This window comes from Balaenoptera musculus, chromosome 15, assembly GCF_009873245.2.
Source record: "Balaenoptera musculus isolate JJ_BM4_2016_0621 chromosome 15, mBalMus1.pri.v3, whole genome shotgun sequence".
Classification (NCBI taxonomy): Eukaryota; Metazoa; Chordata; class Mammalia; order Artiodactyla; family Balaenopteridae; genus Balaenoptera; species Balaenoptera musculus.
Window position 1 is genome coordinate 73,926,812 of NC_045799.1, and position 1,153,433 is coordinate 75,080,244.

Here is a 1,153,433-nt window from a genome sequence, read left to right on the forward strand (position 1 = left end):
CCACTCTTCATCGCGGTGCGTGGGCCTCTCACTATCGCGGCCTCTCTTGTTGCGGAGCACAGGCTCCAGACGCGCAGGCTCAGCAATTGTGGCTCACGGGCCCAGTTGCTCCGCGGCATGTGGGATCTTCCCAGACCAAGGCTCGAACCCGTGTCCCCTGCATTGGCAGGCAGACTCTCAACCACTGCGCCACCAGGGAAGCCCAGAGTTTCTTGAATATAGAAAATTGAAACAGTTAATCACCAGCAGACTCCCCAAATGTGAAATGTCTAAGGAGTTCCTTCAGGCAGAAGAAAGATGATACTGGAAAGAAATACGAATCTACACAGAGAAATGCAGAACACTGGAAATAGTAACTACTTTTATATGTAATATTGTTCATTATTACTTAAATTTGTTTAAAACATATTGACTGTTTAAACAAAAACATGAATAATGTATAACAATAGTGCATGGGTTGGGAGTAGGGAAATAGAAGAATACACTATAAGATTCTTACATTATACATGAAGTGATATCATGTCACTTAAAGGTAGACTGTCAAAAGTTAAAGATATATCCTATAAACCTGAAGCAACCACTAAAATAACAAAACAAAGCCAGCAAGCAGATAAAATGGAGTCATAAAAAATTCACTTAATCCACAAGAAGATAGAAAAGGAGGAAAAAGTGACTAAAGAACAAATGGAACAAATAGAAAGGAAATACCAATATGCTAGGCTCAAACCTAATCATGTTAGTAATTACACTAAATGTAAATAATCTAAACACTCCAATAAAAGGCAGAGATTTTCAGATTGGGTAAAACAGCAAGACCTAAGTACATGCTGCCAACAAGAAACACATTTAAATATAAAAATCCAGATAGATGAAATGTAAATGATGCTAACACTAATCAAAATACAGCTGGAATGGCTATAGTAGTATCAGAAAAAGTAGATTGCAGAGCAAAGAGCATTCCCAGTGATTTAAAAAAATGTTGATTTCATAATAATAAAGAGATTGATTCATGAAGAGGACATTATGATTCTAAATGTTTATGCTTCTAATAAGAAAGCTTCAAAATATCTGAAGCAAAACCAGATGAAACTGCAAAGAAAAATAGATAAATCCACAATTATAATAAAAGGTTTGAATAACCCTCTATCAATATGTGAGAAAACAAGTAAACACAAAAATCAATACAGGTGTAGAAGGTTTGAACAATACTGTCAACCAAGTAGATCTGTATGACATTTATAGAATATATAAGTCTCAGTAAATTTCAAAGAATCCAAGTAATAGAGATACGTTCTATGACCACAATGGAATTGAATTAGAAATCAAATTAAATTCTAAGTCAATAACAGGAAGATCTTTTGAAAATCTCCAACTATTTGGAAACCAAATAACAAGCTTTTAAATAAACCATATGTCAAAGAAGAAATCGAAAATGAAATTAGAAAGCATTTTGAGTGGAATGAAAATCAGAATAAAACATATCAAAATTTCTGGGATGCTACTCAAGCAGAACTTAGAGGGACATATACAACACCTATATTAGAGAAGAAGAAAGGTCTTAAATCAATAACCCCAGCTTCCACCTTAAGACCCTAGAAAATGAAGGGCAAAATAAATCCAAGACAAGGTAAAAAAAAAAAAAAGGAAATGATAATTAGAATGAAAATCAGTAAAATGGAAAACAGAAAACAATAGAGAATATCAATGAAATCAAAAGTTAGTTTTTAAATAATATCAATAAAATTGGCAGACATCTAGCCAGAACAGTCAGGAGAAAAGGAGAGAAGACATATATACATTGTCCATATCAGGAATGAGACAGATAACATCATTAGAGATTCTACAGGCAGTAAATGGATAATAGGAAATATTCTGAACTACATTTTTGCCAACAAATTTGACAATAAAAATGAAACAGGTGAATTCCTTGAAAGATACACTATCAAAGCTCACTTGAGAAGACATAGATAACCTGAAAAACCCTGTATCTAGTGAGAAATTGAATTTGTAGATTAAAACATTTCCACAAAGTAATTCCCAGGCCTAAACATCTTCATTGGTGAATTGTACTCAACATTTAATGAATAGCACCAATTTGTGCAAATTCTTCTGGACAATTGAAAGGGAGGGAATATGTCCCAACTGATTACCCTGATACCAAAACAAGACAAAGACGTTGTTAAGAAAGAAAGAAAGAAAGAAAGAGAAAGAAAGAAAGAGAGAGAGAGAGGGAGGGAGGGAGGGAGGGGGAGAGAGAGAGAGAGAGAGAGAGAGAGAGAAAGAAAGAAAAGAAAGAAAGAAAGAAAGAAAAGAAAAGAAAAGAAAAGAAAAGAAAGAAAGAGAAGGAAAGAAGAAAGAAAAAAGAAAAAGAAAATTGCAACCCAATATCCCTCACGAACATAAGTACAAAAATTTTAAACAAATTTTTGGCAAATCAAATCTAACAATATATAAAGAGGATAAACAAATGGAGTTCATCCCAAGAATGATGGGTTGGTTTAACATTTGAAAATCAACCAATGCAACTTATAACAAAATCCAACATCCATTCCTGAAAAATAATTTCAGAAAACTAGGAACAGAAGGTAGCCTGATAAAGGGCATCTATGTTTTCCCCTAAGATTGGGAACAAGGTTAGGATGTCCACTCTCACCATTCTGTTCAATATTGTACTGGAAGTTCTAGCCACAATAAGGTAATAAAAAGAAATAAGAGGCCTCCTTATTGGAAAGAAAAAAAAGTTAGAAACTAACACTATTGATCCCAAGGCTTACTATAAAGCTTCAGTAATTAAGATGGTGTGTTATTGGCATAAAAGAAGACAAAACTTCAATGGGATAAAATAGAAAGTCCAGAAATATACCTGCACTTATATGGACAATTAATTTTCAACAAAGGTGCAAAGACAATTTCGTGGACAATGGCTAGTATAGTCTAGTCAATTAACTAGTGCTGTAACAGTTGAATTTCCATATGCGAAAAAGGAACTTAAATCCATACCTTATATCATATGCAAAATTAACTCAAAATGAATCAAAGACCCAAATGTAAAACCTAAAATTATAATATTTCATAGTAGAAAATCTTTGCAACCTGTTTTTTTTTAGCATAATGGGGTATCATTTATATACAAAAACCTGCACATATTTAATATATATCATTTGATGAATTTGGACATATGTATACACCCATGATACCATCACCCAATTAAAGTGATAAACATATCCATCACTTCCAAAAATTTCCTTGATCAATTTTTTTGATGTGTTTGTGGTAAAAACACTTAACATGAGATCTACACTCAAAAAAATTTGAAGTCACAACACTGTCTTTAACTATAGGGATTATGTTGTACAGCAGGTCTCTAGAACTTATTCATCTTGTATAACTGTAAATTTATACCCGTTGAATAACTACTCCCTACTTCTCCCTCTTCTCATGCCCTGGCAACTGCCAGTCTATTTTTTGCTTCTATAAATTTGACTATTTTAGATACATAAGGGGAATCAAGTGTCCCTCCACAGATGAATGGATAAAAAAATGTGATATATACATACAAAGGAATCTTATTCAGCCTTAAAAAAGAAGGAAATTTGCAACTACATGGATGGACCTAGAAGACATTATGCTAAATGAAATAAGCCAGTCACAGAGGCAAAATTTTATTTGATACCAAAAGCATGATCCATACAAGTACAAATTGATAAATTAGAGTTCATCAAAATGTTAAAAGTTCACTTGTCTATAAGATACTGTTAAGAGAATAAAAAAGCAAGGTACAGAAACATATTTGTGGGAGAAATATGTTTAAAAATTCTCATATTCAGAATACATAAAGAACTTTCAAAACCTAATAATAAGGAAACAACCCTTTAAAATGGGTAAAATATATGAACACACACTTCACTAAGAACTCATATGCATAACAAATAAGCTTGTGAGTAAAAGATCAGTACATTAGTCTTTAGGGACATGCAAATTAAAACTACAATACACCCCCTGTAATTTATTATTTTAATTAGATTCTTTGCAAATGTTGATTTTATTTTTGGTACCCAATTATTCATGATACACTCACAATTCATCCCTGTATACCAGGGTGTCAAGATAACTATACTAATTGGAGGGGAATCAGTGGTGGGCAGTCATTTGAAGACAGGAGGACAGGCACCCTCACTAGGCTCTGAGGTGTCAAGGGCCTCCTCTGGGCTTGCTACCCTCATTGAGATGAATATGCCCAGAATGGCTGAGCTGCCCGTGTCATGTCCTGGTTATAGATGTTCTAGAGTTGTACTCAAATCATTCATTCATTCATTCATTTCTTGCCCAGAATGTGTGGGCTGCCCGTGTCATGTCCTGGTTACAGATGTTCTAGAGTTGTACTCAAATCATTCATTCACTCAGTCATTCATTTATTTCCTGCCTATTCTGTTCTAGGCAATGTGAGAGGCCCTGAGGATGTAAAGATGAATACCACACAATCCCCGTCTTAATGGAGCTTAGAAATGAATGGGTAAGATAAGGATGTAAGAAAAGAGTTTTGCTAACCTTTTCCACCTCCAGCTCCTAGTATGGTGTTTGGCACAGGGTAAGTGCTTAGCACCTTTGTGTGGAATGAATGAATGAACAAACGAATGAATAGTTTGAAGAGAAGCTGAAGAAGCGGCCCTAAATGATATAGGCTGATCGTGTTTGAAGGCTGAGGGGCTTGGTTGTGCAGGCCCCCAGAGTGCTGACAGGCTCAGGCTGAGACGTGATATGGGCACATCCAGTAGAATTCCACTATCTGTAGGGGACCTGAGAGAGCTCCATCAGGAAGTGACTCACAGCACTACACTTCACCCAAGGGCCAGGCTTTGCCAGCTGAGGTCATTCCAGAATTCCTAGGGACTCCCAACCAACTCCACAGTAGATGCTCTTTTTCCATGTCCTTCCTATCTCTCTGTGGGAGCTGGGCTTGTCCAATTTTCAGATAGTCTTGGGCATTTTGTGCAGGGGACATGTGCCATGAAACTCATTCCCTTGAATTCATGAAAATTGGCATTAACAGTGCGAAAAATAAAGCATTCTAGAGTAGTGAAACAAATAGAGTTATACATCCGGAAGATCTGTGTTTGAGTCTTGCCTTGACCACTTTCCAACTGTGTGATCTTTAAGTGGAAAGTGGGATAAAATTATCTTTGTTCAACCATTCATGAAAGGTTTAAATTGGATAAGATCAATAGATTATTTCGGACAAAGTCTAACGTATGGTAAGAACCCAGTAATTGGTAGTGTTGCCAGAATTACCACTGGAAATACTGTATTGGGAGGGCTTGATTCCCCAAGTTTGGAGGAGTCGAGGAAGGACTTCTGGAATAAGTATTCCTTGAGGCAGGTCATGACGTAAGCATAGGAGTCATCCAGATGAACAAGTGGGGGAAGAATGTTCCAGGTTCCGGGTATAATGAGACTTGGGCAAAGTCGAGGATGGAAGAGGCCAGTGTGTTCAGGGGTCTGTATGGGCCAGAGTGCTGGGTGCCTGTGCAGAAGTGGCAAGAGGTGGTCTGGTGAAGGACTCAGTGCATGCAAGGCTGTGGGTGTCCTGCCCAAGAGCTGGGCTTTATCCTTGAAGGAAACAATGAGGTGTCATTACAGGGTTCTAAACTCTGTAGGTGCATGTTTTAAGATATTTTCCTGATAGCCTAGCTCTCCCAGGTCTTAGGGAGACCTTCACAACCCATCCACAGAGTTCAAACAAACAAACAAACAAACATCTAAATCTTGGAAATAAGGCAAAAAAAGGACAACATCTTCTTTCAGCATCACACAGGGGCATTGCTGTGCAAGCCCCCCAAGCATTATTTAATTATAGGGGAATGTACCTTTGTTAGACTATTTCATCACTGGTTGAAAGCCCAGATACTATGGAGTTACCCATTAACTCGATGTTTTGTTTTGTTTTTTCCTAGTGGAGAGACAATTGATTTTTACCTGGTAGGAACGATAAATCCAAATGTTAAGGCCTTATTGGACTATCAGGACATCAACCAGTTTTGTATCTAACCTAACAACTTTATTCTTTTTTTTAAAACCCAGTTCCTCAAATGCTTTTTAAATCAGCTTTACCCAATGTTCTGATCTTCTCATTAATAAGTTAAATAAGTCTTTGACGTGTTTTTTCATTCTATATTTGCATGATAACTGTGTTCACTTTTTGAAAGTCACACTTTGGCGTCAGTGTTTTAGCCAAAAATCCCTGAGAAAGAGCAAGTGATGGAACTGGAAAGCCTGGAGCTGTTTTCTTAGTCTTCAGCCTTAGGATGCCCAGTCCCTGAGATCATTGGAAAGGTTACTCTGGGCATTAGTAGGGAGTATTGTGACTCCGGTTGGTACCCGGGGACCTCAGCAGCTGTGGTTGATGGTGAGGAGCAGCGAGCACAGGCACAGGGGAGCTGACTCAGCTCAGCATGGGTGAGAGGGGTTTGATTGGGACCAGCATGTACTCTGGTCCAGCAGATGGGACAGGCAGGAGGATTCCCTGCAGCAGGTAGTATCAGAGTCAGACCCTAGTAGCACCCCTCCCTGTATGTTGCTAGATGTAAATCTCTTGAAGGCAGGACTCGAGCCAATAGCTGGCCAACATCAGGGATACGGGCTGCATCCAGCCTCTTGTGGGAGGGTTAGCAAGGGTGTTCAGGCTGCAGGGACCCACATCCCACTGGAGAACTGAAAACAAGGCCAAAGCACTGTCTTTCAGATCTGGCCAGTGGGTTAGGAGCAGGTGAGAGTGGGGAGACTACAGCTCAGAACTATAGCTCCTGGGGCTCAACCCCAGACCTGCCAGATATTGTGTCAGAGGCAAAGAAGATCGGCCTACACTGTCTCATTTGTCCTTTCATTTATTCATTCACCTAGTACAAGGGTGTATTGCTGAGCAATTGCCAGGCTCAAGAGACCCAGGAGGTAAGAGGGTTTCCGTGACTACATTGATAGGACTAGCGAAGATGGCCCTGTCATGTCCCATCTTTCTACTGACCCATTTTGCCTGCCTTCCCTGCAGTGTGATTGGGAGCAGAAGAGTGGTATTATGCTTACGAAGACTAAATCAGACCTCATTAAGACACCCTGAGTGGTGAACAACTGTCATTAACATTGAGCTCCTTTGACCACCCAACCTGTGTTGGGAGAATCCCTCCAATGATGTGTCAGTGCCTCGCCAATGCAAAGCTCAGGAATAAGCTTCTCCAGATGCCCTTGTGGCTGGAAGCAGGCATGTGACTGAGGCTCTGCCAGTCACAGGCACGCTGGACAAACTTCAGTTTGGAAGCATGTGACCCACAGAGGCAGGGACCACTTGGGCTCCACTTAGGCAAGGGTGGTGCAGAGACACCTGGCCTCCAAAAGCAGCATAGGTCCAGCCTGTGCCCGGTGATGGGGTGGGCGAGTTTCCCAGGGAGGCTCAGGGATAAACACCGCTGACTGTTGGCAATCTCTCTCTAGTACTTGGCTCAGGCCAGTTGCCCTGAAGCCCAGAGGGTTTCCAGACCCATAATGGGCTCCTTCTCCAAAGAAGAGTCCAATTCAATACATCTGTCTCCATTTAGGCATTTACGTGAGCCTCTAGGGAAGTTTCACACAAAAGAAATTCTGGGAAGCAGTTAGATAACCCTATGAGCTCTGTCTTGCCTCCTTCTTTTTTTTTTTTTTTTAATTTATTTATTTATTTATTTTTATTTATGGCTGTGTTGGGTCTTCGTTTCTGTGCGAGGGCTTTCTCTAGTTGCGGCAAGCGGGGGCCACTCTTCATCGCGGTGCGCGGGCCTCTCACTATCGTGGCCTCTCTTGTTGCGGAGCACAGGCTCCAGACGCGCAGGCTCAGTAGTTGTGGCTCACGGGCCCAGTTGCTCCGTGGCATGTGGGATCTTCCCGGACCAGGGCTCGAACCCGTGTCCCCTGCATCGGCAGGCAGATTCTCAACCACTGCGCCACCAGGGAAGCCCTTGCCTCCTTCTTTAATAGAAATGTAGGATGATTAGTTATATTGGATCCCTTCCATCAGGAAGGGAACAGGGATTGGTTATCACTGAAATAGACCCTCATTCTGTATTTGCTTTCCCTGTTCACCAAGCTTCTGACAACATTATTTGTGGACTTACAGAAAGCCTAACTTACCATATAGTATCCCACAGAAGACTGTTCATTCATTCATTCATTCATTCATTAGTAAAGGAGCTCATTTACAGCAAAGGAGGTAAGGACATATTAAAAAAGACCTATGTTGTCTCTTGTACTGCCTGGCTTGGCTCAGGGTGTGCCTGGGACGGATTAAAGCAGTCACGAGATCTACCCTCAATGAACACCCTTCCAGAGTAGGTATATCAGATCTTTGAGTAGTCAGGATGTGCCGTGTTTCCATGGTCATTTCCCAATTCCATTTTCTGTGATTTATTCAGCAGATACTCTGGGCCAGATGCTTTATGTACCTTGTTGCACATATGCAGTTCTCACAACAGCCCATTTTCCATGTGACAAGACCAAGGGCCAGAGAGCATAAGTTATCCAAGACTACAAGCTAGTAGCTTCAGAGTTGGGCTTGAAACCCACCCATGCCCACGTTCTTTTCACTTCATTATGCCGCCTCCTTTCATAGGGAACTGAAGGGAGTAATTCCTGCACTGCCTCTCATGGCTCTCCCTCTTCCCCCTCCTTACTCTTACTCTGACTTCAGAATTAGAGCCATAATCCACAGTCCCAAAGGACATTTGAGAGTATGGCACTACTTATGAGGTATCCAGTTAGGAAAAGGAGCACTGCTTTAGGTCACCTCCCCTTGACTGGGTTTAGACAATATTAAGGAAAGAGATTTCACAACTTATTATAAAGCTATAGTAATCAAAACTGGTATTGGCTGTGGTATAGCACAGCGAGCTCAGCTTGGTGCTCTGTGATTACCTAGATGGGTGGGGGGGGGGGGAAGGGAGGTCCAAGAGGGAGGGGATACATATGTATACATATAGCTGATTCACTTCATTGTACAGCAGAAACTAACACAACATTGTAAAACAATTATACTCCAATAAAAAGAATATATATATATAAACAAAAAACAAAAAAATGAAAAACAAAACAAGACAAAAAAACTGGTGCTGGCACAGGATAGACAGATAAACCAATGAAATAGAATCACGGATCCAGAAATAAACCCATATATCTATGGCCAGTGAATTTTTGGCAAGGGTGTCAAGACCATTCAATGGGGAAAGAATAGTCTCTTCAACAAATGGATTGGGACAACTGGAAATTCACATGAAAAAGAATGAAGTTAGGAGGAGAGGAGGCCAAAATGGTAGAGTAGGTGAACATACCTCCTCCCACGGACACACCGAAATTACAGCTACTTACAGAGCAACTACCTGTGAGAATGACCTAAAGACTAGCAGAAAAGATTTTCCACAAATAAGACATAAAGAAGGAACCACAAGAGATGGGTAGGAGGGGCAGAGACACGGTATGGGGAAGACCTACACCCCAGGCCAGTGACCCACAAACAGGAGAAATACCACAATTGTAGAGGTCTTCTCCAAGGAGCAAGGGTCTGAGCCCCACATTGGGATTCCCAGCCCAGGGGTCATGCACTGGGAATATGAGGCCCCAGAATGTCTGGCTTTGAAAACTAGTGGGCTTATGTTTGGGAGAACCAGAAGGCTACTGGAAACAGAGAAAACACACTTAAAAAGTGCACACAAAATCTCACACACTCCGAGTCCCAGCCTAGAGGCAGTAGTTTGAAAGGAGCCTGTGTCAGACCCACTTGATGATCTTGGAGAACCTCCTGTAGAGGCAGGAGGCAGCTGGGGACAGAGATGCTGACAGCCGCCATTAGTGGAAGATGGTTCTACTGTCATAACACCAGTGGGCCAACACCAGCTCTAAGTCTCACTCCTGGGGCCAGGCAGACAACTGTGTGGGGACCTGGCCCTGCCTACCAGCAGGCTGGCATCAGCCCCAACCCCCCCTGGGCCAAGTAGACAGCTGTGCTTGGACCCAGTCCCACCAATCCTGACCACCTTCCACTCCCTGGGTCTGTGCAGCCAATTCTGCAGGAAGCCTACCTGGCCCTCCAGTGGGCCCACAGCTCTTGCATGAGGCACAGACTGGTTTGGGGGGCCAGCCCCACCTACCCACATGCCCACAGTAGTCAGCCCCACCACAACAGAAGGGTGCAGGCCCATGTTTTTTTCTAGGAGTTTTATGGTTTCAGGTCTTACATTTAAGTCTTTAACCTACTTTGAGTTTATTTGTGTGTATGGTGTGAGAAAATAGTCCAGTTTTATTCTTTTGCATGTTGCTGTCCAGTTTTTCCAACACCATTTATTGAAGAGGCTGTCTTTTTTCCATTGTATATTCTTGCCTCCTTTGTTGTAGGTTAGTTGACCATATAAGTGTGGGTTTATTTCTGGGCTCTCTATTTTGTTCCTTTGATTTATGTTTGTTTATTTTCAGTACCATACTGTTTGATTATTGTAGCTTTGTAGTATAGTTTGAAATTGGGAAGGGTGACATAGGTTTTTTAGCAATTTTTTTTTTTTTGGATATGTCTCCTAAGGCAAGAGAAACAAAAGCAAAAATAACAACTGTGACCACATCAAACTGAAAATCTTTTGCATAGTGAAGGAAGCTATCAACAGAATGAAAAGGCAGCCTACTGAATGGGAGAAGATATTTGCAAACAATATATCTGATAAGGGATTAATACCCAAAGTATAAAAAGAACTCATACAATTCAGCATCAAAAAACCCAGCAGTGCAGTTAAAACTGTGCAGAGGATCTGAATAGACATTTTTCCCAAAGAAGACATGCAGATGGCCAACAGACACATGAATAAATGCTCAATATCACTAATCATCAGGGAAATGCAAGTCAAAACCACCATGAGATACCACTTCATACCTGTCAGAATGACTATTCTCAAAAAGACAAGAAATAACTAATGTTGGTGAGGATGTGGAGAAAAGGGAGCCTTCGTGCCCTGTTGGCAGGAATGTAAATTGGTGCAGCCACTATAGAGAACAATATGGAATTTCCTTAAAAAATTAAAAATAGAGCTACCATTTGATCAGTAATTTCACTTCTGGGTATTTACCCACAGAAAACAAAAACACTAATTGGAAAAGATACATGCACCCCCATGTTCACTGCAGCATTATTTACAAAAGCCAAGACATGAAAGCAACCTAAGTGTCCATCAATAGATAAATGAATAAAGAAGATGTGGTACACATATACCATGGAATACTACACAGTCATACAAAAAATGAAATCTTGCCATTTGCAACAACATGGATGGATATAGAGGGTATTATATTAAGTGAAATAAGTCAGATAGAGAAAGACAGTTACCATACGATCTCACTTATATATGGAATCTAAAAAAAAAACCCCAAACAAATGAATGAATATAACAAAACGGAGACAGACTCATAGATACAGAGAACAAATAGGTGTTTGCCAAGGGGGTGGGGGTCGAGGGGTGAAATAGATTAAGGGGATTAAGAGATGCAAACCTCCAGTTATAAAGTAAATAAGCCATGGGGAATGTAATATACAGCATAAGGAGAATGGTCAGTAGTATTGTAATTACTTTGTATGGGAACAGATGGTTACTAGACTTATCATGGTGATCATTTCATAATATATGCAAATGTCAAATCACTATGTAGTACACCTGAAACTCAGATAATATTATACGTCAACTATATTTTGATTAAAAAAAAAGACCTCTGCCATGACTAGTCATTGGCTGGGAGCAGCCCAGCAGAAGCACGGCCTCCCTCTGTATGAATGTGACGGTAAATCCAGGTGGACCACAGCCAGGCTACCAGTCATTTATGCTACCTACACTAGGAGCCCTGAAAGGTGCATTTTCATGGCTGCCACACTGTTTGGCTGAGTTCCAGCCAATGGAATGTGGGCAGGACTGATGTGTGCCTCTTCTAGGTCTGGCCTATAAATGCTTTATGCTGATTTCTCCTTGTCTACTTGATATGCACAAGTATAGGAACCTTGGAGCCATGTGCTGAAGAACCAAAGATAGAAGAAGCTTGACCCACCACTTGAAGAAGAGCCACCCACCAATCAGAAACACTCATTTAGGGCATCCCTTAAGTGAGAAGGTTCTATTGTGTTTTTAAAAAAGAAAAGAGAAAGGAAAAGAATGAATTTGGACCCCTACCTCTACAAAAATCAACTCAAAATGGATCAAAGACCTAAGTATAAGAGCTAAAACCATAAAACTCTTAGAAGAAAGCATAGGAGTAAATATTCATGACCTTGGATTTGGCAATGGATTCTTAGATATGGCAGAAATAGTGCAAGCAACAAAAGAAAAAATAGATAAATTGGACTTCATCAAAATTTAAAATTTTTGTGCAACAAAGAACATTATCAAGTAAATGAAAAGACAGCCTACAGAATGGGAGAAAATATTGGCAAATCATATGTCCGATAAAGATCTGGAATATATAGAGAACTCTTACAGTTCAACAGCAAAGGACAACCAATTTAAAAATGGGTGAAGGCACCCTAACACCATACACAAAAATAAACTCCAAATGGATTAAAGACCTAAATGTAAGGCCAGACACTATAAAACTCTTAGAGGAAAACATAGGCAGAACACTCTATGACATAAATCATAGCAGCATCATTTTTGACCCACCTCCTAGAGTAAGGGAAATAAAAACAAAAACAAATGGGACCTAATAAAACTTAAAAGCTTTTACACAACAAAGGAAACCATAAACAAGACAAAAAGACAACCATCAGAATGGGAGAAAATATTTGCAAATGAAGCAACTGACAAAGGATTAATCTCCAAGATTTACAAGCAGCTCATGCAGCTCAATAACAAAAAAACGAACGACCCAATCCAAAAATGGGCAGAAGACCTAAATAGACATTTCTCCAAAGAAGATATACAGATGGCCTACAGACACATGAAAGAATGCTCAACATCATTAATCATTAGAGAAATGCAAATCAAAACTACAATGAGATATCATCTCACACCGGTCAGAATGGCCATCATCAAAAAATCTAGAAACAATAAATGCTGGAGAGGGTGTGGAGGAAAGGGAACACTCTTGCACTGTTGGTGGGAATGTAAATTGATACAGCCACTATGGAGAACAGTATGGAGGTTCCTTAAAAAACTACAAATAGAACTACCATACGACCCAGCAATCCCACTACTGGGTATATACCCTGAGAAAACCATAGGTCAAAAAGTGTCATGTACCACAATGTTCATTGCAGCTCTATTTACAATAGCCAGGACCTGGAAGCAACCTAAATGTCCATCGACAGATGAATGGATAAAGAAGATGTGGCACATATATACAATGGAATATTACTCAGCCATAAAAAGAAATGAAATGGAGGTAGTTGTAATGAGGTGGATGGAGTTAGAGTCTGTCATACAGAGTGAAGTAAGTCAGAAAGAGAAAAACAAATACAGTATGCTAACACATATATACGGAATCTAAGGAAAAAAAAAAAAAAGGCCATGAAGAACCTAGTGGCAAGACGGGAATAAAGACACAGACCTACTAGAGAATGGACTTGAGGATATGGGGAGGGGGTGGGGTGAGATGGGACAGGGTAAGAGAGTGTCATGGACATATATACACTACCAAATGTAAAATAGATAGCTAGTGGGAAGCAGCCGCATAGCACAGGGAGATCAGCTCGGTGCTTTGTGACCACCTAGAGGGGTGGGATGGGGAGGGTGGGAGGGAGGGAGATGCAAGAGGGAAGAGTAATGGGAACCTATTGTATATGTATAACTGATTCACTTTGTTATAAAGCAGAAGCTAACACACTATTGTAAGGCAATTATACTTTAATAAAGATGTTTAAAGAAAAAAAAAAAAAAAGAAGATGTGGCACATATATACAATGGAATATTACTCAGCCATAAAAAGGAATGAAATTGAGTTATTTGTAAGTGAGGTGGATGGACCTAGAATCTGTCATACAGAGTGAAGTAAGTCAGAAAGAGAAAAACAAATACCGTATGCTAACGCATATATATGGAGTTTAAAAAAGTGGCCCTGATGGCAGGGCAGGAATAAAGACGCAGAAGTAGAGAACAGACTTGAGGGCACAAGGGGGAAGGGGAAGCTGGGATGAAGTGAGAGAGTAGCACTGACATATATACACTACCAAATGTAAAATGGATGGCTAGTGGGAAGCTGCTGCATAGCACAGGGAGATCAGCTCGGTGCTTTGTGACGACCTAGAGAGATGGGATAGGGAGGGTGGGAGGGAGGCTCAAGAGGGAGGGGATATGCGGATATATGTATACATATAGCTGATTCACTTTGTTGTAAAGCAGAAACTAACACAACATTGTAAAGCATTTATACTCGAATAAAGATGTGAAAAAAAAATGGGTGAAGGATTTGAATAGACATTTCTTCCAAGAAGATGGCCAAGAAGCAGGTGAAAAGATGCTCAACATCATTAGTCATTAAAGAAATGCAAATCAAAACCTCAATGAGATTGCACTTCACAGTCACAATGATGACTATTAAGAAAAAAATAAGTGTTGGTGAGAATGTGGAGAATTTGGAACTCGTGTACATTACTGGTGGGAATGTAAAATGGTTCAGTCACTGAAGAAAACATTGGTGATTCCTCAGAAAGTTAAACATAGGGGCTTCCCTGGTGGTGCAGTGGTTGAGAATCCGCCTGCCAATGCAGGAAACACGGGTTCGACCCCTGGTCTGGGAAGATCCCACATGCCGTGGGGCAACTAAGCCCCGTGCGCCACAACTACTGAGCCTGCGTGCCTAGAGCCAGTGCTCCACAACAAGAGAAGCCACCACAATGAGAAGCCCGTGCACTGCAACGAAGAGTAGCCCCCGCTCAGTGCAACTAGAGAAACCCCGCGCACAGCAACGAAGACCCAACACAGTCATAAATAAATAAATAAAATAAATACATGTTTTTTAAAAAGCTAAACATAGAATTACCATGTGACCCAGCAATTCCACTCTTAGATCTATACCCCAAAGAAATGAAAACAAGTACTCAAATAAGTGTACCTGAATGTTTACAGTAGCACTATTCACAATCACCAAAAGGTAGAAAGCCAAATATGCATCAATGGATGAATGGATAAAAATATTGTGGTGTGTGCATACATGAAGTACTATTTGGTTATAAAAAGGAATGAAGTACTGATACTTTGTACAACAATGTAGATGAACCTTGAAAACATTATGCTAAGTGAAAGAGACCAGACACAAAAGGTCACGTATTATACAATTACCTTTATATGAAATGTCCAGAATAGGCAAATTCATAGAGGTGGAACACAGATTGTGGTTGTCCGGGGCTGGAGGTGGGAAGGAAGTAACTGCTTAATAGGTATAAGGTTTCCTTTTGTGGTCATGAAAATATTTTGCAACTAGATAGAGATGGTGGTTGCATAACATAGTGGGTGTATTAAATGCTACTGAATTCTTCACTTTAAAAAGGTTAACTTTATTTTGTGTGAATTTTACCTCAGTAAAATATATATTGGAAAAAAAAAGGATTAGAGGAAGCCAACAGCCAGTCCCGTAGCGGAGGACTCTACCCAGGGTGCGTGGCAGGTGGGGTGAGGCAGGAAGTGCAGCTCAGATTTAAGCAGCAGCTTAACCAGGAGCGTGTCCAGAAGGAGATGCACCCTCACCTGCCTGGGTCGTTGGCGCTCTGCAAGGGGCTCCTTGGGTCACCCCGCTGATCCTACAGCTTCTCGCGAGTTAATCTGAGCCTCTGGAGGTTTTATCAGGCTCTCTCCAGCTCCTCCTCCACCTGCCTGGCCAGCCAGAGGGCCCTGGCCAGGCTCCAGGGAGCTCGCGGCTCACTTCTCCGTCCTGCAGCCCAAGCAGCCAGCCTCGCCAGGGTCTGGCACACCTTCAGTGGGTTCCAAGGGGCCAGGCTGGGGCCAGCTCTGGAGTGGGGCTCCCCAGCTCTGCAGACACTGCAAATCCTTCTTCTTAGCACAGCTGGCAGGATTGGGACCACTTTGGCAGCTCTGGGAAAAGGGCTTGGGACCACCTCCAGGAACACCGGTAAGTGATAGACTCTGAGCTCCAGGGCCTCATCAGGGGAATAGACTGGCTCTCACATGTTTGAGGTGTATGTGACCCACACTGATCTCCTCACCTTAGACCCACAAGAGGGCTTTAGCTGTTTTCTGCGGGTAAGGGCGGGGGATATCTCATGGACATGCTTCTGGCTAACTTCTACTTGATCTTCAGAGCTTAACAGACATCACATTCTGCAGGAGGCCTTCCCAAGCCCTAAGGTGCCCTTTCTCTGTGTCCTCAAGGCATCTTGCACTTCCTCTGTAGCATTTTCTATACTAGATTATAAATGTCATACGCTAGCCGGTGGACTCCCTTGTTGCTGGGTGCCCTCTTCCGGGGGTCCTCTTACGTCCACATCAGTGACCCTGTCGGTGTCTTGGGTGCCTGCTATTGATCTGGGGAAGGAGGGCTAGTCCCTTCTCTTAATTTGCCAGGCAAGTACCTGTTCACTCTTGTGTGCAAATGTACACACACACACACACACACACACAACCTCAAGGAAAGTTCAGTCTCAATCCAGGTGCCTGTGATAGACTCTAAACTGTACAGAACTGGGGTGGCAATGGGCCGAGTGATGAGCATTATAAGCTCAAATCCTTGCACCACACCAGGCATGGATCTCCCTGACCGGACCTTTAGGGCATTGACCCCCAAGTAGATGTCCTCTTGGTTGACCAGATCTCCCACTTGGACCTGTTTCTCATCCTCATTCTTCTCCATTTTGCTTTTCTCCTTTCCCGGGTGGGAGCTGTTCCCTCCGTTGGGGTACCCCAGCTCCTCATCAGTATTAGAGTCCCCATGCATTTTATTGCTGCTCAGAGTGAGGGGGAGACTTGGAGCCTGGAAGTCAGACAAGAGAAGGGAGGGGACCCTGACCTCCAGGGGGAAGCTTGCTTTTTCTTTTTGTTCCTCTATGATCGCTCCAAACTCTTTTTTTTAAATGACAAATCACTTATACTGCAAGTGTTAATCTCCTGCCCACAGACTTCAATGATCTACACACAAGATTCATGTCTTCCTGCTGACATAATTTTTGGACTTTATTATGCTGGAAGAGTGTCTGTCTCTTTCCCAACCTTGACTGTGACATTACAAAACCCGCTTCTATTGATTTGACCTTGGAGAGCTCTGTTTTCAAATCCCACTTCTCGTTTCCCCCAGTTGCAGCAATTAGGGCTGGGGGTGAGTGGAAAGCTGTTAGTCTTGGTGCAGATAGACACAGGCCAGGTCTTAAAACTCAAGTTTTGGGCTGGGAGGAGCCAGGCCACTGGCAGATGCAGGAGGTCATGGCTATAGCCTTCCGTACGAGTGAGTAAGACACAGCCCCTGGGCTCAATAGCACACAGTCTAGTGTGTGTTTGGGAGCAGAGAGGCCCCTGGGAATTCAAAATGTGGTGTAATAAGTCTAAAAGGAAAGTACATGTTGCTTTGAGAGCACAGAGGATGGGAGCCTAACCTTGTGCATGAAGGAAGGCTTCCTGGATGAGGTGATGTCTGAGTTGGGCCATGAATAGCAAAACAAAAGTTATCCAGGAGCATATCCATCTGCACCATGATCCCCAAATTCTCTCCTCTCTCTCAAGTTCTGGAGACACTAGAGAGGCATCTGAGATGCCCTCCTGTGCTTTGTCCGGGTTAATTTGGTTTGATAACCTTCAGAAGCATTAGCTGGACCGAGGCAGCCATGGCTATTCCTCTCCGACGCTAGGCAGATGTGGAGACCTCTAGAGGGACTGGAGGTTCTTGGAAAGCCTTGGGGTTGCCATATGTGGTACCACTCCTGATTTCTGTCCAGGAGAGTCTCAGATATGAGATGAATCCGAGTTTGGGTCGTAGGATATTAGTGGTTTCCACTCTCAGCACCTTTGCTATGTGATGGCATCCGTCCCAAGGACTAAAACATATGAATCCAAGTGGGAGCCATAAGCCATCCTCACAGTGACTCTTCCTCCCGTGGCTGAGGAAGGGGGCTGGAGATACTGCTCTAACTTTGCTTGAGTGGTGTACTTCCCAAAGCTGGAGTCGTTCAGGCTACAATGTCACCTGGGACAGCCGCGACTGGAGAGTCTAGAGCAGGCTTTGCTCTGCCAAATTCAATGAACAGTCTCAGATGGGCTAAGGAAAACTTAGCTTAAGGGCTTGGTGGGACCTTGGCCACATGAAACAGAAGGCAAGATGAAAAAGCCGGGAATATGTGGGATTAGCATGCAGGGATAGGCTAGCAGTGGGATGCCCTTGGGGTGGATGTGCCTAATATTGCTATTTGGCCACTATTATAATATGAATTCAAGGGAGGGACTCTTTTTCTTCTTCTTCTTCTTCTTACTGTTGAGGGGGCTTGAGGTCTAGGTGGGCTGGGGGATGAGAATATACAAAATAGGGATGGCGTTTTTATTATTTTGCAAGGTAATATTAGTCGTACTTTACCCTAGCTATCAGCTGTGTCCCTGAGTCCAATTGCATACAGAACCCAATAAAAGAGATACCTATCTATTCATGGCTATACAAAGACACAACAGAGCCTTGACATTACTGGTTTTCAGGGTGGAAGGGGAACCATATAAGCATTTACCCCTTCTGCACAGCTACCCTGGGGTAGTGGTGGGGGCGCCGTTTGATGTAACCAACAATGAGGTAGGGACTCAGTAAGAGATCAGATCTGTCCCATTCCCAACCAGTTTGGACTCAGCAATCTCAGGTTCTTGCATGTTTTTTCCTTTAAACTTATAGTGATCTTCTACTCTAATCCTGCAGTGATCTTCCTCACTCCACTCTGAGCTGTCCTTGGATCCTTGGAGTTCTCTGAGTTCCTAGAAGAAATGGTAGTTGGCTCCAGGGTGGTCTTTTATCTCCTGAAAATGTGCTAGTTCTTGAACCTGAGAAGGCAGATGAGGGAGGTCCGGTCTTGATGTCCAAAGACAGCCTGCCCACACAGGTGTTGAGCCCCTGTGGCCCAGCCTCTGCCCCAACTGGCTCGGCAGGTGGGGCGCAAGCAGGCTGGGTTCTCCAGAAGAGACTCAGGGCCCAGTCACCTTAGTGCCTGGTCACAGTTTATAAAGAAGCGGGCGGTGGAGAAGGAGGCTTTTGCCAGGCTCTTATTGGCAATAAATCAAATAAATTTTTATGGCAGTGACCCTTGGATGGCGGCATTTGGAAAGATTCCCTCTGTGTTTTCCAACTTTCAAAGATGAGTGTGCATTAGTTGTGTCGAAATTGCACGGAAATTAACAAGGACTCCAGCCAGGGAAACCTCAGAGTGGACTAAGGTGGCTGGACTGGAGAGAGCCGCGTGGGGGTCTTTTGTTTTGTGGGTGGGTGGGTGCTTTGGGCATCCTAGCAGCTCCCATCCCATTCCCCACTCAAGCTTCCTTGCACGGCTCCTATCTCTTGGCCGGAAAAGACCCTGGTTGCAAGGCTGGCTGGTGGCCATTCATGCCCCTGACAGGGCTGCCCTTTGCCTGGAATCTCACCGCTTGACTGTAGCCCTCTCTCCACGGTGGGTTTTCTGTGTTTGGAGCCAGGATACTGGGGCCATGGACATTGCTCTGCTTCACTTCTTCTGGCCTCAGCTTGTGTCTGTACACACACGCTTGTCTGACTGGTTTGTTTTCTTAGAAGCCAATGGTTTTATTGTTGAGTTTGGCATCTCGTCCGGCTCTGAGATAGGAGAGGAAGTTCGGTCTTTGAACGTCGGTAGATGGCCTTGCTAAGTGACAGCAGTGTGATTTAGGGAAATGACACTGACGCTCGCTCACATACGCCTTATCCAGAGCACCCTGCGGGGCTGCTCTGCTCCTAGAGGCTTGGACAGTGTGGCCAGCTGTGCTGACGCCCAAGGTCAGGTGGACAGAGCGAGGCTATCCGTCAAGCTGTGAGCCACTCGTCACCTTCAGAAAGTTCACCTGGGGATGTCGCCCCACCTCCCCAGGCCACTGCGATAGCCAGTGAGCCGCTTGGGGACCTAACATCTGCCCAGGCTGCACCTCTGTGTCTGGATTTAGAGGGGCTCCTGAGGCCCTAGCCCTCCATGTTCTGGGAACAGATTCCACTAATAACTCCTCGCATGTCCAGTTCATGCTCTGAGTCTGTCGTGCCCTCTCATAAGGTGTTTGTGGCACCAGGTGTGCCACCCTCTCGGCCCAGGGAGTGGGACAGAGAGAAGGAAGGAGGAAGGAGAGGGGAACTGGAGAGGGAAGAATCTGGCCGTTTGGAGAGAACAAAGCAGGCTGCCGTTTCTGCTCTTTGCAAATCCTCTGAGCCCTTGAACTGCAGGGCAGTGAAGCAGAACTCAGATTCACCAGGGATTCAGGAAAGCAAAGCTCTGTGCCCTGTAGTGGGGGATGGGGGGCAGAGCAACATCTGTACCAGGTCCACATCCACCAGGTAAATGTGGCCGTGGAGGCTGATCCGTGATATGTTAGGGAGCTGGGCATAAGAGCAGATCAGGAAGTTAGAGCTGGGATTCAAGAGGAGACTTCAGCCAAGACCTTACGTTTATACAGTTGATCCCACGGGCTCACAGAAATCTCCTGGGGCAGTAAGCTTGGGGATTTTCATCTCTGCTTTACCACCGGAGGAATGAGGTGGATGTCTTTTTGCCTTCGTGGGAGAAGGCTGTACGTTGGCGCTTGGCCTTTGGTGCTTTGTAAGCTGGTGGCTCCAAATCTTGCACGCCCGTATCCCATACACATGGGAGCCATGCCGTGTTGGAGCGCTTTCCCTTTAAATTGGGACCCTATACATTTACTTTGATTTGGCAACCCATGGGCAAGGCTACAGGAGCAGAGGCCTCTTGTTCTTGCATTGAGGGGGTGTGTCTAGCCTACTTCTGCGGGGAAGGACACAGTGAAACCACTCTAGAAAATTTGACTAATGTGTGGAAAACGAGAAAATTAGTAAATCATTACTTGTGGTTTATTCCAACAAAGAAGACAACTACTTACTTACTGAGCAGACTTTCCCTTGATTATAGGCCATTAGTGGCTCCCAGATTGTTGACATTTGACGCGAAATTCATAGGTGTGAGTTTTACAAAGTTTGCATTTTACACCAGGGAGCTAAGCTCACTTAGTTTGTTAATGTGGAAGTATATACTCTAGTTCATTTGAAACAGAATTTGTGGGACTACCTTGTACGAGGCACTAAGAGTAGGAGGACACCTGCTGGTACTCTTACGGAGCAGGAGTCAGTCATGTGGCTGTACAGGGTGGTAATTGCCCCCGGGGAGGTAGGTACCCTTCTCTGCCTGGGGGAAGCTGGGAGGAAAGGTGATCCTTGGGGTGACATCAGAGTCGGGCCTTGAGGGATAAGTAGGAGTTCACTAGGGCAGCAAGGAAGGACATTCCAGGATGGAGGAACAGCAGTGCTAAGGCTCCACGTGTGAGGCTGGCCTCTTCTGGGAGTTGCAAGTGGTTGTGTGCGGCTGGAGCTGATTGATGTGCGTTAGGAGGGCACCTGGGAGGAGATGAGAGGGGGATGAAAGGTAGATTGGTGCCACCAGTTTACAAAGGGCCTTTTAGATAGAATAAGGAGTTTGATCTTACCCACAGACCACGGGTAACAAATGTTTTGTATTTTAGACCCACTGATCCAACCGTGCTCCGACTGTCAAGCCTTGTTCACGTTTCCTTCATTGCTTACTTGGATTGTACCACAGATTCCTTAGAGAATGCATATTGATGAAGGATCGTTTAGGTACATCTCACGATCCAGCTTAGCCCCATAACAGCTTCCTCTCTCCTTTACCGTGAAGCACACAGGCCACGCGGGTGTCCCTTGCATACTTACTTCTCCATCTGACCATGAATCAGTGTCTCCGCTTGGTCAGTGTTGGCATCCTGCTTGCCTGGTGCCTGGTACCCTAGAGCCTGTTCTGTCTGTCGGGAGCAATCCCTCTCCTGTCACATCATCAACACCTACTTATTCACCAGGTCCCACCTCAGGAGCCTTCCCCAATTCCTGCAGAGTAAATCAGTCCTCAGATGAGAGCTGGCCATCGCCCTGGGCATTTCTTGTTCTTTGCCCTTGTTCCCTTTTGCAATTGCTTGATATTTGTCTTTCTCAAGTTCCTGAGCTCCCCAAAGGCTGGGCTGCATCTCCCCTACCTGCCACCATATCTCTGGTGCCTAGCAGGACACCAGGCATTACTGGTGAGTGGAGGGAGGGGGATTCATTTAGAAATTTCTCGTAGGAGATCAGCTGAGAGAGAAAAGGGCTTGCGTGAAGCCGGTGACAGTGCGGATGGAGAGGAGAGGGCTGCGTAGGGCCATATCTCTAGGGTAGCACATGCTGACCATGCTGGATGTGGTGTCCTGGAAAACTGGGCAGAGGTCAAGATGATGTAATGGGCTGCAAAAACATTTTGCCTCCACATTCTTACACCTGCCCGAGGAACAATTCTGTCTTGCTCTCTGTTCTCAGATCAGAACCCCAAGGGGATGAAATGAGGGATGAATTAAGGAGCTCCAATGCCCTAATAGCCTACACGGTCCAAGTTCCAAAATACTGATGAAACGTACTAAGATTTACTCAATGAACCTAATGTAGCATCTACCAGTAAGCAGAACGATCATGTGTAAGTTACCCTGAGTTCTTCCCCGTAGGGCTGGCGTTCAGTTCAGTTCTGAGGTTGACTTCCTAAGTTGCCCCTGAAGAATCTTTTGTTTTGAATTCAGTAGCTCTAAAATTAGACCAGGAGTATTTTTTTCTTTTTGATATCTGTAAATTTGGTGTAATAAATGACAAATATGTAACATAAGGATATGCCAGTGGGCTCCAACATGAGGAACAATCTTAAAACTTTCCGCTCCCTCGTAATTTCTTTTAACCTGCAAATGTTAACATTGATTTCCAAAACGTGTGGTATGTGCCGGAATGTTCAGATTCTGACTTGAACATGACTATCAGAACACTCCAATTTGGGATCTCCAAGGAAAATTCTTGTCCAATCAGGAAAACAAAACCACACTAGCTATTTCAAACAGATGGTATTTAACACAGAGGATTAATTACACAGGAACTGGAAAGCTGAAACAATCCAAGAATTAATCACTGTGAGAACAGCTACCATCTCTAGGGCTGGGGAACACAAGAGAAGAGGTGGTCTTACCTGGCCTAAGAGAGGCCCTGACAGAGGCATCAACCCAGCAGGACTGCCACAGTGGAGGGGACACGGCGGTTGGGGTGGAGTGTGGATGGCTGGTGGGTGGTCTGAGTGCATGGGGACATGACCCAGCTGCCGGCACCTCTGCGAGGCGGGCAAAGCTGGTGCTGGACCTCGGAAGGGGTGCAGTGAGGCTGGTCTCAGCAGTAACGAAGGAGGCTGGGGGTGGGAGCCGTCCCTCTGCGCTCTCTCTCTCCTGGCTTTCCCATCTGCCTCCTTTGACTGAACCACTGGAAGCCAGTGGGCAGGGGTGCCTGGGAAGAGTGGTCTAGAGAAGGGGTGCAGTGAGGCTGGTCTCAGCAGTAATGAAGGAGGCTGGGGGCGGGAGTCATCCCTCTGCACTCTCTCCCTCCTGGCTTTCCCATCTGCCTCCTTTGGCTGAACCACTGGAGGCCAGGGGGCAGGGGTGCCTGGGAAGAGTGGTCTAGAGAGCCCGGTCCCAGCGTGGCAGAGCATCTGCGACTGGCCTGTGCCGAGGGGCCAGGGTGGGTGACCAGATTCACAAAAACAGATTTGGGGACAGGCCAATTTCGAGGCTCCACGGAATCACTCCCACCGTCTAAAGAGTGAGGCCTCCTGAGTTGTATTCTGGTAAGCTTATCTTGCAAAAGTCAGCTAAAGTTAAGCTCCTGCAGATGGGAATGAAGGGGGTGGACATTCTCATTTGTCAATCACTGGAGAAGAGGCAGGTCATCGTTTGGGCCAAAGGAGCAGAAACAGTGGACCTCAGACCGGTGGGGAGGGACCACCCTTCTCTTTAGGCCATGGTCTCTTCCGTTTGGACTTGGAGAGGTCAGGATCTTCCCACGGGCACTTCCCCGTGGTGGGGGCCTCGGATGACCTCCCCTCCTAAGGGCCCACTGGGGGCTGTGGCAGAGCTGAGTAAGCCACTCTCTCTGCCACGGGGGCCTAGATCCTGTCACTGTCTGCGTTCATAGCCCTTTGTTCTGAGGAAAGACGTGTATTGCGGCATCATGGGGCACCAAGGGCCATGGGGCCATGGCGCTGGCAGCTGTGGTCCCATGGGGAGAGTACTCCAGGGGCCCCCGGGCGAGGGGTATCGAGGCCACTGTCCCTCCCCAGGGAAGCACTCCCTTTGCTGCCAGTCTCAAAGATGTGGGGCTTGATTTTATTAATGAAAACTGGGGAAGAGACCCCAAGGATCTGATAGTAGGAATGGAGCTTGGAATTCCCTTGTCCCCTCCAGATACTTCCTTGTCATGTGGCTTTTCTTGGACGTGTCTCTGCTGTGCCAGCTCTGTCAACCCCAGAGGCCACCTTCCTCAGAGATGCCCCGAGGGCCAGAGGGCTCTGGGGCTGTGAGTCTGTGGGGACACTTTTTGTGCCTGGCACACATCTCCCACCTCAGCCCCCAGCCCCGATCTCCCCGTTTTTCTTGGTCACTCTCATTCAAGGCAAGAGAAGATGCCATATGCAAGTCTCCCTGGAGGATGGAGACAGGAAGTTACATGGAGCTGATGTCTAAGCGGGTGATAGCAGGGTCTTTGCTAAGAAGGTTTTTATTGCCAGGGTGCTTGAGGGCACTGGCCTCTGAGGGTGAGAGGAGGGTGCCAGGCAGGGGTAAAGTGGGTGTGGGAAAGGTGGGGAGAGACTGGAGCTGTCAGTGATTTTACCTGAGGCTCGGCTGGAATTGCAAGCACTTGCTTCCTGACCTTTGCCAGCCTGAGCTGGCTGTGCGCAGGACCCATGGCTCAGAGGAGAAGCTGCGATCAGGGAGACTGTGTCCGCCCCACTCCATCCCTCATTGACTCGGAGGCCTTTGGAGATAATCCCACACAGTGTTTTTCTAGATTTTTTTTTTTAACGGATGCCCTCTGCAGTGTGCCGTCCCCGTCAGCCGAGGAGAAGATGTGGTCCAGCTTGGTGTTTGGATAATGGAGCGTGCTTTCTGAGAGTCCCCACGTCTCCCTCCTTGCTTCCCCTCTCGGGGAAGGGCGCTGGCTCAGTTCAACCCTGTTATTTTACAAATGAGAAAATCCAGGCTCAAGATGGGGAGAGGGTCGCATCTGTGCTTGTAGCAGAGCTGGGCAGGATCTGAGGTTCACCCACATCCCGCCGCTCAACTCCCCTCCCCCTCCCCCCGCCCCTGAGGGCTGGGCCCTGAGTCTGCTGAGCCCCAATTGGCCGGATTTCTTTTGGGTGCTTACTGGGAGAAAATGATATTAAAAGTATCACACTAGGTGCTGCTATATCAGCTGAAGTGTCACAGAGAAAATCAACTCTTGTAAGGATGCCAAGCCCAGGATAGGTAAGTGTGAGGATGAGACAGGGAGGTCTTATCCAAGGTGAGGCTTCACGAATAGACAGCAGGAGCAGGTGGAGAGAGGCCATGTGGCCAACGGGGCTCTGGGGGTCTTGGTCTTGAATCGAGACTCTCCGTGGCATAGAGCCCTGCTCCTGGACAGGCAGCACAGAGGCAGGGACCCCCCGCCCCCCCGCCCCTTGGCTCATACCTCCACCGCCTTTCCCTAGGCTCCCTTCTGGCTGTGCTCTGTGTTACAACTGTTTCCCTTATTGATCTACCTGTAAAATACAGGTATAGGGACAGGACGTCTGGCTGGCTGCGGGTCATGTGCCTTTGTACCTGGGGGTCTGGAAGATGGGCATGTGTGCGTACCTAGATCGGTGTGTGTGTACCTGGGCAGGCATGTGTGTGCATGGGCAGGGGTGTGTGTGTACCTGGGCAGACGTTTGTACATGTGCAGGTACGTGTGTGTGTGCATGGGCAGGCATGCGTGTGTACCTGGACAGACACGTGTGTATATGGGCAGGGGTGTGTGTACAGCGTACACGGTAGCTGTCACCCAGCCGTCCTTTCAGGAAGGAAGAAGCACACAGCAGAGCCCCTGCTGCCCACTTTTCCTGGGCACTGTCCATCCAACCCCACATCTGGAGAGGGGGTTCCTGCAGTCACCTGCACCCAAGGAGCCCAGCTCTTCTCCCCGGTCTGGGAGACTGCGTGCAGGACTCACTCGGATGGGCAGTGCCTGGGTCCACGGCCCTGCAGTTCTGATTAAAACCACGTAGCCCAAGATCCCCCCCGGGTTCCCGGCTGCACTTTCCCACCTTCACTGCTCGGCTTCCTTGCTGAAGAGAGAGGTCTGCAGGAAGCTGTTCCAGCAGCTGGGAGCAGCGGACGGACCAGCAGCAAAGGCGGCAGCAGGCGCAGCACCGGCACCCTCCAAATTGGGGCTCTAGCCCTTTAAATCTTCTCAGTTACCAAAAAAGAAGAGGCATCAGACCCTGTTAATTAAAGCTCGCCCTGGTCCATCATTCTGAGGAGCTGCAGTGCTCCGCTCCTTCCTGATGGCTTAGAGATTCTCCTTAACTCCCAGCCATGGATCTTGGAGAATTTCCCCCGAGATCAGCAGGAGGTATGATCCTTGTCTATGGCACTCCGGGGCTTGTGTGGCTCTAAATCAATAACACAACTGACTGCATGGACGCTGCCTGGCCCGCCTTTCTTTCCTGCTTCCCCTCTGCTTCCTCTCCAATTTCCCAGCTTGTGTTTAGTTGAAACAAACCAAGTTTTCATGGGTTTTGGAGGAAGGGGAGGGGTCGGGGTCTGGAGGGAGCTCCCAATGTGTTTGTTTTGGCCCTGGCTTCACCTAGCTGCCCAAGTGGCTTGGAGGAGCCAGGAAACATGTTTCTTCAAGCTCGGGCTCCTGCCAAACCATTTCCTCCCTGGCCGGGTCCCCTCCCTCAGGTCAGCATGAAAAGGGCATAACCCTGACTTTGACTCGCTTCTTAAGTCAATGACCTGCCACCGAGTCAGTCTGACGATGGCCGTTCGCCTGTGTCATTGGAAAACTCATCGCATAGAACTTTCTCTCTGTAAATTGTCCCGGCAGGAACACCGTGCGGCGCCTCGCTTCCCCTTTACATTGAATGCTACTCGATTAAAATGCTTGCTGTAGGATTTCAGGAATCCATAACCCTTTCCCGGTGCCTTTTGAGGAAACTCACTTCTAGCCGAGTCTAAGGTTCTGTGGCAAAGAGTTGTTTTTCTTCAGGAATCTGCTCTAGGCTGGCAGAGAGAGGGAGGAGATTTATCTTCTTTCACATTGCATTTCGTAAATTGTACTTGGGCCCAGAGAACATCTATCTGTAAATCCTTCATTGATTTGTTTTCAGCCCCAGAGCTTCCTTCTGGGTGAAATGCTCTTCTCGAGTCGTACCCGAAAGAGAGGTTTCCTCTTAATCAGCTTGACACGACCTCACAGATGTCCCTGAAAGCCAGGCCCTGGCAGAGGGAGCCATTTTCATCGTCCTGGGTAACAATCCCCGGGAGCTCGAAATACGGGGTCCATGTGCTTTGAGAGGAGGCTTGCAACCCCCTGCCCCGGGAAAGTAGCTTCGGATGCAAAGCACTTTTACTGATGTTTCCAGGGGTTTTAACACTCTGGATGATTAACATTGCTTTCCAAATCTTGAGAGGGATCTGGGCCAAAACATAGCTCACGGGAGTGGGGATTTCCCCACAAAGTCATTGCCTGCAGTGTCCCCAACTGTTCACAGGAACAGTAGCTAGGGTGTGTGCAGCGAAATCCTTTCCGATCCCCCAGCCAAGAATGGGAACTTTCTCTGGGTGAATGGCATGGAAGTCAGTGTCTGTGCCTCCCGGAGACCAGGGTTGCAATGTGATTCGTATTCTCAGGACAATAAAACTCTCAGCCGTGGCAGAAACACTCTGGTTAGGAGAGACTATTCAGAACCTACAAATGAAGCAATTGATGGCATTCCTAATCACTGTGCCCATCAGTGGATTCGTGTAATAATTTGGAGATTCTGAGGGAGGCATCCAGGGAGAGACGTTTCCTGTAAACTGAAAACCACACGGGAAGCAGGATGAAGGGGGGTGGCCCGTGGGAGGGTTTCATACCCCCTTCCCAGCTTTGCTTCCAGCTGGTCTGTGAATGGCTTTGTGAGGGTTGGGCTTCTGCCTGGTGTTGGGATGCTAGGTGGCACCGTGGCCATGGCGAGCAGGGTACTTCCCTGAGCTCATAGACAGAGGGTCCAACCTGAGTGCTCCTCTGGCAGAGCCGGGCCCCTCTTCCTGCCCTTTTCCCTTCACCCCCTTGAGGCCCAGTGGTTAAATAGGTAGACTGTTCCTTTGTGTCAGTTTTTCTCTTCACCTTAATGATGTGTGTGTGTGTGTGTGTGTGTCTGTGTGTGTGTGTGTGTGTCTGTGTGTGTGTGTGTGTGTGTCTGTGTGTGTGTGTGTGTGTGTGTCTGTGTGTGTGTGTGTGTGTCTGTGTGTGTGTGTGTGTGTGTCTGTGTGTGTGTGTGTGTGTGTCTGTGTGTGTGTGTGTGTGTGTGTGTGTGTGTCTGTGTGTGTGTGTGTGTGTCTGTGTGTGTGTGTGTGTGTGTGTCTGTGTGTGTGTGTGTGTGTGTGTGTGTGTGTGTGTGTGTGTGTGTCAAAATTTATTGGATGGCTGCTGGCTTTCAAGGAGCTATAAAGAGATCCCAATGGAGTTTGTTTAGACCCGGCAACTTTGCAGAGTTTTGTGGTCCATGGGAATTCATTTAATGGCCTTGGCGGGCTCTCACATTACCAGGGTGATGGAACAGAAAGGACGTGGCCTTCGGGGAAGGACAGACCTCTGTTGGAATCTCAGCTCCACCACTTACTAGCGTGTGGCCTGGGCCAGTTACCTAATCTCAGTGAGCTTCAGTTTCTTCAACTGTGATATGGTAAAGTTGTCAGGATTCAATGGAATAATGTAGCTAAGGTCTGGGGACACAGCAGGTATGAAAGAAATTGTTCTCTCCTTCCAATGAAGGCAGCCACCTTCAATTAAGTAAACTCTATCACCAAGGATGGAACTATTGATATTTAAATATCTCCAATGGCTCCTTCACTGACCGCTGGCCCGTGCCTTCTCTGAGGGCAGGGACGACCTCATTGTGTCATCACACCCCTCCCCATGGCTAGCACGGGGCCTGGCGTGGCCCTGAAACTACATAAAAGTTTATTGAATAAATACATGATGGTCTGTGGACATGTAACCTTCAACATAGGTGATCTTTAACAGCTAAACCAAACCACTGCTCACTCACTTTACTTACGAGATACAGCGGAGCCAGATGCATCAAAGAGCCCCATGACTGTCATAAATTGGGACTCAAATATGTCCTTTTGTGGGGAAATCTGAACTAGTACTAAATATCTCCTGCACGAGGACCTGGAGCAGGAGCCTGCGGACCCCAGGCATGTCCTGGAAGCCGTTCTGCTTGCTGAGTGTCGAAGTCACCACTGCCTTCCCTCACCGTGGGCTACCCACTCTTTGTCATGTTTGAAGAAGAGAAGAGCCTTGAAAAGGGAAAACCGCTCTGTCTCTCTGGTGTGTAGGACAAGTCAATCAATAGATCAGTTAGTTCATCAATCAGTTGATGTGTATGTAGACAGTGCCCATTGGGGAGGGTCGTTGATTTAATAAATATTTATCAAAGATAATAGTAATTGTGATAATAATCGTAATAATAATAACAACAACTAATACCATCGCTACCTAGCATTCACCCAGGGCATCAACCCCAGGATGACAGCACCTCTGCTGTCAAGTGGGAGGCAGACAATTGTGTCCATGCAGATGATGCAGGTTATGAGAGGCAGGAGTCCAGGGGACCACGGGCGCACAGCGGTAGGGCCCTAACTTGGGCTCAGCTCAGTTATTTGGGTGACCCCCAAAGTGAGTCCCCAAAGAGGTGGCTTTGGAAGAGCATTCTTGACAGAGGAGGTGACACAAGCAAAGGCCAGAGGTAGAAGAGGCACTTGAGGGGGTGGTGGGTGATTCCACCTGGCTGTGTTCTGGAGGGCCAGGTGGTGAGAGAGGGGCCAGGTCCCAAAGGGCCTTGGGTACCCGCAAAGGAGGGAACATTATTCTAAGGGAGATAGAGAGAGTCACTTGGGAAAATGGAATTCAACCAATTTGTATTGAGCACAAAGTGTGCACGGAGCTGCGGTCTAGGCACAGCAGTGAACAAACCAGACAGAAAGCCCTGCTCTTGTGAAACTTTCATCCAGCGGGGAAGACAAAAAATAAGCAACAGCAGGGTGAATTGTAAATTGTAAATAGCATGTGCTGGAGAGAACATCACTCAGGGAGAGTGATGGGCCTGGGTGGGCGCAATCCCAAACAGGATGCGGGGAGAAGGCAGTGCTGGAGTAATGCCCTTGGAGGTGTCACCAGAACTTGGGCTCTGACTTTGAGGGAGATGGAAGTTTTCACCGGGTTCTGAGCAGAGGAGGGACATTTAAAAATGATTCTTCTGGGACTTCCCTGGTGGCGCGGTGGATAAGAGTAAGAGCTCCCTATGCAGGGGGCCCAGGTTCGATCCCTGGTCAGGGAACTAGATCCCACATGCATGCCACAACTAAGGAGCCCGCCTGCCACAACTAAGGAGCCTGCCTGCCACAACTAAGGAGCCCGCCTGCCACAACTAAGGAGCCTGCCTGCCACAACTAAGACCCGGTGCAACCAAATAGATAAATATTTAAGAAAAAAAAAGAAAGAAAGAAAGAAAAAAAAATGATTCTTCTAACTACCGTGTTGGGAAACGATTGTAGGTGATGGGGTGGAAGCAGGAAGACCAGCTGGGAGATGATTACCAAATCCCAGTGAGAGGGGACGGTGGCTGGACAGGGAGTAACAGTGGATGTGTGCAAAGTACTAGGATTCTGTTTTTTTGTTTTTTGTTACTGTTTTTTTTTGTTTTGTTTTTTTGTTGTTTTTCTTTTTAAGAATGGAGGCAGTGGGATTTGCTGATGGATTGGGTAATTGTCTGAGATGAAACGATGAGTCAAGGATGACTCAAGCTTCTTTGGCCTCTGGTGGGGACAGCTGTGGGTGGAGCAGGTTTGGGAGGAGCTCAGGAGTTGGTTCTGCTAACTTTGCAACGTCTGTTGAGCATCCCGGCAGAGGTGTTGAGTGGGCTGCCCTGAGTTCACAGGAGAGATCTGGGCTGGGTACAGCCTTGGGAGCCATGAGCCCAGATGGTATTTAAAGCTATATCAGATGAGATCATCAGGAGACCGGCTACGGATGGAGAGGACACGGGACTGGATTCTGAGGCATTACAACTATTTACATGTTAAAGAGAGGAAACTAGCAAAACCAGTCAAGGAGACGGAAGAAGAGGTGTCTCTGCTGTATAAGACAATTCATCCCCTTCCTGTATTCTACCTTTTCTCTTCTCCTGGGAACAAGGCTCATAGATCATCCTCCCCATTTTCCGCTTGTCTTTTTCTCTTGGCTTCTTCCCAACATCCTTAGAGACCTGCTCAGGTCTCCTTCATCTTAAAAGGAACCCTTTCTTGACTCCTGAGATCTCCATTTGCTTTTGCCCTATTTTTCTCTCTTCTTTTACAGATAGACTTTTCTTTCTTTCAACATTAATCGAGTAACTACTATATGCCAGGCATGAAGGATGCAGAGACAAAAAAATAGACTTTCTCCACTTGAAAGAAGATCTATTTATTTCTACCTTGGCTACTTCCATAAAGCATTTTGGATAGCATTTTGGTGGTGGATATATAATGAAGTAGAAAATATATAAATCATAAACTAAGGAGAAAAATTTTGTACCAAGGAGAATACAGTTTAGAAGCACAAGATCAGAAAAAAATAGATTGCACAATTAAAGGTCAAAGGGTTGTATAAGAATATAATTGAGGGACTTCCGTGGAGGTCTAGTAGTTAAGACTTGCGCTTCCACTGCAGGGGGCGCGGGTTCGATCTCTGGTCAGGGAACTAAGATCCCACGTGCCGCACGGTATGGCCAAAGAAAAAGAAAAAAAAAAAAAAATAATAGAGCCACCAATCTGATCAGAACTTCTGGTCAGAAAAAAGGAAAGTGGGCCAATAAGTACGTACTGTATAGCACAGGGAACTATACTCAATATCTTGTAATAACCTATAATGGAAAAGGATTTTAAAAAGGGGATTTTATATATATATATATATATCACTTTGCTGAATCTAACACAGCATTGTAAATCAGCTATATTTCAATTTTTTAAAAAAGGAAAATGGGAACTCCTTAAAATACTTACAGAAGTACAATATGTATCCCAAAAGTTCTCGTATCATTAATTATATAGCTTCATACATTTTTACCAACTGAACACACTAAGCAGCTCCCAGATCAAGAACTAGGACAGTATTCACACCCCAGATCCCTCCTCTCTCCATAGGGACTGACATTGTCGATTTGCCTGTTTCAAACTTTTTTTGGGAAATGCTTCTTGAGTTTCATTGTCCATGAGATGATATGCTAGTTCCTCAAGGCAAACAAAATTTTTCTGGCATTTTGTTCTAAAAGAATATTTTCTTCTGGAGTTTCATTTAAGGGACACTGAAAAAATTGGATAGACTATACCTTGTCTATTTCCCTAACATATTTTGGATAGTATAATGTATACATGTGTATGTAATGAAACAACAAATGTAAAAATTTAAACTAAGGATACAAAAGGTCGAAGGGTGACAGTTACTTAGCATCAGAAGGCAGAACCTGGAGAGGATGGGATGCCATAGAGAACGGGGGCAGGGAGCAACCCTCAGGTTTGGAAAGTAGGAGGCGCCCAGCACGCTTTCCTGGAGCGATGGAGGTGGAAGCCAGATTGAGGGAGGTCAGGGGAGGAACTGGAGCTGTGAAGTGATGCCTTTGATTGGAGACCACTGTTTCAAGGGGGTGCATTCTGGTGGGAAGGAGAGAGAGGGTGGCAGACAGAGGGAGTTGCAAAACCTCAGGAAGCGTTGAGTTTACTTCTCAGTAGAATGGGAGAGACTTCATCATGTTCTCGGAGAAACAGATGGTCAAGAGATAGCGGAAAGAGATAAAGGGGAGAGAAAAGAAAACTAAAGGAGCAGGGACCTAGCTAAATTCTCCTAGTGCGCACATGCAGACACACACACACGCTCACACATTCAGCCTACCTTGCTTTCTCTCCCTCTGTCACTCTTGCTGGTCATGGACCCCTCTCCTTGCCGTTGTTCTCCTTTGTTTGGAAGCTAAGATGCCTTTAGCACTCACACACCCCAGTGGGGGCTCTAGGACGTGATCCACTCGGGCCTCTCCCTAAAGACAGGGGCACTGTGGGTACCTGCTGGGCTTCATTTCAGCCATCTGTCCCGGATGTCAGGGCTGCCTTAGTGAGGTCCAGCCTGTGTCCTTATTTTTCCAAATGAGGAGACTGAGGCCCAGGTTTTCCTGGCAGCGTAGAGAGAGCAGCACAGAACTCACCCCCAGACCTCTGGACGGCTTGATCACAGCTTCAACAGACATTTCTAGAACTCTCTCTCTCTCTTTTTTTTTTTTTCATGTTTTCCCACATCAGTTTATTTTACCTGAAGAACAGTGAGAGGTTACAGCAGTACATCCCCATGGATAAGACATTTTATTAAATTCCATGTCATTCTGAAATAGCACGTAAAGAAAATCTTTGTTTTCACTTGAGAATGCCAAACAATGCTGTGTGTATGTGTGTGTATGTGTGCGTGTATACATACACATACGCACAGATACATATATTGATATATATACATATACAAACATATGTATGTATTTATTTACATATGTATTTATGTATGTATCTACCTACTACTATATTTTAAATAAGATTGGCAATACAATGTAGAGGTCATGAAATGTGATTTTAAAGGCTTTGGAACTGAGTCCCATTAACTTGTAAGCATTCCTGGGGGCACTAGAGAATGCTCTCTCTTGATCTCTCAAACTTGAGTATTTCTCAAATTCCAGTGTGCTTCAAAATCACCGGGGGGGTTTGTTAGGACACAGATTCCCTGAGCTCCACCCCCAGAACGTCAGATTGGGTTCTGAGGCGGGGCTGAGAATTCGCGTGTCTAACAGCTTCCCAGGTGATGCAGAGGCTGCTGGTCTGGGGGCCAGGCTTTGAGAACCCTGCTGGGGAGGTGCTGTGGGCAGAAGAGGCAGGGAGGGAAGCTGGACCTAGTTCCTAGGAGGTTTTCCTTTGGGCTGGTCTCATTTCCCTCGGGTCAGGCCTGAATGAGGTGGAGGTGGCCGGTGGCCAGCCCCAAGAAGATGAGCCATTCCACCTTCTAGCCACCAAAAGATCTAAGGAATGCGGTGTGGCAGGCTGTGTGCTCTGAGACTAATCCCGGCAGAGTCAGGCTGTCCTTAAACACGGCACCGTCCGGGCTGTTCCATCCCTCCTGCCTGTCCTTCCGTGGGGGACAGAAACACAGGGGACCCCGCTGCTTGGACCCAGGTTGGGACTCCCAGGTCACAGTGCACTCCCAGCAATTCTGAGAGCTGCTTCCCCTCCCGGATCCCCAGGGGAAGGAGGAACGCCTTGCTGGGTGTGACCCAAGGTTCTCCCTCTGCATATTCCATTATCTTAGCTCTCAGCGCATATGTCAAGTGAATTCTGTGTCTCTGGCAGGTTATTAGGCACTGAATTAGTGCGGTGCAATAAAAACTGTAATAAAGCTGTACCAGACTCTTAAATTGTTAAAATTTATTATAAAACTTGCCTAGTTATTAACTGATTTTCGCCTGTGTGCGTTTGCCGGCGCCCGAAGCCAAAGAAGATGAAAAGTGGCTCTGTCAAAGGGAGGCCGAGAGTTGGCTCCTGGAATTCTCCAGAGTCCCAGCGGGGCAGCAAATTCACAGATTCACGGAGAGCACGGCTGACCTATCACTGATGGTTTCTGCCCCTCCCTGGCGCTGCCCGGGGCCCTCCAGGGCTGCAGGTCACGGTCCCATGGGAAGGCAGCCCCTCTGTCCACTTCAAGGAGGTCCTGGGGAGGCCGAGGGACGCGTGGATACACGGGGCCTCGCATCTCACCAGTGTTTGGGCTCAGGAGGCCTGGGTTCTCCCCCCTCTCTAATCCTGGGACCGAACATTGAGGCTTGGAAAACTGCTGCCCGTGGGCTTCTACCGCATTCTCTTCTGCCGTAGCCTCAGGCTTATTTCCCACTCTGTCTTTATTTTTTTTTTTATTTTTTCGTGCCGCGTGGCATGTGGGATCTTAGTTCCCCCGAGGAGGGATCGAACCCACGCCCCCTGCACTGGAGGCTTGGAGTCTTAACCACTGGACCGCCAGGGAAGTCCCCCTCCCACCCCCGCCTCTGTCTTTTGAGAACCAAATGGAGTGGCCAAATTTTCCTCCCCTCAGCTAAGGCTGTTTGCCGGTGGTTCCATCACCAGGGAGCTGGTCACTGGGCTGTCCGGGTCTCCCAAGAATTCTCCGGAAATGAGATGAGGGTGTCTTCCCTGCTGCTCAATTCCGTGGGACGTGGGAGGATGATGTGTCCTCTGGTGCAGACAGAGATGTTCTCTAGAGACCTTAGGATGGAGTGGGGGAGGGGAACCCTGGCTTCCAGTGTGCATTTTGAACCAAGTCCCAGGTTGCTGTCTTGACCCTGGCTCCAACCCCCTAAGAGATGCTTTTGAGCCGATGGTGGTGTCCTGATTGGTTTTTTAGCCCTGAGTTCTTATTGCCACCTTGAGACTAGCTAGACTGTAAATTTACCTGAACCCAGAGGCACCTCTGCCTGAGAAAAAGTGAGAAAGAAAAGCTCAGAATGTTTCCCAAATGCCAAGGCTGAGAGTTTTCTTGCGTCTCCGCCACTGTGCCCTGGATTTGCCCTCGGGGTCTCATCAATCCACTGGTACCCTGTAGATTTCCACCCGTAACCTACCAGGAACCACACACGCCGTCATGGAGTCCCTGGGGTGGGGGGGAAGGGGATTGGGCCCTGCGCTTAGGGAGCTCCCAGCCTTGCCATGATCTGTGTGGTTCATGGTGAGCTGAAAAGCTCAGGGCCGATATGGGAGATCTCCTCATCTTTACAGTCCCTTGGGGAGAGGTTTTCCTCCAGCATGTTTCTGTTTAGTCCCTATGTATATAGCGTAGCTGATGCCTAAGCCTCAGAGCTCACCCTCCTACTAAGAGCTGGGGAAGCCCAGTGATTGAGTTCCTGCTTTCTTGGGGATACACTGCTCTTGTTGGGACACTGGTTTGTTTTTGTTTTTTGACCCTAGGTCACTAAGACTGCCACTTGAGTGGGAAGTTGCGGGGAGCACGACCTATATTTTAAAGACTCGTGGATGGGGCAGACGGCTTTCTCCCTTCTAGTCACTGATTTGGAGGAAAGTGAAATGATACCAGCAAAAATGTAAGACATCTAAGCTTCAGTGATTGTCCAGCACTCCAAATCCTCCCTTTCCTTTGCTCTGTCCCATCAAAGCCTAAGGGTAGTCCATGGCACGTGTACGGAGAGTAACAAATATTTGGGATACAAACAGAGTCATGAGTTTCTTCCTTTCTCACCTCCTCTTGGCATGGTTGTACCGTGCACACAGAAGCTAACAAGATTACATGCATATGTAATAAAGTGAAATCTAGCTAGTTCATCGTCTCTTTGGCCAGGCAGAATGATTTCCTGGTTTTAAAAGACAATGAAATTGCTGATGTGAGAGCTGGTCCCTGCTGAAGTCGGTTATAAAGTGGCCAACTTAAGAGAGCCATGGCGCACTGCAGAAACCCCACGTTTAGGATCCATTTATATCTTCACTACCTTGTTCCAGAAAGGATGCAAGGCGGTTTGCAAGGATGCATATCCAACTGCAAGGCCTCATTAAATGAAAAAATAAATGGACAAAGAAAATAAGACAAAGGGAAAACAAGGCAGCAAAAGCAAGAGTGGAGACGGGAATGAGGTTAGGACACAAAATTCATGACGTCAGTTCCTGTGCGTTTGCTAGAGGTGGAACTCTGGGGCAGCCCTGAGCTTTCCCTCAGCCAACACAGAGAAGGAAGCGGTCCTTTATTAAAGCATCCACGCCATAAGAGCCAACCAACTGCTCAGAAAAGGCACAGCTATTTCTGTTTCTGGAGGCAGAGAGAAATGTTCCCCGTGGGTCCTCAGAGAAGGGACGCGGTGTAACACAACACGCAATGACCTGAATGGCCTTACTGTCCATATGGCAAGGAGTTTAATAGAGCTGCCTCTTGGAACATTCCTCAAGGTGGGGGGGGGCATGGTTAGGGAGAGAGAGCTGCCCCAAAATACTCTCCGGAGGTCTGACTCAAACTTAGAATTGAGATGATCGATGATAGGCTGCCTTTCCCTCAAGCCTTTTTCCATGATGAGTGATTCCAAGGCGTGGCATCAGAGGCTGCTGTAGTGTTCAAGGGTGTGTGTGTGTGTGTGTGTGTGTGTGTATGGGAGGGTGGTAAAGATGGCTGTGCTGAGGGTTTACCTACCCCAAACCCTCAGCTTTGTCCCTGTCATTTTTCATATTGGGGTTCCTCATAACATTTACCTGAAGAAAGGGTTTCCCCACTAGTCGTAATAGCTTGAAAATCATGGTTTAGGAAAATGGCTTAACTTAATTCGATGGGTGGGTTTTCTCTCAACAGCATGAGCACAGGGCAATGAATTTTGAGGTAATTCTCCTTGACAAGTTCTTGGAGGGCAGCTGCCCTGGGCTGCTGGATGGGTTCAATCCCATATGCTTTAACAGGTGGTGGAGCTGGAGGGGGCCCTGAAATCCTCTTATGGAAACTGAGGAGGTGACCAGGACACCTTCCTGAACAGAATGCTGTTTGGGATGCATCTACCGTCACACCAGCTCCTTCGAACTGGCCTCTCTTCTGATTGGTTGGTGCTCGACTAGCGTCCATTTTGATTGGTCAGTGTCTGTGCCCTACGTGGTTGCTCATTTTGAATATCACCCTGCCTGCAGTGCGGCTGAGAAACTCCTCAGGGAGAATTTTGGGTCCCCTACAGAGTCCAGACCAAGGGTCTAACAACGCCCCCAACTCTGACTATGGCAGAAAAACTTTTAATCCAGAAAAAAATGTAAACATTCCACCTCAGTGATTAGCCTCCCCATAAAGAAAAAAACCATTATATTTAACTTAAGGCATCACCATTTCCTCTGAAATAAACTGGCCACAAATTAAACTTGTAGGTCCCAGAATGAGCTAATTTTACATACATATTTTTGACTCCAAGGCAGTTAAGTGACGAAGAATGATTTCTGAAAAATGATGACGTTGGGTTTCAGAGTAGCTGATCTACATGCTTTCTTTTTGGCAGTAACTAGAGATCAAAGCCACTTGTCTATAACGGCCCCTACTAATTCATGACCATAAAATCATGCCCTCTTTTCAAAAGAGAATAATGATCATTCTGCTCTCTGTTGGTGTTCAGTTCATCTAAGAGGGGCCTCAAGTTATAAAGACAGAAAATAAGAAGGAAGAAATACAATCCTACTTTACATCACGTTTATATGCGTTCTATGCACCATTTGCTATTCTGGGTGCTGGGTTAGAGCAAGGAACAGAGCTGATAAGGTTCCCACACTTATAGAGCTCATGCTCTAGAGGGAGAGACAGACAATAAACATTTAGCAAATATTTTCTTTTATGTCTTTGAACTAATTCCAATATCTGAATCAGCTTGAGCTTGGTGTCCATCAGGTGCTTTTTCTCTTGAATACAGGTCATATTTGCCTGGTTGTATGTATGTCTAGTAATTTTGAATTGCGTCCTGGGCTTTGTGAATGACACATGGCAGAGACTCTGGGTTCTGTTATGTGCATCTGAAGAGTATCCACTTGTTTGTCAGTTTGTTTGTTTTGGCAGGAAGTTAACTTGGCTGGACAGGAGCTGAAACATCCACTCAGTTCTCTGAGGCTTAGCTGGGCTGCCTGAGTCTGCCCTGGGTGTATAGTCCTGCGATTGACCAGAGGTTCGGCAGAGTTACTCGGGATATTTGGGTCTCCCCTCTGTGACTCTCTCCCTTCTGGTACGTCCCTGATGCTGTTGATTCCCTGAACTCTGTGTTCTGATTCCTTAACAGTAAGATTTCAGTTTCTAGCCTCACAGGGCACTGACAGGGGGCTACCTTCAGGTGAAAACCATAAAAATGGGAAATCACTTTCCCTCCTCCAAATATCAACTCCCTATCAGTTTCTTCCTATTTGTGGTCACTCTCAGTGACTTTTGAGCATTGTCTTTTAGATACTCCCCAGAATTTGTGATTGTTATTTGTCGGAGAGTTAGTCTTCTATGAGCTGCTCTGCAATTATTATAAGTAGAACTCCCAAATTTATCAAGCAGATAGATAGATGGATAGATAAGATCATTTCAGATAGTGATAAATGCTATGATGGGATAAAATAGGACAGAGAGTGTCTGGAGTGTATGTGGAGGGGGCACTTCACCTGAGTGATTGGGAAGAACCTCTCTTAGGAGGTGACATTGAGCGGAGACCTGAATGATAAGGAGAAGCCAGATGTTCATGGATCCGGCATGAGCCCTCCAGAGGGAGCATGAGGTATACAAATACCCAGGCAAGAATGAGCTGGGTGCGTAGGAGGGCCAGGGATTAGGTAATGGGAACAAGAGAGCAGGTGGTCAGAGGCTAGATCACACAGGGCCTCGTAGCCCACGGTAGGGCACTGGCATTTTATTCTGCATATGATTGGAAATTTAAACAAGACATGATGTGATCTATTTCGTGCTTTCCAAAGATCGCTCTGGCTCTTCGGAGAGCAGGCAGGAGTGCAAGCAGGCTGCCGTGGTCATCTAGATGGGAAGGATGGGGGCTTGGGCGACGGGCCCAGTAGTGGGGAGTCTGGATGAGCCCCGGACACCAGGGGTCAGTGCTGACCATAGCTAGCCACTGTCCCCAGAGCAAAGACCTAAATGAGGTTGTCAGAAGTGGTTCCTAAGAGACCACTACTGGAGTGATCAATTCAACCCAGTGGTCATAGCAGAACAGCCCTGCCTAGCCCTGTCTGGCTTTCTGGGAAATTTGGGCTCACAGTTTTTCAGGCACAGAACTAGTAGTCATGAGGTGGGGCAAGAGTCTTATCGAACTGGGCCGGGCCAGGCTCATACCCCCTTCCAGTCCCTTTGCCCAGGTGAGGCTCTTCCATGCAGTCTGAGGGTAAGTGAGCTCAAGTCTGGACCTCATATTCTGCCATATAACATTCCATTTCTAGAAGTCAACGGCAGAAAGTCCCTCCTGGTTTCCTGGCCTAAGTGGGGGCACTGGCACAGCCCAACAGAGAAGTCCCGGCGTCCCACGCAGCCAGGGTGACCCCAAGACCCATTGATGAGGCGCCCGCAACCGTGACTAATGGACACGAAGAGCTAATGGACTCCCCTCCATTCTCAAAGCCTCTGCCAACACTGCCACCAAGAATAACAGGCGTTTAGAAACTAATTATACATCTGGACAAATCTGTTTCAGTCTACTGGGTTGAACATAATCATATTAAAATATAATGAATACATTCAAACACACAGTGGAACCAGCGCCGGCAGGGGAGGCTGGCGTTTAAGAGAGTGGCGCTGGCGGAGCCCAGGCCTGCAGCGTGTGGGAGCGGAGCCCCCCGCACGCCGGTAACTGGTTTCCTTGTCACTTTTAGTTTAGGTCCTAATCTACTGCCTCCTGCCCTGACGCGGGCTTGTCCACACAGACTGGTGGCGGGTCTGGCCCTGACTTTGTTGGCTGGCGTTTGATCTTTGTCTCGTTTGGGTTGGAGAGGTGGAGTCGGGGTTGCAGGATGTTTGGGGTGATGTGGTGACCACAGCCCTCAACCCTCTGGGCAGCCAAAGTCCCTGGGAATGGGGGTGGAGGGCACCAAACGACACTGGTGCTGCCCAAATCCCGGCCTCCAGATCCAGCCTGGACACCCTCAACCGGACTCATGGAGCATGTATCCTGCACTCCAGCTTGGACGAAGCCTCAGGACTCTCCTGGGAATCCCTGAGAGCCTGAGCCCCCTCTGGCAGCCGACCCGGCCCCTGAAGCAGGTTTTGGCCGCGACACCCTGGACCAAGGCCTTGGCCTCAGCTCCCTGCGGCTTCTTGCTGCTGCCCTGTGCCACCTGTACCAGCCGAGCCCAGCCCAGCACAGTCCTCAGCTGGGTGTGGTGTTCCAGGTGACTGGAAAGTGTCAAGGGTGGGGTGAAGGGGCCCCTGTAGGCTTCGGTAGCCTGCTTCCGGAAGAGCAGCACCGCAGCATGGAAGCAAATTGGGTCTAGGGCTGAGGCTGTCTGTCTCTTTTGGTGCTGCCTCTAGGTGGAGGGTCCTGGACCCCGGGGAATACATCAGAGGCAGGCACTGGGGTGACCACTGCCGAAGGAAGCCACAGGTGAGAGCTTGATTGTACCTCCCAACCGGGAGGCTAGTGGCCCAGTTGGTGCCTTGCAGCCACACATTATCTCCGAGGCCTCTTCCCACTGCCTGGGGTCCCAGCATCTTAGTCACTGCTCTGGCTTCCAGAACTGTCCCAGGAGGTTCTTCTAAAATGAGATGGTGAACTGGGGGCCCCTGGGCAAGAGCCAGCCCACAAAGAGGTTTGCCATTGTTGTTGTTTGGTTTTGCGTTGTTGTGTTTTTTAATTTTGTTGTTGTTTTCTCACAAAGTGTTTTAAAGCTTTGAAGTAGGTGCCAGCACTTAAAAATCAGTTGATTTATTGTTTCAACCGTCTGCATTTCTAGCTTCTCTGTAAACATTACATCTGGCCATGCCGTGCCAGACTCCCTCACAGTAGGTGCGGAGCTGTGGCTACTCCTTTGGACAAGGTGAGCCATTCCACGGTGGTCACCCGCTTGCTTGACACTTGGCTGCTTTGCCTCTTTACATTACTGCCCAATCCCTGTAGGCATTGGAGTCGCCACCCCCTGTCTTATAATAAGAAGGAAATAATACTGATGCATCAGCAGTGGATCACACACTAGTATGAATTAGATTCTAGTGCCCCAGCAAAGAGAAGGGTGCTAACTTTGTATAAGTCAGCTTGGGCTGCATAACAAAGTACCATTGCTGGGGTGCTTGACCAATAGACATTTATCTTTTTCATAGTTCTGGAGGCTGAAAGTCTGAAATCAGGATGCCAGCATGGTCAGGTTCTGGTGAGGGCTCTCATCCTGACTTGCATATGTCCACCTTCTCACTGTGTCCTCGCATGGCAGAAAGAGAGAGACAGAGGGAGAGAAAGAGAGAGATCACTTCCTCTTCTTTTAAAGCCACAGTCCTATCAGATTAGGCCCTTACACTTTTGACCTCATTTAACCTTCATTACTTCGTTAAAGGCCCTGTCTCATATGCAGTCACGTTGAGGGTTAGGGCTGCAGCGTATGACATTGCAGGGGACACAGTTCAGTCTATAGCATACTTGGAATTCAGGATATACATTTGGAGGCAAGAGTCACGGGAAAGGGAAATTAAATGACTAATGGAGTCTCAGGCCATCCAGGCATGTCACAAAAATGGAAAGAGATGCTTGTGAAAGACTCAGCAGCTGAGAAGGCTGGGGGCAGACAGCATATGTCCCCTGGGCTGCATGTTGGCAGTTTACATTGGACATTTCCAAACTCTGCTATTGTGTCACATCTCTGGAAAGTTCTGTGCTCCCATATTGGGGTGAAGGTGAGAGCAGTGGGGGGTTCTGGGAGGGTGGTGTGAGCGTCTTTCTACCACCCAACGCAAGAGCCCTTGGGCTTGCATCACAGCCCTCTGGCCTGTGAGAGAAGCTGTGTAACCTTTGGAAGTGGATTGATCTCTCTGAGTTTTAGTCTCCCCAGCTGTGAACTGGGGTGGGGGGTGGTGACTGGATTGGTCCCTTTCCCTGGTTGCGTGTTGGATTTTAGCACATAATTTTAAGCCCTTGTTAAGGACCCAGCCCTGGGTGGACACACAAAATGACTGATCCTGCCCCAATCCCAACACGAGCTGTCCGGGGCCTCCTGCTGAACTCCCTGATCTCAGATCCTTCCACAGTCTGACTCCAGCCTGTGAATCAGCCTCCTACCCCACTGCTCCCCGCCTGGAGAGGGCGATGAGAAGATATATTAGCTGATAATTAAGTTATTACCTGCCAAAGCTTCATTGCTCTCAGGAGTATTTTAATTTTAGCAGGGGACTCTTAAAAGCAGAAAGCCTTAGAGACAGCAGAGACGTCCTGGAAGCAGAAGGAAGGGGGAGCGTGTGTGTGTGTGTGTGTGTGTGCACGCGCGCGCACGTGTGTGTGTGTGTGCGTGTGTGTGTTTAGAGGAATCTGCCTCTGTAACCTCTGCCGGGGTGCCCAGCAGTGAAAAAGCCGATACTGACACCTGCCCGTGCACGAGGCGGCCCCCACGTCTGAAGGTGAGACCGCTCGGCTCTAGTGGGGTCCGCGTGCCATCCTGCATGGCCCTCAGGGAACATTCTCAGGAAGCTGGCAGGAGCGGGACCGGCTGTGGCCAGGAGGCGGGTGGATGACTATGGTCCTACAGGGAAAGCCAGGCCTGGGCTATAGCCTCCATGATCTGGAAGCTTCTTTTTGCGGGGTGGGGAGAGGTATCCTCCAGGGAGAGCTGGGGGCACTGGGGATTCCTCTCTCCTGTGGTTGACTGGTTCTGGAAACCTTTCTTGGGGCTGGGGACAAAGGACTTTGACCAAGGCCTGGGGTTTCATTTGGAATGTGGGGTATTTTTGATGTTCCAGTCTGATTGTACTGAAGCAGGTTCAGTGGAGCAGGGTGGGGGGACAGGGGCTGGGGGTCGCCTCATCCGGTGTCTGGCCCTGGGGGAGGGGCGCTGGAACCAAAGGGCGTGGCCGGCTCAGCTACGCTGCCGATGACAGCTGGGGCCCAGCTGCGCCAGGTGGGGTCCAGGAGGCAGGCAGCACTCTGAGCCCGTAGCTGGGACTCATCCGAGTACCTTTCATTATCCGCAGACCATGAAGCTTCACTGCAGCCCGATTCCAGCTGGGAGCCTGGGTACCCTGGGGGCAGTGCCTCATCCTAGTGAGGGGAACAGGGTGGGGGAGACGGGGGACCAGTGTCCACACCAGAGGTCATGACAGAATGCTGAGCACCTGCACGCAAAGATAGCACCCCCGAAGTTCTTGGCGTGCTTCAGAGGCGGTGTGTGCTGTGTTTGCCGACGGCACATGTAGGAAGTGACAACATTTGTACAGAACACTAGGTAAAGAGAGAAGCTGGGAATTCCCTGGTGGTCCAGTGGTTAGGGCTCGGTGCTTTCACTGCAGGGCCCCGTGTCCAGTCCCTGGTTGGGGAACTAAGATCCCGCAAGCCACACGAGGTACGGCCAGAAAAAAAGAAAAAAAAAGAGAGAAGCTGCTGGTGGCCAGAAGGACCCTGCCAGGATGCTCTGGTGGCCCCCCGAGGGCTGGGAGGGGGAGCTCAGGGGAGGAGTGGTGTTTGGGAGCACAGCTTGCCCTTCTGCCACTCACCACCTCTAGACCTCAGTTTCTTCATCTCTGAAATGGGGACAGTATTAATCTTAGCACCTGCCTCATTGGGTTATCATGCAGGCTAAATGAATAAATTCATGAAAAGATCCTCGAAGTATGCCTGGCATGGAGCAAGCACTCAACTTGTGTAACTGTTTCTAGATGTTTTGTCCAGTTTAAGATGCCAGTGATTGTAAAAGGCACCTTGATTTCAGAGCTATTAAACCATGAAATAATCAGTCTTGGAACTGATGATAGATGGTGTCAGTTGGTGTTGATGATGAGGGGGTCAGGACAAAGGGGGCCTGCCTAAAGGGAAGCCTGAGCCTGGGTCTGTGCCCACAAGCCAAGCAGGGCTCCATCTGACTCCGAGGCCCTTCAGGTCCCATGTCCTTGGGTCAGAGGATGGATGCGGTGCCAAGTCATCGAGGGCCTGGGTGAGATTAAGGTAGGCGGGCAGCATGGGGTCCCAGCCGAGTGACCCGGCCCGAGGGGCTGGGGCTGGTGGAATCGCTGAACACCAAGTCCCGCTGGGTCTGCTGGCCTGGGAGAAGGGGACGTTCTGCCTGTTGCGCTTGGACCTTGCGTAGGAGTGAGAGCCTCCCAGGGCCTTTGAAGAGGGAGTAGATGTCCCCCCCCCTTTTGTGCCGTTCCACACGAGACTCTCTGGTTACGTTAATATCCTCGTACTAGGAAGTAAGACTAACAACATACTTCTCTTAATTGTTTTACCATTATTAGTAACAACGTACTGGCCATTTACCTTATAACCAGTTAGGACCCTTCACTGTGTAGAGATCCCACCTTTGAGAACAATTGCTATGACAACGCCAGCGACCGAAGGAGCGTCTATGATTGTGCAAATTAGAGCCATCGTCATAGGTTAGTGTGAGAGGGATAACTGTGAGCCGGGGTGGGTTGTTTAAAATGCATCACAGCACAGCCTATAGGTGGTTGACTTGATAACATCTGACATTCATTCAACAAACATTTACTAGGTGTCTACTGATGCCGAGCTCTGAGCATACCTGTAGGGACAGGCCTAGCAGTGATCATAGCAAGGATGGCAGAAACCCTCTGATGCCATCTTACTCAGCCCAGGAAAGCTATGAGGAGACCCCTGTCTTGTGCCCTGGTTTCTAACCTGGCTTCCCCATCTCTGTAACTGCTCATGTTAGCAAATGCTGTGAAGTGTCAGCTCCACTTGAATGCCAAACTGCCCTTATGTGTCCAGAGCATGTTTCGTTGCCCTTAATACACAAGATACCGTGCCAAGATCCAGATTCACCAAGCTCTGTTTCCAACCGTTTAAAAAACTTCTTACTATGGAAATTTTCAAATATACACAAAAGTAAGAGAGACGCGTGTAATGAAACTAATGTATCCAAACACATACTTCAGTAATTACTGATGTTCTTTCAAACTTGTTTTACTTTTCTTCTTCTAACATGTAAGTTCACATGTAAATACTTCATTATGTATCTCTAACAGATAAAGGTGCCTTTTATTTACTACGACTAAAATACTATTGTCACTTCCAACAGAATTAACAATAATTCTTCAATATCATCTCCGTGTTCTATTTTCCCTGTTGCCTCAACTATGTAGTTTATTCATAGGGTCCGCACGTCACAGTTGGTTGATAGTTCTCTCAAGTATTTTTTAATCCATAATAGTTGCCCTCCTTTTCTTTCTATACCACTAATTTGTTGTTAGAAATGGTATAATTTCCCTGTAAATTTCCCACATTCTGGTTTTGGCTTCCTCTATTCTCACGTGTTGTTTAACATATTTCTCTATGCTCTTGTGACCTTATATTTATAACTGAGGGTTTGATTAGCTTCATATTCTAGTCTTTATATAAAGAACTCTTTTAAGTCATGCCATGTGCTTCCTCTTGCCTCACATCAGAAGGCACTTTGTGTCTGGTTGTCCCACTTTGTTGATGCTAATTAAGGTTGTGGTTCTGTCAGCCTGATTCATCCATATCAAGTTCGCTATCAATCTTACACCTAATGATTTTAGTAGCCATTGATGATCATTACCTAGAGCTATTATTTCATTTGAGGTGGTAAAATGGTATGTTCTTATTCTATCATTCCATCTTAATTTATTAGTCATTATTCCTCGCTAAAGAAGAACTTTGTCTCATCAAATGTTTGGTTACCTTATAATACAGTCTGTACAGAAAAGGCAGAGTAATTGCTCGATTCTTTCATTTGTCATTTTTAAAAATAATAATTAGTTGTTGCCTTAGCAGTTAACATTCATATCAATCTTCAGATTAACGAATTTCCCCGTATCTGGCCGTTGGACATTTCTTCAAATTTGTTCCTCTGTCACTTGACATCACTGGGAGCTTACTTGCATTCCGGCCTGATAAGAAGTCGCAGGCTGACTTTTACATTTCCTGCCTTGGAGCTGATTACTTACAGCTAGAAATGGTGTTTAGAGATCACAGTTTGAAAGCTAGTGATGCTCATTGCTACTGAGTTTATTAATTTGAAACCTTCACAGAGGCAAAACTGGGACACACATTATCTTGAAAGAGAAAAATTAATCCTGAATTCATACTAATATTCTTATTCAAATTAGATTTCAGGGTTTTTATTTCACTTTATTTATTATTATTATTTTTAAATTATTTATTTATTTATTTAGCTGCGCCGGGTCTTAGTTGCAGCACGCGGGATCTTCCTGCGGCTTGTGGGATCTTTTGTCGCGGCATGTGAACTCTTAGTTGCGGCATGTGGGATCTTTTTCCCTGACCAGGGATCGAACCTGGGCCCCCTGCATAGGGAGCACAGAGTCTTAGCCACTGGACCACCAGGGAAGTCCCTATTTCACTTTAAAATTTTATATTTATGTTTCTTTTCTCTAAAACAGAAAATCTTGATGGCTAAGGACATTAACTTATATATACTTTCTCTGGGTTTTGTTTGTTTGTTTCTTTGTTTTGTCCTTAGGATCTGTCTCACTTGGAATTTAGAGTCAAAATATTATGTGTTAAAGTAATTTGAAAAACTTCTTCCCTCCGTAGTTAAGCCATTAACCTGAAATACAGTTGTGTTTGCATGTTTTAGTTTATTTCCTGTTTTTAGGAATTGCTTTACCTCTCCTTTTGATATAATTTAAAAATATGTAAAAATTCTAATTTATTTATTTATTTTTGCCATTGTAAATAGGTTCTGCTCAACATATTGTTTCTTCTAACTCAGTATTGTATCTATATATGAAGTCTAATAAGTTCTGTGTGTTAATTTTACACCCCCCAAGTTTACTAAATTCTCTTATTATTTGTAATCGGTTTTAATTTTTCTTAAAAAATTTTTTTCTTCCAGTTTTCTTGAAGTATAATTGACATACTGCACTATGTAAACTGCACAGCATAATGATCTGACTTACATACATCATGAAATGATCATCACAAGTTTAGTGAACATCCAACATCTCATATAGACACAAAATTAAAGAAATAGAACATTTTCCCCTGTGAGGAGAACTCTTAGGATTTACTCTCTTAATAAGTTTCATTTGTAACATACAGCAGTGTTCATTATATTTATCACATTGTACATTACGTCCCTAGTACTTATTTATCTTACAACTGGAATTTGTACCTTTTGACTGCCTTCATCTAATTCCCACTCCCCCGCAATCCCTGCCTCTGGTAACCAAAAATCTGATCTCTCTTTCTATGAGTTTGTTTGTTTTCGTTTTTGAAGTATAGTTGATCTACAACAGTATTTTAGTTTTGTTACACAAGATAGTGATTCGATATTTCTATACATTTTAAAATGATCACCATGATAACTCTAGGTGTCATCTGTCACCATATAAAGATATTACGTAGTTATTGACTATATTCCCCACAATGTCCATTTAATGTGTGTAACTCATTTATTTTGCAACTGGAAGTTTATACCCCTTAATATCCCTCACCTACTTCTTTCCTTCCCTCACCCCTCTCCCCTCAGGCAACTACCTGTTTGTTCTCTGTATCTATGATTGTTTCTGTTTTGTTATGTTTATTCACTTGTTTTGTTTTTTTTAGATTCCACTTATAAGTGAAATCATACACTTGTCTTTGTCTGACTTATTTCACTTAGCATAATACCCTCTAGGTCCATCCATGTTACCACAAATGGCAAGATTTCATTCTTTTTTATGGCTGAGTAATAATCCATTGTATATATACACCACCTCTTCTTTATCCATTCACCTACTGATGGGCATTTAGGTTGCTTCCATATCTTGGCTATTGTAAAAAATGCTGCAGTGAATACAGAGGTGCATATATCTTTTTGCATTAGTGTTTTTGGTTTCTTTGCATAAATACCCTGGAGCAGAATTGCTGGATCATATGGTAGTTCTATTTTTTATTTTTTGAGGAATCTCCGTACCGTTCTCCATAGTGGCTGTACCAATTTACATTCCCACCAACAGTGCACGAGGGTTCCCACATCCTCACCAGCAACTGTTATTTGTTGTCTTTTTGATAATAGCCAATAGGTGTGAGGTGGTAGCTCATTGTGGTTTTGATTTGCCTTTCTCTGATGATCAGTGATGTTGAGCATCTTTTCATGTGCCTGTTGCCCATCTGTATGTCTTCTTTGGAAACATGTCATTCAGATCTTTTGCCCATTTTAAAATTGGGTTGTTTGTGTGTGTGTGGTTTTTTGTGATGTTGAGTTGTATGAGTTCTTTGTATATTTTGGATATTAATCCCTTATCAGATATATCATTTGCAAATATCATTCTCCCATTCAGTAGGTGGCCTATTCATTGTGTTGATAGTTTCCTTCAGTGCGCAAAAGCTTTTTATTTTTCTATTTTTTAAATTTTTTAATTTATTTTTTATTGTTTTTCTTTCTTTGGCCATGCCGCACGGCTTGTGGGGTCTTAGTTCCCCAACCAGGGCTTGAACCCGAGCCCTCGGCAGTGAAAGCATGGAGTCCTAACCACTGGACCACCAGGGAATTCCCCTGCAAAAGCTTTTTAATTTGAAGTGGTCCCATTTGTTTATTTTTGCTTTTGTTTCCCTGCCTGAAGAGACATATCCAAAAAAAATTAGTAAGACCAATGTTAATGGGCTTACTGCCTATGTTTTCTTCTAGGAGTTTCGTGGTTTCAGGTCATACATTTAAGTCTTTAATCCATTTTGAATTTATTTTTGTGCCTGGTGTGAAAGAGTAGTCCAATTTGATTCATTTGCATGTAGATGTCCAGTTTTCCCAGTACCATTTTTTGAAGAGGCCTTCTTTTCCCCATTGTATATTCTTGCCCCCTTTTTGTAGATTAATTGCCCATATAAATGTGGGTTCATTTCTGGGATCTCTATTCTGTTCCTTTGATCTATGTGTTTATTCTGGTGCCAGTACATTATTTGTAATAGACTTTTCATGAATTCTTTTGGGTTTTCCAGATAGATGATCATATCTTCAGGGAGGGATTCGTTTTATTTTGTTTCTTCCTTTGCAATCTTATGTCTCTAATTGCTTGTCTAATCATGTTGGTTAATGCCTACGATACAGAGTTTCTAGTAGAGAAGGCAGTGAACAGTGCAGTGAATGGTTGTAGTGACAGTGACTTTTTCCTGATTTTAGCAATTAAGTCTCTGGTGTTTCTTCAAAAGTAAGAGACTGGATGCTGCCTTTTTTTTTTTTTTTTTTTTAATTTATTTTTGGCTGCGTTGGGTCTTCGTTGCTACGCACGGGCTTTCTCTAGTTGCAGAGAGTGGGGCTACTCTTTGTTGCGGTGCGCGGGCTTCTCATTGAGGTGGCTTCTCTTGTTGCAGAGCACGGGCTCTAGGCACTCGGGCTTCAGTAGTTGTGGCACGCGGGCTCAGTAGTTGCGGCTCACCGGCTCTAGAGCACAGGTTCAGTAGTTGTGGCGCACGGGCTTAGTTGCTCCGCGGCATGTGGGATCTTCCTGGACCAGGGCTCGAACCTGTGTCCCCTGCATTGGCAGGCGGATTCTTAACCACTGCATCACCAGGGAAGTCCCATGGATGCTGCCTTTTGAACTGATGTGGATGTGTGTGTTTATGTTAAGGAAATATCCATTGTTTCCTATTTTATTGTGGTTTTCAACTTTAATTGCTCTGATCTATTTACAGTTCTTGGTTTTCATTTTGAGGAGCTAGGGTTTAGGATGTTTTGCTCATGTGAGTCTAAGCCAGTACGTGAAGTGACATTAGGGCTCCTGAGATGTAGCACTCACAGAATTGTGTTGCAGGTGCTTTTGAGGGACTAGTTCTAGTTTTCCGACTTGGGTTTAGAATCTTGGCTTTACCTGGGTATACATTTTATTTTCATGATATCAAGCTGGTTTTGGACAAAACAGGGAGAAAATGACATTTCATTTTTATGTCACATTGAAGGGAGCAGTTAACATGTGCTTTTGCATTTTTCAAGAACTCAATGAACATTTCCTACGTGCTAGACCAGCAGGTTATTTTTAATCTTTTATTTGTGTTTTGAATACTCCTTAGTATGAAAATACTTAAGAGGCTGGTGAACAGTTACCTCCCAGGATGACAGTGTCTCAGAGTCAGTAAACACCAGCACAGTGGTCAGACCTTTTTGCTCATCATCACTTTGAGCATGTCTCCTCTATAGAAGGAGCTCCAGTGCTCACATGTTCCAGTGAAGGCAGGACTTAGCTTGGGGGCTGGCTGGACCTCACTACACTATGCCTCTGCCTTCTTGCTCTCAGCAAGTTCCTCGCTAAATCCCACGTGGCATGACCGACTCCACTCAGCACTTTGTCCAGAAGGTACCTTCAAACAGAATTATATTAACGGAAACCCTTGGGCACTGTTGGTGAGAATGTAAATTGGTACAACTATGGAAAACAGTATGGAGGTTTCTCAAAAAATTAAAATAGGACTACTATAAGATCCAGCAATCTCACTTCTGGGTACATAGCCAAAGGAAATAAATCATTACCTTAAAGAGATAGCTTCACTCTCGTGTTCATTGCAGCATTATACACAGTAACCAAGATATGGAAACAACCTGTGTCCATCAACAGATGAGTAGATAAAGAAAATGTGGTGTATACGTACAATGGAATATTAATTGGCCATAAAAAAGAAGGAAATCCTGTTATTTGCAACAACATGGATGAACGTGGAAGACATTATGCTAAGTGAAATAAGACAGATCCAGAATAACAAATACTGCATGATCTCACTTACATATGGAATCTAAAAAAAAAAGTTGAACTCATGGTAACAGAGTAGAATGGTAGTTACCAGGGGCTGAGGGGTGGGGGCAAAGGGAAGATGTTGACCACAGGGTAGAAACTTTCAGTTATAAGATAAATAACTTCTGGAGACATAATGTACAGCATTAGGTAATAATAATGTATTAGCATTAGGTAATAATAATTAGGTAATAATAATCAGCACTAGGTAATAATGTATTGTATACTTGAAAGATGCTAAAAAAAACCCAATAACAAGTTTTTAAAAAGTGATGAACAAAAAAACAGGATTATATTCAGTTGTAACAAAAATAAATTTTATTTGTGGATCAAATCTGATGACATGTGTGGAGGGTTTTGAGAGAAAAAACTCACATGCAAAACCCTTGTCAAGCATTACAGAGGATACAATTATAATTATAACATGGCTGTCAAGAGCCGTCAAATGTTTCAGGGGACACAAGACACAAAAGCCTCTAACCTGATGCCCAGTGTGATCAGAATGGACAGGGCGTTTCCTGGTGGACGTTTGAACTAGGTCTTAGAGTATCAGCTTGGGAAGCACTGTTTCTTAGGTTTTCCAGAAACTAAATAGAACCATCTACCCCATATTTATGAATTATTCATGCCAATAAACAATGCAGGCTCATACACTCTGTTCATAAACATTAGATTTTCATCCATCCCCTGCTCCCACAGTGACTGTAATTTTAGATACGCCAAAAGGGACCAAAATCTGTGAAGGACTGAGTTTGCCTGTGACCCATGCACCCAACTGGATGCTCAGAGCCGCAAATGCTGGAATGTCGAGGTTGACCAGTTCTCCCAGACGGTATCCATATGCCCGCCTTCCTCAGAGGCAGGCATGGGATCCATTTAAGAACATATTTGGTGACACAGAAGAGGAGAATCAAAACCTCCCCCTCCCAAAATACCCTCAGGGACAAACTGACTCTTTTTTTATTTTTATTTATTTATTTATTTATTTATTTATTTTTAAACATCTTTATTGGAGCATAATCGCTTTACAATGGTGTGACAAACTGACTCTTCAAACTGAAAGAGCAGGAGCAGCCTCCTTTGGTCTGTGGATTTGTGTCTGTGTCTGCAGCTTGATTCTGAGCTCTGTGGGGCTGTATCTATGGTGGATTCACTTCTGCCCCTCCCCGCATTTTACTCTGGGGTCAGCCCCGCACCATCTGAGCAGAGTGTGTGCTCAGCCACTGCCTGTTAGGTGCAAAAGGCAGGAATGAATAACAATAGCTAGGGGCTTCCCTGGTGGCGCAGTGGTTAAGAATCCGCCTGCCAATGCAAGGGGCACAGGTTCGATCTCTGGTCTGGGAAGATCCCACATGATGTGGAGCAGCTAAGCCCGTGCGCAACAACTACTGAGCCTGCACTCCAGGGCCCGCGAGCCACAACTACTGAGCCCGCAAGCCACAACTACTGAGCCTGCGTGCCACAACTACTGAAGCCCACGTGCCTAGAGCCCGTGCTCTGCAACCAGAGAAGCCACCGCAATGAGAAGCCCGCGCACCGCAACGAAGAGTAGCCTCCCCTCACCGCAACTAGAGAAAGCCCGTGCGTAGCAACAAAGACCCAATGCAGCCAAAAATAAATAAATTAAATAAATAAATTTATGAATAATGATAGCTAGTGCATGTGGTACTTACTCTGTGCCAAACACTTTATATTACACCTACAAAGTAGGTGCTATTATTATCAGGCCCATTTTGCAGGTGAGGGAACTGAAGCACAGAGAATTTAGATCACACAGCCCATAAATGGCAGAACCACTTTGCACTGCATGGTCTGATTCAATTAGCCATGTTCTTTACCACGTCCGTCACTACCCCAATCTCTGCATATTATGGGTTGGTAAAAGTGATAGGGCCAATGGAGTACCTTGAGGACAGAACCAAGGTAGCATCACATTTTGTGTAGCCCAGAGTGACTCACACTGGAACATTTTAGGTGTTAAAGGAAGTGGGTGGGTCATTTGCTGAAATGAAAAGCTGAAGAGAACACACATATGGGTCCAGGAATTAGCCCAAAGCTCTAACTTCAAGACTTGGGCTCAAAAACCAGCTCCTGGCCAATCTTTCAGATGATGACAATAAAGACAACTGTCAGATAGACTCAGAGGAGAAATTCTGGAAATTAATTGCCCTTACGAATCTCATCAGGAAATGAGGTAACCAATTAATTTGGGGACAAAGAGTAATTCCTGTAGGTATTTACTGTAGGCCATTGGCGACTTGGGAGGTGCATGTGCCATGGCTCAGTCTTTGAGAAGCTCCTAGCAAAATGGGGAGATGCAGGTCCATCTTCTATCCAGATGCCAACTTAGGGTGGCTCATTAGTTGGCCATGGGCGGTCAGTCCCAGCTTGTGGAGGGCAGCTTGGCTTCTGCCATCGTGTGTCAGGCCAGTCGTGACCTGGAGAGGAGCATTCTGGTGATATGGCTTCTGGATGGAGGAGCCAACTCCCTTTTTGGCTGAGGGACCAGGCCCTGGCTTTGCGTTTCTCTGGCACATCACGAGTGCCACAGTGAAGGGCACCAGAGGCCAGCTGAACAGCAGGAGCAATTGTTCCTTGTGGGGAGCTGCCACCTCCAGTGCCATGCTCCTGTTGAGCTATGAGCAAGTTCCAAGTAATTAAGGGGTTTGGGTTCTGAAGCCTCTGTGACCGTCATCTTGCACATCCTTGCTGAGAGCTCCTGGCAGGTCCTATCACCTGCCGTCTTGGCAGCCAGACTAGCACTGCGGGCTGCTCCTGCCCTGGTGTCCACTCTGCCTGGAGGGAACTGACAAGGGAGGGCACTCGGTGTATTTGGAAGTTCGTGTATATAGGGAGCTAATTACTCTCTTTAGAAATCTGCATTTGCCACCAATCACAGCTTTCGCGGTGCTGGGACTGTCATGGCAACTAAAAGCATATCTGAAAATAAAATGTCACTTTTCTTTTGCATTTCTAGTGTAATGACACAGGAAACTTGTTTTTCCTTTTTAACTTAACATGATAACTAGAGACTCAAAGAGTATAGGTGTGTGTGCAGCACGTGTGGGTAAGCGCGTGCTGTAGTGTGTGTGAACATGTGAGTTGTGTGTGTGTGTGTGTGAGGGTGTGTATGGGTGCTCATGTTGACAGGGGTGGTGTGTGCAGCTGTGTGGCTGTGGGGTGAGTCCTTCTTGTGTGTGCGTCCGAGGTTAGGGGCTGAATTTGGGGTTGAGACCACACACAGGCTGTGAGTGTTTGAAGACTGGTCTGGAGGGTGTGTGTGACAGTGCTGGGGTTTGTGGTGTGTGTGTGTGTGTGTGTGAGAGTGTGTTTGCACCTGAAAACAAGTAGCGCTGGGGGAGGTGAGTCTGCAGACAAGTGCTAGTGCGTGGATGTGTTACACTCCCGTTTGGTGAGACAAGGCTTCTGGCTTTGGGAAGCTTTCTCTCTATAGGGTATCCCTGTGGTTCCAACCTTTGGGCGGTTCCAGCCCAATCACAGGAGATAGAAGCCCTCTTTTCGGGGAGGACCCAACTGTGTGCCTCAAACCTAATAGAACCAGAGATCCTACAAATCAGGAGCACCCAGACACCATCTGGCCCAGCCCTGACCTAGATGATGGGGATTTCTGCTCAAGGTGGAAGGTGTAAAGCACACAGACAGTTTGTGTGTCTCTCATTCATGCATTCTACTAACTGACGCACGTTAGGCATAGGGCTGAACCTGTCCCGCTGGACCTGGGGTGGGGCTGACACTCAGTGCCCACCACATGTACACATTTACAACCATGGTCACATTTGCACACACCTCTCCAAGCCTTCATGCTTCCTAAGACCGTTTTCTGAGCCTCATCTCCTATGGCTGGCTTCTCCAGGAGGACACTTCCCAGGCATGGAAATGTACCTCTGGTCAGAATCAAGAGGCTGCAAGGGAGCCCTTTCCCAGGATGCGAGGTGCAGGGACTGAGCTGTGAGGGATGGAAGATGGGGATGGATGTTGCTGGGAGAGGCCACTGCCCACTGCCATGTGCAGACCTTCCCGCGGGCCAGCTTTCTCAGGCAAGGGCTCGATCCACAGTGTCCAGGGCTCGTTCAGTCCATCACCAGGATTCTTCAGTTAACCTCTCCGTACTTCACATCTCTGGAGATTCTTTGTTTTATTATTATTATTTTTTTAACTTCAATCTGAAACCAAAGAGAAACCAATATCAAGTAAATGTTAGTTCAGTAAGTGTTTTATTGATCACCGCTTATTCTCAGGTCATCCCTGCCTGGGCCCAGGTGACACACATGCATCTGAATGATTTCCTGCCTGGAGCTTTTCTCAGTGCAGTGTTGGGGGGAGAGAGAGATAGAGGCCATGGATGACAGCAGATGTAGGCACAGATGAGGGGTGCCTTAAGCCAGCCAAGTGCCTTAACCTAAGCAGAGTTGTAAAGGACGATAGAGGTTGACCTGATGTCAGGGGTGGGGAGAGAGAGGAAGTCACCACTCGGTGACATCAAGCCCACCCAGAGGCTCCATACACGTGGGAAGCAAGTCTGGACTGGAGTTGGTAAAGGGCCACGTAGTCTGGGATGCTCTTTGCTTTGTCTAAGGAAGTTAGCATGACGTTGCCCTGGAATGGCGAGCAGCGTCACAAGCTTAAGAGCTTTGGCAAGAGTCCTCTCCACTAGATAGATGGCTGTGCGAACTTCTCTGCCCCCCACCCCCCGCCGCCACATACACTTTGTTTCTGTGGCTCTGTTGGTGTCAACGGCAAGGAAACAAATTCTGCTGGCAAGGTGCTGGGCTTTCTTGCAGGTTGCAATCACACTGGCTGTTCTAGCTCCCTCCGCATAGCTTACACCACAGCAAAGCCCGCAGGAGCGGGAGTGGAAAAGAACCTGTAAATATGAAGGTCGGTTCCAAAGGCACATTATTGGTTTGTTGTGTAATACCCTCTGGTGACATCGAGGCCTTATTAGTAACTAAACATCTGTCACAACCGCAATTATTTTTCTTGTGCCAGGATTGTGTTTCTACGATTGTCCTGTTTAAACGCGGAAGGGAGGGTGTGAGTTATTGAGGCAACTGACTCTGAGTAGATAACCACCAGCACTGTGAAGGCAGTAAGTTTCTGTCAACTCCTTGCAGAATCTCAGCGTCTCTGCTGACGTTCCCTTGGTGTGTTCACAAATCTCTCTGAGAACATCGCCCTGGACCCCCGATGCGGCTGCCTGAGCAACCTGGAGAGGGGAAGCCTGAGAATGAGGAAAAGGGGGGCAGAGGAGCCCCCGGAGGGGGAGAGGAGCCGCTGAGGACCCGGGCCCCCGACTTCCCCACTTGGCAAGTCTTCTCCCCCAAACCCCCGGAGAAACGAGCTTTCTTGAATGTTTGCTCAGGACTTGATTGTGTTCAGCCCGCAGGTAGGGGGTGGTGTGGGAGCTGGAAGCCTTTGTGGGGAGTGTCTGGGGACAGGACACCCGGGAGGGGTCCCAAGGGCATGCACGTCCCAGCTGGGCCAGAGATTTGACGATCTGTCTTGAGCCTGACAGCTATCCATTGATTTTATCTGAGATGCTTGCACCGGCAAGGGGATGGGTTTGAAAGCTGACTCTGTTAGGGACTGATTAGGTTGGAGGGGGTTGTTAGAAAAAAAAAAGCAACAGATGCCATTTATAGTGTGTGTACTCTGTGGTGGCATAGAAGCAGGAGCTCTGCATAGATAATTTCAATTAATCCTCACAATAACCCCGTACGGGTGTTATTAACCCCATTTTTCTTTTTACAGAAGAACAGTAAGACAACCAGTCAACAACGTCACATAGGCCAGATCAAGCAGGCAAAGGTCAGCCCAGGACTGCTACCCATGTCTCTGAATGCAAAAACTTGTTCCTAACCATTAGACTCCCCTGCCTCTCCCCCGATTATGGGTGAGAAGGTCAGCTCAGGGGTAGGGGTTGTATGTGTTCTAAGTCGCAGGCTTCTGTGGGTTTGATCCTACTCTCTTTCTTTTCCTTGGAGACATTCATGGCTGTAAAAACTCAAGAGGAATTTCAACTCTGGGTGGTTTTGTATAGAAAGAAATGTTGATCTGTGTGAAGCTGACATGGAGGATTTGGTCTGGGTGAGTCCTTTAAACGGGTATGTTCTGCAGTGGTCTCCCCAAGGCTGTTTGGAATGGGATCCCCAGCCCTCTCTGTCACCAGCTCCTGGTGGGGGCCACGAGTGTTTATGGTGGGCACCGTGAGTTCAGGGTTAGGCTTATGGGGGAATCAAGGAAGTGGGCATATTTCTGATGACTAGAGCTCCTGATCTTCAGCAATTTCTCTCCAGAGCTGAGGGCTGGACAGCAGGGACCAGCACAGGATGCTGTAAGACTCTATCCAGAACCTTCTCCAATACAACTCATTGTTTGGGAAATCAAGGTGGGAGCTGATGGGGCCTTTGGCCAAGGGTGTGCTGACCTGCAGGGTGAGCCATTCTCATCGACTCTGAGGGAAGGTCTGGAAGAGGGCAACATGAAGCTGAAATGACATATGCTGAAGGCAGGCTCAGAGGGAGGTTCTGCTCGGGAAAGCTGGTCAGGGGTCAGAGGACGACCTGGCCTGGGCCTCCCCAGCCCGGAGAGGAGCCCCAGCAGGAGGCATGGTCCAGTCCAAGGATGAAATCCCTGTTTGGTTTATTCTCAGGCTGGAATAAGTGATAGCATCCTGGGCACTTGCCCTGGGAGGGAAGGAGGGAAGGACTGGGGCAGAGAAATGGTTCTGCATGTCCTATGGGGTCTGTGGCAAATGACAGATGTGGCTGATGCTACAGAGGGTAAGGAGAGTTGCCCACCTTAGTGGATGAGAAGATATCATGCAGCAAACAGAAAAAGAAGTCCAGTGGAGTCAGAAACCCTTTTTTACTCAACATACTCCCACATTAAAAACTATTTCCCTATTTGTTCCTGTGACTTTGGGATTTAGGGTTTTGGGGCCAGAACTGTGATGAGCATGAGTTAGGCAGTTTAGTTTCCCTCATTTCTGGGGGCAGCAGTAGCCCAGGAGGAATGAATCTGCTTCTCCCAAGCCATCAGCTTCTCCATGGGGGAGAGCATGAACTCCTCTTGGACCCCAGGGCTGAGGGTCTCTAGGCTCCTGGCTTGTTCTCATCACACATTCACAGTCATTCCCACACACCAACAGACATAACACTTTTGCTCACTCCTTCCTTGGGGGCAGACACACACATTTCTCAAAGATTTCTTTGTGCAGTGCAGAGAGAGAGACAGCTAAAAGGAGGAGGGGTGAGATGGTGCCAAGGAATGAAGTTCCATGGTCACAGTCTCTGCACCAGGGCTTGGATGTGGAGGAGAAAGGGAAAACAGCCCACCTGGAACATGTTTTGTGTAACTTTCCATCAGTGAAGTCTCACAGAGTAGAGAGGGTTGCCTCCCTGTCCTCCGGTTCCTTGGCTGGGAGCCTCCTTCAGATAAAACACGGGTGTTGAGTACTGGGACTAGTTTACAGAGCATCAGGGGCCTCAGTCCTGAAACACTCTGGGTCCAGGTGGTTGTGCCTCGTATGGGCAGGATGGGCAAAATTATAAAGTCAGGAGGAGTCTCCTCCACATGTCCCATCTTCCTGCCCCAGATCATTTTCCCATCTCCTGGTACCAATTTGGTTCCTAGTAACAGAAGTCCAGTAGAAGTCTCCTAAGTGAAAAGAGAAACATCTAACATCGTAACACAAGATCCCAGGCGCTGGTGGAGGGTGGGAGAAGGTATGTCAGAAAATCCAAAGTCTCAGGGAAGTGAAAAACCCAAGAAAGCTGTTTCTTTCTGCCTGTCTATGTCTGTCTGGTTTCTCTGTCCAGATATAATAAAAATTATCGCTATCAAGTTGCTGCCAATTTGGCAGTCAGCCTCGACTGGGAATTAGTATGGTCCTGATTCCAAAATCCCTGGGGAACAGGCTCATAGCTGCCCACTCCTGATCAAATCCAGTGTCCAGGGGATGAGGGCAGAGAGTATGAACATGGTTGCTTCTGCTATAAATACGTGGATGGAAACAGTGGAGAGACAATGAGAAGTGGGGCAGCTCCTCACCCCAGTTCCTTCAGATATTGGTTTTGTATTCCATTCTTGAAGTTGGTCAGCTACTAACGAGGTGCAGGTAAGGTGCTTGTTATTCATACTCTAAGTTGGAGCCTTTCAAAGAAGTGGTCCCCAGGAGACGCAGAGGAGTGAACTATCACTGGTGAGACAAAAACAGTGGGGTAGATGAAGCAGGCTGGGGGCACCGCAGTGGTCTGTGGAGAGAGACCTCATACAGAGGCAGGGACTGGAGAGGTAGGACCCTCTAGCCTCCTCCCAGCCCATTCTCCTGCCTGTCAGTCTGGAAGATTACAGAATTCCCCAGAATGTCTATTCCTATGTCTTTGCCAAGGTGTGGCCAGGCTTTCTCTTGATGGATCTGGAGATGACCTGTAGCTGGGGACCTTCCTTCCCTTCTACTCTGAAGAGTCTTGCAAGGGCCCATAGCAGTGGAACCCTGCTTCTCTTGGGCCCACCAAGGTGCTGACTCCTTGGGCTGGAGGCTTGAAAGGATGCTCTTCCCGTTTTGTCCAGACTCTGAGACCTGGAACTCTTTTGACCAGGTCTGGAGCTGACTCATGATTGGTCAGTAGGCCCAGGAGACCAACTGGAAGAGAGTCACCAAGGATAGAGAGATACACAGGTAGCTTCAGCAAACCACAGCTAGTAAACAACCCCACTACCATGGTGCTGCTCCAACCCAGCCCGAAGGAAGCTTTTCTAACATGGGGAGAAATGGATGTGCACTATTGATACCTGAGCTAAAAATACCCCATGTTCCAAACAAAATGTTTTTTAGTATTTTGACATGAAAACGTGTAGACAAAGCAAGGTTTTAGAATGCATGACTCATTAAATTGCTGACTCTGAAAGCAATGGAAATTCAAAGGGAATTTTTCTCTCCCTATTAGTCCCTCCCACCCCTGCTCTGAATAGCTTATAAAGAGAGTTTCTACATAAACAGGACCCATAAACTCCTCCATGATTTAAGGTCCTGAGCAGTGAGAGGCAGAACGAACTCAAGTTTTATTGCCTGGTTACTAAGTTGGCTTCCCTAGTTAGGTTGGATTCATCAACCAGAGTCCCCCCTGGTCTGCCCATCCTAATTTCTCCTCCTCGTGTCCCTAACAGGTGTCCAGGGAATTCCATGGCCCCACCACAGCCACTGCTCCTCCCTCCCCAAAATGCCCAGCTCTGTTGGACCCCAGCAGCATTCATGTCACCAGCCCTAATGAGGATGTTTCATCACCGAGCATTAGCTCTGGGGGCTACATCCTCAGGGAGAGCCACACCATATGGTTCTGTAGAAGGACGCAGCAGTGGGCATCTCCAACAACTCACTGGGAGCCTCGGGTTCTTTCTCGGGTTGAATGCAAGGGCTGGGTCTCATCAGTGATGTTCAGTTTTGTTTTGTTTTTTTTTCTCACAAAACCTTTCCAAAATCTGTCTTCTGGGGAATCCCAGGATGTAAGGCAAAAAAAAAAGAGAAGACCCATTCTGGTTGGAGCAAGGTTTGTGTGTGTTTGGGAGGATGGGGAGGTACTTCAGGGCCCCTGAGATGAACAGTGAGACCTTTCACTTGGAGAGACTATTGGTCGACCTTCATAGCATGGTTCCTAGAAAGCTGTGTAAAAATCTCACCTCTGACCTCTCCTTGTTGTCATCACCTGCTTTCCTTCCAATCACTCCCGTGCTCCTTGAATATCTTAGTGCTTGTTCTGTCTCACATCTGCCCAGAGTCCTTATGTCACGTGAGGAAGCTAAAACCGTGTGGGTGACAAGGCAACACTTCCACCTCATGTTCCTTCAGATTCAACTCACAGAACTCACACTGCAATACTCCCCTCTTTAACAACCTCCTTGATGGTGTTTACCACTGTTATTCCTATTTCAGGATATAGAGCATACTGAGAGAAAATCTTTCCTGGATATGGGACATGGGTAGGTGATACTCATAGCCTTCAACTCCAACTGGTCTTCAGTGGGACTCAGAGGTTCTTCTAGAGACCAGGTCTCCTCCCCATGTTCCACCATGACTGTTTCACCCACTACCCACTCATCTAAGAATGATCTACTTGCTCATTCCCAAATAAAACAAAGGCCCCAGGAGGAAACTTCTCAACTTCCTGAGCACCTGTCTGTCACCTTTTCTGCATCCAAGTTCATCTTTACCCTTCCCTGCCCATCACAGTGGAGGAGGACACCTTTCACCAGGTCAAGGACCACCTGCCACATGTGCCCAGGCATCTGTTCCCTGCCACCCTCTCTTCAGGGACTTTATTCCATCAATTGTACCTCCTCGGTTATTCTTCAACCTCTTTCTTCTTCCACTAAGCATAAACATTCGTTCTGATGTCACTTATCTTTAAAAAAAAAAGGCTGATATGAACTTTAAAAAAAATGTTCTTCAAACTTCTTGAAAAAATTGCCTCCACTTGTTCTCTTTCCCCACCTTTCATTTACTTCTCAGCCTTCACTTGCTGTGGTCTGGCCTCTGCCCCCATCAGTCCACTGATCCTGTTCTGGCTGCAACAAGGGATAGTGTTAGAGCAGGAGGACCGATGCCAAGGAGTGAGCAGTGCAAAATTTAGCTCATCATCAAAATTTATCTGGTGAGTTTACAAAATCTGTACATTTGTGGGCTCTACCTACTAAACCAGGAGATTTTCAGCTAGGACCTGGAAATCTGCTGACCCCAATTTCCTTCTCCCTGGGACCTTCACCAACAGCCCAGCAGGTCCCCAGAAGAATTGGGAGGGTCTCTGCTGAAACAATGTCGCATCAGCAAGTGTACTTTGCCCTCTCTCGTTATGATGGCCAACTCTTTTTGCTTTCCCTTTCCCTTTCTCTATCAGTTCCAGCCGTCCAACTTGAATTTCAAATGGTCTTAGCTAAGAAACTTTTAATCACTCTTTCATTCTCCTGGAGATTGACCCAATCTCTTGGATATCTTCCTTTCAGGACCTATTTACTTCCGTTGTGATTCTTCTAATACCACATGTTCCAAAGCGATGATCCTCAGAACATCAATGTTAATAAACATTCCTCTAAAAGTGCTTCATGGTTGGTAAAATTCAGGTGATGCTTCATACTATATCTACCTGTTAGAGAATATCAATGCATATTAAAATCTTAGCGATGTCGTACAGCAAAGAAAAGGGTTTATCTTGACTTAGCTCAGCTTTTCCAAGCACACTTTGAGCTTGGAACACTGGGTATGAGTAAATATGTGTGTATATGTGTGTGTAAAAGCTAAGAAATCACCCGCTAAGTGTTTATTTCCTCTCCCTAGGACATGCCTAGTTCTATGCAAATGATACATAATTGATATACCCTGGGCCCAGGGAATGCTAGCACCCATATTCAACCAAACACCATTAATTGGTGTGCCAGGATTTGTGCTGGGTGTTGGGAATTCAGAGATAAGTAATCCCTTTCCTCTTACAGTTTATAGGCTCATGGAAAAGACGGATTAATACTCACCATAGAGTTTATGTGTTAGGATAAATTCATGCACAGGGTGTGCCTTGGGACATGTCACACACGCACACACACACACACCAGGCAGTTGTATGGCGCCAGGGCACACCATTCAATTATACAACAAGAATACAATGTGAATGTCACCCCCCTGAAGTTGTGCAGTATACCTAGAATAAATAAACCTATATCCACCTAAGTATTCACAGTTTGTTCTCACTAATGTGGTCACATTACCCTGCAAGGTTTTTTTCACTCCACAATGTATTCCCAACACCCTTTTCTGTTGTACTCTGGTTGATTTCAGCACTTCTCTCTTGATGGCTGTTTAGGCTGCTCTGTTTCTGGTCTCACAAGCAGTGCTGCAATGAGCATCTCTGTTTATCCTTATGAACTTGTGCAAGTATATCTAAATATAAATTTTCTAGAAGTGAAATTTCTCGGTCAGAAGGTATACACTTTTTTTTTTTTCCTTTTGCTAGATTTGCCAAATTGCTCTCCAGAATTAGGAACCAATTTACCTAAGGGAAGGGCTTCTGAGGACAGGGGACACTGGAGTGGAGGGGAAGGAGGCAAGAGAGGAGAAGGGCTTGAAGGTGATAATTAATGGAGCAGTGTCTCTCAGGAAGCCAGGCGGCATGGGATCAAGAACACAGTCTTCACGAAGAAAAAATTCTACACGCACAGCCAAAGTGTAAATTCTGGATTCCATAGAAAATGTTACAAATGATCTTAGCTGAGAAACTTTGATCACTCTTGCACCCTCTTGGAGATTCTCTAACTCAAGTCTCTTCAAAATCCTCCTTTCAGCCAGGATCCATTATTTCCTGCATGATTCTTCTAAGAAAACATACCACATTTTTAAAAAATTTAATTTCTATTTTATATTGGAGTATAGTTGATTTACAATGTTGTGTTAGTTTCAGGTATACAGCTAAGTGATTCAGTTATACATATACATATATCCATTCTTTTTCAGATTCTTTTTCCATAATATTATGGGAAATATTATGGGTTAATACAGAATATTGAGTAGAGTTCCCTGTGTTGTACAGGAGGTCCTTGCTGATTCTCTATTTTATATACAGTAGTATATGTTAATCCCAAACTCCTAATTTATCCCTCCCCCCTCACGTTTCCCCTTTAGTAACCATAAGTTTGTTTTCAAAGTCTGTGAGTCTGTTTCTGTTTTGTAAATAAGTTCATTTGTATCCTTTTTTTAAAAAAGATTACACATGTAAGTGATAGCATATGTTATTTGTCTTTGTCTGGTTTACTTTACCTAGTATGATCATATCTAGGTCCATCCATGTTGCTGCAAATGGCATTATTTTATTATTTTATGTGAAACATGCCACAAATTGATGGTTAATATTGTTATTAATAAGTATTCCTCTAAAAGTACTCCATGGTCAGTAACCCAGTTGGCCCCTAGGAACCTGATTTCTTTAGAAGAGCTTTGGGTATCAGGATGCTATATGCCTATCTTCCTGGCATTTGCATGGGGTATGCAGCAATGGACCAGGGCATGTCCGGCATCATAGGACAAACAGGGTACACGTTCATGCGATGTACTTTTCACCTCATGGCAGGTAATCTAAGACAGTTTAATATTAAAACAAAGCTTGGTATGTTCTGGTGCAAGATACTCGTTTTTAAGACAAAAATCTTGGGCTTCAAAACTGGGTCCTTGCTTGCAGTGGGATGTTTTGGGCTATGACCTCGTCATTCTCTATCATCAGAAGCCCTTTTATGTTAAAATTGAGAATCCCTGGGCCAGACCAAATTCATCTAGCACACTCCCTGTGTTTGTATCAAATTTTAATGTGAGCATTTTGCTCCTATCTGGAAAGTGGGGCAGGGGGAGGGAGAGACAGTGAAATCCATGCCCTGACAGACTTGCTATCAGCAGAAGACTGTAGAAAACAGCACTTTCCCTCAGGGTTCAGGCCGTCCTCCCCATCGTAGAGCTCAAAGGGGACTGGAGGGACACAGAAGCCCCACAGGCCTGTCCCACCAGATGTCCCTTCCCCAGTCTCTCCCCCCGGAGCCACATCCAGCTCTCTACCCATGGTCCACATGTGGCCATTGCAGGAAACTTTTCCCCCTGGACCTCTCGTTTCTTCTTAGTCCAGCTACTACTGCCTTGCAATAAACCACCCCAAACTCAATGCCATAAACCAGCAAACATCTTATGCTCTTGGAATCTCTGGGTCAGGAGTTCAGTGGGGATGGCTTATCTCTGCTCTGTGATGTCCGGTGCCTCTATTGGAAAGACTCGATGGCCAGGGGCTGGAATCGTTTGGTGACTCATATGTTTGGCGCCTGAGCTGGGCTGGCTGAAGGAGCAGCTCAGCTGGGAGCATCTACATATGACTTCTCCACATGGCCTGTCCTCCTCCCAGCGTGGCATCTGGCTTCTAAGGCAAGCATCTAGGGATGAGCCTTCCAAGAGCACCAGCTGGGGCCTGGTTGGCCTTTTATGACTTGGCCTTGTAAGCATCCCTTCTGGCATATTCTGGCAGTCAAAGCAGTGCAGATCCTCCTAGATTCAGGGGGTAGAGGTGTAGAGAGCACATATCAGTGGCGAGGAGATTCAGAGAATTCGGGGACCACATTGTAAAACTGCCACAGTTTTCCTTCATGGATCCTGGATCCTTATGCTACCTGCGCCCAGTGATGGGCCTCTGTCAGCGTCGCCTGGATTCCTGCTGGGTGGCATGGAAGAAAAAGAATCTGGGTGGCGGGGAGTCAAGATATCCACAATCCCGTGGATAACTCAGAACATTATTATGTTAGAAAAGCATTTGTCTGTCTTTAAATTCTCCTAACCTGGTGTGTGCCAGACTCCAGAAGGAGAAAGGACAGGGCAGAAAGAGACACGTTGGCAAATAGAGGAAGTTTCGCCACATGGGCAGAGACATTAACCAGGACAGGATTTCAGGAAAATCGATAGAATATGTTCCAGAAGAGAGAGTGGCCAGCCCACCCATGTCATGATACAAGTGGTCCATTCCACAACTCTAGGGGTCACTCAGAGTGTAATTAATTGGGCCCTGGTCACACAGAGCTTTGATGGGACTTACTTAAAGAAAAGGAGTAGTTGGTACCACTGTGCTGCTGTGGGCCAAGTATCTGTCTCATTCCCTTAGCAGGGTCATCTCCTCATATTATATTTGGGGGAAACAGGTGGGCCTTCAGTATGTACGTGAGCCAATCCACCTGTAGCTGATTCTGGTTACCTGCCCCCATCTAAGGGGCTTAGCACCATCTCAGCCCCATGCTGCTTCCCTTCCGGTCCACGCCTGGGACTCTGGGGCCTCCGTGTTTTCTCAGTAAGCAGCAGCTACCAAGTCATCAGCCCCTGGAGGGGAGGTGCTGGTGCAAGGGCGCGATTTCCTTTGCCTTCTCTCAATTCCCCACCCGGCCATCACCACACAGCAGATGGATATAAATCACAGATTTCACTGAAGGCTTGGGAATAACCAGAGTAGGGAAAATTTACCATCTACAAAGAAATCTTCATAGAGTCAGAAAAAATAATTTCAATGTAGGGAAAAATTACCATCTACAAAGAAATCTTCTTAGAGTCGGAAAAAATAAAAGTATTTTTAGAGGGACTTTTCATGCGTGCATCCCTTTGGCAGTCTGGTGAAGCCTGTGAATTATGTTTTTAAAAGCATGAAATAGAATAATTGAGGGAACAGTAAAGGAAATCAATTATTTTTAAGTACAGTCGCAATATTAGACAAAACAAATGTGTGATGTAATAATACTTGCGCTTCCTTGTTGCTGCATTAAATAATAAGATCTGACAGCGGGTGTAATAGCAATCATAATTTTGAAATACTGTAGTCGTAACTGTAAACAACATGGGGAGATAATTCTGACAACTGTAACGTGGTAGGAAAATATTAGCGGCAAAATCACAGTACTGCTAATTCATTTGCACCATGTGGCCTGCGTTCGTTCTTGAAGGATATGCTAGATTCCATTTAGAGATTGATGAAAATAAAGGTATATTCTTTCTCATCCAAATTCATGGGCCCTTTGATTCTATCCTCAGGCCGCCAAGGGTGAGAGTCCCCCAGGACCCCTGTCTGGTGCATTTCTTAGTTCTGTTTCCTGGCTTCTTTCTTCTGGTCTTCTCTGGGCAAGTCGCCATCTCTTTTTAGGAAACCCGTTCCCCGACTACAGGACCCAGCTCCCTCTGACTTCCTCCCCCGCAGGGACAAGCCATCGTACTCAATCCACCCTGGCAGTAGGTAATAAGAATAACATTGTGGCAAATATTACATGGGTGCATGTTAATATGAAGGCTGAGGCTAAGTCAAGAGCCTTCTTACCCCAGGGCAGGATGACAGGTGTTTGATTTCTTGGGGAGACAGTGGGCTTCCAAGCCAGACTTCATGGGCAGAGAAATCTTGTAAGATTAAAGTTCATAGGGAAGACTCAGACCCTTGGATTCTTCTCCTAGTGTAAAGAAGGTATCTCTGACCACCTTTCAGGCTTAACGGTGAGGCTGGAGCCGGGAAGAAGGAGCAGATGACACAGGAGAAGTAAAGGAAACTTCTTTATTTTCTGGTTAGAGGTTGGAGGGAGGAGGAGAAATGAGAAAGAGGTAGGAGAGCTAAGGGATGTGCTGCTTCCATCTCTCTCTCGGTGCCCAGGGGCTGCATGAGGTCAGCACTAAGGACAGAGGCTCTGGTCTCAGCCCTCCATGGGGATGTTGGGAGCCCACCACATAGGGCACCTGCCCCAAGACATCACCTCTGGTCTGGTTCAGTGTGTGGAGAGTGGAACAGGGTAGCTGTGGGGCAGAGACACTGAATGAAGAGGCGGCTGGTCTGACACAGAGGCAACGCCAAGGTGTCCCCAGAACAGAGGATGGGTGTAGACTCCTGGGCCAGACTTGGATGGAGGGTAAAGCAGAGACCCAGGGATGTCAGCCACGTAGAGCTGAGAGGAGGCCAAACAGGAAGGGCAGATACCAGGACTCCTGGGAGCATTGCACCAACTACAAGAAGGACCCCCAATCCGCCAGTTCTAAACTTCAGGTTTGGAGGCCAGCAGGATACCTGTGACTGTGTGACAAGACACATCACCTATGGGAGACAATATGAGAGACTAAACATATTTTAAAAATAAATTTTATTTTGGGGGAACACTTCTAGATTTACAGAAAAATTGAGACAATAATTGAGTTCCCATATACCTAACACTCAGGTTCTTCCCATTCGCATTTCACACAAATACTGTATGTGTGTTACAATTAATGAATCAATATTGATACAGTATTATTAACTAGGGTCCATACTTTGTTCACATTTCCTTAGGTTTTATCTCATGTCCTTTTTCTGTTCCGGGATCTCATCCAGGATATGGCATTACATTTAGTTGTCATGTCACTTTGGGCTCCTCTTGGCTGTGACAGTTTCTCAGACTTTTCTTGTTTTTGACGACTTTGATAGTTTTGAGGGGTATTGGGCAGGTATTTTGTAGAATGTTCTTCAGTTGGGACAATAAAAAGATCAATGGTTGCTAGGAGTTTGTGGGGAGAGGGGAGATGAATACCCAAGAGTACAGAAGTTTTTATGAGCAGCGAAAATACTTTGTATGATGTTATAATGATGGATATATGTCATTATACTTTTGTCCAAACCCATAGAACGTGCAACACTATTCACTTCATTAAAGTGAACCCTAAGATGAACTGGGGACTTTGGTGCTTATGATGTGTCCGTGCAGTTCATCCTTGGTTTAGAAAAAAGCCTTAAAAAAAAAAAAAAAAAGGAACACTCAGGGTAGACGTTTTTGGCAAAACTTTTGTTTCATTTTTATATATGTATACATATTACATATGTGTGTGTGTTTGTTGGATTGTGATGTAAAATGTACTTTTTAGATCAAAAAAGTTTGCAGGCCACTGTAGTTAAATTATACGGGCAAATAAAAACACAAATTAATCTCAAAAAAAAAAAATGAATGCCCCTCAATTGGGATTTGTCTGCTGCTTTTCTCATGATTAGGCTGAGGTTATGGGATTGGGGAGGAAGACGACAAAAGTCAAGTGCCATTTTCATCACATCATACCAAGGGTGCATAATATCAACATGTCTAATTGATGTTGATGTTGACCCTGACCACCTGGCTGAGGTGTGTTTGTCAGGATTCTTCACTCCAAAGTTACTAATTTTTCCCTTTTCCATACTGTACTCTTTGGAAGGAAGTTGCTATACACAGGCTACACAAGAAATAAGGAGTTAGGCTCCATCTCCATGAAGGCAGAGTATCTACATAAATTATTTGGAATTATTCTGTACAGGAAATTTTGTCTCTTTTCCCTCATTTATTTATTTATGCAATCATGCATTTATTTAGTATGGACTCATGGGTATTTATTTCATACTTTAGGTAAAGATGCAATACAACTTTGTTTCGTTGCTCAGAGGGTTGTAGCCTTAGCCACTGGGAGCTCTTGGCTCCTGTGTTTTGAACACTTTCTTACTTCCTTACACTACAGGATGCTCCAGACTCATCTTGTGTATTTCCTGACCCCGTTTCCTGGCCTGGTTTCTTTTATCAGAGAATGGTGTTAGAAACCAAGGTCTGAGCCCTAGGCATGCTTGTTGCTACTGAAGCATTGTTGCTTCTAGGCCCTCTCAGCTAACAGAGCAAGAAAAAATATATGTAGGTATTAACCTATGTATATACACGTATCTATACATATTTCTATATGTAACATCTGTGGCTATATCAAGCTAAATATAGCTCTATACTGATGTCTCCAACATCCATTACCACGTGGATCCTTCTACCAGCCTCCCCTTTCTTACCTGTAAACACCCACTCCATCAGAGAGAAATCTAGCTCCTATCATCCACCATCCGTTTACTTAACTGTTTAACTGCGCTAACATGTATAGCAGTATCAGAACTGTTAACACGTACACCTGTGGGAAACAACTTTATCAACTAAAATGCTTTATAGCACCTTTGCCTTTAGTTTTCCAAATTCCACTCATTTCCAAAGTTACTTATGTCAAGCACTCCTCCCTTCAGTGAGGTTGCTTCATACATGTGTAATAGAAATTGACTTGTCACATTCTGCGTTCCATCCTGGATACCTACTGACCTCCTGATTTCTTAAAGTTGCGTACATTAAGGTTCACTCTTTGTGCTGAAGTTCAATGGATTTTGACAAGTGCATATTGTCATGTATCCACAATGACAGTATCATACGGAATAGCTTTGCTGCCCTAAAAATATCCTGAGCTTCACCTAGTCAGTCTTCCTCCTTGATTTCTGAACTTCTGCAACCACTGATCTTTTCTATCTCTATAGTTTTGCCTTTCCAGAATGTCAAATAATTGGAACCATACAGTATGTAGCCTTTTTAGATTGGCTCCTTTCATTTACATATATCCATTTAAGATCCATCTATGTCTTTTTGTGGCTTGGTATCTCATTTCTTTTTTTTTTTTTTTTAATTTTTATTTATTTATTTATTTATTTATTTAGTTTTGGCTGTGTTGGGTCTTCGTTTCTGTGCAAGGGCTTTCTCTAGTTGCGGCAAGCGGGGGCCACTCTTCATCGCCGTGCGTGGGCCTCTCACTATCGCGGCCTCTCTTGCTGCGGAGCACAGGCTCCAGACGTGCAGGCTCAGTAGTTGTGGCTCACGGGCCTAATTGCTCCATGGCATGTGGGATCTTCCCAGACCAGGGCTCAAACCCGTGTCCCCTGCATTGGCAGGCAGATTCTCAACCACTGCTCCATCAGGGAAGCCCTCATTTCTTTTTATTGCTGAATAATATTCCATTTTATAGATGCACCACAGTTTATTCACCTATTGAAGGGCATCTTGGTTGCATCTGATGCTTTGGTGATTATGAATAAAGCTGCTATAAATATATATATTATATATTTACATTTGTACATACAAATATATTTACAAGTAAATATAATGCTATAAATCAGCATGCAGATTTTTTGTGGGCATAAGGTTTCAAATTAGTTGGCTAAATACCTAGGAGCATGATTGCTGGATAGTATGCTAAGACTATGCTTAGCTTCGTAAGAAATTTCCCAACTGTCTTCCAAGGTGGCTCTACCATATTTGTATTACACCAGCAAGGAAGAAAATTCCTTTTGCTTCATATTTTTGATAGCAATTGGTATTGTCATTTTTGTTTTTTGTTTTAGCCATTCTGATAGGCGTGTAGTGTTATCTCGTTGTTGTTTTAATTTGCATTTCCTGATAACATATGATTTGGAGCATCTTTTCATGTTCTTGTTTGCCATCTGTATATTTCCTGGTGAGGTGCCCGTTCAGATCTTTTCCCCATATATTTCATTGGGTTTTTTTTTTTTTTTTATTGTTGAGTTTCAAGATTTCTTTGTATATTTTGTCTATAAGTCCTTTTTCAGATACATGTTTTTCAGATACTTTTCCCCAATTTGTTGTTTTGTCTTTTCATTCTCTTAGCAGTGTCTTTTGCAGAGCAGAAGATTTTGATCTTAATAAAATTCAACTTATCAAGTTTTTCTTTCATGGATCATGCTTTTGGTGTTTTACCTGAAAGCTCATTACCAAACACAAGATCATCTAGATTTTCTCCTAGAAATTTTAAAGTTTCACATTTTGCATTTAGGCCTATGATCCATTTGAATTAATTTTTATGAAAGTTGTAATTTCTGTGTCTAGGTTCATTTTTTTTTTTTTTTTTGCATATGGATCTCCAATTGTTCCAGCTCTATTTGTTGAAATCAACATATGCTTTCATTCTCCTTGTGATCTTCTGGTCTCCTAGGAGGGAATATTGGAGAGAATATGCATGCATGCACACATTTGCAAATACTCACCCCACAAGGACAATCAATAATTCCCAGAGAGTTCAGGATAAGTCCATATAAAACAAGAAAACTATTTTATTAAGGGTAACGTAATCTGCAAAATGTCCCCTGCCCATAATGGAGAAAGCATTTTGCCTCCTTCTTTCTCTAAGTCATTCTCAGGGATGCAATTATGCACAAGAAATGAGGACTATGTGATGATCATGTTACAACAGGGTCAACCTGCTCTATATTCCCACCCTTAGCTACACTATGGATTGGAAATTAGCTATGAATTCACCGCTGTTTCTCTAGACTGGGCAGGACTCAATGTTTATATAGGACTTTTCTCCTCAGTATAAAGACTACCTCCACCCCTTCCCAGAACAACCCCCAGGAGGTGTGAATAAAGACGTGCATTTGCAGCTACACAAGGACCTTCTGTGCCAGCTACAGGGGACAAAAGTGGAGACAGTATCACATAGGTCCTGCTCTCCAGGGCTCACATTCTAACCAAAAATAGACCTGAGTTTTAAAAGCAGTGATGAGAATAGTCACCAAGTAGTCATTTTTCTGACTGCCTGCCCCTCACTTTTGAGGAACCTAAGCTCCCCGAAGTCTCCAGAGGTGTTTCTCATATGCCTGTGCACCTGACGGTTGACATATTTCTATTTTCATCATCTTTCATCATCAAGGTGATATCTCCTCCCTGTGAACCTCTGGTGCCTGATAGGAAAGTTTCTATTGCTGGTCCTTGTGGGTGTGGCCAGTGCTGGGACATGACTGGACCACGCCCATGGACTTCAATGAGCTAGAGGGCTTGTCACCAACACGTACAGTATTGATTCAACTTAGAGCCCTTCCGAGAGGCTTGGGGTTTTTTTTGTTTTGTGTTGTGTTGTGTTGTGTATTGCCTATACATTCCAGTGATACCCCCTGCCCCCGTCCTTGAATTAAAAAAATTTTAACAGCACATCTCTATGTGTAAGTTTCTTCTTCTTAATTTTGCCAGCAACATGTGATCCACTTTGATCTTCATCCTTATTCTTTAATCAATTCAAAATTTTTCTTTTTTTTTTTATTATAACTGCTTTTTCTATAGTTTTGGTTTATTTCTTGGGACCACCTATAATTCTCCATTAGGTTGCATCTCCATTTCTTTGCCCTACATACATAGTACATTTTTCTTTCAACATATTAATATCTTTGTCCTTTCCTTCTGCATTCTGAGAGGGCTCTTCTAATTTTTCTCCCACATCAAATCTTTGATTTGTTTTCCAATGAAACATCTACTCTTTATTGCCTCTGATGAGGACTTGCATTCTGCCAGATACGTCTTTCCTTTTTCCTCCTTTTCCTGCTTGCCTCTTTGCCTTCACCTTGATTTGCTCTCTCTGTGTCCCCGTCTCACAAAGTTCATGCCTTCTTTATCCTTATGATGACTCTGAGGACATGGTTTCTAAAATTTACTTCTGTTTCTTAAGACGGCATCTTCAAGAACAGGCTCTTTCCCTGAGCCTTTAGGACGACATTTCCCTTCCTACATATTACAGTGTCATCTGATAGCCTTCATCTGAAACAGTAACAACAACAACAACAGAAGCTAGATAAGTATATGAAACAATGGTTTTCAAGGTATTATAATAGGGCAATGAAAAATAGGGAGACCTAAGAAACAGGAAACAAAGTGAGTGCTATGATTGCCCCAAATTACTGCCTGAAGGGTTTCCAGGCCTCAGTGCGGGGAGGAGGACCTCAGACATAGCAGAGCTTTAAAATGCTGGAGTAAAAACTGATATGATTTTAAGGAGAAATAGAGATATCTACAGTTATGGTTGGATATCTTTTTTGTTTGTTTGTTTGTTTATTCGGTTGTGCTGGGTCTTAGTTGTGGCAGGCAGGCTTCTTAGTTGCACCAGCATTTTTTTTAATCTAACATTTACGGAGCTCATGTTATGTGCCATACTGAGTTGTAAATATTTTTTTATTTTTATTTATTTTAATTTTTTATTTTTTTATTTTTTAATCAGTCATCAATTTTATACACATCAGTATATACATGTCAATCCCAATCGCCCAATTCAGCACACCACCATCCCCAATATGGTTGGATATCTTAACACTATCACAGACTTGAGTTGAATAACACTACCATTCAACTTGATGTAATTAGAGTTTATAGAATACTCCTTCTAACAACAGCAGAATACACATTCTTTTTATGTAAATATGGAACACTTACCAAGATGTATCATACTGTGGGCTATAAATAAATAAATAACTTAAAAGAATTCAAGTCACAGAAGATATGTTCAAATATCATCGTGAAATTAAATTACAATTCAATAGCAGGCAGATATTTAGAAAAGCCCCAAAGTATTTGGGAATTAAATAATGTACTTTTACATATATTACCTATGAGTCAAAGAACTCAAAAGAGAAACTGAAAGTATGTTGAACTGAATGAAAATATATGTGGCATGTAGCTATACCAGTACTTAAAGAAAAATTTATAGCACTTAGTATCCATATTAGAAAAAGAGAAAGGTCTCAAACCTAAGGTCTCAAATCTAAGCTTCTACTTTTGCATGGTAATTTTTTTGCTCAGATGTCTACTTTGTCTGATATTAATATTGCAACTTTAGCTTTCTCCTGATTAGTATTTGCATTGTATATCCTTTTTCCATTCTTTTACTTATAAGCTACCTATATCATTATATATGAAATTAGTTTCTTATAGATAGCATATAGTTCAGTCATAATCTTTATCCATTCTGGCAATCTCTGTCTTTTCATTGTACTTAGACACTTTATATTTAATGTAATTATTAATATATTTGGATTTATGTCTATAATTTTATTATTTCTTAGTGTTTATATACTCTGTTTTCATTCTTCTATTCCCCACTCCTTCCTTCTTTTGGGTTATTTGTTCATTTAGTATTTCATTTTAAGTTATCCATTATTTTTTACTATATCTCTTTGCATAATATTTCTAATTTTGCTTTAGGAATCACAATATACATAATGAACTTTTCACAATCTAATTAGAATCCATATTTTAAAAATTTGTTTATTAAAAATTGTTTTATTGACATAAATATCATAGAATAGCATAATATTCAACATTTTAAAGTATATACCTCAGTGGTTGATAGTATATTCATAGTGTTATACAGCTATTACAGCTAACTAATTCTGGAACATTTCCATCAACCCAAACAGAAATCCGTACCTCCCGTTTCCCTCTTCTCCCCATCCTATGGCAACCACTAATCTACACTTTGTCTCTATGGATTTGTCTATTCTGGACATTTCTTATAAATGGAATTATACCATAAGTGGCCTTTTGTGTCTGATTTCTTTCACTTAGCATAACGTGTTCAGGTTCAGCCATGCTGTAGCAGGTATCAGTGCTTCATTCTTTTATTTGACTGAGTAATATTCCATTGTATGGATACACTATATTTTGTTTATTCATCAGTTGATGGACATTTGAGGTGTTTCCAGTTTTTAGCTATTATGAATAATGCTGCTAAGAACATTCATGTATAAGTTTTTGTGTGAACATATGTTTTCAGTTCTTTTTGTATATCCCAGGAGTGGAATTACTAGGTTGAATGGTAGCTTTATGTTAACTTTTTGAAGAATTGCCAGACTGTTTCCCAAAGTCATGATATCATTTTACATTCCCACCAGGAATGCACAAGAGTTACAATGTCTCCACATCCTTGCCAACATTTATTAATTTCACTATTATTATTTAAAATTTTTTTATTATTGCCATCCTAGTGGATTTTGATCTCATTTTGATTTTGATTTGCATTTCTCTAATGACTAATGATGTTGAGCATCTTTTTGTATATCTACTGATCATTTGTAGATCTTCTTTGAAGAAATAGCTATTTAAATCCTTTGCTCATTTTAAAATGTGTTGTCTTTTTGTTATTGAGTTGAAAGAGTTCTTTATATTCTAGATATTATACCATTATCAGATATTTGATTTGTAAATATTTTCTCCCATTCTGTGTGTTGTCTTTTCTTGATAGTGTCCTGTGATTCACAGAAGTTTCTAATTTAAATGAAGTCCAATTTATCTGTTTATTCTTTCACTGCTTGTGATCCCTGTGTCTTATTTAAGAAGCTGTTGCCTAACCCAAGGTCATGAAGATTTATACCTATATTTCCTTCTAAGAATTTTATAGTTTTAGCTCTTTCATTTGTGTCTTTGATACACTTTGAGTTTATTTTATATATGGTGTGAAGTAGGTGTTCAAATTTGTCCTTTTGCGTTATGGATATCTAGTTGTCCCCACACCACTTGTTGAAAAGACTGTTTTTTCCCCAGTGAATGATCTTGGCACCTTGTCAAAAATCAATTGATCATAAACATATGGGTTTTATTTTTTTGGACTCTCAATTCTATTCCACTGATATATATTTTTATCCTTATGCCAGTACCACACTGTGTTAATAACTATAGCTTTGTAATAAGCTTTGCAATCAGGAACTGTGAGTCCTCAAACTTTGTTCTCTTTTTCAAGACTGTCTGGATATTCAGGGTCCCTTGAAATTCCATATGAATTTTAGGATAAGCTTGTCCATTTTTGTAAAAAGTCAGTGGAAATTTGATATAGATTTCATTAAATCTGTAGGTCAGTTTGGGGAGTACTGTTCTTTAGTTCTTTAGATATATTTTCCTTTAGCTCTTTAAACAGTTTAAAAATAGCTAATTTAAAGTCTGTCTAGTGAGTCCAACATCTCAGCTCCCTCAAGGATAGTTTCTATTGATTGTCTTTTTCTCTGAGGACCATATGAGCAATACTTTCTTGTTTCTTTGCATGTCTTATATTTTTTCTTAAATACTAGACATTTTGACTATTATAATGGGAAAATTTTGGAATTTAGATCCCCTTCCTCTCCCCAGGACTTGTTGTTGCTACTTGTTTTAGTTGTTAGTTTTTGTTTGTTTAGTGACTTCTCTGAACTACTTTTGTAAAGTCTGTATTCTTTGTCATGGGTGGCCACAGAAGTCTCTTTTCTGTTAACTTAGTAGTCAGCCAATGATTGGACAGAGATTTCCTTAAATTCTTGGAGCCAACAAATTTCCCAGTCTTTGCAGAGGGGCTCAGTTGGGGTATGCCTTTAACATTCAGTCAGGAAGTTAATGACTCAGCCTCAGTCTTCACTTTCTGCTTGCATAGAGCCTAAAGATCAGCCAGAGGTGAGTACTTTCAGGAAAGTACTCAGGTCTTTCCTGAGCATGCCCACAACCCTGGGAATGCATGTTGCCTTCTAAATCCCCAGGAATATATTAGAGCTTTTCAAAGTCCTTCTCCTCCCAAACATCCAGTTTCCCAGGCTTTCCTCCCAAACTTTTTGGTTAATCTATTGTTTACCCCAACTCTTATCCACTGGTTTAAGACAGCAGTGGCTAAAACATTTGCCTGCAAATGTTTTCAACTAATGACCCCTGGACAGTGGCTTTAGAACTGAACAAGTTCCAAGTTAGATGAGATAAAGTCAAGTCTTTTGAGGCACCAGACAGGTACAAAATAAAGCAAAATAATTAAATTCTTTGTGAGTGAGATCCATTCTGCTATCTCTGGTACCAGAACTGAAGATGTGGAGTGCCATTTTCAAGGCTACTACTGATCTGGGAGACAGGGACTAGGATAAGTTAACACACCACAAAGCTCATTGTTCTTACCAAGATTTACCCATTTTTCTTGAGTAAGTGGTTCCTGGTTTCTGCAAGCTTTTGGCTAGTTTCCAGACTTCCAAAATAGTGAATTCTCTCTCTCTCTTTTTTTGGCCAGTTTTTTTCATTACTTTTCTGTAAGGGCAGAATTTTAGAGTTCCCTACTCTGTCATTTTCACTGATATCACTCCCTATTTATCACTTCAAGTGGAAAGTAGAAATCTTGCCACCATGTAGGCCCTTTATTCTCTTCTTTTATGTTGTGGTTGTCTTATATATTACTTCTACATACATTGGAAACCTCCTCAGATAGTGTTATAATTGTTACTTTCATCCATTAAGCATATTTCAACAGAAGAATAATATAGTCTATTACGTTAACTCTGATATTTACTTTTATGTTTCTTTCCCTTCATTCCCAATGTTCCAAGTTTCCTTTGTATCATTTACCTTCTGTCTGAAGAACTTCTTTTAGAGCAGGTATGCTGGCAAGAAATTCTCTTCGTTTTCCTGCATCTGAGAATGTCTTTATGTCACCTTCATTCTTGAAGGATATTTTTACTGTATACAGAAATCTTGGTCAGCAGTTCTTTTCTTTCAGCACTTTAAAAGTATTGTTCCATTTCCTTCTGACCTTCATGACTTCTCATGAGAAATCCACAGTTATGTGATTCACATTGTTCTCCTACAAGCAGTGGACCATTTTCGTTTGTCTGATTTCAAATTTTTTTTTCTTTGTCTTAGTTTCATCAATTGATGGTGTGTTTGGCATGATTTCTTTGGATTTACCCTCTTGTAGTTCTCTGAGCTTCTTGGATATGTAGGTTATCTTTTGCCAAATTTGGGACGTTTTCAGCCATCATATCTTTACTTTTTCTGTACCACATTCTTTTTCTTCTCCTTTAGGACTCTGGTAACGTGAATAGTATTATATTATACCTTTTGGCATTGTCCCATAGGTCTATTAGGCTCTGTTCACTTTTTTTTCAAACTTTTTTTTTCTGTGTTGTTCAGATTGCATGATTTCTGTGGGTCTATCTTCAAGTTTTCTGGCTCCTTCCTTTATCATCTCATGTGGCGCTCATCAAGTGTGTTTTCATTTTGGTTACTGTATTTTTAAGTTCTGAAATTTCCGTTTTGTTATTCTTTATATCTTCTGTTTCTTTGCTGAGGCTTTCTCTCTTTTCACTCTTTTCAAAAGTTTTCACCTTTACTTGGAGAATTTTATGATAGCTGCTTTAAAATATCTGTCGGAATTCCAATGTCTGTGTCCTTTTGGCATTGACATTTGTTGGTTATTTTATTCCAAGCAAGTTTAGATTTTCTTGGTTCTTTGTATTTTGAGAATTTAGGATTGTATGCTGGGCATTTAGAATATTTTGTTATGTGATTCAGGGTCTTGTTTATACACTATGGATAATGTTGATTTTTTGGTGTGTTTTAGCAGGCAATCAGCCTGGTTGGATTCAGGCCTCAAGTTCTGACCAATTTTATGTTGGTTGTAGTTCCAGTTGCAGTTAAGTTTTCAAAGCCTTTGCATTGCTATTCAGATCTGTCACACTGGTGTGTGATACCAATGACTAGTTTGGCACCTGGGCTATTATCTAATCCATTATTCAGTTCTCAAAGTCTCTGTGTGCTTGTAAAGGTCAGATCAATCTACTCATGTGGAATTGAGTCCCAAAGTTCATAAAAAACTCGAAGTAACCACTTTAGCAACTTTTTCCTACCCATGATCTTTTCAGCAGTTTTTACTTCTCTGATACCCTCTAATTTGGTCCTCTAGCTAGAAAGCTGCAACTTTAGTTACCCCAATCTACTGTACCCTTTGTGCAACTGCACTTATGTCTGGGACAAGCCAAGGGAGGACAGAGGGAGACAAGAAGAAATGGAGATTCTTGCTGTGCTTTTGGGACCACATATTATCTGATCATAGAAGATGGTTCTCCTTCCTCAAAGTTTTAGGCTCCAACCAGCTCTCATTGCCACTGCTACTTCTGCTTCCAAGGATTGTTTGGGGGCTGAGGCAGAAGAGCACAGAGAAAAAATAAAGAATGATGGGGAATTTCCATTCTGTGTGTGTGTGTTTGGAAACCACTTTCCTATTCATCCACCCAGAACTTGAGGCATCTCCTGGGGCCCCCTCTGTTGTGCTGATGCTCACTTTCAAGTTTCAGACTACACTGAATTCAAGCCTGTAAATACCAGAAGAAAGAAAGGATAAACTCACCATCATTTGGTGGTCCTTTGGGTTTTCATGTTCTTCCTCAGTCTGCCTGTTAGGAGTTATTTTCAGAGTCCTCAAATACCTGCTCCATGAATTCTGCTCTGATTTTAGGCTGCATTCAGTGGAAGATATAGGTGCAGTATGTTTACTTCATCTTACCCAGAAGTGGAAGCCTGGTCAATTGATTTTTCAAGAAAAGTGCAAAGGCAGTTCAATGGAGAAAGCATAGTTTTGTCAACAAAACCTGTTGAAACACCTGGATACCCATATGTAATACATACATATATACATATATTCTTCAATCCCTACATCTCACTATATATGCAACTCAACTCATAATGAATCATAGACCTAAATTTAAAGAAAAAATTATAAAACTTCTAGAAGAAAACATAGGAGAAAAACTTTGTGACCTTGGATTAGGCAAATATTTAAAAAATATGACCCCAAAAGAATGATCCATAAAAGCACAAATCAATAAACTAGACTTTGTCAAAGTTAAGAACTTTCTCTTTGGAAGATACTGTTAAGAGAATGAAAAGACAAGCCACAGACTCAGTGAAAATATTTGTAAATCACATGTCTTATAAAAGACTTGTATCCAAAACATATAAAGAGCTTTCTCCTGCGCTCTAGAGCCCGCAAGCCACAACTACAGAGCCTGCGTGCCACAACTACTGAAGCCTGTGCGCCTAGAGCCTGTGCTCTGCAACGAGAGAAGGCACCACAATGAGAAGCCTGCACACCACAATGAAGAGTAGCCCCCACTCACTGCAACTAGAGAAAGCCCGCACGCAGCAACGAAGACCCAACACAGCCAAAAATAAATAAATAAAAGTAAATAAATTTATATATAATAAAACATATAAAGAGCTCTCCAATTTCAATAAAAAACAACCCAGTATAAAAGTGGGTAAAAGATATAAACAGATAATTCACCAAAGAAGATATACAGATGGCAAATAAGCCCCTGAGAAGATATTCAACATCATCAATCATTAGGGAAATGCAAATCAAAAATATGATGAGGTGCCATTACACACCTATTAAAATATCTAAAATTACAATGACTGACTATACCAAGTGATGGTGAGAAAGCAGAACTGCTGGAACGCTCATACACTGCTGGTGGGAATGTAAAATGGTAGAACCACTTTGTGTAACAATTTGACAGTTTTTTAAAACAGTTAAACATACATCTTAATACATTATTTTTTGCATTCTTTATACATCTGTCATATGATCTGCCATGCCACTTCTAGATATTTAACCAACAGAAATGAAAGCATACGTTCATACAAAGACTTAAACATGACTGCTCATTGCAGCTTTATTTGTAATAGTCAAAACTGGAAGCAACTTAAATGTCCATCAGTAGGTTAGTGGAATAAAGATGCAGACCTACTAGAGAATGGACTTGAGGATACGGGGCGGGGGAACGGTAAGCTGGGACAAAGTGAGAGAGTGGCATGGACATATATACACTACAAAACGTAAAATAGATAGCTAGTGGGAAGCAGCTGCATAGCACAGGGAGATCAGCTCGGTGCTTTGTGACCACCTAGAGGGGTGGGATAGGGAGGGTGGGAGGGAGGGAGATGCAAGAGGGAAGAGATATGGGGACATATGTATATGTATAACTGATTCACTTTGTTATAAAGCAGAAACTAACACACCATTGTAAAGCAATTATACTCTAATAAAGAGTTAAAAAAAATTCAAAAAAAAATAGATTAGTGGATTAACAAATTACGATCTATTCAAACAGTATAATGCTACTCAGCAAACTATTGTTACATATAAAATTACAGATGATTTTAAAAATAATTATACTACAGTAAAGAAGCCAGATAACAAAAGTGCATATAGTACAATTCTGTTTCTATAAATTCTAGAAAATAGAAACTGTAATGGTTCCTGTGGGTGAGGGGAAAAGGTGAAGTAAGAGGAAGGAAGGGATTACAAAGAGATATGAGGAAACTGGGGGGCAATGGATATATTTGTCATCTTGATTGTGGTGATTGTTTCACAGGTGTATACATGCCTTAAACACTTATCAAATTGTACACTTTATATGCAGTTTATTATATGTAAATTATATCTCAATAAGCCTGTTTTTAAAATGAGTTTTCAACTCATTCTCTGTGACGGTGAAATCAGGAGAAATCCCCCTAATTCTTTGGTTTATGGTTAAAATGCTATTTTCCACTTTGTCTTTTTCTGTAAAATCATAAGTTCATTAGTGGTCATTTGAAAGCAAGTGTATCAAGCACTTCCAGGCTACCTCCATATTTTCTGATTGTTTTTTAGCTCTTTTCTTGATTACTGCATTCAACCTTTTTCCCATTTTGATTGTTTATTTTTCTGACTTCTTGAGGTGAATGTTCAGTAAATTTATTTTCATTCCTTCAGTTAAGTTGTATTTTTTTGTATATAAATCTATTGATACAGACAAATTATACAGAAGGAAGCCAAATAATGTTAAACTCCCTCTCCAGATAAGACCACTATTAACATTTCTGCCAGCATCCTTCCTGACATCTTTCTGTGTGTGTATACCCTTTGTGTGTGTTTGTGTGTGTGTATGTGTCTGTGTGTGTGTCCAGAAAAGTACACAAATCATAAGTGTACAGATTACCACAAACTGAACACACCCACGTAACCAGGACTCAGTCAGTTAACAAAACCTTGCCGCATTCCAGAAGGCATCTTTGTATCCACTCCCAGTCATAACCCACTCCCCACCAACCCAAGGATAACTACTGTCTTGACTTCTAATGGCATAGATTACTTTTGCCAGATTCAAAATTTTATTTAAATGTAACCATGAGCATGTATTCAGCTTTATCTGTCTGCTGTCACTCAATGTTGTATTTGTGAGGTTCATCCATAACGTTTTAGGGGTTGTAGTTCATTCACAGTGGAGGTTCATTCTCACTCCATTGTGTGAATATATCATAATTTATTTATCCATTTTATTGTTGGTAGGCATCTGGGTGGCTTCTAGTGTGGGGCTATTATGAATAGTGCTGCTATAAATATTTGAGTGTATGTCTTTTATGAGCAAATGTATGCCTTTTTTATTGGTTATATACTTATGAAAGAAATTGCTGAGTCCTATACATGCAATTAAAATGTATATAACTTTGAATAAATGGTATCATACTAGACAAACTATTTTGTAACTTGCATTAACCACTGAACAATAAGTCAGATGCGTCTTTCCTTCTCAGTTAATATTATTCATTATATGGATGTACCAGGCTTTAATCATTTAGTTGTTTGTTGATGGGCTTCTACTTTGCTTTCAATTTTCAATAATATGCAGTATTTTGTATCCTTAGAAACATATATTTATTCAATAGACTGATTATCACTTCAGGATAAATGCTTAGAACTGAAATTCTGCATCCAAGGGTATGCCCATGTACATTTAAATTTTGATACACATTGTCCAGTTTCCATCTTGAAAACAGGTACAATTTACAATCTCACCAACACTGACTAAGGGAACATTTTCCTATTTCTTCACTCACAGTGGATTTTCTCTATATTTTGAACTCCTGTCAATCTGATAAGAGAAGAATAACGTTACATTTTGATTATATGTCATATAATTAAAAGTCTTTTTTTGGACTTCCCTGGTGGCACAGTGGTTAAGAATCTGCCTGCCAGTGCAGGGGATATAGGTTCGATCCCTGGTCCGGGAAGATCCCATATGCCATGGAGCAACTGAGCCCTTGCGCCACAACTACTGAAGCCCGTGCAAAGCAATGAATACCCAATGCAGCCAAATAAATTTATTTTTAAAAAATCTATTTTTCTCTTTGGTTCTTTGGAATGTATGTTATATGGATATTTAGTTCCACTAACTTATAACTTAATTTACATGCTTAAACATGTTTTTCAATTAAAGAGTTTGAAATGAAACAGGTCCTATTTGAACCTTTCCTCTGAAAAATAAGGAATCAGATTATTTTCTCCCTACTCTTCCCCTTATTTCTCTTCCTTTTCCTTCCCCCCTTCAGCTAACTCTTCCTGAGTCCAGTGTATGATAACCTGGTAAACTATGTTATCATGTATGTGTGGTACATAAAACGTATGATATCATGGTAAACTTTTTAAAAACATCTACAAGTTAACCTCTAGATAGGTGGAATCTTTATTTAATATTCATTCTACATATTAATGGATTTTATGGGAAGTGATATTCAAATACTTAGCATCCAGCCCTAGGGGCCAAGGTTCTAGAAGCTTCTTGCTGAGCCTGGTTGTCAGGTCTGGGAAATCCAGGGGCTCCAGAAGTGGGGTGAGAGGGATTGGGCGTACTTGGAGAGATGCTTAATCATTGATGTTTAATCCTGATTTGTACATGAATAATCAATGGACATTTTTTTTTAAATGACAAAAAGTAAGCTTTTTAAAATACAAAATATTAAAAAAATACATTCTCATTGTAGCAAATGCCAACAAGGCAGAAGTAAATAGAATAAGGAATGTGATAGTAGTTATGCCTCATTCAAATTCCACCCCATTCTACCCCCCAGAGGTGACTGACAACCAATGCTGCCAGTTTGGTTTTTATTAAACCCATTTTTTATGCTTATATAAGCATGTATGATGTTTTCATTCTTTATCTAATTTTTTATTTAACAAATGTTAAACCTAGAGAAAAATTGCAAAAATAGTTTTAAAAAAAACCCTTCTACCCTTTCACATCATCCCTGCTCATTTTCTCTCTCTCTCTCTCTCATTCTCTGTCCCCTGAACCTTTTGAAAATTAGATGAGAATAAATTGAAGACATCATGACAGACTTCACCCCTAAATATTCAGCATATATTTCTTAAGAACAACTACATTCCTTTACATGACCACAATATAATTATCATACTCAAGAAATTTAACATTAATATAGTAAATACAGACCAACATAAAATTTCCCTGATTGTTGCCATAATTGCCATCATGTCCTTTACAGTTGTTTGTTTTAAATCTAAGATGCAATCATAATTACACATTACATGTAGTTGTCAGGTCTTTAATCCAGAACAGTTTCCTAGCCTCTTTTTATGTATTTTGTGGCATTGACATTTTTGCAGAGCTGAGATCAGTTGTTTAGCAGAAGCTCCTTCAGTTTGAGTTTGTATGATGTTTCCTTGTGTTTGGAATCAGGTTATGCATTTTTGGCAAGAATACTACATATGTGATGTTATTCTATCAGTGTATCACGTTAGGACCTACATGCCAGTATGCCCCACTATTTGTTCTGCTAAATTTAAAATTAGATAAAGTCATGCCTGCCAGATTTCTCCATATTCTGTTCTCTAGCTTTTATCTAATGCAGAGGTAGGCAAACTTTTCTGTAAAGGGCTAGATCGTACATATTTTAGGTTTTGCAGACTGCATAAAATCTCTGTCACATATTCTTTTCTCCCCCAACCATTTATTTTTTAATTTGTTTTTAGCTGCATTGGGTCTTCCTTGCTGCGTGTGGGCTTTCTCTAATTGTGGTTAGCGGGGGCTACTCTTCATTGTGGTGGGCAGGCTTCTCATTGCGGTGGCTTCTCTTGTTGCGGAGCACAGGCTCTAGGCACGTGGGCTCAGTAGTTGTGGCACATGGGCTCAGTAGTTGTGGCGTACGGGCTCTAGAGCACAGGCTCAGTAGTTGTGTCTCATGAGCCTAGTTGCTCCGTGGCATGTGGGATCTTCCCAGACCAGGGATCGAACCCATGTCCCCTGCATTGGCAGGCGGATTCCCAACCACTGTGGCACCAGGGAAGCCTTCTATTATTCCTTTTATATTTATTAGTTGTCATTCCTCTGCAAAAAGAACTGTCCCTCCTTCCCTCCCTTTTAGAAAATGTTTTTGGAATCAATAAGGAGGTACAGATCTGTTTCCATTTTTTCAATGGCTGCAAAATATGCTGAATGTGTTAATTTATTTTTCAATTAGAATTTATAGAGTGCCAACTGTGCTAGTCCCTGGAGATGCAATGTTGAACATAAGTATAGTCCCTGTACTTACCTTCGAATGGGGGAAACAGACATTAATCAAATGATCACATAAATTAATGTAAACTTTCAGCTGCAATTAGTTCTGTAAAGGGGAACATTTAACAGAGAGGTATGAGCTGGTCAGGGCAGTCAACAGGAAACGAATGCTGCCCTGAGGAGGTGTTGACTAGGCTGAGATCCGGAAGATAAGTACCATTAGTTCTGTGAAGATGGGGCTGCACAGCAGGGTCCTGAAGACAAAAGAACACAGGGGAATATCTGAGAGATGGGCGGGAGCCCGGCTCGCAGGTAGAACTAAATGACAAACAGCAGTGTGGAAAGGCGGAATGAATACACAGTAAAAAATAATATCAGATGAGCACAGAGAGGTCATGGAACCAGGCCATGGGCGGGGTGGATGGGGTGGGGTCATTGTCCATGGAGGAATTTGGATCTTCGTCCAGAGAGCAAAGAAAAGTCACAGAAGTGTATTTTATAGATGGAGTGGTGCCCAGACCAGATGAGCCTTTGAGAAAACCACTCTGCTGGAGTGTGATGCTGGGAGCCCCATCCCTTGGCCACCGGATAAGCTGGTAGAGAGAGGATGGCAACTTGGATAGAGTATTCTATTGGCTATGGAGACAAGGTAACAAACTAAGTAATGCGTACGGTATGAAACTAACATGACTCTGGGTGATGGAAATATTTGAATCTTGATTTTAAGGTGGTCACACAGGTGTATCATTTATGAAAAGTCATCAAATGGGCACACATAAGATCCAAGCACCTCACTAGATGTAAATTTTACTGAAAAACAGTATCCTGCCAAGTGAAAAAGAAGGGTGCAAAGCAATCTATACAGTGTGGTACCATTTGTGTAAAGAAGCAGCATATATCTGTACAATATCTCTGGCAGGACACACAAGAAGGCAATGATAGTGCTTGCTTGATGGGAGGAGAGAAGGGTATCTGGAAGACAGGTAGAAGGGAGATGTTTTCCTGAATATTGTTCTTTACTTTGGAATTTTGAACCATTTGAGGAGACTTAGAGATGGATTGGATATACCTAATAACATATGCTGAAAATATATAAAGCAAAATTGATAGAATTAGACACATAGCCTAGCCCAATCCAACTGATACAGTAAATAATCAAAGATCTAAAAACAACCATAGATCAAAATATAAAAGAATCAAAATATATAAAATCTGTAAGTTAAAGAAAAAGTCTGAACCTATTATTTAGTCTGTACATGTTGAAACAGATCTGTTTAAACATAGTTGCCTCAGGGTGGGTGAGAAAGCCTGGAGCAAGCATTCATTGCTTTTCAGTGTAAATACTTCTGAGCTTTTTTTTTTAATTCAGGGGAGGAAGGAGGGACTTCCAGGAAACATGGCAGCGAAAGTAGACATTTTTAAAGCGTCTTCCTTGAAACTTACAAAATCAACAAAGGCATTACCAACTAAAACGAAAACTAAGTAGACATTTTTAAAGCTTCTTGCTTGAAACTTACAAAATCAACAAAGGCATTACCAACTAAAACGAAAGCTAAGCTGAAACTTTGGGACAACCTCATCGTCTTCCTACAAATGCTGAGGAATTGTTGCCAGACACAGCACAACTGGAACCAAAATGAAATAGGATGCTGGGGGTTGACCAAGTTTCCTGAGCTTGAGAACCAGCACAGTGCTGTCGGCCTAACAGCCTCCCTGATAGCATTCCCCACCCCAAGCTAGAGCAGAGATATGGAGGGGGGGGGGTGGGCCCAGAAGGAGACAGGCTCCCCCTTCACCTCAGATCAGCTGCAGCTGAGAGGCTAGGGAGTTGGGAGGGGGGGGGGCTTCTGTGTCCAGGCACCACCCACTTTCATGTATCCCAGCTTTCTGATTGGGAAAGGGAGGAATTTGATTGGAAATAGAGCAAGTTTCTAATCAAAGCAGAACATCCAAGGTAGAGAAGAACATTAGCTGCCACCAATTCATCCCTCCCACAATAAAATGTCAGAGCTTTCTCAATCTTAGCTGTATAACATGATTGTCAGGAATGAGATTTTTGAATGTTTTAAAATGTTTTAAATGTGTCATGCCAAACCAACCGAATCTGAACCTTACAGAACTGAGGCCCCGGCAACAACTGTAGTTGAAAAATTTCTCCATAACGAGATAACATTTTTAGCCCAATCAATTGGTAAAATTTTAAAGTATTCATAGCACCCAATATTGGCAGAAGTGTAGAGAAATAAACAAGTTTATAGGAATACAGAATGAAAAGTGAGTGGTAGGAAATCTTTTCTTGGATTCCATGTTTCCACGTGGGGTGATATCAATTAGTGTAGTTCCGCTCCCTCACTCACATCTCTAATTGGTAAGTTTGGAGGAAGAAAAAGACTGATAGCTCAGCCTCTTGTTCTCTCCCTTATGGGCTCTTCCTGTCTGAAAAGAGCACTGCTGGCCTTGAGCTTGCATTGGCCCATCACCTCCTGTGACTGGCCAGGTGGTAAATTACCTAATTCTGCCTGCAGCATACAGAAGCTGACATTTTGATCCCTGTCTGCCTCACCCCAGCATTTAAAAAAATTTCAACCAGAGAGAGAAGAAAAATGCAGTTTATTGATTCCTCTCCATCTGTCATCAGTGGCAAAGTCAACAAAAGATTTATGTAAAGATAATGTTGACTGCTACCTACTAAACACACCTACCACCTTCATGGCATGCATCCTGCATCCTGGATTCCTTCTTACCCACAGAAAGGCCCTAAGTCTCTTCCTGCCTTAAAATTTGCTCCGTTTGATATTAGCACACCTGTCCCAACTTTCTTTCAGGTAGTGTTTCATATACCATCCTTTCATGTTTGAAAATCCCGCAGCCTCCTATTTAATGTGTGTTGATTATGAGCAAAATCTACATCTAATCTACTTATATCTAATCTAACAATCTTTGTCTGGAGGTTAGAATATACTTAGTCTGATAATATTGAATGCGATTCCTGATTTATTTGGATTTCAATCAACCATCCATTTACTTTCTATTTATCTCATATGTTCTGTGTTCCCCTTTTCTCTTTTGTGGTATTAATCAAGTGCTTTTTATTATTCCATTTCCCCCTTACTAATTATACATTCTTTTAGCGATTATCCTAGAGATTGCAATGCGTATCCTTGACCCACTGGTATATATCCTAAATGAGTACATTTGTCACTTCTATATGATGGAAGAACCCAAGAACACTTTTAACTCCATTCTCCCCACTCCTACCTTTTGTACAACTGTTGTCATGGATTTTATTTCTTCATATACTTAACAACCTACCAAACATTGTTATTAAGATGTATTATTATAAGATTAAAATATAATAATTGCTATTGAGATTTACCACCTATTTATCATTACCAAGCTCTTTATTCTCCTGTTTCCATTCTTCTATCTGGAATCATATTTCTTCTGCCTGAACAACTCACTCTACCATTTCTTTTAGGATGGGTGTTGGTGAAAAATTCTCTACCTGTGTGTCTAAAAATGTATTTACTTCACAAATTTTTTTAAATCATAATATTTTTAAGGCTTCACCGTTTTTTCTTTTAAAATTACGTTCATTGAGGACAATTTATACACAATAACATGCATTCATTTTAAGTGTACAGTTTGATGAGTTTTTACAAATGTACAAACATTTGTATAAACATCAATCAAGACATAAGCATTTCCATCAATCCTAAAAAATTCCTTGGTGTCCCTTTGCAGTCAGTCCCCCTCCCAGTCTCTACCCCAGGCATCCATTGAATTACTTTCTGTCACTATAGATTTATTTTGCCTGTTCTAGAATTTCATAAGAATGAAATAATGGAGAATGTACTCTTTTGTGTCTGGCCTCTTTCACTCAGAATAACATTTTTAAGATTCAGCCATGATGTGGTGGGTATCTAGTTTTTTCCTTTTAATTACTGAGCAGTATCTCATCATATGCATATACCACAAATTGTTTATCCATTCATCTATTGATGAACATTTGGATTATTTCCAGTTTGGGACTGTTATGAACATCCACGTAAAAGTCATAGTGTGGACTTTATTTCTCTAAGAAAATTACCTACAACTGAAATTGCTGAGTCAGTGTAACTGTGCATTTAACTTTATAAGGAACTGATAGTTTTTCAAAATTATTTGATTATTTACATTCCCAACAACATTGTATGAGAGTTCTAGTTGCCCCATATTTTTGGCAACGCTTGGTACTGTCAGGTGTTTAAAATTTATCCATTCTACTGGTTGTGTAGTAGTATTCCATTGTGGTTTTAATTTGCATTCCCTGATGACTAACAATGTTCAGCCTGCTTTCCTGTGTGATTAGCCATTCCTCTATCTTGTGAAGTATTGTTCTATCATTTGCCCATTTAAAAACTGAGTTGTTTATTTTCATTTTATTGAGTTGCAAGATTTCTTGATATAGTCTTAATTCAAGTTCTTTGCCAGATATATAGCATTATATATAATATATAAATATAAATTATATATAATATATAAATATAAATTATATATAATATATAAATATAAATTATATATACATAATTTTTCCCTATCTGTGGCTTTTTTTTTTTTTTTGGAAATGATAAATAATCTGTGAACTTTTTTTTTTTTGGCCGCACTGCATGGCTTGTGGGATCTTAGTTCCCCAACCAGGGACTGAACCCAGGCCATGGCAGTGAAAGTGCCAACTCCTAACCACTGGACTGCCAGGGAATTCCCAGTTTTTCCTATTTGTGGCTTTTTTCATTTTTTCAAAGGTGTCTTCTGAAGAGTAAAAGATTTTAATTTTGATGAAGTAAAACTATCAATATTTTCCTTTTATAATTTGTGCTTTTTGTGTCCTATTTAAGAAATTTCTGCCTTCTCCAAGTTGCAAAGATTTTTCTCCTATGTTTTCTTTTAAAGGTTCTGTGGCTTTAGAATTTATTATTTAGGTTTATGATCTGATTTTGAGTTATTTTTTGTGTATGGGATAAGGTAAGTATCAAAGTTCATTTATTTCTACATGAATAAACTCCAGCAGAATTTGATGAAAAGACTAGCTTTTCCCCCATTGAATTCACTTGGCAATTTTGTCGAAAAGTCAATTGATCACGTACCTGTAGATCTATTCCTGGTCTATAATATTATTTCCTTGGGTCTATACATCTATTCTTTTGCCAAAACCACGCTCTCTTAATTAGCTTTATAGTAAGTCTTAAAATCAGGTAGTCCTTTCCAACTTTCTTCTTTTTAAAAATTGTTTTGGCTATTATATGTCCTTTGCATTTGTATATAAATTTTAGAACCAGCTTGTCACATTCTGAGGAAAAGCTTTCTTGCATTTTGACTTGGATTATGTTGAACCTAAAGAATCAATTTGGGGGAGAATTAACATCTTAAAAATGTCAAAACTCTAAATCATGAACATGTTGTTATCTTTTCATTTATTTTCGATCTTTTAAAATTTCTCTCAGCAGTGTTTTGTAGTTTTTAGCATACAGATCTTGGACTTATTTTGTTAAACGTAACCTTAATATTTCATGTTTTTGATACTATTGTGAATGGTGCTATTTTTCCAATTTCATTTTCCAGTTGCTTATTTGTGGTATTGATTTTGTATTCTGTGCCCTTGCTAAAGTCACTTATTTAGTTCTAAAAGCTTTTTCTGGTAGATTCCTTAAGATTCTCTACATATACAATCATATTGACTTTGAGTAAAACAGTTTTACTTTTTTCTTACCAATTGGTATGCATTTTATTTATTTTAATTGACTTACTTCACTGGCTGGAGACCCCAACAAATGTTCAGTAGAAGTCTTGTTCCTGGTTTTACAGGGACACATTCAGTCTTTGACTATTTGGTGTGATGGTTGCTGTCCATTTTTCGTAATGCCCTTTATCAAGTTGAGGAAATTCCCTCCTATTCCAACTTTTCTGAGAATTTTTAATTGTGTGTGGGTGTTGAGCTTTGTCAAATGCTCTTTATGCATGCATTAAGATGATCATGATTTTTTTCTTCTCTGAATATGATAAATTACACTGATTAATTTTTTAAAATTTAAACCAACTTTGCCGGCCTGGGAAAAACTCCACTTTGCCAAAAGATGTATTATCCTTTTTATACATTGCTGGGTTCCATTTGCTACTATACTGTTAAAGCTTTTGCATTTATATTTATTTTATTTTCTTATAAAGCCTTTATCTGATTTTGGTAATGGGGTAATATTGGCCTCATAAAATGACTTGAGATGTGTTATTGTAATCTTTTTAAAATTTTTATTTATTGATTTATGGCTGTGTTGGGTCTTTGTTTCTGTGCAAGGGCTTTCTCTAGTTGTGGCGAGCGGGGGCCACTCTTCATCACGGTGCGTGGGCCTCTCACTATCGCGGCCTCTCTTGTTGCGGAGCACAGGCTCCAGACGCGCAGGCTCAGTAGTTGTGGCACACGGGCCCAGCTGCTCCACGGCATGTGGGATCTTCCCAGACCAGGGCTCGAACCCGTGTCCCCTGCATTGGCAGGCAGACTCTCAACCACTGCGCCACCAGGGAAGCCCCTGTGTTATTGTATTTTATGAAAGATTTTTATAAGATTGGTATTTGTTCTTTATTAAATGTGTGTTAGGATTCAACAGAGAAGTCATCTGGGCATGAAGGGATTTGTTTTTGTGTTTAGAAGGAAGAGGTTATTAATTATGAATTAAATATCTTTAAAAGATATGAAACGATTCATATTTTCTATCTCTTCTTGGATCTGTTTTGTTAATTTGTATGTTTCAAGGAATTTTTCTATTTTGTCTAAGTTGTCAAGTTTTTTGGAATAAAGTTATTTATAATAGTCCCTTGTTATTTTTAATGTCTTTAGGATCTATAGTGAAGCCCCTTCCATTAGGCCTGATCTGGGTAATTTGTATTTTCTCCAGATTTTAAAATCAGGTTAGAGATTTATCAATTTCATTGACATTTTCTCTATTATTGGTACATTTTCTATTTTATTGATTTCTGTTCTTATCTTTATTATTTCCTTCCTTCTGTTTTCTTGGGGTTTAATTTGCTCTTTTTCTAGTTCTGAGAGTGGAATCTTAGAATATTGGTTTTAAACCTTTCATCTTTTTCTAAAATAAACATTTTAAGCTATAATTTTCCCTCTAAGCACTGTTCTAGCTGCATTCCACAAATTTTAACACATTGCATTTTCATTTCATTCAGTCTAAAATTTTTTTAAACTTCCTTTGTTTTTTATTCTTTGGCTTGTGCATTATGTAAAACTGTGTTTTACTTATAAAATATATGAGCATGTTCTAAGTATCTTATTGATTTCTAATTTATTTCCATTGTGGTCAGAGAATGTTTTCTGTATGATCTCAATATTTTGGAATTTATTGAGAATCCTCCTGAGGCCCAACATATGGTCTTTTATGAACATTCCATGTGTACTTGAAAAGATTATGTATCCCACAGTTGCTAATGCAGTGCTTTATAAATTCAATTTGGTCAAGTTATTTGCTAGTGTTTGACAAGTCTTCTATATTTTTACATGTTTCATCTATGCTGAGGGAGGTGTGTTAAAGTCTCCCACTATGTTTGTGGATTTGTTGTTTTCTTCATGTATTGTGCTTCATGTATTTTAAAAGCTTTGTTATGGGTACGTTTTGGATTACTATATTTTCTTAATGAATTGGCTCTTTATCATTATGAATTAACGCTATTTATGTCTGGCAATACATCTTGTCCAATATTAATATAGCTGTTCCAGAAGTCTCATGATTAATATTCTCATGGTATGTATTTTTCTATCCTTGTACTTTTAACCTATCTGTGTTTGTATATTTAAAGAGTGTATCTTGTCAATAGTCTATAGTTGCATCTTACTGTATTTTTATCCAGCCTGATGTTCTCTGCCCTTTAACTGTAGCATTAGACTCTTTAAATTAAATGTAATTAACAACATATTTAGGTATCAATTTATTATTCTGCTGTTCATTTTCTATTTGTCCCATCTCTACTTTTTCCTCTTTTCATGCCTTCTTTAGCATTAACTATTTTTCAAATATCCCATTTAATCTCCTCTATTGGAGATTGTTTGCTATCTCTTTGTGCTCTAGGGTTTACTATATGGACCTTCAACATATAGCAGTCTAATGTCAAATAATATTATACTACTTCATGGACAATGTATCTTAAAACAGTATACTTCCATTTCTTCCTTCCCATCCTTTGTGCTGTTATTGTCATACACATTTTATTTATACATTTATTATAAATTCTGTAGTACATTGGTATTATTTTTGCTTTAAACAGTCAATTATCTTTTAGAGAAACTTAAAACTGAGAAAACCATATTGTTTATATTTACTCAGATATTTACCATGTCCAGCTGTCCTCATTCTTGAGTTTCTAATGGTTATCATTTTACTTCAGCCTGATAGCTATAAACTCTTTTACTTTTTGTTTATCTGAAAAACTATTTCATCTTCAAATTTGGGGAATATTTTTGCTGGATAGAGAATTCTATGGCTTCTTTTTTTTTATTTTGAATTTGGAAATGTGATATTTTATTTTATTTTATTATTTTTATTTTTTAATTTTATTGGAGTATAGTTGATTTACAATGTTGTGTTAGTTTCAGGTGTACAGCAAAGTGAATCAGTTATACATATACATATATCCACTCTTTTTTAGATTCTTTTCACATATAGGCCATTGCAGAGTTTTGAGTAGAGTGCTGGATAGAGAATTCTAAATATTTTTGTTTGTTTTTGTTTTCTTTTTCAGCACTTCAGATGCTGTTTCATTGTCTTCTGGCTTGCATTATTTGTGAAAAGAAGTTAGTTGATTCTTACCTCTGTTCTCCTGATAGAATGTGCCCTATTTTTCTGGATGCTTTAAGGTTTTCTCTTTGCCACTGGTTTTCAGCAGCTTAATTATGGGGTACATTGGAGTGGTCTTCCTTGTGTTCTTCCTATTTGGAGTACATTAAGCCAGTTGGATCTGCGTATTTATAGATTTTATCAAATTTGAAAAATTTGAGGCATTAGTTATTCAAAAAATTTTTTTCTGCCTAACTTCCTCACCACACACACAGACTCAAGGTATTGAAATTGAACATATGTTATCAGTATTGCTTGATATTGTCTCACAGTTCACTGAGCTCTATTTTTTTCAACCATTTTTCTCTGTGTGTTTCTGTTTCTATTGCTATGTCTGAAAGCTCACTTGTCTTTTTTTTCTACAGCATCTAATCTTATATTAAGTCCATCAGGCAACTTTTTAATACTAAATACTATATTTTTCAGCTCCAGAATTTTATTTGCTCTCAAAATAATTTCCACTCCTTTATTTATAGTGTTTATATTTTCCTTTAAATCCTTGAACATATTTATAATAGCTATATGAAAGCCCCCATTAGCTAATTCCATTATTCCTGTTATTTCTGCTTCTTTGTCTATGAATGCTGTGAATGTTACACTAGAATTTCTGGATTTTGTTGTTGTTCTTAAAGAGTTTTGAAGTTTGTTAGGCAAATAAGCTACTTGAGAATTAGCTTGATCCATTTGATGATTTTTTTTTAAGCTTGGTTGTAGTACTAGAATAACTTCTATTCTAATGCTAGTTCAGTCCTACTTCTAAGGTACAATCTACCTGGGGTCACTACCGGAATCCCAGGTATTTTGTCCACTCAGGCTCATCAGAACTTAAATGTCTTCCAGTTCTTTCTTATCTCTAGGAATTGTTCAGCTTACAGCTCTCTACCAGCTGTTCTTTGCCTGACCTCGTGGAATTTTATCCTGTGACTGTACATCTTAGTTATCAACCAAGAACTCAAGGGAATCCCTATGAAGATTTTCTCAGCTATTTGCTGCATAGTTTTCTCTCTCCAGTTTTCTACCTGACAAATTCCAGCTACCTAAGCCTCCATTAAGTGTGATCTCTGTTTCCTCAACTCAGTGAGAGCACTGTGCTGTGCTTTGGTTTCTTTTCCCTTTACAGTGTACAGAAGATGAATCCAGGCAGAGAGCTGGGCAGAATCCAGGCAGAGAGTAGGGCTCATCTCATTTCTTTCTTCTTTTTTTAAAAAAATTTAATTTAATTTATTTATTTTTTATACAGCAGGTTCTTATTAGTTATCTATTTTATACATATCAGTGTATATATGTCAATCCCAATCTCCTAATTCATCCCACCACCACCTCACCCTCACTTTCCCCCCTTGGTGTCCATACGTTTGTTCTCTTTAAATTTTTATTTATTTATTTATGTATTTATTTATGGCTGTGTTGAGTCTTCGTTTCTGTGCGAGGGCTTTCTCTAGTTGCGGCAAGTGGGGGCCACTCTTCATCGCGGTGCGCGGGCCTCTCACTATCGTGGCCTCTCCCGTTGCGGAGCACAGGCTCCAGACGCGCAGGCTCAGCAATTGTGGCTCACGGGCTTAGTCGCTCCGCGGCATGTGGGATCTTCCCAGACCAGGGCTCGAACCCGTGGTCCCTGCATTGGCAGGCAGATTCTCAACCACTGCGCCACCAGGGAAGCCCCATACATTTGTTCTCTACATCTATGTCTCTATTTCTGCCTTGCAAACTGGTTCATCTGTACCATTTTTCTAGATTCCACATATATCCATTAATATCCATTAATATACGATATTTGTTTTTCTCTTTCTGACGTACTTCACTCTGTGTAACAGTCTCTAGGTCCATCCACGTCTCTACCAATTTTATTCCTTTTTATGGCAGAGTAATATTCCATTGTATATATGTACCACATCTTCTTTATACATTCGTCTGTCGATGGGCATTTAGGTTAGTGAACATTGGGGTGTATGTATCTTTTTGAATTATGGTTTTCTCTGGGTATATGCCCAGTAGTGGGATTGCTGGGTCATATAGTAATTCTATTTTTAGTTTTTTAAGGAACCTCCATACTGTTCTCCATAGTGGGTGTATCAATTTACATTCCCACCAACAGTGCAAGAGTGTTCCCTTTTCTCCACACCCTCTCCAGCATTTGTTGTTTGTAGATTTTCTGATGATGCCCATTCTAACTGGTGTGAGGTGATACCTCATTGTAGTTTTGATTTGCATTTCTCTAATGAATAGTGATGTTGAGCAGCTTTTCATGTGCTTCTTGGCCATCTGTATGTCTTCTTTGGAGAAATGTCTATTTAGGTCTTCTGCCCATTTTTGGATTGGGTTGTTTATTTTTTTAATATTGAGCTGCATGAGCTGTTTGTATATTTTGGAGATTAATCCTTTGTCCATTGATTCGTTTGCAAATATTTTCTCCCATTCTGAGGGTTGTCTTTTCATCTTGTTTATAGTTTCCTTTGCTGTGCAAAAGCTTTTAAGTTTCATTAGGTCCCATTTGTTTATTTTTGTTTTGATTTCCATTACTCTGGGAGGTGGGTCAAAAAGGATCTTGCTATGATTTATGTCAAAGAGTGTTCTTCCTATGTTTTCCTCTAAGAGTTTTATAGTGTCCGGTCTTACGTTTAGGTCTTTAATCCATTTTGAGTTTATTTTTGTGTATGGTGTTAGGGAATGTTCTAATTTCATTCTTTTACATGTAGCTGTCCAGTTTTCCCAGCACCACTTAATGAAGAGACTGTCTTTTCTCCATTGTATATCCTTACCTCCTTTGTCATAGATTAGTTGACCATAAGTGTGTGGGTTTATCCCTGGGCTTTCTATCCTGTTCCGTTGATCTGTATTTCTGTTTTTGTGCCAGTACCATATTGTCTTGATTACTGTAGCTTTGTAGTATAGTCTGAAGTCAGGGAGTCTGATTCGTCCAGCTCTGTTTTTCATCTCATTTATTTCTGTTCTCATATGGATTACAGTCCTTCACTGGCTATTGTCCAATTATTGAAAACAGTTAATTTATATATTTTTATATATAGTTTTCTAGTTGTTAACAGTGGGGGGCCAGTCTGGTAGTAGCTCAGAAGCAAAAATTCCTCAGCTTCCTTTTTAATAAATATTTTCACTGCATTCAGAATTTTAGAGGAACAGTTATTTTCTTTTAGCACATCAAAATTATACTGATGGTTGTAAGTTATACTAACTTTTGTCATTTCTGTTGAGAAGTCATCTGTTGTTCCTTTGAAAGTACAGTGTTTGTGTGTGTGTGTGTGTGCATGTGGGCACGCAAAGGTGGGAGGGACTGGCTTCTTTTACTATTTTGTCATTGGTTTTTAGAAATGTAATTATGGTTGCCTATGTGTGCCTTTCTTTGTACCTATCCTGCTTGGAGTTATTAGGACTTCCTGAATCTGTAGCTTAATCAGTTTTTGGAAAATTCTCAGCCAAAACTGCATCTACCACATCCTGTCTCTCCCCCTTTTTTTCAGACTTCAATTACATGTTTGACTATTCATGATGTTCTATGTATCTCTCAAGCTCTTTTCGCTATTTTTCATTCTTTCCTCTGAAGAGAGGAAAGATACTTCAGTAAGATATTGTCTCTTGACCTAATTAACAGTTCACTGATCTCTTTTGCTGTGTTGGTTCTGCTTTAAGAAGACCTACTGAATACATTTTCTTTGTTGTTGTTCTAGAATTATTATTTTATTCTGTTTTTAAAATAAATTCTAGTTCTTCCCTGGTAAACTTCTTTGTCTTATCATTCATTTTCTTGAACATTTATCACAGTCGTTTTAATGTTTGTTTTATATAACTCCAATATGTGGATCACCTATGTTTTTACTGTCTGTTTTTTTTCCTCTTGATTTTTCTCAATTTGGCCTTGTCCCCTGACATGTTTGGCAATTTTTTATTAAATGCCAGATATTACATTTGAAACATTGTTGTGGTTCTACATGTTGTTCTCTCCCCTCAGATTTCAATTTTCATCTGGCAGGCAGTTAGGATAGGTGTAGATCACCTTTTACTATTCAATAATTGAGGTAATTTGAAGATGGATTTGATTCTCTGAAAGCTTCTGGTTTTCTATTCATCCTAATGCATATAGTCTTTCAGGAGCCTCAACTAGAACCTTAGGGTGTGTATTTGTGCCCTTCCTTCTTGGAAGGTTCTAAAGTCCAATTTTTGTTCTGCTGGTATTGTGAGATTCCTGAGTATTCTTCATTGTGTAGCCACTTAGCTGCTGCTTGATTTCTTTTCTTTGCCTTTCACTCTGTGCAGTTTAAAATGAGGCAAATGCCTTTAGGAGGAAAGTGGAGCAGAATAATACATTCACTTTTCTGAGGTTGTCTTTCCTTGGGTTTTAGTCCCTCAGGTCCTGACTGTCTTGGTAGCACTGCAACCTGATTATTTTCTCTCTAAGCCTGTGATATTCTCAAAATCTCTGAGATATTATTATCTTTTGGCCTTTTGGTCCAATGCTACTTGGAAATCAGCTAATGTTTCAAAAGCAAAGGCAGCAGAGAATGTCAGGTTCACACCAATGCCCTTTCCTTCTCTCTGGCTTCTTGGCCCCATTCTCAAGCTCTTAACTTTGATTCCTTTTTTTTAATTGGCTAATACAAGTCTTTGAGTATTTTTTCCAGAACATGTAAAAAAGCCATTTATTTTCTTACCTGTTTCATTTGGAAAATATTTTTCTCTTACTTTCATACATGTTAACAACTTAAATGAATGTATAAGCCCTGGGTGAGACCAATTATCCTCTCTCCATTGTTTCATTTTTCATCTGTGATCTAGTGTTACATACACTCTTGAAGCCAATCTTTTTTGCCTTTGTTGATAACTTGTTTTTGTTTTGTTGATAACTTAAATTTTCTTATCCTAGAAATCAAAAGAATTATCAGCATATGTGTCAATATAATCTCTTTTCATTAACAATCCAGTCACAGAGTAAACCCTTTGTTTTTTTAAAGGCAGAGATTGTGTTATTCTTTTCATAAGTATATACTACATGTTTATTGCTTTGAAAAAAAATAAATACAGGATATTTTTCTCATTTAAAAAAATTAAGCCAATATTAAAAATATTTGTTGTAGAACATTCATATAATATATATCTAAAAAGTAGAAGTCTCCTTAATACTGATTCTCCAGGGTTGGTTAGGTAACAGATAGCATTCCAATAATATTATGTAACATCTTACAGAAAAATCTGAGTGAACTTTTTGGCCAACCCGATATTTATGGACACTATGTACAAAGTTTTCTTTTTCAAAAATGGTATCATGCACGCTATTTTGCAATTTGCTTTTTTCACTTTACAATATAGTTTGGAAATCTTTCCAAGTTAGCAAATTTTTCTGGTTATCTACTGCTGCATAACAAATCACCCCAAAGTTAAATGGCTTAAAACATCAATGTATTACTACCCCTTTTAGTCTGTGGGTCAGAAATTCAGACAGGGCACAGTGTGGATGGTGTCTTTCTGCCCTATAATATCTGGGTCCTCAGCTGGGAAGACTCTTACATCAGGGGCTAGAATAGCTGGGGACTGGCCAGATATCTATCTCTATCTGTCCCTCTTCCTCCCCCTCTCCATTTCTCCTTTATTACCTTGCTACCTCCTATCCTCCACACAGCTAGCTTGGGCTGCCTTGCAGCATGGCAGACTCTGGGTAATTGGACTACTTACATGGTGCCTTAGGGCTCTAAGAGAGTGTTCCAAGAGACAGGAAATAAAAGCTTCCAGTTTAAGTCCTAAGCCTGGAAACTGGCACAAAATAACTTCTTTATTCAATTAAAGAAGTAACATATCCTGTCCAGATTCAAGGGAAGAGCGATGTAGATCCCAACTTGATGACAGGAATATTAAAGAATGTCCAGCCATATTTAATGCAGCATGGTAAAAAATTCACCTTCAGTCAAGCATTATTTACATTCTTCTAACATGAAACATACCCAGACACATCCAAAAGTTCCAAAAGTCTCATCTCCTTGTGGCTTGAGGTCATGGATCAGTTCATTTAAAGCAGGTTCATGGGAGGTTCTTCTCAATCTGAAGATCTGTGAGCTCCTCCTTCCTCTTCACTAAATACCCTCCACACACCTGTGAGGCAGAGATATAGTAACTGCAACAGACACCCCATTCAATAAGGGAGGATGTGAGTGGTGTTTCTTGTAGCAGTCACACTGGTTCATAGCAATTCTGAAATCCAGCTGGGAATGTGTCATCGGTTCCATAATTAAGGCCCAGCCCTGCCTCTTGGGAATGATTCTTCACAGCTCTTGGCCTCATCTTTTGGGCTCTTGGTTCCGCTCTCAGCCGTTCTCCCTCTCTCATAAGAAATAACTCCTGTTTGCAGCACGTTTATTGTCCATGGATGGTTGGAGATCCAAAGGCCTCCTTTCCTTTTGTGCTGTCTCTGTCCCTTTCAGCCCCAAACTGGTATGTTTTCTTTAAAAACATTGAGGGCTTCCTGTGATTTAAACTGGAATCCATCCATTAGAGAAAAACTACACTTACACACCCCTTTAAGAATAGGCCCTTCTCTATTTTCAGCCCCTGGTGAGGCTGCTGAGGGACCGTGTCTCTAAGATTATTGAAAGCTCTTTTAGGCCTGCCCTTAAATATGTGTGAGGTCTTAACAAAGGATTTGACTGCACCATCCCTAACTTAATCTTTATCTGGAGACCACATTTTACTGCCCTGGATTTGAATGTTTTTGCCTGGAGATGTCAGAATGAGGAACAGTTCTCCTCTCGAACACAGCAAGTCCTGGTTCTTTCTATTTCCTCTAAATTCTACTCAGAAAAATGGAATGATTTCTGCTTTAATTCATCTCTGCTTGTCTTTTATCATAGGCATCTAGAAAAACTCACTTGGCTTCTTCTGTGCTCTACTTGGAACTCTTCTAGTCAGATCCATGAGTTCATTAGGTAGCCTTCTCATCTGTCACATTACTACAGGCAACTGTTTTGCTAAGTGACCCACCAGTACATGGCTCAGGTGCTCTCTTTCCCAGCTTCCAGGAACAGTTTTCTCGGTGTCCTTCAAGTCATTTCCAAGTGTCTTCCTGAGGCCCTTGCAGCTTTCACTGACAGACTTCCGAGGCACTTCTGCTTGTCGTCCAATCCCAAAGCCAGCGTTTTAAGTGTTTGTTACAGCACCAGTCTACTTTCAGATACTGAATTTTGTTCTGGTTATCTGTTGCTGCCTAACAAACCACTCTAAAACCTCCTGCCACAAAGTAGAGAATGTGTGTTGTAAAGAAGCCAATGCATTCCATTGTCCGCATTTTGATAGGATACATGAAAAATGTTACCCTCCAGCACGTACCCAAATGATTTTTTCTTTTTCTGCCTATTTCTCTTCAGAATGCAACAGACCCCTTCATCCCCCTCTACCCTTGACTGTCTTGGGCACTTGAAGTAGATGTAGTTATTGTAGTTATTATGTAGAACTGCTATTTCAGGTAAAACAAAAGAAGGAAAGACAGGGGAAAGGCTGAGGTAGAGATGGCAATGACTTTGACTATATTAGAAAATGTTTACCACTTGGTAAGGTAGCAGTTGTCCAGGTGTCTGATTTGTATAACTCTGAGTCCCAAAGCTAGAGGTAGGTGATAGAACAAAGTTAATGATTACTCCCAGCTGTTTCCTGGAGGGCTGTATTATTCTGGGTTGGAGAGAGTACTTATGCCAAATCAAGGTACAAATGCATGGAACCCATTTTGTTCCATGTTGGTTTTAGCTTCCATTCTGATATTTGGTACAAGATTTTCTTTGGCAATTTAACAGGAAGGAGCTGACACATTTTGACCCTTAATAAATATATATTGAACAAATAAATAAAAGTTGGAGCAAGGGTACCAGGGCCTGAGAACCTGCAACCCTCTTAACCTGTAAGTCTCAAAATGGTCACAGTTGGCGAGGACCAGGAAACTGTATATAGTGTGCTCACCAAAGTCGGCCACCTTGCTTCCTAGTTCTTGATGTCCATTGAGGTCCTTGATTTTTTTCCCTCAAGGTAATGTCTTTGACATGTGTTAACTACTCATGAATAATGACAACAGCCAGCATTTGTTGAACACTTACTATGCCTGGAGCTGAGTTAACTGAGTGAACTGCTATTTCAGGTTATCACATTTAATGTTTATGACAAACTTATGGAGTAGATACTCTAATTATCCCCATTTGACAGATGAGGACAGTGAGATTTAGAGAGAACCAACAATTTGCCCAAATTCACACAGGCAGTGAGGGCAGAGATCTGACATATGTGTCCTGCTCCGGTTAAATGGTTAAATCTACTTTCTACCAGGAACTCCATGTGTGTATATAGACTTGCTTAAGGGACTTTGGTGACTTGGTTGCCATCCAGAAAATGACAGAACCACTGCTGTAGAGGCAACAGATTACTAGAAGATGCAGCTTTCATCCAAACTAAGAGATTGGTGGGAAAGATCATTCTGAGACTCTATCCACTCTTTTAGTTCATCTGCCCGTGACCCTTCAGGGAAACTCTTGGAAGTGCCTTCTCTGTATTGATACATCTCTGAACTAGGTAAGTAGGATTCAGCCAATGGCTTAAGGAGATAATTTTGGAAGTAGGGCAGGTACAAGAAAAGATGGTAAGAATACAAGGTAGCAAATGCTAAATGCCAAAGGTATGGTACCAGCAATGAGTGCTACCAGGGCTCAGAGGAACCACGCCCAGGCTGCAAACCAGGAGGTGCAGACAAGGAGGGGACCCTGATTAACTTGTGCCGCTGGCTGTTAGCATCAATGCCCACGTTCTCTTGGCAGCTGCCCCAGCAGGAATAGAGGTGATTGCTGAGTTGTTTGGACCAGAGGCTTATGGCAGTATTGCCTGCTTGGCTCCTGATTGGTGTGAGAATTTTTATATATATCTTTTCTTTGATTCTGGGAATTGGAAGACTCTGAGCTGGTGGCACAGTCTTTCTGCCACCTAGAGGGGGCAAGAAACTAGGGACCCTGGAAAAGAGAGTGCTGTAAGGAAAGGACAGCCTGCTCCAGCCAGGTGGGTTCCTTCTGTGGCGCACCCTTGGGAGGAGCAGAAAGGGACAGGTAGATGCCTGATTCTGTCTGTGGGACAGACAGAGATGCATCTTGGTGTTTGGATTTTTCTTTTCTTTCTTTTCCTTTTTTTTGACGACACAAACCTTGGTAGCACTTTGTATTCTGTCAGCTTCTGGGCACATGAGAGGTAGACAGGTGGGGACCAGAAAAGGTGACTGGAGGCTCTAAGCTAACGGGTTGCCCTTGAGGCACGGGGCAGAGGAGGAAAGGGATCTGTCTGGGTATGGACTTGGCAGGGGGCAGTGCCAGGGCAGGTTGCAGACGGTCTTTGAGATGCCTAGCTCACACCTGTGTCCAAGCACCCTCTCCCCCTCGTCAAATCCATTCTGTGACCTTGGAAAGGGAAGTGGGGGGCCAAACCACGTGTTCTCAGGCCCTGGGGAGAGGGATCAGAGGTCGGTGGGCGATCGCCGCAGAAGTGTCTCCCTAGATGGTGCTGGGATGAGCACCTCGAACCCTCCTCCTCCCCCAGTTTTGGCCGCCGGCACCTCAACTCGGCACCCGCCCTCCCCCCCGGGCGCGGATGCAGGTGTGATCCTGGCCCTGGGGATGAAGTAGTTAAGGTGGGGGGCGCTTGGGTAAGTTGTCCAATACCGAGGAACAGCAGTTTGCCGGAGTTAACGTGGGCAGCTTCTTTGGGGAGGAAGGAAGGAGGACCGTCTGCCAAGCTCCAGTTCGCCCCCCGCGCGTGTGCCTGTGTGTGCAGTGCGTGTGTGTGTGTGTGTGTGTGCGCGAGTGTGAGTGCGCGCGCGCCGAGGCGTTCCTCAGGTTGCGCTGCCTGGAAACCGAGGGAGCCATTGGCAAGGCGGAGGGGTGGGGGTGGTGTCTCCCAGACCCCCACAAGGCGAGGCGCGCCCCGAACCCCGGCTCCTGACGCGGGCGAAGGCAGGGCGGGGACGGCGCCGCGGGCGGTCTCAAGGCCCCGGGGGGCCCACCGGGGAGGAGCCGGGGAGGAGGCCGGAGCTGCATGGAGTTTCTAGGGCGCGCAACTCCGGCGGGGCCTCGGCCACTGGGCTCCGGGGCGCAGCGAGGCAGCCGCGCACATGGGCTGAGCCCGCGCGCCGGGGCTCTGCACGGCCAGCGGGAGCGGGAGGGGTAGAGGAGCGCGCAGAGCCGGGGGTGCGGGGCAGCGTCCCCAGACGGGAGCCGAGGACAAGGACAGGAGGAGCGCGCCCAGATCGCGCTCCGAGCCGACGAGGGGCTCGCGCCGGCCCCGGCGCGCGCTTGGGGAGCGGCCCGGGGCGCCGTGGGAGCCGGCGGCAGCGAGGATGCCGGCGCGGGGCCGCGGCGGCCGGCCGGGGGTGTGAGCGTGAGGCTGAGCGCTGCCCGCCGGCGCCTCCCCCCGCGCCGCCCCCTCCCTGAGGGCCTCGGAGGAAGCCCCCGGCGCGCGCGGAGGCGCCTCGGAACCCGGGCTTCGGGGCGGCGGGCCCGCGCGGCCGGCCCCGGCCCAGCCAGAGGTGAGTGCCGCCGCCCGCTCGCTCCCGCCCTCGCCTCTTCCCTCCGTCCTCGCCCCTCTGCACCGTACTCCAAACCCGCGGCTGTCGCGGGCCCCTGGCCCCGGAGTGGGCGGGCGACAACGCCTCCTATACCTGTTGGCGCTGGCGGAGGGCACCGGGCGGGCTGGGGGTTGTCCGAGCTGCCTTGCCCTCCCTGGGGGTGGCTGCTGGCCGCCAGCCCCGAGGCGTGGGGCCGGGGCAGGGCCGCGGGTGTCCCACCCGGGTGTCCCGGAACTGTGCGGGCTGCAGGCTGGGAGCCGCTCGCCGAGTCCCCTGCGCCGGTGGCCGCTAGTCTTCGCGCCCCCGGCCGCGGGCGCCCGGGCGGTGGAAGGGAGGGGAGCTGCACCGCAGCCCAGGTGGGAGAGCGGGGCGGCTTCCAGGTATCCGGGAAGCCGGGAGTCATGGCGATAGGGGGAGGATTCTCTCCATCTCCAGCCCAGGCGCGGGCTGCTCGCCCTCCGGGGCGCACGCTCCTCGCTGCCACCCGCCCGGCGTCCGCGGGCCCTGGGGAGCGCGGGATCACCCGGAGGCCTCCGGCAGCCCAGCCCGGGACCTGGCTGTCACTCAGCTGGACCCTGGGTCCCCAGCAGCTCCCAGAGTCCCGCTCTCGGGCAGAGGCAGGCGCCGACTCTGCCGGGCAGTCTGGGTTTACCGGGTGCCCCAGCCTCCCCGGACTGGCGCGACGGGGAGTGAACTTCCTCAGACTTGGCCTGAGGGCGCCTAGGCAGCAGCAGGTAGTTCTGGGGCCGGCGTCGGGGCCAGGGAGAGCGGAGGACGCCTCACCCCGACGGGATGGGGTTGCTGAGAGTGCACGGAGGGCCACTTTTTAGCATCGAGGCGCCAGCCACGTGTGCCCTCTGCCCCCACGCCCAGCACCATTTCCCTCTGCTCTTTTTCCTTTGCGGACCAGTGTGTGGGGCAAGCGCCTTCCTTGCCCTTGGTGTTGAAGCCCTTTGCCCCGGGGAACGGTGCCTGCAGTTCCTGAGGTGCCAAGACTGGGGCGCCATCCCCAGGCCCTGCGCTTGATCTTTGGCAGAATAGGACACTTTGCTGGGCTCGGAGAAGAGCAGCTCAGTGCCGGCCGTGTGTGTCTGTGTCCACTGAAGTCTGATTAGCGGTAATAGTAACTACGTTCTAGCGTGGATAAGAGCAGCCTCGGGGATAGAGTTGAGGTGACCTTCTCTGGGAAGAATGGGTAGATTACTGCCCTCTGTGTGGACAGACACACAGGCCATTTGTGCAAATGTGAAAACTCATAACTCTTAGGATTTTCACGCTCTGCTTCTTTAACTGCTGACTTTCAGTCCAAAAGATAAACTCTTTTTCAATTTAGGCATCAGAGCTTTGGAAAGGGTTTTTAAGCCATTGGTGTGAAATTGTCTTGGGGCTGGAGCAGGACACGGTTTTCATCCCAGCCTGATTCCAGCTCTCCTCCTTGGCTTGTTGGTGGTTTTTATTTCATCTTTGGGGGGTGAAGAAGGAGGTGTTGGTGGAGTCCCCATTTTCTTTGCTACTTGTTTCTATGAGGCTCTGAAGTCTGGAGGGCAACTCGGACCTCTCCTGTGCTTGCTGCTCTATTGGGACACCCCAGCTAAGGATCCATTCCTGGGCTCCAGCAGCCGCAGAGCTTTGCTGGTTCCTTAGGCAGCTGGCCCCCACGAATGCCCGATGGATGCCCCTGGGCCATGTTCACCCCACAGCCTGCTCTGGTGGAGGCCCAGCCGAGCGCCCCCCGCCCCCCCTTTCTGAGCTCACTGCAGACATGTGGGTTTTTCATGGCAGTAGCTGCCTGAAAAACAGCTATGTTTACTGAGAAGCTGGTCTTCAACACTCATGTTGGTTACTGGCTGTATCCAAGTGGAGTAATGAAAACAAAACTCTCTGGAAACCCAATCCCTCGGATATTTTATTGGAGGAGCGCTAAATCCGCTGAGAATTGTTCATAGAGATCACCTTTCTGTGACCTCGGACTGTAACTATTGCCAGTAATCAGGCCTTCAGTGAGGGCGCAGCCTAAGGGCTTTGTGGGAAGAAAATCATTTCATTCAGCTGGTTCCGAGGAGAACGCACGATGGGCGGGACTTGATGGAGACCCACGGCTCCCTTTCCTCGCTGAGGGGTGATGGGGGGTTGGGGGGGGCGGTGAGGGTGCGCGTGTGACAGCTGCTTGGCTGAGTTTGACAGTTATCTCCGCAGTGGGAGGCCTCTGATAAGCGCCCAAGTATTGGGCAGGGTTCGGCTGCAATCTAGAAATTTCTTTTCCATAGCAAGTGGCTTTGGGAGGGACAGTGTGCCCCTGGGTCTACAGCCCGGGAGAGGTATCTGACGGCTGGTACTTGGTCGTGGCGCCGCGTCCGCGGTCTTGCTGGCTTTGCCAGCCCGCTCCAGCGCTGACAGCCTCTGCAGTGCTCAGTGGGTGGCAGAAGGGGGCGCTAGTTCTTATCCTGAGAGGAATTCTGGTGGCTCAGAGAGAACTTTGGACATTTAAGGTCTTTGCAGACCCTCTTAATTCGGATTTCTGGGACCCTTCTTGATGCCAGACTCTTTACACATTGGAGCTCACGGAACTCCCATTTTTTCTTATTTGGAAACTGATGCCAAGGGTGGTTAACTAACTTTCCTGAGGCCCCGTAGCTTGTGGGTAAGAGGCAGGGTTATGGTTTCATTCTAAGAGGCTGGAGTTCCTGATTGGAAGTCCAGGGATCTTTCCACACTGCTGCGTATGATCTGAAGGGCGGTTAAGTAACCTTTGACCTTCGGTGCCTTGTCTAGGGTCAGACCCATGGCGGGTGCCCCCTCTGTGTTTGCTGAGTGAATCTAGGGCAGCATCTCATTCCTCACTCCTGACGAGGAAACTCAGGCACAGGAGGAGCTCTGCCTCGTGCAGTGGGCCAGGGGAGGAGGCCCTGCCCTCCACGTGTGCCCACACTGGCGCCACGTGTGCCCACACTGGAGCCACGTGTGCCCACACTGGAGCCACGTGAGGCTTGAGCCCAGATTGGCTTGATTATAGGCTGCTGCGTCTTTGTTTGCATGTTCCCTATCTGCGCCCACATTGGTATGGGGTGGGTGGCATCTTTGCCCTTCCTTCGAGGCTTAACCTGATGTAGTCAGAGTGTCTGAAACGTCCTTTTGCGATGGAGAACCATTAGGCAGCACAACCAGCAGCAGCCCCCGATGTTTGTGAACACCGCGTGCGTCCTGACTCTCAAGCGATGAAACCATCCCTCAAGATGGGCAGGGCGTTGGCTGATCCCTCGGTTGCTCCACTGGAGGGTAATTCTGCATGTGGTTAAAAAGGAGGAAAATGAAAGCACAGTTGTTGCATCCAACCTGGGGCTTTCCGAGTGAATTATGGTTTTAATCATTTAACATCTAACAAAAATGTATTCAGTGCCTATTATGTGGTATGGATAGAGAGATGAATATGACACCGCGGCTGCCATCAAAAAATTCACAGATTAGCGGGGAAGGCAGACCATGTGTGAGGCGTGCACATTTGCGAGCAGAGACGGAAGGCGGCCAGCCTAGCATGGCAGTGATGTCTGAGCGGAGCTTGAAGGATGGTTATGAAGTGGCCAGCCTTACCTGGGGATCCCAGTGCAGAGGAAGTCGGGTGAGAGATAAGGAAACATATGGAAAATGTGAGGAAGCAGCTGGTAGTTTGGAGCTCCTGGAGCTTTAAGGGTGAGGCAGGGAATGACAAGAGAAGAGGCTGGAATGGTAGAAGGAAGCTTTTGGTCAGGACCAGGGGGCGGGCGGCATGGTCAGATCTGAGTTTTAGGTAAGTACGGTTGGGGCCCTCGTGGAGAATGGATTTGGCAGTGAGGAGACCAGAGGCGTAGATACCGGTGAGGCGGCTGGTGCTGAGGTCCTGGTGGGGAGTATGGAGAAGAGATGGACCGAGCAAACATTTAGGAGAATTCTCAATTAGGGTTCCTGGGTTGCAAACAACAGAAACTGACTTGGGCTAGCAACTAAAGCAAACAAGGAGAATGCTGTAGAAGTACTGATGGGAATTCACAGGGCTGAGGGCACGCCCGAAGAACCAGGCTTGGAGCAGCTGGGAATTAGGCAGTCGAGGGGATCTTGGTGGCTGAAGTAGTCTTTCGGTTTCTCTCAGGTCATGCTATGGAAGTAAATGATCTCCAGCCTTTTCCTCCATCATCATCATCTTATTATTATTATTATTTTCATTTTTATTATTCTGCTACATTCAGAATGCTCAGAGGAAATGTCTAACTGGCATAGCTTTGGGTCTTCACATCAGGAACAGTTTTCTGAAAGTTCATCCGAACGGGGAGAGGTAGTTTTTCTGAAAAAGGAAGTTGGAATGATCCTGCTAGAAGACTTGGGCATGTCCTCCACAGGAGGGATAGTTGGTGGGACTTACTGATGGATTGAGTAGGAGTAAGAGAAGGGAAGTGTATAGTGTGTCGCCACAGAGTTTCTGGTTTAGGTAGCGGGGTGGATAAACAAAATGAAAGTCTGGCCCAGACTAAATAACTCGCTTGTTTTCCCGCCGGCAGGGCTGTGGGCCGCTCTCCGTTACCAGGCCACAGGAGAAGGTGACGGCCTATTTTAAAAAGTCTCATTAAGGGACTGTGCTGCTGAGAATAAGGCCTGTTTAAGGAGGTTGCTTTAGCTCATGCCCCACGAATCTGGGTACTTTGAAAACATTTTCATTCATTCAACCAATATTTATTGAGCATCTGGTGTGGGTACTGAGGACAATGGTGAATAGACAGAGGTGGTACTCTCATATTCTAGTGGTGTAAGACACAATAAAAAAATAAAAATGGAAAATAAAATTAGATGATATCATGGAGACAGATACAGGGGCCGCTTTGGATTGGGTGGTCAAGAAAGTTCTCACCGAAGAGCCATATTTAAGCTGGGTAAATTGCGGGCAGATCTGGGGAAGAACTTCCAGGCAGTGGCAACAGCCAGTGCAAAGGTCCTGAGGTAGGAACCACAGGGTGCTTTAGAGGAACAGGAAGGAGGCTAGTGTGGCAGGAGATGTGTACCGAGAAGCAGGGGCTAGTTCCTGAGGGGCCTCAGAGGTCACCCTGTAGAGTTTGGGCTTGATACTGAGTTTGATGGGAGCACCAGGAGGGTGTTAAACGGCAAAGTGACGTGATTTAATTTATGTTTCCAAAAGATCACCCTGGCAGCTGTGCATTCTGTGTGCACTCCCTTGGTACAACAAAGTGAGTCTTTATTCATTAGAGTATAAAATGAAATGTAGTGTTTAAGAGTAACAGATGGAGAGAAAATGCTTTGGTGACCTTAATTTAGTGGTTTCTAATGTACCAATTAAATATGGGTATGGACAAAACCACATTTCTAGTATGATTTCAGTTTCGTTTAAAAACTTGGTACAGAAGAATAATAGAAAGAAGTGGACTAAAAATGTCAACATTGTTGTCCCAAGGAGTTGGCATTTTGAATGATATTTGTTTTGTTTTTTTTTTAAATGAGCTCAAATGTATTTTATAATCAGAAACAAATTGTTTTAAAATGTAGATGCCGATGACCACTAATGTCTTGAATGAATGGGGTGTTGTGAGACTATATCAACTAAACGCTTTTTCCCTACCATTTTATTTCTGGAAATTTTAATGTCAAAAACCCATGGTCCTTGTTGGGGCAGAAATTAGGATGCTTATTTTGCACCAGCTCTCCAATGGGTGGCTCTTTTTTTTATGCTTAAAAAATATTTTTCGTTATGAAAGCCAACATTCTTCTTTTTAAAAGAAATTAAAGCCGTACAGAAATGTTACATAAAAAAAGGAAAGCACCTTTCTACACTCTCATTCCCCAGACCATTCACATTTCCGTACATAGATTGTTAGATTTTCTTCCTTTGCATTTCAAATACCTACATCTATATTTTGTCGAAGGGTTTTGGAATATTGCTGTAACAGGTCACCCTATCTCCAAATGACTCTCCCAGATTCCTTCCTCTAGAGCTTGAAACCTCAATGCCCTTTTTCCCCTTGAAACAAAATCATTAGGAAACTTGAACACATAACTTAGCTAGGAGAAAGGGTATCTTGCCTTTTTTAGTATTCATAGTGTTCACTGAAAGCATGCTTTATACTTATAAAGAATAGACCAATTAAATATTCATTGAAAGTTCATCTCCGAGCATTTAAACAATATTGCTCTAGTGTTAGAGCCCCAAAGTTGGGTTCATGATTACAAATCACTTCTACTTTTTCATTAACACAAGTTAGCTCATATGAAAACTTAGAAGTGCAAGTAAGGGAGCTTGGTTCATTATTTTGGTGACGTATTTATTACCACGGAATATTATCCTTTGAAAACGGGAAAAGCAAAGCATTCCATTAAGTGTCACTTAGAGCTATTGATGTGTTTGGGAAACGCTGTCCTGCGTGGTCTCACCATGCAGACTGGCTTTGGGGATTGCAGTGTCAGGAATGAGCTGCCACCAACTCCGTGCTAGTGTGTTGGATGGGAGACTCATGCGATTCAGCAGAATTACTACCTTTCCCATCAGTATTCTAATTAAACACATCCTTTCTTGGGGGACGAGAAGAGTGAAGACGTGCTTAGAAGAGAATGCTTGTAAAGTAATAGAACCATGGAGTTTATGAGAGAGCAGCGACCTTGGTTATCTCAGTTTACAGATGGGGAAAAAGAAGGACCGGAGAGAGCAAATGACATGCGCTCCGTTACACTGTCACTTCCCCACCCCAGCGCCTCTTCCCGACACTCCGCACCGGCTCTGTGTTGTTAGAAAAATGAATTTATTTTGGTAAACCCGAGAATTAGGAAAGCATGCTGAACCTGATGAAAAATGGGAGGTTTTTGTGCTGTTCATTCATTCTGTAAAGTGTAATCTGTTTGTGTACTGATAACAGGCCTAATTACTGTGTAAACATTTTTATAGCCTGGTAAGAAAACCTAAAACATCTGTACTGCACGTTGATGGAGCATTTCAGCCTCCAGCATCCGACTGCTTGTTCTTAAAACCAGTTGCTCTGTTATTTCCTCTGGTCTATGGTGGATGATTCATTTTATGCACAGACACATAAACACATATTCCGGATCCGGTGGGAAGTGACAAGTAATAATCGCAAACTTGCATCGTACTTACTACGTGTCATCCACTCTCTGATTATTAGTATTTCCTCCATTTTACAGATGAAGAAATGAAGAAGCAGCTCAGGGGCCCAGGTTAGCCCGTGTTGGGTGGGACCCATCACACCATAGTGTCCCTTCCAGAAGCATGTTAACTCACTAGGTAAAATCTCCACCTTCCCTTGCCTCCCAAAGACAAGCAGGCTTTCTGCAATAAAGATCAGGTGGGACTTGGTGAAATCACTTCAGTTAAATCACTTTTCTTTTGGACAAACTCATGAATGTAGAGCTGCCAAGAGTTCCCCACGGGGATGACATTTTCAAGTCTGTTTGGTGGGTTGCCCCAATCCCTTCCCTTCCTGAGTCACTTGGCAGTAACTGGTGCAGGACAGATCATCTGCCCTCAGCAGAGGATGGTGGTTCTCTCTGCACTCCAAGACTCAGCCCTCAAGTTTGCTGCACCAATACTAACCGACCTGTGAGCCCTGGTAGATTCAAGAACTGCTAGCTCCCAGCTTGGCTCCGATGCTGTCTTTACATAAACACCAAAGTCTCAACTTCTCACACCTAAGGAGAGAAGTGCTTTCAAAAACCCAGAAGCACAGAATCCGTGGGGCCCTCAAAGGGCAGTAGGTAACAGGGAGGAATCACATAACTGAAGGAAGCATAGATGCTGGTGGTTACTGTCAGGGGGTCCTCACTCAGAGATCTTAGCCTTAAGTCGTTAGGAATGATGCAGTCTGATGCCGAATCTCGCACGCCAGAAGGGACTGAAGCCGAGGAGGATCTGCGCTGGACCCTTCTGGCTGCCTGAGCTCCAGCTGCTGGCCCGAGGGTTCCATGTGCTTGGAGAGAGATCCCTGCGTGGAAGGTGCTACTGTAGAAGCAGGTTCTGTCCTGTGATCTGAAGCACTGCATTTGCCATAAGAGACAGAGAAAGAAACAGAGAGAGAGAGAGAGAGAGAGAGAGAGAGAGAGAGAGAGAGAGAGAGAGAGAGAGAGAGCGCGCACCAGTGCTGCCAGGTAGCTTTCCCCGGAGCGGCCACGTCCTGCAGGACCTTGGAGGACGTGGGATGGTGACCCATCATCAACTAGCACTCCAGCTAGTGGGTGACCCTGCTGTGGCCTTGGGAAAGGTGATACAGATCTTTCTAGAGGGAGGTTAGTTGGCTCTGGATTTGAGTTTTAGAACCTGAACCTGAGAATTTATTTAGTTCAGTGCTTCTCAGACTTGGCTGCACATTAGAATCCCCTGGGCAGCCTTAAAAAAAGTCCCAATGCCCCATCACATCCCAGACCAGTGAAATCTGAATCATTGTTGGGGGGAGGATGGGACAAAGCCCTCCACCCCCCACCCCCCGCCCCCACAGGTGATTCTACTGCGCAGCCAGCTTTGAGAACCAAGGCGTTAAGACAGCTTTTCTCAAAGGAAAATGCCTGCGAATTGCCAGGGGATCTTGTTCAAATGCAGATTCTGATGCCCTGTAGCAGGCTGAGCGCACCTGCGTTGTTAACCGGCTCCACGTGCTGCTGGAGGGCAGGGCCTAGTTAAGAAGAATCCCGTTCTTGACTTGCTTAGCTTCACACGGATGGCTTCTGGAATCATCGCCTTTTCATGAGAGTACGGCCTCTTTGGTTCATTCAAGGCAGGGTTGGAGAACAGGGGGCCCGGATCCTGCCTCCCCTCACTTTGTGTTCTTATAAAGAAGAATAGAGCAATTAAATGTTCATCTCTGAACATTTAAACCTTATTGCTCTAGTATTAGAGCCCAAAAGTTTGGTATCGTGATTACAAATCACTTGCATTATTTGTCTTTCTGGATCCAGCACATTGTCCTGTCCCTGGTCAGCATTTGTAGAGTCAGAATCAAAGGCTCAGAGAGCTGGAAGGGACGTTAGGAATTATCTAGTCTAAACCACTCAGTTTTGGAGAGGGGGATGCCGAGACTCAGATTTGTGCAGAGTCACAGATCATCAGGCCGGGGCTGCTGTGGATGCGACACCAGGAGGAGGGACGCGGGAGGGTGAATCCTGGGGAGAAGACACCCCCGAGCTGCTCCTGGGGCAAGGTAATCACAAGACACAGACATGCAGAAAGACCACGGATATAGTTACGTTCAAACACCTGTGAATCCAGAAACGTCACTGCCAGTGATACCTGTGATTCGCCATCCCCTCCTTCCAAATTTAGGTAAGGACACAGAAGTGTGACCAAGTTGTTTGCTTCTGCGGTTGGAGTTGACACCTTGACAGATACTCAGTAGCCTGGTCCCAGGCGGGATGCAGACGCAGGCTGCCCTACTTCATGCAGAATAATTACATTTACCATTTCCACCCCAAATATTTTCCTCCTGTTGTCCAAACAAAGAAGGAACATTCTCGACATATAGGTTTCTGGATGTCATGGTGGATTGTGTTAAACCTGCTGTAAGAATAGTTCATAATTGATGTTCTTGGCATTTATCACCTAGCCGTGACATGTTCAGCAGGTGATGACTAATAAATTATATTTTGTTGGATCCTTTTTTTCCGCTTTTTCAACTCCAGGCACCTGTTTCAGCATGTCAGTGTTGATGGGGACGTTTTCCTGCCCCTCTCTTTACGCTTCTTAAACTAACTGGAGATAAAGACAGTGGGCGTGAAACCCAGGGGCTGAAATGGACATTGCTTTCTTAGGGTGTTTTATTTTGCCCTAGAAGTTCAGATTTTTTTTTTTTTCTTTCTTTTTCTTTTTTTTTGGCTGCGCCATGCTTCTTGCAGGATCTCAGTTCCCCGGCCGGGGACTGAAGCCAGGCCACAGCGGTGAAAGCCTAGAATCCTAACCACTAGGCCACCAGGGAACTCCCAAAGGTCAGATCTTTAAACAGAGTGGGAGAAGACTTCTTAGGGGCACATGAAAGTTAGTATAAAGACTGAGGCAGTATAATTATAGCTAATGCTTATATAAGTCCTCCTTTCTGAGTACTTTACATGTGTTAACTCATTAAATCCTTTCAACAAGGATTTAATGAAATAGACACTGCTGTTGTCTCCATTTGTGTGGATGAGGACACCAAACCAGAGAGAGGTTAAGTACTTTACTGAAGGTCACACAGCTAATGAGTTGTGAAGCTTGACTCTAAAAGCTATGCCCTTAAGCTGTACTGCCAGCTTAACCAGGCTGCGCTGTCTCTGTAATTCTGATTGCCCAGGACATGCCAGGGGCTGCAGAGAACTTCCACAGGACATTGTCACCCGGACCCCGACTCTGCCATTCCCCTCCTGGAGCACCCTTTGACCTTCGAGTGGAGGCCTGCTCCTTCACACCGCTGGAGTGGGTCCCGATGGCATTGGCCTGGTCCTATTTCCCCCGTCTTCGCTTTTCTAGCTCTCTGTAGATGTGTCCGTTGATGGGCCTACCTCTGGGCAAACCCTAGTTCATAAACTAGGGAGAGACTCCAATTGGTAGGGTTGGAGTGTCATTTAGGGCAACTGTGTGTACGGTAGCATCAGATACCTGTGTCCCATTTGACTTTCAGACTTTACACCTTGCCATGTTGGCCATGCATGGACTCAGTTCTGGCCTTCATCCTCCCATTGAACTCAAGGGTGAGGACTGGGCCTTGAGTCTGTGACTCACTCTTGCTGGATTGTTCATATTGGTTGATCATATTCCCCTAACATGAGCCTCTAGTGGGGGTTCTGCCCCTGGCAAACAGATGGAACTCCTGGGTTCTCCCTCACTTCAGGCCTGGACCTCCTGGGTCTAGTCCTTGCCTGAGTTGTGCCATGATTGCTCTGCGCTTGGCCATGGGCTTGGGGCCACCTGATGCTTCATTGTCCCCAGCCCATGCCCACTGCCTTGGTCATCAGCTTGGCCTGGTCTTGGCTCTCCCTCTCTTCCTGTTTGTCTGGTGTTGCTGCCTGATTTTCACCTCTGTTCCTTAGGGGCTGGCAAACTTTTTCTGTAAAGGGGCATAGAGTATATATCTTGGGCTTTGCAGGTCCTATGGTCCCTGTTGCAATGACTCAGTTCTGCTGTTGTAGCTGGAAAGTAGTAACCGTGGACAAGATGTAAATGAATGCGTGTAGTTGTGTTGCGATAAAACTTTATTTACAAAAGCAGAGGGTGGACTGGCTTTCAGCCCATGGTCGTAGTTTGCTGACCCCCGCTTCAGGATGCCTATTGGCTGCCTCTTTCTGACTTTCAGCCTACGGTGATTCTGTCTCTTTAGAGATCATTGGCATGCCTAGCCTAGAACCCTGGACCACGAATTCTACTCTGAATTCCCCGTACCTGTGGACCTTCCTATAGCACCTATTGCTATATTCACTTTGCAACCCTTGACCTTGAATAAAACCAACCATTCATTTTTTTAAGTTCTCAGTCGGCTAAATTGATTCCATTAAAAATGTAGGTCGTTCAACAACAGCTGGGTCTTAAATTCTTTTTACTAATCCTTGTATTGAATTCTGGATGGTTTCTTGACCAGAAATACAATGGCCATATTCCTGAGTCTCTTCTCCTTTTAATATCCTCCTCCCCTCCCCCACATGCATTCTAATCAGTTTCCATTTCTCCTTGGCTCAAAGCTCAAATTTTCCTTCCTTTAACTCATCAGTGTAAGTCTCTCTAAAACTTCGCTTCATCTCGCTGCATCCCCAGGCTGCCGTCCTATTTCACTCCCTCTCTTGAGGGCAAAGCTTCTAAAAAGAAGTCTCTGCCCCTGCCACTCTCACTTTTTGACCTTATTCTTGTCTTGTCCTTTAACCCTTGGCTGCTGTCCGACCCTACTGTCGGGCCCCTACTATAGTAAGTCTTATATACTTAATATATTGTAAACTTGCTTTTTGAAAGGTCACTGATATCCTCATTTTTAAAATCCAATGATGTGGACTCACTTCTCATACTTGGCAACATTTGACACCGTTGACCACCCTTTCCTCAGGTAACTCCCCCCTGAATGAACTCGCCTGGCTTTATTCTCACCTCTAAGCTTTTTTTTTTTTTAAATATTTATTTATTTATTTATTTGGTTGCACTGGGTCTTAGTTGCAGCTTGCAGGCTCCTTACTTGTGGCTCGCCGGCTCCTTAGTTGCGGCATGCATGTGGGATCTAGTTCCCTGACCAGGGATCAAACCCAGGCCCCCCTGCATTGGGAGCGTGGAACCTTATCCACTGCACCACCAGGGAAGTCCCTCACCTCTTAGCTTTTTATATTAGCCTGCTAGGGCTGCTGTAACAAAGCACCACAGACCGGGTGGATTAAGCAACAGAAATTTATTTTCTCACAGTTCTGGGGGCTGGAGTCTAGGATCAAGGTGTCCAGCAGGGCTGGTTTCAGAGGCCGAGGGAAGGATCTGTTCCAGGCCTGTTTCCTTGGCTTGCTGATAGCTGCCTTCTCTCTGTCTTCATGTGGTCTTCCCTTGTCCGTGTCTGTGTCCAATTTCTTCTTTCTTATAAGGCCACCAGTCATATTGGACTAGGACCCACTCTGATGATCTCATTTTAACTTAATTACCTCTTTAAATCCTATCTCCAAATACGGTCACATTCTAAGGTGCATTCTGAGGTTAGGACTTGAACATATGAATTTTTGGGGAGACACTATTCAGTCCATAACACTTTTCCATCTCCACGTTTCCCTTTACCACCCCTCAAATGCTGCTTTTCCCAAAGTTCATTTCTTGGCCCCTTTCTTTTCGTGCTCTCTCAAGTTTCTGTCTTGGAACAATCTTCTTTCCCTTCACGCTTTAACTAGCTCTTGTAACATCACATCTTATCAGACGTGAGATGTAAATTATCCCACAGGCACTCCAAACTCAACGTGGCCCAAACAGAATGGACCATTTCCTGCGCAATACACGCGGGTTCTCCTGCCTGGCCCGAGACCCCCAGCCCCGCAGACACTCAGAATAAAACGCTTGTTGTCATCTCTGGCCCTCTCTCCCCACCCCCCGGTGACTGATGGGTGTGTCACTTCTGTTGTTTGGCACCGACATTCCGATCCCACTGGCACAGCTGTTATTCTGGCCTGGACCTGAGCCTGCCTCCAAGTCCATCCGCTGGAAATGCAAGTGGGTAACGCCACTGTGGAGACTTCCAGACCCTTCCAGTTGCATCTCACTGAGGTTGAAACTCCAACGCCTTAGTGACTTTCATTTGGCCTCCTTGACCGTTGACCACTGCTGCCTTCAAGTTCCCCCAGACCACAGACTCCCGTGCCTTTGCTCCTGCTGCTTCTGCAGCCTAGAAGCCCCTCGACATTTAAAGGCAGTTAAATCTGACTTTCCCGGTGGAGTGTTCCTTGATCCCCGCGATGGATTTAATTTCTCCTTCTTCTGTGTCTGTGTAATTTTTATTACACAAATGTGTTTGTTACCTCGACATTTACTGTAATGCTTCTTGGCTTGGGCTAGGTATCGTATTTAGAATTTCAGAGTACAGGAAAAGTAAAAATAAAGGGATTTTAGAAGGGGTCTGCCTTCTTCCAATGAGGAAATAGGCCCTCTACAAATTAACCTGCAGTTACGTCTTTGAGGGGAGGGGCTTGGTGGCGTGTGTGCATATGTAGATGTGTGTGTGTGCGCACATGTGTGTGTTTTTCTCCACTGTTCTTGGCACGGTGCTTTGCCCATAAGACATGTTTGGAGATGTTTCTTAATTTTAGTTAGAGGGCAGTGCTGTGGGGATCTAGCTGTGCGTTTGGCCCTCTGTGGTCTTAAGACTTGGACATCGACATAGGAAGAACAGACCTGTGTTGGTTGGCAAGTAACCTTTGTCTCCATCACTTGCTCTGTGATGATTTGCTGTAGTGTACACTTCTCGCACTGGGGAGGGGGCTGTAGAGGAGGAGAGGAAATAAATTAAATGAACCCCTTCTTCCCAGTCCTTGAATTCCTTGGAGAAGAGGTAGGAGAGGAAACCAAGGAAAATTAAAGTGTTTCTTAAAGGGACCTTTGAAGTAAATCTGAACAGACAAATAAGGGAGTCATTATTTGCGATGAAATCAAGTAATTCACTGTAGGGTCCTCTTAAAAAAGGAAGCCCTGTCCTGAATTTGAGTGAGGTTTCCAGATCATTAGGTGATTGACAGAGGCAGGGAAAACCATCCCTGTGAACAGCGAGAGGAAGCACAGTTAGAAATAACGGCAAGCAGGTCAGGTATTATAATGCAAATCACTGGGAAAAAGGGTTTGATCTATTGCACAGAGTCAAATATTTTTCTGAAAGGGTGTGGTGGTTTAACAGTCTTTTTTCCGCCTTTCCAATGCACGCACGAATCTCTGCGTTTCACTCTTCTCAAGAAAGTCTTTGGGTTCCCGCGTTCACCAGGACTGGTGGCCAGTGGTGCCTCTTGGAGGGTCAGTAAGTCCTTTCCCCTGGAGGGGCTGGAAGAAATGCACACGCCCCTCGCTCCTTCCTTTCCTCTGGCTCAGAGCTCCTGGCTGTATCTGGGGGACATTTCCTAGACCAGGACTGTCTGGGGGCCATGCGGGCTCACCTTGTGGTCGGTCACTGCTCTGTCTCCAGCGTTTGTTGTCCGGCTATCCTGTCCTGCCAGATGCCAGCTGTCATTGGTGCCCTGGTGGAGCCACAGGCAGAGCGAGCAGAGTCGTGGGAACAGTTGTAGCACCAAATTGCCCAGTTTAGATCCATTCAGGCTTCGTTTAGAAACATTTGGGAACAAAATCCCCTGTGGCATGATGGGCGCTCAGACTCACCAACCCCACGGGGTTCTCTGAAGGAGAAAACTCCTGCCATTCTGGTCTTGGCCTTCTTGTATTAAAATGTTGCTTTAAGTACAAAAGTAGAAGATGTGTGGTCAAGCTTTGGAGAATAATAAGCAAAGAGAAGACAATAAAAGTTACTCTTAATCCTGTGAATCCAGAGATAACTCGGGGATCACAGCTTGAGGATAAAATCTCCCAGAATCTGTGTTTGTGCATGTGGGTGTTTTATGTGTGTTTACAAAGCATTCCTCTATTTATTTGAAGGGGTTGTGATATGAATACTCTTGCGCAAGCTGCTTATTAACTGACTACATTGTGGATGTCTCTCCAGGTTGTTGTATGCGTCCCCACCTCATCATTTTCAATGAATGTATTCTATTCCACAAACAGGTGTGCTGTGTGCTATTTTTGACCTGTGTTATTTCTCTAAGGATAAATTCTTAGAAGTGGAATGATCAGGTCAAGGATTTGGGGACCTCTCCTAAAGATTTTCCCATTCCCACTTCTCATAATGTGGGATGACTCATTCCAGGTGGCTTATTTCCATACGTCTTCACCATCCGCTATGGGCATTAACTCTTTTTTGAAATTCATTAGCCAGATGGTTTTGCATTATTGTTTTATGCTGGATATCTGGGATCGTAAACAAACATGCACATTTTTTTTCATGTACTTATTGGCCGTTTGATTTTTCCTTTTGTGAGTTATCTATTGATATATATATATATATATATATTTTTTTTTTTTTTTTTAACATCTTTATTGGAGTATAATTGCTTTACAATGGTGTGTTAGTTCCTGCTTTACAACAAAGTGAATCAGCTATACATATAGGTATATCCCCATATCTCCTCCCTCTTGTGTCTCCCTCCCACCCTCCCTGTCCCACCCCTCTAGGTGGTCACAAAGCACCGAGCTGATCTCCCTGTGCTATGCGGCTGCTTCCCACTAGCTATCTATTTTACATTTGATAGTATATATAAGTCCATGCCACTCTCTCACTTTGTCCCAGCTTACCCTTCCCCCTCCCCTTGTCCTCAAGTCCATTCTCTATGTCTGTGTCTTTATTCCTGTCCTGCCCCTAGGTTCTTCAGAACCTTTTTTTTTTTTTTTTTAGATTCCATATGTATGTGTTAACATACTGTATTTATTTTTCTCTTTCTGACTTACTTCACTCTGTATGACAGATTCCAGGTCCATCCACTTCACTACAAATAACTCAGTTTCGTTTCTTTTTATGGCTGAGTAATATTTCATTGTATACATGTGCCACATCTTCTTTATCCATTCATCTGTTGATGGACACTTAGGTTGCTTCCATGTCCTGGCTATTGTAAATAGAGCTGCAATGAACATTGTGGTACATGACTCTTTTTGAATTATGGTTTCCTCAGGGTATATGCCCAGTAGTGGGATTGCTGGGTCATATGGTAGCTCTATTTTTAGTTTTTTGAGGAACCTCCATGCTGTTCTCCATAGTGTCTGTATCAATTTACGTTCCCAACAACAGTGCAAGAGGGTTCCCTTTTCTCCACACCCTCTCCTGCATTTATTGTTTGTAGATTTTTTTGAGGATGGCCATTCTGACCGGTGTGAGGTGATACCTCATTGTAGTTTTGATTTGCATTTCTCTAATGATTAGTGATGTTGAGCATCCTTTCATGTGTTTGTTGGCAATCTGTATATCTTCTCTGGAGAAGTGTCTGTTTAGGTTTTCTGCCCATTTTTGGATTGGGTTGTTTGTTTTTTTGATATTGAGCTGCATGAGCTGCTTGTAAATTTTGGAGATTAATCCTTTGTCAGTTGCTTCGTTTGCAAATATTTTCTCCCATTCTGAGGGCTGTCTTTTCGTCTTGTTTATGGTTTCCTTTGCTGTGCAAAAGCGTTTAAGTTTCATTAGGTCCCATTTGTTTATTTTTGTTTTTATTTCCATTTCTCTAGGAGGTGGGTCAAAAAGGATCTTGCCGTGCTTTACGTTATAGAGTGTTCTGCCTATGTTTTCCTCTAAGAGTTTGATAGTGTCTGGCCTTACATTTAGGTCTTTAATCCATTTTGAGTTTATTTTTGTGTATGGTGTTTGGGAGTGTTCTAATTTCATTCTTTTACATGTAGCTGTCCAGTTTTCTCAGCACCACTTATTGAAGAAGCTGTCTCTTCTCCATTGTATATTCTTGCCTCCTTTATCAAAAATAAGGTGACCATATGTGCATGGGTTTATCTCTGGGCTTTCTAGCCTGTTCCATTGATCTACTGACATTTTATGTCTGTTTCTATTGAGGGGTTCTTTTGTAAAAATGATTTGTAAGAACTCTAATAGGAAGAATAGTACCCTGTGTTTATTCTACATTGCAAAAATTTCCAGGTTTGCTGTTTATCTTTTTATTTCTTTTATATTATCTTTAACTTACTTTTTTTTTTAACGTTTTAAGCAAATTTTTATCCTCCCCTTTTAAATATTTAAGTTCTGGAATCATGCTTAGAAAATGCTTCCTCACCCCCAAGAGTACATAAATATTTACCTCTAAATTTAACATTTTCCTTCTATATTAAAAAAAGATATTAATGTCGTGTATTGCACAGAGCTTACAAGTTGAGTAGTATTCAATGGCGTCTTACACCAAGTGGCATGGCATCTGTGACTGTATTTCTGTTTTGTAAATAAGTTCATATGTACCATTTTTTAAACAAACTTATGGTTACTGGGGGGAAGGGGGGGAGGGATAAACTGGGAGGTTGGGATTGACATATACACACTTCTGTATATAAAATAGATAACTAATAAGGACCTACTGTATGTATAGCACAGGGAACTCTACTCAATACTCTGTGATGACCTATATGGGAAAAGAATCTACAAAAGAGTGGATATATGTATATGTATAACTGATTCACTTTGCTGGACAGCAGAAACTAACACAACATTGTAAATCAACTATACTCCATTAAAAATTTTTTAAAAAGTGGCATGCCAATCCCTTGCCGTCCTGGGGAGGTGCTCTGTGAAGCAGGGGTCCAAGGAGCTTGGGTGCAGGAATTCTGCCATCAGGTCGGGGCCCCCTAGTCCTGTGCACACACTGACCCCTACATCCTCGTGGGCAGTGGGCACCGCATCCCAGCCCTGCGCTGGGCCTGGGGTGCCCTCTCATTCATTTTTGCCAAGGCTGGCCTGCTGGCTCTCAGGACACAGGGCACAGGAACCCTGGGGACAGGGCTTTTCTGTCTGCCCATGACCTGGGCCCCCGAGGCACCGGCAATGGCCAGTGTGCACCTCGCAGGGTTCTGGCGCCGACTGGCTGGCCTCTTCCTAGTGTAGACCCTTGACAGGCACAGAATCCCTGTTACCCTTCACTCTGCGAAGGTGGTAACTCCTTCTGCCGTCTGCCTTTCACATCTCCTCTGAGACCTCTCCAGCCACTTCACATCTCCTCTGAGACCTCTCCAGCCACTTCCCTTTGTCCTTGTGCCTTACAAAGGAATAGCTCCCCTGCCTCCCGTCCTTCATTTTTAATTGAGCAGCATTTGGGGAATGAAAGGTGATAAATGAGTAAGATTGATTTGACCATGTTTACCAGAAATCTAATATATATTTTTATCATTAAATTTTTAAATCCATCTGATATTTAATTTTGGCTATGATATGATATAGGGATCTAACTTTATTTTTTTTCCAAATTGTTGTCAATATTTCCAATACTGAATTGAAGAATTTGTTGAATTCTAAATTGAATAATTTAGAAAAGCTGGTTTTGTCATGTTCCAAATTATCATACTCATTTGGGCTCATGTCTAATCTGTTGGTTCTCCTCCACTGTAGCATCTATTCATTTTCCTGGTTTAATTATAGTAACTTTAAAAATCTTTGACGGGGCAAATTTCCCCTTATTGTTTCTTATATTTTAAAATTACCAATTTTTTTTAATGGGAAAATAATTATGATTTTTTATAGTCACTATTTATCCAGATGTCCCAGAGCTTTCAACTTGTCAAAACCAATTTTTTTAAAAAAGCTGCAGTTGTCATTTTTTTCCTTTGACTCACTTGTCCTTCCTGAATTTTCTAAACCTGAGGCATCTTTTCCGAAATTATATTTCAAAAAAGTTATGTTGTGGAAAAAAAACCCCCAAAAACCCTGGAATGGAATTTCTTGGTGTGTGTAGCTTACCTGTAACCCAGTCTTCTGTCCCCTCAAGTTCAAAGTGGCACAGTGCTGTCAGTCATGGGGAGCACAGTTTGTGCGTATAACCTGGGTTCAAAAGCAAAAACCACCACAACATAGAGGAGTGACTCACTGGAACCAGACTTCTCCTTGTCGTCTGGGCAGGTGGCCCTTGGCAGTGCTGGGAGGGGTCAGCTGAATGTTCCAGGCGTGAGTGGATCTTACATGGCTGGAAATGGCTGCCTTGTGGCAGGTGCCTTCTGTCATCTTTGGTTTGCTCCTTCCCTGTTTTCTCACCACTTTCCTGTGCATCTGTCCTGTTCCCTTGAATCATCCCTATTTTTCTTTAAAGTCTGGGCCCGGCTATGGAATCTGAACCTTTACAGATCACCTTACTCCTCTTTACAAAAATACATGTATATATCTCCATCCCATGTGTTTTGATCCTTTCATAATAGACCATCTTCATTTTCCTTGTTAGCCACTTCTAAAACGTCACACTGTTCCTGGTGTGTTTCAATGCCGATGTCATCAGATGCATCAAATTTCCCCACTGCCATCCCAGCTGCTGACTGAGGTCTGGAACTCCCCGAGGTCTTGTCTAAGGTGGCACCGGGGGATATCAGCATCATAGCCGCTGAGGTCACATCCTTTTTGCTCTTCCCTCCCTTCGCCGCCTGGACCTTCCTTGCCCACTGATGTTAGTGAGCACTGCGAGATTGAGACCATTGCTGTGGGTAATAGGATCCTGAGTGCCAGGAGCCGGATGCATTGCTTACCATGTGCCAGGCTCTACCCTAAGTATCTTCTGGAGAATCCCAGGCAGTACTTATCACTGCTCAATGAGGTAGATACCTTATGACTCCCATTGCATGGATGGGGAAACTATGCCTCAGAAGGGTTGCGTTGCCTAGGGTTTTACTGCTAGAATGTGGCAGAGCCAGGACCGGGTCAGGGGTCTGATTGGCCTGAACGTCAGTCGGCGATGCTGTTTCTATGTGAGTGTTTGGAGGCCTAAGGGTTGGGAAAGGCCTCCTCCCTGAGCAAGTCCTTGAGTTGGAATTAGGAAGGGCCACCAATAGCAGAGGCTGATGACCTGAAGGGGTGGTACGTGGGGCACGAAGGGAGACTCTGGCAGGGCACTCAGGTGAGAGAGGGCTGGCAGGTGTCCCTTTGGAGGTGTTGGCACCTTAACCGGAATCTGTTTCTTTCCTCAGCCTCCGGGCTGAAACCCCCTGCCCCCCGGGCAGCCTTAAAGAAGGAGGCACAGGCAAAGCACATCCTCATGTAAACTTGGACCATCATCCTGGCCCTGGTGAGTAAGGTCATTTCAGGAGAGAGTGAGGAGAAGATGACTAAATTAGGTTGGCTTTTGTACCTCTTTGGCTTGGAGTACAGTGTGGGAAGCGGTCCAGCGTTGCTTTTCCTGGCTGGCTGGAGGACAGAAGACAGCAAACAGTAGGGGACCTTGCCCTCGTGTTTGTTTTGCCTCTTGGTGCCCTTCGCTGCCTGCCACTCGTGATCCATCAGCTTCCCTCGTGTGCCCTCGGCCAAGGGCTCTTAAAGGTGGCTTCCTTTCCTCCGCGATGGCCGCCACCCCCGAGTTCCTTGAGTCCCCATTTGTTGACCGATGTGAATGCTTCCTTCCGCCATGTTTTCTGTGCTGCCTTTTCCACCCGATAGGTTTGTGTGTCCAGTCCACAGGACCTCGGCTGGGACCCTTTGTCAGAGGAGAGGGTTCCATTCCTGAATTTCTTGGGCCTTTTGAGTCTCACGCTGGCCTCCAGTGTATTTCTTTGTAGACAGACTTGTGTGTATGTTTCAAAGAACAGAGGCCCTCCCTCATATTACGGCGTCAGAAAGAGGAATACACATTTCTAGGATAAATGAATGCCTTCATTGGTGCTCTCGGTCCATCCCAGGATGAGCTCTGCACATTCTCTCGTTGGAACCGGCCTCTAGGTCCCTGTCCTAGGAGGCAGCTGGGGAGGTTTTCCTTAAGTGTGGCCTCTGGAGCCAAGCCACTCGGGTTTGAGCTCCTGCTCTACCACTGACTCGCTCTGCACTTTTTGGAGCCGTTTTAAAATTTGCGCGTGCTTCATTTTCCTCATCTGTAAAATGGGGATAATATTAATCCCGCCTCACAAAGTATAACCGAGATGTTACTTAACATTGCTTAATTAGAATTGCCTACCACACAGTAAGCCCTCTAAAAAGAGTCACTATTTTCATGCCTGACCTATTCTGAGAAATTTTCCTTTGGTATTTTCAGGCCAGATGGGCATGGTACCCAGAGAAACTTCTAGCATCGTTACGGCTCCATGAGAGTTCTTGGTCCTGAGTTTTACTTTTCTGCCCCTACTGGCCCCAGGGACGTGTTTTGTTCCGGGTTTACTATGGAAGCGTCGTAACTCCAGGGGATGCATCATCTTATTTCCTCTCTGTCACGGTGGTTCTCTGAATGACAAGCTTCTTCATATCATTCATTCATTTGTTCATGTATTCATGCATGCATGTATCCAACAGACATTTTGAGTACTCCTTGTATGCCTGACACTGGGTTCGATGCTTGGACAACATTGTGTCTGAAGAGCTCAGAGTCTGGTTGTACTTTGTGGATTTTTGCTGTTGTTGATGATATTTGGTTTTTATGTCTCTTGAGCATAGAATAGCTTCTCATTTCTTTCAGCAGATTCCTCTCCACCACAGAGTCTTTGTGAAGGTTGGATCGTGACCAAGAGGGCTCACGGGATGTCCTCCCGATGAACTCAGCATCTTGGGTTGTGTTCATTTTTGGTCTCTGCATTTGGCGTCTCCCGTCAGCTGGGACCCTCCTCTTGCCAGCAGAAGTTCCTGAGGTGACTGGCACCCTGCCTTCGCTGTCCTCTGCCCGGCTGCTGGGGTGACCTTGTGTCCTGTTTGTAACATTCTTGGGGCCACCCACTATCTTGGGCACTGCTGCCTTCAGGGCCCCAGTGCCTAGCCTGCAGGTGAGAGGCCTGTGCCCAGGGTCAGCCTCCTGCCACCACCTGGACCACAGGCTCAGCCAGGATGCTTGCTTCTGAGCCTCACTCTTTTCCAAGTGCCCAGCTCTCAAGCAGTTGTGTGGCTCAGATAGTCCTTGATCTTGAGGACCTGGGTGGTGCCTCTGCTGTAACACCATCCTGGATCACAGGATTCTAGATGACCTAAGTCCACGCTGCTTGAACAGCTGAATGGATGAACGTGACCTCCCTTGTGGCTAGATCTGCTTCAAACCCCCCACCCCCCCATCCTCAGGCATATCCCCAGTTTTAAGGCAGAATGAAATCTCAGAAAAATTAAGTCCTTGTCCTCAGCGCTATAGCCTTATTTCCAAATATTCTTATGCTGTCAACTCCGAAACAATAAGTAAATTTCAGGCCACTTTCCATTCGAATGATGAATTGAATGAATCTAATTTTCATGCTTTTCATGTAAATTGGCCCAAATGAGGCTATATCTCCAGGGGTCCTGTACCTTTCTCTGTCAATCTCTTATAGCCTCTTCTCGGTAAAACAGGGCTAATTCAAGTTTAAAAAAATAACAGGAAGTGGCAGACTTTTAGACTTCTGCTTGGTCTTGTCCATCTTCAACTATATTTGCTCCCAACTTGGTTAGTCTCTATGGACGGAATTATGTCCCTTCCAAAATGTATATGTTGAAGCCCTAACCCCCAATGGGGTGGTGATTGAAGGTGGGGCCTTTGGAAGATAATTAGGTTTAGATGAGGTCACGAGGTCCCCTCGTGATGGGATTAGTGCCCTTATAAGAAGAGACCCCACAGTTTGCTTGCTCTCCCTCTCTTCCCACCACGTGGGGACACAGTGAGAAAGCAGCTGTCTAAAAACCAGGAGGAGAGCTCTCACCGGAAACCAATGCTGGCACCTTGACCTTGGACTACTAACTTCGGTAACTGTGAGAAAACAAATTTCTGTTGTTTAAACCACCCAGTCTACGAAATTTTGTTATGGCAGCTAGTAAAGAATTGGAAGAGCCATTCTGAAGAACTCTCTACAGTCAATATTGGGGACCGTGTACAGCTATTCTCCGCAGATCCAGCAATCTCTTGCTTCCCACTGTCTTGGGTGGAGGGCTCCCAACTCAGCCAACAGGAACCCCCACCTTTGCAGAAAGGTGTCTAGGGCTCTCAGTTTGATACTGATGCCCGAGCAGCCAGAAGTGTCTAGAAGAGGTAGCAGGACATCTTTATATGAGGATCACAGAAGAAGAGACATAAAATATATTAAAATTAAATCCTTTCATATTCAACTTATTAATTAAAAAAAGATTATAATAGCCTTCGGGGGAGCCTTAAAAAGCAGCTGAATTTTTTGTGTAATTACTTTCAGAAAGAACAACTCAAAATCATCTGCCAGAAGCATCTCTGTTGGCAGGCGAGCTTCAGCATCTCTGTGACACTGGTGGACAGTTCCTTCCACCAGGTGCATTCATCTAATCACCAGCCAGCTCTGGATCCTTGGAAATTCACGGACAGACGGTGCCATTCAAAATCAAGATTGGTTTAGGAGATGCACATCCGTTCTGGTCGACACAGCCTGTTCTTGACGCTCGCCCTTTCCGTTCTCTGGTCAAGGCTCTCTCTTCCAAGGTCTGTGCTGGAGCCACATCGCGTGCTCGCACTCTATGGCTGTGGGTCATTTGAGTCGTGGCCTTGAAGCAGCCTTGGTTCTGCCTTCAGGCTCCCTGGGGCCCTACCCCCACGTGGAGGAAATTCCAGGCAGACTCTTTAGTTTGTAAAATGCTGTTAGTTTCTTTCTAGCTATAAAAATGAAATAGACCCATGGTACAGAGTGAGGAAAGTTCAAACAAATAAGAATACAATGACAGTAAATCCATCACTCAGCAGTGACTAGTATTTACATTTTGGTTGATTTCCTTCCAGTAACTTTTTCTGTGACTAGGTATATCAATATATAGCATATATATATATGAGACTAGGTGTAATGATTATATTTATATAGCTGTGATTCTGCTCTCCACATAATTTTATGGCTTGACCTTATAAAGGTAATAGAAGAATAGGATAATAAAAAAGCAATAGAAGTGGGTACAAATGAAATGTAAGAGTCCCCACCAGCCAAACTTTACGTGTCAGAGGAAACTATTTTTAATCGTTTGTCATCGTGAGTGCCTGTGGTGGGTGAAATCACTCTAAATGAAGTGCTTCTGTGTTTTTGATTCTCCACCTTAAATGGAATCTCTCCAACTTCTCTTATGAACGATAGATTCCTGCTGCCTTACAGCACTCCTCCCTTTCACCTTCCAGTGACTTTTATTTTTAAATCTTTAAATTAAATAGCTTTATTGCTTTAGCGCATCTATTTAAATCTTTATTGCTTCATTCATTTTAAGCAGTACCTTTTGACCTCCCACCATGAAAGACAAGGTACTTCACACCCCACAATCCTTTATCCTTTTTTTAAAATAAATTTATTTATTTATTTATTTTCGGCTGCCGTTGGGCCTTCGTTGCTGCACGCGGGCTTTTTCTACTTGCGGTGAGTGGGGCTACTCTTCGTTGTGGTGCGTAGGCTTCTCATTGCGGTGGCTTGTTGTGGAGCATGGGCTTTAGGTGCACGGGCTTCAGTAGTTGTGGCACACAGGCTTCAGTAGTTGTGGCTTGCGGGCTCTAGAGCGCAGGCTTCAGTAGTTGTGGCGCATGGGCTTAGTTGCTCCGCGGCATGTGGGATCTTCCCGGACCAGGGCTCGAACCAGTGTCCCCTGAATTTGTAGGTGGATTCTTAACCACTGCGCCACCAGGGAAGCCCTCTTTTTCCTTTTTTAACCACTTTTATCACTAGACCATCATGGGGTCAAACACACTCTGTTCTCTGTCTAGAATCGAAACTTCCATGATTCGTCTATTGATTTCAGGTTCAAAAACAAAATAGTGTTTATAATACTATGATTATGTAAATATTATTCTCTGCAGAAACAAACATTGCATCATTAACCCTGTGCCATTTGTAGGAGAAATGTATAAAAAAAGACCCAAACAAATCGTAACTTGGAAGGAAGAGTGAAGGAGGGGGGGAAACCCACTCTACTTGTATTTGACATTTTTTAATAACTTTTTTAGAAGTTCTGTTTTATATTGCTAATATAAATAGTATTTTTAATTGAAATATAGTTGATTTACAACATTATATTGGTTTCAGGTGTGTAACACAGTGATTCAATATTTTTGTAGATTGTACTCCATTTAAAGTTCTTACAAAACAATGGCTATATTTCCCTGTGTTGTGCAATATATCCTTGTTGATTATCTATTTTGTATGTAGTAGTTTGTATCTCTTAATCCCCTACCCCTATTTTGCCCCCCCCTTCCCTCTCCCCACTGGTAACCACTCATTTCTCTATATCTGTAAGTCTGTTTCTTTTTTTGTTATATACATTCATTTGTTTATTTTTTAGATTCCGCATATAAGTGATAACATACAGTATTTGTCTTTCTCTGTCTGACTTATTTCACTGAACATAATACTCTCTAGGTCATCCACATTGTTGCAAATGGCAGAATTTCATTCTTTTTTATGGCTGAGTAGTATTCCACTGTGTAAATATACCACGTCTTCTTTATCCATTCATCTGTTGATGGACAGTTAGGTTGCTTCCATATCTTGCCTATCGTAAATACTGCTGCTGTGAACATTGAGGTGCATGTATCTTTTTGTATTTGACATTTGCTATGGACATTTGGCCTCTCTTTCTTTTCCAGCAGATGATCCAGCTTCCGCTGCTGTTGGCTGCTGTGAATCCCTTTTCTCCCTGCCCTCGGGACTCTTGTGTCTTATTTGCTCCCACAGTGGTCCTCTGGGATTGCACCTCATCCTTAGATTTCACCCACCAATTGGATCCCAAGTTCTGTAATTTCTTGGATTCCTTCTGTGTTTTGCTGAAATAATTTTTTGAGTGATTCTGTTAGGAAGTGTCTATGGATGGGAAACTTTCTAAGCCCCTATCTTGATTGGATTTGTCAATTAATTTTTCCTGTGAGGCTAAAGGGCTTGTTCCATTGTCACCTAGTATCTGATGATGCCAATGTGCACCTAATGCCGGTATGATTGTCATTCATTAGAAAGTTGTCTGTTCTCTCTGTCAGAGACTTGAGAGTGCTTTCTTTACGCTTGTGTTCTGAAACGTTATGAGGTTTTAGATGATGGATGAAGTTCTGGCTATTTGACAGGCCTTTTCAGTCTGAAGGTTCATATCATCAGCTCTTGAAGTTTTTTCTTCTATTCTCTCATTCTGAAATGCTTCTTAAGTGGATGTGGCCCTTCTGTGTTAATCCTTACTGTTTATTAATTAATTTTTTATTGCTATTTTGCTATATTTTCTGTGCTTTCCATGACTTCTCGCTCTAGTGCTTCTGATTTTTTCTCCAATCAAAATTTTCACTTCCCTGAATTCTTGATCTCAGACTGCACATTTTTTGTGGCAGCCTTTCAGATCTCCCTGAAGTGTTATGTGAGCATTCTTTCGACTTGTCTACTCTTTCCAGAATCTTCCTCGTTGTTTCTGGGGTCACCTTTTTTGTCCTGCCCTTTGGTGATGCTGATTTTCTTTTTTTTTAAATTAATTAATTGATTTATTTTATTTTTGGCTGCGTTGGGTCTTCATTGCTGCGTGTGGGCTTTCTCTAATTGTGGCAAGCGGGGGCTACTTGCCACAATTGTGGGGGCCACACTTCGTTGCAGTGTGCAGGCTTCTTATTGCGGTGGAGCACGGGCTCTAGGCATGTGGGCTCCAGTAGTTGTGGCACGTGGGCTCAGTAGTTGTGGCTCGCGGACTCTAGAGCACAGGGTCAGTAGTTGTGGCGCATGGGCTTAGTTGCTCCGTGGCATGTGGGATCTTCCCGGACCAGGGTTTGAACCTGTGTCCCCTGCATTGACAGGTGTATTCTTAACCACTGCGCCACCAGGGAAGTCTCTGATGCTGATTTCCTTGAAGTCTCTGGCAATCCTTGTTTGACCATTGGCATTTCTGACATGTCTGAATGAAACGTGTCAAGAGTCAGGTTTCCTCTGAACACCAGCCTCCCCCCACCAAATGAGAGGAATGGCAGCAAACCTTCAGAGGGTGGGCCATGTTGATGAGCAAGATTCATTTTAAGGTTCAAGACTGGAAAGGGGTGAACACGTTGCCCTCATGCAAATGCCAGAGGAGGAAGGTCTCACCCCGGGGCACCCGCACCAACCCTCAGGCACGTCGCTCCTTTTAAAAGACCTTGTTCTCTGAGTGGGAGAGCCAGCTCACTGTTCCAAGTAAAAGGCTTTAATGAGTCCCTCCAGGTCCACCCCATCTTCATCCAGCTCTTCGTACCAGTCACCTCGGGGTGCTCTGTGGCATCCCACCACTCCTGTTTCCACCGTGGCCTTCCCTTGTCACACTTCCAGCCCTGCCTCACTCGGCTTAACTTCATCCATCAAGATGAGCAAAATAATTCTGCCTTCCAGAGATCTGCCAATTTTTTGGACTGACAGTGGTCTCCCTCTCCTCCATATTCAAAGCCTTTATGATTTTATTACATTTTGTTCCTCTATACCATGATTTTAATGGCATTTTAGGAGAGAGAAGTATGTTCAGTTTTCCTTCTTGAAGTACTTCGTAGAGTTAACAGCATGTTATAAAGATTTCTGACATCATTAAAAGTTTAGGGAACGTCACTGATGCACAGCATACACTGATATGAATGTACTTTGCTTATCGATTTCTATACTTTTAGATTTTTGTCTTGTTTTCTTCTTTCTTCCTTTCTTTTCTTGTCTTTGTTTTTCCATTTTAAATACAATGCAAGACAATTTTTTGGTGCACAAATCTTTGACCATTTCTCCGGATAGATTTCAAACAATAGAGTTTTGGGATCAAAGGGTGAGAACCATTTTTTGAATGGATACCTAATTGCGAAGTTGTTTTCTCTAAGCTGTTGTTTTAACTGCTACAAAGTACTAGTCCCATTACAACCTCACTAGCATGTTAAAAACAAACAAAACCCTCCCACACTGAAAAAGCCGATAACAGCATACAAATTACATTTCTTGATTACTTATGAGCTCAACTACTGTTGTCATATGTTTTATTGTTGTCTTTCCAGTTTAGTGAATTGTCTGCTGTGTCCTTTTTGTACTCCCTGTTTGCCTCTCACTCTTATTTATAGTGTTTATCATGTTTAGAAGTTTACATTGTTATAATGGCAAGGCTCTCAATCTTTTCCTTTGTAATTTCTTTAGCTATATTTCAACTTTGAATGTCCTTTAACTATAAAAGATGAGTTAAATTTTTACATGTATTTCACTCTAGATTTTGATTATATGATGTTTTCTGGGTCTACTCCTTTTAAACAGTCTTGTGGTTTCCTTTATGTCTTACTGCATTAAGTAGAACTTGTAGAATAGTGTTACTTAACACTAGAAGTAATGGGCACTTTGTCTTTTTTCTGATTTTTAACAGCAATGTCTCTGCAGTGATTTTCAAAGTGGGGTGTGTAAGGTGTTCTTTTGGGGTGTAGGGAGAAAAGGGAAGAAGGAAGAAATTACACTTTACTAATATTCATTGTATAGAGTGACACTGACAGTCCTCAGTTGCCCATATGTGTGCTGGTCTGGTGTGACAGGTGTGATGTGTTCAAGAAGGTGGGCACCCTATAAAGTGAGGTATTGCTGTAGGACCTTCCTCATGCACTTGTTACCAGTTACTTGTGACACAAGTGCCTGGCTGGGGGATTTACAGGTAATATTAGTCAATTTTAACTAGACTAACACCCAGAAAATAAGCAAGATGCCTGCCAAGGAGCCCCAGCTTTTGGATCATACTGATAATGCAGGCCCAAGCAGACCACAAGACAATGGCCAAGTTGGCGTTTCCTGTGCTTCCCAAAGGAGATCTTCATCAGCCACTTCATGGGTTAAAATTGACAAGCCAGCAGATTGGGCAAAAACTTAAAAAACTTCTAAAAGACTACTTAAAATGTTGATCTATATTCACTTTCATGAAAAATGAAACCTGGTCTAATCTTTGAAATGAGATGGAAAATGACTCTCAATGCCTTTTGTACCCCAAGAAACTGTGCAGCTTATATCAGGGCAAAGGTCTTCAAAGAGTTGTCAAACAGAAAGCAGAGTCACACACTTTCTGTCATAAACAGGCAAATGGTCCACGTCTGTGATCTCTTCTGAGATGGCAGGATGTTGCCTGCTACACACACTGAAAGATGACATTTTAACAAAGATCGAGGAAATAACTGCTTTTTAAAAAAAATCTTTGTTGGAGTGTAATTGCTTTACACTGACGTGTTAGTTTCTGCTGTATAACCAAGTGAATCAGCTATACATATACATACATACCCATATCTCCTCCCTCTTGGGTCTCCCTCCCACCCCCCCATCCCACCCCTCTAGGTGGACACAGAGTACCGAGCTGATCTCCCTGTGCTATGCGGCTGCTTCCCACTAGCTATCTATTTGACATTTGGTAGTGTATATATGTCCATGCCACTCTCTCACTTCGTCCCAGCTTCCCCTTCCCCCTCCCCGTGTCCTCAAGGCCATTCTCTATGTCTGCGTCTTTATTCCTGTCCTGCCCCTAGGTTCTTCAGAACCTTTTTTTTTTTTTTTTTTTTTTTAAGATTCCACATATATGTGTTAGCATACGGTATTTGTTTTTCTCCTTCTGACTTACTTCACTCTGTATGACAGTCTCTAGGTCCATCCACCTTGCTACAAATAACTCAGTTTCATTTCTTTTTATGGCTGAGTAATATTCCATTGTATATATGTGCCACATCTTCTTTATCCATTCATCTGTCGATGGACATTTAGGTTGCTTCCATGTCCTGGCTATTGTAAATAGAGCTGCAATGAACATTGTGGTACATGACTCTTTGAATTATGGTTTCCTCAGGGTATATGCCCAGTAGTGGGATTGCTGGGTCATATGGTAGTTCTATTTTTAGTTTTTTGAGGAACCTCCATACTGTTCTCCATAGTGGCTGTATCAATTTACATTCCCACCAACAGCGCAAGAGGGTTCCCTTTTCTCCACACCCTCTCCAGCATTTATTGTTTGTAGATTTTTTGATGATGGCCATTCTGACCAGTGTGAGGTGATACCTCATTGTAGTTTTGATTTGCATTTCTCTAATGATTAGTGATGTTGAGCATCCTTTCTTGTGTTTGTTGGCAATCTGTATATCTTCTTTGGAGAAATGTCTATTTAGGTCTTCTCCCCATTTTTGGATTGGGTTGCTTATTTTTTTGATATTGAGCTGCATGAGCTGCTTGTATATTTTGGAGGTTAAACATGGAGGCTAAACAATACACTACTAAATAACCAAGAGATCACTGTAGAAATCAAAGAGGAAATAAAAAAATGCCTAGAAATAAATGACAATGAAAACATGACGACCCAAAACCTATGCGATGCAGCAAAAGCAGTTCTAAGAGGGAAGTTTATAGCAATACAATCCTACCTCAAGAAACAAGAAACATCTCAAATAAACAACCTAACCTTACACCTAAAGCAATTAGAGAAAGAAGAACAAAAAACCCCCAAAGTTAGCAGAAGGAAAGAAATCATAAAGATCAGACCAGAAATAAATGAAAAAGAAATGAAGGAAACAATAGCAAAGATCAATAAAACTAAATGCTGGTTCTTTGAGAAGATAAACAAAATTGGTAAACCATTAGCCGGGCTCATCAAGCAAAAAAGGGAGAACACTCAAATCAATAGAATTAGAAATGAAAAAGGAGAAGTAACAACTGACACTGCAGAAATACAAAGGATCATGAGAGATTAGTACAAGCAACTATATGCCAATAAAATGGACAAATTCTTAGTAAAGCACAACCTTCTGAGACTGAACCAGGAAGAAATAGAAAATATAAACAGACCAATCACAAGCACTGAAATTGAAACTGTGATTAAAAATCTTCCAACAAACAAAAGCCCAGGACCAGATGGCTTCACAGGCAAATTCTATCAAACGTTTAGAGAAGAGCTAACACCTATCCTTCTCAAACTCTTCCAAAATATAGCAGAGGGAGGAACACTCCCAAACTCATTCTACGAGGCCACCATCACCCTGATACCAAAACCAGACAAAGATGTCACAAAGAAAGAAAACTACAGGCCAATATCACTGATGCACATAGATGCAAAAATCCTCGACAAAATACTAGCAAACAGAATCCAACAGCACCCTAAAAAGATCATACACCATGATCAAGTGGGGTTTATCCCAGCAGTCCAAGGATTCTTCAATATACGCAAATCAATCAATGTGATACACCATATTAACAAACTGAAGGGTAAAAACCATATGATCATCTCAATAGATGCAGAAAAAGGTTTTGACAAAATTCAACACCCATTTATGATAAAAACCCTTCAGAAAGTAGACATAGAGGGAACTTACCTCAACATAATAAAGGCCATATATGACACACCCACAGCCAACATTGTTCTCAATGGTGAAAAACTGAAAGCATTTCCTCTAAGATCAGGAGCAAGACAAGGTTGCCCACTCTCACCACTATTATTCAACATAGTTTTGGAATTTTTAGCCACAGCAATCAGAGAAGAAAAAGAAATAAAAGGAATCCAAATCAGAAAAGAAGAAGTAAAACTGTCACTGTTTGCAGATGACATGATACTATACATAGATAATCCTGAGGATGCTACCAGAAAACTACTAGAGCTAATCAATGAATCTGGGAAAGTAGCAGGATACAAAATTAATGCACAGAAATCTCTTGCATTCCTATACACTAATGATGAAAAATCTGAAAGAGAAATTAAGGAAACACTCCTATTTACCGTTACAACAAAAAGAATAAAATACTTAGGAATAAACCTGCCTAAGGAGACAAAAGACCTGTATGCAGAAAACTATAAGACACGGATGAAGGAAATTAAAGATGTGACAAACAGATGGAGAGATATACCATGTTCTTGGATTGGAAGAATCAACATTGTGAAAATGACTATACTACCCAAAGCAATCTACAGATTCAATGCAATCCTTATCAAACTACCAATGGCATTTTTCACAGAACTAGAACAAAAAATTTCACAATTTGTATGGAAACACAAAAGACCCTGAATAACCAAAGCAATCTTGAGAAAGAATAATGGAACTGGAGGAATCAGGCTCCCTGACTTCAGAAATAACTGCTTTTTAGGGGAAACTCATGCTCAAAACTCAAAAACAGTTTTGAGAATGGATGGTTTTGGAAATCTTTCTACCATTGTGTGATTTTGTTGCTAAAAAACTGTTGTGAGTGTGCTATCTACGAACTCAAATCTGTGAAGTTGAAAAATCTGGGGGCTTCCCTCTTGGCACAGTGGTTAAGAATCTGTCTGCCAATGCAAGGGACATGGGTTCGAGCCCTGCCCCGGGAAGATCCCACATGCCGGGGAGCAACTAAGCCTGTGAGCCACAACTACTGAGCCTGTGCTCAAGAGCCACAGCTACTGAAGCCTGCGCGCCCAGAGTCCGTGTTCCACAACAAGAGAAGCCACCCAATGAGAAGCCCGCGCACTGCAAGGAAGAGTAGCCCCAGCTCACCACAACTAGAGAAAGCCGGCACACAGCAAGGAAGACCCAACACAGCCAAAAATAAAAACAAACAAATAAATTAATTTAAAAAAAAATCTGGAAACAATTTTGTTAACTTCTTAAGAATCTTCCAAATGAAGAAATCGATTTTTTTTTGTTGTTAAAAATATGAAAGTACAACCGCTTTGAATCAGTTTGCAAAATCACCTGTTGACATTCAGGAAGATGAAACTTTACCAGCAAAATATCAGCAAAAATCTTGACATGCTTGTGGGATGGATTGAAGAATGAATATTGTGATTTAGTAAACACTGCCAATGACATTTTTCTTCCATTTGGATCTGTAAATTTTTTTGAGGTGTATTTTTGGTTATGGCAGATGTTTTAATCAAGTATGGAAATACACCCAACCTAAAACCAGATCTTCAAATCACTGTATAACAAAATGTTATGTCAAGATTTTCAGTAAGCATGAATAATAGTAAATCACACTGCTTTCAATAAAAATCCAATTTCTGTATTTTGAGAAAAAAAGCATTCATTTAAGCAGTGTTTTAAATTTATTAGTCTAGAGTTGCACATAGAATTCTCATATTTCATACTGTTGTCTATTTGTGCTTTCCCTGTTTGTTTTAATAAAGTTGTCAGAGATTTGTCTGGTTTATTGCTTTTGTGTCAGAGAACCAGCTCTTTTAATTTATCTGTTTTCTAATTCATCTCTCTCTCATTATTTCGTTTTTTCTGTTTTCTTAATTTATTTTGTTCTTTTTCTAAAACGTTCATGTTGAAGACTTTTATTTATTTATTTATTTATTTTTGGCTGTGTTGGGTCATTGTTGCTGCGAACAGGCTTTCTCTAATTGCAGCGAGCGGGGGCTACTCTTTGTTGCGGTGCGCGGGCTTCTCATTGCAGTGGCTTCTCTTGTTGCAGAGCTCGGGCTCTAGGTGCGTGGGCTTCAGTAGTTGTGGCTCATGGGCTCCAGAGTGCAGGCTCAGTAGTTATGGCACCCTGGCTTAGTTGCTCCGCTGCATGTGGGATATTCCTGGACCAGGGCTCGAACCCCTGTCCCCTGCATTGGCAGGTGGATTCTTAACCATTGAGCCACCAGGGAAGCCCTTGAAGACTTATTTAGTGTTTATATTTTTCTTAAAAACAGTAAGTGCATTTAAAGACCTCACAGCTTATCTGAATAATACTTTGCTATACCTCATATGCTTTTTAATAAGAACTATTTCCCTTTTTAAATTTTTAATAGAGCCTATAATTTAAATTTTAATTTAAACTTTGATCTAGGAGTATATTAAAAATTTCAATTTTAATGAATAAGTTCTAGAGATCGAAGGTACAGCATGGTGACTATAGCTAATAATACTGTATCATATACTTGAAACTTGCTAAGAGAGTAGGTCTTAAATGTTCTCACCACAAAAAAGAGAAAGGGTAATTATGGGACATGTTGGAGGTGTTAGGGAAAGCTGTGGTGGTCATCCTTTTGCAACATATAAGGCTATCAACATCTTGTACGGCTTAGACTTACACAATGTTGTATGTCAGTTGTATCTCAACAAAGTTAGAAAAAAATGTCTTAGCATTTAAAAATATTGAATTTTATTATTGTTTCTGTTTATATTCAACTGTCCCAGACCTGCTTTTGAAGACCTTTACTGAAGTTTGCTTTGTGGTCTTATATTTGATAAATTTTTGTAAATGTTCCACAGATATCTGAAAAGTGATCTCTGGGTGGGGTGTGGGGACACACACACCCACTCATATACAGAGACACATCAAATCGGCCTTCATAGAAATATGTCTACATCATTCATATCCTCTTTGTTTTTGTTTTTTGCCCAGGTAATTTGCCAAAGGCTTAGAGGGTGTCTTTAAAATCTTCACCAGTTTTTAAAATCAAAAATATATTTAAGTTATTTTTGCTTTATAATGATATGTATATGATGCGTAGAGGTTTGTGACTAATATATATATATATATTTGGGATTTTCCTCTTTTTAAACATACCTTCACTATACTTTAAGTGCTTTTTATTTTAAATTGCTTTTCAGTTAGAACTTTCTTTTCTTTGACCTTTGCCTTTAAGTCTTTTCGCATAATTTAATTTGTAAACTTCTCTACTCATTTTACTTTAAATGACCTTTAAAGGCAGTAGCGGGTAGTGATTGTGTCTCTGTTGTGTCTGCTTGCTGTTATGAAGGGAGCTGCGTTTCATCTTGTTCCTCTGTGGGTAACCTGTATTTTCTAACCTGGATGCTCAGAAGACATTTCCTTGTCTTTGAAATTCAGAAGTGTCACAAGGATATCTAGTTCTGTCAGCATGGTCACTAAGCTAACGTGGATTATTTTCCTGCAACAAATGAAGAGATGCTGGATAAACATATAACAAAAAAGTTAACTCGGTAGCTCAGCCAGTCCTTTGCCTGCTTGCTTACAAATTTATCCTTCTCTCTCCCCCTGCTCCACTCTGTATAGTAGGGTCTGTCCAAGCAAACTGCATTTCCAGATTCCCTGGCCAAAGGGAGGCACCAACAGGAGGTGAGAAGGTGAGGACAGAGAGGGGGGCTCCCCACCCCTACCTGCCTTTGACCGATGTCTCCATGGTGCCTCTCTCTCTTAAGCGTTCCTGCCCTGCATCTTGGCAGAGCAGAGCTTTTCCCTGCATTGTCCCAGATCCTATTGGGCGACCCCTACCATGGTTCTAGCGTCTCTGGGCACCCCACCTTTGAGGTCCTGGTCATACTGCCATCGCCATATGTCCCTCCAGAGTAGGGGTAGGAGCAACTTTCTGCTATTGCTAATCTCTGCTAACTAGCCTCTCGGCAGGGGATTGGGGGGGTGCTTTTCAGCCCTTCTGCCCCCTTGGTAGGTAGCTCACTGTTGCACATCTTTTTATTGAACTAGCTGACATAGGCTCTGTTTTCCTGACTACACTTTTCCTGTTTTACACATTAAAACAACTTAGTGTGAAAGAAAGGAAGGGGAAACTCAGATCCCAGAGAGGAAAGCGTAGGGTTGGATGCTGCTTCAGGGTAGGGAAACCCCCAAAGGCTCTGGTAGTTGGGAGTCTTAATGTTCATGCCGGGAGGAAAGGTGTGGTCTTGGGTCCACCGCAGGCAGGAAGCAGGAACTCAGACCCTGGTTTGGCTGCCCGTCCCGTGAGAGGGGACTAGACTCAGTCTGCCCACGGCTTAGCAAAGTGGTTGAGATGCTTATGTCTACCAGGAGCTATGGCTGCCAAAGGTAAAGGCCCCCGTGACAAATGAGAACTCGAAACCTGTGCCTCGGGGATGTGCAGTCCATATCTACACTACCCATGTGGTGCAGGCCTTCCAGGCCAAGAATGAATGGACAAACTGGTCCCCAACTGGTGCAGCCTATGGCACCTGTGCCTCGGGCACAGATCTCTGCGCATGTGAAGCTCCAAAGGGAAAATCAACACCTGCTGAAGATGGCCCTGCCCACAAAGAGTGAAACCACACCTGGAAACTGTTTACTGCTAGAGAAATCAGAGAAGTACCACAAAGAAGATTAGTGCCTTAAGAAACTGAGATAATAGAATGAGATTCTGAAAGAAAATATGCAAAGGTCAGAGAATAAAAATTATAAGGAAAGATTTATACTCAGTGATAAATGAAAGATGGATTTATAAAAGAAACTAAACTGCTGGCAATGGAAAACATCATCATTTAGATGAAAACTGAGCAGACAGGTTAGACTGTAAGTTAAGTTACAACTGAAAAAAGAATTTGTGAATGTAAAAATAATTTTGAGGAAATTGCTTACAAGATACACAGATAAAAATATGAAAATTTTAAACAAGTTTAAAGGGGGGGTGGGATGAATTGGGAGAGTGGGATTGACATACATACGCTACTGATACTATGTATAAAATAGATAACTAATGAGAACCTATTATATAGCTCAGGGAACTCTACGCAGTGCTCTGTGGTGACCTAAGTGGGAAGGAAATCTGAAAAAGAGGGGACGTAAGTATACGTACAACTGATTCACTCTGCTGCACAGGAGAAACTAACACAACATTGTAAAGCAGCTATACTCCAATAAAAATTAGTTTAAAAAAAGTTTAAGAAACTTGGAAAATACAATAATATATCAGTTAAAGTTTAGTTCAAGGACCAGTAACCACACAGCATATTTTAAGAAGAAAGGGATTTAATACAGAGAATTTGATGCTTACAAAATTGTTGAAGGGCTGAAGGACTGGATTTTGGATGGCTCTCCAGAATGACTCCCGGAATAATTCAGATTGACCCTCCAGGAGATTTACTACCACTGAGACTGCCACTGGAATCTGCTTGCTGTTCCTAAAACTTCCTCTGGACCCCCCAAAAGCTGGAAAATGGACTTGAAGTTGATCCGAGGATTCAGAAGCCATTGCTCTTCTGCCATCACCTTGACTACTTCTTCACAGCCAAGAAACTGGAGAGTGGACAGTGGAACACTGTTGCAGGAAAACATCGTGTTTCCATGACTTTTCTTGCCTGTAGAAACAACTGGAAGTGGTCAGGAAAAAGACCTTCATCCAGTGGCATGCTGGAGCCAGCTCATACCAGTGTATGAAAGACACTTGTTGGGGCTTCCCTGGTGGTGTAGTGGTTAGGAATCCGCCTGCCAATGCAGAGGACACGGGTTCAAGCCCTGGTCCGGGAAGATCCCACATGCCGCGGAGCAACTAAGCCCATGCGCCACAACCACTGACCCTGCGCTCTAGAGCCCACGAGCCACAACTACTGAGCCCGCGTGCCACAACTACCGAAGCCCGTGTGCCTAGAGCCCATGCTCTGCAACCAGAGAAGCCACGATAATGAGAAGCCCATGCACCACAATGAAGAGTAGCCCCCACTTGCTGCAACTAAAGGAAGCCCACGCACAGCAACAAGACCCAACACGGCCATAAATAAATAAATAACTTAATTAATTAAAAGCAGGGGAAAAAAAGACACGTTAAATTTTCAGGAATTTTACGAGCCAGTTATTAAACATAGCCATTCTTAAATGCATGATAAATGAAATATAAACTTAAATTCTCAGATGACGTATAAACTTACAGTGAAATAAATTATATTACATCACAAAGGTAATAAATACTAAAAACTCTTCACTTCCTAATTATTTGACTACACTTTATTATTATCCATGATTTTGTGGTTAATTTTGTCTATAACATGTATATGGTGAAAATACTGTATAATGGTGTGCTGGTATACTACTTCACATCTCTTCCCAATTCCATGTTCACTGATATCACCTTGTTGGCTCGGAATTGGCCATTGTGGGAGTATTTCTACCATGGATAGGGGTAAATGCTACAGATCAAGATGTTTTTTGAGACCCAGCACACCATACCATTGTATTCATCTCTCTTCTACATTCTGAACTTGTGCATGTGCTTTCTAATTTTGGAACTAATTCTCATACAGAGCTCTAGTAGCACTGGAGTCTGGAAAACAAAGTTATTAGCTTTTCAGCTTTTTTAATCTGATGGGGTATGAATGAATGTTGGATGAACCAGTCAAGAGTATTGAGCTTGAATGAAGAGGTCCAACATACATCTAATACATCTCTTTATGAAAGAGAGAATATCAAGTTGGGGAGAGAGCCTATATTTGAAATTATAGACTTAGAATGGTCCAGAATGAGTATTAACAGGTGAACAAGTAGATTTCTCATCAGCAACAAAATATCCTCCAAGTACTAAGTAAATAATTTGTAATTCTTTACCAAGTTGAACTATAATTCAAATGAGATTGAAATGAAGACTTTTTTTTAAGGACAAAAAGCTTTCCATTTATAATTCCTTAATGAAAGAATTACTACATTCCCTTCATTAAGAAGGGAATTGAACCCAGAAGAGTGCAACAATGAGCAGAGAAATTAGTAAACTTGTAGAAAAGTCTAAGTAAGCATTGGTTGTAACATGCACCAATAACAACTACAAAATGACTAATATTGAGGGGTTTAAAAGTAAGGTTGAACTGAAATATTAGAAAACAATAGCATGGAAGAACAAAGCAATCCCAAAATGATAAACAACCCAGTAGATAAAGGTAAAAAGCAAATTGTAGGAGAGGAAATGAGAATGGCCAAAAAACATACAACAAGATGCCTAAACTAGCAATCAAGGAAATCCAGTTAAAAATGAAACAGTCTGATCATACCCCTTGTCAGCAAGGCTATGGGGGAAATAGACATGCCGATAGGCTAGTGGTGGGCCTGTAAGTTGCTACAACCATGATGATGATTTTAAAAGGTGTTTACAAATTCTTTGATACTCCATCTTTCAAAAGGTGGAGCCTAATTTCTCTCTCCATGAGTGTAGGCTTTCCTTAGCATCTTGCTTTTAATGAACAGAATGTGTCAAAAATGACGGTATGATTTCCGAGACCACATCATAAAAGGCCCCTCATTCTGTGTCTTGGGTCACCTGCTAGGGGAAGCCAGCTGTCATGTCATAAGAACACCTGAGCAGCCCTCTGGAGAGTCCCCTGAGGATGTTGTGAACAGCCATGAGTACACCATCTTGGAAGTGGATCTTCCAGCTGCAGTCACACCTTCTGACGGTGGTAGCCCTGATCAGTGTCTTGACTGCAACCTTATGAGAACTCTGGAGCCAGAACCACCCAGCAGAGCAATTCCTGATTCCTGACCCACAGAACCTGTGAAATAATAAATATTTGCTGTTTTAAGCCACTAAGTTTAAGGGTAGTTTGTTATGTAGTGACAGACAACTAACCCAACCACTTTGGAGAGCACTTTGGAGAGCACTTTGGAAAAATTCTGTAATATTTTATCTAGGTATGTAGGCTAGAGAAATTCCCCTAAATTTATGCAAAGAGACACACGAAGATGTTCTTTGCGGAATACCTTTCTTTCAATTGGATAGTGGGTAAATGAATTGCAATATGCTTTTACCATGGAAAACTATGGCACAGTTAAAAGTAAATTACGTATATGGATTTGGGTAAGTCCCTAAACTCTAATATAGATTGAAATGTGCAAATTGCAAAAGCATATGTACAGTGTGATATTATTTATGTAAATTGAAAGATATATATAGTGATACTATAATATATTCTATATAGTTACACCCAAACGTAGGAAAATTTAAAATCATGGACCGGAAGGATACACTCCACCTCCAGAATAGTGTTGTCACAGCTGAGTGAAGGAGGTGGAGGAATAGCATAGATGGGCAGGGCTTCGATGTAAGATATTTCTTTGAAAAAAATCTAAAGCAAATGAGGAAAAATATTAGCCCATGTTCAATCTGGGTGGTGGGTCCATGGGTGAATTATATTATTCGCTGAATTTGCCGTTTGTTTGAAATACTCTTTGTTGCCAGTAATGTAGATTTTCATTCCACTACTGTTTTTGGATTTCTCCTTTGCTTTGCAAAGACCAGCACCTTTTCCAAATCAGCTTGCCTCTCAGCAAGCTGTCTTTGCTTTCTGACTTGATATCTCCTCACTGTATGCTGAGATTTCCTTATGAATTTGCATTCTTATTTCATTCTTACTTCATAGACACCCTGGTGTCTTACTTATTTTTAAGGATGTAACCAGAAGCTTTGTAAAACTGTCTTCTTTCTTGTATCATATTATTGTTGACAATCTGTTTTTGGCTCTACTTCTTCTTGAAAGTGCTTCTTCCTCTGATGATGCAGAATTTTTATTTAGACCCTCATGTTGGTGTTTTCTGCTTACTCATTCCTGTCAAATTTGAGCTGTATCCAAACCCTCCTTGCCAATTGGCCTGCCCCTGCAGGATCTTTACAAGAGAACACAATTGTTTTATAAGTGCTTAGCCCAACGCTCAGCTGGTATCCATCTAGTGCCTCTTTGCTGGAGTAAATAGGGATCTTCTTGTCCCTATAATTTAACTCTTGGACTCTGAGGAGGAGACATACATTTCTGGGGTTTCTGAGATCTTCTGCAGTTCTTCCTTAATCAAAAGCAGTACATGAAAAACAATAAACCCCACAGGTCATTGTTCATACTGACACTCATGCCCATAACGAATTTCACATCTTCACGTGCAGGGCCCATGCCTCAGACCCTTTTATTCCTAGCCGTGTTGCAGACTGGGAGGGATGATCCCTGGGTAGTTAGAGGAAGGGGATTGTTGATTCACAGTGGTGCTAAGGGCAGTGGGGATTTGACCCTGGCTGCTTTGAAAAAGCAATTCCAACAGAGTCCGAAGGGTGATTGTCTGATGTCATGGTTGGTCATCCTAGAGTCCCAGAAATAGAAGGGAATTTGGGTAGATAAAAATCTCCTCTTATTCCTTTACTATCTGACTCTATTATTTAGTCTGCATTCAAAGTGTGGGTATGCCACTGATTATTTTCCATTTTAATCCTAACTGTGCCGACTTAATGGAAGCTTCTTCCACACCCTGGCATTGGTGCTGTTGAGAATATGATTATTTTTGTGTGCCTTCATGGATATTTTTAGGGGAATTTGGCAAAGGCTCTATCACGGTTGGGTAGGCTCTTTAACGTCTAGAATGCAGGGCCAACGTTGCCCCATGTAGTCTGCTAAATGGAGGACAGAAACCCCAGCAGTGGATTCCAGGCACTCAGAACATGGCCCAAACTTCAGCTGACATCTTGTACCTCCTTTCTTATTTTGTTTTGTTTTTTTTTTTAGAAATCCACGTTCTTTTATTTTTATTTATTTATTTTTATTTATGACTGTGTTGAGTCCTCGTTTCCACGCGAGGGCCCTCTCCAGCTGTGGCAAGCGGGGACCACTCTTCATCGCGGTGCGCGGGCCTCTCACCATCGTGGCCTCTCTTGTTGCGGAGCACAGGCTCCAGACGCGCAGGCTCAGTAATTGTGGCTCACGGGCCCAGTCGCTCCTTGGCACGTGGGATCTTCCCAGACCAGGGCTCGAACCCGTGTCCCCTGCATTGGCAGGCAGATTCTCAACCACTGCGCCACCAGGGAAGCCCCTTATTTTGTTTTTTTAATTTAAAACAAAGGATATTATGGGGTTTTATTTCCATATATATTTCAAATGTTTATGACATTTAAATGCTTCAAATATTACTTTTTAATACTAGACTTTTCAATGTGGTATAATAATTCTGTTTGAATAACACATTGTATATAGAGTATTTTTTTGGATTAAAAAATTTTTTTATTTCTTTAACTATGGTTGATTTATAATATTGTGTTAGTTTCAGGTATACAGCTTCAGATTCTTTTCCATTTTAGGTTATTACAAGACACTGAATATAGTTCCACGTGCTACATAGTGAATCCTAGTTATTTATCTATTTTATATATAGTAGTGTGTACCTATTAATCCTATACTCCTAATTTATCCCTCCCCATCCCCTTTCCCCTTTGATAACCATAAGTTCGTTTTCTATGTCTGCTGTACCTCCTTTCCAAAGTCCATCTAAGACTTTTAAAAATCTTAAATTAAGTTCTTTGAAAACATTTCAAAGGCAAGTTCAAATACATTTCTCTACATGTCTTTCTTCCTCTCTGTCTGTATCTGTAGCCCATTACCAGAAATTGATGCAACTTAAAGTACTCTAGAGAGAAGTGCTTCTCAAACTAAACTATTTGTGGGGAAGGACTAGTGTTTTTGTTTTGTTTCATTTTTTGTTTAAAGCTCCAGTCCTTGGCAGAGTGATTTCTGTAAAATGCAGAAAGAACGAGTTAGTGGAAAAATAAAATAAAAAAAGCAAAGATATACAAAAATCAAGTCAACTGGTCACATGCTTAGGTGTTGGGACAATGCTCCAAATTGCTATAAAAATTTCAATGCTTTCTTTCAATTCCTGTCCTTATCTATCTCGTTGCAAAGAAGCAGTAGAGAGTATTCAGCTGGCAGTGGTCCACACACTGCACTCTGAGTCGTGTTGCTTAAGAGGCCCTGCAGAATTATGTTCTGGGGTACTCTTTACCCAGAATAATAACATCAGCCTACAGGAATGTGCCTGGGTCTTCAGCACTGCTGAGAAAAAAAATGGAAGAGTTAGTCTGGGCTCTCCAGAGAAACATAACCAATAGGATATATATAGAGGAAGAAATTTATCATAAGGAATTGGCTCAGATGGTTTTGGAGGCTGAGAATTCCTACAGTCTGGCGAGCTGGAAACCCAGGAGAGCTATTGGTGTAAGCTCCAGCCGGAGTCCAAGTCCAAAGGCAGGAGAAGACCAATGTCCCAGCTCACACAGACAGAAAGAACACATTTTCCCTTACTTCTCCTTTTTGTTTTATTCAGGCCTCTAACAGATTGGATAAGGCCCAGCCACCTTGGGAAGGGCAATCTTCTTTACTCAGACTACCGACTTAAATGTTAATCTCACCCCAAAACACTCTCACAGACACACCCAGAGCAATGTTTAACCAAATATCTGGGCACCCTGTGACCCAGTCAAGTTGACACAAAATTAACTGTCTCTGAAGAGCATCATCTCTTGACATCTCTCAAGTCAAAGTGTGTGGGGCTCTTTGTTTGTTTGTTTGTTTGTTTTAACATCTTTATTGGAGTATAATTGCTTTACAATGGTGTGTTAGTTCCTGCATTATAACAAAGTGAATCAGCTATACATATACATATGTCCCCATATCTCCTCCCTCTTGTGTCTCCCTCCCTCCCACCCTCCCTATCCCACCCCTCTAGATGGTCACAAAGCACCGAGCTGATCTCCCTGTGCTATGCGGCTGCTTCCCACTAGCTATCTGGTTTATGTTTGGTAGTGTGTAAATGTCCATGCCACTCTCTCACTTTGTCCCAGCTTACCCTTCCCCCTCCCCGTGTCCTCAAGTCCATTTTATTCCCGTCTTGCCCCTAGGTTCTTCATGACTTTTTTTTTTTTTTTTTTAGATTCCATATATATGTGTTAGCATACAGTATTTGTTTTTCTCTTTCTGACTTACTTCAGTCTGTATGACAGATTCCAGGTCCATCCACCACACTACAAATAACTCAATTTCATTTCTTTTTATGGCTGAGTAATATTCCATTGTATATATGTGCCACATCTTCTTTATCCATTCATCTGTCGATGGACACTTAGGTTGCTTCCATGTCCTGGCTATTGTAAATAGAGCTGCAATGAACATTGTGGTACATGACTCTTTGAATTATGGTTTCCTCAGGGTATATGCCCAGTAGTGGGATTGCTGGGTCATATGGTAGTTCTATTTTTAGTTTTTTGAGGAACCTCCATACTGTTCTCCATAGTGGCTGTATCAATTTACATTCCCACCAACAGCGCAAGAGGCTTCCCTTTTCTCCACACCCTTTCCAGCATTTATTGTTTGTAGATTTTTTGATGATGGCCATTCTGACCAGTGTGAGGTGATACCTCATTGTAGTTTTGATTTGCATTTCTCTAATGATTAGTGATGTTGAGCATCCTTTCGTGTGTTTGTTGTCAATCTGTATATCTTCTTTGGAGAAATGTCTATTTAGGTCTTCTGCCCATTTTTGGATTGGGTTGTTTGTTTTTTTGATTTTGAGCTGCATGAGCTGCTTGTAAATTTTGGAGATTAATCCTTTGTCAGTTGCTTCATTTGCAAATATTTTCTCCCATTCTGAGGGTTGTCTTTTCTTCTTGTTTATGGTTTCCTTTGCTGTGCAAAAGCTTTTAAGTTTCATTAGGTCCCATTTGTTTATTTTTGTTTTTATTTCCATTTCTCTAGGAGGTGGGTCAAAAAGGATCTTGCTGTGATTTATGTCATAGAGTGTTCTGCCTATGTTTTCTTCTGAGAGTTTGATAGTGTCTGGCCTTACATTTAGGTCTTTAATCCATTTTGAGTTTATTGTTGTGTATGGTGTTAGGGAGTGTTCTAATTTCATTCTTTTACGTGTAGCTGTCCAGCTTTCCCAGCACCACTTACTAAAGAGGCTGTCGTTTCTCCACTGTATATTCTTGCCTCCTTTATCAAAGATAAGGTGACCATATGCGTGTGGGTATATCTCTGGGTTTTCTGTCCTGTTCCATTGATCTATATTTCTGTTTTTGTGCCAGTACCATACTGTCTTGATTACTGTAGTTTTGTAGTATAGTCTGAAGTCAGGGAGCCTGATTCCTCCAGCTCCGTTTTTCTTTCTCAAGGTTGCTTTGGCTATTCGGGGTCTTTTGTGTTTCCATACAAATTGTGAAATTTTTTGTTCTATTCTGTGAAAAATTCCAGTGGTAGTTTGATAGGGATTGCATTGAATCTGTAGATTGCTTTGGGTAGTACAGTCATTTTCACAATGTTGATTCTTCCAGTCCAAGAACATGGTATATCTCTCCATCTATTTGTATCATCTTTAATTTCTTTCATCAGTGTCTTATAATTTTCTGCATACAGGTCTTTTGTCTCCTTAGGTAGGTTTTATTCCTAGATATTTTATTCTTTTGGTTGCCATGGCAAATGGGAGTGTTGGCTTTGGTTTATTACTTTGCCAAGAAATGTACCAGTTATTCAATGCTGAAAACAGGAACCCACCCCTTTGTTTTTAACCTGCTGACATCTTGTCCTTGATGTGACCATGATGCCAGGTGATACCCAGGAAACAGACTCTTTTTCAGCTCTGGTGCTTTTCATTCAAATAGCCCCCTCCTCCTGATACAGTCAGCTGCTTGCTGACACCGCTCAGCGCTGGGGCCCCCAGTGCTCTGTTGCTGACATACTGGATCCCTTGGCACCATAGTGTGCAATGCCAGCCAGCTTCTCTCTGAAACTCACCCTCTGCCAGGTCCTTCCTGACCCTCCTTCAAAACACAGTGTGTTTTATCTTCCACCTAACATATCATGAATTTCTTTTGCTCTGCATCCTACTTAACATAATCCTTAGCAAAGAATTACTGATGATATTTATTGAGAACATACCTGATGCTAAATCAAGTGCTTTCCATACCTTATCTTGTTTCATAGTTACAAAAATACTATTCAGTATGTATCCAAACCCCAGTTTTACGTAGGAGGAGACTGAGGCTTACAGAGGTTAATTAAGTTACCTACATGGCTAATCAGAGCAGAGCTAGGATTTAAATCTAACACTGCTTTTGACCAGAAAGCCCTGATTCTTAGCCAGGAAACCATACTGCCTTACAGAAAATACAGAAAAATTGTTCACATGGTTAACAGTCACTTAAATAATATTTCTCAATGAGTAAAATGGCTGTTGAAAAGAAATATATATATATATATATATATATCCATTGCCCACCATGTAAGGATCCATCTCTTAAGTTTTAGCTCAGGACTGTGTTTTCCTTTGCTGATGAACTTGTACATTTCCCTTCCACAGCCGAAGAGAGGATCTTAAAGCTTGGGTTTCCCCAGGTGGCTTGGAGTGAAATTTAGTCCTTAATTGCAGCAGCTGTTTTTAGCTTACTTGGTATAATGCTCTTCCCTTTTTTGAACATGACTATTTATCTATATGGCTGGTTCAATTGCACGTGTCTTCTTTCCCACTAGACTTTGAGCATTTTGGGTGAATGAACTGAATAGGTACCTAATTTTGTAAGCTGCTTTTTTCCAGAAGCAATTATGTTGGTCTTTTAAGTGGGACTCAGTTGTGACCAGTTTTTTCTGCAAAGTGCTCAGCGTTTCTTCTGTGCCTGAACGTGGCTTGGACACGCGTGTTTGAGTATAACCTTGTTACCGCGGCTGTAAAAATGTGTGGGTGGCGGGTCCAAAGCTTCAGGCAACCAAGTAAAAGGTGATAATGGGAAGCTATTTACAAAATGCTGAGAAACTAGAGTGATGAGTGGTGAAATGGGGAGAAATGCTTTCCGGACCTGTATCTACCTGAGGGGGGCCTCCCTCCAGGTGGCAAAATTAGAGAAGATCAGTGTGGGTATTTCCCCATGTTTACGAAGGATTTAAACGATGGTTAAAAATAACAGCTGGTGAGACTACTGTGTCCCGGGGCCAGTGCTGAGAGGGAAGCTGAAACCACACAGGAAGCGTTAGCCAGTGTTGATGTCTCATCCCCTGGACCGTGGGAATCTGTCCAGGCTGAAATGACCACGGCCACACATGGCGCCCCAAATCAGGACTGGCCTTAGGAAAGGGGGAGCAGTCCTAGCTCGTGCATCTGATTCTCTCCTTTAAACCTGTTTGGTCTGAAATTTAACTTTGAGAAAAGAGGAGATGGTAATTGAAGTCTTCTTCCAAAGAAAGGTTCTTGCCTATTTATGTATAAGGATAGATTTGGCCGGGAGGGGGAAAGTCCGACTTATATCAATAGTTAGCTGAAGATGTACCCCTTATAACTGGCAAAGGCATGCGTACTCTGGAACTCCCCCGTCACTTGCGATTGGCCGGTGGATGTATTACGTTTTGTTAGCTGTGGAAAGAGTTAAGACTGGGTTGGAGGCTGGCAGCTGGCTCTTGCCTCTGCCATGTGTTTGGGGCCCAGAACATTTGTGAGAGTTGTCCCAGTTGTTATGATGAGAGAAAAGTACCTTCGATAGAAATAGAGAAATCAGGAAGTGCGGCCTATTTTTTTTAGGAAGATTATTAGTTCATTTTTCTACATCTTGAGTTTGCAATGAGAGTTTGACATCCAGGTGGAAATGTCTGGTGCTGAGCTGAGGCTGCTTGTTGAAAGAGCGCTTAGGCGGCTTGTGTTCTAGATCGGATTCTTTCACTAACTTGCATCCTGCTCTGGGTCAAGCCCTGTAACTTTTAGGAGTCTCTTGGGTTGATCTCTAAGTCAGCAGCTCTCAGCCCATACAGGGGCATGCTGGGGTGAGCTCTAGTTGGGAGGGAGAGAGAGGAAGGGGCGTCCTCTCGGGCCTGTCACTCAGTGGTGTCACAGGGAAAAGAAGACAGGGGCCCCCGCCCCCCTCCAAACATCCTTCATCAGGGACAGTTGCTGTCATGAGTGTGGCTTGAGGGATGGCAAGGTTTGGGAGCCGGGAAGCCCTGAGCAGTCATCCCCAGAGACTGGACTTCTGTCGCTGTCTCTTCCTGTAATTTACACCTTGTTACTCCTGTAATTTACACCTTGTTACTCAGCAGTGCCCGGAGGGGCCGCTAGGACCACTCCAGCTTAACGCACAGACACAAACTTTAGTGCCCAAAGGGACCCTATGGGGGACTCACATGGAGAACGATAGGTGTGTGGGGAGAGAGCACAGGGGCCGATTCTCTCCCACAGAACCCCTGTCAGGGAGGCCCTCAGCCTCTGCTTGGATGCCCCCATTGACGGGGAGATTACCCCTTCTGGTGCTGCCCAGTTTACCTTCCTGGAGCTCTGTTAAAAGGATGTTCCCTACCCGCACCCTAGAATTGACTCCCCCTCCTGCCTGCCAATTCCCTAATTCCGCTCAGAGGTTTCTCAATCCTCTTAGCCCCCTTTGCAGATGGAGAAGCAGAACCGGACGTGCCCCGCGGCTCACTACAATGGAGCTTGCTCTTTCCCCTATAGAGAGATCCAACTTTCTCTCTCTCTCTCTTTTTTCATATTCTTTTCCATTATGGTTTATTACAGGATATTGAATATAGTTCCCTGCGCTAAAAAATAAGACCTTGTTTTTTTTTTAACATCTTTATTGGAGTATAGTTGCTTTACAATGGTGTGTTAGTTTCTGCTTTATAACAAAGTGAATCAGCTATACATATACATATATCCCCCTATCTCCTCCCTCTTGTGTCTCCCTCCCACCCTCCCTATCCCACCCCTCTAGGTGGTCACAAAGCACCGATCTGATCTCCCTGTGCTATGTGATTGCTTCCCACTAGCTACCTATTTTACGTTTGGTAGTGTATATATGTCCATGCAACTCTCTCACTTTGTCCCAGCTTACCCTTCCCCCTCCTTGTGTCCTCAAGTCCATTCTCTATGTCTGCGTCTTTATTCCTGTCCTGCCCCTAGAAGACCTTGTTTTTTCATTCAATATATAATAGTTTGCATCCCAAGCTCCCAATCCAACCCTCCCCTGCCCCCCACCCCCACCCTTGGCAACCACAAGTCTGTTCTCTATGTCTGTGAGTCTGCTTCTGTTTTGTAGATAAGTTCATCTATGTTCTATTTTAGATTCCACATATAAGTGATATCATATGATATTTGTCTTCCTCTTTCTGACTTACTTCGCTTAGTATGATAATCTCTTGGTCCATCCATGTTGCTGCAAATGGCATGATTTCATTCTTTTTTATGGCTGAGTAGTATTCCATTGTATATATGCACCACATCTTCTTTATCCATTCATCTGTCGATGGACATTTAGGTTGTTTCCATGTTTTGGCTATTGTAAATAGTGTTGCTATGAACATAGGGGTGCATGTGTCTTTTTGAATTAAAGAGTTTTGTCTGGTTATATGCCCAGGAGTGGGATTGCTGGATCATATGGCAACTCTAGTTTTTTGAGGAACCTCCATGCTGTGAGAGACTCATCCTTTTAACTGTGTCTCTCTTCCCTCCCTTTCACCTTAGTCTGGAGCCTCTGGCCCGCCTTGCACTGGTGGGAACTTCAAAGTCCCAGGGGCGGTGCTCTGATACAAGGAGCTTGGAGGGTTTGTTCATCTGGTCTAAGGGGAAGCTTTCATTTCCTGTGAGCATGCTGGAAGCTGCTTTGTTTTGGGGCACCTTGAGATGCTACCCACCTTTCCTGCAGGGCAGGTGTGATTGGTGTCTCAGAGGGCTGTGCTCACAAGCCACTCGTGCAGGCAGGTACAGGGCTCCTTCTCAGAGGTACAGACGGTTGTCTGTGTTTACTCAGAGTCTGGCATTTCCGACCTCCTTTGAGTGCAATATAAGTGCAGCACCTGCTTTACCTGGGAAAAGTGAAACACCTGGATTTCCGCACGGTCATGGCTAAGACATATGGTCACTGGACAGCCTCACATTTTGGGGTGTGCAGTCCTTTCCTTTGAGGGTGGAGGAAGGGTTTATCAGGCCAGGGAAAGGAGCAGAGAGTATCCTTGTTTGCATGGAGAGACAGTTGGATGATGCCGGGGTATCCCACAGTCTGCCAGGACCACATGGCTCAAGTTCATCATTAAATGGGGAAAATGAAGTAAGACGTACAATGAAGGAAGGGACAGAACTTGGGATCCTTCGGGAATTGCTCTGGCCGCGGGGACCCTGGAATTCTCTGACTTTCCCTCTGCCAATGTTATTGTTATTTAAAAAATACTCCTGGCCATCTGAACACCAGGGTGGTCCTTCAAGGAAGGGAAGGAGGAATGGATGATGATGTCTTTCTTTTCCCTGCCCCCTGTCTCTTGTGAGCAGGGAGAAGATGCCTTTTCACCATGTGACCGCCGGCCTGTTGTACAAGGGGAATTACCTCAACCGATCTCTCTCTGCTGGCAGCGACAGCGAGCAGCTAGCTAACATCTCTGTGGAGGAGCTTGACGGTAAGGAGCCCGCCTTGCGTGGGAGGTTCGCCACCCAAGGGAGGCGTCTGGGGCTATTGCGCACCTGACACGCTGGCCGTCAGTTGTGGCCAAGTCTAACCATGGTGCAGCAGGAAAGAGTTCAGAGATCACTTCTGCCTCAATGACTTCTTTGTGTGGGATGGACCTGGTAGCCTGAAAAATCTACGGTGAATATTTTGGTTCCTTTGGATACCAAAAGGAACCCTTTGACTGGGGAGACAGGCTTCTACTCCTGACACGTATTTTCCAGTTGATGGAATCTTGATCGCCAATAGTGTTGCCCTGTTTCCATCTTGTCATTCACCATGGGGCCCAGCTGCAGGGAGGTCATAGACCTGTTAATGGCCGTCTCTTGACTTGTGGCCATGGTGCTTTGAATCCTGCCCAGATCAGAATCATCTGGAAGCTGTGTCTAGGTGGGAATGGCCAGCAATTATTTTGATTGCCTCTGTGCCTCTGTAACAGTGTAGCCTTGGCTTTGGGATGGGAACGAACCTGGGGACATGATGACTGAATTCATCCTGGGACAGTGACCCTTTGTATCCTGGGGAGATCAACTCCTTGATTAAAAAACAAAAATTAAAACAAGGAAGAAGGATTTTGTTTTTGATTTTTAGAATAGAGAATTAGGTTGATTCAGCCAGATGTTTGCCTAGGTACTGCATCTGCTGAGGCCACGCCAGATTGGTTTCCCTTCTTGTTTTGGAATGCTGTGTTCCTGGTGACACTGTTTTACAACAAGAAGTTTAAATTTACTGTCTAAAATAGGGAAGTTAAAATTACCCCAGATGGCCCATATCTTTGCTTTGAGTGTAATGGTCTGAACCAGTGTGATTTCTTTGTGCACATTTCTTACAAGGGGTGTGGTAGGCAGGGAGATTCAGCTCTGGGCCAGGGAAGACAGACTTGCTTCACGAAGGGCACAAGATGGGGCAGGCGAAGGACAGGGCCGTCGGATAGCTTTCTTGCTCTCACCCATGTTGTTTGCTTGCTTCTCGACAGGCATACCATGTTTTAGTACGCTTCACTTTATTGCACTTCGCAGATACTGCATTTTTTACGGATTGAAGGTTTGGGGCAACACTGCATTGTCAAATACTGGTTAGCATTTTTTAGCAATAAAATATTTTAAAATTAAGGTATGTACATTGTTTGTTTGGACCTAATGCTATCACACATTTAATAGACCACAGCGTAGTGCAAACATAACTTTTATAGGCACTGGGAAACTAAAAGATTCGGTGATTCGCTTTATTGTGCTATTTGCTTTATTGCAGCGGTCTGGAACCGAGTGCGCGGTATCGCTGAAGCCTCCCTGTAGAGGCTTGTTTATGTCCATGATGGAGCAGTGGAGCTCAGCGGCCAGTGGGCTGGGTCTGGAGGAGAGGCCAGAGGATATCAGAGGAAGGGGAGTGTTGTGGGCAGAGCCAGACTCCCTAGGCCCAGCATCTGCTCACTGTGGTCTGGACAGACCGGGGGCCAGAGAGGAGAGTAGTATCCTCAGGTCTCCTAGCCTTCAGCTGGCCAGAGGATATTTGGACAAGGACACGGAAGCAGAAAATAGAGCCCTGACCTCCTCCAAAATGAGCCCATCCTGGTGGCCACAAACGAAGCCGAGGCTGAGCTGGGTGTGTTGGCAAAGTGAGGTGAGGCCCAGGCTTTCCTGTGTCCTGGGGAGGAGTCCTAGCTAGTGGAGAGCAGGGCAGTGGTGCATTGATTTGGGAGGGGGGCTGGTTGCGGGTCCCCCAGTTTTAGTCATCACTTAGCAGGGGGGACTGGGAGCCTCCTGTGTGGAGCCCTGTGGAGCCGAGGCCATGAGACTTGGGCAGAAAGTCTGTGTGTTTCGGGCAACCCTTTGTTTTTCTTTTTAAATTGAAGTATTGTTGATTTACAATGTTGTGCTAGTTTCAGGTGTACAGCAGTGTTTCAGTTATACATATACATATGTATATATATTCCTTTTCAGATTCTTTTCCTTTATAAGTTATTACAAAATATTGAGTATAGTTCCTTGTGCTATACAGTAGGTCCCTGTTGTTTATCTATTTTATATATAGCAGTGTGTATAAGTTAACCCCAAACTCCTAATTTATCCCCACCCCCTTCCCCTTTGGTAACCATAAGTTTGTTTTCTGTCTGTGGGTCTATTTCTGTTTTATATATAAGTTCATTTGTATCATTTTTTTTTTGATTCCACATATAAGTGATATCATATGATATTTCTCTTTCTCTGTCTGACTTACTTCACTTAGTATGATAAGCCCCAGGTCCATACATGTTGCTGCAAATGGCATTATTTCATTCTTTTTCGCTGCTGAGTAATATTCCATTGTATAAATATACTACATCTTCTTTATCCATTCATCTGTCCATGCTCATTTACTTGGTTTCCATGTCTTGGCTGTTGTAAGTAGTGCTGCAGTGAACAGGGGGGGTGCATGTGTGCTTTTGAGTTATGGTTTTCTCCGGATATATGTTGGGCATCTCTTGCAGAGGCTGCAACGACTAACCCAGTGAAGTTTGGAAATCATCTGTGGCTTTCACATACCCTGGCTTTCCATTTTTCTTCCTCCTCCTTCCCAACTTTGCCATGAACAATCAAGAGAAGATTTTTCCAAGACTTCTCAGAGTGATGGCTTTTTTTCTCTGTGAAACCTGGGCCACTGTCAGGGCGCATGGCTTTTCAAGAGATCCACTGCCTGGTTCTCGGCCCTTCTCCACTCGGGCAGTGGCTGAACTCTGTTCCTGGGCAAGCAGCAGAGCTCACCATCCTGTTGTTCCTGTCAGGCCCAGGCAGCCGAATGGGGCTGAAAGGCGCCTTCTCAGCAGGTGAGACTAGCGGCGGGTAATTCTGACAGCCCTGGCGGCCCAGGTGGGTGGCCTTGGCCCTGGAAGCCCTGGTTGTGGGGGGGCAGGGGTCCCTGGTTGAGTGAAGCTGGACTTTATGGCCTGAGGTTGGCTGGGGAAGATGCTGTACTTGTCCTTCAGGAGGGTAATCCAGGCTCTCAGCCTGGAGAAGGGCCATTTATTTTCTAATGGAAGATTCCTTCTACTTATTTATTTATTTATTTTTGCCAAGGTGAACCCTGAGTTATGACTGCTTACGCTCCGTTAAGAGCATCTTGGGGCTCCAGGCTGGGCTGTGAGATGTGTTCTGAGTGTAGAACAGGCGGGCAGGGTCTGAAAACCAACTGGCTCGAATCAGTTCAGAGGACTGCAGCTTGGTTCTTGGGGAAGCCAGTTTCCGAGACTGTGCTTGTCTGCTGTTCTCTTGGAGCTGCCTTGTGTCAGCCAAGCCCTAATATCCTACTGTTCAGGGCTGCTCATTTATCCTTACAGGACCTGTGGTGCTGCACAGGGAGTTGATGTGCTGGACACTGGTGGATACTGAAGCATCCTTTGTGGTCCAGCCACCTTGGGTGCAGATGTTAGTTGGGTACCATCCCCGCCCCGTGTGGCTGCAGCCTCTTGCTTACAGATCACCAAAGGCAGGTTCCCTCACCTGGTCAGTGTTTGTCACTGGGGATGGAATGCCCCTTTCCTTCAGTGTAAGGATCAAGGGCACCGAGTCCACGAGAGGTTACCCTCTGAGAACGGGGCCACTCAACATGCAGGCCAGCTCCAGTTGCCATTCGCTCTGGGAAGTTTCTATTTCTTCTCTTTAAACAAAGCTTATGAGGAAATAATGCGAAGCTGCATCAAATTGGCCAGACTGGAATTGGAAATCACCCAACAAACAAATTCAGCAATGATGAATTGGTTGAGATCCTTCCTTCCTTCCTTTCTTCCTTCCTTCCTTCCTCTTCATTCATATTTTCATTCCTGTTCATTCATTCATTACAGGAATGTTTACCCAAATGCTTTCTGGGTGGAGGAGGAATTCAAAGAAGTATAATCTTCATTGCCTGGCTCAAGGATTTTACAAGCTACCCAGGGAGTTTATGTACATACAAAATTTATTAGCAGTATCTTGTACTTTTAGAGTGTGTCATGTGGAATTTTATTAGATGCATGAATTATAATTTTTTAGAAACAGTTTTTTCATTGCTATTTATTGAATAATCTTGTGAGGCTGTCTTAATCTTAAACTGAGCTTGCCTCTATCTGAAGTTTACTCATTTTCATTAATGTATGGTGTTGCATTGTATATAAATATACCTCAATTTCCGTATCCATTCTATTCAGGATGGATATTTGGGTTGTTTCCAGTCTGGGGCTATTAGGATGTAATCAACCTCCCCTTCTGTTGCAGCTGTGATGTTGGGATCTGCTCTCCTCATGGCTCCCTGTGGCCACTGTAAAATGTCTGAGTGTGGGTATTTCACGTTATTTTTGCCAGTAACAGTGTCAGCCTCTCAGATTAATTTTTTGGGTCTTCCTTTTAGCCTAGGTTAGTTTGCTGTCACATCTTGGATGGTTGTTATTTCTGTTTTTTTCTTCAGGAATGCCTGCCATTCTAATGCTAGATCTTCATTCGATGTTTTCCACAAAATGCCTCTCTTCTCACATCATTTTTCTCTGTTTTTCACTTCTACGTTCATTCTTGAGTCTGTCTACCACCTCGTTGATTTGTTTGCAGTCACTTAAAAAAATTTGTTTTTGATTTCCTTTAAAGTGTATTTTCATTATGGATGAAAGTTTCAGTTTCTCTGTAGTTTGATTTTATTTCAGTAGCTCCCCCTTAACTTTTTGGTCAAAGTATAATACAGAAGAGTATTATTGTACAGTTCAATTCTTATCAAACATGAACATGCATGCAGCAACCACCCAGGTTAAGGAATAAGGTGTTACCAGCACCCTGAAGTACCCCTGAGGTCCTTCCTAATACCTCTTCCTCAAAGACAACCACTGCGCTGAATTACCTATCATCATTTAATTGTGTTTGTGTTTTTCCTTCATCTCAAGGGGGTTATATTATATTTATTGTTTTGCGTCCAACCTCTTTTCTTCAACGTTATACTTGTGAGACTCAACCATGTTTTTGAGGGTAGTTGAAGTTCATTCATTTTCATTAATATATAGTGTTTCATCACATATAAATAGATCTCAGTTTATTTATCCATTATATTCTCAGTGGGTATTCGAGTTGTTTCCAGTTTGTAGCTGTTAGGATATAGCCCTTGGTGTTGCTGCTGTGCTCTTCTCATGGCAACCTCTTCCTCTTTTACTGGAGCCATATTTTTTTATTCTCGCCCAACTCTTTGTTTTATTGAGAACAATTTGTACACAGTTTGTGAAAATCTCTTCTGTTTCTTGTCATAAATTATATATAGAGATTTTTTAATAATAAATACCTGTTTCTCCAAGTCTCCCAGCTGATGCTACCTTTGTTTTCCATTAGAAGATGTTTTTATATGGTCCCCTTTGCTTTTTTCTGTTCTGCTTTGTGACTCAGCAATGAGAGTTCTTTGTAGGTCCACGATCTGTCAGCAAACAAGGTTTATAAAGAGTCTTTAGCCTTCTTCCTTCTGTCTTCACTTTATTCCAGACCTGGGATAATTTCCCCCTTTTCAGCCCCAGCTGGAGAGTCCAGTTTCTAGAAGACGTTCATCTAGCCCATGGCTACTGGGCGGAGGGGGGATCTTGATGGCCCCTCCTCCTGGGTTTGCTCCTTGTGTCACAGAATTCAATTAACTCCTTTATTCTTCTTTTCTTTTGGTCTCCTTCCTGTTCCCATGCTAGTATCTAACATTCTGGTACATATTCTGGCTCTCATCTCTCCCCGGCAAATAATCCAGGGTGGGACACACCCTCCCATGGCTCTTATTACTCTCAGAGAGTTATGTTCCCCGAAGGAGCTTAGAAAGGAGGTGCTGCTGAGGTGGGTTTGGTTGAGGAATAGATCACCGTGGAGAACAGTTGCTATGAAATAGGGACCGACTGCTTGATTTGCTGGTCAGCATAGCCTCTGGGTCCCTGGCGGGGCAAACAATGGTGATGAGCCAATGTCTTCCTTCTGTACGTGTTTCTCTGGTTCCCAGGATGGGTGGAAATTGTGTTTTTCCAGTTTCATTGATGTGGCAACTAGCAAAAATTCTCCTCAGGCTCTGACATGTGTATACATCTCAAAATCAATATTTCTGGGGATGTGCATACATTATCCTACATACATTTCTGGAGGGTATTTTAATTTGAGTTTGGGAGTGGATGTATCAATCCGCCAACTTTCAAACACAAAAAGCACCACTTCAGTAGTTGACTACCTCCATCTGGACTGTTCCAGAGCCACCGCATCTGCAGAACCAGTTTCCTCAACGGCCCCGTGTTTGCCTGATCCAGAGGACTCTCAGGTGTTTATTCCGGACTTTCTGCAGCATCTGGCAGCATTGCTCACACCCTTGGTTTTGGTTTGTCACTACCTTGACATCCATGTCACTAGCTGGCTCTCCTCCTTCCTCTTTTCTACCTCTTTGACATTCCCCTCATCTTCTGCCCACTGCTGATGCACTGTTTTTCCCCGGGGTTGGTTTTTGCTGTCATCCCCAAGGGCAACTGCATACCGGTCGCCTCGGGATAGATATCTTTGATCCCTGCCTCCCTCCTGAATTCTAGACCTGCTACCTATAGTCCTGTGTAGATGTCCCACGAGTCCCTTAAACTCCAGTGATCCAAAGCTGGACAGATTTTCTTTTTCTCTCTCAAACTGCTCCTCCCCTGGAATTTTTCTCAGGAAATTATGTCACATTATACCCAGTCAGCCACGGTGGTAATTTGGGGGTCATCCTTGATTCCTCTTTTTCTCTTACTCCACACATATCATTGGCAAAGCCCTGCAGATCAACTTCCTTCTCCTCCAACCACATGGCTGTTTTCTTGGGCCGGGTTCTCCCACCAGCTAGACAACTGCAGTCACCAAGAGGTGATCTCCTTGTGCCTCGTCCAGGATATCAGCCTTGTATCAGTTCAGTTCCATTTCACTGGAGGGATGTTTCTCAAATACACACTTGATTCGGTTATCATTTTTCCCTTCTTGTCCTACAAACACGTGCACACACACACACATAAAACAACAGTGTATTTAATATTTCTTTAATCCTTTTTAAAAATTTAAAAATCTATAGAGGTTCTGGAAAGTACAGTGAATACCTGTATACCCTTTGTCTAATTTGCTGACATTACAGCATTTGCTTTCTCTCTCTTTCCCTTTTTCTCAACACACATGCACAATTTTTTAAGTTCTAGAATTTTAATTTGGTTCTTTTTTATAGTTTCCATCTCTCTGCTGAAATACTCTGTTTACTCATTTAAATGATATTTTTCTTTAATTCTTTGGACATATTTTCCTAAATCTATAATAGCTCTTTAAAGTCTTTAGGTATTAAACCCATCATCTAGGCTCTAGACCATCTGTGGATTGATTTCTGTTGTCTTTTTTAGATTATAGTCAAGTTTTCTTGTTTCTTTGCACACCTGTTAATATTTGACTGTACACTGAACATTTTGAATGCTATGTTGTATTGACTCTGTGTTCTGTTAGCTTTCTTTGAAGAGCGCTGATTTTCTGTTGTAATAGGTAGTTCAGTTACTAGCCTACCACCTTAAACTTCTGTTGGTTCAATTTTGTTTTATTTTATGTTAGGGTAGATCTTTGGAAATCCCAAGATGACTCCCAAGCCCCTGTAACTCGGCAGGGACTCAGCCTCCAAACTCTGTCTTCCTTGTGGATCTTGTCAGGGCTTGGTTTTCGACTTTGTTCAGGTGGGTCTTATGTAGGCCTTCAGAGTGTGTCCCTTACTGTTAAGATGTGTCTTTCTAGTGTCTGGATGCCTGGGGTATTAATGAGGTTTTCCAGACGTCCCCTAGGGATGCTTAAGTTCTAGCATCTGTCTTCCATTCTCAGCCTCATAGCAGCTGCTTCCTGGTAAGTCTGGTTTAATCTCAATTTGTACTTGGGTTGCCCAACCTTCAGCCAAGTATTCATAAGGAACCCACACACAGGCTTCCGAAGCCCCCTCTCTGCATAGTTTTCTTCCCTCTGCTGCCTGACCCCACAGATTCTAGCCCCTTCCACTACCCCAGTGTAAGAACTGTGCTTGGAAAATTATCCCTGGGCAGAGGGCCAGGGTGAACATGGGGCTCACCATGTGAATTTCCTCTTGCCCTGCAATTGCAGCGTTGTGCTGCTGGTTGTTTATGGCCTGCAAACAGTTGCTTTATATATTTTGTTCAGGTACACGGTGGGAGGGTTATTCTCCAACCAGTTACTTTGTCACAGCAAAAGCTTATTATTAGTAATTTGTTTTTTACCTGAACCAGTTAAAAGTACTTTTCAACCATCATAGCACTTTACCCTTGAACACTTCACTTCTGCCTGTAGTTCTGAAATGGCTCTCCATAGCCTATAGCTGTGTTAGCTATAGCGCATCTCTGTGTCAGAGCATATGAAGCCCTGTGTGGCCTGGACCTTTCATTTTGTCTGCTTCAACTCCCTACTTGCCTTCTAGATCATTTCCTGCTGCCTCACAATCTCTCCTGCTTCCCTGCCCTTGTTTCAGTTGCTTCTTTCAGGAATGTTCTGTCTACCTGGGAAAGACCTATCCATCTTGTAAGTTTCAACATTGTCAGTTGTTGTCCTCCTTCTCCTCCTCATCACAGCTGTTTATTGAATGTTTACTATGTTCCAGGAACGGTTCAAAGTGCATGAGATGAATTAACTCATTTAACCCTCTCGATAATGCTCTGATGCAGGTACTATTATTAACCCCATTTTTGCAAATGTGGAAAAGGGAGACATTAGATAACCTTGTCCAAGGTCGCCTAACTAGCATGTGTTGGAACTGGGATGCAGCCTACCAGCTGGCTTCAGAGCTCGTGCTTTTTAAGTTCTATGTTCTGAATCCTCCCACCTGCTAAGTAAGACCCTTTGTGCCTTCCCTGCACCCTCATGTCACTATCATATATATCACTGCCACCACTGTGACACCTGGGTGAGAACTTGGCTGATTAATCAAACTTTCAGTGGGTGGAGAGATATTTTTAAAGCTCTGTGTGAGCCTAGTGTGTTTCTCACGGAGAGCAGAGGTGCACAGCAACCCAGAAAAGGCTGGTGATGGGCTTGAGTTCATGCTGGAAGGGGACTGCCTCCTGTGCTCTGAGCTCTGAAGAGCCCCTTTCCACCCCCGCTTGTCTGGTACATCATATATTTTCTTGTCAAGAAGTCTCCCCCCACCCTTTTTTCTTTCTCCTCTACTTGTGCTGGTTGATTTAGAAATCTCAGAGGCACACCCTACTAGCCTTTTTTGAGATGCTTCCCTCTATGGGCTTTTCAAGTGGGGTTTTAAGAAGGCAGAAACATTACTGTCACAAGAAGAGAAGCTCTCAACTCTTATCTGAGAAGGCTGATGGCTCAAAGTTCTCTCCTCCAGAGGAGGCGATAAAACCTACACAATGAGCCACATCATCCAACAGGAGTGGGAGTGCCAGATAGACAGCTCTGCTCCGGAGCTGGGAATTAGCCTTACAACCCTGATCTTTTATCTACCTGGGTACTTTCCTCCTAGAGGCTTGACCTGCCTTTGAGCCTTGAGAGGGCAAGTCTTTTGTGGTGAGTTGTGAAGCTTTGTTAGCAGAGCCAAGGAGGGATTTCTCTGATGGTAGCTGCTTCTAAGGGCCCACTCCTTAAAGGGACATTTGTCTAAGTCGTCTTGATCTGAAAATGCGTTTTGATAGCTGTGGCCAAGAAGGAAACCTGAGTACCATCCCTGCCACTTTCATTTTCTTCATTGGTAATTTGTATGCTGCCTGCTTCCCAAAGTGATGGAGACATCATACGATAAAGGAAGAAACACAAACTGCAAAGGCTGTCAGAATAGAAATAGGAAATAAAAATCCATATACCAAGAGGAAGAAAAAAATATGACAGTCCCTAACACTAATACATTTACTGTGAATGAGCATTAAATTTAGCTCCAAGCTTCCAATTGGTTGGGGCATAAAAGGTAACATACCTTATTCCAATGCCAACCTTCAAGAGTCCTATTGGAAGAATAGTCTTCTCATTTGTATTTTAAATAGGAGCCCTTTGGCCCATAATAAAAATACCTAACATACAAGCATTCTGTATTGTTATTTCAAAGATGTTGGTGGCTTTCAGCTTTTTCTCGACCTCTAATTTCTGAAGGCTTTTTAAAACCTTTTTTCCCTAGTAATGGTGCCTTTTGATGGTGGTGATTCTCAGTGAAGGGCTAGGTGCTAATCTTAGACTCCAGATATAGAAAGAGGAGGGCAGATGGTAGTTTTAAAAGCCTTCCCACCGGATAATGCTAAGTACCCCCTGTAGGACATGTTTCTCTGGTTCCCCCTCCTAAGAACCCTGCTTGAGATAGTAGGAAGAAGTGATATCTTGGTATAAAAGTTACCTACATGTAGTTCCTTCCCTTCATGTAGGTCCTATATGAAGGACCTACGTCATAAAGCATGACCTTTGACTTGGGATATTTGTGGAACAGGAGTTACCAGCAATTCATCTCTGTCATAAAATAACCTTGATATTCTTCCTGTGGAACCTTCAGCGTTCAACAGAAATGCATCCTAATAGATCTGCTAAGGTAATTAAGCTCCACAGTGCTTCCCCAAATAACTGAATAAGTTAACCTGTTGAGTCGAATTGTTCTGCATTATCCATCTGGATACTGAAGAGAGTTTGCCAGAACTCATCATTTTGATGTTGGCTTCGTTGATACTGAGCTGTTTCTCCTGGTGGTAATTGGCCAGCAGCAGGTTCAGCTGTTTCCTGGGACTACTGAGGAATGTGATATTAGCAATATGTTCTAGCAGGGATGGCTCACTGGTCTTTCCTCTTCACAGTGGCATCCGGAGCATCTTATCCAAACACTGCTCCAAACCATTTAAAAGCAGGTGATGAGCTAGGACACAGCCATTTAAAATACGGGTTTTCTCTACCAAGGTGGTCATTTCTACTTTCTCTAATTCTCAAGCCAGAAGAACACTGAATTCACATTGAGACCTATATTGCTGTATTGCTGTGTGACAAATTACTCCCAAACTTACTGGTTTAGAACAAAAAACATTTTTATCTCACAGTTTCTGTGGATCAGGAATCCGGGAGTGGCAAAGATGGCTGGCTGGCCTGGCCCAGTGTCTTTCAAAAGGTTGCAGTCAAGACACTTACTGGGATTGCAATCATCTGAAGGCTTGACTGTGGCTGGGGAATCCATCCAAACTCACTCCCAGGGCTGTTGGCTGGAGGCCTCAGTTCCTTCCATGAGGGCCTCCCCCTAGGACTGCTTGAGTGACTTCATGACATGGGATTTGGCTTTTCCTAGAATGAATGATCATTTTATGATCTTGTCTCAGATGTCACATATTGTCACTTCTGCCACATACATTCGCTAAAAGTGAGTCACTAAATAGAGCTTATACTTAAAGTAAGTGGAATTAGGCTTCATTTTTGAAGGGATGAATATCAAAGCATTAGCAGGTGTATTTTAAAGCCACCAAAGAACATACAAATTAGCTTGGACATGGCTTCTAGCTGTTGAATTGAAAGCTAATGAACTGTTACAGAAAGTTCTAAAGTCATACTTAGCAATTTCTTTATGCAGTAAAGAAGAGAGGACCAAAGGTCATTGCTATAAAAATAGGAATTAAAGCCTACCTGACAGAGTAGGATCTCTGGAGTTCCACGGATCTGGGACTGTTCCAGTTATACTACTTAGCAGTTGTAACAGGGCTGGTTAGCTCTTCTCCAATATAATTTTTTTCTTAGTAGAAGAAATTTTAGCTGGACAAGTAGGTGCTAGAATAAAGACTACATTTCCCAGTCTCCTTAAGAGCTAAGTGTGGCCATATTAGTAAGTTCTGGACAATGAGATGTAAGCCAAAGTGACATTGGGCAACTTTGGTGCACTTTGCCTCTTCTTTATCGTTTCCTCCTTCTGATTACTGGAGTGGGAATGTCTTCATCTGACACCATGAAGACAAAATGGTAGAGTGGTGAGCTGGAAGGATCCTGGGTGCCTGAGGATAGTGGAACAGAGAGAAATTGACTTCTATTTTGTTTTTTGGGCACTCACAGCTGAACCCAAACCCACCAGATCAGCAGCCATGTGACCACAGACAAGTAATCCAACCTTTAAACCTATTTTCCCATTTTTAAATTAGTGTCTTACATATAATGCTACTTTTAAGAATCTTCTGCTTACTATTGTTGAGGAGGAAGTATTGTTGTAGAAGATTAGAAGTGATGGATCTATTATTTCAAAGCATGGGAAGTTTGTCCTTTTTCTAATACATATATGACTGTATTTCAAATTCATCCATTGAAATGTGAAAGGAAGAGGTTCAGCAGGGGCAGAAAAGGGTGGAGCCAGCAGAGAAGGCTGGATGGCAGAGACCCAAAATGCCTCCAGGGGGACATTAACTTTTGCTGGGTTTGTTTCATTATGAGGGCAGGACCTAGTTACACTATGTTCATCCCTGTGAGCAAACATAGTGAACGTTTGGACACATAGTGACTGCTCAGAAATACTTGTTGAATAAATGAACGCCAGGTCCTCTGATAAGAGAAGTTTGTCCCAAAGTGAGCTAATTGTTCCCGATTATTCATTCTATAATGAGAGTGGAATTGGGATGATGTATCTGGCAGTGAAACATGGTTGATGATGCATGGCATTTAGAGTCAGATGTTCCATGAGTTTTGGTTTTCTCACACGTACAATGTGGATAACAGTATATACTTCAAAGGGATAATATGAGGTAATATATGCAGAGTGAGTTACTATTGTATATGGTATGTAGTAAGTGCCCAATAAATAGTAACAGTAGTAGTAATAGTAATTGTTGCTATTATTGTTGTTATGATGAAGACGATGATGAAGGTCACCACAATAATGACAAGACACATCCAGACAGAGGATTATTACTTCCACCTTGGGGCAAATGGGCTCCTTAGAGGAAAAAGCAAAACACTAGTCAGTATCCTATGCAGTTGTCCTGTCAGGACAGGGTCACTTCAGAAGGTGAATGCCCCTAACTGGAAAGACCTTTCAATGTGGAAGAATCTGGGCACTCCACCATGATTGTCTGTGTCTAAGTCCATAAGGACATCTTTCCCGACCTTAACTTCAGCACTTTACCTTGCAAAGACCTTGTCCTCATTGGAGTGAAAGTAAGAGTCTAAGTTGTCAAAGGGGAGGAAAAGGACCCAATGACACTGACTTCCAAACCTTGGGTTGTCCTGAGAGATAGAACCAGACGTGGGAAACTTCTGTGGATGGTTGAAAATTCAGGCTTTCTGGCTCCTCACTGTGACGCTTCCAAGGATCAGGAATGAACATGGCCATAAATTTCCTTTTTAAAAATATCTCACACGACTTATTCCATGGGTTGGAGCAGAGGTGGTGATGGTAGATAGGAAGGCCGAAATCATGGCCAGATGACCAGAACCCACTCCCTTTTAGAAGGGGACGTCATCAGCTCTTTGAGTTCAACATATTGGAAAGAAGTCTTCCATTCCTTCCTCTTTGAACTGGTTGTGTTGGAATAGTGATGCTTTCTGGAAACGGAAGAGCCCAGCCATAGGTTTTGCTGGATGTAGCTTCTGTCCCTGTTTCCTGTTGTGTTCCCTTTGCTGGCTTTTTCTCACTCTCCCAGGGTTCCCCTAACCTTATTTGCTTAAAATTCAAGGCTATTTTTGTTTTAATGTTTCTTCCAAACTATAGACATCAACCTTCAGTATTAATGGTTTGTTTGTAACACTAAAGTTTTATGGTGATAGTGAAAAAACTGTAGTCCCCCCACCCCCACCCCATAAAGCTGCTAAAACAAATGGCCCCAGGACCTAAAGTCATGCTGGCCTAGGGAATGTGCTACCATTTTCATGCGCAGGCATAGGGCTGGTTCTTAGCCTGGTGCCAGTTGGCTTTGCTGGTTATTACTCTGCTGGTATCCAGTAAAATGAGCCTCAGGATACATAGCTCGCCTCAACCATCTGGGTGGCAATTTAACCTCTCTGCCTAGAAGCATCTTAGGAAGGATGGGTCCTAAAATTCTTGGTCTGATGCCTCTAAGAAATTTGTAGGAGATTTTATAGAGCTTAGTCTCTCTGCCATCTGGTGCTCAGGTGGGGAAAGGGAGTCACGGGGACCACACCTGAGAATTCACTGTTTCCTGCACTTCCCTGGTGCTTCTTCTCAGACCACCAAGTGCAATTTCTTAGCCGGCACCTACTGGGGCTGCAAAAACTTCTGAGCATTTCAAGTGCGTGACTGATCATGATTTGATGCTACTTTCTTTACGAACCCTTCAGAGGCACCATCTATTTCTGGTGTAATGACGTACATGGGGAAAGACTCTAAAAAAAAGAGTTGATATATGTATATGTATAACCGTTTCACTTTGCTGCACAGCAGAAACTAATACAACATTGTAAATCAACTATACTCTGATAAAAATTAAAAAAAAAAAAAGAACTGAAGGTCATCCCACTGGAGACGGTCAACGGGGCCCTTGAATATTGAATTCCGGGACTCATTAGCCTGGAGATAAAGATTTTGGAATCTTCATTATACTGAAGTGATGGATTAAAGGAAAGAGGGCCAAAGACCAAACCCCAAGGCCCAACAGCCGTGCATTCCATGGACCACAGGTGGTCACTGGTGACTGGGGGATTGGGATGGACCACTTCTCTAGCTAAGCTTCTTCAGACCCTTTAACTGTGCTTTATATGCCATGGTTAGTCCCCTAGGACTATGAAGGATATAATATCCTTCATCTTCTCAAAAGCGAAAATCCTCTATCAGAAGGAAGTACTCTTTGTGTTAAAAAATAGGTCACCTATTTGTGTTCAATTAATTTGCCTTATTGATTGATGGTGCCCCTCTCTTTCAAACTCTTTAAGTGAGAAACTTGCCTAAAACTCATCAGCTGCCTTAGATTTTCTAAGAAGTTTATGCTGGCTCCCGGCCACAGAAATCTCTTTTTTAGGGTATCATAGAAATCCACTGTAGTTTTCTCTGCTAAATAGACCTACAAATAGACTGTGTTACTCCAAAGGTCACTCACCTATAATGAGGACTTCCCCAGGCCACCATCAGGCCAAGGATAAAGAGCTTGACCTATTGGGACTTCCCTGGCGGTCCAGTGGTTAGGACTCCGTGCTTCCAGTGCAGGGGGCACAGGTTTGATCCCTGGTTGGTGAACTAAGATCCCACATGCCACAAAGTGTGGCCAAAAAAAAAAAGAGCTTGACTTCTTGCCTGCAGTGGCGAATTCCAGGGATTCTGGTGTTAGCCTGAACTTTGTTCAAATCCTAGACCTGTCATTTATTATCTCTGTGCCCTTGGGCAAGTTTTACATACACATCTTCATGTCCTCACCTATAAAATGGTGTCATATAGTTCCCACCTCGTGGGAAGAGCATGTAGCATGTTGCCTGGTGCATGGCAGTGTGCTCGGCAGGGCCTGTTAGTATTCTTGCTTGGCAGGCTGTGGGGAAGGAATAAGACTATAGGGAAATTCTGAATTTCTTTTCTCTTTCTTCTATCCAGCCAATTCAAAAGTGGATTGAACAAAATTAGGGAGGGTGAAGGATGTTTTAAAGGGAGAGGACAAAACTAAGTCTCATATGTGAATCTGAAATTTGGTCACCTTTACATCTTTTTCAGGTGTGTGTGTGTGTGAGTGTGTGTGTAGGGGGGAGGGGTGCTGAGAGCCCAGGTTGTGGACTTGACCCTGAACCTTTTCCATAGAACCTCTGGAACTCCTCAGACCACAGGGGTCCTTCCACCTCTGACATGACATCATGGATGTATGGAATCACAGTTCAACATTTTGCTGATGTTATTGGGCTGGGCATGCAGGGAAGAGGGATCCACGATTATTGAGTATTTATTTCATACATACACTAGGCTATTTCTGTCCATCATCATCATCATCATCATCATCATCACCCGGTAGAGTCACTCTCCTCCCTCATCCAACTCTCATTTTCTCCTTCCCTTTCTTTGAACCTCAGACACACACTGATTCTGCTGCAGGAGAGAGGTTGCCCAGGTAGGGGTACTGGAGATTCGGGTAATACCCAGGTTTGAAGGGCCCAGGGTGTATTTCCTCATCGTCTAGGTGTGACCAGGGCTAGTTTGCCAATGATTAAGGCAAGAACTCTTCAAGGTGGAATGTCTTTCTTGAAGCATAGAGGCGATAAAGGCTGCCATTGAATGCAACAGTAATAATGTCCCCATGAGTTGTTAAATCTTGAAATTTATCCATCTGTTCAGTATATCTCTCTTTAAAGAATATTTAAGTGAGATAAAACATCAAGGTATGTGCTAATGGCTTCAGGTTGACTTGTGGCCCTGTCACCGCTGTGAGCTCAGAAATAGGCTGTCCCCTCCACACATACACACACACACAAACACACACACACACAAACACACACACACACACACACACCCCACACATAAAACTGTAGAAGGATCATGTTTTCCTCCAAGCCTCTGATGATAGTTTTTCATTAGAATATGTCTTTTGGCTCAAAAACATTGCCTATTCACGGCAAAACACATTTGTCTTTAGAGAAAGTGCCTCAGTGTGTGTGTGCTGGGCGTGGCTACCAGTCACTTGGGAGGCTGATGAGTGGGGACAGCAGACAGCAGACCCGGGGCAGGGCACTCACACATCACATTGTACCTTCATGGCCTTAACAGATTGCCAGGCAGAGACAAATCCAGTCCACTCGCACGATCATGTTCTTTGCGTTCTTCCCAAATTTGATCCAGTCCTGAGCAAATTCTAAACCAAAAAAACCCCCCAAACAACCCTGCTTCCCACAAACCCAGAAATTTGTAGAGAAGGCAGCTATAAAATTGTCCATTGCCAGGCTAAGGAAACTGGATGAGAAAAACCTCGTAGCAAGATTCTGCAGTGGGCAAAAAAAGATAGCACGTCCGTGAGAAGGCCCAGAGGCTTCCTGAGTCTCAGTTTGCCTCCCAGTAAAATGGGGATCATTATCTCAGAATTACATCTTGCCTCACACAGGAAAGTTATGAGAACCGAGGTACCAGTTATGTAGTGCTAATGCTTACATGAGAAATATTATAAAAGCCGAAGTTGTGAATTCGATGTGTTGAGTGGTTAAGAGTGCAGGCTCCGGAGCCCCACTGCACACCCTGCCTCCCTCTCATTCAGTTCTCACCACTGCTCTGCCGAGGCCTTGCTGTTATGATTCTCATTTCCAGGTGAGGACACTGAAGCACAGAGAGGTTAAGTCACTGCCTCAAGGTCACACAGCTAGTGAGGACAAGCCAGGTCAAAGACACAGGCTGTCTGACTCCCAAGCCCCCAGTGTTAACCTTTAATGGTGGTTAGCCTCTCATAATACTTATTCAGAGGATAAGCTCAGTTTTTTAAAAAAAAAATTTATTTTATTCAAGTACAGTTGTTTTACAATGTTGTGTTAATTTCTGCTGTATGGCAAAGTGATTCAGTTATCTATCTATATATCTATCTATATTCTTTTTCATATTCTTTTCCATTATGGTTTGTTACAGGATATTGAATATAGTTCCCTGTGCTCTACGGTAGGACTTTGTTGTTTATCCATTCTATATATAATAGTTTGCTTCTGCTAACCCCAAACTCCCAATCCATCCCTTCCCCACCTCCCCTCCCCCTTGGCAACCACAAGTCTGTTCTCTATGTCTGTGAGTCTGTTTCTGTTTCGTAAATAAGTTCATCTGTGTCCTATTTTAGATTCCACATATAAGTGATAACATATGGTATTTGTCTTTCTCTTTCTGATAAGCTCATTTTTTGAGCAGAGGAATCAGTGGATAGGGAAGAAGAAAACTGAGTGCCTTTGGATAGAATTTTGTAGTTAAATTGGAGGAGGGAGTGGCAGAGAGAGTGGGATGGAGCTGGAGGGGAGAGGAAAGATTTGGAATGAGGACTGTTGGAAATTGTGGAGAAGAGTCTTGAGTTCAAGGAGGGATCTTCACAGGACCAGCAAGGCTCATTGAAGGTTTATTTACTGTCGAAGATTCTGTGGATGTGTTGATGGCCACTGGGGGGAAGGTGTACACTCTGGGCTGGTTCTGCCTCTACCAGGAATTAAGCATGCAACCTTGGTCAGGCTCTTGACTTCTAGACCTGACAGAGGAGGTGGATGAGCTTGGGTGGCCTCTCTGTAGGGTTAGGGTGATGGTTTCATGGGATGTGCGCTGGTTTGTGTCTGGTGCTTTGTACAGGAAGATGGCACCTCCGTGGCTCGCAGCTGGTGTCGCGGGGCTGGCGAGTCCGTTGGAGTTTCAGCTGCAGCGACACTGAGCCAGGCAGCGGTGGTCTGAGTCCGTCCCTGCTCAGGAGAGGCACTGGGCAGAATGGTGAACCTACATGTCCCTGTCTAATCAGGTCACTTGGAACTATAGGATTCCTAGTTGCTTTTTGGCACAAGCCATGTGGTTTCCCAATATTTCTTTAATGACGGAATCTGCGATCTACCACTGCTTATGTGATTGTTCATTATTTTACCTAGCTTTCCTTTCATCTTCTTGATGAAAAAAAATTAAAATTTTTACCTTCCTCTTGTATCTTGGAACACCCTAAAACTTAAAACAGTCTTTTGAAAATGCCTTTCACAGCAACAAAAATGTAATCTATGATAGTCTACTCTGATTCTCAAAATGTGATTGAGATTATATTTTTGAAAAAAAAAAATTTCAGATTGAAATTTACCCAGTGTTGTGGTAGGTTGAATAACATCCCCCCAAATATGCCCATGTCGTTATTCCTGGTTCCTGTGAATATGTTACTTTACATGGCAAACGGTACATTGCAGATGTGATTACACTAATGATCTTGGATTATCCGGGTGGGAACAATGTAATCATAAGGGTTCTTATAAGAGGGAGGCAGGAGGGTCAGAGTCAGAAAGGATGTGAGGATGGAAGCAGAGAGAGAGAAAGATTGGAAGATGCCGTGCTGTTGGCTTTGAAGATGGAGGAAGGGGCCACAAACTGAAGAATGCAGGCAGTCGCTAGAAGCTGGAAAGTGCAGAGACAGATTACCCGCTAGAGGCTCTAGAAGGAATGCAGCCCTCCTCATACCTTGACTTTAGGAATTCTGACCTCCAGCACTATACGAGAATAAATTTGTGGTTATTTGTTACAGCAGCAATAAGAAACTAATACAGATGTCTACTGGTGGACTAAGCTGCCACACCTGTAAAAGGGTCATGATAATCATGATTTGTCTTTTATAAAAAAATGTTCTGGGCTTCCCTGGTGGCACAGTGGTTAAGAATCTGCCTGCAGGGGACACAGTTTCAAGCCCTGGTCCGGATGGCTTCTCTTGTTGCGGAACACGGGCTCTAGGTGCGTGGGCTCAGTAGTTGTGGTTCACGGACTCTACAGAGCAAGCTCAGTAGTTGTGGCGCACGGGCTTAGTTGCTCTGCGGCATGTGGGATCCTCCCTTTGTCAATCGATAGTACAGGAAAACTACATCTTTCAATCTCCAAGCTGCTTATAAACATGTTTCCTCTGTCTAGGCCGCCCTTTCTGCTCATCCTTTATCTTCTGGGATCCTCCCAGACCTATTTCTCTTTCAATTGCCACCTCTTCTATGAAACCTCCAAAACCTGCCCCCAGCTAGATGGAATTCATTCTCTGTGCTGTAACTTGACTTATACCTCACTTATATCACAATAACAAATTTTGTTACTGGTTTTTTTGGTATGTCTTAGTTTCTCTAGAATACTTTACTAGATTGTAACCTGGAGGGTAGGAACACACTTATTTTTGAATCTCTCGTAGAGTTTGCAGCAGAGCCTTGCATGTGGTAAGGACTTAATACATGTTTGTGGACTCATTGAATCTCTTTAAATTGAAATAATCTGGAACCAGTTCCCAGAATTTCAATATAATCAGACTTGAGAGGTCTTTACCCTACCATGTTATTAGAATCCAGTGGAGATTTACTGAGTATCCCTGCCAGGCGCTGGGAATACAGTGATGAAAAGTCAAGGTCTCTATGACTAAAATCAGAGATTTCTTCAAAAAAGGAACTTTAGGCTCTCTTTCAGCATTCCAAAAAGGTTCAGCCCATCTCTTGCGTCCTCTATGTCAGCAGTCCTGAGCAAGGGGGTTTTAACCTTTAGAATGTCCTGGTTCCATTCAGTAAGACAGAATTCAAGACTCTGCAGTAGCTCCTGAGAAGATCATGTACAGTACACGGAGACAGGACAGTGGTCACTCATAGTGATCTTGGGTCAGTAAATAAAGGCTAGAGAGAAGGATTAGAAGTATGTGGTATGTTCTAGAAATATTTCCATTTCCATTGGGAATGTCTATGGATTTCAAATGTCCTTGCTAACCTTGGTATCATTTTTCTGGCAATAATTGAGAGCCAGTTAGGTTTTTTAAAAAATTTCAAATGTATTTATGCAATACTTCTAGAAGTCTCTGAATGTATAATCATTTAATTTCTCTGAAATGTTTACGAACAAGTGAAACCTGACATTTCCAGATCCACCACGAGGGTGAATTTTATTTTCTCAACAATGTGTAAAAAATTACGAATTTGCTCCTCTTACTCCCGAAGGTTAAAAATACATTTAAGATTTTAAACCCAAACATAGAATTACCATATGATCCAGACTTTGCCTTCTGGGTATACATCCAAAAGAACTGAAAGCAGGGACTTGAACATATATTTGTACAGCTATGTTCGTGATAGCATTATTCACAGTGGCCAAAAGGTGGGAACAACCCAAATGTCCATCAGCAGATGAATGGAGAAACAAAACGTGTATATCCACACAATGGAATATTATTCACCCTTAAAAAGGAAGGAAATTCTGACACATGCTACAACATGGATGAACCTTGAGGACATTATGCTAAGTGAAATAAACCAGACACAAAAGGACAAATACTGTGTGATTCTACTTCTACGTGGTACCTAGAGTAGTTAAATTCATATAGACAGAAAGAAGAGGGGTGTCTGCCAGGGGCTGGGGCTGGGGGAATGGGGAGGTAATGTTTGATGGATGTGGAGTTTCATTTTTGTAAGATGAGAAGGTTGAAGAGGTGGATGTGCTGATGGTTGCACAACAACGTGAATGTACTTAACGCCCCGAACTATGTGCTTAAAAATCGTTTTAACGGGCTTCCCTGGTGGGGCAGTGGTTGAGAATCTGCCTGCCAATGCAGGGGACACGGGTTCGAGCCCTGGTCTGGGAAGATCCCACATGCCACGGAGCAACTAGGCCCGTGAGCCACAACTACTGAGCCTGCGCGTCTGGAGCCTGTGCTCCGCAACAGGAGAGGCCGCGATGGTGAGAGGCCCGTGCACCGCGATGAAGAGTGGCCTCCGCTTGCCGCAACTGGAGAAAGCCCTCGCACAGGAACGAAGACCCAACGCAGGCAAAAATAAATAAATAAATAAATAAAAACCCAAAGTTAAAAAAAAAAATAGTTTTAACAAAAAGATTTTAACTCCATAACCTTTCATCATAGTGGCCTGTGCTTTTCGGATAGCATATGGTGCCTTTGTTTGTAAACAGCGGTATGGCTGAGCTACAGTCTCTGTCACTTTAAACATGAAGGTGTGGTGTGTCAGATTTGAACCTTCCTTGTGCGAGGTTAAAACAAAATGGTGCTCTTACCTTTTGTTTTTTAAATAAACTTATTTATTTATTTTAGGTGGCGTCGGGTCTTCGTTGCTGACCACGGGCTTTCTCTAGTTGCCGTGAGCAGAGGCTACTCTTCGTTGCGGTGCGCGGGCTTCTCATTGTGTGGCTTCTCTTGTTGTGGCGCATGGGCTCTAGGCATGCGGGCTTCAGTAGTTGTGGCGCACGGGCTCAGTAGTTGTGGCTCGTGGGCTCTAGAGTGCAGGCTCAGTAGTTGTGGTGCATGGGCTTAGCTGCTCCGCGGCATGTGGGATCTTCCAGGACCAGGGCTCGAACCCGTGTCCCCTGCATTGGCAGGTGGATCCTTAGCCACTGCGCCACCACTGCGCCTCTTAGCTTCTTGACTTTTTAATATTATCAGAAACAGAAGAAAACAAAAACACCAAAAATCTGCAACGGAGACGTCTAAGAAAGGCTGCTACCGCTTCGCCTAGCCTCCTACCTGACACAGATTTGGTGCCCAGCAAATGCCTGTTGAGTGGGTGGGTGCTTACGATACATTATGCAAGGCTGACCATAAAGTAAAGTGAGTGACTCTCAGCAGACCTACTTGAACAAAAATATTCAAATTCAACAGATGTGAACTATGAATCTGCTGTGTGTTAGAGAGTATAGTTCATGCTAGGTCTGAGTTGAAGGCATTAAAAAATAGTTTAACTCTGTTCCTATCCTTCGAGAGAGGCCACCGTGGGCACTGATGGCAAAACATGATAACATTTTAAAGTGTGGTCCATGGGGCAGTAGAAGTGTGTACGTACAAGGCCAGAGGAAGGAGAAGAATTCTTTCAGAGGGGCTGGTGGGGAGTGTTCAGGGAAGGTTTCCTGGAGGGTCCGATGACTGAGCTGGTTTTAAGGGACCAGGTGTTTGTCCAGTGCAAAAGGGCAAGGGAAAAGGCATCCCAGGCACAGGGAACAGCAGTGGCAAAGACTTGGAGGCATGACGCCCTCTGATGTGCACAGGACACTCTGAAACATAATTCAGTCCAGTGGGAATGAAGGACCCTGCAAATCAGTCATTCTTTCTCCAAGAAAGCAGCCCTTGTTCCCAAAGGACTAGATCTTTTTTTTTTTTAAACAGGAGAAAAACATACAAGTTTACTTATATTTTTAAAAATTTTTATTAGAGTATAGTTGATTCACAATGTTATGTTACTTTCTGCTGAATAGCAAAGTGAATCAGTTATACATATACATATATCCCCTATTTTACAGATTTTTTTCCCATATAGGTCATTACAGAGTATTGAGTAGAGCTCCCTGTGCTGTACAGTAGGTCCTTATTAGTTATCTATTTTATATCCAGTGGTGTGTATATGTCAATCCCAATCTCCCATTTATCCCTCACTCATTGCCCGTGGTAACCATAAGATTGTTTTCTACATCTATAACTCTATTTCTGTTTTGTAAATAAGCTCATTTGTACCATTTTTTTAGATTCCACATATACATGACATCATATGATATTTGTCCTTCTCTGTCTGACTTACTTCACTCAGTATGACAATCTCTAGGTCCATCCATGTTGCTGCAAATGGCATTATTTCGTTCTTTTTTATGGCTGAATAATACTCCCTTATATATATGTACAACACCTTCTTTATCCATTCCTCTGTTGATGGATATTTAGGTTGCTTCCATGTCCTGGCTATTGGAAATAGTGCAGCTACAAACATTGGGGTGCATATATCTTTTCGAATTACGGTTTTCTCCGGGTATATGCCCATCTCTTTTTTGGAAGCAGACTACAAGCCCCTGAGACATCCTCAAGAATATACTCACCGGTGATGACTCTCTCTCTTTTTTGAGATTTTAGTTTCAGCATCAGCTGATGGTTGTTTCCAGTCAAATCATGTGGACCAGTTGACCGACCGAGCTGGCAATACTGCTTGCGTGATGGCACCGGAACCAGGTTGATTAGTCTTCCTTGGACACTGGCTTTAAAGGACATTCAGAAGAAGGTTCTCTGAGTGTTTTGAGCAATGGTAGCCACAGGAGATCCTGTCAGGCTCCCCCAGGTGACCCTCAAGCTCACTAGAGAGTGTTAAAGGCATCACATGTCATGACAGTTAGAACTTTAGGGGAGAGCAATGAGCTGGTTGTAATGTCACTCATATTTGAACCTGAAACTTGATTTCAGTGCTGCAGTGAGACTCGGGCAGAGCTCAGACTTGGTCTAGAAACCGCCCAGTCGTGTCACCCTTGGCTTGTCCCTACCTCTCCTGGCTGTGATCGTCCAGAGCTAGCCTGCTTTCAGTAGGAGAGGCGCTTTGATGCTTGTTCTGCTGGTTTTCATAAAGGGGATGGTGCTGATCGAAGCTGGATCTGCTGTCTGCTCCGAACCTCACTGGCGTTGAGGACCCATTTAGTGCCAACTGGCAGGGGCTGGGCATGCTGAATCATTTGACAAGCCACACTTTTGGTTTTTCTGTAGAATTACATTGGCCTGCTGAGCCAGCTGACCTACAAGCCCACTGACCTTAGGTATTTAGGAAATGAACATCTCAGAAACGTGATACTCAGAGTTTAGAAAGATTTTGCTATTTTCATATAAAATACAGCAGTGTGCTAAATTTTTCTTGTATGTTGCTATTACTACTGTGCAGGATTATTTCATGCAGGATACAACAGAAGTGAAAAATGTTATCCCTGCCCTTGAAGGAGGAGTTGAGACAGCAGAACACCATAGAACATTCGAATTGGCAACACCAAGAAGTGCTTTAGAAATCATGGCCTGCCCCATCTTACCTGACGGATGAGGAAGTGAAGGCACACACTGGTATAGATGCGCCCATGATTAACTGTCAGTGGAGGTTCGGGGGTTTGGGGCCCCTTCCTCTTGCTCCTTAGCCTTGTCTACTTCAGTGAGGGGCGTTTGACCATGGTGGGTTTCTGTCTCATTATGATCTTTTTTTTTTTTCTACCATACCCCTTATTCCATGAATCCCTCTTAAATAGTTGCCAGCAGCTCAGGCCCCGTCCTCCTAGCAATTTAGTTTTCTGAGTAAAGGCTCTACTTAAAATCAAAAAGGCCAAGAAAGAAAGTTAAACTATTGAGACTCCGTTTCAATGTGCCCTTAGAACCAGCGTAAATTATCCCTGAGCACAATTTCAATGCTTCCCAGGGTCAAACCACCAGCCTCCAGACAGCAAGCCCTCACCTGGAGCTTGCTGAAGCCACCTGTCTTTCACAGGCCTTCCTGCTTTTGGGGGTCATTTCCCTCACAAGCTTCTGGAAGCCACCTCTGCTCTTGGAGGGCTTCAAGATGCTAGATTATGCGCATGCATTATCCGGGAAAAAATCTCTTCCTTTACGCATTTGTGGCCAACAGCGCCTGGCAGAGAGGGCCGTGACATTGCAGGCACTTGCATTTTTCGTGGTAACATTTCTTGTGCACTCTTTGTGGAACAGTTCCATTCCCCTGCTGTCTGCAGTCTCATCTTTCTTATAGATTTCCACACGAGTGGCCAAAGAAACTCGGGTTCGTGGAGGGTCGAGAGAAGGATCCCTTTCCTTTTTGAGAGAAGGATCCCTTTCCTTTTTGAGAGAAGGATCCCTTTCCTTTTTGCCTTTGTGTTAGGCATTTTGGTGAACTCCATCAGCTAAGGGCCTGATGGCTCTTGAGTGAAGTCAAGCCACCCACAGATCAGCCCCAAGCACCTGAAAAAGCCCACCTCAGAGGCCCAGCTGCCTACAGATTGTTCTTCGGGCCTTCTTCTTGTTCAGATGCTCGGGCCTGGTCTGGCGGAGAGTTGAGGACATGAGGCAGAGATTTGATTGACAGGTTTAATCACAACATAAGACAACTGTGCGAGAGCTATCATGGCGGAGTCCAGGGTCACGGGGAACTGGAGAGCTTTCTCATACTTTTAGAAATGTGCCGGGTCCCCTGAGTGGAGTTCCGGGCCCTTTTACAGTAGAGTCCATGAGGGCTGCTTTAGCGTCCTTCTCCGCTCCACAGCACGGTGTGTGGGGCTCTTTCTGGTGGGCCTGTGAAGGGTTTCATTGGCAAGCCTGTCTGTTCTGGTGTTAAATAATTTTTACACCGTGGAGATATTTCTTTAGGAGTTGCCTCCCAAATGGATTTCTATAAAGCAGATTCTTTTAAAAATGCCCTAGGGGAGCTCAGTATTTAAAGACATTCTATAAGGCAGGGTCACCTCAATTTGTCTGTTTTATGTTTTTATCTATTGTTTCTTTTTTTAAAATTGTGTTTCTTTACAGCGTTTTTCTTTTAAACATAATTTTTATTCTTAACTATTTTTTTAACATCTTTATTATTATTACTATTTTTTTTTTTGGCTGCGTTGGGTCTTTGTTGCTGTGTGCAGGCTTTCTCTAGTTGTGGCGAGCGGGGGCTACTCTTTGTTGTGGTGCGTGGGCTTCTTATTGTCATGGCTTCTCTTGTTGTGGAGCACGGGTTCTAGGCACGCGGACTTCAGTAGTTGTGGCTCGCGGGCTCTAGAGTGTAGGCCCAGTAGTTGTGGCGCACGGGCTTAGTTGCTCTGCGGCATATGGGATCTCTCTGGACCACGGATCGAACCCGTGTCCCCTGCATTGGCAGGTGGATTCTTAACCACTGCACCACCAGGGAAGTCCCTAAAGCAAGTTTTAACCAATATGTTGGGAAACCCTGACTATTGCTTCTCCTCCATTCCTTTCTACCCATCACCGGGTCCTCCTTGACCACCTTCTGAGATCCAGGATCTGGGATGTGTGCAAGCTTAAATTAGAGATGGTCTCTGTCCTCAAGAAGTTGGGAAGATTAGGCAAGCCGACTTCAAATAACAATGGAAACAACAGTTCAGGATTTGTGATGGATTGGCCTCAGGTGTGTTAGACTTTTGGGGGAGATACCCGGCTGGGCTGGAGGCCCCGAGGTAGGGTCTAATCTTGGCCGGGCTCCGAGGGATGTTTCTTTTCTCTTGTTGACATCCAAAGCCGAGCTCTCAGCTTTTCTCTGCTCTCGGTAAGGCTCTGACAACCTCTCTCTATTTGCCATAAAAGATCAAGGCTGTCCAAGGCGAGCTCTTCTCAACTTTACTTTGTTCCTTGTAAATATCGCTTTATCCCTTTTTACTCCTATGCTGTCTCTCTTCACTTACATCTCTTGAAAGGACAAGTCTCTTTGTTTACACCACCTCTGTCTCTCCCCTCAAACCCTTAGTAACTCTTCGTCCCTCTCCCCTAATCCTAATCTAGTATCCAACCCTTGCTCTCCCCTGAGAATGTGAGTGTGTTCAGGAGCCCTTGACAGAAGAAACATTTTTCTTCCACTCGGCTCCCTGACCTAGTTACCATTTAATCCCTCTCCTCTCCATCTCGCTTCTTCAGAATATGTCTCTTCTTCCTTCACTCTGTTACTCCATCCCTCCCTTTGCAATCTGATTCCTGCCATTACCACGGTGTTGCATTGGCCCCGGGAAGGTCACAGGTGACCTCAAAACCCTCTCTTCCTCCGGCTTATACTTTGCCATCTGGTTTGCTGCTTCTCGTTCTTCCAACACCTAAATGTGCCCATTATTCAAGCTGTCTCCTCGGGGCTCTGCCCTGCTGTGCTGGTACTTGCTTCCATGACCTCCGTCACTTTTGGCTTTCACCTCTGCACTTTTGTCCCCAAATGCTATCCTCAGTCCCAGCTGCACTCCTAGGCTTTCGACCCACGTTTTAAACTCCCTGCTTGATGCCTCCACTGGGTTTATCTGTGTCTCCACCTCCTCTTGGTACCTCCGCCCCTCCTGCGGCAGCTAGCTCTCCTGACCCCGTGGATGGCATCCTCGTGCTCCCGTGAGCCAGCCTTGTTGACCTCTTTGAGTCTCCTCTGGCCCCGGCACTGAGGAAGTTACCAGCTCAAGTGTGGTTTATCCACCCACTGCCCCCCACTGCACACTCCACCCACCGCCACCCCAGCGGGCCCGCTCCTCCCCAGTTCACTGTCCTCTTCCGCATCCTCGCCTGGCCACCCTGCTCCCCCCATCCTCCTACTCTACTGCATCTTACATGCTGCCAAAACTTAATCTCACAAAACATAGCTCCAGTTTATCACTCTTCCCCTTACATCTACTCTCACCCTGGAAGTCAAGGCTCTCTGCAACGTGGTCCCTGTGTTAGTTTCCTATGGCTGCTGTAACCCAGTACCACAAACTTAGCGGCTTAAAATACTACAAAGTTATTATCGTAAAGTTCTGGAAACCAGAAGTTCGAAATGGGTCTTACTGGGCTAAATTCAAGGTGTCGATAGGACTGCTGTGTTCCTTCTGGAGATGCTGGGAGAGAATCTGCTTCCCTGCCTTTTCCAGCTTGTAGCGGCTGCCCGCATTCCTTGGCTCCTGGCCCCCTTCCTACACCTTTAAAACCATCAGTGTAACATCTTCCAATCTCTCTTCTGACTCTCCTACCTCCCTTTTCTATCTTTTAAGAACCCTCGTGATTACATGGTGCCCACTGAGATAATCCGGGATAATATCCCCATCTCAAGCTCCCTAATTTAATCGCATCTGCAAAAGTCTCTTTGCCGTGTAAGATAATGCATTCACAGTTTCTGGGGATTGGGACATGAATGTCTTTTGGGGAGTCATTTTTCTGCTTATGATAGCACCCAAGCTTTTTTCCATGTTACTTTTTTCCTTTTTCACAGTTATATCTTTTGTGCTGGACAAATGACAATAATAATAAAAATAGCAACCAACACTTGTGGAGTGCTTGCACTGGACTAAGCACCTTCCAGGCTTAACCTCATTTACACCTCACAACTATTGTATAACATCAACTATTGTCTCAGGTTACAGATGAGGAAACTGAGGCGCAGCGAGGTAATTTGCCCAAGACCACCTACTGATGGATGGTAGAGTTTTTAACAAATAGCTTGATTGAGGTGTAATTTACATACTGTACAATTCACCTGTTTTAGGGTTATGAATCAATGACTTTTCGTAAACTTACCAAGTTGTGCATACATCACCACAGTCCAGTTTTAGAACATACCTGTCAGCCCTAAAATTTCATTAGAGAAGATCTCAGTCCAGAGGGGAAGCAAGATATTTAAACTAATTATTATATGATTCACTAAGCTCAGGAATAGTTACTGATGTGTATTTTAGGAGCACAGAGGGCAGGAACATGGGGGGAGGGAAAGCTTTCTAGCCCTTAGAAACACTACTTTGCCTCTTTGGCCAACCTAATTAAATGAGAAAAATAGCCACTGGGACCACAGACATCTCCCTGACATGAGCCCAACCCTGATTAGGCTGTTGCATTGATGGACGTGCCCACCACCAGGAAAGGCAAAGCTGCATTGATGGGCATTGCAGGCATTCAGTATTCCAAAGCCTGTTCTGAACTGTTCCCATTTGCTGTGAAGCTGGAATTTGACATCGGAAGGCTCAGCAGAAATGAGACCAGGGGTCAGGGAGTCTTTACCGGCAGCCTGGCGCCCACGGTGTGACCCAGGGGAAGCTGCCCCAGCGTTCTGGTGCATTCCTCTCTCATCTTCATAATGGTACAGAGACTTCCTGCTATCCGTCTTGTCTCCAGGGAAGATGCAGTTGGTGATAATAACTTTCATCCTGTCCATGTAGGCCTGGAAGACACATGGTTGGTGGAGTTTGACCTTGGCGGACACATCCGAGGGGGAATCCTAATAACATAGGGGGTTGAAGTTGGGTCATCTATTATAGATGCCGCCCTTCTCTACCCTTCCTTGCAATTTATTAGGAGAGGAAACTGAGGCCCCAGAGGGGAAGGGACAGGACCTACTAATGTGCTAGACTCTGTTCCAGGCGTGTCTGTGCCTTATGCCATCATGTCACCCCTGAGAGGTAGGTGGCATCATCTTCCTTTTGCAGATGAGGGAATTGTGGTTCAGAGGAGTCTGGCTTCAGGAACAATATCCCCACTGCTATTTCTTTTCCGGTACCCTTTTGCCTCGTGGAAAATATGTGCAATTTAAACTGCACGCCTTAGGCATGTGGGTGCTTGCCATGAGTTCAGAAGCAGCCGAGTTTGATTTTCTTGCAAAGAGCACATGGAAGTGGGGAACACACAAGATGGTGTGACATTTTCTGCCCTTTCAGTGTAAATTCTACAAAATCATCAAGGTAGCACGGAGGGCTTGGCTTTAAAATAGAATACACACTGAGTTGTCTGCCTTCAGAGGCTGGGCGCTGTCTGATCTTCCTGTCGAGCTGCTGGTCTTGGGCACAGAAACCTGAAAATGACCCCTTTCAACTGTCTGTCTGCTGCTTTTGAAGATCCACAAACACGGCTGAAATCCCCTGGTCACTCTTTGAAAAGGGGCCTTTGTGGGGTGTCATTTCCCACCCCCATTCGAGTGACTGGGGATGGACACTTAGAATAAAGTCAGTTGGAGGAGGAACAGAGTATATGGGAGGGAGGAAGCAGGGATGCACCGATGGATGGCTCTGCCTGAGGTTTGCCCTGCTGGCCCACTAACACCCCTGGTGCTGGTACGAGTGATGGAACCTTCCCGAGATGAGAAGGAGGCATCAGGGTCTGGCTGAGCTCGTTCGGTGAGGGCCTGCTTGGAACCACAGAGGCTCCATGAACAACCAAGTTCAGGGAAAGCGCTGAGATTATCCTGCTCTTTCTAAGCAGCAGAACTGGGTCTTCCTTCAGTTCACTAGGTTTTATTTCTAAGCATGTATAGCAGCAGTGGGCGAAAACAGTTGTTTCCTTTCCCCCCTATAATGTCTGTCAAAAAAATCCATCACAAAATGCGCTTATTTTCAAAACAGAAATAGGCTCTCAGACATAGAAAACACACTTATGGTTACTAAAGGGGAAAGGGAGGGGATAAATTAGGAGTTTGGGATTAACAGATACACACTAACTACTGTATATAAAATAGATAAACAACAAGGACCTACGGTATAGCATAGGGAACTATATTTAATATCTTGTAATAAACTATAATGGAAAAGAATCTGGAAAAGACTATATGTATACAATTATACATATATATATATAATATGTATAACTGAATCACTTTGCTGTACACCTGAAACTAACAGAACATTGTAAATCACCTCTACTTAAGAAAAAAAAAAAGCCATCACCTTCCATCCTACTTGTGAGCAGATTCTTTGTGTGGGCTCATTTCTCGTTTTCGGTGTATAGGTGATGCTTCCTTTGTGTTTTTCCTCCTCTGGGGCTTTGGAAGTCATTCCTCGGGATATAGTTCTCCCGGTAGTTGAACGCCGTGCCCAGCTCCAGCCTCAATTTCAGATCAAGTTCAGCTCCTCTGGTCCCTGAGAATGGGATCATCTCTTCTCCCCTCTGCCTGACGACAGCCCACTAAGTACACGGCAGCAAGGAAACCGGCCATCCTTGTTCCGTTTTGCTGCCTCTGCCCCAGTGCTGACGGCTTTCCTGGGAGCCTGTAGCTCACCCTGGGCAGCGGGCAGCCTGTCCCCCTGCTCACAATGTGATGTAAAGAGAGGTCCTGAGGGGTGGGTGGGAAATCAGCACTGGCTCCTCCAAGCCAGGCACCCGTGTGGTAGAGCTGAGGTTCTTAAGTGGTGGGGGAGCCCTGGGCACCCCAGAATCACCTGGGGAGCAGATACTCATCCACGGGTCTGGTGGCATGCCCCAGATTCTGACACAGAGAGGCTCTGGGGAAGCATGGGCATGGGAATTGCCATAAAGCCCACGCACAGATACCCACCCAGCGAAAAGTCCTTCCATGATTGTTCTGTTCTGCACTTTGGTAGTGAAGCATCGTTTTTCAGAAAGGCTTGCTGACATTTTTGGTGGGTAGGCGCTAACATTGCTCTCCTGTGGCGGGCTGGGTTGGCGATGGGGAGGGGCATTAGGGAGAGTTTGGGGGGGGGGGTCCACATTAGCTGGGGCTCCATTTATCTCGGCCGGCGTGAGTGTGCCACCAGCTCTGCTTTTCAGTCTGTCCGTCTGACTTGCAGGTTGTAGAAGTGCCTGTGTTAGACTTTGGTGTTTCTGTTTGTTTCTTCTTTGGCATCTAGTGGGAAATAGAGAGCTGCTGTCTCAGACGCAGCAGCCAGATGCCATTTTAACCTGGAACCAACTTTCATTGATCGAGTGCCTAGTGCGTGCCCGGCAGCCCTGCTTCAGCCATGCTTTTAGGGAGGAGGCTTAGGGTACAAATGAGAAGGTTCGGGAATAGGAGGGAACTAGACCCTTCCTGCCCTCTGAGCCTTACTGTCTAGTGGAGGAGATGCAGGACCACTGAGAAGGTGTGAAGGTGTGAGAGCTCACGTCCAAGGAGGCCAGAGGGAGATTTGCCCTTGAGTTCTCAGCCTCGCTTATATATGAAGGAAGCATGAATATCGCCATCTTATTTCAGTACTTGGTAATAATAATGAATCCCTCCAACGGAATCATTCTATCTTTTTTTCTTAAATCAGACAATAGGAACTCTATTACCCAAAGTGTCTCCTGCTCTGCTGAGGCTATCAGGAGCCTCAGTGCTAAATTCAGTACCCGACTGTAATAATTAATCACTCCCTGGTGTCTGGTGGCAACTGGTTTTCTGCCCCTTTTATCTCTTTCCCCCTCCTTCCATTCTTATTTTTAATTGTTCTCCTTTTTTTCTGCGTTTAGTTTCATAGGGAAATCAAGTCTTTTTAGCCTTTGGGAAGAACGCGGGGGTAGAAATCCTAACTAAATAAGACTGGCCAGTTCAGTATCCTGCATCCCTGTGTCCTTTCCTCAATTCATTCCCCCCGTGGATGCTTTGCTCCAGGTGACATAATTCATCTCAGATTCAGAAAATCAACTCCCTGTGTTGGTAAGACTCACTGCAGCCCTGAGCAGGAGGCGTGAAGCTGATTCGGGTCAGGTTCTGCCTACAGCAGCAGACACGGGTTAATGGCAGGTCTGAAAGGGGAGTGCTTCCCGGGAAAACACCAGCTAATGGAGAGATACCTCTACCATCATTTATTTAGTCCTCCCCCTGTTGTCAGCCATTCAGCTGTATTTCCAGTTTTCCTTGATCATAAGCACTGCCATAATGAGCTACTGTAGGAGAAATCTTTGCCTGTATTTGTGATCATTTTTTATTCATTTATTTATTTGACCTCGTGGCTTGTGGGATCTTAGTTCCCCGACCAGGGACTGAACCCGCACCCTTGGCAATGAAAACAAGGAGTCCTAACCACTGCAGAGCCAGGGAATTCCCTGTAATCATTTTTTAAAATCCAGACTTGGACCAGCGAACACACTGGGTCGATGAGTATAAAATGTTGTTTAGGGCGCTTGTGGTGTATAGCCAGATTGCTTCTCTGAAAAGTCGGCTCAATTTCCACTCCCACTAACCGTGTTTGAAAGTCCCCATTTCTCCACTCTTTCACCAACATTGTGTTTATAGTTTTAAAAGTTGGTGCTGATTTGGTAGTTTTAAGTAATATTGTCTTTTGGTTTTACTTTGATTGCTAGTGAGGTTGAATATATTTTTCTTTTCTGTGTGGGGTTAGTCCAAGTATTTTCCAGTGTTCTTTGCCATTCTGGTTTAGAAGGTAGCTCTTGCCTGTTCCAGAATTTTGTTTCTCAAATTGACCTTATTGACAATTTAGCCGTGGAAGTTTCTTCCACTCACATAGGACATCCTCTTATATATGTAGTTTCCTATTCTGTTGCCTGTGTGTATGTATGGGGGGCACATGTATGTGTGTGCATATGGGTGCATGTGTATGGGTGTATTTATATGTGTAAGTATGCATGTGTGTACGTGTATATGTGTGTGTGTGTGTGTCTTTCTGGATTTTAATGGAAAGTTGGGTCAGGGCGTACTGTGTGGTGCATATCTGCTTTCTATGTTGATTCAGAAGTTTAATTGACTCTTCAGTGGAGGGCATTTGACACAGTTAAGAATGGCTGTGTTGGGACTTCCCTGGTGGCACAGTGGTTAAGTATCTGCCTGCCAATGCAGGGTACACGGGTTCGATCCCTGGTCCAGGAAGATCCCACATGCTGCGGAGCAACTAAGCCTGTGCGCCACAACTACTGAGCCTGAGCTCTAGAGCCCGCGAGCCACAACTACTGAGCCTGCGTGCCACAATGAAGAGTAGCCCCTGCTCACCGCAACTAGAGAAAGCCTGCGTGCAGCAACGAAGACGCAACGCAGCCAAAATAAAATAAATTAAAAAACAAACAAAAAAAACAATGGCTGTGTGGCTGCCACTACAGAGGGGTTTTTTGTGTTCTGTGCTCATGGTCAGATCTTCGAGTGACTAAAGGTAATTAAGAAGTAGAGGGACTTCTGTGGTGGCACAGTGGATAAGACTCCACACTTCCAATGCGGGGGGGCCCGGGTTCGATCCCTGGTCAGGGATCTAGAGCCCACATGCATGCCACAACTAAGAGTTTGCATGCCACAACTAAGGAGCCTGCGAGCTGCAACTAAGACCCGGTGCAACCAAATAAATAAAATAAATATTTTTAAAAAAACAAGTAGAATGGCTGAGAGCTCACTTATGCAATGCGTATCCAATAAAAGTGCATGTCGGCAGACTCAGAGTCAGGGTGGGGAACTCCAGGGGGGGATGTTTTCCGGTTTCAGTTGTGTGCTGCCCGTGGCATCTGCAATTCCCTGCATCCAGCTGCTCTTGGAACAGCAAAATCTGCATCTCTTTTCTCCTCCATGACTTTCTGGTCTAGAACAGATGAGGTGAATTGAGCCAAAGTACCACTGAATGGATCTCGAGGCACTTTCCCCCTACAGAGGAGAATCCAATGGGGGGCACGATGCCTGTTATGGACTGAAGGTTGTGTCCACCCAGAATTCATATGTTGCAGCCCTAACCCTTCAAGGTGATGGTATTAGGAGGTGAGGCCTTTGGGAGATGATTAGGTTCAGATGAGGTCATGAGGATGGGGTCCCCATGATGGGATTAGTGCCCTGAAAAGAAGAAATAGCAAAACTTCCTCTCTCCACCATGTGAGGACACAGTGAGAAGGTGGCCGTCTGCAAGCCAGGTCTATCACCTTGATCTTAGACTTCCACACTCCAGAACTGTGAGAAGTAAATGTCTTTTTTAAGCCATCCAGTCTGTGGTATTTTGTTAAAGCAGCCTGAACAGGCTAAGGTGGTACCCTCTTGTTACCATTTGTCGGGTCACATCTGCTAATGTCCCTAAGAAGGACTCAATGACCACATTGCACCTACGCTTCCCAGTGTCACCTTGAGTGGCCTTTAGTTCTTTGAAGAACAATTAACGATTATTTAGATCTTGTGTACTAAAGCAAAATGATGTTTATTTTTTGGAAACTTCTTCATCGAACATGCTGTTCTCTGCACGGCGAGGGTAGAGATCCCCCCACACCCCGGTCCCCCATCCCACAGAACAGAAAAACAAGCAATCACAACAGACCACTTCACCGTTGCTTCAGGACATGGGACCTGATGATGCCTGTGGCATCTCCCCTTCTTCTCCCAGACCTTCGTGGATGACAACCTCTCAACTTTTATGTGGCTTTCTGGCCAGTTCACTCATTTGGTACGACTTAGTGCCTTCAGTTTTTGATTCTGTTTTTTAGTCTCCCACATTTTGCTCTTTGAAATGCACTGGTTGCCACAGAAGCGGTGATGTCAGGGCCAGGCGGAGAGCTTTATCGGCGCGGACAAGTGCTTTATAGAGTTGTTTTCTCGAATCATGTTTGGGGCTGGTGTTAGTCATACTATAAGCAGCAGGATGCCCAGCCCCAGACCTGCTGCCACTCCGAGGCTCCCGAGTTCTGCTACTCACCCAGGGGCTCTGCTCTCCCACCCTAGGAAGCTGGCTATGCCACGCTCGCTCTCCTGGAACGCTCTTGTCTGGTTAGCCACGTCCTACAGAGGATGCAGCCTTAGAGGGAACCTGGAGGTGGGACAGGCCTGCAGCTTCATCAGCGGGGAAGCAAACCCTCCAAAAAAAACATTTCCTGCCACCTCTCTGAGTCCTCACTGGCGTTCTCACTATTTCCTGTAACATCTTGTCACATTCACACATTGCTTTAAAAATGCTGAAAATGTGCCTTTTTTGGAGAAAGAGCTCAGGGGGTGGGGTGGGGGGCGAGGAACCATACAGCTACACTGTCCCCTGCTTTATCTGGGTATCCAAGAGGCACCTGGCCCGACTTTTATGCCCAGTACCCACCAGGAAGAGGATATCCCCAGCCCCAGTTTATGTCAGACCTCAGGAGCGAGAAGACAGGTGAGGGGGAAAGAAAGGGACAAGAAGGTTAGAGCCGCTGACCCCAACCTTCCCTTCTCTGGGCTGATGCTTTTCTACCTCCCAAGGGTCAAGGCACCATCCACGTGGGCTGTGCTCTCTGATAGGCAGAATAATGGCTCCTCCAAAGATGCCCACATCCTAATCCCTAGAACCTGTGAGTGTATTATACATGGCACAGGGGAATTAAGATTGCAGATGGAATTAAGGTTGCTAGGCAACTGACCCCCAAGATAGGGAGACCATTCTGGATTATCCGGTGGGCCCAACGTAGTCAAAGGGTCCTTAGAAATGAAAGGAGGAGGCAGGAAAATCAGGATCAATGTGATACAGAGGAGAAAGACTCAACCAGCAGTGGCTGGTTTTGAAGATAGGAGAGGGCCCCATGGGATGTGGGCAGCCCTTGGCAGTTTGAATAGTCAAGAAACAGACTCTCCCCTAGAGGCTCCAGAAGGAACTCAGCCCTGCCAACACCTTGATTTTAGCTCAGTGAGACCCATGCCAGACTTCTGAACTCCTGAATTCTAAGATAGTAATTTTTTTCTGTGGTTTTAAGCTGCCAAGTGTGTAGCAATTTGTTACAGCAGCCATAGCAAACTAATACATACCTCTAGGCCCCCTCCAAAGATCTGGCCCTTCCACTAAAAGACTCCAGCCCCTTACACTGTGTCTCCCATGAACTGGGAAGCAGGACTGGGCAGGGGGAGCCTCAAGCTGCTATGAAGATATGACCAAGCCTTGGCTAGACCAGTGGCCAACTCTGCAGCAAAGACTGCCCATCAAGGAGTCCCACGTTGGGTAGGAATGGCCAGGTCCAAGTTCCCTTGACTGGGGCTGCCTGGGGAGAGTGTGGCCAGGGCTCCAGAGCTGAGGCTGACTCTTTCTTGAAGGGAGATCCTGGCAGTGAATCCATGCCTGCCATATATATGAAGGCAGTAGCTACTTTCGAAGTTGCTTTTAAGTCTTTCAGATTACGGGACAACAGTGATTCCCGTTGGGTCTTCGCTGCCTTTTCTACCCCCTGACATGAATGTTTGAGCCAGGTGCTGAGCAGAGGTTGCCGTTTCTGTTTGGGCCAGGCTCCTGTAAATATGATGTCACCTGGTGGTGTAGGCTTTGCAGAGTGGATGAGTTTCAGCTTAGGCGCCACCCGGATCTGTGCAGCCAGATCCTTGCCACTTGAGGCCGGGCCACCCTAGCAATGCCCTTGCTTCTCTGATTGCAATGGCAGCCCCTCTACCTCCCCTGCTGCTCTAGACCACGGGCTCCCTGTGGCAGCTGCTCCTAGACCCTCAGCTGGCTCAACACATGTCCCAACAGTGCCTTTGCCTGGCACCCCGAGTCTCTCCCCTTAGTCTCTGTCGCCCCTGAGGTGCTAGAAGCTGCTGGACCCTCTTTGGGCTCATATGCAGCCCAGTAGATGAGGCACATGTGCATTCCTCTCCCTCCCTGCCGGGGACAGACCACCTTCACAAAGATGTCAGCAAGGAAACGTGGCCATGCCATCTTCCCAAGCTCCTGTACCCCCTTGCCTGCCTTGTTCCCCCATCCCTTCTCTCTTGCTTCCCTAGGATTATGTCCCCCAATAAAATGTTAGTGCTTAAGCTTTTTTTTTTTAAAATAGCTTGACTGAAGTATAATTTATATACCATAAAATTCACAGCATTGCCCAACCATCACCCAAATCTAATTTTAAAACATCTCCATCACCCCCCCCCCAAAACGTCCCCGGGGCCATTTCCTGTCATCTCTGTTCCCCTCCAAGCCCCGGGCAACCACTAATCTGCTTTCTGCTTCTCTAGATTTGCCTTTTCTGCCCCATAAGCTTTTGCCTCGGGCTTTGTTGTTTCAGGAACCCAGGTTAAAACCCAAAGCAAATGATCCAGAAAATTCCTTCCTCTTAAAGGATTGCCACTTGGCCTCCTCTGACTCTGAGGCAGGAGTAACCATCCTGGGCAACTTGCTCAGCACGGAGAAAGAGGACATGTGAACAGATTTTAGTTACTTTTCATTAGAACATGAGATGCGTTAACGATGATCGTAATGAGGCAGAATAGAACATGTCTTAGTGCTTGAATGGTTTCTGCCGAAACAGCCCAATTTTCCTGAAAGTGATTTTCATTCTGGTCAGAAATTCCTCATCTGATCACATGCTCTGAGAAATAAGTGTCTGGCAGCAAGGAGAGCCCTGAGGTTCTGACAAGGGGAGCTTTTTCTGGTCCTGCTGAGTCTCTTTTCTATTCTTTTTTTCTTATAGAATACTTTAAAAAAATTATTTTATATTGGAGTATAGTTGATTAACAATGTTGTGTTAGTTTTAGGTGTACACCAAAGTGATTGTTATACATATACATGTATCTCTTCTTTTTTCAAATTCTTTTCCCATTTAGGTTATTACAGAATATTAAGCAGAGTTCCCTGTGCTATATACACTAAGTCCTTGCTGGTTATCTATTTTAAATATAGTAGTGTGTATTTGGGGGGCTCCCCAATCAAAAGTTCCCCTCAATGAAAGGTGTTTTGTGCTGTCGCTATTTACAGGGTAAAGTGCTACCCTCTTTAGAAATGTGTTCATATTAAGTCAGGGCTTCGACATCTTAACCCCAGTGCATCATTGAAGATGGGGAAGGTGTTTTGGAAGAGCTGTAGTCAGGGGGTGGGGTGGAGGGGGCTGGGGAAGGGACTGGGGGGCGGGGCGCTCCTCCATCAGAGCCCTTAGTTTCCCATGTCACTTTCATATCGGGCAGATTGAGCCCCTCTGTGGTGTAAAAAAAAAAAAAAAAAAAAAAGTTCTGAAGTATTAAACAGTCCAGTGTCTGGGAGCCAGAACAAAGGTTATTTGTCAAACATCTATTATGAGTCAGGTCTTAAATGATGTATAAAACAATTTATTGTGCCTTTAATGCGGGCTCGAGCGTGTGCCAAGTGTGTGTTATCCTCGTGTCCTTTAATCCTCTTAACAACACCGTCACGTTTCCATTTAGAGATGTGGAAACTGGCCCAGCTCATGGGTGGCAGGATATAAACTCAAACCCAGGCCCGATGCCATTGCAGGATGTATATCATCATCGGTGGCAACGTGGATGAATAAGGCAGTGTTCAGGGGCTCACATTTTAGAAACACGGAATAGAAATATGAACAAGCACATCCACTGAAGTTGTTTGATAATAGCTAGAATTCATTGAACATTTACGATGTACCAGGCACTTGCTTTAGGTGTGTTCGCAAATTTAATTCCCGAAAGGACCCACTGAGTTGTTTTTGTCATTATCGGCATTTTACTGATGGACACACTGGGGGGGGGGGTTAAGTCAGCCTGCCCAAAGTCAGGAGACCAGAGACATGCTATTCCACACGGCCTTCGTAGGTGATGAAATAGGCAAAATGGCACTTCATTGATGAACTGGTCAGCTCTGCTGTGGCGAATCAGGAGGTGTTTCAGTCCAGCCACCAAAAATTGGCAGGTGTTTGTTTACCAGGCAAACAGGGAAAGGAACAGAAAGGGAGGGCATTTTAGGCAGAAGGAAGAGCTTCAGCCAAAGCAAGGGTGTGTGAAACAGCATATTGATTTGGGGAACCGTACAAGGCTCCCCTTGTTGGAAGCAAGGGTCCCCTTGCCTGCAGCATGGATAGGGCAGGAAAAGAGGTGCAAAGACTGAGGTCTGAGATACTGGGAAAGGGGCAGATCAGGGACAGCCTGGAGGGCCGCGCTGCAGGGATCCTGAGTTAATTTCCTTGGCAACGGAGAGCCTTTGGAAAGATTTAGTTAGAGGTGTAACAATCAAATTTTCATTTTAGAATGATTACCCTGACAGCACAAAATATCTTAACACAAAATAATTTATTCTTCACATGCAGCCAGACTCCCGGGGATAGAATACACATAAGAGGAGTTTTGTTGGGTGGGGATGGGAAAAAAAGGAACTACCAGCATGCACAGAGGGCCTTCTCAGGTCGAGGGGCGGTCAGAAGGGGCAGGGGTAGGGGGTGGGTATGAGCAAACTGTTGTCCTTCTCAGTAGGACAAAGGGGAATCCTGTGGAGAGGGGGGGCTGGAAGGTGGACGAGGGTGGGGAGGGCAAGCATCTTCGGAAACGAGAGCCTCAGGTGGACACTGCTGGAACACCCTCTTTGGACTTTGTGTTTAATTTTTATTGTTTGGAATTTGTTACTGAAGTATCCTATATGTATAGAAAATATGTAAAGCGTAGTGTACAGCTCAGAGAATTTTCACAAAGTGGGGTAAGCAGCACTTATTTCAGGAAACAGAACATGAGCCTGGAAAACATGAAGCTTACCGACAGAATCCAGACATAAAAGGTCCCATAGTGTATGATTCCATTTATACAAAATGTCCAGAATAGATACATCTATAGAGATAGAAGGTAGATTGGTGGTTACTTAGGATTGCGGATGGGGGCGATAGCTAAAGGGTATGGGGTTTCTTCTTGAGGTGATGAAAATGTTCTAAAGTTGACTGTGATGATGACTGGATACGCACATACCTGTGAATATACTAAAAAAACCCCACTGATATGTAGAAAAAAAGAAAGAGGAAAGGAAGGAGGGAAGGCTGGAAGGGAAGGTAGATGACCAGGATTTCAGAGTCCAGGTGGCGATGTTTCCCAGCTCCCCAGCATTCCCAGAGGGTAGCCACAGCCCTCATTTCTAATTTATTTTATTATTTATTTATTTATTTTTGGCTGCGTTGGGTCTTCATTGCTGCGGGCTGGCTTTCTGTAGTTGCGGCGAGCGGGGGCTACTCTTCGTTTCGGTGAGCGGGCTTCTCACTGCGGTGGCTTCTCTTGTTGCGGAGCACGGGCTCTAGGTGCGCAGGCTTCAGTAGTTGTAGCACGTGGGTTCAGTAGTTGTGGCTCGTGGGCTCTAGAGCACAGGCTCAGTAGTTGTGGCACATGGGTTTAGTTGCTCCACGGCACATGGAATCTTCCCGGACCAGGGCTCGAACCCGTGTCCCCTGCATTGGCAGGCGGATTCTTAACCACTGCACCACCAGGGAAGTCCCTGTGCCTGACTTCTTTAGCTCAACATTTTGTTTGTGAGATTCACCCATATTGCACATGCCCTTAGCTTTTTTAAGAATAGCTTTTTCCCGTTACAAATTAATACACATACATGCAAAAAAAGTCCCTGGAAATTACAGAAAAGCAAAAAGAAGGTATAAATGTCTCCAAAGATTTCACCACCCAGGTAGAACCACTGTTAATATATTGGTGATTTTTTCAAGTATTTTGACTCTGCATCTTAACTTTTACACAACTGCCAGTAGGAGGTATCACCCCATAGTTTTAAAAATATTTTCCATGAAACTGCCGTCTTCCATGGACATGCTTCAGTGGTTTGTGTAAGTGTTGTATTCACATTTAGTATTTTAAATATATTCCAGTCTATTTAGAGCTGTAACAAAACTAACACACAATCAAATGCATTATAAACCAAATTTGTTAGAAACTACTAGTGTGAAAATTTGTGTAGCTTGGGTAATTTGTGATGGTATAAGCTTGAGAATAACTTTTCTCTTAGACATCCTTTTTAATTTAAGAATATCATAAGAACAAGTGACTTACTAAAAACTGTTACCATTGCAGCTACCTATCTATGTGAATCAGGATTTTTGTTGATATCAAACAGCTAAATTAAAATAAGTGAATGTCATCTGCGACTGTCGTTAAACAGAAACTTTCATCCATACTGTTCAATTTAAAATTTAAGTTTTCATTAAAACAGTTTTATTTGTTGATTTTATAAGAAGCAAGTGTTATAATCTGAACTTTAAAATTCATTGATAATAATAAAATACTTCCTTTATCTCTTTTATGTATTGGAAAAATCCACAAAGATTTTGTAAAAAGATTTGCTGCTGAAAACTTTGAAAACCAGTTGCGCATTTAAAAATTACATAGACTTTTCTTTTAAAGTACACTTTTAAACTATAAAACTAATATATTGTAAAAGTAATTTATTATAAAATATGAAAAGTAAAGAAAAATAAGAAGAGAAAAATAAACCCAGAGTCCCACCTATCATGTATAATCATTACTCACTCAACAAATATTTATTGCATGTTTGCTATTTACACAAAACTGTTCTAGATTCTGGAGTTACAGTGATGAAAAGACAGAGGAAATCCCTGCTTATATATATATATATATATATAAACACACACACACACACACACATATATATATTTTTTAATAGCCTCTTTATAACCTACCCCTCTCCCAGCTGGTAACTACTGGTTTCTTCTCTATATCTGTGGGTCTGCTTTTTTTGTTTATTTGTTTTATTCACTAGTTTGTTGTATTTCTTTAGATTCCACATATAAGTGATATCATACAGTATTTTTCTTTGTTAGTGTAATGCCCTCCAAGTCCATCCATGCTGCTGCAAATGGCAAAATCTCATTCTTTTTTATGGCAGAGTAGTATTTCATTGTATATAAGTACCACATCTTCTTTATTCATTCATCTGTTGATAGACACTTAGGTTGCTTCCATACCTTGGAAATTGTAAATAATGCTGCTATGAACCAGGTTTATATTTTTTTTTGACAGGAGATATATACATATAAGATAACAATTAAGCAAGATGTTTTTAGCTACTGGCAAATGCTAGCAAGAAAATAAAACAGGCTGGTGAGACAGGAATGACATGAGAAGGGGGTAGTTAGGATGGTTGGGGAGGGACATTTGAAGGGAGACCTGAAAAGCAAGAAGTCATTGCCATGGGAATATCCGAGGGCAAAGTATTCTCTTCAACTCAGAACTCAAAGGTGGGAATATATTTGTGCTTGTCTGAAAGACAGAAAGCCAGGGTGGCTGGAGTCGGGGAGAGAGTGGAGGAGGAGAAACCGGAGAGGGGCAGGATCCTGGAAGTCCTTGCTAGCCATGGTACAACGTTCAGATCTTATCAACATTTTGAGTAGTTGCTTAGAGTCTTTTTGTTTTTGTGATGTTTTGATATTTGTATCTTATCATACATATTGATATAGAGATGATATAGGAACTATTTCATAAACTTTCCAACAGATGATGATATATAAAGAGGGGTTAGGACTTCCCTGGCAGTCCAGTGGTTAAGACTCTGCGCTTCCAATGCAGGGGGCACAGGTTCGATCTCTGTTTGGGGAACTAAGATCCCACATGCCGCTAGGCGCAGCCAAAAAAAAAAAAAAATTTAAGAGGTTTTAATAACAGTTAATGCCTGCAATTGGGTAGATGATTAGTCTTTATTTCTTATAAAAAAATATAGGGACCTCAGTCATTCAACATGATTCCCAGCTTCCAAGTGGCCAGATGAGAAAAATATCATCAAGGAGTAAGTCTATTCTCAGTGAAGGCTGAATAAGCAGGAATAACAACCCTCAATATGGGACATATAAACAAATCTGCAACATGAATGGAGGTAAACATATCCTACATGAAGTAAACAAAGGTCAATTTAAAAAAAAGATTTTTCTTCAAAAACAAATTTTAGTCAGCATCTGTTTTAGTCGTAAGGAAACTTAAGAAACCATAGACTCTAAGAGACAAAATATAAGAAATTTATCCTAGATGATGATAAGGCAACAGACTAAGATGAAACGAATTTGGCAGACTTTAGAAGAGAATACAAGGAAGCAAGTCATTTGGAGGCAAAGCTGTATGTAGTGTTAGAAGCAGCGAGGAGCAGAATTAATATTACAGTGAATCTATTTGGTGATAAGGAAGATGGGTTTCAGAAAAACCCTAGAAAGTAGAGGACAAGGACAAGAAACTATAAGTTATCCGAGAGGTTATGAACACAGAGGACAGACAGTGAAGACCCAACATATGGATAATTTATACTTCCGAAGAAGAATCCAAAACAAATAGAATGACAGCTGTTGTGTTTCAAATATAACAGCGACAACAGAAGTCCCACAGGGCTTTTTCTTTGGCGGGGTGGGGGGAATGTGACAGAATTATTCTGAAGTTCATCTGGAGAATAAATTGCTGAGAAGAGCCAATTAAGTCCTTTAAAAAACAAAAACAAAATGGTGAGTGAGCACTTGCTCTTCCAGACATTAGAATTCACTTTAAAACTATAATAATGAAGAGTGGGGCTAGTGTCAGAATAAGGAGAACATGACAATGGAAAGGAGAAGCCAGTGGTATATTTGAGTTTACATGTTTAGTATATGGCAAAGGTCTGAAATCAGTGAGAAAAAGATTCAGTGAATGTGGGTGGGAAAAGTTGTTAATATTTGGGGAGAAAATTGTTAGTTTCTTTCCTTATGCTAATGCATAAAATAAATTGGATTTGGATAAAGAGTTAAATATAAAATATGAAACCACAGAGAACTGTCAGAGATGACAGTGTAGGTGGAATACATATAAACTTGGGTTTGGGAATGTCTTACCAACTATAATCCCAAAGTCTTAATTATAAAGGAAAAGTTTGGTAGATTTGATGTTATAAAATTTAATGCATTAAAAAAATCAAAACATTATAAACAAATCTTTGTAATAGCTAGTGCCAATGACAAACTGAGGTAAAATATTTCCAATATATAATATAAATGTTTATTCCTAATATGTAAAAGATTTTGGCAATCAGTAGAAAAATACTCCTAGCAAAAAGTGGGCAAAGAACCCGAACAGATTTTGCATAAAAGGAAAAAAATCAAAATGACATATAAACCTTCAGAAAAAAAATGGTCGGCTTTATTGGTAGTAGAAATGCAAAATAAGGCAACAAAATGTTGATTTTATCCATTATCTTAGCAGAGTTGGGGGAGAAAAAGTAGATACCTGGTGTTGGCAAGGCTGTATGAAAATAGGCATTTTCATTTTTTATGGGTGGGATTATAAAATTGTACAACTTTTTATGTGAAATTAGACAGTAAGTACATGAGTTTAAAGGTGAATTGCCTCTGGACCCAGCAATTCCGTTTCTAAGAATTTATCCAAAAATAATTGTATATATATATATATATTTTTAAAGATGCATATAGAAGGATGCTCATTCCACATTGTAGCAAAGAACTAGAAAAAGAATAATCTAAACATGTACTGTTTAACATGTTGGAGGGAGTGTTCTAAAGCCTTTACATGTGTTAATTTATTTCATCCACACAACTCCGAGTTAATTACCGTTATAATCCCCGTTATGTTTATGAGGAAACAGGCACAGATTGTTGAACTAATTTACCTAACGTTGCATGGCTAATAAGCGGTGGAACAGGGATTTGATCTCAGGAAAGTTTGCTTCCAAATCTAAATTTTAGTTATTTCACTGCATAGTGTAATGTATAATGTAGAGTATAATTCCTTTAATGTCCAATGATCAGGGATTGATTAAGTCAACTCTGAGTCCATTATTCATGGCATGGAATGCTGTGCAGCCATTCAAAATAATATTTTTTGATTGGGAATTTAAAAAATCATGATACTTTTTAAACAAAGGAAACTACAAACTGGATAGTTAAATACATTAATATGAAAAATAGTACTCTTAGAAGAGAGGTATGCATGGGAAATGCATGAATACCATGTAGGTTAGCAATGTTTCTGTTTGGGCATCAGGATGGATGCTTATCTGTTTTGTGGCATTGCACATGTGTTGCTTCTGCATTTCAAAAAAATGTTATTAAATAATAAACTGAAAATCAGACCTCAAGTTGCTTGGTGATGAAAACACCTTTTGAACGGTTTTTGTTGCCCTGTTTGGGGAAAGGAGAAAAAAAGCTGTTTGTATTAATTCTTATATGATGTGCAGCAGTGTGAATAATTTAGCCTTTGTGCATTAGAATGGAACAGAGAAGCACCTGCTATTGTTTGAAGTGGTGGGGAAACCTGTGGTTTGAACTGCGGGGTGCAGGATGTGATCTCGGTTCCAGGAAGTGGACAGAGAAAGGAAGCCGCTTAGGGAAGCATCGCAGGATACTTGGCCCAGGGTCCCCAGAAACATCCCCACCTGGATGCTGGAGTTTGGGGACTAAATTAATTAAGGGAAAGCCCACAATTCCATGGTAGCATGACCTACTCATTTTGGGTTGTAAGTTTAAATTGATTTTTTAAAAGATGGTAATTGGTGGTATATATTCTCAAAGCAGGAATAGCCAAGGATGCTGTCTTCCCAGATGTCAGACTACACAAGTGCTTTTTCAAAATCTTGGGTCTCTAATCCTTTACCTCAACTGTTAGGTGGTGTGTCAGTGTTTTCTAGAACTTTTTATTGCAGAGGAGCTAGGATCGCTCTGATCTTAGTTCCTTTCTAAGTATTTTTTCCCTTAGATCTTTGAATGGTTTTAATTGTTCCAATATTTTAATAAATATTTTGCCAAGATATGTCTATGTAAGGATCTCTTTTCATAGAATATGATTTTTCTCAAGGGCAAGAAAAAAATGTTTTCTATTCCTTTTTTCCTTAGTTTTTTGCTTTGTTCTGTTCTATTCTTCTGAAAAAGCAATTATTTTTATAGTGGAGTTTTAAAATTGGGTTTCCCATATCTATCATTCTCATTACTTTAATTTCTTTATCCTTTTCCTCTACATTCTTGGAGAACTTCTCAAGTGTATTCTTAACATCACTAATGTGATTTTTCCACAGTATCTGTCTTGCCTCACCTCCGAGTAGATATTTAAATGCATTTTGACTTCTTATAATTCTTGTATTACTCACAGCCCTTTTCCTCTCCTCTTGTTTTCTTTTTCTCTCAGGCTGTTCTCTCGCTATAGATTTTTGCTCCTGTTTCATGAAGTTCACGTGTCCTTGAATTCTTTTAAGGCATGCTCTTCCCCTGGGACTCTGGGATGCATTTCTGAAAGTTTTACAGACCTCCCTGTCAGGCTTTACACTTTATTTTAAAACAAGGTCTGTCTGGACGTAGTTCCTGACAACTGACAGGGTATGTGGAATGTTCTGGGCTGCACCTCCTGTCCATTTGGGTGACGGGCAGTCAGCTCTGCTTCTAAAGCTACAGTCAAGTGTGATGTACGACATTCTGAATTTAGGTCTCGGGTCTAGTCAACTTTTACCTCATACAGCTACTGTTTTGACATGGTGACATCTTGTCGTGTCCCCACTGTCTGGTTCTGTTTTATTTTAAACCCACAGTTTGCATTTGCAAAACAACCATCATCACCGTATACTGCTACCCAGCTTGGTATTTCCTTTGTCCCCGTGTGTGAACTTTATCCACAGAGGGAGGTAGCATGGTGTGTGTGGATCAAAAGCCCCTAGGTTTGATGTCAGCCCTCAATCCAAGTCCCAGCTCTTCCCCTGCTCGCTCCGTTGCCTTGGGCTAGTTTCATAGGTTCTCGGAGCCTTGGTCTGTTCATCTGCCTGTCTAGCATTTTTGTGATGATTAATGAGATAATATGAGAGACTCTTTATCAAGTGCAGAGAATCTGAGTGCTTACTATGGCCAAGCGCTGTTCTGAGTACTTCACATGTTTTAAAATAGGAGGGAGGCACTCAGGATTTCCAGTTCGCAGACAGCAACGAGGCCCTGAGAGGTTAAGGTACTTGCCCGTGGTTGCACAGCTAGTAGGGGCGATGCCAGGACTCATCCCAGGCTGTGGGCTCCAGAACCTGGGCTCCTCGCCGTTAGGTCCCCGTGCAGAATGCCCTAGAAATGTGCCATCACTGCCGCCCTCTCCACTTCCCACATTTCATATGCATTTGCCTCTTTTTGAGTTAATTGATCTGAGCATCAGAATGTATGAAGAAAGACAATGGGATATAGGGGGGAGGGGAAGGGGCAGGGGAAGTTGGGGTGCAGGGTGCCCTGGATGGCTGGAAATTCATTCATTGGCAGCCCAGTTTTCTGTTCTGTGAAGACTGAGTGCGGATGGGAGGGTTAGTACGTAGAGGTCAGCTGAAGCGTCCTGCTGACTTTCCCAGCTGGCTGTCTTTATTTCATGAGCAGTGCTGGTGGTACCATGAAGCCAGACCTGGGTAGTTTTTGTCACACCAGCCATCTAGTTGGGGCTGGGATGGGGAGATTGCATCTAGACTTGGGCTGTAGTTTGACCATCAGCTTCGTTTCTGAGGGTGAACTGAGCTCCCATCTTTTGGGGTTTTGCCTTTCATGGGAAAACTAAGAGAATGGGCATTAGATGCTACCATTTAAGCCCCTACTCCTTATTCTTCAGATGGTTCTAGAAGAATCCTTCCTTCCATGGGATGCCTTTGAGAGCACAAAGGTCATTGTAGGGGTTAGTGAGGGCTTGACGACACCGTTCTCTGGTCGTAGCACCTCTTAGACTGTCCCCAGGGATAAAAATCTACTCAGTGTGGATAAAAGCAAACATGGAGTCCTGGGGCATCTAGCTGCCTTTCAGTATGGGCTGTACAATGTGCGGAATGACAGATTTGGTACCTAAGGACCCTTCTGCTCTTCTCTGGCACAATTTTGATGATGAAATTTTTGTGTACTTCCTTGTTCTTTTTTAGGTTTGTGCCATACTATAAATGTAGCAGTTGTTGGAAGGCAGAATTGGTGGGAGTGGGTTATTTTAAGGGGAGGGGTGTGTAGCAGGCAGGGAAGAGAGGAGAGGGTAGGAGGGGTGGGAGGGGAATGGTTTCTATGTATAATATACTTGGAAATCCTGTTCTGTAGACTTTGATGTCAGGACAAAGTGACCCTTGCTTGAAAAATTGCACATTATTTTAGGAAAAAGCCTGGTAGGGTTTGATAACAGTGATGTTTTTTTATCTGATCTCAGGTAATAAATAAAGCAAGGTACTTGCGATCCTTTGCCAAAATTCAAATGTCAAATTGATTATGTAAAAAGCAGAGGAAGCCAAGTCTTTTACAAGAAGGTTTGTATCTTTTTATGGCCATTCATCTTGCTGATGTTAAAAGCTTTGCCAGTATTGAAATATCTGATTACAAGTGGCTGGGTTCTTCCTGGCCTTTTGAATTACTCAGACACATTCTTCGCCTTTTAACTTCTAAGCGTGCTGCTTGCATTAAGAATGTATTATTGAGAAGGCCATTGCTATTTTGAAAATAATTTAAGAAGAAATTGGAGTTTCCTTTTTTGAAGGTCTGTAAATGATAAAATATATTTACTATATCAGGGGAGCTTTGGCACCTCCTCTGTAAAGAGGAGAATGGACCTTCTTTCCTAGAGTCCCTGGGGTTTTTACAAAACTTGATAATACATTAGATCACAAAGGAAATGTATTAAATCCCTCAGTGCAGAAACTGCGCCGGCCACCTTCTCTGGGAATAATGTAACACAGTCTAAAGAAGCAAACCTACCATTTGAAAATGAAAAACCAACAAAGGGAAATCAAATATAGAAAAATCAAATTATTTGGACAATAAAAAATGAGGTCAGCACAAATGACATGTAGCCAAAGTTCACTGAAAAATCGCACGGAGGTAATTTCATAGATTTAAGTACTTTCGTTATTAAAGAAAACAAACAATTCAACTAAAGAACTTTAAAAGATTAAAACTCCCTTGCAAAAAATGCAAAAGGAAAAAACTTCAACATACTTACCAACTCTATAAACAAAGCAAAATGGTCAAAGTGTGTGGATTTTGGAGCTAGTCTGCTTGAAATTAAGTTCCAGCTTAAACTGGGTGCTGTTGGGCAAATGACTGGAATTGTCTTTGCCCCAGTTTTCTCATCTCTAAATAGGAATAAAGACATCTAACTCGTGGGAATGAAAGGCAAAAGTGCAGATAAGGTGCGTAGGTAGTAAGTGGCGCACAGAGGGAGTTTAGTATGTTTTAACTCTTATCCACTTCCCTGTTCATCATCGCCTGCCTGCATGGATATCCACCATCAGTTGGGTTTATCTCTCTGTGCCTCTCTGGTCCTTTTCTTTTTCTCATTAATGAATCATATTTAGTTTGAAATTTTATATTTTTTTTGGTAACAGCTTCATTGAGATATAATTCACAAATCCACAGCTCACCCACTTAAAGTGTACAATTCAATGGCTTTTAGTATATTCACATAGTTGTGGATCTGTCAGCATGATCAATTTTACAACATTTTTATTGCTCCATAAAGAAACCCTGTACCCCTTAGCCTTTCCTCCCCCCAACTCCTCATGGCCCCTGCCCCCAGCCCAAAGCAACTAATCTACCTTCTGTCTGTATGGATTTGCTTACTATGGACAATTCACATGAATGGAATCATACAATACGTGGTCTTCGTGACTGGCATCTTTCACTTAGCCTAACGTTTCTGAGATTCATCCATGTTGGAGCATGTGTCGGTACTCCATTCCTATTGATCGCTGAATAATATTTCATTGTATGGATAGCCCATATTTTGGTTATCCATTCATCCGTTGATGGACCAAATATGACCTCTTACAACTTATAATGACTTTATTTTATTGTTCATCTTTCTTCATCGATTGATTGATTGATTTACCAAACATTTACTTTAGAGGCTATAAAATGCTATGTTAGTCAACAAGAATGGAGTGATTAATAAGATACTGTTCTTGATTTCAGAATGCTTATCTTCCAGCAGCGGGACACTTAAGGATCTAAGTGTGTGCCTGTATTTAAATAGGGGAAGCCCATACCTGGTTCATGGAAAGGCGGAGGGCAGTGGTTGTTCTACCTGGGAGGGCCGTAAAGGAATGCACAGAGGAACGAAGGCTCAACAGATGAGGATGTGTGCACAGTCACAGTGGGACAGACAATCCAGGCGGTGGTGGCAGGATGAATGGATGCAGGAAGACAGCAAACAGTGAGCCATATTGGGTAACAGGAACCATAAAGTGATTTGACTTGGCTGATGTTGTGGGTTGGAATGGGATGAGTGGTGAGAAATACAGCTGGAGGGAGACATAGGGAGGGGCCAGACCATGAAGTGTCTTGTATGTTAGACTGAAGAGTTGATTTTAATGTAAACAAGTAGTTGTGGAGGATAGAAGGAGGGGAGGGAGGAACAGAAGGGAAGGGACCAGGTAGGAGAATCCCTTTGCCCAAACCTGCTCCACTTCGGAAATTTTCCATCTTGGTTAATGGCATCACCCTCCTCATCCAATCAGTCATCAAGTTCTGTCCAGTGTACTTTTTCAGTAATTAGGTACCACTTACTATCCCCGCTGTTGTTGCTTTGCCTTAGTATGGTGTCTTAGCAGGTCTCCATGCTTCCCAGTCTGCGCCTGCTCCAAGCTGTCTTTTGTATTGCCATCGGAGTTCTTTATCATGACCTCATCATGTCACTTTGCTGCTTAAAAATCTCCCATGGCCCCTTCTTGCCTGCAGTGTCAAACCCAGACTCTAGGCAGGGCACACGAGGGCCTTGTGGTTGAGAGCATAATGCCCTCCTCCCCCAAAGATGTCCATATCCTAACCCCCAGAGCCCGCGAGTATGTTACCTCACGGTGCAATCACAGGGCTCCTTGTACAAGGGAAGCAGGAGGGTCAGAGTCAGAGAAGAAAATGGGATGAAAGAAGCAGAGGGTCAGAGAGGAAAGAAGATGCTACACTGCTGGCTTTAAGCGTGAAGGAAGAGGCCACAAGCCAAGGAGTGTGGGTGGGTGCTAGAAGCTGGAAAAGGCAGGGAAACCTTCTCTCTGAAAACCTCTGGAGGGAACACAGCCCTGCTGACACCTTGATTTCAGCCCAGCGAAACCCATTTCACACTTCTGACTTCCAGAACTGTAAGACAATACACTTGTGTTGTTTTAAGCCACCAGGTTTGTGGTGATTTGTTACAGCAGCGATAGGAAACTAATACGGGCTGAAACTTGTGGCTCAAACTCATTTTACCAGCCTCACCTCCTGCCATCCTCCCACCCCATGTTCTCCAGATACCATTCCTCTCTTTTTTTCTAAATTTTTAAAATTTTTATTGGAGTATAGTTGATTTACAGTGTTGTGTTACTTTCTGCTGTACAGCAAAGTGAATCAGTTATACATATACATATATCCACTCTTTTTTAGATTCTTTTCCCATATAGGCCATTACAGAGTACTGAGTAGAGTTCCCTATGCTATACAGTAGTTCTTAATTCACATGCCATTTTTCTCTCTTCTCTTGCTTGATCTGTAAAAATTGCCATGTGACTTGCTATTGGTTTTTTAGGACCTCTTTGAAGATGACATCAGTTCCTCCAGTCTGTTGGTCATGGTAAGGTTGTCTTCACAGCCTGATGGCCTGCCTGATTACAAGGAACTGCATCCCTATTTTCAAGGCATCATAATTATTTGTTTATGTGTCTCTCACACTAGATCATGAGTTTCCCCCAAACAATAACTTAGCTTCTGCTCTGCAATCATCACTTCAAGCTCTTTGTTCCATGAACACATGCAAAAGACTGAACAAAGTTAGAAATGAAAATGTGTATAAGACAATAGCGAGGAATCATATTTAAACGTGAGAACATACAATTGAATGCTAATCAGGTTTTAATCTTTAAACAAAGGAACACATTTTTTAACTGAAAAAAAAAATTAACTTGCTAAAAGTATGATACTTGACTAGGACAGGGTAAGTAAGGGCTGAGTAGGAGTTTATAAAACTTCTCAAAACGCTGCCCTTTCCCATGACACATCTGATGGAATCACAGGGAATTCTTTCAAATTTTCAAGGTATAGGTGATTCCTATATTGAAAAAGCCCTTCCAAATCATGGACTCATTTACTAAATTTATTCTATTAGGCAAACATGATCCTGAATCCAAACCTCAGTAAAGGAATTTCGGAAACAAACAGAGAAAATACAAAAGTCTTGCTCTTTAGTTAACCGGCAATTTGAAAACAGGTGTTCTGCAGAGCAGTGTTCTGGGAAATTGAAATAGATGTGCTGGAAAAAGTTCCCTAGTCAAATAAGTTTGGGAAATACAGCATGATCTCTCCCCCTTTTTGAGATTCATGGTGCATGCCACCCCACTAGTGCCTCTGAGTATTCATGCAGGAGAGACCTGCTAATGTTGTTTTAACCTACCATCTCTGAAGCCAGAAAATAGGCCCTTTTAAAAATATCATTGCACATTTAATAACATCCTGCTGAACAGTTTATAAAATGCTGATATAAGCACAGAAGTCCACAAGAATTTACTAGTGGACAGAATTTGGTTATGTGCATTCAATGTATGTCATCCCAAGATAGGAATGCTCGTTTTAGGAATGCAAGAATAATTCAGTATGAAATAATTAACATGGTACATCTTTTTAATAGTTTAAGAAAGAGAAGAAAAAGAATCTCAATACCTATTGAAATGATTTAGTAAAGTGCAACATTTATTCCCAACTAAAGCTTTATCATTCTAATATAATAAAATCCTATTTGAAACTAGGAGCCAAATTTTAGCTGATAGAGAAACAAAATCATTTTCCATAAAGCTAGGAGTAAAGCAAAAGTGTCCATTTTCCCTGTAATATTATGAATATTATTTTGGAAATTTGGACACAGAAGGAATAATATAACTACTTGGCTCCTTGACATCAACTCCAAAGGTTGGGGTATTAATGAGTACACTCATTTCCTGTAGCGATAATCCATGAGGATTCTCATCCACGACTACGTCCACACCATTTCTGAGGGCAATTTATATGAAAGTTTCTTTCTTTTAGCCCTGATTTTATATAACTGTATCTAAGGACCCCTTGTTGGTTCTCCCTGCTTCCTTTCTTAGTCTGTTCAGTGTTCTCACTGCCAGACCCACAGTCCTGAAGGCAGGGAGAGTCTGGGCGAGAAGACGCTTGTTTGCCTGTCCTGGACCAGGATGGGGGAACATCCTCTGTGTGTGGTGGAGGGTGACGATGAAGGACTTGTGGAGTGATGCATGCTACTGGGGACCCTCGGTGCCTACCCAGTTCCTATATCAAGCCTTCCCTCAGTTATGGTCACAGAGGCAGCAATTATCCCGCTGTACCAAGCCCCCTGCCTGAGGGGAGCCCATTGTCAACCTCGTCCTTTGCCAGAGTACCATGGTTTTGACCCTTGTGGTGCCTGGCCCTGTGGCACTACTGTTTGGTATCACAAAGTCAGCTCCTGGGTGGGTGGAATGGAGACAGACATACACACCTTTGGGTTTTATTAGCTACGTTACAGTTCTAGGCTAATCAAATATTACAGGATACATTTTTGAAAATATGAACTCATGACTCTCATACAGATATAAAATGATCATGTGTCAAAGATTTTATTTTATTTAAGTCATCAATCGAGAGAGCCAGTAAGATGATACACCTTGTTCCAAGGAACAGTCCAAGAACCAGACACATACAGGCAAATAAGGAATGCTGAAGTGGATTTACAAATGGATGCAAAATCGTCCATCCCCTGGGCAGTGATTGCATTCCACTCTGCTACTAATCTGCATCTTTATGGGCGAGAATCACTTGTATTATTATAGTTTTCTAAAACTTACAGAGTATGTAATAGCTCAAAGTTGATGAAAGACTGAGAGAACCTGGAAAATTGTGTTAGACAAGACACCCAGGAATCCTTTTCATCCATTTCAGAGTCTCACAATTTTCCCCCACCATCAAGAATCACCATCATCATCATCATCATCATCATCATCATCATCATCATCATCATCATCATAATACTCTCTTGCAACTCCTAATTGACTAAAGCAATCACATTCTTTGGCCATATCCCATCAGGCTCAAATTGGTTCCACTTTCCTCTTCTTCTGAACGCCCTTCCCCCCGCCCCCTTACTCTTTAGCCAATGGTACTCTAATTGCTTTGCCCACAACTTCTCTCTTGCTGTCTCCTGTCTTCTCCTTGCATATTCACGGAGCAGATGTGGACTTTGCTCCTAGCCCCTCCCTTTTTCCACTTGTGTATTTATTTCCTATCGCTGCTATAACAATGATCGCAAACTTGGTGGTTTACTGCAGCACAAAGTTGTTATTCTCTGGTGCTGAAAGTCAGAAGTCTAAACTGGGTCAGCAGGGCTGCAGTTCTTTCTGGAGGGTTTAGTGGTGCATCCCTTTCCTTGCCTCTTCCAGCTTCTCGAGGCCGCCCGCGTTCCTCGGCTTAGGCCTGCATCACTGTGACTCTGCTTCCCTGCTCACAACTCCTCAGACGCTCCCACCTTCCTCCTAGTAAGGACCCTTGTGATTACATTGGACCCACCCAGATAATCCAGTAGGATCCCCCCGACCTCAAGATCCTTAAATCACACCCACAAATTCCCTTTTGCCATGTAAGGTGACATATTCAGAGGATGTGGACATCTTTGGAGGGCCACAATTCCACCCACCACAACCTGGTTTGCTGGCCTTGAGAGGGTGAGTTCTGTGCCCTCCTCTGCTTATCCTGGGACCTTTCCAGGAAAGCTGCTTAGACAATCCTGAAAAAAATCTCTAATTTCTCCCCACCTACCCATTTGTCATAGGCTCATTCTCCTTTCTGTCTGTCCTTTTCTTCTCTAAGGCAGTCTTCAGCATTTGCAGAAAATGTTCCTTCCTTTTATGTGTTGGTGTACATTTTCCCAGAGCAGAAATGCTATACCTGGGCCCTTTGGGTGAGCTGGCTGACCCAGAGAAAGGGTCTTTGAGCCTATTGTCCAGAGGATGCAAATTCCTCACACCCACGAGGAGATGCCTTGGGTGGTTCCTCCTGACTGCTTTGTCCCCTACACACCAGCAGAATTCTCACCCAGTTCCTGAGGTACCTTTGGAGCTCTGAGGTATTTTGGAATATTTTACTACAAAGTGGAATAAAGGGGTAAGACACGATGAGGAAAGGACCAGAAAATCATCTATTGTTTGTATAACCAATGCTGTGTGTTTCTGTCTCCAGATATGGCAGAGGACACGTGTGATAAGAACACCAATCATAGCCAAGAGTTATTGAATGCTTACTATGTGCCAGAACTCTGTCAAACACTTTAAATATTTTAACTTATTTAATGCTCACAACCCTGTGGGGGAGGGTACTATTACTATCTCCATTTTACAGATGAGGAAACTGAGGCACAGAGACATTGAAGAATTGCTCACAGCCAGATAGTAAGGCAGATAGTAAGGGCCAGAGCCAACATTCAAAACTGGGCTCCAGAGCTTGTGTCTTCAATGAGTACATGACATGTAAGATTATGGCCTCAGACATGTCAGTCTGTTTGGAGAAGAGAACTGAAAAGTTAACCGCTGTGCAGGGCTGTGACTCCAGGATGGTACCAGTGAGAAGAGATTACCGTGGGCTGGGATTAGTCAAGGATGGGAAATAGGCACTAACATGTATTGAGAATTTTAGAAAGGTTCTCGGAGAAGGTGGGATGCCCCCTGCTGGTTGAGGAAATTCCCTTTTCTTTAACTGCACCCAAGTCATAAGGTCAGTTTTTAATGATCATTTCCCCCTGCTCTTGTTTGAGATCTGTGAAAGACTTTACTGGGGGAAAAAAAAATGTCAGTTTTTCTCTGCTCAAGGGGACTCTGGTTGCTAAGCAACCTATACCTCAAATTTGGGACTCTTCTTCGACTCTAGGGATGGCATAGTGGACATTCATAATTTACTATGAAGAGTACACTAAATTTTTTAACATGGAGAGGCTGTAAATGTTAGTGGCCCTGCATGTATTTTCAAAATGAAAATCCTGATGAGTTTATTGCTCTGAGATGTTTTTTGCAACCTGCCTATTTGCAAATACACTCAATATGAATTCTTACTCCATTTGCCCTCTGATTTGGCTGGTTAGCAAATGGAATTGCGTTTCCACCGCTGCCTGTTGACCCTCAGAGACCTCAGAGTCATCCTCTAGTCTCTTTCTCCCTGACTCCTCACGTGTCCTCAACTCACCCAGTTTTTTAAGGTTCACCTTTGAAAAGCTTCTTGATTGAATTTCTGCCTCCTTTTTTCTACCTGGCAAATTCAGCAATACTTCTAGGCCTCATGCTTTTTCATCAGGACTACAGTAAGCTTCTAATTCTTCTGTTTTCTTTACTTTTTCTCTCTTCTTGTTCATCTGCCCCTTGATTTATCCTTTTAAAAGGTAGATCTGACCATATTACTCTGCCTTAACAACCTGATGGTTCCCTACAGCCTAATGATAACATCCAGACGCCTTGTCCTGGTCCTCAGGGCTTTTACCACCTGACCCCACCCAACCTTTCTCTGCTCCTTTGCAAACACTTTCTGTCTCTGGCCTCGGAAACCTAAGCTGTGTCCATACTACTGTCACATCTCTATGCCTTTGCAGAAGCTGATCTCCCTGCTAGAATACCCTGTCCTTCTTTTCACCAACACTGGTTTCCAGTCTTTGTTCAAAGCCCAAATCCTGTTTCCCTTCTCACTGAGATGTTTTGAATCATATGCTTGCCTGTAATCCTGCAGCGCTGTGAGAACGTATCACATCGTATTATGTTTATCTGATGATACATTTCTCTTACTAGACCAGCATTTTTTTTTTTTTTTAGACCATGACACACTTGATCAGTGATGCAGATGTATGGAATGCCCTGGCACGTGCAAAGCCGCGTGCTCCAGCTGTGTCCACCTCCCGGTCCTCCGAGTACTGAGGTGCATTGAGACTGGCAGCATTGTAGGGCTGACACTGAACCTGTTCTCATTTACCTTTTAAAAAGCAAGCCGTTTGCAAACACCCCTACTCGTATCTATGGTGAGCAATAAATAGTTCACGACAAACTTCCCCCCTGATTCTGAAGTGGGAATGGGCGGCATTCCCTGTCCACAAACAGTAGCTCTAATCCGTGAGGCTCTGAAGAACAGGGAATGTGCTTTACCTGTCTTCGTCATCCAGCCACCTTACATGGTGCCTGGGACAGAGTAGGGATCCAATAAATTCTTGTGCTATAGATATACTGAATAAGCTGAATAGTTGCGTTCTTGTTGATAATTTTTTTTTTGGCTGTGCCATGCGGCAGGCGGGATATTAGTTCCCCGACCACAGATTGAACCTGTGCCCCCTGCAGTGGAAGCACAGAGTCTTAACCACTGGACTGCCAGGGAAGTCCCCTTTGTTGATAATTTTCGTGTGGAAATAAGTTTAGCTTTTATACGATCATAGATAAAAGTCATGGAACTTATTACTACGAGCTAGGTGGTATGTTAAGTCCAAAGACTAATGGGTCATCATGAGAACGAGGAGCCAGATAAAGGGGTTCTGCTGCTCCAAATGGGGTAATATAAGTAAGTATCGAAAGGAATAATACATGCAATTGATATAAACACATTGGGAAAAAATATAAGTCCTGATTTTATATATATGTACACACATATATACATATATATAGGTGATATATATGTGATATATTGATATATATCATATATATAGATATATATTTCAGTGTTCCTACCTGTATATGTTTATATAAATATATAAAAATACATACACACACGTATATATATGAAATATTTGCATCAAACAAGAGTCATCATGGAAGAAACCATGAAAAATCGATGGGGAAATTTTAATGGAAATTACAGGCCTTCACCACCTGAACCTGCTGGTCATCACTTTAATCGGGAGATCCAGATACTGTGGGGTCCAGATATGAAGCAACATGAAGCTCACAGCATCAGTTGTTCTAAAAAAATAAACAAACAAAACTGAATATTAACCTAAATCAAGTCTCTAGAGCCAACTTCCATTTACAGGAAACCTGAGGGACAGAGGAACACACTAAATGACACCACAAAGGCTTCCAGAATGTGGGTGTCTAGGAAAAACTCACCCTTTTCCTTTACTCTTACATTATTACCACAATCACAACACTTCTGACTTGGGAAGTATGGGTTTATTCCCACATTGACTGATTCTCTGACACCACCTGAGGGTCCTACAATTCAATTCAGTTCTGACACTACCTGGAGTTAGCAACAGATGCCACAAGTTAAGGGCTCAGTCCCGTAAGATGGTTCCTACTTCAGACTCCAATAGCAAGTCCCAGCTTGTCCCTGGTACTTCTGACCAACTGGCTGTAAGTTAGGGCTCCCATGACCCCTACCTTGGGTTCAGTAATTTGCTAGAACTGCTCGTAGAACTCAGGGAAACACTTACTTCACTTTACCTGTTTATTGTATGATAAAGGATATGTTAAGGATACAGATGACCAGCCAGATGAAGAGACACATAGGGTGAGGTCCAGAAGGGTCCCAGGTTCGGGAGCTTCTGTCCCCGTGGAGTTGGGGTGGTGCGCTACCCTCCCAGGATGTAGAGGTGTTCACCTACCTAGAAGGTTTCGGGATTTTTATGGAGGCTTCATTGTGTAGGCGTGATCAATTTCCAGCCCCTCTCCCCTCTCTGGCAAATGGCAGAGTGGGGCTGAAAGTTTCAAGCTTCTAATCATGGCTTGGTCTTCCTGGTGACCAGCCCCCAACCAGCAGCCATCCAAGAGTGGCTTCATTAGAACAAAAGATACTCCTGTCATCCAGGACATTCCAAGGGGTTTAGGAGCTCTGTGTCAGGAACAGGGTCAAAGAACAAATATTAGCAGGAACTGGAGTCAGAGACAATCTATATCTATATTTCTTATTATTTTACAGCCGGACTGTCTACAGGACGTGTGACCTAGTTTCTGTAACAAGTTAATCGCTGGGAAGAGGGTGGTCGGTTCTAGATGAAGACAGATGATGTGTGAGCCTTTTATTTTGTTCGTATGCTGATGTGATCATGTAAATGACCTTGTGGGACAATCAGGGAGATGGGATTATGGATGAGTATTAGATGATACTGAGGAATTATTGTTTATTTTGTTAGTGCAATAACAGTATATGGTTATGTAAGAAAAAGTTTGGTTTTTCTTTTATAGGTGTGCACTAAAGTATGTAGGGGGTAAAATGACATTTTGTTTGAGATGTGCTTTAAAATATTTCAGCCATAAAGGGGGGAAAACAGATAAAGCAAATATGACAAAGTCTTAAAAATTATTGAATCCAGATTACGGTTATGTGGAGATTCATTTAATTATGTCTGTAAATTTGCGCACGTTTGAAAAGTATGTGTGCATATACAAGTATACACATGTATGTACACACGTATATTTATGCATATATATGTATAGGATATTTATTTTCCACTTCAGTTTTAATTTACACGGTGGTAAGTTCAGTTATCCACAAGTGTACAATGAGACAACACTCTCCATTGAAGAAAACTTCCCAGTTTCAGTTGATGGAACCTAGGGTCTGCCTTAGAGTGTTTAATAACACTCCCCTTCACCTGTTTGATTTTCTGGGGCAGATGTGTTCACCAGGGGCCAGTCACCACTCTGAGTCAGTGTAGGGACATTCAAGAAAATTCTATGTCCTTTAAAAAAGAACTTTTAATCTCTGGCATATTAGTCTTCATGCAAGTGATATTAATTACCCATGAAATTTATTTAGTCTTCAGAGCTGTCCTGGTTAGATATATAAATAGAATATTTTTCTTATCTACTTTCTTATGTTATTGAATGCCCTTGAAAGTCACAGTGAGGAATTTATTTTCAAGAATCTCTAATTCAGATCAACTTTTCCACCTAATAGTCCAACTGAAGTCTGCGTCCAACTAAGAACTTACTTGCACTTGAGAAAATATCTAAATGTTACTCTTTGTTAATTTTAGTCCAAAAAATTTACCAGTTTTCACTTAACATCTTGTTTGTTTCAAAGGAAACCATTATTGTTTGAGTCAGTCTTTAAAGTAAGCCATGATGCCTAAAGACCAAAAAACCATTAAAATATGGAAAAGCTCGGACTTCAGATTTTCTCAAACAAATGTTATGTAAAATACAGGATAAAAGCATTTCAGAGTTTACTGTTTTTTTTTCAATGAACTCTAAATTTGACAAAAAAGAATTTTGCAGTTTCTAATTGAAATAGACATCTATGATCTGCTTTAAAAGTACTAACCATGTGAAAAATAAAAAGAATATGTTAAAGAACCCATTTTCAATGTTTATTAGTATACAGTTTATTAATACCAAAAAGATGCTTTAAGTAGATTTGTCATCTACCTAAACTAAAAAAAAGAACCCATTTTCAAATTAGTTAATCACAGTGATTATGTGTTGGACATTACTCAATTTGATCTCTTGCATAAAGATTAAGTGCAGCCTTTTACAGAGCTCACACTTTCCATTTCCTTTTCTTTATTAGAATTTCCCTTTAATATAGAGCTAAAATAATTCTCAGTGCTGACCGGGGCCTGATCTGGATTTTCTGGAAAGGGGGGTCTTCTCTCCTGTGCCTGACCCTACCTTTGTTTCCAATCCTTTGTTTATTCTTCATAGATTCACGTTCCTTCATCCAGTACACACTGGACCTTATTCTCCCTCTGAATAGCTTATGGATTTTTCCATTGCACTTCCTGGGTGTTATTTGGAAGAGCTAAATGCAAACACACCTCCCTATTATCCTTTCAAATCGGGGCCAGTGAGATCAATGAAATTAAAAATCCTCAGATCAAGCTACTGACCACAGGAGCTGCTGCCTTCCTTTTCTGAGCAAGAGTGGTTGGCTGGAAAACAAGCGGTTGGATCCGAGTGGGTTCCTTTTTTCTCCCTTGCTCAGCCCCTGGTGAAGGTGCAAATGAACACTGACCTATCCACAAAGGAGAGAGCTAGAACAGGGACAAGACAGAGCCAGAGCTTGACTGCCTCTGTGGCAGCGGTTCTGGGGACTGACTCTTCATCCTACGTTAGGGTAGATCTCCAGAAGATGTCCCATTTTAATTTAAAGTTTGGCTTAGGGGATATGAACCCCAAACCTCTCAAGCACAATCAGAAATTAACAACAGAGATCCTGATCTATTTATCAGTCTAACACTGACCCTCTGGCCAGGCTTAAGTCACCTGGCAGCTCAGGAGGTCTTATTTCTATATAATGTCCTTAAATGTGTCTCCTCCTAGGAGTATCCTCCTAAGTCAGGTTCATCACTTGAAATCACAATGAGAAGAGCTCACAGTCAAAAGCAGGGAGGAGAGCATCCTGGTGCATTAGAATACCCACATGTTCATTGACTGAATGAATAAATGAATGAATGAGTTCTTGCAGTTTTTGAAGTTTGTCATGTTGCTTAAGGATAACACCCATGCATCCCTCCAACACACTGTTTCAGCAGGAGACGAAGATGTGAGTTACATGTTACATGAGGATGACGTTGAGAATCTGCTCCCACAAATGACACTCGGTGTTTCCACCCAACCACCGCTGTGTGTGCTCACTTCAGACAAGTTATTTACGATAATATGAGCTTTTGGAAAGGAGCAAAAACAAAAGTCATCTCTCTTCAGTGAAAGTGTTCCTGGACCAAAAGAAAGAAGGAGGTCAGATACCAAATAAAGAGGGCAGAAAATTCCTCCTCGATTCCATCCTGACATTTGAATTGTCTTTGGGGAAAATCATCCAGTAAAGCGAGATGATGTAACTTTGGGCTTTTCTGTGATAACAACAAGCAACAGGGAATGTCCAGTCTTGCAGAATTCTAGAATCTTGAGGTTGAAAGAAGTCTTAAAGGTCATCTCTGCCTTTCCAAAAATGTTTCTACAAAGTCTTAGTTGGCCCAGCTTCTCCATGAATATCTTGAGTACCAAGAAACTCCCTCTTCAACATGGCGGCCAGTTTTATTTTTAGATTATTCTTCTGGGTTAGGAAGCTGTTCTTTATTTGCAGATGAAGTTTGTTGCCTTCAGATTCCACCAGGTTACCTTGGTGCTCGGACTCTTGAATTCAATGGCCCACCAGACCGCTGATGGCAGTGATTATGTTCCCCAAGAATCTTCACTTTTTTTCTTAGATGGGATGCTTTCTTGCCCCCTCACCCTATTCTGAATTGGCTCTGGTTTATTCTTATTTTTTTTAAAAAAACATATTGAGATATAGTTTAAGTAGAATAAAGTGCACTTAATTAAAGTGCGCAATTTGATGCGTTTTGACAAAGTACACACCTATGAAACTACCACCATGATCAAGACATCTATGTTGATTTCTATCTCACCCCAAAACATCATTATTCCCCTTGAAATCCATCCCTTCCTCTACACACCTTCTTCACTGTCCTTAACTGATCTGCATTCTGGCAGTACATATTAATTTTCATTTTTTAGAGTTTTATATATGTGGAATTATACAGTATACACTCTTTTTTAAAAAAATTTTTTTTAATTTATTTATTTTTGGCTGCATTGGGTCTTCATTGCTGCATGTGGGCTTTCTCTAGTTGCGGTGAGTGGGGGCTACTCTTAGTTGCGGTGCATGGGCTTCTCATTGTGGTGGCTTCTCTTGTTGTGGAGCACGGGCTCTAGGCACGCGGGCTTCAGTAGTTGTGGCGCATGGGCTCAGTAGTTGTGGCTCACGGGCTCTAGAGCGCAGGCTCAGTAGTTGTGGTGCACGGGCTTAGTTGCTCCGCAGTATGTGGGATCTTCCCGGACCAGGGCTCGAACCCGTGTCCCCTGCATTGGCAGGTGGATTCTTAACCACTGCACCACCAGGGAAGCCCTACAGTATACACTCTTGTGTCTGGGGTTCTTCCTCATTCTTTTTTTTTTTTTTTTAAAGGAATTCCTTTATTTTAATTAATTAATTTATTTATTTTTGGCTGTGTTGGGTCTTCGTTTCTGTGCAAGGGCTTTCTCTAGTTGCGGCAAGCGGGGGCCACTCTTCATCGCGGTGCGCGGGCCTCTCACTATCGTGGCCTCTCTTGTTGCGGAGCACAGGCTCCAGACGCGCAGGCTCAGTAATTGTGGCTCACGGGCCTAGTTGCTCCGCGGCATGTGGGATCTTCCCAGACCAGGGCTCGAACCCGTGTCCCCTGCATTGGCAGGCAGACCCTCAACCACTGCGCCACCACGGAAGCCCCTTCCTCATTCTTGGTGCTTAGTGTTCTCTGGGGGAATGACAGGAATCATGCCACTGGGACTAACATTCAGCCTGACATTCCTGCAACTTTGATTGAATTACTCAAAAATGGCCACGAACTTTAAAAAATCCTTTTAAACATTGTCTTGCAAGTGGCTACTGCTGCTTATCTAGTTGGCTTTGAGTGGAGCTCTTTGTGGTCGAAGCCTGGATGACGGTTGCTAAAAGAATATGACATGTTATATCTCTTATATTCATTTCTTATTTCGGAGTCATCGAGGCCATAAATAGACAAGAGAGTGGAACTAAATGGCAGCAAAAGAATAAGTGAGAGGGAGAGTGAGGGTCTAAACAAGAGGCCAGTAGGGGCCATGGAGGGTAAAATTCACTTTTTGGGGGGAGCATTTTTCTCCTTCAAGTCCTTTTCATAAGAAGGGGATGCAGTGTAATTAGAGTTCTGGTCCTTCATTCAATAATTATTTCTCTCCCACTACATCAAGTATGTGGAAATGTAGAGGAGCGGGTGATAAATCAGATGTAGGTATCACTGTCCGCATCCTGGAAGAATTTATCATCAAAAAGACACAAAGGATACGACTATGAAACTGACAAATAAGGGGGTACTATGGTAAATCATATTGGCAAGTTTATAGCAAAGAAAAAATACACTAGACTGAATTACAGAGGGAGGAAGTCAGAACACTCTCCCTTTTTACTTTCCTAGTTATAGTTCATAAATCTGGTTTTGAAAATATATTGGAAGAGACAGATGGGCACAGTGTCTAGCTTCTTGCAAACATTATAAATAAAACATTTCTTGTAATCCTCGGAATTCTGCTTGGTGCATTTTAAAAGATCTATACCTTAAAGCCCTGAGCTGTAGATGCACTAGAAAATGCAATTTTACTACTGATGCTAAACATAAATACAAATCCATGTAATTTTCTACAGCTTGAATAACTTTTTCCCCCCCAATTTATTTACCATCTACTTCACAAATAATCAACTTCTGCTTCTCCGCCCTGAAGATTATTGGCTTTGTGGATTGCTTATGTGACTGTTTCATCTCAAGCCTTCTTCCCAATTCATGATCCAAGTCATTCTTTGTTTTTTTGTCTTTTTTTTGCAAAAAATGTGTGTGCTGATAAAATGTCAGTTAATGCTGACTTCAAGGGAGAAATCATTTTACTGTCTAAAGAAACCGTCACTGTATCCTCAGATCAAATAAAAATGGATGGCTTCTGGCCATTAATATAGATTATATAGCTGTGACAATAAAACCACGTCTTACCTGGACAATAATTCCTCCTTAAGTTCACGGCTGCTGTATTAGCATGTTGAGAGAGCTTAGGAAATTATTATCTTTACTGACAGAATTCTATCTTCTATATCCTGCCCTTACCGTTTACGCCAAGTGGAGCTTGGAGCTTGGAGTTTGGAGCTTGGGATAATCAATTGCTATAGCTCCCTTGACATGACTATGCTGTTTCATAAATATTTTATGAATTCTTGCAAATCTAGCCAAATTACTTGAGCCAAGTTACTTAAGCCAGACTAAATAGGTTGGAAATTAGAATGTTAGATCTTAAGTGGACCCTGTGGATAATTACCTTAAAGGAAAGAAAAGCTATCCCAGAGATATTAAGTAGTTCTCCAAATTCACAGAGCACATAAGTAATTGTGTCAAAACTAGAATGCTCATCTACTGATTCTCAGTCTAGTGCTCTTTTCTACACAATTTTGGAAGCAGCCCCAGATACTTGGTTGACTCTAGCATCCTTACTGGTCCTGTTTCTCGACATCATCGTGGTACAAGAGTTCCCATCTGAATTGATAATGCAATGCATATAAATCACTCAGAACCTAGTAAGCCATCAAAAAATGTTAACAATTCTCATTTTTTTCTCTTCCTGCTTCTTTTATTAGTAACTGCTTTACTTTTACTCTGATATTTTCATGCTAGAGGATGCCAACAAGTAGACTTAGATCCACTCATAGCCTTTGAAGAATATTGGTATATTTATAATTCATTTGCCACCCCCTCTATTTCCTATCTTTTTTCTCTTGTTTGCTAGACCTCTTAAGTAGGAGGGACAGAATTGTTAGTTTTATCAGTTAGGAATGCATTTGACCGCAAGTAACAGAAATCTTGATGAACAGTGGCTTAAATTACAAAGACAATTATTATTTACTTAATAAGAAATCTGAAGGTGGGCAGGTTATGGCAGCAATACACTGATGGTCTTAAGTCTTCAGGCTCTTTCCAGCTTTCTACCCTATCATAAATAGATGTTTACTTTTTGTTCTCATATTTGGTGCTTCATGGTCTCAAGATGGCTGCCTAGGTCTAGGCATCACACATGCATCTGCAGCATCAAGGAAAAGACAGGGACAAAGCACTTTCACTTACTGAGACTCTCTTTGTTTGAGAATAGGAACTTTCTCCTAAGGTTTTTGGCCAGAACTGAAACACATGGCCAGCCTTAACTGCAAACAGGGATGGGAAAGTGAATACTTAGCTTTTCAGCCTCTTTAGTAAAGGATAGTAAAGGAGAAAGAGGTTAGGAATGGCTGCTAGGTCAGCCAACTAAAAGATCTGTCATAGACCACAATGATGGCTGCCTGGCACAGTGCATCATACCCTTCTTCCCTGATTTTATCTAGTGTGCACTCAACCTTCTATAAGGAGGCAACTCCCATGGTTGGAGTTCTATTTATTTCCAGGCAGCAAAACAATAGCTATAGATCTTATTTAGATATCATTTTTAAAATCTGATGATTCTTATCTGTTCCTATAACTTTCTGGGTTCTGCCTTCTTAGACCTAAGTTTATGGGCTAAGTTTATGACCTAAGTTTATGAAGAAATTTGAAACAATAGGTTCCAGTGGGTAGAAAACATGGTAAATCTATTCCTTGCTACCAGGGTCTCCAATCGTACGTCTTGGTAAGGCATCTGCTTCCTTGCTTATCCTTTTTTAAAAAGACTTTTTTCCCTTTTTACTACCAATTTAGAAACAGTGAAATGCACAGCTCTTTAGTGCACAGTTTGATGAGTTCTGGTAAGTGTGTATGTTCATGTAATGTTGTAAATACATACATCCGTGTAATCATGTGTATTAGTTTTCTAGGGCTGCTGTAACAAAGTACCACAAACTGGGTGGCTTAAAATAACAGAAGTTTATTGTCTCACAGTTCTGGAGACTGGAAGTCTGAAGCTTGTAGGCAAGAATCCTTCCTTGCTTATTCCTAGCTTCTGGTAGTTTCCACCATCTTTCGCATTCTTTGGCCTGCAACTGCATAACTCCAATCTCAGCATTCATCATCACGGGGTCCTCTCCTTTTCTCTGTCTTCACATGACTGTCTTCTCATAAGGACACCAGTCATATTGGCAGTGGCTTTATTTCCAAATAAGGTCACATTCGCAGGTACTAGGCATTAAGACTTCAATATATATTTTGGGAAGGACATAATTCAACCCATCGCTCCATGTAAATGTATATACCCGTGTGACGGTGTTATCCCATGGAATATGTACATATTGGAACAGAGGTCAACAACCTTTTTTTTCTGTAAAGGACCAGATGCAAATATTTCACAGTTTGTGGCCCATACTCTCTGTTTCACCTACTCAACTCTACCTTGTTGTGCAAAAGCAGCCATAGACTGTACGTAAGCAAGTGAGTGTGGCTGTGTTACAATAAAACTTTATTTACGCAAATAAGAGGTAGGCTGGATTTGGCCAATGAGTCATAGTTTGCTGACCCTTGTATTAAAACATTTCCACACCCCAGAAAGTTCTGTCAGTCCCCCTTCCTGTTCAATCCTCACCTCCCATAGGCAAACACTCTGGGGCTTTCTATCACTGTAGATTAGTTTTGCCTGTATTTGGACTTCATATAAATGGCATCTTACAGTATGTGCTCTTTTGTGTCTGTCTTCATTCATACAAAATAATGTCCATGAGATGCAACCAGGATTGTATTCTTTTCTCCCAGATTTATTGAGGTATAATTGACAAACAAAATTGTAACATATTTAAAGTGTGCAACATGATGATTTGATATACATACACACTATGAAATGATTACCATAATCAAGTTAATTAACACATCCTTCATCTCACATAATTACCTTTAAAAAATTTGTTGAGAATGCTTTAGATCTACTCTCTTAGCAAATTTTAAGTATACAGTGCAGTATTATTAACTACAGTCACCATGCTGTACATTGGATCTTCAGAACTTAATCATCTTATAACTGAAAGTTTTTACTCTTTGACTAACAATCACCCCATTTCCCCCATACCCAGCCCTGGGCAACCACTGTTCTACTATCTGTTTGTATGAGTTCAACTTTTTTAGGTTTCACTTAAAAGTGATATCATATGGTATTTCTATTTCTCTTTCTGGCTTATTTCACTTAACATAATGCCTTCCAGTTTCATTCATGTTGTCAGATATGGCAGAATTGCCTTTTTATGGCTGAATAGTATCCTATTGTATATGTATACCACAACTTCTTTATCTTTTCATCTGTTGATGGACACTTAGGTTGTTTCCATATCTTGGCTATTGTGAATAATGCTACAATGAATGTGGGAGTGCAAATATCTCTTTGAGATAATGATTTCATTTCCTTCTGATACATGCCTAGAAGTGAGATTAATGGATCATATGGTAGTTATATTTAATTTGTTGAGGAACCTCTATACTCTTTCCCATAATGGATTTACCAATTTACATTCTCATAAAAAAATGTATAAGAGTTCTGTTTTCCTTACATCCTCATCAACAATTGTTATCTCTTGTCTTTTTGACAATAAGCATTTTAACAGGTGTGAGGTGATATCTTATTGTGGTTTTGGTTTGCATTTCTCTGATAATTACTGATGTTGAACATCTTTTCATATACCTGTTGGCCATTTGTATGTCTTCTTTGGAAAAATGTTTGTTTGTTTGCTATTAAGTTTTATGAGTTGTTTACATATTTTGGATATTAACTCCTTATCAAATACATGGTTTGCAAATATTTTCTCCCATTCCTAGGTTACATTTTCATTTCGTTGATTGTTCCCTTTACTGTGCAGAGACTTTTTAGTTGGTGTTTATTTAGTTGTTTATTTTTTATTTTGTTACCTGTGCTTTTGGTGCCAAATCCAAACAATCATTGCCAAGACCAATGTTGAAAATGCTTTGCCTATGTTTTCTTCTAGGACCTTTCTATAGTTTCAGGTCTTACAGTTAAGTCTTTAATCCATTTTGAGTTGATTTTTGTGTATGATTTAAGATAAAGATCCAACTTCATTCTTTTGCATGTGTATATACAGTTTCCCCAATGCCATTTATTGAAGAGACTCTTCTTTCTCCATTGTGTATTTGTGACACTTTTGTCAAAAATTAGTTGACTGTATATGTGTGGGCTTATTTCTGGGCTCTCTATTCTGTTCCATTAACCTATGTATGTTTTTATGCCAATACCATACTGTTTTGATAATTATAGCTTTGTAACATAGTTTGAAATCAGGAAGTGTGATTTCCAGTATTGCTCTAGCTTTGCTCTTCTTGTTTAAGATAGTTTTAGCTATTTGGTGTCTTTTGTGATTCCATATGAATTTTAGAATTGTATTTTCTACTTCTTTGAAAAATGCCATGGGATTTTGGTAGTTATTGCATTGAATCTATAGATTGCTTTTGTAGTCTGGACATTTTAACAATGTTAATTATTCCAATCTATGAACGTGGGATATTTTCCATTTTTATATGTCTTCTTCAGTTTCTTTCATCAGTGTTTTATAGTGCTCAATGTACAGATTTTTCACCTCCTTCATTAAATTTATTCCTAAGTATTTTATTTTTTGAAGCTATTGTAAATGGTATTGTTTTATTAATTTATTTTTCAGATGGTTTGTTGTTAGTGTATAGAAAGACAACTGATTTTTGTATGTTGATGTTGTACCTTGCAACTTTACTGAATTCATTTGTCAGTTCTAACAGTTTTCTTTTTTTTTTGGAATCTTTGGAGTTGTCTATATAAAAGATCATATTATCCACAGAGGTAATTTTATTTTTTCCTTTCCAATTTGGATGTCTTTTATTTCTTTTTCTTGCTTAATTGCTCTATTTTGGGCTGCCAGTACTATGTTGAATAGAAGTGGTAAGAGTGGGCACACTTGTCTTGGTCATGATCTTAGAGGAAAAGCTTTCATCTTTTCACCATTGAGTATAATGTTAGCTGTGGCCTCTATTATGTTGAGGTATATTCCTTCTATATGTAATTTGTTCAGAGTTTTTTTTTTTTTAATATCATGAAAGAATGTTGAATTTTGCCAAATTCTTTTTTGGCATCTGCCAAGAAGATCATATGGGTTTTATCTTTCATTCTATTAATGTGTATTATATTTATTGATTTATGTATGTTGAAGCATCCTTGCATCCCAGGAGAAAATCTCACTTTATTATGGTGTATGATACTTTTAGTATATTTGTGAACTTAGTTTGCTAATGTTTTGTTGAGGATTTTTACATCTATGTTCATCAGGGCTATTGGCCTGTAATTTTTTTTTCTTGTAGTGCACTTGTCTGGCTTTGGTATCAGGGTAATACTGGCCTCGTAAAATGAGTTTGGAAGTGTTCCCTTTAATTTTTTGGAAAAGTTTGAGAAGGATTGATACTAATTCACCAGTGAAGGCATCTGGTCCTGAACTTTCATTTTGTGGGAGATTTTTAATTAATGATTCAATTTCCATACACATTATTGGCCTGTTCAGATTTTCTATTTCTTTATAATTCAGTTTTGGTAGATTCTATGTATCTAGGCATTTATCCTTTTCTTCTAGGTTATACAATTTGTTGGTGTATAACTGTTCATAGTATAGTCTCTTATGATCTTTTGTATTTCTGTGGTATCAGTTTTAATGTTTCCTCTTTCATATGTAATTTTATTTATTTGTTCTTCTCTCTTTTTTTTCTTAGTCAATTTTGTTTATCTTTTCAAAACACAGACTCTCAGTTTTGCTGATCTTTTTCTGTCTTTCTAGTCTATTTCATTTATTTCTGCTGTGGTCTTTATTATTTCTCCACTTCTACTAATTTTGGGTTTGTTATTTCTTCTTTTACTAGTTCCTTGAGATGTAAAGTTGGGTTGTTTATATGAGACCTTTTTTTTCTTCTTAACTTATCACAGTAATCTCTCCTAGTGCTGCTTTTTCTGCATCCTATACATTTTGGTATATTGTGTTTCCTTCACTTGTCTCGAGATATTTTTTCATCCCCCTTTTGATTTCTTCTTTGACCCATTGGTTGTTCAGGAGTATGTTGTTTAATCTCCACATATTTGTGAAGTTCTCAGTGTTCCTCCTTTTACTGATTTACAGTTTCATACTGGTTAGAAAAGATGCCTGATATTATTTTAATCTTAAATTTGTGGCCTAACATATGATCTAGCCTGGAGAATGTTCTGTGTGCCCTTGGGAGGAATGTGTATTTTTGCTGCTGTTGGATAGAATGTTCTGTATTTATTTGTTAAGTCTATTTAGTCCAATATGTAGTTCAAGTACAATGTTTCCATATTGATTTTCTGTCTGGATGATCTATCTATTGTTGAATGTGGAGTTTTGAAGTCCTCGACTATTACTATATTGCTTTCTATTTCTCCCTTCAGATCTGTTCATATTTGCTTTGTATATTTAGCTGCTCTGATGTTGGGTGCATCTTTTTAAAATGGATGAGTGGTATTCTATTGCAAGAATACTGCAATTTGTTTACCCTGTCTTCTGATGATGGGCAATTAGGTTGTTTGCCATTTGGGGCTCTTATGAAGAAAACTTTTTTGAACATTTTTGTGGAATTTTTTGTTGTTGTTTTTTGTGGATATATATTCTCTTCTTCTTAGGTAAATATTCTGGGGTAGAATTGATGGGTTGGTATAAAGTTGATTTTATAAGAACTGGTCAAACAATTCTCCAAAGTTGTTTTATTATTTTACACTTTCACCAACTATTATGAAAGATTCAGTTGTTCCACATCCTCATCAAAATTTGATGTTCTCTGTCCTTTTGATTTTAGGCAATGTAGTGGGTGTGTATTGATATCCCACTGTGATTTTAATTTACATTACCATGATGACTAATAATGTTGAGTTGATTTTCTCTCTCTTTCTTTCTTTTTTGTGTTTCTTCCTTTCCTTTCCTTCCCTATCAATTCCTGAAAGAGGAGTGTTAAAAATCTCCAGTAATGATTATGGATTTATCTATTTCTTCCTTTAATTCTGTTAATACTTGCTTCATGTATTTTGAAACTTCATTATTAGATACACATGCATTTATACATTTAATTTAGGATTGTTGTGACTTCTTGATGAATTGATTCTTTTTAGCATTATGAAATGTCTTTTTCTATCTCTGGTAATACTCCTTGCCTTAAAATAAGCTTTTTCTGGTATTAATACACCCACACCAACTTTTTTATCCTTATTGTTTTTATGGTGTATCTTTCCCCTTTCTTTTACTTTCCTGTTATCTGTGTCATTTATTTAAAGTGCATATCTTGTAGATGGCATATAGTTGAGTCTTCACATTTTATCTGGTCAGAAAGTCTCTGCCTTTTTAATTGAAATGTTTAGTTTACTTACATAAAATGTAATTATTGTATAATTTGTTTTATTTACACTTTTTTGTTATTTGCCTTTTATTTGATCCACATGTACTCCGTTTCATCTGTTTCTCCTTTACTGCCTTCATTTACCTTAATTATTTTTTGGTATTTAATTTTAATTCCTCTATTACATTTTTAGCTGAACTGCATTGATTTGTGTGTGTGTGTGTGTGTGTGTGTGTGTGTGTATGTGTGTGTGGTTGCCCTAGGGTTGCAGTATACATCCTTTATCACAGTTTACTTATATTTAATATGATTCCACCTCATTAAAAATGTCTACAACACCATAATTTACACACACATATAAATATATAAGTACAACTATAACTATATAAATATATATACATATATATACTTATATATATAATTATATTCTCTCTGTCCTGTTTGGTAACATTGTCATGTACTTTGCATATACATTACATATGTTATAAATCCCTCAATATTCAGTTTTACAAAATTTTCATTAGTCAGTGATCTTTTAAAAAATTAAGGGAAGAAAAAAGTGATCTTTTTAATTTACCCATATATTTACCATTTCTAGTGCTCTTCATCTTTTCCTGTAGGTTGAATTTCCATCTGGTGTCATTTCCCTTCAGGGCTGCAGGAGACAAATTTTTCTAGATTATTTTGTTTGAAAATATCTTCATTTGCCTTCATTTTTGAAAGATGGTTTCACAAGACATAGAATTCTGGGTTGAAAATTCTTTAGGTTTTTTTTCTTTTATAACCTCAACAATGCTGCTTCATTTTCTTCTGGCCTCCCTTTTTTCCTGTTTCCTTTACTTATTTATTTATTACTTCTATTTCTATTTTTGTTTGATATTTCTATGATTATTAATATGAATCCCTGAGATTGAAGCAAATAGAGTGCATAACAGTCTATTTTACCTTCTCTGCCTGCTTGCAATCTGCTTACTCATTTATTTTCTCTCTCTTTCTCCTTCTCTGGGATATTTTCACTGTTTCCCTCACTTTTCCACGGCCTCTCCTTTTTTCAAGGGTGAAGTCAATGGTACTTCTTGTCTTCGTTCCACTGTATGTAATGTGTCTTATTCTCTGGCTTTGATGTGTCTAGATTTTCCTTTTTATTTATCTTTTCTTTACTTCATTTTTTATTTTTTTCTTTGTTTTTTCTTTTGCATTTATCCTATTTGGGGTATTTATTTTATTTTTATATTTTTATTTTTTAAATTTAAGATCAGCTACCTCTAGTGGAGGTTTGTCCCTTCCTTATAGAATTTCGATGACAACTTCAAAAGGGAACTAACACATACCAACATATGAAATTTATATATATGTATATATTCCATATATGTATATATATGTAAAATACACAACATACAATCCTTGTAATGTGGCAGCTACAAATCTAGAAGCTGAACCTGTGTTGATGTATATAATTAGTATAATTCTATACTATATATGCTATATATAATATGCCATATACAGTATATACAATATACTGTACACTATATACCATATATAGTATATATAATATACAGCATATATACAGTGTATATAATACATTATACACTATATATGATACATTATAAGTTATCTATATGTATACACACATATACACAAATTTAGGAGCTGATCCTATGCTGACTAATATATATCTATATAGGTATATATAGCACAGGTTCAGCCCCTACATTTGTCTCCATCACATTACAAGGATCACCACCTTTTTAACCCAGGATAGTTAAGTCTTTTCTGCTTAGCACTCCACCTCTTTATTCTGCCAATTCCATGTTTAGGGTCTGTTACCTGCCACCATTTCAAGTATCACATTCTAGATAATTTAGGATGCCTTAAAACTGTAAGTAACCAAAAACCAGTGGCTTGAACAAATAGGATGCATTTTTCCTTATATGGGAAATCTGGGGGCAAAAAGTCACTAACTTGGATTCGACTGATCCATGATACCATTCAGGCCTCTCTCTGTCCTTCTCCTCCACCCACCTTATGTCCTTCTTTCATTTTCCTGCTTGGCTCCTCCTGGTCACAAGATGAGCTCTAGGCATAGTGATTTGACTTTGTAGAAATCAGGGTGAAGGAAGATGGAAAGTTGCCATTTGTCTGTCTTTTTTTGTCAGAAAAGCAAAACCTGTTTCAGAAGCCCCTTGCCAGCATCTCCTTAAATTTCATTGACCGCAACTGGATTCCATGGTTAGCCCACATGGAGAGGAGGTTGGGAAGGTGGATATCCTGCTTCTCCTGGCTGTGTGGTGAAGCGGTATGGAAGGAGGGTGTTGGAATAGGTGTGAGGTCAGTCTAGCACTGGTGCTGGCCCAGCGGAGATGCTGCTTTCTCTCTCCAGTCAGAGATTTGCCATCAGCATCATGCCCCTGCTGGTCCTTGGGGTCTCAGGCTATAGGGAAGTGAGACAAATCCCCTTGTCATAACAATGCTTTACATCCGTGGATTTACCCTATTATTTATCAGTGTTGGAATGGATCCAAAAATGTCCATATTGGGCAACTACTAAGCATTAGAGGCTAACTGTAGTATGGCATAAAAATAAAGTGCTCCTTGAGTCATTTGTAGTATTGTGGATGGACCTAGAGTCTGTCATACAGAGTGAAGTAAGTCAGAAAGAGAAAAACAAATACCATATATTAACGCATATATGTGGAATCTAGAAAAATGGTGCTGATGAACCTAGTGACAGAGCAGAAATAGAGACGCAGACATAGAGAACGGACTTGTGGACACAGGGTGGGAGGGGGAGGCTGGGACGAATTGAGAGAGTAGCGTTGACATTATATACACTACCACATGTATAGCTAGTGAGAAGCTGCTGCATAGCACAGGGAGATCAGCTCGGTGCTTTGTGACGACCTAGAGGGGTGGGATGGGGAGGGTAGGCGGCAGGCTCAAGAGGGAGGGGGTATATGTATACATGTAGCTGATTCACTTTGTTGTGCAGCGGAAACTAACGCAACATTGTAAAGCGATTATAGTCCAATAAAGATGTTAAAAAAAAAAAAGAAAAAAAGTAAAGTGCTCCTTAATGCTGATGATTTTGACTTATGCCTTCTTTTCCCCATGTCCATCATGAGAACTCAGAGGGGAGGTCATAGTTTGATGGTGGCCTCATCTCTTGCTCAACAGAAGAACCATGTTCTGTTCTGTTGTCATTGTGTCATTTATAATGCAGATGGCTGGATGGGGGAAGGTCTGTTGGACTTACTTGGGTTGGTTGCCCATGCCTCTCTGCCAGTTCTCATTCAGCCTTCACTTGGACGTCTCAAAGGAACCTCCACATTGTCCACATCTGCTCTTCTTCCTGGGTTCCCTGACACAGCCAATGACAGTCTACTTGCAAGCGGTCAAAGTCACAAACTTCAGGGACATATGTTTCTCTACTAATAATTAATCACCAAGCCCTGTTTTTCTTCCTCCTAAATATTTTTTTTGCACCTGCCCGCTTCTTTAAACTTCCACTGCCAGCATCCTAGCATTGCACTGTTTTGGCGTGCAGTAAATAGAATACCCAACAAAAAGCAGCTCAATCTCTACAAGGCTTTGTGTTTGTTTCTCTGTAAATCTCACATAGTGAGAAGTAAGAGTTAGGACAGTTCCAGGGCTAATTTAGTGAATTATAAGTATCGTCGAGATGCAAGTGCTTTCAAACTTTCTACTCCACTACCCTTGATGTAGCAGCGATGTTATCCCCTTGGGGTCACAAGATGAGTGTGACAGTTCTCAGCATTATTTGTAGACACAACCACATCAAGCAAAGTGGAGGGACGTGTGCTGCTTGTATGTCACTTTTTATGCACAAGGAAGACCTTCCTCAGAAGTCCCTCTGCAGACTTACTCTCAGGTCCCAGTGGTCATCACTGGGTCACTTGTCCATGCTCTAGTCAAAGAAGGCTGGAGAAGTGAGTTTCTGGCATGTTTAGCAGGTAGAGTGGAAGGCAGTTTCTGCTGGCCAGGAGGAAGATTGGGATGGGAGGGGTGGTGTAGATAGAGGGAATGTTATTTCAGGGAAACATCCAGTAGGATCTAACACATACACATTCACCTTTCCCATGGATGATGGCCAGAGCCTCCTACTCATTCTCTCTGTTTCTGGTCTTACTCCCCTTCAATCCACTCTCTCCTGTTCCTGATACCAGAGGGGTCTTTCCAAGTGTACAGTTATCTGGTTAGTTTCTTTGCTTGCTTGTTTATTCTCAATATCTCTCATAATTATGTAAACTGCATGAGGGAAGAGACCCTGTTTGTTCTGTTCCCAGCTTTATGCCCTAGACTAGGGCCTCCGACATCAAAGGTACTATCATTAGATGTTTGTTGGCTGAATGACTAAAATGCACACCTGATTCCCTCAGTCCCCTTTTAAAACCTTCAAATGGGTCCCCTTTGCCTCTGAGATAAGGTCACATCTTCTGGAAATTGTAAGGTTTTTTTGTGAAATGGTCTGTGCCTACGTTTTCACCTCTCCCCACTCTTCCCTGCATCTCCCCTCTTCTCCAGCTTTCCGGAACTTCAGTTTTTCAGATACACCACGAGTTTTCTTCCCTCTCCATGCTTCCCTCTGTCCGCCTACAACTGTTTTAGCTTCTCACTTTGCTTGACTAAGTCCTTGCCTAGAAACAAATATCAATTTCAATGCCACCTTTTCCGGGAAATCTCCCAGACGTTTCTCTCACTAGGCGTTGTTGGAAGTGCCTAAGTATCTCCCAAGGCACCCTGGACTTCTCCATCCTAGAAGTCATCACATGCTATTGTGACTGCTTAATTGTGCTTCTCTACCACCATCATTAAAAGAAAAATCAGCTTTATTGAGATAGTATTCACATTCAGAACATCCACCTGTTTAAAAAGTACCGTTCAATTGTTTCTGATATATTCATAGAGTTGTGCAGTCATCGTTACCATCAACTTCAGAGCATTTTTATCACTCCCCTCAAATACGCATACCCATTAGCAGCTACTCACCATTTCTTTGCAGTCCTCCCACTCCTAGGCAACTACCAGTCTACCTGCTGTCGCCATGAATGTGCCAGTTCTGGGTATTTCATAGAGTGAAACTTAAGTTCTGTGTGGTCAGGGATTGTGTGTCCTGTCACCTGTATGCCCAGTGCCCAGCAGAGTGCCTGGTATATGGTTGGCGCTCAAGAAATATTTGTTGTATGAGTGGCTGATTGAATAATTGAAAATATAGACACCCCCCAAAGCCAATCACTCTCTTTTCTGTATATCTACTACATTCTTACATGTATTTATCGCTGTTTTTATCAACCCTCATTGACGTTTTTTAGGTGCTTGTTTATCTCCCTAGATCAGGAGTTTCTTGAGGACAAGAGCCTTGCCTGATTCATCTTTGTATATCTTTGTTGAGTACGGTACTTGGCACGCCATGCGTTCGACAAATATTTGCCGAATGGGTAAATGAACAAATGAATTAGCTCTGACCCTTGTCCCCAGATCATCGGTCAAGCTCTCCCACTGGGACAGGTGGTCTCAGTACATTTGTTTGTTCATCCTGCCAGTGTTTATTAGGAAATTAGGGTGTTATTTTATCTTTCCCATCAGCATCCCGTGAATATCCGTCTCATCCGCGACGATCACCCCCTCTGTGGTCAGAGGCTGTGTCTCGGTAATCCTGGGGTCCCCTCACGCCCTGCACAGCCCCTCACACAGACTTAGGCATTCCTCAAATGCTGTGTGGTTTAAAGTCCATGCCTTGGAGGCTCAGAGGCTCTGTACGTCAAGGGCAGGGTCATTGTGCCAGACGGGGTCGTGATGTTTAATTCCCTCATCCTGAGGTGCGTTAGTAGGAACTACTGCCCAGAGGACTCCCACCAGGGGTGGTTAGAGTGAAGGGTCATGTCACAGAGAGAACACTCTGCTTGGTAGGGCACCCGTGTCCGTATGGGGGTGGGCCTGTCTCCATATGTTGGTTTACCCGGCTTGAGCTGTACCAAACCCTTTTCCAGAAGGCCGTCACTATGGCACAAAGGGAAGCACTTGGGCCTCTTCCTACAGGCTGGCTCTCTGCTGGCTTCTGGTTGCAGAACTGGTGCTTCCTGGCCTGTCAGTGTGTCGCTTTAGCCAAGCTTGGTGGCCTGGGTCTTGGTTCTTTGTGTCCCACTGCCCATGACGCTGCCAGGGAGCATCTCCTGCAGCACAGCCTGAGGACACAGGGGGCTCTTCCTGGCATCCCGCGCGTGGGGGTCCTCTCTAGAGGAGCAGCCAGTTCTGGCCTATCCACGCTGTTTTGCCTACAGTGCCCCTGTTCCTGATCTCCCTAGGAAATGATCAACCACTGGCCAGTAAACTGATGCCCTGCCCTGCAAATAAACACAGAGACCCACTGCTAGACCCTGGTGACCTCACAGGCCTCTGCTCCCCTGGGCTTTGGCTTCTTTTGGAGAATCCCAGAAAATGCCTATAGACCAGCTGTTGCTGTGGTAGGCCGAATAACGGCCTCCCCAAAAGTATTCGCATCCTGACCCTAGGACCTATAAATATGTTACCTTATGGCAAAAGGGACTTTGCAGTTGTGATTAAGAGGTTCTCCTGGATTATCTGGGTAGGTCCAATGTAATCACAAGGACCCTTGGAAGAGGGAGGCTGGAGCTCAGAGAAAAAAGAAGATGCCACATAGCCAACTTTGAAGGTGGAGGGAAGGGGCCGTGAGTATCCTCTAGAAGCTGGAAAAGGCAAGGATTCTCTCCTGGAGACTCCAAAAGGAACCATCCCTTGCCAACACCTTGGTTTCAGCCCTGGAAGACTCATTTCAAACCTCTGACCTCCAGAACTGTAAGAGAATAAATTTGTGTTGCTTTAAGCCACCAAATTCATGGTCATTTGTTACAGCAGAAATAGGAAACGGATATATTGTCCCTACCTTGGTGTTGCAGCAGCCCTAGTACAAAGGATTTGTGTCTGGCCAAATGGGGGGGTATTCATTTTTTGAACCCAAAGTGAGGCTGTATTTGTCAGCTTGGGCCACCATAATACAGTGCCACAGACTGAGTGGCTTAAAAAACAGAAATGTATTTTCTCACAGTTCTGGAGGCTGGAAGTCCAAGTTCAAGGTACCAGCAGTGTCGGTGTCTGGTGAGGGCTCTCTCCTTAGCTTGCAGATGGCCACCTTCTTGCTGTGTCCTGGCCTTTCCTCTATGTGTGCACAGAAAGAGAGAGCATGCTGGTGTCTTTTCTTCTTCTTATAGGGATACCAGTCCTATTGGATTAGGGCCCCACCCTTATGACCTCATTTAGTCCTAATTACTTCCTTAAAGACCCTATCTCTAAATACATTGGGGGTTAGGGCTTTAACATATGAATCTGGAGGGTGGATGCAGTTCAGTCTATAACACAGGCCCTCTGCAATTATGTATATCCATGCAGAAAGGGCAAAGATTCCTCAGGCCATTCATTTCCTGGGATCACAGTGCCCTTTGCAAATAACAGAGTGCAGTATGGGTGTCCTCAAGCCGATCTCCATGTGAACTTACCTTGTGCTTCTGTCATCCAGGGCTTCACAGAATAACTTGGGGTGTTTGAGGGTTTTTCACTGAACTCCTTTAGGCAATCCCACTGAGGGCAAGTGTAAACCCCTCTGGGCTAGTCATCAGAAAAGTATGAGAGCGTTGAGAATTAGGGTACAAAGGAAGTTCTATTTGGCCAAGGCAATCTGGTAGCATTCTCCTCCCCTCCCCTTGCCACTGCTTTCCTTAGTAAAGGAAGCTCTTTGTCTGGTCCCCTAGCCATGATTTCATCTTTCTAGGAGTTAAAACCATTTTATATCTTCCTACCCCAGCTTTCTCTGGTCCAGCCTGATGCTATATATACACTGTTCAAAGGATGCTTCTAATACCATTCCAGGGGCATCTCATCCTAGGACCTATTCCTAGGAACCTCCATCCTAATGTCTAAGTCACAAAAAAGTTACTTCTGGCTGAGTCCACTCCACTGTGCTGGGTTGTGAACTGTTAGTGGTTTAGGCTGCCCAGGAAACAGGAAAGCCTGATCTCAAGGGAGCCAGACACTGTGAGAGTGGATTCGGGACACCAAAGCCTGGGTTAGCCAGGACCGGCTCCCAGACTGACACCAGGCAGGGCGCTCTGGAGCAGCAGAATCTGCCGAGATGATGCCCCACGATGGAAGCCACAGGCCCAGGGGACCGCAGCGTCCTCCCTATCCTGAGAGAGCCTCTTGTCTGACACTGTCTGGAAAGCCACACTGGCAGCAGGCAAACAACTTCTGACCAAGATCCAGCCACCCCCACCCCTGCCCCAGAGGTTCCCGAAGGACAGGGTGCAGACAGGGCCTCTCCTCTTGGCACAGTGGGCATATTTCCTGGTGGAGGAGCCCGCACGTAGGTGTCACACTGGCTGGTGGGACCACGGCAGCCCAGAGGTGTTAAAGGCAGATCCTTAAATATACTTCTTGGAAACGGATTTGGATCTGTAAGCAAGAAGTGTCAGTCTTAACAGTCACCATCTGAGACTGATTTGTAGGGAAAGTGATTCGATCTGCTTGCCTGGGGAGCACAGTGCAAGCCCTGAGTTTTTATCCTCCTCTGGTGGGAGTCTTGATTTATACTCAGCTATGAAGGGACATAGCTTCAGGCGCTGAGAAAACAGCTGTGTACTTGGGTTTATTTGTCCAAGTGACCAGGGCCATTTTGGGGACAAACTGTGCCTTATTGGGAGTTGTTTATGCTTACTATACCTCTCCCCCACAGGGTGACCTCAGATAACCTTGCTCAGCTTGGGAAGACCTGAGTCATCTTATGCACAGCCTAGGGGAACTTGTCCATAGCCTGGGGAAAGCTTCCATCACATTCAGAACCCTACGAAAATCTTTCAAACTCTCCAGACCTGTCTGAGTCCCTCTCCCTTGGCTGGTGGCAGGCAATTGAGTCTGAGGACCAGAATTTTGCCAAGGACCAGGCTTTCTTCAGGGAATTCTGTGCTTGCCTTGGTGGCATCTCAGGTTTCTGCTTCCAGGAACATAACCATGGATTTCTCTGAGTTGTTCCTATGGCTGGGCTTCTGGACTCCTGCAACTGTGGTTCCTGAGTGCTTCCTGGCAGGGAGATAGCTTGTGTCCAACCCTGTCATTATGCACTGGATGTTGATGGGGCATTGGATGGATTGAAGTGCCCCTGTAAGGTTGTCTTCCATGTGTTACTCTCTTGGACCACGCAGGGTGCAGCTTCGTGAAGACCTTGGCTCAGTGGGACTCCCACAGGAAATCACATCTACAGAGATGGGTGGCAAATGTGATAGTGACTGTCTTAAAGTCACAGTCACCTGGCATAAGCAGAACATCCTGTTTTTCTTCATGGGGAACCTGTGGCCTCCCATAGGGGAGGCAGAGAGGCTAATGAATTCCCATCACAGCTTTGGATTTGGAAAGAATGTATATCTGCTGGGCAGGAACGTGGGTCCAGGTACCTGGCTGGTCTTTCAGTCATATTCAGAATGTTCTCTGGCTGGTCTGAAACATGTGTCTGAGAATTGGATGTGGGAGTGGGGGTGGCACTGGATGGGGGACCTGCACATTTGAGGCAGTGCTGATGGCAGAATCCCAAATGTAAGCTGTGGGTCTGTTATGGGTCAAATTGTGTCCCCCCCCCAAAAGGTATGTTGGTGTCCTAACTCCCCAGTACCTCAGAATGTGACCTTATTTGGAGATAGGGTCATTACAGAGGTTATCAAGTTAAAATGAGGACATTCAGGTGGGCCCTAATCCAATATGACTGGTGTCCTTATGAAAAGGGGAAATTTGGACAAAGACAAGCACATCTTCATGTGAAGATGGAGGCAGAGATGCACAAGCCAAGCAACACTAAAGACTGCCAGCACAGCACCAGAAGCTAGGGGAGAGGGGAAGGGAACAGATTCTCCCTCACGGCCTTAGGAGGAGCCAACCCTGCCGGCGCCTTGATCTCAGACTTCCAGCTTCCAGAGCTGTGAGACCATAAACTTCTCTTGTTTAAGCCCCCCAGTCTGTGGTACTTTGTTATAGCAACCCTAGCAAACGGATACAGAGTCTTACAAGCAGTGATGAGCTTGTGAGAATCCAACCAGGAAAATGCTAATGACCAGAAGGCAGTGTGGGCCAAGGGTGAGAGTAGGGTCTGTTTGATAGATAGTGCGGAATGTTTCTATCACTGGGGAGGGCCTCAGTGATAGAAACATTGGAGGCCCTTGATGATAACACGGAGGTCCTTGATGATAACATCATCATCCTCATCTTCCCTATCAGCATCATCATCATCATCATTGTCTTCATCATCATCTTCTTCTTCCCCATAATTATATCATCATCATATCATCATCATCATATCATCATCTTTCCCATCATTGTCATCATCATCGTTTTCTTCATCATCATCTTCTTCTTACCCATTATCATCATCATCATCATCACGACTAATTTTATTGAGTATCTACTCTGTGCCTGACATGCATACATTACATGTCTTACATCATTGAATCCTTACAACCTACAAGGTTGATGTTCGTATTATTCTCATTTTATAAATATAAGAAACTGAGGCACGGAGAAGGAAGTAACTTGCCCAAGAGCATACAGCTGATGGATGGAGGGGCCTGAACATGGCCACTCTCAGCCCCACTCAGTGTGCTCCAGTCCACACACGTTCCCTCTGTTCTCTCGGTGTCGAGCTCACCCTCTCAGGATCTTTGTGTTGGCTGCTTCCCTACCTGGGTTGCTTTCCCACTAGCTTTCTGCGTGGCTGTGGCTCCTTTTTCTATTTGGGTCTCAGCCCTGATGCTTTGTCTTCAGGGAGGGCCTCTCACCCTCCCAGTCACCTCCACACACTGCATGTTTTCTTTTATTTTTTATAGCCCTTGCCGCTGTCTGAAGCTTCCTTCTTGTTTATTTGTGAGTCATCTGTCTTACCCACTAGAACATAAGTTTTATGAGAATGGGGACCTTGCCTGGCTTCTTCCATCCCAGAAACTGGGTGTATTCCTAAAGCAGAAAAAGTGTTCAATACCTCAGTTCCCTTTACTTAATTATTCAAATAATTGGGGCCCTCTTAACCTGATTGGAACTTGGGCTCCGTCTTGCATAGGTAACAGATTGGGGAAGATCTACTAAGCAAAAGGTAGGTACTATCTGTCCTTGTAACCCTTTTGCAGTGCCTAGAAGCTGGAGGAAGCTTTAACACTGGGCCTTCCCCTCCCTGGGCCTGTTAGTGGAAAGGAGAAATTGACAGGGAAATTGACATTCCCACTGAATGATTGTTGCCACCCTTCCCAGGAAGCAGAGAGGCTGGAGCCAGTGACTGTGGCCTTGGGTCAGTTGAACAATATGGTGCCAGGTCAGGCTCAGTCCCTGGGGCTGCTCTAGCCCGAGTCTGCCAGGATCCCCACTGGGAGGTGGGTGTCCTCTACCCTCCCTTGTCAGGAGATTCAGAATGGTGCTACCTGCTTCCTCTCAGCTGGAGACCCGCTGCCATAGGGCTGCAGGGCAAGGCCCCAGTGCCCTGGGACGGGCGGTGGTGCTCGGCCCCGACACACCCTCCCTTCTTCTCCCAGGAGTCTGTGTGTGCAGAGAGGCAAAGCAACATTCTAGCCTGTCCTGTAAGTCCGTGAGCTCCAACAGCCTGCCACCCGGGACGCCCCATGCAGCTTCCGGGGCCCTGCCGAGGCCACCCTGTTATCTGTGTGCAGGGCCAGCTCCCGCCACTCAAGATCTACCCAGTGCTGTCCGCGTTCATTCATTTATTCTGCCATTGACAGACAGTTATTGAGCTCCTCTGTGTGGGGGAAACAGATGGAGGACCAGTAGCTACAGGAACGGTTTATTAGAGACAATGTTTCACTGGGACATGTGTCAAGAAGTGCCATCTGGCAGGTGGTCGGCCTTCAGTGCCCTGAGCTCCTTCTCTGGGCAGAGCTGGCCGGTCCCAGACTGACGGCATCCCACCTGCAGGGCTGGGGTGTCACCCCTGAGGGGGCTTCTTGCTTTGTCTACCCTCCTTTGACAAATGGCAGGGGGAAGTGCCCTCACCAAGGTTTCCTCTGAGCAGGTCTCCCAGTATTGCCGCTGTGCAAAAGCCTGTGGGCAGTCCCTGCAGGAGGTACGGGGTGAGGCGGGGCTGTGGCCCGGGGCACTTGGGAGCGCACTTCCTAGCTACTCTGATGGAGTCGTCCACAGGATTCCAGAGAGAGTCAGAGCTCTCCTCTCCCTTCCCAAGGAGCGCTTGGTAGGAAACCTGACTTCGGCTATAAATGCTAAAGATTAAATAGGTATTCGTCATTTGCGGGAGACAAAGGGAAGAGGGTATTCTGAGTAGCAAAATAGCCCATGGCCTTAAAGAAAAGGTCTGGTCCTGACACAGCAAAAAACGGTATCTGCCCCTAGGTTGTTCAGAACCAATTTTTTTTGCAGGACAGGAATAAAGACGCAGATGCAGAGAATGGACTTGGGGACACGGGGAGGGGGAAGGGGAAGCTGGGACGAAGTGAGAGAGTGGCATGGACATATACACACTACCAAATGTAAAATAGCTAGTGGGAAGCAGCCGCATAGCACAGGGAGATCAGCTCGGTGCTTTGTAACCACCTAGAGGGGTGGGATAAGGAGGGTGGGAGGGAGGCGCAAGAGGGAGGAGATATGGAGATATATGTATACATATAGCTGATTCACTTTGTTACACAGCAGAAACTAAAACACCACTGTAAAGTAATTATACTCCAATAAAGATGTTAAAAAAACAAACAAAACAAAACAAAACAAAAAAAGCGGTACCTGTCGTGTGGTGGGATGGGGGATGTTGAGATGTGGGGAGAGGCCCAGATTGGCAAGAGCCTGGCACACCAAACAGGGGGGGATCTGCCCTTCTCCATCGCAGTGGGCTCTGGCCTGGCACTGGACAGCAGCCCTGTAAATACTTGCTGAATGAATGAGTGGGCGGGAGGTAGTGAGGAATTTGTTGCCAAACAAACCTGGTTTGACGTGCTGCTTTAGCCCCACTATTCTTCATGGTGGAGGTACAGTCACCAAGCAGGCAAGGGGTTGAGGGGGTATTTTTGAGGTTGAATTGTGGATAATGACATTGAAACCTTTAGAATGTGTTCGGGGGAAAGAGCAGAATAATGAAATGTTTTGTAGTTTTGTTTTGTTTTTTTTTTAAATAGAATGTGTGAACAGTCCTGGTTCACTGCTCTAGAGTTAAAAAAATGTCCCAGCTTGTTTCTCCATCATGAGACCTTCATTTTCCATTCCAGGTGACACATCTGAGAGAAAACGTGATGAGTAAAAGGGGGAGGATGCAGGCCGGGAGATGGGGCTGCCAACAGTTCCCTTACGTGCTGTCTTTTTTATCAGACATATTGTCGTGGACCAGTTTTAATGTTGAAATGGCTTTTCTCCCCCCAAACAAATTGCTTTTTATGTTGTTGAATGGGATGGCAGGCGCCCTCTTTGAAGATTAGCTAACTCAGTTGTCAGCCTGTGCTAAAATACGCACCTCGCAAGCCCATCGAAGGGCAGTGTCTGTGGCTGGCTTGCTTCTCACAGCTGAACTGATGAATACAAGTTGGGAAAAAGAAAGAGTTTCCAGAGGAATCAGGTATAAGAACAGATGCGTTGAGTTTTGTGGTTTCCCCTTTGAGATTTCAGATAGTTCCAGAAAAACGGACCCCAGAAGGGAGAGAGTGTTTGTACTCAAGCCCTCAGTTCATTCATGGCTTTTGGTTTTGATTTTAATTTCATTTTGTTCTCATAAAAATTAGACACGTGGACACGTTTGTAAATAAAGGAAAGTATAACGACCACTCCCAACTGCCTGCAAGCATCTGGAATATTGCCATTCCACAATCATTCACCTTTACATTCGGTTGTATTTCCTTCCTGTCTTTTTATCCCTAGGCATGTTTTTACAGTTAAAATCATATTGCTTATATAAGTTTTTATCCGAATTTTTTTAAAGGAAATAGGCTTTCTTATGTTGCTTAGTAAATGTGCTTTTTGATTGTGTGTAAATTCTATCATATGGATGTAATACAATTGACATCACATAGTCTTTTTTTTTTACTGTTTTATTTTATATAATTTCAAATCGAGAGGAAAATTTCAAGAATAGTACCGTGAACTCCTGTTTGTCCTTTACGCAGGTTCCCTGATTGATGACATTTGAATACATTTACTTTATCATTCTCTCTCCCTCCCAAATCTGTACAATTTTTAGACTAGGCAGCAGATATGATGTCCCAATGAGTCTTGAATTCTCTGTGCATATTTTCCACACTTTCCTGCATAACCATGATATAATCATCAGAATCAGGAAACATAGTATAATACCATCACCTAATTGATAGTCTCCATTCAAATTTTCCCACTTATCCCAGTACTGCTGTGTATAGCTAAATCATGCAATCCAGAATTATATTTAGCATTTTTCTGTGATGTCTTTTCAGTTTTCTCCAATCTTGAAAGGTCCCTCAGGCTTTGTGTCTTGTTTTGTTATTTTACTTTCACCACCTGGACATCTTTGAAGGTTATAGGCCCGTTACTTTGTAACATGCCCTTCATGTTGGGTTTGTCTGATGTTTCCTTGTGGTTAGATTTAAGTTGTGCAGCTTTGGCAGAAATATCACAGAGGTGATGATGATGTGTCCTCATGGCAGCTGATCAGGTGACACATAATGATGATTTGTCCCATTACTGGTGATATTAACTTTGATCACTGAATTAAGATAGAGTCTGCCAGGCTTCTCACTGTAAAGTGACTCTTTCCCCCTTCATAATGAATAAGTATTGTGGGGGAAATACTTTGAAACTATATATTTGATCCTCATTGAACTTTCACCCACTGGTTTTAGTATCCATTAGTGATTCTTGCCTGAATCAATTATTATTGTGGTGGTTACCAAATGATGATTTTTCTAAGTCCATCATTGCCTCTAGACTTATTGGCATTATGCTATAAGCAAGAGCCTTTTCTTATCCACATTTATTCATTCATTCATTCATTTATATCAGAATTAACTCATCAATTCCTGTTTTATTTAATAGATCATCATCTCTTTCTGTCAGTGTTTATTCTGATGTTACTAATAGCCCATTCAGGCTGATTCCTGGATCTTTTTGGTATAATCTCACCGTTCAATATGATGATCACATAACACATAAAGTTTAGAAATTTTTCCACTTGACAATAAATTATGAACATCTTCTATGTCACTAAGAATCTACAACATTATTTTTAGTAATTGCACAGTGTCCATCAAATGTACTTAATGCTTCAGCCTTCCTGGTGGCCGACATGGAAGAGACCCCTCCCACATGCTAAGGCCCTTCGTTCATTAGGCGGGGACACAGAATGTTATCAGAAACAGAGTTGGCACACAAAGCAGAAGCATGGCCAGCATATTTGAGCATAATTATTTCCTGGCCTCCAGCCTGTAACTCGCTGTGCAGCTGCTAAGAGAGAGGCACTGTCTACACAGGATGCAAGAATATCATTGTGGGGATACCTTGCATATAAAAACATTTCATCAACTTATATGCCAATCAACTGGAGATGGAATACTATACAGTAGTCAAAATAAACTAGTTATATGAATCAGCATGTGTATCTGTGTGTGTATCCATGATATTATGTATGCATACCCACCACAGACATACAAATGTGTGCCCACACACACACACACACACACGAACACACACAAACGCATATATATTCAGAATGAAGATGAAAAAGTCCAAGGTGACAATAAGTACTGAAATCATGGTTACTATTGGGTTGAAAAGAGAGGAATGAAATAAGGAGGTGATCTATAGGGAGGGATTTCAAACTATTGTATGTAAATTATACTTCAGTGAAGCTATTTTTTAAAAAAGCTCTGAAGTAAACACGGTATAATGTAAAGACCTGATAAGGCTGTGTTAAGTAAACACATGTTTATTATATTATTCTCTTTTTTGGACTCATGTCTGAAACATTTTATAAGAAATAAAGATTTTTAGAAAACACAAATGGGAATGATAAATACCAAAACCAAGACAGTGATTATATCTGGGCCATGAAAGAAATAGGAACAAGGAGAGAGATACGAGAACTTCACTTGTATTTGTGATGTCTAATTTTGTTTCCTTTTTCTAAAAAATTTAAACCAACATGGCAAAGTGTTAAGATTTGATACAGTTTGGTTGTGGGATTATAAGGGTTTGCTCATATCATTCCCTAGGCTTTTCTGTATAGAAGTGGGGGGATAACTAAAGTTCAAAGTCTCTGGACAAGAAGGAAGTAATGGAATTCATAATCTGCATGGCAGGTTAGCTCTGGAAGGCAGAGCCTGAGGCAAGGGTTAAGTGCTAATGTCTTTGAGGAGGTGCAAACCCAGGGCAGCAAGAAAGGGAAAAGAGTAGTGAGAGAAAGAAAGATGGAAAGCAAACACCAAGGGATGCATTGCTAGGTTGACCATCTTTTCATGAGGTCTCAGCTATGCAGGATGACTCCAGATCAGCTGGAGGGAAACACTGTTTGGGGACAGTCCATTGGAGAGAGGAATAGAGAGGAAGTTTATTTCCTAGCTCTCTCCTTTCTTTTCTTTCTAATTGGTTAAAATAGAATTTTCAGGAAGTGAACACACTTGTGCTTCTGGAGTGTGTCATCAAACCCATCTGGCCACCACTTGGAGGCTGGATTGCATACACTGTGTATTGCTCTATCCAAATGTAGAAACTGTAGGGGAGTGAGAGACCCTGGCCTTGGCCTCAGGCCTTGGGGTCACATGGCCCTAAAGGACTCTGACTTGAGCCACCATGGTGGCAACAGCTACAGCAAAGCAAGTGGCCAAATTTTGGGAGAGGGACAAGGTCAAGAGACTCTGAGGAGTCCCATTAGATGAGGCCGACACAGATGGAATGGGATACCTCTTGCCTAAAACAAGAGAGGGAATGATAATGTATTTTGTAGTAGGTAAGTTTACAGGGGAAAAGGGGAGAAAAATTAAAACCATTCTGGACTGATGACCCTTTTCTTTTCTGAAGAGCAACTGGAGGACCACATTATTTACTAAGAGTTTGAGGATGGCTTTAGGAAGTGGGATTGGGAGCTTGAGGAGAATGATGAAGATCTTGAATAGGACGATGGGGAAAGGATTGTGTCTGGCTATGGAGGTGGGGAGGCTGCTTGGGTTGCACAGAACAGGACTAGTGGGAAATTAGGAGGTGGTGGTAAGAGTATTGGGAAGAGAGTGGTTGAATTGAATGGGCTCTAGGTAACTTGTCTAATTGGGTTGAACAGGAAAGGAAGACAGTGGCGGGCTGACAGTCTGGAGAAATGCTGAGGAATTAAGGTCTCAGAAAGGTAAAAGAGCAGCCTCGTGGGGGTGACCTTTGGAAAACTATGAGGTCGTGGTATGAGAGTGAAAAGTTAGAGCTTAAGGTTTCAGAGTTGGAGAATGTTGGGTGAGGCCGAGGACCAGAATGAGGCCAGGTGCTGGGTTTCTTGAGTGGAGTGGAAGTAAGAGCTGTTCAAGAAGCAGTGATTAAGGATAGTGAGTTCACTTAGAAGAGCAGGAGTCTGGGAATAGAGCAAGATTGTTTTTCTGATACGTGGTCCAAGTGAAAAAGCATGAAGAGGAATGATGAGTAGAGTTAGCTCAGCTCTGCACTGGAGGAGTAATGTAGATGATTAGGAACTGTTTTAATGCTGAGTCACCAAGGGAGGCCAATTAATAAATGGGGTCAGCCGTTGCATCATTGACACTAGATTGAATCATCACCATATAATCTTGAATCCAATTACCATCCATCTTTAAAGATCTTATACATTTTCCCCACTGAAGAATCAGTTTCTTCCCATGACACCCGCCCCACCCCCCGCAGCTTTCTTAAGTTGTGGGTATTATAGCACTTATCACACTGCGCTGTAATTTCCTGTTTGCGTTTCTGCCTCTCTCCCTGCCTGCCCTATCATGAGAGCTTTAAGGGCAGAGCCAGATCTCGCCCAGCATCAGGTCCTCACCCAGCCTCGTCCCTGATGACCTGTGGATGTTCAGAGCACTGCACGGGGTGGCGGGAGAAGGAAGAGGGCAGTGGCAGCATCAGGCATCAGGGAGTCCGTGGGTCACCTTCTGTTTGATGGTTGAGACAGGCTCTTTGATTAAGTCATTTGCTGGTTTTGATTTTTCAAATATAACCTCAGCCTCTACCCCAAATTACTTAAGAGATACGTGTTCCTTGTAGAATGTTTGGAAAAGGATAATAATCACCCATAACCCTAACCCATAACCTTCAGCAAAAACCACTATTAATGATTTAGTGCATATTTTAATAATCGTACATTTTATTTTTTATTTGAATGTATATACATTAGTAGTACACATTTCAAAAGGAAGAAAAGTGTATATAGTGAAAGTGTCCCTCTATCCTGTCCTTCCTCCCCACCTAGTTTCCTTCCCCAGGGGAACCACGGTTCCCTGAATCCTGTATGTTCATCCAGAGAGAAATTCTGGACATTTACAAGCAAGTTTGTGTCATCTTTTTTCCTTCTTCTTTTTATACAGATGGTAGCATTTGATGCACACCTTTCCGCCTCTTGCTTTTTTCATTTCACAATACATCTTGCAGGTCATTCCACATCAGGATCTAAAGAGCATTCTTCCTCTTTTTACGGCTGTATACTCTTCCATTGCTTGGGTGTAGTCTGATTTATTGAATCCGTTTTCTGTTTATGGGCATTTGAATTGATTATGATCTTTTAAATTTTTGATGTTTTATCTTGGAAAATTCAAGTGTAATGAACACCTGTGGGCCCATCACCCAGCTTTAACTTGGGACCAAGCTTGTTTTATCTGTACCCCATCTGCCAACTCTCCTCTTCCTTGTATTATTTTAAAGCAAATCCCAGACATTCTATCATTTCACCTGTAATTATTTTAGTATAGATTTTTTAAATGACTTAAAAAACAATACCATTATCACACCTAACACAATTAACAATAATTCCTAAATGTTTTTAAAGCCGATCTTTTAAAACATATATATATATAATCACTGCTGCAACTGATAGCTTGGTTCATGCTTCACTCCACATGTGTGTGATTAGAGCTGTAGGATACATTTCTAGAGGTTTGTTGAGTTAAAGTGTGCATTTTTAATAGAATAGACATTGCCATTTTGCACTTCAAAGAGATTATACTAATTTACACTTCTACCCCCAAAGTTTCAGAGGGCCTGCTTCCCCACAGTTTTATCCACACAGCGTGTTATCACATTTCTTGACCTTTACTTGCCTCACAGGTGAAAATATACAAATGACATTTTAATTTGCATTTCTCTTATTCTGAGTTGGGTTGAACATTGTTTTATATTTTTAAGAGCCATTTGTAATTCCTTTCCTGGGAACTACTAACTGCCCATATTCTTTGAACATTTTTCTTTTGGTTTGCTGGTCTTTTCCTCATTGATATATAGGAGCTTTTTAAACATGAAGGAATTGGCTCCTCGCTTGTAATGTAACTTGCATATATTTTTACTTTGTTTCTGATTTTTGACTTAGTTTACAGTGATTTTTGTCATGAGGAAGTTTTAAATTTTTACTTAGAATTTATCAGTCTTTTATTTAATGGCTTTTGGTGTTTGTTCCCTACTAAGTATAGCGTTATCCATTCAGATTATAAAATAAATTTCCTCATATTTTTTTTCTCTTATAATTATGGCTCCATCTTACATATTTAATCTTTGGTTCTTTTGGAATATATTTTGGTATAAAGTGTGGAGTATAGTTTCATTTTTAATTTTTTCCAGATATCTACTTGCTTGTCCCAAAATTATTTATTAAATCCATCTTTTCCCTTTATTTGAAATGTCACTCTTGTGATATACTAAATTTCTGTACGTATCCAGACCAATTTCTGATCTTTCTACTGTTTTCAGTTGAATTGCTTATTATCATTTATTTAGTTAGATTGCATAAAGCAATCTATTTAATGTTCATTGCAGCACTATTCATAATAGCCACGACATGGAAGCAACCTAAATGTCCATCAACAGAGGAACGGATAAAGAAGATGTGGTACAATGGAATATTACTCAGCCATAAAAAAGAATGAAATAATGCCATTTGCTGCAACATGGATGGACCTAGAGATTGTCATACTGAGTGAAGTAAGTCAGACAGAGAAAGACAAATATCATATGATATCGCTTATGTGAAATCTAAAAAATGGGTACAAATGAACTTATCTACAAAACAGAAATAGAGTTGCAGATGTAGAAAACAAACTTATGTTTACCAGGGGGTAAGCAGGAGGAGGGATAAATTGGAAGATTGGGATTGACATATACACACTACTATATATAGATAACTAATAAGGGCCTACTGCATAACACAGGGAACTCTACTCAATACTCTGTAATGGCTTATATGGGGAAAGAATCTTAAAAAATAAAAGTGGATATATGTATATGTATAACTGATTCACTTTGCTGTACATCTGAAACTAATACAAAATTGTGCACCAACTACACTCCAATAAAAATTAAAAAAATAAAAATAAAACAAATAGATTACATCTATTTTTTGTGGTTTCCCACTTTTATTATTAAAAATAAGGCTGTGATAAGTAACTCTGTAAATAAATCTTTACAAATAAGTATCCTAAAACGTTTTTAGAATAAATGTCCACAAATGGAATTGCTGGGTCTAAAGGTATACACACCTTTAAAATAGTTCGATTATAGAAATTGTCAATCTTACTGACAAACAGAGAGGCTAGTGTAAGCCCTGGAGTAGCCACCGCTGGGCTTCAGTGATTTTTCAACATTTTTCCAATTGTATTTATTCTGTCACCCCTGCCCCCTGCGTCCTGGGTATTTTAAAGCAAAGCCCAAACAGTATATCATTTCCTCCAAAATACCATTGGTAGAGCTAACTTAAATCAGCTTATTTCTCTATTACGTATCTCAAAAATGTCCATTTAAGACTTGCTCTACTTAGGATCCAAACAAGGTCCATATTCTTAAGGCTTTTGGTACTTGCTGCTTGGTTGCCCTGCAGAGGCAGCCAGTTCACGCTCCCACCAGCAGGGTGCGGAGTTGCTTTTACCATCTCGTCTTGCTAATTCTGGGCACGCCATCAAATGGGCCTTGCTGATCTTCTGGTTGCTGCAGCCAGAAACCTCCCGTTCCCCTCCTTTCCCATCCCATACCCCGTCTCTCAGGACATCCTGCTGGAGACTTAACCTTCAAATCCATCCAGAACCACTTCTCCCTCCTGGCTTGCTCTCTCCCCTGGACCACTGCAGCATCTTCACTCTGCTCCCATGTTATCCTCACAATCTGTTATCAGCCCAGCAGCCAGAGGCATTCTTTTTTTAAAATTGAGGTATCATTGGTACATAACATTATATTAGTTTCAGATGCACAACATAATGATTTGATATTTGTGTATATTGCGAAATGATCACCACAATAAGTATAGATAACATCTGTCACCATAGTTACAAATTTTTCTTCCTTGTGATGAGCACTTTTAAGATCTACTCTCTAAGCAAATTTCAAATATGCAATTCAGTGTTATTAACTATAGCCACCATGCTGTACATTACACCCCCATGAGTTATTTTTATAGCATTGGAAATTTGTCCCTTTTGACCACTTTTACCCATTCCCCCCACCCCAACCTGACTCTGACAACCAACAATTTGTTCTCTGTATCTATGAGTTCAGGTTGGTTGCTCTGTTTGCTTTTAGATTCCACATCTAAGTGTGATCATACAGTATTTGTCTTTCTCTGTCTGACTTATTTCACTTAGCGTAATGCCCTCAAGGTCCATCTACGTTATCGCAATTGGCAATTGTCTCAATTCCTTTTATATGGCCGAATGATAGTCTATTGTATATATATGCCACATTTTCTTTATCCTTTCTTCCATCATTGGATGGAAGGTTGTTTCCATATCTTGGCTATTGTGACTAATGCTGCAGTGAACATGGGGTTGCAATATCTTTTCAAGATAGTGATTTTGTTTTCTTGGATATATACCCAGAAGTGGGATTGCTATATCATACGGTAGTTCAATTTTTAAGTTTTTTGAGGAACCTCCATACTGTGTTCCATAGTGGCTGCACCAATTTACATTCCCGCCAACAGTGCACAAGGGTTCCCTTTCTTCACATTCTCGCCAGCACTTGTTATCTCTTGTCTTTTTTTTTTTTAATTTATTTATTTATGGCTGTGTTGGGTCTTCGTTTCTGTGCGAGGGCTTTCTCTAGTTGTGGCAAGCGGGGGCCACTCTTCATCGCGGTGTGCGGGCCTCTCACTGTCGCGGCCTCTCTTGTTGCGGAGCACAGGCTCCAGACGCGCAGGCTCAGTAGTTGTGGCTCACGGGCCCAGTTGCTCCGCGGCATGTGGGATCTTCCCAGGCCAGGGCTCGAACCCGTGTCCCCTGCATTGGCAGGCAGACTCTCAACGACTGCGCCACCAGGGAAGCCCTCTTGTCTTTTTGATAAGAGCCATTCTAACAGGTGTGAGGTAATACCTCACTGTGGTTGTGAGTTGCATGTCCCTGATGATTAGTGACGTTGAGCCCCTTTTTAAGTACCTGTTGGCCACCTGTATATCTTCTTTGGACAGGGGCATCCTTTTAACACACAAGTGAGACCACATCATTCCTTGGTTCAGCAACCTGCCATGGCTCCCTCCTCATTCATAGTGCCGACAGTGGCCTACAAGGCCTTACGTGATCGGCTTTCCCACCCTCATCTCTCCAATATTCCCCCCTCCTTCTCCCCACCCCCTCCCTCTGCCCCTACCCCCCACCCCTGTCACTTGGCCCCCTTGGCAGCCCTCCAGCACTCCAGGCACATGACCACCTAGGGGTTTAGCCCTGACTATTCCCTCTGTCTGGAACAGTCTTCCCCAGAAAGCCCATGGCTATGCCCTTTCAAGTCTTTGCTCAAATGTCTTCTTGCTGCAGCTCAATTGCCCTCCCTCTGTGTTTACTCTGGAAACTGCTCCTCACACCCCCCGACCCCCGCCGATTCCTCAGTGCTGTCCCCTCTACTCTGTTATCACTTTCCTACACGTGGTGTTAGTTACTTTACAAAAGGCCTATTGTTTACTGTCTGTCTCCCCCACCCCTTAGAATCCAAGTACGTGTGATCTGGGATCTTTGTGGTGGTCCCTATCACGTCCTAGCTTCTAGAACGTACCTGGCGCGTGGTGGACACCAACAAATCCTTATCGATACGAATCTGGATATGAATCTGATAGATAAAACATGGTGTATTATGGTTCTACTCATTTGTGCTGGAAAATTAATAGTAAAAAGTACCACAAGTGAAAAAATTAATAGTGAGGTAGAATTCTATTTTATTTGATTTTTTTTGATTTTTGTTTTTTTCCATTGTTCTGTTGGGGCATTCCAGTAAAACCTTTTACATACCAATGATGATCCCTTTGTTCGCCATATGTCAGTTCATCTTGGCTTACTTTCTAGCTTGTTTCTTTGTGTTATTGGCTTTTTAATGTATCAATCTGCCTTCAGTTCTTTTTTTTTTTTTTTTTCGTTTTTTGTTTTTTGTTTTTTTGTTTTTTTTGGCTGCACTGAGCAGCTTGCAAGATCTTAGTTCCCCGACCAGGGATTGAATCCAGGTGCTTGGCAGTGAAAGTGCCAAGTCCTAACCACTGGACTGCCAAGGAATTCCCTGCCTTCAGTTCTTTAGAGAGAACTTCTTTTGTTGTCTAATTATTATTGTTTTAATTCCCTCTATATTTTAATTTCTCAGAAGTAGATTTGGGTAGATGGTGTGATGTAGAGTTGTAACTTAATATTTTCCAAGTTCTCAGCTGATTATTACAGCCCTCTCTATGAAGCCATCTTTCTTTTTCTCCGTGGATTGAAATGTTGCCTTTATCACACTGTTGGCCTCCGTGATCGGAAAATCCACATGACCAGACGTGGCGCTTCTCCTTGACTCCCAGACAGGTCACCTCTTCTTTAAGAGAAATCTGGAATGATTTGTGTGTGCATGTGTGTGCACCTGTATGTTCTGGAATAGTTGGCTTATTCTCTTGTGACTCCCTTAGGATTAAGTGTCTGGGTAGAATTCCTAAAGCAATTTCCCCCCTTTCCTGAGCTGCCCTTGTAATATTGGAGGGTTGGCACGGGATCAGTCTGCCTCAGCTGATTTCAGTTTTATTTCTCAAACTGGAGCCAGTGCCAGGTTTGCAAATAGTCTTTTCAGAGGTCCAGACTTAATTTGATAGAGAACCAGCACGTTAAAACAAAATGAGAGAGTTGGCAATTTTAAGCAAATAAATTGCTTTCTATTGATAATGGGATATTTATGTCAGCTGCAGTGGAGAACAATTTCTTCATATCCAGGCCCTTTATCAATGATCAGGAAGGCACAGTGGAGTAGGAAGCAATGCAGCAGGGAGGTGTGCAGGAATTTGGTGAGCTGAAGGAGGGGTTCGCTCCGTGGGCTTCCCCCGAGTGGCTGTGAATCAGTCCAAACCTGTGTCTTTTCCTCTGCACAGTTCGGTGCGGGGCTTGGGCTCACATTGTCTTGAATTCCATCTGATTACCTACCTTTCTCTAGGCAACAAGTCCAGGGTAGCTGTATTTGCCACGCTATGAGAAACAAGACTTGGGCCATGTTTACGTGCGCCTTTGCCTGTGAGCAAAAGAAGGACAGGTTTGATAAAGAGTTAAAATTGAAAAATTCCACAACAGAAGGGGAATTCTCTTCTGGATTCCAGCCAATTCCTGCAACTCCCACCATTTGTCATTTTGCCCTGAGTCTCAGTGCCATGAATTGTTTGGAAGATGACTGTAGGAGAATTTTCATTTCATGGACTGAGCGTGTCTTTTGGGCCCTGTTTTAGGTGCTGGAGACGCTTTGGTCTAAGAGACTACAACATGGATGAATTAGGAGCAGACAAGTCAAGCTATACACGTGTGACCGTCACTGCCCTCTTGTTCTATTAGGCTTGGTCTGTAAAACTGGTAAATCCCTGTGGCTGACTGAATGTGCCTGCTTCTGCCCCCTCCCGGATCCTGATACTGAACTCAGGTCCGGCTGCTTGACGCTCAAAAAATCAATGCTCGTCAGAGAGATTAATGTTGGTAGAAAGGAAAGTTGCTTTTAATCAGAATGCCGGCAATCTGGGGAGATGGTGGACTCAGTGTCTCCCCAAAACCATCTCTCTAGAGTCTGCTCAGCCATGAAAGCTTTTAAAGGGAAAAAAGGAAATAATCTCAGTTAATCATTGAGATTGGGGGTCAGAGTCATTGCCGTCCCCCACGGTGTGCGGGCTTGTCCACTGCCTGCGATTTTTCTTTGGATGCTGTCTTGTTCACACAGTTTGTTCACGAGATTGCTGAAGGGGAAGCTGGGGAAGAGAGCTGGTCATCTGTTAATTACTTATCCTTCATTTCTACTTCTTTGATCTACGGAAAGAACCAACAAGTTAGGCAAGGTATTGTGTGATGAAAAGATTTGGAAGGTGTGCTAGGACCCGGAGATGAGGGGGTGACTGATTTAAGGTTAGTGATAAGACAAAGGGGCCTCCTGCAAAGAGCTCTTTCCTGCCAAAAGCTGCTTACATCCTGTGGCAGAGGTTGTTACAGATGGGGCAGGGGGCAGAGGGCAGGGGCAGGCGAGGTGCAGCTGGGAGGTCTTAGACCTGCAAGGACTAAATCTGTCACTCGGCAGGTCTTACGTCTTAAGATTGGTAGGCCTACGGGGGTTCCAAAAACAAAGACTTTTCTCTAGCCTTCCAGAATGTAACATCCCTCTGGGACCCAAGAAAGATGGTTGTTAAGTAGACAGTGGTACAAAGCTGGGTAGCATGTGCTGCTTTGTGGCAGTGAATGAGAGCTAACTGCTCAGTGCAGAAGTAGGAAATGAGATGGTCCCATGACAGCTGCCATGATGGAGGGGGGCATTGATTCAGGAGAGACAGAGAGATGCGTGGGGCATTCTAGGACGAGCTTGGGAGGCTGCTAGGGAGAGTCTGAAGTTGTAACAAGAAGGGGGTGTATCAGAGAGTAATAGTGAGATAGAGGCTGCCCTGGGGAACCCGAGACATGGGTGAGGTCAGAGCTTCTCCAAGAGTGGGGCCTGAACCATGCATGAGTAGGGAGATCAAATTCGCTGATTGGAGTGTGCAGGTAAAAAAAAAACAAGGAGAAAGAAATAGACTAGAAAATAGAGTGTGTCCCAGGTGGGGAGGGTGTGTCCTTTTCAGGAAGTACGTGTTTGAAGAGGTAGAGTGTGAAGTTGAGGAGTGCACACTCTGGCCAGCAGGCCTGGATTCAAATCACTGCCCTGACACTTAGAACCACGTGGCCTCAGGTGAAGGGCAACCGTCCGTGGGTTGTTGCCAGGAATAAATGAGCTAACATACAGAGAACACTCAGAGCAGTGCCTGGCATAGTTAAGCACACAGTAGGTTTAGCCCTTACATAGTAGTTGGAGCCAGAAGAAATTGCTACTATTTGACCATTTTTTAATCTATACCAAAGCAATTTTATATGGTTCAACCTAATATACTCATACACCTCCCCCATATACATTATAACTATATTGTGCATCTGTCGTGATGTACTGTGCATTTCTTACTGTGGATTGGAATTTAAAAGGCCGTGTGCTATCCTGGCTTTCCCTGGCTAGGGAGTGGCTATGAAGCATCAATTTTAATAACGAAGTGTGATATTTCCATAGGTATTTTGCTCTGAAGGGCCCCATGACATGCTCTTTTGCTGTCTTTGTCTAGCCCTCTTCCATGTGTCATTAAAGGGTGGGCTGGGTGCTGGGCTTTCTAGAGGTTGCCCTTACCTAGTGGCAAACAGAAGCATCTGGGTCACATAGTAGGGCCTGAGTCCACCTCACCACCAACTCCAGGCCCCCTTCCTGGCTCCTCTTGAGTCCTGTGCCCTGGCTGCCTTGCATCTTCTCACTAAGCCTGGATTGACAGAATCAAAACAAAGCTGTGTTGCAACATGGATGGACCTAGAGATTATCATACTAAGTGAAGTAAGTCAGACAGAGAAAGACAAATATCATATGATATCACTCATATGTGGAATCTAATTTAAAAAAATGATACAAATGAACTTATTTACAAAACAGAAACAGACTTGCAGATATTGAAAACAAACTTATGGTTACCAAAGGGGAAATGTGGGAGGGAGAGATAAATCAGGATCTTGGAATGAACATATACACGCTACTATATATAAGATAGATAACCAACAAGGACCTGCTGTATAGCACAGGGAGCTCTACTCAGTATTCTGTGATAACCTGTATGAAAAAAGAATCTGAAAAAGAATGAATATATGTAAATACATGTATAACAGAATCACTTTGCTGTACACCTGAAACTAACACAACATTGTAAATCAACTCTACTCCAATAAAATTTAAACAAACGAAAAACCCAAAGCTGTGTTGCCTTTAAAAATAATTTTTGCCTCATTAAAAAGCAAAACCAAAAAGAGCCCCTCATGTTTGCTTGGATTTAGTTGTTGGTTTTCTGTTAGAAAGTTCTTTTTTTTTTTTTTTTCAGCCCAGGAGAAATTCCAGAGGTCAGGGAAAAGACTTGGTTTCTAGAATAATACTCTGCGAGATCCAGAAAAAAAATCTTGAGTCCCAGCCACCAAGCTGTCCTCCACAGTCCCTTCCCACTGGGGGCTCAATGTGGGCCCCACCTCTTCCCAACCCATGTCCTGTTTGCTTTATACCTTGGTTTCCTAGGACCTGGCACCTAGAAGGGTGTGTGACACACAGTCAGTGCCTAAGAAATATTCGTAAGGTTGAGTTAAATTGAACAATGCAAAGATAAACTTAGCTTTGAGGATTCCTAAGACCCCAGGGAGGGGGGGGGGTGTGAGCCATGCCTGAGAGGCCCTCTCCTCTCCATTCAGTTTGCTTCTGGTTTATTTCTGGAACTTGGATCTTGCTCTTCTGGCCTCCATACCAGTGCTAAATTCACAAAATGACCTTGTTTTCTCAGAACCTGATTTTTCTCTGATCTCAGGATATTCAGCTTAGGAGCAGTGTGACTTAATGAAAAATTAATTGTATTGATTATTACCATGCTCACAGATAAATTCCACTCAGTATTGCCTTATGTGCCAAATGGTGCGATGCCTATTTTCTGCCTTGGGCTATTTCCCTGAGAAGGTGCTTGTTGCCATGTGAGAAATGACTCCTTCTGGGGAGAAGCACCAGGTTTGTCCCCAGGATGCTGGCTAATCAGTTGGACTGTGGGAGATGGTCCATCTCCTCTTAGGAGGAACTACCCAGCATCCTGCCCTGGAAGCAGTCCTGGTCTAGACTCAGGAGGGTGGGTCTCTCCCCTCTCATCCCTCCTCCTCCCATGTTAGGGGAGCCCCTTTTCCCTCTCTGAGCCTCAGTTTCCTCATCTCAGCCATGAGTGTGGGTGTTTCCTGGGCACCTCCTTTGGGCCTGGCCCCATGCTGAGAGCGAGGTCTCCTCAGGGTCCTGCGATTACCCTGCAGGTCTTTTTCAGGCAGTGTCTGAATTGTCTCCTTTTCCTTGAAGCCTCCCTTTATAATCATCTGGATCTTGAACTTCAGCATAGCTAGATGAAAGGTACATCTCAGAGGAGATTGGGTTTCTGTGCATAAAAATGATGGAAAATGGAGGACACTGAGAACTGATACTGCCTTTTCGGAGAGTGTGATATTGTATAAGAAATATACATGGTTGGTCTTCTTCCCTGGTTCCTGGCCCCAAACTTCTGAAACCCTAGGAACCTCTGGAGTGATGAGAGTATCTTTTGTATGCTAATGAGATGACTGGTGGCTGGGGTCCTTAGATAGCTTTAGGATGGGGGCTGGTGGCCAGAGAGACCAAAGCATGATTAGAAGGTTGGAACTTTTAGCCCCATCCAGTGACTTCCAGGGAGAGGAGAGGGGCTGGAGATTGAGTTCTGTTGTCAGTAACTAATGATTCAAACAACCAGGCTTACATAATGGAGCCTCCATTAAAAACCCTAAATGATGGGGTTTGGAGAGCTTCCACACTGGTGAATACATGGAGGTGCTGGGAGGGTGGTGCCCAGAAAGAGTATGGAAGCTCTGTGCAAACCATAACCGCCCCCCCCCCCATACCTGGCCCTATGCATCTCCTCCATTTGGCTGTTCCTGAGTTCTCCCCTTTATAATAAACCAGTCAATGTAAGTAAAGAGCTTTCCTGAATTCTGTGAGCTATTCTAGCAAATTATCGCATCTGAAGAGGAGTTGTGGGAACCCTTGACTTCATAGCTGGTTGGTCACAAGTCCACGTGGCCTAGACTGGTGGCTGGCGTCGGAAGTGAGGACAGTTTTATGGGACTTCCCCTTTGGGGTCTGCACTGACTCTGAGTAGTTAGTGTCAGAACTGGGTTAAATCATTGGACACCAGCTTATTGGCATCCAGAGAGCTGGAGAATTAGTTGGTGTGGGAAAAAAAACCCACACATTTGGTCTCAGAAGTGATGTGAGTAGAAACGGGTCATAGAGGACAACTTGGCAATATATATTAAGCACCGTAAAAAAACTCCTGCCCTTCGACCCAGTACTTGTGTTCCTAAGGTATCATCTTAAGGAGATGATCATCAAAAGACATGAAAATTTATGTACAAAGATTTCCACTGTGGTATTATTGAAAATCAGAACTGATCTAAGTGTCCCACACTTAGGAGTTTGGTGGCATCAATTTGGCTATCGTGATTTAATGAGATACTATGTAGCCATCAAAAGTGATGTTTTAAAGACCAGCTAACAATATGGAAGATTGAAATGACAGTGTGTTAAATGAAAAAAAAAATGATATAAAGCTATAGAGAGAGCATGAGCCCAGTTTAGGAATATCTATACTTAAAAAAAGTTTGGGCATAAATAATATGTTAACGATGGTTATTGCTGACCAGTGAATTATAGATCATTTTTTTCTTTATACATTTTGGGGGCATTTTTCATAAGAAGCATCAATTAATGTATAAACTGAAAAATGTAGCATTCCCCTGTAGGTCTAGCTCTGGTCTTTTGAGGGGGTTGTCCCCATCCCAGAGGTCAAGTCCAGAACCTCTCAAGACAAAGAAAACTGCAGTCTTGATAGATGTCCTCTTCCTTTCTCTTTGCGCATCACCCTGTTTTTCAGTAGAGAGACCCTCCAGCGATGCTGAGTCTCATCCGTATTCAGATCATTTTAATGGTTCTCCTTTCAGCCCCGTGGAGCGTTCAGTCCATCACCGGCTGCCCGTGGCCCAGATGGGCTTTCATTGTGAGTTTCAGTTCTCATTTGCTTTGTTCTTTTGCTGTTAGGGAATTTTCCATTAGCTTTAACGGACCTGGCATGCTAAAATCAATTCAGCTTCATCTGTGGAGGTGTAAACTTTGGGGACAGATAAACTCTGTTTTAGCTCCTAAACCCTTAGAAATGCCCCTGGCTTTCTGACCGCCTGGTGCCACCCTACGTTAGGAGAGAATGATTATTTTTCATGACCTGGGCTACTTCGTCGGTGTAATTTCTCTACCTAATAAGTTACTGACATGCTTTTCTTTCTGAATGCTAGCTAGGGAAGGAGTTGGCGTTATTTTTGAATTCAAGGTGTCATTTGAGGCAATAGGTAAGGAAAAAGGCCAGGAGCGTGGTGACACCAGAGATCTGCAGCATGAACCTTCAATCACTGTCCCACCAGCCTTGAGCACAGGACCTTTGAACTGCTTTTTCAACACTGCCTCTTGCCTGCCCCCAGGGTTAACAGGGACTCACGGTGAGCCTGGGGCCAGGGAACCTGCAGGAGCCCTGCTCATCCCTGGATTCTGACCGTAGATCACGGCTACTGTTATGCTCTCGGAGAGGGACAGTCAATTAGTGAGCATTTATTGAAACGGATGCAATCACATCTCAAATAGCAAATAACCTAGGAGTGAGGATCCTTTGACCCTTTTGAAAATGTACCAAGAAAAAAAAAAGCCAGGTTAGAAAGTGTATGATACAAAGCAGCATCGTAACCCCAACCCCACCCCCATCTGTGTGGCCACAGCTCTATTAAATGAGGGACACTTCCGAGTTCCTGCTGCATCCCTGCCTCCTCCCAGCAGATTTCCCTCCTCCTTCAGGGCCCCACCCCCCTTGCTGTCTGAGCTCTCACCTCTGTGTTCCCTAATTACTGAAACCAATTAGTTGTATTTGCAGACCGATAGATTATAATTAAATTGGAACTCATTCACACTAAAACCCACACCGGGATTGAACCAGCATTTTGTATGCAGTTATGGTCATTCTATTCCCATTTTCCATCCTCATCGTATTTTCAGTATCACTGTCTTCAAAGGCTAGTCGTGTATTTCCATGTATTCACCAGGCCTGACTGCTTGGGTATCTCTCAGAGCCCTGGACTCCGCGTGGCCAAAATACCACGTCCCCTCCCTCCCTCCCTGAAACCCTGTGCTTCTTCCTGAATTCGCTCTCAGTTAATATCATCACTGCTCACCCCATCAGGCAAACTAGAAACCTCAGCATCATCCTCAAATCGTCCCTCCCCTAAACCCGGGATACCTGAGCCCTGGACCGCTCAGAAGTCTCTTGGTCCCCCTCCCAGCAGCTCCGGAGGTAGTTCTGGGCTCCTCATCTCCCCTTCGTCTCCAGGTGAGGGCTCTGCTTCTCACCCCTTGTCACTCTGGTCTTCACCACCCTGATGCCAGAGCCCTCAGTTTACAAACGAATCTGACCCTTTCTCTCTCTCTCTTTTTTAAAAATTTAAAACCATTAAGGGCTCCCTGTGGCCTACAGCAGGGGTTCACAAACTTTAAAAAGCCAAAGTATAACTATTTTAGGCTTGGTGAGCCAAACTGTCCGCGTCACAATGACTCAGTTCTTACTGTGTGGTCCAAGAGCAGCTGAAAATGGACAACCATTTGTCAACGAATGGGCATGGCTGTGTTCCAATAAAACTTTATTGACACACAAGGTGGTGGGCCAGATTTGGCCACAGACATCGTTTGCCAACACCTGGCCTGCAGGGTAAAGCTCAGGTGGCTTCGAAGGCTCTTTCAATCTTGCCCTAGCACACTTCTCCACCCTCATCTCTCGATGTTTCTACACCCACCACGCAGCCAATGCGTTGAACACGCCCATCTTGGCGCAATTTCTCCACTCAACCTTCTTTCCCTTCTCTCTGAGGCCTTAAGATTCAAAAGATCCAAGTGTAACCCTTTCACAGAACTGTCTCTGTCCTAAGGAAGGACTTCCATGAGATTTGTGTAGACTTGTACTATTCTGCTTGTCGTTCTCTGTTATGAATATCTGGTCACCCCTCTGTCTCTCCAACTGGAATGTAAACTTCTCGGAGCCTGGAAAGTTTTTTTGGCTACCTATCTATCTTAGCATCGCATCTGGCATATAATAGATAAGCAGCAACTGTTCAGTGAGTGAATGGCTGTATTAATCAGCTCTGCATATTCATTTGTTGTCTTTCATAGAGAAGGGGGAAACTTTTCTAAATCTTTTGTCATTAGCTCAGCCCCCGTCCTATTATTTCTCCCGAATAAAGACCTCCAGACTTGTCTCTTATATTTTCTGGTGCGTTTGTGTTGGTGTTTAACAATTGCCTGGCCTAGCCTTGCTGAGCTGCATCTCTCTCCAGTTCTGCAGTTTCTCAATGGCATTTATCAACAGAAGGCATCTTGTTCATTCATAAAGCCCTCACGTTTTGTGGTTAAAATCCCACCTGCTTCCCAAACGTACCTTTTTGTGGAGAATAAACAGATTTCACAGCTAGCGGGGATTGAGATAGGAAAAATTGTTCTTCGTTACTAATTTGAGTTTGCCAGTTAGCACAATGAATTTCAGCTGATTCTTCAGCGCTAGAACATTAGCCAATGAATACTGACTCTGCCTGGTGTCTGGATTTCATCTGATATACACTCTGTTGGGGCGGCCTGATTGTGAGTCTGTTCTGTATGATGGCCGCGCCTCTGGCCACTGCTCCTGCCTGAATTGGCTATGACCATAGGGAGCATCACAGAACCAAAGCATGGTTCTCAGAGGGCACTGGGTCCAGACGCAGGGGGTACCAGTGGTGGCTGCAGGTATTTTTAAGAAAATAGACTTGCTGGCATAATGAGCAGTAAATCTCTTGTTCTCTAAAACAGGATCGTTTCTATCCCAGGCCTTGCTTTGCTCCAGAACACCAACCTCACTCCAGGGAGGAGAGGCCCAGGTCCCTGTGGGAATGTAGACTTTGCTTCTGGGAGATTCCACAGGCAGAGAGTGGATTCCTTTTTTTCAGAAGATGTGTCTTACCGTGTTCCCTTTCATACTCCGCACAATGACAGTTGGACAGCCTCCATGCGCATCATGGATGCCCCCCTGGGGTCCACGAAGTCATCTTGCAGAGGGCAGAACTGGCCGCGCTGGCGCCTGGTGTGCACATGCTTCGTGAGGCTGAGATTGAATCAAAGAGCAAAAGCACAGCATGCTTATGTAACTCCGAAGCACAAGGGACTTTCGCCTGAAGAGGGGATACATTCCAGTGGAAAGCACACCGCATTACTGAGTTGTTCCCAGAAACTTGATCTGTGGTCTCCAGTTCCCGAGGATGTGGAAAGTGGCCAGAGCCCCTTCGTGCTGTGCCCAGGCTGCCTGTAGCCAGAGGCAGAGGGATCCGGCCTGCTCCCATGTCTCCGCTGTTTTATGGGCATCTTTCTCACACCCTGTTCTGCTATTAAAAACAAAATGAGGCACACATCACGTGTCTCAGACTGCAAGACCCATTTCCTTCTAATAAGCCTCTTGCTTCCTGAGCTTTCAAGGTATCTTTCCAGGGTGGAAAGATGAAATCTCTAGAGGCTCCCATTATGGATTTCTAGTTTTGTACTTTTGTTCCCCTCCTCTCTGCTACTTTGAAAGAAAACGAAGTTAGTGAGCTCTGTCTGCCTCTGCAGATACAGACGCACAGGACCCCCCCCCCCCCACACCACATACACCACATACACACAGGAGCAGATATTCTTTTTTTTTTTTTTTTAATAATTTACTGCTAGTTTCTTTTTTTTTTTAAGAGTTATCAATTTTACTGATTTTTTTTCCAGAGCTCCAGCTTTTTTTTCTGGCCCTGCTGCACGGCATATGGGATCTTAGTTCCCCGAGCAGGGATCGAACCCACACCCCCTGCACTGGAAGTGTGGAGTCTTAACCACTGGACTGCCAGGGAAGGGCCCCTGGGAGCAGATATTCTTTGCAAACAGAGAAGAGCGGCTTTGTCCCACTTACTTGGGGGCCATAGAAAACAGAACTCAGAGCTGAGATGTACCTGCCCCATACTGTCCTGGGCTAGAGCAGGGCCCGCCTGGAGGCTGCAGACAGGTAAACCATGGGGGTTTGAGGCCTCGAGCGAGCATGTTCCTTCAAGCAGGGCAGTTCTGGGGAGACCCCTGTCTGAGGTCTGATTTACCAAATCCAGTAGCCCAGGGGTGAGGCAACCCTAGGCATAACCCAGGCAGCAAGGTGGGGGTCAGGAGGCATACCCACCAAGGCCCTCATTTCCAGGTCAAGTTCTCAAACATCCCCAACCAGGCCTCTCTGAAGTGGCCAGGGTAAGGATACAGGCTCTTTCACCGGTAGGATCTAGGGCATGCAGGGGACCACAGGAGTGAGGCCAGGCCCTGTCAACAGAAGGGGACCGTCCTTTGGAGTGACAGCATCAGCCCACAGAGTTCAGGATTGAGTCAGAGGAATGGGAAGAGGAGATGGTGCCTCGGGAGAGAAGTGGTCCAGAGAACAAGGGGCAGGGCTCAGCCTGCAGCTGACCACCAGGCTGGCCCACCTGGGACCCCAGCCTCTTCTGGGACCCCAGGCAGGGCCCTTGTCATCATCTGACATTTTCTACTGTTGCACGGTTTGTGTCGGCCCTGATGTAAAAAACCCTATCATAGAGGCTGGAAGGAGATCCAACCCAACCCAGTTTTCAGATGGGAACATTGAGGCTGAGGGAGAGGCCTGCCCTGGTCGCAGGGCAGAGCTAGATGGACTTCCTTGTAGGCTGATTCCCGTCTCAGGAGATCTCCCTCTGTATCCTCCTGCCCTTGGCGTCGAGACTTAGGCCGAGTGAGGCGTGGTCTCTGCCCCAGTGTCCTTGAGCGCTGTGTGACGTGACCTCAAGCTGAGCCGTGGCTCTAAGCTCTTTTAGGGCCACCTGGCACCTGGTAGGAAAACATATGGCTGCTTTAGGTAATCTTGGGCATGTTGCATTGATGAGAAAATTCTCAAAATGCAGACAAACCCCTTAATTCAGAATTTGGAAAGGGCTAAAATGTTTTCTATATCATCAATGGAAAAAAGAGAGGTGTTTGAACAGCAGATCAATAGGGTGTGAAAGAGAACACAGGCTTCCTGTTCTTCTCTTAAACACTTTAACGATGTCCACGGATCCTTAGACAGGGGCTCAAAGGACCTTAAGGATTCTCTTGGCCAACCCAGCTCATTTACACATGAACAAACCGAGGCCTCAGGATTTGGCTGCAAACCTAATTAGCTAATATGCCTGGCTGGGAGCCCAAGGTCTTGACTCCCAGGCTGGTCTTCCCTCTGCCGGAGCACACATTTATTCACGTAGCGCGTTCGGAGTGCTGAATTAGTACCCATAATGAATCTGCTGCTAATATCTGATGCTTATTTGTTCAGACCCATCGTGCATTGAACAGCTGTCCGTCAAGCGCCTCCTTCAGAGCGTAGGTGGGAACATACTGCCGTGAATGAAATGTATGAGGAGCTTGCAGCTCCGAGAAGCCGTGATTTCTGCACCATGATTTCATCGTATTTCTAGACGCCACGTGCGAGGTGTCACGTGGGAGGAGTAAATGACCTGCTGAACAGTCGGCAGTGAGGGAGATAACTTGGCTGTGGTGAGCAAAGGTGTTTTTGTGAAATATGCTGCCCTCGTCTTGGTCTTGGAGGACCGATATGATTTGGGCAGGTAAAGAGGATGGCAAGGTATTTCAGATGGAAGCCCTGGATGGTAGAGTGTAGAGGGCTGAAAAACAACCCCCAAAGGTATCAGATTCCCATCCCTGGAACTTGTAAATGTCACCTTGGAAAAAAGGGTCTTTACAGATGTTTTTAAATTAAGGATCTTGGGATGGGGAGATTATCCTGGATTATACGGTGGTCCCTAAATGCAATCACAAGTGTCCTTGTAAGTGGGAGGCAGAGGGAGATCACAGACAGAAGACAAGAAGGTGATGTGATCACAGAGCAGCTATTGGAGTGATGTGGCCACAAGCCAAGGAAGTAAGCTTGTAGGAAGAGGCAGGAAAAGAATCTTCCTTGGTTCCTCTGGCGGAGTACGGGTCTGTCCCCACCTTGATTTTGGCCCAGTGATACTGATTTGAGATTTTGGGCCTCCAGACTGTGAGAGAATAACTTTCTGTTGTTTAAGCCACCACGTTTGTGTGATTGATTACAGCAGCCCCAGGAAATTAATACAAATAGAAAAGAGAAAGCCTGCTCGGGTAAGGGTTCAATGTGTTTGCTGGGAGGATAGTCAGATATTTAGAGAAGTGGTAACTACAGTTGACCCTTCATGGATGCTGAACCCATGGATTCGAGGGCCGGCTGCCCTGCCGATACCAAGGGATGACTGTAAATGGTTAGGGCCAGCGTCTTGCATTAGTTTGAAGAGTTCCTGCAAGTTTCTGCCTGGATCTTATCTTCCCACCTGGAGTGAGGGGCTCTGGAGGGGAACCACGATGTCCGGCAGATTTCTCTGCAGTCCTAACTCCCGTGCTCCTTAGGTATAGGCGGCCACTGCTTGTTGAATGGCCTGATGAGTGCTGGCAGCTGCTGTAGCTGGGCTCACACTGCGTTTATTGATGAAAAATCAAAGCTGTCTGGAGCTCAGAGACAATTGATGTACCTCTCATCTCCAGCCTGTGATCTCCAATCGAATTCCCATGACCTACCTCGCAGGGGTGTGATGTGTTAGGAAATGCTCAGCCAACCCAGGATGAACAGGCGGCGGCGGCGGAGGTGGGGCTCTGGAGGGAGGCACTCTGGGTGGAAAGCAGAGCAACTCTGGTTGGGGTAAGAGGATGGGAGTTTCCCTGCTGGGTGAAATGGCCTTCTTGATGGCGGAGTCAAATTCTCTGCCAGCCCCAGAGAATGTGATTAAAGATGGCTCTGGGGCTCTTATGACACTCCTATTGATCTGAGGTTGTTTATAGCCATAAAACAGCTGTAAATTAGAGGAATGAAGTAAGAACAGCAGGGTACTTAACTCCTGTCCTCCTAGGAGGTTGAGAAAGCTTTCTGCACAGCTCCTGCGGCAGCAGGGAGCTGAAGTATAAGTCTGCAAAGGGGACTCTCATCCTCCTTTCCTCCTGACAGTCCGAGCTAGTAGCTGTCTTCTCACAGCTGAAACCTAATCCTCATCCTTGTTGGGAAAGTGTCATCTGGCTGACACAAATCCCAGCTGGGACCACCGTTTAATTGTCTACCGGCTACTGTGTGTTAGATGCTCAGGGCCAGTTATCTCCTCCTTCCAAAGCTGTTTTTCTGTTTTTATCCCCCTTCCCTCCCTTTCCTTTATTCCCATCTCCTTTTCTCTCTTTTTTTTCTTCCTTTCTTTTGTTCCTCTTTTGGCCACCCTTTTTTATCAGATTAAAGGGTTTGACACATCACTATTTGTAAAGCAGTTAGGAGTTTTCAATGGACAATCGCCAGTCATTTCAATGCAGTAGACCACACCTTGTGACATTGGACTTTCTTTGCTCTCCCCTTGTAGAGATCCGAGAGGCCTTTCGGGTTCTGGACCGAGACGGCAATGGCTTCATCTCCAAGCAGGAGCTGGGAATGGCCATGCGCTCGTTGGGGTACATGCCGAGTGAGGTGGAGCTGGCCATCATCATGCAGCGCCTGGACATGGACGGTGAGACCCGGGCCTGCAGCGCCCCCCCTGGGATGAGCCTGGACTCATCAGGGAGATCTTGGGTTTAAAGGCCCTTTGCACTTGGAGTCGAAAGACTTTGATTCATGTCTTGGTTTACCTTTGAGGAGTGGAAACTTGAACTAGATCAGGGTTTTTCAAACCACATTCCGTAGACCTCTAGGGGTCTGCAGAGGTGGTTCTGAGTCCACTAGAGGGAGGAGGGTGAGGAAGGGGGCCTGGCTGGTGGAGGACTGAGAATGGTTTGGTTTTGTTTTCAGAACAGCTTCGTTGAGAAAGAATTCACACACCATGAGATTCACCCATGTAACCTATACAATTCAGTGGCTTTGAGTGTATTCACAGATTTGTGCAACCAATGGCATGATCAATTTTAGAACATTTTCACCATCCAAAAAGAAACCCTGTACCTCTTATTCATCACCTCCCAATCCCTCTATACCCCACAAGTCCTAGGCGACCACTAATCTACTTTCTATCTCTATGGACTGACCTCTTCTGGATGTTTCATATAAATGGAATCATGTAATACACGGTCCTTTGTGACTGGCTTCTTTCACTTAGCGTAATATTTGTAGGGTTCATCCATATTGTAGCATGTATCACTACTTCATTGCTTTTTATGGCCAGATTATATTCCATCGTTTGGCTCTAACAGCTTCTTTTCTCTCTGTTTTACATACTGGGTTTCTACATACAATCACATTGAGGAAAAGGGTTTCACTGTATTTAAACAGTTCTGAAAAATGACTGCATTTGATGATCCTTAAGATTCTTTCCTGCTCTAAAACTGGCTGTGACCTCCCTGCCTTGGCTGAAGGTCCAGGAAGGAGCCTTCTTATTTTGTTGTTTTCAACACACACTCTCCCCCTCTGAAAAGCAGCTTGATTCCAGGTGTAAAATGTTCAAAGTGGCAGGCTTTGGGGACTCTTGGGTATACTCATGAAGTAGAGACCAAATAAAAGGAAACAGAGGAGGGGGGCAGGATGCCTTTGGGAGAGATAGATGAAGACCCTGGTAGGGAGATGTTTGCTTGGCCTGCAGACTAATTGCAAGAACATGGCTGTGTCCTGTTATCTTGCTGGATTTGTTGGAAGGATGATTAATAAGTGTGACCGTATGGTGAATGGACCCCAGTGCCAACCACCAAGTGCAGCTGTGGGCATTTATTTGCTGGTTCAGGAAAGAGATGTTTTATCAGGGATGTTCAGTTGTATGTGGAGCGCCAACCCTGTTCTTACCACCTTGATGGATTGTGACTCACTGGGTCTTTGCACGCCTGACTCGACCTTGCTTTGTATGTAGAGGTATTTCTGACAACCTGGAGCAAAGCACATGTTGTATATGTCCATGAATTCCCATCATCATTTCAGAGATACATGTCCAGAAAAGAGAAAAAAAAGAGTTTCTTCCTTAAAAGAATAGAAATCTTAACCTGTACCTCTGTGTATAGAATTAAGATTTTTGTGCTTTTGAGTCTCCTCCCACAACTTGTAAAATAAAACATGGTCAACTGGACTAAAAGCAAATGGAATTAGCAACGTTTAGTCAAAATGATCTGGGGCTATCGTGGGAGAGTTACTCCTCTGAGATTTAAGGGTCTTCGTCCAAGTCCATCCCTGTTCTTTGTATATTCATTCATCAGACCGACCCTGGCTCATGGGGAATTTTTACATTTTTGCAAATCCTCCCTGATTCCACCAGGACTTGGGAGTCCCCAGGGGATCTCGTGTTGATGGTGCTGTTCAAGGGGCCCGTCAGGACTCGGGCATCCATATCCGTATGGGGGTTACAGTTTAAGAGACTTCAGGTTTCACCAGTTTATTTGCAACATCATACTTAGCGACCAGTGCCGAGGGTGGAACTTCCAAGCAAAGCGTGTAGAGAATTGCTATTAGTTCCTTTAACAGAAGCCCAAGTCATTGGCCTTTTTCATGGTGACCCCATCAGGTGAAAACACTGTTATTTACCTTTTTTTAAAAAATTTATTTTTATTTATTTATTTTTTGGCTGCACTGGGTCTTTGTTGCTGTGCTCGGGCTTTCTCTCATTGCGGCGAGCAGGGGCTACTCTTTGTTGCGGTGCGCAGGCTGTAGGCGCGCAGGCTCAGTAGTTGTGGCTCACGGGCTCTAGAGCGCAGGCTCAGTAGTTGTGGCGCACGAGCTTAACTGCTCCGCGGCATGTGGGGTCTTCCCGGACCAGGGTTCGAACCCACAGCTTCCTCAAAGTTTTGTTGCCTCCAAAAGATTCGGTGTACAACAAATGCAAACAATGTAGCAGAGTAGGCAAAAAGAATTGCTTTCGCAACATACCAAATGCATAAGTGTGAAAAGAGCTAAGGGAAAAAAAATGCCCAAGCTGACGCCTAAGTGTGTGTTTTTACGTGTTTTCCAAATGATGCTGGTAAGTGAAATTTCTGGGGTCCTGAGTTCTGGATATGGATGGATTGGCTATTTTTCAGTGTCCTTCTCTTAATGGGGCCTTTTGAGCTGTTCTGTTAAAAAAAAAAAAAAAAGTCAGGTTCTAATTATATCCTTCCTCCCCAGCTTCTGTAACTGGGGATTCTCCACAGAGATTTGGCCCCACCTAATTAAGCTTCTCTTTGGCGTGAAACTTGTAGAATGGCAGATGATTTTATGGGGAAATGCCACACACACACACACACACACACAAGTGTTTGGGCCAGAACTTAGGATTCTTTGCTGTAAGGTGACCATGCCTCCTGGCCCGCAGATCCTGGTCCTGGTATCCAGGGGCGGCAGGAAGATGGCGGTGCCTCCATGCATCCCAGCTGGCTGTGATTAGAAGCAGGTCTGGCCCACATACTGATCTTTTCTTTCTGGGGTCCCTGTTGGTTTGCCCAACGGTGAGGTCATAGCTTCGGCACGAGGCCCAGATGGAATTAGCCTGAGTCTGTGCAACCTTAGTCTCTCCATGAGGCTTTCATTAGGTGGTTCCTTGGGAGTGGGGTGCCTTGTCGGCTCCGCGTGTAACAGTAACCTCCCTGGATCAGGGGGCTCAGTGGGGTTTCCTGGACACAGAGCCTGACGGTTCCAGTGTGTGTGGAGCTGGTTTTCCAGAGGGTGGAATGGAAGACAGGCAGTAGGGTCTGGAATTGCTCACCTGGCCGTGGCCCATTTGCCTTCAGTGCTGGGAATGACCTGTGTGTGTGCACCGCCTAGGCCGAACTACTCCAAGTTAGATAAACAGAAAACCCAGACTTCTGCCCAATGCCCAGTGCTTGCTTTATGGCCCATGACTGCAAATGTTCTTTCAGCCTCTGCAGCTGAGATGACTTTTGTCCTGACACCAGTTGGGGACCAAGATTCACCTTTCCTGGATGCCTTATGGCAGGATCTCACCTTCAGCCCAGATTCTGGAAGCCTGCGGTCCTCTCCGTCAGGCTCCTGGAGGCATTTAAGCCCAGTGCCCTAAGGCACTCCTGGTTTTGGGAAATCAATTTCTCTCCAATGCATCACAGTACCAGTTGTGTACCAACCTTGGAAGAATTGATCAAATAGTCACCCCCCTGGAAAGTATCTCCAAAGCTTAAATCTTTTATATTAGAAACAGATTGAGAAAGAGACTGTGGGCTCTGCCATGCCCCCATCTGCTCCCATCAGCTCTGTGGCTCCCATGATAGCCCCTGGGGCCCCTCAGAGCTTCCTGTACTGTTCACTGGGGAATAAGGGCTTGGTATCTTCAAGACCAAAGGGATATTTTTGACTCTTTTCTACATTTTAATGGTTTCACAAACCACACCACTGTGGCCATCTGGAGTGAATCCAGCCAGCTTTGCAAGTAATTTCCTGAAACCATCAAACCATCAAACCAGGAGATGCTTTCAGCAGCCGATGACCTCTGCATGGGTCCCACTCACATTTCTTAACGCAACCCTCTCCTGTTCCAAGCTGCCCTCACCTCTCGTTCACTCAAGGAACAAAACAAATGCAGCCCTTGCCCTCTGCATCCTTGATTTTCCTTCTACCCCTCAGAGATGCAGAATCTCGTGAAATTCCAGTGAATTTGGGGTTTTGAAATGAATTCTTATCTCTCAACAGGTTTGTAGGGCTTTTATTTTTTTTGGTTTTGATTTTTTTTTTTTTTAAGGTTCACCACTGTCTGGATGGTGAGTATGATTCAGCTTAGTTCCATTTAAAAAGGATTTATCTGGTATCCATTATGTGTGAATTTGCTTAATTTTATGGTTGGCAAGATGCACTTTCGGTTCATTTTGAGGCAAACCTCTGAGCTGCAAAGAACGAAATTATGGCCAGAGTCACATGAAAAAGTTAGCAGTGTCCCCATTTTTAGCCTGTGTGTTGCATCTTCCCTCTTTTCCTACCCATTCATTACATGTATTGATCCTTTGCTGATTAGTCATATAATTATGACTTTGCTGTTTTCATTTGTGATCTTCTAGAAGACAGAAAAGTATAAGCTTAATTCCAAGTACAGCTTACCTCCACTTCACATTCAAACACTGATTTGGATGCTCTGGAACTGGCTTAGGTCTGTTGTGTGAGCTCAAATACACACTTCTTTTATTTATTTATTTATTTAGAAGTACAGTTGATTTACAAGGTCATGTTAGTTTCAGGTGTACAGCAATGTGATTCAGTTATGCATATATATATATATATATATATATATATATATATATATGTACACACACACCCCCACACTTTTCAGGATTCTTTTCCATTATAGGTTATAACAAGATATTGAGTATAGTTCCCTGTGCTATGTGCAGTAGGTCCTTGTTGCTTATCTATTTTGTATATAGTACTATGTATATGTTAATCGCAAACTCCTGATTTATCTCTACCCTTCCTTTCCCCTTTGGTAACCATAAGTTAGCTTTCTAAGTCTGTGAGTCTATTTCTGTTTTGTAAATAATTTCATTTGTATCATTTTTTTAGATTCTTCCTGTAAGTGACATTATATGATATATGTCTTTCTCTGACTTACTTCACTTAGTATGATAATCTCTAGGTCCATCCATGTTGCTGCAAATGGCATTACTTCATTCTTTTTTATGGCTGAGTAGTATTCCATTGTCTATATACACTTTTTTTCTGTATGTGAGGGAAGGTGCTCACCCACAGACTCCATGAAGTGGGACCACCTGATGGAAGCAGCTGGGGCTTGTTAGCCTTAAGCACAGGTTCCTGAACTTGAGTGCACATCAAAAAAAAAAAAAAAAAAAAAGGAAACGTGCTAAACAAACAGACCAGTAGAGTCGAAAACCCCAGGGTGGGGCACAGGAACCTGCATCCTTTAACAAGGCTAAGCAAGAAGGTCTGAGGAGGAGTAAATGCCTAAAAAGCAAATAAGGATTGTTTTCCTCTGGGGATTTGATGAAGAAAGAACAGTCTGTGGTCAGTCAGTCCTGCCTAAAAGCAGGAGGCCCTCCCAGTGGTCGCACATGCTGGGGCCTTGGCTTCCTCCCTCCTCCAGCTGTGGCCAGGGACCTGTAGAATCGCCATCACCTGCGAGCTTGCTTAAAATGCTGACTCTCAGGCCCACCCCAGACCTGCTGATTCAGAGCCTGCATTTTACCAAGACTCATGTACACAGTCAAGTTTGAGAGGCGTTAGTCTAGGGCACACCGTCAGAAACAGGAAGCAAACCCAAACGTGTTTCCTCATTTGAGGATCTCTCCCATGCAGTTGCAGCCCTTCCCTAATCTCCTGCCAGTAACTCAAGGCAAAGATTTGTAACTTTAAAACCTGGAAGTAATTCACAAAGCCAAAGTTTTGGTGAAGGTCAATCACAGGAAACTCTCTCTCCATCTGTTTGCATTTGTGAATAAGCATGATTGGCATCAGACTATTTCGTATTTCATCCTATGTTAGGGAATTATTGCTGAATGTATTTCGACCTTATTATGGTAAGTCTTAGCTGGGTAATGATAATGATAACTAATACTTATGTAATGCTTGCCATGTTCCCAATAATAACTTTGAGTATGATAATACTGTCTAACACATCGGTGTCTTCACCATGAGCTGCTGTTCTAGCACTTTACTTATTAACTTACTTAGTCCTCATAACAGCCATAGGTACTAATATGATCCTCATTTTATACATGAGAATAATGAAAGACGGAAGTTTCAAGTTACTTGCCCATGTCATGCTACTAGTAAGAGCCCTATGAATCTAAGATCTTAACCACATATCTTGTAGATATGTTTTTATTCTTTTTGTGATTTAGTGGACATAGATCACTTAGGGTGACAACGGGACATTGAAGCAGTGACTTAACAGGACACAGGCACACATGTATACACATACCAGAGTCATGATGTCACGTGGATATTTCAAACCTATATGTGAGTGTTTTGGTTATCAATTACCATTCCAGATAGTCTCCTGCTGTCGGCTTTGGTCGGATGATAAACTCCAGCTACTCTCCAGGTTATCCTTGAATGAGTCAAGCCCGACCCTAAAGCAGAGTTTGTGAAATGAAGATGGTGTCTTTGGATTTCTTGTTGCTTTAGCGAGGGGTGTCCTTTAGGGCCTTTTGGGATATATAGTGATGGTGGATGTTTGTGAAAAATCCACTCCAACTTTCCTATTACCCTAGGCAGTTCCTGACAGGAAGGGTCTGCCATCTCAATTGTATTGACAGTTGCTCACATTGAACCCAAGTTTCCGCTAAAGACCAAACTGTTCAAGCCACTTCCAGCCACTCAGTCCAGCATACTAAAAACAGAATTTCTGGTCCTAAAAAAAAAAAAAAAAAAAAAAAAGAATTTCTGGTCCTTATGCTCATTTCATTAAGAGCATCCTCAGCCAATATTATATTCTGTCTCCCTTGTTTTAACACCCTGGAACCCACTGCTACACCTCTCCCCCCCAGTTTACAATGATATAAATTAGCAACATCTTGTGACTCTGTGTTCTTCTCCCGTTAGCAGACTTGGAACTTCTCCTGGGATGTGCTGATCTGATTCTGGTCATGGGTTTAGAGGCAGTGAAACTTGGTAGAAGTAGATCTGGAAAATGGGCATCTCCATTCAAGGCAACTGCCTCAGCTGTGTTTATTTCCAGTCTTCAGGGTCACCAGGTTCTTCAAGCTGATCTTGTCTGACCTAAGGGACGTATCAGAGAGGACACCAAGGAGACTTGGCCATTCAATTTTCTGAATCCACGCAGAGGTCCCCACTCTAAGTCTCAGGTCCCACTTCTTTCCAACCAGTGCCCTAAATTTCACATAAGAGACTTGATGAGTCTGTGACTTCAACTTAACAATTCGTTTGACCACCCAATTAAATTTGGGGTCTTCCCTTCAGTTGTAAGAAATAAGTGAGTATCTGGGGCTACCCTAGAAGCACTCTGGTTGTCTGACTGTAACCTGAGCTGAGAGTTTCAAGGCCTGAGCTTGTTAGAAACAGCCTTGTTGTCTTCATTGCTATTGTAAAAGTCAAACATAGTAGCTACATGAGTCTTCAAAAACCTTGCTTCAATAATTATTTTATCCCAAGAAACCACAGACGACATTTAGTTAATTATGATGACAGTCATGCCGTAGATAACAGTATGCCATTTTTCATTAGCAAGGAGGTCAGCACTTCATTTAAGATCATAGATAAGCAAGCCAGTCTGGGAATCCCACCTGGGTAGTTTGTTTTCTCCTGGTACCACATACTGTGTCATTGTGAAAACAGAAGTCATGCTGGATTCCTAGGAGGGAGAGTATTATGTGAAATGTAAGAACCTGCTGAAATTCTTCATACATAAATAATATTTCTCTTAGGCAGGATTTACCAAAAGGAATATATGAAAATGCCCATCTCAGAACACCCAGACCAGTATCGAATATTATTTAACAAATCATTACTAATATGATTGGTGAAAAACGGGGACTTAGTTTTTACTCATAAGTGAGATGATATATTTTTCGTATGTTGATTGGTTATCTATTTTTTTTCCTTTTTGCAGATTGTTTTTTTTTTTTTTTTTTGGTCTGTTTCAGTAAGGACAGGCTAAATTATGCTGTAGTGATAAATAATCCCCCCAAATATCAGTGGCTTAATACTACAAAGTAAAACGTCTCACCCAGGCTATATGTCCATTGGGGGTTGGTTGGGTGTTTTCTCTTAGTCATCCTCACTCAGGAATCCTGGCAGAGGGAGACTTCTGTCTGTACTTCCATGATAGCTGTGGCAAGGGAAAGAGACTGAGTGAAGCGCTTAGTGATTCTTAAAGTTTTTGTTACTTCTCTTCTCATCTCATTGGATAGAGCAAGTCACGTGGCTGTGCCTCATATCAAGGGCTGTTGGGAAGTTGAATCTGACTCCATGACCACAAGGGCATGAACTGGAAATGTTTGAACAACACTAATGATGACTTACGGATTTTAGGCTTTTTCTTTTTTCATTAGAATGTCACATTCATTGAAAAAATTTTATTTCAGGAAAAATTTTTAGAAATACTATGAATAGGGGCAAAAATAATTATTATGGGAGATTTTACACATTCCTTTAAACTTGATCAAGTACATAAAACTAAGTAACAGAATTTGAATGACATTGAATGTACGTGTATATGAGTGTGTGTGAGTGTGTGTGTGTGTGTGTGTGTGTGTGTGTAATATAAATTTTATTCCTTTGAAAAGAGAATACTCTTCTTTCGAAGTGATTCTGGAATGTTAGCAAACATGACTGTGTATTACGCCACAAAGACAACCTAATTAAATTCCAGAGGACAAATATTACAGGCACATTCTTTGACTACAATGCAGTAAACCAGAAATTAATAACAAACTTTTGAATAAGAATCCCACCTGCTTGGAAATTTGGAAATGAAAAACCAAAAATCTTTCAATTTAATTAACAGATCCAAGAGCTGATTCTTTGGGGAAAAAAATGCAATAAATTGACAAATAAAGCATATTTATTTAAGAATTAAAGAGAGTTATCACTAAACTAAACTAGAAATGAAAAAATATGGAAGAGTTTTAAAAAGAATACTTGATACAATTTTATGTTAATACATTTGAACATCTACATGAAATGGAGATTTTTGGAAAAATATAAGTAATTGAAACTGATTCAAGCTGAAATAAGTAGTCTAAATCAGAAGTTGCATACTTGCAGCCTACCAGCCAAATTCAGCTCTTAGCCATGTTTTATTTGTCTCACACATCATTTTATAAAGCAGAAAATATCATATTAAAAATCTGCATTTCCCCCTCTTAAAATATGGGAGAATTTGACAAGTCTGGACCTGCATTCCTTCATTGCAATAATTTGGTGGAGTTGAGTAGCTGTCCTCTCTAGGCAGGGCAAATGCCACAGTCTCCACCAGTCCCTATTGTCTTACACCTGCCTGCTCTCTTTTGATGAACTAGCTTAGGCCCTATGGACCTGGGAGTTTGTGACTCTGCCTAAATGGACCAGTGAGTGATGAGGGCCTCTTTCATTGCTGCAGCAATCAATTCTTCATTTCCTTTAGTTTTAATTGTAGGGTGTTTTTGTTTTGATTTTCTGTTTTTGTTTATGTGTTGCTTATTTGTTGTCATTTCTAGCAACTTCAGTAGATTACTTATTTTAATTTAATTCCTCATTATTTAATAATTAAGGCAACTAGGACAATAAATTTGCCACTGAGAAGATTTTAGTAATCTCTCCAAAATTTTGATAGATAGTTTTAATTGTTTCATTGTTCTCTCTATAATATTTTATTATAGTTTTTAATTCCCTCTGCTCCCCTACAATTTTTTTAGGGAAGTGTTTTATAGTTTCCAAGTCACTGGGATCCTAAATTTCTAGTTTACATTTAAATTTTCTATTTTCATTGCCCATTGGAAAATAAATATGACCTGCTATTTGCTAGGATTTTCTTTGCAAGCAAGAATAAGATGAACTTTTATGAAGGTATTTCCTCTATGGTATAGGCTTTTATATATGCATAGACGTTATCTTCATATTACCTATATCCCTTCCACCTGTATTTTTGGTTATTTTATCTGAGATAAATTACTGTGATGTGTCAAAGTCTCCCACTGCTGTTACCTTGCTTCCTCGGTTTACTTCCAACAGTTTTTATTTTAATTTTTAATGCACTGTCTGCCTTCATAGTGGATTTTACCTTTTATCAATGTAAATGTTCTTGAAACGCTTTTGAGTTATGCTTTTGCTTTCTGTTGATTTTTACCACATAACCTTTTTGCCTGTGTTTGCATAACATTTATTGTTATGTGTGGTCATTGGGGAACATTCACAATTATTCAGCTTCTTCCAGGAACACAGTGCACTGCACTCCTGCCCTTTCTGTGTGATTTTGTTAGGTGCATAAAGCAGTCTGTGCCACTATGTTTTAATTTTTAATTATTCTGAGAGCCTTTTGATGGGCAAGCTTAACCTATCATTTATTTCAGAACTTTTCATTTGGGTCTTAATTCTGTTATTTTGCTTTATGCTGGTTTCCATGTGTACCTAAGGTATTTAATTTGTCTTCTTTTTTGACTACAGTGGGTTTTGTTTGTTGTTTTTTTTTAATACAACAGATTTTTTTTTTTTTTTGGCCATGTCGTGTGGCTTGCAGGATCTCAGTTCCCCAACCAGGGATCCGACCTGGGCCATGGCAGTGAAAGCCTGGAATCCTAACCACTAGGCCACCAGGGAACTCCCACAGTGGGTTTTTTAAATTGAAATATAATTGACATATAACTTTATATGAGTTTCAGGTGTACAACATAATGATTTGATATTTATTTATTTTGCAAAATGATCAACACAATAAGCCTAGTTAACATCCGTCACTGTACATAGTTACATAATTTTTTTCTCTTGATGAGAACTTTTAAGATCTATTCTCTTAGCAACTTTCAGTTATGCAATACAGAATTATTGTTAACTATAGTCACCATGCTGTACATTACATCCCCATGACTTATTTATTTTATAATTGGAAGTTTGTACCTTTTGTCCACCTTCACCCATTTCACCCCCCCTCCACACCCCCTACCTCTGGCAACCACCCATCTGTTCTCCGAATTAATGAGCTTGACGTTTTTTTTTTTTTTAAGATTCCATATATAAATGAGATCATGTGGTATTCGTCTTTCTCTGACTTATTTCACTGATACCCTCAAGTTCCATCCATGTTGTCACAAATGGCAAGACTTTCCTCTTTTTTTATGGCTAAATAATATTGCTGTGTGTGTGTGTGTGTGTGTGTGTGTGTGTGTGTGTGTGTGTGCCACATCCTCTTGATCCATTCATCCATCAATGGACACTTAGTTTGTTTCCATATCTTGTCTATTGTAAGCAGTGCTGCAGTGAACAAGGGGATGCAGTTATCTCTTTGAGTTAGTGTTTTCATTTTCTTCAGATAAGTACTCAGAAGTGGAATTGCTGGATCATATGGAATTTCTGTTTTTAATTTTTTGAGGAACTTCTATACTGTTTTCCAGAGTGGCTGCACCAGTTTGCATTACCACCAGCAGTGCACCAGGGTTCTCTTTCCCCCACATCCTCATTCACACTTGTTATTTCTTGTCTTTTTGATAATAGCCATTTAGCAGGCATGAAGTAGTGTCTCATTATGGTTTCAGTTTGCATTTCCCTGATGATTACCTTTTCATGTACCTGTTGGCCATCTGCATGTCTTCTTTGGAAAGACGTCTATGCAGATCCTTTGTCCATTTTTAAATAGGACTTTTTTTGCTATTGACTTTTATGAGTTCTTTATATATTTTGGGAATTAACCCCTTATTAGATATATGATTTGAAAATAAATTTTCCCATTCAGTAGGTTGCCTTTTCATTTTGTTGATGATTTCCCTTGCTGTACAGAAAGGGTGCTTTTGTTTTGTTTTGTTTTTTTAGTATTACCCTCTCAGTTGTTTGGAAGTTAGATATCTTACTTTCAATTTTTCTAGTAATGGCCATAAAGTTTTTGCGAATTTAACTCCTAACATCAGCTACAAATTAATAATACTTGCTTTTGTGGAAGATGAGAAATTAACTGTCTCCCCCTTTTCTCTTTTCTATTCTTTGTTAATTTCAATGTATGGCTGTTATAAATATGCCTCCCCCTTTTTAAAAACAATTTTTATTATTTTCAATTTTAAAGAATATTATCAGTTTTATAACCATATTTGAAACACTTATTTTGCCTGTACATTTAACTGGTTTGAGTGCTTATACCCAGCCATATTTAACTCATTTTCTGCTTCTTATTTTAATTAGTATACATTTGTTCCTGCATAAAGTTTCTAAAATTTCATTGTTATTTTTTTTTTTTCAGGAAGTTTACTTCAATCCTAAATCTTCTGAGTATTTGAAATCTGAGAATGTCCTTCTCTTGATACACAAATGACGACTTGATTTAGGTATAGAATTCTTGGGTTTCAGCCTTTTGTTTTTAAAGTTCTGTGATTACTACTCCATGATTTTTGGTTTTTCATGTTGTGAGGAAGCTCATGACCAGCCTACTTCTTATTCCTTGTGAATAACCTTATTTTTTTAGGGTGTGATTATTATCTGTGAAGTGTGAACGTCTCACCCGCCTGTTTACTTCTCTGTGTTGTAGTTGCTAACAGTGGTTGGTGCTTGGTTGTTGCTGATGTTAGGGTTCTTTGCGGTATGAGTCACACTCTCAATTTTCCAAAGTTTTCTCCCTAGGAAATATTTTTTCCACCCTTTTTGTCTTCCACCCTCTTTGCTCCACAGATTTCAGTCTCTCTTTCTAGCCTTATATGCAGATTAGATCCTGGGCTGTGGTCTCTGCATCTCCCCCTCAGCTGTCCTTTCTCCTTCTTTGTCTTCGGTCTTCTGCATTTCTCACATATATTTTGTTCTTCTCTACTTTGAGGTTTTCCAGTGAAAAGTCTACTGATCACTGGATTTTATTTCTGTGACACTGCCTTCTCATCTCTGTAATCTTCTTCTTGTCACTTTTCTAATTTGGTTGATATGGCATCTTCTCAGTGTTGTTGAGGAATACACTGGGTACTTTTTGAACCTTCTTTGGTATATCTGTTTGAGAGTGAGGTAGTTGCCAAGTTCTGAGCAACTGGTTGTCACTTTTGAAGCACAGCATCTCTTCAGAGGTCTCTTGATTTTCCAGTAGAGGCAGATCCAGCCTGCCTAATCCAGCGTGCAGATCCAGTGACCTGACTCAGGGTAGGTCGGACTAGGCTCCAGCAGAGATGGATGCAGGACAGTAGGCAAATCCGCTTCTAGCGCCATGCAAAGAAGGGGTGGTGTGAAGGAATTCTAGGCGGTACTTACTCAGCAACCTAGGAAATCGAAGGGGAAGCCAAGTAGGTGTCTCTTATAACAGGGATCCCAGTATACCTGGAATCCCTGTAAAAAATGCTCCCTGAAGTTTCTGTGTCTGTGTTATGTGGGTCCATCTCATTTTTCCTTTTTTCCTTTTTGCCTTATTTCCGTGGGTAGAAATTTTTAGATCAAATAGTAATGGTAATTTCAGACTTTTTTTTCTTGTTTTTGATTTTAATGGAAAAGTCCCCAGATTTTGAACTTAAACTTGCAAATGGTATTGATTGCTGTTTGATATGAATATTAAGTATAATGTTAAGCTAATATATCGTATTCTTGATTTACCTTTTTTTCTTTTAAAGCAATCATGGCTATTAGGTAACTTTTTGACATCTATTGAGATAATTATATAGTTTTTATTATTTTACCTGTTGATCATATGTATTATTTAATTGAATTTACTAAAATTAAAAAACTCCTACAGTTCAGGGATGATTCTTCAGGATGAGTTTCTCTTACACTATCCTATTGTGTTTGACTAGCTATTGTTTTGGTTTTTTATTTAGGTTTTTGCATTTATATCAGTGAAAAATAATTGATCCATTGCTTTTTCTTTCCATTTGGCAGGTTTTTGTATCAGGGTTTGCTGAACTTATAAAGGTATTGGAAACTTTTCCATCTTTTTATGCACCAGAAGAGATTATAAAATAATTATTTCTTAATATTCAAACACATGTTCCTGTGAAATCATGTAAACATAAAAGTTTGGGAGTATTCTTTAACAGTATTTAGTTTATATTGTGTTTACTAATCTGTTCAAATGGTCATTTTCTTTAGTGAATTTGATTATCTATTTGTTCCCGGAATTTACCCATTTCTTTTGGTTTTCAAATGTGTTAACCTAAATGTATACTTGTTTGTCATTCTTTATATTTTGATATCCTTTAATTCTGTAAATACATCATCTTTGTGATTTCTAATATATATACTTATTTTATCTCTTTTTTCTTAATTTGATTTCCAGATGATTTTCCTTATATATATATTTTCTCAGAGAATTATATTACCATCTTGATTATCAGTGGTATTAGTTCAGTTTTTGGAGGGAGGGTTTACATTGTGAATTTTACTTCTGTTTGTAGTTTTTTAGTTTTGTTGTATTCTTTCCTTATTTTCCCCAGCTTCTTTCTCATCTCAGCCTTTACCAACTGATTTCTAATTTTTAATTGATTCATAATTCAAATAACCTAAAATGCATAATTCTTGAGTGCTCAGTTTGAGGGATTTTGACAATTATATATGGCAGTGTAACTCATACCCTAATATAAAATATAGAAACTTTCTTTAGTTCCTTGACAAATAAATTTTCCTATTCTGTGGCTTACATATTCATTTCTTAATAGAGTCTTTTGATTAGCAGATACTTTAAGTTTTGATTAAATCCTATTTATCACTTTTTTTTCATGTTCAGTGATTCTTGTCTAAAAAATTTTGCTTCCATCAATAATGTTATAAAAATATTTTACTACATTTTATTCTAGAAAATTTATGATTCTAGCTTTTAAATTTAGATCTGTGATCCATATGAAATTCATTTTTGTGTATGGAGTGTGGTAGAAGTTGAGGTTCAGTTTGCCCACTACAAATTTTTGGTTATTTTAAGCACAATTTGTTAAAAAGACTTTTCTATCCAAGTCATTGAATTGACTTGGAACCTTGATTGGGTATCGATTGACCATAAGTGTGACAGTCTGTTTCTGGATTCTGTCTTCCATTCTATTGACCTATTTGCTGTATCTGTTTTGTACACTAACACATACTGTCTTGATTCCTATAGTTTTATGTCAACTCTTGAAATCAGGATGTGTAGGTCCTGAAACTGTTCATCTTTTCCAAAATTATTATGGTTATTCTAGATCTTTTGCATTTCCACATAGATTTTAAAATCAGCTTGTAAGTTTTGTCAACAAAATTACCTGGGATTTGGATCGCGATTGCATTACATCTGTAGATGAATTTTAATAGAATGGACATATTAACAACAGTAAATCTATAAAAGGGGTATGTCTCCATTTCTTTAGATCATATTGAACTTTTCTCAACAATATTTTATGTTTTATTTTGGATGACTTGCATATCTTTTGTTAGATTTATTCCTATGTACTGATGTTTGTTTGTTTGTTTTAATTTTTATTCGAGTATAGTTGCTTTACAATGTTGTATTAGTTTCTGCTGTACAGCAAAGTGAATCAGTTATATGTATACATATGGCCCCTCTTTTTTAGATTTCCTTCCCATTTACATCACCACAGAGCACTGAGTAGAGTTCCCTGTGCTATACAGTAGGTTCTCATTAGTTATCTATTTTATACGTAGTAGTGTGTATATGTCCATCCCAATCTCCTAATTCATCCCACTCCCCATTCCCCCCTTGATATTGACACCATTGTAAATTATATTGTTTTAAAATTTTGCTTTCAGATTGTTTGCTGCTGGTATGTAGAAATACAATTGCTTTTAAAGTTGAATTTGTATTCTGATATCTTGCTAGTTCTAGTAGTTTGTAATACTTCCATGGGATTTTCTACATTCTCAAAGGTGTTGTTTGTGACAAATAGTTTTACTTCTTCCCTTCTAAGTTTTATGTCTTTTGTATTTCTTTTCTTGCCTTGTCATACCAGCTAGGATTGATTAAAGTGATAAGAGGAGACATTTTTATTTCTTTCTTGATCTTAGGGAAAATCTTTCACCGTTAAGCTTTTTGCTGATGCTTTTTTCAGATTGAAAAAGTTTCTTCCCTCTATTCTAGATTGCTGAGAATTTTTATCTGGAACAGGTGTTGAATTTTTTCAGATACTTTTATTGCATCTATCAAAGTGATCATATTTTTTTTCTTATATTCTGTTAATGTACTGAATTATGTTGATATATTTTCATGTTAAACCAATTTTATATTCCTAGAATATACCAGATCAGGTCATGATATATTTTCCTTGTCAGATATTGCTGGATTTGATTTGCTGATATTTTGTTAAGGATTTTTGCATCTATGTTTATGAGGCATATTGGTCTGTAATTTTCTTGTAATTTCCCGTCAAGTTAAGGTGTCAGGTTTAAGCTGGTCCCATAAAATGAGTTAGAAAGCTCTTTTTTTTTTCCTCTCTTTTATGTTCTGAAAGAGTTTGTGTAAGATTGGCATTTTTCTTCCTTAAATGTTTATTTGAAGCTATCTAGACCTGGAATTTTCTTTGTTAAAAGGATTTTTTTAATATTATATTATAAAAATTTTCAATCATGCAGAAATGTTGAATGAATTTGTGCAGTGAGCACCTGCATACTTACTCATTGCATTGATTTTACAATGCCGTATTTGCTTTAGCATTTATCTCTTCATCTCTCTATAGGAGAAGCTTTTTGATTATAAAACACGTCCTTTAAAATCATGGAGCTATTTAGATCTTCTATTTCTTCTTGCGTTAATTTTTGTCACTTTTGTATTTCAAGGCATTTGTTCATTTTAGTAAATTGTCAAACTTATTGACATAAATTTTTCTTAATATTTTCTAATTAAGAAAGATCCCATAGGATCTTTCATTCCTAATATTGTTAATTGTTTTTACTGTGTTTTGTCTTTATCAAGCTTGTTAAAGGATTTTCAATTTTCTTGATCACTTAAAAAACTATCTTTGACAATTTTCTCTATTGTTTTCATTTCATTGATTTCTGCTTTTATTTTTTAATTATTTCTTTTCTTCAAGTTACTAAGGCTTAATTTCCTCTTCTTTCTCTCACTTGTTAAAGTGGAAGCTTAGATCATTGATTTTAGACCTCTCTTTTCTAATACAAGTATTTAAAGCTTTAAAGTTTCAGCCATATTCTATAAATCCTTTTTTGAAAATTATAGTAAATTTTATTACATGTTCAGAGAATTGGGCCTGGTTTGAATAGCGAGAAGAAGTTAGGTAGACTAACATTGATTGAGCACTTCATATGGTAAGGAGGGAAGCACATACCCATTTTACAGATGAGGAAACCAAGAGTCAGGTCAGTTCATGCCTCAGCCAAGATGCCGCAGACCTAGAAAATAATGGGGCTGGGGTTTCACCTCTAGCCTTTCTGGCTTCCCACTCCACTCAGCTGCCACCCAGAAAAGACAGATCCTGGAATGTTTGGAAAGTGTCCTCACCTCTTTCCTCTCACCTGTTTTTCCAGCATTCCTATGGTGATCAGTGCGGGTGTGTGTGTAGCTGCACAGGTGGGATGTATCTTGGGAGAAAAGGGGAAATGGAGACAGAGGAGACCATGCCTGCTCTTCCAGGCTGCATGAAGAACGCTGCATTCTGTTCTCCAGGCATTCAACCTGTTTCTCATTCCATAAATCCATAATTTTTTTTCATTTTCAGTTTGCAGTCTTTTCTAATTTCTCTCATGTGTGTTTTTTTTCCCTCTGACTCCTGAGCTGGTTAGAGATATCATGCTTAGTTTCTAACTAATAGGAGATTTTATAGATATCTTCCTGTCATCATTAAATATCATCAAGGTATCTTTACTGTTATCGTTTGATTATCATTGCCATCAGAAAGCATACCTTGTGTGAATTTGACCCTTTGAAATTTACCACGTCTTGTTTTGCAGCCCAGCGTGTGTTTCCTTATGCACTTAAAAAGAATGTGTATTTTGCACTCTTGGGTGTCGTATTCTATAAATGTCAATTAGGTCAAACTGCTTGGTAGTGTTGTTCAGATCTTCTGTATCTTCCTTGAAACTTTTTTTTTCTTCTACCACTACTGTTAAGAGGTGTTAGATTCTCCAGCTATGTGGGCTTGTGTGTTTCTCCTTTTAGTTCTGTAATTTTTTTGTATGTGTATTTTGATGCTCTATTATTAGATGCACACACATTTAAAATTATGTTTTCTTTATTAACTGATACTTTTGTTGTTATGAAGTGTCTGATAATACTCTTTGTCTTGAAGTCAACTTTGTATGATATAAATATAGCCACACCAGCTATATTGCTTAGCGTGTGTATGGCTTACTTTTTCAACTGTTTTACTTCTAAGTTATTATCATCTTTATATTTAAAGCCTGTTTTTTAGAAGCTTCAAATAATTGGGTTTCCTTTTTATCCAGTCAACCAAGTTTTTAAAAATTAGTGTCTAATTTATGTAATTATTGATAAGATTGGATTTGTCTGTCACATTGTTATATATTTTCTGTTAGAACCATGTATTCTGTGTTCTTCTCTTTCTCCTTTCCTGCCATCTTTTGAGTGAAATGAGAGTGTTTCAGTATTCTATTTCATCCCTCTTACTGCCTTATTAGCTATATTACTTTGTATATATGTATTTAGTGGTTACTCTAGAGATTACAAATGCATCTTTAACTAATCACATTTTTCTTTGAATAATCTTATGCTACTTCATGAACAATCTAAGAATCTTACAACATATAAATGTTGTCATGTATTTTACATCTCCATATTTTATATTGTATTTATCACCATTTCACCTTTTCTGGGGTTCTTTATTCCTTCTCGTGTATCTGAGCTTTCATCTGTTTTCATTTCCTTTCAACCTAAAAGTCTTTTAGCATTTCTTTCACTGCACCCCTGCTAGAGAAGAATAATCTTAGGTTTTGACTGACAGGAAATGTCCTTTTTATTTTTGAATTTTTTATTGTGTTTAAATATATATAACATAAGATTTGCCATTTTAAGCATTTTTAAGTGTACAATTCAGCAGCATTAAGTACATTCATGATGTTATGCAGCCATCGCCACTATTTCCAAAACTTTTCCATCACCCCAAACAGAAACTCTATAACTATTAAGCAATAACTCGCCATTATTCCATTAACCCCACCCCAGGGAATCTCTAATCTACTGTCTCTATGAATTTACCTATTCTAGGTATTTCATGTATGTGGAATCATACAATATTTCTCTTCTTGTGGTTGGCTTATTTGACTTAGCATAATGTTTTTAAGGTTCATCCATGGCATAGCATGTATCAGAGCTTCATTCCTTTTTATGGCTGAATAATATTCCATTATTTGTCTATAGCACATTTTGTTGATCCATTCGTCTGTTGATGGACACTCGGGTTGTTTCTACCATTTGGCTATTGTGAATAATGCTGGCATAAGCATTGGTATCCAAGTATCTGATTGAAGAAAATATCTTTATTTTGTCTTCTTTTTTGAAGGATATGTAAAACATGGAAGATTCTAGGTTAACAGTTTTTTTCCTTTGGGTACTTTGAACATATCATTTTATTATCTTCCATTGTTTCTGATGAGACTGCCACAATTATTTTTAATGTAGATTTTTTTATTATCTAGTGTGTCTTCTTCCTTGACTGTTTTTAAGATTTCTTCTGAGTTTTTGGCAGTTTGTGCTGTGCTTACGTATGGTTTTCATTGCATTCATGATGCTTGATGTGTGTGAAGCTTCTTGGATCTATGGGTTGATTTCTTTAATTAATTTTGGTAAATCCACAGCTATTATATTTTGGAATATTTCTTCTTCCTTATTCCCTATCTTTTCTTTTTCTGGTCCTCCAATTACATACTTGTTAGGCCATTTGATAGTATTCCCCAGATCTTCAGTGCCATGTTCTGATTTTTTTCATTCCCCTTTTCTTTTCTGTATTTCAATACATACATTTTATTGACTGATCCTTTTTTTTTAAAATTAATTTATTTATTTATCTATTTATTTATTTATTTTTGGCTGCTTTGGGTCTTCGTTGCTGAGTGCGGGCTCTATCTAGTTGCAATGAGCGGGCACTACTCTTCGCTGCGGTGCATGGGCTTCTCCGTGGTGGCTTCTCTTGTTGCGGAGCATGGGCTCTAGGTGCACAAGCTTCAGTAGTTGTGGCACGAGGGCTTCAGTAGTTGTGGCTCGTGGGCTCTAGAACGCAGGCTCAGCAGTTGTGGCACACGGGCTTAGTCGCTCCGTGGCATATGGGATCTTCCCGGACCAGGGCTCGAACCCGTGCCCCCTGCATTGGCAGGCAGATTCTTAACTGTTGTGCCACCAGGGAAGCCCAACTGATCCTTTTATTTGCTGTGTCCAGTCTGCCTTTAAGTCCATCAAGTGAGTTCTTCATTTCCATATTTTATTTTTTAATTTCTAGCATTTTCATTTGTTTCTTTTCTATAATTCCCATGTCTCTGCTGAAATTCCCTATTTGTTCACATATTTTCTCTAACATACTTATCATAGTCATTATAAAGTCTGATCATTAAAACACCTAGGCCATCTCTTAGGTCTGCGTCTGTTGAATTCTCCTCTCTGGACTATCAGTCACACTTTCTTGCTTTTTCTCATAATTTTTATTGAATGCCAGATATTGTGTGTAAAAAAAAAAAAACCTGTAAGACTGAAATAAACAAAAAACGTACCCCCAAAGAATGGCAGGACCCTCCTTCTGCCAGACACCTGTGTCAGGGTCGCGGTCCGTCTAACCTAATTGAGCTGGACGGGGGCTTAGTTACAACTTTAGTTAATAGGTTTGGTTCCTGGAGATTTCAAGGGTTTTGAGGGAGGTGTCAGGACTTTGTAATTGCCAAGGCCTGCGATCTGAGCACTGATGAGATCCTGCAGATCTCTTTTTTGCTGCAGAGCTGAGCTGCCAGGTTTTCTGTAGTGTGACAGGGGAGTTATCTTTGCTCTCCTGGTTTTCTGAGTTCTCAGGAGCTCTGTCTTTGTTCTGCTACCTGTTCCTGGTCCTTGGAGAGCAGGTGCAGACGCTCCATGAAGCCTGGGGGCCTCAGAAGGATTTCTCTTAACTCACCTGCTCTCTCTCCCCAGCCTTCACCCTACTTGCTGTGGCCACTCAGCGGAGGTCCAGGGGATGGAGATGGAGTAGTGCTGGGGACCGAGTGCTCTGCAGCCGGGCTCCTCGGGATTCAAATCTGTCACAACAGCCCACATGCAGCTCCTGCAAGTCTGTTAAAAGTTAGGCTGATTCCTCCTTAACCCAACATGAACCATGAATGAAAGCAGCCAGGGGCGCTTCTTTCCTTGCAAGGGTTCATCACTTCCTGGAATTTAGTTCGTTTAAGTTTCTTTGATTCCTCAGCTCTCTGAGAGCTTAAAAAAGAAAGAAAGAAACTTTGAATTTGTGATTTATCCTGCTTGTTCTTATTATAGGTGAGGAGGATGGTCTCTGTGACTTTCCACATTCCAACCATAAGTGCGATCCTTCTAGTTTCTTTTGCCTTGTCTTTCAGAGCCCATGTTTTCTAGGAGTTTCTGAGAACAAGAAGTAGATTCTTTTTTAAACATTTCTTTTGGTTTCTGCAGTAAAATTTTTTTTTTCCCTAAAGCGAAATCTTTTCAGACACCCTACAAGTAGAACACTACCGCTGCCATACACTGGTCTTTGAATGAGGAACAGATAAGGAGGCCTGAGCTGCACATTGGCCAAAAGAGAGGGCATGTGGATTGCCCTTGGTCCACACTGATGGCGTCTCAGATTTGCCAAGCATAGCCCTCCTCCCATCTAGCCAGAACTCATCCAGAGTGTCACACAGGTACCCCTGCCCTGTTACTCTGTCAGGGCAAACACCATGCCAAGGGCCTCCCTGTTTCAGCACATCTCCAGCCAGTGTGCCCTGTTCTGTGGGCACTTCCTCACCCCTGTGCAGACATCTCTCCTCCTGTGCCAAAGGCCCCAGGGCCCAGTACCCCTGGGACTCCCCTGGTACCCTGCTCACACCCTCTCCCCCTCGCATTCAGAGTTGTAGTCAACTCATTCATTCCCTAGACACTTACGAAGCCCCAGTTGACCGAAAAAAAATGCACGACCTAAAAGTTGAGGATTATGTTTTATTCGGTGGACTTGCTGAGGAATTTAGCCTGGGAGACAGCCTCTCAGATAGCTCTGAGTGACTTTTCCAAAGAGGTAAGGGAGGAGCCAGGTTATATAGGAGTTTTTGCAAAAACAAAAACAAACAAACGAAAAAACCCCAGGTAGTCAGAACATCAAAAGCTTACTGTTAAAGAAAACCAGACATATCAAGTTAATGAATTTAGCGCTTTTCTGTGTTTGGGAAGTTGCAAGAGTCTGGGCTCATTGAAATCATTCCTTTGATATGCCTCTTAACTATCTAGGGCCAGTATCTTGTTTTTCTCCATCCTGAATCCCCTCAGGGTGCACTGTCAGGGCAGCTGCAGTAGCTCATGGCTTGAGGGCCGCAATGTCCTTTGTTTACTTATGTGGCAGGTGACATTCTTTGTCCATACCCCCTCTATGCGCCACACAACGTTCTAGGCACTTGGCACTGATGTGTGGGTGACACAAGCAAGCCACATCCCCGCCTGCATGGAGCTTCCATCCAGTGGGGAAATACTCCGTTTACGCATCTGATTCCTTTAATTCTGGCAAGAGCCTTATGAAGTAGGTTCTTTTATTGATCTCATTTTCCGTATGAGAAAACAGAAGCACAGAGGGATTAAGTAAATTGCCCAAGGTCTCCCAAAATTATATGGATGCTGATTCCTACAGGAACAGAATTAATTTGCAGGGCAGGGGGCGCTGCTTCCTTCCCAGTCGTCGCAAGGATTGAAGTGTTCCTACCCAGAGGATCCACTTCCGAACAGCGTGGTTACTTGACAGTCTGCAGATCTGGGCTCTGGATTTCGCTTGTATAAGTTGCTGTTGCCAGTTTTTGTGTGTTTGTGGATTTTCAGGGCATTTTAATTAGGAATCAGGGGAGGGAAGGCAGGCACTGTTAGTCTGTTGACGGGACAGCTTGGGAGTCTCTTAAGCCTTACTTATGACACAAATTACCCACGTGGACCAAAATTTGGGCTCACTGCTTGTGATTTAAATGTTTGCTGCTGTTTACTCTGAGGGGCACTGAGTACAGGTGGCCTATTCCATGTGTTTTTGTTTAATCCCGGTTCTCTTCCTAGAGTAGGTAGCTGCAGATAAATCATTTTATGAGGGTACTACCAAAAATAATCATTTCTCATGGGGATCTCTGAACACAAACATTTCACCAAAATTTTATGAAACATACGCTTTTCTAACATCCCACCCCTCACTCTCCCAAGCCTCAGAAAGGGCAAACACTTAGCACAACTGGCAAATGATGAATAAATTCTCCCCTCATTTACATACCTATTCATTAGCTAGGATTGCCATGGCAACGGTGCCTTCCAGACACAGACCTGTGGGCCCAGCACAACTTCATTTTGGAAACTGTCTGGAAGCCTGTACTATCCTCCTAGCACTTGACAGGTGAGGGTGATTTTAGGCGGGTAGGGGCCTAGAGGTTTCCAACGTCTGTAGGTGACAATTACCAGGTAGTGGACATAGGAATAGCTGCATTTTGGTGGAAAACAGTCTGCAACGCTATGGCCTGTCTCTGGGTGCAAGACAGTCAAATGCAAGCATGATGGGTGAGCTCTTATTTCATCCCTGTCATTTGTACCCTTGGACACATGCCTGTCTATGTGAGATCCTGGGATACAAACACACACACATACACATCCCTATAGACTTTTTTCCAGGAAAGGCACGACCCCTTTTGGGGAAAAGGGATTTGGGAATTGGGGGAGTGTGAGAAAGAGGGAGAGAGAGGGCTGGAGACTTTTCTGGGTGGGCTCTAAACTTTTCCTTGCCTCTGGCTGGTCCAGGATTATAGCCCAATCTGGTGGCCTTTGAGCCTCTTTCACCCAATTTGGAGACGGTTCCAGCTTTGCAAGAGATAGTGAATAGGCTCCAAGGGGTGGCTGCCCGAAGCTCCCTTCCTGGTGACCCTGGAGAAGCAGGTGACAGATGGACAGACACAGCTGACAAGCGACGTCTTTGCTAAGGTGGGCACCGATGCTGCTGCAGTTATGCACTGAGAAGTGAGGTCATCCACCCCCTTAAGCTCTCCATCCCTGAAGCTTTTCACTGAGCTTGACTATATATTTATTAGCCTAGAACAGAGCCTGGCATCTCGTAGGTACTCAAGAAGTATTAATGGAATGAGTGAATTGGCCTTGTCCACGCCGGGCTTTTTCCTCCCCTGTTGACACCCCCAGCCCTTGCGAACCTCTTTTGGCCATAAGTCTTGTGCCCTGTGCCCTGGAGAGACATCTGCCCTCTGATCCTTGAGCGCTTCCACCTCTACGTCTTCACATTTGTTTTCTCTGCTGAGCTTAACTTCCCCTGCACTCAGATTTCTCTGTTGAAGTCGTATTGCCCATGGCTTGAAGCATCAGTGCTGGCTCAGGGGTCTTCAGGGACATGGCAGGCGAGCTCAGGACCTAGGGCTGGATGAAACTCTTTGATGGGGGAGCATACTTGGCAGTGAGACTCTGCCAGTGTCCCAGGGGATCTGAATGAATTAGTGCAGAGATGGAGCTGGTCAGGGGATGGGGATGGGCCCGGGCAGGGTCACCCAGGAGAGGCAGTATGATGCTGCCTCTATCAGGGGGAGGTGCACTAATTCCCCCCCCACCCTGGGGTTTACTAAGCTCTTTCTCTGCAGCCATCACCCTTCAAGGTGGACCACAGATTGATAACACACAGGCTCAACAGGTAGACTGAAAACTATAATAAAATAATAAAGCTCCAAAATTCTCTAAAGATAAGGAAACTGCTTTAACTGAGCCAAAATGTGGTATATTTCCAGTGCATATTTTTTCCCTTCCAGCTTGCTTGCCTTTTATTCCCACTTATGATGGTAGCTTTTATATGGCAACTTGACTGGGCCATAGGCTGCCCAGATATTTGGTCAAACATTATTCTGGGTGTGTACATTTGAGGGTGTTTGGGGATGAGATTAACATTGGAATAAATAGGCTGAGTTATGCATATGCCCCTCCCTAGTGTGGGTGGGCCTCATCCAATCAGGTGAAGACCTGAATAGAATAAAAAAGCTGACCCTCTCACTAGTAAGAGGGAGCTCCTTCTGCCTGACTCTTTGAGCTGGAACATCGGTCTTTTCCTGCCTTCAGACTTGAACTGAAATACTGGCTCCTCTTGGGTCCTGAGCCTGCTGGCTTTTGGTCAGAAACTACACCATTGGTTCTCCTGGTTCTCAGGCCTTTGGACTCAGACAGGAATTACACCATCCATTCTCTTGGGTCTCCGGTTGGTCAACTACAGATATTGGGGCTTCCCAGCCTTTGTAATCTCATGAGCCAGTTCCTTATAATAATCTCTTTTATATATATAGTATCTATACAACTATCCTATTGCTTCTCTTTCTCTGGAGAACCTTGACTATACAGATACTGAGAGTGGTTCTAGAGAAACAGAATTCTACAGATAAATTTTCTGAATTGGTTCTGGGGTTTCTGGAACTGTCCCTCTAATCTGATTAGATTTAAAGACGCTAATTCCAGTGGTAAAGAGAGCACCGATAGTCCATGGTGTGATCTGACAATCAAATTATGCAAAATACCATCATTGGATACTCCTAATCCGTCATTTCTAAGAAGCAAGGATCTGGGTGATTGCATATATGGAACTTTTGAACATTTTTGGAAAACTAATAAATATAACGAGATTGGCTGGTTGCTCCTAATATTGCTGGACAATGTAGGGAAAGAAAAGGATCAGGGATTCAAATTCTCAACTCAGGTACCACATACATGATCTGGAAGCTTCTATGTGTGCCCTGAAGGAGACCCTTATCTCTAATAGCTGCAGGGAGTGCTGAAAATCAGACCCTGGAATCTTAAGCTGCCATTGGCTGAATTATAATGCAAATTGAACTTCTAGCTTCGTGGAGTATTTACTTTTGAAGTAAAGGCATTGATTGGGAAGGAATGGGATCCTGAAAATTGGAATGGGGATGTCTAGGAAGACCTTGATGAAACTGGGGACAGTGGGGACAGCCTCTCCACCTCTGAGGGGATTCACCCTGCTTTGTCTGTAAGTTGTCATGTAAGACAGTCCTGAGTCTGCTCAGGGACCGCCGCCACCAGCCCTCTTTGCTTCTAGACCTGTAACTAGACTCAAGGCCCCGCAGGCCCCTAAAGGAGAGGTACGAAGTGTGACCCACGAGGAGGTGTGCTCTCCTGGCCTGGAGGTCTTAGCTACCAAGGGAAGAGCGCTTCCACCAGGAGATGCAACAATGAGTCTACTGAACTGGAAGTTAAGACGGCCACCTAGCCACTTTGGGCTCCTCCTGCCTCTGAATCAACAGGCAAAGGAGAGAGTTACTATGCTGACTCGGGTGTTTAATCCTGAATACCCACAGGAAAATTAGATTACTTCTTCACAATGGAGGTAAGGAAGAGTATGTCTGGGATACAGGAGATCCCTGAAGGTCTTGTAGTATTACCATGCCCTATGATTAAGGTCAATGGAAAACTGTAACAACCCAATCCAGGCAGGGCTACTAATGGCCCATATCCTTCAGGAATGAAGGTTTAGGTCACCCCACCATGTAGAGAACCATATCAGCTGAAGTGTTTGCTGAAGGCAGAGAGAATACAGAATGGGTAGTAGGAGGCTCCCAGCTATGAAACATGTGACCAGTTACAGAAATGAGGGCTGTAATGGTCATAAATATTTTCTCCTTATTTTGTTGTGAATATATTTGTGTGTGTGTAAAATATATGACAAATTCCTTTGCTTTCTTCTCTTCTTTCCTTATCATGTAACATAAGATGTATTGATTTAATATAGTATTTAAGTATTGTTAATTTTCTGGTATAGTGTTTAAGTTACTGGATATCAAGGAGAAGATAAAATATCATTCAAGGACTTACCTCTTCTTCTGGAGAAGGGGATGAAGCATCTTTTTTTCCCATCTCTGTGAGTTCACATCTTCAGATACCTTCTTCTCCACAAAGTCTTCTCTAATTCCTTCCTGCCTGGCTAGAAGTAATGTCTCCTTCCTTCAATTTTTATAGCATTTAACTGATAACCCTTACATCTTCCTTTTTTTTTTTTTTTTTAATCGATCTTATCTTATGAGACTTTAACCTTCTCCCGGGCATGATCTACTCAAATTTACATTTGGCTCCTAGCACAGTGGCTCCTAGCACAGTGCCTGACACATGGTAGATATTCTGTAAATATTTGTTGATTAATAGAATAAATGAATGTCTGTGGACTTGGCAAGCAGGTTGTCAGGGAACCATATCTGATGCCAGGTTTCCCATAAAATGGGCAGCTGTGCTAATTCGTTCTAGGGTGGGGAGCTGGCCACACAGGGTCATCGAGGTGGGCCCTGTGGGGTCCTGCCCATATGACTAGGGAACTGCCTCGCCTCTGAGACCCAGTTTGGACCACATCTTCTCTCTGGAAATGTTTTTTGTTATGAGTCCAAATGTAATATTTTCCTTCCCTGAACTCATAGCATGATTTTTTATGTGATCTCTCTGGTTTACCTTCTCAATTAACTGACCAAAGTCTGGTCTTGCCTGTCTCATCGAGAAAGACTGATGTGGAAGTTGAACTCATGTTTAATGCCCCCGTGGGATGATCAGCTTCTTTTCTTATATATTAATTTTTTATTAAGCTATAATTGACACATAACGTATTAGTTTTCAGTGCACAACATAATGATTTGATATATATATATATACTGTGACATGATCACCACAATTAGTTTAGCTACCATCCATCACCATATGTAGTTACATTTTTTTTCTTGTGATGAGAACTTTTAAGATCTACTCTTTTAGCAACTTTCAAATATGCAATACAGTATTGTTAACTATAGTTACCATGCTGTCCCTTACATCCCCAGGACATATTTGTCTTTAAAAAAGTTTGTACCTTTTACCCACCTCTCCCCATTTTGCCCATATCCCCACCTCCCCAACCCACTTCTGGGAGCCACCAATCTCTTCTCTGTACCTATGAGTTTGGTTTCTTTATGTTCTAAATATAAGTGAGATCACACAGTATTTGACTTTGTCTGACTTATTTCACTTAGCATAATACCATCTGTGTGGTCGCAAATGGCAAAATTTCCTTTGTTACGGCTGAATCATACTCCTGTATTTATATGTACACACCAAACTTTCTCTATCCATTCAGTATGGTCAGCTTCTTAAGTTCAGGGTCTTGGCATATTGACATTTGATTCCGTCAGTTATCTGACCCTTTGTACATAATAGATGCTCCACAAAAATTTTTGGAAGAGGGACTAAATGCAACCCTAATCCCACCTCTTATGTTCCCAGAGAAACACTCTTATGATACCCACCCCCCCACCCCCCCAGGCTAAGTTTTAATGTCCGCACTTATAGCCTGGAATTGTAGGTTCTTGAAGTCATAGGGAACTAGGAAGAAATTAGGACTGATGGGAGACTCTCCACCTGCTTCTGTTTTTACCTTCCAAGTGAGTTCAATCGGGCCTTGGTATTGGAAGCATCTCTGCTTAATTGCACAACAAGACGTATTGAATCAAACCTCCAACAGGACTTAAGAAACAGTCATCAGGGTGGGGTGAGGGTGTATTTTACAAAAATACATGACAAAGTCTAGTCCCCTCAGAATGAAGATGCAAAGGGTAAGAGGGGATGCAATTAAAATCTATAATATTCTTTAGTTCATCTAGGTCTTTGTTAAACATTTCTTGCATCTTCTTGATCTTTGCCTACATTCTTTTTCTGAGATCATGAATCATCTTCACTATCATTATTCTGAATTCTTTTTCCAGAAGGTTGCCTATCTCCCTTCACTTAGTTGTTTTTCTGGGGTTTTATCTTGTTGCTTCATCTGTGACGTAATCCTCTGCCTTTTCATTTTGTCTAACTTTCTGTGATTGTGGTTTTCGTTCCACAGGCTGCAGGATTGTAGTTCTCCTTGCTTCTGCTGCTCTGAAGGCATTTCTGTTGCTCTGAAATCTTGAAATAGATATGGAAAGAAATGGCATCAAGTGTTCACGATGAGCGATTGCACCAAGTGCTAAAATCTATAATATTGTAGTTGTAGACAGTTAACCCAGGATTATACATCAGATTTTGAAACTGGTGCTTTGGGGTCCCTTTGATCTTGAATGAGAGGTTTTGTATACAAAAAAGTAAGTCCTACTTCATAGACCCATGATACATTCAGGAAACTCTTCTCTCTTGAAGAGGAGAGAAGCGGGGGATATAAATGGATTCCAAAGCGGTAAAGGAGATTCATGAATCACAAATATCTGTCTGGAGCAGGTGGAATATATTCCATGTCTGAGGTCGCCATAATGGTGAGGAACCCGGCTGAGTCCCAGAGGCCTCCGTGAAGAGCAGAATGCTGGGCCAGGGGGAGCTTCAGAGGCCTGAGACAGTCGGACAGATTCTCCAGCCCAGAGCAGACCTCCCTTATTCTGGCCTAGCATCCTGAAGAAGCAATGTGAAAATGATGACCTAGTGCAAGTTGTCTTCTAACTTTTTGGGGAGAAAGAAAGATGAGGATGTAGTAACTGTTCTGCATTCCTGACAGCATTTCACCTTCATCTGCCCTCTCCCTTCATATGTGTCATTGTGGTCTGACCAAACTGGTCTTGACAGAGAGGCCGTTTGCTTTGTAGTGACAGGAGTTTTTCCTCAAGCAATTAGAAAACATCAGGTGGAAGGGAGAAGAGGTTAGGACAGCCCAGGGCCAGGGGGAGTTGCCTAGGGACTGACGGGCACTCGGACTCTCCTCTGTGCCCCACGGGATTTGGGGGCAGATGCTGTGTTCACGGGAGGGATGCTCCCTATGGGGGTCTCTGTACATCCCCAGGAGGCCAAGGTCAGGCTCTGTCCCCATCCCTGACTGCTTTTGCATTCATTATGCCAATCATATCACACCTTACTTTATTTGTGCTGTTGCGTATGCGTTAACTATACGATCATAGGATCTCAGGGTGAGGGGAGCTGGAGAGCAGTATGGTAGGCTGAAAGTTGGACCCCCAAAGATAGCAGGTTCTAAGCCTTGAAACTTATAAATGTTACCTTATTTAGAAAAATAGGGTCTTCGCAGATGTGATTAAGTGAAGAATCTTGAGCTGGGGAGATGATCCTGTATGATCAGGGTGGACCCTAAATGCCATCACATCTGTTGTTATAAGAGGGAAGCAGAGGACAGACTGGGCACACACAGAGGAGAAGCCATGTGAAGACAGAGGCAGAGATGGGAGTGATGTAGCCACAAAACCAAGGAGCACCGGCAGACACCAGAAGCTGGAAGAGGCAAGGTCTCCCTTGGAGGTCCTGGAGGAAATGATCTTGATTTTGACCCAGTAATGCTGATTTCAGGTTTCTGGCCTCCAGAACTGTCAGAGAATACGTTTTTCTTGTTCTGAGTCACCAAGTGTGTGATGATTTGTTATAGCAGCCACAGGGAGCTAATACAAGATGCCACTTACTGCAGGCGGATGTCCCACCCATCCGTGATGGATGTCTTCCCGCGTAGCCCCTGCTTGAACCTAGTACCTTCTACAGCCACGCATTCCACAGTCAGAGAGTTCTGACAGTCAGCGTGGTTCTCATGAAGTCTGTATTTCAACCCATGGGTGTCCAGCCCCTCCTCCGTGTCACCTGTGTTCCCCACGTGCCTTGACATCTGCTGTTCTTGTTGACTAGTCAAACTGTCCTTGATGGCAAAGCGATTTTCATTGTACTCACAAATGGTTCTTAACTCTACTGCAGCTTAGAATCAATCTACTTCTACTTCTGAGAGTTCTCAATGCGTCTTTTCCCTCCAGTTTTCCCGCAATCATCAGCATGAAAATCGCGATAATAAAAATAGTATCGTTTTGCATTGTCATTATGGTTTAACGTTTTTGGAGGTTTTTTTTTTGTTTTTTTTTTTACCATCTTGAGTAAGGTAGCTTAGTGAGCTAAATTAGTCCAATAGAAAAATATGGAAAATGATGTGCAAAGAGGAGGAATGACATAGCCCAGGTCAATAAGTAATTAATGTAAAGCCATGATTACATCCAGGATCCCTTCAAGTTCATCATGGTCTATACCACTGGGATCCAAAGTGGTGTGAATGCAGTCTAGGGGGTATGGGAAAAATCCACAGAGGTGTAGGAAGAAAGTACTAGAACTTCCTCATATATATTTTTAATCTAAAATTAAGAAGAAAATTGAACTTTGCTAATATTTGACAATAGTACATGCATCTAATTTATGAATAAATGAATGTCACGTATGTTTTCAAATCTTCCACTGATGGAAGTGTATACTTTTTTAAAAGTAGGGAGATTGCTGTTCTTCCCCATCCTTGTCCTTTTTTAGCCAAAACGGATGACTTGAGGTTTGATTCAGGATATTTATGCATGAACGTGTGGACACAAATTGGTAGGTGATAATGAGCTTACTGAATTAGTCTAGTTTAACTCATCATCTAGTAGGGGAGCCAGACATATAAACAATGGCTAATATACAATGCACATAGACGCAGAGAGAGATGGAGGTATTAACTTTTGAAAAATTAAGATACTCCGCAAAGTTTGTGAGGTGTGATGGAATCAGCTGACTTCCCTGGCTCTTGACCTCTGGTTTGTATCAGCCACTTTATGCAGATGAGGAAGGCAGCAGAGGTGGCCTGAGGTCGGCCCTTGCTGGACCAGGGCCCACACAGTGTGATACATGGACACGTGACAGAAGTAGGCCATTTAGTACATCACTGGGCAGCCCATGCCCACTCCTCCTTAGCAAAGTGGGTTATTGACCAATTCCCCTATACTTTTTTAAAGAGATACCTGATGCAGTTTAAAATTTTCTCCCTACAAAATATTGCTCTCCAGAGTGTTCTGGAGATGCAGGAGAGCCACGCAGAAGGTGTGAGGGACCCATTGGTTCTGTAGACGTCAGACTCAGCTTGAATTTCTGCCTCTATTTTTTCATCTTCCCATCACTAAACCAAAACATAAAAGTAGCCTCACCTTCTATTTCAGACCAGCCTACTGGGGGAGTAAGTACTTATGGAGTTTCCTGTTCAGGGGCTCTTAACTGCTCTGTGCCTCACTTTCTTATCTATAAGATGGGAGATAAAAATAGTACTTACTTCATTGTTGTTGTGTGGATTAAGTGATTTGGATGTTTAAATTTCTTAGAATAGTGTCTGCCACATAATAAGTGGTCAAAGGTGTAAGCTCATGTTATCATTGCTGTTGTGAAAGTGACCAGTAAAGGTGTGGATCTAATGCTTCCTAACTCTTTCTGTCTGGTGGGGTACCCTCTTCTGGAACAGGTGCCTGGATCACTCTGAACCTGAGCTCCTCAGACACTGAGAGCTCCAGTCTCTTTCCACTACTGGTGTGCAACGTCCATAAAGATCCTCAGGAGTCCTTATAAAGTTTCGATGTATTGGGTTGGCCGAAAAGTTCGTTCGGGTTTTTCTGTACGATCTTACGGAAAACCCAGACAAAACTTTTGGCCAAACGATATGGTCAGACTCCTCCCGCCACCCCCGCTCCCCACCCCGGCCCAGGACAAACCATTGTCCTAGAGCAGGGAGTTCTCCAAAGGTTGGTCCTTACTGACTTCTGACACTTCCACTGGCCTTTGCAGAAGCCAGAACACACAGAATTCCATCATAATTTTAGTATTGTTTCTGTTGAAGGTTTGAATCCTTTTTAAAATTCACAGACTGATTGTCACCAACTGCAATCAATTCATGCCTGGTTGAATTTGTTCATACAGCAGTAAGCAGAAAAGGATGCTTGGTCCTGGAAGCATTTGCTTTTATTGAAAAAAATTTATGTCCTGAAAAGTATGGGAAATGGCTGCCCTAGACAGGGTGTATCTGAATTTCACCAAGACATTTGGCCAGTTAATTTTTATATGGAAAAGGACTAATGGACAAGCTGGAAAAGGGTGGGCTGGATGCTAAATTATAATTAGGTAGATTTGTAACTGGATGAATAACTATGCTCGAGGGAAGGTTCCCAGCCACACGCCACGGGGCTTTGCCACCAACTTTTTTTTGTTCAAAAATTTTAGCAGAGATTTGCTGAAGCCAGTGCATGATGGAATTAGGATCCAAAAAGGTCTTGACAGGCTGGAATAATTAGGCTGAATCCAACAAGCTGAGATTGAGCAGAAACAATTGTAAGGTCTTGCCTTGCCTCCAAACAACCAGCGTTAGAGGCATAGGAGGCAAAAAGCATGACAAGAGAGAGACAACTGTCAGCACAGGTGCAGATGCTTGGCACTGTGTTGGACGTGGACCAACAGTACCATGGAACCGTACTTCCAGGCTGTGCGATTAGAGGTATTGTACCACAACAAGAGAAGTCATCATCCGCCTCGCCCCTGACTGTTTGGACCACAGATGAAGTATGGGGTTCAATTCTGGCCTCCTGACCTTAAGGTCCCATATAGCACATGGGAGGAGAGGACCAGGATGCCAATTGGACGCCAGATCATATTCTCTGATGAATCATATGGAATTGGGCATGCTTGCTTTGTAGAGAAGATTCCGGGAGGTCATGAGCATTGTCTTCAAATACTTTAGGTTGCCACTTGATAGTTGAAGGGCTGTCATGCTGAAGGATTAAACAGTTTCTGGGGTTGTCCCTCAGGACTAGAACAAAGGTCAATGAGTGAAAACCCCTGCTGGGAAGGCAGAGTTTGATGTAGAGGAAGGAATGCCATTCCTACTAACATTTCCAGCAGTCCACAGATGATTGGATTATAGTGGGAACACGTTTTAGAACTAGGAGTTAAGAGTTGAGATCGCTGGCCAAGATTTAAGGATAGGTTGTGTTGCTGATTTAAAGGTAGCACATGCTTTTTTTTAAGATTCCAGATGTATAAGTGACAAAGGTCATTAAAATGTAATAGCCTGATGTTTGTTCATGCCCATGTGTAGTAGCCCCAGAACCTCATAAAAGCAAGGTCAGGATTTTTTTTTTTCAGAGGTGAGTTTGGAATCAGGTAAATGCCTGAGCAAGTAACTCACTGGACAGCTAGGGGTCCTGCATCAAGGAGCGTGAAGGAAATGACCTTGAGTCAGAAGATTTGATGCCAGGATTTACAAACACCTCTTCCTACGTTAAAATAATATAATCATTACAAAATATAGTCTTCAACGGGATTACACCATCAAAGCTTATCCAAATGAGCTGGCTCCCAAACCCTTCTCCACCTAACTCGATGAGTTACCCAATCTAATTGGGTTGTTTAGAATTGTCTGTCTGGCCAGCAAAAGTGTCTGCCAAAAGTGATTCGTTTTGTTACCTTAATTGGCTTTGAATAGTTTTCTCAGTAAAAGGTTCAATTGCACCTTGACGGTTTATAGAATCTTTATAGAGAAAAACATGGTTTTCCCTTATTTTCTGTTAACAAGAAGGCATGTATCCAGCTCATCAATAAAAGCTGTGCAGAGTAGTTCAAATATACATTCAGGTTTACTCTACAAGTTAGACTTTTTCAGCTGCCAGAATGTGAAATGATATGGCTTTACTAGCCTTCATGATGAGTCTGGCGGTAAGGTGAGTTTCTGGCTGTTTAATTTAGCCACTCAAGGTGTCAGAGTTTTAAGTCAGCAACTCTCCAGTTTTCTTGGCTTCCTCTCATGGGCTGCCACATACCATATCTTCATAGGGCAGCATCCAAAGCAAGGCATGTTCCCTTTTAAAAGAGAGGAAACCTTTCCCAAGAGACCACCAACTCCCTTTTCTTACATTGCATCACGTCATACCATTTTGAAAGATTACTACATGGCTTTGCAGATGTTAAAGCCTGCCAATTCATGCAGTCTGAGAGTTACAGCCTTAAAAGATTTCCTCTTTTTAATTTTAAAAAGATATTTAAATTAACATACAGTACAATTGACCTCTTTTGGGTGTACAGTTCTATGAATTTTAACACATGTAGATTTACATAACCATTAACACATTCAACATACAGAACTGCTTGATCATGCCCCCTAAATCCTTTGTGTCTAAGTTCCTGAGAGATATTGGACCTAGGTTTTTTGTTTGTTTTTTTGTTTTTTCCTTGTAATGTCCTTGGCTGGTTTTTGGTTTCAGGGTAATGTTAGCCTCATAAAATAAGCTGAGAGGTGTTCCTCCCTGTTTTATTTTTCTGGAAGAGATTGTGTAGAATTAATATTATTTCTCCTTAAATGCTTGGTAGAATTTGCCAATGCAGCCATCTGGGCCTCAAGATTTCTTTTTCAGAAAGTTTTAGATTGTGAACACAATTACTTCAATGGGACTATTCAGGTTACATCATTATATTCATTTTTGTTGAGTTTTGTATTATCTGAGAAATCAGTCCATTTCCTTTGTCTTTCTTGCTCGAAGTTTTTATATTGTATCTACCTACATTGAAAACTCCATCAGACATGTTGTAATTTTTGTTTTCAATCCTCAAACATTTTATAAGGAACAAAATGGGGGAAGGATAGTCTATCGCATTTACCCAGAGATTTACCTTTCCTTCACGCCTAATGTTCTAAGTTTCTCTCTGATGTAATTTTCTTTCTTTTTGAGGAGTTTCCTTTGTCTGCTGACAAGGAATTTCTCTGCTTTTTTTTCATCTGAAGATTTCTTTGTTTTATTTCCATCCCTGAGGATATTTTCACTGGATGTGGAAATCCGGGTTGATGGTTCTTTTCTCTTAGCATTTTAAATATGCTGTTCCTCTTCTGCAGACCTCCATGTTACATGATGAGAAGTCAAGAGTCATTTGAATTGTTGCTTCCCTGTTGGTAATGCATCCTTTTTCTCTGGCTGCTTTCTAGATTTTTTTCTCTGTCTTTACTCACAGCAATTTGATTACGATGTATCTGGGCACGTATACGGAAAAACCCAAAAGAGCTTTTTGGCCACCGCAATATTTCTTTAAGTTTACCCTGTTTGAGATTCACTGAGTTTCTTGAATCTGGTGGTTTATTTCGATTAACAAATTTGGGAAGTTCTCAGTCATTACTTCCTTAAATGTTATTTCTTCTCTGTACCTTTTCTCATCTCCTTTTGTGATCCTGATAGAATGGACAGTAATCACAGGAGAGGAGAAGGACCCATAATTTTTACTGATCTATCTTCAAGTTCATTAACTCTTTCTTCTATCATTTCCATTTTGTTATTGAACTTATCTATAGAGGTGTTTTGTTGTTGTTTTTTTCAGTTCTAAAATATCCTTTAGTTTCTTATTTATATCATCTATTTCTTTGTTGAAAATTTCTGTCTTTCCATTTCTCTCAAGAATATTTGCTCTCAGTTGTTGCAGTATCTCTATAATGGTTTTGTTCAAGCTTTTTTCAGATAATTCCAATACATGTGTCATTGGCATCTGTTGTTTGTTTGTATTTTCTTATGCAGGTAGAAACTTTCCTTGTTCTTCATATACTGAGTAATTTTGCATTATACTCTAGACATTTTGAATATTATCTTATGAGAATCTGGGCCTTCTTTAAATCCTATGGAGAATGTTGATATTTTTGTTTAAGCAGGCAATTGGTTTGGTTGGGTTTAAGCCATTAATTCTGACCAGCTTTCTTCGGGTTGCGGTTCCAATGTCTGTTCAGTTTTCAGAGCCTTTGCAGAGCTATTCAGATCTGTTCTGCTTGTGCATCTCCCACTGGCCATTCTGGGATCTGAGTAGTGGTCAGTCCATTTTTCAGCTCAAAGTCTATGGTAAGCTGTTTAGGGTCTGCTGCATGAGCAACGTGTGGGTGAGCCCAGGATTTCATAAACAGTATTATGTAGTAGCTTTGCCAAGCTCTTCACTCTCCCAGATCTCCCTGACACTTTGCAATTCTTTTCTTTTTTTATTCCTACAGCCAGAAACCTGGGTCTTTATTTGTCCCATTCTGTTGTGCACTTTCCATGCACAGCCTCTTGGTCCAAACAGTGGAAGAACAGAAAGAGAAAACAAAATAATCAGAGATGAAGTTTCTTTTCTCTCAGAGCTTTTAGGCACCTACAGGTTACTGTGGATTGGGACATGAGGAGATGGAGAAATGAAAAAACCTTAAGTATTTCCCCACCTTTCTGAGTATTGACAGACCCCTTTCCCACCCCTGAAGCCAACACTAGAGGGCCTCCTGGGGCTCTCACTGTCCACACCAGTGTCCACTTCCAGGCTTTACACCATACGTAGTGCATCTAGCCTGGGAATATCACAGGAAAAATATAGTAAACTCTTTGCTGGTTTGGTGGTACTTCAAATTCACGTCTTCTTCCCCAATTCCCCTGCTCTGTTTACTTCTCAGAATCTTCAAGTCGCTGCTGCAGGCATTCTGTCCAAGTGTCATAGCTGCATTCAGTGCAAGACATGGGGTGATGTGTCATTCTATCTACCCATAACCAGAAACCCTTGGAAAATTTACACAAACGTTCTTCAGCCTGTGTGGTTAATTGAGTGTTCTATCAGAAATGAAGTCACTAAATCTGAGCTATGGAGAGTCATGGTCTGTAAAATACTGAGTGAATGCCCTAGGACTCACCAGAAATAGTGATATCAGCTTTCATGAGTCTTCCACTGTTGGTACAATGTGAACATCTGGGTCTGTGACTGACAGCTATTGTCTGAAATCTATTATAATTCAATTTCTTTTTTTTTTTGAAATATTGTGCCTATAATAAGATTTCAAAGCAAACTAATTTCCAAATATGTAGTTTCTATTAAGTTTAGTCTGAAATGCTGACTTACTGGATTTTTCTTTCAGGAAGTTTCTGTCATTGCAGAATACTTAGAGAGGTCCCTAAGTATGAGGAATGTCAGGATTTTTGGTTCAATCTGTCCATATTTCCTTGGCATGTATTATTAAAGAAACCTTCATCTCTAATATTCTCACTTGAGTGTTGCTCTTATACACCATTCCTGTAGTAGTGTTGCTAAGGAAGAGACAGGATTGGTGTCAGGAGGAAGTAATCCCTGCTGACCTAGGTTAGGAGGTCAAACTTGGAAATACATAAAAGCGGAAAGATTCTGAAATCCATACATTGGGTGACATTCCTAAGAGTGGTTTGTTCATTTTCCTTGATAAATATTTTTTTAAGAGATCACTTAAAAGAAATAAATTCTGCGTGTTTCTTGTATATCCTGGAAGTCTTTGAACTGTTTCATACACTTCTAAAGTTTCAGTTTAAAAATATATATGAAATTAGATAGTCACACTCCAGGAAGCATAACATCTAGGTTTAAGTCCAAATTTAAAACCTTGAATCTTCAATGAAATGGAAACATGTCAAAATGATTATACTTCCCCCTGTTGACGGCCATGTTTTAAAGCCAGACGGTTCTAGGAGTTGTTTATTTTTAACTCCTGTTTATTTAAGGCAGAATGTCATAGATTCTTTCGCACATTACTGTCCCTTAGTATTGCATCGTCTCTCCGGGTGACCGATGCTGGTGACCCACATGGGGCAAAGGCATAATTTGCATAGGGAGTTAGGTAAAGTTATTTCCTCAACTGTTTCAGAAGTTCAGAAGTCACCGTCTTCCAAAGCCCTGGACCCTTGGCCTCCTGCCCAGTGTGTGGACACATGGTATGGAAACACCCGTGGGCACGCTCTGAAGAGTCCGGGTGGTTTCAGCCTTCATCAGCTCCAGCAACCACCCCACAATATTTACTCCTACTTTGTACTCAATCAAGCTAATAATTTCTGGAGGTAGAACAGTCAAACTTATTATCTTCCAAGGACTTGTTGGGATGAGATGTGCAGCATATAGAGATATTTAATGTGCCGTGATTTTTTTTTTATATGTCACATAGCAATGGGGCCCCAGAAGAGCAATTTTCTATACAATTCTAATTTTGCATGAAATGATCTGGGTGGCGGTTGTATAACATTCTATATAAGATGGGTTGGTACCAAGGGACATCTTACTTCTGTACAACTTGGTAAGCTGTGGTACGTGTTCCACAGAGGAAGTCCTCAAGATTCAGCTGCATGCTTGGTCCAGCAGAACCCTTAACCCTTAAGAACTATTTTATATGGCAGATACATAAAATAGTTCTTAAATTAGGAGTTTGGGATTAACATATACACACTACTATATATAAAATAGGTAATCAACAAGGACCTACTGTAGAACATAGGGAACTCTACTCAGTATTCTGTAATAACCCTATACGGGAAAAGAATCTGAAAAAAAAAGGATATATGTATATGTGTAACTGAACCACTTTGCTGTACACCTGAAACTAATACAACATTGTAAATCAACTATACCCCGATACAAAGTGAAAATTAAATTTAAAAAAAGAACTATTTTATATGGACCCTTAAAAGCCTTAAACAAGAGAAATAGCTTGCTCTTTTATTACAGCCATATTACATGCTCTTATAGAAACATTCAGACTTTCTGAAAATAGGGGATTGATTGAGAAAACTATGGGTCCCTGTAAGGTGTTATATGACCAATTACATTTTAAAGATCTTTAATAACATGTGAAATGTTCACAATAGGATGTCACATAGAAAGGACAGGAAAATATTATTTCAATTATTTTATTTATTTGCTTAGAAGAAAAGACTCATATGTTATGTCTGGGTAAGGTGTTGATTTTTAATTTCCTATTTGTATTCTTTATTCTTTTCCATTTTTCATTAGTATAAATAATGCCATGGTCAACAACATGGGGCAGAGATATTTATCCAAATTTCTGATTAATTCCTTAGGACAGACTCCAGAAAAGAAATTATGGAATCAAAGGAAAAGAACATTAAAGAGGAACATTTTATCTAAATGGCATTGCCAAGTTAATATCCAGAAAGGCAGTGCCAAGGCCTGTTCCCATCAATGGGGATGAGGTGTCTCGGCAGACTGCACACTGTCTTCTCACTTAGAAGTAAAATCTTCACGTACTGGGGATGTGGGAAATGCCATCTTATTATTGCTTTAATTTGCATTTATTTTCATACTATTGAAGTTGAACATTCCCACATGTTCAACAATCGTATTTTTCCATTGTGAGTTATCTATTTGCACCCTTTAGCATTTATGTCTTTTAATGAATTCCTTTGTATTTGAGCAGTATTACGCTTTTGCCAAATTCATTGCATACAATTTTCCTAGTTTATTGCTAAATATTTAATTTCATCGCTGATGTTTTTAACATGAGGAGTATGTTGTCAAGTATGTGAATCTTTACTTTTCTGCTTTTCTTGCATTGATTTGAAGCTTAGAAAAGTTTCTCCCCATTTTACCTGTATATTTCCTCTACATTTCTTTAGGGTTTTAGAGTAAAATAGGAAGTGAGGAGCAAAATTGATTTTTACTTCCAAATTCTTAACTTATCTTCCCAACACCATTTGTCAAGTAAACCTATTTTCTATTCAGTTGTTTCTGTTTATTATCTGTATTTCCTGTATCTTACTTCTGAATAGTCCTGTTTTATTTATTTCCTATCCATTCAGTACTTTTTTCATTATTGTAGTTCTGTAATATATTTTATTATTTGTTATAGCATTACTGTTCTTAATCTTTTTTTAAAATTTTTTTTAAATTTTATTTTATTTATATTTATTTTTGGCTGTGTTGGGTCTTCGTTTCTGTGCGAGGGTTTTCTCTAGTTGTGGCAAGCGGGGACCACTCTTCATCGCGGTGTGTGGGCCTCTCACTGTCGCAGCCTCTCTTGTTGCGGAGCACAGGCTCCAGACGCGCAGGCTCAGTAGTTGTGGCACACGGGCCTAGTTGCTCCGCGGCATGTGGGATCTTCCCAGACCAGGGCTTGAACTTGTGCCCCCTGCATTGGCAGGCAGATTCTCAACCGCTGCGCCACCAGGGAAGCCCCTTAATCATTTTTAAAGCTTTTCTTGCCTGCTCATTTTCCAAACGACCTTAAGAGTCATTGGGAAATCTTCAAAAAACATCCCATAAGGCTTTTTATTGGAATTGCATTAAACATATAAATTAATTGGGGAAGAATTAACATCTTTACAATAATCTTTCCATCAAGAAGCATGGTATTATTTGCCATTTTCCTTAGAGGCTTTTAAAATATTTCACTAAAATTGTTTAGTTATATATATGTGTGTGTGTGTGTGTGTGTATATACATATATATATTATACATATATAAATAAAATTGCATCTTCATAGGGGTCCTAAATACCATTTTCAATTTACTCCTGGTTTTTTGTCTCTTCCTTGTGGTTATAAATTAGAGATTTTCCTTTTTAGATGGGGATCATCTTCTCATTGCTTAATCACTACGTACTGACTACTCATTGCTGGCTTTGCGGCTAAAATCCTGGTCCCTGCAGTCAGGCTGCCCGCATTCAGACTCCACCCAGCCAGGTCTGACCAGTGTGAATCAGGCACAACCTCCCCTGGTTTCTGCTTGCTGATTTAGGACGTGAGATAATAATAAAAAGACCTGCTTTATAGGTGTGCTGTGAACAAGTTAATTCATGATGTTTAATGCAGTGCCTGGCAGATAGAAAACTCAATGGATGTTAGCTAGCTATCATGAAGAGCTTTTCTCCCCCATCTGTTCTTTTATTCTTTTTATTTTTTATTTTTTTAATTAATTAATTAATTTATTTTTGGCTGTGTTGGGTCTTCGTTTCTGTGCGAGGGCTTTCTTCAGTTGCAGCGAGCGGGGGCCACTCTTCATCGTGGTGCGCGGGCTTCTCACTATCGCGGCCTCTCTTGTTGCGGAGCACAGGCTCCAGACGCGCAGGCTCAGTAGTTGTGGCGCACGGGCTTAGTTGCTCCGCGGCATGTGGGATCTTCCCAGACCAGGGCTCGAACCCATGTCCCCTGCATTGGCAGGCAGATTCTTAACCACTGCGCCACCAGGGAAGCCCTGTTCTTTTATTCTTTATCTGGAATCCCTGTCCTTCCTACCTGAAGTCTCAGGATCCAGGCTCCACATCCATGAGCCTTTCTCTCCTGCCAGGCTGCTACCTCAGCCCTCCAAACTTACCACCCGCTTTTTCAGTGCATCTTTGAATTTGCATCTTTGGAAATCAAGCGTTTTAGTTCCCGAGACTCTTTGCTGTGCTCTGATTCCGCTGAGAGCTTGTATTTCTTTCCTCTCTGTTTTCTTTTTCCTCTAAGTTCTGGTCAAGTTCTTCTTCCTCCAGCTGTAATTCAGTGGGAGCCTAGTGCGCTAAAGGCTCAGTTTGGTCACCCCCTCTTTGTCACCATACTCCCGGAAATGAGCTGCCTTTTCTTTGCCTGCCTATGCTTTTCTGTCCTCCTTTGGCAGCCAAGTCAGGGCCTGTCAGGCAGTGGCAAAGCTAGGAATGGATAAAGAAGATGTGGTACATATATACAATGGAATATTACTCAGCCATATATAAAAGAAGGAAATAATGCCATTTGCAGCAACATGGGTGGACCTAGAGATTATCATGCTGAGTGAAGTAAGTCAGACTGAGAGAGACAAATATCCTATAATATCACTTATATGTGGAATCTAAAAAAAATGATACAAATGAACTTATCTACAAAACAGAAACAGACTCACAGACTTCGAAAACAAACTTATGGTTACCAAAGGGGAAATGTGGTGCGGAGGGAAGGGATAAATAAGGAGTTTGGGATTAACCTATACACACTACTATATATAAAACAGATAATCAACAAGGACCCACGGTATAACACAGGGAAATCTACTCAATATTCTGTAATAACCTAGATGGGAAAAGAATCTGAAAAAGAATGGATATATGTATACATAAAAAGGAATCTCTTTGCTGTACATCTGAAACTAACACAGCACTGTGAATCAACTATACCCCAATATAAAATAAAAATTAAATTACAAAAAAAAAAAGCTACAGGGAGAAGGAGGCCCCAGCTCACACCTTGTGGCTGAGCAGAGAACAAACGCCTGTCCTCTGAGGCTGCAGGGGGCTTCCCTACACAGAAGCGGGGAGACCCCAGCCCACAGAGCAGATTTTTCTCCAAGTGCTTGGAGTCAGAGGATCGGGAACCACCCCGCCTTCCATCCTGCTCACGTACACAGGTGAGGTCCTTTCTTCAGGAGCCTCCCAGGTGAGGCAGGCCCCCTTTCTGCTAGCCCCTGGGCAGTGCAGACCCTCTCTATCTTCTTTGTACCATCCCTCTACCTTCGCTCCATCTTCTCTGGGAGCCCTGCCTGCCTGGGCCTGTGCCCACAGCAGAGGGGACTTGCCAGGAAGCTGGGAGGGAGAGCCGGTTGGGATCCTGCTGCTGCCTGCAGGCTCAGAAGTCCCTGGGCTCTTATTTTCTGTTAAGTTTTCTAAATGGTTATTGCTGTCACACAAGAAAACTATTGATTTTTAAATGTGTGTCTGGTGCCTAGCCACTGTTACTAAATTCTGCAGAATTACTGTTGTTCTTCCTAGACAGACAATCACACTGCCCTCTGAATGGTGATAAGCTTGTCTTCATTTCTGAGGTCATATTTCTCACTTTCATTTTGCATCATAATATTGGCCAGCACGCTGAGAACAATATTGAATGAAAATGGTACCAAGCACCCAGGGTCTCGCTTATCTGAATGGGGATTGCTCCCTGTATGAGGATATCTGTTCTTGTCTTAAGATCGATCACTCTTAATTTTAAGGAAGTATTATTCTTTTCCCAGTACTAAAAAGTCCTGAAGGGATATTATATTTAACTCAGCTTCTTTGCAATATCCATAGAGATCACCACTTTTTAATTCTATCTATTGATTTGATTTAATGTGTTAATTGATTTTTCCTAATATTAAGTTGTACTCAACTCCTGGAATAACCTGTACTTGGCTGTGGTACACTATGCTTTTAGTGTATTTTTTTTTTTTTTTGATGTGGACCATTTTTAAAGTCTTTATTGAATTTGTTACAATATTGCTTCTGGGTTTGTTTGTTTTCTTTATGTTTTGGTGTTTTGGCCACACGGCATGTGGGAACTTAGCTCCCCGACCAGGGGTCGAACCCACACCCTCTGCATTGGAAGGTGAAGTCTTAACCACTGGACCTCCCGGGAAGTCCCCTAGTGTATTTTAAATGAGATTTTTCAGCTTAGGCTTTAGAATTTTTGCCTGTATCCATAAGTGAGGTTTGCCAGTTGTTTTCCTTTTGTGTATTTTGCTATCAGAGTTTTAATGACACTTCCTCTTTCTCTTCATCCTGGAATAGTTTATATGACATGAGGACTATCTTTTTTTTTCAAAAATATGAAAAAACTCAGATGTGATTTTTCCTATTTGAGAAGCTTTTCAGGTTTTATTAAAAATTACTTTTCGGGGCTTCCCTGGTGGCGCAGTGGTTGAGAATCTGCCTGCCAATGCAGGGGATGCGGGTTCGAGCCCTGGTCTGGGAGGATCCCACATGCCGCGGAGCAACTAGGCCCGTGAGCCACAACTACTGAGCCTGTACGTCTGGAGCCTGTGCTCCGCAACAAGAGAGGCCACGATAGTGAGAGGCCCGCGCACCGCGATGAAGAATGGCCCCCGCTCACCGCAGCTAGAGAAAGCCCTCGCACAGAAACGAAGACCCTACACAGCCAAAAATAAATTAATTAATTAATTAATTTTAAAAAAGAATTACTTTTCTACTTACTAAATCTCATTCCATTGCTTTTCTACCTGGTAAATTATTCTTTGTCAATAAAAGCGCTAGTTTCAAAACAATTTTTAAAATATTAGCTTTAAGTTATACAAAAAAATGTTTCATGATTTTTATTTCTTCTGTATTCATTGCTACATATCTTTTCTCAGTTGTAATTTTGATTCTTTCTGAATTTGATATGCCAGTAATTTATATATTTTGTAAGTTTTTTTTGAAGAATTGGCTCTTTTCTTTTTAATACAATAATTACCATATCTATTTGTTTATTCCCCAATTAATTAATTCTTCCCCTACCCCAATTTTATTATATCCTTACCCCTATTATCTTTATGTCTAACTTCTTTTCTAAATGTTTCTTTGAATGTTTTCTTTCCTTCCCCCCCACCACCATCTTTTAAAATGATGAAATTACTTTTAATGCTTTGAATTTACCTCTGCGGACAGCTTTGATTAATACCTACATAGTTGAGATATGTAATGTTCTTATTGCCATTTTCTTTAAAAATTACCTCGAAATTGTATAGTAAGTTCCCTATATATGAACGAGTTCCATCCCAAGAGTGTGTTCGTAAGTCCAATTTGTTCGTAAGTCCAACAAAGTTAGCCTAGGTACCTAACTAACACAATCAGCTATATAGAACTATACTGTAATTGGTTTATAATAATTTTTACACAAATAATACGTAAAAAACAAACACAAAAAATTAAGAAAACATTTCTAATCTTACAGTAGAGTACCTTGAAAAGTACAGTAGTACAGTACAACAGCTGGCATACAGGGGCTGGTATCAAGTGAACAGGCAAGAAGAGTTACTGACTGGAGGAGGGAGAGGCAGTGGGAGATGGTAGATCTGAAAGATCGTCAGCAATAGGAGACGGAGGGCAAGCTGCAATTTCTCTCACACCTGACGCTGATGGCACAGGTTCTGGTTCCTTGCTGGATTCAATTCTATCTACCATCTTGAAAAAAGATCCAGTGATGTCTGGGTAGTAGCTCTTTGTTTCTCATCATAGATGACATGGTAGCACTGGATTGCATTCTGAAAGGCTGCTGCAACCTTCGTGTACCGTTCTATGTTCGGGTCCTGTGCCTCAGAAACTAACAGTGCCTCCTCAAATAAAGAAAATTGCACTGCCATTTCCTGCATCATGAATCTTTTCAGTTCTTCAGTTATTTCTTCTTCCTCTTGTCTCTCTCTTCGTCCTTTCTCTGGGCCTCCAATTCCATCAGGTCTTCATTAGTAAGCTCCTTGTGTTGCATAGCAAGGAGTTCAATGAAGTCGTCCTCTTGCAGAGCTAGCTTCAAATAAAGATACTGTACTACAGTACTCTATACAGTACTGTACAGTAAAGTACACAAAAGCACAACCACTTGTAGAGGATGCACGCACGTGACAATGCACGCTAGACACGTGAACTAACTTATGTGATTGGACATGTGAATGCACGTTTGCATCTTTGAAAGTTTGAAACTTGAAGGTTCATATGTAGGGGACTTACTGTATTCTTCATTGGTTAGGAGGGTGTTTTTCAGTTCCAGAGAGGTTTAGGGATTTCTGCTTAAGTGTTTACTATGAAGTCTACTTTCTTTGGGTTTGAGTAGGAGAATGTAGCCTGCTCATTTCAGCTCTGGAGAATTAGTTGATGTTCTCTCTGTTATCTTGCATGTAATCCTATATTTATAAATGTTTTGAGAGGTGTAGCCTTTGTTTGCCACAGCATTCAGTATATGGCTGATGATATAGTAATTGCAATTGTATTACTTAAATTATCATCTTTAAAGACAACACAGCCGAAAGGAAAGGGCAAATGCAGAGTCAAGATCAACCAGGGTTCAAATCTGGATTTTGTTACAATTAATGGCATAATCTTATACAGGTGACCTAATAAGGGAACCTCCTCTATGCCTTAGTAAAATGGGGACATCAATCTCTATCTTTCACTGTTGTCGTGAGAAGTAAATGTGGCCCCTTAGGTAAAATATCTCAGCAGGGTGTTTGGCCTGCAGCTTGCCCTAATAAATGGCAACCATTATTAATTTTTGTCCACCTGATCTGCTACTGACTGATAGTATATCAAAATATTTTCTCTCTCTGCTCAGGAAAATCTCTTGTTATTGTACATTTGAGTATTCTCATGTTTTTCCCCCTTGTGAAATTCAAGTCTCCAATTTCTGCCTTTCATCTCTATCATCTTCTCTTTCATCATTTCATTTCTCTCTTATTTCCCTCTGTCTTTACTTAGAATAACTTAGGGCTATAGGTTATTCCTATAATTGTCTCTGCTGCTGCTGCAATGGCTACTTTTATTACTGCTACTGCAATTGCTCCCCTCCCCCCACATACTATGACATTATATTTTCCAAATAGCACTTATGTTTGCCTACATAAAATTAATATACTAATACAGTACTTTTAAGTAACAGACAAAGGAGTATACCAAGTAGAAGTGTATAAGTAGCAAGTTCATAATGTGCAGATTTTGGCTTTCCCAGTACACAATGACCCCTCTTTTCTGCCCTTCTCAGCTCGTGCACCCTCCCCTCCCTGTTTATTTATCATATTACATGCAGGCACTACTCTACTAATATATTTTGGACCTCATAACCCATACCAAAAAGTAAAAAGATAAGTATGGAGCTTGTGATACTTTTTCTGGCACCACGATGAGTGTTCTTGAGCATCCCTTGCCTTGCTCCCACCTTGGAGACTACTGTCCTAGACCATATCGAATTTCTCTGCTTTTGGCCTTTGTAGCACTTCCCCTTTTATAGTCGACACACACCCGTGATGCCTTGTTTTTCTCTCCTCCCAGCTGAACTCTAATTTCCTAGATGGCAGGGCTGATGTCCTCCACATTCATTCAGCATCCCCACACCTAGCACAATGGCTCTCACATAATGGCTTTGGGTACCTATTTGTTGGCTTGAGTTAGAAGTTGTAGTTTTCTGCCAATGGATCCCAAGTAGACCTTGACTTTGCTAGAACATTGTTGGTGTCCTCACATTTTCTCCTCACTGAAGCCAGGTCCTTCTTCCTTCCATTCATGTCTTGGCCTCTTGCCTTTCACCTCATCCTCATATGTCTGTACAACCTCTTGTTTGCATAGGGCTGTTTTCATCTGTCATAGTGAGAATACAAGCAGGTGTTCCTTAAGCTTTCTTCCCTTTCTAATAGTGAGTGGCTTTTGGGAGTAAATTTTTCTTTGGGTGTTCAGGATAATGTTTCTCTTCTCTTTTGGACTAATCCCAATTTTTTCCCTTAGTTTTCAGTTCTTAACTTGGAGACCTGGGTCTCAGCATTGGCCAACCATCAGCATGTGTGGGTGTCACTGACCATGTTCTTTTCCCACTTGGGTTTCAGAATATCCAGTTATGGGGCAGAAATGTGCAGTACCTTGTGCAGTTTCTGGTGGCTAGTAAGTGTTCAGTAAAAGAATACTGGACAGGGTTTGTTATTCTGCTTCCACTTGCCACTTCGGTAAATCTGAGAATTATGGTGAAAGAATCATGGTCAAGAAGCATCATATTAAAAAATGATAATTCCCAACACTTATTACACCCTGGGTTCCTACTGTCTCTGCCCTGCTTAGGGCATGGAGACTGGAGCCTGCAGCGTGATACTGGCCAGTGCTGGAACTTCTCCTTGTGTGATATGCTGGGGTTGTAGCTACAAATGGAGGTTGAAAGGGAGGTACCAGGGAAGGAGAGAAAAGGGATGACAAGAGATGAGGACAAGGTGCCAGACTTCCTAGCAGCCCAGGCACACACACTTGGGAGCTGGTTGCCTGGGTTTCTAGGCTTGCAGAGTCTGGGTCTCTGAGCTTGTGGAGGACTGGGTATGAGGTTCATGCCTCTTCCTACCACTTTTTGGCAGGTGCTGCAGCTCCTTTGCCAAGAGTGCAGCCTGCACAGACCACCAGTTTTATTTCTCCATCTGCTTCACTGAGGCTGTGGTTGATAAACATTTCCCCAGGGTTTTTTCAAGTGGTTGATGGGTAGCCTCAGCTTTTAGAACTTCTTTGATTTTTTGGTCTTTTTCGAGTTTCAAGGACTCTTTAACGGAAAGTTGAGTGAAGACACATTAGAAATTATCTTCATTCTTTTTTTACTTGATACATTTATACTGCAGTATGATGATCAGAGTAGCGTTAGCATGTCACATAATTATTTTCTTCTAATATTGGGAACAATTAAGATCTATTTTCTTAGCAAGTTTAATGTTTATAATACAGTTTTGTTGGCTACAATCACTTAGAGTGTGTTAGATCTCCAGGACTTATTTCTCCACTAGTTGGAAGTCTGTACCCTTAAACAACATCATCCAACACATTAACCAAAAAAAACCGAACAATCTGATTTAAATACGGACAGAACAAAATAGATTTTTTTTTCCAAAGAAGACATCCAGATGGCCAGCAAGTCCATGAAAAGGTGCTCAGTATCTGTTCTTCTTAATCCTGAAGTCAAGATTATTCTGTAGTCACAGCATCCATTTCCTCATAACTTATTCCCTAATGTATTTCAGATCAGAAACTTTTAAGTCAAAACTATTCTCTGAAGTTTAGAAATGACCTTGCAGCTGTTGGAGCAGAAGATGAATTTGGTGCTAGTGAGATGCATGGTCTGTCTTGTCTTGACAGTTTCTCTTCCACGTGGATCCCTGAGGGAGACGCGTGCATAAGAGCAGTAGAAATAAGAAATAAAGTGCTCCTTTATATTCAGCCTTACTCGTGGCCTGTATCCCCATGTAGAAAAGAAGAGAGGAGGTAGGATGGCTGGGCTTACACAGAGCAGACCAGGCTTGGATGAACCTATAGCATTGATGAGAAACACAACCAGGGTGTGAGCCCCAGCTGTGAGCACAGTCTTTGCACACCTCCTGAGAGCCAGCTCTATTGATTAGCTCCTGCTCCTCTTTGGAGGAGAAGTGAGAGTGGGCAGTGGCAGTGCTAGGAGGTGCCACCAGCCTCCACCAACCCCCCCTTGACCACCACTACCGCTCGACTTTCTCGTTCTACTGTGGTCAATTGCTGTTTCCCATTCAGAGGTAAAGTGGAAGTGCAAGCATCTTTTCTGTTACTCTGGGTTATAGAATAGATGTAAAAACTCTGCTTCCTGTTCAGCTCTCATGGGAAACAGGCTTCCCGGGATGCTGAAGGCAGGTGCACTGCTTGGGGTTGTCTGGGCCTTGGTGACGCTTTGACCGACAGGGTGAGGATGGGGTGGTTCAGGAACTAGGAAGACTTGATGTATGTAAAGTTCTGTGAGCAGAAACAGAGGTTGGAGAGGCTGTGCTAGTCCTTTCAGAAGAATGGCCAAGCCGGGTTGCTGCACAGAGTCAAGCCTCTCGGATCTAAGAAGACTGTCCCTTGTGTCACCAGCCACTGCGAGGTCTATTATTAGGGACTCTGAACCATGAGAAGCCGTGCATCTATTCCTGTTCTAGGTGTAAATGTTGATTTCCCCAGATTTCTGTGGTCTTGGCTCGATGACTCATGACCTTAGAATGAAGGTAGAGGTGTGTGCAGAAAAGAGTTAACACAACAGGCTATCCTTTGAAAGTCCTGCTTGCAAGGTTAACCCTCTGCTGGTGTCTGGGAGATTGGATTTGGGGAGGGTCCCCATCATTCCTAAAAGAAACAAGTGGCTCACTGTTTCTAAACCATTGTACATACAATATGGTTTATGTTTAAGCACCGGCTTTCCTTCTGGGAGTCTTGAATTTTAGTCCATGCCAGGGACAGATTGCCTACCTGACCACCCCCCAATAAATACCTGGGACAATGGGACTCTAATGAGCTCTGCTGCTGGACAGGATTTCACCTGTGTTGCCACTGGTCATTGCTGGCGGAATTAAGCATGTCCTCTTGACTCCACTGGGAGAGAATTCTGGAAACTTGTGCCTGTTTTCCTCCAGACTTCACCCCAGTCACCTTTTCTCTTTGATAACTGTGCTTTCTAATCTCTCATGGTAATAAATCATAGCTGTGAGTAGGACTATATGCTGAGTCCTGGGAATCTCTTAGTGAGCCGTTGAACTTGGGGGTGGGTCTTGAGATGCCTCCAATACGTAGCCCAGGGATCCAGGGTGTGACCCCTCTAATATGTATCCCACCCAAAGAGCTGTAGACCCCTTCCAACCAAGGTGCTGCTCCTGAGCCCCTTTTCTGTAAAAATTCAGGTGCTGCTGTTGGGACAAGGGCTTGGTTTTGGCCCCCCACCCAGGTTCAGTCATCATCCTTACAATGTCCCTTTCTCAGCCTTCATCCTACTGGGTCCCCTGTGGCATTCAACACTACTGGAGGCAAACTGCCAGCCCCTTACTGAATCTTGGTCTCCCCTGTTATCTAGGGCACCCCTCTCATGCTTGGTTCTCCTCTCAAACTCTTCCTTTCCAGTGCCTTTCTCCTGCCTCTTACATAGACTGTAACAGGATATCAAAATAGCACTCTTAAGTCTTTATTTTACTTTCTTTTATTAAAAATTTTTTTTATTATTATTTTTTGGCTGCGCCATGTGGCATGCGGTATCTTAGCTCCCTGACCAGAGATCCAACCCTTGCCCCCTGCATTGGGAGCGCGAAGTCTTAACCACTGGACCACCAAGGAAGTCCCATAAGTCTCAATTTTAGGCTCTAACTCATAGGAACAGTGCAAAAAGCGCCAAGTTTCCCAAGAGCCCATTGTTCTTCCCTACCTTGATGTGTTAGTCAGCTCGGGCTGCGGTAACAAAACGGCACAGCCTGGGTGGCTTAAACATCAGAAATTTATTTCTCTCAGTTCCAGGGGCTGGAAATCCAAGATCAAGGTCCTGGCAGGGTTGGTTTCTGGTGGGAGCTCACTCTTTGGCTTGCAGATGGCCACCCTCTCGCTGTGTCCTCACATGGTCTTTCCTCTGTGCTCCTTATAAGGACACCAGTCCTATTGGATTAGGGCCCCACCCTTATGACCTCATTTAACCTTAATTACCTCCTTCAAGTCTTTGTCTCCAAATACAGTCACACTGTGTGTGGGGGATAGTTAGGGCTTCAGCAGATGAATCTGGGCATAGTCCAGTCCCTAACACTTTATGAGAGGTTGAAGCATTAGGCAAAAGAATTTCACTGGATGGCGTTGGTGGTGGGTGATGCTCTTACTCCCCAGTTGGACCCTTTCCACTGACTCTGCATCGAGGACCAGCAGTGCTTATCTCGTCCTGTTCTCTTCCCATAGGAACACTCCATCCAGCTGCTCCAGCCACCCTCCATCCTTCCTGGGGTCCCCACGTTGTTCAGGGTGCTCACCTCATCTCCCCTTTCAGCTCGTTAGAACCTTCCCTCCCTTGAGGGCTCACTGCCAAGCCACTGAGAATTTCCTAATTGGAGCCTTTGCTCCCAGCTTGGTGCTGCCCTAGCTCAGTGCTTCTAGGTAAGTCCCAGCTCCCACTTGATTCTGTCCCAGGTTTCGGACTGCAACCTCCCGGAAGGTAAGCCTGTGTCTATTCATCTCTTTCTTGCCCCACCGTACATCGCCTGCTCCTCTGCTCCTTTGTAGGCATGCTTTTGGAATTGAGTCAGTTGATTTGAATGGAGTCTCAGGCAGACATTTCTTCTTCCTCCTAATCTGTCTCCTCATTACCCTTCTGAGCCCATCATTTTTTCTGTATATGCCTTTCCTTCCTTTTATTTTGCAGGGATTTTTACTGTTATTTTACCTCTCGGTGAAAGTTTCAGCTGGTTGGTCTTAACGAATGTTGTGCAGTCCTGGCCCTCCCTCAGCTTCCTGCCCTCGTTCAAGTTCATTACTCTGACTTACACAGCAGTGGGAAGCAATCAGACGCAGTCCCGGGCAGGTTAGCTTCCCGCGTGTCTTGCTAAGTGGATCATGATATTTGGAAGCTTGTGGAGGGGGACGAGGCCCCGTAGGCGTGAATTTCATTCTTTCACTCTGCACTTACTTGCCTGTTCAAGATTCGTAAAACAATTTAACCAAATAAAGTTTTTGCATTCGGAATCCGCCGCATTCTGTGAAAGGTTGGGGAGTCTGGGAAGATACCCACTTTGTTTTTAGGGGACTGTGACTCCGGAATGCCAGCCTCATGTCACGCTGCTAGGCCTGCACAGGCCTCATTCGTCAGACCAATTCTTTTTGGTGGAAGAGGATGCCTGAAGGGTTGTATGTGAGAGACCTGGGCCCTCAGAGTATTGACCATCCAAGGAGAATTACTGAGACCCTCACTGCCGGCAGAATGGCAATTTGGGGAACAAATAGCTTTCAGGCAGTGGTCATTTGCATTAATGCCCCTAAAGGCCATCCTCCCAAATTCCTACTAAATTTCTTCCCAAAGGCCCAGATAGGAAAACATATTAAACTCTCAGACTTTGAAGAGAGATATGAACCTGGGCTAGGAATTATGCTGGGGCCTCTGACACAGAGGGAGGCTTTGCAACGCGGGGATTAGCATCAGGGGTTCCAAGCTGATCCCTTTGCTGGTGCCTGCTAGCTGCCCGGCCTTGACCTAGTTCCTTTTAACCTCTTCTTGCCGAAATTTTCTCAAGGGCAAAATGTGGAAGGGCGGAACCTATTCATAGTGTTGGGATAGAATCAAACAATAATATATGTAAGGACTTGAGTTCAGTGTCTGGCATATCGCAAATGTTAAATCAGTATTTCCTGTTACTTATTGTCACTCTTTTAGATGCTTAAGAAAGACCTCCAGCAGCTGACCTGAGACCCAAAAGAGCAACTTAGGTTTCAGTTCGCCTCTGTGTGCCAGGCAGCCGTAGCACTCCCCAGCCAGGGAACGCTGGGGTCAGAGGGAATAGTGTTCCGACAGAGCCACACATCGCCCGGCCTCCTGAGAGACAGCAAAAGCGTAGGCAGACTGCTGGGTTTGGAATCCCAGCTCTGCTCCCCTGTGTGAGCTTCTGCAAGTTACTGAACCTCTCTGTGCTTCAGTTTTCTCATCTGTAAAATGGGCCACTGGCAGCCTTAAATGAACTAGGGTGTGGCGATTTCTTTAAATGATGCCACGGCATGGTGACTGCTCAGTATGCTAGATGTCAAGATCATCATCAGACTTCCCAGACCTTGCCTCGGCCTGGGGCTAGTCTCTGTTCAAGGGACTTAGGGAGAAACTGGTCTCTGAAATTGTATTCATCTCAGTTCTCCTGGAATGGATGCAGGGAGAGGGTGAGGACGTGGGGGCCAGACTTCTGGGAACAGCATTGATAGCTTGTGGGGTGTTCCCAGTCCTATTTGTCCTTCAAACTAGGATCTGCTGAAGGCAGCTTTTCCTCAGTCTAAATCTGAATAGAACCTTGTACTGCTGGCAGGTCTGATGTCGAGCTGTGTATGTGAAAGGAGGAGTCTTTGTGTACTGAAGGTCTGCAGAAAATGTGCAATATACACACATACTCAGGAGCCAGAGCTGAGAAGATCCCAAGAGAGATAGAGATAGGTGAGGGGGTCCCACCCTGATTATTTCTCCAACTGTGGGCCTGCAGGAATCTCCCTTGGCTCAATGATAGTTAAAAAAAAAAGGGGGGGGTTGGAGGAGAATCACATTTTGACCAATAACAAACCTGAAGTTCCAAATGTCATCTGCTTAACAGCTAGAAGCAAATCCTCCTGTGAGCCAGACCTGTCCTCCAAGTAGCAGAAAGGCTCTACCAAGCCACCTGTGCACCAGCGCTACAGCTGGCACTGCCATGGGGTCCTGAGCACTGGCCCCCAACCCAAGCACTTCCCCTCTGGCCAAGGATGTGAGGAGTGAATAAGCTGCTCCCTTCCCTGAGGCCAGGATGTAGTTTGAAGCATCATTTCCGCTTGTCAGCTCTGGGTTTCCTGTTCTCAGCCAAGGGCACCATCCGTGAGCGCTCCCTGATGACTCTGACCAGAGTTCGTGTGGACCCTTGAAACGCACCAGTTCCACACGCTGCTCTCCCATCACCAGGGGTGGCAGGGGAGCTTTTGGAAAGGTGGGTGGTCTCTCTCCTCCTACCTGGAAGGTAGATTGTTTAAAGACAGCCTCGTGCTGAGAAGCAGGTGTTTTGCTACGTCCTGTGGGCCCCCAACCCCATCCCATTCGACTCCCAGGGGAGAGTGGTGCCTACTACACTGTGGGCAGGAGCTGGTGTGGCCCAGCTGGTGGACGTATTTTTGTTAAGATCTCATGAGGTCTCTTTTTTTTTTTTTTACACCTTTATTGGAGTATAATTGCTTTACAATGGTGTGTTAGTTTCTGCTTTATAACAAAGTGAATCAGCTATATGTATACATATATCCCCATATCCCCTCCCTCTTGCGTCTCCCTCCCACCCTCCCTATCCCACCCCTCTAGGTGGTCACAAAGCACCGAGCTGATCTCCCTGTGCTATGCGGCTGCTTCCCACTAGCTATCTATTTTACATTTGGTAGTGTATATATGTCAATGCCACTCTCTCACTTTGTCCCAGCTTACCCTTCCCCCTCCCCGTGTCCTCAAGTCCGTTCTCTACTCATGAGGTCTTTGTAAAAAAAAAATGATCCACACCCTCGAGCTTCTAAACTTTTATGAGCTGTTGGACCTCGCCCTGGGTGACAGAGACTTGGGATGAGGCCCACTGCTAATAGACCAACATCCCAGAGAGAGGGCCCCGGAAGGAGAACCATAGTACCTGGGACATTGTCTAGTCCAGTGTTTCTTGAACTACTTCCTCTTCCTCCTCTTCTTCCTCCTCTGGTCCTGTCCCTCCTTCTTGATCTGTCACTCCCCGGCTCAGGTGCCTTTTAAGAAACTTGTTTCCCTAGTTGCCCTAACCCCATGGCATCTTATTATAATTGCACAGATATACTGTATGTATATCTGTTTATACACTGTGACGTTAGGAGGGCCACAAACCATAATATCTAAGTTATCGTTGGTCCCCTAAGAATCACTTTCCATCTCACAGAAGGTAATGCTCTCTCTCTCTTGAGAATGCACCCTCCGGCCTGAGACTTTCTGGCCGTCCAGAACCAGCTTTGACTAGTGGGCATGGCTTGGGGTTAGCGCGTGTATATAACAAGTGTGGTTGTCCGAGACTGGGAGCCTCGTGGTTCTCGCTCAGTAGGAACGCCAGCGAGACTGGGCCATTCTCATCTTCCTCCAGCTTCCAACTTTCCACTTTCACAAACGCTGGATGACTTATCTTTGGGCAAACATCTTGGTCTGCATTTAAGATCATTTCCTTGCTTTGTCTTTTTCTTTAAAAGTGAAGTTGTTAGGTACAAAAGAACCAGAATGTTACAGCATCTTGAATGCTGCTAGTCAACATCTGGGTGAATATACCAGAGATGCGTCAGAGAGTCCATCGCTCATCTGCATCTCTGCCAGCACTGAGCAGTATTCTTTCTCGTGCTGTATTTGCCCATTTGAAAGGCAAGATGCTAACTCATTGTCGCTTGAATTAGCCGTCTTATGATGACCGGCCAAGGTGAAATTTTGGATCCTTTCATCTTGCTGACAGGTGAGAGATACATCAATTTCCTCTCAGTAGTCCCCTGACTGCCCCACCCCACTTGGTGGCTTAATCTTCCCTTTCCTACTGACTTGTCATGCTTCCCCTGTCCTCTGGGAAGTTTTATCTACACTGGGATCTGTTCCTGGACTGTCTGTTCTGAATTACTGACGTCTTGATGATGACGTCTGCTTGGCTTTTGGAAATAGGTTTCCAATGAAGGCTCTTGGAAGGTGATTGCGCTCCAGGAGTGGATTGATGTGTCTGCACTTTGGCAAACATGTATGCAGACACCTGGACTGTCCTCCCTGCCTGGGGCCAACATGTGGTGAGCTCTTGGTGGAGACACCCTCCTGAGCCGTCCTAAGGGTGCAGAATGCCACATTGATGAGTCATTGAGGCTCAGACAATAGCCTGAAGGTCCAATTTTGTCTAATTTGGCTCAAGTTCACCTTTGGTCAGTGTCAGCTCTAGTATGAAAGATCCAATGCATGTTGAACTGAGCAAAGGAAAAACAAACAAGCAAGAGACGTCATTCATTCTCTAAGTGCATATTGAGCGCCTACCATGGTGTCAGATATAAAGAAGTTTCACACTGGGTCCCTGGCCTTGCAGAGCTCACAATCCAGGTGGGAGATAGGTGTGCAAATTAGTGGCTGAGATATAGGGTGATCTGTTCTAAATCGATGCACACTAAATTAGTAGAAGGGACAGAAGAAAGTGCCCAACTCTGTCTAGTGAGATGAGGAAGGGTCAGGAAAAATACAAAAAGAGAACATGATATTTAAGCTCCATTGTATAGAATAAGTTAGAGATCACCAGGTAGACAGATGGGGAAGGGCATCCGGGATGGAGGGAACAGCATGTACAGAGGTATGGAGCTCTGAAAGAGCATGGCATTTTGTGCAGAGGTGGGAAGCAAAGCGTGTCAAAAGGAATAGTGGGACTTGAATACCATCCTGAGGTGGTTTCCTTATTTTTGGTCAAAGATGCCTTTGAAGTTTATAAAGCACGGTCAGATATGCTTTGGGGAAAAAAGCATGGTCACATATGCTTTGGGGAAGTAAACTCAACTGTCTGGAAGAGAGCGTGGAGGGGAGAGTATGAGGGCAAAAGCCATTTTACTAGTAACATTGTAATTATAACTAGGAACATTCATTCTTGGAAGCATTTTCCCACCACAGTCTTTTTGGAAATGGACTAGCAATTGGATTAACGAAAAAGGTAGAGCAGCCACAGGTATTTAAGAAGTGAAATCAGTAAGACTTGATGACTAAATTTATGTGTGATTGACAAGGATGAAGGAAGAGATAGGGATGAAGATGTGATTTCTCTCCTGTACAGCTGGGCAATTTGGGGTCCAGGTACAGCAGGTGTGAAGTTGTGGCCATTTAAGTGGGAGGTGTTGGTTGGGCATTTAGACACAGATACTGACAAATGATTAGGAATATGTGTTATTAGAGGTACTAACAGTTGCCAATTTCTTGTATTTCTTTTGGTATTTTAAGAATGAAGCCCAATTTTCAGAAATGGTTTCAGCTCTTCATTGATTGGGGTCATGCCATGGAGAAAAGCATGGAGATGTTTATTTCATTGGGTACCGTAGGTCAATTTCAGCTACTTTTCAACTCGTATTTATATCTTCTCCTTCCAGGGGATGGTCAAGTGGATTTTGATGAATTCATGACAATTCTTGGCCCCAAACTGGTGTCTTCAGAAGGTCGCGATGGTTTTCTTGGAAACACAATAGACAGCATATTCTGGCAGGTGAGTAAGAATTTTTTGAAAAATTAAGTTTGACAGTAAACATGTGTCTGGGACTAACATTTGACTGTGAATTCTTGAGCTTCTGTTCAGCACGTGAAGCTCCCTTCTGGGCTTGAGTGACATACATTCCTTGAACTGGACATCTAAGTTGAGATCCATACTAGGTCCCCTGAACAAAGAGTCAAAACTACTCATTTAAGGCTGGGAAGAGTGAAATATCTCCCTATTTTCCCTTATATCAAAAAATAGTTTTACATTTTGGAGAAATGAGATTCCTCCACTTCTGATTCACAAAAGACTTTTTCCTGGGGACACTTAGAAAGGACATATTGGTATTACCTGAGCCCACTCTGTCCCTGGTTCCAGCAGATCCTTGCTGGGAGGATGGCATGGTTGCCTTGTGTGTTTGGATCCTAGCAATACTCTTAATAGGACAGAATAGTTTTATCTAAAAATTTGCATTTGATGCTTCTCAATTTGCTTCTATTTCTATCTTGTAAAATCTCTTAGGAAATTCCAAATAATACCTTCAAATTATTAATGTGCTATAAATCATTTCTCTATATTAGTTCTTTAGTCTTAAAATGTGACTATTATTTTGTGACTATGGAATTTGGGGAATGACTCATCAATAATTATTTTAAAAAATTAGGGACTCCCCTGGCGGTCCAGTGGTTGGGACTCCGTGCTTCCACTGCAGGGGGCGCAGGTTCAATCCCTGGTCCGGGAAGTGGGATCACGCATGCTGCGCAGCGTAGCCAAAAAGAAGAAACAAGAAAAAAAAATTGAGTTAATTTGTCAAGTTAAATTGAATTATTGTTTAAACATGTAAAATACCATTCAAACACGGTGTGGTTTCTTTAATTTCTTGATGTGTTTTTTTCCTTAACCAAAGATACTTCTCTGTATCTCTAGATAAGGATTGCAGTTGACATGTATCTCTAGTCTTATTCTGCTACCCATCTTGCATATAACCAACAAGTACTTAGTAAGGACTTGTTACTGGCCCTGTAGTCTAACAGTCACTATGGGTTTTACAAAAGATGCTTAAGACACAGTCCTGGCTATTTAAGAATTTGGTTGGGGAAACAGAACTAAGAGAGAAAACAAAGAGTAATTAATTGGCTTGATGGTTACTAGACTGTAATCTCCTTGCAGCCAGGGACTTCATTGTTGTGGTGCCCTCAGCAGTTAGCCCATGTACTCAGCAGACCCTCAATAACTTTTTTTAAAATAAAATGAATAGAAGTTCAAGAAAGGAGACACATGTGGTCTTGAGAGGTCAGATAAGGCTTCAGGAAATGGGGGTACTTGCTTCAAACCTTGAAATAGGTGGGGGATTAAGTGAGAAAAGAAAGAAAAGAGAGCATCCCCAGCCTATCACAATGAGAGTTTGAAAAAAGGTGGAGGCAGTGAGCACAGGAAAGTCATTGACCATGCGGAAGATACGGTTGAAAGGGAAAGAGCTCAGGACCCACTGGCAGAGTGGATTTAGAGCCTGAGGAAAGAAGGGTTGAGATGACTGACTTCTAGTTTCCCAAGTGGCTACTACTGCCAGGAATACGATCATGGGGAAAAGACGTCTTTGTGGAGTTGAATTCTAAATTGGACACGTTGAGGGTCAGTCACCAAGGAAAGTCTGTGCACAGCTGAAATCAAGGATGGATCATGGGCGAGAGGCCAGGGCTGGGAACCCAGATTTGGGATTCGTCAGAGCTAGTGGGTAAAATTATAGTCAAGGATGTGCTCAACAAGGGAAGTCGTGTACCTGAAGATGACCAGAGAGACAGGACCTGGTCCTGGAGGACATTCAGGGCAGGGGAGAGTGAGACATGGCGTCTGACCTCCACACTGCTGATACCCATCAGGAGAACATCATCCCCCTGTGGTTATGATCAGCCCCGACTCTCCCTAGAGAAGGACCTCCATGACCCTACTTGCCACATGATCAGAATATTTCAGCGCTCAGGTAACCTTTTGATGTGGAAACATAGACGGGTAGATGCCTCTGGCCAAAATCAAAAGTGAGCACATAGTGGGACTTCCCTGGGGATCCAGTGGTTAAGACTGCATGCTTCCAATACAGGAGGCAAGGGTTCGATCCCTGGTCGGGGAACTAAGATCCCGCATGCCACACAGTGCAGCAAAAAAAAAAAAAAAAAAAAAAGTGAGCATATAGTTAAGAAGATGGAGAAACATTATTTCCCACCTGGCATCTTGCAGCCCATACAGATGTACTCTGTTTGAGCATCTGGGAGTTGCTTCTTTTCTCGGTTTCTCTTCTTCCCTGCGCTCCTGTATTGCCCCCTCTGAATGCTTTCTACCCTTTGCCTCTGCCTTCAGGGCCCACTCTAGCCTAGAAGGATGCTGCAAGCCCTTCCAGGCTCTAAGCATTCTTCCTGGCCCCGATCCTGAAGGGGAAGGAGCTGCAGGTACTTAATTATACCATAAGTGGAGGCCTCACGTCTGCCAGATTCTTCCCAGTAGAGCATCTACATGAGGAAATATTTCTTTTATAATATATTGATTGCCTCTTGCATAATTGGGACATGCTACTATGCTCATGAAGTCTCTGTGTTTTTGCCTTACCAAAGACCCTCCCCCTCACCCAGGGTGATAAGTGGGATGGGAAAAAGAAAATAAAAGGGGAAAATTCAATTCTGAAATATCTAAATGAATGTGGGACCACATGGACTGGTGGCTGTGACTTCCTCTCCTGCTGGTGCTCACCCAGCTCAGACTTGGACGACTAGCAAAGGAGAAAGACCATCAACCCATTCTCGATAGTCAGCCTCCTCTGCTGCCTGCCCCCCGTCTGCCCCTTCAGTGACACTGTGAGAAAACTGTACTCAGAACACCCAGAGCATCTGGTCCTTCCTGGAAAAAAAGCTCATATTCCCAGCACTTGAGTGATTTTTCAGGTTTAAAAGAAAGCTCCGTGTGTGCACAGGTGTACGTGTGCACGTGCATCTGTGTTTACTTTGCATGTGTCTTTGTGTGTGTTTACTTTGCTGCCATGGTTGAAGATGGTCTAGAAGAGGAGCAGCAGAAAGGCAGCTTTCTGCCTCTGAATTTCCAGGCAGGAGATTTTGATATCAGGAGTTACTGCTTTCTAGAAAGGAGAAGACCATCCATTTGAGACACTGACAAGGCTTCCTGGGAGGGACAAAACCAGTTTCCTGTGGAAACAGACATGATGGTACACTTGGAAGGCCATATTAGTGATCTATTGCTGCATAATATGTTACACCAAAAGCTAGTGACATAAAACAGTAAATATTTACTATCTCACTGTTTCTGTGGGTCAGGAATTCAGTAGCAGCTTAGCTGGGTGGTTCTGGCTCAGGGTCTCTGATGAGGTTGCAGTCAAAATGCTGGCTGGGGCTGTGATCATCTGAAGGCTTGACTGGGGCTGGAGAATGTGCTCTCAGGTGCTCGCTCATGTGGCTGGCAAAGGTGATGCTGGCTGTTGGCAGGAGGCCTCAGGTCCTTGCCACACGGACCTCTCCGTGGTGCTGCTTGAGTGTCCTCGTGACATGGCAGCTGGCTTCCAGAAAAACAAATGATCCAAGAGAGTACAAGGCAGAAGCTGTCGTGTCTTTTATGACCTAGCGCTGGAAGTCAAACTCCATCATTTCTACAATATCCTATTGGTTACACAGGTCATCCCCATTCAGTGGGGAGAGGACTACCTCCCAGTGATTACCCGGAGGCAGGGGTCATTGGGGACCACCTTGGAGACTGGCTACCACAAAGGGGAATGATTCTGTAATTGGGCTTCAACTTCTGAGCCGACATTGCTGCCACAACCTTTCATTTTCCCTAGGCTTTGGTTTCTTCCTCCCTTAGAGGAAAACTGTGACCATGGCTGTTCTCTGTGTTCTGAGAAGTGATCCCACCAGGCCCTAGGCTCACCTTGCTAATTAAATCTGCTCTCAGTGCTCGCTCCTTACTGGCATTCTAGTCGACAGTGCCACGGGTAAAATAAAATCAAATGGGATTCTGCAAAAACAGCTATTTATCGGTTGGCGCTCCTCCCAAAAGTTTTGAGCCTCTGGCTCTTTGTGAGAAATTGGTATCAGTGAGGGTGGAATGTAATTGGCTACTAATGCAGCCTCCTTTCCAAAGAGGCTGGTCTGAGGGCTACGAGCCAGAGTCTCCATCCTCCCAGGATACTCAGTCCTCTGGGCGTGAGGCTCACAGATTTCTTGGTAGCCACTTCAGAACCTCTCTCTCATGTAGCAAATAATAACTTGTGAAATTCTTATTGCCTTCTTTCCCTTCACTCATCAAAGTCCTGTGTGTTGGCTGTGACCGCTGTGATGTAGTTGAGCAGGGCTTGTGAAATTATTTTTGAAATCAGCCTTAGGACTTGGTATATGTTAGTGGTAGAGAGGAGGGGAGGGAGGGGCTGAGGGGGCCAGTCTCAGGATGGGCGGGGAGGGCTTTCATGCTCATTGCTTCAGGTCCATTGCAGTCGCAGAGGAGCAGGTCCTCAAAGTCACTTTGTCCCGCCCGTCACTCGCACCACACACCATGAGGCCACTTGTGCCCAAGAATGTGTCTTTAATGCAACAATTGCTCCCGGCTGGCGGAGCATCTGCATCTCAGGTTCACCTGAGTCCCCACAGCAGCCCTTCATCTTTTCTCCTCCTTGACCTCCAGCGCTGTGCACAGCTGGGTTCCGCCGTGAGCTTGCAGACAGCACACAATGGCAAAGGAAATGACAAGCATCACGGGAGATCATGCAGCTCTGCTGATCTATCCTAGGTCCAGCCAACACTTCCGTTAAACTCTTCTCCCTCTGAAGAAAGAGAGAGATGAGTCCTGCCCTTAGCTAGGAGAGGAGCCAGTGGTGTTGGCTTCTTGACTCACATTTTTATCTTATTCACAATCCAACTTCATTCATTAAGACTTGACTCAGAGTTTCTGACTTAAGAAATGAAACATTAATATTTAAGCAAATGGATCTGTTCACTGGATGGTGCTGGATGTGTGGGAATGGATCTGGGGCTGGAGATCGAGAACTAAGAAACTCACAGGGCTGCCTGGTCTTTGTGTTCCAGAGTACCCTTCGCTTGCCCATATGCAAGCAGGTCGTTATCATAGCTAGTTTATCTCACAGCTATGTGCAATGTCCAAGACACTGAAAGTTATCCTAACATAAAAGTGCCTGGGGCACCCGTCCCCAGATATGGTCCAGATCAAGGCCTGCTTGCCACCCTGACTTCACCCACGGGCCTGCTTAACATCCTTTCCAGCTGTCCATTCCTCCCCCACTGGTGGGATAAGACACAGCTGGGGAAATACAATACCTGCAGCTGCTCCCCAGGTACCTCTCCATGCTTGGCCGCTGTCCCTCCATCCCAAATTCTTACTCTGGCCTCATGTCTTTTCTGGTTTGGTCCTAGAGTCTTGATCTCTGTTCCATGCTCTGATCCGGAAGCCAATCCTCCCCAGCCCAGGTCCCAGGCTTTAGCTTGGGACATTTCATGTGCTGGTTCCAGGGCCATGGCTGAGATGCACAGGGAGCTCGGTTTAAAATTCTTGACTCGGGACCTCCCTGGCAGTCCAGTAGTTAAGACTTCACCTTCCAATGCAGGGGGTGCAGGTTCGATCCCTGGTTGGGGAGCTAAGATCCCACATGCCTCAGGGCCAAAAAACCAAAACATAAAACAGAAGCAATATTGTAACAAATTCAATAAAGACTTTTAAAAAATGGTCCATATCAAAAAAAAATCTGTAAAATTCTTGACTCAGTTCAGAATACTTGACATTCCATGTTCACAACACAGGAAAGAAACATTACACAGAGCTCCAGGTACAGTATGATCCCAAATCTGTTATGCATAAAAGAACTGGAAAGAAATATATCAAAACATTGACAGTGATGTTTCATGTGATAGGATGATGAGTGATCCCATCCTTCTGTATTTTTCAAAAGCTTGACAATGGGCATGCATTACTTCTATAATCAGAAAAAGAAAATTAAAGGGAAGAAAATAGAGTCCCCAGCTAGTCAAATATTTATTAAATACCTACAGTGTTTTCATCTGTGAAACTGTAGATTACCTGTCCCGTGAGGTTGACTGTGGATAAAATTTGCAGGGAAAGCAAATGAAACAGAAGAAATCATATTCATTCGTATGAGGTATTTGTTGCACGGGGCCAAGACCTAGAAAATTCCAGGACTTTGACTTCTGTTCTTTGAAGGATAACTTGCATTCTAGCAGGCAGAGTCTCTCCTCACATCCAATCTGGCACCAACAGGATGGTCCTCCCCCCAATATTTTGTCAACGTGCCACTCTGTCAGAGTTTGCTGTTCTTAATCATCTCATGGAAACTAAATAGCTTTCAGCAGCCATGCCCATCATAAGGCCTGTTAGACTGACAGCGAACATTTGAATCCCCAAAGCGACTTTACTGCTTGTGAAATATGGAGCATGGAAAACATTAGTGTCTCAAAGTGGGTCTCAAGTGGGTCTCAAAGTGTGGTTCCTGAACCAGCCACATCAGCATCACCTGGGACTCGTTAGAAATGCAAATTCCTGGATCCCACCCCAGAAACACTGAACCAGAAACTCCAGGGTGGGGCCAGCTTCCGGGAGTTCAATATGCCCTCCAGGTGACTCTGATGCTCTCTCAAGTCTGAGAGCCGCTGAGATTTCAGTGATCCTGGCATATGGGGCAGGCATCTGGTCAGGCTTACTACTCAGACCTTGGTAATTTGGGTTTTTCTTTCATTTATCCATATTCATAAGCGTCATTGGTCTTTAGTCTATATAACAGTGTATGTTTCAACTGTTTTTAAAAGATGGAGGAATTACATGTCAACATATAACTAATTTTCTAAGCAGGAAATGCCTTTCTAAGCATTAAAGCAATGGAAGGATCATAAATAAAAACTATTAAGTTGAAAGAATATTTCAAAAAGTAATAGGAAAAATACAGCAATTAATAGACGAAGGTATATGTGAAGAGCATTTCTAAAAAAATATGAAAACCTCTAGATATGACAATAGAAAAATGGGATAAGGAATAACAGACAATTGATACTTTAAACAAACATATTAAAACAATTTTCAGCCTCACTAGAAATCTAAGGAATATAAACTAAAATAGTAATTGGATAACAGTTTTCACCTATCAGGTTGGAAAAGAATAAAACATATGATAATAGTACTGTCAAGATTAAGATAAAATGGGCAAACTCATATACTACTGGTAGAAATGTACATAGTAGAACTTTTCTGAAAACTATTTGGTGATACTTAGCTACAACTTTTCCAATGTTAAACCCTATAATTAAAAATAATTCTACATCTAAGACTCTGCATATGAAGTTAGTCAGAGATGTAGAAAAATGCACTTACAAAGATGGAATATTGTACAATTATTTAAAATAATATCTTCACTTTACAGTCTAGAGATTTAATTTATAGTATAATTACATTGCTGTTCTACATCTATTATATATCCATGTATATTCATACAGAGACAAAAACTGGGGAAAATGTAATAATTCTTTTCTTTTTAACATCTTTACTGGAGTATAATTGCTTTACATTGTTGTATTAGTTTCTGCTGTATAACAAAGTGAATCAGCTATACGTATACATATATCCCCATATCCCCTCCCTCTTACGTCTCCCTCCCACCCTCCCTATCCCACCCCTCTAGGTGGACACAAAGCACCGAGCTGATCTCCCTGTGCTATGCGGCTGCTTCCCACTAGCTATCTATTTTACATTTGGTAGTGTATATACATCAAAGCCACTCTCTCACTTTGTCCCAGTTTACCCTTCCCTCTCCCCGTGTCCTCAAGTCCATTCTCTATGTCTGCGTCTTTATTCCTGTCCTGCCCCTAGGTCCTTCAGAACCTTTTTTTTTTTTTTTTTTAGATTCCATATATATGTGTTAGCATATGGTATTTGTTTTTCTCTTTCTGACTTACTTCACTGTATGACAGACTCTAGGTCCATCCACCTCACTACACATAACTCAATTTCATTTCTTTTTATGGCTGAGTAATATTCCATTGTATGTATGTGCCACATCTTCTTTATCCATTCATCTGTCGATGGACACTTAGGTTGCTTCCATGTCCTGGCTACTGTAAATAGTGCTGCAGTGAACACCGTGGTACATGACTCTTTTTGAATTATGGTTTTCTCAGGGTATATGCCCAGTAGTAAGACTGCTGGGTCATATGGTAGTTCTATTTTTAGTTTTTTGAGGAACCTCCATACTGTTCTTCACAGTGGCTGTATCAATTTACATTCCCACCAACAGTGCAAGAGGGTTCCCTTTTCTCCGCACCCTCTCCAGCATTTGTTGTTTGTAGATTTTTTGATGATGGCCATTCTGACTGGTGTGAGGTGATACCTCATTGTAGTTTTGATTTGCATTCTGACTGGTGTGAGGTGATACCTCATGGTAGCTTTGATTTGCATTTCTCTAATGATTAGTGATGTTGAGCATCCTTTCATGTGTTTGTTGGCAATCTGTATATCTTCTTTGGAGAAATGTCTATTTAGGTCTTCTGCCCATTTTTGGATTGGGCTGTTTGTTTTTTTGATATTGAGCTGCCTGAGCTGCTTGTATATTTTGAAGATTAATCCTTTGTCAGTTGCTTCGTTTGCAAATATTTTCTCCCATTCTGAGGGTTGTCTTTTCGTCTTGTTTATGGTTTCCTTTGCTGTGCAAAAGCTTTTAAGTTTCATTAGGTCCCATTTGTTTATTTTTGTTTTGATTTCCATTTCTCTAGGAGGTGGGTCAAATAGGATCTTGCTGTGGTTTATGTCATAGAGTGTTCTGCCTATGTTTTCCTCTAAGAGTTTTATAGTGTTTGGCCTTACGTTTAGGTCTTTAATCCATTTTGAGTTTATTTTTGTGTATGGTGTTAGGGAGTGTTCTAATTTCATTCTTTTACATGTAGCTGTCCAGTGGGAAAATGTAATAATTCTGACGCTACTAATTATTATGGATTGGAATAAAGGTGAATGTAAATTTTCTTTGTCCTTGTATGTATTTTCCAAAATTTCTGCAATTAGGCCATCGGATCTATTCTGTTATTATTCAGCAAAGTTAACGAAATCTCAAATTAACAAAATCACATTGTAAAACAACTGTTTTCAGTGGCAAAAAAAGTGATTGGATTTTCTAATACACTTGCCCACTGTTATGGTAAATAAAGCACAAACTTTACATGAGAGTACACAGCATCTAGTCAGAATGGCAACCGCCAGCTGCCAGGAGGAAAGGAATTCAGGCTGAAGCCTCTGAGAGGCAGCTGCCCCCCAAAGCAGCTAGGTGGCCCCTTGTTATAGAAGCCACAGGATGCCCGAGGCCGGCTGCAGCCTCCCACTGTATCAGTTACCTTATATCCATTTAGTATGCCGAAAACGTACCCTTTAGAAGAATGTCTGAATTGATTTCATAATCAGAAAAAAAAAGTTGAAAGTAATTTTAAATATCATTTCTAAATAATTTCATGATGAGTCTGTGGCTGGGTTGGGTTGACAAGTTACCTCAGCCGAAAAGAGGAAAAAGGCACCAGTCATATTATCAGGAAAGTCCTGGCACCAGTAACTTAATTCTCATGTCCAGTGAAACCTTCCCAAGTTTTATGTAAAGTTATTTTCTTTTATTCAATCTACTTACCCTTAAGGATCTAACACACAGGGTTTATATGTAATATGTATATACTGTAGACCTCAGAAAAGCATACATTTTCATTAAAAGATACCTAAATGGGGACTGATTCTATCAACGGTAGAATCTTGCATTCAAGTTCAGAGGGAGCAGGGAAAGGCACAAGGCAGGCGTGAAGCCGGTGGGGACCTCTTGCGGTCAGGCAGATGAATCCTCTAAAACCCACAAGTGGCACCCAAAGACAGGCTTCTGAAGGGGACAGGGGTCTCCTGTGCTTCAGGGGTGGTGTCCTGGTGGCACTATTTTTTTAAAACCATTTTCTTGAGTTATGATTGACATAGAAAAAGCTGTACATGTTTAATGTACACAACTCAAAGAGTTTGGGGATAACTATACACCTGTGAAACCATCACTACCATCAAGGCCATAAACATATCCATTTCCCCCTGAAGATTTCTCTTACCTTATTATTATTGTTGTTGTTGTTGTTATTTGTGTGTGGTAAGAACACTTAACATAAGATCTACCCCCTCAGCAAATTTTAAGTATACAGTATTGTTAGCTATAGGCACTATGCTATATAATAGATCTCCAGAACTTTTCTTATGTTGACCTGAAATAAACAGACTGCCAGATATTTCTCCAGCAAAGGTGGGTTTATTTGGGATCAGGATCAGCAGAGAATTGTAATTCAGGGTCTGCAACCATGGTGAGCCACGTGCAAATCCCCCCACGGCAAGGGAAGGAGACGCTTTTATAGAGAGGAAAAGGAAGTTGGGAGGGCTATAGTAAACAAAGGGTCCAGGGCTTTTCTTGCCAGGAAATGAGTCTTCTTGGGCTCTGCTATCATCACAGGGCATGAGAGCTCCCCCTTCTGGTCTCCCAACTCTACTTAATTGAGGTTTCTGTTTATTTTTTACAACTGAAACTTTGTACCCTTTGACCATCACCTCTCCACCTCTATTCCCAGCCCCTGGCAACCACCATACCACTGCCTGTTTCTATGAGTTTGATGAATTTAGATTCTACACATAAGTGATATCATACAGTATTTGCTAGACACACCTTCTGACCATGGCTCCAATGATCTTGATGCCAGAGGACCGAGTTTCTGAGGTTCACAGATGCACCAGGGTGGCAGGGAGAAGTGACCACAGTAACTCTTCCATCTGGTCCAAGCTCCTGGCCCTCCCTCGGCTATGCACTGAGCTGTAGACCCCATGCTTGCTTGTTGCAGTACCACTGTCTTTTTTTTTTTTTTTTCCTATTTTTACTATTGCAAATAGAATTTTTTCATTGCATGTTTCTAACCACTTTCTGCCAGTATAGTGGAAAGCAGTTTTGGGGATTCTGGCTTTTTTCTTGCTTCCTTACTGAATTCACTCATGAGAGAATTAGCAAATTCTCATTACAGAATTAGAGATTTTCTTAGGTTCTCTATGTCTGCTGTGACTTTGTCCACAAATTGCAGTGATTTTGTTTCCTCCTTTCTGGCAGTGTCTATCTTAGTTCCATTTGTATTGACTGAAACCTGTTTATTAGTAATACACAAGAAGGGTGAAATGTGATATTAGGAAACTGACATCTTACTTACCAATAGTTTTTTAAATTGTGAATATATGATAGCTTTTACCAAATGTCCTTTTAATCTCTAATAAGAGGATCATGTGATTATTCTTGTTTTCACTTACCGATATGATTTAATGATTACTAAATTCCCTAATTTACATTCCTAGGATTTACATTTGCTGTTATGGCAGGTCATTTTCTTAATATAATTTAAATTTCTAGTGTAATTTAAAACTTTGATTTGCCATCAATTTTGATTTTTTTCCTCTGTATTCATAAATAAAAGGAGCCTGTAGTTTGCACAAAACTATAACTGTCATTGTCAGGTTTTGAAACATAGTTATTTTAGCATGATAAAATTAATTTGTCAACTTTCTTTTTTGGTGATCCACAATAAATTCTACAGTATGGAGTTGATTTATGACCTTAAATTTGAGCAGGTTAGTTCATAAAACTACCTTGATCTAGTGGTAGGGTTTTTGGTTTTGGTTTGGGGATTTTTTTTTTTCTTGAGGTATTTCTTAATGATAAGTTCTAATTATTCGTTACTCTACTTTGAAATTTTATATTATCTTCAGGAAGTTTCCAATTTCTCAAAATTACTTAATTTATTAGCATTTACTTGTACATAGTATTGTTTAAAATTTTCTTTGCAAGTACTATTTTACCATCATTATAGCCTCTCTTAATTGTAATTTTTGTTTTTCTCATTTTTTATTAATCTGATTTGCCAGAAATTTGTCTATTTTATTGATTTTTTGGAAAAAATGTACTCTTCAACTTAATTAACAATTCTTTTTTTTTGTTTTTCCTGTTTCCTATTCTGGTATTTTCAACTTTGATCTTCACTTCCTTTTTCCTATTTTCTTGTTGTTATTATTTATAAACTTCTGCATTAAATGACTATTTCACCTAGTTTTGTCTTTTTTTATTCATGAAAGAATTTAGATGTGAATTTACCTCTTAGTATAGCTTTATCACCATCCTGAGATTTTGATATGTAGTGTCTACCATTTACTCTATGGTCTGTAATTATAATTAATATCTTTCTTCACTCAATATTTATTTGGGATAATATTACTTCATACTATGTTTAAACATTTGTTGTTAATTTATCATTTTATTGCACTGTAGTCATAGAAGATCACTTATGTCATTGCTTCTTCATGCTATCTACTGTGTTCATTTACTGCATCTCAGTATGTGTTCAGTTTCTGCAAATGAAACATGACAACTGAATACACTGCTTTCACAGTTTGTAGGAAATAGAACTATTGATATATGCCCCCTTTCCAGTAATAATTAAAATCTTGAATGTCCTGGTTTATTTTATATCTATTCAGTCTGTCTTAGATTGATAGTATTAAGGTCTATCTCAATTCTGTTTCTGTCATTTTCTGTGTGTGTGTGTGTGTGTGTGTGTTATTGAAAGCCTCTATGGGCCAGCGTGGATATAGTGGTGAACAAGAGGCAAGTCTCTTGTTCTCATGGAATTTATATTCTAGTGTAGAGAGTAGGGGAGAGATAGACATTAAAGCAATAGATAATAATAAATAAGATAAACTCAGATAATATTAAGTTCTTTGAAGTACATAAAATAGGATGATATAATCGAGGGCAGTCAGGGTAGGTACTACACAGCTTTGAACAGAGTGTGAAGAGAAAACTGCTCTGAGGAGGTGATATCTGAACTTACCCCTAAATCGTGAGGAAGGTCCAGCTGTGCAAGCTGTGGGGGAAGTGCTCACCACCGGGAGGCAACAGCAAATTCTAGGGCCCTGAGGAGGGAGAAGCTTGACTCCAGCTTGGTGGGCAAGTGGTTGGAGATGAGGTTGGAGATGCTGGGGTAGAGATCAGCTCTTGTGGGACACCATGGGCTCTGCATTGGGATCTAGGTTCAGCAGAATGTGATTGAGACCAATCTAACAGTGGTACAAACAGAATAGAAGCAGATATAAATCACTCTTACCAAGCTCTCTGCTGCCATCTGGTTCATTGTTCTGAAATCCTAGAGTGTTGCCCTATCCATGTGGCTTACGTCCACATCTGCATTCCACCCATCAGAAAGCCAAGGAAGGGAAAGGGAGCACAAGTCTTTGAAGAAGTTGCACCCAGTACTTCTACTTATGTCCCATTGGCCAGAAGTTAGTCACGTGTTTGACCAGAAGTTGGTTATGTTGCCACACCCAGCAGCAAGGCATGTTGGGAAATGTAGTCTTTCTTTTGGACAGCCATGTTCCCAGATTCTTAAATTGAGGATTTTGTTGCTATTAATAGTGAATTGACACTTAGGGGAGAACGCTGTGTCTCAGGTCCCATCAAGACAAGCAGTTTGGATATGATTTTATGTAGAAGCAGTACTACTTGGAGTATGTTAAGCAATGGAGTGGTATATTCTAATTTACATGCAAAAAACATCACTACTGCTGGGTAGAAGGAACATAGGGGGGAAGAATGGGGCTGGGGACTCAGGAAGTTATTTCAAAAGTAGGAGAGACATGCTGATGGCTTACACTAGGGTGGGAGCAGCTGGGTAGTGAGAAGGGGGCAGGTACAGGCTTCATGTATTTTGAGTCTCTGTTTTTTTGGTGGGTCCACATTTAAGATCATATGTACTCTTACTGATCCTCTTGGTGGGTTGATCCTTTTACTATTATGTAATGTCCTCTTTGCCTCTAGTACTTTTCTTGCTCTTAAGTCTACTCTATTGGATATTAATATAGCCACTCCTGCTTCTTAAAATTAATATTTGTATGGTATACCTTTTTCTATCCTACCTATGTTGTTGAATTTGTAGTAAGTTTCTTGTAAACAGCATACAATTGGGCTGTGTTTTTTATCTATCCTGTCAGCCTGTTTTTTGATTGATGTAATTTGACCATTTCTATTTAATTTTTGAAGTGTGTAAGTCTGCCCTTTTATTATTTGTTTTCTGTTTGTTTCCTCTTGGTTCTTGTTTTTCTTGTCTTATCTTCCTGCAGCTTACTTGAACATTTTTAAGAATCCCATCTTGATTTAGTTATAGTATTTTTGAGTGTATCTCTTTGTATAGTTTTCATAGTGGTTGCTCTGGATATTACAGTATACATATGTGTCCTCACAATCTACTTGTATCAACATTTTGCCTCTTTGAGTGGAGTGTGAAAACAGCACTTGCATTTAGGTTCTTTTGCCTTCCCACTTTTAAATATCATTGCCTTGAGTGTCAGATGGTATTATAATTTTTGTCCCAATCATTAAATATTGTTTATAAAACTCATGAGGAAAAGAATAGTCTATTGTATGAACCCAGAATATTTTTATTCTTTCTGTTATTCCATCTTCCTTCTTGATTCTCCAAGATTCTTCATTTCATCATTTCTTTTTTAGTCTGAAGAACTTCCTTTAGGCAGTTTTTAAGGGTACATTTGATAATGACAAATTCTTTTAGCTTTTCTTCATCAGAGAATGTCTTGATTTCCCCTCATTCCTAGAGGATAATTTTGCCAGTTATATACTGCAGATGGTAGTTTGTTTTTTTTTTTTTTTCTTTCTCAGAACTTGAAAAATGTTATGCCACTTCCTTCTGGTCGCCATGATTTTAGAGGAGCAATCTGTTGTGTTTGAATTGTTTTCCCACTGTAGGTAATGCATCATTTCTCTTTGGCTGCTTTCCAAAATTTTTCTGAGTTTTTAATTTTTCAAAGTTTAATTATGAAATGTCTTGGAATGGATTTATTTGTGATTCGTCGAGTTTGAGGTATGATCAACTTCTTGAATTTGTAGATTTGTGTTTTTCACCAGATTTGGAAAATTTTAGCCACTTCTTTGAACACTCTTTGCCTACCACTCTATGATCCCTCTCCCTGGACTCAGATGAGTGTTGGAACTTTTTATTGTCCCACAGGTCCCCGAGGTTGTTATTTTTTTCATTTAGTCTATTTTCTTTCTTTGTTCATATTGAGTGAACTCTATTGATCTATCCTCAAGTTCAGTGATTCTAACCTCTGTCCTCTCTACTCTGCTATCCTGTCCAGCAACTTGTTTTATTTCTGCAATTGTATTTTTCAGTTCTAGAATTTTCATTTGGTTCTTTCTTATAACTTCTATTCCCTTGTTGAGATTTTTTTCATTTGTTTCAAGAGAGCTCGTGATTGATTGTTGGATTTTTATGATGCTTTCTTTAAAATCCTTGTCAGGTAATTTCAACATCTGATTCATCTCAGTGTTCGCGTGCACTGAATGTCTTTTCTCATTCAAATTGTGATTTTCTTGGTCCTTGATGTAATGGGAGGTTTCTATTATAACCTGGACATTTTTCCTAATATGTTAATGGATTCTGGATTCTATTTAAATCTTTTATTTTAGGAGGCAGTCACCCTCTTTAGGATTAACATGCAGGTCCTGTCTTACTTTTGTTGTGCCATGGTTCCAAAGACAGCTTCCTTTCAGAGCCTTTGTGGTGATATTTTGGTCTCCTTAGTTTATCTGGTGCTGCAGGGGCTCCCATTAGTCCCTCCTCATGCTTCTCAAGGGGTGGAAAGGATTTCCTTAGGCCAGGATGACAGGTGTCTTTCCTTGGGGGAGGAGACCCTCAGGCAAGAAAGGAGTGGTTTCCTTAGCCAAGCGTGTCTCGTGGTGGGATTCTCCCCTGCCTCTGGGGAACAAACAGTGCTTCCCAGGCCTTGTTGAGATCCCATGTGCTTGTTGAGATCCACTTGATCCAGTGGATCCACAATGAGATCCATTTTGCTGTTGCCCCCAGTCTCTGGGCAAGGGTGGAGAGTTTCCATCCCATGGAGACAGAGGTTTCCTGGGTCCGGCCATTTGTTTGGGTGAAGGTCCTTTTTGCTGTGGCTACCTTGTTAATCCCTATGGGTGAGGGGAATTTCAAGCCTGCTAGGGAAGGAAAGCACTTCCCTTGGCTGTTTATTGTTAGTGAGGCTCCCAGTAGATCCCCATGGCCCTTTGTGGGCTTGCCTGATGTGATCTAAGGGACTCCCAGGCAGTCTGGGGGAGGACTGAGCCTACCTTCTGTTGCTAGGTTCAGGGACAGGAAATGTCAGATATAGATTGCTTTCTTCTGTTGGGTGGGAGAATGTAAAACGTCCTGCCACCGTGTTGTTCCTCCAGGGCTGGGCCCCAAACTGGTTCACCTTCCTTTTAGCATCTTTGGGAGTTCTCCTTTGGTTATCTCTTACATTATTTCCACAGGTTATAGTTGTAGTTGGCAGGGAGAAGCAGGGAGAAACGGGCCTACACCATGTTGCCTGGGCTAAAAGTCCAATCAGCTCCTTTAATCATTAAATACTCTTTTTCCAGAATATTTTTGGTCTTGGTGTTTAGTTTTGTCACCACATTTACAACAGTTAATTTTGCTTATCTCTAAGCAGTTTTTATTTACACTGTCATTGCTTTATACTTTAAAACTCTTATATTTGAATTGTTAATTATATAATTCATCTCTCAGTTGACTGGAGAACTTTTTTTTGGTCTGTAATTTTTCATAGTGGGGATCAGAGGATTACTTAAGAGAGGTGTTTTTCAAGCCCTTTGCAGACTTAAAAATATCCTTCTGTTAACTTTGCTCATGAAGGAAAAATGGTTGAATATAGAGTTCTTGGGTCATAAAATGTTAACCTCAATATCCTATAATCATTTTTCATAGTATTTTACATAGAACTCTGCTTTTCCAGAAGCTTCCTAGAAGGAAAATGCAAGTTCCTTGGTCAAATAAATGATAGAAATTCTTCCTATTTCAAGCAGTTCACCTCTTGGAGATTCATAATGTCCATTAGTTTAGTGAAAACTCTGATACTGCCTTCATTTGAGAAACTGATTTAATTTTGTTTAGCCAGTTGCTGCAATGATGATGGTGGGCTCCCTTTTTGTGCTTTTCCTATTAATACTTATATGCTTAATACTTTCAGTTATAAGTAAGAGGAAACCTAACCCTAGATTCAATGGTAGACATAGATCTAATTTAGTAAGAAGTCTGGAGTGGGCTGTCGGGACGGAGCGCAGGCTCAGTAATGTCATCCCGGGCCTCTGAGCCTCAGTCAGTCTTCCATTCCTCATTCTCAGCCTGTTGAAAGTTCATCTTCATTCATGTTGCCTTCTGGATGCAAGACAGCTGCTAAAGCTTTGGACACCAGAACTGTATTAGGAATGGGATGGAGGTGGCAGAAAAAGGTCTTTTTCTGAGAATGGTTCTCTTTCTTAAAAACAAAGGGAAGGCTTTCTCAGAAGGCTCCCAGCAGGTTTTCCCTTTAAATCTCATCAGCCAAACAGAATCACATGCCTACCGCTAGCTGCAAGGGAGGCTGACAAGATGGGTACCTGGCAGAGAAGAATGTGACAGCTTAGATCTGTTATGATCCACCCTTGGGGTTCGACTCATTGTTCTGAATCAGATCAGGTTTCTTTAAGAAAGGAAGATGGCAGGTAATTGGATGCTGGGTACACCACAAATGGTGCCCGCCACAACCTTCCTCTAAGTAAAATGGCGGGCAGAATGCGTCACTGGAAATACTTTTAGGTATCTGTCCACTGTGTTTTGTACTTTGTAGGGAAGAAGTTGGAGGATGTCTTGATTATATCCCTCATAAAGAACCTGCTTTGTTTTGCCCAATGCTTATAACTTTTCTTATTTATTTATTTAAAATCATATTGGGTAGAATGAGTCTTTTTTATTACTTTGCCTGGATCTCAGACAGCTCTTCTGACATGTGAACTCAGGCCTTTCTTCCACCCAGTACAGTTTTCTATTATTATCTATTAAATTTTTGCTTCTTCTCTTATTGTTTTGTTTTCCTCCTGTGCGACAGATAAAATTCTTAAGTTGAACTTCTGTTCCCTTCTTTCTTGTTTGTCAGTTTCTCTCTGTTTCATTCCTTTTCCCTCCTAATTCTGAGAAGGTCTAAAGTTGGTCCTTTGCATATTAATCCTGTATCACCTTCAATGTAATTTTAATTTTGCTCTTGGCTTTCGAGTTTCTTAACATTCTTTTTTTTTTTTTTTCCTTATTTAAATTTCCTTTTCTGTTTCTTTCTTTCTTTCAGCATTTTTCTCCTATAGCTTCCTATTTCTGTTTCATAGTGACCACATCCTCTTGGATATTTTGAAGACTCTAAGGTATTTTAAAGTATCATTTTTTTTGAGAAAAATGATTTTTTCGGAGTTATTGTTCCCCCTGTAATCAGGGTAATGTTTATTTTCCCTTGTTCTTCATTATCTTTTCAAAAGTACTATGTGAAAATTTTTTTCTGATCCACGTTGCCCCAATGTCCTGGGATTTGTCACAGAGCACAGAAGTTGTTTAGCGTGGTTTCCCAGCTTCTTCAGGACTGTTTTTCCTCTTGTGGCTCAGATGGTGTAGTTGGTGCTTTCTTTCCACATTCATCCCCAGGACCATGGCCATTAGTGGAAACTCCTCCCAGATTTTGGCCTGTGGTCTTCTCTTATCTTCAGTTCACAGTTGGTCTGGCTGCCTTTCCTTTTTATTTACTTCTGTGTATATTCTTTGGGGAAATTAGCAAGCAAATTTAGTTTGACACTGGGCCAGCACTCCTATCCAGTTGGTGGAGACTTGAGAACTTCCCAGGAAGGCAGTATGCAGTAATAGGAAAAAGCCCAGGGCTTTTGAGGCAGACAGTCTTCCTCCCAGATCTGCCTCTTGCTTGCTGTGTGACTGTAAGCTCGTTACTGTACCACTTGGAGCCTCTGCTTCCTTAGCTATAATAGGAATATCCAGGTGACAATGATATTGAGAATCAAATGAAAACCGCATCTGAGGAGCTTGTAAGCTCTGTCCCCTCCCTCCTGTTCCCGATGTTCCACAGTGAAACAGCAAGCATCCAAACTTCTTGCAGACAGCTCTGCTCTCATGGCCCAGACACTGTCCTGTGCCTGGACCCCATTCTCCTAGTGGGGACTTCTTCATATTGAGAGACCCATTCCACATGGACAGTGGGCTTGGGATGCTGAATATCTTTCCTGAGATACCCCTCTGCCAACTTTTCTCTGCCAGGCAGGACTCTCTCAATGTTCCTTTTTGAGAGTCAGACTGATGTAATGGTTAGGATCACAGGCTGCTTGTGAGTTCTGGATCTGCCTCTGCTGGGCTGTGGGACCACAGTCAGCCTCCGAGTCCTCCTCTCTACTTCATTTTCCTCATCTTGAAAATGGCGATAGTGATATACATGGGTTAACTGAACCATGGGAAGCCCTTAGATCACTTCCTGACACATGGCAAGTATGATATCAGTGTTTGCTGCCGTGATGATGGTGATGATGATAATGATGCTGATGTTGATGCTGATGGCGGCCGCCAGCATCATTGTCATTAGACCTTCCTGCTGCAGAGCGCCACATCTGGACACACCCCTTTCTGCGAGCCTGATGCAATCATCATCGCTGCATCACCCCTCCTCGCCCTCCTACCCCTGTGCCTGTTGGCCCCCCGAGTTGCACTTGATTCCCTTCCTGGTCTGCCTTGCCCTACAGCGGTCACCTTGTCCACTCCCAGCTATATTTGCACCAACACTGTGAAAGATGAAGGATGGAGACTGCAGAGTCTCTGTCCTTGGAGACGTTGCAAAAGAGACAAGCCCGCCATCCAGAAAGATTTAGACATTTATCTGCCTACAGACAAGAGACTGAACAGATGCTCCTTCAAGGTCATGCCTCTGCTCAGAATCTTCCAAAGGCTCCACTTCTCCCTCAGGACAGAGTCCGGGTTCCCAAACTCCTTCCCATCTGCCCTGCTCACCTCTTGAGCCCAGGGCCCCAGGCAATGACCTCAAAAGCCTCCCCAGGGAGACTCCAAAACTACTCAGAGTCCGGGCCACACCCCACGTCCTTGTGCCTCCATGCCTTCCCACTGGTGCTCACCTTTGCCCAGACAGCCCCTCCCTTCCTGCCTGCATCCCTAAACCTGGGGAAACCCTAGGCATCCCCACCAGGAGATATAGCCTGCGTGTCCTTCAGCCCCCACTGGGGAAACAGTTGGCCTGCCCATCCCTGGGGCCCTGCTCCCCAGTCCCCACAGCCTCCGCTTATGTAACAGCATGTGGACCATCGGCCTGAACCAGTGATTTCTTATGGTAACAGGATGCTGAGTAAGCACCATTTGTGACATCACCAAAGCACAACTTTCTGTTCTCTGTTGCCCTTTTACAATGTATCTGGTCGCAGTTACCCTGCCCCTAGATGAAAACCCTGGCAGCCTGTGACTTTTTGTTCACAAGACCCTTAAGAATGAGATATTTAGCTGATACGGAAAAGCACAGAGCAAATAGAACAAACACGGTGTTACATAACCATCACCCATATTGAACAAATGGTAACGTGATGCAATATTTGCTTCAGAATTTCTTAAGAAATTAAATATTATAGACACGGGCTCATGTTCCTTCCTTTCGCCCATTAAGCTGAAGTTGGTTTTTATCTTTTCTATTCATATTTTTAGACTTTTACTTTGTACGTACGTTCTGTGAACAATCGTTTCTTTTACTGCTTTACATGAAAGGTATCAACTGGAGGGGGTGCCTAGAAAGATCAAGACTTTCATCTCTACTCAGCCAGATTCCCGTGCACTCTGTGTGTCTAGAACAAGGTCTCATCCTAACGTTTCATCTAAGTTGTGTAATATTGTAACTCGCTGGGTTTTTGTTTTTATGCAAGGTGCTTTTTAAGATTTATCCATGTTGATATGTGTAGATCTAGATTATTTCAAATGCTGCAAAGCAGTCCATTTACCATCAGTGAGGTCGTCAATCTCATACCCTGGGTCATTTAGACTGTTTCCAGGTTTTTGTTATTATAAAGTAGTGCTGCTATTAAAATCTCCTTAAGTACCTGTGCATGAGTTTCTCTAGGACATATACCTGGAATTAGAATCGCTGTGTTCTGGGGATACACGTCTTCAGCTCTGTTAAGAATTGTCCAGTTGTTTTCCAAGAGCTCGTTTCAATTTACAACTCCACCCATACTTCATGTGGCCCCACTTACCCTCATCCTTGGCAACTTAATCTTTGCCAAGATGCAGAATGTGAAATGGTATTTCTTGGTTGTTTTAGTTTGTTCTGCCTGTAACACTGGAAAGGGTGACTGTTTTCCCCCTATGTGTATTGGCCATTTGGGTTTTCTCTTTTGTGATTTGCCCATTTATATTCTTTGCCAGATTTTCAATTTAGTGGTGTGTCTTTTTTCTTATTTATTTGTTTGACTCATTGTTCTACTCCTACTTCTGGGTGACTCAGTTCTCCTGGGTACTAGCAAAGGTAGAGAGAATAATTTAAGCCTGGATTGTTACAAACTCAAGCCAAATCACCACTTCCCCCAGGACAGAGAGAACTTCCATTTTTTCTCCGGTAGAAGAATCTAGATGAAATGAATAAAACAATCAAGATAGCGTGGCTCAGTAACTGCTGGATTGGTAACTCCATGGTTTATTTCTTAACACTGGTGTAGCCAGGATCACTGTATGTTGGAATTGGTCTGCGTTACTTGTATGCTCTTCTGAGTTCTTGGGGGCCAGTTAACCCTTCTGTATATAACTCAAGGTGTTCCACTTTATAACACCATTCTTTTGCTACTTTTGCTATTGTGATTCTTAAGGGGGACTCACTAAATCTCTTCAGATAACTGTTTATTTCATGGGATGAGTGCTCCCGATGCCATGGTAGCCCAGCATGGGTGACACACCTTGCAGCTTTGATAGAACATTTAACCCTGCTTGGTTGGATTCCTACTATTTTCTCAGCCTCCTTATTTGCATGGTCGAAAGAATCCCAACCATTTCACACTTCTGCCTGTTAGTTCTTGCTCTTTCCTGCACCCCACCCCCCGAATGAGCTCTGACCTTTCCACAAGGCCTGGGGGACCTGTTCTGTTTTACCTGAATCTAATAACTTCACTGGCTGGGTGGCCATAATGTTTTTCTTGACCTCATTGCAAGAGATCGTTCCTTTGATTAATTTTTCATACATACTTAATAATTTATAGACATTTTTGAGAAGATTAGCTACTATTTTTTTTGATTCGGTTTATTGTCTCACCTACTTTGTAGATTCTAATGTATTAATGTCTGCTCTTTTAATGTAGTTCCAGTCTATGTATTTTCACCATTGCTGTGTATTTTTGTTGGGTTCGTTTTTGTAAGTAGCATATAGCTGGATTTTAAAGAATCCAACAAGTTAGACTTTGTGAAATACATAAGTTTAGCCCACTTCCTCTATCTCTGTGTGTGTGTGTGTGTGTGTGTGTTTGAGACTGTAGACCTGTAGACACTTTTTGACTCATTTGTACCATCCTTATTTTGTGTTTTCTCTTTACCTTTGGATAGATGATATTGTTACTTATTGAATAGATTACTCCCCCCTTTTTTCTTTCCTGCTTGGAAGCTATACATTGTATAATTGTATAAATTGTATTTGTGTTATTTTTCATACAAAATATATGCTTAAGAATTTCAAACAAAGTTCAGAGTTATTTAGTATCTGTAGGATCCTAAGTTAGACCATGACCACCTCTTTCCTGTTCTTGACAATTGTTGTCTAGAATTTGGGTGGCGCTGATTATCACCAAGGGCAGCTTGGCTCATGCCCTGGTATGAGGTTTGTCTGCATCCTCTGGCCTCCCTAGAATTGGTACTGTTTCAGCCCCAGGAGTGGTTGGAAGCTAGTGGTCTCCTCTCCTGTGTAGGGAGCCCGGTCTCAGTGTCTGATCTCAGCAGTGAGCCAAGTTCAGGTTCCTCGATTCACGTAGGGCAATTTTACCTCTTTACCCAGCAGGACAGGTGCTCGCCACCTCTGTCTGTTTCTACCCCTGAAGAGAGCAGCCCTCAGGGTCACTGCCATTTTCTACATTACATTTGGTTTCCATGTTTGGCCCATGGAAATGATGACTTTGTTCTCAAGTAGGACTATGTCTTTCCTTCTCCTTACTCATATTGGAGTGGGGTGGGGAGTGGTGCTCAAAGCATGTCCTTCTAGTGCCAACTTGACTGGTGCCTTATTGTTGGATTTTGAGTTTCCCGAGGGTAAGAAGCACTTTTTTCATTTGTGTGTTCCTATTAGGAAGAGCACTGTGCCAGGTTTATAAAGTCATGTCAAGAACTCTGATGGATCTGAGATTTGGTACTACTTGCAAGCTATCAAGTGAGCCTGCCGTGGTTTCCTGAATGCCGGCAGGAGACACGAGACTTGGTCAGAGACGGGGACCATTGCTGACAGCAATAGCAATAGCAGGTTACCATCATTTTTAGCTGGTTCTCTGAACCCCAATTCCCACTAGGAGGGCCTGGCGTCACCTGCATCAAATTATAGGTGAGGACCCCTGAGCTTAAGGAAACTGAATCTTTTATAGCAGGCAGTAAGCCGACCTGCCTTTGTCCTAGAGAGACACACCGTCTTAACATACTGGACCATAATTAAACTTGCCCTTTGGAGGGAGACATTATATCTTCAAAGGCTGTTCTCTCTACAAACATCCTTGGGAAGATAGTCCTGAGCAACGGTGAGCAGTGCCTGTGCTATAAGATGTACAGAAATGTGAGAGACACAGGCAGAATTGTAGCTGTTTGCTAAAGTCTTCTCTGCGGTTCCATTGTGTGCATAATGCATTATAGTAATAGCTGTAAAGGAAAAGCACAACAGGCATAGAAATGGAGGGCGGGTCTGCAGTGTTGCCCGTGCTCTGTGGCAGTGAATGCAGGGAGAATCTGGTTTCTTTTTACGTGCAATAACAAGATAGGCAGTAGGACGAGGCAAAGGCCCGTCAAGAATGGGTCCCGTGAGGACTCCACAAGCCCTGCTGCTCAGCCCAGTAGCCACAGCTCGTGCCATCTCCACCCTCAGTATTGGTCACTGCTTCTCCTCTGCCAGCTCCATAAAGAACTCTCAAGAGTCCCTGATTTTGTGCAACATGGGCTCAGGATTCAAGATCCTGCATGAATGCATCTGGTTGAACAAGCCTTAGGTATAGAAGCTGACTTTTTGAGGATTTATTCTGAGACGTGGGCTCAGATTCCCACCAAGACACTTATGATGGGGAAGTTTCCAGACTTAAGAAGGGAATTCAGATCCTGAGCCTGTTCTTTGCTTTAGCACACATCTTTAGTAGCAGCTTGACTTTGATTCAGGAGCTGGTAGACATGAAGACAGGTGATTTTGTTTTTCTTTGCATTGCTTTTTGTAAGCACCATGGCACATATGTGTATCAGGTAAGCCCCAGCAGGTATCCATCACCCATGGGACAGGCCTGTCAGGCTGAGTATCATACACCAGCCCCTCTGACTGTAAAATCTGGCGGGAGGAAGCAGGTAATCTAACCTCAACAAGCACACATGTTTTCAAATACGATAAGTGTCCAAGGCAGGACCTAGTTCCCCTCCCACCTCTGGGGACATCTCAGCCGTTCCTCGCCTGGCCCTCTTTTCCCAGCTGATGTGAACCTGGGCAAGATTCCATGTAGGAATCTGCAGAAGCTACTGTTGCTTGAGGACAACACCCCCTGATATTTCTGTGTTTGGGGAGGGGACAGCTCTGGGAGAAAGAGCAGAGCTCAGCATTGGGAGCGTGTGGCCCCAGACCATCCCCATCACTTACCTCTCTGAAGGAAGGGCCGCCTAGGATGTCCAATCCAGCTGCCAAATTTGCCTTTTCCTCTGGTTTCTCAGTCAGCCCTGCTCGGGGACACTACAGTGTCCATGACCCTTTAGTCAGTGGCATGACCAGCTTGAGCAGCTTTTTCTTTACCCTCAGATGTTTCACACCCTTCTATCCTGTGATACCTTTTTGTTCTTGACTGCAATCATTATCCAAAGTCAAGGGTTGACCCAGGCCCAAGTACCAAAAAGAAAAAAAAATGATTTATCTCAAGAACCCTCTAAATCAGTTGTGCATAGTTGGAAATTGTCTCTCATGGAGCCCTAAGTCTGGCGTAGAGTGTACTTGAGATCTCAAATAGAAACACCTTAATATAGCTGATAATACTGTGTTTCATACTGGAACTGATATGAAGAGAAGATGAAGGAGCAAGAGGGTGTGGAAGTCAAGGCATAGAAGAGGGACCACGGGGCACAGAGCTTTCAAGAGCAAAGGAGTTTCCCATGAAGCACCTGGAAGATGTTGGGTGTGGATCATGTCAGGAAAATTAGCAAGGGGCGATGAATGGGAGAGGGAATATAAGTACTGATTTTGACATTGGACTTAAACTTCATTCTTTTTTTTGTATTTCTAAAATTGAGATGTAACTGATTATAACATTATGTTACTTTCAGGTGAACAACATAATGACTTGATACTTGTATATGTGGTGAAACGATCACCACAGTAAGTCTAGTTAACTTCCATCACCACACATAGTTGCAAATTTTTTTTTCTTGTGATGAAAATTTTTAAGATCTTCTCTCTTAGCAACTTTCAAATACATAATAGGGTATTATTAATATAGTCACCCTGTTATACATTGCATCCCCAGGACTTAGATTTATTTTATAACTGGAAGTTTGTTCCTTTGACCCCCTTCACCCATTTCACCCACCCCACCCCCTGCCTCTAGCAATTGCCAATCTGTTCTCTGTATCTGTGAGTTTGGGGGTTTTGTTTGTTTGTTTGTTTGTTTTTAGATCCTACGTATAAGCAAGATCATACAGTATTTCTTTCTCCGTCTGACTTACTTCACTTAGCATAATGCTCTCAAGATCCATCCACATTGTTGCAAATGGCAAGATGTCTTTTTTTTTTTTAAAGGGAACGCTATTTATTTATTTATTTATATTTTTGGCTGTGTTGGGTCTTCGTTTCTGTGCAAGGGCTTTCTCTAGTTACGGCGAGCGGGGGCCACTCTTCATCGCGGTGCGTGGGCCTCTCACTGTCGCGGCCTCTCTTGTTGCGGAGCACAGGCTCCAGACGCGCAGGCTCAGTAGTTGTGGCTCACGGGCCCAGTTGCTCCGTGGCATGTGGGATCTTCCCAGACCAGGGCTCGAACCCGTGTCCCCTGCATTGGCAGGCAGATTCTCAACCACTGCGCCACCAGGGAAGCCCAAGATATCTTTTTTTACGGCCAAATAGTATTTCACTGTACTGTCTGTATATACATGTGTATATATGTGCCACATCTTCTTTATCCATTCATCCATCGATGGACACTTAGGTTGCTTCCATGTCTTGGCTACTGTAATTAATGCTGCAGGGAACGTGGGGATGCAAATATCTTTTTGAGTTAGCACTTAAACTTCATTCTTTCAAATGACTGAGAACAGAGGTGTGGCCGACCAGAGGCACAAATGTCAGATGGGGAGCACCAGCGGGAAAGAGGCTAGAACATGCTCAGATTCCCTCCTGAATGTGTACCGCAGCTGCAGCATCTCTCCCTGCGCCTGTTTGTCTGGGATAGGTCTGCCCAGAGAAGCACATTTATGAATGTACGTCACCCTCCTTTCTGATGAGAGGTCGTTGAGCCAGGGACTAATTGGATTCGGTGGAAGGCCCAGCAGATGTGAAGCCTTGCGATGGGCTACTGGCTGGAGGACAGGACCTTCTTCCCTGAGACAGGAGGTTAATGAGAACCCAGAGCAAAATATCTCAGGAGCCTTTGTCCCAGCTGCCAGAGCTGCTGCCCAGTTGGAGCCTGTGCTGGCTTCCAACCTAGTTGCCAATCTGAGCATCACTGCCGGGTCCAGGCGGGGGCTGCAGGGCCGTGAGCAGAGCCGGAACCAGGTTGTGACCAGCTCTTCTCTTCCGGTGCTGGGAAAGTTCCTTCCAACCAACAGTGGGGTCAGGGAAAGAACATCTGCTCCTGCATTTTCCGAGTCACAGCTATCTCTGCTGACGGCTCATTCCTTAGAACTTATCCTTGCCAGCTCATCCAGGTCACCAAGTTTCACAGCTGTCTCTGCTGTCCACAGATTCTGTCCTAGAGCCTTTAGGGGTGGAATGATCGGTCAATATAGTAGCAGACGAAAACACCCAAGAGATCAGTGGGGCAAGGGCCCGAAAGCCAGGGAGAACCTGGCCATTCCTTCCTTCCCAGGAGATAAGCAAGCAGCGTGGTAGCTCTGCCTTAACCCTACCTAACCCTAACCCCAACTGCAAGGACGATCCAAATTAATAGAGATGATCATTTTGTTGACTACATATTTGGTTGCGCTGCATCATTTCAGACCACATAGGGAAGGTCAGCCTGAATTCGTTAGAGATGTCTCATTACTTAGCCATTTTCAAGAAATGGGGTTTTATCACAGCATTTCCCCACATTTTTGTGTGTCGAAGGTAATTGGAATTAACTGCTACCTTTAAAAAGTGTTTTCAAATGGAAGCTCTGAGACACATTGATAATTAACATCATATACCCTAAATTGAACTGCCAAAGTCCCTAGCAGTTTTCTTTTTTCTCAAGTTACTTAAACATAGCTGTGTAATTTTGTTTACCCAATTTGTTTGCCCAGACAGCTCTTTTATCAGTGATAATGAAGAGGAAGACTTAAGCCCTACTTGCATCAAATTATCATAAGTACTAAATTTGCCCAGTTAAAAATTCTTAATGGAGGTTTACAGTTTATAAGTGCATCGTTGGTTTAATAAACCTACATCTTGAGCAAAGAGAAGACACATTTCTGTTCTAATGACACAGTGAGTCTGCTATCTGTTGGCTCACAGACCCATATCTGCCAGCTTATTCTTTTTTTTTTTTGTGGTGTGAACATCAGAAACAGAGAACCCTTGGAGCAGAATTCAGTTCCAGGGAATGTGTCTGTTAAGTAGCTCAGGATTATTTTTTCAGAAACATGTTGAGTACCTACCTGTTCTGGGTGCTATGAGACCACCAACCATATCAGTGTCTACCCTCAAGGAACTCGCCACCCAGTTTGGCGATGATGGGAGGGGTTCAAAGAGTAAGCATGTGTGTGACCTGCCGGGCACCTCCTGGTCCTCAGCGCTGGGCACCTGGCCTTTTTGTGAGCTGCAAAATCTGGGGAACAAACGGGAGATCACAGGAGATCACACTCTGGCCACGTACGCTGCAGGTCTCCAAACCATCCTCTCCTGATTGCAGCTAAGACAGCAGATGCTTGACTGCTTTACAGGAATCAAATTAGAGGCATTAAAACGCCTATCAATCACTGCCAAGCACACGTGCCAGTGAAGCTTGATGTCAAAAGCTGTATGGTAATCAACTGTGAATAGCTCATTAAAACCCAGTAACTTCCCTAAATTGAAAATTGATTGCTCCCACCCGGCACACCTTCTAAATCTCATCTGACAGCTTTGTCTGATACCATTTATCACTTGTGACAAAATATGAACGGAGAAGTGGACACGCCTTTGGCCAAATTATCACACTTCGGTTGTGTTTTTTTCTGTGTTATGTGGAGGTGACTGAACTCTCTCCTAGCAGACAAAAATAGAAGAAGAGATTAAAAAGTTCTCCTTTCAGATATAAACTAAAACAATTCTTAAAAAATGGATTAGACTTCCATATCATGATTCCCCAGAAAGGCCCCGTAACTTGATATCTTTTAGGCAAAGCAACATTGACAACAGATGCACACTAAGTTTCTTTTCCCCAAACATGCAACAAAATGCAAATGGTTACTATTGAAACATCCTATGGGGAGTTCAGAATTAGCTGCATGTCATCGTTGAGCTTTGGGCCTGTGTAGCCCTGGAAGGCTGAAGGTTTCAAAGGGATACAAAAATTCCAGTATATTAGGGTCCAGATATATGGAGGCCATTGTGTGTCCATTTGTTGGATTCATTTGTGGGTATTAGACCTGTATTCAGCTCTTTTTAGTTGGGCTGAACTTGGACAGTTAGATGAAATACTCCGACCCTCTGTTTCTTCACTTGTACAATGGGGAGAATAGTATAAAACTGTTTCTTACAGTCGTTGTGAGGATCAAGTGAATAAGGTACATAAAATACCTAGTTTGGTACTTAGCGCATAGTAGGTACTCAATAAATATTTGTTTATTGTTTTGAGTCCTTCCCACTTCTTTGTTTGCCCCCAGCTTTATTGAGATGGAATTGACATATCACACTGTGTAAATTTAAGGTGTACAATGTGATAATTCGATACACATATATATTGGGAAATGATTCCACACTAAGATTAGTTAAGACCTCCTTCACCTCACGTAGTTACCTTTTTTTACATTGTTGTTGTTGTGATAACATTTAGGATCTACTCTCTTAGCAGTTTTCAAGTGTATAATAGAGTATTGTTAACCTTAGTCATACTATATACATTAGAACTCCAGAACTAATTCATCCTATAAGCGGAAGTTTGTACCCTTTGACCAACATCTCCCCATTTCCCCCTGCCCCTGGCAACCACCAATCCACTCTCTGTTTCTATGAGTTCAGCTTTTTTAGATTCCACACATAAGTGAGACCATACCATCTTTTTTAAAAGAATTTTATTGGAGTATTATTGATTTACAATATTGTGTTAGTGATCATGCCATCTTTGTCTTTCTCAATCTGACTTATTTCTATCTGACTTACCCTCAAGGTCCATCCATGTTGTCACAAATGACAGGATTTCCTTCTTTTATGGCTGAATAATATTCCATTGTGTGTGTGTATGAGATATGTACCCCCAAGTGGGACTGATATTTTTAATGGTAGTTCTATTTTTAATTTTTGGAGAAAGTTCTATTTTTAATTTTTGAAGGCACCTCCCTACTGTCTTCCATAGTGGCTGCACCAATTTACAATCCCACCAACAGGGCACAAGGGTTCCCTTTTCTCCACACCCTCGCCAACACTTGTTATCTCTTGTTGATAATGGCCACACTAACAGGTGTGAGGTAGTATCTCATTGTGGTTTCGATTTGCATTTCCCTGATGATTAATGATGTTGATCACCTTTTCATATACCCCTTGGTCATTTGTACATCTTCTTTGGAAACATGTTTATCCAGGTTCTTTGTTTTTGGCCTCTTTTATACTGTGCCTTCCAGTAAACACACTCACTTAATGGGTCTTCTTTTGTAGCTCTGCCTGTAATTCCCACTCATACTACAGAGTTGCTTTTACTCTTTCCTTTGCTCAGTTCCTAGTTTGGTTGTTAGACCTGAAATGCCTTCAGGATGTTTCTCACCAGTTACTTGTGTCTTTTGGGGATGCTAGGGGAACCCACGCTGCCTTGGAACCTAGGCATTCAAGCCAACCTGAAATTAGCTCTCAATTTTGCAGAACCAATAACCCTCGGTCCCTTGTACCGATGGACGTGAGTTTTAAATCGTAGGTCTGACTGCTTGGCAAAGACGGGGCTTTCTCAAATGGGAAAATGCCGGGATGATGCTGGCTTGGGCCCTTTCATGAATAAGTAGCACTTCTCTTTCTCGGCTTTTTATTGAAAATGTCATGAGCTTTATTGCCTGAGTGTTAAAGCACAAGGACAAAGGGGGAAATCGCTTAAACTTCCGTTCAGAGAGTGCTGTATTGCCTGCCTGTTTCCAGAGGGCAAAAAAGGGCCGCTGGCTGGCCAAGAAAAGGGTGTATTTTGCAAATATGAGTCGTAAAACTCTAAATATAATTTTGTATTTTATTTTTTAAGGGCCTGTAAGAACGTCTGCTTGCTACAACCTTTTTACTTGTCCTGACATATTGGGATTATGATACAACTTAATATAACAAAACAAATTGATGAGGAAGAAAATAATGGTGTTTGCTTAGTCAAAGTAAGTTTGTTTCACATTGGAAGGGTACTGTTTTCTCATAGGATTAAGTAACTATTGAATCTTGGGATTACAAGGGAGCAACCATGTGTCTAAATGAATCTTTATATGAGATCCTAGCCAAGTGATTTTCCAACCTGTGTTTGGTTATATCCACAGCCAGAAACTCTTTCCTCAGACAATACCTTGCATCTGTGCTGTGCTACATTAGAAATATATTTCTTAACATGGATGGACCTAGAGATTGTCATACTGAGTGAGGTTAAGACAGAGAAAAATAAATATCGTATATCTCTTATATATGGAATCTAAAAAAGTGGTACAAATGAACTTATTTACAAAACAGAAATAGAGTCACAGATGTAGAAAACAAACTTATGGTTACCAGGGGGGAAAGGGGGGAGGAGGGATAAATTGGGAGATTGGGATTGACATATACACACTACTATGTATAAAATAGATAACTAATAAGGACCTGCTGTATAGCATAGGGAACTCTTCTCAATACTCTATAATGACCTATATGGGAAAAAAATTTTTAAGAGTGGATATATGTATATGTATGACTGATTTACTTTGCTGTACACCTGAAACTAACACAACATTGTAAATCAACTATACTCCAATAAAAATTGGAGAAGAAGAAGAAATATATTTCTTACATTAAGCCCCAATTGGTCCTGGTATAGCGTATACCCATTGGTTTCATTTCTAATCCAATAGGATGAGTCATAATTAATTCACCTCTCTTCTACCTGACAACCTGTAAAATACTTGGAGACAGCTTTTGTATTTGCCCTGTCTTTTCTCTTCTCCAAGATAAGCTTTCCTGGTCCTCTGTTTCCTATGTACCATTCTGTTTACTTTTTTGCAATAATGCTATCTTTGATTCTCAGTCCTTGTAAAGAGAAGCATCCAGAAATGAATAAAACATGTTAGGTCCTGCATGATGGTATGGAATTAGGATTTTTTGGCATGCACGTTTATTAATGTGTGCCAGGAGGAGATACTTCTATGATTTATTACATATTCCAGGATGCATGTGTTTATTTTGTTATGTGTACTGTACCTTAATTAAAAAATACTTAGTCTCTGAAAAGTACATAGACCACATTAAGATAAAACCATTTATCAAGGAGAACTCAGGTCAAAAGGCAAATGAAAATAGGAAAAATAAGATGATGGCCAGGGTAAGAGTAACACCTAAAGTCCATGTCAGACACCTGACTCTCTGGTTCAAAGCACAAGCAAAGAGGTAATTCTAATCAGGTATATGAGTCACAGTCTTCAGAAGATAAAAACAACCTCAGTACTCAAGAGAAGTGTAACCACTTCTGCTATCAAGACATTTCTTCCATGGCTCTATGTAAAAAAGATACTGGATGGAGTATTTTGAGATATAATTTCCAAAATGTCATTTAAGATGTACAGTTCTATGAATTTAGATGAACTTATACACTCGCGTTATCACCACCATAATAAAGATATGAAATACTCCCATCACTCCCAAAATTCCTCATGCCCCTTTGGTGTCAGTTCCCCCAGGTCCCTTGCAACTACTGATCTGATCTCACTTCTATAGTTTTGCCTTTTCTATAATGTCATATAAATAGGACCATACTATATGTAACCTTTTCATCTGGCTTCGTTCATTTAGCATAACGCTTTTGAGATTCATCCATGTTGTTGTTTGTATAGGTGGTCCATTCCATGATCGCTTAGCAGGGCCCCAGTGTCCTATTGTAACTTGCACCCAGTTTGTTTATCCCTTCACCAATTAGTGGACGTTTGGGTTGTTTCCAGTTTGGAGTGTGTCTTAGTCCATTCAGGCTGCTGTAACAAAAATACCATAGACCAGGTGGTTATAAACAATAGGAACATATTGCTCACAACTCTGGAGGCTGGAAAGATCAAGGCACCAGCAGATTTGGTCTGGTGAGGACACCTATGAGACACCTGGCTCATAGATGGTCATCTTTTCAATATATCCTCACGTGGCAGAGGAGACAGGGAGCTCTCTGGGGTCTCTTTTATAAGGACACTAATCCCATTTGTGAGGGCTCCATCCTCATGACCTAATCACCTCTCAAAGCCCTCACCTCCTAAGACCATCATCTTGGGGGTTAGGCTTCAACATATGGATTTTGTTGGGGGGGGACACAAACACTGATTCCATGGCAGAGTGATTATGAGTAAAGTTTCTATAAATTTTCATGTACAAGTCTTTATGTGGATATATGTTTTCATTTCTGTTGAGTAAATACATTGGTGTGAGAATGCTGGATCATATATCAAGTGTATATTTAACTCTATAAAAAAATACCAAAATATTTTCCAAAGTGACTGTACAATCTTAAATCCCCATCAGCAATGTCTGAATGTTTCAGTTGCTTTACATCCTTGCCAGCACGTTATATCTCAGCTCTTATTTTTCTTTTATATTTTAGGTAAATAGTATATAGGTATATAGTGTTATATCATTGTGATTTTCACTTGCTTAATCTTCTTAGTGATATTTATCTTCAAATCTTTCACCCATTTTTTACTGCATTGACTATTTTCTTATGATTGAATTTGGGAGGTTCTTTATATATTCTGCACAGAGGTTTTATTTAACAAGTATTTATTTTGCACATATTTTGTGCCTGATTGTGGCTTGTGTTTTCATTGCCTTAACAGTGTCTTTTAAAAAATAAGTCCCCAATTTCTTTTTTTGCAGCTCCCTGTGCATATTTAATTTTGTTTTCCCTCTTTAACTACAAATATAAGAGAAAGAAAGACTATTTTTTACAACTTAACTTTCTATTTTTTTAAATTAATTAATTTTTTGGCTGCGTTGGGTCTTCGTTGCTGCACGTGGACTTCCTCTAGTTGTGGCGAGCAGGGTCTACTCTTCATTGCGGTGCGCGGGCTTCTCATTGCAGTGGCTTCTCTTGTTGCGGAGCATGGGCTCTAGGCATGCAGGCTTCAGTAGTTGTGGCACATGGGCTCAGTAGTTGTGGCTCACGGCTCTAGAGCACAGGCTCAGTAGTTGTGGTGCACAGGCTTAGTTGCTCCGTGGCATGTGGGATCTTCCCAGACCAGAGCTAAAACCCGTGTCCCCTGCATTGGCAGGCAGATTCTTAACCACTTTGCCACCAGGGAAGTCCCTACAACTTAACTTTCTAAATGAAGAAGTCACCAATTTTTGTGAAGTCCAATTTGCCATTTATTTTCTTTTATGATTCGTGTTGTGTTCTATCTAAGAAACGTATGCCTAACTCAAGACGTCCTATGTTTTCTTCTATACATTTTATTCTTTTAGGTTTAATATTTGGGTTGTGTTACTTTTTAATAGTTTGCTCATTACATTATTGGAATAAGCATGTGGATGAGTTTCAAAGATGTTTTTCCCTAAACAGTTCTTAGTGAAAGCCAATGACATTGTGTCAAAGAATAATTGAGAAACAACTTCTGTTGGGGAAGATGAACCAAGGTCATAGCTCTCTGCTGTTCTGTTGTTCTGACATAATTCAGTGATAGATTATAGTTTCTAGAGAAAGGTTCTTGACTTGGGGGTTTTAAAACTTATAAAGTTGCACATAAAATTAATCCAGTTGCATTGTTTTGAGAAGAAGTATAATTTTCATCCGACTTTCAAAGGAGACAGTGACCACCAATTACCCTGCCCCCCTGCCCACTTGTTAAGAACCATTGACCTAAAGCAGGAGTCCACAAACTATAGCCCACCGGCTAAGTCCAGCCTGCCCCCTGTTTTGTTAATAAAGTTTTAGGGCAACGTAGTCACACTAGTTTGTATTGTCTGTGGATGCTTTCTCATTATAACAGTAGAGTTAAATAGTTAGGACAGACCCTATATGGCCCACAAAACCTAAAATATTTATCATGTGACCCTTTACAGGGGAAGGGATGGATTGCATATCCTTCAGGATAACCTGAAAAAAATAGAAATTGTCTCAACTCGGTTTCTATTGACCATTGTGTATATTGAATTCAAGGTTACACTCCCTGGTGTATGAGCAGATGTACGTTGTTAATGGCTATATGCAGAGCTCCGTTATCTTAACAATTGAAAGCTCTAAGAAGCCCACCACCTTGACTAGAAAGCTACCTTCCTTTCCCCAGAAGAGCAAAGAAGATCTTCTAGGCTTGTAAATATCAAGTTATCTTTGCAGAATTATGTAGAGATCAATGGAGCGATCCTGGTGTTCCATTTTATGTCTCAGAATGTGGCGCAATAATTTTCAATTGGGAAATACCACAAACGGTCATTACCGTACACCCAGCTTTGAACTTTGAGCAGCGTGGCTTTTGGCTGTGGTTGTGGTTGGAAATGGGTCTCTAGGAAACGAGCGAGGTGATTTGCTTCATAGGAAGTTAGCTATAAGCCATTTAAGTGCATTTAATGTTTGTTTGTTGTTATCATTTTTTAATAGCAGGTTGGAAGCCCTTCTTTCTAAAATGAATTCAATGTCTGTTAAAGCTACTCCTGACTCATGATGGTAAAAATCATGCTCTCTGCAAACAGGAAGAGGTTTTCAGTTTTCCTTTCCAGAAGGTGGGAGGAAAGGGCACACACAAAGGATCGAGATTTTTCCAAAAGTAGTATCTAAGCAATCAAGAACACACTTTTAGAAAAATGTGAGCCAGAGGACATTTCTCTTTTCCCCTGAATACTCAGAAACTATTTCTACCAACTTAGACTCTAGTAGCATTTTTAGGGTGCTGATTCAGAGGTCAACCCAAGTCCATAAAACCATGTTATTCCTTATAGGTTTCTCCTTAGGGTGATAGAATATTGCATCGCTCAATATTGGAGGAGCCATACCTAAAGTCCACCTCATTTAGAATATTGTCTGAGGAGCCTAGACTTGTGATTTATATAGAGGAAAACATACATTAATGAAATGTTCAATCAGTTGAGTACATCTATACTTTGAGACAGAATGAAGAGCTGTCCTTTTGAAAATGATATTAATGATGACCGGGTAAAACTAGATAGGGCCACCTCCAAAGTTGATGGAACACTTTTCTGGGGTACCTTTTGACCATCTTCACCCATTTCACCCACTCCTTACCCCTTGCCTCTGGCAACAACCAATCTGTTCTCTGTATCTGTGAGTTTTGGTTTTCTTTTTTAGATTCAATGTATCTGTGAGATCACACAGTGTTTGTCTTCCTTTCTTTGATGGAAACACTTTTAAGTTCTTAAGGACTAGACTAGACTGTAAGCTCAGTGTGCTTGGAATCCACATCTTTCTTGTTTATATCCTCCATTCCTTGCTCAGTGCCTGTCGCACAGTAGACAATGAATGAATGAATGAATAGATGGATGATCAAATGTATGTTTCCCGGACCCAGTTAAAATATTGCCTGGGCAATCTGTAAGTACTTAATGGTATTAAGTATGCATATGCCCAGAAATCCCAGGCTAGGTATTCTTCCCAGAGACATTCTCACACAGAGCATATCGAAGGATGCTCATCATGGTCTGTTTGAGATACTGAGTTGAAGATAGCCTAGGTGTCCATCCCTAGCAGAATGGTTAAGTCCATGTATATAATATGAAACACTTTGCAACAATCCAGAGGTACTTATATAGCCATGTGGATGAATTGCAAAACTGGAGTCTTAGTCAACATGTACAAAACACAATGAGATTCATAGCATGATACATTCATGTAGTGTTAAGCACACAGGCACTTAAAACAACACGTATTTTGAGGTGGTGGATCAGAGGGGATATAAGATCATGGATTCTGGAGCGAGACTTCAGGGGTCCAAATCCCAGCTCTGTTGCTTATGGCTTATCTTAGGTGAGTTACTTAATTTCTTTGTGCCTCAGTTTCCTCATTTGCTAAATGGTGGTACCTAATTGTGTTGTTATCCAGATTAGATGAGTTAATATATGTGAAGCATTTAGAACACATCATAAGTATCCCACAGGTGTTATCTATTATAACTTTTGTTACAAAGGAATATGAATAAAGACGTATCAGACACATTAGAGTGTGTGATCAAGGGGTGAGGGAAAGGGAGTGGGATTTGGAGTTGAAGAGGGGAGGAGGGAAAATAAGAAAGGGGAAAAGAAAGTTATGTAGAGCTCACTGTTTGGGGCAGGCGAACTCAATTTGCGACACTGGGAAGAGTAAACAGATCTACATATGTGAGTGGATTCAGGCTATTCCTATAATAATTTCCCTCTCCATCATTTGCATTTTGTATCAGAATTTCGTGAGGAAACAGAATGCACCCAGATACAAATGAGGAGACGTTAACGAAGAGACTGTTTACATAGCGTAGGCAGGTAAATGGAAGAAACAAGGTATTCTGAGATTAATATAGCTGGAAGATGTTCACATCCCACCAAGGGCTGAAGGGAAAGGCTTACTGGAAGAGGGCCACCCAGTGGGAACTGGGGTCACCAAGGGACATAGCCACTGCCAGAGTAGCACAGTCTTACTAGGAAGTGAATAGAAGAGAAATACCCCAACCTCTCCCTCAGATTTCCTGCCATTGTCTACCATTGGCCTAACCCAATGAGAAGCCAAATAGCAAGGTTGTGTAGGAGATGCAACCCATAGAGATTAGCTTCCCAGGGCTTAGGACAGGGAGGTGTAGAAAATGGATTGGGGGATGGCAGATGGAGAATTTCCATCATACATTTTCATATTCCTTTTTTTTTAAACAAGGAGAGAAAGAAGTTTTGAGAATTTCATTTAACAGTACCCATGGGAATGTGGTACAAATGTGAACATAATCTACTAAGCGTCGTATGGCAGAAAAGAGACTAGGAATTACTGGTCCATGAGGCTGACTCCCAAGGTAGAAATATAGGTAACATTTTCCTCAGATAAATCTCATATGCTGTCATTGAGCACAGCTATGTGCTATCTATAAATACATTTGGAAGGCAAATTTCTATTAAGATTTATATATCTGTCTTTAGAGGAGAGGTCCCCAGGGAATGTACGCTCCATTTCTGATTCCCTGCCTGTCTTCTTTGCCATTGTATACCCAGCATCAAGCACCGTGCCTGGCATTGTGAATGAATTAATGGGAAGTGATCTTTGTGCACCTTAAATGTTCTAGGTATGGACTCAGTGGACCCACATCCAATACAGAGATAATGACAGTAACTTTGCCGATTATGTAAAATTTGATAAAAATAAATGATCTTAATATCATGACCAGATAGTGATGTAGGTGTTTGCACCCTGATGGTAAAGTAGAGGGATATAACTGTGAAGACACATCACATTCAGTTTGCCAAGGAGTGGAAATAAATAAGGAGTGGAAATAGAGGCTGGTCTTATGAGCCATGGAGTTTGACCATGGTCCCCTGTGCTGATAGAGATAGGGGTGGGGGAGCAATCATCTCTTACCTTTGCTGCAAGTATTCACTGCACATAACTATCCCCTCCCCACAAAGTTGGAAAGGTAAAAAGTCAAAAACCTGGTATGTATAGAGATGTCCTAAACTCCAAGTCTCTTCTCATTGGGAAAATTTGTATGCCTCAATTCTCCATGTTCTGGGAAAAGATCCTTAGTCATTTTTGTGGACATTCTGAGGATGCAACTAGACATGATTAAAAAGGATGGGGGCAAACCATTGAGGTCACTCTTTGTCCTAACATCTGATAATGCCACAGCTTCCAGTAGAGTGGCTTGCTGTAGATCAAAGAGTCTATGCTCAGCTGTTATGACTAACAAGTACCCCAAAGTAGAGGCATCTGTGGGCTGGACACTCCCGGTCACCCATCATGGGGAAGCCAATCTGAGAAGTCAGGCAATGTGTAGGAAAGTGACCTGAGGGTCTCATCTCTCAATCAGGAAAACACTATGGGCAATTCTATTGTGAGGTTGGGTGGGAGATACAGCCTGTCAAGGTGGGCAGTTATAGGTCAGGTGCCATGGTGGGGAAGGAGCTGCCCTTCTGTGGGTTCTTACAGACAAGCCAACACAATGCCTAATGGAAGGAACTACATAATGCAACTACTGCCACTGTGATCAGTTCTAAAGTGTGAGCAAGTTGTCCAGTGTGTTCTGTCCTTTCTTGGGTACCACAGACATAGGATTGGAGAATCCAGGCTCTGTTGTTATCATGTAATTCAGAGAACTTTCCTATGATGGATGGGAAAGTAAGGTCCCTCTGAGAAGAAGCAAAAGGGTCTTCCCTTCTCCCCAGAGCTCGATATTCCAGGTGTCTCTGGGCCAACCAATGAGGCCCCTGACAAATGGGAAAACTATCCACAAGGGTGTCATTGAGTTGTTTTGTTGTGTCTCTATAATGAGGAAGGGAATTAGAGGAAGCCAAGAGCCAAGGTCCTCCTGAGAGAGGAGCAGATCAAACCAACAATAAGCTCAATTCAGATGGGCCAGGATGAGAGCAGTACAAGAAGCCCAACTCCCAGCCCACTAATGTCCTCTCAGTGGACTGTCCTTACCCCCAGTATCCTCTGCTGGCCAATGACTCCCAGAACCAGTTGTGGAAAGTATAGAGCAGAGTGTAGAAGCTAAATTTCCGCCTTTTAGCCAGAAGGGCAGGAAAGGGGACCCTGAGCACACACAGAGGAGGGACCTTGGAAAAGTAACTTGATGAACTTGTATGAACTTCTGGGCTCACCCCCAAGTTACACAGTCATGGATCTGACCCTGAACCAAAGTCTTTGAGAACTGATTCATAGTGTAGACCATCACCCGGGTTCCAGACTGGCTGGCAGATGGCACATACACAGGACAGATCTAAATAGCACTGTAGAGACTTTGTCAACTGAACCAATGTTGGAACCACAGGGGGTGGGTCAGAATTTGTGGCCTTGGTATTAGGCAGAGACCTTCATGACCTTGGGCTAGGCAAAGAGTTCTTAGATATGACAATAAAAGCACAACCCATAAAGGAAAGAAAAAAAAAAAAGATCAGTTGGACCTCATCAAAAGTAAAAGACTTGCTCCATTAAAAGAATGAAAGGACAAACCACAAAGTAAGAGAAAATATCTGTATCACACACCCAAAAGACTTGTATTCGGAATATATGAAGAACTCTCATAAGTCAACAGTAAGTAAGCAAACAGCCCAGTGCAAAAATGGTCAAAAGATGTGAACAGACACTTCACCAAAGAAAATAGTTGGATGGCAAAGATATTTAACATCATTAGTCTTTAGGGAAATGCAAATGTAAAACCACAGGAGATACACCTATTAGACTGACTAAACTAAACTAAACAAACAAAACAATAAAAAACCTAATAATACTAAGTGTTTGTGAGGATACAGAGCAACTGGAACTCTTATACATTGCTGATGGGTATGCAAAATGGTATATCTACTCTAGAAAATAGTTTGGCAATTTCTTACAAAGTTGAACATACAGTTATCAGATGACCCAACAATTCCACTAAGTATTTATCCTAGTTGAATTAAAAACCTATGTGCACATAGGTGTGACTTGTACATAAATGTTTATAGCAGCTCTTTTTATAATTGCTGACAGCTGGAAATGACCTCATATCTATCAACTGGTAAACAGATAAAGTGCGGTACTTCCATACTGTGGAGTACAACTCCGCAATAAAACAATGAATGAATTATTGATGCACGTAAGAACTTGAATGGATCTCAAAGGATTATGCTGAGTGAAAGAAGCCTGTATCCAAAAGAGATACACTGTATGATTCCATTTATATGTCACTCTGGAGAAGATAGGATTATAGGGACTGAAAAGAAGAGTTCTCAAGGTTTGGGGGTAAAAGAAGATGTGACCTCAAAGGGATACACGAAACTATTTTGGGGTACGAGGGAACTGAATGTGGTGATGGTTACATGAATCTATCCCATCTTAAGATTAGAACATGATTCTATCAGGTCTATAGAATTGTACATAACACCAAGAAAAAAAAAAAAAAACTAGAACCATATATATGTGTGTGTGTGTGTGTATTTTGATATGGTGGTGGTCACATGGGTATACACATTCCTCAAAACTCATTGAATGTTAAAATCAGTAATTTTTGTTATATGTAAACTATACCTCAATAAAGTTGAATTAAAATATTGATGAATCAAGCAAATCATAATGAGATACCATTACACACTTTTCTGCATGGTTAAAATGAAAACGATGGTAATACCAAACGTTGGCAAGGACACAGAGCAGCCAAAACTCTCATTTCCTACAAGCAGGGGGATACAGTTTTTGGAAAACTCTTTGGCACTGACTCCAAATGCTGTGCATACCTGTACTTGAGAATATTTCTCATTGGGCACCTTACCAAGAACACACAGAGCGCCAAGACCCATTAATGCCAGTATTCAGAGCAGTGCTAGCCCAGCTGTAACCTGGAGACAAGCCAGGTATGCATCAAAAAGAGTGAAGAAACACACTGTACTCATTCCCTGGAATATTATATAGCAATGAAAGAAGACAGAGTTCTGCAGGCTGTACAAGGGACAGTGATACAGACAGCAGTCAGTGTAACCTCAGCAAACTTCCCAAACATCAAATCTACCATATTAGATTCAAAGAAAAGTTTCCCAGTCTTAAGATGAAAACACCCCATTTTTTCCCCCTTGTTCAAAAAACCACCAACAACAAAATCCAGAGTATCAACCAGCTCATTTCTGTCTAACTCACCTCCTGGAAATTGCCTTCGTGTGTCTGAGAACTGAAGTTACTTAATCAGACACTTGTGATTTGTAAATCTGAGCCAGGCATCCTAGGTTGACTGTGGTCAGTACAGGTGACAGTAGGCTGAGGTCTTTGCCTGGGGAGGGGGTGGGGCGGGGGGAGAATGTCAGGTTTTGGGAGCAGTGTCTTTTGGGGTTTGAGTTTTTGAAGGGTGAGCTATTTCATTCCTGAGTTTCCTGCAACAAAAGACTGTCTTTGTTTTATTTTTCAAACCTTTTTGTTTTACTTTTCATGCCTTTATATCAGGTTTCTTTATGTTTTCATCTTTCCAGAATCAATAATGATAAATGTCTTGCGGTCAAGAAAAGTATTAGGTTTAACCATGAATCAAAGAGTCACAGCCCCACCCACCTCCTCCCACCCACCTCCTATCAACCTTCCCCGAAAGAGTAAACCAAAATTCTTTAACAGAAAATGGAAGAGAATTGTCAGTCTAAGCTGAGTGGCTGTTAGATTGCTCAGATGTCCAAACCGTGACTTCTGCTGAGATAAAAACAAGGTGATTAATTTCAGAGTCTCTCTCCGTGTCTCATTTAACTTTCCCCACTCTCCACCAATTCATAAAGCTCCTGTGAAGGGAGATGAAGGGCCCGACTATCAAAAAATAAAATAGAAATGCTCCTGGCTCACCGTGTCTGCATTGCTGAGTTCAATCAAGACTTTGAATTGAAATAACACAGAATCATAAAATTTCCAGACACCCGTGTCTGCAGTCTTTGCCTTGCTTGCCACTCTTCCCCTACAGCACACACGTGCTCCAGTCCCCCAGCCATCACCAAAGGGGTTCTTTTCTGCTACTAAAATGCCAGAGGTGCAGACTGCTCGGTCTACACTCTCCAGGTTGGGGGCTTTCAGCAAAACCGCCGGCTCTGGGATCACCAGGGACCACCCAGCTGTCAGATTGCACACTTGACTTCAGTCTCAAGCCCCCAGGCCGTCCTGAACTATGTTATATTTCTGACCTTCCTCGCGGGGGTGGTCATCCCCCCACTTGGCATTAAGTACATCCTAGTTAGGTCATGCTAGAATCTGTGTCCTGCCTGCGTGGCTCCCCCAGGTTCCAGGGCATCACAGGCCCACTGAGCCTGGATCCCCTAAACCCTTAGGTCCATCCCATATACTGACTTGATATTGATTAGCTGGTGTTTTTTTTTTTTAATAAATTTATTTATTTTATTTTATTTATTTTTGGCTGTGTTGGGTCTTCGTTGCCACGCACGGGTTTTCTCTAGTTGCGACAAGCAGGGGCTACTCTTCGTTGCGGTGTGCGGGCCTCTCATTGAAGTGGCTTCTGTTGTTGCAGAGCAAGGGCTCTAGAACGTGCGGGCTCAGTAGTTGTGGCACGTGGACTCACTAGTTGTGGCTTGCGGGCTCTAGAGCGCAGGCTCAGTAGTTGTGGTGCACAGGCTTAGTTGCTCCGCGGCATTTGGGATCTTCCCAGACCAGGGATCGAACCCGTGTCCCCTGCAGTGGCAGGTGGATTCTTAACCACTGAGCCACCAGGGAAGCCCGATTAGTTGGTTTTTGAATCAAAGGAAACTGAAACTGATGTGGCCTGTTCCATGTCCCACACGAAACAGTGGGAAAAGCACTCATGTTGGAGCCTAGCAGACCTGCGTTTGAACTCCAGCTGTGCCATTTACTATGTCATCTCTGAATTCACTAATTTACAGTCCTCACTTATAAAGCAAGAAGCACGGCTACCTCCCTGAGCATTTTGAGGATTAAGGAAAAGAACAAACGTATATATAATGTTCAGCGGCTTCTCCCTCTCCACTGTTCCTTCCATTAGGATACAAACATCCTAAGACAATTCTCATCCTAAAAAACAACAAACAAAACTCTGTTCACACCCCCCCGCCTCCTCTGACTTATAACTCATTTCTCTTCTCCCCATGGAGAACGCTCCGAAAAGTAGTCTGTACTCACTGCCACCAGTTCCCTCCTCGAGTTGACTCCTGAGTCCACTCTGATCGGCCCGATTCCCATTCCTACCACTCCCTTAACAGCTCTAGTCAAGGTCACGGATGACCTCCATCCAGAGGTCAGTTCTGATCCGTATATTTTTGGCCTTCCAGCAGCTCCAGCACGATCTAGCAAAGTGCCATCACTTTGATGCAGAATGCTAACGCCGACACGTTCTGGTTGTATAACCTATGACCTTGGGGGAATTATTTTACTCCTCTGTGCTTCTGTTTCTTCAAGTGTAAAGCAAAATGCTAATAAAACCCACCTCTGCCCTCCTTGCAGCACCCCCTTCACTTGGCTTCCAGGATGGCACATGCTCCCGTTCTCTCTGTCAGCTCCTTCTTTGTCTCCTCTGCTGAGTCCCCCTCACCTCTGGCTGCTAAACCCTGGAGGGCCCTGACTCTTCTTGCCCCTGGACTCATCTCATTGCAGACCCCACCCATGCCCACGGATTTAGATACCTCTCTACGCTAAAGGCTCCCAAATGTATACATCCAGATGTTTCCCCTGAACTCCAGACTCCTACGACATCCACACTTGGTTATTGCCACTCTGTCATCACACCCCACATCCAATCCGTCAGCGAGTCCTATCAAAACAAATACAGAATCTGGCCCCTTCTCCCCTCTCCTCCTGGTTCAGATCACCATCATCTCTTGCCTGGATTAGTGCAAACAGCTTCCTCACTGATCTTTGTACTTCTGGCCCTGCCTGCCCCACTTCACCAGCATAACCAGAGTTATCATGTTATGATGCGAGACAGACCAGGTCACTCTTTGGCTCCCTGTAAGGTCTGTTTAAAAGCCCAAATCCTCCCTGGGGTGCCTCTGCTGCCTTTCCTTCTATTTTCACCCTCATCTGCTGCAGCCACCCTAGCTTCCTTGCTACTCCTCAAACACACCAACAGGTACCTGCCTCAGGGCCTTTGCACTTGCCACTTCCTCTGGTTGGAAAACCCTTCCCGCAAACACCTAAGCGCCCTTGTTCTCTTCAGAAGCTGAGAGGTCTTTATTGACCACACTGTCTGAAGTAGCACCTCCTTCCCTCCTGCCCCTCCCCTGGCCTTCCTTATCCCCCTTGCCCTGCCTTAGTTTTCTCTACAGCATGTCTCATGTTCTTTCATAAAATGTGATAGCTTTTTGTTAATTTATTGTCTGTCTTATCTCGCTGAAAGATAAGCTTATTCAGCAGGTTATGAAACCTATGTCTTAGTTTCCTCGGCTAACCAGACAGGTGAAAAAACCCATTTTTCATAGCCACCTCCCAAGGACATTGTGAGAAGGTGACATCATAAGAAAAAAATGCATTGAAACATCATTAAAATTGCTACCCAGATGTAAGGCATTAATTCCATCATCACAATGAAGAAGATTCCAGGGTGTTCCTGCTTCCACCTTCTTTGGGGTACCTGCCTTGTGGGAAGATTTTCCTTCTTCTTACAAATGGAGAGGAAGCCCAAATCTCTCCTCACCTACAACAGACAGGACAGCTATCTGATGAGGGGGCCATCTAGGTCAGGGAATGGGACAAGTGGCCATGGGTAAGCCACAGTGTTTCAGAACCTTAATTTCCAAACTATGCCCCAAATGAGGTATTTATTAGATCTCCTCTGCCTCAACTCTCAGAGTTGATGAGATCAAAAAATAATAGCTATGCAATTATTTGTTCTACACAAAAGATCTAGCAAAGTGGTTAGGTGCAGGATGCCGATGCCAACACGTTCTGGGTGTGTAACCTATGACCTCGGGCAAGTTATTTTACTGCTCTGCGCCTCTGTTTCTTCAAGTGTAAAGCAAGATGCTAACAGAACCCATCTCTTGGGGTTGTAGTGTGGTTAACTGCCCAGCACTTAGAGCCGTATCTGGCTGCACCAATTAATGTTACTTATCTTTCTAATGATCTTATTATTATTATTATTTGTAAAGTATGGAGCACCAGGCCAAAAATACTGTTTTTACATGATTGTATGTTCGTTTTCTCTGGGGCCATTGAAAAAGATTAAGGAAACTTCATTTACACACATTTATTGAACCCTGACTACCCACTAAATGCATTTTAAAGAGATGTTTAATGACCAAAGTCAATTTTATACATAAAAGACTTCACTCTCAGTCTTTTAGAATTCTTCTGATGTCCTTTGATAACTCTCTTAGGAAAGAATAAGTGCCAGAAATCAGAAGATTCAAGAACACTCTGGTATAAAGCGAGAGATAATAGGAAGGGTATGTGAGCATAAGCTTGGTTTGCACCCAGAGTTTGTGATTAGAACTGTGCATTTCATGGGGGTCTTTCCCAAAGGTATTTGGGGTGTGCATTAGCTCTTTATAGGCAGTAAGTTACTTCCTATAAGTTACTACCCTTTTTTTGAGTCTTCGTTTCCACATTGTAAATTTGAGAGTAATAATAACTGCCCTAAAAACAATAACAGTCACCCACTATCCCCATCCCACCTTCTCTTTTCTAGCAATCATGAATTACTCGCAGTTGTTCCAAAAAGCCAAGTCCTCTCTTAGCTCTGGGTCTGGACTGTGCCTTTTTTTGCACGGCCGACCCCAACCCCATCTTGCCAGCCTATCTTCTCCCTCTCTTTCAAGATTGTCCCTAGTTGTACTCCTCTGGGAGAGGGGTCCCTCCTATGTGCCCCTATAGAAACATATGCCCCCGCCCTCAGAGCACTGACTATGTGATATGGAAATTGTTCCTGTATTTGTCAGTCTCTGTCATTAGCCTGCAGGCCCTGCTGACCGTTGGATCCCCAATACCTAGCACAATGCCTAACGCATAAACAACACTCAGTATATAGTTAACTTCTTAGGAAACTTTATTTACAGTTATTCAAAACACTTTTACACACATCTTAGAAGAATTGTTATGCAGATGAAATGTCATAACAGATGTGAAAACACCTTAGAAAGATAAAAGCACTATGAAAAGAATATATATTAAAAATGAAATAGACCTTTCAGAAAAACCTTGATAATGTGTAAAGGAGAAAAAGTGGTAATTGCATCTTTCCCCTGTCAATGATACAGCCATTTTATTGGCCTAAAGTGATCATTTAACCCCTTTAAATAATAAACCCATTCTCTTAACACATGTGTGTACTGATAGCACCTACTTAAACAGTACAAGGCACACGGTTGTGTGGAGAACGCAAAGAAGAACAAAGTGGTGGGGATAATTCGTGGGCACCAACAAGTCAAGGTAGAAAGTGTGGAGGACTGAGACACAAAAGAAGTGCAGAGGCATTTACGAGAGTTTAGAGGGGGAAGCACTTCCTACCACTGGAGGAATCAAAGCAGACTTTATGGAGAGGACCTGGGGGATGAATAGAAGCTGGACAGGTCGTCCTGATGGACTTTGAATGTGAAGCTGAGAAGGATGCAGGGACCCCACAGTGCTGAGCTGACAAGAGTATGTTGAGAACTTTGTTTCAGAAAGAATAATCCTAGCAGATCGTGCAAGGAGGACCAGTCCGGAGCCTGGGGCATCAGTAAGCATGCTCCTGTAATAGTCCAGGTAAGGACTGAGAGGGTCTCGTGTAGATGGAGGGCAGGGGATGACAAGTACAGATGTTGTAGAGGAAGAAATGATTTCAGTTATACGTAGGAGGCCACTGGTAGGAAGTTGAGGCATCAGGGGTGGAGCCAGGAACGTGAGGGCACGAATATGAGGATTTCACAGTTCAGGAAAGTGCTGACAAGTTGTCTCCGATGTCTTCAGTTTAGCAGTTGCACTCAGCGTATCTAACTCAACAGATCAGTGACTTGATTGAGACACAAGAAGGAAGCCGTTGGAAAGGCGAGGCTGTTCATTTTTCATGCTTCAGCAAGCAATTGTTTCCCTTCAAGATGCCCTAGAAGCAGACTCCGTTCTGGGGTGGTCCTGCCCTGGTTCTTACTTTGCAATCAGCAGCTGCATCTGTTAGTTTGGGCAAGTGACTGATGGCTGAGTCTGCCTCCTGGGGCGGGGATGGGGAGGAGAAGGCTGAAACAGTTTGACAAACTAGAGCACAGAAAAAAACCCGAGAAGGAAGAAGATCCACAATTGTTCAGGTCACCTGACTGTGATTCAAAGTCAAGTGCTTTGATTTCAAATGCTGGGTGAACCAAGCAGAACAAGCTTGGCCAAGACAGCCAAAGCTGCTGGCTTTTCGGGTTATTATCTGTGTGGTCTTAGTATGGAATGTGATACCTTCAAGTCCAAAGAGTATATTTTGAGACACTGTAACAAGCCAAAATCCTCTCTGAGTTCTCTGGGAGGCTTGTTTCCGTTATTTACCTCTTCCCTGAAGTGTTTTCCTGAAACTACCTGATGTTAGAGCTCTTTGATCGAATTCCAGGATGCCATCCAAAAAAGTGTGCTGTGTCCTAGGGGAGGCCACGGTAGTCATCCTTTAACAAAGTCATTAAACCCATAGCTATTAAGAGCCTACTATGTGCCAGGCAGGCTTCAATGAATGAAACAGAGGGAGAGACAGTTAATAAAGAAGGAAATGTCATTTACTGATAAGGGCTATAGTGAAAATAAAGCAGGGTGATAGAGACTGAGGCTACTTGGGATTGGCTGGTCAGGGCAGCCTTCTCCAAGGAGGTAGAATGGCTGGGAAAGGAATGTGAGCATGGAGCCAGCTTTCTGAAGAACAGCGAGAATGGCATTCTGTGCAGAAGCCACAGCAAGTACAAAGTCCTAAGGTGGGAACAACTGGGCATGTGCCCAGAACAGCAAGACCCCCGGTCTGGCTAGAGCACAGTGAGGTGGGCAGGTGGGCAGGGCAGATCGGAGGGAATGTACAGACCACCGCGTGGAATTTGGATTTTATTCTTCCTCTGGTGGGAAGCCATTGTGACTTTAAACAGAGGTGTGTCCTGATTGGATCCATGGTTTCAAAGGCTGACTCTGGTGGCTGTGGGGATCAGGGTGTGAGGGACACAGGGAGTAGATTCTTTGAGCAAGAAATAGTCTGGCATATCAGAAAGTAGGCTAGTGGGGGCCAGATCCTATTCTCAACCCTTCTACATATCTATGTGTGACCTTGGACTAGACCCACCACCCAGCCCCACCTCAGTTTCCTCGTCTGTAAAATGATGGAGCAGATCACATCCGGGATCCCTTGCCACTCATCCAGGTCTAAGCTGCAGGATAAAACAAGTGTGAGCAATTATCCCTAAGGAACTTCCTTCCCAGACAGTGGGGCAACAGGGTCCTTCCTCTGAATGTCCATCATATTAATGACCAGTCCTTCAGTGCAGGTCACGCTGTAATAATGCCAAACTGGCAGCAGAGAAAACAAATTCTAATGGAGTCCAGAGTAGCGTGTGTTTGCTACTCCTGCCCAGATAGTCATGGCTCCTTTGTATCATACGAGTGACATAGAGCTTGAGCATTTTGAAGCCCCATCAAGTCACCTTTCATTTGCCATGTGCCCCGCGGAGGAACATTTGCTACCTGGCGGGGAGAGGAGGTTACCAGGCACCCTTTCCCCCACCCAGAACAGAGTCCATGCAGAACAACCCCTTCTCTGCAGACACTCACAACTCGCCCAGACCCATCACTGAGTCACCCTAATGCCTACCGTCTCCCCTAGGTGCTCGCTCAATGTGCCCCTTCCCATCATGCTCCACCACCACAACATCTCCAAGTCTGGCGGACGTGTTACCACCTGAACAAAGTCTGGTACCCTCATCCCTTCCTCCCTGGAAAGGAGAAAAGGAAAGCACATCCACAGCTTCTCTTAGAGGCAGCTATCTTATGAAGCTTTTTCATCTCTATTTTCATGATGCCATTGGCCTTCCTCTCATCAGCTCAGGTGTCTTTCTTTGGGACTAGATGTCTTTTTTTTTTTTCAGCCACGCCTCACAGGATCTTAGTTCCCTGACCAGGAATTGCACCCCTGCCCTTGGCAGTGGAAGTGCAGAGTCCTAACCACTGCACCGCCAGGGAATTCCTGGCACTAGATGTCTTAAACTCATCCACACATCTACCCCTTTCTGTCTTCCTTCTAAACCAGTCTTAAATAGAAAGGAAGCAAGACTCCCCTGGGTGGCCTGGAAGTTTCCTTGGAAGAGGGGTTATTTGCACCCAAACCTGAAGATGGGCAGAGGTATTGAGGGAATGGAGAGGGGACTAGATCAATATGGCTGAAGCAGTGGGTTCTAGAAACTGCCAAGAATCATTGAGAAGCACTAGCTTTAGTATCTCTAAATATTGGTCCTTAGAACAAGCCGTATTTCAACAGCAAGAGGTTGATAATATCAAGTCACCAAAAGAGGTGAATTTGAATAGGTAGGGGCTCTTTACACCTGGTGATTTTTCTGATAGCTGCATTGTGGGAATAATATTCTAAGGTAGCACAATTTATGTGGAGATTTTTAGGAAAAAAATAGCTCCAGTACAATTAAAAAAAATTTTTTAAGTCCAATAATATTTTCAGAAATTCCAAAACAGACACAGGGAAATTGTGTGGTGAAAGAGTCTTTGGGATTAAATTCCTGATCTAGTTCTTATTTTAAGTACTGTAACTGTATTGTAAATTGTAACTTAAACAAGTTGCTTCACCTTTCTGATTTCTCAGTAAAATTGTCTTGGTTCATGGTGTGATCACCTGAACTGAGATAATGAACTCCCAGCAAAGAGCTAGTGCGTAATAGACACTCAGTAAGTGGGAATTATCAATTGTAACTGCAACCACTCCCCTCAGGTTTCAGATTACTGCAAACTAGAAGTTTCCTTGCCATCACACACCGCATGGGATTCAAAATCAGGAGGCCTGGTTTTAGTGTGTCAGGTATCACCCACCAGGCCTCAAAGCCTATTTTCCAGCTCAGGAAAAAAAGGTCTTGCAGCGCTTGTCTCAGTAAAACAGGTGTGGAAAATTATGTGTTTGTATAAAAAGTTCTTGGAGCCCTCGGGATGTAAAATAATATATAAATTCAGGCTACCTTTATCATCATCGCTACTTTTATGTGAATTGGATTTTGTTACTCAAGGTCTTTGGAAACAGGCAAAAATAGAAATGTATGAAGATACCCTGATTTTTCTCCTTTGGAGGGACTTTTTTCTTATTATGTGATTCAGCTAATTAAAAGAAAATGAACCCAGAGTCTACCATTTCCCTGGAGACTACTATTTCCAGAAATGCTTTTGGTGTCTGAGCTGCCTGATGGATCTTACACAGAAGGCATTCAGGCTTCTGCCAGGAGCCATCCCCAGAGTGGCCTTTACCCTGTGCCTGTCCTCAGCAGAAGTCCCTTTTGTGGATACATCCTTTAGAAACCTGTCCAGGGTATCACTCTACTACCCTCTCTGAACTCTTGGAGCACTTCTGGTCTGTGCCACTGGCATTCATACTCACTGTGTTCTCCCTTGTCTCAGGGCTGAACTGTGCCATTTGTGTGTCTTGTTCACTTTGCTGGATTTCAGTGTGGTCACCTCTAAGGGACACCATTAGTGTGTTTTCTCCCCACTCTTTTCCAGAGATGCTGAGCAACAGGTACCAAATTGGTACCCAATTTCTTCATGAACACAATTCAAAGATCAGAGGGAGGGTAGCAATTGTTTGTAAACATAACAAATCCTCAGCGTGGGACTTAATAAGTAATTGACTAATTCATAATTAGTTGTTAACTAATTAAACAGAAATTAGTTTTTTAAGTAACTCAGTCAGCCACAATAGAAAAATTATTCATGAATTCACTCAGCAGGTTTGCTCAACTCTACAGACATGCCACGTAAGTAAGATTTTAGTTTAGACCACTGAGCTCCTCCGCAGAAGAAGGTGCTAACACTTTAATACTCAGGAACGGGATTTGAATTTAACTCTTTCGGGTTTGGGGGATCTCAGGCTCAGAAAGCTGAGTTAATTATTATTATTCAGTTCAGGACGCACTATTACCATCAGCCCATGAAAGACTCTGACCCTCCCCTCCGTTGACTTATTTCATTGCTTTTTCATCTTCATCTTTACGCCCCCATTTTCATCCTACCTATACATACCCACTCTAAAAGTATTGATCAATGTCTTTGATAATAATAATTATTGATAACTCTAAGTGAATTTACCAGGGCCCTGTTCTAAGCACCTTTTACATACTCTATCTTCTTTAATCCTCCCAACAACACTATGAGATAAATTCTTTTGTCGTTTCCCCTTAACAGATGAGGAAACCGAGGCACAGCTGTACTAAGTAACTTTCCCATTTAGTGCATGGCAGAGGGAGGATTCACCCAGGCAACTTATGCAGGGAGCCTGAGTCCTTAGCATACTGCAGGACTGTATCTACTATATATTTCAAAATACAGTGTGTTGTTTTGTGTATTTATGTTTTAAAAGTGTATTTGGATATTATGCTGCTATAGATCACCTTCTATATCTTACTTTTTTCATTCTACATTATGTTTTAAAGATCTAAACAATTACTAAATGTACCTCTGGTTCATTGGTTGTCACAGAGCATCCCCTCATACTCATCCGTCCTAGTTTACTCTTTAATTTCCTTAGCAGTGGACACTTAGAATGTCTCCCGATCCCTAACTGCCAAACATTGTTGAGATAAATATCCTCATGCATGTCCCCTTATAGACCTGGAATATCATTTGGAACATGGAATGCTGGGTTATAAAGTACATACTGCCTGTCAGATTGAGTTCTGGAATGGTGGTACCAACCTTCCCACCGGCAGTGCAGAAGGTCCTCTCTTCCCTAAATTCTCATAACATCTGTCTGGCTTTTTGATTTCTACCAATTTGATGATTGTAAAGTGGTATACCACTGTTGTTTGTTTGCCTTTCTCTTTAATCACTCATGAACTTGAACGTCTCTTCATAAACTTGCGATTTGTTTTACCTTTATGTGAATTGCTTATTCATAACTTTTGCCCATTTTTAATGCTGGGTCTCCTATCTTGTTGTGCTCTAGGTACTAACTGTTGGTTACTTTTAGAGACTGTAAGTATGGCCTCTCAGTCTTCCCCCCACCAGTGAACTTTGTGGTGTCCTTTGTTGAATAAGTTCCCAGTATTGATGTAAGTACAGTAAGTCCCCTACATACAAATGACTTCCATTCCGAGAGCACACTCGTAAGTCCAGTTTGTTTGTAAGTCCAACAAAGTTAGCCTAGGTACCCAACTAACACAGTCGGCTATATAGTACTGTACTGTAATAGGTTTATAATAATTTTCACACAAATAATACATAAAAACCAAACACAAAAAATAGAAAACATTTTTAATCTTACAGTACCGTACCTTGAAAGGTACAGTAGTACAGTACAACAGCTGGCATACAGGGGCTGGTATCAAGTGAACAGGCAAGAAGAGTTACTGACTGGAGGAGGGAGAGGAAGTGGGAGATGGTAGAGATGAAGGATCATCAGCAGTAGGAGACAGAGGGCAAGCTACAATTTCTCTCACACCTGACGCTAATGGCACAGGTTCTGGTTCCTTGCTGGATTCAATTCTATCTACCATCTTGAAAAACGATCCAGTGATATCTGGGTAGTAGCTCTTTCTTTCTCATTATAGATGACACAGTAGCACTGGATTGCATTCTGAACGGCTGCTGCAACCTTTGTGTACCGTTCTACGTTCAGTGTCTGTGCCTCAAAAACTAACAGTGCCTCCTCAAATAAAGAAAATCCCCGTGCCATTTCCTGTGTCGTGAATCTCTTTGATTCTTCAGTTACTTCTTCTTCCTCTTATCTCTCTTGGCGCTTCTTAGTAGTACCAGCTACATCACCGCTGCTTTTACGCTTGCTTCCAGACATCCTGGGCTTGAAATAAAGAAACGGTACTACTGTACTCTATACATTACTGTACAGTAAAATACACAAAAGCACAACCACTTGTAGAGGATGCAGGCATGTGACAATGTACGCCAGACACATGAACTAACTTATGTGATTGGACATGCGAACACACATTCACATCCTTGAAAGTTCACAACTTGAAGGTTCATATGTAGGGGATTTACTGTATGTCCACTGATTCTTTTGCTTTTATTATTTGAACTTTGGAGTCTTGTTTTTAAAATAATTCCTCTAGACATCTGCTTCTGAATATAATGGAGAAACTTTGTATAAGACTAAACTTCTATCACAAAGAACTATAATAGCTGGATTAAAAAAAAAACATGAAAAATCAGATGTTTGAAGGCATTGGAAAGTAACCAAGGCAACTAAGACTTGAGGGTCCAAAAACTCAGAGACGTAAGCCTGATATTTGTCACAGCATGTTAACTCTAGGGAATTTCCTATAACAAGTATAAAGGTGGAACAGAAAGCAATGGCTTTGAGCTTATAGTATTCCCACTGGGATGAGGATACAAAATTGGAGTTGAGAGCTACTAATTCAGCATGAACTTGAAGGGCCATTATCTCAGGAATAAGGACTGCATTAAATTTCACCTCAAGGCATTTGCCAACTTCTAAGCTGTAAATACACAAGTTCAAGGTATCTTTGTTTTTAGGGTCTAAGAGGATAAGTTATTCAGAGATTAAAATCAGAGATTGTGTCAGTCTCATAGAGCTGGGGAGATATAAATAGGATTTCTGGGCCTGCAAAGAAAGAGGAGCACTGGTGAACATCTAAGGCTTCCAGATGAGACCTTGAAAGGGATATGGCCTAGAAGTAAGGGAACACTGACTGGAGATAGACATGTAACTCATCCTTGACTGGTTGGACATCAGCCCATGCTCTCTCTACTGGACAGAATAAAATTAAGTCCTCTGTGAATCAAAAATAAATGGACATGGCAAGAAATGTGTCAAATGACCAACATCAGTAGAAAAAATAGATCATGGAAACAGACCCCAAAGTGAGCTAGATCTGAATTATGAGACATGGTTTTTAAATAACTATGATTCATATGTTCAAGGAAGTAGATAAGAAGATAGAAAAATTTACCAGAGGCTGGGGTCTTTTTTTAAAGAAAGATTCAAATTGAAATTCTGGAAACAACAAAACACTATAACTGAAATTGATAATTCGGTAGGTTTAACAGCAAATCAGACACAACAGAGAATAGGCTAAATGAACTGGAAGACAAATGAGAGAAAATTTCCTTACTGAAGCAAGAGAAAAATGATGGAAAATATAGAAAGACATAATGAAAAATTCCATTACATATGTGTTACTGGAGTATCTGAAGGAGAGTTGAAAACGAATAGGCAGAAGGAATATCTGAAGAGCCACTAACTCTAAATTTCCAAAATTAATGAAAAACATCAAGCCACAGATTTCTGAAACTCTATGAGCCTTAATCAGGATAAATACAAAGAAAATCACACCTAAGTATATTACAGATCTTACTTGACTTATGATGGGGTTATATCCCAATAAACCCTTTGTAAGTTACAATATCATAAATTGGAAAGGCATTTAATATGCCTAACCTACCAAACATCATAGCTTAGCCTAGTCTGCATTAAATGTTCTCAGAACACTTACATTAGCCTACAGTTGGGCAAAATCATCTAACACAGAGCCTATTTTATAATAAAGTATTGAATATCTTATGTAATTTATTGAATACTGCACTGAAAGTGAAAAACAGAATTGTTGTGTGGGTACAGAATGGTTGTAAGTGTGCCGGTTTTTTACCCCCATGATTGTGTGACTGCCTGGGAGCTGCAGCTCGGAGCTGTTGCCTAGCGTCATGAAGAGTATCTGACCACATATTGCTAGCCTGGGAAAGGATCAGAATTCAAAATGTGAAGTTTCTACTGAATGCATCATAATGTCAAAAAATCAAAGTTGAACCATCGTAAGTCAGGGATGGTCTGTATAGTAAAACTGATGAAAACTAAAGACAAAGAAAAATCTTAAAAGCAGCCAGGGAGAAAAAGATATATATTAAACTATGACTCACAGCTGACTTTTCAATAGAAGTGATAAGAGTAAGAAGACAATGAATAGAAACTTTAAAATGCTGAAAGAAAAAAAAAATGCTATTGTGAAAATCTATACCCATAAAAAATATCCTTCAGAAATGAAGGTGAAATAAAGACATTTTCAGACACACAAAAACTGAGATATTTTGTTGCTAGCAGATATGAACTAAAAGAAATACCAAAGAGAGTTCTTCAGGATGGAAAAAAGAAATGATCCCAGATGGAAATATGATGATTCAGGAAGGAATGAAGGGAACTCAAAAGAATAAAATGTGGTAGATATGTGGGTAAAACTAATGAATATTGAGTGTTTTAAACAATAATGTGTTGTAGGGTTTTAAATATGCATAATTAAAAGCATGGCAATAACAGTACAAAAAAGAAAGGAAATGGATTGGGTTAACATGTTGTAAGGTCCTTGCATTTTCTCAGAAGTGCTGAGTATACTAATTCGAAATCATCTTTTATAACTCAAGGATGCAATTAACAGGGTATATTTAAGCCCAAATATATTCATAATTACATTACTATTAAATGGATTAAGTATTCTAATGAATGATAAAGATTTCCAGAATTAAAAATAATCAAAATCCAACAGTATGCAGCTTGACACACATTAAATATAAAGATGCAGAAATATTATAAATATAAAGGCATAAACATATGTGCTCAGCAAACATGAGCCAAAAGAAAAGTGGTGTAGTTATATCAGTATCAAAGTAGACTTTTAAGACACGCATTACTAGAGATAAAAGGGTCAATTCAACAAGAGGATGTAGCGGTTCTAAATTTATATGCATCCTATTAGCATAGTTTCAAAATTCAGAAAATAAAAACTGACTCATCTAAAAGAGCAATAAACAAATCCACAGTTATATTTCTAAACTTTAACATACTCTGCAGTAACTGGTAGAAGCAGCAAGCAATTAATCAATGAGGACATAGGAACTTTGAGAATCATGAATAACAAATTAATGACTTAATTGATGTATAAAAATATTTTATCCAGCAACTGCAGATTATACATTGTTTTCAAGTGCATATGGAACATTTACCAATAAAGACCAGATGGTGGAATTTAAAGCAAGTTTCAACTAATTTCAAAAGTGAAATAATAAAGTATGTTCTCTTATAATAATGGAATTAATCTAGAAAACAATAAATAAAAGAGAAAATTAAAATCCCCAGTACTCTCCTAAATAAGCCATGGGTCAGAAAGAAACCACAATAGAATTTTAAATTATTTTGAACTGAATGAAAATGAAAATATGGCATACCAAAATATGTGGAATCCATATATTTAAATGCCAGTTATTTCCTTTTCTGTGAACTGTTAGTTTGGATCTCTCTACTGAAAATATATAAAACGGTCTTCTATGTGAAAACATGGTCTTATGAATTTACAGGAACTTTTAATATAATAAGTAAATTAGTGCTTTTTATGTAATTTGAGCTACATTTTTTTTCTGGTATGTCAGTTGGCTTTCAAGTTTTTAAAGACAGAGCAAAAATTTTTATTAAAAAGTTTTATGTAATCAAATTTATAAATCTTTTTTTCATGGCTTCTGGATTTTGTGTCATAGTTAGAAAATCCATTCCCCCTCCATGTTTTACATTTAAATATACATTCGTTTGGAATTTATGCTAACATATGGTGTGAGATGTGGATTCAATATTTTTTCTCTAGAGACAACAATCCTTTTATCTCATTATTGGGCTTCTATTGATGGAGAAAATTTCCAGGATTTTGCTATTACAAGTTCTTTAAAACAATTAACCTTGTGCTTTTATTATTTATATATGTATAAGCATAACAGAGGGATACATTTGTAGAGGTGGATTTGCTGGGTCAAAGGATATGCCTATAATTTAAATTCAGTGCTTCTCTTAGGAGGTATGATGCCAATACAATCCTTGCTCCTGGGAAATCTCCAGGAGAGCTTCTAGAAGGAAGTCAGCAACCTGTTTTGGATTTCCACCTTAGCAGCAGCCAGAACCACACCCTTGGATTTCAGCATGTTGTTTTCTAGACGTGTGCAGCCCACTGAGTGCGATGGCAGACTGAGGACCCAGACCACTGGCTATGAGACCCCGTCCCACCTCCATTACTTCCAAGAGATGTGACTTGGGCAACTTACTGCCTTCTCCTGCCCCAATCCTTACCTATAAAATAGGAGGAATTATCATAACTACTGTAACTGCCGTCTATAAATACTAAGCGTGTTAATACTGTGGTCACTGCTAGATGCCTAGCAGCTCTTCTGGCACATGGTAAGCGCAGAATAAATCCTATCTATTACACAGTATTGTTACTTCCTGACTGACTTGCCTTTGCGTATCATTTGTGTAGCAAGAAGCTTAATATTTATACCTGCCTTTACTCTGTCCTCTTATTCTTTTATTAGAACTTTGCTGAAAGTCTTTTTTTTTTGTATCATTTTGCTTCCTTCCAACATTCCACTTAAGATTCAGTCATTCATTTATTCACTCGTCCTGAAAGCATTAAGTGCAAGTGTTGGGCTGTCTCTTGCTCCTAAAAGCCTCGTGTCCCCTCCTGCCATCCCACCGTGCCTCTCTCGACTGTAGATGGATCTGTGGGCCAGCCCCATCCTTATCATGTTCCTCTTGATGCTGAAAACTTGGCCTCGGTGCACTGGTGGAGAATCTCAGAGACAGAGTTTTGGGTGAAGTAGAAAAGAATAGCTTTATTGCTTTGCCAGGCAAAGGGGAACACAGAGGGCTCCTGTCCTCTAAAACCGTGTGTCCCAACCCGGTAGGATTTGGTGAGGAGTTGTTTTGTTTTTTGTTTTTTTTGGCTGTGTTGCATCTTCGTTGCTACACGTGGGCTTTCTCTAGTTGCGGCGAGTGGCGGCTACTCTTCATTGCAGTGCACTGGCTTCTCATTGCGGTAGCTTCTCTTGTTGCGGAGCACAGGCTCTAGGCGTGCGGGCTTCAGTAGTTGTGGCACACAGGCTCAGTAGTTGTGGTGCACGGGCTTAGTTGATCCGCGGCATGTGGGATCTTCCGGGACCAGGGCTCGAACCCGTGTCCCCTGCATTGGCAGGCGGATTCTTAACCACTGCGCCACCAGGGAAGTCCCTGGTGGGGAGTTTTATAGCAGTAGTTCAAGGGTGGGGTTTAGGATGTGTGCAGGGCACCTGCACTCCTTTAATCTGGTCTCAGGTAATCTCTTGATGAGCTTCTCCGGTTCCTTTAATCTGGCCTCATATGGTCTTCTCTAGAATGAAGAATGCTGATATCTTCCATTTGTTGGAGGTTTTAGTTCTATAAACAGCTCAAAGATATTGTTATGTGTATCCCTTGAGGCGGAACCAGGACCCTGCCCCAAGGCTGCACTGTTGTTTCTTGGCTGCGCCTCCTTTGTCTCTGCATCCCCTCCCTTCCCTGCTTGGCAACTGTTTGAATCTGCCCACTGGGCTTCAGGGAAGGTCTTGGAGGCTGGAGCCTGTTCCCTGCAAACAAGGAACGGGGGACACGGAAAGGCTTCCGTGCCCAGGAGCCCCACAGGGTCCTGCTCGGTTTCACTCTCACATCCCTCACGGACTCATCCATCCACCTCCCCCGACACACACGTGTTATGGTTATCATGCCCCCTGATAAGAAGTTCTTGGAAGCCCAATAAATGACCCTGCCCTGATTCCTGCCCTTCTTATCTCTGACCTCACTCCATTTGTTCATTTATTTACCAAATGTTTATTGAGAATCCTCTGTCTTCCAGGCCCTGAGGATATAGCACTGAACAAGCAACAGACACTCTTTTTCTGGGCAGGGCAGGGACAGCTACTTATATCTGTCTGGAAATTATCCATATAGCATGAAGGTCCAGCATTCTTGGTGGAGGGTAACAGGGAACCCTTTGGCACCAGGAAAATATGCAGCCCCCATCCCTATGACACTCCCTGATTTTATCTCTTGGGAACATTACTCCCTCTTTGTCTGCTGTACTCTTTCTCATTCTACAAGCCTCAACTCAGATGTTGCCTAAAATGTCGCACCTTTCCTGACACCCCCCAAGGGACCACTCTGAGTGCTACATCGACCTGTATTGGATAAATATGGACATGGATAAAAATAAATGTGGATCTAAAAAAGGGCAACCAGATTGGTGGAAGCATGGTCTCTTGAGTAGTGGTTGATGGGACCTAGATTTTTTTTCTCAAAGAATAGCATGTAGGAAGAAGACATAACACAACCTGCAAATATTTAAAATTTAAATATTTAAAGAGCTGCCTAATGGAGTTGGGGATTGGGGAGCAAAGCTGAGAAAAGCATTCAGGAAGGTCGATGACAGGGGTAGAATATGTTGGAAACAAGAGCAGCTAAGCAGACAAGACCCAAACATCCACTTGGAGCCTTTTTGCAGCCCTGGCATCTGACCTGGAGGGTTCTGTGTCCCAGAGCCCTGAGTAAACGTTGACGTCCCACCAGAAGTTCCCAAAGACCCAAAGCGTGCTCAGGTAGTATCAGTTACCCTTCTGGCTCAGTGTTCAATACCAGTGGAGTGAAACAAAGCTCTGGGCACCTCTGTTTTTAAGCAGTCAGATTTATGCAGCCATGCCTAAGAGGCCCTGGGAGACTGTTTATTGTTAAATTAAAACTGTAGTTTCTGGAAGCCTTTTTCTAACTCAGCAGGCTATGCCATTAGAGACCTGACATGGTTTCGAGTCGTGCAGAGAAGAACTTCCAGGGTATTATTTTAAGAACCTCCCAATTCTTTGTACAACTCCACCCAGCGCACCTGGGAGTCTGTACTGTGCTAAGTCAACACTCCCCTGCCTGCCTGCCTTGTCAAAATGAGGTTATAGGAAAGGGTTCAGAGGAGAGCGGAGCCCTCCGATGCACCTTTCACCTGTAGATTGCATTTTGTGGCCTTGTGTCCCCTTTTACCACTGGGCAGATGACTATCTTCACAGTTAAAGGAGGGAGAAGGGAAAGCAGTGCCCTGTGCAGTGACAGGAGGGGGGTGTCTTCATTCACTCCTCTCCACCTGCTGATGCAGTGACCAGACAGCCTTGCTTCTAGCAGACAGGCCTCTCCATTCTTCACTGGGGCCATAACTGCCTTGTCTTTCTTTCATTCTTATAGATCATTTCTGTTCTGCCCCCTGCTCTCTTTTCTTCATCGCAACCCTCTCTGGTCTGTGAATAGCTGGAACAACTTCTTTGCCAGATGGTTACAAATGCTAGCAGACCTCTGTCTAGTTATTCTCCGGTAAAGCCCCACCACTGCTTTGTCTTGGACCTCCCAAGCATTTGCATCAAGCCCAGACCCAGAGATGACAAAATCTACACCGGTGACCTCAGCTTCATGTATCCCATGAATACTAACAACCTTCCCCAGGGTGTCCATCAATTCCAGTCACAGCACATTTTCACCATCCCTGGTGGTCTAGTGGTTAGGATTCAGCGCTCTCAGTAGAATGTTTTCAGATATTAGATAGAAGAAAAAACAGGTCTCATCAAATATGATCTTTCTTTGGTAATTCGAGTTCTTTTGGGCTGTCATGAAAACTGTTTAAGAAAGAGGTTGCAAACTGCTGGCCCATGAGCCAAGTCTAACCTGCAGCCCTGTTTTGTCTGGCAAATACAAGGTAAAATTTTTTAATTCGTTGCCAGCATTTTAAAATAGGGCGATCTCTTTTTCATGTTTTTAATCAAAGTATCTTTGATGTATAATATTATATTAGTTGTAGGTATATAGCATAGGGATTCAATATTTTTGTAGATTATACTCCACTTAAAGTTATTGTAAAATATTGGCTATATTCCCTGTGCTGTACAAGATAGCTTTGTATCCTATTTATTTTATACGTAGTAGTTTGTATCTCTTAACCCTCTACCCCTCTCCTGCCCTTCCCCCGTCTCTCTGCCCACTGGTAATCACTACTTTGTTCTCTAGATCCGAGAGTCTGCTTCTGTTTTGTTATTTTATTCGTTTGCTTTATAAAATAGGGTGATTTCATATCAACAGCTCAGATGAACTGTTCTGGAAAGAGCAGGCCGGCATTCCCACACTCCCACAGGGCAACCTCAGTGAAGCTGAGCATAGCTGCTACTTTTGGACTGAGATGCATTTCTAGCTTCCTCCATCTTTGTTGCCCTGACTGGTCTGCACCCATCCCATGTCACCCACTTATGTTACCTGTCTGGCCCTGGAGGTGACACCCGTCGACTCCTCCAAGGCCCATAGTTATCAATACCACTGTGAGCCTAGCACCGTGACTTAGAATATTTACTTTAAAACGTCTCTCGGCATAAAGGAATTTACATTCATTACCAGCAAAACTGTACTATAGGAAATGGAAAGGACATTCTTAAAGCAGAACAAGTAAGATAAGGAGAGAAATTTGGATCTACATATAAAAATGAAGATTTCTAGGAAGAGTTGTGCAGGGCAATATAAATTTACTTTTTAATCACTCTAAAAATTATTAACCTTTTAAAGCAAAAATAGTTGTAAGGTTTTGCCTGTTTGTAGCACTTGTAAGGTTAGATGTCAGCAGTAGAATAAAAGATGGGAGGGAAGAATTGGGAGAGTGCTGTTTTCAGGTGGTTATACTCTGTGTGGTGTAGCATTGAATTATTTGAAATTAGGTACGTCATAGTCAAACTGCTGAAATTCCAAGGAAGAGAGAAATCATGAAGGCAGATAGAAAAAAGGAAACCTTATACAGAAAAATACCAAAATAAGGCAGAGCCATTTAAAAACAAGGAATTCAAAACACAGCCTTCAAACATTGTTGTTTCCCCCTGCCAGGTGATTTTTTAATTTTTAATTGAAGTACAATTGATTTACAGTGTTGTGTTAATTTCTGGTGTACAACAAAGTGATTCAGAATATATATTCTTCTTCAGATTCTTTTTCATTATAGGTTATTATGAGATATTTAATATAGTTCCCTGTGCTATATAGTAGGACCTTGTTGTTTATCTATTTTATATATAGTAGTTCATATCTGCTAATGCCAAACTCCTAATTTATCCCTCCTCCCACTTCCCCTTTGGTAACCGTGCTTTGTTTTTTTTTTTCCTATATCTGTGAGTCTGTTTCTGTTTTGTAGATAAGTTCATTTGTATCATTTTTTTAGATTCCACATATAAGCGATATCATATATTTGTCTTTCTCTTTCTGACTTACTTCACTTACTATGATAATCTCTAGGTCCATCTATGTTGCTGCAAATGACATTATTTCGTTCTTTTTTATGGCTGAGTAATATTCCATTGTGTATATATACCACATCTTCTTTATCCATTCATCTGTTGATGGACATTTAGGTTGTTTCCATGTCTTGGCTATCGTACATAGTGCTGCTATGAACAATGGGGTGCATGTATCTTTTCAAATTAAATTTTTCTCCGAATATATGCCAGGAGTGGGATTGCTGGATCATATGGTAGTTCTGTTTTTAGTTTTTTAAGGAACCTCCATACTGCTCTCTGTAGTGGCTGCACCAGTTTACATTCCCACCAACAGTGTAGGAGGTTTCCCTTTTCTCCACACACTTTCCAGCATTCAAATATTATTTTATCTGAGCTAGTATGCAAAAGGATGGGACTGGGAAGACCGCATAGATAAAGTCAAGAGTATTGGTTATGTTCTGGTTCTTAAGATGGATAATGGCCTCACAGGCGTTTGGTCTGTTATACGTCATAGCTTCACAAGTAATATACATGCATTCTTTTATATGTATTAAATATTATATTAAAATTTTGGAAATTATTTAATTTCATATCTCCTACCAAGAAAATATAATCTGTATCTGAAAGCAGGTTCTGAGGAGGGTTGGGTTAGTTCTACCGGCCACTGCAAAAACAAAAAACAGAAACCCTGAAATCCCAGTCTTAGGCTGCCAGCATCTGGTTACAGATTCATCAGAGATAGTGCTGACATTGGTGGCTTTTAAAAACCAAGTAGCCTTGGGGGAGGGGATGGTGTTGTCTTTTGTGATGCTTTAAAAACTGTGTGTCTCTCTACCTCTCTCCAGGAAGGGTGGGAATGTCCGTATGTGCACTTTCTAATTTTTCACGGAATCTGAAAATTATATGTGGATATTATCCCTGAACCAGGTCTTTGCTCTAAATCTTCTTGGCACCCAGAAAAAAAAAAAAAACGAGCGAGCTCTTTATTTAAATTAGGTAATCACACTGTCTGCCCCTCAGAATCACAAGGCAGGCAGGAAGGTGTGGGCTACAGATGGGATTGGTTTAATGAAGGATTTTGGAATAATGGAGTGCGTCTATTGTCTGGACCTCGCTTGGCACACTTTTGAGGTTAATTGGATGAATCATACATATTTGCTTGCTGTCTTAATCACGAGTGCGGGGCTGGGGAGGGAGCCACCATGTCCCAAATAAAATGCATTCCTCCTTTGAGCCCATTCTCATTTGAAGCCATTGATTATGTTTGCGTTTTTACGGGGCCTGGGAGAACCAGTCAAATAAAACCAAGCATCAACACAACACAGAAGTAATCGTTCTGAGGTTGGCTGTGGGCTTACAAGTGTTCTCCCACTTTAAACGAGAGTAATACCCTAAATTGTCACTAATTAGTTGTCACCTCGGGCAAACCCTGTGTATCCCAGTTTTAACTCATTGAATTCAGCAGTCACTCATTCATTCAGGAGGTAATACACGCTCAATAGATGTGAGCACAGTACTGGGCCAAGTTACACAAATGTGAACCAGATATTACACTCAGATACTTCACAGCCAGCAGAGGAGGCATCAAGGTAAACCATGAAAACAGAACCTCTTGACTCTTACATCTTTTTTATTCCTTCATAGCACTTTCTCAGTGTGTAGCACTTTACTCATCTGTTTACCCGTTCGGTAGCTGCTGTCCCATCGGGCTGTAAGCTCCAGGAGGGCAGAACCACCTCTGTTTGGCCATCAGTTGCATCTTCAGATCCCCGGTCATAGTAGCCACTTGGTAAGAAAGCATTAAACGTTGTTTAACGGAAGTGCTCAGGACGCTCGCTCTAGGAGCCAAGGGGATATTGCCTACTTCAACCTGGGGAGGCAAGGAAACTTCGTTTCAAAGGAAACGAGGCTTGGGCTGAGTCTTCAAGGATGTGTGGGAGTTTCCTGGGGAGGCAAAGTGTGAAAGAGTTTTCAAGGTCAAGGATAGAGCATGTGTTCCAGGCCATATATGGAAAAGAGCGCTGCCTCGCCTGCTTTTAAAAACCTGCTGGTTAAGATTCCAACTCTAACATACCGTAATCTTAATCCTAACATGGTAAATATTTCTGTTTCCAAGACTACGTTTTACATAGCTTATTTTTCAAACACTATAGAGTATCGGGTTACTCTGAACATACAGTACCTTACGTAAGAAAATCAGTCTGTTCCTGATAATGTGTGTATTAAGGTGTTTTTTTCTTCTTTCTATTGCAATTTTTATAATTGCAGTCTTTCGTGGAATTCCTTTAGACGTAAGTTTGAATATCGGTAAACAAGAACAATTTGAGAACCACTGTAAAGAAATGGCACTAGAATTCCGAGGGAAGAATTAAGCTATATAATTCATAAGTTTCTTACAACTATTTCAGCTAATATAGTTGATTCATAACTTTTAGCCAATGATAATGAAAGGAACTTCTTTAAGTACATATTATGTGTCAGGCAGATGTGCTCAATGAAACCACCCTAGAGAGAAAGTATATTTTATGCCCACTTTACAGATGAGGAAACTGTTCATCAAAGATGCTAAGTAACTTGTCCAAGATCAAACAGTAAGGAAGTGATGGAGAAAAGATTCAAAACCAAGTGTTTTTGGCCCTGAAACCCATGATGAGGGTAAACGTATAGACCAGCGTTTCCACAGTTAGCCGTCCTTGGATCCCATTCTGCAGCAAATACACAGTGGTGTTCTTTTCTTTGGATAAATAAATTTGGGACACTATAAACATCTTGTTTTATTGCAAGACTTAGCAGAACTTTTACTATGCTTATGAACATTGTAACTTTCCAAAGTGGAAGAGAACATATATTTACTTTGCAAAATTTTTTGACCACAGAACACTTAAAATTTTTTTTGTCCTCATGGCAGTCAGTCTTCTTGATGCCTCTCAGAACTGGGTTCAGGGACACAAGTTGAGAAATACTGACATAGATAATCAATACCACTTCACACACCTCAAGGATTCCCTTTGGTTTGAGTTCAGCTCCAAATAGGTCTTCCTGAACCCCACCTATAAATTTATACCATGTTCTCATAATGTCCTTGGTTTTCCTGCATATTCGTTTCTCTCTGTATCAGATGCCCTCTCTTTACCCCACCTTACTGGGTCTTCTTGGAAAACCACTCTGACTTGGTCCCTTTTCCGCTAACTTTCCCCTGAGTCCCTTAGACCAACCTGGGCACTGGCTTTTCTGTACTGCCAGGATCTCTTATCACTTAGAACTGTAATATTCTCGTTACTTTCTGCCAATCCACTGGATGGTAATTGCATTGATATCAGGGGCTATGCCTTTTTATATATAGATCCCTGCCGCCTAACGCAGTGATGGCACAGAGCAGACACTTAACCCATGTTGGATGGATGGATGGATGGATGGATGAGGGAATGAACAAGTGAATGGGTCAACCAGTCTCACTGGTTTGGGAATGTATGGGTTAAATAAGTTTTAACTAGCTAGACTGAAGCCAACTTGTGGAGAGTCTTACCTTCAAGGCTTTGAAGTTTTTACTTTTTCATGTAGGCAGTGCGCAGCCTTTAAAAGATTTTGAGTAGGAAATTTGAATAAGATATTAAAATGGCATTCAAAGAAGATGAATCAGGGAGGCCAGTCTGAAGACAAGAGGTGTGTTAAGAAGTGTTGCAGCATCCCAGGCATTATGTGATGATGGGAAAGATAGCCCTCATTGCTTATTTATGGGATTGGCTTTAGATGGATGATGAGGTGAGAGTTTGAAATATATTTCATTCAAAAAGCAGATATCATTATGGAGCAATGTAAGGGACACAGAGGTGAAAAATACATACTCCTTGCTCTCCAAAATCTCATAGGGAAGATCGATCTAAGATGCACACAAAATAATAAACTATGCAGACTATAAGGATGCTATCGATATAGTGGGACCAAAAAAGGTGAGAAAATTAGAGAAACCATGGAAATTCCAAATGAGGAAGTCTGGGAACAGCTAACAAAGGAGGGAGGACTTGAGAATGGCCTTAAGAGATGGATGGAATTCCAAGGGGCTGGGGGCTGATTTGAGCATTTGTTGGACTCCAAGAAGGGGCTCTCCTGGTGACCCTCAGCCAATGTCCTTGGTCTAGGCTGGTTTAGGTTGGCCCTCACCCTTCTGGGGACATGCATTTTCTGCTTGGGAAGGTAAGGGGTGTATTTGTCCCCCATACCTTCTTCAAGAATTTCAGGCCTAGGGCCAACTATCCCTCCAGGTTTTCCCATTCTGGTGCCTGTATGCAAAAGCAAACGAGCAAAAACCTTGACATGCCTCAGTTCTCCTGGTGAGAAAGCAGCCTATACACACCACCTGCTTTAATCATTAGAAATCCTAAAGGGCTGAGTTACTGTTCCCATTTTACAGATGAAGCAACTTGAAGTTCAGAGATGTTAATGTCTTTGTTCAATTTCAGTCTTGGATCAGCTTAATATTGAGAAGCCCTAATTCACACCCCTGATTCACACAGATACACCATTTCATAGGGAGCAACCTGACACACTTTGGTAGTCTTCAGTTGGACAAAGATGGCAAGAGACATTTTTTTCTCGGGTCTTCATGAAAACAGTTCACCCAGGCAGCACACACAGGTGTCTCTGGTGTTTTACTCTTGGTAAGAATCGTGTTAGGAACATATGTCTGTATACGTTGCAAAGCACTCATCTATGTGTTATTCAATTTGATTCTTACGCTAGCCCTATTTTCTAGATAAGTCAGAGATTATTTTCCACATTTTATAAGTGAGGAATCTGGAGCTAAATGAGGAATCAAAGAGAATCCTTTTGTAACATGTACCATTAACCCAAAATACGTTTTCTCCTAAGTCTGGATTTTTCAGATCCTGGGGTTTCGTAAAGGTCCCCAGCTCTCCATCATAGTTGCAGCCATGCTGTGGGTCATGAGATGATTCCAGGGAAAGCCCCTGAAAAGATGAAACGCTGTGCTTCTAATGCTCTGGGTTCAAGGTTTCCAAATCTCAGGGGGGCACCTTCTAGGCAAGCTCAATTCTCGCCCTTAAGCTGTGATGTCCACTATCTCTACAGGAAGCATGTTGATTTTTGCCATCTCTGCTGGGTCTAAGGCGGCAAATGGTGTCCCTGACTTCCTAGGTGAGGGCCTTACAGTCTGATAAGGACCCCAGCTGTCCTCAGCCAACCGGGTGCTTCCACTTCAGGAGGCTGCTCATGGCCCAGGGAAAGAACTTCAGAGTTTCCCTGAGCCTTTCTTCCCTGTGTCTTCTGTGTGTTTAACATCTCTCTTGATTCTTAAAAATTCCCATTTGCTTCAACCCTATCCTCCACTTGGCTGCAGTTGACTCACCATCTCTTCTGGAGGAGTGTACGTTTTACCTCTCTTTTCCTGCACTGAGAATGCTGGATTGGCTGCCAGATATGTTTGTACCTCTAGTATATACCCAAGATTCTCTTTCTTATGCTGCTGTCCTAGGCAGCCTTAAGGAGCACAACCCTTTGGGCTGAAACCCACCTCCACTCTTGACTCGCATGGATGTCACATCCCATGTTATAAAAATAACCCTCTCTTGGCATTGATTTCCAGGAAAACTCACTGTGGATCCAATCTTGAGATCTGCTGGGCTGGGGGTAGGGGTGGAAGGACAGGGCGAGGAGGAAAAATACTATCTCACTATGGCTTTAATTCATCTCCAGAATTGGTGGAACTTGGGTGGTGTCTTTTAGCTACTAGACACATGTTGCTGCAGATGTGCAGTGACAATGGTGCCCCCTATTTCTGGGGGTTGGGAGGCTGAGTCTACAAAGGGCTATGTCCCTGGAATTCCTAAGCATGGTCTCCTCAAGGAAGTATCTTGGCCTCAGGGCCCTTCTCCACCTCTTGGTTGGATTGGTGTTTCTTATCTGTACTTTTTTTGTAGCTTCTTCACATCCATCAGACTGTGTCCCTCTTCCTTGACATTTGGTTTCAGAGTCTGATGTGTTGATTTTGAGAGGAAGACATGAAAAGGGAGACAGAGACTGTCAAAAACCTAATTGGTTCACCTCTCTTCCACAGGAAGTGCCGTTGAGATGGCCTCATTTATTTTCTGATTTCCAAGGGAGGAAGTACAAGTGTTGCTTAGAGTTCATCCTTGCTTGGTCTCTCCTTGCTCTGAGGAGCTTGAACCTCTAAGAGGGTGAGATTTGGTCCTACAATAGAGCTAAGGTTATGAAGAGGAGAAAACCCAGGCCTTTTTGAAAGCTGTCCTGCAGAGACCCAGGGTGGCAGAGACTCTAGTCCCTTTCTGATCTTGCCTCAAACAATACACAGAAGTGGTCTTGTGCCAATGTCCTGTGGCTACCACACTCTACATGTGGAGAAAATTATGCTTTGGTAAGAGTTGGAAGCATTTTATAAACTTTATTTTTGGAGATATTGTGGTAAATTAAAGAATTCCAATTCTGCCCCTTCCTAGCTTGTTATCTGGGCAGGCATGTGCCCTCAGCACTTCTGGTCTACCATCTGTAAACCAGAGACGTGATTCCCGACTCACCCCTTCCGAGGCCTGTGATGAGGATCTAACCGACAGCCAGCACCGAAAACCTTTTGTAGGCTCTGTACCACTATCCTTCTCTCTCGTGGAAAGGAGAAGCCAGGCCCTGAGTTCTGTAACTAGGACCTATGCAATGGGCACTGTTTATCTCCTGAGCTGAAACCTTGGCCCCAGGGCGTTCCTGACCCTCTGATCTTCTGAGTAATTTCTCGCTAGAGGAGCTTTCAGAAGCTAGATGGCAGAATCCTAAGCGTCACTATAGAGCTTAGCCTAGCAAGGCACAAGAGTGCCCCTAAGTGACTTATTGCTGGAATTCAGAACTGATGGAAGCCAGCCTCCACACCCCGCCTGGCAAGCCCTCCATTGCTCTTTTTCCTTCATCCCATCACCTCTCCTTCCTCCTGGTGAGAAGCACCAACCACCCGGGTGAACAGGTGGCCCTGGGGGACGGTGCACATCTGGTCCGAGCATCAGCCCGTAATGGGAAATACTCTTTTATACGTCGTCTGCAGATGTTTGTGCTGGGCGCTGCTCCCAGCGTCCACTTTATATGTGCTGGCTCGCCACCAGCTCAGCACCCCAAGCCCTCGCTCCAAGGGCTTCTGGCTCCATTGTACCCTTGGCTCAGCCCCACAAGCCCGTCTGAGCTGAAACCGCTGAGTTTGTGAGAATCCCATGTGCGGATTGTTTTTACAAGGTGGTGTCCTGGAATCGAACACTGCAAAACACAGCTCAGGGCTGCCAGATCCAGAGTGAAGGCCATAACAGAATCACTGGACACCGGATTCCTGCATCCCGAAGATAATCCCCACCCCCAACCCACTACTTCCAGAGTCCGACTCCTTGCTTCTCGGGTTGCACGGACAAGGCTTCCGTTCTGCCAAATTCTTGGGCTTGCTCTCTCCTGCCAAGGTCAGCGGGAACTCAGTTCATCTGCTGGGTAAGTGAGTCCTAGCTGGGAAATCGCCAGAACTTGAGGGGAGCAAATCATTTAACAAAATCCCCTACCCTGCATTACAGACAGAAACGTTGCAAGCCACATTTCTGACATCAAACACAAACAGGCAGCTCTTTTGCGTGGGTGCTTTCTCTATGTTTAAGTCACCGCAGGTATAACAGTTGCAACTGTGTTAAAAAAGAGACACGGCTTTGGACTTCCCTGGTGGCGCAGTGGTTAAGAATCCGCCTGCCAATGCAGGGGACACAGGTTTGAGCCCTGGTCCGCTGCGGAGCAACTAAGCCCATGCGCCACAACTACTGAGCCCATGTGCCACAACTACTGAAGCCCGCACGCCTAGAGCCTGTGCTCTGCAACAAGAGAAGCCACCACAATGAGAAGCCCACGCACTGCAACAAAGAGTAACCCCTGCTCGCCACAACTAGAGAAAGCCCGCGCACAGCAACGAAGACCCAACGCAGACAAAAGTTAATTAATTAATTAATTAATTAATTATTTTAAAAACAGCTTTTTTGAAACGCTTGAGAATCTGGGCTCCTAGAGCAACAAGCCCCTCAGATTGTTAACTGAGAGTGTTTGCTGGGCAAATCCATCAGGATTTTGTGCCCAGCGGAAAGCCTCGGATTTCACAGGAGGGGCCCTGGCTTGTCAGGACCTTCTGGAATCTCTGGGCTACCAATGTCTCTTCTGCTCAACTGCTCAAGCCTTTAGATTGAGCCCTTTCAAGTCAGGTAGCTTTGCAGAGAGGAAAAAAGGAAGCTCATAACCAGAGGTTGCCTCTGACCATAACCTGTGGAACCAACGGCCCCGAGGTTCCCCTGACCACGGTCTTCTGTGATTTGGTGAAACTCCTCCATGTGTGTGCAAGACAGGACATTACAATTGCCCAGTAGTGCCTGGACCTCATTCTTACTTCACCAGGGCTGAATATCTTGAAAAATCCCTTTTTTATAAATCTGAGAGGGAGAGAGAATCTACTTTGGCTAAAGGCAGGAAGAATAATGTGTACAGAGAGGCCCCTCTGATTTAGTGAGTCATTCATATCTCGGTACATCATCTTTTTCTTCTAGGCAGAATTTTAATCAGAGGTGAAACATATCCACAGGGAAAGTCATCTCATTTTTCATCTGTGCACCCACCTGCTGAGAAATACTTAGCAGAATACTTATTTTCTCTCTGCCCAGTGCCTGGGGTTCTTCTAATTAGAGCCAGAGAGCTGAGGGTTTTGTAATCACTACTTTTATTGATATTAATATATCACAGTGTTCTGGAAATGCCAGGTTCTTCTGCCTCTTGGGGATGGGTACCAAGCTGATGTAGAAATGACAGACCATCAGCTCATCTCAAAAAACTAAAGGAGGGCTTCCCTGATGGCACACTGGATAAGAATCTGCCTGCCAGTGCAAGGGACACGGGTTCGAGCCCTGGTCCGGGAAGATCCCACATGCCGCAGAGCCACTAAACCCGTGTGCCACAACTACGGAGCCTGTGCTCTAGAACCCGTGAGCCACAACTACTGAAGCCCACACGCCTAGAGCCCGTGCTCCACAACAAGAGAAGCCACCGCAATGAGAAGCCCCTGTACCGCAACGAAGAGTAGCCCCCGCTCACCGCAACTGGAGAAAACCCGTGCGCAGCAACAAAGACCCAACGCAACCAAAAATAAATAAATAAATTAATTAATTAAAAAAAAACACAAACAACTAAAGGACGTGGCCCATGATATGTAGGAATCAGATGAGCGACGGGCATGATCACTTGGCGTTGAATGTCACCCCTGATGCTGAGGTGAATTGCCAGGGTGGATGGCGTGTCCTCAGACAGATGTCAGGATCTCTGTGCATTTGAAATGTAAAATATAAGCAATCCATGATCTCCTAGGCTAATGTGATTCCAAGCAAACGCGTGGCGTTGACAAGTTATTTTTCGAAGTGTGGGGCTTGGATTTGTTTTCAATCAGGGACCAAAATACAGGGTTTGTGCTTGTTTCAACAATCCCCAGATGACACAGTCACGGTTCACTGGAGCCAGGAAGGATTTGGAAGATCAGCTTGTCCCAGACCCTCATTTTACAGATGAGTTTTGGGGTCTGCTCGAGTTCATACAGCAAGATGAATGACAAAGGTGAGACTGGGACCCGATTTTCCTGGCTTCAAGTTTGTTGTTCTTCCCCACATCCCCCAGCCAGTACATACCCATCTTTGTATCGTATTGCACCCAAATCACATCAGCTGGGCATTTTGTCTTCATCTTTTGTTTTCTGTTTGGGAAAATTTGGGTGCAGATAACAAAAATCTAGTCTTACTAAACAGAAAAGGATTATATTGGTAAAGTATTGGTAGCCCTCAACATTCATAGGAAAGCTAAAGAAACAGGCTGAGCAGAAAGGGGCAGAAAGCAAAGGTAGCTTCAGGGGAGTAGATTACAGAACATAATTGACAGTATTAGCAGAAGAAGGCAGCTAGAATGAATGAGCGCATTTTTTTCCTGTTGTTTTAGAACTCCACTCAAAGTTCCCTGGAGAGACTTTGATCTCCAGACCCAGCTCATTCTTTGGTATTTCAGCCTAAATAAACATTATTTGGGATTGTCCAACCGAAGCATTTGGTGGATTGGATACCGTGGAGGGAGGGTACAGTTGGTCCAGCGTGGATTACCTGCCCATTAGGTGTGGATGCTGAACAGCCCAAACCAGCAAATGTCCTGCGTGTAGACATTACTAGTGTTCACCAGTATTTCCTGATCTTGAATTTCAGCACATAGGAGGAATACATTTCCCGTCCCCTGGAAGTTAGGCATGGCCACGTGGCTTGATGTAGCTAATGAAACTTAAGCAGAAGCAGTGTGCTTTGCTTCTGGGATGGAAGCATTTAAGAGCTGGTGGGTGACTCTGCACATGTTCCCCCAACAAAAGCAAACCCTCGGAACTTATGTCCACACAGAGGCTTCATAAGCTAATGGAACCTCTGTCACCCAGGTCTCTGAGGGACGGTCATTGACAGTCTTTGGCATTGTTACAATAGCATAATCCAGACTCTGCTAAACAACGCATCCACTTACAGTGTCCTACAGAGCGTTCATATAAAGGGAACCCAGTGATATCAAAGGTCCACCATGTAACTTGAGGAGAAATCTGGCTTGCAACTTGAAGCACCATCAGTATGACGTAAGGATGGGGTAGCCTGTATTTCATCCCAATCCTGTTCCGACGCGTGTCTGCCTAACTTCATCCTATCAATCTGAGACACCGAGATTTAGAGGATTATTGTGGGATAGGAAGCGAATGTGCCTAAGATGTCAGGCACAAAAATGCCTCCGTGAGCAGCCAGCGTGTTTGTGTTTTTAACCAGCGAGTGTTCGTATAAAGGAGGAATCAACTGTGTGTTTGTATAAGAAACATATGCCTATCCTTACAGACATAATTTCATCTCGAGGCAGTTAGGTCAGACAGGTAAAGCTGGTTTAACACAATGGGAAACTCAAAACTAAATATCATATAGAAAATAAGATTATGATGATATAATCTTAAGGTTGTAGGTCCAGAAATGAAACAAGAAGAATAAAAGTACCCAACTAGAAGTTGTTGGATCCCCTAATGGACATCCCTAGAAATATATTGATATAGATATGGATTTACCGTGATTTATCATGAGTCAAAAGACTCGGTTAATTCATGGGTACGGGGACGGGTGGTAGACACCTGTGACTTGGCACTGTCAGCTCAAGCAGCCTGGGTTGACCACTTGTGGGAGACCCTGGCTCGATTTCCTTTCACAATGTTGAATAAGGAAGGCATGTCTGTGCTTGCCTTACCCTACTTCTTAAGGATGTGGTCAAGATACCAAGACGGACGCAGGAGAGAGTTTTGAGTCAAGGCAGGCTAGTTACGTGTTGTTCAGTGCATTTCATGGTGTCCTTTACTATGTCTGCTCTTCTCCTAAATCTGAGAACTTTGAAAATTAAAGCAAGGTAATTTTTGTCTTCCATCCCCGGCCAAACTTCCCAGATCACCTTTAGGTTTGGTCTTTCTCCAGGGACCTCAGTAACCTTTCAATGTTAACTTTTTGATTTATGCTCTGTCTTCCTTTGGCATTGAAAATAGCTATTCTTGACCAAACCCTATGCTCTGTGATTGAGTCTAAATTGGAAGAAAGATAATTCCAAAATAAAACCATGTGATTAAAAAAAAATTATAGAGTGTAAGTATAGAAGAAGAGTCCCGGTTTGCAACATCGGAAGCTTAAATTTGTGGGAGACAGGGGCCCAAAGTGGGATAATTTGGGGTGGAGGCTGAGAGCAATGGAAGTCAGTGAGTGAGGGAGAGAAAACAGTATTCATTCTGAATTAATTGCAGGTGTGAATTAATGGCAGATTCTTTTCTTTCAGAGAAGTCAAGAAGAATCATGTGTCCAAAGGGTAACAGAACCAAGTAAAAATGATTAGGACAATAGTTCGAAGCCTATATCTATAATCTGCTATGGGAAGCATTTCTCATTCGAAAGAGTAATTTTTCACGCCATCTACACGCACACATGCACTGACGCACACACACTTTCCGTTAGTCTTTTATCTCTGGGGACGATATCATCAGATGTAACGCTTTTGAATACAACGTATGAGCACGACAAGTCATCTTGCAGACGGGTGGGAGAGCTAGCTGTGTGCGCTCTACACGTTACATATACCAGCTCTAAAATAGGAATTGAATTGTTTTCACCTTTCAGGGATATTTGCGTCTGAGCATCCACAAAGTGCTAAACTTTATACCTGGCACATAATAAGGGCTTAATACAGGTTAGCTACTATTGTTATTATGAAGTTGTCTGAGTCTCAGCAAGACCTGATAAAGTAAGTGTAATTGCTCTTTAGACATGAGGAAACTGAGGCCCAGAAGTTAAGCATTTTGCCCCAAGATCACACAGGGGATGAACTGAAATTAGAGTTCAGGTCTTTTTTTCTGGCTCCAAACCAGGTTCTTACCCACCACATTATTCTGCTGATGTTGATGCCTTGCGTGGTGTTCTTCACAGCTTATGCATGGAGAATCACTGACCTTTGCAAGCGAGAAAAAGAACATTGCCATTCAAATCCACCCGCCCCCGCCACTGCATTTGTCATTTTGGTTGTCACACACAAATGTGTAGGCATGGCTTTACAGAGAGGAAGATACACAGTTCTGGGGACCCTTGCGCTGAAACACATCAAGACTTAATTTAGCTGTTTGTTTTTAAACCTCATTTCTGTTTAGAAATAAGTTGATTAAGCAATTTGCACAGTGCCCTCCCTGGACCATACTTTATGAAGTGGAACAATCACTTAAATGTTCAATTATCCTAAGCAGCAAAGGCCAGAGCAAACACACACAAACCACACCCGGAGTACGGCTCCCCCTCCACAGCCAGCTGGGCCTGGCCCAGGGTGGAAACACCAGGCCCTGCCCTCCAGTTCCGCTACCCGAACCAGGCTTGACACCTCCCCATCCAGATGCACCAAGGCAGTAAGTGGAGCAGAGCCATGGGCCTCAAAAGTACATGCAGCATATATCTGGGGGAAGCCATAATCCGAAAGGATACATGCACCCCGATGTTCGTTGCAGCACTATTTACAACAGCCAAGACATGAAGGCAACCTAAATGTCCATCGACAGAGGAATGGATAAAGGAAGTGTGGTACACGTGTACAATGGAATATTACTCAGCCATAAAAAAGAATGAAATAATGCCATTTGCAGCAACATGGATGGACCTAAAGATTATCATACTAAGTGAAATAAGTCAGACAAAGACAAATATCATATGATGTCACTCATATGTGGAATCTAATTTTTAAAAAAAAGAACGAAAAGAAACGAACTTATTTACAAAACAGAAACAGACTTACTGATATCGAAAACAATCTTATGGTTACCAAAGGGGAAACAAACATGGCGGGGGGAGGGATGAACACACACACACTACTATATATAAGATAGATAAGCAACAAGGACCTACTGTATAGCACAGGGAACTCTACTCAATATTCTGTGATAACCTATATGAGAAAAGAATCTAAAAAGAATGAATATATGTATATGTATAACTGAATCACTTTGCTGTACACCTGAAACTAACACAACATTGTAAATCAACTATGCTCCAAAAAAAAAACAGAGGTACATGCAGCCGTTCTTTCCCCAGAAAGAGACACTGTGCACCTGTTTGCCACCTGAACAACCCAAGTGTCACCTGGGCTGCTGCCAGTCTCACCTCCTCCCTTCCTTTCTGTTTTACTCTGTAAATTAGGGCCCACACCCTAACTCTGTCTCAATGTCATGTTTATTTCCTTCATCACACTCATGGAAACTTGCATTATTTTGTCTGTTTGCCTGCTTTTTTGGGGGGTGGGTATTTTTATCCTGTTTCCAGTCTCCCGGGCTACACTGTCCGCTCCTTGATGCTAGATTGCATCAATCTTGTCACCATTGGATTCCCAGCACTGACACGGGGCCTGGTCTAAAGCTCTTGATCTGTATTATTTGCTGAGTCAAAGCTCTTCGATCCAGCTTTAACCACCATTGTTATGTGCTGTCTTCCTGGCTCCTGACCAAGGTTATTTTTTTGTTTTTTGTTTTTAATTTTATTGTGGTAAGAAGACTTAGCATGAGATCTACCCTCTTAAACAAATTTCAAGTGTACAATACATGATTGTTGACTCCAGGATCATTGTTGTACAGCTTACTCTTATAAGATTTTGAGAGCTTATTCATCTTGCTTAACTGAAACTTGATGCCCATTGATCTTAACCTGACTGTGACCTGTGCCTGCTGTCCTGGGCTTTGGAACTCCCGTGACCTCCTGTATTCCTTCCTGAATTCTGAACCCCATAAACAGCTCCCCACACATTCCAAGCCTTTAGGTCAGTGTCTTAGCTTCCCCTCACCGCCTGCTGGCTCCTGGTCCTGGAAATACATTGTCTACATCTGAACTGCACTTTCCAAAGCCTGGAAAATGGAAAGTTATGCTTAACTGCTGCTAAACTCCATAGCATAAAGTATTTATAGTAATGATTGATGGAACGTGCTGGAGAAGTTGCACCAAGTACACTGCCCCCAGAAGAGCCATTGAGAGTCCGTTTCACAGCATTAAACACTATCAGCATTAATATATATTAATACTATATATGTATATATATGTATTTTAAGTTTTGCCAATTTGATCAATTTTAAAGCTTCTCATTTAAATATGCCATTTTAAAAGATAACCAGAGCTGTTTGCATTTTCTTTTCTGTGACCCAAACTGTTTTCCTTATTAATCTATAAGAGCAACTGTTTTACTTATTAATCAATAAAGCTCCAGGACTCAGGATGTTAAGTGATTGTCTGTCACAACTGTGGAGAATATTTTACCAGTTTCCCTTTGTGTTTTTGTTTTGTTTCTCAAGTTTTTGACATGGTAAAGTTTTAAAAATTGAAAGTTTACAAGTCCAGAAATTTTTAATTTTGTTATTTACTCCATCATTTTTGCAATTAAAACTTCTTTGCCCATTTAGTGATGAGTTAGTTGCCTATCCTAATTTTCATGGTTTATAGCTTGATTTAGTAACATTAAATTCTTAAATCCTTCTAGAATTTACTTTCATTTACACAATGAGGATTTCACTTGAGTTTTTCCCCAGAGAACCAAATATCCTAATGTGCCTTATATATGTCTAGGCATATTCTAGGCCATGGATACATATGTTGATTATTTCACCATTACCACATCATGTCAGTTATTCTGAACTATGTTATATGCTTTAATATCTGGAGATTCAGTCCTTTCACATTATTCTTCCATGTTTATTTTTCATATCAACTTTAGAATGTTTTTTCTAATCCCAAAATAAATATCATTGGCATGTTTATTAAATTACTTTAAGAACTGGCACCTTTAAGATACAGGCTCTTGCCATTCAAGAACACGAAATGGCTCTCTAAATATTTATTTTTTCCTTTATAAATTTCAGTAGAGATTTTCACTATTTTCCATAGATGTCCCATATATTTCTTGTTAGCATTATTTCTTGACATTTTATAAAGGGTATTTGTGTGGGCATGGGTCTGGGAGGGAAAATAGAAGAGGGAAGTTGTGTGTGTGTGTGTGTGTGTGGTAAGTGGAATTTTTTTCTTTGTCATATTGGCTGTAGAGAAGCTACTGGGTTTTACTGAATTTCATTAATCTTATTGAATCTGAGTCTTTTAGGTTTTATAGATATATGATTCCATAGAGTTCAACAATTATAATTTGGCCTTCTAATTTCTGATAGTTATGCCCCTTATTTCTGGAATAAATTTCTAGGCAAAGAGCTCCTTCCCTATCCTCACTGTGACTGTACTATTCCATCTTCTTGCTCCTGTTGTTGCTGAGAAGACACTGAATGTTATTTCTGTGAGGGTAATCTGTCAGCTGTCAATCTATCTACCGCTTCTTTGAGGATCATCTCTCATTATTTTCTCTAGCTGCTTTTGGGGGTTCTGCTCTGTCTTTGCATTTTACAATTTTGTTATGACATGTCTAGTTGTGGATTTCTTTTTTACGTGTCTTCCTTGGACTTTGCTGGGTTTCTTCAAACCATGGATTGCATAGCTCAGCACTTGAATCCTCACATATTGCCTCTGCCAAATTCTCTCCTCTCCTTCTGCAGCTCTGAAAGTGTCTTATACCAGATCTTCTCCCTGTATCCTTTATGTCTCTTATACTCTCCTACGTCTACCTGCTTCATTCTGGAGTATTTCTTCTGACCTATATTTCAATGCATAAATCCTTTCATTGGCTGTGTTGAATCTGCTCTTTAAACCCATCCTTTGACTTTTAAATGTTTGGTTATTATATTTTTTAGTTCTATCCTTTATTTCTTTATTAAATTTGCAATGTCTATGTTCTTCTTGATAGTTTCCAATTCATTGCCAAAATTGTCAAACTTGGTTTATTTCGTCATGCACAATGTAAGCCTCATTGTTTTACAATCTGTACCTATAATCTCAATATTGAAGTCCCAACAGGTCTATTTCTATTCTCTGTTGTTTCTGTTGGCCCTGGCTCATGGTGTGTTGTCTTCATTTGCCACACTATTTTTGATTGTTTGCTGGACATTGGATTTGAACACTATGTATTGAAATATTTTGAGGCCTGGAATGCTGTTACCTTTCTCCAGCTCCTCTTCTCATTTCCCAGAGCAGGGTCTCCTTGTATCCTGTTGATATTGAGCACATGCTCAATTTCCTGCCTTCTCTAACCTTAGGAAATAAATTTCAAAGATATATAATACTTACCCTGAGTACTCACAGTTATATCCCCTTTACTTTGTTTTTTTTTAAGTTTTTTAAAATTTTTAGCTGCATTGGGTCTTCATTGCTATGTGCAGGCACTCTCTAGTTGTGGCGAGCAGGGGCTACTCTTTGTTGCAGTGCATGGGCTTCTCATCACAGTGGCTTCTCTTGTCGCAGAGCACAGGCTTTAGGCACACGGGCTTCAGTAGTTGTGACACGTGGGCTGAGTAGTTGCGGTTCGCGGGCTCAGTAGTTGTGGCACACAGGCTTAGTTGCTCCACAGCATGTGGGATCTTCCCGGACCAGGGCTCGAACCTGTGTCCCCTGCACTGGCAGGCGGATTCTTAACCACTGCACCACCAGGGAAGTCCTCCCCTTTACTTGGGGTTAGAGTAACTTTCCATAGGTTTGATGTAAGTTTTTAAATTTTTTTCTGGATCTTGAACAGGAAGAAATGTATGCAGAACTAGTGTTTACCAACACACAGCCCACGTGGCAAATCCTTGGTTCTGCTCACTGACCCTTTGGGTGCTGTTAGAAAAACCCTGATATATCCGTGTCTGGAGGATGCATTAAATTCCAGAGCTGCTTGCAAATTTCCCGGGGTTTGTGTTTTGTCTGTTTTTAGCCAGTGTTCATCCAATAAGCTTCTGCTGGACTGAGATAAGGTCTTCTCATGGCCTTATTTCCTGGTCATATTGAGACCAATATGAGAGCAAATCAGAAATTTCACCCACCAGGGAAGGGGGGAAATCAACCCAGCCAAAAATGATGCACGGGAAGCATTCCCACCAAAACCAGAAAGAAAACAAGTCATTAGTCGACTGAATGAAAAATCAGGGTGGTCGTAATTACTTGACATTCATCTGAAACAGAGAAAAGGTAAAGTACAGGAAAACCTCTACTCCAGTCTTCACTTTGGCCCACATGCAGGGCTTTGCAAGTGAGAACCCTCCTTCCAGGAAGCTCGCTAATCCTGTACTTAGAGCAGAGTGTTATCTGGGAGTTGCAGACTCTGTATGGACAGAGAACAAGATTAAGGTAGAAGGGAAGATAGGGAGGTGCTAACAGCACCCGCATATCCCTCCCACCCTCAACAGCTTTTTTGTTGATCCAGCCTGTGGCTCTCAGGGCCTGAGGGAGATGCTGACGGTTTTCCAAAGCCTTTTCCTCCTTCCATTCATACTCTAGAGGAAGAAGCTTCATGGACCTACACAAGGCCTCCTTTTATGTTGTTAATCCATCACCACAGGCCTTCAGCTGTGAATTCCTTCAAGATTCTGGTCGAATTTCAGCGTTTATTGTTTTTGTGTTCTTTCACAAGTATTTTAGTGAGAATTTGGGAACTGTTGCATCAGAACTGGTAAGCGGATTCCACTTTAACCAGCTCAGCTATTTCTTGGAAACCTAATCTTTTATTAAACATTAGGAAGTGCTGAGCTTGCAAGAGAGAACCAAATTCTCTCAGGACATGCTGACTTAATAAAGAGAGATGATAGTTCATGACAAATCAGCCCTCAGCTGTTGAGTTTATATAGTCCCAGACTTTTAAGTATTCATGCTGTCTATGAGGCTCGGTGTCCTGCAAAGAAATGTGACATTACCAATCATGTCACATCCTGTCTCATGTCTGGGTGATGACTCCAAATGAACAGACTGTTTTAAAAAAATTAAGCATATATCATTGAAACTGAATGACATTGTATGTGTCATTTCATTTTCATAATAATTGGTGCCCTTTGTAGAACCCAGTTGGCTTCTGAGACACAGCAGGCATTATATAGGCATTCTACTCCTATTTTAGATAGCTTACTGAGATGATTATTTTCAGGAAATAAGCATATCAAGATATTTTTATGGCCAGCATGGTTCCAAGCTTATTAACAATTGAAATTTGTAGCATCTCTGCAACAAGTTCAGCATATAAGATAAGGATGTTGTGGAACTATTTATGTGTTACTTTGTACTCAGCTGGAGTCAAGCAGGAACTCTGTCTGGCTGGATGTAACCAGTGGGTGCACTTCTGAAAGGCCTAATTCTTCCTCTCAGGTTCTTTCTTTTCAAGGTAATTTTGTTCTCCTTCATATTAGTTTGTTATTCTACCATAGCTCTTAGAGACAGCTCTGGTGCCCTCGTGGCATGAGTGCAATATTTATATCAGCATTCAGTCCCCATGAGACCAAATCAGAAATTTCACCCACCAGGGAAGGGGGGAAATCAACCCAGCCAAAAATGATGCACGGGAAGCATTCCCACCAAAACCAGAAAGAAAACAAGTCATTAGTCAACTGAATGAAAAATCAGGGTTGTCGTAATTACTTGACATTCATCTAGAAGTTCTAGGCAATTCAGTGAAATAAAAACAAGAGGAACAATTAAAATGTGATCAGATTGTCAAGAGAATCACTGGAAATAATGCTAGAATTAAAATTAGAATTTATCAAGGTAGCCCAATACAACATAAATATTACAAAGTCAGTTTTTCTTATATAGCAAAAACCAGTCAGAAATATGGAAAAGGATATCATTCCTAAGAACAATGAAAATCTAAAGCACAGAGGAATAACCTTAATAAGAAATATACAGCAATGATATAAATTAAACTACTGAGAATTAAAATGAGTTGATTAAATAAAGAAGCATATCCAGCTCTCAGAAAGCAAAATAAATATAGTAAAGGTACGAGGTTTTTTCTCAAGTTAATGCATAGGTTAATGCAGTCTGAATCAAAATACCAATGGAACTTTTAGTGAAATGACAGATGTATTCTAATTCTATCTGGAAGGATAAAAACGAGAATATGAAGAAGAAAAGAAATTTTGGGTTGAGTGATGCTGGAAAGAATAATTAATGTTTTCAACAGGATATTAAAACATTTTATAAAGCTACAGTATTTAACTCAGTGAAATCAGCAAAATGATGATTTATTGATAGGAGTCCAGAAATAAACCCCTATATCAATAAGACCAGAGGATATGACTAAGGAGTAGGACTTGGGACTCTGGTTAGGATATCAGGTGCCAGGACCCAGTTTCAGTAGCTATGGAATTTTGAATCCTGGGCTACTTGACAGAATAGAAGAGACCAAACTTTCCAAGCTTGATAAATCTTGGGAGGTTTTATTGACTTCATAATGTCTAGCTGGGCAGTATCATGGGTGGCAGCCCGAGCCTGACTGGGAGAGGAAACATCCACAAATCCCTCCAAGATGACCTTTGGCCTGGTATTATTTCCTTAGCCTCTCCTCAAGTGTGTCCTTCCATTTCCACAAGGACGCAAGTCTCAAAAAGAGAAGCATGAAGGAGGCTCAGAGGGAACCCTAAGGTTCCATCTCACAGTATTACCTTTTAGAAATTCCAAGCATAGCCTCAGACATCCCAGAAACGTAACTAGATTGTAGTCGTCAGGTTAAAACAAGGTTGTTCAACTTCAAGGTTATTGACATTTGGAGGCCAGATAATTCTTTGTAGTGGGGGGCTGCTGTGTGGTGAAGGATGTTTGACCTTCAAGCCCGCTCACCTCTTCCACCATCAGAGGTACTCTTCCTCCGATGTAACCCATTTCACACACACATTATCAGTAACATCGTTCACTCTGTCACTCAAGGTAAGCCATGTCATTCTGTACTCCTTCTTCTCCCTCATCCTCCATCCCCAGCCTGTCACCCAGTTCTGATGCTTCTAAATTCCTAAGCATGTCTTATCTGCATCCCACCTCTCTACCTGGACTGCTGCTGTCCTAGTTCACACATTCATTACCTCTTGCTTTGACTCTTGCAGATTAGAGACCCCCTAATCTGATCTCCCTGCCTCCACATTTGCTACCAGGGCTCACTTCCTAAACTACAGACATAATCACGGACTTGCTGGCCAAAGAGCCATCAGTGGTGTGTGCCCAGTGCACTTGCCCTAATGGATCAAGCCTGCACATTTGAGTAGAGTTGCAAGGTCCTGCCGGAGCAGAACCTTATTTGCCTTGCCAGCCTCACACAGCTCTCCTTCAATACAACCACCCCACCACACAGAATCCCCAATGTTCCCTATATGCACCATCCTTGTTACTTCTTCATCTTTGAAACTGTTTGGAATTTCCTCTGTTAAGAATTTCCCCTTTGCAGAATCTCATGCATCCTGTAAGATGCAACTCCATCACTTCAGATTGAGGTAGACGCTCTCCCCTAGGTCCCTGATCCTATTTTGACATTTCCACATTGTTGTGGCTTTGCCCCAGGGACATGTCACCAAAGCACATATGAGTTCTTTAAGAACAAGTACCCATTCTCAGTCCTTTTAGATCCTCAGTGCTTAATACCATACCTACAAAATAGAAGACATGTAAGAACTATCGAATGAATGAATGAGCAGATGAACCTATGTCTTGATCCCTTTCAGCACGGAGCTTGACTGCTAAGGGGAAGGAGAAGTGGTGAAAATGTTGGACATTGAAAGGAAGAGCTGGCTCTGAAATCTCTCCCAGGGCAGTTCGGGCCACTTGGGCTGCCATGACTTTGAGTTGTCATGTGGACCCAGCTGGATTTAATAATGAAGTTTCAAAGGGGACATTTGCCTCAGGGGCTGAGGGCTTTGTGGGTCACAGTGACATGATGAATCACTCCCTCCAAATGGGAGAAAACTTGCTACTTCGTTTTAGATTTGTGTTAAAATTGTGTCAGATTGTTTGTTAGGACTTGGAACCCACCCTGAATTTCTGAGCAGGCTATTTCTCTGGACCCTCAGATTGACTTCTTTGTGCCATTCCTGTGGATAGGTTTGCTGGAATGTATCAAATCGGCTCATTCTTCTGGCAGCCAGGATGGTTCAGAGCCTGTTACTATGGAAATGAATTTGTTACTTCTGTGGTTCCTTCCTGATTTTCAGACTGTATGGCAACATTTGCAATGCTCCTGTGAATTTCTCCCCAAAGAGGGGGAAAGATGAAAATAGAATCACAGAGATGGAGAGCCAGGGATCTGTAATAGTCAAAAACATTTGGCAAAGTTCTTTGCTTCAGGTTAGTGCATCTCACCCCTGTTTATTTGTTTTGTTTATAGTTTATGTGCTAAACTCAGAAATTCCCTGAGTTTGCTCACTCTGCCCAGACAGAACTCACTTTCTTTCTTTTTTTAAATTTTTTTAATTTTTAAACATCATTACTGGAGTATAATTGCTTTACAGTGGTGTGTTAATTTCTCCTTTATAACAAAGTGAATCAGCTAAACATATACATATATCCCCATATCTCCTCCCTCTTGCGTCTCCCTCCCACCCTCCCTATCCCACCCCTCTAGGTGGTCACAAAGCACCGAGCTGATGTCCCTGTGCTATGCGGCTGCTTCCCACTAGCTATCTATTTTACATTTAGTAGTATATGTAAGTCCATGCCACTCTCTCACTTCGTCCCAGCTTACCCATCCCCCTCCCTGTGTCCTCAAGTCCATTCTCTACGTCTGTGTCTTTATTCCTGTGCTGCCTCTAGGTTCTTCAGAACCTTTTTTTATTTTTTAGATTCCATATATGTTAGCATACGGTATTTATTTCTCTTTCTGACTTACTTCACTCTGTATGACAGATTCCAGGTCCATCCACCTCACTACAAATAACTCAGTTTCGTTTCTTTTTATGGCTGGGTAATATTCCATTGTATATATGTGCCACATCTTCTTCATCCATTCATCTGTCGATGGACACTTAGGTTGATTCCGTGTCCTGGCTATTGTAAATAGAGCTGAAGTGAACATTGTGGTACATGACTCTTTTTGAATTATGGATTTCTCAGGGTATATGCCCAGTAGTGAGATTGCTGGGTCGTATGGTAGTTCTATTTTTAGTTTTTTAAGGCACCTCCATACTGTTCTCCATAGTGGCTGTATCAATTTACATTCCCACCAACAGTGCAAGAGGGTTCTCTTTTCTCCACACCCTCTCCAGCATTTATTGTTTGCAGATTTTTTGATGATGGCCATTCTGACTGGTGTGAGGTGATAGTTCATTGTAGTTTTGATTTGCATTTTTCTAATGATTAGTGATGTTGAGCATCCTTTCATGTGTTTATTGGCAATCTGTATATCTTCTTTGGAGAAATATTTATTTAGATCTTCTGCCCATTTTTGGATTGGGTTGTTTGATTTTTTTGATATTGAGCTGCATGAGCTGCTTGTATATTTTGAAGATTAATCCTTTGTCAGTTGCTTCATTTGCAAATATTTTCTCCCATTCTGAGGGTTGTCTTTTCATCTTGTTTATGGTTTCCTTTGCTGTGCAAAAGCTTCTAAGTTTCATTTGGACCCATTTGTTTATTTTTGTTTTTATTTCCATTTCTCTAGGAGGTGGGTCAAAAAGGATCTTGCTGTGATTTATGTCATAGAGTGTTCTGCCTATGTTTTCCTCTAAGAGTTTGATAGTGTCTGGCCTTACATTTAGGTCTTTAATCCATTTTGAGTTTATTTTTGTATATGGAGTTAGGAAGTGTTCTAATTTCATTCTTTCACATGTAGCTCTCCAGTTTTCCCCACACCACTCATTGAAGAGGGTGTCTATTCTCCATTGTATATTCTTGCCTCCTTTATCAAAAATTAGGTGACCATAGGTGCATGGGTTTATCTCTGGGCTTTCTATCCTGTTCCATTGATCTTTATTTCTGTTTTTGTGCCAGTACCATCCTGTCTTGAGTACTGTAGCTTTGTATTATAGTCTGAATTCTGGGAGCCTGATTCCCCCAGCTTCCTTTTTCTTTCTGAAGATTGCTTTGGCTATTCAGAGTCTTTTGTGTTTCCATACAAATTGTGAAATTTTTTTGTTCTAGTTCTGTGAAAAATGCCATTGGTAGTTTGATAGGGATTGCATTGAATCTGTAGATTGCTTTGGGTAGTATAGTCATTTTCACAATGTTGATTCTTCCCATCCAAGAACATGGTATATCTCTCCATCTGTTTCTATCATCTTTAATTTCTTTCATCAGTGTCTTATAGTTTTCTGCATACAGGTCTTTTGCCTCCTTAGGTAAGTTTATTCCTAGGTATTTTATTCTTTTTGTTGCAATGGTAAATGGGAGTGTTTCTTGATTTCTCTTTCAGATTGTTCAGCATTAGTGTATAGTAATGCAAGAGATTTCTGTGCATTGATTTTGTATCCTGCTACTTTACCAAATTTGTTGATTAGCTCTAGTAGTTTTCTGGTAACATCTTTAGGATTCTCTATGTATAGTATCATGTCATCTGCAAACAGTGACCGATTTACTTCTGTTTCGATTTGGATTCCTTTTATTTGTTTCTTCTCTGATTGCTGTGGCTAAAACTTCCAAAACTATGTTGTATAATAGTGGTGAGAGTGGACAACCTTGTCTTGCTCCTGATCTTAGAGGAAATGGTTTCAGTTTTTCACCATTGAGAACAATGTTGGCTGTGGGTTTGTCATATATGTCCTTTATTATGTTGAGGAAAGTTCCCTCTATGCCTACTTTCTGGAGGATTTTTATCATAAATTGGTGTTGAATTTTGTTGAAAGCTTTTTCTGCATCTATTGAGATGATCATATGGTTTTTATCCTTCTATTTGTTAATATGGTGTATCACATTGATTGATTTGCGTATATTGAAGAATGGTTGCATTCCTGGGATAAACCCCACTTAATCATGGTGTATGATCCTTTTAATGTGCTGTTGGATTCTGTTTGCTAGTATTTTGTTGAGGATTTTTGCAACAATGTTCATCAGTGATATTGGCCTGTAGTTTTCTTTCTTTGTGACATCTTTTTCTGGTTTTGGTATCAGGGTGATGGTGGCCTCGTAGAATGAGTTTGGGAGTGTTCCCCCCTCTGCTATATTTTGGAAGAGTTTGAGAAGCATAGGTGTTAACTCTTCTCTAAATGTTTGATAGAATTGGCCTGTGAAGTCATCTGGTCCTGGGCTTTTGTTTGTTGGAAGATTTTTAATCACAGTCTCAATTTCAGTGTTTGTGATTGGTCTGTTTATATTGTCAATTTCTTCCTGGTTCAGTCTTGAAAGGTCGTGCTTTTCTAAGAATTTGTCCGTTTCTTCCAGGTTGTCCATTTTATTGGCATATAGTTGCTTGTAGTAATCTCTCATGATCCTTTGTATTTCTGCAGTGTCAGTTGTTACTTCTCCTTTTTCATTTCTAATTCTATTGATTTGAGTCTTCTCCCTTTTTTTCTTGATGAGTCTGGCTAATGATTTATCAATTATGTTTATCTTCTCAAAGAACCAGCTTTTAGTTTTATTGATCTTTGATATCATTTCCTTCATTTCTTTTTCATTTACTTCTGATCTGATCTTTATGATTTCTTCTGCTAACTTTGGGGGGGTTTTTTGTTCTTCTTTCTCTAATTGCTTTAGGTGTAAGGTTAGGTTGTTTATTTGAGATTTTTCTTGTTTCTTGAGGTGAGCCTGAATTGCTATGAACTTCCCTCTTAGAACTGCTTTTGCTGCATCCCATATGTTTTGGATCATTGTGGTTTTGTTGTCATTTGTTCCTAGGTATTTTTTGATTTCCTCTTTGATGTCTTCAGTGATCTCTTGGTTATTTAGCGGTGCACTGTTTAGCCTCCATGTATGTGTGGTTTTTACTGTTTTTTTCCTGCAATTGATTTCTAATCTCATAGCGTTGAGCTCGGAAAAGATGCTTGATATGATTTCAGTTTTCTTAAATTTTACACAGCTTGATTTGTGACCCAAGATGTGATCTATTCTGGAGAACGTTCCATGTGCACTTGAGAACAAAGTGTATTCTTCCGCTTTCGGGTGGAACGTCCTAAAAATATCAGTTAAGTCTATCTGGTCTATTGTGTCATTTCAAGCTTGTGTTTCCTTATTTATTTTCTGTCTGAATGATCTGTCTATTGGTGTAAGTGCGGTGTTAAAGCCCCCTACTATTATTGTGTTACTGTCGATTTCTCCTTTTATGGCTGTTAGAATTTGCCTTATGTATTGAGGTGCTTCTATGTTGGGTGCATAAATATTTATAATTGTTATGTTTTCTTCTTGGATTGATCCCTTGGTCATTATCTAGTATCCTTCCTTATCTCTTGTAAAAGTCTTTATTTTAAAGTCTATTTTATCTGATATGAGTATTGCTACCCCAGCTTTCTTGTGATTTCTATTTGCGTGGAATATCTTTTTCCATCCCCTCACTTTCAGTCTGTATGTGTCCCTAGGTCTGAAGTGGGTTTCTTGTAGACAGCATATATAAACGTCTTGTTTTTGTATCCATTCAGCCAGTCTGTGTCTTTTGGTTGCAACATTTAATTCATTTACATTCAAGGTGATTGTCGATATGTATGTTCCTATTACCATTTTCTTAATTGATTTGGGTTTGTTTTTGTGGGTCTTTTTCTTCTCTTGTGTTTCCCACTTAGAGAAGTTCCTTTAGCATTTGTTGTAAAGCTGGTTTGGTGGTGCCGAATTCTGGTAGCTTTTGCTTGTCTGTAAGCTTTTGATTTCTCTATCGAATCTGAATGAGATCCTTACTGGGTAGAGTAATCTTGGTTGTAGTTTTTTCCTTTTCATCACTTCAAATATGTCCTGCCACTCCCTTCTGGCTTGCAGAGTTTCTGCTGAAAGATCAACTGTTAACCTTATGGGGATTCCCTTGTATTTTATTTGTTGCTTTTCCCTTGCTGCTTTTAATATTTTTTCTTTGTATTTACGTTTTGATAGTTTGATTAATATGAGTCTCGGTGTGTTTCTCTTTGGGTTTATCCTGTATGGGACTCTCTGTGCTTCCTGGACTTGATTGACTATTTCCTTTCCCATGTTAGGGAAATTTTTGACTATAATCTCTTCAAATATTTTCTCAGTCCCTTTCTTTTTCTCTTCTTCTTGTGTGTTTTATGTTGTCCCAGAGGTCTCTGAGACTGTCCTCAATCCTTTTCATTCTTTTTTCTTTATTCTTCTCCCTGGAAGTTATTTCCACCATTTTTATCTTCCAGGTCACTTGTCCGTTCTTCTGCCTCAGTTATTCTGCTATTGATTCCTTCTAGAGTATTTTTAATTTCAGTTATTGTGTTGTTCATCACTGTTTGTTTGCTCTTTAGTTCTTGTAGATCCTTGTTAAATGTTTCTTGTAGTTTCTCCATTCTGTTTCTGAGATTTTAGATCATCTTTACTATCATTACTCTGAAGTCTTTTTCAGGTAGGTTGACTATTTCATCTCCATTTATTTGGTCTTGTAGGTTTTTACCTTGATCCTTTGTTTGTAACATTTTTTTTGTTGTTTCTTTTTTTTTCTTTTATGGGTGGGGCTGTATTCCTGTCTTACTGGTTGTTTGGCCTGAGGTGTCCAGCACTGGAGTTTGCAGGCAGTTGGATAGATCCGGGTCTTGGTGCTGAGATGAGGACCTCTGGGAGGCCTCACTCTGATTAATATTCCCTGGGGTCTGAGGTTCTCTGTTAGTCCAGTGGTTTGGACTTGGAGCTCGGTCTCAACCTCTGGCCTGGGAACAAAGATCCTGCAAGCCACATGGTGCAGCAAAAAAAAAAAGAAAAGAAAAAAGAAAAAGAAAGAAAAGAGCAGTACAATAACAAAGAATGAAAAACAAAATAAAATTAGAAAGATATAAAAAATATAAAAATATAAAAAATATATTAGGAAAAATAAAAATATAATTGAAACAACTGCGACAAGGTAAAACAAAATCACAACAAAAGAAAGAAGGAAAAGTAAAAGGTGGGGGAGAACAAACCAAAAGGAGCAGAAATATAAAAAAGTATAAAGAATAAAATAAAATTAGAAAACTAAAAGATTAGAAAAATAAAAATATAAATGAATCAACAGCAAGGTAAAACAGAACTCCAATCTAAAAGAGGAAAAAGGAAAAGAAAAAAAGCCTTGACTATGGGGGATGGAGTTTAGGCGGGGGTGGAACTTAGGCAGGGGTGGGGTTTAGGGTGGGGTGGGACATAGGCTGGGGGAGTGACATTTGAGTGTGGGGCGGGGCCTAGGCTCAGGACCCACGTAGGCAGAAAAGGCCTTGGGTGTGGGGCCTAGGTGGGACGACTTTCACACATGGGGTGGAGCCTCTGCTTAGGACCAGCACAGAGGCAGCACATCCAAAGGGAGGCCTCCAAAGTGTGGAGTTCTGGAGTTTGGAGGTAAGTTCCTGGGTGAGGGTGTGTGGGTGGGGTTTAGGCCCAGTGCGGTTGGAGGGGCTCTCAGAGGGAGTCTCCAAGTGTAGATGTAGGGCCCTGGGTGGGTGTGTAGGGGCGGGGCTTGGGCTTTGCATGGCAGGAGGGAGGCTCTAAGGGCAGAGAATTAGGCCTGGGAGCCCAACAGGCTCCCCGGTGCCTAGTGGACAGGGAAAGCGCTGGCCACATTCCCTTCCGTTCCTCCGCACCCTGTCCTCCATGGCTTAGGACCTCTCCCCTGGAGGTCTCATGTCAGGTCAAACCCATCTACATCCCAGCTGGTCACTTTCCTCTTTCCCAGCCCCCAGGGATTTGTGGTACTTTTAGCTTCTCTGCACTGAGGTCATTTGTCCCCTCTCAATGGCTGTCCCTCTTTCTCCTTCACTCACCTTCATTTTCTCCTTCACCCTCATACTCACACTTCTGACACCGGAATTGTGGGTTTTCCACACCAAGCAATTCTGACATGAACTGCCTGGGGACAGCATCAGATCCCACAGGTTAAGGGCTCCATCCCACGTGACTGCCCCCATTTTAGAAGCCAATCACAAGACTCAGCTTGTCACCTGTACTTCTGATCAACCAGCTATAAATCAGGGTTCCTGCAACCCCCTCCTCAGGTTCAATAATTTGCTAAAGTGGCTCATAGGTCAGGAAACAGTTTACAAATTGCCGATTTATTACAAAGGATATTTTAAGGGGTACAAATGAACAGCTAGATGAAGATATACATAGGGTAGGTTTGGAAGGGTCCTGTGCACAGGAGCTTCTGTTCCCATGGAGTTTCACCAGCCTCCCAGTACATAGATGTGTTCACTGCCATGGAAGCGCTCTACACCCCATACTTTTGGGGTTTTTACAGAGGTTTCATCACATAGGCATGACTGATCATTAACTCAGTTTCCAACCTCTCTCCCTTTCCTGGAGGATGGGGGTGAGGGCTGAAAATTCTAAGCTTCTAATTATGGTTTGGTCTTTTAAAAAATTTTTCATTAATAATATTTTCTTCATCACTTTCTTTTGTTCAGCTTTATTGGGGTATATTTGATAAAATTGTAATATATTTAAACATGATTTGATATATGTACCCATTGTAAAAGAATTCTCACCATGTATTAACACGTCCATCACCTCACTTGTTTACCTTTGTGTGTGTGTGTGTATGAGAACACTTAAGTTCTACTCTCTTAGCAAATTTCAATTATATAATACAGTGTTGCCAACTTTAGTCACCATGTTATACATTAGATTCTCAGGCCTTATTCATCTTGTAACTGAACGTTTTTACCCTTTTACCAGCCTCTCCCCATCTCCCTCACCCCCCAGCCACCACCATTTTACTCTCTGTTTCTATGAGGTCAACTTTTTTTTTTTTTAGATTCCACATATAAAGGATACCATACAGTATTTGTTTTTCTCTATCTGGCTGATTTCACTTAGCATAATGCTCTCCAGTTTCATCCGTGATGTCACAAATGGCAGAATCCCCTTCTTTTAAGGGCTTAATAATATTCCATTATATACATATACCACATATTCTTTATCCATTCATCAGTTGATGGGCACTTAGGTTGTTTCCATATCTTGGCTACTGAGAATAATGCCACAATGAACTTGTAAGTGCAGAGATCTCTTCAAGATAGTGATTTTATTTTCTTCAGATATATACCCAAAAGTGGGATTGCTGAATCATGTGGTAGTTCTATTTTTAATTTCTTGTGGAACCTCTATACTCTTTTCTATAGTGGGTGCACCAATTAACATTCCCACCAGTAGTGCACAAGGAAGTGTTCTTTTCTCCACATCCTCACCAACATTTGTTATCTCTTATATTTTTGATAATAGTCATCCTATCAGCTCTGAGATGATATGTCATTGAGTTTTGATGGCTTGGTCTTTCTGGTGACCAGCCCCCATTCCAAAGCTAACCAGGAGCCCACCAAGAGTCACCTCATAGAACAAAAGACAGTCCTATCACACAGGACATTCCAAGGGATTTAAGAGCTCTGTGTCAGGAACCAGGATCAAAGACGAAATATTAGAATAAGAGATGCTTTTAATGTTCTTATCACTTTGGAAATTACAAGAGTTCCAGGAGCTCAGTGCCAGGACCCAAGGTCAGATATCTATCTATCTATCTATCTATCTATCTATCTACCATCTATCTATCTATATATGTATATGTATTCTATTATTTTACAGTGGCCCTCTGGACAGCCCCATACCAACTCTGTCTCATATGGCCCATCTGGTCCATGAGAAACTCATCCTGTGCCTACAGGGATCATACATCCAGTTTGCCCAGGACCATCCTGTTTATGCCTGTTTTCTGAGCATAATATTTTCATGCTCGAAAATGTCCCATTTTGGATGAAAAAATTATGTGATCCTTCTACATATTTCCAAACTTCTGGGAGTGGAGAATACCCAACACAGCCCCCTTTCCTTCCCTTTACTGTCCTCTGCCACTTAGCAAGCCTTCTAGATTTCCCGGGCAGAAGTCAGACCTCAGTCCACTCTGCCCCTGAGCTGCAGGGATCCCGCTGGAGACCCAACTCAATGCTTGAGAGGAGGGGCAGGTGTCCCCCCACTTTCCAGCGGGGGGACGATTCTCTCTGAACTTCCTCTCCCCAGTAGTGCCCATCCCTGTGATGTGGGCCCAGTAACAAGCTTCCCTCACCTTCTTTTTGATAAATCCTTCAAGGCACAGATTCACTAGAATGTGAGCTCCATGAGAGAGGGCTTTATTTTGTTTGCTGTCTAGATCAGAGCCTCATACATCATAGCCATTTAATATTTATTTGTGGAGTGAATGGTAAATGGGAGTGCCTGGAATCTCACTTTGGAACGTAGTTTCTATTGTCTTTGGATCACAGCTCAAACTCCATAGTCATAAACACACCATTAATCATGGCCATGTGTAACTGTACGTAAATGCATTAATGTGATAATATCCTATATGGTGGTAATTTTTTAATGCTGCTTTTTTTTTCTTTTCCTTTTGGCTGGGCCCCCCTCCCCACTCCTCCTCTTCTCTCCCATCTTCATTTCCCTCAACCCGTGTTAACTGTGTATATACATAATATATACATTTATACACACACACACAGTATTGTATTTTCTTTGAGACCACACTATACAAACTTTCATACATAATAGCGATACTTTTACTTAGTCACACCTCATGGATATCCTTTGTCATTTATTAAATACTCATATGTATTAGGCTACTTTCTGGCTTCTCTAGTCTATTCTACTGGTTTGTTTATTTTATTTCAAAGTTTCCTAATATTACTTTGATTTGTTGCAGTAATGGTTCTCAAAGAATATTCCGGGGCTTCCCTGGTGGCGCAGTGGTTGAGAATCTGCCTGCCAATGCAGGGGACACGGGTTCGAGCCCTGGTCTGGGAAGATCCCACATGCCGCAGAGCAACTAGGCCCGTGAGCCACAACTGCTGAGCCTGCACGTCTGGAGCCTGTGCTCCGCAACAAGAGAGGCCGCGATAGTGAGAGGCCCGCGCACCGCGATGAAGAGTGGCCCCCGCTTGCCACAACTAGAGAGAGCCCTAGCACAGAAACGAAGACCCAACACAGCCAAAAATAAATAAATAAATTTAAAGTCCAAATTAAAAAAAAAGAATATTCCCTAGCCCAGCAACAGCAGCAGCATCTGGGAACTGGCTACAAATACAAATTATTGGGCCCCACCCAGACCTACTGGATCAAAAACTCTGGGGGAGGCCCAGCCATCTGGTTTTTTTTTTAATAAATTTATTTATTTATTTATTTTTGGCTGTGTTGGGTCTTTGTTGCTGCTTGCAGGTTTTCTCTAGTTGCAGCGAGCGGGGGCTACTCTTCGTTGCAGTGCGCGGGCTTCTCATTGCGGTGGCTTCTCTTGTTGCGGAGCACAGGCTCTAGGCGCGCGGGCTTCAGTAGTTGTGGCACGTGGGCTCAGTAGTTGTGGCACACTGGCTTAGTTACTCCGCAGCATGTGGGATCTTCACGGACCAAGGATTGAACCCGTGTCCCCTGCATTGGCAGGCAGATTCTTAACCTGTGGTTCCACTGGGAAATTGCAGTCAATTGTATATTAATGTTGGGATAATTGGCATTTTTGTGACACTAAGTGTTTATATTTGAGAAAATAAAATGTCTTTTCACTTGTCAGCAATTAAATTTTATTGTTTTTATTCATAACTGTCCCCTGACTTTCTTGTCAAATTTATTCATAAATAATTACAGTTTGAGATAACTATATTGGGCTAACTACTGTTCCCATGTCCATTTCTAAACTAGAAAGAAAACTGTAAGATAAGTAAATATTTATCTTATACATAGTCACTCTATTAAAATCTCTTGTTAATTCCAGTAGTTTGTAATTTCCAGCAATGCCATTGTAAACTAAAAGATGATTGTATTTCTTTTTTTTCCTGTGTATATATTTTTCTTGATTTTGTTGTGCTGCATTTACTAGGACCTCCAAAGCAGTGTTGAAAAAATAATAGCAAAAGCAAATGTACCTGTCTAGTTCCTGATTTAATTCGAAATGGCTTTACTGTTTCAACACTTAGAATAATATTTACTATTGGACTCTGCAGGTCATTAATACATTTAAGTGGTTAATACATTTAATACATTTAAGCGGTTTCCTTATAGTCTGATTTTAATTAGGATTTTTATTAGGAATGGCTGTTGATTTTTATCAAATGTCTTTTCAGCATCTATTGATATGTTCCGATGTTTTTTTTCCATTTAGTGTGTTGTTCTCATTCTTTTGAGTGTCCTTCTGTAGCAAGAATGAAACACAATTACTGTCTCAATCAATTTTCCTGTCTCATTAATTTTACTTAAAAAAAAAGGAATTCTAATTGCTTACTTGGGTAAATTATCTGAAGCTAAGAGGCTGGCAGGAAAACAACACGAGTCTGATAAGCTGAAACACAAAGGCAGGGACACCTGACTCTTGGAGCTGTTTCCTCTTTGGCCAGCTCAACTAAGCAAAACTACAAATAAAAAAGAATAATTGGGGACAGTAATCATGTAGAGGGTCAGATCTTGGTTCTGCCACTTGCAAACTGGGCAGCTTTGGGTAGTAAAAATGGCTAGCCTTTATGGAATTTTTACTATGTTTTTCTAAACATTTTATATGGATTCATTTTGGTTACTTGCTTCCTCTCTCTAAGTCACATGCTTCCCCTTACTAAACAGAGAGCAGTATATCTACCTCACAGGGTTATTGGCATACGAATTGCAAGGAATTCTGAAAAGTTAGCTCCATACTCTCAGTTGTGGATTCTTTCATTAAAAGACTTTTCTTTTTCCTTGATAACTGCCAAGAATGAACATACCATGAAGCAGAGGGAGTCATTTGTGTGGTTTCTTGGCCAAACAGCCCCAACTTCTCATCTGATAAATAGGTTCCCGTGGGGATGGGGGTGGAGGTTTCCTTTTGACTGTTGGCCTTGAGCCTGTGCTCACGGTCAGGCGCACGTTTCCTACTGACCATGGTCCATGGGCATGACATTTTCCTCACCACAGTGGACTGAGGAGGGAATGATGAAAGTGCCAACAGACCACATTCTCCCCGCAGAGCCTCCCAGGGACAGAAACCTATGGCGTTCCTGGAAGTTGAGCCTGTCCTGTGTATTGAGAACCTATGTGGGCTCCCTTAGCCCACCCCTTTCTCTTCTTCCAAAGCAAGGCGGGAGCTCCTTACTGACCCATTGTCCAGATCATCCTCCGAGTGCCCCTTGTGGCAGTTGCTCACTCACAGGCAGAGCAGAGGATTGGGGCATGCTCTTCCTCCTCTTTTCCCAGTATCAGTGTCCCAGTGCTTGGTTTCCTGCTGTGACCTCCCACCATTGGCTTGTACTTGGGGACTGTACCCTGTGACCCAGACCCTCCGTAACTGGCTTCATTATACCACAATCCAGCACTCCCTCAGTTGGCTTTCTACCACGTTTCCCCAGTCCGCCAAATGATTTACCGCTCTGCACCCAGAGCCTTCGTTGACTGCAGTTCCTGCCTGGGAATCCAGGTTTCCCTGTAAACTGAGACCCGGTGGCCGGCTTTGACATGGCCCATCCTTTGGGTTGGTTTGTCCCAGTTCTGGTGGAACTCCAGACTCCTGCATTGCTCCTTGCATTTGCACATCTGCTCACACAGCTGGTGCCCTCAGTAAATGGCAAGTCCGTCCTTGCCAGTTGCTCAGACCCAAGCCTTAATTCCGGTTGGCTTAGCCCTGATCCCGCTCCCTTACACCTTACATCCAGAAAATCCTCCTGTCTCTACTTTCAAAGCACACCCAGAATCTAACCATCTTCCCACCTCATTGCTACCATGCTGGTCCAAGTCACCATCATCCCTTATTTAGACTACCGTTAAATCTCCTAACTGGTCCCTGCTTCAGTCCTTGCCCTCTCTCAGTCTGTGCACCGCACGACAGCTGGATGGCTCTCCATCCCTCTCCAAACAAAAAGGGACGTCCTCCCCGTGGCAGTAAGATGGTACTCCCCACCTTACATCTCTGATTTCATCCCCTCCACCTCCTCATATTACCAATCCCTCCACCCCACCCCAAACACATACAGTTCTCCTGAACATTTGCTCTGCCTTGCTTGACTTGGCTCTTGGGTCCCCACTCTGAGCCTTCACCTACTTGGACTGCCCAGTGAACCCTGGTCTCCTCTAGACTTGCCTTCCACCACTCAGTCTCAGAAATCACAGTAAAAACCAAAAGCGTTGCCAGGAACTCTTCTTGTTAGAAATCACAGAAAAAGAGAGCTGTTCTCTCGTCCTCCAGACCTGGTGGCTGCAGTGACTGGCGACTATACACAAATAACACCCAAACTCAAGGCAGGCCCAGTTCACGTATCCACCGAGGCTTTCAGTCACAAAGCCATCGCCTGCTCTGGAAACCAAGTTGGAGAATGTGAACTTAGCTGCAGTGCACAAGCACTTGCTTCTGCCGTATATGACCTTGTTTATCTCAAGGAAGCATCACCTTTCAAATTCCTGTTATTAGTCTTGACGGCAATGATATCATCTTAGGTCTTCATTCTTGATAAATGGATCTCTCTATTCCCCAGGAGGCGCTGAAAGAATCTAGAAATATTTCCTGATCTATAATCTGCCATTGAAACACATTTTCCATTGATCACCTCTCTATTTACTGTACAGTACAGGCAGATTAGTTGAACGTGTATATCAGCACTTAAAATCCTCATTTGTTTTGTGATAGAGTAGTTGTTACAAGTTTATCAGTAGGGAGCTCATAAAAAGATTATCATTCTTTCCCCTATAGAATAAAAACTCAATGTAGCTTATGCTTCTAATCAGAAAGTAAACTTAGCACAGAGGACCTCAAAGTCTACGATGCATCAAATCTATAGATTTCTGGGTCCCACCCCCAAGATCAGATCCAGTAGATTTAGTGGGGAGGCCAGTGAAAGTGATTTTTAGTAGATGGTTTTGAACTGCACTTTTGAGAAGAACTGGATTCAGTAAGAGAACTTTGAACTTAAGAGGAAAACACTTGGGTCTTAATTTCACTCAATGGCCTTAGGTTTCAATCCTTTGATTTTTGTTTTCCAATCTATTAAAGGAAACCAGAAATAACCCTCTTTGTTATTATAGATATTATTTTCATGAGGGTTGTTTTTGCAGGCAACCAACCTCTCTGAACGGCCTGTGAATGTAGCCACAGCAAAAGTCACAAATCTTATGCATTAACCCTGTGGAAGAAGAGAAGCACCCTCAAGCCTTTTTCTCCAGTTATTTCTGTTGAAAAATAAATAAGGCACATATTAGAGACAGCAGCAAGAAAAACTTACTGATAAACGGTCATTTAGTAGAAAGACTATAAAAACTCAGCAATCTGGTGCGGTTAATGAAAGGATGATATTAATGGTCTCTGAGGACACAATTTATTGCAGCATCACGATTTCTGTATAGAAAAGTGACATAGAAATTGCAGGGAAACCATATATTCTGGGTAAATTAAGAAAAGGACATACTCGGCAGATCTTAGAACAATTTCTAAAAATGTTTAAAATAAAAACAAACTTTGGCACTTAAAATGATAAACTTAAGGTAAAAAAGGTCATTCATTCAGCAAATATTTATTGAATACCCATTCTGTGTAGGGCACAGAAGAGATGTGCCCTCATGGAGCTTACATTCTAGTGGAGGGGATAAGAAAATTATGGATATTATTGTCATGAAGATCATATTTATAGGCAGCCAACCTTTGAACAAACTAGTGGGGGTATAAGTAAACTACAGTAAAGTATAAGTAAATTATAGAATTAATGAAAATTGTCCAATTGCAGGAAGTTCTATTGGACCGTGCTGATCTAGACTATGGTAGATGATGAAATATATTCTGGTGGACAGTAAAGCAGGACAGGATGACAGGCCACGCAGGGAACCAGGGCAGTTGTCATTTAAACAGATCTGAGACTATCTCTAAGAAGGTGCCATTGGAGGAAGGACATAAAAGAGAGGAGAGTAAATAATGGGAAATCAGAGGGAAGAGCATTCTGGGAGAGGGGACAGAAAGCACAAATGCCCTGAGGAGGAGCCAAGTCCAGGTGGTCCAGGAACAAGAGGGAGTCCCATGTGAGTGGAGGAGGTGGCAGGATGAAGTCGGAGACTTAAGGTGAGGAGTACCACCTTACTGCCACGGGGAGGGATAGAGAGCCATCCTGCTGTTGTGTGGTGCACAACACAGAGACTGAAAGAGAACAAGGTCTGAAGCAGGGACCAGTTAGGAGATTTAATGGTAGTCTAAACAAAGGATGATGGTGACTTGGACCAGCATGAAAGCAGTGAAGGGGGAAGATGGTTAGATTCTGGATGTGCTTTGAAAGTAGAGATGAGGATTTTCTGGATGTAAGGGAGCAGAATCAGGGCTGAGCCAACCGGAGTTAAAGACTGGGGTCTGAGCAACTGTCAGGACGGACTTGCCATTTACTGAGGTGTGCAAGACTGAAACCAGCAGACTTGGTGAGAACAATCACAAGTCCAATGTAGGGCTTATTAAGATGGGAATGGCTGTTAGACATCAAAGTGGAGAAGAGGAGGAGATGATGGGATTCATGAATCTGGAGTGCAGAGGGAAGGTACATCTCTGATAATCACCTGTGTCTTGGCCATGAGAGTGGATGAGGTCACCCAGCAAGCAAGGGTAGGTGAGTTCCAAGAACCCACCTGGGCACTTGAACATGATGAGGTCTGAACAATAGGGAGGGACCAGCAAAGGAGTTAGAGAAGGAGGGGGTCCAGGAACGTGGTGTCCTGGAAAACAAAAGAAGAAAGGATTTCAAGGTGTCAAAAACCTTGATAGGTCAGATAATCATACCTCCTTTCTGATTTGCTGGACACAGTCTGGAGTCCACCTGTTATCCTGTCACAATTATTAATAGTGTCCCTCTTCATTCTCAATATTCACATCACAAGACTTTATAATATATTGTCACCTTACCGATAGATAAAGTGAAAAATGAACCATTGGATTTAGCAACGTGGAGGTCATCAGTGACCTTGACAAGGGGATTGGGGTGGCATGGTGGGAGGGGTTCTTGAGAAAATGGGGGATGAGGCTTGAGAGGTCGTCAGCAGCATCATCTCTTTGGAGGAGTTTTGCTAAGACAAGAAATAGAGTGGTAGCTGGAAGGGAAATGGGGTCAAGACAGATTTTGGTTTTAGTTTTTGTTCTTGTAATATAAGAAAAATAATAGTTCATTTGTATGCTGATGGGAAAGATCCAGTGGAGAGGATTATTGATGATGTGGGGCAGAGGGGAGACTTGTGGAGAAATGAGCAGAGCTGAGCTGCAATGCACAAGTAAAGGGGCCCTGGCAGCGGCACAGAAGGGAGGGCCAGGTGTACTGGTGCAGGTGCAAGGGAATGGGAGGGGGTGGTGGGATCTGGGGGAAGTGCTAGTCTGCTAGCACTTTAATGCTTTTTCGTAAAGTAGAAGTTGCAAGTCATCAGTAGAGAAGAAGGAGGGAGGAATGGGTGTGAGGGAGGGGAGTGAGGGCAGGGGAGGAGAAGGTGTGATCCGTTGTCTAGGGAAGTAGGAGAGGGTGGACAGGGAAATATTATTGCTCTCCAACAAGGACTTTCTTGAGGATGGGGCTGGTGAATTTCCAGTGAGTCCAGGCAACCTAGTGGGTGTTTTTCTCCAGCCACATTCAGCTGTGTAACTGCAGACCTGGAGTAGGGGGCAAACTGGAAGTGCCCCATTTTTGTTTAAAAGAGTCCTACAGGGGACTTCCCTGGTGGCACAGTGGTTAAGAATCCGCCTGCCAATGCAGGGGACATGGGTTTGATCCTTGGTCCAGGAAGATCCCACATGCCGTGGAGCACCTAAGCCCATGCACCACAACTACTGAGCCTGTGCTCTGGAGCCCACGAGCCACAACTATTGAAGCCAGCACACCCTAGAGCCCGTGCTCCACAACAAGAGAAGCCACCACAATGAGAAGCCTGTGCACTGCAACGAAGAGTAGCCCCCGCTCGCAGCAACTAGAGAAAGCCCACTAGAGAAAGCCCGCGCAGCAACAAAGACCCAACGCAGCCAAAAATAAATAAATAAAATATAAATAAATTTATATGTTAAAAAAAAGAAGAGAGTCCTACAGGCCATACATACCAGGGAAATGAGGCTTTATGATAATTCAGTGATTAAAAAAAAGAGGTCAGTGTTAGCAAATACATAGTTTTTTGAAAAGCTCTTTTAGTCATTAAAAATTTATTCTGTAATCGAAGTACCACTGGATCTTGCTAAAACGAATAAATAGAGCTGTATTTAATTAGCTACAATATTTACATTTCAACACTTAATGAGCTAACAGTTATTAAAAGAGTTTGTTCTCTTAAGTAGATAGAGAATCTTCCTGCAATTTTGCTCATGTTTTGTGCTGAATCATTCTTTTACAGGTGTGGGTTTTCAGCCAGTCTAGGGCCCAGAAATTCCTGGAATGGATAGAGAAACCAAACTTGTAGGAAACACATCCCCTGCCTCGAGGAAATGTGTGGTTGGATTACAGGATATAGTAAGAATCAAGAATAGAATGCCACCTGGTACTAATAAGCAAAGTCTTTCCTCACAGGTTGTGCAGGGTCCAACCCCATTGTCCACTAATTAATTCAGAAAAAGTAAAATACAGTTTCATGAGGTTTAGCCACATTTTATGCTTTGTCATCTCCTTTTTCATTTGCTATTTTATCAGCATCATTCTTGATCCATGTTCCTTCTCAGTACATTCCTGTTTATCTCAGTTGATTCGTTACATGACTTAAATTTTTCTTAATTATAAAAGTAATTTTTTTGGAATTTATGTTCTCCTAATTATAAAAGTAACAAGGACTCAATATAAAAATTTTGGAAAATGTAGAAAATTAGGAAAGAGGGAAAAAAATCCTTCTTTTCAAAGGCAGCCAATAATAGTATTTTGTCTTTCTTTTTAGCCTTTTTTCTTAAAAATTAATCTTTAATTATGAATCATTTCAAATATACGGACAGTATGTAAGTATGAAAAAATAATAAACAAACAACTCAGATTAACGGATGTTAACATTTTGCTATATTTGCTTTAGAGCACTCTTTATTTATTTATTTATTTTTTTAATTTATTTATTTATTTATGGCTGTGTTGGGTCCCCGCCTCTGTGCGAGGGCCCTCTCCAGCTGCGGCAAGCGGGGACCACTCTTCATCGCGGTGCGCGGGCCTCTCACCATCGCGGCCTCTCCCGTTGCGGAGCACAGGCTCCAGACGCACAGGCTCAGCAATTGTGGCTCACGGGCCCAGCTGCTCCGCGGCATGTGGGATCCTCCCAGACCAGGGCTCGAACCCGCGTCCCCTGCACCGGCAGGCAGACTCCCAACCACCGCGCCACCAGGGAAGCCCTTTATTTTTTTAAGAAATAAAATATTATAGATCCAGGTAAAGCCTATGCCCATTCCTTGCCCCACCTTCCCTCCCCAGAGGTAACTACTGCCCTTGGCTGTTGCCTGCAGTTCATTAATCAATGGCCATCTGGGTTTGGAGACCTGGTATTGGCAATATGAGGAAACTTCAGGGGTCTGGTCAGCAAAACGGAGGCCCTCCCCATCCCCAAGACACTATGAGAGCAACCATCAGACTCACTCGCTTACTTTTCTATGACATTTTCCAACTGTATTACAAGATTCCATTTTCTCCTTCAAATAACTCATAATAACTCAAAGAGTGGGGTACAAATTGGACTACTCATACAAATATTAAAGTATATGCAGTATGTTACAAGAGCGAAATTATTCCAAGGTTAAAATGGTGGCAAAGTAGCTCGAATTGCTCTCTCTTGACTTCAAATTCACATTCAAAAACTACCGAATGCCTGTTACGTTTTATATGAAGAAACACCGAAGGACAAATACAATAGTATTAGAACCCAAGGCCAGAGGTTGACCAGTATTTAAGGAGTAAGCACTAGAAGCTCTATAGGTGGGGCTGTAATCCCTCCAAAGGAAAAGGAGATTGTACCACCACCATCCCCTCGCCACTGGCAGAGCAAGAGGAAGTGGACTCAGTGAAAAAAAACGTGCAAGGGGTGAGGAATCTCCAGGAAAAAAAAAATCCAGTTTTACTCTACCAATTTAAAGTTTTGTTTCTATGCATATATGTATATATTCCTCAAATTAAGACTAATTCTAATTGCTAGGTTTCTAGGAATTTGTGCATTCCATCTAGGTTATCCAAATTTTTGGTGAACAATTGTTCATAGCACTCCTTTATAATGCTTTTTATTTCTGTAGAATTGGTAGTAATGTCCCAAATTTCACTTCTGAGTTTAGTAATTTGAGTCTTCTCCCTTTTTTCTTAGTCCATCTAGCTAAAGATTTGTCCATTTTGTTGATCTTTTAAAAGAACCAACTTTTGGTGTCATTGATTTTCCCTATTGTTTTTCTATTCTCTATTTCATTTATCTCTGCTCTAATCTTTATTATTTCCTTCCTTCTGGTAGCTTTGGATTTAGTTTGTTCTTCTTTTTCTAGTTCTTTAAGTTGTAAAGTTAGGTTGTTGATTTGAGACCTTCTTTATTTTTCAATGTAAACATTTATAACTATAAATAACCCACTTAGCACCACTTTCACTCTATTCCATAGGTTTTGGTATGTTGTGGTTTTGTTTTCTTTTATTGCTGAAGTATTTTCTAATTTCCCTTGTGATTTCTTCTGTTACCCATTGTTTTTTGTGTGTGTATTGCTTAATTTCTGCACTTTTGTGAATTTCCCAGTTTTTTGTTGTTGTTATTATTTTCTAACTTCATCCTGTTGTGGCCAGAGAAGATACTTTGTATGATATCTATCTTTTAAAATCTATTGGTACTTAATTTGTGGCTTAATATATGGTTTATTCTGGAAAAATTCCATGTACACTTGAGAAGAATGTGTATACTGCTGTTTTGGGGTAGAATGTTCTGTATATGTCTGTTGGATTTAGTTGGTTTATTGTATTGTTTGAGTCCTCTGTTTCCTTACTTATCTTCTGTATGGTTCTTTTATCCATTATTGTGAGTGGGGTAGTCAAGTCTTCACCTGTTATTGTAGAACTGTCTCTTTCTCCCTTTCTGTCCATTTTTGCTTCATATATTTTGATGGTCTATCATTAGTTGCATAAGTGTTGATAATTTTTATCCCTTCTTACTGTAGTGAACCTTTTATTAATATATAATTTCCTTCTAAGTCTCTTGTAAACTTTAAAAATTTAAAGTCTATTTTTATGATATTAGTATAGCCAGTTCTGCTCTTGTTTGGTTACTATCAATATTTCCATCCTTTAACTTTCAATCTATTTGTGTCTTAGGATCTAAGTGAGCCTCTTGTAGAGAGCACAAAGTTGAATCATGTATTTTTATCCATCCTGTCAATCTCTGTCTTTTTATTGGACAGCTTAATTCATTTACATTTACTGACAAGGAGGGACTTCCTTCTGTCATTCTGCTATTGGTTTTCCATATACCTTGTAGCTTCTTTTCTCCGTCATTTTCTGATTACCTTTCCTTCTTTTACCATTCCTTCTTTTGTGTTTAGTTGATTTTTTTATAGTAAAATGTTTAAATTCCTTTCTCATTTCCTTTTGTGCATATTCTATAGCTATAGCTATTTTCTTTGTGGTTACAGTAAGGATTACATTTACTATCCTGAACTTATAACACTCTAATTTGAATTTATGCCAACGTATCTTCAATTACATGCAAAACTCTGCTCCTTTACAGCTCTGTCTCCATCCCTTTCAGGTGTTGATGTCACAGAATTACGTCTCTATACATTGAGTATACAAAAAACATAAACTAATAATTCTTTCAAATTTATTAGTATCTTAAATTATATGGAAAGCAAGATTTGGAGTTACAAACTAACGTTACAATAATACTATTAGTTTTTAGACTAATAATTGAGGTTTTGTCTTTAAATGTATTTATCTCTTAAATCATGTAGAAATTTAAAAACTACAGTTACAAACCACTGTTACAATAATACCAGCTTTTATAATTGCCCATGCAGTTACTTTTATTGCAATCTTTATTTCTCCATACAGCTTAAAGTTACTGTCTAATGTCCTTTCATTTTACTGTGTAGGACTCCCTTGAGCATTTCTTGCAGGACAGGTCTAGTGGTAACAAACACTCTCAGCTGTTGTGTATTCTGAGGATATAGGATTCTTGGTCAACAGGTTCTTTTTTCTTTTAGCGCTTTAATTATATCAGCCCACTACTTTCTGGCCTCCAAACTTTCTGATGAGAAATCTGATGATAATCTTATTGAGGAACGTTTGTATTTGATAATTTGCTTCTCTTTTGCTGCTTTCAAGATGCTCTCTTTGTCTTTGCCTTTCAGAATTTGATTATAATGTGTCTTGGTGTGGGTCTCTTGGAGTTTATCTTACCTGGAATTCATTAAGCTTCTTTGATATGTATATATTTCTTCAAATTTGGAGAGTGTTCAGCCATTATTTCTTTAAATATTTTTTGTTCCCTTTTCTCTCTCTTCTCCTTCTGGAACTCCCACAATGTGTATGTTGGTCCATTTGATGATATCCCTCAGGCCCCTTAGGCTCTGTTCATTTGTCTTCAATCTTTTTTTTCTGTTCCTCAGACTTGATAATTTCCTTTGTTCTATCTTCAGGGTCACTGTCTTTCTTCTGTCTGCTCTAGTCTGCCTTTGACTCCCTCTAGTGGATGTTTCATTTCAGTTATGGTACATTTCATCTTTAGAATTTCTTTGGGGTTTCCTTTCAGGTTTTCTATCTCTTTATTGATATCCTCACTTTGTTCATGCATCATTTTCTTGACTTTCTTCACATCTTTTTTTAGTTCTTTGAGCACATTTAAGATGGTTGCTTTAAAGTGTTTGTCTACTATATCTGCCATCAGGTCATTTCCAGGGGCAATTTCTGTTGACTTTTTTTCTTTGAATGGCCCATACTTTCCCATTTCTTTCATGCCTTTTGATTTTTTTGTTGAAACTGGGACATTTGAATCTAATAATGTGGTAACTCTAGAAATCCATTCTCCTCCTTCCCCAGAGTTTGCTGATTTTCTTATTGTTTTTTATTTTTTTATCGTTGTAGGGTCTCTCTGTGCCAAGGGTTAGCCTGAAGCGTAAACGTGGGTTTTCTCAGGTCTCTTCTGAGCCTGCACCTTTCTCTGGGCATGTATGGTCACTTTCTAATTTTCCCTGTATATGCAGTTTATTTTTAATGTCCTGCTCTTTAATATCTGGCTCCCAAAGGAGGAAAAGAGAAAAATGAAGGTGGGGGGAGGGAAGAGCACTGGCCCTTTAAATCCCCTGGAAGTTACTTCAGTCAGAGGAGGAGGAGCTTGTGGCAACAGGGTTAAGTGCAAAAACAATGGCTGCTTGCCTCTTTGTCTGCTCCTCTGTGAAGAGAAGCAAAAATCCATGATCAGAGCACAGATCCCCAATATGTGGAGGACAAGGCCCTTTCTGCCCACCCTGGCTCCAGCAAGTTATGTGCAGCTTCTCCAGGAACATGTGCATAGCTGCCTGCCCTGGGGCTGGGGTAGAGCATGGGTAGCTGCTACTGTACTAAGAGCTGAAATTAACTGAAATTAACTCTAATTTGTCATTCAAATCAAGAGTTCCCACACCAGACAAATTCTGCCAGTGCAAGTGTTTTCTAGGTGGGGAGACAGATTCCTGGTGCTTACTACTCTGCCATCTTCCCAGAATCCTCCCAGCATAAATATTTTGAAAGCATAAATAAATAAAAAATTGGTAATAGATTTTGAAACAAAAATTAAAACTTTTGTATATAAAAATACCATAAATTAAGATAAATGGCAAAAAGGGGGAAATGTCTATCATATATTATAAAAGCAGAAGTTTATTGTTTTTAATATATAAATAGTCCTCATGAATCAATAAGAGCTGAGTCAGAGAATAGTTCAGTTACCTGTAAGCCTGCCTTTGGCATGGCTATGTTTGCTCTCACAGCTCAGACATAGCTCTCTAAATACTGTAGATCTTTGATGGCTGAAGGAGAGGAAGGAAGGAAGGAGGGAGGAGGGAGGGAGGAAGTAGATAGTATGCCTACACTATATTGGCTTGAAATTCTAGAGTAATGTTAAGTTATTTTGAAGCTGAAAGGTATCCTGTATTATCCCTGATTTTAACTGGATCATGTCTAGGCTCCTGCATTCAATAGGATGTTAACTAGTGGTTTCAGTTAGATAATCCCAGTCATTTTAAGGATTCTATTCTCTCCATTATTAACTTGCTAAGAAGTTTAAAAATCAGAATTGGATGTTGCATTTTATCAAATCTCTTTCCAGAATCTATCAGCTATCCACATTTTTTTAACCTATAGCATGTTTATGTTAATTAACATAAATAAATAGCAAAAGTGGGGAGAAATGTCTGTAATATGTGTTATTTCATGTGTTACACATATTATATATAATACATATGTATGTGTATTGCATAATACATATATAATCTATGCAATAAATAATTTTAAATTTCCTAATATTAAACAATTTTTGCATTCCTCATAAAACTATTAATATATTTTTAAGTTTTATTTGCTATTCTTTCCAAAATTGGTAATTTTATTTGGACTTTTTTCACTTAAATATTAAAAATGAGCATTTTGTCATGCCATTAAATATTAATCTAAAGAAGTATTTATTTATTTATTTATTTATTTATTATTTATTTTTGGCTGCATTGGGTCTTCGTTGCTGCCTGCGGGCATTCTCTAGTTGTGGCGAGCAGGGGATACTCTTCATTGCAGTGTGCGGTCTTCTCATTGCGGTGGCTTCTCTTGTTGCAGAGCACAGGCTCTAGGCACGCGGGCTTCAGTAGTTGTGGCACATGGGCTTAGTTGCTCCACGGCATGTGGGGTCTTCCCGGACCAGGGATCGAACCCATGTCCCCTGCACTGGCAGGCGGATTCTTAACCACTGTGCCACCAGGGAAGTCCTAAAAAAGTAATTTTAAGTAAGCTTTATATTGAATCTCTCAGACATAAATAAAAGAGCACAAATCTTAATGTATAGCTGAATGAACTTTCATAAATTAAACAGCTGACCAAACAGTATCCAGATCAAGAAATGGAATATTTCAACACTCCAGAGGCCCTCTAACTGTCCCTCCAAGGTTAACCATGTGATGAAATTATGTTTTAATAACTGCATGATGAGTGAGGAGGAAGAATAATAGCAGACAAAGCCAGAGAGGCAGGGAAGAACCAGATAAATTAAGGCTTTGAGAACCACACTATATTTATTTTCTATTGCTACATAATAGATTGCTCCCAACTAAGTGTCTTAAAACAGTGCAAATTTATTATCTTCCAGTTCCCATTGCTCAGGAGTCTGGGCAAGGCTCAGCTGGATCCTCTGCTCAGGGCTTTACAAGGTGTCAGCTGCACTGTGGTGCTCAGATGGAATTCAAGCTCAGCCAGGCTCATTCTGTTTTGTTGTCAGAATTCAGTTCCTTGTGGCTCCAGGACTGATGTCCCTGTTTTGTCACTAGTTGTGGGCCAGGGACCACTCTCAGCTCCTGGAGGCTGCCCACAGTTCCTTGCCGTGTGGACCACAGAGTCATTTCACAGCATGGGCACTTGCTTTCTACCAGGCCAGCAGGAGCATGTCTCACTGACTTCACCTCCTTTTAAAGGATCCTCTGATTTGGTCAGGCCCTCCCAGTGTAATTGACTTTGATTAACTCAAAGTCTACTGGTTAGTAACCTAGTCACAGGAGTGATATCCTGCACTAAAGGGGAGGGAATAATAGAAGGGCGCAGGTCATTGGGGGTTATCTTAGAATTCTACTTGCCACAAATAGAAAGAAGTGTATTTTCTTCTGCTTGCAATGAGAAGCTATTTGAAGGAGCATAATCATGGGGTGGGAGATGTGATTTAAATTTAAATAAAACTAACATCGATAGAGAATCTAAAGAACAAAGCTAACTGGGTGCTATGTGGACAATAGAATAGGATTTGGGTGTCATTAGGAGGAGGATGGTAACATTTTCTGAGACCAAAAAGAGCATGGAGGTGGAAACGAAGAGCTCAACTTGGGACATGCTAAATTTTAGATTCCTGTTCTATTTAGACATCCAACAGAGTTCACAGTTAGATATACGTACATGGAGCCCAAGGGAGAGATGAGAGCTGGAAATGTAGATTGAGAAATCATTATCTGGGGTGGAATGTGAACTACAGAGACTTGATGAAAACACTAGGGGGGAGATCTAGATGCAGATTGCTGCAGATTCCATGATTTCTTAAATTATAATTCTTAGTCTTACAATTAGTTGCACAGACAGATTCTTGCCTGGAGTCTTCCCAGAAGTGACCCCTTTGTTTTACAGTATATTTTCTATGGCATCAAGTTAGTTTTTCTTCTTTCTTTATAGATGCTCTATTGAGGCAAGTTCTATCCACGTTGAATTCTTGTCATTGGAGGGGACTTGTTCTTCTCTGTTCATTTGATCAAATTGGAGGGCACCCTAACCTCCTTCCTGAATTTCTGCGCTCTAGTAGGTTCTCATCTTGGGCAGCTCTGATGCACTCACCACAGCCAGGTTCTTTGATAGACTGAACCAATGGACTCCTAGGTAACCATTGTTCCTTACTTAGAAGAAACACTGAGCAAAATCTGGGAGTTTGGACACTAGTCAAGATAATGTATCCAAAGATGTGAGCTTGTCGAGATTGCTGGAATCTATCTGGCAATTACAGATCTAGAATCTGGAATAGATTTATCTGTCAATTCTAGCTCAAGATGCTTGGGCTTTAACAGTATATAGTAGAGTCTCCAGCATGTGCTAATCTTATTCCAGTCCCACCCTCCCACCCTTGATTGTTCAAGGGGGAGTAATCCTTCGATCCCAAACTGCTCACAGCAGGTTCCTTTGCTGATTATGAGAGGCTAGTTAATTCTGAGAATTAGGCTCAGGAGCTCTGTCTAGCCCTACAAGGTCAGGGGAAAGATCAGATGACCACGTCATAGAGAAAGTGCTAACCTTTGAGGAACCAGGCACATCTCACATGCCAGCAACTTCAAGGTGAAACTCCCCCATTCCCTGCTTCTACCTGTTAGGATCTCTTGGATGGTCAAGGATTTCCACCTAATAGGCCAGCAGCCCTGACAGCTGCTAAGGAAACTGCCCTTGGTGCCATTAGGGACCCGAAAAGGTCCATATCAGTGAAGTCCTTGAGGCCCAAAACCCAATCAACATTCTTGGCCATTACTCTTGAATACAGATTTGATAGCCTACAGAATCCTTCTGAGAATGGGGCCTATACCTGAATTTCATCTGACACTGTTAAATAATACCTGAAGGGATTCAAAGAGCAATTTTAAGCTGATTCACTTTGTTGTACAGCAGAAACTGACACAACATTGTAAAGCAATTATACTCCAATAAAGATGTTAAAAAAAAAAGCGATTTTATAAAGACAAGATAAGTAAATGAAGAACGCTGATTCCAATTCATGGGCAGAGCAATTATGGGCACCTTGAAGGCAAAGGAAGGTGTTCCTCTTCTTTATATACTGAGTTTAGTGCCTTCTGCAAGTAGAAACACAAGTGATGTATATTGACTGACTTGTACTTGCGTGAGTGGGCATGCGCACGCACACACACACACATACACCCCAAATTGCTTCATACATACAAAGTTGTGTTCCAGATCCAGTGTTAACCATGCATCTCCATGCATTAAAAGCAAGAGAAGCCCTCTTGGAGATACGGGTAGGGAGTGTCCATTCTGTCTAATTGCCCTTCTTTGCTTGTTCTGTCTGTATATGTGACCCAAAGGTCCCCTTTGAAGATCCACACGTGATTGCTTGTTAATCTAATAATGTAGGCTACCTTGAACCAGATGTTTTCCTTTGGTACTGTTGGGATACCAATCGCATGGAGTTCTCTGGGGGATCTTCCTCTGCCTGTAAATGTCCCTTAGCAAATGCTCCCTGTGGCTTCAGTGAGAGGAGCACTGAAGATGGCTCAGGGATTAAGTGCCATGGATGGAAGACTCCCTGGAAGTTTCCTGTTGCACACACCCACTGCCTCTCCTCTGTCTTTTCACTTTGGACTGCCTCTCCCAGCAGTGGTTGGTGGCCTTAAAAGCTTGCAACATAATGTTGACCCAATGATCAATATCATACCATTTGGGGCTTCCCTGGTGGCGCAGTGGTTGAGAATCTGCCTGCCAATGCAGCGGACACGGGTTCGAGCCCTGGTCTGGGAGGATCCCACATGCCACGGAGCAACTAGGCCCGTGAGCCACAACTACTGAGCCTGCGCATCTGGAGCCTGTGCCCCGCAACAAGAGAGGCCGCGATAGTGAGAGGCCCGTGCACCGCGATGAAGAGTGGCCCCCGCTCGCCGCAACTAGAGAAAGCCCTCGCACAGAAACGAAGACCCAACACAGCCATAAATTAAAAACTAAAAACTAAAAAATAAAAATATCATACTATTTTTTACAAGTTACGTCATAGCTACGGGTCTGTGTCAGCATGGGCTCAATGAGGGTGAATTAGCAACAATGGTTATGTCATCCTGTGCTCATCCAAATGCACTGATGGGGCAGTGCCACGTGACCAGGATGGACAATTTTTTATTTGGTTTCTAGTTTGGTATCCTTCACTGACGTGGAAACTTTCAAGATTGGAATGGGAGGAGGAACCAGATCAGATGAATTTGGAGTGCACTTGACACAGGGGTCACCGCTTGGTCTTAAATTCATAGAATGAACACTTAGCCTTAAATTCATATAGCCAAGGGTCATGATGTAAATTGGGAGTTGGAAGTTGAAGGAGAAATCAAAATTCATAAGAGCCTCTGATTGGAACACCCCACAGACCTTCCCTTCAAAGACAACATTGAGTAATAGGAACACGGCCACACAGATTGTAGGCTGATTGGGCGTCGTGGGGTAAATAGAGAAAGGAAGCAACTGTTCCCGAGGAGAGGAACCCTGGCACTCTGAGCTCAGGGAAGCTTGTTCAGTTTAAATCTTCTGTAACCTTTTTATCACTGCCTGATTTCTATGTGCCAGGATCCTGGAACTCTTCAGCTTTCCTTCCTTGACAATTGAAATACAGAATGAGCAATGTTCCCGTGAACGCCGTGTGCTCTTTGGAGTTTCTGCACCATGAGAAACTCAGCTATTACTCATTATGCCCTTTCCTTTTCTAATTATTGTTTTATATTTTCATCAAACATCTTGGTTAAAGATACCTCAGTCCTTGGACCGTTCTCCAGTGGAAGGAGTGAATTAAACAATTTACTTTATATTAGAATTCAGGAGGGATTGCAGAGCCCTCACCTGGGGCGACCAGCCACTGACACCTCAGAGGCCTGGGCTGCTGGTGTGATGAAGTGAGCGTGGGCAACTCTGAAGCAAAGAGAGCAGGACAGGGGAGGGGAAACGAGTCAGTGAGACACCCAACTGGCTGGAGATTTGACTGAAGGAATGGATGGGTGCAGACCTCGTCTGATGATTTCCAGGGGGATCAATTCTTTGAGATGCCCCAGGCAGCAGCTCTCAGCCAGAATAGGTGATGGCACGTAGCGGGTTGGATCATGCCCACGTTGGTGAGGGTGAGCTTCTTTACTCAGTCTACCAATTCAAATGCTCATCTCTTCCAGAAACACCGTCACAGACACACCCAGAAATAAGCTTTGACCAGCTATCCGGTCACCCCTTAGCCCAGTCAAACTGATACAGAAAATGAACCATCACAGGTGCTGTATGTCTAAAAATAAATTGTCACATTTCTACTAGAGCAGTAATTTTGCAAGATCAGAAAAGAATTCCCAGGAGAGCTTCATAAAGCATGGATTCCTGGGCTACACCTGTTGAGATGGTGTGGTTCAGGTGTGAAACCTGTGGATCTGCATCCGTAGTGAGCGCTCAGGTAATGCTGATGCTGCCACTCCAAACACCTCACTTTAAACACTGCACTGGAGCACATACTAATTTTTAACTGACCATGACACACCATTGATGCGTGCAATTATATGCTCCTTTCTTCTTCATTAGCGCAAAGTTTGAGTTTCAGCTGTATCCACATTTGGTATTGAGAATCACTTTCTGTCCTTAACCCTAAATCACTTCTGGCCATCAGCATTTCTTTAGACAGAACCTCAGAACACCACCCAGCTTTTTAGATATATACCCCTCGTCATGACAAATTCAGCATTGTTTTGAATTACAGTATAATGTTGAGATGTATCAAAGAATTCTGAGGTTTCGAGCTATTCATATTTACGAGAAGCCATAGATTCTTTGCTTTGCTTAACTGAATTATGTTTAGCTTCACATTAAATAGTTTCTCTTGGTATCTTGACAGATATCCCCTCCTGAGTGACAGACGTTCACAAAGAATGAAGCAACCACATAGCCTCTCCAAGTTTGAAATTTTCTGTGATCTTTAGTGAGAGATTTGGCAATATCTACTGCATTTAATTGTATTGTCTAACATGAAACTGCCAATCTTCATCGTTCAAAGTAACTTCTTTATTGCTATATTATAATGTACTTTTTTTTTAATTAATTAATTAATTTATTTATTTTTGGCTGTGTTGGGTCTTCGTTTCTTTGCGAGGGCTTTCTCTAGTTGTGGCAAGCGGGGGCCACTCTTCATCGCAGTGTGCGGGCCTCTCACTGTCGCGGCCTCTCTTGTTGCGGAGCACAGGCTCCAGACGCGCAGGCTCAGTAGTTGTGGCTCACGGGCCTAGTTGCTCCGCGGCATGTGGGATCTTCCCAGACCAGGGCTCGAACCCGTGTCCCCTGCATTGGCAGGCAGATTCGCAACCACTGCACCACCAGGGAAGCCCTATAATGTACTTTTTTAATATGAAAAAATTTTTAATGGGAAAAAGAGCATGCCTTTCCAACAAACACCAATGTAGTCACTGTACAAAACATCACCAACTTCCTATAATTGCTTCTGACCTTTTCTTTCCTCTTAAAAAAATAGCACATTACTGATCTAGTTGATATCCCTTTTATATATTCTTTCAATCTCTCCCCTCTCCATGCCTTTTCAGAGGAAACCACTGTTACGAGTTTGGGGTGTTTTCTTCTAGCCTACGTTTTGTGGAGATAATTTTTAAGCAAAAATCTAGGATCCAGATTTAAGTTAAAATTCTACCGTCTGCTTGACCTCTACCTCATACCCTATACACATAAATCAATTTAGGGTGATTCATAGACCCAAAAGCCCAGAACTTTAAAGAGACAAGGAGGAAATAGGAGAATATCTTTACAACCTGGAGATAGGCAGAAGTTTTCTGGACAGAACACAAAAATCACTAACCATGAAAAACCTGAATCATTCAACTTCATCAAAATGTGAAACTTATTTATGTTCCTTAACAAGAACCACTAAGGGTATAAAAAGGTAAGTCACAGGTTAGGAAAAAATATTTTTAATACATATATCTGAGAAAATACATATGCAGATATATGTATATATAGACTCTTACAGCTCACTAGTACAAAGACAAACAACCCAATAAAGAATCTGCACAATATTTGGTCACTTCACAAAAGAAAATATACAAATGGCCAACAAGCACAATAAATAAGATTACAACATCGTCTATCTCAGAGAAATTGCAAATTAAAACAGCCATGAGTTACCCACTTCTTGCCCACAAAAAAGACTGAAGGTTAAAAGACTGACAGTACCAAACGTTGGTAAGGAGGTGGAGTAGATGGGATTTTCATACATTACCGGTAGCAATGCAAAATGGTACCATCACTTTGGAAAACAGTTTGGCCATTTCTTATAAAGTTAAACATACACTTAACCCTACGTCCCAAGCATTCTTCTCCCAGAACTTTCCCAAGAGATGTGAAAATCCAAGTCCGTGAAATGATATGCACAAGATTGTTCATAACACCCTTAATCATCATAGCTGCAAACTAGAAACAACCAAATGTCCATCAACAAGGGAGTGGATGAGCACAATTGTGGCAAATGCATACAATATCTGTTTCCTACTGTTCTGTTTCTCTGGAGAACCCTCACTAATGCAACTTCCCAAGGAGCACTGCTTGGTGCCTTTCCTGTTCAGCAGACAACTAAAAGCCCTTCTTTCATCATGAAGGATCAGTGTTGTAACTTTCATAACCATGGACAGGGCCTTGTTCTGGCCTTAACTTCAGCCTGGCGTCTCCCAAAGGTCCTCTAATCTCTGTAAAATAAGAGAATCAGAATTGCAAACATTACACCGTGTGAGGAGTTTCAACCTCCACAGCCCTTGACCTAAATATATACCCAGTGTGAAGTGTATCTAACCTCACAGGGTGATTTTTTGTTGGCATATCCGAAATGCCCCACTCAGTGCTAGAGATCCAGCCCTCCTCACGTGTGGTCAGAAGCCGGGGGCACCCAGGAGGAGAGTGCCAATCAACCCAGCAGGAAAACCCAGGTCAGCACCAGAAGTGATGTGTCAGAATCACCCGGGTTCTTCGTGCTGGACCCCACTGCCCAGAGTCTCTGGGGCCTGAGAATGTTCATTTCTAACAAGTTCCCAGCAATACTGATGAACCTCTGCGTTAAAGCTCAGGGCTGGGGGAAAGGGCAGGAAGTCAGGAGCCTCACACAAAAGTCAGGCAGCAGGGAGCAAGGTATAGGAAGACCAGGACTTGGACCATGGACAACACCAAGTTCCCAGAGCTTTTTTACATTGGATGCCGGCCTCTAAAAGTGGAGATGGGGTGGGTTATTGAAATACACAGGACCAGACCACACCTAAACAGAGACACAAGTGTGAACCCACTCAGGCCTTCCCGCCTCAATCCCTTCTTTCTGGCAGGTAGCATGTGTGCCAGATTGGAAAGAGCAATGCATTCTGTCAATATAGATGTCCAGTATAAAATGCTCAATTGACATTGATTTTCAAACTTAGCTTGTTTGATCAGGAGACGGGAGCTGTGTGAAGCTAAACTAATAAGACACAATTACAGAGCACAGATGGGGGAATATGTTCTCTCCTGTTTGTAACATATAATGTTTCCAGTAAGTCGTAGATCCTTAGGTTAAGGCAGAATTTACTATACGATGATATTTCTTCCCTTCCTCCGACATCTCTATCGGCGATGAGTCCATTTCACAATCATTTCTTAGTTTACCCAGGTTTCCTTCCTTTTCTCTCCTGCCCTTCCCATCAAGGGCCTTAGTTCCCTCTGTCACTCCAGCCTATTCAATACTAATCCCTTTCCATCATCTTAAAAACTTTTAATTAGCTACTTTGATGTAGCCCCTAATAACTCTGGAGTCTGATTCATCAAAGTGATAACAAGAAGATATTTGGGGAATTTGTTCCAATTTAAATGACTGAATTATTTCCCCATTTGTTATTTATCTGCTTTTGGATATTTGAGGACTTGATACCAGATTTATACTTGAGAAGCTGGCTCTCTGTAAGTCAGCTTTTTCCAGGGTGACTGAAGCACAAACTGAGAACCTGAGGTGTACCCTGCAGCAGCACGTTTTTGAGTCAGGTAGGAAATCAGAAGAAAACAGGCCTTGCTTGACAATATTTCCCTGGGAAGAGCAAATCTCCGGTGTGGGGATGGCAGTGATATCTGACAGGGCAGGAAGTTGATCCCATCCTAAAAGGATTCCATCCCAAGTGTGAGGCTTCCAAAATACAGCTCTTCCACCCCTGGAAAATCAGGCCTCCTCTTGTAGTAACCCACCCTCAGAAGAAAGAAAAGACATATCACATTGTGCTCCTTGTACAAACGTGACATTACTCTCCCACCTTCAGGGTCCATCTCTACAAAGTCCGGAAGGCCCAGGGCATCCCATTGACTACAAAGCTGCTGAGATCAGTTCCTGAGTCACCTGCGTTTTAGTGTCTGGTCTGCTTCCCTTACTCCACTTCTTCTCCCCTATACACAAATCTAGAAAATAAAGCACACCGTGCAGAGCTACTCAGACCACCTGCTGTGTGGGCTTCAGTCACCGCACAAGAAGAAAAGGGAACACACGGGGAAGAAATTAACATTTATCGAGGGCCTGCTGCTACAAGGCTAGGCATTCAACATACCTCATGTCACAGCAGCCCGTGAGGTGTGTGTAATGGATCAGTTCCATCTGAGCCCCATTTGACAAATGAGGACATGGGGGCTTAGCTTCACTATGAAGAACTTAGCTTAGCTCTCTATTATAAATAAAAATAATATAGAACTTGTATTACTTATTATATACTGTTGCCAGGGACTTTACTTAATCCTGACAACAATCGTACAACATTATTATTGTTATGCCCATCTTATACCTGAGAACGCTAAGGACCAGGGTGCTTAAGTAACTTGCCCTAAGTCACAGGGTTAGTCAGAGTAGAGGTGAGATTTGAATCCAGGTATTCTGGCTGAAGAATCTGCACTCTTTTTTAAAATTTTATTTTACTGAAGTATAGTTGGTTTACAATGTTGTATTAATTTCTGCTGTACAGTAAAATGGTTCAGTTTTATATATATATATTCTTTTTCATATTCTTTTCCATTATGGTTTATCACAGGATATTGAATGTAGTTCCCTGTGCTCTACAGTAGGACCTTGTTGTTTATCCATTTTCTATATAATAGTTTGCATTGGCAATAGTTTGCCAATTCCAAACTCCCAATCCCGCCTTCCCCCGCCTCCCACCCCCGACCTTGGCAACTCTATGTCCGTGAGTCTATTTCTATTTCGTAGATAAGTTCATTTGTGTCGTATTTTAGATTCCACACATAAGTGATATCATATGGTATTTGTCTTTCTCTTTCTGACTTACTTTGCTTAATATGATAATCTCTAGGTCCATCCATGTTGCTGCAGATGGGATTATTTCGTTCTTTTTTATGGCTAAGTAATATTCCATTGTGTGGAAAATATATACACACACACACACACACACACACACATCTTCTTTATCCATTCATCTGTTGATGGACATTTAGGTTGCTTCCATGTCTTGGCTATTGTGAATAGTGCTGCTATGAACATTGTGGTGCATGTATCTTTTTGGATTATAGTTTCGTCTGGATATATATGCCCAGAAGTGAGATTGCTGGATCATATGGCAAGGAGTCTGCATTCTTAACCACTTAATACCATAGTGCTTCTAGTTACAAAACTGTACAGTTAACTGGAATGAATGTTCACAAAATATAAGTGATAGAGCCAGAAGGTTATCTCATTTATACCTTACAATTGCATCAAGTAATTAAGAACTGGGAAAAGTGACAATCTAGGATGGCCTGGTCACTCAAGGTGTGGGCTTTATGTAGATGGGCAACACGGTTCGGCTTTCCCCATTACCAGACCTGTCCTCAGATTTTAGATTATCACCCTCCCCAGTTCTCTCTGAATCTTTACAGGAGTCAGTTAGTAAAAGACTCTCTGGATTTAGAGATGCCAGATTCCCTCATGATTCCAAAAGTGAGGTCATTCTTAGCCTACTCAAAAGAGGCTTATCAGAATCCATTTGAGGGTTTTTTCCTTTCCCTCCCAAGTTTTTCTGGAGCTACAATTCTCATCACCACTCACTGACACAAACAAAAACAAACAAGCAAACAAAAAAACAGATAAGGATTTGGAGTGTGATTCTTTTACTCCCCAACACCATGGCTATGATACCAGAAAGCCCACTCAATCCTGCACAAGTAAATGGCAATCAGGGTTGGACTCTGTAATTCCAAGGAGGTAAAACTCCGAAGTTAGGCAATGCTAGGGTTCAGGGAAAGACCTATAGGCTCTTTGGGATAATTACTTACAGAAGTACTCATAGTTATGGGGTTCATACCCAGGAAAGCTCCAAGAGGCCTATTAGTCCTTTTTACCTCGCTAAGTGTATTAGCGTGTTATCAAAACACTCCGTAACAAGCACAGCTTGCAGGCATCTGTAAAGGCTGCAAATGGAAACAGAGAAGCTAATGTACCAGTGCATTTCTCTGGCTGGATTCCAAGCTACACGGAGGTTTGCTTAATTTAGCATTGACTGTACACTTGGATGTCTTGCTCCTGTGCCACCAACCATGCTGCCAGCATCCGAGGAAGGGATCAGCTGAGCCACAGGGGCAAAATACCGAGAGCTCTGACTCATCCCCTGATTTTCTGAAACAAGCACTGAGTCCCCTGCAGATGGAATCTGAGTCTCTAGAACCCACACAAAATGGCAGCTGTTAACATCGGAGGAGAAATTTGGAAAGGACCCTGGGTGGATCGGAGTCAGCTGGAGAACAGTGCTGAGTCCCTAGTGTGTACGCCCCAGAGGAGCCACAAGCAACCCCAGCAAGGCAACATGGCATTTCTTTCTTGAATCATCCCAGTTCCCGTGCTCAAGCTGTGATTTTCCAAATGTCACACCCAGTGAATCCTGTCCTTCTGAGGCAGACTTGTGACTCCATGTACCCGCCTACCCCTGTCTCTGCAAGTGAGGTCTAAGCCATGCATCTCTCCCCACTGTCACAGCCAGAATCTGGGTGGATCTTTGACCAGGATGGGCTGGGGGATGTTTGTCTTCTTGGAGTTGACCCTCAGTGATTTTATTCAGTCTTTGTTGGCATGAACTGAAGGGTCGTGCAAGGCCCCTTCCTGCCATGGACACAAAGAAGCAGAAAGAGTTGAGGGTCTTAAGAGTCCCAGGTTGGGGGCAGGGCGCAGCAGCCCCTTCCCGGGGGGACCCCCTGCTCTGCTTTCAGTCATCCTGTGGAGCACGGATGCCGTTGTTGCCCTTGGGTCCTGAGAATTGTATCCTTCACGTACTCTCTTATAATTCTTTACCTCCCTCACCCCCTTATCCTTCCTAAATAGCCCTTGTTTATTACTTAACTCAGTTTGGATGGATTTCTGGGTTTTTGCCAAATATCTCCACTAAGACATTGAAGATCCCTTGGCTATTACTTTGTGACAGATGTGTCCATGATTTTTTACATTCAAAAGTGCACTCTTTCAGAGAAGAAGGAAGATTAATTTAATAAATACCTAAAACACACACACATACCCAAGTAAAATATAGAAAGGATACATCCTAAACGTGTTTTTTTCCCCCAAATGGCATATATTTCATGGTAAAACAGTGCCAGTGAAGGCTATCATTTGTTGTTTTCTCTGTGTCAGGCACAGCAATAAACATTTTACAAATGCTGGTTCATTTCATCCTCACAGCAACCCTATTAGTATTATTATTCCCATTTTACAGATAAGGACACTGAGGCTTGGCCCTGAGAGGTTCAGCAAATGCCCAAGAAGACCCAGCAATTAAATCCCAGGTCTGTCTTCCTCAAATGCCTGCATTCTTTACCAGCACACAAGCGCTGTCTGGACAATTTGCTCCACACACTTGGCTCTGTGGGGTATTAATAGCTGTTTGTTTCTGTTAGAATGCTTTTTCTGCAAGTAGCAAAAACAGCAATTCAAACTGGCTTACAGGGTTAGGAATTATCACAGAACACAGAAGTCCAGAGTTGAACAAGCTTCAGGGTTGGTTGAGTCACTGGCTTTGCTTCTCTTCCTCCTCCTTCGTGTTGACACCTGTGCAGATTGTATTCTCCAAATATGGCCATGGTACTCCATGTTCTTCTGTGATGTGACCTTGGCAGACCCGCCATAAATAGAGAGGTCCACCTTCCCGCCTCTTGAACCTGGGTGGGCTTGTGACTTGTTTTAACCAGTAGAATGCCATGGAAGTGACACAGCCATGCCTGCTGATGCTAGGTCCACAAAGGCCTCCAACAGCTGCCTTGTGTCCTGGAACGTGCACTTGGAGCCCTGAGTTGCCATGTAAGAGGTCCAGCCGCCTTGCAGCCGCCATGATGTGAGGAAGCTAAACCACAGGAGGAGGTCGTGGCTAAGCCACATGAGGAGGTCACGGGTAGGCTGTATCACTGGTGATCCTAGTCTGGAATCCTCTTAGCCCTGGCGTCAGACTTGTGAGTGAACGAGCCTTCAGATGATTCCACCCCAACTGTCGAGTCACCCCAGCTTTTGAGTCTCTCCAGATGAGGCCCCAGACATTAGAGAACATAGACAAACTGTGGTACCAGAACAAGGTCATTTTCATACTGGTAACAAGATGACATCACATTTAGACACGACAGTACTCAGAGCTTAAAGAGGGGCCATCTCTTTCTGTGGCTCTCAGTCCCTCAACGAGGACAAAATACTTCCCAGAGACGCTCAGCAGGCATCATAGCATGTGTCTTTGGTCAAAAAATGGGTCACATGCCCACCTGGGACAGGATGGATGTTAGTGGACAACGTCAATGTCGGCTACAGTTATTACCCACAGAAAGGTTTCCCTGGTTAATTATTGGCAAACACTACACTAAAAACAGTTAAACTGATCTCTTTAACTACAAGACAGCTCAGAAACATTTACACTAATTATAGTTTTCATTTCCAGTAGGGGAAATCGTATGCCACATTTGTCATTCATATTGACCGTGAAAGTTTTTTTAATTTTTTGGGGGGCGGGGGGCGGTTGAAGAGCACTTCATTTCCTGGAACTATTTTCTATAGAACAAAATTGGAAAAAACAGTACAATTATATACAGCCTCTAAAGTTATTTCTGTTAAAATCAGAAACGTGACAAATATGCCCATTACCAAAACTATCATTTAATATTCATCTAGTAACCAGTGTAATTAAATAAGAACTCTGCCCTGTATTTAAATTAAAAAGTAGGGCTTCCCTGGTGGCGCAGTGGTTGAAAATCTGCCTGCCAATGCAGGGGACACGGGTTCGGGCCCTGGTCTGGGAAGATCCCACATGCCGCGGAGCGACTAGGCCCGTGAGCCACAATTGCTGAGCCTGCGCGTCTGGAGCCTGTGCTCCGCAACAAGAGAGGCCGCGACAGTGAGAGGCCCGCGCACGGCGATGAAGAGTGGCCCCCGCTTGCTGCAACTAGAGAAAACCGTAGCACAGAAACGAAGACCCAACACAGCCAAAAATAAATAAATAAATAAAATTTTTTAAAAAAGTACATAGTACTTCTTTTCCTCCTCCTTATTCTTCCTGTTTCTACTTTTTTTTTTTTATCTTTGCTTCTGCAGTATGTGATTTAGATCCAATTGATTACGGTTAAATTATTGGTTTTTCATATTACGTCTTCCCTTTTAAGAAGTAGCCACCTCGGTATGATCAAAATTAGATATCTGATTCTTCCACACCATTTGTTGAAAACACTATCCTTTCTCCACTTAATTGCCTTTGCACCTTTGTTAAAAATTTATTGATTATATATGTGTCAGTGTATTTCTAAGTTCTTATGCTCTATTGATCTATTTCTTTCTTTTGCCAATTTCACTCTTATTAAGAAAACAAGCATCCAATTAAAAAGTGGACAAACGATTTGAACGTATATTTAAAATGGTACAAACTCTTTGGAAAACAGTTTAGCAGTTTCCTAAAATGTTAGACATGTACCTATTCTATATACCAGCCATTCTGCTCCTAAGTATTTTCCCAAGAGAAATGAAAGCAAATGCCAATACAAAGACTTGTACACAACAACTTTGTTCAAAACAGCTTTATTTGTGATATCCAAAAACTAGAAATAACCTAAGTTTCTAACAGGTGAATGGTTAAACAAACCATAATATCAACACGTGGAGTACTATTTGGCAATAAAAAGGAATGAAGTATTGTTGTGCAGTAGATGAATCTCAAAACAATTTTACTCAGCGAAAGAAGTTAGAATCACATAGTATGTGCTTTTTTTGTCTATCTCTGCAAAATTGTTGAAAATTAATGTATAATGATAGAAAGCAGATAAATGGCTAGAGGAACAACTTGTTAGTGGTAAAGCGAGGGAATGGTAATGGTGGATGGTAAGAGAGGCAGGGAGAGGCAGAAGAAAGGGATTACCAAAAGAAGGGAGGGGTGACAGATGTGTTATCTTGATTGTGGCAATGTTTTCACAGGAGCAAACATACCAAAACTTATCAAGTTGTATCCTTTATATATGTGCAGTTTGTATGTTAATTGTACCTCAACAAAAACTTAAAACAATACCAATAACTCTGCTTAACTGTTACCAATTTCTTGATTCTCTGTGAGGTACCTTCCCTAGATGCTTGCTTAATGCCTACCACATCCCTCTATTACTTACCATGTTTTAAAAGTATTTGTTTTTATATTTATTCAGGTAGTAGATAGACACTGAATTCCCTGAGGATATCTAATTTATCTTGATACTGCCGGGGTCTAGATCACAGGTGTTAAAAAATAAAAAAAAAAAGTTTTGGAATTGAAAATGACAACCAACCTAATGTTTATTGACTACTCACTGTGCCCCAAGCATAGTTCTAAGCATGTTAGTATCTCATTTAATTCCTAAAATACCCTGTGCATTTGTTTATATCATTGCAATTTACTGTTGTAGAAGCTGAGATCACATGAGGACTCCAGCTCAGGAACTTCTGGCTCCAGAGCCCCTGTGCCTAACCACCACTGTCCTCTGAGTATGCTGAAAGTAGTGGCCTACCTTGTTTTCAACATTATAGTCTTTCAGAATATGAAAGTAATGGAAATACTTTTCAGAGAATTTGGAAACTAAGGAAAAGAAAATTTGTCATCAGAAATCCTGCCAGCGGGCAGAAGTTGAGACACAGATGTAGAGAACAGACATATGGACGCCAATGGGGGAAAACTGCGGTGGGGTGGGGATGGTGGTGTGCTGAATTGGGCGATTGGGATTGACATGTATACACTGATGTGTATAAAATTGATGACTAATAAGAATCTGCAGTATAAAAAAACAAACAAACAAACAAAAATACAATTCATCACATATTTCAAGAAAAAAAAAAAAAAGAAATCCTGCCAGCAATGTTGATAGTTTACCTATTATGTTATATTCCTTCCAAGTCATTCCCATTGATCATTTATATAATTTACATAGTAAACGTCATTTTTACATGGTTTTAATTTCAATTTGATTTTTCTTACTTAATATTATATCATAATATTTTACATGTTACCAGATTACTGTCATAAGAGTGAATTTTAATGGCTGTGGAATATTCTCTTGCATGGATAAAACATTTAGTTCAGCATTTCCTTACCTTTGGACATTTTGTTAGGTTCTAATTCTTTTCATATTTGTAAATAAGGGTGCATTGATCATGTGATTTCATATTTCATTAATATTTTGGATTATTTTCTGAGAACAGATTTCATATTTGATATTAGGAGAATAAATAGAGTTCAATATTTTTTAAAATATCTTAATCTGGGTCCTTTACAAAAGTGATATTTAAAATTACTGTGTGAAAGTTTTAGAGAAACTTGTAACTGGCAACCATTTAGTAATACTGTTATTATGATATCTAAGATATGAATGTAAATTAGTCAGATGGTTTAGTGAGATTCCCATGGGGTCTTGTCAGGGTAAAATTTATGAAACGGTGCAACTATATACTTAACAATTTGTTGTATAAAATACAGTACAAAAAACTATATACTTAAAGCTTAAAAAAAAAAAAAAGAAGTAGCCACCTCATTTGCATTTGATTCTGTCATCATGTTTATACATTTCTTTTGTTAAATTTTAGATTTGGATGGTTTCAGCTCTCAGAAAAGCTTCCTTTATACCATGAATTCTACCTTCTTGAACTCCTTTATTTTGATTCATCTCTCAGTGGGCTGATGTGCATTTTAAATAAATTATTTAGGAAGGTTGGTGTTGGATTTTGTGCTTTCTAAGCTCTTGCATAGCTGATTTATGCTCTGGTGTCTTTGTAGATGAAGCATAAACCCACCAGGTGTCAAATTCTTAAGTAAAAGCCCTTTCCTCTAAAATCTCAGTGGCATTTCCCCACCGTCTCCTGGAGTTGGGAGTTGCACAGGACATGGTTCTCTTACCCTTACCCATTTTTTATGCCAAGACGTTTGCAGAATTTTTTCTTTATTCTTGCATTTCAAACACATCATCAAGATGTACCTAAGTGTTGACAGTTTTAAATGATGTTACCTGCTTAACAATAAGCCCTAAAGTTCCAGAAAACTAAATATTTAGGAAGTGGGTTTTTTTTTTTTTTTTTTTTGTATTCTATTTTTTGGGTTCTTGCTTCTGTTCTGCTTCTTCTTGGCTCTTCTTTAGAAATAATGATTTTCTGTATATCTCTACTTTACGTTCTTCTTGTTTATCATCTCTTCTTATATGTTTTTCATCCCTGAATCCTTCTTTCTGCAGGTCAGAGCTAATGATATTTATTTTGCCATCTGAGTCACTGAGTCCATTTTCTCTTCTGTAAACCTTGCTCTTTACTGGTTCTCTTGTCCTTTCTGCTATGGCATTGTTAGATTCTTAAAATATTACTTCTTCTATATTAATCAGTTTTCTTCTAATCAACGAGTATGTGTATATATGAATACTATAGGGAACCACAAAGTAACTACTAGGTAAAGTTTACTTTTATTTCCTGTAAATATTTTTCAAAAGTATGTTTTCCTCAGTCTCCAAAGTGCTTGGTTCTCCTGCAGTTTTTATGTCTTGAGTCTTTTTCACAGGTTGCAAACTTTGTCTGTGTTCATTTCCTCCCATACACCCATCCTTTGCATAAAGAAAGATGAATAATGGAAGAGAATTTGCCATAAAATAGTACAAGTCTCAGTAAGGCAGCAACATTTCTTTTTTTTATTTTACTGAAGTATAGTTGGTTTACACTGTTGTGTTACTTTCTGCTGTACAGCAAAGTGATTCAGTTATACATATATATATATACACTCTTTTTCATATTCTTTTCCATTATGGTTTATCACAGGATATTGAATATAGTTCCCTGTACTATACAGTAGGACCTTGTTATTTATCCATTCCCTACATCATAGTTTCCATGTGCTAATCCCAAACTCCCAACCCATCCCTCCCCCACGCTCTCCCCCATGGCAACCACAAGTTTGTTCTCTATCTGTGAGTCCGTTTCTGTTTCATAGATAAGTTCATTTGTGTCATATTTTAGATTCCACATCTAAGTGATATCATATGGTATTTGTCTTTCTCTTTCTGACTTACTTCACTTAGTATGATAATCTCTAGGTCCATCCATGTTGCTGCAAATGGTATTATTTCATTCTTTTTTATGGCTGAGTAGTATTCTGTTGTATATATGTGACACATCTCCTTTATCCATTCATCTGTTGATGGACATTTAGGTTGTTTCCATGTCTTGGCTATTGTGAATAGCAAGGCAGCAACATTTCTTGAGAGAGCCAAGAGCATGGGCAAGTCCATTAATGGAAGTTCATCTCTGTGGGGCTGCTTCTCCAGAAGGGTAAAGCCAGTGAACCAGGGTCAACTTTCCATCTGTGTCTCTGTTGGACTTGACCTCCATTCCAGAGCCACGTCCAGCTGCATGGCCTTCTCCTTTGTGCTGCTTCCTGCTCCTATCATGTGGCGTCTCTTGCCCTTGGAAATTCCAAGCATGTCAATTAATGTTTCACAATGATGCTGTGCAACAAGTCACCCCAAAACGCAGTGACTTAGCAAGAAGCACTGATACAGATGTTCATGGGTCTGCAAGGCAGCTGAGGCTCAGCTGGGAGGCTCTGCTTCTAGTGCAAGTTGAGTTCAGGTCTGCCCCATGTGTGTTCATTCTGGGCCCAGGCAGCAGAAACTTGGCGAAAGTTTTCTTATTGACAAGTCATTGTATGAGAGGGCATACCCAACTGCCTCTGCTCATGCCACACCCACTACCATCTCATTGGGCAAAGCAAGTCATGTGACCAAGTCTAACACCAATGGGACAGGAATATTTTCCAGTCAATGGTAGGAATGGGGGGAGGGGTAAATATTTGCTTTGCAATAATTCAAATTATAACATCCATCTCTTCTCCAATGTGATGATCCACAATTGCAAAAGAGCTTCAAATGGAATGTCCTTGGTCTATCCCATTGCTGCTCTGATGCCCTCACATCACCCAATCTGGTGCAGTTGGTGTGTTTCTTCCAGAATCCTTAGCCTCAACTCCCTAACTTCCTGGGCACTATCTTGATCTGCCTTTTTAAGTGCTTTTATGGCCTCAGTTTTCTCATTACTATAAAATGTTTGTTTTTCTTTAACTAACTAAATTTTCATAGGCAACAAATAAAATTTTTAAAAATGAGGCTGGGATGTATAACTGAATCCAATAAATGCAGCACTGTACAGCTTAGCCGTGCACTCACTTTGTGTCTGAGAGGCAATGCCACCTGCCATCTGTGTGATCTGTTTATTAAAAGGGAGAGACCACAGCTTAACCAGTCTGAGGTTGTAGTCTGCTTCCTAAGTTGGAAAGTTCTACCACTTACCCACGTGCCATGCTCGTGATCTGGTTACTAAAACAGAGAGTTGTAATTCCTAAGCACATGCCTTATTTGTGATCTGGTGAAACAAACAGAAGGAAGCATGACTTACCCAAGTGCCATATTGGCGATCTGGTTACTGAACACATGACCGTACAGCTTGACCACATTGTTGCATTTGTGATCTGTTCCTAAAACAGAAGGCCAGGGGTTTAACCAAGTGTTATGTTTGTGGTCTGGTTAATAAAACAGAGTGCCATCCTACATTCCCACACACCATATTTGTACTCCAGTTACTAAAACAAAGAGGCAAATGGCTTAACACAGTCTGCCTTTGTGATCTGGTTGATGAACAGAGGACCATGGGCCTAACCTTGGGCTCCTGTCTGGTTGTTTCCTAGAGGAAAAAGGAGGTCTCTGAACTGTGTGGGGTTTCCTCTGGGAAACAAAATTGGGTCAGGTGTATTCTAACCTCGGTTACACATCTCAATCTCAGAACAAAGTATCTTAGTTCTCTTAATTTTTAACAACTGATGCTAATATTTCTATAACATGGAAGGGACACACAGCCTTACACTGCCATTCTTTTCTCTCACTTCTACATACTCCTTTTGTTTCCTACTCTCCATTTAGCCTAGACCCATTTGATTTGGGTCTTCTGATTCTTTAGCCTCTATTTGGTCACCTTTTCTTTTCTTCATCCACTTTACATCCCATATTTTCCATTCTTTAGGTCTCTTAATTGTCACTAGATTTTATTCAATTCTCTTCTTGCTTTAACGCTGCAATGTATTCAAGGCCCCTTTTGTTGAGTATTTCCATTTGCCAAGTGTTTCTCTTCATGCATGGGGGTTTTCCTCAATGCATTGGTTGTCTGACCTATTTCTGAAGACAATAGACATTCATTCTCTCATTTAACAAATATTGATCTAGGCTTACTTTTGCTAGGTACTGTGGAGATAAAACTGCCAACAGGTCAGGTCTATTCTAAAGGACCTTATAGTCTAGTGGACAAAGTAGAAACATCAGCAGGTGATTTCCGTACACTGTTGTAGGTGCCATGATAAAGTTAGGCATGAATAGCAAAAAGAGCATTCAACCTCACGGCACTCCAGAAGGCTGACTAGAGCAATGTCTAAGAAATTGAGGTCTAAAGGAGGAATTTTGGAGGAGCACAAAGGGCAGAGAGGGTGTTCTGGACAGAGGGAATAGGCAAAAGCCCAGAGATGAAGGAATATCCAGTGCATATGGCAGCCTTGGAGGAGCTTAGGATGGTCGGCACGTAGAGGATTCAGGTGTAGGGGGTGGGGAGAGGCAGGACGGATGGCAAGGCCAGATGCTAGAAGCACATGGAAAGCTGTGTCGTATAGCTTGGACTCCATGATGAAAGCACTAGCGGGTCATGGAAAGGCTTTCAGTAGGTCACTTGGCTTCTTGACCTTGTTTCAGAAGGGTCTCTAGACCCTAGGGTCACAGTTCATGCAGACAGAATCAAGGTAAACCCAAACCTCATTCACTTGTCCAGCCTGAGAAGATCTACACTTTCTCATCTGTATTTGCAGTGGGTTGCTGTTTGGCTCTCCCTCCCACCCCCCACCCCATCAGAAATGGCTTTCCTCTCTCTGAAGATATTCACCAAGAATGAATTGTCTAGAGTCATGGGTGTAGTAAAAGGAATGTTCCTGAGTGAGACAAGTGATGCAATGATGTCTCAAACTATTGCTTTGCTGAAAGCCAGGTGGAGGCTGTCAGGAGAATCCTAAAAGCCTAAATGGCATTCTTTAAACGAGAAAGAAAAGCGGGTGTGCTCTGGCCACGAGGAACTTAAGTCTCTTCTCAGACAGAATTATGTGTTGGCCAACTTCAACCTCCAGCCTGGAGCAGATGTGGATACTGTGAGCCTAAAGACAGAGATGAGATTGGATATCCCATCATTAACTGCTATCAAAATTATGCCTTATATTCCTATTACCTTGCATTTTTCGTTAAAAAGATTTAACATTTCTTATTTGATTTGATACTCACAAAATCTCTCTGAGGTGGATAAGGCAGGTATTCTTCTTGCCATTATTATTGTTATTCTCTCATTATTACTAGTCTTATTATTCTTTTTATTATTAATATTATCTATTCAATGGATGAGGAAACAGAGTACAAGCTATTAAGTGACCTGACTAAGGACACTTAGATAGTTAGTGGCAGAACCTGTTTTAGATTATGAGTCCTTGCACATAAGACATTTCCATCAACCCGCTCGGCCAAATATTCTGAACCCCTGTCTGCATTTATTTTCATGATGGTGCAGATAACTCGACTGATTAGCCTCATTTTCTGAAACTGCCGCCGTTGCCAACCAAGGTGTGAGGAAACGACTCTGGACGTGGCATCTGGGCATCAGTTGAGTCTTACATCTGTGATAACTAACCCGGTGACTCGGGTTCCACTTAACTTTTCACGTATGAGCCACAGCAAAACAAAGGGTTGGAGAATGAAAATGTATGAAGAGAAAGGAACTGTGCCTTTTAGAATAAAAAGACCTTTATCCACATTGCAGCCCTATGACATAAATAACATTATCTCTATTTTTCATAGGGAAAACTGAGGAACAGAGAAGTTTAGTAGCTTTCACTGGGTCACGCAGCCTGTACATGACAGCGCCTACACAGAAACCAAGGTTATGGACCTTTTCTCAATTTATTCCTACTAAGGACGCATGCGTGCGTGCATGACACACACAGACAGACAGACACACACACACACACACACACACACACACACAGGCTTCTTCATTATGCCTTCCCCTTCAGTCAGGTCTGTCTTGCATACTTGCCTTAACCCTGTCTCACATTAATAAAATGAACCACATGGGCCCATCAGCACATCCTTTTAGATGTGCAAAGGGGAATTTCATATGTTTTTTAGTCTCAAGAGTTGCTGTGAGGACATGAATACTATTCCTGTGCTCTCCTGCATGTTTCCCATCTTTCCATTGCATCATCCTGAGACACCACAGACTCTGCAAACATCTCCCAGGGGTTGGCTAGAGTGGGCTCCCTGTCGGGACCCTCTGCCTGTATCTCATGGGAACCAGCTCTTTGAGAAAGTGTTCACAATTTACCCTGTGCCCCCAGACTGCACGGTCCAGTAGCTGTGACACCCTCGCCCAACAAAGCACGGCGTACCCTGTGTCCAAACTCGCGAAAATGAGATGACTTCTTCCCAGACCTAAGTGAGCTCTTGGCAAAAATGCCTTTACTTTATAAACAAAAACCAAACGTAAACCTGTATTAGATTCTTGTTGCTGCTGTAACAAATGACCACACGCTTTGTGGTTTAAAACAATACAGATTTATTCTCCTAGAGTTCTGGAGATCAGAAGTCGGAAATCAGTTTCACTGGGCTGAAATCAAGGTGTCGGCACGGCTGTGTGCTTTTTGGAGCCTCTGAGGGAAGACTCTGTTTCCCCATCATTTCCAGCTTCTGATGACCGCCTGCATTCCGTGGCTCGTGGCCCCTTCCTCCATCTTCAAGAGCGTCACTCCAGTCTCTGCTTCCTTCGTTAGGTTGCCTCTCCTCTTTAGCCACATCGCCCTCTGCCTCCCTCTCAGAAGGACCCTGGTCATTACATTTAGGGCCCACCCAGATAATCCAGGGTGATCTCCACCCCACCCCCCCAATCCTGCATCTCAAAGCCCTTCACTTAGTCACATCTGCAAAGTCCCTTTTATCATGTAAAGGAACAGGATTATAAATTCCTGGGATTAGTATGTGGGTATCTTTGGGGCCATTATTCAACCTACCACAAAACCCACTTCTAGGGCAGTAGAAATAACTCTGGAGCTCCCACAAGTTCACACTTGTGCACACAGACCGTTCATACCAAATCTAAAGTCATATATCTCCTTGTCTTCTGCTACATTATTTAACTTCTCTGAACTCTGACATCTTTATCTGTAAAATGGGCGTAGTGTAGGCTCCACCTCCTTGGTGCCTTAACCCCTGTGAGGCTTAAATGAGGTCACGTCTGTCTGGGATGTACCTGGCGCAGAAGAAGCTTGCCCTGCATCTAGCCTTTCCTCCTACCTGCTACCAGACAGGCCAGCTGGATGCTAAGCACTTGGTATCCAAATAGCCCATTCCTGGGGGATGTCCTGTCTCAGATCTGCAGCCAGAGGGACCCATCAGTGGGTACAGCTCCCAGGCAAGTTCTCTATATTACAGATCTTCATCTAGAAAGGCACTGCCAATTGAAATGCAGCCCCTGCTTACCCACACTGTGGTCAAACACATCTTCCGTGGAGCCGGGGCTCTGTGATGAGGCAACAGCCACATAGAGTCCACGTGACCCTGGACTCTGGCTACAACGTATCAGTATGTGCACAGTTTCCTCCAGGGCTTGGAGACCAGTTCTTCCATCTGAGTATCATTGATGTGGTTATCTCGGGTTCAGAGCCGCGCTCTATAAGAAATATGGAGCTGGAAGTACCACCGTGACCTCCTGTGGGCTGAGCAGAAACACGCGGAAATGAGAGCAGAGGTGGGAGCGGCAAAAGCCCACCTTGTCTGTCGGGTACTGGCCAGCAGTGGGGGAAAATGGGCCGCTTCAGCGTCCCCTCCAGCCTGCCCTGTGGTCGAGCACCCTTGAAGAGGAGCCAAAGGAGAATCACTGGCCGGAAGGGCTGGGGTCTGAGCTGCTTCAGGAGCAGAGACTGGGGAGGGGAACCTGCCGAGGGTGTTAGCCCCTTCCTGACGTCATTCAGAGTGGAGACTCTTTTCCAGAGGGCAAAGCTTGTCAGTGTCGGCCACAGACTCTGAGTCACATGTCTGCTCCATACGGCTTGCTGGGAGTGGAAAATTCCTTCCAGACTGTGGCAGTAAAATAGGTGCTCAATCTCAGTTTTGGCGTGATTGTGGGTTTTCATCTTTCTTCTGAGTCGCCACTGCATTCCAGGGGGCATTTGCAGAGGCTGAACCACGTGTTACGACCCAGTGCCTGACTTGAACTGATTCCTTGTGAGACTGAAGAGCACGGGGCTTCCCCTCCCTCTGTGTCGTCACGTCCCCCGTCCCAAGGGCGGGGACACCTGTGCGAGTCCAGATGGAGCCATCCCAGCCTGGCACCGACTGTTGTTTTTCCAGTGCCTTTACCAGCCTCCCATTTCTTTGCCCAGCCTGTGCATCTTTGTCCAAGGCTCCAGGTGTGTCTGTCTCTTTGCTCGTGGCGGGGAGGGGGACTCCTAACGCCTTGCATTTCAATCTCACCGTTTAATTCTTCGTGTGGGGAAAATCTTGGAGCCAGGAATGACTGCAGGAGTCTCTCTGGTTACACTGGTGTTGTCCGCACTTCACAGCTGGGCGCCACTGGCAGGCTGATGGCAAGACACACCCTTTGGGAGGGTCTCCTTCTTAGGAAGCTGTGTTGCCTGTGGTGTGGAGCCAACCATGAAACGGAAGGTGCAGGCAGGAAGCTCTGTAGCTCTAATGACCTTGCGTGACCTTGCCTCATTGATGCTCAGGGCACACTTAGAAGATTGGTATATTTTTATGCTGCACCCAGATAAATGGATGAGCCATGTGGATGGGACTCTGCCCGAGAGCCTGTCCAAATGCCCCAGAGTATAGGGGTCACCACCGTGGCAAAGTGTAACCAATTCCACCCCGTGGTTGGGAAGCTCTGACCCACTGCCCTTCCCTGCAGCCCTCTTTCTCGGTGGCATGATGCTGTTTGATGATGGGTGGAGACAAGGATAAACATGGGCTTGTCCCACTGCTTATTCAGCTCTTCCTTCTCTCAGAAGAGGAAGCAACTGTGTCATCAAAGTCATTTCAAATAATGGCCCCAAAGATACCCACATACTAATCCCTTCTGTGAAAGTTGAAATGAGTTTGGATTCACCTAAAAGCTGGTCGGGGAAGACGTGGCCTCCAGCTGGGCAGGTCTCGGCAGGAGGCGGGGATGGGGCCTGGGGGCCAAGGCCTCAGAGAGCAGAGCACCCAGCAGAGAGCAGAGCAGAGAGCTCTGTCCTTCCAGCGGCCGGGCATTTCATCCCATCAAGGATTCAGGACTTGCCTGGAGACACAGGCACCCCGGAGGTTCCTCTCGCAGAAGGGAAATGCATTCAATTTCCCTGCTCTTTCACGTTGAAAAGATAGGCAATCTGATCATGGGAAGTTTCATTGCACTGAGAGCTCTTCCTGGCCTTCTCATGGATTTGGTGGGGGAACACTGAGTGGGGAGAGAAGGCATAAGAAAGTCTTTGCTTTGGAACAAATGGAGAAGTCACATTTATTCATTCAGCAAACGTATGTCCTGCATCCAGCTGGGACCAGGCTCTGTGAAGGGGCTGGGTGTAAACACTGTGTAAGATGCAATGCATGCCCTCAGAGGCCTCATCCGGTGCTGGCAGAGGCCCACAAACAGACAAAAGTAACTCCCAGTGAAAGAGCAGCGGTAAAGAGACCTGGGAAGCCCGTGGCTCCAGTGCTGCCCCCATTTGAGCCCCCTCAACTGGTGGACGGAGGGGGGTCTAGAGGGTCCAGCTTGCAGCCAATCCTGCATGCTCCTCCCTCTGAGTCCAACTAGGAGAGAGGACCCCCGAAAGGCCAGGGGAATCCTTTGACACCCCCATTGTTTACATCAATTCCCCAGAAGAGAAAAACAGAGGGGATCTTGAGAAAATGATCTTCTTTTTCTGTCGGCGCCACAGAGCTGCCTGACTTCTATGACCCATCACAGAAGGGTCATATGCATCTATTTAGAGACGATAATTCCTGGAAAGCACAGCAGGAAGGCCTGCATGTTTTGCCACCATGGTGGGCAGCCATGTGCTGGGAGAAGGATCTTCTTTCTGGACTAGTGCTTTATATGCCTTAGTTCAAATCTGACTGAACATCAGAATCCTCTGGAGGACTTGTTAAATACGGGTTCCTAGGACCCAGCCCCAAAGCCTGTGATGCATCATCAGGTCTGGGATGGGGCTGGGATTTTGCATTTCCAGCTAGTTTCTGGGTGATAACTGGTGCTGCTGGTCCAGGGAACACACTTTAGAATCACTGGGCTTGATGAATCGAGGATGAACAGCCATCTTCCCACTTTAAGGGAACCAGGCTTCCTGAGCAAGAGATCACCTGTATCCACAAAGCGGCTCATGGACACGCACGGTGCCTGATGCCCAGCGAAAATCCCCACGACCAACTGGGCAATAGGACCCAGGAACATCCTAGCCACTCTCTCCTTTGGCAAGTCGCGCATTTGGGTCTCGTGTTTCTCATTTATGTATTCGGAGACAGAAACAATAACAACTATAACATTGGATTAATTACAACTTAACAAGCCTAAGAAAAAGAATGCAGAGGAGGAGCTAATCATGTGAGAATGGTAGGAGAGGCCTGTCTCATGTTCTTTAATGTTTTAATCTTTAAAAGTGATGCAAGAGATTTTTAGATCCTTTTTTTTTAAAGCAGCGACCATAACCAACTGGGACACAAAAGGAATGGGTAAATAAAATAATCATATAATACGTAATACAATAAATAATATAAAATAAAAAGATTATGGAAGGAAACAAAATTACACTGCAGAATTAAAATCTTCTCCAGAGACAGTAGGAACAGAATTAACAGTGCAAAAAAAAAAAAAAATGAGTAATGTGAAATACAAAACAAAGTGATGAAAATTATTAGAGAAAAAATGAAAACTTTGGAAACAAAGAATAGAAATCTAAGAAGCATTCGTGTTCTGGAGAAAGGAACGTATTAGATAGAACAGGAGAAAGACAAGAACCAAAGTGATTGTCAGGAAACAGGAGGCAGAAAATGACATTGGTGTAAAAATTAAAAGCCCCCTCACAAAATTCCAACCAAGATTAATGCAAAAACATGTCGTTTAGCAGAGCATGGAAAACATTTGTTTAGTTTCATGGATAATGAAATATTCCTACTAGTGTCCAGGAAGAAAAAAAAATGATCTTCAAAGTGAAAACTTAGGCCACCATCCAATCTGTTTTTGCTCCTCCCCCGCAATAAACAACACTGGAACTGGAAAAGTTCCAATGGAGCTTGGAGGGGAAATTTTGTGCGATTCTAGAATTTTCTACCAAACTAAGTTGTCTGTCATGGGATGTGGGGAACGGGGAAGTATTATCAGAATAGAAGAACTCAGAAAATGTAATGTTCACAAATGCTTCATTGTCAAACCATTTTTTTAAGTTTTGCAGCAGATAATTGGATGGAAGTCAGGTACTCAGGGTTGGGAGAGCCATAGAAAAATGGAACTGAGCACTGAAGTCAATTAAATACAGTGAAATAGCAGTAGCTGTTATAAATGTTACAAAATTAAACGCAGAAGCCAAATACTGTTCTAGAACAAGATGCAAATAGTAGAAAACGTGTCATGATAAATCTCAAATTAAACTTACGAAGACTATAAAGTGTCAGGTAAGAGATAGGAACATGAAGGTTTATAAATTTTCTTATCATATGTAAGGAAAGATGAGAAAATGCAGTTTAATTTCTTGAGTTTGATAATACAAGAAATTATGGCTAAAGTAATGCAGTTGATAAATGGAAAGATATCCAGCACTATAATCAAAACTAGGACAACTGTAGGGTTCTCTTTTTTCAAAAGACAAAAGGCAAGGAAAACATAAGGAAGGTCTGAAGGCTAGATAACAGGAGATGAACTAACAAAAGTACAGCCAAACATGTTTATAACAATATATGAAAATGTAACTAGACTCCACCATTGGAAGGCAAAGATTCTCACGTTAGATTTTTTAAAAATCCAACTCTATTCTCTTTGTAAGAAATGTACATTCTCTTTATGAGACATACCTTTTTTTGAAGTTTTTAAAAAACTTTTTTTGAAATATAGTTGATTTACAGTGTTGTGTTAGTTTCAGATGTACAGCAAAGTGATTCAGTTATGTGTGAGTATATATATGTATGTATATATACATATATATAAAATGTGTGTATATCATATATATATTCTTTTTTAGGTTATTTTCTGTTATAGGTTATTACAAGATATTGAGTATAGTTCTCTGTGCTATACAGTAGGTCCTTGTTGGTTATTTATTTTATATATAGTAGCATGTATATTTTAATCCCCAAATCCTAATTTATCCCTCCCAAGAGACATACCTTTTTTTTTTTAAAGTAATTAGCTTTTTAAAAAAATTTTATTTATTTATTTTTAGCTGTGTTGGGTCTTCGCTTCTGTGCGAGGGCCTCCTCTAGTTGCAGCGAGCAGGGGCCACTCCTCATCGCGGTGCGCGGGCCTCTCACTATCGCGGCCTCTCTTGTTGCGGAGCACAGGCTCCAGATGCGCAGGCTCAGTAGTTGTGGCTCACGAGCCCAGCTGCTCCGCGGCATGTGGGATCTTCCCAGACCAGGGCTCGAACCCGTGTCCCCTGCATTGGCAGGCAGATTCTCAACCACTGCGCCACCAGGGAAGCCCGAGACATACCTTTTTAAAGAGACATGTGTATAATATAACACAGAAAGTTTAAAAACCAAAGGAGAGATGTTTAATGGAAAATGCACACAGAAAAAAAGCAAGCATAGCCGTATTGATGTATAAACAGATTTTTTTTCCAATAGAAGGCACTTAAATATTTTTTAATGACAGATTGTGTATATTGATAACACGCAGTACAATTCTGTAGCCATTTCCAACGTGTGGGTTTTTTCCCCACACCACCAAGCAATTCTCCATCACCAGCTGGGTGTTCTACAGTTCAACTCAATTCTGACACTCTCTACCCAGAGACAATATCAGATCCCAGAAGTTAAGGACTTGAGCTCACAAGACTGCCCCCGACGCCACCACCTCAGATGCCGATCACAAGTCCAGCTTGTCACCTGTGCTTCTGATTGGCCTGTAAATCGGAGGTTCCCACAACCCACCCCTTGGGTTCTATTAATTTGCTAGAGCAGCTCACAGAACTCAGGAAATCCGTTTACTTACTAGATTACCAGTTTATTACAAGGCGATTAAAGGATACAAATCAATGGCTAGATACATAGGGCGAGATCCCAAACAAAGAGACGTCTGTCCTCATGGAGGTGGGGGCCTGGCATGGCAGCACATGGGTGCATTCTGGTTCGCTCACCCAGAAGCTCTCTAAACCCCCTCCTTCTGGGTGTTTATGGAGGCTTCACGACATAGCCATGGTTGATTAAATTATTGGCCATGAGTGACTGATTCAACCTCCAGCCCCTCTCTCCTCCCTGGATAACAGGGGATGAGACTGAAAGTTCCAACCCTCTATTCATGACTGATTCCTCTGGTGACCATCTCCTCCATCTTTAGAGGATTTCCAAAAGTCACCTCATTAACATAAACTCCATTGTGGATGAAAGGGGCTTGTTATGAATAATGAGACACCCATTTATGGCTCTGATGTGATTTCAGGAGCTGAGGACAAGAGACCAAATATGACAAAGATGCTCTACGGCTTTTATCACTTAAGAAATTCCAAGGGTTTGGGGAGATGTGAGCCAGGAACAATGGATGGAAGACCAAAATATATACTTATTATAACTCGTAATATCACACGTACCTTACCCATTCTGTAAGGGAGGCTGCCCATCCGTTTATCTTGATATCCTCCCAGTGCCTTTCCTGGGCTTTTTCATACTCAATACACTCTTCCCAGGTTACCATCTTTTCTGATGACTTTTATTATCATCTGTATGCAAATGACTTCCAGGTCATTAGCCCATATCTGTACATCCTACTGCCTCCTGGGCTGTTCTGTTGGGCTGTCCCTCCGGAACCGCCAATGCACACATCCACAGTTTCACGTCACCTTTTTCTCCAAGCCTTTTCTTCCTCTGTTCCCATTCGGCTGAGCGTAAAACCCAGGTGTGATCCTGATTGGTTCACTGAGTTTCACCCTCCACACACGAGTCATCTTGTCCAACTGTCTCTTACTTGGCTCTTGAATGCTCTCTGTCGCCACAGTCCACAGTTTAAAAATGATTAAAGAAGACAATTTCGGTCATATCAGCAAACTTTATTTAACATTTCATGAAGCGGACAGGTTCCATTCCGAGAACTGCAAAATGGGGTAGGAGGCAGGAAGCTTTTATAGGATAAAGAATAAAGAACAAAGAAGAGAAAAAACAGAAAATATTTGATTGGCTGGGGTCACAAGGTCCCCCTTGTTTGGCGTGAGAAAGCCCGGAGTTGGGTTGGCATTTGGGAGTTGGCCGACTGGATCTACTGTGTTTCTGGTCAAGAGGAGTGTTTACAGGGACATGAAAGTTATCTAGGTTTTGGTTTGCTGGCGTGACACCCCGGGGCAGAATTGGCTACATCTTGGGCCTGGCAGGCTATTTCAACACCACCGTAGTTTCTAAACCTGTTATTTCAATAGCCTTCCCTCCGGTCATCTTGCAGCTTTTGCCAGCAAAGGGTAATTTTTCTCAGGCTCAATCGTGATGAAGTAAGTTCTCTGTTGAAAATCCTTTCGTGGCACCCCATCCTACCCAAAAGGTAAAACTAAGCTCCATTCCTCAAAAAATTCAGCATAGAATTACCATTGATTTGGCAATTCCAATTCTAGGTATATACCCCAAAAAACGGAAAACAGGGACACGAGCAGATGCTTGTACACTCACATTCATAGCAGTAACAGCCACAAGGCAGAAGCAATACCAGTATTCAGGGATGGATAAATAGAAAAACAAAGTATACATACGATGGAATGTTGTTCAGCCTCAAAGAGGAATAAACACTACGACATTGATGATTCTTGCAGACATGACCCAAGCAAAATTAACCAGTCACAAAAGGACAAATACTGTACGTTTCACTTCCACGAGGGACCTAGAGCAGTCAAATTCACATTTGGCTATTTACAGAAAGTAGAATGGTGACTGCCAGAGCCTGGGGGCGGGGCGGGGGTGGGGGGATGGGGAGATAGTGTTTAATGGGTAAGGAGTTTCAGCTGGGAAGATAAAAAAGCTCTGGAGACTGCCGGTGGTGATGGCTGCACAACAATGTGAATGTACTTAATGCCACTGAACTGGACCCTTAAAAATGGATAAAATGGTAAATGTATGTTATGTATATTCTACCACAATAAAAAAGTAAAAGCAAACAAGCAAAAAACAACCAAGCTGTGGATGGACCTAGAGATTATCCTAGCAAGTGAAGCAAGTCAGACAGAGAAAGACAAGTATGATATCACGTATATGTGGAATCTTTAAAAAAAATGACACAAGTGAACTTATTTACAAAACAGAAACAGACTCACAGACACAGAAAACAAACTTATGGTTACCAAAGGGGAAAGAGGAGGGGGAGGGATATATTAGGAGTCTGGGATTCACAGAGGCACACTACTATATATAAAATAAACAACAAGGACCTACTGCATAGCACAGGGAACTATATTTAATATCTTGTAATAACCTGTAATGAAAAAGAACCTGAAAAAGAATATATAGATATATATAACTGAATCACTTTGCTGTACACCTGAAACTAACACAACATTGTAAAGCAACTCTACTCCAATAAAAACAACAACCACCACCACCAAGCTCCTCTCCATGGCCTTTATTGACTAGCACCCCGCCCACAGCTCTCATCTCATCCCCGACCACCTTCTCCTGCTCCAAGTCCTCAGAAGAACTCAACACATGGCCGTTTGATGGACCTGTGAGCTTTTACATTCCCCAGGGGTTTCCAAGCCATCCTGGGTGGCCCTTATCACAGCAAGTTATCCCACTGAATTAAAATCACTCATTTGCTTGTCTTTTGAAAGCAATCAACATCTCGCTCACCTTTGTGTCTCCATCACAGTGTCTGGTGTGGAGTCAGCCTCAATAACCATTTGTTGAATTAGGAAATCAATCTTTTTGCTATAAAGGATAGCCTCGTTTAAAAAATATTAGGACTAAAAGAACAATTTGTGGAGATGCAATTCTTTTCCACAGACTGCAGTGTGTTACTCATGGTCTTTGACACATCAAGTCATCCACAGAAAATAAGGTTATACAAGATACAGATGATAATTATAAGACTACATAATATGATTAATAAGGATAACTATATTTGTGTAATTGACTCTACAGAGATTTTACCATAATGGGAGACTCCTTAGGTTCCTAAAAATAGCAGCTGTACAGGCTAAAGTGGCTCTTTAACCAAGATTCACTAAAAACAGAATAAAACAACAAAAAATCAAACCTAGAAGAAAGAAAAACAAATAGGGTTAAAAATACCAAATGGGATAGAAGAAGCATTGAGAGAAATTTAAAATTGTGGAACTGTTGTGCATAGTTACGTGCTAACAGTGATGAAAATCTTTTGGCTGGTTTTCTGAAAAAGGATGTGATTTCAAAATTGACTCAAGAAAAATTTAAAAGCTCAATGGATTGATCACCATGAAAGAAATACTTGTTGGCATTGTGCCCGTATTGTTTTATAGTGATTTCTTTCAAACTTGTAAAAGACAGCTCTATTCTGACAATGCAGAAAACATGGAATCCTACTCAACTGATTTTGCTTAAGTATTAATATCCTCACATTAAAACGTGACCCAGAGAACCAAATAAAAGGAAAACTATAGATTTCTGGAATCTCCATTTTTCCTTCTCTTTTTACAGCCCCTGACTAGTCCTTTTCACCTAATATCTGAATTTCAGCAAATTCTCAGCTGATGAGACTTTTTCCAGGTACTCTGGTCCTTCAAATTGGTCTTCCAGGAAATGGTTACTCATTTTCTCAGAGTCTGTTTGATTTTGTCATTCTTTGTCTCTAACCATGGCAGAGGGGCCCCAGATTTCCCATCTGTGAGGTCCATCACCCTCACCATGCATTTTGCCAGGCTTCTCTCGATATCCAGGCTAATAACCGCATGATCTCCTATCAAATCTAAAGGGAGATTATGTCATGGGTCAACCCTAAGTGTCTCGGAATTCACTTTCATAGTCAAACTGTGATGCAGAAAACAAGTCCACTTTACACACACACACTCCCCCTTCAATTATTCTTACTCATATAAATGGCTTTGAACTTGAGTCATTTAGGTTTCCAGCAAGTTCCAGTAACCCAATTTAATTTGCCAGAACAAGGGGCATATTGAAAGCCAGGTAGGAATTGCTTTACAAAGAAAGCAGGGGGAAAAAAATGTCTCAAACTTCCTTTCGTCATGATCCAGACTAACTTAAAACATTGATTTCTGTATTCAGTCTTGGGTGAGTTATACTGCAGAAATCCTAAAGTCTTAATGGCTAATAACCGGGGTTTATTTCTCACTCAAATTACATGCCCTTCATGGATTAGCTCCATGTTGCATTCACTCTGGGACCCAGGATGAAGGAACGGCCCATATTTAGTGTGTTTTTGTGGCAGAAGAAAAAGAGAAATGGCAGAACACACGGATAACTTTGAGACTTCTCCTTGGAATTCCATCACTTTCATATAGATCACTTTCACCCTCGTTCAGTTGGCCAAAGCCTGGTGCTAATGGGCAGGGAGATATAATCCTCTCACAGGAAGGGGAAAGAAATCATTGGAAATAATATAACCCATTACAGCCCACACTCTTGCTCATAAATATTTATTTCCCTCCCTTCAGCCACAAAATGTACTCATCCCCTCCCCAAGGGAGACACTCAAAAGTCCCATCCAATGACAACAGAAGACAAGATCTAGAATCTCAAGATGTACATCAAATCTGGGTGTGACTTCTCTTGATCTGGAGACATATGAACTGCAAAGTCAAATTACCCCCCTGAATCCACCCCATCCCCCCAACACACACTCAATTTATAGTAGTGGAACGGGGTCAGGTTAACCACCAAAAATATTCCCATCCAGAAAGCAAACAATGGAACACGCATAGCAGTCCAAGTCTCGGAGCAATTCTGAAATCCTGTTGAACAGACCTTGAGGTGAGGTATGTTCCTTGATTAGACCCTAGTTGTGTTTCCTGGAAATGGCACTTGATGTCGTTACATGATTTCATCACCATCTGGGAGATCCATCCTTTTCCACTTGTTCTCTTTGTACTCACCTGATGAGGGTGAAACTGCACTCCTTCTCAGATGGGACTCGAACCTAGCCATAGCTCAGACTGGGACTTGAACCCACGGGCTGGGACTTGAATCCACGATCCCTGACTACAAGGGGACTCAAACCCACTGTCTTTTTCTTTTTTTTTCTTTAACATTTTTATTGGAGTATAATTGCTTTACAGTGGTGTGTTAGTTTCTGCTTTATAACAAAGTGAATCAGTTATACATATACATATATCCCCATATCTCCTCCCCCTTTCGTCTCCCTCCCACCCTCCCTATCCCACCCCTCTAGGTGGTCACAAGGCACCCAGCTGATCTCCCTGTGCTATGCGACTGCTTCCCACTAGCTATCTATTTTACATTTGGTAGTGTATATATGTCCATGCCACTCTCTCACTTCGTCCCAGCTTACCCTTCCCCCTCCCCATGCCCTCAAGTCCATTCTCTAGTAGGTCTGCGTCTTTATTCCCGTCTTGCCCCTAGGTTCTTCATGATCTTTTTTTTTTTTTTTTAGATTCCATATATATGTGTTAGCATACGGTATTTGTTTTTCTCTTTCTGACTTACTTCACTCTGTATGAGAGACTCTAGGTCCATCCACCTCACTACAAATAACTCAATTTCATTTCTTTTTATGGCTGAGTAGTATTCCATTGTATATATGTACCACATCTTCTTTATCCATTCATCTGTGGATGGACACTTAGGTTGCTTCCATGTCCTGGCTATTGTAAATAGAGCTGCAATGACTATTGTGGTACATGACTCTTTTTGAATTATGGTTTTCTCAGGGTATATGCCCAGTAGTGGGACTGCTGGGTCATATGGTAGTTCTATTTTTAGTTTTTTAAGGAACCCCCATACTGTTCTCCATAGTGGCTCTGTCAGTTTACATTCCCACCAACAGTGCAAGAGGGTTCCTTTTTCTCCACACCCTCTCCAGCATTTATTGTTTGCAGATTTTTTGATGATGGCTGTCTTTTGATTAAAACCACTCACCTGGTGTCAGGACTTACTGAAGCTCAGGTTCTTTTGTCTCATCACAGGAAGTCAGTGTGAGGCAAAGCGGCACGTCAAGAGTGAGTTTATTAGCATAGGACGCTTGTGAGAGATACAAGTGGGCTGGCAAGGGAACACAGCCCTGAGAACAAAGAGGGCTACATTTGTATACTAAAATTAAAAGTGGGGAGAAGAGAAGACCACCTCTTCCTCATTCTTGGGCAGATGTCATGGTGCTACTTAGATCATATATATATTAGCAAAAGGGTGATAACATATACTAAAATATGGTCATTTATCTCAGGTTTTGGTATAATGTCCCCTTTCACCTAGTTTCTTTCCCCTTTCACCTATATTTCTGTCTTGGCCACATGCAGAAATGCTACTCTTCGAGGACTCTTAACTCTCTGAGTTCATGTAACAGGATTCACATCCCGTATCTATTGTCTTGTGTTTTAAATATCAGGGTTTGTGGCTTGAGTGTGTCTGGCACTTGGATGCACCTGGTCTTCTTTCAAGGTAGAGTAGATTGTTGCTAGGTTACTGGATTCTTTTCTTGAGTGGTTATTAGCTTATAACAGTCTCCCAAACTCCCTTAAAATTCCTTTTCTGTCTTAATCCCCTAGTGAGATTTCTAAACTGACTATTTAATTATCCTACTCTATCCCTATCAAGGGAATTGGAAAATGTACCCTTCTTGGGGCCTCTGTAACTCATCCTCAAAGTGGTTTGTGCCCAGAGAAGGTTGGGAGCCCAAAGATAATTTTAAGTTTTGAACAGTCATAGTCGTTTAGTCCCAGGCTGTTTGCTCTTGGCTCTCTCAAAAAGTTAGTCATTTTTAAAAATCTATTTAACTCCAGTTGGTTTCTGCTAATAGCCACATCCACAATTATTTTTGAGACATACCTCTCTCTAAACTTAATGACCAGCTTTCTGGGAGAGCCACCTAACATATTCAGAGATTTTAACAAGGGACATTTTGATTTGTTTTAATAGGCTTGGATTGTTATTTATAGCATTTCTCAATTTTATCTCTTCCTAGTAGGAGATGAGAAACAATTGCTTCTTTCAACCCTGCAAGACCAGAAATTTTGGGGTTGTCTCTATTCCTGGCTTGCAAAACAATCAATTCTTTCCTGAGTTCATCACCTTTTTTTCAAATTGAGTATAATTAACGTATAACATTATATCAGTTTCCTATGTATAAGATAATGATTTGAAATTTGTGTATACTGTGAAATGCTCACCACAAGAGGTCTAGTTATCCATCACCACACATAGTTACACAATTTTTGTGTGTGAGGAGAACTTTTAAGATCTATTCTCTTAGCAACTTTCAAATACACAATACAATGTTATTAACTATAGTCACCATGCTGGATATTACATCTGCAGGACTTATTTTATAACTGGAAGTTTGTACCTTTTGACCCCCTTCACCTATTTCACCCACTCCCCACCCCCCTGCCTCTGGAAACTACCCATCTGTTCTCTGGATCCGTGAATACGTGTTGGTTGTTTGGTTGGTTTGTGGATTACGCACGTAAGTGAGATCATACAGTATTTGTCTTTCTCTGTCTGATTTAGTTCACTCTGAGCTCATCTCTTTCTTGTAGATGAGCAACCGATTGCAACCAGAGCCTGCTGTGTCCCAAACTTTTTACCTAAAGCCACAAACCCATTCAATGTGTATCTGCCCTCTGAGTTATCACAGGCAACAACTTTACCAAATGTTTTGCTACTGCACAACATGGGTTGTTATCTTTCCAGCCTCCAATAACAGTTTTCTTATTTTCCTGGCCCTGGAATCCATACATCATCTTTTGTTCTGGTAGCTTTTCATTTCTGTATACTAATTTCTATATTGTTGACTTAAACCAAGTTATACCAAATCTCTATGGCTACAACGAAGGGCACTTGTTACTCCCATTAGTTTTCCTTTTTGGGGCTATCTTCTCCACTTTATCCTCATTCTGGGACCCCAACAGAAGGAACAGCCTCTTTGTAGGACAGAAGGAAAAGGACACAGGCTAGAACCACACAATGGCTCTTAAAGATTTTAATCAATGTGACCTATGTTAGTTCTACTCACATTTCATTGGCCAAGAAAGTGACATGACCAAATCTGATAGAAATGGAGTGGAAAAGTAAATCTTGTCCCTTGTAGCGGAAGAACATAAGTGGAAACGCTACACCTTTTTTCAGCTGTTCTTCCTCATAAACATGGCTTGGAACGTGCATTTTATCTTGTTAGAGCAAGATACATGCTGGCTTCTTGGAAGATTTAAAACTTTCTAGAGACATATGCATTGTCTGAAGTGTGACACACTCCAAAGTACATGAGGTGTGGAGGGGTGACAGCAGATGGCTGGATGAGTAGGAAACCAAACTAGCAGGTGGCATCTTTTTCTCCAAGATTCTCTACTGAGAGGGTAATCGCATTCCCTGAATTCCCGAGAAGTTCCTGCAAGTTCACAAGTGTGCTTGGAGCTGAGTGTGGCAGGAAACTGCTCATCTGATGTCTTGAAAAGCTGGGACAGATCTCTGTAGGAAGGCTTAGGGCTTGCTAGTCATGCCCCAAGCTGAGTTCTCACCCCCAAGTGCCCCAGACCCTCTCACTCCTCTCTTTTTTTTGTAAATTGATTGATTGATTGATTTTTGGCTGCGTTGGGTCTTCGTTGCTGCGCGCGGGCTTTCTCTAGTTGCAGCGAGTGGGGTCTACTCTTCGTTGCCGTGCACGGGCTTCTCATCGCGGTGGCTTCTCTTGTTGCGGAGCACGGGCTCTAGGCGTGTGGGCTTCAGTTGTTGTGGCACACTGGCTCAGTAGTTGTGGGTCGCGGTCTTAGTAGTTGTGGCTCATGGGCTGTAGAGCATAGGCTCAGTAGTTGTGGCACATGGGCTTAGTTGCTCCGCGGCACGTGGGATCTTCCCGGACCAGGGCTCGAACCCAAGTCCCCTGCACTGGCAGGCGGATTCTTAACCACTGTGCCACCAGGGAAGTCCCCCCTCACTCCTCTTTATCTCCACAGTTCGACATGCAGAGGATAACTCTGGAAGAGCTGAAGCACATCCTCTATCACGCCTTCCGGGACCACTTAACGATGAAGGACATTGAGAACATCATCATCAACGAGGAAGAGAGCCTGAATGAGACCTCGGGGAACTGCCAGACGGAGTTTGAGGGCGGTAGGTACCTCTGCTTCTGCTCTCTGCCTGATCTGGGATAGGCCAGCCCTTCCACATCCTCTGTATGAAAAATGTGTTTACAGTCTCTTGGGCCGAAGTGGCCTTGGACGGAAGCCACAAATCCAGGACCGAGGTTAAAAGATCCTTTTTGCCAAGATGTAGTAGGTTTCTTTTTTTTCTATTTTTTCCCCCAACTCTGCATTTTTGCAAGACCTGTATTGACCCTTCCTTCCTCCGGTGACCCTGGGGTCTGTGACTTGATGAGTGGCTTTGTGGTGTGGGCCTTTATGTAGTGGGGGCTGCGTGGGGTGATGTAAGGAGCCTGTTTGAGCTGTCCGCAAACCCGGATCAAGTCCAGTGGCTAATTGTGTGACCTTGGGCAAGGCATGTATCTTCTCTGAATGAGTTTCCTCACCTATAAACATCAGGATAATTACACCTACTTCACAGGATCCTTAGGAATGAATTACCTCTATTCTATGCTCTCTGAATACACTGGCCAACAAAAGCCCTGCTCATGAAAAAACTCTCATGAACTTCACCAAGAAAATAAGGTTCTCCTGGGGCCAAAAAAGAGACCCATGAGAGGTCATTTTTCTTGGACTCACGAAAGAAAGCTTAAAAAAAAGGCTACCTTATTCCCTAATCAATAGAGAGTTCCAGGGAAGTTAAATAATCAAATCCCTCTTTCCAACTTTGAAAATCAGAGCTGCTTTAACAGCTCTGATGTACAGAAGTTTTTTAAATTACCTTAAAACAGCATAGCAGGCTACGGGCAATTTTTAACTTATTTAAGGTTGAGACTTTTTTAAAAGGTCTCCTATTTTTTTCGGTTCTTTTTTTCTGAACATTACAACAAGCCAATGTGTACAGATGGTAAGCTGTCACATAGACACCAGAATGGAATTTGGTTCTTTGGTTTGGGAGCTGCTGTGTTAGAACCAGCCAAGGCCCACGACAGGCAGACAACACGGGGCTGAGCTTGTCTAGGTGGACACAGTGGTACATCCAGACCTGGGCGCCCGTGGGCCCTGTGAGGGCTGAACTGCTACAGGAAACGGGAGGTGGCTTATACCCCGAGGTGACAAAATTAACTCACATCAGGGAAATAGGGAGTGGTGGGATTGGGGTAAACTTGACAGCAATGCCTCCTTGTAAAGGCGTTCACAGTGAAAATTTTCAAAAGTGCTGTGTACAGCAAACAAAACCCAGCTGTGGTCCAGAAGGTGCCTTGGTTGCCCTGCTTGGGACTTGGAGCATAGCATCAATGTCTGCGTTTGGAATTGGAGCCACACGGACCACACAAGGGCGGGAGGGTCACAGCCAATGCCGTCTACCGCCGGGCAGGCAGGGGAATTGGGAGGACGAGGACGGGTGAAGAGGGCAGGGATTAGATTAAAATTTGGGAAAACAGCAGGCCTGGCTTCTCCGTTCCATCTTGATTTTAGCTGACAGACTCAGTGCTCAAACAGTAGATCTGGGGGCTCTGGTCACCCTGCTGTCAGACACACTCTTGAAATGAGTAGGAAGAGTATTTCTGAGCACTGCATCTTCCACAAGAACCTATGTTCATGGATTGGTGCTTTATTCAGAGAAATGTCACAAGTCTTAGTAATTTCAGAAAGGTCAGACTGCCCTGGGAAATAGTCTGAACTCCAAGCACTGTCTTTTTATTACTCAAAAGCTCATATATTAATAAAATAAATAGCTGACTTAGGGGTTTCCAAATAGAAGTCTTCCTGGGTCTGCTTTAATGATTAGTACATATAGCATTAGCAACACTTACTGTTTGGGGGGTGATTGATAAGGGCCAGACACTGTGCTTTAAAATTCATGATCTTATTTAATAAAAGGAATATTATTTGTAATTCACACCTTGATTTCTTGAATGACCTCTGTGATCTTGATTACATAATCCCTTTTACATATTTTCATGTCAGAGAGGGTTTTTAAAATACGTCAGCGCTTTTTGGCCCCAAACACAACCTCACTGTGTTTGTGTTTAGGTGTAAGATTTTTCCCATCTCGGATATGACCAAAGTCACCAGTGCATGTATTTTAATGCCCACGGCTCTCTCCAGATTCAGGAAAGGGGCTCCCTGATTTTACTCAGGACAAAGGAGTCTGGGAAGAGATGGACGCACAGACACAGAATTCACCCTGGTGCCGTAGGACTGAGAGAGTCCATTTGAGACCTTGTGGTGACCTTGGCCTTCTCCCTTCCATCTTTCCCCCATGCCTGCTGCCCACAAACAGGGACCTGCTGGCAGTTTGAGCCTCTCCCTGCTTCTGCCGAAGTCTGATGGCGTAGTTGCATGGCTTGTGCTTCCTAAATCTTCTCGGCCTCCAGCTGTTTGGGCCGCCCCATTGCCCCAGCGATCAACTCCTTCCGGTCTGCTCTCGCCCTTAACCCAGGCTGCCCCCTCGCCTGTCCAGCCACTTCAGCCAAGGCCTCGCTGACATTTCAGAATCCCCCTCCCACCTGTCAGCGGGCACCATCCCACATCTTGGTAAATCCAGCATCTAACTCTGTAGGGACAAGGTGATTGCCTTTCTTAATTTCAATGATGGAACTTTTTTTTCTTTTTTTTGGCCACGCACCACGAGGCATGCGGGATCTTAGTTCTCCGACCAGGGATCAAACCCACCCTCCCTGAAGTGGAAGTGCGGAGTCTTAACCATTGAACCACCAGGGAAGTCCCAGCAATGGAACTCTTATCTCTCCAAATTTTATCTTCTCTGCAACCCCAAATGACCGATGCAGGGACGAGAGCTGGAATATTTCCCCCAGGCCCCAGAGCCCCCCTCAGGCCACCTCCACTCTTTCTGCTTCCCACTCAGGAAGCTCTCTCCTGCTCTTCTGAGAGCTTTGCGGCAGCAAATATGTTCCCATGCTGATTTGCTCGCCCGTAAAGCTGGGTGATCCATGGCGCTTGGAAATTCTGCTCTATTTGGTGTCAGAGGAAGGAATCAAGGTGTAAGGACCTATTACACCTAAAGATGTAAGAAGTCTTTGCCTTAAAAAAATGAAAGGGCACATCGGTCTCTGAGCAAAGAAGGAGGAGATAGTCAGTGAAACAGGCATTTTGTAGCAGAGTCAGAATTTGAAGAAGCCCACGTCAGATGTCTTTGAGTTCAGCAAAGCTGGAGCTTCTGGAGTGAGGAAAAGCTTTGAAAATGCTGCAGTGTGTGTCCATTAGAAATTAACAGGAGGGCTTCCAAAGGCCATCAGCATCATTTTATGTCAACGATTGTATTTTTCACTTTTATAAATCTTGGGTCTGATACTTTCACAAAGGTGTTCAGATTCTGTCCATTAAGTCAGGAAGTATTGATTATTACTTCTACATGAATGGAAGAATAAAGAACGGAGAAATAGGCCAGAGGTCCAAAGGGTGTGGTACCCCTGATGGGAGAGGTTTGAGGGGGTTTTTGTCCTCTTTTTAGTTTTCATTTTGCCTTGATTTTGTTTTATCTATTGGATTTTTAGGTCAATACAAACAACTCGCACACACACACATACACAGAGCCCCTCACACAGTCTGATCTGCCTAATCTTTATGGTACGTAGGGCTCTGTGATCATAGGTAAGCATTACTTTTTCCATCTTCTCCCAAGAAAAGGACAAGAGGAAATAGGATGAAATTCCAAGTTACATGTAAGGAAGGTTTTCCTGACTTCTTCAGGAAGTCCTGAATTGGGGTGTCACACCATGGATAGAACCCACTTTCCTAGAGCACCAAAAGAAGTCACCTACAGAAGGCCCTGGGAAGGCAGAGAAGAGACTAGAATCTAGAAGAATCTAATGCAAGGATTCTGGAGTGGACTTTTCCTTCATTCACGCCTGGTTTCCAAGTGGAAAATCATCAACTTGAGTCAGACACTTGACCAGGTGCCACCCATGTGCTGGGTGCTTTGGGCAAGAGGTCACTTAACCCCACTCAATTCAGGGGCTCTCTGGTATTACCCACTGGTGGGCAGCCTATGTGTCCCCAATCCAATGAGAATATTTCACTAAAAGTTGGACTTCAAGACCCTTCCAATCCCTCAGACATTTTTTTTTAAGTCCTTTACTAAGATAGATTATGCTTGATGTACTAATGTCTTATCAAACGGGTCAGATACAAGATTACGTGACTACCCACAGTGCCCAATCACCACCCATGCTAAATAAGAGAGGTTTAAGCTGGTTTGCTTCAGTTGGACCACTTGTAATCACCAGCTGTTTTGATTTTGGAGAACATAAGCTCAGTGACACTGAGAGACGAATTTCACATTTTATTATTTGGTTCCAGTCGCTAACATCTATGGAATTAAGTGGTCTTGTGATTGAATCATCTATTTGCCTGTCACCAGATCCTTATTAAGTGTTCTTATGATAAATTATGTTATATACTAAGTCCAGGAGGAAAGGGATGAGGGAACGCTGTCTGGCGTGCTTGCCAAGTGCTGGTCATTTGTTAACACATTGGACTGACCTGTCGGCACGGCCTGAGGGATCAGTTCTGTGGTTCCTGTGGGACAGATGAGGAGACTGAGGCTCAGCAAAATGGAGTCATTTGTCCGAAGTCAAACTGCGAGTAAGGCTTCAAATCTAGGTCCACCCGGCCAAACCCTGCCCTGGCTCCCCTTTAGTGGCCCTGGGTCATTTCCCCGAGCTTAGGTGTTTCAAAGACTCTTTACAGGACGCCTCTTCATCATCCTCACTCCTTTTCCATTTCGTCGCCAGTGAAATCACATTATATTTGGAAGTCAAGTAGACGTGCAGCAAGATCTGTGTGTGAGCCCTTTCAAGATGCGTCCCCCAAGTGTTGTCCCTAAATGGAATACCAGCTGTCAGGGTTTTGTAGGCATTCTGACAACACGCACGGGAGAGGGAAATCAAGCAAAAATCATCAACTGGGGAATAAATAGTTTCTGTGAAAGACACAGCAAAGCTGCTCTGTACCATTCAGTATGATGGACAAGAGAAACAAATGTCAGAGGGGTGACCCAGGCCAGGTAGCCCCCAAAGCATCCCTGTGCAGTCATGTGGGTTTTGTTCCCTGCCCTGTGTACACTAGCTGTGTGACCCTGGGGAACTTATTTTAAAACTCTCTGAGCCTTATTTTTTTCATTTGTCCGATGATGCAAAGATTGGACAACGGTGGTTATATCTAGATTCAAACATTTCTGGGCTCCTTGGAAGGTGAGAAAGAATTTTGCAGCCATGTCCCAGGGCTCCAGCTCAAGCCAGCCCTGCTGAAGTCACGATGTTTCTGTCGGGATGTCAAATGCACACCTGGATTGGGAGACCTGGCGCATCACCTGGCCGTACACCTTGGGCATTTCATGCCCATCCAACTGAAAAGGGCATGATGTGTCATCCACAGCATCTGCTCCCAGCTCACCAGGTGCCGTGACTTTCCTGAAATAAAACCTGTTCTCCTGGGATAGATGTAAGAGGTTAAGGCGTAGGTGAGGTCCATGGCAGGTGGTGAGACAGGAGACAGTTTGAAAGAAAGTTGGGGCTTCGGACAATAAAAGATTTTTCTTCTTCTAGTTGGGGACCTATCAAAGCAAACCTGTAGGAAAGTTTTCTGGAACCATGAGTGGGGAGTGAAGAGATTCTGAAATACAAGATAGAGACCTGGAGAGCTATAGGCATGATAGCTAAGAACTCCAGCTCTGCGCTCTGGACAGGGCTGGCTTAAAATCCTGCCTCACCACGTATAGGCCACTTGAGTAAGGCACTTAAATACATATTAAGAGCCTAAGTTTTTTTCATCTGTGAAATGGGAATCTTATCATGACCTACCTCATATGGTTGTTATGAGGATTAAATGGGATAACACGTGAGAAGATTTAGTACAATGCTTAACACATTAGTAAGCAATCATAACAAACAAAAAAAAAAACAAAACTGGCCGGTCCCTGGTCCCAGTTCTCTTCTTAATGTTACTTTTTACCTGGAGACATTGCAGAGTATGTACTGCTGGAATGCCACATCTTTGAAAGATGGTGCAGGGACCAAATTTACAGGGTTTGAACCATCCTCTTGACACATTTCATCCCTAAAGTTAAGTCCTTGCCAACGTTGGAGTTCCCAAGAGTATTAGTCAAGACCCTTTTGGCTTCAAGTAACAGAAACTCAACCCACACCCCATTAAACTAAAAAGCACTGGCTCAAATAATAGGGGAAGCCAAAGGGATGAGCTTTGGTTGACTTGGACCCAAAGAGCTCAAGCAACATTCTCTCCCTGTCCCTGCCTTGCTCTCATTCTCTCTGTCCTTTCCTCTCTGTTGGCATCATTCTCGGGCAGGCCCTCTCTCCCCAAAGTCAACAGGATTCTCTCTCTCGAGATTCAGCTCCATTCCAAGAAGGGACTCCAATCAAATCTGCTTGGCCCATGTGCCTACCTCTGGACAAGCCAAGAGCTTAGGGTACTCTACTGGCCAATCTGGTTTGTTACTAGGGGAAAGGTGAGGCCCTGGATTGAGAGTTCCACCAGGTGGAGAGGCACAGATCCCCAAACCAAAAGATGAATTTTGTTACATGAAGGAGAAGGATGGCTGGAAAGGCCAAAATAACACCTGGCCACACCATGCCAGGGAGCCTTGCAGGACCCTCAAAGCCAGACACAGCTGTCTGACATCCAGAAACCCAAGATGATTTTGTGGTGACAAAGGGCCAGCTCATACCCACACAAGTACAGGTGGCCTGTCTTCCTCCTACAAAAGCATCACCTGTTCCCTTAGACACCACATCCTCCACCTCTAACTTCAGGTCTTACATGGGTACTGGGACGCTCTGTTATCACTGATGAAAAATCTCTTTCACAAACTCTTAATTAACTCCACTTTAGGCTATGGAACTATCCAATTTCCTAAATCATAAAGTGTCAGACCTGGAAGGATCACAGAACTCTAGTAGCTCCCAGACCTGGTAGATCTGGCTAATTGTTCGAATCACCTGAGCTGGGTTTTATATTGTTTTACCATTTCCTGAGCCCCAAACTCCCTGCCAGGAATATCACTTACGTACATCTGCGTTAGGGCAATTAGTCAGAATTGTTATGATTCTGATTTACCTTATTTGGGAGCCAGTGTCTCTGAAGGTTGAAGCCAGAAGGATTATGAACCCATTCTACATAGGGTCACCCAGCTGGTCAGTGGCAAAATCCGTGTAGACTCCTGTCTCTGGGAAAAAATTCCAGAGCCACTGCCTGGCATTTGCCGAGCAGAACCATGTGAATTTCTGTCAAAATAAGAAGGGGAAGGAGCAGTCTGTCACTAGAGCTTACAAACCCAGGTCCTGTCACAGCAGCCAGGAGTCTGCTGGTGCACGGACTCGCTAATGAGCTTTTAAGAAAACAGGCAACCTCACTTCTGTGTCCTCCTGTGTCAACCTCCCCTAACTCACATTTCATCCCCATGTACTTTCTGGACTCCTACTGTGACAAGTACTATGTAGAAAGATATCAACATCTACTGGGAAGAAAAACATAGAAAAGATCACCAATAGCATGATGTATTCTTGCCATTTTCAGCATTCAGTAAGATCCAAAAAGGAATAGGTTCCTTGACAAGTTAAACACAGAGTTACCGTATGACCCAGCAATGTGGCTCCTAGATTTGTACCCAAGGGAACTGAAAACACGTCCACACAAACACTTGTACATGAACGTTCATAGCAGCATTATTTATAATAGCCAAAAAAATAGAAACAACCCAAATGTCCATCAGTTGGTGAATGGATAAACAGAATGTGGTACATCCATTCAATGGAATATTATTCAGCCACAGAAAGGAATGAAGTACCCACACATGCTACAGCATGGATGAACCTGGGCAAGATTATGTTAAGTGAAAGAAGCCAGACACAAAAGGTCACATAGTGTATGATGCCATGTATATGAAATGCCCAGAATAAGCAAATCCATAGAGACAGAAAGTAGATTAATGATTACTAGGGGCTGGGGAGGGAGGGGGATGAGGAGTGACTTATAATGTGTATGGGGTTTCTCTTTAGGGTGATGAGAACTTTCTAGAATTAGGTGGTGGTGATGGTTTCACAACCCTTGGGAATGTACTAAATACCACTGAATTGTACACCCTAAAAGGGTGAATTTTATGGTATGTGATTCTATCTCAGTTGAAAGTAAATAAATATTAAGAGCTAGATTTTTTAAAAAATTAAAATATCAGGCCCTTTGAGAGCACGATAGATGTTCAGGAGAAGCCTCATAGGAAAGTCAAGTTTAGGTTAGGCCTGGAAGAAATGAGAGGGAAGGTAAGTGGGCACCCTTAGCAGAGGGAAAGGTAGGAACAGTGCTGTAGAGTCTTAGGTAGAGAGCAGAGCTGCTTGGCTGAGACAAAGGTTGCTGGGGGAGGAGAGGAGTGGTGGTTTAGGGACAGAGGGGCAAAGGGGATAGGAGGTGATCTGTGGTCCTGCCTACCTGCTGAGCTTAGGAGGTGGATAGAACTGCTTCCCCCAGCAAGGGGGGGCCTTCAGGGAGATTGCAGGGTGTGGTGACGCATACCAAGCACGGCTCCAGGAAGGCGAGTCTGGCTGCACTTCAGGATGAATAATTGAGGGAAGGGACCAAAGCAAAGTTTTAGGAGCATCTGCTGTAGTCTCAGCCCGGGGCTAGAGGCTGCAGGAAACAGGAGAAAAACCAACAGATCTTTTCTCCAGCCCTCAGGGGATACAGGAAGGAAACCTTGCATTTCTCTAGCAAGTCACGGTTGCACATAGCTTTTGATTTTTTATGAGCCCGTTGATCTCTGAAATAATTTTTGAAATGAACAGAACAATTATCCTTAGCTCCTTTTACAGAGAGAGAAGCTGAGGCTCAGAGAAATTCAGCCTCTTGCCCAGGGCTCTTCCTAAGTGGCAGTGAGGAGAAGAAACCATATCTCCAACTCACAGTTCATCCTGGGCTGACCTGTCCTCTTGTTGGGGAAACCAAGTGTAGACACTGAGAATGAATAAATACACAAAAATATAGTGCCATGTAAATATATGATAGCCAAAGACAGGCATTAAATTATTATCAACAAACACATTAATTAGTGCTGGGTTATACTGTCTACCACACCAAGTGTTTGAAGTACATTTCTTTTGGATCTTCCTCTGGCTGTACTTTCTATTGCTAAACAAAAGATCAGGAGAGAGTTTGTGTAGAACTTTTGAACCTGGATATTAGAATCAGACCTGGGTTCAAATCCCACCTTCACTATTTTCCAAAAGACCTTGGACTCTACTTCTTGGAGCTTCAGAGCCCTCACCTACCAAATGAGGGTCACACACCCAATTCACAAAGGACTATCGCTATTAATTCTGCAAGGACATCTATAAAGCACATAATGCGTACCTTGCCCACTGAGGTGGGTGCTCAGTAAGTAAAGGGGAATTTTTTCAAGGTTCCCATATAGGAATTAGCATTCACTGGGCACAGACAACATTCAAGTAACTTCCTATGTTCTTAATCCTCACCACAAGGTAGGTCTTATTTACCCCTATTTTATAGATGGGGAAATTGAGGCCCAGGGAGCTTGGCTTGCCCAAGCTCACACAGCTACAATGTGGGATAATATGACTGTGATTCAGATTGGGGTCTGGCTTCTTCACTCTGCCACACAACTTACATCAGAACTGGATGTGAAAGAATTCTCATCCCGGGACTTCCCTGGTGGCATAGTGGTTAAGAATCCACCTGCCAATGCAGGGGACACAGGTTCGAGCCCTGGTCCAGGAAGATCCCACATGCCGTGGAGCAACTAAGCCCATGCGCCACAACTACTGAGCCTGCGCCCTAGAGCCTGCATGCCACAACTACTGAGCCCGCCTGCCACAACTACTGAGCCCACGTGCCTAGAGCCCATGCTCTGCAGCAAGAGAAGCCACCGCAATGAGAAGCCCGCGCACCACAATGAAGAGTAGCCCCCCCGCTCGTCGCAACTAAAGAAAGCCCGTGCACAGCAATGAAGACGCAACGCAGCCAAACATAAATAAATAAATAAATAAATAAATAAAAGAGGTCTCATCCTTGCACAGAATCTGAATTAAAGACTCCGCCTGCCAATGCAGGGGACACGGGTTCGAGCCCTGGTCTGGGAAGATCCCACATGCCGCGGAGCAGCTAGGCCCGTGAGCCACAATTGCTGAGCCTGCGCGTCTGGAGCCTGTGCTCTGCAACAGGAGAGGCCGCGATGGTAAGAGGCCCGCGCACCGCGATGAAGAGTGGCCCCTGCTCGCCGCAGCTAGGGAGGGCCCTCACACAGAAACGAAGACCCAACACAGCCAAAAGTAAATAAATAAAAAAAATAAAATAAAATAAAAAAAAGACTCCGATCTCCAATGATGGTGGGTTTCAGAACTACCCAGGAGAGAGGTGTGGAAGCTCCACTCCGCTTACAGGACTCACGGCTGGATCCAGCCTGGCATGACCTCACGTACAAACTATTAGGTCCCCAGGCCTTTCCTCCTCCCTTCTCTCTCCCCTCCTACTGCTTTGAAGGATATTTAGATCAAAGGTGCAGCCACTCTCCTGGGGGATAATCCTGTTGCCTGTAACCTTGTTTTCTGAGTGTCCTTCACAAAGAAGGGCTTCAGCAAAAAATTTCTCTCTCAGCCCAATCACACAATTTTTCTTTTCCTTAAGCCTTCGCCAGCCCTCAAGATAGGAAGGTAGATGTCTGCCTTCAGAAGCATTTTTATACTGAGGAGCTGCCCGGAATAAATTAGCTAGTCCTCAGAAAGTGTTAGATATGCCGCTTCCACATCCTCATCTTATTTTCTGCTTTGGGTCCTTTCCTTCCCAAACACCACCTCCCTTTTCCTTCCTCAGGGCTGATATAACTTTTTACATTTGCCCACTTCTGGGGGCAGGCACATCTCCGCACCAAGGAAATTTTCTTCCTCCAGGTGAGAACTTATACGATTCTAAGACCCAGACAGGATGAGCAAGGAGTAGAGAACTGAGCCAAAAATACTTTCAACCAATCACCGAGGGAAGCAGAGGTCCAGTGGACCCAGAAGGATTAAAGATATCAAGACAAGGCCTAAGAGACTAAGGCAGAAATAACCGACAGGTATTGGGGAGGGAGCCGGGAGCTGTGCCGGGGGCATTGGGCCTCTGTGAAGTGTGGCTTGCTGGAGAAACTTTCCGGTGGATGTAATTTGTAGAGGCCCCCCTGAGCCTTGTCTCAGGGGAAGCTCCTCTGCCTTTGGAAACATCACCCGCTTCCTGCTTCTTCCCTGCTATTTCTAGGGCATTAGAGGAGCCACTGAGTGTCAAGGGGGAGAGGGACGTGAATTTGAACATTTTTTTTAAGGCGTGTGGACCCTACCTTGACCTTTTTCTTTTGCCAGTCTTCTTTCCAGCAGAGGGTAATTTTAAGGGAAATTACGCTTCTTTTCTTTCTTTTTTTCCCACTCAATTTGGCCTAAAGAAAAACCACTTTCCCTCAGCTGGTGGTTGTTTGCAAAGGTACAGTAGAATGTCTAGCAGAAGGACCCCTTTGCAAAATGGAAGGTAATCTGAAAATGTTCTTCAGTCCTGGCATTGGGTTTCTGCAGTACCCCCACCCCGATGTCCCTAACACACACCTGCACACACACAGACCTCCTGCCCCCAGCAACTCAAACTCTATCAGATTCTTGGGCCCTACCCAGATGTACTGAACCAAAAAGCCTGGGGCTGGGGCCCGGAGATCCCCTAATCACCTGCAGAGCTTATTAAAAATACACATTCCTGGCCTCCACCCCCAGAGATTTGGATTCAGTCATTCTGTGATGGGGTGGGAGAATTCGCACTGATATCAAACTCCCAGATGGTGCCGAGGCAGCTGGTCCAGCGAGTAGCCCTGGTGTAGGTCGCCTCCCGCCAGCTTCCCAGGAAGGGATTTCTTCCACAAGCTAAGTGGTAAACTGTGTGTAAAGCTTACTGCGGGACCAGGACGGACAGGGAAGGAGGTGTAGACAAAAAGAGGAAAGAGAAGGAAAAGAAATTCTGGCGTGGGAAGCAATGCCTGGAGGAGAGAGCCGTTCTTTCATCAAAGCTTTTCCTTTCTTGTTATCTCATTTCCCTATTTCTGGCCCATATTCGTAACCCACTAGTTAATGCCTTCTGATCGAGACCAACTAATGATTTCTCGTGGGCCTTATAAAAATGGTGACTCAAGACCTGGCCCAACAAAAGGATTAAGACAGCGCCACCCCAGGACCTAAGGTCAGACCCTTGGGGCCGCAGGATCTGGGGGCAGGGACACCCTACCTCCGAACAGCCTGAGAGGATTCTGCACCTCCTTGCTTCACATGGGTCCTATCCACAGCTCACGTGGTCTCCACAACCCAGATTTCAGCAGGCACCACGATCACCTAGTTAAACTCGGAAGATCACTGGCCAGAGTCCCCCATTCAACAGATTGGCGGGGAGCAGGGGCTGGCCTGAGAATCTGCATTTTTAATAAGTTCTTGGTTCTCTGATGTAGCTTACCCAGGGACCCCGCTCTCGAACCACTGCTGTGCGTATCTGCCATAATGCCAGAAGTCCCTTAGAGTCATTTCAACTGGCAGCCACCCAAGAACAGCCCTGGGAAAGGTAAGTGGCTTCCAGCCCGTCCTGTAGGGATACATCCGAACCTCGCTCTGTCTGTAACAGCTGCCTCAAACATGGGAGGCTGGCTTTCTGCAGAAACGACATGGCCAGGCCTGGATGATGCCTTTGGTGAGACTCACGCTGAAAACGTGATGTATTTCCTCGCTCTGAAATCGCTGTAGCGCTATTGCATCTGGAAGCCTAGACCTCACTCTGAACATCACATCTGGCATGATTTTTGAAGTTTGGCCACTTCGTACCATTTGCCAGGAGCAGGGATGCCCAGTCTCTTCCGAGAGCTGTCCTAGAGATGCTTTACTTGATGTGACCGGTCTTCTTCCTGTGGACCGGTCCCTGGGCTTGTTGAGGAAGAAGTGCAGTCTGTCTCATTGTGTCATTTCTCTCTTCCCTCCCTGCCTTCCCTCCATGCCTCCTTGCCCTCTGCCCCACCCCCCGCCCCAGTGCATTCCCAGAAGCAGAACAGACAGACCTGCGTCCGGAAGAGCCTCATCTGCGCCTTCGCCATGGCCTTCATCATAAGCGTCATGCTGATCGCGGCCAACCAGATCCTCCGGAGCGGCATGGAGTAGCGGCCTCCCCAGCACCTGCGTTCCTGGCTCACGCGCATGTGCTTGCCCCGCGGGCAGACTCTTCCTCCACAAAAAAAGCAGATACGGACGGTGCAGACGCGGCACAGTCCGGTGAAGAACCCAAGGTTGCAGTGCAACCCGTGTCGTTGCAAACCCACTTCATCCCCTTGGCAGGTACACAAAAGGGCTGTCTTCAATGCTTTAATGGTCTTGTTTCCTAATGCAATAAATAGCCAGGAGTTCCGGATGATCGCTTCGGCCGCCTGTAGGAACTCTAAAGAGAAACTTCATTTTCATCTCGGAATTCCCATGGCCATCCAGGTTGGCGGTGTAAGGGAGCAAGAGAGAGACGGAACACGCAATCACCTCTGCGCCCCGTTCTTTCAACCCAGGGGTCAACTGGAGACTCCCTCCCTGCCCCACCCCAGGGCAACCCTCAGTGCCAAGAAGCTGACTTCTGAGTTGCTGCAGAAGTGGGGGCTTCCTGTCCTACCCTGGTTTTCTTCCCCAACCTAGTGGAGGCCCCCCGGCAAGGCATGAGGGGAAAGCCATGGAATGGGGTGCAGCGCCCAGCGGTCTGCAAGTTGCACCCCCTGCGCTTCTGTTCTACTGCCTTTTCTACAGGACTCTTGTTGGCAGAGTTGGGGAGCTCTCGGTTTCCGTCGGCACTTGGCTTTCTGTTCCTAGAGCCCATCGCGCACCAGCATTTTGGAATCTGCAGAGAGCCTTTCTCCCAGCTTTGCCGCCTGTGCTGCCATTTAGACAAAAAAAAGAAGCATAACCGTGGGCATCTCTATCATGTAGACGCACAGACAGACGTATATATTGGGCTTCTTCTTGTGTGACATCCATCGTCCCTAATTGCTTTACTGCTGATAGAAGCTTGTCCTCCGACACACATCCCTGCCTCTTTGGGGTGGGTAGTTTGGGGATGGGGAGGGACATAGGCTGGTGGTGAGGAGGTATTGCAAGCCACGCCCCAGTGGTCCAGAGTGATGGAGTCCAAACACATCTCCATGCTGGGAGACCTCTGTAAGTTAAGGTCCTTGTGCATCTCACCTTTCTCTCATCTTCCAATTTGCTTTCTTAGTCTGTCTTCCCAGATAGAAAGAGAAACACCATCCCAAACGGAAAGCTGGAAAGATCAAACCACTGTATTTTACGTAACATCTTCAGGCAGTCAGATTCTGCAACTGACTCATTTTCACAAGAAAACAAAAAGATGTTAATAAGCTTAGCCAACTCGACAGGTAAAATACTTCTGTTGGGGAAGGGAACTGAAGCCAACCCCATTTCAAGTTTGCGATTTCCTGACTTTTCCTAGATGCCATATCCACCGCCGCTCTTCATTCAAGCTTGCGTAGTCTGATTAGCCAATAACCTTTCGCTGCAATTCTTCCCTCTGTACGTTTCCAAGCTCAGGTCTGTATTTCTGTGATTGGAATTGTCTTGCTCTTCTTTCTTTCCATTGCATCTTAAAGCTACAAGCTATTCCCCTCTCCCTTTTCCCTTTTTGTTCAGTATGGAGGTGCCAGAATCTTTCCTCTCTTGCTGCAGCCGGGTGGTTTTGGGGTGCGGTGTGTGTTTACGAATCCCTCCTCAAGCCTCCCCCCTCTCTCTGCTCTCTCCCTCTGGTCTTCCCAGGCTTGGAGCATCCAAGGTCTCAGTTTGGGGTCTTCTTCCAAATCACCTCTGTAAGCACTTTGGGCAACAGCCTGGGAGCAACTCTAGAAACTTCCCCACTGCAAATATCCATGATGAGCACAAGTAAAACTAGGGTTTGAGCCGTAGTATGGAGGAGGGAGCAGGTGTAAGCTCCCGGGAACCTGGGAGGTTACAAGTCCCTCTGTGAAAATGCCTGGGGTCCCACACATCCAGGCCAAGTAAGGCAATGGCCTGCCTGTCCCTCTAGCCTGCCCTGCCCCGTTAGACACTTCACATCTGTCTATCTCTCCTCTCTCCCCTCTCACCTGACTCACCTCGGTCCCTCGGGACCAGGCTTCAGAGCGAGAACAGGTCCAAATGTAGAATACGGATACACAGGACAAGTTTATCATTAGTTTCTGCCCAAAGCAGTTTGCTCTCTCTCTTTAGGTAGGAGGGACCCCGTGAATGACTTGGCCATGTCCTCCTGGGGAGGGGGGTGAGAGACCCCAAGTAGACTGGATGGAGACCCCAGGCATGATTCTTAAAGGACCCTGCCCTGTGAGAGGGCAGTGCTGTAGGTGATGCTGGACTTCAGGGCAAAACAATGAGTACTTCTTTAAAGGCTACAAGTTCTTCTGCCTCCTACTGGGGAGCAGGGACCTTGAAGGATGTGAGGGTTAGACTTAATTGGAAGAGAAATCAGCCGCTGTGCAAGGGTGTGAATTAAACGGCAACCTGAAGAGACACCAACAGCCTGTTCCCCACCAAGTCCTCAGCATCCTCTCCCTAAAGAGGACCATTTTCCTCTCTCCCAGTGAGTCCGTGGAACCGAGTCCCTCCTACCCAGGAGAAGGCATCCCTTGTGGGTGTTGCTAGGGAGAGAGGGTGAGAAAGAAGCCATAGAATTCTCTTTGATGGGCTAGAAGTTAACCTCCTGCCGTGGTAACCGCACACATGGCACCAGGAGCTGAGTGTGTGGGAACATCCCAGAGCTAACGGCACCCCGGAGACTCTGGGCACTAAGATCCTGTACCTCGGCAGCTTTGCCTGGACGGTCTGTCAACGGTGTTGGGCTGCAAATGCTGACTTCCCACCGCTCCACCCCCAAGTTCTGTCCACACCTGTGCTACTCCAGGGCCCCAGGCCAGCGAGTGCCTTCCCCACGGGGGTTACTGTGTTCATGGATGAAGACTCTAGAAGTCCTGGTCCCCCATGTCCAAGGTGTGCCATGTGGCCCTGGCTGGAAGTGACCTTCGCAGGAATTGAGCGGGAGGAATTCAACGCTCACTCTGTCCTCCCAGCAAATAGACTTATGGGTCTATTATGGGGTGGCTGAGAGACTAGCAAACCGAGCTTGGCTCATTCTTGCCTCCACCCCTGACCACACGAGTGATGATCAGGGAGGCACTTTGCTTGGGGGACAAGGGGTGCAGACCCTGACCCTTTGACCCCCAAAGAAGCTGTCTCTCATCACTCCCAGAGCCCCCAAACAGGACCTAGCATGGGAACTGCTAACCGTGGTTTCCAGAATGTGCGTGGGTCCCACATGACCTATCTGTGTTTTAAAAAAAAAAAAAAGGATGTTGCCATGGCAACCCTTGCATTCCACCCTGAGTTTGCCAAGGCACACAAAAATAGGGAACATTTCCTTAAGGAACAAACACTTGGGTTCTGCCTGCTTGCATCCTGACTCCCTGAATCTGTATCCCGCTGGTGGGAGAAATTAGCCTCAAAGGATCTGGTCATTTCTCTGCCTTGTCCTCTTCTGTTTGGACCTGTCCTTCCATTTGCTCAGGAGAACAGGAGCTACCTGTGAGCCGGGTGGTACCCTCCCCACTTCCCAGAGCCCAGAGCAAAGACCCCTTAATCTGGGCAAAAAGGCAGAAATGCCATCTGGAAGACAAAAAATATTTTAAGCCCCAGTCTTTAAAAGCATCTGTTTGCCTGTTGAGAAGCTCTCCCACAAGCCAGAAATGTGAACTAAAGTGAACTGAGGTTTACATGTGGTCTCCGGCAAGCCAGTGGTTTCCAGAGTTTCTAGGTGTTTTATTTGCAGAGAACAAGTTGTGTACACGACGTGTCTTCTTTCTTAATACCTGCTTCCTGTCTCAATTTTCACCTGACAAATGGCCTCCTCTCTGCAGTTAGCCGAAAGAACCTAATGAAAGATGGCAAGCTCGTTTTGATGATCATGCCCCCATCCCAACCTCCCATCCACAGAATCACAAAACGATATATCGGACACCTGGGAGAGAAATTTATCTTTTATTCCAAATGCCTTCTCTAGGTTCAGTCGAGACTCAGGTCATAAATCAAAGAGAGTTTTGCTCTTAACCCACAGCTAGCAGCCTCCCTGGGACCGTATGAGGGCATGACCAGAAAAGTAAGGTGTGACTGCCAAGCTCCTCAGCTTGGCGGGCGTGGCCTTGTGTGGTTGGTTGCACACTGTGAAGCCCCGTTCCGCTGTGCTCTCCACGCCCGTTGAAGCTGCCAAGTTCTGCCCTTTCCAGCTGGAGGTCTCAAACCATATTGGGTCATTTTACTGCACTATTCCTCCCAAAGCCCGTAGTGATCATGTTATTCATTCTATTCCACTAAGATATACAAAAGGTCTGGAACTGCACTGCAGAAAGGAGGGGCCCCCTTTTCTATAATGCCATGATGATACAGATAGACTTAAGCTTCTAGACTTTGGCATATACTGGTTGTGTCACCAGGCGGACTGCGGAGCCGTCTTCCCTGGAGAACATCTATCTGAAATGACCTCAGATCAGAGATCTCTCATTGGCCTCTTCCGTGATCCTCCCAGGGCTAAGCCTCCATAACCTAAAGGTGTTACCATAGCCATCCTCCCAGACCGCCTCAACTCCCCCCCAGAAGGGGGAAAAAAATCCATCAGAAACAGAAAAGAAACATTATTCCGCAGCTAGGGTTTTCAATTTGAATTATTTAAAGCAATGGCAAAATGGAGGGAGGTTCAGTCTGCCTCTAAGCACTCCGTCTCCATGACAATTTAAATGTCAGAACTGTTCAGCTTCACTTCTTACTTCCTTTGACTAAGTCACTCAGGGGACTGTCCTCCGTTATGTGGCCTTGTCATAGACACTTGGTTTGGAGGGAAAAGGTCAGGCACTCAAACCAGCCAAGCATTTCTCTTAGTATCCTATGCTCCATGCCAAGTCCATGGTCGTTGAAACAGCCGTGGTTTCTATTGAATACTGGTTTGGGACCCTCTTTATTAGGTCTCAAGAGACATGATAACAATGCTCAAAAAGTCTTGGAGGCAAAATTAATTTGATTCAGTTGGCTTGAAATATAGTCACAAAGAATCAGGTTCTGCCAGTCTCCCATAGACAGTCCTCTGACACTGGGAAAGACTTGCCAAACATCCTGACCCCGGCCTCTGCCTTGGGTAGCTAATCCGTTGAGTCGGCCCACCATGCTGGGCATAGCCCTCATCCACCTCTTTTCCTTGAGGCTGATGGGTTGGCTTTCAAACCTGTGCTTCTCACACTGTTAGACCTTATTGTCCAAGTGAAACAGATGCAGAGGCTGGGATTTTCCAGGGGAGCAGAGCAGCAGGATAATTAGGAAGGAATATTCAGGGGCTGCAAAATTCAAGGGTGATGTGCTCCATCCCTGGACCTGGGAGTGAAAAAGAAAGTTTTTAAAGGGCTGCTGAGGCTGATCTCTGAACATTTTCCCTGTACGTCTGGTCTACTCTGGGAGCATACAGGGGTTTGAGTGCCGTGGGGCAGCTGCCCAACAACCTGATCCCAATGACATGTGCTGGGAACTTCAAGAGGTGGCTGGTAGCTTGCCTTTCCTTGGGGGGGTGCTGACATTTGCCAAGGCCAAAATGCCTTTCCCAGGGTGCGCTATCTGGGCTCAGACCGGTTGAACTGAGGCTAAGAGAGAAGACCTTAGCCCTGGATGTGTAAGCAGCAGTGTCAGCCAGGAAGGGCACAGGAGGCAGGACCCCAGGTGCTTCTACCACCCACCAGCCAGATAATTCTGAGTGACTCCCCTTCCCAGCCTCAGGTTTCTCATCTCTAAAGCAGAGGGAAAGGTCAACCAGATGACTCAAAAGAGCCTTCCTCTTGTGACTCTGTCTGAAACAAATCAAAGTGAATGCCCACACGTTGAGAGGGTCCCTGTGTCCCCTATGAATTGCATTAGGGACTGGCAGTTTCTTCTTTTTAAACACAAATCCCAAGAGGCAGTTGTAACAAGGTATCTCTTTAGGTGTCCGTTGTCTGTAGATGAAAGATGCAAATCGGCTTCTGTCGAGTGTGTCTTGTAGGCAAGAGGTTTTATTTACTCCCTAAGGACTTGCTGATTCAAGGGAGCATCCAAGATGGGCTTTGTGTCCTGCCTGAGCCAGTGTCAAAATGAAGGACATGGGATCACCTTACCACAGGTCACGTGAATCAGAATTCCTGCCTAAGTAGGGTGAAACAAAGCCAGATTCCAGGAGAAGATGCTGCTTCCCCATCTGAAAAAGCCTAACTGGAAGTTACTGAATAAACAGCACAACTTCTGATCATTTCTTTCTTTTTTTTTTCTGACCCATGGAACAGCAGTTCCCGTGTATAGGAGAGTGGCTTGTAATTATTCGTAACACTGCAGAAGGGAGTCACTATCTCTGGGGATTGTTAGGGATTTGATGAAGAGTCTGGGGAGACCAGACGCCTGCGGTGGTCCTTAGATGGCTGATGAGTGATGCTGAGCACAGGCGCCTGCTTTAGATGCGATCCCACCACGATGAGGGATAAAGGGCAGAGAGAGGGCAGCTGCAGGATCCACAAAAGTCTCCGGCCCTTCTGCGCATGACAACCTAAATTCCTAGGCTTCCTTTTTTTTTCCTCTTCCCAAAGTAAATGGAGGCAGTCATTGTTTTTCTAGCAAGCCCTGCTGCTCTTCCCTGGAAAGACCTAGATGGGCCAAGGAAAGGGCCCTCTCAGCTCCTGGTGGAAATTTACACAAGTCACTATCTCTCAGCTCTCTCCAAGGCAAATCAAAGAATGTTCTTTCTTTCTAACCTGGAAATCAGGCTTCAGGAGTCTTTAAATGGCTTCTTAGTGGGGTTTGATTTTTCTTCCCCAACTCTGAATCCAGGAAGAAGCTATTTCTCCAAGTGCTAACCAAAGACAATGCCCTTGGAGGAAAATCAGCCCCAAAACTCTGGCCAGGGAATGGGTTGGCAAGCTGTCATCTGCTGGGGGTAGGGGTCGTTGTGATCCTAGCTGTCATTAGACTTGAGACGGGAGTTTTTTCTCAAACCATGGTGGTAAATGGCTAGATGCAAATCAGAGCACAGCTGACGACTATTATAGCCAGGATGCCTGGAGCTTGGCAGGTCTCATATCCAGAATGGGCCACTAAGACTGAAATCCTGGGTCACAATCTTCCCATTTACCTCATTCACGTTCCTTTTTTTTTTTTTTCATTCAGTATTCGTTGATGATTTCTGCTATTAAATGATGAGCGAGTCAGCAGATTAGTCAAAAGAAAATCTTTATATAAAATGTAAATATTAATATAAATTAACTTGGCATGCAACTTACTGATCCCATGAAGTACATATTATTAATATGTTATCTTAGTGTATAAAGGAAAACTGACTGCCATATTTACCAGATGTTTTTCTCTAACCAAACTTGTCTGTAAATATATAATCTGTATAAAAAAGAGTCTAATTTACCATTATTTATGCAATAGAAAAAAATAAAAGTTTTTTTTTCTTTTGATGAGAGATTCAGCTCGTTATCTGGGGCTGTGATTTGCAAAAGGGTTGTGAAATTCATTTCCGTGACCCTGAAGGGCAACCAGATCTGTTTGATGGACCGTCCAGCAACATCACCCCCTTCCAAGAAGCAGCCAGTGAGAAAGCAGCCGGGGATCTTTGGTGGGGCTTTGGAGGGGAATGATTGACATCAGGGGAAGTAAGCCGACTATGGAACATATGGTGAGAAATATGAACCAGCTTCTGGCTGGGGAGCAGACAGTCTAATTAAGAAAACTTTGCAGACACCCAAGCTAATGGTGTCATCCTTTCGGTATTCCATTTGCCAAACCCTTCCCAACATTAGCATTCAGGTACTGCTTAGCTTTCACTTAAGCATTTGGAATTTTTAATGTTATTTGAGCTTCCTGGGCATAGGAAAAAAACACCCATTCCCTTAGAATATATTTATATAAGGAAACAAAAGGCACCAAAAAGTCAAGTGACTTGCTTAAAAGCACTACCAGGGATCCTGCCTGGATCTGGACCATAACACTGGCCTTCTGTCTCTAAGCCTCATGAGGGCATCTCATATTTTCTTTCCTTTCCAAAAATGTTATCACATGTTTCCCCAAATGTCTTGTGCTAAAGTCAAAAATCTGAGTTTCCTGTGGGTAGAATCTCCCAGAATCTCTCAGGGTCCTCAGTTCTAAGTGCTGCATTTTATACACCTTCTTCAGAAACTTATGAGGTAAAATCACTATGTGTTTGTTTTTGTTTAAAAATTCTAAAAATAGAGTGTTCTAGGCATAAAGCACTTGGTTGGTTTTTTTTTTTCTTTCTTTCCCCTTGTTAAAGGGGGAGTCTGGCAAATTCCAGTGAGATAATAACTTGGATTTTATCCTCTCTGATCTGGGTTTTAAGAACTTTTTTATTATACAGGAACAGTTAGTCATGAATATTCATTCTCCTGAGTCCTTACCCCAGCAGGGGGTGTTCTGCAGGACAAAATACCCAACAGGGGACTGAGAACAGAACTCAGGTCTGACCCTGACCACAGAGATGACGAAGCCTGAAGGCTCATGGGTAACATCCAAGGGAAAACAAAGCTCTCCCTTAAAAGGTGAACGTATCTTTGAATTCTACTGGGATTTTTCCATACTTTTGGTGAGTGAATTTCAAAGGCTTTTCTTTCAGATAAATATATGTCTGTGGTCCGGCCATGTGCACAGTTAGAAAGCCGGGCCCATCGCTTCTCCTGCGGACTCTGGAAGGTCTACCTGTAGCAGGTTGCCTGGCCTTGAGCAGCAAAGGATGGGCGACTGGGCTGACGGAGGACCTGAGGCCATGTTCCCAGGCCGATCTCCACTCCCTGGTTCTATTTCAACCCGGAACACTTGGACTTCAGTCACTGGGTGATGAGTCAAGGGAGAATGCACCTGTGCTCCAGCCACTGCTGCTAATCACCCCCAGGTCCTCGGGTGTCATACTTGGACCCAAGCTCCAGCCCCTAAGCACAGGCCAGTGTACGGTCAGAAGGCTCTTCTGGCTTGGGACGTCTTCAGCAATCAGTTCTGCAGCTGTGCTCAGAGCTGGCAAGGCCCTGGCTCTCACTTCTGAATTTCCTCGGATGAGGAAGTAAAGATGCCAATGTCTCCTGGCAGAGATGCTTCAGGGCTGTGCTAAGGTGACACGCTGGTAGACCCTTTGGGGCTCATTGCCCCACTCTGGCTCTCATAACTTGTGTCCCCCACCCTCTCCCCTTTCTTCTACGCTCTCAAGATAGTCGGAAGTTAGCCAAGCTTTAAACAGGGCAGTGGTTCCCAACCCTGGTTGCACATGGGAATTGCCTGGGGAGCTTTAAAAAAATCCCAAGTCTTGGTGCTGACCCCCGATACCCCGATTCCAGTGCTCTGGGCTGCAGCCTGGGTATCAGGGCTGCTCACTCTCCAGGTGACGGTAATCAGGGTGAAGCACCAGGGCAGGGAGTTCCTGCTCTTTCGGATTTGGATGATTTCCGGAGAAGCAGGTCAGTCCTCCTTAGCACAATGGTCCTCAAAGTGCGGTCCCTCAGCTAGAACCTGGGAGCTTGTTAGAAATGCAGATTCTCGGGCTACACCCCAGCCTACGGAATCGGAGATTGTGGAGGTGAAACAGACAACAGGTCCCGCAGGTAGTTTGGAGGGTGATGGTCCCTCAAGTTTGAGAACCTGTTTTTCACAATGATGGACAGCTGAATCAATACATAATTATCAGAATCACTGGGTGCTTTATAAATGTCGAGATGCCTGGGCCTCTCACTGTAGACCTATGGGATCAGAACCACAGGGGAAAGGGTTGCCGGTGAGGGTCATTTGAGGAATCCTCCAGGGATATTCGGAACGGAGGTGTGAACTTGAGTCAGCTCAGCAGCCGGACACAGCAAGCCAGGATCAGGAACCAGTTCCTTGACGGCCCTGCAGTAATGCTCCCAGCGCCTGAGTCTCAGAAGGTATTTCCTGGGCGTGGCCCCCAGGTTGTCACCTGCAGTTGTGGCCCATATCCCCCTGAGCACAGCAGCAGAGACCCATGTGGGCTGCAGAGACCTCTGCTCTCCCTCCCAGGGAGGTGCCGCCGGCTTATAGACTAGAGGCTCTTGATGCCTTTCCAATGTCAAAGCCATGGCTGCCAGGCTGTCCCTAGGAAGCCAGGGGGTGGGAGTGGAGTATGCAGGTTGAGTGACACCCTCCCACTTTTCCCTAAGATTCATCTGGATGAGAGCAAAATAAAACTGAGCGCAAAGAAGGAGTGAATTGTCTGGTGTGTGAATTACATCTCGATAAAGCTGTTACAAAAAATGAGCACACATGTAGCTCTGAAAGAGGAAAAGAAGCCAGAGGTGGAGGCCTGGGGATGGCACTGAGCCTCCTGTGTGTCTGGCAGCCTCAGATGGTGATCTGGGGCGGCTGGCACGGTCCTGGCTTCTCCTGGTTGCCTCAGGCAGAAAGTCCTGAATCTCAGAAGCAATGCAGCCAGGAGTGGGTACCCTGCTCCCAGGGTCTCTGCTAGGGGACCTCCTTCAGCCTCGGCTCTCCCCAGCCTTTCAGAATAAAGAGGACCCAGCCTAATCCTCCTGGGTTTGAGCCTCTGTGGTCCAGGAACCGCGTAGAATGCTTTCTTCTTGGTCAGTGTCACTCCAGGGCCATCCCCCCATCCCTCCACCAGCCTTTTCCTCTAAGAATGACGTGTCCAGTCTGGAAAAGAGAATTTGGGGGTTGGGAGGCCCTGGAGGTGTCTGCAGGGCCATCGTTAGGGAGGAAATGGGGTTGTGTTGTACAGGGCGGGAACAGGCTATGCACAGACTCCAGTTTATCTGTGACCCTGGATGGACAAATGACCTCAGCCATGTCACTAAAATAAGCTTATTTAGCCACAAGACAGCTTATTTTGCTCACCTTTGTATTCCCAGCACCTAGCACTGCACTGATCACTTAGTAGGTGCTCAATAGATATTTGCTAAAGGGATAAATAACACCCCAGATTAGCTCATCTTGCTCAGATACCCAAATACTCTGGTGGCTCAGAATTTGCTCCTGGGCCCTCTTTCTCTCTGCCACATTCCTCCATCTCCTGTCCTCATGACCCTGGTTCCCATACCTTTGTCAAAATCAGGTATGCCCTGTCTTTACAGCTTTATTTGTTCTGTTTTAGTTCCTCCAGTCGATCCAGGAATTCTTTGTCCCCTTTGAAGAACCAAGTTCAGCCCCTTCGGTTTCTTCTTAAGGGCGCTCCCAGCTGGCCTTTGGTGCCACAGAGCTGGGTTCTCTTCTGACGGGAAAACAAGCCCATCGCCTTTCCTAAAAGCCACAGCATCAATCCCCTTGGCTTGGTTTGATGCTGGGACCTTAAGGTCTTCAAGCCTCAACACACCACCCTCCCGGGCTGGGACGGATGCAGTCCTGTCAACTGCTCTACACAACTCTCTCATCTCTGCAGGTCTCCATCACACCTGTCGACTGCCAACCCCACCATGGAGCACCAGCCTTCACTATATGGCTAATAGCTTAGAGACTCATCTGAGAAACTAACAAATGTCTACCAGGTACCAATAGGATGCAAAGAGAAACAAAACACCAGGAGTTTCTAGTCTAGCAGAAAGGACGGACAAGCAAGCCTGCCATTACAGCCCAGGGTCAGAAGCCCTAGGGAAGAATTCACTACAGAAGATCATAGTGATACAAAGGAAGGAGCACTGCTCATTTTAAAACTTTAAATTGTTTTTAATTATGAAATATTTCAAACACACATAAAATAATACAGACGAGTATACTCATCACTCACATTTAACAGATGTGAATGTTTTGACTGAGACTTCTCGTTCTCCTTTAAGAAATAAAACCTTAGAGATATGGCCAATGTTGCAGCCCAATTCTATCATTTTTTCCTTTCCCTCCCTCTTCTGATGTGACCACCTTCCTGCAATTGATCATTCCTATCCCTATTTTTTTTTTTTGGTAGGGGGATTCTTGGAGGGGTAGAACAAAGAAGTTAGCAGAGCACAGGGGGACAGTGCATTATAGGCAGAGGGGTCAGCACGTGCAAAGGCCCACAGGCACAGCGTATTTGGCTGAGAGACCAGTTGTGAAGACTTTGTGTTAATCCAGAGGAGACATGATGGTGACTTAAACTCGGGGAGAACGGGGGTGGAGAAAAGAGGGCAGTGCCTAGAGAGATTGAAGAAAGAGAGTAGGACCTGGTGACTGGTTTGACATGTGGCTTGTTGGAAAAGAATGGCTCAAGGATGACGTGGGTTTCTGGTTTAAGAAGGGGTGGGGGAGACATGGAATTTAATTTATAATGATTAATTGGAGATACGTTTAGGGCATCCGATTGATATTAGATAGAGAGATCTGGGCCATATCACTTTTGCTGCAAAAAAAACAAGTGGCCATTTGTTTTGTCTGTCCCTTTATAAGCTAGAGAGAAATGCACCCCACTAGAAAAGTTTGTTTTCAAATCTTTTCCACCCGTTTCTTCCTTCCTTCTCCATCTTGTGGCAAGAGAGAAAACTGCAGTCTGTCTTGGGTGGTTTACACCATTCAAACCTTGGGTTGTACCCATGCCCAGTGTCAAGGCAATTGCTCAATTTCAGCTCTTTGGTATCATGTAGACCCAGCATCAGCCTGGCTCTTCAGGAACTGGGAAAATGAGAGAGTTTCATGTGAGTGGCAGGCTGGAAGGTGGGAATAAAATCAAAGTCATCTCTGAGCCAGTAAACAGGCTGGTGCCTTGGAGACAGAGCATGGCGCCTCAGTTGCCCACATGGCAAGAAACCCCGCTGCTGACTTTGTCATTGTTTACTTTGCAGCCACCGACTTCCCAAAAAATTGGGGGAGAGACTCTGTAGGGATTTCCTAGGGTCTAAACAGGCAGAGGTGGTGGTTGTGGGATCAGAACGTCATACCCAGAGCTTTGCTCTATTCAGCTCAAATGAACAGCTGGCACGGACTCCCGTAAGCCCTTTGCCAATGTAGACACCTAAGCAGTTGGTCAATCAAACTCTGAGCCGCCACCCCACCAGCCGGCCACACACATTGCTAATCTTGACCTTAGCTCTATTATTTAACAGATTCATTGCCAAACCTGGGTTTTCATAAATTATTTCCAGGAAATGCAAAGGTTGAAGTCAAGTTGAACTCATGTGGTTTTGCTCGTTAACTTGAGCGTCCTCTGTGATTTCTGGAAGATCTTGCAGCTCTGCCTTTCGGTAACCATGGCTGGTTGCTTGTTTTGACTCCAGGAAGCTCCGAGGTAATCTCTCCTATTAAACCCAAATAGAATGTTGGCAAGTAAAAGTCTCAGCCTCAGCCCACAAAGAAGAATAGTTTATCTTGCCTGAGAAGTATAAAATCAAATATCCATATCATGGGAGCAAATTTTCCTTGCTTGGCTTTCAGAAGAAAATATGCTTTGAACTCCCTACCCAGAGGTAGAAATGAAAAAGTCAAAGATCTTTGTTTGAGTCAGTTTGGCAAGACCAGCGTCCTGGCCTTCTTCTCTCAGCCAGTTTGGAGACTTCAGAATTTTTACAAAAGCATGAGCACTGAGCCCTTTCCCAAGCATCCTCACTACAGCTGCATATTGAAGGCCCTGAGCATCAGTTTACACTCACTTTGTCAGGACAGAAACCTTTAGTCAGAGCTGAGCTAAAATACGAAACCTCACAGCACAACTTGATGATTGGAACATCTTGTGGCTTTATGTGACTGCTCCTTAGTTTCCAAATATATTTTCGCTCAGCGATGAGATTTATACACCCAGAGAGATTAGTACCTGGCCCTGCCTGACAAGCCTCCTGTCTGCCATTCCACAAAGCAAATAAAAGCAGCTATTCACAAGAACCAATCTAGTTTCTTTTCGTGGTCATTTTCTCCATGCTTTTCCTTACTTCGTTGCTTATCTGCAGTGTGAAAGCCACTCAAGAAGTTATAAACATGGTTAAAAGATAATGCTGCATTCTCCTTCTCCCAGTTTCCACTCAAATAATCATGAAGACGGAAAAGTGGAAAAATACAACACTGGACACCAAAGGTAAGAGTTTAAAGGGAAGTTTCTAATAAGCACAGAACCAATGAGGCTGAATGAAGAAATACAATGGATGAGATCAACTCACATTCTACCTTCTGGGCCATCATAACACTGCCAAACTACAAGTGGTAGGGGGTCTGCAGCCATCTTAAAGCAGAGAGGTGCCTCTCTGATATAATAAGGGTCCTTACTCGCCATTACTCCCTACAGCTGTGGTTTCAGGGCACCAGAAACTCTCCTTCCTAGGGACATTGGCTAGTCTCTCCTTGAACTCATCTGGGGAACACAAACTAGGACTTAACGGCTGATGTTTCATCAGAGATCCTGAAGGCCAAAAGCCAATAGGATGACATATTCAAAGTGCTGAAAGAATCTTACATCTAAAGAAACTAAAGACAGTATAAATGTATTTTTGTTTGTAACTCCTTTTATCTATCTGATTGAAAAGACAACAGCATAAAGCTATACTTGTAAATCTATGTTGATGGGCACACAATGTATAAAGGTATAATTTCTGAAAGTAACAGCATGAGGGGACCAAGATATATAGGAGAAGTTTTTGTATAGTACTGACATTAAATTGGTATTAATCTGGACTAATTTGTTATAAATTAAAATGTTAATTGCAATTCCCAGGGAAAGCACTAAGAAAATAACTCAAAAAATTATAGTTAAACAAATGACAAAGTAATTTAAGTGGTACGCTAGAAAAATCACTATCTAACACAAAAGAAGGCATGTACTAACAGAGGATTGAGCAACAAAAAGGACATTCTTGATCAGTTTCAAAAAGACATAAAAGCATCTAAAAATACTACAAAATGTAATAGTAGACCATGACTCTGTGATGATTATTTTGAAATAGACATGTCAATACGAACTCATGATTTTAACACACTCCCTGGCTTTTTCCATAGAAAAGGCATAGAAACAAAGACACTCCTATAGTGATGAGGACACTGGTGACCGGAGCTTGGTTTCTAAATTCCACCAAAAGGAATCAGGTGTCGATTCTAGAGCTGGGCCTGGGAAAGTACAAAGCGAATTTGGGACATATTGTGGTGGCAGTAGCTAAGCAAGTTTCAGAGAACAGTGACACACCAGAGTTGGCACGAAGGGGATGCCACCGGCCAAATCTGGAACAATCTGAACATCAGAAGAGAAGAAAGGCTGTAACTGCTCTTAACATGATGAATTAAAAAATCATGAATTTGACATTACATTGAGAGAGAGAGAAGAGAGAGAGGGGGAGAGAGAGGGATGTGAAAGGAGAAAGTAAGGATGAAAGCCTGTTAATAATTCTTGAATTTAGATCAAGGGTATATGTGTGTTCATTTTACTATTTCAACGTTTCTACATGTCTAAAGGCTTTTAAAATGCAGAAGAAAGGATAACAAGAAATAAAATTTATTTAACAGAAGCAGAAAACGAAAATACATAAAAATAAATCTTAAAGCCAAGTGACAAACGAGCTACCTGCTAAAAAGAAGAAAACCTCTTCATCAAGATCAACAGGAAATACAGGAGACTTCGCTTCTAGGTGAAATGGAGTAACCAGGACTGATCAGTCCCACGTGAAATAACAACAAAACCAAACAAAAGGACAAATGATATGAAACACCGGCTCTAAGACACTGGACAGCAGACAGAGCTCAGTGAGCTCCCAGATTTGAAGAAATGGGGCCGGGCACTTGGCAACAGCAGTGTGGGTGTGAGACCGGCTGGGACCTGGGACTCCTGCACTCGACACCACCAAAGGGGGGGGCAAATCGCCTAAGCCACCTCTCCGGCCTGACCCCTAGACACACCTCTACCCTCACCCCACATAAAGAACCAGCTCGCCCCCGCCCTCCGGGAGCGACCAAGGGAAACTGTTACTTGTTTTCACCCCCTCCTGTGGCCACAGGAGCCCCAATAAAGCCTTGCCTGAATTTCTTGACTGGCCTCTTCTCGATTTCTGTTGATTGGGGAAGGGAAGGCCAAGAACCCTGGTTGGTATCAGCTGCAGCTCACAGGGCAAAGGACCCTACGGCAGGCAGCTGTACACAGAGCTCTGAGGACCTGTAGAGCATTTCCTTCCAGTAGTTCAGACACCGAGCATCACAAGCGTAGGACACGAGCAGAGGCTGGGCGAGACAACTGCTCCAGGAATGTCTGTTCCCAGCATCCAGAGGAGAAACTTCACAATTCACCAGTTAGGAACATCAGTTTGAGTACTGCAGTAGTTTCTCAGGGCTGCGGTCACAAGTGATCACAAACTGGGTGGTTGAAAACAAGAGAAACCTATTCTCTTACAGCTCTGGACGCTAGGGGGAGGTTAATGAAGTGCTGGCAGAGCCATGCTCCCTCTGATGGCTCTAGGGAAGGATCCTTCCCGACCTTTTGTAGCTTTTGGTATTGCCGGCACTTCTTGGAGTGCCTTGGCTTACAGCTGCATCACTCCAGTTTCTCTGTCTGTCGTCACGTGGCCATCACTCCCGGGTCCGTCTCCATTTTCTCTTCTTATGAGGACGCCAGTCACTGGGTTAAGGCCCACCCTAATCCAGCATGTCCTCATCTTAACTAATTATATCTGCAAAGACCCACTTTCCAAATAAGGTCACATTCTGAGGTTCTGGGTTGATATGAATTTGGGGTGGGGGAGACATTATTCAACCCCGTAAAAGTACGAAGAAAAGACTTGCCTCAATAGTGGGGAAAAGTGAACTCTAGACCAACATGCTAATTTGATCCCACTTAAAGCTTAAAAGCAAGACCAAGAGGTTCAAGCTATTTCTAGGTACCTCAAGTGCATCCCAGTACAAAGTTCAAGAATTTTGTTAGTCATACAAAAATATTCAACACTTACAAGGTAAAAGTCACAATATCTGGCATCTGATAGAAAATTATATTTGAAGAAGTAATGTCTAAAACTCCCCCAAATTTGATGAAAACTATAAGCCATAGATCCAAGAAGTCAATGAACCCCAAACACAAGAAATGTGAATAATATGACACTAAGTTGCTAAGATCTAGTAATAAAGAGAAAAAATTTTAAACACCCAGGGGGGAAAAAGACATTATATATAAAGAACCAATATAAGAATAACTGCAGATATCAGGAAAAGAGTCTAGAAGAGCTTGCAGAAATGTCTTTAAAATACTGAAACAAAAGGTCTGTCCACATTGTATTCTTTAGCCAGTGGAATATATTTCAAAGACAAAAGCAAAATAAAGAGTTTTCAGACATAAACGCTGAAAGAATTTATCACTAGCAGACCTGCACTACAAGAAATGTTAAAATACTCCTTAAAGCAGAACTTAAAGGATGCAACTAGAGGCCCCCAAACCCAACGCCAAGCTTCTCTCCACTGTCAGCTCTACAAGGAAAGGGAATTTATTGCATCTGCTGCTATATTCCCAGCACCTACAATAGTGTCTTGAGTATAGCTGGTGCTCAAATAATTATGGAATAAGTTTCAACAATTTCTGCTCCTGTCTTTTGAGTCATAAAGCCCTTTTGCCTTCTCTGGACCCAGGATGTACCATGGAGTCACGGAAGTCATAGAATGTCAACACTGAAAGGAATACTTGATGGCCCCTCATTTTAAAGTTAAAAAAACCCTGAGGTCCAGAGAGAAGCGCTGGGCTCAAGGTCACGTACCAAGTAGTAACGGCAGAGCTGGGACAAGACCCAGGTCCCCTCAAGGTCCTAACCCCTCTCCTTCCCTCACAGTTATCAGCATCCTAACAGCTGCAGAATCTGTTTCCAGAAGGGTCTAAACCCAGGCATTGAGGACGCTAGTGAGTTTGCACAGTACATGGCCGTTAGAGGTTTCTCCTCCCGGGGACTCACCACCCAGAGCTCCTGATCCCCAACTGTAGGATTCTGTAGTCCAAAGCTCAGGCTTTGGACTAAGAGAGGGAGAAGAGGGTCATTGTCCTGGAGAAGGAAGGCTCTCAAACACACACACACACACACACACACACACGGAAGTTGGGGAGAAAGGCAGAAGCCGGAAAGCCATTCCAGATGTGGAAGTTGCTACCAAGCATCAACGCAGCTGCCATCAGATTGGGGGGATGAACGAAGAGGGGACAACCAGGCAGGAACATGTGGGGGAAAGGGGCAGAGAGGCAGGGGAGAGAGAGAAAAAGGACCCCTCTACTTGTCCTGCCCATTATCCCCCCCCAAAGCCTTTGGAGGGTCAATAGACTCATAAGCCTTTGGGGGGGCTGCCCCCAAATACCACTCCATGTCGTGACTGTGCCTGTTATTCCACCACTAGAGATAAGTTGAGGGGGGACTTTGCAGTTTCCAGGAGTCTCCTACGAGAATGCAAACATTTCTTAGCAGGAATTAGATGCCAGAGGTTCCCAGCCCTGGGTGCACATTCAAAGCATCTGGGGAACTTTGAAAAAATACTGATGCTACACTCCGCCCCAGACCAATTACATCAAAATTGTGGGGGGGGGGGGAGGGGCGGGGGAGGAGTGCCCAGGCCATAAGATTTTAAAGCTCCCCAGGCAGTTTTAATCTGAACCAGGGAAGGCTGAGAACCTGGACCATTTGACTACTTGAAATGTCAGCAGAAAGGGACTGTAGAAAACCACAGAGCCTTTTTGGCAGATGAGGGAACTGAGGCCCAGAGAGGGGCGGTGCTGGGAATCTGTGGCAGAGACCAGACTGGGAGGGTGCCCTGAGTCACTCTGCTGCCTCCTCCACCAAGGCTGTCTCTGGAAGCTCTGAGAAGGGGGTGGAGAGGACCTGGGTGCATGAGGCATTGGTTGGCACCAAGGTGACCTGTCAGATTCACCATTTTGTCCCCAAGGTCCTGGCATGAGTGTCTTGCCGAGACCTGAACTTTTGGCAGAAGACTTCCTTCCTCTCACCCTTGCTTCCTTCCTTCTTCCTTCCCTTTTTTCCTAGGTGGACTTTATTCAGTACTTGCCCTCACAGATTTTTTTCCCAGCGACCTAGAAAATGACATCCTAAAATTAGGACTTTACAGATGGGGTCTGAGGTGCAGAAGGACAAAGGGGGTGACCTGCCCATGGCGACACAGCAGGCCCCTCTCAGGGCTGGTGGAGTTCCAGGAAGGGCTCTCTACCAGCACCCTCTCTTTACTCCCTTAGCTGGGAGTTAAGGACGGTGGCCCTATGGGGCTTCTCCATCTTGCGTGACATTGGGCAGCCGGAGGATGGAAAGCAGACTGGGGTGGGCAGGGGCCCTCCGTGTCTATTGGCACAGACTTCTGCCCACACCAGCAGCCTGGGCGCATCAGGGCCCCGGGGGAATGCAATTCTCTGAGTCATCTTGCGAGTCATGGGTCCCCAATTCTCCCAGGTGTCATCCCTAAAGGTATAAACCCATGGGTGGGCAGAGAATCAAGCAGATGGCCCGACGGCCCCAGTATGGAGCCCCTGGGATCAACCCCATAAGAAATGCCCAGAGTGTGACTCGGAGGGCTGCACGGAGGAGGTGCCCCAGCAGAAGCGAGTCGGGGACCACCGCCCGCCTATTGTGGCCACAGAAGGGGCGGAGCCGGGTTGGCCAGAGTGGCCCAGAGCGCGAGGGCTGTTGGGAGGCCAGGGCAGGGCCGTGGGCGCTGAGGAGGCACTGCGCTCCCCGCAGCCCCCGAGTCCGGCTGCGCCCATCCGCGCCCTCCGAGCAGTCTCCCGCAGCGGCCGCCGGGCGCCCTCTAGCGGCAAGAAGTGCTCCCTGCAGCCCGCAGCCTGTGCCGTGGGGCTGGCGGCCCAGCTCAGGGTCTTCACCTGCACCCCTGATTCCTAGCCCATCACTGTGCTGCCGTTGGCACTGCTCCTATTGGCTTTTGTGGCTGGGTTGCACTCTCTTGGACCCTACGCTGTGAAAGATTTTATCTTTATTAAATAATAACACATTTCCTTTAAAAAAATCAGAAAATTAAAAAATGACTAGATGGGCTGAGGCAGCAGGTATCACAACAGGGAATGCTCTAACAATCCTGTAGCCGAAAGCAAAGAAAGACGACCTTCGGCCCGCCCCTGTTGCAGCCTGCATCGCAGAGGGCGACCCTGTGCCCTCATACCTGTGTGTGCCACGGCCAGGGCCACACCATCTCCCTGGCACCAGGCTGGGTGCACGCTTGAGCCCTAGGACGTGCTCTGCGTGGTTGCCAGTCAGCTGGGACTGCCCTGGACCTACTACCCCGCCTATGTCTGCTGCAGGCCAGCCCCCCGGCCAGGGTAAGCCCGGCATCTGCCTGCGCCCAGACCCTGGCCTGGTCTCTCGTGGACTCTGCTTCCGTGCCTTTTTTCTGTTGCTGATTTCTGTCTTTATCTTTTCACTGAAAAACAAACAACAACAACAACAAAAACACATAATTTTGAGGATAACAATTCTTCTGGATCCTGAGAGCTCATCTTGTGAATTATCGAACCCGAGGGTGATCTGGGGAACCTCCGACACACCGCCTTACGGGGTGAGGATGTGGACGATCACGCTTCCTCCATGCTGTGCTGGATAGTTTCACAAAGCACTGGAAGAGAAAAAGCGCTGTCTTGGGGTCACCGAGTAAGAAGGGGACGGGCTATGAGGAAAGTACCCGGGCACTTGGCCTCCAATAAGCTCTCAGCGGAGGAATCCACACCTGCGGTCAGAACTCCATGCATCATACTGATCAGAGGTGGAGGTCCCGAGTGTCCAGGGTGCGCCCGCTTATGCTACCCATGTGGTCAGACCACGTCGTGCGTTTAGAGAACAGAGAACGATGCTCAAATCCCGGCATCAAGGCTGATTGCTAGAGGGGCCCAGTTGGAGCCTGGAGGAAACGCCTGCTCCGGTCCACCCACTTCCCACTGTCCCCCGCCCCCTCCCCCACTCACACATTCAGGCACCGCCAGAACCGTGGACAACCCACAATGCTGTCTACCGTTGGCTCTCACCAGCCAGGGCTAGGCTCCTTGTATAGGAATCACTGGAGAACCTGATAAAAGCACAGCTTCTCAGGCCCCTGTCCAGGGCGTTCCTAACCAGTAGGGTTGGGATGGGGCCCAGGAATCGGAATTTTTAATAGCTTCCCAGGTGCAACAATGAGATCTACTGATAGCCCTGTCACGCCAAGCCGGAGGCACAAGGCTTTTCCAAACGAAGTTTTGAAATAACTCAGTTTTATGCCTACCACAAATATTGAAAATCTTTGGTTATTTTTTAAAACCTATAGACATCTCGGTTTAGTCCCCGTGAACAAAAGCATTCAGGAGCAAGGGTGCGCGCCACCTTGTGGAGCTTGTTGGAAGGACTAGGCGTCTGCGCCAAGAAGGCTGTATTATGCCGCCAGCTCTTTTTTTTTTTTTTTAACTTCTTTATTGGAGTATAATTGCTTTACAATGTTGTGTTAGTTTCTGCTGTATAACAAAGTGAATCAGCTATACATATACATATATCCCCATATCCCCTCCCCCTTGCATCTCCCTCCCACCCTCCCTATCCCACCCCTCTAGGTGGTCACAAAGCACTGAGCTGATCTCCCTGTGCTATGCGGCTGCTTCCCACTGGCTATCTATTTTACATTTGATAGTATATATAAGTCCATGCCACTCTCTCACTTCGTCCCAGCTTACCCTTCCCCCTCCCTGTGTCCTCAAGTCCATTCTCTACGTCTGTGTCTTTATTCCTGTCCTGCCCATAGGTTCATCAGAACCTTTTTAAAAAAAATTTAGATTCCATACATATGTGTTAGCATACGGTATTTGTTTTTCTCTTTCTGACTTACTTCATTCTGTATGACAGACTCTAGGTCCATCCACCTCACTACAAATAACTATTTCATTTCTTTTTATGGCTGAGTAATATTCCATTGTATATATGTGCCACATCTTCTTTATCCATTCATCTGTCGATGGACACTTAGGTTGCTTCCATGTCCTGGCTATTGTAAATAGTGCTGCAATGAACATTGGGGTACATGTCTCTTTTTGAATTATGGTTTTCTCAGGGTATATGCCCAGTAGTGAGATTGCTGGCTCATATGGTAGTTCTGTTTTTAGTTTTTTAAGGAACCTCCATACTGTTCTCCATAGTGGCTGGATCAATTTACATTCCCACCAACAATGCAAGAGGGTTCCCTTTTCTCCACACCCTCTCCAGCATTTGTTGTTTGTAGATTTTTTGATGATGGCCATTCTGACTGGTGTGAGGTGATACCTCATGGTAGCTTTGATTTGCATTTCTCTAATGATTAGTGATGTTGAGCATCCTTTCGTGTGTTTGTTGGTAATCTGTATATCTTCTTTGGAGAAATGTCTATTTAGGTCTTCTGGCCATTTTTGGATTGGGTTGTTTGTATTTTTGATATTGAGCTGCGTGAGCTGCTTGTAAATTTTGGAGATTAATCCTTTGTCAGTTGCTTCATTTGCAAATATTTTCTCCCATTCTGAGGGTTGTGTTTTCCTCTTGTTTATGGTTTCCTTTGCTGTGCAAAAGACTTTAAGTTTCAGTAGGTCCCATTTGTTTTTATTCCCATTTCTCTAGGAGGTGGGTCAAAAAGGATCTTGCTGTGACTTATGTCATTGAGTGTTCTGCCTGTGTTTTCCTCTAAGAGCTTTATAGTGTCTGGCCTTACATTTAGGTCTTTAATCCATTTTGAGTTTACTTTTGTGTATGGTGTTAGGAAGTGTTCTAATTTCATTCTTTTACATGTAGCTGTCCAGTTTTCCCAGCACCACTTATTGAAGAGGCTGTCTTTTCTCCATTGTATATTCTTTTTTATTTATTTATTTATTTATTTATTTATTTATTTATTTTTGGCTGTGTTGGGTCTTCGGTTCTGTGCAAGGGCTCTCTCCAGTTGCGGCAAGTGGGGGCCACTCTTCATCGCGGTGTGCGGGCCTCTCACCATTGCGGCCTCTTGTTGCGGAGCACAAGCTCCAGACGCGCAGGCTCAGCAGTTGTGGCTCACGGGCCCAGTCGCTCCGCGGCATGTGGGATCCTCCCAGGCCAGGGCTCGAACCCGTGTCCCCCGCATTGGCAGGCGGATCCCCAACCACTGCGCCACCAGGGAAGCCCTCCATTGTATATTCTTGCCTCCTTTATCAAGGCCAACATCGTTCTCAATGGTGAAAAACTGAAACCATTCCCTCTAAGATCAGGAACAAGACAAGGTTGCCCACTCTCTCCACGATTATTCAACATAGTTTTGGAAGTTTTAGCCACAGCAATCAAAGAAGAAAAAGAAATAAAAGGAATCCAAATCGGAAAAGAAGAAGTAAAATTGTCACTGTTTGCAGATGACATGATACTATACATAGAGAATCCTAAAGATGTTACCAGAAAACTACTAGAGCTAATCAATGAATTTGGTAAAGTAGCAGGATACAAAATTAATGACAGAAATGTCTTGCATTCCTATACACTAACAACGAAAAATCTGAAAGAGAAATTAAGGAAACACTGCCATTTACCATTGCAGCAAAAAGATTAAAATATCTAGGGATAAACCTACCTAAGGAGACAAAAGACCTGTATGCAGAAAACTATAAGACACTGATGAAAGAAATTAAACATGATACAAACAGATGGAGAGATATACCATGATCTTGGATTGGAAGAATCAACATTGTGAAAATGACTATACTACCCAAAGCAATCTACAGATTCAATGCAATCCCTATCAAACTACCAATGGCATTTTTCACAGAACTAGAACAAAAGATTTCACAATTTGTATGGAAACACAAAAGACCCCAAATAGCCAAAGCAATCTTGAGAAAGAAAAACGGAGCTGGAGGAATCAGGCTCCCTGACTTCAGACTATACTACAAAGCTACAGTAATCAAGACAGTATGGTACTGGCACAAAAAAGGAAATATAGATCAATGGAACAGGATAGAAAGCCAGAGATAATCTTGATCCTTGGTGGCAAGACCAAGAGAGGGACGCGAACCTACACGCTGCAAGCATTTACGAAAAGCCACATACAGGTTCACAACATTCAGCAGTGGCCTGTAGGGAAAAAGGAAAGGAAGGAGGAGATGAGGGAAAGAAGGGAGGAAGGGAGGAAGGAAGGAGGGAAGGAAGGAAGGAAGGGAGAGAGGGAGGGAGGAAGGAAGAGAAAGAGGAGAGAGTGTAATTGACAAGACATTAACTTTCAGACCAGTAGGGACTGTTACAAATACTAAAAAAAAAAAAAAAGAAAGGAACAAAAAGAGTTTGCTCTGCCTTATATAAAACTTGTAGGAAAATTTGCCTTAGCAGATAGTGATGCTTATGGCATCTACTGAACAATTAAAGGTAGTGGTTCAGGAAGAGGATTATCTACAAGACAAAGTTTTTAATGCCAAGAAATTTGACTTGTTCGAGAAGAGATTCCTTATAGAATTTTTATTAGCTGTGTTTTAAAAAATGTATTTAATGCTATTTTTAATCCTCCCTCCCCATTTTCAGTTTTCTATCCAACCTTGATCTTGCAAATTATAGTTGGCAACACCGTTTCCAGGTACAGAAACTGGCAAGAAGGTCTTCTGTTTCCAGGATGGGAGCACTTCCGTTTCTTTGTGCTCCGTCTCCGGGACTGATCCATTTACGAGGCTGCCATTCCATCTGGGCACTCACCGTGACAGGGTGGAGAGACAAGCCCCTTTCTCTTACAGAGCTTCATTTCCTCCTCTGAAAACAAAAAGGATTGGCCAAGATATTCCCCAAGGTCCTTCTCAGTCTGATGTTCTAGGTTCTGATGCCTTCTCTAAAGTTGACCAATGGAACTAGCTGCTGGACCAGAACAAGGAAATTAGTGCTGTGTGTTTCTCACCTATAAAATCGGGGGGATAATATTGCCTTGAGCACCACAAAGAGATGCCAGGGGATTCCCATGTGCAAGAAGGTCATTTTAATTATTTTTTATAAATCGAAACTATAACGTGCTTTACTAACGTGTGGGGCAAATTACACCTTCAGGACCAGCCAGATAGAAGCCTTAAAACAGCAGCTCTTAACTTTTTGGCAATTTGATATTTTGTGAATTTAATGAAAACTTTGAACTCTTTCTTGCCCCCCAAGTGGACACACATGCAAAATTGTGTTTAACAAGGGCTCACATTTTCTTAGATAATAAACCACTGTATTTTCATTTCCAATAACCCCTAATTCTTGGTTGTGCTGGTCTCTCCTTCACCTATTAAACAAGAGGGGTCATTGCTTCAAAGAGAAGTTAGTGCATCCCGGGACAAACGCATCCTCGTTTAGTTCTGTATTTCAGATTACACTTTTCTGGGTCAATAGGAAGCTCACAGTTGTAAGCTTTGTTGACAGAGAAAAGGATTTCTAGGATCCAATAGCCACGCTTTACGGAGGAAGAGCAAAGCTGGGTGGTCTGAATTTAGACTTTCATGTGGCTTCCAGTACAGGGCAGTCCTGCTCCCCAGGAGGGAGGGCAGCCCCCTTCCCCTTTCAATTACAAAGTTGTGCCGGGGAGATTTGGAGATGGAGGAAAAATGGAAAGAAACCAAAGAAGATAGGGCTTTGGCATTTCGTGGGGAAACAGACTACCCACAGGGTGCCCTGGACCAACATGTGGCCAGAGCACTGTGGCAATAGCACCCAGCCCAGCGAGGGAGGTGAGGCTTCTTCCCCATGGCCTGGGTGGGGCCCCTAGGAAGTCCAGAAGTCTCTGCAGTCACCACTGTAGGGACCTGCAATTAGTGAAGTGACCGATGGTGCAGAATAAGCTTGGAGGCAGGATAAGGTGGCCACAGAGCATGGCACCCTTGTGCCCTTAAGATGCCTCTGGTTATCAGAGGTGGATTGCTCGCTGACACCATCCATGAGGTCAGCAGTGGTCCTGAGGCATGCACAAGAAAAGGGAGGTCAGGGGCCTAGAGTCGGGAAGAGCCCTGTCTGAAGTTTAGTCCAGCCAAGAGGACCAGGAAGGCAGGCTAGGTCAGCATTTTCTGGCCCCTGAGTTCAGCTCCCAGAGGCTCCTCTGAGAATTGTGATACTTCCTCTCTTGTCCACTAGATGGCACTGCTGCAGTGTTTGCTCCTTAACCTTTAAGAGGGAGGGTCTCACATCCAGGCAGGATCCCTGAAGGCAAGAAGGGTTTCCAAAACATCTTTCAGTGTCTCCCTGGGGTTTACTCTATGATGTCCCTGGTGCCTCAGATTCCACATCTTAGAGCTGTTCTCGAGCTTGTTCGCCTGTCCTAACAGCAATTTAATGAGGATCAGGGTTCTCCTGCCTATGTCCTCCTGTGAGATGTGGACAGAGTAACTGGCTGGGCCCCTCATGGGCCCTGGAGTCCTTGTGACCTTGGGACTCTGGTTGTAGCCACAAGAGTGGATCCTTGCTCTGTGACCCAAATATTGATCTGTTGTGTCTGAGGGAAGCGATCACAGATGTGGACATTGTGCCGCTGGATAATCCACCGCTTCCCTGCACTTTCTGGAAAGTTAACTACTGCTTTGCCTTGGGGGAGAATTATGGCAGGTCATTAGCTGAAGTGCCTAAAGCCAACTGCTTTTAGGCTTTGTAATATCCCGAACTCATGGAGGGTTGTTCTCTAGCTCTCTTGCAGGGAGGACCTAGCTAGGAAATATCTCTGAGGGCTTGGAGGAGGAGGAGGGAGATTCTTTTGCCCAGACTTTAAGTATTGGGGACCCTCTTGCTGACCCATAGATACATCCCTGGTGTCCTCAGCTGATGAGCCCATACATGGAAGTTTTAGAAAGACCCCACCAAAGAGAACCTGGTCCCTGACGAAGTATCTGAAGAGGGACTTCAGGGCCTGGGTCAGGGGTCCAAGGCTGGAGCTGGTTAGCTGTGATTCTCCTCAAAGACACAAGGACTCTGGACAAATTGTGCCCCCAGAACACAATTCCTTTCCCCAGGGACAAGCTCTCCACATGAGGATGGAGCCCTTTGTCTCATCGTGGTTTCTCTTAGAAACAGACACTGAGACAAAGATTCAAGTGCAGGTAGTTTTTTTTGGGGAAATGCAGGAAACCAGGAAGGCAGCCGATAAAGCCAGCTACCACTGTGGGTGACTGGAGTTTAATCCCGTGGGGGAGATTCAAGGAAATGGCATGGATGGCTTCCCCAGATTCTCAGAATTTGCCCACTCAAGGAGTGAGGAAGCTGGATATTTACACACAATTGTATGAGGCATTGTTTGGTGGCTGTCAGAGGCCCCCAGGCAAAGAGATGCTGGCATTGGGAAGTCAGCCGGAGCTCAGTAATGTGGAAGGCCTGAGGGATACAGGTGGCCGCCAACAGCATCTCTTACCCTCACAACCTTCCTCTGCCAGCAGGAAAGCCTGATGGGAAAGTCTATACCACGTCCCATGGGTCCAAGAGGAGAACCAAAGTGTTTCCTATCTATAGTTTAAAAGGGTCTATGAGACAACTGCTCAATCTGAGGTCAAACCAGAGAAACATGCTGAAAGTCAGTCATCAAAGTAAGTGACATAAGCAAGCCTCTTTGGTCCAGCGTGCGGCAAAGTGGAATTTAGAACCTAGAAGGCTGGGAGCAAAGAGTAACAGGGGAGAGTCAGTTACCAGAATAAATTCTAGGCTGAGAGCCTCTGCAGAGGCTGAGAGACGCCCTTCTGACCTGCATCCTTCAGGGACCTGGGGCTGGAGGCTGGCTGTGATGACCCGGGAAATCAGCATTCTGCTGGGATGTTGTTGGGTTGTCTGGGCTGGTGATGGAGCTTGGGGTGGACAGACTGCATGAGATAAAGGCTTCTGCATGGTGTTGGCACATAAGACATTTTGGCCATCATTTTTTTTTCCTAAAGTGTGTACTGTTACTATTATTATTAGTGATGAGGGAGTCCATCCATTGAATTGCTGCATGCCTTTAACTCGCTTGGGAGCTTTGGCTCCAAGAAACCTGTCTGGCATCAGGCGGTGCCTTGGTAACATGAGACTGGGATGAGAACTCTATCTCTGCAGCTTCCTAAGCTCAGGTCCATGGACTCCTAAGGGCTCCATGTGCAGGATTCAGGGAGTCTGCGAACTTGGGTGAGAAAAGAATGATGCCCTTGGTTTCTTTTACCTCTAAATGAAATTTAGCATTTCCTTTAATTATGAAAGGAGATAACAAACCACAGTTGATGAAGAGTACCTGTACCTTTGTCACCAATAAAAATCACAGATAGTTTCATGTCAAATTAGTTGTTGCAGAAATCTTACAATATCATCTATACCCATACAACTTTATATGTTACAGTGATAAGATATCACATCTTATTTAATGTATTAATAAAATGGTATATATATTTCTATATCATAACATTTGTGTATTTCTATATAAGTGGGTTTCTTGGTAATCCTATGTATTTTATTCTACACATTTCTAAAACTTTATTCTAAGAAGGGGTCTGTAAGCTTCCACAGACTGCCGCAAGGGTCCATGGCGTGGAAAATGTTAAAACCCCCTGGCAGGCCCTCAAATGCCAGAAGGTACAAGGTCAACCCAGGCTGGTACCACCTGTCAGACCAGAGGTCAGAGCACACGGGGAAGGTCCCGGACTGTGCTGGTCTCCTCTGACCCGCTCCTCTTCCCCGCCCCCTGGGGAATCACTCAAGGGGCACAACCTTCCCTGGTTTTCTTTTCACTCATTTCAGAGGAAAGGAGCAGCAGAAATCAGTCTGGCGCCGGCAGGGGGTGCAGCCGCATCGCTCAGAGCCGCCTGCGGGAGGCGGTGCATCTACGGAGCCCCGACCGCATCTTTTCACACCTCCAACCACCAACTCCCCTCCTCCCACGCGGCACACGGCGCCACCGTCCTTGGCAACCACTCCACACACCCGGGCCAGACCGAGCCGCGGGCAACCTGGGCCGGCTTAACAATTCGCTGTCCTTTCAGACCCCACCATTCTCTGTCCTTTCAACAGGTATGGGGGACGCAGGGTCCCTGCCATTGAGGAACGGAACTCAAATTTCCACCAGGGGGCGCTGGGTATGCAGGTGCGAGGAGAGCCCACCTGCATTTCTCTTTCCTAAAAAGATGTGCCTTGAAAGAAAGATCGGAGGTGACAGCCTGCTCTCTACTCCCTGTTTTTTTCTCTCTCTGCCTGTCCATCCCACTCTCTGCTTATCTTGCTCTTTCTCTGACGTCTCTTTTTTTTTTTCTTTTCTCTCTTTGTCACCTTTCTGTCTGAATGTCTCTCTCGTTGCTATTTCTAACAGTTTATTTCTTCCTGTCATTCTGTGCTTGTTTCCTCTCTTTATATATGTCTCTTTCTGCCTCTCTCCTTCCGTCTCCCTCCCTCCCTCTGTCAATCACACACACACACCCTCATGATTCCCTCCTAAGGCTGCAGGCAGCTCTTTGGGGCTGGGAGCCAACCCTGCAGCTCAGAAAGCAGGGACTGTGTAGAGGGATGGTGGTGGGTGACCAGCCTCTCTTTTTCAGGCTCCTAGGTGAGTGATTTCTATTTCCTATTTCTGGGCGGCCTCAGTGCTGGGTAGGATGCACCTGAAGCCCAGATGGAGGCGTGGGAAGACAAACACAGGTGCCGGCCCTACACAGCTGGTTCTCTCTCTACCACTGATGACCTGTGTAACCCTGGACAAGCTAAAGAACCTCTCTGGGGCTCAGTTTCCTTGTTTCAATGGGCCTCACTAAATCAGAGTAAATACCGGATTTAAGCAGGATTCTTGGGAGACTTAAATATATGTGTTGGGCAGCTTTTGAATGGTTCCTGATGACTGCTGCTTCTTGACACCCCCCCCAGGCCCTTGTGTATCCCCTCCCTGAGGGTGGCCCGGACCTAGTGACTTGCTTCTAGCAAACAGAATGTGGCAGAAGTGATGAGATTTCACCTCTGAGGTTGGGCTACACAAGATTGTGATTTCCTTATTGCTGGCTCTTTTTCTCTCTGGTGCTCTCACTTGCTTGCTCAGATGAAGCTGCCATGTCGTGAACTTTCTATAAAGAGGGCCACGTGGCAAAGAACTGAGGCCTCCGGCCAATCAGCCAGCAAAGAGCTGAGGCCATCAGTCCAAATGAATCCTCCCAACAACCGTGGATCTTGGAAGGAGCTCTTCCGTCAGCTGAGCTTTGAGATTACTCCAGCAGTAGCCAGCATCTTCACTGCATCCTGTGAGAGGCCCTGAAGCAGAGGACCCAGCTAAACTGCCTTTAGAAGCTGACCCACAGAAACTGTGAGATCATAAATGCATGGTCTTACGTGACTGAGCTTTGGGATCGTTTCCTATGCAGCAGTAGATAACTAACACGGTATATGAAAGAGCTTGTATTAGCTAGGGTAGGCTAAAGTGCGGTAACAAATAGACCCGAACATGTAAGGGCTCAATGAAACAATCCTGGTCAGTGAAGTCAATGAGGTCAACGAGAGGGTCTCTTTCATGCAATCATTCAGGGCCTGAGATTCCTCCCACCTTAAGGCCCCACTGTCCCCTAAGATCCCACAGTTGTCTGCATTCAGCCCAGAAAGGAAAAGGAAGAAGGGTGAAGGCAATCCCACTTCCATGAAAGCTCAACCCCAAAGAGACACGCATAACCTCCATTCATACTCTCTTGGGGAAAACTTATTCACATAGTCCTATCTATGTTCAAAAAAGACTAGGAACTATATCTATTCATGGTGGCTATAAGCTTGGAGAGAATGACTCTGGGTGGTATAGACCCAGCCAAAATCCTCAGTATGTACTGGCCAAAGGGAGCCTGGCCCTGGTCTCTTCTTCTCCAGATCCTCTTTCCTGACACTGAAATTGTCAGAGACTTACCTACTGAGAAGTTCTTGCCTTTCTCATCTCATCCTGGTCCATGTGTCCTAATGCTGCCCAATCAAGACCTAGGAGTCTCTTCTCTCTTACAGCTTGGTAGTATTTAGGTCATGGATTCTAGAGAATATTTGGCCTGCTTCATACAAAGCAGCATACAAATAGGTCTTTGTATGTTGCAGTGGCTGATTTATTACTAACTCATCTGCAAAATTATGAGCTCCAGAAAGTTTCCACACCAGACTACATCTTCACCTTCAGGGTTGAACCATTGCACCAGACATTTTAGACCATCCTGCATCAGGTTTCCTGAATCAGCAGAAATTTTGTTTCTGAATCAGTAAAGATTAGGTTCAACGGCATACATCAAGAAACCCAGAAAACTGTGGCATAAGTAAGAGATTTATTTTTTCACTTAATTTTTCTCTCATGTAAAGAAACTTTTAAGTAGGCAACCCAGGGTTAGTATGATAGCTTCATCAGAAGCCCAGGGTACCATTATTTTTTGCTGCACTGTTCTCAAAGTCACCTTCTAGTTATAATATGGTTGCTGCAGCTCTAGCCATCACGTCCATGTTCCAGGAAGCAGGGAAAGCAGGAGGCAAGGGCCAAAGGGTATATCTCCAAGCTGAATGAGCCTCTTTAAAGAACATTTCCTATCGGCAAGGGAGACTGGGAAATGTGGTTTCCTAGCTGGGCACCTTGCTGCACACAGCAATACTGAGATTCTCTTATCAAAGAAGGGGAATTGGGTAGGTAACTGGCAGTCTCTGATACACCCTCTTACTGCCTACAGGAGCAGAAACAGAGATTCCCCAGACCCAGATCCCAACTGGCTTTTCCATAATAGCCATTAATGGTATTGACTAAACTGTCTGTATCATTGCACTTTTATGGCTCTGCTGAAGGATGCCCCCAGGCCACTGTGTCTTTGTTACAGCTAATAGCGGCCAAGTATAAGAGAGTGGCAGTGCTGTCTCCTGGGCAGATGGACAGCCACTTCCCAGACCCTGGCATCCAGTGCCTGAGATGATTGGATAAGACAATGCTTATGTTTTTTTATTTTTTAATTGAAGTATATGATTTACAATGTTGTGTTAATTTCTGCCATACAGCAAAGTGAGTCAGTTATACACATATATACATTCTTTTCCGTTATGGTTTCCCAGGATACTGAATATAGTTCCCTGTGCTCTACAGTAGGACCTTGTTGTTTATCCCTTCTGTATGTAATAGTTTGCATCTGTTAATCCCAAACTCCCAATCCACCCCTCTCCCCGCCCAGCAACCACAAGTCTGTTCTCTATGTCCGTGAGTCTGTTTCTGTTTCGTAGATAGGTTCATTTGTGTCCTATTTTACATTCCACATATAAGCGATATCATATGGTATTTGTCTTTCTCTTTCTGACTTCACTTAGTATGATAATCTCTAGGTTGGATGGTGGGATTCTTGAGGTTATTTTCCTCTTGTTATTACTTACCTCTATTATTTAATTTTTCTCTAATCAACCTTCAATTCATTTGTAACTTACCCCCAAAATTTTTGCTCCTGTTTGAGTCGGACTATTTTCCTAGCCTGCTGAGGGCTCTTTGAACCATTTCAGGCAGACCTGGGCAGTCATTTTTCACCTTAAAGTATATATGTGTTGCCGCTTCAAGCTGACCAGAGGGAAGCAGAAGTCTGGGCAGGAGGCGGAGCCTAAGGCAGCACTGGCTGTTCTGAGTCAGCGGCCGCCTCCCAGGGACCAAGATGCTCCCAGAGCCTGGGGACACGTGAAATGAAGTTGCTGACTCTCTGCTCTATCATGCAAGCACCATGGCAGAGAACCGAGGCATATTCCTGTAACTGCTTAGCCAGCCTCCTCCTGTCTCTTCCGAGGCTTTTATGTTAGAACAGAGGGCTTGGAGCAAAGCTGCTGGACAGGTAGTGTTGCCTAATGATTATGAACAAGTGCTTTTGAGTGAGTCTGAATCGCAAACCTGCCCCTTACAGACTCTGGGACATTGCGACATGTTCTGATCTCTCTGAGCCCCGGTATGCTCACCTATAAAGGGAAAATAATAGTACTGGCCGGGAGGTCGTTGGGAAAATTAAGAGACAGGGTGCTTGTAAAAGCCTTTGCCTATGGCCTGCACACAGCACATGCTCAAATAAAGGTGGTTGTTATAACTATGGTGATAATGACACTTTTGTGCCCCACTCCCAGGCACAAGGCTGGTCCTGTCCTGCCAAGCAAATCCTCCCCACCACCCGCATCAGCAGTTAGCACCAGCCTGATAAGGAAACCGGCCCACCAACAACGGAAATCCAGGGAAAGCAGTAAAAACAAAAAAAATAGCAAAACAAAACCAAAACACAAAACCTCCCTGTGTTTGAGAGAAACACTTGCCTGCACTCAGCTTCGCCAATATCTAGGTACCAGTGGGAAACTTCCTCACCCTTCTGGATAGTTCTTTTGGGGTAAGAAAGGTCTTTAAACAGCAGATAACTCAAAACCCAAAAACTTAAGACCAAAAACAAAACCGAAGAACAACAACAAATTTCCCACTGCAACGACCCAATGCACAGAGTATTTCCTCCACAGAGATGGCAGCTTTCTCCCACTGAGCTGTCATCAAGCATGTTTATCTCACAGCTGTCAAGAGCTGGACTCTGTCTAATATGACACCTCTGGGAGACTGTCACGTGCGCTGGGAGAGCCCAGGAGAGCAGAGGCTCTCCATCAGGGTCAGGGTCAAGGTCAGGGTCAGGCTGTGGACCACCTGAGCACGGGGTGGATGGGAGGCAGGAGTTTCTGGCCTCTTCTGCCCCGGGCTCCTGCAGAGAGCCGATTTCCCCTGTTCCCTGACTGCTTCGAGCCTAGCGCCGTGCTGGTTACTGACCAGAACCTCATGGAAATGCTCCAGAAAGAAACACATGTTCTCCCCAGGAGCCAGAGCAGCAATTCCACCTTCAAAAAGAATTCTAGAAACAATCCCAAGACAGACTTAGAACCTCACTAATTTGGACAAATTCGTGGTGGGTTAGGGTTGGGCTTCTGGGGACAAAGGGACTCTGAATTCTAAAACAGTGGAAAGGAAATGCATTCTCAGTGCACATGGGAACCAGAACTTTCCTCTGATTTCCGCGTTGGCAGTAGGTGGGGGACACGCTTCAAAGAACATCTAAGAAGTGGGTATAAATAGCAGAGTGGTGGGATGCATGTCCAAGGGGGTCTCGGAGGCACTCTGCAACTGTGCAGTGAAATAATCTTCATTTTCTAAGCTTTGGTCATAGGAGCAAATGTCCAGGCAAACATTTACTCAAGTATCTGGAATACTGAATTAGAGAGGTCGGGACTTGGAATGATGCAGAGAAATTCGGAGACATGAATTTGGGCACCAGAAACTTGGTTTGGTGACTTGGGCCAGGCCGGGGAACTTTCGTTCTTCTTTGTGTGTTTTCAAGGGCAAAAGAGTCTGGGGAAAGTTTTAAGCAGAGCAGCCTGTACATTCTGTTTTTTTTTTTTTTTTTGAGGGGTGCGTATAGTTGCTTTACAACTTTGTGTTAGTTTCTGCTGTACAGCTAAGTGAATCAGCTATATATATACATATATCCCCTCCCTCTTGGACCTCCCTCCCATATGTCAATTCCAATTTCCCAATTCATCCCACCCCGCTTCCCCCACTGTGTCCACATGTCCGTTCTCTACATCTGAGTCTCTGTTCCTGCCCTGCAAATAGGTTCATCTGTACCATTTTTCTAGATTCCACATGTATGCGTTAATATATGATGTTTGTTTTTCTCTTTCTGACTTACTTCACTCTGTATGACAGACTCTAGGTCCATCCACGTCTCTACAAATGACCCAATTTTGTTCCTTTTCATGGCTGAGTAATATTCCATTGTATATATGGCAGCCTGTACATTCTTGTTTGTTATCTGCGTGGCTGGATCATAAACCTGCCTTTTAACTAACCAAGGACGGTGCCCCAGGCCTCTGTAGAAATTTCAGCATCTGAAGTTGCTGAGGCTCAAACCTCGCCCAGTGCCTGTTGGATGTGACCACTGAAAGCTCTGCTTTTCCTGCTGTTCAAAGTTGGATCTCACACTGGATGCAAGCCCAGACTCCCGGGGCTGAGGGAGGGTTCATAATGTTAGCTACCCATGAACTACATATTTGGTGAAAAGATTAGTCCAGCTGAAATTGATGAAGTTCACCAAGAACCCCTCAGCCTCACTCTGACCAATTTGGCTGTGCCATGAAGTGTTTCCTTTAGGCAAAAGGTGAAAATTCTCCACTTAATAAGGAAAGAAAAAAAATCGTATATTGAGGTTACTAAGATCTGCGGTGAGAACGAATCTTCTATCTCTGAAACTGTGAAGAAAGAAAAAGAAATCCGAGCTAGATTTGCTGCCGCACCTCAAACAGCAAAAGTTATGGCCACAGTGTGTGACAAGTGCTTAGTTAAGATGGAAAGGGCATTAAATTTGTACAATAAGAAATACTGAGAGAGAGAGAGAGAGAGAGACCACATTCACACAACTTTTATTACAGTATATTGTTCTATGTTATCATTATTGTTGTTAATCTCTTACTGTGCCTAATTTATGAATTACACTTTATCATAGCTATGTATGTATAGGAAAAACATAGTATATATAGAGCTTGGTGCTATTGTAGTTTCAGGCATCCACTAGGGGTCTGGGAACGTATCCCCGTGGATAAGGGGGTACCACAGAGCACCCTAGTCTGTGGCAAATGGATCGTGGCAGCCTAGCCAAGACAGTGAACCATTTCACCAGGTGGCAAAGATGAATTCTGTCCATGAGAAAGGTGTCGTCAAGGGAACATAGGTTGTTTCTCTCTCAGTTACAACCAGCAGCATTAAAGCTTCAAGGAGGGGCCCTGACTTAAGGTGCAAGGCAGATTTCAACAGGCAGTTAATCTTGTTTTCAGAGTTCCAGAGGGCCGGACAGTGGGAAGAAGTTACTGATATTCAGACCTTGTTTGGTTCACTGTCAGAAAGAGGTTTCTGCCCTAGAACCAGCTGTCTCTAGAGTTTATCAAGCCGATAGTAGACTGGTGGATGGGCATCCAGTGGGAGAGCGGATTAGATGGTGTTTTGACCCTGGAGTAACAGGAACTCCCGACCGTTTATTAAGGGTGATGATCACTGGCGAGCCTGACAGTCTCCAGGGTCCCGGAACCAGCAGCAGCATTAGTGACGCCTGATTGGCTTTCTCACTTCCTCAGCTTGGCTTTTTGTGTTTGGACAGCGTTGGGGGCCCACATCAATAAGCAGCAGAAGAAGTTAAGCTGGGAGCCACACTTGCAAGAGCTACCCATCGGCTGGAGCCTCTTTGGGGAAAGAACACTGGAATCTGCTAACACGTCAAGAACCCCATTTATACCGATAGGCATAGACCCCCATCTCATGACTGCCCCGGCTCCAGGGGTGGGGAGGCCCAATATATTGTGTCTGTTTTCTTCTTTCAAATATAAGCTTTAAAGGGTAAATACCATGATACTCATCATTCCTCATGGTGCCTTGCAATTGCTCAATATGTTTTAGCTCCTTCTTCTTTTGCTCCCTCCTTCCCTCCCTCCCCTTCTCTCCCTCCCTCCCTTCTTTCCTTCCTTCCTTCCTCCCTCCCTCCTTCTCTCCATCTCTCCCTTCCTTCCTTCCAGGAAGTCTTAGAAAGCAAACCACAGGGCTTCCCTGGTGGCGCAGTGGTTGAGAGTCTGCCTGCCCATGCAGGGGACACGAGTTCGAGCCCTAGTCTGGGAAGATCCCACATGCCGCGGAGCAACTAGGCCCGTGAGCCACAACTACTGAGCCTGCGCGTCTGGAGCCTGTGCTCCGCAACAAGAGAGGCCACGATAGTGAGAGGCCCACGCACCGCGATGAAGAGTGGCCCCCACTCGCTGCAACTAGAGAAAAGCCCTCGCACAGAAACAAAGACCCAACACAGCCATAAATAAAAATAAATAAATAAATAAATAAATTTTTTTTTAAATAAGAAAGATATAAGTAAATTAAAAAAAAAAAAAAAGCAAACCACAGAATAGGTGTCCAAATATATTTGTTGAACTGGACTGAAGTAAACCTCTGGAGTTTGGGGCCCACCAGCTGTCCCTATATGTGGGTCTTGGAAACTTGCCTAAGGGAGAAAGCAGAGTAGCCGAGAGACCCAGGGATCTGTGCTTCGGGCGAGAGGAAGGGGCAGCTGATTAGGAGCTGGTGATCTGCCAGCCCAACTGCACATCTGGAGCTCAAATCAAGACAAGAGGCTGGCGTGCTGGCAATGAGTGGGGCTTGGGAACCCGCTTCTGGCCCCTTGGCAGTTTCCAGACTTCGTGGACCACCTGGTTCCTTGTGCAGGCTCCGAGCTCCTCCCCGGTCCATCCCTGGGCTGCGGACACTCAGCTCTTCTCAGAGCAGCCCTTGAAAGCAAAGTGGAAGGAGGAGAGATTGCATACAAATCAGGGACAACCGATCACCGGACAGCCCAGTGGTGTGCGGGTCACCGGCTCTGCCCAGGCCTGACTTCTGCCCTTTGTGAAACAGGGATACTTTCTGAGAATAGCGGAAAAAATATCAGATGAAAGAAACATGGCTTCAGGAACCCAAGTCAAAGGGTTTGGAGTAGTGGCTTACGATGATGCTTTCTGGCCCAAACCGACCTTCCTCTGTCCTTCCGGTTTCTTCTTCTGTAGCCCCCAGAATCAGTATAAAGAACACATCTGAGAAATAACACATTCAAAGGCGTCAGCTTCGATGGCTTGGACGTGGATCAGGAATACCATCTGTGATTTTTTTTTTTTTTTTTGCCATATGAATTGAGGGGGAAAAAATGAAAGAGAAGGAAATGGCCACCAGACAGGAGAGTGGGGAGATCTACGTGACGGGACTGCATGGACGGAGGGAGATGCACAAAGGTTGTCAGAACTCAAGCCCCATGCTTGGAGCCTGCTGCCTGAGCTATGCAGAGGTATGGGTCTCTGGAACTTCCAGATTCCCCTAAAGCACTGAGACCCTAGGCTCCCCCAGGGCCCTACTTGTCTTTTCTCGCCTCCCTCTCTGGCTACAGTTAATTCCTCTTCTCTGCTTTGGCCGCTGGCCTGCCGCCCCCAAGCCTTCAGGTCCCCTGGGATGCTGTGGGGCAGTGAGGATGCTGACGCAGACGCTGGCCTCAGGCTCTGGCCTTTGGGAGGAACCGGTGCTGATGTGGACACACAGCCCAGGCTTCCTGGATGCTGGAAGCAAGGGCCAGAGCCAGGATTTGCAGCACACGTGCTGTGCCGGGGGGCTGAGAGCCCCCCGTGGCCCTAAACCAGCACCCCCATCCCCATCATGTAAACAAGCAAACCCGAACATCCTGCCTGCTGCCTTGCGGCCCTGAAGAAAAGCAGCACTTCTCTCTTGAAAACTCCAGGGCACTTCCTGTTGTCCGTATGCTAGGGGTGCAGCCTTAGGAATAGAAATGAGCCCAAAGCGCAGTGAACAAGTCAGAAGGTGGGCCTCCAACTCCGTCGGGGGACGTTGAGTTTGGATGTTGCGGAACACAGAGCAGGTCTTGCGGCTTCTCTGGTCCGAGGCCATTTCGGCCCATTTCCCGGAGGATGAAGGATCCCACAGGGGCCCACTGAGTACCTCAGGGGGATTTGGGCTCAAAGCCTCAGCTAACGGTAAAATGGAATATTTGCCTTCTTTGAGCTTCTACCTTCAGATGCACACAGGAGGAGAATGGCTCAGTCTGGGCAGGACTGCTCCTCAAAGCACTGACTTGGAATACTACCCAAAGCCCCCTTGTCCCCGCGGGGGACCGGCAGACCCTTGGCTCTTTTGGCTTAATAATTACCCCGAGGATCTGATATTTAAGTTGATGAACTCCTCCTCACCAAACAGCAGAATTTTCCATGTGTGCTCATGGACCCCGATTCTCAAAGAGTCCCCCCAAACGGCAGCTGACACGCATGTCTGTGGGTTGGGTTACACTGAACAAGCCGGACCTTCTTGGCTTCCTGGGAGGGAAGAGACGTGGGGCTGTCCATGCCCAGGGGACTTCAGCCCATTTCCTTCCAGGCTCACTTCCAGGGCAGAAGGCCTGCCGTCTTTTTGGATTTCGCTTCTTCATGAATAAAAGGGGCAGCTGCTTCCACAACGGGCTCTCTGGTCTCGAGAGATGGGAGTGGCTGCCGGCAGCAGAAAGGGGCGGACCAGGACACTCGACCAGGTCGCCCACGGCCCTCCTCTCCGTCACAGCTTTCTGCACCTACCTGACCCTTCTAATCTGGGATCAGCAGGGGGTTAGCAAGCAGGTGTCCAACGTCAAGTTCTGTCCTGCTTTGGGGGGAGGCGAGAGCAAGGGCAGGCTGGCCGTGTCCCCACCCCACGAAGTGAACGCGCTCTGCCTTTAATAAACCAGAAGCCCTTGCCACGTCCCAGAAGTGCCTCCTGGCCCGGGCTCTGGAAGAATCAAAAAGCAAACAAGGCTGAGCTGGGAAGTGCTCATATGTATTTATTTCACAAAGGGGGAGATGATCACCAGTAAGATGCCACCAAATGAGACACTGTGAACCCCACACTGGGCAGGTACGGGCTTTGGTTCTGGGCAGGGCTTGGCCGGACGGCATGAGGGAGACAGACGGGAACCGGCAGGAGGGCGGCCTTCCATCTGGGGCGCCAGCCGCCCAGCCACGTCCTCCTGGCCAGCCCGCCCCCCGCAAGCTTCTCAGCATCCTTGACCTGGTCTGGGCCGGCAGTAATGCGACAAGTCCAAGGCCACACCTCTACGTCTGCTCTACCGTGCACTCAGACGCACACGCCCAGACACACGCGCCACGCACTCGCCCCCCCAGGCACACACCCTCATACGCATGCACACTCGTCCATATATTAACTCTGATCTATAAGTGCACCCTAACCAGAGGGCAATCAGCAAAAAGTTATTACTCTTCAGAGGGGACTCGACTGCCTTCTTCCCTGCCAGCTGGCAGAGCACGGGGAGACACGAGAGCGTCCTCCAGGGTCCCGGCCCCCTGTGCTGTGCTGACGTCAGTCCTTAAGCTCCAGATGGTGGCTACTTGCTGCGGTAGCCACTGTGAGGCCGGGTTCCCCGGCCCCTGGGCAGGCAGAGCAGAATGGGCCCGGCTCCAGCCTGGGGGGGCCCTCACAGCTGAGACCACCCCACGTGCTCTCTGGCTCCCTGCTGACGACACGGGTGGAAGAGCTGGTCCCGGCACATAGGATCCTAGTGCCCAGGTGACCGTGGAAGCGTCAGCTCCCTCCAGGTCATCTCGGGGGTGGGGTCCAGAAGAGTCCAAGGCCACCCGCTGGAAAGGTTTGGGGGGTGGCGATCTTGGGCTGTGAACAGGCATCTGGGCAGAAGCAACCCGGGGGACACGGAGTCTCAGGGCCTCACTGCCTCCGCAGAGGAGGGGGAGCTAGGCTGTGGCCCAGCACCACCCCCCTCCACGCTGTTGAGGGCTCGGGTGGAATTCAGAAGCTGCTGCTGCTGCTACGAGAGATGGGAAAAAGGAGGGGCCCCTGCCAGCCCCAGTCCTGCAAGTGGATGGGAAGACGAGCAGGAGATGTGACGTGTCACTCCTCGGTACCAGGTCCACATCCAGGCTGCAGGATACACGGCTCCCGTGCTCCCAGAGAAGGGTCAGGGAGCTCTGCCAGGGGGCATGAGCCTCAGGCAGCTGGATGCCTGATGGAGAGGCAGTGTCTCCATCTGGGCCCCGGGCTGCCCTGGGGAAGCCCCGGGAGGCCCACTGAGCACCTGCCGACTGCTTGCTGTTTCTCTCCCAGCGTGGCTGGTCCAGAGGACGCAGACCCTGCCCCGGGGGCCAGGCTCCGAGGGCCCCAGCTCCTCCCACTACTTGATGAAGTTCTTAATCGTCCACCTCTGCCCCGTGCAGCTGCGGAGGATGAGGTCGATGCCAGCCAGGCCTCGGCTCTCCACCTCCAGGCAGCGCCCTGTGCCCTTGTTCATGACGGCGCCATTCTGGGAGCACGTGGGGGTGAGAGGGAGAAGAGACAGACAGAGGAGACAGAGAGATGGAGACAGAAAGACAGAGACAGAAACAGAGAGACAGACAAACAGAGAGAGAGATAGGGACAAAGAAACAGAGAGAGACAGAGGCAAGGATGGAGAGACAGACAGAGAGATAGACAGAGACAGACAAAGATATAGAGAATGAGAGAGACAGAGAGAAACAGAGAGATAGAAACAGAGAGAGATAGATACAAAGAGACAGGGAGAGACAGAGATACAGAGACAGGGAGAGGGGTAGGGAGGGAGAGAGAGAGAGACGTAACCACCGTAGTGCCCGGCACATGGCCCCTCTTGGGGAACAATCCCACCAAAATTCTGTGCACAGGGGGTAGGGATCGTGGGGCCTTTGGGCCTTCTCTGGGAACCCTAAAGTCAGAAAATAAATAAGCTTCACCAAGTCTGAGTGGCTGAACCAGGTGAAAGCATTGGGAGGGGATGGTGTCAGGATGGGGGACTGCCCGGGATAGTCTCAATCTGACTTTCTCCATCCCTCTGGCATTTAGAAGATTCCAGAGAAATCACCCTGAACTCCCTCTCGAGATGTGTCAGAGCCCAGCCCGGCCTAGCGCTGCCGCAGGGATCCTGAAGGCTGTCTCACAGGGAAAGGCCCCAGGGATCCCACCTGAACACGCGCAGGAGTCCACGTGCCTAGCCTTAAGCTGGGAGACCTTGGGTTGCACTTTGCTGGCCGCCCTTCCCAGGGGAGTTCGCAGCATCCTCACGTGCTCTGGGCCGCCAGGCCTGTCCGCGGAGCACTTACCTGGATGAAGTTCCAGCGCTTGTACAGGCTGCCCTTGACCTTGTCACAGTCCAGGAGCTGGGGCAGACGACTCCTGGAGTTGTCCACCAGGCAGCGGGTGTCAGGGAGGAGCGTGGTGGTCCCCAGGGCTCCCAGGTGCAGGAAGCCCTCCTTGGTGTAGCGGGCCAGCTGGGGAGAGAGCAGAGCGGCAGGGCCACGGAAGGTAGCGGTGAGACCACGAGGGACACATGGGTCACCCAGGACTTTGTCCATGCTGCAGTCCCGGCCACCTTCACAGGACTGTCACACATCCACACACACACCCAACACACTGGGGCACCCCGTCCAGGAAGCCCGCGGCTTGCTAAGCCTGGATACAGATTCCCTGGGCCACTCCCTGATTTCCTTCTAAGCACGTCCTCGGTCAATGTTTCAGGAGTCTGGCCTTCTGTTCAACAACGCGGGGAGCAGGAATAAGTGAAAAAGCGGGACATCTGATTTCTAAAGCTTGGCTCTGCTTCCAGCTGGCTGGGCCACCTTGAACAAGTCAATTAACCTCTCTGATCGTCCGTTTCCTCCTCATTTGTAAACAGGGGTTAATTAAATCTACCCTGCTGCAAAAGGGCCCAAAGAGTCAGTTCACTGAAGAAGAAACAGGCATATGAAAAAGCATTCAACCTCCTAGGTATTAAAATAAATCAAAAATCAAAACAATGAGACACCACGTTTTAAAAAAAGAGATTATTTGTATTTTGTCAAGGTGAGTCTAAGATGGGCTGGAGGGAGGGTAAATTACTACAACCTTTCAAAAAGGAATTTCAAAATATAAACAGTGTGCTTTTAAAATGTTTCTCTCCTTTGACCCAACAAATCTACTTTAAAAAATCTTGGGAATTCCCTGGTGGTCCTGTGGTTAGGACTCCGCACTTTCACTGCCGAGGGTGCAGGTTCAGTCCCTGGTCGAGGAACTAAGATCCCTTCGTAAGCCATGAGGTGCGGCCAAAGAAAAGAAAAAAAAAAAAACCAAAAATCTATCCCAAGAAAATAATTAGAACTGTGAACAAAAGTTTATGTAGAGGGGTGGGGAGGAGGGGGAATTGGATGAGGGCAGTTAAAAGGTAAAAACTTCCACTTATAGTATAAATAAGTACTAGGGATGGAATGTACAGCATGATAAATATAATTAACACTGGTGTATGTTATATATGAAAGTTAAGACAGTAAATCCTAAGAGTTCTCATCACAAGAAAAAAAATTTCTTTCTGTTTAATTTTGTATCCAGGAGAGATGATGCATGTTCACTAAACTTACTGTGATGATCATTTCATGATGTATGGAAGTCAGATCATTATGCTGTACACCTTAAACTTACACAGTGCTGTATGTCAGTTATATCAATAAAACTGGAAGAAAAAAGTTTAGGTACAGGGTATTTATTGCAATGTTATTTCTAATGATGAAAAGGCAGAAACACCCTAAATGCACAACCCCGTCCTGGTACTTGCTCTGTGCTCCATGTACTGCAACAAATGCTAGGGAGCATTGGGTAGATTCCCCAAACGGCCACATCTTTCTATGCACCCTGGGCCATATGACTTTGCTGCAATTTCTATTAGGAAGTGGAATCTGTTTCCTCATCCTTGAATATTGGTTGGCTTTGTGACTTGCTTTGGCCAACAGAATGTAGCAGAAAGGGGGATGCGTCTGTTGCTGGTATACACCTTGCATATTTCCACCCTCCTGGAACCCTACTGCCACCATGGCAGTAAGTCCAGGATGGCCTGCTAAAGGATGATAGCCACGTGGTCCGAACAACCAGCCAGTCAACCACCAGACAAGTGGATGAGGTCATTGTAGATCAGGCAGCCCTCAGCCGAGCTGCTGGCTGATGGGAGAGGCATGAATGAGTCCAACCCAAATCATCTGAGCCTGGTCCAGATCACAGAACCATCCAGATGACCCACAGACTTGTAAGCAATAATAAATAAATGCATATTGTTTTATGCCATTAAGTTTTGGGGTAGTTGTTACGCAGCAATAGCTATCTGATACACAGATGATATTGCCTGACAATCCTTCTCACAAATAGTTGTGAGTCCATACTAGTTTGGTGCCTTGGCCTCTCCTGACTGCCCATGTTGTTTAAAACCCTGTATTCCAACTTTTGAACAAATACATTCACCTGTCTTTCACACTCCTTTGGGGCAGGGATCGTGTCCAATTTATTTCATTCTTCCTAGGAGACAATCACAGACCAAGGGCTCCGAACATGTTTGTGAATGAGCACATTACAGATGTGATGAGCATCTTCATTTACAAAATGCAGCCACAGCTATTGCTTTAAACTCCACAAACATGTTTTGAAGAGTCCTCTATGTGCCCAGGCTGGGAACAGGCACTGGGAATACAAGAATGGGGCTGTATTCCCACTGAGATGATTCCAGGGCAGGTTGGCGAGAGGCACGCACAATCTTCATGTCCGTTCTCATGATCCTGTGAGGCGGCTGGAGCAGGAGTGATGATCATTATTAATATACAACGGATGCCTAATCCATTACAGAATAATATTACCAGCCAGCATGTATTGGAGGTATACTCTGCCCCATTTCTAAGCATGGTACAGAGAAGAAATAATGTAATTTCTACAATAACCTGTGAGGTAGGTGCTATTACCCTTCCCATTTCGAAGAAGAGGAAACAGGCATGAAGACATCTGGTCACCTGGCCGGGTCCTGGCTTTTATCCTTGGGTCCCCAGAGACTCGATGGTTGGCAGCCTTGGCCCAGCAGCTGAGCAGCAGAGGGACCTCCTCTCAGATGATCCTGGGTTCCTGAGAGCCTGGGCATTTCTGGCCAGGAATGGAGCAGAAAAGTAGCTCTGCCCTGGGACACAAGTGCCTCATCAGGGGATAAGATGCTCCGCAGGGGCTCTCTCTTCTGGTGAAAGCTGCTCAGAAACCCTCTGTTCTGATCCCCAAAGGGAGCCTGCCTGATCCCCTCAGGAACAGGTGACAGGAGTTTATTAAATGCCCTTGAGAGAGAGATGTGGTTAACATGTGTCTTAAACCCAAATTAGTTCCAAATCAGAATAACTGTTAGAGGCAAAATGGTAAAACAAAATTCAGAAGCCCTGCCCCATCCCTCCTCCAACAACGTCTCTCTGAATGTGTTTAAATTCATCAAATGCAAAGTGATGAATGACAGCAAGCTGCCTTTATGTTCAGGGGAAAGATATACACAGCTGCTTATTGAAATTATGAATCAATCTACTACCCAGCAGGCACGTGAGCAGCGCTAAGAACATTAATTAACTAAGCATATCTGTGACCCAGATGTTTAAAAAGAGTGAAGCTAAATGCCACTGGGAGTTAGAAGCTCTCCTTTCTGAGGTCTTTTAGGACATGAAAACAGTAAGATCCAGACTTCCGGGACCTGCAAAAGGCCACATATCCAGCCCCCAGCCAGGCAGACGTCAGGTGGGTAAGGCAGGTGAGGAGGGCCCTGCGGGATTTCTTTTCTGGGGGAAGGTGGTTTCTCACACTGGGAACCTGTACAAGGAGGCCACATGCGTGGGCTCTGCTGGCCTGGCCAAGGGGCCAGGGTCAGGGGAAAGGTGGTGAGTGTTGAGACCTGACATCCACCAGGTCCCCCACTTTCCCCAGTCCTGGATTGAGAGCCCATCTAGAAGTGCTCCTTCCGTAAGGACTTCCGGCCGCCATCCTCTGCATGTCCAACTTGCTTTCCTGCCTCCAGGGCTTTGCTTCAGCTGTTTCCCTGCCTGGAAATGTTAGTTACTGGGCTCCTTCTGGAACTTTCTGGCTTCAACTCTCCTAGAGCTCAACGCAGTTCTCTCCATTCCACAATGTCTCCTTTCATTCTTCCAGCCCCCAGTCACCTCCTCTCCCGTCTTTGGGACAACCATGGATCCATGTTCTCTGGTGCCTCCCTTCAAGGCATGGAAGAGTCCCATCTCCTCTGGACCATCCTGTGTGTCCATTCACCAGGGGATGGATGTTTGGACTGTTTCCACTTTGGGGTTATTATAAATTATGCTGTTATGAACAGTCCTGTATAAGTCTTTATGTGAACATCAATTCTCTTGTTTATACAGGTGACCCTTGAACAACACAGGTTTGAACTAGGCAGGTCCACTTACACATTTTTCAAGAATGTGGATTTTTTTCAAGAAATATGTACTACATGATTCTCCATTGGTTCAATCTGCAGATTCAGAAGCACAGATAAGAAGGGCCAATTTCTCCTATATTTCCTCCTAACATCCCAGCTAAGACTCTTCTGGGAACTGAACTGCTGCAGTAGGCTTGTAACTGGTCCTCCTCCTTCCATCCCTTCACAATTTCCATCTGGCCTTCCCAATCCTGCACGTTCAAATTCTATCGTTCCCTGCCTCAACCTTCAATGGCTCCCAATGCCCACGGATTTATGAATAAACTTGTAACCATGATCTTCTACTATAGGTCCCCAACTCACCTTTTGTTTTAACTCTTTGATTCTCGGCTTAGTCTGACAGATGACTTGAAGTTTCTCAAAAAGAGCCAACAGTCTTCCCTGAATAAATTACAGCCCCACCCTACCCCTACCCCATCTCGCTTCGTTCCACAAAGCCACCCCACCATGTGATCTATTTCAGCTTACATACTTGTGTAATATTAATATGTCTTTTCCCTGTTACAGATTTTTGTCATTGTTGTTTTAGTACCGCAGCATCCTACCCATTGTTATATAGCATAAGGACCAAGAAAAGTATCTCGCAAAGAGCAAAAGCTCTATAAATGTCTTTTGAATTGAATGGGATTATTCTAGATTTGGCTGCTGGGCCCATGAGAAATAAATGTCATTATCCACAACCCTAATGCATTAGGAGAAAACCCTCTGAGCTCAAATACAGTTAATTCTCATTTAGGAGAAAAAGGAATTTTCTATTAGAAATGATCTAAGAGGCATGTAAAACTATTAACCCACATTTAACAGCCTTGAGGGAAAACTCAAATATGCAGGTTATAGCCAAATAAACAAAAACCAGCCAAATAATTGTGGAATAACTCTGGAACACAGCAAAATCTATCGGATTGTCAATAAAAACATGGCTTGCAATGGCTTTCATATTAAGGGTCTTTCTTATCACTTTAAAATCAGGCCTAGTGAGGGTAGAAAACCATTGCTAAATGAAAAATGCAGTTTCTCCAGCTTCTACCCAGGAGACAGAGAGATGGGTTCCGTTGATTCAAAACTGCTTTGGGGTGAATTTATTTGTTTGTTGCATGGCTGAAGCCACAAGAGTGGTTTCTGGTGACTACGTGTACATGTGTACATTTTAAAAAACAAATAGACTTTCTCCATCACTGTCCAGGGCATGCCAGAACTCAAACTGAATACAGAAAAAAAATATTTCAACTATATCTCAGAGTGGATGCATAGTGCCTGCCTGGGAGCCGGGGTGGAGAAAAGGAGCAGGAGAAATCTCTGGGTGGGGGGTGGGCAGGAATGGAAATGGAATGGAAACGTTCTGTAGTTTGATTGAGCAGGGAGTTCCACAGGTGTGTACCCCTGCCAGAACTCCTCAAACTGTACACTTTAAACAGATGCAGTTTATTCTACCGACCTTATACTTCAATAAAGTTGATTTAAAAATCTATCTGGGAGTTTGGAAGGCATTCTATGGAACCAGATACATTTCCTGTAGAGAGAGCCAGCTCCGGGGGGGTGGGAGGGTCCCCAGGACCTCTCTCCTCAATCTTCTCCCGTCCACCATTATGACCCACCATGCTGGATTCAAGCATGGTACTTCCAGAAAATGCACTTGCTACTTGGAATGAATAGGGAGACATATTTGTGCTACAAAACCGTAGGTTGATTTTCCTGCAGACGGGTCCAGGAGTGGATGGATTGGGGCAGTGTCCCTGGAGGTACGGGGATGGCAGGGTCTGGACCACACAGCTTTGTGGCGAGAGCTGGGGGCGTCTGGGGGAGGGGTCCTGAGGGTGGGGAGCACCAGGATGAGGGTCGGAAGTGCCAAGTGGGACGGGGGATGGGTGAGCAATATAGTCCTGTCCAACTTCCCAAGGATCAGGAGCAAATTCCTAAGCAGGCCTGCCAACCTCACCCTGACTGCTAAATTGGTCAGAGGAGCAAAGACTCTGCTTTTCAATGAGACAGACGCTATTTTTCAGTAAGCAGATGCATGTCTTTCTTGTCTCTATCTGTGAAATAGGAAGGTAGGATTATATCCTGGTACGGTATGGAAATGCTGGCAAACATTTTTTTCCCCTTTTCAGCTGATCTTAGTTAAATCTGTCTCACCTTCTCATTCTGCCAATTCAAACAGCAGCCTGGCTTTGTGCTGTGTCATCAAAGGAGATAGCATATTACATGGTTAAGGACTCAGACTCTGGAGCCTGTTTCAGAAATCCAAGCTCTGCCACTAAATAATTTTATGACCCTGGGCCAGTTCCTTTGCCTTCTGGAAGTCTGTTTCCTCATCTTCTGAATGGGGATAATTTTAGGATTTATCTCATGGGGTAGTTATGGAACCAAACAAATTAGTGAGAAGAGGATGCAGTGTATAGTAAACCCTGTGTGTCTGTTACCCTTATTTCCCCAGACCTCACACACCAGTGGAGAAGTGGGGTCTTGTTCCTGCTTCACTACAGATTCCTTTCCCTCCCTCTCGGCTCCCGTGTGGGCTCACGTGGCCAGCATCTCCCAGCCCTAGCTCCTTCCCGACACTCAGCCACTCCAGGCATCCCGCTGTCTCCAGAACCATCTGCCCAGGGGAGGCCGCCCCAAAGGCTTCAGCAATACTGCTGGGCAGACCAGAACCCTCAGGCAGCTACCCAGCCCATCAAGCTCCCTTGGGCTGGGTGTGTGGGTTTCTTGGGTTGGATGCCCGACCCCCCATCCCCTACTGCTCTGCTCCTGTCCTTCCCCTCCCCTCCCCCACTTCCCTTCCCTGGTTTGGTCCAGATCCTACATGCCCTTGCCTGGAATGGGCCAGATTCCTGAAAGGGTTGGGCCTTGAATTGGACTCTTCACACTCAGCATCCCCAAAGCCACTGTGTGTTCCTCGGATGCCTGCCCTGGGGCGTTAGCGCCCATGGCCTCTCATCTTGGACTCTGCCCCTCTTGCAGTGCCTCTGCAGTGGGGGAAGGAGAGCTCAGCCTGTTTTCTGCTCCTGGCATGTTCCCTGATGAATCCAGGCAAACCATCGGCTAGAAGCCAGCCTAGATCAGCCTGGACCACCCGAAAATTCAGAGCCTTAACAGAGGAGTTAGACGTGGGCCTGGTTACGATGTCCACACGTGAGAGCGGGTGTGAAGATGCTCTGAGATGGAACCAGCCCCAGAGATTTAGGACGAGGCTTCCATCATCACTGAACACCCATTATACTCCGGGCCTTGCTCTGGGGCTGTTCATTCGTTCATTGGCAGGATGTTATTTAACCCATGACAATGACCCTACAAAAGTCAGGGCACGCCCCCCTTTTTTTTTTTTTTCCAATGAAGACACTGTTATTTTTTCCCCTCGATTCTAGAAGCCAAAACTCCCACTGGCATGGTGGTTCCTTTCATGCTGCCCATCTCCACCCTCCCAGCTGAGCCCACCAATGTATGCTGGTGCCTGTCCCAGCCTGAAGCCACCCTGGGCTCACCCCAGGGCCACCACACAGGCTTGGCCAAAGCATCCGGCCCCTTCCCCCTGCCCCAGGAGTTAATAGACCATCTGTGTGTCCTTCATTCAACATTAAACATTTGTAGGTTGCCCACCATGTGCCACGGCCTCTTCATGTTCCACAGAGAGAACACGTCCCTGGAACTCTCTGGAAGAATGCCCTTCCCTGGAATTTGGAGGCTTCAACCTTGTAAGCTATGCTAGGTGAGCTAGAAATTGTAGGTCTTAGAGGGTAAACCTGGGCTGGTGGATCAGTTGATTTCCATGTCTCTGTTGAGGCGAATTCATAAATTCCTCTTAGGAAAAAAAAAAAAAAAGCCTACATTTCTGCTCCAATATCCCATAATTCGATGCAGGGGAAATTATAGTTTTACTCAAATTCAGATGACAGACATCTGCTTTCTGAGCATTAATTCTCACTGTTCTCTAGATTTTCCACTAATGTTTTAGAGACATAGCTAGTTTCTTTTTGTTTAGTCTTTTATTCCCCTTATTCTGCTTTTAAACATGCTTTCAAGTGCCGGCCCCTCGTAGCCAGTTCATCTGTATTCTCACCTTCCCTCAAAGTCAAGCTTCTGGAAAGTTCTCTCCATCATGTCTCCACCTCCTCACCTCCCTTTCTCCCCTGCACCCAATCCAGTCTGGCTTCCTCTTACCCACGGTTTTTTTGTTACTGCATTGAACACGCAGTGCAGTCTGGCTACTGGCCCTCTGGGCAGCAGTGTTTGGCTCTGCTCTTCCTGGGTTGGTGTGACACCCACCTTTCTGGTGTCCAGTGCTCTGGCCCCATCACCCACTAAACGTGGAGCCACACTAGGGTCTGTCCTAGGACCCCTGCCCTGCTGTCCCCTGGGACGCACCTGGAGCCCCATCGGCCTCTGCAGCTCTGCCCTCAGCACTGAGTTGGAATGTTCAGCTGCCTGGGGAGGACACCACGTTGGGATTTCCAAAGCTCCACCCCCAAACTCACATGGCCCACAGCAGAACTCAGCATCGGGACCCCAACCTCAGCAAATGGCACCACGCTCTACTCGTCCAGCCAGGGACTTGAGTGTCACCTTCATCTCCTTATCCCTTTCCTCGACCTCTCAACCATCAACTCCAGCCAACTTGACCTCCTGAACAGCTTTATATAACTTTTCAAGTTGAAATAGTTTTAGTCTTACAAAAAACTTGCATAAATAGTACAGAGAGGCCCTGTATGCCTAACACCCAACTTATCCTAAAGTTAACATCTTCCATCATCATGATACAATTAGCAAAGCCAGGGAATTAACTGGTACAATCCTGTTAACTAATCTACAGACCTCGTGGGAATTTCCCCGGTTTTCCAACTATGTCTGTTTCTTCTTCAGGATCCAATCCGGAATCCACATTGCATTTCATGCTTATGTCTCTTGGTCTCCTTTGACCTGGGATAGCTCCTCAGTCTCTCGTTTTTTGTTTGTTTTGTTTGCTTGTTTTTTGTAAAAATACTAGTTTTAATCTTGTTTATTTCTATCTTTTGAAGGCTTAGGGGGACCTCAAACATACAAAATCTGGTTAATCATGATCCTTGGTTCACAAGCACTATCATCTTTGGTCTAGGCAGAACTATCTTTTCTCTTCATTTATTTATTTTTTCATTTATTTTTGCAATGACTTTGACACTTTTGAAGAGTACTGGACAGTTATTTTTTAGAAGGTCCCTCAATATGGGCTTGTCTGATGTCTTCTCATGATTAAAATTAAGGTTATAGTTATACATTTTTTAGCAAGAAAACCAGAGGTGATATTGTGCCCCTTCAGGGCATCAGATTGGGGGTTTGTGGTGTCTTATTACCAGTGACATTAACCTTGATCTTTTGGTTAAGGTGGTGTCTTCTGGGCTTCTCAATTGTAATGTTACTATTTTCCCTTTACAAAGGGAGATAATTTGAAGCTTTGCAAATATCTTCTTTTCTAAAAATTTTTGTATAACACACTTTTAATTTATTTAAACAAATAAAATATATAATATACTAATGATATACACTTTACACAATATATGTTCTAAATAGTATTGATAGAACAATTACAGTAACTCTTTATTGAGTATCCAGTACTGGTTGATTTGTGTCCAGATAAGGAATAACAATCATTTAAAAAAAAACTGAGTTATGGGCTTCCCTGGTGGCGTAGTTGTTAAGAATCTGCCTGCCAATGCAGGAGACACAGGTTTGAGCCCTGGTCCGGGAAGATCCCACATGTCACGGAGCAGCTAAGCCCATGCGCCACAACTACTGAGTCTGCACTCTAGAGCCCATGAGTCACAATCACTGAGCCTGTGTGCCACAACTACTGAAGCCCGCGCACCTAGAGCCCATGCTCCGCAACAAGAGAAGCCACCGCAATGAGAAGCCCGCGCACCACAACGAAGAGTAGCCCCCGCTCACTGCAAATAAAGAAAGCCCGTGCTCAGCAACGAAGACCCAACGCAGCCAAAAAATATATAAATAAAATAAATAAATTTAAAAAATTGAGCTATTACTGTCATGATTGCCATGGTGATTTTCATTTCCCACATCCTTTCTACAATTTTTTTTAAAATTTATTTTTGGCTGTGTTGGGTCTTCACTGCTGCGCATGGGCTTTCTCTAGTTGCTGTGAGCAGGGGCTACTCTTCCTGGCGGTGCACGGGCTTCTCACTGCGGTGGCTTCTCTTGCTGTGGAGCACGGGCTCTAGGCGCACAGGCTTCAGTAGTTGTGGCTTGTGGGCTCTAGAGTGCAGGCTCAGTAGTTGTGGCGCACAAGCTTAGTTGTCCTGCGGCATGTGGGATCTTCCCAGACCAGGGATCGAACCCGTGTCCCCTGCACTGGCAGGTGGATTCTTAACCACTGCGCCACCAGGGAAGTCCCCCTTCTACATTTTTTAAGTGGACTCTACTGAAAGGAACAGCTGTCTCTCTCCCACCATTTATTTATTTATATCAGTATGTACTTGTGGACTTTTAAAAAATCATTCTATGGATGGCACTCCAATAGTATTGTTATTTATTTTGTTGCTCAACTAGCTCCAGCTTTGGCCATTAGGAACTCTTTCAGGGTGGCTCCTGTGTTCGTTTGACAAGCCACCACCTCCTTTTCAGAATTTCCTTTTATTCTGACATCACAAGATTTTCCTTCTGGAATCATCCGAAATCTGGGCACTAGATGTTTTCATTGCTACCGGGGTTTCATTGCTTCTAGACCCTCTCAGAGCTGGGAAATATATGTATGTATACTAACCTGTGCACACATTTATTTTTTTTTTCTATATTTTTTACAAACTTATTTCTACATTTCTATATATGTAAATATATTTTATATATGTATATATGTGCATATATAACATATAAAATAAACTCATCCTGATCTTTCCCATTCCAGCCCAATGCCCCAGGATTCAGTCTAATTATCCCTTTTTCCTTGTGTGTACCCTCTCCCCAACAGAGAGAAACCTGGTTCTCATTATCCCTACTTTACCTACTTACTTGTTCAATCCTACTCTATGTATACAGTAGCTTCAGAATTGTTAGCCCAGACCCCTGCAGAAAACAAGCTTACTTACTGGAATACAGTATATGCAGTGGTTCCTTTTTCTTTAACCTTATAGGATCAAGTCAAAATTGTCCAAACAGTTCCCAAGTTACTTAGATTAGTGATGTTCTTCCCCATCCTTCCGTACGGTTACATAATTCATTTATAATCTCATCAGGTTCATTTTTCACCACTGGCATTCCATTTCGGGTCCTGTTCCCCACATTCTAGTTGAATTTATTATTATTTTTGGCCATTTGAAACATCATCGTAGTTCTAAGAGTCAGATTTGTGTATAAAGGGACCCAGAGAGAAGTGTCCCTTCATTCCTTCTGTCCTGCTTCCATCCCCACGTCCTTTCCATCCCATTCTCACCCACCCCCTGTAGGTAACCAATCTCATTAGTTTCTGGTTGGTCCTTCCTGCATCTTTTTTGCACAGATGAGCAGATACAGGGATTTATTTTTATATTAGCATTTGTCTTAAATAAGGCTTAGCATACTATATGTATTCTTTTCCACTTTGTCTTTTTCACTTAACAGTATGTTAAAATCACTCTGTATTAGTTCGTAGCAATCGCCCTTGTTAATTTTCATAGCTGCATACTACTCCATGGTGTGGATGTGCCACAGCTTATTCAGCTACTCTCTCCCATGACTAGGCATGAAGGTAGCTTCCAACATTTTGCAACTGCAAACAAGACAGCAATGTACACCTGGATTTTCATGTTGTTGAAGATGTATCTTCAGAGTAGATTTCTGGAAGTGGGATTGCTGGGACAAAAAGTAAGTGGAAAATTAAGTTGACGCTTTGTTGGGTGCTACCAAACTCTCCTCCAGAAAGGCGGCACCAGTTTGCATTTCTACCAGCAATCTATGACATTGGCTATTTCTCCAGAACCTTGACAACAGAGTATGTTGTCACAGTAAAAAATTTTTGCAAATATCATGGGTGAGAAATAGAATCTTAGCGTTATTTTACTGTGAATTTCCCAATTATGAATGAGTTTAGTAGAAAAGTGGCTTTCCGCTCCGATTCCTCACAGACTTTTCTCTTACAAAGAGGGACTTTTTGTAATACTATTGAGGTTTGTGGAAGAAGGGAGACATATGGTGTGATGTGGAACTCCCATTGGACAGAAGAGCACACAGAAAGGCAATACCTCTCTTAGCATCGTCCAGGGAGGAATTCGTTTGGTGAAGGATGTGAAGGGTCATTTCCTGGTTTCCAGTTTTGCTAAGATGCAGGAACCAAAGACCTTCACTAGCCACGTGTGACTCTGGTTAGCTCCTGGCTCAGCTTGGCAGGGTATCAGGAGCCTCACCTCCAACAGAGCCTGCATGACAAAATATCTGGAGTGCTAGGGTGACCCTTTGGCTGTCCATATGTCCACCAAGTTGAAATCTCCTTTCCTGTTCAGGGCCAAACCAACTATTTAAGTAGGGGATACTGAGATTGAGCAGATGAGAACCCGCATCCTGTACAAAAAACCTTCTCTGCAAGGTGTCTTGTGATTCACCTTCAATATTTGGCTGATTGACATTTACATCTCCATGGAGGGGCCACAGACTCAGGCATGCAGGAACTTCAGAGACATGAATGTAGTCTTTAGGGGGCAGAATCATCGGTCAAGATGATTGACCACAGGCCCTTGAAAGCAGGGTCCGTCACCTGACACTAAGACCCTGAAGCTGTGGAGGAAGCCACGAGCGGTCTGTGCAGGGCCCTCCCAGCAGGCGGCTGGTGATGCCAAGACCATGTCACAGAGCAACCTGAAGAAGGCCTTCATTCACACCTTCTAGAACCAACCTCTGTGCACCTATGGCACCCTCAGTGGTCCACTGTGTGGGTGGAATTCCGGCAAGGTGTCTCATACTTGGCACTTTGGACAACCCTAGCTCCTGAGCCAGGCGGATGGTACAATGAGGACAGTCTAGAACCTTCTGCCACCCACACTTCGGTCTTCCTTTGGCCTCGTCTGACGGAAACCCAGACTCCAGAGGCCCCGCCATCCTGTACCAATGGCCTAAACACCACTAGCCCTAAACTCTTTAGTGAGAAATAAAATATTGCCTGCCATATCAGTAAACAAAGGATGTCGCAGTCCTCAGCGATTGCAGCCACCTCAACGGTGAGCCCTGAGGGAACTCAGGAAGGAAACAGAGAATACCTGCCATCTAGCAGTCATCAAACTGCAGTCACCCCAGATGGTGCAGCCTCAGAATGAGAAAACACAGGATACTGGCCCCAGACAGCAGAGGTGCATATCAAAGGAATGATGTCAGTGAGCCCAGACTCTTGCATCTTCCCATACATAGAAAAGTGCTAAATTCCGTAACTTGAGAAGTCTAGTTTTCTTTTATTTACAGTAACCTTTTCTTCTGACTACCTGGGGCTGTTGTAAAAACTCCTACATATCCTGGGTTCCCCCCTTCCTCTTTGGAACAGTTTTCTCAGCATTTATCTGAGAGGCTGTCTCTCGGGCTTGAAGTCCTAAGAATGTCCGCCGAATAAAACAGAACTCTCAACTTTTAGGTTGTGCACTTTTTTTCAGTCGACATTAGGATCCACCCTTAATTCTGATCGGCCATGTTCTCAGACCCTCTTCATCTCAAACAAGCAATGTCTTTGAAAATAATCACTCAACAGATACCACTGCTCCAAAGAGAAATCAAAACTCTGAACTGAACGGTCAGGGGACAAGACCGTTCAAACATTTTGTATTTGCTCTGCTGCATCTCATGGTGCTAAGACCACAAAGACCTTTTTACTAGGTGGTTTCACCTTCCCCCTTGTCCTTCAGAAGCAGCAATGTCATTTCCTTATTAATTCGGTGATACAAAAACCACCTAAGAAAGCAGCATATTTCTTTGACAAAAAAAAAAAAAAAAGGCTGAAAGCAAGCCTCAGAAATGATAATGGTTGTCTGAGGGTGGTAGGATTATAGACGATTTAAATTTGTCTTTTTCAAATTCACCATAATGCTGTTGCGCCTTTAGGGAACAAGAAAAAGATTGGCAGTGACTCGCTTTGAATTTAACAGCTCTGGGCAAGGTAGGAAGTCTCAGTTGCTAATGTGGCCACCATCCTAGCTTTCCATCTGAGTTCATTATTCCAAGCCTAACAGCAACACAAAACCTGCCTGGATCACTTTTTGTGTCTGGAGGAAAATTAACTCAGCTTCTAAGGAGATGGGAATTTCCCGGCAGTCCAGTGGTTAGGACTCGGGGCTTTCAGTGCTGTGGCCTGGGTTCAATCCCTGGTTGGGGAACTAGGACCCCACAAGCCCCTCGGAGTGGCCAAAAACAAACAAACAAACACCACCCAATAACTTCTAAGGAGATGTAAAATTTTAACTAAGAATCTCCACTGGAAAACCACTTATGATTGTAACTCCGATTTTCTGGAAGGACTAGCTCATGAACCCATTCTGGCGAGAGAGAAAAGGTACAGGAATTCCTCCTTAACCTGGAGTCCCCCTTAAGCAAAATCAAATACATGTGTCTGTAGTTTTGTATGCCATTTAGGACATCAAGCATCCCTGTTCCCTGTATGTGGTCTGTGAGATCTACTTTTCAGGGATAATTAGAAAGTGGGAACCAGGGACTGGAAATAGAAAAGCAAAGCAAAGCAGATGGCAGAGAAAGAGGCTCGGGTCTCCTGCTAAGTCTCAGGAAAGTCTCAGGGAGCAGAAAGCGAGTAACCCTGCTCTCCTTCGAGGTCTGCGAAGAGAATGGGCGTGAGGGATGCCCACACGGGCTGGGTGAAGGCACAGCCCGGGATGCAGGAGCTAACAGCCCTGAAATAATAAAACCAGAAACGTTCTGAATATTTGGGGAGAAGATGAGGCAGAGGAACAAAAAAAGAGAATCTGCAGTGAAGCATAACGGATTTATAAGTGTTGCACCGGAATGCAGGGGAGGGCTTTTCAAAATATTGCGTAAAAGATGGGAAGTGGAGATATTGCAGCACAGAACCTCCGACATGTCCCGCTTCAGCACCGGTATTGTCTCTCCTGCTTTCCGTTGTCTCTTTTTTGTGTGTGTAGGTTTCCCAAACGTAAAAAATACCTGCCTTCGCTCCTCCAACCCTATTTTCCCACAGCGTCTAAGGTTGCCCTGCTTTGACCTCATGGTGGTTTCCAGGAATCGAGGGATTACAGGGTTGGCTTCTTACCGAATGTGGGAGGCTTGCTCCCAGAATCACGGGCCTGTTTGCTGGGGCAGAGCCATCTTGCCCTGGGTGCTAACCCCTATGTACTCTCCATGGCTCCGTCCCCTGAGCCCCACCACTTACGTGACTTCACCTGGAAGCCAAGGCTGCTGGATGTCATTAACTTCTGCATTTTCCGAGTGCCCCCCACAGGCTAAGCTCTGTCACTCCGTGGGGCACTAGTGCCTTATTGGCAAAATGCATCATCGTGACAAGGTGTTTGGATGATGGATTGCTTAAACGATGAAGTCATCAAGGAATAAGTCCAAGATCAGATTACATTTAATTATGGGATAAAAGAATTCTCATCTGTCATTCTGTTGATGAATTAACTGAGGGAGAGAATGTGAGCTTCTCAGAAAAGAGGCGAGAGGAAGACTAAACGTACTGACCGAAGGACAAACAGAGGAGACCTGTGATACCCTCCCAGGAACCCACTGGACAGGAAAGTTTCTTGGAACAAAGCCTGACTTCTCTCAATTCCTCTCCAAGGTGCACACCTCGTCTTAAGAACATCCTTTACAGCTTGTAGCTCTTTCAAAGAGTGCTCCGTGGAGTTCCCAGGGCCACTGCACTTGGAATGCTTGCCGGTCATGCTCTGTCCATGGCGGGGCTGCTGGAAGCTGTGGTCGGTCCACAGCTCGGGAGGGAGGAGCCGGCATTGGAATCGGTGAGGCTGTGTGGGTGGTCCCCATGAACACTCCCAGTGAAGCTGGTCCTCAGGTTGGATGTGTCGCCCCTACGCATGCTTCAAGTCTTTCTTCCATGCCTTGCTGGGAGCTAGAGAGCGTCTGGGGGCTCAAGAATGTGAGACACGTCCCCTCCCACGAATGTACAGCCCAACATTCAAGACCAGGAGTTACAGGATGATTTGGAAAGTGGCCTGGCATTACCTGAATCTCAACTTTCAAAGGGGCTGGGGGAGTCACTACTTACCTGAGAGGATAAACGTTACCCAAACCAGAAACGGGTTTATTGTCAGCATTTTGTTCCCTGTCTCAATCCAGCCATGGCCCTGGCCCATGAAGCTGCCTCACTGGGACCTCGGGCAGCAGCTCGGTCGCAGGGACTTGAGAGCACCAGGAAATTAAAGAAGGATGCCCCGGGCCCAGCCCTGCCTACCTTGTTCTCTCTTCTTGACCTCCGCCCTCAAGGGAAATCAGAATGGGGAAGGTTGACAGGTTGACCAGGTGGGCTGGGAGAGAGAACAGGAAGAGGCTGGCAGAGGAGGACAATCCCACGGCCAATATCCCTGCAGGGAGACCTTGGCTGCCGCAGTGCAGGGACCCACGGGGACCTGGGCCCAGGATGGCAAAAGCTGGGAGTGTGTGGGAGAGCCCTGGGCCTCCCTAGACAAGACCTCCCGCTCTGAATGGGTTCAAGCCAACACCGAAGGCCGCCACTGTGCCCTTGACGTCTGTTTCTTTTATGCTTGTGATATAAAATTTATTTTAAAATAATTGTAAGATAAAAAGACAGCCAGTTTAAAGAAAAAAAAATTTAAATAAAACACTGGCTCAGAAAAGAAAGGGCTGTTTGTCTAATGCAAATTAGTAACCAGAGGAGAGCAAGGCTGGTCACAACCTCGTGATTGAGCGGGCTCTCTGAGTGGCTGGGAAGCGTTTCCATCTTGTTGACAAACACATGTTGCAAGGCAGGAAATTACCCTCCTCAGTGCCTATTTTATCTCTGTTTAATTGCTGTTTGATAATAAATTACAACATAGAGTCCATTAATTAAGCCAACAATGTCTGTGGAACACCAATTCCTTCTTCTGGGAGTGGCCTTGTTACGGGAGCTTTGATTCAGTTTGTTTGCCCAACAGCACTTTATGCAGTGGTTTAAAAAGATGCCAAGTCACGTGACTGGTGGGGCAACACCCCTAGCCTGGGGGCAGCGGGTTTGGGCAGGAGGGGGAGGAAACCTTGGTGAACCTGAGAAGGGGCACCCTGGCAGCTGGAAAGCAGTACAAGGATGCACTCTAATTCAGAACATGCGGTGGAAGAGAAGAAAACCCAAAACAAAACATTAGATCTACTTTCAAAACATCAGCTGATGGAAAACGACCATGGTCCCCACTTACAGGAATTCATCCCAGAGTTGGGGGGCGGGGGAGCAAGGACCAGCCTGATTTGGTTTGCCATTCCATCATCAGCTAAACGGAAGGAGGATTCATTTGGAAAAGCTGTGCATGCAGGTGGAATGGGTGAACGATGAATTCTAGATACTTCCCAACAAAGCCCCCTGTACTGGGCTGTCAAGGCCACCGGCTCCCAGCAGGAGAGGAGAACTTGGTGCCCGGCTCCTGCCCTGGCAGGGAGTAAGCAGGTAGTCACCAGGGCAAAGACTCTCCTTACATTTCACCTGTGCTGTCTGGGAGGTAGGCTACCTGGGCATTCCAGCTGGATGGGTTTAGCAGGTGACCAGGTGGGACCTTGAGGGAGGGGATGCAACAAGAGTACAGGCTCTGGACAGAAGGGGGAGGAAGGTCAAGTTCTCAGGGAACTGCCCCAGACCGTTTGGAGCTGTGGGCATCACAAGGGTGTCAGACAGGGGTTCTGAGCAGTCAGGGTCCATGGGGAGGGCAGGGGGCCCTGGGAGGAGGGGGCCGCAGGGCTACGAAAGGCAGATGCAGCTGCCTCCATGCCCTGGCCCTCAGGTTCAGCCAAAAACTTCCTGAGTGGCTTAGAAAATCTTCCCCTGAAACACCCAGGTAAAAAGGCACTGCTTAGAGCCATAGGAAGAAGCCCTCAGGTCTCTGGGAGACATTTATTGGACCATCTCTACTCCTTTTCTCATTCACAGAAGTTGGCTTCACGGGCTGGTTTTTGATTACACAAATCCCTGCATGTGATAGTGTCTGTTACCTCACAGTTAATAAGCACTCAGTTCAAGTGGGACCTCTTCAGAAGATCGGACAGGGAAACCTGGGAGTTCAGTGTTCGAAAAGCTACTCCTGGCATTTCCCAAAATGATGGTCACGTACAGCATGGTGGTCCAGAAGTGGGCATCCCCAAGGCTCAGTGTCCAGGCTCCAGCTGCCCTCCTGGCCCAGTACCACCACGTCACCATCTCCTCTCCCGGCCATCCTGCCCGAGACTAGTGGGGGTGGATCACTGGCTTGTCATCTGACCTCTCCCAAGACGCAGCCTCTTAAATGACTGACGCAACCATCCCCTTCAGGCCACAACTCCCCACCTCCATTTCCCCGGCCACCAAGACTTTTAGGGTACTTTACTCCTCCAGACCCTGGGAGGCAAAAACTGGAGAGTCAGTAGGGACTGAAGGTCAGGATGACTCCAGAGCGTCCACCCCTCTCTGAACTCCTCCAGGACTGGCTGTGCCTGATCTAAACATATCATTACCACACTGCCCCCCACCGCAGCCGCAGGTGAACCTTCAAGGGCTCCCCAGTGCCCTCAGGGTCAAGTCCCAAACTCTCCAGGCCAGCATCATTCCATCACTGGGAACTTGTTAGAAATGCAATATCTCAGCGCCCCCCGCCACTGCCCCCCGACTCAGAAACTCTGAGGATGGGGCCCAGGAGCTGGTGCTGTCATAAGCCTTCCAGGTGATTCTGCTGCACACTGACGTGTGAGACCCAGTGCCTTGGAACATATCTTATGAGGCCTTGGAGAGCCGCCTCTCCATCTCTCTTCCGCCTCATCTCTCAGCACGTCTTTCTCTCTTGCATCCTAAGCCCTGGCCAAACTGGGCTACCTCCTGCCTCTTAGCACGCAGCACCCCAGGCTATCTCACTCTTCTCACATCTTCTACGTTGTAGGTTTCCTGGTCTTTCCTCCTCCAGTGTAAACCACTTGAGAGCAGGGGCTGTATCTTATCAAGTGCCAAATACAGTCATCACCAGTGTCTGTAGTAGGTGCTCAAGACCCATCTGTTGAGTGAAGGAAGAAATGAATGGACGAAGACACTGGGCTCTTCAGTGCATCTTGCCTTTGATGCTAAAGCTCTGTTTCTCCACGGAAGGAAGCAGGTCTAGGCTTCCTGGTCGATCTTCTGCTTCCTGCGGGCACTTTTAGGCAGTGGTAGGGCTCCGGAAATTATCTTGAATTCAATGGACTGGATTTGAATTTAAAATGCTTGGGTTGTGTTGGAGAGCCTGCTCCAGCACAGCCCCAAAGAGCCTGTTCACAGGCACTTGCTCCTCTGTGCCTCAGTTTCCCCATGCTGCTTGCTTGCCTCCTAGAGTGACCGCAAGGAGCAAAGGAGCAAGTTCAGCCTGGCGTTACTTGTCCACTTTCAGGGGACACATCACACACTGAAGGCAGCGGAGGGTCTGGATTATGAGAACTACCTGCGGTGATAGTAAAGGAAATACAGCTCTTCTCTTTCCAGATGCTGGCTTAATGGGAAAGCAAAAGTGCTCTGAGCAGAGAGAACCACGAGCCATAAACGCATGCGAGAGTCTGTGCGTATGACCGATGAACGTGAACTTGGCACGTAAGGTGTGTGTCCATAAAACATGAGAGAGATGAAGGGAGCTTACGGGGCATTCTGTCCAATGTCTTCCTTTTACAGATGAACAAACAGAGATTGTGAGTCTGGCTTAGAACCAACCATCTTGTGCTCCTCTGGGACTGAATGTTTTCCCAGTTTGTAGCTTGCCTTTTATTACTATTGGTTGACATAAAATTGGTTTAAACTTTGATGCATGTCAAGTCTAATGACATTTTTGGATATATTTTCTCCCAGTTCTACAGGATTTCTGCTAAGCTCTTGGTGCACACAGCCATATACGCATACACACACATGCACACACACACTGGGGGCTAGCACAAAGCTGTCAAAGGAAATTCATTTACCAGGCTCTATTTTTACTTCGTTGGTTGATTGTTTTGCCCTTTTTGGTTATCTTTGCTATCTCCTGGGAGACCAGAAGACACGTGTGTTCTTTGAAATATTACTGCAAGCACATTTCTCCTTCTCAGTCAGTGCTTGGCACTTGTACCAGCACTTACAGACCAGGCCATGCTTACCACCAAACTGATGATGGCCTTTCAGAACAGAGATATCAATCAGGTTCTCACGAGGGAAGCCGCTAACTCTTTCTCTGAAGTTGTAAACAGGCATATTTGGTTATAATTAAACATATGTACACGTGGCATCCATTTGCCTATTAGCAAATGACACAAATTGTATGCGGTCTCCTTTCAGTAGGAAATGTGCCCACTGATCCTCTTTAATATTTGTGTTGATGCTACCACTTGTGAATCTTTTCCCTAGTCTCTATAGAGAAACCACCAGAAAGCCTCTCGGCTGCTCAGAACAGGTAACAATTACTAAAGTAGAGGACAGAAGTTCCCAGAAGTCCTACACATCCCCTGTAGGTCCGGTGACCTTACTCCCTTCCTGCTCAGAGATGGGCTCCTACCTGGGGTCCCCAGCCATGGCACGGGTACAGTATTGCTGTGTGGTTCTCCAGCGGCCCCTGGTCCAAGCAGACGTCTTTTGCCTTGCTGTTGCGAAGCTGCAGGAATAGGCGAAACATGACCCGTCAGAGCTCATCTGGTGGAGCTACCTGCCCCCCATCCACTGTGGCTTGGTTCTGACTTCTTGATGCAAAGGCCATGAGACCCACACCCCCGCCCCCAAGTAAGGACCGAAGCTTCAGTCGGTGAGGTGATCACTTTAGCAACAAAGTCCTCCAGTCGGTGGTGTGGGTACTGGCCCTCTGCCTGTGACCCACACACATGCACATAGCTCCCCCATTCCCAGCACAAAGGAAGATCTCAGAGAACCTTTGGACATAGGAACATTGACTACACATTGGTTATCCAAGTGGACCTCGGCACCAGCACTGGTTTTCACAACCCTGGGAACCATGGGTCAGCTTTTCAGGTCATTACTGGCATAGAGGCATGAAAAATAGTAATCAAAACAGAAAAAAAAAAAATCTTGCCATCAGGAAAAGCTCAAGCAACATTCATTCATATATTCAAAAAATATTTACTGAATGCATACACTGGACCAGGTACCATTCTAGGTGTTTGGAATGAATCTGCAGAGGAAAAAACAGAAGTTCCCAAGACAACATCCCTGAATCTAGGCATGTCTCTTTGGAAGCATGTAAGAACTTACCTAATTTGGATCTCCAGGCCCACTGTGATTCTATATTGGTGTCCATCCCACCCACCACCCTGAAATCTCAACCAGTGGGAAAATGGCAACATTGTTGGTCTACCCCATACATCTGAGCCCCCTCCAGATTATATTCTCCATGGAAACCAAACTAACCAGGGATAAATCAAGAAGAGACGCACGGGACAATCTGCTTTTGCGCACCCAAGTTGTGGCTGGGTTCAGACAACTGAGCAGACTTTTAATAACTTTTTAAAAAAAATTTAAAAAGTAACACCATCTCATTGAGATGTTTTAGGAAATACAGAGGAAAGTAACAATGGTTCACAATCCTCTTACACATTTTTTTCCCCAATTTTGGACAATTTAATTTTGTTCAGTTTTGGCTGTAATGAGCAACAAAGCATAAAGCTTTGTTCACGTTTCAGATTTCCTTAAGAATAGACTCCTAGAACTGAGACTACGGTATCAAAGGGCATGGAGACCTTAATGTTCTTAAAACATGCTGCCCAACTGCTTTCTAGAAGCTTTGGACTAATTGATATTCCTATCCAGAAGGTATGTAAATACTTAACCAGTCCTGAGTTTCACCCTTTAAAAGTATTGTGTTGATCAAAGTGTACAAACTTCTAGTTATAAGATGAGTAAGTTCTGGGCATCTATGTACAGCATGGTAATTATAGCTGACAATATTGATAGCAACATACTTGACAGTTGCTAAGTGAGCAGACCTTAAATGTTCTCACCACAAAAAAGAAATGGTAATTATGTGGCATGTTAGCTAATGATATGGTGGTAATCATTTTGCAATATATAAGTGTATCAAATCAACAAGTTGTACAGCTTAAACTTATACAATGTTATATGTCAATTATATCTCAAAGCTGGACAGAGAGAAAGTAAAAGAACATCAGCTTGGGGAAAAAAATCCATGGGGGAGCATTTTGTTTTTTTTTTTTTTGGTAAGCTACAGGTTTCAAGCCAGAGGAAAAGCAGCTTCTGATGTCTGAGTATCACCCCTTTTCTCTTGGAAACCAATTCCTTATATTAAATCCCATGTTTGAAATACCTAGGATAGATTCTCTTTTTCTTTCTTCCTTTCTTCCTTCTTTCTTTCTTTCTTTCTTTCTTTTCCTTCCTCCCTCCCTCCCTCCCTCCCTCTCTCCCTCCCTTCCTCCCTTCCTTCCTTCCTTCCTTCCTTCCTTCCTTCCTTCCTTCCTTCCTTCCTTCCAGCATTCTTTTTAAACCCAAGGTTCCAAAAGTTCATAAAGAGGGATGTAGAGAGAAATGATGAATCAGACCTATTAAACAACATTCCCAGAGTTGGTCCAAAGAGAGCTATCTTTAAAGAATTGCAAAGCTAACTTAGGAGACCAGCACTATGACTTTAGTTCTTTTATGGATGCTTTAAGGAAATGCTTGTTGCCAGTGCTTTCAATGGTGCGAAGATTAATTACATGGAAAAGCCCAGACAACTTCTGAGTCAAAACGTAATTCAGAAGAGTTAGATTTTTGAAAGTGATGAAATTTTAGAAATACCTTTACCAATGTATTTTGCTTTTATTTTTCTTTTTATGTATACATAAGAGCAATATGGTAAAAATGTCTACTGAAGTCTAACAAAGCATTTAAACTAAGTAAAATAAAAATTAGAGGTGTTAAAAATTAATAAAAAATATTACTGTTTGAGAGCTGACAAAAGATATCCTGTTTTTATAAATTTATACTGAATAGTAAATTGGAATGCTTCATGTTTAGCAATTAGTCCCTTTTTGAGAATTACCTATGTATTTTCCCATTGGGATCTCAAGTGGTTTCATTATAGATTTGTAAGAGCTCTTTACATATTAAGGATATTAATGTTTCTGTGGCATATGTGTTCCATATAATGATTTCAGAAAGCCAGGCTTTTAAATTTTGTTTCTAATGTTTATGCAAGCACATCTCTCATTCAGTAATTTAATAAATACTTATTGAGGGCCTGGTACTGTGCTAAGTGTAACGAGCACAAAGATAAAAAAAAAAAAGAGTTCCTGCTCTGAAGCATGGTCTGGAGAGAGAGACAGACACAGGAAGAGCTAGTACAATGACTGAATTATGCCAGGGCAGCAAGGAGCCTGCCTTCACCCCATCTGAGGGCTTCAGAGACTAAGGGGAGATGACTCCTGAGCTAAATGTTAAAGAGTATTAAGTGGAAGAGATGCTGGCAATGTTCTGTTTTTCACCCAGGGGACGGCTACATGGATTTTTGCTTTATATTATTATGTTGCACATGTTTGGCTTATGCATATTGTATGTGTGTCGTATTTCATATAAATAATGCTAAAAGAAAAAACAAAAGATGAGTAAAAGTGAACTAGGGAGCAAAGACTTTTCAGTATGAGCCTAGCACAGAATTTTGAACAGAAGAGTTGGTGGCTAATGCTTCTGTACACACTGAAGTGCTTTTGCATTGGAAAGGCAATATCTTACACGTGTAAAAGTCAGGATATAAAGTATTTGCATATCTTTTAAAATTTTTGTCTTTTTATTGTAGTTAATTTATAATGTTGAGTTAGTTTCTGGTGTACAGCAAAGTGATTCAGTTATATATGTGTGTGTGTGTATATATATATATCTTTTATATTCTTTTTTATATTCTTTCCCTTTATAGTTTATTACAAGATTTTGAATATAGTTCTCTGTGTTATACAGTAGGACCTTGTTGTTTACTCTATATGTAGTAGTTAGTATCTGCAAATCCCCAACTCCTACTTTATCCCTCCCTGCATATCTTTCTTTAAAAATTAATTTAAGACATTCAGCTAATAGGGAGGAATAAAAATTTACAACTCAAGGAAGAATGACTTATTATCTAAGTGGGTATGGGCCCCAACACTGCTTGTAGGGTGAGGCAGAAACACCAGGGGCTGACACCTGCTCAGAGGTGTCTATTTCCCTTTGCCTCTGTGCTGGGGTCTGGCGCGGCAAAAAAGAACTAGTAGCACTGAGCATTAAAACACAATTGTCTGAATAATGGTAAATTCTGTCACCGAACTGCATTTGACTAAAATGTTATTCTTCAAGGAGGTATAAAGTGCAAATAAAGTGTAATAATATTTGAGTCTTAACATTCCACATAATATTCACAAAGACTGAAAATTAACATCAACTGATGAAGAGGTCGGTAAAAGTTCTTGTATTACATACCACTTGACCCTTCATTTTGGAGGCTCAGAGATTAATTTAAAAAAATAAATTAGAGGTTACCAAAATGTAATTATAAGAACAGGGCATATACAGTGCACATGATGAGAAAGCTTTTTAAAAGCCCCCAAGCAAGCTAGCTAAAAAATGAAGAAAGAAAGAGCAAGGAGCATTAAAGCCAGAAATACTCACTGGCCTGGGGAAAAACTCTCAAACAGAATTGTACATGAAAAACAAAGGCTAGAAAGTACTCATATCGTATGATATTCACTCTGCCTTCCTCTTTTTCCCACTGCTCTGGGGTCTGGGTGTGGTGAAAAGAACCCACAGGAGTGTTAAAAACAGAGTCGTCTAAATAATGCTAGATCTTGTTACCAAACTGAATTTGATTCAGGTTGGTTTCTTCCATTTAATACTATAGTCCATCTGAAATATATTTCAGTATATGGTGAGCTCAGCAAGCAGAGAAGGAGTAAGAGAAACCAGTGCCCTAACATGTTAACATTGATCATAGCTAGGAATTGAGATTTTTAAAAAATTAATTAATTTTTGGCTGCCTTGGGTTTTCGTTGCTGTGCGCAGACTTCTCATTGCGGTGGCTTCTCTTGTTGCGGAGCATGGGCTCTAGGTGCGCAGGCTTCAGTAGTTGTGGTGCATGGGCTCAGCAGTTGTGGTTCGTGGGCTCTAGAGCGCAGGGTCAATAGTTGTGGCGCACAGGCTTAGTTGCTCTGTGGCACGTGGGATCTTCCCAGACCAGGGCTCGAACCCGTGTCCCTTGCATTGGCAGGTGGATTCTTAACCACTGTGCCACGGGGGAAGCCCCGGGAATTGGGATTTGACATAAGTTTTGTTTTTATCTTTTTGTTTTCTATGTAATCTATGTATTGAATTTATTACTTTAAAAAGATAGGGGGCTTCCCTGGTGGCGCAGTGGTTGGGAGTCTGCCTGCCGGTGCAGGGGACGCGGGTTCGAGCCCTGGTCTGGGAGGATCCCGCATGCCGCGGAGCAACTAGGCCCGTGAGCCACAATTGCTGAGCCTGCGCGTCTGGAGCCTGTGCTCGCGGTGAGAGGCCGCGGTGGTGAGATGCCCGTGCACCGCGATGAGGAGTGGCCCCCGCTTGCCACAACTGGAGAAGGCCCTCGCACAGAAACGAAGACCCAACACAGCCATACATACATACATTAAAAAAAAAAAAAAGATAGGAAAATTTGCAAAAACAAAAGGCTTCTCCCCTCCAAAAATCAGATTATGATCTCTATGTTATCTCCAAGGCCACTCCACCCTTCAGCTCCACAGTTGTCATTTACACTGTGCTTCATGTGAATGGCAGGCCCTGGAGTTCTGCAGTCCACAGCCTGTGGAACTGTGCCCTGGACTTCTGGCATTTTCTCATTTTTATTCTTTCTCTTTGCAAAGGTATTTTTCTTCATTTATAAAATTATCACATAAACATTAGTGACACCTGGGAAAACATGATAAAATATCCACATAAAAACTGTCTGTCCCACTATGTAGAAGTTTCACCTCCCAATACTATTCTCTTGCTTACTTCCAATCTAAAATGGTAGCTAATCTAATTTTATAATCCTGACTTTTTCCTCTTAAGTCTTATATTATCAATATTTTTCTCACATCATTAAACTTTTGTATACACCTTTTGAAATGGCTGCAAACTATTGCAAACCATTAATATAGTATATTTAACTAACCTTCAAGTTAAATTCAAATTTTTGATCAAGGAAAAAATAAATCCCTGAGATGAACAATTTTACTCGCAAATCTTTGTCCTCATTTCAGATTATTTGCTTGGGATAAGAGTGGAGAGGAAAGTATGACTCTCATTAAGCTTTTTAATACATCTGGTTCAAATTGCTTTTTAAAAAGCTTGTTTCAATTTGCACTCTCACCAGAGGACCTGTGCTTTTTCATATTACTAAGACCTCACTGGCAAAGTACCAACATATATTCCAAAATTGAACCTTTGTTCATTTGGTAGAAGGAAAAAAGTTACCTCAGTGTATTTTAAATTTTAATTTCTTTGATTATGAAATAAATATAAAAATTTCATCCACTTGTATGTTCTCTTGTACTTTGTCTATTTTTCTTTGGGGATGTTTTATTTTCTTATTTAAATCAAAATTTTTATTTAAATCAATTCACAGAATTCATTATACATTAATGGTATTATCCATTCATCTATAGTATTTATGACATACAGATTTCCAGCTTGGAATATTATTTCTCCATTCAGTTGATATATAGATTATTTTAATATTTATGAACTCATGTCAAATATCATTTTTCTTTGCATTTTCTTGCATAGCTTTCATTCTTAGAGAGCCTGTCCCCAGAGTTCAGATTCATATCTATTTCCGGATGGTTCAATTATGGCTTTTCTTTCATTTAATGCTATAGTCCTTCTGAACTATACTTGGGGATATGATATGCTGTAAAAATCTAAGTTGTTCTCTTTTCCAAAGAGCTGGGCAATTTACCCAATTGTCTTACGAACAATCCATTTACTGCCCACTGTTTTTCGATGCCTCCTTTATATTTGATCTTTGAAAACCAAAAACAAAGAGAAACATGTGGACCTATTAATAAGTAGTAGGACGTATCAGGTACTGGTCTAAGATCTCTATATATGGCGGCTTGTTTCATCTTCCCAACAACCCCACGCAGTAGGTACTTTCACTTCCCCATTTTACAGATGAGGGGACAGAAGCTGAAAGGAGCCACTCGGACTTGAATCCAGCAGGCTGGCTCCAGAATCTTCATGAGTCCTTAACCACTACACTCACTGCCCCTGCAAGAAGCAAGCTCCCCATCCAGACTCCAGCCCCAAAGGGACACTTCGCCTGCACCTTGATGATTTAACCTGGGGCTGATTTACTCCCTACAAAAGGCTTCTCGCATAAAATAGAAAAATTCACAGTTGTAGAAAAAGGAAACCCCTAAGTCCATGAGAGTCTTCCTATCTTAAGCTTGACTGTCACGGGGAGTTCCAGGGAGCCCTGGGAAGAAATCCAAATGCCAGAGGTAGTGGGGTATCTCTGGTGGGTCCAGAGCACCCGGCTCCCTGAGCCCTGACCAGAATCTGTGCCACCGATTCCTCATCCAAACACACAGGGATGTAACAGGGAAGATGCCCAAGTGCTTATACACATGCATGTTCTCAGCAGTGCTGCTTATAATATTTTTTTTAAAAAAGGAAACAACAGAAATGTCTATGTCTTCAAGCAAAACACAGCATACACAAAAGGTACCATCTTATACAGCCATTAATAATGTTGCAGAAAAAGGCTTAACAACACAGGAAAATATTCTCTATTATTAGTAACATTTCAAATTATTAGGCATTGTGGACAGCCTGGTTTTAGTTTCAAATATCTATATACATCTATATCCAAAGAGAGGTGTATATAAAAAGTATATGTATGTATATAAAAAATATATTTTTAGTAAAAAGAAATACACACACACACACAATAAAGCAGACCATACATCCAAATGTACACATTATCTTTGGAACTAGAATGCTTACGTCTAATCCTGGTTTCATGACTTACAAGCTGTGAGACCTTAGATAATGTATTTCATGTCTCTAACTCTCAGCGTTCCTATCAATAAAATGGAAATAACACTACTGCCTAGGAAAGTGAGGGTGACTGAACTCATATGTGAAAAGCACTTAGAACAGTACCGGCACATTGTAAGTGTTCATTGCCATTATCGCTATTTTCAAACTTTTCTAAAATGCAGGTTTATGGCATTTGTACTAAGAGAAAAGTCAATCTGTTTTAATATTCAGAAAGGTGACATCCTAGAAAATCTGAGAAGAGCATCCGTACCCTTTCTTTGGCAGTTAAGTGGCTCTGGCCCACGGCACTGGGCAGTGGACAGACAGGTCCAGTCCCCGCCTCTCTTTACACCCAACTTCCTGCTCAATGTCCCAGGTACAGGTCCCAGGGGACCTCAGAATGTCCTAAACAGAACTCATGGTCCGCTCCACACTGTAGGAAAAACAATGGCCCACGCTCCCATTGATTACATGTATCCCCCCACCAGCCGGTGAGAGCCTTGCTGTCAAAGCCTGCAACTCCAAAAACTAATCATTGAATGAATGAATGAATGAATGAGTGAACGACTCTGTTCCCTGTTTTCCCCCAGCAAGGCAATCCACAGCCCACCGCACAGTCATCCAAGCCGAGAGCATGCGTGGTCTTAATTACCTCCCCGTAGGCAATGGTGTTATTGTATCTTCTCATTTCTGGGTAGACGTGGTCCAGGTACCACTGGAAATTCTTACACTTTAAACTCTTCCTCAAGGCTTTTCTTTCTGAGACATCGCCTATGTCAATTCCTGGATTCTGAAAGTAAGCAAAGGGCATTAGTGACCAGGAGGCGCTGGCCAAAACCGTCAGAGAGAAATCTGAAGCCCCTACTTGATCATCTAGCCCCGAGCTAGACGCTACTGTCCCCCGAGCACAGCACGCGACCCCCAAAGTCAGCCTACCTTACCATCATCAAAGGGATCCCGTGACACACTGATATTGACAACCTAGGCCCCATCTCCATCTCTGCCATTTCTTCAGTGACTCTCAGAACCCAATTATTAGAGGAATTATTTGATTAAGACGAGAAAGTAAATGTCTATAACCTCCTCCCATCTTTCTTTTCCGTACACGTGTAATTTCCCCCCTTTGCTGGCTCTTTGAGAAGTTCATTATATGCAGATGTGAAAATAATTTTCCACTGCAAAGCTGGTAATGACGTTCTAATGAATAATTCACTCTGCTTTTACAGAAATGAACCTGTAATGTGCTGCTGTGTGCTGACAGGGGAAAATAAAGTAGCTGAAATACGATTCCAGAGCCAGCCACAGGATGGCTGTGACCCAGTGCAGACAGGATACGCTCTCCTCCACGGCGGACAGCCAGGCATCATCTTGGAGCAGGAGAAGTGTTTAAATGATTCCATTAAGATTTCTTCTTCAGCAGCCAAACAGTGATTTTTTTTTTTTAAAGACAAGTCCCTTTAAATGTCAAACATTAATATTCAAAGGCAAACCTGGGCAGTGATATTTAACTCTTTGTTTTAATATACTTAGCGTGATTAATGAGGATGGTCATTTATGAAAAGCCCGGTAGGGAACACTGGCATTAGGGACCGAGGTGGTTTGTAATGATGGAGAAGCACTGGAATAGAGTTGGCAGCCCTCACTTCTTCTGACCCCAAGTCACACCCCCATCCTAGATCACAACTCTCATCTGCAAACGAGAAAAATAACAAGGTCTGTTCCACTGATGTCACGGGGCTGTGGGCAGAGTCGAGTGAAGATGCCAGTTCACATCCTTGCCCTGCCATGTGCTGGGTGTAGGACCTTAAGCAAGTCAATTGAACTTGCCAGAGCTGCAGTTCACTCATCTGTAAAATGGACATCACAGTGGGTTCATATCAAGCTAGCATTTATTGAGCACTTAATATTTGTTATGCTCTGTTTTAAGCCTCATTTTTATCCTTCCAGGAGCCCTATGAGACCAAGGTTAACAATCTCTGTCTTACAGATGAGAACACCAGGGCAGGCAGTTCCTCTGTCATGAGGTTGTTATGAGGGCTAAATGAAATATTGCAAATAAGAAACTTAGCGAGTACCTGGGAGATTGTAAGGAGCTCAACAAAGGTTGCCTATTTTTATATAATAATGTGGAAAATCATTTCTAGTTTAACAGCTATAAAGTGCTGCATGGCCATAAGGGGGTTTTCAGTGCTTTAGAACATTATTTCAATAATTGTAACAACAATGATATAAAAATTCTTCACTTGTATCCTCTTTATCTACAAACCTGCACATGTTCAACTGCATTTCTGCTGTCCTGGGCTCCAGCCTCCTGAAACACAGGGGCTGCCATTTCTCAGTGGGAACAATTCCACAGCTCGTACACCTACAAGTGCTCTGGCTGAACAGATAAACCCAACTGTGGCTGAGGGTATAGGTCACCCCGCTGTGCTACGGAGGACAGAAATGCTTGCCAACATTCCCTATCCTGTGCCAGGCACTGCTTTAAGTACATCACATGTACTTAGTTTTAGTACTTTAGTACTTAGTACTTAGATTAAGTACTTCTGATTTACTTCTCACAATCAACCTAGGAATGAGGACCTGCTATTATCCCCATTTTATAGCTGAGGAACCTAAGATACAGAGATGATAAGTAGATTTGTTCAAGATGTCATAACCGTAAACGGCAGGGCTGGGATCCCAACCAAGCCAGAGCACAACCGCCGTGCAATACTCCTGTGGGGCTGTAGTAACACGGGGATTTTCCTAGATTATATTCTGGGTAGAATATGGAAGAGAACCGAAGAGCCATGTAAACAAGGATCCAGCATACAGTAGGGACATACGTCACGGGGCAGCTGGAGCTCCACGGGAGGGCACACCATGAGAGCAGACGACAGGGTCTGGTGCCAAAAACTTTGGGCAAAGATCTTCTGGACACGGTGTACATTCCGAAGCAGGGTGTCAAGATTAATATAATGAGACCAGAATTAACACAGTGAGACCCCTCTAATCTCTGTAAATGGATTTAGAGATTTCCATGGTGCCGATCCCCGTGTAAAGCAGGGGTTCTAAAACCTGGAGGTCTGTAAGCCGCCTCAAAGTACACTTATAATTTTGCAAGGGTGAGCATCTTTCTGGGGAGGAACCATCGGCTTAGTAAAGGGATCAGTGACCCATCAAACATAATGTCAGTGATCTAGGGTGATGGGGAAGGGCTCTTTGGTCCTACCTCCAGTGGCAGATTCCACGCTATGTACACGTGAGACTTGTAATCGTCCATCCAGACCTCGGCAACCCGGAGAGCATTCCTCTTGGTGTAGAAGCCGATGTTGCTGTTGTATGGCTTCTTCTTCCGCTCGATGTGGGCCACCCGTGAGCAAGGCAGGACCTCCATGCTGCCCCCGCACAGCCACACCTGGGGAGGGGGGCAAGGACTTCATCAGCCTGACAGAGAAATTCCCAGAGGCCACTGCTCCCTCCCCCAGGCCCGAGAGCAATGGTTCAGGAGACAGCCTGAGCGAGAAATGTGTTTTCATATATAAAGCCACTGAGCTTTCGGGGTTGGTTTGTTACTGCAGCATAGCCTAACCTCACCTGACTAAAACTGGTAGAAAAGATGGTTTTGGGGAGTTTTTTTTATAGATACAGCAGCTCAGGATATTAAAATGCAGCTCTTCCTAAGAAAGGCCAATACATGTGATGTGCTCCTGGTGACGCATGGGTTTTCTTAAGTTCTCAGTAGTGCACGATTGTCACCTGTGAAGGTTTTATTTCCCATCTGGTTGAAGCTGGGCCCTACAGAGCTATAATGGCGAATTCAAACTAAAAAAACAGAATATCTTTAGTCGTATCAGCACAAAGTGTACAACGGTTTAATTCTCCATTTATTAATATGCTCTGTGTTGGAGTCCTAAGAGCACAGATGCCCGGCCTTCTGGAAGCATCCACCCCAATGCCATCATGTACAGGTGGCACTTGTTGCTAGAATATTTAAGTGGAAGGCTGAAATGTTAATTGCCTTTAAGGGATGCAAAAGCCCAAGGAAGTGACAACTTGCCATCCTCTTGCAGGAGCACAGCTGGCTTCCAGGCTCAAAAGGTCCTGTTCCCAGAGGAAAACAGGACCACCCAATTTCTCTCAGTCCCAAGCAGGACAATCAAAGCATTTCTGATTGTCAAGAAGGACTAATTTGTGAAAATGAATTCCTGGTACTGGTGAGGAGAAGAGGAAGAAGACACAGAGAGGTTTCAGGGACCCATGAGACAGTCCTGTATGCTCTCTGTAAATGAGAGTGTGCTGGTGAGCTGACTCAGGTCAGCATAGACCACGTATGTTCATCCCAAACTAGGTCACTTCAAGCCGTTCTACCTTCAGTTTCCCAAACTCCGTCCTTGAGGATACTGGGACCCTCTCGAGTGTTTGCACACCTCCCCTGGGCCTTTATTGATTGAATTTAGTGGCCTCCCCTGGGCCTTTATTGATTGAATTTAGTGGCAAATTTGTGTGTGTGTGTGTGTGTGTGTGTGTGTGATCTTCTGTTTCTATTTCCCAACTCTGGCTGCACCACAAGGAAATAATACAGATGGAAAATTCTCCTCATAACCAAGAATCTTCACCTTGCCTGTTTCTTCAAGGAGGAGACTGTGAGCTAAGAGACTGGTAGACAGTAGGTGATCCAGGCTAGTTTGATTTGTGACCCGACAACTAGATGCCCCCATGAATTGGGGCAGACTCAGCTGTTGGCATTGGAAGGAAGCCAAGTCAGGGAAGCAAAATATGGCAAAAGGCCTATGGGGGAATAGAGGCAAGAGACCTTACAGGGTAAAAGAAGGTGGCTGAATTTCCAGGAGTGGGCAACATACAAACACACAGAGTTCCATGGGTATGCGGCCCTAGACAGTTTCAGGATTCTGAGAATGAACAGAAAGACATCTCATGTTCACAGATTACAAGATTTAATATTGTTATGTTAGCAATACTTCCCAAATTGATTTAAATATTCAACACAATTCTTATCAAAACCCCAAAGGCTTCTTTGCAGAAATTAACAAACTGATCCTAAATTTCATATGGAAATACAAGGGACCCAAAATAACCTTGAAGAGAACAAATTTGGAGGACTTCTACTTCTGGGGCAACATGCAAAACAAGGAATTTGGACCACTACCTCACAACATATACAAAAATTAACTCAAAACAGATCAAAAACCTAAATGTAAGAGCCAAAACTATAGAACACTTAGAAGAAAACGTAAGAGTAAAGTTCATGATCTAGGATTAGGCAAAGGTTCATCAACTGATAAACAAAATATGGTATATCCATACGGTATTATTTAGCAATAAAAACAAAATACAGACACATGCTACAGCCTGAATGAACCCTGACAACTTACGTAAGTGAAAGAGGCCGGTCACAAAGGACTGTATGTTATTTGATTCCATTTATATGAAATGTCCAGTAAAAGAAAATCCATAGAGACAGAAAGTAAGTTGATGGTTGCCTAAGGCTGAGGGTGGGGTCAGAGGAATAGAGTGACTGCTAGTGGGTATGGGTTTCTTTTTAGGGTGATGAAAATGTTCTCATATTGATAGTGGTGAATACTGCACAACTCCTGAATATACTAAAAACCATTGAGTTGTACACATTAAATGGGTGAACTATAGTAGTGACTATCTCAACAAAGCTGTGACAAAAATAGACAGATAAATAAATAAATACACAGAGAGATGGGGAAAAGAAGATTCAAGGGATGGATTCCAGTTTGGGGGGGCTCCAGAGGAGTGGAAAAAGCAAAGCAGAGCTTGGTGAGGATCTCAGATGGTTGACTTCTTTCACTTAGCATCATGTTTTCAAGTTTTACCCATGTTGTAACAAATATCATTATTGCATTCCTTTTTATAGTAGAATACGATTCCATTGGATGGATGTCCTACATTTTGTTTATACATTTATCAGTTGATGGACACTCGGGTTGTTTCCATTTTGGCTGTTATAAATAACCCTGCTATGAACATTGATATACAAGTTTTTATATGGATATACGTTATCATTTCCTTTGGGTACATACCCTAGGAGTGGAATTGCTGGGTCATAGGGTAACTCTATGTTTAACCTTTTGATGAATTGCTAGACTTCTCCAAAGTGGCTGCACCATTTTACATTCCCACCAGCAGTGTAATGAGGGCTCTAAATTCTCCCTATCCCCGCTAACCCTTATTATTGGCCATCTTTTTGATTATAGCCATCCTAGTGGGTGTGAAGTAGTATCGCATTATGGTTTTGATTTGCATTTCCCTGATGGCTAATGATGTTGAGTATCTTTTCATGTGCTTATTGGCCATTTGTCTGTCTTTGGAGAAATGTCTATTCAGATGCCCTGCCCAATTTTTAAATGGGTTGTTTGTCTTTTTATCATGAGCTGAGGCCTTAGGGTGAAAATGAAGTTGCCTTCCAGTGTCATTTCTCTTTCTCTTGCCTCAGTCTTCATCATCTTTTTGGATGCCAGTGTGCAAGACCTTTCAAATCATTCCCTATGGGCAGTCTGACCCCCGGGCTCTGTATAGAGCTGGCGTGGAGAGGGCTGTGAGATGCAGAGGAATGAACCGCAGCAGAGGCCGATATTCTTGTTCAACCTCCTCCAAAGACCAGCTGTATGACATTAAACAAGTCACTTTCTCCCTCTCCTCCCAGGTGCCCCAGGCTCTCCATCCTGGTGTCTCAGCCAAACCTAGCAAGGCAGCCCTGCACCCCCCAGGCTACCTGGAAACGATGCAGTGTCCTACTCTGATGTCTTTCAGGATGCTGCTTTTCATAAGTTACGTTTGGCTTTTCTCCACGAGAGAATGAGGAACCTCAGGACTCCAATGGGAGAATTCCAGACAGTTGACAGGTCAGCCAGCCAGAAAGCGGCAGGTTTCTCTGTGAAGGCCTCCAGTCTGTTTTTAGCAAGCTTTCTTCCCAACTCAAAGGGACAGATACCTGAAGTAACAGGAGATTTCACTGACATCTCTCAGGAGAGAAGAAAACATACGTTTCTCTAGATTTTGTCATGTAGATTTGGAATATAGGAGAGAAAAAAGTTTACCCCTAAAAAAAGTGGGGGAGGGGAGTCAAAGGACACAGAGGTAAATAAAGCAATGTGGTTCCTGTGACCACATCCTGGCATTCTGGATCACAAAGTGTTCTAGGGCCACATAGGCCCCTGCAGCCCCTATAATCCTTCCCTGCACAGAAGGGGAGCCTCTGACCTTCACCTCCAGGGTCCTTACTTGCATGCGCTCCTTTCAAGGCCTGAGCTAGTATCTGACCCCAGAGAACCTGGAAGCCCCGTCCTGGGGACCCCTCCCATCCTCTCTCTTAGGGAGGGAAGCCCTAATGCTCTGGAGCTGGTCTCTCAATGTTGCCTCCCCAGAGACAGGAATTCTTCCCGGTATCAGATGTGAAGTCACTTTGGAAACCATTTAAACCCATTTACAATGTTAAAAGCAACACTGAAGGAGTGCTTAGTGCAGAAATTATGTAAATAACCCCATTCGGTAATCCAAGGGCAGGCAAATTTTAGCCTTTTGTCGGCTAGCAAAATCTGTTCAAGACAACACAGATTGCTGGCTAAGAGAATATTTTATTTGTTACTTCTGTCCTCCCAATCTGTTTCGGGACTCGCTGGTAACCCACCTCCCAGAGGCGAGGACTCACCCCAGCTCCTCCGTGCTCCCCTCTGCCATCCTGGGAACAGTGAGCTGGCTTTTCCCAGTCTACATGCACAGTCTCTCCACTACACTGGATGGGCACAGAATGGCTTTCCTCCTCAAGTCCTTTTCCAAAAATTCAATTTCAAACCTCTCCTTTATTTATTACTGTTTCTCAGTAATAGGATTTACCAATATGGACCTCAAAACATATGTCAATTTAAATACCACAGTGGCGAGAACCCCTAAATACCTGGATTCTACTGCCAGTTGATGCAAGTCATTTCTCTTAATGCAAGATGAGGAATTAAAACGAAGCTTGGCAAAGGCCACGTGATTCAGAGGAGAAAAGAAACGCATACTGAGAGCAGCTTGATTGATGGAGCATGAAAAGGGGTGTTGGGAGGGCTTTTTTTCCTTTTCTTTTGATGTGAGTTGCTGCTGCTTATGCACGTAAAAGAATAATAAGGGGAGGGGGTGGGAACAAATAATATCAGGTTTATGCTCACCGATTTAAAATTTTCGCCAGCCTTACTATCCAGCCTGCTAGTATGATATGGTCAGAGAGGGCTGGGCTTCTACGTTAGAAAAATAGCTCAAAGCAGCCTTAATCAGGCGCTTTTGGGTCAGCTTGGCCCTGTCTTTCCCCCTCCCTTGCCTACCTCTCTTCCCCTATCCTTAGACTGCCCCACGTTGGCTTTCTCTGGCTGCTGTTTCTGTCCTGCCGTCTCTGCCCTGTTTACAGACTCCTTCCTCTGGACTATCCCTTCTTGAAAAGGCAGCTCCGACTAAGCAGAGATCAAGCATTTTACCCATCTTTGCATCCCCAGCACCCAGCCTGATGCCTTTGACTTCTCTTGGTCATTCAATGCAATGCTGCATACACGTTCGCGAAGACCAGAGCTCAGAGCTAAACGCTGCCAGGGATATAAAGATAACTGAGACATGAATCCCACTCATGGTCTTTGTTCTTTCCTCAGAGTTTGAAACGGGAATTCCAGGAAAGTGTTGAGGACCGCTCTAGAACCTTGCGGTGGAAGCAGCCAGAATGGGGGGTGGGTGATAACACTGCATTCATTTCCCCATGTATGCAATCATGCTCTACTATCATTCAGTCTGCACTTTGCCTAGGATTAAAGAGGAACTGGTAGGGCGCCATTGTGGATGAACTACGCTTAACCACAAAGGAAACTGAATTAGATTCAGTTCTTTCTTTTTTTTTTAATTTTTATTTTTGGTTGAAGTATAGTTGATTTACAATGTTGTGTTAGTTTCTGGTGTACAGCAAAATGTATATATATGTGTATATGTATATATTCTTTTCCATCTTATTTCCATTACGGTTTTTTACAGGATATTGAATATAGTTCCCTGTGCTATAGAGTATGTCTTTATCTGTTTTATATAGAGTAGTTTGTATCTGCTAATCCCAAACTCCTAATTTATCCCCCCCCCCACCTCCTTTCCCATTTGCTAAACATAAGTCTGTTTTCTAGGTCTGTGAGTCTGTTTCTGTTTTGTAAATAAGTTCATTTGTATCATATTTCAGATGCTGCATATAAGTGATATCATATGGTATTTGTCTTTCTCTTTCTGATTTCACTTAGTATGATCATCTCTAGGTCCATCCATGTTGCTGCAAATGGCATGATTTTATTCTTTTTTTTATGGCTAAGTAGTATTCTATTGTAGATATATACCACACCTTCTTTAATTTAGATTCAGTTCTGTCTTTAACCCCAAAGGGCCAGAGCTTTGAGATTGTGTACAGCGATCTGGAAGGAGACTGGAATGGCCGCATGCTTCAAAGAGTATCCCGCCGCCACGGTTCAAAAGGCCCTCGAAGGTTGTGATCGCTTCCTCTAGCGCCCGAGTTCCCTCACTGAAACTGACCTGGTCAGGGTTAACTAAAAGACCTTGCCAATTACCTCTCCCAGAAATCTGCAGAAGGGGACTGTGGCTTCGGGGCTGCCTGCGGTTTTGGACTAGGACTCATGAAAGGCCAGGACGGATGAGCCCTCCACAGCTCCACCAGATGAGACAGCCCACCTACCCACTGGCCATCGTCTAATAAGGACCTCTCGTCCCATTCCTTAGGACACAGTCTAAGGCCTGGGGTCTATCTGAGACATGCCTTGGGGAGAATGTGGCTGCTTAGCTAACTCTTCTTTCTTCCCCAGCGGGGGCCAGAGGGAGCCCCACTCTCCCTTGTCACTGGGGATAGAACTGCTGAGAACGTCAACTAATTTTTTAAATGTTGGACTCGTAACTGGACTGATAATAAGCTGTGAGTCCGGAAAGGGAGAGGATAGAGCATCAGGGTCCAGGGACTCGGGGGCGAAGCGGATGACCCAGCCGTTACTGATGGTCAGCAGGGGCTGGGCAGGCGTGGCCTTAGGGGCCAGGATGCGGCCACCACAGGTGAGTCTGGAGACCAGAAATTCCAGGCCATCAAGCATGCCATTCAGTGCTCTTGGAGACGCTGGATGGTTTAAAGCAAGGGAAAGGCAAACACAGATCCCGGTTCACTCGCGTCTGGGCACAAAAGGAAACTCAGAACCATCAGACGACCCTCCTAAGTCAATCTGGGCCTGCGGCTGGTGGCTTGGGGCCTGATGAGTTACAATGTCGGTAGATTTCACCACCTCTTCAAGTTTTTTGGTGTAAACCTTAGGGCTTTGATCAAGAAAGGATCCTCAAGATGGGAGTAGACATGCATATGCTGAGAAGGTGACAAATCTCAGTCTCTTTTATTGAATTCCAACTTCTATTTTGGTGCCCAGGTGGACCAGAGGATCACGCGATGCTCTCCTTGGGCCCGTAACCGTCCCTGGCGAACCAAACCTAAACACGGCACCGCGCGTGGGAAAGATGGGGCCAACCCCTGCCAGTGGCAGCACCGGTTCCTGCAGACTCTATGGCAAAGGCTGCAGCCTGGGCACCACAGCCTCCTGGGCACCCACAAGTCTGACTTCCCCACGGGAGGTGTGGCCTTAAGACTCATTCTCACCGTGTATGGGAGCCTAGGGGAGGCGTGTCCCCCAGGGCTGATGTGGTTGAAAAGCCAGTATGCTTTCTCCATCCTCTCTCCCACTGCACAGGGACCTTGGAAGTCACCTATTAACGGTGGAGGAGCCACGTGTGGAAGGAGCCGAGGTCCCCAAATGACCACAAGGAAGGCTACCTGCCAACCGTGAACATCCACAATTGGTTTTTACTAAAATCTCAGTGAAGCCCCCCTGAGATTTGGAGGTTTGCTTGTTCCAGTGGCCAGAATGACCAGCCCCAGAAATGCCCCATCTCCTGTTTTGACTTGAAAGTGAGTAGAATTTTTAAACATCTACAGGAATCCCAGGCTTTGAATGGATTCGATGACCTGAAGCAAGTGGCCTCCCAGAGGTTCCTTCCAACCCAATAATTTTATTTCCATTTCTCTCCCAGAAAACAATCCATTCCTCCGCGTCTGTGGAGGTTGACTATTGCATCTGAATACTGACAATGGCAGTGATGTGCCCTCATCCTATTCTGTCCTCTGCCCTGCACGGGGTCAGTTTCATGTTTGGGAAATGGCTGGAATGGTAGCCAGCAGCAGAGATGATAAAGGGAAATAGTCTTTTAAATTTTTAAACAGTTCTCCCTGGCACTGCCTTTGTTCTTGCTCTCAACGCTGTGTCCGGCATATCTTCCAGGCCTGGGGTCTATCTGAACAATTCTAAAATGTCATCTCCTACCTGCTGACTTCTGCTGCTGTAAGCAGCCAGGGGCCTGGCTCCTACAGAGGCTGTGCGGCCGAATGCCTGAGCTCACTCCCCATTCACAGAAAGTGCGGTCCAAAAAAAGCCAGCCTGACCAAAATAAGTCTACCCGCTCTCTGGCTCAGAGAAAACACAGGAATGACATTGAATTATCTTGAATGTACCCTTTTTTCCCTTTTGTGAAAATCCTGGGGTCTGTGGGGTTGGGTTTTGATAGTTCTTAGAATGCTATTGAATGGCATTGATTTTGAAACCTTAAAGAACCAGCAGCTTGGGGTTACTTCAAAGGCCGCCTCAAGGCCTTTGTCCTGGAGAATTTGAAACACAATCCAGCCTGTGATTGAAGTTCATCGTGTCTGACATCCTTAACAGATGCTGTGTGCTCCTGCCTTTTCTTGCCACCCTTGGGTCCTAGGAGGAGTGCTCAGGGGACAGGAAGAAATCATGACTGTTATGGGCTGAATTGCATTCCGCTCCCTCCAACCCCCCGACCCCCTGGCAAATTTATATGTTGAAGCCCTAGCTCCCAGGACCTCAGAATGTGACTGTATTTGGAGACAGAACCTTTAAAGAGAGAATTTAAGGTAACTGAGGTCATTAGGGTGGGGCTCTAATCCAATAGGACTGGTGTCCCTATAAGAAGAGGAGATTAGGACACAGACATGCACACACAGAGAAAAGAGCATATGAGACCACAGACAGAATCTGTCCATCTACAAGCCAAGGAGAGAGGTGTCAGAAGAAATCTACTCTGCTGACACCTTGATCTTGAACTTCTAGCCTCCAGAAGTGTGAGAAAATGAATTTTTGTTGTTTAAGCCACCCAGGCTTGTGGTGCTTTGGTATGGCAGCCCTAGCAAACTAATACAATATCCTTCCTACATTTTCCCTGGATTTCATCACAGGGCACTGCCCTGGAGGAACCCGGAGAGAACAGGGCCAAGAGAAGGGTGTAGAGAATCCAGAAGAGGTTCTGTAAAGGAAAACTTTCCTTCAAAAGATTCATCTTGAAGTAGTTAGTTGCCTGTGAAATTGTAGCACCTTTTGTTATTAGCTTAGAGGCCCGCTTTGGGAAAACATTTCAAGTCCCCTCTCAGAAACAGAGGAGATTTGGTTAAAGTGCTTCCCATATGGAGGGAAAGTGGTTTCTGGCCCGCAGACAGGAAGGGGCTTCTCCCACAAAATGAGATGTTACATTCCATGTGAAGAAGTGGGGCAGTCAGGAGGGATGCTGCCCTCTCAGGATCATGGCAAAGGCATCAGCAGACAGCCCCGTCCTCCTAGTGACATGTCAGCCCATCTGGGATAGCTGACGTTGGAAACACTGGGAGGAGATCCTCTGACACAGCTGAACACAGCTGCGCCGTAACCTCTAGGAGAAACGCCTCCAAATTCCGAGGGCTGGGTTATTGGGATACAGATGATCTAAGTCAGAGGTTTCCAAATAACAGACCTCTGACTTGAGCTGACTGCAGCCCCATCACCTGGGGAGCTTGTGAAAAACACACACACTTAGGTCCCAGTCCCTGAGGTGCTGATTTAGTGGGTCTTGGGAAGGGCCTGAGCATCCACATTTTACAAGCTTAGGGTATCTACTTGTTTGGAACTAGGGAAAGATCCTGAAAGATTTGTGCCGTGGACACCTGTGCAGCCTGGAGAAGCCTATGGATCCCTTCTCGGAATAAAAATGCATCAAATATCATGGAAGAAACCTAAATGTCCATCGCCAGACGAATGGATAAAGATTGGGTCATTTGTAGAGACGTGGATGGACCTAGAGACTATCACACAGAGTGAAGTAAGTCAGAAAGACAAAAACAAATATCGTTATGTTAACGCATATATGTGGAATCTAGAAAAATGGTACAGATGAAACGGTTTGCAAGGCAGAAATAGAGACACAGATGTAGAGAACAAACGTATGGATACCAAGGGGGGTGGGATGAATTGGGAGATTGGGATTGACTTATATACACTAATATGTATAAAATGGATAACAAATGAGAACTTGCTGTATAGCACAGGGAACTCCACTTCGCTGTACAGTAGAAACTAAGACAACATTGTAAAATAACTATACCCCAATAAAAAAAAATGCATCAAACAAAACAAAATGCGTAGAATTACTTTGGAAACCAATTATATTGAAATATAGTCATCAAGTTTTGTTTGTTTGTTTGTTTGTTTGGGGTTTTTTTTGCTGCATGGCTTGTGGGATCTCAGCTCCCTGACCAGGCATCAAACCCAGACCCCTGGCAGGGGAAGCACGGAGTCCTAACCTCTGGACCACCAGGGAAGTCCAGATCAAGTATTAAAAATCATGATCTAGTGATACATGTACTTCTTTAAGACATTAAACAAGATCAAGTGTGGATTTAATAACTACTATAAATTTAAACTCCTCTTATAGACAGGAGGGGACCTAAGTATTTCACAATGTCTATAAGAACTAGGATGTGATATACGCTTGTCTGTGATTCCTGTTGGAGACAAAAGCACAGTATGGCTAATGGTACAGAGACCTATGGCCTCCATTCATAACTGAAATAATTGCTAATGGTACAGAGACCTATGGCCTCCATTCATAATTGAAATAATTGCTAATGTCGGTTAGAGATGAGTGAACATAAAACATGCATTTTACATTCCTGACCAAGTTTACAGACCCGTCGATTTTATCAGACTCCTTGGAGATGCATGGACTCCAGGCTAAACTCCCTTGTTTTGGGGTTATAGTCAGCTATCATCTAAAAAATTTAGAATATGGATTTCAAGAGATTTTTTTCATCTCTCCCCAAATAGGTTTTACAAGAGGTTAAATCAAGCCAAAGAGGTATGTGATTTTCTTTGGCAATGAGAAGGCTGCATGGATATTTTGATCTTTTCTTCCAGGCAAAAGGGACTATATTAAATGATTGATTTAGAAATTAACGACCGCTAGTGGAACAGCAAACACAAGAAATAACATTCATGCAAATCTCACAAGGGAAAATGTTGCATGATTTATCTTTTTGTCAGCATTCTGTCATTCTAAGATGAAAGTTATTTTTTTCTCCAGTCTTGCTTTGTTTTGTACTTATCCTAATTTTCTAAATAACACGGTTCCCAGATTGCGAGAAATGATTATCCCTTATTCAGAGCAAACGGTGCCAGAGATCTATTCATGAAAAGAATAGATTCTTCCCGTAATCAACCACCCTTTCCTTTGCCTTGTCAGAGCACATCCTCCTCTTGTGAGATTACCTGAAGTTTCAACTGGATAAAGCAATAAAAGAGAGCTCCACGTAGCAACAAGGAGCAATGCTTTATGGGCACCAGAAAGTTTGCTGTGCTTAGCTCTGCACTAGATCTCAGGATAATAGGATTTTGTGCATGCTCACAAAGCATTTAATAGCTTAGAGCACTTCTTGCTTGCCACTTTCAGTTGTGTGCTGTGGTTTAGGTGGGTTTCAGTGTTTCCCAGGCTGCTCACGATTATTCATCTCCGTGGCAGAGGTAACAAGGAGTTCAGCTTCGCCTGCTGGAGTGGGCTGAGCCGTCCCCACGGGCCTCCTTGCGCAGTTCCTCTGCATCAGAGCCCCTGGTGGTAGGATGCAAACACCAGCCTGGACAGGATGACAGAGAGCAGCCACCTCCAGGACACTGGTGGGCACAGCCCAGATCTCTGGGGGGAGAAAGCGGAGCCTGTCTCCCACGTGTGCACCCTGGAGATGAGAGTGTGATCCACCTAGACACGGCTTCATCCTTGAAAGGGTCTCAGAAAATCGCCCAGTGCCACTCAAATCTCAGATCTTTTTTTCCGTTGACTCCTTTCAAAGCAATGTTCTTCCCCTCACAAAGCGTCATGAGCCTCAGCCCCCAGGATCCCAGACTTAGAGCCCTCACTATACACTGAGGGCAGGTACCCAAACCAGAATATCAATAGGACCGTTTCAGGGACTTCCCTGGTGGCGCAGTGGTTAAGAATCCACCTGCCAGTGTAGGGGACGCAGGTTCGAACCCTGGTCCGGGAAGATTCCATATGCCGCAGAGCAACTAAGCCCGTGCGCCACAACTACTGAGCCTGCGCTCTAGAGCCCGTGAGCTACAACTACTGAGCCCGTGTGCCACAGCTACTGAAGCCCGCATGCCTAGAGCCCGTGCTCCGCAACGAGAGAAGCCAACGCAATGAGAAGCCCGCGCACCACAACGAAGAGTGGCCCCTGCTCGCCACAACTAGAGAAAGCCTGCGCGCAGCAACGAAGACCCAATGCAGCCAAAAATAAATAAATTTATAGATATTTAAAAAAAAGCTCCATTTCGTTATTTGCGTCTGTTACTCCACTCAAGCCTCCACTCCCAGATTCACCTCCTGCATCTCCCCCATTACACTCACCACAAGCTCTCCTGTCCATTCTAAACTCAGCCAGTGCCCATGCTGTGTCCACATCAGGACCTCCCTCTCCTGGCCTCTCTGCCCAGCCAAATTCCACCCACTTTTCAAGGCCAGAGACCCCTCCAAGGAAGCACTTTCCTAACCATCCAAGGGAGGGGCAGCCCCCTTTCATCATCTATTGTAACACTCCATACTCGTGCCACTATTTCACAGATGAAGCAGATGGTCTAAAATGTAAGCTGTGCATGGGCACATTGTACATGACTCCAATTCGTGAGTTGCATACAGAGCCAGTGCTGAGAAACGTCCAAACTTCCCTGTCTGCAGTGACCCTCACCCTCTACATCAATGCCCTGTTCCCACAGTTCCGCACTGGCCAATTCAGAACGACTCACTCTGACCCCAGGCTCCTTTTCTTTTCTTCCATTTCTCTCATTCACTTACTCCCACTGAACCTTTTCAGAAGGGGGGTGCCTCAGGCCATGTGATGCCCATAATGGTAAAATTAACAACAAAATAATGAGAGCTAACACTTAACTGTATTTTAAGCACTTCACATTTACTAACTCATTACTAACTCAATCACGTAATAACATTATGAGGTAAGTGCTGTTACGTTCCCCATTTTAGAAACAAAGAAATTGAGGCAAAGAGAGTTTAAGCAAATTGCCCAAAGACACCCAGTGTCCTAACCGTATTTTCTTAGACTCTATGTTTTTCTATGTGGCATCCATTAATCACAGGGCCAAACTACACACAAACTACACACAGGGCCAAACCACACTGTTTATATCTCCCCTGCCATCCAGGGCCCATACTCTGATCCCTCTCCTTATCTAACTCTCACATACCAAGCCAAGATTCCCCCTGCCCTAAATCACCCAGGGCCAGGCACCAGACACCTTGGGACAGCCCCTATGCCCCAAGTGTGCCGGAATCATTCAAACCAGCCAATCCTAAACTGTTTACCCTGCCCCGCCATCCCGGTACAAACCTCAATAAGGGCTTTGGCCAGGCTTTCCTCTCACTCCTTTTGCCTCCTGATTTTGTGGCATATCACTCATTTCTAGGAGAAGTGAGAGCAACGGTAAACTTTTCTCTCAGTGGCATTGACCTCTCTGTGTCATCACTCAATCCCCTTTATCAAGTAAGCCTGAGGCACAAATCACCCAGGGAGGTAGTAGCTGAAGGGGGCTCTGCACCCTGCTACTGGTATATCCGGCCCCTCCTACTTGGGCTCTGCCTAGCTCTTCCTTTCCAGCGCAGCTTACAGTCTCTCCTCTGTCCCTTTGAATTCTCTCCTGCACCCTCTCATTGTGCCTCTGCGCCCTGCCCTCCTCTGCACTCTCTTGGCAAAACCACTGCCTTGGATTGGACCAAGGGTCTGTGTTTCCTGGACCAACACTCACACTACTAAATACTATTGGAGAAAAATCTTACAAGCACACAGAGTTGTCTCCATAAATGTAAGTCCGCAAACCTCAAGGGGGCCCTAAATACTGCCGGGGAAGCCCACTTTTCAGGGATCTTTCTCCCTGAAAAGATCCCCCTCTTTGATCCTCACGGCAACTATTCCAATCTTCCCCGTCCTCCTCCAATCTCCAACCACCCCTCACTTTCAGCTGATGCCATCGTGTGCATTTACCAGGGCAAACAGAAGCCACCAGGTGGGAAACTGCATAGGCCCAGACTCCCACCTTCCTCCTTTTACAGGGGAGATGTGTTCTCCATAGCGTGACAGATGCCCTTGCTGCTAAATCAGTCCAAGGGCACTGGAACTCCTTATCACACGTAGTTCTCAGTCCTGCTGACCCATTTCATTCATTCATCTATTGAGTATATACTATGGATCAGGCACCAGTGAAAAAAACTGAAGATCTCTGCCTGGTGGAGCTGATATTTTTAGCAAGGGCAGATAGATATTAAATAACACATATAATACCTAGGTAAATTATGTAGCACATTGGAAGGTGGGAAGTCTACGGAGAAAAGAAGGAAAGTGGCATGGAGGACTCAGCAGGGCTGGGGGCGGTGAGAAGGGGGCGAGAGAGGCTATAGCACGAAGGAGGTAAGAGATTTCTGTGGCGAGGTCATTCCGGATGCTGGAAACAGCTGGAGCAAAGGTCCGATGGCAGGAGCCTGCCAGGTAAGCTTGAGGAACAGCGAGGAGGTCAGTGGGGCTGCAGGAGAGAAGGTGGGAGGAACAGCAGGAGGTGAAGTTCGTTCTCGGAGGGGTCTGTCTAGGGGACCGAAAGGACTCTAGCTTTTACTTCAAGTGAAATGGGGAGCCACTGATGGTTCTGGAGCACAGGAGTACCATGACCCCACTTAAACGTTAAGAGCGTCACTCTAATTGCTGTGTTGAGATGGACCACAAGGGGCAGGGCAGAGGCAGGGAGGACAGAGAGGAGGTGAAGCTGATCCAGGCAGGAGGTGAAGGTGACTTAGCCAAGAAGGGAGCAGGGAGGTGGCAAGAGGTGGCTGGTTTCTTGGAACTCTCCCCTTCGTTGGCTGCTATGGGGCCACTCTCCCTTGGTTCTTTCTGCCATGCTGCCTGCTCCTCTTCAGCCTCCCAAGGGGCATCTCCCCCGGACTGTACATTCTGGGGCTCCCCAGGGCTCCTCCTCCAAGCTCTCTCTGGTCAGTTGCCAGTCGCCCTCTGGTGATGTTGAGCGTCAGACCTGGAAATCTAACGGTCTGCTCGTCCCTCTATCTGGATGGGCCACAGACCTCAGAAACTTAGTCCCAACCTCACCATAAACTTGTTCATCCCATCTCAGGGAATGGCACCGAGGATCTCACCCAGTTGTCCAGAGAAGAAACCTGGGAACTTCATTCTCCTTTAATATCAAAGCCAACTCGTCACCTTTAATATTAAAGCTGACCTGTCACCAGGATCTGGTGATCTTGCCTCTGAAACAGCTCCTGAAAGCATCTGCTTCTTTCTATCCCCGCTGCCACTTCCCCAGCTGGCATCTTCCTGGGAGGACCCTGGTGCCATCCCGATTGGTCTCCCTGCATTTCTGTCGTGACCTGATTCAACCCGTGCTCCACAACCCCGCCAGACTGAGCTTTCCAGAGTGCCAATCGCACCTCAGCTCTGCCCATCTTCCATCTTCAGGGGCTTCACATGACCTCAGGAGATGGTCTAAAATCTACCCACAAAGCCTGGAAGACCGGGTCTCTGCTGATCTGCTCCTGTCTCCCCCACCGATGCTCCAGCCACAGTGAAAGGCTCTCTGTTCCCCCCAGAAAAATCCTCTTAAAAAAAAAAAAAATCCTCTTGGCCCAATTCTGCCTGATAACGAGACTTCTCATCCACCCTCCATCTCTCCCCCTCATCCTCAGGTCTCATCTCAATGTCGCCTTCTCTAGAAGCTTCCCTAGCCCTCCCTCGGAGCTGCATGCCCCCACAGATGTCTCGTTTACTTCTCCAGCCATAGCATTTCCATTCTGCCTGCTGTTTCCTTGTTTACGTTCCCATCATGTTGTCAGGTCACCCACGTGCCCCGCCTCTGATTCCTCGTCCGAAGCCCAGCACAGAGGGATGTCTTTGACATCGCAGGCATTTACTGAATAACCAGAATATTAATGCGTGGAGCCAGGATTCTCAGGGAGTCCGGTCTCTGAACGGAAGAGTGGTTCCCTGAGTCAGTCCTATGATCCATGAGGCCAGACAAGCGACACTGGAACATCCTTTATTACCATGACCATGACAATCTGAAAAATAATAATTACATCTCTGACGTGCAAGGCCTTGGACTAGGCACTTTAGAGCTTATTCATTTAATTCTTACAATTATTCTATCAAATTACTTATATACCTTTCATTTTACAAATGAAAAACTGAAGCTGTGAGAAGGTAAATAACTTCTGCTGCATAGCGAACAAGTGGCAGGATGTGGACTGTCAATTTGGGTTCGTGTGTCATCGTTACCCCCCACGAGGCAGGAAAAATAATCCGTGTTTTTCCAATAATTATCTGTTGTCCTCCTATCCCCCAAATTTCTCAACCCTCTTTTCGAATGCATTTTATTTGTGGCTTGTACAGCTTTAAGTTCGCTGGTATCCAGACCTCAGTGTAAGGAAATAACGCCCTCTGACTTGTCTTCCAGCTCCTCTGCCCTTAAAGCTGGGGTGGGCATGCAGTGCTTGGTCCTTGCCAGGCCTCGCAGGGCCTGGGGCCACCTGCCCCTCTAGCCCTGGTGTCCTGAGGGGGCTTCTGGGAACAGAGGTCTCCATCAGTGGCTTTCCTCCAGGCCTGCCCTGGTTTGGTCCTTCTTACAGCAAGTGACCCCAACTGGGCACCCAAAAGGGCCAAGCTGGCCTGTGAGGCTTCAGACCCCAGGAGCTCCAACCTCAGGGCAGAGAGCAGGCCTGCACCTTACCACCCACCCTGACCCCTGGGATGGCAGTTGGGCGTGTGTGGCAACACAGGGCAGGAAACAGACCTTGCTGGAACTAGTTTTTGAGGGAGAAAACAGAATTTAATGAAACAAAGCTGCGTGTTTATAAACAAGAACTGAGTACCAGAGCGCTGAAGACAATGATGTGTCTGGCTCCCTCGACCAGATCCTGGGTGACCTGGACCCAGGACAGTCCTGCAGAGAAAGCGTGAAGAGGGTGAGCGCCTCCCATCAGGATCAAAGACATTTGCAAACAATCCCACGGCCCATCAAATGTAAGGAGGTGTGGATGCTGAAAGAGTAGCCAAGGGATGGACCAGCCCAGGCCAGAGGTCTGAAAGGGGAGATGCAGAAAATGCAGGGGCCAGTGCAGGGGCTCTCAGGGAAGGCCCACCTGCCCAAACAGCCACCTGGCCAATGCCTCCTCACCCAGGGCCCAAGGCATCGCCCCTCCCAGGGACCCTGTCCTCTCTCCAGGCCTCTGGGGACCCCGCGAGTATGCCTGGCAGCCTCAGACCCAGGCAGGGAGGGGGAGGCCTCCCCGTGCTCCGGGTCCCCCTCTAAGCACAGGCACCAGTTTCCCTCCTTTGTCTCTGCCTCGCCCAGGGCTGCCGCCCTGCCCTCACAATTCCTGATGTAACTGAACACTTGTTTCGTATGGAAAGTAAAAATGGGCTTTTTTTCCTTCGGTCCTTACCTGCTAATTGCCAATGATGATGCCCTGGATTTGCCATCTGCGGACCTGCCTCTCCTGCAATTCCCTTCCTCTCTGGTACTTCCAGGAGAGCGAGTAATGAGAAACCAGAAACAGGACTTCAAGAACAAATTCGACCAAATAAATGCTACGAGAAACCTCTCAGGGCCTTCAGAGGGCAATGAGGCATGTGATATGAAGATTAGCAGTGAGAACAGCCATCCCCCTAAATAAATAAATAACGAGGTGGCATGTTCCGACAGCCGTGTTCATTTCCTCGGCCACTTACCCCTCTTGCACTCTTACACTCCCTTCTCCGTAGAAGAACTTTGCTCCTGATTCACATGCGTCCCAGGAGGAGCCCTCCCTGAATGCATCAGCTGACTGCAGGGTTCTGCTGGCCCTCAGGATGCTGTTAGACCCAGTCTGCCACTATGTAAAGTGTCCGGGTAGGTGGGCTCTGATTTTAAGCCCCCTTCCTCTAATTTTATGATGCAAACTTCCCACGTTGCCCCCAAATGCCCCACCCTGGGAAACCTCCCCAGTCTAGAGCAAGGCTGAGCCTGGGGTGAGGCAAGCGAGGCAATGTCTGCACATAACACTTAAGGGGAACCCTAAAAACTCAGGAATGGAGATAAGTAATATTTTGATGCAATATCTTAGAAATCAAAAATAATGCAAAAAATCCATGGTGAGCAAAATGTCAAAATTTTCAGTAAAGACAGGCTCCCACCCTACACGTGCACGGCTCACCTCACACGCCTCCCCCCGGTCCCGGCTCCAGAGTATGAGTCCAGGTATAAGATCAGGGCACCCTCTGCATCAGTCCACTGTTCCTCCTTGCTCATCACGCTCTGGTCTTATTTTCAATGTCCAGGAAGGTGCCCAGTTCTCCCCTCGCCCCTCGTCCCCAAAGCACACAGACCCACAGATCCATTACGTGGCTAAGGGTGTTCGTGCTTCCAAGCTTGGTCTCACTGATCACTCTCTTCACCCTAAGCCTGACGAGAGCCCCTCTAGGCACACTCCCATCCCCTTGGAGCACCCAACATCGTCTCCCCTCTCTAAGAGCTGGGACTGGATCTTGTTCAATATTCAAACCCCAGCAGCTGGCAAGAGAACCCCATACATATCAGAGGGATGAAGCAATGCAAAGGCGACTCTGATCTGGGGCGGCCCCCAGTGCCCACAGCACCCTGACAGGGGGTCCCGTGGGACGTGACGGGAGCTCAGCATTACCGAAGCTGCCTATTCGTGGTGGGAGAGCTTGGCGGGACAGAGGCCCTTCCTTATCTAGAGTCCTAACAGTCCTCCTTGTAAGGGCATCTCTTTTTCTTTCTCTCTTTAGTTTAAACATCTCCGGATCCTTTAAAGGATCCCCATTTGATATGGCTCCTGGGCCCCCGCAGAGGATGCTGGGGGTTAACTTCAGGCCCTCAAAGTCTTAGATGGGTTGCTGGCTAATTATTTTCTTCCTCAAAGTTTGCCACCAGCTTCAAGCGCCTCCACCTGCCCAACTGAGTTGAAGCCACCTGCTGCTCTTACCTGGATTATTACCACCTTAAACTGCCACGCTGGACCCTTGTTTCTGCTCTTTTCCCAATAGAATCCCCATATAGCAATGAGGGATCCTTTTAGAACATCAGTCAAAGTCGTCAATCCGCTGCTCAAAACGCTCCCGTGGCCGCACCGTACTGAGAGTACACACCACAGTCCAGACGATGCCTGAGGGTCAGCCCTCTTCTGCCCTAATCTCCTCTCACTCTGCCCCTGCTCATGCCCCTCCAGCCACATGGACCTCCCGCTGTTCCTCAACGGGGCGAAGCCTGTACTCGCCACAGGGCCTTTGCACTTGCTGTGCTTTCTGCATGGGACACTTTTCCCCCAGAAATCCACATCCCTTGTCCCTTTACATCATCCGGGTCTACTACTTCAATACTTCCTTATCCTAAAAACATTCCTTGCCTACACTATTCAGAACAGTCTCTCTCCCAAACCCCAACCTCTGCCCCCTTGCTCCATAATAGGTATTGGCTACTCCATCAGGGCAGGGACTATGTCTGTTCTGTTGACTGTTGCATGCCGGTGCCAGAACAGGGCCTGGCACACAGTAAGTGTCCAATGAATACCTGTTGCATGAATAAATGAATTGAAGAACCTGTATCTGAGTTCATATTCTTATCATCAACACACAGTATTCGTGGGTTTGAATCCAACAGTGGAGTCTCTGTCAGATTTGCTGTTTCTTTACATCTAAAATGGCACCTCTCTCGAGCCCTCAGTGCCAAGCTCCATGATTGCTGGATTGCATTGGAAGATCCAAACATTTTGCCTTTGCCATTTTCAACTCTTGCTGAGTTGAGTCCCAGGCCTGCCTTTTCAGTGTTGCCCTGGTATTTTTAGAAGAGCACTTCTTGTGTGTTTGTGAGGGCCAATTATCCCAGCTGCCTCCCTGGATACGTTTCCACTTGCTGGTTCATTTTTACATTCTGTACAATCACTGATGAAATTGCCCACTAAGTATGTTCCAATCCTCACAAACCCCAGCGGCATTCTGGCCCCGAGTGGCCTCGCTGCCATCTGGTGGAAGTTCACAAAAATAAGTCCATGAAAGGGATTGAAATGCAGAGCTGGTCTGACAGGGAGAGGTTGGGGAAGGGAGAACCAGACTCTACGGGGCGGAGGGGGGTTGTCAGCACGTTAGAAGGACACCAAGCCCCTTGTCCCCCAAGATGTCCTGGGTTTACCCTCCACTCCTGCGTCACGGGAGCTCGGCCAAGGGAAGGGTGTGGCTTTGCCCCCAGCTCCCTGGAACCCAGGCTAACCTCTGGGCGGTGACTGTCCCACGTGTACCTGGCAGACCGGTTAAAACTGGAGTCAGCACACAGACGGGATCCATAAAGGCGGCAGCCTGAATGAATGAGCACACGACAACAGTTCGGCGGGATCGGCTCAGCTCTCTACGCTGGCTCTGACTCTGGAGACTTCGGACGCAGCTTATGGGATTGCGAAACCTGCCCAACCCACAGATTGTTCATACGGTGTCTCGAGTTCCTTCAGTCTTCCGGGAAGGGTCTGTTGGTGCCCCCAGAATCTCCAAGTGGCCATTGATCCCAAAACATGAAGGGGCGCGTGGTAGACCAGGATGCGAGTGCAGCCCGCAGGGCTGTGGGTCCAGCTCCTGCCCGAAGCCATGTGCTCTGCCCTCTGCCCTGCCCGCGCTCCTCCTCTGGCCCCCACCCTCTGCCAGAGCCCTAGCTTGTACCTTCCCCCTTCCCACGCCATCCTCACAGGTGCCATGCGCCTCCCTTGAGGGCCCTGTCCAGACCGCACCTTCTCCTGAAACACGCTTCCTCCTTCCCTAACTCCCGCTGGGTGCTTCTAAGACCGCTCAGGGGTGCCCTCCTCAAAGCTTGTCCTGAACACCCCTGCTTGTCTCCCCCATCCCAGCACCCCCAGACCAGCGCTTCCCAAAGTGTGGCCATAGCCTGTCCACCAACGGTCTGCAGAAAAAGACTCCGAAGGAAATTGTGAGTCAGCTTTAAAAGCATTTATAGCAATTCTGAGCAATTGTGTTATCAGTTGAATCCAATAATAAAAATTAAGGGTTTGTGTTTGTTTCTTTTTTTTTCTCTATTTTATTTTTCTAGTAATTCATTTTTATTGCATTTTATAAAAGTAGCAGTTCTGGATAGACTGGAAATAAGAAAAGGTCTGGTCTTTTACTAGACGTCAGTATTTCTCAACCTTTTCTCCACTACTGCCCCCCTGTGGAGCACTTTTAGATATTCCCCACCCCCAGCCTCCTGCTCTGCTTCCCCCATGAAATTTTAACACCAGAGATAGTCTGTATATCTGTTTGTGTGCTGTATGTACACTTGTGATTTACACATAAAAAGAATAATACTTTTTTGCATCCCCCTCCAAGAGCCAATGTTCATCCTGTTGGGGACCATATCACTCTTGATCAGAATGCACGGCACAGAGAGTTTGAGAAGCCCTGCTGGGGTGCTGGGTAGGCAGGCGCTGCCCCCATGAGGGATTTGGAAATCTGTGTGGGTGCTCTTGTCAGCTAGTAGTCGTGCTGAGCATAGCAATATACATATTCTTGTAAATCCCCTTTCTGGTATTTCCCTTATACATTACAGTTAAGGCGTTAACACTGATTACAACTCTGGATGTTGGTAGGTTCCCTTATCTAGTATCTACACAGTTGGGTCTTGTGAATCTTTGAAAGATGAGGAGGAGGCGGCCACGGTCATGCCCATTGGTCACTCCCAGCGTTCTTGCTCTCCTGGTCATTTGCCCTGTGACCACTCACTGCTTGTCATCTGGACATCTCCGGGCGGCTATGGGGAGCCTCGCGGGCCATCTGGAGAGGCTCCTTCTAGAGTGCGGGGAACCAGTGCAGCAGCTGCTCCGCAGAAAACACTCATCTGGGAAATGCTCCCCTCTGATACACCTGCAGTGCCCTCAGCGTCATCGTAAAGAGCTGGGAGCCATGTCCACTGGGCACTGAAGCCCGCTTCCCTCTGTGTAAGTCAGAAGCTTCCAACTCCGTTACTTTTAATTACATACACTCCCTTACTTTTTGTAGGAGACCCACGACAACCCACAGAACCAGCATTCCAAAGAATACACTTTGGAAAAAAAACTGAGCCTGAGGTTGTATTAATTCATGTTCCTTTGCCCCAAAGCCAAGGGTCATTGGAAGTCAATCAGTCAAAAGCAGAACTGCTTCCTCGTCTGGGCTGATGCAGAGGTTCCTGGGGGGCCAGCACCTGTGCATTCAGGCCCCGTCACCCAGCTTTGAATCCTGCACATTACTGCTCCTGGTGTTAAGTCGGAGGACCACTGTGGCTCCTGAAACTACCGTGATCTTGGCTGTGGCCATTCTCTCTTCCCAAGGCTCAGCACAAGACTTGGCAGACACCGGAGACTCAAATTCATTTCCTAATTTCTTTTTAACCGGAGGTGGATTTGTTCTACCTTGAAGATGCCTATAGTTTCTCAGTCTCTCCTCTTAGGAGACCAGCCAAAGTACAGGGGGCATCACAGCTGCATTTAGCGCCCAGATCCCCTGAGCACTCTCTGAGATGCCCAGATGGTGTATTTTTTTCTGAAGAATCTTTAGCTTATGTCCTTAAATCGTGGTCCTTCATCCTCTCTTGGAGGAATTATTTAGAGAACAAAGAAATAAGTCTCAGTTCAAAACAATGATCTGTTGAACTGTTGGATGCAGGCTCAGAGAACATAACGGATGCTGCATTGGTCTGCTTGGGCTGCCATAACAAAGTACTGCAGGTGGGGTGGTTGAAACAACAGAAATTTGTCTCACGGTTCTGGAGGCTGGAAGTCCAAGATCAAGGGGTCAGCAGGGTGGGTTTCTCCTGAGGCCTCTCTCCTTAGCTTATAGATGGCTGTCTTCTCCCTGTGTCCTCACATGGTCTGCCCTCTCTGTGCCTGTGTCCTAATCTTCTCTTCTTACAAGGCACCAGTCATACTAGATTAGGGCCCATCTTAATGACCTCATTTTAACCTAATCACTTCTTTAAAGACACCATCTTCCAATATAGTCACATTCTGAGGTTTTGGGCGTTAGGGCTTCAACATATGAGTTTTGTAGGGTGTACACAATTTAGCCCACAATATATGGAAAAGGCATCTGGCCTCTCAAGTTTAAGTCTCAGAGAAACACAGACTGTCAGAGCTTTGGAGACTGCTGAACACATTCATTTCATACACTCAGAAAAGAGAAGGGACGGCCTGTGACAACCCAGCTCACGGGTCCAGTAACCTTCTCAGGCATCCATCAGACTCTTCCCTCCCCCGCACTGCCCTCTGCGCCCACCGCGGGAACTGCTTCTCTGCCTGCTAAGAGGAGACTCGGGGATGGTGGCGTCGGGAAGTTCCCTGACCTCCCAGGGCTCGCTTCATTAGTCTCTGATGGGCCCCGTGCGTGGGGAGAAATGTGGGAAATCAGACCTCTCTGCTGCCCCAGACCATTCATAAGCACAGATGGGGCAGCGGCCAACACCACAAAGCCATCAGGAGATGCCCCGGGTGGCCGTGTCCTCCCTCCATCTGTGACAGGCCCTCTCCTGCCAGCTCCCTTGACATCTCAGGTGACATTTGAGCTCTCGTTCTGGTGCGGGTTTTCAGGACACGGTTCATTATAGATTCATCTTTTGGGTCTTTCAGCAACCTGAGTTTTGGTCTTTCCTCTTACCATCACCTGGTGATGGGAGAAGGGAGGAGGGAGATGGTGGAAATGAGGTTGAGAGGCAAGGGGGAAGCCTGTATGCTTCTGTGTGTGCAGATTTGCACACACAGAGGCTCACTGAGTGCACATTTCCTGAGAACCTCCATGCCAGGAGGTACTATTGCTGATAATAGTGATAGAGCTTACACCGACTAAGGGTTTCCTCTGTGCCAGGTGCTGTTTTAGTCATTTGCGTGTATTTATTTATTTAATCCTCACAACCCTGGAAACTAGGTGCTATTGTCATCCCTGTTTTGCTGATGAGGACTAGAAGGCACAGAGAGGTTAAGTAACTTGCCCAAGGCCACACAGCGAGTAAACTTCAGAGGAAGGGTTTGCATTCAGGAAGCCTGGTGCTAAAGTCCATGCTCTTTATGGGTATGCCGTACAGACAGAACACGATGAGATATCTATTCTCAGGGAGGGGAGGAGCTCAGAGTCTGAAAGGAAGGATGACATCCAGATCCAGGAAAATGGGAAGGGGCAGATGACTCGCGCTGCAGGTCAAACACTGCACTCATGCAGAGGAGAGAATTTGGCATTGAAGAGGAATAAAACGCAGATGGCAAGGAGGGGGAAGAGAGAGGGAGTTACGAGCAGACGGGCCAGTGAGGAAAGTCTGGGCATGAAGACCCTGACTCACCTCCCTAAGAATCTCTCAAAGTCCCACCCGGGGTTTATAAGAGGCATTCCAAACATCACCGAAGAGCCACTGCCCACTCCCCACTGCTATAGCGTCTTAGGACTCGGCTGGGAGAATCCACATTTATGGAGGATTTTCTGAAGAGTTTGAAATCACCCCAGTCCTTCTACCACCTCCTGGCTCAAACCAGACCCGAAGGGCAGTCTCTCAGCCTATGAACAGGAGTGATCAAGCCCAAACCAGACAGAGTCAGGTCAGCTCCTGAGAGATGTCACATCCAGAAAGTGTCAGATCCTGAAACGACCTGGAGAGAAGCTTCAAATTGTAGTGGGGCAAGGCAGGAGTCAGGGCAAGTGGATGCATCCGAGAATAAAGCCAGCAGAAGCTAAGAGACACAAAGGCGTTAGTGAGAGTGGGCCCACAGAGGGCTGGTGGACAAAGGCCACTCGTCCTAGGGACTTCTGAAGACCCAGGGTTCCAGCCACTCTCAGTAAATCTTAACAACCTCTGTGTCCAGCGTTTGAACTCATGCTTCTACCACTTGGGAAAGTATGCTCTCATTTTCTGTTCTAATATATACTGTGAGACCATCATTTTATGCTCAGAAAGCCCCAGAAAAAGAATGCCTAACACAGTTTGATGGATACAATGGAGCGACCTCATAATGTTAGCCTGCACAACAGGCTTTCTACCTGCCTGAGAGCAGGGCCACCAGGGACTCCATTTATATACATTCTGTGCTGAGTCCCCTTCCCTGTATGGTATGTTCTGAACCCATCACTCCAAAGTACCACGTGTCAGAAATCCCTGCAGCAAAGGCGCTGGGCAGACTAACTTGGGGTCTACTGGTTCTTCATCTCCAAGGAGATGAAAAACAAGCAGGTCCCCAGGCATCTATTCAGGAAGGACATTTTCTTTTTTGTGGGGGGGTGGTTTACAGATGGAAAAATTAAGCCCCAGAGATCATGATCAAAGGAAAGATATTTTACTGAGCTTGACTAAAGAAAGAGGACAAGAGCCCTTTCCTAGAGACACACCATGTGGCCAGTCTGGAAGAGAAGCCAAGGGGAACCTTTAAAACAAAATGAAGGTTGTATTTCTACCCTAGGATGCTATGATCTTATCATGGTTTCCAAAAATAGAAGATAGGAAAATAAATATTTTTATCCATTGTCCATCTGTCCATCCATCCCTGCATCTGTTGATCTGTCCATCCATCCACTGGTCTATCCATCCATGCATCCCATCTGTCCATCCATCCATCCATCCATCCACCCATACTATAAATATTTCTTAAAGGCCAATGACATGCCAAGCACCATATGAGGTTGCTCAGAGGATACACTGATGAATAAAATAGATGCTCTCTCTTCTTAGGAAGCTTGCAATCTAACAGATAAGGGAACTGATGAAGCAATTACAAGTATTTCAAGCACACTGAGAAGAAAAAGATGTTCTGGGTGCCATGAGAGCACAGATGTAAGGCAAGGGAGAAAAAAAGAAAGCCAGGCATTTAAAAAGGAAGTGTGTTCTCACTGAAGTTGTTCACACTGAATTTATACCGGGCTTAAACTCTCTTCACCTAAGGATCTAATTAAAATGTGGGATTGTGGTATCTCTCGTATCTGCATTCGAATATATGACTTAAGCCTATAATTAACTGAGTTTTTAAAAAATGCAACCCAGTAAAATCTCAGACCCAAATCCTGTCTTTTGAGTGATACACTAAATGCCCGATTAGCAATCAGACAAAGGCCATTGTCCCAAAGGCAGTAATTTGGTCTTCAGTGTGATCTGAATTTGCAAGCCTATGGAAATTGAGAATCAGAATGAACCTGATATTTATCCAAAGGGGAAAAAAAATGCTTGCTGGTGCCAGCAAAGAATGACAACCAGAATAGCTGAAGAGGTCAGCAGAAACTTGACATAGAGAAGGCTTTATGCTTCAGACAATTATTCCTTTTCTGTCAAAAAGATTTGGTGCCTTTCCCTATCCTCTCCACCTTATTTCAAAATTACTCTCTGGGTGAAAAGAATGATCTCAAAAAACTTTCAGAAATGGTGAACAATGAGCAATGTATTGATCAAAGAAGAAAGCAGAAAGGTTCACATTTCTCCAAATATAACACCAAAAGCAAAGTGAAGGGATCTATGTCATTTCACACTTCCAACTAATCTTAGGGATAAAGAAGAAGGAAGGAAACTTTACTTCACTCTTTTTGGAATCTCATTCATAAGATGAATGATAAAGAGCGTGACAAGTGCCTCACCTCAGGCTCCGTGTGGGAGCCCCTGGGCAGAAGTGGCTGGAGAGCTGGTGTTTTCTTGGTTGACAGATGGAGGAAGACTGAAGGGGAAGGGCGGTGGTATGCAGGGCCCACCTTTTATTTCCAGGTGGGCCTGGAAATAAAAGAGGAGGAGAGAAAACCACACCTAGCAGGGGAGGAGACCGGCCAGTTTCTATGATGAAAAACGGTGCCTGGGAAGAGCAAGGAATCTTGGATCTAGCTGACTTCAAGCTTACCTTGAGGCACCGAGGTAACTGCCCACCTCAGGCTCCAAGAACAAGTCCAGATTCTAGCAAAAGCCTTAGTCTGGTTTAGACAGAAGTTGGAGACCACCTGCCAGGCACATGGTGCAGTGTTCATCAACAGATGAACAGGTAAAGACGATGTGGTACGTATATACAATGGAATACTACTCAGCCATAAAAAAGAAGGAAATTTTGGCATTTTCAGAAACGTGGATGGACATGGGGGGCATTATGTGAAATAAGTGAAATAAGTCAGACAGAGAAAGACAATACTGTATGGTATCACTTATATGTGGAATCTAAAAAATACAACAACTAGTGAATATAACATAAAAGAAGCAGAATCACAGATACAGAGAGCAAACTAGTGGTTACCAGTGGGAGGGGGGGAAGGGCAATACAAGGGTGGGGGAGTGGGAGGTACAAACTATTGGGTGTGAGATAGGCTACAAGGATGTATTGTACAACACGGGGAACAGAGCCAATATTCTGTAATAACTGTAAGTGGAGCATAAACTTTAAAAACTGTATTAAAATATTTACATGGTGCCCCAGTAGGTGTGCCAAGGGCCTCCTGTCCCACCCACCTGACACACACAGAAGCACGGTCTTGCCCACCCAAGCACTGCTTAGAACTGCAGTATAGGTTTCTTCCTGCTGCCTTAGGCTGCACCTGCTTTCTTTAGAGGTGGGAGAGACGAGGACTAACCCTCCTCCACCTGGAATCATCAGCGGAAACTTTGTTGCCTTCCTGTCAAGCCAAGTGGAGGCCATGCCTCTTCTCACGGCCTCATTCATTCAGAGCCTTTTGGAGAGAAAAGGAGTTGATGCAGAGTAAGGGAATCAGAAAGTACTTTGCTTCTAAAGAGCAGACAGAGAAGGGAGCCAGGGTGATTTAACTTACTCCACACACAGGCTGGAAAAGCCACACCTGGGGCCGACCACCCAGGTGACTTGGGGGCTGGCCAGTGGATGGAGGGCTGGGAGAGTAATAAAGTGACAGAGGCTGGGACAAGGGGACAGAGCAGGTTAGCGGGTTGGGAGCCGGTCTGGATAAGGCCCCAATTGAACAATTGCATCTGAAATTAAATACGACAAAGAGTCTGTTCAGCTACACAAAGCACGGGCAATGAGATTAGCATCTGTGCTCTCTGCTGTCACTCTTGCATCATCATTCCCTGCCCTTCCCCTCCAGACACCGTCCCTTCCAGGGCAATGTTCCTCCCCACCAGAAGCTACCACACTGGTGCTAGAAGATTCTCGCCAGTCACATTGGTCTTGAAACAGGCTGTCTTCAAAGGAAACAGCCGTCCATTTCTCCCTTAAGGAAAACTAGATGAGGGTGGAAATGACCCCAAGAGTGATCGCCAGAAGAAAAATTGGGGTTGGCTTAACTTAATATGTTCACACAAAAAAATTGGGAATTAAGGGACTTTTTTTTGCTGGTTTTGAAATACTAACTTTGTGGGTGATGAGGTTAAAGGGTTTTATCATAAAATCCTGGACTATTAGAACTAAAATAAAATTGCAACTCCCAACGAATGCCCAGAGAGGTTCAAAGACTTGTTCTAGCTCTTATAGTTAGTGAGCCAGACCTGAAATAAACTGGGGTTCTTGACTCTCAGTGCTATGAGTTTTTTATACTTGATTTTTTTGAAATTATGTGTCCTGGAGCCAAACAAGATAGCGGGGGTAACCAAAAATATCCAGACATAACCATTCAACCAGTGGAGGAGACTGAACCCAATGATCTGGAATGCCTCTTCAAGCTCTGTGTCCTTGCTGGTCCTCCCAGAAAGCAACAACTGCTCATGGGAAGATGGATGCTGATTCAGCTGATGCACCTGCAGAATAACACTGCTTCCCAGGGCTGGTTCATGCTAACCCTTTGGTATTTTTTGCATTTGATTTCCTTAATGTGATGGCTCTGTTTCCTCACTGTCTAGCTAAAGGTCAATTCCTATTTGTCCTCTAATAAATGGGCTGTTTAATGCCAGGGGGGAAAAAAAATCAACAACAGAAAACCCTCATTGCCATCTACAAATAACTCTAAAGTAAATCATCTACTATGGGTTTCTTTGAACTTTAAAATGTTTATCACCTACAAATGTACCCTCATTAGTCCTCCCTGACAGCATCTAGCCCTTTCTGGACTAACTGCCTCTCAAAAAAGATCATGCTTTTTGGAACATGCTGCATTTTGGGCTGCAGCCTTGAACTTCGGGGAATGCGATTGCTTTTTCATTGGAATCAACAACCAGTGCTGGCTTGGATTCAGAGCTGAGCTTCCCCGCATCAGAAATGTCTGCTGGAGCTTGGAGATCAAGGAGAGAGTGGCCAAGTCACCCAACTTCGGGTTATGACTCTTGGGGGAAGCTTCGTTTGTACCTGGGGACTCTGCCGCCTCAGGAAACAGAATTTCCATTCTCTGACCAGAAAAAGAAGCCGTGTTTGTCATTCATGGGGATCAGCAAACTGAAACTAAGTGGCCCATGCAGAAGACTTCACGTTGCCAAGCTGATGTCTGACAAACCAGAAGCTCAGGTGAAAGGAAACAAAAGAATCACCAAGGAAATTTTAAGTGCTTTCCATCAATATGCCAGGCCAAAACGTCCTTTCCTTTCCAAAGGGAAACGATCGTAGGAACGGGTTTTCTTGCCTTCTGTGACTGAGGGGAATAATCTGCATTCTGGAAAGGAGCCCATCGCTTTAGATTCTCATTCTATCAAGCAATTATTTAGAATTTACAGCTTATTAATACAAGAGCGCATCTCATTGACACAGTAGGCTAAAGAGCTTATGCCTAATCAGAATAGCAGCACGATGGATTCCTAAACACAATCTCTTCTCCACGCATTCCTTTGATTTAACTAATTTTAACCAAGCACACAAAGGGCATGCGCTGGCGGCCAGTCGTCCATACTGAAATGCAGGCAGAGTAATTACGTGCCATATAAAATGACTAATCCTAAGCGTCTAAAGGGCTATTTCCATATGCACAGCACTTTGGATGGGGTGTATGTTGGACTAGATTTAGCCGCTGTGGAATGAAAACCAGCATAGGGAAAAAAATCCAAACAATTCGGTAAAATTCCCTCTTCTCCCACTCACATGAACTCAGGGTCTGAACTCAAATTCCTTTACGCCCTTAGACTAACTTTGCAAACGGTAGATAAAGTCTTCTACGTTGGAGGAATGTTCCATTTGAACTCACTGACATTGTTAATACCAGCTAAGCAAGTTTTCGAAGAACAAAGAAATCTTCCTTGGTCTGAATGATACCAATTTCTTCATCCACTGATGCTTTAGAGACATGAAATGGGGCCAACTAGCACCCAAACTGTGGCAGGTTAGCGGGTGTGTGGACCGTCCAAACTCACCTGTGCTCCTCATCGGAGATGGTTCCCTGCAGCTAAGGTGGCAACGCCACTGTCCCCACACTCACTCCTTCTCTCTGCTTTGGGTCATATTCCTTCAGTCAGAAATTCCAGGCCATGGTTCCAAGGTTTTCCCTTCTGCAAGGCCAGAAACCATATGAGGGCCTCCTAGGTTATTCCACACTACAATCTTCTTTCTCTGAATTCCTTTAGCACTTTCATGGCACTGGATAATATACAGTTTCCCCAGCGTTTTCCCAAACATTTAATATGTTAATGCCAACATGCAAGTAAATGCTTTTTGAATGTCTGTGACTGCTCTAGGGCCCAAGAAGGATGCTCTGTCATCTAGCAAACAAAGGCATTGTGCTCAGGCATCGTGACGAAGAGAAGGGGCAGAGAGATACAGAAAGGCATAGGACATGGGAAGGGAGCTTATAAAAGCTACTGGGAACAAAGACAAGTCAACAGATGTGTATCTGTCTACGATACAATAATGTCGCACCGACTATGAGCAAGGGCGGGGGCTGCTGGGTTGGAATGCATGATGACTTGTAACTAGAGGCGAGCTGGCACTTGAGCTGGATCTTGAAATCAGTGCATTCGACTGGGGTCCTCTGGGGAAGGGACCTTGAGTGCCCACCCACGGAGGACAGATTTCAATCTGACATCAGTAGGGATACGGTAAATGTTTCTCACGAGGGGAACAGCAGGTCCCTATCTGTTTCAGAAAGAAGAGATAGTTGAAAAATCCCAGGAGGTGGAAATACCGGTCTAAATGAGGGTAGGCAAGGGGCATAGAAAGCAGTGTTGCTGGAAGACAGTCTGAGGGTTCTCGGAGGGAACCCCTGCATGAATTGGATGGGAAGCAAAATAAAGAGCTGGAGACACATGTTCAGAGGCTGTCTGGCTGCCGCTCAAGGGAATTTTTGACTGAGATTGAATATTCCTGACCCCCCTACCTGCTCCGAGCACCGCATGTAATCGTAATGACTACCGTGAAACCTGTCCATTTACCGTTGAGCATTCCTTTGGCAACAGTCCTTGGATTTGATAAGTACTCTTTTCACTTGTATTATTTTTCAGTCACTTGTTAGGATTTTCTTGGTGTTCTCCTTTGCCCAACAGTGCTATATTTAGAGGCATTTTTAAATGGCAAACCCTTCCTTCCCCAGGGGTCTTTTTATTTAATCATATATTATCAATTCATGATTTTATTATATTGTGATCAGAGAATAAGATCTGTTAAGATTTCTGCTTTTTAAGATATATGAAAATTTTGCAGGCTAGGATATAATCAGTTTTTGTGACTGATCCATGGACAGTTGAAAAGAAGTTGTATTCTCCTTCTGGGAAGTAGTCAAGTTCTAAAAATATATACCTTTACTAATTATGTGTTCATTCATTCATTATATAATTGATGAATAAATGTTAAATATGATTAAGTTGAAGTAATTATATCTTTCATATCAACTGTATCATTTCTTTATCTCTCTCTTTTTTTTTTCTCAGTTTCATATGTTAAGAATGGTGGACTAACAATTTCTACTTTCTTGTGGCAGCTCTGATTCACCTGGGGCTTTGTACCTCGTTCCTTTTTCATCTCAACAGTGGGTGGTCCTTTGCCCGCCTCTTCAAGCTCTCACACTCACAAATGAACATGTGTGACACCAATTCTCCTGTTTCAGGCCTACTGGTCCCTGACTAGCGCTCAAAGGGTCACTCATTCTGAATCCATAATCTCTATAGGCAAGCCCAGGCAAAAAATAAATCAATGAACCAATGCCGGGGAGAAAGAATAAGGCACATCCTCCAGTGTAGACATCCACACTGTAATGAGGGCCCTGGATGAGAAGAGTTGAACAGTTGGATCATCTCTCTTGGCTTTGATCAGGAGGAATAAAGGATGTCCAGGTGACTATACAGCTGGCTCAGAAAATGAGTTTGGTGTTTGGTGTAGACCTGGCAGGAAGTGGAGGAAACTGGGTAGAGTTCAGATCTCCTGTGGCTACAGTCGAAGAGGTAAACATTCTCTGACTGCACTTAGAGACTTCATTATTTTGATACTGCTTGTACTTGTGTAGCTATTCCTTTCATTTTGGTTTTCACCCAGGTTACTGGGACAGTGATATTTACCACTCACTGACTATCCATGTGCTCACCTACATGTCCTGTCCTCCTCAGAGTTAGACGAAGCTCTCAGATTCCAATGAGCAGTGAGTGAAATAATGTGCATCACACCCGGGCCAGAGCATTTATGGACAAAACAGATATGTGAGTCTCCAGCTTCTCCCTTCCCTGCTGCAGGAACCTGGAAGCCAGTTCTAGATGGTGTAGCTAAGATGACTATATAACTGATGCAATCACATGTACATTTTGGGGAGAAAAAGAGGAACTTGTAATAATTATGTCAGGACAACAGGATTTTCTTGGAGAATCATGGGCACCCTGTGTTATGCAAGTTGGAAGCAAACTGAGTCCCTGAGTTACCACTTGTAAGGGGACTGCCTTGGAGAGCCACCAACTCTTACTAAACTTTCCATGAGTGAGACATAACTTCTGTGTGTTAAGCAACTTAAAGTTCAGGGTTTAGTTGTTACTGCAGCAGAGTTTATCTTATCCTGACTGATATGGTTCTTCAGGAAATATCACTGTGTCTCCAGGTATGCTGAGCATCAACAAGGAAGGAAGGAGGTTTGGTCCACATTCGGTGTGATCTGTTGAGCAAGCACCAAGGAAGAGTGAAAATCAAGAGACAGCAAATTCTTCTCATCCTCTTTTCATCTGGGGATTTTTTCCCTCCTCTTTTTCTTTGGGAACTCCTATCATTCATAGATTCTATCTCTATGTTTTATTACCATGTCCATCGTATTTTCTTGCATTCTTCTGGAAATATATCTTAAGTATATCTCTTTATCTTCTTCAGTGTATAATTTTGCTTTCTAGTGCAACCAAAAAAAAAGAAAAAGCCAGCACATAGCTTCTTACAGTTTTAATTCCACTCTGTTTATGATTAATAAAGTCCCCCTCTGTCTCACTGAGAATCTGTAATAATGGTTTCCTAACTTTACCATGGGTTTCAAGTAAGAAATAATTTAGATGCATGTTTAAGCTTTCATGACTTTATTCTTTTGTGTTACAAAACGTTTTCATAGGCTTTAGATATTTTTTTCTGTTTGTTCACATACTTTCTTGAGTCCAATGAATTGATGATAAAACTCTTTTATCTCTCAGGCAGTATTTGGAAGTATTTTTAATGGGCTTCTCACCATATCACCATTTTGGGTAATATCAGCTTGTCTTTTAACAAGACATCTAGTTGGGGAGAAATGGGCCATTTATTTCTGACCACCAAATAGTTCTTAGCTTTGCCTCTCCCTGACACTGTCCCCTTTTTCAGATTCATTATAAGCTCCATTAATATTGCCTGTGGCTTCTTGAATATATCAGTCTATCTCACCCTGTTGTAGAGACCTGTGATCCAAGATTGTGAGCAAGATAAAACAGGATTCGTGCGTATGTGTGTGTGTGTGTGTACCTGTGATCATGTGTATGAGTGTGAATGAGAGTTAACAACAATGGTTAAAGCTGACAGAAGTAAGTTCAGCAAAACCAAGAATCTCCTAAGAAATATTCACCAATCACATGACCGTTTACAAACTGGAAGAGCAGAGGATGAGAAGGATGGGTATCAGGCCAACTGAGCAATGAGACATTATGATCAGGCCGCTGGGATACCAGAAGGAAGAACCTTTACATACTCTGTGAAAATAGAGATGTACCATCTCTGCTGTGAGATAAGATCAGATGTTACAAAAGATCAATAAATACAGAACATCCCTCTGGTGGAAGGAGATAGGAGAAAGGACAATTTCACAAAAAGATAACACTGCCAGGAGCTGTGAGTCTCCTTTACTCTCTTCATGTTAAGTGCTGGCCATTGGAACACAGTGACCAATGGTGACAGATTCAGAATGGGGTGAGTGGTGCCTGAAAGAATGTGCACCCTTAGCTGCAGTCCATAAATATTTAAATTGGTAAGTCTCTTCCAATATGATTTATATTAATTCGCCCCCCTTGATCTTGGAAAGCATCCCTTAGGCTAAATGAACTTCTCTTTCCTCTGATCATGCCTTTCTCTTCTCCTGGAACCCCTACGTGTCTTTTAAGGTACAGCCAGATGTGATTCTGGGCCACCCCAACCCTGGAATCCTCTTCTGTAATCCCCGGTTATCCTGGCACATCTGTATTATTGTGCGCATTACACTTTCTTCTACGTATGGATTTCTTCTTTTTCGTCTTTGGGAACAGAACCTATAACTTCCTTACAGTGTATCCCCAAACCCAGGGCTCTGTTTGAAACCTAGTAGGTGCACTACTGCTCTGGAAATATTGAATGAATGAATGAATGAATAAACAGAATGTTGGCACAAAGGCAAGTCTTCCTTAAGTTTAAATATACAGTGTTGAAAGAGGGGTCAAGTCTGAGGGTGGAGTACGGAGACAGCTTTCTAGGTATCCCTGACTCAGATCTTCTCTATGCGGCTTCGGTGATTAGTTTTAAAGGGAATTCCCCAAAACATTTCTTTGTCTGTGAGAAAACAAGTGGGTTTGTTCACTCAGTATCCACAGTGTGATGTGATCTTAGGCTTGAAGCATAACTTCCAGAATAAGGACTAGGACATGTGCCCCCCACCCTGCTCTTGGCCATGTATGAAGAGTCACGTTCTTTTCTGAGCAACACAAGAGGAGAAGGCCCTGGGTGATAGGAGATTTGAAGCATGAGATCAGAACCAGAGAGGAACCAGGTATGTTTATCCTGCAGAAGAGGGGATGGATGGGGGAGGGGATGGGGAAGACCCACCACTGGGGTCTTTTTTGTGAAGGGATTTTATCAGAAGAGGAATTGAACTTGCACTGCAGAGCTCCAAAGGGTAGAACCATGGCCTGTACAAGAGCCACAGGGAGACACAGCATTAAAGCTACTGTGAAACAAATTATAAAGCAATACTGCATGGTGGTTCATTCTGCCTGAGTCTGACGTCTTGCTTCTCCATTTGCTAGCCTTGTGACTCAGCTTCCCATCTATGCAATGTTGATAATAACAGCTCATTGGGCAGATCTTAGTATTGAATAAAGCGATGAGCACTTAGCATAGTATCTGGTTTATGGTCAGCATTCTGAAATGCGAGCCATTTGTAGCAATATTTCCAGTGGTCTGACGACCCTGGTGGGGCGTCAGGTGATGAGCACCTTGTCGCCACAGGAGTTCAAGCACAGGCTGGCTGACAACTGATATATGAACTTTTAGGTCCCTCCCAACAGACCCCTACAGTGAATCTGAGGCTGATAGCGTATCTCCCCTGGAACATGGCTGCAGGCACTCCGGATCCCTCAAACAGCTGGAGAGAGAGAGAGAGAGAGAGAGAGAGAGAGAGGAGCTATATCTAATCTGTGTGCAAGAACTATCTTGGAGAGAGCAACACGTAGAGTCAATTATCATAATTCCATTCCTAGTTTAAATGCTCCAATTACTCTACATTAAAGCAACTTTTCCAAGTTGAAACATCAAAGATTCAGCCCTTGCTGTCTTCCCAGGTCACCACTGGCGAGCAGAGGAGGATCAACCTGTTTGGGGGTATGTGCCGGGGGCTGGGAGCTGCCTCTCCAGCAGTGAGCCCTCTGGACAGGATAAAATCTGGAATCTGAGATGGGAGTAATACTTGCCCCCCAGATGGCACGAAATAGCATTATTTCTCTTTGTAGATAACCTAGTTTGCATGGGAAATAATCCACTTTTTTTTTCTTTTTTTTAAATCAGGGATGCTCACAAAATTCCTTCCCTAGAAGATCTTGAGCTTATGAGGACAAGGACACTGGCAGCAGAAGTTCTGGGAAGTACTCCTTGGCGTGAGCCCTCCCAGAATTCCCCATTAGCCCCACCAAAGAGCCCAGGTAGGCTCCAGTGTTGGGTCGCCTCAGGCCAAACAACCAACAGGGAGGGAACCCAGCCCCACCCATCAGCAGCGAAGCAGATTAAAGTTTTACTGAGCTCTGCCCACCAGAGCAACAGCCAGCTCTACTCACCACCAGTCCCTCCAATCAGGAAACTTGCACAAGCCTCTTAGATAGCCTCATCCACCAGAGGGCAGACAGCAGAAGCAAGAAGAACTACAATCCTGCAGCCTGTGGAACAAAAACCACATTCACAGAAAGATAGACAAGAGGAAAAGGCAGAGGGCTATGTACCAATGAAGGAACAAGAAAAAAACCCAGAAAAACAACTAAATGAAGTGGAGGTAGGCAACCTTCCAGAAAAAGAATTCAGAATAATGATAGTGAAGATGATCCAGGACCTCGGACTAAGAATGGAGGCAAAGATTGAGAAGATGCAAGAAATGATTAACAAAGACCTAGAAGAATTAAAGAACAAACAAACAGAGATGACCAATACAATAACTGAAATGAAAACTACACTAGAAGGAATCAATAGCAGAATAACTGAGGCAGAAGAACGGATAAGTGACCTGGAAGACAGAATGGTGGAATTCACTGCTGCGGAACAGACTAAAGAAAAAAGAATGAAAAGAAATGAAGACAGCCTAAGAGACCTCTGGGACAACATTAAACGCAACAACATTCGCATTATAGGGGTCCCAGAAGGAGAAGAGAGAGAGAAAGGACCAGAGAAAATATTTGAAGAGATTATAGTCGAAAACTTCCCTAACATGGGAAAGGAAATAGCCACCCAAGTCCAGGAAGCGCAGAGAGTCCCATACAGGATAAACCCAAGGAGAAACACACCGAGACACATAGTAATCAAAATGGCAAAAATTAAAGACAAAGAAAAATTATTGAAAGCAGCAAGGGAAAAACGACAAATAACATACAAGGGAACTCCCATAAGGTTAACAGCTGATTTCTCAGCAGAAACTCTACAAGCCAGAAGGGAGTGGCATAATATACTTAAAGTGATGAAAGGGAAGAACCTACAGCCAAGATTACTCTACCCAGCAAGGACCTCATTCAGATTCCATGGAGAAATCAAAAGCTTTACAGACAAGCAAAAGCTAAGAGAATTCAGCACCACCAAACCAGCTCTACAACAAATGCTAAAGGAACTTCTCTAAGTGGGAAACACAAGAGAAGAAAAGGACCTACAAAAACAAACCCAAAACAATTAAGAAAATGGTAATAGGAACATACATATTGATAATTACCTTAAACGTGAATGGATTAAATGCTCCAGCCAAAAGACACAGGCTTGCTGAATGGATACAAAAACAAGACCCATATATATGCTGTCCACAGGAGACCCACTTTAGACCTAGGGACATATACAGACTGAAAGTGAGGGGATGGAAAAAGATATTCCATGCAAATGGAAATCAAAAGAAAGCTGGAGTAGCTATACTCATATCAGATAAAATAGACTTTAAAATAAAGAATGTTACAAGAGACAAAGAAGGACACTACATAATGATCAAGGGATCAATCCAAGAAGTAGATATAACAATTATAAATATATATGCACCCAACATAGGAGCACCTCAATACATAAGGCAACTGCTAACAGCCATAAAAGAGGAAATTGACAGTAACACAATAATAGTGGGGGACTTTAACACCTCACTTACACCAATGGACAGATCATCCAAAATGAAAATAAATAAGGAAACAGAAGCTTTAAATGACACAATAGACCAGATAGATTTAATTGATATTTATAGGACATTCCATCCAAAAACAGCAGATTACACTTTCTTCTCAAGTGCGCACGGAACATTCTCCAGGATAGATCACATCTTGGGTCACAAATCAAGCCTCAGTAAATTTAAGAAAATTGAAATCATATCAAGCATCTTTTCTGACCACAATGCTATGAGATTAGAAATGAATTACAGGGAAAAAAACGTAAAAAAGACAAACACATGGAGGCTAAACAATACGTTACTAAATAACCAAGAGATCACTGAAGAAATCAAAGAGGAAATCAAAAAATACCTAGAGACAAATGACAATGAAAACACGATGACCCAAAACCTATGGGATGCAGCAAAAGCAGTTCTAAGAGAGAAGATTATAGCTATACAAGCCTACCTTGTATAGAAACAAGAAAAATCTCAAGGAAACAATCTAACCTTACACCTAAAGAAACTAGAGAAAGAAGAACAAACAAAACCCAAAGTTAGCAGAAGGGAAGAAATCATAAAGATCAGAGCGGAAATAAATGAAATAGACACAAAGAAAACAATAGCAAAGATCAATAAAACTAAAAGCTGGTTCTTTGAGAAGATAAACAAAATTGATAAACCTTTAGCCAGACTCATCAAGAAAAAGAGGGAGAGGACTCAAATCAATAAAATTAGAAACGAAAACGGAGAAGTTACAATGGACACCGCAGAAATACAAAGCATCATAAGAGACTACTACAAGCAACTTTATGCCAATAAATTGGACAACCTGGAAGAAATGGACAAATTCTTAGAAAGGTATAACCTTCCAAGACTGAACCGGGAAGAAATAGAATATATGAACTGACCAATCACAAGTAATGAAATTGAAACTGTGATTAAAAATATTCCAACAAACAAAAGTCCAGGACCAGATGGCTTCACAGGTGAATTCTATCAAACATTTAGAGAAGAGCTAACACCCATCCTTCTCAAACTCTTCCAAAATATAGCAGAGGCAGGAACACTCCCAAACTCATTCTATGAGGTCACCATCACCCTGATACCAAAACCAGACAAAGATACTACAAAAAAAGAGAATTACAGACCAATATCACTGATGAATATAGATGCAAAAATCCTCAACAAAATACTAGCAAACAGAATCCAACAACACATTAAAAGGATCACACACCATGATCAAGTGGGATTTATCCCAGGGATGCAAGGATTCTTCAATATACACAAATCAATCAATGTGATACACCATATTAACAAATTGAAGGAGAAAAACCATATGATCATCTCAACAGATGCAGAAAAAGCTTTTGACAAAATTCAACACCCATTTATGATAAAAACTCTCCAGAAAGTGGGCACAGAGGGAACCTACCTCAACATAATAAAGGCCATATACAACAAACCCACAGCAAACATCATTCTCAATGGTGAAAAACTGAAAGCATTTCCTCTGAGATCAGGAACAAGACAAGGATATCCACTCTCATCACTATTATTCAACATAGTTTTGGAAGTCCTAGCCATGGCAATCAGAGAAGAAAAAGAAATAAAAGGAATACAAATGGGAAAAGAAGAAGTAAAACTGTCACTGTTTGCAGATGACATGATACTATACATAGAGAATCCTAAAGATGTCCACAGAAAATTACTAGAGCTAATCAATGAATTTGGTAAAGTTGCACGATACAAAAAAAATGCACAGAAATCTCTTGCATTCCTATACACTAATGATGAAAAATCTGAAAGAGAAATTAAGGAAACACTGCCATTTACCACTGCAACAAAAAGAATAAAATACCTAGGAATAAACCTACCTAGAGAGACAAAAGACTTTTATGCAGAAAACTATAAGACACTGATGAAAGAAATTAAAGATGATACCAACAGATGGAGAGATATACCATATTCTTGGATTGGAAGAATCAATATTGTGAAAATGACTATACTACCCAAAGCAATCTACAGATTCAATGCAATCACTATCAAATTACCAATGGCATTTTTTACAGAACTAGAACAAAAAATCTTACAATTTGTATGGAGACACAAAAGACCCCAAATAGCCAAAGCAGTCTTGAGGGAAAAAAATGGAGCTGGAGGAATCAGACTCCCTGACTTCAGACTATACTAGAAAGCTACAGTAATCAAGACAATATGGTACTGGCACAAAAACAGAAATATAGATCAATGGAACAAGATAGAAAGCCCAGAGATAAAGCCACGCACCTATGGTCAACTAATGTATGGCAAAGGCAAGTATACACAATGGAGAAAAGACAGTCTCTTCATTAAGTGGTGCTGGGAAAACTGGACACCTACATGTAAAAGAATGAAATTAGAACACTTCCTACCACCATACACAAAAATAAACTCATAATGGATTAGAGACCTAAATATAAGACTGGACACTATAAAACTCTTAGAGGAAAACCTAGGAAGAACACTCTTTGACATAAATCACAGCAAGATCTTTTTTAATCCACCTCCCAGAGTAACGGAAATAAAAACAAAAATAAACAAATGGGACCTAATGAAACTTAAAAGCTCTTGGAAAGCAAAGGAAACCATAAACAAGACGAAAAGACAACCCTCAGAATGGGAGAAAATATTTGCAAAAGAATCAACGGACAAAGGATTAATCTTCAAAATATATAAACAGCTCATGCAGCTCAATATTAAAAAAACAAACAACCCAATCCAAAAATGGGCAGAAGACCTAAATAGACATTTCTCCAAAGAAGATATACAGATGGCCAAGAAGCACATGAAAAGCTGCTCATCATCACTAATTATTAGAGAAATGCAAATCAAAACTACAATGAGGTATCACCTCACACCAGTCAGAATGGGCATCATCAGAAAATCTACAAACAACAAATGCTGGAGAGGGTGTGGAGAAAAGGGAACCCTCTTGCACTGTTGGTGGGAATGTAAATTGATACAGCCACTATGGAGAACAGTATGGAGGTTCCTTAAAAAACTAAAAATAGAATTACCATATGACCCAGCAATCCCACTACTGGGCATATACCCAGCGAAAACCATAATTCAAAAAGACACATGCACCCCAATGTTCACTGCAGCACTATTTACAATAGCCAGGTCATGGAAGCAACCTAAATGCCCATCGACAGACGAATGGATAAAGAAGAAGTGGTACATATATACAATGAAATATTACTCAGCCATAAAAAGGAATGAAATTGGGTCATTTGTAGAGACATGGATGGGTCTAGAGACTGTCATACAGAGTGAAGTAAGTCAGAAAGAGAAAAACAAATATCGTATGTTAACACATATATGTGGAACCTAGAAAAATGGTACAGGTGAACTGGTTTGCAGGGCAGAAATTGAGACACAGATGTAGAGAACAAACGTATGGACACTAAGGGGGGAAAGCGGTGGGGGGCGGGGCTGGTGGTGGGATGTACTGGGAGATTGGGATTGACATGTATACACTGATGTGTATAAAATGGATGACTAATAAGAACCTGCTGTATAAAAAAATAAATAAAAGAAAAAAAAAAAAAAAGAAGATCTTGGGCTTAGAAAGAAGTCAGTTGAGACAGGCCCAGAGGGAAGTCGGGAGGCATCCTGATTTATTTAGCAGGTATGAAAGGCCAGGCCAAGGCCAGCCTTGCCTGGGAAAGAATTCATTTGCAGCTGCCCAGCCAAGCCTGCTTCAACCCATCTCTGCAGCCACTGGGGAGGAAAAGCCACCTGGAGAAGGTCAAGTGAAGGATTGCACTGAACTCTGAGGTTGATTCATTCCATGGTTGTGGATCCTTAGCCCCTCCCTCCCTCACATCTAATCTCTCAAATTTCAGTTTTCTTCTGATTCATGCCCCACTGTCATGCCTTCTTCTCCTCCTTTCCCAGCTCTGTCTCCATCCTGTCCCAGAGTTTCCCTGCTCTCTCACGATCCCAAATTACCCCTCAAGGTGCAAACCCTCCTAATCTAATTGGCTCTGACCCACCAAGGTCAAGGTCACAGTCTCTGGACATTGAGTGTTCGCTGTTAATCTGCGCGTGCCTCCATTTCCCAGCTGTAAAGTAGGAAATAAATTAAGAGCTTTTATCGTGCGTGGCATTGCTTGCGTGTATTAAACCAGCTGGCCCAGTACCCGGCACGTGGGCAGTGATTCTCGTTAGCTATTGTGATCATGAGTGGTCCCTGGTGCCCGACCCTTCCCATTGTGCTCTCTGGTTCCCCATTTCAATTTCCAAATTCCTGTCCTACAGCCTCCCGGAAAAAATGGCTCCCCCTTCGTCTAAAGCAGTGTTTCTCAACCTTGTTTTTTATTATTACTCCCCTGCCCCTCCGAAGTCTTTTTAGACATTTTTTGCTAATTGCCTTCCTCTCCCATGGAATTTTAGTATCATGGATATACTGTTTTGTTTTTTTCTTTGTAAATTTTATTTATTTATTTCTGGCCACACCACGCAGCATGTGGGATCTTAGTTCCCCGACCAGGGATCGACGCCACGCCCCCTGCATTGGAAGCATGGAGTCTTAAACACTGGACCACGGGGAAGTCCCGGCTATACTGTTTATGTACGTACTATGGCCCTTTGAAGCGTTACAAACCATTGTAATAGCTAAGCTCTGCCCCCTTCAAGAACCAGTGTTATTACCTACCCCCCTACCCCCGTGGGGGCCACAGTGCCCCAGGGAGAGGGCATGGTCTAAATCAGTGGTTCTCCACCAAGGCCAACTTTATTCCCTTCCCCTCTCCCCAGGGACATTTGGCAATGTCTGAATGTCTGAAGATATTTTTGGTTGGTGAGGAGTGGGCAGTACTGGCACTACTGGGGGTAGAGGCCAGGGATGTTGCTAAACAGCCTATAACACACAGGACATTGCTGCCCCCTAAACAAATAACTACCCAGCCTTACATGTCAACAGTGTCCCGGTGAGAAATTCTGACCCTCGAGACCTCCAGGGACCTCACCTCCAACAGAAGAAGTATTCTAGGTTTAAAATTCAGCCGGGCTCTGGCTGGCTTTCAGAGCCGCTCTCACAGGTGGAAGGGCCTTTCTTTTTTTTTTTAATTTATTAAATTAATTAGTTAATTTATTTATTTTTGGCTGTCTTGGGTCTTCGTTTCTGTGTGCGGGCTTTCTCCAGTTGCGGCGAGCGGGGGCCACTCTTCACCGCGGTGCGCGGGCCTCTCACTGTCGCGGCCTCTCTTCTTGCAGAGCACAGGCTCAGCAATTGTGGCTCACGGGCTTAGTTGCTCCACGGCATGTGGGATCTTCCCAGACCAGGGCTCGAACCCGTGTCCCCTGCATTGGCAGGCAGATTCCCAACCACTGCGCCACCAGGGAAGCCCCGGAAGGGCCTTTCTTAAGATGGCATGGAGTGATGCAATGATAGCACAAGACCCGAACTCAGGGCTCCTAGAAAGACTAGCTAAGACCATACCTCCACCGCCAATGAGGTTCCCAGGCCCTGGGGAGACCCCAATTCTGGTCACCCCTGCCAAGCCCTCGTCCCGCAGAGACTCAGAGTCTGATTGTCAGAGGGTGGCCTTGACCTTTTAAATAAAAGAGAGCAAAGCCCCTACCAGCAAATCAGGGATTTCCACTGCAATTGGACCAGCCCATCTCCTTTAGCTCTGTCTCTCATCCACGTGTGTTGTGGGTCACGTGGTTCTCCCTTCAATGAGAACCACGCCCCAACGTGCATGGTGGACTCTGGGGCCCCACACGATCTGGGCCCTTCCTGCCTTTCCGACCTCTTCCTTCTCAGTCTGCACGTTGACCGATCTGCTCAGCCTGGAGCTCAACAAACCCGCTTGTCTCTGGAGCTCGAGGCCCTGTGAATTCTGTTCTCTGCTGTCTCCTTCCCCCTTCCGGTCATGCTTCAATATCATTCCCGAGACAGATCCTCCCTGACCACAAATGTCCCCAGCCTACCACCCTGGGGACAGCCTGCCATCCCCTGTTCTTTCCCCGAGCCCTTAGTGCTCTTCCTCCATATAACGTATCTCAAGGCATCACTGTCTGCCTGTGTGTGTTTAGTTACTTACTGTATGATCCCCCAACCAGACTGTCAGCTCTCTGATGTCAGAGACCTGAAACCCCCAGGCCTCTCAGAGTGCCAGCACACCCTAGATGCTTAATAAGTATTTGTTAACTGATTAAATGAACTCTAGTCATTTCCATAGGATCTTTGCTCCATTAATTCCTAAATATGCTAAAATATTTCTGGAAAGTTGATTGAGGCATCTCACTCCAATAGATGTATCTCCTAGGACGTCGTCTCTTAAATCTACTAAATAAAAAAAAAAAGAATCAAAAGGTTCCAAACAAACCCAAAAGTCACCCTGGAAACAACAAACTACCACCAAATGCAGATAAGAGAAAAGGTGAGCACAGCTGTTGTGTCTCTACGTGGGTGAGATCAGCACACACATTCTGTGAGTGTCACCAGTATCCCTGCTGACCAAGGAAGCCAGTTTTTAGCTACAGTATGTTAAGGACACACCTTGCTGCTTCTGAGGCAGTCAGCCCTCAGTCAGTGTTATCAGAGAGGCCAATCTCTTCTAGAACGTGGGTGGTTCCTGCCTTCTCTGAATTGGAAAACTGCATCTTCCGTCAGAGTAAGAAATGAAGCTGAGGTGCAGTTACAGCACAGTGGAGGGGTCACGGGAAGAGATGAGGAATCTGAGGGGCACAGAGAGACGCCAGGGGCAGAGACCCGCAGGCCCCACCTTGTCCTGCAAGGCAGTCTTGCAGCACCTGTCATAGGGGGACCCAGAAATGGAACCGATCCTCACCACCTCCACCAGGAGACCTCTTTCGATCTCCTGATTCCCCACCACTTTGCTTCCACGTGACGTGCAGCACAAAATCACATCTGGCCTGTACCGCGGTCAGCTGCACACCTGTCACTGTTCTCCATCACCGCAAGTCCTCCCAGCCTGCAACCTTTCCCGTCTCTGCCGACACGGGGCCTGATGCGACACTTAGCTCACTTTCTTGCACGCAGGACCCCAGACATGCCTATTGGACTAAATGTAACTCCTTCTAGGGTGGAAGACCAGACCAAGGTTGCAAGAACCAGACGTGGCAGCAGGGGCAACCCATAAAGGAGATGGCAGAGTCGACAGGGTAAGGGAGGGAGGAGAGACTGCAGAGACTATCTCAGCCCCCTGCCACTGGATGGCGGATGTCTAATCCACCCAAGATGAGGTGGAAAACATTCTCCAATGTGTAGATTATATTTTCCAAAAAATTGCCGTAACCATCTCTTCCATTCCACATGCTCTTTTGTAATGTGATTCTGCCCGTCCAGAAGTGGGATCTATGTCGCCTCCTTTTGAACCCCAGGCTTCCCCTGAATTGTGACTACAGTAGACATGACACTGGGTGACTTGGGTGGCAAGGTCATGAAAGGTGATGCAACTTCCATTTGGCTCTTTTGAGATGCTTAGTCTCATCATGTTGAGAAGTTGCCCAAACCAGCCCACCCGGGAGACTACCTGGAAAGCCATGTGGAGGTGTCCTACCTGGGAGCCAAGCTCAGGAGACAGTTAAAAGCCAGCACCAGCTGCCAGACATGTGCTTGGATATTCTAGATGGTTCCAACTCCCATCCTTTAAGTCTTTCTAGCTAAGGCCCCAGGCATGGTGGACCAGAGACAAACCATCCCCACGATACATGTATTAGTTTCTTTGGACTGCTGTGATGAAGACCTCAAACTGGGGGGCTGAAAACAGAAATGTATTTTCTCATAGTTCTGGATGCTGGAAGTCCACCAAGGTACTGGTAGGACCATGCTCTCTCTGAATCCTTCCTTGCCTCTTCCAAGCTTCTGGGGTGGCCATCAGTTCTCTGTGTTCCTTGGCATTCCTTGGCTTGCAGCTGCATCACTCCAATATCTGCTTCTGTTGTTACAAGATGTTCTCACTATGTGTCTGTGTCTTTCCCTCTTCTTATCAGAACACTGGTCATACCGGATTAGGGCTGGCCCTAATGACCCCATTTTACCTTGATTACATCTGCAGAGACCTTATTTCCAAACAAGGCCACAGTCCCAGGTACCGAAGTTAGGACTTCAACATCTCTTGGGGAAGGGGGGCATAATTCATCTCACAACACGTGGTGCCCTGTCTGAATTCTCCACTCACAGGAGAGAGAATGAAATGATGGTTATTATTTTAAGCCACTCATTTTGGGGCTACTTTCCTTATTTTTTTGGCTCTGCCACATGGCTTGCGGGATCTTAGTTCCTCGACCAGGGATTGAACCCGGACCCCTTGCAGGGGGGAGTCCTAACCACTGAACCACCAGGGAATTCCCTGGGGCGATTTTCTATGCAAATAGAACTGGAACATCAACCAACTCCCTGAAGCCCATCCAACTCTTCCATCATCTGGATCTTAAGAAGTTGTGCCTCCCACTTTCCTGCCTGGATACAGATCTCTTCTTAACAGCTTTACTAGAGTTTGTCATAGCTGCCAGTTCTTTAAGAAGACTGAGCATCTTGCCTCTGGGCTAATTTTTCTTTGATAACTTTCCAAAAAAAGAGCCCCAAATTTGCCATAACCATTCTAAGCCCAAAGGACTGGCTGATTTTCTGGGTGAGCAAAACAGGAGAACTTGGTATGAGCATCAGTGGAGGTAAAAAACATTTTAAAAAGAAAATGATAACCTTTCACTGAAATCTGCACATTCTTTTGGCCTCTTTGCATCAATAGAATGGACCTTTGTAATTTTCTACATGGTTGTTCTTGTAGGAGGAGTGGAATTTCAATGTGTCACCAAAAGGTTAAAAAAGACTCTAAATGCCAGTCAGGAAAAATATGTGAGGTTTTAATGCCTCCCATTTCTGCCACATAGAGCAAACATATAGATGTATTTCCAAGCGTGAGTACTTTAAAATTTATGGCATTGTCAAATGCACAATATATTTCCCTTTTAGATTTTCCAAAGTGGGGGGGCGGGGGGGGGATTAATTACAAAATAGTCAAACGAGGTGCCGTTTCATGCTCGGTGAAGCAGACAGTGGCTATGCGTGGCTGTCCCTGGAAGATGTGCCCCTACGTGGCATTTTGCACGTGGACGAATGGCGGCTTCAAAGCTGAGGGTAACCTTCGGCAAATCCACTCACCATTATGTCCACTTAGACTTCTTCCCCAAAACTAACTGTCTTAAATAAGAGCTTCCGCAAAAATAAAGGCCATTAGCATAAACAAAGAGTTTCCTTGCTGAGCTAGGCTGGTATGTAATACCTAGGAAATGACCTCTAAGGACAAATGGTTCCATCTGGGAAGAGTCTCCAGCACAAACTTTCCATATTCAGAACATGATAAAGAGAAGTCAGAGGCGCTTTCATGCTTGAATCCGGCTCCCGCGGTGGGGACTGCAGCTGAGTGAAGGGTTGCCCTATTCTGAGGGCCTTTAAGTGCAGCCAGCCCACCCAAGCATCATTCTGCAGAATGCGTGAGGCAGCCAGCCCAGGGCACTGGAACCCACCTGTCTCAGGTACTCCTCCAGGATTTCTCTCCACATTGCTTGCCCGGTCCATCACTTCTCCCTCTGGTCTTCCCAGCTCTCCAATTCTCTGGCTACCCACTCCAGCCCCGATTCCTCCTCATGCCCCTTATGTTCTCATTTTAGTGATTATTCAAGCTCTCTTCCCACTGCCTACTTCCCCGACCCTGGAAGCATCAGATTTCTAGGCCCAAACAGCCTTGGTTCCATAGGACCCCAGGCAGCTGACTAAGGATGGTTCCCTCCTTGGCACCTTAGCAAGGGAAGAGGGGATAAAACACTGACGTTTCTCAGGCAAGCTCTCCTTCAATGGGCCAAAAGATGGGATGCCAAGGATGGATAACCTGGGTTTGTCCAAGCGGCTCTCTGCACGACAGCAAATATCTGAGAGGCCCCCAGACATTCAACTATTTTCCTGTTGAAGCCCTAAAAACTTTGCAGTGGCAGTTTTCCTGAAAGCTGAGCACATCACAGTGCCCAAGGCCCATGTTTGCAGACATCCACCCAACTACTGGATCCTGGGCTGAATGGAGTGGCGCAGGATCTTGGTGGCTGTTCTTTGTGGCACAGCATTCCACAAGCCTACGTGGTACAGGGAACAAGACAATTATGCCCTAAATATTGTAGAATAGGGACAAGTTGATTCCCACCCCCTTTCGTGTAGAAATAGTGGAAAATGGCAACAAACACACCAGGCAAGGATGCTACCTTCCAGCCTCCTGCCCCAGAAACCCAGAGCTACAGACCACCCATGTCACTACAGTCTTAACTGGAGAGGATGTAAATTCAGGTTCACATTTATAGAGAATCAAATTATTGCTTTATTCCCAGGGAGATGAATGAGAGTGACAGACTTTTCAGAGTTGTAAAAATAGATGGATGCTTCCTATAAAATAACTCACAGATGCCTACAATAATTGACAGCAGATCTGGCAGTCTGGGAGCAGGCAAGTGAAATTCCAGATGGAATACCACAGTATTTTCCAGTGGTAGAGTAGATGGCTTGGCTATTATGATAATACATTTCAGCATGGCAAATATATCTCCCCTTAATAGAAATACATTAGACACCATTTATAAAAATATCAACATTGCGGTTCCGTTTATCAAACTATAACTTACACATAAATATCACACAATTTATGGATGAGGAAATCCAATTTCATGCTGTTTCAAACATGTTTTTGTTTACTGCATAACTACAGTTCTCTATATATGAGACAATGTATTACATGATAGAGATGGATGGGCGTCGTATCTATCTGTGTGTCTACACAGGAATTATGAGCACTGAATCTATTGCAAAGGGAAGTACTTTATGATATGTATTATATACAATCAACATCTTGAGCACCTACCATATGATGACATCATTACATAATCAGCAGCGTTGTCACCTCCATTCACAGGGTGGAGGGATGCAGTGCTCTGGATGAATAAATATTCTAAGCAATAGGTGAGTGAAAACCTCAGAGAGCTTTAGAGTCAGACAAATTGGGGTTGACTTCTGGCTCTTCTATTTATCAGCTGTAAGATCTTGGACAAATTACTTGGCTCCTAACAATCCCAGTGTCATCTGTAAAATGGGATCGATAATGACTAATTCACAGGATTCTCATGGGGACTGAATAATCTAATGTTTGTAAAGTGCCTATGCGCACAGTGTCTGGCACAATGTTAGTGCCAACCAACAGCAGATATTATTTTTAAGTGTTTCTCTCTCCCATTTAAACGTCATAGCATTTGTGGGAAATGCCTGAATTTCTTCTTAAGCACCGAGTACAGACTAACTGAATATAGACTAACTGTGGTGCAAAAAAGTACTGCAACAGTGAAGGTTATAGAGAAGGTCAAGCCTGTGGGTTCTCACCAGGGCTTCCCTTCTCTTCTCCCTGGTGTCCCTCTACTTATTGATGATGGTGTAGGTGTTTCTTGACATTCTCTGCCCGCTTTCAGAATTTTTGGGGCCCTGTCTTTACCCCTATATGGGTAATTTCTCCTCTCTGGTTTAGCTTTGTTTATTTATTTATTTATTTGGTTGTGCTGGCTCTTAGTTGTGGCAGGTGTGTTCCTTAGTTGCGGCTCGCCGGCTCCTTAGTTGTGGCATGCGAACTCTTAGTTGTGGCATGTGTGTGGGATCTAGTTCCCGGACCAGGGATCGAACCCGGGCCCCCTGCATTGGGAGTGTGGAGTCTTAACCACTGCGCCACCAGCGAAGTCCCTGGTTTAGCTTTGGTATGCAATGATTTAATTTAGTTTTGACAATCAATATGATGCTTTTTTGCAGGGGAGGGGGAGGGGGGAGTATTTTTTTTTATGCTTGGCAGTTCTTGAATTTTTTTTTTCCAATACTCTAACAACAATAACAATACTAGAGCCCCCGGTGAATCAGATACATGAGCTCGCCACAGTGAAGGTGGGCTGGGACAGATTTATACACAAAATGAATGCAGGTGAAGATGCAGTCCAGACTTGCAGCTCGTCTGGTAGTGTGGGTTGCTGGACATCACAGAACCAAAAGCCTGAGAGGGTGCTGGGTAGAAATCAGCCTAAAAACAGAGGGCTTGGCCCACACTGCTATGATTATACAGTGTTGCCAAAATTACACACAGGCATGTATAGCAGTTTTGTTCATAATTTCCAAATCTTGGAAGCAATCAAGATATCCTTTAGTAGGGGAATGGATAAGTAAACTGTGGTACATCCAAACAACGGAATATTACTCAGCACTAAAAAGAAATGGGCAATCAAGTCACGAAAAGACATGGGGGAACTTTAAGTGCGAGTTACTATGTGAACGAAGCCAATCTGAAAAGGCTACATACTGTACAATTACAAATAGACATTTTAGAAAATGCAAAACTATGGAGACAGTAAAAAGATCAGTGGTTGTCAGGGGTTGGGGGTGGGTGGGAGGGATGAAAAGGTTGAGCACAGTAAAATTTTAGGGCAGTGAAAATACTCTGTGTGACACTACAGTGATGGATACCTGTCATCGCCCAAACCCGTAAAATGTACAACACCAAGAGTGAACCATAACGTAAACTATGGACTTTGGGAGATTAGGATGTGTCAGTGTAGGTTCATCTACTGTAACAAGTGTACCACTCTGGTCAGGGATGTTATAATGGGAGAGGCTATGTATCTGTGGGGAAATCTCTCTACTGTGCTGTCAATTTTGCTGTGAACCTAAAACTGCTCTTAAAAAAAATCATCTTAAAAAATAGCCTAAACTTCAGGTCAAATAAGTTGTCAACTGACTTGTAACCTCAGCAAAATCTTTTTAAAAAGTAAATTTTGTTGTTCATTGTCATTTGGCTCTAACATCCTATATCAAGGAGGTGGCATAACCACAGAGAGAAAAATGATTTCAAATACCTTTAAGACACAGAGCATTGTCCACACATGACGAGTGGAATACATTCTAAGGACAAAATAAACCACAAAGAAACACTGAATTTCATTCAGTCAACTTGTTAGCTGGCATTCTTATTTTGAATATATATACATACGTATATAACATATACAGTAGAATAAAGCAAATAAGAAATTATGTCAATAAGAATAAGACTTATTCTATGTATATTATAATAAGGCTTTCAGTGAACGATAAGTATAAAATCAAAGAAGTAAAAATCCTGTAATCACAAATTTGAATTGGAAATATTAGTATGAAAGAACGACTTACATTTCTCTTTCTAAAAAAATCAGTATTGTCCAGCTTTTGTGAAAAGTCTCAGACAAGATAACAATCCAGTAGCAGCGAGCACCTTCACTGACAAGACTCTGGTCTCTAATTTCCCACTAGAAGGAATCAGGGGTCCTTAGAGTAATGGCTGATTCCAGGTTTGGGACATGAAATATATGGGACAAGTCTGGAACCTCTTGGGCCAGAAAGCAAGGAAGCTCTGCAAAGTGGCTGTTCAGGTGTTTTGCCATTTTTTAGTCTTGACTTTTAGGTTGTGTTATATATAATCTGGATAAGATTCCTTTGTCAGATATAGGCACTGTAAATACTTCTCCCAGTGTGTGGCTTGCCTATACATTTTTAAAGGTTATGCTTTGATGAGGTGAAATTTTAAATTTTGATTAAATCCAATTGATCACTTTGTTAAAAAATTGTTAATGTTTTTTGTACCCAGTCCAAAAAGTATTGTCTACCTCAAGATATTCTCTTTTGTTTTCTTCAGAGTTTTATGGATCATAGACCCAAAGGTAAAAGCTAGAACCATAAAGCTTTCGGAAGAAAATATAGTGGAAAATGAATAAACAAGCCACAGACTAGAGAAGAATATTCACAGTATGTATATCTGAAAAAAGGATCACACCCAGAACACATATAATGAATCCCTACAAATAAACAATAAAAATAAAACAACACAATGTCTAAAAATGGGCAAAAGAAGATGTGCAAATTATCCATAGGCACAAGAGATGCTCAACATCATCAGCTATCAAGGAAATGTAAATGGAAACCACAGCGAGGTACCACTTTAAACCTACTGGATTCGTTAAAATAAATACTGAAAATACCAAATACTGGCAAAGATGTGGACACCTGGACCTCTCATACAATAGTGGTGTGAGGGGAAAATGGTACAAACACTTTAGACACTTGTTTGACCATTTCTTAAAAAGTGAAACATACATCTTCACTACATTCTAGCTACTAAATTCTTATGTATGTACCCAATAAAATCTAAACATATGTCCAAAAAAGACTTTAACATGTATGTTCATAACAGTCCTAAATTGGAAAGAACCCAACTATCCTTCAGCAAAAAAATGAATATACAAATGATCATATTTTCACACAATGGAGTACTTCTCAGAAATAAAAACAACATGGAGGAACCTCAAAAACATTAATTAGTTAAAAGATTAGGGTATATAAGGTTTGACTCCATTTATGGGAAGTTCTAGAACAGACACAACTAACCTATGGTGATAAAAATCAGAAAATGGTTGCCTGGAGCAGGTGGTATAGGGGAGTAGAGAGAAGTGACAGGAAAGAGGCAACAAGGGACTTTCTCAGGCAAAGGAAATGTTCAATATCATGTTTGGGGAGGTGATTATTGGGGTGTATGTAACTGTGAAACCCATTAGACTGAAGACTGAAAATCTGCATTTTACTGTATTAAATAAGACTTTAATAAAAACACATACAGGGCTTCCCTGGTGGTGCAGTGGTTGAGGGTCTGCCTGCTGGTGCAGGGGACGCGGGTTCGAGCCCTGGTCTGGGAGGATCCCACGTGCCGCGGAGCAGCTAGGCCCGTGAGCCACAACTGCTGAGCCTGCGCGTCTGGAGCCTGTGCTCTGCAGCAGGAGGGGCCGCGATAGTGAGAGGCCCGCGCACCGCGATGAGGAGTGGCCCCCGCTTGCCACAACTGGAGAAAGCCCTCGCACAGAAACGAGGACCTAACACAGCCAAAAAACAAAAAAAACAAAAAAAAACACATACAGAATGGGCAAAAAATGAATAATGACTGTAATGGATTTAGAAACATAAAATATATTAAAAAAAATAACACTACTGGAAAAGAGCCTATTGGTCACCTTTGGAGGTTGCTATGGCACCAAATCAATATTCTAAAACTGTTTAAATAAAAGGAAAGAATCAAGCATTTATCCGGCCTTTCCTATTTTACCTATATTTCAGAGTATCCAAATAGTTGATGAGTTTAAGTTCATTTTTAGTAGAATTATGGCTTAGAGACGCAGGATGAATGTAAAATTTAAAAATCACCATTTCGTAAGCCCTAATGAAACAATGGATCTGGGCGATGATCATTAGTGGCTGCTAAAACCATTAGGTGAAAGGTTGAGTGGGGAATTTTATAATGGATAAATCAGTCTGAAAACACATGGACCCACTGTTGAATCTTAACATCACTAAAATCCAGACAACCAGATGGTATACATCTCCTAATGTGATGTGATAGGAAGTTTACAGCATCACTTAAAGTGTTCTTGTGGGAAAGAAGGAAGGGCTAGAAAGAAGGAAACTGAGTCTAATCAACCTTCTAGATCTAATACGGCTTAGAGAAAATGGAGATTAGAGGAACATGTTGAAGACATGAAGTGGAATCAATCTGTCAAGTCCAGATTGTGCAAAATTTTACAAGACAGATGGTTTGGCGTCTTCAGTAAATGAATGACGTGAGAATAATAAAGGTGAGGGGAAATGTTTAGATTAAAAGATATTTAAGAGGAATCTGGGTGGGGAGGGATAAATTAGGAGTATGGGATTAACAGACACACACCACTATGTATTATAGATAAACACCAAGGATTTACTGTATAGCACAGGGAACTCTATTCAATATCTTGTAATAACCTATAATGGAAAAGAACCTGAAAAAATATATAACTGAATCACTTTGCTATACACATGAAACTAACACAATATTGTAAATCAACTATACTTCAATTAAAAATTAAAAAAACTGAAAAGAGGCATATCAACCAAATGCAATTTGTAGACTTTGTTTGGAAAGGTCTACAAATCGCATTTGTTGTTGTTTTTGTTGCTGAGAAAATCTCACAGAATTTTGAGAAACATTTTTGAGAAACATGAACTGGTAATGGATTTTACTATGTGTAAATTTATTTTGAGCCTACGCTTTAAAAAAGTCTTTATATATTAGAAATGCACTCTAGAGTTTTTGTAGGCAGAATGATATGATGTCTAGGGATTTGCTTTTTAAAAGCTGCGAGGCGGCAACTGAAAAACACACAGCAAAATGTTGCTATTTGTTGAAGCTGAATGATTTGTACATTTGGATTCATTAGACTGTTCTATTTTTGTGTATGTTTCAACTTTTCCAAAATAAAATGTTGAATAAAAATAAAAGAAATTAACATAAAATGTAATGACAATTCTTCATTCTCCAATTTGTTTTGAGGGAAAAAAAAAGTAACAAGAGGCAGTATCATCTAAACCTTCATCCACTCGGGGTGGAATTCCCAGCCGGTACAAAATTATCATTAAAGAGTTTAGAAACTCTACGGAAACAATTTTATTCTACAAACTGACATCATGTTGCTGGCCGTCCTTGGGAAAGTCTCTTGAGGAAGGCTTGTTTGGGGGGCAGGGTGTGTATATGCATATGTGTGTTTTTTCAGCTTTTCTTATTTAAGAGGATGGCAATACACTTTAGAGATGTCAGCCTAAGCCCTGAGCCCCACTGTCCAGTGGACCCCAGAGTGGCACGGTGAACACCCCATACTTCTCCTGGAACCTCGTCCCAATTCCTACTCTTGGTTGGGACCCCATCCTACGCCTGTGTTCCCTCAACATCTCACTGCCAGGTCACAGAGGACTGTTACTCCTCAAACTCAATGTTTCTAAAATGGAACTTCTCGAATTCCCACCTACAGACCTTCTTCTCTGCCAGTGTTCTCTAAATGAATCCACCCGGTTGCTCAGAAACCTGGGAGCTACCCCACACTCCCCTCTCATTCATCCCTTATGTTCAATCATCCACCAGCTCCTGTTCATCATGATGTCTCCTGAACGGTGCCCGGATCCATCCCTTCCTCTCCATGCCTGCTTTGGGTATGGATACACACTCTTCTCTCAGCTGCCACAAATCCTCTCTCTCTTGGTTTTACTCTTATTCTGGGTCCCTTCTTCTCAGTTTCCTTTCCAGCTACTCCTTCCACACCTTAAATGTTGCTTTTTTTCTGGACTTTTGTCTTATCCCCTCTTCTCATTTCTCTATGCAACCTGTTGCCTCTGGCAACTTCAAATATGATCTAGGTACCAAAGATGCTCAAGTCTATCTCAAGCTTTGTCCTCTACCCTTAGCTTAATCTCCACACAACCAACTGCCTACTGGATGAACTGGACAGTGTCAGGAACTTCAGACTCACCACATCTCAGACAGAAAGCATCAGCTTCTGCCTTGTCCCAGACATCCTCCAACGGTGCTTCTCATCTCAGAGAACAGCACCAGCAACTCCCAATTGTTCAAGCTAGTAACTTGAGAGTCAGCCTTGACTCCCGCTTCCCTTCATCCCCTCTGGACACTCAATCCTCAGATCCTGTCTATTCTGCCTTCTGAATGTGTCCATTTCTCTCCCACTGCCCCAACCATAGTCCAGCCTCTCTCACTGCCCCTCCCGAGTCCATCCAGCTTTATCATCCATTCTCCACATGGCAGTCATAATGATCCTCTTCTTAAAAAAAAAAAAAAAAATTCTGATAACCTCGCTCCCCTTAAATGCCTCCAGAGGATCTGGGTTATGGGTAAAACATGGGACTTTGTATAGATACACATACACACACAGATATATGCCTCTTATATCGCATATGTGTTTTTTTTTTCTTTCAAAATGTCCACAGTGGTCCTTAAGAGAAAGCCAAATTCTTGTTTACAAGTCTTGCATAACCTAACGCCACTAGATGGCTGCCACTATATCTAACATATTTCCCTCTCCCTTTACCTGCTCCAGCCACCTGGAACGACTCGCAGTTCCCAGAATATATTTCCTTCTCAGAATTCCAAACGTTTGCACATGCCTTTCTCTCTGCCTGAAATATCCTTTTTCTTTTTAAAACCAGTCTATTGAGGCATGATTGATTGACATTAAAAAGCTGTACATATTTAATGTATACGACTTGATGAGTTTGGAGATAAGTATACCCCTGGGAAACCATCACCACAATCTATGCTATAAGCATACACATCACTTCCAAACGTTTCCTCCTCCACTCTTTACTTATTATTACTGTGCACCTTAAACTTACACAGTGATGTATGTCAATTATATCTCAATAGATAAACAAACAAACAAACCTTTTTTGAAAAGAACACAACATAAGATCTACTGTCTTAGCAACATTTTAAGTATGCAATGCATTGTTAACTATAAGTACTATGCTGTCTAACAGATCTCTACAAATTAATCATCTCATACAACCAAAACTGCCTGGAATATTCTTTTACTCTTATACTCCACTTCCACACCTTCTTGGCCTATCTAAATTCAACATATTTTTCAAGTCTTCAACATCGTTTCCTTAGGGAGGTGCTTCCCAACTCCCTAGAGCAGCTTGTATTTCCTTGTTATCTTCTCCTCTATTCTCCCCTTGTCCTATCTTTTCACACTCATCCCATTGGTAATTACTTGTTAAATGAATGGTTTTTCTGCCTGACTATAAATTTCATGGAGATAGAGACCATGTCTGTCTACTGTGGTCTCCCTAGCGAAAGCGTCTGCTAGAGCAGAGAAGGCTCCCCGTTATATCCAAAAGCATTCATCTGAACTGTTGGCCACCTGAAATATATGCATCCAGATTAAAGACCAGTCAGTGAAATCCCAAAGCCTATTCTATCTACACAAGACCAGGGGCTTTCGCTCTGAATTTTATCACAGGTATACTCTAACCCTGCACTATGAAGACGTTCCCATAGCCAGAGATGACCAACGCCAATAGGGAAGGAAGAACCAAAGACTCATACAATCTAAGGATTAGGAAAACGAGACAGAACTGATGGTCTGGTCACCTCCAGGAGTGACCATTATCCAAATCACAACATCCAATAGATAGAGCAGACTTAAGCCCAAGAGTTCCAAATGGAAGGCAAAGGTCACAAGAGGCTTCCGGACATTGGGGATTTTGATGTCAGGGGTCTGAGGGCAGGGAGGATCCTTCATGGTTAACATGGATGCTGGATGATGAGTCCCAAAGCCCATGGACAGAGGAGTGGCTGGGGTGGGGATCAGAGCATCAGTCAACAGCACTTGTCAGAGATGTTTCATGTTTCTACTTGGGCTGAGTTATCCATCTTCACTCTGAGACATCAGTACTCCTGATTCTTGAACTTTCAGAGTCAGACCAGGACTGTATATGCCATCAGCCCCCCTGATTATGAGGCCTTTGGACTCACACTGAATTATACCACCAGCTTGTCGGAGACAGGACACAAGATAGGGAGAAAAAAAAAAAAAAAAGAACAAGAGATGGGGCAAAGAGTGGGAGTGGGAGATTCCAGGTTCATCTGGAGCCCTGGGACTTAGGCCACCCCAGACAGCCCATAATTTCTAAGCCCTTTGAAGGAGGCAGTCCTTCAAATGTTGGTCTCAACAATATTTTCAACAACAATGTACACACATAGGAATTCTGCCTTTTATTCAGTTCTTGAGATGCATGGTGAGCTAAGACCTTTTCTGATGGCTTGAGGATCTGACAGCATCTTTCTACTGCCTTCCTTTCAGAATAGCTGCCAGACAGGATTCAGTAGTGGTGTATGTCACGCTCTTATATGAGAGCTCAGAATAAGACAGTGCCTTTTCTTCCCGAAGCAGACGGATATATTGGAGAAACCTGGAGCCATCTGATTTCATACCACTTAAAAGTAATCTATCTGGTCTTTTCTCCTCGGAGAATTTTTTTTTCCTCTTACCATTTAGACATGTTACTATAACATGCCTCGTTAATAGTTTCTGATTAATGTTACTCAGAACAATATGAAACCTTTCAATCTCTGATCTCATTTATTTTCTCAGCCCTGGAAAGCTTTTTTTTCCCTCCACTGTATCGACTGTTTTGGCCACGGGCAAGCTTGCCTTTCATCCAAACAATAGCCCTAGAGTAAACCCTACTGGTTTTTTTCCCCTGAACCACAGGGAGACTTTCTATTTTTCCTATTCTTTAATTACTGAGGATGGAATTAAAAAGTAATGAAAAATGTTAGAGAATAGTTAGATCACAGATGGACCTATTTCTTAGTCAAAGAAATTACAAAGGTGTGGTCTCATATTAAAATTTCCCCACTTAACTAAAGCACAGAATTTTATGTCATTTCTTATAGGTTATTATAGGTTAATTTATATAATGTATGTGTGTACACTTTATATAATTATATATGTGTACATATATTACATAAGCTCTGATTTTTTTCAAGCAGCAGGGATGGCTTTCTTAATAATGTATTTTTCAAGGTGGGCCTTGAAGCATGTGGACTCTCACCCGGGCCCCTTTCTGAGAATGGAGACGTATTTGCCAGGAAGCCGGCTAAGGTCGGGTGTAGATCAGGGGCTCTCAAACTTGGGTGTGCAACAGAATCATCTGGAAAGCTTATTAAAACACAGGTGGCTGGAAGCCACCCCAGAGTATAAGTGTAGGGTGGGGCCCGAGAACCTGCATTTGTAACAAGTGCCAGGTGACGTGGATGTGCTGGTCAGGGACCACACCTTAAGAACACAGACGACTGTGCAGACAGTGGCTACGTGGACCCTGGACCCAGGCCTTGGCCCTTAGGGTACCAACAGCAGTCAATCCCTGCTTTGAGAATCAGCAGAAAACCAAGGCTTCTGTGGAGAGTCAGCTTGTAGGTCATGGGATGACATGGTCTATGGGAAGTAAGAGGCATAAACCTTCCCGAATGTCCAGCGTGGATGCCGGACGTGCCCGGGATAAGAGGCAAGTGATTGCATGAGGGTGGGATCCGAGCCCCATCCATCGGATGCTTCCATAAAGACGCGTGGAGAACAGCCGGGCATGGAGCTACCCCAGAGAAGACGAGTCAGAGAGCAGGCTCTGGGCCCCATAGCTCCAGCCTGCCACGTGGAGGTGCAGAGCGGAACTCACGGGCCCTCAGCTCCTGGCACAGGGGCTGCGCTGCTGCAGGGCCGAGACTGACAAGCCCCTCCCCTCCTGCAGGGATCGGGTGGCCACGAAGGACTGTCACTACCATCAACACGGAGCCTGGGAGAGCCTGGCACCCAGACCTTTGCTTTGCAAGCATGGGGAGACCAACATCCCAGCAAGCCTCAGCAGTGGGTTCCGCTGTCACCACCTCTGCTCTCCCCAGAGCGCAGCCTGCCACGGCAACCGAATCTGGGGGCCCTCCTGTCCCCATAACCCCTCCACCTGTGCCCCTGCCTCTGTAGGGACAGTGCTCCTTCCCTCATCCTGTTCTCCCCTCTGTTGGTGACGTCTTACCCTCCACTGGGTTCCTTCTCACAGCATAGAGAGACATTCAAATCTCCCTTAATAAAAGTATTAAATTATTAAAACTAATAATTTACAAAATTATTATAAATTTTAATAATTGTATACATATTATATACAAATATACATATAATTTTATAAACTATCATAAAATTTATAAAAAATTTAAAAAGCTTAACCATCTCAATGCAGGGCTGCCTTCAGCTCCTTCCTTTCACAAATAAGTACCTGGACAAGTTATTACCTCCCATGTCGCCATCGGGCTTGTCTCCATGATGTCACTGCTTCTACGCATGTTGGGTCCTAACACGCATTCAGTCATCAATCTAACAGATACCTATTGAGCCATGTGTGAAGCATGGTTCTACATGCTTGGGATGCAAAGGTGAGCACCACAGAGATCTGTGCCCCGTAAAGCTTGCAATCTAGCTAGTTAGTAAAGGCAGAGAAATACAATACGCATAATAAATAAGTCAATTCCCTGGCATGCTGGAAGTGGATGAGAGCTAAGGAAAAGAGCAGCGTGAGGAGGGATAAGGAGATGGGAGCAGGGCAGAAACTGAAGTTACAGGCCAAGTGCAACATGCTGGGCCCAAATCTTTTCCTTCACTTAAATTTCAAATGGGTAAAGGCCAAGTATATTAGCTACGATAATATATTCATGGGCTTTTTAATTGCTCGGCTTTCAAAGAAATCTTATGCAAATTCCACTTAGGAAAGAACCCAGCCTGGCACTGAAAACACAGGAAGAGTCTGCAGTCTCCAAAAGGGAGTGATTTTAGGATCCAGGGAAGGTCTCCGCCATCCTCTTTGCTTCTGCAGCCTGGACATTCATTACATCATGAGGACATGAAGCCTCCCATTCCACGAAGGGGGCTCAAGTGTAGAGGAGGGGGCGATGCAGTGTCTTAAAGGTCCTGAGCCGTTAGGGATAACGAGTGAAATCTGACACAGAGAGCAGGCTTTGACTGGAGCTAGGGGTGCTGCACTGGGTACTTGACTGGTAGAACAAGAAGGAGATTCCAGCAACGGAAGGAGGAAGCAATTCAATAAACTTAAACCTTACAGTTGTGTCCTGAGTCGTTTCCAACAAGCCTACTTCCCAGGGGCTCAGGAATGCACAAGCTCAGGACAGGGAGCAGTGGGGACACAGAGACCCCAGCTGGGAATCATCCCCTAGGACCCCCCTCTTTGCGGTATGGAGGAGGACGTACCAGTTAAGTGGTTACCAGGTGTCCCCCACTCCCACCTCTCATTTGGGTTCATTGATCTTAACTCTAAAGTGAAGAGGTTGGAATGCATCAATTTGTCCAACTTTTTTTTTTATGGTGAATTTCATCTTTCAAACAGAATCTTAAGCAATACCCAGTGTCTAAAATATCCAGCAGTGGAGCTGATCTGAATGGGGGGCCAGCAAGAGGCCCATTCTGCGTCTTCTTCCTCTTCCCCCTCCCATTATCCCCCTTAGAAGCATTTCTGAGAAATGGGAGAGTCCCACAGAACATGGTCCTTCTCTCCTCTGGCATCTTATGATTCTATGATGTACATGAATTGTCAAAATATGTAGCATGCAAATTCTAATTTAAGGAGATGATTTAATTTTAAGAAAAATTTAAGGAGAAAGTGAAACTGGATGGGAGTGGGAACCAAATTCTCTAGCTAATGTCCAGATTGGGTCGCCCAGGCTTGGACAAATTGTTCAACCTTTCGAGGGGGGAAGCCCAGGTCTGCCCCCGTCTGAGGAGGGGTGACAACTCTGCTGGAACATCTTTAGGAACAGAAGTGGGGTGAATGATTCTGTCATTCACCAGCTAAAGAAGCTTTAAAGACACATCAAAAATGACCAGGCAGTTCTGCTCACAAACACAAACAGACTAAGAGGAAAGGATGCCATGTCACAAACCTTGATTCCAAGTTCGATATTTTCTCCTCCGTACACATCCATCCCAGGGTCCAGAAGACCAATTTCACCAAAGAACTTCCTGTTGACCACAAACGAGCAGCCAATCATGGCTGGTGTTCTGCGGGAGGGAGAAAGAAGCGACAGTCATGTGATACATACACACGGAATATTACTCAGCCACGAGAAAAGGAAATCCTGCCGTTGGCAACAACACAGATGGACCTTGAGGGCGTTATGCTGAGTGGAACAGGTCAGAGAAAGACAAATACTGTAGAACTCTCTTATATGTGGAATCTAAAACAGTCAAACTCATAGAAACAGAGAGTAGATTGGTGTTTATCAGAGGCTGGGGGATGGAGGAATTGGGGAGATGTTGGTCAAAGGGTCTAAAGTTGCAGTTAGAAGATAAAAAGTTCTGGGGATCTAATGCACAGCAGTGTGATTATCGTTAAGAATACTGGACTTGGGGCTTCCCTGGTGGCGCAGTGGTTGGGAGTCCGCCTGCCCATGCAGGGGACACAGGTTTGACCCCTGGTCCCGGAGGATCGCACATGCCACGGAGCGGCTGGGCCCGTGCGCCACAACTGCTGGGCCTGCGTTCTGGAGCCCGCGAGCCACAGCTACTGAAGCCCGTGCGCCTGGAGCCCGTGCTCCGCAACGGGAGAGCCCACCACAGTGAGAGGCCTGTGCATTGCAATGAAGAGTAGCCCCCGCTCGTCTCAACTAGAGAAAGCCTGCGCGCAGCAACGAAGACCCAACGCAGCCAAGAATAAATAAATTAATAAGTAAATTTATTAAAAAAAAAAATACTGGACTTCCCTGGTGGTCCAGTGGGTAAGACTCTGCATTCCCAATGCAGGGGGCCTGGGTTCGGGGAACTAGATCCCACATACATGCCACAACTAAGAGCCTCCATGCCGCAACTAAAAGATCCTCCGTGCCACAACTATGACCCCATGCAGCCTAAATAAATAAAATATTTTTTAAAAAATACTGTATTTATAAACTTCAAAGTTGCCAAGAGAGTAGATCTTAAATATTCTCATCACAAAAAGAAATGATAATTATGTGACCTGTTAGGGGCGTTAGCTAATGCTATGGTGGTTGTTATCTTATTGCAATACAGAGATCAAATCAACATGCTGTATACTGTAAACTTATACAATGTTACATGTCAATTGTATCTCACTTGAAGGAGGGGGAGGAGGAGAAGAAGGCCCCTCTAAGGCATTTTACTGGTGCTGTAGGGGGTAAAGAAACACACGACATACTTCCTGCGTTCAAGCAACTAAGTTGTTATTATTACTATGATTATCGCAGCCATTTATCGAGTAATTACTACATCTCAAGCATAAATGCAAAGCACATTTCACGCACTCTCTCACTTAAAAACATCCATGGTCGTGTGAAGGAGGTAGGACCTCTCCAGATGAAGCCCGCGGAGAGCTCGCGACCTGGCATGAATCACAGAGTAGAGGTCAGGATCCAGCCAACTGCAAAGCCCTTCATTTTAGCCTTTCTGCTTCACTGCACTCTTCAGAAATGGCTTCGTGAAGGAGCCGGCAAGCCCCCAGACTGCCAAACGCCAGAAATGCTGTTCAGATGCTTTCCTGGACGAAACAGATGTCTCATACAGGAGGCCCCGTGAAACTCCACTGGGACCGCCAGGAAGCTCTTTGGGGGGATTCTCCTGAGCTCAACTGTAGACCTCAATGTCAGATCCTCGTCTGTTCCTCCAGATCTTGAGCTTGACTTTGACCTTAATGTCCAGACTTTTGACTCCTCTTGGTACCCACATGGCGCGGCAGCAGTGGGACTCACTGGAAAGGTGAGTGTTCAGAGTTGAACGGACCTAGTTTGATGAACATGGGTGCTGCCATGGGAAACTGTACTTGTGTGAAGTTAATGGACCCTCTTGGATCCCAGTGAAGTCTCTGTGGAGTATCGCTGTGAAAAGATATGCAATGAGCTCAGTGCAGAGAGCAGGGGCTCAATGAATAATGCTCCTTTGCCCTGCACGTTTCTCCAGGAAGCTCACCCCAATCACACCTACGGACACAGGACACTGCCCTCTACTGGGGCAGCTGTACCAGTTACACCAGGACAGCAGCCACTTCACTGTCAGTCATTTCCTGCAGCCTTTGGTCCCTCTGAGAGAAGCAGCTGACCCCTTGCTTGGAAAAGCACTATGTGAGCCCGACTCTTATCTCAGTCAACTGAACCAGGAGTGAGCACAGATCCCAAACGGGGTCAATCAAATTATGTTTTTCCCATAACTTGGAATCGAGACAGTGCTGGGAGCTAGAACTAGATGGTCTCATCCATCCGTAGGGCTCAGGCTGCCATTTGGGGGCAGCTCCGGTGGTCCCTGTATAAGGATGGCTGAGCAGAGGGAGGCAGGTGCACTGTGGAGGTGTGAGACCAGGGGATGGGGGGGCGGCCTGGTGTCTTCAGCTGCCCATCTGCTGACAGGTCTGGCTCCGCTCTCTGCCCCTGGGTCATGTGCGAGCCCCCTGTGTCTCTGCGATCTGTCCTCCTTTTATCTATTTATTTATTTATATTTTATTTATTTTTGGCTGTGTTAGGTCTTCATTGCTGCGTGTGGGCTTTCTCTATTTGCGGCGAGTGGGGGCTACTCTTTGTTGCTGTGCGCGGGCTTCTCATTGCAGTGGCTTCTCTTGTTGCGGAGCACGGGCTCCAGGCGCGTGGGCTTCAGTAGTTGTGGCACGCGGGCTCAGCAGTTGTGGCTCATGGGCTCCAGAGCACAGGCTCAGCAGTTGTGGCGCATGGGCCCAGTTGCTCCACGGCATGTGGGACCCTCCCGGACCAGGCCTCGAACCCGTGTCCCCTGCATTGATAGGCAGATTCCCAACCACTGTGCCACCAGGGAAGCCCGATCTATCCTCCTTGACTTAACCCCTGTGTATTAGACTGGTTTCTGTTCTTTGCAACTGAATGGTGCCGATGACATATGCTGTCTCCCCCACCCTCTACTTATGATCTGGGGGAGGGTGGACGTTTTATCACACAGCCAGAAGAGGCAAACTTCAGGGAAGATTCATTCTGGGAGAGTTACAAGCCAGGGTCACTCGAGTGATGGAGAAATGCCAGTGACATGTGTGCTTGGAGATGGGACATGTGGTCCTGGGAGGGCGGGAGCCTGCAGAGAAGGGGGAACGGGAGCCAGCACTGGTGTCACCTCAGTTTTCTAGAGAGCCACTGCTGAGCACATCAAGAAATTCTGAGAAGTTAGAACAGTCTCTCCAACCCCTAAGCTCAAGGTCTGAAAATTTCCAATGTTAACACGCATGCGTAATTAAGATCCTGCTCTAAGACGCTGTGCTTTCTAAGCCCTCGAGAGCAAGCAGGGCACTTAGAATCACAGGGCACAGCAGTCAACAAACACTCTCGAAGGGGTGGCTCTGGGCACAGCCCCATGGCTGAAAAGCATGTTTCTCTGAGATTGGTTCAGGATCCATCCACACCAGCATCACCCCGAGGGCTCCTTAGAAAATGCAGATTCCTGGGTGCAGCCCAGACCATGGAACCAGACTTACAGAGACGGGACTTAGGAATTAGTGTTTGTACCAGCAGAACCAGCCTGTGGAGCCATCTCCCTCTTGAACTGCCAGGTCTCCAAGAGCAGAGAAGTTATCCCCCTAATTTCTTGTTGTATTGCCAGGAGTGAGTGCCTTGCTGACACAGAGCTAGATACTGTTGAATGAATGAACGAGTGTGACAGATCTGGTGACCGCCCCTGGTGGGGAAGGGCCCCGGGATGCCCCAGGGACAAACTAGCTGACCTGAACCAGAAGCCAAGGGCAGCAGGACAGTGTGCGGTCGCTAGGGGAGGGAGGGAGGGATGAACAGAGAAGAAGGAGGGAAGGAGAGGGAGAGAAGGAGGAGGGAGAGGAGGAAGAGAAAGGAGAGGAGGAAGAGGAGGAGGAGGAGGGAAGGATTCAAAGCACAGAACTTTCACTGTCAAGGACACAGGCCGCTTCTTCCTTCCCGATACCTCTCAGTTCGCCCTTTAGGAAGCATCTTTCGCCATCACGCAGCCTGATATTTTCATATAACTGGCTTTATCTGGATGGTATTGTTTGGCTGCGGTGGCAAGGAGAGATGGATTCACAGTATGAGTCACCCTGGGTCCTCTACCAGATGCTCACAGCTCTATTCAGCGTATTCCAGCAGGTCCCACATCAGAAGCCCTTGGACTCCCCACGACAGGACGGAGAGGTCCCCTAGTGCCTCCTCATTAAAGTTAGGCCGCAGCAGCCATCCAGCTGTCACGAGGCCCCGCAAAGAGGTCACAGACAAGCAGGCTGCCGTCCGCATCCTGGCGGGCTGTCAGAACCCAAAGATGAAGGGCAGGAGGCTGGTCCTCACGCAACGAAGATGTGGAATGAGCAGGTGCTCGTTATTGCTGTTGGTGGCATGTGGAAAGGTCCCCTAAAGGCCACGGTCAAACACCTGCCACCGTGTCAAGAGGGCGCCTGGGCGCTGGTACACATCTTGGCACTCTAATGAGGCCAAGCTTGACAGGGATGGTGCAGAGGAGGGGCTGGAGGCAGCCTGGGAGACCAGCCCCGAGGAGACGGCCTCCCTGCTAAGCCAAGAACCCAGTTCTGCAAACAGCAGGGCTCCGAGGCTGCCCCACTGTGCTGGGAGCAGGGCAAGGTTCAAGCAGGTGACTGATGTATCACTGGTCGATGTGGAGACTAAAATAATTAAAAGGCGTATCCTCACCCATGGCTGGGCCAGCGAGTGGTGCTGGTGAGCTCAGTGGATGACTGCTCTGAATTCTGGATTGATGATGGACAGCTGTCCTCACCGCTCGGGAGAAGCAGGTCTCCAGCAGAAAGCCTCCACCTGGCCCTATCTGGGACCCACTGCACTGGTGGCACGGTTAGCCAGACCCGTCCTTGCAAGCAGAACCAAGAGCCCACCGGGGCCCCACTTCCCCTCCAAGGTTTCACCCTCACCTGCCCACCAAACCACAGTTGATGGCACTTCGGGGTGATGAGCTCCTGGAGCGTGAGCCTACAGCCTCGTTCTTCAAACTCCACTGCGATTACCACCATCAGCACAAACATTTCAGTTCGAGATCATTCAAAAAAGATAATCATATTAAGGGATCTGCCAAAGTCTAATAGCTCCATTATGGAGGAGAAGAACAGAAATTAAAAATAATCGCCTTTATTGTTGCTGTTCCAGAGAATATATGCAACATACACGACGGTTCCAGCTGAGAGAGAGAGAGGAGAAAGGGAGGGAGAGACAGGGGAGGACAGGGCGGCAGGCCCAGGAATTTCCACCCAGATATGCAGAGCTTTGTCAATGTCACTGCTCCCTCTCCTCGTTGGTGACAAAGGGCCCATCTGTGTTCTAGATGTGTCCACCCTCAAAACCCTTCACTGGCTCCCTACTCTCTCCTGAGTTAAGTAAAGTTCTTCCTTAGCGTGCCTGCCCATGGCTTGAGCACACTGGGCAATTCATTGTTCGGGAAACATGTCCCAACTTATGCCTGGACGTCCTTCTCCAGAAATGTCCTCCACAAGACCACCTCCGTCTGCCCAAATCCTACCCACCCCTCAAAACATATTTATCTTTTTTGGAAAAAAAAATTATGTTGCAAAAAACAAAGATATATGTCTTACAGAAAATATACCTTGACAAAAATACGAAAACAAAAAACTCATCTGTGCTCTCTGGCCGTAAGCACTTAACTCTCTCATCTAGCCCCTATCGTTCCAGTTCACCTCCTCGAGCTCACCGGGTCCACCCCTCCTTCCACCCCACTGGGACCTGCAGTCCACTGGCGCTGCCACCTTGACAGTGGAACCCTTCCTCTTGTGTTTTTTCCACCCCCCAAGCTCAAAGCCATGGTTGCTTATTGTAAGAGCGCCCTGGCTTCCCCACTCCCACTTTGCTTTGTTGGCAGAACCCTGATGCTAAGTGCAACTCTCCGCAGGCTGGTTTGGCTTTAAATTCAGGGCTTTGTGTGTCCAGTGGGTCCTCAGTGGTGTCCTACAATCCTGCTCCAGGGCCCGAGTTACTCCACCCTGACTCCCCTAGAAGACTCTGCCCCAGCGTCTCCTTCCTCCGCAAACCTCCCACACCACCTCCTCCCTCTCAACCAACCACGTTCCTTCCTACTTCCCTAAGAAAGCAGCAAACAAAAGCGGATGTCCCCACCTCCCACGTCCACCCACTTAGTGGCCCCCGTCACCCGCCTGCCTCCCTTTTGCTGTAATTGAACTGTCCATGCTCTTAGCTGAGGCCAGCCCCTCCACCCATCCTCTCTCGCTGCTCAGGGACCTCACTTCAGCCATCCCCCCTCCCCTAAATACACCTGTATTAAAAATCTATTCTTACTTTCTGTACTCTTGATGCTTTGGCACTTGGGGCCTTGCTGACTGGGGAGAGACTGCCCCTCCCAGGACTCGCCAGTTCTTAGAGACAGCGAAAAACCAGCTGGAGAAGATGCCTCTCCTATACAAGCTAACCAGCCCAGAGCCCACACTCCCAGCCACCTCCCCTACCTGGTCTTTACACTCCAGGAAGCAATAGCCCTCTACCCTGATCACCCCAGGGCCAGGAACCAGATAACTGGAGGCAGCCCCCTACACCCCAAAATATTCCAACTAGCCGATCCTAAGCCAGATCAGCTGCTTACGTTGCCTCGCCCATTTCTTCTGGAAGAAACTGCAGTAAAGACTTGGGCTTTTGCCTTCTCCTCACTTCTCCTCCTCCTAACTGCCCCAGGTGCTTCCCCGGATGGCCCTGTGTGGCATGGCAGGCCTCCTTCTCTTGGAAACTGTGGGTAACAAACTATCTTTTTAATGGCAATAATCTGTTGTCCTCGCCATATCTGAATTTAAAAACCCTGAGTACATATTAGAGCAACACTGTACATTATCGTCTTCCGTCCTGGGCTGGCTCATTCCTAGCAGCTCACAGTCTACAATTCCCCTCTTGACCCACTTCCTTTACAGCTGCCTCTCCTCATTTTTTGCTCCCCCTTACAGCAAAGCCCCTTTAAAGAGCTGTGTAGGGGCTTCCCTGGTGGTTCAGTGGTTAAGAATCCACCTGCCAATGCAGGGGACACAGGTTTGAGCCCTGGTTTGGGAAGATCCCACATGCTGCGGAGCAACTAAGCCCATGCGCCACAACTACTGAGCCTGCGCTCTAGAGCCCACAAGCCACAATTACTGAGCCCGCGTGCCACAACTACTGAAGCCCGCGCGCCTAGAGCCCGTGCTCCGCAACAAGAGAAGCCACGGCAATGAGAAGCACGCGCACCGCAACGAAGAGTAGCCCCTGCTCTCCGCAACTAGAGAAAGCCTGCACACAGCAACGAAGACCCAATGCAGCCAAAAATAAATAAATAAATAAAATAAATTAAAGAGCTGTGTACACCTGGTGTCTCCAATTTTCTCTCCAGTTCTCTTCTAAGCCACTCAACCAGGCTCTCATCCTCACTGCTACATGGCAAGTGCATTTGTCAAGGTCAGAGATAACTCATCCTATATCTAATGGCCGATTCTCAGTCCTCATCACGTGTGCCCTCCTAGCTGCCTCTGTTACAGCAGATCATTCCCTTTCCCTGGAAGCAGGCTCTCCACGCCCAGCTGTCTTCCTGGACGCCCCTTTCAATCTTCCTTCTTGACTCTTCCTTTGCTTTCTGATGTTCAGGGTAGAAGGACTCCAGGGCAGAGCCCTTGGATCTCTTTTCTTCTCCATCTGCATTCACTCCTTGGTGATCATGTTTGCTTTCTTGGCTTTCAATAGCATTTATACTCCAATAGTTTCCAAATTTACACTCCAGTCTGAATCTTTCCTCTGAACTGCAGACTGGTACATCCAATTGCCTACTCAATGGCTCATTATGTCTAAGGGATTCCTCAGACACAGTTGGAAAGGAATCGTTAACCTTCCTTCCACTCAAACCTGTCCCACCTGTCTTTTCTATCTTAGGTAATGTCAACTCCATTCTTCCAAATGTTGGGGTAAAAACCTTGGTGTTGGGACTTCCCTGGTGGTCCAGTGGTAAAGAATCCGCCTTGCAATGCAAGGGACTTGGGTTCGATCCCTGGTCAGGGAACTACGATCCCACACACCGCGGGGCAACTAAGCCTGCGCGCCACACCACTGAGCTCGTGCACCTCAACTAGAGCCCACGTGCTGCAAACTACAGAGCCCAGGCCCTCTGGAGCCTGCGTACCACAACTAGAGAGAGAAAACCTGCACGCCACAACTAGAGAGAAGCCCATGCACCACAACGAAGAGCCCACGAGCCGCAACGAAAGATCCTGCATGCCATAACTAAGACCTGACGCAGCCAAAAATAAAAAATATAAATAAATAAATCAATAAAAATTAAAAAATAAATAAATAAAAAACCCCTTGGTGTTGGCTTTGGCGCCAACTGGTCAGAAATTCTTATGGCTCTACCTTCAAAATACATCTGGGATCTGAGGACCTCTCACCATCTTCACTGCCACCATGTAATCTGAACCATCATCATCATATTGCCTGGATTACCACCATGGCTCCCAACTGGCTTCCACCCTGCTCTCTTGCAGCCAACTCTCAATGATCTATTGAAATGTAAGTCAGATCAGGCAATGTGTCTGCTGGAAACCCTCCAGTGATTCCTCATTTCCTTCAGAGTAAAAGTCAGGGTCTCACAACAGCCTCCAAGGCTCCATCTGGACAGTCTGTGTTTCTGAGCTTCTTCTTGCCCTCTCTGCTCCAGCTACATTCCTAGGTATACGCTCAAAAATAACTGAAAAGAGGTATTCCAACAACAGCTTGTACGTGCATGTTCACAGTAACATCTTTCACAGTAGCCAAAAGGTTGAGCCCAAATGTCCATCAATGGATGCATGGATAAACAAAATGTATATATGGTCCACCTGTACAATGGATTACAGTTCTGAGACATGCTGTAACATGGATGAACCTTGAAAACATCATGTTAAGTAACAGAAGAAAGAAGGTCATGTATTATATGATTCCCTTTACATGAAACGTCTAGAACAGGGAAATCCATAGAGATAGAAAGCAGATTGGTGGTTGGCAGGGGCAGGGGGGAGGGGATAGTAGGGAGTGACTGCTTAGTGGGTACAGGGTTCCCATTTGGATGAAAATATTCTGGAAGTAGATAGTGGTGACGGTTGCAAAATATTATGAATGTACTAAATGCCACTGAGTTATACATGTAAAATGGTCAATTGTATATGTATTTTACCACAATAAAAAAATGTGGAACTGGGGATAATAATCCTTAAGCTTCCTTTGATTGTCACATTACATTATAAATGGGAACCCAAATTTTCCAGTTGCCGTTAAACAGAGGGCAGGAGACTGGAGGGGTGGTTCTATCTCCATCCTTACCTTCTATTCATGGAGACAGATTTTCTAGCACTCTGGAGATACCGTCCCAAGATGCTTCCAATTTTAGCCCAAACACCATATTTTCACAATCTGGGATAAATGGCGCAAGCACCAAGGTGCTCACTCTAGGATGGGTGGGGACACACGGCCCCAGGGCTCAGGGAAAGCTCATTAATCTAAACGTCCTGCTGGGTGGTCGTCCAACCATCTGTGACTCAGTCTCCTCATCAGTAAACTGGGCATGAGACTCTGTCCTGGAGACCTAATAGGATTGTGGTTAGAATCTGATGAGGTGATGAAAACACACGGTCTCCGTGCAGGACAATGTACTCAACACGTGTGAAGTGTTATCAAGAACTTTAAAGAAAAGCAGAGGGGTGAAGGACTGAGGGGGAGGGGAACAGAGGGGAGAAGCTGGTGAGGGAGGTCATCCTGGCAAATGGTGGCACTCCAGGAAATATTTTGGGTCTAGAACGAGACAGGCAGCGAAGGAAGCCTGAGTTCTAGGAGGAAAGAGAAATAAGGAAGTCTAGTATACAACATGGTATAAAGGTGTGAAGTCTGAGGTCAGTATCAGGGGTGGGTGTATGAAAACACCCCAGGGAAGAGAGTGGGGCAGTCACAGTGGCCCAAGAGAAATGCCTGTCCAGCTTGCAGTGACGGGTGAAGGATGCTTAGCCCCGCAGGTGGCCCAGCCCGTCCAGAGGTCACCTCCTCTCAGCCCTGAGGTCAGGGTCAGTCTGTGCCTCTGCCTGTGGGGTCCAGGAGAAAATGTGTGAGATCCCACCTCCTTGCTGCTCCTGGCACTTGTTCAACTCAATGCCTTACCCGCACTGCACAGAAGGGCTCTCAGTAGGGGTCAAGTGTGGCTGTTCGTTTGTGCATTTGGTCATCTGGTCAACAAGCATTACCAGGCAATGGAGGATGCCTTTGTAAGACTATGCACCAAGCGCTTGAGGAGATAAAAACACACTAAGAGATCGTCCTCGTGGGGAAGTAAAGCAAGCACTACTTCTTGGTGTTCCTTAGTAAAAACGGTTTCTGGTTGAAGCTTTGGAGTTATAGCGATGTATCTATACGTCTGTATCTATATGCGCCAGCAAGGCTGTTGGAGTGGAAAGATCAGACTCCAGGGGTGCAGGGCAAAGATGGAGCTAGAAAACGGAGACTGCGAATCTGTGGCGCGTGGACACGGTGAGGAGTTGTCTTCAGAACAAAGCCCCCACCGGAAAGGGTCTTCCCTCCTCCCCTTTTCAGCGACGGCTCTCACCGGGGCACCGGGGTGTGTGCGTGTCGCAGCGCGGCTGGCTGCCTAGGTCACCACGGTGGCTACAGGGGCTGGAGTGTCTGTCTGCCCCTTGCTTTGCCCTGCCCACCTCTTACCTCCTGCCGCTCTTGGAGCTCCCAACTGCCCCCCACCACTGCCACCCCAGTGGCCACATCTCCAAATGCATGTCTGGCTAATGGTTCAGGAGTCAGAGGTCCGGAGCTTATACCCTGTTTTCTCTTTTCTTTGGGCCTCATTGCCTTTCTTTGTCCTCAAACTCAACCCCTGCCATTTTCCTTGGTCCCAGCTCTGCCTCAGCTAACATCCAGGCCTGTTAGCTGAGAATCTTCTAACACCAAGGCCCCATTTGTAGGAAAAGCATAGACAACTCATTGCCATCCCTGGAGCTGTCTTTGCATGAATTTCTGCAAATCCCGTTCTCAGAGCCCAGCCAGCACTGGGATATTTTGGGGGTACCATCACGTTTTTCGGCAATAAGTAGCTTGGTTAATCAAAAATGCACTGATTTCAGTGCATTTTATTATAACATCGCACACCATGAGTTCTTCTACACCATTTCCTAATAAACACAAGGTCCTGATGTGGATGTCACCCTCCTCAGTCACCCTCTGGCACAGACACTGGTTTGCTAAAGTGACCAAAAGACAGGGCAGGGACGGGAGAGGAGAACTCAGCAGGCACCGCATCACCCAGGCCAACAGCGCCCTGTTGTGATGCATCCGGGGCTGCAGGAGTATAATTCATAATTACTCCTAATCCTCAAAGCAGCCCTACTTGGTAGCTATTAGCCCCACTTTCCAGCCAAGGAAACTGAGGCTAGAGGTTAAGTGAACTGTCCAAGGGCAGACACATGCAAATAAGTTCGGAGCTAGGAGCAACCTGGTGGTGTCCGATCCCACACCGTCCTAGGTATCCTGCTGCCTCCCAGACGAGATCACTGAACACCCGGCAGCAGCTAAGAGCTCTCGCACTGGGTAAAATAAGTGGTCCTGCTTTGAAGATTCCTGGGAACTTGCAGCTGCTGAACAGTAAAAATACAATTTGGGGGAAGGAGTTGGCTGGCTCTCATAGAATTCTCAACTGGCACAGTACAGTAATTTAATACTCAGAGTTCCATTTGCCTCTGCTATACATATAAATACCAAAAGGGTAAGTACCGCTGCCTTTTTAAAAAATCAAATGCTGGATCCAGCACACAAATATCCCACCAGAAAATAGGGCCCAAAGGCCAGCGCTTCGCCTGTTAAATGGAGGTAACACGTTCCCTTTTGCTGCTGAAAAGATAATTCACGCCGAAACAACTTCCTCCAGATTGGGAAGTGAACTGTCTGGGTATTAAGAGCCTTTCCTGTGGAGGATAAAGGTAGCGCTCATCTCTCTGCAGTGCGATTTTTCACAGATGCAGAAAGTGTCAGTGGGGGATTGAAGCTGCCAGTCCCAAACGCCTTTCCTTGGCTCACTGATTTGCCTAGGCTGGATTTATTAAAACAAAGACCCTTAAAAATACAAGCTAGTGCTTTGTCTTAGTAGTTTTAAGAAATTAAAGCAAACAAATTTAAGTTTTCTTGTATTGAAAATAACCTATGATTGTATGTTTTGCATTCCTAGAAGTAGGTCAACTGTGTTTTTAAATTGTTATAACTTCACACCTTTTTGAAATCTGCCCTACAAAATTTGTTTGGCTTAAACGTCAAAGCCGTGACAATTTGTTCTTTGATGTGATTGTATTTCCAATTTCTTGTTCATGTAAGATTTCAATAAAACTCAAAAATCTATTCAAAACAAAAAACAAACAAACAAAGACTCTAACAAAACTCTGCAGCAAGATGTTTCCTATAAATAATTTTCTCAGCATAACACTTTCACTCTTTGCTAACCATAGTTTCTTGAGGCTTTGAGAAACCGACTTGCAAAGTATCCTTTGAAGGCTATTTTTGTAAAAGCATCAAGTTTCAGAAGAAGTGGTAACACGTTAAGTAGTTATAAACCATCGATATATGTGGCATATGTATATATATATGACATATGCTATCTTGTGAGCTGAAAACATAGATTCAGTGAATGTTTGGGGAAGAGAAAAAGAAGAAAGGTCCAGAACAAGGTTCTGGCTGTTTCTGTCCAGACAGAGAGCTACGAACATTTTTCACAGACGAATATTTATAATCCATTTGAAGATGGAAGCACTAGCTTTGAATCTCAGTGAAGCAAAATGCTACCCCTCCCCCAGCAAAAATTCAATTTTCCTCATTAGCAGACCCGGACTCCAAAAAATTGAACTCGTTATTATTATATTTTGAATTTCACCAGTAAAATATTTGTGGAAGTTGGTTTTCACTCTTGTTCAGAAGTACCTAAATAATAGCTTTGATTTAGTGTGTCTTGGATCCTAAAGCTTAAAAATACTGACTATTTGTCCCTTTACAGAAAAATTTTGCTGAATTCTGTTCTAGAACAGGAGCCCTGGAGGGAAGTCCAGATGCCACGTGGAGTAACTTGGTACCTACCTAGCGAGTGGCCAGAAGGGAACTTGGAGAAGGATAGATAAGGGCCTCAGGGGAGAGGAAGACTTGGAAGATGGATGAGCCTCTTTCTCATCTGTTAAAGGGGGATAATAGTCCTGCTGCAGCTTCCAGAGCTGATGTAAGAACAAATCTGATAAATGCTTTGGGTCGTACACTTGAAAATGGCATCAGGCTCTCGACACACGTGTTGTTCTATAAAAGAAAGTGAAGGGCAGCAGAATGTACCACCCCAAAATACGCCTCTTTGGCACAGGATTATCTTGAGCTGGTTATTTTTAAGAAACAGCAGATTTAGGAAAAGCTCTGAAAAATCTAAAAGTAACTCTTTTGAAAGAGAAGTTTACATTCAGAAAGGAAATCTCCATTTGGAAGGGTGTCTCCCTCTCTGCACCAGGAAGACAAGGGTGACCCTAAATCTCTATAAACGCTCCCCAATGGAGAAGACACCAGCAAACCTTACCTTTGTTTACTGTGCTTTTCTTGGTCACCTTCCATTAACAGGCCTCCCTGCTCCCCAACATCTTCTTTTGTCTTTAGCTGGAGATGGTATTTCAGGTGGTGGCTTTGGCCATTTCTGGGAATTACTCAGTGTTCTTGGGTATCTCCATGAATACCCAAGACATACAGGTTATTAAACAGATGTTTGTTTTTCTCCAAGTAATCTGTCTTTTTATTATGGGGAGGGGGGGGGGCGCGGTTCTCAGCTGAGAACCTAGAAGGGCAGAGGGAAAATTATTTTTCCTCCTGTACAAAAAGAACAGTGTTGAGATTTGTGCATGCTGGACAATTTTCCTGAGAAGATTTTAGAACATCCTATATAAATCCAGGCTCTATGGGATAACATAAAATTAAAAGTAAGTAAATGAGATGTACCAAATACAGACTCATCTCAGGCAAAGCAAGATGATTGGTCAAAGGAAACCCGGAAGAAATGCCCCGTATAAGTGATTCAAACTACCCACGAGGGCGCGACTCTCTCTCTGAGTCCACCCGTGTTGTCTATCCACATGGACTCTTTTTCCTCCTAATAAACACTTTACATGTTTCACTATGTTCTGTCTCTTATGTGGAAATTCATTTCTATACAGCTGACGGGACAGGGCCTCGTCACTGGCCACTGGTCCCTGGTGGTCTAGTGGCTAGGATTCAGTGCTCTCACTGCTGCGCCCTGACTTCAGTCTCCGGCCAGAGAACGGAAATCCTGCTTCAAGCCGCTGTAGGCCGAGGCCACCTGAGATCAGGAGCTTTGAGATGGGACTGGGGTGCTTTAAGACTAGGACGAAAAGCAGCAGAAAGATGTTAATTTTCGGTTGTGACGATAAAACCACCCCTTGAACGCTAACTTCTGAAACAGTCTCAAAGCCAGGATTTCATAAGCGTGAGCCAGACACGGGAGGAAGTGTTTTCTAAACTGGGAACATCCCTGGAAATATCAAGGATGGCGGTCAGGCAAAGCCGGAGGATGGAAGGTGTAACAGGGCCGTGGGTCTCGATGCTCACCTTATAGGCTCACCTGGGGAGCTTTGAAAAATTACCTGTGCTCGGCCTCCCTTCCAGACACTCTGATTCAACTGTTCTACATCCATGTTTGAGTCCAAAGTGCAACGAGGGTTGAGAACCATGACAGATGGGCTGTTTCCAATCCCAAAAGGAGGCTAGTTTTTCCTGGGTTGGGGTTGAAGGCTGAAGGGGCAGTGGAGAAAAGAATAGCCCTGAGAGAAGACCTCTTCTAGTCTTACTGCTTAGGCTGGAAGTCAGGGTGGGGAGAGAAAGCCTGCATGTAGACTAGGAAGGCAGCTGAGATAATGCTTTGCTTGCTGCCTAGAACTCTGGGGGGAGGGAGAAGGTGTTGCAGGGTGCCCAGAGTGGGGCAGATATGATGGAGAGATATTTAGACAGAAAGAAGACCTACGGTAGCATTCCCAGCGCTCACAGCCAGCTCCTGGCGTGGCATGGAATCCTGATGTTCCTGCATTCCCCAGGGAAGGGGTGGCAAAATAGTTACCAGGCTGGATCACGAGGAGTCAGGAGACTGGAGGGCACAGAATAGGTGGATATTGTGCCCAGAGTTCAAGACCAACACCAAGGACATCAGCAGTGGATACAGAGGGGGAAAGCTCTGAAGGTGGGGATGTGTGAGATAAATCAGCAGGGGCCAGGAAGGTTCCAGAGGGCAGCCTGCAGCCCAGCACCTCTCCCCATGGCCAGCTCCCCTTGCTCCTAAGTGCTATTCAAGAGGGGAGGCAAGAGAAGCAAACCCTCTGAGGAGGAAGAGTGGCCCTTACAAAGAATATAAGCCGTTTAATCCTGATTTTGCTGAGCAACTGACTTCAAAGAGATGGGGATTTAAATTGGAAGAAACTGAGTTACCTTGAAGTGACATGATTAGTTTTCATTTCCATCATCAGTGAAACGGGAGATAGAGACCAAGCTGAATTCAAATATGAAAAAATAAGTCAGTATTTTTTACATCTGACTTGCAACTGCAATGTAAAACCTGCTACAGAGTACTTAGAAGAAGTATTTAGAGTACTTAGAAAAATAAATGGACTCTAAGACACCAAGAGAAAACAAAGAGGGAAAAAGAACAAAGGAGTCACGTAAGAGAAACAACTTTTCCGGAAAATAATTTGGCAATATGTCACATGAGTCTCAGAAATGGACATGTGTTGGACCTAGAAATTTCATTCCTAGGAATATATCCTAGAGAATATCAGATTATGTGATTTGCACAACTCTCTAGGTGAAAGCAATGGAAGAAACTGGGCAAAAAATTTAAATCTTAATAAAACCATTAAAGACGAACAAATGGAAATGATTGAGTTGAGATCTCGCTGAGAATGAAACAAAGAGAGAGAAGCCCAGCAGTGGGTTTGCTTCTGCTCGGAGGTATGTACTAGTCCAGAAAGGAAGCTGAGAGGCTAAGTCCCCTTTTGAGGTTGCATTTTTGGCCTGAAGATTAGGACTAGGAACACGAACATCAGCAATGAACACAGAGGAGCAACCTCAGAAGACTAGGGAGTTAAAAGTTGGACTTCAGGGTTCCCCAGGGATGAACAACCTGAGAAGCTACCCTCCATTTTTGTCTAGGACCCTGAAAGGCTGTCCTTAGAGTAACTGTCTACTGGAAATCAACCTGCCCTCCCACAGGCTGCCAGGCTGCTTCATGTCATCTGGGTGGTCCAGAGAACCTCAAATCTTCAAATTCAATGAAGGGCACCAGGGCTGCTAGCACTCCCGTGTTTACAGAAGTAAGCAAAAATTTTCACTATAGGCAGATCATACCGCCCTAGGTTTCAAATTAATTCCGTAAATAAGTTTCCAAATGCAATCTCTAACATAAAACCAAAGATAATTAGAAGCATCAGGAATCAAGATGTCAAAAGTTCGACCTGTGGAGATAAGAGACAAGGGAAAGGTTGCCACAGGACCTACAGATATTGGTACTATCAGACACTAATTGCAAAATATCTATGTTTACTGTGTTTACTATGTTTGAGGAGATTAAAAAAAAAACTTAAAAATTTCAACAGAGAACTAGAAACTATAAAAAGTGACACATCAGGTTTGAAAAAGAGAGAAAAACCTAGAAATGAAAAGTTGAGTAAAAGTAAGAACTCACTGGGTAGTTTAATAGCAGATTAGACACAGCTTGAAGAGAACATTATTGAAGTAGATGATAGATCAAAAGAAAATTTCCAGAAAAAAGCACAGAGATAAAAAGATGGAAAATACATGAAAGAGGATAAGTGAAACAGAGAATGCAATGATGAGGTCTGACATAGGCTTCAGAAATCCCAGAAGAGAATAGGGCAAGGCAATATTTGAAGAGGTAATGACTAAGAATGTCCCAGAACCGAAGAAAGACATCAACCCATAGATTCAAGAAGCCCAGCAAATATTAAGCAGAATAAAAAAAAAAAAAAAAAGAAATCCACACCTAGACACATCATAATGAAATTAAAAAAGTTAAAAAAGCAGGGACAAAATCTTATAAGCAGTCAGAAGGGAAAAGAAAAAGAAATAAAGATTTTTAAAAAATGTTTTTGTATAAAATTTTTAATCAAAACATTACTTATCATGAAGAAAGACTGGAAATCTTCTGAATTTCCATCAATAGGGATATAGTTAAATATATTTTGGCATATTCCCATGATGAATGTATGCAGCTATTAAAACATCATTTTTAAAAATACTGAATTTAATGCTAATAAAAAAGTCAAAATACAGTTTCTCAGGAGATGGGCCAAGATGGCAGAGTAGAAAGACCCTGAGCTCACTTCCTCTCATGGGTGCACCAGAATCACAACTATATGCAGAACAGCCATTGATGAAAAAGAGCAGAACCTACCAGAAAGTATCTTCTACTGCTAAAGACATAAAGAAGGAACCACAACAAGACAGCTTATCAACAACATAAAATGACCTGTGTTCAAAAAAAAAAAAAAAGTCCAAATACTATGGTATCTATGTATGATCTCTTTATTTAAATATATATGGTATATTGGAAGGGAATATGCTAAAAATATTACCAATCATTATTTCCAGTTTCAAGGTTGTGGGTTACTTTTTTCTTCTTTGAACTTTTTTTCATGTTTATCCCATGAAACTGTTGGCTTTTAAAATCAGAAACAAAAATTGCTTTTGCTTAGTTTCATTTAAAAATACAACACTAGGGGCTTCCCTGGTGGCGCAGTGGTTGAGAGTCTGCCTGCCAATGCAGGGGACGCGGGTTCCAGCCCTGGTCTGGGAAGATCCCACATGCCGTGGAGCAACTGGGCCCGTGAGCCACAACTACTGAGCCTGAGCGTCTGGAGCCTCTGCTCCGCAACGAGAGAGGCCGCGATGGTGAGAGGACCGCGCACCGCGGTGAGGAGTGGCCCCCACTCGCCGCAGCTGGGGGGAGCCCTCGCACGGAGGCGAGGACCTGACACAGCCAAGAATGAACATGGTGAATAAATAATAAATAAAAAAATTAAAAAATAAAAATAAAAATACAACACTAACCATCATTGTTGTTCTCAGTTCCAAATTGGGGCAGGACCCATTTGAGCTACGCTTACTTTGCACATGTCACATTCTAATTATTCTATTTTTAAGTAGGTTGGGGTTAATGCACTGAAAGACAGTCAGGAGATGGTTAATGTTCAAACGTGGTATTACTTGAGTGAGGTTGGTATATAGCTGCTCTTTTCTGGATGCTTCTATGGACAGCCTGCCAAGCCTTCCCTCTAAAACTTTTCTTTTGTTCTCCTAACAGGAGAACATGTAACAGGATGGGATTCTTTTCCCCAAAATATTCTTGCAGCAGTTTGGCATGTCCCCATCCCCTCCTGGGCCTGGCATATACCGAGCTGGGATAACAAGAAGGGCTTTTCTAACACAACTCAAGGAGAAAAAAGAAACACTCCTTTAGTATAAGAAGACATATTAAATCTTATAATATAATAAGATTTATATTATGATCTTTTCTCATGGTCTTATAGATGCTTGACCTAGAAGCTCATAAAGGAAAACTTCCTTCTATCACCTCTTCAACCCACACGGGTCTAAAAAGCCTCTGGAATTCCATTCAGGAATCAAATTGACAAAGAAGCAGGTGTCCAGGACTGATAACCTTGGCCAAGCAGACTTGGGGTGTGGGAAACGTACTGGAATAATAGCCAGAGCACATGAAGCACGGATTGTACTGTCCTGCCATCCCAGAGACAATGACACGAGGAAGCGGTTTTTCATAAAGGCCAAGTAGTCACCAGGGTCCAGAGGCTGGCAAGGGGTTTCACTGGATCCAGAACCCCCAGAAGCTCAGAAGAAAGCGGTTTCTCACACACCCTCACTCGCTTCCTGGCTCAGTGAAATCAACTGCAGTCCGTTATTTCCTTCCAAGGCTGATGAGTCGATAATTACATGGAGATGTGACACGTGTAATTAAGCAATACTCTACAGGAACGGGACTTTGGCTGCTTTTTTTTTTTTTTCCTTAATGAAATCATTCTTTTTTTAAAGGTCTCTGCTCTGAGGAAGAAGCCAGGTCAGCCAGAACCATGAGACCAGCTGGCTCTGCCTCAAAACACCATCCCTGAAATGCTTTCTCCCAGCCACCTCCGAGGGTACGGGCAATAGCCTCTCAAAGGTCACTCCCATGCTCACTTTCAAGGCATCCCCCACACCTGCCTGATGGATCCCAAACTCCCGGGCAACATTCAAGGCTGGCAGAGGCTTGGCCCCCTCCTAGCTTCCCAAATGTCTTATCTACGATCCCTTCTGCGAATCTTCACTCACACGCCAGGAGCATTTGTGCTTCCTCCTCTGTGTTTATACCATCCTCTGCTCCTTTCTACTCAAGTCCCTCTATCTTATGGGGTTAGCTGCAGCCCCGTGGCCTCCGTGAGTCTTCTGACCAGTTCAGCCCAGCGGCTCTCCACCACCTCTAGAGTACCTGCCGTCTGCAACAGGCCTTTGGCAAGTGTACTCTTCTGTTTTTCACTTTTCCGCGTCTCCCGACCCCTACCTACCTTCAGGTCGCAGGACTGGGGAAATGGCCACGTTGCTCTTTTCCTAATCAGACATCGCGCCCACAGGCTTGGGTGATGGGAGCGCTTGGGTACCGTGAATCAGCAGCAGCGCATGAGTCAGCCTTTAATGGATACGATGATTGCACTGCATCCCTGCCATCCGCACATCAGATTGGGCCCAAAAGAGCAGAATAATTCTGTCACTGTGGGCTCTGAGAGGAGGCCAGCAGGGAATGAGATACTGAGAACAGCTTTGACTCACAGGGAGCAGCTGGGTAGAAGGAGGGAGCTTGGCAACCCGGGATGGAACCCGGAAGATCAGCACGAGGCTGGCCTTTTGTACAGGGCTGGGGTGTGCCTGGCAGCCTGGCCAGGTCCAGAGTTTCAAAGACAAGGCTCCAAACGTTTTCCAGTGAGAGGCCAGAAAATCCAAATTCAGGGTCAGAGTCAAGTCCAGACCCACAGGGAGGAGTTGCAGAGCAAAAATCAGAGCAGAGAGTATATCCCCCGAGGACTGACTGGGCAGCTACGATTTCAACTGGGTTTTATGAGCCTGGGGATACCTCTCCTCACCTGTCAACTGTGAGTAGGCTCTGCTGCCCAGCTTGAGCGGCAGTGGTTTTTGAGCCACTAAATGTGCTGCTTTGCCACCAACACCATAATAGCTCAGGTTTACTGAGTGTTTGGCAAGTCTTAGGCACTGGTCTAAGCATTTACGTAATCATTATGTTCTAAACATTATTTTACCTAAGCCTCCCAACAACCGATGCGGTAGAGGCTATTAATATCCCCAATTTAAAGATGAAGAAACTGAGGCACAAAGGAAGTAAATCATTTTCCCAGTAGCAAACTACTAGTAAGTGGTGCAGCCAAGACCGGAACTCAGGCTCTCTCAGGCAAGGCCCTTGGAGCTTTCTCCCTACCTGACCTTCTCCACCTGTCTGCCTCACCTTTGGGTGAGTCCTGGCCCTCGCCTGGGGGAGAACCACACTACTGGGAGTGGTCCGCAGAGCAGCGATGGGGCTGGTCCTGCCCTGGGGCATGTGCTCCTTCAGGCAGATTCTTCCTGCATGCCCTCCCCACCAACTCTAGCATCCCTGATGTTCCAGCCTCTTGTCTCCGGGGAATGTATACCTTCCCAGCTCCTCTAGCCTGCATCCTTCCTGCTTCAGTCAGACCCCTGCCTCCTGTTCTTTCTCTGAGACACAAGCCCTGCTGAGACTCACCGCCTGTGCTCTGAGTCCCGTGCGGTCAAGGGCACAGGGGCGACGGAGGTGTTTAGGGGAATCCAGTACACTGTGTTACTGCAGCCTCAGTTCTAATGACATCTGCATCAGGGGGTCCCCAAGACTACGCCCAGGTTTGAGCACTCACTAGGAAGATTCACAGGACACAACATATGGTTATACCATGTAGTTCAGATACAGTGAGTTACTCTTATCAGATATCCAAGATGCCGGCCAAGGGCCAACCTTGTAAGCAGGCCTTCTTAAGAATAAATGATTAGGCCTCCTATGTTAACTCTTTTCTGCACACAATCCAACATAGACAATGTAACACCCCAACAGAACCTTCTTTTCTTTCCCATTTGTGCCAGATTCCATGCTTCCGAAGTTTGCCTATTTTATTTTATTTTTTTATTTAATTTTTATTGTATATTGGAGTATAGTTGATTTACAACGCTGTGTTAGTTTCAGGTGTACAGCAAAGTGATTCAGTTATACATATTCATATATCCACTGTTTTTCAGATTCTTTTCCCATATAGGGTATTATAGAATATTGAGTAGAGTTCCCTGTGCTATATGGTTGTTGATTATCTATTTTATATATAGTAGTGTGTATATGTTAATCCCAGACTCCTAAGTTTGCCTATTTTATTAGAGCCTCATGATAATTTGGTACAGGAGGTGGGCGAGAATTAGTCCCCTCACAGATGAGCAGATCAAAGGCTTAGAAAATGCTTGCTTCTCGGTCACTGAGAAAATGATTGGAAAAGCTGGATCCCAAGGCCAGCCAGTCTCCTCCCTCCTGACACAGAAAGGAAGGAAGGCATGGAGGCTGGTACGGGAACCCTCCCATGAGGCTCTCAACTAAACCAATTCACAGAATATTAGCGCTAGAAGTGTCCTTAAGAAATCACTGTGTATAATTCATTTCTTTATTTGAAAAATAGGGAAAACAATTAGCTTCAGCCCTTGCTGCATATGGCTAATAACCTATTGTTTAGAAAAGACGAGAGGATGGGTAAGGAAAGCCATTATGTGAGATGGCTTTTATTGCACTTTCTTTATTGTCTGAAAATTGCCTTCATTATCAATGAAAACAGTGATGGGCCCTCCTCTGTCTGTTTGGATTTCTCTCTTGCTGCAGGCTGACACCAGGAACCAAGCTCTAAGTTTGGGACAGAACTTAAGAAAATGATAAAGGTAAAAATAAAACACTTAGCTCTTCTATTGTTTACAGGCAGGCAAATTTACCCAAATGTGGACAAGTGGACCCATGAAAGGGTTTTGATGCTAATGCCCTGTGTATGCTCTGTCTAGTGGTGCCATGACTGAGTCTTTCTGGGTCTGAGTTTTCTCACCTAGGCAGTCAAGAGACCAAGAACAGCGACCATTGATGGACTGTTTTTCTACAGCGGGTCCGAGGCCATGAGCTTCACCATATATTTATGACCCCATCTGATTCTCACAACAATGCTTTTAGATGAACACTGAAGTTCAGAGAAGTTGGGTGTCTTGCTCTAAAAAAGCAAAGAAAATGCCTAGCCTCATTTCCCAGACTCTCAACACAGTGATTACGTAGGCTGTCTGCATTCAGAACATCCGCTCTAAACAAAGTCCCAAAGAAACCCGTCTCCTCTTGAGCTCTGGGCATGAATAAAAAGTGTCCCCTGAAAATTCATAATGACCTGCCCCTAAGGGGGTCTGAGATTTTCATTTACATTAGCTGCCTAGTCAGGAAACAAGCAGCCTAGAAATTTACATGAGACATAGTCGTCCCCGGCTGGTCACAATTAGTAGAGACAGGCAAAAGCAAATGCAAAACCTCACTGGAGACACCCACATTCAACCCAGAGCTAGACAACACTGAGTTCCAACCCAGAAGCTCCACTGAAGGTGAGCTCATCATCTAAAATTACAAAAATATAAGGAAACAATCCACCATGAGTGAGAGTCAGCAAATACAACAGGATTAGAACCCCCAAGAACTTGAGAGATAATAGAACTATCTTGGGGCTCAGGGCAGACCATCCCAGAATATGCCACAATGGCATATTGAATATTTTGATTATTCCGAATTAAAGTTACACAAGAAATGGCCAATGCAAGAGAAACACTCTTGACACTCTGCTTTCTGTCTCCTTGAAAGCAGGGAATAAATCTCTCAAGCAAAAGGTACATTCCTTGCATCTGGAGGTAGAAGTCCACCCTTATCGCCAGAGAGAAGAAATTCAGGCTGAGAAGTCTACAAACAAACCTTGTTATTTCTTTAATTTGCTACCCTAAACCCAAACTCTGTTTAGATTCTTCACCAGTTGGGCACTCAAAACCTAAGTCTCTTTGTCTTATCAATTCCTCTCAAATTTATTGTTTCTTTGTCTAAAATAAAAGCTGCCTGTTTGGCCACTGCTACGAGACCCATTTCTATGAGACCTCCATGCTCACGAATTAAAAATTTGTTTCTTTTTCTCCTGTTAATCTGTCTTGTGTCAATTTTATTATTAGTCCAGCCAAAGAAGGCAAGAGGGGTAGAGGGGGAAACATCCAACGCCCTTGCCCCAAAAACTACCAGATACAGACCATAAAATAAAAGTGTTCATGATGATTAAAGATATAAAAATAAGGATCCAAAACATAAGAAGACCCTATGAAGAATACCCAAGCAGAATAAGCAAATGAAACTTCTAGAAATGAAAAATATAGTCTTTGAAATTTAAAACACAACAGACAAATAGTAAACTTTTAAAGAGTAAATCTGTAATAGTAAAGTCAAAGAGTAAATTGTACTTAGCTGAAGAGAGAAATGGAGTGAACAAAGGGAGAGATTGATGAAATTACCCTCAGTGCATATAAAGAGATGGAAAATATGCAAAGAGATTAAGAGATAACAAAAGTTGGCTCCTGACATGCCAACATTAGCCAGCAAGCTACTGGTGCCTGGGCAATTCCTCCCTGTGGCCAACAGCAGTGGAAATTACTAAATGGTCTACATTCGAATAAAGCTTTATAATTTATAAATAAAACTTTAGAGGTTAATTCTTATAATTCAATTGATCTTTTAAAAATCCATGCAATAAAGCTATAGGTATTAAATTACTCACCTTACAGATGAAAAGATGGAAGTTAAGAAAGATGTGAGGGACTTACATAAAATCATACAGCTCATCAATGATGAACTTGAAAACCAAACGCGATCTTCAGAATCCAAGAGCCTTTCCTCTCTACTACATCCCTTCTTGATGAATATTTCTTAATCAAAGGGTGCTGCTGTCTTAGTCTGTTTGGGTTGCTGTAACAAAATACCACTGGCAGGGCAGCTTATAAACAACAGAAATTTATTTCTCACAGTTCTAAAGGCTGGAAGTCTGAGATCACGATACCAGTATGGTTGGGTGAGGACCCTCTTCTGGGCTGCAAACTTCTCAGTGTCTTCACATAGGGAAGGAACAAGAGAGGTCTCAGGCTTTTTTAAAGACATTAATCTCATTCATGAGGGTCCTGCCTTCATTACTTAATGACCTCCCAAAGGCCTCACCTCCTAATACCATCACGTTGGGCATTGGGCATTAGGATTACAACATATGAATTTGGGGGTAGGGGGGACACACATTCAGACCATAGCAGATGCCAACTGGGATGATAATGGAGGACACTTTGCCAAGTTACCTGAGTCTCCACAGTGGGAAGTCAACCACAGAACCTCAGAACCACAGAGCAACCCTCCTTCCTTGTCTTTGAGATCACCCACTATCTGCTTAGGCAGAACTAGCCTGGACTGGCTTGCAAAAAGGGTGAATTGCTGGCTGCAGCAGTGTAGCAATGAACTCCTACCACTCTGGGCTTCATCATTTTGGGTGGGAGGGAGACAATGCCTCATTCATTTCCTCCCTATTTTAGGGGAAAATAAACTGGATGGGAACTCTGTTAGGGTCAATTTCACAGGCAGGGCACAAGATAAGAAACATATTCTCAACCGTGGGTTGGAACCATAAGTCAACCCCGGGTTACTGCAACTCTTTCACCAAAGGACAAGGAGAAATGAAATTCTTTGGGTGCGTGGGCTCTCAAGCATTTCCCCGCTAGAGACACGGAAACAAACCGTTCGGCCGCAGACACCCTCACACACCAAACAGGCTTGATTTCTATACTCTGATATCCCAAATTTATAAGTTATTGGGATTCAACACATCTGCCAGGTGGGATCTCAAACCTGACGAGGCTGTGGATTCATTACCCTTGGCAGAAGGAGTCTGGGTAAATCTGCTTGCAAAATATCTGCTGTGTATTTTAATTCTCAAAAGGGCAAGGCAAGCAGAATGCAGATCTATAGATCCTGCTCCAGCTACATCCTTGTCAAGTCCAATAACCTTCTCAAGATGATGATTATCTTTTATTAAAATAACGCGGCTTCTCCCAGAGTTACAGGGCAATCAACAGCCAAGGGAAGTATGTCCTCTAGACTCTAAGCAAGCTTCGTTCCTTACCTCTTTTAGGCACTTATTGCTTTCCACCTTATATGGCCATCATCCACCTACGTGATTGAGCTCTCCCGCTCTAAAAATGTGCCCATGTTCTAGTTCCCTTGTGAATCATCAACAGCACTTAACACAATATCTTTCATTGAGTAAGTGCTCTATAAATATTTGTTGGGTAGCAAATGAATGGATGGGCCTGAGTGGGACACTCTTTCTTTGGTAAGCTTTCTGCTTCAAGAAGTCTTCTCTGCAAAGGGCCTCTCCGTGTATTCATACGAGAGCGGCAGGAATTCAGAAAGAAATGGCATGCACGTCGCTAAGCGGCCATGTTCATAATGAAGTTGTCCTTTTCATTCTTGTCTCAGATTTGCAGTCTGATCACATAGGTTCTCAGGAAGAATTCATAGGAAGGTGCTCCAGCTTCTAGCTCCTTACATCGTCCCAGATTGGGAAAGGTAGAATAGTGGCCACGTTACACACGTAGAAGGGGGGCTGTGAGTGGCAACAGGAGACTGAAGAATTCCCTCCCCACACTACCTGGTAGCAGGACCACTGTTCCTCCAGCTCAACTCTGTGTGGTGGCTTAAAGAATCAAGGGCCGGCAAGTGCAGAGTTACAGATTCAAAGCCGAAGTGGATCTAATGCGTTATTGATGGTTAACGAGCCTTCTGTTAAGAAAGAAAATGGCCTACTGGTGAACACTGTCTTCATGGGCAGTTCTGGTTTGTGAATTATGACACAGTCATGCTCATGTGTTTGAACAGAACACTTCTACTTCTAGGAAACTGGCCCCGAAATATACCTGTGTAACAGAATATACATTTAAGGCTAATCACTATTGTAGTTGTTGGAATAAAAAAAAAATAGAAATAACCTAGTGTTCATCAATAGGTCCTGATTAAAAGCCTCCAAGGACAGATGGACTTCTGTCTGTCACACGTACTGCTGTAAGCCCAGCACCTAGAACACTGCTGGCGCACAGGAGGTGCTTAATAAGTGTTTACAAGATGAACAGGATGGCATTCAACTGTTAAAACGACTGAGGTAGAACTAAATTCCAGCTATGGATATGCGTCCTTGATGTATACTAAGTAAAAAAAAAGCAAGTTACAGAATAAAGTGAATGATGTACTAGGAATTTGGCACCTGTAGGTGCCATCAAAGTATTTGTTGGAAGAATCAGACTCACAGACATAGAAAATAGACTTAGGGGAGGGTAAAGTAGGAGTTTGGGATTAGCAGATACACACGACTATATATAAAATAGATAAGCAACAAGGACCTACTGTATAGCACAGGGAACTATATTCAGTATCTTATAATAACCTATAGTTAATCTGAAAAAGAAATTATATATCTATACATATAAATGAATCAATTTGCTGTACACCTGAAACTAACACGACATCGTATATGAACTATACTTCAATTAAAAAAAATGTGTGTGTGTGTGTGTATTTGCTGGAAAACGTTTGTTGAACTTACATAGAAGGTGTCCTGTATGTTTATGAGCATATGTACATGCTACACACACAGGCACACATATTGGTAAATGCATAAAGGGTCTGGAAGGCTGTATACAAACAGCTCAAAGGAAGGGAGTAGGATAAGGAACTCTCAGTTTATATACTTCTCCAAGAGGTGAATTTCTTACCACAAACATTTTTCTATTTTTGAAATTTAAACATTAAAAAAAACCCTCCGCCTCCAAGCACATCTCCCTGTGCCAAGGGCCAGGGCCAGTAACTTGCATAAAGGGCAGTCGATAATCATCGCTGGCCCCATGCTGTCCTTCCAGCCCTCCCATAGGATGGGAGGTGAGGGAGAAGTCGTACCAAGGGCTCAGCTCCTGAACTCACAGTGAGCAGAGAAGGAACTGGAGAAACCCTTTATAAAACGAGGGTTAATTTGACAATGGAGAAGCTGTTCCCGCCACCATATTACCCAAAAAAGGGAGATTGATAAGGGCAATTGATCATTTTATTTCATCACTTCAAGGGACTAGGGAGAACTTTCCACAAGCACTGAACTCGCTCTCAAGTTTAAAGGCCTTTAAATCAATTTTATTGGGTTAATTGACGATCTCTTCCATGCACTTTTGCTCTGCCATCTGCCATGTCCTATCGGGTTGACAGTAAGGCTCGATGTGGAGTTCTTGGTCTCTTATCCCCACTGAAGATGAAACAGAGGGGGTGCGGTCGACCTCCATGTGCCGCTGGCTTAAGGGCTAAAGAAATAAGAGGCCATTTCAACCTTCAGGAAGGATGAAGGATGGAGCACAGTTCTTGAAACAGCATTGGGAAGCTCTGATTTCCAGGGTCTCAAACGGACTCATAAAAATGTGATATGGGCACAAAACACGTTCAGAATTTTCCCTTTCTTTTTAAATATCGTCAACCACTGTGAGTGTTCTAAGCACAAAATTAGCAATGTTTATTTAGTTAACGGCTGAGCCCCCATTTTGTACTAGTCACTCTGTATGTTAAGTTTCCTTGGGCTGCCGTAGCATATAATCACAAACTGGGTGGCTTACATTAGAAATTTATCCTCTCAGCATTCTGCAAGCTGGAAGTCCAAAATCAAAGCATAAGCAGGCTGCACCCTCTCGGAAGGCTCTAAGGAAGAATCTATCTTTGAAACTTCCAGCCTCCAGTGGCCCCAGGAGTTCCTTGGCCTGTGACTGCATAACTCCAATTCCAGCCCTTTCCTCTGTGTGTCTCCTCTTCTGTCTCTTGTAAGGACACTTGCCATGGGTCTTAGGGCCCACCTGGATAATGAAGGATGGTCTCATCTAGACATCCTCAACCCAATCACATCTGCAAAGACTCGCCTCCTTTGCACACAAGGTCACAATCACAGGTTCTGGGGATCAAGATGTGCACATGTCCTTTGCGGGGGGCTACCATTCAATCTACCACCCTATGGTAAGCACTGAGGATACAAAGATACGTAAGCCACAGTTCTCCCCGTTGAAGAGTTCCTAGTCTGTTATATATCATCAAGTAACTGTGATACAATGTGCTGTGAAATATAAAAGGTAGATGGAAACAACAGTCTTGAAGCTGGAAGACTGATTTAGGAGAAAGCTATAAAGAGGAGGAAGCAGGCATTTGGGCTGAGCCTTAAAGAATACATAAGCCATCACTAGGCAGACAGAGATGCGGTAGGATGAGAATGGGCATCCCAGGCAGCAGAAAGATCATGGGCTCATGGAGGAAGGAATGGAGGTTTGAATGTGCATGGTGTGTTCGGAGCAGGCAAAGCTACCCAGGGGGACAGGAGCATAGCATCCTTGTGTGTGTGTGTCTTGGGGGAGGAAGCAGGAGACGGGGTTTACCATGTGGGGTCAGGTTGTGAAGGATCTGGTCCTTCCAAGTCTACATCTTGCCAAGCACTTGCCATCACTCAACTTTTCAAGGGCTAGTCACTTCAAACTTATCTATACCTGTGCGCAACCCATTATACAAGGAGCTCTTCAAGGCTAAAGGTCTATCTTCTTTGCTTCCTCCTGAGCAATGAACATGACTGTGTCCAAGGCTAGACATCTGTGCCAGGCTGCTCCAGCTGTGCCTGGAGAAAGGGTGAGGCCCAGATGTAGGAGCCCCCCAAACACAGAGTATTGGGTATAATCAGAAACCTGGGGGAACAAGTCTACTAATGACAGCCGGCTCGCTGAACTATCTCTGGGAAAAAGAATTTAGTGAAAAGAGCAAAGGCTAATGCTGATTAACAACCTCTCCTGCTATGAACAGCCATTGATGTTTGGTCTTTAATCTTTGATAGCTAAATACCCAAATAGACTGATTGTTAAGACAGTCAGTTGAGTCATAAAATGAGTTGTTAGGCTGAATTCATTGACTTTTATGAGTAAACACGCTCCAATAATGGCCTGGCTGAGGTGTTATATAGATATGGCTTCAGCATTACTATACACAGAGTCGAAAATTCCAACTGTTGGAAATTAAATGCATTTATTTCTACAAATTAAATTGCCTTGGGGAAATCGGCCTCAGGTGCAGAAATACTTAATGTTTACCAACTCATATTCCAATTGCTAAGTAACCCCTGGTCGGGTCTTGACACTTGGTTCAGAAATAACATCTATCTTCTTAATAAGCAGATAAAATGAAATCATGACCACATGACCACAGATTTCACGCCCACCACTTCTCCTAACACAGACGCCTGATGCAAACTCTGGAGACAAAGACAGTGTGGTCATCACCAAGCCATATGTTAGAAGGAAGCGTCACAAAGTGGGATGACTTATTGTTTGTACAATCATCTGTTGATAATAGAATTCAATGGTCCCCCAACAGAATTTTTATCTACTTTGACTTCACAGGTAAAAATGCATAGAAATTAAAGGAAATGTACCAGATTTTACTCAACTGTCCTTCTCTTCCATACAGATCTAATCTGGTGTCCTCATCTGCCAGGGAGCATGAACCCCGATAACATTTCAGAACAAAGAGACAGGAGAATAAGAATAGCATGAGTTGGATTCAGAGGTCAGTTAACACCTGGCTAGCACCCATCATGCCACGTGGTAAGAGGGATGAAAATACAGAAGAACATAAAAATTTCTAATCATTCTAAAGCTTGGATTCAGGCAAGCTATGGCCAGAATCTGGCCGAAACAGCTACTAACCACAAGTCAATGGGGCTGGATGGACAAACACAACTCTGGACTCTCTCCTGAAACAGTATTCTTGCCCTCTTGAAGGATGATAAGAAAGCTAAATGATGCTTTCTCACCATCCTCCCACTGGCCCAAAGGCTCAGGGGTAGAGAGAGACAAAAAAACTGGGCAGCTTGGCTCTTACTATTTTACGGGACAAGATACTGGGTTGTCCCATTCTCCCTTAGGAAACTAAAACTCCCAGAAAACAACAGGCTGGAAATACGGCCAGAGGGAATGTGATATACCGTATCACAGAAGTGCAGTTCTCCCAAGTGAGCAGGGAAGGGAGAAGGTAGCACTGAGACAGTGAGACTCAATATGCAACATGCATGCAAAGAACCCCCAAACAAACATGCAGAAGCAAATGTAGAGCCTTAGAGACCCCCCAGGGATGGGGTAAAGATATGATGCCACCTCAGCCCAGCAAAGGCTCATAAATGAAGCTTCCAGACGTCTACCTGTGATCCGTGTGGCTGTAAGGATGGAGAACGGGCTCTGACTGACTGCCGACTCAAGACTAAGATAATCAACCATTTTGCCCGGCATGTCTCCTGAGGATGACAGTCTGTGGGAAAACACTGCAATGCAAGGGAAAGAGAATATCTTCCTGAAGTCTCCAAGAAAGAGTAGAGCTCTGAAATTACCGGCTACAGGAACCAGAAATTGAAAAAAAAAAAAAAAGTTTGTCATCATCCACTGCATTAGTCTCATGATCTTCCCTAACCTATTTTCTAAGACATTATACTTCATATTTATTTTACGAATCCTGGCAGGGAAGAAGGACACATATTTTTTCCCCTACAGTTGAATAAAATCATGAGCTAGTCACTCATATTACTGACTCCTGTTGGTTCCTGCCTCAGTGTCTTAGCTTTGCTTCCATGGGAGGACTTTTAACTTGTATGACGAAGATACGTCCCTTTAGGTAATTCAAATTTTTAATAAGAAGTATATTTCCAAATGTTTGGTCTGAGTGTTGGGTAAAAGAGAAACGCAAGCATCAACTACTCTGGTCCCTCACGTGGGGTTGTGGGTGGAGGTGAGGCGCATCTCCAGAGATGAAGAGCTTGGCCGAAAGGAGGAGACACAGAGGCCCTACTAAGGCAACGGGGCTTTTACTGGGAGAAGCACAGAACCTGTAAACAGGTGTAGCAAGAGGCAACTTCGCTTCCATGTATTTTTTTGTTCCTTTTTTCCTCTCCGCTTGAGAGCAGCAAGCTTTGGAGGGCTATGGACAGGAGTGGACCCGCGGGAGAAAGGCAAAAACCAGGTTCCTTGGGGCTGCCTCTAGAGCTTCAAGCTCTGCACGAGAGACGCCCCAAGGCTTATCAGAGAGGAGACCAATTAGCAGAATAGGGATGAAATCTCCATGAAAGGGGCTGGTAGCCCTCTTGTGCCTTTATACCTATGCACAGACCCCAGCTGAGGGGAATGCGGAAACTGACAATTAGTCAAGATTTGGTTCTTTAGATCCAAACCATCTCAGGAGACATGGTCTGATCTGTGCTATGGAGCTTGGAAAGTGATGATGTCATTCATACAGTTAGACATACGCAAGTTTAAGAGATGTGTTAGTGAATTCCCTGGCGGTCCAGTGGTTAAGACTCTGCGCTTTCACTGCCGAAGGCCTGGAATTGATCCCTGGTTGGGGAACTGGGATGCCACGGGCCCTGCATGTGCGGCAAAAAAAAAAAAAAAAAAAGACATGCTAATCAAGAAACTCTCTTCAGGTGATTTTTCTAGTCTCCCTCAGCGCCAAACCCACCCTTCTCAAGCTGGCACTGTGATACTGGGGCAGGAAGTCCCCAAATGACATTTCCCAGACCCCTTTGCCTGATTATATTCTGATTAGATTTCTGATTAGAATCTGATTAAATTAGGTTATATGGATTCTGTGTGCCATAAAATTAGATGTCTGCCAATGGGATGCACTGGCAGAAGGCAGGAAGTCAGGGGAAGGAAACAGGACTCATCCCCTGTCTTAGGCTTGGAGCTACATCTCTCAAGAAGCAAAGGAAGACAACAGCCCCAAACTCCAGGGAACTGCAGAGTTCCGGGTACCACATGCACTGCATCCCCAGGTGAACTGAGCATATTAACTTATTTACAAAACAAAAGTAGAATCACAGATGTGACAAACTTATGGTTACCAGAGGATAAGGGGGGGGTGGGTTGGGATAAACTGGGAGATTGGGATTGACATATACACACTACTATATATAAAATAGATAACTAATAAGAACCTACCGTATAGCACAGGGAACTCTACTCAATACTCTGTAATGGCCTATATGGGAAAAGAATCTAAAGAAGGAGTGGATATATGTATAACTGATTCACTTTGCTGTACACCTGAAACTTACACAACATTGTAAATCAACTATACTCCAATAAAAATTTAAAAAAAAAATACCCTCTCTGTTTGAAATACCTATGTTCCTGACTGGATCCTGACTGACCCACTACCTTTAGGAAATATCCTAGAATTTTGTGAGGCTTAAATGAGTTAATATGTGGAAAGTACTTAGACTAGTGTCTGGCGTCTAGTAAACTTGAAAAGCCCAAGAGTCAAGTCACATACAACTGGCTGTTGTTACTACTATTATATAATTACATCTGCTACTGTTACTAAATTATCATCTATCGCTACATTATACAATACAGTAGGCACTAGCCACATGTAGCGATTTAAATTTTAACATAAATTAATGACAATAAAACTAAATGAAGAATTCAGTTACTCAGTTGCACTGGTTACATTTCAAGAGCTCACGTGGCTACCATAGTGGGAAGTGCAGATATGGAACATTTCCATCATCCCAGAAAGCTCTATTTGGACAATGTGCCTAGAAATCAACTGGAGAGCTTGTTAAAAATAAAATTCCTGTGCTCCTCCAGAAGATGCTGATTTAGAGGGTTTGTGCAATCAGTGTTGATAACAGAGCCCCTCAAGTGAGCTGATGTGGGTCTTCCCCGACCACACTTTAAGGGTAACTGAGATGGGGATGGGGTATTTGTCTCTTAACACGCCTCCTAAAATGTCTTTAAGAGAAGTGTGTGTGTGTGTGTGTGTGTGTGTGTGTGTGTGTCTGTTATAGACAAACATAAATACTGTTCTCTCACAATTAACCAGAATAATAGAAATCACAATTTCAGAGATGGCTCCAACTTAAAACAAAATCTCTGTCAACCCAGATGATCAGGAGCATATCAAGTGTCCTGAAGGGACAGAAGGGACCCTGTTTTGCCACCTTCTCAGTGGAAGTCTGTCATTACATGACAGGTGACCAGGTAAGTAGCAGAAAGGATAATGAGTAGCCAAATGCTGCCTGAGTCACAAACTATTTGTTCCTGTTCACCTTTTGAATCACAAAGCTCATTGTTTAGCAAATGCTTCTACTTTGACGGTCACAATTAATCTTTATTTTTAAACAAATGTATGTTTACATTTTATGGGTATTTATACTTCAGAAGCTTTCCGTAGAAAAGCCCACGAGTCAAATTTAAACAACACGTTTGTAACAATGAATTCTTGATTGAGTAATTAGCTTTGCAAATATTAAAGTAAACAGGACTAAAATTCACAGATTATTAATTACCTAGCGGCGCTTGCAACACATGCCCTCAACCTTCCCGCCTACAGAGGAGATGCACATGGCACGCGTAATCTGCTACTGAGTCAAGAGGCTGCTGATTCCCTTTATGCAAAGAACCAGATCATAAATGTTCTGGAAGCTCAGAGCTGGGAAAAGTTGTCTCTTGTAATGTGCTTGTACACATCTCACTAGCACCAAATGAGAGCTGAGTATTCTATCCCTCCTTCTTTGCCCTGACTGCTAGGTGGGCCATTTCAATCACTGAAACTTCATATTTCCATTTTATATGTAACCTTATATTTTATTTTACATTAAATCTTTTTTACACATTTCATCTTATGTCACATGGTTTAAGTTTTATATATCTATGCTTTTACTGTAAGTCTCCTCACATTTTTTCTGCAAATAGGTGGTTATAAATTCATCCATCCATCCACCCATCCAGCCAAACGATTCTTCCACGCTGTGGGTAACAGCTACCACTTGGTAACTAAAGTCACTAGGATTTGTAATCCCCCCCTGAACATACCACAGTTACAAAGGGAGACAGACTGTATTAACTGAACACAATTGTTCATCCTCTCCCTGCTCTGACCATGCTTTCCTGGGTAGCTCCCCCCCTCACCGACCATGATCTTGGTTGTGTGACTTGCTTGGGCCAATGGCGTGTGAATAGAGGTGATGCAGGCCGTATTCAAACAAGATCTTCAAGTGCCCTTGTGCTTTCTGGCTCTGATGGCTCCCGCCCCCTCCATAAGACTATCACGAACCCACAGGTACGACTCTTTGGTTGGGTTCCTGAACAAGAAGACATAGAACAGTTTCCCAGTCAATCCATAGCCTGGAGAAGAGTTACACGGTTGCCCGCAGATGACATGTGACATGAGCAACAATGACCTTTTGCTGTTGAAGCCACCAAGATTCGGGGTCACTGGTTATGCCACGTAACAGAGCATAAGACTCTTCTTAACTTGGTTGTTGCTGATGCAAAAGGACAAGACTGGAATCCTGGCCCCCATCCGACGGAGCGTCCCGGCTGGGATCAGCTAGTGGGACACCATGCCCGAGCGAAGGTCAGAGACACACGTGTGTTACGCTTGCCTGAAACCTTCTGGCCAAGAAAACAGAAGTATGTGAAACAGAAAGAATTCCCAGACGATGAGGTGATACCAAAAACTGCAACAATGAAATCCAAGGGCGCTCCATCATCCTGTATCTCAGACGGCAAGGAGAGGTTGGAGCCCCCTGTCCTGCGATGAGTCATTTTCAGGCTCTCTGCCGGGTTTATAGCTCCCCTGCAGAGACCCTCTGGGTTTGGCACACTAGCGTCAATTACTTAGCCCCCCAAAAATGGAAGGGAATTTTGGTAAAAATCTTGGTCCAACAGTCATATTTCAAAAGTGGAGAAAAGATGAATACAGAAAGGGGACGGTGATAGGGAGAGTGTGTGTGTGTGTGTGTGTGTGTGTGTGTGTGTGTGTGTGAGAGAGAGAGAGAGAGAGCACACATGTGTGCATATTTAAGGAGAAAATCAAGGTCTCTTCTGATGAAATGCCAGGTTCCTTGTCTCGCTTTTTACTGCAGACATTTTAAGATTTTGCTACATTTGAAGATTTGCTACAGATGGCAAATATTTATTAACAAACCAACTATAAAATGAGCACAGGGAGAAAAGACAGTTAAAAGTTTACACAATCCTTGAAGTCAAGACTAAAGTGAGCCTTCAACGTCAGCCTGTGGAGGACAGGATAATAATCAGATCAGAATCGAAGGAAAAATGGATCTCCACGTAGCTGGGGCTTTGAAATCTCCAGCCTTAGAGCTCTTTCAATTACATCCCAGGAAACCTAATGACATTCTCGAAGGACTGATCTCACATAATCAGAGGTAAAGCAGTCATTCTTCACACTCAAATGGTGGTGCTCTGTGATGACTTGGTCCTAATTCTTCTATTCTGTGGATTTGTATTGCTTAATGACATGCATAATGGTTTTCCTGTGTGATTTTTATATATCGTACTGAACTATCTTTAGACCTTCCTTCCCTTTTAATATTTTACTGAAGGGATGTTTTCACGTATGCTGAATTCACGTCATTCATTCAGAGTCTGTTGAATATCTCCATCAACAATCATAATTATGACAACAACAGTGGATGGCATGCTCATAAATAAGCAATACATTGTGCTAGATACAGGCTGGACACATAAATAAATAGGACTAGATTCTATCTTAAAATTCTAATGAAAGACTCTCATAGAACTTGGAGGCTGATGGAAGTGATAGGGATATGACATTTAATAACTAATAAAGCAAAGAAAATGACCGTTGCCATAAAGGAGGTGCAGACGGAGGGGCCGTGGAGAGATTGTATCAAATTTGGAGATGAAGGTGGGCTTCATGGAGGAGGTGGCACTGGGAAGGCTGAGCCTGCTTCTGGGCATTGGTAGTCGAGGAGGTCATTTTAAGCAGATGTAACCTTGTCGGTTAAACCAGTGAAGCAGGGCAGTGTCTGGAAATGTTGCGAGGGCGTGGTGTGACTCCAGTTTACAAAAGAATATATTTTGCATTTCAAAGTGAGAAGCTTTGCCTGGTCCTCTGGCTAGGTTCAACCAGTTTGTGAAGAATTGGCTGCAGATTCCGGAAAAGAAGTTGGTGTTTGAGAGAGAGAGAAGGAAATTGAAATGACCTAGGTCCTGTTTCTATTCCTGGCACCATGTGTAAGCAGCAGTCACATCAACTTTTTGCTGAGAAAAGAAGTCTAACATCCTACTAAAAGAAGAATCCAAAGGAAAAAGGAAAAGTGGGAAAATTTTGGACTAAACGAATTTGTGGCTGGCACTAAAAACATTTAAACAGGTCTAATGATTATAATAGATGTGGTCACAGAAACACATGCAACTGTCAGTCTTATTCTTCAAAGAGATGATAGCTAATGTAAAAACTAATAAACTGATAATAATGTAGGCCTAAACCCTCAGATTTCATTAATAGAAGGAATGGAGCAGGGAAGGCAAGGGACAGGAAAAATTTAAATGAGTTAAACACCTTGCCTTATTTGGGATGCAGTCAACCAAGAGGGATTTCTTCTTGAGTTTGATCATTTAAAAATATAGGCTTCAAGTGTTTTTGAAAATATAAATAGAAGTAATAGAACTAAAAGGAAAATGTATGTCTTCCAAATCACTGGAGAAGACAAAAACAAAGAAAACGTACAGCAGAGAAAAAGACAGAAAATGAAGGCCAAGGGAGTATGCAAATGGAAGGCAAAAACCAGAACACAAAGTAAGGGCGATGATGTTTTTCCCTGACAATCATCACATAGAATTCAGAACCCTATCCTAAAATGGAAAGACTCTTACACTAAGTTTAAAAACAAAATTCATCCACGTACTACTCACAAGCAACGTGCTGAAAACAGAATGACAGAGAAAGGTTAAAAAGATCGGCAAAGATTTATCAGGCCAAGACAAACAAAAAGAAAACAAGGGCAGCAGCATTAATTTCAGAACAATGAAAGTCAGTGCCTCTACCCCCATATAAATCAGACAGCTGCGCTGATAAGGCTCACTCATTATTTTTCATAAGATTAAGACAGAGGGGTTATAATCTCATGAACACAAGGATGTTACTTCCTGGAACATCTTTCTCCAAGGGCAAGTACCAAATGTTTTAGGAAATCCATCTGGTCTACCATGGCCACCTGCTCAGCTGGTTGGAGACTGAGGTCATGCGTGGACTTTGGGTAGAGTTCTGCTGGAGCTCTGTGTACCGGGGACAGCCTAGACCAGTGGTCCTTGGATGTGGGTGGCATCAGAGTCACTTGGAGGATTTGCTGGGCCCATCCCCCAAAATTTCTTAGTCACTAGGGCTGGGGGAAGGGGAGCTGAGAATCTGCATTTCTAATACGTTACCAGGGAATGCTGGTGCTGCTGGGCCAGGAAGCAAACTTCGAGAACCCTTAACTTGGATGATTTATTCCCCTACTGATCCAAACATTCTCAATCTCACGAAAACTATCCCAGGGGAAACCAGATTCCACCAGGGAGGAGGCCCGGGCTCTGTGACCACCCCACTGGCCTGACGAGAGGGCTAGTGAATGTGTGTGGTCAGTTTACGCCAGCAGAGGCCCCAAGAATCACCTGCATCACTGCAGAAAGGATGCGAGGACTGTTTGCAGCTTTGATGTTGTGCCAGGAACACATCAACCCTGTGGGTGTCTGGCATGTTCTTCTTTTTATCTCCTAGAGAAGGCAAAGCAGATCCTGAGGCCCAAGGGTACTGCACAAAGAACACCAGATTGAGTGCCAGGGGCCCAGGTTTTATCTCAGCTTCATCACTAAATAGCTCAGTGACCGTGGGCAAATCACTTAGTGTCACTGTACTTTAGTTTTTTTGTTTGCAAAATGAGACATTTGGACGAGAAGCTTTTCAGGGGCTCTTATGGTCTAATGTTTTATGACTCCTTCTAGAAGCAAAACTTCAGGGGAAATAATTCTCTAGGATTGTGGGAGTACTCACTCAACAGTTACACTTTTAATACAGACCATCTGTTACCATTTCAGATATGTCATAAACACAACAATGCCATCAGCTAGTAATCTGTTGTCCTTTCTTTACAGTATGATTGACGATATTCAACCTGCTACCAAATGTTTCGGGAAGAAACCATTTCCCAGCAAGCCAGCATGGTGACACATGTTGGGCTCAGAGCCTGGACACAAGAAGTCCAAGAGGAAGAGAGTGGAGGAGCCTACATCAGCAGCAGGCCCAGAGCTGGGTTCAGCCACTGTGATCTGAATGAACTGCCGTCCTCATCCACTGGGGGCAGAAAGGCTGCCACGTTGGTACCAGGGTTCCAAGGACTTTCCATGGAGAGGGTGAGGGCAGCAGCGGTTAATACAAAGATGGGGTCCCAGGCAGGCCCTGCAAATCTGTGGTCCAGACCCCAGGGAGAGGTGAGCAGGGGCTGAAGGAGGTTCCCTGGGCAGGTGAACAAGCATAGGGGCAGAAAGCAACCTCTATATTGGGCAGACCTGGCCACTCTGGCCACCTGGGGGCAGGTGTGCCAAGTCTGGTCTTTGACTCGCTAGCATGCAAACGCAGAAGTAAACTCATGCCAGCCCTGGAATCTGCCTTCAGAAAGACAGCTGGCATCTATCTGGGCATCTATAGTCACAGCTCTGTTTTGCTACAAAGAGGTGTATGTGACATTCTGGACTCCAGCACCCACTAAGCACACACACACACACATACCTGGAATCATCAGGCTCTCCATGGCCCTCAGGAATCTCCCACAGTCAGCTTTCGCTCTCCTCCACGCCCCAGCCCCCACCACCTGGAGAGAGTGCCCAAAGATCACACTGACCCCTTAGCAGATTTTACTGTAGGTTCCATGGTGAAACAGCGGGAACCGACATCATTCACCACTCAGCCGAACTGAATCCAAGCCATCCACTGGCTGTTCCTGCTCGTTCTTTCCTAGTCTCTCTTCCTGGCAGTGCTTTTGCTGGGTCCCTGTATCTCACACCCCATCTTCTCCCTCCACGCTTGCTCGAGACTCCTAACTCCACCCCCGCCTAGTAAACTTTCCAGGAATCACCCTGACCAAGAATAGAACAGTCAACTTACTGGCATCAGGATCCAGGGCAAGGGAGGGTGGCCCCTCCATCTTCCTGCCTTTCCCATCATCCACTTCAAGGATGCATTTGTAGCTTCCATACACCCCATCCTGCTTCCTACCTCCTTGCCTATGCTGGTCCCTCTGCCCAGATGTCCCATCCCATCTCCCTTAACATGGAATTCCAGGAAGAGGTTTGGACAGGTCACATAGGATGGGAAGCCCCCCCAACTCTAGGTCCTCATGGGACTCTGTGCATAAATCCACCATAGTCTAACCCCACGGTATTATAATAACCTACCTAAATGGATGTCTCCCCCTTGGACTGTGAACTCTTGGTGGGCCAGGGCTGCTGCATCTCACTGACTTCTCAGAGCCTCCTACGAAGCCCAGCACATAGTAAGTGCTGGATAAATGTTCACTGAATGAATGAATATTGCTGCCTTCTGGTTAGATAATGGCCCCAGCTCATTTCTGCCTCTCCATCCTCCCCACCCCTCCTGCATCCCACACTGACATGGTAGTTACACAGATCTCTTCAGAATAACTGCTGAACCTACTTCTAGATCACACCTCTCTATTTGTCACCCCCCTGAGCCAACTGGACTGCTTCCTCCTGGCTTTTTCTGCTCTGAAGGTATCCCCCCTACCTGATGCAAACACTTTAACTTGGAAAACAGAAATATTCCTGAACGTGCTCAACCATGACCTTAAAGAATCCCTTCTTGCAGGGAAGAAACGATGTCTTTCTCTTCTCAGTGTCCTCCAGGACATCTGGCAGAGTGTGTGGTTACAAAATGAATGAATGTGAGAATAAATGAATGAACTGGCCAATGTTCACTGATTAAACCATTGACCTAATCCAAGCAAGGGACAGGGTTAAAAACAGGCATGGAACCATTTATGGGAACTCAGAGAATCTTCCAATTTCCTTCCAGGCAAAGGTTTTAATCTTGCCTGGCAGTGGCTTTTAGAAAGATGTGTTGTTCAGAACGTCCATCTTTTCTCCTCCCGCCCAAGGGGCTGTGTGAGAGTCTATCCAAATCATGATTAGAGAAAGCTGCAGTGTTTTGGAGCTTTACAGCTATTCTGAAGCTTCCTGGTGACTCACCGAGTGAGAAGACATTCTGGAAATAACAATCTCAAGGCATACTGATTTGAGTAGTACATGCTGGACTGCGGCTCTTGGGTGATTAAATCTCATAGCTTATCCAGGACTTTCAGAAACTCCATAATCAAGCGGAGCAGCTTAGGATGACTTGAAGTGATGGCAAATCACCCAACCAGAGTTCCTTGGGGAAAGCAATTTCTGGGTGAGAACTTGGATCCCAAAGGAAAGGGCCAGTAAAAATGATGATATGAAGATCAAGTAATGGTCTTCTTCAGAAATCAAGGGAAACAAATGAGCAGAACCAATAGAAACTAAGAAAGAAGACGCACAGGCTGGTCCTCACCGATGAGCATCCTTGCGTTTCATTTCTATCTTTATAAACTAGATCAGATCACTCATGCCCCTGTGTAAAACTCTCTAAAGGCTTCTCCTTGAGCTAAGAATAAAATGCTCCCTGCTTGCCCTGGCAGAGAAGGCCCACCTGATCTGGCCCTGGCTGCCTTCTCTGCTCCCCCCACCGGCTCCTGCCTCTCTGCTCGCCCTCGAGTTCCCACAAGGGGCCAAGTGCTCTCTTCCCCGGGGGACTTTCATAAGCTGCTCCTTTTCCCCATGGCTGATCCTTCCTGAGCTTCCCTGCAGCAGTCCCCATGTCACACTCACGTCACCCTACTCAATTTCCTACAGAACATTTATCACAGACTCAGGCTTTCTGTTTTAATTTGCTTGGGGCTGGTTGGTTTCATGACTTTCCCTACTGTCATTTGTAAGCACCATGGAAAGAGGGGTTCTCTGTGTCATTCACCACCGAGATCCCTAAATCTGGAACAGCCCCTGGCATAGGGACACTCATCCTCCCCTTATCCGGGGCTTTGCTTTCTGAGGTTTAAATTACCTGTGGTCCATCACAGGTCAAAAACATTAAGTGGAAAACTCCAGAAATAAACAACTCAGAAGTTTTAAATGGCACGCCATCCCACTCCATCCCACCTGGGACATGAATCTTCCCTTTGTTCAGCGTATCCTGCCCCTTAGTCCCTCAGTAGCTGCCTCGGTTACCAGATGAACTGTCGAGGAATCACAGTGCTTAGATTCGTGTGACTCTTATTTTATTTAATAATGGCTCCAAAGCACAAGAGGAGGGATGCTGGCAATTTGTGCCAAAGAGATGCTGTAAAGTGCTTCCTTTAAGTGAAAAGGAGAAACTTCTCAGCTTCGTAACGAAAGGAAAAAAAAAAAATCATATGTTGAGGTTGCTAAGATCTACGGGAAGACCCAATCTTCTCTCCGTGAAATTGTGAAGAAGGAAAAAGAAATCTGTGCTAGTTTTGCTGTCACACTTCAAGCTGCAAAAGTTAGGGCCACAGTGTATGCTAAGTGTTTAAGATAGAAAAGGCATTAAATGTCCACGCTAAGATGCTCTGAGACTACATTCACATAACTTTTATTACAGGATGTTATTATAATTGTTCTATTTTCTTGTTAGTTATTGTTGTTAATCTCTTACTGTAATTTCTTTATAAATTAAACTGTATCACAGGTTTGTATGTATAGGAAAAAACATCGTTTATGGAGTTCGGTACTATCCGCTGTTTCAGGCATCCACTGGGGCTTTTGGAATGTATCCCCCATGGAGAACTGTAGGTGCAGTCAATAAATCTTTTTTATTAAATGATTGACCTTCATTAACCTATATTAATCTTAAGTCTTTTTTTAAAATGGAAGTATAGTTGATTTACAATGTTGTGCAAAGTGATTCAGTTATACATACATATATATATATTCTTTTTCATATTCTTTTCTATTATGTTTTATTACAAGATATTAAATATAGTTCCCTGGGCTATACAGTTGGACCTTGTTGTTTATCTATTTTCTATATATAGAAGTTTGTATCTGCTAATCCCAAACTCCTAATTTATCCCTCCCTCACCCCATCCTTAAGTCTTATATACAGTGATGTCTAATCTAATAGGAAAAACAACCACCACAAAACTGAAAAGAGAATTTAATGAAATGGATTGGAAAAAGGACACTCTGAAGTTGTGTCATTCCTAAAACAGCTTCACATGAAAATCAATAAGATGGGCAAACAAGCAGGGGAAGCAGTGGTCCCCTCCTGAGTTCTCTGACATCCCTACATGGACTGTCAGCTGCCCCTGGGATGACTTCAGGCTCTGAGGAATGGTGACACAAGAGACAAGATAAAGTTGGCCAAGAGGACATTCATCCCAGGTGGCCCAGGAAACCCCACTGGGGCGCTGTGAGCTCTAAGCTCAAAGACACCGAGGGTGGAGCTGGGAGAATGGAGTAGCTTCTAGCTAGGACAAACACGGTACGTCCGGCCCCAAAGGACAAAGCAGGAATCTTGGATGTACAGGGACTCTGTGGTGGGTGAGAGGGGGACGGGCAGAAGAGGAGGAAGTGGGTGCCAACTGGGGCAGGGGGGCTGCTCTGTCACACCTGTGGGCTGACCTCAGGTACCTCCTGCCTGTTTCCATCTTCCGCAAGAAACCTACACACCCGAGGACCGTGAGATGCATCCTGCCCCCTCTGCCCTCTGCGATCTGCAGCAAGCTCCCCAGGGAGCAGGCAAGGAGAAGAAGAAGAAGGGCTGTTTCTCCACCCCGCAGATGGCCTGTTCTAGAATGAAGGGGTTCTACAGTCGACCCCACGACCCTGTGAACATAGGCTGAGGACTGTTCCGTCACTCCTCCAAGGCAGTGAAACCCAAGTCCTAATCTTCCTCTGCTACTAATCACCATAGATACTGAACAATTACTCAGATCCTCAACTATAAGGATGAGAAAGGTAATATCTCACCTCTCCCCACAGGGAGAAAAAGAATGGATGAGCCAATTTAAAGAGGTCCTGCATCCCTGAATGAGGAGAGAGGTGGGGACCATCACAGGCCCCGTCCGAACCTTAGGGAATGTTCCTAAGAAGCCCAACCTCAAAAGGCCTACTGCCAGCCCTGATGAAATCCTTTCTAGACCACGGAGCCCACAAGGGGGGAAAATGAAAGACACAGAGAAACTGGGGTGATGTAGCCTATGTACACAGACAAGCTTCAGCAGGAGGTGAGTAGTGACATCTACCCAGGGGGTCTCCCGGCAGCTGCACGGACCCCTGGGGAGTCAGGGGGAGAGGAGAGGTGCACTCCTGGGGGATGTCAACTCTTCTACTCACTGACTCTACTGCTCACGGACGTGTTCACTGTCTGACTGAAATTGACCCAAAGCAAGAAATTTAGATTTGGTGACTGCAAAGCAAGCATTTGGATTTCAATCTGTGGAGGAAGGGACATGGCTGGCAGCGGGACAAGGTTGAGAGAGGTAACGATAGGAAGAGAGCGGGTTTCAGAAGTATTAACCAGGCATCTGGGAGGGAGGGCGGACAGGTGTATGGCTGAAGGGAATGAGTCAGTTTGCCAAAAGAGAGGGACGGGGTGAGCGTCTGACGAGGGCGCAGGTGGAGAGGGGACAGCTGGTGGAGATTTACGCCGGCAGAGCCAGTAGGACCCGGTCCCTCATCTCTCAAGGAAGGCGTCTCTGACAGCAAGACCCCCAGTCCCGAAAAGGAAGGAACACTGCTCATCAGTTCAAAAGGCTCCTACCTTTCACCTGGCTAATGCCTACCCATTCAGGTTTGACCAGGATTCCTCCCTGATCACTCCCCAGCTGAGTTAGGGACCCTTCATCCCACATGATCCCATAATGCCTTGTAGGGGCAATAACACCAATCACATCATGACTTCTTGTACTTGACTCATCAGTTTTCCCAGCCAGACCTTAAGCTCCTTAGGGCCAGGCTACCACTTGTCTTTGAAATCACTGCAGCCACAATCCTGGGATCCAGAAAGTTTTTATTTATTTATTTTTATTGATGTAGAGTTGATTTAAATATTTTGTCAGTTTCAGGTGTACAGCAAAGTGATTTGGTCATATATATATATATGTATGTATTCTTTTTTTTTCAATTCTTTTCCATTATGGTTTATCAGAAAGCTTTTAGCCCATGTCAACTTCTCTTCCCAGAATTTTCCTACATTGTTTTTCTCTTTAGGAAAAATAACTAATACCTTAGGGGAAAGAAGAACAACCTAAGGGAGATCGCCTGTGAGTTGATCTTTGTTGAAGATGGGTGATGGGTCCATGGAGGTATGTTGTACTGTTCTCTTTACTTTTGTAAATGCTTGAAATTTTCCATAATAAACAACTAAAAATAAAAATAAACTGAAATCGCCAGGGGAAGAATAAAAGATTTAGAACGCAGGGTTCCTTGCCTCCCATGGAATGTGGCTCATTCCCTAAAAAGACGGCTCAGCCTTTAGTTACAACAGACCATCCTTGAAGAGCTACACAAACAGCCAAATCAACCGGGGGAACACAGAGAAGGCTGTTTGTGAAACTTAATTGCCATTTTAATGTGTTTTCATTGCATAGAAACGCTATTTAATGTAGTGTTTTAGTTTCCGTTTGCCATTTTGGGAAATCGCAGAGCTCCAAAAGAGGAGGCCAGGTTGTAGCTAAAGGAATCTTGGCCCATTTGACAACAATGAAATATTTCCCTTGACAGGCGGCCTGGGCCTCGGGCCTGTTTCTCCCCATGCGCCCCCCATACCACATTCCTCACACCCACACACACACATACACACACACACACACACATACACGGAGCCAAGTCCATGCCTGGCTGTCAGAAGCGAGAGGAAATGATGCCCAGGGCGGCACCAGAGCACAGCTCAGTACCGGGATAACTGGGGCATAGCCGAATGGGATAACTGGGCCACTTCCCAGGTGGTGGAGCTGAGAGCCTGGAAAACATCTCCAGCCTCAAATATTTCTCACCCCCCCCCCACCCGCATAAGAAGGAGGCCCAGAAGAAGAAAACAGAGGGAGCTGGAAAGCAAAGCTGCCCTCTGAACGTCTGTGCAATGACCCAGGCAGACATCTTCTCACACGGCAGCTCCCTGAAAGGTGGAGGCCACAGGTCTTCTGTAAGGTCCAGGCAGCCAGGCTGACCTAGGTGCTCGAAGTCAGGGGCTGCCCACCCAGGTGATGAGAAGAGAGCTAGAAAAACCACCCCCTAAGCCACTGCTCACTGTCACACCTCATAGCACATCTGGGCAAGGAAGGGTGGCCTCAGTGAGGTCAGGAAGATGGATCCCAAATTAGCTGTACATTGATATACAGTCAGTGTACGGGAGCAAACTCTACTGCAGGTAAAAGAAAGAATTCCTTAAGTTAAAAAAAATGTCAATTATATCTCAATAAAAAATACATTACAGAGAAGAAAGAAAGGATTTCTTTCCAACCAGGAGGATGGGACGTGGGTCCTAGGAGTACAGTGGCATGTGGCAGTGACTATCAGACACACATAGCGGAGGTAGGACTCTGGGATGTCTGACAAGAGAAGGGAACCCTGCCACTCGCAACAGTGTCAGAGAAGTCTGTTGTGGGTGGCAGGCAGGGCTGCTACACGTGGTGGTGCAGGTTGTGCACTGCCCAAATTTAGGTGGGCGTCCCCATAGATGTGTATATTAATTATGATGGTTTTCCACCAGAGCGCAGTAAAGTGTCTCGTGCCTTTTCCCAATTTGCACACAGTGCTGTTGGGGCCAGCAAGGGTGCTAGTGACCTGTCATGGGACTGGAGTTTAATGGCTGGATGAGGGCCAGGTGGGGTTGGAGAAGACTAATAGGAATCCAGGGCTAAAGGGATGAAGTCGTTAAGCCGGTGGACCACGTCTCAACAGGAGGTCAGATCAGGTCGCATCCCTGCTAATTAACGCTCTTCAAGGCTTCCCACTGCTTCTGGAATACAATCCGAACACCTTACCGAGGTCACCAAGAGCCTGTGCGCAGGACCTTGCTCCCACCCTCTCTCCCCACTTCATCATGGCCCTCAGCCCTCAGGAGTCCCACTCCAGGCCCTCGGGCTTGCTACCTGATCCTTGCAAACTCCAAGCCTATTCCGGCTTCCCCCATTTGCCTGTGGATGCTGTCCCCCCAGAACTCTGCTCGGCTGTCCAATCCTCCTTCAGGTCTCAGAGGGGAGACGCATGTCCTGACCATCCTTTCTAAAGCCACAGCCCCTCCCACCTGGGAAGAGGATGCAGTAAATGGGATGAACATGAGGAGGAGAGGCTTTTCACAGCAGTGGTCCTGGATCTTGGAAGAAGGAGGTGCCGTTTAACAGAGGGAAGCGAAGAAGATAGCAGCATGGTAAGCGGAGGCCGTCAGAACCCAGCCCACAGCCCTGAAACACCCCAACACACACACACAGACACCTACTTGAGGTCTGCCGTCTCCGGGCCTCTCTGCCTGGGGGAGTTCTGTGTTCTCCGGGTGGATGCGAGCTTGGCCTGTGAGCCTGTACTCTGGGCAGGCCGGATGTGTCACAGAGTCAGCACCCAAGAGTGACCCAAGTGATGGAGGACCCAAGAATTTTGGTGAACAGAATCTCCAAAATCATGAGACGGAAAGTAGACTAGTGTTTATCTAGGGCTGGGAGGGATGGAGGGGGTGAGGGATGGCGGCTATGAAGTACGGGGTTTCTTTCTGGCATGACGGACGTGTTCTAAAGGTGATTATGGTGAGAGACGCACAGCTCTGTGAATATACCAAAAGCCAGCGAGTTGTACGCTTTAAATGGGAGAATTGTATGGCATATGAATTACATCTCAATAAAACTCTTAATAAAAAGACCCTGAGTCTTCTCCTGAGAAAATGCTGTGTTCCCTGCAGGTTTTCCAAGGTCCCACGGGGCTGACCCCCGCCGCCCTCAGCAATGGCTCACTTGCTAAAAGCCCCCCTCACTGCCTTGCTTCCCTTTCACTGTGCTTTCTGGAACCTTCCCCCCCGATAAGCTGCTTGCCTCGAATCCCAGCCTCGGGGTCTTTGGGGTCATCCCCCCACTAAGACACAGGCTCTGGTTTGAATCCTAGCTCTGCCACAAACTTATTAGCTTTGGGCAAGGTTAAGACTCAGGGAAGGGCTTCCCTGGTGGCGCACTGGTTGAGAATCTGCCTGCCAATGCAGGGGACACAGGTTCGAGCCCTGGTCTGGGAAGATCCCACATGCCGCGGAGCAACTAGGCCCGTGAGCCACAGTTACTGAGCCTGTGCATCTGGAGCCTGTGCTCCGCAACAAGAGAGGCTGCGACAGTGAGAGGCCTGCGCACCGCGACTAAGAGTGGCCCCCACTTGCCGCAACTAGAGAAAGCCCTCGCACAGAAATGAAGACCCAACACAGCCATAAATAAATAAATAAATAAAATTAAAGAAAAACAAACTGCTTTGTTTTAAAAAAAAAAAGAAAAGACTCAGGGAAGCCAAGTGTTTCCTTAGCTACAAAACAGAGATAATTACACCCACTTCATAAACATTCTTGTGAAGATTAAATAAGACAGCAAATATAAACATCCAGAACAGCGCTGAGCGCAAGAACTAACAGAGAGAGGAGTGAGTGCAGTGGGCAGGCGAGTGACCGGAAGAGAACCAGGATAAGGAGCTGTGCACACACACACACACGTGTACACACACACACACATGTGCACACACACGCATGCATGCACGCAACACACACACAACGGCATTCATGGTTTCTTCCCAGGAACCTCCGACGCTCCAGAATGGCAGTTCTTGGGTCTGAGGCTTGTCATGGGGAGGGACCATGGTCCTCTGGAGGGCAGTGAAGCAGGAAGACTGTCACACCTCCTACTACAGATTCCTAATCTGCAAAACCAGGGCTCTGGCCCTGAGCTGGGCAAGGCTGGGGACCCGGAAGACTTAGCTCATCGGGACTGGTGTGGGCAGGAGCCTGGAACAGTCCCCCAAACCGAGGACAGCAGCTCTTCCTCAGCTGACCTGCCAGAAAAGGGCTGTGTGTTCACCCCTTTGGTTTTTCACGGCTGCCCCCGCTTCAAAGGAACCAGAAAAGCGGGCAAAGCTCTCACCGTATCACATATGTCTGTCTTAAACAGCCAATGGGCAATTGCGCCGTGTCACAGATGCAAATCCGGGACCAGCAGTTTCTGCTTGATGAATTGCTATAATGTTTCCAACTTGTCAACACCCAGACCCAGAATTAGCTGGCTTACCATAATTGTAAAAGAGACATAAGATGCCTTTTTAAAATATGCTGATGGATGTCACACCCTTGTGGTCTTCGTTTAGATTTCATTTCTTTCTTTGCCTGGAAACAACGTCCCCAAGCTCTACAAATCACCCGAGGGAAAGAAGCAAAGCGGAGGAAAGGTGAAGCTTGCTCGTAGTGAATGAGTGCGGGGCTTTGGACCCCTGCAAACCCAACACTTCACGCCGGCAGCTCAGCCCCATCTCATTAGGACAAGGAAAGCTGGGCACGATTAGAATGCAGTGGCTTAATTTCTTGTGGGTGGACTAGTGCAGCTTAAAATAGTTAATATTTTGTTTTATCTTCATTGACTTGTCTAATAATACAGAAAATATCCTTCTCGGGCATTGAACAAAGGAGCTTATCCTGTCACACAAGCTTAGCAAAGCCTGTGAGCTGAATGCTGATCTCAGGTGTGTGGAACTCGAAATCCCCTTCTTGAAACAATTAGGCTTATCCTGGAGGGAGATGCTTCCTTTCCCTTCCTCATCCCCCCTTCAAACACCTCCCAGCCATGTAGACCTGCACTGTAGCTCCTTTCCTCCTGTGGGAAAATGTGCAATGTTCTAGACTACTCTTTTATCCAGCAGGTAATAAGTAGGTAATCAGAAGATGCAAATTACTGCTGTGTTAAAGGGACACGGCTGGACGATTAATCAACACACTGGCTTGGGGACCCAGCTGTGTCCACAGACACAAGCCGGTTTATTTCTTCAGTGTATCAAGGCAGCCCACAAAAAAAAAATTCCCCACTTGAGGGTCAAAAGGGACTGGGGTAAGTGTTTACTTCCAGCAGACCATCTTGAAATTATTCCAGACCCGTGACAAGGTTTTCTCCAGAAACACCTTGGTGGCATACATAAACACCAAGTGTTTTTCATCATTTTGGCTGAATTTCTTTTTTTTCTTTTTTTTTGGCCCGCCATGTGGCTTTCGGGATCTTAGTTGCCCGACCAGGGAGCAAACCTGGGCCCCTGCAGTGGAAGCGTGGAGTCCTAACCACTGGACCACCAGGAAATTCCCTGAATTTCATTTTCATTGTATAAAAAAAAATAGGTTACCAAATAAGTTCAGGATCAAAATTGCTGTGTCCAGGAAGGGGAAATGGGGTGGAGACCTCACACCTTCTGGTGCATCGAATGTGCCTTTTTGAAGCCTTCCTTCTGGAACTCAGCTGGTGTGGCCTCCTGCTCGGTTTTGATTCTTGGTTTTGCTTTAGCCAAGAGGAAAAAAGAAAAAAAAAAAAAAACTAGAGCAATGAAGGCTGTGGCTTCCACATTTCAGGTATACATCCTGAAATGCTTATTAAAGAGCTAAGAGAAATGCTGGCAGACATAATCACTTCTTTCTCTCTCTGTCCTCACATTTTTTGCTAAGTACACTGAGAAGAGGCATCTATGGAGGGCCCTCAAGGGGCTTATACTCAGGATGAAAATGTAATCAAATAATCACACAATTAACTGTGGAATCGCTGGAGTTGGACACCCAGAAGGAGAAGCACATGCTAACAGAGTATAATAGAAGAATCTGATCTCATCAAGAGTGCCCTGCAGGTTCTCCAGAGAAGCTGAATTCTGAGTGATGAGAAGGAATTAACTGATGGAAGAGGGAAGACAAGACATCCCAGCAGAGGGATGTGCAAAGGCCCTGTGGCAGGGGGCGATGCAGCAGGAAGAAGAGGAGGAGGGCTGGTGGGGTGAGAACAAACAAAGTGAGGGGTGGAATTGTTCCAGCTGGGGCTGGAGAGGTAGATACAGACAGAGCACCCAGACTCTGTGGGCCAAGTAAAGGATGAGACTTGTAATCCTAAAAGCCGGGGGAAGCCACTGCATTAGTTAATGTGTGAGCACTCAAGCATGGCGGGGGGAGGGGGGTGTGATCCAATTTGAATTTTGACAAAAACCCTGCGATTGTGATAGAAAGAAGAGAATGTCAGAAGGGGATGGAGGTAAACCAGTCCAAAGGTTACAGCAGAGGTGCAAGTAAAAGATGCAGCAGCTGAATCTAGAGTGGCTGCAGCACAGAGGCAGAGAAGCAGAGACTAGAGAGAAATTCAGGACATAGCATTGAGAGCTGAATGGGACACAGAGGGTGAGGGACAGGAGGTGTCAAGGATGATGCTTCTGGCTGGGGGGCAGGGCAACTCACTTTCCCTTTTGGCCAAAGGTACCTTGCACCCTCTCTTGGGTTTCCTCCTTGCTCAGGGGCTAATCCTTCTCTACATGTGGGCGTCCCCAGCCCTCTGTGTGGTGTTTTTCTGCTTTTCTCTCTGTGTAACTACGCATCTTCTCTAAGTGACCTTCTCAGCCTCATGGGTTTAAATAATGACACTGAGCTCCCAAATATCTCACGCCAGCCTTGATTTCTGCAGACTCCTATATCCAGCCACTGCCACCTACTCAGCATGTCCACGTGAACATCCAATAGGTATCTCAGATTCAACACAGCCAAAATAAAACTCGGAAGTCACCCTGTGACATACATCCTCCCCCCCACCCAAGTCTCTGCCATCTTAGGAAATGGCACCACCATCCTGCATCCCATGGCTCAAGCTAAGGGTCTAGAGATCATCCTCAATTCCTCCCTCTTCCTCATCCCCCACATCTAACACACCCACAAATTCTGTTGACTGGTATTAACATGCAGGAAAAAGGAAGATCTAAGAAAGAAATGCCATTTCATTAAATGGTAGTTAACTTGGACATGAGGCTTGGAGATGAAAAAATACTGCCACACTGTCTTCCTGCCTTTGGAGCCTCCTAAGAATATATATACTTCTGCCAAAAGAGTTGCTATGGAGACTTACAAAGTATTCCAAAGTCCTGCGGGTCATCCTTACAGGTAGAGTTGGCAGAGCGCAGATTTCAAAGAAAATATCAACAGATGCTCTCAGCATCAAATGTCACCATCTCTCAAAGACAGCTTAACTCAGGGGTTTTGCATTTTCACGGAACCACAGAATCTCAGGGTTAGGAGGGACCTTAAATGCCATCTCTTTCAACCCTATTCATCTCTTTGACACAGTTATCTGGCTCCTGCTGGAACATCCATCTCCAGGGTTTTCTGAGACAGCATAGTAGTTCATTGTCACTGCTTCACAACTAGACCTACGGGTCCTCCACTCCCAGCCTCTGCCGTATCCTGATCCTCTGCTTCCATTCATCTCGACTCTGGGCAAATGTACATCCCCTCCTGTACACTCCATTCTCTCTTGTACCCGCCAGCCCATCACTCTGACATTTCAAGTCCTGGCTCAGAAATCCAAATTCCATTCACTGACACCACCTCTGAGGCTAAACCTTCACCTTTTCAGTATTTTCCTTTTTCTTGGTCCTATAGCCCTTTCTCACTTTTATAGTACCAAAGTAAATCTAGATTCGTTGTAGAAAATTTGGCAAACACGAGTAAGGATTTTTTGAAACTGCAATCACCCATCTTCCTGCCCGCAGGGATAACCTCTGTCTCCACTGTGGGCTGTCACATCAGAGTTCTTTGCTTGCACGGATACGAGGCGTGATCACATATGCCCATGTGCACACGCACGCTTTGAAGTAGAATCATGCTGTATTGTCTGCTTTGCAAACTGCCTTGTACATAGAATAATAGTATAGGGTGCGTGTTCTTCTTCCCCAAGTCCCAGTCATCTGTAGGGCAAATCGTCACAAAGAGCACCTGGGTTCCCAAAGCTAGCCGTTCCTGCTGGAGCCCCACAGACGGTGCCCCTGTCCCTTCCGGCCTTGCCATTCATCCAGGGCAATGAAGGCAGGCGTGGGTAGCAGCAGTGGCCGTCACTAACCTTGGCAGGCTGTGTGTAGCATTTGGAGGATGTGCTCCAGGAAAACGGCACACTTCCCAAAGGGCGTGGTGGGTCCACATGTAACACGGGCTGAGTTGTGCACCGCCCGCCTCAATTCATGTAAGTCCTTACCCTCATATGTCAGAATGTGACTATGTTTGGAGACAGGTCTTTAAAGAGATACTTCCATTAAAATGAGGCCATTAGGGTGGACCCCAATCCAACCTGGGTATTGTCCTCATAGAAGAAAAGATTTGGACATAGACATACACAGAGGGAAGACCATGTGAAGATCCAGGGAGAAGACGGCCGTCTGCAAACCAAGGCGAGAGGCCTCAGAAGAAACCAACCCAGCTGACAGCTTGATCTCAAACTTCTAGTCTCCAGGATTGGAAGAACAAAATTTCTGTTGTGTAAGCCTCCCAGTCTGTGGTAACTTGTGCTGGCAGCCAGAGTAAACTAACACAGGGAGGAAAGTCAGCTCACTGGGGAGAGATACAGGAAAACACTTGTTCATCAAGTCCCTGCTCCCAGTTCAAAGAGGTGGATCCAAATTCCTCTCCTGGGACAAATGTCCTAACTCTCAAGTCACTTTCACTGATTGAAACTCAGATGAGTCCAGTTGAGAATGCTGATTTTCGTTCCTCTCACCCTATCCGGGGCAGCTAGAAGGGTCTGGAACAAGAAAGAGGATGTTGCCAGTTCTGAAATACCTCTTCCTCTTCACTCCTCTGAGGTTGGGCCTCGGGGGCAGGAGGGACAGAAAGGGGGGACGTGGCAGTGTTACAAGGGGAGCTGGAGACGGTCTTATGTCACCAGAGGATGTCAGTGCTGGGGGGCGCTCTGTGGTCACCATGGCTGCGTTGGGCTCCAGTTGTGGCTCATGGCCTCACCAATGTGGTGGTCACTAAACGGGATGTGTGGCATGCAGTTTTTCTGGGGAGGTGCTCCCCTCTAATGATAAGGTCCTCCCCACCCCCACCAGAGAGAGGCCGCCCTGTCTCCCATTGGCTCCATCACGCAGCCACCTGGGCATTCCTCCGTGCCCTGCCCGCCTCTGGGCCCCTCACTCTCAAGCCCAGGGAGTTTCTGTGATCCTCTTTCATGTGCCTCAAAGAACACGGGGAACTGGGAAAGGACTTCCCCTTTTCTTTGATTCCCAAGCACACATAGATGGCCCCTCTAGCCTTGGTGGCATTTGCAGGTCACTGGGCTTGCCTTTTTTTTTATCATTCTCTAGACCAAAACTAGACATTCCTAGAACTCTCTCCTCGCTACCCTGCAGCCTCCTACATACTTGCAGAGAGGAGGGGAAGGGGGTCATAAGCTGCAGCAGAAGCATTATTACTTCCAATTCAAGCAGAGAAATCACCAGCCTCTACACACGACCATCACACATCCTCCGGTTATGGTGGCTGCACCAAGAGACAGTGCTCCCTTCCCAGGCCCGGTCAGGACTCAGCGGTTAGGGCCTGGGTACTGGAGTCAGACCTCAGTACTACACTGAAATCCAGCTCTGCCACTGCTGGTCTCAGGCAAGCTACTGAATCCCTTTCTGCCTCAACAGAAACGAAGATAATAATAATAGTACCTCCTTCACCGGCTTGTTTTGAGTAATAGTAAGTTACTGATCCATGGAAAGTGATGAGCACATATGTGCCTGGCACATAATATGTGCTCAATAAAGATAGCCATGATTGTTGTCATTGTTTTTTCTTTACTTTTTTTTGTTTTTAATTGAGGTTTTGTTACTTTACAATATTATATTAGTTTCAGGTGTACAACACAGTGATACACAATTTTTATAGATTATACTCCATTTAAAGTTATTATAAAATATTGGCTACATTCCCTGTGCTGTACAATATGTCCTTGTAGCTTATTTATTTTCTACACAGTAGTTTGTACCTCTTAGTCCCAGACCCCTATCTTGCCCCTTCCACCTTCCCTCTCACTAGTGGTAACTACTAGGTTGTTCTCTATATCTGTGAGTCAGTTTCTGTTTTGTTGTATTCAATCATTTGTTTTATTTTTGATTCCACATGTAAGTGATAACATACAGTATTTGTCTTTCTCTGACTTATTTCACTTAGCATAATACCCTCTAAGTCCACTGTCCTCACACAGGATATAGAGTATATATAGTCCCTCCTAGGCTTCTCTCCTCTGTTTATCAGAAAGTGAGAGAACACCTAAAAGATCTAAATGGAAATACCTGCATCGTTCAGAGAGGAAAGGCAGAGGCATGGGGGTGGGGTGATGTGAGAAGGAAGGAGAAGGGGAGGGAAAGGAAGGGGGCCAATCAAAGCTAAGTTCCTTCTCCTTACCAAGTGAACGTAATTCTTCAACATGAAGGTAAACTGGGGCCCAGTCAAGAACATCCAGACAATAGAAGATGCACTGGTAGGGATCTGGCAGGGGGGGAGAGCTGGCAGCGGGGGAGAGCTCACAAGAGCCCCCGAAAGACTCGGGCTGGATCTGGGCATGAGCCTGAGCTCCTAGGAGGCCAGGCAATGCTCACTGATCTCTGTGCCCCCACCACCCAGCCCTGGCACCTGATACCTGCCAGAATGTAAGTATGAACAGGAGTGGAAATCAAAACTATTTACTCTGGAAACTGACCATTTCAACTAAAATATGTATTTATTTATGCAGTTTATTTAGATACAAGTAGGAATCAGGGGGCTGAGAGGGACACATCCATCCAGAGCATGTGAACTAAGGAATGCTACAGGGGGACCCCTGGCCCCCAAATCTTCCCACAATTACTGCTCTGGCCCATCATACGTTCTCCATTTGGGTCATTCCTTCAAGAGAGGACTCTTACTACAATGCATTTTGGAAGGAAAAAGGAAGAATGATGATACGGTGTCGAGTTCTTTGTATCATCACACTGAATTCTCACAACGGTTCTATGAAACTGTATTCTCTCCATTTTACAGATTAATCAACTGAGAGAATTTAAGTAACTTGCCCAGTTTCATCCAAGCATCTGCCAAAGTTTTTTTTTGTTGTTGCTGTTTTTTGCTTTTTTGGGTTTTTTTGGCCGTGCTGCAAGGCATGCAAGATCTTAGTTCCCTGACTAGGGATCGAACCTGCACCACGCCCCCTGCAGTGGAAGCGCGGAGTCTTAACCACTGGACCGCCAGGGAATTCCCTTGCCTGAACTTGGGTTCAACGTATTTTTTGAACCCAAGTCCCGCAGCCACCAAAGCCTCTCCCTTCTGCTCTGCCAGGGCAGAGCCGCCACCAGCCACCCGTTATCCGATGCCTTCGTAAAAACACCATGGAATTGGGATGCTGGCTCCTGACAAGGCCCTGAAAGTAACAGCCAAAGAATTGAGGGTTTCTATGGGTGCCAAGGTTGGAAAGTTCTAGCACAGGATGCATTTCAGGAAAATGGGTATAAATGATACAGCTCTGTGCTGGGAAAGAGGACCTAACACAGGTCCAGTTACCCCTGGAAGCATGGACACGGGATCCAGCTCCTGCTTACAGAAGAAAGATCTCAGTGCAGATTTCTCTAGGTCAGTGCTTCACAAAGCCTGGCTCCCAGACCAGTGGCATCAGTGGCGTCTGGTGACTTGTTAGAAATGCAAATCCTTAAGGTTGCCCTAGACCTAATGGATTGGAAAATCTGCGTGGGGCGCAGCAATCTGTGCTGGAACGAATCCTCTGCACAGCTGGTCTGGGGTGTCTTCTCCAACTGCATCAGGATGGCGCTGGGGTCTGCCACCAAGACCACTCCATCTGGGGCCACTTCCACCCAGCCTATCTGCCTGGGCTGTGAACGGAAGCCTCTCCCCTGGCACAGACAGTAGATTAATTTACCGGGGTGTGTGGCTGCCTTAAATCTTCCCCAGAACTAGGCAGGGAACAAACATATAAATAATGCTGTGTGCTTCACAGGCCAGGATGGCCCTCATTACAAATCATAAGCTGTAAAATGCAACTGGTGGAAAGAAATCGTCTTGACAGCTTCTTACATTCCCTGCCTAAGGAAAAATAAAACCACCGCCACCCTTACCTCCACTCCTGCCACCTCTACCACTGGCCCAGCTACTCAATATCACCACAAAGGCCCAGGAGAATGGGCAGGAGACAAAGCCCAGGGCATCAGAATGCCAACATTCTGCAGGGACTGGCTCCCCTTGCCCATGGGACACCAATCTGGCCCCTCAAGATGCTGTCCCAGGGAATTCCCTGGAGGTCCAGGGGTTAGGACTCCACGCTTTCACTGCTGAGGGCCCGGGTTCAATCCCTGGTCGGGGAACTGGGATCCCATGGGCCGCACAGTGTGGCCACAAAAAAAAAAAAAAAAAAAATGCTGTCCCACTCTGCCTGCACCCCCCATGTGCTCTACAAACACTTACAGGGGCTTTGCTATCAGCATTTCATCATCCGATCATTCTCTGTAGCTCTCTTTCAATCTACCTAGTTATTTGATCTTGCCGTCATTCTATCTAGTGAGAGTTTGTTCAGGTTAGCACCTTCTATACTTGATCTCAGTCAACTCTTTCCAGTTCTACAACCACCCTCCCTGATAGCTGGTGTTCAGATGAACTTTGTTCAGAGGAAGAACCAGGCTCAGAGCATTTGAGTCACTTCCCATAGTGAATATCTGACTCCAAAGTCTGTTGATGAGATCAATCAGTCTGTTTTATATGAATCTCCTGATCTTATTTCAGGTCTCTGCCCTTGCCTAGAGCAGTTGGGTGTGAATAAGACCTTGGAGGGCTATCTTCAGGTGTTGGTGTCAAGCTGACCTGTCTTCTGGTCTTGTTCTATGTCAAGGTACTCAGATCATGGCCCCAGTCCACCAGCATCAGAGTCACCTGGGAATTTGTTAAAAATGCCACTCCTCGGGCCCCACCCACCCCCGGCCTGCTGAATGAGAAAATCTGGTGGGGGGAGGGGGGGGCGCCAGGAACTGCATTTCAACAAGCTCGCCAGGTGATCCCGATGCCACTCCAGTTTAAGAACCTCGGCTCAGGTTGTGTCCCGATGTGGAACTGGGTCCAGCTCTGCTCCCTGTGTGGAACCTGCCATTGTCCTGAAAATTTCTTCACATTCTCCAAAGTCTGTACGCCTCCCCTGAATTCCATCAGGTGGGATGCTGGGTCCTGCTCTCTCCTACAGGACCTCATGAGCTTGCCTGCCCAGATACCCTATGGTCTCCACCCTAGCAGGTCCCTTTGCCCTTCCCTTACCCCACTGCCCCTTGTGCTGACTGCCTACGGCTTCATTCTTGCCTTCAGTCTATCGTTGCTTAGCCCCCAGTGATTCCCTGGGCCCTGGACAGGCTTTCGGTACCGTCATCAAACTTCTGACCCACCTGCTCTAGTTTCCAGATGCTGGTTTCCTCCTGGCCTACCCCATTCTGTCTCAGTGAAGCAGGGCCAAGGAAATATATGAACAAACTCATGTTCATACTCCAGCAAACTGGGAAATGCTTAAGGAAAAACTTCACCCTCCTGATGGAGATACCAGTCATATGTCAGGTCCCCAGGAAGTAGTCTCTGAAATGGAGATTTGGGTGCAGGGTGTGAGGGAACCAGATAGGAGAGGAGCTGAACCATGATGCAGTTACAACAAAGACCTCAGCTGATCCCTTGGGAAGCTCTGGATCAGAGCTGCCCTACAGAGATGTCTCAAATCAGGCAGGAGGGCTGGACCCCCATGCCCCACTATGAATAGTCAGTGGGTGATGGCCGTACTTGGGGACACACAAGGACATAACCTTGGGCAAGGCAGCACCCTCCTGTCATCGAGATGTGAGGAGAGGGACTCAGCTGCGAGCTGTGAGGAGGTAACAGTCCCACCAGCTGGAGGAACAAGTAAGTTCCTTGGTCTTGAAAGGACGGATGTAGGTGATAGACCGCAGCATCCACAGAGCCCTGGCATGCAACCGAGGCTTCTGCTGCTGTGAGAAGCAATGGGCTACGGTCCACACTGAAAGGTCTCGACAGTCTAGGAAATCACAAAGATCTGCCACTACAAATACAATCAAGACCAGGATGAAACTATACTCAGTGTACCTTAAGTCCATCAGACCTACTGAACACTGGTAGCTGGAGCTCTGCTTGTTCTCATACTATAAAATCTGGGTCAGTGAAACACGCTTTTGCTCCAGGCAGGGAAAGATGATGATTAGGTTATGAATTTCTTAAGAGGAAGTACTGCCCTGTCGCATCTGACTCCATAGCCCACATAACTTCTGGGGAACAAAGCAAATACCCACCAGCCTCTTCAGTCCAGAGGATGGATTATGACTGAATCTAAAAATAAAAAACGTCACTATGAAGTAAATCCGCAGGGGATGCCGAGGGAGCTACAATGACAGCAAATGACAAGACCACAAACCACATCTTAGCTCCAGAAATGCTAGCATATCACCTGCTTGTCCCTTAACTGTGGAGCAGGAGGTGTTGGTGGGACACAAAATTAGAACGGACATAGTGGATGGTCTCAAAGCCCACCTCCACTGAGCCATAAGCATGTCTGGGTGAAAAGTAGCAAGATTATCTCTCAGTGACGGCACCAGGAGCAGAACAAGTACCCGTGATAAAGGTCATTCGAAAGAACAAAGTCTGAGCCAGGATATGCAATCAGAAGCTAGGACTATCACACTTCTGATCAGACTGAAAGCAGAGGCCAAAGTAAGATCTCAGATTAGTGAGCTAGAGGAACAAAAACATCTGAAACAGGGTGCCCAGTGCACCAGTCAGGGCTCAAGCTGAGAAGCAGAACCACTAGGAGATAGAGATGTAGATGTAGATGTATAGATACATAGATAGATGGCTTGTTACAGAGATTTGACCCCGCACACAACTGCGGGAGCTGGTTAGGCAGTCTCTGGAAGGCTGTTGTCTTCACGTCTGATGCTGGAGCTTGAATTCCACAGGGTAGATGGTCAGGAAGGGGAGATGATGGCTATAAGATAGAGAAGCAAGATCAAGATGGAACCCAATCCCACTCCTGGGCATATATCCAGAGAAAACCATAATTTGAAAAGATACATGCACCCTCTATGTTCACTGCAGAACTTTTTACAATAGCCAAGACATGGAAGCAACCTAAGTGTCCATCGACAGATGAATGGATAAAGAAGATGTGGCACATGTATACAGTGGAATATTACTCAGCCATAAAAAAGAATGAAATAATGCCATTTGCAGCAACATGGATGGACCTAGAGGTTACCATACTGAGATAAGTCAGACAGACTTATTTGTGAATAAGTGAAATAAGTAAGTCAGACAAAGACAAATATCACTTATACGTGGAATCTAAAAAAGTGATACAAATGAACTTATTTATAAAAGAGAAATAAACTCACAGACATAGAGAATAGACTTGTGGTTACCAAAGGGGAAAGGTGTGGTGGAGGGATAAATTAGAAGCTTGGGATTAACATGTACACACTACTATATAGAAAATAGACAATTAACAAGGACCTACTCCATAGCACAGGGAACTATATTCAATACTCTGTAATAATCTATGTAGAAAAAGAATCTGAAAAAGAATAAAAATATGTATATGTATAACTGAATCACTTTGCTGTACACCTGAAACTAACACAACATTGTAAATCAACTACACTCCAATATAAAATAAAAATTAGAAAAAAAAAAAGCTGGAATCCACAAGCACGAGGTGGAGCCCAGGAGGACGAACGCAACTTGTCAAAGTGTCTCCTTGCCTCTGACCTTGGTGGTCTGGGAAGTCCTGCAGAAGCCAAGGCCCTTCATCACGGAGCTAAACACACGCACCAGGCCCAGGAGGTGGAGCAGCTAAAGAAGCTCTTGGGAAAAGTGGAGCAACTACAGAGCAGCCAACAGGTGGAGGTAGCAGAGGAGTGAAAATGCGCATGAGTTACAAAGTGGCTGCTGTTTCACCTCCATCGTCCATAGCTCCCCTAGGAATCTCTCCTGTGGTCCATCCTACTGGAAAACACATAGGGAAGGAGATTTGGGGAAGTGTAGTTCAGCCAGGCCAAGCAGACACATCCCCAAAGCACCACGCCCAGCTTTCGTCTAAGCCGAAGGACTCATCAGGCAGGCTTTCATACAGGACTCCGAGCTGCCTCCTGAGAAAGTGCACTGGTTTGGCACAAAGCTGGGGGACCACATTCAAAGGAGAGAGGTGACTGCAAGCCTGGGATATGTGGTCTCTTTGCCTTATGATCTTCACAGGCAGGCGGCAAAGGCTCCCCGCTCTGGAACTCTGTGCTGACCGAGCTGCAGTGAAAGGGCTTGTTCAGGAAAATCTTCTGTAGGGTTTTGAAAGCACAGGCTCAGCAGGGTAGGCACCGGCCACTTCTGCAAGGATGAGAGACAAAGGCCTTGACATCAGACTCTAGTGGCTCCACTGATGGGCCACATGGGTCACCAAAGCACCTTGGGTGAGCGTGGATGGCCGTGCCTGCCACGGGCACCGTGCCGCCCACAGTGTTGGCATTTGGGGCATCAAAGCAACAGGAGAGACATCACAGGGCATTGGGAGAGAAAAGTGGAGGGCATCATGCTGGTGGCGAGGAGAACTGACTGCAGGATCCTGCCAGAACTGTGCACGAGTCCTCTGAGGGGCTCCCGAGAGCCACTGACCTGCGACCATTCCTGGGACCAGGTTGTTAACCACCTGCCCAACTGGTTAGCATGGCCTAGAAAACAAGTCATCAAAGGATCAAAGCACGCCTGGTACCAAAAGCTTCTTCTCAAAGGATAGACCTGCTTGGCCGAGAAGGGGTTTACTTCAAAGGAGAACGAATATGGCTCCGTCAGCATCGTGAAAGATGTGACATGACTCACAAAAGCAGATCTGGTGTAGTGCTTCCATTGGAACACTGTAGAAAAATGGCTGCAAAAGCCCCAAGGTGGACCCTGTAGCCTGAGAACATCAGAGCAATCCTTGAAGCAGTCCTTCAAGCCCCGGCCCAAAGTTCAAATGTGACTTTGTTTTTCATCTGAGCATGAGTTTGATGCTATCTCTGCAAACATAGTCTTCAATTTTACAATCTTCAACTTGTAAAAAGAAATTTTACAAATTTCTACAGACATTTAAACATCTTTCTGTTTGCAAATGAATGAGTTCCAGCAAGAGAAAAAAAAAATCCTCCTCTAAGACTGAATTAGGGAGACTTCTTCCTCAAGGACCAGCTGAAAAGAAAAGGTCTGTGCTGTTACCACTCACAAATTCTCTTGCCTGAATCAATTAGCTACCTGAGTGTCATTTGAAGCCATGCTGAGCTGTAATCAAGGCAGCGCTGTCAGCCTGTCATGGCCACTTCTCTGTGGCTTCCACCAAGAATCTGTTAAGACGGAGCCCACCTAAAGCCATATGTGTTGAGAAACACAGTGGAAAACTGGGTAGAAAAAAATTAACTTTTTGGTTTTTATTTTAATTTACTTGAAATATTTTTTGAAATTCAAGTATACAGATTGAGTCATTCATCCATATGGTCACCATGGGCTGTGCAAATCCCTGTCATAAAGTCACTGGTCTTTTTTTTTTAATTGAAGTATAGTTGATTTACAAAGTTGTGTTAATTTCTGCTGTACAGCAAAGTGATTCAGTTATATATATATACATTCTTTTTCATATTCTTTTTCATTATGGTTTATTAGAGGATATTGAATACAGTTCCCTGTGCTATACAGTAGGACCTTGTTGTTTATCTATTTTATATATAGTACTTTGTATCTGCTAATCCCAAACTCCTAATTTATCCCTCCCCCACCCCCTTTCCACTTTGGTAACCATAAGTTTGTTTTCTATGTCTGTGAGTCTGTTTCTGTTTCATAGATAAGTTCATTTGTGTCATATTTTAGATTCCACATATAAGTGATATCATATGGTGTTTGTCTTTTTCTGACTTACTTCACTTAGTATGATCATCTCTAGGTCCATCCATGTTGCTACAAATAAAGCCACTGGTCTTGAACTCAACTGTGAGAGATGATTTCTGTTCTACAGACAAGATACCACCATTAGGTTGTTCTCCCCAAACCTGCCTAATGAGAGTGGGCAACACGGAAGAGGTGGGAGCCATGAAGTTTTGTCTGATGGTTACAGTGAGTATTGCACCAAAAAATGCAGAAATGCAAAGGGATTTGGCCTCTGAGATGGTTCTGTTGTTCCATTTCTTCTTCTGCAGCAGGAGGGCTCCTGAGTTACAGTCTACAGAACTGACCTTAGCTAGTTTAGCAGAACAGGAATTTATTAAAGGATGCACATACCCAGCTGCCACTTTGTCCATGCGGGAACAAGATGCCACAACAAAGACAGGCCCCACTTCTGCCTCTCAGAGGCTTCTCCTTCCTGTCTCCAGAAAAGCCGTGATACCTCCTCCTTTCACTGTCTCCCCAGGCTCCCTGTAGGGGAGTCTGACTGGAGAAGCTGGTTCTCCGACTGGCCTTAGCTGCAAGGGAGGCGGGAAAGCGAGTTTCTCTGAGCTTAGAAAGGAGAGACTCATGGTGGAAACTCCCCCAAATATAAGGAAGGTGGGCCCAGGTGCCAGGTAGCCATCAAGCAGGGTGACAGGTGACAGCAGGATCCTTACTTGTCCTGGCCCTTACCATTCTGTGTTCAGAAGAGGCCAAAACATCAGCTGTGGATTCATTTAAAACTCCAACTTCCAGAATATGTACTGGAATTGGATAATTTCAGCTGTAAATCCTACAGCCTCTAAGCGTTCGGAGCCACCTGTACAGGTAGGCACAGTAAACGTCTCAGTGAATGGTCTCAGTAAGATTCTCAATAAACGAAGAACTCTTTTATTGTATCCGGTTGGATGTGTTCGTTATGGTCAGAAACTACACCAGTTCATGTGTGGAAGATTTTCAGTGGAAGATTTTCAGACATGGGTTTGAAACCCCACAGGTTTTACTAACAGGGTCAGGATGGATACATGAGAGGGTCAGCAATGGTACAGGGGAAGCCATGGCCCGGGGTCCCCACCTGGCACTGTGACCTGTGCTACAACCATCAAACTTCTATTGTCCAACTACACAATGGAAGGATTAAAACACATGGGTTATTTTCAAACTTCTGTTGAGTAGCAGGAGGACCCAGCTGAAATACTCAATCTCACACCAGCACAAGTGCAGAATAAAGAGGGTAGATGATGGGGTGATGTGATGGGTGACACCTGGAGAACCCCTCCCCCTCCCCTCTGGCCCCACTATAGCCCCTGAGCCATCCTCATCCCACCCTGTGGGATCTGAAGGACATCATTTGAAAACCACTCAACTTTGCATGCAATTTCCAAGTTTCTGTCCAGGGTTCTGACTCTATAAGGCTCAGACTCTCACCCTAGATGCAAGCCTCTCAGCCTCAGCTCTCCTGACATCTTGGGCTGCGTAATTCTTCGTTGTGGGCCGTCCTGTGTCTCTCAAGATGTTTAGCAGTATCCCTGCCCTCTACTGACTAGATGCCAGCAGCACCCCTAGCTGTAATGACCAAAAATATCACCATGTATTGATTGCAAAGGTCCCCTGGAGGACAAAATCCTCACCCATTCCCTTGAGAACCACAGTCCTAGATTGATTCAAAATTCTACTAAATGTCACACTCCATTTCTTCAGCATTCTCATCAACCTATGGTTTATCCTCATTCATTAAAGAAAAAAATACAATCTCCTTTTAAGCTAGCAATAAGGCACTTACTTCAGCTATTCAGGGGATTTGTGAGCAAGTGTTTTTATATCCTATGGGCATGTTCCATGATTTCTGTTCGTTGAAAACCACACATCTTTTCATTTAACTGTCCTTTTTTGCTGTTTGTGTCTTCCCAGCAGCTGAGAGGCTTGGATAATACAAAGCCCATCACTGCTAACACCTTCCACCTCCACCTAAGAGCTGGAGTAGTAACCTCCAACCAGAGCAACCATCCTTTCATTCATAATCCCATTCATGATTCTCTTCCACAGGACATGGATCCCAACCAGCCGACTGATCATTGATTCCCAGTCAACACAGCCCACCAAGTGAAAAGAACCAACTGCAAACATGAAGGACAATGAAGATAATAATAACTATGATGGTGGTGATGATGAAGGTGGATAATTAATTATTATTAGGAGTAGTAAGAGTAGTATCCTAGCTAAGACTTACATAGCAAACCTTGCTACAAAGCAGATGCTTTATATAATTTCGAGCACTTTAGACTTTACATATATCCCAAGACCATCAGGAAGAACTGTCCGAATTTGGGAACAGGTAAGAGATTCCTGATCCGTTCAGTGAAATGCTGGGTGTGGTCCAGCAGAGCCTCTGGGGAGCGTACACCTCAACTTTCTGTTGAGGGAGCTATTTTACAACTCTGTAGCCAACTCCTGCAGCTGCTGTAACACACTGTCACAAACTGGCTGGCTTAACAAACAACAGAAATGTATTCTCTCTGAGTTTCACTGGGCTGAAATCATGACACCTGGGGCCTTGCCCTTCACACTCTGCATGAGAGATTCTTTTCCTGTTTCTTTCAGTATGTGGCAGCTGGCGGCATTTTTTGGCTGGTGGCTCCATCACTCCGTTCTCTGTCCCCGTGGTTACACTGCTCCCTGGTGTGTGTGTGTGTGTGTGTGTGTGCGCGCACACGCACGCATGGGTGTACACCAAATCTCTCTTTGTTTCCTTCACATGGATAGGAATACCATGGGATACATGTGGTTCCATTTAGGGTCCACTGGGATAATCCAGGATAATCTTTTCTTCTCAAAATCTTTAGTCACGTCTGCAAAAGTCGTTTTTGCCATGTAACAGTCACAGGTTCTAGGGATTAGGATGCGGATATCTTTGGGGAAGGGGGCGTTACTCAGCCAGCCCCTGCAGAGGTGGCTGCCACATTCTAGAAAACTGAGAATGAAGATGCCACCTGTAGTGAACTTTTTTTCTGGTAAAGAATATAAATCTCTGTAAATCAAACTTTCATCTAACTGGACTTGACATCTTCCACAAGTTAATAACGTGAATAAAATATTATGTTTTCTATTTATATTTGCATGCAAAACACGATTTTACCTTTTTGAGAGCTATGCTTTCACAGTATTAACTCAATAACTCACACAACAAGCCCATGAGACAGGTGCTGTTCATTTTCCCCATTTTAAAGATGATAAAATGGAGTCCCAGAGAGGTTAAGAGACTTGTCTAAGGTCACACAGCTAGGAAGGATGGTCTGGCTCGAGGGCCCACTGTACTGTCATAATGTGGTGGATGGACTAAAAGCCCAGTAAGGTCCCATTAAATTGGCTTTGTCATGAGTCCATAAAAGCTTGCAGTTTGCTTTGGGAGTTCAGTAAACATCTTCCATGACAACTCACGTGAAAAATGAAGCACAGATCAGGCTCCCTGAGGGTATAGACATAGTGATCTACCCTGTTGAGGAGAATTGGGTTATTTTTCTCTTACTTCAGAACACAATCATAAAATGCAAATATTAGGACTGAGCCAACACATACATGCAAACTGAAAAATAAACATCTCTGATGGGAAAGCATTATGGGTTACTTATAATCCCCAACTGCAAAGCATGGAGCTCTAGAAGGGTCCTTTGTTTGCTGAAGGGGATGATGGGCTTGAGAAAATCAGATTGGAAAACCTAAGAGGTAATGTGCTTAGTGTAAGAGAAGCACAGAAAGATATCGGGGGAGGAGGGGGAAGGTAAGTGGGAGCCCATGAGGAAACTGAAGGGTAGAATCAGGTTTTAATAGCAATTATGTCAAGTTTTAATGTGACATGTGACATGGCCTTCTCTACTACGTCTCGCATTAATTGCCTGTGAAATCTATTTTACACAAAACATGCTTTGTGGAGTCGAATTTGTTTTTCGAGGATTCAGTGCTGAGCTCTACTTCTAGAAGGATGCAGGGATTAAAAACAGGGCCCCAGTCACGTTGGGTCATGCATAATTATATTTTAAAACTATATGTATGCTTTTCAAAATGTCCAACAGATTAACTGTGGTGTAGGGAATCAGATTGGCAGGATTCCAGCCCATTACCACATCTCAAATTTAATGAATTTGCATGAAAAAAAGTAAAAAATAAAAGGGAAATATGGAGAACCAATGATCACTCTGTCTAAAAAAAAAGATTATTCAATATGCAAAACACGCACCCTCACTCTCTGAAATCCAAAAGTCAGACAGATGACTTCATTTGTGATTCTCAGTCACTTGTTTTCAGAACTCAAGGTTCCCTTAGGTGTCTTTCAGCTAAGCAAGTTCTCCAGTCTGTTCGTTTCCTGATCCATTTAAAATCTCTGCCTAGGTTGTGGTTTTTACACCACCTTGCTCTTTCTGCTTAGATCAGTCTTTTCATTTCTAAAAACCAGCAGTTTAAAAGGAGTTTTTCCTTCCTGAATCTGGGTCTGAACAACCAGAGAGAGACCCATGGATACTGCAGATAGGAAGGGGACTGACCAAAGCCAAGGGACTTTCCATCCAAAGTGCTCCCTTCAACTTGGCTTCCACTGGTGTTTCTCTTCCGACCACTGGAGAGACCAAAAACCAATCAACCCACCAACCAACCCATCAACTAACCAACCAAAATCCTCCCCCGCCCTGCCAATCTTAACTTTGTATTCATATCCTATCTCTTATTTTTGGAAATATACCATTGCTACTAACTTCCTAACCAGACTACAAACTTAGATGTAAGGGTACCATATATGTTGAGACCAACGTTTTTTGTTTCTGTTTTTTTCCCCTGACGGACAAAAACTGTAATTGCATGATAAAGTCACGTTGGTCCTCTGGTCCCTGGCCTCAGTCTTTAAAGGCCACACACAGTGGCTGATATTACTAACAATCGCCCTAGGGATAGGTACCACTGCTATTATTTTTTCCAGGTTTAACTGAGATATAATTGACATATAGCATTGTGTAAGTTTAAGGTGTACAAGGTGATGATGTGATACATGCATAAATTGAGAAGTGATTAGCACAGCAGGATTAGTTACCACCTCCATCACTTTACATGACTATCATTTCTTTTTAAAAAATTTTTTGTAATTAATAACTATCATTTCTATTTTGTGCTGAGAACATGTAAGAACTGCTCTCTTAGCAACTTTCAAGTATATAATGAAGCATAATCACCATGCTTGTATGACTGTTCATTTACAAATGAGGAAATCTGAGGCTAATAAAGTTGAAATAACTTGCCCAAAGTGATAGAGTGGAGCTAACATTTGAACCCAGGCCTCTGGGACTCCAGAACCTTCTTTTACATGGTTCCTCTATCCCTCCTCCCTCCAGCAACACGACCTCCTAGCGGTTCCTGGAAACTGTGATTTTTTTTTTTTCCTCCCCACACCCAGAACCTCCACTGACCATTCCCTGAGCCCAGAACGGTTGCCACCACTCTGACAATCCATTCTCCCTTCTCTCCCATTCTTTTGCCTGTTGATCTCCTACATATTTCATATCCCCGTCGCATCTCCACTCCAATGTCCCCATTGTGAGGGAACCTTCCCCATCACCTTCTCACATCACATCTTTACGGGCCAGGCACTTACCTCAGTTTGCAACTGTGAGTTCATTTCTGTGATGATGTGATAAATGTCTCTCTCCCCCACTAATCTCTGAGCTCCCTTAAGCAGCAGGAACGTCTATTTTGGCTTATGATTATGGCCCTGAAGCCAGCAAATAATAAGAGCTCAATAAATTTTTACTGAAGGAATGAAAGAACGAGTGAATGACAGACGACGAGATGGATGAATGAAAGAATGAGGGCGGTCCCAGGAGGAGAACCCAAAACTCCCCGTGCAGGCACAGACACTGCGAATGACCAGGTCAAGAGCACAAGCCAGTGAGAATTCAGGGGGGGCCCGTCTATGGTATCAAGAATGGCCCCCAGAACACTCCCACACTCTCCCCCACGTGCCAGTTCATAAAACTCAGATGCAAGGTCCGGCTGGTGCAGAAGCCCTCACCAAGGACCCCTGTGCCATTGTGCCAGTCTGTGTAGACACCAGCCTGTACGTTTTGGTTCTGAGACCCCTTGGTCCCCATCACAGCTGTCACCCACGTCTGATTTTCTCAGTACTTAAGACTTGAGGTTTCCCCACAGACTTAGAGCTTTCTTCAGCTTTCCACGTTCCCTGGTGTCTAGAATGGAACTCTCTGCGTGAGCCTCAGGCCCCCAGAATCCCAAACCTTCTTCCCATCAGTAAACTGGTAGCTCACCAGGCTGAGTCCTGCTGTGAGGAGGGAGTCAGACAAACAGGATTCAAGTGCAGAAATTACTTTAAAGGCCACTTTTTCAAGCACACATCTCTTACATAAAACAAGGTGACTCTGTACTTCTGATGAAAAGGAGGGCTCCTTGCCTTTGTGTTTCTCTACTGATGGTCACTATCTTGCAGACATGGCTGTGTCCCCCAGTGCCCCAAATTAACCCAACTGTTTTTAAAGAGATGCTTTTGTAATACAGACAATGGGCATGTACTCCATCTCCTGTGGGTCTTATGTGAACAAAAGCCTATTTAGAAGACACAGCGGACCCTCCTGATCTATAACACAGCATAGCTGATGTGCAAATGGCTCTAAGACATGTTGCCCAGTCCCACCCCAGCCCCCTTCCGACCAGACAGCTGTCCACGGGATGGAAAAGGACAGCTTTCCAACTTCTTTATAGAACCTGGAGCCATTACTGCTGTCCACCCAAGAACTATGTAGAGACGTAACTTGAAAGAGGGATTAGACTTGAGGAAGAGAGAAAGCAGGTGAGTAGAAAGCAAAGCAAGAGCTAATGCTTCTTCTAAGCAGCCTTGATGAGAGAAGCAGCCTTGACGAGAGAAGGAAGCTTTTACCACCAACGTTGGGTGCTGGTAGCTTAGATATAGTAGGAGAAGACAGAGCTGGGGAGGAAGGTTCCATCCCATTTGTGTATGTCTGTCAGGCAGTCACCCTGGGGAGAGCGAAGGCTATCAAAACTCACGTATGAAGAAGTAGATCAGGCTGGGACTTCCCAGGTGGCGCAGTGGTTAAGAATCCGCCTGCCAATGCAGGGCACACGGGTTCGAGCCCTGGTTCAGGAAGATCCCACATGCTGAGGAGCAATGCACCACAACTACTGAGCTTGTGCTCTGGAGCCCGTGAGCCATAACTACTGAGCCTGCGAGCCGCAACTACTGAAGCCCGCGCGCCTAGAGCCCGTGCTCCACTACAAGAGAAGCCACCGCAATGAGAAGCCCATGCACCACAACGAAGAGTAGCCCCCGCTCGCCACAACTAGAGAAAGCCCACACACGGCAACGAAGACCCAATGCAGCCAAAAATAAATTAAAAAAAAAAAAAAAAGAAGTGGATCTGGGGAATTCTCTGGTGGTCCAGTAGTTAGGACTCGGTGCTTTTACCGAGGTGGCCTGGGTTCAATCCCTGGTTGGGGAGCTAAGATCCCACAAGCCACATGGCCAAAAAAAGAGAAAGAAGTAGATTTGGTAAACTCTCAAGAGAGCAAGCTGAGTAGGTTAAATTAAGATTCCTTAAAGCTTTTCTTCTTTAGCTTATGTTGTAACTCTGGAACTAAAGTGTGTTTAGGAAGCTGAAGACAACAGTAGGAGGAAGGGAAACAATCAGAAAAGAAGGCCATCTCCTCTCTGTCTCTCATCAGTCCCCCAGCACCAGGGTTTTAGGGATCCTGATGCCATCCATGGACCCCACGTGAGTCAGAGGTGAGAAACGCCAAAGGACTGCCAAGGAGTGTCCTAACCCCTGCCCTTGTCTTGGCACAAGGAGACAGGAAAGAATGAAAAGGTCATTTTCCCAGCAAATCTTTGTGGTCTGAAGGTTGTCCTGGGGGAGGGGGAAAAGAGGGTCATAAAACAGCTTCTTTCTGCTTCAGGGGAATCTCTGAAGAAAGCCCCCACCCCACCCCTGCTTAGAGGTTAGGTCCATCTTGGGCATGGAGGGCAAGGGACGTAGGCAGATGACCCCTGACGAAGACTCTCTCCTTGACCAAATTTCAGTCATGCTCCTCTGAGCCTTCTTCTCCACCGGGCCTTGGCCTTGGCCTTCTGTGTCCATCCTCGCCAAGTCCAGTTTTAGCAAGCGCCAACCGCAAATCGGCACTTGCCATCTACTCTACAAGGATTAAATCATGAGCCACTGCGGCTGCTGACCTTCAACACCCCCTGAAAGGACTTGAGGGTGGAGATCAGGAATGAGGCACTCTGTGCTCTGGGAAAAACTGGCAGAACAGGTCTTTAGATCGTTAGATAATTTTCAGGAGAAGATTTTATGAGCCCAATTCTTGCATCTCCTCATATCTAGAAAAGCACTACAATCATGAACAGTGACATCTGCTCCTTGTGACTGACTAGCAGCTAGCTTCTGCCAAAATGTGTGCTTAACTGCACGTACCCCCTTCACTAAGATCATATATAACACTGACCTTCCCCCTACCTCTTTGGAACAGTTTCTTAGAACTATCTGGAATGCTGTCGCCCAGGCTATAGTCCTCATTTTGCCCCAAATAAAACTTAACTCACAACTCTCATGTTGTGCTTTTTTTTTTTTTTTTCAGTTGACACAAGGATGCTGTGAAGTCAGTGTAGACAGAATCCTACCCCCTTCATATTTAATCAAGTTCCTCATCTCCCACCCTTGATGTCTACCTCCTTGGCCTGCCTTCAGCAAGAACCCTGTTAGCTTAGTTTAGCAAGAATCCTCCCACCCCTGATGCTCCTCTTCTTAATTTTTCATCCACTGACCCTGTCACCCTGATCCTTGGCTATAAATCCCCACTGTCCTTGTATTCAAAATTGAGCTTGATCTCTCTCCCCTATTAGAACAGAGTCAACCCCTACTGCAATAGTCTTGAATACAGTCTTCCTTACCATTAAACAAGCATCATAAAGATTTTTAGCGCCCGTTGAATGGAGGGGATGAATGGCTGGGGTGGGGATAAGCATTACTACGGGGGAGAACTTTGCCCCGGTCCCCTCAATGCCCCGACCGGGAATGGCTGCACAGATGCCTTCGGAAGGCTGGGCAGCAGGGAGCATCCTCTAGATCTACACGAAGGGTGGATCTGTAACCCGGAGCAGCTCTTATTCCCATCATCACTGAGCACGAGGGTCTGCTGTGCCTTCCCAGGACTTTTGTGTCCTTGATGAAATAGGTGGGAACAGGAGAACTGAATAAAGGCATTTCCTGCACATCTAGCTAATTAAGCCAGTTTTCAATTGATCCCCGAACTAAAGACATGCATCATTTCTTGCCCAAGAGGGCAGCAAGTTCATAACAGTTGCATAATAAATAACTCAGTCCCACTGGGGCATCTGTGGGACAGAGTGCTAAGATGAAGAACTTGCTAGAACTGGACAGCAAAAGGCAAAGAACCAGGAAGGGGTCAGCAGGAGGTCCTGCCAGGCAGCCCAACTCCAGGGTGGCAATGGCCTCAGGAAATCATGTGGGAAGCGCTCACTCCCTCCTGAGGATATGTTAATGGAGGTCCTATTTCTGACTTTTTATGTTAATTTAAATGATGTTATATCTATGCCCCATTGAGTAAAAAGGACAGTGAATTAATACACACATGAAAGAAAACCATAACCCTCAGCAATCACTGTCCAAATACTCTTCTAAAGCCTTTTGGATGATGGACTGCTTTACTCTACTTCTAAGAAATCCTTCTATTATCACCTCTCTGTTTTGAATACTTAGAAGTCATTAAATACTTGGTTTCTTAATGAGAAGAGAGTGTAGTAGGTCAACGATTTATTTCAACACCTCCTGCTTAAGAAAAATGAAAGGCCCATTCTTACATTCTGTCTCCATTTTTTACACAACTTGTTTTTTTAAAGTGTTTGTCTAACATCCATGACATGTATTTCCAATGTTCCCAGTAAAGTTTGGATTTGGCCTTCCTTTGACAAGTCTGCGAGGCCATCTGTAAAACCTAGAGATATAGGACGGTGAGATTTTGACTAATACATTTTTTCTTTTTTTGGCCGTGCCACGTGGCCTTTAGTATCTTAGTTCCCCGACCAGGGATCGAACCCGGGTCCCCTGCATTGGAAAGGTGGAGTCTTCCCCACTGGACCGCCAGGGAAGTCCTGACTAATACATTATTGAATGCCTGGGTTTCCATCATGAGCATGAAAAAGTGAAATGGAGCAGGACCCTGCAGGGCCCTCCGGGGTACAAAAGCCTTTCTGTGTCCCCATTTTCTTTGTAGGAAAAAGGTTCCTGCCTCCTAGACCTTCCCTGAATACCAAAGGACAGATTCAAACAGTCACTAATTAGAAAAGCGAGGGAATGCAGAAACAAAGGAAGAGCAGTCAAGAAACAATAGTGTAGCTGTGGGGCTGGGTCCTGGTCCTCCTCAAGGGATACACATAACAATATACCTTTGAGTTCTTCTGAAGGAAATAAGGCCCCCACGGGGGAAGGTGGGGGGGAGGGATGGTAACTTAAGGGCTGAGCATAGGATTCCTGGAACACTGCCTTGTTACCTCACCACCAACCAATCAGAAGAAAGGCACACACCCTGCAGCCCTCACTCCAAGTTTTGCCTATAAAAACTCTTCCCTGAAAACCATGGTGGGGGATGGGTTGGGCTTTTTGAGCACGAGCTGCCATTCTCCTTGCATGGCCCTGCAATAAACATTTCTTTGCTCCAAATTCCAATATTTCCGTTTGTTTGGGCTCACTTTGCGTTGGGCACACGAACTTGCGTTCAGCAACAAAGGTTTTCAGGAATGTGAAGTTTTATCTCTAACTTCCCCCCTCCTTTTAATTTTAGTCCTAAACCCAGTCCTTGGTGTGAGATCTACTTTGCCCCTTAGCCTTCAAAAAGATCTGGTCACGTATACGAGTAACAGGTGGACAGTGGCTTTGCAAATAACAGCTCTGCTTGGAGTTGTTAATGGTGGTAATTTAGTTGTGTAGCCAACCCTAATATGCCACCCCAAAATATGACTGTAGGAAACCAAAATATGTCACCCAAAATATGCCTCTTTGGCATGAGGATTATTTTGAGAAACAGTGGACACAGGAAGCTCTGCAAACAGAGTATAAGTTATCTTTTTTGTAAGGGAAATTAACATTTATAAAGGAAATTTCCACTTGAATGGGTGTTTCTCCCTCTGTACCAGGAAGAGAGGATGTCTCTAAATCACAAGGGACTCTTGGAGAAGACACGGACTTAAATCTGCATAACAAACCTTATCCTTCCTTGTTTACTGTACTTTTCCTGGTCTTCTTCCCATAAGTGTTCTCCTCCACATCCTTCTTCCTTTGTTTTAGCAGAAGATGATATTTAAGCCCCGATTCTAAGCCACCTCTGAGTTTACTCATCCCTGAGTTTCTCCCAGGTATATATGAGATATACATGTCAATACATTTCTGTCTGCTTTTCTTTTGTTTATCTGTCTTTCGTTACCCGGTACCAGTCAAGAACCTAGAAGAGTAGAAGAGAAGACTTTTCCTCTCGTACAGCTTCTGTTTATTTTTTTCTGTCACATGTGATCAAAACTTCTACTTAAGAAACAGGGACCTCATGGTATTTCACCATCCCCCCCGATCCTATGGTCCAACAGTGCTATCCTTGTCTATTTGATGGAAAGCTCGAAGTCCACCTGTGTATCTGAGGTGCTCACCTATTGCTCTATGCAGCTTTTAATTCAGTGGGAAAGAGTTCTACTTTCTTTGGTCCTGGAGCAATCAAAGATCAGTCAGATGTTAGTCTTCTGATACACAGAATAGAGTCCCACTACACCTGTGGTGGAAAACGGACCAGCCAGCTGCTAAACCCGGCAGCAGGTCTGGACGACCTCACACACTGAGCTTTGCTGTGGTTACTCCATGGCAGGATGGGGTAGGTGATAACAGAGGCCCTACTGGGGAACACAGCATGGCTTCACAGAGTGGGGGCAGGGGGTGGCTGTGTGCCCTACCTTCCACTGATGCCCACTGTTTGGGATAAAGTGTCATTAGCTCCTTTCTCCAAAGAGGCTTATTTTAAGATGTAAATGCTATAGCACCGACATCCCCCCCCTTCCCAGGCCTTGCATTTGATTTTGGGGAGTGTAGGAAAGAACTAACTCAGGTAAATGGCATTGTACATGCCACCTCCCTTAAGCTTCACAGGAGTCCCGAGAGGTAACAATCTCTGCTGAGACTTCTCATGGTACCTGAGGCCCACTGAAATGAACCAAGACATGTAAGCAGATAGGGTAGGGGATCCCCAGAGAAAGAGAACCAGGCATGGCTTTCTTGACATGAGAAAAGCCATTTTTGGCCTAAGCCATTTTGTGATCTTAGCCTGGCCACACAGTGCTTGTCCTTGAACAGGTCTTAGTAGTAAATGATCATAAGGTAACAAAAGAATGCAGAAACATTGCCTATTATCAGGCAATAGCAAAGATATTATATCAGTTGTAAAGACTCCGGTTCTGTTTTTTTTTTGTTTGTTTTTTTCTAAACATCTTTATTGGAGTATAATTGCTTTACAATGGTGTGTTCGTTTCTGCTTTATAACAAAGTGAATCAGCTATACATATACATATATCCCCATATCTCTTCCCTCTTGCGTCTCCCTCCCTCCCACCCTCCCTATCCCACCCCTCTATCCAGTTCTGTTTTAATGGTAAAGATTAGCCTGAAGCTCAACCACCAGATCTACTGGAACCTAAGGGATGATGATGTTGACTTTTTCTGACCCTCGTGACTTCAATCAACTAAAGCTCAAACTCTGTTGACCGCCCAAGCCCGTTCAGGAATATGCAGGTACCCTGAGCTTAAAGCTTCCCCAACTTTGCTGTGGAGGGAGACACTGCTTTGGGAAAGATGCCTGGTGTTCTCCTTCCTTGCTGCTAGTAATATATCTTTCCTTCTTCTGATCTTTGGCTTGGTTGTGTCTTCTGGCTTGACACCCACCAAGAGGCAAACCCAGTTTTCGGGTAACAGACAGCTAACAAGTCCTGAGGCCAAGGTTTGATCCAGGTCTACTTGGTTTTAAAAGCCTGACTTGTTCTCTTAGGCAAACAGGACTATCTTTTAAAGAAAAGTCATGGCCTGCCCAGTGTGGTGTTTGCCCAGTGGGGTCTGAGGTTCCAGATGAAACACCCTTCCCTGACCCAGGCTGGGGAGCATGAACTGCAAGACAGCTGTCTTCTCTGTGAGTATTAACTCTTGTTGTCCCCCAGGGTCTGGTACAGTGCCTGATCCACGGTGCTGTTCAAGAAATGTTTGCTGAATCAACAAACAAGAAGATGAGTAAAGACTCTGATTAAAAAACCAACCCCCTCGCCCAAAAAAACCTGAAAAGGATTAATACTCATGGGACCTATTAAGTTATTATATAGTATTTTTTTTTTAAACTTTTTGGTTAACTGTTTTTTGGTTTTTTTTTTTTAATTTATTTATTTATTTTATTTATGGCTGTGTTGGGTCTTCGTTTCTGTGCGAGGGCTTTCTCTAGTTGCGGCAAGTGGGGGCCGCTCTTCATCGCGGTGTGCGGGCCTCTCACTATCGCGGCCTCTCTTGTTGCGGAGCACAGGCTCCAGACGCGCAGGCTCAGTAATTGTGGCTCACGGGCCTAGTTGCTCCGCGGCATGTGGGATCTTCCCAGACCAGGGCTCGAACCCGTGTCCCCTGCATTGGCAGGCAGATTCTCAACCACTGCACCACCAGGGAAGCCCTATATAGTATTTTTGAATTGTAATATGCAAGGGTTTATAAGGGATTAGCAAGTCAGTTACCGAGCTGGGGCCAGACAGAAAAAGTTCTTTCAAGAGCGATGTGGGTCAATCAGTATGTCTGCTGATGTGGACAAAAGGAGCCGGAGGAAGGCACTCAGCATCCAGTGAGGACCTGATGAGGGGGAGAGGCTGCTGAAAAAAACATGAAGTGGTCCAAAGGAGGAGGATGGGAGAACATCCTCCCATGCTGCTCACTTCCCAGCCTTTCCACATCTGCCCTTTCCACACTATCTTACATGGAAAGGATAGATATTAAAGAATGTCCATAGTGAGTATTTTAGAATCAAGTTTGCTGATTACTCAGGTTACTATGCTAGACAAAAAATATCTAGAATGTAATTATGAATGATGTTCAAAATGAAATTGGTTTTATCTATGAAACAGAAACAGAATCACAGACATAGAGAACAGACTGGTGGTTGCCAAGGGGGAGGGGGTTGGGGGAGGGCTGGAGTGGGAGGTTGGGGTGAGCAGTCGGAAGCTATCATATACAGGAAGGATAAACAACAAGGTCCTACTGTATAGCACAGAGAACTGTATTCGATATCTTATGATAAACCATAATGGAAAAGAATATTAAAAAAAAATATATATATATATATGTATAATTGAATCACTTTGCTGTACAGCAGTAATTAACACAACATCGTAAATCAACTATACTTCAATTAAAAAAAAAAAGAAATCAGTTAGCAACACCCCCCAACTCAGCCAGCCACTCTCAACTTGCATTCATGCAAAAAAATACTATGTTTCAGGCTGGGGACTATACCTTAGAAAGATAACAATAACTAAGGTAAGCATGGCTCCTCCTAGAGTTCAGAGTCTGGGACTCACTGAGCCACCAATGAGAACAGAGAAAGTGATGGATGAGACAAGTAAGAATATTAAGACTGATGGAGAATCAGGGCCAGGACCTAGGCAGAATTGACAACCCTTTTAAGGCATATGGAGGAAAACTGAAAAAAAGCTACCCAGGATTGAGCAGAGCAAATATTCTGACTATACTTCATGAAACAGAACTTGCCAGGAAAAAAAAAAAAAAAAAGCAATGTAATTTACTTTTGCTCCAGAGCCCCTGAGCCTGTACCCACTGGAGATTCCCATTCCCATGAGACACTGAACTAGAAAGTAGACAGAGGGCCACCCCTGCTCAGCTCAGCTTGTACCACTCCTCAGGGACAAACCAGAAGCAAATGCCAATGAGTAAAAAATGGTATTTTCTTTCAATGGACAATACAATGAGAACACAATTTCTTTTCCAATAACCATTATAAAAGTTGATCCAAAAAATCTTAATAATAATTTAAAAATCATCACAATGCAGTTTAAGCAAGAAATTAAGAATGAAGGCTTAACATATTAAAAAAAACCTAACATTTAAACATTGGTTATAAAAAATACTTCTAAATAATTCTTAGATCAAAGAGGCAGTAAAAAGTGAAATTTTACACTATTTACAAAATAGTGACAACTCTAACACTACATATAAAAACTTATGAGATGTGGGAAGATCTGTGCTCAAGAGAAAAACACATAACACTAAAGGCTTTTGCTATTAAGCAAGACAAAAGGAAAATAAATGAACCGATTTTTTTCAACTCAGAGGCATAAAAAGCAAGAAACCAAGGGTAAAAGAAGAAAAGACAAAACAAATTGTAGAATTCATATCCAGAGAAGAACAGGAATTGATAAATAAGGAGTTGGTTCTTTGAAAAGGCCAATGAAATAGATTTTAAAATTAACTCTAATTTTAAAAGGGAAGAAAAAAAAACATATAAATGCCATGAGGACTGAGAAAGGGCTTTGACCACAAATATAAGGAAGCTTTTAAATGTCTTAATGACAAATGAATGGCAGAAATGTCACTCCAGAAAGCTTTCTGAGACAGAGCAGAAAACAGGCATAGACTATTCACTGAAAAGCCTGGAAAAGACATCAAGAATTACTGTCCAAAAAGGCACTAGACCCAGACTGTACAAATACATTCTGTTTATTTTTTGAGGAAGAGAAAATGGCATGAAATCTGAAGTAGCCCAGAACATAAAAGAAAATGCAAAAGTTTGTAATTTTCTCCAAGCAGGTATAATGCTCATGATAAAAGCAGTAAATCCATCACATACACCTTGGAAACATTATGCTAAGTGAAAGAAGCCGGACACCAAAATACCACTTTTTCCATTTACATGAAATGTCCAGAATAGGCAAATCCATGAAGACAGAAAGATTAGTAAATTAAGGACTGTGGGCGTCAGGGGAAATGAGTAACAGATTTCTTCAAGGTGATGAGTATGTAATAAAATCAGGGTGATGGTTGCACAACTTGCTGGATATACTAAAAAACATTTAATCGTACACTTTAAATGGATAAAACATATGACGTGAAGTATATCTCAACAGTGCTGTTATTTAAAAAAAAAAAAAGACAACATGCACAAAAGAGAGGGCTGCATACAAGTGTCACTAATCAGTTGAGGGTTGAAATTTTTAACCAAAATACTAGCACCTAACACACTAGGACCAAGTAGAGTTTATTTCAGGGATACAAATATGGCCTTATTTTAGATAATTTATTAATATAATTTAAAATATTAATAAACCAAGAGAAAAAACATATAATTGCCTTCATAAATGCCAAAAAGCCATGTGAACACATTCAATATGTATTCCCAAGAAAAACTCCCACTAAATTAGAAAGAAAATTTCCCTAACTTGATATCTCTTTAAAACAAATATCCAATGTTAGGCATACTGGTGAAGCACTCAAAGGATTTCATTGTCAGCAATGAAATAAGATCTGCTGAAATAAAGATCACCATTCATATTCAGTATTGTTTGCTAGATTTCACTTGAGACAATAAAAAAGTTAAATATAATGAAAGGAAAGAAAGAGACAACATTATGTTTATTTGTTCGTAATGTGATGCTTCACCTTGAAAAATAAAAACAAGAAAATCAGCAAAAATTATTAGAATTATGAAGACTTCAGAAGTGTTGTCAGTTATTTCTAATGAAAGCTTTTTATTAAAGTAGAGCAGAGATACAGAAAAGTGTACAAATCTCAAGTGTTTGGCTTCTGTCAATTTTCACAAATGGAACACACCCATTTAACCATTATCAAGTCAAGAAACAGAAGATAACCATTGTCCCAGAATCCTCCTGTGTGCTCTCTCAGTCATGACCCTCTTGTTACCTCCCCCATTCTGAGTTCCAACACTGTAGATTAGTTGTGCTTGATTTTGAAATTTACATAAAAAGAATAAAACTGTATATAGACTCTTTGGGTTCTAGATTCTTTGATTTAATATTATGTTTGAGAGATGGGCATGCTTTCTGTTTTGAAAAAAATAGCATGAATATTCTCAGATAATTAGAGAATATATTGCATTCATAATACAAGAACTGGGTGCTGTAACAAAAGATCAGCTAAAGAACTCTGGAAAATTGAAATGCAAAAGCAGAAAAAGAAAGTTTAGAAAATAAACTTAAGGAAATTTCCCAGAAAGTATAGTCAAAACACAAAAAATGAAAAATAAGAAAGTAAAAGATAAGAAAATCAGAGAACCAGTCCAGGAGGTTCAACACCCAAATAAAAGGAGTCCCAAAAAATGGAGAAAACACACACACACACACACACACACACGAAGAATATCAACCATGAACATGAGTTTCCGTTGGAAAGTTCTACCGAGGGTTCAGCATCATGGATAAATGTAAATCTCTCCCAAAGCACATCATCATGAATTTTCAGAACACCTGGGATAAAAGGATTTCTAAAAAGATATAGAAAAGTTACTTTCAAAAAACCAGGAGTCAGAATGGCCCTGGACTCCCAAATAGCTATATTGGAAGTGTGGAGACAATGGAACACAGTAGGGAAAATCATTCCAAGTGGGAAGTGGGAATCCAGATATTTTGTAGGTATGCAAGGACTAAAAAATTTACTTGAGGAGGATTCATCACTAAAATGAAGGAGTAAGTCAAGAAAAGAAAGACATGGGATCAGGACACAGGGGATCTAATACAGGAAAGAAGTGAAGGGAACCCCAGAATCTGTGTTCCACTGGGCAGCCAGTCCTGATGGAAAGGGTCAGAGCACTCTGGAAAGTCTTCTTCAAAAAGATGAACTGGGGGCTTCCCTGGTGGCGCAGTGGTTGAGAATCTGCCTGCTAATGCAGGGGACACGGGTTCAAGCCCTGGTCTGGGAAGATCCCACATGCCGCGGAGCAACTGGGCCCGTGAGCCACAACTACTGAGCCTGCGCATCTGGAGCCTGTGCTCCGCAACGAGAGAGGCCGCGACAGTGAGAGGCCCGCGCACCGCGATGAAGAGTGGCCCCCGCTCGCCGCAACTAGAGAAAGCCCTCGCACAGAAACGAAGACCCAACACAGCTAAAAAAAATAAATAAATAAAATAAATAATTAAAAAAAAAAAGATGAACTGGACAGAATATCTAATGTGGCTGAGAGGATTGAGAGAGAACTCAGACAAGAGGCAGAGGGTCTGGGGTAGAGTTAGTGAAAAGTATATAGAGAACGAAGTAAGCAAACAAACAGAAAGGCAATAACTAAGCATACAGAAAACAAAAAGCGTGCAAGAAAAGGGAAATAACCTTGTGTGAATCAGCTGTAAGTAGTTATAATAACGTAAATATTAAAAAATGATCTAAACAAAATTACAATATAATTATAATGGAGGATGGGGGAAGGAATGAGAAGGATGTGTAAATATGGTTGTGGGTGTGGGTGAGTGATAAAGAGTTATTATATCATCTTTCATAGTAGGAAGTTAAGAAATCACACCTACATCTCAAAAAACAAGAAGTAGAACTGTAAGTATGTGGTGATAGAGAGGTAAACAAAAGGATCATTTACAAGAGTGAAGAGTGGTGCCTCTAGAGAGTGAATAAAGCCTTGCAGAATATATGTTTGACTTTTTAAACACATCTATATATAATTTTTATAAAACTACAAAATAATTTAAAACATGTAAGAAACTAATGAAATATTAATAGTGGTTATCACTGGGTGGTGTGATTATGAGCAATTATCTAATCCTTTTTTTATTTTTAAATTTTTCCAGTGAATATTAAACTTACAATGCATACATAATAAATTTTACCATGACTAATTTTAAAAGTATTGTTACAATGTGATTTTTAAATTCTCCAGTGTCCTCGTCCCTGCCCCTTGCTCTTCTCTGCTGGGCTGGAAGACAACATCTGGATTAGAAGCAGGGCAGAAAATTATTCTTATTTCCTCTGTTCCTGAAAGCCTATAGACAAATTATAGAGCTCTAATTTCATGGCTGTCAGCCTCAGCTCCTCCTTCCTCATATTCTTCAGGATTTGAAGTCTCTGCAATTTCAAGTTTCTTCATGCCAATATTCCAGTTTTCCAGAGATAACAAGATTTAAGCTTTCTTGGGCTTCCCTCGTGGTGCAGTGGTTGAGAATCTGCCTGCTGATGCAGGGGACAAGGGTTCAAGCCCTGGTCTGGGAGGATCCCGCATGCCACGGAGTGACTGGGCCCGTGAGCCACAATTACTGAGCCTGCGCGTCTGGAGCCTGTGCTCCGCAACAAGAGAGGCCGCGACAGTGAGAGGCCCGCGCACCGCGATGAAGAGTGGCCCCCGCTCGCCGCAACTAGAGAAAGCCCTTGCACGGAAACGAAGACCCAACACAGCCAAAAATAAATAAATTAAAAAAAAAAAAAAAAAAAACCCTGGCACAGCCAAATAAATAAATAAATAGTAGGTAGAAACAAAAAAAGATTTAAGTTTTCTTTTTTTTTTTCTGGGCACAGTTACTTTTAAGAAACTACTATAGGGTTTGGGAGAGGAGAGTATGGAAGTCCTGGTCACATAAAAATTTACAATCAATGAGACCACCCTCCTTCACAACTTAGAGGCATGAGAGTATATACAAGGGGATACATCAAGACTGGGGTTAGAAAGGTCAAGGTGGCCATTTGGAGTCACGGAACGTTTTATACCAGCCACAGAGGCACAGAGGTGGCCTGAAAAAGTTCAGCCCTTCATTTCTTCATTTTTATTTTTATTTTATTTTTTTATTTGCTTTTTTGGTCACGCCAAGCACGGCATGCGGGATCTTAGTTCCCCGACCAGGGATCAAACCCATGCCCCCTGAAGTGGAAGCTCGGAGTCTCAACCACTGGACCACCGGGGGGAGTCCCAGTTCAGCCCTTCAAACACAATCACTGCATTTGAGGGTCCCAGCAATTTACAACCAGAGCTCAGTGATCCATCGGGACACCAGGAATCCAAAGGGCGATCTTGGGGCTGGGGGCAGGGGCGCAGCAGGCCAACAAAGAAGCAGGATTCAGAGGTGTGATTCCTGGGCAGGCAGGCACTGCAAACATTTCTAGAAGCCTAGGACTCTGAGTGGATGGCTGTTATCCCGAGAGACAGACTGGCCAGAGTCACAAAGGCCCCGGCTCTCCGGAAGCCAGGAGTCTATGAACAGGGCATGCTCGTGGACTGGAGCATGTCAACGTGGGGACGTCACCCCAGAGCCTCATGATCAGAACGAGGGCCCGTGGGAGCAGCGCTGGTGAATGGGATGAAGGGGATTCTGGCAAGGATGCCCGGAGGTTCACGGTTCAAGATGTGAACCCAGCTTCTCAGCTCACAGCACAGCTGCTGGTTTTGAGCCTTGACCCCCACGTTAGACATCCTGGCCCAGGACCTAGAGTGGGGCTGGGTGTGCGAACAAGAAGGTAGCGCAGGGGTCTCGGAGGAGCCGGGGAGAGAACAAGCTAGGGGATGAAGGGCAGGGCTGACCAGAGACACGGGTCCTCACTGCTGTCCCCACTCGTCCTCCAAAACCTGGGTGATGCAGGGCCTGGGGAGCAGCTCTCCTTCAGAAATCCCCTTTGCTTTGCTCTGCAAGAGGTAAAGCCTTCAGGAGGTGATGTAAAGCTCAGAGGAAGCAGACCATGGGCTCTATAATTGGAGAGAAAGCCAAGTACTGGGGCTGGTGCAGGGAAGAACTAAGAAGCGTTTTAAATAAAAGCCCTCGGTTTTCCCACCTAAGATCTCATAGGGAGGGGACAAGGGACGGGAAGGTGGGGAGAGGGGGACATGTGCCCAGGTTCGGTCCAGAGACATGGAGAGATGTGTTTGATAGTGAGGTTGGCACAGAGGGTGGGGGAGGGGGGGACTTTTGCTCCCATTTTCCATGGGGACTGTGGAACAAGCCTGCCTCACAGGTGGCCTCATATCCATCTGGGGCCCATCTCATCCAAGTGACCATGATGGTGCAGTGGGGCCGTGTGGCGGGAGGTTCAGTTCCCATGGAGAGAAGGGGGAGGCCGAGTTGAAAGCCAGAGGAAGGCTGAGGGTGCCCCTCCCAGTGAGATGAGCCTGCTGGGATGGCTGGGGGGAAACATGACCTAAGCTCAGGTGTCTGCAGCCAGCAGGGGCCACAGGGACCCAAGGCAGACGGGCCCCCATCAAGCCAAGAAGCCAGATCACACGTTAGGCCAGCTGCAGACACTTGCCAGTGACAGCAGCAGGGTGAGGAGGAGCCAGGAGGGCCAAGGACACTGCCCGAGGGAAGAGGAGACACACAAAGACCCGGAGGCTTCTGCTCAGCCATTTAGGGGGAATAAGCCTGTCTTGTCCCCACACACCCAGAAACCATCTGAGACGAGCATTCTTTCCTGAAGAGGCTGCGCACTTCCAAAGAAATGACCTATTGTCGGTAACCCAAACCCAGCAGCAGTCAGTCCCTAGATTTCTGAATTGGCTGAGTCTGGCGTACAGTAAGGGCTCAATCAATATTTGCCAGTGAGCGAATGAATGACTGAATATTCTGCTCTTTCCTGTCCAAGACATTCAATTTAAAACTAAAGAAATTGGGGCTTCTCTGGTGGCGCAGTGGTTAAGAATCCACCTGCCAATGCAGGGGACACGGGTTCAAGCCCTGATCCGGGAAGATCCCACATGCCGCGGAGCAACGAAGTCCATGCGCCACAACTATTGAGCCTGTGCTCTAGAGCCCGCGAACCACAACTACTGAGCCCATGTGCCACAACTACTGAAGTCTGCGCGCCTAGAAACTAGAGAAAGCCTGCGTGCAGCAACGAAGACCCAACACAGCCAAAAATAAATAAATAAATAAAATAAATTTATTAAAAAAAAAAAACTGAAGAAATTTGCTAACAACCTAATGGCAGATGTGATATTTTATCATTCATCTCCACGTCAGAGCATTTAATTGAGACGAGGGTACCAGAGGCCAGGTGAAAAAGTTCATGTTCACAACCTTTCTTTGGCCTCATTGCCTTTTTGCTTCCATTTACTTCATCATCACATACATCAGCCAATGTTGGAATGCCCTGTGGGGTGGGGAATGGGGTGGTATATACAGAATTAAGAGTAACGTCTGGATTAAGAGTTATCGTCAGTTTGTTTTTCAGTACAGATGAAAGCAACTTGCTACAGACCTTTACTGAGGGATGGCAAAATAAATGAATACATGAATGATGAATGAACGAATTAATAAATAAATAGATACCACACTACTGGCTTACAATAAATTGAAGATGGGATTGACCTCTAAAGTGAAAAGCTGCCACTTGCCAGGAGTCATTCTCAGAGCCCTTCCCTCCACCTGAAACTTCAGGTATGGCTGGAGCGTGGGAACTGCTCACCCCACAGCTGGTTCTGTCTTGGAAACCGCCCGCAGCTACCAAGCACGCCACACTCGGAAATTCAGTGTTAATCAAAGACACTCAGGGGAACATTTCTCTCCTCTTTCCTTTAAGTTAAACTTCTTAGGAGCCTGGGGTCCACTGAACTTCATGCACAGAAGTCAGACTCCAAAATACTGACTTGGGCATCCTACCAAGTCTATAGAGGGCCTCCTCGGTGGGTGAGCTTTCCCGAGCTTCCCACACTGCCCGGTTCTCAAAATGCTTCGAAGGGACCACTGCTCCATCACTCAGAACAGGTGGTTACATTGTTTAAACCAGTAAAACAAGCCTCTCTGCTCCTATGAGGATGTGCTACCAGGGCAGTTTAAGACACAGGAGCCTGGAGTTCAGAAAATGAAACTCATTGCTTCTTGTGTGCTTGGTTGCAGAAGCTATTTTTAGAGCCACGCTGGCAGCAAAAAGAGTGAAGACTGTGACCTAAAACTCCAGAGAGACTGCAAAATGTCAGCCCAAATTTCCCTACTTTGGGAAAGTCTGGGTAAAAAACTCCTGCAGCCTTAGAAACAGTGCCGGGTCCCGGGAAGAAGACTGTCTCAGTGGCCAGGAAAGTAACAGCAAATGGTCACTTGCATCGGCGGGGCGGCTGACAGATCATTATTTGGCAGAGAAGGTCACTACAGGCTCTGCAATCAGTGCTTGTGATGAATTTCCCGAGCTTGGAAAGAAAATTCTATTTGCTTTCTCTCCAATCTAAGAGAAGTGAAAGAGTCATGTGTTCCTGAATTTCCATAAAAGAGAGGAGATAATGGATAGGCGTTAGGCTCCAAAGGGAGCCTTGAACATAACAAACACTGTGCCAACTGGTGAGGCCTGATAAGAACTAACCAGTCTTGGAGGATGGAAACTCTTCCAAGTGCTACTGGACAGTTGTGTCAATGGAAAAGGCTGTTTGGGTTTGAGAACAAGTTATAATCTGTAGCTTAGCCATCGGGTCCAAAGGATCCCCTAAAAATGACTAAGGAATAATTAATTTTGCACTGAGGACCAGATGGAACAGGAGACGCAGAAAGTGTTCTGAACGGTGCTGTAAAGAAAACTATGGGGCAGCGAAGAAGAAAGGGAGAAAAGAGTATTTTCTGCTCTGAACTCAATGTGAGATTCTCCTCTAGTTACTTTTTGGGCTATGAGGGTGGAATAGAAAAAAAGGAACGGGAAGACAGGGCAGGAGAAAAAAGGAATATTAAAGGGCCCAGCTGACAGCACATTCTCGCATCATCTAGAAAGGAGGGATTAAAGCTATCAAAATTAATGGCTGGAGCCTACCCCTCTCTGCAGTCATACCCATTCAGCTCCATCCAAAGAGGGATCTGAACTTCATTGTTCTTCCCCCAGCGGATCAACTTGCTACAATTCATGGTACTGCTGCTCCCCTATTTACGTCCAGGAATAACTCAGGAGCCGGACATTTAACTCAGAGCTAAAGTGTCTTCCATTTCTAAAAATCCTTACATTTAAAGTGAAACTTACCTGCTCTTCAGCCCACCACACTGAACCTCTCTGTGGGCGAGGAGGAAAACCTTTCCAACATTATTCAGATTCACCTACTTGGCTGCTGTGAGCTGTCACGACACATGTCGGTTGACAGAGGCAGGAGGATGCTTGTCAATGCCGAGAACGGTTACCCTGCAAGCTTTGCTCTCGCTCCAGGGCACTGCCTGGGAATTTTGCTTCCAAAGGAAAGGTATCTAGCAGCGATATCAATGTGTCATGAAAAAAGAAAAATTGATCTACCCAGGCTGGTGTTGAAGGTACAGAGGTGATGTCAAGAAATACCATTAATTTCACCCAAAAGCAGTGTGTTCACCATTGAATAAACGTACTTCATTTTATAATGAACTGCCTCCCTCAAGGGACTGACTGGGGAAATGTGGGCCCCTTATTTTCCTGTGCAAATCCCCTGGCGTTAAAAATGCCTCTCCTTAAAAGGGAACCCTCCTACACTGTTGGTGGGAGTGTAAATTGCTGCAGCCACTATGGAGAACAGTATGGAGGTTCCTTAAAAAACTAACAATAAGGCTACCATATGATCCAGCAATCCCACTCCTGGGCATATATCCAGAGAAAACCATAATTCAAAAAGATATATGCACCCCAATGTTCATTGCAGCACTATTTACAATAGCCAGGACATGGAAACAACCTAAATGTCCATCAACAGATGAATGGATAAAGAAGATGAGGTACATATATACAATGGAATATTACTCAAAAAGAACAAAATAATGCCATTTGCAGTGACATGGATGGACCTAGAGATTATCATACTAAGTGAAGTAAGTCAGACAAAGACAAATATATGATATCACTTATATGCGGAATCTAAAAAAAATGGTAGAAATGAACTTATTTACAAAACAGAAATAGAGTCACAGATGTAGAAAACGAACTTATGATTACCAAGGGGGGAAGGGGGGGATAAATTGGGAGATTGGGATTGACATATACACAGTACTACATATAAAATAGATAACTAATAAGAACCTGCTGTATAGCACAGGAAACTCTACTCAACACCCTGTAATGACCTACATGGGAAAAGAATCTAAAAAAGAGTGGATATATGTATACATATAACTGATTCACTTTGCTGGACAGCAGAAACTAACACAACATTGTAAATCAACTATACTCCAATAAAAATTAATTTAAAAAATGCCTCTCCTTGCTAGCACCCCGGGTTCTGCTCCTTATGTAGGATACCAACTCAAGGATAATACAATGATTAGGTTATTTGTCATAATCATCCAGCTGTATGAATGCCCAGATAATAAGAAAAGGGTTATAGGATTCCCACAGCGAGGAGCAAGGTTTGCTCTTGTAGGCTACAGAGGAACAATAATAACAATAGCACCAATAATAATAGCTAGCATTTTTAGGCATCTTACATGCATTATCTCATTTAAGCATCACAACCACCCTGTAAAATAGATTATCATCCCTATTTACAGATGAAGAATCTGAGGCCCAGAGCATTAAGTAGCTTGACCCAAGTTTTCATAGAATGGGTCTGTAGCACATCTAGTTTTTATACAGAGAAGTAAGCTGAGGCTCAAAGCCAGGTGTCAAGTCTAGCCTAGAAAACAAGTCTTGGGACCTGGGCATGTTCTCTCCACCCCATCATGCTGCGGACACTTGAAGTCATTTGAGAACAACGTGCTCCCAGCTGTTGGGGTCAGGTATTCTTTGAGCACCAAGAGAAAGCAGCAGTCAGCTATGGAAGGCTATGCAGGGCAGACAACTGGGCAGTGACGCCCTGTGTTTCCATGTGGGCTGTACCTGCTGCTTTCCCAGGAAGTGACAAAGTTGAGATCGATGCTCCTTCAAAGTCTCAATCAACTGTGTTCTCGCTGAGGCGTTCTTTCCAGCTAATTGTCTGACTACATGACCAATGTTTTAAAGAAATGGATATGTCTTCCATTAGACAGTCTTACAGAAGGGCAACCCCTACTCGTTGCTTCTTCAGCAGTCATTGTCATCCACTGAGTTCCCATTGGGGTCTCAAAAATATGTCGACGTGGATAAATTTGACAAGGACTGTGGCAGAAGGACAGTATCCCCCATTCTGCTTAGAACAGAGGTTTATACACAATAGGAATCAATCAATGCTCATCAAGCCAAGGAGGGAACAAACAGAGCACCACAAATCCACCCTCTATTCCTGATCCCATTTTATAACGATGCTTCTTCTGGAGGAGCGTGAAACCCCACGGTTGACCAGTACTGACTGAACCAACACCTTCTATCAACCGGGCTCCTCCAGGATTGTTCCCTGAAGGAAGCATGTAGAGTTTTGTAGAGGTTTTTAACTGTAAATTTCCCCCGTGACTTGCTTCTGTAGAACTCTATTAACCGAAACATTTAATTATCTACAACACCTCACGCCATAAACTCAGAGAGTTTACAATTAGAGCTTTTCATCTGAGGGACCAAAAGCTTTGTTATGGAAATTTTCCACTACTGGAACAATATACCTTTAAATGCTGGGTAGGTTTTATGGATAAGAAAATTAAAAGCTCATTTACACAGATGGTAAGTGACTCACCTAATGACACAGACCCTGTTGGTGGCAAAACTGAACAGGTCATTCCTGTTACTGGTAGACTGTGAGGGCAGGAAAAGAAGGTGGAGGATGGCTAGCTTTTCTACTATGATTTTTCTCTTCCTGAATTGTGACAGGCTTCCCTTGGCCCCTGAGCTAGATTCCTTTTTGACTCTCCTTTCCTAGACCCAAAGGGAAGTCCTAACCACTGTGGTCTCTAACCCTGTCCTCTACCCACAACGTGCTGCACTTGGCCAGTATCATATACACAGCCCAGGTTGGTCAACAGTATCAGTGGGTCTGTCTCTGTGAGACATTCAACTTCTGCCCAGGATGCTCCTTGGTTTCCGAATCCTTGCTTGCGATTCTACCACGACAAATTCTGCTGCTCTGGGATTGGACCCCAGTTTGATCTCCTGGTGTGTTCTCTGTGCTGTCCTGCCACTTCCCCAAAGAGGGAGGTCCACACAAGACTCTGAGCCAAGGATTAATACCCAAGTGTCTTCATCTTGTTGCAAGATTGGCCATCTGCCACCTACTGATGGCCACCAGCTCCTAAGGTAGAATTCACATTCCATACAATTCATCTATGTAAAGTCTACAATTCAACAGATTCTAGTATGTTCATAGAGTTGTGCAATCATCACCCAAATCAATTTTAGAACATTTTCATCATGCCCCCCCCAAAACCCTGTACTCATTAACAATCATTCCTCTCTCCCACTCCTCCCTTAGCCCTAGGCAACCACTATTCTACTTTTTCATCTCTCCCAATTAGCTTTTTATTCATTTTCATTCCAGCTCATTGGAACACTGGATTGAGTCCGGGTTCCTCCTTTTGGCTTCTAGAGCTCTCCACAAAGTGGACCTCCTGTTTCAATCTACTTAGCCTTCCATCTTTCCTCTATTTTTTTTCCCCCTCCACTTTTTAATGCACATTCTCTACCTTCGTCTCCTCACCAGATGCTAAACACCCCATCCTCATTGTGCTGTCAGTAGAGGGGTAACTCAATGGACTTGAGTTGCCCAAACCCTGCACATCTCAAAGAAAGAACTCACCCTTGCCAGGCTCCTGGAAGAAAACCACTAAACCCTTGGAATATCCTGCCCGATAAGAGTGTCCATGAGGCCCTGGGCCATGCTGTATTGGCTTAACCTCTGCAGGGGAAGGTGGGGAGGAGCTGGAGACTGAGTAGCCAAGGTTGGTCACATGGGTGCTCCACGCCTACGGGACTGACCCCCAGTAAAAACCAGGAACACTAAGGCTCCGGCGAGCTTCCCTGGTTGGCAACACTTCATAATGTTATAAATCATTTCTGGGAGACTGAAGCTCTGTCCATGCAGCTCCACAGGGAGAGGACAACCAGAAGCTCACGCTTGGTTTCTCCTGGACTCAGTCCCATGCCTCTTTTTTCTTTGCTGATTCTAATCTGTATCCTTTCACTGTGATAAACGATAACCATGAGCATAACAGCTCTTCTGAGTTGTATGAGTCCTTCTAGTGGATCATCAAACCCTGAGGGCGGTCTTGGCAACCCCAAACACACTCATTTTCACTACTATACCTCTAATTGTGTCATCTCCCATATACTCTGCCAGTGAAAATCCCCTGCAGCTTGCAAGGCCCACAAGTCACCGCTTTTTCAGAAGGGACAGCACAGTGGGGAAGGGCACAGACTCTGGACCCACTAGCTCCAAATCCCAGCTTCATCTCTTACTGGGAGTGTGACCTTGGGTAAAGTGCTGTCCCTGCGCCTCAGTAGCCATGCCTGTGAAATGGGGATGATAGTGATACTTATCTCATAGGGCTAGTATGAGTTATACATGGATTTGTACTGTGTAAAGCAAAAGAAGAGTGCCTGGCACGTAGAAAATTCCAGTGTTAGTTACGACTTTTATAAGCTTTCCCATCCACTCCACTCACAAAGCTTCCCCCCTCCTACAAATCCACACTAACTTGCACTAAAGTGTGATTATGCACAGTTGAGCCCTGTGTCTCCAACTTGTCCAGTAACTCCCCCAAGAAGATCATGTAATTTACCAACACTGTCCCCAAGAAGTTCCCACCACAAGGCTGAGCACACAGTTGGTTCCTAAAATATATTTGCTGATGCATAGGGACGATAGCTCTATTTCCAAGTCTAAGACAATCTGATTCTTCACTTAAAGATTTCCTCTCAGCAAGCCAGTCATCTTCCTCTAGGGAGGAAAAAAAATAACCTTCTTCTTTTATATACATTTGTGCACAGAATTTGAGATTCCAGCGACTATACATATCCAGGACAGCCCTTTCCACTCCCAGAGTCTAACAGGCTCTCATGGCTCCTGTACCTTATAATTTATTATCAAATTATATGTTGGATTAAGGACTGCTAATTGTTAATCATCAGCGTGAATTAGTTATTAATGAGTAATGTCGCTAATTACAGGGTCACCTAACACAGAGCAGGCAGGCACCGCTGGCACTTCACAGAAGATGCCTGACTCAGCTTCAGCCAGTGCCCTGAAAGCAACGTGCTGTAAAACTTCCCATCTCTGATGACTCATTAGACCCTTCCCTCCCCTGGTAAAAGTCACGGGATTTTACAGCTGGAAAGAACTGTAAAGATCAGCGGTTCCCAAGTTGTGAGCTACAGAGCTCTGAAGGCTGCTGAGCTAAGGCAGGTTCCCATGAATTCATGGTGCCTTCAGGCTAAAGATAGTATATCCCTCTTTCTTACCTTTGCTACTATTTTTCACATATATGGACATAATGCTATGAATAATACAATTTAAGTTGGTATCAAAGCACGACGGAATTCATAGTAGTTTTCTGTCAAGAAATCTTCATGGACAATCTATTGATTTTATATTTCTGGGCAAGACAGCCATCAATTAGTTTTTGGGTTCTAGGTCAGCTCACCCATTCCCATCCCTCTTGGCAATTGTGCCAGACCTTTATTTATCATTTCTTCTGTAGCCCCCAATCCAAAATTTCTCTCTCCCTCTCAGCAGTGATTTCGTCTCTGAATTCATAATGTGGGTGACACAGCATAAGCTCTCTCTTCCTGCTCTTCAAGACCAGACTACAACTCACATTCTTGACCCCATCCCCTACTTCCTCTTCAGGGCCCTTCTTTTGCAATCAGCACCCTCCCCCCCTTCTGTGTCTTCAGACCCTCCCTCTCTCCTTGCTTCATGCCCTCAGCTGTATGTACTGTGTTACAATGAGACCTTTCATGTCCACATTTGGGCTGGGGATGTTCAGGCAATAGATGCTATACTCAAAGAGATCATGCAAAAAGCTCAAAGCAGATAACCAAAAAGCAGCTAGCTGCCTAATGAGGATGAGTAAGGGGAGTGTGGGAGAGGGGTGTGTCAGGAGAGATTCCCTGGAGCGAGGTGTACCCTGAATCCCCCTCCCCAAGGGGAGAGGGTGGGCATCCTACCATCTCACCCCAAGCCTGGTGGTCAGCACTCCTGGCAGTGGAGAAACATACTCACTGGTGCGTGACTCATGCTAAGCAAGTGAAAAGTGGCCCGTGGAGCAGATGGGGGCCCTGTGTGTGAGAAGTCACCTCTCCCCTCCCATGCAGGACAAAGGTGTGTGAGTCTTGGAAACCAGATACGGAAGCCAGAAAGGCTGTTGATCTGTGACCACGTTAAAGTGTTCACTATAAAAACTCACTAGAAAAAGGAATGAAGTACTGACACGTGCTGCAACGTGGGTGACCCAAAAAGCCACATACTGTATGATTCCACTTACATGAATTGTCCAGAATGGGCAAATCCATAGAGACAGAAAGATTGGGAGCTGTCGGGGGCTGTGGGGAGGGAGGAATAGGAATGCATAATGGGCGAGGCAATCTCATCCTCTTCCTAATCGTTCACTAGCCCTGACTTCTCTTCTGAGCCTCAGATGTCACTCATCCATTCGTTTGTTCACGAAATGTTTTCAGCATCCCTACTAAGTGCTAAGTACTCATGAGTCACTGGGGTTACAGTAGAAAAAACCACAGGCCTGGCTTCATAAAGCATATAGACTAGTAGCTGATAAAGAATGGTAAAGAAAGGCTCTTCCACTGGGAGAACCAGGTCGAATATCTAGCAGTGGTTCTTTTTTTTCTTTTGGCCACACTGCTCGTGGGATCTTAGTTCCCCAACCAAGGGTTCACACTGGGCCCTCGGCAGTGAGAGTGCGGGGTCCTAACCACTGGACTGCCAGGGAACGCCCTTGCAGTGGTTCCTAATACAAGCCCTGTGGATCATAAGCAGGTTGGCTTCCAGGCATCTGTAAACTTCATGAAATTACATGCGAAGTTCTGTTCACTCATACATGCTCAGGAGTGAGGTGATCTACGACTTTCATTAGATTATCGAAGAGGTCCTTAACTCGAAAAAGTTTAAACTCCACTGGTCTAATGATAGGTTGTTGACGTGACATTAGAGATGATGTCACTTTGGAGAAGAATCAGGGCTTAAGACATAGATTTGAGATCCTTCTCTGCACAGAGGTGAGAGGGGGGGTCAGTGCTTCTCAGAGTCTTTGACTTAAGAGTCTTGGCAGCAGAGGACTGTGACACACAGCAGAGGACTGTGACACACAGCAGAGGACTGTGACACACAGCAGAGGCGGCAGGGGACCTCTGATGGCTTAACTCAAGCTCCAGGAAGCCCAGCCATGTTTCTTCTATGGCTTTGAGTGACACTTTCCCCAAACCCCTCTGCCCCACCATAATGCCACAGACCGCGGGTGCCACAGCTCCCAGCATGAGAACCATGGACCTAGGCTGTCCTTGGGAATGACCGAGGTCTTCATGGGAGCAAGCGTAGAGCACAGACCAAATTCTGCGGGTCCGGGTGGTCAAATCCACTCTAGAAACATGTTTGGCCCTCATAGTTTTGAAGAAGAGGGATTTATTGCCATTATTTAGAAGTCAGGAGATTTCACAAAACGATCTGAATTTGTGTCTTTTCTTAAAAGTCTGAGGACTTGACAACGCCGGGCCTCTGTGCCCCCGTCACCATCATGTGGGGCTGGCAGCAGCTGGCTCCTTGGGTGGGGCATGTGTCCTTCAGTCCCCACTGCCACCCCTCACACTTGGCTCTCCCCTCTTTAATGGCACCTGTCTACTCTCGATGCTTGAACCCCCAGTGTAGACAAAGAAGAGCAGAGGAAAAACCTTGGGAAATAGCTGTTTACCAAACAGGAAGAAAAAAACGTTACAAAGGAAGAAAGAGAAAAAAAGTAAAACAGAAAGGATATACATTCCCTTAAGGCAACATCTCCTATATTGTATGGCCTACTGGGAAGACTCAGTATCTAGAGTCATCCAACCTAATGCCATTTGGATGGTGAAAAAGTTCTCTTCATCCTACCCTTTACCAGAATAATCATTACTTTTAAAATACTGAGATCACAAGGAGGAGGGGGAACCATCACATCCAGACATTTAAGAAAGAGTATTGTTGGGACTTCCCTGGTGGTGCAGAGGTTAAGAATCCGCGTGCCAATGCAGGGGACACGGGTTCGAGCCCTGGTCCGGGAAGATCCCACATGCCACAGAGCAACTAAGCCCGTGCACCACAACTACTGAGCCTGCACTCTAGAGCCCACGAGCCACAACTATTGAGCCCGCATGCCACAACTACTGAAGCCCACGCGCCTAGAGCCCATGCTCCGCAACAGGAGAAGCCACCGCAATGAGAAGGCCCGCGCACCGCAACGAAGAGTAGCCCCCACTCACCACAACTAGAGACAGCCCACGTGCAGCAGCGAAGACCCAACGCAGCCAAAGATAAATAAATAAATTTATAAAAAATAAATAAATAAAATAAAATAGTTAATTTAAAAAAAAAAGAAAAAGAAAGAGTATTGTATCTGCTTAATAACATCAGAAGGGCCATAAAAAGTCCTTCCTACAATTAAATATCTCCATCAACTATTAACAAATTAAGCATTGCATAAGTTATGATACATTAAAAAGAGATCATCTGATTCTGTTGTGTACATCAGAGATATTAATGACTCATGATCACGACTCCATTTTCTTCAGTCTTTTTAAAACGCGTATGAATCCTCTGTTAACGTTACCTGAAGTACACGCTCAGTTTTCGCCTAGTGCCTCACATACTCAGGGAGAGCTCTGTGTTCTGGACATCCCAAAGCACTGCACTGTATCCATTCCTTTTCCTCGGTCACTAACACCACCGTTACACTTTCACTCCCTTATCCGTCACAGCTGGAGGTCAGCCTCCCTGTGTGTCAGGGACGAAGCAGTGCTTGGACAAAAACACGAAACTCACTGTCAAGCCATCGCTTCAAGATCTGAAGGCCACGGGGTCTTTAAGCACACCCCATTAATTTTGTGTTAATCGTGGTACAATACCCGTAACATAAAATGTACTGTCTTAATCATTTTTACATGTACAGTTCAGTAGCATTTAGTACATTTGCAGGATTGTGCAACCAAATTCCAGAACTCTTTTCATCTTGCACAACTGAACCTCTACACCATTAAATAATAATTCCCCATTCCTCCCTTCTCCCCAGCCCCTGGAAACCACCATTCTACTCCCTGTCTCTGTGAATTTGGCTATTCTAGCTACTTCATATGAGTGGAATCATGTAGTATCTGTCTTTGGTGACTGGCTTATTTCACTTAGTGTAATGTCCCCAAGGCCCATCCATGTTGTAGCATGAGTCAAAATTTCCTTCTTTTTCTTAAGGCTGAATAATATTTCGTTGTATGTACATGTCACATTTTGTTTCTCCATTCATCTGTTGATGGACATTTGGGTTACCTCCACCTTTTGGCTATTGTGAATAATGCTGCTATGAATACGGGTGTACAAACATTTCTTTGAGACCCTGCTTTCAACTCTTTGGGGTATATACCCATAAGCAGAATCGCTGGACCATATGGTAATTCTATTTTTAATTTTTTAGGAACTGTCATACTGTTTTCCATAGCAGCTGTACCACTTTATATTCCCACCAGCAATGCTCAAGGATTCCAATTTCTCCACATTCTTGCCAACACCTGTTATTTTGCTTTTTTTTATACAGTAGCCATCCTCATGGGTGTAATCTCAACCATTACATTTTAAATATCTCTGAAGGTTATGCTTTGGTTCTCAGATAACACCTTGGTGATGAGTCTACATTATTATTTGCAGAAATCTGAGAGCACAGCCCTGCAGCAGTACACGAAGACACTGAACATCTAGGCTGGGCTGGGAACTGAGCCACGAGACATCGCCAGCTGAGCAAGTTATTAGCCCCAAAGATTACCTTCTTTGTTGCATAAATTTGCCCATGAGTGGCTCTACCCTGATGCAATCTGTCAGCTTTCAATTTGTGCCAGGAAATAAGAGAATATGCAACAGGGGGGTCTGTCCATCTCAAAATCCTACTCTGGTTGATTAAAAATTTATAAACTGAGAAAGAACTTTAAGGGTACTTGCAAAAAGTCCTCACTCCTGTTCCACAATTGCCCCCTTTATACCAACAAACACTGTCCTAAAACGAGGGCAAAGTAAGACGGCCCCTTCCACCTCTTCTAACGTAGAACCACGAAGATACTAAGCCAGTTTTGATCCTCACGTAGGAGTCACAGAAAGTATTGAACTGTAACTCGGGTATCATCTTAGCTGAAAATCAAAGCACTTGTTTTTGGCTGAACAATATTCCCCATCCACCCCCCACAAATCCACATCCTAAGCTCTGGAAACTGCAAATGTTACCTTATCTGGAAAAAAAGGACTTCACAGATATGATTAAGTAAAGGATCTTGAGAAGAGGGAGACTATCGTGGGTTATTCATGTGGACCCCAAATGTCATCACAAAGGCCCTTATGTGAGGGGAGGCAGGAACGTCGAGGAAAGAAGGCAGCCACGTGATGAAGGAAGCAGGGGGAGAAAGGGAGGGGATGTAGCCGTGAGCCAAGGAATGAGAACAGCCTCCGGAAGCTGGAACAGGCAAGGAAATGGATTCTCCCCTCCAGCCTCCAGAAGGACCCAGCCCTGTAGACACCCTGCGTTTAGCTCTCTAAGGCTCACTTCAGATTACTGCAGTACCTTTAGAAAGTAAGAGAATAAATTTCTGTGCTTTAAGCCCCTGAATTTGTGGTAATTTGTTACAGAGGCCACAGGAAACGAATACGACATCAAAATCCACCTACTTCATTCCCCATCCTTTATATTTGAGCTTCCCAACTGGTACAACACGAGGGATCTATCTCCTTGCCTCCAGGGGATGCTGGGTGGGGCCTGGGGCAAAAATCATACAGAGCTGTCCAAAGGCCCTGGGTTACCCCAGGTACCACACAAATATTGTCCTTTTCTACGTGCTCCTGCATCACGGCGATTGTAAAGCATCCAACTATGAAAAAGTCCCAGGAATTCATACCTTTCAAACTTCACACTTAAAAGCTCCTGAACACAGTTCAACAGATATGAGGAAGAATAAAAAAAAGTGTGAGCCACCCTATCAATTTCCATCCTTCAGGACTGCTGTTTGATAAGCTGCACTGGAAAATTTTTAGCGAAAGAAGCAAAATGCAGCGTCCCCTTTCAGCAAGAAAACTTCAGTGGGAAGACACCCCAAATTCCTAAAGCAGCTATTTCCACACTGCAGCTCCATCCCCAAGTGGTCTCCTCCAGTCTCCCTCCCTTCTCCCCTCCCCAGGTGGGTGGGGTCCTCTCTCTCCTGGGATCTGGGGACGAAAAGGCCACTGGAGCGCGTGCTTGGCACAGACCTGATGGGAAGGGAAGGGTCTCCGGCGTCCCACCAGTCTTTCGGGGGGCTGATGTACATGCACCACAGCTCCCAGCTGTACCCGTGGGCCGAGTTCTCATACCGCTGCACCTCAAAGGTGTCCTGTTTGATGTTGTCGATGGAGGGGAGGATCACCCGCTTCCGGTTCTCCTGTATCCGCGAGAGAACCGGCTCGGCCCTGAAACACAGAGAAGCAGAAATAAAATCTTTCACCTGAGGCTCACCCACACCTCCACTGGCCCAGACCCAAGACCACAGACAATGAATATAAGCGTCGCAGCTAAAGGCTGGGCTTTGGGCAGGCTGGAACTCAGAGGGAAACAGCTCCCAAGTGGCGGTTCCAGCTGGATCTGGTGGCTTTGAAGGAGCCCCGTGACGTGCAGCTCATGCCCTCACCCCTGCGGCGTTCCCGCAGTGCTGCCTGCGTTGGCGTGAAAGGCCTGAAGCTGGAACTCACAACACGAGGGCTTCTGCCCCAGAAAGTATGGCCTGTCTTTTATACCAACAGTGTCTAAGTCAAAGCTTAGACAGATACGAGGAAGAATAAAAAAGCGTGAGCCGTCCTATCGAGGCCCTCCTGATAGGGTTTGCATTTCCCTACAGTTTTTTTTTTAATAAATTTATTTATTTATTTATTTTTTGGGTGTGTTGGGTCTTCGTTTCTGTGCGAGGGCTTTCTCTAGTTGCGGCGAGCGGGGGCCACTCTTCATCGCGGTGCGCGGGCCTCTCACTGTCGCGGCCTCTCTTGTTGCGGAGCACAGGCTCCAGACGCGCAGGCTCAGTAGTTGTGGCTCACGGGCCCAGTTGCTCCGCGGCATGTGGGATCTTCCCAGACCAGGGCTCGAACCCGCGTCCCCTGCATCGGCAGGCAGATTCTCAACCACTGCGCCACCAGGGAAGCCCTCCCTACAGTTTTGTACAGTGTTTTCAGTTTCCCCTCAGGCACTGGCCGATGCCTCTGGTTTTTTTTTCTGCTGGAGCCGAATTGCCTTTTCCCCAAATAGGTCACTTCTGCCCTTGATGGCCTGGTTTCAATAAGCCTTTCACTAGCTTCTTTGTGCGTGTGACTATTTCAGTTGTTTTAATTGATTATTTAATTGATTTCTTAAAAGGGATCTAATTGGATGGGTTAGGGATGGCAGGCAGGAACTAACTGAATGCAAAGGCAGGCAGAATCCTGCCTCTCAGCTAGCCCGCCCGCTCAGGGCTGCAGCAGGCGACAGGCAGGGACCTGGCTCTGGGGTTTAAGGTACAGCCCTGCCAGCTTAGGAGGAAGCAGATGGCCAGGCACCCCCGCCAGAGTGCGTCTCCGACGTAGATGTAGGAAGGGATCGTTTCCCATATTCGAGAACGAAAAGATGGCTCTCATAAACCAGGGCATTAATCTCCCTGCTTAGAACAGGGCGCAGGCTTTGGAAAGGAGTCAAGTGAAAATCCCATTCCTCTGCATTATTTCGAAGAATAATGAGAACCCTCGGCCTCCATTCCATCTCTTTTCATTTGCAGCTACTGAATTACCTGTTGGCACATCTCATGTTTCTATTTAAAACGAGCAATAAAATATACCCTGGGCCATTTACTGCCTCCGATACTTTTGCACACACCTTAGAGACAGATACCAAATGGGACTGACTTTCCCTGGTTTCTAGACGTGCTTCGGAGCTCCGCCCCCTCCAACTCCTCACTCATGCTATTCTCCTCCAGGAAGGCCCCTGTGCCCAGGCAGGAAATCTAGCCACCCACACAAGCTTCTCTAATCAAGTGCCACCTCTTCCAAGAAGCCTGCCTTAATTTCCCCCAGTAGAAGCCTCTCTCCATCCTCTCAGCTCTTAGAGCGTCTTCTCCATCATATTCAAGTCACCCTGATAACACGCTGTCTTTGCTGATCTTTGAACACACGTTTTTCTTCCTTATAAGCTCATGATAGCTGATGTTAACCAAGCACTTACTACTTGCCAGGCACCATTCCCAACATTTTGGATGAGCTGACTAATATAAATCTCACAACAATCATATGAGGCAAATACTATGATCATCATTTTACACATGAGGAAACTGAGGCCCACGGAGGTTATGCCCCAGCCCACACAGCCAGCTGGAGGTAGAACCAGGTTTCTAACCCAGATGGTCTGGCTTCAGGCCCAGCCCCTAAGCTCCACAGCCTCCTTGGATGGGCCACCCTTCCCCTAGGCTGGTCTGGTGCCCTGCACGTAGAAGCATTCAGCTCGGCCGTCACTGTGTGGGGAAAGTTCCTGAGTGTCGGGCAGAAGACCTTGGTTCAAGTCATGCTTCTGAAGCTGAGGAGTTTGCTCTCCCAGTCTGTGACAGAGCGTACAACTGTTCCCAGTGATTTGCTCCCCTCCCTCGGGACATCCCGCCGATGACCCCGAGGCCTGCAGTGTTTCCCTGCAGGGGGACACGCTCTCCCTCCCTCAACCCCAATGAATGTTTAGCTTGGACATGTGACCTACTTTGGCCAACAGAAGGTGTGACCATGTCACATCTGAGCAGAAACTGTTATCCTTTTCCCTGAGCTACAAATATGGTACATCCTAGGCAGGGGTGCTCCTTGGGTCTTGGGACGCAGAGGTCGTATGGCGCAGAGCCACCCGCAGCGGATCCGCCACGTGGACGGGACGGAGATGGTTACTGCAGTGTGACCTAGTGAGAGTTGAGACACACTGTCTATCTGCCATGAGGACATACACCCCTCTGTTGGAAGTCTGGAAAATGAGTCTGAAGGGCTAAGAGTGGATCACAGACATCAGTCAAAATTAAGACTATAGGCTCCTGGAGGGCGGATACCAAATCTCACCAGATTCTGAACCCCAGCTGAGTGACCAACTGTCCTCTTTGCCCAAGACCGTTCTGATTTTACTACTGAAAGTCTTGCATTTTGGGAAACCCCTCAGCACTGGGCAAACCCGATCAGGCAGTCGCCCAAATCACAGCCTAGAGCGGTCTTTGGGACGTGGTCATCATCCAGCAAATATCTGTCAGTTAGTTTAAGTGAAAGATAATGAAGGTCTGAGCCGGGAACGTGGACGTCAAAACGGAGAGGAAAAGGTAGACATGAGAAACAGAGGAAAAACCAGCTAAAGCTGGAGGTGGCTTGGGTGAGTAACACGATGGGGAGAGAAGAATCAAGTGACGGGGACATGGGTGGTACCAACAGTTCTGACAGGAAAGAAATGAGGAGGGAATGATATGGAGGAAAAGGTGAGACAGGGCAAGGCTGAGGCTCCAACGGAACATTCAAGGGCATCTGTTCAGAAGGCTTCTAGCTCAAGGGTTCCCAAACTTGAGTGAGCAGCAGAGTCTCCTGGTGGGGGGGGGGGCTGGTTAAAGCAGCTTACTGGGCCCCATCGCTGATGTCATAGGTCTGGGTGGAGCCCAAGAATGTGCATCTCTAACAAGTTCCCAGGTGATGCTGCCGCTGCTGGTCTGGGGACCACACTTTGAGAATGATTATGAGAGGTACACAGTGGTGAGGCTCAGGGGAGGTCAGGGCTGCACTCCTACAGCTGTGTGTATCAGGGTCTGATGGTGGCAGATAAAGCAAGGAAGAAAACTGGCGTCTGAGATGGCAACAGATGCCTGTGTGCAAGTGAATGGACCAGTGTTAACGGTGACCCCACGTTCCAAACCTCTGTGTGGTCATGTGCATAACCATCCTTTTCTCTAGCCATTAAAAGGATTCTAAAGTTTGTTTCAAATGCAGAATAGACATTTTAAGGCGTAATTAGTGGTGGGATATTGGCTCTTCAAATATGGTACCGTGAACTTATTTAAGATGGTATCATTGAGTGTAAATAAACATTATTAATGAAATTAAAGACTCTGCTTCTTACTAATTAAGCAATCCTGGCATAGAGGTTTAACCTCTGACTTGATTTATCATTGGTTAGTTAGAAATAATCATATAACTGTAAAGCTCTAACCTAATTTTAACATGCTCATTGACTGATTTGGGCATTTTTGACGCTTCATTCTCTTACATCCAAAATCTACTCCCTGTGTGCTCATTGATTTCTCTCATATTGTTCTTTTCACCTGGAAAAACATGAGGGGCCACATCGGCAGAGAGAAACCCCTCCCTTCCTCCAAATGATGTTAAAGATGATCCCATAAATTTTTTTTCTTTTTTTTTTTTCTGGCCACACGGCATGCGGGATCTTAGTTCCCCAACCAGGGATCACGCCCTCACCCCTTGCATTGGAAGCACTGAGTCTTAACCACTGGACTGCCAGGGAAGTCACGATCCCATAAATTCTGGGAAGCTTTGCCTGAGTAGGTAAAATTATAACTGAATCTCTTTTTGTCATAGTAACAGTCAACCATCCTCCCCAGAAATGGAAACGAGCAAAGCAGCAAAAGAGAACAATAGGAATAGGACTGTCTTGTCTCCTTAGCAAGGATCATCTTGAGTTCTGTCCAACTAATACATCATTTTCACCGGGAATTTTGACGACGGTGATGATGATGGATGATGACGACAGAGTAGACAGCAGACATATTTCTCCTGCTTCCCAGTTTTATTCCAAACTATGGTCTCACCTTCTTCCCAACCACACCCCTTCTCCATTCTTGCCAGGGCCCCAGAGGAAACGGCCAAAGTGCCCCACCTCCCAGACTCCAGCCCTCCTGACCATGCTGCAAGTCCCAAGTGCTTCTAGGGTTCAGCTTGTGACCTACCAGCCAGCGGTGAACTCCACGTGGGCATCAAAGAAGCCGGTGACCTGGCCGGTGGCCACCTTCCAACCCTCGATGCGAGCTCGGATCAGGCCCTCTCTTTTTCGATTTCTCACCACCTTCACCAGCCCAGGGTAGCGTTTGTGGACATAATCCTCCAAAGGGGCCTTCAGCTCCTCTACAAACGACAAAACACAGGAAGGTCCGTAAACATGTCAAATGTGCATCCAACCCACTGTGAGGCCGACAGATCTTCACTTAGTTCAGAGATTGCAGAAAATTTTGCGTGTTAGTCATTTTAGTAGAAAAGTCAACTCGGTCCCAGTGATTCAGGAGACATCTCTGACTGATGTCCTTTGGGGTTTCTTTCTGACCCTCCCTCCTTCCTTGGCCAGCATTCCTGTGCCCCCACTGTCCCCTGGGTCTTGTTTATCAACTTTATATGGGTTTTTCCATCTGCACATACGCTGGTTCTCACAGAATGTGTTCTGGGAGGTCCAGACCCAGAGTCACACCCTAGATGCAACATTAACAGGGTTTGTGCTTTGGTCACAGGATGTGAAAGAAATCTTTGCTCAGCAGTAGAAACGCTACCGTGATGGTGAAAGGAAGGCCATCAGGGCTTGAACACTCCCTCCTGCCACCAGCAGGTGGTACAAAGTGCGTGATCTATATGATCTAATTTAATCCTTACAGCCACCCTAGGTGGTTGCTAGATTAATCCCATTAATTAACTAGATGAATTCCACATTGCAAATTAAGAACAGTCTTAGGCAGACTAACCTGTCCCAAGGTCACAACCTAGGAACAGAAGAGCTGAAACATGGGCCACATGTGTCTAATTCCACAGACGTAAAGGGATACCTTTGTGTACTTGAGAATCACTGTCTCATCACAAGGAAAAAAACATTTTTTTAAATTTTTGTTTTTTTATATCTATATGAGATGAGGATATTAATTAAACTGATTGTGGTAATCACTTCACAGTATATGTCAGTCAATCATTATGCTGCACCCCCTAAACTTAGGCAGTGCTGTATGTCAATTATATCTCAGTAAAAATGGGGGAAAATCAGCAGGTGTCAAAGGATGGACAGGGAAGGGTTGACAGAGAGGGGATTCTGAGATATGCACACTCCAAGGATGCGCCCTTGGAGAGCCTCAGGGGTCCAGAAGCAGCCCAGCTGACTCAGATGTGAGTGGTCCACAGACAATACTTTTGGAGACATCGTCACCTCTGACCTTGCTCTAGAAAAACCCACGAGGCTGCATTTACAGACATTGTGCAGACCCCTCACTTCCTAGTCATACACAGCAATGTTTGGCAAATTAAAGCCATATATTTGCAGCACACGTAGAGGCTGCCCTCTCTAGGTCATGGCTGTTGTCCCTGGGACGATGCAGCCATGTGACCCAGGAACAAGTACAGAAGATGGGGGGTTTTGATGGATGGGAGTGAAGGAGTCCCCAAGGGTACAGAGACATGATGTAGTTCCTGTTAGCCAAAGGCATGGATGGTGGGGCAACAGGAGTGTTATGGGCTGAATTGTGTAGCCCCCCCCCATTCATCTGTTAAAGCCCTAATACCCAGTAACTCAGAATGTGACCATATTTGGAGATAGGGCCTTTAAAGAGGTGATTAAGTTAAAATGAGGTCCTCAGGGTAGGTCTTAATCCAACCTGAGCAGTGTCCCTAAGAAGAAGAGATGTGAACACACACACAGCCCCCAGGAGCACGCTCACAGAGGAAGGACCATACAAGGACACAGGGAGATGGCGGCCGACTGCAAACCAAGGACAGAGGCCTCAGGAAAAACCAACCCTGCCAGCACCTTGATCTTGGACTTCCAGCCTCCAGAAAAGCGAGAAAATAAATTTTGTTGTTTAAGTCACCCAGTCTGTGGTACTTTGCTATAGCAGCCCTAGCAAACTAATACAGGGAGGAATTAGTTTGGAAAGGAGAAAAAAAATAGAAGCTGGGTGGAGAAGGGGCAGAAACTCTAAGGAGGTACAAGTTGGTTGGGTGTTCAGACTGGACTCAGACTGCCTTGGGTTCAGAACTCTGTGCTACCTTTTACTACCTGAGTGACCCTGGGCAATTTAGCCAGTCAATGTGTGCCTCAGTTCCCTCATCTACCGAAGGGGGATGATAATACAGCCATCCCTCAGGATGTGCAGGTTCCAGGACCCCCAGGGATACCAAACCCACAGATGCTCAAGTCCCTTACAGTAGGTCATCTGTACCGGCAGGTTTCACATCCAGGGATACTGAGGGCCGACAGAAATAGTATGGACACCACAGGGTTGCGGTGAGGATTACAGATGTTAATAAATTCAAGAATGCTCAGAATTATCCCTGGCACAGTGTAAATGCTCAACACGGAGTAGCTGATATTAAGTAATTATTCTCCCTCTTTCCCTCAATATAGGTTTAGGGCACTATGTCAAAGCAGCCCAGGGAGCCCAAGGAAGCCATGTCCAAGATGGAAACATAGGCCTGTAAACCAGAGCTCTGGTTCTCAAACTGGAGGCCACCAACAGCATCAACTGGAGGGGTTGAAACGGATTGCTGGGCCCCTCGCCCACAGGTTCATTTTCAGAAGGTCTAGGCTGGGGCACCCATGCTCTGGCATGGGGAACCACACTTTGAGAACCACTGAGTTTGAATGCTTGGCAGGTAGCATTACACCCTCAGTAAGTTATCTATCGTTCGTCTTTTTGCCGGGTTTGCTATCATCTTTGCCATCATCCCAGAGCCCGTGAGGGGCCCGGTGCAGAAGCCAGGCTGTGGGGACCGTCGAATTCTTCACTCAGCCAGGTACATGGGACTGGGGTGGCCCAAAGAATTTTCAGCTTTTAGAGACCATCTCCTGACTGAATGTTGGCTGCATTTTCCCATCTGTTCATTAAATTTCTTGGCACAAGAATGCTAGCAAGAAGGTTGGGTGGGCCATGCTTGCTTGGTTTTTCATTTACTCCCCTCGAGTGCTGGGTGGGTGGGCAGGGGATGAGGGACACACCATGGAAGACAATGGACTGGGCAATGGACCCACAGAATAATACGGTGGGAATCCTGCTCACCCTGTAGGGTTGGCCTGGGATGGCAGGAATCTCAAGAATCTCTGTAAGTTCAGGGAGAACTTTCTGGGTGCTGAGTGCCAGGCGCCACGACAGGGACCTGTAGGCATGGTTGACCTTCAGCTGCCAGGCGACCTGGGACCCTGAGGTGGCTCTGCCCTGTAACTGGATGTCAGCTCCCAGCCAAGCCAGTCACCATGTCTAAGTATCAAGTGCTCTCCACATTTGTTCAGCGGTTGTGACTGAGACTTCAGAGGAGAGAGATAAACAGGCATTTACAAGTTTGGCAAAAGAGAGTGAGGTTTGCTACCACTGACTGCCCTTCAACATCTCCAGGCTAGTGGGATATGAATATTAAAGTGTTTTGAAAAGTCTAAAGGGATAAAAGGATAATGCCTCATCATTTGGTACTAGCCTATGGTTGCTAAGAATAAATAAGATTTACATATAAAGCCCTTGACATGCATTCAAAATCTTATTTCTAATACTAATTTGTCTATTAATATTAGTCATATTGATCCATTTTATAATACCCCATGAACAGCAGCACATCCTTCTAGCTAGTCAATATCATTTTAAACTCCAGGCACTATCATTTATAGCAGTAGTCACCAGCCTCGATCTTTCAAGATTCAGTGACACATTGTTCCAGACACAATTGAAGTGACGCCCTGGGGTCTTTCATGGGAACACGAAGGGAGATGCCAGCATCCGACTAGCAGGGCTCAAGAACAAGAGACACTGAGAAGGCTTCATTTCCCAGTCCCTGTATGTGATTCTGGACCCAATAAGGTATTGAGTTGTGCCCCCGCCTGGATTTAAAATCAATTTGGACACAAGCACTCCCTTGAGATGCTTACAATCTGGGCAAGGAGATGAGACATGTTCAAAAAATTCCAATATTGAGGAGCTAAGGGCCAAAGAAAAATGGTCATAGAGGGAAAGTGTGATGGAGGGTGGGGGGAAGGGTCACAAAGGGAGAAATGATTTTGGCTGGGGGTGTCCAAGGAGAAGGTCGTATCTGAGTTAATCAGCAGGTTTGGACGTGTGCTCTCACTATTCCAGAATACACAAGCACACAGCAAAACACAGGTGTGGAACTGGATCTGCTGAGGTGACAGAGTCACTAGTGTCTGGGGGACCGGGAAAATGCCATTAATCAGAAAAGAGGAAAAGAAGAGAAGCAGAAGTTGATGGGTTCACCTGGGGACAGGTTGAGTGGCTAGCAGACCTTCGGGGGCTGACTGCTGAACCAGGATAACGGTCCAGAGTGAGAAGACAAGGCACAGAGTGTCAGGGACATGGTGGGGAGAGACGATGGCACAGGAGGGAGTGAGAGTTCCAGAAGAAGTCTTAGAACCCCACTTTGGGAAACGTGTGCATTCAAGAGGCAGGAAGCACAGCTAGAGGACAAGACAGGCTAGAAACAGCATCACAGGGGCAGAATCATATCAAGCGTAGAGTTTGCAAAAGAAGAATCTGCGCATTCATTTCATAAATATTTATAGAGCGCCTACATGGTTGAAAATGACACAATCCCTGTTCTCAAAGAGTTATTCAACATCCAATGTCAAGGAAGTCAAATGAGTTAGAGAAAATGAGAGCTGAGAACAGGCCACTGATCTAGACAAACAGTAGCTTCCTGATGGGAACAGTGAGAAAAAAGAATTCCCTTCTGGATGCAGCTGGGCCCTTCGGGGACAGGGTTAGCTGAGGGAGAAGTGGATGAGTAGGACAGCTCAGGAGAGATTTCCAGAAAGGCTGGTCCTGGTGGAACAGAGTTGTGACAGCCTGAGGGCATTGGGGTGTTGAGATTTCAAAGTTGCTTTAAAGTGAGAAAAGCCCACAAGTTAACTGAATAAAAACAAGGCCCCCAGGCTCACCTTGGAAGGAAACAAATCCTCAACCTGACAGCGGTAAGAAATGTCACACCCATCACCTAAGATCCTTTATCATCCTTAACAGATGAAACCATTCCTGGACATTATAACAACAGTAAGAAAAACATTTTACATAGGATTTTTCTCACCGGCAGACTCAGAGAAGAAAATAAAAACTCACTTCTGCAAAAATAAATGTTTACCTACCAATGTTATCAAATCCAATACTAAATTGGTCTAGAGCCATGTGGGAATGCTTGTGTTTCTTAAGGTTTTGGTAAGTAGCACTTGAGGGTCAAGAGGGGAAAGGCAACCACTGCCCGTGATCGGAAGGGACCAGAAGGGAGATATATCTGCTCCTTAACAATAAAAGGACCGTCTGTCACCCAGGCTTAAGGAGTAGACATCGACAACAAGAAAGTTACAAACAGTGAGAACTAAAGCAAAAAACATTGTTACAGAATTATATCCAGATCCCACAATTTCAGTGATATTAGAGAATAAAACATCAGTCTAGTTTCTTGTCTCTAAACTCTGCTCAGAAAAAAGTGTGGACATAGAAGACATCTCCACCTGCTCCCAGAACTAGTGCATGAACCTGGGTACCACACAGACGTGGGCTTGGAAGTGGCCACACCGTCTGGGGTTGGGCCCCATCTGTACCTCTTAACCCTCAAGTTAACAAGTCTTGCTGATGAGACTTACTGAACGTTGTAATTCTCCCCAAGGTATGGAGACTCAAGATAATCAGTCTAAGTTTAGATGGTGTTTCTCAAACTTTAACCTGCGTGAAAATCACCAGTAGGTCTGGGGTGTGGCCCAAGAACTTGCATTTCTAATAAGCTCCATGAGGCTGCCGCTGCTGTTCTGGTGAATGCCCTTGGAGTAGCTCTGACTTAGAGCTGACCCCCTATCCAGCCCCACCTGTGATGAATTAACCCCTGTGCACAGAATAGGTCTCATCCGAACTGAGCAGACGTTCCAGAATCCCAGTGTTGGCCACAGCCTGTCTCTGCTTTTCCCACTGCCTGGGCCTTCTTGTTCCGCCTTGTCTGAAAGATGGAACTCCTTGGAGATGACCTCAGTCTACAAGGTGAGGGTTTGTCTTGCCATTTCCAAAACTGGGATCCTGATGGCTACCCACCCCCACCCCACCCCCAAGAGAGCAACCTCACCATTAGTCCCTTGACAAGGACCCCTGATGTTCCTGGCTTCTGCTCTCACTCCCACAGTCTATTACAATGACAAGTGGTACAATTCTACCAACACTGCTTCTGCTGCCATCCGTGCCACCATCACCATCACAGCCACTTAGAACCAACACTTCTCCCTGCCAGCAGCTGCTGAGGTGTGGGCACGCTGCTCGCTGGGGATGCATGGGTTGTGACAGCTGGGATGAGAAAACAGCACATATGGCATGTTCCAATTAAAAACAACAAAACCGCCTGCCTCAAAGCCAGTGTTCCTCAGAATGTGAGATTCCGCTCTACCTAGGAATCACCTGGCAGGTAGGTGATGCAGGTTCCCGGGCTGCCCTAGGCAGTTCTAATTCAGTGGGCTTCGGTGGGGTTGACCAGCACTCCAGATGATTCTCCCACAAACCCAGAACTTCTCAAAAGCACTGCCTGATTTTTCTTTCATTTTTTTTACCGTGGTTAGATACACATAAAGTTAACCTTTTTGACCATTTTAAAGTGTACAATGGCATTAAGTGCATTCACAATGTGGTGCAACCTTCACTGCGATCTAGTTTCAGAACTTCTCATCACCCCCAAAGGAAACCTCACACCCATTAAGCAGTCCCTCTCCATGTCCTGCCCTCCCCGCAGCCCCTGGCGACCACTAATCTGCTTTCCATCTCTATGAATTTGCCTCTTCTGGATATTTCATAAAAACAGAATCATACAAGATGTGGCCTTTTGTATCTGTAAGCCCTGGTCGATTTTGAAGGGGCGGGGGGTGACGTATTTTTTTTTGAGTGTGAATTTAAATCCCTAGGCCTTACTGAAGGTCTGATTCCTTGTTCTCCTGCCCATTAGCTTTTCTGATCCCCATTCTGGTAATTTGGTTGACTGGAAGCTTATTCGCAAAGCCCCTCCAGACTCATTAAAGGGGGTTCTAGCCTCTCAGAGGGGAGGATCCAACCCTTGGGTCTGTGTTCACACCCCCAGTGTCCCCCTGACACCAGCCTTTCTCCCCATCCCTGATGGAAACTTCCAGCTCACCATACTTGGGGGCTTTAAGTCAGCAGAGGGAAAAAACACGGTCCTTCACACAGATTCAGCGCAGCCGTTAGGCATGACGCCCTACATTTCTGCAGTGCCTTTTTTTGAGATTTTTTTTTTTTTTAAAATATGTGAATCAGCCATGATGCCACCGAAAGAAAACAAAAAATAGATTTAGAACACCTGGATTTTCAGGTATGCCTGAGAATACCTTCATGCCTGAAATAACTAACCAAAACTAAAGGCGTAAAAGTGGCCAAAGATCAATAATGCACTTTTTTAATTAATGTTTTTTTAATTAAAAAAGGGAAGGGGGAGACACCTTATGCAATATGTGGGTTTCTATCTGTCAGATGGAGTTAGTTAAGTCCCAGAAATGAATCTGGGCTTTGAAGGACCTGAAGTTTATATAATCTGAAGGATCCCCTTTAAGAAAAAGAAAAAAAAAAATCTCTCTTTGGTAAATTTTACAAAAGCCCACGGGCCTGTGAACCACTGATAGGCTCCCTACCCCCTGCCGCCTCCACACAAGTGAGGGGCCCCAATCATGAGCTTCCTTAGCTTCAAGGTGAGTACACCCTGTGAGGCGGGCTTCTTGGATGCAAAATTGCTTTTTGGCTGACAATCACTCCTTTTCGAACATTTCAAATACTATGTTTGTCTGTATCTATAGTAAAATACTGATATCCCCAAATTGCTAGCCAAGCTGACTAAAAATGTCAGCTCATCATGAAATGCTCCAAAATACTACTCAGATGAGTTCCCCTCTCGTATTTAACTCGAGAATGATCTCTCTTGCAAACTCGTAACATTCCTCGAGTTTTGCTTTCACATTTACTGAATCCTAATTAAGGATATTCTGTTGTAACTGCTTTACCTCTGGCAACTCTTTCTACCCTCGTCAGTACTCTGTGAGGTAAGGGGTATTATGAGCCCCATTTTATGGAGAAAGAAACTGAGGCCCAGAGAGGGTAAGCATTCGGCAGAAAGTCACACAGTTCATAAGCGGCGTGCCTGCCCTCCTGCGGATGCGAGGTCGTGAAAACTGAAGTCGTTCATCTGCTCGTGCGGAACTGAGCCTCGAACGTGGGAAGTCGAGGCCTGACTCAGGCTTGCCCGGGAACTGGCTCTCTCTGTGACTCTGAAGCCCCCATGCTTCTGCTCTGGGCACACCTTTCCAGCCAGCCATCCACTGACAGTGGTTGGCCCTCTCCAGAGAAGAAGCCCCCCTGGCTGACGGAGAGGCTCCAAGGGAGGGGGTAGCTAGGAGAGCCAGCTGAACTTCAAACTCCTCCAGACAACCCCACTAAACTCTGAAGGGACAGCAGTGACATAAGAGCCACGCCCCTCCCCTCCGTTGCCACGCCCACCGCTCCATTGCATGGACCTGGCGAATGTGTAAAAACCCAAGACGAAATAACCCAGAAGGCGTCTATACTGTATGTTTCATTCTCTGGGCATCGCTCAGCTTTGTGGACTTAAATAATGCATTTTCTTGACTACGGGAGTGAAAAAGAGGTGAGGTGAGAGCCAGAAATTTTGGGAAGAATGGGGGAGATTAAAAAGGGATGCTTTTGCTGTGTATGAAAGCATTTTAAAAGGCGATTCCATAGTGAGATCAAAGCAAGGAGAAAAGAAAGCAAAAGACGAAAAGAAGCAAGAAAAAAGATGTGAGGTGCAAAATACCAAGGTGTTAAACTAAATATATCACACGGAGTTGTGCATTCAGGAGAGGGGCTTTGAAAAGGAAAGCCATCTCTGCTTTGAACTCCTTTGTTAAGAAATTCCTCTCCACCGCTTCTTCCATTTAAATCTCACCTTTAAAAAAAAATAAATACAAGGAGCCCAAACCAACAGGAAAACACCGTAATGCCTCTAGGGGTGCCTCCAGATTGTTCCCCCAAATTAAGAGCATTCCCCTATCTCACCCCATCAAAAGGCAGTTGAAAGTCCAGTACTTGCAGCTGATTCTAATAATAACATGTGAATTTAAGCGATAAAATTTGTCTGCATCCTGGAGTGTGTTTTTCTTTCATTATGTTTCTTATTTACTGCGATATTGATTCTGAACGCTCTGAAGCTAGCAATGCTCTTCCTTGAAATAGCCAAAGTCACCATCATTAAGGGGGCTCAGGGGGGAGCAAAACGGCACACAGGAAACAGGAAACCCTGGAGAGGACAGGGTCACAGCGCGGCGCTTGGTCACTTCTTGGAGTTTTCTTTAAGTGCAGTTGGCAGCCGGGAATGGAATAAGTAGAGTACAGCATCTGGTCAGTTTCCCCTTCTCCAGTATTTTGGGGACCTCTGTATTCAGAGCCCTGAATTCTCCAAGGTCAAAGGCAGTATGGGTCCTGTGCAAAGAGAAAAATGCTTATGCACGCTCACCAAAAAATGGTGCAGGTGAAGGTGTTAGGTAGCACGGAAATGTTCTATAAATAGCAGCTTTTATTAGGGTCCAAGAGGTTTGCAGAACCTATCATGTCTCTTCTAGCCCAGGGGGAGACGATCAAGATATATAACAGCCAAAGACAGGCAATGACCGGTCAGAACAGATGCGAGCTGGAGGGCCACGCCGGGACGTGCTGGCTGAACAGCAGCTCTGCGGATCCCAAACTATCACCGCGCCTGACGGTCACACACGGGGCACTCATTCGGACTGAAGACTCGAAACAGTCCCACTGATTAGGTTCCTGGGGTGCACAGAGCAGGGATGTCCTGAGGTGGAAAAAGAATGAAACGAGAAGGGTCTCTGGGAGGGAGGGTACCTTGGGGCCACGTGCATTTGTGTATCACTGTGCTCCTACACTGAGCCTGGGGGCACCCGAGAGGCAGTGACACACCCGGTCAGGAGCATTCATCGTGAGCTGCTGCATGATGTCAGGGTAAACGGTTAACAGGGATAATAATGGTCCCTACCTGAGAGGGCTGTTTGGGGTATTAAATAAGAGGACGCCTGCAAAGCGCTCAGCTCAGTGCCAGGCACACAGAAGCACTCGATAGAGGTTAAAATTATGACTCATTTTTTATTGCGTGTGTCGCTGTATACTGAAGGGAGAGTGGACACGTCTTGGGAAACAATGAGATGAATCTGGTAAGGGGACAGGAGGGTTGCGGGGGAGGGGGTCTTAAACCAGAAGGAAGCGGGAAAGCACAGAGGGAGGTGACAGTTCCCAGGGAGGAGGCCCCAGAGTCCTGGTTCCAGGACGAGGATGGCTGAGTTGGAGCCCCGGCTCCTGCAAATTCTGGCTGTGCTGCCGTGGATTAAAGCACTTCCCTCTCTGAACTTGAACTTCTTTTTTAAAATGGATATCAATGACCATCTCCCAGTGTCAAAGGGCGTGGTCAAGACTCAATGAGATGCATGCTCCGTTAGCACCCTGGAGTCGTGCCCAGGAGGGGAAAGGGAGTGTCAGGGCCCCTCTGCATCTGTGCTGCCCAATCCGGGGTTTCTTGACATCCTACAGGGGTCATTCGCTCGCAGGCCCCCTTGAGACCAGACATCTGATGTGTAAGACAAGGAAGCCAGCGGCCGGGCAGGACCTGGCCCTCAGGGTTCGGAAGGCAGCCATCCTGCCCTAAGGGTAAGAGGAAAGGAAAAGATTTGTTCCAAACTGCGTGCTGGTGACGGGCACAGGCCCTCCCAGACCCTACAGCACAGCCTGAGGCCACAGAGCCTCTGCCCGGCAAGCAGCCCAGAGCTCACAGCTAAAGTGACCTAAAGGTACTCTTGGCAATGCCAACTCAAGGATCCACCTCACTTTTCGAAGAAAATAACATTAAAGCTCCAACACCACTCTCTGAGGAACAAAGGTGAAAATGGCCACGTCTGGCCTTCCTGGCGATATTTCCACCGACCCCTGGGCTTTCTTGATCCCCCTCTCCCTCTGTCTCATCTGTCAGCTTCTCTGATCTCCAGCCTGGGCTAGGCTGTTCAAGGAGCCTTTTTTTTTAATCCCTCCAGCTCTGCGGCTGCTCAGCATTGTGAAAGGACGTGGTCAAGCTGTCCCTGCTCAATCCTGTGGCCCAGCAAGATCCCCCATCTCTGACTGGGACACTCTCTCTCTGAAACTCCAATCCACCCATCAATTCTTACATGTCAAATCCCATTGCATGCCTCCCTCTCTGTGCCCCAGGCATCTGTGCCTTGAGATCCGGGTTTGCCTACTTGGCCCCACTGCTGTTTCCTCCCATCCACATGTCCAAGTTCTGACCGTCTCTCATGGTCCAACTCAGGTGCCACATCCTTCTCAAAGGCCTCATTTATTTCCCCAACTTGTGGGAACTCCAAGTGTGAATCCCGTGGATGTTGTTACAACATTTGGGGTCCATGCTGGGCCTGTCCATCCTGCCCCCTCCATTTCTGAAGACTTCCTCCACGGTTACTGGTGGGTGGTAGTTCTATGCATGACCCTGCCCTCCTGGCCACAGTTGACAGGTCCAACGAAGGGTATCTGACCCAAACTAGAGCACCAGTTCCCTTCCCTGGGATTCCCCTGGAGAGGTGGTCCTGTCTCCCTACAATGGCTGAAGCTGTAATTACAGTGTCAACTTTGGGCCATCTTTGCAGCCATCTTTCCTTCCAGAAGGTCTGGAAAACTGGAGGTGGCCAGCCTTCCCAAGCCGACAGGGGAACAGAGGGGCTCAGAGACAGTGGAGATGCGGTACAGAGAAACCTGGCAATGTGTGAGTGCCTGGGTCTCACTTTCCCTTGGCTCAGCCTCATGCCCATCCTTGGGGTGTATCAGCCCCTCCAGGACCTTATATTGTTGGGTTTTATCTAATGGGAGCTCAAAATCTGATCCCAGGGCAACACTTTCAACACACTTTTTGGATTACTCCTGATTCTGCAGGAATGCAACCCATTCCCCTTAGTATCATAGTCAAGGTCACCAAGACTAACACAGAAACTTTTCCTCCACTGGAGGCTGGGCTGGAAGATAAAAAAATCAATCAGATTTTTAAAGAGAGGGTGTCACATAAATGGAATAAATGACCAAAGAAGTTTGCTTGAACATGTGTCTGCCATAACTCAAGTAATGGGGCTCTTGGGCATTTATCCCAAGGAAATGAAAATTTATTTTCACACCAACATGTACACCAATGTTCATAGCACCGTTATCTGTAAAAACCCCAAACTGAAACAACCCAAATGTCCTTCAACAGGTGAAGGGTTAAACAAACTTGGTAAACCCACACCATGGAACACTGTGCAGAAGGAAAAAGCCAATCACAAAGGTTATTCTTCAATTTACAGAACATTCTTGAAATAACAAAATTATAGAGAGGATGAACAGACTAGTGGTTGTTAGGGGTTAGGGACGGGGAGTTGGGTGGTAATAAAGGGACAGCATGGGGGAGCTTTGCGGTGATGGGGCAGTTCTGTATCTGAACTGTGGGGAATCTCACCTGTGATGAAATTGTATAGAAACACCAACACACACACACACACACACACATACACACACGTTAAACTGGTGAAATCAGAATAAGTTCTGATCATACAATTTGTGGATTGCACCAGAGTCAATTTATAGGTTGTGATTAATGCACTAGAGTTTAGCAAGATGTTACCGGCAGGGGAAACTAAGTGAAGGGCACATAAGACCCCTTGTACATTTGTGTAACTTCTTATGAATCTAGAATTATTTCAAAATAACAAGGTTTTTTGTTGTCATCACTTTTTTTAAGCCGGTTAGCATACGAAGCTTTAGCCAGGGTTCTCACACTATCTCTTGTGTAAAAATATACACACTCCTTCTTCTCCTCTCCTCCCCATGGCCTAAAATACACAGGGAGGAATGTAAATGCACAACCTAATTGCGATTACAGACCCACAGAGCAAATGCCGTCACATTGCAGTGATCTGTTTGGGGACAAAAACAAATATTATTTCCAATCAGGAAGGCTCTTTACAAGCGGGGGAGAGGCAGATGCTGTTCCAGTAAGGAAGCCTGGCCCAGCGTGGAGCTGTGTGATAACAAGGTGTCTCTTGGCTACTTTACTCAGAGCCTCGACAACACAGGAAAAGTGTTATCTTCCCGAAACACAAGACCTCTCCTATCTCTGCAATTATAAACCAAGAAGAAAAGCAAACAATGTCAGTATGCCTTCTCCAAAATCCCTTTTGAAAGCCCAGAGGGTTGAACCTTCCACTGAAAAAAGTTCTAACTTGAGCCATCCTTCTTTCAACCGTTGAACACACCAACCAAGAGAAGAGCTTGATCAGATGTGTTTGCTCCACGGGGAAATATTAGTGACAAGGTCTACAGCCACCAAGAGCACCGAGAGATGCAAATCATGATGATTGGAGATAGGTGGTTTGGGGGACCTAAATCAAAACAACTACAGCATTGAAGCCAAGATATGTACAACAATGCCAAATACAAAAACTCCCAAGATGATGCCAGTGGAAGTAGAAAAAAACATTTTGCACACATGCAGTTTAAAGGAACGTATTCAGCGATCCCTATAACTTGGTGTGCAAGGCGCTGGGAACGTAGCACAGAAGGAACTATGGTTCTTGCTCTCAAGGGTCTTATAGTTTAGAGATGGGCAAGTGCACAGAGGCAATTCAGCGAGCTAATAAGTGTTGTGCCAAAGTACCCACTGATGCCTGGGAGCAGAGCCCCCAACCCAGCCACATCTGGGAAATCCAGGAGGGCTTCCCAGAGGCAGTGACACAGAAGTAGAATGTTGAGGAATAAGCTGGAGCTGGCAAATCAAATAACACCACAAGTGCACTCAACAGTTACGCCCTTTGTTATACTGCCAGGACTTGTGCTACGTGCTTTACAAGTATTACCTCAAAAGCTTGTAATTTCGGGCTTCCCTGGTGGCGCAGTGGTTGAGAGTCTGCCTGCCAATGCAGGGGACACGGGTTCGAGCCCTGGTCTGGGAAGATCCCACATGCCCCGGAGCAACTAAGCCCGTGAGCCACAACTACTGAGCCTGCGCGTCTGGAGCCTGTGCCCCGCAATAAGAGAGGCCGCGATAGTGAGAGGCCTGCGCACCGCGATGAAGAGTGGCCCCCACTTGCCGCAACTGGAGAAAGCCCTCGCACAGAAACGAAGACCCAACACAGCCAAAAATAAATAAATAAATAAATTAAAAAAAAAAAAAAAAAAAAGCTTGTAATTTAAACCCTGCATAAAAGCCACTATCATCCCCAATTTACTCAAGCTCAGAAAAGGTAGGTGACTTGGCCAAGACCTCCACATACTATTGCTTAAAGAAAAGAGGAAGAAAGTTTTTTCAAAAGTAGTTAAAAACTATTGACAAGACACGTATTATATATATAATCTTATGTATTAAAGATTGTAATAGTGGAAATGAAGAAGCTTCTAATATTATTTCAACTTGATGGCTAAAGTTACCCCTCAGTTTGGAAGGCACAGCAAAATTCCACGGGAATCTGGACTTGACATATCCAAAAGGTGAACTCAATCCCTCTCCCAAACCTACTCCTACCGTACTCCTTATCTTAGTGGATGGCACCACCCTGCCCTGTCACCGGAGCCGGGACCCTGGGAGTCCTCTTGGACCCCTCCCTCCTCTTTACCCTCCTTCATAACCCATCAGTCCTCATGTGATTCAGCCTCAATGTTTCCAAATGTAAAATATTTTAGCATACGAAAACAGGATATTTCAAATAAGTGGTGAGGATGAATTATTAAATACATTGAGATAACCATACTTTGAGACAAGGGTCTCTAGGTTAAAACTTTCTCACACCTGATATAAAAATATGTAATCTGTTGGAATTTATTTTGAAAAGAAATATTTACCTATAAGAAAATATGCATGAATATTTGTACCTTCTAGGGATCATGAATAACTTTCTTAGGATGTTACTAAAGGAAAAGACTGATGGATTTGACTATATAAAAATGTAAAATTTATGATTGTCTAAAAATACTGTAAACAAATTAAAGTGAAAGCTCACATTGAGAGAAATATCTATGAAATGAATGTAAAAAGTTTTTAAATTTATACCAAGTTCTTATAAATCAATAAGATAAATATTCCAATAGAAAAAAAATGAGTGTCATTAATGGGCAAATCCCTAAAAAAGAAATATGGTCAAAGGTATGAAAAAGTGTTCAATATCACTAATATTCAAAAAATGCAGATCTAAAAATGATATGCCATTTTTCACTCGTCAGAACAGCAAAGATGACAAAGATTAATAAGAATTGGTATTGATGAGGATACAGAGAAAGAGATAGTTTCGTATACTTTTCATGGGACAGTACACATATCTGGAGAACAAGTTATCAATTCCTATTAAAAGTTCTTAAAAATGAGTATGGAAGTTCTGGGATAAGATAATAAATATAACTCGTGAATTGGACAAAAGTCACTGAACACTACAATAAAGGGATTTAAAAAAAACAAAATAAACCCATAACCTTCCAAGGGCAGAGAAGACACAAGACAAGACATCAACCATGAAGCTGGGGAGGCTGGAAAGCGGATTCACAGATCGACAGATGTGTCCGACCCCTCTGCTGTCAAACCCAGGAAGTCCAAGCACTCAGAGTGTGTGTGTGTGTGTGTGTACATATATATAACAATGTGAAATATTCCATTTTACTTTACAGTTCAGTGATACTAAGTACAATCACATTGTTGTGCAAGCACATTACCATCATCCATCTCCAGAACTTTGTCATCTTCCCAACTGAAACTCTGTATCCATTGAACACTAACTCCCCATTTTCCCTCCCCCAGCCCCTGGCTGCCTAATCACCTCTTAAGATGTAATCATGAGCAGACAACAGGCTTGCAGGAGGGGCGAGAAAGCCTCCAAGGTGGGAGATAGAAACTAAATAACAAAGAAAAAAAGCACCTTCTGGAAACAGAATACACAGGGAAAAAACTGAAAAACAAAACAAGACATTATTAATATCCTCCAAGGGATCAGAAAACATATTGCTTCCATTAAATACAAATAATACGCTATAAAAAGGAAATTTCAGAGAATAAAAATGAGGACCTGGAAGCAGAATCATGATAGCAGATATAAAAAACTGAATAGAATGGAAGGGAGATAAAATTGAGAAAGCAAATATATCAGAGCAAAAAGATAAGGAAAGGTAAGCAAGCAGAGAAAAGATAAGAAAATTGGGGGTTCAATTTAGGAGGTTTAATAATGGAATACAGTGGGAGATGCTGAAAGAGATAACTGAGAAAAAATGGGGAGGCATTATCAATTAAATATTCCAAGAAACTTTCCAAAAACTGACATTAGATTCCAGATTGAAGCCACTGGATGACCCACACCAGGTTCATCATTATGAATTTCCAAACTCTGCGAACAAAATGAAGATTCAAGCTTCCAGAAAGGAAAGAAACATGCAGAAGATCAGGAATCAGGACTCCTTTGTTTCTTCTAAAAAACACTGAAAGATAATGGAGCAAACCCATCAATATTCTGAAAGAAGGTGATATCTAACTCAATCAGGCCATCATTCACACAGAAGATTAGGAAAAAGCTTTCTTCAGACATGGATAATCTCAAAAGATTTTATCTTCCTTGTAATATTTCTCAAGAAACTTCTAGATGTTGAGTTTCACCAAAATCGTATGTAAACCAAGAAAGAGAGAGGCATGGGATCCAGCACAGGTGGGGGGCAAAGGAGATCTCCAGGAGGATGGGGAAGAGAGATAGATCCACCATGGCCAACCGTCCACATGGGAGCGGTGTGGCTTGAGGCAGACACTTTGAGGGTTATCTATACTATCTCTCCTGCAACCTGACCATACTTAAAGCTGAGGGTAGATCATCCGAATGAGTCTGGTCCCCATTCTTCCCTATAATTAGATGTTCTGACCAGAGGCTGACTAGGTTTGTGCTGGTTTTCCACGCCTGCTGCTTGGACCAGCTGAGGTCATTCATTTCGTCCTTATGCTCTGACCTCCTCCTGAACGTAGGCAGTACGCCTTGATGAGGTCAGAACCAGAAAATAGAGGACACGTCATTCCATCTGTCCAGATTTTTGCCTTATACCCAGTACCTGGTTCACACGATAGCCCTGCCAGGTGCCCTCACTGGGGTAAGCCCTGTATTTCCCTGGGGTCATTGATGACTTAGCTGTCTCCCCCAGAAGAGGCTTTTACAACTCTTAGGAAAGCACAAAGGTCAATTTCTTGTTCTTGACATGGTAGGATAACGAGTATTTATTAGTAAGTACTTTTTTTTTTTAATAAAGGAGTCAGACAAATGAACCTATTTATGAAACAGAAACAGACTCATGGACATAGAGAACAGACTTGTGGTTGCCAAGGGGGAGGGGCTAGGGGGAGGATGGAGTGGGAGGTTGGGGTTAGCAGATGGAAGCTGTTATAAACAGAATGGATAAACAACAAGGTCCTACTGTATAGCACAGAGAACTACATTCAGTATCCTATGATAAACCATAATGGAAAAGAATATTTTAAAAATGTATATGTACGTACAACTGAATCACTTTGCTGTACAGAAGAAATTAACACAATCTTGTAAATCGACTATACTTCTATTTAAAAAAGGAAAAAAAAAATTTTAAATGAAATAAAGGAGTCGGGAAAACTAAGCAAGAAAAAAAAAAGGTATCCAGATTGGAAAGCAAGAAATAAAATCATCACTATTCGAAGAGGATATGAAAGGAGAACAGTAAGTTAGTCACTGGACTGGCTGAGTTTATGGTCTCAGAGGGACCCTGGGTAGGCAACTAGGAGACAGAGGACACACAGATGTGGAGCTTGGGGGATGGCTTTGGAGGTCCCCAGAATGTGCACAGTGGAGGAGGTTGCCCAGTGTATCCTGATGGTGAGAACCATGAGTGACCCCAACTGAAGCACAAAGCCAAGGAAAAGGACGACTGAAGGACAATCAGAAGACAGTGGTGCCAGGGCCTCCAGAGGAGAAAGATGCCAAGAAGGAAGCTGCCAGCAATGTCAGATGTGGCCGGATTGGAGAAGGAAAGTGCCCGCTGGATGTGGTGAGCAGTGATTTTGCCTGACTGATTTCAGTGTAATAATGCACAAAGGTACAAAGAATTGCCTCTTAACTTGGGATTAATTTAGGCCAATGTCAATATTCAAGCTGACTGAAACAAACGACTTGAAAAAGCAAAAACTAAAAGGGAAAATCCCTGACTTGCCTGTGTACCCAGATCCAGAGTTACCTGGCTTTATTCACACTTTCCCCAAACCAGTCTTTTTTTTTTTTGTAAGTTCTTTAAATACCTCTTTTTTCTTTTTAAAAAAAATTTTTTTTATACAGCAGGTTCTTATTAGTTATCTATTTTATACATATTAGTGTATACATGTCAATCCCAATCTCCCAGTTCATCCCACCACCACCCCCCGACCACGCTTTCCTCCCTTGGTGTCCATACGTTTCTTCTCTACATCTGTGTCTCTATTTCTGCCCAGCAAACCAGTTCACCTGTACCATTTTTCTAGGTTCCACATATATATGTTAACATACGATATTTGTTTTCCTCTTTCTGACTTACTTCACTCTGTATGACAGTCTCTAGATCCATCCACGTCTCTACAAATGACCCAATTTCATTCCTTTTTATGGCTGAGTAATATTCCATTGTATATATGTACCACATCTTCTTTATCCATTCATACGTTGATGGGCATTTAGGTTGCTTCCATGACCTGGCTATTGTAAACAGTGCTGCAGTGAACATTGGGGTGCATGTGTCTTTTTGAATTATGGTTTTCTCTGGGTATATGCCCAGTAGTGGGATTGCTGGGTCATATGGTAATTCTATTTTTAGTTTTTTAAGGAACCTCCATACTGTTCTCCATAGTGGCTGTATCAATTTACATTCCCACCAACAGTGCAAGAGGGTTCCCTTTTCTCCACACCCTCTCCAGCATTTGTTATTTGTAGATTTTCTAATGATGCCCATTCTAACTGATGTGAGGTGATGCCTCATTCTAACTGATGTGAGGTGATGCCTCATCATAGTTTTGATTTGCATTTCTCTAATGATTAGTGATGTTGAGCAGCTTTTCATGTGCCTGTTGGCCATCTGTGTGTCTTCTTTGGAGAAATGTCTATTTAGGTCTTCTGCCTATTGTTGGATTGGGTTGTTTGTTTTTTAATATTGAGCTGCATGAGCTGTTTATATATTTTGGAGATTAACCCTTTGTCCGTTGATTCGTTTTCAAATATTTTCTCCCTTTCTGAGGGTTTTCTTTTCATCCTGTTTATAGTTTCCTCTGCTGTGAAAAAGCTTTTAAGTTTCATTAGGTCCCATTTGTTTATTTTTGTTTTTATTTCCATTACTCTAGGAGGTGGGTCAAAAAAGATCCTGCTGTCATTTATGTCAAAGAGTGTTCTTCCTATGCTTTCCGCTAACAGCTTTATAGTGTCCGGTCTTATATTTAGGTCGTTAATCCAGTTTGAGTTTATTTGTGTGTATGGTGTTAGGGAGTGTTCTAATTTTATTCTTTCACATGTAGCTGTCCAGTTTTCCCAGCATCACTTACTGAAGAGACTGTCTTTTCTCCATTGTATATCCTTGCCTCCTTTGTCATAGATTAGTTGACCATAGGTGTGTGGGTTTATCTCTGGGCTTTCTATCCTGTTCCATTGATCTATATTTCTGTTTTTGTGCCAGTACCATATTGTCTTGATTACTGTAGCTTTGTAGTATAGTCTGAAGTCAGGGAGTCTGATTTCTCCAGCTTCGTTTTTTTCCTTTAAATTGCTTTGGCTATTTGGGGTCTTTTGTGTCTTGATACAAATTTTAAGATTTTTTTGTCTAGTTCTGTTAAAAATGCCATTGGTAATTTGATAGGGATTGCATTGAATCTGTAGATTGCTTTGGGTAGTACAGTCATTTCACAATATTGATTCTTCCAATGCAAGAACATGGTATATCTCTTCATCTATTTGTGTCTTCTTTGACTTCTTTCATCAGTGTCTTATAGTTTTCTGCATACAGGTCTTTTACCTCCTTAGGTAGGTTTATTCCTAGGTAGTTTATTCTTTTTGTTGCAATGGTGAATGAGACTGTTTCCTTAATTTCCCTTTCTGATCTTTTGGTGTTAGTGTATAGGAATGCAAGAGATTTCTGTGCATTAATTTTGTATACTGCAACTTTACTGATTAGCTCTAGTAGTCTTCTGGTGGCATCTTTAGGATTTTCTATGTATAGTATCATGTCATCTACAAACAGTGACAGTTTTATTTCTTCTTTTCCAATTTGGATTCCTTTTATTTCTTTTTCTTCTCTGATTGCCATGGCTAAAACTTCCAAAACTATGTTGAATAATAGTGGTGAGAGTGTACATCCTTGTCTTGTTCCTGATCTTAGAGGAAATGCTTTCAGTTTTTCACCATTGACTATGATGTTTGCTGTGGGTTTGTTGTATATGGCCTTTATTATGTTGAGGTAGGTTCCCTCTATGCCCACTTTCTAGAGAGTTTTTATTATAAATAGATGTTGAATTTTGTCAAAAGCTTTTTCTGCATCTATTGAGATGATCATATGCTTTTTCTCCTTCAATTTGTTAATATGGTGTATCACATTGATTGATTTGCATACATTGAAGAATCCTTGCATCCCTGGGATAAATCCCACTTGATCATGGTGTATGATCCTTTTAATGTATTCTTGGATTCTGTTTGCTAGTAGTTTGTTGAGGAATTTGGCATCTATATTCATCAGTGATATTGGTCTGTAATTTTCTTTTTTTGTAGTATCTTTGTCTGGTTTTGGTATCAGGGTGATGGTGGCCTCGTAGAATGAGTTTGGGAATGTTCCTTCCCCTGTAGTTTTTTGTTAGAGTTTGAGAAGGATGGGTGTTAGCTCTTCTCTAAAGGTTTGATAGAATTCACCTGTGAAGCCATCTGGTCCTGGACTTTTGTTTGTTGGAAGATTTTTAATCAGTTTCAATTTCATTACTTGTGATTGGTCTGTTCATATTTTCTGTTTCTTCCTGGTTCAGTCTTGGAAGGTTATTACCTTTCTAAGAATTTGTCCATTTCTTCCAGGTTGTCCATTTTATTGGCATAGAGTTGCTTGTAGTAGTCTCTTATGTTGCTTTGTATTTCTGAGGTGTCGTAACTTCTCCTTTTTCATTTCTAATTTTATTGATTTGTGTCCTCTCCCTCTTTTTGATGAGTCTGGCTAATGGTTTATCAATTTTGTTTATCTTCTCAAAGAACCAGCTTTTAGTTTTATTGATCTTTGCTATTGTTTTCTTTGTTTCTATTTCATTTATTTCTGCTCTGATCTTTATGACTTCTTTCCTTCTACTAACTTTGGGTTTTGTTTGTTCTTCTTTCTCTAGTTCCTTTAGGTGTAAGGTTAGATTGTTTATTTGAGATTTTTCTTGTTTCTTGTGATAGGCTTGTATTGCTATAAACTTCCCTCTTAGAACTGCTTTTGCTGCATCCCGTAGGTTTTGGATCGTCATGTTTTCATTGTCATTTGTCTCTAGGTATTTTTTGATTTCCTCTTTGATTTCTTCAGTGATCTCTTGGTTATTTAGGAATGTATTGTTTTGCCTCCACATGTTTGTGTTTTTTATGGTTTTATTTCCTGTAATTGATTTCTAATCTCACAGTGTTGTGGTCAGAAAAGATGCTTGATATGATTTCAATTTTCTTAAATTTACCAAGGCTTGATTTGTGACCCAGGATGTGATCTATCCTGGAGCATGTTCCATGTGCACTTGAGAAGAAAGTGTAATCTGCTGTTTTGGGATGGAATGTCCTATAAATATCAATTAAATCTATCTGGCCTATTGTGTCATTTAAAGCTTGTGTTGCCTTATTAATTTTCTGTCGGGATGATCTGTCCATTGGTGTAAGTGAGGTGTTAAAGTCCCCCACTATTATTGTGTTACTGCCAAATTCCTGTTTTATAGCTGTTAGCATTTGCCTTATGTATTGAGGTGCCCCTATGTTGGGTGCATATATATTTATAATTGTTTTATCTTCTTGGATTGATCCCTTGATCATTATGTAGTGTCCTTCCTTGTCTCTTGTAACATTCTTTATTTTAAAGTCAATTTTATCTGATATGAGTATTGTTACTCCAGCTTTCTTTTGATTTCCACTTGCATGGAATATCTTTTTCCATCCCCTCACTTTCAGTCTGTATGTGTCCCTAGGTCTGAAGTGGGTCTCTTGTAGACAGCATATATATGGGTCTTGTTTTTGTATCAATTCAGCGAGCCTGTGTCTTTTGGCTGGAGCATTTAATCCATTCACATTTAAGGTAGTTATCAATATGTATGTTCCTATTACCACTTTCTTAATTGTTTTGGGTGTTTTTGTAGGTCCTTTTCTTCTCTTGTGTTTCCCATTTAGAGAAGTTCCTTTAGCATTTGTTGTAGAGCTGGTTTGGTGGTGCTGAATTCTCTTAGCTTTTGCTTGTCTGTAAAGCATTTGATTTCTCTGTTGAATCTGAATTAAGATCTTTACCAGGTAGAGTAATCTTGGCTGTAGGTTCTTCCCTTTCATCACTTTAAATATATCATGCCACTCCCTTATGGCTTGTAGAGCTTCCGCTGAGAAATCAGCTGTTAACCTTATGGGAGTTCCCTTGCATGTTATTTGTCATTTTTCCCTTGTTGCTTTTAATAATTTTTCTTTGTCTTTAATTGTTGTCAATTTGATTACTATGTGTCTCGGTGTGTTTCTCCTTGGGTTTATCCTGCCTGGGACTCTCTGTGCTTCCTGGACTTGGACGGCTATTTCTTTTCCCATGTTAGGGAAGTGTTCCACTATAATCTCTTCAAATATTTTCTCAGGTCCTTTCCCTCTCTCTTCTTCTGGGACCCCTATTAATGCAAACGTTGGTGCGCTTAATGTTGTCCCAGAGGTTTCTTAGGCTGTCTGCATTTCTTTTCATTCTTTTTTCTTTATTCTGTTCCGTGGCAGTGATTTCCACTATTCTGTCTTCCAGGTCACTTATCCACTCTTCTGCCTCAGTTATTCTGCTAACTGATTCCTTCTAGTGTATTTTTCATTTAAGTTATTGTATTGGTCATCTCTGTTTGTTTGTTCTTTAATTTTTCTAGGTCTTTGTTAAACATTTCTTGCATCTTCTCGATCTTTGCCTCCATTCATTTTCCAAGGTCCTGGATCATCTTCACTATTATTATTCTGAATTCTTTTTCTGGAAGGTTGCCTATCTCCATCTCATTTAGTTGTTTTTCTGGGGTTTTATCTTGTTCCTTCATCTGGGTACATAGTCTTCTGTCTTTTCATTTTGTCTATCTTTCTGTGAACGTGGTTTTCATTCCACAGGCTGCAGGATTGTAGTTCTTCTTGCTTCTGCTGTCTGCCCTCTGAAAAGCCTCTTTTTTCTTGAATGTATGTGATATCATGGAAGTGGAGGGCTGCAGTTTCCACCTGAGCCATTCTTGACTAGCCTGAGAATGGACCATTCTACCCTCATTAAAATGATGGTTGCAGAACTTTTTCTTAATAAAAAGGGAGATATTATGCTTCACAGTTCAGAGGAGAAAAAAGAATAACATTAACTTGTTTTTGCTATAGGATCTTAACGTAAAACATGCATTGAAAAAAAGAGGGTGAGAACACAGGCAAATGAGCAGTTGCTTCTGGTTAGTCTCTTCAGTATTTGTTTTTGTCCAATTATATGTGCTTTTTGATAAATTCAAGTGTTCCTACAAAGAGCGTGCATTACTTTTAAGATCAGAAAAAAAGTTGGTAAGGCTGGAAAAAAATGTTTTAATCAAATTCAAACAGAAGGTAAGCAGGGATAACAATATTAATGTTAGACAAACTAAATTCAAGGCAGGGGGAAAAAAGTATGCTTTTAAGATAAAGGGAGCATTACATAATGGTAACAACCACCGCTAATAGTGAAGCCATTTAGATACAAATCTACAGTTGCCAAAGAAACTGACAACAAGATACAGAAATCAAACATTATTAGGAACACAGGAAGGAGTAGTCATTGTAGGAGGAGATGTTAAAACACCATTATCAAAAAACCTTACAAAAATAAACTCATAGTCTAGCTAAACACACAAAGTTGATGTCTGGCAGGAATTCAATTTCATGATTATAGAGTAGGGGGGTCTTTTCAAGTGTGTATAGAACATATACAAAATTTGTTAATACTAGTCACAAAGAAAAAAAATGTTAACTTCCTCTTCCAGTTAAAGAGAAGGCACTTCTAGCCTGGAGGAAATATAGAGGCTAGAGCTGGGGAAAGAAAACAGGGAAACAATATTAATGTAGTCCACTCTGGGTTCCCCAGGTATCTCGGGGGACAGGGGAGGATGAATGGGAATTAACTTTAAGATCAGACTGAAACAAATACCTCTTCCCTACTTTTTCTCACCCATTAAACATCTTCATTTAGACCTGAAGTGTGAACCACTGAAATGGTACTTAACCCAGTGGGTCTCAAAGTGTGGTCCCTACACCAGCAGCATTACCGGAGAGCTTGTGAGAAATGCAAATTCTCAGACCCACCCCAGACCTCTTGATTTAGAACTTCCTCCAGGTCAGGGTTCCAGGAGGTTCTGATGTGAAAGCATCTGATGCTAAAGGTGTATATAAATACCCCAGCTCCCTCACCCTTGAGCAGGTCAACTCTTGAGGGGTGGGTTTTACTCTGGCTTTGCCTTCCCTTCCTTATCCTACTTCCCCACTCCTCTAATGATGCACTTTACCTCCCAAATAAACTAATGCACTCAAATCTTAGTTTCAGGGGCTGTTCTGGGGGAACCCACACTAAGACATCTACTGGAGACCCCCATTCTCACAGAGCTTGTGTTCTGGTTGAGACTGACCTGTTCTTCCATTTCTTCCTCTTGGGCTGGGTCTGCTGAGATTTCCTCGGGGAAAGGAGCCCCACTGGTAGTGAGTCCTCACCCCAATTCAGTCCAGCACCTACTGTTTGCTTTCTTCTCTGGGTCTGCTAGCTCTGCTCTGCACCGCCTCTGGTCACTTCGTTGCTTGCCCCTGCTAGCCCTTTCCCAGCCCTATTCAGCTTCATCATTTACTCCCTGGCTGGGCTGTAACAGGGAAGAACAAATCTGACTCCATATTAGATCTGTTCCTTTTACTTTAACCTTTGTGCTCTGTTGCCTGTGCTTACTCATGCTGGCTCTTCACCTTTCGTAAAAGAATGTTGCCTTTAGCCTGATATACAGGATAGCCTATTTTCAAGGCTCTGACCTTTAAGGGTATAACACTTTTCCATTCATGTCATGATAAAGGGTTGCAGAACAGAATAACATTTGTCTTGGAGGTTTAGAGGAACATCCTGACCTGGCCTACATGGACAACCACAAGAACAAAGGATTCTGACGCCGAGAAGTTTGCAACAACGAATCACGGCCTTTAGAAGGGCTTTGCTGAAATCCTTCAAGGAGTTTGGGGGTTTTTTTAGCATGAGCCACCTGTCTCCTTGAATGGCCCTGCAATAAACCTTTCTCTGCTCCAAACCCTGACATTTCGGTTTGTTTGGCCTCACTGTGTGTCGGGCACACGAACCTGTGTTCGGTAATAGGGTGAGACTCACAGAGGGCTGGCTACCAGCCAGGCCCTGTGAAACCAAGTCCTGCCCAGGACTGGGAGTCCAGCTATGCAAGGCACAGCGATCTCATGTGCGATGTGCTACAGGAGGATACAGGGAGCTGAGGTAGCACAGAGCAGGGGTCTTACGATGTCAGCAAAGGAATCTCCCAGGAAGTGACACATAGGGGACACCTAGGGGACGAGAGGGATTTAGCCAGCAAACAGAGGGGGGAAGTAGGAGTCAGGATTCCCTGCAGAGGGTTTGGAAGTACTTCTGAAGCCAGAGGTCTGCAGGGGCACACAGAGAGGCTGCAGAGAAGGCCACTGTGAGCCATGACTTTGCCGGCTGACTTAGAGGCTTCAGGGAACTGAAAGAACCTCCTTCTCCCAAGAAGACTCTCAATGTAAGTTTTAAAATAAGGATGTGAAAAATCTAGCAAATGACCCATCAGTCCTCAAAATTTGGAGGCCCAGGAGATGGTGGTGCCCTGATGGGTGTAATGCTGGGTCCAGACCCACTCAAACACTTCACTGGTAACAATCAGCTGGTTCAGAAGGGTCAGGGGGACTTCAACCCCTGGGCCGATGAAACGTGAGCTCATTGGAGCTCCTGAAGATAATCAGGTTTGCAGCAGGACCCATGACACTGTCCTGCCTCTTCCTCACCCTCTCCTGACCGGGGAGCACGGGGTAATCTTCTACTGATCACACCGACAGCAAGGGGTTCAGCCTGCTCCTAATCTTTCAGTTGCTCAGAAGATAAGCCTCCTTGGCCGTAAGCATGCACACTGGCTGCCTTTCTTTGATGTCATCGGCTTGTGCGGGTTTCTCCCTGCAGTGATTTTGTAGGCTGGGATCCAACACAGAGGTACAATTAGCCAAAGCAACCCCCCTACCACCACTTTCACACTAGGCCTCCATCTCCAAGGACTTCAAAGGAGTTTTGATATTCTCATACAACAAATATAAAAAGTATTTGTTATATTTTTTAATTGAGCCATCATTCCTAGTAGAACTGAACTCCTAAAGACCTGCAAACCCTGTGCATTTCTACCGACAGTCACTTTGAGCACAGTGGCCCAGAGGGGAATTCTGATGTATGATCAACAGTTCCCATCACAGGACAGAATTTCCCTTTTTCTTCTGCCTCTGGGAAAAGGATCAAGGAGATGGGATGGGGGGTGGGGATTGTGGAGGAATTCAGCTCTTCAATGTCATCTGCTTTAGGTAACATGAAGAGGGGAAATGAGTCCAGACGCGTAACCAGTAGTTTATTCCTAAGAGCCCTAGAGGACTCAAGGACTAATTAACTAGTGTTTACCTGGATTTCTTCCCCCCCAAAACAGCCCCCCCATTCTCCAGCTATGCCCCAGGGACAGGAGACAAAGTCACTTGGGCTCAGGATGGAATGAAAGTGACCCTTCCCCCCTGCTGACATCGTGTGCGTGCACTGTCTTCTCCAACAACTGCATGCAGGTTGGCGGGCCCCCATACCTTCATCACTATTGTCATCCACCAGGATGATTTCCTTCAGCAGGTGGGTCGGTGTGTGGTTGACCGCGCTGTGAACTGACCGCAGGATCACCGACAGGGCCTCGTTCACGAAGATAAATATGATGGATATCTGGGGCAGCTCCTTGGAGTACTTCAGCTCCTTACACCTGGGGGAAGACAGCAGGGGAGAGCAGAGTCAGAGGAAGGGGCAAGGCACGGGCACTGCGGCTGCACACGGTAAGGCTGTCAGCCCAGCCCTGGTATCCGTCCTCCCAAGGTGAGAATCGCTGGTTCCCTCCTGGCCTCTCTTGGCTAATATCTGAGAATAAAACCTAAGGAGGAGACAGTTAAGAAATCCAGCTCCGGGCTTCCCTGGTGGCGCAGTGGTTGAGAATCTGCCTGCCAACGCAGGGGACACGGGTTCGAGCCCTGGTCTGGGAAGATCCCACATGCCGCGGAGCAACTGGGCCCGTGAGCCACAACTACTGAGCCTGTGTGTCTGGAGCCTGTGCTCCGCAAGAAGAGAGGCCGCGATAGTGAGAGGCCCGCGCACCACGATGAAGAGTGGCCCCCGCTTGCCGCAACTAGAGAAAGCCCTCGCACAGAAACGAAGACCCAACACAGCAATCAATCAATCAATCAATCAATCAATCAATATAAAATAAAATAAAAAAAAGAAATCCAGCTCCACTTCTCCCAAATGTACCACCCCACAGGAATGAGAAGCATCAGTCTTGGGCACACACCGACTGTTTCCCGGGCTGCCACGCCCACATGTACCCCCTGGTCTCACTTCAGGGCACACCTGCCCGACTTCCCACTCCAGGCTCCTGCATTTCCTTCCTCGGAGCCTGCTTTGCTGCCTTCTGAGCAACTGCCTCACCCCCATCATTTCTCATCCAGAGGCAGCTGGGAGATGATGTATAGATACCCCAGCTCCCTCAGCCCTGGAGGTGGTTGACTCTGAGGGGTGGGTTTTACACTGGCTCCCAGAGTTTCCCCCAGTGGGATTAAGCTCCATCACCCACGGTAGCAATCTGCATAACACCCTCTTTTGGGGACATCTTCCCTTCTCAGTCCTACTTCCCCTTAGCGGTGCTCTTTTCACTGCCCATATAAACGAATGCACTCAAATCTTTGTTTCAGGGTCTGTTTCTGGGAGAACCCAAACTAAGACATCTATCGGACCTACCAAGTACCCAGCACTAAGTACCCAGCACCAAGTACCCAGTACAGGAGACCTCTGCTCTCATGGAGCTTACACTCTGGGAAAAGACATGAAACACACATGAAATTTATCATAATCAAGGAAGGGGGGCCTCTACCTGCTAGGACTGTGCTGCCTGACACACCCTAACTCTTCCTGCAAGCGTTCCTAGAATCTCCCTGGGGGCTGGAAATGCGACCACCTGCCTAAGAGGTCCTCCCTTCTAATATCCAGCAACTCCCCCATCCCTGAAGACAGGGTGAAAGAGAAGAATGTTTTTCATCCAGGCTGGACTCAGGGGCGTAGGGCTTGGGCCTCCCTGGGGGCGCCCAGTGATGTAAGAGATGGCTGGTACCCAGGGAACCGGCTCTGCATGGCGCAGTGATGGAAGCACCAGCACTCTGTCCTGGGAGCACTAGGGAGTTTGGTTTTATGCACAGTCTGAGCCACATCAGAAATACCAAGTGGAAACAGAGCAGAATGGAATCCAGAGCTAGTGCATTTCAACGCGTCCTCCTCCTCTCCGTGTGAGACTGTACGGTACACGGCACAATGTGCTCCAGAGCAAAACAAAGGGAACGAGAGGAAGGGATGGAGTGAAAGGGAAGCAGCACTGAAGAGAGAGCAAGAAGTACAGCTGTTTTTTTATGCTGAACAGCTTGGGCTGTGTTGGGCCATATTAATCATGTAGGCAATTTTCAGAAGAAAATAAAGTTTTGTTACAATATACATTTGTGTCTCCTAGAGGAGACCATCCAGGGATCCATTGATCATGCAGCCTCATTTTTACCTCGATGCTGTAAATTCACTTCTGGGGGCTGCCGAGGAGATTACAATGGTTATTGATGGGCTCGCGGGCAGTTGGCGAGGATCATCTCATTTACTGCGTGGTGATCCGGGGGAGGAGGGCACATCCCAGATGGTCCCTCGGAGCCCCCTTGACAGGGCCGGCAGCCATTCTGAGCCTGGCAGGCTAGCAGCTCCTCCTCCTCAGCCCACTCCTCAGCATACATGCGAGCGCCCCAACCGTACACACGTACCTACTCTGAGCATGCACTCCTGGGCCTGGTTTCTTTCTTTCTTTTTTTTTTTGGTTGCACCACTCGGCATTTGGGATCGTAGTTCCCTGACCAGGGATCGAACCCGTGCCCCCTGCATTGGAAGCGGGGAGTCTTAACCACTGGACCACCAGGGAAGTCTCAGGGCCTTTGTTTTCTTTGGGCCTTTGTTTTTAAACAGATTCTGGCCCTTGAAATTAAGAAGAAAAAAGGCCAAACTGCATTGTACCAGCACCATCTTCTCCAGCTACAGGCAATGGGGTCAGGCTGCCATTAAGGCTGGGGGGTGGGTTAAGCCTCTTGGCCGGAGCAGGCAATTCCCTCTGCTGAGGTGGGACTCACGGGCCCCCCGGTCCTGCCCCTTCACGGTCAAGGTGGCCGCCATTCAGTAAATCATGGGGGGATGTCAGAAGCAAGAAGCTCTCTGCCACACATTGAACCTGTCACCCTGGGCACAGTGCTCATGTTTTTTTCATCTCTAAAACTGTCAAAATAATCCTCATTGTATTTAGTTCTAGGTGCCTGGCTAAGGTCCTCGAAAGGATCAGGTGAGACCAGCCTTTGAGAGCCCTGGGCAAATGCAATGTACCAACTAATGGGAAGACCAGCCTGCCTGCCTGGCCCCTCCATCCTCCCTCCTGGCTGCTCTGATCCCTTCTGTAGACTTCCCATTGCCATGGGCCAGGCTTCCAGAGTTTTCACTCAACCCAGACCCTGCAGGACCCACCCAGGACTCTGCTCCCCGAAAGGGCTCCAGGTTCCAACCTTGCCCAGCTCACAGCGATTCACCTTTCCTGTGCCCAACATCTCAGCGTCTCCCAACAGGCAGACAATATGAATACGGTCATTATGAAAATCAACATGGTTTTGTTGCTCTAGAGAGGCAGACTCTACCTTAAAAAAATCTCTAAGCCTGGCTTATGGCCTGATATGCAAGAGCGGCCACAATATGCTGGAGAGATAGAAAACTGAGGCCCTAAGCACCTGCTGTAAAGAGGAAGCACAGACTGAAACATACATTACTTCCGATCAGACATCCAATGCCCAAGGCAGCAGATGAGTGCGGGAAGGGAGATTAAGGATGGATGATGAAAAGGCAACAGGGAGGCCACACAGGCCTTAGAAATACTAGAGACTGCACAGAGGAAGAGGACAGGTACGGCTCCTGCCCCTGGAGCTGATGCTGGACCGATCCTCCCTGTGGCCTGATGACACTCAGATGGTGTTTCCAAACCACACAGATCTGCGTATCCCACACCCCGCAGACCAGGGCTGACACGGAAGAAGCATCCCCCGCTCATTTCCGAGTTCCTGCAGAGCTGACCAGGTGGCGGGTGCTCAGTGCCAAGGTGGCGTGCAATGGCCCACAGGCAGGCAGATCCGGGAAAGGCAGCAGTCAGCTCAGCTCAGCGTCCAGCCCTGTCTTTATATCATGGAACATACAGAATCAGATATGTTTCCTGCCTCCCCGACTGCAAAATCCAGGTGAAGGAGAGAAACCCGGAAGGTCGTGTGGATAAAAGAACAGGTTTCAGATTTGAAAGATACCTAGGGAGAGGCCGGCATGCCACAGAAACTGCAAAATAACTAAAAATCCACAGGGCTTTGTGTGCGTCCGCTAGAAGCACAGACTCAGAGACGGGTCCCAGAAATCACACATTTCCTTTCAATAACTAGTCAGTAAGAAATAAACAATCTTGGGACTTCCCTGGTGGCGCAGTGGTTAAGAATCCACCCGCCAATGCAGGTGACAAGGATTCGAGCCCTGGTCCGGGAAGATCCCACACGCCGCGGAACAACTAAGCCCGTGCGCCACAACTACTGAGCCTGCGCTGTAGAGCCTGCGAGCCACAACTACTGAGTCTGCGTGCCACAACTACTGAGCCCGTGTGCCACAACTACTGAAGCCTGTGCACCTAGAGTCCGTGCTCCACAACAAAAGAAGCCACCCCAGTGAGAAGCCCATGCACCGCAACTAGAGAAAGCCCACGCGCAGCAACGAAGACCCAACGCAGTCATAAATAAATAAATAAATAAATTTATAAAAGAAAGAAAAGAAATAAACAATCTTTTGTCTGAAAGAAAATGGTTGGCGGGAAAGCTATCTTAAGGTCTGGATCAATTCCAATCAAAGCTCCAGGCCAGGAGGGGAGCTACAAAGAAATTCAAGACCAGGTTCCTCTCTTCAAAGGGCTAACAAGGGACCAGATTCTCTGGGAAGCTGTCCTCACAGAGAAAAGAAGGCAGAGACTAATAACCAAGCAAGTGATGTCTCTTACACACCTCACCACTGTCCATCTGTCTGTCTGTCTGGGATGCCTCCTTGAACTCCGGAACTGCTTTAGGGTAACCACTGTCCCCCCTCCCTCATCCTCCTCACCCCAGAGTCACCGGCATTGACTTCACTTAGCACCAAAAGTGCCCGTGCTCTTCCTTCACTGATGCTGAGTAAGAAGAGTTCGGGAGACTGGGCCGCCTCTGGGAACCCACTAGAGAGTCAAGTGCCACGATCAAGGGTCAAGGTCTCCAGCAGGGAAGAAATCAAAGCCCAAAGAGCCGCCCACGCCCTCTCAGAAGCACAGCCCTGCCCACGAACACCTCTGAGGGAAACAAGTTCTGTGACCCCAATGTGATACAGGTAAGAGGTATCAAAACACACCTGTGACCCAGTCCACCAACCTGGAAACAAAAAGAGGACCCCAAAAGATCCCCATCATTGTAAAAATATTTAGATGCAGCCTCTAGGAGACCCAGAAGATCACAGATAATAATGTTGATAATAATAACCAACACTTCATAGTGCAGGTGCCAAAAACTGCTGGAAGCTTCCCTGTACTGTACTATCTCATTTAACGTGAACAATGATCCTATAAGGTAGGCAGTATTTTCATCCTCATTTCACAGCTGAGGAAACTGGGGCACAGAGAGGTGAAGTCACTTGCCCAAAGTCACACAGCAAGTCTGAAAAGCTGTAGGGGTGCCTGGAAGTGAACTTCACCATCTGACTTTTAGACTCTTGCAAACGCCCCTGCGTGCCCAAGGCAGGGTGTGGTAGCTACAACAGACAAGCCTCTACACAATTTCCAGCCCAGCCCCTTCCTAGCTGGGGGGCCTTGGCTAACTTGTTTGGTCTCTCTGAGCCTCAGCTTCCTTTTCTCTGCCCTAAAAGCCCCAACGAGGTGGCGGTCCTCCGTGGCCAGCTGCACCATACCCAAGGGCTGCTGGGGGCAGAGTGCAGACCAGGAGAGGTCCCTTCAAGTGGGATAGGTGAGCAGAAGAGAGCCTCACCATTCCCAGGGGCTGATAAGGCTGGTGGGAATGTGGGCAAATCTCCTAGTGTTCTGGCTACGAATGTGGGCAAGGGGCCAATTGAGTGCTGGTCCCTGAGGAGTTATCAAAGTCTTTTAACCGAAGACCCCAAGCAAAGGGAGGCCACGTCTGCTCTCGGCCACGCCAGGACATTGCCAAGGTTCTGCTGCTTATGAACCACTTCTGTCCTCATGCACTCAGGCCCATCTCTGTGGGTCCCCACCAGCCCTCAGGGCAGAGGCAGGGAACCCCAGGACCTATAAGGCTGGGTGTGGAGGGTGCACATGTGTGTGCTCAGGATGGTAGGTGGGGCTGCCCCCAGGGCCTGAGCCCAGGCTCCAGTCCTTGCCCCTGGTCCCCCATCAGCTCCTCGGGTCCCATCTAAGGTGAGGGCTCCCCTTCACTGACCCTACCTGGTTTCTCTGTGTCGCTCGGCTCACATGGCCCATCACTGTGCGGCCAACCTGCAGGGCCTTCCTAGCTGCTCACCTCAGCTCTGGCTCCCAAGTGCAACAATGCCCTTCAGTCTCTGTCCCACTGTCTTCCCGACCCAAGTGAAGGGACCAACACCAAGCACTGTCCAAGCGCTAATCCCGCTGTCAGTAACGAGAGTCTTGGGTTTGATGGCTAAAACGCACTCAACACGATGACAAGGCAGTGCAACGCAAGGCAGCAAATGCTATACAGTCATCCCTCGGGATCCACAGGGGATTGGTTCCAGGACCCCTGCAGAAAGCAAACCCCGCAGATGCTCAAGTCCCTTATATAAAATGTGCAGTACAGTTGGCCCTCCGTATCCGCGGATTCAGCCAACTGCGGATCCAAATCTACAGCTGGTTGACTCTGCAGATGTGGGACCCGTGGATACGGAGGGGCAACTAGACCTACACCAGATGTGACAGATAAGTTGAGATGGACCAGGAAGGCAGAGAAGATGAGCTGTGGGCTGGGTTTGAAAGATGGGTCAACGGATGACACTTGCTTGGTCAAGAACAGAGGGAGGGGCAGGCGATTAGCACTTCTGAGCACACAGAGGCACTAGGGTTCCCTTCCTCTCTTCCAACGCCTTCCAGAAAAAAAACTGTCTAAGCTTGCTTAGAGCTGGGGCGCTAAAGAGCCAAGTTTTGCAGCCAGAGACTCATATGGGGCTCTGCAAATTCCTACCAGGCTGATTCCTTTTTCATTTTCAAAGTGCTCCAAAAACACGCGTAAGGTCATAAAAACTCATTAACAAAGGTTCAACAGCTGACAGCAGAGTCCGTGCTGCCTCACTGCCAGGCCTCTCCACCAACCTTTCTGAGTTCGGGAAGGCAATGTGGAGTAAAATGAGAGGGAGGGAAGTGTGGGGAGTCAAACAGAATAGGCACTTTGAGTCATCAAACCCCACCTTGCCATCCCAAGAGCAGCTGTGCTCCAATGAGAAAACCCTTGAGAATTGTGACAGGCATGCAACAGACCTTCACCTCTACTTCTCCCACTACTGAGGGCAGATGTGGGAGCAAGGACTCCCAGCATCACATCCACACGACATCAAATCCACCTCTAAATGGACGGTCCAGGTCCTTGGGTACCTACTCTTTAAATACTGATCGCGCTCTACATATGCGAGCAAACCTGGAAAGTACCCCCGTTCTCCCCATGCACTTCCAAACCTGCCAGCTTCCCCAGCTTCGCCGGCACACGCTTCCTTGGCTTGGCCAGACCCTCACTGGTCAGCATCCGACACACTCCACATATAGCCCAAAGCCCACACTCTCAAACTGAGAGCCAAAAGGGCTCTGTTCCCAAGAAAGCGTTAGTGTGGCCCAGCCACTTAGCAAGAGGATTCATTTTTCAAATAGTGGTATCCAGTTGCCAGGTAGAAGGAAGCAGAAAGGAAAGGCGAGTGTGTGGAACAGTCACCTCTTGGCTGCTGCCTGAATTCCACGTGGCCACAGACGCTGAGAGCACACGCTGAACCACAGACGTGGCTACGGTGCACATCAATCCAAGGCATCCCAAGCCATGGGTTAGGCCCTACCAAGAATAGAAATGAGCTCCTCCTTGGAAGCCCTATTGCAGATAGGCCACCATTCTTTTTTTTTATAAATTTATTTATTTTATTTATTTATTTTTGGCTGCATTGGGTCTTCGTTGCTGCGCAGGCTTTCTCTAGTTGCGGCAAGCGGGGGCTACTCTTCGTTGCGGTGCGCGGGCTTCTCACTGCGATGGCTTCTTGTTGCAGAGCACGGGCTCTAGGCGCACGGGCTTCAGTAGTTGTGGCACGTGGGCTCAGTAGTTGTGGCTCGCGGGCTCTAAAGTGCAGAAGGCCACCACTCTTGAGCTTGGACATGGCCATGACCATTGACCCCATGCGTGCTGACTGACACAAAGCAGCAGGATACACCACACGTTTTCTAGGGCGCACCACGTCCAACAACCTCACCTTTTCTTCAACCAAGAAATAAACTCCTCCCTCCTCTCTCTGTCTCCCTGTGGACACAGGGCCAGATTATGAAATCAGGTCACCAAGCAAGTCTAACTGCCCATGATGGTTAATTTTATGTGACAACTTGGCTAGGCCATGGTACCCAGATATTTGGTCAAATGTTATTCTCAGTGTTTCTGTGAAGGTATTTTTAGATGAGATTAACATTCAGATCAGTAGGCTTGGAGTAAAGCAGATTACCCTTCCACATGTGGGGGAGCCTCATCCAATCAGTTGAAAGCTTTAAGAGAAAAAAGACAGAGGGCCCCTGAGGAAGAGGGAATTCTGCCAGCAGACTGCCTTTGGACCCGAGCTGCGGCATCAACTCCTCCCTGGGTCTCATGGCTTTTGGTGAGCCTTGCAGATTTTGGACATGTTAGCCTCCACAATTATGTAAGCCAAAGTCCTTAAAATAAATCTCTCTTGCTTTCCATCTATGTACCTATCTATGTCTCTATCTATCATCCATCTATATCTTATGAACAGATATCTCTATCACCTATCTGTATGTTATCTATATCTCATTTATGTCTTAGATACCCTATCTTATCTCTATAGATAGAGATAGATAGCCAGATGGATGGATAGATGGATCGATGGATGGATGGATAGGTAGATAGATAGATATCCTATTAGTTCCATTTCTCTGGAGGACCCTCACTGATACACTGCCCTGTAGTTTGGAAGAAAAGATTATACCAAATTGAGGTGTCATGTCTCATTAGAACCCTGTCATTCCAATCTCTCCTTCCTGTCACAGCCTCAGACACCACCCCAGGACAGCCAGGGAGCTTCTGACCCATAACGAGAGATGACCAGAAGGACCACCTAGTTTGGCAGTGGAATTATCTCAAAGCTCCCACGGCCTTTCCTGGACCTCATCACTGCCCAGAGCTGCTGCACCTCAAACATCTCCATCTTCAACAGTCACAGCCTCCCTTCCTTCCAGTTCTCCCCACCTTGCATCCCCAAACCAGCCACTCTTCAACCTCAACGAGACCTCCCGGTCCTGGGCCACTCTGTTTTCACTCAGTATATCAGCTCTACCCTCACCTGGCTAAAATCTTCCCTTCACCCTTGCCTTCATCCCACCCTTGCTCCCTTGGCCTTCTTTCCCACCAGCCCTGAAGAACCCCAGCTGGGGATCACTCGTCCATCTAACTTTCCTCCGCTTCACACACACTGCTGACACTGCAAGAAAAAGTCCCACCACTGTGACAAGACAAATCCAAGGTCCCCAGTCCCCATGAAGCCCTGGGAGCCGCCCTGCACCCTTCTTTTCGAGGCTTTTCAGAACTCTCAATTCCCCCATCCCCAGCCCGATCTCTACTTCCTACTTTTCCTGCTTTCCTCGAGCCAACCTCTCTCTTGCAGGTACCTCCTACTCCAGACGGAATCAAGGTCACCAGCAGGAACTTCCAAGTGTGGTCTCAGGCCTGAGGCAGCAGCACCCCCCAGCAGCCTGTTAAAAATGCACCAACTTGGTCCACCCAGACCCACTGGTTCAGAGTCCCTTAGCAAGTTCTTCAGGTGGCTTCTCTGCACCGTGTGGAAATGTGAGAAGCCCTTCCCGAGTCCCCCTCGCCACCTAAAAGCTTATCAGCCTCTGAACTCAGCCTTGAAGGAGGCAGCCTCTGGAGGTCAAAGGTAACCCCCTCCTCTGTGTTGTGGATTCCCCAGCCTCCTCCCATCCAAACGCCTTGCTTCACCCATTATTCTCTCTCCTCTAGCTTCACTCTTCTTCCACTGACTTTTTCCACTCAAGGAAGGGACTCAAGTCCCTCCCATTTACATCCAAAAAAATCCCTTGCCCCACAGCCTTAATCAGCCTCTTCTCCTTGTCTGCCCTCCCTGACTTCCTCCTTTATCTGTCATTTGTCCCTCACTCGACCATCATTTGCCTCCTAGTTACCTTATTCTGCTAAAACTGCTCTTGTTAAGTTTCCAGTGACATCTAGGTGGCCCAAATCAATGGAAACTTCCCAACCTCACCCCAGCTGAGGATCCTTTCTGCAGTGTTTAACACGGTTGCCTCTCTCCTTACATAAACAGTATTTACTCCTGGATCCTGGCACCCTCCCCATCTCCTCATCCCCACCTCTGCTTTTTCTCCCACTGGAGATCTGTCCTGGCCACTTGTTTATTTCACAGGTTGCCCTTTTGTGCTAATCCTCCAAATTCCAAAATTCTTCAAGGCTCCTTCTTCTGCCCTCTCCTATTCTCACCTGGTCAACTCTTCCTGGGTGATCTCATCCAATTCTACAACTCCAACCACGATGCCAGCAACTTCCAAACCCCCATCTCTAGTCCGGATGCTTCACGCTTCTGCTTCCCACTGGGCATCTCCACTTGGACGTCTCATCAGCATCCCAAATACAGCATACCTAAAACTGACACCTGCTCTCTCTGCACCTTCCTGTCTTCATTGGAGGACACCACTCTTTCTCTTTGGGAGTCAAGTCAAAATCATATCCCGTTCAACATGTCACCAAGTCCTAAAGATTCTACCATCTTTAGGATCTCTTTATGACACTCCCCTCCACCCCCATTTCTACTGCCACACCTCCACTCCACATCATTCCCCCCAGATGACACCCAAAGCCACCTAACCGGTCCCTGGTCTCCAGTCTGTCCATCTGCAGCCCTCTGTGGGGTGGTATCTATCCACCTCACTGTGGCTAGCATGATCTCTCTAAGATGCAAACGTGATCATGTCACTCTTCTATGTCCACTATCCCCTTGGCTCTCTGTAGCTTTCAGAATTAGCTTCAGACTTCTTTGCTTGGCACCCACGTTCAGCCCCAGCTCACCTCTCCAACCTCATCTCCTCCCTGTTGCTTCCCCCAGGAACTGTAAACTATTTGTATTTCCCAGAACCGGAAACGCTGCCTCTCAATTCACACACCTTTCTCCCTGTCTGAAGTGCCCTTCCTTCTGCGTAACCTGTCCTCCTCCCTCAGCCCAGCTCCAGGCAGCTCTCCCAGACCCCCAACAGGATGTCATGCCCCTGTCCTTTGTCACTTTCTCTCCCTCTACATGCTGTCATCCTGACACTCTTCACTCTGTCCTCTCCCATTGCGGGGCAGCCAGTGAGTCTTCTTTCTTTTTTGTTTCCCCAGAACCCAGAACAATACTTGGCAGATAAATGGTTATTACCGAATGAACAAATAAAAAGCCAAAGTCCTCCTATCTTCCCAGTTTATTCCCTCCGCTCTTCTTATGATCAAAGGCATCACTTATCTCCTCCCGCAATTATAACTTCAGTGATGGCACCTCAACACTTAAAAGATACCATTCTGAACACAACTGTCTCCCTTGATTTACTAATCAGAGCTCAAATTCTAAAGGCTGCTTGGGTCAAGTGCATTAACCAGCCCCAAACTCTCTTTTTTTCTTCCCTCCTCATCAAGCCTTGCCTATAATCGTAAGAAAGAGTGCTATCATTTTTAGCAACAGCAAACCTTGCAAAACAAGATATGGGGCTGAATAAATGAGATGTATGAGGTCCCTCTTTTGGAGCTCTCCTCATTAGGGAAAATGCACACTTTTCTGAGTGGTTTAATTTCCTCTGGTTGAGCTCAGTTCATCCAGGAAGAAGCAGCACACCTCATTAGCTCAGTTGCCACACAGAGCGGTCTCCGAGATGAACTGCCTACTGCAGCATTTGAGTCTGCATGCATCCTGTCTATCGGTTGTACTGGGGCAATTTCCATGAATCAAGATTCAGCCTGCTCCATACATGGCATGGTTTCCTATCTTGGGGTCCAGGGATCCCCAGGAAAAGCTCCAGAAATTGGATGCAAGATGTTGTGGGTGTAGGAGGATTTGTTTTTTTCGGGGCTCTATCGGCTTCCCACAGGAGCGCCGTGGGAAGGGAGGAACCCAGGCCATACAGGAAGCGAGGACCACTGTCAGTTGCAGCCCCACACCCTGGTCAAGACCAGTGCCAGACTCACACCCTGTTTTCAAGCACCGTGGGGTAAACAAAGCTCTGTGCTTCCCCTGCCAGCCTGGTTCCTATAAACATTTATTTTGGAATAGTCCCCAAACCACCTTTGATTTTGGGACTGAATACCGACTGGCTCCATGGCTTCCTGGGAAGTCTCTTTCACTGAGTTGTGAAGAGTTGCTTTTCCAAGCACAGGGCAATTGTCTTTAGCCAGAAAATCCAGGAGACTCAGCACTGCTTGGCCAGATGACACTATGCCAGTTTCAAGATATAGTAGGAGGTCCTGACGTGGGCAAAGAAACCCTACCTGTCTCTCTCTATCTTCAGAAGTTTTTTTTTTTTTTTTCATTAAGTGAAAATGGTTGATTCACCATCTTTAACCCTCAGTTCCAACCACAGGCTCCTGCTTTGTGCAGCGCTGCTTTCCCTAAAAGGAAGGGGGAACCACACACATATGGGGCTGGGGCAAGGGCATCCTTCAGACTCTCAGCTTAATGGATGAATCTGCCTGAGTATGATGCAGCTTATCTTGCTGTCTTCAACTGAAGGGAACAGAAAAAGAAAAGAAAAACCCTCGAGTTCTATTAAGCAGTGGCTCAGGAGGAGAATTTCTAAAAACAATTGAGGATAAATTAATGCAGAGAGTTTCAGGCCACAGCTAAGAAAGCCTCAGGGCACTTAAGACACAGGAAAGACTGCCTAAGTTATTCATACATAGTATTTATCCTATAAGCTTTCTAAAGTGAGCAGAGACAGCCCCGACTGCTGCAGAAGGGACAAAAATACATTAGGAAATGATGCAGATTGGAAATAATAAATAGCGGTGTTCCAAAGCCCAGAGGATCCAAAATTTGGTCAAAAAGATTCTTCATTGAAGAACTGAAGGCCATACAACACTCTGTTCTCAGCCAGTCCCCCCTCTCTCCACCCCCAGCCCCTCACAAGATGCCAATCTGGTTCTAAAGGTTGTTACCCTGTCACTTCAGCACAGCAACGAGAAACATATTACCAAACTAGCTATTTTTCCTTTTAATGTTCAAGCCAAACCGGCCAGTCAAGCCTATCTTTTTATAGACACTGACCCTGAAAACACTTCTGTTTATTCCTGCATCTGGGCCGTCCTTGGCATTATTGTTGTTACTTTTTTCCCCCCAATTTTAAAAATTGAAGTATAGTTGATTTATAATGTTGTGCTAGTTGCAGGTATACAGCAAAGTGATTCGGTTATATATATATATATATATTTTCAGATTCTTTTCCATTTTAGGTTATTATAAGATATTGAATACAGTTCCCTGTGTTATACAGTAGGTCTTTGTCATTTATCTATTTTATATATAGTAGTGTGTATCTGTTCATCCCAAACCCCTAACTTATTATTGTTGTTGCTTCTATTGCTGTTACCTCCATCCATAACGTCTTCCTCAAAGACTGGCCCTCCTTACTCTGAGTCAAATCCGACACACCAGCCCCTCCAGGTCTTGCTTAGTCCTAACCTGGCCATGCCTGTCTTACTGGACAGAAAATGCCTTCTCCCTCTCTGGACCACTAAAGCAATTCAGCAGATCCCCAGTCCTTCACCCCTCAAGGTATGCAGGTCCTTTGCCACATGATTCTGAAGTTCTCACTAAAGAGGCGAAGTCTATTTCCCCACTCATTGGATCTGGGCTCAGCCCCATGACCTGTTTTGACTAGCAGGACAAGGTGAAGTGCTTGTGCCAGCTCCAAGCATGAGCCTCAAGAGAGGGTCTCATGCCTTTGTCCATCACCTGAGAAGCACTGGGCTAGCTCTCTGGTCCCAGATGAGGATGGAAGCTGGGTGGTAAGAAAGTGACACACCGCACAGGACAATGCAGCTGTTCACCACACCAAGAACTTTCCAGGGTATACATTATCTAACCACTTTTCACCGTGAGCCAGTCATGTGGGTATCCCCATTTTGCTGATAAGAAAACTGAGGCTCAGAGTCACAAGCCCAAAGGCAAGTGAGTGGTAGACAGAGCGAGGCTTTCAACCCAGATCCACCTGATTGCAAAGCCCCTTGTCTTAGCCTCTGCAAAAAGAAATGACTTATCAAGGAGGGTCTGGGTAGAGGGATTTTGATGGCTTCTGTTTCTTGCTTTATGTTCCACACGAAACATAACTTAAAAAATACCATGAATGTTAACTTTTTGAAAGGTTTTTACGGAAATCATTTTAGCACTTAACACATGATTTCAGCATTGACCTGAAAGAGTAAACAGGTAAGAATAAATAACAAAGCCGTTGAGGGGAAAAGGGTACTAAGGAAACCCAGAGACATACATGATGTTAAAATCCAATATGATGTTAAAACCCAGAGACATATATGATGTTAAAAGCTAATATAATTTAATCAATAACAAGTTGACTGACAAGTGAAACAGAACTAAGAGACCAGAAACAAAGTTGATCTTAGAGAATGTATGCCAAGAACACACCACAAACCAAAGGGTAGGGGAAGAATCATTCAAAAAATGTGTTGGGATTACTGTCTCCCTATTGGGTAAAATTGTGAGAGTCTCCCCTCCAAACACACTGCAAAATAAATTTTAGATAGATAAAACAGTAAAATTGAGAACTCAAAATACAAGGAAAGAAAATAAAAATGAAAATGAATATTCATACAAACTCCAGATATTAAAGAATCAACAGTTTGATAATAATTGCAAACCTCTGATTATCAAAAGTAATAAAATTAAGACAACAGCAAACTACCAAAAAATTTTACAGCAATTACAAAAGAGTAAAAGATAATGAAAATCCAAAGCACACAATTAGGTAAATAAACAAAAATCATGAACACAAAATTCAGAGAACAAAAGAAACAAATAAACATGAGAAGAGGTGGACCCTCAAGAGTAATAAGAGAAATTCAAAGTAAAACAATAATGAAATGTCATTTTGCCTCTAGGTGGTGAAATTATCGATAATTTTTTCTTGCTTCTTTACACATTTTCTGTTCTTATTTTTTATAGTGAGCAAACATAACACCGAAAAACACATCAGTTTAAATTAATGCATGATAACAGAACCATATTGCAAAATTCAAGGGAATAGCGGTGCTTGGCTACACGCTCTTGGATTTTTGTGTATGACATCAATTGGCATAAATAATCGACACCCCATGTCATCCCACAACATGCCCTCTGAGGCCACAATCGGAAAGAGAATTCTGAGTCAAAACCAAAATTACAACTATTCTCTTCTCAAAGGCAGATGTGGGAGAAAGATGACATGGCCCAACCTCATGTTATTTATTCTAGAAAACAAACATATTTTGCTCTACCCAGAAGCTATTCCATGATGGCCTCGTATAATAAACATAAAACCAATCACTCATAGACCTTCACTGTTAGCCAACATGTAGCTTTGAAAAGGCATGAGAAACTTAAACATAAAATGACTGTAATTTGGTAAAAGCCCAGTTAGCTCCAGCCATATGCCAAATTCTTAAAGTTATGGGAACTGCCATTTACAATGATAATAAATGCAACACGGGATGGGAACCCAAGCCTGGGCATTTTGTAGAGAAACTGAACCATCCAACTGAGCTTGCTGGGCATCTAGTCTCACCTATTAATAACCATGTGTAAAACAATCTAATGACTTGTGTGACCAGTTCCTAACTCAAGGATGTACTTCTGCTCTGGAGTAAAATGGCCTGAAAAGAAACTTCAACCCTCTTTAAAACTCAAATCCATTGGTTTCTCAATGTGCTATAGAATTCTCTCTGCCACTTGTACCATCCCACAGACATATGTGAATAATACGTAGCTCTCATTCTTTTCTCATTCTTTTCAGTCTTTTCCAGGTAATGACTTCCTTTCTAAAATCCCACAGGTAAAATCTGAAGCGAACCTGGAGACCTCCGTGTTGACACAAGTCCTCACATCTTGGGGCTGGTGAGAGAGATACAGAAATGGCAGCGGATACATGAAGCAGAGGCACAGGAATAAATCTTTCCATGCAGGCTTTGGCCCCAACACTAACCCTTCTCATCACTAATCTGTAGATTCCATGAAGTCAGGGACCACATCTCTTTGACTGATAATATCTCCAGCACATAGGTTGGGCTCATCCCAGATGCTCAATAAATATTTGTTAAATACATGAACAGATAAAATAGAGAAAAGAAATTCTAGTCACCTGTGGCGTAAAAGGGTTATATGGAGCACACAGTTCTGGAATTCCAAAGATTAAACAAAGAGCCTATAATCATAGGAAAACTGAGTCCCCTCCCAGGGTACCTCCTTTGCCTGTTGGAAGCTGTCTCATCAGATCACTGGAGAAGCAGCTCACCTTGCTGAGGATGGTGACTTTATTTAATTCCAAACATTTTTCTTTTCCGTACTAGCAAGATCCAGGAGAGGGAAAACTCCTAGAAAACTAAGCAGTACAAATATGCCTCGATGCTTATGACAGATGGAAGGCAATGCCTATCCCTTGATTTAATATGGATCTTGTGTTCACCCAAAAAACCTGTTCCTTTATTTTTAACACACCAAAGGACAAGTGCTTCTATATCACCTGGAAACATTAGCTTAACTGTGACATTTGCACACACTGAACATCAATTACAGACCAGCAAGGCGTTGAAGATAGAGAAATTTTTTTAAACCTCCCTAATACCCTGGGAAAGCTCACAGCTCCATAAGGGGAAAAGACAGGCAAATCATAATTATGATTACGGGATGATAAATGTCACAAGGGAGGTTTATTCGGGATGCTCTGGGAACTTAGTTCTGCCTGCAAGGAGATAGATGGGGGCCCACCCAGGGAAGGTTTCGCAGAGGAGATAAAATTTGATCTGGGCTATGAAGCATGAATAGGTAATTTCCAGGTGAGGGCCTGTGAAGGGAGAGAGAGGAAGAAGGGAGAAACTCTTGAAGCAAAATGAAACGAGTACCATGTGTAAAAACAGGAGAGAAAATGTATATTGCACCACCAGGAAACAGAATAGATATTTCAGAGGGTGTCTGGGGTGAGGAAAAGAAAAGAGCAGTCAACCAGCTACACTGAAGCCTGTTTATAAAATTCAGACCCGATCCGCCAGCAGTGGGAAGCCAGGACATCAAGGATTATTGACCAGGGAAGTGACATGACAACACATGGCATGTGTCTAAATCAAAGAAAGGCCTCTCTTCAAGTCGGCCCAAGACACAACCTCACAGGCAAAGTTCCAGGCTCTCAAAAAGGACATGGGGGCCTTCCCTGGTGACGCAGTGGTTAAGAATCCGCCTGCCAGTGCAGGGGACACAGGTGCAAGCCCTGGTCCGGGAAGATCCCACATGCCACGGAGCAACTAAGCCCATGTGCCACAACTACTTAGCCTGCCCGCCTAGAGCCCGTGCTCCACAGCAAAGAGAAGCCATGACAATGAGAAGCCCGTGCACCCCAACCAAGAGTAGCCCCTGCTCACAGCAACTAGAGAAAGCCTGCACGCAGCAACGAAGACCCAACGCAGCCAAAAATAAATAAATTTATTTAAAAAAAAAAAAAAAAAAGGACATGGGGATAAACGTTCCCCGTCCAAGGAGCTCTTTCGTGTCAGACTGTCCGGATTACAACCCTAGCTTCTCACCGTGTCTGTTCATCTCCTCCTCATCCGCCTTCAGAGATTCTGCCCCAATTGGCCCTGGGACATTTGGACTCTCTGGAGACATCCTCCAATGGTACCCACAACTGAGTCAGATGCTCCAATTCCTCTCCTAGGTCCTAAAACTCTGGCCTACCCACTAGTTCTCAGGGTGCATCTTTGACGTGTCCTCTCTACCCCACGGGACAAAAAGTCCTTCCTTGATCACATAAACCTACAGCTCACTGCATTATTGGCAGAAAATGATGTTTTTCAGTTCAAGTCATCAGGACTGTGGATAAGGCATTTTATCTCATAGGCAAAGCCCCAAAAGGAATGGGGCTGACCTGTGAGATTTAATTTAGCAGGAGCTGGTGGACTCATCAATGACCAGTAGACCAGGCAAAGAAGCAGGCAACTTGCCAGATCTGAAGTCCCAATTTCTCTGCAGCCTCAGACATTAGGGGGCCTCACCCTAACCTGGCCCTACCCCTTAAAGGCAAACCCACATTACTTGGGGATGCCCATCCAGAAATCACCAACAAACGTGTCAAACAGAAAGGTAGCCCTGCCTATAGCAAAGGCCAGTGGACCATGCATTACAATGGTAGCTAAGCAAGGAACATCTCCCCCCAACCCCTGCCCAGATGCCTGGAACTCTGGGTTTCCACTAATACTCTTTTTGGCCCCATACCTTTCATTAACTTATCCTTAAGCTAATACCCAGCTAGGACTGAATCTACACTTTAGAAAGATATTGTGAAGGCAACGAGGAAAACATTTTGAAAAGGAGGCATCAGGAAAGGAGGAAGATCATTAAGAAGATAATTGGAGTGGTTTTACAAGAGACACAAAAGGATTCAGGGTCAAGGTTTTTTCTTGATAAAATGTATGACTTAGGACAATTAAATGGTCATGAATGTATGCACCTAACAACATAGTTTGAAAACACATGAAGCAAGATGTATTGAAAAGCCAAGAAGAAGTAAAAGACAAATTTACAATCACAGTGAGAGATACCAACACATCTCTCAAAAATTCAAAGAAATAAAAATATCCAATAAGTACATGAAAAGACGATCAATCTCTATAGTAATCAAAGATATGCATCCAAATGCTCTAAGGAAACATGTTTTGTATCCTGAATTCAGGTTGGCCAAACAAACAGGCAAAGTCTATTTGAGATCAAGTTAGCAGCATCTTTCAAAATTAAAAATATGCCCAGCATACCCAGGCATGAGAAAATGTCAGACAGACACCAAACAGCCGATAGTGGTTACCTTTTTTGAGAAGAGTAAGGTTTGGAGCTCAGGCTTTAAGAGGGATTTTTCTTGCTCTCTCTCCATCTAAATAACTCACAAATAATACATTCAACTGTTATCTGTATACTTTCTTTAAATTAAAAAAAAGACAAAAAATAGATATGGCAGTTAGAAAATCATAGGAGACACCTGTACATTTCAACATAACAGGCATATCCTGTTTTATTGCATTTCTCAGATATTACATTTTTTTTACAAATTGAAGGCTTGTGGCAACCCTACGTCCAACAAGTCTATCGGCGCCATTTTTCCAATAGCATTTGCTCACTTCATGTCTCTCTGTCACATTTTGGTCATTCTCACAATATTCCAAACTTTTTCATTATTTTTATATTTGTTATGATGACCTGTGATCAGTGATCTTTGACAGTACTATTGCAAAAAGATTATGACTCACTGAAGATGTTGGTTAGCATTTTTAGCAGCAAAGTATTTTTAATTAAGGTATGTCCATTTTTTTAGACATAATGCTATTGCACACTGAATGGGCTACAGTATAGTGTAAACATAACTTTTCTATGCACTGGGAAACCAGAAAGTTGTGTGACTCACTTTATTGTGATATCGACTTTATTGCAGGAGTCTGGAACCAAATCCACACTATCTCTGAGGTCTGCCTGTAGTGTTTCCTATGAGGAGTCCTGGAGGGGGTGATAGATCCAGTGAATCAAGATGATTCCTCCCAGAAGCCTGGGAGTGGAAGGAAAGGAAGGAGCACGGAAGCAGGTTTAAAAAGAGGAAACTTCATTTGGAATTCAGCCCCAGCCAATGAATCCCTCTGGTCCCGTGCTCCTACATCCTTGAAGAATGTTGTTCCTCATTTTGCCAGGAGGCCTGATTGCAGGCAGGAAGCATGTTAAGGTCTAGCAGGCAAAGTAATGACTTTTTTCAAAATGAGTGTCCTGGCACATCCAACTCTTCTCTTCCTGAGACATTTTACTCCCTGACTCTGTGTCCATGTGGATGTTTAAAATTTGCTTTCATGAGTAATTACAAATGAGTTCTAATGAAAAAATATGTAGCAAACTGTCTGCACATTGGTCTGAAGGAATATTTATGGGAATGCCACTGTTATTGGGCAAAATGGTTTTCTATTGGGAATTCCACCCCTACACAAACATCTCACAGAAGAGGGGCCGGGTTACGCCTGGGTGGGATTTTGATCCTGTGAGGTCTAGGGCTGGAGTGAGAGGCTTCCTCAAGACAGAGTCAGAAAAGAAAAAAACTGTGTAGGAGCACAAAGGTCTAAAATGCCAGGAATCAAGAAGGCCAATCACCAAATCTGTTGGAGGGGTTAGAAATCAGTATATTAAGCCAAGAGTTTGCATGCAGTTTTCACAATAGGAAGCTCGATATCCGGACCAGCCAGTATTTGAGAGGGGGCCAGACAGCCTGGCTTAAAAGGTCAAGCCTGAGACAGACTCCAGCCCCAGGGAAGCGGTCCCTCAGCAGCCTCGTCTGTCCTGATACATATGAAGCCTTCCTGAAGCAGGAGTCTGGCTCCAAAGACTTCTTTACCTGTCTACTGCTCCAGGGACAGGAGCTGATGGTGCCACTGGAGAATTGCAAGACTTTTTCCTACACCTACTATCTCTGTGTCCAAGTGGGTGTGGCAAGGAAATCAGGAAAACTGCAAAAGATGCAAAATTTTGGCAAAAGGACGGGCTTGCTAGGGCTGGAACATCAGAGGGTTTCTGGAGACATCAACAGCCCCAAGTAGCCCTCTTAAGTGCCGGCAAGGGAAATGTGTACATACGTCAGGGAAAGCTATGGAGGGCATCTCCAGCTGGAACTTCTTTGACTGATGTCCGATGATAATGTTTAGCAGCTACTTCATACTGTACACCTTGAACGTCAAAGGGGCTCTGCAGATCCCCTGGGCAGGCTGTGAACCCTTGCAGTCCTGGCTAGTGCCAGGGTGGACCGTGGGCTCGTTGGTACCCAGGGAAGTGTGCAGGGTGCAAAATATTTGTGTGCATTGCAGGTTGAAGAAAGTACTGGATTGTTACTTGTCAATCTGGAGAAGCCAGGGCACTTTGCCTCGACTCCCGTCTGTCTATGATCATTCAACACCTTTGGGAACCCCTTTCCACAGCTCCTTGACTTGGCTGAAAGTTACTGTATGTACATGTCTTTCTGCTGTCCTCCCCAAGCTACCTGTTGGCTTCAATGATGTTGGATGTAGTGAAGTTCTCAGGCCTGGTTAAGACAGGGGTAGGAGAGCCTCTCGGTCCCCGGGTCTGGCCACCAGGAGCACAGGAGATGTGCAAGTCAAGCCATGGGAAGAACATCACCCACTTCACCTGCTAGTGGGGAATCGGCCAGACCATCTCAGCTCCGGAAGGTGAGAATAAAGGCTAATGGGAGGCCGTCCTAGCTTCTGGTGATTTGCCGGCAATCTTTGGAGTTCCCTGACTTGCAGATGCATCATCCAATCCTCTGTCCTCACATTAACGTTCTCCCTGTGCCTTTTCATAGTCTTCCCTCTGTGTGTGTCTACATATCCAAATTTCCCCCTTTTATAAGGATACCATTCATATTGGATTAGGGTCCACAAATTAGACTTCATTTTAACCTGATTACTTCTGTAAAGATCCTGTTTCTAAAAAAGGTCACATTCTGAGGTATTGAGGATTAGGGCTTCAACATATCTTTTTAAAAATGATTTTTAGTGGGGGGACATAGTTTACCCCATAACACTGGGGATCCTCATATTTAGACTGAATGGATCTCTGAGGCTCTACATCTAGTTACGGCAATTGAGGGAGGACAGCAGACATCAGACAAATTTAAATGTCTCTCCAACTACAGGGCCATACATGTCAATTTCTTAAAAGTAAATCTTGTCATTGTGCTGTGAATACACTGCATTGTTTTTGTGTGTCTGTTAAAAATGTAAATTTGCAAAGGGTAAACATTTAGAATTCACTGTGTAAGTTTTGTAATCTTGTGGTGGCATTTCTCTTTTATTGGGAGCCTCAACAAATAAAAGTAGCCAAGTCCTTTGGGGAAAAAAAAAGGTTAGGGTTTCCCTGGTGGCACAGTGGTTGAGAATCTGCCTGCCAATGCAGGGGACACGGGTTCGAGCCCTGGTCTGGGAAGATCCCACATGCCGCGGAGCAACTAGGCCCGTGAGCCACAACTACTGAGCCTGCGCGTCTGGATCCTGTGCTCCGCAACAAGAGAGGCCGCGATAGTGAGAGGCCCGTGCACTGCGATGAAGAGTGGCCCCCGCTTGCCGCAACTAGAGAAAGCCCTCGCACAGAAACGAAGACCCAACACAGCCAAAAATAAATAAATAAATAAATAAATAAATAAATAAGCTTTCATTAAAAAAAAAAAACTGAGCTGTTAATAGAATTAAATGATATGGATTAAAAAAAAAAAAAAGGTTAATGAGAGGCCAGTCAGTGTGCAGGTCTAAGACAAGGTTTCTCAGACTTGACTGTGTCTGTGAACCACCAGAGAACCTTGTTAAAATGTGGGTTCCGATTCGGTAGGTTTGGAGCGAGGCCCGAGATTTCACATTTCTAACAAGCTCCCAGCTGATGAGGGGTCCGGGGGTACACAGATCACACTCTGAGCTGTAAAGATTCAGAGCAGACCTGACTTTGAATCCCAGGTCTTACCAGCCATAAGCAAAGTTACTTAACTGCGCCGGGTTGGGGGTGAGGAAGGGGAAGGACCTGGGAGGAGGAGCAAAGGGAGCTGGTTTGAAGTCAGAGAGTGGAGGCAAGAGAACCCAAGCTGGGAAGACGAGAGTGGGCACAGGAAGGTCTGGATCAAAGGGAATGAGGAGGCAGGGCTGTCCCAAGAAAGTGTCTAATGTGGCAGCCGACATGGTCTACCCGTCTCTAAAGAGTGACCAGGACAATTACTCAGCCATAAAAAGGAATGAAACTGTGCCATTTGCAGAAACGTGGATGTACCTAGAGACTGTCATACAGAGTGAAGTAAGTCAGAAAGAGAAAAACAAATATATAATATTGCTTATATGTGGAATCTAGAAAAATGGTACAGATGAACTTATTTGCAAAGCAGAAATAGAGACACAGATGTAGAGAACAAATGTGTGGTTACCAATGGGGGATGGGGAAGTGGGATGAATTAGGAGATTGGGATTGACATATATACACTATTGATACTATGTATAAAATAGATAACTAATGAGAACCTCCTGTATAGCACAGGGAGCTCTACTCAATGCTCTGTGGTCACCTAAACGGGCAGGAAATCCAAAAAAGAGGGGATATAGGTATACATATAGCTGATTCACTTCGCTGTACAGCAGAAACTAACACAACACTGTAAAGCAACTATAGTCCAATAAAAATTAATTTAAAATAAATAAAAAACAAAAACAAATAGAAATGTAAAAAAAAAAAAAAAAAGAGTGACCAGGACATAATGTGTTTGGAAAAGATTTCTCTGCTCTGAGGGCAAAGACGCTGCCTCACAATCACCACTGTATTTCCCAGCGCCTGGAGCAATCCGTACTCCAAAATTATTGGTTCTTGAGTAAATTAGCACTTTAGAAATGGAAGCATCTTGTTTCAGGGCCAGTGTTCACAGCTGGAGGAGAGTGTGCCCAGGGGGCTGGGACTAGCCAACATCACACAAGCAGGGCACGGTCTTTGAGTCGGGACCTGAGTTGACCTTTCAACAGCTACAAATCGGTCATGCTTCCTTCACAAGCCACTGAGAAGGTTGTTACCAGGGAAGGGTTGAGTGGAGTATTTCCTCTAAAAATATACATAAACTGATCTGTTTTCTTGAGACACCTTGGCCAAGAGAAATGCCACTAAATCAGCATCTTGGCCATGAAGGAAAGCAACAGCAAGTCTTTATCCAAATCACAGAGCCACGCGTGATGTACTCCCTGAGGCTGATGCACCAGCTTCAAGGAGGCAAAATGGGATCAATGAATTTCTTTGTTAATCTTGATATCTGCAGGAAGCAAACAAACCAAGCGTTCTGCAAATCACCGGCTTTAATCTTCAGAATTACTTATACTGGGGAGATTTGCACACAGCGGGCAGCATGCATTCTAATTGCTGTTAAGATCATCTGGTGTAATATGTTGGGGAAATGTAGTCGTTGAATCAGTTAAGCATGAACACACATGCTCACAGGCAGAATGTGAGTTTGCCCACAGACACGCTCACCAGAAGTGTTTTAGTCACAGAGACAACATCTCATACAGGCAAAGAGGCTGCCTCTTCCAGACATTCACAGCACTAGGACCCAGTTCAATCTCATAAACAAATGGCCAGACAAACTGTGCACGACCTTTCCTGCTCCTCTCTGCCCGTTCTCTCTCTGAGTTCATTTGCAGTCAAGATGCCATGCTATTTATAACATATATTGTGCTGCAGCCATGAGGATTTGCAACCTGCAGTAGGAGACATTCTATCTACCCCACAGAAGTAAAGGCTCAAATGGAAATTCAAAGTCACGGTTATTTCACGTTGCCAAGTATTACAACCACATACGCCCGCTTCTCCTACTAGATTAAAAACTCCTTGCAGGTAGGTAGCATGTCTTGTTCATTTCTTCATTCCTCAAGCTCTCAGCTCTGTGTCTACCCCATAGTAAATAGGTAATCGCTATTTGTTAAGCTGAATTCTTCCCCAGAATTAAAGTGAGAAGGAACAGAGAAGAACATGAAAAGGGGAAGGGACCTTCAAGGCCATTCTAGGTTAGTGGGTTTTAAGTGCTGAAACTTACCATGAAAGGCACAGTGATAAAGCTTGCTGACTCCCAAATCACAGAGAAAATGCAAGACTCCATTTTTTTTGAATGATAATCCAATCCTGGGTTGATTTCCATTTATATCGCTGAAACCATTTGAGGTCTCCCAGTCAAGTGTGAAATAATTCATTTAGCCCTTGGTGCATAAGAAGAACTTTTTTAAAAATCTGACAAGTTGTCGCTAAGTAAATAATTTACCCATGACGAAGAAAAATGCACAGTGTGGTTACCTGACTATTCTGATTAATGGGAAGCCACTTGGCTAAACCATACACAGGCCAAGTTGCAAAGAACTGAAGGTTGCACCATGTAAAACTGTCATTTCTAGTCGAAACCAGTAATTTCATATGGCTCAACCAAATACAATGAAAACACACACAGTACTAAAGGAAATCTACTGAACACAATTTGACATATTTACTATTTTATAAGGACTCTTAAACTCATTTGTTTAAAACTTATTTCATCTGATCATCCAGATATTAAGATGACCAATTCAGATAAGATGTGATCTCCACCATCACGGCTCATGAGTAAAAAGAAGAAATGTGATTTCCACTTCAGATGAATCACTGAAGCAGGAACCCAGAAGGAAGAGCTAGTCTGTGATGGAAAAGTCATTTTCCAAGTTCCCAGGAACATGTTGTGAAGCATCATTTATAACTCTAAATACAGCTGGCAGACAGGACATGGGAGATTGGCCTGATGTGTTTATAATGACAGACACTGAAAATGCTTTGTTTTTTACTAACTCTCAGATATTAAATAGATTGCCATTTGTTCTCTCTCTTAATAAAAAGGTGTAAAATACGTATATGGAGAGTTTTTTTTAAACTTTCTGATGGCTATAATTCACATAACGAAACAAATGATCCTGACAGAAGTCATTGGTGGCAATAAGTTCTTGTTGAATGAATGTATAAATGAAGGACACAGTGGGGCCCATAAATATTGTGTGAGTTACCCAAAGTCCCCCGAATTCCTGTCCGCAGTGTCATGGCCAACAGTAGCATTTTCTATATCGGACTTTATATTTTTTACCATCTGTATCAGTGACTCCCAAACTTTAAAGACTATAAGAACTGTCTGAGGTATCACTTGAAATACAAATTCCTGGGCCCCAGTTCCAGAGATTCTAATTTAATCAATACAGGGTAGAGCCCAGGAATCTGTAGTTCAACAAGAGCCCCAAGGGATTTTGATGCAGTTGCTCCACTGATGTAGGTAAACATTCCCTTCAGTATAAACTTTGAATCTAGTATCTACAAACATAAAAAAAAAATAGCATAACATAAAAAGTAATAAATAACGGCTAAAATGACAAATAAAATCATAGCATTACTATAAGACAGAGAACCCTCTAAACATCAAATTATCTTTAAGTAGAAAAATAAGAAAGCAGAGGTAGTTATCCTGATATCACAAAAAGTAAAATTCAAGCCAAAAAGTATTAAATGCAACAAATTAAATATGACAAAGAAGGCCATTTTTAATGCTAAATGCCATAATTGACATTGAAGAAATAACAGGTTTTCATATTTATGCACCAAAAAATATAGCAACTATCTTTATGACTCAATAAGGTAGATGCAAGAAGACATAGGGCAGAACCCACAAAAATAGTAGATATTAACACTCTAAGTACAAGCAAATCAAAGAGACATTGAGTAAAAATATAGGCTAAATAACATAATCAATAAGCTAGAACTTATGGATATGCATCAAACTTTACTCTCAGAAAATAGACAATATGCCTTCTTTGCAACCTCAGGGAAAGAGTTATAAGAAACAGTCCCAAAGGAAACATCAGTACATTTCATAAAATAGAAATATTACAAACAACACTCTCTGATCAGAATGCAATAGAATTTTAAATTCTTAATAATTTTTTTAAAAGCCATCCACCTGGAAATTTTTTAAAACTACTAAACAAATCTTGAGACCAGGGTAAATACAAACCAAAACTTTTAAATTTCTAAAATAATGATAATGAAAACACCACACAAAATAATCAGTGGGACACTTTCAAGCAATAAGAAGAATATTCAAAGCCTTAAAAACTTTTAGCAATAAAAATACTTGAATTTCATTACCAGCTCAGAAAGCTAGGAAAAGAACAACAAAGTAAACAGAAAGGAAGTACAAGGAAGGAAATAAAAAATATAAAAGCAGAAGTCAATGAGTTAGAGAATAGGAAAATACAAAATGTAATCAATAAATCAAAATTCTGGTTTTTAAAAAGTAATCATCAAAATAAGCCAACCTTTAGCTAATTTAATTGGGGGAAAAAAGGGAGAAAGCACAAAGATATAAAATAAGAAAAAAGAGAGAAATAACCATTTAAACAACAATTTTTTAAAAGAGAGACTAATTTGCAGATGTCTATAAACAAATTTGAAAGCCTAGATGAAACGGAGACTTCCCTTGGCAGTTTGCCAAGGTTGACTCCATTAGAGACAAAACTTTAACAGACCTATTCCCAGGAGAAATAGAGAAAACTATCAAGAAATTACTGCTTGTTATTGAGCTGCATGACCTGCTTGTAAATATTGGAGATTAATCCTTTGTCAGTTGCTTCATTTGCAAATATCTTCTCCCATTCTGAGGGTTGTCTTTTGGTCTTATTTATGGTTTCCTCTGCTGTGCAAAAGCTTTTAAGTTTCATTAGGTCCCATTTGTTTATTTTTGTTTTTATTTCCATTTCTCTAGGAGGTGGGTCAAAAAGGATCTTGCTGTGATTTATGTCATAGAGTGTTCTGCCTATGTTTTCCTCTAAGAGTTTGATAGTGTCAGGTCCTTAATCCATTTTGAGTAACAACCCAATCCAAAAATGGGCAGAAGACCTAAATAGACATTTCTCCAAAGAAGATATACAGATTGCCAACAAACACATAAAAGAATGCTCAACATCATTAATCATTAGAGAAATGCAAATCAAAACTACAATGAGATATCATCTCACACCAGTCAGAATGGCCATCATCAAAAAATCTAGAAACAATAAATGCTGGAGAGGGTGTGGAGAAAAGGGAACACTCTTGCACTGTTGGTGGGAATGTAAATTGATATATGGAGAACAGTATGGAGGTTCCTTAAAAAACTAAAAACAGAACTACCATACGACCCAGTAATCCCACTACTGGGCATATACCCTGAGAAAACCATAATTCAAAAAGAGTCATGTACCAAAATGTCCATTGCAGCTCTATTTACAATAGCCAGGACATGGAAGCAATCTAAGCGTCCATCATCGGATGAATGGATAAAGAAGATGTGGCACATATATACAATGGAATATTACTCAGCCATAAAAAGAAACGAAATTGAGTTATTTGTAGTGAGGAGGATGGAGTTAGAGTCTGTCACACAGAGTGAAGTAAGTCAGAAAGAGAAAAACAAATACAGTATGCTAACACATATATATGGAATCTAAGAAAAAAAAAAAGGTCATGAAGAACCTAGTGACAAGATGGGAAAAAAGACACAGACCTACTAGAGAATGGACTTGAGGATATGGGAAGGGGGAAGGGTAAGCTGTGACAAAGTGAGAGAGTGGCATGGACATATATACACTACCAAACGTAAAATAGATAGCTAGTGAGAAGCAACCGCATAGCACAGGGAGATCAGCTCGGTGCTTTGTGACCACCTAGAGGGGTGGGATAGGGAGGGTGGGAGGGAGGGAGATGCAAGAGGGAAGAGATATGGGAACATATGTATATGTATATGTATAACTGATTCACTTTGTTATAAAGCAGAAACTAACACACCATTGTAAAGCAATTATACTCCAATAAAGATGTTAAAAAAAAAAAAAGAAATTACTGCTTAAAAACCATCAGGACCAGGGCTTCCCTGGTGGCGCAGGGTTGAGAATCTGCCTGCCAATGCAGGGGACATGGATTCGAGCCCTGGTCTGGGAAGATCCCACATGCCGTGGAGCAACTAGGCCCGTGAGCCACAACTACTGAGCCTGCGCGTCTGGAGCCTGTGCTCCGCAACAAGAGAGGCCACGACAGTGAGAGGCCCGCGCACTGCGATGAAGAGTGGCCCCCACTCGCCACAACTCGAGAAAGCCCTTGCACAGAAACGAAGACCCAACACAGCCAAAAATAATAAATAAATAAATTAATTAATTAATTTTTTAAAAAACCCATCAGGACCAGATGGTTTCACCGGTGAATTCTACCCAACTTTCAAAGAGCAGATAGTCCTAATGCTCCATAGATAGTTCCAGAGTATTGAAAAGGAAAGAAAACTCCTAATTCTTTTTGTAATTTTTGGATATCTAAACTTCTTAAGGACAGTACAAAAAGAGAAAGAATTACAAATATTGATGCAAAATTTCTAAGTAAAATATTAGTGAATATTACATTTAAAAAAAAATACATCATGACCTAGTGGAATTTCTTCCAGGAATGCAAAGTTGCTTCAATATTAGGAAATCCAACAGTCTAATACACAATATTAATAGATATGGGGAGAAAATAATCTATGATTATTTGTATAGATACTGAAAGTACTTTTAAAAACCTTCAAAAAATCAACTCCTCCTAATAAAACTAAAAAAAAAAAAAAAGGAATTCATGGATATTCTTAACATGGTAAAGAACTATACCACAGTTATAAAGCCAGCATTTTAATGGGGAAACACTAGAGGCACTTCTATTAAGGTCTATTACGGTCAGGAACAAGGCATGGGTGCCAACTTGTTCTCCTAATTCAACATTGTACTACAGGAATCAGGAAACATAATCGACTACCAGGCAGACATCACCTTTAACCAAATCATCAACATTAACACCCCCAGGAATGAGACGAATAGATCCCATGTGCGTCCTCATAAGATGCACTGAGATAAACACATCACTTTTGTAGCATTCCTGCACCACAGCATAGCCTGAATCTAATTCCAAAGAAACAGAAAATCCAAGTTGAGAGGCATTTTTCAAAATAACTGGACTGCAGTCTTCAAAACTGTCCCTGTCATGAAAGACAAATAAATACTGAAGGACCATTTCAAAACAAAAAATCATTACAAATGAATGTAATACCTGATCTAGGACTTTCTTCTTCTATAAAGGACTTATTGAGACAGTTGGTGAAATCCGAATAAGGTCCACAGATAGGAGATATGATAATATTATAGCGTACTGTGGTTATGTAAGAAAATGCCCTTGTTCTTAGGATACACACACTATTTAGAGGGAAAGGCGTATCACGTGTGCAACTTACTCTCAAATGGTTCAGAGAAAAATATGTGCATATAGAAAGATATAAATATTGTAAAATGTTGACATTTTTGCAGAATCAGGGTAAAGGGTATGTAGAATTTTTTTTGTACTATTCTTGCAACATTTTTGTAAGTCTGAAGTTATACAGAAACAAAAATTTAAAAATAAACAATAATGATCATAATAACACCCTCCTCTGATTCCCAAAGCCCTCAGCTGCAGCCCGACAACTCTTCTCCCCTTCACGATAAAATTTGTCAAGCCTAGTTAATTTGCTCTCTCCATTTCCTCCCTCACATTCCTTCCTTAACCAACCCCAATCAGGGTTAAACACCTTCCTCAAGATGATCAATGAACTTCCTGTTGCCAAATCCACTGACCACTTCTGGCATCTCAGTACCAGTCACTGCTAGGGACCCCTCCTTCCTTCTAGAAGCACTCTCTTCTATGTCACTGCGTTCTCCCGGATTTCTTCCTTCTTCATTAGCTGTTCCTTCTCCACATCTTTTGCTGAATTCCTCTCCTCTTTCAGGAGTGACATCTAAATTTTGGAGTGACACAGCACTCAATGCTGTGCCCTAGCTGCATCTCTAGCTCTCCTTAATGATCGCAGCCTTGATGGTCGTCTCTATGCTGATGCTCCAAAGGTGTACCTCCAACTCCCACCTCTCTCCTGAGTTCCAGACTCATCCATCAGTCACCTCTTTGACATCTCCAAGTGAATGACCAAAAGTCAAGTCAAACTTAACATGTTCAGTGTAGAATTCTTAAATATCTCCCCAAATCTGTTTGTTTCCCTCAGCCCAATAAATGGCACCACCTCCACCTACACACTTCTATCTGAAAACCTGGAGGTCTTCCTTGATTACCTCCAACAAAAATCTCTCTCTTTCTTTCTCCATCTCACTATGCTCACCCGAATTGGAATCACTATTAACTCGACCTGAACTATCCTCCCAACTGGTCTCCTTGCTTTACTCTTGCTCTCTGCAGCCCATCCTCCAACGGCAAAAAGAATGACCCTTTAAAAATATAAACCAGATCATGACACTTCCCCGTATCAAATCCCCAGTGGCTTCCATTACTATCAACATGAGTTTCCTAGGGCTGTCATAACAAAGTATCACAAATTGGATGGCTTCAAACAGGAGAAATTTATTCTCTCACAGTTTTGGAGGCCAGAAGTCTGAAATCACGGTATTTGGCAAGGCCAGGCTCTGAAGGCTCTAGGGAAGAATCCATCCTTGCCTTTTCATAGCTTCTGGACATTGTTGAGAATCCTTGGCGTTCCCTCTCTTCTAGGTGCATGACTCCAATCTCTGCTTGTGTCTTCCCACAGCCTCCTTCCCTCTGTGTCTCTCCTCTCCTTCTGAGGACACCAGTCATCTTGGATTTAGGGCACATCCTAATCTAGTACGACCTCATTTTAACTAATTTCATTTGCAAAGACCCTATTTCCACATAAGGTCACCTTCTAAGATTCCAGACAGAATTTCAACCCAATATGCCACTTTTAATCCCACTGGAATAAATCCCAAATTCTTTATCATTGCCATGATCCTGCACAATCCGGTTCCTACCTACCTCTCCATCCTCCTTAAATCATTTGCCAGTATATCTTATCAGTTCCTAAATAAAGCCAAGCCCGTTCCAAACCCAGGACCTTTCTGAGAATCGTTCCTTCTGTCAGGAGAGTTTTTCCGCCAGATGTTTGCATCACTGGATTCATCCTCAACTTCTCTACTTCCTCAGTGGACCTTCTTTAAAGTACACCCTCGTTTCCAGCTACTCCACAGATTAGCACCCTGTTTATTTACTTCAACGCACTTATCACAACCTGTAATGATCTCGTGTTTGCTTTTTCCCAGTTTATTACACCTCCCATTACCGTCTCAGCATCCAACGTAGTACCTGTTAGATGGGAGCTATTCAATGAGTATTTGCTGAGTTAATGAATAAATTCAAATGCGTACAGGAACTGCATCATACACATCTGGTAGAACTCCTACAGCATCTGCCCAAGGCTACCTTCATAGCCCTTAAAAATGTGGGTTGAAATCAGCTAACTAATAAATGCCATCCATTTTCTCCATGCCACAATGTGTACTTACACAAGAATTCTCCTCATCAGACTTTGTAAAACAAAAGCAGTGGCTCCAATTCTGCCACCAGTGTTGCAAATAGTAAGAATTACGTATCTAGCATAGCACAGTCCCAGACTCATCAAACTGCCAATTACCAGAAATTGCCTAAGCATTCCCATGTGCAAAGTGGAACTGCATCCGCCATGACGATAAGCCATGGCTGATTTAACTTCTTCAGGGTTATGTTATGAAATAGGACTGTGCTCCTAAAAAATTCATTTGCAGCCATACAACACTGGAGAGTTATGGAGAGCTCAACAGTGTTATAAGGGGTCAAGTATACAGCAAGTGCTGCCCACGGAAGCATATCACATTACTTCATCATCACAACACGTACCATTAAAGGAATTTTCCAGGGATAATAATTTGCAGTACATCTACTCGAAGCAATTTTGTACTTATTTATTCAATTGAATTATTTATGTTATTCATAATGAAATGAAACACAAACAGCATTGGTTCCATCACGTCTTCCTTTGCTTTCATTTGGTTTGCTGCTTATGACTATTTTTATGCAAATGAGGTTATGATAACATTAAACATTTTCTACTGATTTTGCAAGCACAAATATGTTCTCTCCATATGCCACAGTCTCCTTTTTGCTGCATCCATCCTCAAAGTTCTGTTGGCTGATCAGAATTTCTTCTAAATTAACTCTGAGGACATTCCATCTGTAATACTGGTGAGGCTGTCTCCATTTGCAATAGCCGTGTAACACTCTCATTAACACCTGAATTTAGCCCATTTTGCCCATTCCACCAGAAGCCTTATTCATCCCTCCAGTTCTTATGGCGCTGTAAATCTCACCTTGTTCCAAAGCGTTGTGGCACTCCCCTGCTGCCAGTTTGGGGGATGTTTACTTGACTCACAGAGCAAAAACAACGAACTCCACACATAAAAAAGGTGTTGTGATTGCAGAGACATTTGTTCTATTGATTATATTCAGGGCTGAGAAACAAATGTTTTCAGGAAAGTATTTCAAATAAGTATCCACTGGACCCACCAGAGTGGAATTAGGCAGGTTGCCTAAGAGGGACCCTCGTAGGCTAGCTTGGGCTTTCTTGCAGGGGTGTGTGTGTGTGTGTGTGTCTGTGTGTGTGTGAGTTTGTTTTATCTCAAAGTGCACTGATAGAGTGAGAGACACAGTAACTGGGCAGACAGGAAAATCCTCTAGAAACATACACATTGCAGGTTCAAAGTCTGGGGTGCCCAGTAACAGCCATCACGGGAACTTCTGAGAATGACACGAGGTGAGCTATTCTCCTACAGTTCTCCAGCGCCAACAATCCTCGCATAAAGTAATCAAAGGGTTATAGAAGCAAGAACCACCGCTGCTGTAAATCCCAACATTGGTTTGATTCAAGGTTATAAATCAAGAATTCCATTTCCCATAGTCACATCTACATCTGGGGAAAGTGAATCTGGAATTCAATGACCCTGCGGGTTGTAAACAGACCACAGAGCAGATCCATTTACGTAGACAGGATAAGGTTCACATTGGTTTCTACCCACTGATTCCAAGTTCCCCATGCAAGAAACTGAAGCTTGTCCAGAAAGCTCTCTAGAACAGAAATAAAGGGGAATCTTTTCTGCAGCCTCACTTTAATGCATTTAGATGCTAATCTTTTCAGGGCCCAATAAAAGATTAAATTAACTTTGCCAATTCATAAGCTTGGGGACAGCCAGGCCGGCACTACCTCCGGGAGATGTGGGAATCCTTTCTTCAAAATTAGCTAAGTCTTTGACCCCCATCATATTAATGACACCCCTCGTAGTGCAAATAGTATCTCCGCTTCATATGTATTTTTCTACTCTATCTCTACGTTTGAAACACTGCCAAGAGTTGCAACCATTTTATGGGGTATAATGAATTTCTAAAAGGAAAATCATTCAAAATGAGGCTGATTTCTATTCATTTTCATTCACTAAGTAAACAGATGCACTCAAGGATATGGGATGGAAAGAAACAAGCCAGAGAGAGGGAACGGACACAAGGTAAATCAACAAGGAACAGGAACTTCTCAAGCATGGGAACCCCTGCCCTGTTCCGTCCCTCATTTTCTCTTCCATCTGCCTCCACAGAATCTCAGAAAATGGTAGGGCCCTAGGATGCTCCAAATTTAAAAATAAGAATCACTCAGGGATCTTGTGAAATAGTGTAGATTTACCAGTCTACTAGCTCTGTAGCTGGGCCAAGACTTGACATTTTTAACCAGCAGCCTTGGTGATTCAAATGCAAAGACCACACTTCCTGAAACATGAAGGCCCACAGGTTCTCAATGTTTTGAGACACTGGGGTTACCTGGAGATCCCATTAACAAGAAATTAATACTGATGCTTGAGCCCCACTCCCAGGGATTCTGATTTAATTACAGTAGGCCCTCCGTACCCATGGGTTCTGCATCCATGCATACACTCTGGGGTGAAGTCTGGGCTCCCAAAGTTAAAAGCTTCCCAGGTGATGTCAATGCCCAGTGAAGGCTGAGAACCTATGTCAGGCTTTCCCAAGAACCACCTGTGTGGAGAGACCAGGGGTCTTTAAGCAAGTAGGGTTGCAGGTGCTATACAAGCTTCCACATGTCACTCTTGCAACTTCTGACACTTTTACCCCAAGAACATTCCAGACCCCTGTCTGAATCACCATATTTATTCTAAGATTTCCATCTTTGCATAACAGGCAGGAAATGATGAAAATGGAGTCATTTGATGCCCAGACCCCAGCACAACCTGGAGGACGAGGCAGGCCTTCCTCTGCCCTCTCTCAGCTGCACCCCCTACTCCCCACCCCTACCCCTCAGCAAAGGGTGGCTTCTGAGACCCCGTCAAGCTCCACACTGGAGCAGCTTTACAGAAAGTCTCAGAAATCAAAACTCCACTGAGAACAAAGGCTTTCTACAGCCAAGGCCACAGCTGAACGATGCCCACTCTTTCAAAACTCTCCTTACTACCTTAGAGGTTCTCCACAGAGGGAATTAATTCATAGAAAGCAGCCAGGACTTCAGACCAGGAACACCCCATACGGCCCAGCAACCTACATTTTTAAACAAGTTCCTGAGATCTCCCTTTGAGAAACACTTTAAAATGTGGTTTTTAAAATATTCAGCTCTTTTCATCAAAAAGACGATTTTAATAGGTGGGAAAAGTTATCATTTCGATTTGTGAAAAAGTAAGAACACACATTACACTGTGTTTTGGGTCTGACGACTATGGATTACGGCAGAATAGAAGCAGGGGACAGCTGTCCCATCCCACCAGCCTTTACAGAGTCTCCTGTGCCCTCAGAACACCCGGCTGGACTTCCTCAATATGGAAGCTGTGGTGAATCCCAAAGGTGAGTCTCCTGATCTGTCCTGGAAGAGCCTTAGGGAGCGAACGTTCCTTCCCAGGCGCTCACCACAGCCTGGTGCCTGTCTCAGGCCGGTCCCATGAATTCTGTGCCGACCTGGGGACAAGGGGATGCCCATTACCTTAGACTTGAGTCTTCCATATTGGAGTGAGGCACACAGTTGTATCCACATTTCATTCGGGTAGATACTTTCCTGAAGACTCTGTCATTAAATCTTGCACGGTATTTTAAGGATAAGGGGTATATACGGTAAAGGAGCTTTTAAAAAATAATCACAGCTAACATTTATTGATCAGATATCATTAATTCATGAGAAGGTCTCAGAGTAATGCCTAGTATATTAGTCTCTGCGGGTCACATGGAATAATCGATTTACTCTTCACAACGATTCTATGAAGTCGATATCACCGTTTCACATATGAGGAAACTGAGGCACAGAAAGGTTAAATAACTTGCCCATGGTTGCAGAGCTTGTAAGAGGCAAAGCTGGGATTATAACTCAGTCATATTTCCAAGTCTGTGCACTTGACCTCCATGAAAAATTCTCTTATTAAGGCTTTTAAGTGACCCAGACATGCTTTTCATACCCAGGGAACCCACGAAAGTGGGATGAACATTCACCTACAAATACTTCAGGAATTATCACCCTCACATATTGAAAGAGAGGGCACCCCACCCCCGACCCCATGTGGATTTCCCATCACTCTCCCACCCCCATGCCAGGTGAGGATCAGCCCTAAGCAAAGAAGTTCTCCCTGGTTATGCCTCTAGGTGAAATCAACTTTATGGTAAGACATTTCCTGAACCTAATAATATTACAGTATTTATTTTTACTGAGCTTTACCCACCCCCAAAAATACCGTATCTTTTAAAGAGCATTTCAACTATATTACACTATATACTAGGAGGTCTTAATGGGCAAGGGTTAATCAAATTCAGGATACTGCCCCTTTGGTAGTGGAATTTGGGTAGAGTTGGAAGGGGTAAAAGGGAACAAGAGAAGAAAGCGTAGGAAGTAAACACACACAAGTACACAAACATGCATGCACACACAAAAACACTTGCATATGCATGTACACAAACACATAGGCATGCATTCATGCACATAGACTCACTTCCCCAAAGGAACTGTCCCGTCTCTAAGACTCAAAATTTTTTTGCCTTCTAATGATACCAGCGTGGAGTAGAAAGTTCCATCCCACAGATATAGACAGGTAGGCAGAGGCAACTATGTGTGCGGATATGTGCACAGGCCTCAAAGACACCCACGCAGCCGGGTTCGAATCTGGTTCCCTCACTGCCTGACTGTGTGACCTCAGGCAGGTTGGTTCACCCCTCCAAATGCCCTTCCCTCATTTATAAAACAAAGACGGTCACAGCTACTTCGGAGAGTGGTTAAATTTAAAAGAGATCAATAAAACATGCAGCACAGTGACAAAAACATAAAAGGCAGTCAATAAAAGGGAATAATTATTGTGGTTAGTGGTTCAAAGACATTCCTAATCAGGCAACTACTTATTATTTCAACCAACAAGGATTTGTTGGATGGCTACCCTCTGTGCCCACATCTGTAAAAGAGAAAGTTTAACATAGGATTCCTGACCTTCTTTAAGTGCTTTCACTCTAGTTGAAGACCAACCTTTAAGACGCAGGATACCCATCATCAGAAGAATGACTCAGAAAAAAAAAAAAAGGTCAGTCACAGCTATAATTGTCAAATGTGTCCTTTTCACAGGGGATGGAAAACTTGAGTTGGGTCTTGACCAATGAGTAGATGCATTCCACTAAATGACAACACCGTAACTCACATACACACAGACTCAAAGTACCCACTGGACTTGGATGATTGCAAATCTCCGCAGTCGGGCCAGACATCATTCCTGACCTCCAAACGCAAATATACAATCGTCCGCTAGATGTGACGTGAAGATGGTCCACAGACATCTCACACCACATGTGTCCAAAGCAGACATTGTTGGACTACAACTTAGAATTGGTGGCACTAAAGAAAAGAGGAGTCTTTGTGAGTGAAGCAAAATGAATTCCAAAGAAACCTGACATCTGGATTTATAAGCAGGAGGCCAAAGGAGAAAGTGAAGATAACAGCAGTAGAAACTGCCCATAAATTACCTACATGGTCTGGGAGGAGAAAGCAAGCCGTAAAATGTACGCAGGGATCTCAGGTGTGGCTTTAACAAGCTCAGACAGATTTCTGTGCTGCTAGGTGGCCCCTCCCCCATATTACGAGATAAGTGGGCAGGCAGATAATTAATATGCCACAACATGATATAGAATGGGATATGTCGGCAAGGGAAAGGAGTGGCGGTTAATAAAGCCTTGTCTGGCTTCTGGTGTCTGCAAACACCACCTCCTCGTTGGCACACACATAATCAAATAATGAATAAAGCCAGACAGATTCATCTCATGGTTCCCTCAAGAAAGCCATAACTATGGGGAACCCTGGACAAGCTGCATTGCTACCCCCTTGCCCCCACCTCCCTGCAAAACATGAACCTCCCTGCAGGATTCTCTCTCCCGGTTAATGAAATCACTTCCACTCTGTCTCCCAAGCTAGAAACTTCTGATTGCACCCAATTCCCCCAGATCCAATGGACTGACTCATCTCACTGATTCTTAGAAAGTTTTTCTTGAATCGAGCCCTTCCACTACATCCCTGCTCAGTCCTTGGTTCTTTACAGAGAAATCACTTCCGTGAAAGGAATAGGATAATTATAAAACACTCACTGTATTATCAAGTCTTTCTCTTCTGTCAAGCAATGCCTAGCAAACGGTTGGCGCTCAACAGGTGTTGAGTGGGAAAAGAAGAGATTTTATTTAGCCATCCTGCTCCCAGCCTCCAATGCCTCTAACCTTTCTCCACATTTTTGTCACAGTTATACATTATTTTTTTAAAGAAATTACCACAAAAATACCATCTTGCCTCAAGTCCTTCATTGGTATCCAATGACAACGACAAACATCCCCACCTAACACAGTGGTGGCACATAAGGTGCTTTACAACCTGCCTCCCCCTTTCCCTCCAGCCTCTTCTTCCAAGATTCACTCTGGAGACCCTATGACTCAACCCAAAGTTTCTGTGCTGTTCCCCCAGCCCTGAAATCCAAGAACTTTCCCAGTCCTCTTGTACATGCTGTTCACTCTCTCCAATGTTCTGTCTTCACCATTAAGATCAAGGGCACCTCTGCACTGCCCTCTGACTCTCCCAGAAGTGCACATCCCCTTATCTGAGTTTCTAAGGTCCTCTGAACACAAGTCAAAGGATTGCAAAGCCCCACCTGCCTCTCCCACTTGCTTTGATTTCTTAGGGGGCCAAGATGTGCCTTGTTCCTCACCATGCCTTTAGCACAGTGTCTGGCAGACTGGGGACTTCAGTCAAAAATCATTTTCCATGATTTAAAAAAAAAAAAAAGAAAGGAAAGAGAAGAAAATGAAAAAAAAAAACAGACCAAAGAAATAGCACAGAGTCTAGAAAATAAGCCCACTTATGTATAAAAAGTACAAAATGTATTCCATTTAACAGCTCCAAATAAGAGAAAGAGAAGCGTTATTCCCAAAATCATTTTGAAAAAGCTGCTTTGAAAAAAAAAAAAAAAAAAAAAAGTACAGACATTTGAAACAAAAGATACGTATCTTGTACCATATTCCAAAATAAGCTCCGGATGGATGGAGGAGTGAAACATAGAGCCATGGAAAAGGAACACAAAACAGCGTAGGATATTTATAAGTACTCTTTCTCTGCTTTAAAGCAGTGAAGAAATGAAGATGGAAAGATTGACAGTTGGGGGTTCATACACATTTAAAATATCTGTCCAGGGGAAGAAAAACAAAAAAAATCACAGAATTAAAATAAAACAGAAAACATTTTGGAATCCATTTGCATGAAATGTGACCAACAAATGGTTAATCCCACTATTACCACCCCCAAATTCATTCATATTTATAAGAGAAACAACTCTGTCAAGAGTAGTGTAATAATAAACCAATGAGAGTTAAAGCAACTTGAGGTTCTGTATAAAATTGCAATGAAATTAGCCAATTTCAGTTCTCTAAACTCAAGAGAGCTTTTGGGCAGTGTCACAAGCAAGATCTTGCCTGTGGGGGGATAATTTCTCCTGGGCTTGGGCTGCATGGGGAGGAAAGAAAGTGCTCTGGCCCCAGACAGCTGCCTCCCTTCCTATCCCCTGGGCTCAAATATCAGAGGAGCAGCTTCTACAGGCAAGGCCCTTGCCCTTCTTTGGCGGCAAGGATGAATTTGCAATTAACCAAGGTTAATTTGGTACCTTTGGCTGTGGAGCCCAGAATTTATAACGCTACCTCTGGTTACCACGTATGACCTGTGGGCAAACTCTCAAGTTCATCTTTAATTTCACCTTCAAATTCATCCTCCATATTGCTGCCAGAAAAATCTAAAAAGGCAGAGGCGGTCACATCATTCAATCCAGCTCTCGAACTCTTTCTTCTATTATACTTTCACCCTTCTACCTTGCACTTAATTTTTTGGTGTAGATTTACATTTATGGCGTAATTAAACTTTTATTTTATTAAAACAAAACATATACAGTCTTATCCCATTTCTGTACTCTCAATGTTTCTAAATAACAATCATTATGCTGCAATTCCTGATGTTTAAATTTTAGATATTTTCAATTGATTTTCTGTTTCTGACCATAAAGATTTAATATTCTTATACTACCCACACCTCACATACACATTTTGCCTCTTCTTTCTTCCAACAGAGTTATACCATAATTTGTGGTTTAACACCTATTCAATATTTGTATGATTATATTGTTCACAGCTCAGCCACAGAATATATGGAATGGCAATTCCTTTCTTGAGGAACTTTTGGTTTTTTTCTGTGCTAATAATTGCTTTCCTTTTTCACAAGCTTTGTGTGTGTGTGTGTGTGTGTGCCCATCACTAATTCAGTTCCAAACTTTCTGAAAGAATGGTAAAAATTTTTTTTGTTTGCAAAGACAACAAAAGCAAAAATAAATAAGGGGGACTAAATTCGTTTCTTCACAGCAAAGAAAACCATCAACAAAATGAAGAGACGACCTACTGAATGGGAGAAAGTATTTGCAAATCATAAATCTGATGAGAGATTAATATCTAAAATATATAATGAATTAATATAACTCAACAGCAAAAAACCCCCATACAATCTGATTTAAAAATGGGCAGAGGATCTGAATAGATACTTTCCCAAAGAAGATATACAGATGGGCAACAGGTACATGAAAAGATGCTCAACATGACTAATCATCAGGCAAATGTAAATAAAAAACAATGAGAGGGACTTCCCTGGTGGCGCAGTGGTTAAGAATCCGCCCGCCCATGCAGGGGACACGGGTTCGAGCCCTGCTCTGGGAAGATCGCACATGCTGTGGAGCATGTGAGCCCATGCGCCACAACTACTGAGCCCGTGCGCTCCACAACAAGAGAAGCCACCGCAATGAGAAGCCCGCGCACCGCAACGAAGAGCAGCCCCTGCTCGCCGCAACTAGAGAAAGCCCACGTGCAGCAATGAAGACCCAATGCAGCCAAAAAAAAAAAAAAAAAGAGATATCACCTCACATCTGTTAGAATGGCTATTAACAAAAAGACTAGAAAAAACAAGTGTTGGCGAGGATGTGGAGAAAAGGGAGCCCTTTTGCACTGTTGCTAGATATGTAAATTGGTGCAGCCACTATGGAAATCAATGTGGAGGTTTCTCAAAAAATTAAAAATAGAACTACCATATGATCTAGCAATTCCACTTCTGGGTATTTATATAAAAAACAACAAAAACACTAATTCACAAAGATATATTCACCCTCCCCATGTTCACTGCAGCATTATTTACAATAGGCACAATATGGAAACAAACTAAGTGTACACAAATGGATGAATGGATAAAGGGAATGTGATGCATATAGATATGAGTCAGCCATAAAAAGAATGAAATCTTGCCAATTGCAATGACATGAATAGACTTTGAGGGCATTATGCTAAGTGAAGGAAGTCAGAGAAACAAATACTGTAAGATCTCACTTATACGCAGACTCTTAAAAAACAAACAAACAAACCCAAATTCATTGACAGAACAGATCACAGTTGCCAGAGGTGAGGAGGGGGTGGGGATGGATGAAGTGAGTCAACAGGTACAAACTCCGGTTATAAAATAAGTCATGAGGATGTATTGTACAGCACAGTGGCTATATAACCTGGTATTGGTTTCAGGTATATAACATAATGATTTGATATTTGTATATATTTTGAAGTGATCACCACAATAATTTATTTATCTAACCTTTCATTGAACTATTTATTTCTGTCTTATTCTTAACTTCCAAGATCTCTTGTTCATTCTCTGATTATCACTTTAACATAGCACTTGATTCTTATTTTGTGAATAAAACAAAACATTCCATGAACTAAGACATTAATTATAGTTTTAAAGCATGTCTGTTTCCTCCAAATGCCTTTTCTATTGTTCTTCTTCTTGTTGCTAAGGCCCTTTATAATAGAGATTCTCTTGAAATGTCTAGGGATCCTGGTTCTCCTTTCTTATTTTAGAGTAAGACAGCTCTGTGTAGATGGATGAGCCTTACTAATGTTTAATGAGTAGAACCCAGACACTTCGGGGATGCGGGGGACCTATCAGATCTACTGGCATTTCTCTTAGGTTGGATGGCTTCCTTAGAGTGGATTCTTCCAAATCTGGACTACAGGAGTGTGAAAGCTTGGAGAGGTAATGAGGCCAAGGGTGTCCCCACTTAGTACACAGCCCTATCCTCTGTCATCTTATGAACTAAAGCCCAGAGTTCACCTTCTCCAGGGAATAAACCTCCCATGTTCCAGCAGGTAGGGAAGGGCAGTCTCTGGCTCTGTAAAGTTGAAGAAAGGATCTGGGGACACAGCTATAATCCTTCTATTCAAATCTACCTCCCAGCCATCAGAGGTACCCAGAACCTCCAATTCCTGAGTCTCTGGGGTTCTGAGGTGTGACTAGGCTATAGTCTTCTTGTCCTTCCCACCACTTCCCATCATATGTAGAAGGTTGGGTCTCAGCCTCATCCAGTTTGCTATGTCAGTTACCATTCATCCATCCTCTTTCCATCTTCCAAAACTCTGTGGGTGTTTCTTCCCTGCTGTGGGAGCCTAACCTGTTTTTGTCCCTTATAGGCTGTCATCCCCTGTAGTCCTTTACTATCATCTTAGTAAAGTTTCCGGAGGGACGAAATCTAAGTGGTGCATTCCAGTGGTCCCCAAACTTTTTGGCACCAGGGACCGGTTTCCTGGAAGACAATTTTTCCATGGGCGTGGGGTTGGGGGGGAAGGAGATGGTTCAGGCAGTAATGCGAGTGATGGGAAGCGGCAGATGAAGCTTCACTCACTCGTCCACCGCTCACCTCCTGCTGTGCGGCCAGGTTCCTAACAGGCCACAGACCGGTACTGGTCCGCGGCCCGGGGGTTGGGGACCCCTGGTATGTTCAAGCCACCATGCTACACTATAGAGCACTAGAGAGCTGTGTATTCCTCCCTGGGCGTGCCATGTTTTTATCTGCATCCCCAGCTCTGCTCTTGCTATTGCCCTTCCTACTTGTCTTTACCTGTCTCCTCTCTTTAATTTTCTAACCCTTAATGGGCCTTCAAGATTAAGCTTATGCATCATCTCAAGCAGGAAGCCTTCCCAGATCCTCCCTGTACATACTGTGTATGTCTCTGGCCTGACATACCCACATAGACCACAATGTGCTGAATTGATCTGCTTGCACATCTGTCTCCCTCCTTAGACAAGAAGTATGTAGGCAAGGACTATCTTATCCAATGTTCTGCCTCTAGTGTGGGGAAAACCATCTGGTACATAGTATGTGCTCACTGATATTGTTCAACTGACCCACTTCCACTAAGCTCCATGTTGGAAGGATCTTCATTCTCACAGGACTACAAAAATTACAGCTCTGTTTATTTGCCAACATCCAAATAAGAAAGGCTAATCAGAGAGCACCAGGAAATGAAAACAGCCAGATGTTTTTGAGAGCAAAAGTCCAGGAACACAAAATAGCTTCCAACAGGGGTGATGTATGTTTTCCTAGTGATTCAAAATGAATATATGCTTATTAGGCAGACAGAGAGATTTAACAGGTTTCTCAGCTAATGCTGCAATTTTAAATCCATTTAAGATAATTTTCTTTATCTTGAATCTATTTTTCTCAGTAACCAGGATACTTAACTGATTTGTACAAAATCCATTTGAAAAAGAAATAATCTACTCTAAGCAAGGGCACATTGCAAATGAAAGAAAGAGAGACACCACAAATCTAACAGAAGATGAAACATCTCTTTGACAAGCCAAGGAGGACTACTGCCTAGAAAATAGGATGTTTTCCCCCAGCATCTTGATTTTCCCACCAATCTCTCTTCTCTCTTTCACAAGGAGAAAACAAATAATTCTTAAATCTGAGAGCACAGAACAAAGGCCTCTCATAAACCAACCAAGACGCAAACAAACTGTTTCAAAGGTAAGAATCTCAAACAAAAATTGTAAGTTGAAACAATCACAGGATGTACTCTTTCACCTACCAGCTGGGAAAAGCATTATTTAAATACTAGTACCCAGTTTGGGAAGGGTCTAGTAAAATTCCAATAGGAGCAGAAATTTCTATAAACTTTCTGGAGGAAAATATCACTATATGTATCTAGAGCCTCCAAAAGTATTCCTACAATGTGATCTAAGGATTACACCTTTAGAAGTGTGGATTAAGAAAGTAAATATCAAATCAATATACATAAAGATTTGAGTGGGGAGATATTCATCAAAGTGTTATTTAGAATAATGAAAAATTGGAAATAATCTAAATTTCTAACAATGAAAATAATGATAATCACTAATAACACCAGAAAATGCTCATGAAATAATAAATGAAAAAAAGGATAAATGAAACACATCATATGCTCATAATCTGTATAGAAAATAGACTCAAAGACAAAATACTAGTATTTTACCAGCATTACCACCTGTAGGTAATGAGATCATGTTGATTTTTAAATTTTTACTTAAAAATTTTTTGTATCACGGACCTTTCTCTATGCTTCTGTATTATTATCTCTATGCTTCTGTATTATTTTATAAAAATCAAAAATTCTTATTTAGCTCTATTTATTTTCATAATCAATAGTACTATTTATTGATTATGGAGGAGACAAGATAAAAGCCCCTCCACTAGTTACAAGTCACACAAGAAAATGTCACAAACATGGGTCTACGCCCAACCATCTGATAAAGCAAGCTCCTCTGAATGACTGAATCAGAACTTACTTGGTGGGACGATAATCCGGAATGGAACGATCCAGTGAAATTTTTTCACTGAGGTAGGAATTGTAGCCATACTTCTCATGGGGTCCCTTGGCTTTCTCTTCTTCAGCCGGGGAAAGGGTAGCAGGAAGGCCCCCTTTGCCCCGCCCACCATAACCTTCAATGAGTCCAAGGGATTTCGATAAACCTAGAAAAAGGAGGGGGAGAAAAAGAATTATTTGAAAACCACCATACCGGGATGTGCCACTCAGGCTCAGATATAGCTTCAGTGGAAATTTTAACATTACCTGTCACAGAAAAAATTATGTTCTCAATTTATTGATATCGGAATATGCCCTGAACACATTTCAATTGAGAGGAAGGTCAGAGCAACTGTGAGATGTGGGGTTAAGGCTGGTCACCCATGAAGAGCCTCCCTCTCCCTCCTTTTGGGAACTGGGGTGGATGGTGGGGGCGGTCTATAAAAGGGAGAGACTGCCAAAAGCAGGGGACATGTGGACCAAGAAAGACACACAAAATGGGACAGAACTGGGGCTGTCATCCCTGCCTGATTTCCTTTCTTCATGATCAATTACCACAAGGTTAGATATTCCAGGAGATGCCCAGTACAACACAGAAAAGGCAGTAATAGACTGCAGGTGTTTTTGCTTCATTTGAACAGAGAATAATATACAGATTGATTTTATCATGAGTTTAAAGTGTGTAGCCATCTGCCACCATTCTATACCTAATGGTTTTATTTAAATCTCATTTAAATGGCAAAAGGAAATACAAAATGTTTGAGAATAAATCACAGAGAAGAAAAACCCATAAGGGTGATAATAGTGCCAAGTAGAGTAGAAGGCCTCTGTAACAAGCCTCATTGAGCAATTGCACGTTCCCAGGATGGTGGCAGCTTTATACCTATTGTTCCATTAAACGATAAACAGCTTGATGGGTAATTTTTAAATGCTACAGTTATGGGAGGTTTTACTTCTCGGCTTGAAAACTTTTGCTGTTAAGGGCTCTCATTCTCTTTTGCTATTTCAAATGCTCAAGCTACCCTGTTCACCCTCAGGCGTGTGCACACACACACACCCCACTTCCTGCCACTGGCAGGAAGACCATGGACCAGAGATGTAAAAAGCATCCTCAGCTTTCACGGCGGGCACACCACAAAGCCTAGGAGGACCATAACCTCCCAGGAAGGCATCCTCAAGTAAGTCAAAGGCCAGTAAATCTGCTCCAGTCACAGGATGGTCCTCCACCCCATAATGGCAAGACCTGTATTCCCTTTCCTGCTTCTCTGAAAATAAAAATTTATTTTCTGTGATACAAAATCAAAAAGGAAAGGTTCAGCAAGCATCTCAGGATTGGTCTCAAGTGAACATCATTTTTCTACCTGAGAATCATTTCCACCGTCCATGGTGTTCTTCAGGAACCCTGACATCTTTTCTGCCCCCCACCAGCCCAACAGAGGAACCATCAACTGAGAACTGGATTACTCCAACACTTCCTGGTCACAGGAAGTGACCTGCTTCCTGGTCTTTAATCTCTCGTGCCACATCACCATGCACCAACCATTCCAATAACATCACCTTCACTGTGCTCCAAAATCTGTAAGGACTCATCCCAGGTCAAGTACAGACACCTGTGTTGGATTTTAAAATCACTCCCGATAGGACATTACTAGTGGGAATGCACAATGGTGCAGCTACTTTGGAAAATACTTTGGCAGTTCTTCAAAATGCTAAGCGTAGTTTTACCATGTGATCCAGCAGTTCCATTTTTTACCCTAGAGAAATGAAAAGATATGCCCACTTGAAAACTTGTACACAAATGTTCATAGAAGCATTATTCATATTAGCTGTGTCTATCAACTGATAAGTGAATAAAACAAAATGTGGTACACCCACACAATGTGATATTATTTGGCAATAAAAAACTATCTTTTTAAAAAAGTACAGATCTTCCTCAGCTTACAAAAGAGTTACATCCCAATAAACCCATCATAAGTTGAAAATATCATAAGTTGAAAATGCATTTAAAACATCTAACCTGGACTTCCCCGGTGGTGCAGTGGTTAAGAATCCGCCTGCCAACGCAGGGGACACGGGTTCCAGCCCTGGTCCGGGAAGATCCCACATGCCGCGGAGCAACTAAGCCTGTGCACCACAACTACTGAGCCTGCGCTCTGGAGCCCACACGCCACAACTACTGGGTCCGCGTGCCACAACTACTGAAGCCTGCGCGCCTAGAGCCCGTGCTCCGCAACAAGAGAAGCCACCGCAGTGAGAAGTCCGCGCACCGCGACGTAGAGTAGCCCCCGCTCACCGCAACTAGAGAAAGCCCGCGCGCAGCAACGAAGACCCAACACAGCCAAAAATAAATAAATTAATTAATTAATTAAAAAAAAAAAAAAAAAAAACACATCTAACCTACCAAACATCATAGCTTAGCCTAGCCTCCCTTAAACGTGCTCAGAACACTTACCTACAGTTGGGCAAACTCATTCTAACACAAAGCATGTTTTATAATAAAGAGTGTTGAATATCTCATGTAATTTATTGAATACTGTACTGAAAGTGTAAAACAGAATGGTTGCATGGGTACAAAATGGTTGTAAATGTGTTGGTTGTTTACCTTCAAGTTACATGACTGACTGGGTGCTGTGGTTCGCTGCCACTGCCCAGAATCATAAGACAGTACCGTCCTGCATATTGCTGCCCCAGGAAAAGATCAAAATTCAAAGTATGGTTTCTATTGAATGCTAATCACTTTTGTACCATCATAAAGTCAAAAAAATCATAAATCGAACCACTGTAAGTCAGAGACTGTCTGCAGTGATATATACAACATGAGTGAACCTTGAAAACATGCCGAGTAAATAATGCTGGACAGGAAAGACCACATACTGTATGGTTCTGTTTACCTGAAATGCACAGAATAGGCACATCTATAGAGATAGAAAGTAGATCTGTATCTGCTTAGGGTGGTGGGTATTTGGGGAGGGAATGGGGAGTGACTGCTAATGTGTATCGAGTGTCTTTTTGGGTGACGGAAATGTTCTAGAAATAGAGTGTGGTGATGTTTGCACAACTTTGTGAATATACTAAAAACCACTAAATTGTACACTTTCAGTGGATGAATGATATCATGTGAAAAAAATCTCAATAAAGCTATTTTTAAAAACCCACTTATGATAGACAATTCTATTTCCAGCAAGATGGAAGTCTAAAACAACAGGAAAACTTTCCAATAAACTACCTAGAAATTCTGAATGAAAACTTTTTTAATATTGCAAAAGCATAGCTGAGCTTGCAAGAAGTTAAAGGAAACGCCCAGAGGTAAGTTATAATCAGAGTTGAGACTCTATCTGCTGGAATGGGGTGAAGGATGCATTGCTCATTAACTAAAGGCTGGCATTTTGGAGCTCAAATGTGCACAGGATACGAGACCTTTTGTATGCCTTAAATGTTTCATAATTTCTAATTAGGAAGGTACTGAGCTGATCAGTGGCCCCCTGTCTACTCTGAACCTATGAGTATGACTTTATTTGGAAATCGGGGTTTTGCATATGTAATCAAATTAATATAACTGGTGTACTCATATGAGAAAAATTTAGAGATAGAAACACAAGATACACAGAGGGAAGAAGGTCATCTGACAACAGATACTGAAGGATACAGCTGCAAGCCAAGCAATGCCCAGGATTGCTAACAACTCCCAGAAGCTAGGAAGAGGAAAGGGAGGATTACTTCCTAGACCCTTCAGAGAAAGCATGGCTTGGCCAACATCTTGATTTCAGAATTCTAGCCTCCAACTGTGAGAGAAAAAATTTCTGTTGTTTTAAGCCATCAAGATTATGGTAATTGGTTACAGTAACTACACAAAATGAATACAATCAATATCAAAAAAACAGAGTGGAATTGGATAAAGAAAATATAGACCATGACAATACTAACCAAAAGAAAGCTGGAATCGCTCTATAAACATCAGATAAAAACAGACTTCAGGGCAAACAGCCTTATGGGGATGAAAAAGGTCGTTACATAATGATAAAAGTAACAATCCACTGGAAGCTCTTAGGAATTACAAACTACCAAGCACCTAACAACATAGGTTCAAATTACATAAAGCAAAAATGGACCACATTACAAGAAGAAATTAACAAATCCACAATCATAGTGGGAAATATTAACACATCTCTCAGTACTGAACACATAAGGACAAAAATTTAGCAAAGATACGGTAGAACTGAACAACAAAATTAAGATGTTTGATCTAATGGACGTTGCACCTGACTTTCTAATAATCGTATATTCTCTACAACAGTATATGGAACTTTTAAACAATCGACAGGCCACAAACAAGTCTCAACCTAGCTTACAGATCATCTTTGAACATAAAGCAATAAAAAACAGAAGCCAACAATAAAAATACCACAAAGGATTCACACATTTGGGCAGTTTTAAAAGACTTCTAAAACAAATGTGGGTCAAATAATTAATCATATTGCCATTAGAAGTTACATGAAACTAACAGAACATGAAACAGTACATCTCAAAACTTGTAGGATCATGCTAATGCAATACTTGGAAGTAACTATATAAATGCATATATTAAGGGGGGGAAAGGAAGAACTGATAATTAATAAGGTAAGCATCTAACCCAAGGAATTAGAAAAAAGAGAGAGGAAGCCCAAAGAAAGCAATAATAAACAAAAGAACAAAAACTAATGACACAAAAGAAAGACATCAAGGAAGAAAGGAGTAACAGGGAGGGATGGAGAGAGAGAGGAAGGAATGAAGGGAGGGAGGGAGGGAGGAAAGAGAAACTAAAGAGAAACTAAAGAGAAACAGGGAGGGAGGAGAGAGAGAGAGAAACTAAAAGAAAATAAGATGGGTGGGAGGAAATAACCTCAGCAAGACTGGGGATAAAAAGAGAGAGAGAGAGAGAGAGAGAAGGTACATGGTCCCTTCAGGGAGGACTTATCTATTCATCACAGTAAACACAGTGCCTAGGTCCCCCACTATTTTGGAGGGTTCAGGAAGATGTTTAAATTTCTTTTAAATCAGAAAGACACAGTTATCAAATAAAATTTTTAATACTCTTTTTTAAATTGTTGTTTTATTGTTTTTCTGTGAAGGCCAAAGTGCTTAGGGCCCACAAAATTCATTATGCAGCCTTGGTTCCCTTGAGGTTACATTTTATCTGTAAGTGACAAGGTACCTAAAGCATGGAGAAGGAAAGTAACATGATCTGAGGCACAATTTACAATTTTTGCCTAGAAGGTAGATAGCACAAGGACAGACCCCAGGCACTAAGAGTAAGGCCAACTACCATTTACTGAGCATCTGTTGTGTGCTGGGAAGCACCCGGCTAAGTGCTTTACATATATTCTATCACTGTTTCATCTAATCTTTTGAAAACCTCATGAGGAAGGTATGACAATGATCTCTATTTGACAAATGAGGACACTGAATCTGAGAACGTGGTAACTTTGTTAAGGTTCTGCAGCTGTTAAAGGAAGATGAGACCTGAGTTCTGGATATAGTTAGAGATACAAGGGAGGATAAAACCTGGTCTCTGTGACAGATAAGGGGACTAGTTCTGGAGCTGTTGCAGCAGCCCAGACCAGGATAGAAGGGGCATCATGTTAAGGTATGAGTGGTGGTGATCAAAAAGAGAGGAGAGATTTGAGAAACATTTAAGAGATATCATCACAAGGCAGGAGACAGACATGGGTTAGGGTGAGAGAGAAGGAAGAAGTGAGTGAGCTTGGGGTTTCCAGCGAGAGGACTGAGTGGCAATATCACTCACAAAACAGGGCACACAGAAGAAAGTTTGAGAAGATGCATTCTAGTCTCTACATGTGGTATATGGAGCACTCATGGGACGTTCAGATAGGATCATATATTCAGTGGGGAGCTGAAACACTTGGGCATGGAAGTTCAGAAGGTAGAGGAGGCCCAAAACATGAACCCTGGCAGCTATCAGTTTGGAGGGGGCCACAGCCATTGTAAGGAGTGGGAGGGCCAAGATGTTGAGTGGCAAGAACAAAGACAGACAATGCTCAGGAAGTGTTCTCTGACCACACGCCCTCTTATGCTTCCACCATACCTACCGTAGGAGTTGCATACTTTAGGACTTACTACCTCTGTACTCTGCATGTATGTTCTCTCATTGAAGCTTCATTTGAAGCTCAAGACTTCAAGGAAGGAAGACTTAAAAGGATGGAGAAACATCTCAATACCAACCAAGTGCTTAAACTTTCTGCTGTCTTCATAAATCCACTTGACCACTCTCTCTCCACCCACTGTTGACTGTTGTTTAGGCTTTAAAAATTTTAAATGCTTTTGTATCCATTTTTCTCTTAGGCAGGCAGGGTAGATATTACCATGATCACTTTAGAGATGAAAAAATGGAGGCTTAGAAGGATTAATTATTTGACCATCCAAAAGTAATGGAGACAGAATAAGACATTCCACCCAGCTCCCAACATATACACAAATACTCTGCCCAGGAAATTTTGTAGGAAGGAAGAATCCAGTGTTCAAAATACAATGAAGAATTGGTAAATAAATGGTAATAGACTCATTAAAAAGGAATACTATACAGCAATGAGAATGAATGACTTGCAGATAAACAGATAAATCTCATAGACTTCATGTAAAGAGCGAGCATCAAAACTGCATAGAATTGAGGGGCGCCTTCAAGATGGCAGACGAGTAAGATGTGGAGATCACCTTCCTCCCCACAAATACATCAAAACTACATCTACATGTGGAACAACTCCTACAGAACACCTACTGAATGCTGGAAGAAGACCTCAGACTTCCCAAAAGGCAAACAACTCCCCACGTACCTGGGTAGGGCAAAAGAAAAAAGGAAAAACAGAGAAAAAAGAATAGGGACAGGACCTGCACCTCTGGGACGGAGCTGTGAAGGAGGAAAAGTTTCCACACACTAGGAAGCCCCTTCACTGGCAGAGACGGGGGTGGCGGGGGGGAAGCTTCGGAGCCACGGAGGAGAGCGCAGCCACAGGGGTGCAGAGGGCAAAGCGGAGAGATTCCCGCACAGAGGATCAGTGCCGACCAGCACTCACCAGCCCGAGAGGCTTGTCTGCTCACCCGCCGGGACGGGCGGGGGCTGGGAGCTGAGGCTCGGGCTTCGATCAGATCCCAGGGAGAGGACTGGGGTTGGCGGCGTTAACACAGCCTGAAGGGGCTAGTGCGCCACAGCTAGCCGGGAGGGAGTCCGGGAAAAGGTCTGGAACTGCCGAAGAGGCAAGAGACCATTGTTTCGGGGTGCGCGAGGAGAGGAGATTCAGAGCACCGCCTAAACGAGCTCCAGAGACAGGGGCGAGCCGCGGCGATCAGCGCGGACCCCAGAGACGGGCATGAGACGCTAAGGCTGCTGCTGCCACCACCGAGAAGCCTGTGTGCGAGCACAGGTCACTCTCCGCGCCGCCCCTCCCGGGAGCCGGTGCAGCTCGCCACTGCCAGGGTCCCGTGATCCAGGGACAACTTCCCCGGGAGAACGCACAGCGCACCTCAGGCTGGTGCAACGTCACACTGGCCTCTGCCGCCGCAGGCTCGCCCCGCATCCGTGCCCCTCCCTCCCCCCCCACCCCCGGCCTGAGTGAGCCAGAGCCCCCTAATCAGCCACTCCTTTAACCCCGTCCTGTGTGAGCTAAGAACAGACGCCCTCAGGTGACCTACACGCAGAGGCGGGTCCAAATCCAAAGCTGAACCCCGGGAGCTGTGCGAACAAAGAAGAGAAATGGAAATCTCTCCCAGCAGCTTCAGGAGCAGCGGATTAAATCTCCACAATCAACCTGATGTGCCTGCATCTGTGGAAGACCTGAAGAGACAACGAATCATCACACATTGAGGCGGTGGACTTTGGGAGCAACTGTAGATTTGGGGTTTGCTGTATGCGACTGACTGGTTTCTGGTTTTATGTTTATTTTAGTTTAGTATTTAGAGCTTATTACCCCTAGTAGATTTGTTTATTGATTTGGTTGCTCTCTTCCTTTTATATATATATATACATTTTTTTTTCCTTTTTCTCTTTTTGTGAGTGTGTATGTGTATGCTTCTTAGTGTGATTTTGTCTGTATAGCTTTGCTTTTGCCATTTGTCCTAGGGTTCTATCTGGGTTTTTGTTGTTGTTTTTTTTTTAGTATAGTTTTTAGTGCTTGTTATCATTTGTGGATTTGTTTTTGGTTTGGTTGCTCTTTCTTTCTCTCTTTCTTTCTTTTTATTACTTTTTAATTTTTTTATTTTTAGTAACTTTTTTCTATTTTAATAACTTTATTATTTTTTTTTCTTTTGTTCGTTCTTTTTTTTTCCTCCATTTTCTTCTGAGCCATGTGGCTGACAGGGCTTTGGTGCTCTGGCCGGGTGTCAGGCCTGAGCCTCTGAGGTGGGAGAGCTGAGTTCAGGACATTGGTCCACCAGAGACCTCCTGGCCTCACGTAACATCAAACGGTGAAAGCTCTCCCAGAGATTTCCAACTCAATGCTAAGACCCAGCTCCACTCAATGACCAGCAAGCTACAGTGCTGGACACCCTATCCCAAACAACTAGCAAGACAGGAACACAACCTCGCCCATTAGCAGAGAGGCTGCCTAAAATCATAAGGTCACAGACACCCCAAAACACACCACCAGACGTGGTCCTGCCCACCAGAAAGACAAGATCCAGCCTCATCCACCAGAACACAGGCACTAGTCCCCTTCACCAGGAAGCCTACACAACCCACTGAACCAACCTTAGCCACTGGGGGCAGACACCAAAAACAACGGGAACAACTGGAGGCAGCTTGCGAAAAGGAGACCTCAAACACAGTAAGTTAAGCAAAATGAGAAGACAGAGAAACACACAGCAGATGAAGGAGCAAGGTAAAAACCCACCAGACCAAAGAAATGAAGAGGAAATAGGCAGTCTACCTGAAAAAGAATTCAGAATAATGATAGTAAAGATGATCCAAAATCTTGGAAATAGAATGGAGACAATACAAGAAACGTTTAACAAAGACCTAGAAGAACTAAAGAGCAAACAAACGATGAACAACACAATAAATGAAATTAAAAATTCTCTAGAAGGAATCAGTAGCAGAATAATTGAGGCAGAAGAACGGATAAGTGACCTGGAAGATAAAATAGTGGAAATAACTACTGTAGAGCAGAATAAAGAAAAAAGAATGAAAAGAATTGAGGACAGTCTCAGAGACCTCTGGGACAACATTAAACGCACCAACATTCGAATTATAAGGGTCCCAGCTGTAGAAGAGAAAGAAAAAGGGACTGAGAAAATATTTGAAGAGATTACAGTTGAAGACTTCCCTAATATGGGAAAGGAAATAGTCAATCAACCTAGGGGCAGGACAGGAATAAAGATGCAGATATAGAAAATGGATTTGAGGACACGGGGAGGGGGAAGGGTAAGCTGGGATGAAGTGAGAGAGTGGCATGGATTTATATATACTATCAAATGTAAAATAGATAGCTAGTGGGAAGCAGCCGCATAGCACAGGGAGATCAGCTCAGTGCTTTGTGACCACCTAGAGGGGTGGGACAGGGAGGGTGGGAGGGAGACGCAAGAGGGAGGGGATATGGAGATATATGTATATGCATAGTTGATTCACTTTGTTACACAGTAGAAACTAACACATCATTGTAAAGCAATTATACTCCAATAAAGATGTTTTAAAAATGCATAGAATTCCATTTATACAAAGTTTCAAAAAGTAATCAAAATATAGTTTAGAAATAAAAATCTATGTACTGAAACTATAAACAGCAGTAAAAAAGAGCGTGGATTATGACGGGAGAAGGACACCCAAAGGACCTCAAGATCCTGGTAACGCTCCATTGTAAAGCTGGGAGGGAGACACGGCTAGTATTCATTATATAATTATTACCTGACACATATGTGATATATATGATGTGTGAAATATTACATAATTTTAGAAGATGATAAAGAGACTACTGACAGTGGGTTTTTCTCCTCGTTTTGTCTGCTTTTGGTCATTCACCCTGGGTTTCCCTTTTCCCTCCCCAATATTTGCAGCCTCTTCTCGAAAGCCAGAAACTCACCCTTCTGCGGTTTTCTTGCCAGCATGGAGCCCAAGGGTCAAGAAGAGAGACTGCCCAAATGGAGCAGGATTGACCTTCAACTTAACTCAGCAGCTTCGGTGGAAAACATCTGATTCTTCCTCTTATTTCATCTGTGCACACCTTGTTCTCCCCTTGACGATACAGCATTTCTTTTGTCCAGTCTAAATAGATAGCTTCCAATCCCAGGTCATTAAATGCCACCTCGGAGCTAAAATGCATCTCAGCTGTGTTTGCCCAGCATGCTCTCATGGGCAGCCTTTCCAATGCAGGCAGAGGAGCCACGGAGGGAATTTATTACCAAATGGCATAGGAATTAAGTCTAGGAATGCAGGCTAATCCTACCAAGGACACATGGGGAATGCCACCTCCCAAGTGAGATTTTTTTTCCCTTTCTGTGGCATTATTTCTTCCATCATGAAAGGCACCCACTTAGCAGCCTCAAAAAAGATCATTCCTCAGAGTGCAATGTGACAACTATGAATTATATATTTTGTGGTCCATGTGTTCCCATTTTCCTCCCAATTGAATCTGCCAGAAAGGTTCAACAAAGCAGCAAAAATTTTCACTTGCATTTTAATGTGCTTACTTAGCAGGTCCCAGAAACTGTTGGCAACAATAAATAAAAGTTCAAGTTCACCAACAAGACTCAAGTTGGTCCTTACTTAGCTGGGAAAAGATGCCATTGGGACAAGTTGGGATGACTCCATGCACCCAGGGAACCTTCTTTTCTGAAAGTGCCCTTTGCTTTTTGGCCAGAAGCAACTGTAGCCGCTGCAGACTGATATGAACATGTAGGCATGGAAGTTGCAATTGGCAAAGAGAAGAAGGAGGGAAAGAGGGAAGAGAATGGGGTGGCTGCTTGGCCCCAGGCCTGAGAGGACTCAGCATTGCTTTCTTCTCCCTCAAGAGGCGCTGCCTCTTGAGTTACTGTAGCTGAAGACTGCAGAGCCAAGGCATGCTATTGGCAAGAAGTTGAAGGTAAGGAAGAAGGAAGAACAAATTGAGGTCAGCCATCCCATAGCACCTTTACTGAATATTCTTCATGTCTCTCTCCACCCTTTTTCTCTGCTTCATGCCCCAGGAGACAGACCTATCTAGACAGCATCAAGGGTTCCCCTGCCTTCTGGCTTTGGGTTGGGCTCAACCAACAGGAGCTGCCTTGAGGAGACTGATAGACAAGAAGAGAGAGAGGTTGGGGTATTTATCCCCCAGCTCCCTCCCGACCAGGTGCGGTTTGGTAGAGGCTGCATTCTACTATGGCACAGTTGTGTTCAGGCAGGTATCTCCTAGGGTTAGCCTAGGCTTAGAGCTAATCCCGTGTTCTGTTAACCTCTCCCTCTTCCTGCCCCTTTAGGTGTTGGCATGGCAACTGCTTCCTCCTCTGTTCCTAGCCTTGGAGTAATTCACCATGCCTGGTCATTCCTTGCTGATTTCCCTTAACTCTGCCCAAACCTTTGTAGATGTTTTGCTAAAATCCCTTTAATCACCCCTTCTGAGTGTGCCATTTGTTTCCTGCTGGGATCCTGACAGATACAGCATCTTACCTGTCCCGTAGGAAGGCTTCTCCCAGGGTTCCACGTCTAGGTACTTAATGGCAGGGATGTGGTCACCCCAGTGCCTGACCCATAGAAAGGTCTTAAAAACGGTTGAGTATATATGGATGAGTAGGGATGAGATCTGAAGATTGAACTTGGAGCCATCTATTATAAAGTGATGTTGAGAAAGAAAATTAAATACCCATGAGAAAAACATCTACTAGGAGAAGAGAAGAGGGATTACCACTACATATTATAGTACATGTATATTCATAAAGAAAAAGAGAGTCCACACTGATGAATGCCACAGGGAAATCAAGCCTGAAAAGGGCCATTTGCTTTGGCAGTGAAAAGGGCCCTGGTGACCTTGGAGATGGCCATGCCAGTGACATTAGGTGCTTCCAGGGCAGTGTTTTGTATTCTGGCTATAACCAACCACAGTATCAAATGTAAAAAAAATTCTATTTGTAAAAGCAACAACTATGACAGTACACTTAGACATAACTTTAACCAATAGGAGGAAAATTATAAAATTTTACTAAATGGATAAAATGAGACATATATAAACTGGCAGAGGGAGACATGTTTCTTAATTAGAAGATGGAATGTTACGAAGATACAATTATTTCTTTTTAATGTACAGGCTTAATGTAATTCCAAATGGAATTTTTTTTCTGAAACATAACAAAAGGTTCTAAAATTAACCTAGAAGAACACAGAGGTGATAAAACTTAGATATTTTTCTAAAAGAAGAAAACTGAGGGGGGGGCCCTATCTGATATTAAGAAATAAAGCAATACTAATTAAAGTGCTATGGTTAGGGAGGGTGGGAGGGAGGGAGACGCAAGAGGGAAGAGATATGGGGACATATGTATATATATAACTGATTCACTTTGTTATAAAGCAGAAACTAACACATCATTGTAAAGCAATTATACTCCAATAAAGATGCTGAAAAAGGGCTTCCCTGGTGGTGCAGTGGTTGAGAGTCTGCCTGCCAATGCAGGGGACACGGGTTCGAGCCCTGATCTGGGAAGATCCCACATGCCGCGGAGCAACTGGGCCCGTGAGCCACAATTACTGAGCCTGCGCGTCTGGAGCCTGTGCTCCGCAACAAGAGAGGCCGCGATAGTGAGAGGCCCGCGCACCGCGATGAAGAGTGGCCCCCACTTGCCACAATTAGAGAAAGCCCTCACACAGAAACGAAGACCCACCCAACACAGCCATAAATAAATAAATAAATACTTTAAAAAAAAAAAGTGCTATGGTGACTGGGAGGAAATTTTACATAGATGCAGAGAGGTTAGAGCATAGATGCTCTAAACTATACATTCTTTTCTCAGATAGCCACCCAATTTTCCAAATATTAATTAATAAAAATAACCTCCACCTCTGAAATTTTAGAAATTCCCTTCTAGTACAGTTGAGTCAACACCGAATTTCTGCAGGACACCTCATGTGGATGAGGGAGCAGCTTCATCTATCTTACACTGAGCCCAGGAGTCCCGAGGTGTCCTGGTTTGATAATCGCTCAGCAAGAATAAATCACTCTGCCCACTTCTGTCTTCGGTTTGGCCCAAGCTACAAAGGCTCCATAGTGGCAGCAAAAATAAAGAGCCAAGGTTGTAAATCAGCTCCCAGCTACCTTCCCACCTCCCTGCATGCAACTAAGGACATAATTTTCTCCAGGGTTACAGTTTAAACTGATGAGTTTACAGATAACCAGCATTATTCTTTCAGAAACCGGGACGCAACTCACAACAGATGCACAAACTCCAGCATAGAGACAGAAACAAAATGCAGTCTGGTGCCTTGTCAACTCATAAAGCTCCTCATCATCTTGGCAGCCACAGCCTAGTGTGGGGGAAACCACACCCACCAACACAGACACACACAACACACACACACAGCCAAAGAGCCCAGCATGTCGCGTGGCCTTCTTCCATTGGGAAAGCGTGTGTTGGGGGGTCTCTACAGAGGCCCCAACACCTCCTGAAAGTCACAGAGTCCCAGGGAGATCCCACACGATGTTAAAGCATTTGGCAGCTGATAAAACTTACAGACACTCAGGAAGTCACAGCCATAAGCTTAATAGTGAGCAGTAATTCCAGGCTTATTCCCGGAATTCCATGTACACCTGGGAGAGTGAGGGGGCCTTCCCAAGGAAGCCAGCATGATCACAGAGACAGAGAGGAATGTGTGAAGAAGAGCCAGGAAAGGATTTAACCTATCAGCTAGGAAAACACACTGAAAAGCTGTAATTATTAAGATAGTGAGTACATACATACAATGGAATATTACTCAGCCATTTAAAAAAGAACGAAATAATGCCATTTGCAGCGACATGGATGGACCTAGAGATTGTCATACTGAGTGAAGTAAGTTAGACAGAGACAAATATCATATGATATCGCATGATATGTGGAATCTAAAAAACTGGTACAAATGAACTTATTTACAAAACAGAAATAGAATCCCAGATGTAGAAAACAAACTTATGGTTACCAAGGGGGAAAGTGGGGCAGGGATAAATTAGGAGATTGGGACTGACATATACCCACTACTATATATAAAAGAGATAACTAATAAGAACCTGCTGTATAGCACCGGGAACTCTATTCAATACTCTGTAATGACCTATGTGGGAATAGAATCTAAAAACACAGTAGATATATGTACATGTATAACTGATTCACTTTGCTGTACACTTGAAACTAACACAACATTGTAAATCTACTATACTCCAAAAAAAATTACTTTAAAACAAGATAGTGAGATAATGAAACAAGAAATGACAGGTGGATCAATGGAACAGAAAAGCTTGTCCGGAAACACTGCCAAAAGAGAGAGTGGAAGCACCATTTTTGGATACAAATGTTAGTTTTACTGACAAATGTTCATTAGATACAAAGCATTATACTAAGCACTTTATTACATATATATATAATATTAATGTTAAACATACGTGCTAACTATATAAATTGTGCTATATATAATATATATTCACTTTATCTATCTAACTATAATATTTCAAATTCATTACTCAAATGACCCCTGGTGCTAGTTCTCACACCTTTGGACTCTGTTCCTCCCCTCCATCCCTTCTGCCGCCACCCAGATTCAAATACAAGTCATCTCTTCCTTGAGTTATTGTGGTCAACTCCTAACACTGCGTCTTGCAAAGTGAGCTTTCTAACATGCACATCTGACCCCTAAGCTTAAAATTCATTAGTGCATTCCTGCTGCCTAAAAAAATCCAAAAATTGTCATGTAATAGACAAAGCCACTCACTCAGGCTGACTCCCTGCCCAGTCTCATCCTCCACCTCCCTCTGTTGCATCCTTTTAGCTACCCCACCCTCTTCTGATGTTTCTAAGCAGCCACTGCCTCTCAGCGCCTCTGCCAGTCATCTTTGCTACTCAACACAACACTGCAAATCCTGAGCACTACCCAACCCACCCAACCCAGAAAGTCAGATGCTGCTCCTTGGTAGAAATCTCAACCACAGCCTTGCTTCTATCCTATTATGGGTGTCCTTGACTGTTCACTCACAAGGACACAGGCTTCTTGCAAACAGGATGACATCTCTGTGTCTTACAGATAGCCTTGCTCATAGTAAGCACCTCATACATGTTGTACACATGAAGGAATGGATGAATGAGCAACACGAGTGAATAAATGAATGAGTAAGTGCACGGTAAGATGGGCTGACCAAATATACTACCACGTGCTAGTGTTGATACAGAAATTTCCTGGAGACATGTCAGAAATGGGTAAACACTGCTTCATGAACTCATGTCAAATCACTATTGATTCCCCAGTTCATATATTAGTATGATGATCTTGACTTTTGTTGACATCTGCATTATTATGCTGATGTTGACATTTTCTGCCCTGTATCCTCAGTGCTTCCCAGACATGATGTCCACAGGTTACATTAGTCTTAATATCTTCAATGAAGGCATAAGAGTTCAAGTACATCAGTTGCTTCCTGGTGGAAGAGAACTGAGTAAATCATTCTCTAAGTCTAAGGCAAATAGTACACTTGCGCTCCGATTCACAATCTTGAGTTGGAAGGAAAGAGAGATCAACTCCCCCAGCACCCTGTCCCCATCAAGTGCAGCAATTCCAGAGACATGGCCACCCAGCTTGTACTGTGTTCCTCCAGGAATAATGAACTCACCACCTTGCAGGGCAGGGTATTCCTGGTTTACAGCTCAACTAGATAAAATTTCAAAAATGTTTAACTTGGAGTTCCAGTTCAAGATGGCAACATAGGAAGATCCTGAGCTCACCTCCTCCCATGGACACACTGAGTCTACAGCTACATATGGAACAATTTCCTCTTTAAAAAACCTGAAAGCTGGCTGAATAACAACTACACATCGGGCAAACAAGGAGGAAACCACACTGAAGCAGGTAGGAGAGGCTGGCACACCATAAACCCCATCCCTGGCACAGTGACCCACAATCAGGAGGGAGCTCAAAACCCAGAGCTTCTCCCTGAGGAACAAAGGGTTCGAACCCCACATCAGGCATCCCAACCTTTAAGACACATACTTGAAAGAGGAGCCCTCAAACATCTAACTTTGAAAACCAACAGGGCTCGCGTCCTGAAACCCACAAAACTGAAGCAATCCGAGAATCCGCTCGCAAAGGCTCATGAGCTCAGACTCGCCCATCCCAGGGACCAGCGAAGAGGCAGCTGATGGATCGCACCTAGACCTGAAGTGAAGGAGGCTCAACCGTTTATGCGAAAGCGTTGGTTTGAGGGGTAGGCGTCTAGTTTAATACACATCTAGGAGGTTGTTAGAACACTCTCCAGGGACTGAGACTGGAGGCTCCATCTTTGTACCCTCCCTCTGCTCTAGAGCACCAGTATTTACCAGAAGAGTGCTTTTACCTACATCTGGTGCCCCGATTTTTGTGGCTGCCATCTAGGGGATGTCACTTGATCGGCTGGCTCTGGAGGTCAGTGGGGCTTATGCTTATGGGTCCTCCAGAGCTGTAAACAATGAAGAAAGAGCTCTTAAACAGCTACCACCCCATGGGTGCAGTAATAGGCAACAGACCCAAGCAATCAGTCTCTCCACGAAGGAGGCCTATTAGCTAATTATCATGACTGTGGCCTAGGGGAAGGGTTCTAATTAAACATGCGTCTAAGGGCTGGTTGTAATCCCTTCTAGAGACTTCAGAGGGCAGCTATCTTCATACTCATCCTCTGCTGTGCTCTAGAGTGCCAGTGTTTCCTGAAGGGGAGTTTTACAAGCCTCTGGTTCCCTGGTTTCTATATCTGGTGCCCTAGTTTTTGCAGTTGCCACCCAGGGGGTATCCCATGAGTGCCTGCCTTTGGTGGCAGGGGGCAAGGGGTATTGCATTACTGAGTCCCACAGACTATGGAATCAGAGAGAAGGTTCTTGGCAGGCTACCATCCCAGGCCACTGTACAGACAGCAGACTGAGGCACACCCCCCAGTATTTCTGAGAAGGAGTCTGCTTTGCCGGTCCTGGAGCTTCAACCCGAGGGGCAGGCTTCAGGATTGCACACCTTTAGTGGCCTAGGGAGGTGGTCTCAAGGAATGTAGGCTGTGGACGCCATCTTGGTGCTCTCCCTCTGCCTTGCTGGCTGAAAGCTGGCTGAATAACAGCTGGCTTTAGCCAGCTCCCCGGTATCACCCAGAAGAGAGCTTATACACTCATCTGGAGCCCCAGTTTTTGTAACTGCCACCAGGGGACACCTCCAGACCACCTGGCTCTGGTGGCTATCAGGGTTTATGCTTTCAGTCCCACAGGACTGTATATATTTGCATACTTTTAAAAGCTGATCCCTGAGGATCTGGCTTCTAGTCAGTCTGAACCTAGGTACTGAGGTGCTCCCCTTTGGGACACTGACAGGTCTTGGTGCATCCTCTATTACTGGGAGCTATTAAAAATATAACAGGCTGCTTGGACAAGCACAGAGGTTTAAGAGATAAGAGCTTAGGCAGGGCTGAATGACAAGGTTCATCTCCTACACAAGACCACGCCTTCAAGACTGGGAGAGGTGGTTGTTTCATTTACTGTATAGAAACCTACACAGAGAGTCAAGCAAAATGAAGAAACACAAGAATACACTTCAAATGAAAGAACAAGATAAAACCTCAGAAGAAACCTTAATGAAATGGAAATAAGTAATTTACCTGATAAAGGGTTCAAAGTGATGGTCATAAAGAAGGTCACCAAACTGGGGAGAAGAATGAATGAACACAATGAGAACTAAAGCAAAGAGATGGAAAATATAAGAAAGTGCCAAAGAGAAGTCACAGAGCTGAAGAATAAAATAACTGAACTGAAAAATACACTAGAGGGATTCCACAACAGACAACATGAAGCAGAAGAAAGGATTAGTCAACTCAAAGACAAGGTAGTGGAATGTGGAACTCAATCAGAGAAGCAAAAAGAAAAGAAAAAAAAAGGAAAAAGAAAAAAAGTGAAGACAGCTTAAGGAACTTATGGGACAACATGAAAAGAACTAACATTTGCATTATAAAACTCCCAGAAGAAGAGAGAGAGAAAGGGGCAGAAATCTTACTTGAAGAAATGATAGCCAAAAACTTCCCTTGTCTGGAGAAGGAAACTGACATCGAGATCCAGGAACACCAGAGAGTTCCAAATAAGAGGAACCCAAAAAGACCCACACCAAAAAACATTATAATTAAAATGTCAAAAGTTAAAGACAAGGAGAGAATATTAAAAGTAGCTTTTTAAGTGCTACTTTTTATGTACAAGAGAACCCCCATAAGACTATCAGCAGATTTTTCAGAAGAAACTTTGCAGTCCAGAAAGGAGTGGCATGATACATTCAAGGTGCTGCAAGAACAAACTTCCAACCACAATACTCTTCCCAGCAAAGTTATCGTTCAGAAGTGAAGGAGAGATAAAGAGTTTTCCAGACCAGCAAAAGCTAAAAGAGTTCATCACCACTAAACTGGCCTCACAAGAAATGTTAAAGGGACTTCTTTAAGTTGAAAAAAAAGGTCATTAGTTAATAACAAGAATACTTATGAAAAAATAAATCTCACTGGAAAGGTAAATATATAGTAAAAGTAGTGGATTAATTACATAAAATTAGTATGAAAGTTAAAAGAAAAAAGAACTAAACATAACTATATTACAATAATTATTAAGAGATATACAAGATAAAAAGATGTAAAGTGTGACATCAAAAATATAAAACGTGGTGGGGAGACAGTAATAATGTTGATCTTTACAATGGGATCAAACGTAAGTTATCAACTTAAAATAGACTATTATAGACATAAATTGCTATATGTAAGCTTCACAGTATCACAAAGCAAAAAACTATAGTAACTAGACAAAAGATAAAGGAATATAAGCATACCACTACAGAAAGTCACCAAACCACAAAGGAAGAGAGTAACATTTCAAACTATATTACAAAGATATAGTAATTAAAACTGTATGGTATTAGCATAAAAACCAACACACAGACACACAGACCAATGAAACAGAACAGAGAGCCCAGAAATAAACCCACACATACATGGTCAATTAATTTATGACAAAGAAGCCAAGAATATACAATGGGGAAAGGACAGTCTTTTCAATAAATGGTTTTGGGAAAATTGGACAGCCACATGCAAAAAATAATTAATTAATTAATTAAAAAACAAACTGGACCACTATCTTACACCATACACAAAAATTAACTCAAAATGGATTAAAGACTTGAATATAAGATCTGAAACCATAAAACTCCTAGAAGAAAACATAGCCAGTGACATCCTTGACATAGGTCTTAATGATTTTTTTAATCTGACACCAAAAGCAAAAGCAACAAAAGCAAAAATAACAAGTAGGACTACATCAAACTAAAAAGCTTCTATACGGAAAAGGAAACCATCAACAAAATGAAGGACAACCTACCGAATGAGAAGAAATATTTGCAAATCATGTATCAAATAAGGGGCTAATATCCAGAATATATAAAGAACTCATATAACTCAGTAGCTAAGAAAACAAACAACCTGATTTTAAAAATGAGCAGAGGATTCAAATATATCAATATATTTTTCCAAAGAGGACATTCAGATGGCCAACAGATACATGAAAAGATGTTCTACATCATTTGTCATCAGGGAAATGCAAATCAAAACCACAATGAGATATCACCTCACACCTGTTATAATGGCTGTTATCAAAAAGACTAGAAATAACAAGTGTTGGCAATGATGTGGAGAAAAGGGAACCCATGTTCAGTGTTGGTGGGAATGTAAATTGGTGCAGCCAACTACAGAAAATAGTATGGGAATTCCTCCAAATAATTAAAAATAGAACTACCATATGATTTGGCAATTCCATTTCTGGGTATCTATCCGAAGAAAATGAATACCTTGAAAAGATAACTGCACCCTCATGTTCATTGCAGCATTATTTCCAATAGCCAAGATATGGAAACAATGTTAAGTGTCCATCAATGAATGAATGGATAAAGAAACTGTGAGATAGATAGATAGATAGATAGAAAGATAGATAGATAGATAGGTATAAATACAATGGGATATTAGCCATAACAAAAAGAATGAAATCTTGCCATTTACGACAACACGTATGGACCTTGAGGGCATTATGATAAGTGAAATAAGTCTGACGGAGAATGACAAATACCGTATGATCTCTCTTATATGTGAAACCTAAACATATATCCATACATGCATACATACATACCAAGCTCATAGATACAGAGAACAGTCTGGTGGTTGCCAGAGACAAAGGGTAGGGGGTGGGAAAAATAAGTAAACTGTTTTTGTTTTTGTCTTCTGGTTTAAATCAATTGAATTTTTTTTTAAATGTGTAGTTTGGTTTCTTCTACCCAGCGGTCTTATTTATCTCTTCTACGTCTATCATGCAAATAATTACACTTCCATGTAGTTTTCAAATATTTCAAGACATTATCATGATCTGTCCTCATTTTTTCTTTTTTCCAGACTAAACATATCTATCCCTTCAATCATCTTTATAAGACCATGTTTTCAAATTTTCCCTGATGTCTTAGTCTGTTCGAGCTACTATAACAAAATAGTAAAGATCAAGTGGCTTAAACAACAGACATTTACTTATCAGAATTCTGGAGGCTGGGAAGTTCAAGATTAAGGTACCAGCAGACTGGGTTCTCGGTCAGGGCCTGCAAACAGCCACCTCCTTGCTGTGTCCTCACATGATGGAGAAGGAGCAAACTGTGTTTGTCTTCTCCTCTTCCTATAGGTTATTAATTCCATCATGGGGACCCAACCCATGATCCCATCTAATCCTATTTAATTCCAAAAGCCCACCTCCTAATACCGTCACAGGGGGGTTAGGGCCACAACATATGAACTGGGCAGGGCGGGGGGAACACAAACATTCAGTCCATAACAGATGGCCATCCACTGCTGGATTCTGTCCTAGAAGACAAAACAATGACTAATAAGTCTCTGGACATGTGCTCCCCACCCCCGGAGCCAGAATCCTGGAAGTACATTTCTGCCCATTAACTGAACTGCTCATGCAGCCTTTGCAGTTCCAAGAGATATGAATCACTGTTATGTGCTTGAAGTCCTTTTGCAACAAGCTGTCTATAAATTTTCAAACTGCAGTTTTATTCAAAATGACATGTCTTACACACATTATGAACTTTAGACTTCCTGGCATATTTCTACAAAGATTATTTAATTTGATCCTAAGAATAACCCCATCCACATTCAGCACACAAGAAAAGGAAGGCCCAAGGAGGATGAAGAATGTTCTTTAGGTCACAGAAGATAGTCAGTGGTGGATCTAGAACCTAGGTCTCTTTATATCAGGCTGCCAAGCTGCCTTAACAAAATGCACTCTCAGATTTCATGCAACTGTGATGAAAGGGATGAAAAAGCCGTGAATCCCATTCTCAGTGCAAAGCAAACATTGGCATAAGCATCTCCCTGTGTGTACAGGTGATAAACACATGTCTGTGGCCTGGCCCAAGCTCCGGTAGATTCATATGCCTGAGGGTGTAGGTGAAAAGAATACTTCTAACAAAATAAAGAAAAGAAGAGTTTGGCAATTGTCAGGATTGCTTGGAGCAGATAGATGAAAGACGCTGGCTGCACAGGTTAATTGTGTCACTTAGCCTCACATCACTTGCAAAACCACACAAAGGAAAATAAAGCTGACCGAGGGCTGGGTAGGAAATATGCTGAATGGAAGAAAGCCCTCTGCCACAACCTAAGAAATCTGCTGGCGTCAAATGCACACAAGACACTGCAGACCAGGCCACGTGCCACATTCACTCAGCACCTGCCGGTCCTGATGGTTTTCAGAGGAAACTCCTTTCCTCCCTTCTCATGCCGCAAGCCTGCCTAGGATTTTATTCCTAGTGAGAGGGGTAAAGAGGAGAGAGAGAGAGGGCAGTGAACATTAGCAACACTAACCTTCACCAAATTCGGCAAAAAGCATATAATCTTTTAATATCGTACGTGTAGATCCACAGATTTTGAGTGACAACTGTGGTCACATCATAGAAGGTAAATTATGAATTCAGAGGAGGGATAACGAAGAGTAAGACAAACAAAATGAACCACCCTAGGGAAATGTTTCTACTTCCTTCACCCCACCAAAATCATCAGTATCACCTTCCTTCAACACACATACACACACACACACACACACAGAACCATCACCACCACCATCACCATCACCACCATCACCACCACCATCACCATCACCACCACCACCATCCCTAATTAATTATTAGAACTTGAAAACAAAATACCTATTCTCAAAGAGCTATTCAGAAGCACCACAAATTTAAAAAACACACATCCAGTTCCTAGCAAAAGACCCTACTGACAAGATTTCATTTACTTATAAGTAAATTTCTTCTCTTCTTTTAAGCACATCCCCAAGGTGGTACTTTAGATTTCTGTTCAGCAGATATATACTCTCTGCCCTCCATGCCCCTGGGAGGAGTACATATCCCACTCCATTGATATTAAGCCTGACCATTTGGCTGGACAGCGTGTACTTTCCCACCCTTAACTTTCAGCTTGGCCATGAGACTTGCTTTGGCCAACAAGGGACTAGGGCTGTGACATGAGCAGAGGTTTGAAATGTGCTTGCACTGCTGGTCTTGGCCTCTTCATCTTGGTGTCATCATGACAACGTGCTTTTGGTGGCCCACTGGTTCAAGGAGGGGGAGAGACACATGGGGCAGCTGGATCCAATGTGTAGCTTAGAACCAAGCCCAGCCGAACTCAGCCCAGATCAGCCAAACCTCTGCTTATCTGAAGACACATGAGAGAAAGAGAGGCTTCAAAAATAGCTCCCTTTCACATTTCTGGCCTGAGTAATGAAGAATGTTGGATGTTGGTGCCATTAACTAAGATGGAAAAGCGCGGAAGGAAAAGATCTGGGGTGTGAGGTGAACAGAATCAAGAGTTTGGGTGGGATATATTCAACTGGAGATGCTTATAACACATCAAAATGGAGATAGCAAGCATATGATATGGGATGAGGTCAGGTTTGGAGACATAAAATTGAGATTCACCAGTGTCTAAAGGGAATTTAAAGACATGAACCTTGAGGAGTCACCTAGGCAACAGAGATACACAGAGAAAAAGGAAGCCTGAATCCTGAGGACCAGAAGGAGAAGAGCCAAGAAAGGAAAACCGAGAGGAACGTAGACAGAACACCTGGAAATGATAGGGTCCGAGAACCAACCCTTGGACTGGATAATGCCGAGACATCAGTGAATTTTGCAGAACCAATTTCAGGGAACCAAAGCCCAGAGTAGGTTCGAAAGAGAACAAGAGGTGAAGAAATGAAGGCAGCAGGTCCAGGCAATTCTTCCAAGGAGTCTGCTATAAAAGAGAGCAAAGAAATGTGCTGCTTTTATTTTAGGGATCACTATGGAAAAACAATTACCCTGACAGAGAAAAACAATAAAGCTCGGCATGTGTGGGATGTGGGTCTGTAGATCCTAGGGCCAGCTCTGCCCAGTCAATGATGACCTCAGACAAATCCCTGCCACAAAGCACACAGGTGTAAAAAACAGGGATGTGACAGAAGAGTGTCGGAGACCCCTTGGAGCTCAGATTTCAAGCTCGTCTCTCTGCAGCTCCAGTGTGAAAACATACATGACAGAATGAGGACACAGCAAGAAAGCACATCCATCAGTAAACAAGGAGTGTGGAATAACATGACTGTATCTGGAAATCAACAGACTTCCAAAGGAAATCTACAGATTCTCTTACAGGGGTTGTGTGGCTCCAGGTAGGAAATTGTGAGGTCTCTCAACACCTGATTCAAACCCCAGAAACCAGAAGAAGGAAAGTAAGAGGCAAAATTCTTCTTGATCTGGGCAGGCCCAGGTACAGCAATATAAACACTAGCTTAGGATGTATCTGCTAGATGTACACGTGGTAAAATCCAGCTTCTTGGAGAATTGATAAACTCGGCCGATACAGAATAGACCCTCCACCACCAATAAATACGAACTGACCAAATATGCAAAAACCTAGACTCTCAGGATCATGCAGGGCCACTCCGGTCCTTGACCTAATGCAGTATACATCCTCCACACTGATGCCTGGACGGAGTCCAGCCTCAGAATAAAACCCTCCAGAGGTATAAACTCACTTGTGAGCCCCCAACAGCCTCCTCTACAGGGCTCATTTTAAATGTTCTCTAAATAGAGTCAACATCAGCCTCACTGCGGTATCTTCCACACCTCGGTCTTAATTCTGTCTGTGAACACACAGAAAAGGCCGATTCCTCACAGCTCCAGAGCTAATCAATGCCACCACAATCCCCCAAACTCAAGGCATCCTTTGACCAGGATGGTTTTCTCCATCTTCACTCTTCCCCAGTTCACCTTTCATGCTCCTCCTTGTTCCACATGACTTTGCTTTCTTCCCTTGCTAGAATTCTCAGATGGGAAAAACAGGCCCGGTAGAGGTTGAGTATTCCATGGGGAAACAGACACCTGTCTCTCAGGGTGGGTAGCAGACCTACCCAGCTCCACCTGCAGGCTGCAGAGTTACACAGGTAAAGAAGCAGAACAGTTTGCAGATTTCACTAAAGAAGGATGCAAGTGGCTACAAGAGGCCAAAAGAAAACACACACACTTCCATGCCCCAGTTATTCTCCTCTTAGAAAATGACCTTTATGGCCAGAGTTTGAGGAAATAATCTATGAAACACACCCTGAATATACTGCTCTTGGCTTGGAAAGATCTGGAAGCCTTAGAGGGATTAATGACCTACAGAACAAACATGTCCATTCTAAGAGGCCCCAACACTGAAATGCCAGTTTCCATTTCCAAAAAGCTGCCGTGAATGGACATGGAAGGAGTGTCTCCATTGCTCTTCTTTCTGGCACCTGGGCCACCCTCCCCAGCAAGTGCTTGTTAACCGCAGGCCAGGGCCAGAACATTCGGGAGGTGTGAGGCAAACGCTTGCCCAGGTGTGCAGGTGTGAGTGCCATCACCAGCTTCTCCGCCCTCCAGAGGAGGCGCCCAGGTTACACGGTGCTGATTTAACTTGGCGTGGAGGAGCTCTTTAACTTGGGATGTACTTCTTTACATCCCTCCATCTTGCAAAAATAACAATAACGGAGGCAAAACTCAAGAATGGAGAGAATGATAAATAACTGAGAAGCGACGAAATGAAATTATGGATCAATACTCTTTGGGTTTCTAATCTAAGGCAGGTGTGGATGGGTATGGACAGAGGCAGAAGATACGTGTACAGGTGGTCTCAGGATGTCCAGTGGCTCCCACCACAGTCGGGGACCCAGACCAGCCCATTCTGTCCTCCCTCTGGTTCTGACACTGTGGAGTGTTCTGCTGGGCCCCAGATGGCCCATGAGGCTCCTGGGTTCCCTTGGCTTCTGCCTTGGTTCCAGCTGCAGACACAGCAGAAAGGCTGGTTACTCTGCAGAGTTCCTGCTGCTGCACTGGACACAGCGGCTCTGCCCAAAACTGGTCTGTTGCATTACTTGTTATAGGCTAGTTTCAAGTGACCCCCACCAAGCCCTGGGACAGGTTTCAGGGTTCAGTCTTAGGGGAGATACCACAGTTGGCCATAGAGCGATAACCTCAGTGATCTCTCTTTCTGTCTTAAACAATCAGAGCCTCAGTTTCTTACCCTGTAAAGAAGGAATAAAGATTATAAGCTCATTTGACAGACACACACCAAGAGGATAACACAGTGCTTGGCAGACAGCAGGGGCTCAAATAGTAAAGGGCACTCTTGTACACTGCTGGCAGGGATGTACAATCGTGTGGCCATTTTTGAAAACGGTTTAATTAACAGTTCCTCAAAGGTTAAACAAAGAGTTACCATATGACCCAGCAACCCCACCCTTAGACATATACTCTAGAGAAATGATAACGTTTCCCCCACAGACACTTGTACACAAATGTTCATAGCAGCATTATTTACAATAGCCCAAAAGTGGAAACAGCTCACATATCCGTCAACAACTGAATGAACAAAATGTCGTGCATCCATAAAATGGAATATTTTTCAGCCATAAAAAGGAATGAATGATCATTTCACAATGCATACATATATTGAATCATTTTGCTGTACACTGGAAACTAATATAATGTCACATGTCAATTATGTACACCAGAAACAAATATAATGTCATACCTCAATAAAAAAAAGAGTTTTTAAAAAGGAGGAAACAAGTAATATTATTCCCACTTCATAGTGAAAACTTTGAGGGACAAGACCTCATCAGCACCAGAAATTCAAGGTGTATTTCTGGCCTCCTACCAATCACTTTGCCCAAATAATTGAGTTTTTGGTGTGTTCCTTGCAGATATAATTCCTCAAGAACAGACACTTATTTTGTATTTCCCCAAATATTGGGACCATTAAAGGTGTTAAGTAAAAAAAAAAAAGGAATGTAGTAGTGATACATGCTACAGCATGGATAAACCTTGAAAACATTATGCTACGTTAAAGAAGCCAGACAATCAAATACCTTGTGTGATTGCATTTAAATGAAATATCCAGAATAGGCAAAGGCATAGAGGGGGAAAAAAAACACAATTATTGGGGAACAGGGGCAAGATGGAATGGGAGTGATTGCTAATGGTTACAGAGTTTCTTTTGGGGGTGAGGAAAATACCCCAGAATTAGCTAGCAGTGATTTGTATACTTTAAAAGAGTGAATTTTAAGGTATGTGAATTATATTTTTAAAAGTAATAGAAAAAAATAAAAAGAGAATATGCAGCAAAAAAATAGTAAGGACTCTTTACTCCTCTTTCCTCAACTTTCTTGTGTTCACTTCAAAATTTTATGACCATCAAGCTCAGAGCAACCTCTTTGGGCCCTAAGGCAGTTGCCTGAGACTAACACAGAAAAGGTCTTTGCCTCTTTCTCTACTGGGTCATATATATCCAGCTCCAACTCTCTATTTATCTGTCCATCTATTTGTCTATCTATCTATGCATCATCTATTTAAAATTTCCTTCTACTTCCTTTCCTCTGCACAGTTCTCTAACTACCATATTTATCCTGCCTAACAAGTTACTCTTGCCAAATAAATTAGAAGCCGGTTTGTGTCATGGTTACACACACACACACACGCTCACACACACACACTTTTCTATTCTTCAGGAATAATTAACTACTATAAATTTCCCATTCCACTGTCTGCCGAGTAATAAACTACAGACAAAAAAATATGTTTCAGTTGCTTTTTATTTTATAAAGGTAGAAAAAACTCCCAGTCCCTGTAAGGATGAAGGGCAACACCTGCCTCGCCCCTGCCCACGATAGCTAATAGTGGGCCAAAATTAAATTACCTTTTTCAAAATCCATTAGGAGGAAGATTTTTCATCAAGTAGACAACCTGCCGATCTCCTCATGAATTTTCCCGACCTCTCACATGACAAAGCGTCCCCTTTAATCCCTTCCCAAGGCTAACAACGACTTCAATGCAACCCTTCACATTTAATTTCCTTTTAAAACCAGGTTTCTAAGGGGGCTTGGCATCCACAATAGTTACTCTGGAAGGGTTCCATGAACCTCCAATCCAATATGTAATCATTGTTATGCAAATTGCCTTCGGAGAGAGAAACTCTGAGTCACATACATCTTCTCCCCAGACTAGCTCGTTCTCTCCCCACATTAGCTTTCACTGAGCTATGGCTCACCATTTTTTAAGGTCAAAAAGTCTCCTGTGCAGAGTGTCCACCTGATACATTGAAGTTGGTTTTTTTCCCCCCCAGAGGCTGCTTTCATTCTTGATCATTCTTCTTTCCTAAAGAGAAACAAGAACTATAGATCCTCATTGCATTGGACAGTTGGCCAAGCTGCAGGGGGACCTTTGCTGCTTTTTTTTTTTTTAGCATCTTTATTGGAGTATAATTGCTTTACACTGGTGTGTTAGTTTCTGCTTTATAACAAAGTGAATCAGTTATACATATACATATGTCCCCATATCCCTTCCCTCTTGTGTCTCCCTCCCTCCCACCCTCCCTATCCCACCCCTCTAGGGGGTCACAAAGCACCGAGCGGATCTCCCTGTGCTATGCGGCTGGAATATTACTCAGCCATAAAAAGAAACGAAATTGAGTTATTTGTAATGAGGTGGATGGACCTAGAGTCTGTCATACACAGTGAAGTAAGTCAGAAAGACAAAAACAAATACCGTATGCTAACACACATATATGGAATATAAAAAAAAAAAAGTTCTGAAGAACCTAGGGGCAAGACGGGAATAAAGACACAGACCTACTAGAGAATGGACTCGAGGATATGGGGAGGGGGAAGGGTAAGCTGGGACAAAGTGAGAGAGTGGCATGGACATATATACACTACCAAACGTAAAACAGATAGCTAGTGGGACCTTTGCTTCCTGATTACTATCTTTTCTCATTTAATCTTTCCAATTTCAGCTTGCTGAAAAAGTGTCATTCCAAGCACTCAGATGGGTACCTGGAGGGAAAAAGCATCCTGAGTTGTAGGCTTGCTCTCCTGGAGTCCACAGTCTGGACAGGAAGTTGAGATACATCCACATGGCTTAAGTGGTCAAAATAAAGACTCCCTGAGAATAATTTTTGGGATGATTCAGAGAATTGAGAGATCCATATGGGCTTAGAATAACGTATTCATGTTCATAATATCCAAGGATGGTAAGAAATGATGGTCCTAGTTCAATAAGTGGAAAAGTCTGTGGCTCTCCCCAGCATGGACTCTGGGCTGGAATTTTATAGCTTTCTCTTTGGGGAAGCCCCCAACTGCCAAGTCCACCAAGCATGACCAGTGTGCACCCCACTAGTAAGCACAGCTAGGAATGGTCCAGGAGACATGTGACAAGGGTACAGCAAATGGAACAGAAAGGAAGAGAGTCATTCCTGCCTTCAACCAATATAGATTTACTGAGCACCTACTATGCCCCAGACCTAGAAATTTAGCCGCAAGTAAAACAGACACAATTCCTGACTTCATGCCTCTTACAGCCTAAAGGGACAGATGGATATTAGGCAACTAATTATACAACTAATTCATTTCAATTAGGTAAAGTGCAACAGGTAAGCTGCATGCTACGCTAAGAAAACAGGTAGCATGCCCTGTAACTGTTATATGCTTAAGTCTCAATTCCCAGGACCTCAGAAGGTACACATATTCAGAGATAAGGTCTCTAAAGAGGTGATGAAATTCAAATGAGGCTGTTAGGATGGGCCCTAATCCAATCTGCCTGGTGTCCTATAAGAAGAGGAAGAGACACCAGGGATGGGCACCCAGAGAAAGGTGATGTGAAGAGGGCAGCCGTCTCCAAGCCAAGGAGAGAGGCCTCTGGAGAAACCAACCTTGCTGACACCTTGATCTCAGACTTCCAGCCTCCTGTCTGTGAGATGATGAGACATTTCTGTTCTTTAAGCCACCTAATTTGTGGATTTTGTTACTGCATCCCTAGGAAACCAATATATAATCACAGACAATTATGTTAAATTTTCTAGGGCATTTTAGTACCAGTGATGTTGAGGCAGGAGTTAAGGTCAAGATTTAGATCCAGGTACACACAGGTGGTGTGGGAAGGTAAGCAGTCTCTTCACTAATGTTCTGTCCCATCTCAGTGATTACCAAGGCCCTTCTTGGCTTCAGCCTCTTCTGCTTCTCCCGCACAGTGACTGCTGAGCACGTCCATCCACATCCTTTAAAATGAACGCTCCTGCTACATCTCAGCCCACCTCAAGGATTAGAATGAGTCAAGGGAAGGTGCTCCCACTCCTTCCTCATCACAGCTTTACACGGACAAGCTGTGCTGCCCTGGTTAATCTCTCCACCGCCCTGGATGTCAGGTTCCTCGTTTACAAAATGCAGACATTATCCTAGACCACAGGATTTTAGTCTGTGGATAATGCAGACATTATCCTAGACCACAGGATTTAGTCTGGAGAAAAGAGGAGCATGAGCTGTGATCCCTCTCAGCTTTTTTTGATTTTTTAGGTTATCTACACTTTAGTCTAAAAAAATTTTTTTCCTCCTCCAACCCTTATTTTTCATAAGCTCAAATATTTATTTTTAAAAACTCTTTATATTTTATCTTTCAAAAAGTATTCTCTTACCAACCTACTTTTTGTGTGTGTGTGGTTGTATGTTGTAATTATTTGTTTTTTTTTCTTTCTTTTTCTTTTTTAACATCTTTATTGGAGTATAATTGCTTTACAATGGTGTGTTAGTTTCTGCTTTATAACACCAACCTACTTTTGACACTTAAGTTTTATTCATTTTATTTCTTTGCTTTTGTTTTTCACTTTTTCTTTTTAAAAATTTTTATCTTTTTTCTTTTTTTCTTTTAAGTATAGTTGATTTACAATATTGTATTAGTTTCAGGTATACAACAAGTGATTCAGTTAATATATGTATACATCTATAGTCTTTTTTTCTATTCTTTTCCATTATAGGTTATTACAAGATACTGAATATAGTTCCCTGTGCTATACAGTAAATGCTTGTTGTTTATTTTATTGTTTTGTTTTTAAATTTTATTTTATTTATTTATATTTGGCTGCATTGGGTCTTCGTTGCTGCACGCGGGCTTTCTCTAGTTGCAGCGAGCGGGGGCTACTCTTCGTTGCGGTGCGCGGGCTTCTCATTGCAGTGGCTTCTCCTGTTGCGGAGCACGGGCTCTAGGTACGCCGGCTTCAGCAGTTGTGGCACATGGGCTCAGTAGTTGTGGCTCACGGGCTCTAGAGCGCAGGCTCAGTAGTTGTGGCACACAGGCTTAGTTGCTCCGCGGCATGTGGGATCTTCCCGGACCAGGGCTCGAACCCGTGTCCCCTGCATTGGCAGGCTGATTCTTAACCACTGCACCACCAGGGAAGCCCCTGTTTATCTATTTTATACATGGTAGTGTGTAGCTGTTAATCCCATACTCCCAATTTATCCCTCCCCGCTTTCCCCTTTAGTAACCATAAGTTTGTTTTCTATGCCTGTGAGACTGTTTCTGTTTTGTAAATAAGTTCATTTATACTATTTTTTAGATTCCACATTTAAGTGATATTGTATATTTGTCTTTTTCTGACTTACTTCACTTAGCATGATAATCTCTAGGTTCATATTCTTTTGTATTTTTTTAATTTTAATGCTCTAAGTTTTAGCTTTTTATCTCCTTTATCAAAAATCTGAATTCTTTTGTCTTCTTGCTTTATTTCCCATCAACATTTTATTTCCTGTTTTTATGTTCTTTCATTTTACCTTCTTGATTTGAGAAATATTTTAACCTTCTGCCCTCCTTTTAGGATACAACCTTTTATGGCCATCCTTTCTGGTGTATTTCTTGAAGATTTGTTTTTATATTGGCCAACATGGTGGTGGGAGTGGAAGCTGGGGCGGCTGCTACACCCACCGTGGGGACACTGGAGGCTTTTTTTCTCCTAAATAACCTCCAGCTACCCAGCAAGGCTCCCTCACCCCTAGGCTCTCCCAGACCTCCTAAGGCACCTCCTCAGATGGTTCTGAAGACCTTCCAGGGCATGCCCACCAGGACAACCGTGTGCAGACAGCACATCTGAGTTAACCAGAGGGGGGATTTAAGAAGCGCACCTTCATAGCCTTCTATGAGGAATTGATTGTCTGGTAATCAATGCTGTTAGTTGGATTTGAGGTAAACTACGTCCCAAATCCATCACAACACAGAAGGGGTGAGTGGAGGCCACTCCCAGAGAGAGAAGAAACCAGGTGACCACTGGCTTTGTTTTCATCTAAACCTGCTCACCTCTGGAATACTTACTTCTGAATTTCCCCCTTCCTTGCCTCCCTTCTTGGCCAAATTCTGGGAGGATATCCTTTGGAGGAGGGGGGACAACTTCACTGAGTTCATGAAGGTCCCAGAGTGGCTGACTAGAGCAGGGCTCATGCCAACTTGTTTCCCACTGTGTCCTGCTGGGTAGCTCATCAACGTGTCAGGGCAGCTGGACCTGCCAAGAATGTGGAAACCTGGGCCAGAGGTGGAAGCCATCTTATTTTACTCTGGCTGTGCTCTGGTGAAATCCTTGGGGTTTAGAGGACAGACTGAGATTGAGCTTTTACAAGCCCTGGTCTATCACCCAAGTCCAAAAAGAGCACACACACTTTTCTATGGGGTTTGCATCCCTGATGGATGATTAAATCTATTTTCAGAGCTTAAGTCAGAATTGCAATACCTGCAATTAATGATTTTCAGTTCTCTCTTCATATACGTACCCATTGGTTTGCCATGTAGGAACCAATTAAAGGGAGTTTTTCCCCCACACAGGACCTCCTTTATTGTTGCACAACCTTTCTAACTGCCTCCCACCAGCTTCAATAACAGTACCCTTGGCTCACTTCTCACTGGGGGGTTCAACCCTCAGCCTATCTCCAACCATGGGAAGCTTCCTCATCTGGCTGAATCCCCAGTGAGCATCCCCCAGCATGGCTTAGCCAGAAGGCCTGAACCAAATAAACCTTTGCCAAACCTAGAGCACACCATTCCTCTGTGATCTACACTGCGCACCTTTGGGAATCATGTACTCTTTTGGGTCCATCAACTTTGCTAGAGGGATGCGGTCCCTTATCCCCAAGCTCACTGAGGGACAAAACACACAGTTAACTGGTCAAACAGCAAGTCATCACTCCAGTTATTGACAGGAAGCTTTAATTTCAAGCTTCCAGCTGCTCAGGTTATAGATAAGGTCAGTGGAAAAGAAAATTATATCCATAGAAGTTTGCTGAAATGAAATACAAAGTAGCCATTCTGCTCAAGACTTGAAAGTTATTTGGAGAATAAATCTAAAACAGTGAGCTGCATACTGGTTTTGCTTCCTGTAAAATAGGACTTAGTGGATTGGTGTTGGGTTAGAGACCTACTGTGGCCATCACTCTTAGCTCTCATCCCAAGAGCCCTTTTTCTTCTCCCACCTTTGTCCTTGCCAACAGGACATTGACCTTGTGGCACTTTGCCCAGCCTCATGATGATTACAGCTGGCCTCAGCCAAGCACACCCTTCTGTCCGACACTTCTCCAGCCCTCTTGCTGCTCAGAATGCCATGTAACCTTGTTCTGGCCAATATAAGGGAAAGTCTTCTAAAGAGATTCTGGAAAGGCTGTTCCTCTCTGATATAAAGGAAAGCCCTTTTCTATCTAACCTGCTTGGGATGCTGGTGTCAGGACGTTATGTTTGGATCAACCATGAGGGAAAGAGTGCAGCCAACCAGGAAGAGAACCACACACCAGACACCAGAGAATTACTAACAAGCCTGGGACCTTGGATCTCTAGAATTCTTGTTAAGAAAATAGTAAATGTCTTCACAGTTTCAGACACTGCTAGGAATTCTGTTATTTGCAAATAAATACAATCAGGCACAAAATGTGCGGTTATATATTTACCTTGCTGACCTGAAATAAATGGACTGTCAGATATCTCTCCAGTAAAGATGGGTTTATTCGGGATCAGCAAAGAATTGTAATTTGGGATCTGCAACCATGACAAGCCACATACAAGTCCCCACACAGCAAGGGAAGGAGAACTCTTTTATAGAGGGGAAATGGAAGTTGGCAGGGCTGTAGTAAACAAAGGGTCCAGGGCTTTTCATTAGCTGAGTCCTTGCCAGGAAAGAAGAGGAGTTTTTCTTCTTCCTGTTGGGCTCTGCTATCATCACAGGGCATGAGAGCTCCCCCTCTGGTCTCCTGATTCTATTTAATTAAGATTTCTGTTTATTAATTTTTTACAACCTCATATACCTTTGAAGACATAGTGATATGATTCTGGGTGTACTTTATGTCAACTTAAGGGAAATTTTTTTAGGGTCTCAGCACTAGGTATAGTTGAGCAGCTTCTGACTTGCTTTTTCCTGGAGATAAGGTGAACCCCATGGATGATATTTCTTTCTTGGTGTTGGCTGGTAGGAAGCACAGGTGCAAATTTGGGCTCCATGTCTGGCAAATATACTGGACTTTACAACACACACTATTCAGAGTCACGTGACTTCTAGCTTCATCCTCACGCTCCCTTTATCATGAATTCCTTACGTAACTATCATTATGGTATCACATTCTATATTCATAAGGATAATTCTGTAGTATATAATTTCTTTTTTTTTTTTAATTTTATTTATTTATTTATTTATTTATTGGCCACACCATGCGGCATGTGGATCTTAGTTCCCGACCATGGGATCAAACCCGCGCCCCCCCCGCCTTGGAAGTGGGGAATCTTAACCACTGGACTGCCAGGGAAGTCCCTGTAGTATGTAATTTCTATTTTGCCTCAAATGATTTTTTAAATTAATAAGTGGATAAATATAAAGAAAAGAGACTTTGGGGTGTTTATGGGGTAAGTGGCAAAATGAAGGTTTGTACAAAGGTTATGGGAACCCAGAAGAAGGCATGGCTTTCTCTCCCTGAAGGGGCACGGACAGCTTCCCCAAGGAGGTGACATTTGGGTTTCCTTCTGAAGGACACGTGGGTGGATGCCAGGCCAAAGAGGGGTGGAAGAAGCACACTCCCAGGGGAAGGGAAGGCACAGACCTCGCACCACAGCGGGGAGAAGAAATTCAGAGCAGAGTGAGATGGGAGAGAGGTGGGGTGTGAAGGTGGCAAGGTCAGAACGACAGACAGGAATCAGCTTGCAAAGGGTCATGGATTTTGGTCTCTGGGTCAAAGTAAACCCTGAAACATTCTGAGTAAGAAAGAGAAATGATCAGGTGTATGTTAGACGGTATAAAGGTGACTCTGACAAAAGTGGGAAAAATGACACCAAGGGGAGAAAAGACCATTAGAAGGTGACGTCAGCTGTCCAGGTCAGATTAAAAAGGCCCTGAACTAAGAGAAGTGGGTAAGGAGAGCAGAGAGAAAGGAAAGATGCTCCAGGAGCAGAGCCCAGAGGGTCTGTCCCTTTGTACTCCCAACACCCATCACATCCATTCATTCACTTGCCTATATTTGCTGATCTCCTGCAAAGCACCTGACAGTATGGCAGCTCCTCAAAAAACTAAACATAGAATTATGATATGATCCAACAATCCCACTCCTAGATATATATATGAAAGAATTTAAAGTAGGATCTCACAGAGACATTTACATTCACATAGCACTATATTCATAGCGGCATTATTCACAATAGCCAGAAGGTGGAAGCAACCCAAGTGTCCAGGTATAGATGAATGGATACACAGAATGTGGTCTATACATACAATGGAATATTATGCAACCTTAAAAGGGAAGGAGGGCTTCCTGGTGGCGCAGTGGTTGAGAATCTGCCTGCTAATGCAGGGGACACGGGTTCGAGCCCTGGTCTGGGAAGATCCCACATGCCGCGGAGCAACTAGGCCCGTGAGCCACAACTACTGAGCCTGTGCGTCTGGAGCCTGTGCTCTGCAATAAGAGAGGCCACGACAGTGAGAGGCCCATGCACCGCGATGAAGAGTGGCCCCCACTCGCCGCAACTAGAGAAAGCCCTTGCACAGAAACGAAGACCCAACACAGCTAAATAAATAAATAAATAAAATAATAAAATGTGATTTCAGATTTCTCTATTAAAAAAAAAAAAGGGAAGGAAAATCCTGTCGCATGCTACAACATGGGTGAACCTTGAGGACATGATGCTAAGTGAAATAAACCAGTCACACCAAAAGAAGACAAATACTGAATAATTTCACTTACGTGAGGCACCTAGAGTAGTCATGTTCATAGACACAGAAAGTCACATGGTGGGTGCCAGGGGCTGTGCGGAGGGGAGAATGAGGGGTAACTGTTTAACGCGTATATAGGGTTTCAGTTTGGGAAGATGAAAAAGTTCTGGCGATTGTTTGCATAACAGTGTGAATGTACTTAACGCCCCCAAACTGTACAGTTGAAAATGATTAAGATGGTAAATTTTAAGTTATGTATATTTTACCACAATTAAAAAAATTTTTTAATGTAAATCAAATCATGATGCTCTCCTTCTTACAACAGCCAGTGGCTTTCCAGGGAACCTGAATTTAAATTTTTAAAAAAGAAGTGGCAGGATGTCAGGGAAACGGTCTTCTATGGCCAGTCAGCTAAGTTGATCACTCCTGAAATCTAAATGGTACTTGAAACACGGAAACTCTCCAGCTCCATGGCCAAAGCCCGTGATGCCAGATAACCAGCCTGGAGTGTCCCTGACCACTGACCCCACATGGAGCTGTGAGGACAGCATCCAAAAGAGGCGCTGCCCTGGCCGTCTTCCGGACAGTCACCGAAAACCTGACACTGTGAGGAGCACAGGTGACAGCTTTACTCTTCAAGGGCATGTCAGAGACCCATCTCCGCAAAAAAAGATGGGACCAGATTTTAAGAACAACTGCTAACAATTTCACTGCTGTGAATTTCCAGGACAGAATCTGCCATCCCAAGGAAAAGAAAAATGTATTCTTGCCATGCGTCAGCCAGAAAGAGAAAAGAGAAATTGTGGTGCTTTAGCCTGGAACCGGATTTGATCTACAACCTAAGGAAAGTTGTCCCAGGAAGAAAGAAGTGAGGTCCAGATTTGCTAATATATAAAGTTTTATATTTGCATCTACTAACTGACTAGTCCTGGGAGCAGGAGTGTAAAAAAATAGGTAAATAAACCTCTCTTGAGAAACCAACAAAATTAAAATGTGCTCAAAGCCTTTTTGCTCCAAATCGGATTATGTTTGATAGAAGAAAAATAATGAAGTTAGGGATTAAGGTATTTAATTTTATATATCCATACACTTGTATCTGTATCTCCATCTACTTCTATTGCAACCTTGGGTTTTTTTGTTTCCCCATTGTATTCGTCTGCTTGGGCTGCCGTAACAAAATACCACACAGACTGGGGGGCTTATACAACAGAAATTTACTTTCTCAGAGTTCTGGAGTTCTACAAGTTCAAAACCAAAGTGCCAGCAGGGTTGGTTTTTCCTGAGGCCTCTGTCCTTGGTTTGCAGATGGCCGTCTTCTCCCCGTGTCCTCATCTGGTCTTCCCTCTGTGTGTCTCTTTCTTAATCTCCTCTTCTTATAAAGACACCAGTCAGATCAGATTAGGACCATCTTAATGGACTCGTTTTGTTTTTGTTTAATATTTATTTATTTGGCTGCGCCAGGTCTTAGTTGCAGCACGCGGGATCTTCACTTGCAGCATGGGGGACCTTAGTTACGGCATGCATGTGGGATCTAGTTCTCTGACCAGGGATCGAACCCAGACCCCCTGCATTGGGAGCACGGAGCCTTAACCACTGGACCACCAGGGAAGCCCCTAATGGACTCATTTTAACTTAATTACCTCTGTAAAGACGCTATCTCCAAATACAGTCATATTCTGAGGAACTTTGGGTTAGGACTTCAACATATGAATTTTAGGGGGACACGATTCAGTATATAACACCCACAGAAGAAAAATACTGGATTTCTAAGTAAAATAATGGACTAGCAATGGATGCTCATTTAGCAGACCATTTTCCAACACACTAGGAAAAGAAGCACAAACCAAAGCTCTCCAAACTGCAGGTATCCTCTTGGCACAGGTAATTTGGATCTTGGGAGCCCTGGAAACTGAGTGGTTTCCAGTTGATCAGACCTTAATACAGCCCAAGAATGATGCCTCTGGAGTATTTCGAACAAAAACATGCATGTAACACTATGTAATCAAAGCCCTCTCCATGTTCAGTGTTTTACCCATTGACTGAATGAATGTAACCAAACATATTCAGACACCTATTCAGGGTCATCAGAAATTTCCCCAAGACCATTCAGGCTACAAAGGGAGAGATCCACTGCCTGAACCACTGTTGTCATCTCCCCCTCCCCCTCCCCCCTTGCCTTCAGATTCCATCTACACAGGGATGAATCCCTAATTCACCTCTCCACCCCTTTTCACTTAATTTAGCTTTAGATCTATATATACAGGTATTGACTCTTCCAAATTGGAAGTCAGTATTTTTTATCCTTAACTTCTCTTCCCCACCTCTGTGCTTTGTCTTTTCCCATTGGGAAAAAATTACTAAATTTCTGGATAAACACAGTAGACTGAGCATACCCATATAATTTTGTTCTCTCCCCAACTTCACCCCCACAACTAAACTTCAGAAAAGGGATTTATTTCTGAAGGCATAAACCTTCATGGATGGGCGGACAGAAGAGGAAACAATCGTAACAGGATTTCAGATGCTCGAAGCATGTGGATGAATGGTAACAAACCTGATCAAGTGATGAAGCTGCATCTTAAGGCAATAGTGAGACAAGGTGAGGACCAGCCCCATCCCCTCCACGGAGAACCTTGAAGTAATGCAGGAAAAGATGGCACCAGGGATGGCAGCAATGCAGGTGTACTGCCTGACTCTCCCTTCCAGAAAGAACTTGCCCAATGGACAGCCTCCAGCTGTTAGCACCTTTTGGATCTGCCCCATCTCTGAAGCAGTGGCCATGCTCTTCGTGGCCACGGACTGAGCATGACCAGGGTACCAGGGGCTCATCATTTCTGCCCAACATGGGACAGACAATCAAAACAACCAAGAGTCAACCAAGAGTCTGGCTCTGTTAGATTTGCATCATGGTCTAAGGCTCTCCATACCCATTCCTGCTGCATGCCCCCTTCCCTCCCACAGCTGTCAGGTCTACGTTGCCTCTTTCTTCCTTTCTCGCTTTCTCACTTTCTTTCTAGATGTAATTAAGCTAAGATAAGGATTAGGACGGGCCCTAAATTCAATGACTGGTGTCCTTTTAAGAACAGGACAGGGACTTCCCTGGTGGTGCAGCAGTTAAGAATCCGCCTGCCAATGCAGGGGGCACGGGTTCGAGCCCTGGTCCAGGAAGATCCCACATGCCGCGGAGCAACAAAGCCCGTGTGCCACAACTACTGAGCCTGCACTCTAGAGCCCGCGAGCCACAACTACTGAAACCACGTGCCACAACTACTGAAGCTCACACGCCTAGAGCCCGTGCTCCGCAACAAGAGAAGCCACCGCAATGAGAAGCCTGCACACTGCAACGAAGAGTAGCCCCTGCTCGCCACAACTAGAGAAAGCCCGCGTGCAGCAACGAAGACCACCCAACGCAGCCAAAAATAAATAAATAAATAAATAAATTTATTTAAAAAGAAAAAGAGGACAGACACACAGAGGGAAGATGGAGACAGAGATTGGAGTGATGCAGCTACAAGGCAAGGAACACCACCGCTTCTGGTACAACTAAGAAGCTAGAAGAGGCAAGGAAGGATTCTCCCCTAGAGGCTTCAGAGGAAGCACGGCCCTGCAGACACCTTGATGATTTCAGACTTCTAGGCTCCAGAAATCTAGAATAAACGTTCGTTGGTGTAAGCCACCCAGTTTGTGGTTATTTGTCACACAAGTCCTGGGAAACGGACACAAGGGTGCAGGTGACCTGGGCTCAGTCACTTAACCTCTCTGAGCCTCAGTTTCCTCCCCTGTGAATAGAAATACTAATAACAGGACTGACTCATAGGGTTGTCATGAGGATTAAGTAAAAGCATGGTGTGATGGTTAATTTTATGTGTCCACGTGACCGGCCATAGGATGCCCAGATTAAATATTATTTCTGGGTGTGCCTCTGAGGTTGCTTCCAGGCGAGATTAGCATTTGCATCAGTGGACTCAGTAGATTCCACCCTCCCCAGTGTGGGTGGGCATCATCCAAGCCATTGAGGGCCTTAGTAGAACAAAAGGCAGAGGAAGGAGAAATTCACCCCCCACCTCCAGCTTTTATTTCTGCCTCACAGCTTGAGCTGGGACATCCCACCTCATCTTCTGCCCTGGGACTGATTTTTACACCATCGGCTTCCCTGGTTCCTAGGCCTTCGGACTCAGCCTGAATCACCCCACTGTCTTTTCTGGGTCTCAAGCCAATTCCTATAATAAATCTCTCTCTTTCTCTCTCCCTTTCTCTCTCTCAGTTTACCTTTCTAGACCACCTTAAATCCTGACTATTCATAGGATTTTATCCCTTCCTCCCTGAAACATTTCTTTCGCATCACCATCCCAGGACACCAACCTCTCCTGGTTTTCCCTCCCATCTCACCGGTGGTTTATTTTCAGTCTCCTTCGGCGATTCCTTCTATTTTCTGGCTCCTGCCTCAGGGCCTTTGCAAGTGCTGTTTCCTCTAACTAAAGTCCCCTTTCCCCAGGTGTCTGTAAGGCTTCAGCCCTTACTAGTTTGAGATCTTTGCTCAAATGTCACTCTAAAGAAGGCACTTACATGTGGAATCTAAAAAACAAAAATGATACAAATGAACTTATTTACAAAATAGAAACAGACTCACAGACTTAGAGAATGAACTTATGGTTACCGGGGGGCGGGGGGCGGGGGGCGTGGTGGTGGGGGGGAATAGATGGGGAGTTTGGGATTAACATGTACACACTGCTATATTTAAAATAGATGACCAACAAGGACCTACTGTAAAAATAAATAAATAAATAAATTTTTTAAAAAATAAATAAAAATAAAGTATCCTAGAGGCATTGCTGATAAAAAATTAAAGTATTCATATAAATTTTAAAAAAAGGGAGGCAGGACCTCCCACTACCCTCCATCCCCCTGCTCTGCTTTCTTTTCTTTCTAGCCCTCATTGCTATCTTACGTAGGTATTTGTTTGTCAGTTTCCCCAGAAAATAAGCTCTAGAGGCCTGGAACTTTGTGTTCCCAGAGCCTAAGCCATGCCTGGCACTTTGTAAATGCTCAGAAATTATTTTCTGGGTAAAAGAGCAAAAGAATCAGTGAATGAATGAATATTGCTTGAGTTCTGCTGATTCTCTGAAGAAGGAATGCTTGCAAAAATCAAGTTTGTGGCTACCCAAAGAGCAGAAACGAGGTGTGTTTTGGGTCAAACTAGCAAGGTGTGCTTGAGAGATGAGTGACAGAAATTAAAGTGAAAAGCTCTGCGTCCATTCTTGAGAGACAACCTCGTTTCGTATTTTAATGGACTCAAATCCACACGTGCGCTCCCTGAGACACGTGTAGAAAAATAAGAGCCGACTCTTGTTTGCAGTCTCCAGACGACCGTAATGTGGTTGTTTTTAAAATACTTGCCTCACAGCTCTCCCTGAGGAGTTTAGCTATTCTTTGGATCCTGGAGAGAAAAATGCACCAAGGTTTGTTGTCAGACTTCTATAAAGAGAAATTCCAAGGGCTAAAATCTCAAATGTCTGGGGTCAAATTTTGCAAGGAATGTGGCTCTTCATCAAATTTAAGGGCTTTAAATTTGATGAAGGGGAGTCCAACCTAATCTGAGTCATGCAGAAACAAAGAGAGTAATTCCCCAATACCAGAGACTATGTGAATTGCTTCCAAGTAACAGATCAGTGTGCGAAGTATCTGTAATTACCACATTAACGAGGAAGATTAGAGTCAGACATCTTTCCAACACAAGTCGGAAAAAATACCATGTTTGTATTTGACCATGCCTGCTTTCCCCTCAAGCATCCCAATGTATATTCAAGCCACGGTCATGAACAGACCCCTTCCAATTCAGAGTTAGGGATCATTCACTCCAAATGGGCTGGCTAATTTCACTGTGGTATAATATGTGAAGAAAATGAAAGGAAAGCAATTAAGTCCAATGCCTGACCTACAGAAGCCATCATGTTTTTAAGGATCTTAGTATACTAATTACACGCATGAAAATCGCATCACTGCTCCAGACAGCAAATGCATGACACAAGGCAAGTTCAACAAAGTCTCAATTTTAGACAATTTTTTTTAACAGCAGAGTCATGCTATGTTTCTGAAAATAATAAATTCACTAAAACTAGTAAAACCCAGTAAAATAGTATTTCCAGATTTTCACCAAATCAGCCCAGCTATCTCTCCCCACTGTGGTAACATTCTATGTAGTTATAGGATCTGAGCTTGGTAGCAAAAGACAAGAAGACTTAAGTGTCAAGAGCAACCAAGAGAGGGTTGTGAGTGCACACACAGCCTAGCACTTGTATGTTTGTATCTTTCAAGCACTGAAATGACTGTATAATATTCCACCGGGATCAACGTTAGTTATAACTAAGTTAGAGAACACTCATTTTGAAATACAAATTGTAGTGTATGTTTAAGAAACTATCTCATTGCTTGTGATCTCACTCCATACCCACTGAGACTATTTTTTCAAAGTTACTGTCCATAGCAAGTTCTTAACCTTCCTCTCCTGGGTAAAAAGCTACCAATAAGTGGTTAATTCAAATGATAGTTAAATTCTTTTTCCACGGATGCATACTCCTTAATTTGTCTACCATTTACACCATTCTTTTTCTTCTGAATTTTATTGTATTGTGATAAGAACACTTAACATGAGATCTACCCTCTTGACAAACTATTAAGTGTCCACTATTACATTGTTAACTACAGGTGCAACATTGCACAGCAGATCTCTAGAACATATTCCTCTTGCTTAACGGAAACTTTACACCTGTTGAAAGACAACAGAACTACAAGACTAACAGGAAATAACAAAATGGCAGTAGCAAACCCTTCCCTGTCAATAATTACTTTAAATGTTAATAGAGTAAATATTATTTGTTTTAAAAGTAAGTGTCTGGTGGGATAGGGAGGGTGGGAGGGGGGCTCAAGAGGGAGAGGATATGGGGATATATATATACATATAGCTGATTCACTTTGTTGCACAGCAGAAACTAACACGACATTGTAAAGCAATTATACTCTAATAAAGATGTAAAAATAAATAAATAAAATAAAATAAAAGTAAGTGTCTGGCATAGTGAAATAAATACCAGATGATAAGTTATGGAAAAGGACCCATTCCAGTTTCCAAGACCATCAGAGCAGCTAATGTCTCCTTAGCTCCAGCCAGAGGATGCAGGGAGGTCCCAGAAGCTCAAGGCCAGCCTCAAGTCCACCCAAGGAACACGCTCTGTATGCCCAGGATGTGTACACCTAGCGTCCACATTATGAGGAGATGCAGCAATGGGGATCGTGGTTGGATCTCTGGAAATCCCTTTCCTCTTCTTCCCCTTTTAGAAATACTGCATGCAATTTTTTTTGGCCATGCCACACAACATGTGGGATCTTAGTTCCCCAACCAGGGATTGAACCCATGCCCCCTGCAGTGGAAGTGCAGGGTCCTAACCACTGCACCATCAGGGAAGTTCCACCGTGTGCAGTTTTTAATTTTCCCTTGCAGCATGTTGATAACGATATGCGTATACGTGTGCGAGTGTGTGTGGAAAAAAAAAAACCGACTTGCCTCCCAAGCTAGGAAGAACAGCTGTTTCTCACTTATTAGGATCAGAAAATAACCCCCTTCCACTTGTTATCCTGTCCAAGTCCATGAACGTCCAATAGTCAGTGACTCGGAAAAGCTCAGCCACGTTCGCTCTGGCAGAGATGGAGGAATGCAACAAAAAAGGCAGACAGATCTCTTGTCTCCCAGCATGCGTTTCAGTGTCATCTTGATTTTTAAAATCAACAAGTCTCCTTGTAGAAAGAAAGACTTCAAGGTCGGAGCCCAAATCCGCCTCCTCTCTGTAATGACAGCATACATTCTTTCACCCCAAATTATTAAAAGGAGCCCCAACTCCCAAAGGTTGTTATCAAAGCAACTTAAATCATCTCCCTCAAGAGTCTGATTGAACATAGCAGATATTTTTCTCCATTGGTGCCAGGCTTGAAGAAAGGGCAGGCTCTGTGATGCTGTGATTATGAGGGTGAATCATTCCCTCCAAAGAACTAAAAGCACAGGCACGTGAAGGACACACGGCTGCCCTGACCCCTGGCATTCTGTCCACTGCACATCCCGTCTGCACTAAACCCCACTGATTCTCCAACCGTGAAAGAAACAGCACTGATTGCATCATGGGGCAGCCTGCAAACCCCTTGAGGGCAAAACGTGTGTGTCCAGTGCCTGGCATACAGCAGACACCTATTGAATCTACACAACGAAAACCAAGGTTGTATTATTAGGGAGGCACAGGGCCAGGGGGTGGGGGATCATCGTGTCACAAATCCTTTTGGCATTAGCCTCAGTTTCCTTATCTGTTCAATGGGGCAGATAATCCCCACCTCATAGGTCTACTGCGAGGAATTCCTGAGTTTGACGAGCACCTAGCTCACCGGAGGTAGCTTCATAAAAGGCAGTTCCCACGCTCTCTGTACATGAGGACTCATGACAATAATTTAATCCAGGCGGATCAAAACAACGCCCAGGGGACTTCCCTGGTGGCGCAGTGGTTAAGACTCTGCGCTCCCAGTACAGGGGGCCGGGGTTCCGTCCCTGGTCGAGGAACTAGATCCCACACGCAAGCTGCAACTGGGAATTCAGTTCGCATGCCGCAACTAAGGAGCCCGCCTGCTGCAACTAAGACCCAGCGCAGCCAAATAAATAAATATTTTTAAAAAAATGCCCAGGAGAAAAGTTAATAAAGTGCCAAGAGCATTGATCTAGGTGGCACTCAGCTCTTCACAAGTCCTTCTCTCTCCAGGGCGCAGGCTGCTCACCTATAAACTGAGGGGTGGGCCCAGGTGCTCTAATTAAGGTCGTGGGGGCAGAGTCTTTCTTTCTGTGTGTGTGTGTGTGTGTGTGCGCGCGCGCGCGCGGCTGAGAGGCCCCGCCCTCTCACGATCATAACTCTGCTAGTCAGTTACAGCGCGGTAACTCAGCATCCACAAGTCACTGGTGTGAAAACACTGACGTGCCCCCTCGCGGAGATGTGCAGATCCACGGTCACACCATCAGCCCCGTTTCCCTGCCCAGCTCCCTCAGGCAGCTACTATTTTTTAAAATCACATTCCGTATCTTGGGATTAAAATGCATTCGTCTGTCAACTTTGAAACAGGCGTCCCCATACTCAAAATAAATTTCTATCAGTGTCCCACTGAAAGCATAGATCTGTGATGCTAAAACTCTTCCATGCCTCCTGAGGCAGGCTCTCAACTTCAACTTCAGTACATCTTTTTTTGAATCATATTCGTATTTTATTTTGGCTACCATATTTCTTTGTTCCCCAAAGTTTTCATTCTTATTGTATTGATTTTGTTAAATTGAAGTGAAATTCACATAACATAAAATGAACCATTTAAAATGTATCGGAGTGCATTTAGTACATTCACAATACTGTGCAACCAACACATCTAGTTCCAAAACATTTTCATCACTCATAAGGGGACTCCATTCCCACTAGACAGTCACATCCTATTCTTCTCTCCCCCAAGCCACTAGCAACCATTAATCTGCTTTCTAGATATTTCATATAAATGAAATCATACAATATATGACTTTGGGGGGGCTTCTTTCACTTAGCATAATGTTTTTGAGGTTCATCCACATTGCAGAGTACATTAGAACTTCATTCCTTTTTATGACTGAATAGTATTCCATGTATGGATATAACACATTCTGTTTATCCATTTATCCACTGATGGACATTTGGGTTGTTTCCACCTTTTGGTTATTGTAAACAAGTATTGTGTACAAGTATTTGTTTGAATGCCTGTTTTCAATTCTTTGAGGTGTATACCTAGGAGTGGAATTGCTGGGTCAAAGGGTAATTCTATGTGTAACTTTCTGAGGAACCACCAGACTCTTCCACATGGCTGCACCATTTACATTCTCACCAGCAATGTACAAGGTTTCCAATTTCTTCACATCCTCACCAATATCTGTTATTTTCTGCTCATTTGACTATAGCCTAGTGGTTGTGAATAGTATCTCACTCCTCCTATTTTTTTTTTTTTTTTTTGCAAAAGCATGACCATGTAGTTTATTGATGTAAAACTTACATACAATAAAATACACAGATCAAAAGTTTAATGCGTCTAAAGATCTGATGTGTAACCATCACCCAAGACAAGATCTAGAACACTTCCAGCTCATGAGAAAGTGCCCATATGACCCCAGAGACAAACACCACATTGTCACTTCATCACCAGAGGTTACGTTTGCTCTTCTAGACCTTTTTAGAAATGGAATCCTATTGTAGGTGCTTCTTTTGTTAAACATGAAATTTCTTAGATTCACCCATTTTGTTGCACACATTGGTAGTTCATTCCTTTTCATTGCTGAAAAATACCCCACAACATGAATATAATAGTTTGTTTATTCATTCACCTGTTGACTGACATTTGGGTTGTTTCCAGATTAGGTCTATTAGGAGTAAGACCTTTACGAACATTTCCAGGCAAATCCTTCTTGTTTCATAAGATCAGTTTTGAGACTGTGGCTCCCAAAAACGAGCATGGCCAAAAGTAGAGGCTGTAGTGGTACCATGTGTGTGAGATGTGCCTTCCCAACAGGGAAAGAAGAGCCTTGAGAGTTTTCACTTAATCCGCAACGGGGGTAAGTACAGGCTTCTCTTTAATCCACCAATGCAAGAGTAGAAGAATGCCAGCAGGCAGGCAGGAATTGGGCTAAAGCACTAGGTTCCCATCTTTCCCGACATCTGTAGCTTTGAGAGGAGGAATCTACCAGCGTGGCAGGCTCATGTGCCATGATGGGGGCCAAGGTCATGCCACACAGCGAAAAAAAACTGTGCGTGTATACATACATATATACACATACATACACATATTTCATATTATCGTACATATATTGTATTTCTATAACTAGACTTAATGTGATCATTTTGCAATATATATAGATTATATATAATTATACAGATTATATATAATTATATATATATATATAAAATCATGTATATAGTCATTACCTGAAGCTAATGCAATGTTATATGTCAATTATGCCTCAATTAAAAAAATAAAGTGTGTAGGAATAACCTTGGCAATAAATGTTTAGACAGAAAATATTTAAACCAATGGAGAGGTACACCCTTTTTCCGGATGGTAAGACAATATTGTGAGGCAGCCAGTTTTCACAAACCAAGACATAACTATAATAGACCTGGATGCTAATCACCCCCAATAGAATTTGGGGGCAACCCAACAAAATAGTTCTTAAGAGTACACAGAAGAACAGGAAGGTCAGAAGACTCAAAATTCTTTTTAAATTGTGAGAAGCATTGCTCCAAGATAGTTTAATAAACCATAATCATTAAATTATGTTATTCTAATAAAACGATCAGCAAACAGACCAAGAGAATAAAACCAGTCCAGCAGCAGGCCAAGGATACATAAGAACTTAATATATGGTTAAAAAAAAAAAAAAGGTGTTACAAATTAAGGACGCCATTATTTACCAAATGGTGTTGGGGAAACTGGGCGTTAACTCTGGATGGATAAACCAGTTTATTAACGTGAATATATTAATAATCGTAAGTACATTTCTATTAATAACCATTTGGGGACACTTAAGCTTTGTGCCAGGCATTTTGACAAAGGATTTTCATGCACTATCTCATTTAATCCTGACAGCAATTCCTATGAAATAGGTATTATTACTTCTAGACCATTTATTCCAACTGACTCACTTAAAAATGATTGGAGGGGAAGCTGGGACGAAGTGAGAGAGTGGCATGGACATATATACACTACCAAATGTAAAATGGATAGCTAGTGAGAAGCAGCCGCATAGCACAGGGAGATCAGCTCGAGGCTTTGTGACGACCTACAGGGGTGGGATAGGGAGGGTGGGAGGGAGGCTCAAGAGGGAGAGGATATGGGGATATATGTATACATATAGCTGATTCACTTTGTTGTGCAACAGAAACTAATACAACATTGCAAAGCAATTATACTCCAATAAGGATGTTAAAAAAATAAAAATAAATAAATAAAAATGATTGGGAGTGTGGGATTGACATGTACACACTACCATATTTAAAACAGATAACCAACAAGGACCTACTGTATAGTACAGGGAACTCTGCTCAATATTCTGTAAAAAATCTAAATGGGAAAAAAATTTGAAAAAGAATAGATACATGTATATGTTAACTGACTCACTTTGCTGTACACCTGAAACTAACACAACATTGTTAATCAACGATGCCCCAATATAAAATAAAAATTAAAAATAACGAGCAAACCAAACCTCAGAGAAGGCAAGTGACTTGGCCAGGGTCACACAGCAGGCAGAGAGCCTGGATGGGCACTGTGTCTATGAGCACTACATCTATCTAACCACACTGTTTCCAATTATCACCTTTTAGAAACGGATGCAGCTCTCTGGAGTCTGCACATATAAGTTTGCAGAACTGGCGTATGTAATCCACAGCAGACAGACGCAGAGAGAATCGAATAACACATGCAAATGGACCTTCAGGGAGGGTTTTCAGAGACAGAAGCTAAGGATCTAAATCAGGATGTGACCAGCCAACACTGGTGCTTTTGTCAAAACTGTGGAGGGAGCTTTTAATAGACCAGCCACCCAGGACCTTGGCTCACTGCCTCTCTGCAGGCAGCTCCTCTGCAGCTCAACTCTCTTCCTTGCTGTGCTGGGCTGTCTCATCAGGGTTTGGAAAGCAGAGGGGCGTCCACGGGCTCCACTCTCTCTCTCCACCCACCACCCCTACAGCCTCTGCTATGGGCCTCCCTAGAGCACCTTCCCCAGTTCACTCTTACAGCATCAGCCATGAGAAAGAAGGCTTTGCAATCCAGGGCAGGTTCAAAAAATGAGCACGTTCCTGGACCTCCTGCCTGGGCAGAAACCTCTCCAAAGACAATCATTATCAAGCAAAAGATATATACCCACTGGAGGAAGACACACACACACATGTAAGCACACCCTCAGCATCATGATTTAGCAAACCTTTAAAAATGGAATATTCGACAGCTAAGGGGCATGGAGTTTCTTTGGGGAGTGATGAAAACGTTCTAGAATTAGATGGTGGTGATGGTTATACCACATTGTGAAAATACTAAAATCCACTGAATTGTACACTTTAAAATGATGAATTTTATGTTATGTGAATTTTATCATAATAAAAACATAACATTTTGAAAAAGGAAATTAAAAAACTAAGAAAAGAAACACTTAAATTTAAATACTGAAATACATATAACGATATCTCTAATTTACATGTAAAATTAAATAAGTAAATACATATAAAGGCAAAAAAAACCCAGAATATTCAAAACTCAATCATTTCCTCATTAAATATGCCCAATAATGATAATTAGGCACAAAATAAGACTGCAAAGAAAAAGACGTGTGGCCCAATGATGGACACACAGGGAGGAGGTGGCCTGAACACACACTCCGGGTTCCCACTTATCCGTTTGATCCAGGACCCCTGACTTCTCATCAGTGGACCTCAGTTTCCCCATATGTAAAATGGGCACACTGAACTATGTCGTTTACTGTCTTTTCAACTATAGGGACCAAATCATGCTTTGGCATTAATTTAATCATTTAAAGAAAAATCTGATGAAACACTAGCCTCATCAAAAGAAATATCCAGAACCAAAATATTCCCAGGGTCGGTGGACTCCCCTCTCCTGCACCCTCCAGCAGGATGGTTAGGGTTAGGGTTAGGGTTAGGGTGACAATGCATGTCACCCTAACCCAGTTCTGAAATCGTGGGAGCCTCGGAATTTCCAGGTGAATGCGTGCATCAAAGCAGGAGACAAGGCAGCAGAACCATAGTCAAAAAACTGTCCAAAAAGCAGGGCCACGGTGCTGCCACTGGGCCCGTGAGCCCGCGGCGGGATCATCTGGGGAGATTCAGGTGCTTAAATACCTGCATGTCTGAGCTCTGCTTCTGAAATCAAAGGAGCACAAAAACAATTTCCACAATGATCCAGCCAGCTCAGGGCTTACAGTCGGGAAAATAGACCCTGATAGGATGTCAGAACGATGCCAGGAAGTAAAAAGATATCAGGAGTCAGAGAAATAAGGACAGTAAAAGCTCCATCTCCTATTTGGATGTGAGACAACAGGCAGGAACACTCTTCTTGATCAAGTAGAGGACAGTGTAGGAAAATGGCCTTAAAGGTCACCTCTAGGAGATCATTTCTCCTTGACAAATGAGGAAACTGAGGCTCGGGAAGGTTGAAGACAAGAACTTACGGCCAGCTTGTGCCGGAGCTAGCACAGTCACAGGCCTGTGGATTGGTGCCCAGTGGTCCCTGATCACACCTAGATACCTCCTGCTGCAAATGCTCCTCCTGAGAGGCAGATGGAGAAAACCCTGGCAAGCTCAGAGCTGGCTTCCTTATTTGCAAACAGGAATAATACTGGCCCTGTCTAGCTCAGAGGGCTGGAGTGGAGATGAAATAAAATCAAGCACTGTGAACCCCTGCAAACTGTAAACCACTACACAGATGTAAGGAAATGTAATTATCATTTGGGCAAGGATTCTTAACGTCTATTTCAAGGGAAAAAAATTTTTTTTGAATATTTAAAGGTCTATTAGAAAAGAGAAAAAACCAGGATGTGCTATCCCAGGTCCCTCACCCAGGGGATTTAGTAAATATTCACATTCAGAAGTAATCAATGAGTGCAGAGTTGGATTTACCATGAAGCTTTTGAAGCTTAAGCTTCGGGGCCCCTCACTTACATGGGCCCCTTCCAAGGCCTTTCTGAAAGGGCCCCAGCAGTGTGTGCCCATGGTCTGATGTTTCTATACCATTTGCAAAAGCAAGATACTTTTGTTGCAATCAGCTAAGATGACTGTCTCTTGTCCCTCCCGTTTGCCCTCTGTCACAGTTCTGGTGGTGGGGCAATGAGGGAGGGGCATTTCATTAGAATTTGGCTTTGGAAAATTTAGGCTAAGAATACATTTGGTTTAGCTTCAGTGGAATATGTCTACAATGGTTCCCAGTCTCCCAGATATTGTTATGCTGCCCCGGAATAGCAAAAGCTTCCAAGAACACTCATGATGTCATCAATTCAAAGTACATTTAATACAAGTGACCACAAAAAATCATGAAATGCCTTGTAGTCTTACAGCCCACATGGCAAATGGACAGAAGCCACCCTAAATTTGACAGCCATTTTTATAAATGTACCTGACATGGCCAATATTGAATTGTGAAGCTAAAATTCATTTTCTACAGTATCAACTCTTAAAAAAAAGTATCAATCAACCATCCTGAAAGAAAGACCAAATGCCTTTCTATTCTCTCAACAGAAAAGGATATTCCTAATTGCTGTCATATGAAGTCAGTCAAATAATATGTAGTCAAAAAAATGTAAAAAAAAAAGATTATAAAGGTATGTAGGGTAGCTAATAAAAACATATTATTTTCCTGGAATCTGTGATGTTGATGATATTTGTCAGCTTTTTTAGCTTGGCATTTTTTTTACAATTTTTTCTCATTCTAGATAAATATTTATTTTGCACCTAATTCTGTATTGCTAATTTTACATTCTTTTCCTTAAAGGGGGAGCCAAAATTGTATAAGCTTCAAGCCCCAATAAACCCTGAATCCCAAGCCTCCTAATTGAGTGCTCTAACGTTTTTTATTTCCATCAGTTTCAGTCACTTATGAAAAACAGCTCATAATTTCCTTTCAAAAAATATAGGCACTGATTTTAAAGCCTCTCCACCAAGGACAAAAAGAAAATAGATTTGAACAGCAGTGGGTAGCACAGTTACACAGAAGAGAGAGAATCTTCTAAACATGAAAACTCACAGAACTCTTTGTCTAGAACTCTTTAAGAAACTGCTTTGTCTGGAATAGATGGGAAGAAAATCTTACCCAAGTACACATCAATACTAACTCCCTGAAAGGGGAGCGTGGCTTTTTAAGCTTGATGAAGAGCTTTCTTTTTTTTTTTAGCAAACGGATTTATATGTATGTACCATATATGAGAATAATTTGAAGGTAGCTTATGGTACAATAAAATTAATATAATTAATCCATGACAAAAACTGGAGTCACAATTTTAAGGGGAAGGAAGGAGAACAAATGAGTCCTGGGAACCACATGGCTGAGATGCATCAGAGCTACTCTTCCCACCTGGGCTCTGGGAGGGCTCTTCCAGCTAATGCCACCTCCCGCCTGTGTGTCCTGGTCACACTCAGAGCCCCTCCTGCAATCAGTCCTTTCTGAATCTCACCCCCACTCTGCCCAGTGCCCCTCCCTCCTGGCAAGCCTCTCTCCCCCCCCAGCAAACCCTCCCCAAGTGGCCTCAAAGACCCCGTCCCGCAGCAGGTAATTCCATGTGGCTTCAGCCTCTTTGCAGCAAACCCACCCCCCCCAACCTCATTTGCTGTCCCTGAAACCTGACCCTCCCCAAAGATGCAGACACCTCTTCCCCTTTAGGTGGACTCATCACCCAAACCCAGAGTCCATATGGGACAGTCTCTCCAACCCCCAACCTATTTGCAAGCATTCCTCCCCTCCTCTGCCCTCTTGCAAGGTTTTCCTTTTGGTGTATAAACATGCTCCAAGCTCTCCAGTCTGGCTGAGGCTCTGCCTTCCATCCATCCACCCATCCATCCAACCCTCCTTTGCATATGGAAAGAGCGTCCACCATGTGCCTGACACATCACTAGATGCTGGACCTATCACGAGAGCCGAGAACACCACCCTTTCCTTTCCCTTCTCCCTAGCCCTGCTCTTCCCCTTCTCCCTAGCGCTGCTCTTCCCCACACTCTGCTGAGACCCTGATCTCTCCCAGCAGGCTCAAAGGTCCCCACATGGCTGTGTCTCAAACCCCAAACGTTTGCTAAACTGAACTGAAAATAAAGTAGCCCACGCTGGTCCCACTCTCGTGGTTGGGAGTTGCAAGCGTGCCAGTTGTCATTGGAATGAACAAGCTTTTGCCTGAGCTTGAGCTCGTATAAGAAAGCATCCCACTGAATGAGTCTGGGATTTCATTAGGCGGCCTGAACCACGTGGATGCCTCTGGGGTACGTCCCCATGAAAACAAGGTTCAGCAAAGACCCAGGAGCCCGAGGAAGGGGGCCTTCTCACTCATCACCAAGGGAAGCCTGGAGAACCTTGAGGAAGAAACAGTTAACACATCAGGGTTAACACATAGGGTCCTGTAACCCAGACCCTAGTAGGGATGACAAGAGATCAGGTTTGTTCCAGAACAGAACTGGCTCTGGCAGGTGACCCATCTTCATCCCAGGAGGCTAACCTGAAATCTATGGGTCACTTTTTTTTTATTCCAAATGAAGTTTCAAAACATCGACTAGAAAATCATAAATTGTTCCCACATGGGGAAGTGGTTAGGTCAAAATGGATTTTTCTGATATCAGAAAATACATATAATTGTCTCACAAATTCAAAACCGCAGACACCATCCCCAGCAGAAGGAAACAGTGGCGCCCTGACACTGCAGCTGACTTTGGAAAGGGCTCAACTCCGTGACGTGATCACAAAGGGAAAAGTGAGAGATGGCAGAAGATCACAAATAAAAGAACTAACGCATTTCTACACTGATGCTTATTAGAGCTCAGCTGAGAAGCTGCCTCCCGGATCCTGTCACTTCCTGGGCTGTCACAGCACATGGGACCCAAATCCTATCAAAGTTGCAGCAGCGTGTCTGAAATTACTTTCTCCGGCCCACGCATCTGCGTGTGGACATTTGCTGATTCCAGGAAAAGGACTATTTTCCTGTCTGCACTGGAGCTGGAGGTCAAGGGAGCCAATTCCTTCGAGCTAAACGGCATTCTCTCCTTCCTCAGCAAGATGGCCCTGTGCTGGAGCTCTGCGATGGCGGCCTCTGTTCCAACAGCAAGAAGGCCATCAGGATTGCCTCTACCTGTGCATTCACCACCTGCACACTCTGGGGCTGAGGGCAGGATAGGGAATCAGCCAGAATTTATAGAGTCAAGGGTGGATTTCTCCTGAAGTTAACTCTTGACGATGGCTAGGCAGGCCTTGAAACTTAATTGGCTGATTCTTATACATATCAAGGCTAAAGCATCCTACTGGTCCATCTAAGAACTGATTCTCCATCTTTGGCTGGGCTGTTGCCAGCCCTCTGCTATGGACTGAGTATTTGTGTCCCCCCAAAATTCATATGTGGAAGCCTGAAGGTGATGGTACTCAGAGGTGCAGTCTTTGGGAGGTTAAAAGGTCATGAGGGTGGAACCCCATGACGGGATTAGCGTTCTTGGAAGAAGAGGAAGAGAGCCATCCCTCTCTCTCTCTGCTCTCTGCCATGTGAGGACACAGTGAGAAGGCAGAGGTCTGAACCAGGAAGCGGGCCCTTCCTAGAACTCGACCATACTAGTGCCCTGATCTCAGACTTCCCAGCCTCCAGATTGTGAGAAACAAACATCTATTGTTGGAGCCCCCAGTCTATGGTATCTTTGTTACAGCCGCCCAAGCTGACTGAGACAGTCTCCACCTGGATGCAGTCTTAGCTCAGACAGTGCCTAGAGTAGATGCCTGAACTTCCCACTAGTACTTAACCCTGTGGAATAACATGGTATTTATTTCAACTGGGCCTCCTTCCAGGTTCTCCTATTTCTGAGTGCTCCTCAGACCTGCACCCTGGGCGTTCCCAACAGCTGGTCCTGTGGTTCCTGCTTTTCCTTCTCTTTATGATTCCTGGGCTGACGCCATCTACTCTCCTGGCGAGACCACCATCACCTCTGGGCATCTGTGCAGCATCCCAACCCCCTGTTTGTAGGAACAGAACTCCTCGTCTGTGTGTGAACCCCACCCCATGTGGACCAGGGTGATCCTACTCTGCTACGGCACAAGCAGGTATGGGATTGAGACGAGGCCACTCACAAACCCTAGGCCCTTGTGATGGGTTCAGAGACAGGCACATGCCTCAAACCAGACCAGAGACGTTCCTAAGATGTCTCTGATGGAACTTTCCAGGAAGAGCTTCTTTCTCCAGCTACCATCTTAGCTATCAGATGAGAAAGCCTGTCTACAAGATAGACAGGGGGGCAGGGTCTCGAAGACACCATTGAAACCCCCAGAATTCCCAGTTACAGGAGCTAATAAATCCCTATCTCCTCCTTTTCATGCTTAAATAAGGATAAATTGGTTTTGTGTCATTTGGAACAAGACCATCTTGGTAACTAGATATTCCTACATTGGTGTCCTCATCATGATCTTTTTCACTTCTGCTCCCATCTGCTGCCTTCCTCTCCGGTGGAAATGGGAAGTAGAGGCAGCTGTCCTAGTAACTTCATCCTGCTGTGCCACCTATGAGCCACGTGACTATGGGGAGGTTACTTAACATCTCAGCTTCCAATGTGGTAAAATGGAGATAATCCCACCTACCTCACTGGGTAACCATGAAGACAAAACAACACAGGGAAGTGGGGGTAGTGTCCTTGTATCCTCTGGGGGTCTGGACCCCATTCTCTCCCTCTCTTACTCCTCTCTCACATCCAAAGGCAAAAAAAAACACCTCCCAATGGGGTAGAAAATGTTATAGTCTCTCCACCTGAACAAAATATGCTTAAAACAATACAGCCCAGACCCATTAAAATCATGCCCCAAGATATACTGACCGAACACAAACAGAAAGAAAGAACTCCAGGTTGTTATCAGAGAGGACTGAGAAATAAAAATCATTAAATGGGCCAGACAACTATTTAGTTTTGATAAAAGGTAAAATCCCCAGTGAAGACATGACTGTGAAGAAAGCTTACATGCCAAATACTCTAAAGAATGTTAGCAAAGCCGAACATCACCACACTGGTGCAATTTTCTTCCTGCTCCCAGACCACCTTCCCCTGTTCCTCCAGGCCTGGGCACCCCTCCGAGGAAATCCCTCCACGTTAGATGCTGGCCTGTATAAGGCAGCGGAGAAGACTCGGCTCTGAATGAACAGTCAGACCTGTTGTAGTGGTTAAATGGTGTCCTCCAAAAATTCATGTCCACCGGGACCTTAGACTATGACCTTACTTGGAAGTAGGATCTCTGCAGTTGCACTTAAGTTCAGATGAGGTCAAACTGGGTTAGAGGATGGGCCCTAAATCCAATGACGGGTGTCCTTATAAGAAGAGGACACACAGAGGGAAGAGGCCACACGTAAAGATGGAGGCAGAGACTGGAGTGATGCAGCTACAAGGCAAGGAACACCACCGCTTCTGGTACAACTAAGAAGCTAGAAGAGGCAAGGAAGGATTCTTCCCTAGAGGCTTCAGAGAAAGCACGGCCCTGCAGACACCTTGATTTCAGATTTCTAGGCTCCGGAAATCTAGAATAAACGTTCGTTGGTGTAAGCCACCTAGGTTGTAGTCATCTGTCACACAAGTCCTGGGAAACGGATACAAGGGTGCAGGTGACCTGGGCTCAGTCACTTAACCTCTCTGAGCCTCAATTTCCTCCTCTGTGAATAGAAATACTAATAACAGGACTGACTCATAGGGTTGTCATGAGGATTAAGTAAAAGCATGGTGTGATGGTTAATTTTATGTGTCCACGTGACCGGCCATAGGATGCCCAGATTCAATATTATTTCTGGGTGTGCCTGTGAGGTTGTTTCCAGGCGAGATTAGCATTTGCATCAGTGGACTCAGCAAAGTAGATTCCACCCTCCCCAGTGTGGGTGGGCATCATCCAAGCCATTGAGGGCCTTAGTAGAACAAAAGGCAGAGGAAGGAGAAATTCACCCCCCACCTCCAGCTTTTATTTCTGCCTCACAGCTTGAGCTGGGACATCCCACCTCATCTTCTCCTGCCCTCGGACTGGGATTTACACCATCAGCTGCTCCCCTGTTTCCACGTCTTTGGATTCAGACTGAATTACACCACTGGTTTTCCTGGGTCTCAAGCCAATTCCTGTGATAAATCTCTTCTCTCCGTCTCTCTCTCTCTCTATATATACATACAATAAGTAATAATAGTAAAAATTTATTAAGTAATAATAAAGTACAATTATTATTGCATATATAAGGTAATAACTAATTTATATTATAGTTTTAATATTTATATAATTACATATTATACATTATATAATTATTACATATATTACATCATTACCTATTGTATATATAATTGTATTATTGTACAATTGTATAATAATACATTGTACAATTATATTGTATATATAATTGTATTATATTAGTATATCTGTTATAATACAGAATACAATCTACAAATAATATATTAAATGGCATAAATAATATACAACAATAATATATAATAAATAACATATTTTATATTATATATAATTTATTATCATTATTACTTATAGATGTATCTCTCATCCTCCCTCCCTCCCTCCCTCCTTTCCCTGGGCACACATGAGCTGCCTAACTTGACTTTTAAGTATCATCAAAGAGAAGTTAGGAAAAAATACCCAAATATCTTAGGCTCCAAACACAAGCTCTGTTCACAGATTAATTTTTCAAACTAAAAAGAAACAATGCATTTCAAGTTTCCTTCCCTTTTGTGTAACTGAGATGCTTTCCTTCAGGGGAGAAAAGCTGGGCATAAAAGCAGCATGCAAATAAATGAAAACCAAGACCCCAGATGGGGGCTGGGATGAGAAACACTGCACTCATCATTAGTGCTGAAAGGAGAAAACTCTCTCCCCTCCTCGGACAGCTGTTTTCTTCCTTCCTTCCTTTCTTTCTCTCCTTTTGTCTCCTTTCTTTCTTACTTTCTTCCTCCTTCCTTCCTTTCTTTTCTCTCTCTCTCTCTTCAGCTTTACTGAAGTATAAACTGATATACAAAAACTGCACATACTTTAATGTGTACAATTTGATGAGTTAGGACACATGCATACACTTGTGAAACCATTACCACAATCAAGGTAATACACATGTTTCCTTATGCCCCCTTGTTTTTTCTTTTTTGGGGCAGGGTGGCAGTAAAAAGAACATCTAATATGAGATCTACTCTCTTACCACATTTTTTTAAGTGCACAGTACAGTATTGCTAACTACGGGCACTACGTTGAACAGCAGATCTCTAGAACTTACTCATATTGCACAATCAAAATTTTATACCCACTGAACAACAAGCTCCCCTCCCCCAATCCCTTGGCAACCACCATTTTACTCTCCTCATCTATGAGCTTGATGCGGTGGTTTAAATAGTTTAAATACCTCATATAATTGCGATCGTGCAGTATCTGTCCTTCTGTGACAACGAATTTCACCAACAAAATCTCCTCCACGTTCATCCGTGTTGTCACATATGGCAGAACTTCCTTCTTCTTAAAGGCTGGATAAAATTCCACTGTATTATATACCATATTTTATCTATTCACCTGTTGATAGACATTTAGGTTGTTTCCACCTCTTGGCTATTGTGAATAATGCTACAATGAACATGGGAGTACAGATATATCTTCAATATCCTGATTTCAATTCTTTTGGATAAATACCCAGAAGTTGGATTGATAGATCATATTGGTAGTTCTAGTGTTAATTTTCTGAGGAATCTCTATACTGTTTTCCATAGAGACTGCACCATTTTACATCCCAGCAGAAGTGTATAAGAGTTCCAATTTCTCTATCTATCTCTTCACCAACACTGGTCTTTTGGTTTTGTTTTTGTTTTTGTTTTTTTGATAATAGCCATCTTAACAAGTGTGAGGCAATATCTCACTTGATTTTCATTTCCCTGATGATTAGTGATGTTGAGCACTTTTCCATATATGTGTTGGCCATTTGTATACCTTCTTTAGAGAAATGCCTATTCAAGTTTTTGCCCGTATTTTAATCAGATTATTTTAGTTTTTTGCTCTTGAGTTGCAGGAGTTCATTACATATTTTGAATATATGGTTTGCAAGTATTTTCTCCCATTCTGTAAGTTGCCTTTTCATTCTGTGATTGTTTCCTTTGCTGTGCAGAAACTTTTTAGTTTCAGGTAGTCCCTTGTGTCTATTTTTGCTTTTGTTGCCTGTGCTTTTGGTGTCATATCCAAGAAATCACTGCCAACACCAATGTTAAGAAGATTTTCTGCTATGTTTTCTTCTAGGAGTTTTATAGTTTCAGGTCTTATATTTAAGTCTTTAATACATTTTGGGTTGATTTTTTTATGTGATGTAAGATAATGGTGCAATTTCATTCTTCTACATGTGGATATACAGTTTTCCCAGTGCCATTTATTGAAAAAACTATCCTCTCCTCATTGTGTGTTCTTGGCGCCCTTGTCAGAGATCAGTTGACTGTATGTGTGAGGGTTTATTTCTGGGCTCTCTATTCTGTTCCATTTGTCTACATGTCTATCTTTATGCATGTACCGTACTGGTTTAGTTACTGTAGCTTTGTAATATATTTCAAAATCAGGAAGTGGGATGCCTCTACTTTGTTTAGTTGTCTACTTTCTAATGGCTTTTTTCAGTGCTTCCAGGTCACCAAAGAAATACACAAACTGTGATGCAAACCCCGCCTCTTTACATCTGTGAAGTGCCCGGATTTGCACACTTGCTGTCCCTCAGAATACTCACTCATCCTCCCACCCAGTCATTCCACAGACATTTACAGGGACACCTATCATGAGCTGGCCACTGTTCGAAGGTGCTGGGAGATGGCAGCAAACAAAACAGATAACGTCTCTGCTTACATGGTACTGATATTCTGCTGGGCAGGACAGACAAGAGACAAGTAAACACTATAATAACACATGATAAACATAAGTGCAGGAAGTAATAAGTGCTGTGAAGAAAATGAAATAACCAAGAGCATGGGGGTGACAGGAGCTGGTGGGTGTGGACTCCAGGAAGGGTGGTCCATCTCACCTTTGTTTCTACCTCTCCGCAGTTAAGACCCAAGTTCTCCTAGGGCTCCATGAGTCAAGACAAAGCACTGCCTCAACTTACCCAAGGGAAACCTATCAGCTGGGCAAGAAAAGAATGAAGCAGCCCACGCCTGAGAACGAGGGCGTTCCCTAACCTAACCCTGTAAAAGCAGCCCTGCTTCCTTCCTCTCCTGGCCTCACCTGCACACAAAGTCACCACCATAGAGCTGGCAGCATTATCTGCCCCCCTTCCTCAACCCACAGACCGCCTGAAATGTTATCTCCCTCAGAATGCCCTTCCTGGAGCTGCAGGTGGCAGAGCCCATACCCGTGCCAGGCACTGGGCTAAGTGTTCACACCTGGGCCACAGCGATCCACAAACAGCCCCAGACTCAATGGTCTCACACCTGAGTGGGCATTGGCATCACCTGCGGAGCTGGGCAAACACAGGTCCATCGCTGGGCCAACCCCAGAGCTTCTGGTTCTGGGGTCTGGGGCGATGCCCAGGAATCTGCATTTCCAACAAGTTGGCAGTTGATGCTGCTGTTGCAGATCTGGGCCCCCCCCCAACTCTGGGAAACTGAGGGGGGAAACTGAGGCTCTGTAAACTAAACCATTTGCCAGAGTGGCAGGAGGCAAACACATTACTCCTACGTTCATCTTACGGGGCCTCCCTGCACTGAAAACACACAGCAGTCAGCTCAGGGACCTGACTCCTGAGACAGGCCCTCACAGCCTGCATCGGCACCCCCTGTGGAGACCAGGGACCAGAGGGCAGGGGTCATGATCTGCTCAGTTTTGGATACCCAGGGCCAAGGCTGGTCCCCATCACAGCACCACCTCAATAACCACGTTGTCAATCAGGCAACTAACTTTTTCTTCAAGGACATCTTGTGCTCGTTTGAAATGCAAATCAGAAGAAAGCCCTGAGCTTTCCTGTGCACGCAGCTCCTGCAGCATCCGCAGGCCCGGTGCACCCACGCGAAGACACCAGAGCACGGATGTAAGGGAGTTTCCCATCAGACCACTGAAACCAGCCAAGTGGCATCTTTGAGTGTACTTTAACCTATTATCGTGTGCGCTGACGTCAAGTGCAATGCTCTTGACAAATGTCTTACGAGGGGATCTCTGGGAAAATTAAACACATGACAGTGGATCACTGAGAGAAGAAGAATGTCCCTTGAAATGAGTGGTGGGCAGGAGTCAGCTCTGCCAGAGCCAGCTGTTAAATATGCAGAAGCTTTGCCAGCCAGCTGTCAACCACTGGAGGCTTGAAGTAGACCACGGTGGGAAGACCTCCATCAAGGCCCCCACCCAACCACCACCACATACCCTCTCCCCTCTTCCTGATTAGAGAGTTTGTTTGCCAGCACAGCATGGCTTGAGAGCAACATAAGTATTCTTAAATGTGGTGCTTGCTGGGCTTAGAAGCCAGACACTTTCTGTGGGTGGATGTCTCAGAAATGAATCTCTGGAATTAAAACGGAGGTCACTGGAAACCTATGATTCTCTCGCTCTCTCTTTCCCACACACACACACACACACACACATTATCTCGTTAGAGAAAATTGTTTAGAAATGCCACTGTTTTATTTGACCGTCAGTAACAATCAAACTTTTCACAGCTGATCAAAAGAATGCTCAACCAAAGGCTCTTTATTCTGCCCCCTTTTTCTACTTCCCTGAAAGAAATATTTGTTGTCTCCAAAGTCCCTTAGGAGAACTAAGAAATTTTGCTCCATACCAGCTCTGAACACAATATTCTGGTAGATATAGGAGAGAACCCACAAATGGGAATATCTCACTGTCCCCCTTCATCAACTCTTTGCTGACTTTGCTAACAGAGAAAGGGGGTATAGCATGAATAATTCAAATCCCCAGACAACCCAAAAAACTATATTTGAGCCAAACTTTCAACTACAGCCATCACCAGGGAGAAAATAATCCAGCCTACTTTCATGATCTTCCATTTCTCCTGTCTGAACCAACTGAGGATGGCACTGAGCAGTAAAACAAATGGTCCAAGAGGGAAAAGAAATAATCCACAAACTATATAAATAGTTCCTTTTATGAGCAAGAGTTGACAGTATCTGAAATCGGAGCAAGGTCTCCAATAACATTTCAGAGGACTAGTATCTGGGAAGCGAGGTGAGTGATTAGAAGAAGTCGCCTATGCCTAAAGTGAATTTTATATTAAAAATCACAATGGAATATGCAGCTTCTACTCCAAGCAGTCTTCGTGACATTTCCATGGAATTATATGTCTACAAAATGGTTAAAAATAACAAAGCAGATGAAAAACAGTCTCGTCGACCTTCATTGCTAATAACAATAATGCTTTACTTCAATCCTGAGGTTTTAGCCAACAGCGATAAAAATGGCTCGAAAGCAATAAAAATAATCATGCCCTCCTTTCTTCTTTGGATTGCACGTTTCCGTTTTCAAGGCTCTTCTTCACTCTCTATAGGGTGGGCAAGGAGCCACGATTATCTCCATTTCACAGAAGGGGACGTGCAGGCTTTAAATGATTTGCGGGAGTTACAGGCGTCATAAGTAGCAGAAAGGGAATTTGGTCCCAGACTTCCGAGAGTATGTTCTTCCCACCGTGCCACAGGGGCCCTCATCAGCCCTGTAGCCATGCCTGCCTCACCAAGCATTCCATGGCAAAGTCTCCCACCAAGTGGCACAAAGTACACCCATTCCCAGGGAAGCCTGTAGTCAAGTTCCTGAAGTGTAAGCTGAAGGCATACAGGAAAAGAGGCTCATGGGGGCAATAATTGAAGGCAGCTTTTTAACAGTGCATCCCTGCCCTTCCACATATAAGAATTTGCATGACATCTACACACATCGTAGAATGACTAAAAGGATTCCTGATAATAACAAGTGCTGACAAGGATACGGAGCAACTAGAACTCTGATACATTGCTGCTGAGAATGCAAACACTCGCCATATGGCCCAGCAATCCCACTCCTGGGTGTCCACCCAAAAGAAACGAAAACACATGTTCACACAAAGACTGTCTATGAACATTTAATAGCAACTTTATTCATGATTGCCCTAAACTGGGAACAACCCAAATATCCATTCATACATTGGAAAACTACTCAGCACTGAGAAGGAATGAATCTGATAGATGCAACCACACAGATGAATCTCTAAAGCACTATACTGAGTGAAGGAAGCCAGACCCAAAAGGCTACATGCTGTATGATCCCACTTGCATGACATTCTAGGAAAGAAAATCATACAAGCAGGGAGCAGATCAGTGGCTGCCTGAGGACGGGATTGAGGACTGACTATGAAAGGGCACAAGGGAAGCTTTTAGGGTGACGGAACTGCTCTGTATCTCAAACTGAGGTGAGAGATACATGGCCGCATACGTTGTCAAAAGGCATGGAACTGTACACCTACAAAGGTGAATTTTATTATATGCAAATTAGACTTCAATAAATTTCATTGAAACAGAAAAACCTGAAGGAGGGCCAGAGGTTTTTAAATTCACTCCCATGAGATCAGATTCCTTCAAAAACTGCTTCTGGCACTTTAGCAAAGCCTGCTTCCCAGACACGAGGTATCTGAGAACGAAGGAGGTTGGATATGGGGTGGGATGAAGAGGAACTGGGCACAGTCGGCCTCCAGCTGACAATGACCCTTTGGGAGCTCCAGTTCCCCTCCAAGCATCGCCACCCTCACAGGCAGAGCAAGAAAGACGCCGGGGCTGTGCCCACTGAGATCTAAGGGGTGGCCATTTCTTACATTATAGGACCTGGGACAGGGATCTGGGATCAGAGTGTACGGTTTTTGCTGTAACTGTGGGGTTTTTTAAAGGAAAAGTGCAGCACCCTTAGGCAGAAAATACTGACAGGAAATGAACTGGCAGCAAATTGTTATTCTCAGCTTCTCGAACACATTTGAATGAGTGAGTCTTTAAAAGCTTCTGTCAGCTCGCTTTAGAAGTGAAATTTGATATTATTAAGACTATCCAATATGAAATAATTATATAAGTATAAATGGAAGATTCATTCGAAGGGTCAGGATGAAATCCCTGGAAAACGCCTTCCTGGTCCTTTTCTTTTCCTTTTTTTTGTCTGACTAAATAAGGTCAGATAAGATGAGGACAAAACTAAGTCAGCATGCAGAATTTAAATTACTTGAATTACTTTTTTTTTTTTTTTCCTGCAGCTGAACTTCAGAATGTGGGAGGGGAAATGAACAGCTTAAACCAAAGCTAAGCCCTTCTGTTCTGTATCAAATGGCAATTACTCTTCAACTGTTTTTTTTTAATCTGTCCTCTCAGCAAACATCCACCACCTCAAGCAGATTTGCTAAAAGAGGCAGAAGAGCATGGGGGTTTAGAGCACAGCTTATAAACTGAGAATTGCTGAGGCTGAGTGAGTGTATGTCGAGTCCATTACATTATTCTACTTTATGTTTGTAAAATTCCATATTAAAAAACTGAGAGACAGAGATGATGGGGATAGGGGCGGGGGGAAGAGTGGAAAAGGGCAGAGAGAGATAGAGAGAGAGAGAGAGAGAAAGAGAATGGTCCAGGGAGCTAGAAGGCCTAGGCACAGCTCTCTGCTCCTCCACACTTGCTGTGTGCCCTTAGGCAAGTTTCTTAACCTCTCTGTGCTTCAGTCTCTTCTTTGTAAAATAGGGCTTATAACAGGACCAACTCGCACGGTTGTTGTGAGGATTAAATGAGTTTAAAGCACATTTATTACATGTGTGGAGCAGCAGAGAGACACTGAAAAGTACCTGCCATATGCTATTATATAGAGAGACGTGATATATACAAATACACACACACGCATGCACACATATTTCTAAAGCCTCTAAATCAGTACAAAGCAGTTCACAGACTATATTAAATCTCTGATCCTGAGTTGATACCCTGCATTGTGCTCCTGTCAGGTTTTGTAACAAATTTATTGAGTGGGCTGAACTCCATGGAGTAAAAAGGCAAATGGCTCCATTTTTCTTCCACTGCTGCCCCAGCTGCGCTCTACCATCTCCCTCCTTTGCCCGATGATAATCTCGGACAGAGCCATCAGCCTCCCACTCAACGTTCAGCTCCAAGAACAAAATACGTTAGGAAATTAATATTCAGTTTTAGGATTTAAGTGGTACAGCGCAGCCCAGAGTGAACCCTTCAATTGACGTCCAATTCCCAGCTTCGTCCCTCCCCTCAGCTTTGGGTTGAGGGCCACAGGCAGGTGGACCACTGGCCGGTCCTCCACACCTCCTTCTCCTCCCACCTGCTTCCTGGCTCCTCCAAGACCAAGGCAGAGGGAGAATGGATCAGACGAAGCAAGAGAAGTAAAATCCTGCCTTTTAAAGGCTTTGCTGCTACTTTCCGTCGTTACCTCCTGGCAGGTGATCAAAGGTGGTCTCTCCTACGGGACACATCTGAGGGATCCGTCCAGGCCCTGCCATGAGGCCCTCCATACTACAGGGCTCCCTGATATGGGGATGAGCTCTTCTAGGAATTTTATTGGACCTGACCTTGGCAGTCTCAGTGCCCATGTCTGCTCCACAGCGGACCCCCCTTTCCAACCTGCCCCTTGCCCACTCCAGGCCTCCAGGGGTCCACAGGAGACTCCCACCTGCTCGCCATGTAGGTAGGGGGAGACAGTGAAGGGCGCTCACCCTGCTGCCCACTGGACTCTAGAATTCCCCCATGTCCATGTAGGTCCCCCCAATCCAGGGAACTCGTGTCAATTTCTTCCACGTTCCAGAGGCTCCCAAGAACTTTCTCATCAAACTCTGCTTCCTGGTCTAAAGACAGGCCTATGAGAGCCATAGCTCAGCAAGCACCCAGCCAGGGAGGGAGACGCCAGTCTCCTCTTCAGGAAGGTACCCTCGATCTCTTCGTGTGTTTGTGTTCTGCTTAGATCTCCCCCATTTGACCTGGGGGGAATCACTCCTACTGGGAAGGAAACGGAAACATCCTATCTCTCCTGCAACTATCTCCTCCATGAACTCATGAACTCATCTTGTTTTCATAGAGGAGAGGTCGTTGAGGTGCTGGACCAATCTTGCTATCTTTGGATAGCTCCTCCCCTAAGGGCTCCATCCTCACTATGAATAATGGAAAATTCTCCCAGATTGCTCTCAGCTTGAGGGCAGAAACCAGAATTCCCAAGCAAAAGAAGTTCCCTTCAACATCCCACTCTTTGCTTTTAAATAAAGGAAACTACTATTCTCCATGTCTTTAAGGAATAAGCAGGATAAAAGAGGCTGAGAAAGAGCCAGAACACACAGGAGACAGAGAGCTTCAAAAACCCATCAGCAAATGAACAGAACAGATATTTACTGAATCAGATGCAAGAAATAGCATCTCAAGGGAGAGCACATTTCTGGAAACATGCAGGCAAGTAGCCTTGAAAATTGCCTTCTCATATTTCCAGCTGAATTATCCCTCCTTGATAAATGATTTCCAAGTCCTTTCCAGCTATTAGGTTTATTTACACCCATTTTAAAGGCTACATGACATTCTGGAAGATACATGACTCCCTGAAGGGGCGAAAACTAAAATATTCATAACTGTGGAGATCAAGGTTAATAACTCAGACCCCTTCGTCATTCCAGGAAGGCGTGAGGGTGAGAAAGGGGTCTTAGCAACAGCGATCTCCTGGTTCCCGGCTTCAGGGCTGCCCAAGGGCGTCCAAATCTCTACGTACAAACAGAGGAACTCAACAGACCAGAGCCAGAGCCTGCTCTGCAGCCAACACCTCACCAGGTGCTCCAGAAACTTGCAGCCTAACACATGAGACAGGCAAGTAAACACGTTGTCGGCTAACGGGAAGCAGGGCGCTTTGGGAACCCGAGGACAGCACTACACCTGCCAGGGAAGGATTCCTGAAAATTCTAAAGACCAGAAAAGTGAGGCAGGCAAGGAGATGGAAGGACCTGTCTTCCTTCTCTTGATTAACAAGACCATTAAGAATGACACCATTTTAGGGGCTTCCCTGGTGGTGCAGTGGTTGAGAGTCTGCCTGCCAATGCAGGGGACGCGGGTTCGAGCCCTGGTCTGGGAGGATCCCACATGCCACGGAGCGACTGGGCCCGTGAGCCACAACTACTGAGCCTGCGCGTCTGGAGCCTGTGCTCCGCAACAAGAGAGGCCGCGATAGTGAGAGGCCCGCGCACCGCAATGAAGAGTGGCCCCCACTTGCCGCAACTAGAGAAAGCCCTCACACAGAAACGAAGACCCAACACAGCCAAAAATAAATATAATAAATAAATAAATAAATAAATAAAAATGTTACCACTCTTAAAAAAAAAAAAGAATGACACCATTTTAGAACTCACCTATGAAACAAACAGACTCAGAGACCTAGAGAACAGACTTGTGGTTGCCAAGGGGAAGCAGGAGTGGGGGAGGGATGGATTGGGAATTTGGGGTTAGCAGATGCAAACTATTATCCATAGGATGGATAAACAAGGTCCTACTGTAGAGCACAGGGAACTATATTCAATATCCTGTGATAAACCATAATGGAAAAGAATGTATATATGTGTGTAACTGAATCACTTTGCTGTACAGCAGAAATGAACACAACACTGTAAATCAACTAGACTTCAATTTTTAAAAAGCAAAAGCAAAAAAAAAGAACGACACCATTTTAAACCTCAGGGTTACCCTCCGTGTTCCCTATGCTTTCATCCTCCACTACTGAATTCTCACCAACTTTTCCCTCTCAATTCAAGCCTCCATCTCCTCTCCACCCCCAGTGACACCCTTTGGGTCCAGGCCCTCCTCAACCCTTACATGCCCTTGGGGACCAGCAGAGCTTGGATTTCTCTCCCCTTGTGCAGGTAACTTAGAATTCCTCAGATGCCCTGTGGTAGGCTGTATAATGGCTCCCAAAGGGTACCCACATCCTAATCCCCAGAACCTATGAATGTTACCTTCTGTGGCAAAAGGAGCTTTGAAGGTGTAAGTCAAGGATCTTGAGGTGGAGAGATTATCCTGGATTGTCTAGCAGAGCCTCCTGTAATCACAAGGGTCCTTATAAAAGGAACGCAGGAGAATCAAAGTCAGAGAAGGCCAGGTGACCACAAAAGCAGAGACTGGAGCGATGCAGCTACAGCCAAGGAAAGCTAGCAGCCTCTAGAAGCTGGTAGAGCCCAGGAACTGATTCGATTCTCCTTTAGAGCTTCTAGAAGGAATGCAGCCACGACAACACACTGATTTTAGTCTTATAAGACTCATTTCAGACTTCTGATCTCAATAATTGTAAAAGAGTACATTTGGCTTGTTTTAAGTCACTTAAGTTTGTAGTCATTTGTTACAGAAGAAATATGACACTAATATTGTACGTGCTCTCATTTCTTAAAAGATAAATATCAAACCCCCAGCAGATGGAGGTGGTGCTAACCTACCTCTTCCACCTCAGCTCCCGCCACGTCTCCACCCACAGACCTTATGCTTCAAGCTACACTTAACTCCGTAATTCTTCCCCAAAGAGGCTGGATCGTTTCCAGCCCCATGGCCTTTGCACACACTGCCCTCTCAGATGACAGCACCCTGAGCCCTCCTCTCTGCCAGGAAAAATCTCTGCTCATCAGTCACTCTCCAGGTGTGAGGCTGCTACCTTTGTCCAACCTTCTTTTCCCTCCCTGTACAAAGTTAGCCACTCTGTACTCTATCATCACACGGAATCCCCCCACCAAGAATTTCTTCAGAAATATTACATTTTTACAATAACCATGTACATGACTGTCTGCCTTCATCACCTCTGTGATCCCAGGGATGTACCTGCCCAGGTTAAGACCAGAACAGAGAGGAACCCTAACAACACTGGGAGAATGACTGACTACAAGGCTAGATACAGGTTATACCCTTCTGCTTTGCCAACACAGAGGGCCTATGAGAAAGGAAGCATTTATCGAATGCTCAGACCCTGAAGAGTGGGTCAGAGAGAGGGAAGAAGCCAGGATTTGAAACGCCAGTCACCCCAGGCAAGCTAACCCTGATGGGCCCCCATCAGTCCCACAGTCAAAATATTCAAAAAGCTTGGAAGGCCTACTGGGTGCCATTTACAGGGTTGCATGTGTTAGAGCAGTGCTTTTCAAAGTGCAGCCCCCAAGGCCAGCAGCATCCACATAACCTGATGCTATGGACTGGATGTCCGCATCCCCCTAGAATTCATATGTTGAAGCCCTAATCCCCAATGTGATGGTATCTGGAGGTGGGTCTTTGTTGTCATCAATATCATCCCCAATTAGGTCACGAGGGTGGAGCCCTTGTGAATGGGATTAGTGCCCTTATAAGAGGAGGCCAGAGAGCTCGCTTCCTCTCTTTCCACCGAATGAAGACACAATCAGAAGTCAGCAGTCTGCAGCAAAGAAGAGGACTCTCACGAGAACCCGACCATGCTGGCATCCTGATCTTGGATTTCCAGCCTCCAGAACTGTGGGAAACACATTTCTGTTGTTTACAAGCCACCCAGTCTATGGCACTTCATTAGAGCAGCCCAAACTGACTAAGATACCTGGGAACACAATAGAAATGCAAATTCCCAGGCCCCACCTGATCCTACAAACTGAAACATCAGAAACTCTGCGGGTGAAGCCCAGCAATCTGCTTTCACCAGAACTCTGCGTGTTCTGAGGCCCACTAAAGTTTTAGAACCACTTTTTCAGAGGCAAGAGAAACCCAAGGAGGCTCTAAAGGCAAACTCCAGAAAGTGGTAGAGGTCTCTGCCCCTGGACTAGTTTATGCTGGGGCTGCCATAACAAAGTGCCACAAACTGGGTGGCTCAAACGACAGAAACTTAGGATTTCGTGGTTCTGGAGGCTGGAAATCCAAGATCAAGGTGTCAGCAGGACTGGTTTCTTCTGAGGCCTCTCTCCTTGGCTTGTAGATGGCCTTCCTCTCCTGTGTCCTCACATCGTCTTCCTTTGTACAGTTTCCTATTCTTATAAGAACACTAGCCACACGTGATTAGGGCCCACCCCAAAGACCTGATTATAACTTAATTACCTCCCCTTATCTCCAAATATGGTTATATTCTGAGGTACAGGGGTTAGGACTTTAACATATTCATTTGGGGGAACACAATTCAGCCATAATATTTCCCAAGAATTCAAATCATGCCATGTGAAAACCTGCAATTTGCCTGCAGTGAGAAGTGCCATGTACATAAGGGACCAACAGAGCAATTAATCCTGAAGAGTGAGGACACGCTTCTTCTTCACCACCATCAACTGTAAAAGGCAGAGCTTCCTGGCTATATGTCAGGGGTTAAGGGGTGCCCAAGATATTAATCCTCTCAGTGCTGAAGGCTCCTGGAATGAGGGCCAGGCCCATCACCTCCAGCCCCCCACCAGGTGTCACACTTTTACTCCTGTGTTCTGTACAAATGTCATCATTTTCCATGGAGTGGTGATTTTAAAAAGGTAAGATAACAAGAGTAACCACCAAAGAGATTATTGAGAGGAATAAGGAAGATACATGCACAAAACACCTGGCACAGAGGCCACACCTCCACAGGAGGATGCCCAACCAGTGTTCATTATGGTTGTCGTCATCATTAACATCATCATCGTCCTCATCATCATCAACATTGTAATCTTTATCATCATCAGCATCAACTCTGCCATCATCACCATCATCATCATCAATAACAATGATCATCATCAACATCATCAATATCATCAGCTTCAGCCGCAGCAGAAATATCATTATTGTCATCATCAATACTGTTATCACTGTCATCATCAACATGATCGTTATCACCCTCATCACCATCATCATCATAGCTAACAGCATCAGGGTGAGCTCCTTGCCAAGTCATGTCAAGAACTTGAGGCACATGAAGCCAATCTTCTAGGGGCTTCATACCAAGGCTCCAAGAAGTCAAATCACTTCCTCAAGATACAGAGGCTGCAGGTCAGGGAACTGCAAGCTGCTCTGCTCAAAGCCTTTATGGAACAGGAGCCAAGGGGTCCTGCCAGGTGGAATCCAGAATGTATCTTAAGCTGTGATTCTCAGACCTGACTGCACGTTGGAACCACCCAGACAGCTTTAAAACCCTCTGGTGCTGGGCCCCACCCAGGGTTCTGATCCAACCGGTCTGCGCGCAGCCTGGGCACTGGGATTCTTCAACTGTCCCCAAGTGATTCCAAAGTGCAGACAAGACTGAGAGCCCTGCTTCAAAGCCAGCAGCCCACTTGGGGTGGGGGGTGGGGTTTCTGTGACAATCAATAGGATGGTGTAAGACATTGTCTCTATGCATTGGAATCTAACAACTGTGTCTTAATCCTTCTGGAATCAAACCAGCTTAATAGATGAAAAAGAAAATAATCCAAATAGCACCCCAAGGAGAAAAAATCCTGGGGAACGATGAGGTATGGCATGAAAGGGGAGGAATCGAGCATTTCTAGGAAACTGGGTCCCAGGAAAGCAAACGCCTTGGCTAAAAATATTTTCCCCAATTTCTTTTGGCAAATGGCTCCCACACACTGAAATAATGAAGACAAAGGCTGGGTGTCAGTCAGCCACCCTCTCAGCTTCTCATGTCTTCACAGAGCCAGGCCTCTCCTGGGAGCCAGGGGAGAATGGCAGAATTATAGCAACATCAAGAGATTTGTAGAATCCCCAGATTGGAAGAGACATTGCAAATCATCTGCTGGGATCTCCCACCCAGAGAAGGAAGTTCCTTGACAGTACTCCTGCTGTCTTTGCCTCTCAGCCGGAGAGTCTTACTGTTTCTAGACAGCCCAGCGCAATCTTAGACAGCCCCAGCGGTTAGGGGGAGATCGGCCTCACTGCAACATCTATCTACTGCTCCCAAGGCCAGCCCAGGCGAATCCTTCTTCTACATGAAATTCCCACAAATATCCAATGACAGTGAGCCCCCCACCTCACAGGCCGCCCTGGTGTCTTCTCTGCTCCCTTTTTTTTTTTCATAGGACAAGACCAAGGACAGCAAGCCTCTGTCCTCTGCATGCACTTTACTTTGTTAATGTCCTTTCTCACATGTGATGATGTCCACTAAGCACATTCTCTGGTTGAGATTTGACCCACAGGACAGGGGCCATTACCTGCTCTCAACTGGAGGCCACTGTCTTCGTCCGCTCAGGCTGCCATAACAGAATACCACACATTTGGGACTTCCCTGGTGGTCCAGTGGTTAACGCTCTGTGCTCCTAATGCAGGGGGCCCAGTTCAATGCCGCAACTAAGACCTGGCACATCCAAAATAAATAAATAAATAAATAAAATATTTAAAAAAAAAAAAAAAAGAACACCACACACTCAGTGGCTTAAACAGGAAACATTAATTTCTCACAGTTCTAGAGGCTGAGAAGTCTAAGATCAAGGCACTGGAAGATTCTGTGTCTAATGAGGACCTGCTTTGTGGTTCATAGACAGCCCTCTTCTGGCTGTGTCCTCACATGGTGGAAGGGGCTAGGGAGCTCTCTGGGGCCTCTTTTATAAGGGCACTAATCCCATTCATGAGGGCTCCACCCTTCTAACCTAATCACCTCTCAAAGGCCCCATCTCCAAATATTTCCACATTAGGAATTACATTTCAACATACAAATTTGGGGGAGACAAACACATTCGGCCTGCAGCAGCCGTGCAGAGCCGTGGTAAACACACAGTCTCAAGCTCTACTGTCCTACAAACAAACCCTATAATCGTGGGCAAGTGGCACAACCTCTTGTATGCATTAACGATACTTTATTAGACCCTAGTGTACAGAACTTAAAAAGAAATTTAAAGCCATCCTCCTACCTTCAAGTATCATATAATATATTTGAAGAGAAAAGACATTCATGCATGAAACAGGAAAAGGCAATCACTCATTCACGCCTGGTAGAAACAACCTGCTTCTGTTTCTTCTCACACCACACTCCCTCCTCTCGCTCAGAGACCTGTGGCGTTCTGGGCTTGGAATCCCCTAGGCATTCAGATTTCATCACTCTTCCTGAAAGTGGGTGCTCCCTGCTCCAGCTCCAGCCTGTGAATTCATCCTGGGTTCCCATCCTGGCCCCTCCCTCCCAGTGGGTACTGCGTGCCAGGCTCGGGGTCTAAGGCAAGAGCAACATCATGAAAGGCTCCAGCCTCACGCTTGCTCCCTGTACATACACCCTGAGCGTCAATCTCCAGAAACACACCATGTCCCACCCCGTGGCTTTTCAAGCCTTGCTTCTGTCTGTGTCCCTTCTGCTTCAACTGTCCTCCCCACTCCTTCAACCTGCTTTCAACTTGGCAAACCCCTATGAATGCGTCAAGACCCAGCATAAATATCATCCTCCCTTTGAAGGTTTTCCTAAGCCTCCCAAGTAGATGGTAAGGCTTTCTTCTCTCCAGGACCCTGCAGCATATGTCTGAGACCTCTCTCGAGCACTTGGCATGTTTATCTGTAATCTTTCCATTCATGCATCTGTCAGCAGACTGAGAACTCCTTGGGGACAGATTCATGCCTCATTCAACCCTGGATCCTCCAAGTGCAGCACGCAGCTCAGAATACAAAAGGTGCTGTATAAGTATTTGTTGAAGAGAATCGACTTGCAAGCTAGCAATACCCAGCCTTCATGAAAAAAAAATCGTACTTGAGTTAGGTCTTATCAGGCTAACACGAAACCATGGAAGAGTTCATGAAGCATGGCTCTTGGCCACGAATCAGCATGGCACTTTGGGAATTCTGAGCACCGTGAACGGTTTCAGGTCTGGGAAAAAGCAAATGCTTCTTGTTGACACAGAAAATGGTGAGTCAGCCTCCTGGCCCTTGGAGGTCTGGCCCTGTGTTCTATATCCAGGAAGAAGAACCCGGGGGCAGCTACTTCTCCCCAAGGGACTTTTGGGTCTGAATTCATGCTAGCTCAAGGTCAGCCCTGAATCTGGAGGGGTTGCCTTGAGGCACTCATGTCAGTTTCTGGGTGTCAGCAATGGCGGGAGGCCAGGGAGGTGGCAGAAGGAAGCAACCATCTGGGTTTACATGTACAAAAGGCTAACACGGAGGGTCAACACAGTAGGACCAAAGTGTCACACAGGTCTTCCAAGAGTCAGACAGCCTGGCCATGCCCAGGATGGTCTGGGAGAGAATGATTCATGGAACCCAGGCAGCACACAAAGCTGAACCAATAACAATGTAATTTCCTCCTTCTGTCAAATTCCAAGTCCCCCTAAAACTCACGGTAGGACCCACACAGGACAAGCTGAGGCTCTGACACTCCCCCCTTGGTGCTGTCCTGCTGCAGACCCATCTCCAGCTTCCCCATCACGGACGAGAAGTGACCAGGGGTGCTTTCCAGGAACCCCGAAGGAAGCAATCACTGAACACAGTTATCTTCCCGAAGCCAATGTTACATGTCACACTAAATCCACAAATATTAGTGGAAAAGTATAGTGCAGAAGCCTTATAAAAACGATATCAAATCTACAGCTTTTACACGGTAAACTGACAAGCCATTTCTATTTTCACTTCTACTTTTTCCCTCGTTGAAAAATGGGCAATAGAAGTTCTGGCTGTGCTGGGAAAATACACTTGCCTTTGGAGAAGAAAAATTCATTAGCTAATCCACCTACTTGGAGAATTTATTTCCAAGGCTGAACTTTCAGGAGGTTTTATAATGGATGCCCTGACTAATATAGGCATGAATCTGTTCCAGATGGTTAATTACTTTTTATCATTCCTTTTAATAATAGTTAAGAATAATAAGACAAGGCTTCCCTGGTGGCACAGTGGTTGAGAATCCGCCTGCCGATGCAGGGGACATGGGTTCGAGCCCTGTTCCAGGAAGATCCCACATGCCGCGGAGGAACTAAGCCCATGCACCACAACTACTGAGCCTGCGCTCTAGAGCCCGTGAGCCAGAACTACTGAGCCCATGTGCCACAAATACTGAAGCCCGCGCGCTTAGAGCCTGTGCTCCCAGCAAGAGAAGCCACCACAATGAGAAGTCCACGCACCGCAACGAAGAGTGGTCCCCGCTCGCCGCAACTAGAGAAAGCCCATGCACAGCAACGAAAACCCAACACAGCCAAAAATAAATAAAATAAATGAATATATAAAATTAAAAAAAAAATAGACTAATAAGACAACTGGTATGAAAAATGAGAATGCAGAAGGAATTAAATTGAAGTATCTTGCACCTATTTCCCAAAAAAGAACAAGTTGAAGTTGTGCAGACAGCCTTAAAATACCAGTTTTTAGAAACAGCACAGGCGACAAAATTGTGAGCTACATAAAAGAAATTTATTTCTATGCTAACCAAATAACATCCCAAGAAGTGGTCAAGCAGAGCCCACTCACCCATCCAGCAGAGATGCTGCAGAAGGAATTCCAGCGACGCCAGGGGTTGGGGAGCACTTTTAGACAAATGTGTCCTTTCCTGCTCTAATGGGTTCACTAGCTTCATGTTGGAAATGTACACCGCTCTGGCACAGGGCCTGGGGTGACAGAACCCCTGTTAATCAAGCTGGTTTCATCTCCCACCTCTCTTACTTCTCACAATAACCCCCAATAATACTGAGTTACCGTAATATACTGAGATACACTGAGACACAGGATGTCTCCCAACCAGCCACCACACCTTTAGCCATTGAGGACAGAAAAACGTCACCTACCCTGTCAATAAACAAAGGATGTTGCAGTCATCAAGCCACCAGCCAATGCAGCCGCCCCGACTGTGCTCTGTGAGGGGATTCAGGATGGAGAAAAACAAGATACTGGCCCTAGATAGTTAAGGTGCACATCAAAGGCATGATTTCCATGAGCCCAGACTCTTGCATCTTCCCATATATTTAGAAAAGTGCTAAATTCATTAACTTGAGATGCCAGGTTTTCTTTAATTAACAGCAATCTTTTGATGTTCCAAGACTACCTGGGCGTTTTGTTTTGTTTTTGTTTTTGTTTTGCAACAACTCATATAGATCCTGGCTGTTCCCTTACCTGTCCAGAACAGTCCCTCAGAGCTATCTGACAGGCTGTCTCCAGGGCTTACGTCCTCATTATGTCCGCCAAATAAAACATAATTCTCAACTTTTAGGTTGTGCTTTTTTTTTCAGTCGACACCATGCTGCTCCCTCAACTGGCATGCCTTCTCCAGGCAATTCACCTGAAAAAGTCCTAGTCAACCTGCAAGTTTCTGGTAAAGGGCTATTTTCCCATCCTAAGCCCATCCTCACTCATCTGCAGAGGAAGAACTCTCCCTCCCCTGAATCCACAAGCAGCTACCCTGGAATTGGACGCTTGCAATCTGCATGTCTGTCCCCCAGTAAACTGTAAACACCTCCAGGGCAGGCAGAGACTGACAGACTTTTCCTCTTGGCATCCCCGGCCTCAGCTCCATTCTCAGCACAGGATTAATACATAATGTGTTGAATGGGTGAGTGAAATGGAAATGAATCCATTGACAAAATGTTCTTCCTTGAACACTCTGTGATTCTAGATGCCTCTCCCTCTCTGCCCGCGCCTATCACAGTGGATGCTGCAGGGAATGAAATCTTCTCTGGGCAGAAGGCCACCGATATATACATGTTCTCTTGGGGAAGCGCGGGGTTTTAAGCAGACCCAGAGGCTTCTCCTCAGATGGGCAACAGGATTTGTGATTCGGTGAGAGCAGCCCTGGTCCAGTCTCATTTCCTGTTTCCAGGAAATGCTGGTCAACATGGGGCAAGTGGCAACTCCCATGGGCTTGGGGTTCACCCTCTATATGCTTAACATAGGGTCCAAGAGAGCCAGAACAATTCACAGGGCTATGGGAAGAAAACACAGGGTCACGGTGCCATAACCAAAATCTTGGATCCAGCTGGGTTTCAGAATCAGAATTTTTGAGGTTTTAGAAAGATAATATGTTACCTTTAACTATATGACCGAATACTCTTTGATGGGCCTGGGCCAGCACCCCAGATTCACACGTGAATATTCCTGCCCTATACATAGTAAACACAGTCATGCCAAATGGGATAAATGCATACCATAAATAGCCTTTTATTCAGTTAGGGTTAGGTTTTACCACCTTTTAAAAAATCATTATTGGGCTTCCCTGGTGGCGCAGTGGTTGAGAGTCTGCCTGCCAATGCAGGGCACACGGGTTCGAGCCCTGGGCTGGGAAGATCCCACGTGCCGCGGAGCAGCTGGGCCCGTGAGCCACAATTACTGAGCCTGCACGTCTGGAGCCTGTGCTCCGCAACAAGAGAGGCCGTGATAGTGAGAGGCCCGCGCATTGCGATGAAGAGTGGCCCCCGCTTGCCACAACGAGAGAAAGCCCTCGCACAGAAACGAAGACCCAACACAGCCATAAATAAATAAATAAACAAATACTTAAAAATTATTATTAAAATTTTTATTTTTTTAGAGCAGTTTTAGGTTCACAGCAAAATGGAGCGGAAGGTTTCCCATATACCCCCTACACCCACACAGGCATCATGGCCCCCCACCCATGCTCAACATCTCCCACATGTGTTACAACCAATGGACCTACACTGAACATCACTAAGACCCAAAGTCCCTAGTTTCCATTAGAGTTCACTAATACAAGCGCTGGCGGTGGCATCCCTCTGGCAGGGGGATGTCACATGTGGTAAGAAAGTGGGGTGCCCCAGGTGAGCTCAGCACCTTGACAGCCTGGGGGAGGCAACAGAAACACCCCTACTTGGATGTGATCACAGCCTCCCCTGAACATGCAGTTTACCTGTGTCCACGCAGTGAGTGTACAGATTCTCGGACATGGGTTTCATGAAACCAGCCCCCATCAAACGGGCCAGAGACTTGAAGATTTTGGCCAAGAACCTGTGCACTGCAGATGATGGCAGGAAGGCAAACACAAGGTAATAACCCAACGGGACAAAGCTGACACTTTTCCTTTAGATGGGAGCTTGTCTTCAGCCACAATACAAGGTCAAAACAGTGACAATCTGACACTGATCCAGTAACAAAAAAAGGAAGCATCAAGAAGAGTACTGAAATACATGGGTGCAGAGCCATTACCAAACGGTGACCCCTACCTTAAGAGTATATTGTGCCTTGAGCTATTAGCTAAGCATAGCAGGAAACCATCTCACTTGAGATGACATTTCAAAATGAAACATACAGAAATTGAAGACGCATTTCCGCAATGTTTTCAGTGATATTTCACATGTACTAGACACAATCCAAGTGCCTTCCAAATTTTCTTCCAACCAAATGTAAACATCTTGACTCTCTTTTAAGGTTTCTTACTTGATTGGAAAAGGTAGGGAAGCCACCTGGGAGAGATGCCCGTGCTCCTGATTGCACCAAAACTAGCTGAACCATAACACGCTACACAAATGGCCACAAATTAAACACATGTCTTTGTCAGCAAATACCTTTGGAAAAATGTATGAAAAACATCGGTGACAATTTGAAGGGAGAAATGTGCAAAAGATTCACACAGCGTGGAGGCTGGCTTTGCGCTCTGGGGTGATGGTTTCACAACATGGTTCAGTCTGTGGCATTTGCTAGATTCCATATCTGTAATGACACACATAAAGTGCATTTTTTTTGTGAGTCGATTAATGAAAGATTTACAGTAAATTCATGTTTGGAGCTATGAATGGCTTCTTAAATGAGAATCCTGTTCCAGAGGGAAACTGTCTGAATGTAGCTCCTGATGCAGTGGCTGCTCTGCCTGAATCAAAGCAGGGTTTGGGGGACGAAGGAGCAGAGCTAGCAGCACAGAGAAATTCATTCACTCCATCATCCCTGGCAAGTGACTGTAGCAAGAGGCACCAAACGCTTCAGGATGTCAATCGTAAAAACACAAGATATTTAAGATGCAGTTGCATCTTTACCAAACTTTGTGAATAAGATGGGCAGTGACCTCTATCTTCTGAGACATCCAGAAGTTTGCTGGTTACCCAGTGTCAAAGAACTTTAGAAGAGTTGCAAATATAAAAATATATTATGCGGGACTTCCCTGGTGGCGCAGTGGTTAAGAATCCCCCTGCCAATGCAGGGAACACGGATTCAAGCCCTGGTCTGGGAAGATCCCACATGCCGCGGAGCAACTAAGCCCATGCACCACAACTACTGAGCCTGTGCTCTAGAGCTCATGAGCCACAACTACTGAGCCCACGTGCCACAACTACTGAAGCCTGTGCGCCTACAGCCCGTGCTCCGCAACAAGAGAAGCCACCACAACGAGAAGGCGCACCACAACGAAGAGTAGCCCCCACTTGCCGCAACTAGAGAAAGCGCACGCGCAGCAATGAAGACCCACCCAATGCAGCCAAAAATTAATTAATTAATTAATTATTTAAAATAAATAAAAATAAAATAAAATTTAAAAATCTAACTTTAAAAATATATATATTATTCATTCTTTTTTTTTAAGTTAAAAATTTGATGACCTATTCTTGGATGACAGGTGACTATCAAGAGCCTATGGCATCCAGCAGATATTTTCAGGAAGAATAAACATATTTAATTTGTTCCTTCAAGGTAAAGATGACATTTTAACAATGAATAAGACAGCAATGCTTCCAAAAAAAAAAAAGTGTACTAGTGGAGAGGCATATTGAAAATGGATGTTTAGAAACATTTCCATGATTAATGATTTGTGGCCAAAAGCCCTGTAATTTGATTTATAAAAACATACCTGCACACTTCAAAAACTTGTAAACAGATTGGTCTAGTCTTTTAAACATCTTCCAAACGAAGAGTGTCGGCAGGTTTTGAACCCATTGGTTAAAAATATTTAAAATGTCTCACCTTTCAGTTAGTTTACAAGAACAAATGGCTGATATCATGAGAAATGGAAATTTACTCGCTGAATTTCAACAAAAACCTTTGCATAATTCATGGATGGGACTGAAAAATAAGAGTCATAATTTAGGAAGCACCGCCATCTATGAACTTCCTCCACTTGGCTCTACACGTCTTCTCGAGGTACCTTTTCAGCTACTGAGACCAAGAGTAAGTGAATTAAAATCAGACATTTGAATTACTGTATCACGAAGTACTAAATCAAGATTTTTGAAAAAAATAAAACATACCCACTCACACTGCTCTGATTGAAAATAGGACTAGTCATGATATTTTAATGAGAACAGAAAGGTCTCCTAGGCTAGTAAATAAAACTTTACGACAACTATTTTTTTAATAAATTTATTTTATTTGTTTATTTCTTTTTGGCTGCGTGCGGGCTTTCTCTAGTTGTGGCGAGCAGGGGCTCCTCTTCGTTGCAGTGCGCAGGCTTCTCACTGTGCTGGCTTCTCTTGTTGCGGACACGGGCTCTAGGCGCGTGGGCTCATTAGTTGTGGCTCGCAGGCTCTAAAGTGCAGGCTCAGTAGCTGTGGCGCACGGGCTTAGTTGCTCCGCGGCATGTGGGATCTTCCCCGACCAGGGCTCCAGTCTGCGTCCCCTGCACTGGCAGGCAGATTCTCAACCACTGCGCCACCACGGAAGCCCAAAAACTATTTTTTAAACACTGCTTATTTCATCTTATCATCTCATGCTTTTACATATGATCCACCAGTACTGTGATCCACGCATATCATTTATAAGTAAACAAATATACAGGTATTAGAGGGTGTGCTCAAAATTTTTCACCAATGGGGTAAAAAAATTTTTTAAATGAGAGATCACAATCCGTTGAATGGGGAAACCAACCACATAACTCACTAACTTCAGGAGAGAAAAAATAAATACGAAAATGCTTTGAAAGAAGGATGGAGTACCAAAGAGAGGCAAAGCATTATAAATAGAGAGATCTAATGAGAGGGAGTTGTTGCTTCTGACCTAGCTGGTCAAAACTCAGTGTTCTTTTGGCCTCATCCAGGCTTAAAGTATCCAGTGTTCATTATAACAAGGCTCTGTTGAACAAAGGCAATAGCTTAAATATCAATGCAGGAGGTATGTTTACCCCACATAAGAAAGAAAATCTGTAACAGATGCTGTTATTTAAAGATGGACCTTAAGAATTCATGAAAAGGGCTTCCCTGGTGGCGCAGTGGCTGGGAATCCGCCTGCCAATTCAGGGGACACAGGTTTGAGCCCTGGTCTGGGAAGATCCCACATGCCGCGGAGCAACTGAGCCCGTGTGCTTCAACTACTGAACCTGTGCTCTAGAGCCCACGAGCCATAAATAGTGAGCCCACGTGCCACAACTACTGAAGCCCGTGCGCCTAGAGCCCGTGCTCCTCAACAAGAGAAGCCACTGCAATAAGAAGCCCTCGCCCCACAACGAAGAGTGGCCCCCGCTTGCCGCAACTAGAGAAAGCCCACGCACAGCAACGAAGACCCAACGCAGCCAAAAATAAATGAATAAATAAATTTATTATTTTTTTTAAAGATTTATTGATTGATTGATTGATTACTATGTTGGGTCTTCGTTTCTGTGCTAGGGCTTCCTGTAGTTGCGGCAAGCGGGGGCTACTCTTCATCGCGGTGCGCGGGCCTCTCACTATCGTGGCCTCTCTTGTTGCGGAGCACAGGCTCCAGACGCGCAGGCTCAGTAGTTGTGGCTCACGGGCCTAGTTGCTCCGTGGCATGTGGGATCTTCCCAGGCCAGGGCGCGAACCCGTGTCCCCTGCATTAGCAGGCAGATTCTCAACCACTGCGCCACCAGGGAAGCCCATAAATAAATTTATTAAAAAAAGAATTCATGAAAAGAGGACAGGTATCTGGAAATATTATCTGGAAGTTTTACTCACCATCTACATGAACCTCAAGGTACCCATTCCACTTTTGTTATTTTTTTCTTACTACTTTATTATACAAACGTTATAATGAGGATGGTGATTAGCAGCTACTGTTTACTGAATTTACTAAATATCAGGCCCGAAGGGAGCATACATTACCTCTACTCTCACAACACATTTAGAAAGTGCCAGGAAAGCAGAGGTGAAAGAGGCCTGATGAGGAGGCAGGTGAGGATGCTGCCTTTGCAGTCAAACCACTCAAATCATGTGGGTTTGGAAGCCCAACCCTGCTCTCAGAGACCTACACAGGACAAGCCCAAGCTCTCCTGCCTGTCTGTAAGTACCTACCCCACGGGCATGGGGAAGTCTGCAAGAATTGATGGACGGGCCAAGAACAGAGCCTAGAGGGAGATAAGGTGGTAATATCAAGTATTATTATACCCATTGTACAGATGACAAAATGGATGTGATTCCATGACAAAATTAGGATTTGACCTTTAGCAGCAATAATGAAGATACCTAAAAGAGGAAGAACAAGCACTCCTGTTTTCACCCCATGAATCCATCAAACATGCTCATTTTCTGCACGTTCCTTCCAGACCCTATTCATGTGTATATATCTTTATTTTATACATAAATCATAGACTCAGACAGCATCTTACATTATGCTTATTTTCACTTATATCATCAAAGGTTGCTATTTCAGATAGATGTATACTTCTACATGGTATTCATAATTATAATCTTAATGAATGCATGATACTCTGTGATTCAATATACCATCATTTCAACGACCATTCCATTCCTGTTGGCCTTTTAGGTGGCTTCCAAATTCTTAATATTGAAAGCAATGAGGCAATCAGCATTTTTATGCATGTGGTACTTTTTTTTCTCTCTCAGATTGATTGCCTTAGGATAAATCCCCAGAAGGGAGATTACTAGTTCAGAAGGTATGAAATATTTTTATGGCTCATAAGATGCACTTCCAAATGGCTTTCCAAAAGTGTAACTCTAAATTGACAAGGCCACCAGAGAGCTGGGAGCCTATGGGTCCAGGCAAAATCTCAACTATAGTGGGGAGCAAGTATTTCTCTGCAAAAAATTCTCCTCTCTGTAGATTTCACAATTCATGCTAGCCTTCTCCTGTTGGTTTCCTCTGTTTTTATTGAGCGTTTTCTGCTCTTTTTTTTTCTCAATTCTTTTCATCTCCAGAAAACTAATTTGAAATACCAATTTACACATAGACCTCCCTTTAATTATCTCTAGCCTTTGTCCATCAGAGAGCCAGAACATCTAAACACCCAACCAATCCAGTCCCCAGTATCCACAGAACTATTCACAGAGACTTAGAACTAGGAGTAGCACACAAGCCTGGGGTGCCTTCAGAGCCCCCAGTTCTTCCTAGCAAAATAGTGTTTCTCCAACTGCACCCAGCCTGGCACTGTATATTCTCCTGCCTGCCTCTTCCTTTCCAAGCAGCCTAAAGACAACAGATCTGCTTGGAGTGTCACTATTAACGTGGACAACTTCAGACCCTTGCCCTCCTTTATATCTTGGGTGACAGGCAGTACAAAGGAAAAATGGCACAACAGTCTGCCTCCCAAAATCAAGATGGTTTTTAAAACAGCCCATCTTGGGGTTTCCCTGGTGGCGCAGTGGTTGAGAGTCCTCCTGCCAATGCGGGCAACACGGGTTCGAGCCCTGGTCCGGGAGGATCCCACATGCCACACAGCAACTGGGCCCATGGGACACAACTGCTGAGCCTGTGCTCTAGAGCCCACGAGCCATGGCTACTGAAGCCCGCACGCCTAGATCCCGTGCTCTGCAGCAGGAGAGGCCCCCGCGATGAGAGGCACGCGCATTGCAATGAGGAGTAGCCCCTGCTCGCCGCAACTAGAGAAAGCCTTCGCACAGCAACAAAGACCCAACGCAGCCAAAATTTAATTAATTAATTAAAAAATAAAATAATACAGCCCATCTTTTCAGCACACACTCTTACCATGGCTGCCACAGAATCGCCCCGATTATTATGCAATGTGTATTCAGTTAGAAAAAACCACAGGTCACGATCACATGATTCGTAGGCTGTGACAAAGGTTCCACACAGTCGGCGGGTAGAAGACCAGGGTGACTGGATGCCCAAGACTGGAATGTAATTACTGAACGGCTTGTTGTCTATGACTCAGTAAACAACACAAATACCATGGAGAATTTGGGAATGTCTAGGGTGGGGCTATATAACACAGATCAATTGCTTTTCCTTAGAAATACCCATTTCTTCTTGGCGGTGGGGGGGGGGGTCCTTCCCAACAGATGGACGAGTTTTCTGGTTGATTTCTAATCCAAGTTTTGGCAATGTTAGGCATCCCACTGGCTGTCTTCATTCTGAGATCTTCATTCCCACAAAGCTTGTGCCATCTCTCTTTTATTCATCACCCCAAGCCTAAGAGTTATGCTTGAGGATAACTTCCATTATCCCCATTTTACAGAGGGGGACAAAGAGGCTGAATAATTTACTCAACATCACACAGCTAATAAAGGGCAGAAGGAAGGTTCACACTTAGGTCTGCGTGACTCCAAACCTCAGCTCCTGACCACCAACCTGTCTGTCTCTCTTAGAAGAATCAATGAGCCCCAGAACGGGATGCGATGGTGTTAGAACTCTTAAGTGCTGGGATCAGCTGACGGTGCCTTGGCACTTAAGTAAAGCCAGAATGACAATGGCGAGCTTTCTCCACGATGATGGCAGACCCATGGTGAGGCCGAACGAGAGGGAGCAGAGAAGGGTGCATTGATCTAGAACAGTTCAGAGGATGCCCGCACAGCCAAGAGAAATCTGTACTCAACAGGGATGGGCATCGAGTGGTGAAGGCTGGACCCTGGGGCAGGGCGGGGGAGAAGGGGGCCAGGAGATTCAAGGAAGAGACTAGATGGAAGACCAAACGTGGAGGCTCAGGAAAACACACAGGACTGTCCTAAATGAGACGGAGACAGCACCTTCTGGGGCCAGAAGCATATAGGACATGGCTGTGCCTTGCCCACAAGCCTTCCACCTCTCCCACCTTCAGGGGAAACAGCTCTAATAAGGCAGCAACTGCTGCAGTGTCCTTTCTCTACCTGCCCAGAGCCCAAGGTTGGCCCCCGCACTGTTCTCTTTCTCTCATTTCCACTCCCAAGCATCCCTGGCCCTCCAGGGTACCACCCAACCCATGGGTCAAAGCTAAAATCCAGCCCCTCCAGGCCTATATCACCACGGACACACATATCATGTGGAATGCCCCTACAACTGAGTTTTGGAAGCCCTAGTACCTCAGCTGGGCACCGTGATCTGCCCTCACACAGGTCTTTAGGGCTCCCTTTCCCTCGCCCGTCACAACTGTTGCAAATCATCACCACGTTACTCCAGCTGCTTGTTTAAAGTTCACCCCTGTGCTTGGCACACACCCTTCCCTCCTACCTCATTGATTCCACCAAGCTTATCTCCCTGGGCTTCTGGACGGAAAAGATTTGCTAGGGCTTCTTCACAGCAAACCCCCTTCGGCACATCTTCTCTCCCTCCCTCCCTCTGGTCGCAAAGGATGAAATGTCTCTCCATCTGTTCAGAGTCAAGCGGCCCAATTTCACTCTCACTGCCCTCCCCGCTCTCCGCGGACAATGCTCTCTCAGCCACGCCTTCTCTGCCCTGCAACTTCACCTGTCCCTTCAGCCTGAGCTCTCTTAGCTGCTATCTCTGGTCAAGTCCCTCACATCCTAATGACAGGTACAGCAAACGCTTCCTGTAACCCCGCACCTCCAACTCTCTTCTGCTCACGTCTCCATCCATCAGCTCCGTTTCCCCATCTTCCCACTTCAATCTGGCTGCCACCCCTTAATTCAGAGGCCAAGGACACCCATGCCCTTTGAATTGTCAAGCCCAATAGAGATGCTTCAGTCCTGACATTAACGGACATTTTTCACTTTTACATGAGTTTGGACACTGTTTATCACTACCTCCCTGAAAAATCTGCCCCCCAATGTATTGTTTGGAGAGGGCTTGAAGGGGCAAATAAGAGCAAAGGTGGAAATTGGTACAATTAAGACTGCCCCATAATGTGTTACATCATCAAGCTGGGAGCTAAAAGGACCAAGAATGAATGATGTGCAGAAATTGATGCCAGCAATGGGTGGACATGATCTAGAAGATTCTTTCCAACTCTAAGATTCTAATGGCCTAAGTGGTTGGAGGTGACAGACTGAAGAAGGAAGGCAGAGTTCATCTGCAGTGGTTGTCTTTACCTAGGGTGGTGACTTGTCCAACCCCATAATTCAGTGAATCCTGGGTACCTTCTCCAGGCATCCCAGGAGATATAAAGGGGTAGGAGTTAGGATACTGTACTTGTGCTGTGTGTGATGGAGACTGGAAATGACGCTGGTGGAAGCAAGGCAGGTGGCGGTCTTGCTTTGCTCTTCCCTACCATGCCTAGCTTGTCACCCTCTTCCTTGTGGTCCAAGGTGGCTCAAAACTACATCTGCACTCCAGCCAGCGGTAAGGGGGGAGGGGAAGAGGAACGCATTCTCCTTCACTTTAAGGGCAAGTGTGGAAACAGCACATAGCACTTCTGTGCAAATCCCATTAGTTCCTATCCCTGTGACTACACTGCAAGGGAGGCTGGGAAATGTAGTGCTCTTCTGGGTGGCTGTGTATACAGCCATAACATCTCTATCTAGGGAAGATGGGGAACTCAGAAGTGGGGCTGGGGGGGGCAACACACAGTCCTCGTCACAAAGGGTGAAGGACACAAAGGAATCATGCTGTCTATCCCCAAAGAGCTGACTTACCCAAACCACTCTCCCATCAGAGCCCTGCCCAGATCAGCCAAACCAAGGAGGAGAGAACAAACAAGAAGACAAAGGGTCACCCAAGGGCGTTATGCTCCTTGGGAATGTTTAACTTTGGGAATATGCTACATGTATTGGCAAAACAAGCCACTTTCCAAGATCCTACGGACAAGCTGGGAGCCAGGGAAACAGAACGACCAGATTCCCCAAATGCTGCTAGAAAGTATACTTGATATCTGAGATATGTCTTATCTAAATACAATTGACAATCCCTCCAGTCTGAGCTGAGGCGGCTGGGGCAGCACATGTATCTCTGTCTATTTCTGGCTCTTCCCCGGGCACCGCAGAGTAGCTACTTGGTAAGAATCTGAAAGAATACGTGTGCTTTTAATACTCCATCCTCTAAGGAAAGAAGTGGGAAATGTCGTTTCTGCGTAACTGTGAGGCATTCTTTTATTTCAATATGTCCAAGGTCCCTTAAAACACCCAAATTTAAGAAAACTGAGTTCTAACTCCCAGCAACTCCAATGTAATATAGGACAAAGATGACAGCTTATTTTTCATAAACTCCACAAACCACCACCTCCTCTGACTCCAAAGTCACTCATCACTTTGTTCTTGAACAGTAATAACATAAAAATAATTTTCCCAGCTGCACTCAGTATTTCCTAAATGGATGGCTTAAATTTCATAGTGTGATCTAGTAATGTTATTTTTAAACCTGTTTGCAGAGCCTCACCACGTGGTCCAGCTTGCCTGTATCCTTAGTCTGGGGCCTGGGGTGAAAAAAAAAAAAAAAAAAAAAAAAAATCCTGGGCATGGTTTGGCTGAGCTGCTTCAAACAGGCAGTCTTGTTTCTTTTTGAATAAAGGGCGGTGGAGTTAAGACTTCACTGGGCCTTCTTGGTAATGCTACTTTGCAGGGGCCCTTGTTCAGGGAAAGAAGACTTCTGTATTAGCTATCTATCATCGCATACAAGATTACTCCAAAATGTAGTGGCTTAAATAGTACTTATCATCTCACAGTTTCTAAGGGTCGGAAATCTGGGCACAGCTTAGCTTGGTGCCTCTGGTTCAAGGTATCTCACTGGGATGCAACTAAACTGTCAGCCAGGGCTGCTGTCTCATCTGAAGGCTCAATGTGGGGATGAATGGAATTCTCTTCTAGGCTCCACGCACACATGTTTGGCAGGCCTCCACCCCTTGTCAAGTGGGCCTCTCCACAGGGCTGCATCTTGATGTGGCAGCTGGGTTCTCCCAGGTGAGTGATCTAAGCGAGAGTGAGAAAGGGCATCCAGATGGAAGCCACAGTTATTTAATAACCTAATTTCACAAGGGTCATACAGCACATCTGCTACACTGTGTTCATTAGAAGGAATCAACAGTTCCACCCACATTCAGGGAGAGAGGATCACACAAGGGTGTAAATACAGGAGACAGGGATCTCCGGGGTCCACCTTGGAAGTTGCCTACCACGACCTCCTTGTGATGATTAGGGCAGGGCTTTGCCTGCATATAAAGGGAGGCATCATTTCATTATTTCACTGAGGGCAGGAGCAAACACAGAATCCGAGAGATGCCTGGGCTGGGGAACCCGCAGTCCCCCAGCCTTTGGTGCTTAACCCATCCATTTAACAAATACTGAGTGTAGCCAGATGCAAATGTGAAAGTCTTCAGAAGTCACCTCTCTCCCGCTCCTCACATTCCCTGCCCCCACCCCACAACCAGGGTGACCCCACCCGATGAAAAGAGTAGGGAAGAAAGTCGCTGCTCTTGGCTCAGCATCCCCTGGGGCTCTCTCCCTCTTGCAGCTCTGCCTGCCACAGAGAGGGTGTGGCTGACCTGCTCTCTGCCAGTGGACCCAGCTCTGTCCCACAAGGGAGCTGTCCAGCTCTGGCTGTGTTTGGCAGATACGTTTAATTCTGGGGTGAAGTAGCAGAAAGCCCACTGTGGGTGCAGATTTAAGCCACACCCTTCAAGCCAACTTTTATCACTAATAAAGTAGATATTTCTGTACTCCACTGTCCTGATTCCTGTGCTTCTCTCTCAAGTGATTTCAAACTCAGGAGGGGTAGACAGGGTGCTGACAACTGCCCTCCCCCCAACCATCCCCCCCTGCACTCTGGGATCCAAGCATCTAGTCCACACCCCTATTTTACAGGTGAATAAATCACAGCACTAAGAGACAGCAGCGGAGCACGGAAAACAGCCCCAGAGTTCCCAACTCCTATTCAGCCCCCATCTATGTACAGAGCACCTACTACAGGCTAGGCTGTGTGCTGGGGCCTGAAAATGAGAGATCTTCCCATCCTGCTCCAGGAGAATGACTGGATCCCTCTGAGCCCCAATTCTCTCATACTGAAAATGGGAAGCAAGTGAAATCATGCACATGAAGTTGGTGTAGAGTACAGAGTAAACAGTCAGCAGGCGTCAGCTATTCTGCCCACCATGCAGTTCAGGAGGGGGAAGCTCCTTTGGGTTACAGATGGGGACAATGAGACCCTCTTTCAAGGCAGGACAAAGAAGGATTCAATTTGCCTACAATCTGATGAATTTGGGCACCACTGTTCCCCTCCCATTACTCACGGCCCCACCTCCCACTCTCTGGACCCCCAAGAAGCACGTGTTAGTCTGCCGGTGCGTTGTCAGGGATGCGTGAGATCCCCTGAGAGTTCTGGCAAGCAACGCATGAAATTCTGCCAGGGCAGGAACAAACCAAGACAAAGAAGGGAGGCAAGTCCCTCAAGGACACTCAGCGAGCACGTAGCAGAGACAAAAATAGAGCAGAGGACTGATCATTGCCTTCCCCGGGCTGGCTTTCTTTTCTTCTCCCTTTCTAGCGGTTTACATTATGATTTTTTTTTTCCCAGCACGACCATCAGTGAAGCAGCAGGTGCAGTTTTTGTAAACACCCCCCAGAAGTGCTGTGAGCGAGGTCAAGGGCAGGTGCCCCCCACCGAGGGCTGGCCCAGATTTCATGTTTCTTGTTAGTGTCTCTCTGGTTCAGATCAATGGCACGGCCTGGAGGTTTCATCTAGAGATCCAGGAGCACCACCCAGCCCTCCCAGCTGGGACGGGCAGGAGTTCTGGGGCAAAACAATGCAATTGTCTCCTCCTTGGATAAAGAATCAGGCAGCCTTACAACCGGGAGAGGGTGTGGCCACCCAGGACGTGTGGTTTGCAGAGCACGGTGAAAGCACCCCAAAAAGGAAATGGGGCTCATGCAGCCATGAGGCTATGAGAAATGAGGCCATGTGGCTGAACCCCAAGGGTGTGCACCCTGAGAAGGCACAGCCTGCTTTCTGGTGTATAAAGTTCCAGTTTTCCTGGTTCAGCTCTTGGATCTTGATTTCACACCATTCAAAATTAAAACACCCCAAGAGAAGTTAGCAGTGAAGCCCTATCCACCATGTAAACCTCAGTGTGGATGAGTTTGTCAGCTCCCTTCTTGAGAGAGCAGATTTTTCAAGGCAAAAGAGATGAAAGAACGAGGGTTACTGATAACTAGGGGGGAGGAAGGGTCACCCCAAAATGGGAGGAGGGGCTGGAAGGAGAAAAACACACCTTCAAAATCCTCCCCGGTGCTGGGTCCCCGCAAAACACAGGCCACAGGCAGGACTAAGTGGAAGTTTGTTCTCATTTAGCGTAAGATCCACTTTGCATCACTGGGAGCCTGAAAGGGAGGTTTGATGGGAGACTGATAAAAGCCGGACTTTTCAGTAAAAATGGAGGAAACTATCTGATAATCCTTTGTCTTATCCTTCTGCATTTTCCGACTCATCGGCGCTAATTCTGTACAGCAGCAGTTCTGTCTGTGGCCCTCTTTTTCCCTATCCCTTCCCCGTGAGGTACTGGACGAAGATTTCTCATTTCATACATCATTTATTCCAGCGTTAATTCCATCCAAGCCACTTCAGGTCCTTAGCAAACAGAAACAGCAAAATGAAATTGTGTTGCAGTATTACGACTCGAGACACCAGGTAAGGGGGGCTTCTGTGTAGTAAAGTCTCAAATCCTGGACAGAGGGTCTCCTTCCCAATCAAGGGCAGAATCAAGATGAGAAGACTGAGTTTTTATCGATCAGGGCAAAGTTAAACCTCCAGTGGCCACTAACAGGCAGAAGATCCAACAGTCCCTACGCAGCGGCAGCCAAGGCACGAAAAGGCATTTAATGCCAGAACCAGACCTTCTGTCCCCAAACTCAGGAATCAGCATCCGTATATTGTAGTTTGTTTCAACAGTGGGAAGAGAGCAATCTGGTCCAATACTGTGGTTTATCATTGCAGAAAGCTCCATAAGAACATGGTTAGTTACTCCCATGGATGAAATGAAGATTTGTTCCAGAACATCTGGCCAGTGCATGGGAGTTAAGAGTTTAGTTTCCCTCCCTTCACCCTCCCCTGCCCTTCACATCCTGTTTGTCCTACAAGATTAAGTATAATGTCAGGATACACTAGCTCAGAAATCGAACATGCAAAGTCACCCAAAAGAGACAGGATGGCTCCCAGACGGTAGGCTGGTCCACTGTGCTCGACATCTAAAGCCACAAGTGTGTGCTCCAAAGGACCAAGGTCAGCTTGGGATCCCGGAATGAGAGTCCCAAAGACAGGACCACCCTCCACAAGGCAGCACAGATGCAGTCACTGCCCTAGACTGGGGCCATGACACACTGATCCATTTGGCTCCCTTGTCTGGATTCCAGGCTCACAAAGTAACCTTCTATTGTTCTTTGGCTTTCCATACGGTCAACAGAGAGCTCTTGTGCTGGTCATGCCAACATAAACCTTCGAGCAGTCGTAGTTTTCCTTGCAGTTTAACCCACTGGCATTGTAGGGTCTACTTCTATTGAATGTGATTTCCAGCTAATGAGTCCTTCACGCGGCCACCACCTTTGGAGCCTTCAGAACAGAGGACAAGATGGGGATCCAGGATGGGCCGTCTAAGAAAGGTGTTCCCTAGCTCCAGCTCCATCCTCTCCCACCTACACCTCATCCCAGTTCTGTGAAAACAGGATGTAAGACTACAAGGTGGGGAGTGGTCCTCAACCTGGCTCTGCTCTCTACGAAGCCCACAGCTCGATAACTCACAGACTCCACGCTTAGAAAGGAAGGTATGAGGGGGGGTTCCTCGGTGGCCTAGTGGTTAGGATTCCAGGCTTTCACTGCCATGGCCCAGGTTCAATCCCTGGTCAGGGAACTGAGATCCCACAAGCCACACAGCTCAGCAAAAAAGAAAAAAAAGAAAGGAAGGTGTGAGGCAGGTGTGAGGGAGGGTGCATGTGGCGGGGAGACAGCCAGGGTCAGCAGAACACCTGACAGCTTAGAACTCGGCTCTCTTCCCAGTTGGTGGCACAGCCTTCAGCTCTCTGCACCTCAGTTTCCCCTTCTGTAACACAGAGACTACACCCTACTTCACAGGGTTGTTGAGAGGATTAAATGAGACAATGTGGAAGAATTTGGATTTCACCATGGAAACATACGTTGCTCTCAATCACCTATGAAAATCCCCCCTGGCCTCCCACTCCTTCTGCATCTATGCCCCCTCCTCTCCTCTACTGCCCCTGCGAAACTAAAAGTGACCCTGGGGTGGTCAGTGGAGGTACAGTATGCTCTGAAATGCTGTACCCCCCCCCCATTGACCCTGACCACCAAGGCCCCAAGAGGGGCTGTCACCCTTGCCCCAGTGCGATGGGGGGGGTGATTAGAGAAAGGGGGACAAGCAGTCAAGTCTGACAGGAGAAGGAGTGGAGGCCTCACCTCGGGGGTTTAGTTGCTAATCCCCCCAAGCTTCCCAGTACTCACTGGTCTTTGCGGCAATCTGAGAATTCTCCAAAGTGAATGGTGACTTGGAGCATAACTCAGGGAATTCTGGGGATGCTAAAGACGCTCTTATGCCCCCAAGGGAGGCCAGCCGTCCAGACCCTACCTGCCCATAGTTTTGGACTGAATGTTTGTGTGCCCCCCCCCCAGATTCATATGTTGAAGCCCTAACTCCCAATGTGATGATGGTGAGATGGAGGTGAGGTTGGATGCAGGGCCTCCCTCCCTCCCTCCCTCCCCTTTTCCTCTTTCCCCCTCTTCCTTTCCACTCTGTGAGGACCCAGCAAGAAAGTGACCATCTACAAGCCAGAAAGAAGGCTCTCATCAGAACCTGCCTTTGCTGGCACCCTGATCTCGGACTTCCCAGCCTCTAAGTCAGTGGTTCTCAAATCCAAATGTGTACCAGAATCAGCAAGAGGGCTTGTTAACACACAGAGCACTGGTCCCCACCCCAGAGTTTCTGATTCAGTAGGTCTGGGTGGGGCTCAGGAATGTACAGTTCTAACAAGCTCTCAGGTGATACTGATCATGCTCGTCTAGGGGCACTTCGAGAACCACTGTCCTATGTGGCCTATCTTTGGACACGCCCATGGGGGAGGGATCTGCAGAACCAGAAGTTTATGGCACCTGAAATGCACCCGGGGTGGGTACGGATTCCATCCCTGCCACCTTGGCAGGGTTTATTGCTCATAATTCTCTCTTCCTGCAGGTGCCCAGATTCTAAAGTTCTACAAGCAGTGCGGTGCCAGCCCTGTTGGCTGCCTAAACCAGCTTCAATCCTAACCCCCAAATACTCACCATCCCAGCCTCCTCTGCAGTTATGGGTAGCCAGGTGACAAAGTTCTGACCAAAGGGACAAAGGAAAAATCTGCTGGGGGGATGCGAAGGGAGGCCTGAGAAAGTTGTTGTTCCCCTGATGCTGGTGCCAACTTCCCTTCCTCCTTCTTGAATATAGGCAGCATGCCTGGAGCTGTGGCAGCCTCCTTGCAGCCATGAGGGAATCCCTGATATTCAGCTTCTGACCCTATGCAGTAGCAGTCCATTCCCAAATTCTTGATCTTGAGTAAAACAAACCCCCTATTTAATTTCCTTTTAGTTGGTTTTCTGTTTCCTGAGGCTGAAAGCTTTCAATATACTACTACCATGCTGAATGTCCAAATATGAAATAATTGGTTAAAATTAAGGTGGGGTAGTAATTTAATTTAATTTTAACCAACTGGACATTCAGCATCTTTCTCATGGGGGGATGGGGAGATTCAGAGCAGAAACGGCAAAAATAATATAAGATAGGACTTCCCTGGCAGTCCAGTGGTTAAGACTCCACGCTTCCACTGCAGGGGGCACGAGTTCGATCTCTGGTCAGAGAACTAGGATCCCGCATGCCGCACAGTGTGGCCAAAAATAAATAAATAAAGGCAAGAGAAGATACTTTAAAAATAATAATAATAATACAAGATACACCCTCAGCTTTCTCTTCTCCAGTCCAAACCTACTCCATCCTCTTGTCCTTTCACTGACAGGACCTACTCTTCATGGCTCTTCTTCCATAAGCCTCAGCCACTGGCTCAAGCTCTACACAGTGTTTGGTCTGGGCTGGGTGATGCCTAAGATCCTCTCTGCAGGTTAGGGTTAGGGTTAGGGATAGGGTAAGGGTTAAGGTAAGGATTAGGGGGTTAGGGTTAGCTGGCCTTTGGCTCAGTCAGTCTGAGCCCATCAGAGATGCAAGTTGCTGCTCTTGGCTTTATCCCATTATTTGCCTTCTGACTGTGGGGTGACCTAAGTAAGAATCTGTCGCACCCTGGGCACAGCTTGTCACAGACACCAAGCTGAATGAACAGGGTGGGTGGATTCCCACCCCTTCTCACAGCACCCACATGTGACCATGGTCCAGCTACCAGCACACACTTACGTTTGCTGAATTGGTTTAGGAATCTTTCGAACAGTCAAGGCATCCTGTACCTCCGTTTGCCTGGACATCAGGGGCTGTTGGGGACAGCTTGGAGACTTCTCTCCATAGCAAGAAGAGGGACGACTCATAAGAGGCCCTAAATTTGTCTCCTGCATGTGGATTTCCCTGACTTGACCTTATCGTTCAGACCCCCTGGCTACCAGACAGTAAAGCTCAGAAACAGCACAGCCTGTGGCCAAACCGTGTGGCCAGCAGCGCTCAAATGTGCCGTGGCCACTGAAAGCACCTAAAAATACTCCAAGAGATGTCTCTGGGATCCACACTGGGTCCATGGTAACCTTACCCGCCCCCCACCCCAAGGCCACTGATGTCAGGCTGGCCTGTCAGCCTGGGCAGAAGGGCCTCTCACGTGAATTCTAGGTCAGTGAACAGCCTTCTGGCTGCAACTCTTAGCAAGCAGTGGCTTAAGCCAGAGAGACACGGAAGCAGGCAGTCTTGCCTGAACTCTAGGTCAGAGTCTGCAATTCTCTTGGACATCCTCCCGGGATTGTAAAAAGGCTACATCACCTCTGAGTCATGCCCTCACACAGCAGCACCCAGAGCAGAAAAGAAAGAGCAAAAGGACGTCTTCCTTGTGCTGTTCTCTTTGGCAAGGATGGAAGCAAATTCTGGATGCCTAATGCCAACGTGCCCCTCACCTCGTGGACCAGAACTGAGTCACATCCCAGACCAGCCAGGTGCAGGGGATAAGACCTCAGTAGAGGAACTGACCAAGTAGGATCCAATAGGGCCTTGCAAGGGAGAAAGAAGGGCTGCTGCAGGTTGAAGGATGTCCCAAAGACAGCAGGTACTAATCCCTGGAACCTATGAATATAATCTATTTGGGAAAGGGGTCTCTGCAGATGTGATCACGTTAAGAATCTTGACACAGAGAGATTCTCATGGATTATCCAGGTGGGCCCTGAAATCAATCACAAGTGTCCTTCCATGACGGAGGCAGAGGGAAATTCAACAGACACACACAGGAGGGGAGAAGGTGAGATAAAGACAGAGCAGAGAGAGATGTGAACATGCTGGTCTTGAAGAATGGAGACGGCCACAAGCCAAGGAATGCCGGCAGCCAACAGAAGCTGGAAGGAGCAAGAGATTCTCCCCTTGAGCATCCAGAGGTACCAAAGCCCTGCTGACACCTTGACTTCAATCCAATGACTTTGGACACTGGCCTCCAGAACGATGAGAGAATAAATGTCTGTGGTTTTAAGCCACTGAGTTTGTGATCATTTGTTACAGCGGCAGCAGGAAACTAATACAAGGGAGAGCGGCTTCTCGGCAGGAAACCAGCTGTGTCAGCCCCAGGTTCCTTCACTGAGACTCGGACCTCTCCTTCCCACCTGAGCCCACAACACACATATGTGTGTACACACGTGCACACATGCAGGCACACACACACACACACACACACACATACACACACATCAAGCAAGGCCCTCCTGATTCTCTGCCCTGTTAAATTCTGAAGGTGGCTCCCTGAGCAAATACCAAGCTGGGATCCTCTGGGACCACTGTTTGCTCCTCTACTGGGCTGAAGGATCCTGAATGTTCTCTAACAATGAAAGGGAGCCCTGGGCATAAGGCATCCACCAAGAGCCACCAGCATAGAAGCAAAGGACCTGACCGTGGCACACAGCATAAGCAGGCAGGCACGCCAAGAACAACAGCATCTCTCCCCGTGTCTCGTTCAATCCATGTCCTGAAACGAGGAATCTCGGACTCGCTCAGCCAAGCACAAGATGTTACCAGTTGATGTGCTTTTCAGCAAATCACTCATAAGAAAATTCATGGCTGCAGCTGACCCTCATTAGAATGCGTTTCATTAAATTAAGACATCAATCCCAGAAATACACGTTTGCTTAACAGGCAGAAATGATTCGGGGACCTCATGCTGCACACCATCAAATCAAATCAAATGGTGGGAGCAAACGAAATTAAACCATCAAGCAAAGAGGGTAGGAAGGGTAACGGGGGTCTCTTGCCAAAGGAACAGAATCATGGCTTACGCAGAGCCCAGAGCATCCAAGTTGTACATCCATGCAAAGCAGTCAAATGGGACAAGGAGTGTATTGAGACAGGATACACAGGGAGGCAGACTGATTGACCTCAGGAGAACCAGGTTCCCACCTGAACTCTCCCAGGAACCTGCCACTTGACCTCCAGATTCTCCCTACTGAATGCCTGAAGGATAGAATCTGAGGAGGGGTCAAAGGCTGGAGAGGCCATGATGATCGCCAAGCTTCCTTCCCTTCCAAAGAAGGCAGCATGGGATGGTACAGATTCAACCTAAGAAACTAAGGGACAAAGCCAACATCCCAGCTCTTTTCCAGACAAGACCTGAAAGGCGCACAGAGCCTTTCCAATGACATTTTACGTTCGTTTATAAGGCTCTTTCAGGTAGATTATCTCTCTTGTTACTGTACTGCTATGAAGCAGAGAAGCCATTCCCATGCCCCAACATAACCAAGGACTCTAGATGACAAAGACAGGAAAGGAAAGCTCCCAAGTTAGAATCCAGGTCATTGCTTTTTATACTCACCTTTGCTCTGCTGCTCCCCAAAGGAGGTCCTGGCTCCCCACCCCCGGCTGCCCAAGCCAACTGCGAGAAGGGCAAGGTGAGTGGTAGGAAAAATATCCTAATCACAGGTACTTAAGACCTTAACAGTTCATTAAATGACAAGTTATTAAAGAATCACTTCCTACACACTTCACTCATTGTTCAGAAATTTAAGTTCCCGAAGAAGGGCACTAGTGTCATATGACTCACTTTTGTTCTAATTAATGTATTACTATATTAATATATAGTAATTAATATATTACTGTTTTATTAATATACTACTCACAAGTGATATTGATTTGATTTAGAAAAATAAAAAAACAAATAATCAAAAGGACAGAATACCCTATAATAGAACCTCTTTTTATATGCATATATATAATTTTTTACAAAATGCAATCATACTATACTTACTGTATGTAACTTTTTAACCTAATAATGCATCATAAACATCATTTCATGTCAAAAAATATACATCAACATTATTGTTTAATGGCTGCATAGTATGCCATTGCATGAATGTGACATAATTTACTTAACCAATTACCCATTATTGGTCATTTTATGCCATACCCAATTTTCTTGGGTAATAACAACACTGCAGTAACCTTCAGGTACATTCCTTCCCTGTGTACTGCACACTTGTCTGCATATTTCCTTGAGATAATTTCCTAAGATGTAAATGCTTGGTCAAAAGACCAGCTGTGTCATCCACTGCAACAAGATATTCGAGGAAATCTCTTAGATTACACAGTACAGGACTGCTCTGTGTGTGAAAACTAATATGAAGCCCTATTTATTGACTGGACTTGATGCTGCCTAACTAAGAGAAGCCCGGGGGCAGTGAGGTGATAGCCACAAACATCTCAGATGTCAAAGAAGCAGCTTCCAAAGCCATCAGTGCCATCATGACACAACAGAAAGTACAGAACAATCTGGAAACAGAAAGTAAGATGTGACTGCTTCAAACTATGTGCAGATCAATGGAGATTATTATGATCTCTACTGCACGCCCTCCTTGTACATTTAATGTAGTAAAGCACAATTTCTGTAAGAATGAGATTATAGGGCTTCCCTGGTGGCGCAGTGGTTGAGAATCTGCCTGCTAATGCAGGGGACACGGGTTCGAGCCCTGGTCTGGGAAGATCCCACATGCCACGGAGCAGCTAGGCCCGTGAGCCACAACTACTGAGCCTGCGCGTCTGGAGCCTGTGTTCCGCAACAAGAGAGGCCACGATAGTGAGAGGCCCGCGCACCGCGATGAAGAGTGGCCCCCACTTGCCGCAACTAGAGAAAGCCCTCGCACAGAAACGAAGACCCAACACAGCCAAAAATAAAAAAAATTTAAAAAATTAAAAAAAAAAGAATGAGATTATAATAGTTAAGAATGAAGGTTCCAGGAAAATGAGCAAATTGGCTTCAACAATAAAGGGAATATTTCGGTCCAGGAGCAGGATGTCCAAACGGAGGTCAGATGAAGCTACCTACAGCAGCAACTCAAACAAAGCCCCAGTGTGCTGGTTCTTCCAGTATCTTCTTCCTTCCTGGGTTGGCTTCACCCTCAGACTCTTCATGGAGACAGTTCCCTATAGCAGCTCCTGGCTCTTAACTCATGGTGGCAAAATGGCTGCAGCAGTTCCAGACCTGAGAACACATCATCATCCAAGGAAAGGGAGAACATTTCTTCTGGTTGCTTCTATGGAAGAAAGAGAAAGCTTCTTCTTCCCAGAAGCCCTAGAAAAGGTTTTCTTGTGGTTTGGTGCCTCTGACTAGGATGGAATGTGCCAAATATTTTAAACCAAGTTGGGTCATGTGCTGGAGTTAGATGTATTGTTAGTCCCAAGGGCACCAGGCTGAGGAAATTCAGGTTATTGTTTCTGGAAAAACCGGGACTGGATGCACTCCTTCAAACAGATGTCTACTTCAGAGATTATTTATTTAGACAACAGTAAATATAAATTAATTAACCATAACATCACAAGAAACATAGAAAATCTTTACGAAAAAGTTTAGGGAAAACATTTCGTAGGACACATGCTTCTTCTCTGTCCACTTCTGAAACTTTATCAAAACAGAAGTAAAAAAAAATTTTAACTCTACAAACTATACAAGATGAGCCTGAAGCATCTTGTGGTATCAGTAAGGAAGTGTTTAAAAATAGAAAAAGAAAGGTTGGAGGCACATTAAAAGGACACAAGAAAAAAAAGACAACCTGAAAGAGCTCGCAATGACCAATGCTAGAACAATCTAAGCAAAAAAAGAAATATAGTATTGGATATAGCCCAAAGAATAAAATAAATATTCATAAGTCCATACTGATAAAAATAAATCATTGAATAAGCAAATAAATGGAGGAGAAGGGACAAGTTTTCCTTAGAGAAGAATTCCAGTTAAGAAGCATGGAAGGAATGAGAGAAATAGAAAATCTCTACTAGAAACCACAGTAATCATCGCTGCAGGCAATGTCCACCAATGAACGCTAAAAATAGAGGGCAAAAGTTTAAGGAGAAATAGGATATTTGCATGGCTATCACCCAAATATGTATTAATTACAAAGAGGAAACCTTTACCCTCCACTGGAACTTTACAGGGAAAAACATGGTGGATGCCACGTTAGCAAGTGATCGTATGAACGTCACTGGTCATACAGTCATCAGGTACCCCCTGATATGAGGCTCTGAGAGGGCTCATCACATCTGTGGTGTGCTTCCCCCAAATCCCTACCTCAATCAAATCATCAGAAAATGCCAGAGAAGCCCAAATTAAGAGACATTCTACAAAATACAGCGCTCTTTAAAAGTGTTGAGGTTGTGAAACACGAGGTAAGCTGACAGATTAAAAGACATTAAGAAAATTTGAGGGGCTCCCCTGGTGGCGCAGTGTTTAAGAATCTGCCTGCCAATGCAGGGGACACGGGTTCGAGCTCTGGTCCGGGGAGATCCCACATGCCGCGGAGCAGCTAAGCCCGTGCACCACAACTACTGAGCCTGTGCTCTAGAGCTTGCGAGCCACAACTACTGAGCCTGCGTGCCACAACTCCTGAAGACCGTGTGCCTAGAGTCCCTGCTCCACAACAGAGAAGCCACCACAATGAGAAGGCTGCACACCGCAGCGAAGAGTAGCCCCCACTCGCCGCAACTAGAGAAAGCCCGCGCACAGCAACAAAGACTCAACACAGCCAAAAATAAATAAATAAATAAATTTTTTTAAAAAAAGAAAATTTGACAATTAAATACAAGGTAGGGTCCTGGATTGGACCTGGGATTCAGGTAAAAAGAACATTAGGTAAAAAGAACATTACTGGGAAGTCTGATAAAATCTGAATCAAGTCTACCATTTAGTTATTAGCATTTAGTTTAGCATTTTTAGTTTAGCACTGGTGTGGTACCAGTGTTAATTTCTTAGCTTGGATAGTCATACCAACATTATATAAGATGTCACCATTAGGGAACTCACTGTACTATTTTTGCGACTCTTCTGTAAGTCTAAAATTGTTTCAAAATAGAAAGTTAAAATTGAAGCTTACCCGGGGCAGGGGCATGGAGAGATGGAAAGAGACAAGTCCTGGATCCCATTTGTCCACTGCACGAGGATGCTGATGCCCCCGACCCCACCCTGGACTACCCACTGCCTTGAACCAATAAATTCCCTTCTTATCCACAGGAGGGAAATCTATGGACCTACAAGGACAAGTAGGAGAGTGAACTACAGACAGGCAGCATGAACTGAAATTTGGAAGAAGAAATGAGGGAGGAGGAGCCAGCAGAGTAGAATACCAACTGAAAGCGGAGAAAGATGCCAATTCATGCCCAGGACCCTAGAAAGAAGGCTCCAGAAGGTGGGGGCAGAGTGTAGGATGGAGAAAGAAGCATGGCTGTAATTCTGTATGAGGCACAGCTTTGCCCCTAGCCTTCCACCTTCTGCCCCCTGTGCCAATCCCACCCAGACAGCTGACTGCATCTCCCCCTAAGAGGCTCCGGCGCCAGATCCCTAGGCATCGAGGAGGGCGAGGGGTCAAAGGGAACAGAGGAAGTTCACATGGAAATCTAGCTCCCTACCCTGAACTCTATCACAAGCTCCCACAGTGCACACAGGCAGGTCTACAACCCTGCAGAAGGTTGGGAATTTCTTCTCTAGAAAAAGTGAACGGCCCCAGAGGAAAGAGCTACAGATACTGACATGTGAGCTTCACCTGGTGTATCAGTCAGCTCAGGCTGCATAACAAAGTACCACAGAATGGCTTGCTCAAACAGCAGAAATTTATTTTCTCACAGTTCTGGAGGCTGGAAGTCTGAAATCAAGGTGTCAACAGGGTTGGTGTCTTCTGAAGCCTCTCTCCTTGGCTTGTAGATGGTCACCTTCTCCCTGGTGTCTTTACATGGTCTTCCCTCCATGGGCCTCTGTGTCCTAAGCTCCTTTCCTTATCCGGACACTAGTCCGATTGGATTAGGATCCACCCTAATGGTCTCATTTGACCTTAATTCCCTCTTTCAATGTCCTATCTCCAAACACAGTCACATTTGGAGGTGCTGAGGGTTAAGACTTCAACATATGAATTTGGAGGGAGACACAGTTCAGCCTGTAACATCCAGGGAAACAGCCGCCCACCTACTTGAGCTGCCCACCAGTGGGGACCATTGGTTTTTCTACCCCACAATGCACAGAAAGCTCCCAAATGCCCCGACACCTTCCTCCTCAATGTGAGAGAACAAAGCATCACCAGGCCTCGAGGAAAATTAACAACAGGAGGGCAGATGCCAAAACCTACAAATAGATGACATACACTTGGAACGTGGAGTGTGTGGACCCCATGCAGAGCACGGGGAAACACCCCAATAATCCCCGAGAGTCGAGGGAAAGATGCTACACTCACAAAATAGAAACAGGGTATTCAGAAGAGGATCACTGGAGAATGAGAAAATGTTTCAGAATTAAATATAGAAAAATTTTTAAATTTTAAGAGTTGGGAGACCGTATCTCCCAGGAAACTAGATAAAAAGACAAAACGTCAAGAAATATGAGAGAAATAAGAAACATCACAGGTTCAATCAAGGAAGTTTAGCATCTGATGTAGAAGCAGCCCAGAAAATAGAGAACAGAGAAAACAGAGGAGGTAAATATTTAATTAATGAATACATACTCGAACTGAAGATCCCAAGGGAGCAAATTTTAAAAAAGAAAGAGAGAATGGCTCGTGGAAACAGAGCACAGAGTACAGGAGGCACAGGAGATCCCCAGGAGGAGGGCTGCCCATCAGGCACCCCGGGGCACTGAGAGGACCATCTCCAAGGAAAGAACAAAAACACAACAGAAATGGAATGAATGTGCTTGACAATGGGGAAAGAGCATTCAGAGGGGGTTACAATGTTGTCAGAGTGTCTGAAATAGTAACCCAAAAGCTCCAAACAAGGAAAGGAAAAAAGTGAGGCAATTATCAACTGCAGAAGTTGTACAAGATTAAACGTGTCATCATAGTTCCCTGGGCTACTGGAGAACAATACATATAGAGTCATAAGAAGATAAATAATGGATTGAACCAACAACTATAATATGCAGGTACCAGGAGGGAAGGGGCAGAGAGACAGGTTACGGTGCTACATGCTCACAGCTGTGTAGCAGGTACCCTACAAGCAAAGGGAAACAAGGACACGACTCAGGCACTGTGGTAGCCCCTCTCCTCCCTCCAGACACAGTCCTGAAGGATGGACTAGAGTCGGCCCGAGAATAACCCGCACAAACTACCTAGAGAGACTGTCCAGCCTGTTTTTGCTGCTTAATAAATAGTAGCTGTTACTGCTCATGGTCTTATAAAAGCACTAACGATCCCCGAAGGGCATGGAGCAGTTTGCCATTCACAACATGTGTACATATCTACACCACGCCTGCACCACTGTAGACACTTCACTGAATGATGGCTATTGTTAATATTATTACTAATAGTCCTTTAACTAATCTCTAGCCCTAATATATTCAGAGCAATTATTTACGCCTCACTGTTTCAATATCTCTTACAGCATAAGAAACCACCCCCCAAACCTAGTATTTTAACACCACCATCACTTTATTATTTCTCACGATCCTGTGGGTTGGCTGGGCTCAGCTGCTCAGTTCTCCTGCTGGTTGCATGGCTGCAGCACCCAAGACAGCTTCACTCATAGTCTGGGGCCTGGGCCGGGACAGACAGAAGGCTGGGCTCAGCTGGACAGTGGCACAGCTGGCCTTTCTCCCCTCTGTTTCCATTCAGTATCAGGGCCTCTCCCTTACATGGGGGCCCAGGCACTCAAGGGCACACAAGCCTTCTTTTTTTTTTTTTTTTTTTAGTAAAAGCATGGCTACTGTTGATTCTGCATCAAGATATTTTACATGCATTAGAAATAAAATGCTTAGAAGTGAAAACAGATTAGGTTTTCAATTTACAAAGGCACAGAGAAGTTAAGTAATTCATTGAGGCCACAAAGCCAGTAAGTAGGTTAGTGGAGGATTTGAACTGGGGTCTTTGAACCCAGTCAAAGACTGTACTCTTTAGTATATTAGGCAGCCTCCCTTCTTTCTATCAACTTCCAGGTAAAGCAAATGAGCTCTTTCTCTTATAAACTGGATACCATATTTCTGAAGACATTTAGCAACAAATTGAAGTATGTTTGTAAAAATGCTATATTAAAGAAGGTTAAACAGATTTCTATAATCTAAGACTTCCCCCAGCATCTCACCTGCTAATACCCACTTTAAATATCCAAGCCAGAGAAATGATAAGCAGAACGTCCCCAACTTATTTGACTGCGGAACCATTTTTTTTTCTCAGATAAAGTTTGGCCAGTGGTTGGCCAGTATGTCTACCACAGATATGGCTTTACTCCTATGCACACAGGCCTTCCTAAGGCTAATGCCCAGAATCGGCATGGCCTCACTTCCGCCATGCTGTACTGGCTAGAGCAAGTCATGGCCACCGTAGCTTCAGCGTGGAAGGGCAATAGACACGGGCGGCAAACCAAGAGGCCTGGTACATCTAGGGTCACCACTGGAGAGGACCACATTGACCCTTGCAGGAGAGTGGGAGGAAGCAGAGGTGACATACTTGATGTCCCTCTCAGGGTGCCCTGCACATTCCCAGCACTCAACAAACAGCAGCCAAACAAAAGATGGTGCATTCCAGTTGGAAAATAATGCAAATACTGACACGGGCATGAAACATAGTGGAGGGATTAGAGAGTACAAAATACTGGTAGCTGAGGATGGAGTACAACAAGAGCCAGATTCAGGGTCCCCACTTTAACCCACCTTCCCCTCAGACCTCTCCAAGAAGTCTGGAGTAATGAGGTTATCTATCATGAGTGATGATGGTGTTGGAATTAAATCACAAAGACGTCAAAAGAGAAGAGTCCAGACATTAAAACATTTAAAGTATGCAAAAGACACATAGAAAACATTTTAAAGGGACTGAGAAATTTTATTGCGAAAAGAAATTAACAAATTCTAAAAGATTAAAAAATTGACAATTCTGACAAAGCTAAAAGCCAAGCAAAACACTAGAAGCAAATATTTGCCACTAAAATAAATGTAACGACGGATTAACATCCAGAATGTAAAATCCGTGCCTACAAACAACCCGATGGGAAAATGGACAAGATATGAGAACAGGAAATTCACTGCTTGGTGTAGCTCTGTTGGGAGACCTTGGTGGTGTCTGCTACAATTCAAAATGTATAGAACTTTTTACCGGGTATTCCTATTTCTAGGTTTCTATGTGGAGAAACACTATAAATATCCCAAACAGGCTGCAACCAAGATGCTAACTGCGGCAGTGGTTGCCATAGGAAAAGAGCAGAAACATCCTAATGTCCAGCAACAGCAGTCTGGTTGAATAAACTGTAGTGAATCTACACCAGACCATGCGGCATCTAAAAGGATGCAGTCAGAGGTATTTTACCAACATAGACAGACTTTCAAGACATGCTGTCAGGTTGAAGGACAAAGTAAGATGCAGAAAAATACACAGTGTACATACTCATTTATCATTTTTTAAAACCATTTAAAAAAACAAGCATTTACTTTTATGTCTATGTGTGTCAATACTGGTGGATAACTGTATAGAAACAGTTTTGGAAAGGCACACGCTAAACTATCAACAGTGCTAATTAAGCACAGGGTGGGGAAAAGTTTGCAGAAACAGCTTTTGTTTTTCCACTTCCCTATGGGATTTTTTTCAATAGCAATGTATGTACATATGACTTAGGTACTTTTATGAAAATTTTAAAAAAGGAAGGCATGACTAAAAGAGGCAAGAACTAAAAGGTAGAAAAACTAGAATGATATAAGGTATTTCAAATATAACAATCACTGTCCTAGACATAAACAATCTAATTGGTCACGCTGCAACTGGAGAGAAGCCCGTGCACCAAAACTAGAGAAGCCCACGCACTGCAACAAAGATCCCGTGTGCCACAACTAAGACCCAACGCAGCCAAGTAATAAAAATAAAAAAGAAAGTCTCCATTTTAATTTCTAATATACTATCAATAGACACAACCCACATAAATAAAAACATTTGGGGTCCTTGATGATTTGCAAGATTGTGAAAGGGTTGTAAGGCCAAAAAGACTGAGAAGCCTTGAACTGATCCAACTGATCCAACTCCCAACTGATCCAACTTCTTATACTACTTATAAGAAGTATGGGGTTGGGGCTTCCCTGGTGGCGCAGTGGTTGAGAGTCTGCCTGCTAATGCAGGGGACACGGGTTCGAGCCCTGGTCTGGGAGGATCCCACATGCCGCAGAGCAACTGGGCCCGTGAGCCACAACTACTGAGCCTGCGCGTCTGGAGCCTGTGCTCCGCAACAAGAGAGGCCACGATAGTGAGAGGCCCGCGCACCGCGATGAAGAGTGGCCCCCACTTGCTGCAACTAGAGAGAGCCCTCGCACAGAAATGAAGACCCAACATAGCCAAAAATAAATTAATTAATTAATTAATTAATTAATTTTTTTTAAAAAAAAGAAGTAGTATGGGGTCTAAGGAAGCAAATTTAATGATGCCACGAAGAACATCAGTCATGACCAGGAATCTAATATCTGACATCTACAGGTGAAATGACATGATATCTGGAACTTGTTTTAAAATACTCCAGGACAGGGACTTCCCTGGTGGCGCAGTGGTTAAGAATCCATCTGCCAATGCAGTAGACACGGGTTTGAGCCCTGGTCTGGGAAGATCCCACATGCCATGCAGCAACTAAGCCCGTGCACCACAACTCCTGGGCCTGTGCTCTAGAGCCTGCGAGCCACAACTACTGAAGCCCACGCGCCTAGAGCCCGTGCTCCGCAACAAGAGAAGCCACCGCAATGAGGAGCCCACGCACCGCAACGAAGAGTAGCTCCCGCTCACCGCAACTAGAGAAAGCCCGCATGCAGCAACGAAGACCCAACACAGCCCAAAATAAATAATAAAAAACTTAAAATTAAATAAATAAATAAAATACTCCAGGACAAACAAGGGGTGTCTGTGGAGTGGGAATAAAGCAAAAATGAAGAACTGATCAGTTCTAAAGCTGGGTGGTACATGGGTCTCTACATGGGGTACATGGGGGGCATTATACAATCCTTTCTACTTCTGTGTAGAATTTTAAATTTTATTCTTACAATACAACTAAAATAAAAATGAGTATTGGGACTTCCCTGGCAGTCCAGTGGTTAAGACTTCGCCTTCCAATGCAGGGGGTGCGGGTTTGATCCCTGGTCAGGGAGCTAAGATCCCAAATGCCTTGTGGCCAAAAAACCAAAAACAAAACAGAAGCAATACTGTAACAAATTCAATAAAGACTTAAAAAATGGTCCACATCAAAAAAAAAAAAAATGAGTATTATAGTAATAGTTAACAGACCATTCTGAAAAATAATCGTAATGAAAACACTTTCCAAAAATTAAAGATGGCAAAACAGGCTTCTCCATTAAAAATACTAATAAAAAAGAAAGCAAATAAAACAGAAAAAATAAATTTTAGCACAGTAAAAATAAAATCAAAACACCCAGGATAGATGAAAATGCATTATGTGGCATTAGTGCAAAACCCTGGAAGCTGGCCAGGGGTGGGTGGGCCCGTGGGCCCAGAACCACATTTGATAAGCAAAACACAACAACTACCAGACTCAAAAATGACATTCAAGAGACAGTTGGCATCTTTTCTGGAAAAGGTGAAAGGGGGCATTACAAAAATCAATCAAGATTAACATGGGATTTCAAAGAAGACTATGATAAAATGATAACACAATTAAGAACTTCCCAGAAATTTAGTCAAAAGCAGAATCGGTTCCGCAAAACATCGCATCAATGGAACAACAGTCTGGAGTATGGAGGAAAGCTAAGCCAATGCAGGGGAAAGAAAGTATACAACAGTGGGGAGCCTGACCTTCAAATGGCAAGGGCACCTCTAAAAGATGAATCGAAAAACAGAGAAGGGGAAAAGTGCCCTAGAAGGAACCAGATTGCTTAAAATCTTAGTCTGGAAGATGAAAGGGGCTCATACATTTCTCCCAGAGTCCACAAGCAAGGAGGAAGACACCAAGCTCTCTCCTAGGAAATGCCTCCTTAGTGCACTAAAAATCAAAGAGCACGTCACGTTTAAAGAAACACAACAAACAAGCCTTTTCTCGGAATTCTCATCTTAGACCTTAGCGGTAGGCATAAACCCTCAGAAATAAAAGCAGAGACTTCAGGTATTCTTTACCCTGCAAAGCTGTCACTTCAGAGCCCTGCGACAAAAGGACCTAAATGTGTCCGACGCCTGAAGGCATTATTTGTTGCTCACACCCCTTACTGACAAATTTCCCTTCTGCAATGACTTCAAAGCAGCAACTGAGTTTAAATGCCAACTCCGAAAGATAAATAAAGGGCACTAATGGGAAGGGCTGCCGTAGAGTGAGGAATAAGAATCAATACAATCACATATCAGTGACAACCATGCCAAGTGTGGCATCAAAGACAAAGCTACTGAGAAGGAAAGAAAACCGGTGCCTGAGCTTCCCAAAGTTTCCATGTGTGGAGGAAAGGCCAGGGACAGGGTGGGAGTCGGGGTACACAACTGTTCTTCTTCCACGGAGATCATCCAAAACTGCTGACATTATGCAAAGTGAAATAAGCCAGACACAGAAAAAAAAAAAGCACTGCATGGTCTCATTTCTATGCAGAATCTAAAAAAGTTGCAAACATAGAAGCAGAGAGTAGAATGGTGGTTACCAGGGGAGGGGAGGGGAGGGAAATGGGGAGATGTTGGCCAAAGGATACAAACCTCCAGCTATAAGAGGAATAAGTTCTGGGGGTCTAGTGTACAATATGGTGACTACAGTTAATGATACTGTATTGGATACTGGAAATTTGCTAAAAGAGTAGATTTCAGGAGCTCTCATCACACACACATAAAAAAAATGGTAACTCTGGAAGAAGATAATAGGTTAAATTAGCTTGACTGTAGTAATCATTTCGCTATGTGTGTGCATATCAAAGCATCATGTTGTATACCTTACATATATATAATTTTATTTTAAAAAGTTTTAAACCAAAGTTGCTGGTTTAAGTGGTTAAAAATTTAAACACACGTACATAGAAATGAGTGTTTGCCGACCCACTGGATTCAGCAATATTACAGTAGAAAGAGGCTGGTTACCAGAAGAATAAAATTAATAGGGGGATTTTAAAAAAAAGAAGGAATAAGGCCATTGAGGCATGGCCAGGATTCTGTCGTTTTAATTGGAAAGAGATGTCAAAAGGACTACAAAAATGAAAATAAAAATTAGGATGACAGAAGATGATCCAAATGTAATACCAAATACAAAAGAATGTAATTATTATCCCATGGTTGGGGAAAAAGAGTTCCTGACTGGATTAGAAATCAAAATCTATTACACATGAACCAAATGTGAATATAAAAGGATGTGCACAGATTTTTTTTTCAAAAGCAAAAATGGCTAGGTTACTAAGTGTATGAGACAAAATTAACAAACTATAAATGGTCATTATAAAATGTTAAAGGGATACTGAGAACTGAAAACCAGAGAATGTTGAACATTGCTCAAATAATAAATGTCAATAAAATACATAAATAGAAGCGGATTGCCAACGTACAGAACATCACAGAATCTCTGTTATAGTGATACACCATAAAATCACACTGTCAGAATTTAGTCATCCATTTTAAAGTTTAAAATACCAAGCCAACGGGAAATATAAAATTTAAACAAATCAACAATTGGAGAGAAAACAAGCAATTATAAAAAAGAAAAAAACTACACCCATATTGACACATATATTCACAATTTACCCTTCCAAAAACGGAAAGATCTACAATGAACTTGATAAATATAAACACTATTTGTACTTACAACACTATTTGTGCTTACAGGCACAACAAGGATAAATAACTTGAAGGCCATTGTACTTCCAAGTGGGAGCCAGATTCACACCCAATCTCTCTCCTGCACCATCATTAAGAGTAATAAGGAGCCCAAGAGGGAAACTCATCCCAGGCTTTATTAATATGTTGTCTCTGGGGAGTTTACTTGTTAGTTGAATGATAATGACATCCTATTACAATTACAAAATAGTTTAATTACCCACTGTCTTCCCCACAACTCTGTAAACTCCCCCAAAACAGGGACATTATACGTAACCTCAGTAAGCCTCAGTCTCCCCACCTGTAAATAAACAAATACATAATTCGGAGTTTTCCTAAGCATTATGTGAGCTGATACATGAAAAGCGTGAAGCACACTACCTAGTACATACAATATGTTAAGTACCCAGACCCCCCTTAAATGATGATCTAAAGCATTGACCCAAAATCCAGCCCACTGTCTATTTCTGTACAGCCCATAAGCTAAGAATGGTTTTGTATTTTTTAGGGATTGAAAAAAAAATATTCAAAGAATAATATTTTGTGATACATGGAAATTGTAAGAAATTCAAATTTCACTGTCCGAAAATAAAGTTTTATTGGCACACAGCCCCGCTCATTTGTTTATGCGATGCCCATGGTTGCTTTCACACTGCAGTGGCAGAGTTGCCCAGCTGTGACAGATACCATATGGCCTGCAGAGCTGAAAATATTTACTCTTCGGCCCTTTTCAGAAGAAGTCTGCCAGCCCCAACCTAATCAATTATTGGACAAAGGTAGCAAGTCAACTAATTATAAATCAATGACCAATTATAAATCAATTCCAATTATAAATCGATGTTTCCTGTGGGTATAATGTTATAAACAGAGATTACATTCCTGGAAGCCTGTATCATACCATAAAAATACTGAAACTGCTTACATAAGAAAAGAAATGCATTATATGACTTTATAAGCACTTATTTAATTAAGACAAACACAGTGCAAAAGCTATGTCAGATATTTTTCTTTGGGGGGATTTGTCTGTGTGGGTCAGTCTGGACTTTTGGTTATAGTAATTACGGAGAGGAGGCACCATCTCCCCCTGACCAGTCTCCCTGTGGAAGCAGGCATCTGTTGTTGTTCTGGGACTGTCACACTTAAATCAAAAATTATGACTGTGTATCCCAGACCTCCCCGGTGGTCCAGTGGCTAAGACTCTACGTTCCCAATGCAGGGGGCCCGAGTTCGATCCCTGGTCAGGGAACTAGATCCCACATGCCACAACTAATTAAGAGTTCACATGCTGCAACTAAAGATCCCGCATGCTGCAACTAAGACCCAATGCAGCCAAATAAATAAAAAAAAAAAAAAAAAAAAAAGATTATGACTGTATATTCATCTCATAACCTGAACACGTACCAATGGCTCTAAATGTGTGTTTATGACAAACACCCAGGCAAGGGCAGTGACCAGAAAACCTTCTTCAATGAACCTTTGTTCCTCCATTTCAAAAAGATGCTGACGGCTTAGCTCCAATGACTCATCATGCCTCGAAGATCAAGTTCACATTCAAGAATATGGCACATACGGCCCCCAAAGACTGGTGACTGGTTCTCAGTTCATTTCTCGCTACCTCCTCCCTACACTCCAGGCACTGGTGACACTTACAGCGGCATGTTGATTCTTGCCTCTGGAAGCCCTTGCTCAGCCAGTCTACCTGGCATGACACGCACCCTACTCCATCCCCACCCCCACCCAACCCAGCGTCCATCACCTCTACTATCCACTTTGCCTGATGAACTCCTTTCAGTCCTTAGTACCGATTAACAGAAGAATGGACTAGGGTGTCTTATCTTCCCCATCACTACAGAAAATGAAAGTAAGTGAAATTACTCTGACTCTATATAACAGAAGATGGGAAAGTGGAGGCAGGTGATGGCAAATAAGAGGGTGGTAACACAATAATACAAGATGTCAAAAATAAAACTGAAAGGTAAGATATGACAACTGAAAGATAAGATATGACAAACATAAGTTAAAAAAGAAAAAGCCATTGAAATTGCATTAAAATCTATATATAGGTTGCTTACTAAAGATACAAAAACAACCAATCAAAGGCAAAATTCAGAAAAGGGCTCTCTTTGATGGAAGGAGAGAAAGGCATCAAAAATTAGGCTGATGAGATTCCAGAGAAACTGAATTTACTGAGCAGTCTTGAAGAGAAAAGGGGGACCTTTGAACAGAGAGCAAAAAAAAGAGAGAAAGTAGGAGAATGCAGAGGTGGTTGGCATCCTACAGCCAAAGAAGTAAGGGAATCTGCCCAGGTAGAAGTCTTCATCAAAGCTGCAGTGGAAACCCACCACCTTGTTTGCCCTGCCAACAGAACCTTTCCCTACACCTCACAGAATGTTATCATCCTAAGAAAACCCTAAAAATAATATAATGCTATTAGAATCAGGGCTACATACTGCCTATGAGGGAATCCCCAGGGAGGAATTTGGGGAATGAGTTACCTCAAAGAGTAATATCACCAACAGGAAGAATTTGACTTAGTTACAGAAAGATTAACTTTGGCCTCCAGACTCAAGAGAGTTTCTGGTGCCACCGCTTCTCCTGCTGCCAAGGCCAAGTCAAGGCAGATAATAAGTCATGTAGTCGAGAATTCCCCGGCGGTCCACTGGTTAGGACTCTACGTTTCCATTGCGGGGGCAGGGGTTCAATCCCTGGTTGGGGAACTAGGATCCCACAAGCCACAGCACGGCCAAAAAAAAAAGGGGGGGGGTCATGTAGTTATATTGTCCTTAGGGGGTCACCTGGTCTACTCATCACTGCTGTGGTCGGGAAGGGCTCATGCACTGGGGAAGGGGGGAAATCTAGGTCTGGTTAGGTGCCCTGCCATGTGTGCTGCCCGGCAGCATTCACTCCCCCACTGTGGTCCCTCTCACGCTGTGGAATCGTCCACCTCCCCTCCGCTGAGTGGGTGGGGACAGCTATTGCTGCTTTGAGCAGTCTCCTGATGGGTGCTCAAAAAAGCTCTGTTGAAAGGATAAGTTGCACAAGTGACACAACTCATGCAAGAAGTACCATATAATTGAACAAATGGAGAAATGTTCAACCTTTAAGAAATACAAACTGAAATTATGTGGTCACCTTGTACACATGAAATATACATATATATATATATATATATATATACACACACACATATATATTGCTAATTTCATGCATACAAGGTGACTTGCTCTACATATATATGAATATACATTTTATGAAATACATACTGCTATATAGAGCTATATATATGAATATACATTTTATGAAATATATATAGCAACATATATATATATATATACGAATACATATTTTATGAAAAAGCAAAGATGTGGTAAAATTCACCAAGCATTTGTTTACCTTACATAATTTGTACAAATTCTCAAGCTGGGAAAGCAACTCGGCAATTTCTATAGACACCCGTATGTCTATATGCTGTGGCCTAGTGACCTCATTGTAGTGACATATCCTAAAAAATCATTCTCAACAAGAAAAAGCCATATGGACTACAAAGTTTATTAATACATTATCTATAATAGCAAAATGTTAGAAACAGCTTAATTATTTAGCAAAAGAACTGGTTAGGTAAATTGCTAAATGATGACTCAATGGAATAGAGTTTACTGACTCACATAAAATAATCATTATTGAAACATAATAATATGGAGAAATCTTTGTAATATACAGTTAAATGGATAAATGTAAAATATGGAACTTAAGTTTAGCTAAAATTAAAGACCATGTAAAACTTCATATACATTAAAGGATTATCTGTGCACTTCAAGAAAATATTACAGGTTATTGTGGGTAAGTTTTTCACTTTATTTTCATTACTATTGTTGTAACATTGTGTGATGATTTTTTTATTAGTGAGATATAACTGACATATAACATTGTATTCATTTTAGGTGTACAACATGTATATATAAAAATGTGTGTGTGTGTATAGAGTACCACAATCAGTTGTGTGTAATGTATTTTTTTAATATAGTTAAAGCTTCTCTAATTATATTTCACTGGAACTAGAAAAGGGAAAGCTGCTCTTTATAATTATTTTTGTTCCATAAAACTTTTCCTCACTTATTTACACTGTTGTATATAAAATCTAGCTAAAAACAGCAAAAAAAAGAAAAATATTAGTATTGGGGGGGGGGAAAGAATAAATAAAAAGGGATGAATAAAGGTGATTTTCTCCATTAAATAACAGAATATATTCAAAACAAACATGTCATAAACAGTAATAATGGCTTAAAGCCCAGCCACAGATCACTGAGGCAGAAGTGGGACCCCAGAAGTAGATGCAAATTTTTAAAGAATTAAATGAATGGAAAAGTAAAATAAAATGTCATACATAATGACAGAAACAACAAAATGTAGAAAAATAAGCTTAGATCCACACCCAATCTAAATTTGGTGGGAAAATATTACAAAATCACACATATATAACAAATCAAACCGTATATATAACAACTATATATATGGTTTTATAACAAATAAATATAACAAATCAAACCATAGGAAAAAGATTAAACAAAATAACTAGACTAAACAAAATAACATTCTCCTCCCAAGTAAAAGGTTTTTAAAGTTATTGTTATAGAACAGATTTCAAAGGAAAGATAAATACTCATTCATTTAATAAATATCTGAGTTCTTATCAGGCAGCAGTTACAATTACATCTAATTTTGTAAATATTATCAACTTTTAAGAAGCCCAGAAAACCTTAAACAAAAGGAAGACAATAGAATTGGAAAACTCAAACATAAATGTTACTAATTACACACCCACACCCCCACACACATGCACACACACGCGCGCGCACACGCGCACGCACACACACACACAAAACAGTATATACAAATACCTCACACAAAGGGAAAACATTCCACCCGTCTCCAGCACAAACATGAACACGTGGGTGAATGAACTCCTTTCGTAAAACAATAACTGAAAATGGGTTTATAGTAATTAATTCTAGTAATTATAGAAACGCAAATCAAAACAGTGGACAAACTCTTGAAAATTTATTAAATTGGAAAAATGAAGAAAAATTATTAAGCCTGGTTTTGGCAGGGAGGTAAGTAGCCTGACTCAATTCTGTGGGAAGAAAGTCTGACTAGTTTTATCAAGAGTAATTAAAAATATGAGAAGAACAATAGCCCAATCATATAAATGTATGTAAATAATTCTAAAGAAGAAAAAAAGAGTTTGCTTGTGGGTTTTTTTTTTCCTTTCCGTTTATAGATGACAGGAATAGAAAGAAGCATTTGGTTATTTTTTTATATAAATTTATTTTATTTTATTTATTTTATTATTGTCTGCATTGGGTCTTTGTTGCTACACATGGGCTTTTCTCTGGTTGTGGCAAGCAGGGGGTACTCTTCATTGTGGTGCACAGGCTTCTCATTGTGGTGGCTTCTCTTGTTGGGAGTACGGGCTCTAGGCACGCGGGCTTCAGTATTTGTGGCACACGGGCTCAGTATTTGTGGCTCGCGGGCTCTAGAGTGCAGGCTCAGTAGTTGTATCGCATGGGCTTAGCTGCTCTGCAGCATGTGGGATCTTCCCGGACCAGGGCTCAAACCCATGTCTCCTGCATTGGCAGGCAGATTCTTAACCACTGCCCCACCAGGGAAGCCCCAACATTTGGTTATTTTTAAAAGATAGAAATGACCTAAAATCCAGCAATAGAAAATGGAAAAGCAATAAAGGTATATTAAACCGTGGACTATTACAGGGTCATGACAGCCAAGTAGGAGCAAGAAAGAACATTTACAAAATAATGTGAATCCGAAAAAACTGTATATCCATAATGACTTCCACCATGTAAAAAGCTCTATGTGTTTAAACAAAGATGGAATGAGGACAAGGAGAGATGAAAATAATTTGGCCATTGTAATAAAAGTTTATAATGCAATTTTTAAAACACTTTTGCAGGATTAAAGTATACACAGAGTGAATACACCACTTTAAATTCTTCAGAACTGGCTTTGAGAAACCATTAAAGCATTCACACCTACAGACATGTGCAGTGAAAGCCAAAATGGTACTTGGGCAGAGGGTCCCGCAGAAGGTGTTCTGGAATTATTTACAGGGGTGCTCATAATGGTGAAGAGCACACAGCGTAGGTAGACTAAGCTGGGGTGATCCACCACTCCGAAAACACCTTCCACAAACTGCCTGCAGAGAGCCACTGGCTAGGCTAACTGACACAGACATTTCAAGATAACCTGATAACATAGCAGAGCGTTCTAAAAGGTAGCATCCTGGGACTTCCCTGGTGGCACAGTGGTTAAGAATCCACCTGCCAATGCAGGGGACACTGGTTCGAGCCCTGGTCCGGGAAGATCCCGCATGCTGCGGAGCAACTAAGCCCACGCGCCACAACTACTGAGCCCATGCGCCTAGAGCCCGTGCTCTGCAACAAGAGAAGCCACCGCAATGAGAAGCCCGCGCACCGCAACAAAGAGTAGCCCCCGCTCGCCGCAACTAGAGAAAGTCCGCGTGCAGCAACGAAGACCCAATGCAGCCAAAAACAAATAAATAAAAGAAAAGAAATTAAAATAAATTAAAAAAAAAAAATAAAAATAAAAAAAAAAATAAAAAAATAAAAGGTAGCATCCTTATTCAGAGAAAACCTTTCTGTCATTATCACCAAAAGGCTACGAAAAGCATCTTTGGAAGGAATTGCTTTTCAACACAACGCACTGGGTTAAAAACATTTATGCCTTTACGTCAAGAAATTAACAGCTTTCTCAAAACATTTTCTGGGAAAATATATGTTTGTGGGGAAGCAACAATATTAATGCAAAGGATTCAACTATTATCTCAATTCACTAAGAAGAAAGAAATGCACATTTTACTTTAACGAAAACAGGAAAGAGGAGTTTCTATTACAGTGACATCAACCTCTTGAGAGCAGGCACAAGGTTTTATCTTTCTTTACAACTCTACAGCCTGCCAGCATATGATGTTGGGTGGATGGCTGGATGGCCGGATAGGTGAATGGCTGGATGGAAGGCTGGATGGGTGGATGGGTGGATGGGTGGAAGGCTGGATGGGTGGATGGGTGGATGACTGGCTGGGTGGCTGGCTGAGTGGGTGAATGGGTGGATGGTTGGCTAGGTAGCTGGCTGGGCAGGTGAATGGCTGGCTGTGTGGATAGCTGGATGGGTAGACGGGTGGCTGGCTGGATGGGTGGATAGGTGGATAGGCAGATGGATAGGAGGACAGTTAAGTAGGTAGATGAATAGATGAATGGATAGATGGTTAAATGCCTGTACAGCTAGATGGCTGAATGAATGGGTGGGTGGACAGGTAGATGGGTGGATGGCTGGTTGTGTGGCTGGCTAGGTGGCTGGCTGGGTGGATGACTGGGCAGGTGGATGGGTGGCTGGGTGAGTAGTTGTCTTGGTGGAGAGCTGGCTGGCTGAGTGAGTAGACAGTTGGGGGGATAGATAGATGGATAGGGAGAAAGATAGGTAGGTAGCTGGATGGATGAATGGACAGATGGTTAAATGCCTGGACAGCTGGATGGCTGGATAGGTAGATGGATGGATGGATGGATGGATGGATGGATGGATGGATGGATGGATGGATGGATGACTATGAATCCTAATCTACTAAGGATCTGCTCTAACATTTTAAATATACCGGTGGGTCCAGAGACCTCCCAGCTCCACGTAATATCAAGTGGCAAAAGCTCTCCCAGAGATCTCCATCTCAATGCTAAGACCCAGCTCCACTCAATGACCAGCAAACTACAGTGCTGGACACCCTATGCCAAACAACTAGCAAGACACGAACACAACCCCACCCATTAGCAGAGAGGCTGCCTAAAATCATAATAAGCTCACAGACACCCCAAAACACACCACCAGACATGGTCCTGCCCACCAGAAAGACAAGATCCAGCCTCATCCACCAGAACACAGGCACCAGCCCCCTCCACCAGAAAGCCTACACAATCCACTGAACCAACCTTAGCCACTGTGGGCAGACACCAAAATCAACGGGAACTACGAACCTGCAGCCTGAAAAAAAGGAGACCCAAAACACAGTAAGTTAAGCAAAATGAGAAGACAGAGAAACACACAGCAGATGAAGGAGTGAGGTAAAAACCCACCAGACCAAACAAATGAAGAGGAAATAGGCAGTCTACCTGAAAAAGAATTCAGAGTAATGATAGTAAAGATGATCCAAAATCTTGGAAATAGAATGGAGAAAATACAAGAAATGTTTAACAAGGACCTAGAAGAACTAAAGAGCAAACAAACAATGATGAACAACACAATAAATGAAATTAAAAATTCTCTAGAAGGGATCAATTGCAGAATAACTGAGGCAGAAGCATGGATAAGTGACCTGGAAGATAAAATAGTGGAAATAACTATCGCAGAGCAGAATAAAGAAAAAAGAATGAAAAGAATTGAGGGCAGTCTCAGAGACCTCTGGGACAACATTAAACACACCAACATTCGAATTATAGGGGTCCCAGAAGAAGAAGAGAAAAAGAAAGACACTGAGAAAATATTTGAAGAGATTAAAGTTGAAAACTTCCCTAATATGGGAAAGGAAATAGTCAATCAAGTCCAGGAAGCACAGAGAGTCCCATAAGGATAAATCCAAGGAGAAACATGCCAAGACACATATTAATCAAACTACCAAAAATTAAATACAAAGAAAAAATATTAAAAGCAGCAAGGGAAAAAAAACAAGTAACATACAAAGGAATCCCAATAAGGTTAACAGCTGATCTTTCAGCAGAAACTCTGCAAGCCAGAAGGGAGTGGCAGGACATATTTAAAGTGATGAAAGGGAAAAACCTACAAACAAGATTACTCTACCCAGCAAGGATCTCATTCAAATTCCATGGAGAAATTAAAAGCTTTACAGAAAAGCAAAAGCTAAGGGAATTCAGCACCACCAAACCAGCTTTACAACAAATGCTAAAGGAACTTCTCTAGGCAGGAAACACAAGAGAAGGAAAAGACCTACAATAACAAACCCAAAACAATTAAGAAAATGGTAATAGGAACATACATATCGATAACTACCTTAAATGTAAATGTATTAAATGCTCCAACCAAAAGACACAGACTGGCTGAATGGATACAAAAACAAGACCCTTAAATATGCTGTCTACAAGAGACTCACTTCAGACCTAGGGACACATACAGACTGAAAGTGAGGGGATGGGAAAAGATATTCCATGAAAATGGAAATCAAAAGAAAGCTGTAGTAACAATTCTCATATCAGACAAAATAGACATTAAAATAAAGACTATTACAAGAGACAGAGAAGGACACTACATAATGATCAAGGGATCAATCCAAGAAGAAGATATAACAATTGTAAACATTTATGCACCCAACATAGGAGCACCTTGATACATAAGGCAAATGCTAACAGCCATAAAAGGGGAAATCAAAAGTAACACAAAAATAGTAGGGGACTTTAACACCCCATTATCACCAATGGACAGATCATCCAAAATGAAAATAAATCAGGAAACACAAGCTTTAAATGACACATTAAACAAGATGGGCTTAATTGATATTTAAAGGACATTCCATCCAAAAACAACAGAATGCACTTTATTCTCAAGTGCTCATAGAACATTCTCCAGGATAGATCACATCTTGGGTCACAAATCAAGCCTTGGTAAATTTAAGAAAAATTGAAATCATATCAAGTATCTTTTCCAACCACAACGTTCTGAGACTAGATATCAATTACAGGAAAAAATCTGTAAAAAATACAAATACATGTAGGCTAAACAATACACTACTAAATAACCAAGAGATCACTGAAGAAATCAAAGAGGAAATCAAAAAATACATAGAAACAAATGACAATGAAAACACGACAACCCAAAACCTATGGGATGCAGCAAAAGTGGATCTAAGAGGGAAGTTTATAGCAATACAACCCTACCTCAAGAAACAAGAAACTAAACAACGTAACCTTACACCTAAAGCAATTAGAGAAAGAAGAACAAAAAAAACCCAAAGTTAGCAGAAGGAAAGAAATCATAAACATCAGATCAGAAATAAATGAAAAAGAAGTGAAGGAAACAATAGCAAAGATCAATAAAACTAAAAGCTGGTTCTTCGAGAAGATAAACAAAATTGATAAACCATTAGCCAGACTCATCAAGAAAAAAAGGGAGAAGACTCAAGTCAATAGAATTAGAAATGAAAAAGGAGAAGTAACAACTGACACTGCAGAAATACAAAGGATCATGAGAGATTACTACAAGCAACTGTATGCCAATAAAATGGACAACCTGGAAGAAATGGACAAATTCTTAGAAAAGTACAGTCTTCTGAGACTGAACCAGGAAGAAATAGAAAATATAAGCAATCACAAGCACTGAAATTGAGACTGTGATTAAATATCTTCCAACAAACAAAAGCCCAGGACCAGATGGCTTCACAGGCGAATTTTATCAAACATTTAGAGAAGACCTAACACCTATACTGCTCAAACTCTTCCAAAATACAGCAGAGGGAGGAACACTCCCCAACTCATTCTATGAGGCCACCATCACCCTGATACCAAAACTAGACAAAGATGTCACAAAGAAAGAAAACTACAGGCCAATATCATTGATGAACATAGATACAAAAATCCTCAACAAAATACTAGCAAACAGAATCCAACAGCACATTAAAAGGATCATACACCATGATCAAGTGGGGTTTATCCCAGGAATGCAAGGATTATTCAATAAATGCAAATAAATCAATGTGAAACATATTAACAAATTGAAAGATAAAAACCATATAATCATCTCAATAGATGCAGAAAAAGCTTTCGACAATATTCAACACCCATTTATGATAAAAACCCTCCAGAAAGTAGGCATAGAGGGAACTTACCTCAACATAATAAAGGCCATATATGACAAACCCACAGCCTACATCGTTCTCAATGGTGAAAAACTAAAACCATTTCCTCTAAGATCAGGAACAAGAGAAGGTTGTCCACTCTCACCACTATTATGCAACATAGTTTTGGAAGTTTTAGCCACAGCAATCAGAGAAGAAAAAGATATAGAATACAAATTGGAAAAGAAGAAGTAAAACTGCTACTGTTTGCAGATGACATGATACTATACATAAAGAATCCTAAAGATGCCACCAGAAAACTACTAGAGCTAATCAATGAATTCGGTAAAGTTGCAGGATACAAAATTAATGCACAGAAATCTCTTGCATTCCAATAAACTAATGTTGAAAAATCTGAAAGAGAAATTAAGGAAACACTCCAATTTACCACTGCAACAAAATGAATAAAATACCTAGGAATAAACCTACCTAACGAGACAAAAGACCTGTATGCAGAAAACTATAAGACACTGATGAAAGAAATTAAAGATGATACAAACAGATGGAGAGATATACCATGTTCTTGGAATGGAAGAATCAACATTGTGAAAATGACTATACTACCCAAAGCAATCTACAAATTCAATGCAATCCCTATGAAACAACCAATGGCATTTTTCACAGAACTAAAACAAAAAACTTCACAATTTCTATGGAAACACAAAAGACCCCGAAAAGCCAAAGCAATCTTGAGAAAGAAAAACGGAGCTGGAAGAATCAAGCTCCTGGACTTCAGACTACACAACAAAGCTACAGTAATCAAGACAGTATGGTACTGGCACAAAAACAGAAATATAGATAAATGGAACAGGATAGGAAGCTCAGAGATAAACCCATGCACATATGGTCACCTTATCTTTGATAAAGGAGGCAAGCATATACAGTGGAGAAAAGACAGCCTCTTCAATAACTGGTGCTGGGAAAACCAGACAGGTACATGTAAAAGTATGAAATTAGAACACTCCCTAACACCATACACAAAAATAAACTCAAAATGGATTAAAGACCTAAATGTAAGGCCAGACACTATAAAACTCTTAGAGGAAAACATAGGCAGAACACTCTATGACATAAATCACAGCAAGATCCTTTTTGACCCACCTTCTAGAGAAATGGAAATAAAAACAAAAATAAACAAATGGGACCTAATGAAACTTAAAAGCTTTTGCACAGCAAAGGAAATCTTAAACAAGATGAAAAGACAACCCTCAGAATGGGAGAAAATATTTGCAAACGAAGCAACTGACAAAGGATTAATCTCCAAAATTTACAAGCAGCTCACGCAGCTCAATATCAAAAAAACAAACAACCTAATCCAAAAATGGGCAGAAGACCTAAACAGACATTTCTCCAAAGAAGATATACAGATTGCCGACAAACACATGAAAGGATGCTCAATATCACTAATCATTAGAGAAATACAAATCAAAACTCCAGTGAGGTATCACCTCATACCAGTCAGAATGGCCATCATCAAAATATCTACAAACAATAAATGCTGGAGAGGGTGTGGAGAAAAGGGAACCCTCTTGCACTGCTGGTGGGAATGTAAATTGACACAGCCACTGTGGAGAACAGTATGGAGGTTCCTTAAAAAACTGAAAATAGGGCTTCCCTGGTGGCGCAGTGGTTGAGAATCTGCCTGCCAATGCAGGGGACACGGGTTCGAGCACTGGTCTGGGAAGATCCCACATGCCGCGGAGCAACTGGGCCCGTGAGCCACAACTACTGAGCCTGCGTGTCTGGAGCCTGTGCTCCGCAACAAGAGAGGCCGCGATAGTGAGAGGCCCGCGCACCGCGAGGAAGAGAGGCCCCCACTTGCCGCAACTAGAGAAAGCCCTCGCACAGAAACGAAGACCCAACACAGCCAAAAATAAATAAATAAATTAAATAAATTAAAAAAAATAAAACTGAAAATAGAACTAACATATGACCCAGCAATCCCACTACTGGGCATATACCCTGAGAAAACCATAATTCAAAAAGAGTCGTGTACCACAATGTTCATTGCAGCACTATTTACAATAGCCAGGACATGGAAGCAACCTAAGTGTCCATCGACAGATGAATGGATAAAGAAGATGTGGCACATATATACAATGGAATATTACTCAGCCATAAAACGAAAGGAAACTGAGTTATTTGTAGTGAGGTGGATGGACCTAGAGAGTGTCATACAGAGTGAAGTAAGTCAGAAAGAGAAAAACAAACACCATACGCTAACATATATATATGGCATCTAAAAAACAAAAAACAAAAATGCTTCTGAAGAACCTAGGGGCAGGACTGGAATAAAGATGCAGATGTAGAGAATGGACTTGAGGACATGGGAATGGGGAAGGGTAAGCTGGGACGAAGTGAGAGACTGGCATGGACATATATACACTACCAAATGTAAAATAGCTAGCTAGTGGGAAGCAGCTTCATAGCACAGAGAGATCAGCTCGTTGCTTTGTGACCACCGAGAGGGGTAGGATAGGGAGGGTGGGAGGGAGGGAGACGCAAGAGGGAGGAGATATGGGGATATATGTTTAGGCATAGCTGATTCACTTTGTTATAAAGCAGGAACTAACACACCATTGTAAAGCAATTATACTCCAATAAAGATGTTAAAAAAAATAAAATAAAATAAAAAAATAAATATACCAGTGGGTGACAAAAGTTACACTGGTAGGAACAGTGGTGTTCTGAACACAAGCCAAACAGGAGAACAAACAAAAGACTTGAAAAGTCATTCCCTGAAAAAATAAATAGATCATTTGTAAGATCTTTCAAAGAAAAAACGCAGGGTAAATGAAGTTTAAACTCTTCAGTCATTTAATCAGGGTGCATGTCGCACAGTGAAGTGGTTAAAGGAATCACTCTTGACAAAGAAGAGAGAGATGTTTCTCAGCCAGGGTCAAGTCTGCTGCATTAGGAGCTGCAGGTCAGCACAGAAGTTTCCAAAGTGTGACCGGGAGCGGTATCAGCACCAAATGGGAACTGTTTAGAAAGGCAAATTCTCAGGCCCCACCCAGACCTCCAGGTGATGCTGAACCCCCGCGACAGCACATAAATGAAGGAACTTCACGCTCTGTTTTGACCCAGATTTCTTTTTTTTAAGAGAGGGGAGAGGGAAAAATATACGTTTCTTTGATGGAAAACACAGAGACCTTCTGGATGAAATGCAGACATTAAAATCCCTTTGATACTATAATTTCCAACCACACCACCTCCAGAAACCATGACTAGAGTGGTCTGCCAATCAACCTACCTTCCCAAGCTACACAGGCTAGAGTACAGTTAATCATGAGTTTCTTTGTTCCTAGAGTTCTTGTGTTAGCTAGTCCAGACACCCCAGAGGAAATTCTGGAAGTTCAAGGTCTTTTGGCTTCCTCTCAGTCTCCCCAGTACAGGGCCAACTTTAAAGGGTATAGTCAAGATCAGCAGAGAGCAAGGAATATAACTCAATGGATTAAGGAAATGATAATGGGAAACAAACTGAAAGCCTTTGCTTTCTTGCAGCAATGCCCACGTGCTCGTCACACTCATTCTGGTTAGTTTCGGCTTTGGAAGGGACAGCAGGAAATAATGTACACACAGTATTTGTTGAGGGCTACTATGTGTCTATTTTTCATTTACCCCAGACCACATTCATTAGAAGATGGTATTTTCATCCCCATATCACAGATGAGTAATAAGGCTATAATAAGTTCAGTAACCGTCTCAAGCTGTGGCCAGAAGCCATTATAGTGTCTCCAGACACGGGAACAGACATCTCTATCCATCTCTTGATCTATTTAATTCCTTAAGCACTTTACTCCAATAGGACCATACAAATCTGAGACAGCACTGGACACTGATGGTTGTTGATACCTAAGGATGATAAAGACGTCACTCTTTAATTCAAGGGAGCAACTAAAATGGGGGAAACTGAAGTTACTTTAGATAATGAGTAAAGTTTAGAGCTGGAAGGAAGAAAGATCATATCCAAGAACCCATTTTATAGATGAGAAACAGAGGTACAGAGGGATTAAATGACCTCACTAGGGACAGATGGTTCCTCAGAACTGAGGACAGAACTGTCACCCCCATCACCTCATGTCCCCACTGGTGAGCACCTATGCCAGAGGCAGGCTCTCTTTCATCACATGGATGAATCTCTATGTAAAGGTCTCTTCCCCAAAACCTACTATTTTGACCTTGAAGATCCAAAAACTTTTTTTTATGATCCTGTATCTCCTTTTCCAAGGTGGGAAAAAAATTAGTCACTATTAAAAAATTCTCTTAAGTATCTTACGACAAACCAAGAAATTTGCAATTTCAAATCCCTATTCAACCAGGACCACAGTCCAAACCAAGTGACCTTGGGCAAGGCACCACATCCCTGTGATCCTCAGATTCCTCATTTATAAAATGAGCATCATATCTGATAATTTCACAGGTTTATTTTTATCAGTAAGAGAGCAGATACAATAATGCTTTATATCTCTTAAGACACCACACTGATACAAGAAGCCAGTAGGCTTTTTGTCAATTCACATCAAAAGAAAGTAAAACATTCTTCCTTTTTTTAACTGCACGTGGACCAACAACTCATTATTTTATTATTCACTTGCTATTTCTGCAGCTAATTTCCCAGCTTTCGTTCTTTCCTTTTATAAAAGAAGCAAAAAAGAAATCAATGAAATAAGAATACTGCTATTTTCCGACACAAATTAAACTCCACATCCAAACACAACAGAATAACCAGCAGCATATGAGTCTCTTTTCTCAATCTTCCCCCTCACCCTCAGGGAAAATCAACCATATGGCAGGAAGGAATTGACTGAGTGTTTCAATAAATGGGAGCCAGCGTGGTCTGAAAGTTCTGAAGGAGGAAAGACCATAGCCTTTATGAAACCAGAAATGATGTCACTGTTGCCTTCTTTCTCCCAGCTCTGCTCCACTGACTGAGCCAAGGAAGTGGAGTCTTTACAGCAAAGAAGGCAAAGGGGTATCAATGTAAAATCTGATTCATGTGGACAATTAAAGTAGTTGATGATTAAAGACCAAAATACATACTGTCAAAGACTCTGGGTAAACACATGGCACTTACTCTACCAGGTTCTGTGTAAGGAGAGGCTATTAAATGCCTGGGAGGTTGATAACAGTAAGAGGCGTGTCTTGCAATAAAGCCAACGCCTAGGACTGAAGCTCATCAATCAAGAAGCAGTCAGAGTAGGATGAGACACCACTCCACACCCACTATAATGGGTAAAATGAAAAAGACTGACAACACCAAATGGTGGCAAGGGTGAGGAGCAACTGGAACTCTCACATGTTGCTGACAGAAGTATAACTTGGTACAATGACTTTGTAGAACTATCTGGCAGTTTCATCTAGAGTTACAACACAGTAATTCCACTTCTAGGTTTTTATACAAGAGAAATTAAAATTTAGGCACAGAAAGGTCTTACACAAAACATTCATAGTAGCTTTACTTATAATACCCCCAAACTGGAAAGGGCCTGGGTGTTTGTCCATCAACAGAAGAATCAATATATAAACTGTGATATATCCATACATGGAATACTTCCCAGAAATAAAAAGGAACAAGACTCCTGATAAACAAAATAACACAGATCTGAGGTCAGCAAACTCTACCTGCAAACCAGCCACCTGTTTTTTGTAAATAAAGTTTTATTGAAACAGAACAGAAATGTTTTTATTGAAACATTTGCATATTGTCAGAGACCTTGTGACTGGCAAGCTTCAAATATTTACTATCTGCTCCTTTAAGAAAAAGTTGGCAGACCCCTAACAAAGATAAATGCAAAAAATTATGCTGAGTGAAGAGAAAAAAGAAAGAAACAAAAGAGTACATACTTCGTGATTTCATTTCTGTGAAATTCTAGAACAGGGAATACTAATCTATGGCGAAAAATACCAGAATTGTGCTTGTTTCTGGTGGATGTGGAAAACTGACTGGGGAGAGGTACAAGAGAATTTTCTTACACAAATGAATGAGGTTTGTCCAAACTGATGAAACTGTACAGTCAAGATCTGTGCATTTCACTCTATATGTAAATTACACCCCAATTTAGAAACACTAAAAAAAAATTTTTTTTCAAGAAACAGAAGGGCGGGATCTTAGCTCTAAATTTAGCTCTCTTTTTTTTTGGACTCTGTGTATTGGCTTCACATTTCAAATTCAAGCTCAAGCTCATCTTGTGCAGCTGCTTTTCCTTAATGACCAGCTGTTCCTAATGACCAAGCCTCAGGCCTCTCGGGATCCCTCAGAAAAAGTGGTTTTTAACCTTATTTCATCTATGGTCTTTGTTCAAACAGTCCTACGGGACATGCCCAATACAAAAAAGTCCAAAGTAAAGATGCTCTGCTTGAGGCAGGGATCAGGACAGGCCAACCCTTCTCCCAACCTCCCACCCATGACATCATCTGGGCAGCCTCCTCAGAGCATGACCACAGCATCAGTGACCTGCATCCTTGCTTTCTGCCTGCACTAACCACTGGCCCACACCGACTAGTCAGCTCTCATGGCCAAGATCGCTCTTGCCTCCCTCTCTCCAATTGCCCATCCTTTCCAGGAACTGAGACTGCATTCCAGCCAGTCCTCAGTTCTCCCTGACCCCTCTGGCACCTACACATCAGGCATGCCACCCCATCGCCTCTCTTGGCAGAAACAACTTGAGTGAAGGACCATGAGAAAGGCTATCTTCCAAGGCGCATCAAACTCTTTTGTACAGCTTTCCTCACGTCCTTGTTTCAAAACCTTGTTTTACATAAACTTCTTTAAGAGCTGTGGGGCATGAATCAAAACACACGTACTTGATATACCAAGGTGTATTTTACGTTTAAACTGGGCTTCCCCTCCAGAAAAGCCCTTCCCTGCATCCTCACTCTCCCCTGGGCCCATTTCTTGTAACATACACTTGCGTCCAGTGACCCAGTGATGTGTCCAAAGCTTTGCTGCAGACATTTTCAACATGTAAAGTGACTTGGGTCTCAACAGACAGCACTGTCCCCGGCACAACGGCAACCTACACGCAGGACAGCATCTCCCGACTTTTAAGCACAAACTACACTCTCAAAAGAACAAAGTATCCCACAATGGAAAATGGACAGGAGGAAAAAAATAATAGTAGGAAACAATTTATTGCTGTGGCTTCTTTAAAAACAAAACTACCGAGCAAAACTAACAACAATGATCTAAATAGACAAAGCAGACAAAAGTGAGCGTAACTCAGGAGAGATTTCTACTTGTCCCTCACAAGTTTCACCATGTCTTTATCCCAGATTTTCTTGTTGAATTAATCATTTTAAGGTATCTACTAACTTGGAGATGTTGTCCCTTTTTTGCAGTTAATGCCTTCTCACCCTGTGGCTGGGTCCATTTGTCAGAGATTTAAGATTTTGCCTTTTTTTTTTTTTTCCAGATATTTATATCTTTTTTTTTTTAACATCTTTATTGGAGTATAATTGCTTTACAATGGTGTGTCAGTTTCTGCTTTATAACAAAGTGAATCAGTTATACATATACATATGTTCCCATATCTCTTCCCTCTTGCATCTCCCTCCCTCCCACCCCTCTAGGTGGTCACAAAGCACCAAGCTGATCTCCATACAAAATCCAGAGAAAACAGGAAAGGGATCTGGGGAGCAGAGTTGGGGACAGCTGTCTCTGCCTGGGTGTCTACCTTTGGGGAGAAAAGGAGAAAATATGAGAAACACAGGCTCCATCCTGAGGGAAGGAGTTGCAGGCTACAACAAGCCCAGCCTTGCTTGCTTCTTGCCTCGGGGAAAATACTTATTTCCCCATTATAGTGTTGGTCTTGACTTCCAGGGCCAGGTAGCTGAGTTAGTCTGTACGGGCTCAAATCCCACTTTCATTTTGGTACTGGTTAGGGAAATCGCAGCTATAAGTCCTTCTGTTAGGGAACTGAGTTTGGAGTTTTGATGCTATTAGGCTAATCACCCCTCCTTTCCATCATGCTCCCAAGGTTAATCAGCAACCAAAAGGCAATGGCAAATGTGAAGTGAAATCTGGTTGGTTACAGGAGTCTTAGGATCAAGCTCTAGGAGCCCCTCCCACCTGCTAAGCCCAAACCCAAAATGAGAGCTCTTATACTCTGTACTTAAAATATGAAAGCCATGGAGCGCCCACAGGAGAAGAGCAAAGACAGCAAGATAGTTGGACCCGCCCCAGGAGGCGGGGCCCAGCTCAGCTTAGGGTTGTAGCATAGATGGGAGAAAGCAAAAGAGGCCACACTCTGATGCACAAGGTTTTGCCAGCCACAACCAGTCCACCATGAACATGGCCCCATCTGGGTCCTACATTCTAACCCAAGTAGACAAGTGCTCCCTCCTCTTGGAGAGCAGAAAGGAAAATTAGCAAGAGATGCAACTTTAGCTTCTGGTTTTACAAAACAAAAGGAAATTAACCAGGGAACTTCCCTGGCGGTCCAGTGGTTAAGACTCTGTGCTCCCAATGCAGGGGGCACGGGTTTGATCCCTAGTCAGGGAACTAAGATCCCACACGCTGTGCCAAGCAGCCAGAAAAAAAAAAAAAGTAAATTAATCAGGAAATACACATCTAATGACTTAAAGACCCACAAAAAAAGCAGAGTTCTCTGTGTTCAAAAACATGTTACAGGAAGTGGGTTCTCACCAGACACCAAATCTGCCGGCACCATGAGCTTGCACTTCCAGCCTCCAGAACTGTGAGGAATAAATTCCTGTTGTTTTTAAGCCAAAAAAAACCAAAAAACAAAACATGTTACATATCTAGTAACATGGATTACCATTTTTGGAGATCCTAAATAGAGTGACTGATACTTAACACAAAGATTATAACCACCATTATTTTATGTATCTCTGTTGATTCAGAGGTCACATAGGAAACTTGAATTAGCTTGGAGGTCTTTACCATGAAAGTAATAATCCTAACAGCTAACTAACTTTTCCTGAGTGTTCACTCTGGTAGAGCCTGTGCTTCATATTCTATCTCTAAGTGTAGAGATACACAACGACCCTATGACTGACTAATTATTACCCCCATTTTGCAGACATGGAAGCTGAGTTGTAGAAAATTAGATAATGCCCATCACCTGGTCCCACAGTTGGTGTAGCTGGCCGATTTCAGGTTTAGCCCTAAACTGCCCTAAACTCCCTCCATCATTTCCCATGCAATTTTTAGCGCTGCAATAGGAGTCAATTTAGAGTTCCAGGTAATGGCGCTGGCTCAGCATTTGTAGGTACGGCTACACATAGAATAATGTAAAATGGGTCATTAATATTAAATACCGGCCATACACTAAAGCCAAGAAGGTAAGTAAGTGATTGGCCTCTTTAAAGTAACCAGCTGGTTTCTATCCTGAGAAAGGAAAGGGAAGACTGACAGCTGGGCCAGGTAGTCAGCAAATTTAGTCAGAGGGGGCATTCTCTAACCCAGCAAGCCTATCCCAAGAGGGTAAGTCTCTTAGATGGCTGAGCTGAAGATGGAGAGGGTTTACCTGAGGTAAAGTGTGTCAGTGGAGACAGCAACCCGCAGAGGCTGTGTGTGATTATAGCTTTCTACATAGGCCTAAGGGACAGAGCTGGGGAAGATGGTGCAGATGGGCCATGGCACCCAAGCTAAGAAAGGAGATAAATCATCTAAAAGATCTGGGTTACTTCAATGGCATGACACTGTGTTTTTTGTTTGTTTTGTTTTGTTTTGGCCACGCGGCACGCAAGATCTTAGTTCCCCGACCAGGGATCGAACCTGTGCCCCCTGCAGTGGAAGTGTGGAGTCCTAACCACTGGACCACCAGGGAATTCCCAACACTGTGTATTAGCTTGCTAGGGCTACCTAACACAGTACCATAGACTCAGTGGCTTAAACAACGGGCATTTATTTTCTCACAGGCTGGAGGCTAGAAATCTCAGATCAAGGTGTGGGCAGGGTTGGTTTCTTCTGAGGCCCCTCTCCATGGCTTGTAGATGGTCACCTTCTCACTGTGTCCTCACATGGTCTTCCCTCTGTGTCTACATTTCCTCTTTATTATAAGGACTCCAGTCACATTGGACTAGGGCCCACTGCCAAAGACCTCTTTTTAATTTAATTATCTCATTAAAGACCTTACCTCCAAATATGATTACATTCTGAGGTTCTAGGGGTTAGGACCAAACATATGACTTTGGCAGGGGGCTGGGGGACACAACACAATTCAGCCCATAACACACTGTGTGGCAGTTCTTAGTGAAGGTGTGATCGTTGCTGCCACTTCTTTGTTGGCTTTTAAAGACAAGCAGCTGCAGACACTAGACTCTGGCCATGGGGCGGGGGGGGGGGGCTCTGAGATGAGTTCTTGAAGGGGTCAGACATCAGGGTCTTGGTGATACCCAGAATCAACTCTCACCTGGAGAAACCACTACGGGGAAAACTCCTTGGGAGGAATTCAATAACCCTGTGAGGTCCCTGGATCTCCAAAACATGGGCCTGGGGACCTTTGTAAAATACATGCCTTCCGGGCAGAGAAGTTAAGAACTGGAGAAGCTTCAACGTCTGGACAGCAGGCCGGGTCCAGGCCAGTGGTGTTTGCTCAGGGTGATTCCTCCTGTCTTCAAGAGCTGCACTGGGAAGAAGTGGATGGAGACAGCAAAGCCTCCAGCTGCCCTGGACCAGATGGGTGAATCGGTTAAATGTCCAGCCAGAGAGTGGGTGTGCACTCAAGTGCTCAGGCTTAGTTCCTGGAGAAATGACACTGTCATTTCTCAGGCACAGCTCCTGCCATAAACTGACACTAAATGGAAAAAAAGCTGAACCCCCTCGCTCTGCACATCTGGGTCTTAAAATCATAAAAGAGTCACGGAATTCTGCAAGGTCCACAGTGCCCCAACAACCCTGGCATGAAATGCACATGGTTTGTTCTAAGAAACAATTAATTACCCTCTGCATCCAAAGGCCCAGCTTGCAAAGCCTGAAAACTTAAGTGGTTCATTAACAGAAACATAGTGCTCTGTGCAATCCAAACAGAAACCCAAGAAGATCCCCAACAAATTGGGGAGATGTCAGGACACCCTCCCCATGATACGCGAAGATTCTGCAGATGAGCTAATGAGCACCACGTAATTCCAGAACCTTCCAATCTGTCTGCTGCCGGAACAGCCACCTCTGCCCTCCCCAGGACACGGGCGCTGCTGTACCATTTGGAAAGCTGCCTTGTTTGCTCATGAAGAATCTGCGCAGAACAAGCAGTGCTCTCCAAACATTACCCAAGAGGCTCCAGAAACAAGGCTCCAGAGTTCACGTGAAGTCATAAAGTAGACTTCTTACAAATGTTAAATCGTGATTAATGATCCCAAAGTCACCTCTCTGACTGTCGACTCCCATTGACAAGACGGAGGAACACAATCATATACAGTCAGCCCCGAAGCAGAAAGGGCAGACAGCAGAATTCATAAAGGTTCTCTTGACTTTGAGCAGTTGGTTCTCAAAGTATGGCCCTGGGCCAGCAGCATCAGCACCACCTGTTAGAAATGTAAATTAGGGGGGAGGGGCCGCTCCAGACCTAGGGAGTCAGAAACTCAGGTGGTGATCCTGAAGCACTGGCCAGTTAGGGAAGTGCTGATTTAGTGGTTTGGAAGCAAGCTTCACCCCCTCACCCTTATTCCCATTGCCATTCAATTTATTTCAACTCACATTCAACAGGCATTTATGACAGGTACAGTGAAAAAACACAGGTGTCAGGAATTAATAAAGAAGCTCCCCTTGACTCTTCTACTTTTTTTCTCTTACATCCAGTATCCTACCTACTTCCTTGCAGTTCTTCCTTTGGAAAGACCCTAATACCCATTTTCCTTTTCATTTCCACAACAACCATGCTCATCACATCACACGGGGCTGAGTGCACCTGCCTCGACTGGTCTCTTTGTTCTTCCTTGAGCCCCTTCCTTCCTCGTGCACACAGCTGCCCCACGTGTCACAAAACCCTCCACTCAAACACTGCGGTGCTCCCCACTGCACTCCACATCTGCTCCAAACGCCTCCACTTGGTCCTGGTCTCCAAATTCTCCACCCCAAACCTATCTGTCCCTGCTCTGAGAAGTTTTCTCTCCCCACTCGAAATAAAATCAAACTCCTGAAGGCAGAACCACGATGTATGTATCTCCTCAGGTGGATAGTGGTGTAAGGAAGCATGGCGGGTATCACGAAAAGGGCAAGCCACTGAACCCAGCCACCTCAGTTGTTCACCCACAGAAGGGTGACATTAAAAACCACTGGACATTCACAAAGTGTCTTAGTTTGGGGACAATTTACCATAGACTGGATGGCTTAAACAACAAATATTTATTTCTCACAGTCCTGGAGGCTGGGAAGTCCAAGGTACCAGCAGATCCTGTATGTGGTGAATGCCCCTTCCTGGTTTGCAGATGGCCACCTTGTTATATCCTGACATGGTGGAGAGCAGAGAAAGAAAGCAAGCTCTCCTGTCTCTTCTTATACAGGCACTAATCCTATTCATAGGGGCTCCACCCTCATGACCTACTCACCTCCCAAAGGCCCCATCTCCTAATGCTATCACATCGGGAGTTAGGATCTCAACCTATGATTTTGGGGTGGATGGAGGGGAAGACAAACATTCCATCCATAACTCAGGGGTACTGTGAAGATCAAAATGAGATACTGCATTTGAAAGCAATCTGTAAAATATAAAGCATGGAAGAGTCTTATTTCCTACCACTCATCTTCCTATGACGTCTTAATAAAACTCAAAAACTCACTGTTATCTTGATTGGAGTGATGGCTTGAAAAGTGTAAACATATATTAAAATTTATCAAGTTGTATATTTTAAATACGTACTGTGTATTAGACATCAGTCATACCTCAATAAACCTGTAAAGAAAATCCAATTGTTGACTCTGGCTTCCAGTATGTCGGAAGAGTTTGTACAGACTAACTCTTCTGCAGGTAACAATGATCAAATCTAGACAAAATGTAATTTTTTTAAAAAAACGTATTTAAAGGTGGAGAGGGACCAAAAGCAGGCAGAAAACAGACAGGAGTCTACCTTTGAAAGACAACTGCAGAAGGTGAGATTTGTGAGTTTGCAGCAGGCTTTTGCCTGAAGGCAATCCCCAATTTGCATGTATCTAGGAGTGGCAGAAAGCCACAGCCTTAACTGGCTTGAAGTATCAGAGGAAACCTTGGCTGCTAGAAGAGTAGCTAGAAAGTTAGAGGTAAAATCCTGGGAGGGAGACAACTACAGTTGGGGTGAGTTCAGAAAATCTGTGTACAAATTCACCCAGATTCCTGGCTGACTTCTAAACTACACATGGAGGTGAGAGACCTCAGGTGGTGGTGTGAAAAAGCAGCAGCTGGAAACTGAAAGAAATATGTGGAGATGTCAGCTGCTGCCTAGCACAAGGGACTGAGATTGGACTTAGAAACCAGCCAAGTTAACTGTTAGAACAAAAATCCTGTTGAAAGGAATAGAACAGGATCCAGAGTCTCTATAACATATATTTCATAATGTCCAGGAATTGATAAAAAAAATCACTAGACATGCAAGAAAGAGGAAAATATAACCCATCTTAGAGAAAAAATAATTTTCAAATCAACCCAAAGATGACCCAGATGTTCAAATTCCAAACAAGGATTTAAAGCAGCTATTGTACATATGTTCAAGAATTTTTAAATGAAAATATATACACAATTAATAAACAGATGGGGGATCTCAGAAAATTAGATACTGTGCAAACAGAACCAAATGCGAATTCTAGAAATAGAATTAACAACAACTGTTAACAATAATTGGAATGGTATTAACAGCACATTAGAGATAGCAGATGAATCAGATAGCAGATAGATCAACAGAAACTATCCAATCTGAAGAACAGAAAAACAAATTGAAGAAAAATGAACAGGGCCTCTGAAACCTGTGTGACAATATCAATCAGTTCAACTTATATCTGGAGTAGCATTAACAGAGGAAAACAGATATTGGGGCAGAAAAATTTTTTGAAGAAATAAGCGTAAAACTTCCAAATTTAGTGAAAGACAAATAGATTCACAAAACTCAACAAAACATAAGTAGGATAAAGAAAATTGCATCTAAGCAAACTGCTGAAATATAAAGTTAAAATCTTGAAAACAGCTGGAGAAAAATGACATGTTACATACATGGGAACAATAATACGAATGACAATGAAAACAACAAAAATAATCCAAATGGTGGACTTCTCATCAGAAACCATGGAGAACAGAAGACAGTGGAACAGTATCTTTAATATACTGAACCAAAAAACTGTCAACCTAGAATTCAATACGCAGCAAAACCATCCTTCAAAAATGAAAATGAAATAAAGGCATTTTCAAATAAACAAAGTTAGAGAATTTATCACAAGCAGACCTGCAGTACAAGAAATGCTAAAGGAAGTTCTTCAGTCTGAGTTACTGCAGATGGTAAATACAAATCTACAGAAAGGCGTGAATATCACTGGAAATGGCATGCATGCTGTGGTCTCTGAATTAAAAACAGAGGGCTACTGGAAAATTACACAGTTTAGATTACTTAAATCTTCATGCAAGCAAACTTTACCCTCCTGCTTTATTTTTCTTAATTTTAACAGAAATAAATATATATTCTAGATCAAACTTTAGTATTGATTTTAAAATGCTACAACTCTTTCCAAAACACCTCAAAACTTTTGACCAAAAATGTTCCGGCAAAATGTTCCCTATTTGATGATTCTATTCACATAACCTATAATCCAGATTCAGTTGAGTGGATCTACTCAGGTTTCTTGATAAAAACAAACGTCTGCATATAGGCAGGATGCAATAATATCAACAAGAATTTCAAGACATAAAGGTAAATAACCTCACACAAACTATACGCATGCTCATTTAAGCAGCTTGCTGATAAGAATCATTTAGAATAAAACACCCCTCTGTCCTGTTCCCTGCTTTTTTCTCAAGCTGGTACTTCTCCATCACCTCTGTATATTCAACTCTATCTGACTTTCAAAGTACAGCTCACAGGTACTTCCCTCATCTCCCCAGTCAGAAGGGCCCCCTCCTTTAATGGAACTCTTTTAGCATTTCAGTAATCTCTAACTTGAAATATAGTTGTTTATGTACAAGATACAGGGAAGCAGATTTTAAGTCAAGGTTTTCAGAATAAACAGTATCAGAACCACCCAGGAAGGATGACACTAAATCAGATTCCAGATGTAGGAAGCCATGAGTGAGGAGTGGGGTGCAGTGTTCCCAGGGAAGCAGGCTTTCTGGGACACTGGATGAATGGAGACAGCGATACAGGTCAGGGTCATCTAGGCACTGGCTCTGACTTCTGCCCCAGGGGCGAGGGAGGGGATGTAACCTTGTTGACGCTGAGTTTGATCTGGGAACCGAGAAAGCCCCATGTCTCTAAATGTCCCATATCATGTGAGGAGAGTGGCTTGGTCTCTCCTCTTGAATGGAAATGTACGTGCTCCAAAAGAGACACCAGCAGCAGTGCACCCCATGGGGAACCCAGAGGCAAGGAAGAGCCCAGCAGGCGTATTTTACATCTGCTCCTGCTCGGAAGTCTGTATCCTTGGAGCTTAGGGAGGAGAGCATGTAGCCCCAGGCATCAACACTCCTATAGATAAAGTTTTTTAAAGCAAAGTTGGTCATTACACTTGAATTCTTTTGGTCCCAGCATACCACAGGTGCTCAATAAATGCCTGCTGCATGAATTCAATAAGTGCTGGGTCCTGACTGGCTGCTCTAACTCCACTGAAGGAAGCAAATGCTGAGGGTCACAGCGTTCTCAACAGGCAAGGAGGCCAGGAAACCCAACTCAGCTCAAAGCTATCAGAAAACTACTGGGAAACTCAGTTCACCGTTCCTAGAACAATGCTACACCTGTGGCTTTGCAGTTTACAAAGCTATTCGGATGCAGGATTTACTGACAATCAATGAGACCCAAACCCAAATTCCTTCCTCATCGTCTCCCCTTTCCTGGTGGGGCCTGTCCCTCTGTCCTTTCTATGAATGAATCCTGTCCCTATTGCCTTTCTATGAATGATGCCCCCTCACCCTAGAGCTCTAGGTGTCATCTCAGACTCCTTGCCCTTCCTCCTTCCCCACATCCAACTACAAATTCTGTCATTTCAGCCCTTGGACAGACAGCATTTTCCAAAAATGGTCAACAGCAATATTTCCAGACCCACATGCACTTCTAGAATCTTGCCACTCCCCGTCAAGAGGTGAAGACTATTTTCCCTCCTCGAACTTGTGACTGTCTTGATGACTAGAATGTATAGAAAGTGATGGGACGTGACTTCAAAGGTTACACCATAACATTCAATATTGTTCCACCTAGTGTTATCAAATTTTAGTTATCAAACTTTAGTTCAGGCCACCATCAGCTCTCACCGCAACAATTTCAACAGAATCTCAATGAGTCTTCCCAACCTTTGTTCCCTTCCTTCACTATTTCATCCTCCATGGTCCTCTCAAAAGGGCCCTCTTAAACACAAATCACATCCCTACTTAAACTCCTGGATGGATGGATGTACAGACAATATATAGAAGGTGGATGGAGCAAGTATGGAAAAACTATAGAATCTAGAGGTTGAGTTTATGGATATCATGTACTATACTTTCTACCTTTATACATGTTTGAAATTTTCCACTTAAAATGGTTTTTAAAAATGAAAATAAACCTTCAGTTACTTCCAGATGGAAATCCAAACTCCTAAGCATGATACCCAAGCTTCTTCTTCATTTGGCTTCTACTGATGCCCTGTTCCATGCCTGGATCGCCCCTCACAGGCCCACAGAGCTCCAAGCACACCTAACCATATGCAGATCCCTGATGGGGCCAAGACCTCACACCTTGGTGCCAATGCTCTGGCGTGACCTCTGGGTAGAGGAACTCCCCCTGGTTTCTTTCTCTGCCATCCTATGAAGGTGTCAACACTCAGCTCACATGTCCCCTCCTCTGGGAGGCCTCCCTGACCTTGGAGACCTGACCAGGATTCCCCCAGCATTCAAGCAGACCCCACAGCAGCACTCCAAGTGGCTTATGGTTTATTCCCCACCATCTCCCTCTGGCTTGAGTAAGACCTCCTCAAGGGCAAGGCTGGGTCTCCCCCATCGGTCCACTCGGCACCTGGCGCTGTGCTGGTGTAACCAAAAGTGGGGTCTGGCTGCCACTCAAAAGCCAATAAAGAGGCCAGGTTGGTGGAAAGGAAAGTTTGCTTTATTTTGGATGCCAGCAACTGCGGGGGAGGGCGGACTCCTGTCCAAAGGCCAACTCCCCCCGCTGACAATCAGTGGGCAAGAGCTTTTATAGACAGAGGGAGGGGGCTACATACAGAAACAGCACAGTCAGCTCTGACAGCCATCTTAAAATTGGTCATGCGGTGGTCTGACCAGCGTCATCTTGATTGTTTTAAGTACAGTTAGTCTTTAGTTCCGGGGTCGGTTTGTTCCCATTTCCTTGAGGCCAGTTCTCGGAATTGTGGCAGCTTACGTCATGGCTACAGTCTGGTCATCATGTAATTAACTTCTTCCACCTGGTCAGGGTTTCAGTATCTACAAGACAGCTCACGGGATATAGCTCAGAATATTATCTATAGCCCTTGAGAAGGAATTAAAGGTCCTTCACTTTGCTTACTGGCTAAACTATTATTGTTTTGTCCTGTTTTTCTTTGCTTCTGCATTTTCTCACTTCTCTGATTAAACTTATTCTTTGGCTAAAGTTTTTCTACAGACAAAGGGCAGGTGGAGGACATGGGGGAAGGACCATAGGGTCCTGCTTTGTTTCACTGGGACACAGCAAGCACTGAAGAATCTCTTAAGTTGCCTCAGAGAAAAAAAGTCTCAAACAGACAGAAATCCGTTCAAGGACAAGTATATTCAGTCCTCCTCACCCTCTCCCTCCCTCACCTAATCCCCATTTATTGTAGTTAACGCAGTCTACAAATTCAACTAACATCTACTGAGTGCATACTCTGTTCCAAGTACTGCTCTAGGTATTGAGGAAACGAAGTGAATAAAACAGACAAAAGCCCCTGTGCTCATGTGGTTTCCTTTTAATAAGAAAAATAAGAGTATTAGAAAGATAAAATATTTAGTCACATCATTAGGCTAAACAATCTCTCGTCCCATTAAGCAATGACATACATCACCATATCAAAATATGCACAGCCCAGGAGTGAAGGCCATGGTCGTACCATGACCCCAGGAGGGCAGGCCTGCCATCTTGTTTCCCATTGACATGGCTGGGGATTCCAGGATCCACATCCAGAATCATTCCACCAAGCCCTGAGAATTCCTGAGGGCCCTACATGCACCACCTACCACATCTGGGGCTCAGAGAAACAACCAAATCATTGCATATCCTCGTCCCAGGTTCTTCTAGAATGGGCAGGACAGTGTCCAGGGCCAGTGTCCAGCAGCTACACAATGCATCGTGTTGTGACCAAAAAAAGGAAAAGAAAAAGACTTCTTCCTCTTAAAGCAGAGCAATCCTAATCATGTTAACAAGAAATATACAGTCACTTGGCAGTGACACAAAACCCAAATCCCCATCTCCTTCTCCTGGCTTTCCTTGTCTTGCTGTCAGTTCCTTCATAATCTCTCTTCTCTTCGCCTTTAGGACAGAACAACATCCTCATTCTAAACCAAACCCAAAGTACTAAGACATTTCAAAGCCACCCAAACTGCTTACCTCAGTAATCAGGTTACTCTGTTTATTTAAAAAATCATGAGATTTGAGTGAAATTTCAAGGCTAAGGGACATTTATTTATTCAGTAAACATCTATTAAGCTATTATTGTGTGCAAGGCATTGTGGAAAGTGGGAGATGGTGACACAGTCTTGCCCTCAAGTATTCAATAGCTTTCATTCTAGAGGCCTTAGTGTTTATGGGGTCGTCAGCATTAAAGGGCAGTCAAAAACAACAAGGTCCTACTGTATAGCACAGGGAACTATATTCAATATCCTGTGATAAAGTATAATGGAAAAGAATATGAAGAAAACATGTGTGTGTATATATATATGTATAACTGAATCACTTTGCAGTATAGCAGAAATTAAGACAACATTGTAAATCAACTATACTTCAATAAGCTTTTTTAAAAAAGAAATATTATCAATGGCACAAGACTTATTAAAAAAAAAAAAGATGTCATCTACATCTACCCATTGCTTTGAGGCATAACCAAGATTCTCAGATAAGACTAGAGACAGAAAAGGATTCCTTCAGGGCTCTAGAATCCATTCCTAAACCTGGCTAACTTCATCAGTAGTTCTGATGAACACATACACCTTCACCTCTCTTTTTTACTTCTTTGCCCTCTTCCAAAATTCTTCCTACATCATGTTTTCTTTTGTCCCACAGGGTTACCTCCTATCTACTCCTCAATCCCCTTCCCTTCCATAAAATATCTCTTACATTAGCCCATTCAGGTAACCCCAACAGCTGAAAAAAGTCAAGAAAAAGATCAGATTGGTGGGGGTGGGGAGGAGTATTCTCTCCAGAAAGGAAATCTAAACCAAATGGAAAACCAAAAATAGTCAAGGAAAACACTATAGAAACTTTCATTCATGTTGTTCTAGATGCAAAACCCCCATAATCCCACATTCTTCACAATAGCTACCTCTTTACAAATGGGATCACAAAAATCAGTTAAAGAAAAGCCATTTCCAAGCCCAGCAAAACTCTAGGAATGATGTACAACATATGCGCCCTCACTTCCACGTTCAACCACATCCCGTTTAGTTCTAAAATAGTTACAAGCAATTCCCAGTGGTCTCTGGCCACATCCCAGAATCTTTTTCAAATAAAGCAAAAGTAAATAGCACAAAAACTTCAGAATCAAAAAATTCTTTGGCGCTACACAGCTAATTCCATTACAGTGGGACGTAAGTTTCCAAATTGCTAAACTAGATTAAAAACCCAGTCTGCATTCATTTTACAGTTCACATTCTGCAATAGCTATAAGCACAAATCACAGAGAATTGAGCAAAGTACATGGTAATAATAATGAGTAAATTCACCTCCTCAAATTAGTAACTTGCAAGTAATTGGAAATCAAAAATTTCTAATGAGGGACTTCCCTGGTGGTGCAGTGGTTAAGAATCCGCCTGCCAATGCAGGAAACACAGGTTCGAGCCCCGGTCTGGGAAGATGTCACATGCCGCGGAGCAACTAAGCCCATGTGTCACAACTACTGAACCTGCGCTCTAGAGCCCGCGAGCCACAACTACTGAGCCCGCGTGCTCCAACTACTGAAGCCCGTGCACCTAGAGCCCGTGCTCCACAACAAGAGAAGCCACCGCAATAAGAAGCCTGCTCACCACAACGAAGAGTAGCCCCCGCTCACCGCAACTAGAGAAAGTCCACATGCAACAACGAAGACCCAGCACAGCCAAAAATAAATAAATAAAATAAATAAATTTATTGTTTAAAAAAATTCTAATGAGAATATTTCTGAGACATACATTTTCTTTCTAAAATAATTATTCATAGAGATAATCCCTCTACTAAATTTTTTCTCTAGTGCTGTTCTTCCCTCAAACTCACTAGGCACCCTAAAAACAGAAAATTCCCATAGAGACTTCCTATTAATCATGTATTTGAGCAATTCTTTCTCTATCCCATTTAGCAATAAAAGTGAAACAAGAAAAAAGAACTAAACAGCACAGATTATTTAAAATAGCTATAACGTACAATGTCACTTGTTTAGTAAACTTCCATTAAAAAGCAAAGTTAAGGACCATATGGTCCCAGACCTGTATTGCCTGGAGAGAAATTTATAGAACACCATGAATTATTTGGGGGGCAATTTAACTCCCAATGAGCCATCCCTTTACCAATGTTAAAACACCAAGCACCCCATCATTATTGCATGCATGTACACTCGAACACACACTCAAAATTCAAAATAAGCTAAATTTTAAATAGAGCTACAACCTTTAAACAGAACACATTCTTTTTTGATCTGCCTCTTTGAGGGGGAGGGGAGAAACATCCTATATATTCTTATGGAAATGGAAAATGTCATCCTCATTCATTCATTATATAAACAAACATTTACTATCAGCGCTCGATGTAAATAAAACTCAGCCATACTCCACAAGGAAACTATAGTCAAATAGGAAAGAGAAACAATTTTTAAAAAAAGCAAAAAAAACCCAAAAACAGTGACAGGAGTTAAGACAAGGTGTTATAAATTTGAAACAAAGGAAGGGAACTCTGGATGAACAGAACTTGCACTCACATAAAAAAGGTCAGACAGCCTGGTTACAGCAATACCCCACCTGAAAAGTAAACCAAATGATGTAAGAAACCATGATGTAAAACCCAAGTAAGTGACTTCTACTTCCAACCAAGATGGAGTAAGAAAGACCAAATACTCTCCCACCTGGAACCAGCAAAATAGACAAAATATACGAAGAGAACAGTTTTCAAGACAGTGGGTATCAGACAACAAAGCACAGTGATTCCCAAGAGACAGGTGAGCCACTACCTTGAAAGCATTTCCAGACCACAGTGCAGGAGGAGGGAACCCAGGCGGCCGGCAGCCTCCTTGAGTTGAGGGGATAAAGATGAGGGTCCAGGGAAACCATGGCAGCTAGAATTTACTGGCAGCACGCTGGAGAGGAGAGAGCTGCACAGAGAGGGAATTCCAGAGATCTGCAGAGGGGCCCCTCAAGTGTCAGCTGAAAACTGATCAGTGCATTAGTGTGAAGAAAGGATCCAAGCCTGGGGAAAGAACCCCCCAGAAGGATTAGAAGTAATGGTGCCTGGGACTCACAAAGGTCCAGGAGAAGTGTCTGTTGCTACCAGTCAACAGATACACAGACGCAGTAATTCTAAAAGAAATTTTAGCATATCAAATTCAACAATAAATTTAAAAGATGGCCAGTAAGGGCAGAGATAAATTAGGAGTTTGGGATTAACAGATACATGTTACTATATATAAAATAAACAACAGGGACCTACTGTATAGCACAGGGGACTATATTCAGTATCTTGTAATAACCTGTAATGGAAAAGAATCTGAAAAAGAATATATATATATACACATAACTGAATTTCTTTGCTGTACACCTGAAACTAACACAACAATGTAAATCAACTATATTTCAATTAAAAAATTAAAAGATCGCCAACTGGGGTTTTTCCCCACTTGCAGAAACTAACTGGTTCCAAAATTCTTTGGGAAATGTAAAGGACCTAAAACAGCCAAAACAACTTTAAGGAAGTATAAAGGCTGGACAACTAATACTATCCATTTCAAGACATTATAAAACTATAGTAATCAAGGCAGTGTGGGATTGTTGTAAATGTAGAAGAGCACAGCAATGGAACAGAACAGAGTGTCCAGAAATAGACCCACACATACACAGACAACTGATTTTCCACAAATGTACCAAAGCAATTCGTGGAAAAAGGATAATCTTTTTAACAAATGATGCTGGAACAACTGGATACCCATTTACATAAAAAATACACTTCGATCCACAACTTTGTTCATATACAAAAATGAACTCAAGATGGATCATAGATCTAAATGTAAAACCTGAAACTATGAAACATAAAAAAATAAAACATGAAAGAAAACATGGGTGACAACTGGTTAGGCAAAGATTTTTTAGCTATGATACCAAAAGCAAGATCCATAAAAGAACAAATTGATAATTGGACTTCATCAAAATTTAAAACCTCTTCTCCAAAGACACTATTAAGAGAATGAAAACGAAAGCCACAGACTTGGGGGAAGTATCTGTGAGTCACATATCTGATAAGGTACTTATATCCAGAAGATATAAAGAATTCTCAAAATTCAATAATAAAAGAAAAAAGAAAGAGAAAATATGTGCAAAGATTTGAAGACAGCCTTCACCAAGGAGGTAAACCGATGGCAAGTAAACACACAAGAAGATGCTCAACATCATTAGTCATTTGGGAAATGCAAATTAGAACCACAAAGAGGTACTACTACACACATTAAAATGGCTAAAATCTAAAAGTGTAGACAAGGATCTGAAGGAACTGGAACTTTCATACACTGTTGGAGGGACTATAAAATGGAAAATAGGTTGGCAGTTTCTTAAAAAGTTAAATAATTTACTATATGATCTAGCCATTCCACGTCTAGGTATTTACCTGAGAAAAATGAAAGTTATGTTCATCCAAAGACTTGTACATGAACGTTCCTAGCAGTCTTCTTTGGAATAGCCAAAATCTGGAAGCAACCCAAATGTCCATCAACAAGAGAATGGATAAACAAGCTGTGGCTTACCCCTATAATGGAATATATTCAGCAATAAAAAGGAATGAATTATTGATACACACCACAACATGGATGAGTCTCAAAACAATTATGCTGAGTGAAAGAAATCAGCCAGAAAAGAATACACTCCATATTATCCCCTTTATGTAAAACTAGGGGAAAATGCAAACTAATCTATAGTGACAGAAGACAGATCAGTAGTTGCCTGGGGAAAGATGGATGGGAGAGGCGGGCAGGCAGAATTACAAAAGTGTACAGGGAAACTTTTGGGGGTGATAAATATGTTTATTCTCTTGATTGTGGTGATAGTTTTAGGGGTGCATGCATACATCAAAATGTATTAAATCGTACCCTTTCGACATGTGCAGTTTATTGCATGTTAATTATACCTCAATAAAGCTGTTTTTAAAAAAAAAAAACTTATAGGGAATTCCCTGGTGGTCCAGTGGTTAGGACTTCATGCTTTCACTGCCGAGACCATGGGTTCAATCCCTGGTCGGGGAACTAAGACGCCACAAGCCTCGTGGTGCAGCCAAAAAAACACTTTTTAAAATTTTTTTAATAAAAAAACATAAGAAGCCCAAGTAAATAAAAAGGAATGGAGATTTCTGAACACATCAGATGGGCATCTCCATTTTATTCCGGAGGAAACTCAGTGTTACTTGCCAGGTAAGCAGAGAACTTTACCTTGGCTCTATCAGGCCGCTCGACCTTGAGCCCCAAGATTCACTTGCAAAAAAAAATCCACAGATGGGCACACTGAGATTTAAGGATGAGCTCAGGACAACTCTGTCAAGGATAACTCTTCAGAAGGAAGACACTTCACTGAGCCCCTCCCTGAATATTTATACCACGTGGTACAGGACCCCATTTACAGAAGGCCCCGCCAGCCGGAGGTAAGGAGAGCTTCAGGTGGGGAAGAACAGAGGTTTCCCTGAGGTCCTTCCATCTCAGACAAGGGAGGTGGCTTTCACTCCTGTAGACACGCTCACTCCCCATCCTCAGCCCCTCCATTCTGGATCTAGCTTGGCCTGAACTCCTAAATTCCTGGTTCACTGTTACATCCAAGAAATTAGACATAATTCCAACATTAAAAGTCAAGTCAAAAAACTAAAAATACAGTTACCATATGATCCAGCAATCCCACTCCTAGGCATATATCTGGAGAAAACCATAATTAGAAAAGATACATGCACCCCAGTGTTCATTGCAGCACTATTTACAATAGCCAGGACACGGAAGCAACCTAAATGTCCATCAACAGAGCAATGGATAAAGAAGATGTGGTACATATATGCAATGGAATATTACTCAGCCATTAAAAAGAATGAAATAATGTCATTTGCAGCAACATGGATGGACCTAGAGATTCTCATACTGAGTGAAGTGAGTCAGACAAAGACAAATATCGTATGATATCGCTTATACGTGGAATCTAAAAAAAGGGTACAAATGAACTTATCTACAATACAAAACAGAAATAGAGTTACAGATGTAGAAAACAAACTTATGGTTACCAGGGGGTAAGGGTGGAGGGAGGGATAAATTGGGAGCTTGGGATTAACATATACCCACTACTATACAGAAAATAGATAACTAATAAGGACTTACTGTATAGCACAGGGAAGTCTACTCAGTACCCTGTAATGACCTATATGGGGAAAGAATCTAAAAAAAGCATTGATATGTGTATATATATAACTGACTCACTTTGTTGTACAGCAGAAACTAACACAACTATACTCCAATAAAAATTTTTTTAAAAGTCAATTCCATTCCATTAGCAATACAAAGGAAAACAGTTCTAAGGGTCGAAACTAAAATACATATTTCAAATAAACTAATCAACAGCATCAGAACTCAAACCAAGATCTTCAGACTCCAAGCCCCGTCTTCTTCCCCATCCTTCTGTGCTACCCCCAAGACAATGTCCACCCAGCCCTTTCCAATCCCAGAAAAAAGCCTGTCTTTTTGTTAGGTTTCCCTGTTACTTGGAACTTTGGTCCATCAGTGTAAAGCGAATTATTTTTCAAGCCTTTTTTATTTTAAATATTCATCTTCTGGAAATAGGTCACTCTTTTACGAGCCTGAGCTTCTCTTTGAAATGATTACCTGTTTCTCCATATCTCCCCTAATAGGAACGTGTAAGGCATTCAAAGTGTGAAATCCAATTCCAGTTAATTTTATTGATTCCTTTCACAGGCTCCTTATTTCTTATGTTAATTCATGTTTATTTGAAAAGGAGAAAACAAAACAGCCTTTTTGGAGAGAATGCCTTCAAAATCTGTAAAGAGCCACTATATTCTTATTCAATTATAAATGAGCTATACAATATTTAAATCACTCACTGGAAATACAGTCGAGTTTTAATCCATTTCAGAACACAGCAAATGTCCTCAGATAATTTAACCTCTTCTTTGAAAGTGAGTGAATGACTGAGATAATGATAAAATAAATACCTTATCACATCCACACACTCACACTCACCAGGCTACCTGACCATTTACCTGGTCCCTTCATTGAGCTTATCAATGTGGTCCCTGTCCCCTCACTGAATTTCCTACTGGAGTCAGAATACACATGGCAAGTGCTACTTAAGGGTACTTCTCCCAGATTTCCCTTCTCTGCAAAAATTCCTCTTGATTTTGAAAGGGGATGAGGATATGCATTTTTCCCCTGCGTAATTCACCACCATGCCTGGGAACAGACAGCCAGACACTGGAAGAATGGTCTCAGCCAGTCGGATCAGAATGGCCTGGGACCCATCTGGCTCCTCCCTGCATCTTAGAAATGTTCTGTTTCAGTTCCAAATCTACAGGTTCTAGAGTGCCCACCTTTCACCCTAGTTATGGATTAATCCCAGAGCAACAGAGTCTATGAGCAAAGATGAGATTCTGAAATGTGCTGAGTGGGACTTCCCTGGTGGCTCAGTGGTTAAGAATCCGCCTGCCAATGCAGGGGACACAGGTTCGAGCTCTGGTCTGGGAAGATCCCACATGCCACGGAGCAACTAAGCCAGGGTGCCACAACTACTGAAGCCCACGAGCCTAGAGCCCGTGCTACACAACAAGAGAAGCCACCGCAATGAGAAGCCCCTGCACCACAACGAAGAGTAGCCCCTGCTTGCCGCACTAGAGAAAGCTCGCAAGCAGCAACGAAGACCCAACACAGCCAAAGATAAATAAATAAAAATAAATAAATCTATTAAAAAAAAAACTTTCTAAAAAAAAAATAAAATAAAATGTGCTGAGTGTCATAAGCAAATTGACCCTAGACTTGCTTCCAAAATCATGACTGCCTGGACCCAACCTGTGGAAGGTAATCACTGCTACCCCTTTCAAAAACGCATCAACTCTTCAGGTCTGACACTGAAAGAAGTCATTTACTACCTGGCCTCTATCTAACAGGCCTTCAGAATTGGCGTTTCTGAAAGAAGTCATTTCCTCCTGAATCATTAATAATGCAACATTTAAGTGGCAGCAATTCTCTCATGATCATAAATAAATATCAAGAAATTACCTTCATCATCTCCCACAGGAATCTGATCCAGAAAGTAATACTTCCAAGGCTGGCTGAAGGAGGGGGAAGGGGCCTTAAAAGCTGGTCAGTTTCATTGTCTTAAATCTGTTTCTGTTTCCTCTTTGTACTCAGTCACCAAGAACATTTTATTGACAGTGTCTTTCTTTTCTTTTCAACAACATCCCTGGCAAAGCCTCTTCCTTCCCTTCTCTTCCCCTTCTTTGATCAAAAGCCCAAATCTGGAATTGCACATCCAACTGTCTATACAGCATCTCCACTTGGATGTTTAATAAGTGTCTCAAACTCAATGCATGTTGGATGTTTCATCTCCCCCCCTAAACCTATTCCCCTGCAAGTCTCCCCCATCTTAGTGAATGATGATTCTGTTCTTCTAACTGATTAGATTAAAACTCAGTTATCCTTAGATGCTCTCTTTGTCCCCTACCTCATATTTATTTCATCCACAGGTTGTCACAGTGCTGTCTTCAAAATATATCTAGGACATGACTGCTTCTCACCACCTCCACTATTCCAAACAGGTCCAGCTACCATTTCCACCTTCTCTTGCCTGGATTATTGTAATAGCCCCCTAACTGCTTCCATCCTTGCTTTCACCCTGGTCCCCTAAAACATCATTTCCACACAGCAAGGTGACCTTTTAAAAGCATCTGAATTGGAGTATGTCACTACTTGGAGCTGAGGACACGCATGCATAGGGAAGGAGTGGCCGGATCCAAACTGTATTTGGGGAAGAGAACGGTGGTGGTACAGTGCAGCACAGACTCGAAAGAGCAGAGCTTGGAGGCGGAAACAATTACAGAGTCGATTCCCAAGTCGTAGGACACGTGGGCTGCACAAAGAAGAGGCCGCAGAAACAGGATGGAGGAGATGGGAGTTATCAGGAGTTGGCTATGGAGAGCTGTTGGGTGTGAGAAGAAAGACGGAAGGTACCAGCTTGCAAAGCCAGAAGATCAATACTACAATGTACGGATTTAGGAAACACTAGAGGAAAAGCAGGTTTTACATGAAAAGGTAAAAACTGGCCTCTGAGCAAAGAGAATGAAATATATTCACCCAGATCCAGCTTATCAAACAAAAGACACCCCAGATGGCATGAGATGAAGGCTTGGTGCCAGCAGAAGAGAAGGCACCACAAGCCCCAAAAGGGGTGCCCACTGCCTGAGCCACAAAAACATGGGCCACAGCAATGCCCGTTATCAAGAGGGTAGGTCTCATGTTAAATGTTCTTATAATAAGAAAAAAAAAAAAAGATCAGTTTTGAAGGTACATTTTGAAACCTTGAAATTAACAGGCAAATGCTGGTTAAGTTAATCAAGTGTTAGAAAGTAAATCATCGTCATCATCATCATCTACTAGAAGCCACAAATGTATCAGACATCCCATGTGCATAGACTCATCTAATCCTCCCAACAGCCCTATAAGATGGATATTTTTTACAGATGCAGACACTGAAACGAGCAGTGACAGCTACCCTGCAAGTAGTTCACAGGTATGAAGGCTTTAAAGCTTCTGCCAACAGGAAAGGACTGGAAAGCACTTCAAAGCAGAGGAGTCAACCATCTCCGTGGCTCCCAGCTGCTCTTCAGAATCACCCACTGAGCTTTTGAAAAATAAGGCTTTCCAAGTCCCACCCTGAAAAATGTGAACCTCCAGGTGGAGGGTTCTGAGAATGAGTACTTTTTTCCCAAAGTTCCCCAAATCAATATGAAGCTCAGGCAGGCATGGGAACCACTGGCCTATGGCATCCCTAGTCTGTAGTAAATGTTGACACCATAGGTATTGTGTGTGTTCAAGTTAAGACTGAAATTAAAAATGTCCTCACTCTGGGAATAGTGGGATGTTGATTTGTTTCCTGTTATAATTCAGACAAGCCCCCTATGTCCCACTCTACTTAACTAGAATGAAAGAAGTTTGCACTATTATTCAAAGTTCTGCAGAATAAGGTACTCTGTAGGTTTGCAGTGTATATATATCCTTTGTAGAAGCACCAAACTCTCCAGGTTCCACAAAAAGTAGAAAATATTTTGTCTCCTATGGAAACAGGCTCTGTCAAATGTGTTCTTGTCTCTGCTAAAAGACCTGAAACAGTGCAACTGGAAACTCTGTGCAATTGCAAACTCTGGTGCAAGGGTCCACGAGACCGGACGTGATGTTCTATGTTAACTAAGTTATGCCTACGTGGGAGGGAGCCACCGCAGGTCCAGCCCCCTTCCTTCTCCCACCTAAACCCTGTGGTCAAGGCCAAGGCAGAAACTTGGCTAAAAGATGCCTCAGCTTCTTGGCCAACCTAACCCCCTCTGCAATAGTTAGGCTGCTATCCATAGTCTATCAGTGGTATAGAAACTTAAGACTTAGAAAAAAATTTCATTACCTACTTTTATATCCAATTAAGTCTTTAGCACAGTGCTGGGTACTTTTAGTAAGTGCACAGGAAACGTTAGCTATTGTTATGTGTATTACTGTTAACGCATGTCAAGTCCCCTATTTCTTACGGTGAGGAGAGAAAAAACACTTTATTGAACACAAAGAGACCCACCCAGTGTTCCCGTCATTATTGCTACATAACAAACCACCCCGAAAGTTAGTGGCTTAAAACAACCACTATACTTATTTTGCTCATGAATCTGCAATTTGGGCAGGGCTTAGGGTGGGGACAGCTCGTGTCTGTTCTACTAGGCATCAGCTGGGGAGACTGAAGCTTGATCACTCACGTGTCTGGCCCGTGCACTGGGAAGACAGAAACAGCTGGGAGCTGGAACAGCTGAGACTTCTTAGACTTCCCTCTCCATCTCTCAATCTCTATCTCTCTCCACGTGGTCTCTCCAGCATTGGTGGCTTCAGGGCAGCCCAGTTTCTGACATGGTACCTCAAGGCTTCAAAGATGCACATCCTCAGAGAGAGCACCAGGTCGAAACTCTATCACCCTTTATGATCCAGCCTCAGAAGTCATGCAACATCATCTCCATTCAATTCCATTCACTAGAAGCAAGTCACTCAAGCCAGCCCATGATTATCAACGGGAGGGGATTTCAACTCCACCTTTTGCTGGGAATAGTGTCAAAGAATTTGCAGATACGTTTTAAAACCACCACACCTAGGAAAATCATTTCTCATTCCTTTAGATTGAACTTTGTACTGCTGCCAAAAGATGAAAATCTAGGGCTTCCCTGGTGGCGCAGTGGTTAGTAATCCGCCTGCCAATGCACGGGACACAGGTTTGAGCCCTGGTCTGGGAAGATCCCACATGCCACAGAGTAACTAAGCCCGTGCACCACGACTACTGAGCCTGCACTCTAGAGCCCGCGAGCCACAACGACTGAGCCCGCGTGCTGAAACTACTGAAGCTCATGCTCCTAGAGCCCATGCTCCACAACAAGAGAAGCCACCACAATGAGAAGCCCACAAACCTCAAGAAAGAGTAGCCCCAGCTCGCCACAACTAGAGAAAGCCCGCGCGCAGCAACGAAGACCCAACGCAGCCAAAAATAAATAAATAAAATTTTTTAAATAATACATAAATTTTTTAAAAAAAGCAAATCTAACCAATCCTGAGCAGCCGCAGTTTACATGAAAAGACACTCTTTGATTCACTGACTACCTCTCTGATCCACAAAATTACGCAACTTGAACAGACTAGATCTTATCTAGAGTTCACCAGGGAGAAAGCTGACTCTCTGAGGGGATAAATGTCTATTCCAAGGAGCAGTAACAGTTCTGCTACCACTGCCACAGTATAATAAAACTGTTCATCAACATTCTCCTAAATACAGGCACTCCTCAAGGTATTTGACAAGTACCATCTTGCACAGTCTTTATCATACTTACAGAAGCAGCTGCTGTTTTCTAGATGGGCAAACTGGGGCTCAGCAATGTTATGTGAGTCGCCCCAAATCCAAGCTTTGCCTTGGCCTTGTTAAGTAGCCGTAAGGAAGTTTGAGATTTCATCTGTCCAACTGGAAAGCCCGTACTCGGTTCATTGTATTGCCCCTCCCACCCTCCCAGAGGTCAGCTGGTTAGGGAAGTAGCTGGTGGGGTCAGCTGTCGGGGTCAGGGTTGTATCTTTACCTCTTGCCTGGAACTCAATGCTATTGAACTTTCTCTACTGAAGATTAGGCTTTCAAGAGATTCATCCGTAAGAGGTAACCATGAACTTACACTCTCATGAAAATGTGCACCACTACACTAGATCCTTTCTGGTGGAGAAGAGGATGGATGGAACTGGATCCTCAGGACCCATGGGAAGTTGGAATACCCATGGAGCAGTGATGCTGGGGGAACCACAAGCCCTTCGCTGGCTGCAGTTGAGCCAAGCTGAGATCTGAGTAAGCAGGATGAAGATGAAGAAATTAAGGCAGTCTACTCCTCCCCAAGGGTCTACTCATACAAGCTACCAAAGAACAATATAAGGAAAAAATTGAATCCAAACCACCCCTTAATAACTACTGTTTAGCTTTTGTTTTCTCCCCAAACTGCTTTGTGCAAGTAACACAGCCCGAGGGTCCTTAGACCTTCCTGAGTGTTCACCTTCAGCTAATGAAGGAAAAGGAAAAGGCTCTTGAAACGATATTTCATGAGATTTGTGTATTTTAATATTAGTTTCAGACCCTGTCTTCAAATCTCCTGGAATCAGTTCAATTGCAGGAAGATGGGTAGGAAGGAAAAAAAAATTGAAGTGAATTTTAGAACAACTTGGCAAATTAGCAAAGTTTTTAACATCATTAAAGAGCTCTTAAATATTCTTCCCTGAACTCCATTTTTATTTTGTGAATGCATTTCAGTAATTGCTCTAAAGGAAACTGTGGAACGTTGGCACAAACATAAATGTTTGCATGATTTAAAATGCAGTGGCAGCAAAGATCATGATTTTTTTAATTGCTAATTCTTAAACTAACCTTTTCAGTTTGTCTCATCTTGAAATATGCCAGTTCCTAACAGGCAAAGGCGTAATAAAGACAATGCATATATTATTTAGTTGTTTATAATTGCAAACAACTTAGCCATATTTCAATACTTATCCCTTAGCTCCAACATGGAGCATAAGTAGGGGATGATTATAATCATTCCATCATTCTGTAAATAGAACACTGGGACACTGAGAAATAAGACTCCTTTCTTAAAGCCAACAGCAGAGACAGAGAAGCAGGTCTGGAGCCAGGTGGTTTTTAATTCAACCGCCTTACACCACCCAACTTATTATTCAGTATTTGCTGATCACATTAATCAAGGATGAAGAGAGATTGTCCTGTGACTCAGGGAGACTAGTGTTCCAAGACCTGCCTAATTGAATTAGTCAGGATGATTAACACTAGCTGTCGTAACAGGTGAGCTCCAAGATCTCAATGGCTTAACACAAATGTCCAATGCACAGAGATATCAAGAGAGAGCTGGGGAGGATGGGATGATACTCTGTTCCACACAGTCATTCAGGGATTGAGGATCCTTCCATCTTGTATGCCACCAAGAGGTAGACTCCAAGGCTACCACAGGAAGGTAAAGAGGGAAGGCATGTACGACCCCACTGGATATTTTGTGGGCCAGGTCTGACAGTGGCAAACATCACTTCCTCCCATCTTCCAATGCCCAGAACTCAATCACATGCCCCCCACCTAACTGCGGGGAGCCTGAAGATTCGCTCCGTACCCAAGAGGAAGAGACAATCTCTTGGTGAACATGGCATTGCCTCTGCCACCCCAACTAGAGACAAAGGTAGTTCTAGACTGCCTGATATCAGCTTCTCTAACCCAGACCCTGATCTGGTATAAATGATTCCATAAGAAAGATTGCCCCCACCCTTCTAGGAACTCCAAATTAAAGTTCTACACTTCACACGTCAACCCAGGTCTGTGGCCTAGATCAAGATGGTGAACAGGAATGAGAAGAAGGGTGCATTGGGCCAAAGGGCGTACCTTCTGGACATGAGGGAACCACATCAGTCATCTGCATCAGCTTCATGTTGACACACAGCTTTGAAGCTCCCCCCCTGCCCCCCCCACATACACACACAACTCTAGCTGCATGGTGTGGCTCCTACTCAAGGCCTGGTATCCATTAAAAAATGACCTGCATGGTGTGCTGCATGGTGTGGCTCCTACTCAAGGCCTGGTATCCATTAAAAAATGACCATCAGAAGATTACACTGCATCTTGCCCAATTAAAGCCACCATGATACCCATAAGATGAAGATTCAATGGTAGGGAGGGCACAGGGCAGAAGCCAAGAACAAAGCCTGCCTGAGGCCTGCTGAGAGTTGCCCAAACGAAGAAATTAACAATGCGCACTTGTTAGCACTCTTGTGTGCTAATTTCCATGCAAATATAAGCAAAACCTTTTAATTAACTTAATATCAATTTCACTTTTCTCACATTTTGTTCTAATTATGGGCGGGATCTAAAGCTCACACAGCATCATTTAGAGCTCTAGAATTAACAGCTTTACAACTTTACACATCAGTAGCTGCTAAACCTAAGGGAAGCAAGGTTCCCTGCTGCCCTCCTGTCACTGCACTCCCACGCCCACCCCTCTGCAATCCCTGGACCAACCACCAACACTAATTGGGACGGGGTCCCATGCCCAGAAGTCAGCAAATGCCAACTTCACAAAGGAAGACACAGAAAGGCAGCTGGTGGGTGTCTCTGGACAACTGATTTCTCTGCGTTTCAGCTTCCTCAACTGTAAAATGGGTATAATAGTGTACACAGGCTTGATGGAGAATTAAGCAACACAAAACACTGGATATGTATCAGATGCCAATAAAAATACTGCATATGGCACACTACAGTATGCATGCGTATTTACAAAGTCCATATATTGTGTTTCATCAAATCTAAGATGTCTTCAATTGTAAGTGGCACCATTTTTATGCACTGAGAAACGGGGTAAGTGCTGCCAATTAAACTATGACACACCACTGATCATAAAATGAATCTCAATTTCAGAGATGTAAAAATGTGCATCTTAGCATTGACGAAATATGGTTATACATGGTTGTGTCAACCTATGAGATGGCTTCAGGTCAAATCCAAGTTAACCAGAATGCCCACGGACTTAGTATTCTAGTTCACTGAATTTCCAGAGAACAGAGTCTTGCTTCATTTTAATATTTGCTGAGAAGGTATTGGGGGTGTAGAGAGGACGGCAGACACCACAGATTCACAATGCAAACACCATTCCTTCTCTCCTTCTCTTTTGCCTCCACCATACTTACTTTCTCTGAAAAGCCACTGTTCTCTTAAAGCAAGGTTAGTTGTGTGGCCATTTTCTGGACCACATGAGCCTACCAGGAAGACTTCTGGAAAAGATTTTCCTTCCTGATTAAACAATAGGAGATGTGACCAGTGGTACAATACTTCCTACCTTGTACAACGATGCAATGACTGGAACTACCACAGCCATCTTGTAACCATGAAGAAAAAAACAAGGAAATATAATGAACTATGACATTATAATGTCATCATGATGACCTCATGGTTCTAAACCAATACGGGTGACCACTACTTCTGGACTTGTTAAGTGAGAACAAGTTACTTTCTGATGAATTAACTCCTAAATGACATGGAGAAGGATTTTAAAATATACAGAGGAATGCTACTCAGCCATAAAAAAGAATCAAATTTTGTCCTTTGCAGCACCATGGATGGACTTGGAGGATATAAGGCTTAGTGAAATAAGTCAGACAGAGAAAGACAAATACTGTATGATATCATTTATATGCAAAATCTAAAAAATAAAACAAACAAGCAAATATAACAAAGAAAAAAAACCAGTCACAGATATAGAGAACAAACGAGTGGTTACCAGTGGGGAGACAGAATGGGAGAGGGGCAAGATAGGGGTAGGAGATTAAGAAGTACAAACTATTACATGTAAAATAAATAAACTACAGGGATATATTATACAACACGGGGCATATAACCAACGTTTTATAATAACTATAACTGGAGTATAATCTTTAAAAATTATGAATTCCTATGTTATACACCTGTTAACTTATATAATATTGTACATCAACTTACTCAATAAAAAATAAGTAAATAATAATAAAAATTTTTTAATGAATAAAACCTATTCTCTTGCAAACTGTTACCATGTAAATGATTCATTCTAATGCAAGGCACAGATAAACAACAGCTAAAAGGGACTACCCTAGTGGCACGGTGGTTAACAATCTACCTGCTAATGCAGGGGACAGGGGTTCGAGCCCTGGTCCAGGAAGATCCGACACGCTGCAGAGGAACAGGGCCCATGTGCCACAACTACTGAGCCTGTGCTCTAGAGCCAACGAGCTACAACTACTGAGCCCGCACACCACAACTACTGGAGCCCATGTGCCTAGAGCCCATGCTCTGAAACAAGAGAAGCCACCGCAATGAGAAGCCCGCACACGACAACAAAGAGTAGCCCCCGCTCGCCACAACTACAGAAAGCCCGCATGCAGCAACGAAGACCCAATGCAGCCAAAAATAAATAAATCAATAAATAATTTTTAAGAAAACAAAAAAACAGCTAAAAGCAGACCTAGAGGGCAGAGAGCAGAAACAAGAAGAACTCCAATCCTGCAGTCTGAGGAATGAAAGCCAAATTTACAGAAAGACAGACAAAATGAAAAGGCAGAGGACTATGTACCAGATGAAGGAACAAGATAAAACCCCAGAAAAACAACTAAATGAAGTGGAGATAGGCAACATTCCAGAAAAAGAATTCAGAATAATGATACTGAAGATGATCCAGGACCTCAGAAAACGAATGGAGGCAAAGATTGAGAAGATGCAAGAAATGTTTAACAAAGACCTAGAAGAATTAAAGAACAAACACTTAGAAGAATTAAAGAACAAACACTTAGAAGAATTAAAGAACAAACAGAGATGAATAATACAATAACTGAAATGAAAAAACACTAGAAGGAATCAATAGAAGAATAACTGAGGCAGAAGAATGAATAAGTGACCCAGAAGACAGAATGGTGGAATTCACTGCCATGGAACATAACAAAGAAAAAAGAATGAGAAGAACTGAAGACAACCTAAGAGACCTCTGGAACAACATTAAACGCACCAACATTCGCATTATAGGGGTCCCAGAAGGAGAAGAGAGAGAGAAAGGACCTGAGAAAATATTTGAAGAGGTTATAGTTGAAAACTTCCCTAACATGGGAAAGGAAATAGCCACCCAAGTCCAGGAAATGCAGAGAGTCCCAGGTAGGACAAAGCCAAGGAGAAACACACTGAGACATATAGTAATCAAATTGACAAAAATTAAAGACAAAGAAAAATTATTGGAGATATGGGGATATATGTATAGCTGACTCACTTTGTTATAAAGCAGAAACTAACACAACATTGTAAAGCAATTACACTCCAATAAAGATGTTAAAAAAAAGAAAAATTATTAAAAGCAACAAGGGAAAAACGACAAATAACATATAAGGGAACTCCCATAAGGTTAACAGCTGACTTCTCCGCAGAAACTCTACAAGCCAGAAGGGAGTGGCATGACATATTTAAAGTGACAAAAGGGAAGAACCTACAACCAAGATTACTCTACCCAGCAAAGATGTCATTCAGATTCGACGGAGAAATCAAAAGCTTTACAGACAAGACAAAGCTAAGAGAATTCAGCAACAGCAAACCAGCTCTACAGCAAATGCTAAAGGAACTTCTCTATGTGGGAAACACAAGAGAAGAAAAGGACCTACAACAACAAACTCAAAACAATTAAGAAAATGGTAATAGGAACAAACATATCAATAATTACCTTAAACGTGACTGGATTAAATGCTCCAACAAAAAGACACAGGCTCGCTGAATGGATACAAAAACAAGACCCACATATATGCTGTCTACAAGAGACCCACATCAGACCTAGGGAAACATACAGACTGAAAACGAGGGGATGGAAAAAGATATTCCATGCAGATGGAAATCAAAAGAAAGCTGGAGTAGCAATACTTATATCAGATAAAATTGACTTTAAAATACAGAATGTTACAAGAGACAAGGAAGGACAATATATAATGATCAAGGGATCAATCCAAGAAGAAGATATAACAATTATAAATATATATGCACCCAACATAGGAGCACCTCAATACATAAGGCAAATGCTAACAGCTATAAAAGAGGAAATTGACAGTAACACAATAATAGTGGGGGACTTTTAACACCTTACTTACACCAATGGACAGATCATCCAGACAGAAAATTAATAAGTAAACAGAAGTTTTAAATGACACAATAGACCAGATAGATTTAATTGATATTTATAGGACATTCCATCCAACATCAGCAGATTACACTTTCTTCTCAAGTGCACACAGAATATTCTCCAGGATAGATCACATCTTGGGTCACAAATCAAGCCTTTAAATTTAAGAAAACTGAAATCATATCAAGCATCTTTCCTGACCACAGCGCTATGAGATTAGAAATAAATTAAATGGAAAAAAACTGTAAAAAACACAGACACATGGAAGCTAAACAATACATTACTAAATAACCAAGAGACCACTGAGGAAATCAAAAAACACCTAGAGACAAATGACAACGAACACACGATGATCCAAAACCTATGGGATGCAGCAAAAGCAGTTCTAAGAGGGAAGTTTATAGCAATACAATCCTACCTCAAGAGAAAAGAAACAACTCAAACAAACAACCTAACCTTACGCTTAAAGGAACTAGAGAAAGAAGAACAAACAAAACCCAAAGTTAGTAGAAGGAAAGAAATCATAAAGATCAGAGCAGAAATAAATGAAATAGAAACAAAGAAAACTATAGCAAAGATTAATAAACCTAAAAGCTGGTTCTTTGAGAAGATAAACAAAATTTATAAACCTTTAGCCAGACTCATCAAGAAAAAGAGGGAGAGGACTCAAATCAATAAAATTAGAAATGAAAAAGAAGTTACAACAGACACTGCAGATATACAAAGCATCCTAAGAGACTACTACAAGCAACTCTATGCCAATAAAAATGGACAACCTGGAAGAAATGGACAAATTCTTAGAAAGGTATAACCTTCCAAGACTGAACCAGGAAGAAATAGAAAATATGAACCAACCAATCACAAGTAATGAAATTGAAACTGATTAAAAATCTTCCAACAAACGAAAGTCCAGGACCAGATGGCTTCACAGGTGAATTCTATCAAACATTTAGAGAAGAGCTAACACCCATCCTTCTCAAACTCTAACAAAAAACTGTAGAGGAAGGAACACTCCCAAACTCATTCAATGAGGCCACCATCACCCTGATACCAAAACCAGACAAAGATACTACAAAAAAAGAAAATTACAGACCAATATCACTGATGAATATAAATGCAAAATCCTCAACAAAATATTAGCAAACAGAATCCAACAACACATTAAAAGGATCATACACCATGATCAAGTGGGATTTATCCCAGGGATGCAAGGATTCTTCAATATACGCAAATCAATCAATGTGATACACCATATTAACAAATTGAAGAATAAAAACCATATGATCATCTCAGTAGATACAGAAAAAGCTTTGGACAAAATTCAACATCCATTTATGATAAAAACTCTCTAGAAAGTGGGCATAGAGGGAACCTACCTCAACATAACAAAGGCCATATATGACAAACCCACAGCAAACATCATTCTCAATGGTGAAAAACTGAAAGCATTTCCTCTAAGATCAGGAACAAGACAAGGATGTCCACTCTCGCCACTATTATTCAACATAGTTTTGGAAGTCCTAGCCACAGCAATCAGAGAAGAAAAAGAAATAAAAGGAATACAAATGGGAAAAGAAGAAGTAAAACTGTCACTGTTTGCAGATGACATGATACTATATATAGATAATCCTAAAGATGCCACCAGAAAACTACTAGAGCTAATCAATGAATTTGGTAAATTTGCAGGACACAAAATTAAAGCACAGAAATCTCTTGCATTCCTATACACTAACAATGAAAGATCAGAAAGAGAAATTAAGGAAACAATCCCATTCACCACTGCAACAAAAAGAATAAAATACCTAGGAATAAACCTACCTAAGGAGGTAAAAGACCTGTACTCAGAAAACTATAAGACACTGATGAAAGAAATCAAAGATGACACAAACAGTTTGAGAGATATAACATGTTCTTGGATTGGAAGAATCAATATTGTGAAAATGACTATACTACCCAAAGCAATCTACAGATTCAATGCAATCCCTATCAAATTACCAATGGCATTTTTTATAGAACTAGAACAAAAAATCTTAAAATCTGTATGGAGACACAAAAGACCCCGAATAGCCAAAGCAATCTTGAGGAAAAAAAACGGAGCTGGAGGAATCAGACTCCCTGACTTCAGACTATACTACAAAGCTACAGTAATCAAGACAATACAGTACTGGCACAAAAACAGAAATATAGGTCAACGGAACAGGACAGAAAGCCCAGAGATACACCCATGCACATATGGTCAACTAATCTATGACAAAGGAGGTAAGGATATACAATGGAGAAAAGACAGTCTCTTCAATAAGTGGTGCTGGGAAAACTGGACAGCTACATGTAAAAGAATGAAATTAGAACACTGCCTAACACCATACACAAAAATAAACTCAAAATGGATTAGAGACCTAAATGTAAGACTGGACACTATAAAACTCTTAGAGGAAAACATAGGAAGAACACTCTTTGAAATAAATCACAGCAAGATCTTTTTTGACCCACCTCCTAGAGTAATGGAAATAAAAACAAAAATAAACAAATGGGACCTAATGAAACTTAAAAGATTTTGCACAGCAAAGGAAACTATAAACAAGATGAAAAGACAATCCTCAGAATGGGAGAAAATATTTGCAAACGAATCAACAGACAAAGGATTAATCTCCAAAATGCACAAACAGCTCATGCAGCTCAATATTAAAAAAACAAACAACCCAATCAAAAAATGGGCAGAAGACCTAAAAAGACATTTCTCCAAAGAAGGTACACAAATGGCCAAGGGGCACATGAAAAGCTGCTCAACATCACTAATTATTAGAGAAATGCAAATCAAAACTACAATGAGGTATCACCTCACACCAGTCAGAATGGGCATCATCAGAAAATCTACAAACAACAAATGCTGGAGAGGGTGTGGAGAAAAGGGAACCCTCTTGCACTGTCGGTGGGAATGTAAATTGATCCAGCCACTATGGAGAACAGTATGGAGGTTCCTTAAAAAACTAAAAATAGAACTACCATATGACCCAGCAATCCCACTACTGGGCATATACCCAGAGAAAACCATAATTCAAAAGACCCCCATGCACCCCAATGTTCACTGCAGCACTATTTACAATAGCCAGGACATGGAAGCAACCTAAATGCCCATCAACAGACGAATGGATAAAGAAGATGTGGTACGTATATACAATGGAATATTACTCAGCCATAAAAAGGAAGGAAATTGGGTCATTTGTAGAGACATGGATGGATCTAGAGACTGTCACACAGAGTGAAGTAAGTCAGAAAGAGAAAAACAAATATCATATATTAACGCATATATGTGGAACCTAGAGAAATGGTACAGATGAACCGGTTTGCAGGGCAGAAATTGAGACACACATGTAGAGAACAAATGTATGGACACCAAGGGGGGAAAGTGGGGAGGGGGGGATGAATTGGGTGATTGGGATTGACACATATACACTAACATGTATAAAATACATAATTAATAAGAACCTACTGTATAAAAAATAAATAAATAAAATAAAATTACAAAAAATAAAAGCAGACCCATACAGAGTACCATCGGAGCCCAGAAGAAGGAACAATTAATTCCAAGAAAGTGGCAGGGAAGGTTTCAGGGAATAAACGGCTTCTGAATTGGTCTTGGAGAATGCATGAGATTTTAATAGGATAGGGTGGGAGGAAAGGGGTATTATTCAAAATCTGAGAGTTAAAAGACCCTAAAGTCACGTCGCTTTTATTTATACACTTTGGTCCCTAGAAATACAGAGAACTAGAACCCCGGTCTCCTGACTGTTCCTCACACTCTTTCTACCAGGGAGGTACAGCACCTAACAAGCCACGTGTAACCACGAGACACCCCTCAGTAAACACTAATCACACGATTAGCCGTTGTGTCGGAGGCAGGGATGAAAGGAGGCTCTTCTGGAACCCTGCTCCCTATTAACTGTCAGCACGCTCGTTTGTTGGCGTGTGGCTGTGGCCGCCTGTAATTACGGCCGCGGTTTATTACTCATGCATGGCAAGGCTGAGGCTCCACAGTTAGCCATGACAGGAACATTATTAAAAGGGAAAACTTCTCTATCAGTGGCTAAGCCAATTGTCATCCACATGTCAAGCAGTCTAAAGACCTGCGAGGGGTAATAACGAAGGCAGAGGAAGGTCTTTCAACCAAGTGAGTCCTGCATCTTTTTTTTAAGTGCTACCCTGCATTCGGAAATGCTTTCCCTGCTGAGGGAGATCTTGTCCCTGCTGTCAAAGGCCACCCTGTGGGGAGTTGGCTCCCCTGATCTTCTGAGTTCCATCATCTGGTCCCCTCGGCAGAGGAAGCAGGTCCTACCCTGCAACACGGCACTCCAGCTGAATCCATGAAATGCAAGAGGACCCAGATGCCTGGTGGTGGTCTCAGAAGGCAGACCTATGGGGACTGTGGCTACAACAGCCACAGTTGGGATAAAGCCTGCGGGCTGTGGGCTGCTGCCACGGCAGCTGGAGTGGACAGGCTGCTGTGTCATCTGAGAGCAGCAGCAGGGGAGGCGCGGGAGAAGACGGGTTTGGAGCAGAGAACTCCTCCCATCCATCACCACCACCACCTCCTGCAGAATCCCTCCAGCCCACCCCACTTCCTCTGGCTCAGGAAGGAATGGGGGACAGAAAGGGAGACCTATTATCAGGTGCTAGACAAGCTCAGGGTCAAGCTAAGACTGCCAAGTGTGCATCGTAAGGGTGCCAACCCCCGCCACGGTGGGTCTTTCCTTGGGAATCAGCCGATCCGGGACTAGGGGGTCATGGGGTGGATAGAGCAGAGGACAGGGGTGGATAGAGGTGAGGACCCTGGTAAGAGCTGGTAAGAGAACTGGTAAGAGAACTCCCGACAGGCTCGCCATGGGAGGGGTTGTCCAGGCTGGATGTGGAAGGATGGAGCCACAGGGAGGGAGAGAAAGGGGCATGGCTGGGGGGCTGAGTACACCTCAGTGAAGTTGGGGGTCCGGTGGGGAGCACTGAGGTCAGAGTGCTGATGGCTGATTCAGATTTTCCAAAGGGAGCAACTCCAGATGCTGACTCTTAGCTGAGGATGTGGCCAAGGAGGGGGTCTGAGGTGAGGGGCACCTGGAATCACTGAGGATTGGAGGGCTGGTTGAGCCCTGAACCAGAGGCACGGCTGGGTCAGCGACGCCAGCGTCTTCCACCCACTACTGGATTCTAACCCACTTTCCCGCCTATTCATGCACACACTAAACCCCAACACAGCGTCAATCCCCTTACATCAGTGCAGTGACCTGTCACCCAGTAGCTCCCCACGTCTACAGAACTACATCCAAACCAGCCTGAGACTGAAGCCTGGCTGGGTCCAGCCTCCACTTAGTCCTCTCAACAAGCCTCACTTGTTCCCTGTGTCCTCACACACATCTCTGCCTCTGCCCGTCCCCCTTGCCAGTTGCCCTGCAGATTCCCAGTCCTGGGCCCTGACCATCTTCTATGATTTGCTTCCACATCAGGTCCCCAGGTGGTATCACTGCCTGGGTCCTCTGTTCCATGTGTTAAAACTTCTGAGTTCTGTCGTTCTTGTTCAACAGTGGTTGGTCAAGAACCTACTGTTTGCCAGGTCAAGTCTCACCACCCCCATACTCATTTAATATTCCTCTGAGATCTAGCATATACCTGGTAAAACTACAAACGCATCCTTCCAACTGGACCACAGATGTCTAAGTATGTGTGGCATCTGCATCTCTCTGTATCCCGGCATCTAGCCCACACCCAGCAGCGAGGAAGTGCTCACAAACAGATGGAAACGACCAACATTTCTGTAATGGGATTTGACATGTAGAGGCTACCATTTCTTCTCCCCAACCTCAAGAGTGATCATCCAAAGACACCATCATTATAAGCAGAAGATGGAGAGGAAGAAAGGAGGAGGAGGAAGGAAACAGAATTCAGCCTCAGACAAACGCATGGAAGAGAGAAGGATCCCAGGTTAATTCAGAGTCTAAGCAACTTTGAGTGAAAAGGACCTCCCCCGCCCCGTCTTGAGATTTACATCTCAGGTGACAACGACCACACACTGCCTCAACGTAGCACAACTGTTCATGCATTCATCCCCGAAATGTCTGCTGAGCACCTACTATGGGCCAGGGCAGTTCTCGGCATCAGAGAGATGACGGGGAGCAAGCAAGCAAGATCCCTTCCTTCAAAGAGTGAGCATTCTCCCAGCTGCCACGCATCAGGCCCCACGGCTCACGTTGTACATTCTGAATCCCAATTCATCCTGACTCACAGCGACCCCATTTCACAGCTGAGAGGTGGGGAGGCTGGCCCAAGGTCACACAGCTAATAAGTGACAGAACCAGAAGTCAAACCTAGTCTGCCTGACGCCCAAGAGGACACCCTTTCTTCCAATATTCTATTCTTTTTTTTTTTTTTGTCTGCGTTGGGTCTTCATTGCTGCACGTGGGATTTCTCTAGTTGCGACAAGCGGGGGCTACTCTTCGTTGCGGTGCGCAGGCTTCTCATTGTGGTGGTTTCTCTTGTTGCGGAGCACGGGCTCTAGGCACACGGGTTTCGGTAGTTGTAGCACGTGGGCGCAGTAGTTGTGGCTCACGGGCTCTAGAGCGCAGGTTCAGTAGTTGTGGCGCACGGACTTAGTTGCTCCACGGCATGTGGGATCTCCCCGGACCAGGGCTCAAACCCGTGTCCCCTGCACTGGCAGGCGGATTCTTAACCACTGCACCACCAGGGAAGTCCCAATATTCTATTCTTAAAGGCTCAGAGGTTTCTGATCTTAGGTGTTTCTTCACTCAACATGGGCTTCACTGCGCCCACATTCCACCTCCCCGTTGTCACTCTCAGCTCTAATCACGGAGCCTTCTTCCCATCCACAAAGGACACTCCCGATTTGGCAACAGCAAAGGTCAGGGTGTTGGAGTTCTTCCTCGAGAATGACACTGGCAGCCTCTCCCTGCTACCTCTGGGCCGGGCAGGCGGCAGCTGCCCCCGCTGGCAGGGTGCCTGTCACACACACTGGCCAACACAGATGTGCCTGTATCTGAGGGCTGTCCAAGAACTGGGCTCCCCATCTCTCCAGGAGCCACCAGACGTGATCAGTCCATCGGAGGTAAAAGAAGTGAGCGTCCCTCCGGCGCCCAGGCTCTGGCTCTGCTGACCAGGCTTCCGCACACCTGAGCCCCTGCCGGCCACCAGGCCCTGATGAAGGCCTGCACGCAGCACCTAAGGCTCGCACTGCCCTGGTTTCCTTCTGACGCTCACTCCAAGGAGGGATTTTAATACGAACACGCGCCCTCTGCTTTCTCCCCCTTACCTCCTTCCCTTTGGAAACGCTGGTACATTCCGGCTCAACAGTCTATATAAGCACATGTATATTCCAGGAAAGAGGAAACAGCTCAGGGCCAGCTCCGGCTTTCAACACACGATCCCTCTCCTTCTGACGCCAACTGGGAGGCCCACAGAGCACATCTCCGCCTCTGTCCCCCTGCGCCAACTCACTTTCCCCGCCTGGTGGGCTTGGCTGATGTGGCAGGCTGGGTGGGCTGCGTGTGGGTTGTTTGGGAACGTGCTGGTTTTCTGCAACTCCGACTCCAGCTTCATCTGCCTGTGTGGCTTGGGGGCAGGGCTAGGCTGGGTAATTTTGACTTCTCTCCACGCCCGCAAAGATATTCAATTTCTTCGAGCAACCCTACTTCTATTCAATATCCTTCTGAAAACTAAATTTGGAAACTAACCTCAATCGACTGCATTTCCTCTTACGACAGGGGGGCCCGGGGCTTACTGGACGGAGCAGCCACACGTGCCCCTGTGATTCACCGCACGGGGGTGCGGACGAGGGACGGGGTCACCAGCCAGAGCTCGGGGCTTGCATGGGGCACAGGACCTTCGCCCTGCCTGCCCTATCAGGGGGATGCTGAACCTGGGAAAGTCCCGCGATATTCAGGAATCTTGACTCTGCCCCCACTGGCTGTGTCATCCTGGCTAAGTCACACGGTATCTCCGTGTCTCACTTTTCTCAGCTCCAAAATGAGAGAAACCAGTAACGTCCTCAGAAGGTGACAGACAGCCAAAAGCCCTGTACAGAGTTACACGGGAATTCTAACAAGAAATCTATCCCTGTGTCCATCTTCCTTATGCCAGCACAAAACCACCATTTAAAAAAAAAAAATTTGGGCTTCCCTGGTGGCGCAGTGGTTGAGAATCTGCCTGCTAATGCAGGGGACACGGGTTCGAGCCCTGGTCTGGGAAGATCCCACATGCCGCGGAGCAACTAGGCCCGTGAGCCACAACTACTGAGCCTGCGCGTCTGGAGCCTGTGCTCCGCAACAAGAGAGGCCGCGACAGTGAGAGGCCCGCGCACCGCGATGAAGAGTGGCCCCCGCTTGCCGCAACTGGAGAAAGCCCTTGCACAGAAACGAAGACTCAACACAGCCAAAAATAAATATAAAAAATAAATAAATAAATAAATAAATAAAAAATTAATACGGTATTATTTTCTTCTGTATAATCGTTTTGGATTTTCCAAAATTTCCACAATAAAACATGAATTAATTTCATTCTAGAGAGGGAAAGGAACATAAAACCATCATGTTATAAAATCACACATTCAAAGAAAACGTACTGAAACGTGTTGGTCCCTAACCCGGGGACCGCTTCACTTCCAGGCTCCTCCCAAGGATCTGGTGCTCTTGAGTCAGGATCTGGTGCTCTTGAGTCAGGATCTGGTGAAGGACCAGAGCAGCCTCAAGATGGCACAGGCAAGACGGCAGAGACAGGATCGTACAAGATGGTTACCTCACACTCAGTCCCCCCAGCTAAGTCTTCCCAACTCCTTCCCCTCACCACATCCACCCAACCCAATCCAGCCTTTACAATGTCAAGGTTATTTCCTCTGTGGCTATCATTTACCTCCTAAAACTAGCTCCCATCCAATTAATCAACCAATACACCTTTGGTGCCCACATTATGTACGAGGTGCTGTGACACATGCTGAAGGATGGAGGTGGTATTAAATAACCCAATATATGGTTCGAGCCCTTAAAAAGCCTGCAGTCCAGTTCTGGACTCAAAAGATAGACATCGAGGCACAGAAGTCAAAGCCATGGGTGCAAATGGACACAGACAAGAAAGCTTCAAGCACCTTGGAGCAGGGAGAGCTCAGACCGTGTGGCTTGGCACCACTGCCCACCCCCAGGTGGTGACCTTGAGCCAAGCTTTAAAGGACGGATGGATGCAGAAAGGAGGCGGGGAGAGCAAACCAGGACAGCTAGCACTTCTCAAAGACGGGGGCTGAAACGTGGAGGCTACACTCGTAAGACAAATGCAGGGTTATTTCAGCAAGTAGATCAGACTTGCTCAAAGAGGCCGAGGCAGTGAGCCAGGGCGGGAACATGGGGGGGTGGGGGGGGGCGGGATGCAGTCCTGACTGTCAGCCTCCAGGCTTGACCACGGTTCCTTAGGAAACACAAAACCACTGGAAGGTCTTGGGCCCTTTGGAAGCGGTGCTTTCCACGCAGACAGCTGGAACCACAGAAAGGAGGGGTGGCAGGGCCCTGGGTTAAAGGGTACTGCAGCAACAGTGAGGGGGCAGCAGAGGGGGCCGCACGGAAAGAATGGAAGGGCAGGTGCAAGAGAGTCTGGAGGGGCAAAAATGAACTCATCTCTGTGCGCTTTCCCCTCCATACCAGCTTTTCCACCTTCCCTTTCAAGTGTCCTTTTCAGCCTGTATTAAGAAAAACAAAATAACGTGTGACTGACTTTCAAAAAGCAGGCACCGAGAGTCTTAGCAGAGAGGCCAGTTCTGAGGAAGTCTGGGTCATCCCTGGCCCCCCCCCAGCCCAGGGGTCCCTCTCAGGACACCCAAGGAAACCGTTCCAGGAGTGAGAGAACACTGGAGATGGCTGTGCTGTGTCCCTCCTGCTTGAACTTCATAAGGGTCCACTGGAAAGGTCTGAGAAATCATCATTGAAACACCAGCTCCCACTTGGTACCCGAGGGGCTGGACCCAGGTGGCTCTGTTCCTCCTGTATGCCCAGTGCCCGGCTCTCTCGAGCCCTCCATTAATTCCTGAGGAATAAAGAGCACCAAGGTCAAGGCTACCTTCTCCTCCTTCAGTAGCAAGGGGTGGACACAGGCCGCAGAGCAGATGGACACGGGAATCCAGGTCCCACCTCCCAGGCACTCTCGGCCACAGCAGGAGACCCCGGCAGGCCTACAGTATCAACAGGTGGGGCACGCTCTACCCCAAACTAGCACAGACAGAGGATGGAGCGCTGGGGGGGTGGGGTGGAGATGAGAAGGGTCATTACAAATGACACTGGTCAGCCAGGAAGAGAACATCTACCTTAGTTACAGCTTGAATTCCTGGCTTGCCCAGGAAAAGTTCTCAACCCAGCCTTCCTCAGAGACTGCAAGTAAAGAAAACTCATCTTCCCACCCCACCACACCCAACCCAACCCAACCCAACCCAACCAGTCCCAAGTGGCGGACATCCCCAAACCCCCAGGGAATCGCTTAGCGGGCAGAGGAGTATACAAGGAAAGAAGCCGAACCCCAGCCCATCTGAGGCAAACTCACAGCTTCCCAGAAGTCCCCACCCCCACTCCAACCAACAGGCAAATGGATTTTCCTCTTTACTCTGCCTGGCATAGGAAGTAGAGGGCACTGGGCCATGGTCCAGGCCACAAGCTTGTCGGAGATGCAAAGTCTCGGGTCCCCACCCCAGATCTACTTAATCTGAGATTCTTTGGTTGGGCCTAGAAATCTGCATCTTAACAGGCCCTCCACGTGACTCTGACGCACGCCAAAGGTTGAGACACACCAGTGCAGCAGCTGAGAACCTCAGTCCTGGAACCAGACTGTCCAAGTTCAATTCCCAGCTCTGCCATCCCCTAGCTGGGTGGCTGTGAGCAAGCTACTTAGGGGGAAGCATCAGCACCCATCTCCCAGGGTTGCTGCAAAGACCTCACGAGTCCCTGCGTGTTAGCGGCGCTTAGTAAACACCCTTTAGAATTTTATTATTCTTATTTGGGGCACTGGGGGGGGGTGGTATATCATATTTCATTTCCTAATTGAAACGACTTGTGTCCCTGGGTACAGCCTGACACTTGAGGGAACCAGCTATCTTGCACCCTCTCTTTTGGGTCCTATGGATTGGTCTATGGCACGGATCTGTGTAAAATAATAAGGCCCATCCCATAAGCATCTCATTCCTCCAGAGACGAACTGTGGGCTTTTGTTTCGTTCTGTGCCTTGGTTCTTCAACACTCGGGGGAAGAGCTCCCACAAGAACCCCACAGGGGACACCTACAGCCAGGACATACCTACATCTGGGCCCCGCTATCTACAAGGGGTCAGTGAGATTACAGCGTCCCACTGCAGATACAAGTTCAAGGTATCCCCTGGATACTTACTGAATGACATCGAGAAGACCAAGGGGTCCTTTCAGAGGGTGCTTGGAAATGTGACCCCATCCCACCTGGAAGGACCCAGAAGGGAGCATTGGAAAGCAGGAAGAAGACAATATGGTGACATCCTTCTCCCTGCCTGCCACCGGACTGGTCTCTTGCTCCAAATGCAGGTAGGACAGTCGTTGAGTCAGGTCTTACTAATGTAGAATCTTTTTGTAATCAAAATGAATACTCCTTATAACTAGGAGGAGACAGTAGATAGAAGTTGTCAAGAACACAGGCTCTTTGGTCAACCAGACATGGGGTTCTGACTCCAGACTCTACCACTTACTAGCAGCAGGACATCAGGCAACTTAGTTAACCCCTCCAAGCCTCCTTTTCTTATTTCTGATATGGGGAATGGAAGGAACCACCCTGGACTGATGTGACCACTCAGTGAAATAATACATTTGTAACAGTCTTGGCACTGTGTCTGGCACAATAAGAATTCCACCACTAATTATTATCATTATCTTTATGACTATCGATAGCTCTGGAATTACCATGAGGACATGAGTTAGAAGCTCAGGAAGGGAGGTGGCAGCCTTGAATCTGACTTGGATACCAGTCACATGGACCCTGGAGAGCTGCCCATACTCAAGTGAGTAATACTCTGACCTTGGGGGCAGCAAATGTCCAATGACCCATCAGTTCCTGGACCAGATGTGATCAGGGTATATTAAAAGTCTCCCTCTTCTCCTGAAGCACTGAGAAGAACATTATACATAGGACAAATTCTGACAACTATCACTGATTGGATGGCACACCTCTCTTTGCTACACTCTGAAAACCTGCTTCCCCAACCCACCTCAAACTTTAACAATTGCCCTCAGGCAGCTCTCTCGGGAGAATCCCAGCGTGTTTTTAATAGCAGGCTCACCAAGGCAGCTGCGGGAAGGGAGGAGTCCTCACTGCTAGCTTGCAGCCCGCCTCCTAGAGAGATGACATTCCTCCAACCTACTACCGAAGCGCGTTAGCTCCAGACCTGAGGCCTTGACTTTCGCACACATTTAAGCACGCCAGTGTCCCTCCCCTGTCCGACGCCACCAAACGCTAAGCTGTAAGAGCTCTTTCCTCCCTTAAGTCGCCTGCGCCTCCAGTCCCATTTGGCCGCGCGTCTAGTTTCCGCACTTGGGCCGGAGCGGCCAGGTAATCATTCCTGCACGCGGAGACCGGGAGCCAGCTGTGCTGACGTGTTTCCACGATAAAAGCAAACTTACAGCTGGAGAACAGAAAAGAAACGGGTAATTCTTTCCAGCAGCCCTGGCCTCCTGGCCGAGACTGGGCAGGGAGAGTAAAAGGGCGCGGGGGAGCCAGGAGGTGCTTGCCACCCGCACCGCGCGCAGGACCCCCGGGGGTGAACCCGGTGCCCGGCCCGCCCGCGCCGAGCCCCGTGGGCACCCGAGTGCGTCCTTACCATTCAGTTGCCGGTAGACAATGTCCTCGAGCAGAGAGAGGCGCTTCAGGACCGCATCCTGTATGGGGCTGGCGCTGTGCGCGCTGAGGTTGGCCGCCTCGGCGCGCGGCCGAATCTCGTGGAAGGCGTCTCCGCTGCGCACCGAGATGGGCCGGCACTTGGCCAGGAAGAGCACGAAGCCGGCCACCGCAATCAAGTTCAACACCAACAGCACTTTGACTCTTCTCAGTGAAGCCATCAAACACGCCCGGTCGGCCCTCGCCCCGGACCCGCGCCCCCTCGGGCTCCGGCGAGGCGCGGGGCAGCCGGGGGCCGTGCGAGCCTCGCGCTCCGGACGGCTGGCGAGGATCCCAGCCGCTCCCGGCCCCACGGCGCGGAGGCTAGGGCAGCGGAGACGGTTGGGAGGTCCGGGCGGTCGCGGGGAGAGCTAAATGGCTCACACCGAAGCCTTCGGTCTGCAGAAGTGCTCCCAGAGATGATGCCTGCTCAGTCCACGGTGCGCGGCCCCTAGCAGGCGCCTCGGCTTCTTGGCGAAGGGCCGGGGGTCTCTCCTCTGCACCACCAAGTGGTTCGCCGCTGGACCTTGGGTCACCGGGAGCGGGGCTGCGAGCGCAGCGGACCCCCGGGGCCCGCGGGCCGGCAGGCGGGGCTGCCCCGGCGCCGCAGCAGGAGCGGCGCGCAGGTGCCGGGCTCAGGGTTCGCCGCCCGCCCGCGGAGGAGCGCGCCGCGCCTCGGGCCGCACAGCCACCACCCTAGTCCGCAGGCGGCCGTCGTGGCGCGCGCCCCGCGGTCTTCAGCCGAGGACCGGCTCCCCGGGGCGGGCGCCTTTGTTCCGCTCACCGACCGGCTCCATCGCGCCGAGCTGAGGAAAAACCCGCGCCCAGGGCCCGCATCCTCGCGGCTCCGCAGTCACACTCAAGTCTCGATTACTCTCAAAGTGGGGGCAGCACTAGGGGGCGGGCGAAGGGGCAGAGCGCAACGTCCTCTCCGCCCCTCGCGCCGGGGGACACCCCACCCCGCCGCCAAACTCAACAGCGCGCACAGCGCCACGGGCTCCCGGACACGTTCCAAGTCCCGAGCCCACGCAGCGAGTCTTCTGGGCCTGCCGGTCACGCCGGCCTTTCTCCGAGCTGGCGCGTTGGGAGGCTGGCCGGAAGGAGTAGTCGGACCTCAAAAGTCACAGCAGTTCTGTACCCTCCTCCACGAACGTCGCGGGGAGCGCGGAGGGGAGGGACGCGCGCCGTCGCACCCTCCACTCGCCCGAACAGGCAGCGCAGCTCTTCCCGCGCCCCAAGGAGCCAAACGCCGAGTCTTCTAATTGGCGGACGCGGTGATACCTCCGCTGCGGAAGGGAGAGCCCACACTGCCCCGGGGCGCGAGAGCCCGGAGGGGACGCGCAGGTGGCGGCGGAGGGCGGGGCGCGGCCCGAGGAGCGCCAGCTCCTCCTCCGCCGCTGCTGGCCACCCCTCTCGCCGCGAGCCAGTCGGCCACCGCCGCCCGCAGGCTGCTGGACGCACAGCTCTCCGGCTCGCCGACTCTTGCGCGCGCACCCGGAAAGGCTGGGGGCGCCTCGAGAGCGCGGACCGCGCGGGATGGGGGCAGTCAAGTCATGCTGACGGCTACCCGCGTTGGAGGGACCCTTTGGTTCTCAGCACTCCGCGAGCGGGCGGGTTTGTTCCATCCTGGTTGGCGATGAAGACATCCCTTTCTGTGTGCTCGCAGCTCCGCTTTGCGTGGCCAGGAATGGCTAGAGGGAAAATCTGGCCTGGAGACTCGGATTCTGTTACTTTGGGAGCCAGGCCGAGCGTTAGTGGGCTGGGTGGGTTCCCTCCGTGTGAGAATTCTCATCGTTCAGGTTACAGTTTCTGTGTCCACTCCCACCTCTATACGAATTTTATCGTAAGAAGCATATTTTGGCTCTTGGATTTCCGAAATCTCTTCCTCTTCCCAAAGCCAGGAGCTCCAAATGCTGGAATTCAAAACCCCGCGTTGATCCATTTAATTCCTTGGGCCTGAAGCAAGAAATAAGGCTGCCAACTAAAAAAGATCGGGCAGCGAAGCCCAATAAATCTGGTGGTTTCCACCTTACCATTTCGATCTCATTGAAGTGTTTTGTTGTTGTTGTTGTTGTTACCGTTGGGTTTTTGTGTTTTGTTTTGTTGCTGATTTATTATTTGAATTGTTGATTTTCAACATAGAATCTAAGTTAATGAAAAAATATAACAATCTTTTAATTTAATTCCCTTGGAACTCTGTGTCCCGGTTCAATAGGTTTTGCTTTGTATAATCTACAAGAAAGTGAATACAAAACTGTTAGATGAAAAAAGCCACAAGGGACAGTTTTTAACCCCACGGGTTGGGCAGGAAAGGGGTTGAGTAGGAAGAAACCTGAGTTATTGAGCAGTTATAAGACAGGCACTGGGCCACACACCCTCTCCATGTTATCTCACTGAATACCCAGCTGAGTTAGGTGTTATTATAACCACACTCGGGGGGAAGCTTCTGCAAAAATAATTTTTGGGCATTCGTTCATCCACAGGACTGCAGCTGGAGAGGTTGAGGCATTGGGCTAGGGTGTCCCAGTAGTAAGTGGCTCTAAACCGTGGTGGGTCTGACTCCCAGGCATATGCATATTTGGGAGTAGGAGACCGGAAGCAAATTAGAGGAAATGGCCTCAGAGTAATGGAGATGTTTCCAGGCAAAATTCAACTTCAGTGAGATTTCTTTTCTCCCTCTAAAACCAGAGAGGTCCCTTGCCGAAATTAACTGATGGTCTTATCATGAATCTTATAGGTTTCTCCCCTCACCTTCCACATGCCTCCTGGACAGCTACATTTATAAATGACATCTGGCACTCTAGACCCAATGAGTGACCCACTGTCATGGTCACACCCTGAATCCTGTCATCACACAGAAGTGCTGCACTCATGCAATCCTGCACTAAAATCCCACCCTGTGCCCACTGCTTTCCTACTCTCAATTCCAACCAAACAGATTCTCCAGCCACCAGCAACCCGTCTCTCCCTCCCAAGTATTTCAGCCTTTCCATGCCCTCTTGAGTTCCTTCTCTACCCTTCCTGATTACTCGAGACCTGGTTACTCATTTCTTTCAAACACATTGCCAGTAGTGGCCATGATTCACACACACTCATAGACATGGTCTCCCACTGTGCCCCCAGTTTGGCAATCCCCACCTCTGAATCAATCCCCCCCAGGCAAGAGAGGGCACCTAGGGAAAACCATATCACCCCAAAGCTTGGGGACATTACCAACTGGTGGTGTATAATGTGAGCTAGATCCTTCATTCTGCTCAGAAACACTGTTCCATGTCCCTAATCAGCTCCTGTCCCCAGAGTTGTCCAAGGTAGACCAGAAGTCCATAAACAACCCTCAATCAGATACAGAAATTTGTGTGTGTATATCATTTGGGCATTTTTTCTGGGGGGAAAGACCCATAACTTCCTTCAGATTCTTAATGTGGTCAGTGACACCCAAATTTTAAGAACCTGGCTGGCATATGTTAGATATGCAAAAACATAAGCAGCTGAATATTTATTGTAGGCCAGCTGCTTATGAAAACAGTGGTGCCAAGGCACACAAGGTTGATGGAGCTCTCCGGTTGCTTGCATATCTTAACGGAAGAAAGAAAACTCTGGACTAAAGCCAACATGCTTGTATGAATGAAGGTTGAACTGATGTGAAGGGACGGAACTAAATAGAGTCTGCATGCTGAGTAAATTCTCAGGCCTAAAAGGAGCACACCTAGCCACTTAAACTACATACACAGAGATTAAAGGACCCGTTGACAGAGTCATCAATTGCCCTGTGCCCAGAGGCTCCCAGAGGGGTGAGTGACCTCCCTCAATTAATGACTGCCATCTGTCTACGTACCATTTGCCCCCAATCCAGCTAGTAAAACCAGCAGAATTATACCTCAGTGGCTGTGTGGTCTGTTCACCAGGGGATCTGGGTTTTATTACCCCTGTTACCAAGAAGCAAACCAATTCTCGACTTTAAAATAAGAAATTTCTCTTGGATGGCTCCAAAAATCTTTCCTAAGCATAAAATTCAGTTAAACTACAAACAACATTTTTTAAAAGAGGTTTATTGGTATATTTGTTTGTTTAGCAAACAAAGGAAGGAGATTGATGTATTTCTGTTCATAGGTCACCAAGGATTTTGATTCCAGATACATTTTTCATTCATCAGCCATGGTCCAGAAGATATGGAGCTCTGACTGGACTGTGTTACCTTTACTTGCCTGTTAAAAACCTCTCACATCGCAGCCTAATCCATCACCAAAGTTAAAAACACTTGGCCATCCTGGGACTTCTCTGGTGGTCCAGTGCTTAAGACGCTGTGCTTCCAATGCAGGGGGTGCAGGTTTGGCCCCTGGTCAGGGAACTAATATCCCTCATGCCATGCAGCCAAAAAAAATAAATACTTTGCCATCCAAATATCTTCTTTGGTGAAATGTCTGTTCCAATCTTTGGACCATTTTTTAAAAATCAAATTGTTTCTTTCTTATTGTTGAGTTTTGAGAGTTTTTTTTTTTTTAATAAATTTATTTATTTATTTCTGGCTGCATTGGGTTTTCGTTGCTGTGCGGGCTTTCTCTAGTTGTGGCGAGCGGGGGCTACTTTCATTGTGGTGCGCAGTCTTCTCATTGTGGTGGCTTCTCTTGTTGCAGAGCACGGGCTCTAGGCACATGGGCTTCAGTAGTTGTGGCATGCGGGCTCAGTAGTTGCAGCTCGCGGGCTCTAGAGTGCAGGCTCAGTAATTGTGGCACACGGGCTTAGTTCTTCCCAGACCAGGGCTCGAACCCATGTCCCCTATATTGGCAGGTGGATTCTTAACCACTGCGCCACCAGGGAAGTCCCCTGAGAGTTCTTTATATATTCTGGATACAAGACCATTGTAAGAAATATGGTTTGCAAATATTTTGCAAATATTATTTTCATTCTATTAAGAATGTTTTATGCAGAAGAAAAGCTTTTAATTTTAATAAAGTCCAGTTTATTATTACAAAAAATACTTGGAAGTTCATCAAGGAAAACCCAGGGTTCATCTTTCTGCAGAGGCTTTGCCAATCTCCTTAATCTTCCGGAAACAGAGAGGTAGAGACTTCACTCTCATAAAACCCTGAACATTACAGCAGATACTGGAATTGTTATTTGATTTTTTAACTGAGATATAATTGGCATATATCATTATGTTAATTTCAGGTGTACAACATAATGATACAATATTTGTATATATTGTAAAATGCTCACCACAGAAGTCTAGTTAACATCCGTCACCATACAGAGTTACAAATTTTTTTTCTTGTGATGAGAACTTTTAAGATCTGCTCTCTTAGCAACTTTCAAACATACAAATAGTATTATTAACTATAGTCACCATGCTGTACATTGCATTCCCATGACTTATTTGTTTTATAGCTGGAAGTGTCTACCTTTTGACCACCTTCACCCATTTCTCCCACCAGCGCTCACCTCTGGCAACCACCAATCTGTTCTCTGTACCTATGATTCTGGGTTTTGGTTTTTGTTTTCAGATTCCACATATAAGAGGTTGTATAGTATTTGTCTTTTTCTGTTTGACTTATTTCACTGGAGGTTTTTTTTTTTTTTTGCTTATTCTTTTTTTCCCAACTTTATTGGCAATATTAATGACAAAAAAAAAATTTGAGAATCTAAAGTACACAGTGTGATAATTTGATATATGTATACACTGTGAAAGGATCCCACTGGAGTTTCTCTTTAAAGGAAAAAAAAGAGACAGGATCCATCCTTTCCTCCACTTCAAGGATGCATAATATAAGGGGAGAAAAGACTATGACAAGGGGGGATAAATGAAAGGGGCGAGACCAAGCTGCTGCGTGCGCTGGAGGCCTGCCTTGTGTGCCAGCCACTGTACACGCATCAGCCTAGACTCACCACTTACTAGCTGTGCGATTCTGAACAAGTTACCTAACCTCCCTGGGTCTCATCTGTTTCCCCAGCTGTAAAACAGGAACAATATCCATAATACTACCTCATGAAGTTGCAGAGATAAATGCATGTCAATCACTTAACACAGGGCTAGGCATATAGTAAGCACTGTGGAAATAAACAAAGATCATCCAACTGAGGACAAGCAAAGCTTGTATATTCAGCTTGCTATTGCAAGTGTCGACTGAAAACAAAAAAAAAAAGCACAACCTAAAAGTTGGATATTATGTTTTATTTGGCAGACAAAACTGAGGACTTAAGCCTGGGATGCAGCCTCTCAGATAGCTCTGAGAGATTGCTCAGAAGAGGTCAGGGAGGAACCAGGATACATAAGAGTTTTTGCAACAAAGACCAGGTGGTCAGAACACCAAAAGAATACTGTTAATTAAAGAAAATCAGGCATCTCAAGTTAAGGAATTTAGCGCTTTTCTATATATGGGAAGATGCCAACGGGCTCATTGAAATCATTCCTTTGATATGTACCTGGGCTAAATGGGGCCAGTATCCTGTGTTTTCCCGGGCTGAGCCTCCTCAGGTGCACTGTTTGGGGGCAGCTGCAGTGGCTGAGGGCTTGATGGGGAGGGGGGCATCCTGTTTCCACCCTGAGCTCCTTCAGGGCTCACCATTACGGGCAGCTGCAATGTGATGGCTTGATGGTTGCAACATGCTTTGTTTACCGATAGGGCAGGCAACGTTCTTTCACTCACACAGAGGAGTCAGCCACTATTACTTGTGTTTGGCAGAGACTCAAAGGCAAGCAGTGGAGAGGGAAAGCTTTATAGTGGAAAAAGGGAAGGCTTCAGATATGCCCTGATTGGAGGCTGTTGGTCTGGGGAGAGTAGAGGCAGAATAACTAGCAATCGAGCCTCCTCTGTGATCGGTTACGGGAACACATTTGGCTTTCTATGATTGGTCCTACGTTCGGACCTAAGTGGGGACAAAAACTTAAGAAGCTGGCAATTACTGACTAAATCCTGACCATTTTGAGCCGCCGGCAGCAAGGGCTATGGTTGGGCTTCCCAGATTGGTTGCTGGAGAGGTTGTGGGTCAGAGTCGTACAGTCACAGATGGTTTGGCCATTGTTTGTATTTCAGCCTCTCATCACTCAATAAATATTGGTTATTATTGCTGTTATTAAAATTTCGAGAACTAAGAAAGAGTACTAGTTGGTAGAAACATACATCAAAGCAGGTCCGCCTGTCCAAGAGACGTAGGCCACCCCCTCCAGCCCAGGGCCCACTCCGCTGACTACAGCCTCATCAGACAGCAGCAGTGGCTTCCAAAGCAGGAGCACAAGACAACCCACTAGGGCACAGAAATAAATTATTAGAACACCTATGGACTGTTAACTAAAATGAGAACAAAATCTACATATACTGATATTTAATATATACGATGACAGAGATGCATGTATATAATTTCTAAATGATGATACGTAGGGAGTTCGCTGGCGGCCTAACGGTTAGGTTTCCAGGCTCCCACTGCCGTGGCCCGGGGTTCAGTCCCTGGTTGGGGAACTGAGACCCTGCAAGCCGCGCAGCACAGCCAAAAAAAAAAAAAAAAAAATTAAAAATAAAGAAATAAATAATGATACATATAATGGGCATGTACCTTTCATATCTTTTCCTGGTAGGATCTGCCATGAAGAGGAAATACTTACCTACTGGCCGAGTTGCATGGCAGCCCTGGGGTTGTATTTTTCCCTAAAATGCCCCCTTTCTGCCAGAAGTTGGATTCCTTCTAAAACTCAGACCCTTAAAAGGCCATTTCAGCAACCCAGCCCTTTGTGGAGTCCTATCAGAGAGCCTAAACATACACAGCTTTTTATCAACAAATTACCCACAAATTTATCTACAAATCTACAAAGTATCTAGTCCTTGACTTATTTGTTAATTGAACATTTATTGAGCGCTTGCTGTGCGCCACTGTGTGCAGAGTATGGTAGACACATGTTCCCTGCCTTCGGGAGCTTACTGTCCAGCAGAAGAGGCAAATAGTAAACAAATCGTAACACCAAAATTATTAAATTGCACTTAGGAGAAACAACAGGGCCTAACGCTGGGCGGCGGGCAGGGGCGGGGGATTGCTGTTTGTTCATAGAGTCACAGGGCTTCAGGGGGCCAAGTCCAGGGAGCTGGTGGGGGAATACCCTTCCCTCCGCCCTGCTGCTGGACCCCTTCTCATTCTCACTCAGGGACTCCCACACTCCTCCCAAGCACAACTCCCTCGCTGGGGACCTCCTGGGCCCTGACGTTCTTCTCAAGTGTAGATGAACCTTACCCTGGTCCTTCACATGCAGGAGCTCCTATTGTATTTAAGTATGCAACTTTTCTTAACTTAATTAACATTTATAGCAGCCAAAAGAGCTGTCATTTTTCTAAGTGGAAAAAAGAGAGACACGCAGAGAAGGAGCAAGGAAGGTGACTTTTCACTGTCTGTTCATGGCTCATTATTATTATGAGTAAAAGCCATCATAGGACCAGTGCTTGCTTTGGCTTCGGCGTGAGGGTGTGCAGGAGAGAGGCCAAGAGACTCTCTGGATTCTCCCTGTCGTGGGCCACACAGCTCAGAACAAAAGGGGATAACCAGGGGCTGGAATCATCCGTAAGAGGGGCGGCAACAAAGCCCTCCCTCCCTGACCTCCCCTCAGCCTCCACGCCAGCTCCAGTCCTACCTGGCAAGTCCTGCTCCAGTTAACAAGAGCGGATGTGGGTGCTCGGGGTCAGAGGAGGGCAGACTGGAGGCATCTGTTCAACCATTGATCTCCATCCTCTTTTTCAAGGATTAGAAAGAACTCTGCTTTCTCCGTCCACAAGCTGACCTCCACACCAGAGCCGTTATTAAATGTGTATTCATACACTCCACGATGCCTTTCTTGTTACGTATGCCAACTACAGAATGGCACTTGCCATTGAACTCTACAAGGATTAAATTCTGAGCCGCAGCAGCTGCTGACCTTCAACACCCCCTGAAAGGAGTTCAAGGTGGAGATCAGAAATGAGGCACTCTGTGCTCTGGGAAAAACTGGCAGAACAGGTCTTCAGATAGTTAGATATTTTCAGGAGCCACTTTTATGAGCCCAATTCTATCTCCTCATATCTAGAAAAGCACTAAAATCCTTCATGGTGACGTCTGCTCCTCATGACTAGCAGTAACCTTCACAAGACTAGCAGAAACCTTCCGCAAAAAAGATATGAGCTTGATTGCATGTACTCCCCCTTCACCAAAATCACATATATACTGACCTTCCCCCCACCTCTTCGGAGCGGTTTCTCAGAGCTATCTGAAATGCTGTCTCCTGGGCTATAGTCCTCATTTTGCCCCAAATAAAACTTAACGCACAACTCTCATGTTGTGCATTTTTTTTCAGTCGACACGTATCTGCTGGTCGATAAGGTACAAGAACCTCTCTCCAATGGGTAGTGGCTTGACCTCAAGACTAGCTCTGCTGGGTGCTTTCATGAAGCTTCCAGAGGTAACCCTGGAAACTACAGCTTCCTGGGTTATTTTGCTGAATGCAACAAGTCGTTTGGAGAAAATACCCAGGGAGGCATAATTTTTAATAGTTCATGTGGAACAGCCCAAAACATTCTGCAAGTACTTTGGAAAAGAACGAGGTTACCAGAGTTCTCATGGTGCAGGTGGAGTTTCTGGAATAAATAGAAGTTTATGGGATTTTTGTCTTGGCAGTCCTTAACTCCATGGCCAAGGACGTGAAAACCAATTGTCCCCAAGTTCTCCAGGCTCCTGGGTTACCCTTTCCTTTAACATCCTCCATCGCAGTTGCTGTAGGAAGTCCAACGCCCTCCCCCAGTCCTTCTAAAGGTAAGATTTCCTGGGTTTGCTCATCTTCACCTGGCCATCCTTGTAATCTCGTGCTCATAACCCTTTGTTCCCTAGTCAATATTTTTCCGTGCTCCATGTTGCCATGTTGCCATTTTTTCTCAACCAAGGGAGTAGGTCCCTGTATTCATTTTCTATTGCCACTGTGAAAAATTACCATAAACAAAGAGGTTTAAAACAGCACAAGTGTATCCCACACAGCTCTGTAGATCAGAAGCACGACGTGGGCCTCACGGGACTAAGGTCAAGGTATTGACAGGGCTGTCTTCTTCCCTGGAGGCTCTAGTTCATAATCCATTTCTTTGCTTTTTCTGGCTTCCAGAGGCTGCCTGCATTCCTTGGCTCATGGCCCCTTCCTCCATCTTCAAAGCCAAGAATATCAGGCTGAGTTCTTACACTGCCATCTCTCTGGTTCTCTGACTACAGACAGAAAAGATTTTCTGTTTATGAGGACTCATATGATTTGACTGGCCCCACCTGGAAAATCAAGGACACGCTCCCATCTCAAGGTCTTTAATCTTAATTGTACCTGCAAAGTCTCTTTGCCAGGTAAACGAATACATTCATAAGTTCTGGGAATTAGGGTGCTGACATCTTTGTGGGGTGGCGGGAAGCATTATTCTCCCCATCACAGCCCCCTCCCTCATGCCCCAGGCACCTCTAACTCAAAGCATGTATGTAAGAGATTTTCTGTAAGAGCAGAGTGTATCATGGGAATTATAACAGAGAACGGAGAAAAGTAAAACTCAGTATTAACTATCCGTGGGCCTAAAACTCTTTGGCACTTCCCTGTCACAGGGAATCCCTTAACTACCATCTTGCTCCTTGGCCCTAGTCTTGAGAAGAATCCCACCACCCACCCCAAAAGCAGCATTTCCCAAACTTCAGTCATTGACACTCAGAGTCAGCTAGCTATCCATCAAAACCTGGGACACAGCTGTACTCCTCTTCCTGGTCTCCCCTGGCAGTTAGGTATGAACATGTGAGTAAGTTTTAGCCAACGGAATATGAGCTGAAGTAGTGCTGCCACTTCTGGGCCAAGGAACTTTAAGACACTCTGAAGAACCTGAAGATGGCAATGCAACCTTGATCAAGCAGGTGATGATGAGACCCAAAGGGGTAGGAAGAGCCTCGAGATTAAAGGACCCTGGCGCCCCAAAACACCACATGGAGCAAATCCACCTGCTAACCAGAAACACCTATCCTGTATTGCAAAGAAAATAATAAACTTCTTGTACTTTAAGCCACTGAATTTTGGGGCTCTGTTCATTGCAACCACTTAGCCATCCCTAATGGATATATTTACCAATCTTTTAATGTTTACGTACCAATGGTATTATTATGTACATAATTTTTTAACTAAACAAACTCACTCCTCTTTTCAATTAGCTACATTTTAGGCAATAATAGCCACAAAATAAAAAAGCAAATTTTATTAAGTGATTACAATGTGTCATGTCATGCTTTTAATATACATGTTTTAACTTATTTAATGTTTTACATGCATTAACTCATTTTAATCCTTGTAAGAGCCCTATAACATAGATACTATTATTACCGTGCCTATTTAACACATGGGGACACTGAGTCACAGAGACATTTAGTAACTACCAAGGTCCCTCAGCTGTTACGTGGAAGAGCCAGAATTTGAACCAGGTAGTTTAACCTTAGACTTCATGCTCTGAACCATTATAGGCTGCTGCCTTTTCTCATGGGTTTGTTTTGAAAACTATATTTGCTCAAAATGCACATTAAGTGATTAACTTTTTTACAAAATATGGCCCACCCACAGACCACCTCATTTTTCTCAGATTCCATTAAGGATATGGGTATCACACTTTAGCAAACACGGCCCTGAACAAACTGAAGAAAGCCTTGCAAATGACTCTTTTTCATCTTTACTATACACAGGGGACCCAAGTCCAGGCGAACGAGATAGACTAAGGGCAGCCTTCGTGGCGGAGGTGGGGCTGGGTGTCATTCACAGGATGGTGTTCACAGGGTTCTGGGGGAGGCAAGAGGGGAGTGGCAGGAGGCATTGAGGGAGTGGGCAGAACCAATAGCAGGTGATGGAGGAAGTCCGGGCAGGCTGATGAAACGTGGCACCCAATGAACCGTGATAGGTCCAGTAACAGGTAACCGAGTCCCAGATCACGTTGGGGCACAAAATATGCAAGGATCTGGTCCATACCATATGGGTCTGTCATCAGGTCTTAGATTCCTGGCCACAGGTTAGGGGAGCAGGGGTCTGACTACTTTCCTGGGAGAGAAGACTGACCAGGAAAAAGAAGGACACCTGAGCTAATAGCTACCAGGCAGGGATCAAGGAGAGAACCAGGGGGCAAGGAGAGACTTTGACCTGGGCATCTGGATGGGCAACGTGGCCCACCAGATGCATGGAGTCCCGGAGTGTTATTCCATATGATCTCCCTATGTCCTGGCCTCCCAATGACAGCTCAAAGCCAGGCTGGCTCCCAGATCGGGGAAAGGGGTGGAAACTTTGGGTAGACATCAAGCATCTATAACTGGGAGGAGAGGGGCTCTGTCGGAGAAACCAGTGGGCAGAGCAGGTCCCTCCCTCCTCCATCATACAGTCAGCTCCAGAGTCCTCTATCATTAACCCACATTTTCAGAATGTCATTGCAAAATTTGCAAGTAACACTTTTTTTTATTCATCTGTTTGCCTAGAAGGTCAAGTAAGTTGAAGGTATCTCAAAGGAAGAAAAGGAAAGCCAGAACGAAGAGTGGAAGTCAAGAGTGATGTAACCAGATCCAAGCATCTTGTGGATTTGGGGGAAATGTATCTGTAAAATTGCATAATGGCAATCAATATGTTCATCCACACACATTAATAAATAAGATGAATGAATAAATTATACCAAAGTGCTATTTTCTTCATATCCAGATGATGGTTTATTCTTTAATAGGATGATGGAAATAAGATTGCCCATCCTCTTCATCCCAGAATTGGAGACACTCAAAGCAACTTTACTCATTTTTCTGTTATTTTCAGCCTTAGATGGGTTTAGAGAAATCTGCAGGTGATATACTGTTGCCAAAATTTGGCCTCTGTGCACTGGTGCTGGATTAAATCTCGGAGACAGAGTTTTGGGTGAAGTAGAAAGAAATAGCTTTGTTGCTTAACCAGGCAAAGGGGGCCACAGCGGGCTCATGCCCTCAAGACTGTGTGTCCCGCCCTGGAGGGGGTAGTGAGGAGTCTTATAGTGTTCAAGGAGCAGGGCATGATCAACTCGTGGACATTCTTCTGATTGGTTGGTGGTGAGGTAATTGGGAGTCAACATCATCAACCTTCTGGTTCCAACCGGTCTAGGGTCTATGTGTTTGTGGGCAGCATACAGTTAACTTCTTCCACCTGATGGGATTTTCAGCATCTGCAAAACAGCTCAAAGGAGATGGCTCAGAATATTATCTACAGTTCTTGAGGAAGAACTAAAGGTCCTTGACTTTGTTTAATGACTAAAGCATTATTATTTTGTCTTGCTTGACTGTTTTTCTTTCTGCATTTTCTCACTTCTCTGATTAAATTTATTCTTTGACTAAAGTTTTTCTGCAGACAAAAGGCAGGCGGAGGACATGGGGGGTGGTCTGTTCTGGGAAGACCTCCTAGGGTCCTGCTCGGTTACAATACTTACTGTGGATTGTTTAAGGGAATGTTGAAGGTCAGAGATCTCTCACCAAACTGGCCTTGGCATCTCTGTCAGATGAGTACATGTGTGTGTGTGTGTGTGTGTGCAAAAAATCTTCCTAATTCCCTGGATTGTGTTAGTTACTCCTTTGTCTGTATTCCCACAGCTTTGTGAATGCTCACCTCGATGATCATATTTCATTGTGATTATTTGTTCACATTGCTGTCACCAAAGAGACTGTGAGAGATTTAAAGTCAGAATTATGTCCTATGTCTTCGACACTTGGCATGCAATAGCTTCACAATGCATATTGGCTGAAGAAGTAAGTGAATTAATGAACTTAATAAATAAATGAACAGCCTCTAGTCTGAATGGGTCATAAAGCTAACCCACAGTGGCCCTTGTTTATGTTCTTCAGTCTGAAATATGGAGAATCTCCACTGGAAATTGATTTGTGTTTGATGTTGTACATACAGGCTTTTATTCCTATAAAAAAGAATGAAGGAAATTTTTGAATCTGGTAGGTGGTAAAAGCTTATTTGTGTCCAATTCACGGGAGAATTTCTTTATGGGTATCTATAAAGCCAACATCATAGCCTCTGCCCCATGCCTCCCAGACCCACAAGAGTATCCCTAAGCTTATTCATGTCTCAATGCAGACCTATAAAAGCATGTTAGCTGGCATTTTCTGAGTTCAGAAACTCCTGATTTCCCTTTATCGTCTGCCACTTACAAGTAACTTGGTTTTACTCTTAGCCTGGTAGATGTGATTTTATAGAGAACCACCTAACCACTGTCTGTCCTTCAAACTTAACCAGCCAGACCACTGTTACAGTTGGAGAAAGACAGCTGTGTGCAAACTATTATGGAGGGGAAAATTCCCCGGGAAGAAAAAAATTCTTCCTGAAGAAACATGAAATATTTCTGATTTGGCACAGCTGATTTGCCTTCCTCCTGTGAGTTTTGGTTACTTTACCCCCATGGTAATTCCTCAGCCCACTCGGAAGTCTTAGCAATATTTTTGGTTTGTGTTTATTCATTTGGGTTCAGAGTTGGGCTTTCCTATTCTTTTTTAAAATCAATTTTATTGAGGTGTAAATTACATGTAATAAAACATACCTGTTTTAAGCATATGTTTCAATGAATTTTAACAAATATATGCATTCGTAATAACTACCACTTTCAAGATTAAAAAGTTTTAGTTATATATTCATTTAATTTTATTCTTAAATAAAATTCTATATATTTAAGTTGTACAACACAATGATTTGATATACATACACAGAGCGAAATGATTACTACAATCAAGGTAATTAACACATCTCACATACTTTTTTTTTCCTGTGTTGAGGGTAACTAAAATCTACTCTTTTAGCAAATTTCCAGTATTCAGTACAGTATTACTAACTGTAGTCACCATGCTGTCCATTAGATCTCTACACTACACAATGATCCCTCCAGCTTCCAATCACCTCCCCTTCAGAAATGTGAAGATTCCACAGGTGGTGGGTCAGCTGTCGGGTTGGCCTATGCTTATCAAGAGGAAGGCTTGGTACCAAATAAATTAATGTTTCCAACACAGAGCAATAGGAGAAGGGATTTTTTTTTTTCTTTCATAGCATCTGGCCAAGCCTACTGCACTTAGCAGAGCTATGGAGGAGACTGGGCTATGGAAACAGCAGCCTCCAAGAATGGGACTGACATATTTGGAGTCTTCAGGTTTATTCAGGTTAAATGAATTCCATGGGTCAAGTTCCAATGGGAATGGAGAAGGAGAGAAAGTGTGGGGAGGCTAGAGAGACTTTTAGACAACCGGAGGCCTGACACAAATAAACTTATTTACAAACCAGAAACAGACTGACAGACACAGAAAACAAACTTATGGTTACCAAAGGCGAAAGGTGGGGAGGGATAAATTAGGAGTTTGGGGTTAACAGATATACACTACTATACATAAAATAGATAAACAACAGGACCTACTGTATAGCAAAGGGAACTTTATTCACTATCTTATAATAAACTATAAGGGAAAAGAATCTGAAAAAGAATATATATAGATAGATAGATATACACAAATATACGTATAACCGAATCACTTTGCTATACACCTGAAACTAACACGACATTGTAAATCAACTATATTTCAATTTTTACAAAAGGAAAAAAAAAAAAAGACACCTGGAGGCCACAAAGTTAAACAGTATGGATGGGGCTTATTTTAAATTGAATTTGCTGGCCATTTTCAGCTTTTTGTTCCAGCACTGTGCCAAGGTGCCAAACAGAAAAAAAGGGATGGGTGGGTCAGGAGGTATTGATGTATCATGCAGGGAAGTGAGGAGACAGTGTTTATTCAAGGTCATTGTGTTACAATTCAGTAGCTTTCTGGTTCCAAATCATTAAATTCAAAGAGCTCAGTTGGCCTCCAACAGGACGCTGCCCATCCTTCCTACAAACACCGATCACTGTTTCTCTTGCAAAATATTTCTGTGCTGCAGAGCTCAGGAGCCAGGGAGAGGAAGTCACAGAGAAGACAGTGCCTTGCAGAATATTGCCTGTAGAATTCCACCCACTAGTTACCCGTCTTCCACAGTCTTTGGCCTCATCTGTGAATAGTTGCACATTCTAAACCTCTGCAGATAACAATGGCTAACTTTTATTGTCTCATGATACGCTCCAGAAACCCTAAGGAGAGGGCTTATCATTTTACAAACCAGGAAGCTGGGGCTCAGAGAGGTTATGTGCTTTGCCCAAGGTCACCCAATCAGCAGCAGGATCTGGATCTGAATACAGGTGTCAATTTCAGAGACGCAGAAATTGATCAATCGCTTTCCTGCTTGCTTGCTTGATTGAAGAGATTCTGCCTTATTCCGGAAATAAACTAACAAAGAAGCAAAAAGACTCAAGAACCTTCATGAGCTTGTTCCATAAAACAGAATAGAAGGAACAACGTGGAAATCAAGGCATCTAGAAACAAGCAGTTAACCTAATTCTAGTTCCCTAAATTGAGAAATTCCTCAAGTGTCTCTGTTTCAAATTGAATAATTTTCCAATTTCCTCCTTACAGTAATTTTTTAAACTACTGATTTTTATAGGCTTGAGCATGTGAAAAGCTGACTACTGTATGTCTTTTTAATTAGATCCTTTACATGATTATTAAAAATCTCTCTTTGTATCATAGCTATTCTTAAACTCTGCAGTAACTTTCCTCTGGCTGGAAGTTAGCTGACCATCTGGAAGCAATAAAATATCTTAAGCTTAAAATGCAAACTATCAGTTAGAGATACCACAAATTAGACCGTCTCCTCATTGCTTTAATGGGTAAATGCCAGGGTTCCATCCTTCATTCTGTCTAATCAGGAAACTAAAGAATCTCACAGTTGGAACAGAGGTTTAGAAAGTCAAATAGTCCTTCTTCCTTTGTTTTTGCAGAACAAATCTTGACAAGGCCTCTCTTGCAATGGCCCTGAGGCATACTATACCCCAGAAGGAAATTCCAAGGCTGTTTTTAGAAACTTCGTCCAAAGTTTATTTGTTGTTTGGGGCTGGGGACTAAGACTGGCCTTGGAAAAAAAAAAGAGGGAAATGAACGCTAGCTAGAAGTTTGGAAAGGGCTGGAGTACCCAAGACTTCTTACAATGGATTCAATTTACATTATTAGTTAAACTTGAGGGCAGACTGATGGAAGTAGTCAAGTAATGGCTGTTGATCATGTGTCCACAGAGGTTAAAGCAGGAATGGTGTAGTCATTAACTCAGAAATGTTTTCTTTTATTGAATGAAAGATTCTTTAAATTTTATAGTGCTTTACAATTTTCAAAAGTTTCACACACATGATTTCATATAATCCCGTAATAAACCCCCCTTTTTTTCCCTACCCCTCTATTGCCCCTCCCCCTTCCCTGTCCCCACTGGTAACCACTAGTTTGTTCTCTATATCTGTGAGTTTACTTCTTTTTTGCTTTATTCACCAGTTTGTTGTATTTTTTAGATTCCACATATAAGTGATATCATACGGTATTTGTCTTCCTCTGACTTATTTCACTTAGCATAATGCCCTCCAAATCCATCCATGTTGCAGCATATGGCAAAATTTCATTCTTTTTTATGGCTGAGTAGTATTCCAGTGTGTGTGTGTGTGTGTGTATATAAAACATCATCTTCTTTATCCATTCATCTGTTGATGGACACAGGTTGTTTCCATACCTTGGCAATTGTAATAAAGCTGCTATGAACATTGGGTGTAAGTCTTTATTTTAAAGCCTATTTTGTCTAAGTATATCTGGCTTTCTTTTGATTTCTATTTGCATGAGATACATTTTTCCATGCCCTCACTTTCAGTTTATATATGGCTCTAGATCTGAAGTGAGTCTCTTGTAAGAAGCATTCATAGGGGTCTTGTTTCTATATCCATTCAGCCAGTCCATGTCTTTTGTTTGGAGCATTTAGTTCATTTACATTTAAGGTAATTATTAATATATACGTTCTTATTGCCATATTGTTAATTGTTTTGGATTTGCTTTTGTAGGTCTTTTTTCCCCCTTTCTTCTTCTTTTATTCTCTTCTTTGTGATTTGATGACTATCTTTTGTGTTATGTTTGGATTCCTTTTTTTATGTGTATATCTATTATAGATTTTTGTTTTATGATTACCATGAGGTTTTTGTATAGCAGTCTATATATATATACGTGATTGTTTTAAGTTGCTAATCTCTTAATTTTAAATGCATTTTAGAAACCCTGCAGTGGTACTCTCCTCCCCTCACAATTACTGTTTTTTTATATCATATTTTACATCTAATTGTTTTGTGTATCCCTTAATTGCTTATTGTAGATATAGATGATTTTACTGCTTTTGTCTTTGAACTTCCCTGCTAGCTTTGTGTGTGGACAATTTCCTGCCTTTACTATACGTTCGCCTTTACCAGTGAGCTTTTTGGTTTGTAATTTTCTTATTTCTCCTTGTGGCCTTTTCTTTTTTGCCTAGACGTTCTTTTAATTGTTGTAAAGCTGGTTTGGTGGTGCTAAACTCTTTTAGCTTTTGCTTGTCTGTAAAGCTTTTGATTTCTCCATCAAATCTGACGGAGAGCCTTGCTGGGTAGAGTATTCTTGGCTGTAGGTTTTTCCCTTCCATCACTTTGACTGTATTGTGCCAGGCCTGTAGAGTTTCTGCTGAAAAATCAGCTGACAGTCTTATGAGAGCTCACCTGTATGTTATTTGCTGCTTTTCCCTTGCTGCTTTCAGTATTCTCTCTTTATCTTTAATTGTTGTCATGTTAATTACAGCGTGTCTCGGTGTGTTCCTCTTTGGGTTCATCTTGTATGGGACTCTCTTCACTTCCTGGACTGGGGTGACTTTCCTTTCCCAGGGTAAGGAAGTTTTCAGCTATTATGTCTTCAAATATGTTCGCAGCCCCCTTCTCTCTCTCTCTTCTCCCTCTGGGACCTCTATAATGTGAATATATCTGGTAGGCTTGGTTGGCCCCCGGCCTGGTGTGTTGCCAGGCCCTGCCTTGTGCGGATGATACTGGCTGCAGGTCAGTGGGGTCCGGTCATGAGGCAGCTGACTGCAGAACCCCGGGGAGCCCCGGGGCTTAGTGCGGGCTCACTGGTGGGTGGATTCAGGGTCCGGAAGCCTCTGGGGCTGTGCCCCCTGCCCCCACGCTGGTGAATGAAGCCAGGTCCTGGGGTTAGTGCAGGACCACTGGCAGGAAGAGCCGGGACCTGGAGTCTGGCTGCAGGGCCCAGGGATCCCAGAGCTGGTGTCAGATCGCTGAGGGGGAGCGGGGACGGTTCCTGACACCGATGGGTGCAGGGTGTCCTGAAGCTTGTGTTGGTCTGCCCGTGGGCAGAGCCAGGGCCCAGCTGGTCCCGGGGCAGGGTCTAGCCTACTGTGGGCAGCTTTGGTCCACAGGCAGTGGGATTATGATTTTCTTGCATCTGGGGTCTGCCCACTGGTGGATGAGGCTGGTCTAGAGGCTAGAGCCAGCTTCCCAGAGGGCAGGGCCAGTGCTTGCCCACTGGTGTCTGGAACTGGGTCTTGGCCCACTGGTGGGCAGGGCTGCCTCTAGATGCATATCTAGAGGCAGCTGTGGGCTCAGGAAGTCTTTAGGCAGCTATCTGCTGATGGGTGGGGCTGTGTCTTGGCCCATTTAGATGTTTGGCCCAAGGCTCCCAGCACTGACACCTGCAGGCTGTTGGGCCGGGGAGGTCTTGGTGCTAATGAGCTAGAGGGCGGGCCCCATCATGAGACCTGCCCACATCATCCTCTGCACGAGCTCCCGAATATGGCTGCCACCACTGTCTGTGCCCATGCCTCTCCAGGAGACTCTCCAAGACCAGCAGGTAGGTCTGACTCAGGCTCCTATCAAGTTACTACTTCTGCCTCTGGTGCTGGCGCATGTGAGATTTTGTATACGCCCTTTAAGAGTGAGTCTCTATTTCCCCCAGTCCCATGGGGCTCCCAAAATTAAGCCCCAGTGGCCTACGAAGCCAAGTGCTCTGGGGGCTCGTCTTCCCAGTGCCGGGCCCCCAGGCTGGAGAGCCCGAGGTGGGACTCAGAACTCTTGCTCCTTTGGGGGAAGCTCTGCGCTATAATTATTCTCCAGTTTGTGGGTCACCCAACGGGAGGTGGGCATGGGTATGGGACTTGATTATATCATGATTCCACCCCTCCTACCGGTGTCTTTATGTCTTTAGTTGTAGAAGATCTTTTCTGGTAGATTTCGGTCTTTTTCATTGATGGTTGTTCTGCAGATAGTTGTAGTTTTGGTGTGCTCGTGAGAGGAGGTGATTAATTAGAGAAAAACCAAAGAATAACAGCAAGATGCAACCTTCCTTCAAAGTCCAAGATTTACCAGGATGCTATAGTCCCTAGGAGTTTCCTGCGCTGTAATACACACTTCAAGAAATGTAAAGAAATGATTAAGTATGTGGGAAGATTCAATATCAAAAGTTTAAAATCTAATCTAAGTGGCTTCTCAAAAAGCTACAAATACATAACAATCTATATTCTTCCTACAATACATCATATCAGCAGTACCCAAGTCCGTGCAGTTTTTCTCCTGAAGCTGATAACGAGGGGCATTTGTGTTTACATTCTTAGAAAGTGATTGGTTGAGTACCAGCCTCCAGCCAGGAGCAGAGCAAGTTGTACTTTTTTTTAACCCTTTTAAAAAATGGTGAAATATAACACACCTACAGAAATGGTTACAAATCATAAAAGGGCAGCTCAAGGAACCAACAGCAAGCAGCCCCGGTGTAACAAATACCCTAATCAAGAACTAGATCTTCAACACCCAGGGGCCCTCTTTGCATCCCTGCCATCTATATCCTCCTCCCCCACCCCCATTTTTTATGTCAAAGATAAAGCCAGACACTAGTTAAGTGCTAAGGACAGATTTTAGTTAGTAATATATACTATTGGAAGAGGGCCCCAACTTGAATTTAACTTTGTTTGTACAGAGGTGACTGGGTGTCTTAAAGCAAGGATGAGTGAGTAGAAAGAGGGGAAAATAGGGGCTCAGTAGAATCAGGTGAGTGAAACATTACAAAGGATTGGTTAGTATCAATGCTGACTAGGGCAGTCTGTTCACTGGCAATTATCCTTAGGATTCTTTCCTCCCAGGACACTGGGAGACAGGGCTCCTGCCCTTCCTGATGATTACATTTTAAAGGAATGGCTTTCAGGTGCTTAAGAAAGTCAGCCCTGAGCTGTAGGAGATACATATACATCTCAAAGGGACAGAGGAAGGATTTTTAGCCCCTGCTCTAAGAACAGGTGGCCAGGGGTCTATATTCAGGGGCTGGCTAGAACAAACAGTAAATCCTCTTAGCAGCCTTGCACTTTCTCAGGCAGGCACTTTGAGGGGACTTAGGTCACCCTAGGGATGGGCCCTTTGCTGCTAGAAACTGTGTTAGTATTATTTAAGCCTTTGAATGTGAGGGGACGCGGTGAGAGTCTGCACTTGTTATAAGCCAAGGTTGAGACCTAGTCGAAAAGACACTCTGAGGAGCATGGCCAAAGCGGCAATCTTTGTCGATGGTAAGGACTTCCTTGTTTTTTCTTACAGTTTTACCACCTGACCACACATCCCTAACTGTGTCATTTCCCTTTTCCCTGCATCTATTGAGATGATCATATGGTTTTTATTCTTCAGTTTGTTAATGTGGTGTATCACATTGATTGACTTACATATATTGAAGAATCCTTGCATCCCTGGGATAAATCCCACTTGATCATGGTGTGTGATCCTTTTAATGTGTTGTTGGACTCGGTTTGCTAGTATTTTGTTGAGGATTTTTGCGTCAGTGTTCATCAGTGATATTGGCCTGTAATTTTCTTTTTTGTGATATCTTTGTCTGGTTTTGGTGTCAGGGTAATAGTGACCTCGTAGAATGAGCTTGGGAGTGTTCCTTCCTCTGCAATTTTTTGGAATAGTTTGAGAAGGATAAGTGTTAACTCTTCTCTAAATGTTTGATAGACTTCGTCTGTGAAGCCATCTGGCCTTTTTCCTATTTGTTTGACTTCATATACTATGCGTTCTTTGTGCCCGCATCTTTCAGCATTACGATTATGAGGTCCAGTTGGGTGATCGAGTGTAGAGCTGGTTCATCCATTTCTGTTGCTGTCGAGTGTTCCACTGAATCAGTGTATCACAACTGACTCATCCATGGACTTGGGTTGTCTCATCTTAAGGTTATTACAGATGAGGCTGCTATAAATGTCTTTTGGCCCATGTGTCCATTTCGTTTAAGTCTGTACCTAAAAGTGGAAGAACTACTATGTCATAGGGTCATGGGAGATACACAGCCTTATGTTTAACTTCAGTTCAAACAGACAGTGTTGCAAAAGCTTAAACTCCCGCCAACAATATAGGAGAGCTCTAACCATTCAGCTGGTTTAAATGTCAAACCATTCAGATTTGTGTGTTTGCTTTTCCCTAGTGATGTGGGCATCTAGTGTTACTGAATAGTGGTTTTAATTTGCACTCTCCTGATGGTTAATGAGGTTAACATCTTATCAAATGCTTATTTGCCATTTGGATATCTTATTTTGTAAAGTGATTGTTTATATGCTATATGCATTTTCCTGTTGATTATTTTCTTATTAATGTGTAAGAATTTATATATAGTTGAATTACAAATTCTTTATTAGTAACATACTGTATGAGTAATGCTTTCAAGAACATTCTTATTCGTGTCTTTTAGCACACATAAGGATGCATTCATATTGGTTGGAATTTTTAGGAGTGAAGTTTTTTGGTCATGGGCCCTGTGTAGCTTTAAATGCAATATATTTTTAAAAAAACTATTTTCCAAAGTGGTTTTAACAATTTACACTAAGACAAGTAGTATATGAGAATTCCCCTTGCTTAACATCTTTGTCAACAAATGTGTTATCATCAGACTTTTAAATGTTAGCCAGGCTGGTAGGTGGGTAGTGGTATAACTTTGTGGTTTGATTGGCATTTTCATGGTTATTAATGTCATTTAATACCTTTTCATATGATTATTGGATGTTTATGCTCTTTCTTGAAGAACTTGTTCAAGGTCTGCGTCCATTTTTATTTTCTGTTCCCTGTCTTTTTCTTATTGATTCGTAGAAGTTATTTATATATTCTTTCACAAGCCCTTTTGTTGGGTATATGTATTGCAAATTTCTTCTGCTCTGTTGATTGTCTTTTTGTTCTCATAATGGTGCTTTTTCTTGAACAAACTTTTTGTTTTTAATGTTTAATCTCTTCTATGTTAGTGATTTTTATGACACTGCTTAAGAAACCTTTCCATACTCCAGAGTTATACAGTATTCAATTGTATTATTTTCTAGAAGCTTTTTTTTTTTTGCCTCACATTTAATTTCATGATCAACCTGGAAATGAATTTTATGTATGACCCTGTTATGGCTCTGATATCCCACTCTGGCCATCCCTGTATGGACACCCTCCTCACCCCACTCTGGACCATGCATTTCTTGGGCAGAGATGTGGCCCAGAAATGGGGGGTACCAATGAATAATCATGTCTCCCACCATGGACACCTCTATTGCTGTGTTCTATCTAACAGCCTCAGGACTGAATTGTTTAGGAAAGCAAAAAAGGGAAAGGAAAAAAGAGTTAGGAAGGGGAGGAAAGAGAAAGGAGAAGAAGAGAAGGGAAGGGGAAGGAAAGGAAAGGAGAGAGGGAAAGAAAAACAAAGCATCTTGAATTTTAAACTGATCTTCTTAGTACTCTTACAATATGGGCTTAATATGACATTTGAAATATAAAATGGTAACCACACTATACAATTTAAATGAATTCCAACCATAGGGAATTGTTTCATTTTAAAAATATAACCAAGAATTAGACAGTAGAGAGAGCAGTGAAACACATGATAACAGTGAACAAATAAATAAGATGATTTTTCAGTAGTGGTGATTCATTCGTTTGCATTTGAGAACCAGGAAGAAGTTGTCTTTTTTTATGTTTCAAACATTCAGCAAATCCATTCATGGTTTGGTAAATCTATCTTAGTTTCCCATTATCTTGAGTTGCTAAAATAAGTGAGTCTGAAGAATCACAAATCGTTTCTGGTTTGAGGTAGCCAATAATGGTGTCATGTGGGAAATTACCTTGATGAAATGGTACTCAAGTGCATTACCTGGCAGCATCTCCTGGAGGTCACAGAACAGAAAGGCCCAGAGACCAGAATAAGATGCTTAAAACACATAGAAAGAAGCCAGGAAGAAGAGATGGAGACGGACTAGAAGTATACAACCTGAAATCTGGTTTCATTCATATGCTTTCTCCCCTTCTCTCTCTGTCTGTCTCTCTCTCTCTCCCACATCAACCTTCCTGGTACATGATGTGGTTACAATGACCACAGTTCAGTTCATACAAGGAAGCAAAGGGATGGAGTCACCTGGGGTCACTAAAGCACATTTGCTCTATGAGACAGGATCAGGGACAGGTATGCCTACCTACAGCTGAGGAGCCAATTAGGGTGATGAACACCTGTGAATTTTATCTGCATTTCTTGGGCAGAGATGTGGCCCAGAAATGGTAGGTACCAATGAATAATCAATTTGGGGATAACATAGCTGTCATACTAGTGGCGGCATGATATGTACTTACTCCCATCCCTTTGTACCCATAAGTAACATTCTTGAGTGTTCCATCATTTTTTTCAGAGGAAATGTCTTTCAGGTTACCTGCTTAATTGCTCTCTAAACTTAAATTCCTTAGGAATTCTGGTTATATATCACAAGCTAATGGATTGCTCATTATGTATACTTAATATATCTCATTTCCTCTGTAGAATTAAATATTCTCTAACACCACAAAAAAAGTGGCCACACTGAGGATTTCCTCTGTAGAACCCTCTTTATGTATTACGTATAATGAGTTTCCATGGACTTTCTAGTACTACTGTAGTGCACGTTCCTTCCTAGGCTCACTACCATCTTATGAACAACTTGGTTACCTACATCAGCTCAACCATAGTAATGGCCAGTAAATACGTGAGCTGGAAGATTATCCCGGCTTTTCTGGAAAGATAACTGTGGGGAAGCCCATCTGCCTAGAGCCACAGCCAAAGCCCCGCTCCATCTGACTGAGACAAAAGTACAGAATGTGCCTTGTGGTCTAGGCACAGGCAACAGCCCAATCCCAACAGCCCAATCCCAACAAAGCTTCCCTTGAGGCAGAGGGCTGGATCCCCAAACCACCAGGGGAGACAGGCAACTAATTAAGCTGAGTGCACACGCACTGGGCCAGGTGGCAGAACCCTCACCACTGACCCGACAAAAGCTGTTGGGACATTGGTCTCATCATTTCCACTGAGCATTTTCATTGGTCAATTTTGAATGTTCAACCAACCTTGCATTCCTGGAATAACACAATCTCATGATGCTATTGCATCCTTTTTTGTATATATTCATGGGTTCAGTTTGTTAACGTTCTGGGTAGGATTTCTGCATCTGTGATCATGAGTAAAATGAGGCTGTAATTTTTCCTTACCCCAACTCCTTGTCAGATTTATTTAACAGGGGAATTGATATATAACTTACATACCATAAAATTTACCCTTTTTAGGTGTGTAGTACAGTGATTTTTAGTAAGCTTATACAGTTGTTCAACCATCACCACCATACAGTTTCAGAACATTTTTATTACCCCAGAAAGTTCCGTTATGTCCATTGGCAGTCAGTATTTACTCCCACTCCCAGATAATCACTAGGGTGGTCTAGAGACTAGACTTTCCTATGATTTCACATAAATACAGGTTTACAAAGCATGTAGTTTTTTCATGTCTGGCTTCTTTCCTTGGCATAACACTTTTGAGGTCCAATGATGTTGTAACATGTATTAATAGTTCCTTTTTACTGCTGAGTAACATTCAAGTACATGCAAACTTTACATTTCGTTCATCTATTCACCAGTTGATGCATGTCTGAGTTTCCAGTTTGATGATATTATAGATAATGCTGCTATGAACATGCACTTACATGTCTTCACATGGAAATATATTTTCATTTCTCTTCATAGATCACCAAAAGTGAGATTATTGGGTCATATCATAAGCACAGGCTGAACTATTTAAGAAACGGCCAAATTGTTTTCCAAAGTAACTGTGCCATTTTACATTCCCTCTAGCAATATATGAGGTTTCCAGTTTCTCTACATGCCCACCAGAACTTGGTAATGTCAATATTTTTGATTATAGTCATTCTAGTGCGTGTGAAGTGGTATCACATTGTGGTTTTTGATTTGCATTTCCCTAATGACTAAAGACATTGAGCATCTTTTCATGTGCTTAATAGCCATTTGTATATATATCTTCTTTGGTAAAATGTCTATTCCATATCTTTTGGCTATTTTAAAATTGGATTATCTTCTTATTTTTAAGTTTTGAGAGTTCCTTATGTATTCTGGATTCAGGTCCTTTATCAGGTATACGACTTGCAAATATTTTCTCTCAGTCAGTCAGTGGCTTATCTTTTATTTTCTTAAGGATATCTTATGATGAGCAAAAGTCTTTAATTTTAAAGAAGTTCAATTTATTAATTCTTTTCTTAAAAATTGTGTTTGGAGGATTATATCTAAGAAACCTTTACTTAACTCAAGGTTAAAAAGATTTCTCTTAGATTATCATTAAGAAGTTTTATAATTTTAGCTCTTACATTTAGGTCTATGATCCATTTTGATTTAATTTTTGTATGTGGTTTGAAACAAAGGTCTAAGTTCCTTTTCTAAAATATGGATATCCAATTTTTTCAGCACCATTTATTGAAAATACTATCTTTTCCCCATTGAACTGCCTTGAAACCTTTGCCAAAAATCAATTGACCGTAAATGTAAGGATTTATTTCTGGACCTTCTATTCAGTTCCATTAATATATGTGTCTATACTTATGCTAACACCACACTTTCTTTGATTTTAAAAAGTTTTGAGATCAGCTACTGGAAGCCCCCAAACTTTGTTCTTCTTGTTCAAAATTGTTTTGGCTATTTTAAGTTTTTTTAAATTTCCATGTAAATTTTAGTATTAGCTTATTAGTTTCTCCCCAGAAAAAGTCCTGCTTGCATTTGATAGGGGTTGCATTGAATTTATTGCACAACTTGGGAGAACTGTCATCTTAACAATATTGAGTATCCAATGCATGAACATGGACTGTCTCTTTATTTAGATCTTTAATTTCTCTCACTATGATGTATCTAGATGTGAATCTCTTTGTATTTATAATAATTAGAGTTCATTGAGCTTCTTGGATGTGTTGATTAATGTTTTTCATGAAATTTGAGAAAGTTTCATCCATTATTTCTTTGAGTATTTTTTCTGTCCCTTTCCCTCTTTTATCTGCTCCTGGAACTCCATATTGGTGTATTCGATGGTTTGCCACAGGTCTCTGAGCCACTGTTCACTTTTCTTCACAGTTTTTTTCTTTCTGTTCTTCAGATTAGATCATTTCTATTTGTCTGTCTTCAAGTTCACTGATTCTGTCTTCTGCCAGCTCATATCATATCTGCTTTTCAACTCCTCTAATGAATTTTTTCATTTCAGGACTATTCAATTCCAGAGTTTTCATTTTCTTCTTATTTATTTACATTTTATGTTTTATTTATTTTAAGTCTTTTTATTGATATTTTCTTTGAGAAATTGTCATTATACTTTAATTACTAAACATGGTTTCCTTTCATTCTTTGAACATATTTATAAATTCTTTCAAGTCTCTGCTGTTAATACCAGTAACTGAACATAGCAGAGACAGTTTCTATTGACTCCTTTGTTTACTGGGTATGGGTCACACTTTCTTGTTTCTTTGCATGTCTCACAGTTTTTATGTTGTTGTTGAAAACTAAATATTTTAGGTAATATATTGTAGCAAGTCTGAATTCTGATTCTCTCCTTCTGAGATCATTATTGTTGCTGATTTTGTTTGTTTGCTCAGTGACCTGCCTATATTAATTCTTTAGACTCTGTCTCCCCCACAGTGTGTAGCTACTAGTGTGTTTGCTCAGTTTCTAATGTTTTTTATTTGTTTATTTGTATTTATGTTTAAGCCTGCCTTCTAAGGTTGACCTGAGTCAGCATAGCTTAGTGATCAGCCAATGGTTGGTCAAAGGTTGGCCTTAAATACCTTTAGCCTATAAATCTTCTACTCTTTACCAATCTGTGTGTAGTTTGGGAAACACATTCAGAGTTCAGACTGTTTAAAAGTCAGCTCCAGCCAGGGCCAGTTCCATGAGTGTGTGACCTGTGTAGTCACATGGGGTCCCTTGCTTAGAAGGGTCTTATCTTTTGTTTAATGCTGTGTTATTGCCGTCTTGAAATTCATTATAATTTTTTTAACAAGGACTCCTGCATTTTCACTTTGCAACAGGCTCTGCAAATTATAGGTCCTGGCCCTAGTTTATACTTTCTACTGGGCCTTCTATACATGTAGAGGAGATCATTAGTGTCCTCTCCAGTCTCTCCTGAATTTCTGAGCAACCTTGAGCATGCATACAAATTTCGATACAAATTACCAGGAAGTTCATCAAAGCCCATTATGTCTATCTCATTCCCTGGATCTCTTAAATTTCTGGCTAATGTGCCTGATCTGTTGCTCACTGCAATAATAGGCTAGTTAAGACATTGGCTTTTTCTGATGGTTTTGCTACCAAGATCACTATAGTTTTCAACAATGCCCTAAATATGAAATTTTCTGCATTTAGCAACAAATCAAGTCAGTCCCTTTCAACAGTAAAGCTGAAGGATTTCTTTACTTGCCTCAGCAGAGCTGGGGAGGGAAACATGGCAAATAGAAGCAGCTCCAGGCTAAAATACCATAGATTCCCACTGTTCTCATCCGAAGTCCAGTCGTTTTTCTCAAATAAAATGCTGCTCAGTTTTTTGTATGCCTTTGGCCAATTTCCAGAGTCCTATAGTTGTTGTTTTGTTTTTTTTTTGAATTATAATTGTTTATTGGCAAGGACCATTTTTGTGTTTGTTGGCTCAGCAAGTACTGTACATCAGAGGGGGAGATATATATATATATAGATATATATATAGATATATAACTTGTTCACCATACTTAAAGATGATATCACTAACATGCCACTAGTATTTGAACACTTAAAATTATTTTTCCAGTCGTGATGATGACGTGATCTAAACCATTCCTTTCCATATTTCTTCCTTATGGTGAAAATTACTACATCAGTCAGAACCTCTTTGGTTGCAAAATATAGAAATCCAGCTTAAACTAGTTTTGGCAGGAAATCTAGGCTTAAGAATCAAAAGAAGAAATTTTGACAAGGCAAGGAGCCTATAGTAGTTGTTCTTAACAGTTGTGCCCAGTTTTAGAGCTGCTTCTGGGGAGAGGATTTGCTGATTCTTTTCACTCCACCAATTAGGAAGTCCTGTTCCCTGCCTGCCACCCCCCATTCTTCCTTCCAAATGTTGTATTTTTAAGTTCCAGGATGGCATTTTGTTCTTGATATAGATTCTATTTATTTGTTGAAATTCTCTATCTTTTCATCCATTTTTGTCTAGATTTTCTTTTATTAAAAAAATATATCTATAATGATGATTTTAAGGTCCTCTGCTAATTCTAAAACATGGGTTTTCTGTAGGTCTGTTTCAGTAGAATGTTATTTCTCGAGTATGAATCATATTTTACTGTTTCCTGGCAAATCACTTAATTCTTTATTGTCTGACAGATATTGTGTATAATAGAGCCATAGAGACTGAGACCAATGCTATTTTCCCCAGACAAAACATGCTGTTTTCTCTGTCAAGGAACTGAGCTGCATTGGGGCTGTGCTTCAGGTTAAGTTAGTTTTAGTTATCCTTTGGTTTCAACTATATTGAGGGCGATACCTGTCTTATGTTTATTTCAGGGTACCCCCTCTAGAGATTATCCTTCCCAAGAACCAGAAGGTTGTAGGGACCCTTTCTCTGCCTTTCTAGCCAAGCCCTAGTCTTAATCACAACCCTTGTAAACTCTATGAGGAAAAGAGAAGCCACTGTAATTTTTAATAACCTTGTGGATTGTCATGAAGAAGTGGAAGATGGTTTTTCCCACCTGCCAGTTTTCCATCACATGACCTTTACTGAGTTATCTGCCTGTGCTAAGCCTGAACCTCTGCTTATGCCCAAATTTGGCAAATTCCTTTAGGAAGGAAGCTTGCTGATCTCTGCTCACCTAAGAAGGGCTCTCTCCTCCCAGGAATTTATTCCTTTAAATTTATTTGCACCCACAGGTCTCTGGTATCTTTAAAATGTGAAGTTTCCCTTTATCCAGTTATTTCCTTGTCATTATGACAAGAACAATAATCTGCCGTGACCGTCTATATCCAAACTATAGGGAACTCAATCAATTTAAAAGTACTGTTTTTTGGGGGGTTTTTTGCTCTATTTGTTTAAATTTGAGTATCTGTTTGGCTTTATATATATAGCTTAAGAGCTATAAACATACGGAAGTATGTATGTCTTGTTTAGTGTTTGTATATGTTTCAGTAACAAAAATAATTTGAGTCAATGCTTGAGGTAGGTGAAAGGTTTTTTGTTGTTGTTGTTTTTACCTCCCTTTCAAGGAGATTCTTAAAATTGAAAAATGCTATGCTACATTAAACTGTCTCTCTATTACTACTCAACCTGTCACAAAAATTATTTCTAGGCCGTCTTATAATACCATTGGTTGCTGATGCCATGCAGGTTACTACATCTGACCGAGAGCTAAATTCAGATAGCTGAAAATCAAACTGCCAAGCCCAGACAAAGACCTCTCAGTATATTTCTAGAAGGTAATTCTTCATGAATTTCAGAAATGTGTAACTCAAAGGTGTTTATAGCAGTTGGTGGCAAGAAAGAAATTCTAGGAAGCTGACAGTTTTTCTATCAGCAGCTGTGTGGGCCTTTAGGTGGAGATTCTTTTAGCTCTAAGAAATTTGGGTCATTCCCCCAGAGCCCTATATTTTAGAACTTCCCACCACCTACCATCAGAGGTACACAAAGGGAGGGAGAGGATTAGCCCGATGGGGCAAAAACACACTAATTCTTATATACGTGCCATTAATCTACAAATTCTCACTCTGTTTACAACCTCAAGCAGTTGCCTTTTTAAAAGTTGCTTTTGACATTATTTTAACAAATGTTACTTGATTGTGTTTCATGTTAGGCCGATGTGGAGAGAGCACACAGAAGGCTTTGCCTAGCTTAGCCTTCTCAAGATGGCTCTGGATCTTACACACATAAGGATGTAGGTCCCAGAGCTACATCCCCCTCCACTTCCCTCGCTTTGGATCTTTTTGGTTTTTATCCAGTTCTCTCACTCTAGCCATTGCCTTTCCCCTAGATTCAGAGGTACCAATTCCCGCAGTTCTTCAGGATTTGCAGGATATATCAGAATGGTTTGCAGCTCTGCCACCAGTGGCTTAGGATGTAGCTTTATTGGATTCCTAAGTCAGTTACCAAACATATGCTTCCATCCATCTCCCCAGAATTTTTTGCTCTCTTCTCATCTCTTGTTTTCCCCATACATTTGTGTTTACATATTTGTTTTCAAATCTCTTTTCTATAGTCTCAGTGGGATTTAGGAAGGAAGTGAAAGTAAGTGTACATATTCAATCCACATTTTAACGTAGGAGTCTTCAAGAGCTCTGTACAACTTGGTTTTCCCAGACCGCATCACAATGAAGTTTATTTGTGGTTCTAAAGTGGATCTTGTTCAGTATTTCTTAAATGCTCTCCACAGATAATGCTCTTCAGTGGGGGAGCCAGAGCATCAATGCCCCCCCCTTTCTGATCACTATAAAGCTAAAGCCCTCTCAAATGGAAACACTCAACCTTTCAGTGGAAGAATGTTTAGATAAAAGCACTTAGACAGGCATAGGGTTGCATTCCCAGGATTTGGCATCTTGAGCCGAGGCTACAATTCTGTAGTAAACAATAAGGTCTGACACTGATTGGAAGCGCTGGTCTTACAAGAAGACAGTTCCCATGCCGTTCTAGGGATCGGATTTGATTCAAATGTGGAAAACCATTTTTTTTTTTTTTTTTTAAGGCTCTGCTTTTTTTTTTTTTTAATTTATTTATTTATGGCTATGTTGGGTCTTCGTTTCTGTGCGAGGGCTTTCTCTAGTTGCGGCAAGCGGGGGCCACTCTTCATCGCGGTGCGCGGGCCTCTCGCTATCGCGGCCTCTCTTGTTGCGGAGCACAGGCTCCAGACGCGCAGGCTCAGTAATTGTGGCTCACGGGCCCAGTTGCTCCGCGGCATGTGGGATCTTCCCAGACCAGGGCTCGAACCCGTGTCCCCTGCATTGGCAGGCAGACTCTCAACCACTGCGCCACCAGGGAAGCCCTGGAAAACCATTTTTATGAGGAATAGCTTGGTGCCAGTTGAGTTATGATTTAATAGTTTTTCCCTCAAGCTTTTAATAATATGGTCCAGAAATTTGGATGGCAAGACTTCCTTCCTATAATATAATTAGAAAAAATGCAATATATATGTAATATACACATATACAATATTTATGTGTATATATAAATGCAGACAATGGCATATATACCTCTAGGGAAGCACAACTTAATAAGAGAGAGTTATTGTAGGGCTCAGATACCAGAGCTGTGCAAAGACAACCCAGACAGGAATTGGAATTACATAGTCTTATTCTCCCTCGGAGAAAGGTGGAGAAGTGAAAAAAGAGTGTCAACTTGGGGACCAGCTACTCTCAGAAGCCGGCACAGACACTGACTAGTTTCGTGACCGTAGGTAAATTATTCAACCCCTCTGAAACCAGATGTCTTCCTGTCTAAACTGAGGATAATGATACCTACCTTGTAAAGTGTGCATCAGGATTAGAATAATATCTGGAACGTACTTAAGTATTTTGCACAGTAAACTCATGTGATAAAATATGCATATGTTAGTTCCCAACTTGCCAATTCCTGTACTAGAAAAGAAAGACAAATGCTGTGCCCGGGAGAGACAGGAGGGTCTCTGCTTCTGTCCCTGCGTGTGTGACTGTTCAGGGCACAGGGAAGCCAGACGCAGCTGCCAGGGCTCATACCTGGGCCAGGTCACTCGCCAACGTGGGTGTCACCCTGCATTCCTGCTTGCCAGGAGCCATGTCCCAAGTGCAGACCCCAGCGAGCTGCCCCCCTCAGGGGGTGTTTTAGCCAAAACAAGCCCACGCTAAGAATGTCCAGATCCCGTTTCATTCCGTCACTTTCTTTGTTCCCCTGGCAGCTGTGCTGCATCGGCAGAGCCAGTGCCAGGAACTCGGAATGCTATCCTGGGTTTTTGCCAGGTCTTCCCAGCCCTCCCTGCCTCTGTTCACTTGAGTCACTTTTTTTTAATATTAGAGCATCATTGTTTGCCTCTTTGTGCTGGCTGGTCCACTGGGAAGGGCCCCCTTCGCTCTCTGAGCAAAGAAAGCCATTCTTCCTTCCTCGAAGGTCTGACCATTTGGTCACTCCCTCCCTTCCTCACTCTCATTCATTCCACAAATATCCATTACCCACTCACTCCATATCAGGTATTGTGTAGACGGTACAGATACATCGGTGAGTAAGGGACACAGGATTCCCACCCGGTGAGTCATTTTTCAGCCTGCCCTTGCCTTCTTGTGCCTCTCTGACTTTTTAAATTGCGTTTGTGTGTGTGTTACTACATTTCTTAACCACGACTTGAATTCAGATTTTGTGGATGGATGGATGGATTCCTTTTCATTTCCAAGTCCTCAAAATTCAGTTTCTATTTTACACCTGAAGCAGATCTCAAATCAGAGTTCATAGCATACAGTGAAAAAAATAGATCCACATATGCGAGTTATGTGATTGTGACTATGTGATGTTACTTTGAAAGTTCCCAATGAATGTAAAGAGTATCCATTTTTTTAAAATTTAAATATAAATTAATTAAAACTGAATAAAAATTAAAATTCAGTTCCTCGGTCACCCTAGCCACATTTCAAGGGCCCAATAGCTACATGTGGCCAGTAGCCACTATTTTGTACAGTGGGGCTCTGGAGTTAACCTCTAGCTGAAAGAAAACAGAAGATATAGTCAGTTGACACCATAAGGAAGTAATCTGACAATTTCAGAGTGCAGTGCATACTGTCAGACAGACAGGCTCTGGGGGCTCTTTGAAGAGCACAAGCTCTTCAAAAAAGTCAATGTCTTGGGGCTTCCCTGGTGGCGCAGTGGTTAAGAATCTGCCTGCCAATGCAGGGGACATGGGTTCGAGTCCTGGTCCGGGAAGATTCCACATGCCGCGGAGCAACTAAGCCCGTGCACCACAACTACTGAGCCTGCGCTCTAGAGCCCGCAAGCCACAGCTACTGAGGCTGCGTACCACAACTACTGAAGCCCGCGTGCCTAGAGCCTGTGCTCTGCAACAAGAGAAGCCACCGCAATAAGAAGCCCGCACACCTCAACGAAGAGCAGCCCCCGCTCGCCGCAACTAGAGAAAGCCCGCGCGCAGTAACAAAGACCCAATGCAGCCAAAAATAAAAATAAATAAATTTATTTTTTTAAAAAAATCAACTTCATGAAAAAGTAAGAGGCAGGGTGAGTGGAAGAGACTAAACAGACATAACCAAATGCAACGCTTGGCACTAGATTTGATCCTGAACCAGGGGGAAAAAAATAAAATTGACATAAAAGACATCTTTAGGACAGTTGGACAAATTGAGGCTGTATATAAGATGATGTTATAGAATTATTAATTTTCTTGAGTGTGATGATGATATGGTAGTGTGCAGAGAAATGTCATTATTGTTAGGTTGCATGAGGAAGTATGCAGGGATGAAGAGCCATGATGTCTGCAACTTATTTCAAATGGTTAAGGAAACAAAGTGCGTGTGTGCATGTGTGTGTAAAGAGAAAGAGATCGAGATAATGTGATGTGATGTTAACATTTGGTGAAACTTAGGTGTATGTGCTATTCTTTCCACTTCTCTGTAGATCCGAAATTTTTCAAAATATGACTCAACTACTCTCATGATGATTACATTTTCGAGAAGGGAGGCAGAATGCTGTGTAAATCCATGAACAAAATCATCTTAGATTATTATTACTAGTTTTCAGAAGTCATTAAAAGACATCGTGAGCATAGGGAGTGATGGTGGGCTGGGGTGGGGACTGCTTTGTGTCAAGTGGTCAAAGCAGGCCTCGCAGAGAGGTGACGGCTTCTGGTTCAAGCCCTGAATGACAAGAAGGAAACAGCTAGGAGAAGCTTTAGGCACAGAGCCTTCTGGATGGAGAGAAGAGTAGAGGCCTGGAGGAGGAAAGGAGCTTGCTGTTCAAGAAACTAAATGAGGCCACTGTGGCCAGAGTGCAGGAGAAAGGAGTGGAGAGGTTATTACTCTGAGATGAAAGCCTGACAGGCTCCTATAGGACCTGGCAGAAGATGGTAAGGAAGTTGGGCTTTAAGTGCAGTGGGGAATCATTGGAGGGCTTTAGACAGAGAAAGAACAGGTTGATGGATGTCTTTTAGCATCATTCAGGCAGCTGCATGGAGAATGATGAGAGAGGGCAAGAGGGAAAACAGGGAGATCCATTGGGAGCCTGTGCTCCCCAGAGCACGGGGAGATCAACGATGGTTTGTATCAGGAGGAGCAGTGGTGCCGAAGAGAAGTAAATGGACCAGTGGTGTGTTTTGGAGGGAGAGCAAAGGGACTTGCTTATGCAGAAAGGATGGAAGACAAGGAAATGAAAGGAATCCAGGATGCCTTGTATGTTTTCCCCTAAGCCACAAGGAAGACAAGGGTTGGGCTTGGGAAGGAGTTGAGAATACTCTATCAGCCATACTAACTTGATATGCCTCTTAGACCTTCTTCTAAGTGGAGATGCAAAGCCAGCAGTCCACTCTGTGAGCAGAAACGTATATCTGGGTATTGTCAACATACCGGTGGTATTTAAAGTTGAGACGCCAGAGGAGATCATAATTTACCAACCATCACCATGTTTATGAACAGACAGATTGTTTCTGATTTTTAAAATCATTATGAATAATGCTATGATAAACATCTTTTTAAATAAACACTTTTATATTTCAGATTATTTATTCAGGAAAGATTGTTGGGAAAGGAACTCCTCGTTTTTCCCCCAATGTATGGATATTTTTAAAATTGTAATTTGGGATAATTTTAGACTTACAGAGAAGTTGCAGAAATAATACAGAGCGTTCCTATAAGCCTTTCATCCAGCTTGCCCTAATGTTAATATCTTGTGTAACCAGAGGACAGTTATCAAAATTTAGAAACTGGAAGAATGCTATTAACTAAATTATAGACCCTATTCCAATTTCACCAGTTTCTTTACTAATGTGAAAACATTTTTTCTGGTCCAGGATCCAGTCCAGGGTTATACACTGTATCTAGTTATCATTTTCTGTTTCCTCCAATCTGTGACAGTTCCTCAGCCTTGCTTTGTCTTACATGAACTTCAGGCCCTTGAAGAGCACTGGCCAGGTATTTTGTAGAATGTCCCTAAATGTGAGTTTGTCTGATGGTTTCTCATGGTTAGATTGAAGTTGTGCATTTGTGGCAAGAAAACTACAGAAATGATGTTGTGCCCTTCTCAGTTCATTAAATGAGCGGGTTCATGAGGGTGGTAAGTCATTTTTGGTGGTGTTAACTTTGATCATCACTTGGTTAAGGTGATGTCTGGTGTCGGCTGGTTTTCCCCACTGTAAAGTTACTATTTTTCCCTTTGTAATTAATAAGTATTCAGGTGAGAGGAGATTCTTTCAGTCTATGCAAATATCCTGTTTCTTCTCAAAATTTTATTTATTTTTATTGTGGTAAAAAACATACAACATGAAAGCTACCATCTTAAACACTTTCAAGTGTGCAGTTCGATACAGTATATTCACATTGCTGTGAAACAGAACTCCAGAACTTTTTTTCCTTGCAAATCTGAAACTCTATACCCATCAAGTAACAACTCCCCTCTTCTTGCTTCCCCCAGCTCCTGGTAACCACATTCTACTCGCTGTTTCTATGAATTTGACTATTTTAGATATTTCATGTAAGTGGAATCATACAGTACTTGTCTTATGACTGGCTTATTTCACTTAGCTTAAGGTCCTCAAGTTTCACCCATGTTGTAGCATGTGACAGGATTTCCTTCCTTTTTAAGACTGAATAATATTCCATTATTTGTATATACCACATTTTGTTTATACATTCATCTGTTGATGGACATTTGGATTGCTTCCACCTCTTGGCTATTGTGAATAATGCTGCTGTGAACATGGGTGTGCGCATATCTCTTCAAGACCCTGATTTCAATTTGTTTGGATCCATATACACAGAAGTGGATTGCAGGATCATGTGGTAGTTCTATTTTTAATTTTTTGAGGAACATCCCATACCGTTTTCCATAGCAGTCACACCATTTTGCAATCCCACCTACAGTGCACAAGGGTTCCAATTTCTCCACATTCTTGTCAACACTTGTTATTTTCCAGTTTTTTTGTTTGTTTTTTAACAATAGCCATCTGCGCTGTTGATCATTCATATATCATCTTTGAAGAAATGTCTATTCAAGTCCTTTGCCCATTTTTTAACTGACCTATTTGATTTTTTGTTGTTGTTTTTTGTTGAGTTGTAGTGCTTTATATAGTCTGGGTATTAACCCATTATCAGATATACGATTCACAAATATTTTCTCCCATTCTGTAGGTTGCCTTTTCATTCTATTGACTGTGTCCTTTGCACAAAAGTTTTAAAGTTTGACATAGTCCCATTTGTCTATTGTTGCTTTTGTTGCCTGTTATTTTGGTGTCATAGCTAAGAAATCATTACCAAGTCCAATGTCATGAAGGTTTTCCTTTAGAGTTTTATAGTTTTAAATCTTGCATTTAGCTCTTTAACTCATTTTTAGTTAACTTTTATACAGTGTATAAGATAAGGGCCCAACTTCATTCTTTTGCATCCAGTTTCCCCAACATCATATGTTGAAGAGACTGTTCTTTCCTTGTTGACTGGTCTTGATACTCTTATCAAAGATCATCTGACCACATACACAAGGATTTATTACTAGACTTTCTATTCTATTCCATTGGTCTATATGTCTGTCTTTATGCCAGAACCACACTGTTTTGATTAGTGTCGCTTTGTGATGTTTTGAAATCAAGAAGTGTGGGTTCACCAAATTTATTCTTCTTTTTCAAAATGACTTTGGCTATTCTGGGTCCTTTGAGATTCCATATGAATTTTGGGATAAATTTTTCTATTTCTGAAAAAAAATGCCATTGGAGTTTTGATAGGGATTGCATTCAATCTGTAGATTGCTTTGGGTTGTAAGGACATCTCAACAATGTTAAGTCTTCCAATCCACGAACATGGGTATCTTTCCATTTACTTGTGTCTTCTTTAATTTCTTTTAGCAGCATTTTAATAGCTTTCAGTGTACAAGTCTTTTACCTCCTTGGTTAGATTTACTGCAAAGCATTTTATTCTTTTTTTTTTTAATTTTATTTATTATTTATTTTTGGTTGCGTTGGGTCTTTGTTGCTGCGCATGGGCTTGCTCTAGTTGCAGCGAGCGGGGGCTACTCTTGGTTGCAGTGTGCGGGCTTCTCATTGCAGTGGCTTCTCTTGTTGCAGAGCACGGGCTCTAGGTGCATGGGCTTCAGAAGTTGCAGCACATGGGCTCAGTAGTTGCAGCGTGCGGGCTCTAGAGTACAGGCTCAATAGTTGTGGTGCACAGGCTTAGTTGCTCTGCGGCATGTGGGATCTTCCCAGACCAGAGATCGAACCCATGTCCCCCGCATTGGCAGGCAGATTCTTAACCACTGCACCACCAGGGAAGTCCAGCATTTTATTCTTTTTTGATGCTATTATAAATTGAATTTTTTAAAAATTTCCTTTTCAGATTGTTCATTGTTAGTGTATGGAAACACAAATAATGTCAATTTTTTCCTACTAATTTTAGCATCTATTGGTAGAACTTGCTTACAATTATTACTGTGGTGTTTGCCTAATAATTTTTTAAAATTCTCTTCATTCCTTTTACATTTATGAATTGAAATTCTATAAAGAGGAGTTATCCCTTTACTCCTATTAATTTATTTATTCAATTATTTTTTTTTCAATATAGACTCAAGGTTTTTCTTTTTGTTGTTCCTTTGTTTCTTTGTTTTTCACTCTATGGGTTAAAATCCAACAATATAGTTATTTATTTTGCTGCTTCACTTGTTCGAGCTTTGGCTGTTAGGGGCTCCTTCAGTGTCTTCTTTCGTTTTGAGTACTTCCTTAATTTCTGGCAACACAAGATGCTCCAGGTTCATCTTGCATTTTTCCCTGCCCCAGCTCTGGAATCATCCAATTCTCCGACAAGTCCTGGTTCATTTCATTGGGTATTTAGAAATGAAGATCTGGTTGCTAAGTATCCTCATTGCTACTAGGTTGTCATTGCCTCTAGGCCTTCTCAGTGGACATAGCTAGACAGTCTGTGAAGCTATACTAATCCACATATACAAATACCTTTATGCTTATTTCTGCATTTTTCTGTCTGAGAACTATGAGTTCATACTGATACCTCTGACTGCAATCCCAAACCACAGGGTTAATTCTACCTTCCCCCTTTCCTTATTTGCAACTTCTTTCTCTGACAGTAAGAAGCCCTGCAGATACTGTCTACAACGTATTTATTTATTTATTCCATCCTAGTATACACATAAAGTGGTTTCAGAATTATTAGCCTACATCCCTGAGAGGAACACACTTACCAATTTGAGCACAGTATGTTTACTGTTCTTTGGGTGTTTAGTCTTGCAATATCTAGTCAAAATCTTATTTTCCAAAGTTACTAAGGTTAATTCCTCTCTTCCCCACTATGTTCAGTGTGGTTAATCATTTGTAATGTAATTAGGTTCATTTGTTGCTATCTGTATTCTGTTTGGGGTCTCTCTACTTCCTGGCTGATTTTTAATCATTAATTTGGGGGTATGTGAAGCATTACAATGTTTCTAAAATTCAGAGCTATATAAAAGGTACGTATATCAGAAGGGTCATTTGCTCCCTGTCCCTACGATTTCCTTCCTCTTTCCCCTTCTTTATACTTCTCCCTCCTCCATAGATAACCGATTTGTTTACTTTTTGGTTTATCCTTCCCATATTGTTTATTTTTGCATAAATAAGCAAGGTGTGGGTGTGTCTAAGGCTCCTTTCACATGCTGGCAAATGGCTTTCCAGAAAGGCTGCTTCCATGAACCCTCCCAGGAGGAGGACATAACAGTTCCTGTTTTACTGTAACCTAAGCAACAATGGAGAGTTTATCATTTCAATCTTGGAAATCCAGAGAGGCAAAATTAATTTCTTGTCCTAGTTGCATTTTCTGATTTCCTTCGAGGTTATAGATGTTTCAAACATTTCTTGGCTGACTGTATTTCCCCCTTTGTGAGCTCGCTGTTCTTGGCCCACTCCTCTACTGGAGACTTACAGTTTTTTCTTATAGATTTTCTTTAGCCCTTTACACAATGAGGGTATTAACTTTTTGTCCCATCACTGTTTGTACATTCCTTTAGAGCACCTTCAAATCCTCCTTAATGTGTCCCTAAAATGCTTTTCCCAAGGAGCTGCTAAGATTATCCTTTTCATCCAAAACAACCCAAATCTGACTTTCAAGGGGTGGGTAGCAAATGGTCACGGAATCCAATGACCCCTTGATAACCAGGGCAAGGAACATTTCTTCTGTCTTATTTGTGCATAAAAAGTTTATGAAGCTTAGGAGTTTTGTTTGAAATGAATGAGGAACTTTAAGCTTTGTTTCACGTATACAGCTTATTTTCAACTACATACACTCTAACTGATCCTAAGATGTTACTTTTGAGAAGAATGTTTGAGTCTGCACTTGATTTAAGATAAACTGTTTAGTTGCATATTAATTAGTTCTAATGAGCAGGAAGAACTTTTGTTTGATGTGAACAAGTGATTTTCAGCTTGGTTTCATATAAACTGTTTAGTATCAACTAGAACTTGCTCTAAAGCCTCATGAGGAACTGGTTTTGAGAAGAATGATAGGGCTTCCCTGGTGGTGCAGTGGTTAAGAATCCGCCTGCCAATGCAGGGAACGTGGGTTCGAGCCCTGGTCCAGGAAGGTCCCACGTGCCACAGAGCAACTAAGCCTGTGCGCCACAACTACTGAGCCTGTGCTCTAGAGCCCATGTGCCACAACTACTGAAGCCCGCGCACCTAGAGACTGTGCCCCGCAATGAGAGAAGCCACCGCAGTGAGAAGCCTGCACACTGCAACCAAGAGTAGCCCCTGCTCGCCGCAACTAGAGAAAGCCCACGCAAAGCAATGAAGACCCAATGCAGCCAAAAATAAATAAATAAAATAAATTTTTTAAAAAATTAAAAAAAAAAAAGAAGAATGATAGATTCTGAGCTTGTTTGACACAAACTGCTTAGCTTTGTCTAAACTCACTCTCTTATTTCATTTGAATTAAATGTGTCATTTCTTGCTTGTTTCAGTCTGCTTAGTTTCACTTAGATTTGTTCTATATCACCTTAGGAAGTTACCTTAGATATAAATGTGTGATTTTGACATTGGTTTCACTTAACCTGCTTAGATTCATCTTAATTTGCTCTAACTTGTACTAAGATGGTACTTTTGAGGTGAATGTGCATTTCTGAGCTTGTTTGCTCATATAAAGTTTATACAGCATTTACAACGTTTATGAGAAGAGTGTGACACCTATTTATTTCACAAGTTTTGATGAACAAGTTTAGACAATGAGAATTGCATCATGACTGCCCCCTGGCCGGCAGTGACTGTAAGACACATCCCAATTTCACAGATGCTAAAATGTGAAGCAGAAGTGTGTGACACTGCATTTAGTAAGCAGAACTACCAATATTTGGTGATGGGGAGTAAAGGGATAAAATGAATCAAATATTTCTCGTAGATATTGATAGCTGGCTTGGACAGAGGCATGCGCTTTATTGCTGTATATTTTTCACCACTCTAATGAACCATGAATAACGGTCCTGAAAATAAAGCTTTATAGAATTCCTGGCCACTTCCTAAGGGTAAATTCCTAGAATTTGGTAGTTAAAAAAAAGTGTACTTCATTGCTGCTTCAGTCTTCATTTTTGCAGTGATGTTGAACTTGCTTTCATAAGTTCATAAGTCGTTAGTATTCCTCTTCTTGCAAATTAGGTCTTAATGCTGCTGCTCAACCGTTTTCTCACATGCAAAATACGTTCATTTCACCTTAAACAGGCCCCCAGTCTTTAATTCGTTCCAGCATTAACTCTAAAGTCTGAAGTCTGAAGACTTCTCTAAATATCATCACATTCAAGGGAACTTCCTTTCCACCTGTGAACCTGTGAAACCGAACAGATTATGTGCAAGTAATTGTGGGACCGGATCGGCATCCACACTCTAAAAGGGTGAAATAGGAAAGAATGAAGGGGTGACAGGTGCCAAGCAAGTCCAAAACCTAGCAAGGCGAATTCCATCTTTAGGCTTGTGAATGATCCTCTTTGGCCTGACAGCCCATCTTCCTGCCTTTATGATACATTCAGGTGGCAATCATGCCTCCTCAGCTCTGCAGGCAGAGGTCCTGGCTCCAAGGTTCTGGGCAGCCCCACCCTCCACCTAGTGGAGGCTGTCCAGCCAGTTGAAATTGAGGCAGAGACCTCACTCTGAAACCAAGGAGGCATTCCTGATGATCTCTGAATTGCCTTTAAGGTCATTCTTTCTTTTTTATGATGAATAGTGCATGTTCATCGTTGAATATCTCAATGGTCTGGTTCTGTAGAATCCAAGAAGTATGACAGCCTTCCTTCATTCCATCCCACTTTCTCTGTCCCCGTCAGTTCAGACTGGCAGTGTCTTTGCTGGGATAGTACCATCTCTATTTATTTATTTATTTATTTTGCCTCTCCTGAGATAGCTGATTATATTCCTGAGTGCACCCATGATCTCTTTAAAATTTTTAAAATTTTTTTTTTTATTTTTGGCTGTGTTGGGTCTTCGTTTCTGTGCGAGGGCTTTCTCTAGTTGCGGCAAGCGGGGGCCACTCTTCATCATGGTGCGCGGGCCTTTCACTGTCGCGGCCTCTCTCGCTACGGAGCACAGGCTCCAGACGCACAGGCTCAGTAATTGTGGCTCACGGGCCCATCTGCTCCGTGGCATATGGGATCTTCCCGGACCAGGGCTCGAACCCGTGTCCCCTGCATTGGCAGGCAGACTCTCAACCACTGCACCACCAGGGAAGCCCCTGATCTCTTTATCAAATGCTTGTTCCATCATACCATTAGTGTTCTCTACAGAACAAAGTTTTCTCATGTTTTGCAATATGTATACGTTGAGACTTTCCCAAATCTTCAACTTCTGGTTCCTTTTGGCTTAACAATTCCTTCTTCCGTGTGTCTCTCTCCTTTTGTATTTTCCTGTAAGGAATCAGGAAGAACAAAGCTGTTCCTTCCACTCTTTGCTTAGAATGATCTCAGCTAAATCTCCAATTTCATCACTCACAAGTTCTACCTTCCACAAAACTCTAGAACATAGTTCAGCCAAGTTCTTTACCACTTTAAAGCAAGGATTGCCTTTCCTCCAGTTTCAATATCATGTTCTGCATTTCTATCAGTCCTCACCAGAATCACCATTAACATCTGTGGTACTGTGATTTGTAATAAGAAATACATATTTTGTCCTCATCCCTGTTCCCGGAACAGAGTTCCTAAAACCCTTGGAATGTCCTGAGTGATGAGAGCTATAAAGGTGTCTTTTTTATGTTAACTAGGTGACTTTTGGAAAGCTTTTAGGTAACCAAAGGATGGGGGCCAGCCAACAGAGAACCAACCATGTGATTAGAGGATTAGAACTTCAGTCCCATCCCTGGACATCTGGGAGGGAAGAGGGGCTGGAGATCTAGCTCAATTGCCAATGGCCAATGATTTAATCAATTATGCCCATGTAATGAAGCCTCTATAAAGACCCACAAGGATGGGGTTCAGAGAGCTTCCAGGTTGATAAAGCAGAATGCAGCTATGTGCCACCATGCCAGGCCTCAGTCTCCATGAGGACAGAAGCTCCTTTGTTCAGGATCTCACCCTATGTATCTCTTCATCTGGCTGTTGATTAGTCTCTTTTAATATCCTTTGTAATAAACTGGTAATCTAGTGCATGAACTGGTTTCCTGAATTCTATGGTTGACTCCAGCAAATTAATCAAACCCAAGGAGGGGGTCATGGGAACCTCTGATTTACAGTCAGTTGGTTAGAAGCACAGGTAACAATCTAGACCTGTGATTGGTATCTGAATTTGAGCAGTCTTGTGGAACTGAGCCCTTAACCTGTGAGATCTGATTCTATTTCCAGGTAGATAGTATCAGCATTGAGTTAAATTGTGGGACACCCTGCTGTGTCAGAGAATTGCTTGGTGTGGGTAAAAAAAAACCCCACACATTGGAATGAGTGTCAGAATCATAATATCCACATTTCTAGCATGGACCTCAGAACTCTTCTAGCCTCTACCCATTACCCAGATCCAAAGTGGCTTCCATGTGTTTAGCTATTTGTTACAGCAGCACTCCCACTTCTTTGTACTAAAATCTGTCTTAGCTCGGAAGACAGATCTGTCTGTTATTAAAATCTGTCTTAGCTCAGGCTGCCATAACAGAATACTCTGGACTAAGTGGCTGAAGCAAGAAATTTCTTTTTCATGGTTCTGAAGGCTGGAATTCTGAGATCAGGGTGCGTGCATGGTTGGGTTATGGTGAAAACTGCTCTCCTGGCTTGCAGATGGCCACCTTCCTGCTGTGTCCTCACATGGCACAGAGAGAGAGAGAGTGGGGCTGGGGGAGAGAGCTCACAGACAAGCTCTCCTGGTGTCTCTTATGAGGGTACTAATCCCATCAGAGAGGCCCTACCCTCATGATCTTATCTAAATCTAATTATCTCCAAAGACCTCACCTCCAAATTCCATCCCACTGGGGATTAGGGCTTCCATCATATGAATTTGGGGGGGAACACAATGCAGTCCATAGCACCTGCTATGATCATTTCAGTACAAGTTTTTACATGGGCATTTATATGGGTATATACCTAGGGGTGGAATTACTCGGTCATATGCTAATTTTAGGTTTAGCTTTTTGAGGAACTGCCAACCTGTTTTTCATAGCAGCTGTACCATTTGACTTCCCCTCAAGCAATGTGCAAGGATTCCATTTCCTCCACATCCTTGTCAACACTTGTTATTATCCCCGTCTCTTTTATTAGAGCCATCCCAATGGGTGTGAAGGGTATCTCATCGTGGTTTTGATTTGCATGTCTCAAATGACTAATGAGGGATGTTGAGCACCTTTTCATGTGTTTATTGGCCACTTGAGTATCTTGTTTGGAGAAATGCCTATTCAAATCCTTTGTCCATGTGTAATTGTGTTATTTGTCTTTTTACTGTTGAGTTGTAAGAGTTCTTTATGTAATCTAGACAAAAGTCCCTTATCAGATGTATGATCTGAGATGTTTTCCTTCAGCAGCATTTTTGTAGCATTTTGCTTTCAGCCTCCTTTTGTGATGTTCATAAGCCTCTCTTCAGTGACTGTTTTCAAACAGAGCAGTGATTTTAGCTTAGATATCCCGCTCTCAGCCTGATTCTGGACCCGGGGTCCAGCAAGCCCATGGCTTCAGCATGTTTTTCTGCTGTGTCCAATCCACGAAGACATTTATCTTGTACTTGAGCCCCAATCTATCTTTTAGTTTTCTCTTTTGTTTTTATCCATCATTGCTGAGTTTCTAGCAAAGAACATCATTCAACCGTGAACTCACAGCATCAAATTGCCCTGGAAGACCTCCATCAGTATTGTTTATAGTATTTTTCTTTGTGTGTACCTTTTTTAAATAAAATGTGAAGTTAGATCTATTGATATTTTTATATGATTTCTTCCCTTGCTTTTATGCTTAGAAAAATCTCTCCCATCCAAAGAGGAGAGAAACATGGTCTTCCAATTTCTTCTTATGGTTTTTCTTCTTTATATTTAACTCTTTAGTCCATCCAGAATCTATCTATTTATTGTACAGGTAGGGATCCAAGTTCAATTCCTTCCAAATTGTGTGTTATCTCAGCACTATCCAATGATTTTAAATGCCATTCCAATTATGTATCAAATTTCAATATTCATTTTGTGTCCATTTCAGAGCCTTCTGTTTTTAACTCTATCCCATTATTTAATTTTTTCATTCCTGTACCAGAAGTGGGAAGCCTATCTTTAGTGTGTATGTTTCCTCTAAGCCTAACACAGGGATTGTTATGTTATAGGTGATCAGCAAATGAATTTATAACTGAAGGTCAGAACAGTGGAGGACACAGAGGGAAACTGTTGTAAGATGGTGAGGCATTGTTGGAATGGCAACATTGAAGAAGAAAAAGCAGTACCTGGCATAGTGCCTAGAACATAGTAGGTACTCAATAAAATATTTAATATGTGAAAAGAATCTTGAAGTGGTAAGTTCTCCATGAATGAACTTCCTCCAGCTGAGTTTTTCTCCTCCACTGTTGCTCCAGTCTACCTCAAAATTCCTAGCCAGACCAGTCCCTCACTTTGGACATGTGCTCTGCCCTGTCTGCCCTCCAACTGTTCCTCTCAGAAAGCCATGGCTCTGTGCTGAGTCAGGCAAACAGGTAAAAATTGTTGGGACAACATAAGAAAATGGAAGTTATGATGATAACCTTTGTGAGTCTAGAATCTCAGGCCTTTCCTCCTGATATCTGGCCTCTCAGTTAAGGCCCACTATAATCTGGCTCTCAAAGCATTGCAGAAGAAAGGGAACTTGGACTTAAATTCGGAAGCCATGGGCTTCTGCCTCGCCTCTTGCGTTAGCTCTGTGACTGTTGACCAGTTATGTAACTTCTCTGAGTCAGTTTCTTCACCTATACAAAAGAGATAACAAGATCCCTCAGAGGCCATCCCTCAGAGGGATGTTATAAGCATTAAACGAGATAACCCAGACAAAGAATTCTTTAATGAGTTAACTGCTTTATGTGCATGATTATAACCACCTCTCTCTTACTTTACCTCATTTCCAACGTGTAATTTCTGCTCCAAATAGCACAGGGTCTTCACCGCCCTCAACGCCAGTGACTTCTGCTCCTCCCCTCTTTCTGTGGTTCTTTCTGCCCATCCAGATCCCACCCATCCTTGAAGCTCCAACCTCAACCCCAAGTACTTGGTTCCCAAATATTTGCTTCCCAAATACTTCTCTCCACCTCTGTCCACGTGCATCTTTCACTTCTTTGAGCTTCTTTTATTCTCATGTGTCAGCCCACATATTAATGCTCAAATCATGAGGGTTGAATATCTTCAAGGGAACCTTAGATTCTGTATAACAGGGGCCACATCGCATTCTCCTTAGATATACCTCAGAGAGCCCAGTGCCGAGCTAGGCCCAAAGCAGAAACCCAATATTCATTACTATATGAACAGTAAAGAAAGCATAATGGTAATAATTTCACTGGGCTGGTATTTTTTGTTTTTTTGTTTGTTTGAATTATTTATTTATTTTTGGCTGCGTTGGGTCTTCGTTGTTGCGCGTGGGCTTTCTCTAGTTGCGGCGAGCGGGGGCTGCTCTTCATGTGGTGCACGGGCTTCTCATTGGGTGGCTTCTCTTGTTGCGGAGCACAGGCTCTAGGCACGCGGGCTTCAGTAGTTGTGTCAGGTGGGCTCAGTAGTTGCGGCACGCGGGCTCTAGAGCTCAGGCTCAGTAGTTGTGGCGCATGGGCTTAGTTGCTCCGCGGCAGGTAGGATCTTCCCGGACCAGGGCTCAAACCTGTGTCCTCTGCATTGGCAGGAGGATTCTTAACCACTGCATCACCAGAGGAGTCCTGGGCTGGTATTTTTTGTACTTGCATGTTGAATTATGTTAAATCACTGAAACCATGGTGGTACGTCTTCAGTGTCTTCAAATATCCAGCCCTCTCAAATAAGTGGACATAGGAAAGGGACAAGGGGGGCGAGTCAAGGTCAGCAGGACACCCAGTCAGTGGAGGTAGCAATAGAACCACAGGATGTTGGCTCTAGAAAGAGCAAATTTTACAGATTCTTTATTCCTACCTTATCATTTTGCAAGAGAGGAAACCAGGGCCTGGGGTGGCTAACTGCTTTTCCAAGTTCAACTCACAGACCAAGACCCAGGCACCCTGACTCCCCATGTAATGTAGTGCTCATTCCTCTATGGTGAGTTCAGCTCCTTATATGTTTTTCCAAGTCAAGATTCATAACATAGAGCAGAGGTGATAACAGACCAGGGTTGGGGAGGAACCTTGGGCATGGTTCCAAAGGTTGGGAGACACACGTACAGGTGAGAGTCTCATATGCCATCAGGAGCACTGTGCTTTGGATAAACTGACTTGCTTGGAAGCTAGACAGGTCTCCTGTTTGGGCTTGTACCAAAGTCCAAAACAATGAAGTATGTGGGTGTCTACTCCGCCCAATGGCAAAGAAAACCTTTGAGCAGCACATGATGCAAAAAAAAAACTTCCTGCTTCTCTGCATTATTTGTTTTTCCATGTGTTTCTCAACCTTCCATCTCAGACCATGGAGAAGCTGTCTTTCTTCAGACAGAATACGACAAGGAAGGCTGTGCTTGGTTCAAGAGGAATTCTGGCCCCCTAAAAATATGTGGGCTGCAAAGTAATTACTCTGCAGGAGAATGTATGTGTTCAAGCAAATTACACCCTTCACTCCCCCCATTATACCGGGCCTGAACAACAGCACGCTGACTCACACTAATGATGCTGTCAGAGGCTTTACCTGTGATTTTTCCAAGCAGCAGGCTTTGGGTCGGCAGAGCAAGGGCTGCCTGATCAATCCATGGACCCCTCTCCTCTCACAGACACCTGTAAAGAACAGAAAGTCAGCACAGGGCTTCCCTGGTGGCACAGTGGTTAGGAATCCGCCTGCCAATGCAGGGGACACGGGTTCGAGCCCTGGTCTGGGAAGATCCCACATGCCGCAGAGCAACTAAGCCCGTGAGCCACAACTACTGAGCCCGCGTGCCACAACTACTGAAGCCCACACGCCTAGAGCCCGTGCTCCACAACAAGAGAAGCCACCGCAATGAGAAGTCCACGCACTGCAACAAAGAGTAGCCCCCACTCGCCACAACTAGAGAAAGCCCGCGCACAGCAATGAAGACCCAATGCAGCCAAAAATAAAAACAAAACAAAACAAAAAAAAGTCAGCACGCCCAGAGGAGTGAGCAGATGTAACAGGCTCAGGCAACAGCATGGCAACTGCTGTCGCAAATGTGCAAGGCTCTTAACTACAGTGGACATAGGAAAGGTACAAGGGGGGAAGAGTCAGGATCGGGGCCAGCAGGAGTTAGAAGTAGAATGGGCAGTGGAGTTAGAAGTAGAATCACAGAATGAATGTTGGCTCCAGAAAGAGCAAATTTTATAGATCATTTAATTTCAACTTTATCATTTTACAAGAAAGGAGACTGTGATGGTTAATTTTATGTCAACTTCATTGGGCTAAGGGATGCCCAGATAGCTGGTAAAACATTATTTATGGGTGTGTCTGTGAAGATGTTTCTGGAAAAGAAGAGCATTTGAATCAGTAGACTGAGTAAAGCAGATCACCCTCACCAATGAAGACGGGCATCATCCAATCTATCGAGGGCCTAAAGAGAACAGAAAGGCAGAGGAAGGGCAAATTTGTTTTCATGTCTTGAGCTGGGTCATACTTCTCCTGCCATGAGACCCCAGTGCTCCTGGTTCTCATGCCTTTGGACTTGGACTGAATTACAGCATTGGCTTTCCTGGTTCTCCAGCTTGCGGATGGCAGGTCATGGGACTTTTCAGCCTCCATAATCTCATGAGCCATTCCTATATGATTTCATATGTATATGATTATTTTATATATATGTATGTATGTATTATACATGTAATATATATCTCCTATTGATTCTGTTTCTCTGGAGAAGCCTGAATAACACAGCAACCAAAGCCTAGAGGGGCTAAAGGTCTTTCCAGTGTCAACCCACGGAGCCAGACCCCAGGCCGCCTGACTCACCATGTGGTGTTCTTTCCTCGGTACTGAGTTCAGTTCCTTATGTATTTTTCCAGGTCCAGGTTACCTTTAAAGAATACTTTCATACATGTAGGTACTTTGATGCTGGTTGCATATATATTTATAATTTTGTATCTTCCTGTTGAATTGACCCTTTTATCATTATATAGTGACCTTCTTTGTCTCGTGACAGTTTTTGACTTAAAAGCTATTTTGTCTGATATAAATATAGCCACTCTTGCTCCCTTTTGGTTACCATTTACATGGAATATCTTTTTCCATCCCTTGACTTTCAGCTGATGTTTTTCTTTAAAGCAAAAGTGAGTTTCTTGTAGAAAGCATATAGTTGGATCTAGTGGGGTTTTTTTTTCCCAGTCAGTCACTGTATGTCTTTTGATTGGAGAATTTAATCCATATATCCTTAAAGCAATTAATGGTAGGTAAGGACTTACTATTGCCATTTTGTTAGTTGTTTTCTGAATGTTTTGTAGTTCTTTTGTTCCTTTCTTCCTCTCTAGCCATCTTCCTTTGTGATTTGATAATTTTTTTGTAGTGGTATGTTTTGATTTCTTTCTCTTTATCTTTGTGTATCTGCTAGAGATTTTTTTCTTTGTGGTTACCATGAGGCATACATAAAATAACATAATAGGCTATAACAGTCTATTTTAATCTGATAACTTGAATCATGTACAAAACTCTACACTTTTCTCCCCCCCCCCCAATTTGTATTATTGATGTCACAACTTAGGTCTTTTTATGTTGTATTTCCATGAACAAATTATTGAATATATATCTTTAATATTTTCAAATTTTAACTTTTATACTAGAGTTATAAGTGATTTACATACCACCAATACCCTATTAGAGTATTCTGAACTTGGCTATATGCTTACCTTTACCAGTGAGTTTTATATTTTCATACACTTTCATGTTATTAATTAATACCCCTTTGTTTCAACTGGAAGAAATCCCTTTAACATTTTTGTAAGGCAGGTCTGGTGATAATGAACTCCCTCAGCTTTTGATTATCTGAGAAAGTTGTTATCTCTCCTTCATTTCTGAAGGATAGTTTTTCTGGGAGTAATATTCCTGGTTGGCAATTTTGTCTTTTAGGACCTCAGTCTATGATCCCACTCTCTCCTGGCAGCAAGATTTCTGCTGATAAATTTGTTGGTAGACTTACAGGGTTCCCTTGTATGTGACAAGTCACTTTTCTCCTGATGCTTTCAAAATTCTCTTTGTCCTTGAATTTTGAATACTTTTTAATTATAACATGGCTTGGTGTAATCTTCTTTGCATTGATCCTGTTTGGGGAGTTTTGACCTTCATGAACCTGGATGTCCATATTCCTCCCAAGATTTAGGGTTTTCAGCCATTATTTCTTTAAATCAATTTTCTGCCCCTTTATCTTGCTCTTCTCCTTCTGAGAATCCCATAATGCCTAAACTGATTTACTTTATGATTCTCATAAATCCTGCAGGCTTTCTTCAATTTTTAAATTCTTTTTTTCTTTTTTCTACTCTGACTAGATAACTTCAAATGAGCTGTCTTCAAGTTCACTGATATTTTCTTCTACTTTCTTCACACATTCTTTCTTCTGTGTTGTTGAAGCTCAATTGCATTTTTTTCCATTTCATTCATTGTATTCTTCATTTCCATACTTTGTTTATTTTTATAATTTTTATCACTTTGAGGAAGTTCTCATTTTGTTTGTGTATTGTTTTCCTGATTTTGTTGACTCATCTCTGTTTTCTTGCTGTTCACGGAACTTCCTTAAGACAATTATCTTGAATTCCTTGTTAGGCAATTCATAGATCTATATTTCTTTGGGGTCAGTTACCAGAGCTTTATTAGTTTGCTTTGGTGGTGTCATGTTTGCCTGATTTTTTCATGATCCATGTAACCTTACATTGATGTCTGTGCATTTGAAGAAGAAAACACCTCTTTACAGACTGGTTTTAGCAGGTAAGGCTTTCTCCCACTGAGACTGCTTCTGAGATCATAGTTGAGTGGGACTGGAGCTTCGTCCTGTAGCTGATGCTGGGTCCATGGGTGAGTACATGGCTGGCAAGCCTGTTCCCAGTGACACAGATGAGTGTGGCTCCTGTCAGGTCCCTGAATGTGCCCCCCACCAAGTCCCTAGATCCGCTCCTGGGCAGGCAGAACTGAGTCTGAGACTTCAGTACAGCAGTGCTAGAGCTGGCCACAGGGATACTTCAGAGTCCAGAGTCAGGACTGAGGTCAATGGGCCTGATACCAGGGGTACAGACTGGCATTGTTGGGTCCCAGGGCAGGCAGGGCTGACTCTGGACCATGGTAGAGTTGGGGCCTGATTCAGAGCCTTCAGTTGGAACCAAGGTCAACAGGCCTCTTACCAGGGGCATGGTTGGGTGGCAGTCAGGACTGGTTGCAGGACAATGGCCAAGAGAAGCTAGAGCTGAGTCCACAAGGGAATGGGACCCCTTTCAGTCTGCAGCTGTGACCACATTCAACAAGCCTTCCACCAGGACGTGGACATGCCTTCTCAAAGCAGGTCTCTTTGATCTTGGGCTTCACTAGGTTTTTGCAACCTTCCATCTGGTTCTCAAAGCTCCCACAAAGGCACTTTTGTCCATGAATGGCTGCCAGATTGTTATTTGTGTGTGTGGTTATGAGCTGGGGACATCCTCTCATGTCATTTTGTTGACAACACTACCCTCTCTTAGCATCATATTTTTGAGGTTCATTCACAAAATATTAGTATTTTGTTCCTCTTTATGGTGAATGGGTTACTTTTTAATGACTGCATATTAGTTCATCCTGTGAATGCAACATAATTTAATTAGCCACCTTCCTTCATGTATGTTTAAATGCGTATATTTTGCTAATATATTTAATGATTCATTGAAAAATTTTTGTGCACATGTAATAATTTTGTAGGTTTTTGAGGCCAGTTTTTGTTAAATGTATGTGCTACTTATTTAATTAATAAGCAACCAATTTAATTAACTTTTTGTTAACCAAACTGACTCATATTCAGCTATTTCAGCCAAATTGCTGAACCGGGAGCCCCATGTAGACACAAAGAAAACATTCTGGAAAGGGAAAACTTATCAGGAGAAAGGGAAATGAATCCAGTAGAGATTCTAATATGCCTTTCTTCCTACCCATGGGGGAAAGCACTTATATATTCCCAAACATAATTACCTTCCTGGTGTTTAATGAATACCACTTTAATTCATGCTATACAACTTAAATCTGCTAGAATCCAAGACACGGGGGAAGTTTCCTTGCACTTGCTGATCTGGTATATAAAAGTAAAGCTTTAAATGTCTTGAGATTATTGATTTGGTTGTTTATTTGGGGAGGTCCAGTGAGGTATCTTTTGAAGCGATTACCTAAAGTGTCTCAATATGTTAAGCAAATCTAAAAAGAAGCCCCAGAGAAGGACCCTAGCTGGTGGAACCAGAGAAGTTCTAGGACCAGAACAGACCAATGGTTTTCAGTCTTTGGCAGATATAAGGGGCACCTGGGGAGATTATTAAAAATACAGATGCCCACTTCAATTCACTGAGTCTGAATCTATGGCAAGATACTGAATCTAAGTATCTATATATTTTTAAACAAGTTAGCAGATAATTCTGATGTACACCGAGTACACCAATTGTACTTGAGGACATTAGACCCAACCACTGGAGAACTACATATTACTTAGTTCCTGCAGCAAAAGAGCCTTTCCTGAATTCTTTTAGCTTTTGTCTGTAAAGCTTTTGATTTCCCTGTCAAATCTAAACGAGAGCCTTGCTGGGTAGAGTATTCTTGGTTGTAGGTTTTTCCCTTTCATCACTTTAAATATATTGTGCCACTCCCTTCTGGCCTGTAGGGTTTCTGCTGAAAAATCAACTGATAGTCTTATGGGGATTCCCTTGTATGTTATTTGTTGCTTTCCCCTTGTTGCTTTTAATATTTTCTCTTTGTCTTTAATTTTTGTCAGTTTGATTACTATGTGTCTCAGTGTGTTCCTCCTTGGGTTAATTCTCTATGGGACTTTCTGCACTTCCTGGACTTGGGTGACTGTTTCCTTTCCCATGTTGGAGAATTTTTCAGCTATTATCTCTTCAAATATTTTCTCAGGCCTTTTCTCTCCCTCTTCTCCTTCTGGGACCGCTATAATGAGAATGTTGGTGTGTTTGACATTGTCCCAGAGGTCTCTCAAGCTATCCTCATTTCTTTTCATTCTTTTTTCTTTATTCTGTTCCATGGCAGTGATTTCTGCCACTCTGGCTTCCAGCTCACTGATTTGTAAGAGTCTTTCTTAAATGGCCCCTCTGCTCACACTGAGGAATGCTATAAGAAACTACTGCACAAATCTACTTCTGCATTACTGCAGACATGATGTTGAAGCTGTTACTTTGTCTCTTCTATGATGCTCCATGTGAAAGAAAAAATTTTAGACCCACTGACTAGAAAATTTTCATTTAGCCTGAAGAATTAATATAATTCAAGGGAAAGGAATCAAAACAGTGATATTTGTAATAAATTATATTTCTGATTTATTTTGGTGGACAGGAAACTCTCCCCAATTTTAATAGTTACCCTTTTGCCTTCTTGAACCATATATAACTCTTGGGTTTCTACCAGACATATCTCTTTATTATGTTTATATTTTCCTATGCTATAATTTAAAATTTCAACTCTTATTTATCATATTATTTATATTCTTGTAAGCTACCTCAGAGCCTCTGTAGAACGAAACATGGTGTGGGAGTGTAAGAGTTACATATAAATTTATTTGTTTATCAAAATTTCTCAAATGTTGACTGTTTTGTGCAATCAGCAGCATCATGGCGTCTCTTTATTCCTCAATCCCTTTAGCATTCTCACCAAAAAAAGTGCTAAGGACGTTATTAAATGGAAGGATGGATCCACTGATTAAAAGCTGCATGGAGGGGCTTCCCTGGTGGCGCAGTGGTGGAGAATCTGCCTGCCAATGCAGGGGACATGGGTTCGAGCCCTGGTCTGGGAAGATCCCACATGCCGCGGAGCAACTAGGCCTGTGAGCCACAACTACTGAGCCTGCGCGTCTAGGAGCTTGTGCTCCGCAGCAAGAGAGGCCGCGATAGTGAGAGGCCCGCGCACCGCGATGAAGAGTGGCCCCTGCTTGCCGCAACTAGAGAAAGCCCTCGCACAGAAACGAAGACCCAACACAGCCAAAAAATAATAATAATAATAATTAATTAATTAATTAAAAAAAAAAAAAAAAAGCTGCATGGAGAAGGCTGTGATTAAAATGAATGATTTTGAGAGCTTCATAATGAAGCAAATCTGGGTACAGTCGGCCCTTGAACAACACGGGTTTGAACTGCACAGGTCCACTTATACATGGATTTTTTTCTATAAATACTTCGGAAATTTGCAAAAATTTGGAAAAGCTCATGATGAACTATGTAGCCTAGAAATATAAAAAAAAAAGAAAGAAAAAGGTATGTCACGAATGCATAAAATATATATGGATATGTATGTAACATACAAAATGTGTGTTAATTGACCATTTATCAGTAAGACTTCCAGTCAGCAGGAGGCTATTAGTAGTTTAGTTTGGGGGAGTCAAAAATAATATGCAGATTTTTGACTGCACAGTGGGTCGGCTCCCCAACCCCTGCATTGTTCAAATGTCAACTGTTTTTCCTCTAAGCATTCTTCCCCCTCCCCGTCTTTGCCTCCCCCTCTGGGTTCTGATGAGCCTGGCTGGCTCAAGGGATCACAGCGTCACTTCCTTCCTCTGCCAGTTTGCTGAGTCCCAGTCTCTGGGGCACAGACAGGTCTCTTGACCTTGGCCAGTACCTGACAATTCTTGCAGAAGCAGCAGGCCAGAACATGTGGATAGAACTGGATAAATCTCCAGTCCTGGGAAAAGAGCTCCTCGTTTACATGCTGGTGACTTCTTCAAAAGAAGAAGTGTCATCTTCAAAAGGCAAGGATAAGATGGCTTTAATGAAGGAAGAGATTTGTCCTACCACACATGCCTTTAATCTGCTCTGGCGGAATTGGCTCCCGTAGTGGGCATGTCTGAAACAGGGGCTCACATCTCAAGACTTTCAGCTAAGACCCTAGAGAGGTGATTACTAAGCCCACAGCCGTGTAGACTGCTAATGGCCTTTGCACACTGCACAGATCACAGGATGTCCACAGAACCCGGATGTCCACAGAAGTCTCGCAGAGGCTCCTGGGGCTGATCTGTAAATTGAGTCCCCTGAAACACATCATGCTCATACAGAAAAAGCTCAGAATAATGGGATAGCTGTCATTTCTGTTTCCTGACCCAGCAACGTGGCTTGTGTCTTGCATTTGGCTATGTGCATATTTACTTTCAGAAATGAATCAACAATTCAACACTGTTTGCTTCCTATTGGTGTCTCACCAGCCGTAGCAACACTTTTCTCTCATTTTGATGAGTAATTTTTTTTTCCCTAGGGAAGCAAATGGGAGCAGGTGTGTTAAGGGGTCTGCAGTGGCTACAGCAGCAAGCTGTGAACAGGAGGAACAGGAAGGCCACCACTCTAAAGAGACCTAAGGAACTCACGTGGGTCACTTCTGGGTTTATGTAGCAACTGTGTGTTGATTTATTTCCATGAGGGAAATATTCTCTCCACTGGCAACTAAGGCACACGAGGCTCAAAGGCCAAGCCTAGTAGAGCACCAGGTAGCAATAGATCAGGATCCCTTTTACATGCCAAAATTTGTATCCTGCCGTGTTCTTTGGTACCCAGCTTGTGGCAGTGATGAGTTGACTGGCCAGGGAAAAGACTAAGCTTGGGAAAGATGTAGGTGGGATGGGCACCTTCCAGACCCCAGGGAGCCCATCTACCTCAGGCCCAGTATCCTCTGAAATGCAGAAGTTATCAAGTTTTCCCCTCCACATTCTTTCTGTTCAACTAGTTTTACCAGATATATATAAAGAGTTAGCATTTTTAAATAATCTGGTATTTTTTTTAAATTCAGTAATGTGTTTGTTTTTGCCTATAAATGATTTGACTTCATAGCACATAAAATAAATGGGAAATCTCAGCATCATTCTCATGTTAGAAGCTGCTATCCAGAAATATCTATTTTGGTACCCGCAATTTTTTCCCCTTCCTCTCTCATTTGGGGAAAATGAAAGCTGCAAAGCCGTTTATCTCCCCTAAATTAGCCATGTGACAACTCTGAGCTATTAATAACTATTCCCCACAACATTAATGTTTATGTCTGAGAGGGGTCAAGTGGTAAGCACCATGGTGGGAGGGTGGCCAAGATAAATGCAAGTGACACGGCAGAAAGGCAGCTGAGTCAGCACAGTCTGAGTGGGGAGAGGAGCACAGATGTGACCGCCATACACCCCAGCCTCCGCTAGCTTGTGGGTACAAGAGGGGTCACCGATGCCCTCCTCCTGAAGGCCATGGCACTGAACCCCCCCAGCTTGGCTGTAAGCTGCATTTTGAATCCTGATTCCTGAGCCACAGGGTCAATTCTCATGCAGTCCGCAGTGGAGGGGTAGGAAAAGTATCTCACAGTGGCAGCCCTGTCTCCACGGAGCCACGCTGCAGTGCAGCCTTGAACATCATTCCTGTTTACATGCCCTCTGGGTGTGGTCCTCAGGCCTTACTGGGCTTCTGGGAGTCCTCACTGTATCGTTGATGCTCCTCTTCTTGTTGGCATATAATTCTTTCTCTTCACCTGGCTAACTCCTGCTCACTCTTTTTATTTTTTACTTTTTTTTAACATTTTTATTGGAGTATAATTGCTTTACAATGGTGTGTTAGTTGCTGCCTGTATAACAAAGTGAATCAGCTATACATATACATATATCCCCATATCCCCTCCCTCTTGCGTCTCCCTCCCACCCTCCCTATCCCACCCCTCTAGGTGGTCACAAAACACCGAGCTGATCTCCCTGTGCTATGCGGCTGCTTCCCACTAGCTAGCTATTTTACATTTGGTCGTGTATATATGTCCATGCCACTCTCTCACTTCGTCCCAGCTTACCCTTCCCAATCCCCGTGTCCTCAAGTCCATTTTCTATGTCTGTGTCTTTATTCCTGTCCTGCCCTTAGGTTCTTGGGAACCTTTTTTTTTTTTTTAGATTCCATATATATGTGTTAGCATACGGTATGTGTTTATCTCTTTCTGACTTACTTCACTCTGTATGACAGACTCTAGGTCCATCCACTTCACTGCCGGTAACTCAATTTCATTTCTTTTTATGGCTGAGTAATATTCCAATGTATATATGTGCCACATCATCTTTAACCATTCATCTGTCGATGGACACTTAGGTTGCTTCCATGTCCTGGCTATTGTAAATAGAGCTGCAATGAATTTTGTGGTACATGACTCTTTTTGAATTATGGTTTTCTCAGGGTATATGCCCAGTAGTGTGATTGCTGGGTCGTATGGTAGTTCTATTTTGAGTTTTTTTATGAACCTCCATACTGTTCACCATAGTGGCCGTATTAATTTACATTCCCACCAACAGTGCAAGAGGGTTCCCTTTTCTCCACACCCTCTCCAGCAATTACTGTTTGTAGAATTTTTGATGATGGCATTCTGACCACTGTGAGGTGATACATCATTGTAGTTTTGATTTGCATTTCTCTAATGATTAGTGATGTTGAGCATCCTTTCATGTGTTTGTTGGCCATCTGTATGTCTTCTTTGGAGAAATGTCTTTTTAGGTCTTCTGCCCATTTTTGGATTGGGTTGTTTGTTTTTTTTGATACTGAGCTGCATGAGCTGCTTGTATATTTTGGAGATTAATCCTATGTCAGTTGCTTTGTTTGCAAATATTTTCTCCCATTCTGAAGGTTGTCTTTATGTCTTGTTTATGGTTTCCTTTGCTGTGCAAAAGCTTTTAAGTTTCATTAGGTCCCATTTGTTTATTTGTGTTTTTATTTCCATTTCTCTAGGAGGTGGGTCAAAAAGGACCTTGCTGTGATTTATGTCATAGAGTGTTCTGCCTATGTTTTCCTCTAAGAGTTTTATAGTGTCTGGCCTTACATTTAGGTCTTTAATCCATTTTGAGTTTATTTTTGTGTATGGTGTTAGGGAGTGTTCTAATTCCATTCTTTTACATGTAGGTGTCCAGTTTTCCCAGCACCACTTATTGAAGAGGCTGTCTTTTCTCCATTCTATATTCTTGCCTCCTTTATCAAAGATAAGGTGACCATATGTGTGTGGGTTTATCTCTGGGCTTTCTATCCTGTTCCATTGATCTATATTTCTGTTTTTTCTGCCAGTACCATACTGTCTTGATTACTGTAGCTTTGTGGTATAGTCTGAAGTCAGGGAGCATGATTCCTCTAGCTCCGTTTTTCTTTCTCAAGATTGCTTTGGCTATTTGGGATCATTTGTGTTTCCATACAGACTGTGAAATTTTTTGTTCTAGTTCTGTGAAAAATGCCATTGATAGTTTGATAGGGATTGCATTGAATTTGTAGATTGCTTTGGGTAGTAGAGTCATTTTCACAATGTTGATTTTTTCCAATCCAAGAACATAGTATATCTCTCCATCTGTTTGTATCATCTTTAATTTCTTTCATCAGTGTCTTATTGTTTTCTGCATACAGGTCTTTTGTCTCCTTAGGTAGGTTTATTCCTAGGTATTTTATTCTTTTTGTTGCAGTGATAAATGGGAATGTTTCCTTAATTTCTCTTTCAGATTTTTCATCATTAGTGTATAGGAATGCAAGAGATTTCTGTGCCTTAATTTTGTATCCTGCTACTTTACCAAATTCATTGATTAGCTCTAGTAGGTTTCTGGTAGCATCTTTAGGATTCTCTGTGTATAGTATCATGTCATCTGCAAACAGTGACAATTTTACTTCTGCTTTTCTGATTTGGAATCAAGTCCAGGAAGCGCAGAGAGTCCCATACAGGATAAATCCAAGGAGAAACATGCCAAGACACATTAATCACACTATCAAAAATTAAATACAAAGAAAAAATATTAAAAGCAGCAAGGGAAAAGCAACAAATAACATACAAGGGAATCCCCATAATGTTAACAGCTGATCTTTCAACAGAAACTCTGCAAGCCAGAAGGAAGTGGCAGGACATATTTAAAGTGATGAAAGGGAAAAACCTACAATCAAGATTACTCTACCCAGCATGCTTGCTTCGGCAGCACATATACTAAAATTAAAACGATACAGAGAAGATTAGCATGGCCCCTGTGCAACGATGACATGCAAATTGTGAAGTGTTCCAAATTTTTTATACAGCAGAAACTAACATACCATTGTAAAGCAATTATACTCCAATAAAGATGTTTAAAAAAAAGATTACTCTACCCAGCAAGGATCTCATTCAGATTGGATGGAGAAATTAAAACCTTACAGACAAGCAAAAGCTAAGAGAATTCAGCACCAGCAAACCAGCTTTACAACAAATGCTAAAGGAACTTCTCTAGGTAGGCAACACAAGAGAAGGAAAAGACCAACAATAACAAACCCAAAACAATTAAGAAAATGGTAATAGGAACATACATATCTATAATTACCTTAAATGTAAATGGATTAAATGCTCCAACCAAAAGACACAGACTGGCTGAATGGATACAAAAACAAGACCCATATATATGCTGTCTACAAGAGACCCACTTCAGACCTAGGGACACATGCAGACTGGAAGTGAGGGGATGGAAAAAGATATTCCATGAAAATGGAAATCAAAAGAAAGCTGGAGTAGCAATTCTCTTATCAGACAAAATAGACTTTAAAATAAAGACTATTACAAGAGACAAAGAAGGACACTACATAATGATCAAGGGATCAATCCAAGAAGAAGATATAACAATTGTAAATATTTATGCACCCAACATAGGAACACCTCAATACATAAGGCAAACACTAACAGCCATAAAAGGGGAAATCAACAGTAACACAGTAATAGTAGGGGACTTTAACACCCCACTTTCACCAGGGGACAGATCAACCAAAATGAAAATAAATCAGGAAACACAAGCTTTAAATGATACATTAAACAAGATGGACTTAATTGATATTTATAGGACATTCCATCCAAAAACAACAGAATACACTTTCTTCTCAAGTGCTCAAGGAACATTCTCCAGGATAGATCATATCTTGGGTCACAAATCAAGCCTTGGTAAATTTAAGAAAATTGAAATTGTATCAAGTATCTTTTCCAACAACAACACTATGAGACTAGATATCAATTACAGGAAAAAAACTGTGAAAAATACAAACACATGGAGGCTAAACAATATGCTACTAAATGACCAAGAGATCACTGAAGAAATCAAAGAGGAAATCAAAAAATACCTAGAAAAAATGACAATGAAAACACAACAGCCGAAAACCTATGGAATGCAGCAAAAGCAGTTCTAAGAGGGAAGTTTATAGCAATACTATCCTACCTCAAGAAACAAGAAAAATTTCAAATAACAACCTAACCTTACACCTATAGCAATTAGAGAAAGAATAACAAAAAAATCCCAAAGTTAGCAGAAGGAAAGAAATCATAAACATCAGATCAGAAATAAATGAAAAAGAAATGAAGGAAACAGTAGCAGAGATCAATAAAACTAAAAGCTGGTTCTTTGAGAAGATAAAAAAATTGATTAACCATTAGCCAGACTCATCAAGAGAAAAAGGGAGAAGACTCAAATCAACAGAATTAGAAATGCAAAAGGAGAAGTAACAACTGACACTGCAGAAATACAAAGGATCATGAGAGATTACTGCAACTACATGCCAATAAAATGGACAACCTGGAAGAAATGGACAAATTCTTAGAAAAGCACAACCTTCTGAGACTGAACCAGGAAGAAATAGAAAATATAAACAGACCAATCACAAGCACTGAAATTGAGACTGATTAAAAATCTTCTAACAAACAAAAGCCCAGGACCAGATGGATTCACAGGCGAATTCTATCAAACATTTAGAGAAGAGCTAACACCTATCCTTCTCAAACTCTTCCAAAATATAACAGAGGGAGGAACACTCCCAAACTCATTCTATGAGGCCACCATCACCCTGATACCAAAACCAGAGAAAGATGTTACAAAAAATAGAAAATTATAGGCCAGTATCACTGATGAACATAGATGCAAAAATCCTCAGCACAATGCTAGCAAACAGAATCCAGCAGCACATTAAAAGGATCATAAACCATGATCAAGTGGGGTTTATCCCAGGAATGCAAGGATTCTTTAATATACACAAATCAATCAATATGATACACCATATTAACAAACTGAAGGATAAAAACCATATGATCATCTCAATAGATGCAGAAAAAGCTTTCAGCAAAATTCAACACCGATTTATGGTAAAACCTCTCCATAAAGTAGGCATAGAGGGAACTTACCTCAACATAATAAAGGCCATATATGACAAACCCACAGCCAACATCATTCTTAATGGTGAAAAACTGAAACCGTTTCCACTAAGATCAGGAACAAGACAAGGTTGCCCACTCTCACCACTATTATTCAACATAGTTTTGGAAGTTTTAGCCACAGCAATCAGAGACGAAAAAGAAATAAAAAGAATGCTCATTCTTTTTAGATTGGACTCAAGCATCACCTCTTCCAAGGAAGCCTTCCCTCACACATCTCTCCTTCCATCAGACTATTTAGAATTCTTGACATCAGAGGCTATGTCTAATTTATTCTTTTATCACAAGTACCTAGAACTGTAGATAGTCAATACATACATCTGTATTGTTTTCCTACAGCCACTGTAACAAATTACCACAAATTTGGTAGCTTAGAATGATACAGATTTCTCTCACCAGTTCTGGAGGCCAGAAGTCTGAAATCAATTTCACTGCGCCAAAATCAAGATGTTGGCAGGGCTGTGCTCTCCCTGCAGTCTCTAAGGAAGAATTCGTTCCTTGCTTCTTATTATGTTGGTGGGGGCTGGTGTTCCTTGGCTCGTGGCTGCATCACTCTAATCTTTACCTCTGTGACCACATTCCCTTCTCCTCTTCTATCTGTCATCTCCCTCTTCCTCGCTCTTATAAGGACACTTGTGCTTGCATTTAGGGACCACTGTGTAATCCAGGATAATCTCCCCATCTCAAGATCCTTAATTTAATGACATCTGAAAAGGCTTTGCTATGTAAGGTAACATCCACAGATTCTAGGTATTAGCACATGGACCTGTTGGGGGCCGTTATTCAGCCTACCTACATCGTAGGTCACATACTGCATAAATTTCTGTGAAGTAAAGCACTGGCTCCCCTTCCTATGATACTGTCCTTAAAGTTACTCCCTAGGACTTGTGTTCTCTGTCACTTCTGTATGAAAGTACTTTGGTCCTTTACAAACTATACCTCCTTGAGCTGAATCCACCTTGAGCAACCTGCTTTGTGTGCAGATCCTCCTGGTGGCCAGAAGTCCTCATGAAGTTCATTCAAGCTGTTATGATGGTCCTCTTCCCAGTCCGACTGCTGAATATATGACCTTGAACAAAACTGTTAGGTAAGCAGAATAGCTCTGCCCTGATATCAGGAGACCTGGCGTCCAGCCTCTTCATCTTGTGGGACCAGGGGTGAGAATTCCACCTCTCTGGGCTTCAGTTTCCCAGTTCATACAAACCCTTCCCAATTCAGCCATGCTCTTTCCCCATATCTTCACATCTTTCTCCCTCTTGTCACAAAAGAACACATACTATGTGATTCCATTTACAGGGCTCAATTACAGGCAACACTAGATTATATTGTTTAGGTAGTGAAACTATAAAGCAACTTAGGAAATGATTATCACAGAAGCTAGAATAATGGTTCTGTGTGGTGAGGGGACAGAGGATTTGGGGGGCTGGCAATTTTCTATTTCTTGACCTACATGGTAGTTACCTGGGCATTTGCTTCATAATTCTTTGCCAATTTGCTTTATTTACTTCTGTTTAACTTTTTTTTTTTCTTTTTTTTCTGTTTAACTTTTAATTTTGGAAATTTTCAAACATTCTCCCAAGTAGAGACAATAGTATGATAAACCCCAGCTTCAACAATTGTCTGCTTTTGCTATTTTTGTGTCATATATGCATGCCTCCCAATTTGGGGGAGCGTTACACGCTTTAAAGCCAATTCCAGGTGTTACATCACTTGACCCACAAATGCCTCAGTGTGTACAGATACATCTTATGCATGTTTTATACATGTATAGTATATGTATTATACCAACATACATATATGTAATATATTAAATAAATTTAATCACAGTAAAAGTACAAAGGAGGTAATGGAGCTAGCTTGGAAGGCAGAAATCCTATGCAGGGAAAGGGCTCTGTGTGTGTGTGCATGTGTGTGTGGGCACACGCACACGTGCATGCACGTGTGTGGAGGCCATGTGTCCACAGCAGGATGTCTGCTTCAGGGTGGAGGAGTAGCTATTCCATTGGCTTAGCCGGGGGGTCATGGTCTTGGCTCCCAGTGATGGAGCTGGGCATTTATTACTATTTTTGTTTGTTTGTTTTGACCGCACCATGTGGCATGCGGAACTTCCCTAAACAGGGATTGAACCCATACCCCCTGCATTGGAAGCTGCATTGGTTAAGGAGTCTTAACCACTGGACCACCGGGGAAGTCAGGAGCTGGGCATTTAAATGAGCGCAGTGACCTCTGGGAACCCTGAAGAGCTGTCAGCCTTGGGATTGCAAGGGATCTTGGCCGGCTGGATAAATCACGCATGAGCTCCAAGTCCGTCTTTTCATTTCTGTCTGCCCAGCACCCAGCAGAGTTGCCCAGAGTAAGACCTCAGTAATTGTTGAATGAATAGTTGACTGTGGAAGAGGATGGTTCTGAAGAACCCCGCAGTTTGGAGGAGGCTCAGAGAGTGTCTCATGGTGTTAAGCACACTGCCTTGCTCTTGGAGAGAGGAGGGATGTGGTGAGCTCCTTCGTGGAAGGGGGGCAACCCCACACTGCTGGTGGGAAGGAGGCTGTTGGCTCTCAACAGAAGTGGGTGGAGACATAGAGGCAAACATCTATGCCCCTAACATGAGCCCTAATCTGTCCTGTTGCTGGAGAAATCTGGAATCCGGTCTAGAGCTGGTACAAGTTGTTAAGGTCCAAGTCCTGTAAAGCAGGGGTAGGAATGGGGATCTGCAGAGACTTCTCAGACTGCAGTGTGCAGTCGAAGTCCAGCTATTGCCGGGCCCCCTTTACACATCTCTTGAGCTCCTGGGCACACTGTTAAGAGGCTGATGGAAGAGGTCCACATAGGATCCCACAAGTTCCTTTGGTCAAAACTTGCCCATTCTCCAAGTTTACTCAAGTCTTCCTCTTCCGGAAGTTCCTAGTGCACAGCAAGCCCTCATCCTCTCCTCCAACTCACAGCCTTTGCCCTGGCTGTTCCCTCTGCTGGGAATGCTCTTCCCTCAGTTTCTCATGTGGCTTGCTGCCTCACGTTCTTTAAGTTCCTGTTTGCATATCTCCTCACTAGAGAGATCTTCCATGAGCATCCTGTGTAAACCAGGTAGCAACCCCACCTCTACCCATGTCTTTCCATCTCTTGTACTCTGCTTACATTTCTTCCTAACCCATATTGTCTGTCTCCCTACCACTTAGAGCTCCCAGGATATAAGCTCTGTGGAGGCAGGGAGTTTGTCTGTTTTCTTCAGACTTGTGTTTCCAGGGCCTAGAGCAGTGCTTGGGACATAGTGGGGGCTCACTTCCTATTTGTTGAATGACTGATTTCTTGTCTGGTCTGTGCAGCTCACTTAACACTTTGTTATCTTTCACATCTTGTCTTCCCAGCTGGACTCCTTGAGGGCATGGATGAAGTCTGTTCTTGTTTCAGTCACCTCTTGTTCATCCCATTGGTGAGGGAGGGATTCCTGCCCTAGGGCTAGGGAGATGGCCAAACACACAACACTGGGCAGATGAGATCAACAGCTGTTTCTCAATCACATGTACTCATAGTCTGGGGGGAAGAGGACATTGCACAGCATACAAGACCACACGGGGTTGCACTGGGCAGCCGAATGAACAAGGAGGGGCTGTGCAAGGCAGGCTTTGTAGTTGCAAGAGGGTGGGGTGAACCCTGGTTCCCACAGGAAGATGTGATTGGCTTGTTTGAATAATTCCATGAGCTGGAGGGAACGGATACCCACTACTCAGGAAAAGCAGGAACTGTGCCTGGTCAGTTTGATAAGGAGCGTGGTTTGGCTGGCATATCTTATCCACAGGAGCAGAGTGTGGAGGGGAACTTGCAGTTAGACCATTGGAGGCCCTTCTGCTTTTCCCAGATGTTGAGGAAGCACAGAATATGGGGCCTCATACCACAGTTTCTCTCTAGTGTATGTGCTTGAACAGCATTCAGTGGCCAGCCTTGGGCATCCTGGTGTGTCTCTCTGCTAAGCCCAACGTTGCCTCTCACCCCTGCTTTGTCCTGGCATCTCAGCCCTGTTATGGTCCAACCAATTGCAGCCATTGAATCCTCCTCCTGGAGCCTGGCTCAGCTTATCCACATCCCTGGGCCTTCTTCCTACCTCCTCGTGGCCCAGTCTTCTGCGGGGGGGCGGGGGGTGCTCCCTTCTTTCCTCTGATGACTTGTTTTCTCTCCATGTCTGTGGCTGACCCTGCATCCATCTGTCTCCTTCCCGCCTGCCAGTCGGCAGTGTGACGGCTCCCAGCATCCTCTGCAGAAGGATTGCACTCCTCCTGTAAGCAGCTTCAGAGGGCATGTTTCTGTGGAGCCCGTGGAAAGAGTCCAGCTGAAGCTTGAAAGCCAAGGAGCCCAGCGGCATTTCCTGGGTGGATCACTCTGTCTGCCCATGTGTGTCGGTGTGATTGTTTTGCCATCCTCGTGAGTCAAACCCAGGAGGCCTCTGGTTCTAACCAGTGAAGGCATTGCTATGTGGCAGCCATGGAAATGCACCTCCAGAGCTCCTGCTGGGCCCCAGCTGGTGCACCCCGAGATAGACGATCGCTACCTTTACACTGAGGCTGTGCTTCCCAGCTATCTGAGCGCTCCGGGGACACTCAGGCAGGCCCGCTCCTGTGATACTTGGCGCCCTGGCCGGGCCTCGTCAGAGCACCACACACAGCCCCAGACCTTCCTTCCTTTTCTCTCTCCTTCATGGGGTCAGACTTGCATTACTGTCTCATGCCTTCCCCAGCCTGTGCCTGCTTCCTTCCTATCTTCCGTCGTGGGCTTTTCCCATAATCTGCATGTCTAATTCCTGTCTTGGTGTCTGCTTGCTGGAGGACCCCGAATGATGAGGCTGCCGTGGTGTGAAAGTCTTAAACAGTCCCAAGGTCCCCATGGCACGTGGCACCCCAGGAGCTGACTTTGCTCTTTGGGCTCTGAAGGAAGGGTGTCTCTCACAGTCATTCAAAGCAGGGCTTCAGATATCACTTATAATACACATGAATTTATTTACAAAAGAGAAACAGATTCACCGCTATAGAAAACAAACTTATGGTTACCAAAGGGGAAAGGGAGAGGGGGGGAGATAAATTAGGAGTATGGAATTAACAGATACACACTATTATATATAAAATAGGTAAGTCACAAGGATTTACTATATAGTACAGGGAACAGTATTCACTATCTTATAATAACTTATAATGGAAAAGAATCTGGAAAAGACTATATATATAACTGAATCATTTTGTGGCACACCTGAAACTAACACAATACTGTCGATCAACTCTACTTCAATTTAAGAAAAGGCTTTAGGACCAGACATGGAATCAAACTCCAGCTCCACCTCTTGAGCTGACGTGGAATCTGAGGTGAGTCTTATAGCCACTTCATGCCTCAGTTTCCAAAGCTGCAAAATGGGGTTGTTGTAAGAATTAAATGTGATGATGTGATGATCCAGTATTTACTTATGAAAGATGGACTGTAAAACTGAGCACCTACAAGCACCCAGCCCTTCTCAAAGTGAGGTCCAGGGACCTCTGGGGTCCCCGAGGACATTTCAAGGCATCTGCAAGATCAAAACTACTTGAAAATTATACGAACATGTTTGCACTCTCATTCTCTCACAAGCCTACAGTGGAGTTTTCCAGAAGCTACATGACATGGGTTATCGCAACAGATTAAACGCAGCTATGAGAATCCAGCTGTCTTCTGTGAAGCCAGATATTACAGAGTTTTGCAAAAATGTAAAACGATGACTTTTTCTCACTCTTTAAAAAACAATCTGGGTTGCTTTCTTTTTCCCCAAGCACATTATTTATGTTAATGTGTAATGGGTTTATTGTTGTTTAAAATGAATTAATTAGTATTTAAAAAATTTCTCAGCTCTACCCTCTAACATGGCAAATATCACTGGATATCACACACACAGAGAAACAAAAGCTTTTTGAGGCTCACGATAAGTTTTCAGAATGCAAAGGCACTCCTAGATCAAAAGAAGTGAAAACTGCTGCTCTACTCAAAGGAACTTAAGGATTTTAGAACACTGCCTCTGCTGACCAGCCTCCTGGACTCAATTTGCCAGCGGGGCAGATCTTCCAAGGAAGACGGCTTCTCCAGAGAAACTCTGAGTCAGAAGAGAAGCAGTCAGACCTGGGTTCAGATATGCCAGCCCCGTTACCTTGTAGTGGTGCAGTCTTGGGCAAGTAAGTCATTGAAGTTCTCTGGTCTTCAGTTTCTCCCCCTGCAAAACAGAGGTGTCTTGTGAGGTGTTTGCCGCCGTACCTGGCACTTGCCATGTGCTTGGTAAATGCTGGTCTGTCCTTGCTTCTCCAGGACAAGGGCACTTTAGCTGGGCATCGGCAGACAGAGGATAACTGCCGAAGGAGAGATGCTTTCCAATCCACTGTTACTGAGTTTAGCTGCCTCTGCGGTTCTCTAACACGCTCCCAGATGCTGCCGATGGTGCTAATCCAGGGGCTGCATTTTGAGAACCACTGACGTGGGCCTTTAACAGTTCAAACCTTGCAGATGGTTAAAAAGTATTTTAGCTCGTGGTATTTAATGGAATCCAGGTCCTGGGAGGTTCTTGGATGGGAAAGGGCCCCTGGCAGTGAGAGCTTCCAGAAAGAGATGAGAGGGGGACTCTGCCTCATTTACTCTTCCTTGGGATTTCCATGAACAAATCCTTTGCTCACGGTCTCCCCCTTGGAAAGCCCATCCTGCCAGTAGAGACGGGAAAGTGATGGGTCCCGGTCAGTGGGGTGTGACTATCACTCAGCTCTCCTCAGCCCTGGCCTGTTTCACGTGGGTCTGCTTCCTCCCTCTTGCCTTCCCCCATCTCCTTTCTCCCTTCTTTTCATCCTATTTCTTCCCCTTTCAACCCAAGAGTTAGTGGTTAAAAATCAATGACTTGACACCCCTCCAGAGCTGCCCCCAGAGTGGAATCCTCAGGGTCATTGGGGCCTGAGAAAAGTGGCTCTTAGTGGCCAAGCTACCAGCTGCCCCCACGAGGGTGAGGTTGGGGGTCCTCCCCAAACCACATCCTTGTTTCTCCTTAATACTTAGAATTCTTTCTCCTTTTTTCTCAGAGCCAGCTTTCGCAGTCCTAAGCCATCCCCCAAAGAACACTTCCCTTCAAAGCCAGCCCCTCACTTTGGGAAAGGTATTTTTTTCCATAAGCAAATGTTTCCCACAGTTGGGAGAGAGGAGTTCCCGGTGCATCTGTGAAAGCCAGAGGCAGAAAACAAAGGGCAGAGGTGAATACCATCCTCCTGCAATGACCCGCCCCCTTCTACCAAAGCCTTCCCTCGCTGGCAGTGTGGAGATGGATCTGTTTGGGCCACTGCAATTCGAGAGATACCAGGATGGGTGGGAAGTGGGATCCAGCAGGCAGAACGCAAGATCAGGGCCCCATGTAGGGGGCCAGCTATTGCTTATTCAACCATATTACTTACACAGGCTTCAGTTTGCTCATGACTAAGAGATCGGAAGAATGATATCTACCGAAAAGTATTGTCGTGGGAATTAAATTACCCGCCATATCAAAAGCACCATCGAAGGGAGTGACCTGTGCTCGCCCCAGCGCCAGCATCCACGCCCCCACCCGCCGCCCCGATCCCTCAGCTCCGAAGGAACCAGGGTGACGGGCAGTTACTGGAGGAGGCATGGAGTGGAGTGAAAATCACTTCTCTCTGGGGTCAGAAGACCAGTTCTAGTCTCTTAGTCAAGCACTAAGGAGCTAGTTAGCATGCCTGACTAGCAAGGTCATGAACACCTTGGTGCTTCTCTGCTCTTTAACATGGGTATGAGAGCCACACCAGACTGAGATCCAGGCTTCCTTTGGACAGGAGGAAGCCCCAGAAACCTGTGAAGTGCCCTTAGTGGCGGACCCCATTTTTCCACGCTAGTTGGTGACCAGGCCCAGGGGCAGCTGGTCTGGGAGGGCTGGGCCTGTCCGCACTTGCCCTCGAATTAACAGCCGGGCAGCTGCAACAAATTCCTTCCCTGGTCCAGCTAGGAGGCCTCACGCCCTGGGCTGGGAGCCCAGTGGGGGCTTGCTGAAGAGACATTTTGGACCTTCTCCCTGCAACGCCCAGCTTTGATTTATTTCCTGTCCTGGCTGGTATTCCGCTGACCTGATCCTATAAGCACATAATTACATTATTAGCGTAGGATGAACCACGGTACACAGTGTGTCCTGCTGGCGAGGATTAGGGTACAGCGCAGCTTCAGCAGAAGGAAGCGGGGAAAGGCGAGGCAGGGCAAACTTGGGGTGCAGGCACCTGGACTGGGGCGCTGGAGGAGGTCTTAGATGTCTTCTAGGCACCCCCACCTGCGAGGGTGAAGAAACTGACACCCAGGGAGAGGGAGCGACTCGGCTGGGAAATGCACTCCATTTAACACAGACCGAGGGGCGCCAGTGTCCCCACTATGTTCAGGAGGCCTTGGCAGGAATGACAGCATTGGGAAAAGGAGGAGAGACGTTTCCACAGGCAGGAACCCAAGCGAGGGGACATAGAGCAAAACGCCCACTCTGAAGGCTTAGGACCCGCGTGGCTGAGCAGCCCCGAGAGCCCAGCCAGCGTCCAAGACCATGTGGAAACCTCACTGGGTTACACCTTAGCAATGGCGGGACAAGGGCCCAGCCCACAGCAAAGCACATGCAAGCCTGCGCTGTCGGGGGTCGGGGCCCGCAGTGCCAAGGGCTCTGGTTGCTCTGATCTTGGTGACCCCACATTGCAGGCTTATCTGGACTCAGCCTTTACTCCTGGGGTTCATCCTATTCCCTCCTACTGTGCTATGGGGCTCACCTCTAGGGCTGCCCTTTGCAGACCTCTGTCATGTTGGAACCTGCTGTGTTGGCATCATTTGCTTGGATGAGGTAGAGGTTACCCCTATTGTCTCTGCTCTGAACTCTGAACTTCCTCAGGCAGCAACTCGAGCTGATCCATTTCTGCACCCCTCGTGCCCAGCAAAGGGCCTGACACCAGGATACTCAAGACATTGTCGATCTGAACAGTCATGCAGGTGGGACATGGGGTGATGGGAAGCCGTCTGAACATTCTTGGGCAGGGTCAGTGGAGAACCCATGTGCCTTGCTGAGGAGTTCAAGGATGCAGGGGGATCACTGCTTGATTTCCCCTGCTCCATGGCATCTGGGGATGAGGAGGGTCTGCACCTGGAGACCAGGAGGCCCCAGGTGTGAGGAGGAGGGGATGATGAGGCTGGTAGCCAGGCAGGGCCAAACAGATTTGGGGGAGGCCATAAGTGGAAACCCTGAAGTAAGAAGGCAGGAGGCAGGTTATCTGAGCAGATGACAGAGCTCGGTGCTCATGAAAGCCACCTTCCCCCTGCTTTTGTCCTCTGCTTCCGGACACCCAAGTGTGCTTCCTCCTGGCCAGAGGGCTCTGCTGTACCCACCTCACCCTGCTGTCTGCACCCTGGCCATGCCCAAGCCTCCTTGCCATCTTTCCCACTCCTGGAGTCCTGAGTGGTCCTGGAGAGAGCCGTGTGGATGCTCTGACTCTTCACCTACTTGGCTTCTCGCTGCTGCTCTTGCTGACTCCCTGCTGCATTTCCCAGAGCCTCTGGTCCAAATGTTTCCCACTTCCTGGAGGCCCCAAACACACATCAGTCTGAACTGCGCTCAGCTGATGACCTCATCTGCTTCAGGGAGACTGGAATCACACAAAGTAAACTTCTTTGAATTCCATCCCCTCTGCATCAGTTTTTCTGTGTCCTCACCCACACTCCCCTGCTTTTCTCTCATCTCCTGGAAAAGCACCCCTCCCCCTCTGCCTCCATCCTACCTCCTCCCGTTAGTCCCCTCTCGCTTTCGCAATTGTTTCTTGGTCTGCAAGAGGGTGGTTTCATCCATCCTTAAAATATGATTCTTCAACCCAGCCGATTCTCAGGCTGCTGCCCCATGTTTCTCCTTCCTGTTACCACTGAGCTTGGTAGAGGTTTAGTCCAAACACCTCCAACCCTTCACCTTCCTCTCACTCCTCAACACTCACAATCATGTTTTCAACCCAGAACTCAACTGAAAATATGCACGTAGGAAAATAATATATTGTGAGTTGGAAAATGCAGATGATAAAACAGGATGTACACTTTTGTTTTTACAGTTCAGTTTTTTTTACAGATCCTACAAATTTTGCTGCATCCTACAAATTTTGCTAAGTTGTATTTTCATTTTCATTTGCTTCAAAGTATTTTTTAATTTCCCTTGAGACTTCCTTTTTGACCCATGGGCTATTTAGAAGTGTATTGTTTAATTCCCAAATTATTTGGGCTTTTCCCAGTATCTTTCTGTTATTGATTTCTAGTTTAATTTTGATGTGATACAAGAATATATACTGTATGATTTCTATTTTTTTAAATTTGTGAAGGTATAATTCATGCCCGGAATATGGTCTCTCTTGATGAATGGTCCATGTACACTTGAGATGAATGTGTGTTTTGAATAAAGTGTTCTACAAATGTCAATTAGGTCAAGTTGATTGATAATGTTCTTCATGTCATCTGTTCCTAGCAATCACTGAGAGAGGAGTGTTAAGGTCTCCAGCTATAATTGTAGATTTGCTTCTCCTTTCAGATCTATCAGTTTTTGCTTTATGTATTTTGAATCTATATTGTTAGGTTCATACAGGTTTAGGAATGTTATATCTTTTTAGAGAACTGACCTCTTTATTATTATGTAGTATCTCTCTCTATCCCTGATAATCTTCTTTAAAGTCTACTTTATCCAAAATTAATATAACTACTCATGTTTTCTTTTAATTAATATTTTCCTGGTCTATTTTTCTCCATTCCTTTTCTTTTAACCTATTCATGTTTTTATATTTCAAGTGTGTTTATTTTGGGCAGCATATAGTTGAAGCTTGATTTTTTTAAAATCCAATCTGATAGTTTTTTAACTGGTGTGTTTATACTATTTGGATTTAAAGTGATTATTGATATATTTGGATTAAAATCTATCATTTTTGCTAGCTGTTTTCTTTTTGTTATATTCTTTGTTTCTTATTTCCTCCTTTTTTTGCCTTCTCTGGTTTTAATTAAACACTTTTATGATTCCATTTTATCTTCTCTATTCACTTATTATTTATACTTCTCTCTAACTTTTCTAGTGGTTTCCTTAGGGCTTACAATATACATTTTTAGATAATTTGAGTCCATATTTTATCACTATACAGTATTTTATCTTAATACTGTAGTATCACTTCACATGTAGTGAAAGAACCTTATAACAGAATACTCCCCATTCCTTCCTCCTTTGTGTCACTGTGGACATATGTTCCCATTTACATATGACATAAACACCAATATATCATTGCTGTTATTGCTTTGCACAGTTATTTTTTTCAAGCAACTACAAATAAGAAAAATATTATAGTTTACCTTTATCCCATTTCCAATACTCTTCATTTCCTTGGGTAGATCTACATTTCTCACCTTAGTAATATTCCTTCTGCCTGAAGAACTTCTTTTGCCCTATTTTGTACAGTGGCCTGCTGGCAGTGAATTCCCTGTTTTTGGTTGAGAAAGTCTCCATTTCTCCTTCACTTTTGTAGCGTATTTTCACTGGATATAGAATTCTAGGTTGACAGGTTTTTTTTTTCTTTCAATACTTTAAAGGTGTTCCTCCCTTGTCTTCTTGCTTGCATGGTTTCTGAAGAGAAAACGGCCATATCATTGTTCCTCTGTAACTAAGGTGTTTGTTTGTTTGTTTGTTTTCTCTCCCTCTGCAGCTGTTTTCAAGCCTTTGTCTTTGGTTTTTTGCCTCTGGAGCTCCCCCATCTGTATGCTGACGATTATTTACTTACTATCATTATTACCAGATGCTTGTTAGCATGGTGGTAGGGTGTGGAGGACAGGGAGCCTTCTCTGATTTTCTACTGAAGTCTCAGTCTTTGGAGTATGTAGAGCATACTGTATCTTGGGATGTAGCCTTAGCAATGGCTTCTGTCCCTCCTCCCCTATTTTATCCCTCTACCCCTATTCCTTCCCCTTGCAGCAGCAAATAGCCTCCAGTATCTTCAATCATTGAAGAGCCTGCAGATTAAGTTTGAGTTTTTTTCCCCTAAGTGAGACCTGGAGGCTGGAGCTGGGTAGAGTGGCCTCTGGCAATATACACCCCCCTGCAGTTTAAACCCTTTGTTCTGTGAGGAAGAAAGGCCTCTGTGGAGTTAAAACTGTGCCTGCCATTCCCTTTGTGCAGCCAATGTCTCTAAGTTTTCCCCATCCTTCCTGTGAGAGCCTGGTGGGTTTTCTGGAGAAAAAACCCCCAAAAGGCTGGGAATCTCTGCCCCCCATGACTACAGCCCCATACTCTCATATTAGTCCATATCTGGCCTCCAGCAAATCACTAAAACTTCTAGTTTAATGCTTCTACCAGGGGTAGAATGCAGGGGACACGGATTCTGGACCTGGTCTGGGAAGATCCCACATGCTGCAGAGCAGCTGAGCCCACGAGCCACAGCTGCTGAGTCTGCGCTCTGAAGCCCGCGAGCCACGACTGCTGAGGCCCCCAAGTTGCTCCGCAATGGGGGAAGCCACCACAGTGGGGGGCCTGCGCACTGCGGCCAGGAGTGGCCCCCACTTGCCGCCACTAGAGAAAAACCCGCGCACAGCAACGAAGACCCAACGCAGCCAAAAAAAAATAAAATAATTTTAAAAAATGCTTCTACCAGTTTATATGGTATTCAGTGGCTTCTGTGCCCAGATAAGCGAATTCTCAGGTCCTGTGTCTCCCTACAGGCACCTGTCTGTCTTCAGGATGGCTGTTTGTCCTGTGACTCCAGTTGTCTGATAGGTTCACGAAAAGTCATTCATGTGATGCCAGGTCAGCTTTTGTCTTTTTGTAACAGTGGGGGATGATCTTTTTTTGTGTGTGTTCTCTTCATATCCTAGAGATATATGTTCTCAAAAAAAAAAAATCTATATATATATACACAAGGAAATGTGTTGCCTCATTATCTGTAGTATAAAGAAAGCCTGAAAACAACCCAAATGTCCCTTAAAAAGGAAGCATAAACAAAGCATGATACAGCCACAGAATGGAATATTATGCACCATATCGCAATAGTAATGAGATGTTCAGCAGTTAAAAGGAATGTGCTGATGTGGAAAATTATTTTCATTGAATGTTATTTTGTACAGTTTAAACTTTTTTACCATGTGATCCACTTTAGAGCTCCTCCCAAATATGTCTGGACCCACGAAGTCCTTCTGGACCCATGATAGAAATAGACATCCCCATCCCCTTTGAAATTTGTTCGTGGGCTTTGCTTTGGCCAATATACATCAGTGAGGGAATTTCACTGGGTTTCAGCTGTCACTCACCCGCTTGGCAGAGAAACTTTGTGCAGGGCACAACCTACGCAACTATCCACAGCAACCCTGCTGAGAAGATGGAGTCGGTCTGTGGGTACGTAGACCCCAGAAATCATTTGGATGTGGGTTTAGGGCCGCCATTTCGAGATCCCGAATGCTGGAGAGGAAGCAGAGAGAATAGAAGAGACATGTGGGAGACAGACTTGAAAGCAGTGAAGACACAGCAGGGCAGAGAGATGGGGCAATGGATGGATGAGAAAAGAGTGTGAAGGATACCCAGGGGGGTACTCCTCCTGGTTCCCAGTTCAAGTCTCTTGAAGGACTCGGCTCTACTTCATCTTCATGAGCTTTGTGAGAAACTACAATATCTTAAAATAAATCGCTACTTATGTAAGTTCGCTTGAGCGGGTTTCTGCTCTTGCAACCAAATTATCTCTAAGACACGTGTGGTTAAAGTTTTCTTTAACATTTCTTCTGACACTTCCCAGGACAGTCTTCTCCAGACTCTCCTGTTTCCCTGTCCCCTCTGACGCTGACAGCCTCAGAACCTCTCCACGCTGCTCCTGCTGCAAAATTCCCTGCTCTTCACCCAGCCTGCCCTGCACATTCTTTGTGGCCACCCTCCCAAACCCCACCCTCCACCCCCTAAAGCTGGACAGAATCTCTTTCTCAGCCCTGGATTTATTCCTCTCTTGAACCATTTGTCAGATTCTGCCTTGCATTAAAGTTGTTTTGGTTATTTTATTTCTGGGGCTAAATGTTCAGCTCCCTAATGATCATAAGTGTATCTGAGTCATCCCCAGAGGCCTTCAATGTTTCCTAGATATTTAAATTATTTGGGCTGTTCTTACTCGGTTCTACTACCTCCTGAAACAAGGATGGAGGGGAAGAAGCTACCATGAGCTCTCAAAACAAAGGCACATTCTGCTCCCTCTTTCACTGAGACCTCAAATGATAAAAATGGCAAATACTGATATTTACTCCCTGCCAGCCATTGTTCTAAGGGCTTTTATATTTATTGATGCAAGGAATTATACTAAATCCCTATAGGGAAGGTACAGTTGTTCTCAATTTGATGGTGAAGAAACTTGCTCAAGGGCACATAACTGAAGGAAAGAACCCGAATTTTTACCCAGATGACCCATCCTCAGTGTCCGTGCCTTCAATCACTTCGCCATGGGAGGGGCCTGAGAGGAGGGGGCGGGGCGACCACGCACACTCTCTGGTCCATGAAGAGGATGTTAGAAGCCAAGTGCATGCTCTCGTCAGCAGGGGACTGGAAAGGATGAAGGGAGGATTCCACCCAGAGATCAGGGGTTTCTGAAGGCACAGAGAAGCACATGATTTGTCCATGGAAAAGCTTCACACGCACATGCACATATGTATGTGAATTTGTGTGTGTGTGTGTGTGTGTGTGTATCCGTGCATTTAGCGGGAGAGAAGTTCAGTGGCTTTCATAGGCTCTCAAAGGCATCTGTGACCTCGTAAAAGATTAGGAAGCACAGTTTAAAGGCAGGTGAGTGAAGAAAGAGGGGCAAAGGAGGAGTGTCAGAGAGGATAAGGGAAGAGGGAAGAGGACAGAGACAGAGAAGGGAGGGAAGTGAAAGAAATAAGAACCATTCCACACACAGCAGTCCTTAGGTGAAGCACTGGAACCCTATGCTTGTTTCTAAAATATGCCAAGTGCTAAGTGCTCAGGGGAAAGGGTGTGTGTGCAGGTGGATGCTTGTGAGATAACAAGTTCTGGGGGACCAAATGACACCATGACCCACATGCTGCCCTGTTTAACCAACTTCCCCTCTCAAGGCAGAATTGCAGATGAGGGTCTTTATGAAGATACTGAATTAGTCCTGAAGTGCCTTCAGCTTGGCTAGGGATTGGTCTTGCTGGGTACTGGCACTAGTCGGTGGTCCATGTGCTTGGGGACAGATCGGTACCCAATATGGATAACACTCCACCACTCCATCCCCTACTCACTCATACTCCATCACTCTGCAGTTAACCAATCAGCTTGAAACAATAATACCAGGTCTGTCATGCCCGCCCTCTTTAATGTATCTCTTTGGAACATTGGGTCTTTCCAGTGATGCCACCATCTTGCTACAAGGGTTAGTACAGAACAGTGGTTGAGAGTGTGGGCTCAGGAGTTTAGATTCAAGCTCTGCCACTTGCTCCAGGATCTTGAACAAGTAACTTACCCTCGGTTTTCTCATCTACAAAATTGGAATTGAAATAATTCCAAATGCATGGGGTTGTCTTGTGTATTAAGTACACTCAAACATGTAAAGTCCTCGGGATATTGCCTGGAACAGGGTATGCACTTGAGAAACTTTAGCTGTTGTCAGTTTGCAAAGCAGCTTGGAGCTCTTCCCTGGGAGGGCACCTCAAAGCCAACCACTTAGCCACGCTCCCTAACCATCAGCGGGGTTAAATGGGATTTCCCAGCCAGATCACTCACTGATTCACCAAACCTGGCCCAAGGCTTTGGGTGAAGAGGACCCTCAGTTACAACAGTCGTAAGAAGAGACCACAGAATCTAGACAATTCTGAAAGAGGAGGGTTATCTATCTGAGCAGCAACAGAATTATGAGATAAAGGGTTTAGCCTCCAAAGAGGACTGCTTTGTGCTTTTGTTTTTTTTACAGTAACTTTTATCACTATAAAAGCAAAATAAGAATGTTGTGGAAAACTTGAGAAGTACTGCAAAGTTTTAAACTAAACTCTTTCAAAATTCTTTCATAAAAATTCCATTGCTGTTATCATTTTGTTGTATTTCTGCCCACACTTTTTGTATTAAAAATAGTCACTATCTATCTAGCCTGGTTTGGGGGTTGAACATTATAATATCAGCATTTTATTACATTACCAAAAACTTTTTGCTGACTTCCTGATAACAATGATGAGTCAAATGGGCTTTATAATTCTTCCTCTTCCCCAAGCTAACAAAATGAGCCAAGGAAAATAGAAAAAACTGAAATGGGAAAAACAGTCCTCAAATTCCCCAGGAACAAATTAGGGCATGACTTCCTGGCTTACCCTTTGAAAATTGGTAGCTGGTGGAAGATTCTGGTGAGCAGAATTCTGATGTGGCTTCTAACCCACAGAGAAGGTGAGTTGTGAATCAACAAAGCCTGGGGGATTATCACAGCATCCCCTAAATGGATGACCTGAGGGGCTGAAGAGGCCACCCTAGGAGGAGTCATGGAAACACCATTGGCTTGGAGAGTAGGAGTCTCTGACTGCTGCTGCAGGAAATCGGGGAGGCTGGAGAAGTGACCAGAACTTTCCTTATGGCCTCTCCAGGCTAGAGTTTAAATAACTAGCAACCAACTACCCATCACCACATCGCCTGCCCCCAATCTACCATACATCTACCATAAGTACAGGTCCTCAGAATTAGAGACCAAATAAAAATAATGATATAAGATCTTAAGGAAAAGCAAGACAGGGAGAAAGAAATAGATGATAACCCTTGAAAAAAGTGAAACAGGAAAATAGGGTATCTGGGATGGAGTGTGGGATTGGACAGAGGGTCAAGACAACCTTTCAAAGGGAATGGAATTTGAATTAGTCCTGACCAGTGTGAGGGCTTCAGTCAAGCAAAAATCTCCATCAGTGTTGAAGTCACCCAGGGAGCTTAAAAACAAACAGCCACAACAGCAAACATCACTAGCTGTACTTTGGCTCCACCCTAGGGTTTGGGTTGAGGCCCGGGCACCAGTCCTATTTTAAAAACTCACCAGGTAATTCTAGAGGATGAAAAATGTTGAGAAACACTGTTTGAGATGCACATCTTTGCATACAAAACAATTTCTTATTTCAGATTATTAAACTTGCTTCCTAATAAAAGGATGACTGTTCAAATTGTATGAACACTTTTGGGGTTCATGATAAAGACTGCCAGAATATTTCTAAGAAAAGGGTGCAACACATTGTAAAACAACTATACCCCAATTAAAAAAAAAAAAAAAAGGATGCAACAAGTTCACTTTCAAGGGGACTACTTTGAAAGGGGGGTAATTCTTTATTGAATGTGCAGGTTCACTCCTATTTCTCAAGCCTTTCACTGACATCAGGCACAGAAACCCCTTGCCTACCGTGTACTACTTTTATTCTTTGGGGGATGTGGTATTCCTTCTCGCCTTTCTCCTTTCTTCTTCATCTCTTTGTTCTTTCTTTTTTTATTCTCTCTAAGTTTTCTTAACAGAATCTCCCTGTATCTTCTGCTGGCCAGCAGGATCCAGTGATAGGACTTGTGGCAGATTCTACAGTAGACAACCCCCCCATCTACTTCACTAAGTCTTGGCTGGATTAATGGAAAATAAAGGCACTGAAGCCCCAGTCCTCTTTCAGGTTGTGGGCATAAACACCAAGCACTTAATCATAGATTTAGTGGTAAGTTGAAGGTGAAATGGGTCTGTTCTCAGAGGCGATATACACAAAATACCCGCATGCTTACGGCGTGGTTCATTTCATGGCGGGGATTCGTAGGCACATGCATCACCACAGCCTCCTTCCCCTTCTTTTCCTCCAGCCCTGTATATGCCCCTTCCACTTTGATGACAAAGGGCTTTGGGGGCAAGAATACTCAGGACTACAAAACCTGTCACTTAAGACGCAGAGGAATCAACTACAGAGTCTCCAACCTCAGAGTCTTCATCTCTTCATTTATTTGTTTTTATTCTCTCTCAAGATTCTACGTTTGATTTCCTCTGAGCAGTTTACATTTAGCAGATCTTGGTTTATTGAATTCTTTTTTAAAATTTAAAGCCTGCTCCTTAGAGTTCCTATAAATATCATCCTGGAGACGAGGGGACCTGGCTGGGACCTCCATCATCCCATCTACCCTTAGGGATGAGGCTGAGTGGATTGTCCAGAAGGGCAGTTCACAGTTCTCCTTAATCCTTTAAAGGCATCCCATGCAATGCTGCATCTTGGTGGAAGAGGACGACCTTCTCACCCAAGAAGGGCATTCCCCAGGCATGGCGGTAAGAAGACTACTTCCCCCAACTTCAGATCCATGTACTAGAGGTGTGGGATGACCAAGATGGCAACAGTGAAAGAGAAACTGTTAGGAGCTCTGAAAGAGCATCTCCTCTCACAGCTGAAGAATATGCCTAAGGGTTTATAGAAGGGGAGAAAGAAGGTGCAGAATACCAGCAGCAAAATTTTTGTAGCCACCCTCCAGAAGAGGGATGGTTCTTTTCCACTTCTCTCCTGGCTGCTTGGGAATTTTAGCTGATTATTCTCATATAACAGCTATGTGATGTTAAACATCTGTTTGCTAGGAAATATTTAGATAATTGAAAACAGGATTTGTTTAAATTCCAGACCTTGGAATAAAGCTCAGCCACCGCCCACTCTTACCCTGTAGCCTGGGCCTTTGGCCACAAGACCTTGCTGGGGCCCCAGCATGGGCTGCCTGGGGAATGGGTTTCCCCAAGGTTGCCAAAAAACAGACATTTGGCCTCATAGGCTCAGAATGTCTGAAAGTAGAAATGCTCATTTTTTGTCCAGATGAAATGCTCGTTTTTATCCAGATGTTTTGACTACCAAAACAAAATTTAAAACAGCATAAGGAATTTCTTACCTCCCCCAATACTAAATACCTACACTGATCTTGAACTCTTTCTTATTAAGCCAGACTTCATGGTTTTTAAGCAAGAACAACTCCATCTTAAACCAGTTACATTATCAGGAGCTCATTATCAGTTAGCTGCAGGCAATGTAGAGTCAGGATTTTGCATATATATATTAATAGTAATAATAGGCAACACTAGGAGTATTTTCTATGAGTTGGAACATAATGTTAAGTGCTTTAAATGCAATGATTTAATCCTCACAGGATCCCTATATAGTAAGCACCAACATTCACTCTGTTTTATAGATGAGAAAATGGAAACACAAAGAAGCTTAGCATCTTGAACTAAATCTGAGGAGCCAGAAGGATGGAGTCACCAGTTCCTAAGAGGAGGACCAGGAGGGATGGACATTTAGGCAAGGGAAATCATGACTTCTATTTTTGATAGGTTAAAGCTGAGGTGCCAATGAGGCACCTAAGTGGAAATGTCAAGGAAGCCTTTGGATCCAGATACCTGGAGTTCAGAAGCAAAGTAGAGACTAGGCATGCAAATTGGAAGGCATGAGGGTATGGATAGCATTTAAGCCATGGTACTTAAATGGAAGTATGGAAGGGAACATCTAGAGCAAGAGTGCAGAGGAGAAGTCTGAGGGCAGAGTCTGGGCACATCCACATTAGGACGTCAGAAAGAGGAGCCAGTAAAGGAAATAAGGGGTGGCCGGGAGAGATGGACATCAAGAGCTTGGGGTGTCGAGCACCAGTTAAGAAAGCATTTCAAGGAAGAGGGAGTGGTCAACTTGTCAAAGGCTGCCAACAGGCGGAGTGTGATGAGATGAGACACATGGCAACAGGAGGTCATTGTGGACCTTGATGAGAGCAGTTGCCACTGAGTGGTGGGCTCAAAGCCTGCCTGGATTGGCTGGGAGACTTAGCTGTACCACTGCTGTCCTTCCCTCTTCAATCCCAGTCACGTCCACTGCCACTCCAGTTCAGCCACGCACTAATGGATCTTCTCTCCCCTTCACTCTGAATACCTGCACTTCTCAAATCTTAAACTCAAGTGTTATAACCTCAGTCCTTTCAGCACTCCCCGTCTTTATCTCACTGTTACTGACCTGGGTTCTTGGCCTTCTGTAATCAATAGAAGTTGATAAGGGGCCAGACAAAAAAATTCAGGCAATGCTTTATAGGTGTTCCTGCTGCAGCAGGAGGGAGCGAAAACAAGTACAGTAAGTCCCCTACATACGAACTTTCAAGTTGAGAACTTTCAAAGATGTGAATGTGCATTGCATCAACATCAGGCGTGAGTGAAATTGCAGCTTTGATTTACAAACTTACTTTGTTGGACTCACAAACAAGTTGGACTTATGATGGGAATGGAACTCGTTTGTATGTAGGGGACTTACTGTAACAGGTTCTGTTGCTCGCTCCTCAAGTGGGGGCAAGCTGGCTCCTTACATGGGGTGAGGGTAGGGGTGTGTCCAGGGGTTGGGCTGGAAGGTGGCTTAGGTGGTCTGCCCACCCCCTTGGTGCTGCTGTGTGCAGGGGGCATGGGTAGTACCCTGCTTTTGCTCCTGGCTCTTCAGAAGTGGCAGTTGGGTGTTTGTTTTTTTTGTATCTTGTTGTCCATAATTTGCCCCAACTGTGCATACACACAGCTATTTTTATTCTCATAGAAGTTTCTTGTATTCTGTTCCTTGAGGAGACGTTTGTCCAGGTGCAAGCACTCAGCACAGGGTCCCGGGTCCCAGCCTGTCTCACCACTATACACTTACCTTTGCTCCATTTCTCCTCGACCCCTTCATTTCTCCTTCTAATGCTCTTACTTTCTTCAATTCTTTCTATTCCAGACTAAAATCCCTTGCCCCGCCCCCATCTATTGCACCCTCCTACCAAAGAAGTCCTCATTCTGGTTCTCAGCTGACTGAGGTGCTAGAGAAAGTTAGACCACCCACCACCCCCCTGCCCCAGAAAGATGCCACTGCGAATTCCTGATCCCGACTGGTCTCCACCCCCCCTTCCCACTACTGCCTGAACATCCTCCTATTGGCTGGCAGTCAGATTTCATCTCAACTCTCCACAATCATTTCCCTTATTACAAAGCTTTAACAATCTCCTCCCTAACTCACCTTTTCCCCCTCCACCAGCAGAAACATTTTTCTGCCAAGTTGGAAAATCTTTTTAGAAAACAGATTCCAGAACTTCTGACTCAACTCGGTGCTCTGGGAATACACAATCAATTTGAATGAGAAATTATTAATTCTGGATACCAGGGACAGCCTGATTCATATTCCCCCCCTGAGCCAGACAGAGAAAGCCCTGCCAGTGGCAAATGGATGACAGAGGTAAAGGATGAACCCTGGCAGGGATGCAGATGCTATTCCAGACGGTCGGAGGCTGCCTGTGCACCTCGGCATCACAGCAGGGCCCTCATTCTTCCATGGCAGCTCATGGTCCCCTCAGAGACACCTGGGGCCAAGCAGGGCCATTCCATTCCTCAGTCATGCGTGACTCTTAATAGTTAGAGATGAACACACATGTCCCTTGGGTATTTTAGCTCCACCCTCATTCCCTGTCCTTGGATGTGTACAGAATACAATAGATTCTGGTGGAAATGGAAAATATTCCAACAATTCCCTAAAGAATCAAAAGGAGTTGTCATTTGCTGGATTCTTTGATGTGCCAGTTATTAGGTAGGTACTCTATATTGACACTGTAGTTATGCCAGGGTCTCTGCTGGGCTCTGGGTAGACGGTGGTGATAAACTGGACACAGTTTTTACCCTCATGGACTAATAGAGGAGACAAGCTTTAAACTAGTAACCTCACACAAAAAACTTTAACTGTAAACAGTAAAATTGCTACCAAAGAAAAATAGATGCTGCTATGGGTTGAACTGTGTCCCCCCTGCAAAAAAAAAGGTATGTCGAAATCCTAACCCCCAGTACTTCAGAAAGAAACTTGTTTGGAAAAGAGGTAGTTGTAAATGTAATTAGCTGAGTTCAGATGGGTCATACTGGAGCAGGGTAGACTCTTTTTTTTAATTTTTAATGCAAGTGAAATCTCTTTATTCTTTTTTTTTTTTTTTTTTAAAGAAATTCACGTTCTTTTATTTATTTATTTATGACTGTGTTGAGTCTTCGTTTCTGTGTGAGGGCTTTCTCTAGTTGCGGCAAGTGGGGACCACTCTTCGCGGGCCTCTCACCATCGCGGCCTCTCTTGTTGCGGAGCACAGGCTCCAGACGCGCAGGCTCAGTAATTGTGGCTCACGGGCCCAGTTGCTCCGTGGCATGTGGGATCTTCCCAGACCAGGGCTCGAACCCGTGTCCCCTGCATTGGCAGGCAGATTCTCAACCACTGCGCCACCAGGGAAGCCCCTCTTTATTCTTTTTTTAAAAATGTTTTATTTATTTTACTTTACTTATTTTGGGCTGTGTTGGGTCTTCGTTGCTGCTCGCGGGCTTTCTCTAGTTGCGACGAGCGGGGGCTACTCTTCGTTGTGGTGTGCGGGCTACTTACTGCAGTGGCTTCTCTTGTGGCGGAGTACGGGCTCTAGGCGTGCGGGCTTCAGTAGTTGTGGCACGCGGGCTCAGTCATTGTGGCTCACGGGCTCTAGAGCGCAGGCTCAGTAGTTGTGGCGCATGGGATAAGTTGCTCCGCGGCATGTGGAACCTTCCTGGACCAGGGATCGAACCCATGTCCCCTGCATTGGCAGGCAGATTCTTAACCACTGCGCCACCAGGGAAGCCCCAGGGTAGACTCTTAATCCTATATGACTGATGTCCTTATAAGAAAAGGAGAGAGACACAGAGAGGAGAATGCCATATGAAGACAGAGGCACAGGGAGGGAAGATGGTCCTGTGAGGATGGAGACAGAGCACTTCCAACATTTAGAGCAGTGGTACCCTCCAAAGCATTTCCAACTTCACCTCCATCAGTAAAGATGTTTAGCCTCTACTCCCAATGTGCACATTTACTTAAAATTATGTACATGAGCCACTGTACTCAAATATTCTGTACACTATAAAACATACACAATTTCGGAGGATGAGATCTTTTTTTTTTTTTTTTTAATTTATTTATTTATGGCTGTGTTGGGTCTTCGTTTCTGTGCGAGGGCTTTCTCTAGTTGTGGCAAGCGGGGGCCACTCTTCATTGCGGTGCGCGGGCCTCTCACTATCGCGGCCTCTCTTGTTGCGGAGCACAGGCTCCAGACGCGCAGGCTCAGTAATTGTGGCTCAGGGGCCCAGCTGCTCTGCGGCATGTGGGATCTTCCCAGAGCAGGGCTCGAACCCGTGTCCCCTGCATTGGCAGGCAGATTCTCAACCACTGCGCCACCAGGGAAGCCCGAGATCTTTTTAATTAAGATTGATTCAAATGAAAATTAATGTAAATTGAAAGACCACTGATTTGGACGTTGGGATAGAAGAATATGAGCCAGCCAAGGAGTGGCCAGAGAGGCAGAGGGAAAACTAGAAGAATAGGATGTCATGGAAATGTTTTAAGTGTTTCAGGAGAAAGCTAGTGATTACAATATCAAATATTGCTGAGCAATCTGGCAAAATGAGGACCAGAGAAGGGTCTTTGGGTTTGACATCTGATAGGTGTTGGTAACTTTAATAGGAGCAGTTTCATGAAGAGGTGAGTTTGGAAGCCACACCAGAGAGTTGAAAAAGAAAGGCATGAACTCATTTCATTGCCCCAACTACCCTGCAAGGTGAGAATCATTACTGTCATTCACAAATGAGAAGATCAAGGCTCAGAGCTGTAAAGACCGTGCCTTGGTTTTTTTACTGTAGGAGGAAGAGTGAAAATTTAATACCAAGCCTGCCCAGATATACAATACTTGGATTCTTCCATGGAAGAAAGCTAATAGGTATAAAATGTCATTCGGTAGAAGCAAGGCCTGGGTTAAAGTGGGAACTATTGGTCATGAATAGTACGATGTTGGTTGCAGAACATTCTGGGAACTCCAGTTGAGGAATAGAGCAAAACTCCTCACCCCAAGACTCCTAAGGAAAAAGGCAGGTTTACCCAGCCTCTAAAAGGGGATCCAAGTACCGTGGAGTGTGTCTTAGGAGGAGGTTGTGTCCTAACATCAGCCCATAATGTAAAAATTGCCTAGAGTAAAAATGGCCCTTGGAAAGTCTGCTCCACTGGAGAATAACATACTATATCTCAGGAAGTCCAACCGGGCACTTCTTCTTCCTGCGAGGACAGATCTTTGTTCTTTGAATGAGCACCAGATGAATCCATTGACTTGCACTGTGGGGCCATAGTGTATGAAAAATACATCTCTTTAAACACAGGATGAACTTTAGCCCAGAGTAGCCCAAGGACCCCAAGACAAACGCAGAGAGCAGGAGAGTCAGGCCTCCTTTCACACAGCTCACTGGGGCATTCACTCACCAGGCAGATTAGCCCGTGGTATTTAAATTGTTCTCACTCTTGTTGGACTATTTGGGAGTAATAAGGATTGAACTTTACCTCCCACCATAAACAACTAGAGAACGGGACACTCTGTTTCCAGGCACTGGACTGTAAATCAACTGTTTTCAGACTTTGGGGCACAGGTGGCACGGGGCTGTGAACCCTGGGGGGAAGAGAAACAACTGAGGTGACCCTCTGATTGCCCAGCTTTCTTTGCAGAACACAGGAGTAGGGAAGGGAATACAGTCGGTCCTCTCTGAGTTGAGGAGATAGAGCTGGAAGCTTGGGGAGGCTGAGGCAGCTGGAAATTCAGGGCAGAGTTCTGGAAAGGAGGGAGCTATGCATGAAAAGTGCTTCATAAATCTGCACAGGGATCCCCTCGATTGTTTGCTGAGCACTGGCTACATATGTGTAAAGTCCACTAGGCCAACAAAGGATGCCTTGAGTGTTTAAGCTGAACAATTCCCAGAGCTTACACAGAACAGGGAGATATTTGAGCTCCAGTCAGCAGAGTGGTGAGTGCTCACTGATTACCCAGTGGAGACCCCAGAGACCCCTACTTCAGTGGTATGGCTCAACTATCACTGGAGCGGAGGCTACTCTAGATCCACCCTAGCAAAGCTCAAAGGGACCAAAGTGATCAACCAGTAGCTTACCTGCCTGCCAAAAGCTCAGCACAATATTTGAGGGAAGAAAACAAAATCTAAAATTACTAGACATTCCAAGAAGCAGGAAAACATACTCCTATGATCACTCTGAAATGTGTGTAGTTGAATTTGTGTGAGCTAAATGTGACCCAGCCTTGCTCCCTGCATAAGGCCCTAACTCAAGGTCAGCACTTTGCTCTGTTTTTTGGGATTTTATTTTTTTGGCCGCACTGCAAGGCATGCAAGTTCCCCGACCAGGGATCGAATCTGCGCCCCCTGCAGTGGAAGTGTGGAATCTTAACCACTGTACCGCCAGGGAAGTTCTGCAGCCCTTTGCTTTGAACATGATTTATACACGGCTTCTTCCCTTACACATAGGCAGCTCTCCTGCCCTCCTCCTTCTTCCTGGTCTCATGGGCTTTTGCTAAAGAAAGATGACCGACATTTAAATGTCCCAACATTTTACATTAATTCCAGAGAAGCATGACTTTTGGAAATGGCCATGGCCTTCATCACAAAAAGAATAAAACAGACATGTATATAATACACATTAGAGACATTAATATACCCTTTTAATGAATAATCTTGATGGTTTTATATGTTATTTTTATTGCACTTTGTTTGGGATATTGTGTGGCATTAAGCAGCAAAAACCCAGATACTATGAGGTTTCATGCCACAGAATAAAATATAAGACATTTATCTTCCAAATCTATGTAACAAATGAAAAATTAAGCATGATTCATGCAACACAAGACATAAGAGGAAGAAAACAAGAGTCGTATAAATGTAAGTTTTTAATATAGGACAACAGACAATAGGTCAAGTGTTACGGTTGAATAAGGAAGGACTCAACAGTAAAAGAAAGACCCCTGGCTGTCAGGATCAGACCCAGGGTTGACTCACGCAGCTGTCATTGAATAATTCTGTGACTTGGGACAAATTCTGAAATCTCCCCTAGTCTGACCTCTGACACTTTCCAGGTGTGCATCCTTAGACAATGTGCTTAACTTCTTTGTCCTCAGTTTTCTCCTCTATTAAATGAGAATGATAATCATACTGACCTTGTAGGGTTGCTTTGAGTATTAAATGAGTTAATAATACATCTAAAGTACTAATAACAATACCTGGAGCATGGTTCTTGCTCCAAGTTAGCCATCATTATTGTTGTTGTTATTATTATTATTTTAAAATAAATTTATTTATTTATTTATTTATTTATTTATTTATTTATTTATTTATGGCTGTGTTGGGTCTTCGTTCCTGTGCGAGGGCTTTCTCTAGTTGTGGCGAGCGGGGGCCACTCTTCATCGCAGTGCGCAGGCCTCTCTTGTTGCGGAGCACAGGCTCCAGACGCGCAGGCTCAGTAGTTGTGGCTCACGGGCCCAGTTGCTCCGCGGCATGTGGGATCTTCCCAGACCAGGGCTCGAACCCATGTCCCCTGCATTGGCAGGCAGATTCTCAACCACTGCTCCACCAGGGAAGCCCTGTTGTTATTATTTTATTTCATTACGATCACATTCTCATCTGTATGATGGGTATAATATCACCTGCGTCCAGTGCTTGACAGAAGGATCAAACAGAACATAAGCATAAAGCCTCTTACAGATTGCCTAGCATGTAGTAGGTGTTCCATTAATGGCATATATTATTCAGGAAATAATAAAGGATAGTTGAACAGATTTGAACACATGAAATTGTTAAAATTCTATATATCAAAATATTAATAAAATTAAAGGGCAAATGGGGAAATGTTGGCAATAAATATGAGAGCCTTAATAAACAGAGTTCATACAAATGACAAAAAGGTATAGAGACAAAGGAATTAAACAAATAATTCATAGGAAGAAATATAAATGGCAAATAAAGTATTGCTTAAGCTCATTAATAACCAAAGAAATGTAAATTAAATAACAATGAGGTGGTAAAACACTATTTCTGGAAAGCTGTCTGGCAAAATGTATCAATAATCACAAAAAATACCCGTACTCTTAGAGCCAATAATGCCTCTTCTAGGGATAACTTCTTAGGCAATAACGAGAAAAGTCGACGAAGATTGATTACTGAAATGTACTTTCAGTATTATTTATAACAATCGTGTACAGATGTAGGTATAATTTGACTATTCCCGTTTTTCGTAGCCTTAATGTTGTTATCGTATTGTTTTACCAATAAACACACACTGGTAAAAGGACCACTTTTATGTGAAGACATAATAACACCTAGAGAGATCTTCAGATTGCTTTGAACCAATAACTGCTGCTTCTTGGACACAACAGAATGCCTGAATGTTTCATTATAGTTGCAGACTTGGGGAAAGGTTCGTCTTAGAGGCATGAGAAAAGTGCCAGTGTTGGTTATATGTATAAGTATGGCATGGTTGGTTAGCTTGCGATGAGGCTTCATAAGTAACAGAACTTCACTTGCAAAAGAGACAGTCACTCTGTCGGCAATGGGGAACACAGAAGCTTGAGAAACCTCTAGTAGCTCAGCCCCAGCTGAGCTGAGTCAAACCGGCCAGGATGGAGTCCAGAGCCACTGGGAGTGACTGGCTATTTGTTCTTGAAAGAAAACCTCCTCGGCAGCCTGCCACATGATTACTCCCTTCCATTGGCAAGCTTGCATTTTTTGAGAGACTAAAAAAAAAAAAAAAAAAAAGTCAGAAAAGTGAGAACCTTTGCTTTTTTTGGTAAGTGATTTTTTTTTTTTTTAAAGAGCAATGGTGTTTAGAATAGTCACAGCCTGGAGACACTCTGCCATCCTAAACGTCCCTGAAGGCATCACTTTTAACACCTTTATTTTTGGAACCTCTTGCCAAAGAAGCAAAGTCATTTTCTGGAGCTAAATCTCTAGTTGAGAAAGCTAACGGCACTTTTTACCTCCATTACACTTTCACTCGCTCAGAGAAGGAAACAAATCCAGGACTGTATGTTCAGTTGAGTCTGAGATGTTACCTTTTAGACACAGAATCACAGAACAGGAAGAAACCAGAAAGTTCTGGTCTGGTTGCTTGGATGCCTCAGTGCGGGCATAAACCAGCCTGGCTTCCCATGATCCAGACTTAGGGGTGGAAGGGACTTCCCCGTGGTCCAGTGGTTAAGACTCCGCTTCCAAAGCAGGGGGCGTGGGTTCGATCCCTGGTTGGGGAACTAAGATCCCACATTCTGCGAGGGGCGGCCAAAAAATTAAAAAACAAACAAACAAACAAACAGAAAACAGACTTAGGACTGGGAGAGGAGGGGATTTGTTTCCACTCTTAATCAGTCCTGGCCACGCAGACCGTTCTGATGGAGCAAAGACAACCGCCCCATCGAGCAGAGACACTGAATGCTTCTCCAGAGTCTGTTTTCTGTATCTTTCACAGAGAGGGAAGAAAAATCCCCTTAATTCTCCCAGCCGGGGCTTTGGCTCAGGCACAAGCAATTACTTCGTCTCCTCTGACCCTCTGTCCTCAGTATTCTGTAGGTGACCCTCATCCATTCAGGCCTGGGACCGCAGGATGATGTCGTGGACGCTCCAGGAACCCCAGACGAACGCGGTGGGCATTTGCAGCTGCGGAGAGTGTCTCGGGCTCTTGGCAGGTGCGGGGCTGAGAGGGTCTAATCCATGCTGCCCCTGGCGGAGGTGAGGCGCCTTTGACCACCTGTCAGAGGCTGGTGCTCCTGGGGTTGCTCCCCTTCCATCAGGTGTGCAGCCCTGAGAGTCATGGTTGCCAGTCTCCTGAGTGATCAGGCATGGCCCAGCGCGGGCGGGAGAGGCAGGCTTTCTACCTGGTTTCCCACCTGTGGCCAGTAGGTCCTGCTGGACATTCACATCACTGCGATCTCAGCAGACTGCAGCTCTGGCTCTCTTTCCCTGTTCTAGTTAATAGTAAAAAATAAGTAAATACACAGTGTACCCATCTCACACTTACCTAGGGAAACCCCCAAGAATCTGGGGATGGAAGAGGATGGGTTTAGCAGTTGCTGCCGTCCATCAGGCTGGTTCTGTGGCCTGAGTCCAGGGCCGAGGCAGGGAGGCCCATGTCAGGTAGGGGTGGGGGCCAGGGCCACATTATTCAGAGACAGGAGGCCACACAGACTTGGCTTGTCCTTCTCGGTCACCCCCTCTGTCTTCCATGGGGAAAGAAGCCTGGAAGCCGGGCCAGAGGCAAGCTTGGGGGAAATGTGTGTGAACGGGGAAAGGATGTAGCTCAGGAAATGGCTCCTCTATGCCTGGACTCCCCCGCTCCTCGGTCCCATCCCGGACCCCAACTTTACCCAGAATGCGCTTTCTTAGAAGTTTTAGAATGTGGCATGCCAGCTCCAGCCCTTTTGCTCTGCTGCCTGCCTTTTTTTTTTTTTAATCTCATGGAGAATTCTAGCCTTTACTCGTGCCAACCTTCAGTTCTCCTATTCTTGCTCCGTTGGCTTTCCTAGCCAGGCCTGGGGAAGAGCAAAATCGAGGGGAAGGCAGGGATGCTGCAATTGGACCGGAAGCCTGGGGGGACCATTGTCAGAGAGGAAAGGGGGAAACTGGGAAAAACTTTGAGACTTAGGGATGGTCAACAGCATTAGATGCCTCATAGAGCATTGAGTGAGAGGCTGGTAAGAGTCCATTGACTGGGTACTGGTGTCCTAAGTCATTGACCCTCTGGGTCAATATGAAGACTTTGCTGCCAGTACTTGCATGTGTCTTGTCTCCCCATCATCCCCCATTCCCACCTGGAAATACCCCAGGTCAGGGTCTATCTAACTGTCTATTTTCTTTTATCTTCCTCCAAAAGGGCCACGTGCTACTAAGGAAAACTACGTAAATATTCAGGTCGTGAGACCACAAGGGTGTAGTTGGCTCCTAAACGCACTTGTGGGTCGCTTATCAGGCCCTGACCCACCACTCTCATTGGCTTTCACTCACCTTCACTATCGCCATCAACCTTCCCTTTCAACCTACCTGACCCACCCTCATCCAACTCTTCACAAGTGAACTTCCCCTGGCTTCCCAGGGTAAACAGAAGTCACAACCCAGGAACTCCTTCGACTTCACTTCACCCATCCCCCTCCCCTGCCTTGGAGAGACACCTTCTCCCCTGGGTGTACTCAGGGTCTCAGCCCCGTCTTCCTCTTCCTCACCTGGCTCTGCTTGTTAACCCGTCTCAGCTCTAAAAACGTCGTCTCCGTGCTCTCCATCTCCATCCCCTCAGCTCACCAGCATATTCAGGTCTCCCCAGAGTCACTCTCTTCCTTCTTCAACTTGGACCATTTGCTGAGACTTAGGACACCAGTACTCAGTCAATGGACTCTTACCAGCCTCTCACTCAATGCTCTGTGAGGCATCTAATGCTGTTGACCATCCCTAAGTCTCAAAGTTTTTCCCAGTTTCCCCCTTTCCTCTCTGACAATGGTCCCCCCAGGCTTCCGGTCCAATTGCAGCATCCCTGCCTTCCCCTCGATTTTGCTCTTCCCCAGGCCTCCGCCTTTGCTGCGTTCATCCTCTGTTCTACCTGCCTCCCTGGGTGAACTTATCAGAGAGTTCAGCTCCAACAATCCCTTGTCTATCGATGATGCCCAAATCCAAGCCTCCACCCACTCTCATTCTTGATTTCTCCCTGGAAAGTACCGCAGACCCCCCAAATTCCACACCCATCACCAGACTCATCTTCTTCCCTCTCCGATTTCAACGAGGATCACCATCCACTGCGCCTCCCAAGCTGGGAACATCGTCATTCTTCACCACTCCTGCTGGACGTCTCGCTGCTCCTCACACCAGCCAGGCCATTTCACAACTGTAATCATTCTGTCTTTCATGCCTCTTGTTTGCCTGGTAAATTCCTGCTTCTGCCTGTAAAATCAGGGCAAAGGTCAGCGACCTCCTCTTGCACGCCTCTGCCCTCTTCCCTGGGGTTAGTTGCGTGTTCCTTTGTGCTCACGTAACATTTTGTGCCTTTCCTGCCATGGCCTGTCATGGGCCAATTTACCCTGTACATGGCTGCCTTCTCCTCTGGGCTCAGGAAATGGCTCCTCTATGCCTGAACTCCCCCACTCCTCAGTGTCTGGAAGGTAGTTTCTATGATTTTTTTTTTTTTTTTAATTTATTTATTTATTTGGCTACGCTGGGTCTGAGTTGCGGCATGCGGAATCTTCTTCTTCTTCTTTTTTTTACTTGTGGTATGAAGAATCTTTAATTGCAGCATGTGGGATCTAGTTCCCTGACCAGGGATCGGACCCGGGCCCACTGCATTGGGAGTGAGGAGTCTTAGCCACTGTACCACCAGGGAAGTCCCTCTCTTCCATTTTTATGTTTTATTTTTTGAATTTATCTTATTTATTTTTTTATACAGCAGGTTCTTATTAGTTATCCATTTTATACGTATTAGTGTATACATGTCATTCCCAATCTCCCAATTCATCCCACAACCACCACCACCAACCCACACTTTCCCCCTTTGGTGTCCATACATTTGTTCTCTACATCTGTGTCTCAATTGCTGCCCTGCAAACCAGTTCATCTGTACCACTTCTCTAGGTTCCACATATATGCGTTAGTATATGATATTTGTTTTTCTTTTTCTGACTTACTTCACTCTGTATGACAGTCTCTAGATCCATCCACGTCTCTACAAATGACCCAATTTCGTTCCTTTTTATGGCTGAGTAATATTCCATTGTATATATGTACCACATCCTCTTTATCAATTTGTCTGTTGATGTGCATTTAGGTTGCTTCCATGATCTGGCTATTGTAAATAGTGCTGAAATGAACATTGGGGTGCATGTGTCTTTTTGAATTATGGTTTTCTCTGGGTATATGCCCAGTAGTGGGATTGCTGGGTCATATGGTAATTCTATTTTTAGTTTTTTAAGGAACCTCCATACTGTTCTCCATAGTGGCTGGATCAATTTACATTCCTACCAACAGTGCAAGAGGGTTCCCTTTTCTCCACACCCTCTCCAGCATTTGTTGTTTGTAGATTTTCTGATGATGCCCATTTTAACTGGTGTGAGGTGATACCTCATTGTAGTTTTGATTTGCATTTCTCTAATAATTAGTGATGTTGAGGAGCTTTTCATGTGTTTCTCGGCCATCTGTATGTCTTCTTTGGAGAAATGTCTATTTAGGTCTTCTGCCCATTTTTGGATTGGGTTGTTTGTTTTTTTAATATTGAGCTGCATGAGCTGTTTATATATTTTGGAGATTAATCCTTTGTCCATTGGTTCATTTGCAAATATTTTCTCACCTTCAGAGGGTTGTCTTTTCATCTTGTTTGTAGTTTCCTTTGCTTTGCAAAAGCTTTTAAGTTTCATTAGGTCTCATTTGTTTATTTTTGTTTTTATTTCCATTACTCTAGGAGGTAGATCAAAAAAGATCTTGCTGTGATTTATGTCAAAGACTGTTCTTCCTATGTTTTCCTCTAAGAGTTTAATAGTGTCTGGTCTTATATTTAGGTCTCTAATCCATTATGAGTTTATTTTTGTGTATGGTGTTAGGGAGTGTTCTAATTCCATTCTTTTACATGTAGCTGTCCAGTTTTCCCAGCACCACTTATTGAAGAGACTGTCTTTTCTCCATTGTATATCCTTGCCTCCTTTGTCATAGATTAGTTGACCATGTGTGTGTGGGTTTATCTCTGGGCTTTCTATCCTGTACCATTGATCTATATTTCTGCTTTTGTGCCAGTACCATATTGTCTTGATTACTGTAGCTTTGTAGTATAGTCTGAAGTCTGGGAGTCTGATTCCTCCAGCTCTGTTTTTTTCCCTCAAGACTGCTTTGTCTATTCGGGGTCTTTTATGTCTCCATACAAATTTTAAGATTTTTTGTTCTAGTTCCGTAAAAAATGCCATTGGTAATTTGATAGGGATTGCATTGAATCTGTAGATTGCTTTGGGTAGTATAGTCATTTTCACAATATTGATTCTTCCAATCCAAGAATATGGTATATTTCTCTATCTGTTGGTATCATCTTTAATTTCTTTCATCAGTGTCTTATAGTTTTCTGCATACAGGTCTTTTGTCTCCCTAGGTAGGTTTATCCTATGTATTTTATTCTTTTTGTTGCAGTGGTAAATGGCAGTGTTTCCTTAATTTCTCTTTCAGATTTTTCATCATTAGTGTATAGGAATGCAAGAGATTTCTGTGCATTAATTTTGTATCCTGCAACTTTACCAAATTCTTTGATTAGCTCTAGTAGCTTTCTGGTGGCATCTTAAGGATTCTCTGTGTATAGTATCATGTCATCTGCAAACAGTGACAGTTTTACTTCTTTTCCAATTTGTATTCCTTTTATTTCTTTTTCTTCTCTGATTGCCATGGCTAGGGCTTCCAAAACTATGTTGAATAATAGTAGTGAGAATGGACATCCTTGTTCCTGATCTTAGTGGAAATGTTTTCAGTTTTTCACCATTGAGAATGATGTTTTCTGTGGGTTTGTCATATATGGCCTTTATTATGTTGAGGTAGGTTCCCTCTATGCCCACATTCTGGAGGGTTTTCACATAAATGGGTGTTGAATTTTGTCAAAAGCTTTTTCTGCATCTATTGAGATGATCATATGGTTTTTATTTTTCAATTTGTTAATATGGTGTATCACATTGATTGATTTGTGTATATTGAAGAATCCTTGGATTCCTGGGATAAATCCCAGTTGATCATGGTGTATGATCCTTTTAATATGTTGTTGGAATCTGTTTGCTAGTATTTTGCTGGGGAATTTTGCATCTATATTCATCAGTGATATTGGTCTGTAATTTTCTTTTTTTGTAGTATCTTTGTCTGGTTTTGGTATCAGGGTGATGGTGGCCTCGTAGAATGAGTTTGGGAGTGTTCCTTCCTCTGCAGTTTTTTGGAAGAGTTTGAGAAGGATGGGTGTTAGCTCTTCTCTAAATGTTTGATAGAATTCACCTGTGAAGCCATCTGGTCCTCTACTTTTGTTTGTTGGAAGATTTTTAATCACAGTTTCAATTTTATTACTTGTGATTGGTCTGTTCATATTTTTTATTTCTTCCTGGTTCAGTCTTGGAAGGTTATACCTTTCTAAGAATTTGTCCATTTCTTCCAGGTTGTCCATTTTATTGGCATGGAGTTGCTTGTAATAGTCTCTTAGGATGCTTTGTATTTCTGTGGTGTCCATTTTAACTTCTCCTTTTTCATTTCTAATTTTATTGATTTGAGTCCTCTCCCTCTTTTTCTTGATGAGTCTGGCTAAAGGTTTATCAGTTTTGTTTATCTTCTCAAAGAACCAGCTTTTAGTTTTATTGATCTTTGCTATTGTTTTCTTTGTTTCTATTTCATTTATTTCTGCTCTGATCTTTATGATTTCTTTCCTTCTACTAACTTTGGGTTTTGTTTGTTCTTCTTTCTCTAGTTCCTTTAGGGGTAAGATTAGATTGTTTATTTGAAATTTTTCTTGTTTCTTGAGGTAGGCTTGTGTTGTTATAAACTTCCCTCTTAGAACTGCTTTTTGCTGTAACCCAGAGGTTTTGGATCATCATGTTTTCATTGTTATTTGTCTCTAGGTATTTTTTGATTTTCTCTTTGATTTCTTCAGTGATCTCTTGGTTATTTAGTAACGTATTGGTTAGTCTCCATGTGTTTCTGTTTTTTACAATTTTTTCCCCTATAACTGATTTCTAATCTCATAGTGTTGTGGTAAGAAAAGATGCTTGATATGATTTCAATTTTCTTAAATTTATTGAGGCTTGATTTGTGACCCAAGATGTGATCTATCCTGGAGAATGTTCCATGTGCACTTGAGAAGAAAGTGTAATCTGCTGTTTTTGCATGGAATATCCTATAAATACCAATTAAATCTATCTGGTCTATTGTGTCATTTAAAGCTTGTGTTTCCTTATTTATTTTCATTTTGGATGATCTGTCCATTGGTGTAAGTGAGGTGTTAAAGTCCTCCACTATTATTGTGTTACTGTCGATTTCCTCTTTTATAGCTGTTAGCATTTGCCTTATGTATTGAGGTTCTCCTATGTTGGGTGCATATATAATTATAATTGTTATATCTTCTTCTTGGATTGATCCCTTGATCATTATGTAGTGTCCTTCCTTGTCTCTTGTAACATTCTTTATTTTAAAGTCTATTTTATCTGATATGAGTATTGCTACTCCAGCTTTCTTTTGATTTCCAGTTGCATGGAATATCTTTTTCCATCCCCTCGCTTTCAGTCTGTATGTGTCCCTAGGTCTGAAGTGGGTCTCTTGTAGACAGCATATATATGGGTCTTGTTTTTGTATCCATTCAGTGAGCCTGTGTCTTTTGGATGGAGCATTTAATGCATTCACGTTTAAGGTAATTATCGATATATATGTTCCTATTACCATTTTCTTAATTGTTATGGGTTTGTTTTAGTAGGTCCTTTTCTTCTCTTGTGTTTCCCACTTAGAGAAGTTCCTTTAGCATTTGTTGTAGAGCTTGTTTGGTGGTGCTGAATTCTCTTAGCTTTTGCTTGTCTGTAAAGCTTTTGATTTCTCTGTCAAATCTGAATGTGGTCCTTGCTGGGTAGAGTAATCTTAGTTGTAGGTTCTTCTCTTTCATCACTTTAAGTATGTCATGCCACTCCCTCTGGCTTGTAGAGTTTCTGCTGAGAAATCAGCTGTTAACCTTATGCGAGTTCCCTTGTATGTTATTTGTTGTTTTTCCCTTGTTGCTTTCAATAATTTTTCTTTGTCTTTAAGTTTTTCCAATTTGATTACTATGTGTCTCGGCGTGTTTCTCCTTGGCTTTATCCTGCCTGGGATTCTCTGCACTTCCTGCACTTGGGTGGCTATTTCCTTTCCTGTGTTAGAGAATTTTTCGAGTATAATCTCTTCAGATATTTTCTAGGGTACTTTCTCTCTCTCTTCTCCTTCTGGGATCCCCGTAATGCGAATGTTGTTGCATTTAATGTTGTCCCAGAGCTCTCTTAGGCTGTCTTCATTTCTTTTCATTCTTTTTTCTTTATTCTGTTCCACAACAGTGAATTCCACCATTCTGTCTTCCAGGTCACTTATCCATTCTTCTGCCTCAGTTATTCTACTGTTGATTCCTTCTAGTGTATCTTTCATTTCAGTTATTGTATTGTTCATTTCTGTTTGTTTGTTCTTTAATTCTTCTAGGTGTTTGTTCTTTCATTCTTCTAGGTCTTTGTTAAACATTTCTTGCATCTTCTCCATCTTTGCCTCCATTCTTTTTTTGAGGTCCTGGATCATCTTCACTATCATTATTTTGAATTCTTTTTCTGGAAGGTTGCCTATCTCCACTTCATTTAGTTGTTTTTCTGGGGTTTTATCTTGTTCCTTCATCTGGTACATAGCCCTCTGCCTTTTCCTCTTGTCTATCTTTCTGTGAATGTGGGTTTTGTTCCACAGGCTGCAGGATTGTAGTTCTTCTTGCTTCTGCTGTCTGCCCTCTGGTGGATGAGGCTATCTTAGAGGCTTGTGCAAGCTTCCTGATGGGAGGGACTGGTGGTGGGTAGAGCTGGGTGTTGCTCTGGTGGACAGAGCTCAGTAAAACTTTAATCCATCTGTCTGCTGATGGGTGGGGCTGGGTTCCCTCCCTGTTGGTTGTTTGGCCTGAGGCGACCCAACACTGGAACCTACCTGGGCTCTTTGGTGGGGCTAATGGCGGACTCTGGGAGGGCTCACGCCAAGGAGTACTTCCCAGAACTTCTGCTGCCAGCGTCCTTGTCCTCATGGTGAGCCACAGCCACCCCCTGCCTCTGCAGGAGACCCTCCAACACTAGCAGGTAGGTCTGGTTCAGTCTCCTATGGGGTCACTGCTCCTTCCCCTGGCTGTTTCTCCACTCCTCAACCCCCCTTATCTTCATCCATGTGCCTTATGCTGGGATGCGCACACTTCTTTGTGTGTGCCCTCCAAGAGTGGAGTCTCTATTTCCCCCAGTCCTGTTGAAGTCCTGCAGTCAAATCCCACTAACCTTCAAAGTCTGATTCTCTGAGAATTCCTCCTCCTGTTGCCAGACCCCCACGTTGGGAAGCCTGACGTGGGGCTCAGAACCTTCACTCAGTGGGTGGACTTCTGTGGTATAAGTGTTCTCTAGTTTGTGAGTCACCCACACAACAGTTATGGGATTTGATTTTATTGTGATTGCGCCCCTCCTGCCATCTCATTGTGGCTTCTCCTTTGTCTTTGGATGTGGGGTATCATTTTTGGTGAGTTCCAGTGTCTTCCTGTCAATGATTGTTCAGCAGTTAGTTGTGATTCCGGTGCTCTCACAAGAGGGAGTCTTCCATTTTTAAAAAAATAGTATCTAGCACAGAGTCTAGCCCTGGTACATACAGTAGATATCTGTTGACAGAATAGGGATTCCTGACTGCCATTTTGTGTGTGTGTGAATATATTTTTTAAATTTTTATTGCAGTAGAGTTGATTTACAATGTTGTGTTAGTTTCAAGTATACAGCAAAATGAATCAGTTATATATATACATATATCCATTCTTTTTCAGATTCTTTTCTCATATAGGTTATTACAGAATATTGAATAGAGTTCCCTGTGTATACAGTAGGTGAATGCCATCTTGGATCTCACTCTTCCTGGACCATGGCAGGTCATGGGCATGGGTTTGTTGAGTCAGGCTGTGGCAGCCAGACTTGGGTTTGACTCTCAGCTCCAACACTTTCTAGCTATATGACCTTTGGCAGGTTTTATGAGCTCTCTAAGCTTTGGGGAAATGGAGATATTATCACCCTTACCGCATAGACTTATGGGGAGAATTAAATGAAATGATGCAATGTAAAATATACAGCAGAGCACCTGGCTCAGAGTAAGAAATTTATAGATGTTAGCCATTATTATTAATAATACGAAGGCTCTTCTGTAGGCATGTAGAGCAAAGCTATAATCTTTTTAAAACGCTTGGTAATCAGGAGCTCTAAGGCGTGTTTGAATTAATAAGTTTCTGATGAATTTGGTTCTTCAAGGCATACGTGATAAAAAATGTATCTTATGTTTGAGTATAACAGCAAGCTTCAATGCATATTTCATACATCCAATGAAATAAGAAACAAGTCTTCATGCCTATTTCAAATGAGACGTCCAACAGGGAAAATAGAAAGATATCCATTTTGAGTATTCATGCTTCAGAAAAGTTTAGAAAGAACTCCAGCAGTTTTCTTGATGGATAAGGCTTCCTCTGTCCTTTTCAGAGGGCCTAGAGACAGAAGAACGTGTCATATCACTCCCTTCTCTAAATTTCTTGAAACATTGACAGATATATTTGTACAGATGTGCCCATGATGCATCATATTGAATTATTAACTTTCTCTCCTAAAGCTCATTAATATCTACCTCCCACTGGAAAACAAACAAACAAACCTCACTAGGCTTCCAGGAAAAAAATCCAACAAGTTATCATTCTATACATGGAAACTGCATGAATAAAACTTTGCAGGGTTTTGATAGATTTCATTCACAAATACTTCGTGGTTTACTAAAAGTTGTTAACTCAGGCCACATATTTAGGCAGAGCCTGGGAGGTTCCACCAAGGCCCTGAAAAAGTGATCAGAATTCAACAGAGCAAATGAGGGATATTTTAGGGCTGGGCCCAGACTATGTTCTCAAGTCAGTTAACATGGGACAATTATGTCTGTGGCCTGAGAATGAGCTGTAGAAAAAGAGCATTAAAAATATAAGACATGGCCCCTGGTTTCAGAGGGAGTTATGGGCTAAATTGTGTCCCCCTACCACCAAATTCATACATTGAAGTTCTAACCCCTAGTACCTCAGAATATGGTTATATTTTGAGATAGGGTCTTTTTTTTTTTTCTGTTTTGTGATTAAGTTTATTTGTATCATCTTCTTAGATTCCACATATAAGTGATATCATATGATATTTGTCTTTCTCTGTCTGACTTACTTCACTTAGTATGATAATCTCTAGGTCCATCCATGTTGCTGCAAATGGCATTATTTCATCCTTTTTTATGACTGAGTAATATTCCATTGTATATGTGTACCACATCTTCTTTATCCATTCCTCTATCAATGGGAGATAGGGTCTTCAAATAGGTAATTAACATGAGGTCATTAGGGTGGGCCCTAATCCAATATGACTGGTGTTCTTATAAAAGGAGGACATTAGGACACAGACACAAGGAGAGAAGACCGTGTGAGGACACAGGGAGAGAACAGCCATCTGCAAGCCAAAGAGTGAGGCCTCAGAGGAAACCAACCCTACCGCCCCCTTGATCTCAGACTTCTAGCCTCTAGAACTGTAAGAAAATAAATGTCTGTTCTCTTAGCCACCCCATCTGTGGTATTTTTTATGGCAGCCCTAGCAAAGTGGTGTAGGGCATTGAGCAGAAATCATACCTCTTTTATCACTATCACTCCCACAGTCTTGTTGCCTTCCACAATCTCAGTTATTGCATCATCTGTGGCCACAGGTCCATGGATTCCTCCCTACTCTCCTGTGGCCCCCTCACCTGTCCCTGCATGGTGGCAGCAGGTGGGATTTCTCCTCTGGTCTCTGTCACTTCCACAGTGAGGAGCTGTGTGTCCCTACAGCCTTATCAGGCCTCTGTTTTTTTGTTTTGTTTTGTTTTTAAACTTTATTTATTATTATATTTTAAATTTATTTTATTTTATTTTTTTTTTGGCTGCCTTGGGTCTTCATTGCTGCGTGTAGTCTTTCTCTAGTTGTGGTGAGCGGGGGCTACTCTTTGTTGAGGTGTGCAGGCTTCTCATTGCAGTGGCTTCTCTTGCTGTGGCGCATGGGCTCTAGGCATGCGGGCTCAGTAGTTGTGGTGCATGAACTGAGCTGCTCCGCGGCATGTGGGATCTTCCTGGACCAGGGCTCGAACCCGTGTCCCCTGCATTGGCAGGCGGATTCTTAACCACTGCACCACCAGAGAAGCCCCAGGCCACTATTTTTGACCAGACAGTCTCCAAGGCCAAGACCACACCTGTGCCCATCACATCCTCACTCTCTCAACACTGATAGGCTGACCCCTGGGAATGCCCTGACCTCCTAGGGGATTGGAGCATGGCCTCCAAGGGGCTGACATCTGACTCTGCTGCACAAGCCAACACCATCCCCTGCTCTTCGTCCTCCGCATCCCCCACTTTCCTTCCTGCGGTATTTCTTCTATTCTGTCTGGGGGCTCGTCACCCTCACCGAAAAGCCCCTGTCGGGAGGCTAAGGCATCCGTCACCTCCTCTCGGCCTCGAGCTCCAGCCTGCTCTTGACACTCGCTTGGCTAGTGCTGCTTTGAGCCAAAAAACAAACACTCTGAGAGTCTTAATTTGAATTACAACCCCTTACACACCTCTTACTCATTCTTTTCACTAACAGTTGTCTTCAAATGTTTGTCTGGGAGGAGAGGAATGTTCTGTGTAGCTCTGGAGGGCGATGTTAGGACCTGTGCATGGAGACTGTAGGAGACACTTGTTTCCTCTGTGAAAAGGCAGAGATGTTAGCAATTACAGGGACCAGTGGGATGCTGTCCTGCCGAGGACGGACATTCCTGCTCTTAGAAGCTGACAGGCAGAGGTAGAATGGCTGTCTCTCCACTCCCCAACCCCCCTGATCTTCATCCACGTGCCTTATGCTGGGAGCAGTACACCAACGCCTTCGCCCAAGTAGGCGTCTGTGGTTCAGCCTTGAATTCCATCTCTCCTTCTACCCCACACCCACTGGGCGGTTGATCTCCAGGTTCCTTCACCTCATCTCTGAATCTTCTTCCCAGCCTGACTCCTGCCACCCACCATGGCCCCCCTGGAGAAAGGCATCTTCCTCTTCACGGGCCGCCCAGCCTATCCTATTCCTTCTCCACACTGTACCCAGACTGCTCTTTCCAAAACCCAAACTCACATCAGTCCCTCTTTATGTGGATTCTTCAGCTCGTATCTCTCAGCTCCACACCCACCTTCAACACCCTGCTCTGTGATTCTTGGGCTGAGGTTCTGTGAACCATGTGGCCAGCTGGTCCCCGTCAGGTGCTGCATGAAGAAAAGGGCCTTGCTCCTTCCCGTGTGTCAGCTCCACCCAAGCCGTGGCATTGTGATTTTGTGTTACTGTGACTTATAGTAAGAAATATATATTTAGTCTTAGTCCCTGTTTCTGGTACAGAGCTCCTCAAACCCTTGGAATTTCCTGTGATGTTGAGAGTTGGGAGAATAAAGTGTCTTTTGTCATGTTAGTGAGGCGGCTTTTGGAGGCACCTGAGGATGCGAGCAGGTTGCCTGGAGAACCAACCATGTGATTAGAGGGTTGGAACTTTCAGTCCCACCCACCTGACCTCCAGGGAGAGGAGAGGGGCTGGAGGTTTAATCCATCACTAATGGCCAATGACTTAATCAGTCATGCCTATGTAATGAAGCCTCCATAAATACCCAAAAAGACAGAGTTCAGAGAGAGGGTTGCTGAACACGTGGAGATGCTGGGAGAATGATACCCCAGAGAAAGCATGGAATCTCCCCATCCTTTCCCCATCCCTTGCCCTATGCGTCTCTTCCATATGGCTGTTCCCAAGTTATATCCTTTCATAATAAACCATTAATCCAGTAAGTAAAATGCTTCCCTCTGAGTTCTGTGAGCCACCCTAGCAAACTAAATGAACCCAGGGAGGGGGTTGTCGCAAACTCTGGATTTGCGACCAGCATCTGAAGGGGGTGGGAGGTGTGAGGGTGTCTTGTGGGACTGAGCCCTTAACCTGTGGGACCGGATGGTATTTCCAGGTACAGTGTCAGAATTGAGTTGGGTTGTAGGATACCCAGCTGGTATTGGTGAATTGCTTGGTGGTGGGGAAAGCCCCCAGTCACACAAGCAGTGCCCTGTGCCCTGGGCAACAGGTGGGTGAAGACTGGTTTCTCTTGATACTCCCAGGACCAGCCTGGCACACCCCTTCGGAGACCCCAGCACCAGCTCCACAGCACCCCCTCCTCTGCATCTCTAGGTTCTCATGAATCCCCTCCTCCCTTTGTCCCCACGTCCTACAGGTGGTAGCCATTTTCTTCAATTATCTTTGGGTTCCCTTGAGTCCTTTCTGCTCTTTGAGCCCTCCAGCACCTGTGCAATTAATTCCCTCTATTAAATCCCTGCCTTTGAAATACCTAGTGGGAGTCTCATGTCTTCCTGACCAGACCCTGACTGATGCAGCTCCAGAGAACCTTTGGGACAAAGCTCCGACCTCTTAGCATGGCACTCTGGGCCCACGATGACCTGGCCCGAGCCCATGCCTCTATCTCATTTCGGATGCAGACCAGGCTGCCGGCAAAACTCTGGCCTCACTGTCTTGCTGCACTCAGCTGCAGGCATTGCTCTCTCTGGCTGGTTGCTTTGTGCGTGCTCTGTCTGGAATGCTACTCTGTCCCACGGTGACTTGCTCTGAGCCCCACCTTGACTTTCTCTGAGCCCCACCTTGTTATTGCAGCTCAGTTTCAGTATCTCCTCTTCTAGGATGCTTTACTGATGCTAAATCTTATTTATTTCACAATCAAGTAATATGCCTCTTCTTTGCACCCCTGGCATCCTGTGTTCCTTTTATTATAACGCTTAATGCACTGCTTTGAAATTGTTGCCTAATGTTTCTGTATCTCCTACGGGAGAGCAGAGGCTCTGTCTTCTCTCCCTCCCCCTTTGTCTCTCTCTGAGTTTCTTCCTCACAATATGAGCTTGAGAAATATTTCCATAAGGAAGGAGGGACGAAAGAAGGGAGAGAAGGAGAGAGAGAATTCTTGTGTCCTGAGGTGACTTTCTGGGCACCCAGTACCTATTTCTGATCACAAAGTGTGTTGTGGAATATATTCTCTTTTGGCATCAAGGTACGATTAGAAGGTAAAGACTTTTTGGTTCTAATCTGGAACTGAATAGCTTCTCGCGTCTGCTTGTTCATTTTCTGGCTGAGGTGGACCAGACAGGCCGCCTCTGTTGGCTCCAACACTCAGCTCCTGACCAAGGCTCAGCTCTGGGAAGTGGCGACAGTAAAAATAGCTACTACAGAGCAGAAGACAACCCACACGTGAGCGGGCGCCGGAAGCAGAGGCAGGGTGAGCCTGGGAAGGAGGTTGCTGGGTCTGGCAACGTGGTACAGCAGGAGCGCCCCTGCTCAGAGCCAGTGCTGCTGTCCTGATGAAAGAGGAGAAACTGACCTCCAGGCCCAAGGAGGCAACCTGCACTGAAACGGAAGGAGGGAGTTTGGGAGAAGGACCACAAAGGAGGCATCCCGGCTCCTTTCCTGGGGTGATAGCTACTTCCCCTTCCTGTGCTATCCCAAGCAGACAGTTAACGTTTCCAGCCACGGGCTCTGGCCATTATCATTTCCACTTTGCCCTCCTGTTCACTTGCCTTCTACCTTCCGTTGCATTGAAAAATCACTTGCATTATTTTTCATCTGTTCACAGTAACACTCGAGAGAAGGACTTCTTCTTTCTGCAGCGTCTTGTGGGTGTGTGTGCATGTGTGTGAAATGCCTCTCAAACAGTCGGCCTGACTAGCCAAAGGGCTCACTATCTGGAGAGCAGCTAGGAGGAAGCAAGAGAAGGTTGAGGAAAAAAATCAATCATACAAGTATTTACTTGAACAATTTTGTGGCCTGAGCAGGCACCTGATTTTCTGGACAGAGGCTCAGGGATGTGCGGGGGGTCTGCCCGAAGCCACCCGGTGGGTTTGCCATCCTGGGGGCCAACCCAGGACAGGGACCCAGAACTTCAGACTCCAGGTCCAGGGCCCTTGCTTTACAAGGTGATGCCTCTCTTTGATTCACAAAACCAGAATTTATCATCATTCCTGCAGCTCCACGTGGCCGGTTCAATATCCCTTTACCTGGTAAATTATTTATATAGAAATGTGTTCCTGGGAGGCCACAGGGAAGCCACATACGCTATGATCATCATTTAATTTATTGCCGTCCGGATTCCCAATGGCTGGTGGTTCCGCCGTGGCAATATTTTAATGCCACATTTCCAGTTCTAGTTTGACATTCTGCTTCGGCCAAGGGAGCAGCTTTTGCGGAGCGCAGTGTGGGGCGTTGCAAGTCCCGCCAGAGAGCAAGATCACCACACTGGGCCTGCCGGTCCCTCCCCCGGCCTCCCCTCCTGTCCCCACTGACCTGATCAATACGCTCAACAGTGGTTTCAGAGTCAGAATCCCTAGTGCAGAGTGAATGTGACTGGGTCCCTGGCACGGAGCAGGGTGCTCTGCAGAGGGAAACTCATCTCGCCTTTACGACAAGCCAGCGGGGTAAGCGCTCCCCTGGTCACGGGCAGGAGACTCAGATGGAGAAGTCATCACAGCCCCAGACCCACACTTGTACTTGTCTGATTCGGACGTCCCTGCCCTCTCCAGTCGGCCTCCTTTCAAGGTGGTGGGGCCTCACGGTTGAGAGCTGGAGCTGTTCCTTGAACTGGCAGCTAATCCCTGTGCCTCAGTTTGCTCATCTGTAAAATGTAGCTATTGTGAGGGCTACATGGATTAACAGAGAGGATGCTTGGAGCAGTTCATAGTAAGCACTTGATTACGATGCTACTGCCGGTGAAGCACGGGGCCAGGTACGGGTGTCTTGGTGGGGATGTCACCTAAAGTTACTTCAGTCTCCATCACAAGTGTGCCTGAGGCCTAAAAAGGAAGCCATGAGCCCTTCGTATCCAGAGCCTGGAATCGTGTGTGCTGTTCTGGTATGCATTACCCATGTCATTTAACCCCTTTGAGCCCCCGTTTCTGCATCTATCAAATGGGGACAATGGTCCCGGTCCTGTTTGCTTCACAAGATGGTGAGACAGTGGTGCCACTGAAAGCTGAACAGCATCATGTTCTTATTATGTGATAATGAGAATGATGAAGAGGGACAAAGGAACGCATAGGGCACGGGGTGCAACCTCCACTCCCTTTGGGTGCCCCGGTCCTAAGCGTGGTGTCTGCAGCTGCTCAGCGTGCCTGGCAACCTCAGCCACAGCTGCACAGGGCATCTGAGAAGGTACAGAGTCTTGCCCAACCTTTCCATTGACCCGAATCAACCCATTCTCTACTTCCCCTATGCTGAGCTGATGATACCTAAATATGGGAAGTGATATTGGTTTGCCCTTGGCCAAGAAGGCTCTCCTCTCCTCCCATCTCGACCTCCGGGATCTCCTGCTCATCCTCCAAGGCCCACCTCCAGTGCTGCTTCCTCAAAGAAGACTCCCTGAGCCTTCCTCAGGCCCTGCTTCTTCCCTGTGCTCCTTCACACCAGGCCAACACTTCAGGGATAGGCCAAGAGCCAGGTCCAGGAAAGGCCACCATGCCAGCAAGCCATCATGGGCCCAGGAAGTGGGTCATCCCTCCCAGGCAGAGGTCAGCAGTGCTGGGCTTGCCTCTTCAGCCTCCCACACACAAGGCCAACTCCTGAGACTTCAGGTGGGACACGGAAGTGGGGGTTTACTGGCATTTCTGTGGCAACCATCGACCAAGTCTCTCTTTGTTGCCTTGACACAGGTAGAACTTGTCCTCTCAAACTTTCCCCCAACTAAGGCCCAATCCTGGCTAAAGACTGATGCTCAGTTCTCCTCAGATGAGAGCAAATGGCACCCTCTCTCGTATCATACACGGGGGACCAGGAGCACTGCAGGAGACCCACAAAAGAGATGTTTAAGTACAAGAAGCAGCCAATGCCACTGCAGAGGAGAAATGATGCACCTAATGTCTAATGCCTAGAAAGGGGGCCAAGGTAAAATGGGTCATATTGTAGCCCAGTGGTATTCAACCTTATCTGCACATGACAATCACCTGGAAGAGCTTAAATATGGCAACAAAAACAACCAATCAAAACAAACCTCTGGGGTGGGACCCAGACACACTGTTTTTTTGTTTGTTTTGTTTCGTTTTATTGAAGTATAGTTGATTTACAATGTTGTGTTAATTTCTGCTGTACAGCAAAGTGATTCAGTTATACATATATATACATTCCTTTTTTAAATATTCTTTTCCATTATGGTTTATCATAGGATACTGAATATAGTTCTCTGTGCTATACAGTAGGACCTTGTTGTTTATCCATCCTGTATATAAAAGCTTACATCTGCTAACCCCAACCTCCCACTCAATCCCTCCCCCAACCCCCTCCCCCTAGGCAACCACAAGTCTGTTCTCTATGTCTGAGAGTCTGTTTCTGTTTCGTAGATAGGTTTGTTTCTGTCATAGTTTAGATTCCACATATAAGTGATATCATATGGTATATGTCTTTCTCTGTCTGACTTACTTCACTTAATGTGATAATCTCTAGGTCCATCCATGTTGCTGCAAATGGCATTATTTCATCCTTTTTTATGACTGAGTAATATTCCATTGTATATGTGTACCACATCTTCTTTATCCATTCATCTGTCGATGGACATTTAGGTTGTTTCCATGTCTTGGCTATTGTGAGTAATGCTGCTATGAACATAGGGGTGCATGTATCTTTTTGAATTACAGTTTTGTCTGGACATATGCCCAGGAGTGAGATTGCTGGATCATATGGTCATTCTATTTTTAGTTTTCTGAGGAGCCACCGTACTGTTTTCCATAGCAGACACATTGTTTTTTAAAGTTCCCGGATGATCTCGATGCACAGTGAGGTGGACCCTCATTCTTGAGTGCTGGAATCACTCTCTCATCTCTCCAAACTGGAGGCAGGAGTACAAGGATTTGTCCTATGGCTGCAGAACATAGGAGGGTCAGCATGCATCCCAGGCAGTGTCTACAGCTGGTCAGAGTGGGTCAGGATGGCTACTGCCACAAGGGTGCATATTGCAAAACCAGGCAATTCAGTGGGAAGATTGAAACACCAGGAAATTGAAAGGGTGCCGGAGCAGAGGTGGGAGATCAAGATCCCAGACCAGTCGTTACTTTCCCCTATTGGTAAGGCAGGGATAACTAATACACATCCTGCCTGTCTCTCGGGGTGTTTATGGCTCCCGAATGAGGATGCAGATAGAAATATACATTGCAACGTATAAGGCTTTGTACAATGATGAATTATTATGTTGGATTAAAGTTGTCACTGCTCTGCTGGTTTTGTGGGCATAAAATACATTCGCCATAAAAACAAACAGTTGTAAGAGAAATTCCTCTTGTTAGACCAATTTTTACCTAGAAACCGGGTCTATAAGCATCATTGGACCCAGCCTACAGACACACTTAAATTGCTCCATTCCAACCCCTTGCAAAGTGAACCACACCAACGCAGCTACTTCATCGAACCTCAAGCAGCCAGTTAAACGAAGGGGAATTTTCTGTCTTAACCAAAGCCAAGTTGAACTGAAAAGGCAGACCTAACACATTCGGGGGGTGGGGGGAGTCAACTTCTCTACCAACGTTTGCTTGATCAGTGAATCTCTGCCCCATCTACCTTATTTGCCTCTGTCAAGAGCCACCTGTGGAGCAAAGGCGGGGGCAGGGGCCGAGTGAGAGCAGGGCAGGCTGGCAGTCCTGAGCCTCTTAGAACGTCAGCATCGGGGAAGCAAAGGGCAAGGGGCCCCTCCGGCCTATTCCCTGGGCTGCACCCGAGGGGATAATAACATTTCTAGATAAGCTCGGGCCTCCAAGAGGAGAAGCAGCCTCTAACCTGTTCCCTGGGCAGAACCCAAGGAAGTGGCCCAAACTTGGGACTGCCAGGCCCATTGTGTTGGGGCAGAAGCCAAATCGACCAGAGGTGTGTAACTGGGCAGACTGGCCATGATGGGATCGCAGCAGGTCCCATATTCCGGGTTGCAGCACAAAAGTGTCATGAACACACATATCGAGAGGAGCCTGAAGCAGATGGTCCAAGGGCCCAGAAACTGGGGCACAGTGGAATGTCCCCCATGGACCCAAGGATGGCTGAGGAGTGGGAGTGAGAGCTGGTGGACCCGAGGGGAATGGACGGATGACCAAGGACCAGAGGGACACAAGGATGTCCCAGCCCACACAGATGACAACACCAAGACCCACAGGCCTCCTGCCTGACGCCCCCCTCCCGGCTGACACCTCTGGCCTCTGAGAGTCCTGGCATCTGGACACAACCTCAAGGAAACGGGAAACTCAGACTTGACGGAAGTGATGTCTTCTGCCACTGGGTGACGTGGGAACTTGACATAGAAATTACATTCAGTTATGAGAAAATAAAACGCAATTTCTTACAGGAGGGATTCGTGGCTGGGATTCATACCCACTTTGTGGGCAAACTCAGGAAAAGGCATTCGCCTCCCCCTGCTCCCACCCCCCGCCCCCGAGGGGAAACCTGCAGCTCTCTGGCTGGAACATTGATTTGCTTTGCCAGTTGCATCGTTTGTCAAGATGTCACGAGCTCCAGGCCCTGGAAGCAGCTGCAATGCAGTGGAAGGAGGTGGTCAGGGGGGGCTGTGAGTCTTCTCAGGCCTTCCTCAGGGGCCAGGGTGGAGAGGCTTGCAACCCGGCCACCTGCTGCCAGGGGTCTGAACTTGACATTCTTCCCCAGCAAAGGGGCTCAGAGCCCCTGTCGATCCTCCAGGCATGCCCGCGGGGGCAGCTCCAGGCTGCAGCCAAACTGCATTGCTTCACAATATGAAACAATTTGGGCTGAATCTGGGCAAAACTTGACAAGGGTGCAGTTTCTCTTGGATGATTTCCTGCTTCCTGTCTGCAGCGCTTCCCTATCTTGGACTCTCCAGCTGCCCCGTGCTGCCCACAGGCTGCCCTCAGACACCTCACCTCTGTCCCCTGTGACAGCCAAGTTGACACCCGCAGTCCTGACCTCCCCCACGTGCATATACAGTCATGTATACACAAGCGCCTACTTATTGCCTCCCCCATCTGGAGCAGAAGTGAGCACTACATCTTCACCCCGACTTCCCCAGACAAGTAAATGGCACCACTCTTCACCTGGCGTCTCAGGCCAGAAACCTAGGAGTCAGTCTTGATGCTTCTCCTACCATCACCAGACTGCTCCCCATTTCCAACCCAATCCTGTCAACTCTTCCTCCAAAACACTCATTCATCCATCCCAATTCATCCACTTCCTGCTCACTCCTCAGTCACCTCCTGACTTCAAGTCATCAGCGTCTCTTCCCTGGACTATTGCCAGAAGTTCCTACCTGGTCTCACTTCTGATCCTGCACCTACAATCCCTTCTCGCAGAGCAGCTGGTGAAATTGTTTAAAATGTCCATGTGATCCCACCACCATCTTGCTGGAAACCCTCTAATTGTTTTCTGTGGTGTTAGAATAAAATCCACACTCCCAGCCTGGCCTGCAGGCCTCCCGGATCTGACCTCTGTCCTCCTCACAGACCGCCCTCTGGCCATTCTGCTCTCCATTCCCTCTGCTCCAGACACCCTGACCCTCTGTCTCTTCCTCAGAAACACCAAGCCTGCTCCCTCCTCTGGGCCTGGTAGCTGGTGGCTCCTGTACCTAGAAGATTCTCCTGCAGGTCTCTTGGCAGCTTCTTCTCATTGGTCAGGTCTTAGGGCAGGTGGTACCTTCTCAGAGCTTCCTCGACCATTCTGTCTAGAGCAAGCCCCTTCCCTTTTCTTCTCTCTCAGTGATCCCTAGAACAGGACACACATGCTGGAGTGCCAAAGATGATACAATGAGGTACAAGGAGAAAGTGATAGACTTCCATTTCTATTACTTTTTACTCCATTTTAATTTTTTTATTTTTAAACATTTTTTATTTCTTTAATGTTGTATCTATTTTATTTATTTATTTATTTTTGGTTGTGTTGGGTCTTTGTTGCTGCGTGCGGGCTTTCTCTAGTTGTGGTGAGCGGGGGCTACTCTTCGTTGCGGTGCATGGGCTTCTCACTGCAGTGGCTTCTCTTGTTGCAGAGCACGGGCTCTAGGCACGCAGGCTTCAGTAGTTGTGGCACGCGGGCTCAGTAGTTGTGGCACATGGGGTTAGTTGTTCCGCGGCATGTGGGATCTTCCCGGACCAGGGCTTGAACCTGTGTCCCCTGCATTGGCAGGCTTCTTAACCACTGCGCCACCAGGGAAGCCCTACTCTATTTTTATAACATTTTTATTTTGTGTATATTTTATAATGCGTTAGTACAGTGGCACATGAGTGTTATTTATAAACCACTACCTACGTGTCTAAATGTGTGTTTATGGCAAGTGTTCAAAAAATTTTGATAGATATGTACAATCAAAAGAGTTGGGGAACTTCCCTGGTGCTCCAGTGGTTAAGACTCCACGTTTCCACTACAGGGGGCACAGGTTCAATCCCTGGTCAGGGAAATAAGATCCCACATGCGGTGTGGTGCGGCCAAAAAGATAAAATAAAAACTTAAAAAAAAAAAAAAGAATCGGGAACTACTATTCTACTCTAACTCCCTATTTTATTGTCTTCTTGTCACTTAACACTAAACAAATGTTTGTTTTGTTTGTTTGTTTGTTGTCTCTCTCTCTCTTTCCCCTAGAAGGGAAACTCCATCCAAGATCCATCTCTCTTGTTCATGCTGTGTTATCTGTGTGACCAGCTCTTATAATAAGTTGAGTACATAGTGTGTATTCAATAATATTTGTTGACTGATTGAATGAATGAATAAACAGAGCCTTGCTTAGGACTTAGTAGAAGGACATCCAGCTAATTGTATATCTTTCCACTCTCAGGATAGTGGCAAATAATGTCATAATGGGATGCCTGCGGGACAAGACTACTCACAGAAAAACTGGCAAGTTTCCAGATCATTCTCTGCCTCCACCTACGGAATCAAAACGCTTTCAAGTAACCAAGATTCCAGGGTCAGGAGAACAGGCCCAGCAAGTCATTTATAACAGCATGAACTAGTTTAATGTACTATGGCTTCCCATGGGCATTTGCCTCAAAAAAACATCATTTAGATCAGGAGCCAGGGAGTCTAGACCCAGCTCAGCTACAAACAGTTTTTGAGGTCTTGTGTGATCTCCCGACCACCTCCATGTTCTGACTCATACCCTGAAAGGAGTTGGTTCACAGTGGGGTTGTTTTGTTTTTTTTTAAACCTTATTCTTTGGCAATAATTTCCAAATTTGTAGCCAGGTTGCAAGACGAGCACAAAGAACATGTATATATACTTCTACTGAGATTTGCCTGTTGTGAATATTTCCCCATTTGCTTTATCATGTGCTCTCTTTTCATATATGTGTGTGTGTGTATGTGTGTATATATATATATACACACATACACATGCACACATTTTTTTCTGAATCATTTCAGAATAAGTTCCATACATTATACTAAATGCTTCTGCATGTATTTCCTGAGAATAAAGGTATTCTCTTACAATCACAGCGCACTTATCAACTTCAGTGAATTTAACACTGAAAACAGTACTTTACCATCCAGCGCTGGATGTCTGAAACATAGTCAGCAGCAGCATTCCTTCTTCAAGTGCAGTCTTACCTGGAGCCCAATGCACATCGCAGACGGAACCAGACCGCTCACCTGGAAGAGGTAGCGCAGGGGCTGTGTATTCATCTCCTGCTGCCTCTGTAACAAATTACAGAGTTGGTGACTTACAACAACACAGATTTATCATTTTATAGTTCTGGTGGTTAGAAGTCCAAACTCAGTCTCCTAGGGTTAAAGTCGAGGTGTCACAGGGCTGACCCCTTCGGAGGCCCGAGGGAGAACCCCTTTCCTTGCCTCTTCTACTTCCGGTGACCGCCTGCATCCCTTGGCTCACGATCTCTTCCTTGAATCACTCGAAGCTCTTGCTTCCTATCCACCTTGGACCTCCCTGCCTCCCCTTACAAGGACCCCTGGGATTACACTCAGGTTCCCCCCGCCCCAGATAATCCAGGAGCATCTCTCTATCTCAGGATCCTTAACTTAGTCCCATATGCAAGTCCCCTTTGCCAGGAAGGTAACATTTACAGGTTCCGGGGATTAACAGGTGGATATTTTTTGAAGGGCCATCATTCAGCCTACCACAGGCCATACAGGAGCAGGTTGTCGACCGCACAAAGGCACCAAAAATCCAGCCTGCTAAATCATTTGTGCTTTTTGGGTTCATTTGGTTCGTTTGGAATCATTTGGTTCATTTGCCAAGTCCTGTGCCCTTTCCTTTGCAAAAAGACCCTGTCTGATGCCAGGCATGTTCCCAGAGGGATGCGCCTGCCCAAAGAGGGCTGCTTTTAATAATTTGTACAAAGACTCCATGTAAGTCAGCTGGTGGCCAACCCCATCACTCCCCTTTTTTCCCTAGGTCCCCAAAGACTCCTTTTGAGCAACGCTTAAAGTTCTAGGATCTGTTTAAAGCCTCAGGACCCCACTGTTAAGACGACTTCTGGCTAGGATGTGCCACGCTTTGATACCACATCAGAATGGGCCCCGGGACACCTGGAGAAGGCAAATGTGGAAGCAGACAGAACAGTCAGGAGCCTCTGCAGTTGTCTAGATGAGATGTTGGCGGCTTGGCCCACAGTGCTGGTGGCAGAGGATGAGAAGTGGTCAGATTCAGGGTTTATTCCCAAGGTAGTGGTGCTGGGACCGGCGGATGGATGGCATGGGGAGTGAACAAAAGAAAGGATCTGAGGAGCAGTCCTAGGGCTTTTCAGCCTGAGCAAAGGGGGACCTTTCCAGGGCTGGGGAGACTAGGGGAGGGAGGGAATGAGACAGAGTCTGGGTGGGGGAAACAAGGAATCAAGAGTTCTTCTGGACATGTTAAATTTGAGATGGTGGATATGTAGTGCCAGGCTGTCGTAGAGGCTGGGTGAGTGTAGCTGTAACTAAAAATGCTTTCCCCTTTGGTTGCTGCCCTCCAGAGCCAGCCAAGGGCAATCCTCCTTCAGAGACAGGGCTCTGCACCCCCATTTCAATCCTGGGACAGGGGTCACCAGCCCCAGCTTTGACATCAATATGCAGAATGGGATCTCCTCCATGGAAGACCCTTGACTTGGAGCAAGCCTGATGGATCTAGAAACTGACACCCCTTGAAGAATGATGACCTGACTGCCCTCCTCAGCACCACAGCCATCTCACCTGGGCCATCTCTCAGGCATACATGTAATCTGGCAATTGTTATTATTCAGAACTTCCTCTGGGCTTCACTGTTGCAAAGAAGTGGAGATGGAAAGATGAACTTAACAGTCTCATGGGGGAGACAGACTCTTAAATAAGTGGTTTCACATACAGTATAGAGGAAAACATGCTAAGTGGATGTATAAGCAGGATGCAGTGGGAGCATACAAGGAGGAGGATTCATTCTGCCTGGAAAGATCAGGGAAAGTTCAACCAGGAAGTGTTATTTGAGCTGACCTTGAAGGATGGTGAAGTGGATAAGGGACTGATCAATGGAACAGCAGAAGAGAGAAACAAGGCTGTGAAAACATGTAGCCCAAGGGTGAACAAGTAAATGGAGCCCAGGATGAGTGGCAGATTGCATCCTCCAAAGATGGCTGCACCAATATATATCCCATCCTATACTTGCTCTTCTCACAGTACAACACTGACACTCCTCTATCAAGAGACAAGAATCTTTGTTCCCTCTTTTAAACCTGGGTGGACTTTGGAACTGCCTTGACCAGTAGATTTTGACAGAAGTAGTACTATGCAGCTTCCAAAGCTAAATCATAAAAGGCATTGAAGCTTCTATAAGGTCTCTTGGATCATTCATTCGAGGGGAAGCCCATGGGCACGCCACGAAGACACTCAGGCAGCCCTGTGGATAGAAACCGAGCCCCCTAGGCAACAGCCAGCACCAACTCACCAGCCTTGTGAGTAAGACACCTTGCAAAGAGATCTTCCAGCCTCGGTCAAGCTTTCAGAAGTTTCCAACCTCATCTGACTGCAGCTGACCTCTGACTGCAGCATGAGAGACCCCAAGCTGTTTCTGAATTCATGACTCACATAATCCATGAACATGATCAATGCCATTGTTTTAAGCCACTAAGTGTGGGAGCAGGTGGCTTTGCAGAAGCACCTGGAAGAATTATAATAACTGGGAGCACCTGGAAGAATTATCGAGAACAGTGCACGTCCTGCTAAGGAGTTTGTTTTAGTCTTTACAAAACTGAGCGCTACTACTATTTTCTGGATGGAGAGTTATGTGATTCAGCCTATATATCTTAGAAAGACCATTTTGACAGCTTGAAAGATGGAATGGAAAGATGAGAGGGGAGAATGGAAAAGAGCAACCAGTGAGGGCAGTGAAGCTGTTGTAAGAATCTAGGGAAGAGATGAAACTTCACGCTAAGCACAGGGAAGGAAAATGGCCAAGACATTGGGGGTTGGGAGGTCAGTAGAGTGGTGAATGACCGAGAATGTGGAAAGAAAGGGGAAGTTGGAAGAAGGATGGTGTTGATAGCGGTCCTGAGGGGCTAGCTTGGTAGACCAGAAGGATGGTAATTCATTGATGGGGTAAGGTTAGGAGGGTGTGTTCATTTAACAAATGGCATGGCTTCATGTAAAGCAAGGCTCACACTTTGGCCTCTTCCTAGAGCTATTAGCCTTGTTTACTCTTGGCTATTCACCCCTTGTCCGCTGGAGCGTGGCCACCCCACCAAAGTCCTGGGCATCTCCAGGGCCACTTAATTAGATAGCCTAGCTTTGGCACTCAGCCTCACTGAGCCAGAGTAGGTAGCCCACTTCGGCTGCTTAATTTTTCTCTGTAATCTTTCTTTCCCAAATGCTTCTAACCCTTCAACAAGTCCTCTCAACTCTACCTCCAGAACATAACTACTACTCTTCTCGGCAAATAGGTTTTCCCAAGCCACCATCATATTTTACCTAGAAAACTGTTGCATTCGCCTAACTGGTCTCTTTTTCTTGTTTTGTTTTGTATTGTTTTGCTTAATAGAAATCAGATCATGTCACCCCTGTTCTTAAAATCCTCCCCTTGGCTTCCCATTGTGCTTGAAATAAAACCCAAACTCTGCCCCAAGGTCTCTGACACTGTGTATCTGGCCTCACCTCTCTGACTCTTCTTTAACAGTCTCCTAACTGACCACTCTGTCTGGCCCCACTCACCTTCTTTCTGGTCTCCAAACGTGCCAAACTCTCTCCTGCCCCAGAACTTTTGCACATTCTCTTTTCTTCATCCTGAGCCTCCTTCCCAAAGTTGGGATTTGGAAAAGGACCCAATAAAAGCTCTAGTCTTCCCAATTTGAACCTGAACAAACAGAGAAATAAGATAAAGAAATAACAAAAGAAGATCAAAATGTCCCTTTTATGACTAATAAAGGCCAGGTTGGAGGATATAGCTTCAGGTGAAAACACGATGACCTGCAGACCCCAGGACCAGCACAATCTCTCCACTCAGACCCAACCTCTCCGCACAGACAGGTCTTGCCAAGGTAAGACTGGGAGCATGCAGGAACAGGGGAGAAGCCCTGCACCCCAGAGCAGCTTGCTCCCCAGATGGAAAAGGAGAGGATAATAAGGGGTGGGGGGATGAGGAAGAGCTAGGGATGCCTGCTTGATTCTTCTCAGCTCTACTAATGCGATCAGCCCCTCTACTGGCCCTGGGTGTGGTGAAGAAAGGCAGAGAAAAAGCAGGAGTGGGATGCCACACCAGGAGTGGAGAAAGTGTCTCCCCTAGGAATCAATGTCCCCGAAAGCTTATCTCATCCTCATTTCTCAGGTCTCAGAGAGGCCTTTGCTTTTCACTCCATAAAGAGAAGCTCCCCACCCTCACCCCCAACACACACTCAGTCTCTACTCCCATCTTTACTCACTTTAGTTATTCCTTTGCATCCCGTGGATGATCAGTCATCACCACAAGAACATAAGCCCTGTGAGGTCTGTGGCCTGTTGTCTTGTTCACCGCCGCAACCCCAGTGCTTAGGATAGGACCTGGCACATAGTAGGTGCTCAACAATGATTCTTTAATGAATTGAAGAGACAAGAGCAGGAATCCCTGAGCCTAAATCCCTTTAGTCGTGGTGGCCTGGAGTCGGGGGCTGGGGTGGGGGTGGCTCCTGGTCCTCTCAGTACCCTAAGGATGTCCTCCCAGAGCTGGGGGGAGAGTGGTCCCGTGAGAGCCTGCCTCATGATTGTATGTCTTTACTACCAGTCTGGAAGCATTAAGCCCCTTCTTAGGAAGCGTGGATACTATTTTAAGAGACAATTTGCAACTGGCTACCATGACGACAATGTCTCACCTATTTCCTTTGCTCGGAGACTCAGAGCACTAAAAATGCTGTGCAATGTAATTGGTTTCTTCAGCTTGGGGTCTAAGCTTTCTAGGGTGTATTATGTTCCAAATGAAAAGGAACAGCAAGATAAACCATTGCCCCCTGCTTCCTCTCTCAGAGAAAGCCAGCTCTTCCTGGCTCCTGCCAACCCACTGGAGGTGGGAATGATGCAGAAGCCATGGCCCTGGAACACTCTGAAAAAGGCCTCTTCTTTAGGTCTGAGATGGGAAGCAGGGACAGGGTGGGAAGCCCAACGCCTGCAGGGCAGCCGGCCTATCAGGGTCAGTGATGCGGTCTGAGAGTAGCTGATGGGTCCCCTGCCCCGGCCCAAGTGAGGCTCTCCAGGGTCTCCACAGACTCACTCCGCAGAAGGCAGGTGTCGCCGTGGACGCGACCCCACTCTCCACGTGCCTGCTGAACGTCTGCTCCGTAGAGGAGTGAAGACAGACATCGTGGGACAACACGCCCACCCCAACACCAGGGGTGCAGAGTCTGAAAGGAGCAGGGGAAAGAAGGCAGCTCTGGGGTTTTTAGGAACAAGGATGTCAGTGTCTCCTTTTCCATAACAAGGACAGGACAGGGAAGGTCCACGCACAGCCCCCCGCCAGCATCCAATGTCCCCAAACACCAGTCCCTCCAGCCTCTCAAATACTGGCTCTCATTTTCAATCTGTGGAGAAGGGGAAAGGCTAAAGAATTCCTTTTCATTTCACTCCATTAATAACTAAGCGGCACGGCCTGAAATATTTATGGACCTGAGCACAGAGCCCGCCCTGGGCAGGGCAAGGCAGACCGTGGTGATTTGTAAGGCTGCTGTCTCGGCCCTCTCAGAAGGGGCAACGAAATGGCTTTGGTGGCCAGGAGGGGCCAGTGGCGACCAGGGCATCCTGCCGGCGTGTGCCATCTTCCCCGGGGAGCCTGGGGACAGAGGGCTTCCTCCACCTCCCAAAACATGTGCGTCTTCTGGGAGGTGTGGCCAGTGTCTGCAGCTGACAGAGGTCTCTGCCCTCCATCTGCCCTTCTGCTTTGTAACACAGAGGCGGGACCAAGGAGGCCTCCCACCTTATGTAGAAATGAACTCAAAATGGCTCACAGATCTAAATATAAAATGGAAAACTTTTAGACACAAGAGAGAATTTGCATGATCTGGGGTTGGAGAATGAGTTCTTAGACATGATAACCAAAAGTCTGATCCACATAAGAAAAAAAGTGATAAATTGGAAGCACATCAAAATTTAAAATTTTTGCTCTGCGAAAGACATGGTTAAGAGAATTCAATGACAAGCTACAGACTGGAACACAATATCTGCACCTGCCCTGGTAGCTAATGGTAGCCACGTGAATACAATCCTAGCCAATGCAATACAAAGCCAGAGGGGTTCTGGAGAAGATTCCTGCTCTCTGATGGAAAGGTGGAAGTTCATGAGAATATTCTTTCTTTTAGCACCTTGGCTACCACCCGTTATTTCCTGCCTTTGGTAAGTGATGCTCAGAACTGCAGCCATTTTCATGCAATCATGAAAATCTATATGAGAGTCACAGAGATTCAGATTCAACACCCTGACCTGTTTGACATGATGACCTAGCACCACAACTGCCTCCTTCCAGACTTCTGTTGTGTGAGATCATTTCAAATGCCTTTGTTCTTTTTTTTTTTTTTTTTTATTCTGCTTGATTTTATTTTATTTTTCTTCAATTATTTATTTATTTATTTATTTTTGGCCGTGTTGGGTCTTTGTTTCTGTGCAGGGCTTTTCTCTAGTTGCGGCAAGCGGGGGCCACTCTTCATCGCGGTGCGCAGGCCTCTCACTGTCGCGGCCTTTCTTGTTGCGGAGCACAGGCTCCAGACGCGCAGGCTCAGTAGTTGTGGCTCACGGGCCCAGTTGCTCCGCGGCATGTGGGATCTTCGCAGACCAGGGCTCGAACCCGTGTCCCCTGCATTGGCAGGCAGACTCCCAACCACTGCGCCACCAGGGAAGCCCCCAAATGCCTTTGTTCTTTAATCACTATTAGTCCAATCCTCTGTTACTTTGGGGTGAGGGTGTCCTAACTGATACAGAAACAGGGTTACTCCTTTCTTTGGCCCCTCCTCATAAGCTGCACCAGATGAGAATTCAGGGCGCCTGGGAAAACTAGCATCTCCTCTGCTGGGTGCTCCAGGAGTGAGCACTGGGTACTCCGGGGGGTGGTACCGTTCACTCCCAGCCTTTCTGTGCTGTGGGAGTGCAATCCCGAGCAGTCTGTAGGTTTGCATCTTTGCAACCCCTGTTGCAATAGAACTCAACCCTGCCTAAGCTGAGCAAAAATAGAGCTTTTTTGGAACAATACCAGGGCAGCACATACCGTGAAAGGATGTGCACAACGACAAGTTCTCAGCAAACACAGGAAGCAGAGCTCTGGGAACCTCAGCAGCGGGAGTCCACAGACCTTCTCTCTAGGACGCTGCCATAAAATGACTCCTACTACCTCTTTCCATCACTTTGTGTCTCGGTTCGAGTTTCAGACTCCCGGGAGAGAGAATGCAGTGGCTGAAACTTGGTCCGGTACTCACCTCTTAGAAAATTCAGTATGGCCAGTAGCTGAGAGGGTTTATCGGTCAAGCCTCACTCACAGCCTACTGCTATAATCAGGGATGGACCACAAGACCCCAGGGAGTGGCATCTGCCTTTAGGAAAGCATGGAGGAAGACACGCTGGCAAAGAAAAGCCAGAGCTGCAGTAGCATTGCCTTCTTAAAACGGTGGTCATGGGCTTCCCTGGTGGCGCAGCGGTTGAGAGTCTGCCTGCCAATGCAGGGCACACGGGTTCGAGCCCTGGTCTGGGAAGATCCCACATGCCGCGGAGCAACTGGGCCCGTGAGCCACAACTACTGAGCCTGCGCGTCTGGAGCCTGTGCTCCGCAACAAGAGAGGCCGTGATAGTGAGAGGCCCGCGCACCGCGATGAAGAGTGGCCCCCGCTTGCCACAACTAGAGAAAGCCCTCGCACAGAAACGAAGACCCAACACAGCCAAAAAATAAATATAAATAATTTAAAAAAAAAGATTTAAAAACAAAAAACAAAAACGGTGGTCATGGCTGTGACTCTAGGACATGGAAGAACCCGGACCCAAAGGGCTGGACTTTGTCCCCACATCTTATCCCTGCTCCAAATGGAGGCAACTCATTGGCACCAGATGGGCCTGCAACGGGAAAGCCATCGGGGGGTTCAACCGGGGACCACATGGTCTAATGTAGACCTTGAAATCACCCTGGCTTCTGTGCAGGAATGGATAGTCACGAGGAGGTCCAGGGAGACCAGCTGGGAGATGGACAGAGGGACCAGGGAAGAGAGGAAGATGGTAGTGAGTTTGCAGAGAAGGAATGGCTTCCATTTCTGATGGATGGTCAGGGTGAGGAAGAGAAAAGAAACTGAGTTCTGGTGTGAGCACCTGGGGGCATAAATATTGCCATCCATGGAGAAGAGTAAGCAGGGGACAGAGGTAGTGAGTTTGGGTGAATGCTAAGATCTCCACTTCACACATACTAGATTAAGAGGCCTGTCCCAGGTGATGTCAAGTGGAAAGCCCAGAGCTCTGGGTCCAGCCCAGAAATGTCTATTTGGGAGTCAACAGTAGTTAGCCCAGGGAAAGGATGTAATCACTGGGGAGAGAGACAAGAACAGGAAGACAGGAGTGCCCAGTGTGAGCACTGAGGGCTCCATCCTGCAGGAGAAGCTGTCAGCCGGGTCCGAGGAGGAGCTGCCCCAGAGGGAGAAGGGAAACAAGAGAGTGTGGGGTGCTGGAAGCCAGGAGGAGGGCACCTTCATTTACACCAATTCTGCTGTGATTTCGGGGGTCCTTGGGGGTTTGATACTATGCTTCTCCATGCAAAACTCCTATGCAGCCGTTGGCAACCCACATCAGCCCCCTCTGGAGAACAAACACCCCGCTTGCACCTCCTGCTGGCCTCTTCCCATCCACCCAGCATCTCAGTGGGGAGGGAATAAAACCTCAGAAGGCCACTGAAGAGAGAGCCCCCCACCTTCCCAGCCTATACCTACCCTATCCACTTCGCTCCAAGGATTCGTTATAATTTTTTAGCAACTGAGCAAAGAAAGAGGAATTTGAGGCTCGCCTGTTGAGCTGGTTTTGCAGTTACCTCCCATCCTTGAGCTCCCCTCCACTCACCTCCGTGCTTCAGGGAAACTCAAGCTATAGGTCCAACAGCACAGCGGGACCTCCTGACTGCACTGCGCACGCGCATGACTCCCGGGCCCCGGCCGGCTGTGCCGCCCTAAGAAGAGAAAGTCCAGATGGTCTTTGGCTCAAGGAATACTCTGATCTCAGCAGCCAAACTGCTTAGGGCATTTAACAGGAAATTGGGGCCAAGTAATAACATTTTGTCTTGGCTGGCCCTCAGAGTTTTTCTGGTAGCTTAATTTTAAAATTGAAGATAAAAATTGCTTTAGCGTTCGAGAAACCAAGAAGAGGGAGCCTATTTCCTTTCTGTCTATGACGTTCAGTAGCTGAACAGGACCTCGGGAGGATGCAGAGCCCGTGGCCTTTGGAGGAAGTAACTCTTGTGAAAACTCCAGCTGTCGCGGGAGTCCTCGACCTTCCCACCGGGGCAGAGGAGAAAGGACGAGCCGGGGCCGGTGCCGCCGATGACTCAGGATTACGGAGGAAGCCCTAGTGGGCTGGGGGCCAGGCCTCTCTGCGGAAGGCTTTGTCACTTCTGCTGTAGGAAACTGTCAGCGGAGGCCAGGCTGGCACTAGCAATGCTCTCTCTACCCTTGTCAGCCCAGCCTCACTCTGAAAATACAAGTGCCTAGAAAGCATGGCCTTTCAGAACCAGAAGGTGCAAAGTTCCGAGTCCCACCTTCTCATGAGCCAGAGGCCCAGAGAAGGTCAGTGATTTTCCCTGGGGCACAGCGAAAGGTAGAGGCTGATGCTAGAGTGGATGTCAGGGTCTGGAGGCCTGAGCCATCCCCAGGTCTCCCTGGCTCTCCGGGCTGACTGGTGAGGCTGGTGTAAGTAAACGCCCCCAAGCAACCACTCTCTGCAGTAGTCCTGGTGCTCTCTCTTCGCCTCAAATGTGCCCGACAAATGCATCAAATTCCCTAAGCTCAAATGCAAGCAGACAAAAGAGTTGGAGCCCTTGTAAGAACAGACACTGGCTGCCAGAGGAGGAGAGGTGGGGGTGGGTACCATTGCCCCCATAAGGGCCAGAGCCCATCTGTCATTCTGCGCCATCATAGAAAAGCAGATGTCCTGTTTCATCTCTTTGAAGCTGGAGGTATGATAAATAGCAATATATTTTAAAGAAAATCCTGCACATCAATTTGCTTTGGTAAAAAAATAACTTTGGTTACAACAGAATACCTTTGTCAGAAAGGGAACACTTTTCAGTATTGCAGTTTTTCTATAGTGTGTAATAGGCATTGTACATTCACTCACTCATTCGTCAAACACCTTCGAGCCCTGACTGCATGTCAGGTGTGAGGGATGCAGAAATAAAGGTGTCTTCTGTCATTGATGACGGGGGAGGGGAATAGCCAGGGTGTGAATTGGAGAGTGGAGGTTGGCTATGACAATTCTGATTACAAGAAGCACACTTAAAACATAAAGACACAGAAGAAGATCCAAAAAGTTTAAATGAAAAGATAATATCAGACAAATGCTAACCAAAGGAAAGCTAAAGTAGCCATACTAATATTTAAAACAAGGTTTAAAGCAAAATACATTAATAAAGGAAAGTGTTATTACCTCACGACAAATGGATCAGTTCACCAAAAAGATATGGTAACTTTAATTTTAAACTTGTATGTTCCTAATAACCTCAAAATACTTCAGGAAATAAAAAGCTCTATAAGGAGAAATTGACATATCTACCCTAGGGGAATATTTTAACACAATTCTGTCAGTCATTGATAAAACATCAGTAATACATAGAAAATGTGAACAATTTTAACATATTGACAAGATTAACACATTTCTTGCCAACCAGACTGCCAAAAACAGTTTAACTAGAACAATACCAAGTTCTGGTAATGGTGAACAGTGGTGGTGAATTATTTACTTTAGGGGGGAGTGTAAATCGCTACAACCACTTTGGAAAAGAGCTGGGCATTAGTTAGGAGGCTGAGTGTGCACGTACTCTGGATGACCCAGCAGTGCCACTCCTAGATAGACACACCTTAAAGGCACTTCCATACACGTGCAGCAGGAGACGTGTGTAAGAGAGTTCATAGCAGCACTATTCATAACAGCCAAGATTTTGAAGCAACCCAAACTTCCATCAGCCATAAAATGGATAAACCAGGGACCTCCCTGGAGGTCCAGTGGTTAGGAGTCCACGCTTCCACTGCAGGGGGCATGGGTTCGATCCCTGGTCGAGGAACTAAGATCCCACATGCCATGAAGCATGGCCAAAAAAAAAAAAAAAAAAAAGGATAAACAATGGAGTAGTCATGCACTGCAATGCTCTACAACACCGAAATGAGTGAACTGCCCTCTCTTTCTTAGAGTACACAAGCCAATCTCAAAAATAAAATGTCAAAGAAGCAAACGGTCAGAAATAAAATTCAAATACAGCCAAAGCTTAAGCAATATATTGTTTAATAGCTAAATGGCTAAACTATAAAGAAAACCAAGGGAACGATTAACACAAACGTAGAATCATGGTTGCCTCTGGAAAAAAGGGGTAGGGACGAGAGGTGTTATTGGAGAAGGCAATAATAATAAAAAATTTTTAACATAAAATAGAAACTAACTTTATTTCTCTGGAAGAGCAGATAGTCATAGCTGGGGCTTCTAAGGTGTTGTTAATGTTCTAGTTCTTAACCTGGGTGAAGCGTATATACACCTAAGGGATACTTTTATACACTTGCATCAGGCAATGTCTATAAGAAAGCTAGCAGCATTGTTTATAATGCATGGGTGCTGGTTTTGTGAAGATTCTTTAAACTGTATGCATACCTTTCATACATACTCTTTTATATATGATATTGCTTTTCAAAAAAGGAAGGAAGGAAATACACCATTTTGAGAGTGGTCTCTGGGTGAGTGAAAAGCGTATGGCCGATTGTATTTTCATCATTATACTTTTCTGCATTTTTTGAATCTTCTATGATAAGCATGTATCACTTTTATCGTGAGAAAAGAAAAAAAACTTTGAGAAGTTATGAAAGGAAGCATAAAAGGAGAGATCTGGGTTTGACCACATGAAAATATAAAACTTTCACATGTCTAAAACGGAATAAAATCAAAAGGTAAATACAACAATGAAAATAGTTTACTCTATATGGAACTCTTACCAATCAATCGGAAAAAGCTATGTGGATTAAAAAAAAAACATAAGCCAAGAATTCATATAAAAGGAAATATAATTGTCTAAAACCATATGGGATGGACTTCCCTGGTGGCACAGTGGTTAAGAATCTGCCTGCCAATGCAGGGGACACGGGTTTGAGCACTGGTCTGGGAAGATCCTACATGCTGCAGAGCAACTAAGCCCTTGCGCCACAACTACTGAGCCTGCGCTCTAGAGCCCGCGAGCCACAACTACTGAGCCCGCGTGCCACAACTACTGAAGCCCACGTGCCTAGAGCCCGCGCTCCGCAACTAGAGAAGCCACCTCAATGAGAAGCCCGCGCACCGCACCGAAGAGCAGGCCCGCTCGCCGCAACTAGAGAAAGCTCTCACGCAGCAACGAAGACCCAATGCAGCCAAAAATAAATAAATATTTTTAAAAAATTAAACGTTTAAAAAAAAAAGACATATGGGAAAATATTCAACCTCAGTTAGTAATCCCTCCAAAGATGTACTATAAACCTCAAGAGAGGCAAGAAGATATAGTGGAACCGTCACAGGCCTTCACAACTAGATAACCTGGATTTGAACTCTCGCTCTGCCAATTTACTAGCTGTTTATCCTTTGACAGTTATTCTTAAGCTTTCTGAATCTCTGCTCATGTATAAAATAAAGGAAATAATTAATACCTTGCAGCGTTGTTCCAAGAATTAGAAATAGCACATTCAATAATGCACAAGGCTTGGCATGTACAGATGTCTAACTAATGGGTTTCCTTCTTCAAACAACGAGGGGATGGAGAGAGAATGGAGCCAGCACGTACCGACAGTCTAGTGGGAAACACTCATTCCAAGTGTGTGATGAGTATCTCAACAGGGGAAGTACAGGGTGTTGAGATAGCAGATAAAAAGGTGACCCAACCCAACTTAGGTGATCAAAGGGCTTCTTTTTTTTTTTAATTTTTAAAAATGTATTATTTATTTATAAATTTATTTATTTTATTTATTTATTTTTGGCTGTGTTGGGTCTTCGTTGCTGCGCGCGGGCTTTCTCTAGTTGTGGCGAGCGGGGGCCACTCTCCGTTGCGGTGTGCGGGCTTCTCATTGAGGTGGCTTCTCTTGTTGCGGAGCATGGGCTCTAGGCACGTGGGCTTCAGTAGTTGTGGCATGTGGGCTCAGTAGTTGTGGCTCGTGGGCTCTAGAGCGCAGGCTCAGTAGTTGTGGCGCACGGGCTTAGTTGCTCCGCGGCATGTGGGATCTTCCCGGCCCAGGGCTTGAACCTGTGTCCCCTGCATTGGCAGGCAGATTCTTAACCACTGCGCCACCAGGGAAGCCCCAAAGGTCTTCTTAATCCCAAGTATTTCTTTTTTTTTTTTTTCAGTTTAATTTATTTTTTTAAACTGAGATATAGTTGATGGACAATATTATGTAACTTTCAGGTGTACAACATCATGATTCTCAATTTTTAAAGGTTATACTCCATTTATAGTTATTATAAAATATTGGCTATCTTCCCTGTGTTGTACAGAATATCCTTGTAGCTTATTTATTTTATACGTAGTAGCCTGTACCTGTTAATCCCCTACCCTATCTTGCCCCTCCCCTCTTCCCTCTCCCCACTGGTCCACGCATTTCTTGCAGTGCAGCTTTGGCACTCCTCCCTTCTGGGGGTGGGGGGTCTATGTCCCCTCCTCTTGAATCTGGTAGGCTTGTAACTATAGTTAAAGTGATGCTGTGTGACTTCTGAAGCTAGGTCATGAAACACAATTCAGCTTCGTTCTGGTGCTCTCGGGACTGTCACTTTCAGAACCCAGCCACCAGGCCATGAGGAAAGCTGAGCAGCTGGTGGAGAGCTGAGGCCGCAGTCATTGGCCCGGGCTGAGCGCCCACTGACAGCCAGCCACGTGAGTGTGCCACCTTGAAAATTATTCCCCAGCCGCAGCTGAGCTGCCCCAGCGGACACCATATGGAGCAGAGGCGAGCTCTCCCCAAGTCACAGGTTCTTAAACAAAGTGAAGGATTGCTATCGTAAGCCACTTAGCTCTGGGCTGTTTGCTATGCAGTGATAGATAATTGGCTCCAAGCATCAAGAGAAGCACGTGCAAATGTCCAGGGTCCAGGGTCAAAGTAACTATCATTGAGTCTGGCTGAAAAGCAGCAGAGTGCTGAGAGCATGGGCTTCAGAGGTATGCAGCAGCCAAACCTTCCTCTGCCCTGTCCGGGAGTTGGGACTGTGGCCTCCGGGAAGTGAAGACAACTGAAGAGATTTAGCATGGTCTTGATATAATCAGAATCATGCTTTTCAAAGATCAGTCGGGTGGTAGCCTGGTGAACGGATGAACAAGAGATGAAACCATGAGGACACAGGGATGGGGAAGGGTAAGCTTGGGTGAAGTGAGAGAGTGGCATGGACATATATACACTACCACATGTAAAACAGATAGCTAGTGGGAAGCAGCCGCATAGGACAGGGAGATCTGCTTGGTGCTTTGTGACCACCTAGAGGGGTGGGATAGGGAGGATGGGAGGGAGACGCAAGAGGGAGGAGATATGGGGATATATGTATATGTATAGCTGACTCACTTTGTTATAAAGCAGAAACTAACACACCATTGTAAAACAATTATACTCCAATAAAGATGTTAAAAAAAAATTAATGATGGTCTTATCAGATCTAACATTTTCCTTCTCCAGAAAAAGAAATTATCATCAAGAAGGATTTTTGAAATCTGAATTTGTATTCATTGTTATTAATAAATAATCTTGCCTTAAGTGTATTTTTCTCTGAGACCTTAGCTAATGATAGTTGTATTTGTATGTTATGTAAAATAAATAAATACAAATGTAAAAAGAAAAAAAAGATGAAACCAGTGCATGTATGTAGGTAGCTAGAATCAGACAACTAGTAGGCAAGAGAGAGAGATGTGTTTTAATTGTGCCATACAGGGTGAAGATCTTGTGTTGAGATGAGCTGCTTTCCTATCCATGCATCCCCTTCCAACCTTCTAAATGTCTGTGGGCTCAGCCTCTGCCTCCAGGCTCACCGGACAGAGGGAGATGGTTTACCAGCTGGAAGAAGAGTTATGCCAACTGCCCACCAGTGAGGTGCTGCGTCTGAATGCTGTCTCCTCATTCTGAACCCACCTTCCCCTTTGTCATGCCCCCCTCTCTTCCCTCATTCTTTTTTTTTTTTTTTAATATTTATTTGGTTGCACCGGGTCTTAGTTACAGTAGGCGGGCTCCTTAGTTGCAGCACGTGGGCTCCTTAGTTGGGGCAGGCGGGCTCCTTAGTTGTGGCATATGAACTCTTAGTTGCAGCATGTATGTGGGATTTAGTTCCCTGACCAGAGATCGAACCCAGGCCCCCTGCATTGGGAGCATGGAGTCTTATCCACTGCACCACCAGGGAAGTCCCCTCTCTTCCCTCATTCTTTTGCTTCCTTCCGTCCTAGAGGAAAATGGGTTCATGTAATTCTTCTAAACCTATATGTCCTAAGCCAAGATCTTAACTCATTTGTTCTCTTCTGCTGGGGCAGTGGGGACCTCTTTTTTTTTTTTTTAATTTACTTTATTGGAGTACAGTTGATTTACAATGTTGTGTTAATTTCTGCTGTACAGCAAAGTGACTCAGTTATACATATATACATTCTTTTTCATATTCTTTTCCATTATGCTTTATCACAGGATATTGAGTATAGTTCCCTGTGCTATACAGTAGGACCTTGTTGTTTATCCATTCTATACATAATAGTTTGCATCTGTTAATCCCAAACTCCCATCCATCCCTCCCCTACCCCCTCTCCCCCTTGGCAGCCACAATTCTGTCCTCTATGTCTGTGAGTCGTTTCTGTTTCATGGATAAGTTCATTTGCGTCCTATTTTAGATTGTCATATAAGTGATATCATATGGTATTTGCCTTTCTCTTTCTGACTTACTTCACTTAGTATGATAGTCTCTAGGTCCATCCATGTTCCTGCACATGGCATTATTTCATTCTGGGACTGCTTGTCTAGCATCCTGAGATGGTCACAGGATAACGGGGAATACCTTCAGCAAACCAAGGTCTCACTGCAGGATGATGGTGGATTGGCTTGAGGAAGGGGGAAAAGGGGACAGATGCATGAAAGTAGCAGAGAGGGACCTCGGGAGGCTGCCTGCAATGAGATGGCTTGGCCAATCCCTGGGAACCTCATTGGAAGACAGATGAACAGCTTTTTTCTGAATTTGTTTTCCTCTCTAAAGGTTCTCTCCAGTGACGCTCAATCTGTCACTAGAAATCAAGTCTCAGTCTGGGCTATCTGCTTGCTGTTAAATTCCTGTTACCCAATTCATGGCCATGAGCTGGCATTAGGAAGCCTGTCCATATGTGTTAGGAAATCTGGGCTCAGATGAAGAAAACATTCACAGTATCATCTGTGGAGGGCTATGTGTCAGGATCCTAGAAACACTGCAAAAACCCTGCTTCATGCCCACTTTAAAGGATGCATTTGTGACATGCCTTCCCCCTTGGTATCTCCTTTTTATAGCACAGCCCTCTCTTCCTCTTCCTCCTCCATCTCCTTCTTGTTCTCCATGTAGTCCTTCATATGGAATAAGGCTCCATAAAAGGATAAGAGAAGGCAAAAATTGACCTATCTGAGGCTACATTAACAGAAGCATAGACACCAGAATGAAGGAGGTGAGAGTCGTACTGTTGTCTGCACTTTCTTCTCCCATCACAGAGTTTTGTACCAAATTCTGTTCCCTGTTACAATCTTCCCTTGAGGCAATGGAGTCCTAGCTGTGTTACTAGGAAAGGGTTACAGGATTAGAGGAGAAACTGGAGGTGGGAGTATCTATACCAACATTATATCCCACTATAAGATAATGGTGGCTTGAGCTGGGATGGGAGCAGTGGCATAGTGGGCCTCATTTTAGAATGATCACGCAGACCACAGCAGACTGGAACAGTCTGTGGCAGGGCAGGCCCCATATGCATGAGTTAATGAATCAGTTAGGAATGCCTTGGGCCACAAGTAACAGAATACAAGACTAACAGAGACTTAAGCTATATAGTGCAGTTGTTTACCTCATAAGAAGTCTTGGTTGAATAGTTTCACAATGTCAGAGTATTGGGTCATCATCTCTGTCATTCTCTAGACCATCTCCTCTGGTTGCAAGATAGCTGCCACTGCTCCAGGCATCACATCATTGCATAACTATATCCAAAGGGAGAAGCTAAGGAGGTAAGAGAAAGAACTTTGCTCACATGTCTCTTTCCTGTTATCAGAGAGACGAGCTCCTACCTGGAAGCCTGCTGATAAATCTCATGTTGTGTTACACTGACCAGATCTGGAGCATGTGGCTGCCTTAGCTACAAAGGAGATTTGATGGTGGGAAGCAGGTAAGACAAGGAGTTGGGAATGGTGGTTGGATAGGCACCAACAGTGACCACTACAATTAAAAATGGTCATTTTCTGCCCTTTCCCCAGTGCTCTGGGTTGAGTAGATGATGTGATTTCAGCTTGAGTTAAGCCCCACCTGGAACAGGCCTGAGAAACAGCTAGACACTCCAAGTAAATTACAGTGTCTTCTCATCAGCTTGCAGTAGAACAAGCTTGCATTTGCAGATAAAATGTGAAGTCAAGTCTCACACATAACAAGTGTGGGCTCGCCAGGCTGGCAGAGCAGCCCTATACAACCTGGCTCCAGCCACCCTCCACCTTCACACTTTCCTTCCTGGTGGAAGTTCTGCTCCCATACTAAGGTGACTAATTGTCCCAGTTTGCCCAGGAAAGTCCCACACTCCAGGAAACCCTCCAGGCCTGGGCAAACTGGACAATTGATCACCCTACTTCCATCACCCTGGCCAGGTCCTGGCCCTCTGAGACTTCCTCTGCTTCCTAATCTGAGTTCACGCCATGTCCCATGTGGAATGTTCTTCTCTGCATTATTCCTTCCTTTGTATTCTTTAAGCTACCTTTTTTGAAGGCCTGCTGTGCTCAGGAACCCTGCTAAACTATCTGATTCAGTTCTTACAACCACCTTATGAAACAGGCATTTTTATCCCCATTTTAAAGATGAGAAAACTGAGACTTAGAAAGACAGATAATTTCTCTAAGGTCATAAAGCTAGAGTGGAAACTGGGAAGTAATATTAGGCACTGGAGTCAGACACCTTTCTCTTAACTGCTATGCCAGTGGATCTCATACTTCCTGTGCATATGACTCACCTTATTAAATTAATCATCTTATTAAAAATCAGATTATTGGATGCATGCCCAAGAGATCCTGACTCAGTAGGTCTGGGGCAGGGCCCTGGGATGCATTTGTCTAACAAGCATCCCAAGTGTTCCTAATGTCAGTCGTTACGAGGCCTTACCTGATGGGCTCTGTGCTCTATACCTTCCAAAGACTCAGTCCTGCTTCTACCACAAAACCTCCTGGACCAGTCAGTCCTCCTCCACCGTCCAGAATTTTTTGTCTGCACCATCATACCCGGTCACACACACACACCATCCATCCCTCATAAGGACCTTGAGAGCAGTGTTTGTCTTCTGCACTTTCCTTTGTTCCAACATTCCCAGTACAGTGCTAGCCTAGCTTTGCAGGAGTTTGATCAATATCATTGGTTCACACTGATTACACAGAATTTCAAGGTGCCCGGATTATGGGCCCCTGAATAAAACCATGGATTTTTTTGAACAGCAGGCATTGTCTGATTAATAAAAATCATCATAAATATATTGAGTTTACTTGATAATAAGTAATCACAATCAATTGATAATGAAGTGAAATACACAATCACTTAATTGAGAATAATTGGATTGAATGACAAACTTAGACTCCTGATTAAAATTAATTGTATTACTGAGACAGACTTGGAATCCCAAATGCAAATAATTAAAACTTTCTCAGGTAAGGAAGGATAAATTCTCCTGTTCAGATGTCCAGGGAAAAGGGATCTGTTTATAGGCAATTTTGAAACTAGAGTGAGAACAGTAATGATGGCATTACCTTTGGACAGATGTTTCAATGGAAGGCAAGAGCTGGGTTAATTTGAATGGGCAAATATTGAATCTTTCTCAAAAGAGAACCATTTAATCTGGCAGCTCTGGGGAGGCTTTCCTAATTAATTGAGGATTTGGATTGAAGAAAAATGCAAACTGAGCACTTGTGAAACATTTAAATGGTGGGTGGGTCACAAGCCCAGGGCCCAGTTAAGACTGTTCCCCATGCACTGCTTGGCCAACTCAGGAGCTCCTAAAGTTGGTAACTGGGCCTTTTGTCAGCTCTACCAGTGTTTTGCAGTCCTCAATGTGAGGAAACCTGAAATCTGGTTAAAATGCAGATTCTGATGCTGTAAATCTAGAAAAGGGCCTGAGATTCTGCATTACTAACAAGCTTCTAGGTGACAGATCACACTTGGAGTAGCAAAGGTCTATAGCACACTACATTGGACCATGTTCATCAGGCAGATGAGGGTTCGGTTCAAGGGATGATCGTGTGTGTGTGTGTGTGTGTGTGTGTGTGTGCGTGTGTGCGCATATATATACTTAAGTGGGATCTTCAGTTCAGACCGATTGTTAATTGTTTTTTTGTGAGGGAGAGACAATATTTTTTAAGACTTTATTTTTTAGAGCAGTTTTAGGTTCCCAGCAAAATTGATAGGCGAGTAGAGAGATTTCCCATAGACCCCTTGGCCTCACACATACGTAACCTCCCCCATTATCAGCTTCCTCCACCAGAGTAGTACATTTGATACAGTTGATGAGCCTACATTAATACATCACCATCCAAAGTCCACAGCTTACACCATAGTTCACTTTTGGTGTTGTACATTTTATGGATTTGGACAAATGTATAATGACATGCATCCAACATTATGGTATCGTGCAGAGTATTTTCACTGCCCTAAAAATCCTCTGTGCTTCTCTGTATTATTTTTTACAACTGCATGTGAATCTAAAATTATTCCAAAATAAAAAGTCTAATTAAAAATAAAAGATGATGGAGAACTCACATGCTGTCCAGTATTAGAGAACCAGACCCGGAGCTTCCAAGGCCAGGAGGAGGTCTAAAGTCAAGGTACAGAACAACCATTGTGAAATCATCACTGCTACCACTGCTGGGCCCAGAGTTCCTGACAACACTGTGGCCAAACCCTGGACAATGCTGATTAAATGGTGACACTACTGCCTCTGGACAACGAAGCATCCATCCACCTTGCAGAATGGACCTTGCACAGACCTGCTACTTTGCATCACTAGCTCCCAGGTCAAAGATGGTACAAGGCACAGACAGGTGGTGCCTGGGTCTCATGCCTATATGAGCTGAAAGGAAGGCTAAGAATGAGATTATCTGAATTTTTGGCTTCCACAATGGTGGTCTTGCCACTGACCAAGAATCACAAGATGGGGAGCTTCCCATGCAGAAAGAGGGGTTCAGATGCTGGGTGGCCTTGAACAATGGCCAATGTCCACCATGCCCTCCTTTTCTCTCTCTTTCCGCTTGCCACCCGACCCTTACACAGTCACTCACTCAGCTCAGTTCAGGACACGGGTTAGAGGCCATGTCCTCAAGAAAGGCTTCCCTGACCCGTTCTCCCCCCAGTTTGGGTTTGGTTCCTTTTCCTTGTGTTTCCATATGTTGGGTTTGCATCACGTCAGCTCTGCTAGGCTATGAGTCTTGAGGACAGAAATCCTATTTGCACAGAACCTAAGCTCAATAAAGATCAAAGAGGAAGGAAGGGAGGGAAGCACCCTTCTGCCAGTCAAGGTCACAGTTCCCAGAAAGAGATTAGCAGACTACTGGGAGAAAAGCAGGGCGGGGCAAGAATAAGATGGGCTGGCCTTCCCTGGTGGTGCAGTGGTTGAGAATCTGCCTGCCAATGCAGGGGACACGGGTTCGAGCCCTGGTCTGGGAAGATCCCACATGCCGCGGAGCAACTAGGCCCATGCGCCACAACTACTGAGCCTGTGCGTCTGGAGCCTGTGCTCCGCAACAAGAGAGGCCGCGACAGTGAGAGGCCGGCGCACCGCGATGAAGAGTGGCCCCCGCTCGCCGCAACTAGAGAAAGCCCTCGCACAGAAACGAAGACCCAACACAGCCAAAAATAAATAAATAAATAAATTAATTAAAAAAAAAAAAAAAAGAATAAGATGGGCTAAATGGACAACCTTGAAACCCAGGGACATGCTAGATGTGGGTGCGTCTCATGGTCAGAAGCCATCAACACCCGGGTGCTGGCGAGAAAGGAGGCTTCTCCCAGACAGAAAAACCTGTAATCATTGTAAATATGCTAGAACTGTCAAAAGTCCATGATGTATCATCCACATAAATTATGAAACACATCACAGTTCTATTTGCTCTATGTCAGTGTAAAAAAATCTCAGTTTTTCAAAAGATGGAATATTAAAACTTGTCACTAGAGTGTCTAGCTACTCTTTTCTTGTCACCCTCCGTCATCCCCCCACCACGAACAAAACAAAACCCCCTCCCATTCTACATGAAAGCTCAGGTCCCATCCAAGTTTAACTGCAGCAAATTTGGCCAAGAGCCCGGGAGGGCGCAGTCAGGGGTACTTCTTCAGAAGCTGCAGCGATGGGGCAGTTGCAGAGCTGAGTCATCCAGAAGATTTTTTTTAAAAATATTTATTTATTTATTTGGCTGCGCCGGATCTTAGTTGCAGCAGGCAGGATCTTCGTTGTGGCATGCGGGATCTTTTAGTTGCGGCATGCGGGCTCTTCGTTGCGGCATGTGGGATCTAGTTCCCTGACCAGGGATCGAACCCAGGCCCCCTGCATTGGGAGCGTGGGGTCTTAGCCACTGGACCACCAGGGAAGTCCCCAGAAAATTCTTAAATGGTCCTAGACGTGAGACAGGGGGACAAGCTGGCCCCATGGGCTAGGGGCACAGCACCGCACAGCGGATTCCAAGGCCTGGTATCTGAGCACAGCTAGGACCCTCTGGTGGATCGGCCGCTCCTGGTCCCAACCCGCCGCGGTCCGTGTGTAAAGGCTGCTGCCCTCCTGTTTGACTTTCCTGCTTGTTCTGGTCCCAAGGCAGGAGCGGGCAGCCTGTGCGTGGCTTCCTCGCATCGTCAATTCCCTGCTTGCTCTGCTGCCCAACAGGCCTCGAGGGTGGGAAGGGTCCGAGGAACTCTGCTGAGAGGAGCTGGTGCCCACCGCGCCCTCATTTCCCTAGTGGTGGGGGAGCCCGGAGTCCCTGCAGACTGGTTCTCACCTGGACTTTGAAACCCACATTCCACTTAAATCCCCTTTGACGGTCATTTGAATCAAATGCATTCTACTAAGCTGGGCTAATGGGAAAGTAATCTTTCTCTTTCAGAGCCATTGCTCGGTGAAGTGTTTACCAAACAGTGTTTTTAAAATAGCAAGAGAGCCAAACTCAATTTGGAAATTAATGTGTTTAAACCCAGCTGGAAACATTCCTCTTCATTCCCAAGGCAGAAACGGCAATTGGACATCCTCAACTAGCCCCAGCTTCTATAGGCTTGGGCCTGAGAAAAAACCAGAAATCTCCATGGTTTCCTCGACAGTCAGGTTCCAGCAAGACCACCTGATGGGCTTGCCCTAAAGGTCTTCCTTCCCAAAGGCCCTGGGCCCTAGAGCCCTTCTCACCAATCAACTTCCGCCCATCAATCACCTCTGGACCACTGGATCAAATCAAAGAGAAAGCCAACTTGTGACCCCCAAATTTACAGGAACAAGACCTCAGAAGTACTGAGTATAGAAAAAAACCCTCTCTGTCTCCCCATGGACCAGTGGCCACCATGGCTGTTGGCACCAGGTTTTTATCTCCAAGACATGTCCAGGCCTTCAGGCTCAGGTCCTTTCAAGTAGAGACTTGTATGGTCAGGCCACTCACGGTGGCTGTTCTCTTGCTGTCTGTCCATCCCCTGCTCACCAGTGCCTGCTTCACCTACAACTACTCACAGGACTGACCTTCCTGCATACTTGCCCCGGGGCCCCAGCTAGTGACTGTTCTTATCAAAGGAGCGGTGAGGGGCGGGTCTCTCTGCTGGTTTCCCTGGTAACCCATGAGCCAACCTGACCTCAATTCCCCCTGTAACTAGCAATGTCTCCTTCCCTCCAGGAGCGAAGACTGCCACCATGTCCTGCTGGCGCACATGGTGGAGCGTTGCTCCAGGACCTTGCTCTAGATGTGTAAGCTCCCCCATCCATTAAACCGTGGATGTCTCTGTCGCAGACTCCGGGCTCTTTCTCCTGTCTTGAAGCTGGGTGGGTACAGGCCTTGTAGGCCTGTGAGGTGCAGCCCAACAAGACTCCCAGTAGTTGGCTATTGGGAGCTGACGGCTGCCTCTCCCTGAAGCTGGCGGCAGGGACCACAGCAGGCCAACGTGTGTATCTGCTGAGTCCTCCAGCTGGTGGAGAAGGGCCCAGGGCTGGGGTGGAGAAGTTGCCCTGGCCAGAGGAAAGGGATGCAGCCCAGACACTCCTCCCAACACCCCAACTTTGCTTCCTTGTAGGACCCCACACTTCCCAGCCACTTAGGGGCTCTATGAGCTGGAACTCAGGCCGACTCGGCAGCTTCCCCGTTACAGAAGCGTGCGAGGCGCTGACCAAAACATCTACTACTGACCCTGCCCACCAATGAATGTCTCCACTGCCGCAGATCCTCCCAGCCTGGCCTTTTTCTCTCAGTCTCTGCAGCTGTTTTCTGTCCTCAGAGTTTCAATCCTCTCTCCACGCCTCCCGCTGCCCAGACCGGAGCCAGACCTCGGCAATCCCAGGGCGTCCTGCTGGTCCAAGCGCTGTCTCAGCTTCAGGGAAGAGCTGTGAGCCGTGAGCGGGGGGTGTTGCCATGAGGGCAAGCGGCATTCCTGTCCTCAGGGAGAGTAGAGATTTATCAGGCAGAAAAGTGATTGAATTCTTTTGTGTGTGTCTTTTAAAACTGGGCGAAAACACCTCCAAATTATGAGGGCTTTCAGGAGCTGGAGGGAAGAGGAAATTGAATATGTGCTTTGCTAAGTTCCGAAGTATTGATTGAGGACTAATGGAGGGAAATGGATAATTGGCTAATTGATCAGGTAATTTACATTCTCAAACAATCGCCAAGTTAAGGGTGCCCCCAGCTGGATATGGCCTAGTCCCTTGTTAGATATGCCGGGATGTCGAAGGTTGGAGACCCCAGTCTGTATGCCATGTGGTGTCAGGGGTCCCCGAGACCACTCTCAGGTTTGACGATGCTCTAGAAGGACTTACAGAGCTCAGAAAAGCTGCTGTACCTTGGTTGCAGTTCATACGGTGAAAGGATGCAAATTAAAATCAGCAAAGGAATATGGGACATAGGGTAGAGTCCAGGAGAAACCAAGCATGAGCTTCCAGTGTCCTCTCCCAGGGGAGTCACAGGGAATAGCCCTTCATGGTCCCAGCAACAGCATGTGACAACACGTATGAGGTATTGCCAACCAGCAAAGTTCCCTTGAGACCTGGTGTTGAGGGATTTTATTGGGGGTCATGTAGGCATGAAGCACCCACATGACTAACCTTAGCTATTCAGTCTCCAGTCCCCTTCCCCCCAAGAAGTCAAACTCGGTCAATATGGCCCAGGGGCCCAGGTAAACAAAAGCAAGCATTCACCATAAATTGCACTGTTAGTATCAACAATCCAAGATGGCCCCAGGCCCTAGGCATGCAAAGACACTCTTATCAGGCTGGATATTCCACTGGCTCAGAGCTTATCTCCCAGGAGCTGGTCAAGGGCCAGTCTTGAAGACCTAGAACATCTAGGGTTTGGACAACCTAGGCCTCCTGGGTTAACCTTTTCTGCACACGTGCCATGACTGCTTCATCTACTGGAAAGCTCACGGGAAAAGATTTCTGATTAATTAAACCCTATTTTTTCCATCTTTATTGGAAATCCTCCGTCAGTTCTGTCTCCCTATACACACCAGTCAGTTGGCCATACCGAATCAATTTTGCAAGGCTTGCCAGCCCTCAGGGCTATAATTTTTTAAAAAAACAAAATCTATTTTAGAACAGTTGAGATTTAACAAAAATTGCCAAGATGGTACAGAGACTTCGCAAATACTCTCACAACCAGTTTCCTTTCTTATTAACTCTTACTGTAGTATGGTATATTTGTTACAATTAAGGAACCAATATTAATATATTATTATTAAAGTTCATACTTTATTCAGATTTCCTTAGTTTATACCTCATGTCCTTTTTCTGTCCCAGGTTCGCATCCAGGACACCACGTTACATTTAAACATCACATCTCCTTAGCCTCTTCTTGGCTGTGACACTGTCTCAGACCTTCCTTGTTTTTGATGACCTTGAAAGTTCTGCAGAATACTGGTCAGTTTTTTCCCAAATGTTCCTCAATTGAGATTTGTCTGATATTTTTCTCATGATTTGACTAGTGGAATGTGTTTTTTTGAAAGACCCCAGAGATGAAGTGTGATTCTCATCACATCATATCAAGAGTATATACTATCAACATGAATTACCACTGCTGATATGAACCTTGATCACCTAGCTGAGGAAATGTTTGTCAAATTTCTCTACTGGAAAGTTACTGTCACCCCCTGCCCCTCACTTTCCACTGTCCTCTTTGGAAGGAAGTCACTGTCAAGCCCACACATAAAGTGTGGAGTGATGGTCTACCTCCCTGAGTATGGAGCTTCTACATACATTATTTGGAATTCTTCTGCATGGGAGATTTGACCCTTCACCCCCATTTTAAAAATTCAATCATTTATTTATATCAGTATGGACCCATAGATATTTATTTTGTACTTGGGTTATAATCCAATATTAACTTTATTTTCTTGCTCAAATTGTTTTAGCTTTGGCCTTTGGGAACTCTTTTAGTTAGTCCCTGTGTCCCTTTGACATACCCCATTATTATATAGGTTTTGTATTTGTTTGTTGGTTTTTAGCACTTCTTTGCTTTCTGATAGAATTAGGTGCTCCAGGCTCCTTGTGTATATTTCACACTCAATAGAACAGCCTATTCTCCAAGGGGTTATCATTGTTAACCTTGTACCTGGCATCTTGAAATTGCAGAACGTCATATTGAAAGATGCCTTAAGACCATGTACTCTACCCCTTTGTTTTTATAGATGGGGACACTGAAGCAGAAGGGGTGAGTTAGGTAAACTTCGGTCACAATTGTGTGTCAAGGCACAGTGAAGACCAGAACTCAGGTCTCCGAATGGACTGTCCTTCCCACCACACCACAGTAATGTCCCTTGCTAATTTTTATTTGCAGAAGTAAAACAAGAAAGAGATTGAGTTGCACTTTAAGAGAGCTCCTGGAAATTGCTTTCTGGAATAAATTTTATTAGAATTCGCTTTCATATGATTTTCCCTTTCTCCATGAAGTTGAAATACAACTTCTGATGAGCGGAAATATCTAGTTAGTGCTGTTGTTTAATGAAAGTCTTGCTGGACATGCTCAAAGCTCAAGCCCTCTTGTTACCTAAATTGATACTGTGCCTTCTAATACAGGCATTTGGTTATATTTTCTTTTCTTTAAAGCCATGAAGTATTTGATGATAATCATTCCCATGGATACTGTAAATTTCATTGTCTTAGGAAAACTGAAGTGCTTGCATTTTAACACAATATTTACTGCATAAGCGATTTTAAAGCTAAGGAGTTTGGGGCAAAAAGTGGACAGGATTCTAGAAGGAAGCAATGACATGGTCAGGACAGTATAGGACAACCAAATGCGCCAACTCAGACTCCAGGCCAGGAAGAGTATTAAAGGGTTAACAGTGCACCCTGCTGGACAAGGGGCTCTTCTAACCTGGACCACACATCTGCTTCAGCAAGGAGCCAGCCGAGAATCCTCCTTGGATCGTTCAACAGAAACAAGACCCCAGGTAATACGGCCAGTACAAGTCTGAGCTGTTGTATAGAAGTCTCAGCTGTAGGGGATGAATATGGAAAGGTTTCATTTTCCCAAAAACTGTGCTCTGAAGATTCTCCTTATCCACTGGATTCCCTTAATTCCCTTAATTGACAGTTCAATTCTTTTTCTTTTTTTTTTTTAATTTTAGGGAAGGCTCTTTTATTTATTTATTTATTTTTATATTTTATTTTTGGCTGTGTTGGGTCTTCGTTTCTGTGCGAGGGCTTCCTCTAGTTGCGGCGAGCGGGGGCCACTCTTCATCACGGTGCGCCGGCCTCTCACTATCGCGGCCTCTCTTGTTGCGGAGCACAGGCTCCAGACGCGCAGGCTCAGCAGTTGTGGCTCACGGGCCTAGTTGCGCCGCAGTATGTGGGATCTTCCCAGACCAGGGCTCGAACCCGTGTCCCCTGCATTGGCAGGCAGATTCTCAACCACTGCGCCACCAGAGAAACCCGACAGTTCAATTCTATAAGGTGTTTGAGTTATTGGAAGAACTTCATTTTGGTTTTTAAGATTTGGTCTTGTTCATTTTAAGATTGCAGTTTCATATTCTATTCAAAAGCCTTAAAGATCTTTTCTCCACTCCCCCTCATCCCCAGCACAGGCTCCAGCAACTGTGTGTCTGCTCTCGCTCGCTTGCTCTTTCCCCTTCCCTCCCTCCCTCCCTCCCTCCCTTCCCACTCCCTCCCTCCCCCCTTCTCTCTCTGCCTCTGCCTGTCACCCAAGAGCCACCTCACAACCTCCCACTCCTGTGCTCCCCTCTCCCAGCGGACGGCAATTTGGGTGCTGGTGGTTGCTGGGGAGAGTGATTACCAACAAAACCTGTGACATCCCTTGTATCCAACACAAAATCCACACCCTGCAAACAGAGGGAATGCAGGTAGCTGCCCACCTGCACCTCTTCACCTCTCTTGTACTCAGCCCCTCCCTTACTCTCTCCAGCTGGTTTCTCTCTGCCCCAGAAGCAAACACAGTTTGATGCCCAAACTCAGCCTCTGTGCACTGGTGCCAAATCGAATCTCAGAGACAAGAGTTTTGGGTGAAGTAGAAAAGAATAGCTTAATTGCTTTGCCAGGCAAAGGGGGACACAGTGGGCTCGTGCCCTCAGAAACTGTGTGTCCCAGCCCAGGGGGATCTGGTGAGGAGTTTCATAGCAATGGTTCAAGGGTGGGTTTGCTGATAAGGATCAGGGTGTGTGCAGGGCCTGCAGTTTTTTAATCTGGCCTCAGGTGGTCTCCTGATGAGCTTCTGTGGTCCTGGAGGTTATCAAACTGTGACCTTCTCTCTGGGATGAAGAATGCTTCATCAGGTGGTTAACATCTTCCATTTGTTGGGGGTTTTAGTTGTGCAGAAGAGCTCAAAGATATTGTTATGTGTATCCCTTGAGGCGGAACCAGGACCCTGTCCCAAGGCTGCTCTATTGTTTCCTGACTGTTCCTCCCTTGTCTCTGCATCCCCTCCCTTCCCTGATTAGCAGTGGCTTGTACCTGCCCTTTGGAACTCAGGGAAGGTCATGGAAGCTGAAGCCTAAAAAAGAAGCGGGTGGGACACAGAAAGGCTTCCATGCCCAGGAGCCCCACAGGATCCTGCTTGGTTTCACTTTCAGACAGGACACCACAGTGGAGTCAGGTGCAGGACGTTCAGGTTCCCCCCCAATCTTACAAATGGTCCTGAGATGAATTCCCCATCCGCCACAGAAAAGGGAGGGGCAAGGGTGTACCCCACCCTGCTACCAAACTCAGGTTCAGATGCTCACTGCTGGAAAGCCAGTACTCAAGAGGATGAGTGTTGGTTGGAAAGGAAAAGTTGCTTTGTTCAGGAGGCTGGCAACGTGGGGAGAAAATGGACTCATGTCCAAAAACAAACTCCAAACATTCTGCTCAACCATGAAAGTTTTTAAAGGGAGAATCATTTGGGGATGGGGTCAGAGTCTTCATTATCTTCCACTGTGTGCAAACTTTCTTCTGATTGGTTGGTGGTAAGGTAACAGGGCGGTGTTCCAGGAATCTGGTGCTCTGCCTGAAGTCACCATCCTCCACCTGGATGGGGGCAGAAGAACTCAAAGGCCTTTTGTTATGCATATTCCTTGAGGAGGTACCAGGACCCTGCATGACTGTTTCTTGACTGTTCCTCCTTTGTTTCTGTGTTTCTTCCCTTCCCTAATTAGCAACTCTTTGAATCTGCCCTTTGGAACTCAGGGAAGGTCAAGGAGGCTGAATGAAGCCTATTTCCTACAAACAAGAAATGGGGGACAGGGAAAGGATTTGTACCCAGGAGGGCCCCACAGGATCCTTCTCCATTTCAACCCCATGCAGCCTTCTCTGATCTTGCCCAGGATAATGGAGTCACTCTATTCTCAGTAGCACAGGACTTCCTGGTCACGTCATCAGGGCAAGAAGAGCTCTCCATCATTCCCTCCCCATCCTGGGCCTGGGCCATCTCAGTGGAGATAAGGCTGCCTGTGGACCAAGGCCAGCACAGTTCCCTCCCCATCCTGGGCCTGGGGCCATCTCAGTGGAGATAAGGCTGCCTGTGGACCAAGGCCAGCACAGTGGTTCTCAAAGTGTGGCTCCAGGACCAGCAGCCTCAGCATCACCTGGGAACTTGTAGAAATGCCAGTTTTCAGGCTCTAACCCAGCTACCGAGTCAGAGACTCTGGGGATGGGGCCCAGCTGAGCTGTGTTTTAACAAGCCCTCCAGGTGACTCTGAGGGCACTAAAGCATGAGAACCACAGTTTCATGGTGCAAAGTATTTTCCTTAATTTTTTTCAGCCACACCTCTGAGTTTATATGTTCAACTTCTTTAGATGCCTCTCTCTAAGCCGATGAGGTGAATTTTCCAAGTTCCTACAGCTACTTAGCAGCAGTGTATAGAACCATGGTCTCTAAACTGGTAGAATTAATGATCTCTAGTGATCTCCGGTGGGGCTATTGCCATAGTGTAAGAATGCATTAGCTCTGAGCATATGTAAAGGAAAACTTTTCCCCTACTCACAGTATTTCTGACACCAGTTGTATGGATTTTTCCATACCAGCAATTCTCCAGTTCTTGGTGGACATCAATTGGGTGTCCTACAATTTAACTCAATTCTGACACTAACTGCCCAGAGTTAGCACAGAACCTCACAGATTAAGGGCTCAGCCCCACGTGACTGCCCCCCACTCTAGAGGCCAGTCACAGATCCCAGCCACTTTTGACCAACTGGCTATAAACTGGGGATTCTTGCAGACCCCGCCCCCTTTGATAATTTGCTAGAGTGTCTCAGGAACTCAGGAAAACAAGTTTACTTACTATTACCAATTTATTACAAAGGATATTTTAAAGGGTACAAATGAACAGCTAGATGAAGATATACATAGGGTGAGTTCTGGAAGGATCTCCAGCACAGGAGCTTCAGTCCCCATGGGTTAGGGGTACACCACCCTCCTGGCACATGGATGAGTTCTTTTTCACCAACCCAAAAGCTCTCCAAACCCTTTCGGCTAGGGTTTTGGTGGCAGCTTCATTAGGTAGGCATGATTGATTAAACCACTGACCACTGGAGATTAAGTCCATCTTCAGCCCTTTTCCCTTCCCCAGAGGGGTGGGGTGGGGGGGACTGAAAGTTCCAACCCTCTAATCACATGGTTGGTTCCCCTGACAATCAGTCGCCCACCTTTAGGGGCTTTCCAAAAGTCACCACATTAAGACAAACCCAGGTGTGGTTGAAAGGGGCTTGTTATGAATAACAAAAGATGCTCCTTTCCCCTTTATCATTCCAGACCTTTCAAGAACAGGGACAAAGACCAGATCTAACAAAAGATGCTCCTGTTGTTCTTATCACTTAGGAAATTACAAGGGTTTGAGGAGCTCTGGCCAGGAGCTGGGGTTGAAGACCAAAATATATATTTCTTATTATTTCACAATATCCAATGTATTAGTGGGTCTCATCAATGCAATGCAAGCACCCCACCTCCAGCTGGCTCTGAAGGATGGGACCAGGACCACCTAAATGATAGCATCTGAAGGTGGGCCCCTAAAGACAAGCAGGGGGCTCTTACAGAAGAAAGAAAAAAATGCTGGATGGGCTCAGATGTTAGATGTCTGCTATGCTAGTTTCAAAAAGACAAAAAAAAGAAAAAAGAACCTTGGTTTGATAAGTAAATTAATCATGTGAGCCATAACAGTGAATTAAAGAAAAGAGTGCCCAGAGTTCAGGTGATGTGATTACGGTCCCCTGACCAGAGATTTGCTTCCCTGAAGGACCTGGGATTTCTGGAGCCTCTCCACCGCATCATGGAGTCATTTTCTTAGGGAAAACAAAATGAAACACATCCGTTTCTAAACCATCTCCTAACATGTGGACCATCCACGTGAAGACAGCGGATGCCCAAATTTATGGATTTGCAGGGAAGCTGCCAGCGGAGAAGTCACTTCTGCCAAAACACGTTTTGCACTGAGAAATTTAACATCGTCCGACGTTAACCTGGGGTTGTTAGGGGCTCTGTTAGGATGCCACGACAAAGCACCACACACTGGGTGGTTTAAACAAGAGGAATTTATTGTCTCACGGTCTGGAGGCTGGAAGTCCAAGATCAAGGTGTCTGCAGCGTTGGTCTCTCCCAAGGCCTTTCCCCTTGGCTTGCAGTCAGCTGCCTTCTCCCTGGGTCCTCACATGGCCTTTGTTCTGTGCGTGCACAGGCAACGCCCGGCCCACTGCCACCCCCCCACCTCCACCCCCCCACCCCCCCACCCCCCCTTCCCCCCGCACACACACACCCACGTCTCTTCCCCTTCTTACAACACCAGTCCCATTGGACCTGGGGTCCCACCTTTACGACCTCATTTAATTACCTCTTTAAAGACCCTGTCTCCAAATACAGTCACACTGGAGGGTTAGGGCTTCGGTCTTTGAATTTGGGGGGGGACATAATTCAGTCCATAACCGTGGCTGAAGCAATAAAGGCAGGGCCCAAACTGCCCTAGGTAATCCCCACCCTGCCCCAAAGGCCCAGCTTAACGTGTCTTTATCCTGGGGCCTTTGATAACCAGGCTTTCCTCCCCCACTCTGCAAGACCCCTGTCCTTTTCCTTCACAGCACTTAACATAATTATAATCACGTATTTATGTTCCAAGTGTTCATTTATTGTCTGCCTCTCACATTAGATGACAAACTGGAGGGGGCATGTCTGCTTTGTTCCCTGTGTTTCTATCACCTGGCAAAGTGCCTAGCACATAGTAGGTACTCAAGAAATACTTTTGGAATTAACTAATCAGTGCTTACGTACCTGTTCAAAGAAGCCAGAGAGTCTATCTCAGCAACATTTGAGTTAGATAGAATGAAAAGCAGAAACAATGTTAACCCAAGTTCGTGTGCTTGATGCACAGTTAGGACAAACAAACGTCGGAGTTTGGAGCAGAGAAAGGTTTATTGCAAGGCCCATACAAGGAGATGGGTGGCTCATGCCCTAAAAGCCCCGAACTCCCCAGAGGGTAAAAGGGCAAAGCACTTCTAAAAGCCAAGTGAGGGAGGGGGGTCGCAGGGTATGCGATCAGCTTGCGCATAGTTCTCTGAGCGGCTGATGGGGAGGCAGCAGGGCCGTGTCACTGGGGTTAATGTTGTCAGTTGTCCTTAGGCTCCAGGAGGCCTGGGGCTCTGTGCTCATGGTCTTCAAGTAGTTAACAAATTCCATTTGCGGGGGAGGGGGGGAGCTTACATCTGCAAAACAACTCAGGACATGTGCATCAAATACTATTATCTAGGTACTTCAGAGAGGAGCTAAAGCAGAGGATATGGGGGAAGACCTGTCCTGGGAAGGCCCCATGGGGTCCTGCTCGGTTACAAGAATATTTTTTAAATCAACAAGCATAGGGACTTCCCTGGTGGCACAGTGGATAAGACTCCATGTTCCCAATGCAGGGGGCCCGGGTTCGATCCCTGGTCAGGGAACTAGATCCCACATGCATGCTGCAACTAAGAGTTTGCATGCCACAACTAAGGAGCCTGCGTGCCGCAACTAAGACCCGGTGCAACCAAATAAATAAATATTTAACTCAAGAAGCATAGTTTTCCAATAACTTCAGTGGATCCAGCATCCAGCCAGCCCCATCTTCTGTCCTTGACAAATGCCTAAGTGATGGATGGTTTGAGAAAGAGAACAGCGAGTACAGGATGGATGATTCCATCATTTGACGTTGAAGGCAAAACATCAAAGGACAGTCTCAGTTCAGGGTCGGGGGTGGGAGTGGCAGAATTACACAAAGGCTCAAAGGGTGATACGGTTGAAGGGGAGGATCTGAGTATGATACTGGGGACATGCCACCCCACACACAGGTTGTCTGCCCTTCCCAATGAAGCCAGCCCTGCCCCTGCCCCCCATGCAGTCCTGGTGTGTCCACCTGTATGCCCAGTTCCTAGGCGGGATTACATTTCAGCTGTGCACATACCTGGACAGATGTCAGCTGATAAGTCTTCTTTGTTTTCCACTGGGCTTCCTGATCTTACTGTGGCTCTTCCTTGAATGTATCTCTTGAATCTAACTCAATTGGAGGAATTGCTTTCTTTAACATTTTGGCCAATCCCAACCTCAGTGCACACACGGTACAATTTTCACAGTAGTGAACAATACTTTTCATTTTCTAGCCCAAGCAATTCGTCTATATCCTTGCAGCAGCAGGAACATCACCTGGGATTCTGTTAGAAATGCAGAATCCCAGGCCCCACCCCAGAGCTATAGAGTCAGAATCTGTATTTTAACAACCTCCTCAGGAGATTCATATGCACCTTAAATCTTGAGAAGCACTAGCCTAGTGCAACTTCACCAGAAAGCTCCCCCAAGGCAGTTTCTACTAATGACTGTCATGGGATTCTACCACTACCCTTCAGGGGTGACCTGGGGCATGAGATTGTATGCCCTGCCTCCCCTCAGTATAAACTTCAGAAAGATGTCCAGGATCTCCCAAAGTTGTCTTATCATAAAAGAACCCTGGGAACTTTTTCCCTGAAAAAATACAATAATTTTAGATATCATTTAATCTCCCATTTTAGAGTTAGAAAAAATTTTCCCCCAGGCATTCTGAGTGCGTCAGGTTGACCCAGCAAGGAATGTTGTCCAAAACCATTCCAACTCTACCCAAGATGACTTGCTATTTCTAGTTTGTATCTCCTCACTTCTTACCAGTGTTCGCACATCTTGAGTCTAGTTTGGGGCTTTGAAAGGTGAAAACTGTGATTAATGGAGAGCAAATGGAGTTGTGTGATGTCAATAATGACTTTCACAATCTCTCTCAGCCTCGAACAATCTAGTTTTCAAAGCACTTCGACGTGTAAAATTCCTGGGAGTCAGAAGTGGCAGCGATTAGCACGTGCGTTCTCACAGCTAAGTTTCTGAGTGTTTCAGATTGTTGGAGGGATGGTATAAAGGACACCAAGCTGGCCGTGTCAAACTGAGACACCCAGAGCGGTCTGACTCCTCATCAGATACTTGCTGAATTCCCAAGAATGTGGGTCACTATCCCCATCCCAGGATCCAAACGTAGACCCCAAGGAGACTATCATAACGTAGACGGTACGGTGGCTTCCCCAACAAGTGGAAGCGCGTGGTCATTTGGGCTCACCAAATTGTTAGAGTCCTTTGCCAGCTTTATCAAATCAATACACGTCTTCCAAGATTTCACGATGATGTGAAAACCAAGCTGAGGTAGCTGGAAGGTGTGAGATGACGTAGTAATTTGGTTTCTTCTCAGAAACCCCGTTGTGTGTCTTCACCCCATGGAGATAGAAAGACTCTTGGGAACTAGTTAGTGAACACCAAGGGCATTCCTGAAAGAATGTTGGTAGATGCCCCCAAGTATTGTCTGAGGAAATGAGGGCTGTGAGGCTGATACCTGATGTCCCATTTGGTCCCCTGGAAAGGGCTAGAAATGTTCCTTGGGGAGATGGTCTAACACAATGGTTGAGGTCACAGAGCTGACTACGGGTGTGCCACTTACGACCTGTGTGAACCCAGTAAAGTCACTGCAATGCACTGGGCCTCAGTTTTATCATCTATAAAATGGGCGTTAAAAATAGTTCCGATGTCAGAGGGTTGTTAGAGGGTTAAATTAACTTACATGAAGTGTTCCGCGCATTCTGCACATTCGTGCATGCCCAGTTGGAGGATCGGTGGTCCTGGCCAGTCTTAACCAGTTCATCTGGAACTAGATGCTGTTGACTCCAAGTTCCTAGACAACGGCTAGGGCAAACATCTCATCACTTAGGCTCCGTGCCACTTGGAAGCCATGCAAGTGTTTTGTAGCAACAATTAAGATGCCCTTGATGAGTGAGGGCAGGTGGAATGGATTTGACTAATGATTACCCAGGGTTCCAGCGGCAGGGCGGGGTCTGGGCCTCGGCAGTCCGCCTGGGCTGGAGGGACATGCAGGCTTGCAGGCTGGGTAGCTGGAGTGACTGCCACCAGCTCTTGGCTTGGGTGGTACCTGTTACTCTAGCCTGTGTTACTGGATAGAAAATTCCAAGAACACTTGTGAAGTCAGTGGTGTTGCTGAGGCTGGGAGTGTTGCTGGCACGGCCCTTCGGGTCCTGGTGTGGCTGAAACGAAGAGAAACAAGGAGCAGCTGGCAGCAGCCCCAGAGATGACATTGCTCAGGGGCAGCAGGAGCTTCGGGGAAGGGCCAGTGTGCCTCCCAAGTCGGGGTGCTCGTGGACCAGGACACTTCTCCAGAGATTGTCCCCTTTCAGTCCTCTCTGCTCCTCACCCCGCCCCCGCAAAAGACTCCACCTGGGGAGGGAGGTGGCCGCAGTCAGAAGGACTGAGCTACTTCCCCAAATCTGAGATGTTAAGAAAGACTTGGATCAAGAGCCCAGAACCACGTGTATCCTCCTGTTGGATAAAAAAGCAGATCTGAACAGCATCCAGGATTCAGCCAACCCTCCAGTGGCCCCCGCCAGCCACCTCCCTGTTGCATTTCTGTCTCTCCAGCCACCTAAGGACTGGCCTCCACAGCTTCGTGTGAAGTTCCAGCTTCCTGACCCCTCTCCGCCAGAACTCATGGAGTTTCAGAGGTAAGGCCCACCAAATGAAAAGTAAGTGCTCTTTTTTTCCATTGAGGTATAGTTGATTAACAATATTAAATAAGTTACCAGCGTACAACATAGTGACTCACAATTTTTAAAGGTTATACTCCTTTTACAGTTATTATAAAATATTGGCTATATTCCCTGTGGTGTACGATATATCCTTGTAGCTTATTGATTTTATACATAGTGGTTTTTACATCTTAATCTCCTACCCCATCTTGCCCCTCTCCCCACTGGTAACCACTAGTTTGTTCTCTATATCTGTGGGTCCGTTTCTTTTTTGTTTTATTCACTAGTTTGTCATATTTTTTAGATTACACATATGAGTGATATCATACAGCATTTGTCTTTCTCTGTCTGACTTATTTCACTAGGCATAATATCCTCCAGATCCATCCATGTTGCTGCAAAGGGCAAAATTTCATTCTTTTTTATGGTTGAGTAATATTCTGTTGTGTATATATATACACCACATCTTCTTTATCTGTTCATCTGTTGATAGACACTTAGGTTGTTTCCATATCTTGGCTATTGTAAATAATGCTGCTAGGAACATTGGGGTGCATGTATTTTTTTGAATTAGTGTTTTTGTTTTTTTCGGATATATATCCAGGAGTGGAATCGCTGGGTCAAATGGTAGCTCTATTTTTAGTTTGTTAAGTAACCTCCATACAGTTTTCCATAGTGGCTGCACCACTTTACATTCATACCAACGGTGTAGGAGGGTTCCCTTTTCTCCCCATCCTTGCCAGCATTTGTTACTTGTTTCTTTTTGATAACAGCCATTCTGACAGGTGTGAGGCAATATCTCATTGTGGTTTTGAGCTGCACTTCTCTGATGATTAGCAATGTTAAGCATCTTTTCACGTGCCTGTTGACCATCTGTATGTCTTCTTTAGAAGAATGTCTATTCAGGTTTTCTGCCCATTTTTTAATCAGGTTGTTTTTTTGATGTGGAGTTGTATGAGCCGTTTATATACTTTATGAGTGTTAACCCCTTACTGCTCATATCATTTGCAAATATTTTCTCAAGAAAGTGCTTTTACGTGTGAGAACCAGGCATGGGGTGTTGCAGGGACTGGCACATGAGGTGTCTCGTGTGTCACTGCCCCCACCCAGAGGAGGAGGCTGGGGGGCAACGGGGACAGAACAGAGGGGCAGCTCCCTGGGAGGACCGTGCTTTGAAAAGACCTGTTCTGAGCCCCCATCTCCGCTTTTCCTCAAGGTTCAGCCGCTGCCCTTCCCCCAGCCCCGAGGGGGGCCCAAAGGTAGCAGAGAGAAGACAGCCGTGAGGAATAAGACGGCATTGATTAGCATCGTCTCTTCCTTGTTTCTTTTTCTTTTTTTTTTTTAATTGTGGTAAAATACATGTAACGTAAAATCTGTCATTAGTGACATTTGGTACATTCCAAATGTTGTGTGGCCATCACACAGCCATCAGGAATAAGACGGCATTGATTAGCATCGTCTCTTCCTTGTTTCTTTTTCTTTTTTTTTTTTAATTGTGGTAAAATACATGTAACGTAAAATCTGTCATTAGTGACATTTGGTACATTCCAAATGTTGTGTGGCCATCACACAGCCATCTGGTTCCAGAACACTGCCGTCCCTCCAAAAGGATGCCCGATACCCATTGACTACTCCAATTCCCCCTTCCCCCAGCCCTGGCACCACTAATCTGCTTTCCATCTTTATGGATTTCCTTATTCTGGATGTTTCATACAAATAGCATCACACAACATGTGGCTTTTACTGTCAGCTTTTTTTTTTTTATTAATTATTTTTGGCTGCGTTGGGTCTTCGTGGCTGCATGCAGGCTTTCTCTAGTTGCGGCAAGCGGGGGCTACTCTTCATTGTGGTGCACGTGCTTCTCATTGCAGTGGCTTCTCTTGTTGCGGAGCATGGTCTCTAGATGCGTGGGCTTCAGTAGCTGTGGCTCACAGGCTCTAGAGCGCAGGCTCAGTAGTTGTGGCACACGGGCTTAATTGCTCCACGGAATGTGGGATCTTCCCGGCCCAGGGCTCGAACCTGTGTCCCCTGCATTGGCAGGCGGGTTCTTAACCACTGCGCCACCAGGGAAGTCCCTATGTCAGCTTCTTTTATTTTTTTTTTTTTTTTTTTGGCCACATCTCATGGCATGCATGATCTTAGTTCCCTGACCAGGGATTGAAGCCGGGCCCTCGGCAGTAAGAGCACAGAGTCCTAACCACAGGACCACCAGGGAACTCCCTCAGCTTCTTTTACTAGCATCATGTTTCCTAGGTTCATCCATGTTGTAGTGTGTCAGTACTTTACCCTTTTTATGGCCAAACAATATTCCTTTGTAAGGATATACTACATTTCGCTTATGCAATCATTAGGTGATGGGCGTTTGAGCTATTCCCACTCTTTGACTATTGCAGATAGTGCTACTATAAACGTTTGTGTAAGAGATTTTGTGTGAACACCTGTTTTCACTTCCTTGGGGTATACACCCAGGAGAGCAGTTGCTGAATCAGGTGGTAATTCTATCTTTAACTTTTTGAGGAACTGCAGGTTTTCCACTGTGTTGTTTTTAATTATTATTTCTTTTTCACAAACTAACAACAGTGTCATGTTCCCTGGCAGCTATATGCCAGACACTGTGCCAGCCCCATGGTGTTGTATTCCTGCATGAACCTTCAAGGCCAGAATGATGGTCATCATACAGATGGAGGAAAACAGGCGCAGAAAAGTGGGGAAAATTGCCCAGACTTGCACAGCCAGTGGAGGCCGACCCAGGATTTGCACCCAGAGTTTTCCAACAAGGAAGCTCAGTCCTGCCTCCCGGCGGGCCCTCTTCATGCCTATCCCACTCCTCAATCCACCTGAGCTCCTGACGGGACTGAGGGAAAGAGAGAAGGGCGATGGGCAGCCGTGGCGATTGGGAAGAACTTGTGGGGATGACCCAGATGACACGATGGTTTCTCAATGATAATCTTGACCCATTTTTACAAACAGTGATGCAGGCTCTTTATGACAATGCAAGAAAACTAGAAAAATCCACCCCAAGCAGGTGTGTTTAGTAAAATCAAGCCCAAACAGGTGGAAATTTTAAAGCACTGATTCTCACTGGAACTCCTCTGGGAAGGAATGAGGCGGGCAGGCCCCAGGGCTGCTCTGCCAGGGGGCCTCCAGTGGGGCTGGGTGTGGGCTGGACAGGGGCATTTTGGAGACCTCCAGGCAGCAACAGACTGCTTTGTGCACAGTCTGGAGGACTGGACGGTGCACCTTCGTGTAAACTCCTGTCTGTCAGAGCCACAGACACGGGACCACGGGAGCGAACCCCTCCCTGGGCTGGGCTCTGATACCCACTTCCGCCGCCAACCCACTCAGGCCCCAAGCCTGTGCGATTTCCTGGGCAGCCACAGTTCGGTGCCTCATGAATGAAGCCAGTGGATCCAGGAACTCGTCTGTGAAAGAACCTTACGGATGAATTTGGAAAACAGCAAAACCGTTTGCTGCACGAGGGTAGGTTGCCGGGCGCTCCAGGGACGCAGGTGGGTGGAGAGATCTGAGGTTAGCGGCGGGAATGCTGAGCTGGCGGTCTTCAGAGCCCTCCACACTTGGAACAGAAAGCCTAGTCTTATAAATTATAGCAGGAGTCATAATAGTCAACGTGTGTTTGACACCTTCCCCACTGCGTCCAGGGTATCACGTGCATTCCTAACTTAATCCAAACAGCAGCCCTACCTGGCACATGCTATTATTCTCCCCATTTTGCAGATGAGGAAACTAAACGGAGGCCTAAAGACGGTCACAAAGCTAGTAAGTGGTGGAGCAGGGGCCCAGGGCCGAGCATTCCAGGGAATCCACCACACTGAACTTTCCACAAGGAGGGTTGAGGCTCCCGGGATCCCCTGCCTTTGTGCTTGGTAGATTACAGCTGGAAGGACCCTGGCTGGTATCTAGGGGAGCGTCAAGGATGAAGGGCCAACTGTCCTGACAGGTGAGCGTGACCCCCAAACTGGCCTCCAGCTGCCCTGGGACCCAAAGCCACGCCAGGAGCCCGGTTCCTGGGGGATGGGCTTTCTGGTAGCATCCAGCCCACGGGCAGGTGGCGGCTTCTCAGATGGTTACTGATGACGAAAGGAGGGAGCCCGACATGACCATTGTTGGTGCATGTGAGGGTGACCTGGACAACTTGCCCTTCTCCTGTATCCCGGCAACAGCCCTGAAGCAGCCTGATGGGGCAGCAAAGCCAGGGTGGTCTCTGCCCGAGCTGGGCCCTCCCTGCCCAGGCCACAGCCCAGGTCTGTCTCCAGACTCTCAGGTGTGTTTATTTGATGCCCCCATGGCTCTAAATGGACTTTGCTCCCCGCGTGTCCCCCTTGTCACAGGGGAGCATCTCCGTTCTGAAGTCCCCACATTTGGGGAGTTGCTCTGTGGGGCTCTGGGCTTCCTCAGCAACCCCAAGCCAGGCTTCAGCCACTTCGTCCTCTCATCCCTTGGGCCACAGAGAGGTCCTTGGGCAGAGCTGGCAGAAGACCTTTCTGGTGGATCCACATCCCCAACCAGAGGCCCCAGTGGTCCGGCTGCAGCCTGTTCTCACCCCTGTCGCTGCAGGGAGACTGGCCATCCCAACATGCCGAGCCTCATGGGATGGAGCCACCGCCATCCCTTCTGTGGTCCTAGGGTAATAGGATCTTCTCACTCTTACCCACGGGTCCACATTTAAAGAGGCCTGTTGTGAAGCCAGATACCCTGGTGTTGGACCCAATCCCTCTGACTTAATGCAGTCTCTGTCACTGACTAACTGACCTCAGGCCAGTTATTTAACCATTCTGCACCTCAGTTTACCCATCTGTGCAGTAGGGATGATACACCACTATCATAAGATGGATGTGAGGATTAAAAGCATTCATGCAAACAAATGGTGCTGGGACAATTGAATATCCACAAGCAAAAGAAGGAAACTGGACCCCTACCTCAATCCATACACAAACATTAACTCAAAATGGATAATATTTTGAATGAAATTTGAGTGAAAACTATAAAAGTCTTAGAAGAATACAGAAGCAAACATTCATTAACTTGAGTCAGGCAAAGCCTTCTTAGATACGACACCAAAAGCATAGTGACGAAAGAAAAAGTAGATTAACTGGACTTTGTGAAAATTAAAAACGTTTGTGCTTCAAAAGATACCATCAAGAAAGTGTAAAGATAACCCATGAAATAGGAGACTACAGTTGCAAATCAGATATCTGATAAGGGACTTGCATCCAGTATGGGTAAAGAACTCATCACTCAGCAATAAAAAGACAACCCAATTTTAAAATGGGCAAAAGGTCTGAATAGACGTTTCTCCAAGGAAGATATACAAATGGCCAATAAGCACATGAAAAGATGCTTGCCTCATTAGTCCTTAGAGAAATGTAAATCAAAACCTCAATGAGATACCACTTCACACCCATTACGATGGTTCTAATAAGAAAGACAGACAATAACAAGTGTTGGTGAAGATAAATTGGAACCCTCATACATTGCTAGAGGGAATGTTAAATGGTGCAGCCATTCTGGAAAACAGTCTAGCAGTTCCTCAATCAGTTAACCACTGAGTTACAATCCAATGCAGAAGTCTCACTCCTAGGTATATCTGAGAAAATTGAAAACAGATATTCACTTAAAAACTGTTTACAAATGTTCATAGCACCACTATTTATTCATGTCACAGCTCAAAAGTGGAAACAGCTCAAAAGTCCATCAACTGATGAAAGGATGAACAAAATATGCTATAGCCATACAACAGAATATTATTCAGCCATAACAAAGAATAGAGAACTGATACATGGTACCTCATGGACGAATCTCAAAAACATTATGCTAAGTGAAAGAAGCCAGTCACAAAGGACCACATTTTGAATGATCCCACAGAATAGGCAAATCCATACAGACAGAAAGTAAGGGGAATTCCTTGGCCGTCCAGTGGTTAGGATTCCGAGCTTCCACTGCAGGGGGCACGGGTTCCATCCCTGGTCAGGGAACTAGGATCCTGCAAGCCGTGTGGCAGAAAGGGAGGGAGGGAGGGAGGGAGGGAGGAAGGAAGGAAGGAAGGGAGGGAGAGAGAAAGAAAGAGAGAGAGAGAGAAAGAAAGAGAAAGATTAGTGGTTGCTAGAGGCTTGGGGGAGGGAGGGAAAGGGAGTGACTATCAATACTAATGGGTCGCGGGTTCCTTTCAGGATTGATGAAAATCTTCCGGAACTAGATAGTAGAGATGATTGCACAACTCTGTGAATGTACTAAAAACCATCGGATTGTGTGCTTTCAGTGGGGTCTGTGAAATACGTCATAATAAAGGTGTTATATTAAATGTTAATCCATGTAAAGCGCAGACAATGTAGACGTTCTTTAGTACCTATTCCAGTCTGTGTAGGTGGCCGCACTGCCCAGGAGTCCAGGCCCCATGCAGTCCTGGCAGAGACGATAAAAGGGATTCTCAGGCAGCTGCTGGCTGTTCAGCTTCCCATCTGCTGCCCTCTGGGAGGTGTGCACTATGAGCTTCCTTTGGGTTTTCTCCCTCCCTTTGGGGGGTTTGTGATGTTACAGCCTGGAACGCACCATCTACATCTCTTTCCCAGCACAGCCGTGAGGTGAACCACTCCAATGAATGCTCCCTCCCCTCCAGCCATCATGTGTAAGCAAGACCACAAGCCAGGGCTGCAAAATCCACCCTCTAAAACCAAAGTCCATTGCTGCTCTCTCCAGCCTCGAGAAGCAGGATCTTCCCTTTCCTTGCATTTCACGACAAAATCCATTTACTCCCATTTGTACCCAGTGTTCTGGGTAATATGTGTGTGCCAGAGACTGCAAGTTTAAGAAAGGAGAGGAGAGGAGAGATGAGGCAGAGAGGGGAAATGGGAGAGCTTTGGTGCCAGCAAGAGCTGCGTTCAAATCCTGGCTCTACCACGGACAGTAGTGTCTCCTCGGGGCCTTTGATTCCTCACCAGGAAGAACACCTAACTTCATAGGACTGTTGTGAGGATAAAATAAAATGTGCCAAAATGTTAGAAAAATTAAAAGTGCAAAATAACACATGTAGCACACCTAGTCTGGTCTCTGGCATCCAGCTGGTATTAGACAATGGTAATCACAATAAATCCATTTTTAATGATTCAACTCTGAGATTATGGTAAATAACTCGAAACCAAATGGACGTTCCACGTTGTCAAATCCAAGGCCAGTTTCTCCCTGTTGCTCCTGGCCTCCCAGCTCTCTGTACCACAGACACTGGAGACCCTTCTGTCTTGGTTTCCATCCACCTTCTTTTCTCCATGCTCCCTTAGTATGAGCACTCCCCCCAAAGACCGGTTCTGAATTCTCTTCTCTTCTTCCAGACTTCGAAGTTCCTCTCCTGGGTGAACTGCTCCCTCCCAGGGCTCTGAATATCCCTCTAGGCTGAAGACTCCCAAACCTGCCGGTCTGCCCATGGACATATCTAGCCACCAGCTCACAATCCACATACACAAAGTCAAAAGGACCATCTTTTCTGTTCCCCATTCTGAGGTTCTTGTTTCAGTCAGTGGCACATCATCCTGTCGGCCATTCATTCATCTTCAAGCCCCTCCCCCAATTAGTCAGATCTACCCCTACAGTGTATGAGCATCTGTCTTCTTTATGTCTCTCTTGGGCTGTTCCCATAGCCTCCTTCTTTTCCGGTTATCTCATCCTGTGTAACAATCAATTCCAAATTTAGTGGCATTAAACAAGAACCATTTTGCTAGGCTTCCGGACTCTATGGGTCAGGAATTCTGACAGGAAACAGTGGGACTGGCTTGTCTCTGCTCCATGACATCTGAGACTTCAGCGGGAGGACTCGAAGACCAGGCGTGACCCGGTGGTGGAGGACTAGATCGTCTGAGGACTTGTGTACCCACAGGGCTAGCACTGGGTGCCGGCTGTTGGCTGGGACCTCAGCTGGACTATCAGGCAGAACAACTACATGTGGTTCCTCCTTGTGTTTGAGTTGCCTCACAGCATGGCAGCCGGGAGCTAGGAGCAAGCATCCCAAGTGAGCTGGGCAGAAATTCTACCACCGTTAATAACCTCACCTCAAAAGTCACATAGGGTCACATCTGCCACAGTCATAAGTGTACTCAGATTCAGGGAAAGGGAACATAGACCCCCAACTCTTTTTTTTAATTTAGTTTATTCAAGTACAGTTGATTTACAATGTTGTGTTAGTTTCAGCTGTATGGCAAAGTGATTCAGTTATACATATATATACATTCTTTTTCATATGCTTTTCCATTATGGTTTATCACAGGATATTGAATATAGTTCCCTGTGCTCTACAGTAGGACCTTGTTGTTTATGCATCCTATGTATAATAGTTTTCACCTGCTAACCCCAAACTCCCATCCTTCCCCGACCCGCCTCAGCAACCACAAGTCTGTTCTCTATGTCTGTGTAGATAAGTTCATTTGTGTCATATTTTATTTTTTATCTTTTATAAAATTTATTTTATTTATTTTTGGCTGTGTTGGGTCTTCGTTCTTGCGCGTGGGCTTTCTCTAGTAGCGATGAGCAGGGGCTACTCTTTGTTGCAGTGCGTGGGCTTCTCATTGCAGTGGCTTCTCTTGTTGCAGAGCACGGGCTCTAGGTGTGTGGGCTTCAGTAGTTGTGGCACGTGGGCTCAGTAGGTGGTGGCTCGCAGGCTCTAGAGTGCAGGCTCAGTAGTTGTGGCGCATGGGCTTAGTTGCTCTGCGGCATGCAGGATCTTCCCAGACCAGGGCTCGAACCTGTGGTCCCCTGCATTGGCAGGCGGATTCTTAACCACTGCACCACCAGGGAAGCCCCTGTGTCATATTTTAGATTGCACATATAAGTGGGATCATATAGTACTTGTCTTTCTCTTTCTGACTTAATTCACTTAGTATGATAATCTCTAGGTCCATCCATGTTACTGCAAATGGCATGATTTCATTCTTTTTTATGACAGAGTAATAGTCCATTGTATATATGTACCACATCTTTTTCATCTGTTCATCTGTTGATGGACATTTAGGTTGTTTCCATGTCTTGGCTATTGTGAGTAATGCTGCTATGAACATAGGAGTGCATGTATCTTTTTGAATTATAGTTTTGTTTGGTTATATGCCCAGAAGTGGGATTGCAGGATCATATGGCAACGCTATTTTCAGTTTTTGTTTTTTTGTTTTTTGTTTTTTTCAGTTTTTTGAGGAACTTTTATACTGTTTTCCATAGTGGCTGTACCAGCTTATATTCCTGACGACAGTGTAGGAGGGCTCCCTTTTCTCCACACGCTCTCCAGCATTTGTTTTTTGTAGACTTCTTGATGATGGCTATTCTGGTTGATGTGAGGTGATTCCTCATTGTGGTTTTGACTTGCATTTCTCTAATAATTAGCAGTGTTGAACATCTTTTCATGTACCTGTTGGCCATCTGTAGGCATAGACCCCAACTGTTGATGGGAGGAATGTCAAAGTCACACTGTAAGAAAAGTATGTGGGATGGAAACATTGTGGCAGCCACTTTTGGAAAATGCCGTCTGCCATGCCTCCTAATTAGAATTCCTGTTTGCAGTCTCTGACAGCAGAGTGAGGCCAGGATTCGATGGTCAGTTGTCCTCTGAAAACATCTACTATCCTTTCCTTTTTTTGGCCGCACCGCACAGCATGCGGAACTTTCCCAACCAGGGATCAAACCCGTGCCCCCTGCAGTGGAAGCACGGAATCTTAACCACTGGACTACCAGGGAAGTCCTCCAAAACATCTGTTAGCTAATGTTGACCTTCTCTTAAAGAGAGTCCAGTAGCTTGGCCCTCCACTGCTAGGAAAAAGCCCAAGATGCTGGCTAATCTGGCCCCAGCCTATTTGACAAATTCATCTCCAAGTACCTCCCTGTGTTAGATTCATTTCAGATGACCTGCCATCCTGGAGCTATAAACATTTCCTTGCCTTCCCCCTGGGCTGAGTCCCAAACTGGGATTGAAATCAGTACTGGTCTGGAGGCAGATTTTACCAAGTGGCCTCTCTTAGCTTTGGAAGATGAGTAAGGAAAAGAACCACTTTCAATCGGGAGACCTCTCAGGAAAGACAGCTGGCAGGTCTCTGCACTTGTCACCTTCACCTCCACATGAGTCCTGTTCACTGACCCCAAATACTGCCCAATCTGTGGGATCCCCTTCTCTGTGCAATCCCTACACCTCCTTCCTCCCCTGCAGTCCGTCCCTCTGGAGGTCAAGGACCCCGATTCTAGCAGTAAACCCCCTACAGCCTGAAGACTCATCTGACTACCCTGACTCGGGGCTGTTAGTGGCTGAGTTGGAAGCTGGGCCTTGTAATGAAGGAGGCCATGCAGAATTGTCCTGCATGCAAACACCATGACCGTGGAGGCGACTTCAATTAAACAGGAGTTAGTTACGCTTTGATTGTCGAAATCTCTGCTGAATCCCTAAATCGGAAGGATGAAATGAACTCTCTACTCAGCAGCATTGGGTGAGGGATCAGGTGACAGGGGTCAGGCTCTGCAGATAATACTTCCTCTGAGGTTTTTTCCCCCCTGTTTGGAGGTTGGGTACAGAAAATCGAGCTGATCTTAGCATTCAGCTCATAGCCCTCAGTTGTCCTGATGCACCCGCAGGGCCCCTCTTCGCCTATCCCCTCCCAACCTCCAGCCGCCAACCAGAAACACCCATTCTGATGGGTTTATTAGATCCTTGGATATAAGTGTGTGTTGGGGGAGGGTAGGGGGTGCTATTCAATGTGTGTAGTAATCTTCGGTTTATGTAAACGGTATGGTGCTGTGTATCCCATTCGGTTTCTTGGTATGTTTCACTCAATGCTGCTTTTTTGGTTTAGTGCTTCTGTGTTGCATATTTAATCCCCTGTCAGGGGGAGTTGGTCCACGGCAGCTCTCTGCTGCCACTAACAATGACATCATGGCCCCTTCCCAGTCTCACGTCAGAGTCACAACAGGATCACTGGTCAAGGAGTCTACACATCCTTAATTCCATGAAATCCCACCAGGTGGCACCCCTGAAGGGCTGCACCAGGATATATTCCCACCAGCAGTGGATACATGGCAGGTCCATTTCCTCCACCCCTCACCAACACTTTGCCTTGTCCACATTTCTGAATTTGCCAAATCTGATTGGGATAAGGGGCATCTCAGATTCATATTGTAATTTGAATGTCTCTAATCAGATATGGAAAAGGAGAGAAATGTGGGCTAATCCAGGAACAGACTCTCAGAGGGGCAGACATGCAGACAGAACATGGTTTCCCTTTGCTGGTGCAAGGTTCTAGATGCATCTTTTGCATGTGATATGGAGTATCTCTTCATGTTCATTTTAGCCATTTGGATTTCTAACTCAATGAATCTTTTATCCTTTGCCCACTTCTCAGATGGACTTCTAGTTGGGCAATGGTGGTGGTGAGGTTTGGTTACTTTATAGGAATTTCTTACCTAAAAGGCTGTTAATCCCTTGTCAGTGTTGGGTATTACAAACATCTTTTTCCAATCTGCCACCCATCTATTCACTCTGTCTATGGGTCCTTTGTTAAATAGAAATTCTTAATTTTGATTAGTGACTTGGAGCCTTGTATTAGTTAGGGAGGGTTGGCTGTGTAGCAAATAGGCCCAAACACGTAATGCATGACTCAATGCAGTAGACTTTTCTTTCTCACATAACAGCTCTGGAATAGTTCCAAGTCAGAAACAGGAGACTAAGTTGGGGGTTTCTGCTCCAAAAGGTCATTTAGGGTCACAGGCCAATGGCAGCCCTGCCACCTTCATCCTAGGAGTTCCATTCCAGTCGTCACAAGGGGATGGTTGGCCCTGGTGCGGTTCTACCCTGCAGTGGCAAGTGGGAGGCCCAAGCAACGTGGGAGAGAAAAGGACACAAACAAAAGCTCCATCCCAAACTTGTCTCTGTGGCTGCCTTTCCTCGACCACCCTTTGACTCCCAAAGTGTTTCTTGTTTTTACGTTAGATTCTGGGATCTGTAAACTTCCTTCTTTCTTCCGACTTCCCAAGCGTTAGAGGAAGGCGGCTATATTAAATCACCATCTTGTTAGGAATCAAAAGATGCATCTAGAACCTTGCACCAGCAAAGGGAAACCGTGTTCTGTCTGCATGTCTGCCCCTCTGAGAGTCTGTTCCTGGATTAGCCCACATTTCTCTCCTTTTCCCAACCTCACCACCAGCTCATGTTAAGGATCCTAATCTTGAGATTACTGAATCTCCTATAAAAGAGGTGAGATTTGGGCAGGATTTTACTCTAAGAAACCCTCGGTATAATTCATTTGAGCCAGTAACTCAGCACCACAGATTTTATTTATTGTACACAGGCCTCTGCTGCTACAAGAAAGCTACATAGAAAAAGTTACATTTGTTGATCATAAAGTTCCTTTATCCCCCTCCTTTGAAAAATGTTCAGATGGGCTGGTGCAGATCGCCCCCTGGTGGCAGGAAACCAACCCTTCTCTCTGTGTTCTTTCCAATTCCCTCCAGGATGGTTTTAAGAGTCTTTTCTTTCCCGGGGTGACCTCTTGCGTTCTCCCAGCCCCAGCATTGTCTCTGTAATCGCACAGACTTGCAGTCACTCATCCTTATTCCAGCCTCACACCCAGCAGTTCGGCTGCTGCCCACCGCACTGAAAACACTCAGGCAGAAGTAGCCAGTGGACCTCCCGTCTGAAAGTCCTCACACCTTTCAGTCCTCCCCGAGTAAACATCTCTGCCGCTGCATTTGGTCCCCTCTTCCAATCACGCTTGAATCATGCATGTCCCCTCTTTGACTCGCAGGCTCCGTGGTGCCCTGGTTTTCCTCCGCCTCCCTCGTCCTTGCCTCTCTCTCTCCTGTGACCCTCTTTCTCTGCCCATCCTAAAGGTTTGAGCCCCCCATCATGTTCCTTCCTCTGCTTTCCTCACTCACTGGATTATCTCACCCACTCACGTGGTTTCAACCACCACCTGCTTGGATGCACACATCTGAGAACATACCCTTCTAGTCTGACACTCTCCCCTGCACCCTGGACCACACATCTAACTGCCTCCTGGACTTCTTCTCCCAGGTGCTCCACAGACCAACCCCCCAGACACAACATGTCCAAAACAGAAGTCCTCATGCACCCCCCACCACAGCCCACTCCACCGCACGACCCCCATCTCAGTGGCCAGCACCGCCGTCTTCCCATCCATTCGCCCTGGACTCCCCCCTTTCTCCTCCCTATCTGTTGTGGGTCGAATTGTGTTCACCAAAAAGGGTTGAAATCCTAAGCCCTGGTACCTGTGAACAGGACGTTAATTGGAAAAAGGGTCTTTGCAGAAATAATTAAGGTGAGGTCATGCTAGACTAGGTTGGGGCACTTATTCCAGTGTGACTGGTGTCCTGATAAGAGACGAAAGGAGAAACACACAGGGAAAACCTGTGACCGTGGAGACAGAGGTAGGAGTGATGCAGCTGCGAGACAAGGAATGGGCAGGCTGGCCAGCCACAACCAGAAGCTAGGGGGAGGCAAGGGCGGACTCTACCTATGGTCTCAGGGTGTTGGCCCTGCTGACACCTTGATTTTGGACTTTAAGCCTCCAGAACTGTGAAAGAATATACTTCTGTTGTTCAAAGTCACCCACTTGTAGTACTTTGTTATGGCAATCCAGGAAACGAATCCACTATCCATCCCTCGGCGTCCCTGGCTTGGCCTCCCATGTGGACCATGACATCAGCCTTCTAACCGTGCGCCCGGCCTCCAGGCTTGTCCAGGCATCCTCCTCACCCACGGGCAGAAGGACGCATCAAAAATGCAGACACGCCCCGTGGCCCGCCGACTTCCCAGCCTGTCCCAGCTACTTTGTGCTCCCGTGAGACCCAGAACAGTTCCAGGTGTTTGCTGACGATATGGACTCGGCCTGCATTGCCCTCCACCCTCCTCCGCGTGGCCAATTCCATCCGTCCCATGCATCGGCATGTGGGGCCACACTGGGGTCCCCGGCTCTTGGAGAGAACACCCCACCCTAGTACTCACTGTTTGTCCTGACCTTATGGGGACCCTCAGCCTGTGAGCTCCGAGCGCCTGCCATAAAACCAGGCACTGAATACGTACTCTGTAAAGCTTTGTGAACCTGACCTCGAAACTTGAAATGTACAGGGCCCAAGCCTCAGGCTTTGGTGAGACAACCAGAGATACTAACCTTCAGCTTGGGGCCACCTCGAAGCCTCCCTCTGCCAAGAGCTGCAGGCCCTGGAGACCAGGACTGGCACTGACGGGGCGTCCTTGTTTACTGCCATCCTGTTTCTTCCTTTCCGAGAAACAAGACCCCCTGCAGCTCCATCATGGGACTGCTCAGTCCCGGATGTGCCCCCAGCTTGGGCAGGGCGAGGCTAGACTTTCCAAAGCCCCGAGCACTCCGACTCCTGGAGGTCTCATCACCCAAACACAATCAAAGGCGCCCACATCCAACACCAAAGATTTTTCCTGTAAGTGTTTGAAAGCCATGATTCTCCTCAATGCCACCATGCATACCCAGGAAAAGCAAGAAAATTAAACCTAAAAATTGTCGCCCAACAGTAATGAGATGTTTACGAATAGAACACTAAACAATTAATGAAGTGTTACTTTTATTAATACCACTTTTATTAGCTATGTCATTGGATTTCAGTTTTATGAGTTTTGTTTCTTAGTTTCACAGGGTTTTTAGCAGCTCCAGGCCTTGCGCCCTGTGTTCATCAGGATGGAAGAGCTGGCTGGGAAGCTCGTACCCTCAGAAAGGGACCCAGTAGGTGGGAAGGCTGCAGCTGTGTGCGCTGGGCTCCGGGCAGGCTGGGAACAGGCCAAGGCTTTGTCCTGGGCAGTGGGCCTGACGGTGGTGTCAGGACAGAGCATCTCAATGGCTGAGACACCAAGGGTGTCCATCCCTGACACCAGGTCAGCCAGGACACGAGCTCTGCCCCAGGAAGAGGGAGGCCACAGCTAAGGGCCCTGCCGTCCCCTTCAGAGTCTGGATCATGAGAAAGGAGAGGTCCAGTGTTGCCCAGGACTCTACATAGAGCTGTCCCTGGGGCCCAGAAATCACAGCACCATGGTGAGGCCCAGTGCAACCTAGGGAAAGAGGCTCCCGGTGGCTGGGGGCCGGGGTCGGGGAGGCAATGAGCCCAGGCTCACGCCTAGGGCAGAACCGCTCAGCGTCCTCAATGGTTCTTCATGAGATGTTTCACCTCAGGCAAGTTTCTGGACTTCTGCTGTGCCTCATCTGTGAAATGGGAATAATTCAGAGTTGCTAGAAAGCAGTGGAGGATAATTTAAAACAAATTGCTGGTTTGGGAAGTTCCTCAAAAAGTTAAACTTAGAATTACCATATGGCTCAGCAATTGCACTCTTAGTTATATACCTCAAAGAATAGAAAATGGGAACTCAAATTTGTACCCAAATGTTCATACATAGCAGGATGATCAACAATAACTAAAAGGTGGGAAAATCCCCAATATCCATCAATGGATGAAAGGATCAACAAAATTGGCATATCAATACAATAGAATGTTATTTGGTCATTGAAAGGAAAGAAGTATTAATACATGCCACAGTACAGATGAACCTCGGTAACATGCTAAATGAAATAAGCCAGATACAAAAGGGCAAATATTATATAATTACATTTATATGAAATACCCAGAATAGACAAATCCATGGAGACAAAAATTAGATTAGTGCCTACCAGAGTCTGTAGGGGGAGAAGGGAGGGGTTATGGAGTTTCGACTTGGGATGATGAAAATGTTTTGGAATAGGATAGTGGTGATAGTTGCACATCTTTGTGAATATGCTAAAGCCACTGAATTGCATACTTTAAAAGGATGAATTTTATAGTATGTAAATTCCATCTCAACAACAACAAAAGAATAATATTGCTCTAGTACTTACAGTCAAATGATTACAAAAACAATAAAAGTGAATCAAATAGTGAAAAAATAGACGCCAGTACACCAGGTCCCCTGTTCCCAGGACACATCAATTCGTCACATCGTGACCTAGAAGTGTCCCCCTCCCCAACTAGACTTGAGGGAAGAAGGGGTATGCATACCTCTATCTCACTGCAGGGGCCAGAAGGAAGTCTTATAACATTCCCAGCGACTTTTTTTTTTAATTGGAGTATAATTGCTTTACAATGTTGTGTTAGTTCCTGCTGAATAATGAAGTGAATCACCTATATGTATAAAAGACAGCATCTCATTTCCAGCTGCTTGATCAGCTCCAGCCATCTCCCCAAGGGGGCCCCAGCACAGCACATGGGTGAAATGGAGATAAGTAATTTACCTGATAGATAAAGGGTTCTAAATAATGGTTGTAAAGATGCTCAACAAACTCAGGAGAAAAATGAAAGAACACAGTGGAAACTTCAACAAAGAGTTAGAAAATATAAGAAAGAAGCAAGATTTTTTTAATTTAATTTTTATTTTATTGATATATTGGAGTATAGTTGATTTACAATGTTGTGTTAGTTTCATGTGTACAGCTAAGTGATTCAATTATACATATACCCATTCTTTTTCAGATTCTCTTCCCACATAGGTTATTACAGAATATTGAGTAGAGTTCCCTGTGCTATACAGTAGGTCCTTGTTGATTATCTGTTTATATATAGTAGTGTGTACATGTTAATCCCAAACTCTTAATTTATGCCTCTCCTCACCTTTCCCCTTTGGTAACCATAAGTTTGTTTTTGAAGTCTGTGAGTCTGTTTCTGTTTTGTAACTAAGTTCATTTGAATCATTTTTTTTTAGGTTCCTCATATAAGTGACATCATATGATATTTGCCTTTCTCTGCCTGACTTACTTCACTTAATATGATAATGTCTAGCTCCATCCATGTTGCTGCAAATGGCATCATTTCATTCTTTTTTATGGTTGGAGTAATATTCCATTGTATGTATGTACCAACATGTTCTGTATCCATTTTCTCTGTCAATGGACATTTAGGTTGCTCTCTATGTCTTGGCTATGTAAAAGTGGCTGCATTGAACATAGGGGTGCATGTATTTTTTTGTGTTATGGTTTTCTCCAGATATTGCACCAGAGTGGATTGATGGGATCATATGGGTAGCTCTATTTGTTAGTTTTTAAGGGAACCTCCATATGGTTCTGCACAGTGGGTTGTACCAATTTACATTCCTTCAGCAGTATAGGAGGGTTCCCTTTCCTCCACAACCCCCTCTAGCATTTATTGTTTGTAGACTTTTTGATGATGGCATTCTGACTGGTGTGAGGTGATTACCTGACTGTAGTTTTAATTTGCATTTCTCTAATAAGTTAGTGACTGTTGAGGCATTTTTCATGTGCTTTTTGCCATCTGTGTGTCTTCATTGGAGAAATGTCTGTGTTAGATCTTCTGCCCATTTTTTATTGGGTCGTTTGTTTTTTTGATATTGAGCTGCATGAATTGCTTGTATATTTTGGAGATTAATCCCTTGTTGGTCACTTCATTTGCAAATACTTTCTCCCATTCTGTGGGCTTTCTTTCATTTTGTTTATGGTCTCATTTGCTGTGCAAAAGCTTTTAAGTCTAATAGGTCCCATTTGTTTATTTTTGTTTTTATTTTCATTACTCTAGGAGGTGCATCAAAAAAGATCTTGCTGTGATTTATGTCACAGAGTTTTCTGCTATGTTTTCCTCTGAGTTGTTTTCTTTTTAAAATATCTATTTGTTTATTTGGCTGCTCCAGGTCTTAGTTGAGGCATGCAGGATCTTCACTGCAGCATGTAGGATCTTTAGTTGCATGCAGGATCTTTTAGTTGTGGCACATGGGCTTTTAGTTGCAGCCTGTGGGATCTAGTTCCCTGGCCAGGGATTGAACCTGGGCTCCCTGCATAGGGAGCATGGAGTCTTAACCACTGGACCACCAGGGAAGTCCACCTCTCAGAGTTTTATAGTATCCAGCCTTACATTTAGGTCTTCAATCCATTTTGAGTTTATTTTTATGTATGGTGTTAGAGAACGTTCTAATTTCATTCTTTTACATGTAGCTGTCCAGTTTTCCCAGCACCACTTATTGAAGAGACTGTCTTTTCTCCATTGTATATTCTTGCCTCCTTTGTTGTAGATTAACACATTATTGATCGGGGGATTTTTGCAGAAACTAACACCTGTGGCTGTAGTACGCCTCCAGTCAAAAATGTGTTAATTAACCATAGGTGCGTGAGTTTATTTCTGGCCTTTCCTGTTCCATTGATCTATATTTCTGTTTTTGTGCCAGTACCATACTGTCTTGATTACTGTAGCTTTGTAGTATAGTCTGAAGTCAGGGAGCCTGATTCCTCCAGCTCTGTTTTTCTTTCTAGCGATTGCTCTGGCTATTTGAAGTCTTTTGTGTCTCCATACAAATTTTAAAATTTTTTGATCTAGTTCTGTGAAAAATGCTGTTAGTAATTTGATAGGGATTGCATTGAATCTGTAGATTGCCTTGAGTAGTATGGTCATTTTGACAATATTGATTCTTCCAATACTAGAACATGGTATATCTCTCCATCTGTTTGTGTCATCTTTGATTTCTTTCATCAGTGCCTTGTAGTTTTCTGAGTACAGGTCTTTTCCCTCCTTAGATAGGTTTATTCCTAGGTATTTTATTCTTTTTGATGTGGTGATAAATGGGATTGTTTCCTTAATTTCTCTTTCTGATCTTTTGTTTTTAGTGTATAGGAATGCAAGAGATTTCTGTGTAAGAATTTTCTATCCTGCAACTTTACCAAATTCATTGGTGATCTCTAGTAGTTTTCTGGTAATGTCTTTAGGATTTTCTGTGTATAGTATCACGTCATCTGCAAACAGTGACAGTTGTACTTCTTCTTTTCCAATTTGGATTCCTTTTCTTTCTTTTTCTTCTCTGGTTGCCATGACTATGACTTCCAAAACTACGTTGAATAAAAGTGGCAAGAGTGGACATTTGTCTTTTTCCTGATCTTAGTGGAAATGCTTTCAGTTTTTCACCACTGAGAATGATGTTAGCTGTGGGTTTGTCATATATGGCCTTTATTATGTTGAGTTAGGTTCCCTGTATGCCCACTTTCTGGAGAGTTCTTTTATCACAAATGGGTGTTGAATTTTGTCAAAAGCTTTTTCTGCATCTATTGAGATGATTATATGGTTTTTATTCTTCAGTTTGTTAATGTGGTGTATCACGTTGATTGATTTGCATGTGTTGAAGAATCCTTGCGTCCCTGGGATAAATCCCACTTGATCATGGTTTATGATCCTTTTAATGTGTTGTTGGATTCAGTTTGCTAGTATTTTACTGAGGATTTTTGCCTCTGTGTTCATCAGTGATATTGGCCTGTAATTTCCTTTCTTCCTCCCTCCCTCCCTCCCTTCCTGTCTCTCTCTCTCTCGCTCTCTCTCTTTCTTTCATCTTTGTCTGGTTTTGGTATCAGGGTGATGGTGGCCTCATAGAATGAGCTTGGCAGTGTTCCTTCCTCTGAGGTTTTTTGGAAGAGTTTCAGAAGGATAGTGTTAACTCTTCCCTAAATGTTTGATAGAATTTGCCTGTGAAGCCATCTGGTCCTAGACTTCTGTTTGTTGGAAGTTTTTTTTTTTTTTAAGATTTTTTGATGTGGACCGTTTTTAAAGTCTTTATTGAATTTGTTACAATATTGCTTCTGTTTTATGTTTTGGTATTTTGGCCCCAAGGCATTTGGGATCTTAGCTCCTGACCAGGGATCGAACCCACACCCCCTGCATTGGAAGGTGAAGTCTGGACCGCCAGGGAAGTCCCAGAAATTTTTTAATCATAGTTTCAATTTCAGTACTTGTCATTGGTCTGTTCATATTTTCTATTTCTTCCTGGTTCAGTCTTAGAAGTTTGTACTTTTCTAAGAATTTGTCTGTTTCTTCCAGGTTGTCCATTTTGTTGGCATATAGTTGCTTGTAGTAGTCTCTTATGATCCTTTGTATTTCTGTGGTGACAGTTGTAACTTTTTCTTTTTCATTTCTAATTTTATTGATTTGACCCTCTCCCTTTTTTCTTGATGAATCTGGCTAAAGGTTTATCAACTTTATCTTTTCAAAGAACCCGCTTTATTTTCATTGATTTTTTTTTCTATTTTCTTTGTCTCTATTTCATTTATTTCTGCTCTGATCTTTATGATTATTTTCCTTCTACTAACTTTGGGTTTTGTTTGTTCTTTCTCTAGTTGGTTTAGGTGTAAGGTTAAGTTGTTTATTTGAGATTTTTCTTGTTTCCCAAGGTAATATTGTATGGCTATAAACTTCCCTCTTAGAACTGCTTTTGCTGTGACCCATAGGTTTTGGATTGTCGTGTTTTTGTTGTCATGTGTCTCTAAGTTTTTTTAAATTTCCTCTTTGATTTCTTCAGTGATCCATTGGTTGTTCGGTAACATAGGGATGCAAGGATTCTTCAATATACACAAATCAATCAGTGTGATACACCACATTAACAAATTAAAGAATAAAAACCATATGATCCTCTCAATAGATGCAGAAAAAGCTTTTGACAAAATTCAACACCCATTTATGATAAAAACTCTCCAGAAAATGGGCATAGAGGGAAGCTACCTCAACATAGTAAAGGCTGTATATGACAAACCCACAGCAAGCATCATACTCAATGGTGAAAAACTGAAAGCATTTCCACTAAGATCAGGAACAAGACAAGGATGTCCACTATCGCCACTATTATTCAACATAGTTTTGGAAGTCCTAGCCACAACAATCAGAGAAGAAAAAGAAATAAAAGGAATACAAGTTGGAAAAGAAGAAATAAAACTGTCACCGTTTTCAGATGACATGATACTATACATAGAAAATCCTAAAGATGCCACCAGAAAACTACTAGAACTAATCAATGAATTTGGCAAGGTTGCAGGATACAAAATTAATGCACAGAAATCTCTGGCATTCCTATACACCAACAACGAAAAATCAGAGAAATTAAGGAAACACTACCATTTACCACTGCAACAAAAAGAATAAAATACCTAGGAATAAACCTGCCTAAGGAGGCGAAAGACTTGTACTCAGAAAACTATAAAACACTGATGAGAGGAATCAAAGATGACATAAACAGATGGAGAAATATCCCATGTTCTCAGATTGGAATAATCAATATTGTGAAAATGACTGTACTACCTAAAGCAATCTACAGATTCAATGCAATCCCTATCAAACTACCAGTGGCATTTTTCACAGAACTACAACAAAAAATCTTACAATTCGTATGGAAACACAAAAGACCCTGAATAACCAAAGCAATCTTGAGAAAGAAAAATGGAGTTGGAGGAATCAGGCTCCCCAACTTCACACTATTCCACAAAGCTACAGTAATCAAGACAGTATGGTAATGGCACAAAAGCAGAAATATAGATCAATGGTACAGGATAGAAAGCCCAGAGATAAACCCGTGCACATATGGACACCTAATTTATGACAAAGGAGGCAAGAACATACAATGGAGAAAAGACAGCCTCTTCAATAAGTGGTGCTGGGAAAACTGGACAGCTACATGTAAAAGAATGAAATTAGAACACTACCTAACACCATACACAAAAATAAAGTCAAAATGTATTAAAGACTTAAATGTAAAACCAGACACTATAAAACTTTTAGAGGAAAACATAGGAAAAACACTCTTTGACATAAACCACAGCAAGATCTTTTTGTCCCACCTCCTAGGAGTAACAGAAAAAAAAAACAAAAATAAACAAATGGAACTCAAACTTAAAAGCTTTTGCACAGCAAAGGAAACCATAAACAAGACAAAAAGACAACCCTCAGAATGGGAGGAAATATTTGCAAATGAAACAGCAGACAAAGGATTAATCTCCAAAATATACAAACAGCTCATGGAGCTCAATGTCAAAAAAGCAAACAATCCAGTTAAAAAATGGGTGGAAGACCTAAATAGACATTTCACCAAGGAAGACATACAGATGGCCAAGAGGCACATGAAAAGATTCTCAACATCACTAATTATTAGAGAAATGCAAATTAAAACTACAATGATGTATTGCCTCACACCAGTCAGAATGGCCATCATCAAAAAGTCTACAAACAATAAATCCTAGAGAAGTTGTGGAGAAAAGGGACCCCTCCTTCACTGTTGGTGGGAATGTAAATTGATACAACCACTATGGAAAATGGTATGGAAGTTCCTTAAAAAACTAAAAATAGAACTACCATATGACCCAGCAATCCCACTACTGGGCACATACCCTGAGAAAACCATAATTCAAAAAGAGACATGCACCACGATGTTCATTGCAGCACTATTTACAATAGCCAGGACATGGAAGCAACCTAAATGACCATCAACAGATGAATGGATAAAGAAGATGTGGCACATATGTACATTGGAATATTACTCAGCCTTAAGAAGAAATGAAATTGAGTTATTGGCGGTGAGGTGGATGGACCTAGAGTCTGTCATACAGAGTGAAGTAAGTCAGAAAGAGAAAAACAAATACCATATGCTAACGCATGTATATGGAATCTAAAAAAAAGAAAAAATGGTACTGATGAACCTGGTTGCAGGGCAGGAATAAAGAGGTAGACATAGAGAATGGACTTGATGACATGGGGTGGGAGGGCGAAACTGGGGCAAAGTGAGAGTAGCATCGACATATATACACTACCGAATGTAAAATAGTTGCCTGGTGGGAAGCAGCAGCATAGCACAGGGAGATCGGCTTGGTGCTTTGCGATGACCTAGAGGGGTGGGATAGAGAGGATGGGAGGGAGGCTCAAGAGGGAGGGGGTATGGGGACATGTGTATGCATATGGCTGATTTGCTTTGTTGTGCAACAGAAATTAACATGGTTTTTTTAAGCAATTATACTCCAATTAAGATCTATTAAAAAAATATGGGATTTAGCAAAAACAGTGCTAAGAAATAAATTCATAGCAATACAGGCCTACCTCAAGAAACAAAAAAAATCTCAAATAAACAATCTAACTTTACACCTAAAGGAACTAGAAAAAGAAGAACAAACAAAGCCCAAAGTTAGCAGAAGGAAGGAAATAATAAAGATCAGAGTGGAATAAATTAAATGGAGCCAAAAAAATAGAAAAGATCAATGAAACTAAGAGCTGAGTTTTTTTTGAAAAGATAAAATTGACAAACCTTTAGCCAAACTCATCAAGAAAAAAAGAGGGACCAAATAAATAAAATTAGAAGTGAAAGAGAAGTTACAATAAATATCACAGAAATACAAACAATCATAAGAGAACACTATGAACAGTTATACACCAACAAATTGGACAATGCAGAAGAAATGGATAAATTCCTAGAAACATACAATGTTCTAAGACTGAATCAGGAAGAAATAAAAGATCTGAGTAGATTGCTAGTAATGAAATTGAATCAGTAATCAAAAAACTCCTAACAAAAGTCCAGTACCAGTCAGCTTCACAGGGGAATTCTACCAAATGATTAAAGAAGATTTAATACCTATCCTTCTCAAACTATTCCAAAAAACTGAGGAGGAAAGAATGCTTTCAAACTCATTCTAGGAAGCCAGCATTACCCTGATGCCAAAACTAGGCAAAGAAACTGTAAAAAAAAAAAAAAAAAGAGGGAGAGAGAGAGAGAAAATTACAGGCCAGTGACCCTGATAGATATACATTCAGAAATCCTCAACAAAGTATTAGAAAACCAAATTCAACAATACATTAAAATAATCACACATCATGAGCAAATGGGATTTATTCCAGGGATGTGCGAATGGTTCATTACTCATAAATCAATCAATGTGACACACCACATTAACAAAACAAAGGCTAAAAATCATATGACCATCTCAATAGATGCAGAAAAAGCTTTTGACAAAATTCAACACCCATTTATGGTAAAAAGCTCAAAATGGGGACATGGAGGGAACGTACCTCAATATAATAAATGCCATATATAACAAACCCATAGTTAACATCATACTCAATTGTGAGAAGCTGAAATCTTTTCCTCTAAGATCAGGAACAAGACAAGCATGACCATTCTCATCATTTTTATTTAACATAATGTTGGAAATCCTACCCACAGCAATCAGACAATAAAAAGAAAGAAAGGGCATCAGGACTTCCCTGGTGGTGCAGCAGCTGGGACTCTGTACTCCCAGTGCAGGGGGCCTGGGTTTGATCCCTGGTTGCAGAACTAGATCCCACATGCACGCCGCAACTAAGAGTTTGCATGCCACAACTAAGGAGCCTGCCTGCTTCAACTAAGACCCAGTGCAACCAAATAAATATTTAAAAAATAATAATAAAAGGCATCCAAATTGAAAAGGAAGAAGTAAAACTGTCACTATTTGCAGATGATGTGATACTATGTACAGAAAACCCTAAAGGTTCCACCAAAAAACTATTAGAAGTAATAAATGAATTCAGTAAAGTTGCAGAATATAAAATTAATATACAGAAATCTGTTGCAGTTCTGTACATTAATAATGAACTATCAGAGTAATTAAGAAAACAATCCCATTTACACTTTTATCAAAAAGAATAAAATACCTAGGAGTAAATCTAACCAAGGAGGTTATAGACCTGTACTCTGAAAACTATAAGACATTGATGAAAAAAATTAAAGATGATACAAATAAATGGAAATAATTTCCATGCTCATGGATTGAAATAATAAATGTTAAAATGTCCTTACTACCCAAAGCAATCTACAGATTCAATTCAATCCCTTTCAAAATAACCCATGGCATTTTTCACAGAACTAGAACAACTAATCCTAAAATTTATATGGAAGAACAAAAGATCGCAAAGAGCCAAAGGAATCCTGGGAACTCACACAATTCAATATTTTTTAAAAAACAATCTGATTTTAAAATGGACAGAGGAACTGAATAGACATTTTTCCAAAGAAGACATGCAGATGGCCAACAGGCACATGAAAAGCTGCTCAACATCACTAATCAGGGAAATGCAAATCAAAACCACAATGAGATACCACCTCACACCTGTCAGAATGGCTATTATCAAAAAGACAACAAATAACAAGTGTTGATGAAGATATAGAGAAAAGGGAGCCCTGTTGCACTGCTGGTGTGATTGTAAACTGGTGTAGCCACTGTGGAAAACAGTATGAAGTTTCCTCAAAAAAATTAAAAACAGAACTGCCATATGGTCCAGCAAGTCCACTTCTGGGTGTTTATCTGAAGAAAGTGAAAACACTAATATATGCACACCAATGTTGCAGCATTATTTACAATAGCCAAGATATGGAAGCAACCTAAGTGTCTATCAACAGATGAATGGGTAAATAAGATGTGGTATATATATATATATATATATATACATACACACACACACACACACATATATACGTACAGTGGAATACTACTCAGCCATTAAAAAGGATGAAATCTCACCATTTGTAACAACATGAATGGACTTAAAGGGTATTATCCTAAGTGAAACAAATCAGAGAAAGACAAATACCATATGATTTCACTTATATTTGGAACCTACAAAACAAAACAAATGAACAAATATAACAAAACAGAAACAGACTCATAGAAACAGAGAACAAACTGGTGGTTGCCAGAGGGAAGGGAGAAGGGGAGGGTGAAATAGGTGAAGGGGATTACGAGATACAAACTTCCAGTTATAAAATGAATGTCACAGGCCTGTAATATACAGCATAAGGAATACAGTCAATAGCATTGTAATAACTTTGTGTGGTAACAGATGGTAACTAGATTTACGGTGTTGATCATTTCATAATATATTTGATTGTCTAATCACTATGTTGTACACCTGAACCTAATATAATACTGTAAATCAGTCATACGTCAGTAAAGGAAAAAAACTTTCTCCACATGCAGTCACATTCTGAAGTACTGAGGGTTAGGATTTCGACATATGCATTTAGGGGGGACACAATGCCCCCTGTAAAAGGGGGCAGAACCTCACTTTGGAATGTGGTGGTACTCACCAGCTGTCATCTGATGACATCAGCGAAATCTCAGAAAGTCCCGTTTTTTGGATAATTGTAATACTCAATACACTGAACAAAGAAATGGTATTTAAGCATATTTGGTTGTATGTTTACTTAGATGTTGGATTTTTGAGAAATTTAATATGCTATGGTTTTTCTGTAGGTAGAAATAGATGCATACTATCTATCCAAGGTCTCTTGGGCTATGAAGCGGGTACTTGCACTGTTTGGGTGTATAAGTAAACACCTATCCTCTGCTAAAGAACACTCAGTCAGCATTTCTTGTAGTGTGGGCCACATAAATATAGTGTAACGAGATGTTCTGTGAAGGAAAAATGAAGGCAAATTCACATAAGGAATGTTTTACACTTTATTCCCTTCTTAGAGTTTCACCAGATAGGATATGAATGCACAAAACCATGCATCCTGTTATGTGCCTTTCTTTCTGCAATTCGTTGCCAAGCTGCCTTTTGCAGAAGCATCAGAATCACTATTTTGCTTCTGGGGACAATCCCCTGAGAGTCCAGCTTTGTCTCCATACTCCCCTCACTGTCAGCACAGGTCACCCAGCTCACCTGGACCAGGTGCCGGGAGGGCGGGGGGAAGGCTGGTAACTGCAGCAGTTCTGACTCCATCACTGGAAATAGGGGTCCCCATCCAGATGCACCAGCTTTTAATGATGTGGCAAAGCCAGACCCTTCCCTCTCTGAGACCCCATTGTCTTATCCAGAAAATACAGGGATTTGGACCCCATAACCTGCTAGCCATAATATTCTAGAATCATAGAATTAATCCTTATAGAATAAACTAATCCTCATAGAATAAAACCATTGGCCCCATCCAATGTCAACTTCTCATACAACCTTTGGCTCCAGGCGGCTCCTGTGTGGACATTTCTGAAAAGGACCTAGATTCTTCTTTGGCTTCCCTGGTTCAGTTGAGATGCCATTCTGGTTATGAGGCCTAGCTTGAATCCCTTGGGTGTGTTTCTTAAAGTTCATCTTTTGCATAACCTGTGCAGAATAATTTCTGCCCACCCTTCCCCCTGCCCCCTTCCCAAAGTTCAAGGAGCAGGACACAGACATAGGGGGAGAAAGGATAAAGGCTTTGTGGCTTTGACCTTCTCTGTGATGCAGAGGCGAGGGGTGGGCAGAATCTGGGAACAGCTGTCACGGAACGGCCAGGGAATCAGCAAGAGCTGAAAAAATACTTGGTCAGGAGCTCTCAGTGCCCTGTGAGATCAGGTAGGGTCCACTGGACAAGGTTGCATAAACCTATCTAGAATCTCAAGATGTTAGAACCGGGATGAGGTGTAGATTCTGAGACCAGGAGCCGACCCTCTATCACCACACTGGAACGGGTTGCTGGGTGCCCACCGCTGCCAACCTGAGTGGACCAGACAGAGGTGCGGCACGTGCTTTTCTAGACAAGGTCGCTCCCATTCTGCAAGTGAGCACCGGCTAACTTGTATTGAGAGACCTCGGAGGCTCCCCCTGCCTCCTGCTAGGAGTGTCTCCACTGTCTGAGTGCAGATCGATGCAGCAGCTTGGTTTTGTTGTTGATGTTAATAGGAAATTAACTCGCGGGGATGTTGAGGCATGTTTCAGACTAACCTTACTTTAAGGAAAATGTGTATGCCAACCATTCAAACTTAGAGAAAGCTGATAAATTAGGGCAGCAAGTCTTCACATTGGGAAGGACAGGAGGAAAGAAGGAAGGGAGAGAGGGAGGGAGGGAGGAGGGGAAAGGAAGGGGGAGAAAAGGAGGTGAAGGGGAGGGTGGGAAGGACCACAAGCAGTGCTTGAGTGAGGGGGGGATTTATATCAGGTCAGCCTGATTGCTTGAAAGCTAGTCCCAGGTGCATCGTCACCTTCAGAGCTGTGCCATTTCCCGAGGGCGCACCGCAAAACAGAGGCAGCTGTTTTCCCACCAGTTTCCTGAGACGGGTCCCATCCAAACAGGTTTTGGCTTGGCGCACCCACTGGTCAGCCCTGCTAAAATATGTGTTCTTGTGGCGCCCTCTGGTGTCCAGATTGTGCAGTAACAGGAAGCCTGGGCGGTTCCTCGGAACCCATGGGCAGAACGACCATCACCTCCGCCCTGTGGTGCCCAGGCCACACTAACCCTTACATACACAGGCCTGTTGCGTTTCTCAGAGATTTCTCAGCTCCCAGCTGCCATGAGATGAGGATTTAGAGCTGAGGTTTCCCTTCTGAGTTCAGGTTATGGAATTTTGCCCAGGGTACATCACTACTTAACCACTAGGTCAGGGGATATTTTTATTAGATTGTCATCCTTCAAATTATAATCCCAGAATGAAGAGTCCAGTAAGCAAGTGGTACTGACAGTTTATATACAGGAGCCTCATCCTTACAGCTTCCTTATTTCCATTGTACACATGACGAAGCCAAGGCTCACAGAACAAGTTTTAAATATTTTATTTATTTATTTATGGCTGTGTTGGGTCTTCGTTTCTGTGCGAGGGCTTTCTCTAGTTGCGGCAAGCGGAGGTCACTCTTCATCGCGGTGCGCGGGCCTCTCACTATCGCGGCCTCTCTTGTTGCGGAGCACGGGCTCCAGATGCGCAGGTTCAGTAGTTGTGGCTCATGGGCCCAGGTGCTCTGCAGCATGTGGGATCTTCCCAGACCAGGGCTCGAACCTGTGTCCCCTGCATTGGCAGGCGGATTCTCAACCACTGCGCCACCGGGGAAGCCCCAGAACAAGTTTGAAAGTGAGCTGTGATCTCAGCCCAAACCTGGCTTTCTCCCATGTTCCTGAACCATATCACGCTCACTCCTAATGTTTGTTACACAGCTGGTGTAGGTCTGTGACGTCAGTATTAAGAAGGGGTTGCCCAAGAGAATTGAAAACAGGTATTTAAAGAAATACTTGTACCCAGATGTTCACAGCAGTATCATTCATAGTAGCTAAAAGGTAGAAGCCACCCAAATGTCCATCAACCTCAGGATGGAGAAACAAAATGTGGTACATCCGCACAATGCAATAGTATTCAGGCAAAAGCAGGAATGAAGCACTGACACGTGCTACAACATGGATAAACCTGGGAAACATGCAAAGTCAAAGAAGCCAGACACAAAAAACCATATACAGTATGATTCCACGTATATGAAATGTCCAGAATAGGCAGATCCACAGCAGATGAGTGGTGCCAGGGCCTAGGGGCAGTGGGGGAATTGGAGGGGTTGCTAAGTGGGGACAGGGATTCCTTTTGGGGTGATGGAAATGTTCTGTAATCATGTGGAGGTGGTGGCCGCACAACCTTGTGAATGTTCTAAACGCCACTGGATTGCACACTTTCAAAAGCTTAATTTATGTTCTGTAAGTTTCATCTCAATATGCAAAAATTCTTGTTTAAAAAGAGAAGGGGGGCTTCCCTGGTGGCGCAGTGGTTGAGAGTCTGCCTGCCAATGCAGGGGACATGGGTTCGAGCCCTGGTCTGGGAAGATCCCGCGTGCCGCGGAGCAGCTGGGCCCGTGAGCCACAATTACTGAGCCTGCGCGTCTGGAGCCTGTGCTCCGCAACGAGAGAGGCCGCGATAGTGAGAGGCCCGCGCACTGCGATGAAGAGTGGCCCCCGCTTGCCACAACTAGAGAAAGCCCTCGCACAGAAACGAAGACCCAACACAGCCATAAATAAATAAATAAATACTTTAAAAAAAAAAGAGAGAAGGAAAGAAGGGGTTTCACTTACCTCCTCAAAACTTTCCACAGTTTCACTATCTGCCTTAAGATTATTAGTATGACAAATTTTTCTGAACACCTCCTCTGTGCCAGGCACTATTGTAGGTGTTGAGGACTTAGCAGTGGCAGGGGTGGCGGTATGGGGACAAAAACCTCTGTCCTTGTAGACGTGACATTTAAAAAGGGAAGTCAGACAACAAACAAGACGTTGTCAGACAACGTGTGTCGTCTGTTAAGTCGTGACAAGTGCCAGAGGGGAGAGAAAAGGAGTCAGTGTGTGCTGAGTGTGGGGAACAGGCTAAGGAGGTCCCCTCTAAGGAGACATTGTTAGTAAAGATCTGAAGGAGATCGGCAGAGAGAGCCATGAAAATATCTGAGGGAGAGAGGTCCAGGCAGAGGGAACAGCAAGTGCAAAGGTCCTGAGGCAGGAGCATGGCTGGAGGCCAGTGCAGCTGGATCACTGGGAGCGAGAAGAGTGGGGGATGGAAAGAGCAGATCACCAGAGCCTTAATGGCTTTTCATTCTGACTGAGATGGGAGCCTCTGGAAGGGTTTGAGCAAAGGAAGGACACGACATGACTGTTTTTTATTGTGTGCATAAAACATGGAGAGCATAATCAATAGATATCAAGCCGACCTACACGTGAACACCACCAAAGTCAAGAAATACAGTGGTTGGCCCCCCAGCAACCCTCAACATGCCATCTTACCAATCCTAAGCCCCTCACTCCCCCCGAGAGCTTCTGTGCTCTACAGCACTTGCTTCCTTTGTAGTTTAATACCTATGTGCTCATCCCTAAAATAGTATGGTTTTTATGTTGCCTGCTTTTGAATTTTTTATGCATGGAATCGTACTATCTGAACTTTTTATGGCTAGTTTTCTAACTTTTTGTGGCTACACATTATTTTTCTAAGATTGAACCGTGTTGTTGCACATAGTAATGTTTGTTCATTTTAGTTGTATAATATCCCATCATTTGTTGGGAATCACCCAAAGCTCTACTGTTTTTGTTTATTGAAGTATAGTTGATTTACAATGTTGTGTTGATTTCTGCTGTACAACAAAGTGATTCAGTTATACATATATATACATTCGTTTTCACATTCTTTTCCATTATGGTTTATCACAGGATATTGAATATAGTTCCCTGTGCTCTACAGTAGGACCTTGTTGTTTATCCATTCTATATATACCAGTGTGCATCTGCTAACCCCGAACTCCCACTCCATCCCTCCCCTGCCTTCTTGGCAACCACATGCCTGTTCTCTATGTGTGTGAGTCTGTTTCTGTTTCATAGATAAGTTCATTTGTGTCATATTTTAGATTCCACATATAAGTGCTATCATATGGTATTTATCTTTCTTTGTCTGACTTACTTCACTCGGTGTGATAATCTCTAGTTGCATCCATGTTGCTGCAAATGGCATTATTTCATTCTTTTCTGTGGCTAAGTAGTATTCCATTGTATGTATATACCACATTTTCTTTATCCATTCATCTGTTGATGGACACTTAGGTTATTTCCATGTCTTGGCTATTGTAAATAGTGCTGCTATGAACATAGGGATGCATGTATCTTTTTGAATTAGAGTTTTGTCTGCATATATGCCCAGGAGTGGGATTGCTGGATCATATGGTAATTCTATTTTTAGTTTTTAAAGAAACCTCCATCTGGTTTCCATAACGGCTGCACCAGCTTACATTCCCACCAACAGTGTAGGAGGGTTCCCTTTTCTCCACATGCTCTCCAGCATTTGTTATTTGTAGACTTTTTAATGATGGCCATTCTGACAGGTGTGAGGTGGTATCTCATTGTAGTTTTGATTTGCATTGCTCTAATAATCAGCGATGTTGAGCATCTTTTCATGTGCCTGTTGGTCACCTGTATGTCTTCTTCCAAAGCTCTATTGTTGATGGATGCATGGATTATTTCCAGTTTAGCGCTATTACTGAAAATGCTGCTGTAAACATTTGTGATCAGGTGACCTGCATGCCAGTCCACAGGATATGAACCTAGGAACAGAGTTGATGGCTGATATGGGTGTAGATCTTCATTCTAGACAAAGCCAAACTGATATCCAGAGTGGTTGTAATTATTCACATGCCCACAGTTGTTCTGTTCCTCACCAACAATTGACACTGTCAGACATTTTCATTTTTGTCATTCAGGTGGGTGTGTAGCTGTCTCTCATCACGGTTTGAATTTGCATTTTCCTGCAGACTAATGAGGCTTGCACCGTTTCATATTTAACGGATCTCTGTATTTCCTCTTTGGGGTGTATTTGTCAAAGTTTTTACCCATTTTACTCTTCAGTTGTTGCTCGGTAAAAATTTTTACATATTCTAGACATTTGTCCTTTGTTCGTTATATGTGGGCAAATATCTTCTCCCACTGTGTGGCTTGTCTTATTGTTTTATGGTGTTATTTAATTAACAGAAGTTGATTTTTAAATTTTCTGGTAAAATTCACCCTTTTTGGTGAACAGTTTTAAGAGTTTGGATAGATGCATCTATTCATGTCATGTAACCATCACCATGTTCAAAATCCAGACTAGTTCCAGCCTCCCAAGTTCCCTCTTGCTGCCCCATTACAGTCAACTGTTCTCCCACCCCCAGCCCCTGGCAACCACTGATTTGTTTTGCTATCCTTACACCTCTGCCTTTTCCAGGGTGCCATATAAGTGGATACATGGAGTTTGTGGCCTTTTGAGTCTGACTGCTTTTCCTTTGCTTAGCATAATGCATTTGATATTCACTGGATGGATGATTTTGTGGATGGATAATTCATTCCTTTTTTATTACTACTGGTTCCCTGAGTAGTACAGGTTTCCCCAGGTTTCCAAAAGTACAGTGTTCCAATGACACCTTTTTGAGCTGAAATGATGTAAAGTGAAGAAGCAATTACCTTAGGACACGTCTTGCTAACAAATGCACAAAATAAACCGAGATAAAACATAGTTGCTCACAGACTCAGTTCAAACTATGGCAGCTTGATGCTGAGACACATGCCGTAGTTCCTGGGGGGAGAGCTTAGCAGTGCCACTCTTGCTGGCAAGATTTTCCCTGTGTCTTCTATTAGGATTTTTATGGTTTCAACAGTCTTACAGTTAAGTCTTTAATCCATTTCCAGTTAATTTTTGTGACTTGTGTAAGATAGGGGTCTTGTTTCATGCTTTTGCATGTGAATATCCAATTTTCCCAACATCATTTATTGAAGAGACTGTCTCTTCTCCAATGAAAATTCTAGGCTCCCTTGTCAAATATTAGTCAATGGTATATGCATGAGTTTATTTTGGGGCTCCAGATTCTGTTCCATTGGTCTATGTGTTTGTTTTTATGGTAGTACCATACTGACTGTTGAAGACAGTCTCTTCAATAAGTGGTGCTGGGAAAACTGGACAGCTACATGTAAAAGAATGAAATTAGAATACTCCCTGGGCTTCCTTGGTGGCGCAGTGGTTGAGAGTCTGCCTGCTAGTGCAGGGGACACGGGTTCGAGCCCTGGTCTGGGAAGATCCCACATGCCACGGAGCAACTAGGCCTGTGAGCCACAACTACTGAGCCTGCGCGTCTGGAGCCTGTGTTCCGCAACAAGAGAGGCCGCGATACTGAGAGGCCCGCGCACCGCGATGAAGAGTGGCCCCCGCTTGCCGCAACTGGAGAAAGCCCTAGCACAGAAACGAAGACCCAACATAGCAATCAATCAGCTAATCAATAAATAAATCTTTAAAAAAAAAAAAAAAAAAGAATACTCCCTAACACCATACACAAAAATAAACTCAAAATGGATTAGAGACCTAAATATAAGACTGGACACCATACTGTTTTGATTACTATAGCTTTATAATATAGTTTGAAAGCAAAAGTGTGATGCCTCAGGCTTTGTTATTCTTTCTCAGGATTGCTTTGCCTAGTTGAGGTCCTTTAAAAATTATGGAAACTTGGGGATTGTTTTTTCTGTTATGAAAAATACCATTGGAATCTTCATAGGGATTGCATTAACTCTATTGATAGCTTTGGATAGTGTGGACACTGTAACAATATTAATTCTTCTGATCTAGGAACATGGGATATCTTTCCATTTATCTGTTTCTTCTTCATTTCCTTTCATCCATATCTTACAGTTCTTAGTGTAGATATCTTTCATCTCCTTGGTTAAAATTATTCCTAAGTATTTTATTGTTCTGATGCTATTGTAAATGGAATTATTTTCTTTATTTCTTTTGTAGATACTTTGTTATTAGTGTGTAGAAATGCTACTGATTTATACATGTTGATATTATATCTTGCGACATTACTGAATTTGTTGATTAGATCCAATGGTTTTTTGCTGGAATCTTTTCTTTTTTCTAATGAGTTCAGCTTCATTTATTTTTTCATTTGAGGTATAGTTGATTTACAATATTATATTCACTTCAAGTGTGCAACATAGTGCTTCAAAATTTTTATACATAAACTCCATTTAAAGTTATTATAAAATATTGGTTATATTTCATGTGCTGTACAATATTTCCTTGTTTATTTACTTCATTTCTTTTTTCGTGGGTGTGTTCCACTAAAATTTTATTATGCTTACTGAAATTTAAATTTCCTCTTTTTTTTAATTCAAGTATAGTTGATTTAAATATTATATTAGTTTCAGGTGTACAGCACAGTGAGTGATTCAGTATTTTTATAAATTATACTCCATTAAAAGTTATTACAAAATAATGGCTATAATTCCCTGTGTTGTGTAATATATCCTTGTTATTTATCTATTTTATCCATAGTAGTTTGTATCTCTTAATACCATATCCTGTCTTATCCATGCCCCCTTCCTTCTCCCCACTGATAAACACTAGTTTGTTTTCTGTATCTTTGAGTCTGTTTCTGTTTTGTTATATGCATTCATGGTTTTTTAAAAATATTCCACATATAAGTGATATCATTCAGTATTTGTCATTCTCTGACTGACTTATTTCACTAAGCATAATATTCTCTAGATCCATCCACATTGCTGCAAATGGCAGAATTTCATTCTTTTTTATGCCTAATATTCCATTGTGTGTATATATATACATATAAGTACACCACATCTTCTTTACCCATTTGTTTGTTGATGGACACTTGGGTTGCTTCCATATGTTGGCTATTGTAAATAGTGCTGCTATGAACGTAGGGATGCTTGTATCATTTAGTGTTTTCAGTTTTGTTTTGTTTTTTTTTCCTGGATATATACCCAGGAGTGGAATTGCTAGATCATATGGTAGTTCAATTTTTAGTTTTTTGAGGAACCTCCATGTTGTTTTCCATAGTAGCTGCACACATTTACATTCCCATCAATAGTGTACAAGGATTCTTTTTTATCTACATATTCACCAACATTTGTTATGTAGACTTTTTGATGATAGCCATTCTGAGGTGATATCTCATGCTGATAGGTGTGAGGTGAAATCTCATGGTTGATTTGCCTTTCCCTAATAATTAGCGATGTTGAGCATCTTTTCATGTGCCTGTTGGCAGTCAGTATGTCTTCTTTGGAAAAATGTCAGTCAAGTCTTCTACCAATTTTTGATTGGGTTCTTTGTTTTTTTGATATTGAGTTTTATGAGATGTTTGTATATTTTGGATATTAACCCTTTGTCATATTATTTGCAAATATTTTCTCCCATTCAGTAGGTGGTCTTTTAGTTTAGTTGATGGTTTCCTTTGCTGTGCAAAATATTTTAAGTTTAATTAGGTCCCATTTGTTATTTTTTGCTTTTGTTTCCTTTGCTTTAGGAGGCAGATCCAAAAAAATATTGCTATGATTTATGTCAAAAAGTGTTCTGCCTGTTTTCTTCTAGGACTTTTATGGTCTCATTTCTTACATTTAGGTCTTTAATCCATTTTGAGTTTATTTTTGTATAAGGTGTTAGAAAATGTTCAATTGCATTCTTTTACATGTAGCTGTCTAGTTTTCCCAGCACCACTTATTGAAGTGACTGTCTTTTCTCCATTGTATATTTTTACCTCCTTTGTCATAGATTAATTGACCATAAGGGTATGGGTTTATTTCTGGGCTCTCTATTCTGTTTCATTGACATTTGAGTCTGTTTTGGTGCCAGTGCCATGCTGTTTTGATTAATGTAGTTTTGCAGGATAGTCTTAAGTCAGGGATTGTGATAACTCCGGTTCTGTTCTTGTTTCTCAAGACTGTTTTCATGGTCTTTTTTTGTTCTGAATTATTTGTTGTAGTTCTGTGAAAAATGCCCTTGGTATTTTGATAGGGATTGCATTGAACCTGTAGATTGTCCTAGGCAGTATGGTAATTTTAACAATATTAATTCTTCCAATCCATGAACACAGTGTATCTTTCCATGAGTTTGTGTCATTTTCAATTTCTTCATCAATGTCTTAGAGTTTTCCAAGTACGGGTCTTTTACCTCCTTAGTTAGATTTATTCCTAAGCATTTTATTCTTTTTGATGTGATTGTAAATGGGATTGTTTCCTTAATTTCTCTTTTGGATAGTTTGTTTTTAGTATGTAGAAATGCAACAGATTTCTGTATATTAATTTTGTATCCTGAAACTTTACAGAATTCATTGATGAGCTCTAGTATTTTTTGGTGGTATCTTTAAAGTTTTCTATGTAGAGTAAAATGTCTTCTGCAAACAATGATGATTTTACTTCTTCCTTTCCAATTTGGACTTCTTTTATTTCTTTTTCTTGCCTGATTGATGTGGCTAGGACTTCCAATACTATTGTTATATTGAATAAAAGTGGTGAGAATGGGCATCCTTGTCTTTTTTCTGATCTTAGAGGAAATGCTTTTGGCTTTTCACTGTTGAGTATGATGTTAACTGTTGGTTTATCATATGTGGTCTTTATTATGTTGAGGTATGCTCTCCCTATACCCACTTTGTGGAGCCTTTTTTTTTTATCATAAGCGGGTGTTGAATTTTGTCAAAAGTTTTTCCCTGCATCTATAGAGATGATTATATGGTTTTTATTCTTCAGTTTGTTAATATACTGTATCATTGATTGATTTGCAGATATTGAACCATCCTTGCATCCCTGGGATAAATCCCACTCAATCATGGTGTATATGATCCTTTTAATGTATTTATTATTGAATTCAGTTTGCTAATATTTTGTGGAGGATTTTTGCATCTATGTTCATCAGTGATATTGTCCTGTCATTTTCTTTTTTTGTGTTATGATATCTTTGTCTGGCTTTGGTATCAGAGTCATGCTGGCATGAGTTCTGAAGTGTTCCTACCTCTGCAATTTTTTGGAATAGTTTGAGAAAGACAGGTGTTAGCTCTTCTTTAAATGTTTGGTAGAATTCACCTGTGAAGCCATCTGGCCCTAGACTTCTGTTTGTTGGGAGGTTTTTATTTTTTTCATTATTTTTTATTTTTGCTGATTCAATTTCATTATTGGTAATTGGCCTTTTTATATTTTCTTTTTTCTTCCTGGTTTAGTCCTGGGAAATTGTACATTTCTAGGAATGTATCCATTTCTTCTAAGTTGCCCATTTTATTGGAATATAGTTGTTCATAGTAATCTCTTATGATTCTTTATATTTCTGTGGTATCAGTTATAACTTCTCCTTTTTCTTTTTCATTCCTGAATATACTGATCTGGGCTCTCTTTTTTTTTTCTTGATGAGTCTGGCTAAACTTTTATCAATTTTGTTTATCTTTTATAAGAACCAGCTCTTAGTTTTCATTGATCTTTTCTATTGTTTTACTAGTCTCTATTTGATTTATTTCTCCTGTGATATTTAGGTTTTCTTTCCTTCTACTAACTTTAGATTCTGTTTGTTCTTCTTTTTCTAGGTCCTTTAGGTGTAAGATTAGGTTGTTTATTTGAGATTTTTCTTGTTTCCTGAGGTTAGCCTGTATTGCCGTAAAATTCCCTCTTAGAACTGCTTTTGCTGCATATCATAGGTTTTGGATCATTGTGTTTTCATTTTCACTTGTCTCCAGGTATTTTTTGATTTCTTCTTTGATTTCTTCAGTGATCCATTGGTAGTTTAGTAGCATATTGTTTAGCCTCCATGTGTTTGTGGGGTTTTTGGGGGGGGGGGGTGGTTGTAGTTCTTTTTTGTTCCTTTCTTCTTCTTTTGTTCTCTTCCCTTGTGATTTGATGACCTTCTTTAGTTTCATGTTTGGATTCCTTTCTCTCTCTCTTTTTTTTTTTTAATTAATTAATTAATTTATTTTGGCTGTGTTGGGTCTTTGTTGCTGTGCACGGACTTTCTCTAGTTGCGGCGAGCGGGGGCTACTCTTCATTGCGGTGCGTTGGCTTCTCATTACAGTGGCTTCTCTTGTTGTGGAGCACAGGCTCTAGGCGCGTGGGCTTCAGTAGTTGTGGCTCGCTGTCTCTAGGCACAGGCTCAGTAGTTGTGGCACACGGGCTTAGTTGCTCCGTGGCATGTGGGATCTTGCCAGACCAGGGCTCGAACCTGTGTTCCATTCATTGGCAGGCAGATTCTTAACCACTGCACCACCAGGGAAGTCCCTCCTTTCTCTTTTTTATGTGTGTATCAATTATAGATTTTTGGCTTGTGGTTACCATGTGGTTTATGTATAACTATTTGTATGTATGTATGTGTGTGTATATATATATGATTATATATGATATAATAATCATATATAAAATATAATCATATATATGATTAAGTTGTTGATCTCTTAATTTCAAGTGCATTTTAACAATCCTGCATTTTTACTCTCCTCCCCTCATGATTACTGTTTTTGATATCATATTTTACATCTATTTTTTTGTGTGTATCCCTTAACTGTTTGTTGCAGATATAAATGATTTTACTACTTTTGTCTTTAACTTTCCTACTAACTTTGTACATGGATGATTTACTACATTTACTGTATATTTGCCTTTAATTGTGAGCTTTTCCCTTTTGTAGTTTTTATATTTCTAGTTGTGAACTTTTCTTTTTCACTTAGAGATATCCCTTTAACGTTCCTTGTAAAGCTGTTTGGTGGTGCTGAACTCTTTTAGCTTTTTTTTGTCAGAAAACTTATGATCTCTCCATCAAATTTGAATTGAAGCCTTGTTATGTATTCTTGGTTGTAGGTTTTTCCCTTTCATCACTTTAGATATATTGTACCACCCCCTTCTGGCCTGCAGAGTTTCTGCTAAAAAGTCAGCTGATAGCCTTATGGGAGTTCCTGTTATGTAACCTGTTGCCCAGCAGGGCCCAATCTAGGCTGCTAGTGAGTGGGCCAGGTCTGCTGGGTGTGGGTCTGTTGTTGTCTTATAGCTGATGTTTGCTCACTAGTGGGTGAGGCTGGTCCTGAAGTTAGAGCAGGCTCCCTGGAGGGCAGGGTCAAGGCCCAGAGGATTCTGGGGCTAGTACCTGCCCACTGATGGGTGGAACTGGGTTCCAGGGTCTGTGGCTAGAGTGCCCTGGGGGTCCTGGTTCTATCGCCTGCACATTGGTTTGTGGGGCTGGGTCCTGGGCTCTCTGGTGGGCAGAGCCATATCCAGGGGTGACTGTGGGCTCAGGGGACCTTAAGACAGCCTGTCTGCTGGTGGGTGGGGCTGTGTCCACGCTCAGTTAGTTGCTTGGCCTGAGATGTCCCAGCACTGGCGCCTACAGGCTGTGGGCCCCAGGTAGGGCTGCCAGCACCAGTGTCCACGTGGTAAAGTGAGCTCCCAAAACTGGCTGCCATCAGTGTCTGTGCTCCCAGCGTGAGCTGCAGTTGCTTCCTGCCTCTCCAGGAACCTCTCCAGGATCAGAGGGTAGGTCTGACTCAGGCTCCTTTCAAATCACTGCTTCTCTCCTGGGTCCTGGAGTGTGTGAGATTTTGTGTGCGCCCTTTAAGAGTGAAGTCTCTGTTTTCCCCAGCCCTCTGGGTCTCCCAAAAGTAAGCCTCACTGGCCTTCACAGCCTAATGCTCTGTGGGTTCATCTTCCCAGTGCAGGACCCCCTGGACTGGGGAACCCAACATGGGGCTTGGACCCCTCACTCTTTTGGGAAAACCTCTGCAATCATAATTATTCTCCCATTTGTGCGTCACCCACGAGGGTTATGGGACTTGACTGTATCATGACTCTGCCCCTCCTACCTATCTCGTTGCGAGTCCTTCTTTATATCTTTAGTTGTAGAAGATCGTTTCTGGCAGGTTCTGGTCTTTTTCACATGTGGTCGTTCTGCAGATAGTTGTGATTTTGGTGCACCCGTGAAAGGAGGTGAACTCAGGATCTTTCTACTCCACCATCTTGGCCGATCTCCCGACCCATAGGTTATTTAAACGTGTAGTCTTAAGTTCCAGATGCTTGGGATTTTTCTAGTTAAACTTTAAAAATATGACTGACTTAGGGCTTCTCTGGTGGCACAGTGGTTAAGAATCTGCCTACCAATGCAGGGGGCATGGGTTTGATCCCTGGTCCGGGAAGATCCCATATGTTGCAGAGCAACTAAGGCTGTGTGCCACAACTACTGAGCCTGTGCTCTAGAGCCCACAAACCACAACTACTGAAGCCCGCATACCTAGAGCCTGTGCTCCACAACAAGAGAAGCCACCACAATAAGAAGCCCGCACACTGCAACAAAGAGTAGCCCCCGCTCGCCGCAACTAGAGAAAAGCCCACACGCAGCAATGAAGACCCAACACAGCCAAAAATTAATTAATTAATTAATTAATTAAAATAAAAATATGACTAACTTAGATGCACTGCTGTCATAGAACATACTCTGTAAATTTTCAGTCCTTTGGAATGTGTTGGCATTTGCGTGATGGCCCAAACTAGAAACAGCCTAGATTTCCTTCAGCAGGTGAATGGCTAACTGAACTGTGGTACTTACATATTAGGTGGCTGAGGCTACTTAGGCTGCCATTACAAAATACCACAGATGGGGCAACAAACAACAGAAACATTTTCTCACAGTTCTGGAGGCTGGAAAGTCCAGTATCAAGATTCCAACAGGGGTTGGCTTCTGCCTCACCGAATCCTCACATGGAAGAAGCAGAGATTTTTTTGGTGTCCTTCCTTTTCTATGAAGACTATGCCAACAGCTTCTGTCAGATCAGGGCTCTACACTTCTGACCTCATTTAAGGTTAATCCGTCTCCCATACGGTCACATGGGCAGGTAGGGCTTCAGTGTCTGAATTTTAGGGAGACATGACTCTGTGGAATACTACTCAGCAATAAAAAAGGAATGAACTATGAACTACTGTTACACAAGACAACTTGGACATGTCTCCAGGGAATGGTGCTAAGCGAAAAAATTCCAGTCCTAGAGAGCTATGTCTTGTATGATTCTATTTATATAACATTTTTTAAATGAAAAAATTTTAGAAATGGAGGACAGAGTAGTGATTGCCAGGGATTAGTATTGGAGGTGGGACCACACGAGGGACCCTGTGTTGTATTGGAACTGTCCATAATCTTGACTTTGCTGGTGGATACATGAGTCTCTACTGGTGATAACACTGTAAAGAACTTAAAACACCTACATACATAAATGAGTGTAACTAAATGGGGAAATGTAAATAAGACTGGTGGATTGTACCCAATGTCAGTCTCCTGATTGTGGTATTGTACTGTAGTTTTGCAGAATGTTACCACAGAGGGAGACTGGGCAGAGTATATACGGATCTCTCTAAATTCCTTCTTTTTTTTTTTTTAAGATTTTTATTTTACTTATTTATTTTTGGCTGTGTTGGGTTTTTATTGCTGCGCATGGGCTTTCTCTAGTTGCGGTGAGCAGGGGCTACTCTTGCGGTGCGCGGGCGTCTCATTGCGGTGGCTTCTCTTGTTGTGGAGCACGGGCTCTAGGCGCGTGGGCTTCAGTAGTTGTGGCATGTGGGCTCAGTATTTGTGGCTCCCCGGGCTCTAGAGCGCAGGCTCAGTAGTTGTGGCACATGGGCTTAGTTGCTCTGCAGCATGTGGGATCTTCCCAGATCAGGGCTCGAACCCGTGTCCCCTGCATTGGCAGGCGGATTCCCAACCACTGTGCCACCAGGGAGGTCCCTCTTTCTTTCTTTTTTAATAATTTTATACTTGTTTATTTGGCTGCTTTGGGTCTTAGTTGCGGCACATGGGATCTTCGTTGTGACGTGTGGGATCTTTTCGTTGCAGTGCATGAGCTCTTCATTGAGGTGCATGGGCTTCTCTAGCTGTGGCACACAGGCTCCAGAGTGCATGGGCTCAGTAGTTGCAGCACATGGGCTCTCTAGTTGTGGCATGTGGGCTCTATACCGTGTGAGCTCAGTAGTTGCAGCGTGTGGGCTTAGTTGCCCTGCAGTATGTGGAATCTTAGTTCCCCAACCAGGGATCAAACCCACGTCCCTTGCATTGGAAGGCGGATTCTTAACCACTGGACCACCAGGGAAGTCCCTCTAAATTCTTTTTTTTCTTTTTTTTTGGTTGCGCTGGGTCTTGGTTGCGGCAGTTGGGCTCCTTCGTTGCGGCTCACCCGCTCCTTAGTTGTGGCACGTGAACTCTTAGTTGTGGCATGCGTGTGGGATCTAGTTCCCTGACCAGGGATTGAACCTGGGCCCCCTGCATTGGGAGTGCATAGTCTTAACCACTGCACCACCAGGGAAGTCCCAAGTCCCTCTAAATTCTTTCTTAAAACTACATCTAAACTACTATGATCTGAGTAAACATTTCAAATTAAATAATGTACAATGTTTAGTTTGCAAATTGTGTAGGGATCATGTTTGACAGAATTCTGCTGTTTTCATTCATACTTTCCCAGCTTTTAAATTAAGCAAATATTCAAATATTTTC

The 1,153,433-nt window shown here is 43.7% G+C and overlaps 2 protein-coding genes and 2 non-coding genes across 16 annotated transcripts; 2 read left to right on the forward strand and 2 right to left on the reverse strand.

The window, feature by feature from the left end:
• The first annotated feature begins 15,777 nt into the window (after positions 1-15,777).
• Positions 15,778-487,769, forward strand: CALN1 (calneuron 1). Of its 11 annotated transcripts, none has more exons than XM_036825183.1 (7): positions 15,778-16,104; positions 56,901-57,172; positions 155,332-155,456; positions 265,473-265,616; positions 323,380-323,492; positions 469,909-470,065; positions 483,112-487,769. In XM_036825183.1, the coding sequence occupies exons 3-7, from the start codon at positions 155,339-155,341 to the stop codon at positions 483,237-483,239; spliced, it is 660 nt and encodes a 219-aa protein (XP_036681078.1). In that variant the 5' UTR covers positions 15,778-16,104; positions 56,901-57,172; positions 155,332-155,338; the 3' UTR covers positions 483,240-487,769. The 11 variants fall into 11 exon arrangements, with proteins under 11 accessions (XP_036681078.1, XP_036681075.1, XP_036681077.1 ...); XM_036825180.1 differs by lacking the exon at positions 56,901-57,172 and adding an exon at positions 86,560-86,706; XM_036825185.1 differs by lacking the exon at positions 15,778-16,104 and adding an exon at positions 25,501-25,553.
• Positions 487,770-489,751: 1,982 nt separating this feature from the next.
• On the reverse strand, positions 489,752-962,235 carry GALNT17 (polypeptide N-acetylgalactosaminyltransferase 17). Of its 3 annotated transcripts, none has more exons than XM_036825175.1 (11): positions 961,513-962,040; positions 791,973-792,156; positions 747,265-747,431; positions 720,071-720,245; positions 715,356-715,553; positions 617,759-617,876; positions 556,194-556,379; positions 553,632-553,769; positions 545,505-545,600; positions 524,696-524,863; positions 489,752-496,411 (listed from the first exon to the last, which is right to left on the reverse strand). In XM_036825175.1, the coding sequence occupies exons 1-11, from the start codon at positions 961,748-961,750 to the stop codon at positions 496,277-496,279; spliced, it is 1,803 nt and encodes a 600-aa protein (XP_036681070.1). In that variant the 5' UTR covers positions 961,751-962,040; the 3' UTR covers positions 489,752-496,276. The 3 variants fall into 3 exon arrangements, with proteins under 3 accessions (XP_036681070.1, XP_036681073.1, XP_036681071.1); XM_036825178.1 differs by lacking the exon at positions 489,752-496,411 and adding an exon at positions 507,574-507,904; XM_036825176.1 differs by lacking the exon at positions 489,752-496,411 and adding an exon at positions 522,374-523,884 and having other exon boundaries at positions 961,513-962,235.
• Positions 962,236-1,021,612: 59,377 nt separating this feature from the next.
• On the forward strand, positions 1,021,613-1,021,718 carry LOC118882147. The gene has a single exon (XR_005016698.1). It is a non-coding gene; the product is annotated as a U6 spliceosomal RNA (small nuclear RNA).
• A 107,171-nt stretch (positions 1,021,719-1,128,889) lies between these two features.
• Positions 1,128,890-1,128,962, reverse strand: TRNAR-CCU. Its single transcript has one exon. It is a non-coding gene; the product is annotated as a tRNA-Arg (tRNA).
• Between the last annotated feature and the right edge of the window lie 24,471 nt (positions 1,128,963-1,153,433).

Bases quoted from the DNA above. Each gene is read 5' to 3' on its own strand.
- CALN1 (XM_036825179.1), top strand. From the start codon at position 36,405: ATGGGGCAGACGGCTTTCTCCCTTCTAGTCACTGATTTGGAGGAAAGT. The intron at 265,617-323,379 runs GTGAGACCCGGG...TTCTCCTTCCAG, and splicing joins GCAGCGCCTGGACATGGACG to GGGATGGTCAAGTGGATTTT. The intron at 470,066-483,111 runs GTAGGTACCTCT...CCCCCGCCCCAG, and splicing joins CCAGACGGAGTTTGAGGGCG to TGCATTCCCAGAAGCAGAAC.
- GALNT17 (XM_036825175.1), bottom strand. From the start codon at position 961,750: ATGGCTTCACTGAGAAGAGTCAAAGTGCTGTTGGTGTTGAACTTGATT. The intron at 715,554-720,070 runs GTAGGTCACAAG...TCTGTGTTTCAG, and splicing joins GTGGAGTTCACCGCTGGCTG to GGCCGAGCCGGTTCTCTCGC. The intron at 617,877-715,355 runs GTCTGTGCCAAG...TCCCTCCCGCAG, and splicing joins GACCCTTCCCTTCCCATCAG to AACACCAGCCATGATTGGCT.